Source organism: Mustela erminea, chromosome 12, assembly GCF_009829155.1.
Source record: "Mustela erminea isolate mMusErm1 chromosome 12, mMusErm1.Pri, whole genome shotgun sequence".
Taxonomy (NCBI): Eukaryota; Metazoa; Chordata; class Mammalia; order Carnivora; family Mustelidae; genus Mustela; species Mustela erminea.
In genome coordinates, this window is record NC_045625.1 from 86837062 (window position 1) to 87914696 (window position 1077635).

At 44.6% G+C, this 1077635-nt stretch overlaps 6 protein-coding genes, 2 long non-coding RNA genes, 1 other non-coding gene and 1 pseudogene across 20 annotated transcripts; 5 read left to right on the forward strand and 5 right to left on the reverse strand.

Moving 5' to 3' along the window:
* Positions 1-43570: 43570 nt before the first annotated feature.
* Positions 43571-535826, reverse strand: GLIS3 (GLIS family zinc finger 3). Of its 6 annotated transcripts, none has more exons than XM_032308765.1 (11): positions 478663-478748; positions 465104-465590; positions 339356-339563; positions 331632-332751; positions 140238-140399; positions 135826-135936; positions 106377-106524; positions 86884-87052; positions 69365-69543; positions 45288-45470; positions 43571-44540 (listed from the first exon to the last, which is right to left on the reverse strand). In XM_032308765.1, the coding sequence occupies exons 2-11, from the start codon at positions 465489-465491 to the stop codon at positions 44404-44406; spliced, it is 2805 nt and encodes a 934-aa protein (XP_032164656.1). In that variant the 5' UTR covers positions 465492-465590; positions 478663-478748; the 3' UTR covers positions 43571-44403. The 6 variants fall into 6 exon arrangements, with proteins under 6 accessions (XP_032164656.1, XP_032164655.1, XP_032164660.1 ...); XM_032308768.1 differs by lacking the exons at positions 43571-44540; positions 45288-45470 and adding exons at positions 56771-56811; positions 68901-68974; XM_032308764.1 differs by lacking the exons at positions 43571-44540; positions 45288-45470 and adding an exon at positions 52210-52618.
* Positions 300514-300618, forward strand: LOC116571246. The gene has a single exon (XR_004277804.1). It is a non-coding gene; the product is annotated as a U6 spliceosomal RNA (small nuclear RNA).
* Positions 535827-614861: 79035 nt separating the features above from the next.
* On the reverse strand, positions 614862-656334 carry LOC116570428. Of its 2 annotated transcripts, none has more exons than XR_004277425.1 (4): positions 656104-656334; positions 653630-653745; positions 641122-641166; positions 614862-617713 (listed from the first exon to the last, which is right to left on the reverse strand). It is a non-coding gene; the product is annotated as an uncharacterized LOC116570428 (long non-coding RNA). The 2 variants fall into 2 exon arrangements; XR_004277424.1 differs by having other exon boundaries at positions 655703-656334.
* SLC1A1 (solute carrier family 1 member 1) lies at positions 656323-732424 on the forward strand. The gene is made up of 12 exons (XM_032307553.1): positions 656323-656758; positions 696924-697064; positions 711367-711459; positions 713001-713115; positions 714373-714415; positions 715713-715811; positions 717957-718141; positions 719305-719412; positions 721251-721373; positions 721961-722155; positions 728033-728167; positions 730255-732424. Exons 1-12 carry the CDS (start codon positions 656668-656670, stop codon positions 730499-730501), a joined length of 1575 nt encoding a protein of 524 aa, XP_032163444.1. The 5' UTR covers positions 656323-656667; the 3' UTR covers positions 730502-732424.
* Positions 732425-748609: 16185 nt separating this feature from the next.
* SPATA6L (spermatogenesis associated 6 like) lies at positions 748610-799131 on the reverse strand. 6 transcript variants are annotated; one of them, XM_032307590.1, is made up of 13 exons: positions 798854-799127; positions 794178-794315; positions 790905-790953; positions 787745-787786; positions 776468-776592; positions 771330-771407; positions 767084-767326; positions 763560-763662; positions 760739-760773; positions 759773-759972; positions 755346-755439; positions 754184-754286; positions 748640-748749 (listed from the first exon to the last, which is right to left on the reverse strand). In XM_032307590.1, the coding sequence occupies exons 1-12, from the start codon at positions 798890-798892 to the stop codon at positions 754197-754199; spliced, it is 1236 nt and encodes a 411-aa protein (XP_032163481.1). In that variant the 5' UTR covers positions 798893-799127; the 3' UTR covers positions 748640-748749; positions 754184-754196. The 6 variants fall into 6 exon arrangements, with proteins under 6 accessions (XP_032163480.1, XP_032163481.1, XP_032163478.1 ...); XM_032307587.1 differs by lacking the exon at positions 798854-799127 and adding an exon at positions 794970-795380; XM_032307591.1 differs by lacking the exon at positions 787745-787786 and having other exon boundaries at positions 798854-799131.
* Positions 799132-806791: 7660 nt separating this feature from the next.
* Positions 806792-808250, reverse strand: LOC116570022 (annotated as a pseudogene).
* A 3305-nt stretch (positions 808251-811555) lies between these two features.
* On the forward strand, positions 811556-836617 carry CDC37L1 (cell division cycle 37 like 1). Its single transcript, XM_032307691.1, has 7 exons — positions 811556-811872; positions 815829-816110; positions 818720-818813; positions 826844-826959; positions 827325-827447; positions 831469-831633; positions 836002-836617. The coding sequence occupies exons 1-7, from the start codon at positions 811741-811743 to the stop codon at positions 836101-836103; spliced, it is 1014 nt and encodes a 337-aa protein (XP_032163582.1). The 5' UTR covers positions 811556-811740; the 3' UTR covers positions 836104-836617.
* Positions 836618-841048: 4431 nt separating this feature from the next.
* On the reverse strand, positions 841049-858036 carry AK3 (adenylate kinase 3). Its single transcript, XM_032307548.1, has 5 exons — positions 857771-858036; positions 849504-849623; positions 848350-848522; positions 847696-847814; positions 841049-842646 (listed from the first exon to the last, which is right to left on the reverse strand). The coding sequence occupies exons 1-5, from the start codon at positions 857919-857921 to the stop codon at positions 842526-842528; spliced, it is 684 nt and encodes a 227-aa protein (XP_032163439.1). The 5' UTR covers positions 857922-858036; the 3' UTR covers positions 841049-842525.
* A 37050-nt stretch (positions 858037-895086) lies between these two features.
* Positions 895087-954938, forward strand: RCL1 (RNA terminal phosphate cyclase like 1). The gene is given in 11 exon segments (XM_032307693.1): positions 895087-895994; positions 895997-896028; positions 896731-896827; positions 912249-912320; positions 915118-915293; positions 921684-921758; positions 922873-922997; positions 935172-935297; positions 939271-939427; positions 943948-944051; positions 954188-954938. Coding segments are annotated over 11 exon segments (1167 nt in total). The 5' UTR covers positions 895087-895942; the 3' UTR covers positions 954339-954938.
* Positions 954939-968821: 13883 nt separating this feature from the next.
* LOC116570986 lies at positions 968822-985023 on the forward strand. Its single transcript, XR_004277628.1, has 4 exons — positions 968822-968834; positions 970750-970756; positions 984295-984299; positions 984967-985023. It is a non-coding gene; the product is annotated as an uncharacterized LOC116570986 (long non-coding RNA).
* Positions 985024-1077635: the final 92612 nt, after the last annotated feature.

Genomic DNA, 1077635 nt, shown 5'->3' on the forward strand with positions numbered 1-1077635 from the left:
ATATCTGGAAGCTCCAGAAACCAGTGGAAGGCAGCGGTTCCTATCAGCCCTCTGAGGGTGGGAAAAAGGCTACACCTCAGAGGCTCCTTGGGGCAAATACAGGCTCCTCTGGACAAAGACTCTGGGTAGAGGAGAGCTTCTTGATCAGGAAAGGTGGGTGTCAAAAAATTATTTGATTTCTTGCCTTCTTACTTCCCCATCCACGCTGGCCCTCCAGTTTTGCCCTATCTGTGTTCTCCAAAATGAATTCTAATTCCCTGTGCCTAAGAGATAGACTGAAATCTCCTCTTATTGCCGAAAAAGGGCTGTAAATAAACATCAGACTTGGACTGTCCCCTCCTTTACCTTACCAAAAATATCACAAACCAATGCAGATGTTAGCTCTGTTACAAATATTTATGGCTGCCTTCTTCGTCGTCGTCTTTTTCTTCTTCTTTTCATGCCTGAATTATAGGAACATGGATTGGATCTTCAAAGCAATATACGGGGTTTAAGCCGAGCGATTCCCAGGCAAGTCTGTGGGAGGCACTCAGCGAGAATCCTGTAATATCTCAGAGGATTTATTCCTTTTTAAGGTCTTTTATAAGAAGCCTTTGCTAAGGGATTTGCAAGAACTCAAGATTATTTAGTGATAATGGCTGAGAAATGTTGCTGGAAGTGTAAAAGGCAGTCACATTACCACCCAAAGAATTCCTTATAAATAATGTCACTATGGCACAAAGAATACCGAACGAATTTAATCATTACCTTCTAATTGAAAGGCTCTGCCAAATTTGCTGCTTGTGCTGCGTTTACTATTCTCTGTTCAGTGGGACTCTGTCAGATTAGACAAAGAGCAAGAGAAGGAGAAGGAGCCTGCTTCATCACAAAGCTGGGCAGACAAAGTCTGGACCAGAGGCGTGGTGGTGGGAATCGGATATTGCGTCTCCTATGTCCCAACATTTGCCGCACTAACTCCCAGAGGGGCCCCATAATCCACGGGTTTTGGCCAGTGGAAGTGAAATGGAGGCACATTCAGGGATGCAGGGCGAGATCCTCTTAAACAAAACAAGGGCCAAATAATGCTTCCAGACAGAAACAGAATACTCTCTCTCTGAATAGGTGTTTTCACCGAGAGGGCAAAAATAAAACAGAAAAAAGTAACTCAGTTACATGCCACATTTTTAAAGATAAGGACTTGAGTCAAATAAACTTTTCTAGAGTTCTTAAACAGGGCATGCATATACACAACTTCATACATGAGTTCTCATAAAGTCCTCAATTACCCAGCAAGTCTGTGGTCCAAATCAACTAAATTGTGTAGTTTTTTTTTTTTTTTTTTTAAACTGCTGGTATTTTACTTATTTATGTAAGTAATCTGTTCACCCAATGTGGATCTCCAGCTCATGACCCGGAGATCAAGACTCACATGCCCAACTGACTGAGCCAGCCAGGTGCCCCAGGGAACTGAGTAATTAATTAAACAATGACTAAACTATTTTGCATTTAATATTTTGCAAACATTCAGTGAAAAGTTTTTGTAAATGGTTTTTTCATCTTTCGTGGCTTATTCAGTACAGTAGTAGAAGGACCACTGTTGATTCTTTTGGTAACTGGGGATAGTCTAGTTACTTAGAGTTATCTTCTTGACCATCAGTTCTGTTTCTATAGAATTAGAGATGTGGAAAGCCAATTAATCCCAAGAGATGTCCTGGAAATTGTTTTTAAGATTCTTGATATGAGTTCTTAAAGTATCACAGCCTCTCAAAAAAAGAAGGAAAAAAGAAAGGAAGAAAAAATGAAAAGAGAGAGAGAGAAGTTCCAGTTAATTAAAGACCTTGGTTAAATAGAAATTCAATGTTTTAAATTCCTCACTCTTCCACTCACCCAATTCTTGTCCATACAGAACTACAGATTTAGTTTTACCTCAAGATATTCAAAGAGATAACATCCCCTTAACTGTGAAAGGGAGAGGTAAAAACAAAATCACTTAATCACTTAAATCACCCCATATGCAAATACAGCACCTCCTAGGAAATTGTTAGTGAGTGAAAGGGCACACGCCTTCACAGCTGAAGCCAATGCTGAATGAAGATGGTTTGTCGTTCCCCCATTTTGTGAGGCCTACAATGTTGTCTGTGGAAAGCAGACAAGATGGCTGGCTGACTGGCCCGTCAGGGGAGAGCGCTACATGCCAGAGCCCTTTATTTTGTTACCGCATCACAAGATAATGGGACCTTCTCATGAGAACACTCACAACTTGACAGACTCTGAGATGAACACAAATCTTTCAAGGGGCTTCATGTGGAGCTAGACAATAGACCTCACTGTGTTCTCAAAGGCAATGAAGTATTACTCACTTACAGAGAGAATTCACTCAGGCCTGGTGCTTCCTGAGAAGCACCAATGGGCTTCTCAGGGAAGTGGCAACATCGAACAAGACAGGGAAGATTTAAACAAGCAATGTTTCTGAAGATTCTAAAGGAAAAAAAATATCTATCTATCTATCCCCGTTCTAGAAATTTCCATCTAAACCCACTGCTCTGGGTTCTCTGCCACTCCTCCACAGTCTGGCTTTGCCAAAATAGGCTTAGTCTGCTGAGATGAGAAATAAGAAAAACAAACAAACAAAATATACACACACACAAACCTGAGAGAAATAAGCTGCCCTCTTATTTCTACTTTCCCTTTTTACTGAGAGCTCAGGAAGATTGAAAGCCGGGAGAGTTAAATATAGAGACACTTCAGGGATTTCTCAGGCTATCTTCCCCATACTACCTATCTCATTTGGTTTCATTCTTCTATTTGACTTGGGCTTCACTAAGGATAGGAGGGCCCCATGTAATCTTTCATTCCTTTCCTCTTATATGGTGCCCATGATGGAAAGCCACCTTTTGGGAGCCAAAAGAATTTGGAATTCAAATGGAGTGTTTTCAGAGAGAAAAAGATAAGGGAGAAGATTGAAGAAGGTAGGCTGATCCTGTGAAGTCATTCATATTTGTGTAGAACTTTCTGTTTTCAAAGCCCACGGGAGTTCAAATGTGGGAAGAGCACACGCAGAAGCTGGGGGGCCAACGGGGTCGACTGTGCCGCTGGCCAGTAAATAATCCCTTTCTTTTCCAGATCCAGTCTGTGTGCTCTGCTTCATGCAAATGAACTTGCCCTTTTAAATATTTTTCCTTTCCTTGGTGTCATCACGTTTCTGGTTTATATGGAGGTTTGTTTAAATTTCAGCGTATGGAGCTGTTTATTTATTTATTTATTTAGAGAGAGACAGAAAGAGTGTATGCGAGCGGTGGTTGGGGGGTGCTGGGGAAGGGCAGAGGAAGAGAGAGAATCTTAAGCAGACTCCGTGCATGGAGCCAGATGTAGGACTCCAACCCATGACCTTGAGATCATGACCTGAGCCAGAATCAAGAGCCCAAGGCTTAACCGACTGAGCCACCCAGGCGCCCTCAGTGGATGGAAGATCTTTGTGTGAAACTGTTCCATTCAAGTTGTTGTGTGGTTTTGTTTCTTGATGACACCCTGATGCCTTTGCCATCTCTTGGATTTGCTCCCTTTTCCACCCACTCAGAGCTGACTCCAGTCATCTTGAGTCTAGATAATGCAACACTCTTGTAATATCTCAAGATCGGCAAGTCTCTCATTGTGGCTCCGAATCTGTCTTTTATGGAGATATCAGTTTGCTCTAGAATGTTATCCATCTCCTCATGACATTGCCCAATTTTAAAGACGACTCTGAACACAAAGTATAAACTCTGAGGCATGGAACACAAGGCTTTCTATTCTCTAGCCCCTTCTCAGCTCTTGTGAACCAAACCCTGCCTCTTGTCCTTTTCTTTCTCCCTTCCTTTTGTACTTCAGGCACAATAGGCATTTTGGAGTACCCTGAACAACTGGGTTATTTCTCTTTTTTCAACCATTGTTAAATTGCTCCCTCTGCATAGGCTTCTGTCTCTGACTCCTATCTGTCTGGTGAACACACCCATTGCTCCTCAGGAAGCAATTCAAGGACTCATTGATTTAGTCTACCTTCATCTCCCAGACTGATAAATTCCCTCAAAGTCAGGAGCCATGTCTCACTTGTCTTGAATTTCTAAGTTCTTCCCTAAAGTAGGCAATAAATACATGTATATTGAATGTTGAATGAAACAAATGAATTTTTAAAATGTAATTAGTCTTTGTACAACACTATAATGTTGAGGTACTTTCTACAAAATAGTTAAGGACACAAGAAGGCCTTTTTCTCTTCTCCATGAGGTGACATGATGAGAGCACAGAGTTTCAAGTTTTGAGGCTAGTTCCTGGCTCCTCCACACTGTATATTGAACGTTCTTCCATAAGCAACCCTGGGAATGATACTTTAATGTCGCAATTACCTGTATGGTGTGGGATCCAACAAGAAACAAAAGGTGCACTCGGTTTGGATTGCAAAGACGATTAATTACTAGAGTCTTTACAGTGTGAGGAGTATTAAGTATGAGGAAGATTACGGAAACCAACAGGGAGTGCTGGGGCATGTAGTAATTAGCAATGGTAATAAGCCATTACCGCCTGGTACTAAAGGGGCAAGTGGAGAAAACCATTCCTGGAGCCTGAGCAGAATGGGAGCTGTCGAGCTATAAAGCTTCCTGACAAGAGGGGGAGGTATAGCGATGCAGTTAGCACCAGAACAAAGCACACTTCAGAAATGAAGCAGGAAAGAATCCTCTTTCCTCTCCTTCCTCCCTCCAAGCTTTCCCTTGGTCGAAGCCAACCAGAAGCTAGATCCAAAGGTACCTGGTGATGCGGCCTGGAGAGTCCGACCCATCCTCCTCTAAGCACAGCACAGGGTAGAGAAAGGTAGAGAACATCCGGGGGAGAATACACGGGAAGAAAACCCAAGAAACCACTTCATTTCTTTGGGGGGGGCACAAAATACATATGAAAGTGATGTTTATCTTAGAAATTTAATGCAAAAAAGAATATTTCCCAAATTCAACATTGTCAGTAATACCAAATAATCAACAGTTACTTCTCTTCTCGAAAGGATGATTGGGACAAGTGTGGGAACCAAGGATGATCTGTGCCTAGTCTGTGCTTGGATAGCTCTCTTCTGTCGAGCCTGGTGTTCATGAGGCCAAATGAAGACATTTGGTCATGTGAGCAGTGTTACATGGTACACAGGGTACAGCCCAGGCTTTAACCACTGTCCGGCATCATGAGGAGGCCTGTGAACATCCGTTACCACGATTGCCCAAATAATTTGTAGCAGTGTGTGTCCTACTGTAGGTTTATGTCAGAGGTGAGGTAATCAGGCATCAGAAACAATTTTTACACAATGCTTTTAAAAGCAGATAAGCCATTCCTAGTAATTATCCAAAAATCACCCAACCACCCAATTCGATAGTTCCTGTGATAAATACAAAGAACAAAGCCTCACAGAGGGTGGTAGAGTACAATCCAGACAAGGATTTGAGAAACACTCCAAGGAACTCCCCCTGAAAAGGATTTACCCCATTTACCATCCCCATATTCCAGTGTGAGAACCCCCATGAGTCTCACATTAACAATCCTCCTGTGGGGCATTTGCAATTGTTTCAGAAGTCCCCTTCTAAAGGGGATTTAGGATTGGTGACAAATTGGCGTGTATCCCCATTATTTCATTCGTCAGATTGGTCAGATCACTTGTTAACTCCTTTAGCAAGTGTTGGCTGAGAAGTTACGCTGTGCCAGTCACTATAATCAGATGGGTTCATGCACATAAGAGGAGCACAATGGGGTGAGAGATGGGTGGAAAGAAATCACAGAACGTTCAGAGCTCGGGGTCTTATCAGGAGACACATGTGTGCTTCCCCAGCCTAAAAGAAAGGAGGAAGGGCAGTGAAGGAGAAAGCTACAGGACTGGGGCACGGATGAGCAATGTGGGCTCACTTTGGCAAAGAGACACATCTGAGAATATCACGTACATTATGTACAATTATGTGAACACTTATTATGTGCCCAACAGAGTTTTAATATGTTGGTAATTTCTTTATCTTTCATTCTTCCCTTGCATGGTGGGCATTGTGATACCCATTCTTTTGATGGGAAAGTTGAGATTCAGAAAGAATATGGTTTCCCCCATACCCAAGCACCCAGTACATGATAGAGTCAGGAATCAAATCTGATTCTGTCTTCCAGAGTCCACACTCTTTCCACTCTGGATGCCAGCCTCCCGTGGGGCTGAATTAGTAAAACGTCTTCTCCTTCCCCTAAAATTTGGCAATTCTGAAAAGCTGCTTTGGCTTTAGTGGTCTCTGGGAAAGAGCAAACTGCTAAAGGGGAACTCGCATCCTTATAGAAAGCTCTTCACAGTTTTGCCCTCGCCGGTTTTGTCTTCTGAAGAAAACCCAAGACGACACACGGATTACTCAACAAGTATGTGGTGAGTAAACAGCACCATAATGAAGCAGTTACAACAATCAAGCACAAGGATATGTCTCAATTCCTTCCAAAGACTCATTTCCCTTTAAATCCCAATTTTCCACTTGAGGAACTGTGGACCCTCCCAGTATCAACAAGGACGAGGTGGTATTTCCCTGTCAGGCTGACGCCTCAGAGAGGCAGACTGTGACAAATGGCAGCGGGACCAAAGGAAAGACCAGTAAATGAGGAACTTGGCTCAATGACCTTCTGGATTTCTTGGCTCAGCACCTCCCACAGAGAAATAAAACATGGCAGAGAAGATGACCAAAGTGCTTCAGGAAGTTGTGTCCCCTTTTCTGGGACTCGTCAATGGAGCTGGTTTCCATGATGACCTGTTCTTTCTCTTCATTGCACATCAGCAGGCTGAGAACCAGGCAGTTTCAAGGAATGGGCCGTCTGCCAGATACTGTTTCTTCCTTCAACGGGCTCCGTGAAAACCACGGGACCTTGCCCACCCAGAGCACAGCAGGAGATGAAAAGCCTAGGTCAGTTGTGTCTGAGATGTGCCTGTTTCTACACACGGCTGACGTGATTCAGTAGCAAGCGTCCACTCACCGTGGAAGTAATGGAAACAAAGAGAACACGATCCTCCCTCTCCCCACATGAGCAGAGCCTGAAGGATCCTCCAAATCATGTACTTCCCAGGATCGGCTAAAACCATTTCTCCTTCCGCCCTGTGGAAAGCGGCAAATAAATCTGGGGCTACCATCTTATCTCCGCCTGTGTATTCCTACCTATGATGCATCGTGGTGAGACGCACTTTGGATCTTACTTGACTGAAGATGGGAAAAGGAAAGAACCCAGGGCCTTCCTACTCCCTGGCTTGCCTTCTGTCTGCATCACCACGGTTCCAGTGAGAGCCGAGTCTCGTCTTTGTCTCTAGTTCCCACTGGACACGCCCACTATGGTCCCAGCTTCTATTAGGTAACCTTGGCTGCCGAGAGCCCCAAGGTCACCATCGTGGCTCCTGGTGTTGCTAATCTCTGGGTTGGTTCCCTTATCATCCCATTTGGGTCCTCCCTTGCTCCATCACCTACATAACCAATTCCCCGAATAAATCCACTCTTCTGTCAACACTTGAAGCTATTCCTGTTTTTCTGATGAGGATTTGATCGACACCGGTGTGTTCCTCCCTTTACTCTGAGGGTGGTACCCGGAAGGCAAGACAGCAAACACAATCTCAAGTCTGGTACCTCCAAAGCCAAACTTGTCCTTTCTACCTTCCTGCTGGCTAGACAGTGTGTTCACATCAAGGGGGTGAGAAATTAGCCTTCACTTTGGGGGCTCTCAGAGAATAACTGGTGAGCATCTGAGTCTCTCTGACATGAGTCTCTCTGACCTTCTGAGTTTCTCATGTCCAAGTGGCCAGCGTTTGGCCGGGAAGGAGGGGAGGCCATTTTGGAATGAGGATAGAGGGCTCCGTTCACCTCTGTGCCCTGGGGTAATGGAAAGGGTTTGATACAGTATCAGACGCTCTAGAAATAAAACTTACTCTCGAACATGTGTCAGGACCCTTCGCTGCAACAAGAGATCAAAACCTAATCAAATTAATTTAAATGATAATAAAAACTTAGTGGCTCCCGTGACAGGAAGGCCCAGAGGTCGCACGAGCTTCAGACAGGGCTGGGCCTGAGGGTTCACGTAACGCTTCAGGAATCTGCTCCCTCTCTCTTCACTGCTCAGATCTGCTTTGCTTTGCTTTGGTTTCCGTCTCCAGCAACTCCCGGTTCTGTGGGATTTTAATGCCCTCGATCTCAGGAGAGACATTTCCTCTCTCTCGTGTCACTACCAGGGCTCAAGCGAGGACTCTGGTTGGTCCTGCCTGGATCGGTACCTGTCCCCAGAACTATCTGTCACTCCATCCCTGGCGACCAGAGGTCCTGGGAGCACGCCACTCTTCAGCCACCTGTACCCGGGGCAGTAGAGTCCCAGGCAAGTGACCACAGCCCACGGGGTGCTGTGAGGCTGTTGGTCACTGAGGGAGATGTAGCTGAAGCAGGAGATGGGCATGGAGGTCTGAGCCCAACACCGACTCACTGAGAGCTCCGGCAGGCATTCTAGCTTTCATCCTTGGTCTCCTCATTTTTAAGACATGCAGATTGGGTTTAGAATGAAAATTTGTAAGCACTTTGAACCCGCAAACTCTCTATTTAAGCCTCACGCAAAACACACATGCAAAACTAGCGACGCTGGCTGGAGAGGTGACGGGGGGGGGCCCACCTGCTCTTCTCCTCCTCATCCCACCCCACGCGGGGCTCCTCGGAACCCCGCTTGAGAAACCTGAGGGAGCTGCTCTCCAAGGCCTCTTCCAGCCTGAACTTTGGGGAATTCTACGTAGGTCGTCCAACCCTCTTTAATCTAATTTTTCTCACTTTCACTCTGTTTATTTTTTGGCTAAAATCATGGACATTGGCTAGGTATGAGAGGCCACTTAGGAAAAATAATCATTTATTTAAATGCCTGGCCAATTTACTTTGGCCTATTTGGAGCTTGTTTTTCCTGATGGAGAGGGAATAAATTTCTCAAACCCACTTTTAAGTCCGGGCTAGAAAAGGTGAGTGTACAAGTGAGGAAAAGCCGGGAACGGAAGTTGCCAAAGCTGAGCGGAGCCGGAAGCCGTAAATCCAAGCCACCTGCCTCCCCTCAGATGTGCGCCCCGCTGGCGTCCAGGGCCAAGAGCGCTCTCTGGAACGGATGGCCTGGGAGGATGTTGTGGGTTTTGGCTTCGCCGCTTGTGAAAACTTGCTTTCGGGGAGACCCCTTCAGCTCCAATCTGAGTGTCCTTTATTGCCACAGAGTATCAGGCGAGAGGAAGGAGAGAGGCCGGGACGTGGCTTTCCTCCAGCCAGAGGCCGGGCCCGGGAGGGGTCCTTGGATCCAGGCAGCACCGAGGCTGGGGCTGCTGCTTCCCTTTTCCCTGTGATTGTTAATTCGGAAAAGGGCTAAAGAGAGGCTACAGGTCCGACACGCTTGGGGGGTGCCGAGGTCCATCAGTGGTGGTCTTCTTGCCTGGGGACCTCAGAATGAGCAGGTGACCGACGGGTGACACTGCTGGGGAAGGCCGGCCTCCAGCTGTGGTGCACTGCAGGCTGTTCCTGGCTGGGGTCTGGTGGGATGGGTCAGGCTCCGGGCCATACCCGCTGTTAACGAGTGTAGATAACCGTCCCCGCTTTGCGAGGTGTGGGGAGTCAAACCAGATAGACGCGTCCATGCCGGGCAGGAGCGCAGTGCGGGAGGGATGACCCTGGCGGAGCTGAAGGGAGCTTTATGAGAGTGGGCAGGAAAAGAGAAGGAAAGGGAGGGAACCTTCTAGAAGACGAGGGGAGTGTGACCACGTCCCGTGGCCTGATGCACCCGCAGAGGTTGGAAGGCTGAGCACAGGGTTGCTGGGAGCCGGGATGCCGGGGCCTGACTGCCGATGAGGTCGGGGAGGACAGGACGGGTCCAGAGATGCTGCTTAAAGGTCTGTTCCTACTCGAGCTGCACTTGGGAGCCAGGGACTGGGAGCAGCGGAGGGACACGCGCAGGCCTGCGTTCAAGAAGATTCTCGAGGCTCCCCAGGGGGAAGACCAGCCCAAAGCCGTCGTCTGGCCCAGCCAGCCAACAGCCTGCTCCGCTCCGCTGCATGAAAGCGTTTCCTCAGCTCCAAGCCCTCACACAACGCTTGCTCCTGTGTGACGCGGCCACCGAGCCCGAGTTAAAGAGGAGAAGCTGGAGACTTGTCTAAGTGGCCACTGGCCCAGCGGGAGGCGGTGGGGCAAGAAGGAAGGAGCAGTGGGGCTCAGATGCTCTTAGCGAGGAAAGGGACATTCGGGGAGAGCCTGCTGCGCCCCGGTCTCCGTGCGAGGTGCTTTGCACTATGTTCTCACTGAACGCTTGTGCCCGGGTGGACGGTCCTGCCTTCTTCCAGTTGCTCGAGGCCATAAACTTTGGAGGACATCCTCTTTCGCTCACGCCGCGTATCCAGGCCATAAGGAAATCATGTTAGCGCTCTTCCTTTAGAATCTATCAGAATTCAGCCCCTGTCTCCCTTCACCGCGGCCAGCCTGGCCCAGCCCGCCCTCTCTCCCAGATCCCGCCCCTGCACACTGTCCTCCGTTCCGCAGCCTGGGGGACGGGCTGAGAACCCAAGCGGGATCACCTAAACCCTTTGCTTAAAATCCTGCAGCAGCACCCCGTGTCACTAAGGTAAAACCAACACCCTACCCTGTGTCTCTAGCAACCACTCTGATTCCATCCTTCCATTACTCCCCAGCCTCCCGTCTGACTTCTCCCCTCACGGCTCACCCTACCCATCCCGGCTTCCTTCCTCTTCCTCAAACTCATCACGCATGTTCCTGCCTCAGGACCTTTGCTCTAGCTGTGCCCTCTGCCTGGAACACTCCTCTGGGAGGCATCCCCTCATCTGGGTCTCTTATCATCAGGTCTTGGCTCTTGAACGTTGCACTCACTACTAGGGTATATTGAATTTTGTGACCTGATACTCCATCGGGGCAGTCAGTCAACTGGCCTTGGCCTATGCCTTTTCTCATAGCAATGACCACTTTCCGTCACAGTACCTATTTCCTTATTCATTCTCTTGATTGTTCATGTTCTCTTGCTAGAAATAAGCTCCATGAGGACAGACAGCCTCCGTTTCACTGACAAGTTCCAAGGAGTCAGATCAGTGCCTGACGTTCAGTAGGTGCTCAATAAATTTGCATCCAAGGGCCAGGAGCAGGGATTCGGCCGATGCTCCGAATCAGTGGTAGAGCCAGCAGGGGGACTCGGGGCTGCTCAGGGGCAGGTGCTGGCTTCTCGCTGCCCCACATGAGTGGGAATGAGAAGCCAATGAAACCCTTCGTGGAGGATGGTGTGGCCGGTGGCATTCGACACGGATTTTCCATTAGTCCTGCCGACGTGGGGCCGCATGGCAGATTCTGCTGTAGAGAAGAAAGTGAGCTTTTCTTGCCCCATTTTGTTGCTGCAGTTTTTAAAAATAAACAAATGAATAAAACTGATGGCTGAGAAGACATCCTGCGTATGCTTGCCCGTGCGGGTGCACACGAGCGTGTGTGTGTGTGTGTGTGTGTGTGTGTGTGTAGGCCTTGGCCTTCATCCTAGAACCTTACCTCATTCCACAGGCATTTAACAAAGGCAGCATTATTGAATACCAGCTAATTATCTGGCAACAGAGGAGAGACGGGGAGATGCATGGGGACAGCGCACCTGACAGGATGAAACGTTAGTCATTCACAGATGTCTTTCAGAAGGGGGCTAGTCAACAAGTGCTGCTTTACGAGCTCCCCGTGGAAACCCTTTATTTCCTGCAAGGTTTCAGACCCGAGAGGCAAGGCTGAATTTGCGAGAAGGAGCCTCAGAAGTCGGCAGTGCTGCCTGGAGGTCTCCGGAATGGCCGCCCCAGACCTGCTCCCGCGACCACCACCTGTAGTCGGGGGCGAAGCACGGGGGGGTTGGCGCCGGGAGTGGGTCAGCTGGGTCCCCGTGCTCTGGGTTAACACTGGGCCTTCAGCGGTTAAACCTAAGGCCCGTTCCCAAGTAGGGAGGGAGTGTCGCTGCCACCATGATCCTATGGAGCCAGAAGTCTGGGTGGGGAGGAGGCAGGCACCACTACAGGGAAACTGAGGGCAGTCCTCGCTCTGAGTTATGTCACTCACTGGGCCAGATGCTCGCTCTCCATGTGCAGGCTTGGATATAAGCCAGGGAGGGATGTTTTGCTAAAATTCAGGGGCTCTACGCAATGCTTTGTTCACGAGTGAGCCACACCTTCTAGATGCCTCGGTGTATGAGGTGAGCAAGACCACAAGTGCTCTCGGTGATCCGAAGAGGTAAGAGCTTGCTCCGGCTTTCTCCCAAATCACAGGCAGTGGCCTATGGTAGGGTGCAGCTGGACAAGCTGCTGTTACAACAGAAACGAAATTTATTTTGCACAGAAATCAAATGATTTATCCCCCCACCCTCCAAAAAAACCTTTCCAAACTACTGAAGACACCAGCGATGATCTCAAAATGAGATCTTCAGAGAGATGCATTTTTTTATACAATAGCTGCTTTACAAAATAGTTTCTTCCACAGAAGAAACATCCAAATCTCCCTGCTCCTCTCCCCCACCCCTGCCCACAACCCAGCTCACTCGCCTTGGTGTGTAGAAGAGCACAGGGGTTCGCTCAGTCCTAACCCTGTTGTGGTCTCCACACTTGCCAAATGCCATCTCTGACGTACCAGACATACTGCCCCACCTGAGATTGTAGGCTCGGCGTCATAAAACACGTCTGGTAAGACACCTTCCTGGTCTCACCACTGTTTTTCCAAATCTCCTTATCGTAAATGCTGATTGTGTCTGCTCTCTGGTCTATGGTGACTTGGGACATTGTCTATGCCAATAGTTCGGAGGCTTCAGCTTGCACCCAGATCCCCCGCGGGGCTGGTTACGATACAGTTCTCCTGGCCACCATCACCCACCCCCTTGACGCCCTGATTCCAGAGATCTGGGTGGGGCTCAGAAATCTGCATTTCTGACAAGTTCCCCGGGGGTGTTGATGCTGCCTGCTCTGGGCTCACAGACTTTGAGAACCTCTGTTCTCTGCTTCCTACTTTGATTGCACTTCGAGAAAGAAGTAAACAACAATTGTCTTAGAACTGAACCCACGTGGAATCGGCAACGTTGGCGCAGCTCTGAGGCCAAAGAGCAGCTAGAGGATTGGCTGGGAAGTGAGGGCTGGGCCTGAAGGTGAAGGTAGGTGTAGTAGTTCATGTTCCTCAGGGGTCTTGAAAGACCCTTCTCCATAGAGGAAAAACCCAAACAGTGAAATGATCAGTATCAGTTTGGATTTCTTTAGTCTTAGGAACAACAACAACAACAAAAACAACAAAATATAGAGGACATTTACTGGCTGTTACAATCGAAAAGTCTAAAGATGGCTGATTTCAGGCATGGCTTGATCCAGAAGCTTAAATGAGTTTTTCTCTATACTGCTGTCCTCCGCTTTCTATTCTCAAATGGACTCTTCCATCTGGGTGATGAAATGAACTATATCCAGTCCCTCCCATTGGTCAAACTCTTGGGGAAGCATGCTGCGACAGCGGCTTGGGAAATAGCCCACAGGGTTCACGCCCTCCCTGTGTTCCAGAATACAGAAGAAGATGGGCAAGGCACGGACGGATCCACAATGTGTGACCCATAATGGCCATTACCACTTGAACACCGAGGAAAGTTTGTGACAATTTAAAAATAACCCCGTCCTATGTTTATTATCAAAGCTTCCTATTATGCAAACCTACCTCCATTCAACTGAGAAAAATGACACCTTTTACCTTGGGAACTGTCACTCTACTTTCATCTCCTTTGCCACCATCAAGCGTGAAGTGGTGGGCTTGATGGTGGAAACCTGTCATTTTAATGGGAGAATTTGCCAGAAGGAGTGGCATAGGCAAAACAAAATTGTAGCCATCATTCTCCCCTGGATCTACAATAACTTAAAAAAAAAAAACCCCCACAAAACTTTCCTTTAGCTGAAAAGCACCTGCCTGGCTGCAGAGGCAACAGGATACTCTAAGGGGACATAATGGTATTCTCCGTGCTATTTTCAGTCCCGTGGAGTTTTCATTTAGTTCTTCATGTAATAGGCACATGTACAAAAGCAATTAAACTAGAACAAAGCGGAAAATAACAGCAGGCAACTTGCTGCCTTCAGTTACAGTGCTCCCAATCTGGAACACTGTCAGTCACCGGTGGGGCCTGCAGAATTAAATTAGTTGAGGGGAAAAAAAAAAAAAAATTTTTTTTTTTTTTTTTTTTTGGCTGAGTCAGCATCCAAATATAGGAATCCTTCTGAAGGATTGCAGGTTTCTCAGAGGGCTATGCTGGAGGCAAGGAGTAGATTGATTTCTAAAAGTCTATCCAGGAACAAAGAATTATTACAAAATGTGCTAGTTTCCTGAGCCGGGGTCTGGAAAAACCATTTCTGGGCCCTGGAATCATGCTTCCCTCTTGGAGACCCTGGACTTCGTCTTTATTTCCTTCTGCTACACCATCACAATTACCATTCTCCCGGGACAACTGCTGCTAAGGAGGGGCGGGGGTCCTGTTTTTGCTGAGTTAGGTAACAGTTAACGGGAACCCAAACTCACTCACGATTAGGTGGGGTCTCAGAAAGACTGGAGGTTAATGGACCAGAGGGAGAGAAACTGCTGGACTTCAGACTCTGGCTACTATCAACACCCACTTGTAGGCCTTCTTTCCCACCAACTCTCTCCTCTACACAGTCGCCAGCTGCTGACGACAGGTTCCCACAGATGGTGGATGATGGCCACCACAGGCCTCTGATTCATGCCCTCCAGTATCTATGACCTAAGAGGGGAGACATTCCCTCCTCTCTCTGCTTGAGAACAAATCGCGCAAAAAAGGAGCCCACAGAGGAGGGGAGAGAGGAGTGCCCTGGGAGCGGAATACCCCAGAAGTCCAGGTCTCAGAAAGCAGAGTGGGAGAGAGCGCCGAGGCGGCGGCAATTGTCCCAAAGATAGAACACCACAGAGCGATCAAACAGAAAGGGCCAGAAGAGTTCCTCATGAAGTCTGTGACACACCGAAGTCAATGTCACATTCATCTGGGCACATACCCTGCGGAGGTGTAAACATGAATCACAGTCCTTCTCCTGAATTTCCGTGCCCTAGTGTTGTCACAGGACGCATTACTGTGGTGAGTGCTGATATATTTGTGGCTGTACGTGTCGGTGGGTCATGTGGTTAATGGTGTTAATCAACATAAAACAAAATTTGATACAGGACCCAGGAACAACAGTGAAATAAATCCCAGAAGCAAGCCATAATGGGCCTCGCTTGAGTCATAGGCCCCACCCTCCCTTACCTCATCCCCGGAAAAGATGACAAAGTACAATAGTTGGCCAGGCTGAGCCACGTTGGGGACTCCTGTGAGCAAGGGGCCTAGCGAGAGCCCCGCTGGGGTTACATAACCGGGTCCGGGGAGAAGTTGTTTTTCAAGGAAGAGCACAAAGAACGGTGTGTGGAAGACCACCAAGAATGGATCCAGGAGCACAGCAAAGACAGACACATTCCCAGTCACCCAATACCAACTACTAGTCATTCACATCCGCATTTCTGTCGCACCGACGATGCATCACACCTGTGTTTGGTCTCGGGTGTGCAAAGGTAAGTGGGACAAGGCGGGAACCCTTCAGAGTTCAGACTGCTGGGTTGACAGGTAAAAATAAATCAGGTACATAGGACGAGGGCTAAAAAGGGGAGGGATTTGCAAAGTGGTGGAGGAGAAGAAGGGAAAAGGGATGAATTCTGCTGGGAACGAGGGATCGGGCTGAGCTTTAGGGGAATCGAAGTTTCAAGGAGGGCTTTGAGGGAGCGTAAGAGGTTCCCAGCAGCGCCAGATGGATTCTCAAGGAAGTCTCCCCAACTCAACTGACCATTAAGCCCGTTTTGTTGGAGAATATTACAGGTTTGCGTGACGTAGGACAAGACTTGGGAAATACAGAGCTAGTCCTAATCTCAAATACAAAACTAAAGCTTCTAGAAATCAATTTGACCAAAGTCACCCTGCCAGAGGGGGCAGGCTTCTGACTATCCTGAAGGTGCTTCTTCCATTCCCCCACATAAAATACCGAGTATCGGGGTCAAGAAGAAGGCTGGGCCCTGTCCTGGTTCGCAGTAGTCAGGTCTGGAGGACCAGCTCCGACCACAGCTGTCCAGTGCCCGGGCATTACAGACTCGGTAGCCTCGAAGATGTCTCAGTGACAAGTGCTCCCTGGGCCTTGTAAATTCATGAACACGTTGTTGGAACAAATCTGTTTCAGAAAAACACAACCGGCCCGCACAGACCCGTGAGTGCCCCTGCATGTTACATCCAACAACCGATGGGTGTTGAATCACTGTTTAATTAAATCGCCGACGGCCGTGTTTTCACGGGGCCCATTTCCTTATCGGAGCGGCACCTCGCGGTAAAGGCTGGCCCTGTGGTTTCCAGCAGAAGACAGAACACTGGGCCGAGGGGCCCTGTTTTACTCACATGAACCGGTGGGGCCCACAGCCCAGCGCTCGGGAGAGGCCTGCCTGGAAGCTGCGGCCCGAGTCCCCTGCTGCGGCATTTTCCCCGTGGAAGGCTGCAGACCCCGTTTCCTGACCAGAGGCCCAGGGCCCCAGGCCAAGCCAGTGCGGGGTCCGGGCCGGACGAGCCAGACGGGCAAGAGGTGCGGTCTGGAAGCAGGAACCAGAAAGAGCAGGAGCAGCGGCTCGAGCCTCCCCGGCACAGGTGCGGGCGGCTCCGTGTCCCTCCGTGCAGGTGCCCGGGCTCCCCCAGCGCCCCGCCCCGCCATCCCTGGCAGCGGGCAGCAGGTGGGCCGTATTATTCAATATCCGCCTCACCTGTGGGAACGCTGTCCCGGACCGGCGCAGAGACAAAGCATCCCTCGTCCCTGGATGGCTGGCCAGAGGGCACACGTGCCCTCCCCCAGCAGAGGTTCACTGGAATAGCCTGTCATTCCCGGGGACAGAACAACCCTGACAACTGTCAACACTAGGGAAACACTGTCCAAGGCACAGTAAACCAGCCGTGTTAAGATGTGAAATGAACCTCCACTCTCCGCAGTGCGATAAAGATTCCTGACTGTCACCTCGGGAGAAAATATACCATAAAACCTGGGGGTGCCACCTCCCCCAGGGACCTTCCCCACTCGAGCCCAGGCCTCTCACTTCTGACAACCCGTTTGCTTTTTGTGCTGTGCTCCTGTCCTTGGTCTGCCGCAGTCAGAGAACCGAGTCCCTGTCAGGGACCCAGCCCTCTAGTAAGACTGGCTTGGGTGTTTTTTGTGGTTTTAGAGAAAGACTCTCCATGATAGGATTCCTGGTTCTGCCGTTAACCGGCTGTGTGACCCCGGGCACATTATTTAACCTCTGTGAAACAACACTCGAGCATCTCAGAAAATGACTGCATGGGATGCCGTCTGCGAAGTGCTGAGAACAGCACCGGGACGCAGCAGGTGCTCCGAATGGCGGCTGTTAATGTCGTTTTTATTATTAAAACACAGTCCTTGGCTTTGAACAGCTCACAGCCTAATGGGAAAAGCAGACCTAGGTGTGACTCATGCAGGGTATAATAGAACAGTTGTGTAAGTGTAGGTTGTGATTATTTCTGGGTTTAGGATCACTTTTGTATAATCTGTTCCCTGTGGTGGTTTTGGTCCAGCTCGACAGTGACAGCATTTGGAAAAATTCCGGGGAAAAAGCACAGATTCTCATCAGGCTGGGAAGGTGTTCTGGATTTTAAAGCACATCAAGATCTTTGTCTAATAGGGAAGGGCAGGAGGGACCTGGTGATGCCAGAAGCTTTAGGCAGCTTGGACCTCAACTTTGTACTAGGGGAGCTTTTAAAATTCCTGTGCCCATTCAACCAAGATGCCAAGACAATTCCAAGGAGAAAGAATAGTCTCTTCAACAAACGGGGCTGGAACAATTAGATATCTGTAAGCAAAACCCCACAGCTTACAGAAAAATAAACTCAAAATGGATCATAGACCTAAATGTAAGATATAAAACTGTAATGTTTCTAGCAGAAAACACAGGAGAAAACATTCATGACTTGAGTTGGTCAAAAGAAATGTTTAGATATGACAAAAAAGCATAATGCATAAGATGAAAAATTGATATTTTGTTCTGCATCAACATTAAAATGTGAATGAAAAGACTAGGAGGTGATACTTTGCAATCATATACCTGATACAAGGCTTGTTTCTAGAATACATAAAGAACTCTTACAAGTCAACAGAAGAAGACAATCTGATGAAAAAAAAGGGCAAAAAATTTGAATAGGTATTTCATGAAAGAAGATATATAAACGGCTAAGAAACACTCGAAAAGATAGTCAATATTATTGTCATCAGGGAAAAACAAAATAACAATTAAAAACACTAACAGCACTATCTGATTGCACAGATGTAGAGAAGACAGAGCCCTCAATCACTGGTATTGGGAATGTAGAAGGTGCACACTAGAATGCAGTTAGGTAGTTTTTTAAAAAGTTAAACATATGCCTATCATATAATCTAACAATTATGCTCTGTATATTTGTAGAAATACACCTAAGAGACATGTAAACATGTTTCTACACAGAGGCATGCAAACCAATGTCCATAGCAACATTATTTCTAATAGCCCCAAACTGGAAACAACCCAAATGTCTGTCAACTGCAGAAGAGATTAAAAAAAAAAAAAAAAACCTGTGGTCTATCCATACAGTGGAATACTGTTCATCAATAAAAAAAGAACACACTATAACATGAATGAGCCTCACCCTCTTAAGGGACCTAAAAGAAGCCAGATGCAGAAGACTACATATGGTCAGATTCTGTTTAGAGAGAAGATAAATTGATAGAGACAGAAAGTAGATTAGTGGCTATCTGGGCCCAGAGGTAGGAGGAAAGATTAACTGAAAATTTGTAGGAGGGAACTTTTGGGGATAATGGAAATGTTCTAAAACTGGATCATGGTGATGGCTGCATAATTCTATATTTTTTAAGTAACTGAATTTATAAACAATCAGAATGGGTAAATTTCATGCTATGTGAATTAGACCTCAATAAAGCCAGTTTAAAAATCCCAGTGTTTAAACTTCCCTCCAGATCCATTACATCAGAATCTTTGGGGCCCAGGCACCAGTACTTTTTGAAACCTCCCCAGGGTGTTTCAATGGGCTGCGAATGGGAACCAACGAGGTAGAGGAAAAAGCACGGATTTGAATTGCTTCTCCATAATTCACCAGCTGTGTGACTTAGTGCATATTATTTAATCTCTTCAAATATTATCCTCCTTGTTTTTGCAATGGAGAAATAGTATTTATCTTGTCAAGTTTTTCTTTTCTTTTTTTTTTTTTTTTTTGAGGCCAAGATGAGATGATGAACATACAAGATTGCAGAATGATGTCAAGAGGGACAACTGTTAACATCTTGTGTATTCTCTGGGATCAGCAGTCTAGAGATGACAGATATAGGATGTAAGCCGAAGACCTGGAAATCAGCCACAGGCTTAGCAAGAGACTCCGAGTACCACACATCCTTACATCCGGATGCCCTCGGACGCTGGGCTCCAGGGTATAGATGGCTACTCTGTCTATGCTAATTTGTGATAATTTAAGACTCTCCTAAAGAGCACATCAATGGGAGGCGTGCCTGGGTGGCTCAGTGGGTTAAGCCACTGCCTTGGGCTCAGGTCATGGTCTCAGGGTCCTGGGATCGAGCCCCACCTCTGGCTCCATGCTTGGCGGGGAGCCTGCTTCCCCCTCTGTCTCTGCCTGCCTTTCTGCCTACTTGTGATCTCTCTGTCTCTGCCAAATAAGTAAATAAAATCTATTAAAAAAAAAAAAAGCACATCAATGAGACCAGGCTTCCAACACGAATAGACCAAACAATCCAAAAGTTTTCTTTAGATTAAAAATATCTAGGTGTCATCAATAATTCAGGATAGTTTTGCAATTGAAAATAGGGCCAGAGAGTTGAGCTTCTGATCCATCAAAATCCTCAGCCTAGCCTCTCATAACTACTATAAAGATATTCACATTGTGTCAAATTGGATGTGTTCAGCTGCAAGTAACAGTATATTTGATTTGTAATGCCTTAAATCAGGTTTAATTTTTCATTTAGCAGATAGTCTCGAATGAAGTAATCTGACTTTGCTTTGGAAAGTCAGCAGTGCAATGAAGGATCAGGCTTTTAAATTCTTGACTTTTATCATTCATCCCACCCCTTGTGTAGGCAACAACCCCTCTCCTCAGGGTCAGAAAATGGCAGCCAGATCCCCCAACCACTCATTCCCATGTGTCACGGGACAGCATCCCAAGGAGAAAACTGGGCCGGGGGTGGGAGGGGGCCAGTGTCATAAAGGTTGTCTCTTCACACACTTCTTTCTGATTAGGAAGGAATGAACACTTTTTCGCGGAGGTCCAAAGATGCCTACACTTTATGTTACCTTGGCTGAAACTGGGTCAAATGTCCATCCTGTTCGCAAGGAAGAAGGAGGAATGGTTGTTGGAGAGACAACCGCGAACATCTGCTATGTCACTTATCTTCATATGGTGTTTTATAGCTATGCATATGTAGTAGACAATGTTCCTAATTACAGGCAACAGAAAATGTTACTGGCTAATTTAACCAGAAAATGACTTTATTCATAGGATTTTGAGTAATTCAGAGTTGTCGGGATGTCTGAAGAATGAAGCTTGAGGTTAAGCTGCCAGAAACAATGTCCAAATACATCCGAGCTATTCTGACGAAGAAGCCTCTGCTGTTCTCCGTCACCACATGCAGAATCTCCAGCCTGCACCACTGCTGTTTCCCTGAGGAGAACTCCATCTTGCTGTCACTGTTATGGCCACCGCCATCACACAGAGAGAGAGAGAGTGCGTACCCGTTCCCCAATCTTGGCTGGTGTGTCGCTCGCTCCCAAGTCCAAGTATCCTGTGGGGGCATCTGATTGGTGGAGCCCAGGTCATATGACTTTGCCTGGCTGCAAAGAGGTCTGGGAAGGTATCTGGCATTTTGGGTACTTCTAATGGAATCAGGTCTTTGTCCTCCACCAAGACTCATAAAGTAGAGATTTGACAACTTAGAGCTTTAGACCATAGGCACCTAGAGCGAATTACACAGGGCTACCTCAATTTTAATAATCTCATCTAATTCACAACCTTTGCAGTCACCCTCGGGTTATAAAAAAAAAAGGTTCAGAGATCACTTGGCAGGTCCAAAAGTCTAAGCTCTACAGGAACACGCAAGTTAGTGAAGATTAATGTCCAAGGATGGTCACTGTGCGTTGTTACAGCCCATGAACTGAAGACAAACCAGACGCCCCTCACAGAGGTATCTATTAATAAATTGTGGTATATTTCCAAAATGGAATACTGTGTAGCCTTTTTTAAAATGGGGTAGATTTATATGAGCTGATTGAAAAAGATCTGTAAGATGTTCCAAAAGGAAACGTAGAACATAACTCCCCTCCTGTTTGGGGAAACTCAAATTATACACAAGCCCTCCCCGAAGCCAAACCCTTAACGGCACTTGTCCCAGGGGTTGTGAATAATGGCAGCTTGCACTTTTTCTGTCATATATTTTTGCAGTTTTTTAAACCACAGAACACCTGATACATGCCTTAATTGAACCAAATGGTTTGTCCCTCAGTCATCCACATTGCTCAGTGTCTCAGCTGTTGTGAGGACGGCAGGTGGGGGCTTGTCCGTGCTGGAGGACAGGTGTGCCTCTAAGGTTGAGACACTGAGGTGAAAATTAATGAGTGCCTCAAAAAGCATGGTCAGTGGGAGAGGAAAAAGGGCAGGGAGCTCGGTTTTCCATGAGAGGCTGGGTCAGCAGCACTGAGGCAGGAGGGGTGGGTCACTGGCTAGAGCTGATGGAGGTCAGGGATCAAGAGCGGGTCCCAGGCTGCCAGGGAGTTGGGTACAAATCCTGTCACCGATCAGGACAGGATCCCGCAGGCCCAGGCATGGTCAACACTTTTCCTCAGGCACAGACAGGCAGCTGCCGGTTACTTTGTGAGATGCTGGCTTTCTATTTACTGGTACTAACAATATTGATGAAAAATGTTCCTGGCTGTAGGAATCCTACATTCCAACACCATAAAGGGTACAAAGAGGGGGCACAGCCTTCGTGGAGATGAGCATGGACATGGACTTAGTGATTTCTCAGTCAGTGTAGACAGGGTTGGTCTCGGATGACTCCAGGGGAGAATCTCTAGTTGAATGGCTGGTTTTTGTCAAGTTCTATTGATGGGGACATCCCAACCTAGGCTTCTCCCTCATCTGCCTTTGTTCTGGACTTCAGCTGTGGGAATCATGGTGGGAACCCATCACGCTCCAACTCTGAAGTTCTTAGAGGATGCTCAGGCTTTTCTTGTAGGAGAGCAAAGGAAGAACGTGTATGATGAACCAACAGTACTCCAGCGGGTGCTGTAAATCCTGCTGACGTGTCAAAGTGGGCAGTCAGAATGCCTGACTCATATGAACACAGGAGAACAGCTGAGGAAGGAGACCCTGGCTGAAGGGTCCGCCTTGTTGTCCTCTTTCCTTTTGTTGGAAGCTTGATGTTGGTAGCTCCCTCTCCACACTCCCTAGCACCGTGTGGTGTCTGTCAGTCTGTCAGTGCAGGCATCACAAGTCACTGATATTAGGTGTGCGTGCAGAGGCGGGAGTCTAGAAAGATCATTTGAGCCAATTCGGGAGCGTTTCCCCTGGAATGATCCTTCAACATCCGTGTGGACTTCAGACTCAGTCTCCTTGGTCAGTCCCCACGCCGAAGACACGACTTCAGGGCACTCTGCAGAACAATCTGGCATGTACCACACTGTTGAGTTTTTGTCCTTCTCCATTTTTTAAAAAAATTACTTATTTGTTTATTTTAATATTTTAAAAAATATTTTCTTTATTTATTTGAGATAGAGAGTGAGAGAGAGCATGAGAGGGGAGAAGGTCAGAGGAAGAAGCAGATCCCCATATTCGGGACTCAATCCCAGGCCTCTGGGATCATGACCTGAGCCGAAGGCAGTTGCTTAACCAACGGAGCCACACAGGCACCCTCGTGCCCTGTTTCGTGTTTTGCTTTGCCTTCCAACATCAAGACACCCTAAGCCACTAGACAGAGCTTCTGTCCAGTATCTTCCTGTGAACAATCTCCAGGTGTGCTGTTTGCACTCTGTTCAAAACATAAAAGAAACGTCATCAGTCTTCGGAGCCAACACAGCGTTAACACTGCAGAGTGCAAGCTCAGACGGCCTGGAATTGAATCCTGCCTCTATCCTGTGGGCAGACTTCTTAACTTCCTTGTGCCTCAGTTTTCCCATCTGTACAATGGGATGTTGTGAGGATTAAATTAGGGTTGTTTTTTTTTTTTAACCAACGTGTATGCAGTAATGCCTAGCATACAGTAAGTGCTGAATGAATGGTAAGTGTTGTCATCATTCAAAAGTCTTGTTGGCGACCTCTTTAGGACCTCATAGGGTGGGAGGAAGGGCATGGACGGCCTCAAGCATCACGGTGGGATGCTCGTCTTCGCAGATGGACAAATGGGCTTGGCTCAGTGCAATCCCAGGTAAGTGGGCCGAGAGGATTATCTCATAGACTAGACTCAGAAATTCACAAAAGGGTTTATAGCCCCCCTATCAATGTGTTCATTTAAAGCAAGATTTCGAATAGGCAAGGGGGGGAACCCAGATATTCATGTCGGCAGGTCAGCGTATCCTTCCCTGATTTGAAAGTCTACATGGGAAACTGAGCGTTAACGTGAAGGTTAGTCGGTGAGCGTGAAAGTGGACGTGGTAACCTCAAGTTGTACAGATTTCATGCTGCAATCCCCACTCGGGAAGAGAATATTGGGGATTTGCCCACAGAAGGGAGGGCATCTTCTAGTCCTCTGGTCAGGAAACTCTCGCTTGGAAACAGGGCAGACAAATTCGGATTTGTTTCCTTTTTCTCTGCTTGCACCGGGAGTAGCCCATTGTGGTGATACGCTCCCTCCGGACTGTGCAGGATATCAAGCGGGCAGGGTCCAAAGCTTCCGCTGGACCAATACAGCGTTCCAGGACTACCCTTGACCCGGGGTATGTCTGAGACTGTTTCGACACTGTGGTTCCAGACGAGTCTCTCTCGGACTGAAGGGGTGCCAAGTGGCGTTTCCAGCCACTGAGGGAGGGGATGCTCTGTACGAGAAGATGGAGAAGTGTATTAAGCTGAGTTCTTCTAAAGCCCTTTACGGAGTGGAAGAGTATTCTGTAAGCCACTTGGTGCCCTTGTGTAGGGTACGCTCAGGGGCAACAGAGGGTCAGTGAGCTGTCTTCTAAGCAGTGTGGTTCCACCCAACAGAACCCCCTGGGTTTACCAAGTTGGGAGCAGAGATTAGAAGGGAGCATTGCAGGGGGCGGGGGAGGGGGGTGTCAGGAGGAGACGGGTAGTCAGGAAAACCCGGAGGTGGATGCAGACCCTGGCGGGGATTGGGGATGTGAAGTGAGATCTTTCGATTTGCTCCAGCATTCTTCGGTGAAGGCTGACCTGCAGAGGATGATGTGTGTGTGGCTATGGAAGGGACCAAGGGCTCGCAGTGGGCTAGGACTCACCCAAGCCTCTGAGACTGTCTTCGGGATAAGAGGATGTCCCATGGCTGGCTTTCCCACGGGGGAAGCAGTAGGGTTGAAAGGGCTGTTCCTTGAAGTTTGAGCCCAGCGCTCTCTCTTTTGGACTGGTTCTTTCATTCTGCTTTTCCTATGCTCTCTCCATCTCTTCCATTCCTTCCCTCTCCCTCTCTCCCTCTGCCCCCTCCCCTCCCCAGCAGCATCTCACCTGACTCTCCCTGCAGTGCCCTTAGCCCTGCTCCTCTGGGATTCTGCCTGTTTCCAGAGCTACGTTCTCCAATCTCCCCAGTAATTGGGTGAGCTAGGTTAACGGCCTTCCCATGAATTCCTTATTTCATCAATTCATTTATGGTGAAGCTAATTAGAATTGATTTCTGTTGTTTGCAGCCAAGAATTTGGAATGATAAATTCTCATTTTCAAATACCCTCCCCCCTCCTTGGTAATTTACACAAACACAACAGCTACAAAGAATAAGTGAGAAAATCCTGGCCAAGAGACAATTATGGTGAGTGTGGGACAAAGCCACAGTGATTTTAATACACAAATTTTATGTTGTATGTTTCCATGTCTTTGGTTACAGGTGGGTAGCAAGTTTGGATTCAAGCTTCCTAGTAGCCAAAGCAATGACAGGAACAATTTGTTACACAATTCTGTGCTCATAAGAAAACAAAAGCCAAAAACCCAGTAGCTCCAGGAAGGTGTAACTGATACTAACACCTGAAAACAATGTCTTCCACGGGTTCTCCTAAGGAGAGCACGGACTGAAGTCCATCCTGTATGCTATCCACACAGTAAGTAGAACACAGTTTCATAAAACCACAGGTAAGAAAAACAGAAGCCTTTTCACCAAAGAGGAATTCAGAGAAATCACTTCTATGGAGAGTTAACACCATACAGTTATTGGGATGGGGTCTGGCTTAATTTAGGAACAGATCTTGTAAGAGTCAACTTTCAAGCAGCTCTCCTGTAGCGAGGTATGTTTCCCAACTGATCTTTTGAAGGGTGCCCAGCTGCATTAAATCTCAGATTATACTTTGACAATCACCTGGACTGCAGGTGTCCGGTGCTTTTTGATTAATAGTAAATTCCTACGTTTCCACAGTGGGCTGACCTGGGATTACAGTAACTACTTCTCCTCCTTCTCCCCCTCCCCCTTCTTCTCTTTGGGTGAGATGTTGAGAATCTGACCCGATTATGTTTGGAGGGAAAAGCAGCCTAGCTGTTCTCAGAGGTGTTCAAAGAAGTACCCATGAACACAGTCAAATCTTTTTCTTAAAAAATAAATTAGGTACATACCCAGGTTCATAGCAGCACTATTCACAACACCCAAAAGGGGAAGGCAGCCCAAGGGTCCATGCACAGACGACCGGATAAGCGAAATGTGATCTGTCCATACAATAGACTGAAAAGGTAGAAAATTCTGACTCTTGCGACGACCCGGATGAACCATGAAGACACTACGCTGAGTGAGATAAACCGGCCCCCGAAAGACAAGTGGTGTACGTCTCCTCTCCGGTGAGGTTCCCAGAGTAGTCAGTCATCGCGTCAGAAAGTGGGAGGGTGGTTGGCAGGGGCCTGGGGAGGGGCGAGGGGGAGTTAGTGTTGAATGGGGGGCAGTTTCAGTTTGGGGACAAGGTCTGGAAATGCATGGTGGGGACGGCTGTGTGACACTTCGTGCCGCCAAGCCGCAAACTTTCATATGATTTGAGGGCTAAATTTTATGTTATATATGTTTTACTGTAATTAAGAAAAAAATGGGAGAAAAAACCCTAATTTGGAATACTCTAAAAAACAGGTGAATGGCCTCAAAGTTTCACACCATAGAGCCCAGCCACAGTAATTTCTACTTGAAAATCTTTAAAAAGTAGGCATCGTCAAAGGCCTACCTTGGCCATTAAAAAAAAAAAAAAGTCTCCCCAAGTCTCCTACGTTTGGAATGTCCAATTTTGAGCAGTCGAGTGCTGTGGGGAGCCTCCCAAGATAAACTGATTCCGAAACATACACTGGGGTAGGTGAATTTATCAGTTTGCTGCCTTAGGTTGTTGACTGTAGCCAGCTGAGGACAGGATCATACGAACTCCCGCAAGCCTGCCTCAGCTATAGGTCCATTTTGCAGACGAGAAAACCAAGACTCAGGACAGACCAAATGGCTTTCTTCGGGTCACACGGAGAGCGAGGCGTGGATCTTGGATTTGAACCAACGTTCTCTACATGTCTTGTGCACAGAGACCTGTAGGACTATCTTGTATTAACACCTAATGACTCCTCAAGCGGTGGCCGTTATCACCCGTTTCCCTTTGCTGGGTTCTCTGGGCTGCGTGGGGCTCGCGCAGGACAACTAGCAAGGCCTCATTCGTGACCGAAGGTGGCCTGCCCTGCGTCCACCAACACCCTCGCAACTCACGCAGGGGTTAGAGTGGACACGAAATGCGTGCATTTCCCTCACGAGTTCATTTCCCCCTATCTTCTCCCCAGTCAGTGTTATGGAACATCTACTGGGGGGTCACACTGGTCCAAAACCAGGGGCAGGGGGTGGGATTCAAACAGCGCACAGAGAACAGACTTGGTGAGTAAGCAAATCTCTGCTTGCCCCGTGCCCCGTCCTCCAGCTTTGGGGCACAGAGCCCCAGGTGGGGAACCCGTGCAGAAGCAGCCCTCCCTCCGCCAGCTGCCCTCCACCGCTCCCGGGGTGGGGGGGGCAGGGATTTCCCAATAAGCCCGTCCTGCCTTCTACCTCGCTCCCCTCCAGCCCTTGCTAATTGCTTCTAATTATACACCTCATGGGTCCCTCTCCCCCTGGGGTGCGTGTCCGGAAAACACGCTGTGTTCTGTCTCCTCGTGGGCTAATTAGGATTTGCCGCAGGAAGCCGCGGAGCTCGGAGCCCTCTGATGTTCCAGAGACACCGCCCGCGTTTGTCTTTCTCACTGGTCTTCCTCCACGGTTTGTCTTTCTCTGTGTGGACTCCTCGGCGTCATCAGCAGTCAGGTGCCGCTGGCCTGTGGCCGGATGGAAGGGGTCTCTCCTCTCTTTGTTCCGGAGCCTGGTTGGCTGGCAGCCCCCAAAGGGTGCTTTGCGGAGTGTGCAGAGCGCTCACCTGAGGCCGCCCTCCCCTCTCTGCACTCCCTCGGCACGAGCCACGCACGAGGAGGGCTCGGGGCATGTTCCGGAGTGGGGAGTCCGGGGTCTCCGTGGATTCTCCGACCGTGTATCACGAGCACCTCTGACTTTCTGACGCTGTGTCTTCGGCCCGTGGCTGCGCACCGTCGGTAGGAACTCCCGGCGAGTGTGAGTCTCAGCCACGCAGTGACGGGCCTCCTGGGGGCTCAAGCTAGGATTCCATCTTCAGTATCCATGGGCAGGTCACTGCCCTGCTCGGCAGCCGCTTTGTGCCACTTCCAAAGTGTTTTACTACTAATGATGTACTATATGCTCGCTAATTGAACATGATAATAATAAAAATAAGATGTTTTACTGCGTGTCAGTCTTCATTTCACCAACCCTTTGTTCACTTGGAGTTGCAGAGATTTGATGAGTGTTGTGGGCATACAGATTGTGCAAAGCCCGAGCTGGTCTTTAGTTAGCCTCATGCTACCCTCACCAAAGGGTTGCCTGGAATCACCCCCTTCAACGCCCCCGACTTTTAAAGAGCTGACCGCAAATGAAATGTGCTCTCACCTGCACCTGGGTTTGCGACTTCCCTTCCCCATCCTCTGCCTCCAAGACTCTCTTGGCTGCCACCTCACTGCCCTTTCTCTTGGAAGGCATGTTCTCTGCTCTTCCTCCTGTGGGGGGGTTCGTCATATGCCTTCTTCAATGCTAATATTACTCTCCTCAAGAGCAGAACGCTCAGCCGTGTTGCTCGGGCAGATCTTTAAAATCCAGAGTAGTATATGAAGGTAAAACTTAAATTCTTACAAGCATTTGATATTCCTCCCAGGGATCCAGAAATAGACTCCCTTCTCAGAGAAGACAGGGACCGGCTACCATGGCACCGCTTGCCTTGGCTTGAAGGGAGCCATTTTGGACAGCAATGTGAGCTTCCTTTCTTCTTTTCTCTTGCCTCTGTGAAGAAGGAAGTGCCAGGGACCTGCCCACCCCCTCAGCCAACCCAGTACTCCCTGTTCAGGTGCTTCTGCCAACTAATTAACACCTCCTTCACAAGCTGTAAATTGGACGGCAGATGCACATGAACGCAGAACCCAGTGGGGAGTCTCCTGCTTTCTCTCTACATAGATTTCATAAAAGGCAGGAAGTGAAGTCAAGCCGGCTGATGGGAAATTCATTTTGCCATCATGGCCACCCCCAGAATCTCAAATAAATGTATGGGGTTCTAACACAAAATAAATCTCACACATCTTTGGAGGAGAGGCCCATGTTGGTTGGTTTTCAAACGTCACCCAGCGGGTTCTTGAAGTCCCGCAAAAATTACTGAACACCTTTGGGCAGCGCTTGGATGGTACCCAGGGTGCAGGCACATTGGCAGACTTGCCCCGAGCCCTGAACGTCATCCTCCCGACCCTCCAAGGACCAGGGTCTCGATCATTACATCCCTGCCTCTGGTCTCAATCTGCTCCAATCTGTCCTTTATTTCGCTGCCAGGGTTCTGTCTATGAGCCAAAGAGCATCATGTCACTGGCTTAAAATAGTTTTTTGCCTCTCCAGATCCCAGAGGATGTATTCGAAACTACAGCCCTGAGGACGTCTCCTGCTTGCCTCCCCTGCTCTCTCGATGTGCCTGCATATTCCACGCACCCAAGCCAGACTGAACGGACTGTGGCCTCGGCCCCGGCAGGCTTTCCCCACGGCTCTGCCTTTTAGATCTCTGTTCCTGTCCCATTCTCGCTCCAGAAGCCATAATTCCTACTTTCCCCAAAGAACTCGGCAAGAATTTCTTCCCTGCCCTTCCATTCAGTCCACACCAATTCAATCCTATTCGATCCGACAAAGTCTACTGAGTAACTAACTTTTCTGGGTCCAACACTCTGTCGTGCTCAGGAGACAGAAAGGTAAGTTAAGCCGCAAGCTCTCTCTCCAAGGAGCTTACAAGATGGTGGAGTAGGAGAGACATTCGTAAATAACTATAATAAACTCCGGCTGGTCCTCTTGGAGGTCATGCCTCCAGGCCTGGGGTGACACAGAATAATTAATTCTGCAGAAATGGCAGCAGGCGTGGGGGAGGGCACGCATGTGGGGGGAAAACTTCAGAGCAGAGGCTGACATGGGAATGGAGCAGCCCTAGCTTTCTCATCCCTTCATTTGGTTCCGTGTTTCCTGGTGCATTGAGGGCAGCGATTTGGGGAACATGGGGAGAAAGAGCACAGAGATGGATGTACCCACTTACATGGGATGGGCCCAGAGTGCTGAGAATATGAAGTATAATAGATATTGGGAGATATGAAGAACTAAGCTTCGCAGTATGTCAGAAATTGGCTAACTTCCCTTTAAGTAGAGCTCGTCTGCCGTTCGGAGGGGGAGATGGTTTTGTACAAACACACAAGAACATAGCTCTAGCAAATGGCTAAACATAGTCTGTTGTGTGTGCAAGCAAAAATACAGAGGTTCTCAGTGTGTTGCTGGAAGTCTTAACCGAAACTTGAGAAAATTCTGAACGTGTAGGTAATGTGGGATGTAATGAAATAAGCAGGTGACCCCAAATATAATGGGGAAATAGTCAAGTCTTCGCTTTCTCCTTCCTGAGAAGCAAGTGATGGCCTGACCGGGATGTGCAAGGGAATAACCAGTGTGCGAGTGTGGCCACTGTCTGCACACCCACGCAGCTTGGCCTGTGGGGCCGTGTCTGCTTCTCGATGTAGGTGTCTCTGTCTGGTTCTCAAAGTGTGGGCCCTGGTCAGCCTTGGCGGCATCATCTAGGGCTGGTTCGAAACGCAGAGACTCAGGTCCTGGCCCAGACCCACTGACTCAGAAACTGTGTTTTCCCTGGATCCTCAAATAATTCAAATGCACATTAGAGTCTGCCAATTCCTGTGTCACCTCGGTCAACGTCACAGCAGCTCTATGGGGTTCTAATGCTCAGCCTCGGGATTTGGGCACATGGGAAAGGCCTGAGCTTATCCCCGCGGAAGTGTGGGCGTCATGCGTGTAAGCGCGTCATGGAGAGAGGGACCTAGGTTGCATTTAACTCCTTCCCTCCCCAATCACCTATGTGCACCCCGCAGGCTTGAGAAATCGACAAAAATAATGTTTATTGGGGCTCCTGGGTGGCTCAGTGGGTTAAAGCCTCTGCCTTCGGCTCAGGTCATGATCTCAGGGTCCTGGGATCGAGCCCCGCATCGGGCTCTCTGTGTCAAATAAATAAATAAAATATTTTAAAAAAATAATGTTTTCTTCATGAAAATGTCTCCCCTGATTTCCTGCACACACACACACACACACACACACACACCAGCAATAGTAAAGCCAGTAGACAGGGATGGGGACATCTGTCCCAGTGGCACCTGACTTGCCTGGGAGGAACAGAGAAAAGCTTCCATTGCCCTACGTATGGCAAGGGCGGCGAGAAGGGAAGTCTCAATACCCCTCCCCTCTACTGTGTGTTGTTTCTGTTTCCAACATTCCCTCCCAGTGGAAGGGAGCTGCCAAACCACTTTCGTCGCACTCCACGGACATGACCAGGGAGCACCAGCACCTTCCACTCCTTAGTCCATAAAACGCCTGTGCTCCAGACGCGGTTTAGATAGAAAATGCTAGAGAAGGTAAGGACAGCCCAATCGACCAGCAGTGAATTTCATGCCCTCTTTCTCCAAACCTTACCCCCTACCCTTTCTCTGAAAACAATTTTATTCATTTCCGAAGGGGAGAACTGGCTGTTGAGGAACACCCTGCCGTCGGTGAGGTCAGGGTTCCGAGAAGCATCCCGGTGGCTGTGGGCCAGCACGTGCTCCCTCGGGGCACAGGTAACCCTGCAGCTAGCTTCCTCCTGAGGTTACGTCATGATGGTGGCTGTCAGAGCGGCCCCCTTGCTAGGCTTCTGGGGGCCTCTTAGAGCATCTGCCAAGATCAGAGAGGACACCCCCCGTCGACTGCCCTTCGCTCATCCGGGGAGCCCAGTTCCGGAATATATCAAGGGCTGGGAGTCAGCGATCTGACCCGGGGTGGGAACCTGGGCCACAGTGGGGGATCTTAGAAGCTCTTCTTTGGGGATTTCAAGTCCAGATTGATAGGATGTATCTCCGTATGTCTGTATCTACACATACATACCCATCTATATTTATCCACTTATCTATATGTAGAGAGAGACGGGCTGGTGTGCTCTCTCGTCTTCAGGCTGGTGGAGCGCAAGCCTTGGAACGTGGGACGGGCATCATATGCTCCGTGCATCAGAGGAGCAGAGCAGGCTGCTTAGACGGGATGGAACAGCCAGGCCAGGATGGAGCAGATGAGCAGAGATGAAAGGAGAGAGCGAGGGAGAGAGAATGAGCGCCGGAGCCGGGTCAGTGTCTCCGTTCACTCACGCATCTCCCACACTGGAGCCTGTGTTTCTCCAATCACCTCCCCATCAGCACTTGAGCAAATCCTGGCCCAGCAGAGTGGCCCTTCCCCCTCTGAAGCCGGGCCTTCCCGGCCTCCTCCCCCGACTCTGCAAGGGTCCTGAGGTTGCAGCCCAGAGAGCGGAAGGCCGAGAGAGGGCGTCCTGGTGTCGTCTGCTGGGGGCAGTGGCAGCCCCATGTGCCCGCACGGTCCCCAAGGCTGCCATGCTTCAGGGTGGCAGGCCCCCTCCTGGAACCTGTCCCAGGCAGCACCGGAGGCAATCCTGTCGCAGGTCACTTCCTGGATCCTTCTTCTTGGTGAATCATTAACAGGTGGACGGACTCTGGAAGCAAAGCCCTTCCCGGCCTGGGAAGGAGAGGGACAGCGGTTTCATGGCACGCTTTCCAATGGACCCAGCTGGGCTGAGGAGGGGGGCAACCCAAGAGGGAGGCCCGTCCCGGACCCTGGAGAGAATGCTGAGAGAGGAAGCTGAGCGAGCGTAGAAGCCCGTCAGAGCCGTCTGGATCGTCTGCTTCGACTCTTAGAATTTTACAGGGGGGGATGGGAAACCAACATTTATGACAGGTCTGCCATGTGACCAGTGCCCGAGATCCCCCAAAGCCCGTCATTTCGGTAGGATCCTGATTGAATAGATGAAGAAACCGAGACCAGAGTGGTCAAGTCATTTGCCGAAGTGGTGAAGACAGAGTGGATTCCCAGGTCACCTTCCTCCCAAGCTCGAGAAGGGACCTGGCCACAGTCACCCAGCAAGAGCCTGGTCTTGGGCCGCCCAATGCCCTTCGCCTCCACCACGCGGCCTTCAGCAGGCTCCAGGCTGAATGGCTGACCCCCGGCAGTCAGAGCCCAGCCAGATAGGTGGACCCCAAAGAGAATGGAGCAAAGGCCCAGGATCTGTTCCCCCCAACTCATCCCCCGCAGCAGGGCTCTGCCAGGGGCCGTGGGCAGGCCTGCCCAGTGACAGCTCAACACAGATCAGTCAAGTCTCCATGAGGGATGAAGCCCTAGGAAGGGTCAGGGCGGAGGAAAAATGATGTCAGAGCCAACAGAAGAGCCCAGGCTTCCTGTTCTTGGCCTGGGACAGGCCACCAACACTGCATCCCAGTGGTGCCGGGGCTGGACAGCATTCAGGGGCTGAGCCCTGGATCGCGTGGGCAACCCTGGGGGCCTGGAGCCCAAAAGGGGCTTCTTCCCTCACAGGCCCTCGACCTCAGACATGAGCTCTCTCTGGGGACAGGAATGTGGCCTTTTGAAAGTTGAAGCAGAAGCGAGCCCAGGAAAGATGATCGCGGCAGCCGCTGGAACGCCCGGAGCCGGGGGCTGGTGCAGGAGAGCCTCCTGTTCGCTTTCAAAGATAACCCGTGTCTTTTCTTGTGGCCCCAGGAGAACACCAGGGAGGCATCTGGGAACACTTCAGGGTACTCTGAGCTTCCGAGAAAGGCCGACCTTGGTAGTGCATATGCCCAGTACCCTCTCTGTGGCAAACTGGGAAATCTAATGACGGGGGACCCATGTTTTCCCGAGTGCCCGTGTGGCAGGCACGGGGTGTGTGCCGGGCTGACGCCCTTGACTTCTTCAGTCTTCGTTAGCTTTGAGGCTCTCCGGAGGGATCTCAGCCAACGAATGCCCGAGACAGTGACCACCAAGACGCAGTCTTGTCAGGAGGGTGGGGGGCTTCTGCGAGGGAGTGGTATGATGGCCTCGCTGATTCCCCTCAACAAGGAGCCCCTCCGCTGGGTAAGAGCTGTCTGTGTCCCAGAGCACCTGCTGAGCCTCCGCCGAGCCTCCATCTGGTTGGCCTCTCAGGCTGATGGCGCCCCCGCCTGACCCTGCTTCCGGCCCTTAGCAGGGGGCATTCTCCGGGGAACGAGCTGCCCTCCCCTCTCTGTCTCAGCATCTGTGCCCCGGAGCACCTGACCCTCGATACTCAAGAGCTTCACCCTTCAGACAGCCAGGCTGAAACAGCAGCCTTGAGGACAAGGGTGACTGTGTGTTTTCTGCACTATCCCCAGGGCCCCGAATGGTAGCTGGCACCCAGTGTGGGGTCCGGGGCTCAGTAAACACGTGTTAAATGAATGAACGACGTCCAGATTTCCGACTTTGCTCCCACCGGGTCAGGTGAGTCTGCGCCGGTCCTACTCCTTATCCACCTTCTAGTTCCCTCGCTTCCTCCTCCTCCAGCTGCGCCAGCACCCCGGCCGCTTCCTTCTCTTTCCTTTCTCTCCCGGACTCCATCCCTGAGAATTAAGGGCAGCACAGAGCTTGGTGCTCAGGACCACCTTCCCCTCTTTCCTTCAGCTTCTCTTCCTTCTCTGTGTTCCCGACCAGTCAGGCGCCATGGCCACCCGTCGGCGGCTCCGCTCTGTCCTGTCCCAGAGCCACCTTCCCAACATGTCTTGAAAAACGCTGACACCACAAGGTGCTTCCCTTTTAGCTTGTCTTTTAGGTGCCAGGGACCCTCTTAGGTGCTCTGTTTACATCATCTCTTTTTATTGTACTAAAGTAGGCCTAACATAATGTTTACCACCTTAAACCATTTTTAAGGGTACGGTCTGGTGACATCAAGTACATTCACTCTCACACCACATACAGAAAGAAACTCAAAATGGATTAAAGACCTAAACATGAGACCTGAAGCCATAAAACTCCTTAGAAGAGAACACAGGCAGTAACCTCTTTGACATCGACCACAGAAACTTCTTCTAGATACATCTCCTCACGCAAAGGAAACGAAAGCAAAAATAAACTACTGAGATGGCACCAAAATAAAAATCTCTTGTGCAGTGAAGGAAACCATCGACAAAATGAAAAGACAACCTACTCAAATGGGAGAAGATACTCAGAAATGATACATCCAACAAGGAGTTAATATCCAAAATATATAAAGAACTCACACAGCTCAACACCGAAAAAATAATCTGAATAAAAAATGATCAGAGAGGGGCGCCTGGGTGGCTCAGTGGGTTAAGGCCTCTGCCTTCGGCTCGGGTCGTGATCCCAGGGTCCTGGGATCGAGCCCCGCATCGGGCTCTCTTCTCTGCAGGGAGTCTGCTTCCTCCTCTCTCTCTCTCTCTTTGCCTGCCTCTCTGCCTACTTGTGGTCTCTGTCTGTCAAATAAATAAATAAAATCTTAAAAAAAAAAAAGTGATCAGAGGACCTACGTAGACTTTTTTTTTTCCCCCAAAGAAGACACACAGATGGCCAACAGGCACACGAAAAGATGCTGAGCATCACTCAGCTTCAGGGAAATGCAGATCAAAACCACAATGAGCGATCGCCTCACTCCTGTCAAAACAGCTAGTATCAAAAAGATAAGCAGTAACAAGGGTTGGCGAGGATGTTGGAGGAAAGGGAGCCCTCGTGCACTGTTGGGAGTGTAAACTGGGGCAGCCTCTGTGGAAAGAAGGGTGGAGGTTCCTCAAAAACATTAAAAATAGAAATACCATAGGATCCAGTAATGACACCACTGGGTATTCACCCAAAGAAAACAAAAACACTAATTGTAAAAGACACACGCATCCCTATAGTCACTGCAGCATTATTTCCAGTAGCCCAGATGTGGCAGCAACCCAAGTGTCCATCGACGGAGCAAAGGAGAAAGATGCGGTGTGCATGTGTGTGTACATGAGTATCACTCAGGCACCAGAAAGAGTGAGATCTTGCCATTTGTGACCACGCGAACGGACCCAGAGGATATGACGCTAAGTGAAATCAGTTGGACAGAGAAAGACAAGTACTATTTGATTTCATTTATATATGGACTAAAAAACAAAACAAGGAAACAAACAAAAAACCAGAAACCGACTCATAAATACAGAGAACAGACTGGTGATTGCTGGGGGGAGGCGAGCAGGAGACACAGGCTTCCAGGGGTGGAATGAATGGGTCAGAGGGATGAAGGCACAGCATAGGGAACACCGTCAGTGGTGCTGTGGCCGCGTTGTATGGTGACAGATGGCAGTCACACTGGTGGTGAGCGTCGCAGGACCTACAGGCTTGTCAAGCCACTATGTTGTCCACCTGAAACTAAGGGGACACCGTGTGTCAACCGTACTTCAGAGAAAAAGTGCATTCCCCGAGGTGTGCAACCATCACCACTGCAGGATTTTTGCATCTTCTTGAACAGAAACTCCACACCCACTGAACAGTAAGTCCTCCTTCCCTCTTCCCCCAGCCTTTGGTAACCTCTATTCTACTCCCCGTCTCTGTGAATCGGCCTGTTCCAGGGACCTCCTCCACGTGGAACCGTACAGGATTTGTCCTTGTGTGCCTGGCCTGCTCTACATAATGTCTTCAGGGTCCATCCACGCCGTGGTACCTGTCAGAGTTTCCCTCTGAAGCCTGAAGAACCTTCCTTTGTAGGCACAGACCACACTTAGTATATCCACTCATTAGCTGATGGATATTTGTGTTCTTTCTACATTTTGGCTACTATGAATAATGCTGCCAAGAACACTAGTGTATAAATACCCATGTTTAGTCTGTTTTCAATTCTTTTGAGTAGATGAGTGGAATTTCTGGATCATATGGTAGTTGTATTTTTAAGTTTTTGAGGGCCCACCAAAGTGTTTTCGGCAATGCTAGCAGGCACTTTTCAGAAAAAGGGTCCCATGGTCAATAGACTTCATCCTCAAGCTCTTTTAAGACTCACAATGCACAAAGGCTCTGACAGGGCCTGAAGTAAAGAATCTAAGTCACTTTGATCCACCATCCTCCTAGCATTTTGGCAGTGGAACTCTTTCTTTGCAGAGTAACTGGTAGACACACCAGCTTGCTGGTTTGGAAAACAGTTCTCGGAGCTCAGCAGGCTGACACAGGAAGAGCTGGGGCTCTGGGGCCAGTGCAGGGTCACTCAGAGCCCAGAGACAGGGCCCTCTCCAGCTCTCAAGCTAGCCCACGGGGTCCTCCTGGTAAGTTACCTTCCTTCTCCTGAGGCTCTGAACCCACTCTGTGCCCTGCCTGCCCTACCTTTTCTCTGTTTCTTTGCTTCTTGAAGGTTCACTTGGCCTTTAGGACCAGCTTGGGCACCTAACCCCTCTCTTGGGAAGCTCTGGCCCTGCTCTCCTGTCTTCCCAAGTGGGATTAGAAGCCTCTCTCCTGCTCCGCTCTTATGCAACCGTGTTGCCCTGTTAAATGGCTGCCACTCTAACAAGGGGTCAACACGACGATTCGTTTGCATAGACCACCACGGGGGAGCTTATTAAAAATACAGATGCCTCCATCTTACTCTACAAATTCCAGCTCAGTAGCTCTGGGGTCTGCATTTTTAACAAGCCCCTCAGGCAATGTTCTTGGGCAGGTGATTCTGGAACAGCCCTGGTTGTGAGCTCTGTGAGGAGAAGCACCACTTCTGCCTCTTGTGTCTGGTTCACGATAAATACAGAGTCCACTGAATGAATGAATGAATGGAGGAGGGCGTGCCCGCATTAAGGAATGAAAGAGCTCCTGTTTCCTCTTCTGTAGAAGATGAGGTTGGAAGAGACGTTCTCTAGGTTTTCTCTTCATGAAGTTCAGGTTATTTTGCCCAAGAAACTTTATCAGAACCATACACAACACACAAGCCCAGGCACCTGGAACCCCTGGGCAGACCTGCCGAAGAGGGTTTAGTCCATGCCAAGATTCACCAAACAACCTGGGACTCACGAGTCACCGTATTTTTGACTCTGTCAATTTTACCGTTAAGTTAGAGACACAAAGGGCAGCAGACACTTTTGTCTGGGTGAATTTGGTCTCATTCTCTCTTAGAGCAAGTAGCTGAGAGGCAGCACCGTGAGAGGCAAGAACCCTTAAGTCTGACGATTAGGGAGGGAGGCATAGGGGAACCAGGGGCCAGAGCTGGTGCAGCAGCCCTCCTTGCTGCTTGGAGGGGGCACAGACATTTAGCAAGGGGAGGAGCTTTTCCTGGCACAGTCTTTGAATGTAAAACTCCAACTCCCCTCCCCCTGAGGACCCTGCAGGTTTGGAGAGACAGCACTGGCTTCTTATAAGAGCTATGGCCTGAGAAAAATGAAGTCTCCCATTGCTTATAACCTCTCACCATTGCAGAGGAAAAAGTTGGCTAGGACTGCCAAGAGCCAGCAAATATTTGGTTAGCCTGGAAAGAATGGGTGCTCATTTTCCAATTCCCACAGACGTCTGTATGCCCAGTTCCTTTTATTAAAAACTTCAAATCCAGAGATCAAGTCGAATGGCACTCCAGGCTCTGAGCCTTCATCTGTATCCTGGGGAGCAGGACCCAGAATCTAAACAAAGAAAAGCTTCATCAATAGAGCTCGTGAATTTCCTCTAGGAACAGGAGCCGGCGTAATGCAAGGATCGGCAGAGGGTCTGAATTGCGGTTTTCTTCGCATGGGTGTTTATGGAAAGTGCTGGAAGACGTGGCTCAGTCCGAGAGGGACAGCAAACTATGGCCCACAGGACAAATCTTGCCTGCTGCCTTCCCTGTTTCTGCACAGCCTGGGAATTAAGAATGTTTTTGATTTTTACAGTTTTAAATAGCTGAAATAAATCAAAAGAAGACAAATATTTCATGACATCTGAAAGTTGTGTGAAATTCAAACTTGTGCCCACAAACACGGTTTTATGAGAGCATAGCCACACCCATTCGTTTGCGTGTTGTCTGTGGCTGCTTTCGAGCGACAGGACAGAGCGGCTGAGACTGAGACCATATGGCCCGCAAAGCCTAAAGCAGGTCCTATCTGGCCATTTGCAGAAAAAGTGTGCAGACGCCTGGAGTAGGGGATGGAAGGCCTGGCTCTCATTGGTACTTGAACTAAAAGCTAACAAAAAAATAAATAAATAAAAAATAAATAAAAATATAAATATATATAAACGTACACACACACACACATACATGCACAGTTAATTATAAAAGCAGGTACCTTTTTAACCTAACAAGTGGGTCAACAAATAAAACAGTGCTGGTCAGCTCCACTGAAGGCCTCATGTGTCCTTTTCTCCTGACCACAGTTAATCAGTACCTGGACCTTTGTGATAACGTGTTCCTTGTTGTTTGTGATACTTCTACCACCTAAGTTCTGTAAATGAGTCACGCTTGCTCTTGAACGAACCACATATAAATAGAAGAACACCGTGCGTTTGCTTTTGTGTCTTGCTTCTTTTTCTCAGCCTAGTCCGTGAGACTCAGCTCTGAGAGTGTGTGTAACCGCCTTTGCTGCCTGGCCTGTTGCTCTATGGCTTTAGCCTAGTCCGTCTCTTCGTTTTACTGTCGCTGGTGGACAGCTGGGGTGTTTCCAGTTTGGGGCCAGTTGGGACGAGCCATGCCGTGAACACCTTGCGTCTGAACCATCGTTGACTTACGCAGGAGTCTCTCTGGAGAGGGAGAGGAGTGGAATTGGTGGATTGTGGGCAACGTGTGTCTTCAATTCTACCAGTTAATGCCAAATTGTTTTCCTAAGACGCTGGGCCTGATCGCACTCCCACCAGCTGCCTCCTTGTTGAGGGAGCAGAGAAGCTCCCTGAGTCTGTCAGTCAGTTCTCTTTCTATCTTTAAACTCTGAACCCCAGGATCTGCTGCCTTCAACCCCCCCAGACAAGGTGAGGGAGACCCATCATCTCTACTGCTTCGTAGCTTAGGTCTTAAAAAGGTAGCAAAAGACAGTCAATATCCCCAGAACGATCCTTGGGAGAACGTGATCTTTTCTAGGCTGATGGGCTTGGCTGCGGGTCAGCCAGGTGTGAGGATGCCCTGACCACCCTCTCCCCCAACCTGATGGCGCTGGCTCCAGTGATGAGAGCTGAGGAAGGAGGCTCATGGCAGCCGATCGGTCAGGAGGCCTTCCAGAGCCTGCAGAATGCATGGAGGGGGCAGCTGCCCCTTTCTCCTTCAGGCAATCAAAGGACTTCAAAGATCGGGTTATCAGCTCCCAGGTAGCAGACATTTGTGTCTTTTTCTGCAGGGTTTTGGGAAAACAAGGCTTAGAAGGCCTGATCCCCGTTAACCAGCGGGGCCGTAATGCCCTCACCTGAGGGACCCAGCACTTAGCGACATTTCTGAGGCACGATGTAGCACAGCACTGAGAAGGCACGAATAAACCCCAAACCCTAGCACACATTTATCCAGTTTGTGAAGCGGATTAATAGAATAACCAATAAAACATGTATAAAAGCTTTAATTAAATCTGATGAAATAAAACTTCATGTTTTATTTATGGACACTCCCAACATGTAAAGGATTCGGGGACACATTCATTTTTACTGCCATTTTGTCCTCATATCTATAATTAAATCCAGGCGGCAGTTCTGGCCCAAAGCAATGCGGCATTTTAAAGCTGGCCCTGGACGTGCCCTCCCCCCTCATCTGCTTTTCATTATAATTACCATCCCAACAGGAAGGAGGCTTATGGTAAAACAAAACACAATAATCAAACAAACAAACAAAAAACAAACAACTCCCCCCAGGGTGTTCCCATTGTGTTTCAGGAGGCCAGGCTGAAGGAGCATTTCAGGCAGGTGGGCGGTTTTCTCCAGTTCCAGTTTTATTCTGTACCAAGGGCACAATCCCTTCATTTTACTTTTGACATTAAAAAAAAAAAAAAAAAAAAGGACTTCATGAAACAAGACAAAATAACTTATGATTATACGAAACATAACTGTGACAAATCACAAAACTATACATATTAATAGAAAAAAAGTGTACCTAATTCTTTAAAAGATTTATGACAATAAGCACCAGATGTGCCCCGAAAGAAAAATCGGCCCCATATCCAGTATGATATATGCAGTTCATTTCTCTACGTGAGTGTATAGCCATGTACAAGAGTCTGTGTGATTTATGGAAACCAGATTTCCACTTTTCCCCCCCAAAGTGCTTTATGTCAGCAACATTACACAGGATGGTCTTCTGTCTGTACACAATAAATCTCGTCTTTTTTACATTCGCCATTTCTCCAATGACTGGTTTTTGGTGTTTTTTTTTTCTTTTGCTTTATCCATTGCAAGAAAAAAAGAAAGAAAGAAAAAGAAAAAAAGTAACCGCAGAAATCCCGCACCACCAACAAAAAGTGCCATTCCAAAATGCTGCTAGAACACATCACAAACAGTCAAATAAAATACCAAATAATTAAACTGGACATTTACAGTCACTATTCCCGATACTTCAAGGTGACTTGAGAATCAAGGTTCTTGGGCAGGGGAGCTGGCCCTTTACCTCTGCTCTAACCTAGGAACGTGCCTGACAGCGGGGAATTTAAAAACAACACAACACCACCAACACTCCGCTCTATCAGTGGGTCCTCTGAAGGCCTTCTGTCTGCTTTTGAATCACCTATGCAACCTGGGGGAAATGGGGTTTAGTGAAGGGAGACACCCCACAGGACCAGTGCAATCCTTAATAATGTTTAGCAGCTGATGGGCGGCTAAATTACAGCTGACATTTTGAGTCGGTCCCTTTAGGGAATTAAGACGATGCTGCAAACGAAATGTCTCTCGATAGACTGATTTTTTTTTTTTTTTTTTTACTGTAATAGGATAATTGGCTTTGGGCTGTGTGTATTTTCGCAAGCACCAGTTTTGTTTTTTGTTGTTGTTGTTTTGTTTTTTTCAAAAAAGGGGAATGACAATCTCTGCTAGGATGTTTTTGAAAATGGCTGGTTATATACCAAGTAGAAAAGGGCCAGGAAATGGAAGGGAATTAATTTTTTGAAGCTTCTACTTTCACTACTGCACACACGATGATGAACGCATCTCTGAACCCTGTGCCATGTGAAAGCCAGCAAGGGACTCATCGGAAGGTCGGGTGAGATTCTGGAAGCGAAGACAGCCTGCGCCATCTCCAAGGAACCTGAACGTGTCAGGCCCTGAGAGCTGAGCTCAGAGCCGCAGCCACCAGGAAACACTGACAGCCTCGTGAGGGGACACGAGCTTGCAGGCCGTACTGGGCCCCGCTTCCCGCGCACTCCCTCTGCTCACACCAGTGCCCTCCGGGCCGGTCTCCATTCCTGCTGAGGAAGGAGGCCCTGCAGGTGCAGCTCCCCCGCAACGCCCCAAAAGCAGCAGTGAGGGGAGAGAGGGGCGGGGCTGCCGGAGGCCAGGGTCAGACCGACACTGGGGCAGAACATCTCCCCCAGCCAGAGAGGAAGTGACATCCAGAATGCCTGAGGCTTCACGCGATACAAAGCCACAAGGCAGGGCTCCCGCCACTGCAGTAAACCCCTGGCTCTTCATCTTTTTCCTCCTCATCACACAAAATAGGAAGTACATTCTGAGCTCCTCAGAGACGCTTCCCTATTTAAGGCCCTGCACGTTCGTTGTCTAAGGCTACGGGAACTCGCCTCCCTTTCCAGGGGGGGACACAGGACACACGAGGGTCGGCAACATTAGCATGCCCGTGTCCTGGTTTAGACCAAGGGGCAGAACCCACGGAGTCTGCAAGGACGCTGGCAGCCCACCCGCAGACTGGGAAGCCTGGGAGCCTTCCCTCGCAAAGCGGAGCAGGAGTTTTGTAAAGCGAGTGACCTCCCTCCTGTGCAGCTCAGGACGCCTGCACGGTGGCCTTTCTCAGACAGAGCTCACGAGTCCGAGGGAGTGGACTGACCGCGGGTCCTGGAAAAGCGGCCCCCACGCGTGGCTCGTCAGTCCCCTCACTCTGTGGCACGCGGGGATCAGGTCCAGCCGTGCAGCCCGACTGCAACGACTTGCCTCTCGGGAGACAAAGGGTCCCCAGATCCCAAGTGTGACACCGCGCCGGTGAACCCTCCCTGGAGACTGTAATGATCTCAGGGGGGCAAAGAGCACTGTTTGATTTTATGAGAGGAAAGAAAATGAAATGTGACAGTCCTGGAGTATCAGGCTTTACCCCGTGTCTTTGGGGTTTGCCTACTTTTTAGGGCCTACGGGTCAGACTTTAGATCTTTTTAAGAGCTTTGTAAACACATCCCAGAAAGTGGCTCCCTCCTCAGGGTTGCTATCAAACGACCAAGCGCTCTGGGAACATTCCAGGCCCTCGAATGAGAGTTTCAGGAAAAAAGTGAACGTCTGCTTACCTTCCCTGAACTTTCCCTCTACCTGCCTCAGGGCGACCTTGCGAGGGCTGATCAGGCGAGGGCGGGTGGGCATGACTGAAGGCAGACCGGCAGGAGGTGAGAATAATGAGGAGGAGAGGACAGTGCGGGGGAGGGACAGACAGACGGGTGAGCAGGTGTCCGAAAGGAGGTGAGCAGAAGCTGTGCGCAATCACTGGACATCGGGCACCTCTAGTCTGGTCTTCTGAGAGAACCCAAGATCTCAGCTCGGGGGGCCCTGCTCTCCCATCTTCTACAGAGGACGACTCGGCACAGCGCCGAGCGGAGGCAACGGCACAAGCAGTCGAGCGATCTTTTCCGTGGAACGAGGTCTTCCAGGTGGAGTCCCTTTCTGCTACAGCCCCGGGGAGGGGGCTGGGCTCAGCCCGTGTCCCTCAGGTGGCTTTTGTGAAATAGGAAACTCCCGTCCCAGGGGGGGCTCACAGGCACGGTGAGGAGAGGCCAGGACCAGCGACAGCGGTGGCAAAATGGACGTGACTGGGGTGATTACAAGAATTCTTTGCATCCCAAGAACAGACCACTATATATATATATATATATATTTTTTTTTTTCCTTTAAAAGTAGATGTAAATAACAAGTCTTTAAAAAATAAAAGAACGAAGATAAGTTGCTGGAATATAAAAAAGTTGTAGTGCCTTTCAAAGGACTGTGCTTCACAGAACCTTCTTATTTTGCTTTTGGAGAAATATTGCAAAGCAGTTGGTTAGCACGGGCATGGTGAGAGGAGAGAGGCAGCCGCTCCTGGGGCTGCCAGGCTGGGGCCGGGGGCCAGGAACCGGGGCTGCTCCAGGAGCTGAGCCCACGCTGTGCTTTGGCGGCAGGTTTCCCTCGGTGCCTGGTTTCGCGGGAGCCAGCGGGGACGGTGAGCGGTGGGGGAGCAGTTCACTGTGCTTCTGGCAATCTGGCTTGTCCTTCCCTATCTGGAGTCTGGGCAAGGGTGGTCCCCAGACTGTGTTTGCACACACGCATCATTTCACTGGTGTCCTCTGAGCGGACAGCCGGAAGCCACAGGTGTCCGGGAGAGCGGCTCTCGATTCCCTTTGAGAAGACAGTCCTGCTGGTCACCAGCAGGCCCAGAGAGAAGGCGCAGCAGCGGCAGACATTCCTGCGACGCCCGGCCCCGACCCGCCCTGCCTTCCAGAGGCACAGCTGTGAGTCTGCAGCCTCCGCGACGGGGAGGACATGCTCCCCACGCAGTCTACGAGGGCGGGAAAGGAAAAGGCGACAAGCGACACAAAGGTTCTGGATGCCAGCGGGGGCGGAGGCCAGGCGAGCGTTTAGCCTTCAGTATAGACAGAGGAGAGCTGGCTAGGACAGCGGTCCACGGCGCTGATCTGCAGGAACGTGGCGTCTTCAGGCCCGCTGCGAAGGGACTCCCCGAAGAGGCTCGAGGACGCCGAGGGCAGGTCATACACTGGAAGAGAAGGAACAGGAAGTTCAGCGTCCCGCCCGGCCACGCCCCCTGCGTGCGCACGCCGCGCATGCGCGCTCGCGTCCGGCGTCCGCCGGCGCCTGCGCGGGGAGGGAGGCGGCCTTGCCGGCGGGAGGGCCAGAACGCGTCTTGGCACGAAATGCAGGCTGAGCAGAGGTGAAGTGTTGTCGGCAAGGGCGAGGAGGGCCTCAAAAAGGAGATGATGTTGAAGGTGAGTCATAAAGATGGGATTTTCACAGATGGAGAGGTAGGGAAAGAACGTTCTAAAAGGAGGAAACAGTGGAAAGACGGGGGTGGGGGTGGGGCGGCCCGGGCAGGTTCCGGGGCGGCAGGGGTCGGCAGACGTGTGAGGGCGGCCTGTGCGCTCAGGCCTCTCCCGCGGGCTGTGAATGCCGCGCCCAGAACAGCCTTTAGTGCTTCGGCCGCTGGAGACCATCTAAAGTGTTCAAGGAGGAAGGGGGCTTCGTTTGTGGTTCCCTTTTGGAAGGCCGTGCTCGGCGCGGTCCAAGTGGGGCGGGACGGTGCACAGAGCTGTCCCGGGGAACTTGCTGGAAGGCGATGGCTGTGGCGCTGGAGAGGAACCTGAAGAGGAGACACCTCTCAGGGGTAGAGTCAAGAGGACGGGGTGCGGCCCTGTGCCGGGCGGAGCCGTTTCCAGGCCGGACACGGCAACCCCACCCGTCTCACCTGCGAGTCTGGCGGAGTTTCTAGTCTCTGACAGCAACCCACCTGCAATGCCCGAGTGAGCGGAGAAGGCTCTGTGGAACACATCAAAGCCAGCCTGCCCCATGGACGTGGGGGCCAGGCAGTCCTCGAAGGAAGGCGCCCCGCCGCAGGGGCTGCTGGGCAGCACGGTTCTCTGGGAGTCGGGGTACTGGGGCGGGCAGAATGTCTGCAGCTGCCCGTAAAATCCTGCAATGCAAGCACAGCCGTGAGTTCCCGCAGAGCCTAAGCCCCCAGTATCGCCCGGAGGTCGCCAGACCCCCACTCAGCCTGGCTTCAGGTGACAAGATGCCTTCCCCTCTTAAGCCCACCTGTGAAATCTTTGCAGCGAGCATCTGAAATGCACTACTTGAGCAGAAGCCTCTTCTACCTTCAGGGGCAGGCAAAGCTTGTTGGCTTCTGACATTTTTATCTCCTGCTCCAGGAAGGGCAGCTGAAGGGCTTCTGACCTCCCCCACATGCTCTCAAGAGTCCTGGCGACTGCAAGTCTGACCTGCAGAGAACATGCTTGCCCCATCCTTCCCACCAGGTTTTGAGGTCTATCTTAACTTCCTTTATATTCTGTTCCGCTTTTCACATTTGGTAAAACCTGAAATATGCTCTTAACAAGGCCCACCCGGGGGAAAAAAAAAAAAAAAGCAACATAGATCTATCTATCCCTCTGTCCTTCTAACAGATAAGTTCATACACATTTATATCCTTCTGACTGTTTTGAACAAGTACATAAAGTCCCATAGGTTGGGATGTGCTCTATTATTATTGCTGATCTTTGCAGTAATTGGGACAACTGGAGGTGAGGATATCATGTAATGAAGAAATATGGGGAAAGACTGCTTAATATCTGAAAATAATCATCAACGTTCTGCTGATTTTGTTTCATTGATCTCTTTCAATGTTTTTTCTTATGTGACGGAGGTTTCCTGGGGGGCTTTTGTGGTCCTTTTCCATAAGCCCTCTACACCTCCCAAGATACTTTACCTTTTCCTTCTTTTTTCTGGTCTCATGACACATTTAAATCAATGGATTGTTTTCCTAGAGTATAATACGCTTTTACAAATCTAATAACGAAATCTTCACTTGATACTTTATTGAAGGGAGAGCTGCAGCTCACCATGTCTGTTTGCTCAACTGCAAAGCGTGACGGTCTGTTTCACTGGCTACTGTGAAGATTAAGGGATAAGAGAGACCATATATAACATTTTAAGATTCTTCAAAGCATCAGTTATTACTGTTATCACTACTCCGGTAGCAAAAAAAAAAACAAAAAACAAAAAAAACAAAACCGTAAGGATTAGTAGAGACTGTGACCCATGGCTCATATTGATGGTTCATAATGATGGAGAACATAGGACTGATTCATGGACTGTGGCTCCCTAGTCCTATGTGCCTTCCTCCACTAGAACTGCACCTTCTTCTTAACGATCAGTAGGTAGGGAAGGTGTTATCTGGGTTCTTTTTAGCTCTCTTGAAGTATAACCAGGGCACACCGACATATCCAGCCTACTGTGCTCATCACCTTTCTCATTTCTGGCTAGTGTTCTCAAGATGGCCTGTATAAACGTTCGCATCACCCTTGGCCAGGAAGCCTGTACTGTGGCTGCTGGGGACATCGCCAAAGCATGTGTGCAGTAACTGCTCCAAAGGAGACCGTCTGGCTCTCTAGGAGCTTGTGATCCAAGACGGAGGGACCCATGAGGAATTATGCATGGGGCACTCTCGCAGAAAATGAAATAATATCCTTTCAAAGCAGACCGTAGAATACTTTATATAAAGAATCTGGAGAAAAGTGCACATAAGGTTTGGGAGGAGGATTAAAAGCATGTATAGCAGTATAGACTAGAAAAATACTTGGGAGAATACCATGTCAAGGCAAGAGAAGAAAGAATGGGAAACCATTGGCCCTTCTCTGTTGGATCCCCAAAGGGTTCTGTGTGATCTTGACAGACAGATGGAAAAAGGACCCAACCAGACCACCTGAAGACACAGATAACTGATCAACCAATATGGACCAACTCGAGCCTGTAGACAACAAAGAAATACAATCAAGACAATAATACAATACCACATTCTACCTATCACATTAGCAGAGATTTCAAGAAATCATTCGCGGTGCCGGTGTGAGAATGACAAAGTCATTTCTGTCCAGTGTTGCAAGACACTGTGAGAGGCAAGCTTCTTGGAAAACCACTGGACACCTGTATCTAGAGCCTGAAAGGTGTTCACATTCATACCCCTGAACCTGGGGATTTTACTTCTGAGGAGGTATTCTCAGGGTCTATTCCAAAAACAGAAGAAATTCTGTATCGACATGGTCATGACTGTGCTAGTTGTTAGAACAGAAAACCAAAGAGCTAAATGGGCAACCGTAAGGGAACGGTTCAGCAGAGTGGTACATTTACATGATGGGAATATTAAGTAGGCACTAAAACATCTACAAGTTTTTTACAGCATGGAAAGACCATTATATAAGGTTCAGAAGAAAACAAAAACATGCAAAATTGAATATAGAGACTGGGCACAGACAAAAAAAAAAAAGTCTTTCTTTTTTTAGAGAAGGGGAGAAAGAGAAAAAACACAGGAGTGGTGGGAAGGGGGAGAGGGAGAGAGAGAGTACGGAGGGACAGAAGGGGTGGGAGAGAGAGAATCTTAAGCAGGCTCCCAGCATGGAGCTTGTGTGGGGCTTGATCTCAAGACCCTGAGATCACCACCTGAGCCAAAATCAAAAGTCGGATGCCATACCAATTGAGCTGCCCAGGCACTCTGGCAAGACAACCTTTCTATGGTTGTCTTTAGGCTGTTTTTTGATTTTATATTTTTCTGAGTTTGAATAGAGGTGAAGATCATGCTGGAGCCAGACTTCCTAAGTTCAAGTCCTAGCTTAACGACTTACCCACTTACCCACAGTAACCTTACTGAATTACTTAACCTCTTGGTGTCTATCTTCTAATAGGTGAAATGGGGCTAAAAGTAGTACTTATACTTCATGGAGTTATTATGAAGATTAAATGAGTTAATATTTACATATTTTAGAATATGATTTGATAATATAATTATATAGTTAATACCTATTTTATATAATACATGTGTTTGTTAAATAAAATTAAAGTGACATTTTGTAACAACCTGTCCTCAAAAACTAAAAAACCTCTAGTTATTAAGAGAAATAAAATTTTCAAAAGGGCAATAAGTAAGTCCTTCCTTCATAACCCAGTGTGAGAATGGACACAGCAGCAGGCATGAGGCACACACCCACTTCCCAGGCAAAATTCTCTGGAACATTCTTGTTCCTGTGGGGGCCTGAGCTGTATGTATCTTGCCCCTATTGGTTCCTAGATCCTGCACTAATCGATGCGTATCTTGGTTTCTTCACTTACCTCGTGTAGCAACAATTATGAGTGGTTTGAAGGAACCTGGGATGGGTGGTTTCGTGGTGTGGGAGGTTCCCTGGACTGGTCTTGAATTTGGGTACCTGGTGGCCATGCACAAATACCAGGAGGAAAACATGACCATGAACCACCATGGTTGGTTTATTAGAAGATAATGTCACCTCACTGAGGAGAAGAGAGGACATTTGCTATTTCTATCACTCTGCTGGCTCAGATCAGATTCGTCACCCATCAATTCCCCGACAGCATTCCTCAGAGTGCTGTTACCCTTCCAAGAAGAGAAGCCACTTCTCACTGAACTCCCACAACTCCCCAAATAGGGACGTTAATCATTCAGGTATGTCAGGTACATGCATAGAGACCTTCTTGGCTTTTTGTGAAAACCATTTCTCTCTCTTCTCTTCTGCTTCTAAGAGGGCAGGAATGTTACCTGGTTTCAACCTCCATCAGTGTTCTTATGTGAAGAACACTGTGTGTGTAAGTACAGAAGGTCTGTCATGACACCAGGTGCCATCCCCTAGACTTCCCCTCCGCCTGGATCAGTGTGAGAAGGCAGAGTGGACTATAATTCTTGCCCGCGGCTGTGTTGGCTACACAAGAAGCGGCTGAAACCAGAAAGGGCCTGCGAGCATGTCGGATCACTCTCACAGCCAACTCCGGGAAAGAAAATCCTCTTTATTAAATCCCTCCCTCCCAGAAGCCAGGCACTGGAGATGCCAAGTGCACTGGTGTGAATGGCTGTGGTCAAATCAAAGGGCTTTAACAGACCCTCTTCCCAGTGTGATTTCCATAAAACTAAGGAAATTTTTAAAAATTCCACTAGGGTCTTGCCACACACACAACTCCCCAGAAAGCTTAACCCATTTTCCGATGAATGGCTCCTGTATTCCAGCTGTTGGATTTCTTGTAGTGAATTTGGATGAAACTCTACCTCTCGACCAAAAGCAAAATGAGGCAAGATGTTAGCACATTTTGTGGGCGTAATGCGTAAGAGTGATGGCAAGGTCAGCTAATCTGTCAGTCGGTCCGTCCGTCCGTCGATGATGATGATCAGGGGCTGACCAAGGTGCTGTTGGGGAAACCAAGAAACAGGATAATACCTTGTCCTCAAGGACTGGCAATGCAGTTGGAGCAAGAGCACACAGTTACAACAGCGTAAGGACACACACAGACCTCCACGTGGGCAATAATTCCATTGGCTGTCACCTTCCATTATAAAACCACCCCTCCTCCATTTTACATGTTCTTCTGCCTCCAAAAATGGCAGGGGTGGGGGAGGGAAGAATCTACAGATAACACTGGGTCTACCCAGACTGCAGGGTCATTCCTCCTCTTGTCAATTTTGGGAATTTTTTTTCCCTTCTAAAACCACACCTGTTTTAATTATATGTATATTCTTTAAAAAAGTTTGGGAATTAATTGTACCACCCAGAACATGTAGAATAGTATAAACAAAGAAGGGAAAAACTTTTTTTTATCTCCACATTCAGATAGGGCCAGATCCATTATCAGAACTGGAATGTTCTATGTATTGCCAGGTCTTCTGTTTTCCCCCGTAATGTTCTCTATGCTCTTCACGCGTCATTGACCTTCATTCTTAAAGAAACCTTCCTGTCTTGTCCCATGGGGTCACTGATCCTCTGTGACCACGGGTTCGATCAGTTGTCCACAGTCACTCCTGCTGCTGGGCTCCCCCCAAGCTGGTGTGGGTCTCCTTCCCGAAGTGGAAGGTGGTGGGGGACATCCGAGGAGAAAGGAACTTGACTGTGTTAGCAGAAGCGTGTTCTCTAGGGCGGCACTGCCCCACAGAACTCTCTTCGATGAGGGAGACGCTCGCTGTCTCCGTCTGTCTGTCTTGCTGTCAGTACCGGAGCTGCGTGTGTGTCTGAGCCTTCGCGGTGCAGCTGGTGCAGTGGAGGGATGGGTTCTTTCACTTTAATTCATTTTAATTAATTAAAACTTAAGTAGCCACGTGGGGCTCATGGCTCCTGTCCTGGACAATGGGCTCTTGGGCCGTCTGCCTTCCCAGCCTCAGCAGACCTTGTTTCAGAAATATTTCTGGCTAAATTCCTGAAGGAAAAACACATGACCCACCATGAAGGGCTTAAATAAAAGCAGACAATGATTCTTAGACTCACGGCCTCCAAGATAGGAAATATATTAGACTCTTGGTTACATTTATCTTTTCCTTAAAAATCTACCACTCCAATCTTGGTGGAGAAAACCAGAATATACCTACATCAGTAAGCAAACAACAGTCACCCAGCTTGCAACCCTCCAGAGGGCTGATGAGTGACCACTGGGAGCATTTCAGCGCTCCTGAAGGAGCGAGCCATGTTCCCTTCTGGAAGCAGGAGAAGGAAAAGGAAACAAGTCGCACACTTTCTGTGGGCTGTGGGCCTAGCTTGTTGGGCTCCTGGGAGGGGGACAAGCCCAGTCCTGTCTCCAGCGGCCCTACCACATGATGGTGGAGTCAAGTCAAGCACCATGGTTTGACCCAACTGTTCGTCCCCATGGATTGGAAGAAGCCTACACCTTGTCAGCATTGTGTCGGGGGCCTGTGTGCTCCCTGGGTCTGCTGAGGTAGCAGACGGCTTTGCAAAACAGAATTCTTATTTTCCTTTAACATGAGGCTGGGAACCACCATGGAGCTCTGGGCACCAGGAAAAGCGCTGGATGGACAGTGTGGCAGAATCAAAGACTGCCCTGTGTCTGTGGTGAGCTCTGCCCGGACCACGATGACAGCTTAGAGAGGCAGGCAGCCTGCAGGGGAGCCCTTCACAGGCAACAGCGTGCTCCCCCAGAACTACTTCCCCAACCAGGTACGGCCTGAGCAGGCTTGGCAGAGTCCTTTGTGAGTCTTCTCGAAAACCATGCCAAAGGCCATCATTTCCCAGCCTCCTTGATCCCTTCGGATGGGAAAACCCTTCCACTTCTGTGTGACCTGGGGAGAGCCTTTCAGCAGTCAGGCCAAGCAAGGCCAAGGTAAGCCACGGCCAGGCCTCAGGAGCCAGCTGCTTCCTTGACCTTCCAGAAGGAACATGGATTACTGTGTGTTCTTGCCCCATTGCTGTATTTTTGTAAAGTGAGGGGCTCACAGTACCTGCTTGGTCAGCAGATGAAAGTAGTTAAGGGTGCAGGTTCAAGAGGACTGACAGAGAAGACCTACGGGAAGCGCGGAGCATACGCCTGGCGCACAGCTCGTGCTCTCCAAATGCTCCTTTTTCCTTTTCTTCTAGGAGCACAGGCGTTTCCAGTTCTATACTTTTATTCACTCAACGACTATCTACTAAACACCCAAGTGCTGGAGACACACGGTGGATAAGACACAATGAGTGCCTTCTGGAGCTGATGTTTTATTTTTTATTTGAAATATTTTATTTATTTATTTGTCAGAAAGAGAGAGCGAGCGAGCACAAGCAGGGGGAGCGGCAGGCAGAGGGAGAAGCAGGCTCCCCACTGAGCAGAGAGCCTGATGCAGGACTCGATCCCAGGGCTCTGGAATCATGACCTGAGCCGAAGTCAGCAGACGCTTAACTGACTGAGCCACCCAGGCATCCCTGGAGTTGATATTTTAGTGAGAAAGAAAGAGAAACATGTACACGAGAAACCTGGGAATACGGTTTTATACCCTACATGACACATAAAGGACACTTTCTTTCAGGGACCTATCGAGTCCGACTCTGCTGCAGCACATGTTCAAGGCAGGAGGAGGGAAAGGCAACAGACGAGAGAGCGGTTGGCTGCTGACAGCAGTTCCCTCTGTTGGCCCTGACTCGTGGTGGAGGGTACAGCGGGGGGGCATCCGCCCCGCAGCTCTGCTGAGGACCAGCCCCGACAGACTCTTTTCCCACCAGCCGCTCTGATCCCCTGGTGCCCGGGGGGACACACAGATACCAGAGGCGCAGGAAGAACTGGCTGTGCCCAGCTTTTCGGTGGTACAGTTGTTTGCTAGCCAAGTGGAAGGAAGGATATATATTTATGAGCTTTATGACTCTAATTATTTTTCCACAGAGACTATAATTTTGTGGGTTACTTTAGGAAATGTAGAGGGTTGGGGCCTTTTTTTTTTTTTTTTTTTTTTTGGCCTCTGTCCTATAATTGCTGCACAAGCTGGGGCCTGGGTGAACCTAGGTGATGAACAGGGCAGGGGGCAACCCATTCAGAGAGCCCAGGGACAGACAGAGTAGACACACGACACCGCTCCCCTAATTTCTCCTTCTCCAACACTTATGGCTCTTTGCACTGATTCCTTCCTACTCTCTGGGGATCCTGGAGCTGCCCCCATGAATACCTTCTGTAAGCCCCGGCACAAGGCCACTAGGGGAAGAGAGGAAGACACAGGTCAGCCTCTGCTAACGCCCCCGAAGGACACCAGCACTTGGCACTTGACTTCAGGGCAGACTCCACGCACTCCAGCCTTACTCAGAGGTGGGCCTGGTGAATCACACGCTTACTATGCACACGATGCCTTCGTATGAGAAAACCTGCAGGATTTCTTCTTAGGGGCCTCCTAATAGACTTGCACGCAGGCGATTCAAACAACTATTCCCATTGCAGAGACAGAGAGATGGAAGCAGAGATCGGCTCCGTTCCCTGCCTCTGCAACCAGCACTGGGCTTAGACGACACCATACAAAGGAAAGTGGAAAACTCGCATGACCGTTTTAATATTGCCAAACGTCAGATTTTTGAAATCATTCAAGGACCTAGCCTTTATCTTAGAACAAATGGACAGAAGAACTAAAACAGCCCACTACGTAAGTTCCTGCTGGTTCGGAGCATTCTCCTTCACAGTCCCCTTGTTGGGCATTTTTGTGGAACACTCTGGTTGGTGTTATGCTAACCGCTCAGGGAATTCTGTCAGAAGGAAGGAAAGGGACTAATATTTATTTGGTCCAAGTCAGGCACCATCCTACATGTTTCATACAGAAAATCTTCATCCTTACAACAACTTTTGAGGTAAGCGTTTGTCCCCAGTTTATAGACAAAGAAGCAGAGAAGTTAAAATCACTTACTCAAATCCTCAGAGCTACCCAGGGTCAGAGCTAGGACTCAAACCCTGGTTTGTTTGGTGACAGAGTTCATACAGAGTCCTAGGGCTTGAGCTCATGGACCAAATCATTTTAAACACAGTTTTCCATTTCTGTTGAGGTCCCTTACGGTCAAGATCAGAGGCAATTTACTGACATTGGACCAATATTTCATAATGTACTAGCACTTTCATTAGGGAGAAAAGCATTGAATTAATGAAAAGAAATCAATAAAATCACCTAACTGCTAAAAAATTCTAAAAACCCTCAAAAGTAGAAACGGGCATTTTAGACATTTGCTTTGGACAATTTTCTGATTTAGCCACTATTTTATTTCTGTCCCTTGCACGAACAACTTGGATCTGGGTTTGAATCCTGGATGACCCATTAAGCAACGCTATTAATTTAGCCAGTTTGGACAAATTATTTTCCTGCTTGAGCCTCATTATCTTTTAAAATAACACCTATTTTATAAGGTTGTGGAAAGCACTATCTATGCATGTGTTTAAAAAGCATATATCGTATTCCGTGGCAGGTAGGAGGCCCTGTGTAAATAGAACAATTATTATGGCCATGAAATGAGCTCAGAAGTATTTCTAGATTCTGTATAATGTGCACGCAATTCCTCAGCAATGTTTTCCTCTCATAACCCACCACCCTCAAGTACAACATGATACTGCTTTTAAAAGTGCAATCTCCACAATTCGCTTGACCTTTTTTGGCTCCTGGTCACGGCCAACACCACCCTCCAGGTCTTCATCTAGCAAGAACTCTACTCAGACTCCTCCCTAGAGGCCGTGGAGACATGGGCTCTTCATTTTGATACAGAGTCTATAAACGGGGAAGCTGTAGGGACGGCTCACAGACTGTGTGAGGAAGACAGATTTTTCTCTGGGCTGAGAACTGAACCAGCTTGCACAGCGCTCAAGCTATTTACGACTGACATTTAAGCATCTACTGTACTGAGAAAGAGGAAAATAATGGAAATAATAACCCTTACAGTTCCATGTGGACCCATTCCTCTTGAAGGAAACCGGTGACGGTGGTTCAGAAATCAACCACTGGAGCAACTGCCCGGTCCCCTTGCCCTCGGGCAGGGGGGCTGCCGCACGAGCCCACCTGGATCCAAGAAGGGTGCCGTTTTCATCAGGAGCATCTGCGGCCGGGTGGTGGGCCACAGTGAGACGCGAGCCACAGTCAGTGCTCTTCTCGGCTTGTGCCCCTTGGAGCCCCTCGGCGGGCTTCATGAGCTGCTGAGGCGTTTGGTACCATGAGCCACACTCTTGCCCTTGGCCTTGTTTCCAGGGCCAGGCTGGGGGAGAGGGTCTGCTAGCATGTCTGCAAAGGGTCCCACGAGGGGCTGGGAGTGGGCAGGGCCTGCTACTGACACGGACAAAAGGGAAACGCGGCAAAGCAGAGCGAGAGGGAGGGCAGGCGTACAACACTCCTGGTTCAGAGATGTAATCCATTTTCATTTAAATATCCTCAACCCACCCAAACCCCGACCGTGTGGTGGCCTATGGCTTCCAAATTCTCAAAGCGGTAAGCTGCCAAAGTATACTAATTGCAATGTGTCTTAGTAATTGCCACGTGTGGGTATCGGCACTTATAGTAAAATGGTTCAGTGAATCCTGACGGTGATAATGAAACACTTGGAAATGACATAAAATAAAAACACTCAAAACCAGAAGACCCAAAGAGCCTGAAATGGGTCAGAAAGCCTGGCTTTGCTGCTTACCGGCTGTGTGGCCTTGAGGAAAGCACAGCCTCTCTGAGCCTCTGAGTTCCCACATCTAACAGGGGGATGATTATATTCACGGGGCAGCATAATCTTCATGGCGGGAAGGGAAAGCAGCAGAGGGAGTGAACGGATGGGGTTCACAGCCCCGTCGCTCACCCCAACACCCGCCTGTGACTCAAACATCCCGGACACGCGCAAGGCCCAGAACAGAGGGTTTGGGATCTGGCCATTCTGGATCTGACGGTCATGTGAGGTGACATCATACTGAAGTGGCCACTGCTTGGGGTTGGTAAGGAGGAGCTGGGAATTTCTCGCTGAGCAGGCTCCGCCCACTGAGTGGGATCACGTGGGTCACATGCAAATACTTGGCAAATGGTAAAGCCCACGGCAGACTCCGGCCCCTGCTGCCTGATCACAAGCCTGGTGCCGCTCGTCCTCCTTCCTTTCCTGAGTCCAGAGCTGTGCCTGATCCGGATGAGGTCAGCTCTCTGCCCCACAAAGCTCATGCCAGCTCACTCGGGGCTATTTGGGCCTGGAGCAGAACAAGGAATGAAGGACAAAGAATGAAGATTTAATTCTGGGTGCCCTTGGCCTTCCAAGCAAGCTCTGCTGTAAGACAGGTCTGGCAGGGAAGAGGAGCCCAGACAGAGATGAAAAGAAGGGCTGCGGCCCCCGCACTGGGATCTAGGAGAGCCATTCTGGTCTTGATAGTTTTCAGGTTGTCCTATATTTACAGAACTTCCTCAGGAAGTAAAGGAAGAAGGAAGCTGGAAAGTATTTACTTTCTCCACCACTGGCCAATTGCTTCCTTTGGATTCTCTCTGATTGGAGCAGCATGGCAAGGGCACACTGAGTCCTACACTTGGGGTCTAGGCCAGTGGCTCTGAGAGTGGGAGCTCCAGCATCAGCTCCAGCTCGGCTCTGGGCAGACTTAGCGAATCAGAAGGTCTGGGTGAATGGCCTGGAAATCTTCATGTTGAACAAGGTATTTCTTACACTAAAGACCGAGAGGTTCTAAGGACATCTTCAGAGCATTTTTTTTTTAAAGATTTTATTTATTTATTTGACAGAGATCACAAGTAGGCAGAGAGGCAGGCAGAGAGAGAGGAAGAAGCAGGCTCCCTGAGGAGCAGAGAGCCCAGTGTGGGGCTTGATTCCACGACCCTGGAATCATGACCTGAGCCGAAGGCAGAGGCTTTAACCCACTGAGCCACCCAGGTGCCCCGAGCATTTTTAATCTTTAGAAAGTTTTCCAAATGAAAGACCAACAGGAAAACACAAATAGCTCTGATTTCATTTGAAATGGAGGAAGAGAGTGCTTCTGATGGGTCTCTCTTCTGCTCTGCTGCTCCCCGGCCTTTCTGCTGGACTCTGAAGATCGCAGGGATAAAGAAATGATGACCATCCTCAAGTGACTTTAGATTATATTCTCAGCAGATATGGATTAAGCTGGCCTCCTTCTGCACCCCAATGCCCTTCCTGCCCATTTAAGTTCTTGGTCAAGGTGAAATCATGGGACCTCATTTGCCAAGCCAAGAAGGCTTGGTCATACTGTGGGCCTCATAGTGAACCTGTGACCCCGACTTCTGTTGTCCAGCTGTAACCAGATCCCCAAATATATCTGGTCCACTAACTAGGTGACTTCTGGCTTGTATGAAACCAAGTCTGTAATTATACAATTTTCCAGCACTCAAATCTAAGAGTGGGCAAGTTCCCAGCAACCAGATGGAAGGGGGTGACACGGATCCTGGAATCCAGTGACATCCTTAAGGTTTTGTAAATGGAACATCCACTGTGCCATCTCAAACCCAATGACATATATTACTCTACTGTTTTCCTGCAAGCCCAGATTTCATCTCAACTTAACATTCTAGACAGTAGATTTGGGGGAGGCCTAATTGTACACAACAGGAACCTTACTGTGAGGGCCAAGGTTCAGGAGATACACTCAAGCCAATGGCACCAGTGTGAGATGGGGCCCCCTTTTCGCCACATGGGGGTGCTCTGATCGATGTATATAGTCTGCAGGGTCCTTCCTTTCTTGATTCACCTCATCCTGCTGTACACTTATGTCCTAAATTTTAAGAATGTATTAAACATCTAAAAACTTGCCAGGTGCTGCAAAGAATAAATAGGTGGGATGATTCCAGGCCTACACATGGACCGTGAGGACTATTCTCTCACTGTTGAGTTCTAAGGTCTTGCTTGCCAAAAATCACTGCTTAGGTATAAGCCCAGGACAGGCAGGACTTGTGTCTGTTTTCTCTCCTGGTAGAGCCTTCACACCGCAAACGGAACCTGGAAAGTAACAGGAGCCACGCACTGGAGAATGGAGAATGAATGAGTGAGTGACACCCACAGCTAAAGCCTTTGGTGAAAATGCTGATCAGGAGAGGGACTGCAACTAAGTTCAAAGATTCTGATCTATGAGCCTTCTATACCATAGCCTATCGGTGTGACTTCCTGTTCTAACATGGAATTTTTTTTTTTTTTTTAAATGCAGGAGGAAACAAAGATAATCAAGATATGATCAGCCTGGTCCAGGTGACCTGGAGAATTTTGCTGCTCCAAGCAACCCTTTTCTGTTGGGTGCCAGAGAAGCTACTGAACCTGAATGGGAAAAAGAGCGGGCAGAGAAATTAGGTAACTTGACCCAGTCACAGAACGCCCTGAGCTCTTTTAGGAAACTATTCCAAAAGGAACTTGCTCAACTACTCTGAGTTCCATCTCTAAATCAGGGCAGAAATATATTTCCAACTCTCTTCACAAAATTATGATGAGAATTCAGGTATTCATTCAATAATATCTTGCTGATCAGTTCCATTATAGTTACCAGGTACTGATAAAACTCACATACCTAGGAGTAATTTATAAAACCTACTTTGTAATATAAATGTAGGTACTCGCATTGACCTCACCGGTATTGATATAAACGGTGCACGAGCCCAGATCGACAGGTACAAAAGACCCCGGGTAAGTACACGGCTAATTCAGATCTCTGGAATCATTTTGCCATAATGATGAGAAAATTTAAGAACTTGAAGAAGAAGTTGTGCTTTGGGATGTGTAATATGAGACTGGGTTTGGTGGGGGAATATAGTGGGGGAAGGGCTGGTTGTTACACTTAAATGATCTAGAAAAATAAGATCTAGTTCCTAAAGACCTTGCAAGAGAATGAAATGGAGAGTTTAGTCAGAACAATCTGGCTGGCGAGGGACATTTTCTATAATCAGTAAGGGCACTCACATTGTAAGTTAACCAACTAGAAATTCTAAGGAACTGGCTTTGTTTTGCAACATAGTCTGAGCCCAGATGATCTGAATGAACACAGATCAAGGCAGTTCTGTTGTTTCATTGTTGTTGTTTTGTTTTGCTAACACAGTGGCCTCATTACTGGTCACCCATCTGTTCCTGATGTTGGGTGCCTCCCCCCTTTATTTTAAGGAAACGCCACCCATAGCTATTCACATTTTTTCTTCTAAGCCATCAACTGCTAATCACAACTACAAGGACAATTCCAACTAGAAATACAAGAATCACAAGACACAGATTGCCATTGATATGTTCAGCCTTCAAGAGTCCAACTAAGCGGCCTGTAAGACAGATGTACAATAAGATATTTAACTTGATTTGAAGCACTCCATTCATTAGAGGCTAAACTTCATGAGTTTCAGATGGAAGACTGAACATTTGCTTCTGGAAAAAAAAATGTCATTAATTCCCCCAAAAGAATGAAAAAGCACTAAATCTGTAATAATGTTCATCAACTACTTTTCTATAAATGTTTTTAAGTTAGCTGACAGAGAAGTCACAATAGTCAGTGAAACAAATTTTCTGGGTATTTCCCTTCTCTTCGATACATTTTTGGGTTCCAATTAGGAAAACAAAGTGTCATGCTGCAAGCAACACAGCCTGGCAAGGGGAAAGAGCTAGCAAACTGCTCAGTAAGTATGGTACCCGCCCAAGCAGCGGGTGCAGCACTCCAGCCGTGTTAATATCAAACTACCTTTAGAGCTTGATACTAATATGAAAGAGGCTGAATGACATTACTAACCAAAGGAAGATGTGAAACAACCTTGCTGCACATGCTGGCAGGACTAAAATGATTGACCATGCCTAGGGCGGGTCATGGACACTCCACTCTGTTGCCAAGTCTACACTGGCACGGTCTTCCTAAGGGATCAATGGCAGGACCTACCCAACTTTAAAATATGCATATCCGATAATCTGGCAATTTTTCTTCCAGAAATAATTCCTGAAGAAAGTACACAAAGAGATACAGATGTGTGCGAGGGTGTTTGTGTAAGCACTCATGTGTGCATAAAGAGATTTAATATAGAATTATTAATAAAATCAAAGAAGTGTCTATCAGCAGGGGGATGCTTTTAAAAAATGACATGTTCCTGGAGGTACTACTATACATTTTTTTTTTTTAAAGAGGCTGATCTCTAGACCTTTACCTAGAAAGCAGAAGCATATATAAATTTAAAAAAAAAAGGTAAGTCATAAAATACAATGCAGAATATGAGCTCATTTTTACAACAGGGCATGTGTGCATATATGTATATACATGTAAATATATGTAAGCACACACACACACACACACACACACACACACACACATTTCATTTCTATAAACATCTAAAAAGTCACTAATAGTCTTGGGGCACCTGGGTGGCTCAGTTGGTTGAGTATCTGCCTTTAGCTCAGGTCACAATCCCAGGTCCCTCGGATTGAGCCCCACAGTGGGCTCTTTGCTTGTAGGGGAGCCTGCTTCTCCCTCTCCTGCTCCCTTTGTGCTTTCTCTCTCTCTCTCTCAAATAAATAAATAAAACCTTTTTTTAAAGTTATTAATAGTCTTAATAGTCATTACCTTTCATCAGTGCTGAAAACAACTTAAATTCTTTATAAGCCTAAGTACACTAAGCATTTAAAAAAAAAAAAAAAGAACAGGTAAATTTTCCTTTTCTAATTAAAAAAATCAGTGAGAATTTTCAAACTGTGTTGTAAAGACTGTGCCACGAGTCCAATAGCCCAGATTTGATAGTAATCTGGCTTCCAACAGTTAACTCTGGCATGCGTGTGTTTGAGAGGCAAACATGGTGCATATGAAGCTATGATACACACACACACACACACACACACACACACACACACACACTCTGTAGTGGGGCAATCTCACTGGGGACAATGAGAGAGAGAGAGCGCCCCCTTCCCTAGAAAGGCATATCCAGTGGTTGAGAGTACAGACTCTTGTCAGATGGTCCTGCATGTGCTCTCCAACTCCACCACCATTTGGAGCGTAAGAAATCTAGGGTAAGTTACTGAACGTTTCAGTGATTCAGGTTCCTCATCCGTACCGTGGGAGTAAACGATGCCTTCTTGATAGTGTTGTCATGTGATCAGAGAGAAAGGGCACTGCAGGCATTTACCACCCTGCCTGACGCGGAAGACATGAGATCAAGTGGTCAGTGGGAAACCACAGTCTCATGGACCACAGTCCCTATACTACCTCCAGAATTTTAGCCCCAGAAGGGACCTCATCATTAATAGTTCCACACTTCCAGGGCACCTGGGTGGCTCATTGGGTTAAAGCCTCTGCCTTCGGCTCAGGTCATGAACCCAGGATCCTGGGGTAGAGCCCCACATCGGGCTCTCTGCTCTATGGGGAGTCTGCTTCCCCCTCTCTCTCTGCCTGCCTTTCTGCCTACTTGTGATCCCTATCTGTCAACTAAATAGATAAACTATTTAAAAAAAAAAATTTAAAAAAAATTGTTCCACACTTCCACATCTCACAAACAGAATTCCCAAGCAACTAAACACTTCCATGGTCCTGGGTCTATAGGCGCCATCACGAAGGAGAACGAATGTGGGACTGGGGCCAGACTGTTCCTCAAACCAACTCAGATATTCGCTAGGTGTGTGACCTGGGGCAGGGTGCTTCATCTTGCAGCCCTGCATGGAGGCCGGGTAGGCTGGTAATTTTACTAGTGTTATTTTGAGGATCTAACACCACCAGTGGGTGTATCCAGAGCACCCAGCATCTGGAACATGGAAGTAAAAATAACAACATGAACAACCAGGTCTAATTTACTGAGCATCTACTACAGGCTATGTATTGTCTCTCATTCTTATATCAACTCTGAAAGATAGGTGTTACTATCTCCCAAGTAAGAGCCAGGAAACTGCAATTCAGGGCACCGCATGACTTGTCAATAGGATTCCAATTCAGATCTGCCTCACTCTAAATTCTTTTTATCTACTTTTTTCTTCTTTCTTTGGGGGGGCAGTGGGGGAGAGAGAAAGAATCTGAAACAGGCCCATGGCCAGCATGGAGCCGGATATGGAGCTCGATCTCACGACCCTGGGATCACAACCCAAATCAAGAGTTAGATGTCTCACTGAGAGCTACTCAGGCACCCTTCCTTTTTCTTTCTTCCTTCTTCTTTTTTTTTTCTATAGTTGATTATTTCTCTCCCTGTATCATTCAGGCAAGTCACAATTTCCTCTTCTGATAATCTCTTCTGAGATAATATGACCAATTTAGGGGTATGTAAGCTAGTGGCTATGAAGCTTTGAAAACAAAACAATGCTTTGAAAGTGTTCAGAAACAAGAAACTTTTATCTACAGGAATGCCTCAAACGCCTCTTCCCCTCGCTGCCACCGCTACGTGTTTCACTGTTGGACACTCGGCCCCAGGTGGGCAAAGAGTCAAGGGAAGGGATACTTGCTGCACTAAATTTCCCTCACTGTGTAAGGGGGTCAGGAGGTCATCCTCCTTCCTCTGAGGAGAGGTCCCAGGCAGATGGAGCAAGTGCCCAGAGAACAGAGGGACCCGGGAAACTTGACTCCTAATCACGGTTTTGCCAAGGGCTGCTCTACCGATCAGCCTAAGAGGCCATAAGCAAAAATCTCTCTTTCCTCCTCCCCAACACCCCCATCCTTTTATTCACTCGTGTTTATTCAATAAACTTTTATTAAGCACTTACTACAGGAAAAACACTGCAGGAGCATACGGTTCCTGTCCTGAGGAACTTACAGTTTAGGGGTGGTTAGTTGATCTAGTCATCTTAATATCCTTAAGGTTATATGGGTTTTAGTGTGTGTGTGTGTATGTGTGTGTGTGTGTGTGAGTACTTAATTACATGTGTAGATTATTTACACTTCAGTCGTTTCCATAACCAATCGTTTCAACAGCTCTTCCGATGACGATGACCAGCTCACCCCCTCCCACAGAGCCCAGCACGCTGTGACTCCAACTACACCCCCTATACACACCTAAATTTAACTTTTGTTTAATAGAATTAGCACACTGTCAGAATTCATCAAGTACTAGTTATGTAAAACTGTTCTTAGGGTAATTTTGTAGTAATTAAGTATATAAGAGTAATTAAGAATTTCTGTGCATCTAATCATCAATCCTTAGTACTGTATACGCATTAATAACATCATGGCTGATAAGGAAAATTGGTCCTGATTAGGACGGCTGCTGCTAACACGGGAATGACACGAAATGTGCTCTTGGGCTCATTCTCCTTGTAAGAATGTCACAACTTTCTCAGTGAAGAATATTATGCTCTGATTTACAACCAATCTTATTTGTCTTCCTGAGATTTCAAGGGGAAATTGTGACACATGCTTAAATTCTAAGCAATACAATTTCTAGACTTAACTACTTTATTATTTCACAACTTCACCTCTGCCGAAGTGACTACATTTCCTGTGGGACGGGTTTGTTTATTGTCTCTACAATTTGCCTTTAAAAAAAAAAAAAAAAACACCTTTAAACATTTAGCATAAGCCTCCAGAAATGACATCAGTCGTGTCTGTAACCCATAAGACACTTCTGGAAAGCACCCTTGCGCAATCCCTGTAAGTAAACAGAGGAACTCAGAGGAAGAAGCTGAGCGTGTAAGGGCCACCTCGTGCCATTTTAAATATCAGTGCTCTGAGATTCCTTTAGCTTGAAAGATGATTTGGCTGTTTGGTAGGACAAGGCCTTTCCAAAGCCTGTTGTTCTTGGGGGCCTGCTGGTGGCTGAAACCTTTTGTTTCCTGGTGCGGTCGGTTTGCACTGGGCGGTCCAACTTCCCACGCCATCCCCAGGTGGGAAGACGCCACCGCTGTCTGTGAGCTGACTTGCCAGCCTCTACAGGGACTGTGGGCAGGACAGCTCTAAATCCTAAGAACTACAGGAGCCAGGACCCACTGGGAAGGCCCCCACTCCCCACGGCTGCTGTCTCGCTAGCAGACGGCCCAGGCTGGGGGGCAGCTCCCTGGGGTTCTCCTCAGGAAATCTGATGACTGACTCATGCATGATGGAAATCTGTGTGTTGGCTACTGACATCTCCAGAGGGTAGAAATAAGAGCAAGCCGTGAAAGCACAGAGATCTGAGACTCGGGGGAAAGGGGCGTCAAGGGGTTGAACCCTTAGAAAGCCTCTATCACTGATTTCCAAGAGGTAATCAGGGTGAGGGAACCTAAGAGATAGTTCCCTTCTGCAGAAGGGAAACCAGCTCGGGGAATGTTCGGCCGGCCCCGCGAAGTGCCTAGCCAATAAGCATTATGAACAGAACCGCGGTTTGGGTAAGCCTGGCAATGCCCTGAAATACGCTCCCTTGCAGGTGAAGGCAGCCACATGCCCACGTTCAGGGTCCACTTGTACTTCCTTCTTCTCCCTCCCCATGTCTGACACCAGGACGAGATCTGGAGAATGTCAGCACCTATATTGTCAACGGGAGGGTGGGAGCCACCCATCACAGATGGCAAAGCCAAATGCCGGCCAGGGCCGGCCCATCGTGGGCTCCACGGCGGCCTCCCCACCCAGCACCGTCCCCCACTGGGTGTCTTGTGGGAGAAGAGCAAGCCCGTACGCCGGGAGGGCTGCCCTAACACGAGAAATAAACCTGGAAAAGTCTTGTGCTCTGGACAGCATGGATTGCAAATGACAGGCTCTTTGGGAAAACTTGGGATCGGGACAGACCACTCAAAATGTGAGAAACCCTCTAGCTCTAGAAGGAACAACATAATCAAGAGGGGAATCTGGGCAGCCGGTTCCGTGTGGCTAGAGGCTCCTTGGTGGTTTGGAAACGCACACAGGTGTTGGCTGGAAGCGCTGGCTTGTGGGAACGGAGGTGACAGGTGCTAGGGCCACCTCTTGGGAAAGACCATGATCTGCCCGTAGCCAAGGGCCACCCAAGGCCAAGTGTGCACCTCTCTGGGGAAGGAGCCCTTAAGGTCCTGCTCATTCCCAATTGTACTGGGAATGTACTCATTCCTCTACTTAACCAGTGGCATCCGAGTGAACTAGACTGTGGGTTCAGTCACGGTTGTTTAGGCGTGGGTGTGGCACAGGTGTGGTCCAAAATAATCCCAGCAGGTGGGATGCAAACATCCCCACCTCTCCAATTCCATTCCTGGCAACAATGCCCTAGCTTACTTTCCGAAAATACCGGGTGGCTTCACGGTTCAGTGGGATTCTACTTGGCATGGTCCCAGCTCCCTCTACGAGCTGGTCTTGCTGGTTCCCAGCCTCCTCTATTTATCTTCAAAATCCTATTCAAGAGTCACCTCTAGAAACGCCTCTATGACACCTTCCCCTGAATAAACCAGATACCTCTTGATAGGATTATCATCATCATCATCATCATTATTATTGTACATATCCCTACGCTGATTCAATGACATTCATATTTCCTGACACCTTGTGGGAGACCAATAAACACTTGCTGAATTGAACTTGGCCTCTCCTTGATAGGTCCAGAAGGAGGAAGGTTGTGAAAATGCTGTTTTAGGAATTCCCATGGCATTCTAACAGCCTGGAATGAATAGGGCATTTAGAAAGAAATTTTCCATCAGTACCATAACAAAATGTACAAATATCAACTCTCAGGCAACTAATCCAGGCAAAATTCTGAAGCTTGCCCGGGCAAGAGAATGGTCCTAAAGAGAAAGAAAAGACTGAAGAACGGGCTTACATGATTGGAAAACACGGTTCCTATGTTTACATCTAAAATAAAAGACTAAAATGTACTTAGAAGTTGCCTTGGAGATGCCATCCAAACAGAGACCCATAAATGCTATCAACATGCAGACACGGAGAGAGATGACACTTCACCTACCTCACTAATGAAGGCAGCACGAATGCATGAAGTCGATGCACAAACAACGAAACTGAGCTCTGGTCCTGGGTCACTCGCTAGGTGAGCGAATTCAAAAAAGCAGCACTAATAATCTTTTCAAAGTGTGCCTTTTCCAAAACACTCATTAATGTTGTAACAATGTATGGCAACAGATGGTGACTATAGTTAGCGCGGGGAGCACTGAGGAAGGGTACAGAATTGTCGGAGCACTACAGCATCCACCTGAAACTAACATTGTCAAGCATACTTTGATAGCAGATAAATACACACACACACACACACACACACACACACACAGAGCACACAAAGTCTAAGAGCTATATCCATCAATGCGGCAGTAGCAAAGCTCAGCAGGATGTCCGTCATTTTCTTCCTCATCTGGAAGACCAAGCCCTTTGAATTCTAACTTTCATGGCTCCGTGTAAGGCAACAGCATCTACATACCAGTGTATTTCCCCACGGAAAGATGGAAATACGTATTGACTTTGGTGTGCCTTTGACTGAGAAACACGTAGATGAAGAACGTGGCTTGGAAACATGGACCTCTTGTTAAAGACGCCTGTGCCCTTTGGCAAGAAGCCAGCAATGCCTAGCTATTTTGTATTCTTCTGTCTCTCAGCTCCCATCTCTAAAAATACACTGATGACATTTTTCTCTGACCTCTACCTACCGCAGGGAATACAGAAAGGACGGGGGTGACGGCGCTCATTAAAACCGTGAACTTCTTGGAAGACAGAACACTCCTTCATTGTGGCTATAGTGTTAGCAACCCTAACACAGTTCACAGGGTTTTAAAAATCTAGTTTTATTAGGGGATGAGGTTCTCTGTGACCAAGACGCTTGATGACGCCACCCAGCAAACGAGTCCAGCCAAAGCTGCCAAAAATTGCAACTCATTTCGAAGGTGTGTGTGCCTCCCCTTGCTCCCAGCACCGTATCACCCGCTTGACAAATATTAGATCAATTTGCTCTTTATTCTAAGGAGTAGTTGATGAGAAATGCTCGTGCCTAGCAAGTTCCAGGAAAACATTTTCAGACAAAATGCTTGGAGGATGAAGTAAGGCTGCATTTGGATGCCTACTCCTTCATTCTTAGCAGTGGCCCAGCGGTTAAAGAGTAGAAACTCCCTCTTCGAGCCCGTCGCAGCAGCCACTCACCCATGTTCTAGAACAAAGTTATGATTTCCCAATTTGCATAACTATATCCTGATCTCTTCCAGAAAGTCTTGTCATATGTATTTATTTTTAAACTGCTGCTAGCAGTTTCTTATTGGCCATGGGAATTTTTAACAATTGAAGTAAAAGTGAAAAAAAAAAAAAAACTCAACAGTTTCAAGTTGACAATATATTCATTATTCAGCTACAAAAGAGAAATAATGGGGAGAAGAGTCTTTTGCCAGGAGGTAGGGTGAAATGATAAGGTAGATCTCATTTTCTGTGTCGTCTTGTTTTCCTTTGCATTTGTTGGATGAGACAGTGTCAATCATTTATTCAGTAAATATTTACTAAGTGCCTACTTTGCACCAAGAATGTTGTGTGCCCTAAGGCTAGAAACATTATCCCCACTCTCAAAGAGTCCAATAAAGAAAAGGGAGGGAGAAGAAGGAGAAGCATTAAATTAATTAAGCTCCTACTCTGTGCCATGTGCTTTTCTTGTGGACTCTTATAACTACTGATGAGAGAAGGTATGAGATCCTCAGAAATTGTTCAGCGCCTCACAGTTGAGTGGATTGGTATTTGTAATCGAGTTGTTCTAATTCCAAAATCTCTTTTAAAATGTCTTCAGAAAGCAGAAAAAGAAGAAATTATCCATTATCCCTACCCTCATGATTTAAAGACAAAACAAAACAAAATTGTTAATGTTTTAGAAAATTGCCTTCCTTTTTTTTTTTTTGTCTACGTGTAGGGTGATTTTTGAATTTTTAAAATATATTTCACAGTTGTCATCAAAGTGTTATACGGCCTTTCATTGGAACTATGGCATGATTGCCTGAAATACTCTGTTATTTTTTAATAGCGCTGGAGAGAAGAATCATTGCCAGTCATATGATGCCACTGACTGACACGTGTCCAGCTCTCGGCAAAGTTAAAATACGAAGGGTAAAATGAGTTTGTTGTAGGGTCAGTGACTTCTTCTGCATTCCCAAAAGCCCACCCTCGTCTACCTCCTGCCTGCTGGTAAGGGTGGCTTCCCAGCACAGGGGACCTGGCTCTCTCCCACATTAGACAAGTCCCTCTCCTGGGTCAGGAGGTCTCTCTCAGCAGGGAGAGCGCTCTTTGTCTTCTCACACATGCACTGCTTGACCCACAGTAGGTACTCAAGAAATATTTCTTGGTTGGATAAATAAATGACTAAAGCTTAAGAAGAAGGTTACCAACAAAAGAGGGTAACCATTACCATAGGCTCAAACAGCGGGGAGAGCCCACGTTTTGTTGGGGAATGAGGGTTTGTGTGACTGCACTCAGGAAGAGAGAAGAGGTGGATGGAACTTGGTTGGAACTTGGAGTCAGAGCCAGTGGCCTGCCCTTCTCAAGGCCTTTCCCTTCCCATAGGCCACTACTCTGTCCACATGGTTTCCTCTTTGCTGTCCAGACCCCTATTCCAATATCCTCACCCAAGCCTGGCTCCACAGCACTGCCTGATTCCGCCATCTTGGGAAGCCACTCACATCCACTCATACGCAGCTGGCATACTGGTTAAGGTTTACCTGGGGTCACCACCCAATAACATCAAGTAATAACTCACATGGAGCAAATTCAGGAATCAGCAAGAAGCAGATACGGCAGAGTCCTATTTTTCAGAAGGAGCTGAAAATCTCCTTTCAGTGGACAGTCTCTCCTCTGCCCCCAGGAAGGAGAAGGCCTACACATTCAGAGTCCAGGTTATTCGACAACTCGACTTAACTTTCTAAGGATGTTCACAAAGATATCTGCCTGAGTCAGCAAAATCGGTGTAAATAAAGAAATTCAGCCAAACTCAGCTCTCCATGAATGTTTGAAGTTCAACACCGGATCTCCTCATTTTGAACACCATCATGATCTCTCCCGCCTTCCTTTCCTCCTTTTCTTCCTCTCCACATTTCCCAGGTACCTTAGCACATAGAGAACTGTGCTAAGTTCTCCAAGAAAAAGAACAACGGGTCAGAAAATTCTGACCTCAGAAACAAGCTTACACATTAATAGAAAGGCAGGCATTCCTCACAAAGGAGTAACTTAACAAGGTAGAGAAAGAGAGAGCACGAGTGTTATATCAGAAATGCAGGGGACATGCAGTCAGAGTCCAGAGCCAGGAGAGATGCCGTCCAGCTAAGACTCTCACCAGGGAAGGCTGCAGAGAGGAGGTGTCCTTTCACCTGGGCCTTGAAGGGTGGAGAGGTTCTGGGGATATGGGACCTATGGGGACAGCCGGGGGTGGGGGTAATGCCTGGGCAAAAAGCCCTCCTGCTGTTCCCTTTTAAGTGACTGTTTATTGTTGAGGAAACAAGATGCTGTTGTTAGGGCCTCTCCATGAGGTGTTAAATCACTGCTCAGTAAACAGATCATCACCTTGGGCTGACTGCTCTGGGCTGTCATGAGTTCTACCAGTTTAGGGCCAACACCGGGAAAACACTATGAAATTTCATGCTGATGAGGTGTGACATTTTAGAGGAAAGTCCTAAAAGCCAAAGCCTGGCATGTGACAGAACTGGAGGAACCCACCGCTGGTAACGAAGGCTCCCGTCTGACAGCGATGGCCCGGTGTCACTCTCCCAGACTCGAGGGGCGGTCAGCCCCCCCACTTACCATGGACGTGGATTCCATTTGGTTGAAAGGAAGAGTTTGTTTCCGGCTGGTAAGACTTCAGGTGTGGCCCACCTGCTGGCGGCTGGGTGTGGGGAGGCTGCGTTCTCTGCATCACTGAAGAAGGAGCTGGAACTCTCCGGGGGCTGATGTGGTGAGGAGATGGGGCCGAAGGTGCAAACCTGGGAAAACATTAAAAAAGGAAGCGTGAGGGGCGTGAGAAAGTGGGAGCAGAGACAAACTCTTCAAAGCCAAATTCCAGTTTCCACACTGGCTGGATAAGAGCGTGACAAAAAGCCATCACAAGAAATTGATGAAGACGTTCTCTCCCATTTTTAACCACTGACTTCTCAACTGAAGGGACAAAGAGGTCAACGAAGGGAAAATGTAGTCACAGTTTGGGTTTGTCAAGCCTCTTAAAATGCATTTCCAATACTCTGGGTTTGGTGAAATTCAAGGCACATCTTTTGCCCGGCTCCCTTTTCTGCTAATTTTTAAATTCGTCTGCATTTTAGGGGAAATTTGATCCTTATGTTTCTGATTCATTTACACTTAGCTCATAAACATTTTGTTCTGTGAGACATATCTGGGGTCCAAGAAGTATTAGAAGACTTTATTATAAGCCTTTCTCATCCTGTTCTCTTTAAACAATACGTTTTCTTTTGCCAAGAATGAGGGAGTTTAAACCTCAAAGATCAAGTGTGGTTTGAGACCCAGAACCTAACTGCATGGGTTCTGTGTTTGGCAAAGAATGTTCGCTGCTTGCAGCACAACCACAACGCCACGTGGGACATCTCTGGCGGTCACATGTGCTAATCACAGTAGAGCTACTGCTAGTTTCTGAGGAGGGACAGACAGGTACAAGGTGATGTGGTCCATGTACCTGAGACACAGCCTGATAACCGCCCACCAGTCTTCTAATTGCAAGGGGACTTTGGCAGGGTCCGACTCCCTGGGTTTAAAGTGACTTTCCAGCACCAAAAGGAAGGTGTACTTGGCAGAGCAGCATTCAAGTTCACCAGTGTCCACAGACCACCAAAGCAACCCTCAGTGCAGGTCACTAGGGGGCTGGCACAGGGAACCCGTCAGTGCTGTGAGATAAAGTGACAAAATAATCGGGGAGCCAAGTGTATCAGCAATGGGTTGTTCCATCTCCTCAAAAAAGTCCCAGCAAGTTGAAAACTTCCAGTCGGTCAGCCTTCGCCTGACGCTAACACACAGCAGGCGCCAGCAGTGCACGTGGCTAACTGCACAAGGACGAGTCCTCTCCCTTTGCTGGGCTTTTGCGTCGGGGCCATCGAGGGTCAGAAGGGAAACCCAACCAGGCAAGTTTGGAAGGCAATTTGCACCATTCTGAATCAGAATATGTCATAGGGCAGAGCCTCTACATTTGTGTGTGGCATCAAGAAGGAACCATGGGATGAGAAAAAAAAAAAAAAGTAGGGCATTCATATTCTAGATGATTCCTAAATGAATTCCATCCGGTGAGGGCTGTGGAGGAAGGGGGTGCGGGAACGGAGGAAGGGGGTGGGGAGAAGAGAAGGCTCCAGAGGAGGCTGACACGGACTGGCTGTGTTCGGAGGCCTATTTTCACTCTGCTGCAGGAGAAGAGTAAGCGAGTACCCTGGGCTGGGAAATATATGTTTTCCAAGCGTATCCTCTTAATTGGAATTAGCCTGGAAGATGTGCCAAGCAGCTGTGAGAGAACACATCGCAGATGAACCCTGTCACTGCCCTGAGAACATCTAGTAAAAAACCCGTGTGCCAGGATTCCTCATATGGAGGCTATTTTCTTGGAGGAAAGAGGCCCTAATACGTCTGGCAACTCTGTCAGAGGTCACGGGAGGGAGCCGGGGAATTATGGGATGGCAGGCTGTAGGGCTACAAGGAGCCCACACGACCACCCCTCCGGAGCCCTGTGGGCAGGAGGCCCCCAGGGAAAATGGGGAGGACTGGAGCTGGGAGACAACTTTTGTCACTGGCATCGCGAAGCAGCAAGATCCGTTGACTTGCTTCCTGAATGTATTTCTTCATCTGGGGATGAAAGACGCAGCACACTCCCGACGGTTTTCTGGTATTTTCTCTAGTACTCGTGCCACTCTTCCTTTCCATTGAGGACTGACGGGGCAGAGATGTGTGGTGGGGGCAAGTCACAGTGTGTGTAAGTCTAAGCCCGATATTGCAGGCTTGATGGAGGAGAGGGGTTCTGTTTCACAATCCCCCCTGCTCCCGGCCAGTGAGTCTGACTCACAAACAAGGGTTTGATGAACAAAGAGAGAAAACGGAGATGGTGCGGGGGAAGGAGGCAAAGACTGTCAGCAAGCCAAAATCTCTCTGTACTTCGAGGTGATCTGGCTATGGAGTGAACCACGATTACTAGCTAGAAAGAAGGGAAGATTTCAACTCGCTGAAATGGCAGAATTCATTTAGGAGTCATCTAGAATGTAAATTCCATACAAGAGAATCTACATCTATATCTGGATTATAGAGCTACATATAAATTATATAGCTATGTATCTATCAAGAGAGCACATAATTATATGGTAATTATAAATCATTCTTATCTATATTCATTCATGCAAATTCCAAACCCTGGCCATGCCCTCTTGGCTACCACATATTTCCATAACATAGTAACGGTGAGCAGAGGAGAAAAAGTGCGGTGGGGTCACGTCAATAAGGTGTTAGCAATCCTTATTTCAGACACCTGGGAGGAGTCGAATACATACGCTGACCCTTCGACTGACCCCACATTTCACTTTTTGCTAATTCAGACTGGATTTCTCTTCATGTTATTCGAATAAGTAAGATTATATGGTATAAAGTTAACGCAATTTTAAAGTGTGTCACTTCATATGAAGTATTAATAAAAAATTAAAAGTAAACCATTCGAGGTGAGATAAATGTACACCCTGGTTTGGGAAGGAAAGGACTGATACAAAAATGTTAACTTTTACAATACAGGGAAAAGATGAGAAGTGACAAGATGTGATTACAATTTTCCACACGATTGCTAGGATCAAGGAAAGAAAGAAGAATTCAGAGCTAAAAAGCCCAGCATAAGGAGTGAGTGTATAAATGTGACTGATTTTCAAGTGTAGTACTTAGATTCAATTTTGTTACTGCTCAAACACGGTACAGAGTATTTTATGGAAAAACCTCTCAGACTCTCTCTACTAATTTAAATTTCACTTTTACAAACCTGCTTCCACGTTCACCCGCTCACAGTAGAGTAGAATTTAGCAAATTAGAATCCGAAGCGAGGGGGCCGGAGGGGAGCGCAGAGGTCAGGGTGCTCCTCTGTCAGTAGGAAGGCCCTGGGAACATCCAGAACAGTCACTGGCCGCTTGGAACAAGACTGATGCCAGAAGTGCTTTAGGAAAAGCCAAAAGGACTTGAGAAAGGAGTGGTTTGAGGCCAGGCACTCCAGAAGCAAGCAAAGAACCAAGAACATACACAATCAACGCAGAAGCTCATTAAGCCGAACATGAGATGTTCTTACTGTTACTCAGGGTAGTGTGTGGGGGCTTAGGACCCCATTTTCTTAGGGCCCTGATTTTCCAACATCGTTTCTTTAATACGCTCACATACGCATACCAAAATGAATATGGTCTGAATATTTTGCCCCAAACAGATTTTTTAAGTCCAAAGATGGTGAATTAAAAATGTCTGATGCTAAAATAAGTAGTTTTGAGGCTGAGGCTATGTTGCAGTGATTTACGATGTTCCTGCCGGGGGCTAGCTCATGCCCCATTCCGTCAGGACAAGATGACGTCACTCTAATTCACTGGGAGTTGCACAGCGTCCACGAGCCGGAAGGGGGAACGTCTGAACACTTTCTGTCCCCCAGCTGCACATCTGCACTTCACAGCTCAGAAACTACATTCAACGTAGCTTACCAGTCTCTTCTTCGAGACAATAGGAGGTTGTTAATATAAATAAATATGCACACAACAGACTAGAAATTTTAAAAAAATGTCACTGCTTACCAGCAACACTTCACACAAAAGCAAACCAGAGAACTGAGTCAACCGCTTGTTCTCCTTTAGTGGAGGAGTTGGGATAACCTGAGTGGTGAGCCACCGCGGGCTTCAATGGTTTGCGCCCCTCCCCCCACCTCCTGCCCGGAAACCCAAAAAACACAAAAACAAAAGAGGGACGCGAAAAGATTTTAAAGGGCTCATAAAAAATAATCTCCTGGGGAAAGAAAACAACCTAAAAAGGCTTTTAGATAAATAAATATCTATACACACCTTAGAAAATGTGTGATTATTTGGGGGGCATTTGGTCAGTTACACTCTTTCCCTTCTGTGGGCCACTGCCACCCTCAAGTCACACGGAGCTTTCCAACCTTGCAGCCACGTGGGCCAGAAACAAAGAGGTCACGTTTCCGATAATGCGGTACTAGAAAGAATGTTAGGTTGTTTCACAGAACGGTAGATCCCGACTGAGACACACAGTACTGATGAGGTTCATAGGACAAATTGAAATGGCAGGAGACGGATATCACCGAAGACCTACTGGGCTTGGATTTCTGGCTCTGTCCTTACCAGCTGGGTAATCCTGAATAAATGCCCTGACTTCTCCCAGCCTCTATTTCAAGTATAAATCTCAACACCTACTGGGGATCATAAAACCTGAGATAACATATTCATTTATTCATTCAAGAGATATTTATTGAGCACTGACCCAGAGTGTGGCCCTATTCTAATCACAAGGGACAGAGCAACACATGACATGTGTCTCTGCTTTTGTGCGACTTCTATTTCGGGGAGGCGAGGCAGGAGATGAGCAAAATTAAGTAAGCAAACCATATACTGTATTGAGGAAATGAATACTCTGGAGAAAAATCAAGAATGGAAGGTGAGGGGTGGGGGTGCATCATGAATAATTTTAAATTGGGAAGTCGGAGATCTTGAAGTACTTTAGAAAATAATCTGACACCTTCCAGAAGATCAACGCATGCTTATGGGATGACTGCTCTAAATGGAATGTACACTTAAGGTTAGCCTGACGTGAATGCACACCCAGGGCTTGAGAGCTCTGTAAGACTGTGGTTCCAGCACTGCATCTGAATTTCTATGGAGTTCTTAAAATTAAAAAAAAAAAAAAAATCTTAGGACTCTTTTCTCTCTTGACTACTCATACACGGAAAGAAAGGCTTGGAGAAAGCAAGGCATTTACTCATTTGGCTAATTTTCTAGTTCTAAGAGCAAATAGTCATGGTCTTTCTTGTGTAAGGTCTCATTTCTTGGCCTCGGGTTTCCCCACAGAGTATCGTGAATTCACATATTCATCCAATCACATCATGTTCCAGCTGGAAGGCAGCAGAGTAGCCTTATTTGGATGAGATAAAATAGACCCAGAGACATGAAGTGATTTTCCCAGTCACACAGCTAGTTCTCCAGATACCACTTTGTCCCAATGAGGTCAGATGTTCCCTCGTGGAGAACACAAGGCAAGGTGGAGGGCAGTGGCGGACTCCTGCGAGCACCTGAGATTCGGAACCTTCTCGCCAGCTGGGGTTAGGGTGGGGGACGGGCGTATCAACATCCCATGGCCTTGAAGAAACCTGGTGACCAGTTTCCCAGTTTGCTTTGGTTAACTTGTTCATTCTGCACTAGAGTTCTTCGTGCCCATGCTGGGCTTACACTTTTGGTCTTTCCAGCTGGGCAACTCCTTTCAAATAATGCTGTCTCCTGTCTGTAAGTCCAAGGTATCTCTATGTCAACTAACAACTATATTTCTTCAAACAGTATCTGCTAATAGGCTATGTTGCAGGCTAAGCACATGTCATAAATATGTCCTACTTTTCTTCATTTGTGCTGGATATTCAAGCAGTGCTAGCAAGCAGCGTGGGACTGTGTGGTTTAGCATTGTGTTGCGGGTTAATGCTTTGAAAAGAGGGGTTTCCGTGATCAAGTAGATTAAATGCTGGTTGATAAGTGCTTTGGACAGTTCTCCCCCCCCCCACTCTCTTCCACAGGGGTAATGGACCTCCCAAAGAAGGAAGAATGCATCAGAATAGCTCATTTCATTGCATTCACATGAAAAATATTATTGATTTGCTGCTAGGGAGTAGAAATAATGGATACAAACTAGTCTATGGTAGATTTGGGGAGGCATTTTTTATCCCCCAAAGAATTGTGGTGGTTTTTAAATTCATCTGTGAAAACTAATCAATAAAAAGTGGCTTTAGCCGTTGGCCAACTACAGAGGGGGAAAAAAGGAATCCTTTTCAAAACCTAAAAAGAAAAGCACAGTTTTAAGGATTTCACATCTGATTTAACATCTAAAAAAAACCCCCCAATGATAATACCCCACTTTGTATAGCCAGACAGCACTCCATTTTAGTAGACTTTAGTGGTCTTTATAACGATTTATGAATCACTTCATGAATTCCTGGCTGACTCATCTGGGTGACTATAGTATCTACTTATACTTCCCTTCTGTCTCACAAAAGAGACACTTGGACTCAGTTCAATCCAGATTTGTCCCCGAATGAATCACAGCACGTTACTGGGGGAACTGCAAATTGAATTCTGCTTCTGAGACAATCAAGACCAGCTTTTAGTAATGAAGAAACAGCCGCTGGGAAGTGTGGGTAATTGCAACACTGTCCATCTGGGCAGGACCACGGCCCGCCAAGAGCTGTATGTCCATCCGAAGGTTCTGTTCCAAACTAGTCAAAGAGCTGAATCTATCTCCTGCGAGGGCTTATTGCTGGGTCAATATTAACTGTGAATAATTTCTCACGTTCCGCAAGACCAAGACTCAAACATGACTGCCCGAGCCTCCACAGGCCACGACAAAATGAGGGCTGTGAACTGGCTGTAGGTGAAATGACCACCAACGTTTTTCACAGAAGACTCACGCGTATATTATGATGAGTGAGTGTTTGTGGGAAAGAGGATAGTGTGTTCTGGAGGACACCTTCTGCACTTGGGTATAGGGGGTCGGTTCTAAGGCCAGAAAACAAAGTCACCAATGCCCCAAGGCAGAGAAGATTTTTTTCTGGGATAGACTGAAATAGGGCAGAGAGCATCACAATCTCCCCTCCCTGTGGGAATGAAAAGGGAGGGGTGAGGACACCCAGGGTATGTCAGAGAAATGAATTATGCAGGACACATTTAACCGAGAGCTGGGATTTTTTGGAATATCTTGACTGCAGAATTGGCTGTGACTCTGTTGTTTGTCTATTTCAGAATCTGATGTGATGGGGAGAAAGGGAAGGAAAGTCTGATTCTGCCAAATCCTCTTTACAAAAAAATCACCAACCAGAAGAGAATTTATCCAGAGTGGTCTTAGACATTTGATGTCAAAAATTCTGCCATAAAAAAGAAAACCTGCTGAATGAGATCATCCTTTGGGCAGCTCCGAGCAGGTCAGAGCAGGAGGATTAACTCACGGTCCTGTGGCAAAGAGAAGCCTGTCTTGTTCAGGACCGTGTTAGGCAGAGAGTTCGGTCTGCTTTGCAACGGAGCAGATCAGATGAAAGCAAAACACTCAGAAGTGAGTGTAACAAGAAAGCCAGATGGGAAATGAGGGAGAAGAGTGTTGTTTTGGTCCAAACATGAGAAAGGAAGGCACAGGTATATAAAAAATGGCCCTTTCCATGTCTTTCTCGTGGTCTCAAACTGCGAACATGAGCCTCCTGACAACATTGGAAGAACGTTTAGAATTAACTTCAGATGCAGGACTCCTGCCGAGTATGGCCGGGCACCTTTGGAAACCACCGCCAAATGAGACTTTAAAAGTCAATATAATCCATGAATTTGAAAGAAACTAGCTGGTGCTGGTTTGATCCGTAAAAACGTGCTGTTTGTGTGGATTTTTTTTTTTTTTTCCATTTCAGGATGTCAGGTTACTATTATAGTAACCACAAGGGAATTTTCTGAACCTTCCATTGAATACAAGGCTCAATATTTGATTAGAGAAATGAACTGGAGGAAACCACATCTACTAAAAAGTTACAATCAGAGAAGGGCTCTTGGCTCTTCTAGATGAAAAGAGCATCAAATCCTTGGATGTCTGTTACCATTTTGTATCTCCAGCTCCTTAGCCAGTGCTATGCGAACACAAGTATTTAATACATGTGGGTCGTTGCTGTTGAGGAATTACTCTGTTCAACAGACCACGGGCTCCAAAGACTTCGCTCTCAACCTGGTGCCAGCATTTGTGTCCAGGTGATACCTTTGCCCAGTTAATGCCCAGTTAACTCAAGTCCACTTGGAGACTATATTTGTCCAGAGGCCACAGTTTCTGTTTCTAAGGGGAAAGCATCTTATTCAAGAGAATGATTCCAAGTACTGACTCTGGGGAAGATGATCAAAACCTAGAAACCTATTTCTCCTTGCAACTAAACAGAAAAGCAACCAAAGACTCTATTTCAGAAAAAGGAGCAAAAAAAAACTTCATCTCGTGGTTTCTGCTCACCTAGGTGGTCTCACCACCACCAGCGGGCAGACGGGTTTTTGCCTGCGAAAAGATATACAATTCCTTCACTGCCCTATCCACCAAGCACTTCCCATCCAAGAGGGCAAGGGATAAAGGTGATTTCCAGCTCACCCTAGGAAGGCTTACGGGCTTTCACTTTGGGAATTTCGTCTCCATTTGACCTGTTGTTTCAGAGAAAGTCTTAGGAAAGGAATACATGGATACATCCGAATCACACAACGGCTTAGTTTGAACTCCACGTTGCTACAGGCTAACGCAGTAAAGTGGAGGCCGCAAGAAAAGGAATTCTATTTTACCTCAAGCCTTCCTTGTTATTGTCATGACTCACTTTCCTGACTGAAAGTCGAAGGGGACTAAAAAAACATCATCTCGGGCTTTGCATGAGGTAGATTTGTTTGGAATGTGGGAACAAAATAAAGATGGCTGATTTGGCATTCAGAGGTGAAATGAATGAGACCTCTTCAAAATGAAGAACCACCGTACTTCAAAATTAAATATACATGGAAAACAATCTGCTATGAAGGGATATTTGGACCATGAGTCAAGCTGTTTGTCTGGAGGAGTGACACACGTACGCTCACATCGGCGTCTCTTGCTTTGTCCTGCGGTGACAACAGAGGACAATGTGCGGACGGAAGAGCAGCAATCCCCTGCTTAGGGTTACTGTTTCTCTTTCCAGAAACCATAAAGGAATCATACTTGTAGTCCTCCTTCTGGTCACATCTGTTCATTCCACACACTGCCCAAGTGCTGAGGGGGTCGGAGCCGTAAGCATGACGCCGCAGTCTCTGCCCTGAGGGAGCTCCGGCTCTAGTGGATTGTGAGCAGGTCAGCAAGGAGCAGCGTAATCTCAGGGACTACTACATCTTCGAAGAGAAACAGTAGAGTAATGGAAGAGAGTGGGGTTCGGGGGCTAGGGGAGGGTTTAGGGGAAGTGGTCAAGAAAGGCCTTTCTGAAGAGGTAACATTGGAGCGAACACCAGAAATGAAGGCACAAGTCACGGAAAGTTCTGGTGAAGGTGCCTTTCAGGTTTCAGGAATAGCAGGTACAAAGGGCCCAAGGCAAGATGAGTTAGTGTTTTCCAGAAATAGTAAGAAAACCAGTGTGGCCGGAGCAGAATAAGCATGAGGAGCGGCGGTGAGGGTGTGACTATGGCCAGACCTTAGAGGGCTCCTATAAAAAGGAGTTTGGACTTGACTCCAAGCATGCTGGGGGAGGGATGTGAGCAGGAAATCCGCAGAGACTCCATTTACATTTTAAAGGGCCCCTCCTGTGGTAGGGAGCCCTGGCCTTGTGTGTGTGTTAACTGGAGGGTGGTCCACAGCTGGATGTGGGGGGCAGTTAGGAACCCACGTAGTTGAGATGGGAGGAGGGCACAGTGGTGAACTCTGCTTGGAGAAACGAAGCTGATTGTGTGTGAGGGGAGAGCTAACAGGACTTACAGATATTAATGAGAGGAGGGAATGCCTGGGAAGAGGAGGAATCAGTTGACGACGTTTTTTAAGTTCTTAGTAGTAAGTTAAGATAGCCATAGGTTTAGCTCTTTATTTTCCCCCATTATCAAGAAATAGACTGGACTCTGAAAACTATGCTCATAAAAGTTTTGCAGACAACACAGACATTAAAATTAGAGACAGATCAGAGACAAAGTAGAGAAGCTAGAAAAGCCAGTTCAGCAATGTCTTCTTGCTGTTATTCTATTTTTTCCCCCGCAATAAAGCTATTCACAATCACTAGCTAGGTAAGAAGAAAGGAGCAAATATAACCAATTTCCCTGTATGTGTGCTAAGACGACTAGATCAGGGGAGAATATTTTTTAAGATTTTTTTTTTATTTGAGAGACAATGAGCACAAGTTGAGGGGGGCAGAGGAAGAAGCAGGCTCCCGGCTGAACAGGGAACCCCTGTGGAGCTCGATTCCAGGACTCCAAGATCATGACCTGAGCTGAGGGCAGCTGCTTACCCAGCTGAGCCACCCAGAAGTCCCTAAGGATGTGAGTATCTCTATGAGAACTTTCATTCCACAGGCCAATAACCCAACTGATTTATCCCCTGCCACAAGGGATAGAGCATGGCTGTGGTCACGGATCAGCACTGAAGAAGCTTAAAGACTTGTGGGCTCTTCTGCCCTGGAATAAACCTGGAGAAGCAGCAGAAACTTTCCACAGATACGAAGAAAAAAAATAGAATAAGGACCCCAAGCTTTTCCAGTCTAAGACCCAATGTTGTAACCCCCATTTTCAAGGGCGGGACTTTGGGATTTTCTGCCTCTTCTCTGCTCACAGCATTGACACTGGGAACAATGTTCATCACATTCAGAGATTCTCACATAAAACATGTGTATGCATGTGTGTGTGTGTGTGTGTGTGTGTGCACGCGCACTGCAGGCAGACTTTGAACACCACGTCTCTCAACCCTGAATATCTGTGCAAGTCATTTTTCTACCGAGAAACTGACCCCTTCGTGGGAAGCTGAGTGATGACTGTTTTCCAGAGAGTGCTGGAAAGGATGGTGCCCACAGTCATGCGGTCCGGGGTGAGCGTGACATGAACAGCCCGTCAGAGGACGATGCAGAGGTCAACACGCAGGCTGAAGAAATGGCTATCTGAGCCCGTGTTTGTCGTTCAGCTCTGGCTTTTCTCAGGTATTTTGATGCTCAAGATCGATAAGCTTTATTTTGGGGCCAGTGCTTATCAGTTGTCCTGAAAGTCAGGTGTCTTCCTGTCTGTGTGGGAGAGTCTCTGGGACACATATCAGGGAAGGGCTTAGGGCTCTGCTCAGCAGGTGGAGCGTGACCACAGTACGACCCACAGCAAGGCGGACACCTCTTAATGACACCAGACCTTCTCCCGCAGAACACGAGTGCGGCCAAGTTCCCGATGATGTCAGAGCTCTCTAACACAGAGCTGATTTTTTTTTTTTTTTGGACACTTAGTGACTCTTCAAAATCCTCTAATATAGATCATGACTACATAAAACACAAGCTTGGAATTGTAAGGGGCAAAATTGGCGTTTCCAATTGTATTAAAAAAGAAAACCAGCCCGGCTGGTTTAGGATATACAAAGGACAGCCTTTGTCTCTTGAGGACCACACAGCCCATTCGTCTATTCTTTGTCATTTCTTCTTCTGTTGGATGTAGAATATGTTCTGAACTCTTGCTGGGTGGATAACACGGGGAGGTCTTTGGAATGTATGCCAGAGCCCTCAGGGTGCCCTTCCTGGGCAAAGACATAAATCCCTGTGCTCAAGAGAAAGCCTGATCTCCTGAAGGCAGCTGATGAGGCCCCGCCCCCAAGCACACACGGAGCCCCGCCCCCAAGCACACACGGAGCCCCGCCCCCAAGCACACACGGAGCCCCGCCCCTGCTGGCTCCCCGTCCTCGCAGCTCCCGGGTGCACACTTTGAGAGGACAGTTCTGTCAGCCTTGCTGACCACCGCATCCTCAGGGTATAGCCTGGCACCCAAACTCCAGCTGTCTAAGCGACTCAGTAAATGCATGTTGCCCGTGCTGGGGTATGTTTTGATAAACTTCACTATTTTATGTGATGCTTATGTTTTTAGCCATTAATGCACATCTACTAGGAGATTAAGAAGGGAGAGGAGAGGAAGATTGCGCTGTGTGCACACACGTGTGTGTGTGTGTGTGTGTGTGTGTGTGTGTAAGCCAAAAGCTGAGTGGGTGAAGAGATATCCCTGTTTGCTGAGAAAGTCCCAGGGAAGGAAGGACAGCGAAGCAGCCGGCCTAGTTTTGAGCTGTTCAGATGCTATCGATGCAAACGGAGAAGGAGGGAGGAGTATTAGGTTTCCAGTTTTGACAATCACAGGAAAGCAACTTAGGGAACCCCCACAACAGATTGGGGGTGGGGTCCTGGCGCTGTGAGTGTGTGTGTGCACGTGCACACGTCCGTATGTATTAGAGCAATTATGTATTGTAGCAAAGTATGCAGGTTACATAAGATGGCTTGAACTTCGAGAGCTGGGTCTACCACCATCTAGACCAATGAATCGGGGGGACCACTCTCTTCTGGGAACTTCCCACCTGGACAGTGGGGGCTGGCAATGGCCTCCTGTGTCCTAGGCATTCCCGCACTGGTCCTTCTCCCCGTCAAGCCCTCCCTAGCATGCAGCACTGTGAAATACCTCACACGTATTCTGGAGGTTATAAGGCAAGTTTTAGGATCCTGCCCTCAGAAAACTAGTGATTCAGTTAGCAAGATAATATCCGGGAAATGATAAATAAATAAAACAGATGATAAGAACTGAGAAATGAAACAGGGGAACTTGTCTTTGAGAGCTCTAAGATGCAAGACGGCTTTCTGGGTTGAGAACTAATCCAAGCTCCAGCCTGGGCCATGTTTAGTCAAGAATAGGACAAAAATGGACAGTCCTGATTGTCTTTCTAGGTAGAACAAGATCCCAAAATAAGAATTAAGATGCAGAAATAAAGTCAGTGAGCAGGCCTGTTTGACAAGAGTTGGAGAACAGTACAGAATTCCAAAGAAGTTAAATAGAAAACAGTTGCTACCCTTAACCCCTTAGCATCCAGAAAAGTTGCAACATGTTTCCAGTGCTGAATGAGAAAATGCTCTCAGTATAGACCAGTCCTGGTTCTCCAAAGGCCCAGAAAGACTATGTGTGTGGGTATATATACTTATCTATCTAGAATCCTAACAATGTCACATCTGATATGGATAAAAATCAGTACAGCTTCTCAATTCTTGATACAGACTCAAGAAACTGACATTCCTTTTTTGGTTAAGGTATTTTGTTTGACTACTTTCTCAAAAACAATTGTCCCTAACATTCTCTGCTGTTGATTCCTGTCCTAGACTGTATATGCCTTGAGGAGGCCACATCCGTTCCCCATTTGCAGTCTCGGCTTGTTCCACATGACATCGTGAAACACCACTTCCCATAATAAGTTTAAATCAACATTAGGTGACATGGTGTGGTGCTGTGTAAATCACTGAAATGATGTGTCATTCAGGTAATATTTCCAAAATAAAAATGGAGCCTCATCAAATTGAGAGAACTTGAATTTACTTTAAGACGGCCAGGATCAAAGAACCTGATGCTAACTGGGTAGACGTAGTGGACGTTTCCTGACTTCTGACAGTGACTCAGCCCATTTTATTAACAAGCTAAAACTAAGTAAATGATGAATCAGTGCCTGCAAAGCAGGAAAAAGTGCGTTTCCCACTAAAAATCGCAAAGTGTGATAAACCTATTTCCGTTAAGAAAACTGCTGGAGTTTTTACTGGGGGACTTCCCAGGCAAACAGAGGCAAAGATATATAAACCAGAAGCGGAAGGTAAGCACATTTCCTCTTAGTGTTTTTAATGCTGCGCACTAATGCAAACACAGTGCATAATTCAGGGCTGCTTCATGTCACCTCCTCCCCAAACCTGATCGGAAGAGATAACCTTCCATCGACTTGCCTGGTCCAGTTGGGCTGGCAAAGGAATGGGCCACATGGCTGGTGGGGAGAGCTCAGCACAGGGCAAACCACAGGCGTGAGCAGGTCCGTTTCATCACCCGGCCATGTCAAGTACTGTTACCTTCCTCCCCTTCTCCTCCCCTTGTAACTTTCCATGATGATCTACATTATCAACCACTGTCATCACTTAACACCCCCCTCTGGCTTCTAAACCTCAGTCTCTCGGCCTGGCCAGGGTTGCCTGCCTTCAGGCTATGCCACATGTGAGGTGTTTCACCCGTGTGGCTCATCTACTCTTAACTCCCCACGGGGCGCAAGCAGAGGCTCAGAGGAGTAAGGGATCACCACATCCTCTACGTGAGGCTCCTGATGAGAAGGAACATGTCTGTTTGAGAGGAAAAGAGCAGGCAAGTCCCACCTCTGACATACCCTGCAAAATAAATGTTCTGAGTCTTTAGAAATTGTCAAAGTCATGAAAGATGATGGTGGTGGTGGTGGTGGTGGTGATGGTGGTGACTTTTTAAAAACTGGGCAACTAACTTCATCAGACTCAAGAAGACTACCAAGAAATGAGAACTGGTATCTTATTAAATCCTGGATCAAAAGAAACGAAAGAAAGGAAAAGAAGAGGAAAAGGAAACTAGCTATAAGGAGCATTAATTATACAATCGAGGAAATTTCGGTATTGACTGCGATAATGCTTTATTGATGTTAAATTTCCGGAGTGTGATAATTACATTGTGATTATGCAGGAGAATGTCCTTCTTAGGCGATCCTTCCCCAAGTAATTAGGGCTAAAGCTCAATGATATTCACAACAATCTCAGAGTGTTCGGAACCAACGGGAAACAAACAAAGGCTCTCGCAAGTCGGGAAGAGAGAGAAAGAGGAGGGAAACAACCACAGTGGGTGAGCGCGGACGTGGGGTGTATGGGTGTTCGCTGTATTATTCTTGTAGTTATTTATACGTTACAAGATTCCAAAGACGGAATTGAAAAAAAATAAAATTATAAGCTAAGATAAAATGTTAAAAACACACAAGCCCAAGCAGCAGGAGCGCCTGAGGAACACATTCAAACACTCAGCAACCGCCGGAGCTGCGTTTGGAACATCGGGTGTGTGGGGGTTGGTTCTTAACATGGTCATGGCTAAAGACCTTTTCTATCTTCATTCCTTTAACAGGTGTGTGCAAAAAGGAGACACGCAGATTGCTTTTCTGTGGTGTCCTTGTAAACAGAGTATTAATGAGTATTAATAAGAAGATGGAGAAGGAGAGGCTCAAGTGAGAGCTTCTTAGCTTCTCGACCTTGTGGTGACCTTCACGACCTCGTGGAGTAGGATTCTCAGCCAGGCAGAAGGAAACGAGAGGATGATTAGACCGTGGCTAATGTCACTTAAAACCCGGCTCCAAAGTTAATAAAACGCTAAAATGAATAAGCTCATCTCAACCTTAAGAAATACATCAGAGGGCGCCTGGGTGGCTCCGTGGATTAAGCTGCTGCCTTCGGCTCAGGTCATGATCTCAGGGTCCTGGGATCGGGTCCCGCATCAGGCTCTCTGCTCTGCAGGGAGCCTGCTTCCTCCTCTCTCTCTCTCTCTCTGCCTGCCTCTCTGCCTACTTGTGATCTCTGTCTGTCAAATAGGCAAATAAAATCTAAAAAAAAAAAGGAAGAAAGAAAGAAAGAATTACGTCAGATAACAGGCAGGACTGTCCACCCCGCATGTCTGTGAACTTAGGAGATGGGTTACCACTTGCCCTGCCCTGCTGACGGAGCATGGGGGAAGAGTCTAGGAGCTGCCTGCACTTAGCCACGTAGGCAGAATGGCTGCGCGACGTCTAACGTCTTCCGATCCATATTCCGATGGAACGTCAGACACATCTACATGGATGGTTTATAGCCACCTACAGCCCCAACCCTGAAGTCCATGTATTACCATTCCTTCTCTCCCACTCTTACTCCTACTAAACACTCCCTTTGCTTCTGTTAATGACACACTTTCCGTCCAGTCTAGAGTTGTAACTCCCAAATGAATCTGGCCCTTCCTCTTCACTCCATAAATACATTAATAATGAGCAATTCTCCTACATAACGACCCTTCACCTTAGTTCAGGTCCTCATACTACTCGCAAGGACTCCTACACTAACCTCTGTTTCGTTCTCCCTACCACCTGTCCCGGCTCCCGGCCTCCATGACTCTGCCATCTTGTCCCCTGAGTCCCTTCTCTATAATGACAATCTGATGTGTCTCTCCCCCATAAGTGGGGTAAATGGTTCCACACATGGAGCCACAAGTGTTTCTTTACTTTCGGTAAGAGGTAAATCCCTTGGGATAAAATACATGGTTCCACACAAGCCAACCCACTCTTACCTGACTTCATCAGGTCCACTCTGGGTGATGGCCCCTGAGCTTACTGGAACCGAATTCTATGCGTGTGCTTGTCCCTCTTATGTCTCGTACGTGTCCCTCTGGCTGCCTTGGATGCTGCTCCCCATTTATCCATCTGGGAAGTTTTAACCTTCCTTCCATGCCTAGATCACCCTTTCTTCCCCTCACTCCCTGAGGCAGAATTAGGGACGCCCTCCCCAGGCTCCTGTGGCATCTTGATTATATCGTTTATCCAAACAGCATCACTGTTCTTTTTTATACATCTGTCTGTCCTCATCCACTAAACCCTAAGAACAGCACCGTGTTTTCATAATCTTACATCTCTAGCACCTGGAGCAGCGTCCGACATGTAGAACTCAAAAAATGTATTAATAAGTAAAGAGGAGGCATAAGTAAAAAAATATGGTTTATCAAACTTAAAAACCATATATATATATATATCTTTACTTACTTAAATTCTCATAGATCAGACCAACACCAATGAAACCACAGATTGCTCGTTGAAATTCAGGATTGAAAACCTTCCTTCCTGTTGCCCACTCAACCCATTCTCATGTCCTAGGACTCTAGGATCGCACAGGGGTCCCCACAAGACCTTTTCTCCCTGTGGGCGTCTGGGAGCAACCCCTACCTAGGTCAGTTCAAGCCTGCAACATGTGAGGAGGAGAAAAAAAGGAGCCACATGCTGTCCACACCACCGGACAGTTGGGCAATCCAAAGACCGACTGAAATGTCAAGATTTAAAACTTTTCTCCCAAAAACTCTCTATGAGGGTGGTCTCGATGTCGCGTGGTTGGCGAACGGCCCCTGGCTGGTCACCCACACAAAATCCTGTGCGCTCTTACGCTACACTCTCAAGCTGATATCGATCTCGGTGCCGGAGGTGCCGTTTGCATCTGGAAAGCTTTTCCGCCTCTGGGGACACTGCCTTCCAGCTGAGTCACCAGGACAAACTGCGGGGAGGTGGGAAGGATGGGGATTTGGACAGGTTTTCCCAGCATCAGACACTTCGGCTGGCGACCGACCGCCAGTATCTTCTCAGCATTTCCCCGGGGAAAGTAAGACAGATAATGAAATGTTTGAGCCACGTGCTTTGTCGTGTGCACTTTCAACATGTCACCTTTGGATAACTCGGCCCAGCTGATGGATTATTAATCAAATTCAGCAACAGTCAAAAGACTTCCTTGCACCGGGAAGCTGAGCGGCGACACCTATTAGAAGAGAGACAGATGGCCTTACCTCTCGGCCCCCGCGTCCACAGCTGCGAGCGGGGGTAACTGGGAGGCGGGGTTGTGGGGGCTCCCCTGCACATTCTGTCCCGGAGAAGGGTGGCCGACGGCGTGCGGGGGAGGCACGGCCCCGGCAGCTGCTCCGCTTCGGCTTGAATGACTGCTGGAGAAGATGGAGGCTGCAATCAAGGGGAAACAGGCGTCAGGCCGCGCAGGCTTTACACCCTGGAGGCTGACAGCAAGGGTGCTTTAGGGGCTCGTTTGTGGTTCTCTTGGTGGCTTTGGGGGAACAGTGCTTCACTAAGCGGATATACACAGCTTTTGTTTTCAGGGTGGGACAGGCTCCTGGGCTCCTGTGCCTCTCATGCTGCTTGCCCCCTGCCGACATTCGTGGTCTGACTCGTCCCCTGCCTGCACGCCATACAATTAGTCAATCGTGTCATGTCTGCATCAGGGCGAGGGGCTCCGAGTTAGCACTGCTCAGTCGCAGAGACACTGCTGGCCCCAAAGGGCGTAACAGGCCATCTGCCTCTTCTCCTGGCTGCAGCGAGCCTCCGCGGGTCACGCTGCCTCTCTCTCTGTCGTGGCTAAATCAGGGTAATGAGAATATCGTCTCCTGGTCCTCGTACCGGTGTAGGAGCTGACAACCTCTGAACCTCAGGGTCCAACTGAGCCCGGCTGTTTCACTGATAGCGTGACGGATAGACACACTCCGTCTCCATCAACGATGACTCCACGCCTGGCACCACAGAACACGAAAAGGGGCCCCAAACACAGCTCCGGACTCCTGACTCCCCCCGCCCCCCCCCCCACACTGTTGTCTATTACAACAGAGTGAGTTAGAGCCACACTCGTAGGGGTAGCCTAGCCTTGAAGAACTGTACGTGACCTCAAACTTAAATATGTGCCCATTTAGATCAGCTAATTGGTACAATGTCACAAAAGAGACGGGGCTTGTCACTTTCCGAGTCTATCACTATCAGAGAGGCTCTCAGCGTCTGGGACCTACTCAGCACACGTCTCATTATGCGGCAATCACAGCAGCAGCGTTACGCCGACTCTCTTCAACTTCCCTCCCCGTACGAAGCGGTGCCGAGCTTTATACCCATCTCTGCTCTTTTTGAACTTACTCTACTGATGTCAAAGAATAAATGGATCTAAAAAAAAAAAATAAAAGGCATCAGGTTCAGGATTAAGAAGAAGCAGCCACATAATCAAAGAGATTGGAGGGTTTAAAAGTTCAGGGAGCGCTGCTTTTAGACCAGTCCCACTCTCTCCAACCTCTCCCGGAGAGCACGGATACCCCACATGACCCAGCCCCCCAAAGCTTCATCCGACGGAACAAGAGTTCAAGTACTTAAAGGAACATGTGAGGAAGCAGAATTACCAACTTCCCGCTCAAAAGCTACTGACAAGGATGTGCTCAGATGTGAAGGGTTTATGTCGGGTAAGTTGGCGCAGTGTCAGGTTAACTCTTGTCCTCGGAAGCCCGTGTCCTCCATGGCCCTCTGAGACCTGCAGAGGCGGTGAGACTAGAAAGTGCTTACTCGCTCAGAAAGGCACCTCGGGCTGTCAGGGCGAGTGGGGGGTCAGGCTCCAGAAAAGTTGCACGTTTGCACACTGACTAGCGTCACCTTATGAGTCACTACCCGCATTTGCGCTCAGCTCACTCGGGCAACCACAATCCTGCTTGTATCCCAGATAATAATCTTACCGCGGGGAGAGGGCTGTTTGGATTGACTGCGGTGGTAGTTTCAATGCTGGTGTTTGTCCCCGTGGAGCTGGCTGCTGTAGCCATGATTCCAGAAACTAATGGAATAATGAGAGGTCACAGAGACACTGTGGAAAAGTGGCTCTTTTTCTTTCTGCCTTGGTGCAGAAACGCGAGCTGTCCTTTTTATCCTGTTGTAGTTGCCAAATGCGCCCCTCACTTGCTTTCCCCTGGAGGTATTTTTGCACGTGTGTGTGTGTGTGTGTGTGTGTGTGTGTGTGTGTTCCTCACGAGGGAACCACTGCCTCTGTTGTGTCCATCCCCCTGGGCAACAGGGACTCTCTGGTGTGTGTGCTCTGAGATCTACTCTGTGGTTCAGTAGAAAATGGGGTGTTTCCCAGAGGTCTCCATGAGCTGCACCAGCTACGTTTTTGCATTAGCTGCGGGAAAATCCCGGGAAGGGAAAGCTGGCATTGTTTGCAGCCTGTCTGCCATCCCTCCAGCCCTCCATCTGTCCGTCCGACCTCTAACCATTACTTTTTTAACCCAGCGTTTATGAAGTGCCTACTACCTGCTAGCTGCTCTAGTCCCCGCCCTTGGGGAGGCGGCAGTCTAGCGGAGGACCCAGAACTCTAGACACGCATTCTATCCAATTCCGAATCTGCCACGAGACACCATCCAGTGGTGTCCTGAGTGCTTTAACACCCCGTCTCATCTGTGGCCCCACACTGTGCCCTTAGCTCCGGTCAAGTCGGACAGCCGGGCACGCGGCCACCACAGCACAGCAGCGGACCCCGTGCTTCCGACGGTGATGTCCTCCAACCTCCCTCTGCTCACTTGGATCCTCCTGCTCTGTGCGGTCACCTATGTTCTCTGACTCCTCTCTCGGCAGCCAACTATTCCACAAGTGTCTATGGAGCACGTACTGTGTGGCAGACGCTGAGCGAGGTCCTGGGACAGACGAGGGAACAAGACGCCCCTGGTGCTTTCTCTCTCCAACAGCATCATTCGTGTTTGGTGGAGTAAAGAAAAGCCAATAGAGACCGTCTGGGGCCCAACGAGTAGGAAAGGAGCAGAAAGGAACATTTATCTACCAAATCCTCTTCCTTATTGGTCAAAGGTGGCCCCATCTAGGGTGTTACTTCTCCCACACAAGTAGGTAGGTGTAGCCGAGTGGCTCAGGTTCCCACAGATGCCGAGTACCCGGGCATCAAGGAAGCGCCAGGGCAGAAAGCCAGAGATCCATGGTACAGGGGAGGGGAAGGGCTTCTGAGTTAGATTTGCTGCCATATATGATGGTTACCAGAGCAGCGGCTGCTGGGAGGACTGGGTGGCAGAGAGGATATAAGGTAGGCCATGAGAGGCATATGATACAGGGAAGAAGTCTCCAGAACCTGCCCTCCAGCTGCACTGAGGTCAAGTGCTGCCTGCCCTACAGTCAAACCCACAACAGCAGCCCTTTCTTCCACTGCTGAAGCTGGTGGATGGCATTGAAACCGCCAGTGACCCTGTGACTGGGGACCCCAAGAGGATAAGGAAGGATGGGTGTAAGTGTTCAATTCAAAGTCTGAATTTGTAAAATATACAGAATAGTTTCTTACATTGGCTGAAAGAAATCACCTGTGTGCAAAATGGAACCCAGGACTTGCCTCTGTTTCCCAAGAGATGGGATGAGAAGCAGAGGATGAAACCTCTCCTGATGAGGCCACCTAGTAGAAACTCATGGTTCAGTGTCTACACAGAGGGCTTTGCATGCAGTCCTGGACAAGACACCTGCTTGTGGGTGTTGCCTACAGCCCCTACAACCACCAGAGACTTAGAGGAAATAAAAACAGAGCCTGGTGTCCCAACATTCATCCAACCCCTTGTCACATACCCTTGTGCTATAATGGACAAAACTCTGGGATGAGAGAACTGAGGCTTGGAAGGGTTGACCTTGGCCTCAACCTGAGACCCACATTTCTCAAGGACCATCCCTGTGGCACAGGAAATGCCTCTCCTATCTACACCGACTTCTAGGAATTTCCAGCTGTATCAATGATACATCCAGGATTCCATCTTCGTGTAGTCTAAGAATATCCATTCATTCATTCATCCATTCATTCATTCAAACATAATTTTCCAGCCCCTACTCCACACGAGGCAGGTTCTGATCTCAATGTTTGAAGTTAAGTCTCTGCTGGCTTCACCAGAATGCCCAATGCAACACATGCTTCCAGACAAACACCTGAGCTTTGCCAAGTGATTTTTTTAACCTCCAAATCTCCACATCAGAGTGCAACGGTAAGGTCACTTACAAAAAGGAAACATTTCCTTCCACACATACTCAACCAAAGTGACGTGCAACAAGGCCTGTCAATCAAAGCATAGGGAAAGAAACTGATCCCTCTAGAATCAGAGCAATATTAACAAAATCGTTGTGATCAAATCAACCGGTGCACACAGGCCGCCCACAGGGGTGGCCTTCATTGTCTGGTGTCACCCCAGGGGTTCGTGCCGTTTTCAAGGCTATAAGAGAGCTTTTAGGTGAACCTCCAGACAGCGCTGATGACTGGCAGCTGGAACAACTGATTAGGCTTGGCTGAGGAACATACTGGAAATTCTTATTGCTTTTGTGATTAAGAGATGGTGGGCTCCCCAGGGAAATAAAAGCCTGGTCTTGAGATGGATTCGTGAGCCCTGCCTTCAGTGGAGGACGGGGAGCTGGCCTCCCTGACACTTTGGGTTTCCTCTCTGGAGCACAGCTCACCTCAGTCCCCTACCCGTCTCCGGCAGGGGGAGGGGTGAGTAACTCCGCGGGGCTTTATAGTTTCAACAGAGCAGTACTTGCTGGTCTGTGTGGTCCCCGGAGCCATCTCCCCAGCTCTCAGGACCAGGGCATTCAAGGCTTGAACCTTTAACTCGCTCAGGTTAATCTGGGTTAATAAACAGCTCTCTCTCTATCCAAATGAAAACAATCAATGTACCTTTCTAGGGGTATAGACGAGATACCCGGGGACGCTTCAGTTGTCAGGTACTCACTGTATGAATGGAGGCAGGCGAAGTGGGTTCCCGAGAAGAGCCCACCTGGTTCAGGCCCTCTCCCAAGGCCAGGGAAGGCTACCCTGGTCACTGCTTGGCGACTACTGTCTCATCATTCTAGAGGACAGGGTGGAGGACCTCCCTCGTCAGGTGAGGGATATGGAAAAAGCCAACTAGAGGGCATACGCCGGTTGAAAGCAGGATGGGCAGTTAAAAGTCCTGCTTTCCAAGTTTCCCCTTGCAAACCGATCACCAGGAATAGATACTGATTCTGAGTCACCTGGTCTTAGAGGCAGGGAGTGCTGAGCTTCTGAGCTCGTATCCAACTTCCCCAAGTCCCCTGGGCCGCTGAGGCTGCCGATCTGAGGATCGCACCTGGAGCCGCAGGTGCTGGGCCGTTTCGTAGGTGCATTTCATCTTCTTCCTGCCCTCTACCTCAGGACCAAGTGAACATTTTATGGAGTAATTTGCAGACCTTTCCTCAGTTTACTGATGAGCAACCTGAAGCCTCGTTGGGCTCCTGACAAGGGTACCTGGCCTGGGTCCTGTGGCTGGTAAGCAGTTGGGCTGGGACCCAAACCCAGGAAGACAAATAGCAGATCCCATGCCCCTAACCATCACACTATATTGCCTCTTGGACACAGGGCAGGTTCAAGAGGAGGCCCGAGAGTGGACACCGCACACTCTATTTGCAAAGACTGGGGTCCCGAGGCATTCTTCCCTCACACACACGATGCACACGGCGAGCTTCAGCTACCCAAAGTCTGGTTAGAATGCCAAAAACATACTCCCCTTTCCATTCCTGTTCATCCTAGAAGCCCTGAGGTGACCTCAGCGTGGCTGAGAGAAATTTTCCAGCTCTGAAAATGAACTCAGGCAACAAGTTAACGAAATTATTTGGTTTGGAAAACAAACAGCTGGGAGGCAATGTGCTTTTTCCCAAATAAAGATTTCAGATGCCTGTCGGAGGCATATCGATCTACTGGTGGGAAGGAAGGAGAGCAGGGAGGGGGTCTCCGGGAGCGACAGACACGCACACCTGTTACCCAAGTGATCACGGCGCGCTGGGCTGAAAGGCCACCGCCTCCGTCAGTCCTGCACAAAGCCGAGATTCGCTGTGCAGATCGCGTGTGTCCGAGTGTGGATGGCACACGCACATTTGGCATCATTCACCATCGCTTAAAGAGCCGTGGCCATTGTAGTGGGCCTGCTCTCTTAGAAGGGGAACGAGTCTTCCCCGCGGACTGTGAACTCTCTTACAGTGAGTGCTGGGGTGACCCTGAGAAATGGTGGGGAGCGCTTGGCAGCTGGTGCGGGGGGAGGTGTGGGCTCAGTTCCCATCCTTCCCGCAGTGTTTCCCTGTCCGGGCACAGAGCGCGGCTAAGCATCGAAGCCAGGCTCCGCTGGCTTCCACAGAGATATTGAAAAGAATTAGATTTCCGTGTGAATGGAAACGGCGAGGTTGACCTTGTGTCTGCCTCCCCTCTCCGTGCCCCTGAGCGCCCCCCAGGGGGGAATCTGAACCTGCGGAAGGAGTTAAGAAACAGCTGAACTGTTGGGCGCCTGGGTGGCTCAGTTGGTTAAGCAACTGCCTTCAGCTCAGGTCATGGTCCCAGAGCCCCGGGGTGGACTCCCACATCAGGCTCCCAGCTCCATGGCGAGTCTGCTTCTCCCTCTGACCTCCCCTCTCATGCTCTCTCTCACTCTGTCTCTCTCTCTCTCTCTCAAAATAAACAAATAAAAAATATTAAAAAAAAAAAAGAAACAGCTGAACTGCAAGGGGAACGTGGGAGACGAGCTCCGCGTGAGTCCGAGTTTTACCAATTCCCAGCAGCGTGTGTTGCGTAAGTCACTTCACCTAAGCTCAGTTTCTTCATCTTAAATAAGGAGACTACCTCGCAGTACGATGAGAAGGTCGTATAATATAGGAAAACACGCAGCACAGTGCCTGGACCACAATTTAGTGCTTGATAAACCACAGTCGCTGTTCTTTACCTATTTATAATTATTCTCACCAACAGGATATAAAGCCCAGGCTTAGTTTGCTCCAAAACAGTCAGTCCCCACCCGAGCGAGTCTGGCCTCCTACCTAGAGATGCAGACACAGTAACCTGGGGTCTCTGATAGTAAGCACTGTTTGCTCAATCTTTCTATCGCAAGTTGCTGTAGAGTGTGGAGGGTCCGTGAGAGAATCCTCACAGGGTTAAAATGTCCTTTGTTTTACACGGGTAATATGCACCTCTGAGTTACATCCCACACCGCCTTTGCTTTCAGTGTAAAAAACACCACCGTCCTTTTCATGCATGCCTGCGCCTCGTTAAGGAGTGAAAACGGGCTGTTACTAGAATGTCAACACAACTGTCCCTCTTGAAGCTCAGTTTATCTTCAAGTATTTTTTACATTTTCAGCCCTTCGTTTTATTTGTTTCTCCATGAGCCCGAAGATGTGCAGTGGTTAGTTTTCAGAATTCAAAACAAAACCAAAAACCAAAAAACAAACCCCTTCCCTGCTGTCATCGTGAAGGACTCTGCCAGCGCTGGGGGGCGACGGGAGGTTTGCTCCCCACCAGGGAAAATCTGCGCCACGGAACTTTCTGAGGTTCTTTGCGTTTCACACGCGGAGAACAATTAAATCGCGCTGCTGTTCAAGGGAACATTCTCTCACGGCCCAAATGCACGAACCAGGGAGAAGTTTCCAGCACGGGCAAGGCCCATCCACCGGAGAAGGGCAGAGATGCGGCAGATACTCCTCTGCGGGGGAGGAGAAGGGCTCGGGTCCCTTTCTCTCCCCTTCCAGGCTCCTGTGGGCACCCCCCTTCCCTGCCCCCCACTGGCTGGCGAGAGGCAGCGTCCCACATTCCAGCCAGCATTAGGGAACGGGAGGCTTCTGAAGGGTTCCCAGAGTCATCTCTCTAATCTTTCTCTCCTCCTGGAGGCATGAATAATTTTAATATTGCCAATCCCTAAAATTCTATTCTTCCCGTCTGTCTTTTTTTCCTCCTCCCTCTTTGCGGTGTGGATTACCCAGCAGTACTGATAAGAGGATAATGAAACAATCCCTTCTCAACCGGCTCGGGCGGCTGTCAGAATAAAATGACACCATCCGCACATCCTTGACATGCTACCCCAAGCTAATTGATGGCAAACAATGGTAACTGTCACCTGTGCACTAAGACAAAGAAAACACACTCGTGTCACCTGATGGGAGAGCTACCTGGCAACCGATGAACAAATGTATTAGAAAGACGTTCTATTACGGTAAGAGAGGGTACATCTCCGAAGAACATGCCTATTAACTTTGAGCTTAAGAGCGTCGCTGTTCACTGGGGAACAGAAATAAATAAGGTAAAATGAGAATTTATTGATGTCTGGACAGTTACATGAATATTCAGGTTCTCTTACAAATAGATATTCCCACATGAGCGCCAGACTTCCGTGGAGGCTGCCCAATTATACTTCCACATCGTGCAGCTGGATTTACAGCCAGGGAAGGAGTTATTAGTATTTGGAAGAAGACCCATGCTTACATGCCTTTCTGGGATGCTCTGTGATACAGCTAGCAGATGCCGGCTGAGGTCATCCACGTAGCTGCCCAAGGTTACCGTCAGACATTCTGAAATACCAGGTGCAATTAACTGCGTGGAGCGGAAGCTCCTGGAACAGCTGCGTTTCAGAACAAAGACGTCGTGCTATGCGTGGAAGGGCGTCATCTGGCAGCTCGCCCAGCTTCTCTGGGACCAGCATTTCATGCAGCCCCTCTCGGGTCTTCCCAGACAATGCCTGACTTCTCTAACCTCAAATCTCATACCTTATCTTTCTTCCCTTCACCTCCCGCCCCACTTGCTCACAGAGGGTTCGTTACAAAGCCAGTCAGGAGGGTGAGAGGAGCAAAGAGGTCCCTGCCAGGAACCCGGTACTGCCACCGTGTGTCATGTCATCCCCGGCGTTGAGCAGGGCGGGAGGGCGGAGAGAGAGACCAGAAAGATGGCGCGGGTGGGGACAACCTTTCCGGGAAGCTCTGGCAGGAATGCTCCTCATCTCCACTTCCGGAAGGAAGTCTGATTTGGCCGCAAAAACCAGTTTTAGTAAAAAATACTGGTTCCTCCAGGTCCCCGTTTTCCAGTCCTTAGATACCTCCTCCCTGTACCTCCGTGACCACAAAAGAGGTGCCCTCCCTTTCAAGATGCTACGAGACAAGCCCACCTACTCGACTTCCATGTGATTATTTCTTCTTCCTCTTCCCCTTTCTCCTCCTCCTCTTCCTCTCCCCTCCGCTTCCTTCTCTTTTTCTTCTTTTAAAGTAGGCTCCTTGACACCCGGGTGGCTCGCTTGGTTAAGTGACTGCCGGCTTAGGTCATGATCCTGGAGGCCCAGTCGAGTCCCGCACTGGGCTCCTCGCTGCGCATGGAGTCTGTTTCTCCCTCTGATCCTTCCCCTCCTCATGCTCTCTCTCTCTCTCTCTCTATCCTTCAAATAAATAAAATCTTTAAAAAAAAAAAAAAAGCAGGCCCCTTGCCCAGCCTGGGGCTTGAACTCACCACTGAGGGACGGAGAGCTGCACGCTCTACCCACTGAGCCAACCAGGCGCCTTTCCATGCGATTTTTGAAATCATTTCACAGAGGAGACTTCTTGGAAACAGACATGGAACACATACAGCCAATCCAATGTGTAATGCAATATTCTTCTGGCCAACCCAACAGTTGATTTATCAACTCTGAGCTCTCCCGAGAGACCTCTCTCCCTTTCCCCACTCAGTGAAACAGCCCCTTTGGGGAATTGTGGTATTAGCGGGGAACCACAGTGCACACTGACCCCTGGCTCTGGGCAAAGCTGCCCAGATGATGAAAGTGGACTTAATGGGACCCCAGAGGAGCCCATGTCCTCTTTTTTCTGTACTTTGCCCACGTAGTGGAGGATTTTCTTACTTTGCCTTTAGGTGCCTAGGGTTGCCTCTTAGTTTACTCTCAGGAGAGATAGAGAGAAGTCATTCACATGTAATCACGAATTATGCTCATTTACAACCTTTCTGAAGGAGTTTAAAACCTTTCCTCTGCCTGTGGGATGGAAGGTTCAGTCTTCAGTTGCGTGAATTTCAAGCACCCTTATTGTTGGGTAGAAAATACACTTTAGCATCCTCCCTATGCTCAATCTTTGACAATTTTGTTTTTCTCCTGGGCATTAGGGGGTATGTCTACAAATGGCCTGAATCTCCAAAAACATAATCCTTGACAGTCAAGGGTTTAAGCCTCTTCTTCTTCTTCTTCTTTTTTTTTTTTTTTTTTAGGAAAAACAGACCTTAACAGAATTAAACTGTGCCCACTCTCTGTGCTATCCCTGCCAGCCCTGGGCTCACCATAACCAGAACGGAGTCTGCCTGACTTCTGGCAGCTTCTTCCTGAGAGGCCGCCACATCAGTGAGGGCTCGTCTCCCACCACGGCACGAGGCCGCCTCTGCAGATATCTGCTGACAGTGCGAAGACTTTCACAGTAGTAATTCCATCTGGGAGTCACTACATTTGGGCTTCCATAAAGTATGGGAGGGAAGATGGGGTGCTGTGCTACAGGCAGTTTAATAAGTGGTTTGGATCCCTTCAATGGAAACAGCTCTGCTGGGACCTGTTTTAAATACTGGGCCTTAAAAAAAATCCCTGCAAACCCATAGCTAGAAGACTACTAAAGTATTTGTTAAATCTAAAATGCAATGGGGAGGGGCACCTGGGTGGCTCAGTTGGATAGGCGACTGCCTTCGGCTCAGGTCATGATCCTGGAGTCCCAGGATCGAGTCCCACATCGGGCTCCCTGCTCGGCGGGGAGTCTGCTTCTCCCTCTGACCTTTCTCCACTCATGCTCGCTCTCTTTCTCTCAAATAAATAAATAAGATCTTAAAAAAAAAATAAAATGCTATGGGGATCAAAGAGCCTGTATGTACTGGCAGACTTTTATCTTATTTTTTAAAGATTTATTACTGGGGGGTGGGTAAAGAACGGGGCCGGGGGAGGGTCTCAAATAGAGTCCCTGCCTGGCACTGAGTTTGACCTGGAGCTTGATCCCACAACCCTGAGATTATGACCGGAGCCGAAACCAGGAATCGGATGTTCAGCTGACTGAGCCACCCAGGCGCCCCCGTATTGGCAGACTTTTGAAACACAATGTGATCAAATACATGGAAGCCACAAGTTTTCTTGATTTCACTCAGTCATCGATTAACATCTCAGATATTAGTGGAAAGCAGCAGTTGGCAAACCTGTTCTTGTAAAGGGCCAGATACTAAATATTTTGGGCATTGCTAGCAAGAAGCAATGTCCTCAATTCTTTGAACAACTGTTCTCACCCAAAAGTTAATAGTCTTTTTTACATTTTGCATTCACAAATCTTAAAAACATCTTTCACTCTCAGGCCATCAAAAACAGGAGGCGGGCAGGCCATAGGCAGCCCACGGTATCATAAATTATCTGTTGTAAGTCGACTACTAAGAGCCATATAGGTAATACGGAGCCTATGGACTATGGAAGTATGTTCGAATTATAGAAACTAAATCTGAGGTAAGCAAATGGTCAAGGATACTTTTCTAGATGCCCAGGGGGTTATTTTGAGATCAAGTGCATGGTCTGGACAGTCTATTTATGAAGTGACGTCAGAAGGAACCAAGGCTTTGCCTCGGCAGGGCTGACCAGGGATGGTGTCAAACTGTGTGGGGTGAGGCCATTGGTCCTACTTCTTCCTTTCTCCGCCCAAGTCCCTGCTGATCAGACCCTCTTTTCACCCAAGCCCCCTGACACTCTGTAAGAGCAGCCCACGTGAATCCAAAATGCAGGGTTCACGGACATGAAAATGGGTCTGAGAAGAGCGGAGCTCTGAGTTCACTTCTTGACTTGAATTCTTCTCTCAAGGAGCACGCGATCTCAGGACAGTGACTTCTGAACCCCAAGTGGCAGCTCCCAGCACTAAAAGGAAGGCAGAGAAGGGGTTCCAGTCTCCGTCACAGACACAGACTGGGTCTGGGGGCGATTCTCTGAAGTGTTTAAGCAAAGAGGAAGGAAAAGAGAAGGGAACCCCCGCTGCAGGGAGTGCACCCAGGTCTCCCGTACGGAATCCCTTCATTCCCGAGTTGGTCCTCGGAGCTGCTCTTCTTACCATCGATTCATGGAAGAGAACTAAGCTCCCCAGAGCCGAGAGCCAGGACCGGAGCTCAGACCGAGCACCACATCCTTCCTGCCATTGCACACCACCTCTAAAAGAAGCACAAATAAACGGAAAAAAAAACTATCTTTGAATTAAAAAAAACAATTCTTCTCAAGACACAGTTTGACGTTGTGATTCTAGGGGCATTGCTGCCCAGGTGACGGGCTTCTAATTTCAACTGGTTTTTCTTTAGAGACCTCCAGGGCGTTTCCTTGACCTAGAAATGCTACGTGAACGACTAACGGTGCTGATCAAACCGTCCGCTTGCTCAGGCTTCCGGGCGGTCCCCATTTCTCGCAGGGGCGTGACGGCGATTTCAGGCACCTGTTCCTTCTCCTTCACCAACTGTAGCAGACATTGTCCTGGCATTTGGGTAAAAGCAACAACAATAACAAACAGAGGCTGAACACTTGCTGTGTGCTGAGGACGACTGCAAACGCTCTGTACGGCATTGAACCCGGCGACTGACCTCAGGGAGAGAGAAATGGATTTGAGCTGGAGAAGAAGGAACATTCCCACCTATTCATGTCCCATCTGAGCACACAGCGGCCACCCAGGCGGTCAGAGGTATTATATAAAACAGGGCCGACAATAGCACCTAAGAAAAGAGAATACCAAACACGGGTTGGTGCAGCTCCCACCCCAAACGGCCTCAGAACTGCACAAGTAGGGACCCTACATCATTACCAACCACACAACGTGTTCGGGGGTGGCTGACGCATTACAGCTTTGATTTCTCAGAAAAGGTGACATGCATCCCGGTGGGCCAGTGGGAGAACCAATTCTCTCCACATGCCGAGGACAGTCATCCCTCCTTTTCCTCTGAAGAGTGAACACACAGCTGCCCGCTTTCTGCAGCCCCTGGGAGACGGGGGAAGAGGACTCTCACAGACTCCCCGGGGGAGGCTGCTGTGGAGACGGCGGGTCCACGGCTTCCTGGGGGTGTGGGGCGTGTTCGCAGCACTGCTGCCGGAGCAGACGCCGGACACGAGCCGCTGAATTCACGGAGAGAGACCAGGGCTGGAGCCAAAGGGAGGGACCAGGCGCTGTCTGGAAACTGTCAGGAAACTGTCAGGAAAGCCAGTGCAGCCGCCACACTTCCTAGGAAAAGGGGGTTACGATGCTGAGGGGGAAGCTGTACCTTCTAAGACATCAGTGCCAGCCAGTAAGGAGGCCTTGCTGCCATGACAGGGACAGGCCACCCTCCAACGTTCAGGACGATGCGCTAGACGCCAGCCCTCGGCCACTGGGAATGAATCAGGTCCATGATGCCCTCTTCAGCCACTGCCTGCGACATGTTTTCCCGTTAAGAGTAAAACACGACAAATACTATCCAAGCCAATTCAGTCACATCCTTCACTTCTGAGTTTTATGCTACTCATAAAACTATGAGTTTATTTTCAGGGTGAAGATAAGCGTCAAAATATGAACTTTCACTGTGTGAACGACAAGCACCGTGAAAATGCCCCCTTCCCCTTTTCCTTCATTCTTCACGGGAAAGACACATCTACCTCTTCCTCCCTTTCCTTGGAAGGTCAGTTCAGTAGAAGCAGAAGGTCAGGACTCGGTAGCCAGAAGTCTGGCCCATAACCTCCTAATCGCAAAGTAATTAGCTCCTCATTCCAGAAATTCTATCCTGAGTCTCTGTCTTGCCACCTGTTTCCCAAGACCTGCTTGTGGCCTACATCAAAGTGCACGCGGCCCTTCTCTCTCACACCTGTCCGAATGCCGGCAAAATGACACAAAAGGAGAACAGAAGAAGTAACAGTGCAAAGACAACCAAGACTTTGCTCGACGGGTATAGAGCTACAACCGACCGAGCTTCACTACTTTCTTTTCCTCCACGAGGTGTGGAACTATTTTTGCTCATCCACAGAAAAATATTTTTACGGCAAAATCCTGTACATATTATAAAACTGAATAATGCAGCTTAATCTTGCGTGAAAAGCTAACATGAATACAAGGGTGTAAGTGGATATGGGAAATTGAAGCACCAAATTAAGCAGCTTGCAAACATATAAAGTCATTAACATTAGCTGCAAACACACGAGTGTGGCCTGTGCTGACTGGGAATCACAATTTTAATTTTCTTCAGTTGGGTAGTTACAAAATCTCACTCTTCATCAAAATATGAGTAATGAGTAATGAGTAGGGGAGTAATAATGAGTAATGGTCGGGGGAGATGAGCTTAATATCCATTGATAGGATTTCTGTAATGAGAAACAGAAATATATACTATGGGGCAATTTTTTCCCCACTATTTGATTCAGTTTTATTATCTTTGTGAGTATTTAATTATAAGTACCAGAGTAACATAATTCTATTTCTCATTGTAAATATAGGGCATATTAGCTATAAATTATGTTGTCTTCTGTGGACAGATTTCCATCATGTGGTTTTCACATATAGATTTTGCTCCAATTTTCCAATTATTATATGTTTAAACTTCACCTTCATTGAGGTATAGCTGACTGTAACATATTTTCAAGTGTACATCGTGGCGATTTGATATACTATCTAGATGTGCAAGGTCCCTCTCCCCCATCTAGTTCATTATGGGCAGTTCTTATTGTAATTCCCACCTGTCACAACTGAGATCATGTTTTGCTGGAACATTCCCACGTTTTATGATCCAGAGCAGTAGTTTTCAAAGTGTATTTCCTGGACCAGCAGCACCCAGTGTCGCCTGAGAATTTGTTAAAGATCCCTGGCAGAAATTCAGATTCTTGGGACTAGCCCCGATATACTGAATCAGAAATCCTGGGAGTGGGGCTCTGCAACCTGCATTTTCCCAGATTTTCCAGGTGATCCGATACACACGAATGGACTGGCGCAGAGCCGTGGAGGGCGAAACCTAGAGGTTAAGGCTTTTAGTGTCTGCAACTGAGAAGAGCAGGGCTTGATGCTGCTCTTATTATTTTCTTTTTAAAAAAAATACTTTATTTATTTTTTAGAACGAGAGCGAGCATGAGAAGGAGGAAAGCCAGAGGAAGAGGGAAGAGCAGACCTCTCGCTGAGAAGGGGCCAGACAACGTGGTGCTTGATCTCACGACCCTGAAATCATGACCTGAGTGGAACCCGAGAGTCAGACGCTTAACTGACCGAGCCCCCCAAGCCCCCCCCAACTCCCCGAATTCCCAATCCGACTTGAGAGATGAACCACAGATGTAAGGGTATAAAGACAAGTACGAGATTCTGACAAGCAGTTCAAAGCGATGTCAGAAAGAACATGGGAAAGATATGGCCAAATGCTTCCCTTTAAATCACTTCTGCAAGCCCAGTGTCCACCTCCTTCGGGCCACCGCCCGTTCCAAGTCCTTCTGTCCCTTTTTTACCTCTGGTGAATTCTTAACAAATCACTGCTTTTGAAGATCATGCAAGTAATATCTGTTGCATTTTTTTTATAATGTTCTATGCCTGCTTTTATAGAGTTCATGTTATTTGATCTTCATAATTCTGTAAAGTTTAACCTCCTGGGAAGTTTCTGTGCCAACTTAGAACCTTCTAATAAAGTCCCTAAGTTAACAACCACTGTTTGCAAGTAGACTGTATGAGGCACTTTTATATAACATTATTTCTAACCCCTACAACTCGGCAAGCTGCCCCAAGATAGCAAATGTATTCAACTTAAGAATATAGAAAACATATTAAAACATAGACCATAAATTGCACTAAAATGCAACATTAACTATTTCATGAAGTATCTTAAATCTTGCATAGATTTAATATGGTGCTATTTATTATAAAATGTGATGATATTGTGAGAGAGAAGGCTTCATTCCCCAGTAATGAGGGGACCCTAAAAAGAGTCTTTGTTGTTTTTCTACAATTCTCTATAATATGGGCGTTATACTTTCTCCCAAAAAATCTAACATTATATTCAAAATAAAAATCGTTCAATAGAACTCACAAGTTCTAAAACATGATAATTATTTTATAACTGAAAACAAGTGGTACCAATAAAATCCCCCCATGCTTGCTCATTTCCTTGTTCCAGCTGCCCGAGCTGCTCACTCGACAGGTGGTTTCTGTGGGACTCGAACATCTGAACCACGCTGGCCTCTATGTTGTCTTCATGGCTAAGGCCACTTGCAGAGGTCATGTTTTACTGAGTCCATAGATAATTTTGTTTGCAGGAAGCCATGAGTTTTGGGACCACCCGTGGGACAGAACCTCTCCCATACGGCATTCTTCGTTACGACACTCTCCCGGTGTTACAGACTCACTTGCTTATGCTTGTCTGCTCATTAGTTGACCGAGGAAGCTGACAAGACCTTCCTCACAGGCACTAAGCCTCCAAAGAGGCCACCTTGATCTACTGACTGTGAACTACTTCTCCCTCAGACGATCAGAGAAATCACCCACATTTACAGGCTAATCTGTAAATACAGGGGCATTATCTAGATATCTAGGGTACAGAACTTCTCAACAAAAGGGCAGAGAACGTAAGTGAGCCATCCCTGAGAACTGTTCCTCCTTGTCTCAACCTTTCCATTAGGTCACCAAATTGCTCTCTGGTTAGCTCAGGATCGGGTCTGGGAGCCCTGGGATTTTCAGAATAGTAGGCAAGTAAATGCCTCAGTGTAAAGTAGCCCTCAGCGCGGCCTCAAGTGATATTTTACCTGCTTGACCCGGGAGCCCTGTTTTCTTTCACAGAAATGCAAGTCTTTTCCGGCAACCCTTCCTAATCAAATTCTGTCTCATCAACTGAAAACGGTCTCTGTAAGGGAAGTCAGCATGGTAGGAGACTTGTAAGATTTGTGTGTGTCAGAAATGACACCTTCCCTGTTCTTCCTAGTGCTCTGCAAACTCCCCCTCTCTTGGAATCTCACAGACTGCTGTTTACCGACCCACTAAAAATGTCCATTTCAAAACTGTGACTTCTTCGAACTACGAGTCTTCAGTCGTGTGGTTTCTAAAACGTCTTAGTGTCCACCTTGAACCTGCTTCTGATCCTACAACCACACGGACTCAAAGGGTTTCCAACCAAATATTTTTACGATAAATCAATTCACTAGCACTTAGAAGTATAAGTGCTTGACAATCATTAAACAAATATTTTCTTGACTTTGTGTGGCAGAAGGTAAAAGGAATGGCTCCAAGCACTCCTACATCCAGCCAACTCTTAATCTTTGTCAAATTGCCTTAACACCTCAGAGTTCACATTTAACTAATTGATGAACAGCTTCATTTTCCTGTGGCATTTTTCACTGTTTGGCTTCTTTCCATAGGTCTTTGGTACAGGTCTGAAACCCACAGAAACATGCACTCCCGGCACGTGCATTTCTAGAACTTTAGAAGGACGGTTTAACATGTTTTTGTTTTGTAGTTTTTCCTCCTGCTTGGTTCTGCTCTGGGTTTGCTGTGTATTCAGCAAAACAGAGGACTTAATCAATTTTTCAAAAAGGAAAGAACAAAGAAAGTGAAATAGAGCCCGAGGGAGAAAGGAAAGAGGAGAGAAGTAGGCAAGACAAACTTTCAGCTACACACTGACTCGAGAAGTAAAATTCCAAGAACAGGGTTCAAGAGCATGGCCACCTGCCTGCTTCAAATGTTCCCAGAATGACAGAAAATTCCAGGCACTCTGAAGACGCTCTGTTGACACTGCGACAACGCAGGCTCCTCGCCCATTGTGGCAGCTTGCCTGCTGCGGCTGGAGGTGCGAAGCTAAGAGCCCATCGTCGTTTTGAAGACCCAATACAGAAAAAAAAGTGTCGTGAACAAAAAAAGGAAATCTGTCTGGACTGACAAAGCTCGTTCAACATTAAAAAAAAAAAAAAAAAAAAAAGGAACAACACTGCCAGCCGTACGAAGCACACACTAAGAGAAGTGAGACTCCTAAGTTCTGAAAGTCAGCTACACACACAGCGAAGGTACTAATGTTTTCCACAGATAGAGACAGCCACGCTTTCCAAACCCCAAGTGGGAGTGCAGCGAGACTAGCCCATTCCGAGAAACCACCGACATTAGACGTCAGGCTGTTTTTCAATCAAGTCTGGTTAGCTTGGACTCTTAACTGCCGGGTACCAGGTCCTTAGGAAGATCATGGATTTCTGGACTGAAGTAACCAGGGAAATGCAGTATAGACTGCTGTAAACCGATTGTTAATTAAATGTGCGAGAATAAGTGTTCACATATCAAATATTTGGCAAATCAAACAGACATATGTGCAAACAAAAACGAGTCACGCTTTCTCATGTATATATCTAATACAAAATATTTACGTGAGTTGATAACATTGTGCTTTGGTATATCTCATGTGTATGTACCTGCACCCCAAACCTCTGTAAGATGTGGTCTGCCCTTCTCCTAGGGTTTCGAAAGGCAGAGGCTTGCTTTTCTCTAAGAGAAGGTACCTGGAGCAACTCACCAGTGGGACAACATTAAGGATGTCTTGACAGACCCTCTCAAAATATTTGCTTACAGGGAATGGCTGGGTGGCTCAGTGGATTAAGCCACTGCCTTCAGCTCAGGTCATGATCCCAGGGTCCTGGGATCGAGCCCCACATTGGGCTCTCTGCTCAGAGGGGAGCCTGCTTCTCTCTCTTTCTGTCTGACTCTCTGCCTGCTTGTGATCTCTCTCTCTGTCAAATAAATAAATAAAATCTTTAGAAAAAAAAAATATTTGCTTACGGCCCTTTTCCCTGCTTTCAGATCAGCTGAGAACTGGAAAGTTAAAAAAGTTACAGAAGCACGACTTTTTGTATTCCGGCGTTATGCATCAATAACTTCTTAATTCTCTATGGCTTATTAGTGCCTTTAAAAAGAGGGAAAAAACCCAGTTTGCTGCCAAAACCTGGCTCTGGGAATCATATGGGGGTGGCAGGGGGACATGCGATCCACAGAAAATCCCCATCGTCTGGAGTGTGGACCTGGTGGGACTTTTGCTTTCAAATTCATAGCATGACAGTAAGAGCTTTCCACATGTGAGGAAGACACCAATTATGTTTGCACAAGTACAGAATCATTATAGAGAGTGGAAAATGGACAAAAATCTGGGCTAACAGAGTAAACGAGAAAAAATAACTTCCTTATTGAGTATTAATCCTTTCCTAGTTTTCTTTGCATAGGTGAAATTTTCCAAATCTAGAGTCACCTGTTCTTCAAACGTGGGCAGAAGGACACTGGTCTGGGAGCGCCTCCCCCTCCCCCCACCCGGTGGCTGACTGATGTGAGACTTTTCTTAGAGACCTGGGGCTTCCTTTTGAAATGCAAACATGACAGTAACTGTTCCATTAAGAAATCCACATGCAGCCTGTTACTTGAGTAAGGGGGAAACATTTCTTTTGGGTCTCAATCAAGTTAATAAATTTAAGATACCTGGGCGAGCCAGGCACACTGGACTTTGGGCAGAAGCCCAGAACTACAAGAGCTAATGCATTATTTTACTGTGTCTCTTTAGGAGAAAAAACAGTCTTCTGCCAACTCAGCTCAGGAATCAGATGGGAAGTGGGGAGGGGGCAACTTGTAGCTCGTTGAGAAAGCAAACTACAGATGATCTTAGGAGAACCATTTTCATGTGAGTGTTCCCTTGAGCCAGAGCGAAGGGCCTGGGAGAGGACAGCTGACGCGGCCTCTGCTGTGGTTACCTGGATAGAGGTCAGGCCCCGGCCCGGGGGAGCATCCCACTGCCCCGTCAGCAGCAGCAGCGTCGTGCGGGGAGGGGGCCGACTGCAGGGGCTGCACGGTGAGGCAGTCCGAGAGCAGGTCGGGGTGGAGTTCTGCGCTGGATCGCAACTAAGAGACGGAGAAAACAGAAGACATGTCAGAAAGGAAAGCTGTCCCTCAGAGTACCTCTGGGGAAAGGCATCATGTCCTAAGGCTCAATGCAATGCAATTCGCAAGTATTTATTAAGCAACAGTGGTGGGTCAGGCATTGGGCTTCACAGAGAGTCGATGATGGTTACTTCGCCAATCCTGATAACACCTGGCAGGGGATTCTGGAAAGTGCGGCTGGAGAAGGACTGGACTCCAGTCTTTGAAGTTTCTACTTCTGGGAACCCAGTTTCCTATTATGCTTCCTTTTATTTGCTCTGTATCTAATCGGAACTTGTAGTGATAACAAAAACAAATTCAAGAATATTCGGTCCAGATTCGAAGGTGCTTTTTTTTTTTTAAAAGATTTTATTTATTTATTTGATAGACAGAAATCACAAGTAGGCAGAGAGGCAGCCATAGAGAGAGAGGGAAGCAGGATCCCCGTTGAGCAGAGAGCCTAATGGGGGACTCGATCCCAGGACCCTGAGATCATGACTTGAGCCGAAAGCAGAGGCTTAACCCACTGAGCCACGCAGATGCCCCTGAAGGTGCATTTAAAATACAGACATAGGACCAGGAAAATATCTTGGAGATAACTGAGAAATATCCATTGAGATCTGGTGCCTATAGATTGTACATGAGAGGAAAATACATAGGTTAAGTTTTTAAATACGACAGAGCATAATTAAAAGCAAAACTCAGGTTGTCATTAGCAGCAACAAAAACCCAACAGTAAGTTACATGGAAAAAAAAAAAAAAGGCCGACCTAATTTAGATCTTCATTTTATCACAGTAACAAAGTAATTCTTTATATATTAAAGAGTTTCATGTAAGAAAAAAAAAATCAAGCCGTAAAAATGTAAGAATAAAGAATAGGCCAAATTTATCTGATTTCCTTATGAAAAAGAATTGTGAGTGTAATTTGAATGGGGAAAAAATCATAATGAGAGGTTTAGGTATAGAATAATATCAACTTTCTGCTTCCATAAAAACATAATACCTTAAAAATATAGAACAATACCTGTTATGGATATTGCAAATAGTTAGCATCCTCAGTATTTCAGGAGAGCATAGGAGTTGATTTTGCTTTTATCCAGACAAATCTGAACCTTCAGCTGCATGGCTGGTGTACACGGACTCACCCAACGAGGACTCATGGCGCATCAGATGCTCCTCCAGGCTCTAGGACCACTGTGGTACAGAACGTCTACTCTAGAGGGGAGGGAGCCCGTGAGCACCTATAGTACCCCATGTCGGTGGCAGCTGACGCTGTGGGGAAGCACAGAGCAGGGCAGGGAGACAAGAGCAAGAGGAGGGAAAACGACCTTGGGCGGAGGAGCTGGGGGAGCCTCTTGGAGAGGGCCCTTGTAAAGAGCTTGGAAAGGAGGAAGGGCAGAAGTCCTGCAGATTCATGGGGCAAGAGCCCACCAGTCCCGCAGTGCACCTGGATGGTCAGAGAAGAAATAAGACTAGAGTGGGCCAAGCCTGGGGCCTGGAGAAGGGAAACAAGATGGAAGCAGTGATGTGGAGGGGGTGGGGGTACGTTCCTTAGAACCAGGAAAGGGCGGGCCAGATCACTGCAGGCTCTCAGAAGCCTGGAAATGACCCAGTGAGGGAGGCGGGTCTGCCTCCCTGTGCAGCCCTTGAGACGGAGAGAAAAGATTTTTAGAAGGAGAAATATAAATGAGCATAAAGGATGTTCAGCATGCTTGCAAGGAAATGCAATGTCAAAACTTTAAAAAACCTTACCAAACTAATAAAACTTTTAAAAAAGAAGGAGTGGTAGTGAAGGTACAGTGAGAGAGGCATTCATAAAAGTTGTTGGAAGGAGTATACCTTCGAGCACAAACTTTCTAGACGGTATCTGGAAATACTTTTTAAAGAAGCATAACTGAGATCATTTAATCTTAGAATCTGTCTTAAGGAAATAGCCAGAGAGGGGAAGGAAGATTTATATCCGATTTTTAAATAATACACAGCATTATTTGTAGCAATATTCATAATTAGGGAACATTACTTAAATGTCCCCAACTAAGGCTAATAAATGATCTTACACCAATTTGAAGGACTCTTAGTCAACCATTAAACTGAAGCCCATGGAGATAAAAGGAAAACACAAAATTTTATATATATATATATAAAATTTTGTATATATATATATATAAAATTTTGTATATATATATATATATATATATATAATGATCATTACATAAAGCACATAGACAAAATATGGTAAGGAAGTACAAAATCCAATTTTACTTAATTATTTTTTTTAAAGATTATTTATTTATTTATTTGACAGAGATCACAAGTAGGTAGAGAGGCAAGCAGAGAGAGAGAGAGAGAGAGAGGAGGAAGCAGGCTCCCTGCTGAGCAGAGAGCCCGATGCGGGACTCAATCCCAGGACCCTGAGATCATGACCTGAGCCGAAGGCAGAGGCCCAACCCACTGAGCCACCCAGGCGCCCTAAAATCCAATTTTAAAACTCATTTATGTTCCCAGCAGAGCAGCAACATTATGTCTTTTTATTTTTTTTTTTTTAATTCCTTTCCTCTGGTTTCCATATTTTCTACATTCCAATGATGTGTTGAGCTGGCTTGCACCAATCCAAGAGTGCCATCCATGTGTATCTTTCCCAAATTCCCCACGCAATGATGTCAAACTGAGAGCTTGAAATTGGTCATGATGAGACTATTTCCACCTTAGAGACTGTCAAATGCTACAAATTGGGCTTTTTTCATCTGGAGAGCCAGTGGTTAACTACACCAGCACAGTACAGACAATGACTGTGACCCATACTCTAATCACAGAGAAAACAAGACGCACACACAACATCAGTAAGCTACTACTCCGTAACTTTAGCATTTCTTGGATCCCAACAAGCTCCGTAAAGAGACAAACACATGTCCAGGTCTTAGTCCAAGAAAACGAAAACGGCATAGTGACCCCAAGCATTAGAGAAAGAGCATTTAACACATGTTCATGAACTAGCCGTAATTACATTATAATTTCCTCAGCTCTGCCACATTGCGATCTCTGACCAAGACCATCTGAATTAATGGCTAACCCTCTCAGGGCTTTTGGAAGGTATGTTTGTTATTTTGGTACTAACCTAACACATGCCGCGTAAGAAAAACTGGAAAAAAATCAAGGCTTCGAATGAGTTCTGGTGATCACTTTTAATTTATATTTCGTTGTTACAATGTGATCTGGGACCCATATGTTCTATTGAGCATAGACATGAATGTCTCTCTGCTTTCTATTACTCTAGGGTTTTATAGTTATCAGTACTGATGCTGTCTTTCCAAGGAATTTCATGGCCATGGACACTCTCAGAGTCAAAAGCAGACAACTTTTCCTTAGCTTCAACAACTATTCATGGTTCCTAAGAGGGTGATTCCATACGACTTTGTGGGGAGCGTTAATTTGGTTTTCTCTGGGATTAGGCATGGTTCTAGAAAGTGCTTCTTAAATCAAACAAGCCTTGGGGAACTTATGCATAATTTCCAAAGACAGGCCATATGCATAAAAATGCAGTAATGATGTGTAAGTTCAGTATTATCCTCTCTGGCCCAGATTATTAGACTAGGAAAGGGTCTTCCAGAACATTTATGGCTCTTAAACATTCTCAAGTCCAGGAATTATCTAAAGGGCGAGGCAGGGAGATACAGAAGGATCTCCTGGGAGGGATGTCCTTCCATATAGTAGTTTTATATCTGGAGTAAGAAACCCAACTATTTATATACAACAAATTACATAATGTATGTTTCAACATGTTCTTAGCTGCTAGGAATGTAAAGAAGATAGAACGAAATTTTCCCAATAGGGGATGACCTCTAACTATGGTTCTCCAGCCTGGGCATGTGGCAGAGTCACCTGGGGCCCTACTGCAGGGCCTCTGACCCAATCATCTGGGCTGCATATCTAATAAAGTCCCAGGTGAGGATGACGCTGTTGGTCTAGGGACAGCACTTTCAGAGCCACTGTTCTCTTTGAATCCTGATGAGGAGAGTTGAGATGGTTCTGGCTCCGGGAACAGGAAATGTCTTGTAGAAATTCAGAATTATAAAAACCAAACTGTCTTTAAGACATGAACCTCATGTAACCATTTCTTATTATGTCTCCTTGCAGACCTCACCACAAGAAACGGTTATATGAGATTCATGTCTTCAAACAACTTGGATTTTTGTCTCCTTTCACAGGAATAATAAGAGTTAAAAATTTTTCCGTACCATCTAATCACCTGCCCTTAGGAGATAGCAAAGAACTTGCCCTACATGGAAAGAAACTTTACTGGTCTTTATAGAAAGAAGTGACATTTCAACCCACTAATCATCAATTCATCTGTTTGAAAGGACTGGCTGCTGTGTTGCCCAGCCCCAAGGATCCTGACTTATACCAACTCTGTGGCCCTAACCGAGCCCATGAGCACCAGCTCACTGTCTTCCTTTATCCTCCTCACCCAGGCACTGCAAAACCACTTCCTGGGCCTCAGCCATATGCCAGCAGTGTTCTAGTGGCCCGACACACACCAGCAACTGGAGCAGACGAACATGCCCCCTGAGGAGCTCACACTCTAGAGCAGTGAAACAAACTAGCCAGATAAGTAAACTTCCTAGAAGGTAGTGACTGCTATAGAAAAAACGAGAAAAAGAGAACGGGTCGCTGGTCCAGGAACACAGGGGAGAACTGTGACCTCACTGGAAGGATATACTTGAGCAAAGGAGCTGGGGAAATTAGTTAAGTGCCTATTGAGAGGAAGAGAGTTCTAGAAAGAGAGCTCCTGGAACACTGCCTTGCTGTCTGCAAACATCCCATTTATCATGGCTGCACGCTCCTCCTGCCCGGGATGGCCCGTGTTCTCCCAAAGTAGCTTCCCCAAGACCCTGTGTAGGGCCTGGATGAGTGGAACCTTTTCCAACCAGGCCGCCCTCCCCCCCCCACACCGGCCTCCATGGTACAGGGAGTCTTGTTTCCTGTTATGAGCTGAGTCTGCACAATTGTATTGTAAAGCCCAGGAGGACCTTCTAACTTACTGACTGCCCTTCAAACTTCCAAAATTCTGTGGCCCCTGGCTGGGCAGGGCCGGAGAGGGGATACAGCATCCAGCTCCCATGAGATGGATAAGAATGAGACACGATGCTCTATCTACAGGAGGTTCCAATCTCTAGTGGTGTGTGGCTGTGTCTAAAAAATACAATGTGGGCATGTTTTAAGGACCCCTACAGAAGGAGATTTTAAGAAGGTACAGATCATTGGAACTAGGGCGGAAAGGCTGCTGCTGTTCTGCCCAAATCCCCTCTGATCACTTCAACGAGCTCTGTGCTGACCCCCTCCCTAAGCCTTGGGGTTTCTATCTTTTGACTTCTGTGTACTTGACGGCCAACGGCCAGCAGACCACTCCCCACCCTGAACACACACAGGAACCCGTCTCTTATGCTCCTCTGCCTCTGAGTGGGACAAACTCTGAGATGTGCTTCATGCTCCGGTGTCCCCCCCACCCCCCCATGGGGTCTCTCCGCCCAGCTGCTTCTTCCCCATCCCTCCTTCCTCTTCCAGATTCTCCTGGGAACACTTCTTTCACAACTCACACGCACCCCAACCTTGGCTCACAGCCTGCTTCCAGGAGCACGCAACTGAGGAAACATCCCACAGATGTGGCTCAGGAACGCACAGAGCCCGTCAACAGGGCTCATGAGATGCTCAGATGCACAGTTTCCTTCTCTTTGGGACCCGCACCTCCCCGACACCAGGGGCACGGTAAACATGATCATTGGAAGTGCGGTGGTCTGGGTGATTATGGATAAAGCTAAAAGCGTAACTGTGGAGTCCAAGTTAAACACAAAACCCAAATTTACAGGAATAATCAGCATTCGAAGGGGCCTCAGGTACCACTGGGGCCAAAGTTTCATCTTCCACGTGACTTCCCCGCAGCAACCCCAGTAAGTGGCTCTCAGCCTGGGCTGGATTCCTTGTAGTCACGGGCCACTTGCTTCTTCACCTTGGCAGTGAGCTTCAAGTTCAGACAGACCCAATCGTCAGGAAGTATTACTGCACATGGAGCCCTGACCTAGCTCTTAGCAATTTTTAGGGTTGCGTGTATCCTTGTGTTCACGACCATGCAGTAAGGCTCACAGACGAGCTAGGAGGAAATGAGACATCTCTGAGTCTCCAAAACCACTCCGTGAGTCTTAGAGTGTTAATGATCCCGGCTTCAATAACCCATTTTTGGGCTTAGTTTCTCAGCCCATCCAGGTGCAAGTAAACACATTGGCTCCTTAGCTTCTGTACGCTCTCCCATTCTAAAATATTTGTTCCAAATGATAGTTTTTCAACGTTAATAATGAAATCACCCATCAAGGCTCGACAAGGTTCCTACATTTGGAAACTTGAGCTGCTTCCCCAACAATGCAGGGATTTTTCCTAATATATAAAAACAAGGCACCGTCAATAGCGATTTGTATTTGTTTTTTGTTCAAGACTGTTCTGTTAATGTTTATAAGCTCTCGAAACAAGAGACGGAAATTCTACTCCCGTCATTTTCTCATTGCAGATATGATTGAATAATCGTCCAAGATTAAGTGAGTCAAGTGGAAATAATTAGGAAAGGGAAAAAGGCCCAGATTCTTCAATTTTCAGTTCCATTACATTTTCTTCCAAGAGCAAAGGCATTCTGCTAGTCTGAAGTGAGACATACTTCCAAAGAAAATGAGGCACAATCAAAAGCCTTTTGTTTTCCCTTTCTCCAATAAGCAGAGTCTATCTGGGCTGTGTGTGTTCATGCACCACCTTATAGGGATTCCTTTGTTCTCCAGAAATGAAATGCCACCAAAATATGTTTCTGAAGAAACTCAGCCAGAAGGAAAGACAAGTAGGATTTTATTATTTTTTTCCAGAGGGTTGAGGTTTAGTACCAGAACATTCTCATCAAGCGTTCTCTATGACACTTGAAGCAATGTGGATCTTGGGGAATTGACTCATTGCCGAAAGCCTTAAAAATAATTACAATGAATTAACCTATTCTATTAATTACAATTAATTTCCAGTTGAATCTAAAAATTCTCTCTCTGGGGATTCCGCAGCACTGACATTTATAAAGTGGCTTTGGCACATCACAGGTAATTAATCTCCAACAATCTGCTATCAGATTCATTTCCTTTGGGAGTGACCAACTTACAAAAAGAAAAAGAAATGATAATGAAGACTTAGACAAACAGAACTGGGAGAAGCCTCGTTGGGAACATGAGGTACTGGCCAGTTGGGCACCTGAATTTCTATAATAGGGGATACCGATCTAGTCAGCAAGGATTCCAAAGGTCAAACATTTTTTTGCCCATAGCTGATGAATGAATATGCCAAAATATTGGCGCAGAAACACAGGCTGGGGTGTATCTCAGTACAAGGCGTGAAATATCCATTCCAGTATAACGAACACAACAAAAGTGCTGGTTATCCCATCAAAAATGGTGACTGAGGGCAACTGTTCACAGAAACAGAATTTCAGAGTAAAAACGAACAAGGATCCAATCTTCCCATGGGCCCGCTCTATGGCAGTGCTGTCCAACAGAACCTTCTTCCATAGCACAAGTTCTGTTCTGTACTAATTAGCAGCCACCAGTCACGTGCGATTAATGAGCACTTGAAATGTGGCTAGTGCAACTGAGAAAACCACTTGTAATGTAACTTAATTGAATTTTAATTAATTTAAATTTAAGTGAGTGCTGTTGCGCTGCCCCCCATTACTGCATATCTTGGTGGCAGCTTGGGCTTTGCTTAAACATCTTGGACGACTCATTTCCCTACAACATGGTGTCCGCCATTGTTCAATACGTCTGATCCTTAGAACGTTCTGCCTCAACCTCAGCTGTAATCAGCGTCCCCGAGATTTCCATACATGGGGGGGTTTCTCTCTCCCCTTCTTCCGCAGACCACACGGAGTAACTTTGCTCTTAGTCGACGTTATAGCTTTCTTTATATTTGAGAAGCCTCAAAATGCTGTTAATACCAGCGAATTTCAGCCCCGGGAGGGGCCGTGCTTTAGTGTGTCGGCCCTCCTGTAGCAGTTTTCCGTCCAGACTGAACATCTACAGATTTTATGTAGATGACAGGATAGTGAAGCAGGAGGAGTGTGGGCGTTTTAGTGGAACAGACTGGTTCAGGGATGGTGTGATCCCGGGCAGGTAGGTTCACTAGCCTGCCTGTAGTCCCCCTTCTATAAAATCAGGATGACAGCAAGGAGCTATCCTTCTTGTTTTGAGAAATAACATAGATTTAGAAAGCATTTACTAATGCCTGACACACAGAAGTCACTTACCTCAACCGTCAGCCCCTGCTCTCCCCTGTAAGCATACTATTCTAACTCACCCCTCCAACTCCTCTAGACACTGGACCTCACTGGGTGTGCAAATGTGGAAACAGAACCCAGTGCGGACAGACTGAACGAGCGTCTGGCCAGGACAAACTCATCACTGGTTCAAGACGCTCTACTTCTGTCCATGCAGCCTAAAAGAATTAGTAGCATTTTTAAAATTCATGATACATTTTCCTTCTGTTTTTCTCTTTCTTTCCCTCTTTCTCTCTTTCTTTCTTCTCTTTTTGTCCATTCATTCATTCAATTTACTGCATTCATTCATTCATTCATTCATTCATTCCATCTGGACACATGATCCCTTACCATGTGTCCAAAACTCGGTGAGGCCGAGGAGGTAGAGCAGTGTATGGGACAGCTGAGTTCTGTATCCCATGGAGCTGAGAGTGGCTCAGATGAAACTCGCCAGTAAGGACACCCCGAGGTCTTCTTTCACAGAGAAAGCTCCATACTCCTGAAGGCCCTCTACCTTGGGAGGCGAACTCCTGAAGGCTGTGCTGCTGTTGGGTGGTACAGAATCTCTCGGCTGCATTTCAGTTGACTCTATCGCTGGCTGGCTAAGACTTCATTTTCCACTTCAGTGCCATAGGCAAACTTGACCAAAATATTCTCTGGCTCCAGAGGTGATCTCCCATCCCTGCCAGCGAGTGCGTTCTCTCTATATAGAGTTCTCTCTAAACCCACTTAACGCCGCACAAGCTGACCGTAAGCCGTTCACAAGCACTTCAAGAGCAGCTTAACTGTGGTCACGAAAGGAAAGAGGGTAGGTTTTGGACCCAAAACACCTGGATTTGAGCTTTCATCTCCTTACTTGCTGGAAATATTAGACAACGATAAACAACTTGTTAATATCTCCTTAGTTCAGTTTTCTCTGTACAACGTGGACAATGATGTTGTTGGGGTCCAAGGTTGTTGTTAGTGGTAGGGAACCTGAGACAGCCCCTCATGCGTGGTATACTGCATTCAATCAATGCCAACTACTATTCCTATCCTGACTTTTTTTCTTCATTACTATGCGGTGTGGAGGCACCATAACACTGTATAAGGTGTACTTGGATTTTCTTTTTCTCCAATCTATGTATCTCCTTTTGTATCAACCTCTTCCTTTTGCACAGCACAGTGTGGCAAGACAACAAAGACATGAGAATGAAAACTTTGGGGTCGATGGATCAAATTCAAATTCAAATTCAAAAGTCCAAATTTCAGTTCTGCCACCTACTAAGAGGTGGCCTTTGTCATGATGGTAACTCAGCCTTGAAAGGCCTCAGTAGTGTCCTCTGCAGAATGGGGGTGAAAACACCAACTCTGTGGGGTTTTGCGGTATCACATAATGGGACCTGAGGAGACTGGCTTGTGAGGCACAGAGTTAAATTCATTTGCCTGAGCAGAAACGATTATGGCTGTTAGGAGGGATACCAGTAAGAATCCCCTGGGGTCTTATTTATCCTCAGAAGATAGAGTCTAGGGCCAGATAAATGGTCTCTGGATCGAGACGTTAGCGGAGTTTTCGCACATGACCATCACCATGAAATTATTCTATTTCAGAAGAATGTAGCTAGCTTTCATTCTCTTAGCAAAGTCCAAAATAGATCAGAAATCAAAGCCAACCACAAAACCTTTTCAGGACACTGGTGGGATGTGAGTACTTCGTCTCCATACCTCACTTACCCAAGTCGGTACCACTATCTAGCCATCTTGGACAGACGTAGGGTTCAGTTTTGAAAGGATGTTGAAATCACAAAGGCATGCAGCTTTGGTTTTTCTGTATTGCTATCATTTTCTTCCTAAGTCAACAGTGTTCTAAAACTGACACCAAGAATCTTACAGGGTTTTGTTTTTGATTTTTTTTTTTTCTGAGTGAAAAACAATACTCAAACGGACACAGTCAAAGGCAGATGCAGACTACATCTGGAGGAACATCGCAAAAGCAGAACAGGACACCGAAGGGCGGATTTTATGTTTAAGACAATTAGAGAAATATTAATAAGGCATTTCACTTGGTCACAAAAAACCATCTGCCTTCACCCTTTGGGGCCGGGTTATGAGGCTGTGAAGACTCCGTGCACGATAAGGGTTTCCTTCTCTCCCGGCTTCATAAATCCCTCCTGCCCACGGCTCAGCGCACTAATGTGACCACACGCACTCCAGCCCATCCAGTCAAGTGTAGCATTTTTCCTCCCATTCAAGTATTCTCAAAGTTTAATTAAACCAGCCAGCTATCTCGCAATTACCATCCCTGTCCATCTTACCGGATCCTTATTGTCTCCCTTTGCATTGATCTCTGACTAGAGCCCCAGCCGGTGCTACCGTGGAACAAATGTGGGGAGAGACCAACAGCAGAACTCATTTTTTCCTTCCTTTCTTTTAATTAAAATGGATTGTCTGAAAAAGATTTAAGGCTGATCTTAACACGCACGAGTGTTTGGACAATTTTTTTTAAATGCCTCCTTGTAAAAGTTGAAGGCCGTCATTTCAAGGGAGAGCCCTTGCTTTCTGCTCTCGTATCCATCCCACGCTCCCTGCTCAGTTTAATTTCCCCGACGCGCACCGCTCACAAGGCCACTTCCCCACCTGCACAGCCCTCTAGTGACTCTCCAGCAAGCATCACCTGCAGCCCCGACTCCCAGCTTCACCAGGCTGGCTGTCTTCTAGCTGTGTGGTCACGTGTCCCATGCCTCCGAGCCACACAGAGCCCAGACAGTCCCCTCCATGCTGCTTGTTCAGGTCTCCCATTGCTCTTCTGGTCACAAGCCTCCTGCACCTGGGGTCCCCTTACGTCTAGTCCCTGCATATTTACCACACACTCTTCATACTCTGCCAGGCCCTGTTCAATGTCATCTCTTCCCTGAAGTTTCCAGGTCTTCCTATTCCAGAGTCATTCCTTCCTTTTTAAATAGCAATGGCAATTTCTTTTTTTTTTAAGCTTTTATTTTATTTTTATGTGAGAGAGAGAACACAAGCAGGGGGAGCAGCAGAGGCAGAAGGAGAAGCAGACTCCCCACTGTCAGGGAACCCGATGCAGGGCTTGAACCCGGGACCCCAAGATCATAACCTGAGCCAAAGGCAGATGCTTAACTCACTGAGCCACCCAGGCACCCAGCAATGGCAATTTTTATCACCCTGAGGGGACCCGTGTTTTCTACACAGTGTAGTACTTATTAATAAAGTCTGTGTGTGTGTCACAGAAGACAAAAAAGTTCTTTGTAAACAGAAACCATGTCTGTTTGATCATGTAAGCTAAAACAGTGCTTCTTTTTATATGAAAGGTCCTCCATAAATTTGGGGGGAAATTCATGAACAATGGATGAATAAAAACGAATCAATAGTTGCTAAGGACTCATTAATCCATGCTTATCCCTAAAAGCCGCCCCTAAAGACAGATGAAATCATGTCTTCCTGCACTGTGCGGGGAAGAGGAGCGAAGCAAGGAGATGCGCCGAGATTGTCCGCTAAGAATAAGACAGGAACCAGCCAAGTGAAATCTTAACAGAAGTTAAAAAAAATAGACACTTGGAAAGTTTATTTCCTTATAATACTCAGTCCCTGTTCATGCCAAATCTCACTAGATAATACTATTCACATTTATATATTGCCTCTTGGAATGTGCAAATGAGCAGTCCTTCCAATAGGAAATGCTAATTCGTTACATTTATACTTCCCATCTCTCATTCATCTGGAAGGGCTGGGAACACATCCCAATTTCTACCTTGCTTTTAAAGACTCAACATCTAACATATATTTGGTAAGGAGAACACAGAAATCTTGAGCCGAGTGGGCCTGAAATGGCATACTCTAGCCCCCTTTGAGACAACCTACACAGCCAGGACAAGGACTTGCATCTTCTAACACCTGGTGACCAGATGACCAGCCCGGCCCTGGTTCCCCCACGACTACTTCACATACCGCTGGATATTCCTCCAGAGCCTCGTCCCCCTGGGGTGATGCCACCAACATAAGGGCTGGCCCATGGTCTTCTTTCCATCAGTGCAGAGAAGCATGTACTGAAAATAATGTCCTCACTCCTGTCCGAGGACTGTATGCCTCAGAGTGATGTATGAATCACAGGACCTCTGATCCGCAGGGGACATGAAGCTCTTCTCTTTGGTCATGAGAAGCATGTCTGGCTCAGAAAGTTCTTTAGGGTCAGGCCCGGAACAGTATGGACTCCTCTGGAAGGTTCCCAAAGTCTCTACAGCCTCTGCCAAAGTGACTTCCATGTTCAGAATCTACCATTCCTCCTTGGGAATGGACAATCCTTTAGCTTTCTTACCATCCATCCCCTGCAATGAACTCCAGTTCCTCTCAAAAACAGCCCTGTCCCAGAAACCCAGACTGGAAAGCCAGAAGTCCAAGGGAAGCACGGGAGGACGATGAGGGCGGCCGGCAGCCACTCATGGTGCCCGGACCTCGTCTCAGATGCTCTGTCCTAGACGACATCAGTCCTGCTGTTTCTGGTCACATGGGGAGAAAGAACACTGGCCCGAGACGAGGAAGCGGAAACAGGTGTTGTCAACGTCGCACGCTGTCCTCTAAGCCGAGAGACCCATGTTCTTTCTCTTCCCCAGATGCCCTGCCATCCGCAGGCCTCGCTGTGGATACTGTTGTTTTCAAGGTCTGCAAGAACTTCAGACCCGGTGGTCCGCCATGTCTAGCTCCACGCACATTCTCTAGGCCTCCCGTTGCTCGCCTGTCTTCATGATTAGCGCCCCCTTGGAAGATGCTATTCTTGGAAGTAATTTCACTTTCTGACACTGCAGGAAGCTAGACCAAGTTGTAGCTACTTCAGATCTCTGCAAAGGGCCTTATGCATTGGCAACTTTTAGTCCACTAGAAATAAATTTATCAAAGATATACTCATATATATGCCCGGGGAAGAAAAAGTACCATTAAAAACATGTCTTCCCATCGTCCCCAATAATCCTCCCCAGTAGAACTAGGAAGGACAGATGTGTTGTAGAGTGAAACAACAAATATTTTTAGCCCATGTTGGGGGGCATGGTTTTGGTCTGACTTTAAAGACAGAAAATTGGGAATTTTATTTTTAATCCAAAATTAAGTCCGCGGTAGTTCATATAAAAGAAAATCTTAGGAACATATGATTGAGAAATAATACTTATCTACTCTTCTGAGAATTCTGTTTTACTGTCCATGGAAACTAAAGCCTGTGCTGTTCAGCAACGACCCAAAAGTCTGTAGACAATGGAAGGCGCACATCCTTGGTAAGACTCCCACAGTAATCAGACACCAAGCAAAAGCAGTATGCGTGATACCGGCGACTTCATTTTTCCCTAGTATTTCCAAGATCAAAAGAATATCTCTATTCGACTCTCCTGACACAGTCCTCAAGCTCCCCACTGGGGGACTAAGCAATTCCTTGGTTTCTCATGGCATGACTCTGGGCTAAAATGCTGTAACAGTAACAGCAAACAGGGCTGTCCCCCTGCGACAACGCTCTAATCAGTTTCAAAGTATGTTTTGTTGGTTCTCATTGACGCCACTCAAAGGAACTGGTCACTCGTGGTCTCAAAAGTTTGACAACAAATTGTGTGATTAAATTCCTTAAACACGTCTGTCCATTCCTAATCCTCTTTGGCCAACATCCCTTTCAGAGAAAAATCGCAGCACTCCATGGTGCCTGATTTATATTTCATTTTGAGAACAGGAAGTAAAGGGATTAAAGTTAAGGATTAAAACACTTACTCTTTACTGCATTTTTTTCTCCTCCCGAATGGCTTCCCGGTTGCTATGGCTACTGTTCACTGGTCCTTAGCCTTGAATGCGCACGTCTTTGCATTAATAAAATATTTTAAATGAGACTTCACAGAAAACAATAGGGACAGTAGTTTCAGTTCAATTGCTCTTGGAAGAAGAAGCTAACATTAAAAAAAAAAAGTCTTTTCTTTGTCTTTGTATTGGTGTCCTCAAGAGTGAAGCCTGAGCTGCAAAACAGCACAGGGACCACGTCAGGCCACGCAGTGCGAAATCAGAATTACGCCGGCAGGGGCTCGGGAAGGCGACTCTGACATGGTGAGTCCGACCTGACTTTCCAAACCAGGGCGTGTAGGAAGTGGAAGGATCCCTGGGAATATCTCAAATGTTGCAACACCACAGAACATTTAAAAGGCAAAAATGCACGTAGATGTGGTGTTGCAATTTCACATTGCAAACACCAGCCAGGAAATGAAAAACCGGGGCTTTTAACTACCACGAAGTTCAGTTAGGCACAGCGGGCGTAAATGTCCTCGCTCCGTAGCCAAGTCACTGGAGGTCGTGGCAGCAGCATCTACAGAGGAGCGTGGCCACAGAGGCGACGGCCGCGAGCAGCACGTGTCCCCAGGGCTGAAGACGTTGGTGTGGATGGTGCACAGAGCGGAGGCTGAGCTGGGCGTCCAGGAGGGTGACAGTGCCAAGGGAGCAAGTGTGTGTGAGTTGCTCCTTTAAAAACACTCCCCTGACATTCATTTTAGAATATACTGCCTACATTCCTTTACAAAGCCAAGGAAAATGAAGGAGATGGAAGAGTAAAACTCCATTTTAAGATTCTATTCTTCAAGTCCAATAGCAGGATGGGCTCCAGGATAAGCTATGGAATGACTTCGAATACACCACCCCTCCTCATCCTTTTTTTTTTTTTTTTTTTCTTGATGCTTGGTTTTTCGTGTCCCCGACATCCAGTAGTTTCAAACAGCCTATTGAAACTATCTCCCCGAGGTCTGGATATCCTCGTCATTTCTCACTTCCTCTGAGCCATGATCCACGGACGGACAGAGATGCTACTTGAAATCCTGTCATTGGAGCCATCTTGACATATCAATGGGGGAGTGAAGGGACTGCGCGTCACCTTTGCCATTTAACCAAACAAAATCATACGGGGGTCTTCTGGAGACAATCTCCCAAGTAGAACCATTGTGATGGTGACACTCTGAGCCCCGTAATACAGGCTAGAGGAGGGGGTACCGTAAGTACAGGTGAGCAGCTCCCATAGCAAACCATGAGACGAACGGTGCCGCGTGAGGATGCACTGCAATTTCTGAAGTGAACTTGAATGGAAATGGAGAGAGTTACATGCAGACCCACAGGGTACAGAAGCGTGTCTTTGCCAACACCCACGTTCCTTCTTTCCTGGCTTCAGTCTTTTCTTTGAGAAGCCACTTATGCTTGGGGACAACCCTGACAAGGCATGGCCACGTCAGGGTCCTGCTCTTCTTGCCCGCCTGCAGTCAAGAGGGGGCGAGCAGAGCTTACTGCCGAGAGGCACGGTCCCCTGAGGCTCTCAGGTCTCCGCATCTTGGGAGCAGAGGCACTGACTGCCTCTCCGGGCGCTCTTTCACGGATGTTTCTACACTAAACAGCTTTGGAAGGCTGACCGGGATCATCTTTTCCCAAACCAAAGGTCAGGTGTGCTTTCATTCATTATAAAGGATTTGGGTTCCCTGTGCTCAGAATTTCCCTCGTGTAACATGGTCCACTGAGCACACAAATGCTGCCTGGCACTCTCTGTGTCACTTAAAGAAACTGGCACAAGAAAATGAGAATATTCTGTCTACTGCGATTGCTATGAGTAATAAGTTCTCCTTCTGTCTGCCACCAGCATCCATGAAGCTGGAGTTGGCTAACTTACTAACATGCACGCAGGGTCAAATCTCAGAGCCCTTATGGTGCCTACCACCTACAGAACCATCTCTAGCTGTGCAGGGCACTGGACCAAATGCTTTTGCAGGATTCCTTCCTGTCTCTATCATCAACTCGAGTCACTCCAAGTCAGCATGTCCACATCACACTAGAGGTCCAATCTCAAATGATTCACCTGCTCACCGGGCACTCTCTTGGAATTAGGGCCTGCCTACAGGACTCTAGAATGATCCCATAGCCATGTGTTCCATGGCTCATTAGGGCACACAGGGGATCCCACATATGGGAGACAGGATGAAAGAGAGCCCCCTGAAGGACAGAAATGGAGGGTATCTGTGTGGGCTCAGAGTTGCCCACCTGGATGGCCCTGTTAGCTCCAGCCACCGAAAGGAAGGTTTAGAGAATTTTGAGGCAGATACTGCCAAACATGGGGGCCTTCTAGGGGCAGGGTCTCTGTCAGGGGGCCAGGCCGCCATCTAACAGAGGGCCAGCCGGTCTAGAGCTTCCGAAGATGATCCTCCCACAACAACTTGACGAGTTACACAATTTCCCATGGTGGAAACTCAGACAGCCCAGACTAAAAACAGTAGCGTCAAAGGAGCACTGGAAGTAGAGTCAGAAAATCTCAGCTGGGGTGTGGTACTCCTGTCGCCTGAGTGTGCTTTGTAAAGTCATTCAGCTTCTTGGAAGCTTGGGTCTCTCATCTCTCAAATGGGGTTACAATAGTAATTGTGAGGCTGCTGGGAAGATTCAAGAGGTGAACAGCCATAAAAATTCCCAGGCGTGTTTTCAGTGCTAGCGTACTGCTTCTTGCTATCGCTGGTGGTTGAAAAGCTAGAACTAGTACTGAGTTTGTGAGTGTTTGGCTGTGTTAAGGTCTCTGGTCAGTTTCAATCTTAACATCCTGATAGGGGAAGGGGCTCATAATCGGGGTGGATATGGGAGGTGGGGAAAACAGGAAGCATGAGGTTCCTCGGCCATGGTTTAGAGCACCTTAGTATGTCTGAGTCTTTAAGACCTGGAAATTGGGGAACTTGTACATATCTTTTCATATGAAAGAACAAGATTACCTTAAAAAAGAAGGAATCCCTGATTGCTATTCTGAATACACAGAAATGAAATGATTTTTGCATTTGCTTATGTACAGATGAGGAGATGTCAAAGATGTTCTTTGCGCTGCCATCTCAAAACAGAATTTATTCAAAGTCGACAGTGAGTAAATATTACCCAAAGTCCTATAGCCAGTGATTATGGGCTAGGTTAGCCCAGAGCTACTATGATACAGAGTTGCTCATCTAACATGTTCTGCCACCTGTTGACCTGTTTTCCCTACTGACCTTCCTTTTTCAGAGCCCAGTGATGTCCCTGCAAATACTGTGTAAGGAAAACTCCTCATATCAATGGTTGTTACCATACACCACAGAGTAAAAAGAATAAAAACAGAGTGGCCCCATAATATGTTTATGTGTGATAGAAAACTATATGGAAAGATATGCATTGGTGTTAGGCATGTCTATCACAACTCTGCTACTACCTGGCTTTTATGCTTCCCATAAGTGAGAATGCCAAATGGGAAATACTAGAAAAATAATTGCCAGAAGTAGGGAGGGAGAGGAGTAAAGCCTCACCCAGGAGAGGAAGCAGCCAGAAAGCTCAGCTAGCTCGTCAGGGAGTGGAAACTCTGCTACCCAAAACACTTGTAAGCTTTGAGAAGGTACCAAGAGATAAGGCCCCAAAAATGGAGAGAGAGGAATCTGTACCTCAAATTTCAACAGGGAAAAGAAAGAAAGAAAGAAAGAAAGAAAGAAAGAAAGAAAGAAAGAAAGAAAGGAAGGAAGAAAGAAAGAAGGAAGGAAAAGAAGAGAAAAAAGAGACTAGAAATACCACTGAGCATCAGAATCCTTAAAATCATGCTTGGAAAGATTCTAGAAAGAATTATAAGTTGGTGAGCAGCTCAGAAGGAGGGATGTCAGTAGGAGCCAGGATAGGAATATTGAGAACTAGCAGAGAATCCTTATCTTCTTTCTTGATGCCATTATGGGAAAGCAGCATGTATAAGGAAGCTCGCGTTCAAGAGGCTATTTAGCAAAGTCTCCCATGGTAGCATTTTGGACAAGACTGAGAATCCTGAAGCTGACGACAGCCCAGCGGGACGCAGTCATCCCCGGAGGAGCCAGCGTATCTAAAGAATATCGATGAGTGGAAATACGCCAGCCTAACAGCCTTGTCTCCTTTCACCCTAAATTCCCAATTCATCCTCCACGTGACCACCATGATTATCTTTCTAAATCATGGATCCGACCACGGTCTATGTTTAAACATCTTAGTGTGGCTTGGAAGGCCCGTTGAGGTCAGTTTCCTTGTCAACTTTCTCAACCTCGACGGCTTGCCTCAACAGCCAATAAAGGGCATGCGGTTCTCACGTGACCCTCGCTGACACTATTCCGTGGCATGAACAAAACGGAACGAAGAGGGCAGAATGCAATCCACGTGCTAAAAAATCTGGAAGCTGGGTATTCAGAAAAAATTGCAGCGAACTAGAGATCCTAGCACAGAATCTCTCCAGACATCAGCGAGGTCAGAAATGGAAAAGAGGCCTCCTGGGAAGACAGATTAGGGCTTACATGTGGGTGTTCCAGGGTGAAGGTGAGTTTTTGAGCTACAGGGGGGAAAAAAAAAATATATATATATATATATAAATAAAAAAATATATATATATATGGAGTGGGGAGAGAGAAAGAATGATGTTCGGGCATATGAGGCTAATTAAATAACAAAAGAAGAGACTGTCTTCATCATCAGAAAGCTTAAGATGTCATGAAGAGGCTTTATGAATATCTTTTGGGACTTTCTAAATGTGATTCCCCATGCTGGAGGATGTGATTACATTTAAAGACGCTTATAATTCTGATGGACTACAGCTGTGCCCGCAGCTGGCCCCGGGGAGCGGCAGTGTAGCAAGCACCCGTCCCGAGAAGCCACTCAGGGAAAACATCTTTCTATTCCAGTTAAAAAAGGCAGCCCAACAGAGTGCAGCCTCCTCACAGTTAACTCGAGGGTGCGTCTGTCCTCGACAAACAGCAGAAAGCGTGAGCATTTAAGATGTCACACGACACTTTGCTACAGTTTATAAAGAGGGCCCCAGATTGTCGGGGGGGAGAATAATCTTTTGCCAGAAGGTTCTGTGGAATGCCAAGATTGCAAACAGTATGTCAAGACTTATCAGACAGCTGGGCATTAGGTCATATTAATGAACCTGGGTGCACATTTCTGTAGGTCTTTGGGCTTGTAGAAAAACAGCATACCACCTTGTGGCATCATACTTGGCTCCCTCTCCACTTCTAAACTTTCTCGTTTCTCAGAAACCAACTGAAGAGAGTACAAGTAGTAATAAAAAACGTATCCCGATTCTAAAGGCCAAAGAAATAAAATGGGGTAATGTATACAAAATGGCTCTGAAATGTCAAAGCATGAAAGGTGGCAAAATAAGACCCTTTCTTTCTTATCCCTACGACCACAGTCACCATTAAACCATCCAAATTACAGAGATTGGATTCCGCCTGGTAAACCCCTCATGTGGAGCCTCGCGGAAGGCTCACACATGGGCTTGCCAGGCTCCCTAACTTCCAGGCCAGATGGTAACTGAACCAGGAGGGGCAGGAAAAACCTCTGCCCCACCCAGAGAATTCTTCCGATTTTCAGACTGTCGCTGCTTGACCCCACTCCTCAAAGCCAGGTTCCTCAGCAGCAGCGGAAGACGGCAGGACAGTCTCCTCTGGACTGTAACACCTTTTACTATCACCTCCCACGTCTGTGGCCACGGCTCCCTCCTCCCGGGCCTGAGCTCTGTCTACGTTTAGGACTGCAACAAGCCCTGCGCTTACGTGCTCTCACGAAGAACTCCGACAAACCTACGAGCTTGCTGCTACTGTCTCCAAGTCGCAAAGGAGAGCCTGAAGCTCAGGGACGTTAAGTAACTCATTCATGAAATCTGGTGACGTCTGGCTTTGAATCCAGGTCCAGAATGCAGAAGTCCGTGCATGGACGGGAGAAATGCACATATAACACACACGAGAGGAAATAGAACAGTAAATCATTATAAGAATAAGGAAATAATGAGGAGTCTTCTGTCAATCTAGAAAAGGCAGTCAGGAAACAACCAAGGTTGAAATGGGCATGAAAGCAAAACTCCTCGGCATGAAACATCTAACCCTCCCTCTAAAAGTAGAGATTTCCAACCCAGAGATACGAATTCTCTGGATGAAAATCGACATCAGGTCAGTCAGCTTGTCTGGTCAAGATTTTAAAACATGTACACCTGACTACAAATGTGTTTCTTTGTGAGGAAAAAGCAAGGAAGATAATATAAACAATTTACAGTTACGTCATGACCTCAGTGTCTAGGTATCGTTTTTAAAAGGCTAAAATCTCTTTGAGGGAAAAATAAATTAATGGAGGAGTCTAGAGTAGAGAAAACTGACTTACTAAAACTCCATTAATAACCTGTCTTGTCTCTTAGAAACTTTTTTTTAGATTTACTTATTTGGGGAGGAGCTGAGAGGGGGAGATAGAGAAAAAAAGACAGAGAGAGAGAGTGGGGGAGGGGACAAAGAATTCTCAAGCAGACTTTCTGCTGGATGCAGAGCTGGATTCCAGGACCCCGAGATCATGACCTGAGACAAAATTAAGAGTCGGCTGCGTAACCGACTGAGCCACCCAGGGGCCGCTCTTACAAACTATGAATAGACAACAGGATGTAATTCTTGTACTAATACGAATCTTTATTGGGCATGTATGATGTGGCAGGCAGCAAGCTAAGTGATTTCCAGTCATTATTTCATTCAGTATGACATAAACACACTGTATTAACAAGCATTGCCTGATATAAAATTAGGACAATAATGACTGATTTAAAAGTTAACATATTATGATAAACTTACATGGTCCTATAAATTCTCTGATATGTCATGCAAAATGTTTGTAAAAAGTATCTGCTTATTTGCTTGAAATATAATCCTCTTTACCCTCTTAGCAGTGTCTGTCAATTAGTTGGCACGAACATATTTGCTTTGAACAATCGAAGGGTAAATACAAAGGGGTAGGACCAGGTAGATCCAATAATTAACTTCCTTCTGTTTTCCTAGTGAGCCATCAATTTGCACTAACATAAACCGCACTTTAAGGTGTGCCATACCACGTTTTCATGTGGCTAGTGTCACCTTCAAATAAAGTAAGCTCAGCTGAATCTTAACATAAAGGACTCGAGTTTGTGGGTGTGATGGTTATTTTTCTGTGTCCACTTGGCTATCCTCTCAAACCGTTGCACAGTAAGACACTGATCTAGGTGTTGCTGTGAAGGTATTTCTTAGACACCGTTAATGCCTATGATCAGCTGATTTTTAAGGAAAGGAGATTATCCTTGATGATCTGATTGGGCCTGATCCAATCAATAAGAGCAGGACTGAGGTATCCCTGAGGAAGAAGACACTCCACCTGGGGTCTGTCCCCCAATCCCTAAGCTAGGAACTCTGGCACCATCTTGACCCTTCCCTTGCCCTCGCCCCTGGCGTTCAATCCACCGTTAATTCCTCCCACATGTTCATCCCAACCACCTGCTAACCCTCGTCCAGGCCTCCGTTACGTCTCATCCAAGTACACCCCCCTCTGAACTGGTCCATGGGCTTCCTGTCTGCTCCTACTCCACATTTCTGCTTGCTCTCTGTCCGATCAGCCCAGCCCGCATCAAAATCCAGCTTTGACATCTCTGGATGCTTCAAGGGAGAGGAGTGTGTCTTGCCTTTTTTTTAATACTCCAACACTTAGCAGAATATCAGATACATGGTGAATGTCAGGTAAGTAGAAGGCAATCGACCAGGGCACACGAAGCCATGATTCTTCTTAGTTGGGCAGAGTCTTTTTGGGTATTGTCATGAAAGCCATGTGAAACAGTCATTAGGGGTCCTGCATTTCTTTTGGCTCAGATAATCTTTCTTCTTTCCTTTCTTAAACTTCTTTTCTTCTATATTGATTTGTACTTGATATACAAAGATCTGCGTGTATTTAACATATACAAGTTGATTTGGACGGATGCACACACCCATGAGACTATTACCATAGTCAACGTAACAGATATGTACAGCACCTTCCAGAGTTTCCTTGGGTCCTGTTGTGGGGTTGTTTGGTTTTGGGTTTGGGGTTTTGGGTTTATTTTTTTTTTACATTATTTTTTTGTCTTAATTTGGGAGAGCCAGTGAAATCTCTAGAGCCTTTATCTAGAAAATACATCTTGCACATAATTTTTGGTATTTCATGAGTTTCCTGAAATCCATTCAGCTGTGGAACGTCTCATCCCTTTATAGTCCATGGAGCCCAGGTTGATAACTCGTGAACAGAACCAAATATCACAAGTTCAAGTTTGTCTTTAATTCCCTCTGGTTTAGGTCTCAGCTTCCTTTTCCTTGTTTGGGTCTTTCTTGCACCATCATCCAAGCATCCACATGACCCAGAAGGACAGGCTATCGCAGTCACGGAACTGTGACTCCCCCTGCAAGAAGATTCCGTTCTCAGGGAACTCATTGTTCCCATTGTCATTTACAATATACTGCCCTGGATTGCAGGTGATGTGACAGAATTATGCCTTCTGCCGAAATAGGGCCCCCTTCACCTCTGAGGCCCTGCATCTGCCTTTTGAGCTAGCTGTGAAGATGGTAAATGGAAAAACTAGGGGCATGTAACTTAAGCTAAGTCACAGAACAATTCATGGCTCTGCTTAAAAGAAGCCCATAAGACTTGACCTCCAACCTGAACACTGCTCTAAGACACACCACCTGCCCGGGACCCACCAGGAGAAGTCTTTGGACGAGGCTTATCCAGGCCCCGCTGTAAAGTCGCCCTGAAAATAAATCTTCACAGCTCAGAGAGCCAAGATACAAACAAAATGGGAAAATACTGCCTGAGGATTGCAAAGGCAAAGCTCAGCTGAAGCTGAACTGGGAAGCCGAGAGCGTGAGCGGAGGGAGTGTGACTGCTCCAGGATGCGAGGGCTTCGAGACCAGAGATGAAACTCGGAGCCTGAGGAGACCTGTGGTGAGCTCTGCCATGATATTTTAGGACATATATTTAGGCAGCAGAGAGTCTGAGCTAAATGCTTTCATTCCAAAACCATTTTCATCAAGAATTCACAAAATCTAATAAGAGAAAAGGAATGAGAAGCTTAGAGAGCTTCTGTCAATCCATCGAAAAAGCAATTACCTAGGAACCGTCTCTATCCGGTAGCTGTGCTGGGCACCATACATGCCAACTGCTTACTACAGCACCTGCTGGAGGGTCCGTGTGCCTCACGGGGTTGGCCAGAGCTGGACCAAACACCCTCATTTTTTGCCCTAAATCAGAATTTTCAAGGAGAAGTAAAACTACTTTGCCGTATATGACAAAGTATTGTAAAGCCATTGAGGACAACCTAAAAACCCCGAGGACTTCACTCCTTAAGAATGTCTGTCGTTCCAAAGGAACTCTCAGACTCCACGTTCCAGAAGCGTCCTCTGTGAGACTTGATCACAGCACTTCTCCGACTGTACGGAAAGCACGTGAGTCTGTGTGTCTTGTTGGAATGTAATCTTCGGGAGCGCAAGTTCAGGTCTCGTTTCTAAACTCAGAGCTGTGGCAGGGTCCCAGGTGCTGACGGCTCAGTGAACCGGTGAGGTGCCCAGCCCCCACCCCAAGAAGGCACAGTATTTTGACTTACACGGTGCTTTTTAAAAAAACTGTGGGGCTAATGCATTCTTCTCATTTCCAGTGTGGTTATTCAAATGCGCTCCTGACCGCCTCCCCTCAGGAGGTCCTTCTCTGTGACCTCCATATCAACCCCCACGCTGTGTCCTTGCCTGCATTTATGCTGCTCACTTTTTGTTAACCTTTTTATTGTCAGGTTTCCTCAAGACAATGGGGCTCTATGGAGACGGAGAACACACATCTGTCTTGTACCCATGTGCACGTCTGAGTCTAAGCCAGCGCCTGGCACCCCGTGGGGTGCTTAATAAATAATTGTTAGATGAAAGAAATGAACTTATTTGAGATTATTTCTCTAGGAATTTACTAGAAGAGTAGTTTGATGAGATGCTCTAGAGGAAAAGGATGATGTTGTTGGCCGAGTAATTCTGACCAATGCTTCAGGTTCTCTTTCCGTTGGGGCATCATTCATCTCTGGCTCTGAGAATTCTCGTGAGAAGAAAACCTTGAATATTCTTTAGCTCTGCATATCCCAAACATATATGACAACAACAATCTTGTTAAAAGGAATATCTCATAACATTCTGTGGGATGTGTTCCAAAAACACACTTGGGGCAACACTGCTTTAAGTCTTACAAAAAGACCCTGGCTGGGCCTCTAGGCCCTCAGACGCTAGCTAGTAAGTCTTTTTCGGTATTTACAAGGCTGAAGACAGCTTTTCTGCTCTCTCTAGAAAGAAAGAGAAGCTATTCCTCTCACTGCTTCTTTCACGGACAGCTGACCCGCCTCCCCACTTCCCACACCCAACAGGGATTCTCGGGTCTCTCCTCACCCTGCCCGCACCGCAGGGCGACAACAGCGCTCTCCAAAGCAGAGCCAGAGTCACTTTCCTAAGCTGCAGGCTTCCACGGGGCTGGTCTCAACTTCAAATCAGTGCAATGCGCGGAGTGTTAAACCAAGACGACTTCTTTTTATCACTTAAATTGAATTAATTAACATCACTATTTTGGGCCACAGTTATTTGCCTTATAAAGGCATATCCAGGGCCTTTCCCAGAATCAGTTTCCCTCCACTGAGGCATCAGGACATTCAGGCCGGAGGGTAGGACCCACCATTGTTTTGAGGAGAGACAGAAGCAATTTGCCACCAACAATCTTTAAGGTTAGTGAATGACTCCCTCACCAAACATCAACAACGACAAAACATTTTAGGGACATTTCAACATCAGAGAAGCATCACTTGTCCAGTAGGATTTCCCATGGGATTTGCTACGCGTGGGAGTAAGCGGGCAGCTAGTTCATCTTGAAATCCTACGCCCGTGATCTGTGACTATGACAGACATTCCATTAATGAGTGAGAGAAGGGGAGGGGAGAGGGAGGCACGGAGAAGAACGAGAGAGACAGGAAAGTCGCCGTGTGGGACGGCCTCTGGCCTCTGAGGATGTGCCCTTGTGCACGCCCTGGCTGCACGGATGATACTAGAACCAACCGGGAGGAAAGCGAGAGCCTCACCAGCTCCTCTAAGGGATGCCTCCATGTAGGAACTGGATGTTTTCATGTAGCTTCTGAAGATCCCAACAAGGGCACAAAGCAAGGTGAGCTCTGCAGCGCTTAATGAAATTGTTTCACCAAGTGAAATGGGGGTGGGTCTGAGCAGAGCCCACGGAGCCCCCAGATCTACCCGAAGAGGTGCGATGCGTACGTTGCTCTGTTTTAGCCAGACAGCGACCCATGGCTTCCCCCTGAGCAGGAAAGAGAAGTGCAGGGTGCATGCCTGCAGGTTGGGAATGCGGTGCCGGGTTTATCACAGCCTGCTTGAGGCGGCGAATGTCCAAGTCATCAGCCAAGGAGGATTAGGGTTAGGGTTAGGAGGTTCAGAGGTGATCCTTAACTACACGTTTCGCAAATCATAGCCAGAGTCTGGCACCTTCGCGGAGCTGTGAAATGGACAAAAGATGCGTGCTGTCTCTAACTTTTGGCCCAGCATTCTTTTGCATTTGCTTTCTAAAGTCCATTTTGATAACAAGCCAGAGTTGGAAGGAGCCCCCCTCGCCCCACCCCCCATCACCACCATCACCGCGTATGGGCACTTCCAAGGTGCAAATGAAAATTTCTGATAAAGCTCACAGCCTTGAGGGAAATTTCAAGCGGCTCATTGCCTTAGTTTTCTCTTATTTTGCCACTCATTATCAGGCCGAATTGAAGGACAGATTTTGCCTTCTGCTCTGCAGGCTACATTCTATTCTCGCCGGAGACCGCAGCTGGTGACCTGAGTATCTCGAGACTCACTTATCCGTGTAGCCCCCTCTTTAAAGAGCTCGAGATCTGCAAGGCGCATTCCTGGAGGAAGTCTGTACATCAGCTGATGGAATGTGTGGGTGTGCACACATTAGGCAGAGAGAAAAGTTACTTTCTGCATGCAATGAGCCAAATTATCCCAACTCCTTTGCAGAAGAGCTTCCCCCTTTCTTCTTTCTTATTTTTTTGTAGCTTGAATAGTATTTAGCTAAGCTTTCCGGTCTTTGGTTTCTCACTAGGCTCCAACAGGTGTGGGGAGTGCCCTGTGCACACCGCCAGGTCATCACTCTCGAGGACGCTGCCTCCCCCAGTGAACGTCTGTCTTACGGCTGGCTGAGGGTGCCTTGTCACTGGCCTGGGTTTCAGAGTGGGGCCTCAGAAAGCCGGCAATGTTAAGACCAAAATAATGTCATTTAGTGTCCAGGGGGAGGTAAAAAAGAGGATTAGAGGAAAGCAGGCAGGCAGGGTATATTAAACAAGTCCATGACTAACAGGGTGTGACAGAAAAGGGTTTTATTCTTTTCAACAAAACAATTCCCTAGGGCTGGGACCATTACTCCACTGTGCCTTTATCACCTTGGAATTTTTATGGTTATTTTTGATGAATTCACATTTTTGTAAAGGCTTTTTTGAAATGATGCCAGTTTTCAATTTTTAATTAAAGTCATAAATAATCTTAATTCTGCCTTAAAAGGTTTATTGTTTCTTAGTTCTTCTTCTTCTTCTTCTTCTTTTTTTAATTGCTGCCAGGAAATATTTCAAATACCAAGCACTGAAGTGAGTTAGCAATTAGGATCTCTCCAAGGTCTAGTAACAACATCATACCGTGTAAATATTCCATGCCAGTACACCGGCACGAAGCCTGAAAATGTGGATTGCCTGAGTTGGGGTTCATTCGCACAGCTTCTCTGGGGAGTGGCATTTCCTCTTTTTATTGGATGGAGCAACTTTCATCGTTTTAATTTCCACAGATTAATTTATCACTGATTCGTAACAGATTTTTAAAATCTTCAGATTAAAAAAACAGGTTAAAATTTGGAGAGTAAGCATGGTAAACCGGTCCCTAAATTCTGGGCACTAAAAGGCAGCCATGGCCAGCTCGCCCATTTGCAAGGAACAGGGTGCGCAGCATCAAAAGCTGATCACTGCAGACACAGTATCTCATTTTCTGGAAGACGAGATTGAGAAAATATTGAAATATTTGATATTAAGTTATAATATTGCTCCTCGAAAGTATATCCTTGTTACCTAACCACCTGACTGTTGAAGTCTGTCTGTAAATTGTCTTTACGTTTCTATTTTGTAGTCTCAGGGTCTGATTTTCTTTTTTTAAATTAGTGCTTCAAGAATCTTTCATACAATCAGAACTATCCCTCCTTTATATAGAGGCTGAGACACACCACATTTGAACAATGGAAAGCAATTAATTAACAATTCCTGAAAATATCTTATTCTGTTTCCATACCTACTGTCAACCCAGGTCACCTTCTTACGTGGACTATCGAATTGGGGCTTATTCGACTAGATGTGGGACCTGCATTCTCTCTTGTCCCAGGCAGCTATTTTTTTTTTTTAGGGAAGGCGCTCCCCAATCTTCGATGGATTTGGTATTATGGTAAAACCTCATACATTTCAGACAACTTAGGGGTGAATGGTCAGATTTAGGAGAAAAAAAATCTCTCAAGAGTTGTGATTCTGGTTTGCTTGGGTTTTGATTTTTAAACAAAGACAACTTACGTCAAGTTCGCAAGACACACACACACAGATAACGACAAAAGCCAGTAGGCAGCGGTCCTGCCGACATAGCGGACAGGATGCGAGGTTGGTGTTATTTGAAAAAGATGAATATCCTCCTTACAACTTTGTTTATATCATTAACTCACATAGCAGTTCCTTTGCACTTGTTCAATACAGGATATATTTAGTTCATCATCTGTTATCCTCTGTTGATAATGAGCATCTGTTATCAGTTTACTGTGTTCCAATAAAAGAGACTTCATTGTATTTATAGAGGAAAAAAATGATTTTAACAATTGACTTACTAGAGTGGGTTTATATGCAATTAGGATTTTCCAATCCTTCTGACTGGGCATTTTTCTCATTCACAAGGAAGAGGTCAAATTCTTTCCACATATGAGACCTCAACTGGCATTGTGTTAACGCCTCTCAAGGAAGAAAAAGCTCAAGGTAAAAAAAAAAAAAAAAAAAAGACTACACAGCATTTCCCAACATAAAAGTGTTAAATCCCCATAAACCATGAAAGAATGCACATTTCTCGTTCAGTAGAAGCACCGATGACCTGAAACCACAGCCACAGGGTTTGATCACATCATGGGTTTAAATCACTTGACATGAGTTAAATCTTAAATCTCCCTTACACTTGCCACGAAGTGCCCTTCCATGAATCAGTACCATCTTGACGCAAAGGAAACACTCAAAAAGCTAAGGTCAGCTCAGTGTGTCTGTGTTTTTCTCCCATGGTCAGAAGGTACTTGCTGGCCCCAAAACCTACAAACTCAGTTATTTGGAAATGCGATGAAAGGTAGTAAGCTCCCCAGATCTCAAGGTGCGGGAGCACGACATGACCAACCGAATGCTAGAGATTTTACGAGGTCGAGAGAGAGAGCATCAGGTGGGTTGGCTGGTTGATCTTTAATATTTCTTCCAAATCCAAGATGCTATGCTTTCTGTGTACTCTGAAAGATGCATTAATTCCTCAGTAATGTCAAAGTAATTTTAGGTTCAATTCCTTTCTCAAATTTCCGTACACAGTACGTATTAAGAAACGTGTTTTTTCCTAAGTTTAAAGCAGGGATGCTCTCTACTTATCCTCGAGATACACCTACCTTCCCTCTCAGAGCTAAAATGGCTTCAGCCAATTGATATTTTATGAAAAAGCACTTATCTCCAGAAAGGGTTTTTGTTGTGCTGTTTTTCCCAATTCAATTTTCTTTAGCTATGTGGACGTAATTTCCATAAAAGCCTTTTGTCATTCTCTAGTTTAGGGGACTTTCGCTAATTTTCTCTGATTCTTATTATACGAGTCCTCCCCAGAAATTCACATCTGGTTATATCAGCTGTGCAAACCACCACATTGCTATTACTTCATGAAGCTGTCCCTCTCCCCAAAGCGTCTAATGCATGTAACAACTGGAGAAGTCTAAGAATTCTATTGCCCATCACGTGGTCCCACTATTGCAAAAGTAATTTAAATGTGCCTTTCCTGGCTGGGTAAACGCTCTTTCAAAATTACCTTTTTCCTTGCTTGTTGATCTTTGGAAGAATGTGCCTTCACATGCTTTCGTAGGGAACTTGGGTCTGTATAGCGTTTGGTGCATCCTGGAATTTGACAGGCATAAGGTTTCTAAATAAGAAAGAAAAAAAGAAACGAACTGTAGTTAAATCATAAAGGTAACTGGGGAAGATTGACTCAGACTACTGACTTCAGAGAATGAACTGTTACCAAGTGACTGAGGTGAAATGCTGGGTAACATTTGTGCCTTTTAATTCGAAAGCCCAGTAAGTTTGCACGAAGGCCAAGAGGAGGGCAAACTTTCAAGAAACCAGGAGACATCTTTAGAGGTTCACTCTTCCCACAAAACCTCTTGCGGCATTTTTGGATGTGGAAATTATTAGTAAGCATCTCTAGTCATACTTACAGTTATGTTCCCCTGAAAACAATCTTTGGTACTGTCAGAAACTAGGAAACACACATTCTTTAAGAGTTGAGGTATAAGGAAGCTGCAGGAAAGTCCAGAAAAGACTGGGAATGTTTCAGAGGAAACCTGATTCAGAAAGAAAGAAGGAGAGAATTAAAAGGGAATATTAGTGGAAGGTGAGTGAGGGACAATAGGTCTTTCAAACAACAGACACATGACAACTCAGCCAGAGGAACATTAATATTATTATAGGGATTACAGGATTAGAGGAGTCCTGGTACTCAGCCTGGGTTATATGCCTGAGCCCTTGGCTGCATGCATTGAAAACACTAGGTTTAGCTCCTTCAAGTCCCCCATGCTCCTCAGAGATGTGAGGTGTGGCACCTAAGGCTGAGTCTAGAATCTTATTAATTTATGGGTCCCTGGTGATTGGTCTGTAATCATTAGGAATGAATGGATAGGAGCATTGCACATCGATTCAAAATGTAGCAGCTATACCTATGGTAATAACAAAATGCTCCCAGGGTTGGAGAGTATGGCTTTTAAGCTATGAAATAAAACAAATCTTTCTGTCTAATCTAAGAACTACACTAAAAAAAAATCACAAGATAAACTGTGTTCATACGTCACAACTTACAGTCCCTCATCTACCCTGGACTCCTGTAGGTGAGACTACCTAGAGTTGTGCCGACATGATTTTATTGTATTGTATTGTATTTTTTTTTTAAGATTTTATTTATTTATTTGACAGAGAGAGATCACAAGTAGGCAGAGAGGCAGGCAGAGAGAGAGGGGGAAGCAGGCTCCCTGCTGAGCAGAGAGCCCCATGCGGGACTTGATCCCAGGACCCTGAGATCATGACCTGAGCTGAAGGCAGAGGCTTAACCCACTGAGGCCCCCAGGTGCCCCGCCAACATGATTTTAAATGTAAGGAGGCAAAAAGGAAGCCTGTCTCTAAAAGAGGATTCTCGCTTGAGGAACCTGCTATGTCATTAACAAAACAGACCAAAACAGACCATCAAATCAAAATAAAAAACCAGGAAAAAAAATTCAGATATTTTTCTCTGTATGTTTTGTTCCTGTTCTCTCGTGCATGCTTGTCATTTTGTGCGCCAACACAGACATGGGTTACATTATTTGCCCTGCTGAAAGCCATCTTTATGATTCGTTTTTATTTTTGCCATTTTTGATTCCAACCACAAGGTGAAGTCATGAATATATGATTTATTTTGACACACCCAATATGAATTCTAAGTGCGATGTATCTGTTCCCTGACTGAATGATAGACTCAATCACCCAAAAGGTCTCGTGGTTTTGTGGGGTGCTGGGCACTGTGTTACGTATGAGAAGTCTGACCATAAACAGTGGATGAACGGGGCTCTCCATATCTCTGGTTTTCCAAACAGTCAGCCAATATGGGTGGAAGCCCCTTGCCCGTCAGTTTCCATTGGGTAAACAACAGTTTTCTTTCCCGAGTTCGCACGATATTCTCACACTGGCCTTCCCGACCCTGCCCTGGCTTTAGGGGAGAACTCGATGATATCTGTGTCGGCAGTCATGCTGTGACCACATAAACTCACATTTCAAGCCCTCTAGGAGATGTGGCATGTAAAAAAACTTTAGGAATATTAACATGTTGTATAAATCAATATCACTATTATTACCACAGTTGCTACTATTTGGGTTGAAAAGACAAGAAATGGGTAATGCGATTTTTGTACTTGATTTTGAGATGTTCTTGGAGATGGTGTGAATACTCACCATTCCTCCCAGGTGGCTTCCCTCTCTCCCCTGCTGCCGGCCCCCTGGGATTCATGTGCCAAGTGAGCAATGTCTGGTGCTGGTCCAAGTGCTACTGGTATACTGGTCATTCTACCTCAGGTTACCGAAGCTTTAAGTGGCCTGCTACCCTTTATCAAACTATAGTTTCCACATGTACTGTAAAGTCATTCCCCCTGTTTCGATTTTAAGATGCTGATAGAGAAATAAGTCAATAACACTTTTCAGGGTTAGAATTATGAACTCCGTAATCCTTGCGGAGCAAATAGTTTTCCAATAAGTAAAGAATCCATTGAGTTGAAGGAAGATGCTTCATCCAAAATTCTGACAGCATTAGCATACGGAGTGCTTAATGAAAGGAAATGGGGGCCTGGATTTAAGTAACACATTCTTCAAGCAGCTACAGTTTGCTTTTTAAGACAAATGTTTAATTTTTACGTGATTTTAAAAGAGTTTACCAATTCATCTAATGCAATAAAAGTTTAAACAGGAGGGCAGGTCTGCACCTTAAAGGAAGGACAATGGTTTTAAAAGATTTAATAGAGCAGTGTTTAAAAAAAAATTAAAAGTAGCTGGGTTTTAAAAGCTACTGCATTGGACCAAATCATGAAATTATTATCTGTGGTAGCTTTCCTCAAAAGTTTTAAAAAGTGATTAAAAAAAAAAATCCAAAACGATTTCAGAAAATGCTTGTAGTCTGATTAGCTAAAATTAGCTCCGAGTGAAGAAGGGTACTGTGGAGCCATAACACTTCGGCTCACAATAGTTCTTTCAAACTACAGATAACTAGCTAGAGTAGAGGCAATTTCTCAAGACAATCTTGTCTCGTGAATGTTCATTCTTCCATGATAAAGTTTAATGACAAATTGGAAAATTTATTAGATTCTACCAAGACAGTTTTAGACATACAACATAGGGCATTTTAACATAATTTATTCTCTTTCCTATTTCTACCTTTTAAAAAATCCTGCTATTCACCAAATTTATTCATTTCATATTCTATTCTGTTGGTCCTAAAATCACTGAATTTATTTCAGCTAGAGCAGAAAGGGGCTCTCCTCTGCCCATAGTGCTCTAATTATATTCTAGCTATTTACTAGGCAAACCATCACATTTATGGATATTAGGAGATAATTCTGTTTAAAAAGGTTATGTGACATATAGCTAAAATGACTTCTATCAATATGACTAATAGAGACTAATATAAAATTTAATAAATATGTCAACTATAACATCAGAAGAATCTTAAATATGTATGAGAAGGTGTGTAGAAATAACGGTATCTTTTCAAAATTCAAATTCTGGTGTAGTTTAATAATAGACATCAGAATGTTAACACTGAAAAAGTACTGTCATGAATACATTATTTGCAAGAACGTGGGGTGAGAGATCTGTGGTGTGTATAATACATTTATCCTGATGGCTTTGTTAAGTGGAGAGAAAGTGCACACTGCCTACCGGGCATCGAGGAAGGAAAATGGCCTCAAAACTCTAGAAATGCAGAGGAGGATGATCAACAGGACAGAAAACAGAAGAGTCTCAGGAAAGGAACAAAATGTTACTGCACGAAGAGAGTTAAGGTGCAACGGTGAAAACCAGTCGTTCTCACACGGGTTATGTCTGGCTGTGCGGTTGTTAACGCACGAGAGGCATAATGAAGCTGAATCCTGGGGAGGGATCCGCGGATTCTTTTCAGATTGCCTGAAGGTGAAAATGCCAGGTGGTTTCTAAAGCAAAAAGCCAGATTCATACTCAGTAACCGTGCCAGCCTCAAAGTTCTTATGTCAGAAAGAAAAGAACCAGGGTAAGGGCTGGGGTGGCTGGGCGGTGGCAGGTAGTAAAACCAACAAAAACCAAACCACTTCTTATTTCAAGCTAGCGTAAAGTATCTATTCATGCATGTCCTGGTATTTAAATACTTATTTTCATGCCCAGTCCCTGGTAGAGGTTCTCTGTCCTCCAGTCTCCTATGTGCCCCATGGCCCATCTCTGCTTTGTACACAGAGGTCACCGAGGAACCTCTTGGTCTCAGGCAGGTGGGAGATTTCTAATAACTTGTCACTATAGGCCCCTCTGGACATTCCCCAAGTTTCCACTGCTGCCCTTGGCATTGCCTCTCTAACCTGGAGACCGTAAAGCAAGCCCCTCCACTAGCCCACCATCAAATGGGCACTCCCTCACCCCGGGACTTAGGGCTGGAAGTTGGAAAGCTCTTGCCCTTCTTACAGTGTCCAGATGCGTCCTCTGGTGCTTGGCACGGTCGCTGGAGTTACTGAAGGCCTTCTGACAGCCCGGGTGCTGGCAGAGATACGGCTTCTCGCCTGTGTGGCTCCGCAAGTGAATCTTGAGATTCTCAAGCCTGGAAAAGGCCTTCTTGCAACCTTCAAACTGTGGGGGAAAAAAAAAAAAAAGAAAAGAAAGAAAAGAAAAAGAAAACAAGTTTTAGCTGTTGAGAAGGAACTTGAATGTTTGGGTCTGGGGGACGGGGGAAAAAAAATGTCCTTAGCATGTATTTAGTCTAAAATGTAAAAGACAAAACAAAAAAATAAGATGAGATCCAAATAGTAACAAATGTGACTTCTAAAAATACCCATGTATTGATGTGAACTGCATTTTTCCACTAATATACATGCCACTTTCCCTACCAGATCTGGGCCCCAAACTGATTTCTGTGATTACTTGTGTCAGAGAAAATTTGCTGTGAACCATCTGGCTCAGTTAATAAAAATACAGTAATGCGTGTCTTAAAGATTTATTAAAAAATTAACTCACTTTTCCATTTCCAAATTGGACTAAATGGAAGGAACCAGGAAGGAAGAAACTTTTTACAACTAATAAACTAAGAACAACAACAACAAAAAATCGAAGTGATGGACTAGAGGAAAGTGGGCTTCTGAAGACCAAGGGTCCAGGATGCAAAAGGCACGTGTCCATGGGGTCGTCACAACCAGAAACTTCCTGAACTACCACAAGGAGTTTTTCAGCTGTCAAAGAGTGACTCTGTTGGCGTACACACTGATGCCAAACCTAATGAGATAGAAGTTTTTAATGTGCTTTTAAAAAAAGGAACTGGAACAGAATTCATGTGCTGCTGAGAATGTTTTCCAAATGAAGTGATAGTTTCACCTATTTTTGTTTTTCTAAGGAATGTTGTTACCTCATTCATGAAAAGAGGAATTGAAAATGAGAGACCGGAGGTTTCAAGAAATGCTGTATTGGTTGGTCAATAGTATTTATTGATGGGACTCTTTATATATGTCTTGTGGGTAAAATACCAGCAACTATATTAGAGGCTCACAATGATTCCAATCCTAGAAGTGACAATCTAATACAGAAAATGTGTTACAGAAAGCCTGTGCATGAGTTAAAATATGAGATGGACATTTATCCTAGGACTCTCTCTTTTTGGTAGTAAGCCCTAGAATACTGATATCACTTGGATAGTTTTCATCCCATTTGAGTTCCCACTGCAAAGAAATTTGGGAATATGGAAACGGAGTTAAAAACAAGAAAAAAAAAAAAACCTCACTTCTTAGGGAGGAATGTGGGGGGCAGAGGGGAGAATAAAATAGAAGGAAAGAAGGTAAATTCAAGATGGTTTCCATTCAAAATCAGCAATGTTATTCACCCTTACTACAAGACATTTGATAACATCCCTCGGTTCTCTCACTTACTACGACAGATGGCAGAGGACAGAGTGCATCGTTGGTGAAGGGACGGTCCAGAGCTGGCCAGGTTTAGGGAACGGATGGACCAAGGAGAAAGAATAACCAACCGTGTCATAACGCCATCTATTTAAGTCATCCAGATTTCACATGCTGGAGTATTTTAAGAAATTTATGAAAGTTGCACTTATTTTTGATTGAGAGTTATACATGTTTTGCAGACATATGTTGGTTTATTTCAATTTTGATATTTTGCTTAAAATAATTTTGGTGTTTTCCTGATTTCTGTTTCACATAAAAATAAATTTAGCCTGAACAGAAGATGATTGCTGACAAAGCCACTACTTTTTCAACCCAGTGAAAGGCATATAATGATATACTGCTCAAGGGAGAGAGGAGTTAAGTGGCTTGTTTCTGCAGGTTTTTGAGGGGGTCTCAAATCTGAGAAGAAAGGGGCTCACTGTCAACCCCCAATTCATGACTAAGAAGCCTCTGCCGACCAAACCCCTGGTTTTAAGGTTCTTGGGAAGGACTCCTGGGAGCGAACTGCCGGAGCTCGGCTGATTTGACTTAGAGTCTCCTGGTGGATCACACTTAGGTCTGAAATGAGCTTGTGGTTTCAGCCCCCTTAAGCCCGTAGTCTGGCTCCTAGCAAGGCTCTTTGGTAGGACGGATGTCGGGCTGGGGCCAACTCTAGGGTACAGACCCAGACCTGAGGAGGTCCCAGCCTCTCTTCTCTTGTACAAGTCATCCCAGGTGCTGGTCAGAGAGAAGGCTGCATTGTGTAGGTACCAACACGGGAGAGGAGACCCACTTATGAGGTTTCTGTGAGTGCCACACAACCAAGACCCCCAGATCTGCCACAGAAGGACTAGAGGGACACGCACATCCTCGAACAAATTGAACCCATCCACTTGATCAGACATAAATTGGAAGGAAGACTCTCCTGTTCAGCGTCTACATAAGTGTCCAGTAAAATGTACAGTTCAAGTCAATTAATTGCTTTCATTACTATTAGCAGAAACAGTGATCAAAGACCAAAAGGCTTGCTGCAACACATCGAAATGAGTGGAAAGTGAATTACATCTCAGAACATCCTGACTGTTTTTCAAGAGCAAAGATGGGAGGAAAACATGAGCTCCCAGACTGAAAAAGACAACCAAAAGATTATCTGTAAAAATCACAAAAATCCAGTGGATGTCACAGGTCTCCTCTGCAGCGGAGAAGGCTGGAAGGTGACAGGGTCTGTAGGGCTCGCACCTGCCCAGTTGTCAGGGGCAGAGACTAAGAGTGAAGGGGTTTGACCCCACTGGGTTGTACAAATAAAAGCAAGAGAAAGGCAATTTCTTGGACTCAGGGGCTCATAATATATACCACCCAGTCACTCTTGTTGGAGAAATTCACCTGAAACCAAGAATCCCAAACCAGCAAAGTCAGCCACTGAGGAACTGACACAGGGCTGCCTGGGGGGTCTTGCACCCAACACCTCTGGGCGGTCTGGAGAGCACCACACCTGACTGAACTCGCCACACTGACAATTCTGCTGACAATTCTGTGAGAAGAGGAAGGAGGTGCTATTCATTTTTCTAATGGTGTCTGGATGAAACTTGAAAGCAAACAATTGTGTAATGAATCATTATCATTCATTACGAGAAGAACCCTGTAATTCAACACAAGAATTTCCTTTCCCTCAGGGCAATTTTACCCCTAGATTTATAAATTCAGTTAAATGCAAATGCATTAAAAATAAACGAACATTGAGATAGAAGTATAAAAGACTGTTACAAAATACCCCCAAACCGGCTGCTTTGGGCGTCTGGGCAAATGGATGCTTTTTTCTGTATTAATGTTTTTTTCATGTTTTCCAGATCTTTAATGAGTGAGTTCCACCTTGCAAATGAACATCTAAAACCTAGGAAAACAAGAACCACAGAAAGAGCATTTCCTTGGGTTTAGCCAAAGGCTTTCTCATGAGGTTCCTACCGTGTAAGGTCCATCCTGAGATCTAAAGTCCAAACTGTCACCTGACTCTCTGTGCCACAGTCACCAACCTGGCCTTAAACAATACTAGACCAACAGGCTCTTCTCAGGTGGTCTCCTTCCCCGACTGGCTGTAGACCCACACACCAAGGACCAATAGAAGTAGACCACCAGGCCCAGGTTGCCTGTGGTTCAAACACAGGTCATATGGAAAGAGACAAGAGAAAAACAAACTCTCGGACTGTAAGGGGACAGCGGAGGGAGGAAACACAGAATGGCAAAGAAAGACAAATACAGGACAGTAATGTGGGAGGGGGTGATGGTGGAGGGTGATGGTGGATGGTCCGATGTAGGCTAGTAATTTCACGTAAACAACATGGGTGCTTTTGGTCCCCAGCAGGTATGCGGTAAGCCCCGAGCGTGGCCACTATGTGTGTTAGGCACTGGGAGCAGCACAAAGAATGACACTCAAGCTTTCCTCAGGCGGAGACGGACCCAAGGTCAGGTGTATGGTGGGCCAGCGTCCATACTGATGCGGCGGGAGCAGGGCTTCTCAAAGAGGCACTGCGGGAGCCAGCAGCATCCCAGGACCCTGGGCATCTGTCGGGTATACAAACCCCTGGTCCCTCCCAGAAGAACAGAGTGGAACACTGTTCTGGGTGCCGACTAGCCCACCGGGAGATTCACATGTTATATCCGTGAAAGCCATTCATGTTGTAGCCACTGTTGATTTCCTCCGGAGAACTCTCCTGACATGGGTAAAGTGTCCTGCGGGATTCACCCACTTCTGTTTGCTGCAAGAGCTACGTGAACGAGCAGCAGCGCTGGCTCGAAAAGGATCGTCTCCCGATGCGGGCCGGGGCTGAGGGAGGGACATCTCCATTCACGCAGCGCATGGCACAATGTTTCCGCCAGTCTCGCACTCGAGAGTCTGGAACATTCCTTACTTTGTAACTGGCCACCCGGCAGAGACGGTTCTGAAAGAGCCATTGCCCACAGGCTCCCTCAGTGGCCTCCTGACCAGCAAAACACCCCACGTTTCTAGAGCCCAGTACATTCCCCTGCAGAGAAAAAGCACAGAAGGGGAGCCCTAGCTTTTCATTTGTACATTTCGGCAACTTTACAGAACACACAAGAACAATGCATGAAATTTTAAGTGACAGAACTTCAAATCTCGGGGAGGGGGGCGGTTTAGAAATGCTGCATTACGCGAGGCCTCACTCTGAGAATGATCTCTAACTCCCAGGCTGTTTGCAAGTAACAAACTTTAATTAAAAAGTATAAATTGCCTCAAACCCAGAGAACCTTAGCTTACACCATTTTGCTAATTTAGGAGATTACTTCATATTTAAAGGATCACAACCGGACTGTAATCACCATGCATATATACTGGCTTGATTACAGATTGTTGACATTAAGTGGTATTAAGATGACCTTTGAAATATTACTTTCCCTTTCTATTAGAGGCTTTTGTGTAAGGTTCTGAAAATGAAAGGCTCATTAGACACCATTAAAATAGGATTTATTCCATATGTGTAACCAATAATCAAGTAGAATATTACTTCCCTCCCCTAATCAGCTACTTAATGTACCGAAAAGCACACTTGGTGCTCAAAGTAGTAGTAACAGCAAACCTTTCCTGATCAGGTTTCTGTACCATCACTAATGTCAACAAAACCCAAACGGAAAGGAGTCTAGGATGCTGGACAGGCTTTTTTAAAAATATACATTTGATTTCAATTAAGCCTCAGTGTTTATGACCCTTGGAGGTATACACTTTTACAATTTCATTGGTCAAGACCAATTAATCCCATTATTGTGGCCATGGGTGCAGTTCCCCAGCCGCTTGGGGAATGGACTGGTGAATTATAGGGGGCTGATATCTTCTGCTTATGGCTCAAAGACAACGGGAGACGCACACGGGTGGAAAGATTGGCAGATATTTCCAAGGTGTGGCTACAGTCAAGGTGACTTCCACAATAAGACCAAGAGTTCAGGCCCACTTGAATCACGGTATTTCCTGCCAGAAGTGTAAATGAGGGAGACGGCCAGGAGCTGAGGACCGGGGCCACCTCGCACACCTCAGAGGAGGTGAGAAATCTGCCTCGAGGTGTCAGCTGAGCTTTCCACGTTTCCTTCTGAGGCAGTGCTCCCAGCTTGAGGTAGCACGGGTCCCCCCAAGTCACCCGGGCGTCTTGTTAAAATGCAGATTCTGATTCAATAGGTGTGGAGGGAGGCCCGAGGTAGTGCATTCCTAACGGCCTCCGAGGTGACACTTCCAAAAATGTTGAGTCTTCAAAAATTATCCTTTGAGAAATAAAGTTCTAGGGATCATTAAACTACCCTGAGGTTGATAAGACACAATTTAACAGGATTTTGTTTTTAAAGAAGAGAGAAAATAAACAAAAGAACTCGAGCAAGAATACAAGAATGAAGAAAGGGATTGCACTTGATGAACCGAGCTGTGGCAGCTTCATCCTTCAACGTGTGGATGAGTAAAATCTAAATTTAAAATGCTGGCTGGGAAGAGAACAGAAAGTGTTGTCTGGGGGGAAAAAAAAAGCAGAAGAAAAGTTAAAAAAAAAAAAAAAAAGGACAAAGATGCAAAAGAGAAAGCCTGCGGACGCCCCTGGGGCACCTGATTTTGCTTCTCCTCCTGTGACACTGGGACATCCGGCTCGTTCCATCCGGCTCGGGCCACCTGCGGCTTCCGTTCCCAGTGACGTCTTACTAGGACTTCTGCTCGCGTCAAGTTCTTAGTATTTACCACACCGGTTTGTAGAAAGGGTTACATAAAGGGAGAAAAAGAAAAGACTTCCAACGTTTTGAGGCTTTTCAAGAGGATCTGGTTCAGGAATTCAAGACACGGAGTTAGGTTGGAAAGCGTTCCTCTCTGTGTCTCGTTCCGACGCTGAATTTCACGGCGAGGGCCATGAAGAGGCTCCCGCGGGCTCCCACTCTGTGACATTCCTCATGTTTGCAGACTAACCACCTTCTTATCTGAACAACGGACTGACAGAAAAGGGATTTCTGTGTTTCCTTTGGGTTGCTAAAAGGTAATAATATCTGATAATAGTATTTCAAAGGTTCTACCCAAAGGAATAGTGGCCTCGCTGGGATATTATTTCAAGTCTTGGTACAGTTACTCCTGTAAATTTTAAAATTCTTTTAACTTCAGAGAAATCCGTGCAACCCTCCCCCCCCCACCCCGCCAATGGGACGAATTTTCCAAAGATCGCAAATATCTAAATAGATTTGCTCTTGCGTTTCCCACGCTAGCCCTCGGCGTTTCCCAGCCCGGCGTTTCCCAGCCCTGGCTGCCACAGCTCACGCGGAAAAGAGACTGAGACACTCGGGGCTCATGAGTCAGCCTGTCCGTGCACACCACTCATCTGGTGTTTTGAAGTGGGCGATAGTACTCATTTATCCAGATCTTCTGGAACCATTAAAAATTTTGTAGAATTAATATAAAACCCTTTCCGTAATGTTTTCCTAACCCATAATAAAGAAATCCCAGTTACTACATTTTTCCCTGTTATTCTAGTGTACACGATGAATCTATTAAATAGCTCATACATGCAACTTCTTGGCTTGGTGTGCTTTTTGCTTTTGATTAAGAAATCTGTATAAAACAAAGTTTACCGACGTCGGCAGTACGTATGCATTTCTTACCAGCTTAAGGCCATTCGTTGCTTCTCAACATGGAGCGTTACGAGTCGTGGTTGATCTGTAAAAGGGTCCTTACTCCACACGAGGTGGCAAAGTAAATGAGGGTACCACTCAAGAAACAAAACGGAAAAGAGTGTTTTTGAGAAGCCACATGACAATGAAGAGAGAAATATGCTACTTCTGGGCCAACATTTGAACCATATTAAATTTTTATGGAAATTATCAAGTGTCTGGTTTATAACAACTGACACGTGCTGGGGACAAATGGAACGTCATTGTGGGCACTGTATGTACACCCGGAGAGTACGTACCCCACAGTGAAATACTGGCATTTAAGTCAGATCCTATGGCCCTCTCCAGCTAGTCCGCAAATATGAGGTATCATATATTATTCATGATGTGTCAATACAATGCCAGAAAACTATAATCTCAAGCAAATAATTATTCTGTGAGTGGGCAAATAATGAAAAAGGTTGTTTAAACATAACAATAAGTAAGTTGCCCGATTCTGCTGTTACTATTCACATCGATTTCATGCAACCTGCAAATACTTAACCACTCGAGCATGCGTGGCCCAGTGGTTTACCCTCAGAGCTCAGTGGAGGCCGTCTGATCACACGTCACTAGAGCAAATGTATTTAAGGCCTGTAATTGGTCCCACATAAATACACCTAAAAGAAATAAAATTCCTTAATTTTCTTTGTATCTGTGTTTCTGATCACGACATGTCATATATAACTCCGTTATGAGTGTGCCTACGTAAGTGACATACTCTTAGGAACTCTCTGTAAAGGGTACACATAACAGCGACTTGCAGATGTTTTGCTGCTCTCTATTAAAGAAGACAACTGTTCTAATTCCTTCAGTCCTGGTCTATACACCAAGAGACCAAGTCCCTGATCCACAAAGGGACCAGGGAATATAGAGTTTCTTACATATTCAGCATTCGATTAGGCTCTGTGGACCATACAAAAGTAACATCAGGCCGCATCCTACTTTCTCTGCATTCACAGAACATCCTAGGAGACAGACACGGAGCACAGTAAATCTGGAATCTGACCCAGCCCGCTTCACCACCCCTGAATTGTTTTTTATATACTCAAGTGAGAAAGCTGACAGCAGTGGGAGGAATCGGCCTTTGGATTTTAGGCATTATTTTTCCCCTTTCTTCTTTTTTTAAAAGGTCAGAGACATTCCCTACAACTCTAGTTTTTCTAAAAGATCTTTCCAGGTTCAGGTCTTTCGAGACAAAGAGGGATAGCTAAAGTAAAAGACAACAGAGTAAGCCAAAGGAAGCAGGGGAAACAGAAACAGAGAGAAGACTGTAGGCAGAGGAGAGGCTGAGCACCCCTCCGGCCTCCCTGCTCCTCCCCGCACCGCGGGCCGTAGGCCAGTTCAGCTGCAGCCCCCTAATGAAGCAGCAAACTCCTTTTTGCCTCTGCCTCTGCACGCGCTGTTCTGTGTGCCCGGTGACATACGCCTGACCCCTCTACTTGGTGTCACCTCCTCTGTGACCCTCCCTTTCTGCTTTTACAAGGCACAATAGGTCACTCCCCACATGCCCACCGTGCCTCGCCCACAGCCTTGCTAACACGCGGAGGTACACTAATTGGATTGTTTGTTTCCCCCACTAGGCTGTGAGCTTTATGAGGACAAGGGACTGAGTCTTATTAATCTTTTTATTACCGGCACTGGGTACAGTCCTTGGCATGTACTCAAGTGACTGCAGATTATTTGCTAAATAAATGCTAAGCGAAACGGAGAGAATGAACTCTTTGTAAAAGAGCATATTGATTTCCTAGACTTCCTTGTGGAGTAAACTCATTAAGGCCTTTTAATTAGGTCGGGCGTGTTAGCACTCGTGATGACATCAAATGGTCAACATGGCAAAAGCTATAAAAACGTATTTATGGGCTTTGCCGGATTTGAGTGTTCTATAGAACTACTGTAAGAGATATATTTAATTATTTTAACATCTAACTATGTGGGAAAACAATAGTAATACCAACTTATGGTTGTGGGGTCTTTTTTGTTTGTTTGTTTTGTTTTGTTTTTTTTGGTGGATGTGATACATTGACCTCTTTATTGATGTTCTGAGAAAGATGGGCCAACCCTGGTGAAGGGAGCGAGCAGTTTTCCTAACATACCCTCTTCTAAACTTGAGCTAAACATACACAGACCCATTTGGAACACGTTATTAGCAATAATTCAAGGCAAATAAATGTGTGCCTTCTTCATACATAAAGGAAAAGAAACTGTTTTAAATTGCCCTTTAAAAGCTGAGCTAATATTCTCTCCAGCATGCCAGGAAAGAGCCTCTCATCAGAGCTTCTCATGCAAAGAAAAAAGCTCGTTGGGACCCTGCCCTTCATTGCCCTGAGTCAAATATCCCCAAAGAGCAGATCAAGCAATTCTTACGATGCCACGCCTCTGCCCACATCCTATACCCAGACTCTTTGGATGGGAGCAGACATGAGCATCCCATATGATCCCACACTAAAGCCATACCTCGTTCCAGAACTTTCTGTGCTCAGAGTATGGGGGCCGTAGCAAGGCCTTGGCTCTGCCTTTCCCTTTGGCAGTGGACTGCTACCCAGTAACTGCCTCTGACTGCAAAGATGAGAAATGCCACCACTTGCCTTCAGTTTTATTAAGAATTGGCATGCTTGGTTTAACAGAGCTAAGCAATATATTTATTTACTATGGTGTTTCCCAAAATGATTGCTGAATTCTGTCATCTTTTGACTGAGAAACTGTTTGCGGGTTGCAACAGAATGTATGCTAACATACATACAGCAACACAAACCTCCAAGACAAACTGTTTAAGTCAATTTGCTATCATATAAGCACATAGGTGCAAATATGTGCATATGCACTTGTGGGTACAGCCATGGGCACACACTTTAACACTTACACACAGAGCCCACACAGATTCTGTAATAAATGTGTGTGTTTAAGATCCGTGTGCAGGGGTGTAGAGGCAAGCATGAATTTGCCAAGAGAGAAAAGGAAATTCACACACGAAGAGAATAATTTACCATAAATTGGCCCACACTGAGTTTATTCCAAAAAACAGAGTGCAAGATGCCAAATTTTTAATGGCTCTTACTATTCTAGATCTGGCCCTGACAAGCTTTGGAAGAGATGCAAGTGGGCAGGAAAGATGGGATTAAAAAATTATATCTTAAGCCTTTTCACTTTCAAATGTAAAATTTCCACCACTGTGACAGGGGGAAAGAGAGTGATATTTTCCTGACACTGTGCTTTTCTCAACAAAAAGCCGTCGATTTTCATTATGCGCTGCTTAAATATAAATTCTGTTCTTGCTAAAAGTCATCTGTGTCTGGCTGCTCAAAAAAAGAAGCAGATACAAAAATCATGGAACTCAAACCTTGCATTAGGCCCGCAGACCTTACAGAGGCGTGAGCTCCGCAGGTTGCACGTGGCCGCCCCACGGTTGAAGGACTGACGATCTTCTGTGACAGCTCACACTGCCTCATCAAAGCTACTCACTTGGTTGCTTCCAAAACGCATCACCCCCAGTCTTCTGCCTTTCCCAGCTGAGCTTTCCCACACGGACTTCCCAGCGCACACCTGAACGGTACACAGCAGGTGCTCAGAGGACCCTCTCTTTCCTCTGCTTGCTCTCCACTTTCTTTGTTCTTCTGATGGCCAACTACCTAGCCCAACTTGGAGCCTTCTTCCTTCTTGGTCGTTGAGAAAGCCACTGTCCCTTTTTGCCTATTCTTCCTATGATCCTGTGGTTCCCTCATGGGCAAAAAGCGAAATCCATGAACCCTTTCCAAGCATGCCTGTTTGTTTTTTGTGACCCACAGGATATTCAATCACTAGAGACACACACTGAGTTTTAAGATCCTTATAGTTCTTAGGAAAATACTTTGGCTAAGAATTATCATCTCAATTCTCTTGACTATTCTACTTCATGCAACTTCTACCTCCTCTCTTTGGAACTTGACTCCACCAATCACAAGAATGATAAGTCTACACAAAATTCTATAGAGCCATGAAACTTGGGGGTAGATGTGCCTCATCTCAGATATTTTAATTTGATGCAAATATTGGTCCATTATGCAGAATAGTTAGCCTTTTCACTGAATTTAAACTTCTATTGTTTCTTATTCTCCAAGGAAATAGAAAGAAAAATGAGTAAAACATGTTGTTTCTAAGACACATTTCTTCCTTTATGTTACCTCTTTGGTCATCTTATAAAGCCAATAATCCTGACATGAAAGTACGTAGCACACAGGACATTCTCAAAAAAAAATTAGTCATTATTTATATCATCTTTTATGTGTTCAAATGTTTTCTTTTTAGAGGGGGGAGGGGCGGGGGGAGAGAGAGAGAGAGAATCTTAAGCAGACTCGGCACTGAGTGCTAAGCCCAATGTGGGGCTTGATCCTAAGACCCAAAGTCTTGAGCCAAAATCAATAGTCGGAAGCTTAATCAACTAAGCCACCCAGGCACCCCAAATTTTCTAGTACTTAGCACTTAGTACTTCCTTATTTTACAAGTGAAGGGGCTTTAAGGCCTAGAAAGGTTCAGGAACTTGCCAAAGTCACACAGTTGGTAAGGGGCAGAGCTACAGTTAGAACACCACCTTCTGGCTCAATTATTTAACCAAGTTTTCCCTCCATGCAACTCCAAGGGAATGTTACTTCTCAAAAGGTCAAAGAGATAAAGAAAGAAACATGTCTTGTAAGGAATCCAAACACATTTTTGCTTTTGTTTCTTTACAAAGTGAAAAATATTAGTAGTTTAAATTTCCTGTCCTGAGTAGGGTCAACCATTCTAAATTATACCAATCATTCTCACAAACTCTGAGCATTGAATAAATTCATTAGTGATGACTAAAAAGTATTGTAAGCCTCATGTTCTTGGTTCTAATCTTCTTTTATGAGACCTGGCATGAAATAATCTACCAGAGCATTCTAGGGGGCCTCAAGGATGCCAACAATCAAACAGTTCACAGCAAGAATGCTGACTCATTTCATCAAATGAAGGGGCCCCTGTACTTACTATCAGTTTATCAATGGTGGCAAACATTTGTTGTAGCACTCTAACTCCATCAGAAGCAAAATTCCTCAAGAAAGAGAAAACAGTTCACTCTGCTATTTTCCTTTGTGGGATGGAAGAATCCAACCTGTGTCACGTTAGATGACCCATGGCTATCAATGTTTAAACTTGGCTTCCACCCCTCCTCTGAGCTCCAGGCCTACTGCCTCTTCGGTATCTCTGCAATGATGGCTCGCAGATGCCTCCAAGTAAATATTCCAACACTTTACAAGGACCTTTCCCCTAAAACAGAGTCTTCACCCCCTGCTCCCTCTTCACCCAGCAGTGTAAGCCCGGGGTCTGGATATAACCTTTGACAGCTCCCTCTTCCCCATACCCATGTCCATCCACTCTTCAAGTCCTCAGAGGTGTCTCTCAAACATGCTGCTTTCTGTCCAGCAACATCTGACCTCCCTGCTCTAAGCCATCCCCTGGGCTACACTTCAATCGATGCCCAGCAGGTCCCTTGGCCCACTCCTGTCCCCACCAGCCATCTAGTCTCCACAGTGCCACCAGAGTTATTGTTGGAAAACTGGAAACCTGATCTTACCCCTTTCCTGCGGTACATTCTTCAAAGGTTTCCCACAGGTGTCAGAGAAGGACCAAAGCCTAGTCATGGCTTACAAGGTCTCACTTGCTCTGGCTCCCGCCCACCCTCCAACCTCATCTCCTTCGCCATGCCCTCCTGCCCCCTCACCCCTCCGCTTCAGCCACACTGGTCTTTCAGCGGCTCAAAGGTGCCATGAGCTTTCTCACCCCAGGGCATTTACACATGTTATTTCCTTTGCCCAGAAAATGTCTTCTTCCTATTTGCCCAGTTAAATCCTACTCATTGTTTACAGTTTAGCTGAAATATCCCTTTTTCAGGAAAGCGTTCTATGTCCCCAAGCTTGGGTTTACTCTCCCCCTTAGAGAACATCGTCCTGGGATGTGAGCTCCTTCAGGACAGGGGCGAGGCAGCCTCTTCACAATGTGTACTAGCGTGCACAATAAGCTCTCAATGCAAATTTGTTGAATAATGGGCAAACGAGTTATTCTATATTAAAATGCAAATTATTTACATTATAATGCTTTCTCTCCCTACCTCCTTTCCTTTTTCTTTTCACAATTATGTTTCTAGGGCTTAAAATCTACTCAGAAAAACTGTATACTCCTAAGACCAGTGCTCATTCTAACCAACAATGGGGAACAACAAAAGATGAGTAGAACTTAACAGACCCTCAGGTCTGGAGAAAGAAAAAATATTTGTGAAGCCCTCTATAATTTCTAAGTGATATATGAAATGCAAATGTTTTCTAGATTCCAACTGCACACACAGAAATATCTCAACTCATTTTGACAAAGTTATTCACCAGGGAGATGAATAAATAGCTTCACTAAATACATATGGTGCAATTATACCCAGCAATAAGTGACAATAGGTCTTGCTTTATAATAATCTGAAAATTCAAAGCCCAATTATTTCAGCTGCTCAGTAAATAATACTGAAAAGACGTGGTGGTAAAGCAACTTAAGAACAGACTGTATTAGTAAACGCTAATGATCTCTTTACGATCCACAGAGCCAACTTCTTTTTCTTCTGAAGGAAAGAAAGCATTTCGTAAATTAATAATAAGAATAAGAAGAAGAACAAGAAGAAGAAGAAGAGAGAGGAAAAAAAAAAGAAAGACATCCACAAGCTACAGCCAAGAGCAAAATGAAAGCAGGAGTACTCCTTTTGATCTTCCAGAGTAGTATTTAGTTAAAGAATGTATGCTGTACTACAGAAAAACATGACCAGAAACATGAGCGTTTGGGACCTGGAAAATACAGTCATTGGCAGCTGGCCTTTAAAAAATATATTCATAAGATTAAAAAAAAAGAAAGAAGAAGGAAAAAGGAAAAAAAAAAAGGATTTGTCTCCATAGTTCCTAATTTGGGGGCAAAATAATACTGACTTTAATGAAAGGGGTCAGTTTCAGACTTCTTTTTGGAACACAGAAGCCAAGTAATTGGTATCATTAGCAGTTTAGATATGCAAATCGAATTCCAACTTGAAATGACCGCGCTGGAAAAGCAACCTCAACAGGAAGGAGAAAAGGAGGGAGAGAAGGCGAGGAAGCCGCGTGAAGCCGCACCTCCGTCCTTCTGGACAAGGGGTCAGTCAGGCGAAGACGGGTGCGACGCTGCTGAGCCCGTTCAGACAAGCTCGAGGGCGAGAGGACAGGTCCGCCCGCAGGGAGAGAATTGGGAGACCAGCAATCAGCAAGGCAGATCTGTAACTCCTGCCCCATTTAGAGCTCTTGCTTGCATGCTCTCTGAACTTGTGGTATTTATTATTTTTCTAATTTGAGCAAACCATGTAAGCTTTTGGCACCTCAAAAAATAAAATCATATGGCCAATAAAAATGTTTATTCAAGGGGGAAAAAGTTAGCTTAACAGCACTGGCTTCCTTGTCTACTAGCCACCTGACTGCGGGGACGCGGTGGCGGGCCTCGCTGCTCTTCTGCCGGTCTGGGGCCCACCGGGCCGAGACCCACTGGAACCAGAGCCTCCAAATGGCAGCAGCCTTTGGGGGATCCCAAAGTGCAGGGCACTCTCTGATCTTCTAGACCCAAGCAGGCTTACCCAATTTGAGGTTTCTTTCCACACTATCTCCTTCATATTATGTACTCACATGCCATTAAGTAAGAGTTTCAGGAATCATCTGTGCAACAGCTATCTCCCGAGTTCTGCATCTGTCTTGTCCACCCCTCTGCTCCCAGAGCCTAGCACAGTGCCTGGAACCTGCCAGGCCTTCAAAGAAGGAAAACGACAAAATTTGGGACTGATGTGTAACGTTAAGCCCCATTATGCAAGTGTCAAAGCTACTCTCTACCATCATTTAGTGAACAACCAAACACCAATTATCTGAAGTTACCACGTAATTATGCGGAGACAAGGCATAGGACCTGAAGCGATCAGATGCCAAGTGGCTGGGACAATGCCTCTCAGCCTTTAACATGCACAGAAATCTCCTGAGGAATTCGTTATAACCCCGGGTCTGACTGGAGAGGTCTGCGTTGGGGCCTGAGAGTCCACTTTTCTAGAAAACTCCAAACCCACCCTGATGCTGCTCCTCAGGCCACACCTTATATGGGAAGGTCCCAGGAGGCCCAATCGACAACCCAAACGCAGCTCTTCCTCCCTGGGAATCTTCCTTATTTTGCACCAAGAAAACCTCAAAAATGTGACCTTGTCTGGGTGGCTCCTGGTTTAGATACCCACACCGGTGTCTGCTTGGAAGGAGAGAAAGATCATGATTTCTTGGTCTTCTCTGGGACTTGGGATCCCTACCAGGTATATTCTCTGGTGGATTCTGTATCCCAGTAGAAAATTCAGCCATGTCATTATCCCAGTGAAAGTTTCACTTGTGTCAAGGGAATTTGGCCAGGGGGTGGGGGGATGGATTTGGATTTTCTATGGGGCATTCTTTGTGATTAAGTATTTCAAGAGTATTTGTCTTTCTTCAGCTCTTCAAAGAAATTAGTGGCTATGCAGCATGTAGGTGTTTATAAAACCCAGAGGGTCCTCTTTATTAGGACTTCTTTCCATTTCTGTGATCAGTGTCACACAGATTTTTCTCTCAAGTTTCCAAGCCATTGGGAAAGCCTGAAATGGGCTGATGGTTACTGGTATTTTGATCTTTCACATCAACTTCCATGTTGATTAACATTCAATGATTCCTTCATATAGGGACAGAGTTTGAGGGGTTTTCTCAGTGACTTAATAGCGTAGACGTGTTCTGCAGGCACTATCTCAACGTCTCTCTGTTAATGCGGGCTTGCCTCACACCACAAGGCAAAAAGCTGATCCATATTTAATTATTTTCCTATGGATTAAAGGTAAATAGTTTTAAATATGGTTTTTTTTTTAAGATTTTATTTATTTATTTGACAGAGAGAGATCACAAGTAGGCAGAGAGGCAGGCAGAGAGAGAAGGGGACGCAGACTCCCTGCTGAGCAGAGAGCCCGATGTGGGGCTCGATCTCAGGACCCTGAGATCATGACCTGAGCCGAAGGAAGAGGCTTTAACCACTGAGCCACCCAGGAGCCCTTAAATATGTTTTTGATAATAGTTCTTCTGCTAGTACTTGATGTGGCGCTCCTGGAGAATACTGCCAACGGTAATTAAATTTGTTCATTATGTATTTGCCTCCTCCACCTCCAACAGACACGCACAGACACACACACACAGACATGCACACACACAGATACATATGCTCACGGGCGCGTGCACACGCACGCGTGCACGCAATTGCTGAAAAAGTCAACATGTGGTTTTATGTCTGTACTACACCAATCAACATATCAAAATCCAAATTTAGAATTCTAATTCACAATACCATTTTTTTCCTTTTTTCTCCTCCTCACTTGGAGTAAATTAAATTCAGTCTTTGTTGGAAGGAAATGTAAAATGTGTTTCACACATACATTTAACACTAATCTGTTCTCCCTACCTTAATTATGCTTTGAATTTCTGTGAGATCTGATATTCCAGGGACTCAATTTACTTTTATAAATATTCATTGATTCTCCCCTCCACCACCCTAACTCCATGAGTGCTGCCCTTACCCTCTGTTTTGCATTTGGAGAAACTGAGGCACCAAGGAGGAAGCCAAGGCTTGTTACTTAACACAACTATGGAGGTGAAAATGTGACTCAGAAGCCCCTTCTGATAAAGGGACAACCCTCCCCTGAAGCTTAGAAATAATGGTACAATGTTCCAGGATTAAACCAGAGGCAGCCTGCCCATATTCTAGGCACAGCTATGCTCCTTGGTTTTTTCTTCTCCCTAGTACAAAGTGCAGTAACAGAATAGCAGCCCTGTGGCTAAAGAGGAATGATTACAGAAAAGAACAGTTGGAGAAAACAAGGCGAAAGTACTTGGATTTTAGTCAGTGGGAGTCCATCACAGTAACTAATGGGCTGAGAATGTTTCTATTTTTTCACCGAGTAATCCATATGCAAATTTCGTGCAGTATTCAATATGCACTTCCAAGCTCAGTAAATGTTTTCTATTCTTTTCTGCTTCGCTCTCTCAGCTTTTTCCAATTAGGCCCTGTTTATTTAGAAAAAAGAAAATGTCTAAAGAAAGGATTAAGCTCTGTATCTTATGGAGAAAGAATGAATATCAGAAATTCTTTCAGGATCTAGAGGACGCATTCTTCACTCCTCCTCCCCACCGGGATGCGTCATGAGAATAAAGCAAAAGGAGGATGAAGCTTTTTACTTCATTTGGTTTGTTCAGCTGAAAACATGCCTTTGACTCTCTGGAATTAAATCCAAAATTCATGACAATTCAAACAATGGCACACATGGCATAAGCCTGTGGGTAAAAATAAATAAATAAAAGAGAGATGGGGAAGCTCAAAAGGACCCACCTGGGGAGCAGAAGTTCTACAAAAGCAAAAGAATTCCGGACACCGAGGGGACAAGGGGACAGGCTGGGGAGAGCGAGCACAAAGGGCCGAAGCCAGCAGCTGTGTCAGATGAAGATGACCTAGGAAGCAGGACTGTACACACGGGAGGGCTGACTCAAGGGGGGACCCCCCGCCCCCCCCAGCCAGGGGGGCAGCGAGGGAACATCCTGAGTGGGAGTCAGGTCCTTCCATCCTGGACCATGACATTCAGGGACACGTGGTGTTCTGTCTGTCTTTTTCAGGATTGAACAGGAAAGTAAAGATCATTTTGTGCTAAAAAAAAAGAAAGAAAGAAAAGAAAAGAAAAGAATAGAAAAGAAAAGAGCAGGCAGTTCAACCGAAGTTTGTCCGTAAAAGCCCAGCACTTGAATTCCACAGGAGACACAGAGATATGGGTGTCAGGGTGCCTGAGAAGCAGTTTTGCCACTGAGAAGGGCCTCAGAGAGAAAACATACACACGATCTTTTACAAAGTTAAAAGCATCACAGAAATGGAAGAGGGCTCATGGGCAAGGGCTATGCTTGGCAGGAAATACCCAAGATGAATAGGAAATATCCAAGATGCTTCTGGGATCTCAGAACAGATTCTTGTCCAACACGGTTGTGAGGATTTGTACACTTAACTCCGATCATTTTAACTCCCAAAATTTAGGGATTCAAGAGCCACTGGAAAAAATAATTGATAAATTATATTTCAGGACACCTGGGGACTGAGTAATAGGTCTATTCTTCAGAAATCCCCATGTTGAGCTTGGTTGCTTAAGAGGTAGAGCAGGTAAAAAGCAAAATCTAGGGGCACCTGGCTGGCTCAGTGGGGGAACTTATTACAACTCTTGATCTTGGGTTTGTGAGTTTAAGCCCCATATTGGGTGTAAAGCTTACTTTAAAAAAAAAAAGGAAAATGTAGGAAAAGAAAAGGATCCATATAATCAGCAGAGAGAAGTTAATGTTTCCCTCTAATTGCAGCTATGGGAAAGAGGCAGAACTTGAATGGAGTAGAGCAAACACACAAGCCAGTGGTTAGGGTCACTCCATGGTCTGCTCCCCTCATGAATAGGTCCTGCTACAATCTATAGTCTCTGTGGTTTAGCCAAAAAAAAAAGAAAAAAACGAAGAAGAGGAAGATGAGGAAGAAGAAGGAGAAAGAAAAGACTTCTTCAACTCTGGTCAATCCACCTGCTTATACCATCCATTGGGGAAAAAATATTGTGGTAACGTTACCTAATGGTCATGTATAAAAGTTAAATTCTATTCTTCAATGCAGCAGTCGAAAGAAAAAAAAAAATCACCTCCCAGAGCTTTTTAAATTTTATTTTTTAAGTTCTACGACACAGCAAAGCTCTCAAAATTTAAATTCCTTAAGTCTTGAGCTTAGAGAAAAATAAACTAAACAAAAGCCTGCCAAAAATCCAGGCTAACTATTAAAATGTTACAAGCAAGTGCCCTGGGTTTGAGACTATAGTTGGTATCCACATCAACAGCAATGTCCTGGACAGAAGCCTTCAGATCACCATGGAACAGGCTTTGATGCCCTTTGTCTAATTCTGTGGAGACCCAACCCTCAAGCGGAATATTTTTGGCCCATCAAATAAAGGCCTTTCCCAGAAAGCCAGAGGGCTTGGAGACATCATTCGGATTCTCAGCCCATTCTTAAGTAACTTAACACACAGGATCTAACTTCTATCTTTAGGCTGCACCAAAAAACATTACATGGAGTTTTCTTTCTTTCTTTTCTTTTCTCTTTCTTTCTTCCCTCCCCCCCTCCTTTTCCTTCCTTCCTTCCTTCCTTTCTTTCTTTTATCCCATGGATCAGTTATAATTTTTTTCTGCTTTCATGACCAAACTGGCTTCTTCCTTCGGCCAACTCCGAATCAACCCCAGAGTGCCATCCCATTACAGAAACCGTCTTGTGCACCAGGGGCTGTCAGTGTGCTTTAACAACTCTGGATATTTCGACTCTGACTGGCTCTTCCTTCAGCAGCACTGCTGAAACCTCGAGAGCTCCCCACAAAGGGGACATTTCTGGCTCACCTCTCAGGCACATCGATCTACAAGGGGCAGGCACCTGCTGATTAAGCCCCTGCATCTTCTCTGGCAAACCGTCTAAAAACACCATCCCAAGAACTCTCCCTGGAACTCACAGCATGGCACACGCAGTTGGAGCTAAAACCTGCAAAATCTTCCCTAGGCCTCTAAGCCACCTGCCTCCCACCGGGCTCGGAATGGGAAGAAAATCTCAAAGTGGCTCCTTATCTGTGTATCTGTTCTTGCTTTGAAGGTGTGGCCTACCGGCCTCAGTCGGAAAAGCAAGCTCAAAGCGTTCTCTAGCAGTGGGTCTGGAGTGCCTTCCTGGGAGTCTGGGACACTGCCTACGCAGCAAACTCTTCCTGTTTCTGCAGCCATCAGTGTATTTGGACGGAATCACACTTCTCCGCTTTGGCGGCCTAGCCAATTAATGTCTCTGCTTTCCCCTTTATAATTAGCACATTGAAAAAGCAGACTATAAAAATTGCTATTGAGGTGGCACTGGGTCTGTCCGCACGAGGAACAAAGGCCCAAACCACAGGGAGCTCAAGATGAGCCTGGAGACGAAGTCTGCGTACGCAGACTTGTCAACCGGGGGAGACATCCAGCCGCCCTGGGAGATAGCGCTAGGGTAGCACCCACAGAAAACCGGATCCTCACCCCAGAGGCAACACAAGAGTACAGGGATTTTAAACAGAAGCCATATTTAAAACGCTGCTATTAGACACATGGATGTATGCGCCACCATTCCGGAAAACAGACCAAGAAATCTCAGCACCAACAGAACTCTTGGTGAAGTTTCTTTAATCCTCATCCCTAGTCTGGCTCACAGGCATAAAGGCAAGAGCTTCTCCGTGCATTGCCTTTTTGTCTTAAACACGAAGCACTTACGTCGCCGGCTTGGGTCCACACGCAGACTCGCACTATGGGTGTCATAAGACAGTGCACGGTCTACTGCCTGAGACGTGCATGTCCCCAAGGCCCCTATGGGGAAGGGGAAATGAAGCCCCAAAGAAGGCTACTGTCATGGTTACTGAACCAGACTTTCAGTACTGGAATGTTCCGTGGCAATAAATGGCATTCTCTGGAAGTTCTTCATAAAGAGCTGATTGGTAACGCAAAGCTGCGATGGCTCCGCTCCCCCGGATCCTGCTTTTCCACCAGGACGTTGTCCCAGCGCTCCCTTCCGCCCTCTCAGCCCCCGGAAAGCACCTTTTGCAGGTAAATATCTGCAGCCACCAAGCTCTCGAGCCAACAAATGTCCAGTTCAGACGTCACCAACCTCCACATGCTTTTCCGCACAAGTAACACGATAAGAAGGCTTTCTGAAGATGCGGGGAAGAGAAAGAAAGTGCCATTTTATCGAGTAGCTGGTTGGTGCCAGGCCATGGGTCTGGTGCAGTCACAAAGGCTTCCTAAATTAATTCTATTTTTAAAAGGTCATGACCTGTTGGGCCCCTTTTACACATGAACGAGTGGAGGCTCTAAAGTGAAGCAGCGACGCCCCGAAGTAACGCTGGTTGGGGTCACCACGAGTCTGACGCGGATGTGCCTGCAGAGCCCTCGTCCATTCCAGCCCTTGTCTTCTTCCGTGCAGGGTCCTGGCTTCCGTGTCATTCAGTCACTCATCCCACAAGCAGGGGGAGGCTCTGACTATGGCTGGGAGTTGTAGGCTCTCCGCACTGGAAGGTGAACGGGGCTGGAGTCCTTGCCCTCAGAGAGCTCGCCCAGCATTCGGTTAGGAGGCCACGTGAACAAACAGATGCAACAAAATGGCACAGAGTTGAAGACAAACACGGACTGTGTGCACCTGGGAGGATCCCACACAGGAAGGCATGTTGAGATGGGTGCCAACGTATGACTAAGAGTTCAGCGTGCGCAGTAGGTACTTAGGGAGACCCAGGCAGAAGGAAGGCCACCGACTAGAGCTGGGGAACAGCTAATGAGCTGTGGGAGCTGGCTGTGAGAGAGCGGCAGGAGGCCCATGCTGGCTCAAGGCAGGGTAGGAGGCCCAGGACAGGCTATGGTCAAGGCTGCAGGAAAGCTCGGGCCCCACTCTGCACCGGGTACATTGCTTTGTTTTCAGTAGGCACTCTATAAATCCTGGTTTGAACATGAAAAGCAGATCACACATCTTCTCTGACTAAAACGCTCCACTGGCTTCCTACCGTCCTCAAAATAAGAGCCAAGTCCTCTCTGCAGTCAGCCAGCCAGCGAGGCCGTGTGATCTGGTGGCTGACATGTCTCAGGCCTAATGTCTTCAGAAGCTCGGCAGCTGCTCTCCCAAAGACACAGAAGGCCCCTTCCACCTCACGGGCTCTCCACGCCATTTCTGCTGCTCAAACACTGGCCTCTACCTCTTCCTGAGGTGGTTTCTTCTTCTCAGGTCTCGACTCCATTATTGCTCATTCTAGGACACACTCCCTGACCACTTTCTCTTCTGTGGCTTAACAGCTGCAGTGAACTGAATTGCACGCCCCTCAGAATTCCACATGGGAATCCTGACCCCTCCACAGAATGTGACTTTGTCTGAAGAAGGGGTCTTTACGCAGGTAATCAAATCAGCATGAGGACACGGTGTGCGGGGCAGTAAGAGAGGAAAGCTGATCCAGTATGACTGGTCTCCTCACAGAAAGCGGGCACCTGGACAGAGAGACTCACATGCAGGGAAGACAAAGTAAAACTACGGGGAGAGGACTGCTGTCTGTAAGTTACGGCGAGAAGCTCAGAACATTTTCTTCCCCCACAGCTTTCAAAAGTAGTTAACCCTGCGGATGCCTTCAGACTCCTACCCTCCAGAAGTGGCAGACAACAAATTTCTGTTATTTAAGACATTCCATTGGTGGCACTTTGCTATGGCCGTCCTCGCAAACGACTACCTCTGCCCCGGTCCCTACGAATTTCCTCCATAGTACTTGCCGCCATCTTGTGGAATCCTACGGTTTATTTATTTTTTCTATCCCTGTATCTATCTATTAAAATGCTGTCTCTGTGCAGGCAGGGGTCTTCTCTTGCTTTGCTCATCTTATTCCCAGAACATAGGAGGGTCACGATAAATTACCAGTAAGTTCATGAAAAGATTGTGCTTGGGTAGGCTGTGACCGACAGTCTGTGCTGTCACACACTGGACTGAACCTATGCGTGTTTGCGGGGCCTCCCCACTCCGGGCAGATGCGGGAGGGCTAGCCTGCAGTGCCCCCGCAGAACCTGCCAATGGTGAGATCAGCATCACCCACTGGTGCCTTACAAAAATTCTCATTTTGCTCTTTGCCCAAGTTTTTTGTACGAACATAGTTTGAAAGATCCAGTTGTTTCTTTCAATGTCCTGATGTCCCGCCAAACCAAATTCAATTGATTGAAATATAGCCTGCTGATGCTTTTGTAAGGCTGGAGAAGTGGATGGCAACCTTCCACCCCTTTGCTGAATGGTGTAATTGGCCTGCCATAGAGAATTGGGGAATTTTAACACATTCCCCATTTGGCTGAGCTCACCAATTATTCCCCAGTTGCTATCAGAGCCACAGACTTTTCTTCTCTGGGGTCATTAAGCTTGTCAAAACTAATTTGTCACCACAACTGCTGACCCTCATTGCTCTGACAGCAGCACAAGGATCACCCTAAACAGGCTCTTGCATTACAAGAAAGTAAACGGTTCAGCAGAACTCGCTGTGTTCTTGCTGTATGCCTTTCACGGCCTTTTGACCCCAGAAGATGTGGAAACTACCCCATAATGGACCGGGTCTCAAAATCCGCATAGTAGTCACTTTGGTCCTATAAAATCTGTATCTAGATCTATACATATAAATAAACAAGAAAAATGCATAAATGCTTGGAATACAGGCTCGAATCCGAGATGTGACCAAAACTATGCTATTCTTGGGCTTAAGCAAAACCCGAGTGCATTCCGTGTTCTCTCCATGCAACCACCCGACGGAAGTCAGGTGGAATTAAACACTCCATAAATCACGGATCCCTAATAAGCCAGTCAGAATAACATTCTTTGAAAGTTTCTTGATTGTAAATGCAAAAATATTCCAAAATCAAGGTTGCCAACATTCAACAGAGAGAAGGAGACTCGCCGTGAGGAAATAGCGTTCTGTTCTGAAGCGGTACTTTGTGGGCTCACCCAGATTGAGACTAGTTACTAACCATTTGCCAGAGTTGGCAGGTTTTGTGGGTCTACATGCAAATCTCTGCACAATCAGACAAAGGTAAGAACAAGTCTATTAATTTCAAAGCCACCCGAGGAGGTCTGCAGACTGCAAAGCGGGCAGCGTGAAGGCTGCCTTAACTCTTTCCGGCTCGAGGGCACCGTTTACTACGGGAGCCCATTGCAGCCTTCCTGGGCAGGTGAGCACCTCAGCGCCTCTTGATGCAAACGTACAACAGGAAAACGGCATTGTCTGAGAACCTCTGCCTTTTCTCCTTAAGGAGATTCAAGCCTCAGTACAACCGAGTTGAGAGTCACCGGCTGCTGCGAGGTTTTCTTGGTCGCGCGGTGAGTCGGACTTTTGTCAATCACAAAGGGGAGCTGCAAATACCTGGTCCTCCCGTTCATGCCTCATGGCTTCTTCCCCCGAAATATTAACTCCCTCCTTTCAAAACGGGCACCAGTTCCCTAATGAAAACTAACACTGCAAGTGTACAACTGGCGAAGGGATTAAAGGTCTTGAAAAAGAGCCAAGACTTTGGCTGTTTATTTATATTTATTCAAACAAATTGGATAGGCCGGTAGTTGGGTACTGATGTCACTGATGTCGAAACTGCCTCTGAGCAGTTTTTTGTTTGCTTTCAGGTTGAGAGCCGCCTGGAGGACCGGGTGAGGAGCCCTGAAAGAGGAAGCGATGACAAAAACGAGCCGGCGGAGGGAGCCGTGAAGGCCAGAATCCCATGGGAGCCGCAGATTTAGCTGAGTTCTAATGATGTCATTCCGTCTTTACTCTAGCGGCAGGGATCCCCCCCACCCCCAGACTCTGCATTTTCAGCGAGGAGTAAGCTAAAAACTTGGCAAATCTCAGAGTCACAAAGTCCTGAATTGGCAGCCAAGATCTGGATGTGAATTTTAAGTTGTTTTCTCCCCAAATGTCCAACAAGATCTGCTGTGATTGAAAAAGGAGAAGAAAGAGAGATTTATTGATATATAAAAAGCCGTATTTCAGAGTTGCCAGGGCTAATCGATAACTGGAATTTCACAAGAGACCACGTTAGGGCCCATAATGGAAAGGACACACATATAAAGGCAAGTATAATTACATGCATAAATAAGGAGAGGTCTGCACATTGCCAAATGCCTCAAATATTCATGTTCTTTGAAAGACTTATTTTTGTGTCTATGGAGGATGAATAAACCTCACTAAAAAAAATTAGGCTCTTCCCAAACCTTTGCTCATTTCTGGAACTGAACCCTTTTGCAGGTTCTGAAATGTTTCACTTTGTTTTTCATTAATTTGACATGTTCACACGTCCCCTGTGCTTCTGGAGCTCTGCACAGCCCTGGCAGCCAGCACGGCCGCACAGCAGGGCAAGGACGGCTCCCACCGTCTTGCTGGCCCTGCTGGAGACGTGCTGCTGGTTCTCAGAAGCCGTGAGGTCACGCTCCGCACCCCCCGTGAAGCCAGGGTTATCGCAGGAAACCAGAGACTTCTTGGTGGAGGGCCAAGCCTGATCCCATCTCCAAGTCCTCAGTGACTCAGCCGGAGTTCAAGTCCACTCTGTGCTTGGGACGATCCCGTGATACAGACATTGAACGTGAAGAACCCCGGCTGCTTTAGCTAAAGGGGGCTTTCTCCTTGGTCCTCGGCTGCACGTCCCTGCAGCGGAAGGCTCATTTAAGACCCAAGCTCTGTTTTGTGACCCAGCTCTAGAAATGCAGGGAAAGCAAAGGGGGTTATCTCTGCCAGCTCAGACTGAAAATAGTGTGGTAGGGCTTTGGCTGGGGGTTTGGGGAGAGGGCTGCGGGGACAATGTTTGCAGTACAGAGAGTAGAAAATCACACGTCCTTTGGAGACCGTGCCTGGCAGGGCCTTCTGTATCCCTTAAGTCCATTTTCGGTTTCATTGCTGAATCTGACTGCCATGAGGCTGCGATGGGCTGCACATGACGTCCCACTGGTACACTGGGCACTCTTTCCAGTCCGTGCAGTTGTATGGACTGCTCCGGGCCGCCAGACTCGTCTCAAGTCAACCACAGCATCAGTGCGCTAACTGGTAGAAGCTTCTGGTAGCCGGAGGTGTTTTCTAAGCAGAAGGCCCAGAGAGACTGCTGAGCTGTGAGGTATCGCTGCCGGCCCCAGCCATTAGCTCCACGGAGAGGATGTATTGTGTTTACCACAGATTGATGGGACTAATTCACAGAATCATCAGTAAAAGCCGCGTACCTCTTCAGACTCTCACATAGCCTTTTGTAGACAGAAAGATAAATCTAAAGCTCAGAGCGAGCTCATTTAATTCTCACCTGACAACCAGTAATAACAGAAGCATCATATAAAGGTTATGTTTCAATGAAAAAATCTATTACTGGGCATACAAAACACACTTGCATTAATTACATTTTCTTTGCACTGCATTTGACAAAAGGTCAGAAATTACAAAAAAAAAAAAAAAAAAAAGAAGAAGAAGAAGAAGAAGAAAAAATACCCCACAAACCCAGGGAGAACATAGAAAGAGAACTCTACTTATTATCTGAAATTTTCTTTTTCTAATCCCCAGGAGTTCACTCAGCCACTCTGTACTTTAGTGACTATGTTTAATTAAATCTGATGTTCTGAAGATGACTGGCCAAAAATATTATCAGGCATGTAACAAGGATCAATTATTCTCCAACAGATGATGTTTCTACATTTTTGAAGTTGTGCATGTCTAGAACATACCTTTCCTGTCAGGCTGGGATATTTGACAAGAACAAGAGAGAGGAACAGCATCTTTTCATATTTTGTCTTCACAAAAGGTTATCAGGTGAAATGATTTAAAACAGACAATGTCAAGGCCCTGGTATTTTCAGAGTTTCAGGGTGATCGTGGGTTAGGAGGGTGAAGTTATGTTTTTTTTTAAGGGGATTATAGTCCTTCAACTTCAAAAGTTTTAACAATTGAGGAAGATCTTAAGAGATAGGAAATTTTCCTCAACGAAGAACTCTCCAGAAGGGTAATAGGCTCAGGGTTTGGTTCTCATTTAGAAATCGGATACAAATAATTTTGTTCCCCTAATCTTAGTCCTGCTGTCTCTTGTGCGATCTTAAACAGACTTAAGAAAATCATCAAAATACTCTTGAAGGCAACAGTTTTCACACTTGAAAAGGAAAATAATAGTAATCCCTCCTAAGTTTTAAGCATAACAGAATGCTTAGTGGTATAGAGTAGACACTAAAAAAAAGTTAGTTTCTTCACATATCAACACAATAAAGGTCATATATGAAAAATTCAGCTAACACTATATTCAATGATGAAAAACTGGAAGCTTTTCCTCTAAGATCAGAATAAGACAAGAATGTCCACTCTTGTCACTTTTATTCAACTCATTACTAGAAGTCGAAGCTACAACAAGTAGATGAGAAAAAAAAAAAAAAAAAGACATCCAAATGGGTAAGGAGGAAGTAAAACTGTCACTATTTGCAGATGATAACACAGCAAATCCTAAGGATTCCACCAAAAAACTATTAGAAGTAATAAATGAATTCATTAAAGTTGCAGGATATAAAATTAATATATCAAAATCTATCTTATTTCTACAACTGCATTACAACACAGTAGCAGAAAGAGAAATTAAGAAAACAATCCCATTTTCAATTGTACCAAAAAGAATAAAATACCTAGGAATAAATTTAACTGAGGAGGTAAAAGTCCTATACTCTGAAAATTATAAAACACAGATGAAATAAATTGAAAATTACACAAAAATGGAAACATACATCATGCTCATAGACTAGAAGAGCTAATACTGTGAAAATGTCTTTACTACCCAAAGAAATCTATAGACTCTATACATTCTTATCAAAATACCAGTAATACTTTTCACAGAACTAGAACAATCCTAAAACATATATGGAACCACAAAAGACCCTGAAAAGCCAGAGCAATCTTGAGGAAGAAGAACACAAGTAGTATTCTTCTTGCTTTTGTAAAGTATCACAATCCCAGATTTTAAGATCTACTACAAAGCTGTAGTAATGAAGAGTGTGTGGTACTGGCACAAAAACAGATGCATAGATGAACAGAAGAAGACAGAGAGCCCAGAAATAAACCCAGGCTTATATGGTCAATTAATAGACCAGTGGAACAGAGTCCAGAGTCCAGATATGGACCATCAACTCTATGGTCAAATAATCTTCGACGAAGCAGGAAAAAATATACAGTGGAAAAAAGACAGTCTCTTCAATAAATGATGCTGGGAAAATTGGACAGCTATATGTAGAAGAATGAAACTCGACCATTCTCTTACACCATACACAAAGATAAACTCGAAATGGGTAAAAGACCTCAACGTGAGACAGGAATCCATCAGAGGAGAGCATAGGCAGTAACCTCTTGGATATCAGCCACAGCAACTTCTTTCAAGATATGTCTCCAAAGGCAAAGGAAACAAAAGCAAAAATGAACTTTTGGGACTTCAAGATCAAAAGCTTCTGCACAGCAAAGGAAACAGTCAACAAAACAAAGAGGCAACTCACGGAATGGGAGAAGATATTTCCAAATGACAGTGTGTTGGAGAGGATGTGGAGAAAGCGGAACCCTCTTACACTGTTGGCGGGAATGTAAGTTGGTGCAGTCACTTTGGAGAACAGTGTGGAGATTCCTCAAGAAATTAAAAATAGAGCTTCCTTATGACCCTGCAATTGCACTCCTGGGTATTTACCCCAAAGACGCAGATGTAGTGAAAAGAAAGGCCATCTGTATCCCAATGTTTATAGCAGCAATGGTCACGGTCACCAAACTGTGGGAAGAACCAAGATGCTCTTCAACGCACGAATGGCTAAGGAAGATGTGGTCCATATACACTATGGAGTATTATGCCTCCATCAGAAAGGATGAATACCCAACTTTTGTAGCAACATGGACGGGACTGGAAGAGATTATGCTGAGTGAAATAAGTCAAGCAGAGAGAGTCAATTATCATATGGTTTCACTTATTTGTGGAGCATAACAAATAACATGGAGGACATGGGGAGATGGAGAGGAGAAGGGAACTGAGGGAAATTGGAAGGAGAGGTGAACCATGAGAGACTATGGACTCTGAAAAACAACCTGAGGGTGTTGAAGGGGCGGGGGTGGGAGGTTGGGGAAACCAGGTGGTGGGTATTAAGGAGGGCAGGTATTGCGTGGAGCACTGGGTGTGGTGCAAAAACAATGAATACTGTTATGTTGAAAAGAAATTTAAAAAAAAAGAAAATCATAAGGAAGAGAAAATATATTTACAGTTCTGTACTGTTATTCTCAAAGAAAAAAAAAAGTCCACATATAAGTGGACCCATGTAGTTCAAACCCGTTGTTGAAGGGTCAACTATATTATCACTCTGGTGGAGAAGAATGATTTTAAAAACCAAAACCAAAAAAAAAAAAAAAAAATCCCCCAGCTGGTTAATCACACACAGGTGGTTGCCAGGGCTGGAAGGAGGGGGGAACAAGAGACTGCTTCATGGGTACAGGGTTTTCTGTTGGAGTGATGAAAATGTTCCGGAGCTAGATAGAAGTGTGATGATTGCACAGCACTGTAAATGTTCTAGATGCCGCTGAATTGTTCACTTTAAAATGGTTAATTTTATATTATGTGAAATTTACCTCAATAAACAACATTTCAAATGTGAAGAAAAAAATGTGGGGGGAAAGGGTCTGCGATAAATGGTTTTGGGTAAATAGGACAGGCTATAGGCAAAGAATGAAACTGAGCCACTTTCTTACACCATACACAAAAATAAAGTCAAAATGAATTAAGTGTGAGACCTAACACCATAAAAATCCTAAAACAAAACATAAGCAGTAATCTTTGGGCATCAACCTTAGCAATATCTTTCTAGATATATCTTCTCAGGCAAGGGCAATAAAAGCAAAAATAAACTATTAAGATGACACCAAAATAAAAAAGCTTTTGCAGAGCAAAGGAAACCATCAACAAAATGGAAAGACAACCTATGAATGGGAGAAGATATTTGCAAATGATAGAATTGATAAGAGGTTAATTTCTAAAATATATAAAGAACTTATACAACTCAACACCAGAAACCAAATAATCCAATTAAAAATGGGCAGAAGACCTGGGCAGACATTTTTCCAAAGAAGACATACAGATGGCAACAAATGTATGAAAAGATGTCCAACATCACTAATCATCAGGGAAATGTAAATCAAAACCACAACGAGAGATCACCTCCTACCTATCAGAATGGCTAGTATCAAAAAGACAAGAAGCAACAAGGGTTAGTCAGGATGTGGAGAAAAGGGATCCCTTGTGCATGGGTGATAAAAATGCAAACTGATGCAGACACTGGAAAACAGTACGGAGGGTCCTCAAAAAATTAAAAACAGAAATACCATATTTATTTTATAACTGGAAGTTTGTACCTCTTAACCCTCTTCACCTGTATCGCCCAGCTACAGGTGAAGAGGGTTAAGAGGTACAAACTTCCAGTTATAAATAAAATAAACAAGTCATAGGGATAAAAAGTACAGAATAGGGAACACAATCAATAATATGATAATAATGTTCTATGGTAACAGAGGGTAACAACACTAATTGCGGTGAGCATAGCATAACATACAGAATTCTCAAATCATGTAACATATACCTGAAATTAATACAGCATTGTAGGTCAACTATTCGTCAATAAAAATCATGTAGATTAATTTCCTTTCCTAATTCAATCCCATAATCTATTAGTTCATACTCTTTGCTCACATGGTATGTTTTTAATCATCAAGAGTCTAGAGAAGAATTATAAAAATATGTAGAAAAAAAGTCAAGCTTCCTAACCTCCAGACTAACACGTGGGTGGGAAGTCCAGTGCTGTGGAAGGATAACCAGAAGACACTACTTCCAAGACCACCGATGCCCCTTCTCTTTGCAGTGGACAACATAGCTCTCCTCCAACAAACGAAATGCTGGAGAGGTACCAGCTAATGACCAGGAGCTACTGGCCACCAACCCTCCCACTCCCATCTGTGCTGTTTATTTGGATCCAGGAAGCGGAGGGAATTGTGGAGAACACTGTAGGAAATACATCACAACCTCATATAACCGTGACCATCGTGTACGTATGTGTTATTGTATGTTCCAACCTTCCTCCTCAAAGTGTGGTCTTCAGACCAGCGGCATCAGCATTGCCTGACTGCTTGGTAAAAATCCAGAATTCCCAACCCGATCTCTATGGAACCAGAATCTGCACGTTAGGAGAAATGCAGGTAATTGTTTGGGAAGCCCTGCTTCCAACATGCAACGGTGGTCTTTTCTCCTTCCTTAGACTTTAAGCTAGAGTATCAGCTCCAAGAGGGCAGGGAATTCTGACTTTTGTGGACACATATAGATCCTGAAGGACTCGAAGGACTCGAAGCAGCCTCTGGTGCACACTGGGTGCTTAGTGTGTCACTGTTAAGTGACTGCCTTGTCAGGGCTGGTAAAATTCACCAGTGTCTACATAAGACCCTGACTTTCTTCAAGACCACCCTGGGGGATGGCTATTGCAACTGGTAGGAGCAAAAAAGTTTGCTCAATTTAATGCGGAAAATATTTATTAAGCATATCCTAAAAATTCTAGGATTATAGTAAATTAAACAGCTGTAGGGGACTAAAATTGACTATTAAAGCAAAGTTTTTTTTCCCCTCAGATAATGATGATATTAGGAAAAAATGGCCTATGAACTGCTTTAAAAATGTACCCCTTTAAACAACTTTATCGAGGTATAACTTACATACCATAAAATTCACCCATTTAAAAGGTTTCTGGTATATGAAATTTAATAAATCTACTGAGCTGTGCAACTTGCCATAACCCAGTTTTGGAAGACTGTTACTACCCCAGTGGGAATCTCCGTGCTCATGTGTGAGCAGTCTTTGTTCCTACCCCAGCCTCAGACAACCCCTAATCTACTTTCTGCAAAAAAGTGGCATCATCTTGAGGACTCTTCCATCGGGTACACATTTTTTTTTTTTTTGGAAGATTTTCTTTATTTGACAGAGAGACAGTGGGGAGAGGAGGAAAGGGAGAGAGAGAATCTCAAGCAGTCTCCATGCCGGGCACGGAGCCCCATGCCGAACTCGATCTCAGAATCCTGAGATTCTAACCTGAGCCAGAATCAAGAGCCGGACACTCAACCAACTGAGCCACCCAGGCGCCCCAGTACCTGGTTTAGGCAGTATGTGCAATTCTTCGTGAGCGTTTAGCAAAGAAGCCCGGTTAAGGATTGATCTCCGTCGGCCAGCCCTGGCTGAATTTCAGTTACTACAGTGCACCTAAACATAGTTCTTTCCGCCCACTTTTCTCTTAAAAGTTCTTTAACCTACTGCAATATCAGTATTAGTATTTAAGAATAAATGTACCAGTGTGTGTTTTCCTTCCTGGGCTATAGGTGCAGAAAAACAGGACATTGCCTGAATCCTTAGTTACGATGTCTCAGTGCCAAGGCTGCGATGTGGCCAGTAAGAGAGACGTGTTAGGGTGACATGAATGGACTTGGAGACACGGCCATAACATCCTGCTAAAAGAGACACGGCCATTTCTCATCCTGCTGAGAAATAAGTGTGGTATGATCCTATTTTTATAATAAGAAAAAAAAATCGTATGTATGCACTTTTGTATGTTTCTACAGCCACCAAAAATGTATAGACAGACACACACCGAACTGCTAACAATTATTACTTTAAGGGGGAGTGTTACTGGGGGCAGGAGGGGAGGAAAACTTTTTCCCTTCTAATGAGGAAACATTGTTTTGCTGTTTGAAAAGAAAAAAATCCCATAAACACTATCTTTGAAAGAAAGGTATGTACTATTTTCCATTTTTCAGATTAGCTTCTTTCTCTCTCCTCCCCTCCCCAGCATAAATCTAAATTAATATGGTTTTACCAAATGTGTGAGCTAAATTATTATGTGGACTAAATTATTATGTGGAGACCTCTAGGCTATAACTTGGGTTTCAGGTCTGGATTTCGAATTCACCTCACTGGTGTAAGGAAGACATCGGTGATGTGGTTTGATCTGCAGCAAGAGTAGACCAACGTTTGGGACAAAACCTCACCTTCACTGGCTCTCCAAGTTTCCCTAAGTCAATGGAGCATGGAAATAGGACCAAAACTTAGACTCACTCTGGCACGCAGACGGAAGGACGTGGTGTCCAACAGCCCTGGTCTCAATAGTCCTTGTTGTCCAATTCATTTAGACAGAAAACTTATCAGTAGAACAGCGAAGGAGAAGTTTTTCAAAAAAGGAACTAGCATTTTCGGCATCACAAAATGAAACTGTGACTGTATACATATATGAAAAATACATGTTTGTGTGATAAGTGACCTATAAAAATGATTATTAAAGGTACACTTGCAAAGATGTTTGATTAAATAACACAAATGCACGTGGATGCTCATGGCTAAGTTTTTCCCCCTTTCATAAGCTTTTGTTATTCTTGCCAATTTTGTCATGACTCTTTTAAAAATATCACATCCAGAATATTACATCCAGAAAGCCACACCAATGGTCTGTGTACAGCTCGATTAGTTATTGGACTTGAACACACTCATGTAACCACCACCTAGGTCAAGAAATAGAACCCTTCATTGTGATTTGTAAAAGAGACTGAATCTTTAATTTTGGGGAAGAAAGTCTGAATTATCAAATACCTTCGGCACATTTAAGCAGTTATTCCATCCGGCCTGGGCTGTCTGGATAAAATTTAAGCACGAGTGAGTGAGCAAATTTTAAAATGACTGCACAGAGTCTAGAGACAAAACATCCCTGGAAAATGAGTTAAGGCTCCATCAACGTGGCTCACCACCGGGCTTTTCCATTGTGTCACAGTACAGGCTGTAAAGACCGATGACTTGCTCAGGTTTGAGTCACACAATTCAAGCCAAACTTTTGACTCATCTCTAGGTTCATTTTTACCCCTAAGCTTCCTTTGTCACCAAGGTATAGTGCGAGAAACACATGTGACCCGGCACACTGAACAGAGCCTCACTGTTCAAAGGAGGTAAAACAGACGATTAATTTGTCAGCACAAAGTGAAGACTCAGAAGCCCGGAATATCAATCTCTTGTTCAATCTGTTATTCTTTCTCTGTATAAAAGGCTGCTTAGAATCCACATTCAGGTTAGAAATGCAGAAGTTCAAAAGTGAACAGACCCTGCCTACTTTCTATACCTGACAAGAAATATCTCCAAAGAAGAACAGGTGTGGGGAAAGGATTTTTCCGTGGCCACAGGAGATCCTCTGTAGGTCTTGCTCCTACCAGAGGCACAGGGATGTGCTGACTTGATCAGGATCGACATAAGGCAATCAGAATCAATGCCACGAAAGCAACGATCTCAAGAGCCAGAGGGCATGTCTCTGATTGTGCTTTTAGCTGTGCTGAAGCTTCTGGAAGGCTTGGACTCTGGAGAGCTCCTCTTCCCCACCACACAGAGTGACTATGAAAGACTCCTCTGCTTGCTGTGTATGAATTAACCAAAATAACTCAGGCCCTTTGTTTTTAAGTTCCATGCCCGCTTTGTTAGAAGCCCGAATGGTCGCTTTCAGAGTCACTCCTCATGACTGAAAAGTCAGGCAATGAGCCCCTCTGTCCAAAAACTGAGTAAAATTCAAAAAGAGGCATTTTTCGAGTCCACTTTTGGGTAAGGAAGCTAGGCGAGGGGCTTAACATGGACTCTGTTATTTCCTGTGTCCAGACATGCCCGAGGACTCGGTGGGTAAAAGCTACCTAGGATGGAATATTTTAGTTAGACTTGTGGAGTGGGTCTGCGTCCCCATGAATAACGCGCACTGCTCGGACACATCCTCACTCCCAATCAGGAAGTTGGCAATTCGGGTTCAGTTTCCCTCCCTGCGTAAGTGTGGAAAGCTGGCACATCAGGTAGTTGAAAACAATTATTAAAGGTGGTTTTCAGAGCTGACACACATATATCACCGCCAAGTGCCTGGCCCAGATCCTTCTAGTAAGCTCACAGATTTCCTAAAGCAGAGAGTAAATAAGACCTGTGCCATTTCACAGATGCTGGTAAAGATTTGGGACAAAAATGATCATAAATGAGATATTTTAATGGTGAAAAATACAAAAGTAATTTGATCTTCTCGTCCTTATATTATAAGCAGATAATTTTGTTTCCTCTTTGACAGAAAATGTTGGTAATTTATGGAACATGGAGTCCAAAATGCAAATTTTTCTCTTTCTTAGTCAACTTGGGAAGACAAATGCATTATTTGGGGGGAAAAAAAATCGCAATTTTATCAACCTTAAAACCTGCCATGCCATTTTCTTAAAAACTTCAGCAGTAGGAGACCACCAATATATCCCGGAGCAATGATCTTTCACCAGGGACGATTTTACCCCTGAGGACACACATGGCACCACAGAGCGTGTGTGGATGTGGGAGGGCGTGGAGGCACAGCTCACCCCAAGCGGGGAGAGGCTAGGCATGCGGTAATGCACAGGACAGTACCCCAGCCTAAAAAGGAACGAGCCCCAAATGTCAGCAGTACTGGGGATGAGAAATCCCCGTCCCAGAGTGTGGGGATAGAGTATTTGTAGGGGCACCTGGGTGGCTCAGTCATTGGGCGTCTGCCTTTAGCTCAGGTCGTGAGGGATCGAGCCTGGCATTGGGGTCCCTTCTCCACATGGAGTCTGCCTCTCCCTCTCCACTCCCCCTGCTGGTATTCCCTCTTTGGCTCTCTCTCTCTCTCTGTCCAATAAATAAACAAAATCTTTTAAAAAACCCCAAAACCACTTGTAAGAGCAGAAAAGGAGATTGCTTTCATCACGGAAATGCACCCCCCCCCCCATCCCAGTCACCACAGTTTAATTCTTGTGAACCTCTGAGAACACTCCTGGAGGAAACCCTCCTGCGCAGTGCTAGCAGTGAAAGAGGGGGTGGGGGGGGGAGACACATGAATTCAAAGCAGGTTTAGGGGTTCAAAGTTGGCTATATTTTGTATTTGCCTTACTATCTGGCCTTGGTCTTTTTCAGTAAAAAAAAAATAATAATAAAAATAAATAAAAAGGAAAGAAGAAGAGAGGGGAGGGAAGAAACTTGATGGTTTCCATCCTCACTGAAAAGTGCCATGGCACAGTAGCCTCTTAAAATGAGGCCATTTAAGGGCTCATTTCAGACGCTTCCGGTCCACACTAAGCACTTCCTGTCTGACATCACCTACCTCAGAAGGAGCTCGAGGCTGAATTCCATTTTGTATTTTAATGGTGCCACGGACCCAGAGCAAGCCTGGCTCATGATAAAACGGACCCAGCACTTAAAAAAGGAGTCATTATCCGATTTCTATGCCGTCATCGTTTGCACCTAAAAATAGCATTCTTCCGAAATGAGACGACTCTAAATAAGACATTTGGGGAAACTAATAACAGGTTTGTGAGAAGGAGAGAGGAAGAGGAATGACAAGAGATCTAGCACATAGTTAAGACGCAGACACAACCAACACGCCTGGACCCTGCCGGCACCACGGCAGCCAGGAGGCCAAGCCCGGTCTGAACGCAGATTAATCTGCAGTACACAGGGTAGCATGATCCGCATACGGTTATCTGATGGGCGCCCTCAACTTCCCTATGGGGTGTGTGTACATTTCAGCCTGTAACAACAGTTCCAAAGGGACGGTCTTGTAGTTAACTGACCATGTAGCTCCAGCAGTGAAATCCCACTGCATTCTAGAATTCGGCGGCCTTCCCAGAGTTGGAAGGAGACCAGGTGACTCACACAGGTCTCACCCTTCTCTCTCAGGTCAGTGTTGGCCCCTGGGGCAGCCCTGGGGGGCTCCCGAAGCTTCTGTTCTGAGTGGCACCTGTCTGCGGACAGGAACCCCCTTGAGAGGCAGACCTCCTGCTGCTGTCTGTGGTACAGTAGAGGCTTTGGTCCACAGAGGCGTGTGAGGACACTTAACTTTCACAGAATCTAGTAGAGTGGTGTCACATTTCCTATCTCCACTAGTGTTCCTCTTCAGACTAGAGTGAGGGCTGCTCTCCTCTGAACACTGAACGAGTCCATCAGTCATGAGAGGGGGAGAGAGGAGGAGGAAAGGGAGGAAGGGAGGAAGCGAGGGAGGAAATGACGAAGGAAAGGAGGAAGGAAGAGGAAAGAAATGGGCTTAGAGGAGTAATGCCTGATCTGGGAAGGATGAAACTGGATACAGCTCCATTTTCTCTCCCCTCCCTACTATGGCTTTGAGGGCTTAAGACGGTTCCTCTTTGTTTTGGGATGAAACCGTGCATGTAGCAAACGGCCCCAATTCTCCATTCCTCTAAGGGAACTCTCAACTTCCCTTACTCTGGGCCCTCGTCACTGGTTGTCTCTGGGTCCCGTGAATGCGTCGGGCAGAATCGAGTTCTCAGGTCTGGAGGACATGTCAGCTTCTTCGGGGGTTACACATAAGGATGGGGGCTCCCCAAGGAAGCATGAGCTTCTTCCTCAATATTTGGGGTCAGCAAACTTCTACCTTATTTCTGATTTTTAAAGAATATTTGAAAAGAATTTATTACGAAAAACCATAAACGTATAAACATATATGAGAGTAGAAAGAGTAGGGAGATGAACTGCCCATCACTTGGACCAACAATTGTTAACATGTTCCCCATATGGGGCGCCTGGGGGGCTCAGTGGCTCAGAAGCCTCTGCCTTCGGCTCAGGTCATGATCCCAGGGTCCTGGGATCGAGCCCTGCATTAGGCTCTCTGCTCAGCGGGGAGCCTGCTTCCTTTCCTCTCTCTCTCTGCCTGCCTCTCGGCCTACTTGTGATCTCTCTCTGTCAAATAAATAAATAAAATCTTTAAAAACATTTTTTTCCACATATGCTTCACCTATCTCTTTGTATTTTTAATATATTTTAGTAAATCCCATATAATGAGTATATTTATATTTATTCTTCAACTCGTTTCAAAAATGATTTAAGGGGCGCCTGGCGGGGGGGGCTCAGTTCTTAAGCATCTGCCTTCGACTCAGGTTAGGATCCTAGAAGAAGTTGTCCTCAGAATACATTCATTACCCTCCCCGCACTGATATGAGACAATCCGCATTGAAGCACCACCGTTTTGGTCTCCTGAGCTTTGGTGTCCAGAGCTCTTACTGGGGCTCCATTCTGTAGGCATGATTGACTGACAGCTCTCAAGTTTGATCTCCGACTCCAGGCTGAATGACATCATGAGACCCAAAGCCCTTACCCTAAATTGCATGGTTGGACTTCTTGGCAAGGCCAGTCCACCTTAAGGTCCAATGTGGCCACCTACCACTCTAAAAAAGACACGTCTATCAAGTATGACATATATTACCTCCCAGAACCCAAAGGCAAAGGAAATCTCTCACTGGGCAAGGCCAAGTTTTTTATTGCACAAATTAATTTACTTGTTCTTATTGACCAATCCTAACCTATTCTCTTACTACACTTTACTATGAGAATAGTTTTTACACAAAATGTTGGGAAATTTTAAAATGAGAAGTAAGTTATATCCAGCAATAAATATCTCTGCTAATGCGAGAATATCAAAACAAGAAGCTGACCTCCACATAAGAGTTAAAAATAAGAGTTATGGAAGAGCAACTTGAAAAATATACATCAAAAGTTTCCAATATTTTGTATTTTAATTTATTTTTTAGTCTTTTACATGTTTACTTTTCTGTTGAAAGCTAACCAAGGTTTTGGATGTAATCCGCCTCAAGCCTCATGGACCTCTAGGTAAGTTTTCTTTACAGAAGAGAAGCTTCTTATAAAACTAACATTTTATGAACTCAGATCACTTGTGATTCCTTTAAGTGAGAAAAATAAGTGGACATATGGTACAAATTCTCACTCATTTCTACTTTATTTTGCAAGTGAGATGTGTAAAGCTCTTCAAGACCTTCCCTGCCACACATGAAAACAGACTAAAGAGTTTTGGATTTACACCTTTTTTTTCCTTCTCCATGTGAAATTTTATGAATTACATGCAGTGGCAGGTCAAGAACTGGGTTTGAATAAATTAATGAATGATTTCTACCACACTCACCAAACTGATGAATATGAAGGGACCGTGGTTTCATTTCATGTTTTTTTCTGCTTTACTAATCCATTTCTAGATCCAAACCCTTCCCTGATGTTTGGCCAACCACAGCCGGGTTCTGTTTCTATTCAGTCGAAGCTTCTGGATTACCTTGTCTACACACATGAAGAAGTATTTACTTCCATAAAGAATCCCTGCTCCGTTTGAAACTTTTCTTTCTTTGTGATTTTAATGCAGTTAAGGCACTGAGTGGGGCTAGGAAAACTCTGCATGAACGCATGTGGCTTCTCTCTCACTCACTAGAAGTCAGGCAGATTCATCTGTGTCTTTAGAGAAAGCTCTGGCTCTCAGTTTCCGAGGGCAGAGGAAATTTACAATGAAACTATCACAAGTTTAAGAGAACAGTGTTCCTACGTTTCTTCCACCTCCAAGTGTTAAAGACTACCGACTGCGGCTGAGGGGAAATTAAGGACCCTATTGACACATTTCACGGAGCCTGTGAAGCTGAAAAAGAAATGAACCCAGTTGCAAAAGTATACAGTTCGCTCAGGCAATTTCATTGCCTTCGTGTGGGGGAAAATGTCTTCGAATGTCATCAGCTAGAGAAAGGTGAATATTCAGGAATCAAAAAAGCAGCCAGAATGTTACCATGAAAAAGGAGAAGGGAAGGGAAAGAAGAGAGGACAGGCTTCAAGAATATGAGGATGCCCGCGGAGGATGAGGAAGGAGAAGCAGCAAAATAGGAGGGAAGCCTCCTGAATCAGGGGTCCTCAGCTGTGGTAGGGGGACCGGGGGGGGGCAGGTGAGAATGTCCTAGGGTTGCAGTGTCGTTTGAAAAAGGGCATTAGAAGAGCACCTGGGTGGCTCAGTGGGTTAAAGCCTCTGCCTTCAGCTCAGGTCATGGTCCCAGGGTCCTGGGATCGAGCCCCGCATGGGGATCTCTGCTCAACGGGGAGCCTGCTTCCTCCTCTCTCTCTCTCTGCCTGCCTCTCTGCCTACTTGTGATCTCTGTCTGTCAAATAAATAAAAAATGAAATCTTTTTTATAAAGGCATTAGATATTATAAGCTTACATTCCGAATACAGAAAAATATCTTTCATTTTTGTAACACAAACCTTGGTGAGTCCAGCTCTGTAAAATTTTCTTGGCTGGTGGAGATAAGCCTGTTCTAACCCAGCAGCCAAGAAGATTCTCAACAGGAGAGGGAGTGAGCAGACAGAGGAGGAAATACAAAACAAGTGCATCCCAGAGTGCACGGGAAGGAAGGAGCGGGCTGGGATTGGATTTACGCTCTTCAAAAGAGGGCATTCAGTTTTTAAAGACTGAAACCTGAAAAATATCACAAACACTTTTAGAACCCTGTTTCGTAAAAGCACTTACTGCAATGTCAAGTTAACCTTGGGGGCACTTGACATTCTGGAACACAGTCAACCTGTGGTACTTTCTGGAACCTAGCTAACCCCTGGATGGGACATACTGTTTTGTTTTTGCATCTGCAGGGCTTCTCTTTTTTGAAAGGCTCAAAGCACTTTACAGGTGTTTACTTTATAAAATTCTCCAAGTGCCTAAAATAAACTAGAATCCATGTAACATTTCAGGTTTTGCCTACACTCTTTCAAATCAACGCATTTGGCTTTCTCTTAGCCCCTGGTGGCTGTCTACCTTGACAAGCCTCATGGATTCACCAGGAGACAAAGTCATAATCACGCGATGACCCCACAAAAAACACCAAACCTCCACAGCCTGTGTCAACAAATTACAGCCAGCAATGAGCACAGATAAATTAGGTGACTCTATGTGGAAACTGCTGAGGTAGATCAGTAACAACAACAACAGCAACAAAATGAAATCGCATGTAGGTGAGCCACCTTAATTCTGTCTCCAGCTCAGTGGATCAGTAGCCAGTCGGGTCCTGGCGGGCCATATGTGTATTTATAAATATATCTGCTAATGTAAAGGTCGTGCTGCTCACTGCTCAGGGAAATGAGGCACATTTGGAACCATCCCTAGAAGATTTTGGTTCCTTTAAAAAAAATATTTTGACAATTTGTGACAAACGCAAGCCTGCCCCCATATGTTTTGTACTATTTAAAGGGAAATGACACCCAGTTGCCTTCACATCAACACGTGAAATCTTCTCTTTTAATAATGAAATGAGGAGGTGAGAAGGGGGGGTGGGGGTTACCTTGCACATAGATTTTAGAAGACATAAATATCTTTCCAAACTTCATATTTCCACGCTTCAAGAGGACAGAGCTTCTAAAATCTGTGTTACTGTTCACGACACAGGAAATAACAGAAACTTTCAGATTTGAGGAGGAAATGGGAAAATAATGAATGACAAGAAAACAGTGGTAGATTCTTGCCAGAAACACAGTCTTCTGGCCCCTTGCTCACTTTTTCCACCCAGTACTTGCTGCCTGCTTTTCTGGGCATGGGGGTGCTGAGGGGAAGGGGCTCTGCTTCCATGTTCCTCTCTGCCCCCCTCTGCAGAAATCTCTTCTAGATTAAGTTCGAACGCCCAGGAAGCTCAGTCAGGCCTGGGAATTGCTCTATGGCCACAGACCCAGAAGCCCAGGACTGACTTCACATCTGCTTGCACACCACTCTGTTCTTTAATACCAACAGAATAACAAGGTTTCCCCATGGCATGGAAGACAGAAACTCAAAAAAACAAACAACAACAACAACAACAAAAAAGACCCGCAAAAAAACAACAACACTTGGATGACATCTTTGGTGAAGGAAAAAAAAAGCTTCTGACAAGAGGGAAAGGTATGAAAATATTTTGAGAGAACTTGTTTAATCACTCAGCAATGCCTTCCGTTCAATCTAGCCCTAGAATCTGAATAACCACGACAGATGGCGCCTGCTAGTTTAAAAAAAAAATTAGCTAAATTTTCAGATAACACAGCCTTCTGTCATGTTCTCCTACTCCGAGGCGTCTGCGGTGTTCGCAGGCTCTGAACCACGGGCTGCTCGCTGGTGACCAGCTTTCGCTCTGTATCCACAGAATTCACACCACTTGCTACCTTGTGCTCAGAACTCCAAGGGCGAGGGTTGGGGTGGGGAGACTGTCAGTTTGGATGACAAAGACCTTGATAGGCCAGCCATCCCCAACCCAGATATAAGATCTGCATTTAATGCACAAAACCATGTTTGAAATGTAAGGGCCAAGAGGACAGCTCTGGGCTCTGTCAGCCCGGCCATCTCTTTGTAGCAGAATAAACTCATATCTGATGCTATAATTACAAGCCTAATGGACACACTTAATTTATTTTGGAGAACTGAAGTTGATATCCACTAGTGCTATTATTGAAAAGACTAATGAGAGCTGCTCGGTAAGAAAATAAAAGATTTATTGAATTCCTTTTGGCACCCGGCACAGCTTAGCAATTTTGAGAGCCCATCAAAACAGCAGATATATACCCCGCTCAGATGTGCTGTACGGGATGTGAGCTGGGTTTCAGATTTTCAATAACAAATCTGTCACTCCGATTTTAATTAGACGGCTTAAAGCAGCTACATCAATAATGGCAGAATGACGGCTCAGTTCAAAGATCATAGAGATGTTACTCTACTTTAATAGTTCTTTTATACAAGTACATATTTCAGAAGTTTGTGAGGCATTCATCTAGACTATCCCTTTCACCAGAGAGGAGGAAAAAATATTCCTAATTGAACTGAACCACGAACACTAGCCGTCACCACCATTTCTGAATCAGGCTGTTGCATCCAGCTGGTTAGGAGGTCTAATTTCACACCGCACAGCAATGAAATGCTGCTAACTTTTATTTGTGAGTGTAAAACAGTAATATTTCATGACAGCCAAAGGCCAGCGGACGCCGCTGGGTGCACCCTCCACTGGTCTAACCCTGAGACAAATGCAAGTCTCGACAGCCAAGCCTTTCCCATGAGCAGCTCACAGGAGCGCCCCAGGAGGACTTGCCCTGGGAGGGGGAGGAAGCCTTCGGGGGAAGTGCACCTGCAGCGGGGAGCACCCTGCAGCCCCAGAGAAGGTGAAGGAAGCCTCTGGGCCTCCTCACTTCTTCAACGGGTGGGAGGTGCGTTTCATTGTCATTGTATCTCTTTCCACTGATTCTTACTATAGGAATAACAATCTATGGATGGCATCAAGAAACACTGGGTATTCAGGAGGGCCCATATTGCATGGAGCACTGGGTGTGGTGCATAAACAATGAATCTTGGAACACTGAAAAAAAATTAAATTAAATTAAAAGAAACACTGTTAATATAGTGACATATCTCTTTCTGTATTATTCCACGGAAATATATACGCAAATGTTGTTGATACAGATATATAGACACAAACCCACTTTTCTTTAGAAAATAAAATGAGGCTACATACACTGTAAGGTTGTTTTGCTTAACAACTTACAGTAATTATCTTTCCATGTCAATAAGTGTACCTCCAAATCATCATTTTTAAAAAGTGCATAATATTCCATTATGGACAGCCCATCTTATTTATTCAGTCCCCTCTTGTTGGACATGTAGGTAGGCTCCAATTATTTTGCAATGATCTGAGAATATGTGTGTGTGTATATATATGTTAATACTAATATAGAATACACGAACATGTTCTGTCTATATTATAAACATGTGCCATGCATATACATATAATTTAAGTATTACGTTAGAACAAATTATTTTAGGATAAATCTTAGAACTGGAATTTCAAGGTCAAAGTATCTACATTAATTTTTTTTTTGGGATTTAAGATAGCCATTGTTTTATTTATTTATTTATTTATTTATTTATTTCTATGAACAGTTCCGTATCTTTTTAAAGTTTTTTTTAATCTTTTTAAAGTTTTTATTTACAGTCTTTTTAAACTTTTTATTTACAGTCCAGTTAGGTAACATACAGTTAATGTTAGTTTCAGGTGTGCGATTTAATGATTCAACACCTGCATACAACATCTGGTGTTCCTGACAGATGCACTCTTTCATCCCTGTCATGTTTACCCCGTCTCCCCGCCCTCCCCTCTGATAACCCTCAATAGATAACACTATTTGTTGGTGTGCTTCTCTCTCTCTCTCTCTCTCTCTTTTTTTCCCTTTGCTCTTTTGCTTTGTTTCTTAAAATCCTCATATGAGTGCAATCGTATGGTATTTGCCTTTCGCTGACTGGCTGATTTCACTTAGCATAATGCCCTCTAGCTCCAACCATGTTGTTGCAAATAAGACAGACACTGTTTCCATGCCTGGACCTGGAATGCTTATCTCAGGAGCACCTTCTCCTGGACCCGATCCTGACAAAACCCGAGCCCCGCTACTCTCACTGTCAGAGCATCACACACATCCCTAAGTTCATCTCCAGTTCATCTATTGCTCTCCAGAATGATGTGAGCATTCCCTGGACCTGCTTCCTGAAAGTCATTCTGTCTGATTAGTCCTCAGTGATGGAGGCACAGCTGTCCTGACTCCCAGCATGACCAAAGTCCCGACACTGACTCTGCTGTACCGAAATATCGCACGTTTCGAAGGGACACCAAGGCCCCTATGGCAGCGCCATTTAATTGCTCTGCATCAGCTCTGCCACTTTTTAGTCTCTCTGACCTGGGGGCAGTGACTTATCCTTTATGTGCCTCCGTTTCTTAAGTGCTCATGCTTCCTCCTCCAAGAAGCCTTCCTGGACTGCGCATGTCTGAGTCAGAGGCCTTCCTTTGGGTTCTCACAGCATTCCATACTTCACCCAGCACAACACTTACCACGTACTTCATTGGTTACCTGCCCTTCCCCAAACCTAGAGTGGCAAAGCAGGAAATGTATGTGACAATATTGGCAACTACTCATGCACCATTCATTGTAAAATGTAATCACTGCGTGCCTACTTTGTTCTGGATACTAGGGCTTCCCTGCTGCTACAGATACAGGAGAGAACACAGCCCTCATGTGACAGGTACTCAGGCTGGGGAGGGGCAGGTCAGTAGCCAAATAGGTCAATATATACAGTATGGCAGATATGATAACTCCTATGGAGAAAAAAACAGGACAGAGTAAGGGGAAGGGAATACCAGAGGTTGGTGGCTTTGAGCTTAGGTAGGGTGAGGTCAGAGGCGGTCTCCCTGAGGTGACCTGTGATGGTATCGACAATTGGGAGAGGTCACTCTCACCCCTGGAGTAACCAACTCCTTCCTTTGGTTTCAGACATGAGTGCTCTCAATAATATTTTGTTTACTAAAAGGGATCGGCTGCTCAAAACAATACTAGTAATAAGTAAAAAATAAAAATGAAATTTAAAAGAGATTTTCGGGTATTTCTCCTCCTGCAAACAGCTCTGTGCTAGGCACTAAATAAAGTGACTTTCTGGACAGCATTAAGTCCCCAAAGAACAAAAGCTTCTGAGAGGAATCTTCAAAGCATTTTAAGTTCTCAGTGTTAAGGGAACTTACACACACACACACGTGTGGGTGCACACAGAGGCCCAAGTCTACGCCGCCAGTGGCAGAACTGGTATTAGAATCGGGTCTGCTACCTTGAGAGCCCACACCCCTCCACTCGGGCCAAGGTATCGGCCAGAGCAGCAGGCCGCCGGGCCCCCTGAATCCCCATGTGATTCGGGCGTTGCTCTGTCTGAATGTCCTCCCCATGGCCGTGCCGGAGCATTTAGAGACTGTGGGCAGCCCAGGCTGAACCTAACCTAGAGCGGTCTTCACTTTAAGAGTTCACTGGCTGTGCCTCTGTACAGTGCAAGCGATGATTTTTTTAGAAATGAGAAGGCCTTTCAATTGAGATTTCTTCTCAAGAACTAGGTAATTCTAACAGTCAATACAAAGTGAGTGTTTTCTAAGGACGCGCCGAGGAAGTGTTGCTCCCGGCCCAACTGTCTGCATCAGATCACTGTCCAGTTCTGCCTTCTGCTCCTCACTTGCCTTTTCTTCTTTTTTTTCCTGCTTGCTTCCCTGCTTCCAGCTGCCAGCAAGTCAGATAATTAAATGCCAAAGCAGTGACACTTGGCATTTCAATGAGCGCTCTGTATTTACTCCTCCATCCCTCTCGACAGCCCTGCTGCTCAGCGTGTGTGCAAGCTCTCGGCCGCTCTGCCCAGCTGAAGGCTCCTCTGTTGCAGAGCTGGACCAACGGAAGAAAGATGAACTCGGGCAGCAGCCTAGGACCCAGCCCCAGAACTGGGGGTGGGGGGAGAGGGGCACATTCCCAACCTTCTCTCCCGGTCACCTCTCGGAGTGTGTGCCCTCGATGCAATTAAACAAGCTTTTGTTAAGACCGGAGCCCTCCCTGTGCTCACCCTATGCTGGGATACTTTTTAAGTGAATTCTGGATTAAAGAGAAAAGAGCTGTAGGTCTTTTTATGGGAATCGGGCACTGCTGGGTTATTGCACGGTACGTGCCTGTTAGGTGATGTCACCTCCACGGCCCACCCTATTTTATATGAGGCTTACCCGTGAGAACACAAGTGGACATCGGACATGAGAGTCTGACCCTAGCCTCCATGGTTGTTTGAAGCCTGGGAAGAACTGCATTCGAAATCTGCCTCTTCACCGAGGCTGTCACATGTTCAGGCTACAGCTTAGCCATCGCTTCCTCCTGGAAGCCCTGACCCAGAGAGTCTGGGGTCAGTGTCCTCCTAGGTGCTCTGACACAGCCGAGACTTCACACAGCTCTCGGCCCCAAACTCGAAGGACAGGGACATTGTTTCACTCACCGCCATGGCCCCCATGCCAAGAACAGGGCCTGGAGCAGATTGAAGGTTCCAAATACATGATTCCAATCAAACTGCTTGGCAAGTCAGACGGGAAGGTATTTTCAAATCCCTTCAAGTCTTATTGAGCTAAATATTGTCCTAAGATCATCAACATGATTAGTAAATTCACAGATAATTTGTATTCATTCATTCATCTATTCAAGGTAATACATACATACTGAGCACCTACTATTTTCCATGAATTGTCCAGAAGACTTGCTATTCAAATATTCTTTTACTTCCTCCTCTAAGAGCTTTTGTTTTTCCTGCTCAGGGAGGAAACTCGTGGGCTACATCCAAGAAGCTGGCTCACAAGAGCTCTAGGGGAAATTTCTAATCAATGGCCTCATGGTGCTTCATCGGAGGTGGGCACCATCGCGAGGCTGTTTATACTGTGGGTGCCTTGCAGGGCAGAGGGCGTCTAGTAGCCGCCCAACGAGTATCCATGGGAAAGTGAATAAATGAGCAGCCCAGACATGCTGGCCACTCCTGCATTAAGTTACTAGGTGGATGCTGTCCCTGAGATGCAAGGAGACAATAAAATCCATGATCGGTGCTCCCCGTGCATCTGCCTCACTTCCCAGCACAGTCAAGATGGAGGAACGGGACCAGATTTACCCTCTGACCCAAAACACACACACACACACACACACACACACACACACACACACACACAAAAACACCCCCCAGACAAAATATGTAAAACAACACTGATATTGGACATCAGGCAATAAAAGACAGGGGTCCCCAAGATGAACAGTGACGTGAGGCCTACTGGTGGCCCAGCTTTACCGCCTTGAGACTATTTCCAGGTGGCAGCCCAGGGAAGAAGGACCCAGGGAGAAGGCAGTAGTCTCCCTAAATTGAGAAAATAAAGGGGATACCAGGGCAGCTATAGTTTCTAGGACAGAGTAGAGAAACCTACTGAGAAGAAAACAACCCAGAAAGAGAGGGTCTGCGGAGAGTCCCCCTAAGGATTCTGGAGAGAACTAATAAGGAAACCCACACATTTAAGTAACTCCCCGAGAGTGAGGAAAGCATCAAAGGACTAGAGGGAACAGTGCTGGGCACTCAGGGAGCAGCCCTGATACTCCCACAAATCAGAACGGAAACCTCAGTGCTCACGGGGCACGGGGGCAGGCCGCTCAGGGTGGTCGTAGGGAACAGTCAACCAAGAGGCTGCTCCAGCTGCCTAACAAAGTGAGATCTGGAGGGCCGAACTGTATCAGGTAACTTAACTATATCCCAGAGCAAAGCTCAAGAATATTGTTAGGTGTAACAAGGCAAGATTGACATTGTCTGGCATCCAATGACTATCAAGCATGCAAAAAAAAAAAATCAATCTGGTTATGATGGTTATGATGGATTGATAACCGACACGGATGTTGCAGTGAGCAGGCCAAACCATTAAAATAGTTGTTCTCACTGTCGTCCTTATATTGAAAGAGCAAGAAGGGGACATGGCAGGCAGGTTAGAAATCAAACTTCTGGAGATGAAAACTGCAGTGTCTGGTAAGAAAGTCCCTGGAAGGGATTAATAACGGATCTGACATCGCAGAAGCAAAGATTAGTGAGGTTGAACACAGAGCCAGAGAGGACGCCCAAAGTGAAACACACGAGAGAAAGAAGAATTTTTCGAAAGGAAGAGAACTTCTGATTGCATGACAGTACGTCTGGCTTCAGAACCCGTGTTCCTGCCACCCTGCCACACCACTTACAGCCTCATGTGACCAGTGACACCGTCACTACTGCATTCTGCCTCGTGGATGTGGTGACGCGGACTGATGTTCGCCGTGAAGTCCTAAAAGCGGGGGAAGCGTGTGGGAGAGTGTGTATGTAGGGGGCAGTCTGTACGCCTGAGCTTCCCGTGCAAATCTGGATCTGAACAGAAGTTCATGAATGGGGGGTAAAGCACACCCAGGCCTACGCGTGCTGCTTCTGGCTAACGTGATCACGCACGAGGAAAGACGACACTGGAGCAGAGAGCAGATTTTTCCTGTAAAACCCAACAAGTTCCGAATTTACTCTTCACACATGAGTATGGCCCAGAGGCATCTGAAAAACCAGCATCTAATTAAAAATAAAATAAAGTTTTTACTATGGCCCACTACCTCACTCATAAAATTCTTTTCCCATGAAAATAGCTTACGGTAATGTGGTGGTTAGCTCAACTTTTTTTTTTTTTTTTTTTTTTTAAGGAAAACAGGTTTTCCTTCCTGCTCCTCTCATGTGGTGGGCTCTCAGAGCCCGGGGTATGGACCGAGCATCTGGGCCATCCCAGCTGCTGGCACCGGACATTTGGCATGAACTCAATCACCATTAACTCCTCTAATCGTTCAACCAAAAGAAGGCACAGAATCACCAAGTCACAACAGCCCCAGGTTGAAAGAGCTATTAAGAGATCATCAGTGCATTTATCAGTTTTAGTTGTCCAATATTTATGCTCCCTTCCTAATTCGCCCACTGTCCTTTGGGAGAGTTAGGTCTTTCTGAGCATGAGATACTGAAGGAAGGCAAGAGTAAATCCAACATCGGGCCGTTCTCCATCCCAGCCATCAGGATCAGGTCAGCCTGGGTCTGCGCATGTTACCTACTACTAGCTTGGCCAATACTGGGCCACTGAACTATGAGTAAGCAATGTACTTGTTAAAGAATCGGTTGGCGGCTGTCACAGAGAAAGTGTGCTGACCAAAGTTAGGACTCATTCACAAACTCTGAAAGATGCCCTGGGTGCCACGGAATGCCACACATGGTCCTCAAGCCTCCCATTGATCCTGTGAGAACCCCACCTTCTGCCTGTGTCTGCTGACCTTCAAACTAGGGATAATAATAGTTGCTATCTCAAAAGTGCTTAGAGCAGTAGCTGACACAGAGTGGACAATAAATGCAGCAATAATAAGTCATGCTTTACTATTATTATTATTGATTATTTGATATCTATTGAATGGGAGAGGTATACCAACCACATGAGTTTATTTGGGGTCAAATGCTATACTAGCATTTATATATACTAGCTATCCTAGCATATATAACCATTTGGTGCTATACAAATTTATGATGTAGTCATCATAAGTCTGAACTCTCTAGGTTAAGGAGACCGTTGAACGTCCACTCACGGGATTCGAGCTTCCACAGATACCCTGAAACAGCATGCAGAGTTGTGTGTGTGTGTGTGTGTGTGTGTGAGTGTGAGTTTATATGTGTGTGAGTGTGTGTATGTGTGTGCACACGTGCACCTCTGTGTTTTGAGCTGGGCTGGGAGGAGTACTCTGTCACCTTTGTGAGTCTCAAAGCCATCGATACCCCTAAAGGATGCACACCACTGTCTTAGAGCTTCTGGAGACAGATGCAAGGTCCCCTGACCTCACCCAGTGCTCTTAAAAGTTTCTGGGCTGGTTTACCATGGAAACAGCCCCCAGAGCAGCAGCTGCCCACAGCCAGTTCTTCAAGAGCTTGCAAGGCCCTCCACCTGGGCACTAGCCTAAAGGCTGGTGGCTCAAGGAAGGGCCTGCTGGCAGAGGGAGGAAGCCAGCTCTGTTCCAGGCCACAGCATCAGCTGGGAAGGGGAGGGCACCGCACAGGTTTCTCCATTTTGGGGTTGTCTCCGGAGAAAAGCAGGGTGTGAGAGTTGCACTTCTGGTACAGTAAAGGCTCCAAAAACTATTTCTGGATTGATGAAAGCCCCGCTGGCATCTAAGGGCATGAAGAGGACTTCCCTGGTAGAGTAATGTGGGATGGGGTGGGGAGCGGAGGGCGGCGGCTCAGGAAGCCTGACTTGCGGCAAGATCGGCTTCAAAGGGCGGGTGGTTTAGGATGTTTTTAAAAGATCTCTCTCTCGTACATGGTACCGTGGTCATTTGAAGGAAAGGATCAAGGCTTTGCTGCTCTCAACTCTTCCTCCCTTTTCTGTACCTTGGTTTCCTCACCCGTTAAGTGAGGCACCTGTGACCAGCTCTTGTGGTTCCTACAGCTCTATCATTTTGAAAGTTAGTGGAAAAAAGGGCAATTTTATAAATAAAGAGGCTGAACATTTGGGGCGCCTGGGTGGCTCAGTAGGTTAAAGCCTCTGCCTTCGGCTCAGGTCATGATCCCAGGGTCCTGGGATCGAGCCCCGCGTCGGGCTCTCTGCTCAGTGGAGAGCCTGCTTCCTCCTCTCTCTCTGCCTGCCTCTCTGCCTGCTTGTGATCTCTCTCTCTCTCTCTCTCTCTCTCTCTCTCAAATAAATAAAATCTTTAAAAAAAAACAAAAAAAGGCTGAACATTTTCCTCAATGCCAGTTGCACTGGCCGGACTTAAACTGTCACAGATCTAAAGCAAAAGAATCCAAATTCATGAGTTTTTACACCATGGAAAGTCTTCAGCATACGCCAGTGCCCTGGCCACTGTTGTAAGGATGGAAAAGGTGGGCCTCCCTACCCCTCAAGGGCACCAAAGGGGGAGTTTTCCAGGATGACAGGGAAGGCAAAAATGGAGGTCAAGCGAATCCACATCTAAAATGATCACTAAATACAGGAGAGAAAAAGCTGAGAAAATTAAAATTTCACTTGTAAATAAAACGAGCCTATTTCATTATGAGAATAATGTCTGCAAATTTTCAAGTAATTTAACTTGAAATTCATTTCCCTTCTTAATTAAGAACCCAGACTATGTCGCATGTAATTTTAAAATGCAAAGTGAATGAAGGGGCGGCTGGCGGGTGGGGCAGGAAAGCAGATTCTCTTTTGAGGAATGTCTGATAATCCGACGTACATCCCCTCAGGCTGGTCCTCCGCACTCTTGTCTATGGGGGAAGGCTGGCTTTGGAGGTTTGCACAATGATATACTCCATATTGGGCCTTGAAACTGCCCAAGGCCCGAGCCACATACGAAGTCCAAATGTTTCTTCCAAGACCTTCCTGTAGAAATCAGTCCTTTTGAGAAGGTCTAGAAACCAATCCTTGACTCTACACCCAACCCATCAATTTCCTCTACTGTTTCCTACTAAGAACTCATACAAACCCTGCAGGCCTTTCCGGAGCACCCCCCACCCCCACCCCATACACCACACAACTACACACCCAGTTTGGGCTACCTAAAAAATAAATGAAAAGTAAAATATGATTAAAGCCTCATGAAATAGTTAGAGGACCTCTGCACTAAATCAATCAGTAAGTGATTTTGTTTCTGCCGTTGCTAAGACACAGTGACTGTAGAGGCCATAAAGGCGTACAGAAGCACATACAACACAGCCCCTACCTTGGAGGAGTTTACAGTGCAGGAGAGAAGGTAAGAGGGACAAGGAACTCAGACACCGTGCGCTGCTCTTGTGAGGGACAGACGGGCTGAGGGATAGGGCCGGTTCTCAGCGCAGAAATACCTCAGGAGGGGCAGATTTCAGTTGATGACTAACTAGTGATTCACAAGAGGAAGAAAGAGCAGGAGGACGGCTCAGGACTTCTCACATTCTCTTGTTCTGGTGACTGAGAAAGGGATGTTGTTATGAATGAGGTCAGGGAACAAAGGGGAAGGAGAGACGCAGCCAGGAGACAGGTGGCTCTGCCTGGGACTCTCTCTATTCTATGTGCCTTCGAGAAAACCAAGAACTGTGTCCATGGGGCAGCGGGTGTAGGGGTGAAGAGGGTGGGCTCTAGAATCCCGGGCACATGGCCTAGCTCCTCAGGCCACAGTTTCTTCATCTGCAAAATGGATATGATGCAAATACATGACAGAGCGGCTCTAAAGCAAGGGGCTGGGACAGAGCCAGCGGGAGGGTGAGCATCGGGCCCCTCGCATGATAAACCGGAAATACATTCTTTCCTCATCAGCCCTGGAGCTCAGGAGGAAAGTCTCCAGATTGCAGGCCCCAAGGGCGTGCGGGTCATAGCCGGTGACCTCTCCCGCAGTGGTTCTGGGTACCTGGCCTCCTGCAACGGGAGCACTGCCTCTCCCCGGAGGGTCTGCTTTCCTTGCTGATGAGGGTCCTGACCAGGGTCTCCCCTAGCCCCTCTTCACTCTGGTCCCACCTCCTGTCCCTACTGCCGCACGAAGCCTGGGGTTTCCAGCATCTCCCACGCCAGCTTCACCGTAGCCCTTACCGACTTGGGCTTCTCACCTGCCACCAGAATTCTCCGAAACCCAATGTGCTTCTATCATTTTTCTACTTAAAAAGCCCGCAGATATCCGCATGGCTTCCAGGGCCAGTGTTCAGGTCGCCTGCCCTCCCTGCCAAGACCTCACCGGGCGGATGGCCCAAACTACGAGGAGTTTGCCTCGCACGCTGCACCTCTGGGCCACAGCCCTGCCGCCACCCCCCCGCCCCCAAGAGGAGACCCCCGTGTCCACCTCTACGCGCTGGGCCCGACCTGACACCCGGGAAGATCCGGCTCCAGTGTCTCCCACTTTCTCTTCGCCGGGACAGCCACTGCTTCCTGACTGCAGGCGTCAGATGGCTTAGGGCTTGGAGGGCTGCGCCACTGAGAAGCTACTGTGCTGATCCAGTCTCAGATGCTCCCCGAGAGAAGCCCAGAGAAAGCCCTGCTTTTTGAATGGAATGTCTGAGGCCACCAAGATGCTGCTGCATGAAGCCAGTTCCCGTCTGCATGGAGGGAGCCGGGCTCAGCCTGCGGGTGGGCACGGGGCTATCTGCGCTCGCTGGCACAGAGCCGAGGTGCGCTTCTTACCCAGAGCTGCCCGCGTGGAATTGGGCACCAGAGCCCATGGCCTTGCTCGCCATGGGGAGCTCACTCCCGTCAGCTGCTGGCGCAACTTCCTTTGACCAGACATCTCGGCCCAGTCAGCCGCACACCGGGCCTGCTTCGTCTCGATATTACATCTGAGGTTCTGCTGGCGAGCGGGGCCGTCCCTCCGCAGCGGAACACGCCTCGTGTCCTCCCGTGCACACGTGGCCGCCCCACGCAGCACCCCAACCCCACGAGCCTCAGGCGCGCTGAGGGTTACCGCCCACATGCGGCCCCAAAAACAGTTCCAACAGCCGACGGGGCAGGTGGACCGAGCCTGGAACGCCGCGTGTTACTGCCACCATCAAACCCACAAGCGAGACCACGGAAGGGAGCCTCTCCCTCAGGCGCCAACAGCAGCTCCAAGGTCTAGAGGTTTACCTGTGGCGCCAACTGGCCAGAAAAGAGGCTCCGGGGAAGCTGGCTGGACGGTGGCCTGCGCCCCGCACACTCGGGCCCGCGCCCCACACAACGTCTGGCGCCAGTGCCGGCCTGCGCAGCGGGAGGCTTCTAGGGAGCAGGCTGTGCTAAGGAGGCTGCTTGACAAGTTGACGTAAAAAAAGCCTATAAATATGCCATTGGTTCCCGGTGCTGGAAGATTCTTCCTGATGTGAGTATGGCGCTTCTCACTGATGCGGAGGAAAAGCACTTCCGATTAGTTTCGGGCCAGCTGAATCTTGACGAATCTCTCAGAGAGACTTGGGGAGAAGCCCTCCTCCTCTCAAATTGCCTGAAAACACCGGGTTCCTTTCCTTTTGTGATTCTTAACCCATTTAGGTAAATCACGGCATCGCATCCTCTCCTGTCCCAGGGCCACGAGCTCTGCGGGGGCAGAGATCCGGCGTGTGTGGCCTCTGGCTCCAACTGCTCCGGGACTGTGAGGCCCTGACACACCGCGGGCCTTCAGGGACGAGAAATTCTGCAAAAAGCCTTGCTTTCCTTGCCTCGGCCTCCTGCTACCACCTCTGAACGCATCTCGTGCCTGTCCTGCCCCACGGATGGAGTGTCATTAGCTCGGGGCAAGGCCCCCACGGCTGGCCCCAGGCTGAGAAGTCCGCCTGCACACTCACCTTCCCTGCACGGTGCATGGGAAGTCGGCAGAGCTCGTGACACCAGACACCACCCTCTAAATACCCCTGCCTGCACAGGAAGAGCTGGGTTAGCCTCAGGGACAGTGTCTGACGGGAGGCATGGGCAGCGCCCTGACGGAACTGACGGTTTAGCAGCGCAGATGAATAGGAAACACAGAGAATGAGTGCATACGGCCACACAGAGAAAGCGTCTGAACGGTACAGACAGAAGGAATATCTCAAGGAAACGGAGCTACAAGAGATAGGACAAATTACTGGTCCCGGTGTAGCTTATTAAAAGATATCTGGCTTAAGGCTATTTCACATGAGGAATTTTCATGCTTTAAAGGGATCAAAATTGATTCTGGTGAGTCAGGTGCAATCCCATTACTGATGCTAAATCTCTTGAATATCCAGCGGGTGCAAGAATTTTTCCTTCATTATTACCTAAAAGCAACTCTCCTCATTGTCTTGAAGGCCCCCAGAGAGACGAGGGAGAAGGGGCCACGTCTGCATGTTGGTTCCTCTTCCACATCAACAAGAGGTCCTTGGGGGACATGAACTGGGTCCCACAGCCATGGAACCAGCACTCAGTCAGGACCCGCGAGGGCCTGTAGCAGGCACAGTGGGTCTAACGATGCTGTTAAGGAGACAGAATTCCAGCATAGAAAACATGGAGAGAATAACGAAATGCTAAGAATGTGGGGTGCCTGGGTGGCTCAGATGGTTAAAGCCTCTGCCTTCAGCTCAGGTCATGATCTCAGGGTCCTGGGATCGAGCCCCACATCGGGCTCTCTGCTCGGCGGGGAGCCTGCTTCCTCCTCTCTCTCTGCCTGCCTCTCTGCCTACTTGTGATCTCTGTCTGTCAAATAAATAAATAAAATCTTAAAAAAAAAATGCTAAGAATGTCGGGATTTTAGGTCAGTAAGACCCTGAGAGACGGGAGATGACAGGAAGTCTCGAGGGTCACAGAGGCAGGAGGACGGAAGAGGCGGGGAACACTGGGTTAGGACCGTTCGCACAGGAAGCCGAGGAGAGAGTTCGCTTCCCCTGGGAAGGAGACCCCTGGGGAAGGGCAGGGGGCTGGGCAGGCCCTGGCAGTGAGGACCTGGGTGACGAGTGTGACACAGCTGTAGGAGAGGGTAAGGGTACATGAGCTAAAGTACAACCAGGAAGTTGAATCCCTAGACCACAGGAAACTTGCAGGATCCTCTACAGCGGAAAGAGGCCTTCTGTGGAGTTATTTCTGTGGAATTATGATGTCCCCCAGGCCTTGACTTTTATCCCCCCCCTGGAAAGAAGAAGACTAAAACGCAAGCACTTGAAGACAACACATGGAACACCATGCACAGGAAATGTATGTCTGTCAAGGAGGCCAGTGGCCGGGGTCAGAGTCATTTGTTCGGGAGCTGGAAAGGGGCAGATGGGAGGAATGGCACCAGTTAACTGCAGAGGGGAAGGGGCAGCCGCGGGCTCAGAGTCCAACCCCAGAGCTAAAACGGCAGCGACACGAGGGGCAAGGAAACAACACGTCAAACTCCGACGACCTGATGGTCTGCCCAGGCTCTCCTTCAAGTGGCAGAGACAGAGCAGAGGGACGCCAGGGGGACGTCGGTCCTGAGGCCTATGTGCAGCTCTGTTTCCCGAGATGCAGGAAGGGCCGTTTGCAAATGTGCTGCTTTGGTGTCACGCCACTTACGGTCGGTCTGTGAGACTGTCCAGTACTCCGAAAATCAAGACGTAGAAAGTGACCTCGCAGGCTCTTCTGCAAATGCATCTTATCAGCAGTTACTTGTAGTAGTTATGTGGGGCACTTCTGCGGGGAGGGCCTGCCTTGCTGCTACGGGGGAGACGCAGCACTAACATTCAAGGTTGTCTGCGGCTCCACTGGATGGCCTAATAAAGGTGGCGCATCTTCCCAACACTAGGAACAAATAAGGAGTTCGAGACTCATGGAATGGACGGTTGAGTGGACGGAGAGAGGGATGGACACTGCACACCCCTCATTTTTGCTAGCATCGTCGCATTCCTTGAAGGTTTTCTAAGAGACGCCGCAGAGAATCTTGCTCTTCACTGTTTCCAACAAGCTCAGGTCCAACCCAGGAACACTGACTGGCGTGGGGCTGTGACAGGCCCATCTGGTTTTCTGGGGCCGTGGAAGGCATCAAGTGTAAGTTCATCTTGTCGTGTGCCATCTTCTCTCATACCACCTACCGGGCCGGTCCAGAAGACGGCAACATGTCTGCGTGGATGCCTGGCCACTTGCCAGCTAGTTTCTTTCACAGAAGGACATGTGAAGCCCTGAGAGAGATCTCAGAAGTTTCTAGAGGGCTCTGGCAGGCTCTGAGCTCTGCGTGTCTACCATAGAGGGAAGGAATCGTGGGATAGCTTTAATCTTAGTCCACCTGCAAAGTAATTGCTTACACTTAAAAAAAAAAAAAATCCTGGATTGGCCTGTCTGATTTTATTATGCCTTTCAGAATGGCACATTTTAATTCTTTTGTTGTTTCCACGGAGTGCTATTGTATTTACTTGCTAATGCAGAGAACAGAAAAGAACATGACATTCCAAAATGTACTCTTTCCCATGATTTGTCCTTCCTCTACCAGCATGGGGTACCTTCACTTCATTTTTCTCCCCTACACAGCTGCATAAATTAAAAAAGAAATCATCTGACTACAGTGCCTCTTTTTGTCTCTTTTTTTTTCCCCCCTCTTTCCTATTAAATACAGCCCCTGTCCATGGTGATCTTGGCATGGAGACTCTAATCCCCCCCAAAAGGTTCCCCTACCCTAGTAAAGTCACACTTACTTGTGCCGGCTCCAACGGCTTGTTAGAGCTCCAGCCATTCCCAGCTGTAAAGATCAGATGTTTTGCTCCACACTACAATGTTTATACGTCTGACTGCATTCCTCTTTAACAAGTGGCCCATGACAGAAAACAAAGAAGTTTCTTTTTTCTGTTTTTCTTCTTGATAAAAGCTGGGGCCCTCTATGAACACAGAAAAAGAGGATCCATACATGTAATATCTAAGTAAGTGCAAACCAGTAAACACAGAAGACTCTTTGGGTCTCTGGTCGGTCAGAGAAACTAAGCCTGGCAATGAGAATCTATATCCACAGGCATATTTAGCCAATGGACAGTTTCAAACTCTTTTCTTTACCAAGACTTTTCTCGGAAACAGGAAAAAAAAAAAAACTGGCTCGCATCTGAGCCTCCTTTATTTCCCTAGTCACTTGTAGAAGCCTTCAGGCAGCTAGCCAGAAAGGAGGTTCGGCAACCGAGGCCCAAGTCACCACAGGGTCACTGGCTCTTTCTTTTTTCCCCTAAAGATTTTATTTATTCGCTTGACAGACAGAGATCACAAGTAGAGGGAGAGACAGGCAGAGAGAGAGGAAGGGAAGCAGGCTCCCCACTGAGCAGAGAGCCCGACACAGGGTCTGATCCCAGGATCCCAGGATCATGACCTGAGCCAAAGGCAGAGGCTTTAACCCACTGAGCCACCCAGGTGCCCCAGGGTCACTGACCCTTAAATATCAGCAGGAGTGACATAGAATCCAAACGTGCCTGAATTGGAAGAAATGAGAGTCAAAGTCAAGGTGAAAGGCCATGACTGAGGCTCTCCTGCCCAATAAACAATGTTCTCCTGTCCTCAGTACAGTCCTTGTCTCTGTACACAGACCCTAATTCACAAAGAAAATTTTAGACCACATCAGTCAAAATTAGGTATGATTTTTCTGGGGCTCCTGGGTGGCTCAGTCGGGTAAGTGTCCGACTCCTCAACTTCAGCTCAGGTCACGATCTCAGGGTCCTGAAAACAAGCCCCACGTTGGGCTCTGCACTGGACGGACAGTCTGCTCAACACTCTCTCTCCCTTAGCCTCCCCGTCTCTCTCTACCTCTCTTTAAAAAAGAATAAAAGGTATGATTTTTCTGTCAGGAAATTCTACAGTTTTAAGATTTGTTAATTGCAAGGCACTGGTTCCTGGTGGGTATTTGAGGCCAGAAGGGAGACGTATGTTCCTCTCGAGAATAACATCTTCTACCACAGATTGTGTGGACATACAGCAGCTACTATTAGGTCCATTATTATTATTATTTTTTTAATGAAATGTGTCACCTAGCAATAGTGAGAGATTTTTCAAGTAATAAAACATTTTAGCAAAGAAAGCAAGGTTTGCTTTCTTCTAAGAAGTCTAAAATTACTCTGGAAAAGAGAGGGATTACTATGCAACGCCCCCCAGAAGCAGAGGTCCTCTGCGTTAGGGATAGGAAGCACAGACCCAAGTTACAGAGTGACGCAGCAATCTAGTCCCATAAAATTATTACTTAATGTCTCCTGGTGGTTTTTGCCATTCCCAATGGAAATGAAAGCTTTACAATGTTACTAAACTATAAACTGCCTAGCTTGTTCTACCCACATCAGTTATAAATTCATTTGCAGAGAAAAAGAAGAGAAATAAACCAGTCAAGATAATTAAAATTAATTAAGTGAGGGACTGTCAAGAATGACTTCCCTGAAGGAAAACGAAGTCTTCTTTAGGCAAATTAAATAATAATTCATAGAAAATGAAAACTATTAAACAGATTCTCAATATCTCGGAGCCACGGGGTCCAGGGATGGGGCGTTTTGCACCTAGGCAGTGTAGGCTGGGCTTGACCAGACAGGAGACCCTGCCCTTCACCAGCACCCCCTGTGAGCGGATGGGAATACCTGCGCTGGGTCTGCAGCTGGGCAGCCCAGGAGCCAGGAAGCCTGGGAAATAAATCAGGCTTTGGGCATTTGCTGCAGATGATCTGCTCTGGGGTTTTGGTGGTTATCCAAATTCAGCTTTTTTTTTTTTTTTAAAGATTTTATTTATTTTTGCAAGAGACACAGAGATCCTGAGCATGAGAGGTGGAGGAGGGGCAGAGGGAGAAGCAGACTCCCCACTGAGCAGGAAGACTGATGTGGGGCTCAATCCCAAGACCCTGAGATCATGATCTAAGCTGAAGGCAGATGCTTAACTGACTTAGCCACCCAGGTGCCCTGAATCAAGTTGTTGTTTTTTGTTGTTGTTGTTTGTTTGTTTGTTTGGTAAGATTTTATTTATTTATTTGAGAGAGACAGAGAGCACATGTTGGGTGAGAAGTAGGAGGAGATTCAGACTCCCCCCTGGGCAGGGAGCCCAATGTGGGGCTTGATCCCAGGACCCTGAGATCATGACCTGAACCAAAGGCAGATGCTCAATCAACTGAGCCACCCAGGCAACCCCTGAATCAAACTTTGAGTAGGGGCTGAAACTTGCTTGTGTGATAAGACTGTTCACAGAATTCCACCACCACCTCCTTTCCCCAACCCCATTCTGATCTCTTAGGCAGATTTACTGCAAACTTGTTTATCATTAGGAATATCTTGCTATTATTCTACCATCTGATTTTTCATCCCCAGTGCCATATATACTACTGAGCTCCCAATTAACAGAAGCTATTCCTCAAAGCTAGCTATAGTTTGAGGCACAGGACTGGTCTCCCAAAAAAATACTGAGTAAGTCTTGAGATCAGGCCCAACATTCAGTAGAATGTGGTAACTGGCAAACAAGATAACATCACTTGAACAGACCAGGAAGGAGCTTCAAATTGGCAGGTCACTTGTTCGTGTGAGGTCATGCAAGGGGACAGACCATGCAACTCCCTCCGCCTGCACTCTGGCCTGGGAGAGAGGGAGAACAGAGAAGACGGAGGGCGTGGGGATCCAACAGCATGCACGCAGTCAAAATCACAGGGGGCTGAGTTACCAGATTGTTACAAACCCTTTGGGCCTAATGCCACTTACTGAACTCAGCATACCACTGACTTCAGTGGAACTTTTGCCCCCGTAAGGGAGGATAGCATGAGGCCCAGAAATGCATAGAACTTGAAACTACCCATTTATAAAAAGGGACCCAAAAAATCTTTAAGAAAGACACTGTTTATATAGTTTAAACTAGATACTCCTGTGTGCAAGTGGTACCAGTAAGAGGGATCCAGATACAATCTGTAACACACTCTGGGAATCCTTTTTGTCCTCATGAGCCTGACATGTTCTCCTGAACCTGGGAAAACTAACAGGGGAAACCCACCACCCCCTCCCCCACCGAGAGACATCCAGTGGTGAAACCTCTTTTGCCCCCTCAGGAGACCCCAACAGGGACCAGTGGGATCCCCGCGGCACCAGACAAACCAAGCCAATCAAAATAGCACTACAGTGGCACCTGGGTAGCTCAGTGGGTTGAAGCCTCTGCCTTCGGCTCAGGTGGTTATCTCAGGGTCCTGAGATCGAGCCAAGCATCAGGCTCTCTGTTCAGTGGGGAGTCTGCTTCCCCCTGCCTCTCTGCCTGCCTCTTGCCTACTTGTGATCTCTCTCTGTGTCAAATAAATAAATAAAATCTTAAAATACATATATATAAAATTATTTTTTTTTAAATAGCACTAAAAAAGGCTCTGAAGTTTAAACTGCCACTGGAACCACGGCCACTGCAGTAATCAAAGATATCAATGCTAAACCTAAATAGGGCGACTGCCTACTAAAATAAAAAACGGAAATAGAATCTGGAGTTTCCAAACATAAAAGACAACTTATCAAGGATAAAATAAAAAATCACCCATCAACCATGAAACCAAGAAAATCCCAACCTGAACGAAAAAGATGATCAACAAATGCCAATACTAAAATGAATCAGATAAATCAGATGCTGGAATTCTCTGAAAAGAACTTTAAAGCAGCTTTTGTAAAAACACTTGAGTCAATTATAAATTTTATTGGAATAAGTGAAAAAAATAGAAAAATCTTAGGAAAGAAATAGAAGCTAGATTCAAGTGGAAATTATAGAACTAAAACACAAAATAACGTAAATTTTAAAACTCACTGAAAAGAATCAATTGTAGGACAAGAGAGGACAGAATCAGTGAACTTGAGGACAAAACAAAAGAATTCACCCAAATTCAACAAAAAGAGAAAACATACTGAAAAACAGTCCATAGAGCCTTTGGGGCCTGTGAGGCAATAACGAAAGGCTAGTATTCCATCATCAGACTCACAGAAGAAGACAAGAAAGAGAGTAAGTCTGGAAGATTGTATTAAGAAATAATGGCCCCTAACTTCCCAAATTTGGCAAAAGACACAAACCCACAGCTCCAAAGAACTTAGTGGGTCCAAACAAGACGAACCCAGAAAAATCCACACTAAGACAAATCATGATTACAATTTTAAAAATAAAGGAGAGGGGCACCTGGGTGGCTCAGTGGGTTAAGCCTCTGCCTTTGGCTCAGGTCATAATCTCAGGGTCCTGGGATCCAGCCCCACATCAGGCTTTCTGCTCAGCAGGGAGCCTGCTTCTTCCTCTCTCTCTGCCTGCCTCTTTGCCTACTAGTGATCTCTGTCTGTGTCAAATAAATAAATAAAATCTTTTTTAAAAATAATAAAAAAATAAAAATAAAGGAGAAAAGTCTTGAAAGCAGCTGGAGAGAAAGGATACACTGGTTATGCATGAACATCAATTCAAATGACAGTGGAATTTTCATCTGTAACCATGGAGGACAGAACAAAGTAGTTTCACATGCTAAAGGGAAAGAACTGTCAACTGAGAATTCTATACCCAGAGAAACTATCTTTCAGGAGTGCAGGGAAAACAAAAATATTCTCAGATGAAGAAAAACACAGAATTTGATGTTAGCAAAGCTACCCATAAAGATGAGCTAAAGATAGCTCTTCAAACTGAAAGGAGATGAAAAAAGAATCCTGGGACATCAGGAAGAATGAAAATAAAAAGGGCAAAGATAGAAATAGTGGTACTTACAATAGATGATCACTTGTTCATGAGTTTTATAAATAACATTTGATGATTAAGACCAAAATTACAACATCACGTGATCCTCAAGACAATGATGTTTAAAAGTAGGAAAGGTAAAAAGATTTAAATGGAAGTCAGGTTTCCATACTTCACACAAAATCTGTAGGGAAGGCACAGGCCCTACCACAGCTACCACGGTCTTAACAAAGAAGAACTGAGGGATAAGAGTCACCCTCTTTGCTGGAAGGTTTACTGAGGACAGTGTCCTAGTGACAGAAACACAGACATACTGATCAACTGTGGAGAACAGAGAACCCAGCAGCTGGCCCACACAAACGTGTTCAATGGATATTTGACAAAGGTGCAAATGACAGAAGGGCAGCCTTTTCAACAAATGGTACTGGAACACCATAGATAAATGGATGTCTACAGATGAAAATGAGTCTTGACCTAAGGCTCATACTTTATACAAAAATGAAGTAAAAATGGATTACAGGTGTGAACATAAAACTATGCAAGTTTTAGAAAAAAAATAGGTAAAAATCTTTGGTGTCTAGAATTAGGCCAACCAGGCCAAGAGTTCTTGACTTAACACCAAAAGCACTATCCTAAGAAGAAAGAGTGATAAATTTGTCCTCATCAAAATTAAAGTTTTTGCTCTGTGGAAGCCAACAGGAAGATGGAAAAACAAGCTATGCTTGGAGAATATGTTTGCAAACACATATGCAACAAAGGACCAGTATATAGATTATTCATACAGATAAATAGATATTTTTAAAAACTGGAAATTCAAGGTAATAAAACAATGCAACTAGAAAGTGGGAAGAAATGTGTATAGACATTTCACAGAAGAGGATATACAGACGACAAGGGAATACATGAGAAGATTTCAACATCATTAACCACTAGGAAAATGCAAATTAAAACCAGGAGATATCACCACTTGCCTCTTAGAATGGCTAAGAATAAAAAATAGTGACAACACCAAGTGCTAACAGGGATGCGGGGAAACCAGCTCACTCATACACTGCTTGGAGGAATGTCAAGTGGTATGGACACTACAGCAAAGAGTTTAATAGTTTCCTATAAAACTAAGCATAAGGAGTACCTGGCTGGCTCAGAAAGTAGAAGTATCTGATTCTTGAATCTCAGGGTTATGAGTTTGAGCCCCACATTGTGTATACAGATTACTTTTAAAAATTTCTTTAAAAATTATCAGACAACCCAGAAACTGTAACAGTGGGCATTTATCCAGAGAAACGAGAACTTATACCCACACAAAAACCTGCGCACAGTTTCATTTGTAAAATGCAAATGTGACTCAACCTAGATGTCCTTCACCAGGTAAATGGTTAAACCAAGTGTGGAACACTGTGAAATAAACATACCCTGCAATATTACTCAGCAATAAAAAGGAATAAAATATTGATACAACAAACTGAATGAATTTTGAATTGAATTAACTAATTGAATTTTCAGTGAATTAGGTTGAATGAAAAAGGCCAATCCAAAGAAGTGACGTATGTGTGATTCCACTTATGTAACACTTTTGAACTGAAACAACAACAACAACAACAAACAAAACAGTAGGGGACGGATTAATGGTTGTCAGAAAAGTCAGGGATCGGGGATGGGAGGGTGGGAGGCAAGGAGGGATGATTATGAGAAGGAAACAGAAGAGGTCCTTGCGGTGTGGTTTCAGATGGTCAGTATCTTGAATTGGGATGGTGGATGTGAGAACCCAAATTGTATAGAATTACACATGTACACATGAGTCCATTTCTGTATCATTTCCTACTAGTGCCTGTAAACTACAATTCTCTCAAAAAACATTCCAATGTCAGAAACCTATAGAGTGTCGCAATTTGAACGATGAGACCAGGTAATATTTCCACCATGAAGTTAATTCTCAAACGTGGCATGTGGCACCCTCAGCCAGATGCACAGCATGGAGAGGGCCCTGGGCAAACAGCTTTTGTGTGTGGGGGGGGGTTCATCACTCAATTAATCATCACTGAAAAGCCACTGCTTTATGAGAGAAAGGGGAAGGGGGTGTTATGTTCAGACAGTAGTAGAATCCTTCCGAACAAAGACAGATGCTAGTAAACACCTTATCTGTCAATTAGCAATTACTGACACCAACAGGTCTTTAGCTCCCAAGGCCAGTGACACATCTGTTTTCTTCACCAAAGGCTGATCCGCACCTGGCACAATCCCTGACTCATGAGAGACACTCAGTAGAGTTGATTGGTAAAGAACAAATTTACAGCTCTCATAGCGTGGCTAAAGAAAGAAATTCCTGCCAGCTAGGACTTGACCGTGCTCTAGCTCTGTAGGTCAAGTAGGGATTTCCTGATGTGTTAACCATTCCCTAAGCTTGTGCCTTCTTCTACACAGAAGAGTGAAGAATACCTTTTTAAAAAATTCTTATTTAAATTCAATTTAGTTAACATACAGTGTATTATTAGTTTCAGGAGTAGAGTTTAGTGATTCCTCAGTTGCATATAACACCCAGGGCTCATTACATCACGTGCCCTTCTTAATGCCCCTCACCAGTGACCCCATCCCCTCCCCTCCGCCCCTCCAGCAGCCCTCAGTTTGTTTCCTATGGTTACGAGTCTTTTATGGTTTGCCTCCCTCTCTGTTTTTATTTTATTTTTTCTTCCCTTCCTCTATGCTTGTCTTTTTTTGTTACTTAAATTCCACGAGAGAGATTATATGGTATCTGTCTTTCTCTGACTTATTTCGCTTAGTGTAATACCCTCTAGTTCCATTCATGTTATTGCAAATGGCAAGATTTCATTCTCTTTGATGGCCAAAACCACTCCATTGTGTGTGTATGTGTGTGCGTGTGTAGACTACACCTTCAGCCATTCATCCGTCAACAGGCATCTGGTCTCTTTCCCATAGTTTGGTCATTGTGGACATTAGTGCTATAAACATTGGGGTCCATGTGCCCCTTTGAATCACTATTTTTTTTTTTATCCTTTGGATAAATACTGAGTAGTATAATTGCTGGGTCACAGGAGAGTTCTATTTTTAACTTTTTGAGACACGTCCATACCGTTTTCCAGAGTGGCTGCCTCAGTTTGCATTCTGATCAACAGCGTAGGAGCGCTCCCCTTTCTCTGCATCCCTGTCAAAACTATAGTTTCCTGAGTTGTTAATTTCAGCCATTTTGACAGTGTGAGGTGATACCTCATTATGATTTTGATTTGTATTTCCCTTATGCCAAGTGATATTGAACATTTTTTCATGTGTCTGTTGGCCATTTGTGTACCTACTTTGAAGAAGTGTCTGTTCATGTCTTCTACCTATGCCTTGACTAGATTTTTTGTTTTCTGGGTGTTGAGTTTGGATACAAGCCTTTTATCTGATATGTCATTTGTGAATATCTTCTCCCATCTGTAGATTGCATTTTAGTTTTGTTGATTGTTTCCTTTGCTGAGCAAAAAGGCTTTTTATCTTGATAAAGTCCCAATAATTTGTATTTTGCCTTTGTTTCCCTTGCCTTTGGAGGCATGACAAGCAAAAAGTTGCTGTGGCTGAGATAAAAGAGGTTGCTGCCTGCTTTCTCCTCTAGGATTTTGAGGGATTCCTGTCTCACATTTAGGTCTTTCATCCATTTTGAGTCTATTTTTGCATATGGTGTAAGAAAATGGTCCAGTTTCATTCTTTGGCATGTGGCTGTCCAATTTCCCCAGAATCATTTGTTGAAGAGATGGTCTTTCTTCCATTAGATGTTCTTTCCTACTTTGTCAAAGATTAGTTGACCATAGAGTTGAGGGTCTCTTTCTGGGCTCTCTATTCTGTTCCATTGATCTATGTGTCTGTTTTTGTGTCAGTACCATACTGTCTTGATGACTACAGGTTTATAATAAGGCTTGAAGTCTGGAATTGTGATGCCTCCAGCTTTGGTTTTTCTTTTAGAACATTATTTTGGTTATTTGGGTCTTTTCTGGTTCCGTACAAATTTTAGAACTCTTTGTGCTCTGTGAAAAATGCTGGTGGTGTTTTGATAGGGATAGAACTGAATGTGTAGATTGCTTCGAGTAGCTTAGACATCTTAACAATACATGTTATGAGTAAAGGCATACTTGATGTAATGACCTAAAGCTGTCCTAAAGTCAAAATTAATTTTCAAATACCCAACCATATCCATGTTTAATATTTAAATACATATTAAATTTTATACAAACTAAATTTCATACAAATCTAAGAACTGAGCACACCTCCATCCCTTCTTCACTCACACACACACACACACACACACACACACCCCAGAGTTCATCCCTTATAGTATGCATGCCTAGAATTTGAAAAAAGAAAAGACCTAACTGACAAAGGGGTTCTTAGAAGTATGGAATGTCAAAGCGAAACCGTTTCATCAGGCAGGGAACCACACTGCTGTTTTTGATGTGGAAAGTGAAGGCTCTGGACCTGGACCAGAGTTTCACAGTATGTGTGCCCTGGCTAGTTCTCCCACAGAAGTAGCTCCCCGCACGTGAGCAGAAGCGCCCAGCTCCCGCCACCACTTGTACGGAGAGGGTGTTAGGAGAGAGGAACAGGGTGTCAGACATCTTGCAGCAGGAAGTTGTGTCAGCTCTTGAAACTTGGAAAGCGTTTTACTGAGATGTCCTGGAGGCCAGTGTACAAACTGGTAGGTCAATAGCCACCATTATAATGGGTGTCCGTTTTACTCTTACTTTTACCTTCCCCTCCCCGCCCCCAAAGTCTCTTACAGGAGACACAAGAGTTTCAGCAGATGTCACAGGGCTCAAATCTTCAGGCAGCTCAATCACTGCAAAGGATACCAGAAGTAAAACACAAAGGATCACGTAATTAGAAAACCTGGATGTACTAGCTGCAGTTGTAATTTCGTCTGAAGGGTTAATACACTGGGAACGCTCGGGAAATCACACAAGTCCTGGAGTCTCATCCCTCCTCTTGCTCTACCTTCATCTGTCATACTTCACGTGGTGATGGATGCAATTATCAGTACTTTCCTTTTTGTTTGAATTTAATTATAGTTTTGTATTTTAACTGTGGCTTACCATGGGAGTGGACAATATTTTCTTATTATACAGTTGGTCATGACTTTAAATGGGTTTGAAATTTTAATTGAAATTTATTGTACCTTAAGGCCAATTACTTTTAGAGGAACTGAAGTCAGATTTTATAGTACAAAGTCAATGAGACAACAGGACTCCCCACAGGAAACTTCGCTTTCGGGCAGCTTTGTCCGTTCATATCATGGCCACAACTAAGTGGTGTTAGAGTGTGGACTCTCAGAGGACAAGAATAGTGGTGTTCACTTTATTCTTATTTGGTGCCTAGACTAATGCTTAGTGTTAATCTCTCTCTCTCTCTCTCTCTCTCTCTCTCACACACACACACACACACACACACACACACACGTTTTCCAGAAGTAGTTTTGGAGACGGGGGGGAAGTGACTTTTGTTTTCAGCTATTCAAAATGTGAAAGCACAGAACCAAAGAAAAGGGATTAGTGAAAAATTAGTTGTTTGTATAGCCTAACGTTAGGTGCTTCCTTGAGAAAGGGGGAAATAAGGAAATCCTTCTGAAAGGTTCTGCTGAAACGCATTCATGTAAACTGCCCTGCTTCCTTTACCCATGAGATACACAATGAATACAAAGAGGTTCTAAACCAAACCCCTCTCAAAGTAAAGGAAGACATGTTCATTTATGGGACAGAGTTGGTAAGATTCTTAACCTAGAAGCTCAATATTTCTTTTCCATTATTAAGGAGAAAGTGGTATTAAACCTGTCTGATGGGCACGTTTATTATAACAATTCTTTCTACTTTTGACAATTTTTGTGAATTTCCATAATAAAGTAAAAAAAAAAAAGTTAACAGTGGATTTGCTGTCTTTGTAAATGTATTCCCGCTCTCTAAATATTATTCTAGTTTTAATTTAGCCAGTGCAAAACAAAAGACCAGACTGTGTGATATCCAATAATCTCTACTTTGACCAATTCTGATAAGGTCAAACACGTTTATCCCCTAGGAGGTGCCATACAAAATTGTCTTTAGTTTAATTGGATGTGTGTGAAGATTTTCCACTTGGGAATAAAATCCTCAGCAAATCCTTGCAGAGTGTTTTCCCTGTGCGATGTGGAGCCAACGGGCCAAGGCTCTCAGCAAGGCTGGCTGCCAGGGTAAATCGTGGCTTTCCTGGCTTCACACGTGAGCCAGATGTTGGGGATTTTCTGAGCTATAGGATCGTGGGGAAGAAGGTTTTTGCATTTCCTGTGTTCTCATTCCAGCCCTCAGACTTTCTGGATTTATGGCCAGTCAACAGTGTCACGAACTGGCCTGGAAATGTCCCCGGAGTAAAGCCCATTGACAAGGCACCTGCCTCTGCCACGGCCTCATACCATCTGTCAGATCGGGGTCTCTTCGAACCGCTTCTTCCCCCAACTGCTCTGCAGAAAGTCAGGGAGGAAGTTGTCATCTTTAATGTGCTGAACCCTGCAAGTCAGTGCAATTCTACTATGACTCGCAAACAGTTTATTGCCTTTACGATTTTATGATAATCATATTTGTCTATCATAGACAATCAAGACATTCACGAAGGTACAAATGTATATGTGTTATCACAGGTATATGTAAAAATTTCCAATAATCTCACTGTCCTTGGAGAACCAACATCGTTTTCATTTATTTCCGAGGATAACTAAGGGATTCCTGGGATCACAATGAATGTCTATACTTGCCATATGCATGCAAACGTACATTTAAACATTGTATTACCGGCCCTTTCCTTATTATTAAATATTTTTAAATGACTTTGATGGCTGCATACTTTCATTGAGGTTATACCATAATTCATTTTCCTAGTCCCCTACAATTGGATATTTAGTTTGCTCTCAATTTTCTTTGTCTTTGTAAACAATCTGCTTTGCCACATTTTGACGCTAGAGAATCCAGTGGACAATGATCTGTTTTCTGAATAACCACTTCCTTTCTATTTCATCCAGCCTTCTTAGGAATAGCACGTCTCAGACTCTGGGATGCATCAGAATCGTCCAGAAGGTTTTGTTAAAACACCAATTTCTGGGCCCTAATCCCAGGACTTTTGACTGAGAAGGTCTTGAGGTGGGTCTGAGAATTTGCCTTTCTGACAAGTTCTGTGGTCTGGACCACGCCTTGAGAAATGCTCTTCTGGAGAAGCACCTGCTGGATCGATGAAACGGACGCAGAGAGAGAGGCTTCTTGTCGTAGGCGCCTCACTTTTTCACCCTCCCGTCGAGAAATAAAAAGCTGCTTCAGTTGATACTTCACAGCGCAGTCCATGGCCTGGCATGTGCTCAGGTGCCCTCCTTGTGTTGAAAAATGTTTGGCAAATAAGTAATGTTGGCAGGAAAGACTGCAGTTTTGACACCTACACCTCGATTTGGGATTCATTTTTCTCACTCAAGATTTGGCAAGTGCATCTCTTCCTTAAGGTTAGGCTGTGAAAATATACTCTGACTCACAAACCTACTTTAAAATACCAGCAAAAGCAATCAACTATTTCCACAACTAATGAGAATTAAACATCTTCGTTTTGAGTTGTTTTACATGTTTTGCCTGTACAGAGAGATCTATGTACTTAACCGGAACTGTGCATTCTTGTGTGAATAAATCATCAGGACGAGAGTGGTCTCCCGCACCTAGCCTCTCCCTGTTGTTGCCCATGCTCAGCCCTGCCGCCTACACAGTCTTCCTCAAATTCACTCCTTATTTACTGTTTATTATTTGTTGCCGGCGATATGGCCAATGAGATGTTCAGAAATATTACTTCTGATGCAGCACATCTAAAAACGCTGGTTGAAAGTTTTTAAAAGAATACCTTTTAAAATGCATGGCTGACCTGGCAACCGAGCAAGGGAATGTTTAAAAGGCCAGAAAACACACACATACACGAAGAAAAAATGCCTGCCATCAAGGGTAAGCGAGAACTGGGTATATTCTACTAATTCCAGGCACCTTAGAACTTGGCTCCTAAAGGGGCAGGTGGGAAAAACAACAAAGCATGGATCCAGATTTGGGTTTAAGTTCAGAGAGAGACTCCCTCAGAATGGCAACAAGGTCAGCAAATGAATGAGGAAAAAAAAATATGTACAAACAAATCTGCCCTACGGAGTGGGACATTGGACAAAGATGTCTTATTGCTTGATAAAGAGAAGGGGAAGGGGGGAGGGGGAAAGGCTGCCCGAAGAATCGCTAACCCCAGACCCTGGATTTGGATCCCATATGCATATTACTTGTAGGGGCCAAAACACCCCAAAACTGCTATTTTCAGTTACAGTGACAGAGAGCTGAGAGAGTCCCTGAGATTTTAGAAGCAACAAAGGCAAGCCCTCTCTGGAAGGATGCATTTTCAGTCGAGGCCCGAGAGAACTCCCAGAGAGGACGTTTCTCAAGAGTGTGGGCTCACAGTAAAACGTGACCACGAGTGATCGTCAGGAGACTCTACTCAGTACAGAGTAAGACCTGAAAAGATTGTCAGCTTCGTAAGCATTGAAATATCATGTCTATTAGTATTATTTAAATAGCCTAAGAAATAAAAGAGAAAAATAGCATATGTTTAAAACATATAAAATAGCATTTTAAAACATTTAAAATAGCATATGTTTAAAAACAATTTTAAAAATTGAGGAGGCAGTTTTGAAAAATAAAAACTACTTTTGAAAATGTCATGTGCAATGAATAAAAATAAAAATTTAGTGTATGAGTTAAGCAGCAGAGAAGACATGGCTGAAAAAAGACAGTAACCCGGGAAGTGGATGTGCATACATTAGGTGGGATAGGCAGAGAGCAAATGTGATTTAAAAATAAAAATTATGCAAGGGACGCCTGGGTGGCTCAGTGGGTTAAGCCGCTGCCTTCGGCTCAGGTCATGATCTCAGGGTCCTGGGATCGAGTCCCACATCAAGCTCTCTGCTCAGCAGGGAGCCTGCTTCCCTCTCTCTCTCTCTCTGCCTGCCTCTCTGTCTACTTGTGATCTCTCTCTGTCAATAAAATATTTAAAAAATAAAATATTTAATTTAAATAAAATATTTATTAAATATTTAATTAAATATTAAATATTTAATTAAAATAAAATATTTTAAAAAAATTATGCAAGTTTAAAAGATATAGAAGGTAAACAGAAAACATATAATAAATCAACTTCTAATCAGAGTTGCAGGAAGTGATAGCACAGTGACGGAGGCAAGGCAGTATTTTAAAAAAGGATGGTCCTGAATTGAAAAAGACAAAATGCTAAGTCTCGGGAATGACAATGATTTGTAAGTGGCACAAATGGAAAATTCCTCCCTAGGCACATTACAGCAAAAACACCAAAGACAAGGAGGAGACCTTAAAAGCAGCTGAAAGAAAACTCAGTTCACATACAGGGAGACGGCAGTTAGACACAAGAGTGACAGCGGTAGCCAGACAGAGAATGAGACCTCCAAAGTGCTGCTGTGAGAAGTAACTATCTATCTAAAACCACACACATGGTGTGAAGGTTTTTCAAAAACAAAGACAAAATAAAAATGTTTTCAGAAAGGGGCACCTGGGTGGCTCAGTTGTTTAAGCATCTGCCTTCGGCTCAAGTCATGATCTCAGGGTTCTGGGATCAAGACCCTCATTAGTGTCCTTCTGCCGCCCCTGGTCCCCCATCAGCTTGTGCTCTCTTTCTTTTTCAAATAAATAAATAAAATCTTAAAAAAAAATGTTCCCAGAAAGACAACAAGCAGATATTCTCACTAAAGGAATTTCTAGATAATGTTCTTCAGAAAAAGTAAAAAATCATCCCAGATTGAGTTCCTTTTTTTAATAAAGATTTTATTTGTGTATTTATTTATTTATAGAGCACCAAGCAGGGGGAGGGGCAGAGGGACACAGAGAGAGAGAATCTCAGGGAGACTCTGCACTGAGTGCAGAGCCCCACCTGGGGTTTGATTCCAGGACCCTGAGACCATGACCTCTACCAATACCAAGAGTCAGATGCTTAACAAACGGAGCCACTCAGTGTTCTAATCTCAAATCAAGTTCCAAAAACAGGAAAGACTGGGGACCAAAGAAAATAGGAAAAATGTGGGTAAAAGAAGTATTTACCATTAATATCACACTAAGATTTAATTTAGGAATTAAATTCTTCTTTAAATTTCTTTTTTTTTTTTTTAAGATTTTTTATTTATTTGACAGACAGAGATCACAAGTAGGCAGAGAGAAGGGGGAAAGCAGCCTCTCTGCTGAGCAGAGAGCCTGATGCGGGGCTCGATCCCAGGACCCTGGGATCATGACCTGAGCTGAAGGCAGAGGCTTTAACCCATTGAGCCACCCAGGAACCCCTAGGGATTAAAAAAAAATTGTTAATCAATAAATTCTGGAGGATGGCATAAAATCCTAGTGGGGAGTGAGTGAAATGAAAATACTGTTTGGAGAAAAGGTACAGATATTGAATGGTTTTATTTTCTGTTGAGGTAAATATGTACATTATAATGTCAAAATCTGTGGGATATACTTAAAGCAGATCTTCAAAGAACATTCATAATCTGCTATGCTTATGTTAGCAAGTAAGAAATTACTAAGAGTCAGAAAAAAAAAAAACCCCACCCTGCAGAATTAGCCCAAAGCAATAGAAGGAAAAAGTGTGGATAAGAAGATAAATTAATAAAATAGAAAACAAAAACACAAAATAGAGGATAAATGATTCAAAAATTAGTTAATTTAGGTGAATAATAAAATAGACAAATATCTGACAAGATTAATGGGGGTGGAGAAAGATGACATAAATTAATAATAACAGGAATGAAAAAGAGACATAATTATAGAAGCAGCCGAGCTTAAAAAGGCAATAATACTTTATGCACTAAATTTATAAATAAAGATGAAAAAAACAAGTGTCTAGAATAACGTAAATTACCAAAACAAACTTAAGAAAAAATGGAAATCCTGGGCGCCTGGGTGGCTCAGTGGGTTAAGCCGCTGCCTTCGGCTCAGGTCATGATCTCAGGGTCCTGGGATCGAGGCCCGCATCGGGCTCTCTGCTCAGCAGGGAGCCTGCTTCCCTCTCTCTCTCTGCCTGCCTCTCCATCTACTTGTGATTTCTCTCTGTCAAATAAATAAACAAAATCTTTAAAAAAAAAAAATGGAAATCCTAACAATACTACAGCCATTAAATAATCGAATCAGAAATTTAACATCTTCCTGCTTGGTCTAGATGACTTAACAGTTGAGTTCTACTAACATTCAAGAACCAGAAAAGTTCCAATCTCCATAAAATCTATCAGAGAATGGAAATGAGACAGGACTAGCACAAGAAACAAAAGCTGTAAGTGATCCTCATTAATATAAATGCCCCAAACTTGAATATTGATGGGCAAACTAACTCAATTCAATATATAAAGGATAGTACACAGCATGATCAAGCCCAACATTTCTCTCTAGGAATGTAAGTTTTGTTGATCATGTCACTGAGAGATTAAGGAGAAAATCATATGACTAGCTCCACAGGAAAAAAAAAAATGTTGAATAAAATGCAGTGACCATTCAGGATAAAATTCTTTGCAAACTGAGACAGGTTAAAGTACTTGGTAACCTGTTTAAAAAATATCATACTCAGTTGGGAAATACTGCCAAACAGGAGCTTAGTGGAAACGGAGGAGTGCGTGTGCTATCGGCATTTCTACTTAGCAACACATGGAAGGTTCTGGTCTGTACAATCAGATAAGGGAAAGAAATGAAACATATCAGGACTAGAAAAGATGACATAAAAATCACCATGTATAGATTATGTAATCTTACATAGAAAACCCCCAAAGAATCTACAAATTACTAGAATTACTAAGAGTTTGGAGAAGCTTCATTTATTCTCTTTTTATAATTACTCAATGATCCACTGCTGTCATTGTTCCTTTTGGTGCTTAAATTGGCCCAAATGCCTGTGGAAATTCCTGTAGGCCAGCGCCTGTGATCTTGTAACATGATCCCCATGACTCTTTGAGCAGATCCTTACTTTTCGGCCCACTTTGGTCTTTCTGTACTCTAGATCTGGAATTAGATCTGCTCCTATAAGGAGCCCGATTTCCTTTTAGTGAAGAATGATACTAGAAACTGTTTGCTGGGGGCGCCTGGGTGGCTCAGTGGGTTAAAGCCTCTGCCTTCAGCTCAGGTCATGATCCCAGGGCCCTGGGATCGAGCCCCACATCGGGCTCTCCGCTCAGCGGAGAGCCTGCTTCCTCCTCTCTCTCTCTGCCTGCCTCTCTGCCTACTTGTGATCTCTGTCTGTCAATAAATAAATAAAATCTAAAAAAAATTTAAAGAAACTGTTTGCTGAATGTGTTTATTACTAATTACTAACAGGTCCTTTCAATGCACAGGGCTTGGCAACATATTATTGTAAATTATGAATTCATTTGATAGAACCCATTCAAATTTACTATCGCAGATTTTTTTTTCTTACCTTCTTTTATCATGTAATTTTATCTCTCTTCTCTTACAGGAAAAATATTGTGGTTTATAATTATATATAAAATAAATAGTTTGCTTATATATAATATACATATCAATATATTAGTATAATATAAATATAAAATATTATATTTGCTTTATATTTTTAAAATATATTTACTTACACTTATTATTTATCTACTTAATCCTACAATGTTTATATTTTTCATATTTACAATACAAATATTAACACTAACAATAAACCTACTAGGTAGGGTTTAAGATTTCTTTGCAGTTCTTTTTGTCCTTAGTATATATTTCATAAGAATACATATCTATTATGAGTACTGTTAAAAGAATATGAATTAATTATTTGGTTATGTTATCTATTTGATATGCGGTTAGGATTGTTTTGTTTTTGTTTCTATTCAATTTTAAGGTTTGGTACTTTTTCATCCTTTATGGTTTTAATTTTTTACTCTTATTAGGTAAAACAGACATATAGTTCTAAAGCCAAAACTATATAAATAGGTGTACTCCAATCCTGATCACCGCAACTCAATTATTCCCTAGCCCATCTAGTCAACCACTGTCATTAGTTTTTCATTTTACCCTTCCTATATTTCATTTTATAAAATTAAGTATATACACACACACCAACACACACAACACCAATACACACAACACCAACATTGTTGTAAACTTGTTTCCACTTCTTTGTGAAACAAAGGGTGACATACAATACATATTCTTTTTATCTTGTTTTTTCCACTTATAAGCTATCTTGGCTATCACTCCTTATCAGTTTATAGAAATATTCCTTATGCTTTTAGAGCTTTATGGGATTCATTTGTGTGCATGAGCCATGGTTATTCAACCACTCTCTATAGTTAAACTTTTGAGTTTCTGATTTTTTGCCATTGTGAAGAATACTACAACAAATAACTATATTTATGCTGCTACCTATTTATGGAGGTATTTCTGAAGGTAAATTTTGAGCAGTGGGATTGTTAGGTCAAGGGAAGATAGATATGTAGGTCTCTTAGACACCGTGTAGTACCCCATCATGAAGGCTGTGATCACTCTGCATTCTCACCAGTAATGAGGGAGAATCCTTGTTCTTCTAGACTGTCCAGTAGAATGCTTTCTTAAGAAAGGATGCCTTTCTATGCAGTCAAGAATTTAAAATGTAAATTTTAAAATGTAAATTTGTTGAAGTAATCATTTATAAAAGCAGCAACAAAAATATATATTATGCCATGGGGGAAACATACTAACAACAGCTGCCTGAGATTTTTAGATTAAAAGAAAAAATATAAAACTTAGAGAAGGACCTTAAAGAAGATCCAAAGAAATGGAGACACGTTGGAGAGAGTATCCAGGAAGAAGAAGACTCACCTCTGCAAACATCTCAATGATTCTCTAATTGAGTTCCGTATCAGTGAGATTTTAATCAAAATCTAAATAGGGTTTTCCAAGGACGCTGACAAGCTTATTCTAAAATGTATACAGAAGAGCCAACAGCCCAGAAAGAGAGGCCGAGACAGGCTTAAAGGAAAACTAGGCTGGGGACTTGTTCTATCAAATCACAAGATTTGATTGAGTATTTAAGCATGGGGACAGAAAAAGAGACCATTGGAAAAGAATACAAATCTCATAAACAATCACATTCATATACGGAAACCTGATACACTACAGAGTAGGGAAAACATAGACTGTTACAAAATGCCACCAGGACAACAGATTGTCTTGGCGGGGCAGAGGGAGGGAGGGTGGAGATTCCCCACCATTAAAAAAAAATTGTTTTTCAAATAAATCAAGAACTTAAAAGTGCAAAACAACAGGTTGACAAATTTAGGACAAAATATAGGACATTATTTTGAAGATCATAAGATAGGAAAGGTGCCTTACAGAAAACATAAGAAACATAAGCCATAATGAAAAAATTGATGTTTCACTTAAAATTAAGAAGGCTCATCAAAAGATGTAAAAGTGAATAAAAGTCCAAGTCACAAACTGGCAGAAGATAATCACCAAAGAATAGTATTCAGAATAAATGGAGGACTCCTATATATCAGGGAGTAAAGGACAAACAATCCTATTTAAAATCAGCAGAAGAAATACAAACAGCCAAGGAATATCGGAAAAGGGGCTCAGCTTCACTAGCATGTAGAAAAATGCAAATTACAACTCTAGTGAGAGAATATTTTATACCCAACAAATGGGCAAAGATTAAAAAGGTAATTAAAAACCTGAACACACACATCCACTATGACTCCATGATTTCTCTCCCAGAGAAACTCTCGTGCACATGCCTCCAGTACACCAGTATAAGAATAATTAAAACAGCACCGTCCAAATAATAAAAAACTTGATATAACCCAAATAACCATGATGGAAAGCAGGATAATTGATGCTGGTATGATTATTTAATAAGTACCGCATAGAAGATTAATGATCCTTTGGTCCACAGACGGACATGGATAACTACTGAAAAGAGCATGGGGCTGTAAAGAAAGTCATAGAAGAAAGGCCTTCGGTGTGATTCTGTTATACACACTTCGGAGGCAGACAAAACCAAACTGTCTATTTCAGGGATACATATACATGTGATAAAACTTTAAGGAAAAGCAAGATAAATATTACTATAATGTTAAAGTGGTAATTTCCCTTGATGGGGAGAGAGAATGAGAGAGACACGGAAGATTCTAAGACTTAGATAATCATCTGTCTCATAAGCTGCGTGGTAGATTTATCAGTCATTTCGTTATCCTTTTAACTGAAAATATACATATATGTTATATTCACTCTCTGATAAATAAGATATATTTCACAATTCCAAAATGTTTAATAAAAAGAAAGAAAAGATGATTTTCTTAGTCATTTACCTAAAAGCTTCTAGTGGCTTCCTGTTGCCTATAGGATAACACCCAATTTCCTAGTGAGGAAAACTTGATGCTCTTCCCACCAGGCCTCCAGTCACCCCTGCAGCCTCGTCCCTCACCACCTCTGCCGCTGGCCCTCATCTCGACTTAGCTATGGTCAGGTGACACCCTGTGTTATCAGCGCCCCAAGAGCACACCTAAGCTACGCACCTGCCACGCCCACGTACTCCTCCTGTGTCATCGTCACCAACTCCTGTGCTTTCAAATCCAGCAAATGCCAGATACTTAGAAGAGTCTTCTCTGAAAATTCTTTTTTTAAAAGATATTACTTATTTGACAGAGAGAGGAGAGAGCACAAGCAGGGGGAGAAGCAGAGGGAGAGGAAGAAGCAGGTTCCCTGCTGAGCAAGGACATGGGGCTCGATCCTGGGACCCTGAGATCATGACCTGAGCCAAAGGCAGACACTTAACTGACTGAGGCCCCCAGGTACCCCTTCTCTGAAAATCCTGATGGATGTTTTTTTCTGTGCTTTCACAAAGCTGTATTTTAACCAATCTGTTTCTATGTCCCATCTCATTTACCTTTGAGATCTTTGTAGGTAGGGGCTCTATTTTCAAAGCAGTTCAACCAACATTCCCTGAGTATTAATTTTATGTCATGATTGTGCTAGACACTGAATTTCTCAGGAGCAGCACTTTTTTCCTACCATCAGAGAGCTTGCAGTTTAGTCACAGTCACGTCTGTACTCTATGCTCACTGGGGTGCCCAGCGTACTGTGGAATATTCAATTGATGTCTGACAAAATCAATGAGGGAATCACTCAGTAAATGAACAAACTAAGGGAAAAAATAAGAACTAAGGGAAAAATAAGAACTGTTCTTTTCCAATAAACAAAGCCTTTTGGCTTTCTGGTTTTTATTTATGACTTTTTAAGGCTTTAAATTTAAGCTGCCAAAAACTAAGGTTTTTCTAAAAAAAAAAAAAAAAAAAAAACCTTACCAAATAGGTTTCTAAATGGAGATATTTTAATTATTCTTGTGAAACTTTTACCAAAGATTAAATTCAACCAACCAATTAACACCCAGATTCATTATACAACACAACACCAAGCAATAGTACAAGCTGTCTGGGGAAGTAGAAAGTATTAGTGAAAATATCTCATTTTGATCTCTCCCATGCGAAGCTCTGTTTGTAAACATGTTTATTTGCTGTTCACTTTCTTTAAAATGAAAAAATTCCCAAGAAAGAGTTCAAATCAAGCATTCTTTTAAATTTCTCAATAGCTTCAGGCATCCAAGTAAGCAGTCTTCAGATCTGCCACTAACAAATATTATATGCCAAGAAATACTTAAAATGATGCATTTCTCAGATACTAGCTTTCAAAAAACCGCGTGGAAAAGCAAGTTTAGATCATCTGTGTAACACAGCCATGCCATTCAGATGCAACTTCATTCTCCCTACACTGGCCTCCCCTCTCCAGTGGACATGGATTATTTATTATTCTCTCCCAGACACCTCTTTGTGGCCTTCCTGGGTGGTCCCTGCTAGTCCCGCTATGGTAGGCTGAATACTGGCCCTTCTAACCAGGTCCATATTCTAGCCCCAGAACCTATGACACATGACATTACATGGTCAAAGGAACTTGGCAGGTTGATTAAATGAAGGGTCTTGAGATGGAGAGATGATTTTGGATTCTCTAGGCAGGCCTAGAGTAACCACAAGCGTTCTTCTAACAGAAAGGCAGGAGGATCTGCGCCAGGAGTAGGAGACGCTATGACAGCCCAGAAGCGGAGGAACACTGGAGGTCTCTATAAAGCTGAAAAGAGCAAGGAAATAGGTTCTTTCTTCAGGGGTCCCAGAAGAAACAGGCCCTGCTGACACTCACCCAGTAGGCCCACTAAAACTTTGGGATTTCTGATCGCCAAAAATGTAACATGATAAATCTGTATTGTTTGAAGTGACTACATTTGTAATAAATGTTAGAGCAGTAATAGAAAACGGATCTCCTCATTTTAGACTTTATTCCCGTATGCATTATCTGGCTTCAGCATCGTTCTGGGCCCAGCAAATACTCAACGCTCTCATCTATGAAACGATCTTCATGCCTCACTGGGCATTCCTTTGTACTCTGGTGTGATGTGGATTAATGCGGTCTTTGCTGGCCGCGACACACTGCTGATTCGTTACCCCATTGCCCTTCCCAACTCACTCCCTCGCCGCCTCATGATGGCAACATGACCCAGTTCTGGAAAACGAGCCAGCTATGGACGTTTGCTGGGTAAAAGAGAAAGTATGAGGAAAACCTGCTTTCCTACAAAGGGGGACGGTGTGACCGCTGTGACTATTTCCCTCTTCCTTCCCTGAAAAGGAGTGGTGGTCGTTAGACCTGCAGGCGCCATCTTATTGTCATGAGCAAAAGGCCAAGAGAAGGACAAAAAAGGGCTCTGATATTGCTGTGTCATGGAGCCAAAGCCAATAACTGCCTATCCCGGAAGCTTCTGGTTTCATGAGGACCACAGCTCTTGTCTGTTGAAGCCACTGCAGTGTGGTCTGGTGTTCCTTACAGCTGAAAGCACACCCAATGAACACACAACCTCTCCCTCTGGTAGCTCCTCGAAGCACAAGCAGCCAGACCACTGAGGCTTCGGAAAAGATAACAGAATGCTCCTTGGCACACAGTTTAATGTATTGCCAAGTATGAAAAGAAGAAGGAGACAGAGAGAGGGAGTGGGAGGGAGGGAGAAGGGAAGAGAGAGTGAGAGAAAACAGGAGAAAGGGGCCAAGGAGGAAGACAGAGGAGGGAAGGAGAGAAGGAAACAACTCAAAGCCAGATTTCAGTCACTGCTGTACAACTGCACACTGAGAGAGAAATGCTGGAGACAAGAACCATCCACCTTCATCACCTGGGTCTCAGAGAATCCCATGCTATTTAATACACATTGAGGAACTTGCAGTGACCATCAAGTTGAGTCAAGTCACTCAAGTCACTCCTTTTGACATGAGCGTAACATCTCCAAGTCCCCCCACTGCCATTCTGCAAACCTGAACACCAAATCAACCCAAAGCATTCCAAAGGAGATTACAACTAAAATGTTCTGGACGTGACACATAACATGAAATTCCCAGAGCAATGATCTGGATCACTATGAACCATCTAGAGGAAATCAATGTCAAAGGAGAGCGATACTTGTTCTGGGAATAAAACTACTTTAGCAAATTTCTGAAGTTGTCTCTTCAGTGCTCAAATCACAGAATATCTCATAAGACTTGAGATCTTTTAAGGTTCTTTGGTAAATCTTTTGTGGCTAGGGCAGAGATCTAAAACGAACCTGGTCATTAGAACACTCTATTTATAATGACTGTTACTATGGTGGTGCTTGAGTGCATCAGAACATTTAGAGGCTGAAGTCACAGCATATATGGACAGCCTACCCAAAGACAGGCCCAGGACTAGGAACAGAGACAAGGAGAAATACTGGTCTTGTCCTTGTGAAGCTCAAATTCTTGCTGAGTAACAGACATTAACAAATATATGTTACAAGATGTAAAAGGAGAATTACAAATTTGGGGGGGCGGATGAGAGAAGAGATAAAAAAGAAAATAAGCAAGAACACCCCTCCATTTTCCATGCTCACAGACTGGAAAAATTATTGTTGTAAAAATGACTGTATTATCCAAATTAATCTACAGATTTAGTGCAATTTCTCCCAAAATACCAGTAGTATTTTTCACAGAACTAGAATAATCCTAAAATTCACATGGAATCGTAGAAGGCCCCAAATAACCAAACAATCTTGAGAAAGAAGAACAAAGCTAGAGTCATCACAATCCCAGGCTTCAAACTATATTACAAAGTTATAGTCATCAAAACAGGTGGGTACCAGCACAAAACAGACACATAGATCAACAGAATGGAAAAAATGACCAGAAATAAACCCATGATTATATGGCCAATTAATCTATGATAAAGGAAGCAAGAATACACAAAGAGGAAAATTCAGTCTCTTCAACAAATAGTGTTGGGAAAATTGGACAGCTACCTGCAAAAGAATGAAATTAGATCACTCTCTTACACCACACACAAAAATGAACTCAAGATGGATTAAAGACCTCAATGTGTGACCCAACACCATTAAACTGAAAGAAAACAGGCGGTAAACTCTCAGACATCCACTTTAGCAACATTTTTCTGGATATGTTTCCACAGACAGGCAAGGGAAACAAAAATAAATAAATTAATAAACTACTGGGACTCCATAAAATTAACTGTTGCACAGCAAAGGGAACCATCAACAAAAAAAAAAAACAAAGAGACAACCTACTGAATGGAAGAAAATATTTACAAACAATATATCAAATAAAAGGTTAATATCCAGAATACATAAAGAACTCACACAACACCAAAACAACAACAATACAACAAAACCCTCACAAATAATCCACTTAAAAATGGACAGAAGACTGAATAGACATTTTTACTAAGGATACACAGATGTCCAACAGTCACATGAGAAGATGTTCAACATCACTAATCATCAGGGAAAGGCATATCAAAACCACGAGATACTACCTCATACCAGTCAGAATGGCCAGTATCAAAAAAACAAGAAATAAGTGTTGCTCTGAGGATATGCAGAAAAGAGAACCCTTCCACACTGTTGGTGAGAATGTAAACTGGTGAAGTCACAATGGAAAACGGTATGGCGGTTCCTCAAAAAATTAAAAATAAAAATACCAGGCCACCTGGGTGGCCAGGTGGCTCAGTGGGTTAAAGCCTTGGCCTTTGGCTCAGGTCATAATCCTGGGATCCTGGGATCAAGCCCCGCATCGGGCTCTCTGCTCAGCAGGGAGCCTGTTTCCTCTTCTCTCTCTGCCTGCCTCTCTGCCTATTTGTGATCTCTGTCTGTCAAGTAAATAAATAAAAATCTTTGGGAAAAAAAAAAAAAAAAAACCATCCAAACCAGTAATTGTATTGCTGGGTATTTACCCAAAGGAAATGAAAGAACTCATTTGAAAAGATATCTTCATGCCTGTGTTTCTTGCAGCATTATGTACAATAGCCAAGATACGGAAGCCACCCCAGTCTCCACCGGTAGATGAATGGCTAAAGAAGAGGTGTTGTGTATATACAGTAGAGTGTGACTCACCCATAAAAAGAACAAGGTCTTGCCACTGGCAAAACATGGATAGACCTAGAGGGTATAATGTTAAGTGAAATAAGCCAGTTAGAGTAAGACAAAAGCCACATGATTTCACTTATATGGAATCTAAAAAATAAAACAAATGATCGAACAAACAATAAAACAGAAAACAGACTTGCAAGATACACAGAACAGGTGGTCCCCCGAGGTGAGGGCGTGGGAGGATGAGCAAAATCAGTGAAGGGGCTTAGGAGGTACAAACTTGCCGGTATAAGATAAGTAAGTCACGGGGATGAACATTACAGCACAGGGAACAGAGTCAATAATATTGTAATAACTCTTTACGGTGCCAGATGGTGACCACACTTCTCATGGTGAGCACTGTATGATATACAGAATTGTTGAATCACTATGTTATGTACTTAGAACTAATACAACACTGCTATCAGTATACTGAATAAGCTTTAATTAAAAAAACAAAACAAAACCAAAAAACTTCCTTTTTATTGACGGGTTGAAGACCAGACCAAGGAGTAAAACAAGAAAAGAGTCCTTCACATTTTGATAGGTCGGCAGAGCAGGGCTGTTTCAAGTGGAGAAATACCAGACAAGATAGAAGTGATGGGGTAGGGGAGGACTTCAATACCTGAATTACTCAAAGTCTTCCACAAGCATCAAAAATGTCTTTGGAGACAAGGCTGGAGAATGGGTTAATAGCTAGTGACAAAGTCACCCAGTAGGCGAAGGACTAATAAGGAGAGCTTGGACAAGTACTGTAGCTTGGGGAAGTTCTGTGTCCCCGAGCAAGTCCGCAGCCCGCCCAGGGGCAGCAGTCTGTTGTGCAGGTCTCTTGGTTCAGGGATGGGGGGCGGTGACGCTGGAGAAACAGATACCGCTAATGGGCTCTGGGGTTCCAGAGAGCACTTGAAAGACATGGAGACTACTGTCCTGAGCAGAGGCTGTGTGATCCCTACAGAGGCTGTGCAATCCCTACAAGGATTCCATCATTGCCGTGACCCCAGGAGACACCCATCAGTAACCCCATTCTACTATGCTTAGAATATAGATTTTTTGAATACACTTAGATTTGAGTCCTGGCTCTCTAACGCATTGTATCTCTGATGACATAAATTTAAAATGAGTCTGAATCAATCGATGAAGAAAAGCTACCCTCCCAAAGAATCACAGCAAAGTCAAAGCAAGACTGAAATTCACAGGCCCTGCGCTTACAGGCTGTGGACGAGCCCCCTGAAATCGCCACGCTCCCCATGGTGAATCCTCTTATCTTCTCCAAACTGTCATCAGAAACATTCAAACTCCCGCGCCCACCTTCACACATTCTGTGTCACTTCTGCATTCAGTATTCTCTGTGGCACCTAGCACTGCAAAATATGTCTTGAAACAACTGTTGTAAGAGAGTACATTGGTGCATTCTATTTTGGGGGGTTGGAGTGGGGCAGGCAATTTGGCAATAATGATCAACATCTCAAATGCACCCACCCTTTACATAACAATATCACTGCTAGGAATTTAAGCTGCTGCTCTACAACGGAAGTGTGTCTTGCCCTTCGTACATAGATAAATCCACAAACACAACCTCACACACACAAGAGGCTAATAAGAGATGGAGCAGCCCAGTGGATCAGAACATGGCCTCAGGAGCAAAACAGCCTGTGTTCAAATTCTGCCTCTTCCTGCTTCGACCCTCCTGGGCTTCTTAGATCTCTCTCCCTCAGTGAGCTCATCCCCAAAGTGGGGCGAAGTATAGTACCCGCCTCACAGACTTACTGAGAGAATTAATTATACTTGCAAAGGCCTTGGGCCAGCAAGTATTAAATACCGGATAAATGTTAGCTGTTCTTATTACGACTTTCAGTCCAGCAACCTGAAAATAAGCTTAGCGTGTGGCACGGGTAGAATGGCGAATTCACGGCGGTACATCCGCATAAAAGGGAATGGTACCGTCACGCAAGATGCTGAAATTTATCTGTATGAGCATCTCATGTGTCAGGCAACCAGTTCTGTCTGGGGCTTCTGTCTGGGGTTTTTCTCCCATGCAGGTGTCTGTCAGCCAACTGCTGAATGAGTACAGCACTACCATGGCCTGAGGACATTCAGGATGATTGGACACAAGAGACGGGATAAGGGTTCAAGTGGGCGGGGGTGTGCACACGGGCATATCATCTTTACAGATCCACATGGGTCCTTCCTGCCTGCTGCCTCACTGCTCAGTTCCCAGCTACTACGGGAAGAAAACATGTGAGCTACCTTCCTCTCTTCCCTGCTTCCTAAAGACTTGCCACAAAAGCTGCCAAAATAACTTGGGAGAATGGGTCTACTCCGGCCCGGATCTACACCGTCAGGCATTTTGCTGTGATTTCTGTCTCCCACCCTCCTTGCCTGACAGGTGAGCTGTATGAAAGCTCCTTGTGCAGATTATTCTGAGCACTGGTTTGTAACTCAAATTAGTTACATGATTCAAGAAAACAGGAGTATTTCTAAATCACATTTAACCATCCATATGGAAATTTTGGAGAGAGAGCAAAGAGCCAAACCAGCCAATGAGAATATAACTGAGCTATAGTCCAGGACATTAAAAAAAAAAAAAAAAAAAAAAAAAAGTGTCGTTTCTGAATTCAGGTCATGCCCCGAGCATGTTTCTGAGAGGAGGAACAGGTGATGACCAAGGGCAGACTGTGGGTGAGGGGCAGGGGACAGGAGGGAGGATCAGCAGGCCACAGTCACTGCGGACTCTGACCAGTCCTGCGAACCAAGAGTCGCTAAGTCCCTGCTGCCCGTGAATCCATGGAGGGCGGCAAAGACTTAGCCGTGTTTATGGAGCAGGAAAGAGAGAGAACTAGGGTCCAAAACCCAGGTGGGCTGGTTGGAAAACCCCTGCGGTTTCTCCAAAGCTCAACGTTTCTGGGCACAGTCTGACTTCGGTAATGGTAAAGCCTAAAGGAAAGAGTATTGGAAAAAACAGAAGGTCTATCAAAAACTCCCAATGGTGCTCCCTGACCCAGGGAATCACTGGGAAGTGATAGATGGTTCAGAGAGTCCTTCGGGATCTAAGTTGCCCGGCGAAGAGGAGAAGGTTACAGCTGAGGCCCAACGTCAGGTAGGTACCCTGTTGTTGGCCAAAATGAACTGATGAACCCTGGTAACCCAATGCATTCCTAGGACTCACGTGGAAGGTTTTGTTTATGCAGAACAGGCCTCGTGACCAAGAGCTTGATTCATCTTCCTGGAGGAAACCACTACCGGTAGAAAAGCTCAGGAAACCAGCTGTCCATCCGAGCACCCAACAGTCTTGTGGTGTTAGGTTCAGCGCTGCATGAGCCTGATGGGTGCCGCCCTGCCTCAGGGGACCCTAAAAGAGAGGGGACATCTGGGACTAGGGGATTAAGGGGACTAGGTAGTAGCAAAAAGCCCAGACTAGACAACAAAGCAGCCAAGATCTGAGCTTTGGATGGTGCAACCCCTGCCCCCCGTATCCCCCAAGCTAATGTGGGAAATAAGGTCCAATGCTCCCTGCGTCCCTTTCCCTCCTCTGGTTCAAGGCCCTTCCTTCACCCTGGTGCCAGCTACAACCACCTCTGGTTGCCGTCCTCTCGGTCCTCGGCCACTGCTGAGAGATGTTGAGATCCCTGCTTGGTTAGTGGTTAAAAACAAGTACGATGCTAACAGTCCCCGGGATGGTTGGAATTTCGATGGGGATTCACTGACAATTGGGAAAAAAAAAAAAAAAAAAAGCCTAAAGAACAAAAGAACAGATATCTAGTAGTAGAATTCAGATCCAATGAAAAATTGGTAATATATTCAAATCTTACACACACACAGGGGCCCGCAGGCACTCATAAGACAGAAAGATAACACACACAGGTGTAATTAAAAGGAAAGTATATCCATTGCATATAAATCAGGAGGTATCTAAGTTCTAAGTGTACTCTTGCTTTGGAGGATCGAGGCGTGGGTAGCGATCAGATTCCCTTAGAACAGGCCTACTGCCTGTCATCCCTGGGGTATCACGCCAGCTCTCGGGGAGGCGGCGTTTGCTCTCAGGACTGGAGGCAGGTCTTCCGCTGGTGCGCCTCTCTCTGTATACTCCAGGGCTGCATGTCCACACTCTCTCTGTATGTAGGCTCCCATTTGCCCAAAGAAAGCCCCTAGCTTCACAGTTGCTTAAATTCTACTTAAATTTAACTCTAACAAACTCTCCCAGTCTCTAGGAAATGCACTGACAGTAAAGGCCCGCGAGTGGCCTGTTCCAGTTTGTCCATGGCTCAGAAGGGCATGCCGTAGTCCCTTGGGCTCATTTCAGAGGCTAGCACAAAGCATGGCGCTTGGCCCACAGTAGGCCCCACACATGTGTTTGTTTGGGGTCTGTGAACTGCTGGGCCAGGACAAGCTCAGCACTCAGGCAGGGTTAGAAATTGCCACCAGCCTCAGGCATGAGCAGTGGTCCTGAGCGCAGTGGGCAACATTCTAGTCCTAGGTGAAGAGGAGGACGGAAGCTGTCAGAATGTTCCCAGGGTATGTTCAAAACCCAGCCCCCACCCCTCCCGAAAAAAGGAACAGGGCCGGTAGAAGTCTGTGTGGGTCTCTCTGCCTTCATGAGCTCCCCCATCCTTAACTTGACGTCTTTTGTGACGGGGGTGAAGACTGCTTTCTGTGGCCGGGGCAACTCTCAGAGCACTCCATGTTCATGTGTCCATCTGGACCATGAGCTGGTCACAGAGCACGTGCCCCACAGGTCTGCTTATGCAAACTCTGGGACAGAGTCAACAGGGTCACGGGCTGGTAATCTGGAAGGTTCCAGCCCCAAGTTCAATGCTATGAACTGAACTCTAAAACCACTGACATTTAGAGCTGGGAGAAGGTTTCCAGATGATGGTTTCTACATTTTGAAGGTGGGGAAATGCCGGTAAGAACGGTGGTGATGCCGCCATGACCATGCACTTGACCCACAGAGTCAGGACCCACCACCCAGCGCGCTCACCACCACGGCGTGGCCGTCTCCGTGGCTCGGCGTTCTGCGATCACAGGCAGCGTTCCTGCTACTCACAAGACAATGGAGGAATCTAAAGAAGGATCTCCCAGCATCTAAGTTAAAACCCTGAGTCAGTCCGTCTCTGCCTCTCCCTCTCTCTCCTCCACCCCGCTCCCTCCAGAGCCGTTCCGAACACCATGTGTGAAAGAAAACAACAGAATGGAAATTGCTCATATGGAGCAGGAGGAGGCTGCCCACCTCCCTCGCACAGCCCGTGCGCAAAGACAGCCCCTCAGCTGTGCCGCAGACACAAGGTGGCTCGTGCTCATTGTTTATTGTGACAGCTGACAAGCCAGCTGGCACAGAGCACTCCTCACTGCCAACAGAGATGCCACCAGGACACGTGTGACAGGTGCCAGCTGCCACTCAAGAAGATGGGTGGTGTCCTTGCCAGTCGGCAAGGTGCAGCCCGAGGTCCAGGCCCTGGGGCCCCTGCCCTTCTGGAGGCTTCCGAGGGGAAGCGGGACCGGCTCCACGCCGGCCATTTGTGGGAAGGGACGGCAGCACACTCCGCTAGCCAGGTTGTCGGAGCCAGGGGTGGAGCCCAAGTCTGTTCAGATGCTCCCCGTGGGGCTGTGTTATATTTGGCAAAGGACTTGCAGCTCCGTATAGAGCAAGGAGGACAAGGAAGAGGCAGAGTGTTGCGTGGGAAAAGCACGCCGGGCACCGCCAGAAGGATGGGCCGGCCGCTAAGGGATCGGGCAGTGTCCGGAGCCGGAGAGGCCTCCTCTCCCCCGGCCTTGGCCAGAGCCACCTGGAGTCACTGCAAAGGGAAAAGCGGTTCCTCAGGAGAGCTGGGGGAGGGGTGAAGGAGAGGGGGCTGGCGTTGGGACAGGGCACAGGACACAAGGGCACAGGACACAAAGAAGGCTCTCAAGGGGCAGGCCTTAAGGAACACAAGAAACCCCTTCTGCCCTCAAGCTTCCCCTACAGCCTGCTCCGCACTGGCTAGAGCACTGCTGTCTACCCCAGCACCACCACTCTGTCGGGCCAGATAACCCTTCCTTGCGGGGGGTCGTCCTGGGCCCTGCAGGAGGCTCCACGGCCTCCTCGAACTTTTCCTACTGGACTCCAGGAGCCACTACTCCAGCTACGTTCCCTCCCCCCAGCTGTGGCAGTCACAGCTATCTCCAGACATGTCCCCTGTATCCCAGCATAACTCCCAATGGAGAAACCACCGCTATCAAGGTCAAGAGCACAGTCAGGCCCCAGCTGAGTCCCAAATCTGTCACTTACTAGACAGGTAATTTTGGCTATGTCACTCCAACTTTGTATTTGTGTCCTCAGCTGTCAAAGAAGAGGGTAATTACAGAACCCACCTCTAAAAGGTGGTCCCAAATGTTCATACCGGGAAAACTCTCAGAGGAGTGTCTGGCCCACAGGAGACATTCCTCTCCCACAGAGGAAACCCAGGGAATAACACCATTCTTCCAGAATCTCTACTGGCAGGGCTCTGGCTTAGAGTCTGCCTATGAGAGGCCTCTCTGTGCAACTTGGAAAACAGAGGAGGAGAAGCCATCTTTCCCCACTAGGACAGGCCCATGGAGCCATGTGCAGGAATTGGTAGGAGGTTAGCCTCCTCCAAATACCCTGCTTTGGTGCCATGATGACTGAGGTCATCTTTGCTGTTTCTTTTGATTTCTGCAAGCTCCTAATCTTTGGAAGCCAGGTGCATTTCCTGAGCCGTCATCCAACAGCGGGTCAATGGGTGTGTAAGACATAACTTCCTGTGTGAAATCCCTTTTGTGTAAAATATCCAGAGACGGTCCTTTTTTCCAGACCAAATTCTAACTTATGAACCCACCGAATTGATCAAGAAACTGAAATCCTGGAGCAGCAGGTGGTTCAGTTGGTTTAAATGTCTGACTCTTGATACCAGCTTGGGTCTTGATCTCAGGATTGTTAGTTCAAGCCCTGCTTTGGGCCCACACTGGGCACGGAGCCTACTTAAGAAAGAAAAAGAAAGATACTAAGATCCTACCATCAGGAATATTGGGTATGTGTGTATCTATCTACAACGGAACCTTTATTTCCAAAGAAAATTCCAAAATATAAAACAGGTAATAGCAGTGCTTTTCAAGATGGCCAGGTGTGTGGAGAAGGGGTGTACCTTCCCACATCTGCAAAACGTAAGGCTCTGAAAGACCTTGTTTGCAAACCTCTGTGGTAAGAGAAGAAGCCTGAAGTATACAGCAGGCCCATGTTCAGAAAGTACTCCAGCAGAAGTCTGCATGCAGCTGCTCCTGGGCCATAGAAGGGAGCAAGCAATCGCTGGCTTGATCCCGTTGTGTAAGATGCACTGTGCCTGGCCCTGGCAGAGAGGAGACTCATTAAGAGGCAGTTTCCCTATTCTTAAGGATTTCAGAGTCAAATGGCAGATGAAAATAGAAGCAAGGTCCAAAGACCAGGAAAAAATGGGTGACCTGTCTTGGTGAGAGGCCCGTGGCATGTGGTGGCTGATGAGGACCTGTGGTCGTCTGAACAGGGCCTCGGTGAACAGGGGCTGGGCTGTGCAGCACAAAGGGCTCCCTGACTCCCAGGGGTGACAGGAAGCCCACTCACAACGCATCTAGAATAGGCAGCTGCCCAGGCAGGGGAGGAAGCCAAAAACCTGGTGTCCCATCTCCCTGGTGAATCACGCACAGAGCTGTGCTCCCGGTCCGCGTCTCCTGTCCAGGCGGTCTCACCGATTAGAAGGGAGTTGCCATATGGTCATTATTTTCTAATTGATTTTTAGCAAATTGCTTTCATCTGGTGAGCTCTGTTTGGGTGGGCCAGACACCTTGTTCCCTGTATTTCACTTTTCATCTGCTAGGACTTTCAGAAGACTCAAGGTACTCATGGGAAAGTGGGCATATCTGCTCTGAATACTTTTTTTATTGTTTTGACACACCTGCCAAGAGATTGGTCTCTCTTTCCAGCACCGCTTTCAAAAGTCAGATTTTTATGGTTGAGAATTCTCATTAAAAATGATTACTTCTGGCAGCAGAAGTCGGAAAGGTGACAGGAGAGAGGGGAGTATTAGAGGCACTGAGTTTTTTTTTTTTTTTCTTCATTTGCAGAAAGCCTGCTTATAAAATAAACATCATGGGGAGAATGAAAAAATATATATGTCTAAAAAACACAACGAAACCCCTTCTAACCTTTATATGTGTTACTGGAAGCGATTTCCTAAGCCCAGGGGCTAAACCGCTACCCCATCCCCATGCCCGGTTCCCTTGTTCCTACCTCCACAGCTGGCAGCAACCCCGCTGAGTGCCAGGCCTGTCCCCCCCCCTCAACCGGGCCCTCCAGCAACCCCAGCAATGTCTGGGCTGGGCATGCGGGACCCCTGACAGAGATGCCTCATGAGCGAACACAGCCTCGGCTAACAGTTACTTGAACACAGGAGAGAGAAGAAGCCAACGCACACCACGGGCACCAATGCAGGGACTAGAAATCTAGGCAAACCAAACTCTCGGTAATGCTGTATTTCTTCTTCCACCTGTGTCATGGGCAAAAATAAAATACATTCATTCCTAAGTCTGTAATAATTCTCTAAAGGAACTGAACATACAAACTTTTCTTGATACTCTATTTAGACATATAATTTCTTAAGGACATTGAGATTCATGTTTATCATGCAAAAATATTCCTCCTTATATTTGTATGTATGTGTGTGTATGTGAGAGAGAGAGAGAGAGAGAAAATGGCTGTTTCCTTATGCGCCATCAGGAAATGTGGGGACCTGGTGGGTCCCAGCCTGAACTTTGTTTTCTTCCCCTACTTGTTCAGGTGTTGGATCTTGTCCCTGGTTTCCTATCTAGAAACAGAGGGAAAACGTGGCTGTGCTTTGGGAACCTTCAGCTCTCTGTGCCAGCTTGGCCCACAGTGTGGTGAGGCCTGTCAACTATTCCAGGTCCCTTGGTGGCCCACGAGGTCCCATGTCCTCAACCATTCAAATACCAGCGCCTGTCCTTCAGAGATGAGCCAGTAGAGGCTTGAGGTGACAGACTTTAAGAGCCTACAAGGTTAGAAACCACTTCTACAGCACACTACCTTTTTCCTTCTATATTTCCTGTTTCGAGGAGTGTTGCGACTTGTATTCGCAATATCCCAGGAAGCAGTAACAATTATGTTAAAATTCAAAGTACACTTTCTCATGATATAATCAATGTCCTGCCCTTGGAGAGTCACTGTTACTTTCTGTATGATTCCTGTGCTTACATATGTGAACAGGAATAAGAAACCCATTCCATGTCTACATTTATACATTTATAATTTGTATACAGGGTCCGGCACATCCCAGGCCCTCGATAAATGTTATTTGGCTTCCCTATCAAACATGGAAGACAGGTAGGTCTGAGATCTGTGATTCCTAGCTTATTATTTTGTGGATATAAAGTATTAGGTCATCTTTCCCTTCACTTTTCTCATTGGTGCATGATCTCTTGATGGCAAATGGGAAGTCTGGAGGATAAAGAGTCTGCAGCCAGAATACCCCGAAGTTCGGTACAGTCACAGGAAGGCAGTTGCAAGCCTGGATGACCCAACTGTGAAGGGACAAGGCAAGACAGATGACCAGAAGTCCAGGTAGGCACTGATCAGGAACTGGAAGAGGTCAGGGCCCCAGCAAATGGTTGGGCAGGTGTTCTCAGCCCAGACACCCAGTAAAAGGATGATGGGAGCTGAAATACCAAACATAGGGGACACCTTTCACTTCTTCATGCGAAAGTACCTTATGGGCTCCCTGTGATTCTCAGAGAGCCAAGGGCAATGAAGGCAGGGAAATTTGAGGAAATAATTGACATAGGGCCCAAGAACCAAGAAGACTTCCATTCAGACTCAACATTTTCTCCCAGCCAGCAAGCTTTGATATGTACTCAGTGAGTGGCAACTTGAACTCCTGGATTTGACCTCCATGGAACCTACTACATTTCTCAGACCTGCATGGGGACATTGGGCTGTGAATATAGGAGAAGGGGATCATACGAGGCTAAATCTCAGAAGCAGGAAACTGAGAAGGGTCTCCAGAAATTGCACTGGGCTGAAGAGTGTCCCCAAAATTCAAGTCCACCCAGAACCTCAAGATGTGACCTTATTTGGTAATTGGACCTTGACAGATGTAATCAGTGAAGATGAGGTCATACTGGAGTGGGATAGGACCTAAATCGAATCTGCCTCGTGTCCTTGGAGGAAGAGGAGAGACGTAGACACATATACACAGACGAGGAAAGCCATGTAAACATGGGAGTCAGGGTGCCACAAGCCAAAGGACTCCAAGAACTACCTGTGACCACTAGGCCGTTTGGAAGAGACAAGGAGGGATTTTTCACACAACTCTCAGAGAGATCACGGCCCTGTGAACACCTTGATTTTTGACTTCCAGCCTCCACAACTGGGAGAGGGTTGTGCTCTGTTGTTCTAAGCATGGGTTAAGACAAAGTTGGGTCACTCCATTATGGCCCACAGAAAACAAGTACAGATTCAGTCATTCCGGAGCCTTCAAAGTCCCAGGATGCACCGAGACCCAGGGAGACATGGAGACTGACCTAAGGGGACAGGACGGAGTCCCTGGGACTCTGAGGTCCCTGGGACCACCAAGCCTTTCACTCACTTGTTCATTCATTCTGTCAACAAACATTCATCGGGCGTTTTCTTGCTCAGAAGATGTCACTGCCTACTGGATGACACTGAGGCAGAACTCTCCCTCAGGGAGCTTTCCTTTTAGTAGAGCTGGCGGATAATAAACACAAGCAATTATTTAATTACAGATAAGGGAACAGCCACAGAGAGAAACAGCCTCCAGTATGAGATCACAGGACGAGGGTTCTGGGGATTAGACAAAGGTCCCCTGGAAGTGCAGTGGAGAGGAAATCTGAAGGACAAATTAGAGATAGCTCACCACGCTATAGAAACGTTAGATGTTAGCTCACCACACTATAGAAACATTAGACGTCGGCTCACCAGGCTATAGAAACACGTGTGCGGCATGTGATGAAGGGAGCTTTTAGTGGAGGAGGAGGTAGAGTGAGGGGAGAATATTCCAGATAAAGATTGAGACCTTTTCATCAATCTTCTGTCCATCACACTACCTTTCCTAGAAACTGATACAAAAGCAAGAGAACGTCGTTGTCCTACCAAGTTGTGTTAAACAGACGTTAACCACAAAATACGTACAGCCTAAAAAAGACAAAGGAAACTCTCCTTCCTGGGATGCACTGAACTACATGTGTCCACCCTAGAAATACAATGTTCTATCTGAAACAGTTCACCTTCTCTGAAGCCAAAAACACCCTCTCTCTCCATTTCCCCCCACCCTCCAGATAAAGTTACGTTGCTGTTGGATTTTTTTTTTTCCTTCTTGTCCACATAGAAGTTCAACTACAGTAACAAAGACTTCTCTCCACAAGAACTGGCATAACCAATCTGGCCTTGATAAATAGGAATTTGGTAAATACTGCACAGCTGATAAATTCTGTCCCAATTATACATGCCTATCCAATTCAAAGGTGGTTTTGTGGCAGGCCATTAAATGCATGGTTCAGTTACAATCTTCCTGCACATAACATTTCTCCCCTGGTTAAGGCACCAAAAGCTAATTCAGAGATCGGTCATATTTTCCACTTGAAGTTCATTACATGCAAAGTAAGTTGAGTGCCGTGAATGACTGGCTGACCCCAACCAGCCCTCACCCAAAAAGTCAACGGCCACAGAGCAACGTGGACCAACAAAAAAGATTCGCGCATCTGAAACTAGTTTATATGGCATCAACCACGAAGTCAGGAAGAATCAGAAACTACTGGAATTCCCATGGTTTCTGAAAAAGAAAGAGCTCCTGGCCAAACTGTCTCCTTTTCTTTCAACAGCGGGACCTTAAGTTCTGTGATTCCTTTGCTTTCCCATTTCCACGTCACACTAAATAAGTAAGAAGAATTATGTCCTCCTCAACAGAACAAAGGGCCTGAACGAGCTTCGGCATAATACATTGGGCCAGAAACGCCATGGGGGTGTTTTACGAGCCTTCATGCGAAGTGACAGTGGGGCTTGCCGACACTGGGAGACCACGGAGCTCCCCCGCCTCGAGATTTCCAAGCTTGTTCTCAGTAACTGCCTTGGCCCACCCATCCCATCTCGTCGGAGAAGGCTCTGATGTGTTCCTGCAACCGCTCGGCTCTGATGCCGGCTTGGAAAACCTCCTCCACATGGACGCACTCCATCACCCAGCATTAAATGAGACATCTAAGGATTCTGCCACTCACCATCTCTGTCATGTTTCCTCAGCCCTTAGAGGACTCCATTGTTGTGCGAAGCCACTACAATCCCATTACCAGCTGGCCTGCGATTAGATGATAACCAAAATGAACACAAGTACTTAAACAGCAAAAGGAACTGCGGAGGCCTCCCTCTTGGGCAACGCAGCCCAGGAGATTTTCTGACACCCGATCCACAGACCGAACAATCACACTGCAAAACGCTTTCAATGTCGAGGAACAAGCATTCAGTCAGCCCCCATGTGCCTGTCATCTGGTCCTGGTGCTTATGAAACAGGCAGCTTGGGCTTTATTCTTCTCTAAAAACTTTTTCAGAAACCACTAAGTTGTTCCGGCCTTCTTCCCAGCGCACCAACACTCAGATGTTTGCAAAGGCCGGTTCTTGGTGCCCGGCCTCCTGCTCGGCTCCGTACGGCGCCTGGAGGTTTGCTCGGAGAGACGGAGGAGAGATGCCAGTTTGGTTCTAAGGCAGTGACCAGAACCACTTCAAACTGTTGTTTAACTCTGCCTTGGCCAGTTTTCCCACTTCCTCCACCAACCGAGGATGGGGTCTGGGGGCCGGACGCCGTGAGACAGACAGAAGGTGCACCGTCCCTGCCTTCTGGAAGTCGGCGGTCTGCTGGTGGGCACGAGCCCGGGCCCGCACGCGCGCACGCGCATACACTAGCACGACAAGGTGAAACTGAGTGTCATATGAGGGAGAGAAACAGAGTGAGGACGAGCACTCAGAGAAGAGACCTCTCCTTGGGCAGAGGTGGTCCCCAAAGTCTTCCCAGAGTACGGAGGACCAGAGGAGTCTGTGAAAGCGGGCTAGGGTTTAGATCCCCGGCCCCGAAATTTGTGGAGATTCCCAGGAGGGCAGTGTCACAAGCAAAGACAGAAGCCTTAGAACGAACAGCCTGACCAAGTGAGTCAGGGGAGACGCTGGGAAGGAGCAGGAGGAGTAGCCCCTCCTTCCTGGACGTGCTCACCAAGCAGTGCCCTTTCGTCTATACTTAATGGCGGCTGCTGAGCCCGACGGAGAAAATTCGGCACAACCTGTGGCTATAAAGGTCAGTTGCTTCCATGTGTGACAGTGACATCAGCAGTCACACGGGGCTGTGCTGACCAAACTGATGGCAAGCGGGATCCTTTCTAGTGCGGCTGCTTCCCCACCAGCTGCGGGGATGGACCTCATCACGGCCCAGCCCGGTGGAACCTGCTTCCAATACTAAAACACGGTCACGCTGCAGTGCTGCGGGTTCCTTCACAAACACGCGACTTCTGGCTGTTTGGATTGAGAGCGAAGCTCCGGGGAGGGAGGGAGGGAGGCCTGGGGCTGAAATGAACGTGGCTACTTGCGAGTGGCTTCTGGGCAGGTCTTGCTGGGAGGGATGGGGAACAGAGCGAGCGCCAGCTGGGGACGAGGTGTGGAGACTCGGCCGGGCTGTGCTCTTCGTCCTCCCTCCTCGGTCCCAGGGAGCCTGCAACCCTGCTCCCGAGCCCACAACCGAAAGAGAAGTCACTGAGGGCAGAAATAAGGTCAATCACCGCCTATGGGTTGTTTTCCATGAATTAAAGGAACACCTGCGTTGTTCTTTTTCAGTTACGGTCGATCATCGTTGAATTAAATTACAACAGACTAAAAGGAAAGGGGCTTCACAGGCTCCAAGCTGTAACTCGGATCCTGCCTGGGACTTGGGGCTCGAAGAAGCGGATGAGGACGGCATAGACAGTGGTTCTCAAACCATCTCTGACCTCAGCTCTGGGATCTGGCAGCTGTGGCAGTGAGGCCGGGTCCCCGGGGAGGCAGGTGTGCACACTTAGAAAGAGTCCCCACCCCCGCTCCGCCGCCCTCCCCGCCGAGACTGAACATGCCCCTGGCGGATCCCTGTGACAGAAGGACAGACTACACGTGGCAACAAGCCAGTGAGACAGTGTTCCCTGAAGAGAAAGGAAAGATCAGGCCTTCTCGATTAGAGGAATAAGCGCAAAGAACCCTTGAGTGACACAGGCTGGGGTTCACGTTCAGGCTGTCCTACTCCCTGTGTGTGTCCCTCAGGGTCTCGAGGTCTAAGTACAGAGCGAGGTAAGAGCAGCTTCTTCCCGCACTGGAGGGTAAAGGCCCCAGCACAGTGTCCTCTAGCGGGCAGCCAGTAAGTGCTCGTTCGGTTCCCGTAATGCAGCACACAAAGGACAGAGTCGAAGAATCAGGTGAAGATGAAAATAATCTGGGCTCTGGAGGATGCTAAAACTCATTAACGAAGGACTGAAGTTTATACGAGATATTTAAACAGTGCTTTCAACTTTGTGACTTTTTTGTCTCTCAGAAGCGCCCTCACGGGTAACCCTGGCCCAGAAGGTTCTGTCATTTGCCTGACATCACACGTCTAGCAAAAAACGAGACCAGCACAGGACGTGTGTGCAGATCTCTTGGATTAAATCACACAGTGCCAGAGTCTGGCAACCTGACCACCCCGCATACCTTCTTCTCATGACACAAATTTGCTCACTTAGCAAACATTTACTGAGTGCCCGTTAGATGCCACTTGGCCCCATCAGCGACCAGCGCAGCAAAGAGCTCTGTCCTCAAGAGAGGGACGTGGGGTGGGGTGGGGGTGGGGGGGCAACAGTGCGCGGGAGACGTAATAATAAAGTCAGAAGGAGCACATGCTACAGCACGCCGCAAAAGACGGAGCAGAGCAGGCAGGGTACCGGGGGACAGGGTCAGGGCAGGGAAGGGCGTGTGGGCTGCCACTGGAAAGAAGGCGATAGGAAGAGATTTTTGTAAAGACGGTGACTACTGAGCAAAGCCTTGGAGGAGGTGAGAGTCAGCAGATGGCGGGACAAGAATGCTCCAACGGAGGGAACGGCCAGTGTGAGGACACTGAGTCGGGGCGTGGCCACAGGGGGCTGGGAGGGGGAGGCACGTTTGCCTGTTGCTCACACGGCACACCAGAGGCTCGCATGTCCGGAGGACGCTGTAGTTCTTCCTTGTAAGGCCTGGCACCGGCAAGGCCCTCGCGATCCGAGGGTGCCATTGTCTGTGTACGCGGACTCTGCACCCAGATTACTGGGTCGAGGGAAAAGTCACCCACCCTTGGTCTCCTAGAAAAGAAGCCTGAATTTTAAAAAGCTGTACTTAGTAACATGGATTCTACCACCTTGGCTTTTTTTTTTTTTTAAAGATTTTATTTATTTGACAGATTGAGAGAGAGCACAAGCAGGGGGAGCAGCAGAAAGAGGGAGAGGGAGAAGCAGGGGAGGGAGAGCCTGAGCAGGACTCGATCCCAGGACCCCGGGGTATGACGTGAGCCGAAGGCAGACACTTAACCCACTGAGCCACCGGGTTCCCCCTACCTTGGCTTTAATCTTGAAACTAAGTAACTTTTCCAGAAAGCCTGGACTTCCCGCTAGGAGACGGGTTTTAGCCTTCTCCCCAGTCATTTACATGGCATCAGTCTACAAATGTCTGATACCCTGAGAATTAGTGCCGAGCCGCACTGAACAGAATGAGTAATTAGCAGCAGCACATGCGGTGGATTCATTTCAAATTCTCTCTTGCTGTCACCCTGATGGAAGGAAATGATAGTGGTCACGCATCTCCTTGATCACAGCCGCAGTAACACGCACCACAAATCAACCTCCACCTGCTTGTTGGGCCAAAAATAGAGCAGCTCAGAGATTTCGGTGCACCAGAGAGAGCAGCGGTCTCGGGGACTGACAAAGACACAGCTCTGATGCAGAGCTTGTTCAAGAGTAAAAGGCATCTGCCACCCTCGGACAAGTCCCTGAGAGGATGCAGAAGTTTCTGAGACTATTGCCTAAGCACACGCTATTATTGCTAACCTCTACGTAATATGTGAACGCCACGCTCGGCTACATTAGAACACACGCCCTAGCCTTTACTGTGTTAGCAATCAGGATCAAGTTGGAATGATGGTTCAAAACAGACAGTGCAGACCATCAAGGAACAAGCCAGAATTACTAACCCACATTTGTTTGTTTGTTTGTTTTTATAAAGATTTTATTCATTTATTTGACAGAGGGAAACACAGTGAGAGAGGGAAGCAGGGGAGCAGCGAGGAAGAGGGAGAAGCAGAGGGAGAGGGAGAAGTAGAGGGAGAGGGAGAAGCAGAGGGAGAGGGAGAAGTAGAGGGAGAGGGAGAAGCAGAGGGAGAGGGAGAAGCAGAGGGAGAGGGAGAAGCAGAGGGAGAGGGAGAAGCAGGCTTCCCAACAAGCAGGGAGCCCAACGTGGGGCTCCATCCCAGGACTCTAGGATCATGACCTGAGCCGAAGGCAGACACTTAGCGACTAAGCCACCCAGGTGCCCCTTCCATGTTTGTTTTTAAGTGATTATAACATTTTATATAGTTCTGATGCAACTGGGTAAGAGATTTCTGTTCTCTACAAAAGCTCTCTTAGCCACTCTTACCTACCTAATGCTTAATGAGTTAAGATCACCAACAGATAGACGCAAGATTCTGTCCCCTACACGAAACTGTGGCGACTACAGTGGCTATCACAGTCCATTAGCTCCAAATCTGCCTGTGATGAGGTAACCTCTAGCCTTGGGTAACTTCCCATTGTCCCCATGCTTCATCTTATGCGTTGCAAATGCAAGCATCCACTGTGTCCTAGTCAGACTTAGTGTCCAACAGTTTAAGTCAGAATCTCATTTTTTTAGAGATTTATTTATTTGATAGAGCATGAGTGGGAGGGGCAGAGAAAGGGGGAGAGAGAATCTCAGGCAGATTCCGCACTGAGCTTGGAGCCCAACACGGGACTCGATCTCATGACCCTGAGATGGTGACCTGAGCTGAAATCCATAGTCGGACACTCAACTGACTGCCCACCCAGGTGCCCCTGGAATCCCATCTTTAATTAAGATGATGTAACACTGCGTTTAACACAGAGAGGCAGTTTCCTCATTTCTAGCAACTACTCAAGGGCCTAGAGACCTTCCCTGAGCTGGCTGTAAGCTGCCTCTGGTTTTCTGTCAGAAACGGCCCACTGAAGCACTTGTCAAACTGCGCATTTACCTGACCTAAGCATAGTGACCAGATGGCCTTCGCTTGGGTAATTCACAAAGTGTCGTTCAATTCTTTTCGGTTCATCTGGAACAACCTGTCTCTACAGTTTGAAGCTCCTGAAAGCACTGGCTTTGGTGCACTGCTTGGCCAAAGAGCCGCCGCCGGATACAGCCAGTCACAAACAAAACATGTTGAACAGCGGTTCAGTTTTTTGTCTCCCGTGCGGCTTAGGCACTTCTCAGAGGGTTTGCTTAAGGGACCTGCTTCAATACGGCAGAAAGTGTCAAGTGCAGGTCTGATGACTTGCTGTGGCGAGGCACCATGCTCAGACCATCACAAGGTCTTGCTCGTCAGCTCCGACAGCAACCCTCTAAAACGCCACCCAGGGGCACCTGGGTGGTAAAGCCTCTGCCTTCAGCTCAGGTCATGAACCCAGTGTCCTGGGATCAGGCCCCACATCAGGCTCCCTGCTCAGCGCGGAGCCTGCTTCCCTTCCTCTCTCTCTCTGTCTGCCTCTCTGGCTACTTGTGATCTCTATCAAATAAATAAATAAAATCTTTAAAATAAAATAAAATAAAAGGCCACCCACCACTATCACCCTCATTGCAAAGATAAGCAAGTGGAGGCCTCTGAAAGGGTGAGCGCCTGGCCCAAGTCGCAGGGTCAGGAAATGGTTGTCCTCCAGCCCAGGACCCCATACTTGGCTTGATGTCTATATGACTAGAATTTACTCCATTCATCTCTCAAATTTTTCCCTGTCCTGAGAGTCTCTTTTATGGAAGCACATTTTAGCATGCATTTGTAAAGGATATCTTTACCTTTTCCCCAACCTGGTTCTATGCATTTATGTAGAAAAATTAAACTTTCCAAAATGCAAATATGTATGCATTCCCTGGCGGCTAAATTTAGCAAATATGCCCTGTCCTAATTTCTTAAAAAATTAGAGTTAGACCTACCAAATGACCCACACACTTTACTCCCAATAAAGTTTGCCCAGGAGAAACCCAAACATATGTCCATACTGACACTTGTGCACAAAGGTTTATGGTTGTTTTATTCCCAGTCGTCAGTAACTGGTAACAGTCCAGCAGGAGAGTAGATAAATAAAATGGGTTGTATCCACAGAATGAAATACTATTTGACACTGTAAAGGAATGAGTTCTATCGATACACACAACACCATGGACGGATCGCAAGGTAATCACAGCAGTGAAAGAAGCCAGGCACAAAAGAGTATATGCTACAGGATACCATTTGTTTAAAATTCTAGAAAATGTAAACTTATCTGCAGTGAGAAACTCCAGATCAGTGGTTGCCTAGGATCCGCCACTGAGTAAAGAATGGATCACCAAGGGGCCCCAGGGAGACTTTTGGGCGTGATGAGAGCGCTCTCTGTATCTTGTTTGGCCCAACGATGGCATGAGTGTATACAGCTTGGGTTCTCTCTTTAAAAGGATAGATCTTATTATTATGTATAGAATATACCCCAATAAATCTGAATAAAGGTACATAGGTTTATAAAAGGAACCATTTATATATTGAACTCCGGTTGATGAAATCTTTTTTAAAAACACACTCAGAAGTGTTTGAAAGTGCCCAAGTCCTTATCTGGTACAACACTCAGTTTCAGCTAGCTACACTGTTTATTTTAGATTCTAAAGCTCCCGGTAGTCAAGAACCAGTGATCATTTTTAGCTTGAGTTCTATGCAGCTCCCAACACAGCATTAGGCATTGCAACTGTTCAGAACATTGAATCTAAACATATCTCCATTCTATTTTTCCTTGCTTTCCAAAGAGATCCTGGGAGCAGAATCTGCAGTGAGCCTGCTAGCCTGGTCATCAGATCCTGAAAGCATGTCACCAAGGAAATGTTTGCATCTGTCCCTAAACATACAAAGGCTGCCAGCGACTCAAGATTTGGGGTGAAGTATTGCCCTTAAGTAACACTCAGAACTTCTCCAAAACCCTCTTTATGTTCAGACACATGTTAGGTATCCTAGGTATACAGGTTACCTGTATGAGTCATACAGGTAGCGTCGCCTCTGAGGGCTACATGCAATCCAGAGCTTGAACTCCAGGTTTTCCGTAAGACGAGGGGTAAGGGGAAGGAAGATGATGAGACAGGGTATAGCCTCCAAGAGGTTAGAGACTCACAGTACCTCAGCTCTAAATGTGCTCCCACCCCTTCCTGTCTCAAGAAGACTAAAGCCTATTAGACTACTCGTGCCGGTTCACAAACAGGGAGCTACTGACCGTCGAAGAGACGGTACAGAAATTACAGAGACTCAGACTGTTTAGAAGCTCCCATGGCAGTTGGACTTGGCTGTGATCTGTGGAATCCATTCTCACTGAACAGGGTTTACACCTGAGATTACCAAAAACTTTGAGTGAAACCAGTCATGGACAGTTTCATGTACAGTGGCTTAAAAATGTAAAAAGAGAAGCAAACACTTGGTCTTCCCCAACACATGGCATGAGAAGCAGAGTTTTATGGCCTGGCTTCCTCCGTGAGGGTTAATTTTTCCCCAAGTGACAGTGGGAGCCAGAAAAAAGGCCACTCCATCATCCGATCAAATCCAAGTCACCCCAGCCTGTCTGTAGGTGTTTGGACTGAGACTGTAAAGGGAAATTAAAAAACCTTCTCAGAAAGGAAGTTTATCAAAAGTGCTAGGTTTTCATTCTAATTAGCAGCATGGCTGTACCAGTTGCAAATACAGTTGTCATCACGTCAAGAATCAAAATGAAGGTCACGATAATGGCTGTGTGGATAGAATTAATTCTTTTTCTTTCCTTTCCCCCCCTTTCTTTTATTCTCCCTTGTTGTCTCTCTTCTTCCTCTTCTGTCCTTCTTAGAGGAACACATTTACTTCTGAATCAGCCCCATCCGTGTTTGGAGCAGCAGAGGGAGGTAGCTCACGCAGACGGGGCCGCTCCTTGTGGCCGCTGCTCACCCTGAATTAGGCTAGAATTCTGGCTCCTCATCTCTAATGTTTTTCACAAAGATTAGTTGGTGGGGAACTCGGGGGCTCTGATGGACAGGCTGCCGCCCACGACACAGAGAATGTCTGAGAGGAGGCGTGCCCCTTGTTACTGCCACTGAAACGGCACGGAAAGAAACGGGCACGAATAGAGGCAAGACTTTCTTCCCATTTATTCTGCCTTCCTGTCTCGGCTCGGCGATCGGTTTCCCAGACAGCCGTCGCCACGCTCCCGACGAGACTGCCTCCTCGCGCTTGTTACGCAGCCCACACGTTCAGTCCTGCGAATCCCTGGCCGCTGGCCATCTCCTCTCGTGCTCGGTGAGTTCCACACGGCAGTGGCCATGCCTGTCCCGTCCTGTCAAGCACTAGTCCCCGGCACTTAATTTGTTTAGCACAGTGATGAGCAAGAGAACACCCTCAACCACTGTCTGCTGGAAGAAGAGATGAAAGAATAAATAAATGACGACAGGGATGAACAAATGACGTCTCCGCATGCTAGGTACAAGCATCTGTACACAGTGCGCTTCTAGACAAAAAGAGGAGATTGATCATGAGTTTCACATAATCACTGCAATTTTTAAGAAGACTGGGTAGCCCATGGAAGCCTTATTACCAAGTCGAAAGGAAATAAAGATTCCTAAGAATTCCGGAGTGAGAGATACACTGAAGTACATAAATCATGATTCGTGTTCACAGGGGGTTTTAGAGATGGAAGAGCTCTTTTTGAGAAAAAAAAAAAAAATCAATAGAGAAAAAGACTTGGGTTATTCTGTATTTCAATTAGGATAAAATGTTGCAAATAATTTCTGGAAACAAGTCATAGCAGAGAAGAATGAATTTTATAATGTGCCTTTATTTCTGCTTTGGGTCAAATCATGATCCCAAGAACATTATCGGCTACAACTAGTAAAAAGCTGAGAGAATATGGTTAACCGGTGCTGTAGACTGAACGTGTCCTCCCAAAGTTCGCAGAGAGAAAGCTAATCCCCAGTAGGACAGCCTTTGGAGGTGGGGCTCCCGGGAAGTGATCAGGTCATTCCAGCAAAGCCTTCAGGAAGGGGATCAGGGCCCTGCTAAGAGACCCCAGAGAGTTCCCTTGCCCCTTCTGCTGGGTGAGGACACAGCAAGACGACTACTGTCTATGAGGCAACAATCAGGCTCTCATCAGACACCAAATCTTGACTTCAGACTTCCCAGCCTCCAGAAGTATGAGGAATAAATTTCTATTGTTTCTAAACTACCCAGCCTCTGGCATTTTTCTATAGCAGCCCAACTGCCTAAGACAACCTACAAAGGCTTTCTTCCAACATCAATATTATATAGGCAATAGCACTTTACCAAATGGGCCCTCAATATCCCTAGAGCTGGGAGAGAGTGGGGTTTACCCAGATAGTATTTACGAAAAGAGAAACAGTAAGCCACTCAATTATCAAGCACCCTAAACACGGGTCAATTGTTATTATCATTATTATTATTTTGCTGGCAAATACACAATTACTGTTATTGTTGTCTATGTGAAAATAATGTTTTTTTGTTAACACGAAGCAACAATGATATGGTCAGTTTTATTAATATGCATTTAAGAATTGAAAGCTCAATGAAAGTATCAAAACGGATGTATTATAAATTTCTTCATTGCCTTCCATTTTCCAAAGAAAATGTTTGGAAAGGTGGCCCCCCTAAAGTACACACACATATACACACATTGAGAGAAAAAAAAATCATCTATTTATCCAATGTTGTTCAACTAAAATAATACAATAATACAAATCACTTTTTATGAATAATATACTTCCAAACCTAAGAGCCATCCCCCCCCAACTGGGAGATACTTTAACATCTATTTTCTTTAAGCATACTTATTAGACCTTATTTTAAATATATGCTAAGGACCCTTTTACCAATATTATTTCATCCACTTAAATTTAGCAGGTGAGACAGAAGTAACATTTATTGATCAGGTACTACCAGTAGTATCTTATTTAATTCTTGTAATGTCCCCTGAAGATAGATAGGTCTTGGCACTCTCTAACAGATGAGCAGAGAGAAGCAGAGAAGGGGTGAAAGTCACACAGCTGGTTAAAAAGTGGGGCTGGATTCACAGCCAGGTCTGACTCCAAGTTCCACGGGTTTCCAGGCTCTGAGGACACCTGCTAGGCTGTGCACCGCCCCCCCACACACCCCGCCTAGCACCTGCAAGGCAGGAGGAGGGGTCAGCCCAGAGGCTCCTTCCAGTCTCCAGCCTGCCCCATCTTTCAACAATAACCACGGCTAAACCTTTGGACACAAACACAGCCTGAATCTGCTACACTGTAATTAGTTCTGTGGCTAGGGTAGTTAACAATCCACCAGAATATAGTTTTTAGCAACCCAGCTAAAAGGACACATCTACTCAACTGAACAAGCCTTAGTCCTTTCAGAGTAGCTAAAATGATTTTAGAAGATTTTGAAAGATCTATCCAAACAGGTCTCTAAGCCACAAGAAAACAAGGTAATTCAGCAGTGGTTCACAGCACGAGCTTTGCTCAAATACCTCACAAATGGATACACTAGAATGCCTTGCCCATTCCCACAGTTGGAAAAGAACAACCAGTTCACTCGAGGATTGAAACCTTTTCAAATTGCACTGGAAAATCAAACATATTTCTCTCTAGTGCTCCTTCCTCTAAATGTGAGGCTCTTTCTTGTCTTTCGAATCTATTGTTCAGTTAATCTGTGCACGCCAGAATATTCTAATTTAAATCTGAGCCTGGGACATGCTATATTTTGTTTCTAGCTGCAAGAGTGTGAATGCCATAAATAACATGCACTGTGCTTGTTCTCTGTTCCTAAACAGTCTGATAAGCTCGTATTGAAACTATCTCAGCAACCACATTTGACAGCTCACTAGGAACCTGTTCAATCCAGCCTCCCAACCGGTCCGTCACTGCTGCCAGTTTCCAGGCGGACGAGGCATTCAGAAACCAGGCTCTACATGAGAACAGCCCTGGCAGAACCCTCGGAGGAGAGGTGCGCTCCGGCTAACAGGCCGTCAATCTGTCAGTAGCTCTTAAGATTCCTCAACCTTCTCCAGCTGAAGGCCAGCTCAGTGATGGGAGGAAGGGGGAACACAGCACGGGTAGGGGGCCTGTCAGCTCCATTTCCAGGGCCCCATCTGCAAACCTGGGCTGGTATGCCAGACCAAACCGGCACAAACCAGAACACCGGTGTGGCTGCAGAGCACTTTCCTTCCCCGAAGTAATTCATTCACCCGTTAAATAAATAGTGATCCAACATCAACTAGGTAACAAAGACACCATGTTCCCAGAGACCCTTGAAACCAGAGCTCCACAGGGCCAGTCCCTGAGTCTGTCCCATACACAGCAATACAAGCTTCTCTACATTTCTAAACATTTTCTGGGCCTCAGTTTCTCCATTTATAAGATGGGGATAAGTTAATACACCATTTCACAGCCCTGCTGGTAAGACCAGATGAGGTAAGGCCCAATGTAACACAATGTAACACAATGTAACACAATGTAACACAATGTAACACAATGCTTGACTTCAGCGGAAATAGTCAACCAAAAAATCTATCCCGTTCCTTCCCCTCCTTTCCCTGGAACTGAAGATTTTCCCCATTCGCTCAAATCATGCAGCCTTTGTCTTAAAATCAAGAACATATAAGACGTGGAAGAAAAAGCAGGGTTTTTTTCCCCTTCTTTTTATTTTTCAGTAAAATGTTTACTGAAGTGTAACATACCAAAGAGTGTAAGTCATCAGGTTCCGGCTCCCTGAGTATTCACGGTGACACACCCGTGCACTCTGCCCGGATCAAGGAACAACCAGGCCTCCAGGAGCCACTTCCAGCTGCTTCTCCCCCAACGACACCCTCTTTCCTGAGTCCCAGTCCCACAGGCTACTTTGGCCTGGTTTTGAATTAAGTAACATCTTAATCATGTTGACACACACAAAATGCAAATGGAAGTGCAGGGTGTTTTATGGATTTGCAGCCGATGAGACTCGCTAAAGGGACAAGATGTTATAAAAAGAAAGAAATACATTGACAGCGATGAAATTATCATAAAAAAGGTAACATGTTGTTAAGGTGCTGGACTCTCCTCTCTGTTTCTTATTTTTATCCAAACACTATAGAACAAAAATAAGAAAATCTTATCCATTACCAGTGGTAGGACTCATTCTACATGCTATCTAGCATGGTACTACCTTGAGAAGGCAAAACACTACAAAGCAATGGGGAAGGAAATATATTTTGGGGAGAGAAGAATTATCTAATTCTGACAGTAACTGCCATCAGCCAAACTTAAAATATAAATCAGTAATTTCCCCAAAACACATCTGAAACTTAAACCTCACTGATCTCCTCCTTAATACTAAAAAACTAGCTTCAAGGGTGCCAGGGTGGTTCAGTTGTTGGGCGTCTGCCTTTGGCTCAGGTAATGATCCCAGGGTCCTGGGATCAAGCCCCACATCGGGCTCCCTGCTTGGCAGGAAGCCTGCTTCTACCTCTCCTACTCCGCCTGCTTGTGTTCCCTCTCTTGCTGTGTCTCTCTCTGTCAAACAAATGAACAAAATCTTTGAAAAATAATAATAAAAACTTTTTTAGAAACTACCTTTAAAACCCTTGGGATCCTTGGAAAATAAATTTTAAAAACTATCATCTAGTCAACTATAACATTCTTTGCCCCTTGGGATTAGAAATTAGTAATGACCAACAACTCTTTTCTTCCCATTAGACCAAAACAGGTGCCTCCTACCATTCTTTGTTTTCTTCTTTAACATTTTATTTATTTATTTGAGAGAGTGAGTAGGAGCAGAGGGGGAGACGGTGAGAGACAATCTCAAGCAGACTCGGTGCTGAGCATCGAGCCTGATGTGGGGCTCAATCTCACAACTCTGAGATCATGACCTGAACCAAAACCAAGAGTCAGATGCTGAAGAGACTGTGCCACCCAGCCTCCCCCCGCTCCACCCCCCGACTCTTGATGACATGACAGTGAGTGTCCGCAAAGCTCACACTCACCCAGAGGTCAGCAGTGCTTACAGGAGGCTACGATGAGGCGAGGCAAGCCAAGCCAAGCCGCCTGTTTCATTGCAGTCCCCACTACAAAATGCGCCTTAGGCCTGGATGGCGGAGCCTCATACGCTGACTTGCCAAGACTCTGGTCACAAAGGGGTGTGACATCACGCAAGGAAATGCAAATCAAAACCCTGAGACACCACGTCAGACCCGCTAGGATGGCTACAAACCAGTGAGAACCCACAGGTGCTGGAGAGGATGTGGGGCCCCTGGGACACCCGTGCATCGCTGCGGGGTGACTGCTAGGGAAGACGGTTCCTCAGAGAGTTAAACCAAGAATTACCAAGTGCCCCAGCAATGCCGCTCCTAGGTTTATGCCCCAAAGAACTGAAGACGGGAGCTCCAGCACACACTCACAGACACAAGCTCATGGCAGCCCTGCCAGAACGGCCGGAAGGCGGGAGAGGTCCAAATGCCCATCGACAGATGAGTCACACTGAACAACGTGCGTGCGTACAAAATGGAATAATCCTCAGCCATAAAAAGGAACGTGGCACAGAGGCACGCTAAGTGTGGGCAGACCTCAAATACATGTTAGGTGAAGGACGCTGGGAACAGCAGATCTCATGTTGTAGGATTTCATTTATAGGAAATGCCCAGGACAACTAAATGTACTGCATGTCACTGAATGATTAATGTCGCATTATATGAATTTCACATCAATTTTTTTTTAATGTGGAGAAAAATAAAATAATAATAATAAAATGTGGAGGAAAAAAAAGAGAGAGACAATAAAGGAAAAAAGGGGGGGAAATGGACTTGGGTGTGAGGGGGAGAAACTGCTCATAGGCACCAAAGAAAGAAATAGTCCCAGCGGTATAAAGGTGATGAGGTAACAACTGGGAGATGAGGCAGAAATTGCTCCAGCAGGTCCGGTCCCTTTCTCTTTGACAATGCCATAAAGGCTTGAAATCCTTTTTAAGACCTATTTATCCTTCCAGTATATGGGTGGCAAGGCACCTAGACTGCGGCTGGCCAAGAAAGTCCTGGCCAGCAGTGAGAATCCAGACCACCAGAGGGGTTCGTTCGGAGGGGCAGGTGTCCAGCAGGTGGGACAGGGGCATCACAGCAGCTCTAAGAGCGAGAACAGCCTGGGAGAGAGCCCCATCCCGAGGGCCTTCCAGCCTACTGACACTGCCTGTTTATTGGGAGTGAGGGCCCCAAAGCCCTGCGTTCAGAAGAGGGTTTCACCAGTTTAGGTGGGAATGTAGGATGGAGCAAGAGACGTTGGGTTCATGAGGGCCATGCAGACCTGTCACCGAGGGTCAGCCCTCCAGTTGGCGGCCTGCATCCCAGCTGGGAAGTCTGGTCCCCGCCAGCCTAACCACCAAGAACCAGCTTGCAGTGAAATCTACCAAAACTATAAAATGTAAAAGAGTATCTTTTCTTTCTCAAGAATACTTTAAAATTTTACATTAACCCTTACAGGTTTCTTTAAAAATCTTATTCTTTTTTTTTTTTTTTTAAGATTTTATTTATTTGAGTGAAAGAGAGAGAGAGAGAGAGAAACAGCAAGAGAGAGCTAGGGCGGGGTGAGGGGCAGTGGGAGAGGGAGAAACAGCTTCCCACTGAGCAGGGAGCCCGATGTGGGGCTGGATTCAGGACGGGGGATCAAGACCTGAGCCAAAGGGAGACGCTTAACTGAATGAGCCACCCGAGTGCCCTAAATTCTTATTCTCAAAAGAACTTCTCAGTGATAAATACATTTAAAGATGGCAGAATGGCCCATAAAACAAACCATAGGTATAGAACTGTGCACCATGTAGCAGCCTAACAAATCTAAGTAACTCTAATGCACATCAAGGAAAATAAATATGTGAAAAATATCAAATGGTGAAGGGATAGACGATCTCACCCTTTTGGGGTCATGATGCATCTTTCCTGAGACGTACCCCAACATTTATAGGACAGGGGCAAGAGGATGAGTGGAGAGCCATATAGATCATAGGCCATGAGGTCCTTGCTCACCCAACTCGAGTCCAGATAGGCAACTTCTGCCCATGAGCTGCCCCGTCTCTACTGACAGTGCCGTCTACCTTTTAAGTTCCTCAAAGACTCTGAAGCTGGAATCCAGGCTGAATCTTGTATTCTCAAATTTCCCAGGGTTCTACACCAGAATGAAGCAGCATCGGGAGAGCTGCCCGTACCCCGAGTTGGCTCCTTTTCTCCATCTCAGTTCTATCTTACACCACCATGGGCCTCTAACACAATCCCACAACAGCTGTGCCTTAGCCACCCTGTAGACCAGGGGTATACCCACCTCAAGTGAATGAATCAGAGGAGGACTCCAGAGAAGACCCTAAAAGAAGGCACGAGGCCATTTGAGTAGGGAACTCTTGTCCTAGAGTTCTAGGAGTTGTTGTAGTCTCCACCTACAACAGGGTCTAGGAGGAGGGGCACAGACTGTGGGTCAGCACATACCCCTGGTCCTATAGATTCTTTGCCCCACAGGGAAGGAAGAAGATGGGGGAGGGCTCAAGTGGGGCCCATCAGAGCTGGGCTCCTCAAACTGTGTTCCATCAACAAAAGTGTGGACATCACCTAGGAGCCTGCTAGAAATGGGGAATCCTAGGACCCACTCTGGGCCTCTTTAATCCAAATCTCTTGGCAATTCCTATACACATTAAGTTCAAGCATGGGTGCTGGCTGGGGACCCCTTTGTCCCAACCGAAGCATGGTGCTATACCTAGCCACTGTAAATTCCATGAATGTGCTACCTGACCAACTATGAAAATGAAAACCAGCTATGCAGATAAAATGACATTCCCTTAATGTGCATGACAACACAAGGGCCTGTTTTATTCCCTAACAACACAGGCAAAGATTCCAAGAAAACTGGAATGTCGTGGGTCCTATCTGCCTTTCTGGGTTCAGAATGAGTCATGGAGTTAAAAAAAAAAAAATCCTAAGACATCTCCAGAAACTTTATTAATTCTGTCAGGGCATAATATCATCAGAAAGTAAGTAGACCCCGAGAAAAATCTGGCTCTATAATTAAGAGTAGGATTCCACAACCTAATTATTGTATTTTCAATTAAAGCTGAGCTCTCGGTGTGTTTTTCCACTCTTTCTTGAATTAGCAGAGACCTGTGAGCACGTTCAGAGCAAGGATATGTTAATTAGGGAGAGAATTTCCCAATAAGAAGCTGGGCCCATGACGCCTGGTAATTAGGAATATTCTAACAATCCCCTGACCCTTCAGAGACGTTTCCTACTGTTAGCTGCCCTCGGGGACTCACAGAAGCTGAGTAGCAATTTCAGCTCCTTGTCACTTTGGCTGCTGTCTTTGCAGACTGTCACCTTTCCAGGTCTTCAAGTACTAGTTTGGGGAGCCCAGCGGCACCGCACTCTCTGGCACTCCCTTTTTCAATATTGTCTGCACTTCTGTCCTCAGGGAAATGTGAACTTGAACCAGAAGTTCACGTTGGGGAGTTCAACACCCTTCTTGGATGGGGAGTCGAGCAGTGCAAGTTCCTCACACCCAGAGTTCTGAATCTTGTCTTCAGAACTCAAACGTCACTTGAGCAAGAGCATCCTTCTTCACCTAGTGGTGACTGGGGCCAAAACACAAATGTGGGGGCCGGGTGGGGGCCCTTCGTTACTTCAGATACTCCAGCAGCAGCAAGATGGTACCTGACTTCCCCGTGGGGCTGTGGGTACGGGGACTGGTGGGCAGGTCACGGCGCTGAGGCTCTGGAGACGTGTGGCAAGAGTGCGTCTCTGGCGGAACAGCAGATGAGACAATAAAGCAGAAGCACAAAGCGAAGAAGGAGCAAGGCCAGCCTAAAAGTACCAGGAGCAGAAATAATCCCAGGGAGACTGCTTCCTAGGGCTTCGCAGTGTGCAAAACCACTTTCCAAAAGTGCACGTTCTCCTTCGATCTTTACCACAACCGTTCACGGTTGATGTGATCCCCACCTTACAGATGGAAAGTGAGGCTTGGACTGCTTGTGGGATACCACACAGCTGGCGCGTCAGGGGTCCACAGGAATTTAGGCAACATTAGTCAGAGTTCTTGACTAGTCTTGGACTGCAGCAAAACCAGAAAAGACTCTAGAAGGTCCAGTCAGATCCTCATGAATTGGAAAACCTCAGGATATCCCACACCTACCTCCTGATGGCCTCCTGTTCCACTTCCTGTCTAGTTAAACCTCCACATCAGGCCAAATCTTTTTCATTTATCTCCCATAGACTCCCCACTGTCGACTCTTCACCTCCAGTGCCCCTGGCCTAGCAGGGGGCCTGGCCACTTCTCTGTTATTGCAAGTGTGCCCCAACTGACGTCCTTCCGCCAGGGTGACAGAATGAGCCTCCTCAAGCAAGGTCAGGATACTGTCCTTCTTCAGAAGTCACCCAACTTCCCAAAAGGCACAGCGTCCTCCTGATCTCCCTTCCTGCCTTGCCTTCCACATCGGTCTCCTCCAAATGACTAGCTCCACCCCCTCGCTCCCCCCACCCAGGCCACCCATACACAAGCCCCCTAACCTTGACCACAGCTCCTGACACCGCCCAGGGCGGGGATGCCCGTCTCTTAACTAGTCTTTGACTGCAAAGTCAAAGTCTTTGACTGCTTCTCCAGTCAGAAGCAGCCCCTTCCAAGGCTCACTTGGGTGGGATTTCCTGTCGCCTACCCAAACCCCTCTGTCAGAGTTTCTCTTCCCTAGATGCCAAGGTGGGGAGTACGGTGGTTGGGGGGGGGGGGCTTACCCTTGAGCTTCTTTATCTGTAGGTTTTATTTGCTTGCCTCGCCTGCTAGATGGAAAGAGCCTGGGTCACCTTTATTGCCACAGTGCCTGTAATCCTTTTCATGGGGGATTACCAACTGAAAGGAACCTCAAGTGAGAATTTTCCTTTAAAGGCTATTTTTCTCCTCCTCCTCCTCAACAAGAATTCGGAATTAACTGCATTTTGCATTTCTTTTTGTTTGTTTCTGGCTGGGAAGCTGGAAGTCAAATCTCTTTATCCTCAGGCCTTGCCCTGTTCTAATTTCCATCTTCTCTCACCCTTACTTTCCACCCGCGTTTACTGTTCTATATTCCCCCTCATTTCCCTGGACTTCTGTGGGACCAGATGAAATATAAACAAACAGGTATAGACATAAAGATCAGGTTTTTGAGAAATGACTGACACCTTGACCTGAAAGTAAGATTACCCTCGGGAAAGAAGTGGAGAAATCAGCCCGAATGCATTACAGTTTCTGTCAGTAGTCAGTGGAGGCCCCAAACAAGCAAGCGGTTTGCTCCCGGAGACACGCAGGGTGCTAAGGTGGGAAACAGGGGTGGCTGCTGCTTTGCAGACCCCGCAGCCTGAGACACTGAGGTCCAGACAGTAAACAGGTACCCAGTAAAGAGAGCAGCAGACCCGGAAATGTGTCCCTTCCCTGGGACTTCCCAGATCCACCCCCACCACACTAAGTGGTTACTAGCATTCATGGGGCAGGGCTTGGAGAAAAAACTAGGAAGAATGACAGAAAGGCTGGTATTTGGAGGAAGCTCCTTGATGCAAACGTCCCTCCAGCCTCCTTCTATGTGAGTTAACTTCCAACTCAGGAGAAGGGGAAGCCAGAAGGAGGTGGGCCGGCCCGAAAAGGAGCGGGCTGAAGGAGATTCCTGCACCCCACCCCAGCGAAGGCAGAAGGAAAGCAAGAGCCCAAGCCAGCGGGCATCCAAGTTCCCACCTTTTGTCTCCATAACTCCCAAGCCAGGGGACTTTGGGAACATCATCCACCTGTCTGAGCCCCAATTTTGCCCACCCTAAAATGGAAAGAGCTATGGTTTCCACACTGGTAGGGGGATCCCATGAAATGGCACAGGAATTTGCTTTATAAACTCTTCATAGATAAGACTTATTTTCATTTCAACAAAGATTTATTGAGAGAAGCCACACAGGAGCGCAGATCACAGACTCCCAAAGTTTAAATTCCAGTCTGTCACTTCCTAGTTTTGTGACCTCAGACAAGTTACGGACCTCTCCAACTCTTCATTTTCCTATTTGGAAAGGGGATAAAAGTACCTGCCTATCCGACAGGGTTACGTGAGGATTAAGTGGTTCGTTTTTTATCTAAAAAAGTAGCTGGCTTCTAACACACGTTACACATGTGTTTCATGAATGCGTCATAAGCCAGGCACCAGGTCCAGTGCTGTAGGCAACCACACACTCACACAGAGCAACAGTGGACCCCGGTAGAGCTTTCCAGGCCCAGGCATTACCTTTACCTATGACTCAAGCTATAGGAGACAAACAATAAACTTCTCCAGAACAGAAGAAGAGAGGACCACCTTGACCAGGGGATCAGAGCTGGAATTCTCTTGAATTTCTAATCTCAGATTTTCATCCTGCCCTGTGGTCACTTGATTAATCTGCAGTATCTTTCTAAGAGTTGCCGTGATTCATTTATGCTCATGAAATATTCAAGCAGTTCAAAAAAAAATTTATTTAATGAACTATGATTATGACAGCTGTAGAGAAATTTCGCTTTGGTGTTCGGGAATATCTTATACACAACTTTCAGCTGCCCACATTCAAGGAAGACACAAACCCCAGGAAGGGCAAAATAAAAATCACTTCACTGGATAAAACTTCCATCATTCCGAGCTCTGTAGCGTTTTGGTTTTGTTTGTGTGTTTGTTTTAAGTGGCCCATTAATGAAGGAGAACATCGTTTTGCTCTTCCTGCTCACCTGGCCTTGAGGAGGTGACCTGGTAGAACTTCAATGAGGCCCAAGTAAATTTTGTCATTCTTGGGTAATTCATTCTGTAATTAATCAAGAGTTTTATTTGAGGAAGATTAGCAGCCAGCCATATTTCCGCTCTGACGTTCTAAAAATATTATCCCATGATTGACTACTTCTTTTGAAGTGTGGCAGAAAAGTTGTCCAATGTGTTACCAAGTTCCAAAAATCCTCTCTGTTGACACAGAAGGAAACCTCTAATTACATGAGTCACTGTCATTTTACAACCGAATAAACTGTTAACTAAATTGGAAAAATTGTCATCAAGATGATAAAGGCCATTCTGGAACTCCACACCAAAGCGCTCCTGACTCGTACCTTTCAGAGAATGACCCCTTGTAAAAGATTGATGTGTGGGAGATTAGAGGTGAAATCCAATACACTGGTCCAGGTCTCAATAGGCTGCTTTATCCTGATTAAAAGGAAAAAGAATTTCCTGGGCATGTTCCTTTAATATTTTTATCTTAGGAGTGAGCACTGGAATCCACTCCGCAAAGCACTGCTATGGGCATGTTACAAGATAACCGGCCCTCTCTGGCTTGTGCCAGAGTTTAGCCACACGTATTCAACTCCCTAGGGCCCTTTTGTTCTTTCTTTTTCTTCAAAGTCTACATTTGCACAGATTCCTTAATCCTTATTTCTTAAAGGCGTAGGCCCAGCCTTTGCCTGCATTAAACATGATGCAGACTCTTGTCCCAGCTGTAGAAACATCAGGAAGATGACACCTTGGGCTCCCTCCTAGCTCTGCTCACCTGCTTCCCCGCCCATGACCTCCAGGGCAGCCTCCTGCACAGCTGACAATCTGCCCGATAACCCACGCCCCCACCCCCGTCTTCTCTTGTTGTGAGCCCCTGAGGAAAGCCAGACAACCCACCACATATCAGGGGCCATGGCTCTCCCACAAATTTGGGTACAACAGAAAAAGGAAAAGCAGTTTCACTTGGACTGGGCACCAGACCTGACTCTCATCCTGCCTTTTTTGGGGGAGATTTTAAGGAAAAACACCTGGTTGCTTCCACACACTACCTGCTTAATATGGAATGTGACCGGCCACCTAGTTCTCCGTGGGGGGCCGTCCCGCACACGCACACAGCAAGCTGTATTTGCACATATAAAAACTGGCTGTGAGGAACAGCATTCCAGGGCTTGACTGAAGGAGGAAGATTTTTCCTAGCTGCCCACTGCAGTATTACTTCGCTGCTGAAGGGCAAGACAGAGAGGTGTCCGGACACGGTCCGCTCTCGCTCCGGACACCTGTCTTTCCGTCCTCCAGCCAATGTATCACCCCGACTCACTGCCTACGTGCTCCTCTCACTGCAGCAGCTGGGCTCCCGCAGGTCTGTCGCCGACAGAATACAGCACTTCGCAGAGTCACAGGACAGCGACACTGGACAGAGGCTTACAAACTGCGGGGTTTAACTCCCCCAAACCGGAGAGATGAAGGCAGGGTAAGCATAGCGACCTGTCCAAGGTCCCAGCACCAGGTCGTGCCGCAGCCTGGACAAGAGCCCACTTCTGGCTTCCCAGCCCGATGTTCACTCCCACTACTTCTCCCCAGACATATCTGTTTTCTTCCAAAATCTGTTCACACCGCTTCTGCCGGGGTCATAGGAATGTCTGTGAGAAGTTGACTCTGCCAAGCCTGTGGGCAGACAGCAAATGCAGGGACAGTCCACCTCAAACTGGGAAGACCTGGAGGTCAAGAGGGAAGACCAGGGCAGGAAGCCCTGCTTTAAAGGGACAAAGATGCTGGGGGAGTACCTCACGGTCTGTCGTGGCTGCTGTGAGCCACTGCTCCCCAGGTAAGACACTGAGGGGAGGGTTGTTAGCAAGGGCTCTCAAACGAGCTCCATGGTCCAGGGGCATCAGCCCCATGTGGGAACTTGAGAGATAGGCAAACATCAGGCCCCAAGCCAGCCCTCATGAAACAGAAAGATGTCCTGGTGTCTAGCCCTCCAGGTGATTCTGCTGCTTGCTGAGGTCTGCGGCATGAATAACAGCAAGAAGCTGTTCGGGGACCAGGAGTATCTGCCAGCCAGGCCATTTGGCCACGTCCTACTAGAGACTGTGCTTTTTAAAGCACGGCTTCTCAAATGTGGGCGCATGTTGGCATCCCTGGGAAGCTTTAAAAGACCTGATGGTGTGGGTTCCCCCCTCCCCAAGACTCTGACTTAACTGACATTGGGGTGTGGCCAGGGCATCAGGATTTTTAAAAGCCCCCAGATGATTCTAATATGTAACACTTGGAAAGCCATGTCTGAAGGAACGTCAATCACATTCTGCACTCAATTTAAAAAGACTTCTTCTAGATTCTCTCATGAGTCCACGACTCAGCTTCTGCTTCAAAACCCTGGTTATCATTGGGAAACCCAGGCCAGTTGGGGTCTGTTTCCCGTAGGCCAGTAACTCTCAACTGCAGGCAATCCACCCCCCACACCCCGGGAGGAGGTTTGGCAATGCCTGGGGCCATGTTTGGTTGTCAAAAGATGGGTAGATGAATTTCCCTACTGAAATCCGGTGAGGAGAGGCCAGAAGGACTGCCTGACATCGTATACTGGACAGGACAGCCCCACAGCAGAGAACCGCCTGGCCCAAAATGTCATTCGTGCTGCTTTTGAAGAGTCCTACCGTAGACAAATAACGGTTCTTCTCAACCCGCTTCCGCTCACGCACCTTCGGCTGCGGGGAAGGAAGGATGGGTCCGTTCCACGGGCACATCCGTGCTGACTCACGGCGGCCCCACCAACGCCCCCTTTCCTGTGCAGGAACTTGTGTGAGGTTATCGATTGCTAATTAAACTGTTCTGCATTTTCTATTTGAATACGGTTCTTTTTGTATATGCGCTGTTGGTCGGGGTCCCTAGAGGGAAGAAAGGCCAAGTGGGAGGATGTGGATCCAGAAATCGTACCTTATACCCTAGCAGTTCCCACGACCGGCCTTGGCTCCTCACTTGCAACTACCCAAGCTTTAAAATGCACCAAGCCCAAGGGCACGCGCGATAGAGCCGTGAGATGGAAGCAGGGCCAAACGCGGCCCAAACCCCGGCTAGCTACGAGCAGACAGACACGAGGAGCCACAGCGGTTACCCCTCTGAGTCCGTGACACGCGGGCTGCAGGCAAGGAACTCGGGCAGGAGCCCGCCACTCGCTCATCTGCTTTTACTTTGCCGGAAAAATTGAGTAGAGCACAAAACCTCTCACCATCTACTCTCCCGTTTTATCCCCAAATCTTCAGCATCCACCGTTCCAAGATTTCCGCCCGGATTCAGAGCCATTTACGCGGGCCCAGGTGTTTAAAGCTCCAGGTTGAAACATTTGGTTAATTAACATCGTGCCGCAAACACTCAGAATCACTTCAGCTGCCGCTAGAACAGAACAAAACTACCCAAGACAAAAACTGTAGGGAAAAGACAAACAAATGGTGGTGTTCTGTGAAAAACAGTATATGATTTTAGCGACAATCAAAGCTGCGAGAGCTTTCTTGAATTAATACAGTGTTCGCGAAAAAATGCTTCTCTAAAAAACATTCTCTGGACTTTCAGTAAAGACTTGAAAGTCCGCATTTATAAAGAGGACGCAGCTAGGAGCCAGGATGCTGAATTACTGGCATCTTCTTGAAAAGAAAAATGGTGTGTGGAAAAGCAGTGCAAACCCCGAGAGTGGCAATTTTGGAACTCTCAAAAGAGATGGCCATTCTTCTACCGAGAACCAAAAGTTGTTTTTCTCCCCCATTTTGGGGCGGGGGGGGGGCAGGACGCTCTCAGCTGCGGTTCTCCGCGCCCACAGCCCACCAAGTCCCCCCACCCCAACCCCCGCCCCACACTAGGCCCAGGTTAACTCTTGCATCTTAATTCTTGTAAACACTCATTTGTGCCTTTCTTTCCAATCACTTTCAGTAAAACATCACTTCTTTGGAAAGGGGCCTGAGGTGGTTCTGTCAGAATTAATTTTTTTTAAAGTATGAACTGTAGACAGTTGGGAAAGAAAGGCAGCTTTCTTCGTTTTGAGGCAGGGGTCAGGGTGAGGCACACTGAGGTTTCCCTGTCTTTTCTTCTTTCCCCAGTATGAGGAGTTGGGGGGGAGCAGGTCTGGCTCACGCCGTGGGTGGACTCCCAGGGGGCGTCCAGGTGTGGCTGGTCCGCGGCCAGCGGCAGGCTGAGGCTCCGCAGGTCAGTCTGCAGGAAGGGCTGGGGAGGGCTAGCACAGCACGACTCAAGCAAAGAGACTGGCAGGCCCACAGGCTGGTCCCGGGAACAATGGCTTAGTCACTGGAGGGCTGGGAAGGTGTGGTTTTGAGCCCTGTGTTTGGTTACTCAGACTGCTCCCGGGAAAACCTTCTCACCCACCCCCTTGTCCCGGCCACTGCTTACAGACTTGTGCATGAAGCTCAAACGAATAATCAGAAAGATGCTTTCCCTCTACGTTTGAGCTTCTGGGAACCCACACAGTGCCTCTTTAGGAGAATGTAACCGACTCACAGCAAAGGGAGAGAAGAACCTCATTTAAGACAAGAAAAGGATGCAGTTCCAGCTCATCTGTGGTTCCAGACACACATTACAAAACTGGTGGGCTAGGGGCTGACGAAGACTCTCTCATCAAGCTAACTTCACACGGGCTCCTCCTAGCTCTCGTCCCAGCAAGGCCTCCTGCTGGCCTCCATCCTTGGCTTCTCCAGTCCACCACAGCAAGAATCCCTCCATCCTCGATGGTAATTTTCCAACTATGGCCCCCGCCTGCGGCTCCTTGGCCATGACATGTCCTTATATTTGGAATCAAGCCTGTCTGTATAGCGGCGTCTCTTCTCCTCAGTTGCGGTAGTCTCCGACTCGAATCCGACTCTGGTGCCCACCCAGGTGCAGCTGTGGGAGCGTGGAACCTCGCACCTGGAGCCCCGGCCAGCACCCACTGCCAGCTGGGGTCCCCCACACTGGGGGGGCGGCCTGCAGGGGAACGGCTGAGAGCACAGGTAAGGGCCAAGAGGCGGAGCTGGCCGGCATCACTAACAGGGGCCGGCCCAGAAGACAGGGGCAACACCCTTCCAGATCCCAGAGAAGCTGGGACACTGCCAGGGGATGCCCAGCAACAGCAAGGATGGAAGGGAGGGGTCTCCTCTAGAGGGAAATCGAGCTCCTACAGCAGAAGAAAGAGCAAAGTCTTTGAAACCGCGTGTAGCTTCCAATGTTCCTGCAAAACGTCCCACTTGAGGAAGCAACCCCTCGTGCCAAGTACTATGAAACAGGCGTACGGTATTTATGCGTATGGATCCGTCCAGAGACGGTGAAAGACATGCCTCAAACCCTGCTCCTTTCCCTTAGGAAAACGGCACAGTCTTTCCCTGGTTTTTCAGAGCTTCTGAGTTTTTATCTCCTGCTCCTGTTTGCCTGGCCCTCGTCCCATTTTCCGTTAAGATCCTTTAGTGAGAAAGAATCTAATTTTGAATCTGATGGAGAGCAGTTCTCCTCAGAAAGAAACTGTGGGCATGATTCTATGCTGTGATTGCTCACCACACTGTCAAAGAATTAGAGACATTAGCAAGTTTTCCCATGTTCCTTTGAAAAGAAGAGCGTTCCCCCGAAAAAATGTTTAGTTCTAGGACAAATAAGGTGATTTAATTTCTCAAAGACTTTGGGCAGATCCCTCCCTAAATTATTGCAGACCCCATCTTAAAACCACCCCCTCCACCCCCGGACAAGAGAATGGGTCAGAAACGGACCACAAAATGCCACAGGTGAGGCCGAGTCTCGGCTGAGTCGGAAAGACGAGTAAATGAGAATGCTGAAGGAGAGAAGACAGACTCCGTTGTTCAGTATCACGGCACTCAGAGCCAACGCAAAGAAGGGACCTGAGCAGAATTGATTAATTAATTAATTAAGCCTGATGCTGGCTCCAGGAGCAGGGGGAAAGAAAGGGGGAAAAGAAAGGAGTGAGGTCTGTTCTTGGCATAGAGCAGCTACCATAGTAGCCAGAAGCCCAGTGCCCAGAGTTGCCATAGATTTTCTGATTCCAAGTCCTGGCCATTTCTTGATTCAGTTCTGTGTTTCCGAGGAATGATTTTTGCTAGTCTTGCCCCCATATCCTTGTAAGAAGCTCTATTACTTGAAGAAACAAACTTTTTGCTATAAAATTGATTTTTTTTTTCTTCTGCACATGCAGAAGAGAAAGAAGTAAGTTCTTGGAAAAAGAAGTAAGTTCTGGTCCCAATAGGCAAGGCCTGGAAGACAATCAGACAGCAGGCTTAAGGTAAACTTAAGCAAAGACCCAGACTCACAGCCTAGCCAAGCCGCAGAGATCACTAGTGCCCCCCCCGCGCCGTCAGACGCTTTTGAGTAATCATGGAAAACAGAAGACGTGTCAAAGGCCGGGGGACGGGCAAATGCCATTCATGTTTCCAAAATGAAGAAGGTAGATTCAAAATTTGTACAGAGGTCACCTTGAGAGATCTTGGGGAAAATCATAAATGGTTTATTAAAAGGATTTTTCACGGGAAGCCAGAAAAACCAGCTGCACTCACCAAGAGGCAGCAAAGCTGGAGTCAGAACTGGCCGTACCCACCTAAGCTCATTTTCCCCTTTGATTACACCCCAGTACAGATTTCAACAATGCATTTTACAAGGCCTCTTACAATAGTCTTAGAAGCTACGGGGTAGGGATATAAAACTCGTCATAAACCATTCTTAAAGTTGCTGTGCACCTCAAGGAAGGTTACTAGCAGCATGCCAAAGGACTCTGTCCTTGGCCTGCCCAGCTCAACATATTCCGATGAACTTGGGTAACGACAGTAACAGTAAGGTGCATCCTTATCAAATCTTTAGAGGTCACGGCACTGAGAAAGGTAACAAATACACAGAATGGCATGATATGGAGCCAGAGAAGAGGAGTCTGGTCTAGTGGGATATGGTGTTCCCTACTTGAGTCCAAAGGAGCAAGTACACCAGTATAGGCTGGTTGATCCCTGTCTTAAGCTGCAGTACAGGAAAATACTATGTTTTCTTCAACAGGAAATTAAATATGATCCCGAGATGGGTCAAGACCATCAAACAGAGCTAATAAGGGAAATTGCATTTAATGTGCATATGGATTCTGGAATGAGAGAGGTAATAAACCCTTTCTATGCTGGGCCATTCCTGGAACATCCCTTTCAATTCTAGTGATGTGTTTTTTGAGGAATGTGCACTCACCTGAACATACTCAGAGTCTAGCTCCCGGGATTGGACAGGAACTCTAAATCGTGAATACACAGAATGGTTGAATGAACTAGGTATGTTCACGTGGTAAGTGTGAGTGGAGAGATGTGGCCGTTTGTCTGGAAATTCATGACAGGTGGTCATGTGCAAAAGAAGCAATACTCTGTCTAGGCATCTCCAAGGGACAAATTAGGGATTAAGCTACAGAGGGTATTTTAGTTTAGTGTGAAAATAAAATAGGCTGCCTGGGCAGGTGTTCAAAGGCCCAGGAACACCTACTAGGAAAGCTACAGAAGAGGGTCAGCCGTAGAATGCGTAGATGGGTCAGGTAATCATTTAAAGTCCTTTTAAATCTCAGAAGTCTATGCCTTTCTGGAACAGTACTTTTTTTAGTCTTCTATTCCAGTTCTGGTCATGTCATTCTCCAGAAGCCTGCTGCTGCTCCCAGCCACAAGCAGCCTCAACTCCACACCCTCCGGCCTGCCACGTCAAGCCCTCTGGCGGCCGGCTTCCTTTCCCTTCTTTTTAGTTTCACACATATTTACTGAAGCCCAGCTCTATATTCAGCGTGAGACAGAGGGAGACAGAGATAGAAAAATGACGAACACGTGGCCCCTGGCTTCAGGGAGCTCACAGTCCAGGGGAGAAGAAACTCAAACAGAATGTGGTCAGTGCATAGAGGAGCTGACTCCATGGTCTACCCAGCAGGAGCACAGGACAGGGGCCCAGCTCAGCCCAGGAAGGCCTCGGGAACAGCTCGAACCTGGTACTCTGGCTCCAGCCGCGTCCTGGTCCTCTCTGTATGTTCTTGCTCTTACGTGGCCCCAGTAACCCCACGTACTTGAGACAAGGCCAGTGGACCTTTCTGAGGTGAATTCTGCTGGGACAGAAAGGGTACAAACAGAACCCCACTTTCCCACCCTCATACATTCAAGAAGGGATTCCCAAGGCCCTCTGAAGGACAGAGCTTTTCCGTAGAAACCTTCTGGGCCTCCTGGCCATTCCTTGGGGAAGAGGAGGGGCCGATACTAGGGACCAGTGGTGGCCACTGAAGCTGGATGCGCCAGGAGGCAGCACACGCTCCATAAGCAGAGCCGGGAAGGTCTCTATTCCCTACTCCCAGCTTTTCCATCCAACTCCAGGACGGAGGTCTGGCGAAGACTCAAGATTCGGCCAGGGAGGGAAGAGGCCCCACTGTGCTCTCTAGTCTCACCTAGGACCCTCAGGAAATCTGATGCTTTGTCCCATTTACCACAGGTCTTTGTGCCCACTGAAATCAGCCAAACCCTGAAAATGCAGGGTGAGCAGTGACACTGGAACTTCCAACCCTACTCTGACCCTCTAGCAAATTCTATCGTGAAGGGCACGTGAGAGTTAAACCCAATGCAACATTTAAGCTAGCCACAGAAAGCAAACACTATTTTTTAGTTCAGAATGACATCCACGAGGATCAAGAGAAGGAAATGTATTTAGAAGATGTCAAAGTCCAAGTCCAGCTGTGAGACGGCTCCTGCCCTATGAGGGATCCTGCTGGAAACCCGTTTCCCTGCGGATCCACTTAACAGTCCACCTGAAACGCTGATATTACATGGGGCTGTCCTGTAGTCACGCCAAGGCCCAGTATGTGCATGAGATAATGCAAGCCATGCTCACAAACAGAAGAAAGGTTAGCCTGCACCGTCAGAAACAGCCTGCTTAACCACATTATGCTATTCAACCGTGTGCTTATTTTTAAATTCTATTAAGTCGCTCTGAAGGCAATGACCTGATAGAAGGAGAAGCATCTCTCCACAGAGCCCATGAAAGCTTCCTTTAAGACAAGAATGGAAAGGTGGCAGCATCTCCTCCAGCTCTGAGGTCCTGACCCAAAGACGGAGACCAGACATCCCGGCTGCAGACTTTCTCAACCGTTCCACCGGCTCTGACGCGGTCTTTCCAGGCGCGCATCACACCACCACATCCAGCTTGTACCCCTCTCCTGACCCCTGCACACACAGCTCACCAACAACTTTTTTTTGCTACTTCCAACACTTTTGCCCTTTTCTAGAACTACCCTAACAAACCAACTTTGGTTTTTTTTAAAGATTTTATTTATTTGACAGAGAGAAACACCATGAGTGAGGGAACGCAGGTAGGGGGAGTGGGAGAGGGAGAAGCAGGCTTCCAGCTGAGCAGGGAGCCCGATGCAGGACTCGATCCCAGGACCCTAGGATCATGACCTGAGCAGAAGGCAGACACTTAACTGAGTGAGCCACCCAGTGCCCCCAACAAACAAGCTTTGGGATGCCAGTGACTTTACTACCTTCTCGCACTCCAGAGTAGTCACCAACACATGGTAAGATGCGTTTAGAGCACAGGAGGACTCAAACAGTTTTGGGTTCCCAGTGCGGTCAGCCGGCCTCTAGCTGTACTGAATGTCACAGGCAGAGAGATTATTCCTGAGGACAAATGGCGAGTGCCAACCAGTTCAGATGAGCACCAAGAATGTCTGAGCAAATTTCCACACAGGCAAACCAGTCAAGAAAAAACATCCAACCTCCACCACCACCACCACCAGTCACCCGAGGTACCACTAGGCTCAACCTAGATAGGAACTGCTTCAGAAGTCTGGGGTGCAGAGATTCCTAGAGCTACAGCTCACATACTGGCAGTTGCAATCTTCTCGTGCCCCCCACACTGGTTGGTAAACGGCCACTGTCCCGATAGCGATGTCCCCCCATACGAGCCCGGCCTGCTCCTGTGGGACCTATGAACCACTCTGTCCACAAGACAACTGCTGAAGAATGAAAGCCTGGCACAAAATGGGTTGTCCAGGACCCTGCTCCAGCAACGTACCTGGCATTCCGACCGGCCGGTGCTCAGGCCAGCTCCTAAGACCGTGACTGCCACCAGGGCTCAGAGTCCAGGGATGCTCAAAGGAGTGTCCTGTGCTGAGCCTGTTTTCATAATCTGATTCTTTCCTTCATTTTCATACTCTCTCTCCACTTCAAACACACACATGCACACTTAGGAAGAGGCCCTCTGCACAGGGGTCCCGCTGAGGAAAGTCTTCAGATCACAGAGTGAATGTTTCTATCTAGAAAAAGCTGTGCTGGGTCAGGCACTTCTCTTATTTTCAAACTTCCTTGAGAGATGCATATGGTGACTCTAGTGGTGACTCTTTTCAATCTTCAAATACTGCTGTCCACAGAAAGACATCCAACATCCCCTCTGTTAGGCTGGTGAGCTCTTCCCACCACACCCACTCAGAGACGGGTCTCCTTGTAAGACGGGATAAAGAGAATAAGCCTTCACACCTGCAGATGAAACCCTAAACCTACCATCGGGGTCCTTGGAGCTGGGGGGAGGTGAAAGTTTCACAATAAACTACAAAGATTTATTTTTCCTCCTGTTTGAGAACAATAAACTCCTTCTGGTGAATGCAGTTCCGAGGCGAGTAATTACTACTCCGGCACCCGTTTGGGAGAGCTGCCTGAAAGCATCCACTGATGATCTCCGGTGAGGCCTACTGCCTCTTCTCTACTCCCAGTCCCAAAAGGAACTGGGTCACAAAGGAAACAGACAAAGGGCCTCAAACACACAGAACAGACTCAAGCCTCTTCTCTCACGTGTTTATGAGGGAAATCAAACATTACTTAAGCAAGACGCAGCACTGCTCATTTCTAACGCTGTGGTGGTAGGAAAAGCAGATAAAGAAGAAGGAAAAGTATCTGCCAGAAAGGTGGACATGGGCGACTGGCACTCACAAGTGGTTGGGTAGCAAGAGCATATATGGAACATTCTAGATTGTTGGAGATTGTGAGAGTCCCAACATTTTCTATCCCAGTCTCGTGGAGAACTTTATACCTAAGCCAAAATATATGAAAACTCTCCTTTTCAAAGATATAACTAGTAATACATCCACTTCCTAATAACTGCAGATCAGAGGAATTCACAGAAGAAACAAAGAGGCTTGGCAAACATTTTTTTTTTCATGTCACTCAAAGAAAGAATAGAGTCATATTGACTCGAGACACTAAATAAATACTACTTGAGAAATAACTTAAAAAAAAAAAAAGAGCACAGCAATCATTCTTACCAGAGGTTTAAAAACCCTTCAGACGTCATCAGTAATTTTTCTGGGCTACAGCATATTTCTCCCATGTTGAGAAATGTCAGACTCAATGAAGAAATATGGGACTATTGCTGTGGCTAATATTTTAAAGTCTGACCAAAGGGGTTTCTTTTCCCCCATGTGTATTTATTTTAGGTAACAGGCCTGATGAAGGTGCTAACTGTTTAGGTAACATATATGTGAGTTGAAATCACATGCTAGGGGCACAGGTTAGCACTAAAACCCGGCCTTCTGAATGCCAGCCTAGTGTTCTCAACCTGACCCTGTGCCACTTCTAGTTATTGGCACATCTTCAACTTCATCTTGTGGGACCTGTCCAGACCCTCTCCTCCTATTTTGTTTTTTAAGTGGGCTCCACACCCAGCATGGATGGAGCCCAACAAGGGACTTGAACTCACCACCCTGAGATCAAGGCCTGAGCTGAGATCAAGAGTTGGCGGCTTAAGTGACTGAGCCACCAGGCACCCCATCTCCACCTGTTTTAATTCCAAGGTGGGAGCTCTGGATAAGGAATCCCACCCCCACCCACTCATCCCCAGGGTCTTCTCTTTTCAAGAAGACCCCAGGAACAGTCAAGGAGTTCACAGGACAGAAGCTTCCGTGTATAAAAACAATCAGAGATGAGAGTTCGGGGCAGGGGGAGAAGGGGGAGGTGCATGTATAAAACACATCCTGTTCACTTCTAGATCATTTAGAGCTTTAAAGAATGGATTCATTGGAGAGATGTGCACACCTGCATATTTGCACACCTGTATTTGTATTCAGTTCTATTTTGATAAGTCCCTGAAAGCCCCATTTCAGAGGGCGCGGGCCTAAATAAATACCAAATAAAACCTTTCCTCCCTGAAGTAAAGGGCTAAGCTAGACAGTATACAATTAGTTTTCAGGATATTTTTCAAGTGTATATAAATGTCTGGACTGATGTCAAAGACCACACTTGGGTTTAAGGTTTTTTTCACTGTGGCAAAATGCTCATAACATTTTAACCATCTTAAAGTGTACAATTCACTGGTATTAAGTACATTCACTGTGTTGTGCAACCATTTCTACTACCTAGTTCTGGACCATTTTCATTCGCCTGAAAAGAAACCCCACAGCCATTAGCAAGCAATCCCATCCCCCACTCTCCTCAGCCCCTAGTCAAGCCCTAACCTGCTCTCTGCCGCGGTGGACTGACCTTTTCTGGACATACCAGATAAGCTGAATCAGACAATGACTTAAACGATTTAGAGATCTAAAAATCCTAAGAATAATATTCCAGTTTGGTTTATTACCACATTTGGGTTATCTATTCATCCACTGATAGACATTTGGGTATCTTTTTTTAAAGATTTTATTTATTTGTTTAAAAGAGAGAGAGAGAGAGCGAGAGAGAGCATGAGAGGTACGGAGGGGCCGAGGCAGAGGGAGAAGCGGACTCCCTTCTGAGCAGGGAGCCTGATGTGAGACTCGATCCCAGGACCCTGGGATCACAACCTGAGCCGAAGGCAGATGCTTAACCGACTGAGCCACCCAGGTGCCCAGGCGCCCCACATTTGGATTTTTTCCACCCTTTGGTTATTGTGGGTAGCGCTGCTAATGAACATTCATCTAAAAGCTTTTGTGTGAACATCTGTTTCCAATTCTTTGGGGTATATACCTAGGAGTGGGACTGCTGGGTCATAGGATAATTCGGTGTTTAACTTATTGAGAAACCACCCAGCTGTATTTCTCAAGGGCTACTCCATCTTACGCTCGTGTTTATTTTGTAACTATTATTACACACCCTGAGTGGCCAGTGCAGGAACAAGCAGTCACGGCCAGTTGCTTGGTACCATCCAGGTCCGGCTCCCTGGACCCCCCTCAGACAGAACCGTGTGGCCGCCCAAACTGAAACAGCTCCTCCCCCTGCCAAACCCTGAGAATTTCTGGGCCATCACCCTGTTTCCCTGTCCTTCACTGCACTTTCAGATTCTCTGAAATGATTAATCTCTTCATTTGCTTGTTAACGCCTACCTCACTTTTCTAGAATATAAATTCCATGAGAGCAGGAGGCTTCTTGTTCACCATTCCATGCCCAGTGCCTAAAACAGTGCCCAGGCACAGAACACACATTTCTTGAGAGGGTGAATGTCTGAACAGTGCTCAAAGCTAAAAAGAATTCCTGCCACAGAGCCAGATTCCGCGCCTATTAATTTTCTTTCTTCACAAAGAAGACAAAAGTCTGGATGGCAACAAGCACTAAAGCCCAAAGAAGAGAAAGGAATATGGCCCAAAGGGCATCCAGTTAACAACAACGGTGACCAACTGTGGTCTGCTTAAATTTTAATTGCACTAAGTGTAAGGCTCTGCCTTTCTTTCACAGACCAGTCAACAAGGCACTTGGTTGTTTTTGTTCCTGAGGTAAAGTGAAAGGAGTTTACCTGAGGTCCTTAAGGTAAGTTTGCTTCAGGCTTTCATTTTGTTTTGTTCTTTCTGTTTATCAGATAGAAGCTTCCAAGCACTTTTAAGGTCAAAGCAAAAAGTCAAGTTATCTACAGGATCCTTCAACTTGTACATGTTCACTCTTAGCCACCTTGGGTCTTTTTTACAATGACCAGATTCTCGCCTCTTGAATGAGAGAGAAAGAGGAACAAAGAAAATGTTTACTTTGAGCACAGTCTCCCAAAGATCCGAGTCTTGCCTCTAGGAGATGAAAACACCATGGCTCCGAGAGGTTCAACTGCTTACTCCCAGTTCCAGAGCTCCCGGTGGCAGAGTAAGGAGCCTGTCCACACTGGCCAGCAGAACATCAGTTCCAGGGGGGCAGAGCCCACGCCTTCTGCGGTCACTGCTCGATTTCAGCACAGACGAGTGGTGGCAGGGGACTCGGGAGTTGTCCCCCCAACTCCACAGCACTGCCACGTTTCCGAGCTCTCAAAGGCACAGAACAAATAAAACTATTTTCCCATCCTCTGAGGAACCACCTGAGTTTAAGGGGTGACAATAAACACCTCGGTTGGAGTGACCTGGACAGATGCTCCAGAGGGAAGTCGACGGTCAGAGCCCATGGGTTCTGCAGGCGCAGAAACAGCCATACGGAAGGAGGCAAGCACAGGCCTCGCCAAGAGCTCAGGTGAATCGGATCACACGGCACGTTGGCCACAGAGCTGCGTCTACGGCAGTTCAAGGTCTGAAGATGGAATCTTCTCTGCTCCTGGACCGGCTCCTTTAGTCATTTCCTCTACAGACCTGTACTGCTTCTCAGCAAGAGTAAATAAACAAACAGCACACCACAGAGAGCCAAACTAGGATATTCTGAAACCAGAGTAAATCTTTTTGTAAATTATGTTTTGTGTGTGTGTGTGTGTGTGTGTGTGTGTTTTCTTGACCAAATCACCTGAAAAACCAGCAGTTCTCAACACCTAGCTCCTGGCACACCTGACCACTACAGGCTTTTAGGGCTTAGAAGATTCCATTTTTAAAATGAAGATACATACTGGTCCAAATGATGGGCTCCCAAGGCTTTTTCCATAGTAGCTACTAATTAACCTTCCCAGGATTTATAAAGGATCATCCTAACATTGATACCTAGGGCTTTTTTTTTCTTAAGATTTTATTCATCTCTTTAGAGAGGGAGCATACACATACAAGCAGGGGGAGGGCCAGACGGAGAGGGAGAGAGAGAATCCCAAGCAGACTCTACGCCCAGCTCAGAGCCCGACTTGGGGCCTGATCCCAGGACCCCGAGACCACGACCTGAGCAGAAGTCAACAGACGCTCAACCAACTGAGCTACCCAGGTGCCCCTGATATCTAGGGCTTTTAGAAAATTATTATGATGCTACCTTGATTTTTTAAAATTCTGTTTTCCTCTCTCCCTGGTCTAGAGGGGAAGGGAGAAAAAGAAGGTGATGTCAGATAGGCTTCAGCTTTCTCCCTCCATTACTTCTGTGTCCCGAACCAAGAACGAACAGTACAACTGGGGCTTCCTACTTCTTAGCATATGGAGTTGTCAGCCTTGACATCAACAGACTTGGCAGGAGTCTCCGTGTTCTCTTTGCTGGGCTATTCTGAGAAATGTAGCTACAGATGTCGCGTTTGACTAAGCAGAATTTGGCCTCCCATTATTCTAAGTTCCAGGTAAAACTTAACCCAGGCTCCTCTGTGCACCCATCCGAGAGCTGAATGTCTGAGCATCACCAATAAGCTTCTGTCCTGGGCACCTTCCACCTACCAAATTCGGGGCAGACAGTGGGAGTTTCAACACGATCAAGACAGGGGAGCTGCCTCTCTGGGCTTACAATCTTGAGTTCCACAAATGTTTAAAATATGTCATTCCAAGACCAGGAATATGCACTGCTAAGCCTTACAGGGAGCCTTGCGGAACCCTCCCACGAAGTTCGCCACGGAATTGCAAGCAGGCAGGTTGCTGTGGGCATGTCTGGAGGCCTGCTGAAGATGCTGCGAAGGGCAGTGCTGTCATTTCCATGCAAGGGCCCTAGTGATCGGGTGGAAAGCAAAATGCAGGGAAATTTTCCTTTTCCCTAGAGCCACAACGTAAGCCAGCTCGTGTTCAAGCACGGAGTGATTTCAAACAGCAGCCAGCCTGCAGCTTGGTTGAGGGGAAGTAAAAGGGACCCCACAGATGGTCTGGGTTTCATAACCGGATTCCTCTTCCTTCTTGAGAACATTTCTTTTGCAGGTAAAATTGGGCAAAAATGAACATCAAGAGCAGTGCCAAGGCAGAGAAGAAGTCTGCAATCTGGAGAGAGCAAGTAGGCAGAGGAAACCCTCCTTCCCCTGATGCGGGGAGAACGGGGCGACCGATGACCAGGTGCGGCAGCTACGTCTGCCTCTGTCACAGTCCCATCCAGCCCCTGGGTCGGCCCTGATTATATGGACCCCAGACAGGTTCAGAGGGAGCCCTGGAGCCCTGGGTGGGCTGCCAGTGAGGTTGACAGCAGCAGCGCTAACAGCACGGGCCCTGCAACGTCAAATCTCTGTCTCTAAGACCCCATCCAGCTCAGAGAACGTGTGCTGGAGATCTAACCTTGAAGGCCTGGGAATCAGTCCGTCCTCCTGGACTTTATTCCTATTTCGTTGTCATAGACTAAACTCCCCAGAGAAGCAGCTTCAAATACATCAGTCCTTTTTCAGCTACTAGCTCTAAGGGCGGCTGAGATGGGAACCATCTGCTCAGAGGATTTCGTTTAAATGGTGAAAGATTCCCCCTCCCTTCCCATTTAAAATTGAGGATTTGAGAAAGGACAAACTGAATAAAATTCAACCCAAGATTCAAATGTAGTGTCTCAGGAGACTTTCTATAGATCCGGGTTTCTGGGAGCAAAAATAAAGACTGGAGAGAGAAGGGGGTGGGGAGGGGGAAGGAATAAAATAGAGGGAAGAGAAGAGACAAAGGAGAAAAGATACAGGTCTATGAGGTCAAGTGGGCACTTACACACACAAAAACAAACTAGATCTATGTAGGAATGAGAAAATCTTAATGGATAGCTTGGAAAGGGAAGTTGGTGAAAGCAGCTACTGCTTGCCCAAATAGCATCTTGAGCAGAAGAAAGCCATTCTTCTTCCTTGAGTCGCTTTTTTGCCACGTGCCAGGAAAAAAAGAAAGGCCACAATAATCCTCTATATCTATGATGACTCAGAATGTGAATGTTTCTCCTTGAATTGTGCAGTGTACAACCTGCACAGCCTCACATCCTGGCCATATATGGTTCATTAACAACTAGGCTCCTTGTTTTCGGATGAATACCAGATGAGCAGTTTTAGGAAAAATCAACGATGTCCTACGGAATGAAAGCTGAGCTCATCCTAATTGCAGGGCCGGCTTCATGGGCATATGCAAGCTGTGTGGTCACCCAGAGCCCACCTTGAAAGTTCCACACTTGGTTTCACCTTCTGCTGTTACCATCTATTTTTAAACAAGGAGCCCCATACTTTCATTCTGCACTGGGCCCTGTAAACTGCAGAGCTGGCCCTAATTTCAAACTGAATTTTCCCGGGTTGGGTCTACCCCCAAGAAAAACATCTAAAGATATAATGCTTTTATTCTAAAGCACAAAGACCAATTTTAAACTGGATGATCCCAGATAAATGAAGAGAAGCACTTTTTCCATTTCCCGGAAAAGGCTCAAGTTCAGCAGGGATTTGGGGTCTGTTTCAGACTCATTATTTGTCCTTCACTGAAAGGTACAACATAAAGTCACATCTTGTGTGAACCAGTTCACTCCTCTTCAAATGAAAGGAAATTGAAAAAGAAATAAAAAAGAAAGAAAGGTCAAACTGACTTCCTATAGAAGAGAAGAATGCAGCTTGGGAAAAAAATAGTTTACTCAACTTTTTCAACGATACCAAAAGGACACTTTGACACTGCTTGGCAAAGACATGACAATACTTCTAATGCTATTAAAAAAAAAAAAAAAGAGGGGGGTCTTCATTGAGAAAACTTCAGAAAAGAGACACAGATGATGGACTTATACAAAAAGCACATGCCCCTGGCTATGAACCTTAATCTCTGTTACATGTTTGGGAAAAAAATGTAAAGAAAAAATAATATTCTCAAAATATCTATAGATGTTTATCTCTGTTCTGGGCTTTGGAACTCAGACATTTTTTTTGTGGTGCATCTGCCCTTTTGAATGAGTGACTTCTCCAAAGCTGAGGTGGGGGAAAAAAATACATAGACTATCACCTGATGTGTGGATCGCCCAGAACCACAGACATACCTACTCTCGGAGCAGAGGAAGTGAATCCAGGATTTTGTTGTGAACCTAGCTTCTTGAACCACTGATTTCTCCAGCCTAGAAATTGTTCTGCTTTCTTTTCCTTTGTTGTTTTTTTATTTCTGTGTTTTCATAATTGACAAGGAGGAATCCCACATTACAACTGGGGGCATAAAATCATGGCACAGAGTCAGTAGACTCTGCTCTCAGGTTAAGAAATCACACCACTACAAATAGTGTCTTTCTTTTCCTGTTGACCTTTGACTTTCTAGACTCTTCTGCCCCGACATGAAAAAAAAAAAATTCCCATCTCTGCTGAAATTCCATACCTGTTCCCCCATGTCATCACTGATCCTTGAATATGCTTAGCATAATCATGTAAATCCTGCCTGATAAATTCCAAAATTGGACCGTCTCTGCGTCTACTTCGGTCATCGACCACTTCCTGTCATGGGCAAGACTGGCACTCTCTTGTTTCTTCAGGCAACTTACAGCTTGTTTCCTGGCGGACATTTTGGATCAAAGAACAGAGACTGAGTTACTAATATTTAGGCACAGAAAAGCCATTGCCCCTTCTTTGGTAAGGTCACTGTTGAGGAGGGAGGCAGGGAGTCAGCTCCCCACAGCTGGTCTGGGCATGGATTTACTGCAGCTTTAATTAGATTCAAATTCATCACTGGCTTCGACAAATTGAGGGTAGGATTGGGCCTCTCTTCTAGCAGGACTTGAGATCTGAGCTCGGATGAGATTCCAGAGATCTCTCTGCTTTACAGCTAAACCACTGGTTTTCGAAACTGGGGTATGTCTATCTGCACTTTAAAGCCTGCCAAGCATCCTTCTGGGTCATTAAGACATTCTCTTCTTGGGGCACTTGGGTGGCACAGTCATTAAATGTCTGCCTTTGGCTCAGGTACTATCCCAGGATCCTGGATTGAGCCCCACACTGGGCTCTCTGCTTGTCACGAAGCCTGCTTCTCCCTCTCCCACTTCCCCTGCTCTTGCTGCCTCTCTCTGACAAATAAATAAATGAAATCTTTAAAAAGAAAGAAAGAAAGAAAAAAAGAAAGAGAGAGAGAGAAAGAAAGAAAGAAAGAAAGAAAGAAAGAAAGAAAGAAAGAAAGAAAGAAAGAAATTAAAGAAAGGAATTCTCTTCTTACTCCATGACAGCTCCTGGCTTGTTGCACCCCTGTAAATCTTCCTGCCCCGCTCTGGACTCCCTCAGCCTTTGGATGGTGATTCTGGAATGTCATGACTGGATTTCTGTCCACTTTCCCACCCAGTTCCCAGTGAACCTTCACCAGGCATTACTTTACCCTGGGAAAGGCCACACTTGGAAAGGAAAACTTAAAAGGAAACTCTCTGAGCTTCTCTGCCTTCCTCTCAACCTTCTGCCTACATCTCCCTTTGCTGGTGAAAAGGCCGACGGGCAAGACCCAGAGAGTGGTGCAGGCTTGCTTTGTGGCTGGGGATCCTTGGCTTTCGAAACATAGCCAAATGCAGCCCCCCAAAGATAGTTAAAAGTTGGGCTCATTTCTTCTCACTCTGCCTCTGATGGATTCCTCCTCTTCCTACCAATCTGCCAGGAATGAAAGCAGCCCTGAGTTCTTATCTCCTAGGAAGGGCCTGTCATTTTCTGAAATTTAATTTATGTATATTTCTTTGTGTCCTTGGCTCTCTCGCTGGTTTAAAAACATCTGTGATTGTGTTGCTTGTTCTCATTGTTAGAGGAGGTGTGAAGGCCTCTTGCAATTTTCTACATATGAACCAGAACCTTCCTCTTACTTTTAAGTTCATGTAGAATTCTAGATGCATCCTTCCTCCTGGGCACTTAGGAACCTGGCCAACATGGCCAGCTCCTCTGGGCCCATTTGCCAGCCTCCCCCAACCTCCAAAAGCACACACCAGACACTTTGCTGAAGATATCCCAGCCAAGTCCCCAGCGTGGAGATTCCAGCCTACCCGAACCCCTCCGTTAATGCAACTTCCCCACCTCACTCATTCATTCTGTTCTCAGCTCTCCAGGACTAACTGACTATACTCTGTCTCTCATTCCTGGCTTCACTTCAACGTACCAGCTTAACGAGCCTTGTCTTTTCCACTGTGAACCTGGTTTCTGATTCTCTTCCCAGCCAACCTCCTTCTTACCACCTCGGGTAATGGTCCCTCTCAGTGGGATCTAATCTCAGTTGGCCCTTCTACCTGGGGGTGCTCCCCCCAGCTCACTGATAGTTGGCATTCGGATAGTGTTCCTTTTCTCCTTCGTAAGTCAGCCCGCTTCTGCCCTGAAATCAAGCCTTAACCTGCCAACAAATGCCACTCGTACCCCCGATCCCACCCCTGCCTACGGCCTGTCTCCACTCGGACCCTGCCTGGCAGTCCCCTCTCTCTCTGGCCTATCCCGTGCAGGTTTCTGTCTTCTGGTTCAGTAAGAAGTTCGACCTCCCTCCATTGCCTACTTTATCACGGGGATCGCTCAGCTGTGAGCATCACATTGCAATGTAAGAAGAGTTTGGAAAATAAGGACAACTCTTCATTCTAGACTCGGAAACTCATATAAATTGCCGCAGAATGGTTTCATCGGAGCCTTTAATGTCTTATGTTTAATTGTAGTAAAGACTGAACTACACAGCATACACAGCTGCATAGTTTAGGGTCCACCTGAAGCGCCAGCAACGCTTTTAGGAGCCTCGTCTATGCCTGACGGTAGGCAAAGTAACTGAATTACCAAAAGCCAACATCGTGATATCCTTGAACAGTTTTCTAGAGGAAGAAAGCAACACGCTATTCTTTCTATAAACTTCTCTGTTCAATTCTATGAAGAAGTATGTGCAATTCTAAGAAGAATTAGACTAGAAAGCCACAAGCGAGAGCTAATGATGCTAGAAATCTGCCACCGCACCTTCCACTTGGGTTTATCGGAGATGGGGGTGCCCCGAGACAGACGCCTCTGCTGGGCAGAGCTGAGCTGCTTGCGTGCAGGCGGGCATGCAAAGGACATACAAAGTGGAGAAGGCGCCGGGTCCTGGCAGTCCTCGCATCGCGGGCTCCGAGGCTGTCCTAGCCTCTGTCCCTGACAGGACTGCGTGACCACAACACACAGGCTGAGTTCCCTGCCTGACTTCGCACACGAAGTAGCCAGGCTCGGAAAGTTGCTATCTATGCAGGACTGTGTGCTCTTTGAGCCAAATGAGCTCAATAAATGCAGTTCCAGGAAAAGGACAGTGGCCCCATGGCTCAGAGAACACCTTAACTCAGGAGACCAAGAAGAGGCAGTTCAAAATGAAGATATTCATGACGCCGGGGGCAGGCAGCCTTGAGGGGGCCTGGCAGGCTTCCTCACACTGGAGCCCCCGCCGGAGTGGGGGAGCCATGAGGGGACAAGGATGTGTTCCCAACTTGTTTTGCTTCTGCATCCGTTTCTGCTACAGAGAGGGCTTACTTCTCACCCTTAAAAATTCCAAGGCAGAGATGGAATGAATCCTGGCTTAAGGTTAAGAAGACTTGGGGTCTAGTTTTAACTAGTTCACTTATTTGCGGTGTGACCTTGGTTGTGCCATTTATCTAATCTGAACCGGTTGCACTCCCGTAAAATAAGGTAATAACTACTCCTCTTCCTGCCCCCATCCCTGCTGGGAAGATTAATTTAGCTGGCGTATGTTAAGAATGCTACAGTGTACAAGTGACACAAATTCTTATTGTTGTTATGCTGACTAAGCACTTGGAATAAACTCATTTACGTCACTTGAATCCTTACCTCACCAGATTAATAAACTGATGATTAATAAACTGAGCTGCATTTCTGCAAAAAACAACGCACAAAGGAAAAAATTATTTCTGAGCCTACACCATCTTTGGGTCTGTTTAGGAATGTGATATGTGTGTTTTACAACATTCCCAGGAGCAAAATATATGAGCCCGGTCATTTCTTATTCTAACTTATACTTCTATTTTATTCCCTACTTAGTGAAATTCTAAACGCTTATAAAACATGTAATACAATGGATATTTCAGAGAGTGTGGAAGAGACTTTTAGAAGTATGTAACAGATTATAGTAGAAAGAGGGGGGATATATTTGACCTGTTCATGCAGGAAAGCATAATATTATTGAAAACCAAATCCTACCACCACAAATGGTTTACTCCAGGAATGAATGATGATTAAACATCTGGAAATCTAGTCATGTAATTCAGTACATTAACAGAGTCAGAAATCCAACCAGATGATTGTCTCAATAGAGGTTAAAAAAGCTCTTAGTAAGATTCAACCCCAGTTCATGAGTATAAAAAAAAAAAATTCTAAGAATGGCACTGTATCAAAAGCATATTCAATGAAATCAGAAGCAAGACAAGCATATTTGCTATTACCTCACCACTAAGAACTCAACCATGTATCAAAGATCTTGAATCAGGCAACTAAACAAGAAAACAAAGGAGGTGCAAACATGAAAAAGGAATACCTAGGAAAATCAACTGAAAAGAAATATTAAGGCAATTAAGGCAATACGTGGGTCAGATACCAGGTGATCACAGAAAAGCTTTTCTACTCACAACCAACCGATTAGAAGGTGAAAGTATTCAGAATGTGTGGTGTGTGTGTGTGTGTCTCTGTGTGGTGTGCGTGTCCAATTTCCAGTAATAAACCTACTGATAGAAGCGAAGCTGATATGTAAAAAAAAAAGTCATAAAAATTTAATGTAGGATATGAAAGAAGTCATAAACAGGTAAAATATCAGAAACTGAATGGCAAGGCTCAGTATTATTCTGTGAAATGAATGTGTTTCCTATCAAAATCACAAGATTTTTTACAGAACTTATCAAACTGATTCTGCAGCCCATTAAAACTAAAAAAAAAAAAAAAAAAGGTATAAGATCAACAAAATTTAGAAAAAGACTAATAAGGAGAAAAAACATCTTGTCCAGATGTCAAAACATATTTGAAAGCTATAAGACATTTCTTATAAACTCTGAAATGCAGAGACTCGATAATTGACAAAAAAGCCACTGAAACAGAAGAGAAAACCAAATAATAGAATAAAGCAAAAATCAGAATACAGTTTATGCTAAAGGTAGCATATTATCTCAGTAGGAAAAGAACAGACTTTATTTAATGATGCCAAGTCAACTGACATTTATTGAAGAAAAAAATAGATCTGTACCTTGCATGATACATAGAAATAAATTCTACAGAAAATAAAGAGATAGAACTGAGGAGAAAAATTATACAAGTATTAGAAGAACACACCAGAGAATTCTTTTAATATTAGGATAAGGAAGGTCTTCTTAAATAAGATAAAAATCCACAAATAGTGTAAGTGATTGAAGGATCTGACTATCAAAACATTTAAAGCTTTTATTCAACAAAGCATAGAGATATTACCTATATAAAATTTACACATTAGTTCAAGGTTTTCCTTGATTGTCACATTTTCTGCACTACTTTTATTTCAGAAAATATATCTATTGCATTTATAATGTGGGTGATGCAAGATACACATCCATATAGCTCACCTCCTTCCCATCAGTCCCCAGTTCTAGACCCTCCACTCAGAGATGTATAAGAATTAACCAAAGTCAGAAATGCAACTACTTAATTCCCCTTTCATCATAGAGGGAGATGGGCTTCAAACTATGAAACTTAAGACTAATTTAGAACAAGAGAAAAAAAAAGTAGCAAGAGAGCATTCAGTCCCGTTAATGGGGTCCCAGTATTCCAGTGTGGATGGGTCCTAATGGCCCTGGGAGTTCTATTTGTGGAAGTGGCTGGTGGTGCACCCCTAACCATTGTCTGGGAGCAGAGAGGATTAACCTGAGCATTAACACTGGTATGGTGCCTGATTTTTTTAGTAAAGGAAAAAGTTTGATTCTGGGAATTACAAAAAGGCAATGGATTTAATCTCAACAAAATGTAGGGCTGGCTCTTCTTCCTTCTGTAGGTCTGGATTTCTGTTTTCTCCCAGAAGTCCTCAGCCTTGGAGTTTGCAAACCAGCCCTTCCCGGAGACAAAGGTTTTTTCCTGACCCATAGCCTTCCCTGCACAGGGTCCAGCCAGACCAGCAACACAGCCCAGACAGAAAATGAAACTTCGGGAGACATGGGACAAGCGATGGGTCAAGCCCTTGATGGGTCAAGGGCAAGTGGAATGGCTTATTTTTTTCAAGTACCATAATGTTTATTTTATTTTCAATGCTATATAAAGCCCTTCACTTCTTACTTACTGCTTTTGAATCTTTTCATACCAATACTGTACAACAGCCAAAGTGAGAAATTTTCTGTCATTTTTCAAAATTTAATATCAAATTTGTTTGTTTTATACAAATTCCCAACTCCTCTGCTTTAATGTATTAAGTAACACAAATGTCATGTTCTACCAATTAGCAAACAGGCTTACTAAAATAGAAAACTCTCTGTATTAACCTTATACATTTCCTGCAGGCCAGAAAAAAAATGAAGTAGTAGAATCCAAATGTTTCTAAATCCACAAGTCAGTGTGATACTAATTAACTAAACTGACAAGTACAGAATATTCCAGGTGAAGAGTTCTATTTAAGATGCTAGATTGGCTACACTATCTGTATATATGGTACTCATAAAAATTAAACAGTTAAAGCATGCAGTTTATTTTTAGCCCGGAGATGGCATCAAATAGTTCTAAATTCAGTTGGAAAGGGCACGGAAAATACAGACTAAGAAGACTGGACTTTTTAATATAAAGTTAAAACAAGTATAGGAAAAGAGAATTGTGGTACATTTAGAAAGGAGACTTGCTGGTGTATTAAGTACGCATGTCTCACTCTGCCTCCTTCTATAATCTCATTGAAGTAACCCAAAGAATACAAAAAACAGGAAAAGTTAAATCTTTTAAGGAAGTTAGAAGGGGCCATATTCATATACCCAAACTCTCAAGGCTTTCTATTTAATAAAAGAGCAAACAGTACCTGTCTATGGGGAAAGCTGACCGTACAGGAAGATTCCAGGTACAGGAGAGCAAAGGGCTCCAGCAGGAGCTCATTAACACCCAGAACTGTGGGGCAGCCCCCAGCAGGGTTTCTAGAAGCATCCAAGCAGGGAGGCCCCCTGGCTAGGAAACCCTCTCGTATGCGTTCCCACCGCGCCCTTGATCCTGACCATCTGTGCCACTTGCGGAGCACAGGCCCCTGTCCCAGGCACCCCGGGGTAGTCAGGCAAGAATGAAAAGGAAACTCATCAGTGCAAAGCTGAGCCTTCCTTCTTTTATCTGATCCTCAGAGATCCTCATCTGTGTCCGTTATCAATTTACTGTCAACTCCAAACCTACCTTTCTCCGTTCTGCTCTGTGATACCAGAGCTGGACCCTGTATATATCTCCTTTGCCAGTTGGTATAATATTAGGCTTTGCCAACAGAAAAAGCTAGGGGAAGCACAATCGAAAGAAGGGCTTCCCTTCCTAGTTCCAGTGTGCTGTTCCAGCTTCTAATGCACCGCCGCCAGGTGTGCGAGGCCCAGTGGTACAGATTTTCCAGGGAGTTTCTCCAGGACTCCAGTGCAGACCACCCCTATGGACCGGTTCCACACCCTCTGGCACGGTGGTGGAGGACTTCCTGTTTAACAGCTTGACCCGCAGGCTTTCCAGCAGGGGCTTCATGTGGAACAGATCTGGCTGGCCAGCAACCCAGGGAGCTCGTCCACTGCAGGCAGCAGCAAGCCCAGCCTTCCCCATGACGTCTGATTCTCAACGTCTGTGGGGCAAGAGGGGATCCATCTTCTGAATTCTTAGTTCCGTACCAGGCCCTCGGCCCTAGACAACACCACTCTCTGCATTTGCCATTCACCTGTTCCTCAGAATCCTGCTTTACCCTTTTTAGTACTTAACACTTTCAACCAGTTAATGATACTTTCCATTAAATTGTCTCCGTTCAAATTCCCACGGAGGTCTGTCTCCTGGTGAACCCTGTCTGATGTACTGTCCCAACACTTTATTTTGCATAAACACAGCAGCTCCTTTCTAGGACTGAACAATGAGGGAAAGACCAGAGAACACAGGGAAAGATGGTTTTTTTTTAAAGGCTTTTAAGGAGATGTTGTCAAAAGAAGGAAGTAGCCGTGAAGGATCAGAGTCAAAGCATGCCTATGAAATAGTTTTACTTCAAGAGCCAGGAGAATATTTTTGAGAATGTGCAATGTGTCTTTTCAACAAGATTTAAGTAGGCACTTCACATGTGAAACTGCAGAGCAAAGGCTCATGAAGAGCGCAGCTAAGAACAGTACAGGGATGGAGGGGCGCCTGGGTGGCTCAGTCGGTTGAATGTCCGACTTTGGCTCAGGTCATGATCTCAGGGTGCTGAGATCAAGCCCTGCGTTGGGCGCCCCACTCAGTGGAGAGTCTTGCCCCTCCCCCTCTCCCTCTGCCCCTCCCTCTGCTCATGCTCACTCTCTCTCAAATAAATAAATAAAAACTTTTTTTTAAAAGGAGAGAACAGTACAGAGAGGGAAAACAGACTTGCCAAACTTAAGGACACAGTTAAGACAAAGAATAGCAGACTGGATTCCAGGAGAGAATACATACTAATAATGCCTTATTTTGAGGGAAAAACAACCCCAACAACATAAGCATCAAAGCAAGAAAAAATAAACAGTACTTGCAAAGATAGTTTGATCCCAGACTTCTCCTCCACAATACTAATAACTAGAAATAAAATGAAGCAACTACCACTGAGCTTTGAAAGGAAAAGATTATGATGTATCATTCAATATCCTATAAAGTCATCACTCCCAAGTAAAGGTAACAGGAAAAATCCTCAGAGTGTTTGAAGTCAGAATTCATTATGCTACATACTCTTCCTGAAAACAGTTCTCAAAATACCACCAGCTGGTAAAGAAAGGATTGGAAACAAAAAGCTCAAAAATGGAGAAGTCTTATTAGCATAAAAGGGCTGGTTGTAAGCAAGAGCGCAGAAACTAAATGTTTCATAATTAAAATTAAATGTCATTTATAAGATTATATAAATGTAAAGCCAATTCTTAAAATTGCTTTTGAATTAAAAATGCAAACTATAGGGGCGCCTGGGTGGCTCAGTGGGTTAAGCCACTGCCTTCGGCTCAGGTCATGATCTCAGGGTCCTGGAATCGAGTTCCGCATCGGGCTCTCTGCTCAGCAGGGAGCCTGCTTCCTCCTCTCTCTCTGCCTGCCTCTCTGCCTACTTGTGATCTCTCTCTGTCAAATAAATAAATAAAATCTTAAAAAAAAATTATCTAAAAAAAATTTAAAAAAAATGCAAACTATAACAAAAACAGTAATTTCCAAATTATCATAATGGTCTCATTCTAGATTTCCAGTTGCAGGGAAGTAATTCAAAAGATGCTATATTTCTTACCTTATACAAGTGGACAAAATCAACAGAGTATTTCGCTCATGATTTTGATAACTGGAGAAAAATCTGTACCGTATTTAATTATAAATTAACCTTAACCTAAAAACAGGATTTATAACTTCCAAATCACAAAAGAAAGAAAGGCAAAGAAACATGTATGTGTGTGTGTGTGTGTGTGTGTGTGTGTGTGTGTAAAATAAAAAAGACTAATACGATATTAGTTAAGTGTTTGAGTGGTGGATTTACAATTTTTTTTCTCCTTCATATTTTTCTGAACTTTCCAATTTGTTTACAAGGACCAAGTCTAATCTGCATAATCAGAAACAAAATAATAAATATTAGAAAAAATCCTCGGCCTCAAAGAGCAAAAATTTCAAAAGAGACATTCCCATCTGTCATTAATTGCACAAACTATGTGCTCTATAGCTGCTGCCATGAGACCCAGGAGACAGAACAGTCATATGGAGGAGTTGTGAAAGAGAGTGCTGTCAAAGGAGCATTTTCTTTCTTGACTACAGGGTTTCGGGGTTTTTCTGCTGTGTGTGTGTGCTTGTGCGTGTGTGAGAAATATGTCTGTTCCACTTCTCTCCTCCACGCAGATTTGACCAATTAAATCAGGTCTGACCATTGATTAAAGAATATCAGAATAAGGGATTTTAGAAATCATCTATAATCCGACCCCCTCCGTCTCACTCAGAGAGAACTGAGGCACAGAAAAATAAATGGCTTGTTCAGGTCCAGCCAATGAGTTAGTTTCCATAAATGTATGGGATTAGCAGAAATACTATAAAACTCATAGTTTTATGAAGCCTTGAGGGCCTCGGATAAGGCTCAATAAAAATGCCTTGTTGAATATGTAGGAACTTGCTGAGCGGAGGAGATCTCTAAGATACCAGCCAGCTCTAAAACTTTATGATGGAGGAATTAATTGGCTACTTTGTCTTCCAGATTTTGAGACTTGCAGGTTGCTCCTCGGGGTCCCCTTTCAGCCTCTGGACCTAAAACCATTGGAGAGGCTCCCCGGCTGGTAGCTAAGCTTTTGGATCAGTTCCTCGGCCATTCAAAACCCCAGGCTCATAAACCTTCGAGCTGTGATCCCCAGGGGAGAGCAGGGTTGCAGATAAGATATCTCCATATAAAAATCATTAATAGATTGAAATGCACATGGATCTACAAGCACACTGAAGTCCTAGTCCCTGAGCGCGTAACAGTCCATGATGACATTCACAGATACGTACTGTCTGAAAAACCCAGTTTCTTGCTCACCTATCTGTCAAATACTAAGTTATTTTTTCCCCCGAAGATCAAAACTTTTTTTGTTTGTTTGTTTTTAACTGAATGCCTACTTGAGATTGAGACAGAAAGTATCTTGCAATAAAATCACGTGTGAGGGGGTGCTTTTTGGTCTATGGTGCATACTTACAGGGAAATTAAGCCATTAAATTTACTCGAGAGCCTTTTATAGCTGTTTTGCTATTTTGCCAAAGGTCTTTTATGAAAGATTTGGGAATCACTCTAAAATACCACAGTGGATTTTAAAAGACGAGCCAACCCCAAGGACACTATGCCTTTTCCAGTGAGCAGTGGAACTCTGAATGTTTCCATCTGGGTGGGGAGGCCTGTGAGTGACAGGACATGCTCCAGCCGTATGTGACAACCTCACTGTCGCATCCAGGCAGGGACCCAGGGAACGTGGAACCAAGGCTCCCAGCAGCCATTTCCGCCACCACCCCACTGGTGCAGGCTGAATTCATCTGTAATCAGGACTCAAAATGTTATACACACACACACACACCAGTCCACACCACAGTACTGCATATGTACATACACTTTACATATTGGGCCTGAATCCTGTGCTTACTATCTCTGCCAAGTTGAGATTTCACCGCTGAGACAGCTTTAGAGAAAAGTGTTTCAGATTCTTCAGTTAGCTAACCCCCTCATTATAGGAAGATTCTATACAGATCCATTCTGTGCTGAATTCCTCTCTCTTGAGTATAACAATTTAATGGATAATGACTCAGGATAAGTTCAGATTTGCTCCAGGGAAGAATAATGAACAAACTGAAAAATAGGGACTATTTCTTGGGAAATTCTGTTTGTTAAATAAGATCTCTCAGATACCAAGGACTATATCCGCAGACATAAGGCTGTCTCTCTAAACCCTCTGGGACCAAAAAGACCCCAGAGGAGGTGGTGGTAACTCTGTGTGTGTGTGTGTGTGTGTGTGTGTGTGCATGTGTGTGTGCGTGTGTGTGTACACGGACTCACCCACTCAGGTGAGAGTTTGGGTGGAGTTTTAACTCTGCCACAAACACTCAAATTCTCAGAACCCAAAGCAAGGAATCAGCACTCACATATTTAAACAATGAAGTAATCAACTAATTAATCTGGTGCCAGTGAGTCTCCAATTATTTACTAGGAAGCTTTTTACAGTTCCTCATGGGCCAGCCAGAGAAGCCCTGCTAAGACAGGAAGAGCCTCACAACATGGTGGCAAGGTTACCCCTCCCCCCAGCTTCATGGATGTGGACTTCAGCACTCAGAGATATGCACATGTACACTCACAGAAAACAGCGATCTTTGCCATTATTTTTTCTTTTCACCACTGGGATCTTTTTTCTTCCCTTAAAACTGGCTTGTGATGCTTTGACCAATATTATGCAAAGAGAACTAGGAGGCCTTTCAATTTCAAAGCATGCTAATACACCAAAAGCTCCCACTCAGGAATTAACAATTGTCACAAAGCATTCCCTTGAATTTCAATCAGGAGACAATGCATTACAGGGAGGCAAGGGCTTCAAATGCCTATGGGTACATTTCAAAGGTACAATGTGATGGGAAATATTCATGGCAGATCTCTATGTAACCACGGGGCCAATGTGAATAAGGAAATAAAGTCCTAAGTACTCATCTTTAATCAAAATCTTGCAGTTTTTCTTTCTTCAAGGTACAGAAGAGCCCTTTAAACAGTCTAGAAATGGTCTGAGGGAAACAGCAGTATCAGTACACCGTCCTCAAATCAAACCATACTAGCTTTGCCAACACCAAGTGCTGGGGTTGGATTAGAATAATGGTTTGAAATGAGCTATTCCTCATTTTTCCATGACCCTGACGTCTCTATCAGAGTTTGCTTCCTATCTTGGACCTTACATTGTCACTTTTAAGAGGAGTACACGGGTATCTGTAAAGTGTGAAAGAACAGAGGACTATGCAAAAAGCCCAAGAGAAAGCTGCCAATATGGTTACCTTCTAGAAGCTCTTACTACATGTCTGCTCCGGGGACAGCTGGAGCCGATAAAATTCACTTTTCCCTTTGTCATACTCCTTGGAACCCAGAATTTCTAACCTGGCATTTTTACTCCTTGGCAAAATTACTAAGGTGACTTTATAATTCCTAAAGTTCTCTCTTAAACATATCTTTTTAAAAGTCATCCTTAGAGTTTCATAAAAGCCACGTGAACTCATCCATCACAGACAAAGAGACAGTACAAGATCAAGAAACACACCTGAAGAGGAAAAGCACAGACAGCATTCACCTGCCTTGGGAACATCCCTGCGGCCGGGGAATGAAGCCAAGAGCCCTTGCAACATAAAGGATGGAGCTCAGTACAGACCCACCTGCTCCGTCAACCGATCGCCCCAGATGCTAGAGAAGGCCAGGCAGGGCTGGGCTGGGCTGCCTTCTCTGATCGTGGGAATAGTCCCCTCATTCTTCACTTCCTGTACTGAGCCTCTCTTCCTGTTCTGAGTTCTTTACTCCATGGACTGCTGTGAAGCTACTCATCTTCTCTATTAGAGTTCACCTTGATCATAATAGCCAAGCTTGACTATTTTCTGAACATGGGTTCACACACAACTCAGAGCCCTCAAAGACGGACCCTCTTCTATTCACGAACACTGCAAGGTTGGGCGGTTATGGAAAGAGCCAGGCGATGAAGCCTTTAGTTAGTAAGCGCACAAGGACCAACATACAACGCTCCCACGTGGAGAGCAGGTATGGTTCCATGGCAGGTCCATTCTTCCACCACAGTGCAGTCAGGGTCTTCAATCCACCAGTAAAGTTTGGGCAATAATGAGTTAACTTTCAGGCAGCAGAAAGACTTTTCTATAAAACTTAGAGGGATATTTTAAATAGCCATTACTGAGCTATCAAGATTTAGTTCCTATGTACGAAATACATTCGCTGTAAATAATACATGACATTTTTTTTTCTCTTTACAATTTACTGAGAAGTCTAGCCAAGCATGAACCTTTTTTTTTTTTTTTTTATGACATCCTGTTATTATAGAGATTTCTACACATTACAGAGAACTGGCTTTCTAGACAGGACAGTGCCCTCTTGTTGTCACATCACTATGATGTTGTTGTGATTGTTTGGTTTCTTTCTTCTAGAAAAGTGAATTCAAAGAGAGGACCTTGTGATGTACGCTAGCAGCCTAACGAAGCCACACTCGTCATCTCACAGTTCACGCAGAGCCCCAAATAGAACTGAGAGCCCAAATTAGTAGTAAAATAACTTAAATAAAAGCATATGCTTTAGCCATAGAGCATGATGTGTGCGGTTATGATCCTTTTTCGCTTGGGTTTATTGCTTTGTTTTTTCAAATATCGGCCCCTTAAGGAAGTACCTCTCTCTCTCTCTCTTTTAAATGGCTGCCAATCTCCAATTTGGGAACCAGCTTTATAAGCTTGCAACCACTACGTTTGTGCTGCACACCTGTTCCTCTAATACCCACCACCTGATGTCTATAGCACAGCAGAGACAGAGATACATCTGTCTGCAAAGATTTACAAGAAGGATCACTAGAGTTGGTCTTGCATGAGAGCAGTGATGGGGAACATTCATCTAAACACAGGATGCTTAAATCGGTGGTTCTCAAGCTTCAGCATACTTTCAGATCACCTGGGGATTTGTTACACCTTCTGACTGTCAGGTCTTAGCTCACGAGTTTCAGAGTCAGAAGATCTTGGAGGGGACCCAGAATTTTTGAGTAAGCACCCCGACTGTCACTCTAAAACATTCATGGGCGGCCATACTTTGGGGCTCACCGGGAAAAGGAGTCTGCATGTCCACTCCCTGGCTTAAAGAGCTGATAGACAGACTCTCACGGTATGCCCACAAGGGCAAACTCACTGGCAAATACAATACACAGCCACTGAGGGGAAACTCGGGGCGGTCGTAACACAGCACTCTTCCCCGACCATGACCAAGGCAGACCAGCTACCGGGTAACGTAACACGGTGGCTGGCTGAGAGTGTAAATCACGGAGCCAGACTGCCTGGGTTCAAGTCCTTGCTTTACCAAGGACTTGACTTCTCTCTGCTTCCGTTTCCTATTCTCTGATACGGGAAAAATGTCAAGCATTGGTCTTACAGAATTAACGGGGAATGTCAAGAAATGAAAACAAGCAGAAGACGGAGAGCAGCACCTGACCTACAGGGGTGCTTAGTGGTGGGGGTGAGGTGACGGATGGAAACCCCTACTCAAAACAGTCACTGAAAAAATAACGCACAGAATCTCATGATACAAATTGAAAGCCAAGGTACAGGTTTCCAGCCTTACATACTTAAATCTGCACATGGAGTGTGCTGCAGTCACGTCCCCCTGCTCTCTGGCACTTCTATTTCCACCTCCCCTCTAGCCAGCTGGTTCCTCCTCGCTCCTCAACCCCGGGGGGTTAGAATCTTCTTGCTAGTTTACCTGTCAGGCTACACCCAGGCAGGCGATGGGCAATGGTGTGAGCCAGGAAGTCTCCAGAGGAGCAGGGTCATTTCAAAGTGGGTCCCCAAACCCTGCTTGCTTTCAGAAGCCATGACTTGGTATCCTCATTATTGGGGCTTTGTCTCAGAAATTCTAGGAATTTGGTTATCTTCTCTGAACACTTATTTTCTTAGCCTTTTGCGGCTCATATACAGCTGAACACACTCATGCACTCCTTCAGATAGGGCTTTCCAGAAGGCTGGTGTTGCCAGACCCTGCAAACTTGAGAGACTCAGTCACATCCCTGCTCTCCGTCATTCTTCAGTTGTCACGCCCTGAACTGTTTCCCTCCTTTGTCCCACTGGAAGGCTCCATCCAACTGGACTGTATTCTCTCGTGGCTCTGTATTCTAGAAGTGGTCCCTGGACACAGCGTAGATTTCCCTACTCCATTAATTTGGAAATGCATCACCACGAAGAGCCATGTTTGGGGCTCTACCGCTGTACCAAGACCTCTTCCTGGAGGGCATTTCTTTAAATCATCAACATAGGACCCAGTGTTGTGTTTCAGGCACCTGGTCTCAGCCCCCTGTGTCACCTACAAAGCAACCATGACCTCAGTAAATGGGATTTGGCCTCCATCTGGCCATGGCGTTTTCAGCAAACCACAGAATCTACGGCTAAAGCCAGCCTAAGAGGATCATCTACTACAACCTTCTGAATTTTCCGCAGAGAAAAACATAGGTTCTTGTTTAAGAGACTCGTTCAAAGTCACACAGCTGGGGGGCAGCTTCCAGTTTTCTGGTTGCTCCAGCAAGCTTTCCACCAACACTGATTTCCCAGTGAAGATAAAGACGACATACTCATGAAAAAATATATTTGACACGCCAGGAGGATGTCAGATGATACATCAGAACCATTCTCGGGAGGGTCCGTTCTCAGCACGACATTAATTAATTTTTGCCTTAGGACAAAAGGAAATATACTTTAATTGTAAAATATGTTTAAAATACAAATAAACAGAAAGAAAAAAATGGAAACAAGTTCGCTGTATCTCCACCTAAAAAGAGCCAATCATACCCTGGACATTTAGTATATACCGCCCCAATGCTGTTTTTCTAATGTGGATGTGTGTACAGCAATGAAATGATGCCACGCACGCCATTTTATGACCTGCCTCTTTAGTCTAAAAATCGACCGTGCGTTTCTTACCCTACTGTCAAACTCCCTTCTTCACCGTCATCTGCACCACCTGCCGAGTCCTCCACAGGACAACCAATCTCCTTTTCTTGAACATTTCTGGTTCCTCCCAAATTTTTTAAAAATTATCAGCAACTTTGAAATTAATACCTTTCTAGCTAAATTTCTATGCAGACCATACAAAACTCCGAAGGATGAATTCCTAACGTTGGAACTGCTGAGACCAAAGTATGCACAGTCGTGAGGCTTCCGGTAGGTGCCGACAAACTGAGAACTATATTTAAAGGAGACACTGACAAACTGGAAGGTGTCCAGAGGATGACCACCCCGATGTCTATTCAACATGTCCTCGAGGCAGGCTGAAGGGTCCGGGTGTGCCCGGCGAACTCAGGCAGGAAGATAGATTCCCTCCAAAGGGAAAGGACTTTTGTTGTCCGGTCTGCTGCCTTGTGTCTCATTTAAAGCTGAGGTAACAATGTCAGGGGACACCACGGGGGAATGAGAGTCCCTGTGTCGTGTATAGGGGGCTGCATCCCCGCTCTGTGCTGTGCTCCGTGACACTGGGGCTGGGCTCTGCAGTCACACTCTTCCTCGCCAGACCAAGCCAGGGGGCTCCCTGTCGGCTTCCGCCTGCAGGGAGCACGAGAGGAAAGCCACAGGAGGGGTAAGGCTGGCTCCTTCCACGATCTTCTGTTCCTTTCAGCATCACCCAGGGATGGCTCTCCATCTTGGCAGCAGCAAGTGACCTTACGTCACTGTTCTTCCAACGTTCTCAGACCCAGCCTCGTCCGCACGGCTCCCTCCTCAGAGGTCTGGTTCCTAGCTCCCGCAACCCTTTTCTGAGCTCCTAAGTTTTCATAATTCTCACCTCTTCCTCTTGTTCCCATCTCAAGGGCTGACAGCTGCCCCCTCCCCTTCTCTACCTTTCCATTTTTCTAATATCTGGTTAATAGTTCTTTATACTGGATTCTCTCTAGTAAAATGACCGGTAGGATTCTAGGGTCTTTAGTGGACCCTGACTGATATGGTTCCCTATCCCTGGAGCTGGTAAGTTGAGAAGGAATAACCTCATGTCCGGGGTATTACAAAGGCAATTCCTGAACTGAGAGAAACCTAAGCCAGATCAGTAGTCTTAAAAGCACTTTTGTCAGTGCCATCTTTTTCACACTTATAATCTCATGCCCAACTCAATGTGTACTCTGTAACAGCAGAGGTGCTTCGGCGGCAATGGGCGTACGGAGGATCCTGCCCCTTACTTGCCTGGCCCCACTCCACCAGCAGATTGGCAGAGCCCTGTTTCCTCCTGCCTGGCCCCATCATTCCATGGAACTCGGGTTTGGTAGAGCCCAGTCTGGCAACCACGAATCCACACAACTTGAGTCCCTTTCCAAATCAGATGATTCTGGAACTATGCAATTCTTCTTGCATGGTCCAGGACTCTCTGGACATCTACATGGCCCCAATAACAGTTCAAGCATAATAGAAGATCTGGGCCACAGGGTGCCTAGTAACCACCTGGCTGCCCCGTTTACACCCCCTCTTTCGACCGCAACCAAGAGATCCCTTCTAGCCGGGCTTGGGGAGCACGGTGCAGGAACCGTTATTGCTGAGTCACTTCCATGCCTGCTGTTGACAGTAGGTCCGCATTTTTCATTATGAGCATGCTTCTTTCAGAGGTTTCTAACATGACTTTAAAAATCTGCTCTAGCTTAAAGTTTGGCATGAAAGGTCTTGGCCCCCAGGCTGTACTTTCTTTCAGGGAAGCTACTACTAAACGTGTGTTTAGCTACTTTAGAGCTCAGAGAGAGCACTGAAAAGTCCTGAATAAGAGAAATCTGCAGTTTGAAATGCCCCCTTTCCCCCTCAAAATCTATTAAGCTTCCATTTCCTTAAAAAAAAAAAAAAATCCAGGTGATTTGCTCAAAACGTAGGCTTTCGTTTTCCATTATTAAATCGAACCAGGCCTTTGTGATACTCCAACTATTTAAAGATAAAGGAGTTTGATGCAAACAAGATATTTCATAGTAAAGGTGTCTTCCCACATACATCTTCCGTTATAGTCTGGTTGTAGCTTACGTCTTTACCTTCTTTGATCACCCCCGAAAAGAGGGTCACGTGGCTTCTGAAACACATCCCAAACTGTGCATTTTGCATAGGTGATATGTATAACCTGGGATACTTCTCCTTTATATCTTCTCTACTACTCTCAAGAGAGGTGGTGAGTGCTAAGTATCAGAATTATCCCCTCTTCGGAGAAGAAAAGATTGAAGCTAGAGAACTTGACGTGCTTAAAATCCTGGTCAAAGCCAGACTAGGAAGCAGATAGCCTCGATGCCTGCCCTGTGCTTGCTCAGAAAGGGACGCTGCCTTCCTAAACGCCTGCTGCACAAGCAAACCATAGCGAAGACAGAGAAAAGGGGAGGCCACCAGTCCAGGAACGTCTGCAAACTGGAGCAACTGGTCCTGATGGGGTTTCCCTCTCCGAGAAGTTGCTCCAGTCAGGGGAGGCTCAGGCAGTTCCAGAGTCCTCCCTCTGCTTCCCTGCTTTGCAGACACAGTTCGGGTCATGACCAGGAAAATACCTCTATCCCCACACTTGTCCTCAGTGCTAGGAAGGGCCTGTGCTCTGAAGAAATCCAGAGAAATGCAGAAAGAAATCCTAACTTTACCACCCACAGCCAGGGGCAGCCACCAGTTCCACCTCTGATAGATGAAACAAAAACAAGAAACAAAACAAAACAAAAACAAAAATCAAAAAACCAGCCCAGTATCTCAAAAGGTTTCTGTGATCAGTAAAAGCACCCAGCACACTGGGGTGCCTGGACAGCTCAGTCGGTTGGGGGCCAGATCCTTGATTTCGGCTCAGGTCATCATACCAGGGGCAGGAGATGGTGCCTCACGTCAGGCTCTGCGCTGAGGAGGGAACCTACTTGAGATGCCCTCTCTTCTGCTCCTTTTGTCCCCCGGCCTCCACTCATTTGCTTGCTCTCTCTAAATCAATCAATTAACTAATTAAATAAAAACACCCAACACACGAGAAAAATTCAATAAACTATAGCTGTGATAAGCAAACATAAACACTGCCACCCCAAACCAAAACCAAACAAAAACTTAAAAAGGAAAGAAAAGAGAAGAAAAAAGGAAGAGGTAGGTATTCAACAGATAGGAAGATGCTCCTCCCTAAAAGATGAGAAATGTGCAGGGTCACTTATGACTACAAACAAGGACCGTGTGGGAAATCCCGTTGGAAAAGTGAGGCTGGCTTGTAAGACCTGACAACTCTGGATATGCCGGCCACCGCGCAACCCGGCTTTACGGTTCAGCCAGTGACTGGGGGCTGTGATTGCTGGACCACCCTGTCCTTTCTTCCCATTCCAAGATGTGTCACCTGTCAGTTTACCCATTTATCTTTCCAACAACCTTGCGTTCTTGAGCATCTCCTGGGCGTCCACTGCATCTCAGCATCGAGCTAGACACTGGAGATACAGAAGGACATAAACTAGGGCTCGGTCCAGGGTAAGCTGTGGGGATTCACCTCAAATACACAGTCTAAGGGTCTCCAACTCAGTAATCAGAATAAATAACATTGTGATGCAGCACTTTCATTAATCAACATCAATATTAAAAAATATCAAAACTTTAAATAAAGACAAGATCATGAACAGGGCTGTGTTGAGCCATACTAGAGCTGAAGCAAAAGGGAAAACCAGTAACACTGACCTGGTCCCATTTTAAATTTTTATATGTTATCCATCACGGGGTGTTTTGGGGAGGGGTATGAAGATTGATCACTTCAAATATTACACTAAAATACTATTAATCTGGATTTATGAGCTTTTTTTTTAAAGATTTTATTTATTTGACGGATAGAGTGAGCACAAGCTCAGGGAGCGGCTGCAGTTTCCCGGCAGAGCAGAGAGCCCGATGTGGGATTCGATCCCAGGACCCCAGGATCATGACCTGAGCCGAAGGCAGAGGCTTAACTAACTGAGCCACCCACGTGCCCCTAATAAAAGTTTTGGCAGCCCCTCAGATTGCTGGTTCTAATCTTGGCCCTAAATGGGACAGGTCTAATAGCTGAAACCTGAAATCCCCCGGAGTCATCGTGGGAAGCAATCTAAGGCATGAGAGATCTATAATGGCTGAGAAAGATCAAGGGAGGAGCAGGCAACACAGGGCTGGTCAGGAGTGATGCCCCAAACCGGGCCTGCTGCGGGCTCTTCTTCACGCATCACCCAGGCAACCTTCACACCTCTTTCACCCCTTGACAGTGGGAGGTGGTTCTGTCGACCATTCCCAGCCCGTGGCCACACACAGTCCCACGCACCAACCAGGCTTCCGCAGGCAGGTGTTCCACTCGGCGGCATGTGCCCCAGTCTTGCCCCGGCTGGCTCTTGGTCGTGACGGTTGAGTCTGCTCCAAGACTGTGTGAGCACAACGGTTCCCTGAGCTGTGCCCCGGTTACACGATGGGCTTCCTACTCACTGTGGTCCGAGTACTCAAATCCCAGCATAGACATAGACTACCGTGCTGTGTGGGGACACGAGTGCCAGACACAACTGGTATAAACATAACCCACTTGATTTCTTCTCAAAGTACTCTAAAGCATCCGGTTCCTCTCTCCCAGGCTTACCCAGGCAGGCCTCTGCCCCGTCGACCCTTTCTACTCTGCTGCATGTTACTGCTGTAAGCAAGGAAGTGAGCCCTTGATGGCAGAGGCGATCAGCTGTGAATTCATCAGACCACATTCCCCAGCCCCACCCCGTGCACCTACACTGGGCCATGCGCCTCCTGTGTACCCAGTGAGGGCAAACAGTGGGGACTTGCCCATTTTCAGACTTCCCATGGGTGACCCTCTCTTCCTTTGCCCCCATCTGCCTAAATGGAGAGAGAACACCATAGACTTCCAGGATCATGGAGCCAAGGTGGACCGAGCATGGGTCCCTGAATGAACGGAAGGAGCGCCCCCCACTAGATGGAAATAAACTTTGACTAGAAACTTGAAAATAAGCTCACTGACGTCTGGGGGTCTGTTGCAGCAACTAGCCTATCCTGACTAACATCTTCCCCAACGAGACTGCAAACTCCTCGCTGGATGGCTCTGTATCTGATGCGTCTCCGTCTTCTCAACAGACGGAGAGCACACAGTAGGTGTGCAATATACCCCTGTGGTAACTGGGCACCTCTATTCCCCTCTTGAAGCTATCATAAAAAAGTAGGTCCACCACCATTCCCAGCAGAATGACTTCTCCTGAATCGCTCTCCATCTTTTTATACTGAAAATGAAGGCAAAATATTCCTAGAAACCCCTGTTAATTGTGATCACGAAATAGAGTGATTTCTGCTTCTTAAATGCCACTTTATAATCAGCTAATAATCTAAATAGAAACAAACACACAAAGGCAAAGGATGGAGTCAGAATGGGAACCCCAGACACATCCTTGAGTTTTCCTCTGGAAAGATTTCTAACGCGCCATAGCGTCTTAGGATATGTTTCTGCTCTGTGCATATCACAGTTGACATCTTGTCAAAACCCGGGGAAATAATTGCATCCCCGAGTAAGAGGATCACGCAAGCAGCAATTTCAATGTGGCACTGCTCATCAGCACCGATTTACTAACATCTTACTGTATACAGCCGTGCGTGGCAGGAGGGAAACGTAGACATCCTCACCAAGGGTTAGGCATAAAAACACAATCTTATGCTTCCGATTCAAAAGAAGAAAGAACAAAGAAAAAGAGAATAACATAAGAATTGGGGTTTCTTCCTCTTAGAAATAAACTTTAAAAAAAATCTGAGTCCTGGTCTTCTCACCTCCATTTGAGACGGGTGGACGAGGCATAAGCCGGACTGCTTAGGTCTTGAGGGAGAAGAAAAACAACCTATCTTACGAGGTTATTAAGCGAACACCTCAGCAAGCCGCAGGCATGCTACTCATTTATTACACAAAACCGAAATCTTCTGACAGTCCGTAATTATGTGCTGAGAACTCTAATGAGTAGCTCTGCACCAGAAGGATTCACAAAACTTTGATCAGTGTCCCAAGAGACAGCGGGTCAAGATAAGCCTTGAAATCTGATTAACATCACCCATTCCCATCTAGCATTCGAAAAACAGTTTTCAAGCTCTCCATATTTTGAAAACAATTTTGTCAAACATCCTAGAGCAATTATAAAAAAAAAGAATTATAAAATGTCACTTCTGGAACAGACTTAAGATAAAGTTTATATAATTTCCCATGTACAATTCTCCATACCTTTTTGATCCTAAGGCCATGATCATGAAACAGTTACACTGTAGGGCTCAATGCTCTATACTATATTAGATGGAAACTGGTTATCGTTTTTTATCTTGTCTTCTGCAAGTGAGCAAGATTTTAGAAGACCTGGGCTTGAAGTGGTGATGTGTTTATTTTTATTTATTTTTTTTAAGTAAAATCCACAGTGAGTGTAGAGTGTACAGGGCCCGAATCCACGATCCCAAGATCAAGACCTGAGCTGAGCTCAAGAGCCCGAACTCCAAACCGACTGAGCCACTCAGATGCCATGAAGTGGTGACATGTTTAAATTGGCCATCCTGGGGCGCCTGGGTGGCTCAGTGGGTTAAAGCCTCTGCCTTCAGCTCAGGTCACCATCTCAGGGTCCTGGGATCGAGCCCCGCATTGGGCTCTCTGCTCAGCGGGGAGCCTGCTTCCCCCCCTCTCTGCCTGCCTCTCTGCCTACTTGTGATCTCTGTCAAATAAATAAACAAAATCTTTAAAAAAAATAAAACGGCCATCCTCACATCTTTTTCTCTCTTCCCTTTGGTTTTAAGACACATGAAGCAGGGAAAAGAAATGTGATTTAACTGAAGCTAAATCATCTGGAGAAAGAATGGAACCCATGCTGATGGTTTCATCAGTTTGGTTCAAATGAGAGGTGTGTATGTGTGTATGTGTGTGCATGCATGCATGTGTGTGTGCAAAATGAAAACACAGCTGCCCTCTGGTCCCTCTTAGTAGGGTTAGAGAAGGAAAGGCAAAAACAAAATGAAACAAACCAGATACTACACGCCACCAGCCCAAATGCCTGCCTGCAAGGCAGACATCACTAATCAATACCCCACTCTCTCCCACTGAGCCCCGCAGTCTGTGATCCTTACCACAGCCCTCTCTGCACCGGCTACCTGGCACATGGAATTGAGACGCTAAAGTGAAATCCAGTTTCCAGCTCTGAGTCTGTCCGATTACTAATGAATGTTTGAAACAGAAAAGACATCAGAGTTGCTCAACTCCCCTGTTTACAGGTAAAGAAGATGAGCAAAGGAGATGTTAATTGACTTTTCAAAAGCAAAACAGCCAATCCACAGGGATTTTTTAATTGAAATCTTCAGATTTTTAAAATATTCTTTCTTGGTATGATTTATGCCATTGAAGGCATGTACAGCAAGGTTCAAGAAGAAAGGGATTTCAGCAGGCTGTCAGGTCTGTTCTACAAACCAAGACAAACAAACAAACAAAAATCCACGGCAGGGAGTGTAAGGAAAGCTGGAAAATCGTTCTCAACCTGAGATGCTCGCAAGGCAATCGGCCGAGCTTCCTATAGACCCTGTCTCCTGAATCATCTGCCTACATCAACACTGTCTGGTATCACTCGCTCCTTCAGGCCAGAAATAAAAGATGATCCATGTAGAAATTACCTCTAGCGAAAGAAACGGCCTCTGCTGGATCGTTCTGGGCTCACAGCACTGACGCCCCAGTCCCATCTGAGAGCCCACCCCCCTTCAGGGTGTCGAGATGGAGCCACTCGGGGCTCAGAAGCTATTCGAAGTCTGAGGTCAGGTTTTTCAGAACAAATCACAACTTCTCCAGTCCCAGTTTAATGATGATTATTCTGTGCTTTTGGCTTAGTGGCGTGAAACACCCAGGAAGGAGCCCTCTGGGAGGGAGAAAATGACTACGAAGCCCTTCCAACCCCTGATCCATCCTGTTCCTTCTCCCTCTCTCTCTGACACACGCGCACACACGTGCTCACACACTCCCCCCCATTCCGAGAGGAGCCCCTCCCTCCTCACACTGAGAGGGGCCCCTGGAACCCCCTCCATGTCGGGGTTCCGGAAGCATGAAGCACTCTTGGGAGCCACGTAGGCGCGAGAAGAGGGAAAGAGTGGCAAACTGCTCGCGCGGCGGAGCCAAAGCCTCCAGCAGGTTCTCTGTGGTGGAGGAGAAGCAGCCGCGGGGAAGGACTTCGCACGAGGAGACGAGGAGGAGCAGCTGGGGAGGAGGTGGAAGTGGGTGACAAAGACATGAAGCCAGAAACGGAGCTGTGAGGAAGAAGGGGGAAAAAAGGCTGAGCAGCCGAAAGCTGGTGGTTAAAATAACTCGTGGTAACAGAGTGTTCTTTGTTACCACACACTGCTCTTTGTTACCACACATTACAGAAAGTTATAAACAACAGAAGCATGCCGTACACTAAAGCTGCTTTTCAGGCTCCGGGCTCCGGTGACCTCACAAACTCCCTGGCTTCCCCCTCGTGTAGACGGATGCTGTTCCCAGGACCCCAGGTCGGGGCTGTGGCCATTGATCTGGGCATCTCCCCCGGCCCACGGGCGTCTGCTCTACTGTCTGGCATCGTGCTCGTTGCAGAGACGCCTTCTGCATTCACACGGATGCGGGTCAGAAAGATGCAGACAGGGCGGGTCCCATCTGTGAGGGAAAGGGACCGTCGAGGTCTACAAGCAGAGGGATGCAAAACTTTTCCGAGGGAATTAAAAAAGCCCAGAGAAAATGATCTCATTTGGGTCTATACATAAAATTAGACACTCAACAGCAACAAGAAAACAGCTTGCCTGGGAAGACAGTGGACAGACATAGCCCAGGCTTCGGTGCTAGGAATGGACGCCCCGAGGTGGCTCTGGGAACCTTCTCCCGCCCCCTGCCCTGATCACCATCTCTCCCGACTGCCACCCTTCTCTCCCTCGTGTGGCCTCTCATCTACCAACCGCGGGGCGCAGGGCGCACCGAGGAACCTTCTGGTGGGAGGAGAGACAGTGCGCCCAGCCCCACGTCTTCCCACGACGCCACGCGACAGCCAATGGAGCCCATCAGGTCACCTCGGCCCTCTCCGAGGCCTTCCCCTCTGACCTGTCCTCCTCCCCACGCCATTCATCTCTGTCCTCGGGAGCCAACACGGACACTCTCGTGGCCTCCACTCCCCTTGACCTCTCAGTCAGGGTGGTCAGACTCCCCCTGCTGTGCGGCTCTAGCCCGCACCATCAATCGCTTTTCCTCTATCACTGAGGGCTTTTTAAAGGCCCACTGTTGCAGAGCTGATGGCGTCCCAGGGTGGCTTTTTCTCCTTGTTTCTTACTCTGCACCCTGAGAATGCTCGGTTTCTCACTAGACTGCGGGCAAAGGCTACGTCTAACTCATCTTCACGTGCCCCTTAGCAGGAGATCCCAGATCCCGAGCTGGGCCTGTGCCCGATCCGTTTCTGTTACCCTCAGAGCCTGTCGCTTGCTCTTCTGTGAGATCTCCCAGACCTGTTTTCTCATCATTCCCACTGCTGCCTTCTCATTTCATCCTGGCCCAGGCTCTGCCCAAGTTATGACCTCACTAACCCCACACTTCTACCTCCTCCCCGTCCGCTCCACGCCTCAGAGGACCGCCAAAATCATCCTTCTGGAAGACAGTTATGCCTCATCTCCCTACCATGACCTTACTCTTTGAACTGCTTGCCTTCACCCTTGGTGGGATGGTGTCCAAATTGAGCAGGATGAGAAATTCGGTGCCCCTGATAATTTGGCCTCAACCTCCAGACATATCTACCACTGTCCATGTCCTACACCCTAGCTCTGCTGACCAACATACATTTTCAAGCTTCTCTTTCTCTGAGTATGTGGTTCTGTGGGCCAAGGATTCACTTGCCTCTCCTTCAGCCCAGTGAAACCCACACCCCCAAGGGCCAACTGGAAGATCAGGGTCTCCGTGAAGCAGCGGCAGCACCTCTCTAGGGCGTGAGTCATGACTCCCTCCCTGAGTTATGAGACCACTTAGCCCGTGTCTCCGTCCTATCACTGAACATGTTACAGCCCAGGTCCTACCTGTAGGCGTCCCACACTGTGAACGCTCAGAGACCAGAGTCCTGGTCTTGGTATTCCCAGGACTTAACACAGCACCCGGCACGTTCGTGGAATGTTCACTGCACTGAGTGGAAGGCAACGAAATTTCAAAAGAACCGATCAGCCACAAATCTTTCACAATTAATCACACAAGGGAAAATGTGAAAAGTGGGTGTCTCTGGAGAGAAAAAGTGATGGAATTGGTCAAGAGACAGACCTAGTTTCCACCGCTGTTCCTTTTAATGAGCTTGAGGTGTTTTACCACCTACGAGCACTATTTTTTAACACAGTCCGAGGAGGTACCTGGCACTGTGCACAGTGGGGATTTTAGGCATCGTGGAAACAACTTCACTAACCAAAGAAATCCATGAACCTGGGATAACTTTTGTGTAGATTATCCTATTTTCCCCTCAGCTCCCACAGAGCCGTGCTGTTCTGCCATTGTTACACGCCGTACAGCCTGCGAACAGAATGATTTATGGACACGTCCTCCCTGCTGGGTCGCGAGCCCCGAGAAGGCAGCGACTCTCCACTCCTCACCTTCACGGCCTCCACAAGCTTCTAGTGGAGTGCTCTGGGCGCACGTGGCTGTCGCTTGTAACTGTTTAATAGAATGGGACTGACCATGAAAATATGGCAAAGTTTCAAATTTAAAAAAAAAAGTAATAATTATACTAGTTTGCGGCTAATAATTCCGTTACGTGGAGGTAAGGAAGAAGAAAGCTAAAATATCGCCAAGAGACAACAGTGAAAATAGGAGGTTTCTTATGGTCAGACTGAGTACAGAGCTAGAATAGCCGTAAAAACATAACGTACTTTGATATTTTGCCACTCCTAATTTAGGTGGTAGATTCACATATATTATTCCTTCTGTACTTATCTTGGCAAAACGAGCACTGTGCTTTCACGTGAGAGCCCTGAATACACACGCAGAGCCCCCACTCTGCGGAACCACTGTCGGCAGAAGATGAGAAAAAGTTCTCAGATCAAAGGAGGAAAAGGAAAAATGGATTCTGAGATGATATCCTTATAGACAAAATAGGACGACCACCAGCAATTTCCAGGCAGATCTAAAACCTCACTCCCCTGGTGGAAACACTCCAGCCAGATGCTGTGGTGCCGGGAAGCAGTTTGCGAGCCCCATGCGGTGGAGGAGAGCAGAGCGCAGGATGTGGACTCCGGCCTCACAAGGCTGAGCAGACCGCTCTCCTGACCGTCACATTCACAGAAAACAGTGCTCGCTTCGGCAGTGCGAACACTGAAACTGGAACGGTACAGAGAAGGTTAGTGTGGTCCTCATGCAAGGGTGACACATAAAAGTTAGAAAACAATAGGAAATTAAAGAAAAACACACACACAACAACACAGGATTCGTACATATGAGATGGATATTCACTGAGCACCAAATACAGAAATACGCGGTATCCACGTGTCTACGTAACACGACAGATACGCGTCCTAAGGGCCCCCAATCTTGTCAGACAGTCTAAGCCTCACCATTTCCTCCAGGAAGTCCTCCCTTCTCCTCCTCCCTCTCCGACACACACACACACACACACACACACACACACACACACACACACACACTCTGGCTTCATCCAGCCCTGCTTGTCCCATGTCACCACCATCCGCTTCGCATCATGGTTCGTGGGCGTGTCGTCAGCCCGGCGGACTTTTCATCACTTGCACAGAGACTCCACAGCTCAGTCACTCACCAGTAAACTCTACTAGTTCATGACCCACGGAACGCAGCTCACTGGCAAGACAATGTCTGATCTCACAGCCCGGCAGATCTGGATGTGTCCTCTCTCCCCACAGGCCCTGTGAGAATTCTGTTTCTTGAAGGGAGTACGAAGAACGAATATGGGACAGAGAAAATCATAAAAGCAAAGTTAGGGGCGTACAGATAAGTCCCTCCTCTCGGGCCACTTGCAATCACTAACGGACGTGCCTCCTTTAGGAAGCAAATATTGGGTTTTATTTTCTTTTGTAGTCACATTGCTTAGCCCAATTATTCACACAAAACATAAGATTCATAAATAGTTGGTGATTCAGTTAGTTAACTAGAGGGGAGAGAGAGGTAAGAAAAAGAAATGTTCTCAATTAGTGCTCACTGAAATGAGAAATAAGTGAGTCAACAGACGAAAAGTACAATTCCCCCTTATTTTGCCCATCCTAAGTGTGTCCTAAGTAATTTAATAAGGTGTCTGTCCCTTACCCCAAACTGGAAAGGGTATTAAAAGTTCACAGCAAAAGAAACAATCAACAAAACAAAAAGACAACCTACTGAATGGGAGAAGATATTTGCAAATGACATATCCAATAAGGGGTTAATATCAAAACTATATAAAGAACTTATACAACTCAATTACCCCCAAGCCCCCCAAATAATCCAATTTAAAAATAGGCAGAGGACATGAACAGACATGCTTGTGATGGCTCTGCAAAGGAGCCATCCAGATGGCCAACAGACACACAAAAAGATGCTTAATATCATCAATTATCAATTATGGTGTGTGTGCGCACGTAACAGAATATTACTCAGCCATCAAAAAGAATGAAATCCTGCCATTTGCAATGACAGGGATGGAGCTACGGTGTCTAATGCTGAGGGAAATAAATCAGAGAAAGACGAATACCATATGATTTCACTCTTATGTGGAATTTAAGAAACAAAACAAATGAACAAAGAAAAACAGAGACAAACAAAACATGGACTTGACTACAGAGAACCACCTGGAGGTCACCAGCGAGGAGTGGTGGTAGCGATGGTGAATGCGTTTTGAATTTGAACTGAATCTGACTCTGTAAATATTTACTGAGACCGACTATATATAGGGTGTGTCCGATGCAGAGAGGACAGAGACCGATAGGAGATCTTCTTTCCCTCAAGTATCTTACGATCTAGCATCACCTTCCTTGAAAATTGCGGTGCCTTTTACTATGATGCAAAAACAAAAACAAAAACCCTCAACAAAAAAAAAAAACCCACAATGAAATTTCACAATATTTATAAAGTCCTATGTTTTTTAAGCCAGGGCCAAAAGAAATACACTAGGGTTCCTTTTCAAAAAGTATGAGTATTCCACCGCCGAATCCCAGACAGCAGCCGCCGATCCAAAGGGCCTCGCCCCAAAAGGCCTGTCTTCAGTCCTCAGAAAGAAAATGCAATAGGCAAGTCTTCGGAGTTACCCATGCCTTGACTGTGACAAAAACATCTATCTCCGTATGTCCATGTTTAAAAAAAATGCTGGTGGGAAGGCTTATCCCCCACAACTTCCTTTAAACAAAATGTAAATGTTTGCTTTACTTTCATTTTTATGGACTGCTCCCAAAGATTTTGGTCTGGGCTAGTTTTTCATGTCTCTTAATAACCTGAATATTCATGTCTCTCACAACTGCAATGTGATAGTTAAAACGTGGTTCTGGGGGGATACGTCACTCTATTATATAAAGGAGACAGATATCACCTACGTAACAGCTCAGTTTAATGTATTTATCTCAAAATTAAAAACGAAAGTGCCTGAAAAGTCTAATCTTGAATAGCATATATTTTTCCCCACACAAAATTTTAAGAGGGAACAAACATATGTACACCTGTGTGCTGGTGTCTATCTGTATATTCAAGATAATACAAAACTATGTATTCACATACATAGCTTTAAGAATTCAAGCCACACATGACTAAAGGGAAAAGGAAAACAGATCACTATTTCAAAATTGCTGGGGAATTACTGAAGAAGAACATTGCCGAAATAAAAAAATGTTAAAAATGCAAAATTAAATGTCAGGTGTCTTCACTAATAAGGTAGTGAAGAGGGAAAAATTCACACCTCCTTGTGATCAAAAAGAAGAGCACTTCTTCTTAGTCAGACAAAGGGACACGTCCCCTTATGCATCATGTTCTTGGCTTAAGGGGTGTTCGGTCCAAGAACGCTGTTCTACATTTGGTCTCGTGTGTCCTGTGTCAGTGAGAGCTGTCCTGTCTGGGCTCCCAGGGGCCAAAGGATACATCCTTCCCATTCCCACCCCATCGTGGTCTGGGTGCTTCTTCCAGAAACACCTACGGGGCCAAGCTGTGGTACAGATGATCTGCACTGCCTTCTCCCTACAATACAGAGGCCCAGCACCCTCACCCTCTTCTAGAAAATACTACATTTCTGATTGCTGGTTTCTTGCCTACAACCCCTACCAGACCCAAAACTGTGGTCCTGGCTTACGCAATATCTGCATTGAAGAAAACCCCTCACTTTCATTCATACTGAGGATTACAAGGACTCACACTCAATGGAAACAAAGAAAACAAGACTTTATTACAGCTCCTGTGGTGTGTCCCAAAGAATTCGTATTTCAGCCTTCTCTGGGACTTAAAAAAACAAAATTCGGTGCACTTGAGTGAGGAGACGGAAGAGCAGAAGAAAAGGAGACAAGTCCACCGAAGCCACAGGGCCATCCGGTCTGACACCCCTGGGCACCCGACCTAAGACATGGACCTCAGGCAGGAGGCATTCAGAATGGTTTCAAGGCCAAGGACGCTGGAGTCAGGCACGTTCAGGCTCAGACTACGGCTCAGTCACTGACGGCTGCCCTAGCCGCAGTGTCCCTCAGCTTCCTCCTCTGCAGGATCGGGCAGCACCTCCCCAGCAAGGCCCCGGAAGCGGAGGGCATGACAGCTGCCCTCACACCGCTCAGCCGGGGTTCCGGCCGGATCTGCTGGGGCTGGGACCGCCACTGCTACTCCTGCGGCAAGTGAGAGCCACCGGGCTGTACTTTCTGCCAAGAGAAGGTTCACGCACAGCGCGGAAGGTCTAACTGCCAGCTCCGGAGGCTGACTTCAACTCCCAACCTGGCCATTTTCTGACGCAGCTAAGTTCCTCGGACAGTGTATTTAACCTCTCTGCGCCTCAGCTCCCAGCCATGAAAAGGGGATGATAGTATCTACGGAGTTACAGGGCGTGAAGGGAATATGCGTGAATTGTTTGCAAGGATTGCACGCGGTAAGCATTTTTTCTACTTAGAGTGTCTGAAATTTTAAAAAATGTATTACTAACGGTAAGAGGCATACAGGCAACTTCCTAAAAGATAGGCATTAGGTTAAGCTACACATACCCACTCCCACATATGTACGTATGTACGTATGTATATTTAATTATCCTCATTTACAGGTGACAAAACTGAGCCACGGAGTATGTGAGCAATGTGCTGAGTGGCAGAATCACGATTTAAACCCAGGCAGTGTGGTTCCAGAGCCCATGCACTTAATCACTAGGCTGTGCTGCCGAAGAAAGTGTTAAAACAATGAATAAATGTTCCTGCTGGAAAAATACAGAAAAGAGTCAATGACCTTGACCCTCCTGTTTTCAATGAGCAGGGACAGTTCTTGCAAAGTGCGCACAAAGGCATGTGGAGGGCAGGGGAGGGCCGACTCAGTGTTCCCTCTGCAGGCCAGGCAGGGGTTTTCCAGGCCCAGTCGGAACACAAGAGCGGCCTAAAGATACAAAAAATACTTCGTTTACAGCAAGTTTTAAATGGACAAAGAACAAATGCTTATTGTGGGCTTGCCTTTCTGTGGTACCAAGAGGGACGGTAAATAATCAGGATATTGGTCTTGAGGAAGCTTACAGGAGGCCAAGGTGACTTCTACTTCCCTCTGAACCTAGTGGTGAGGCTGACCCCTCCACCTACAACTCCTCTGGACTGCAGCGGGTGTAGTGGCCTTGGTAATGCTCAACAGCCTGCAGCTAAACTTTAGGCCACTTGAGGTCAAAGACATATTCATTGGTCACAACAGGATGAATTGACCAGAGGCCTTATCAATTCATCAATATCCCTAAGGCCTTACCTCATAAAAATCCCATTCCAAAAACCTAGCAATTTTAGGTCAACTGTGTGTTGAATCAGTGTTTTGCTATTGACTAATTCTTGGGAGTGATTCATTGCTTTTCTCATCCTGTTTGAGTTGAATTTCCTGTCAATGTCTCAACTTTTGGTCCTTCTAGGTCACCTTTTCAGGGGATGCTCCCTAATAAAAGACTTAAAGCAATGTAAAATCTCAACCCAAATCACCAGAAAATGGACAGAAAAAGATGGGGAAGAAACACAGAGAAGCTGAGGAACAAGGGAGAAAATCAAAATGAGTCACTGGGTTCCTAAAAAGATGAACATTTTTCATCTACCAGCTTAGCAAATACTGTGTTCTTGAGGTATGGAAGCAAGTGGCACTCCCACAGATGTCAGTGAGAGTGCAGACAAGTGCCCATGGAGGTGAACTCTGCCAGTATTTGTCCAAGTTTAAATGCACACACCCTCTAGACAAGCTATTCCCTGGACACAAACCTTATAACTGGTGCTATCTCCTGACACCAAAAAGACACCCAAACTGTGGGTACTTCTAACTTTCAGGAGAGATATTCAGAAGAGGGTTTCATGATAACCACAGGACATACAAATTACACACAGTGTAACCTTACTTAATTAACCAGTTATGGTATAACAAAGATGATGTCCAAGTACATAGAGATCATACTTGCTGCTATCCCTTTGGTGACTAGACTGGGGGCGTTGCTGAGGTGGCTGCCGTGTTTTACAGAATCCAAGAGTAAGTCTTACTGGATCACAGGACAAGCCACACTGTAAGAGGAAAGGTCTGGGTTTGAGGAAGGGGTTCCGGCCTAATCTCTCTTCTGCCTCGTAATCTATCCTCTTGAGTAAGACACTTCCCTCCTCCGATTTCTTCATCCACCAGTGACAAACATGAACTAGCTGTAAATTTGCTTCACTTTTAATGATTCCTTTAAACTGCAGCGAAACAGAGCTGAATCTTCATCCGCCCACACAGAAGAGAAAAGGAACTCATGCTTGAGATACAGGTTTCTATGGACTGGCCATTACCGTTGATCCTTGAGCAACCTGGGGAGCTAGAGGCGCCAGCCCCACATGGTTGAATATCCACCTCTCATTTCTGACTCTCCTACAACTTTACCAATAGCCTACTGTTATTCCGAAGCCCTATCAATAACATAATACCGATTGTATCAATATTGTACTTATGTTAATATTGTATTTATTATTTATTCTTACAATAAGGTGAGCTCGGGAAAGGAAATGGTGTTGAGAAGATCATTAGAGAAAACATATTCGCGGTGCTGGACTCTCAACTGGGCACATTGATGGCGCCGTCCAGTTCAAACCCACGCTGTTCGAGGGCCAAGTGGACTTCTCTTGACCCTGCCAACAACCTCGTAAGATACATATTATTATCTTACTTTTTATAGGTTAGGAAACTGAAGCTCAGAAGAGTTAAGTCATTTTCCAGATTCCAGAGCCAGCAAGAGATAGGGCAAGGGATCAAAACCACCTGGATTTTACCCCAAATCTGGGTCCTTTACCCTTTTCTGTATTTTCTATACACCTGATAACCCAAACTTAAAGAAAAAAAAAAGTCCTCATTGCTGATTTTTGTCAAACCAATGCAGCATCTGAATGCAAACCAAAAAGAGAAATATATTTATAAGGGAAAATAGGGAAAAAGAGTAAAGATAAGTTTGTTCACCAAAGTATTAAATAGATAATTAAAAATAAAAGCTTCTCTGAATCACCATAAATGACTTAAAATCTATGTTTCTACCTAGTGCTAAAATAACCAGATGACTTGTCATTAATTGACTCTATTTAGACTAAGGTAAATATGGGCGTTTGGTTCTTTTTTGCCCACCGGTTGTGTTACAAAGACATAGACTGAATCACTCCTACACCTAGTCCAGGAATAGTTCCAACTCAAAGGTCATTTGTATTGTTAACTCATACCAAAAACAAAAATCGCACATTCCTCCTATGAATAACTCCAGAACTCTAAGTCCTTAATGGCCTTTTCTTTAATTTGGTCACCATTTATAATTTTTAAAAAGCAAGGTTAGGGGGCATGGGGCGGGGCGAGCGCCCTTACTTAACATACTTAAATCCATCTAGTGGCTGAAGGACTAAATCAAAAACTAAAGATGAACACAAAACCTGAATCTATAGTTCCCCTGGAAGATAACTTACATAAGCTTCCTGACACAGGTCTTGCAGATAATTTTTTTTTCAGTCTGACATCAAAAGCAAAAGCAACAGAACCAAAAATAAACAAGCAGACTGTACCAAACTAGGGGGGGGGGGAGAGAGAAGAAGCTTTTACACAACAAAGGAAACCATCAATAAGATAAAAAAAAGCAACCTACTGAATGGGAGAAGACATCTAAAAATGATCCATCCAATAAGGAGTTAATATCCAAAATATACAAGGAATGCACACAACTCAACAGCAGAAAAAGCTCCACAACAATCCAATTAAACAATGGGCAGAAGATCTGAATAGATGTTTCTCCAAAGAAGACACACGAACGGCCAACAGGCACATGACAAGATGCTCAACATCAGTCATCATCAGGGAAGTGCAGTCAAAACCACAGTGACATGTGACCACACACCTGTCAGAAGGGCTAGAATCAAAAAGACAAGAAATACCAAATCTTGGTGAGGACGTGGAGAAAAGGGAATCCTTGTGCACTGTTGCCAAGAGTGTAGAGTCTGCATCCACTGTGGAGAACAGTATAGAAGTTTCACAAAAAATTAAAAACAGAATTACCAGATAATCCAGTAACGCTGCTTCTGGGTATTTGTCTGAAGAAAATGAAAACCCTAACTCAAAAAAAAATACATGAGCTCCCATGTTCATTGCAGCATTATTTATAATAACCAAGACATGGACACAACCTAAATGCCCATCAGTGGATAAAAGGATAAGAAATACACACGTGTATACACACACACACACACGCATGCGTTGAATATTAGCCATAAAAGAAGTATGAAAAATTCCCATTTACAACGACATGGACGGACCTTGAGGGCATTACACTGAGTGAAATAAGTCAGACAGAGAAAGACAAATCCTATATGATCTCTCTCATGTGTACAATCTTTAAAAACAGAAAAAACAACAACGAAACAAGTTCTTGGGCTCCTGGATACAGAGAATAGACTTGTGACGGCCAGTGGCTAGAGGTGGGGTGGAAAAAATGGGTGAAGGGGCTTAAAAAGTTTAAAAAAAAGAAAAAGGAAAATATTGCCTAGATATTATAAATTGGCCAAAGTTGAGGGGGAAAATGCCTGCTGCAGGCTGTAGAAATTTCAAGCATTACTCAGGTGGGAGAAATCCATTGTTCATAGAGTCTGTATTAAGTGCTAGGGGCTTTACACATACTATCTCTTTTAGATCTCACAGGACCATCTTCATTTTATACATGAATATAATGAGTCATCCTGCCAGCATGTGGCATAACTGAGATTTCTACCCAAGTGTATGTAGATACAAAGGCCACTTGTCCCTGTAGGAATAACACAGAGGTTAAACTGTAGCCACTAGGAAAAGCAGAAGGGTAGATACTGAGACACGATGCCCAACCTAGCATAAACGTGTTTTGTTTTGTACTGAATTACCCAAGGATGAATTCTGACCTCCCCCATCCCAGTCCTGTCTCGCATGCTTCCACAGGTTTAAGAACAGTATTGCTTTTAAAATCTTCAAAGGAGGGGCGCCTGGGTGGCTCCGTGGGTTAAGCCGCTGCCTTTGGCTCCGGTCATGATCTCGGGGTCCTGGGATCGAGCCCCGCATCGGGCTCTCTGCTCGGTGGAGAGCCTGATTCCCTTCCTCTCTCTCTGCCTGCCTCTCTGCCTACTGTGATCTCTCTCTGTCAAATAAACAAATAAAACCTTTAAAAAAAATAAAAAATAAAAAAAAATAAAATCTTCAAAGGAAAAAAATGATAAAATAAGATCTTCAAAGAAAAGGAAAAAGAGGGAAGCGGGAAGGAGGGTGCGGAGGGCAGGGAGGAAGCTCTCGCAGAGGGACCTTCACGTGTATTACTAAATGAAAGGAACCAGTCCGCAGCGGCTGTGTTCTGTATGACCCCACCTCGACGGCCCTCTCGAAAAGGCACAACTATCGAGACGAGAGCATGAGTACTTGCCAGGGGTTTGGAGATGGGAGGCATGAAGACGGCACAGGCTGCTTCGAGCAGGGAAACGACATTGGATGACTATAGGGCACACTATACGGTTGGAAACATGGCATTATACATGTGTCCAAATCCACAGCGTGCCCAGCACCAGGAGGGTACGCTAATGCACACTATGAATTTAGGGGATTACGATGTGTCTGCGTCGGCTCACCTTTTCTCACAAACGCACGATGCCCGGTGCTGGGTGTTGATCGGGCGGCAGATTGTGTGTGTGGAGAGCTGCGGTCTTGTAAGAACTCTTTGTACTTTGCATTCCATTTTTCTGTGGACCTAAAATTGCTCTAAAAAAATAAAATCTGTTTTTTACAGTAATTATGAACTCGACAAAAAACAAAATTTGCTCAGACAAGGGCACTCCCAGTTCACTCTATAACTCAGCCAGGGTCACGTCCAGGTTTTGTGGGGCCTGAAGCTTACACAGTTGGGGTGGGAGGAAGGTGAGAAGGGGCTCGTAAGAAAAGAAAAACACTAAACCAGAAAAAAACCTGATTAAATGTCAGAGCATTTCTAGCACTTTTGTAAAAAGTAAAAATAAATAAATGATCAAAATCACAGAGTCGGGTCTGTACTCCATGGCTGCTGGCAGCAGGGACTACTCCCTCCCCAGTGTAGGACTTAGCAGAGCCACAATCGGCCCTCTCCACAAGGCCAGGGCTGCAGGGGGAGGCGGAGATGCAGTGATGACAAGGCAGGTTATAAACTGACCAAGGATCGAAGACAAAGGGTGGCGTCAGCTAGAAAGAAGTCACTCATTGCTCCATGGAGGGAGTTTTGTTTGCAGAAATCTTTCTTCCCAGAGGGACCCACGGGTCTGCAGAAGAGCTCATCTCCAATGTGCTGGGGCAGCAGCATCGCTCTTACAATTTCCTGCCATTGAGAGCCACTAGGGACCAGGGCTCCCCCACTATAAATTAAGAGACAAAATGGGGGGAGCCTCGGTGGCTCAGTCAGTTAAGCGTCCAACTTTTGATCTCAGCTCAGGTCTTGGTCTCAGGGTCGTGAGCTCAAGCAGTGCAGGGCTTCATACTGGGTGTCAAGCCTACTTAAAAACAGAGAGAAAGAGAGAAGGAAAAGAGTCTTCTCGGGTTAAGAGTGAAAAGGCATGAGTGAGCCTCTGCTTGCATCAAGACTTGTAACACCCACAGGACGTCAACCTTGTAAGAAGAATGAGACAGAAACATGGGCCTACATGAAATTCTGGGCTTTGGGGCTCAGCAGACAGCAGAAGTGTGGGCTCCCATGATGCTTCCGTTACTTGCTCTTGGAGGTCACCTGGGCACCCTTCGGTGAGAAGGCAGGTAGGTGGAGGAAGGTGGCTTCTCCCAGGACCACCTCCACCTCCTTCTTCTTCTCATACTTACGATGGAAAACTTCAGAAATTAGTGCATAACCCAAAGCAAGATTAACAGACTCTACCAGCATCACACACTGAGCAAATATTTTTCCAGGATAAAATATTTTAGAAGAGAAACAACCATGGATGTGTGATATCCTGTTGTACCGTGTGAAGCATTTTGCTCAATTTTAATGATACTCTCTTCATTCTATCCTAACTGTGATCAACATGGATAGTTTATTGGGATCATGTCCTAAGAACCCAGTGGTGATGGATTTGCATCAGCCCCCAAAGTAGCAAGAAGGCCCATCACTCAGTTAAGGTGCAAGCGTGCATGCGCGCGCGTGCGCACACACACACACACACACACACACAAATAAAATTCTGAAAAATTAAATTTCCGTATATTTGTGGGTCATTTCTGGGCTCTATTCTGTTCCACTGATCTACCTGGATGTTTGCTATATTATTCTTACAATTTCATGCATATAAGAAAAAGTTCGTAACTTTTCAAAACAGGGTCTCAGTATCACACTGAGAAGCCCACACATTCTACTACACAGCAGGGCACGGGATGATTAAAGAAGGAAGAGCCCGTGTGGTGGAGAGATATGAAAACAAAAACAAATTTCGGTCTCTCAGAATTTGATTTCTCACTGAAGCTAAGGAAGCAGGATCCATTTTCAAGACTTTGTAACACTTTCTTACTTAAATGCTAATTCCTTCTTGCAATTTTGAGTAATGACTGCCTTTTAAAAAGCCTGCAGCACCACACAGAGCCATGCCATTCACTGACCTTGGAATACTCCTAATGAGATGTCCCTCTGTGATACAAGAATTACTAATGGGGGATGGGAATAATGAATGAGGGCGCCGGAAGATGAATGATATACCAGGGACACCGTTAACATTTTCCGTGAGCAAGATCGATATGCCGTGTAACAGAAACATAATAAATCACTTCATCAACTAACCCTCACCCCTGAAGAAAGGAACTCATAGGTTTGGCAGCAGAAGCCAGTAAACAAATTACCCCGAGAGATTAATTGGATGTGAACTCAGGTCTCTGCAGCATTTCTCTCGTCCAACTGTATGTAGTAGAACTTTGCCTTAAAACTATCAGGATGGCTCTAGACTTCATCTAATTTCTAACCCTCTGAAATATTCCGTCCTATCCCTTGCTGCAACATCATACTTCTTCACCTTTTTACTTTTTCTTTATAGTAAGAGACAATGATAAGAGTCGAGACATAAAATTATAGGGATCTTAATTCAAGTACAGAGAGTGATTCAATTTCCCTTCGAAGCTTACTCACTCGTCTTTCCGAGTTCCTGCTCGCGGACTGCCGAGAGACGGGACACGACCGCGCGTGCTGAGCACAAAGCGAGGGATGTCTCTGTCCGGGGCAGAGTGTGATAATCCCCGAGCTCCCGTGAGATGGGCTCAGATACACAGTCCGGGTTGTCGGACCCCTGACGCATGACAGACCAGGATGTGTCCCCGGGAGACATCTGCTCTACCCTGCTCCAGCCCACAGGCTGAGAGAGAGCTGAGGCCAGACTGATGAACATTCCAGAAATCTTAGGAATGAGGACTGAACTCAGCACCTTCTCATCTAGGCTGTGATCTCACGGTCTCTCTAGTGTAAAACTGGACCAGTATAAAGCCCTCCTTACTGGTCCATGGTCTTGCTCCCACCAGGCTTCCTAAATCCATTCTCCACAGAGCAAAAAAGTGAGCATTTAAAACACAGGTGTGGTCAGCTCCTTCTCCTCTTAACATAATCCCAAGGCTCCCCAGTGCTTTGAGATCAAGTGCAGAATCCTGCAGCAGGGCTCACTGTCCTCAGGATGCCAAGAAGGCAAAGCAGCAGCTGTAGCGCTGCTATCCCCCTGCTGGAGGCAGGCACGGGGCAGTAGGGGTGGAGTTGGGGGGTGGTCTGTATTTGTTCCTCTGACTGCTGGAACAAAGTCCTACAAACTGTGTGGCTTAAAATGAAAGAAATTCAGTATCCTACAGTTCTGGAGGCTGAAAGTCTGAAATCAGGATGTGGGCAGGCTGGGTTCCTTCCAGGACCTGCAAGGGGCGTCAGTTTTGTGCTCTATCTGGGCTCCTGGCGGTTCACTGGCACTCCACTCTCTGCCTCGGACTCCACACAGCCTTCTCCCTGTCTCTTCACCTCTTCTTCTTCGTGCACGTCTGCCTTTGTGTCTAACTTTTCCCTTTTCACAAGGATCCCAGTCACACTGGGTTAGGGCCCACGCTGATGACCTCATTTTAACCTGATGACCTCTAGGAAGACCCCATTTCCAAACGAGACGATGTTCTGAGCACTGGGGATGATGACAGAGGCGTATCGTTTTGGGGGGACACGATTCAAGCCGTAACAGAGCCCTACTCTGAGAGGAGGCCCGTCTTTCTGTGCCCCTTCCAGAACTAATTTCTATTGGTTTCTGTTTTGTAAGACACATAAGTTACCTATTCAGTATCATCAGAAATATGTGATTTTGTGTTTTAAAAAATGTTGTTTGCATTTCATCTCACCTCATCCCACGAAGAATTTAAATTGCTTCAAATGTGTTCACACCCTCTAAGCCCTAATACCATTCTGGGTTAAAAATGGTAAGATTTACAGCATAATAGAAAGAAGACTCTGTTGTGTAATTGATTAACTGGGGCAATTCTCGCCTCTAATCGCTCTGAGCCTCAGTTTCCTAGCCTGTAAAGTAGAAACAACAGACCTGCCCATTCTGCCTCCCATACTGAATTTTGTAACACATACCCCAGAGGAATGTTTTAAAAAGGTGTAAAATGGTATAGGAAGGGAGGATTGTGGCATTCTTCCTCTTACTTAGCCAGCCCTCTGTTATGCATTAGTAATAGACATCAGTACCCTTACAAGGGAAACCAGAGCAAGTGAGGTAGGGTAAGCGGATGAGGTAAGCCATTTCCCCCCATCTTAACAGGCCTCGCTCCCTGCCAGGACCGCCCTGCGAGACCACACATTCTCCCACTCACACACTTTTCTTCTTGCCTGCGTGATGGTCCCGCAATACTGATTATTCATGAAATGGGGACAAAAAGCTTCCAGAAAATGGGAGACTGTATCAGTAAGTATATTTTAAAGGATGTCTACAATGAAATAGGATAAAAGGCACCTGACTAATTAGGAAAAACAAGTTTTTTTTTTTAAAAGCTCACTTCCAATACCTCTTGATAATATGGACCAGAGATACGTAGTTCTGTATTAAGTGAAAACATGCTTTTTCCAGAATAATCAAATTCAAAAGACAAAATTAGATCATCTGAACTAAAAGAGGAAATGATCCTCTAATTAGCTGATTTTAACCAGAGGAATAAAATCAATGGTGTGTCTTTCTTCTAATTTGGCAGGATTCGCGAGGCCATTTTCACAAGCGGTTTTATGGTGCTCAAATGGTGTAATACTGTGGGGGAGGGGGTGCAAGACTCTGATTCCTGAAAAGCTTCCACTTCACTCACCTAGGGTATCACTGCACAGCTTTTGCTCACGCAAACAGAAACTGCCCACTGGAGGGCATTCTCTATGGCTCATGTGCCTGCTGCCCTCCAGGGACCTCGAGCTGTACAAGACCCAGGGCAGGCAGAATGAATCGTGTCCCCAGACCTGTGCCATGTGGCAGCCCTATGAGACAGAACTAGGATTTGGGGCCCTGAGAAGTAGCAGAGTATGGGATGGAGCCAACATAACTCACCGCAACATCGTGGAAGGCTGTGGCAGAATGGAAAAAAGCTCTGGCTTGGGGGCCAACAGACTTGGTTCCTCACCATCTAGTACTTACTGGCCGTGTAACCTTAGATAAAGTCAGATGAGTTGTTCCCTCATTTTTAAATGCAAATGGAAACCACAATCACCTTTTCTACCTCCAAGGATCACAATGAGAATCCAGTGAGATTATGCATGGGACAGGGCTTTGGAAAGCCCGAGTCCCTGACTTAGCAAATAGAGGACACCATCTTCTGGGATAGAGTTCAGCTTCCCTACCGTCTGCCTCAAACAACAAAAACTCTTTCTCTTAGGGTCCAAAAGTAAAATATTCAAATACAGCTGTTCCTACTTAATTTTATTCTGTCATGAACATAGTGGGCTTTTTCTTATTCTGCACAAACCACATAAGGCTGCTTTCATTTGTCATCATCCTATTATCACTGCCACTAGTCCTTCTGCATAAAATGTCACCAAACCAAGTGCGGACTCGAAAATTGTCTCCTGAGTGGAACAAGTTGGTTTAGCAACTGGTGTCTTGTGTTCATATTCTACAGGGTAATACTGGAGCTACTGATAATTATACCTACTGTCTTCCTGATGAAGATCCAGAAAGCTGTTTGTTTTTAAACTGCTTCTAATTAGCTGATTTCAAAAAAAGTTTAATCATATAAGCACTGTTGGCTTGACACAGATCTACAAATCCCAAACTTCTTTTGGCTTTTCTTATCAAAGCTCGGTGGTGATGGGAAGAGAACTCCCTTTCGTGTTGATGAGTCATCGTCGCTAGTGCCATCTTGGGTACCAAAGGTGCACCCATTCTATGATTTATCCTAAATAGAAGAGTGAAATGATTTTCCTTCCTAAAATCAAGAGGTAGAGCATCCAAGGGCAGACATAGTAACCTGCAAATGTGAACCTCTAAATTACCACGTATTTCAGCACAGTGTGGTTTCACTAGGAATACTGAAGTTGTTAAGAAGTTAAACATTGAAGGAATTATTTTCACCTAAGGCTTAGAATATTTATGGCTTAGAAGATCACACTCTACCTACTTTAGATGCTTCCCTAGCAGCAGAGGATAAATTCTAGATACAACCATTCTTCTAGGACCAGGAACCAACCCTCCATTTATATCACAGTTTCTATAAGAAAAGGAAATCCCAGTATCAGCTGGGGACCTGGAGACATTTACAGCCCTTCCTACTGTAATTGTGGACACATAAAGGATTGCTTCTTCTTCATCAACCAGTCCCTGGGAGTTGCCCAGGTCATGGCCAAAGTCCTTGATGAGGCCAGGGAAGAGGAAGAGGCTCGTACAAGCTCTCACTTGGCAATGCCAAGTGACATGCTTTTGTTTTTGTCTTGTCCTGTGTGTGTGTGTGTGTGTGTGTGTGTGTGTGTGTTTAAACCAACTAATTATGTTTCAGGCACTGGCTGTAATCTCAAAATAACTCTCCTGTCTCTGCACAGATAAGGCTGAGGAATCCAGTTTCCCCTAAACCCAGTGGTTCTCTTTGCCCTCCCAAGAGACACAGAGCAAATGCCTGGAGCCATTCTGTCCCCATTAGGAGGGGAGGGAGGGTGCTACTGGAACCTGGTGGGTAGAGGCCCCAGAGAGCCCCTCGGCCCCAAAGAATCTCCACTCCCAAGTGTCCACAGTGCAAAGATGTGAGGTCCTGTGCTGACTAGCAGGACAGGACAGTTAGCTACAGTGCCTCTAGCAGACAGAAGCTCCATAAGGCACAGACTCCAATATTCAAGCACTGAACATGTTTTCTTCCACAGTCACTGGATGGAAATACACACACACACACACACACACACACATAGAGCTTTCAAGCACGAGTTCCATTTGCTCTTCGCAGTTACCCTCGACAGCTCTGCAAAGAAAGAAAAAACAAAGGAAATGAGTGTGTGCCAGAAAGATGGAGGGGAGATGGGAGGTAACAAGAGGCCAAATTAAATGTAAAGAGAGGGGAAAAGTCCCTATCCCTTCTCTGGATGTAGACGTGACCTAACAGTTCAGTAAAACAAAAGAGGCACCCCGCTGGAGCCAGTCAAGTTTTACTGCCATCAAGATGGACATCATAAAATTTTCCAGAAGCTAAAGTATAAGGTTTTGTTCCCTAGCTATCACAATTCACAGTAAACAAGCCCAATACATGGTACACAAAAGCTTTCTCATGAAGCTGCTTCTGTAGTAAGAAGAAATGTAACTGTGTCATCTTAAAATGAAAATTATTTTCACTGGCTCACTGGGCTTCAGGGGCCAAGAGCAGAGTCCCTGAGCCTTTCACACAACTTACACATTTAGGATGTGAACTTGAGTCAAACCCCTGAGCCTCCAGCTGGGAGTCATTTCCTTCTCCCCCTCCTCACACTGACAGAGACATTCAAGGAGCAGGCTCCCAACGTGGAGGTCAGCCAAGCAACCGAGGAGATGCAACTAGGAGCACAAGATACCCTCAATTCACGGAGAAATTAATTTAGTAAAGGACAGAGCCTCAGCATCTCACTGTTGGAAAGGTAGAAAACACACGACCCATTGCTTCAGCGCACACTGACCAAGAAGTCATCTGGGCTGTTCCCGGACTCCTGGTCACCTCAACGGCACCCCAGTGGCAGAACTGACTTAATACTATAACTCAGGGTGTCTCTGCTCCCAGGCTCTTACATTCTATATGAACTAAAATACACATATCCCGTCACAAACGCCAATTCAAAAGCATAAAACCATGACGGCAGAAACCTGCTTACTGTCTTGAAACATAACCTCCAATTTTTCTGTCTGCCCTTCTTCTGGTCTGGAGACATAGACGCAGCTGTGCCAATGGCAGGCCCACTTGGAACAAACTCTTCAACGCTGTCTTTTTCAGCGGCTCCTTAAAATTCTTGTAGGTACATGGGAGGTGGATAGGGCAACATCACAAAGGAGAGGAAAGGAGAGACAAGGTATTTGGTAGAGAAGAGTTCACCACTCTTTTTACCTACTCCTCATGGAACCCAGAAATGCAAACATCAATTTTTCTATGATTCTGCTTCTCATTTCACTTTAAATCTGGTCACCCCATCTCATAACCTTAGGTGCTATCAATACATAGGTGACCCCAAAGCTGTACCAGTCCAGACTTTTCTTATCTCCAGACTTGCCATTTGGGACTCATCACAGGCTCCTTAAAATGAACGACTTTCTGCTTCCTCCCCAAACCTCCCCAAATCACCTCAATCTCAGTTAAAGGCAATTCCCATCCTTGCAGACATGCAAGCCAAGCCTTGGAGTCACCACGACCCTTCTGTATCCCACGCTCCATTTCCAGCCTCTTGGGGAAGCTATCAGGTCCGGTTGTTGCCTGGTAGCCAGAATGCCGGCCCCCACCATTGGACACAAGCAGGGAGACCAGAGAGAGCGCTACTGCAGTGACCCTCCTCATACAAGTCTGGTCTACTTGCTTCTACTTCTTGTTCCACCACTTCATTATGCTCCCCACACAGCACCCAGTAACCATATTAAACATAAGTCAGGACACCTGTATGCTCAGTCAGCTAAGTGTCTGCCTTCAGCTCAAGTCATGGTCCCAGGATCCTGCGATCGAGTCCCACATCAAGCTCCCTGCTCACAAGGCCCTAAACAATTCAGTCTCCATTTTTTCCTCTCACCTTCTCTTCTACCTCCAAATTGTTTACTCCACTCCAGTCACTCTTGATTTCTTGATGTTTCTAGAATGTGTCAGGCTAACCCTCCTGCCTCAGGGCCTTTGCACTTGCTGTTCTCTCTACTTGAAATGTTCTTCTCCCAGATATCTGCATTACTTATTATCTCCCCCTCTAGAGCAGAGGCCTCAAGAGGACAGAGAGTCTGGGGTCTAATCTGTTTACTGCTATGTCCCCAGGGCCCAAAAGAGTAACTGGCATGAAACAGTTGCTCAGTAAGTAGTTGAATGAGGGAAAGAGAGAAAGTCATCAGCGATCTTTCTTTCTCTTTGAGACCTGAGGATCACTTTTAGAGACCATAGAGAACATGCACACCTGTAGGCAGAGGAGCAACCCTGCATTAAAATGTAAATATAAACTAAACACTTAAATATCTAACAGATCTTTAAGTGAAACAATGATAAAAATAACATTATTTTTTTCCATATGAACACAGTTTTCCTTTATCAAGCCAATGGCACAGAATCGAGATTCTGTGATAAATAATAACTCTCTGAATAAAAAATGAGGGACAGAACAAAAGTAAAGTGTCTTAGAGATGGTCAGTATAAGGTTTTTAGAAATGCATGAATTCTGTATCTAAAGAATTTTTTACTGTCCTCTCATTGTAGACACCTTCAATTAAGCCTGCTCTAATCTTGGCTAAGTGAGAATCCAGCTTCAAAATTTCATTCCCAGGCACAGCTGTTTGACAGGTGCAGCAGGAGCCTGTCAAGACAATTGGCAGCATCATTCCTGCAGAACACAATGGGCTTTTTTTTTGCCTTTTTTTTTTTTTTTTTTTTTGTCATCCCCTATTACTCGCTGATGGTAATTAGCAAGCCAGTCTTTGAAGGAAAAGTGCAATCAGGCAACTAAAAATGCCTTTTATGAAACTCTTCCTTGGAAATAAATCACTGACACTGCACATGGTCAATATGGACTCTTAATTTTAAACTAAATGCCCATTGATTTACCAAGATCTATGTTCCTGACCCTGTGGTCTAGTGAAATTCATTTTTTTCCTGAAATTCTGAGTTCGGGGAAAGTGACAGTGACACAGCTGTTGATTTTGATTTACTACCTCAATGGAGTAGGCAATTAGAGTGATTTCTCCATGATTTGCTCAAATTATACAGCTCCCTCCCGGACCGATGACCGATGCCATCAGAGGCGCCATGCCCCGGACCCAGCTTCCCACCGGGGTGACCGCCGAGAGCGTGCCTTCCGGGAGCCCCTGGACGCAGGCTGACGCAGACAGCACGAGCGGCCTTGAGTTTTCACCAGCGGGGGCTGAACGTGCAGGGCTGGCGGACGGCTAGGATCGTGACAAAAACTCACTCCTTGCCCCAAGAACCTGACCACTCCTCACCTCCGTTTATGCTGCGGTTTGGGGTTTTCAGAGAAAAACAGCGTCCGTCTCCCTGTCACAGCTATGTAACAACTTGCATCCCGGTACACCTCCCACCAACACCTTCGACAAGTTTCGACAAGTGCAGCTGAATCACTTGAGATGGGCCAAAAGGTCAGGGCCCTGAAACGTTGCCAGCCTGATTATCTAAAGCCACTGGAAAGCACTCCATGTGTTTCAGAGAACAGGTAGGCTTTCCACCACACAAAAGCAGCTTTGTTTCTGTATAGGTGACGCCTCCTAATTAGAATCAATGATTTTTTTTTATGGTCGCTCCCGATAAGCTTGTTTACCTAGCTTCATTTTCCTAAGACACTTTAAACGTTTCTAGGACGGGTGAACGTCGGCAGAACACTGAGACAGGCCTTGAACCTGGGCTGTGGTATTGCATGATGTTTACAATTTGTCATCCTTGGGGGTAGTTCTGCAAGCTTAAACACACTAAAGGACATGTTATAAAGAGCCAGGCAATTTCATTTTGCTTGAATATCTTTATGGAAATGGACCAAAGGCGTCCACAGAGGCACACTGTCATTTTTTCCTTGACTGCGGGCCAGTTCCTGACCAAAAGCAAGCATTCAGGGAAGAGAAGAGCATTTCTGACCACACTGTGTGGACCAAATAAGCTACTTTATGAACAGATGGGGAATATTGTGTTTCAGGGTCTTAGTAAAATAGCCATTCACATCAAATTTCTGTTCACAATGGTGGATCTCTTGGTGATTCATTTATGACCTTGCCCTTGATAATGGGCAGATCTCCCTCAAGGGTGAGTGCCTGTGGGACATGAAGACATCACATCCTCATGACTTAGAAAGATGATGAGAAGTGGGGAATTATGCACCAAGAACATGTAATTTGGACAAGGTGGGAAAAACTGAGTAATTCACTCGAGATAACAAGAGTTTTCCCAGCAGTGGTGACTGTATGGCGATGGAATCCTTGGAGAGTAAATAAAAAAATGGTTGGGCTGAGAAAGACTTACTGAGCTGAAAAGCAAGTTACAGGAGCCAGCGCTGATAAGAAAAAAGAAATGGTCTTTAAGAAAACCACTTTGATGACACAGGATCGCCCCTCATGGAAAGCTCAAAGATCAAAACTGAAATGTGTCTTCTTTTCAAGGGGACATAGAGAACCAGAACAAGTCAGCAGTAAGCAGGAGGAGCACTTCTGGTCCCCCCCTAGTAGGTACATAATCTGTGTCTAACTTCCTCCTACGCCACATAGAAAGACCACAATTCCCAGGCTCCCTTGCACTTAGCTGTTGTCATGTGACTGTGTGCTGGCCAACATGACGCTGGCAAGAGTAAAATGTGTCACTTTCAGACCCGGCTCCTAAAACTTTCTGCACAATCCTCAACATCCTATCTTTCACCCTGGACTCCAACGGCAGAGCCATTAGGTTGACAGATCCTGAGTCACTGTGTATGATCACAAGCTGTATTAGAACATGAGTAAGAAAGAAACTTTTATCATACCAACATACTGAGATTTGAGACTGTCTGTTACAGAAGTTAGGTTATCTTCACATATTATAATCACGCTTCCTTGTTAGCCTTTTTTGAGACTGACGCGCTGCCTTTTTATGAGACTGACGAGCTGCCTACTGTGCTAAAGAGGCAGGTAGCATTTGCCTTTTTAAATATCATGTCATTGCCTCGGAGTTCTCTCTCCCTCTTATTTTCAAGCAGACTGATTTCAGAGCCCTCAAGAGCAATGAAAAAAAAAAAAAAAGAATTTGTTTTTAGGTCAGGGGAACATGGGTTACCCATAGGGCAAAAAATGGTTGGCACCATTCCCTGAGGTGTTAGAGGGGGGGAAACCCACCCTCCTCTGTTTCTTATAATTCAAAAAGTAGTTTATTTATTTTTAGCTTTTTATTTTGAGGAATTTCAAATCATCACATAAGCAGTAACAACAGAATAACGAATCTCCATGTATTCATCACCTAACTTCAAGTAGACAGATATACAGATATCTATCTATACACCCACATATACATATCTACACACACACACATAGAGATAATAGACAAGTATGTATGCATACACATTTAAGGTCTACTATCTGTTCATCTAATCACTGAGCTGGGCACTGCGGGCAAGACTCAAAGGGGAATAATGCCCTTTGAGTATGTAGTAGAAAGGACAGAATATAAACCTCAAACTCCATAAATTACATTGCTCTCAGGGCTACAATGTGGATTAAAGTAATCCAGTAGCTCTGAGTTGGCAACATACTTATTTTCTTGCCCCTCCCATTTCCCTGAAGGAGTTTTCCTTTAAGAGAGAGGTTTACTGCTTCCTTCCCAGTAAAAATGTAGCTACCCCTGGGAGGGCCAGCGCACTGAGGCTTTTCTCAACCATTCGCCATTTCTATGTATGAACTCTATCTTTCGTGAAGTTCTTTCCCCAAAGCAAGACTTGAAAAGATGGAGAGAAGCATAAGGAGCAAAGCAAGGGGCCTTGAGGCAACATGGAAATTATGAGGGAAGAAGAGAAAACAGTAGAGTCTTGAGATGCAAGACAAGTTTCCATGTTTGCTTAAGGTGAGGATCCCTGTTTTTCCTTCACTGAAACTCATGCCCCACTCCCAAGTCTATTCTCTTGGCTAACAAAGTGCCATTTGATCTTCTCATTCTAGAAGCTGTGACTGGGCAGGGGAGAAAGGAATAGTAGAAGAGAAAGAGTTCAGAAGGAGCCGCATTTCTCATTAAAGGGCAGAGATTGCCAGGCCCAATAGCCACACCCCAACTTAAACATTAAAGTGCTTTCAAGTAACACAGAAAAGAAATTATTCTGGACAGAGACTCCTGAGACCCTGCCTGGTAAGTTTTGAGAGCAAGAGCAATCAGATGCCCCATCGGGAACCCTCTAGACACCTTATTCTGCTAGTGGTTGGCTCTAGGTTGTGCTCTCTGGTCACACAAGCAAATGCCCAACCTTGGAAGGCTCAATCTCCAAAGTAGGTGAGTGCTGCTAGAGCAGGATGCTCAAGTAAACAAAAGATGAGTCTCTCCTTGCACTGTCTTCCCTGTAGAGGCTCTTGGCTCCACAGCGTTCCAGCTACCACCTCTGGGAATGGACGCCATTTTGCTGACAACTGATTTAATTTGTACTCCTCTAACCATCCCAAACATTTAGCTCTGCTCTGCATTAATTCAGTCTGAACAGAAAACAATTCCAAAGTAAATCTTAGCATGGGGACAATGTCTTGAAAGGGCTGACAGGCTCAGCATAATGAACACCCATCCAGAGTTCTCCACTCTCTTTACAGATTATAAAAAGGAAATATTTAACTAATGGAAGGCTTCTCATACACAAGATAATGTATGCGGCCTCTGTCCATATCTTAATCATTCGACACAACTGATCCAATAGCTTTGGTCTAGATGCAGGCTCTCCCAGAATTAGAATTTTTTTTCCTTTCAAGTTCTCCCCAGAAAATGCTTTCATGCTTGTCTTCACTTATGTGTTTCCCTGGCTGATCACCTGGCCTCAGAAGACTCTGTGTTTCATGTGGTAGAGGCCGAGAGATACAGGCTAACGAGGTACTAAACTCTCAACCTGAAGAGACAGTGAGGTGGTTCGGGGGAAGGCACCGTTTCATTTCCCAAGCACGAAAGCACAGCGCTTGCTACCTCAGTGATGCTGCCTCCTGAGATTCTGTCTTTGTATTAATTTGATTTGCCTTGGAATTAGCTAAGTTTGGGATTCTAATTTTCAGAACACTAGCCTTATTTGATAGTAAAGGGCCTTTGCTGTTGGTCCAAGGTGGATTGCCAGCCTCCCTTCCCTCTTCTGCCTAGTGTTGGACCGTGTACCTACTTGAGAACTCTTTCTGCCCCCACCCCCGCTCTTCTCACGCCACTGTGTCAGCACATACTGTGGTCCTCCACTTGAACGGTCTCCTCCCCTTTCTCTGTGAGAACTGCTGTCTTCTTTCAAGACACAGTCACCTCTCCGAGAAGCCTGCCTAGACTCAACACAGTTGGAAGCTTCTTTCCCTGTTTCCACATAAAACAATTTGCACAGACCTCTTACAAAGCCCTTGTTTCACTCTTGTGTAAATTAACTATTTACACATCAACTCCAGAAGATTGTAAGCTCCTCAAGGAAATGTCTCATTTATTTCTGTAACCCCCAGCTCCCAGGACAGGGCACTGCACATGGCTAATACTAAGGGACCAAAAGAATGAATGAACATGCGTTGACCGGATGGACACATCAGTGCGTACACTCTTTGCGGAGGACAAGCTATACCCCTTGGCCTTCCCAGGACCAGCCTGGTAAACACGGAGAGCCCGGTCACACAGAACCCCTTTCAAAAGTCTCAAAAGTGTCCCTACTTAAATAATAAATTAATGATACCATCACCCCAAGTTTGGAGGATGCTGTAATGACTCATACCCACTGCCCCTGTCTGCCCACAGCCAGTCATCTTATTTTCTGATTTTTCAACAATGTAGCAAATTAACTTTTTTTTATTTTTATTTTTTAAAGATTTTATTTGAGAAAGAGAAAGAGAGCATGGTGGGGGCGGTGGAGAGAAGCAGAAGGAGATGGAGAAGCAGATGCCCCACTGAGCAGGGAGCTGATGTGGGGCTCCATCCCAGGACCCCAGGATCATGATCTGAACCGAAGGCAGTGGCTTAACCTACTGATCCACCCAGGCTTCCCTTAACTGTTTGTTTGTTTTTTAATTTTTTTCTTTAAAATTATCCCTCAAAAGGATTAGTCATTCTCCCTACTCAAGTCCAGTATCTGTGGCCCAAGAAAATAAAAGGAGATACTGTAAAGTAAGAACACGCAGGGTCTCATTCGTGTTCTCACCAAATTCCTATGCACACCAACCTCCCGGATGAGTGATGACACCTATTCACCCAGCCCAGCTCTCCTCTGGGTCAGGCTGCCCGCCGTCTGGGCAGATGGGAAGCCCAGCCTCCCCACCAGGCCCTGTGCTCGCCAGCCACACGTCCGCTGCCTGGGGTGGGAACATTCATTGTCTTATTGATAGTCTAGAAGCCCCAACTCCGTAATTAGAGTAAAAACTAATAAATCTGCATGGGAAGAAAAATAAACATCTCTTTTCCACATCATTCTCCCCAGAGCTTGAAGAAAACACTTCTGAAAGATCAAAGAGAATCGGACTACCTCTTTTTTGGAAAAATAAATGTGTTTGGTCTTTCACTTCACACACTCAGATTCTGTCTGGACTCAAAGATGTCAACACAACCAAAGGTAATCAAGAAATATTCCAAAGGCCACAAAAGACGTTTCTAATAAATTGCCAAAGTAATTTTATACTGATGCGATCTGAATAAACGAAGAAAAACACACTTTAAAATCTATATGTGTGCAAATCTCAAAAGGTTGGAAACACATTCCCTTAATCAGCTCGTTCATGCAAAGATTTACATGACTCTTTCTAATTTTAAAAACATTATTTCGGGGTATGGAATTAGAGTAAAACCACAAAACAAATATGAACTAAAAGGAACATTAACCGTCATGTAGTTAATGATTTTGCTGAACGAGGATAAAGTCTCCAAATGCTTAACCTCTTAGGATTCCTCTCATTATCTATTGTTTTTCATTAATCCTGGAATCGCAGGGCAAAGAAATAGAAACCCCGATTTGCTTTGAAACGTCTGCCCAAATCTGCTACAAATTTATTTTCAGGACAAAGTTCGTGAAAGGCCAGCTCTCCAGGTAAAATGGATTAAATGCCTTCTAAAGGGAAATAAAATTAAACCACTACCAAATGGAAGGCTTCTAACCTGTGTTTTGGGATGTGAAATTCGATTTGACAGACGCCTTACAGACTGCGGTCAGTGCCCCATCTGATGAGAATTTCTGTAGCTTGCATTTACCTGTACTAAAGGCTTTGTAATTTATGGTGACATATATACGTCTACGGTATGTTGAACGTGTATATACACAGATAAATATGCCAGTATCTCTTCCTTGTGTAAAATCATTGGGGGGAAAAAAACCTTGCAATTTAGTTGTATTTTTATTTTTAAATTATTGAGCTTGCATTAACTATTTGACAGAATGATGCCTCATGGGATCGGACTTGGAAGCTACACTCTCTCTGATCTTTACCAGATGTTTCGCTGGTGGTGTTTCAGCCTCAAGAGACAAAGAGGATATTAATGTTAATTTTATTTATTTAATCACATCAGGCAGATTTGATAAAAGGGAAAATTCAATATTTTGGTAATTTACCAACTCTTCAGAAATGTCCCTGGTAGCAAAGATGTTTTGAAGATCATTTTATATTAAAAGCAGAAAGGCTGCATTGTATTTGGAAGACAGAACACTCTATGTTACCTTGAAAAATGGGAACAACGTGACAGATTTGTCAGTTCCACTTTTAACTCCGGGTGTTGAGGAGGTGGCGACGACATACGTGGTTCAGCACAGCCCCATCCCAACCTTTGACTATTGACTGTAGAGAAAGAGGACCCTTGGTTGAAAGCCTTCTGCCACCACCAGAGTTGCTCAATTATCTTCTTTCTTGTCTTTGAATTTTATTCCAAGGGAACACGAAATTACCCTAATCATTGTTAGGACACTGGAGATAATGAAGACGTACTCACTACAGAACACTGACTCCCACACCTTACCTGAAAGGACAGAGGAGACTTTCACTTACTTAGGGTTCAAGGTCAGCACGCAGAAGCTTTTAAAGTGCCAGTTCTAACCCTTGGCTTCGCATTAAAACCACCCAGGAAGCTGCACCCCAGACCTATTACATCACAGACTCGGGCTGAGATGCAGGTATGGGTCCTTTATAGAGCTTTTCAGGCAATTCAAATGTCAGCCAAGGTTGAGAAGCACTGCCTTGCTCGTGCTTAGTAGGCAACAGCCCAACAACTTACTAGTTTAAGAAAAATTACTTAATTTCTCCAGGCTTTGTTCTCTCAAAAAAAAAAAAAAAAGTTATGTATAAGAGGGAAGTGTTATACTCATTGATTTTCTTTTAGTTTTAGGTAAAAATCTATACTTACAGTTATAAAATATTTCAAACCAGCAGCACCACACAGAAAATATTTTAAGATTCCTATGACACCTCTATTACCACCATCAAGCTAAAAAGAAATTAATTATTTTGCCATATTTGTTTCAGTTTTCTCACTCTTGGAAAAAAGATTAGGCAAAATAACGCTCCCATTTCTTCTTACTTCTGTCCTCTCTAATAAGTATCTACTCTTCAAAGGTTACTGATTATTCTGCCCACAGTTTACTGTTTAACCAAGTAATTATGTATCTGTAACAACTATATAATATTGCTTAGTGTGTGTGTGTATGAATATATATAAACTGTATTATACTGTATATATCCTTTTTGAATTTAATTTTTTCATTCATTTTTTCAGTTGTTTTCTGAGTTGTAGCTACGTTGATATTTATCTATCCATCTGTCCATCTATAGAGATAGAGATTTATAGTTCATTAATTTTAATCTCCTTTATAATATTTCATTATGGATAAACCATGGTTTATCAATTTGCCTTATCTATGGGCAGTTATTTACCCTTTTTTTTTTTTTTTTTTTTAGAAACAGAGGTACAATAAGCATCTTTTTACATGTGGCCCCACTACTATATACAAGAATTTCCCTAGTGTAGACACATAGACAGGGTTTTGTTAGATACGCTCATTTTCATCTTTACTAGATGTTCCCAAATTGTTTTCCAAAGTGGTTACACCAATTTACTCTCACCAGCAATGTTAAACCGTTCCTCACTCTCTATATCCTCACCAATACTTGACATTATGAGAATTTATTAATTGTTGCCAATCTGAAGGTTGTGAAGTGGCAACTAATAGTTATACTTAGATAATATTTTCCTAAGGTCTCTTCTGGTCATATAATTGTGGTCACCACATCAAGGCCAAGTCTTATCAAAATAACAAAATGAAGGATGTGATTTTAAAAACTTCTTCCACAGTTTACAATGAATTTACTTTTCCTTAAGAAATGTCTTACATGGTTAAGGCTGGCCCATGAACCCATAAATCAGGCCATAAAAGAGGAATGGGACATGGCCCCAGCTCTGTATTTATTTTCTTGTATTCCATAATCCAATGTTACTTAAAAAGCAAACTGCCCGATCTTCTAGCCAAAGCAAATACTCTAGATTTTGCCAGGCAAAATGCCTGTGGAGAAATGAGTCAATTCATACAAAATTCAAAGCTGTCTTTGGTCAGTGACATTTTCGTGAAAATCTGTGGGTGGGTAAAAGTCTTGCAAAATTCCTTTTTGCTATTGGATAAAATTCATCCAGGAAAAATAAGCAAAATTTAAGTGGTGACCCGCATTCCCCCTAATTCCCTTATTAACACTCCCTAAACTCCCAACACAACTGCTTTCTATTGTGCGCAAAGGCAAGCCATCCGTGTTTCTGATGCTGGCAACGGAACCCTGTCCCTCTGCTCACTCTGCTCCCATCAGATAGGCTCTCTCAGGAGAAGTACTGGCAGACACAGTGGGCCTGATCTCATGCAGAACACACCTTCTGGGAATGCTACCCAAGCGTTACACACTCTTCAACTTGATGGCTAAAGAGACCTACGGTAAAAACATTCTCCGTGTGTGCTCTACTGGGACCATTTCTACGGATACTGCTCGAGATGGTTAGTATGTAGCAATAATTTGGGGTTATACTTTATGCTACCCTTTTAGGACCATGAAACCAGAGTTTGAGAATCAAAATCTGAGGTTCCACGACTTGTTCTGACTTGAGTATTTGAACCCTTATCATCTCAGAAAAACGTAATAGAATTTAGCATAGCTGTACTCAAAAGTTTTGGTTCATTCTGAGACTCATCAGTGTTGGGGTTGGTCTAAGCTCGGGAAGGACTAAACAGAATGATTCGGCAGCTCGAAATTGCTTTAGTTCGTAGATGGCCGTGAGTGCACACAGGTATTCTGAACAGAATACTGCCGTGTCCCAGTTTCTGATTTCACTGAGGTCTGTCTGTCTGCCTGCCGAGGCCTTTACTTCTCCAGGCCCTTGCCACTGGCCGGGAATAGCTCTGTCCTCGGGGCCAGGCCTGGAAAGAGAGCAGCTGGCTTGGCTCTCTGCAGAAGAGTGAGAATGGGATGTACAGAAGGGCGGGGTTGTTTGGGGGGAAAAGAGAAAAGAAACCATTCTCTTCTTCCAGTAAGGGAACCAAATAATACATTAGCAATCCTCCCGCAGTTCTGACACCCGGAATCCTGAGCGATCCGAATCCCAGCGTCCTGGGTGAGGCCGAAGCGTCAGCGGCACAGATGATGAGAAGGCGCTCTCCGTGCATGAGACGGAACAGCGCAGCGAGGGAGCCGACGCTGGCCTGAGACGGAGCAGCGCTAGTCTTGTGCCGTAAGCAGGCTGTCGCTGAGCGGCCCTCTCACACACCCTTCTTCCACCAGGACTTCCAGAAGCACACTGTGCTGCCTGTAGTCATGGTCACCAAACACAACTGGGTCATCACATCTTTCTTGGGCCAATAAGCTAAGTGAGTGAAAATGGAGGCTAACTCTAACGACGGCTCCCGGGAGATTAAGAGCAGTGAAACACATGTGAAACGAAAGTGTACGGGGTCTTATAATCTGAATGCCCCGAGCCTCTGCTGCGTGTGACACAGCCACAGAAACCAAAGATCACTTCGTGTCTCCAAGAGATGAATGTGGGCGTTTCACTCGGCGGTGATCCTGAGCTTTGCATCAACGACCACCAGATTGCAAAGCAGCAGGAGATGAAATATTTCCATTTTAACAATGCTTTGTGTCTGGATTCCGAGAGTGTAAAGATCGGTTTTACAAAAGGCAGAAAGTGTGTCTTTTCAGATAGGCATCTACGTGAAGTACAGTGTCTTCTTTCCCGGGACTACAACGTGGGGGCTGCTAACCCCTCACAGCACAATCGCGCGACGCCTCTTAGCTCTAACCCTACAAACCAAGCAGACACCATGTGGCAATGCAGCAGTTTTAGAAGACATAATGCTCCCACTATGTAGGCTTTTTATGAAAATGGGTGTCTTCCTGCGAAAAACATACAGTCCCAAGACTAGAACTGCAGCATTAGTCAGCTCCTAAGAAACCCTGTTTTATATAAATACATTTGCACTATAACATGTATCACTTAACACCTTGCAGGTCTAGATTTGATGTGCTGTTATATCCAGCAATCTGAATTTTACAGATTCCATCCAGAAGTGGGAAGGAGGCAGACTAGGAAAGAAAGAAATCACCTCCCATACCCATCCTGGATAATGCAATGCAAAGCCAAGCAGAGCCCTGCAACTAATCACCTCTCGGCTTATTCTTTCACTGAAATATTTCTATTTTTAATAGTCCTCCTGCACTTTAGCAAAAGTCAACTTTATAAAGTTATATGCCATTGCAAAGTCTGGGAACAGTGGGAAAATGGGGAAATCCTATTGCACAAAAATCAATTTTGCAACGCAAAAAATATGTTTTGGATAATTCAGGCCTTTATGTTTATTTCAGTAAAGCCAAATCCAGCAAACTATTTTCAGCCAGGATTAGTCAGAACTAAAAGGTTGGACTGTTTTCCCTCAGAGACTGAATGTCTTTCCTGCCGGCAACGGACCGGTGTGTTCCAAAGTGGAATTGCCTTCTATTGCTTGTCTCTTCCTGGCGTTCTTAATGCAGAGCCTTACTGACAGAGGAAGGTTTTGCCATCTGAAATGTAATTATTCCCTTCAGTCATATAACCTGGCATCCTCACAATGTACCAGCTTCTGCTTTTCCTTAAGAAAAATCACAACATGGGGCACAAGGTAACGGCAAGAAATGCAACTTCCACCAGAAATTCTGGGGAGTCTTTCAGAAATACCTACTGGATAGTGAAAAAGTGCTTCCAATACCCACATTATAGCTATCAACCTATTTGTTCTGCTTTCACATAAATCAGACAACTTGGCCGATCTACAGTCAAATATAAACATGGCCCAGCGTCTTTGTCAAGACATACTAGAGTAAGAAGGGACTCTGGCCCAGGGACCACCACCTGACTAAGTCCCTTTGCAAAATGATTTATATGTTTCACACATTCAGTGATCTGTAGCATATGCAATATCCAGGGAGTACCTACAATTCTCAGATTTTAACTCTGAAAGCAAAGTTCCTGTCCATCTAAAGTAATAGAAAACACATGCTCGTCTTCTTCCCAGAGCTAAGCGGGCTGTCAGAGATTGTGCAAAGCTGCCCTGTGATCCCAAGGGTGATGTCCTGCTTGTAAACCCTGAGGGTTTCTGTTAGGTGTGAAATGATTGCAAAATCGTTTAGCAGCCCTATTATTCAGAAATAGCAATTTTTGCCAAGAAACAGAGGCAAGTTCCAGGATCGATGTTGTGGAAAGGGGAGGCAGGGGAGAAAGGGACCCCTTGCCCACTTCCTTCAACACCCAAGGCACAGTCCCCTCTCGGTTCATTCTCCTTAAACTTTCCCACCAAATTTTCTCTCCTTAAAATTTGGTGAGATCCTGTGAGATCCTGCCCCTGTGGGATCCCCTGGGTGTTTTTATGCTGCCTATAAATCATTAACTAGTCTTACAACCCCAGAGTGTGCGGTGTACAAGCGTGTGGGTGTACGCAGCAACATTTTTACCAGCCAAGTTGCTAAGTGTGAGTTCCTTTCCAAATATCAGAACTACCCCTCCTCCAAACCCAATACTAGCCCAGTTATTGGAGGGAAGGAAAAATCCCTGAATATTTGCTTTGGAAAAAAGCTCACGCTTGCTGCGAGTGCAGTGTGTCCCTCGGCCCTGCGCCTTTCAGCAACTTCAAGTTGGCGCCTGGCACACGTGGATTTTCCAAGATTCTGGACAGTGTGGCAGATCAGCCTCCCCTGATGGTATGGATCATGTACATTTGCAGAAGGGAATCTAGAAGTGGCGCGGGGCCCTGCCGTCAAAGATTAAAGAAATCTCTCCTATCCTGGGGCTAAAAAGAAGCCAAATTTCAGGGATACCTAGAACCCCTAGTATCCAAATCCCATCAAAGAAGAAAATGTCCCCTGACTCGTGGCCAAGTCTGGAAGATGCCACGCACCTCGCCGAAGCCTGTGAACGTTAGCGGGAGACTCACCGTGCACTTGTTGGGCTTCTCCCCGGAGTGGACTCGCATGTGGATGAGCAGTTTATACCGGGCGTTGAATGGCTTGTACCTTCGAGGACAGCCGGCCCAGAAGCAAGTGAAGTCTTCACCTTTGCGCTGGTCTATGTGAACCTTCTCGATGTGCCGCACCAGTTCCTCCTGCTGGTCGTACAAGGCGCTGCAATCGATCCAGCGACAGCAGTGTTTGCCCCCAATGTCCTCCATCTCCCCGTCTTCCCCCAAGGCAGCCTGGGGAAGGGCCAGCGGCTGGGCACGGGCTACCAGCTCCTGGTGGTGCAGATGGGGGTGAGAGTGGTAGGGGGGCGGCGGGCCCTGGGGAGGCGGGGGCAGGGGAGGCAGAGCGGGTTCATGGGGCAGATCCAGGGCGCCACCCGGGAAATCATCCAGGCGCTCCGTCTTCAGCAGGCCCCCTGGCTGGCTGTCGGGGTTGGGCAGGCCGTGCTGCACCACCATGTTGTTGACCAGCCCCGGCTGGAGGCCTCCGTGCTCCAGCTGCTGCATGCGCTCGTACTCCAGCACGCTGTCCTCGTCGTAGGCCGGGAGAGCCAGGCCACCGCTGGCCACCCGCACGCCCTTCTGGCTGCTTGGCACCGAGCACGGCTGGGGGATGCAGCTGCCACGCACCCCCAGGAAGTGCCCATAGACCTCGGGCTGGGGGGACATGTTGGCCGGGGAGGCCCTCGACCCGTTGATGTAGGCGACCAGCGACGTGGGCGACGTGCGGATGATGGTATTGAAGTCTATCCCGATGCCATCAGACAGTGGGGACAAAGACAGCGCTCTCTTCTTGGAGCGGGCTGAGTGGGACCTGGCCGATGAGTGCCGGGGACTAGGGTAAGGAGAATGGCTGGTTTCCATGCTGAAAAGGTAGGACGGCAATGAGTTAGAGACGCTATTGCTGGACATGGCTGTCCCAGGAGGAAGGCTAATGAGGTCCCCTAGATCAATGCCGTTCTGGGAGCTGTGGCTGGAGGACAGCGACGGGAGAGCCCTGTAGCCATGAGACCACTCTTGCTTCACACTCAAGGCTGACTGACTTTCTGTCAGACTCAAAGTCGTGGATGCTAAAGACTCACGAGAAATAAGGGACCTGGAACAGCAGCCGGGTGGGGGGGTGGGGAGAAAGAAAAAAAAGACAAACATTTTAGCAGGATATGGATTGCTTAAGAGCTAAAAGAACACTGCATTGACAATCCCTTAAGTATTTCCCCTAATTACATTCTCGGCTAAACACACATTCTTTGGCTAAGATAAAACCCAAGGCTTTTAGTTCCAGGTAAATAACATTTTACCCAGAGGGACAATAGGGCTAATGCTCACTGGAATAATAAAACAAAAGATCTATTGTTATAAATAATCTTAATACTTTAATGATAATAAATAGTCCTTGCTTTATTTTTAAATATCTTTTTTTAATGTTGTGGGGGGAGAATTAGAGACCAGGGAGTCTCTAATTGCCCGTCATGGCAAAGTGAATAAGCAAGTATTTAGTAAGTGCTTATGGTATACAGCGTATTACAAATTGGCATTGCAGGGACTACAAGTCTAAACAGAGCCTCAGCCTTTGAGCAAAATCTATTCAGTTAAGTAAAACCTAAACCAATGCTTAATTTGAAAAAAAAAAGTATATCCTCCAAGTCAAAGGGTCATCTAGGGGATCCAATAATAAATTCACAACTTCATTTCACTGATGATAAGGAATTCTAAAGATTTCTTTAAAAGATAGTAACTCAGTCAGCACTCAGTCATAGCATCAAATCACACCAGGAAATGAAAAATACATACGAAATAGAGCTGTGATACAGAAGAGAATGACAGCCTGAGATCAAGGCGTATGGGGTATAATACGTTTGGGCCTTGCAGGGTTGAATTACACTTGCTAGTCTGGGGTTTTCCTCGTGTTCTTGCACTGAATCAGAGCAGCTCTGGACTAAGAAGAGATCTTTCCCTTTTAGGAGTTCACTTTTGCAGTGATTCGGCTCCTGTTCTCCATACCCTGTACAAAGCATGTGCCACATTTACCTGCAGACCCAAGGTTTACCTGCACATCAAAATGGCCTGTGATGATGTAGTCTGAACACTTTAAAACTCACCTTGCTTTACTATGACATCATTGCCTTAAAAATCACTGAAAGGAAAAGCTACATTCCTTGGATATAAATCTGTCACGAAGAGGCTAGCTATCATTAAGCTCCATTTCCCAACTCAGACACGGTGTGGATCAGAAAAACCCAGTTTACGCATATGTGCCTGCACTGGCTTTCTACAGAGATCTTTTTTTCCAACCAAAAAAATAAATTAATTAATTAACCAAAACAAAATATTAAACAGAATGTCTATCTTCCCAGGAATGAACTCATTCTCTCCCTCCAGCTGTTATTCAGAAACCTGTTGCAAGGGAGCGGAGGGCAAAGAGAATCATTCTTGTCCCATCAGTTCCCCTTACTCCCCCTCACAAAATGGAAGCCGGGAACACTGTTTCCTACAAGCACGAGGTTTCAGAAAACACCCCAACTCTCAAATGCACAGTATAAGGGGATAGATAACACTGTTACCAATGTGATGTTTCCACCGAGTGAAGTAATGTTTACCAATGACAAACACAGCAAGAATTTACGTCCAGTTGCCCTTGACACAGATTTGTCACCATCCCCATTCTTATATTAGGGCTGAGGTCGTGTTGCAAGCCCCAAAGTGGTTTCTGAACCATCTGTTTTTTAATTCCCTGTGGATACTTCCAATTATTTTCCCAGCACACCCACAGCAGGCAGCCGTCCCTGCAGAGCTCAGCTGAAGGCTCCTGGTGATTGGATGTCAAGGGCCTTTTGGTCCCTTCCCCAGGGGGATTTAGGAATTGCTTTCTGACCAAGCCAAATCAGTAGTCGTGTCATATATGAGGCAAAGACAACTGACTTTGCTTTACACCCTGAGGTTGAGAAGGTTTATAGAACATTCCCAAACGGTATATTTGCCCGGCCACTGTCATACTGGAGCATTTCAGATTTTTGAGTGGTGAATTTCAGGCAGAAAGTATTCTACCCGCCTGCATATACTCTGCATGTAAAATTATATTATCTAGTTTGAGGGCAGCCTACAGTGCAACATGTTCATCTGTTCTATTGCTGAGAGATATTTCTTATTTTTCCCCAATTACATCTAACTATGGCTTGATTTAAATCTGATCATAACCCCACACTGACACGTCCCCGTAACTCCTCAGACATCTGTCTTCTAAGACAGTTACCATATACTTTCAGAAAGCAAATCCTATCTTCTCTTCCTGACAGCAATAATATGAAGAGAGAACTCTCAAACATCTAACACGGCCATAACTTCCAACAATGGCCTTTGCCCAGCCGCGATCTCCCTCGTGTGCTACGACCCACAACTTTCCATCTTTCGAAGTTCTAATCACTGAAACCTCCCCCACATACACCAGGCCTCAGAAGCGTCCTCTTTCCAAAGCAGGTGTACACTGTCAACACTGTGCCTCAAATACAGCGCACTGCTGGCGTCTGGGGGTGTGATCTTCCTGAGGGAAATTCAAAGCCCTTCAACAGAAGGGATTGTTTTTATCTCCATGGTACCCACCAGAGTATGAGATACATAATAAGTATAATAAGTTTCCAAAAATTGTTTATTAAGTGAAGGTGAATTATCAATAGAACAACAAACAGCCATCGTTTGTAGCTTACAAGGCATTTTTTCCATACACATGATCGCATTTGACACAGCGATACACACAGTGAGGTGAGGAAAGTCGATTTTTAAAATAATGTCTACAGAGAACAGAACTGAGGTTCTGTGACTTCCCCCCACTGACACCCCCCCCACACACACACCCTGGATAGGCTGTCACCTCGCTAGATCCCATAGGTCCTGTGTTGTTCTCCCCACATTACACCCCAAATGTGATCCATAATGCTCCGCCTGATTAACAGATTGAAGTCACACAAGCTGTGCTTAGAACCCATGTTTTCTACTCTCTCTCTCTGTGACAATGTGCTGAATGACTTAAAAGTTCCCAGGGACTCTCTCCTACCACCCCTGCTGCTGTACATGCCAGGCCTCTGGGAAAGAGACGGACACACAGACAAGACTATCTCCACTTCCGTATGTTCATCTGCTCCCAAGGATGTTATTTCTAGTGACTGGTTAATTTGGATCTATAGCAAAGGAAAGAGATATAGCTCAAACCAAACAAAACCAATATGAAAACCTCCTACACCGTCCGGGAAACAGGATAAGATGATTGGTGAGGCAAGATCTCAGTGACTGTCATGGCGCCATGAGGGACATGATGGCCAAGCCTGATTGCTTGGTTCAATGCCAAGTTCAAAAGAAATACTCACTTATGGATCACATGGAATTACTCAAACTGATCCTCAAGAGAATATGTATTACCTATGTCACAGGAAAGACTAGTCCTAGGCTACCTGTAAGTTCTCATCTCTGTGCGGAGGCAAATCCCCCAGAGGTAGCACTGCATCTGAAGACAGTACGGCTTTGTAAAGCATTAGAACTTCCAGAGGGCCCAGAGTCCATTCTCAGCTCCCTTGGCCTCCTCTGAGCTTTGCAGGCCTACTCCAACCCAAAAGGAAACCCTACGAAAGTCTACCACCAGAAATCACCTCCAAGAATGTCTGGTCTAGGAGAGAAAAATGTGGTGTCTTTTGAGATCCAGAATGACATTATTAGATTGATGGCTGCACTTTGTAAATGACAAGCTAAGTGACACTAGGCAAAGCATTTGTCTTGGTCCATCATCTATAAAACAGAGGTAATATCTGCAGCTGGTTTATGAATATTAGATCCTAAGAGGTAGAATCACAATGTATGTGAAAGCACCAGGACAGCCAAACCTACAAAACCCGTGCCCATGACATCCAATCTCTTCTGTTGCCCAACTTCTATTGTATGGTATGTGAAACCACTGTGTGATGTTATCATATCAGTACTTGTCACTTCAGGGTACATACATACCATGGCCTCTGTATTACAGAGTTTGGGCAATGCCTAAATCAAGAATGGCTTCTGGATCTTCAAGAAGGTAAGGTGTAGTCTGCATGTGTCATCAAATGAGGCTAGTCAAAAATGGCTGGGAAGTTAAGAAGGGCAAACCTACAGCCTCTGTGCATCACCGCATTAAACAGGACCCAGTGAAGCTACAGAAGAGGGCTTCTTCCAAAGTGAGTGCTCTAGGAGACAGTCAAAGGACGTCAAAAGAAGAAATACAAACAGTAAATCTATGGAGACTACTCAATATTATCAATAATTAAGAAAACTCCAATTAAGATAAAGTAACAATTTGTACATCAAATTGCCAAAAGGTATCATAATAGTTCCTAGTATTTAGTAAGGAAACAGAAACGATCAGATGACTGGTGAGTGTATCAGTGGATAGATGTTTGCTACAGTGCAATTTGGGAATACAGAGCAAAAGCCACAAAACTGGACATCTCCAAATGCAACTTTTAAAATTAAATTTTTAAAATAAAAGTTAGAGGTTTTTTGTTTTTTGTTTTTTGTTTTTTTTTAATAAAATGGAATCTGGGGCAGGAAGAAACCATTATACTATACTGAAGAAGGTTTTCACTACAGAAGAAGGTGTTTTTATGAACTAAAAAAAAGTGGTAATTACAACACGATGTCAGTAATTATAGGTCAATTTGGTGGAAAGGAAAACCTGTGCTTATTGTGAATGCATTTGTGTGTAACGGGAAGGGAATGTATCCAAATCGGTCACACAGTTGCCTATGGGTGGTAGCATTCAGGATGACGACCATCCACTAGCGCGTGCTCTTCCGTACTTCCCATATTTTCTACAATGAATAACAAGTACATAAATAACCAGGAAAAAACAATAAATCTTATAGCTTTCTAGAGGACAGCCATCACTCACAGCGTACAGCGCATGCCCCCTCACAAGCCACTTCCTCTGGCGTGTCTCCAGTGGAAAACACACAGAGATGATTCCTCTCTCTGTCTTCTCTTTCTCTTTAGACAGCAAAATGCCCTTAAGCTGAACTGCTGCCTCCAACCCTTCTTCCTCCTGACGGAACACACAGACCAATTTAAGGATCACAAATAAATGCAACCTTCCCAGATTGCTAAAAGTAATTTCCATACTTCACCAAGCCACCTGACCTCGCAACTCCTGTTTCTTTGCTCATCCTGCCAAAGAATTATTTCCATTGGAGGACTCAAAGAATACACAGTCAAAAACACATGTCAATGCATCTTTAAGATGCTGTCCTTTAAGGATATAAAATTATGCTAAGGAATCAAATATGCCAGAAAACAGAGATAATGACCCTTCTCTGGCTGACCCATGAAAGGAATTGCATAAGGCACGTGGCTGGGGCAGCGCTCGCCCAGCCTACCACCACTTTCTCCGTTAATTATGACTCTCTGCCTTCAAGGCATGGGCTGGACTTGCCACAGAAAGGAAGCTGAAGGCTTTTCAATGACACCTACCACCCGAGTACAGTTAATTTTACATGCAACACTCAGCAAGTCTGAGGAGTCCCTGCAGGCATAATCATCAATGGGAAAATGACAGCAGCAGCTTCCATCACAAAAATTCTTAGGTGAAAAACAAGTTTCCATCTCATGAAAAAACTGGCATTGGGGGAAAAAAAAAAAAGGATCCAGGAACTACGATTTCTGAGTCTCAAGTAGCGGTTGGGAGGACAGGGAGAAAGAGGAGAAAGGTCGGGAGATGACACGGGACCCCACAGCTGTGACACATCTCGGCAGATCCCAGCCTCCAAGAAGAGGAAGTAGAGACCCATAGAGTCCGTTTCCTTTGCAAATGCACAGCTGGAGCAGAGGCAGGACTAAGAGGTAAAAACGCTTTCCCCAAGAAGCCTACTTTATAAGATGAAATAATTCATTTCAAACATGGAAATGGACCTTACACATCGCAGTGTTTTGGTTTTATGTCCCCTATAATATCAACCTTGAGAGATATAAAAATGTGTCTGAAAGGGTGATTTCCCTTTCCCATTTAATTCTCTCCCATACGGAATGACACACAGCATTTATTGAAACCCCCTTATTCTGGCACCTAATCAGACATTATGTTGAAATGCTCTGTAATTCATGCATGAAAGTGTGTCTTCCCAGACACATTATGAAGTCTCAAAATTCATGACTTCTCTTTTTACTTTTTCTACCATCTCCCTAAACTTCAACTATTATATTGTGCAGATAGTAGGTACTTAATAGATATTCAGGTGGCTAGATGGACAGACAAAACAGATGGTAAAGAAGCCTGGGGACACTGCAACCAATACCCTAGAAAATGAGCAGGTAAGAGTTGTATGTGGCCCATCACAATTCTCTAGCCTCACCAAAGTGCCACATTTACACACTGGGCTTTTGTCACGAAGTCCCAAAAGTCTCAAACCGGGCACTGACTACACTCACACTACAAGACAGCTGGGAGGAAGCCATTCTTCCCAATTAAGAGGATATAATGACACATACTTTGTTTTTATACACGTTCCCCTACAAATCTCAAATTAAAAGAGTTGCTGGAGCAGGTATATGTGTGTGTGTGTGTGTGTGTGTGTGTGTACGTGTGTGTGGTGTGTGTTGTTGTGTATGCATATGTTCAGGAAGGGAAGGGAAAACACATGTGGGGTGTGATTATACCAGAGGAAGGGAGAAAAAAAAAAGTAACATGAGACCTGGTATCTGAAGGAGGTATATGCAGGCTGGCAGCATTCATTGCCCTCTGTAAGCTAGGACTGATCTGGTTGCATGCTGTAGAGACCTGGCTTGCTGGAGGTGAATTGGGTCCCAGTCGCTGAACCATCATGGGACTGCTGGTGACCACTAGATTGTTGCAGCTGCCTTTTCCAATGGACTTGCACTGAGGCCCAAAGCCAAGAGCCCCTAAAAACAAATGAATCAGGTTAGCTTTCATGTCCCTTACATCAGAAATCAGTAAATACACACATGTGCCCAATTCTCTCAGGACTCCTCTTTCAAGACAGTCCTTGGATCACCTTTTTGTTCATTTTTAGTATTAGTGATACCCAAAGCTTTCTGTATTTCTAATGAGAAAGCCATTGCCACAGTAAAAACCCTTCGATAATTACCGTTCATACAAAATGTGCTTACATTTTGCTCCTTCTATGTATAAGTACTCAGTTATGAAGAATCCTATTTTATCATCTCCCTACCTAAAGAGTCAAGGTGGTAAGTCGATGGGATTACTTATATCTAGAAGTTTCTTCTAGAATAGCTGAGATCCTGAATTGCCCACCAAGGAAAGCTGACATGGCCAAATAACACTTATTTAACTGGTTTACTTCCTTCCCATTCTGGCCTTCCAAAAAGTCTCTTTAAAGGGATAAAGTCTGGCTGAGTATCTTCAGTCTTGATTTCTCCTCTTCATCTCAGTACACGGTCATTGGACATAGACCCAATTAAAAAAAAAAAAAACAGGATGAAAGAGCCATAAATAAAACACTTATTCTAAAAGCAGCATGGTAACCAAATTCAACATAGATTTATCATTTCACTAGTAACAATCTTCAAATGTAGTAAAATGTGGTATATACCCAAAGAAGGAAGAAAAAAAAAAAGAAACCCACAAAAATCTGTGTCATTACAGAGAAGTGAAAACCATAGAGGAGAAAGTCAAACACAGCCATGACTCATCTATAAAAAAAATAATAATAATAACAATACTGGTTGAATCATTCTAGACATTCTTTTCACATGGATGTTCTTCCTCAAACATTTTTTGCAAACTACCTGGTCAAGTCTCAGTGACTGTACACTGTGTTCCCATTTCAAACAAAAATAAATATGATGTCAGATTTTAACAAATCAGACTCTAAAATTTTCTCATCAAATTCCCCATATTTATCATTGATATATCTGGGATCAAAGTAAGTGGAAAATCATCACAGTAACTTTCCTTAGCCCTAGGGGACATAAGTTCCTATTTTGTTTTTCCAGAAATTAAATCAATAACCAAAAAAATGACTTTGTCATCTTTTGCAACACTCTCTTCCAAGAGCCCACAGAACTAAAGGATAAACAAGACCTTAGAGCAATCACCATGCTCTCATCAATGAAACCACATCTCCAAAATGCTGAGCGAGTTGCAGCTTTTAGCTGGCAGGAACCTGCTTTTTTAGTCCGGCCCTCTGGGAAATCCCAGTGGTAATTCACTTGCCCAAGGCCACACAGGGATTCAATGACAGCGCCGAAATGGATTCTACTAGGGTGTATTTTCATGGGGCCTGTGTGTTTCAGTTTAGGTACTGGATGCTTAGTTTCTTCCTTGGGTACTTGCCAAGATCATTATTCCAACCGAAATTTCTCTCCGATTTTTTTTTGACACTTTTTTTTTTTTTTTTTTCAGAACCTGCCCTTCACCCCTGCTCTCTGCCCCTTCAATCTGATGCATCTTCTTGTGCCTTGAGAGGCCAGTCATAGATAGTGTCTCCGCTTTCAGGACTCACCGTACACTGCACCTTCAGGTCTCCATCTTGACACCAGAAGTAGTGGGCACCTTTTTACGCAATGATCATAAATTTAGTATCTTTGTAAGTTCCAACAAGCTACCTGCCATTTGCCTCTCAAACTCCTTGGAAAGAGGTGATGTGATGGCTCGGAGTCTAGTCCACTATGTGAGACACTTGAATCGCCTCCCCACGTCCCATCACTAGCAGCCATACTATGAAAAGCAACATCAGATGTCAGGTAGTTTGTCAAACTCAGTATCGTCTACTCGTCCGTCATTTAATGTCCGACTCCTTCCCAATAAAAAGGTACTAATATCTGCCTTTAAAACAAATACATGCTGACAGCCGGAACAGCACAACCAAGAAATGCCACCCGATGACAAAGCACTGATACTTTCTCTCCTCGAAGCTAAGGTGCCATATGTTATAAGGCCTTTATGTGCCGGTAAGAACACACATGGCTGATGAACCTAGCACATGGTATCAAGATTTCAGAGATATTTTGACGTGGAAATATGCACCCCTTAGAATCATTAAATACAAGTATGATTGTTGAAACTTTTCATTTAACCCTCATCTTGTTCATGCTCTCCCCTCTGCCTGGAACACCCTTCCCCTAACTTGTCCAACTACTGAGCTCCTCATCTTCACACTCTTGACTCAAAGGTCACCTCCTCTCTGGCTGCCCCTCCCCCACTGCCAGCTGGGCAGATGTGACCAAGTCCTCCTTTTGTCCGCGCCCCCCCCCCCAACTCTCATAACACATCTGCCTCAGCACCGTTAGGGAACTCTCGCGTTGACATGCCTGCCACGTTCTCCTCTTATATTTTATCGCATCTGAAGACAAAGACCTTGTCTGAGGCAGCTCTGCTTCCTCGGCACCTGGCCCAGGGCCTGTACCACGTACACACAAAAGTCTGCCGTTGAAGTTCAGAATGAGTGAATGTGGATACAGAGAACAGATTAGTGGCTCCAGGGAGAGGGGTGGTCAAGGGGACCTACAGTTCCCGGTTATAAAATACATAAGTCCTGGGCATGTAATGGACAGCACGGTGACTGTACTCAGTAATACAGTATTGCATACTGCAAGTTATTGAGGAAGTAAATCTGAAAAGTCCTCATCACGAGAAAGAGAAGGAAAACAGTGTGTGTGACTGTGTGTGGAGACGGTGGCCCGCGGCCTTACTGCGCTGATCATTTCACAGTGCCTGGAAAGAGCGAATCACTATGTCACACACCTGAACCTATTAGAATGTTACACGTCAATGATACCTCAATGGACAAAAACTTTAATGAATGAATGAAAATGAAAGACAGTTGTACATGAATATTAAATACTCACACATTATTTCCACTGAAACCCTCCTGGTTTGTTTTTCTAAAACGGCGCTGGTTTTCAAAAACAAACTCCAACTAAGCCAGTCCCCTGATGCTCCCCCACAGAACCCGGAACTCGGTCAGAACTGAAGATGAAGCCCCACGGGGAACATCCTTACAAACCCATCTTCCCGGGCGAGAACTGTATGCTGGTCAAGGCTGCCTTTGTAACTCTCTAGCCCCGATTCACACATTCTGACAATCTTCCCACTCTGGTATATGGAGACCCTGACCCTCCCTTTCCCAGTATCCCCATCGCCTTGGCTCCTCCACCTCCTATCCCAAATCCACTGGCCACCGTGAACCTCCTGTAACCACAGAGGAATGACACCTTCTGAGACATATCATAAATGGCACCCTTGAAGCACCAGGGTGAACAATAAGTTTATGGGAAACAAGTAATGTTTGTGGCCCAGCTGTGAGAATGTTCTGGAAAATGGCATCATCTGTCTCACAAGCGGAGGCAAAGAATAGCTTGACTAAGACCCAGTGGTGCTGAATGCAACCATCAAACTCCAGTGTTGTTCTCATAGTGTCAAATGCAATGGCCACCACCAGACTGCGTGGAACCACGCTGGGCTCTGGGGTCTGGGCCCTCGAGATGGCCTGTCTTGGCGCCGCCCCCTGCACCCGTGCTGGTCCTGTGACTCCGGCAATTACTGAAGCATCCGTATGCCTTCCCACCTGTAAAGTGGGAGTAAAAATAACATTGCCTCTTAAGATTACTGTGCATCTCATATTCATTGAACACACAAAGGACTCTAGAGCACACCTTCTACCGTGTACTAGGTACTCAACGGACGTCAGATGTTATTGTCGGGACTCTTACTATCACTGCTCATGCCCTTGCTGCTTTTTTGTTCCACTCTCTTTCCTGAAGAAGAAAACAGTTCCTTATAATTCTTTGCACAAAACAAGATAGTAAATGATGCTATTTAATTCTCTGCACGCTTCCAATATTCTCTCTGCTTCAAGGCTCAAGCCAACTTTTTTTAAAAACCAGGTGTCACCACAGATAGAAGAAAACTTTTCAACTGGCCAAGTTTGAATGTTCCTTGGCTTGTCATTCCCTGAAAACAAACCATACAGCTTTTCTGTCTACCAGATGTGCCAACTACTTGTGTGCCGGTTTTCGTTTTGAAATACCGCTTATTTTTAGAGGCTGCATGATGTTTTTTAAAATGTGTTTACTGCTCAAACTAGGATCCGAGTAGATGGCCTTCTGAGTACTATATACATTCCAGCCCAGATCACTGCGTGCTGGTGGGAAGTACAAATGGAGTGCCTTCCTGAGTTTCTGCACTGAGAGGTCATCCTAGCAGGGGCATGTTTTTAATTAACATCTTCATCAGGTAAAAGTGTTCTCTTGAAGTCAAACAGTTGTTTGTGTAGCAGTTACCCCTGCTGAGGCTACATCCCTCAGAAGGGTTTGTGGTTATCCACTGGTTCCTCTAAAAATGACACGGATATGGGGAGGGGGGACAGATATGGCATACACATGGAGGGTAGTTTGGGAGAACTAATCACGGTTTCTTTGGCTGTTACTGTTCATTCAACTGATACTCACCGAAGGCCAGCCATAAGCCAAGGAGTTCCTGGAGACAGATGGACAGAGTATCGGGCCCCATGGAGCCCTTATTCTGGCTACAGAGATGGACACCAAACCAACTGTTCCTTAAAAAAGAGGTGATCCCTGCTTCTAGAGTGGATCACGGGAGGTGGCTTTCCGTGTAGTTCAAACATGACCAAATAAAAGCACTTTCTCTATGGTTCAACCTAACACAAATCCAGGGTGTTATGGAGACAGAAATAATATTACACATCAGGATCTGGGTCCTGCCTCCCCAACTCACTGGCTGTGTGACAATGGGCAAGGTCTTTAAAGTCTCTGTGCCTCAGTGTCCTATCCCTAAAATGAGGACAGTAGTAGTACCTAACTCATCGGGTTGTTAATGAGGATTAGAAGAGTAAGTATGTGTTAGTACGTGCCCCACCACCATACACTGCCAATACACCATATATCAACCGTATAATGTCTTACCACCTCTAAGGATCTGGGTTTCCTTCCCAGCCTTTCACTTTAAAACACTGCAAAACTCTAGGGGGACCTGGAGGGCTCAGTCAGTTAAGCTTCTGCCTTCGGCTCAGGTCATGATCTCTGGTTCCCGGGATTGAGTCCCAAGCTGGGCTTCTTGCTCAATGGGAAGTCGACGTCTCCCTGTGCCCCTCCCCGCTGCTTGTGTTCTCACTAACTCTCTCTCTCTCTCTAATAAATATATAAAATCTTAAAAAATTTTTCAAAACTATAGAAAAGTTGCAAGAATAGGACAATAAACTGTTTTGTCTATTAATAAATTTTATTTACCTCTTTATCTGTCCATATCCCTTCTATATAAGCTTACTGTATTATTACTAATTTGTTGAACCATTTAAGAATAAGTCATAGATTTCTGTCCTTCACTGCTAAATACATAAAACCATAGCAAAATCGTCAAATTCAAGACATTTATTAAGGACATAATAATGGCATGTAATATACCATTGTTATTCAAGTATTCAAATATTACCAATTATCCCAAGAACAGCCTATAGAGCAAGTGTTTTCCAGTCCAGGATCATGCATTTCAAGGAAAGGTTTTAGACTCATGCTGAGGTAGGTTAGTAAGTCACCGCACATCAGGGCACTGAATGCAAATAGAAAAGTAGAAAAACAGAAAAGGAAAAAAGAACAAGTGCAAATAGGCACAACAGTTATGAGCATGGGTGAGCTCCCCAGCTCCACCATGGACTGGCCATGTGACCCTAGACAAGTTACTTAACCTCTCTGTGCCTCACTGTCCTGATCTCTAAAATGGGATTAATACTAGTGCACACCTCATGAGTTGTTTTGAGGGTTAAAAGATCTAACGTAAGTCATATGTTTAGTGGTTTGGCACTTAATAAATACACTGTAAGTTTTAATTATATTTTATTTTAAAGCACTTATTTCTGGTGCTTTCTGATATTGTCTATAGCAACTCTTTTCTCCAGAGTGACCGGGGACTAAAGGCTGACACTTCCCTTTCTAAGACCTTCTCCTCAACACACAATAGACTTGTCCTTCTCTAGATAGGCCCCAGGCTTCAGGCCTCCCTTTTTCCTCATTGCCATTCTACCTTATTCTTAGATTCTCTCCAGCCTTCATTCATATGCCTCCCTAAAACTAGAAATAAGAAATTCTTGCATACTAAACATACTCAGCTTGCTATGCCGTGTTTTGTCAAATTGGTAACGTTTCACTGCTGAGATACAGTAGTGACAACTTAATGACTATATGTGAGTGTGTAGAGTGTTACTCTGAAATACATCAAGGCATGGGTAAATGGCTAAGAACACCAAATGGTGAGAATCAGAATGACATGACTGGTTTTCTATTCAGGGGTAAAGCATTTCAATTCAGCAAATGTTACAAATGCTCAAAACTGCACAAGACCTCTGGGAGGTAAGGAATACTGACAGAGCATCCTGCCTCCATGGAACTTACAATCTGTAGAGACAAAGCACGCGCACCTAGGAACAATCAGATAATGACCAGGGCCGGTGTAGGATTAAGCACGAAACTGAATCCTAGAAACAGGCATTCAGAGACAGGAGAAAAATCCAAGTACCAGACAGTTCCACGAAGAATAATAATTTTAACCACAAAGGCATTTCCCCAAATTCTTCAGGAAGTCCAAGGATATTCAATAGAAACATGAGGCAAGGTCATGGAGAGATCCACAGTCAAACAGCTTTGGGAAACCCTAACACAGTGAAGGTAAACTACATCTTTATATTACAGAGCCTTTACTTTCAGAGCCTTTAAAAATGCAAGCGCATGTAACTCCCAGAGGAGCAAATAATATGCAATATTTTTTTTTTTCTTTCCCTGTGAGCTCACCCAAGACTGATATTCAAAAACAGCCTTTGGAAAACAATGAGCTAGAAATGAAGGAAGAATGAACACATGAACAAGGAGATGGTAGTCATGGAAACAGAAGAGCTCAGCCATGGCGTTTACTGGGGCGAAAGGAAGAGAAGTCAGGGCTGCCTGCAGGAGGCGACTCTGTCTGGCCATGAGAAAGCAGCAGACGGACCGTGGGCCACCTGGATGGTATGTGTTCCCCAACAGCTCCATACCTTGTTGCCTATCCGTGCTACCAGGGAAGCTCTTCAAAACTGCAAATTCACAGGCTCCACCTCAAACCAACAAAGCCCGATGACAGGCTAGTGCTGTGGCCTGCCTCCCTGGAAGCTTCGCTGTCCCGAGACTCATCTGGAGGGCTCAGGGACAAAAGCTGCAGGACCACGTGAACCAGAAGCGAGCCACGTGCTGGCAAACGACAGAATGCAGAAGGCGGCAGTTATGGGAGCGAGCTAGAGTAAGGCTGGAGATTTCATAACTGGGAGATAAGGATTCAGGAGATCACATTTTAAAAGGGGGGGAGAGGATCCCCTAAAGCCTAACTTTCATGACTCCATTCCAGAGTGAGTTACCCCATCCCAGCCAATGAACAGGCCAAAGCCGAATCCAGATTAATGAAGATTCCCACGAGTTGTGCATTTCTCCTACCACTCTGCCCTTCGGAGTACAGCTGGCACCTACCAAGCTTACCCCACAAAGGATATAACTTTCACACCAACACTCTGCTAACCTTAGTCAGCATTCAGGAATGTTGGCCCCCAAGTATGGAATTGCTAGCATTACTCATTTCATTTGATCCCTGCATTAAATGGAATCATATTTATACCTCGAGAGATTAAAAAATATCATATTCCCTTCTGTACCACTTAGTGCCCTGGATTCCTGGACATGAAGCCTCAGTCCATCTCCCCACCCCGGGCCCTCCTGATAAGATGTTATTAATACACTGCTCCCAACCACCTCATAAAGATGTAAAGATATATTAAACAACATTCCCCAAGTTTATATGCTAAAGTCCCATCAGTCAGCTATTGTACATCAATTATCAACTAATTAGTACAGAGTGCTTATGCTGACCCTTCTGTTCTCCTTTGTAATGATTTGCCAAGTTAACTGAAAGCTGCTGGGCTCCGCAGAGACTCTCAGTTTAGCAAGAGTGTTAAATAAAGTTCACCAACAATTAGCCTAGAAAACCAAAGAGGAAATGTAAGCACATTTTACTGCTTTTCCCTGGACAAATTTTCGAACAATCCCATGGGAAGAGAGTAGATCTATTGTTTCAATAAGCAAATCAGAGCTCGGCAAGGCGGAAGCAGCGGCAGAGGAGCCGAGCAGGCCGGAAGGGCCCGCTCGGTGCTGGGTTATTTGCGTACCGCGGCTCTGATGGGAGCCAGAGTGTGTGCTCCGAGGTGTGCGGGCCCACCGACCGGCCAGACGATGCTTGCTTACCGTCTGATTTCACAGGGTTAAAGCAGGGGAGTGATCTGCGAACGTGGAGGGGTTCAAGATGCAATTCTTACGTGGGCTCTGTTAAGACAGGGCTTCCCCCAACAGTAAGAAAGGCCGGGAGCAGAGGAGGGGCGGTGCACACTTGAATGGGAGGAAACCGCCTCTGTCCCCCTTGGTCAGGTCGTATTGATCGAGCACGCTCTGTGGGCTTGGTGCCGTGCTGCCAGTGGAGCCTCAGGCCGTTGAGCTTCCCCACAAGAGCTTCTGACCAGCTGGAGAGAATTTTAAGCAACACGTGCAACAATGAAGAAACACCCGATCTTCAGCTGGGTCGCCGTGCTGCTGAGCACACACGGAGTCCAGGCAAGAACAAGATCTGCACGCACCAGAGGGGGCGCTGTGGAGCAGTAGACCCGGTCCGAGCCCCTGGACGCTGCCCGGAGAGGGCGGCCGAAGGCTGGGCGGGCCAGAGTGGCGGAGGGCAAGTGGCGGGCAAGCAGCGTGGGCGAGCGGCGAGAAGGGAAATGCTAGGGCCAGAAGGGCTTCACTCCCCAGCCGCGTGACCTTGGGCCGGTTCCTTAAACTCTCTGTGCCTCTGCTTCCTAACCTGGAAAATGGAGATGGGACTTGCACCTACCTCCCTAATGCTGTCTGGAGAATTAACGACCCAATGTATGTAAAACACGGAGAAGAGTGCCCAGCACACAGGCTGTATTCTGTGAGCCTTGGGTATTCCCATTCTTACTGAAGGATTACCAGATTATATAGGACCTCCAAGGCCAGCCTTCTCACCCCCCACCAAAAATGCTAGAGGAGGTGTGGTGAAGATCTATGAGGGGGATAGTCCAACTACTTCCCCCACATATGGAAACAGAGCAAAGACTAGAGGCAGGAAACCAAGCTAGGGAAATATTGCTATGATCTCAGGTGCAGGGCTGAGGCCCTGGGACAGGTCGGGCAGAAGCAGAGGCAGAGTAACCCCAAATGACCTTATAAAAGAAACAAAAAAGAAGGTTGTTAAAGGGCCTGTCAGAATTCCAAACTCCAATTCCAGGGCCTGTACTAGATTCCAAACCCTTCTCCAGAAATCAAGATCATGTCTTCCCCCCTCCAAGTTAACCAAAAGATGGGATAAGAAAAGGCAAAGCTGCCCAACGGTGAGACCGCTCACTGTATGGACCAGGGGGGACTACACTTGTTGACAGGTCTTTGTCCTTGCATTACCGAACGGATGGGAATATTAATTTGCCTTCCTTTCTCTACACACACACACGCAGGCCCGCGCACACACGCACACTCAACATAAGGCAGTGTAGTCTAAACTACTCAATATAAACCAATGAACTTTTTTTTTCCAGCATCTAAGAGCTGGTTCAGAGGCAAATCCCATTCACTCCTTCATATTAGAGATGACTTTAGTTCTCAAAGTCAAGGCTATACAGTTATCATTAAAAGCTGCTAAGCTAACCTTTGTTTTCCTTCAAGCAATAATTCCTCAAAACTGTCCAAAGGGACACATACTCTACGACAAATATTTTCTGTTACATATGCTACATGGGCCTGCAAGTCCAGATGGGATGCCCAGAAGCATGAGACCCAGAGAAAAGGCAGATGATTATGGAGATTACACTTTCTCACAATAAAAATTCAATCACCCATCTTCTAGAACTAGACAGTACCCAGCTTCCTATACCCAGAAGTCCCCCAGGGCTGCTCATTGTGCCTCTAGGCTGTAGATTCTGGACTCTATGCTCTAAAGCCCATTGGCAGTCCTGGAATATGGCAGGAAAATTTGTTGAGCTAGGATTTGTAATTGGTACTCCTTTGTCTGAGAGAAGTTGTTTTCAGAGACCTAAAAAGTAGATACTGTTTGATGGTATCCTCTTTCCTAGTTCTGTGCAGAACTCTAAATCCATTGCGATTATCCAGGTGCTAAAAAAGCTATGGGGACAGAGAGGATTGCCCCTGAGGAGGAAGCCAGGAGAAGGGGAGGGCACCCAAAGTCAAGGAAGGCAGCGTGTGCGTGTTGGGGGAGAGGGGGCTCATGGCTGCACGACAAACGTACAAAGGGCAGACTCCAGGTCTGCGCTCCAGCTGCAGCAGGCCCCTGTGCCCAAGCAATGTACAGAGCAGCAACTTCTGGCCTTGGCCAGTGGGTACCTCAGCAAGACCCTGTGGACCATGAATCAGGAAAGCTCTTAGCATGCTCTGCTCTGTACAAGGATGCTGGGATCTTGTCTCACCCTGGCAAGGCATCAGGCACCCCAGGCAAAAATGACTGAGATTAGATTTCTTGCTCATCAACACGATGGGGTCTTGGAAGCCCATATGTTTTGATTTAAAATAAATAATTCAAAAAAACACTTGTACATGCATTGGTGAAGTAAATTACGAAGATATCTCTAAAATATTTTCACTGAGAGGGAGCCTAGGTGGCTCAATCAGGTAAGCGTCCGACTCTTGGTTGTAGCTCAGGTCATGCTCTCAGGGTCGTGAGATCGAGCCCCATATAGGGCTCTACACGCAGCATGGAATTTGCTTGAGATTCTCTCTCTCCCTCTCCCTTTCCCCCTCTACCCCCAAATGAGCATACGTGCACATGCTCTCTCACTGTCTCTCTAAAAAAAAATTAAAAATAAAATATTTTCAGGAGGATGACTGTTTAGATATCAATCTTAGCACGACCACTCTAAATTCTCAAAATATAGTCCATATAATCTGCATCCAAATAAACCTACCCCATCTAGTCTATAAAATCAGTCAGTGCTTAGAGATGTGCATGTTTCAGAGTCACAGACTTGGAGAAATCAAATTACATTTTAAGGCTGAGGAGTTAGTGAGAAAATAGATCACTTTGGCAGAAGTTCACAGGTGTCCCATTACCTTTCTTCTCTCTCAGAGCTGTTAAATACTAATTAGCCAAACCTACTCTTTTAGGTACTCACCTTGTGAAATATCTAGAAAACCATAGTAATAAAAGGGGGATATATCTTTTCTTTGGTCGTCTTCTATCAAGCACACCACGCTTACCTGTGGGGAAACCATCTCAAGGTTCAAAAGAGATCTTGCTCCTTGTTCAGAACTCTAGGACCAAGGGAATGGACAGCTTTTTCCTTCACTGTTTAAACACAGTGAGCACCTTTGTTTGGAAAGATTTTCCCACTGCCTTCTTTCAAAAATGTGTCCGAACGGCTTGGGGGAGGGTGGGAAAACATGGCAGCTGAGATGGTTGTTATTGTACCTCAGGTGAGCCGGCGGAGGAATGAAGGTTGAGAAATCCTGCTCCATGAAGACCGGCTGCTCTGTCATCCGACACCAGCAGCACAAGGAACTGAGGTAACACCTCCATCCAGAGGAGGAAAGAATAGAGTCCGAAAGAAATTTGTAAAGAAGACATATAATTCAGCTCGACTCATTTGTTTTTTTGACATGTAGCCTTGAAAAGAACAATTTTGCCACAGAGTCTTGGCAAATGCAAAGTGATTTTCTGATAAGTTTTAACATGCATTTTACTAAATGCGTGAAGAGAGAGTGCGGAAGAGAAAGGCCAGGTATCCAAAGACGGGGAGGCTGTCAGGTCTCTCTTTTTCTGTGTCATTTTTGTTTAGTCGGTCAAATGAAAATTCAAAACCATATAATTAGACGGTTGTTTATACATGATTAAGCATGAGCTCATTGGACTTTACACGCCAAAAAGTCAGAGATGTGGTTAAGGGCAAGAAGGAACTATTAATAAAAGGAAATAAAGCTGTAATACATTTTTCACTTATGAATAAAAATAATTCAAAGGTCTCTAGATGGAAAAAGAAAGGAAAAAAATCAACCATGAGTAGGGGCAAGAAACCAGATAATTTTATAAATGGTTAGAATTCATGTGATATAAAACATAAACCACTGGTACAAAAAAGCTTTTCTTCTTCCTCTATGATTCTAATCCTATTTTTGCTTCTCGTAAACATAACTCACAATGAGAGCATAACAAAACTTACCTGTATTATATTTCTCTAGAATTGTTCTGGGAAATATTTAAGCAAGAACATGTTCTGCATTCAAAAGAGTTACTTGTTCTCTTCATAACTGTCTTCACCAGTAATCCTCTCTGGAGAAACCAAGAGCTGGCAGCTTCCTTGAAAAAGGCAAGTGTCCTTCATTTTCTACAAATGCAGAATTTTTCTTTCCCAAATGAAGTGAGCCCATCAAAAGCAAGGTTTAATGGGCCATAAACTTCATATAGGTAAAGGAGACCTTCCCAGATCTCTCAGAGAACCTGAGATCAGAGCTTGGGGCTTTCAAAAGTAGTGAATCAACTGCTCACAGAGATCAAACACTGAGCTCTGGATGAGGTCAGTGGGCAAGTCTTTCAGATCAGGAAGAGAATGAACTGATCCAGGATCAGCCTACTTATTCCACCTTAGGTAAGATCTTTGAGCCACTACTACAAACTCCCCCTGCTGCGAATATACACCAATCGGGTCACCCCCAGAGGCCACCCAGACAAACACTAAACAAACCCCAGAGACCGTATGACTGTGTGTCCTATATTCTACAACCGAACAACTCCTTGGGTTGCCAAGGACTGGTACCTTCGCACATGACTACTGTGATATTCAGTAGAGCCTACTGATCAGAATGGGTAAAGCCCATGGGAAACCCAACAGACAGGACTTAAGACTCAGGGGGAAATGAATCTACTAACACTCAAAAAGCCCACAATTCCTAAGAAGCATAAATACTGACTTTTTCAGCCTCTGAGAGCAATGTCTCCAAGCCCTATCAGTTCCCAGTCAGTCAGAGACCTTCCATCTCTACCACCCACGCCCTCAGCCCTCTCCTCTCCTCCCCTACCCTCTCCTGCCCCCACACCTCTCACACCCAATATGAACATCAACCAGCTCTGAGTCCCAGAGTTAACCTCAGTCCTGTACATACATACCTGCCCACTGAAATTCGAACACAATACTTCATTTAAAGCTATACAATAAACCACAAGGCTCGGAAACTCCCTAGAAGTTCATTTCCAAGAAACTAGGATGATCATAGACTACATCTCTAAAAAGGCACCAATATTTGAGACAAAGCACAATGCTCACAATTAATTTGGCAGTGTTAACTTACGAAGCTTTGTGTATTACCTATGTGTTTTGCATGACATATATACTTGTTCGAAAGATACTTTTTAATTATTGACTTGATTTGGTCAAATAAAGTTCTTAACATACTCACTTAGCTTTAAAATCCACCCAAAGCTGAGGGAAAAGTACATTTTCACAAAACCAATTCTTTATGAACCAGAAATTCAAGGCTTCTTGTTTATCACACTGAAGAAGAAGGATCTTGCTAAATTAGTATATATTGATTATTTGAAATAGTTTAATATCTACTATAGTTCCAGATAAGAAATGTGATAATTTATTTCTAAACAATGTGTGGCATGTAACTTAAAACCGCTTTCCATCAATAATTAATATTAATAATTAACAAGCATAAACAACAAAAATACCTCTTGGAAATGTTTCGACCCGGTCTTTTCCTCATTCCACAGCCGGCCTGTTGCCCCCCTTTACCCTCTATGTGGGGTTAATAACTAAACTTCCCTCCTCTCTGACATGCAACACTACCCCGCAGCAATCTTCCCAAGAATGTGTGCACAAATGCCTAAGACGGAAAAGAATAAAAGTCTTACAAAGTCACCTGAATCTGGCAAACAGATTTCTAAATTAGCATCTGCGGTTACAATCCCCTCCACAGTGAATTAGATTTTGCTCCAGTACAGAAATTCACCCCAAACACCTACGCTCCTACTTACAGATGGAATGTCTTATGTCTTTAATCCAGGGATTAGCCTCGTAATAAAAATTAAACAGGCCTCTAGATAAACAGCGGAAGGGGAGGATAATGCAAAAACTGCTCATTTAAAGAGAGGCCGGAGCCAGTGTGCCAGGATTTTATTTGGCAGCGGCTGTGAAGAGCAGTCAGTTTGACTTTTAGAAACGACTTTGTTTTCCTTTGTACACGCTGACTGTCCGCGGAACAGCATCTTCAGCGTCAAACACACCCTTACACCAACGGTGCCCCACCGGCTGTCTCTGACGCTTCGCTGGCACCTGCCCTAGCACTCGGTGTGCACGTTTGAAAGTCCGCGGCCAGTCCCCTCTTCCGGCCGCTCGTTCCTTCAGCAAACCGAGCACAATGCAGGTCGCACCCTCAGTTCCTGACGTTCCGCGTCAGGCTGCCCCGTGACTCCTTGCAGCAGACGCGAGCTCCGCCATCCCTGACCCCTTCCTCCACGTACCTCCGACCTCCTCTGCCCACATGGTACGTTACCATTGCTCCTCCTGGAAACTGATCAGAAGCCTCAGCAAATCACCGAGTGCTTAAGGGGTTCATGTTCCCAGGCTGGCTGGTCACTGACATTTAGACGGGGCTGGAAGTCGGAGGCCCTCCCCCGGGGGGAGCTTCCGCACCAGAGCCAGTGTCTGCTTGTGGAAAGGTGTGGGGGGAGACGTGTTGCCACCTTTCTCTTGGCTGGGGGCCTCGGGCAGCTGTGCAGAGTACTTTGCTTAGATTTCCAGGGCTACCTGGCTCTTCGGCTTCACAGTGTCCCGGCGGGCACATTCAGGGACAGCTAGGACATTTAGCAAAGGCTGGTGTGCCGAAGAGAAAAGCATCTGACAAGTGCAGCCAAGGAAACAATGTCTCCCTTCAAGTGGAAACGCGGGTGAAGTCAGCCAGCCAGCGCTGGCCGCACAAACAATGCTGGGCAGGTCATTAACTTGCCTGGTTCAGACGGCCACGATGAGCTCACCCACCTTTCTGGAAGTGCTGTTTTAGCCGCTGAGTTTATACAAATAAAACCCATAATTTTCTAATGGCTAAACTAGGAATGTGTTCGAAAATAGCTAAGGCTCTGAGAACCCTGCCGAAGCCACACGGGGAGCGCACGAAGGTGAGTCTGCAGTCCGAGGTTCAAGTTTGCAGACATCTTTCTAATTGCTGCGTAGGTATCACCTCGAAAACAAGCAACCACAAAAGCAAATGGGATTTTTTTTTTTTTAAGTTAGGTGATTCCTGCTGCATTGTGTTTTCTCCTTCTCTTTTCCCTTTTTGCAAAAGAAAAAGGTGAGTTAGTTGTTAACTACACAAAGGAGTTAACATTTAACTTGAACACCGAGAGCGCTTTAGCTCTCACTCCCTCCCCCCTCTTTCTTATTATAGTGAAAAGAGGTTCAGGAAAACTCTTACTAATTATCGCAGATCCTGGATGGGATCTGACTACATCATTTCGCTCGCAGCACTCCCAGGAGGCCCCAGGTCCTTGGCGGTCCAGAATCCAAGCCCACCCCTGCTCCCACCCCCCATCCGACAGACTACACCTCCCAGCACACACAGTTCCGCCCTCTGGATGCAGTGAACTGTTGGCCTGGTCACCTTTTCTGTGAAGCCCTCTATGGAAACAGAGTCTAACACACTCCTCTCTCCTTCCCCTTCTCCTTAGCCACTCAGAAGCACCAGGACGGAGGTGTGGGGTTACTCAGATATCGACACGGTGATCATATTTCCACACCAAGACCTTGCACTCTTATTTGCTGCTGCTATTATTACTACTATTAATGATAATACATCTACACACCAAAAACCCAAGAGAGCTGACAGGAACGGAAGGCTTGCTTGGCACCGTGGAGGATATGTGGCACTCTGCCTGGGTGAACCCTCTCACCTTGGGACACAGTTCTGATCATTACCAGCCCATCTCACAGAGAAGGCAATCTGAGGTTCCAAAAAACACAGTAACTTGAGAAGAGTGAGGAGTGAGGAGTCAAACCCAGCTAGTCCCACTCCAAATCACACAAGGATGCCGAAGAGTGCATCCCTTATTAGCCATCAACCTCTACACAATGGGACAAATACTACTAAACTGGGGAGGAGACAGGACAACTGGATGCTGAGTCTTCTCCCAACCCATGAACACTCAGCACCACAGCGTCTCACACCCCGGTTTCCACATGTAAGCAACAGTCAGGAATGGTACCTTAATTTGCACTGTTTGGGTGCCACAAATGGGGTCATGAGTGTGTGCAGAAACAGGGGACACTCTTCTAACCTCCACAGTAGTGGCTAAATGTCCTTTAGGTGCTCCTTCTCACTCTCAGGAATGTGGGGTGGATAATATCACCTTCATTTGTTCACTCATTCATCCCGTGGTTGAACAGCATGGTAAGAGTAGCAAAAACACAGAGCAAGACAATTACAGCACACACTCCATGTCTGGTGGAATAAGGTGAGACCACAAGGCTGTTGGGGACACTGAGGAGGATGTGTTGGTGACAATGACCGTGATCTTCAGGAACGCAATACGAAAATACTCACCTACATACATCTCACTACTGAAGGGACTGACTAATGTTCTCTTTGTTTAACAGTTTTGAGTGCACACATTCATCGAGATATATACCACATATATACCAAATAAGAACATGAGTGGCGTGTGTGCACGCACACAGACATATACACACACACAGAGAGACAAGCACAATTACACAATGCGTCAGGTGCAACAAGAAATAAATACGAGGTACCCTGAAGGGGCTACCTCCCACCCAGCCCAACATTTCATAGGGACCCTTTCTACTAGAAACCAGCCTATCCTTAGGAATACAAATAACTTGAAAGGGGGTCTTTTCTTAAAAAAAAAAAAAAAAAAATCCTGCCTCAGCGGGGTCCCTGGGGGGCTCAGCCGATTAAGTGTCGGCCTTTAGCTCAGGTCATGGTCCCGAGGTCCTGGGCTCGAGTCCCACATTGGGCTCCCTGCTCAGAGGCGAGTCTGCTTCTTCCTCTCCCGCTGCCCCTCCCCCCACTCATGTGCATGCACTCTCTCTCTCTCTCTTTCATTCTGTGTCAAATAAATAAATAAAATCTTTAAAATTCTGCCTCAGTAACACAAGATTTTATCTTTCAAAACTGCACTGACATGAAAGCAGAGTCTCATCAGCTGTCACCTGTCCCTAGGCATGCGGCTGCTCCCGTAAAAATAGTCACGGAAGGAGGAGAGAGATGTGGAGGTAGAGGTGGGTGTGGTCAGTGGTATGGAGACACGCGGGGATAGGCCCGAGGCCAGTCACAAGGCCAGGAAGCCAAGTTTGGTCTGTGGCTATGCAACTGTGTGAACTTGACCAAACCCCTGAGACTAAACCTCCCTGTCATGCCTAGCATGGTGAGATCACATAAAAAATAATCTAGCCCCTAGCTGGGCAATAGCCAGATGCTTAGCAAGGGCTAATTTCCTTTCCTACGTGCAGATCACAAGGAGAACCTTTTATCTCTCACAGTCTAAAAGACTAACTTTAAACCAGAATAAATAATGAAATCATTTCAAGGACTTCCTTCATGAGAAAAGATGCATCCTTGCTCCCACCATGCTTTGAGTTCATAGATTTACATGCCAAGAAGGAATAGTTTCCAACCTCCTTATGATACAGGTGGTAAAGTTCAAGTCCAGAGAGGGAACGTGACTATCCCCAGGACGCACGGCTAGTTAGCGGCAGAGTCAGGACAAAAATTCCAGTAAGTCAGGTGCCTAACTAATCTCCTTTTCTACGGCATCCTACTTTTTCATGGGACTGTCAGTTATAAATGATGCTTAATGGTGCAGATACCTCTGAGGCAGTTTACAATGTCTTTCGCCTTCAAAATAGAATGGCGATGGCAGATGGCGGGGCTCCTCCTACACAATGAAAACTGAATTGGGGACAAGAGCAATCAGGAAGAGATGAACAGTCAGAGGAGAAAAGGAGTAAGCCCAGAAGAGGGCATCAGGAGTGACAAGGGACACAGAGACCCCCTACCTTACAACGATGCCTAAAGAGAAATCCCATTTCCATCCAAAAACTGAGTCTTTCAATGCCCCCCGATTTCTCCTTCCCTTTGTCCACAAGCCTAAAGGATACAAAAGACACCACTTTCCCAGATCAGACAAAATCTATGAATTTTCAGGAGCGAAGAGAAATGAGATTGTTTCTCTTCAATAGTTTAAAAAAAAAAAAAAAGGAGGTCCAGTTTGAGTTTGCTTCAATCTCTTAAACTTTGGGTTTTAGCTGAACCACAGATGAGCCCCAGCCTTTAGTGGGACCAGCGCCTGACTCTCTATCTGCCCCAGGTAAACGTGCCCTGGGACCAATAATCAGGCTGCTCCAGGATAGCAGGCATCTAGTTAAGGAATGGGGGGAAAATCTAATTTCAACATATCAAACTTGACAGCATAAGTTTTAAAAAGATTCCCATCTCAAAGAAAGTTTGTAAGCAATGAACAAGGCTATAAGGCAATGATCATGTTCTGGAATAATAATAATTGCAGAACAACTGTCCAGTTAGCAACCGTGCACCGAGGAGGTTCCTTTACATGTGGCCTTTCTGTCTTTGTCTTTGTCCTGAGGCAAAATTCTGCCTTAGGGGGTCCGAAATAAAGAAAGTGCTCTTCATTATGTCCATGAGTTCGGATGGAGTCCCCTTGGCACACAACCCTGCCGATAATGAATCACAAGAATCTTCTGTTCCTAGTTAGACCTGCTCATAGCCTCTCCGGCTGGAGAGAGCCTCAGCTGAAGTCCCCGAGGAAAGGAGAACCTCTAGAAGGTGGCAGGACCAGGGGCATTTGGGGCTAGGATGCTCAGTCCTCATGGACTGAACTCTTACCTAAGGCCTCTCAAAAAAAAAAAAAAAAAAAAAGATCAAAAAACTTCATGTAAAACTCTATCTGACAAGTGTTTATGGGACGCTCAGTTCACACAGGGCTTGTCCACCTGGAAACCAGAACTTCGACCCTTCCGACACCATTCACCCATAAAGAGTGTGTTGGTCTCGAGAAGGCAGAGCGCAACTCACCCAAAGGAAGAACTTTCTAGCAAGCAGAAGTGACTTGGGGACGCTTTGTGAGGCAGAGTTCTTGCCCCGGGAAGAACGCACAGACGGGTTGCCAGGACACTGCAGACGAGCCCGGGAAGAGGCCGGGGAGGCGAGGTTCCTAAACTCATTGCCAGTGCTCTGCGACATCCCCAGAGGCTTTAAAACCCAGTGTGGCGTTCTCAATTTTTATGTAAACCATGAGAATTGTCAATACTCTCATCCAAAGGCTATTTTTGTGTGTGCTGCTTTCTTCTCTGGACTGCTACGCTATGTGACTTGAGGCAGGTAAACTAACTTTTCTAGGTCTCAGATCTGTCATCATTTACAAGAAGGCAAGGGATTAAGGAACCTCCCAAGTTCCTTCTAGCTCCAACATTTTCTGAGTAAATACTGAGTTTACTCTCCACACCTTCCACCAAATTAAATTTCAGGAATTCCATCTACCTATAAAATGCAACAGAATGTACTAAAAATCACCCTATGTAAAAAGGAAATTCGATCAGGTGACAAGTCACAATGTAAATAGGGCAAAAGCAGTAGATTTCTTATATATTCTCAATTATGAGTTTTAAAGTGTGAAGGGAAATTATTTTAGGGTAAAAATACCTAGGAATAGCAGGTAATATGAAGAGAACTCCTTTTTTTTTCTGAAGACATGAATAAATACAGACATATACGTGTTCCGAGGTGCAAAAACTAATAGAGTGTGTTGACTTTTCTAAACTGTTTCATAACCTTAATGCACAGTTTCTCAGCCTCTTGCTACTGACATTTGGTGCCAGATAATTCACATGTGTGTGCGTCTGAGTGTGTGTATGTGTGTGTGTTGGGGAGAGGGTACCTTGGACATTGTAGGGTGTCGAGCGGCATCTCTAGCCTCTACCCACTAGATGCCACTAGCACTCCCCCAGTTGTGACATCCAAAACTAAAGTCTGTCCAGACGTTGCCAAACAACTCCCGCGGACAACATCATTCCGGTCAGGAACCAAGATTGATTGCGAAGTGCTAATGTGCCCTTCCTTACTCACTACCTTGACAACGGATTCTAAAATTCTTCTGAAAGAATGAACTCTGCTAACCGTCCAAGAGGCTTTGAAGAAGAAAATAAATACATTATAGAGCTAAGAAAGTAAAAATTGTGAACACTGAAAGAAGGCTACAGAACTGGAGAGAAACACAAGAGAAGCAAAAGGTCATGACCTCAGATACCTAATAAGAGTCAGCACACAATGGCGCATTACGCATGAGCCGAGGGAAGGAGGCTGTTCAGTGTTCCATAGTAGAGCAACTCTCTGTTGTTCAGGGGGATAAAAGCTGAATCCTTATCACACTATGTTCTGATTATATATTGCTACATAACAACCCACCCCCAAATTTACGGCCTTCAAAGCAACAATTTATTAGGACCTTGTTTGATTTGGCCAGGGTTGGTTGACCGGGCTCCGCGGCATGCTTCTCACTCCGGGCCTCACGCACTGTGGCCGGATGTCAGCTAGAGCTGAAGGGGGGTACTGCGTAGACTTCTCACGTGCTGGCTGTCAGCGGCAAAGCCTCCACACGGCCGCTGCGGAGCATGGGGACTTCTAACAGCATGGCAGCTGACTTCGAAGAGGCCGCTCTCAGGCCACTAAGGACTACTCCTGCAACAGGTACAGCATGACTTCGGCCATATATGATTGGCCAAAGTAATCTGGGATTCATCCAAATTCAAAGACGGAAGAGGAATGAAGGCCGCCGGGCAAACTCACACCGCAGAAGAACACATGGAATGGGAGAGAGAGTTCTAGCCATGGGTGGAAAAATCTAAGCCGGTGTAACACAATACCAAAATAAGTTCCTAGGAAAACTCAGAGCTGAATATTAAAAATAAAACATACAACAACTAAAAGAAAATACATGAGTTCTTAAACATTAGGATCCAGAAGGCAAAGACAGAACTGCAAAGATAGTTTAGCTCAAAAGGCACCAAAAGCAAAAAGAAAATGCAAACAAAAGACTAATAATCTGCCAGCGTTCCATGTAACAAAGGGTTAAGGGCTTAACCTATAAAGAGGCCTTAGGAATCAATAATAAAGACAAACATTCCTATGGGGGAAAAAGGCAAAGGTCATAAACAGTTCACAAAAGAAAACCCAGTAGACAAGACATAAAGTGCACCCTCTCAACTCTACTCCTAGATTGAGTGGGGTATGCAGTGTGATCTGACCCATTTGGGAAGTCACTTGGTAATACAATCAAAAGTATTTAAAATGTTCATCTGATCCAATCATCTACCAACGTTGTAAAGATATTTGTGCTAATAAGAAGAAAGCGAACTTGATTAAATAGAGTACACTTCCCGCATATATAAAAAATGTCTGTTGTACTTAAAAACTGTATCTTCAAAGAATCCTGAAGCACATGAGGGAATGTTCCTAACAACGTGGGGTAAGAGCGTGCAACACGTTACTTAGATATTAATCATCGCTATTATCTGTTACAAAACAGTCACACATGTTTATCTCCTAAAATATTAACAATGGACAACTCTGTGTCTGAGGAATACGGGAAGGTAATTTTATTGTATTCTTTGTTTTTTTTTTTTTCCCCCCTCAGTATTTAAAAATTTTCTAGATAAACATGTTATTTTTATACTCAGAAAAAAAAAATAACAGAAAAACACTACTTAAAAAAATACCTGTACTGGTGGGAAAAAATTGAAAAGGTCACATTACAAAGTTACTGCTGAGAGACTAGAAAGCCACAGTAGAAGAATAATGACTGTGACATCAGTGGTGATTACACCTGGAGCCACTGACCGGCCACACAGTCCACTTCGTCCACAACCAAGTCACTTTCCCAGACTTGTGACCTGGCCGTGGTGTAGATTCTCATGTCTGGTTCAGTATGACTGCTGTAGAAATTCTTCTCTTTTCCCTTTTAATATTCAGCCCATTTGTTTTCTTGGCTAAGCTCAAAATGTTTCTGTTTCTGTCTTCAGAAGCCTTTCAAATGATGACATATTTAGGAACAATTTATTGTCACACATAGGAAAACAATGGTCAACAATAGCCCCTGCCACTTTTTAGCCAAATCCTCCTGAATTTCAGAGGGTCCAAAGTCAGCTACAGCCTCTACTGTTCCTGCAACTCCAGGGGCCGTTAGGGTACAACTCCCTAGTCCCCTGGTTTGCCAACTTGAGTGCGTGATCAGAACCCCCAGAGGGCCTGTGCAAGCACAGGATACTGGCCCCACCCCAGAGTTTCTAGGTCCGCAGGCATGGGGTAGAGCCTGACAAGCTGCAGTTCTAGCAACTTCCCAGGTGATGCTGCTGCTGCTGGTCTGGGGACCCCCACTTTGAGAACCACAGGTGAAGCTCACAGGACCAACCAAGCATCTCCCCACCATGAGCTACAGCTGTTCATTTATCTCTATGATTCCCATTAACATATATTATTTGGTGTTTGCTGATACATTGAATGATTCACAACCCAAGCGAATCCCGGACCCCTCACTCCAGTTTCAGATGGAGTAATCTCTTCAAAGACACAAACCTTGGCGCCTTTGCTGCCATGGCTGTCATCCCCCTTCACGGAGAATCCGTACGCCCTTTGGCAGCCCAAAGCCTTCCTGCACTCTTGTACTCTCCCACAGAACAGAACAAACTCTCCCCAGGGTTCCCACAAAAATAATGTTCTTCTTGGGGAACCTGGCTGGTGCAGTCAGTTAAGGGTCTGACTCTTGGTTTCAGCTCAGGTCACGATTTCAGAGTCCTGCGATCCAGCCCTGCATGGGGCTTACGCTCAGCAGCGAGTCTCCTTAAGTGTCTCTCTCCCTCTCCCTCTGCTCCTCCCTCTGCAGGCTCTCTCACACTCTCTGTCAAATAAATGAATCTTAAAAAAAATTAAAAAATAGGGTCTTCCCTTCCTTCTCTCCCTTCTTCCGCTGTTCCTCTCCCAACCATACTAACCATGCCCACTCCTGTTCATTTCCCCTTGCTATTTGCTGAGAAAAATCCCAAAACAGGGGGAGCTGGGTGGGGATATACCCTGGGAAACCATAGGATTTCTTTATTTCCCAGCAACACTATGTTCTCCTTACAGAGGAGAGGAGAGAGGAGCACTCAATCACATCCATCCCTGCATCCGTTCGGTACACGTGGGCCAGGTGTCCAAGGTGTAACGGGCCCTGTGTTAGGGATGGAGAATATGCAAGCAAAAGGAGGCTCGTTCAAGAGGGCACAGGGGCAGGACGATGTTCTGTGGACACATGGAGGGGTTGGCCTGAAAGATGTGAGTTCAAACCTGAATTTTATCCCTTAAAACCCACTGGCAGATTCCAAAAATACCTTCCCCAGAGCTTAAGTCCTTTGATTTTGCCCCCTTAAAATGCACACGTCCTTGGTAAGGGTAGCTCCTTAAGTTGCCAAGGTCACGCCTACATATGAGTGAAGTTTCGAGTCCTTATCAGGTAAGAAGAGCCCGGGATATCTTGGAGAAAGAACATAAATGTGTGTGTGTGTGTGTGTGTGCATGCGCGTGTGCATGCGTATGTATGTTTTAAGGAAGAAAGGGGTACAGGATCCCTCCCTGGTTGCGACCTCTCAGAAGGGTGTCCTTGACAGGCCGCTCCCCACTCCGGTCGCCATCTTGTCCGCAGTGGTTCTCCAGCTGTGCTGCCGGAACCAACAGTGTCAGCATCACCTGTTAGAAATGCAAGTCCTCAGGCCACACCCCAGACCCAAGAGATCAGAAACGCTGGGGGTGGGGCCACACACGGGCACTTTCACAGGTCCTTCGGGGACTGCTGACCTGGCCTAGAGCTGGAGAACTACGGCCCTCACACCCAGCACGGTGCCTGCCTCTCCACCATTAGTACGTACTGTTCCTGTGGGTCTTAATGGTTAGCCAGGCTCCTTTGTTAGCGTTAAGAACGTCATTTTCAGAAATGCAATTATAAACTACTCATGAAGAGCTAAGTTCTGTGATAACGGGGCAGAGAGGAGGCGCCTGTGCCTAAGGAGAGAGCCAGTGGCTACGGAGGAAGATGGTCATTGATAAAAGTCAATGCTAAGAGCCTTGTTCAGGTAGGTCGTCGGCCTTCCCAGCCGGTAGGACCTATAATGGCCTCCAAAGCAGGGGCAGTTTTGCCTTCTTTCGTACATTCTCGGAGCCCTCAACAGGGCATGTCTTCACACGCAGTTCAAAAGGCCCACAAGATTCCCCGTTGCACGATGAAATGCTCAACTCGAGTTATTTAGCATCCTTGGTCTCTCTGCGGAGGGGTGAAGGGAGGAAGGGAGACGCATATTTTTAGAACCAGGGAACGATTTATCATTCAATGAAACAGCACAGACAGAGGCTTAAATCAAGTGTGTGGAAATAATATGTTGTTATTACTAGTCCTAACTCTGCTAAATTATAACCTATAAACCCTGCAACGCTCGACTTAAACATCCCAGGAAATCTAAATGGTTATTTCCTCCTTTACTGCGCACATTCCAGGAGGATGTACTGTGCCTTCCACAACGGGTGTGTGAGGAGCGTGCTGCCCGGGACGTCGGCGGAACCAGGCACGATGGGTAAGCACACGGCCCACATCACGTATGTGTTCTGGGAGCCTTTATGTGCACTTAATTAGTTCAGCTATTGCTTTCATGGTTCATTTGGAAGCTTCATGCTTCATTAAATATCAATAAATTTTATCCTCAAAAAACCTTTTCAGTAAAAATACGATTGTCTCTTCCAGTGATAATCTTGTTAATGGAGGTATATATTGCTAGCATGTCTGTCAGCAGCGACAAAGCTCTGCATTGCCATGGTTGCGGGACCCTGAAGTAAAATGCAAATCCTCTTCCATAGTTTAGAACACATGCCTCATCCACACATATTTTCTTACAGTAGGGGAAAAAAGTCTTTTTTAACTTTCCCAAAACGATGCGTCTTTTAAGCTTCTATTTTTATTTTGTCAAGAATGCCTACTTCTGTTTCATAAGCTCCTTTTATCCGTTACATCAATTCCAAGTTCTCTTTAGTGGAAAGACAGCTTTTAGCAACTTTTCACCACAAGAAAGAGAAGTTTTCAGGAAACAGGTGTTCTTCACTTTCCTGAAACATGCGTCCGAAGAGGGCAGGGGTCACGATGAAGGCCGAATCCCTGCCAGGTGTTAGAGTCGGCTCTCCCAGGGAACCATCCGGGCTGTTCACCGCAAGCCAGGAGCAAGTGCGTCCGGCTGGGGAGGGTCAGCATGACGAAGGAACAGCTTCACGTGCCCAGGCAGAAACAGCACCGGCCGACGGGCCTCCCCCGCCTGCCAGGTTCAGCTCGCACGGACGTAGCCCCAACCTGCTCAGTCAGGGAAGTGGTCACCCGCTTCCTCCTTTTCCCAGAGCACTTTGTTAACGTGCCCGTTATAGAACGGGTTATCATGGGGTATAGTGATCTATCCATCCATTCAACAAAAACGTATTTCTACGGATACGGTGGCGAACAAGAGAAGTAAGATGTGCTTTTCCATAAAATGCACGTTCGAGCCGTGAGGAGATGCACGAGGAGACGGGGGAATGAATACAGGAACGAGCTCACTTCAAACAAGAAGTGCCACGAGAGAAAGCAGGTAGAGGGGACTCCGAATCATGGAGGGCTGGCGGGGACTTTGGACTGAGTGGCAGGAGGCCCGTGGAAGACACAGCTCATACCCTGAGACTTGAGGGTGTGAAGAAAGCAGCCACCAACCAGGAGGCTGATCCAGCCCGGGGGGTTGGGAAAGAAAACCAGGCTGGCTGCAGTGTGCTCGGCAAAGGGGTGCCTGGTACCGGAGAAATCTGGGGATGACGTGCCAATCTTTTGACTTGCGACTATGAGCTCCCGCAAAACAGGGCCTGTGTCTTTCCTGAGCCTGCACCTCCGGTCCTTACTCTCATATCTGACTCATGGCCAATAAGCAATGTGTGGAATGAATGAACTGAGTGAGCCACTGCCCAAGGTCACAGGCAAAAACCACTGAAAACATTTTTCTATTGCTTTGCACCTTCTGCCTTCTCTCAGCCCTCTCTTTCAATACAGACGATCACGTTCTACCTTTTCTATGCAAAGATAACATACCATGTACTCTTATGGCTGGGGAAGCTTTCTTTTCGTTATTTTTCCATCAGAGATGATAAATATGTCCTAGATGTCCATGTGGTTTCCCTGACGGCTCTTGTAACCAAGAGTGAAATACATTCAGGAGGAAAGAAGCAGGAGTTTTAAAAGGGCAGCCCAACAGGGTTTCAAAAAGCAGCTCTGAAGGGTTCAGACTCCTGTCCTACGATCAGTGTATTTATATGGGGCTTTGATTCAGCCAGTCACAGCCAACCAAGAGTGAACATTAATATTAATGTCACCACTGCCATCATCACCATCATCTCTTTGAACACCAAATAATATAAATGAACTTTTGCAGTGGGCTTTACTATCATGACGGATGAAAAGAAAGAAGGAGACAGGCTGCTAGAAATACTTCCATTTCCACCCTACAAAACATGGTCAGTCCTTCCAAAATTGGTTTCTGTTGCCTCCTCTGTTTCTTCCTCATAACAAGCATGGCTGATGGGAGACAATTTCTGAAAAGTGGATGAATGAATTCTTGGTTTCATTTCTTCCCAACAACTCCCAGTGGTGATAAGGAATGGACCACGTTGGCCGTGACAGGCTTCAAGACCACCACAAATCCAGAAAGCCAAGTGTGACCACATTGGATATGTGTGGGAAATGCAAAACTCGCTGGATTTATGCACACCAGTAAAAATTCCAAAGGGGCCTGATGCCAGGAAAATGCCTTATTTTGTCAGAAAGTACATCTCCCACACAGCAGCAGGTCTGGCGTAGCTGGAGCCACATGTTAAAAACAAAGCAAAGTGACATGTGATACGGGCCTCACCGCCTGATGACAGAATTCACGAGCTGTCTTCACTCTGAGCTTTTCTGGAACAAACTGAGTCCACATAGCCTAAGCCTGTTTGACGGCTTTGTCTTACGATCATGCTGTTTTCTGCAAAGTTCTTGCCTTTTAGGTAACGAAGACTTACTTTTCTTATTACAATTTCAAGACTTATCCCCAAATTACCAATTCGCAAATGATAATCTCATTCTAAGGAACTCTGTACCTTCCAATCTATTCTATAACCAAGTTAGTGTTTTAGACATACCGACCCTTTTCAACTTCTGGAAGCATGTATATGACTTCAAAAAAACACTCATGTTGGCTGGTAAAGCAACAGAGGCATCCCTCCTCATACTCACGGTGTGGGCTGCACCATGGGTAATCATCGGAGTCTACAGGATGCTGATTTTTTGAAAGCCATGTTTTTAAAAATGTCAGCCTAAAAATCTCCTTTTTCGGTCATATTTTTTGCTTTGTCACCTCCATGACACCTGCTCTGACCTGCAGCATAAGAGTAAGAAGCTTTACTTACTCCGGGCAGAGGAACCTTGATGGCAATACATGGCTTCCAAACACCCCTTCATGGATTCTCTGTATTTTCTTTTCTCCCTTAGTATCTGTCCGTCTCCCTCTCGTCTAGCCCTGATTATTATGGTTTAGAAACAGGTGCTTTTCGCGCTGCATTGGTTTCCTAGGGCTGCCACAAGAGAAGTACCACAGACTGGGTGGCTTTCAACAATGGAAATGTATTCTTTCGCAGTTCTGGCTAAAAGTCCTAGCCAAGGTGTTGGCAGAGCCTGTGCTCTCTGAAGGCTCCCAGGGAGGATCTCTCCCTGCCTCTTTCCAGCTTCTGGTGATTTCCAGCATTCCCTGGCATTCCTTGGCCTGTAGACACATCACTATGATCTCTATATCTGTCATCACCTGGTGCTTTCCCCATGCGTCTTCTGTGTTCAATGCATTCTCATTTCCATGTCCATGTCCAGAATAGGCCCCACCCTAATTCAATGTGGCCACACCTTTTAAGTTGATTACCTCTACGAAACCCTATTTCCAAATCAGGTGACGTTCTGGGATTCTAGGTAAGCATGAATTTAGGGGGGACACTATTCAAGCCTACACAATTGCTAAGCCAGCATCCTCTCAATTACCACCACTTGTTCCACAGAGAATGAAGGACGTTGGTATTTGAAGAACATTACAGACAAAATAATTATTCATAGAGGGACAGTGACAGGTGACACAGTTCAATGAAGAAGTCTTCTAGGAAAAAATGCCAGCAGCTTGGTGGTTTCAGGAATGAGGCGTTCTCACCTCCGAGTCAATTACCAACAGATCCATCATGCACAAATATGTACCAAGTGACTCCAGGAAATTATCCCTTCTGGCAAAACCGGCCTCTCCTCTGGACCCTGCTACCTAAGGGAGGGCTTCTTCTACCCATGTCGCACACCAGCTACATGGGGACAGACAGGAGAAATGCCAGTGATATTCAGACACCACACTGGGCACTCTAGGCACATGGTATCATCACCTCCATCAGAGTAGGAAGAAACTAAAATTCACAGAGATGATGCAATCAGCCAAGTCACACAGGAGAGTTGGGATCTGAACAGAGACCTGCCTCACCTTTGCCAACAGAGTGGCAGTGCACGTATGCATGTATACACACCCCCTCAGAAACCACCATTTCATTTACCCTGTATCTGAAACACATCATTTTCTTAATCCCTAAAATATGAGAACCAGAAGTCACCTAAGACATCACTAATACCATAATTTCATTTTACAGATGAAGACACTGAAGATCAGAAATGATAACTGGATCACTTATCCAAGATCATGGAAATAACTAGGGACCACACTGGGACTGGAGCCTCCGACTCCTGGCCCTCGGCTAGCCTGGCCACATTGAGCCTCTCCGGCAGCAGGCAGGAGTCTATGCAGTAAGGCCATATCTCACAGACAGGTCAGCGTGGTGATCTGGAGTATGGATGCAAGAATGAGACTGCACGGACTCAGATCTTGGCTCGTCACGTAGATATGTGGGCCAGCCACTTCCCATCTTGGCCTCAATATCCTGAACTGCAAAATGGAGGTCATGAAGACACAAGTCGCATGGGATCCAGGATCTAATGGGACAGCTGAGAGGATGACATGGGCTTAGGATGGTGCCGAGCGTGCAGTAAATGCTCAGTAAGGATAGCTGTTGGTAGCAGCTCTGTTGTGAGTCTATCGCTACACGATTCTCCTTGCTGTGTTACCGCAGTCCCCATCATCCGAAAAAAAGCTACAAATGAGTGACTGCAGTGTTTTCATCACCGTACGATTCTAGCAGCCACAACGATTCCAAGTCCTCGTTCAAGGACACAGCGGTACAGGGATTTCTGGTCCCTCCTAATAATTAACTTCAACTGTATTTCATCATCTACTGTACGTTGATCCAACTGCCCTGTTTTCCTCTAAACACAAAATGTGTGAGAGGTCTGTTTCCTGGTTTTAATTTCCCTGATTGTGTGAGTCCACATTTAACTGCCTTCTTCAAATGACGGTGGGTCACTTAGAGTCCTGACAAGCCAACAATGTTATGACACCCTGACTCCGACAAATCCTTGCTCTCTGGTCTTCTCTCTTTGAGTCTCAGGGAGGCAAAGCCTGGGAAAATTATACAAACAGCCCCAAATATTTGAAATCAGCATTGTCTTCACAGGCGCATGCCTCTCCGAAAGCTTAGAGCGTTTCTCTTTCGGTTTTATTCTTTCATTAGCCCGAGGCTTGCTAATTAATTGGAATTTTCCAGGGCTTTTGTTGCCCTGACAAAGGCGAACAATGTGAAAGCTCATTCCTTCTTGTTAAAGAGGTCTATCCACCCTCCAAAGTGTAGCTTGAAGAGGGAGGGGTGAGAGGGAGGATTAAGTCGACTTTGAAAGGGTTAGACTTTGTGGGTTCCTGCCCCCCTCCCCCACAGCTGCCTTCATCCTCAACCAAACCTGATTTATGGGAAGTGACATCTTAACCATGGCTTTCATCCCTCTAAAGGAGAGGCTGCTTGGAGGGCATTATGCTGGATCTAAAATTAGATGGCAAAGAACATCCTATAAGCATGGAACCAACAATATTGGGAAGCAAAAGGTACCGTATGAGTTGAGAGAGCTATTTGAGAACGAAAATTCTTGGATCAGGAAGAAAGGGAGGCACTCCCAAGCGAGGCACAGACCAGACCTAAAGGAAATAAAAAGATGCTTAATCTTGGCAAAAAGAGCATAGCTTCAGCCAAAGATAGCAGAGCAGCTGGAGGCTAGGAGTAGAGACAGGGAGTGAAGAGAGATTAATTCTGAATTTTGTTCCTGGTTTCCCTTTCAAAGTGTCACGTTATGGCTTGAAACACTGGGTTACTGGAACTTGCGGGTCCCCCATGGGCTGTGAGACGGTCTGTGGACAAAGGGTAAGGGAAGCTGGAGGGGCCCACGACCACGGTGACAAAGCCATTTCCAACGTCGTCCCTGCCGAGCTCCTTTTTTTTTTTATTATTAATTTTTTTATAAACATATAATGTATCATTAGCCCCAGGGGTACAGGTCTGTGAATCACCAGGTTTACACACTTCACAGCACTCACCATAGCACATACCCTCTGCATTGTCCATAAGCCAAGTTCCTTTTGATACAAACACCTACTTGAATACCCAAAGCTATATATATATATATACACACACACATACTCACATATATATAAAATATATATGTAATAAATATATATTATATAAAATATATATATAATATACATATATATATCTCTTCTTATGCTTCTTAAAGCCATATTTATTTTCCATAAGAGAAAAAGGTTTCCTAATTTACTTGCTCATAGGTAAATGCTTATCAAAAGCATCCTGTAACACTGTACCCATACATTGTGACATGGAGCTACCCCTGGAGTTTTGTGCAGCAGAACCTGGAAGGCCTTCAAAACGTCTCCCCCTCCAGGCTGATGCCTGAAGGGCGATCACTCCAGTCACCCAAGGGGCCCCGTGGTTTGGAACAAGTTACGGGTGAGGTGCCCATGCAGGCCTCTAGGCAGTGGAAGGGAGGTATGGATATAGGGCTAGAGCTAGGCTCTGGGGGGTCAGTAAGCACAGAGTTTTCAAAGCAGATGGGATTGCTCAAGGGTCACATATCCAGGGGACACAGGATAAGAACAGGGACAGAGCTCTGACAGTCTCCTGTTCAGCAGTTCAGGCGAAAAGGAATTTGCAAAAGAAGAAGAGAAAGTGGGTTTGGAGTGGGGTTGGGGTGAGCAGGAGGGAGCAGGTTGGGACAGGAATACACCACGGTAGTTAAAGGCCCAGACTTTCAGATGAGACCACTTACTTGGCTTCAAATCGTGGAAGCACCGCTTACAGGACCTGGAACCCCAAAGCACAGAACTTCTCTTTGCTGGAAACCAGCGAAAACAGTACATCCCATAGTTGTTCTCATGCAAAAGTCCCCAGCAAGGGTCTTGCTCACCTGAAGTATTCAAAAACTGTTTGGTTCTCACTAAACATGAGTCACGGCTAACAGGAATAGATACATAAAGTCAGGCGTCACTCAGGGCACATCAGATCCTGCCCTGGAACTGCTCAGAATACGCTGAAGGATAGAAAGGAAAAGTCTCGGCCCAGAAGACATCAGGGGAGGGGGGAGTGCACCATAAGGCAAAGGGAGGCCACAGGCTGCGGAAGATGGGGGCCCCCAGACAATCTTTACCAGAAAGGAGGCCAGCGGCGTTTGGTGGCTGAGCGGGGATGTGGACAGAGACTGGCAGCGGCACAGAGAAAGCCTGTCGTGTGGGAGACACAGTTCCAGCTCCGGACTGCCCTCGCCTGCTGCTCCCCCTTGGGAGGTTCCTTCCCCTTCCATAGCTTCAGTTTTACACACGCAGAAGGGCCCCTTGGGCCGCTCTGTGTCCTCACCACGGTTCCCTGAGTCCACAGCTGCGCTCAGCGCAGTGACCCTGGCCATGACACTTGGGGTCCCTACAAGAAATGGAAGCAGGAGTCACCTGCAGCTCGGCCACGGGGACGGCACGCTGGGCAGATGACCCTGCTCTTCACTTCCCCCGGATGCAGAGCTGAGAGGAAGGAAAAGGAGAAAATCAACTGAATCAAAGTTGAAACCAAAGCAGTGTTTTCTGGGCGCTAGTCATGCCAACAGAGCTCCGAGGACGCAGCGGGGAAGGTGCCGGTGAGAAGACGCCACGCAGCTCGCACCGATCCGACCGCACGACGGGCAGTGAGCTCAACCCGCGCCGCCCCCACGGGAAAGAGCAGGCCTGCCGAGCCCACAGGCCTGCCGAGCCCACAGGGAAAGGAACGACTCCCAAGGTGCATCGACTCGACTCGCAGAGGACGCGAGGCTGCACCGGGAGCTCCTGTTTGCTGACTCAGTTTAGCAACGATTCCACAGAAGTATGTGACTAACTGGTCAAAATCCAAATCCTGACATTTTCTCACAAGAGATTTTGTGTGGGATGTAATAGGAATGACTGACTACAGTTGCTACATTCTTGGGAAAGCTTGGATTTCCCCATTTTCAAGGAAAGCTAAGAACACAACCAGGAAAAGAAAACAAAACAAATTAGCTCTCTCTATGCTGGAAATCCTGCCATGAGATGTCACGTATGTTCCCACATAAGCCGCACCACGCTGGGCCTTAGAGGTTCTGAGTTCTCCAAGAAGGAGGACATCATACTCATCCACAGGTCCACAGTGCTCAACAGAGTGCTGGTACGCAGTAGGCACCCAATGTATGCTTGCAGAACAGAATGTAAGATTTTGCTGGTGCACAAAGTGAGGATCAGAGAGATAAGGAAGTGTATCCAAGAGGGTCACCTCGCTGGTAAAAGCGGCAGCCCTGGAACTTGGACTTGGGGTTAACCGGCCCTCATGGCACATTCATGTCGCTCTTATGTGGCCCGACCTCCAGATGCTTCTCTCCAACCCCAACAAAGACACTTCTCTTCTAACAAGTAGACCGGCTGACGGAGATCACACTTGGGCCTACCGCATCCTCTTTCTTATATCCTAGCTGGCTTTCAAAGTGGTTCTTTCGCGATACATCCTTGGTCTGGGGCTCCTCTCCAGTGACCGAGCGTGGTCAGGATCTCCGAAGGCCCTGAGGAGAACACATTCTCTCAGGGGCCCGCAGCGAGGAGGCACAGAACCATGGGGAGAGCTCACTGGGCTCCCGAGAGCTGTTCCTACCCGGTAAAAATATCGTAACTGGCCTGGTCAGCGCATTCTTTCCTTCCCTTCTTAATAGCAGAGGTTTCAACTTGCCACAAGCAAGTCAGACCAACTCTTGTCTTTCTCTTCTCTCTCCGTCTCTCTGCCTCCTCTCGTTGGCCAAAGCTTCAGATTAGCTCTCTGTTGTAAGTGATTCTCTGAAGTGTATCCAAAAATGAAGGGTTTTTTCCCTAATTATATATGTACACACATACATACATACATATCAGGTCTTTCAGACACTTTTTACTTGAAGCTATTCGTTGGACTCTGTTTTTCCACCCAGAGAAGCCCAAAGCAATGAACAATGAATGATCCAAACCAGACCCCACTGGAGCAGTTCTGTATATTACATGCAAAGAAATGTTCCCACAACAAAGTCACTAAACGAATGTCACTATGCTTGAATAGAGGAATAAAATTAAATTGTGATAAAAGCAAGTTGTTTAAAGGATCTTTAGTTCATGTCTACCAAATTACCCTGAACATTATGTGCTGAACAAAGGCTCTGATACTCCTGGTATTAAGTAATAGAAACGTTTTGAGAAATAAGCCAATATTTTTACTCTAAAAAAGATTTATGTATCTTTTTCTGGTTTTATGGTATTGTGATTGTCCTCCAAACCTTTGAATAGTGTCAAATTCTTTTCCAGCTGAAATTCTGCTCTACTATGTTCTCTTTAATGCTGGAGGCCCTGTTGGGATGTCTGACAGAAAATTAAACAAGGAACTCCATGGAAATCGACATAAGTCTTTCTTTGTCCCTGGCTAGGCCTAATCACTGAAACGGTGCTATGCTTAATACAGATTCCCTAACTGGCATGTAAGCAGAAGATCTGGTTAATGAAAATCATGGTAGCCAGGTAGGAAAATATTTAATTTACAAGCGATGAGCTATTTAAACTAAATCTCGGCACTCGGATATTTTCTCCCTTGGAGTCAAAGATCATCACCACCATCTTTGATGAGGAAGATGGAGAGAGTAGGCTAGTCCGCCTCCACATTCCAGGCATCTTAACCCTTAGTTAATTCTTGGCCAAGGTTCTGCTGCTGTTGACATTGTCTACTTTCTGTTCTCTGGACTTTAACCTCATAAGTGAGACCTCTACTCCTTGGCCTACAGAAGGAAAGCAGGAAGAATGACATTAAGAGTTCTACTTTGCATTCACTGATCTTTAAAAAAAAATAGTATTACTAGTCCCAGATTCTGGAAGTTATTTTTTTTTTAAAGATTTTATTTATTTATTTGACAGAGAGAGATTACAAGCAAGCAGAGAGAGAGAGGAGGAAGCAGGCTCCCCGCTGAGCAGAGAGCCCGATGCGGGACTCCATCCCAGGACCCTGAGATCACGACCTGAGCCGAAGGCAGCGGCTTAACCCACTGAGCCACCCAGGCGCCCGATTCTGGAAGTTATTAAGACCACTTAGAAAGTCTTGAGTTTACCAAGGCTTTGAGATAACTCCAAGACATTGTCAGAAGGGAGGTATCAAGACGTTGCTTAGTGAAGAGAGGCAGAAAACACTAAAAGGCCTGGCTGCTAGTCTCACAGTTCCCACTTACATGTGATCCCAGATTTTTCTTCACTCCAACGGACCCTGGGACAACTGGTGAAATCACTAAATCTATGTATTAGATAATACTATATATCAATATTAATTTTCTGATTTTGATACTGTTCTATAGAGAACTTTCTTGTTTTTAGGAACTATACACTAAAGATTTTAGAACAAAAAAGTGCCATGTTACTTGCTCTAAATGGTTCAAGGGAAAAAAAAAAGAGAGAGAGAAAGGGAATAATGGAGAGAAGTTAACATCTGAGAAATCTGAGTAAAGAGTACAAAGGAATTCTTTATACTGTCCTTGAAATCTTTGTTCTGTCAGAAATTATATCAAAATAAAACTTAAAATAGGGCACCCGGGTGGCTCAGTCAGTTAAGTGTCTGACTCTTAATCTGAGCTTGAGTCATGATCTCATGGTCGTGAGACTCAGCCCTGCACTGGGCTCCGTGCTGGACGTGAGTCTGCTTTGAGTCTCTTCCTCTCCCTCTCCCGCTACCCCTACCCCCAAATGCCTGCACTTGCCTTCTCTCTCTCTCTAAAAAATAAATAAATAAATATAAATTTGGGGGCACCTGGGTGGCTCAGTCAGTTAAGCATCTGACTTTGGCTCAAGTCATGATCTCAGGTCCTGGGATCCTGAGCTCAGTGTCAGGCTCCATGCTCAACAGGGAGTCTGCTCTGCTTTCCCCTCTCTCTCTGCTCCTCCCTGTTTATGCACACTCTCTCTCTCTCAAATAAATGAAATCTTAAAAAATAAAATAAAAAATAAAAATAAAACTTAAAGTAAATGCTGGCTATATAATTGGCACTCAGTAAATATTCACAGAATGCCACTTTAACTACCCTTTAGATCCAACATGGGCATGTGAGCTGGTGTCAGAGTACCGGACTAGCCTGATAGGAAGCCTCCAGCCCACTCTGCCATGAACAGGGTATCAAAGTCTCTGAGACAGTTATCCAGGAGCAGACACCGATCTTGCTTTCCAGGCACACGTCCAACACAACATCCCAGAGATCAGGCATCGGGTACAGCCAACATGCTGCTCTTAACCCAAACAGGCAAGTCTCCTTCAGGACTGAACTATAGAGTGGAAGTCCTTTCCCGACTCTGCAGAGTCTTCAGAAAGGTATCCATGTCTGTCCAACATGCCTATGTTCAAATTCACATTCCAAAGCTTCCACTATCAACACTAAGCAAGAAACTTCCATGACTCCTAACTGAGGGTCACACACAGAGTCAGGCAGGGAACACAAGGAGATAGAAAAATTAATTGATTAATTAACAATATTTAATTAAGAAATCAAGTATATAGAACTATATTCATGATACTCAGCACATACAGATCACCAAAGGGAGTCACAGGAAAGAGATCAAGTTTCTATCATCTAAGGATGAGATTTATCACCCCCCAAGCACATGGTAAAAGCACTTTTATTGGAATCACCTGTAAGTCATACCTAGACTATCAGGCACTCACTCTTCAAAAGTTATAATTTTCTATCATGGAAGGGATATTTATTAAATTCAATTCTGCAGTGATGGACATGACAATATACATATAAGTACAATATTCACCCAAACCGTATGGAGATAAAAGGCTGTGTTTTGTTTGGTTTTGTTTTGTTGTTTTTGGGTTTTGGTTGGTTGGTTGGTTGGTTGGTTTTATTCACTAGAAGAGAGTCTGGGGAACAGCTTAAGTTAAGCCTTCAAAAATGAAATGTGTTATACCCAAGCCACATCATAATGATCCCATAGAAGGTGCTTAGAGAAAGACTAGATTACAACTTAACCTATCCCGGCCTGTTCTTCACCTTAAAAGAAACGATAAGCTCTCTCTTTGGGCTTCCATTTTTGCGGGGGAAGGAAGGAAAGAAGGCAGGCAAATAGATGGAATAAACTTCATTCACTTATTTTGAAAATCAGATGCAGACTTCAAAATCCGGAATAAAGCAAGATCCTTGTTTGCTGAATTATGTAAAGAATTCGTCTATAGCTGAAAGAGGATCTCCTGACGTCATCCAGTGCGGCCTGTAATGAATGGATTGGTGAGTTACCACGTGATACAGAACTGTATGACCAAAGCAGTCATATGGAAGAAAGCTGCCCAAGATGGTTTAGACTCCTCAGCTTTTAATGTAGATTAAGTTTAAAATTGGGTCTCGAGGGTGTGGACTTTGCAGGTTTTTGATGGGTGGAAACAGAACAATAGCACCACACACACCACAAATGCCCTAGTGTCGGCTGGCTGAGGAGGGCTGGCTCCTCAGGAATAAAAATTTAAAAATCATTTGAAAAGAAACTACAACCAAACGTTGAGAAATCTGTCTGTTGCTTGTATTTGAGGTCAGAATGACCAAAAGAATTTTTGTGAATGTTGTTAAATTCAACAATTAATAGATTTGCTGAACATCTCTTTTTTGTAAAACGTCTCCTTTATACTAAGTACATTGTATTTAAGGGTTTGTGAAAAGTGAAGTTTAGCTCTGCTTCCAAATGCTAGGATCTAAGAAAAAGAAAAAGAAAAAAAAAAGGGAAAAAAAACGTGTCCCCAAATGAATCACATTCAGGCTTGGAATAAATCCACATAATTCTCTTATTTACTTAAAAAGTCTTGTATTTGCATCTGTCTTTTTTACTATATCGATGAGCTTTCTTCTCTGGAGTATGGCTCAGCTCCAACCCTCAGTATCTACAGACTCTTTGCTTTCTGTGTCTAACAGTAATGAGTTGGGAGCTGACAGGACCCTCTAGCCCACTGAGGCCATCAGGTGCCCATATCAAGAAGCCGACACAAGCATTTCTCCTACTGAGAATTCAGAGTGAACTCTATGCATCTTAGATTATCCCAAATCCTGCTGTACAGTACTTCTAAAGCACTTTCTAAAACTTCAACAACAGACAGCTCTCTCTGGACCCGAGTTTCGGTAGGGTACACAATAGAAAAGTTTTTGTAATAAACAATGCAAGAAGGAGTGACTGACTGACTGAATAGTGAAGGCGGATGTGTCGTCTGAGATGGATTACGGCACAAAGGGCATCGTGTGTGCTCTGCACGGGGGGGGGGGGGGGGGGGGAGCCTCTACGAGGCAAACGCGGTACCACTCTGGGCAGCACGCGCGGGTACGCGATACTGACCCCCACTCTCTGTTAGAAGGACTGTGAGCTCTCTGCAAGCGGGGCTGCTGGAGTCAGGCTGGGCCTGCTGCCCAGGCCGGGCAGAGGGAAGGAGCACAACAACCCCATCTGGAGCACGAGGGCTGACGGCCGTAGTGCAGGCCGGGGAGGGCTGCAGAGCTTGTCGCTATCCAGCTTCCCGCAAGAAGTCCAAAGTCTGAATTCTGCTATGCAATCCTCTCGCTTCTAAATGTTAGCTCTGTGATTTTCTCCTTCACATTATGTAGAATTAACAAAACACAGCTGCTGCATTCCACATTCTGCCGCGGACTCTCCCTTCCTAACCTGCAACCTAAACCTGTCGACATATCCGTAAGAGCTCGCTGTCCAGTTTTTGCCTTAGCTTCAAACCTGGCAAAGGACAGGACGAGGGAACAGCCCATCAGTGTCACTGAAGAAATCACCCACGACACAAGGGGCAAACCAAGCATGGCTTTCAAGGGCCGAAATTCCAGAAAGGGCTCATGGAATACAAGTCCTGAATGCCCTGAGCAATTCTGCTCCTACCTCCCCCCGCACTGTTTCCTCCTATTTTGTCGCCCATATTCTCAAGCCCCCACCGAGGTTCCCCTAACTGTTCTTATTTATTAATCATGCCAGATAGGTCTTCTTTTCTTTTTGTACATAGTTCCAAATTCTTTTTGAAAAGAGGTGGTAAGTTTCAAATAAATAAATTAAGTCTTTCATATGTTCATGATATTATAATTACAGACAAGTGTATTACTATATTTAGGACCTATAGATTTTTAACACAAGGAGTGATTCCTGAAGGGTGAGATTTTCAATAAATGTTACTGAAAAATTCTATACTTAAAATTCATCATCGAAAAATACTAAAAGATCCTTATTTCAATGGTTTATATTCTTAAGCCTTTAGCATGAGACAGAAATCTTAGTCTGAGCCCCTAGTTAAAACACACACATACACACACATTTTCATATAGAAAAATAACCTAAACACTCCTATAAATTAAAAAAATGAACATTTAGATTTCTACATCTATATCTTAGTTATAACCCTCATATTTTTATATATTTGGACCTCTGCAGGAAATTCTACATAAGTAGGTGAGACCATGAAAAACTTTTGGAGCAAGGACATCTCTCCAGAAGAAAAATCAATTAAATAACAGTTGGTTCTTGTAAAATAAAGATAAATACAAATATGCAAAATATAAAGGAATAACATGTGAATTTCTTCATATTACAATAAGAAGCATTTGAGTTCTTATTATCAGGAAATGGAATAGCCCTCCCGTATTGCATCTACTTAGAAAACACAACCCGGGAACTTCAGCACAAATGTACTGCTTGGATAGTCCCAGGAAAATACACAAATAGACAATTTTCAATTCACTGATTTAAATTTTTTAAAAAATGAGTTCCAGAAATTCTGATAACAAAATGGCGTACAAAAAATATATATAAATTCTTTCAGCTTAGATATTTAATTCCTAAAAGACATAGGGTGAAAGTACACATTCTGTTCTGAAACGATACCTCAGTAAGGATCAAGAGAGAGAGAAAAAAAGAACTGGATTATTTAAAAAAAAAAAAAAAAGATTAGTACCTATATCATAAATTATCTAACTGACATTTTTATAAATCTGCCACTACTTTTCTTTTAATGCATATGCTAAACAAGCAGATGCTAAGTCTGTAAACTGTGAATTCAGCTCCCTTTTAAATTAATTGTTCCTTTGGAATTAACAGCATTTAAATCTTGTGCTGTGGTTCCTTTGTCTGAGATGCATGTGCCAATCTCTTGTCCAGGTTCCCCGGCTAGGTTCCAGGAGGCAGTAAACATTGATTCCATTTCTGATTATTTAAGGAGTCATTTGCATCCTATTTATACACTGGCATCTGACCTGACTTCATATTGGGTTCTTCCAGCATGAGCCCTCAGGCCTGCAAGGATCTCTACCTGACCGTCTTCTCAGCAAATGTGGCCAGCGATGTTTGGCGAGGTGAGATAACTCGGGCCGAGGGGACACAGGAATGAGAGCCAGAGAAGAACCCACAAACACCGATGGCTCTCCCTAAGCACCTGGGACTTATGAGACCAGTATTCCTTCCTCCTTTCAAAAAAGCCAATAGTCCAAACAGGAAGCTTCCTCAGAAGTTATTTCAAGGCCTTTCTAGATAGTCTCCCTCTGTTCAAAATCTTCTCCTGCTACATGGACCTCAGAATTCTTCCATCAGAATCCATATTCTTAGCTATAAGCCTTCTAACTAAAGGAAAATGCACGTAAGAAAGAGAATATCAAAATCTGCTAAGGGTGTCACTCTTTCCAACACAGAGGATGAGGCTTTGACAGTGGCTTTCTAGAAGGGCAAAGAGGGAGAAAGATTTAGGGCACTGGGCAGGGGAGTGAGGAGATGCAGGAGAAATGGCTTCTTGACAGCTCTGAAATTCACTAGACACCGTTTCCAAGTCACAAATAACATAGTAGAAAGTTGCACCTCCAGCTACTGAAGACAAATGGCTGTGATTTTTATATATCACAGAGACACACACATGAACATACATGAAGTTCTTAACCATGACAGTCTCCAGCCCCTGAAAAACAGCAATGGCCATTTGTTGTTCTCTGGAATTGCCAGAAGGATCTACTCATCTAAGACTACGCTTCTGACTCTTTGGGTTCTATCTACCCAAGTGTGCACTGTACATTGTCGAAGCCCAAGCACCTTTCCCCTTAAACAACTCCCACAATATGGGGAGATGGCCCGGAGGAAGTGAAGGAATGTAGCAAACCCAGACTGAAGGTGTCTTTTACATCAAAACCATGTATTATGTTATCCACATTACCTGTCGTTTATTGCATTAATAACACCATAAAGGAGGTATCATTGTTCTCATTTGGAAGATGAAAAAACCTGAGCCACAGAGAGTTTCAAAATTTGGTCACAGTTGCAGACAGGAAATGAAGTAGCAGGGCTGAAACCCAGGGCTTCTCCTTTTTGTGAGCTAGAAGAAAGAGTCTTTACATTGAGGTATCCTCTCTGAGGTCTAACACCGCCAATATACTCTCCCTAACATAAAGCCAGAGTTCCTTGGTGCTAACTTGAAAGACTCAGGGAGCTATTGCTGCCGGCAGACAAGTCCGAGTATACTGAACGACCAATGACCTGTAGAAATCTCTGCTCACAGAACCAAAACAGCGCAGTGGAAAGCAGACTCTGGCCCTTTCTTCATGCCTGGGTTATATCAGAAAATGACCCAGGATTTGGGTGGTACCTTCAGTGGACTTGTCAAAAAGAGAAAAAATTCATTCTCCCTCTTAAGAAAGTAACACATACACAATGTGGAACACTGTGGAAATACTTTAAAAGTCAAAGAAGAAATTAATCATTACTCATAATCTCACTGCCCAGAGACAATCATAGCATTGTAGGTTATTCTCTCTTTAAACTTCTCTGTATTTATTCTTATTTTATAAAGATTTATTTCTTTATTTGAGAGAGAGAGAAAATACAAGTATGGGGCAGAGGGGTAAAGGGAGAGGGTGAGAGTCTTAAGCAGATTCTATGCTGAAAGGAGTAAGATGGAAGACATTAGGAGAAGGAAAGGAAAAGTGAATTGGGGGAAATTGGAGAGGGAGACGAACCATGAGAGACTGTGGACTCAGAAACAAACTGAGGGTTTGGGAGGGGTGGGGGGCTGGGTGAGCCTGGTGGTGGTATTAAGGAGGTATTCAGGAGGGCACGGACTGCATGGAGCACTGGGTGTGGTGCATAAACAATGAATCTTGGAACACTGAAAAAATAAAATTAAATTTTAAAAAGAAAGATTTTAAAAACAAAACAAAAAAAGACTCCATGCTGAGCATGGAGCCTGAAGCGGGGCTCAATCCCACGACCCTGAGATCATGACCAGAGCTGAAACCAAGAGTCAACTGACTGCACCACCCAGGTGCCGCATGTATCTTTCATATTTTGAAAGCATTCCAGCCTACACCTTAATATGAAGTTCTGTTCACTTAATGTATATTAAAATGTAAAATATAATGTATATTAAAATTATTTTAACACTTCTGAAAGAACTACTTGTACACTTAATTTTAATATTTCACCACAGAGACATCACCAGTTTGCTTCACCTTTCCTTTACTGTTGTTTACTGTTGTGCATTTAAGGTAGAGATGACTTTTCACTAAAATATATATATATATATATATATATATATATATATATATATATATATATATACTGCAAAAAATATTATATTCACATTTATTGTACTGTATTTATTTTCTTAGCATCAATTTCTGGGAGAGGCATTGTTGGGCTATATGGGGGAATGAGAGGCAACACACTGAATCCTGGACAGCATGAACATCCCGTAGTCAGCAAGTACACAGGGACTGGTCAGAAAAGATGTAGCTTATAAACATTTGCTAGGCTGTACCAGACTTTACTAGTTCATAGTGTAAATGTATCTTAAGTATTTTGCTAGCCTTCTACATAAATATGGTCCCCGAAGCACACTATGAGAACTCCAACCTCAATGTATTCTGCTTATCCACTGAGTGTTACTTTCTTTGCTGATTTGATAGGCTTATGCAAAACAAAACAAAACAAAACAAAACAAAAAACAGTGTTTTCATTTATATTTCCAAATTCAATGAAGTCAAGTATTCTCTAAAAAGGCTTATTTCGGGGCACCTGGGTGGCTCAGTGGGCTAAACCGCTGCCTTCAGCTCATGACCTGGGATCGAGCCCCACATCATCCTCTCTGTTTGGCGGGGAGCCTGCTTCCCCCAGCCCTTCCTGGCTCTCTGCCTACTTGTGATCTCTCTTTCTATCAAATAAAAAAATAAAATCTTTTTTAAAAAACAGGTTTAAAAAAATAAAAAGACTTATTTCCAGTTTATTCTTTGTATTTGAGTCTATTTCTGTTTTTCTTTCATTTGTTCATTTGTTTTTTAGATTCCACATATAAGTGAAATCAGGTGGTATTTGTCTTTCCCTGTCTGACTTACCTCACTTAGCATAGTACCCCCTAGGTCCATCTACACTGCTACAAATGGCAAGATCTCATTCTTTTTTAGGGCAGTGTAGCATTCCATTCTGTATATATACACACCACATCTTCTGTATCCATTCAACTACAGATGAACCCTTGGGTTGTTTCCATATCTTGGCTATTGTAAATAATTCTGCAATAAACATAGGGATGCACATTATCTTTTTAAATTAGTGGTTTTTTGTTTTGTTTTGTTTTGTTTTTTCCAGGTGGTTGCCCCAGGAGAGGGGTGAGGGGATGGGCAAAATAGGTGAAGGAGATGAAGAAATACAAACTTCCAGTTATCAAATAAGTTATGGGGGTGAAAAGTACAGCACAGGGAACAGAGTCAACAAAACTGTAATAACCTTGTAAGGTGCCAGATAGTAACTACACTTCATGGTGAGCATTTCATAATGCATAATGTATATATAAATTGTCGAATCACTACGCTGTGCACCTACAGATAATATATGTCAACCACACTTCAATCAAAAAAAATTTAAAGGTTTATTTCTTCACTGTGAATGTTCACTTCATGATTCTATTTATCTGTTTGTCGGCAGCTGATGCCTTCCTTTCCTTTTCATAAGTTGTAACAATAGAGTAACATAGGAGAGCCAGCGGATCCAGGCACATTCCAGACCTAGTCCCTGCCATTTACTAGCTGGAACATTTGGGGCTCATCACTTCTCATAGACTAGAAACTCTCCACTTTGGGTTGACATCGAGAGAAATTCTACACAACCAAGTGTAGAAAACAGATCAAAGCAACGGGGCCGGGGCCAAAGTGAGGGGTAGTTCCTTCTTAATACACCCAACCCAACTCCGCTGCCCCTCCACCGCTTAGCTTCCTGAACACCCTGGAGAACCCTAGTGTCCTGAAGAATAAAATAAAACATCACTGAGCATGCTTGTTCAAGCTCTCTTTCAGCTTCTATGAAACCAGCCTTCCCAGGTTGCAAAAGGAAAACACCACCAAGACTTGGTGAGTTTAGGAAGCCAGCAATCTCAGAGACATAGTAAGAAGCATTCACATGGAAAATATTCCCAGTCAGTCTGAAGGTTTTTGGGTTTTTTCTCTCTCTCTCTTTCTCTTGCTCGAAGTGCAGTTGGTACAGAGATTTAAAAAAAAAAAAAAAAAAAGGCAATACTGAATAAACTATGTGACAGAAAGACAGGTCTTTTCCAAATACTGAATGTTTCCAGTGGATGTATCAGCCATTCTTCAGAATTCACAAACTCCCATCACAGCTTGGGTCCTGGATGAGACAAATCAATGTGAAATATTTCCTCCTCCATTCTTCCCGCTCAAGCAGAGTCAAAGCACATTGATGATCACTACCTTCAGGGAAATATAGTGATTTATGGAGTGAAGCCAGCAATCAGTATGTTCTTCCTCAAACGCCCCACATTTCAGTAAATCTTTTCATGGGACTGTTTCTTATTCCTAAAGATACGTTCCTATGTCCAAGTAATAGAGAATGACTCTGGCCAGTTGCATCATGAAGATGAGTAGGGCAGCCTAGACACTCAAGCAAGGGGATGTGAGGGGTGGCTGCAAAAGACATCCCTGGCCCCCCCAAATTCCTGTCTCATAACTGATTTTGCCACAGTGCAGAGATAACTAGTCATTCTAAGTCACTTCTCTAAAAGATATCTTACAAAGTTTAAAAAAAAAAAAAGTGGCATAGCAGAGGTACTGTGAACGAGTGTCACTTATTAACAACCTCTAGGTTGAGTAGAGATCAGAATCCTAAGGCAAAGAGATGGGATAAAGCTGGGGAGAGGTAGAGAAAAATCTGGAGCTAGGAGCATCCACTGCTGAGATTGCTGAAAACAGGTAACTGTCGAGTGTTGTTGAATTTTACATGTCTCGGGGTTTTGCCTAGAGCCTGTGCTACATATACCTTAGGTATTCCAAAACAGTAAGTGCAAGTAGTTCATGTCAAAGGTATCCCAGTGTAACTGTGATCAAAAACAGGAAAAGACAAACCCAAACTTTCTAAAGAAATCCAGAAGGTCTGACACATCATTTTCTGGGGTATAGAGTTCTTCTTGACATATACTGATTTATCAGAAGTCTTTCACTAAAGACATTCTTCAGTTATATAACCCCCCTCCATTATCCATTAATAGCGTTTCTTAAAAATCACTAAGAAAAGAAACAAACATCTTTCAGCCTATCTAGCATAAACACTAGTTATTAAAATAAACTTAAGAATCTGAAGATGAGGTCTTACTATTTGGGTTTTTATTTTACAGTTTCTACCAACTTAAAAATAGACATTTAAAGACAATATGAATTCCTTAGGGCTGTAATTACCAGGGCTTTTTGTTCTACAATTTGGCAAATAGCCATTCTTGCAATCACAAAAAGTCACACTTCAGTCTGAGTTATGGATGGTGCAATAATTCACACCTTGGACATTGTTTCGCCTCAGTATCTTACTGCTTCATTAAAGATGTTTATATTCGGATAGTTTGCAAATGTTTAGTATGAAAGACAGAATTCAAATGTGCGAACCAGACAAGAGAAGCTTACTGGCAATTTGAAAGCACAGAGGCTATTAATAACGAGCATGCCAGAAAGTTCCTTTTCCTCTCACTGTTTAGAAGTTTGCCCTGGAGACATGCATGGATTGTCTTTAAAATTATTAAGATACTACCTAAAACAATTTGTCATCAAATTATAAAATACACGCAAGTAGTCCCCAGCTTTCAAAGGTGTTCTGTCCTAAAATTCCCTTACGTAGGGTGGCTATACACCCCTGTTTATCTGGGATAGTCCTGGAGTATTATTAATACACCCTCTTCTACTCTCAAAAGCATTCAGTTTAGATGATAAATTATTTGGAAACCCTATTTATTACATCTCTCTAGTTTTTAACCTAGTATACAACCTCCCATAGAGAGAGAAGAAATATAAGCCTTTTTAAAAAACCATAATTTAAAATTAATTTCTAGCAACAGAAATGAACTACTCATGTCACAGCTTTTCTTTGAGAAAGTAGGCTTGAAATTTAAACTGGACATTTCTCCATGATCCCACGTCATTTTCTTGGACCTGTAACAGCATTCTTTTTGCCACTTGACAGATACCTGATTTAGAGACTCCTTTGGCTCCAAGTTACCAATGGTTACCTGTTCGAGCTGAGCTGCGGGGGTCCATGCGGAACAGAGACAGAAATCCAGGGAGAAGGAACAAGATGGGGGAGCCTGGAGGGCCACACATAAGGAGAGGGTCGGAGGGAGGGGAATGAAGGGGAAACAGTTACAGGCTGGAGTGCCCTACGAGCATCATCCCCAAAGCTACTTCAGTCCTTGGTCAGCAATAACCCCAGCGCACCCAGACGCTTGCACCCCTCCTGCCCGCAGAGTCACTATGGAAACCAAGGCCCGTCCTCACCCTAGTCAGTGGGTATGTGTGGGATGTTTAGCTGCTCTGGGCTTCAGTTTCCTCACCACGACAAGGAAACCCTTACATAAATTTTTAGGGAAAAGACCCCTCTCATGTAATTTTTCCTACTCCCCCTGCCCTGAGGCACATTAGTGGCCTTAAAAACAACAGCTACACCCTCCTCCTACCTTATACACAAGGCCTTAGTGTAGTAGGGTAGCAGGAGGCCAAGAGCCAGTGAATAAAATCTCAAAGTGACACGTTCAGATTTACCTGAGGACAGACGCCAGGTGGGTGACATGTCTTCTACCCCAGGACTGCCACCATTGCCCCGGCTGTCCAGAATGTCACTCTCTATTCTTGAGGGAGGGAGTAAGGAGACTTAGAGTATCCTTGGATGTTGCAAGGTGTCCGCGTCCTGTAGAGAAGATGAGCAGATCAAGTCTGCGGCTACAGGGTGGTGGCAGTCTGTGGCAGGACGAGTGCACGCCGGGCCATGAGCCATCCTACAGATGCCTTTGCCTGGCAGGAAGGAGCAGGGCTTCGGGCACGGCCCCTCTCCTAGGCATCCTCCAAACATGCTCCCTTAAGGGTCGATGGGGACTGTTCCGGCCCCATCTGCCTCCCGGACACGGGGCAGACCACGGACAGCCCTCGTGCTGTGAGGACACCTGTTTTTCCTCTGGTCCGCCTTGGTCCACGAGGCCCGCAGTCACTATCTGAGGCTCCCTGCGGCCGTCCGGATACTCTGCCTGCTCCTCCCAGTCCCTCTGAGCTCTGGTAACAGCCGGGTTCCCGTCTAATGGTGCTCCACGGCATCGAGGCGGATCCTGCCGTGCTGTGCCAGGAAACACTATATAATGAACCTCCGTCCTTTTTGCCTGGCCGCCTGTACCTGAATCTCCTTCCTGATGTAGAAAATTTCCCACCAAGCAGAGTCCTCTGTCCCTCTGTAAACGGAAAGCACCGTCTCGCATGCCGGGCAGGTGCGATGACCTTGCCTTTCTTCCCACAGGACGAGGAGTCCATGTGCTCCTTGAATCTGTGCTTGGCCACGCAACGCCCCTTTGGCCAATGAGACATTCGCGAAAGTGACCGAGCAGGGGCTAGAAAAGTTGTTAGGCACTGGGGCTTATTGTCACTGGGAACCCTGTGATTCCCACATGAAGAAGTCTGGGCTAGCTTCCTTGAGATCAAGAGGCCACAGGGAGTGCGGTTCTGTCCCAATTATCCCAGGGAAGGACTCGGAAGGGCAGCCTAGGCCATCCGACTCCAGCTGAGCCAATCCAGATGAGAAGAATCTCTCAGCCAAACAAGAGAACTCTGAGAAATAATGAACAGGCATTGTTTTAAGTGACCAAGTTTTGGACACTGTTCGCTATGTGGTGACAGCAACTGATAAAGCAAGTTTAGCTTTGTCAAGATGCAAATGTATCCACTTTGAAGTATATATATGGTGAACTCTTATGTGCCAACAGGAAGACGGGCGGAATAAAAAGGTTCGAGTAGAGACTGGGGCATGTCAGTGTGGTCGTTGATTTTGACCAGAGTTGTCGAATTGGGGCCACAATTTTAAAATTTAAATTCAACACGGAGCTTTAAAGAGAAATTCAGTGAGTGTTGGGGTTACTTCAACCGTGACAGTCCAGGGTTCCATGAAAGCAACACGAACCATATAGCTCAGAACTTCTGCCAGGAACCCCCATTTCTACACCCAGATGTTTCCATGCCACTCACTGTTGGTTTGATAGATTTCCCAAGCAAAGACTCCATGTCATTTTCATTAACTTAATTAGCCTCATTTTCATTAACTTAATTTAGCTTCATTTACATGGTCTAGCACACTACCGGAGGAAGCAGCAGTCCCGAATCAATCTATGAATTTTCATCTTGAGTCCTGGCTCCTTCATGCCAATCTGTGTGACCTCATAAAGTTCCTCTACCAGTTTACACCTCAGTTTCTCCATTTATAAAATAATGGCCTGATTAGATTTATTTCAAAGGTCTCTTTTGGACCCAACTTTTCTTATGATGTTAATTTATCCTTTTTTTTTTTTTTTTAAGATTTTATTTATTTATTTGACAGAGAGCAGGCAGAGAGGCAGGCAGAGAGAGCGGGGTAGGCAGGCTCCCTCCTGAGCAGAGAGCCCGATATGGGGCTCGATCCCAGGACCCTGAGATCATGACCTGAGCTGAAGGCAGAGGCTTTACCCCACTGAGCCACCCAGGGGCCCCTATGTTAATTTATCTTAAAAAAAATTTTTAAATAATACTTCCCAGATCACTTTCAACTAGACCAGCTTTACATGCCAACTGATTAGGGAGTTCCTTCTATTTCTTCCTGCCTTGTCAGGCTCCTGACATTTACTTTGGATCATTTATAGGTTAGTTTTTTACATGTCTGACTTTCTGTTAGTCCTTGAGGGCAGAGAACTCTGAAGGATTCTTCTAATACACTGCTGCTGCCCATCATAGTAGGCACTTTAATTAAACTACAATTACATTAAAACCAACCATAGTTCAGATTCATATGACCAATTTGAATACCTTTTATTTTTATTGCTACAGGAAATCAATGGAGAAAATGAAAAGTTTACCTTCTGGTTATAAAGTAAGCCCTGAGAAAAAATTTAACTCAGGTTATTTATACTGAAAACCCCAATTAACGGAAATAGTATTTATATATAATTCATCACACATTTCAAATCAAAGTATAAGTTATTGCAGCCAACTCTTGATTATCCTTGGCAATGTGGGAGGGCATGGGGTAAGCACACTTGTAGATAAATAGTATCCAATTTACATCTAATCTAAATTCAACAATAGGGACCCCTTACATTCTTATGTGAAGATGCAGGACTGCAGAAGGAACTTGTTCAGAAGAAAACTTAATAAAAAGCTTATTTCATCCATAAAATGAAATACCATGCAGCAATTACACAGAAGAAAAAAATATAATAATATAAAGATGATCCTATTTTTCTTAGCAACTACATTAGAATACCCTGAGCCCAAAGAGAGAACTGTTCTGCAGTAAGCACGATCTGTAATGCATTTGCCTGAGAGAGTGAGGGCAGAGGAGGGAGCAGAGCAGGAGGGGAAGGGAGAGAGAAAAGAAAGGACAGAGTACCCCACAGAGCACAGAGGGCAAAATATCCATCAGTGCGGGAGCCCCTAGTTGGAGGTAAGGCCTGGAGAGACTTGGGACCACAGACCTCTCTCCTATGGATACTAACTCTTCCCTGCAGAATCTTTGATAGGGTTTATAGCACTCTGAGTGCTTTTCTGCAAATAGATTATTTGGAGGTGAGGCAGGGAATGTGGTAAGGGACTGAGGTTGAGCACTGTATTGCATGGTAGAAAAACAAAATTATATTCAAAAACATTAAACATATGGGTTACAGTTATAGTCACCGACATAAAAAGATTTCCAACATGTATTTTTACAAAAACAACTTTATAGAAGTATAATTCACATACTATAAAATTCACCCATTTTAAGTATACAACTCAATAAATTTTAGTAAATTTACCAAGTTGTATAACAATCACCATTATCTAGTATTAGACAATGCCATTACCCCAGGAGTACCCACGGTGCCATATAGCTAATCTCTGTTCCCAACATCAACCCTGGGAAAAGACTAATCAACTTTCTGCTCCACTGATTTGACTTTTTGCACATTTCACACAATTGGAATCACACTGTGTGATCTTCTGTGCCTGGATTCTTACACTTACTATAATTAATTTTTGAGGTTTAACTACAATAAAGCATGTTTCAGAATCCATTCCTTTTTAATGTTGAATAGTATTCCATTACATGGATAAACCACACTTGCTGTTTGTTTTCCAGCTGATGAACATCTGGGCTGTTTCTACTTTCCAGCTATTATGAATAATGCTACCACGAACACTCATACGCAATTCTTCATGCTAACATACGAACACGGATGTTAAGATGAAAGGAAAAGGCTGTAGGCTGGCATCAATTCCAAGAGCTTCATCTTGGAAACTAGGGTGCATCATACTATCAATCATTTATATATTAGTCAAAATCCCAAAGGGAAACAGATGACATATTCAAATTGGGATAATTTCAAGAAGCTTTAATAAGGGAATTAAATATAAAGGTAACAATGGAACCAAATAAGGAAAGAGTCAAGAGATAAGAGTCTGCCACCTTGAATGCACACTGGTGTGGCCCCTGTAGAAAACAGCATGGATATTCCTCAAGAAAATTAAAAATAGAATTACCATATGATCCAGAAATTCCACTCCTGGGCATTTACCCAAAAAAATATGAAAACTGTAATTCAAAAAGATATTTGTACCCTTATTTTTATTGCATTATTTACAATAACCAAAATACGGAAGCATCCCAAGTGTCCATCAATAGACAAATGGACAAAGAAGATGTGTTGTGTGTGTGTGTGTCCACATATACATACACACATACACATACAGATAATACATACATATAATACAGTGTTATACAGCCACAAAAAAGAATGAAATCTTGCCACTTGCAACAGCATGGATGGATCCAGAGAGTATAATGTAGAGAAAAACACAAAAAAGACTCTTAACTATGAGAAGAAACTGGTCATTACCAGCAGGGAGGTGGGTAGGGGAAGGGGTGAGGTCGGTGAATAGGATTAAGAGTACAACGGTACTAAGTAATGTGTAGGATTGTTGAATCACTATATTGTACAATGATTAACTAATTAACACTGTGTGCTAATTACACTGGAACTTTAAAAAAAAATTTAAAGAAGAGCTAGCCATCTTGAGAAGAAAGCGCCCTTCCATCAACAAGAACATTCAGAGCGAGGCACTGGGGGACAGACCTATGTGAATAAATCCTCCTTCCTCACTCCTCTCCTTCCCTCTGATCTCCCGCAGGGCTTCTCCGCTGGCCACGTCCAGCTGGAAGACAGAGACCGAGAGGCCACTGACATGGCCCATACAGAGCAGCCTTCCTGGGCAGAAAGCGGGTAGAGAAGGATGAAGAATAATCAGTGTTGTGGTGCGGTATGTCCAAGTTCAACCGACAAAGCTTTCTTCTTTCTTTAGTGGTACGTAAGATAACGGTGTACCTTCATTTGTGAATATTTGATTTGATGAAGATATGATCCCAATTTGGTAGGAATCATTATTCAAATAAATGTTCGCATACACATGAAAAAATCTGGATGTATGTATCATGTTAATGGGGGAGTTTAAAAGGAAACCTTCTAATCAATGTTAAAATTTTCTGTAATGTTAGGATTTTTTTACAGTGAGTATATCCAGTTACCAAGACTTGGATCTTTCTGGTTTCTGAACACTGAGCCTTGTTTTTATCCTTCAAACATCCTTTCCTTCCTACTAACTCCCCTTCGCCCACAGTGTTTTCTCTAACTGATACAGAATATGGACTTCTTAGATTTAGAATGTGTTTTAATGAACACAGGTCATACAGAGGAAAGACTTAATAAACAATTCAATTAATAAATGAAAGTGACTTGAAGCTAGTTGTGTAATCACTGATCACACTGGTGATCTCAGAGCCAAGTTACAAGAAAATTAAATACCACGAGAGAAAATCCTGATGAATCAGAGAGAAAAATGAGGAGGAAAAGGGAGGAAATAAGGAGAGTAATAATTCTAAAGCAAAAGAAAAGGTTAAGATGAGATAAAATGCAATTTTTCTAAAGAAGATAGAGGTAAATGGTTAAGATTATTTTTTGCCTCTAAAATATGTATTATTTACATCCAAGTCAAAATTAGACACAATCTTCTTCTTTTTTTTTTTTTGAGATTTTATTTATTTGAGAGAAAGAAACAGAGAAAGCAACAGAGAGCATGAGTGAACACACACCAGCCGTGAGGAGAGGGGGAAGCAGACTCCCATTGAGCAGGGAGCCCAACGCAGGGCTCGATCCCAGGACCTAGGATGACCCAAGCCAGAGGCAGATGCTTAACCAACTGAGCCACCCAGGCACCCTGACATAATCTTTTCTGATGAGCCAAAAAGAAGTTCTAATAATAAACATTTACAATGACAAAGGAAACTAAGTTTTGAAGTGATAATGAAAAGAGTCCAGAAATGATGCTTTTGAAATCAGTTTCCCAGAGCCCAGAGCCCAGACAGTTGGGCTTGATCTCACAACCCTGAAATCATGCCCCGAGCTAAAATCCCAAGATCAACCAACTGAGCCACCCAGCTCCCCAGCATTCAGTATTGTTTTATTTAGAATATTATAAAATGCCAAGAAACACCTTTCAAAGTTTATTGAGATGAGTCATGGGTTGACAATATTTTAATAACATGTAAAAGGTGATACCTCAGTTTTAATTTTCTAATTTATAAAAATTCTAATTAAAAAAAAATTTTCAATTCCACAGTATTTCAGGGATAGGATGTATCAAATAAATCTTTTGTGAACAAGGGTGAAGAGTTAGCATAATTTATAACATCATTTATATGAGAAAATGCATTCCAAGTTCTGCATAACCAATGTCCAAACAAACTTTTGGAACCTGACCCATTCCGATTTTAAAAACTGCCTGTACTGGTTTCAACCTGTGAACTTACCAACACTTTGGTCAGGGTTGTTAGCAAAATAGCTCAGTTGGCTCATTTAAGTATTCCATTCATTCACGCGTGCATGCGTTCAGCAAATATTTATTGGTTGCCTACTTTAGCAGGGCACTGGGCTAGAAGAGAGATGACAGGGCCACAGAGTGGGATAACACGGGGTCCTGCCAGCAGGAAACAAACTTCTTAGCAGAGCGAGCAAACCAGCAACTCAACTCGAATGCACTGTGACAAAAGAAAGAGAAATATAAAGAGGAAGATGTTCCAAGAGAGGTCAGTGCCCCGGAAAGAAGCAGCTCGGTGTGGGCAGAGAACGCAGGAGACCAGCATTCTGAAGAGTGCAGAGCAAAACCTGCGCTGGTGGAGAATGAGACTGGACCTGTGATCACGAAGGAATTAAAAGACCGTTTCAAGGAAGAAAACCCGTATTTTTTGGCCCCTGTCGGCCAACCTCTGATGATGGGTTTCAGCATGCAAATGGGATGTTTAGGTTTATATTTTGGTTAGCTCATTCTGGTAACCCTGCAGAACTTGGGTCAGCAAACTACAGCCTGTAGAATTTTGTGGCTTTCAAGCTAAGAATAGCTCTTAGATTTTTGAATGGCTTTTTAAAAAAAAAAAAAAAAGATTTATTTATTTATTTGACAGAGAGAGAGAGAGAGAGAGATCACATGTAGGCAGAGAGGCAGGCAGAGAGAGGGGGAGGCAGGCTCCCCGCTGAGCAGAGAGCCCAATGCCGGGCTCAACCCCAGGACCTTGAGACCATGACCTGAGCCGAAGGCAGAGGCCTAACCCGCTGAGCCACCCAGGCACCCTTTTTAATGGCTTTTTAAAAATCAAACAAGAGAGTATTCTGTAGCACATGAAAATTCTATGAAATTCAAATGTTGTTGTCCATAAGGTTTTAAGGGAACACAGTCACATCCATCCGTCTACACAGCATCAGTAACTGTTATCGCAAAGGCAGAGTAAGGATGCAGACTGTGTTTACTTCCTGCCCCTTTACAGCTTGCTGACCTCTGATACAGAAGATGGATGAAAGAAGACAGACCTATGCCAGGGCTTCTGGGACTGAACAGACCAGCTGGAAAATGACCCAGGGCTGAACTAGGGTAAGTGGTAAGCGGGACGGAGTGAGTAAGGCAGTTTCAGGACACAGGGTGTCAAATCAGCAAGGTGCACGGATGAAATCAAACGTCGTGTCAGGAGCAATTTCAGGTTTCAGTTTTGAAGAACTGGGGGGCGGGGGGGGGGTATCTCCATCTGAGTGAGTGAGAAGACGCAGGACAGATGGATGGATAAGGTGCCCTTGAAGATATTTCTGTGGAGATGCCCTGGAAGTAACCGGATGCAGTTGGAGGCCGGCAAAGTAGACTGCAATAAACCCTCACCCATTTCACCGCTGTACACTAAAATCCACAAATCACTTTCCACATGCCAAATATTGACTTTGTTTCCTCGGCAGATGAATGAATACTCTGAGTAATCATGTGGTGACAGTGCTTATCGGCCAGATGTTCGGTTCTGGCTGTAACAGCAGCATATTCTCACAATGCGTACGTGGTTGTTTGATTACTGGGGTATATTACACTTTGGGTTGACTATTTTATTAACCAAAAGAAAAAAGGCAAAAAGAAAAATAAAATTAAGGTGTTGACACTAATGATAAGAAATACAAGTATCATTCAGGTCAGAAATTAGTAAGCATATCCAGATAGTCACTGGATTTAAGTTGATGAATACACGATCCATTAGGAAGGAAAAGTGGCAAATTAAGGAAAACAGGTATACATTTGAGGAAATACCTTCTGGTTGAAGATAATATCTAAAAAGAGAGGTGTCATTAGGGGTTCTTCTTTTTTTTTTTTTTTAAAGATTTTATTTATTCATTTGACAGAGAGAGATTACAAGCAAGCAGAGAGGCAGACAGAGAGAGAGGAAGGAAAGCAGGCTCCCTGCTGAGCAGAGAGCCCGATGTGGGACTCGATCCCAGGACCCTGAGATCATGACCTGAGCCGAAGGCAGTGGCTTAACCCACTGAGCCACCCAGGTGCCCCATCATTAGGGGTTCTATAACCATTTTCTCAAATACATCTCCAATGCTTTCTAGAGTATATTTGACTTTGTAGGTGTCACCATCCAACACATTTTCGGAAACTCGTTTTTCTAAGAGTAGGAGACTCCCTGCATTCATCTGGGAACAGAAGCTGAGAAGATACAGATGATAAAAGTAACCAAAGAGAATAAAAGGACCAAGAAGAAAGGGTTGCATTCCAAGGAAATCCGTGCCTACTGGTTAGGCCAGGTTAAGGAGAGCCCCGAACAGAAACTGAAGTAAGACGCCATGGGAGATTGGTACAGAGAACCAGGGAAATTAGAGATACCACAACTGAAGGGAGCTGATACCCAAGGAGTCAAGTTTTGAGAAGGAATAAGTTAGGACTGCTGCAAAGACAGCAGCCACCACTGTCTCTGCCTAAGACATTCTACTCTTCCTTCCTCTACTCTACCCCACCTCTGCCATGGAAACCTCTTTTCCCACTCCTCCTCATGTCATCTGAAGGTACTGATCCCACCCACTGCTCCAAAGATGGGCCATGACCGGCTTCAGTCAATCGTCATCTTGGCCAGAGTGACTGATTGGTTCGGGGATGAGCAGGAACACAGCAAAGACAATGGGAAGCAGAGAGGTATTTGCTGGGGCTTCTGAGAAAAATGCGCTCGCTCCATCTTCCCTGGAAGGTTTAATGGTTTAATGTGAGGATATGAAATCTGGAACGGCCTGCAGACACTGCCGTGAGAGGGGAAAGTCTAGAGCTGGGGGTGGAAAGGTTTGATGCTTTCTCATCATTACACCTAAGGCAGTCTGTAACAGAACCATCTGGAAAGGGGATCTTAAATGTGTTCAAGAAAATCTGCAACTTATGGGGCACCTAGGTGGCTCAGTGGGTTGGGGCCTCTGCCTTCGGCTCAGGTCATGATCTCAGGGTCCTGGGATCGAGCCCCGCATCGGGCTCTCTGCTCGGCGGGGAGCCTGCTTCCCCCTCTCTCTCTGCCTGCCTCTCTGCCTACTTGTGATCTCTGTCTGTCAAGTAAGTAAATAAAATCTTAAAAAAAAAAAAAAAAGAAAATCTGCAACTTAGTTTTATTTCCTATACTGTTAGTGAAGACTTTTTTGAAATGATCAAGGTCTTCATTCTGGAAAGAAGAAGCTTAAGAAGGCTATAAATGAGGGTCTCCCCAAAATCTACAAGACTGGCCAAAACCAAGGTCTCGTTCACCAAATTTTACTATACAAAGACCAGTTGGCATCCACTAATGTTAAAAGAGATTTACTTTCTATGAATAAAAATGACTGTTTCTAATAGAAAGTTATGATCACATAGTGGATGTTTAAAGAAACCACCGTATTTCCAGACCTTTGAGGTCTATGAAATAAGAAAGTACTTGATCATCTCTCTCACAGCATGTTGCTGGGCTACCGGAACCATGGGCCTCACACCTCAAATTATCAGGTCTAATGACGATTTCGTACCATCCATAAACGAAATGATCTATCTGTGAAAAATGTAGAACTGTGGTAACTGCCTGAATAAAGATCTTTGATAGATATGAACTCTGGGTCAATTTACACCAAAGCTGAACAGTTTAACTGTCTATTGAAATGTGACCTGTCAAATCTGAGCACAATTGAGAGATTAACCCAGTTTTCACATTTCAGTGTAGATACTGGGCAAGTCATGCTAGGAGGAGAGTGGGAGGAGCCAAATCCTTGATCCTGACCAACGACAACTATTTGACACCCCCATTTGGACATTCACGTCCCTGGAAACAAAAATGCATTTTTTGTGGATCCAGAGGAGCTGGAAGCTGACGAAGACAACTTGCCCTTTGAAAATTAAAGAACTGTAGACCAGCGGGCATCGAAGAGTCATCGCATTCCTTCCCTACCTCCTGGTCACACTTGCTCATTCATAATGATAGAACCCAGTTCCATTCTGTGATCTAACCCCAAATCCACTCCTCATGCAGAGCCCCCACGCTCCAGCCCTGCCTCCATCCCCCCTCCTCCCCCTCACCATGGGGAGGGCAAGTGGCTTCTGCCAGCCTTGCCTGAACTCTCAGAATGCAAAGGATATATTTGCAAGAGTTAAAATGTACATTTTTTCCCCCGATATGCCCTTACCTCAAAACAGTGCTTTCAAGTGATTTAGAAGACAGGTGACAAATCTGGGAGGATCCATGATTTTTTGTTCCTGTTTCAAGTTAATAGTAATAGCTAACATACTACAATGGGCCTTACACAGAGCAAAGTCCTTATGAATAGCGTTCCATTCTATCATTGCAGCAAATCCCATGATCGAAGCATTCTTTTTCTCATCACGCCTGCATTGTAGGTGAGGAAATGGCAGCACGGCAGGGATACACAGGTTGCCCAAGGCTACAGGGTTCCCAGGGGCAGAGGCGGCCTTCTGCGGCCCATGGCTGTGCCCTTCACTGCCACTGTCTCTGAGCAGGGCAGGAGACGAGGAAGCACAGAATGATCATTTAAGATCACTTTTAGGTCAGTGATTCTAGGACACTAACTTTGATTTATCTGGCTAGGGTGAAGTACTTTCACCTCTACTGCCACAGAAATACGATATGTACCTTGAGCAAAGCTGGCGGCAATGACAGGGCGCTCCAAACAGCGTTTAGAGTGTGGGACTCAACAGCCATCCCGCTCGCCAATAGCAAAGTGACTTCTGTGCCACCAACGTCACGTTACCCTCTTTGCCTGCCAAGTGCAGGCCCAACCAGGCCTACGGTCTTCATTTCAGCCCAGTCCCCGGGGAGAAAAGCTTTCATTTGTGAAAGCAGATTCTTGGCCCACAAAAGGAATCTAAGAATCTAGCTGATTTCTAAAATATGGCTTCTTTATATGACTAGCAGCACGCGTTCCCCCGAGTGAATGACAAAAGGAGATACGGCTCATGATGGGGCTGGAGATGGGGGGACGGCGAGCATTTCTATTTTAAAATCTCGAGACTGCAAAGACCGTGGACAACTTCTGGTCTTCGGGACGCCCGGCTCCCTGCCCCTCAACCTGACGTCAATGGAGAGGAGAGTGCGTGAGAGCCACGTCTCTGAGCAGCTTCCAAGAGTGGTCTTAAGATTATAAAGTCTACTAAGTTGCTCAACACAGTGTAGCCTGAGTGTCTGAGAACGAGTACCCTCTTCTGCTTGCACTGGAGTGGACGGAATGGGAAGAGGCCGTTTCTACTCATGGCCCTTTTGGGAGTGGCGATTATGCAATCCAACCATGTCCGCATGCTCCTTGTAAAGTGTGAATCAAATTTTCTGTCAGGGAACAGTATTTTCCACACTCATGTAGAGAATCATTTGAAAAACCCTGGTGGCTTGCCAGTTTTTTTAAAATTCTGATTCTATGTGACAAGAGAATGTGTCATTTTTTTTGCCCAAAGCCCTCTGTCAATCTCCACATGCCGAGAGACGGACCTGTGGGTGGCGACACCAATGTCTACGTGAATCCAGGGCTAGAAAGCCTCCAGCTTCTATGATATTCCTTCCCGTAACTTAGGCTGTCAGAATAGGAAGAGGTCTGGTTCCCCGGCTTCTCTGATGGTACCCCCCTTCAGGTAAAATATTACCGGGCGTGCCCTTCATAAATGTACATTCATTTTTATTTAAGTTATGTACCCATGTTACTGGTCCCAGCTAGTTATGTTATAAAACATACACAAAAGTGCCACTTCTAAAAGAGGACTTGAAAAATAAGTAAAATTATAGAAGTTCTAAGAGTTTTTTCTGGACTAAAATGGATACCCACACTCCACGCTGGAGACCCTGATCTAACTCGTTCTCCTCATTTTATAGATGATGACACTCAACTCAAAGAGGTAAAATTAATTCCAACAGGAGTTACTGAGTTCACTGAACCCACATACCCTGACCCTCGATTGGTGTCCTTCTTGAAGGCTATCAAGTGTGACCTTCGAGGCATCTGTAAGCACATGATGTGTCTGGGTTTTTCATAATGGCTGGGAATATTCCTGGCATTAATGGTGTGGGCCAAGGATACCAAATATCCCACAATCTATCGTAGAGTTACCCACACGAGGACTCCCCTACTCTAAGTATCAATAGAGTCCCTTTGGGGAGCAACCCGATCAAGACGGGCATCCTTTTCACAGCAGACACATCCTCAGTAACAAGTCTGTGTTACGCTCACTGCACCAGCCGTGCTCTTGGATCCTTAAGTCCAAGTCTTGGATCCCTGATTCCATTTTACTTTTCTCCAAAATATTAATCACAACATTTGTCAAAGAGAGACTCATGGCTAGAGCCTTTGTACAATTCCTATCGTTTTATGTTCTGCTTTTCTGGAGATTCTTAACTTTGGTATGGCTGACGTTTGGTGCAAGATAATTCTTTGCTGTGTGGGTGGGGGCAGACCTATGCAGCACAGATGTTTGAGAGCATCCCTGATCTCTATCCACCAGAATCCCCTAGCATCCCTCCATGACAATCACAATGTGTCTAGCTACTGCCAAAATCACCCACGACTGAGAACCACTGCTCTAAGGCTAAGGCTGCCAATAAGAAATCGCATAACAGAAAAGCATGACATGAGACATCCCATCACCACAACTTTAATTTTTCTGTCACTGTCAGTCTACAGCATGGTGTGAAGACGGAAGACATAGTTCACACAACATAGGGAAGATGATCTGTTCGGCTTGGTATCTCCAATCCAGTAACAATGCCTGGCACGTAGCAGGCACACCTTAAGTATTTACTGACTGAAAAGAGCCTTCGTTAGAGCAATACATACCTTGGTTAACTCAAGCCTTAACAAATGAGCCTAATTCCAGTAACACAAGCCCCAAAGACCTTCTTGAGAAAACATCAGAAAGTACCCATTATGACAGCTTTGTAATATATAAAGGATTTGTGGTGTGGTTAATCATTCCATCTTTGAACAACCCAACCAGAAAGTAACCATCAGATTATCATGCCTCTTGTTATCAGTGAGGTTCGGCATCCAATTGCCTTCCCTATTTTGCAGTGGCCTTAGTTTATCTTAACGTCCTTCTGTATTATCTGGGAAACCATTTGAATTGCCAATCTGAAAACAGGGCTGTGCAACATGCTTTGAATTAGAATAGAATTTCAAATTTGGCCTGCTTAAATTCATATCCAGCAAGCTATTTATGACTGCTAAGCAGGGATTTTTTTTTTTTTTTTTTTTAAAGCAAACTTCAGTGAACTGCCCTGGGGATTTTTTTTTTTTTTCTTATGTTGGGATTCTATAATCCAGAAACCCTAAGTCTTTAGTTTAAAAATAAGCAAGCCTCCCTGGAAAATAAAAGAACCTCCAAACACAGAAAGAAATGCACCCCTTGTCCTGCTAGTCCCAGGACGGAGGATACCTGCCAGCCCCGGGCCCTCGCGTCCCGATGTAGCCTCACTTCCCAGCCCTGCTGCCCTTGGCTCTGACCAAGGCAGCCTCCTCAATGTGTCACCAACAAGCTCCAGGCCATCTCGCCTTTGGACATTCTCTCGCACGGGCTCCCCACCTGGAACAGTACCCCAGTTCCCTCTTCCAAGGTGATTCCCAGCATTTAACGTTCCTTCACTCAGGAAGCCTTCTCTGATACCTCCAGCTCTCTCAGAAAGACCGTCCTCTCTTCAAAGTTGCTACCACACCCTTCCCCACTTAGCCAAACCCTGTCTGCTAGGTTTGGCTATGGCTTCCTATAGGCCAAACTGGTCCCCCCAGTCAAGACCCAATTCCCTGAGCATCCATGCCATCCACGCCCCACCAGCATCTAGCTCAATTCTGGTCCTGTGGCCAGTGCTCAAGGAAAACTTGTTCACCGTGCTATTTTAAATTGTCCTAAATATATGAATCTGTGCCTGTTCTTTCTGGACATTTCTTTTGTACTCCTTGTGATTTATATAAATGCAAAGTCCACTTTGGCCCTACTCTTAACAAAACCCACAAAACAGATTCTCATTGGGATGAGATGTGATGGCTGTAGGCAGTGGGTTTACCAGCAGGCTCCTAAGACAGAGTATCCCTAAGGAGGTTTCATTCACACTCAATGCAGAAAGAGACCCACGACCCCCTGCCACCCTCCCCACCCATCCCTTGATCTCTGTGAAGAGAGACACTATGTTACTAACTGTCTGCTCACAACACCAAGTGGTGGGATAAAGGAGTATGCAGCCTTGGTTAAAGTTAGCTCTTAGGAACAAAGGTCACTCATGGTAGGAATATAAAATGATGTAGCAACTTTGGAAAACAGTTGGACAATTTCTTAAAACATTAAACATCACACTCATTAGGATGGTTCTATTTTTTTAAAAGAATTTTAACAGAAAATAGTTAAGTGTTGGCAAGGCTATGGAAAAACTGGACCCTGGTGTACCCACTCTGGAAAACAGTGTGGAGGTTCCTCAAAAAACTAGACACAGAACTACCCTATGATCCAGCAACTCCATTTCTAGGTATATACACAGAACAGCTCAAGGCAAGATCTCAAAAAGTTAACGTGCACCCGCATTCATAACACCATTATTCACAATAGACAAAATGTGGAGGTAACCCCTATCCATTTGCAGATGAACAGATACACAAAAATGGGTCATATATATATCATGTATATATGTGTGTCATATATATGACATACATGTTGTATATGTATGACAACACGGTAGGAGTCCACTTATATGGGTACCGAGATTAGTCAAACTCACTGAGCCAGAAAACAGACGGTGGTTTTCCAAGGCTGGGAGGAAAGAAGAATGGGAGTTACTTAACAGGTAGAGAGTTTTCGTTTTGTAAGATGAAGACGAGTTCTGGATATTGGCTGCATAACAAATATGAAGGTATCTAATACTACTGAACTTTCCACTTAAAAATAATTAAGATGAAGGGTGCCTGGGTGGTTTAGTCAGTTGAGCACCTGACTCTTAACCTCAGTTTAGATCTTGATCTCAGGGTTCTCAGTTCAAGACCCACACTGGGCTCCACAGCAGGTGTGGAGCCTAGTTAAAAATAAAAAATAAATAGAAATAATAATAAAGATGATAAATTTAATGTCCTGTGAATTTTAACACAGGACATTAAATTTAAAAAATTTAAAAAAGTTAAAAAAATTAACATTTTTTAAATTTGATTCAACAATCCCACTCCAACATATCTTCCCAAGAGAAATGAAAGCATACAGCCACAGAAAGATCTGAACACAAATGTCCACAGCAGTATTATTCATAAGAGCCAAAAAGTAGAAACAACTCAAATATCTACAACCTGATAAAGAGATAAATAAAGTGTGGTACATCCACACAATGCAATACCATCAAATATAAAAAGAATTCAATACTGGTACTTGCTACAACATGGGTGACATTTGCTAAGTGAAGGGCACCTGTGTGGCTCAGTCGGTTAAGCATCTTGAGTTAGCCTCAGGTCATGATCTCAGGGTCATGCGATTGAGCCCCACATGGGGCTCTGCCCTCAGCAGAGAGTCTGCTTGGGGTTCTCTCCCTCTCCTTCTGCCCCTCCCCACCCCATGCTCTCTCTCTAAAATAAATAAATAAATCTTTTTAAAAAAATTTCTCTGTGGACTCTTAATCTCACAAAACAAACTGAGGGTTACTGGGGGGGAGGGGGGTCGGGAGAGGGTGGTGGGGTTATGGACATTGGGGAGGGTGTGTGCTATGGTGAGTGCTGTGAAGTATGTAAACCTGGCGATTCACAGATCTGTACCCCTGGGGCTAAAAATACATTATATGTTTATAAAAAATTAAAAAATAATTTAAAAAAAAATTTTTTAATTGCTCTATGGAAGAAGTCAGACACCGAAGACCACATTTATGTGATCCCGTTTGTATGAAACAGCCAGAAGAGGCAAATCCAGAGACAGAAGTAGACTCCTGACTGCGTGGACCTGGGAGTGGGACTAGGAAGCAGCTATAAAGGCACACAAGGACTCTCACTGGGGAGACAGACATGTCTCAAACTGGATTACGGTTGCACAATTCTTTAAACTTACCAGAAGTCACTGCAAGTGAGCGAGCTATATATGAAATTACACCTCAATAAAAAAAAATCAAGTATAAAAACAAAGAACAAGGGTCACTGCTGTGCTTTCTTCATGGGCCGACATCCATCTCTTTCCCCCACCGTGTCTGAGTTTTAGGAGTTTCCTCTAATGGGCCACAGCTTTGCTTCAAAACCATACGTGGGGCTGACTACACCTTGGAAACAGACGGATCATCAGATCCATTCGTTCATTCAGAAAGCAAATATTTACCGAGGCACGATGCTGGGTACTTGGGGCAAAACCAGAAACGAGGCAGATGTGAGGCCTTGCAGTCCCAGGGCTAAGAGTTACCGACATGTGAGCAGGCAAAACAGAACAGTGTGACGCGGTCTACAACACAGGGATGTGCAGGTGCGACCGGACACGCCGGTGGGGCACCTGAGCTTGAGGTCAGTATCAGGGAGTCCTGAAGAAACTCACTCTCAGCTGAGGTCTGAAAAGCAAGTATGGCAACAAAGGGGAGGCAGGTGAAGGGAACAGTTTTCTGTGCAGAAGGAACAGCAGGTGCAAAGGCCCAAAGGCAGGAGAGATGGGACACTTGGAGAAGGGGTCATAGTGTGACAGGTGAAGGGAAGGAAGAGAAATTCTAGAAAAGCAAATGGGTCAGACCATAAAGAGCCTCACAAGCATATTCAAAATGCAGCCTTTATCCTTAGTGGTATAGGGACATGATAAAGTGCCTTTAGCAAGTGAATAAGAGGATCAAATTCAGAGTCTGGTGGACACAACATGCAGAGGAGTCAAAACCAGAAGCAGGAAGGTTCAAGAGGAAGGGGTTACAGACTGATGGTAGGCTGGGCCCGAGGAGAGATAGAAGCTGCTTATGCTTCTATCAAAGGTTATCTGCCTGCCAGGAAGTGACTTATCCTCACGCGCCTTCTCCTCATTTCTGTGTAGACCTCAGAATAAGATCCCAAGTCCTCCTGGAACTTACCAGGTTAAGGCATTTACTCTAGCCCTCTTCCTCCTGCTGCTTGTTGACTCTGACACTGGCTGTGCTGTGGCCCCCTTAGCCTGCCTCATTCTTATTTGTTCTCAATGTCTCAGTGTAGAAACCCCTCCTCCAGAAAGCCATCGCCACAACCCAGCCACACCCCAGGCTAGAGCCTTCCTCTGCATGTACTGTTTGAAACGTGCTTACTCCCTACACAACATTTATTGTGTATTTCTGGAGTGCAAGTGCCCATAGACGGACCTGTCTGATCACGAAGTGCATGCTAGCCAACAGAGCTTTCTATGGTAACGGAGATATTCTGTATGTGTGCTGTCCCATACGGAAGCCGCTTGCTATGTAAGCACACGAAATGTGGTGAGTGGGACTAAGAAAGTGAGGGGTTTGTTTTATTTGATCTTATTTTATTTAGATTTACAAAAACCACATGGAGGTACCACATTGGTCAGCGGAGCACTAAGAGCATCATCCGCAAACACGGGCATTGTGCGTGGGTCCCTCCCGAAACCAGCACCCGCAGAAGCACTGGGAACACGACAGGAACTTGATTAAGTTTGTGAATGAATGGACAGTATTCGCAGGCTCTGCGCACCAACAATTCTATGCATTCACTCCATTCCCTCATTCAACAAGCGCACTTACCAAACATCGACAAGGTGTTCGGTACTACTCTAGACACGAGGGTCACCCGGCATACCCTCTGCTTCCGTGACATTTATACTATCGTGGGGAAGGCAAAAAATAAACATGTAAGCAAAACGAACAACTTCAGTGAGACAGATTCTATTTGGGGAAAAAAAAAAAAAGTGGCGTGTGATGGGGGAGTGTGGGTTTTAATGACACTGTCTCACTGAGACGATCTGCAGAGCCTCTGCTGCCCTAGCACATATCAAACAAAACTCACGGTGAAAGATAATGGAACAAACTTTAACAGAAAGTAAGATAATTGCTTAAAATAAATTCTGCTCTCTGATCATCTTGTCATAAAAGCTTTCAAGTATGCATTTTTGTGGAAAGGAGGCAGTGGCAAAATTGACCCATATTCTGTTTCAAAGCTATTAATGTGTCAAATGGTTAGCCCCAGCAGGCAGAGAATTTCTGCAAACTTGGGGAGAAAAACATCTTCTGAATTACTTAGTGTCACAACATGTGTCAGAACCAGCGGCCAATCAAAATCTCCATCTGCGGCATGTACCTTCTGTTTTGCAATTCAATCCACCCCATATCTTCTGAGCATCTCCCTAAGCGAGGGGGCCATGCAAAGCTTCAGGATAGAAAGCCATGGGTGCCTCCCCTCCGAAAGCCCCCAAACTGGGAAGAACAAGAGAGATCACACATTAAAATTAATTAATTAATTTAAAATAAAATAAAAAGACAATATGGGCAGGGCATGTCACACACCATTTTCTTTCTTTTGGGTGTGATGAAAGAAAGAACGCTCCTTTCTGAAAGCTCTTTATGCCTGGTCATAAAGTCTCCAAGGATGCTGTTTTCTCTCCCAAGGCCAAGGTTATTTCATAATTCCACATTGTGCACAAAATGAAATCTCCCTTCACTACCGCAGCACCTAACACTGCTGAGATTACAAACCATGTTGCCGGGAAACATGTCAGAATATAAAGTGCATTTAGTAAGGCTGGACGACGGCATGTAACACATATTAGTCAGTTATCCAAGAGGAGAGTCCCCTGTGAGATTATCTGGGCTTTAAAAATACTCGCCCACCTCTCCGGGTTGTGAAAGTTAAGGGAAACTGGGCAGGACAGCACTCTGGGGTTTTAAAAAAGCCTTGTATAAATGGTCATTAGGATAAAAACGGGAACTCTGCCCTCAGAGCACGAGTGACTGGTGCACGGATGAGCCAATATTCAGGAACAGAGAAGAGACTTTGAAAACAGCCTCGTGAACAAAGAAGCAAAACTTTGCCGAGCTCAGCCCCCGCCTCCTCCTTGGAGGAAAGGATGAATATACAAGCAAATCATCAACGTGCAGTGTCGCACCTCACCTTTGAAAGTCTCCAAGTAGAACCCATCCGAACTGCACCCCTAAGTCACGATCACATGTTTGCCTGTGAGGTGCAGGTGAGCGATAGGCATTTACACACGCAAGAATGCGTGTGCACGTATGTGCACATGTGACTCCCTGTGCAGATGGCACAGACACCCTCACTTTCAGGTGGGAAAGGAGTTCGCCTCGCTTGTTAATTACGATAGTCCGCTTTTGTGGAGGCTGACCCAAGGCTTATCACTGATGGTGAGGAAAAAATCTGTTTGGCCTTATGGCCATTCTACGACAAAAAGATTCCTGGATTTTCCCAGGCTCCGCTTTCGTCTTCCAAGCCTCAGAAAACCCTGGAGCTTCACTATAATGCCATCGCCTGGGTTGATGCCAGGGAATCATTTTTCTGATTCAGTTTCGATGCGGTGAATACTCCCGTCATCGGCTTCCCTTTCCAATACCTACCGAAAGCTCTAGACTCTGAAAACATGTCCGTGTAATTGAACCACTTCAAAGTTCCTTCATGACACTGTGTTACCGCGGAGTCAGGTTCCAGCTTTCAGGGTTTGTTTTCTTCAACAACACCCACCATACTTGGTTGATAGTTGCGTGCCTTTAAAAGAAAGGCAGACTCCGTCATTTTCAAAATCCTGCTCTTAAAATGGTTCTGCAGTATCGGGAGAGATTGTGTGAAAATAAAAAATCTGGTTCTAAGGCAATTCTAAATCCAAAAGAACTCTCATCTTGATGCTGGACTCCATGTTCTTTGGTGCGATGGTCCCCCTGTGGACTCCCCAGTGTTTGAGAAAAATCATGTCCATATAAATTTATCACATATGCTTAAAGAAGCTTGGGGGGTTTGTTTTGTTTTGTTTTGTTTTTTAAGTCTTTGACTTTCCTTTCTATTTGAATAGACAGATGCCAGGGCACTTCTCCTTTTTCAGTTCCAAATTAATTCCAAATTACGTGGAATTCAATCCCTGGATTGAAGTGGCAATCCCATTGGACTCAGAGAACCCACCAGGTTCTGAAAGAAGGCGGGGGAGAGCCAGTGGCCAGCGGCCACGTGCAAGTTCACCACGACGCGCACCCTACTCTCCGGTTTTAGTCCTCTCTCAGCGTCTCTGTGGTTTCCAGCCCACCCAAAGGCCAATGCAGCCTAAGACTCAGGTTTCAGAAGGCCTCACGCTTGCCTGTAAGTTTACTCCTCCGACAGCTACAGATCTGTAAATATTCATTCTCTAGCTGATGAGCGGGATGTGGGGGAGGGGCTGTCACAACAGAAAGAGATGAAGCAGACAAGGAATGTCACATGCATTATATTAAAAATCAAAACTCCTCCTCTCCTGAATAGCAAATTGGAATCAATCTGATTTGCCCAACAGCATAAGAATGGAGACCTCAGTCCTTGAAAGAGCAAGCACTCAAAGGGGAACGGAGCCATGCCATGGGGACGGGGACGGCTGCTGCCAGGAGCCGGTGGTGCTGGACACTGCGTGAGGGTAGCAAACAAAGGGAAGGGAGCATTTCCAAAGTCCACTCCAGTTTGCTTGTGTCAGCCCCTCTGCGATAGCCCCCACTGCACGGCACAACTGAACAGGGTCTGGAAACCTGAAGCAGGGCACCAGGGGGACCGGCTTATGAGCACAGAAGTGCTCAGCCCCAAAACCCCGCTGCCAAAGAAGAACATGTGCATGGACACGCGCAGAGCGTGGCTGTGACTCGAGCACTTGGCCCAGAGGCCATACCTGTGCGCAGGCCACCAGCCAAGAGAGCGCTGCGCTGCAACATTTAAAAAAACAGCCTTCCCCACCCTTGATGACCGTCAGTATAGGGCCCCCTCCCTAAACGTGGGCAGGCAAGGGACGCCCTCTCCAAAGAGAGGCAACACCGGCAGAGATCTCTGAGCACGAAAACCTGCAGGTGTGCGCGTCCACACCCAGAGCACAGCTCGGAATGTCCCGGGATCTGAACTGTATCACCTTCTGAAAAGGACTGAGATGTGTCATTTGGTTGTAAAGCAGGCCTTTAATCCCCCAGTGGTTCCTCTTTTAGAAGACATGCCTTGCTTATAGATTTTAAAGTGTTAAGCTCCCCCAAAACGGTAAGACTAGTATAGTTTAATTTACCTGTCATAAGCCTGGGCCGGGGTCCTATAACTCTGGTCCCTTAATGAGTAACTACAGCAAATAAGCAGGAACAAACTCCCCATTTTCTGGTCACTTTCAGTTGGCATCTCAAATCACAATTCAAACAAAATTAAAATAAACAAAGGGATTTCTGTGGAATTAAATTTTGCAGCAGCATGAAATAGTATTTAATAAAACAACCAACAGACAATAATGGCCTCCTTAAAATTAAAGCAAGATGAGGACTTCCAAACATATGGGACTTATTTAGCATCTTTTATGAGATTGAAAAGCTCATCAAAATGGACTTTTCCTTCTCCCTCTACCTCCATTAAGATTTATTTAGATTCTGCACTACAAGAGACCACGCAGTATGCCTACAGCAGAACTCTCTTGATTGGTTTGCCTCTCTCGATTGGTATGCTCAACCCTGCTCTCTCCAGGCTGATCTAGTCTACCCCAGCTGCTCAGGCAGAAAAGCCGGACACGACCCTGAATTTGGTCACTTCCCTCCCTCCACCATACCCTATCAGTCAGCAAGTCCTATTGGTGATGTCCCCCGAATCCATCCCCTAGCCATCCACTTCTCCCCACCGCCACGGCAGTCACGTGGTCTACACCAGAGCTGTCCAACAGAATTTTTTGTGGTGCCAGAATTGTTCCAACATGGTAGACACCAGCCACAGATTTCTACTGGGCACTTGAAGTGCACCCAATACAACTGAGGAAAACAATGAGTGTTATGTTAATTTATTGGGGGGGCTTAGAAATAGATGTTTTTAATTCCCTTCTCATATGCTATTTCTTGGCACAGGCTGGGTTAGATCTCTCTCCCGCTCTTTCAACCCTGGCCTCACACCCTCTGGCTCATTTCTTCATCCCTTTACTCCTCTGATCCTTGTCTTAGTCCACAAATTTCTTATCCCTCATGTTGTCACATAGAAAACGTTGGCTAGCTCCCTTTTTTTTTTCTTTTTTTTTAAATTGTGGTAAAATACACTTATAAAATTTATCATTCTAATCATTCTTAAGTGTACAGTTGAGAATGGTTAAACATACTCACATCCTTGTACGTCAAACTCCAGGACTCTGTCCATCTCATAAAACTAAAACTCTACCTAGGAAACCACATGCCCTTCCCACCTAGCCCCTGGCGATCACCGTTCTACTTTCTGTCTCTATAAATCTGACTACTCTGGGGCCCTCATGGAAATGGAATCAAATAGTATTTATCTCTCTGTGGCTCATTCCTAATATAATATTCCTAGGTTCATCTATGTTGTAGCATTTGTCAGATATGTTCATTTATTTGGAATTAAGTTTAAGCTGCCACACGTGGCTAATGGCTACCATATTGGAGAGCCAAGTCTAAATCAGCATCATTTTTCTCCTGTGGTCCCACACCCACTCCTGCCCTTTAAAATCCATGCCCTGCATTATCAGCCAAACTGATCTTTTAAAAAAACAAATCACAACATACCCAAACAGCCTATGCCCCCTGACTACCAACTTTAAACACTCCTATGACTTTATTTTCTTCAGAACTATCTGAAGTAATTCTTCCTTATTATTTACCTCTTTATTACCTGCTTCTTGCTCTAAAATAGGAGCACCACAAGAGCCAAAATTGGTTATCATCAAACACTCCTTGGCACATAGAGCTCTACTTGGCAAGTAGAGCTCAGCAAAGAATTGCTGAATAATAAATAAATGAATTTGGGGTAGACATTGTTTTAATTTAATTTTATATTCCTTTTTTTCTTTTGCTTTCCAAAAACCCTCCACTGTTGGAGGTGATTAGTGAATCCTCCTATGATGGGGCCAAACTGCTCCGAGCTTCTGCATCTACCATGACAAAGCTTGTTATGAGATGCCTACTTTCTCTTGCATGGTCCCTTGGAACCTCTGGTGCAAATCCAACAAACTAGCCAACCACCAGGTCCACAGGCTACAGACAGAAGCCTTAGGTCCTCAAGGAATCTCAGCAGCTTAGGAGTGCCATGCTCTAAGCCAGGGCTTTCAAAGCTGTGTCGCTGCGGGATGATGGATGTACACAGACATGGGTCACCTGAGCACCCACAGCCCCCAGGCCTGCTGAATGCATGCCCTATGAATCTTAAACATTTAACTTTGTGTGCTGTACAAATATCACCATTTTCTATGTGTCTCAAGATACAAAAAGGATTCTGAAGCACTGTTAACCCACGAAGCCCACCCCTCAATAAATGAGATCAAATCCAAAACACTCAAAATATCATTCAAATATCTAGAAATCAGTTACTTCTCTCTTCCCCATATTTAACAGAAAGATAAAAAAAAATACAACTTGTGAATTTTACCTTAGTTAAAGCAATCCTTATTATTAGCATCTTTCAATGAAATCATGTTAAGATTTTTCTTTCTTTCTTTCTTTCTTTTTTCTTTTAGAGAGAGAGAACGTGAGCCTGAGAAGGGCAGAGGGAGACAGAGAATCTTTAGCAGACTCCAGACCCAGTGCAGAGCCGGAAGTGGGGCTCAATCCCATGACCCTCAGATCCCAACCTGAGCTGAAATCAACAATGGGATGCTTAACTGACTGAGCCACCCAGGACATCCACAAATTTTTTAAAAGCTCGCAAGTCATACTGCTGAGCCAAGGGAAGGGAGAGTCATTGGTCAGTAGAGTCCGCATGTGCGGTAGGCCCATGGGAGGCAGGGTAGGGATGGGGCCCTGCCCTGCGTGAATGCTATTTAAAGAGGTTAGGCCTCAGGAGGCAGCCCACAAAGCCAGGAGATTGAGGGGAAAAAGTGAATATACTAAAGACACTAGAAGCAGGTTCTCACTGTTGGAGCAGGGAGATACAGATACACTAAAGGATAAAACTAGAATAAGCCCTGTGCTGTTAGACTAGAACTGAAGGTCGCGATACGGACTCAAGTTTTTTAACATCTACAGGTAGATAGCGAAAGACATACAAATGTGTGTCTGTGTGTGTGTGTGTGTGTGTGTGTGTGTGTGTGTGTGTGTGTGTGTATTTCCTGGTTCTCTCTGCTGAAAGAGCCTAAAAACTGATACTTCAGTAGCAGTAAGCACACCCACCACCCAGACCCTGTTTCCCAATACCACTCTCCACTGAAAGGAATGAGGGCTCTTTGGAGAAATGACCAATTCCTGGGCTGGGACGAGAAAGTACTAGATGAGCCCAGAACATCTAATTATAGCAGAAAGTAAGAAAATTGCTTAAAGAATGGTAGGGACATTTCAGAAGGACTCGGGATACAGTTTGAAGGGCTCCTACAGGCCAAATCTGGAACATTTTGAACATCAAAATAAATGTTGAGACCAAGGGTTTAAAACATACTGGAAGAAATAAAAATCCATGATATACTATATGTATAAATATATCCTTTTTTAAAAAAGATTTTATTTATTTATTTGACAGACAGAGATCACAAGTAGGCAGAGAGGCAGGCAGAGACAGAGGAGGAAGCAGGCTCCCCGCTGAGCAGACAGCCCGATGCAGGGCTCGATCCCAGGATCCTGAGATCATGACCTGAGCCGAAGCCAGAGGCTTTAACCTACTGAGCCGCCTAGGCACTCCAATATATCCTTTTTTTAAACTGTTGAGTTACATTAATAAATTTAGAAGGAAGAACAGGGCTACAAAATAATCGGTGTAAGTAAAAGCAGAGGCTAAAAATCTGATGAGGAATAGAATATTTAAATAATCTCCAAGTATCTCCTTATCAAAAGCTTATCAGTTACTTTCAAATCCCTGGATATAAAATATTTACTACTTAACTTTACAGCAGAGAACCTGGCACACACTACCTCACCAGGGTGACAGAAGTTAACATCGCCAGCACTGGGCACACTGATGTTCCTCAGCTGCCACCCTGAGAATACAGCATCACATCTGAGGTCCTCCACCCCGAAACACAGCACCTCACTGTAAGCAACGTGGACAGCCTAAGAGGCAGGTGCTCTTCAAAAATGTCAACTTGTCAAGGTAAAAAGAGAAGACTAAGAGACCAGACCTCAGTGAAGAAAACAAAAAAGACACAACAAAAAGAATGTGTGACTCTAGGTTGGATCCTAGAGCAAAAGGGGGGAAATGGAAAAGAAGGATTTTTCTCTTGTTTTTCTTTTCTAAGAAATATAGTCTGAAATATTTCAGGGTATTGGAACACGTCTGGAACTACTTTCAAATGATTCGGGGAAAACAAAACAAAACATATACCTATATTGAAAGATAAATATCAAAACTCAACATTTTTGAAGAGCAGAGGGACGATGGTAAAGTAAAAATGACATAAAATGTTAACACTCGGGGCATCCAGGTGAAGAGCTTATGAGAATTCTTTACATTAATCCTGTAACTTTCCTGGAAGATCCAAAGTGTTTAACATCGTAAAAGTTAAGCCAAAATGTATAGGTAACCAATGAAAAATAAAATATATTCATTTTTATTTGGCATTTTCTTGGAACCCTAAAACACACGCAAAATACATGTTATATACGGGGTCCGTGAATTAGCGGGAAAAAAAATGTTCTCCTGTACTGCTCAGATGAATGGAAATATAAAGATCAATTAATGAGTAAGAAAGAGGCTTTGAAATTTCTCTAGATTTAATTCAGGTCCCTGACCTGATTTTTTGTCTCACAACTCTCCTTTGATAGCAAAAAATGTCTGAAGACAAAGAACTACCGATGCACAGAATGGAAGATCTAATTTTGCCGTTGGCTAACACGTGACCATAACGTGAGAGGAAGGGGCTAAGATAACATATGGAAATACCAAGGGGCAGAAGCCGTTGAGAAAAGCACGGCATGAACTGAGGATGAAGGAGAAAAAGAGGCCAAGGCAAACATGATGACAGGAATCAGACAATGTGAAAAGGCAGCATCCTCTGTCCTTAAGCAAGAAGTAGTCCCAGGGCTGAGAACCATCTCTAAGAGCTCTTGAAAGGGACCCGAGGTCATCCAGGCAAACTTCCCACTGTCAGGAGAGGGAAATTGACAGCTAGAGCTGGGCCGTGGCTTGTCTTCCATCTGACAAAACCAGACAAAAACCCAGAGCCTCTGAGGTCACCACATCCCCTCCTTCTATGCAAAAAAGTTCTTTTGAGACAAAGGGGAGCCATCTGCATGGCGAGCCCAAGAGGACTTTCTGCCCTATATGCAGGAGTCCAGGCTCTGTCCTGCATATGGCTCTGAGGGGGAACATCAGGACCAGAGCAGCTGCGCATGGACAGAATCAGGAAGGGAATGAGGAAGAAGCTACTTCGGATCTTGGGAGGATGGAATCAGGCTTTGCCACAGGCCCCAGTGACCCTGTAGGTGTCTTTGGCTCATGCTGCCAGCACGCCTTCCGCACTCGCCTTTCACTGCCCCCCTTCTCCACCCGGAGTCAGTGAGACAATATGTGCAATGACCACTTCACAAGCTCTACGCTTTCCACCCGCATAACCTATGATGGACCAAACTTCTCTAGACCCTGTAGCCAAAGTGGATCTGCCTTCTCTCTCTTCTCCCGTTGCCACTCCCACACTTCATACTGCTCCATCTACCCAGCTTCTCCCACCATCCATGGATCTAAAAGATGACCTCTCTCTGCCTCAGACTCCTCATGACTGACTCACTCCTTCTGGAAAGCTATATACTGACTTACCTTGGGACCTAGCAGATGGACACACAGAGATGAGTTCTAAGGATGGGACCTGTCTTTCCCCTTGTGCTCAACCTTCTCTTTTGTGAACCACCTCACCCTCACCCCCTACAGAAAGAGCCCCAGCCAAGATTCTGCTTAACCTCATGGTACTGCTGCTTTGCCCAAAGTCTCAAGTCACAGTGTCACTCTGATGTCAAGTGCTTGCACAGATCACGAATTCAGTTGGCAAGTTCTAAGATGTGAGGGTCAAAGAGCAGCAGTACTTGAGAAGGCGGGGGCGGGGGGCATCATTCAAACCATGTCTGGGCTGCACCAAGTCCAGGGGAATGTGTTAAACTTTAACTACGCGCTAGCAATTTGAGTAAAAAAAGAAAAAAAATGCAGTATATGTTTTGTATCTTAACACATTGGCTTAGCAAGTGCATATGTTTGAGATAAAAGACATCAAATTTATTTTGCTGTCAGTAAGATGGAAAAGAGGCAGCGTTCCATTTCTTGGGCCAACATGTTCATTCACAAGGGTACACCGAGCAGAAGGGGGATAATAGACTGTGCCTCCGCTCTGTTTATCTCAGTAGCCTTCAGGTTTTTACTCCTTTAACTGCCGTTCCTTAGAAAATTAGAGGAAAAACACTTTTTAGGTAGGCTGGGTTTCTTTTTTAAAGACAGAGAAAGATTACTTTTAAAGTACTTACATCTCCCACACCTACACTTTGTAAGAGGAATTCTTTTTAGATTCATGAAGTTGCTTTGAGATAATCTGGCCCCAATTTTTAATTCTACAAATGAGGAAGCAAAAAGACAGATGGAGAAGAGATTTAACATCTGCACTGCCTCTTCTTCCTCTCCACCCCTGCATATCCCCACACATCTTCAAGCTGGAGAAAACTCAAGTCTAAGGCTCCTAGCTTGTGACTTTGGTAAAGTCATTCAACCTTATCTGGGAGACAAAAACGACAGATGGCTTCTTGGTATCACTGCTTCCGGTGTTTACCGCTCATGATTCACCACCCCCAGGTCAAAAGGTTATAAGTGCGCCTCTTTCAGTAACACAAGCAAATTGCCTCACAAACTGACCATAAACAGTCAAATTTCTCTAAAATCCTCAAACCCACTGACCGATCCTCTTGGAGACCCACCTTTATTTTCTCTAGAGCCTGGGTCCCTTGTATTCCCATGGTTGATCTCACGGTTCCTTGATAAAAGAAGTTTGTTTTAATCGGCCTCTAAAACACCCACAGGAACCTCTTGAACAATTGCTACTTACATCAGAACTTTCCATGAATACGAGCAAATAAGTTCACTGAAGAAGCCAATCTAAAATTCCCTTAGGCTTTTAGCCAATATTTTTAAGCGCCATCTATGTTCGCAATTAAGATCTGGGGTTTTATTTTAACTTTCTTAAAATATCAATGTCTTTCTGCATTTTCCGATTATGTCTCTGACAACAGTGCTAAGGGTGCTTTATGAGGATGGTCATTCCAGGCAATAAATTTCCAAACTTCCGAAATTTTACATATTGAGACCTGTTCTCCATAAATTTCTGATCAGTTTGTCAGGCTTTTCAGTAACTTCCACGGTGGAAACAAAACAGAACAAAACAAGAAATATAGGGAGACGCCATCAAAACCAATCGCTTCTGCACTTTTACAACCAACAGCCAGAAAAAACCCCACCACAGTAAACTGCTAAACTCACAATTAGAAACATGTTGAAAGTGCCAAATGGTATTTATATTGAGACAAGGAAAGCTCCCACAGCCACACAGAATGGGCTCGGAGCAAAGTATTTTCACTGACAGCTCCTCGTGCTGACACAAAGCACAGGTAACCAAGCCGACACTCAGCCCCAGCAGGTCACAGTTCCCCAGCCTGTAAGACAGGAGGGGCAGCAAGGTGTTCTCAGAGGTTATTTCTAGGCCTGACACACATTCCATCAAGATTATAACTGAGTAACTAAAAGCTTGCTAACAATGAACTTGTCAATTTCTCATCTGACAGTCACACTGATAAGAATTTCAAAAAAGGTACGGTGGTGCTTAATCATCAGCGTGTTTTGTAGGATGTTGGTCATCACGTCCCGTCTCTTTAGGAGGGCCCTGGGAAAATCACTGTCTCGTGTCTCATTATTAGAAATAGCCCTGCTTCACTATGTAGCCTCACAGGCACCATGATTCACACAGCTGGTTATGGCTCCCTCATCACAGTGGCTGCAGAAAAACTCCGAACCAAATCTCTGACTCACCTCTCACCAGTAGTACAGAGCCTCCCAAGACTCATTTGGGTCCTGACTTAACCCTTTGCTTCATCCCACACCCCATTTCCTCCCTTAACTTTTTTTTCTTCTTTTTCCATTGTTCGTATCTTTGAAAGCCACCTTTCACCATTTCTGAAACAAAGGAGTATTTCAAGCTATTTTCATTTACTGATGTCGACGTTGAACGGCAAAATCGTTCCTTCGGTGACTTGCATTTTTCAACACTGAACACTGTCACTATACCAACACATGAAGGCATCCAAGCACCCATTTAATGTTCTCTTACACATAATGGTATGCCAAGATTTAGATCACAATTGTCACTCTGAGTTTCATTATCATTACTAGAACATTTTTAAACCCTCACATTTACATAGATCTGCACAGCATTTTGCTAGAGAGCGTTCACAGTCAGCTCATGAGATTTTCTGAATAACCACACGAGGTAGTTACAGCGGGCACGACCGGGACTATCTTCATGTTTACAGATGAGGAAGACAGACTCAGAGAGGTTAAAGCAGTGTGCCCACACAGACCAAGTTAATCAGTTAATAAAGCAAGACCACAAGGGTTTTTTCCTCCACGTCTAGCATTTTCCCCCGTAACTACAAAATTCTGTCTCTTATATAGTTGACTGTGAAATTTTGTCCTGGGATATATGAGTCAGATGTTTTACTTAGTTGGTTTTCTAAGCAGTATCAGCCTGCTAGTCAAAATCACATCAATTACCCTTTGGTAATGGAACCTGGGCATGATGAAAACGAGGCAGCCAAGACTCTGGAAAATTTCTTAACCATGAGAAAATGCATGAGTAATTTATTTCCTCCATTGGAATTCAGTGATGGCATTAAGAAAACTCATTCCTGCAACCTAGCAGGGAACACGAATGCTTTAATGTGGTCTGCTAAGGCAGTCACACCGAGTAAAACCGCCTCTTGTATCACTAGAGCGAGTAGAGCTGTTCAGTAGGAGAAGATGAGATTCAGACGAGGCCGGCTGGAGAGAAGAGCTAACTGCCTGCTTCTTGATGATGAGCTCACACTACTTCAACCACATCTAAGGGAAAGAATCATGGAGTTCAAATCATATTAATTTCCAAGTCATTGACATTGCTAATGTATGAGAGGGTGAAATGTTGACAACTTGAACTCTGGGGACCTTGAATAAACCAGTCTATTCATCCTACGAGTCATCAATTTGGGAAGTATGGGAACACTGCATATGCAATTTCTCTGAGTTTTAATTTCTGCAGGGGAAATGAAGGAGAAGGTCACACATTTTTAAGTTCAACATTCTATGACTGCATGAATACCTCTTAGCGCCACCTACCTGAAATCCTATCATTTTAACAATCGGCCAGGATTTTTAAAAATATTTATATAATGTGTGGGTAATGGGTCATGTTCCAGCACATTTAAATCATTATTCAGGAATCTGACTATTTTCCTTTAATCAACTTCAAACATATACTGGTTTGAATTACTAATTCCTGCCTATGAGACAGTGTATCCACGTACGTGTCTTTTCTCAACAGATCATGCATTAGGCGCTCAAGTTCATTCTGATTTCCATCTCGACAGTGAGAAGGAACAAAAGTAAGTTGGTCTCTTACTTGTTTTTTATTTACACAAAGCATGAACTGTCCCCAACTAATCTACACAATTCTACGGAGACAGGACCCTGTATGTGTTTTTAACAACTGCATGCTCAGTGCTCTGCATGGGGTCATTAGAATAAGCATTTGTTGAATACATTTAAAATTTACCAATGGAGACAACTTAGGAAACACTCGAACAGCGATAGTAGCTCCTCCCTAGAGCAGGTTAAAGGGTGGCGAGCCTAGGTTCAAACGCTATTGGAACCAGCCCGTGGCCTAGGGCAAGTGCCTGGTGAGCCAGAGTGAGGCAAGGAGAGGAGAACTCCATGGCTTCCTGCTTCCTTCTGAAACAGAACTTCATAGCAGGACTTCCAAGTGTGCAGTTAGCAAGGTGTGAAGGAGAAAGCCAAGTCAAATTCAGGCTATTCCTTATCTGTATAACCTTGGGCAAGTTACTTAAGTTTCCTGAACCTTGATTTCCTCCACCACAAAATGGGGCAGGAGCAATAGTATTGACCTCATAGAGTTGTTGGTAAGGACTAAAAAGATAATGGGTATAGAGTGTCTCGCTTACTGTAAGACCTCAGTAAGTGGTGGCTATTATTACTAGTTTGAAGTAAATTCCTAGAATATTAACCCACCCAGTTTTAAAGGGAATCAGAATTATTCATCTCTAAGAGGAGCACAGCTGATTTTGGGACACACACACTCACACACACTCTCACACACGCATCTACCGAGAATAAGTATTAGAAGAAAAAAAAAAGTCCTACTACAGAAGTAAGAAGCCTGGTGCCAGGAGCAGTCTGCAGGGGACAACACAGCAGTCCAACCCCCTGCTCTGCTGCTGGTGCGGAAGGAAGCCATGAGCAGGGCGACTGCCCGCAAGCTCACCAAGCACTTTGGATTTTCTCCTCCTCCCTTATCTTCGGTATTCCTCTTCAGGCAGGTGATCCTTCCTGCTCCCCAAAAGACAGAGCTGAGTTTGCCAGACTCCCAGGGATGGTTCTGGGTCATGGTATGTGTTACGAAGAAAAAAAGCAGTAAGTTAGGCCCACATAATGAGAGTCCTAAGTGGAAAGACCGTGGGAACTACCAAAGGTTTTCAAACAGGACTTGGGAAGGAGGCAGCCCCTCCAGGATTGAACTGGCCTCCTTGGGATGGATCCCTGTCCCAACACCACGACAAAACACGCGGCAGCTCTGTCCAAGCTCTGGGCATGAACGACATTCATGATTCTGAATGCGTGCTCTGCCGTCTCCATGAGAATACCACACTACGGGCTGAAAGCCAACTTGAACAAGGCACTGAGAAACCGGAACATGATCTGAAAGAGCCGGTATCTCTAGGAGTCCATACTGATTCGCAGAGGACAAAGGGAGATTCGGGAACTCTGGGATTTCTAAAGTCTGAGCATAACATCACCCCGCAAGCCTATCTAAGGCTTCTACAGTATCGAAAGGTTCTAAGAAGACAGAAACCCGCAGGTGTCACCATGGGATAAAACCAAAGCCTGATCCCAAGTGAAGGCTAAGCGGTTCTGAATTCCCTTCAGGAAGGAAAAAAAAAACAAGACACCATGCTGATCCAACGGAAGGCCACATGGTTAGGGATCCCAGAGCCTCCCTTCATTTCTGCAAGGGCTGTCCATGGACCCCAAGGACATATGCAAAGGGATGATGATGCCGGAACGGGTGTGGGTTAGATCACAGAGCTTGTTGCGATCAGTACATGATGCCAGGAAGTGTGGGTTAGATCACAGAGCTTGTTGCGATCAGTACATCTTTAACTTCTCGGACCCCTCTATCAATTCTCCATCCTCAAGCCAGGAGGATTATCCATCCTGTTCTTAACCAGAACATAAGGGGAGTGGACAGTAGGATCACACAGTTCCAAAGGGACCGAAGGCCTGTATCCCCAGGGAACAGAACTAAAGAACATTTTGGAAAGACAAAAGGCTGAATTAGAAATTGGTGGAGAGAACTTTAAAGGGACAATGAAAAGGGGGAAAAAAAAAAAGGTTGGGGGGGGTTACTGCTCCCCGGGGAATTATGATAGAAATTGAATTTTTAAGTGCTGTATTTTAAATGCTGATGGGACATTCTAGGCATGGCTGACAGGGCACACAGGGGAGTAGGAGGGGCTGAGACAGTCAGGAAAACAGACGGGCCACGGTTAGTGGTGAGCACACAGGACTCCTCCTCGCGATGATGAACTCTTAGGTATGTGGTCAAATTTCCATCAAAGTAAACCTAAAAAAAATTCACCTACAAAGATGTATTTCGCATATAGAAACTCACATTCATAATTAGTGAAATCCAACGAGTTAACGAAAACGCGTGCTCTCACTAGATGGCTGCCACAGACAGGGGCAAGGAGCAGGTACAGCCCAGGTACCTTTCTGCAAAGTGCTGCTGAATTCCCCGCGTACCTATGCCTGCTTGCACAGGCCTCTCGGCCTTCAGGTAAACACATCTTTGTTCTTAATAATCTGTGAACACAACGATATGAAATGAAAAATGGTCAAAATAATGATGCTTCCCATCTACATACAGCCCAAATACAGAAATTGCTGGTGCCACCTATTGTTGAAAACACAGAACTGAAAGGCTCCTTGAAAACTGCCAGACAGACACAGCAGCTCAGCTCTGTTATCCACTCCAGTATGAAGTTCAAAATCCACCTGCCCGGAGAGCCAAATAAAGTAAGTCCACGCTACTTGAAAATAAAACAAACCCGCGGTGGACATTAACAGCTCCTACATAATGTCTTGTTCAGGACAAGACGATCTGAGCGATAGTTAACAGCTTTAAAGTTAAAAAAAGAAAAAAAATCCTCCAAAGACTCTCTGTATGCTGACAGAGGATGAGCTCCAGGTGTGAAGCCTGTCAGGTGTAAGACCAAGGTGCAGAACGTTGTGTGTGCCCTGCAACCGTTTATTCTTGCAGAAAGGGAACACGCATGTGCATGCCTGGGTCACGGGAGCACAGCCGCGCAGGAGGGCAGCGGCGTTCTTGGAGGGGGCCTGCGGGAGGGAGGCCGGGCTGGGCAAAGAGGCTGCTTTCACTGAACAAGCCTTGTGTGGAAATCTGACCTCGTATACATATTAACTTTTCAAGGGATTTTTTTAATAAAAAACAACCGAGAAGAGGTAAATGCTAATGGTGAAAACAACAACAGCTGAGATTAAGCTACTGGATGTTAAGAAGGCATTTCGAGAGATCTAACCCGGGGAGCTTACAGCGACCAGTGTCCAGACTGACTCCAGGATCTGAGTGGAAGAGCATGAGCTGCTCTCGGGACAGCCCAGTTACCGCAGGCTTCAGGAGCCTTTCCGGGGTCTGAGAAGTCGTCTCAGGTGCCCAGCAGCGCCTTCATACCCTGAAGAAGCGCCTGGAAGTGGGGATAGTTTCTGGTTCTTTGAATTTATTAACATGTGAAAACAGCAAATTATTTTGCAGGTTTATTAACGTTGGCTTTTGTAGAAGCAAAGTCTATTCTACCATACTATTTCTGATTTCAACGATAAGGGAAACCCTAACAACTGGGGAAGATTTGTCAGCTATTTCAACACACAAGAGCTAAGGGAAGTTTATACTTGGGTACACATCATATCAAATGTCACATCTCCTGAAAATTGGTTCTGGAGAATAATTTCTGTAAACTGACTTATTTCTTAATACTATTCTCCTTAACTTGGGATAATACTGACATTTACACTGAAGGTGGAGTCTTGAAATTTATTCTGAACATTGCCCAATCAAAGTAATACCAGGAATAAAGAAAACCCCTTCATTTCTGAAGCAGTTCTGCAAGAGCAGGAGGAAGGGACAGGCTAAGCACAATACAGTCGCACCCGGGCACTCCTGGGCAAACTACTGGAAGACCAGCCAGCTGCACAAAGTGAACGTGATCCAGGTCAGCTTAGCTCAGCCCTGCAGGTCCCAGCTCGGAAGCAGTGTCTCTGAGCCAAATACATATTTTACATTTTGAAATTTAATTTTTAAAGAAGAAAATTGGTAAGATATTATCAGATAACTCTACTAACTGGAATAGAAACAGAAAGAAAGAGGTGGGGGAGAGGAAGGAAGGAAAAAGGGGGGGGCACGAGGGAGGAGAGCAGGCGGGCTGGGATCAAAGAAATGCCGGACTCCCAAATCAGAAGCAGACAGCACAGAGAGAACTGGACTTCTGAGGGGTAGGGAGACCCGGCTGCCACATGCTAGCTGGAGATGCGGCCCAGCTCAGTGTCTGAAGCCCTCTTCGGCAAGAATTCAAGTATTCACGAACCCACAGATTTGTGAAAGCTAGCTAAACGAAACAATAAGAGCTCCTAGTACCTGCGGCTCCTGTTTTATTGGCAGGCATGGGCACAGGCCAGGAAGGAAGCCTTAGGAGAGAAAGGGAGTTATATTGCCTGCTTGCTGTATGAATCTGTATACTCCTCTAACCCTCACAGAGCAAGCATAAACACCATATAATGCTCAGTTATGGACGGGGCCTGAAGCACCAAGTGGAGGCAACTGCAAAACCATGAAGCCATTAGTCAAGGAAGGAGAATGAGAGACAGAAACTATGCAAAAAAGCAAAAACCCTTCACATTTTAAAGGAATCCACAATCCAAACATATAAAAAGATCTAGTTCCGAGAAAGTCGAATCAACCATCCAGTTATGAATTCAACCCAAATGAAAGTAATCTCATAGAACAGCCTGACAAAGTTTAAAACAAATAGGTTTAGGGTGATTTCAAAGATAAATGAAGATGCAATATCCATCAAAAATACACAAGAATTTATGGGGAAAAAATAAGAACAGATTTTTTAAATTTTATTTGTTTATTTATTTGAGAGAGAAAGAGACAGAAAGAGCATGAGCAGGGAGGAACAGCGGGGGAGGTAAAGGGGGAAAGAATCTGAAGCAGACTCAGCACTGAGCCTGAAGCCTGACTCAGGGCTCCATCCCATGACCTGGGAGATCATGACCTGAGCCAAAATCAAGAGTCAGACACTTAACCAACTGAGCCACCCAGGTACCCCAGAACAGATAGATATTTAAAAAAAAACAATCAAAAGTCTTAGATAGTGAAAGCATCCTCACTGAGCTAGAAAAATCCAACAGATGAGGTAAAATCTATACCTGACATATCCATAAAGTACAGTGAATTAGAAGACAATACTACAAGGTATAATTAACTTTACCCAGAAGGTAGAACAGGAGAAAAAAATAATTTTCTTTAAAATATTAAGATTCAATTAGGGGATTCAGAAGATAGATGAAGAGCTCTGTTACATGTCTAGTAACAATTCTAGAAAAAAAGAATGGAGGGAATTACAAAGATGGAATATTTGGAGAGATCTCTCCCACAATTTAGGCAACAAGTCCTTAGAATGAATGCATGAGCAGGACAAAGAAAGATAAATTCACACCTTTGTACCCTGTTATAAAATTTTTTTGAAAGATCAGAATAAAACCAAACTCCTAAAGGAACTAGTTAGATGGTTAGCAAGCTTAAAAAACAAAATTGAGGCCAACAACAATGCTAAAAATCTTCAAAATACTGAGTAAAATTGCTGACAATCTAGAAGTTTATGTCCAAATAAACTATTATTCAATCAATCAGGCAAAATAAGACATTTTCAGACACTCAGAGGTCAAGATTTGACCACTCAGAGACACTCACAGGAAATACTATTAAATGATATTCCTACTCACAGACCATCACGGGAGATACTATTAAAGTACATACTGCAAATGAACCTAAGGGAAGGCATGGGATTAAAAACACTGAAGTCTACAAAGCTGATGAAGGCCTTATGGTTGTCCTCATGATCCTGTCAAAGCCCTTCATTCTGGTCTACAAAAGTTAATTTGCCCAAACAATACTTTTTTCCTTTTTTTTAGTTACCAGAAATCAAGATAAACCATTTCTTTAAATCTTCAGCTTTTTTAAAAGTAATATTTATATCAGTTTTTTAATTCAGTTTTAGTTTAAAAAAAATTATTTAAAAAATTAAACAAAGGTGGGGCGCCTGGGTGGCTCAGTGGGTTAAGCCTCTGCCTTTGGCTCAGGTCATGATTCCAGGGTCCTGGGATCGAGCCCCGCATCGGGCTCTCTGTTCGGCAGGGAGCCTGCTTCCTCCTCTCTCTCTCTGCCTGCCTTTCTGCCTACTTGTGATCTCTCTATCAAATAAATGAATAAAATCTTTTTTAAAAAATTAAACAAAGGAGTCTAACTTCAGCACTACATTTTCTGAGGTTTCTATCCTCACCCTGCCACTAGCTGTATGACTTTAAGCAATCAGATAACTCCTCTGGATCTCAATATGTTAACTAAAATATAGATAATAATCTCTAACTTATTTGCTTTGTTCAGAAATTAAAATACAAGAAAATTTCTAAACATGACATAAACATGAACAGGTAGAATACTATAAAACAATAACTACTATCATCATCATCATCAATAGAGGCTTCTGTAAACAGCAATAATAAAGTTGCAGAAGTTAGAAGAGCTAGAAAAGTCATCTAAAATTAGGAAACCACCTGCTATTCCTATTCTCTTCTTTTCCTCCTACAATCTCCATATACTAAGTCATGTTTAAACATCTGGCACTGAGATGTAAGTAAGTGACAGGTTAAAATTACCCAGGGCACTGTAACCATACCAAAGAGAAGACTGTTAATCCTAATGTACCTCAGTGGAATCAATGCGCAGGCAAAATGTTTTTGTGTTTGGGACAATTTCTTTTCTACTCTAATAATCAAAACTCTGCTCTCAAGATCACCACATGGAAGTAATGTCTATATTAACAAAAAGGATGAGCCCGAACAACCAGTTACATCATTTTGATATCAATGATATAAATATACTGGTGACAACCGTTTTCAATGAGAGTGTTCCCAAATTATCTTCAGTCTGTTAGACTGGCAGACGAGAGGGAGTCCTTGATCCTCCTGGTTAACTACTGCTTCTTTTGTGACAATCTCCAGCCAAATACCCAGAAGGTACAGCTGGCCTCCATTACTACAGAAACCCCTGATCAGGCACTTGCCAGGTCTCCTTCAAAAAAGCTTGTCTTTGTAGCAGGACTGATCCCTCCTGCTCAGTTAACAGAAGCGGTCCTAACCTTGCCAGTCTTGAAGGATCCAGAACCTCCAACTCCCTCCAGCTTTGACTAAGGGAAGTTTTGCTCAAGGACAATGAAGTCCACAGGGCTTAGGGTATGCTCCAACAGACATTTCCAAAGACTCCCACTTCAAGACTTGGTGTGACTACCATGGTCCCGCTGGACAAAGCGTGTGATTCCTCTATCTCTGAGCTCAAAGTCCTCTGACTAAAGTGATTCCCTAGACCCTCACCTGGGTTTTCCTGCATTATCACTGCTATTATTACTTCACAGACCTTTCTGGAGAGAAGTCTGTCTGTGGAATGCCTCAGCCTTTTTTTTTTTTTTTTTTTTTTTTTAAAGATTTTATTTATTTATTTGACAGAGAGAAATCACAAGTAGATGGAGAGGCAGGCAGAGAGAGAGAGAGGAGGAAGCAGGCTCCCTGCTGAGCAGAGAGCCCCATGCGGGACTCGATCCCAGGACCCTGAGATCATGACCTGAGCCGAAGGCAGCAGTTTAACCCACTGAGCCACCCAGGCGCCCTGCCTCAGCCTTTTTAACCCTTTATTTCTCACTACCTCTAAACTTCTTGCCAGAAATCACTTTGACCAGTGATGAGTTAGAATGCCAATTCTCATAGCTCTATCCTCCGCTCCCCCAAACTCCCCAACCAATAGAGGTTAAAAGCAAGCACAAGTTTAAAATCTGGGGAGCTCCTTGGTCAACTTTTCAATCTCATCTATTCAGTCTTTCAGAAGCAGAAACCCTGGTATATAAGAAGTCATACCAGGGAGTTTCAGGAGAAGCGGCATGGTGTAGTAGGATAATCAAGGCTCTAGATGTACAGTTGTTTGCTGCATGCCACTATGTCACCGACAACAAGCTCTTTAACCTCTCCGGGTCTTGGTTTCCTCATTTGTAAAATCAAGATATAATAGGTTGTACTCCAATCATTGTTATGAGGATTACACAAAACAGCATATGTAACATGCTTAAGCATAGTACTCAGTATACAGTGAAGGTTCAATTAGTGTTAAGCTATATTATGTTAGCTCATTATCTATATCCTCATTCTTAACACTGAGAGGTTAATGACTTGCTCAAGGTCATATAGCTATAAAAGAGACGGTGTCAAAGTGAGAACACCAGTCTCTCTGACTTTACACCTCCTGGTCCGAGCTCTTAGGCATTACACTCTTTGTCCCTCACAGCACTGTCTCAAGTTGGAAGGACTAGAAACCATGCCACTCCATGCCCTCCCTGGTGTCAGTCTGGTCTGCCTCAGTCAGGTACGGGAAACTGCACCCCACTTAATAAAAATGTGACGGAGGAGGTCAGTGGGCGGGCAGAGCTGGGGAGGGGCTCCTAAAATGTGCACGCAGGGAGGAGGCTCACGTGTGCACCCTACTTAGGACTCAAATCGAAACTTTCATCAAGCTCTGCTTCTAACAACTGATCTCAGTGATTCAGCCATGCTGGGAGTAAGCTCAGAAAGTTTCTTGTAGTGATTCGGTCCTTTTGGTAAGTGCCAAACAGAGCAGAAGAATTCATTCACCCCCGTCACTCCTACTGGCTCTGGGTGAGCACCCTTCCTAATGGCCCACAGTCATCCTTTCGGTACTTCTTGGAATCAAGGTCCTCTGTGAGTGTGCGGGGTGTGTGAATGCATGTGTGAGTGTGTGAAAAACACACTCCATCCCGGAGCACTCAAGTATCCCCAAAGCTGGAGAAATCTGTCATCTCAGAAGCAAACCAAGATCATTATCGCTTAATCACTTCGCTGTACTTAAACATCAATAGTGGCAGGGCTGTGCGCTGGCGAAAACTGATGAAAGAGAACCAAAGAAAGGAACAGAGGACTGAGTGAAGCCTTCTCGGCAGAGAGCATCCCGGCATACTGATGAACTTCTTTTTCAGATGGTGCCAATTGACAGAGACCACAATCACCGCCGAAGAGCAAAATCACTATGTAAAAGAGATTCTGAGTGTGGCCCAAGCTGCTTACTGATGAACGCTCTCGCACACAACGCTCGGCACCAACCTGCGCCGTCATTGTTCCTAGTAAAACAAACCTTTGTTGACAACTGGAGACAAATGATCCTTGCTGACCAAGTTCACTGTTCTCACACAGCTTAATAGTTGGAGTGCTGCTCCCTGGCCGCGGCCAGGAAAACTTGACGTGGTTGTCAAAAAAAATAAAAGAGAGAGAGAGGGAAGAGAAAAGGGGGGCAAAAAAGCAAAAAACTAGAGAGAAAGGAAAACCTTTTGTTTTGAAGGTGAGAAGGCTGAATGATCTCATGTGCTAAACATGTTTGTGGTCTACATCGGCGTGTCTCCTTCACTTATTAAAGCTGTGAGTTTTTAAATAGTTCCTGCTCCAACCGAACAATTTATAATATTAAGAATTCTCACTTTTAAAAAGTATTTCCCTTTCCACATGGGTTGGGATGTGACAGACTGAATATTTGTTTTTGTGTTTAAACAGTTTTTTGTTACAGTATTTGCAAATATTGGCTGTAGCATTGAACTGTAGAAGCATACCTCATTTTAAGAAAACCTGGGTGGAAAAACATCTAAAATTTCAAGCAGAACAGTCTAATTTCCACCACATGATCAAAAAGAAAAAAAAAAAAAATTCCCTTCAGGGTTACTTCCAATGACAAGTTTCCCACGGCATTTCATTTACTCACAAATAATATTGAGCCCACTATGGGGAAGGCATTTTTAGGTGCTCTTAGAAAACAAAATTCAATTTATTAAAATTTTATTCACTCCCTAGTTTTGGGGCCCCAGTTCAAGGTCTTACATAAGACAGTGTAAACCTAAAAAGATAAATCCTTCCATCAGAGGCTATCTAAAGTTCTGACTTGCGGTTACATTTCCTTCTTTTTTCATAGCAATCCATTAAATATATTTCTTGAGACCAGGACTCCGTTGGAAGCTGACGCAGCATCACCTCTGGTGAGAATCATTTCCAGTTGCATTAAATCTGGGGGATCCTTCATACAGTATAACTCCATTTAGGCACAAGTGGCCACATGCACGCCTACTAAGCCTTGTGAAAATTGTGGTAATGTTTTAGAAAGCAGCTTGACAATAAGGATAGAGTCAGCAAGACGCTCATTTCTTTTACTCATTTAAAAACAATCTTAAGGAAGTAGTCCGAACTAAGGGGTAAACATATATTATGCAAAGATGTTTGCAGCAGACTATCTGTAGAAGTGAGCATGCTCTTTTGACGCAACCTGCCTCTAGGCATGGGGAGGCAAAGAGCCTCTGGGCGGAATATTACGCAGCCATAAAAATTATGCCAACAGGACAAATGACAAACCGCTCACGGCAACTTCGTATTAACTGACAAAAAATCAGAACATAGCATTAAGTCTATACCATGACTATGGATATTTTAAAAGTAAATATTCAAAACAAAACAAAAGTAGTTTCAAGTTAGAGCCAGAAGATATCTCTACATCAGGCCATTAGTGAGCCTTGAGGCATGGCTGAAAACCTGTAAGTGGGATCTTTATCGGCCCAGATTAATGATTTTTTTTTTAGACCACAAGTACAGCTATTTTAATATAGCACTTTCATTATCAAATTCTATTACCTTTCTTACCCCCAGTTTCATAAGGCTAAGTTTTCAAACGTGGTTTATCAAGCTCTTGATGCTCAGAACTTGATTAACCCTCTTATAAGACATGTCTTTGTTTTTCAATATTTTTTCTGCTGCTTCCCTTGAGATTAAATTCAGATAATTACAACTGACAGGTTCATTTCTCTCTTCCTGTTTTTGGAAACACTGGAAGCATATTTTCTCTTTTCTAGTCCTCTGCTTTCCAGCGCTTCATGGAGCGTGGTGTGGTTTTGAATAACTCTCCCTTCCCTAGTTAATGGCCTAGCCCTGTGAGCTTCACCGGGCAGGCGGAGTCTCCCACGTGCTCCTTTTATTCTACATCTGACCACTGACTGTCCCGGTCTCCTTTCTCGGAATTTCTACCTAAGAATGCTCTAGAAAAATTTTCCCCAGAAATGTCCTGCTGCCACCCTGTCTTACTTCCGTAGCAACACACACACTGTCAGGGCTAGGCCTTAAGGGCCACATTCTCTGCGAAAGGAACCAGGACTTCTCAGTCGGCGTGGTGTGAAGCTGAACTTCGTGAGAGGTAGTCTGAAACAGCGTGGCCATGAGAAGACCACAGGGCAGGGCAGGATCTCTCCACAGACACTCCGTGTTTATCCCTCCCCCGTTCCCAGCCTCTGCCCAGAAAGGAACTGACACAGGAGAAGAGGGAAGTGTTGCTTTGCTAGGAAAAAGAGTAAGCATGTGAATGTACGGCTTTTGCGTTGAGAATGAGAGTGCCGACTCACATGAAAGAAGGCGTTAATCATTCCCCAACATTCTCACTTCCTTCCTGAAATACACCTACATCTAACAGTTTATGATAAAACAAAATTTTTTTTTTAATTTTAAAAGCACCAAATCTCCCCCTACCCCACAGTGCTAAAACCACTGTGGCTACCTCAGCTCAGAAGGCCTGGATGAGGCAGCCAAAGACACGTTAACCATTAGGGGACAGCGTGATTAAAGAGCCACCAGCGTTCTCAGTCCCTGATAACAGGACAAGCAAGTTTCTCAATGAGCGTTCGCCCCGCGTGCCATTCCTCGTGAGTCAGCGCCTCCTGCCCGCCGCATCGTGTGCCCACTTGACGGCCTTCTTCCAGAGGTGGCTTTCTTTAATCAAACCCTTCAGCACTGATGCCCCAGAGCATTCTGTGAGTCAGGCTTTCCTGGGGTTCAGAGGTTTGAAATGCCCAGCAGAGAGATGCACTTTGTAATGACTGCGGCTGGTGTGGCCGTGAATTCTCCGCCATGAGGAAGCCGGTTCAAAAGAAATTATTAGACAGTTGTTTTCTCTGACCTTGGTGTTGCAGCTTCTTTTCCTCTGCGACTGGGGAAGATGAAGTTCTTGTACTTCTGCATTCCCATGAGCAGACCTAGCTTATGGGCTCTCTGCCATTGCTTGCAACCTGGGAGTCAACTCTAGGACTTTAGTCATTAAGGAGAAAACATCTAGGACAACCATCCCAACAAATGACAATCATGGAGACCTCGGCATCAAAGTTGAAGGGCATTCCACTTGTGCTATCTATCCTTAAATTCAATAGAACAGAAGGCTTGGCCTTTGGGAGCTGTGGGGATCTGATCATCATTGGGTTCTATCCTCTCCTTTTCAGAGAGCATTACCAAAAAAATGATCTAAAAGTTTTTTTATGGTTTTCTATTACCTATTTCCCTCCTCTTATTACATTATGTCTAGAATGTTAAATAGGTTTCCACTTGACTTAGCAATAGCTGATTAAAAAGTATTGTGACACTATGCCTAGGTGCACTGAAAAAGAAGACCATGGCCACCGAGAGCTCTCCACCATGATCACTAGATTTCACGAGGGCCTGCAAAGGGTGTTATGCACATCCTAACTCCGAATCATTAGAACTTTATCATAATAAAGTGTGATAGCCCCGTCTCACCCACCTGCATTAGATCATTCTCTAGGTTCCTTTTTTTAACTTTAGTTGTTCTCATGCTGAATTATTTCTGTAACTTGACCTTTTTTGCAAATGATAGACAAAATAATAATATGTAAGTGGTGGGCATATATTTAATCTTTTTATGGTTATTTCATCATCTGAAGCATTGCACTGACCCTCTATTCCTAAGGTTTTCCCTCCAGAAAAAAAAAAAAAAAAATTAAACAGCAATAATCAGGGGCACCCGGCTAGTTTAGTTGGTAGAGTGCACAGCTTTTGATCTTGGGGTTGTGAGTTAGAACCCCATGTTGGGTGAGAGGTTATTTTAAACTGAAATCTTTAAAAAAAAAATTAGCAATAATCATAAACAAGATTCTAAGATGGCACTAATATCGCAACACTAACAGATAACTGTATCTTCTTCACACAACCAGGATACATTAGTCTTGTAATCAGAGTAAAGCGAAAATGTTTGAAACGATCTAAAACATAAGCTGGAATCCTAAAGGGAATAAAATAATCATCTAAATAATATAGTCCTGGCTCATCAAATTTCACAACAGGAAATATTCAAATAAAAATAATGACACGGGGGAACAAGAACTTTGGCTGCTCTCAAGGAAAGAATGTGTATGTGTGTGAATGTTTATGTGTATGTGTATTTTTTTAAACTGAATTTTACTGAAATTAATCTTAACAGGAATTTGTTGTCCTTTTCTTTCAAATTACTGATTTCAAATGAGCCTCTCCACCACTGAAAAATCCCCCTTTATAACTGTGGCTTCACGAGCATTTCCTTGCCTTTCGTGCTCACCCCGGAACCTGCAGGTGCACTAAACTCCACACTGTAGGAGGTACCCTGGGATCAAGGAGGAAAGGCAGTGCTGATAAAAAGTATTCCTAACGAAGGGAAATCAGCTTTTTCTAAGGAAGAAGCTGGTGTGTCCTGAAGCAATTCGCTGTCATTTTTTTTTTTTTACAGGACTTACATTTTATGTTTTAAAATGCAAGGCAATTTTGCATTTGACTCCTAATACATCCACCTTTGTTTTAATGTAAAGATATTCTGCTCTTTTCCAAAGTCTTAGAGTAAAAGTATTCCATATTTACCTGTGGCTTTGGGCCCTTAGCAAAGCAAAGGAACTGACAGGGCTACCCCAGGGTTCTGAGCAGTAGGGGAAAGCCGCTGTGCTGCTCTGTACACATCCCAATCCTCCCTGGACCTCTGCAGATGACTTCTAACCCGGTCAATTTCAGGAACACGGTGTCGCTTCCAGTCCTCCGCTGAAACACATGCTGTTTCTTTACCATCTCATTCTAGGGCATCTCCAGGAAGTAAAAAAAATGTGTGCCAGCCAATCTACAGAAAACCTGCTCAGGCTTGGCCATTATCCAGGAAATCCTATACCTGTTGCTCAACACGTCTCTTTCTAAAGAACAATTCTTTTTATTTAGAGCTCTATAGGAATCCATCTGCTCCCTTTGAGGTGAAATCAAACACACAGTGGCTTTCCAAAGCCCCAGGCTCGACAAAACGTTCTGATTTACCAGCTACATACTAGGCATGACCAACACATACCTTGGAACTGCTTGGCTGACGGCGGTCATCTATGAGGCTCCCTCTATCCCGTGGGAGCTAGCACTTAGAGAGGACACGCTCCCTGTCCTCACAATGGGGCACTCCCCAGACCTGTACCGTCTAAAAGAGTAGCTACCAGACCCGTGCAGCTACAGAGCCCTGACTACAGGTGCACTGAATAAAATATACACCAATACTGAAGACAGAGCACGCAAAAAAAGCAAAGCAGCTCCATAATTTTTGTACATTATTTGTTCAAATAGCATTTTAGATATGATGTGTCAAATAAAATATATGATTAAAATTAATCTCACTTCTTTCTTTTTACTTTTTTTTTTAATATGCCTACAAAAACATTTCAATTACATATGCTGCTCCTATGTGTGGCTTATGTTCTATTACTACTAGAACAGAGATAAGACACACCTACAGGAAAACCCACTTTGCGTGGACACCAACAAGATTTCAGTATCGCAGACAAACTACCATGAATGGCCCCGCAGCCGCTTGGGCCCACATTAGAAATTCTAGGCCTTCGGGCTCTAAGACCTTCTGTCTTCAAGGCCTCCCATCTCTAGGAATCCTCTCTTAAAAACACATAGCCCAAAGAGACCAATATCTGAATCCATGTGTAGCAACAAACCCATTTAAGAGTCAGAAGGAGCTCAGCAAACTGATAAAAGGCTCAGATGTTGTTTAATCTGTGAAGCAGTACAGAGCACAGGAAGGAACAGGAAGTGGCCAGAAACGATCAGCCCAGGAGTGCGTGAGGGAAAAGGGTACCAAATAACCAACCTTCCTTTCTGTCAGGTGATCTCAACAGATAGAACCTTGACATTCTGACTTTCAAGTTATAGCTGAAAGCCTGCCCTTGGCACTTCGTCCAATCAAATGTCTTTCGAAAGCTATTCTGTCGGTGGATGACTGTGAGTGTATTTGTGTGTATATACTTACACACTATGTTTTAGACCTATGTTTATGTCATACATGCATTCACACACACAGCACTAACATATATAGTACTCACACCCTTCATGGCTGATTTGAACCTGTCCATGGGACTTGCATGCTCTGTATTTTTTTCTTTCCACTTTATAAATTTAGAATACAGAACGTATGACATGATGATCCTAGCACTTTGGGATAATCCAACCCAGACACTGGAAGATGCATTTGGTCATCATTTTTAAATATGTGCAGAGCTATGACAGAAGGCTGGAACATCAGAGGGGATCACTAAGGGAAATCATAAATGCATCCCTGCTGGGTTTCTTAAAATAGGGATGGATCTGCCTGGAGGAGTTAAATGTGGTCCACACCAAATGCGGGAGACTGAATAACCATCTAAGTTCCTAACTACCACGCTGATTTTACCTGCATTACAAAGTGAATCCAAATCTTCACCAAACCTACCTGATACGAGGAGATTTCCTACATGAGGCAAAATTCAGAAAAGGATTGTGTTTAGACGAAGTTGGTCTATCCTAGAAGTGGGCTTCTTTCCTTTGCTGAGAACACCTGGTCATTCCCCACTTACTGTCTGTCTGTCTCTCTGTCTCTCTCTCTCTCACACACACACGCACGCACACACGCACGCACACACAAGAACTCCTCTCCTAAATCCCACCCATCTCTCTCGCCCCAGCTAGCACTCCAAGCCACACATCAGTTTTTTGGGACCACCTCAACACACCTGCTCTCTGAACTTCTGTAATAGTACAAACTGTTCTGCATTACAGAGCAGCTAAATCTCTCTTAACCAACTCATTGGCACAACTGGTGTCCCCCACTCCCTCTGTGAAGTACACAGACTGTTCCCCACAGGACACGGAGTGCTCTGGCTAGGAGGCTACCTTCTAATATGCCGGTCTACTTCCATTCCCACCAGCTGAGCTGGATATTTACCAAGAGTCATTATGTTTATTCTCAAGCCCATGTATGAAGACATGTTTATGACTTACATGCTATTATGTTTACATCATTTGCTTAAAGATTACATAAAATGAGTAGAAAGAGAAAGCAGCTTGTTTTTCTATGAAACAACACTGGAAAGAGTAAAAAAAAAAAAAAAGTGACTGCTTTTAAAAACTGAATTAGGCATGGGGTGAGTATCTATAAAAGAGCTTCAGTGGGGGCCTGAAGATCTAAAATGGTTCTACACTCGAGATTGCTTCACAAATGTTTTTAAGTTCTCACTGCACATTAAAGAAATCAATAATTTTAAATTATAGAAGAACTATGCAAGAAAAATGATTGAAGTGGACTCCCAAGAAGAAGACCCCTTAACCACAGGAAAGACCTTGGTCCTACATCAAAAGACTGGCAAATAAATATGCATTTAAATCCTCTGAGTTGCTATAATTTGTGGAAGGTATGTATATAAAGCAACTTCAGGATTTCCCACTTGAACCAATTTTTTTTTAATTATCTGAACAATTACCAGTCCATACCATGCTGGTTGAGGGGAATTCTGCTATTTGGAAGGTATGTGACCTCAGACCCCACAGAGACCGTCATCACCTCTCTCCAAGAGTAGATAATTGTGGCCTGCAACCTTAACATTCCACACAGTATTAAGTGTTGTACAAAAGCAAGAAATTTGTTTAAGAAATTAAAAGACCAAAATTCTGGTCTGAATTCACCGCTTTCCAGCTTTCGACGGGGAGCAATTTTCAGGTTCTCTATAAAAGAAGAGCCATAAAATCAGTCCGACTAACTTCATAGTATATTTACAGGAAATAAGACAACTTTGTAAAGGCATTTTGAAAAGCACACGGAGCTTTATACAGGCAAGGATATGGTGGAGGACGCTGGGCATTTTTTCGTAAGTGAACGAACAAGGAGGACAGTACGTAGGGGAAGCAGGATGGAGGTACAAGAGGGACTCTCTAAGACCCTACTGACATGGAGAAAGGGGTGTTTTGGAAATTGATGTAATGTCTAAATGCAACCCAAATGCATTGTGGGTCTTTCCCCAAACGCATGGTCATTTGCTGCCAAAGTGATCTTGAAACAGTTCAAATCAGGGCATTTCTTTACCCGACATCCTTCAGTGACTTCTATCTGCCAAGACAGTCAAGACTGCTTGGAAGGACTTTCTAGCCTCCAGCCCCAACGCTTCCACACCCCCAGGCTATGCCCCTGTTTTTACCCTGTCCTGGCAGGGACTTCGTCCACAAATCCATCTCTGGATTGGAAAGCTCAAAAACCCTCCACCTCTTCCATTTGTCCAGGTCCTCTGGACTCCCACAATACTTCATATTTTCATCATAAACTGAATTCTGCCTTAGGCTGGAGTTAAGTGAACCCTGCTTGTTAACTCTCTCTGGGGTGGACACCTCCCGTTTCATCCCTAAGTCACCCGAGAGTATCCATTCAAGTGCCCTACCCTGGGCAGAGTGGGCCTGAACGCAGAATTCCGACTATCAAAGTAGTTCAAGCTCACAGGTTCTGTTCCTTCTCCCATCTTCTATTCCTTACTCTGGCATTTATTTTTCCTTTTCCAGTTTGATTAGCAAACTACATAAAGAATAATCAGGGACAAGTAATTCTTGGCTGTGTTTCTTCCTCCCTTATCTGTTAGGAAAAAGAAACACCCCACTGCAAGTAGGGGCCCAGTTAACATAGGAGTCCAATAAGTAATAACCCCTCTTAAGATATTTTTTCCATTTCAAGTGGTTAATAATGCTTTTGCTGATCAGCCTTTGAAGAGTTTTTTTTTTTTTTAAGATTTATTTATTTGACAGAGAGAGAGAGATCACAAGTAGGCAGAGCAGCAAGCAGAGGAGAGAGGGGGAAGCAGGCTCGCTGCTGAGCAGAGAGCCCGATGTGGGGCTCGATCCCAGCACCCTGAGGTCATGACCTGAGCTGAAGGCAGAGGCTTAACCACTGAGCCACCCAGGCGTCCTTGAAGAGCTTATATATAGTCAGTCTCTACCTACAGCAAGAAATAGGCCGCAAAGTGTTGCGGTGTATGCAGATAGGAAGAGTTCCTCTCAAGATCTTGTTTAAGGTAAAATGATTCCGCAACTCTATAGGGGATCCTGTGTGGCTACAATTTACATGCATTTTTCTCTAAGTGCCCCTTTGGTTGTTGTGGGATTACTAATGGCTCCCGCTAAAAGAGTTCGAAGTATTTGCTGAGGAAGCCACAGCCACCATCGTAATCATGGTCTTTTCCAAACTGAGGCTGGACTCAGGGATCCCCACTAACAGCTGCCGGCTCAGTGCAGCTGCCTGATGAGAAATGTGCCAAGGTTAAAGGTAAGTACTGGTGTCAGCCTTTCCTCCTGTCATTTCCTGAAACAAAAGTGCCCGCGGTCCACTGTACAACCCATCTGCAGTTGGTGAGCAGGCTCGTCGCGTGCCATCCCTGTGACTCCCGACACGGACTGTGGATTCCGTTTCATTGGTTTTCATGAAGACTGTCCAATGAAACAGGGTCTGTCGTTTCCCTCAGGTTTTCTTTTCACGTCCTTTACTTACACACTGACACCAAAAAGAAAAGAAAAGAAAAAGGCAGCTTTACCCTAAATAAACCAGCGCGCAGTTTGGCTTAAGCATAAAACAATACATTTGTGAGAAGTGGTGACATTCTCCATTCAGAATCTTTCATGTGTCACTTTGTCAGTACTCCCTGCCTTGGTCCTCATGAGTTCAACATGTACCAAAAGGCCATTCAAATAGCTTCCCTCCACCATTTTCTAAGTATCTCCAGCCTCAATCGAGCAAAGTTTAAATAGCACCACTCCCTGGGTTCTCCCGCTGGCTGCTTTCCCGCAGAACACAATATCGTCAGTCCAACCAGCTATTTCAAGGGACATATCCTTCAAGCTTAAGGGGCAGCTGTTTTAAAACAAATGCAAGGAAAGATGAACTCAAAAAAAGGATAATAATCTCATGATAAAAAGAGAAGAACAAAGGGACATACTATTTACATGATTACAATTATACATCTAAATATAATATAAAATTTATTAAAATATATGTTATAATATATAAGAACAAATATATAAATACTTCCATACACAAAATCTCTCACATCAAATCAAATCTGCCTACCTATTCTAAGGGCTAACAGCATTATTTGGGGGAATACAGACATCTCAATAAGATACAGGAAAAAAAAAACATTTCAGTATCAAAAGAAGTAGCAGAGCAGTCATTACCTATAGAACACGACAGTATACTGAGAAAGTCCAAGATTATGAACTAAAAGGCTAACTGGATGAAGCATAAGAATCCAACAGTGGCTGGAGAACAGAGGAAACTGATGAAAATCAATTATTCATTTCACGAAACATTTATTTAACATTTACTGCGTGTCAGGTAATATGCTAGACGCAAAGGGCACAAAGAAAGATAAAGTTCAAGCACTATGTAAGAACCTCCACGATATAAAAACACAATCAAAAGACATGTAGAAATGAACATTCCATTCATAGGAGCAACAACATCAACAACAATAAAGCATAAAGTAACTTGAACAAGAAATGTGTTGGATCTATCTGAAAACAATTATAAATCACCTTGAAAAATACAGAAATTTTTTTTAAAAAGACTGAATAAAGAAACATGTCATGCTACTGATTGAGAAGACTAGCAATTATAAAGCAATCACAGTGAAACTGGACAGTACATATTCCTCTCTGGAACCGGAAATAAAGGTTCCAAAGTCCATCTACAATGGCAGGAAAAGCTAAAACATTTTTGGAATAAAAAGATAAGGAATTTTCCCGAGCTCTTAATAAGAGTTCTAAAGGTAAAATAATAATGGCATTGGCCAAAGATACAGAGAAGCCACCGGAACAGAGGAGTGACCCCAGATAGAGACACTCCTGTAAAAAAAGAACATCACAGTTCAGTGAAAACAAGATAGGCCATATTCAATTACAGTCTTGGGGAACACGGACTATGTAAAAAAAAGTCTTTCTAGATCATTATACCCTACTATTGGGTAAATGTAAATTTAATTAGTGATACCTCAAATTGTTAAGTATAAAATGTTAATTTATATAAGCAGAGAAAATATAGGTGAATACTTATCGGGTAAACTTTTGTAACAGAGAAATGCAAATTAAAATTATTAAGATATCCAAATTTTCATCTATCAAATTGTGGAAGATTAAAAATTATGATGCGCAATGCTAATAAAAATGCAGCAAGGTGAGTATCTCAAAGAATACTTTGGAAATATAAATGGGAGCCATGTTTCTGGATGGTAACTTGGCATACATCAATGGAGGCCCACTGATCCAGCAATTCCAACTCTAGAAATTATCCTGAGAACATCATCAGAGAAGCAGTAATAGATCTATGTTACACACTTCACATCAAATGTAATTTATAGCCAAAATTAGAAAGAGCTAAGGGCTGTTTACCAAGAGATGAATGAGTAATTATACATTTGATGTCAAGATTTTTAATTAAATAAATTTCTCCTAAGGTAATGTCATAAAAAATATGCAATTTAAAACCATACTGCGGACATAATAAACTTCATTTGTTAATGCATACATAAACACACAACACAAAATTGGGTCAGGGATGGGGCTACAATTAATTTTATTTTATTCTTTATGTTTTTCAGTATTCTCAATTTTTACAATGGAAAAATATATTTTTTGTTTTCAGAAGGGGGAAAAGCACTATTTAAATAAATAAAGTAGTATTACGGGCAGTATCAAACTTTAAAAAATAACTTCAATAAACTCATAGATAAATGATCCACAACAAACTTGTGAGATCTGAATAAAGTCTGGAGTTTAGTTTATAGTAATACACCAGTACCGATTTCTTGGTTTTGACAAATGTAATATAAGGTAATTTAGGTAAATATTGGCCAGTACAAAGCAACCGGGATATACCTTAACGTTCATTATGAGTCCGTGAATAATCTTGGTCAGTCAGCTGACTTGCTGGGCGTGAGGGAGGCCTGTCTTTGGGGCTTTGTCTCTGACTCTCTTTGCAACTTTTCTGTATATCTAAAATTATTCCAAAATACAAGTTTTACTTAAAAAAAAAAAAAGAAAAAGAAAGGAAGGAAGGAAGATTCATGGTGCTTTAAGAATTTCTTTCTTTGGAAGATGATTTTGCTTCTAAGGACCTCATCACCAAGGGACCATGTTCATTCATAAATCACCTCTTAGAACTCTCAGAAACGACATAAAATCAGACCAGTTGATTTTAAGTGGCAGGATTGGGGGTGATTTTATGTTTTCATTTGTTCATTTTTTAAAATCGCTACGATGCTAAATGTAAATACTAAAAAATGAAGCCACTTGAAGACAAAATACTGGGCTACCCTAGTATAACATTTCTTGGATTCTTTTCTTTCTTTTCTCTGTTATCCAAGCAATCTTCCACATTCCCAACATGCAGTAATAATTCAACCTCTGTACTTCCCCAATCCTATCACTAAATGTAGTTCTTCAGCTTACCATCACAAAGCCCCAGATGTCATCCGGCAAGCAAACTTACTCTGGCAAAAACCAATGGACTTTTGTGAGCTTGCCATCTCCTACTTTTCCCCTGCTTCGTCTCATACCCTCTCCCCACACATTCTAGTACTTCTTCCCCTATCATCAGTGGACACCCTACCACCTCTGTGTTACAAGAGCACAGATGAGCAACACCTCAAGTAAGGTCCGAAACTCAGAAACCTAGTAACAGGAACTACTATAGGACCTTAGACTTCATAAGACCCAAGGGTCTCTGGGTGCACATTTCTAAGAGAAGCCAGATAATCGACTGCTGAACCAACAGTCCCCAATTCAGCACCGGCACCGTCAACACCCCTCCACCTTCCCCACTGCACACAGAGAATGGAAAATAGACCTTCTTTCGGAAAAACACTGGAGAGTCCTCATCTAATCAAATTCCCTATTTCACAGGAAAGAAAACAGATGGAAATTAGGAGTAGGGGGATTAGGTGGGGCTAATTAAAACTGACCGTATTTCCATTTTATTTACCTGGTTATTGACAACTTACCAACTCCCTACCCCCACAGCCCCAGCCCTTCGTCCTCAGGGCAGACTCAGACCAAAGTTAAATGGGGGCGCTTTCAGTTTATGCCTGTGTTGGTGTTATGCAAGAGCAACCCAAAGAACACAAGATAATGCTTAACCAAGGAGAAAGAAGCGGGGCCTGTTCAAACTTGTCTCTCTATTCACAGATGGGGGCTGGGGGTGGGCAGCACCTTCCTGTCACTGTGACATGCAAACCATGAAAATACATGACTTAGACTTGCTGGCATTTCAGTCTTCCTAGAGTAGTGTCACTGGGTAATTTCAAGACAACAAATAGATCTCCTCCTTCTCCATGTGGCCCAAGGTATAAAAAGGAAGAGAATATGTTTTGCAATTTAAAGGACCTACCCAAGCTCTTAACTTCTAATTTCACCAATAAGACTAGTCTGCCTCTGTTTAAGTTCTGGACTTCCAAGAATTAGGGAAATTTAAGTATGGCAGGTGGAAACAGGGAGCAAAAGTGTAACTGCGTGGTTGTATAAAAGACTGCTGGTGACTCTTGAATTTCTATCACTTCAGGTCGAGTCCCTGTGCCCCCAGTACACAAACTATCTGATTAAAGTAATTAAAAGACTGACATTGAACTTGAAGGTCCTTCCCAAGACCATCTTATTAGTCAAGCACTAGTTCCACTCACTCAGCATTCTGGAAGCATAAAGCTAAAGAAATACTTTTGGTTCATTGTCTGAAGCCTCTCTTTCTCTCCATGCCTTACTACCTGGAGCCTCACTAATATGGTAGCCAGTAACACAAGTGGCTCTTGAGCAACGGAAATGTGGCTTATCCAAATTAAGATGTGCTTTAAGCACAAAATACACACTGGATTTCAAAGACTCGGCAGGGAAAATATCTCATTAATAATCTTTTTATGTTGATTACATGTTGGGATAATAGTTTAAGGATATTTGGTTTAATTGAATATATTATTAAAATTAATTTAACTATTTGATGTCTTATTTTTTTTAATATGTCTACCAAAAAAGTTAAAATGAAGTCTTTGGCTCACATTTGTGGCTACCATAATATTTCTCCAGGGCTACACTGCTCGGGAAATAATGTGGTCCTACAACTAGAGATGTTTTACCAAGCAGCAAGTACAGGCTAAGCTTTCTGAATTTTATGAAATTCTGGAAAACCAGTGGGGGAACTGAGACCTCGGTAACTCATCCCAAGGTAAAAACTCATTCATAGAGATCATCTGTGTCCTACGCACGAGTTCAACACAGTGTCACAAAGGTGTGGTGCGCCGTCCTGATCTGGGGGGATGCTCACCGTCCAACACGAGCACCTCTTTCCCTTGAGGTTACTTAGAGTGAGACGTGGCTTGAGGAGTCTGCTCTGATGGAAGCAATGAAGGGGGATTACAGGTGGAGGAAGAGAGGAGAAGGGACAGATTGAGATAGAGAGCAAACAGTGAACGCTGATTACGGAAAATGGAGATTGGGAAGCAACAGACAGAGGTAGGGAAGAATCTCTCTGTGGGGGACAAAAACAGCCTCCCTTCCCACTGCTCCGGGGGTTCTGAAGACAAAGACTGAGAAGGCCAGGACCAAGAAGGAAGTGACAATGCCCAGGGAGGTAACTCAAGAGGCTCACTCCACTCAGCAAAGAAAGACTTGACAAAACTAAAGAGAAAGGAAACACCTCTGGGCACCCCAAAGCCTTCAAACACCCCTAAGCAAAATGGACAAAGTCACACCATGTCACTCACTCACTGCCTTTCATCTCTCCCAGTGGTCACAAACATGCGGTTTTGCTAAGTCTAATTCCCCTTCCAGAATCTTAAAGCACACGGCGCTGCCTCATGACCCCACGAAGTCGGATCTCTTTCACTCTCTTCTCTTAAATCTTAAAATAAATAAGTAAATAAAAACAAAAAAGCATATTCCTATAAGAGAATACAGATTTCTCTGAGTCTTTAAGGGCCAAATATAGTGCATCAGAACTAGACTGTCCTCTAATAACATCTCCCGAGATGGCTGTCCACAGATCCATCCAGCTGGTTCCCAAGTTACAAAGGGCTGTGTTCTGAGAGTTCACTAGTTGTCCTGTGCTCAGAACACACTGTCATGGAAAGGAAAATTTAAAAAAGCGAATGGCTAGAGAAACTACAAGAGAGAAGAGTCCCGGCTTTAGGAGCCACCGTGCAGTGCCCAGGGGGGAGAAAGAAGACAAGGGGACATATGTGGGAAGCAACAGGGGCCCTTCGTAAGTAGGGCCAAAGGCTCAGTGTCACAGGCAGATGCCCACGGGCACCCGTTGCTCGGGCGTGGAAGAGTTCGAGGCGGCCTGTGGCATGTGATGGTGTGGTGGGCAGGAGGCCCAGATGGGGACAGCCTCAGGACCACTCCCTCCCCCCTGCTGTCTGCTCCCTAGTTGCCCCAGAGCCTAGACCACCGGACTTTCTCAGGTCCTGACACCTTGTTGTTGAATACTACTCTCACGGTGCCCCGAGGCCCAGGGAAGTAAATACCCAACCCTTCTGTCTGTGAAACAGGTAGGTTCAGACAACTTAAGTGTCTGTCCCATCAACTTAGTAGCCACTCGAAAAAATAACAGACATAAATTGATAGGAAAGCGATGTTTTTATTATTTCACTCGTAACTAACCACAGCTGCTCCTGGGATGTGACTGCGGCCGGCGCCGGACAGCAGCTCAAACTTCGGAGTCCGTTTGAACTCTGCCATCCTATTTCCTGCTCCACTTAATTTTTACACTGGCTTTTTAAGGATAGTAAACCCCAGAAGCCCAGCTTTGCAAAGTTATGACATCATTTGAAAGTCATGCAGTTAGTTAATACTGAAACTAGGAACCACCTGGAACCAGGAGCTCACAGGGTAGCTGACAAATGCTGAGTATTTGTTTTCCTCCAAAAAATTAAAATATCCCACAGCCTCTTTGTGAATCACTGTGGCAACCCAGGGTACCTCAGAGAACAGTTTGGGAAACCTCGAGCTGAGACTCATTCCCCTGCAACCAGTCAAGAGCGTCCTTGCTGGGTTTCATCTAAAACAAACAAGAAAAGATCTATGCGGCCCGGACCGAAATGGCCTGTGGTAACCTCTGATCTGTTCTACCGAAAGGCCTACATTCGAGCCCCAGCAGCCATTGGGTAACAGATAAACCCCCGGGTGACTCACGTAGGTTCTGCAGACACGACGCAGGGAGGGCAGGGGGTGCCCTGTTAATGGAGCAATCAATCACGTTTCTTTAGCTACTTCACCCCGCCCGTAAATGGGGGTCATTGTCTAGAAAAGTGGTAGTCTGCATGTTTTTTGTTAATTAACACGAGAGATGAATGCTGGGTCAATATTACGGCCTGCTGACAGAAGGCCGGTGCCTTGTGTACGTGTTGTAACGATCACGTGGTTTTGCTCCTGCTAAGACTAAAATCTAAACTCTAAAATACGCAAAGATTGGGACACCTGGGTGGCTCAGTCAGTTAAGAGTCCAGCTCTTGACTTCTGCTCAGGTCGTGATCTCAGGGTTGAGGGGTCAAGCCCCACGTGTTGTCCGCTTCTCCCTCTCTCTGTCCCTCCCCTGCTTGCTCTCATTTTTTCTCTCAAATAAATAAATCTTGAAAATAAATGAAATGTATTTTACAGATCATACTGAGATTAAATCTCATACCGAGATTAAACTAAAGGAGGAAAGCGAATTCATTCATCCATCCATCTAGCATTCTATAGATGTTTTTCAAGTTTTGTCACGCTCCAGGCTCGGCGTGTATGTCACTGGGGGCACAGCAGTGAACAAGCCAGGTACGGCGTGGCCTCTGTCCTCGAGTCAGGGGCAGCAGTGGCCTCTGCCTTCCCCAAATCAATAGAGAATTTTCAGGCACCTCCTCCGCCCTGGCCTCCCCCTGCCTCTCCGGTTGCATCTTCGGTTTCTCCCTCTTCTCGGCCTCCAAGGCTGACTGCCCTATGGCTCGGCTCTGGGTCCGTGTCTCTATCCTCACTCCCTCCCTGGGTGTTTCCTTGCAATCCCGTGTACGGTGAACCGGCACATTTCCAACTCTAGCCCCCACTTTAGCCCGGAGCTCCAGGCTGTATTTCCAATGATGGACTTGACACCTCACTCTGAGGACAAATAGGTATTCCACACACCATATGTGCAAAACAAAATCCTGATCTCCCACCCCTAAACCCTGATTTCTCCACCCCAGGAAATGGTACTGCCATTCAGCACATGCTCGGGCCACACACCCAGAACTCTTGATCCTTCTCTTCCTTATCACTTCCTTATCATCTTTAGCAAGTGCTGTCGGCTCTAACCTTCAGATCCTATCCTGAATCTAAACGCTCCAGACCATCTATCTCGCTCGCTGCAACACACTAATGGTTTTCCTGTTTCCACTCTGGCCCTCCCACTCGGTCTATTCTCAACACAGTAACCAGAACTTCCTTCTTAAAATGTAAGCTAGATAACATCAATCCTTTACCTAAAACCCTTCAAGAAGTCCTATCACACTTGCAATCTCTGGATGCCCTTCTTCAGGCTGGAAGGACCGAACTGCACGGGAATCCATGAGGCTAACATTGCTTCTCCCTCCTCCAGGAACGCTTCTCCTTAGATCTTGAGATGACTCCCTCCTCGCTCGCATCAGAGAAGCCTTCTCTGGACACCCTTTCCAAAATACTCTTCCTCTCCTTCGAACCCCATTATCTGTTTGATTTCTCTTGATAGCCCTTAGTAGCCCGTGTAAATACATCTCAGGTGTGAACTAGGGACCGCTCCTCCCACTGGAGCATAAGCTGAGTGCGGTCACACTGTCCTGTTCACACAGGCACTCGGTGCACTCCCAAATCCTTAGTGAATAACCATCTCCTGCCTTCGCAGAGCGGACACACGGTGGAAGATGACAGTGAGACGACCTGGGCGCCCCGTAAAGTCTGTTGTTTACTTGCCTCACCTCCTGATTTGTTACCTAACACGTGAGCGTTTCGTGTGCACCAAACATCATTCTCCTAAGTCCGGATGTGTGTTATCCCATTTGTTTTATACTTCTGCCAGGTGGGTAAAAACACCAACCCTCAGAGAGGGTACGGCACTTGCTCAAAATCCCAGAGGTGTCCGAGGGAGAGTTTGCATTCGCCTCTGACCCATCGCGCTCCTGGGCTGCACACGCTCACCCATGACGTCATGCTATGCACAGCCCCTGGATATCGCCCTCTGGGAAGGCACGGGCTGCGCCACAATGACCTCCCATCTACCTCCTACCTATCTATCTATCTACCTACCTACCTCCATTCTACCTCCTAGCAAAGAAAAAAGTGTTGTCACTTGGGCTGCTTGAAATTTAATTTCTAGATTAAATCACAAGAACTCTTTGACCCAAGGACAGTTCCGTGATGACAACCGACCACTGGCCAAGCCCAAATAAATGCATCCAGAGAGCGGGGGGTGAGGTGGTGAGGCATCAGGTAAGACATTGTCCTGCTACTTCATTACCTGTATTACCCACACGAAGAATTCTCCCCTTCTAAAGATCACACATTAAACAAGAGCTGCCAGAGGTGACAAGCTCACAAGTTTGGCTGGATTCAACCAAAGCAGACTTCAGCAAAATACTTTCACCCTGGTTCTATCTGTCACCAGGAGAATTAGCTGCCTGGCTTGTGCAGAAAGATGCAAACCAACTCCTCGCCTTTATTTCTCCATAACCAGCTGTGCAAGACAGAGTGCCTCAGATGTGACCATCTTACAGCTTGATACAACTCTAAGCTCCATTCTGGGATGCCCTCCAGCTCAATTCTGGAACAGCATGAGACCTGAGAATAGGCACCACAAGTTCAAAGATACATTAAGGTGACTTTGCTTCTTTCTTCTACTGTCATAAAATTAGGAACAGGCCATCTGTGTGTTAAGATACCACTGGTTCTCACGCTCATGTTAGCTAGCACACACACCAGCAGGCCCACATTTTATACACACAGACACACACCTGTGCACACACTCACACACACCCTCATTATTCAACCCTGTGGTTCTTGATTGCATATGGGATAAATATCACAAAGTATGACAATGATGCATAATTATTTCACTGCAAATATTACAAATGCTAAAAAATACCCAGACTCATTTCAAAGATTATAAGGAATTATTTTGGAAACAAAGTATCTGTATTCAACTATACTCCTGAACATGAGCCAAAATTACTCTTCTGTCCTAGATTTACCAACTATAACATCGATTGTGACATTTGGCAACACCTAGTACCTAATTTAAAATCGCTTTTGCCTCTAAACCCGTAAATTTTGTAGAACTGCTAAGAAGTGCTTCATGCTATAAGATGGCCCATTTATGTAATGGCTTCGAGGACTTGATCCTTTGGTAAAAATCAAGACTTGGGAAATGTGGGTGGGAGAAGGGGGGACAAGAAGGAAAACAGGAGAGCGTCTGAGCATAAAAGAGAGTATCACTGCTGAGAGAGTAAGAGAAAAGCTCTTCCTTTCTCTTACTCTCTAAGTGACACCCACCCCCCACATACCCATGTTCCCTCCTTAACCTCAGGAGAAAGTTTTTTAAGCCAACACAACTCATCGCCCCTCTTCTAAGCTCAGAGTATTTTTTCTAGACTTTTCTGGCTCCTGGGCATTTTCTCCATCTCTGGACTACAGGTCTCCAGTCCTCAGATCAAAGATGAGACTACAGATGGGCTCTCTACAAACTGAGAAAGCAGACAGCCCTTAAGAGCATGAAAAGCTTGAAGAAGGGGCCTCCTCTCTTGGCTAAATCCCCAGAGATGAAATGACTCCTAAGTAGTGCTTCACCAATTCTTGGCAAGATTGATTTCTGGATGTAGGAAAATGAAAATTAAGGAGGTGGGGAAGGGGGATTCAAACGACAGCCAACGCCACAGGGCTCAAATGTCTGAAGAAAACACGTCCTTAATCTCTTCATCCTTGATAGTCCCTTGCTAGTTAGCATCACCAGAACTTCCATTTCCAAGTCTGTGTCTGACACTTGGTAGGAAACTGACGGCTACCTCACCCTGAAGGTCAGGCGTCAGCTCTACCTCCCAGTTCCTGGAAAGTGATCGGGCTCCTTACAAACCAGAAAACAATGAGAGTTAGAAAGGAGTCTCCAAAAAATTTCACTCAACTTCTTCATTTTACTAAGAGTCCAAACTGCTAAGGTGACCTCTTTTAAATCCCTAAGAAAGTTGTGAAAGACCTAGGTCTCGACCCTCCTTCTCCTAATTCCCAATCTCCTACACTACAAGAAACAAGTGGATTTGTTATCCATGCACCCATGCAGCCACTGTCCATCCATAAATAAACAAGGACATAGGTTTAAAGAACAGACATACAGCCAATATGCCTTAGCGGTTAAGACCATGTACTCTGGAGCCAGACTGGCTGGCTTACATCCTGCCTCTGCCACTTATTAGCTACGTGATCTTGGGGAAGTTATTCAACCATACCTCAGTTTCCTCATCCAAAAAACAAGAAGAGGAAGAACAGTAACAACTAGCATGATGGTATCCGAGACCTCCTTAGGTTTGGGGGGCAACTCGAATGAATTAATACGTCTTTTTAAAATGGGAACTCAAGCACCTAAAGTAGTATCTACCACATCGTAAGTGCTATGTGAATACCAGTTATCACTACTCGTTCAAGTTTGAGTAAGACTTTAAAGAAATATGAGAAGGAGGTTATGGTCTCACTTTGCTGTATTTCTCCAGGCCTGTTCTAAATACTTTTCAAATATACAAGCTTCATTTGATACAAGCGTTTTGCAAGGAATTCAACAGGCTGGTTTCGTGTTCTGCCTAGCTCTAGTGCAATCATTCTAGGCAATTTAAGAACAAGAATAAAAGGGGGGGGGGGGTGTGACCCTACTGGTATTTAGATCTAATCCATGACTTCTGTTTTGAGAATTGCTATTGATTTGACACCCGTACACTGTACTCCAGGATCCTCGGTGACGCTTCCCAGAGAGTAAGGGCCCGTACTTGTTGGTTTGATTCTGGAAGAACCACTGGGAGGGCAGGGGGTCCTAGCGCTCCAAGTACCAGCACCAGCCGGCGACACCTCCTCAGAGCTCTGGGTCCCAGCTCCACCAGCTCCTCCGACCAACTTCCGGTTCTGGTAGCTTCTTCCTTTTGACCCTCCAGCCCCAGGGCTGTCGCTGCTTCTGGCAATTACTATCTTTATCACGTCAAAGCTCCCCTTGCATTTTTAGTCTTTCAACACCTGCTTAACAACTTTCTGCTACTGGAATCTCTCTGTGACAGTCACGAAAGTGGCTTCTCTTTTCCCGACTGGACCCTGGCTGGTGCGGCGACCCTCTGGGTGGGGAGTCAGTCCCAGCTTTCTCACACCACACAAAATCACCCCTTACCATTAAAATCAACAGAGAAGGCAACTCCAGTCCTTCACGTGGAGTTCGTTAAAATGCCCTTGAACCCCTTACAGTGGCCTCTTCTTAACGTCTAATTTCAATGTATACACTTGAGATGACGGAATCATCTCCAATTACTGTGTTGTCAGTGAAGCCAATAGTGAACTGTATGGCAACTAACTAGAATTTAAATAAATAAATGATTTTTAAAAAGACATACTCCGGGGGCGCCTGGGTGGCTCAGTGGGTTAAGCCGCTGCCTTCGGCTCAGGTCACGATCCCAGGGTCCTGGGATCGAGTCCCGCATCGGGCTCTCTGCTCGGCAGGGAGCCTGCTTCCCTCTCTCTCTCTCTCTGCCTGCCTCTCCATCTACTTGTGATCTCTCTCTGTCAAATAAATAAATAAAATCTTTAAAAAAAAAAAAAAAAAGACATACTCCGCACTGCCCAGACATACTCTGTCATCCACGCCCCCTGTGTGACAAGACCTGCCCCACCAATCTGGATATGAACTTCCTTAGAATACTTACTACTTTTCCAAATTTCTCTCTTTTCTTTGGGTATGGAAAATGAGCTTCCAACTCTAAAAGACACCTTGGAAGAGCATATATGAAGCCATATTTCTAATGTGTAAGAGTGGAGGAAAACTCACCTCTGGGCGCTTTTGTTTATCAATTTAATAAAACCTTTTACATATAAACTTCAGTATATTATAGATAATAATATATAATTGTGCATGATATATACATAGGCATAGTATATCAAATAGCATATATAATTTGTATTATTTTATGTGCTTAATGTATATATATTACTAGTTATAGATTATATATAAGTACATAAAGTCTATGAAATTCATTTATTATTTTAATGGACCACTATTTATACAACTTATTGGGGTTTTAATTTGAGAAAGAGAGAGAGAGAGAGAGACTGAGGGAGGGGGAGGGGCAGAGAGGAGGGAGAAGTAGACTCCCCGCTGAGCAGGGAGCCCAACACAGGGCTCGATTCCAGGACCCTGAGATCATGACCTGAGCTGAAGGCAGACACTTAACCAACAGAGCCACCCCCTACAACATGTTGCTTTTTAAGGTTTCTTCTTTTTTCTCATTTGATCGTGAGCTCCCTGAAAGCATATGCATGTGTGTGCACGTGTTTATGTGTACACATGCCTGGCGCGGTGCCTTGCCCTGTAAATGTGCGCTGGATTGAGTTACAATCCCAAACCTACTGAGATTTCAGGCTACATCTCAATGGCCTTTGATCCCTGCAGCTAAGTACAACAACATCTTGGTTAAAGTCAGCGTTCAGAAAATATCAAGTGATTGACAGAGAAGCTCTTAAAATACAACCAGATTTGAAAAAAAAAAGAAAAAAGAAAAGAATTTGACTTAGAAAGACATCTAATTTGTCGTGTAAAATGTACGTGGAGCCTAAAGAAAAAGGATATAGGAAGAAAGGCTAGAATCAGAAATAGAATGACATCAGGCCACGTAGTTTAAGGATTGCGAAAGGGATCCTCCTCGCCCCTCAACTTGCCACCTTCCAACCCCCTACTAATTCTACCACGAACACTGCCGTTCTTTGTCCTAAGGTGTTAGGCCAGTTAAAAGACAAACACCTCTGGAAATGGTCATACTTTAGTCAGTTGACCAGCTCTTTTACTGAAAGCAGATCTAGATTTAGATTGGTGGGTTCAAAGGGTACTGCCCCAGGGAGACAACTGCAAATTCCAGGGCATTCTGGGTTATCGCCGTTATAGGCATTCAGTGGTAAAGGCAGGGATCCTGCATCACCCCGCACACAATGAATGACCCACATTCCACATGATTTTCAAGGACCTCACCAGACATTCATGTCTGTAAAAACCTGCTTGTAATTATCAGTGTTTACATCAGAAGTCTATTTTATTTTCATGATGCCTACTGATGCTAAATTATCTAAAATGAACTTAACAGTCCAAATCAAAGGAAGACAGATCATTGTTTGAATAGACATATTGTAAAGTATTGCCTATCATTCTGTAAAATCGTATCACTGAAAGCAAAGCAACTAGATACCTGAGCCACCACAAATACAATTCTGAATCATCAGAGTTTGAGCTAAATCCACATTTAGGTGCAAACTTACCTGACTCCTTCCTCATATCTTCTGGCATAGTTATCCTGAAACACTGCCATATTTAAATCCATATTTATTATGAATCATGTTCCTTTCTTTCCTTGTATCTCAGTTATGAAATTATATTGACTTTTTAAAATTACATGCATAGGTAGATAATACTATCTACAAATTTTGTTTGAGAATAATAGAGAGGACCATAAAGAAACAGGAGTGTTGGGGCACCTGTGTGGCTCAGATGGTTAAGAGTTCGACTCTTGATTTTGGCTCAGGTCATGATCTCAGGGTCGTGAGATCAAGCCCTGTGTCAGGCCCTGTGCTCCAAGGGGGGTCTTCCTGAGATTCTCTCCCTCTGCCCCCTCCCTACAAGTGCTCGTGCACTCCCCCTCTGTCTTTCTAAAATATATAAATACATCTTTAAAAAACAAACAAACAAACAGGGCTATAAAACACTCGTTTAGATGGAGAGAAGGTTGAGAGCAGCAAAAGGGAACACACCACCGAGAAGGAGAGAGAGGAGGCCTGGCAGGAAGCCCACAGGTGTTTGATGAGTGCCTGAAGGTGAATGGGCTTTATGTAAGCCTTTTTCTAGGCAGAACTGCCACATCCGTGTTTGGAATGGCTTACAGGAGTTGATCAGATGCATGGAAGGAACAGGAGCACCACAGGAAGGCAGACCAGCATTCAAACCCTGATGCTGCCTCTCTTACGAGTCATGTCAACTTGGGACGAGTAACTTCACTTCTTTGAGTGTTGATGCTCACATTTGCAAAATGGAAGTAAGAAAAAGGGCTTGGGCGCCTGGGTGGCTCAGTGGGTTAAGCCGCTGCCTTCGGCTCAGGTCATGATCCCAGGGTCCTGGGATCGAGTCCCGCATCGGGCTCTCTGCTCAGCAGGGAGCCTGCTTCCCCCTCTCTCTCTCTCTGCCTGCCTCTCTGCCTGCTTGTGATCTCTCTCTCTGTCAAATAAATAAATAAAAATATAAAAAAAAAAAGAAAGAAAGAAAAAGGGCTTTACAAGTTGGCCTTCCTGAATCTTAAAGTCTATCACCATGTCTGGCATACCATAACTGTTCTTAGAGGTTGCCTCATTTCCTAGTATGCCTAGAAAGAGAGAAAAGCCAAGATGATAACTGCATTAGATACCTACTGCTACATAACAAACTACCAACAAATTAGTGGCTTAAAACACCATATGCACAGCGGACTCCTGAACAATGCAGAGGTTAGGGGTCCTGACACCTTGCACAGTCAAAAATCTGCTTTTTTAATTACTGACTCCCCCAAAACATAACCACTAATCAGCCTACTGTGGACCTGAAAAAGCCTGACCAATAAAAAAAGTTGATGAACATATATTTTTATGTTATATATATTATACTGTGTCCTTGCAATAAAATAAACTAGAGGAAAGAATATGCCATTAGGAAACTCATAAGGAAGAGAAAATACATTTATAATACTGTAATGTAAAAACCTTTGTTTAAGTGGACCTGCACAGCTCAAACTCGTGTTGTTTGAGAGCCAACTGTATCATCTCCGTGTCTGAGGGTCAGGAATCTGGACACGGCTGAGTGAGTCCTCTGATCAGAGTCCCTCACAGGGCTGCCATCCAGGTGACAGCTACAGCTACAGGTGAAGGCTCAACTGGACAAGATCTGCTTTAACACTCATGTGGTTGTTGGCAGAATTCAGTTTCTGGAAGGTTGTTGGACTGAGGCCTTTGGTTCCTCGCTGTCTGCTGGTCAGCTGCCTCCCTCAGTCACTTGCTACGTGGGCCTTCCCAACATGGCAGGATGCTTTATCAAAGCATAAAACCAAGGAGACAGCGAGTCTGACAGCAAGACAGAAGTCACATCTCTTGTAATCTAATAACGGAAGTGACATTTCATCCTCTTTGTCATACTTATGAGCAAGTCACTATATTCAGCCCACACTCAAGGGGTGGCTGCTACAGAGTATGAATCTGGGGAGACAAGAATGGTGTCCTTGCAATAAAATAAACTAGAGGAAAGAATATGCCATTAGGAAACTACTGTGGGAGGGATCTTGGAATCTACCTGTTACAAAATAAAATAGATAATTGTACAGAATTTTCTTTTAGGTAAGTGGGGAAATTAGCTGAGCCAAATATGTTAAAAAAAAAAAAGTTTTCAACACCCAATCCATGTACCCTAACTTTTAAAAATTTAACTTACTGATTAATTTTAAAAGTGTTTTGTGTCTGACAGATTCCTATTAAAATCTGGCATAAAAGCCAGGAATATTCAAATCACAGTGCTCTTTAGAGTGCCTGGGTGTCTCAGTTGGTTGAGCATCTGACTTTTGATTTCAGTTCATGTCATGATCTCAGGGTCATAAGATCAAGTCCCACGTCAGGCTCTGTGCTTGAGCATGTAGCCGGCTTGGGATTCTCCCTGTCCCTCTCCCTTTGCCCACACCCCACTTTCATACTCTCTTTCTCTAAAAAATAAATAAATAAATAAATAAATAAATAAATAAATAAATAACAATGTTCTTTGATTATACAACCCAACCAGGAAAAAAAAAATGCTGAAATTTTCTAATCTGACCGCCAAACCTCTTCTAATTGCTATGTTGTTCAATGAGGTTTCAAACAGAAATCATGGTTCTGTGCACCTGAACCCTGGCAATCTTCCCCTTCACCAAACTCTAAATAAAAATAAACCTAAAGGCTTAATGGATCATCCATTAAATGTTCTTTCTTAATTCCCACCTCCCAAAATAAAAATCTACATTACCTTAAAAAATGAATTTCCTTATAAAATGTGGTGGTCTCCACTGAAATCTGATGCAAAGCACCACAATCTATACAGTTCAGTGTTTCAGTGGTTCATCTTACAAGAAGAAGAAGAAATTAAAAAAAAAAAACACACACACACAACTTCCTAGAACTGTCTGTAGGGAGAAAAAAATGAAGGGATGTGTACAGAAAAGCAGAAATAGAAGATCATGTTGCATATGGGGAAGTATCCTGTTCTTATAGTCCTTCAGAAGATCTGCTTGTCCACCCTGTCCTTGGGTAACCATGATTCTTTATAACAAATCCCCCTTTCACATAAACTAGCACAGTGGGTCACAGGCACCTGCAACGCAGAGTCTTGAACAAGGTACTTGGTGAACCAGCGCTCTTGCAGGACAAAGTCCCCATCTCTAGCCTGGCTCCCTGCCTCACCTGACAGAACACAGTGAACAGCCTGCATTCAGCTCCCAGCTCTGCCACATACTGGCCATGCGACTGCTGCTAAGCGACCTCACCCTTCCAAGCCTTGGTTTCATGATCGGAAGACTCATGGGGCTGTTATGAGAATTAAGGGAATTCTGAGCTCCAGGCCATCGTGGAAGGCCTTCTGGACAGCACTCCAGTTGTGTGGCCCAGGTAACTGTGTTTAATGCAGCAGCTGGGTCAGAGGAAGGGCTCAAAAGTTAGCCATTATTTTATCTTTTTTACGTCATATTCCCTACCTGACTGCCACCAAAGCCACTGTCTTATGCATGTGAAGAGGGCACTTTTTTTAAAAAAAGATTTATTTATTTGACACAGAGAGAGATCACAAGTAGGCAGAGAGGTAGGTGGAGAGAGAGGGGGAAGCAGGCTCCCTACTGAGCAGAGAGACCGATGCGATGCGGGGCTCGATCCCAGGACCCTGAGATCATGACCTGAGCCAAAGGCAGAGGCTTAACTGACTGAGCCACCCAGGTGCCCAAGGAGGGGCACTTTTAACACAAATTGACACAAACATCTGCAACAATGTGTCAGTGGTTCTTCTGTTTCAGTTCACTGTATTTTTCAAAATAAATATACACCAGACACTACACCACCACGCCTAGTAAAAATTATGGTAGACATACTGTCTTTCAGGAAATCATTCTCAATTGCCAAGACCTTGCTTTTGCGGCAAACCCCTAACCAAAACACAAAACAACATCCTACAGAAGTACAGGGCTCTGGAGTCAGCGAAACACTGGTTAAAATCCCCACATATTCTTGGTCACGTTTCTTATTTTTTCTAAGCCTTTCTTTCCTCATGTTTTCAAGGGGATATTTCATAAGATTGGGAAGGATTAAATAAGTTATGTAAAGCTAAGAACAGTAATAAAAGGAAAGTGCTAAATAATTATTAGCCTCTTTATTTCCAACCCTAGAATAACCAGGAATGAATGCATTCTACTTAATAATATACTAATAATCACTCAATGGCTCCAAGAAACAATTTTGCTATTAACTTCTCTGGGTTTAATCTTGTCAAGGAGGTTGGACTACTTCACCTTAAAGAAGTTGGGTAAGATTCTGAATCCAATGTAATTAAACTTTGCCCTAAATGTAGGGGGGGGTCGTGCACTCCAGCTCATCCGGGATAGCTCTGGGCATCATTATTAATAGGGCCCCATTTCACTCTTGAAAGTGTCCTGGTCTGGATAATAAATTCTAGGATCACCTTAAAGTAAAATCTTTAGGTGAAAGATATACTTTTAAAATGTGTTGTTTCACATCAATGTCTGTTTACAGCAGTTTGTTAGGATTTAAGTGTTTTCTGTCTCACCTCTGAAGCAAACTGAAACTAGAGCGCACTCAGGTCTCCGTGTTTACACGGCAAGTAGCTTTTCATACCCTCCAGCCTTGGGAGCTATGACTAAGCTGTAAGCCTGTATTTCACAGGACACGTAGCAGGGGCAAGCAGAGGTGCAGGATGGGCTGTCCTGCCCAGCAGCAGCTGCTGTGGTTTTATGAAGACCCACACTGCCCAACACAGACTTACAATGAAGGAACAACACGACTCAACGTGCCTCTGGCACTAGACAGTATAAAATGCACTCCCCCATTTGCCATCGAATTTAACTCTCCAAAGCAGACACCGTTTTCTGCTTCTCCATGTCCTGTGCTCCTGCTGCTGTCACATGACCGGGTGGCCACCTGGAAAGCCAATGCATCAGACCCCCTCCCCCGCCCAGTTCTCTGAAGCTCACCTTGTAGCCACCCAAGCCCCAGAACTTGCCTGCCTCGGTGACTTGACCCTTACTTTCCACCCACTAACATGGATGTGAAGACCAGTTCTGGGTCTTCTTTCCCACTTGGGGCCCTGCCCAGAATGTCTAGCTTTGTTTGTCAGCGTCATAAAGCCAAAGCCTAAGATGAGAGGTGGCCTGGACGCACTGCTACTCAAGGATATGTGGCCAGGTCTGCCCCTCACCTAGACCCTGCCCAACTGGAAAGAGGGATAAAACACTACCCCTCCCCATTTTACACATGAAGAAGCTAAGGCAGGGAAGGTCACACACCGGGAGTGCTTGAGCTGGGTGTGAGTCTTCTGAATCCAGTGGCCACCTTCTTCCTCCCATACCAGTGTTTCTCAGATTTCAGCAGGTGCTTACAAGGTCAGCTACATAATTTGCAAGGACCAGTGAAAATGACAATGTTGAGTCCCTTGTTCAAAAAGCAGAAGAAAAACATTTTGCATTCTTCTCTGGTCTTCCTCATGATGGGTTGCGGTGTTTTTATAATTTGCTATTTGCCACGGGGCTCCTTCCACATGGGGATACTTAGAGGGTAAGCGCAGACTCTCAAAGGTGCCGTGAACCTCACATGGGACTGGACACACAGCACACGCACCCTACCCTGACCTCCCCGCATTCATGCCCAAGTCCCCAGTGGAGGAGGCAGAAGGCAGCAGGAGATACTGGGCAGGGACAGAAGAGCCAGGAGCTATCGTAGCAGGATGGGGGACACGAACGGAGACTCCAAGCACCCTGCACATGCTCCAGGGGCCCATCAGATTTCCTTTACAATACACAGGTCCGAAGACAAAATCGCTAAGAATGTCAAGACAGCAATTCCAGAGCATGATACCCCAAGCACAGAGCACTGCTTCCGAGCACCGGACCCCGTACAGTCACCGCTCACACAGCCAAGAAGCTGGCCTTGTGCTGGGGATCTTGTTAAAAGACACAATCTGAATAAGTCGGTTTGGGATGGCCCTGAGACCGTGCGTCTCTAACCAGCTCCTCAAGGACACCACAGCTGCTGGCCTCAGCCTATGCACGACTAACAAGCTCCTACACGGGTCTCATTTTCTAACTTGTTTATTATGTCAGAGCCAATTACAAGCCTTCTATTTCATTATTCAAATAAGGCAGCCATTAAAATAGGTATTAAATACAAGTCACCATCCATTGTTTCCTTAAAATTTGATGGGTCAGAAGTACCAAATCTATTCATATTCATGATACCCTCCTGCCCAGGTCTAAAGACGTCATAAACAGAGGTGTGCAAAGCTACTTCTGCACACACTCGTGTCACACGGGGGGGCCCTCATTCCTGCCCAGACAGACACTGCTCTCTCTGCTCAGAGGGCCTGTTACTGGAAATTGTCAAGTCCAATTTTCCGAAACAGGAGCAAGGGCCCGTTTCCTCAGCTCATGGATGGACGCAGCAGCTGAACAGTACGCATCCTCATTCCGGAATGGCAGCAACTGTGACCTCTCAGGAAAAAAGGGGACAAGGCTTCTCAGAACTCCCACAGCAGGAGCTCTCAGACTGGAGTCCCACTCTGAGTCAACCCACATGGCATACGGAGAATGAGATCGCCAGCAAACTGAGCCTCAGTCTCTCAGTCCCTAAAATGGGGCCAATCACACTTGCCCAGCCCCCTCGGATGGAACCTTTGATCCAGTCACAGAAGACAATATGCAAGTTTGTGAACTGCAGAGTTCTGTGCAAGTCCGAAGCTGCTGCTCTTTAACAGTCTAAGAAAATGCTACAGGTGACGAGTGGATGGTACCTTCCAGCCTGGTGTCCTACAGTACGTGAGGCGTGTCTAGGGGGCAGAGAGCGCTAAAGGAATATGTTCTTTTACAGTTGGACAGCCACTTACACACTGCATCTGTGCATCGCACGAAGGGCAGCCCGTGGAGCCCAAAGAGTAAACAAAAGCAAACACCGTGTTTCACCTGCTTTGTTGGCGAGACCAAATGAGAACTCCAACTGTCTCAACTGGAATAATGCCTTCGGTCTCTGACTGGTTATTTCTAGAACCTTTTATGGAATATTAACTTTATTTGCTCTAATTCTGCAGGAAGCCACATTGGAAGCGCAAGGAAATAAAAATGATTAAGAAGCTGAAGTGAAAAAAAAAAAGGTAACCAAATATTTTGCTGCAACTTTCATTAGCTCATACAGTAACTGCACCTCTTCAAAAACGTGAGATGCCAGTCGCTATTCCTGCCCCAGTGCTAACATGACAACATTCAACACAGTTTACTGACTGGTGTTAGCCAATTTTTTTTTCATTGTCTGTTTGTCCAGAAATAAGCATAAGTAAAGGAATGATTATAGGAAAGTAACATTCTAAATCAGTGACAATGTTTTAAAATTTAGAATGTGGCAGTGGGGCCGGGGGGATTTGAAGCTAGCTGACCCACTAGGGGATCAAGCTCTAGTCTAAGCTCCAGGTTATAGCTCACTGAATTAGCAAACCACAAACAGTAAAAAATCAAAACAAAACTTGATGTATTATTTAAAGTACACTTAGTTTCTAGACCTCCCAGGTTCACACAACACATTGTTTTTTTAAAACCAGGTCTTTACAAGAGACACCAGCCTTAAGTTATACAAAAGAGTTTTTTAATCCCAATTAGTTAGTGTCCTTTGTTGATATTATTCTGCTTTTTCTGACCAACAATAATGAATAACCCACAAGCACTAATGAATAACTAACTCCCTTTGTCTCCAAGGACAGCAGAGCCCAACAAAAAATGTCAGAGGCCCTAAAGTAAAATAAAAAACCTTTACAATGAAAATCTTCCCAATTAGACAGTCCTACGGGTACTGCAAATGTGGAATTGTCTTAAATATTTAAATAGCTGTGTCAAATGTGCTTAAAGTGGGGATCATAAAACTGATTTCCCAGATGCTTTGAAAAATGCATTTCTGCCAGTCTAATTACAATTCATAACTGCTGAACAGGAAGTAGAGAGAAATGCCATTCTTGGTACAATAAATATAACTGAGGGCCTCGCAGGGCCTGGAAGTTGCCCACGGTGAAACACGGTCCATGCTCACTTGGTGACTCAGATAAACACAAACATTTTCATCTCAGTACATGAAAAATTTACATGTAGTAAAAAATCATTTCTAAAACTAATTTCTGCTATCTTAGAAATGTAAAGCTATAAGTAACTCCTCATTGTAGGACAGAGCTCATAAACAAATACACTGACATTGCTGAGAACCAAGCATCCCACTACCACGTGTGCCATGAGGAAGTGTGAGGAAGAACTCTGTAATGCCGTGTTTCAGTGGGAACACATCACCTTCTGATAGATCTCCTAACTCTGTCCACACACAGGGCCTAGAGGCAAAGACACCCCACAATCAATACAAACATGCTTTCATCCGGTTTTCCAAATATTTCCGACCAGAAGGGAACCAAGTACTTTTGAAAAATGGCTGATTCCAGGTCCGGGGCAGGGAAGCACTAGTGGGCCTGGAGTATCTTGTTCTGTGTGAAAGCAAGGAAGTGCTTCATGGGAACATAGCGAAAGGCATCAGGGCTGGCTTGAAGGGGCTCCCACCTGCCAAATCTGGGACAATGTCAGCATCGAAAAGATCAGTGATGATAATGAATTTTGGCACAGGGACTTTTTTAAAAGAATACCTGAGGTCTGTAGTGATTCTCCAAAAAAAAAGGAGAAAAAGAAGTTCCTTTTTCCAGAAGAATACCAACTAATAAACAGAAGGAATATTGGAATGAGAAAACCACCGTTATGCAGTTAATAATGTAGTAACTGATTCACACACGCATCATTGATGGAGAACAATATATCTGCATAAGATTATGTATGAATTTTGAAAGGGAAAGTGTCCACAGTGCAGAGATCCTGGGGACACCACCTTCGCCAGATGATCAAAAGCAGCACCACAAACACCATGACAAATAAGCATTCAGTGCTCCCAGTATATATAATCCACAAATAACCTACGCAGTACTACTGTCACAAACATTTAACCCAAACCGAATCAGGAGGAAATGATCAGATGAACCCAGTTGTGAGGCAAGACAACTAACCTGAACTCCAAAGTATCAACATATTTTGTCAAGAAACACAACGAAACGACAGGGGTAGAGGGCCACTCCAGAAAAAAAGGGGACTAAAGAGACATGACAACCAAACATCCGGCAGGGCTCTTTAGTTCTTTTTTTCTTTTTTTAAAGTAGGCTCCATGCGCAATGTGGAGCCCAACATGGTGCTCAAAGCCACAACTGTGAGATCAAGCCCTGAGCTGAGGTCAAGAATTGGGCACTTAACCCACTGAGCCACCCCGGTGCCCTGTAATGCAAGGTTCTTGACTGGATCCTGAATCAAAAGAAAAGAATAGCTACAGAGGACATGTGGGCTATAAATGGGGGGAAAACAGTATGATAAGTAAAATACATTATAAAATAATAATATCAGGGTGCCAGAGTGGCTCAGTGGGTCAAAGCCTCTGCCTTTGGCTCAGGTCATGATCCCGGGGTCCTGGGATGGAGCCCGTATCTGGCTCTCTGCTCAGCAGGGAGCCTGCCTCCCCCCCACCCCTGCCTGCCTCTCTGTCTACTTGTGATCTCTGTCTGTCAAATAAATAAATAAATAAATTTTTAAAAAAGAAAAAATATATAAAATAATAATATAAAAGATAATTTGATTATGAATTTAAATATGTATTATATTTTAAGATATAACTCTATATAAGCAATACGGTTGTATCACAGGTAAATTCCTTGGTTATGATTCATGTATCCCAGTTGTACAACATGAAAGACACCTGCTTAGCAATTTAGGGGTGAAGGGTCAGAATGTCTGCAACTTACCTACACGTGGTTTGACTTCCTTGAGAGAGAAAAAGGTAGCAAATGCTAAAAAGTGAGATAAAGTATAATAGAACATAACACAAAATAAGATAAAATCTAGCTTTTTTATAAAGATAAATTCAGGAACAAAGAATGAGTTTTATTTATAAGTAAGTTATGTACGACTGACTAAGCATGGCCAGTTGGGTGGGGCTCCTGGGAAAGCCAATTAAAGAGGGTTGATCTGGAGGGGGCTGTCGCTTTCATCCTTCTGCCTTTTGTCCCTCCTCCTTCAGTCTTCTCGGAAGACAGACACCAGGAGCAGGAGCTGTGGGAAGCTCCGTGCCCTGCACCTGACATCCCTGAGCTTCTAGCCACTGGCAGCGTCACCCACCCTGGGCTGCTCTTTGCGTAAGAAAAATGAACTCCTGTGACGTTCTCAGTTCATGGCATTCTTAGCGTCTCGGTAATTTTTTCATGGTGCCCCTAGGCCAAAAAGAAACAACTAACACTACCCTTTATTAAGTACTTCGGTGCCAACAAGTTAATAGTATTTATGTACCAACAACCTATTAGCTGGTTGAAAAAATAATATACATAAATTAAGAATAGAAGTATTTTAATTTCATTCTTAAATAACCAGTCTTCCTGGTGGGATATGCATTCTAACTGTGCCCTCTACTACTTCAGTTCTTGGAATCAGATTGAATACCGTCCCCTCAGCTCCCACTCCATGCTGATTTTCACTTAGAACTTGCTTATCTCTATTATTGTGATAAAATACACATAACATAAAATTTAGCATCTTATCCAATTTTTTTATCTTAGTTTATTTATTTATTGAAGTAATTTCTATACCCCATGTGGGGCTTGACCTCAGGACCCCGAGATCAAGAGTCACACACTCTGCCAAGTGAACCAGCCAGGCACCCCCAATCTTAACTATTTTTAAGTGTATATTAAGTACATTCACACTGCTAGGCAGCCATCAGCACCATGCATCTCCAGAACTCTTTCATCTTCCCAAACTGAAACTCTGTCCCCACTCAACTCTGACTTACCATGCTCCTCTTCCTCCCATTCACAGCAAACACCGTGCTACTTTTTGTCTTTATGATTTCACTGTTCTAGGAACCTTGTATAAGAGGAATCATACAATATCTGTCCTTTTGTGCCAGGCATAATTGACGCAGCATAATGTCTTCCAGGTTCATCCATATTGTAGCATATGTCAGAATTTCCTTCCTTTTCAAGGCTGCATACTATTCCACTATAGGTATAAGACATACATATTCTTTATCCACTCATCTGCCTACACTTGGGTTGTTTCCAACTTTTGGCCTACAGGGGTACTAGCTTTTTTATCACAGCTACTGAAAGCGAATATGACATCACTAAAAAGATATAGTACAATTTCATGTTGAAACTGTGAACCTCCTCAAGCTAATAGTTTGCCCAAAGTATGCCACAAATACTTCTGTGTCCTTCAAGATTAAAATTATCCCATGGTGGTTCCCCCTGAGTTTTCTGTGGAACTCCAGTGTCCCTGGCACACTATTTGACAACCATGCTCCACAATGTGAAAGTCACTGTTTTTTTTAGCTTTTAGTTGAGTAGAACTCAATCCTTAATTAATATAAACACTACAATTGAATTTATATTTCTCATGAGGCTCCCACTGGAGATTTGTCCAGTTCTCCAGCCTTTAAGTCAGATATCTGACTGTGTGGCAGTCCTTAAATGATGTATTTCCTGTACACAGTTCCTCTGGATTCCTGAGAGATGGTATAATGACCCTCAAGGCTTAGAGAATGTATTTTCTTCACCACCATGTAAACTGTGCTTGGCCCCAAAGCAATGGTACCCCACCACACTGTGATGGTTGGTTTTATACATCAACTTGAGTGGCTCATGAGGTGCCCAGATATTTGACTCAATACCTTTCCGGGTTTAATGTGAGGGTGTTCAGATGAGATTTACATTCAATCAGTAGACTGAGTAAAACAGATTACTCTTCCTCATGTGGATAGGCCTCACCCCAACAGCTGAAGGCCTGAAGGGAACAAAAGGCTGACCTTCCAGCAAGCAAGAAAGAATCCCTCCCTAAATGACTGCTTACAAACTGGGATATCAGCTTTTTTCCTGCCTCTGGACTCAAACTGAAGCATCGTTTCCTCCTGGATCTCAAAGCTGCTGTCCTTCATAAGGGAACTACAGACCACTGTCTCTCCTCCGTCCAGGCCGTCAGACTCAGACTAGACCTACACCATCAGCAAGCTGGGGTCTTCAGCTTGCTTACTCGTCTCCTGTGTCTTGGGAACTGTCAGCCTCTGTAATCTATTCAGACACAGGTTATGGACAAGGGATGGGTCACATTCAGGCACAGATACATTTCCTATGGTTCTGTTTCTCCAGAGAGCCCTAACTAATGATACCCACAGTCGCAGGTCGTTTGGTACCTATCCCAGGCTCAGGGCACTGTCAGTAATTCATGACAAAAGCCTCAGAGAGAGGTCACCCTCAAGTTTATCATATCATTGCATCACATGATCCCCAAGGTCAAACCCTTGCACAGCTCACCAATGTACCAATGTGCTCAAGATAGGTCCAAACTCCTTGTCACCTCCTCCATAACCTTTATCTGGCCTCTATTTATTCTCCCCCAGTCTTGTCTCTAACCATAGTCTCTACATCCCCAGTGTGGAATCGGGCAGAAATTAATGAAACACACCATGATCTCTCCCCTTCAGGTTGTGAGGGTGATTTTCTGTCTATCCAGAAGAAGTTTGAAACAGCCTCGTCTCTCCCCTCCAACACACACAGACATACAATTTGCATGATTGCAAGGCTAGCTCCTTATCCTTCAGGTCTCTGCCCAGATGTCTCCTCCTGATCCATTTATCAAGCATGGGCTGGGAACCCTCCAAATGCTGCCCTACTGCTGTCAGTGTATCCCAATCAGAGCTTTAACTGTGCTTTATTTTAACTGCCCGTTTATTTGTCTGAATTCTCCTAACTCCTTGAGGGCCAGGACTATGTTTTATTAGCTACTGTATCCCCCAGAACAGGGGCTCACCTTTAATACATCCTCAATAATTATCTGTTGAGTAAATGATTAGATGAAGTTCAAACAGTCCTAGATCACCATTCTCAACCAGTTACTGGCTTAGCTTAGGAACTGTCAACCAAGACCTGAAAGGGGCACATTCAGCCACTGCTGGCACCATCCAGAGCGGTAGCCAAGCTCCAAGGCTAGAGGGGATAATAATATGGTTATCCTCAACCCCTAATCCATGCTCAAGCATACCCCAACCCTGCAGATCCAGAACAGGCACTGTAAGCTTGGAAGCTGAGCAAGGAGCCAGAAAGTTGAAAAAAGAAGAACCAGGAACAGCACTAATTTTTACAAGAGTTTCAAGATGTATTAACCCTGACAGTTCACTATCCCTGAATTACTGGAAATAATTTTTTTTAGCTATGAATATAATCATAAACACTTGTGGTCACCATCAAAGTAATATCCCCAACCTCCTTACCGATGGCAATGCTGAAGTTATTTATTCTTTCTAGACTTTAGCTCCTTTATCAGTCAATCAACACTAGCAAACAACTCGGGGTTGCTGTGAGGGATAACTGAGATTTTACATCGGAAGCACTCAATACAGTAGCTGACGCATGCCCAGTTATGACATAATAATAAGAAGTTATTATATTATCAGCATTAATAATGCCAGCCAGGATTCAACGCAAGTATATGTAATGAAAGCAAGCTACATACAGTTTATTAGACAAGCAAGAGCTGCAAGACTTTACTGGGCCTCCGCCCCTGAAAATCCAAACACACGAGCTTGACATCACAGTTTGCCTTACCAGGGACGCAGCAACCTGACAATGACGCAGCCGTCTTGGATGTGCCCCCAAGGAAAGTTTTTCCTATATGTACACTAAATATCAGTACGTGTAGGAAATAAAGCAATCTAAAACCAAACCTAAACCAAGATAAATAAATAAGAAAAGAAAAAAGCTACATGTGTAGTTTCTTATACTTTAAGGTTGTATAGTTTAGGGTTTTTTTCTTAATCTGCCCATTTACACCATGCAGAGGAATACAAAGACACTAAAACAACTTTAAGGATACAAATAATTATTCACCTGAACTGGGTGGGTGAGTTATGAGTTAACTGGGTGAATGGCTATTCAAGCTGCTAATAATCTTATTTAGTAGTGTACACGCTTAATATAAACATTTAAAACCAGGTGCTAAAAATACCTAAGGGCATATAGAATTGTTCTATTTTACATAACAAAGCTATTATTTCACATGAGGTACATACTCTCCCTTTTTCTAGCCCAAACATACATTGCATGTGCAATATCACCCAGTAAGTCAACATCAGTTTCTACAGAGTGTGCCGTTCAAATAATTTGCTGTTCTCCAACAATTATTCCATGATTTAAAATTTACATTATTCAAACACTACTGAATTAAAAGCACGCTCGCTCTCTCTCTGCGTTTCAGATTAACCAAGTGTCTAGTTCTCTGCAAACCCCAAAATACATCCTTTCGTTATTCTCTTCTAGCTTCCTTCCCTCTTGCCACCAGCTGTATTACAACACTTAAGGGTTCTGCTCTTCGAATAATTTCTTATCATTTCTATGTACTAAGTCCTCACTTCATTAGCTGTTAGGCTTTCTCCCTTTTTATCCTTTTCTTTCCAAACCGTTCTTCTGGCACCAACATGCATGCTGACAGCTCTGGCCACCCCTGTCCACCGTGGCCCAGGGAATCCATTCCCTCGGTGCCCCTCGAGGGTGGAGACTCGCTACAGCAGCTCTTCCCCGCCTCTACCACCACGCACCCTCACTCCCTGTTTCTGAGCTCCTTGTCTCGCCTTTTACCCTTCTTCACAGTTCCACGAGGCATCCCGTTTATCACTGTGGCCTCCTCCCCTTCCCATGCACCTACACCTCCACCCCTCAGCAGGGAAGCTGAGATCCTCGTGACACCACCAGCTTTGTCCCTGATATTCAATCCTGTAGTTTTCCATAAGATTTGCTGGCAGAGAGAAATCTGGAAAGGAGAAAAAAAAATCGTTTCCACTATTAAAAGATCCCAGAAAGACAATCCTACCTTTCCCAGGATTTGGAGGAAAAGGACTTCCAAACTCCTGCTGCTTTGGCTTTAAACTGTGTGGCCCTGACATGCCTCCAGCCTGGGTGACCTGGAATCGTGGCTTCCCATTGATGAGCACTTGTCTCCTGGGGCTCAAGGCAGGCAGATGGAGGGGGCTCTCGGCCATGTTGCTCTGAGGAGCCATCCCTCCTCCTGAGGGCATCTTGAGATGGAGGCTGTTAGCAAGGCTTCCGAGGGCAGGGCTCGCTGTGCTGCCACAGGACGAGGGACCAGGAGTCCCAGAGTGGGCTCGGATGGGAGGAATGTGTTGGCCACTGACCATCCCGGGCCCCTGTGGGGTTCCTGATGTCCGGTGGAGACTCATGCTGCATGACCTTCCATTCATTCTGAAAAAACCTGTGGCCAGGATGGTCAAATATCCAATGGCACTAATGACTCCTTTCAGGCAAAGTCCAATAAGTTATCCATGGTGTGGGATATTAGCCTGTTTAAAAAAATAAATGCAGGCATTTTTAAAAGTAAAAATGAAAATAGGTCACAGTGAGTTTTCAACCTGTGTAGCATTCATAGGAAGAAAAGAAGCACTCTTAGCGAAACGGCCTTTTACGTAAAGCGAGGTCATCAAACACATGGGTCACTGGCAGGCCCTCTCCCCTTCTGCATTCATGGTAGATATGGACTATGGATCACTGTGTTGTTTTGTTTGCCACTGAGCCCTTCTCAGTATAGTGCTCTTGGCAACCACGACCAATCAACTGGTGCCAGTTTGCAAAATGAAACTTACTTTGCTCTGTAGAGGATCTGTCCATACTAGTTCACTTTTGCTACAGTGAGTCTTGGGAAACCCAAAGCATTACCTCTGTGATCTCTGAGACCAATGCTCCAAAATTTTCAGTAAATAAGCAAAGGCTGGTAAGGCCTCTACATGAGATTATGAGGATATTAAACCATGTCTGATTTTTACCATAAGAGCAAATTTTTCAGTCCCTAGGCTTACAAAAGATAAAAACAGGAGTCTGGTATTCTCACAAAGACATCATGGACCCACATATCCAAACACTCACAGCAGCATCAGAGTCTTGGTTCCCTAACGATTCTGAGCTATGGGGATGGAAAGAAAATCAACACGACACAATACTCTCACCTTCTACCAAGATCCCAGAGAAGGAAAAGTCTGTGCAAAACACTTTATGGAAAGCATCCTGCAAGAAGAGCCCTTCTAAAGGTCAGTGTGTTCACCATACACCACACACAGTAAGTCAACCATGGTTCCACAAACGCAGCTCGTCTGCCATCCCAGCACCCCGCTCCTCAAGTGGCGAAGAGAGAACCAAGAGCACTGATAGGACCACAGGACATAATGTCAGTACTCCCTGGTTACAAATCTTCAGGAAAGGTCTTCCCTCCCTTAACTAACAGCTCCCCAAAACATACACAGACTCAAGGTGACTAAGCATCACTATTCCAAATGATTGACAAACGAAGTCACACTTTGTATTCTTTTGCACAGATATGATCGTCATGAAAAGAAGCCAAAGCTCAACAAATACAGGAGAGATGACTGAGTGCAAAGCAGCAAGTGGTCAGATATTCTCAGCTGGATGATTCCTACTCTGTCTGTATGATCTACTCTGTGTCTTAGACAATTATTTCCAGCCAGCTCCCAAGCAAATGGCTCTATTTGACATTAGGGACAGAACAGCACAGAGGGAAAACTCTGAGGGTTTCTTTTTTTTCTTCTTCTTTATCCTTTTAGAAAATCAAAACTCAAGCACTCACTCTGCCCTCTGCAAAGTTTACTCTGTATGCCCAAATGTTGAGAAACTTCAAAAATTACTAACAATGTAACACTTGGAATGTTTTCCTCATCTTTGCCAATTCTCTACTTTATTAAGAATTCTACCGGTCTGTCACATTTCATACCGCCATGCCATCCAGTCCTAAGAAATGCTCTGAGGTCCGGCTCCGGCCCTTCTCTCCACGACCGTCACCAAGAATGGACAAGGAAACCCAGCTCAGCCAAACCTGATAAGGTTTGTTTTATGCTTAAAGCTTTTTCATGTTTTAAACTTTTTTTTTTTTTAAGATTTTATTTATTTATTTATTTGAGAGAGCAAGAGAGGGGGAGGGTCAAGAGAAGGCAACTCTCCACTGAGCAAAGAGCTGGATGTGGGACCCGGTCCTGGGATTCTAGGATCATGACCTGAGCCAAAGGCAGTTGCCTAACCAACTGAGCCACCCAGGTGCCCTATGTTTTAAGCTTAAGTTGTTTCATGGAACATTAAGAAGTGAACCCTAGTATCAAAAATCCCAATGCCTTCGCTGCTATGTCCATTTAAGAACTCCAGTGTAAAAAAGAAAAAGAAAGAAAAAGGAACTCCAGTGTATTATCAGTGGGTCTGCTGAGTTGTGGGTTGACTATGAACAACAATCATTACATGTCTCTGTGCTTTGCCAGAGGATGTTTCCCATCTATTCTCCACACATTCATAAAACTGTGTTTTCCGAGTACTCTGAACCTTACAGAAGAGACCACTTATTCAGCATCTACCAAAATAAATAATTAAGTATATGTGCTGTATTGGCAATTTGATGAAAATGAGGAATCATCCAACATGACTGGCACTATGAGTCACCCTGAGTCCGTGAGACAAGTGTCTGTAGTTTTGTAGAGTATGCCCACTTACAGGTTTTTAAAAACAAAAAAAGTCCTCTTTGTCAGCAAGATCACATACAAGCAAAAATCTGGATAAAAAGACGCAAGTAGGTTCTTAGCATTAGGTTAGATCATTAAGAGGGTGAGTCTGCAAGAAAAATAATTAACATGCAGAGAAGTTAATTAAGTATCAGACACTCATACCAGCCTGTCAAACTGGACTTTCATTTTATTTTATTTATAAACTACACTCCTGTTTTAAATAGCTTTAGGTTGAACATAACAACAACAATAACAAAAATGCATTTAAATTTTATCACTAAAAAGGCGAAACCAGAAAGTAAAGTGATTAATGCCATAAAGAACACCAGTAAGGCAATGGCATACAAGCTAAGAACACCAGCCTCAAGACAAAAATAAAATAAACTCTATGTGAAAATATGCCTAATAACCCAGTTTTCACATTAATTATGCCAACAGATATTTCAAGCATTAGAAACTAGAATTTAAAAATCAATTTTATCTGTCAGTATTATAGTACTTTTATACTTTTTAGCAAGGCCCTGTGATCATTTATAATCCTAAATCCATGTGTAACAGAAAAGGAATAAACTGCTAACTTTTAAGGAAGACTCATCCTTACTCAGAGTGCCAGGACACCTGAGTTCTACTGCTAGCAAATCATTTATAACTTCCCTGGGCTTACAGATTTCATCCACAAAATGAGGAAGTTGATAACAAGCACTACATTCTCTTGAAATTCTGATCCCCCAGATAATCAAGATAAGGAAGATCATCAAAAATACCCACTTACGATGATCAAAAATAAATCTGTAGATTTTATATCAATGGCACTTAAATCAAGAGGACAGAGCAGACATGGAAGCAAAAATAGTAATCTTCATCCACTCCACCAAAGCAAGAGCTGATGGGAGGTTCTCACCTCAGCAGTGTGTTGTAAGACAACACTGACCTTAATAAATGGATCTCGGGATAAAATTTGCCTACACTTTGCCAGAAAACAAAATCACAACTAATCAATATCAAAACCTAACCGGTAGGATTCCACTAGCAGATCATTTTTCTATTTAAAAACCTACTCAAGAGGCGCCTAGGTAGTGTAATCGGTTGAGCGCCCAACCCTTGATTTTGGCTCAGGTCATGATCTCAGGGTCATGAGATCGAGCCCCACTTCTGGCTCCACACTCCATGGGGAGTCTGCTTGAGATTCTTCCTCTCCCTCTGCCCCTCCCTCCTCTGCCTGCACACTATCTTTCTTTAAAAAATAAAAAATTGTCCTAGTTCTCCAGAATTACTTTCTCCTCCACCCTCCACCCACTGCCTACCCAAAGCTGTCAACAGGAACAAAAAAAAGAAAGAAAGAAAGAAGAAAAAAAAAGAAAGAAAAAAGAAAATGCAAGGAACATTCGAAAGTACAAATTTAGGGTACTTTGGATCCAACATAGTGATACATTTAGAGTTTCAACGCTCTGTCTGTTCAAACAATGAAAATGCTCATTCTGTTAAATGAGTCAGCATAAGTTAATAAATCTTTCCTGTTGACCACTTTCAAACTCCTAAAACATGCTCCTGTAAATCAGGTCAGAAAGGAAATTACTTAACTCTTAAGGAAACTAAGGCACAAAACCATTTAATAATTTCACTGTTTTGAAAAAGCTACGACTTTTATCAAAATACAAAATCATGACCCTACCTTCTACCCAAGGCTCCAGGCGCTAAGTCTCAGATTTAAAAAAGATCCAACAAGTGAAAAGCAATGTTAACTCAGCCATTCAAGAAAATTCCAAAAACACAAGTTCCATAATGCCTATTTACAGCCAAAAGCCCTTTCTTAGTAAATATCATTAATAAACTCATCTAGAGTCATAATTCATCTGATGAGCCAGTTAATTATTAATTTTCATACATCATTTCATTTCCTTAGGCTACATTTAGCCTTTGTTACATTTTCCATTCCTTATGCCACAAGGATTTCTTACCCTGCATAGAAAATCTGATAATGAGACACAAAATACTGGTCAGCAAACAAAAATGCTCCTGAACAGCTTCTTCTATATACATCTAAGCCATCTAAAATCAGATTTTTATTGATTCTTTTTATTTTTTTCCCTTCGGGTTAATGATTCTATAATTTCATTAACCGCCTTTTCAACATCACTGCCTTCATCATTAATAGGCCCAAGCTATTCCCCTGCGCTTCTCTTGGTTACGGCTTTTGTAGCCAGAAGAATATAGAAATGAAAAGCCTATTGACAGATAATATAAGTTATTCTCATGCACGGCTGCAGTGTGAAGCACATTTTGCAATTCAATCAAGGACAGATAGAGCTGAATGTTCTTAGATCCCAGGAGTTCATTTTAATCAGCAGAATGTACCTTGTCCTAACACAGGTGACTGACTCCTCAGAAAAGATTGTATAAACAAAAACCAATCGTGTAAGTCATTTTATTGGCAACAATATAAACACGGCTGTATTAGATGAAACCAATAAATCAAAATTATTCGTCTGCAATTTTAACAAGAGGAAAGTGCAAACATGCGCCTGTGAAGCAGGAGGGTATTATAGAGGAAATGCACTGGACGTGTACAGTACCGTGTCTCTAAGTTGAAAGGGAGTGTGCTATGTTATGATAAAGTAATCCACAACAAAGTGGAACTGATCATTTCTGTGGCTTCATAACTTTATTTGGTGAGACTGACAGATTCACAGATGTTACAACAGAAGTTACACGGAAACAGGGCTGGGTGGGATACTTCCACAGTAGTGGGACATTGAGCACAAACTACAAAGGCTACACCTGGTAGTTACCACGTATGGATTAAACAGTCATGTAGGTACTACCCAGGTCTGATGTCAGAAATGCTAAGAATGTTAACATACTTATTCTGAACACTAAGATGTACACACATTATTCAAGCAATATAATCACCAATAAAATACAATCTTACAAATCAAAGAGGTTTAGGGCTGAGTTATGTCAATTACAAAAATGTAGACAAATCACTATTCCCTCCAGGGATTCAAGGCCATTCTTTCAAAGACCACTCAGAAAAGATAATATAATGCACATTATGGATCCCATCAAATAGAGTTTCTGACGGACTTAGCTGTGGGTTTCAACCACAGCTTTCTAGAGATATACACATTTTAATTTTTATATTTTATAAAATTTTCTCAATGAAAATAATCTTCCCTAAGTAGGGAGTAAGACATCTGACAGTGCTCTTTTAAATTTAAGTTAATGGCTATGATATGCTAAACGCTGCAGGCAGTAAATATGGACAAAGGAAAGAAAGGCAAGAGTTAAGGGGAAAAGGGACAGAAGTCGGAGAAAAAGAAGATCAAGTCCAATTCAGGAATCTAGTCTCTAAGTCAGCCAATCCTAACTTAAAAATCAAAGCAGAATCGACAACCTGCCACACAAAGGCTGTGATTACAGACTGCTAAAAGAAATTCCATATCTTCAGGAAAATACTACCAGAGGGCAATATTAAAAATTCAGTAACCTCTCTTAGAATCTGTTCGCCATACTTTAATCCATCTATACAACTCTCAGACCACCCGCTAGCTTACCGAATGTCACTAATTTTAGTAGTAATTACCTACAAATGTTTCATTTACTTTGCCTCAATCATTAACTCATCAATGAGTACAGAAAGTTCTAGAAATCTGTGACCCTATCACAAAGGGCAGGGAGAAGGGAATAATTAGGACTGTAAGAAATCACACAAAATGAGAATGTACTTGGAACCAAAAAGATTTTTAAGACAAACATAGATATGTTCAGAAAGGTAACCATGCGTGGCCCTAAGTTCCTAGATCTATGTTTAACAAAGGGCTCTTTTTAAAGCAGTGTTTCTCACACTGGTTGCAATCTGTTGGTAGGCACTGAAATCAATTATTCAATGGAAAACATGTTTTTTAATGAAATAGAACTGACTAGAACAAAATAGAAGCTTCCAGAGTACATCAACTGTATTAATGGTTAAGTACTATTTTGTTTCAGTTACTTGTGAGTGTACATGTCTGTATATCTTCAATGCATACAGTGTATATTGGGTAAGATGAAAAACAGGTTTTATGGTGAGTTACAGTCAAAAAGGTATAAAAATCACTGTTATAAAAGTATGCCCAGGCACCTAACAAAAAGAAAAGGTGCAGGTATAGACAGAGTTGAACCAAAGTAAAACAAATATCAAAATACAGCTGTAATGAGCAAAGGATCTAAAAGCTCATCATTTTTATCTTTATAAAACATAATGATTCACAGTACAAAGCTATCATTCTACCACTGCTTTCTTTTCACTGTGCATTCGACTCAATGAATATCACTAATCACTTGTGCTCTATAAACATCAAAAATCAACCAACTAACAGAATTAGGATCAAAACAACCCACAGTTGTAGTGATTCCTCATTGCAGAAGGTAGAGGACCTTCCCTGAAAGAGAATCTCCTTCTTACAATGCTAAGGGGGGACAAGTTTCAATTAACACATAACTGCCTTTGAGAACTGAGTTTTTCAAAATGTGTTCTTAATATGAGTTAACCATCAGATCCAATGAAGAGGAATTTGAAATGGAAAAATGAACACATTCCTTATGATGTCACCACTGAATTAATTACCTGAATTGCAAAGAGGGAACTCCACACGGCCATGGTTTGAGACACAAAGGCCTCTTCAGAAATATAAAAGAGTAACTGGCTTTTCTTTCAAAAACAAGACAACCTCCAGCCTCATATGAGGAGATACATATGTAGCAAAATACGGCAAGTGCCAAGTGCATTCTTTGTCATTTTTCATTTACAGATGACTACGTGATCCGTATGAATAACTATTTACAGAGGTAAAGATCACAACCCTTTCAAACAGGTAATAAATAACTACTTAGAGGAGATTCTAGAAATAAAATGGACTTCATCACTCATTAAACCAAATATTCAAGCATATTAATGTGTCCCGCATCACATGTATAACTGAGTGATTATTTCCTTCAGTGTAGTTATTACTTAAAAGTGACCAATAAAACTATTTTTAGTGTTAATAGACAAAAGTTTTACACAAGTTAAATTATGTTCACTGACATCACTGCAGAAGTATGAACATTCACAACAATGACTAGGCTTTAAGCAACATGACAACATATTTATAGGAAGAAAGAAAGGAAGGAAAGAAAAGAAAAGAAAGAAAGAAAGAAAATGAACAAGAAAGAAAGAGAGAGAGAAAGAAAGAGAAGAGAGAAAGAAGGAAAAGATAGGAAAGAAAGGAAGAAAGGGGAAAAAGGAAACATCAACATGAATGACTCAATCAAGTTACAGAAAGAAGTGGAATCCACTGGTCATGCTGGAAAGGTTGGGAAAACATTAATCCATTTCTTCACACACAAGAATAACAAGAATTCATACATAACCCTGGCATCTGATTAGTTTTCTGCGTACAGTATTCAGCAGGCCTAGAAATGAAACTTCGGGAATAACTGATATTTAGAAAATCTGATCTTGAAGAAGAAAAAGAAAGGAAAAAAGTCTGATCTCTTTACCAAGGCCCCCGGGACAGGGTCCGGTCTGGCGCTGTAACCCTATCTCCCCATCTGCAGTTCAGCAAGGCCTGCTGCACCTGAAGGAATGTGCAGTTGTTCCCATGCTTGGCCTTGAGGAGATCACATCAGACGAGAATGGCCCCATCAGCTTTCTTCAAGTCTGCTCTCAACCACTTACAGCTCCCATGATTCCAGTTTTAGAGACAAATCCCCTGATTTTGTTCCCATAGTGGAACTTAACTGGATCCTTGTTTCTGCTCATCCTATAATATTGTCTTAGAGTCTACATGGGTGGTCTTTCCCCTTCTTCCTTGTTTTGTCCCCCTTTTCCCCAAATCCAAATCCTACTTACCCTCCAGGTCCACCCCAGATACCCACTTTAGGCCTTCCCTGATCCTCTCTTAATATCTGTATCTATTTGCAAAATGGTTAGAATTACACTATTATACATAGTTCATGGGATTATAAAATATTAAATGAGATCAAGTATGTTACTTGCTTAACATAGCACTTGGCACATAGAAGGACCCAATAAATGTTAACTATTTTATTCGAAATCCTTCTCTTACAGCATTCATAACTTTCTACATTGTCTTATAGTTCTGTCTGTGTTTCAACTCCCTGCCTAAATTGTAATGACAACACGATTAGGGGCCCTAATCTACCTTTGAACTGTCACCGGTCCTTATATGTACATAGATGATTTTATATTATAACTATATACTTACATTTTCATACTACATGTATGGATTTTTATATTACATTTGTATATTATGTGCACTTATTATACTCATACTGTACTACTCATTTATACTGAAGAAATGTGGGGTCGATGAAATATATAATTATGTATTTATAACCTATATTTATCATTTATTGCCCAAATAAACCCAGTACAATAAGGTGTAACTGTATGATCACAAATCCCCCACTCTGTGTCCTGCGGAGCCAGTTAAATCACAGGTGCATGTTCCGCAGTTTATTCCTTTCTCTGACAGGAGAAAGTAGCACAGACACTACAGCATTCTTCTAAGCCTTCTGGCCTTTATCGTGATATACTCATGAACCATGAAAAATCGTAGGTCAAAGCTGGAAAACAAACACAGTCACTTCAGTATGGAGACCAGGCACTTCTTTTGGTCGGGGATTGGTGGCCCTCGCACAGGGGCTGTCAAATGCACTTGGAATAGTCATGGAGGAAGGAGCCCCTTGGTATTCTCCTTGCTCATCCCACACTGGCTTCATGCTGGACATTTTACTCTTGTCTGCTATGCCCCTATCAGACCATCATTAGCAGAGAAAGTATAGCTTATTTTGTCAGTGTTCTCTTTAATTCTATCATATTAAGTAATGCCTGATGAACTAACTTCTGCAAGCTAAACTATTCCCACCATGTTTAGAGGGAAATCCAAATTATTTGACCTATTAGAAGGTTGTTACATCAGCGAAAGAAGCCAGACGCAAGACTATATATTGAATTATTCCACTCACATTAGGTATTTTTTTAAAACAGGCTAAACTAATATATCTGTTAGAAGTCAAGGCAGTGTTTATTGTGGGGGTGGGGGGAACATAGTGAGTGGGAGGGTGTATGTGAGAGGTATGTGGAGTGTTGGTAATGTTTTATTTCTTGATCTGGATGCCAGTTAATCAGTTGCATTTACCTTGTGAAAATTCATAAAACTTAAGATATGTGTACTTTTCTGTATGCATATTTTATTTCGGCTCAATAAAAAAATTGGGTTTTGTGTTAAGTCTGCCTGAAGTAAATGGAAAACTTGGAACATGGGCATCTTCTTATCAAACTACATGTTAGAGTCATTTCAAGATTTTCTCGCATGTCTCATCCTCCAGGAATGAGTAAGGCAGTACAATTTCCTGTGCTCCATTTATTTATTTTTTAATTTTATTTTCAATCTTAATTAAGTCTATGAAGCAACCAAACTTAGTGGCAAGTCCTGTATTTCCACCTTCTTTATAATATCCTCTACAGAAAATAATTATAAAAACATAGAAAATTACTTCTCCAGGGAAGAGAATGTGCACAGGATGCCACTTCCTGAATTATCTCCTTCAAGAAGTACTTCATCTCTATTCGAGAAGAATTACAAATTAACATTTCAAATCCAGAGATCAATACCTACAATATGAGAGGGACAAAAGTAAAAAGAATGTCCTCAGGCTTAATTTAGTAGCAAGAAAGAACACGCAGAGAAAAAAAGACTGAGAACACTCAGCTCTCTTTTGAAACAATGGAAGACCACTTTCTGCCATATGAATGAAGACAGGACTGGTACCAAATACTAGTTTGCTATTGTTTCACCTCCCCCATCCTGCCTATTTGGGGCCAAGAGGAATTTCACCCACTCGCTGAACCTCAGGGTCTACCCCACCCCCCAAAATTCGCTTCTCCTCTTTGGAATGATGATTACTTCCAAGCAAACCAACAGACCCCAGGTAGTCCATCTCTGACAAACTAACTACTATTAAGGAACTTGGGTAGGATCAGGGATCCGAGAAAAGATGTCCTCTCACAGCTGGCCTAAGGTGAACTAGGAAGAGAGGAAGTTACAGCAGCACTTAGACTGAACTACTCATACTCAAGAACTGTTGAGTCCTCTGAGCAACAAAAGAAAAGAATCCAATTACCAATAAGGAAAAGGGTTTTGAAAGGAATTGGAAAAGAAATGTCCCCTACTCTTCGTTTCAAAGGCAGTGGCTGGTCCTGTGGGGCTGCCATAGACAACTAGTGAAAACATCTGAAAACTGGAGCGCACGTACATGTGATCCGCAATCTTCGGCGTGTTCCCAGTTGCAACAATAACGTAATACCACACACTCCTGTCTCTACATGGAGGCAAGCTGTCCCCCAGCCCTCACGTGGGCAGATCCTTTTTCTGCAAAACTTCGCAGGTTGCTCTTACTTAACGTTTCACCAAGGAAGCAAAATTAGAGGAGGGAGAAGATGAGGAATGAGAGGATTAAAACCAAACAAATCAATTTTATATTAAAAAAAGAAATAGGCTTCCCAGTTTAGTGTAAAAGGGTAGTCTAGTGGAGATGGGGACACAGGGGAAAACGGATGTCTGGCTAACTCCCAAGGCAGAAATCATGACTCATCAAAGCTTTCAGTGGGGACATAAGGAGACTTCACATTTGTCTTGAGTTCACCTTCACGCCAAGAAATGCTCTCTGCACTGGAAACTGGGAAACTTGAGTGTGTGCCCGGCATCTGTGACAACTGGCTATGAAGGCTTGGACGGAGCCCTAAAAGTCTCTGGGTTCTGGGTCTCCTCGTCCATAGGTGATCTCCAAGGTCCCTGCTAGCTTGAACAGCCTAAACTTGGTATTCCCAGCTCCCATATCCTAAAGGGAACTGATCCGCTGGGGGGAGCTGCAGGACGTCCCTCTCCTCGGAAACTGCAGCACTCCACCCCCCATCCCGGCCCAAACTCTGGGGAGATACTGATGTTCTGGAAGTAGGTGGGGAGAGGGTGCAAAGCCCATTTCTCCCTTAAAAGGGGGTGGCAGTTGCAAGAGTCCAGTCCCAACAGACGCTGCTCCCTGCCATTCCGGAAGTACCCTCCACGCGCAGCCCCTGCCCCCGGGTTTAGATGCTCCAGAGAGGAGGGCCTCCAGAACCCCGCGAAGCCTGGCAGACTACAGAGCAGAAGGGCAGGGGGCTCTCCAGGCCGGGGGAGGGCTTGAGAGATCTGGAGAGGTGCTGGGGACTCGCCGGGCGGAGAGACACGCTGGGGCAGGGCAGGAGAAGGGCAGCCCTTATCAGCTCCCGACCCCCGACCCCCCCCCTCCGCCCGCGTTGGGCCCGCAGAGGTCCCGGCCGGGGGCATTAAGCTCCACCGCACCGAGCGAGGGGCGGGTCTGAGGGCGGAGGCGAAAGGGCCGGGCTGCCGGGCTGGGGCTCTCTGCTGCGACCCTGTCACTCGCCGGCCGCCTCTGACCCTAACCCTCCGCCCGGTCCGCGAGCTAGCGCAGCAAAACAAAACAAACTCGTGCCGGTTTCCTGTTGTGCAACCCAGTCCTGAGTAAGTCGGGCCGAAAGGGCGCCGCCGCTAGCCCACGGCTGGAAAACCCAAGCGGCGGGGACCAGCGCACTGCCCTTCCCGGCCCGAGGTGGGGTTCCGGGGTAGCCGCGGCTCGGAGCTCGCATCAAGCTCGTGTCTAAGCCCTCGGGTCTCCTTTTGCTTCTTGCCTCCCAAACACCCCCCAACAAGTCGAGGGCGCGACCCAGGAAGCCAGAAACCACCTTTCCCAAAGCTTCGCCCTCCAGGTACCTAATTGAATCACCCATAGGATGACAAATCCATCGGGGCCAAGTTTTCCAGACACTTGGGTAACTTCCTCGTCCCCGAGGTGACTTGTCAGCTCCAGTGAGTAACTTGGAAGTGTCGCTTGGGGCAAGGTGTGTGTCTAGGCGAGAGCCGGCTGCTCACTCACGCTTTCCGGAGAGCGGCCCGGACTGACTTCAAAATACACACGGGGTCATTTACAGCGACGGCAGCCGCGAGCAGGACAGAGCACCCGAGACTGAGACATTTTCCAAACAGTGCTGACATTTTGTCGGGCCCCATAAAAATGTAAACGCGAAGTGACGAACCCAGTGGGGAGTGTGAGCGTCTGGGGATGTCTGAGCACTCCGCGGCGTGGGAGGTTGTAGTTACAGACCTGGCGGCTGCGGGTCACAGAACCTCTCCCAGCGACCAGCCGGCGGACCCCCAACCCAAGGACCTTCCGGAGCAATGGGGACATTGTCCTTTGGCGAGGTGGTAGGCATGAAAAACACCCTTAGCGGAGCTCCACAAACCCGTGGAATTGGAAAACGCAACTACAGCCCCGTGTGCGCGCGGGACCTCACGTCACCCCATCAATTCCCACTTCTCCCAAGTTTCCCTTCAGTTGGGACTCCCGGGTGGCGTGCGGGACATGCCCCCTGCGTCCTGCAACTTGCCTTGATTGTGTGGCCCTGTAGCCCCTGTTGTTTAAAAGAAAAACCCAAAACAAAAACTCTTCCTAATTAAAGAAACTTGAATCCCTGGTCGAGTTCCTTTCCGTCTTCCACACTCAGGGCTCTTAGGCAACTGACAACAACAGGGCTGGATTCCTAACCCAGGGTTGCTATCTCAACAAACAGAGCTTTTAGAAAATCTGGGGCTGGGGGTACGCTTAGCCTTAAACCCGCGCAAACGCCACTGGCTCAGCGTGGAAAACTATTTCTGATCCCTAGTTTGTGTCTCGGAGCGTTAACTCCCCCACTCTTTCAAGCGCCGGTTTCTCCCGTCTCTCGCCTGCGAGCAAAGTTCCTATGGTCTCCACTTACCAGGTAACCCGGATTTCCACAACAAAGCCAGGCGTGCGGGTCCCTTCCCCGGCCCGCCTGCGAGTGACAGCGGCGGCCAGCGCTGGCGAGGAGTAACTTGGGGCTCCAGCCCTTCAGAGCGCTGCGCGGGTTCTGCCTCCTTCGGAAATGAAAACTCTCATCCAAGCCGGGGGACGGAGCGCGGAAACCCGGCCCAAGTGCCGTGTGTGTGTGTGTGCGCGCGCGTGTGCGAGGGCAGCGGCGGCGGGGGGAGGCGGAGGCAGAGGGGGGGTGGCTGGACCCTCGGCATCAGCTCATTCTCCCCCCACACATACACGTACACACGCAAATGTTTTTTAAAAAGTTGAGTTTCGACTTTGTGCCTCGCCTGTCCTGCTCATCCTCGCCCTGAGCCGGGATGCGTCTGGGGGCCGGCGCGGGATGCTGGCTAATTGCTTTCCGCGGGTTCCGTTGGGGGAGCGCTGGTGCGAGCCTGGACGGCTGCGGCGGGCGGGGGTGGGGGGGCGGTGCGGGGAGGGGCCACACTATCGGCCCTGGCGCTGGTGCCCTTGCGCGCCGCGCTCTGGGCTGCATGGGCGGCGCAGTGTGGACGCGGCTGCAGAGGGAGGGAGGGAGGAGGGAGGGGGAGAGGAGAGGGAGGGGTGAGGGGGAGAAAGGGGGGAGGGAGGCGGCCCCGAGAGGAGTGTGGATGTGAGATCGGCCGCGAGGGCCGGCCTGTAGCCAGCTGCTTCCTGACTGTGAGCGCCGGAGCGGGAGGGGAAGAGGGTGGGGGCGGGCTCGCCGGTCACCGGGCTGGCCAGTTCGATGGCCGCGCTCCTGCCTCCCGTCCACACATTCACACACACTCACACACACTCGTTCCCGTGTGCCAGGGAGGTTAGGAGCCCCAGCCCAGGGTGACGGCAGGGAGACACTCTGCCTTCTTTCTCGGGCCCTATTTGTTAAACCGGCTTTTTTTTTTTTTTTCTCCACTTGAAAAAGTATCCACATTTCGACAGGATCTGATGTCAAATAGTAAAGAACAAGCGGGGGAAAAAATACCCAATCGTAAAATTCAGAAAGAAAAACTTTTTAGAAGTGGGAAATGACAAAAGAGTCTTTCTGATCTACCGGGTTACAGGAACGTAACTTCCGAAAATGGCTAGGTGAAGCACAGGAGTTGCCTTTGGCATCTCTTCTTCTAAGTACAAGCAGAGAAGAAATGAAAATGTTACCTGAATAGAAGCTCTAAAAACAGACTGTTAGGGACGGAGGCAAACTCCCTGCAGGGACGGCGTCCATACAGTGACACAGGGGTGCTTGCTCCGTAAGAAGTCAACATCCTCACCTTCGTACCCCACTTCACTGTGACCCCAGCCCTTCTGCTTGGGTTGGTCAGAGCCTTCCCGCCGCCGTCCCCCGGAAGGCCAGCTCTTAGTGGTTCCCCACACGCACCGCTGCAGATGCACAGACTTCCATCCTGGGAACCGATGCACAGGAAGCACAAATACCCTCTAGTCAGGCCTTTCTGTAGGGACCTGTAGACTTCATCTCTCCTAGTGGCTCAGTCAGTTAAGCAACCAACTCTTTTTTTTCTGCTCAGGTCATGATCTCAGGCCAGTGCGATCAAGCCAACCACCTCTCCACACTGGGCCTAGAGTCTACTTAAGATTCTCTCACTCTCTTTCACTCACTCTCTCTTTCCATCTCTTAAAAAAAAAAAAAAAAGAATTCTACCAGTCCTTATATTCTATTCTAAGGGCTTTCACTCAAATATAAATTAGCATTCCTGTTAGCAAAAGAGAAGCCCTCAAGTACACAAAGGACTCCCCCCCAAAAAAAAGTGTTACTAATAATTTTCATTTATCTTACTTCAGAAAGAATATTACTAGAGTGGGTCTGTATCCAAAATATTGACATCACAGACAAAAGTCCATTTTCACAATACTTCTTATGTCTTATTCTGGTCTGCTTTTCAAGACTGCCTTTGGGGAAGACATATTTCCCCTCCCTCAAAGACACAAACTCATCAGAATATTAATCATCCGCGTATCTGTCAGCAGAAGTGGAGGGAGGGAAAGAAATTTATAAGTGCTTAGGATATGTCATTCTGTCAATTTTCCAGTTTCTTTCTCTGTTCTTCATCTCCTTTTAAATACAAGTATCCAAGCCCAAGACGGCAATAGATGGGTTCAACCACACACAAGAAAAGACTCATAAAATGAAGCATGCAGCAACATCACAAAAACAAAGAAACCAAGTGGTGGAAGTTGCTATGACTATTCCGTTGTGGCTAGTTATTGCAACATGCCTGACATTCACAGAAAAACTCTTCCTCATTAACTCCAGCCTTCAGGAACAGAGCAAGTTGGGAACACTGACTCTGTAATGTGTCTCGGGAAATTCTTTTCATCCAGACTCTTGTGCTGTACCCAAGAATCCCCAGGAGCAAGACAAGCCTGAGTGGAAGCTCCAAAACACCAATCTACCATCTCTCAAATATTATTTTAAATACGATGGTTTTCATGCATGAAATGATATCCTAGGGGCTTGAAGAAGCTTCCAGAGCTTCCCACTTGATAGGAAGAGTTTAGCTGGAAGAGAAAAATAGTATGCTACACCCTACTTTAATCAATGGCTCATGGAAATAAAACACTGGGAAAACTATGAGTCATCAACCTGGAGATCCCCAAAATTCTCTTCACTTAGAGGAGCCCTAGGATGGGAATGGCATTCTTTATTTAGGTGGGATTTGCATGAGCCTCTAACATTCCTAAGACCTTTACCACTTACCAGGTACAGTAACTTCACTTGACTTTTTGTGTGTGTGTCCAGGAATGCAGATCTGCAATGTCCTTACATTCCATGGGCTATAGTAAAAATGCTACATTCCCAATAAAACCCTGGAGTGACTCAGAATGAGATCGGCACCTCTTCTAGACTAAATTGGTCAGCGGGGGTGGGGGAAGGGAGACTAAGAAATGGTGGGAAAGGAAACAGTGTAGCTCAGAAATGACATTCTCCCTTCCCCATAAGCTCTCCATCATGCTTAGGACTCACGCCCTGGCAGCCTTGTAGCCAGAGGTGGGAAGTGCAGTCTCCTTGCTATCTTCCCTCTCTGGAGCTGTCGGCTGTGTGTATCTTAACCGCTGACTCAGGGCAGCTGACTCAGCAGACAGAGCCCTCCTGCCAGCTCAAGTCCAGTTCTCATTCACTGGAGAAATATTCAGTGAGGACCGACTCTGTCCCAGGACAGGGCAGCGGGTGTGTGTGTGTGTGTGTGTGTGTGTGTGTGTGTGTGTAAAGGAATTAGCACTTGTAGGCACTGCACAAGGGAAGAGGTCACAGAAAGCATTCTGCCCAGGGCCGGGGATGTAGCAAACCCTCAAGAATGCTGGCTCTGCGTATGGCACCTTATCCCAGCAAGCGTATGAATAGCGTGGAGGGTCTCCTACATGGAAGCAAGGAAGCTGACGCTCAGTGAAGAGCTAAAGAGAGGGATAGGCAGGGCTAGGTTTGCCAGTCTTGAAGCCCCAAGTCCTTGCAACATTGCTCTTCTACAAAGTAATACCGCGTGTTCTCTGAATGTTCCCAAAGTACACTGCAAGTGTATGAAGGCATCTTGTGATCAGTGTCAGATAAGCACAGCGGAGTGTGGAGGAGGTGGGCATCGCTTCCTACTACACACCACATGCAGTGGCTTGGCTGTTTCAGCCGGACTTTAAAGAAGGGACAGAGAACTGGTAAGAGAAGAAGACCACTGCAGGTGGAAAGAGCAGCCACAGAAAGGCACCAAAGCAGAGATTCCGTGTACCGGCTCACACCAAGCAAGAGCACAAAACAGTACCCCCACAGCAACAGCCCCGGAACACAGTGGACTCTGGGAGGGAACATCCTAACTATTGTTTGTGTCCGCCTGAGTGATCTGACAGTAAACTTTTACAAACTTGCCAAAAAAGAACATGATCAGATTCCTACTCCTGTAAAATGTCTATAGAGAAAAACAAGTTTTAACCCCCAAATGCAGATAAGTTGAACTAACAGCACCCGTGATAGCATGCCTAGCAATCTCTCTCTCACACACACATACACACGTGTGTGCGCCTGTGCACGCGCACACACACACGGGGGTTGGCAAGAGTCCAGTTATGTAGAAATGCAGTGGAAAAAGTCAGTGTTTGCCAACTTAAAGAGGGGAAATAAATATGTCAGATGGAAACTTTCCATTTTACCTTCCTAAGTGAATAGTACAGATAGTGGAATGTTATCAGTGCTTGATACCCTAATAAAACATTTAAGTTGATCTTTCAACTAATTTTGCCACAAGTGTGGTCAGCTCAGACTCTCCTGCTTCCACAGCACTGACGCAATTTTGTTATTTACACCCATTACATTCAGAGCATCATACCTCTTTTCCTTTCTGAGGCTGAAACTATAACTCAAAGTCTAAAATGTATCATTCCTTCTGCAACTGACCAAAATCTGAAATATTTTACTCAATACAATGCCTCTTCATCTTTTTTGTTGGGGGGGTGGGGGATAAAATTTTTCTTCCTATTTTATACAAACCCGATTGGCATGCATCTTGTGTTCTACAAAGTTTGGCAAGGTATTTCTTGACATACTACTAATGTATATCTACAAAGAGTTTACCAAAATTTAAAAAAAAAAAAAAGTTCATGGACATATACAACATTCCACGGGCAGCCAGTCTCTTACTATTTACCACTCAGCATCCATACTGGTCACTTCTATATGGTACATAATATAAAATTAATTACCCCTTCATAACGCTATCTGTCCCTAACTTGCCTTCTCGAAGTCCCTTCTCATAGGGAGAATGGACGCTTCTTCACAAGCCTTTTGTGGCCTAGCAATACAGCTGGGCACTAGTAAGTAATTCATGCTAAGTGAGTGAATGAATGAATGAGGAAAGGACATTTTGTTTCTGCTTTGAGGGGTGGGGAAGAGCACGAAGGACTGTCTTTACCCCTGGATGTGATCATTCCAATATTCCCAAAGAGTCCAAACACCTGACATTCTCTTTCTGGGCCCCGAGACGCATCGCTGTAAACAGAAGGTTCTGACTTCTTGGGGACGAGCACTGTCTAAGCACTGCTTATCATCAGGAGGGGAAGCCTCCTCCCTCTCCTCCTCCTCCACGGCCCCAACGATCTTCCCCCGACGGACACCCCACTCCTCTCCTGCCACACCACACTAGGTCATTTGCATCACATCCTGAATTCTACCAACAGGAAAAAATATGTACTACATATTGAGACGAAAAAAGAAGGAAAATATAGAATGAGAGTGCAAGGAGGAAGGTGATTTTTTAAAAAAGTAAGAGGAGGCTGGGGTGCTGGCCGGCTCAGTTGGCTGTGCGTCAGACTCTTGGTTTTGGCTCAGGTCATGATCTCAGGGTTGTGGGATCGAGCCCCACATCAAGCTCTGTGCTCAGTGGGGCATCTGCTTGTCCCTCTCTCCCCTCCTCTGCCCCTCCCTGCATATGCATGCTTTCTCTGTTTCTCTCTCTCAAATAAATAAATAAAAACCTTGTTTTTAAAAAAATAAGTAAAAAATAAAACCAGGAATAAGTGAGAACAATGAGTAAGTTGTGGATAGAATTAGGCTCTGAAAAAAAAAAAAAAAAGTGACCCAGTGGCTTTTTGGACTCTTCCCCAGTCACCTCAAATTCTAAATAGACCTGTCTGCAAGGGAGTTTGAATGCATCTGGAAATTGTCTACAAATTCTAAGGCCTCATGATGCTGAAATACTCGGGACGTTTCCATAAACACTCCGATCCCCCTTTTGTCCATGTAGAGGACGGGGGAGGATGGTTTTATTGTCCATCAGACAAATGACCAACTGCCCCCATAGGAGACACGCCCTGGGCAAAGCATTGATGCCCTTCAGGTTGGAACACTGTTCCAAGTTCATTGCCTGCATTAGTTCCCTTAATTCTCATGACATCCCAATGAGGTGAGATTTAGCACAAGTTCTATTTTACAAATGAAGAACAGAGGCAGAGAGAAGTAGGTTATATTTGCAGCATTACTCAGCTTGTGGGGGAATGACCAGGCTTCCAGGAGAAATGTTCTCCCACATTAACCATTCCTCTACTAGTCTTTCCATGCAGGGAGCCCTGCCTCCCCCAGACACTTGTTTGTCCATTCACTCAGGCAGGATAGTGTGTTAGAAGGAGGCTGGACTCTGGAATCAGAAAACCTAGAAATCCTAACTCTACCACTTCTGGGATACCTTGGGCTGGTTCCTGAACCACTCAGGACCTCAGTTCTGTTACCTGGGTTATTACAAAGATTAAGTGGAAAGTACAAGACTGGCCAGCACATGTACACCCAGGGGCTTTGTCTACGGATGAAGGACACAGCATAAGAATGACAGGGAGAACTAACCCCTGCCCCCAGCTCCAGGAATGGGTGTGATGTCTCTGAGTGCAATCTCTCTCTCCTGATCAAAGTGAATGGCTCACAAATTCAGACTTAAGGCAATCAGGGCTTCCCCAAGCCAGAGAGATTAGTTCACTGATGGGCATCTGCCCTAATTTAGGTCAATATGATGTGAAGAGAAAGCTCTGGCTACAGGGATTGGCTCAGTGATGGGAATATGACCCAATTTGGGCCAGTGAGATGTACTTGTAAGAGGAAAGCCCTTAGATAGCTTCAAATATAGCATCTCTTCTCTCTAGGGAGCCATTAGAAAGGTGGCTTTTCCTCTTCTGTATGTTATGAAGAGACAAAAATGAAGCTGCCTTCTTTTCAGGCTGCCAAGGAAGGTGACACTTTGTGAAAAGCAAGGTGGAGAAGGTAGCAGAAAATAGACCCAGAGCCCTGATGGAACCATACCTGATCTCCATCCAATTTCTGGATTGTTTCATCTTTGGGAGCTAAAAGATCCCTCTTATAGAAGTGCCCAAGGTGTTCAGTATATAATGGAGGGTATAAAGAAAAGCAATACTTAATAACTTACAGGAGTTCACACCCAATAATAAATACTTAATTTTTATGTTATCATTTTAGCCTGGTTATTTAAAAAAAAAAAAGTTGTTGCTCATGTTCTTTTTGAGATCCTCCTACCATTTGGTCATATATTAAACAAGAGACATTCTACTTCGGTAATTACACAATGCCCCCTTTCAGACCAGCTGGTCAACCTTTGGAAGTCAGATAGAGTAGCTTATCCATTTGGTTGTCAGACAAGTGCCTCGAAAAGGCAGGCCATTTCAATGTGTTCTCAGTTACTGGTTAACAAATATAGCCTCAGAACTCAGCACCTAATAGGAAGTGTGTGCATTCCCAAATTCCTATTGAAGTTGGACTTTATCTCACTCCCAGATAAAACAGAGTCCAGATTTTCCTGGAATGACATTTGGAAGTAAAAAAGCAGAAAAGCTCTGCGCAGATATCTCTGAGTCCTACTCATTTCTGCTGCTGTCATTCATCCCACCTGAGAAAGTTTCAGTTCAGCCTGGAATATCGCTGTCCCCATCCCCAGGCTCTTCTGTCTTGTGTTTTGCAACCGAATGTTATTTAAAACTCAGCTATACATACCATTTGGGCTACTGGCATAAGCAGCAGGAGCAGGGTCCTCCGATTCTAGGTCGAACTTGGGGGCCAGCAGTTAGAACGTCTGAGCCTAAAATAAGGATGTTATCTCACCTGGTTGTACAGGTCAGAAACAGTCTCCCTGCCACGGCTTTCATTTTCCTTCCAGTAAGAAGGGGACATTCGGGAGAAAAGTGTGAGTGGCAGGTTATAAGCCATAAGCTTAAGACACAGCTTAGTGATGGCAATAATAAAAGCTCGCATTTATCAGGGGTTTATTGTGTGCCGGGGCTGAGGCAAAGTACTTGAGATTCTTGATCTCATTCAGTCCTCACAGAGCTCAGTCTACTATGAGGGGGAGGCAGGACGAGACGCCAGCTAAGGCTAGGGCACAGGCCCTCAGCCACACCGCCCCACTGCCCCCACACAGGACTGCTTACTGGAAGACATTCTGATGAGATACGTGCTAACAACAATCACATGTAAACTTCATAAATAAAATACACCGTATAGACGGTATGTGTCGTGACTAGTTACAGGACGCTACCCAGTGACACTACACTACCATGTTCCTCAAAACCTGCCTTGAACACTCTTCCGATTCCCCAAACCTTTGCATCTGTTCTCCTGTTATACTGAATGTCCGCTTCTCTACAAGGCTCTATAAGGCTGTTTATTATAGGGAGAGTAATGTGCCCCCCAAAATGCCTATTTATTTCCTCATCCCTAGAATCTGTGAATATGTTAGGTTAAAGGGCTAAATGGAATTAAGGTGCAGATGGAATTAAAGTTGCTAACAAAATGACCTTAAAATGGAAAGACGATTCTGGATTATCCGAGAGGGTCCAATGTAATCCCAGGAGCCCTTCAAAGTGGAAGAGGGAGGCAGAAGAGAAGCTTCAGAGACAGTGACCCGGCAACCACAGAGGGGCCAGAGAGGCGCCACGTTCCTCCTGGCCATGCAGATGGAGGAAGGAGCCTCAAGCCAAGCGATGCAGGCAGCCACTAGAAGCTGGAAAACACAATGAAGCAGTCTTCCCCAACACCCCCAGAAAGGAAGCAGCCCTTCCAACGCTGGACCTCAGCTTAGTGACACCCACGTCAGGCTTCTCTCTTACAGAACTGTGAGATGTGAATTGGGTTCTTTAAGTCACTAAGTGGAGGGCACGCGGCCACAGCAGCTACAGAAAACAAGACCCACGTTCCGAGCTCTCCCCTCTCCCCTCTGCTCCAGAGCCAGGGCCGCAGTGCTATGTCCCCAGGGGAATGGCCCTCGCTAGCATTACACATGATTATGCTATTGGAGAACCGGACCGACACATCCCAGGCCTTCCCTTGATTCCAGATTCCCTCAGGAGCCCCGTGAATGAGCTTCGGGATTCATCCAAAGCCGCAGCTCTGCCTCTGCCCACCTTCTGCCGAGACGAGGGAGGAGGTCCAGTGAAAGGACCACGAGGCCGTGAACTGGAAGGAAGCGGTGGGCAGGAGAAGGAGAAAATAAGAGAACAGCAGGAGGCAAGAAGAAGATCAAGAGGCTGACCGCAGAGGAGGAAAAGGGAAGAAAAGGAACGGAGGACCATGCGGTCCGAGAAGAGTAGGAAGACCCAGAGCCTGGTGGTGGCAGAGAAGAGGGGAAGACAGAAGACAAGCGGGGGCCTCGCTCTCTGCCCGCACCCCTCCTCCCACCTGCCCGAGCTCCTGCCTCTCAGGCTCCAGTTCTGGTGACTGGTGCCCCCAGCAGCTTCTCAGGCCGGCTGCCCTTCAGATGACCTGACTGGGCCTCCCCGCTGAGATTCTGATTGAGTGGCCCGGCTGAGAGCTGGTCATCGGGACTTTCTCGAACTTCCCAGGGACTGTAATCGGTAGCCGGGGTGAAGAACCACGTCCCGCAGGCCTCCCCGCCCTCTTCAGCCCACTGGAACGGACCATGCGCTCCCATCAGAGCCCTCATCTGTGTCCTGCGCTGGGCACTCATCCTAAAGCCAGAGGCGCGGCATCGAGCTGGCTCTGACTGCTGGGATTCAGTTCCGGCCCCACACTTACTAGCCAAGGAACCCTGGCGGGGGGGCACTCTCTGTGCCTGTCTCTCCAGCTGCAGAACAGGAACAAGCACTGTCACAGACACTCAAGGAGTTAATGTTTGAGAGGCCCTTAGAATGGCGTCTGCCACACCGAGCATATGGAAAGAGCACTCGTTAGGTCACGCCAAATCAGCCAGCTTCGTCTCCGCTTGCTGCTGTGTCTTGCCATGCTCTCTAACCTTTTATATAAATGACCCCTGCCCCCTCAAAGAACTGGGCTCCCTATGCTGTATCCAAAGCCACTGCACTCTGCATAAACGACACTCAGTAAAGTCAGTTACGTGAACAATAACAAAACAACAACAACAACAAAACAGAAAATAATCTTTTAAACGTAATCTGTTCATTAAAATCAAGAACTGGCTATGAAAGAACAATCATTTAGGGGCGCGTGGGTGGCTCAGTCGGTTGAGCGTCCAACTCTGATTTCGGCTCAGGTCATCTCAGGGTTGTGAGATCGAGCCCCACATCAGGCTCCATGCTCAGCGAGGAGTCTGCTTGAGATTCTCATTCGTTCTCCCTCTGCCCCTCCCCACCCCACTCCTGTGAGTGAGTGTGTGTGTGTGTGTGTGTGTGTGTGTGTTACCACCGGAGCTCCTCCCTGATGAGCAATGCCCTCAGGAGGAAAGCAGCACAGGACACATGAGTCCACAGGGGAGCAGAAGCAAAAGGAAACGCGAGGCAGGAGGAGTCCCGAAGTCCCGAGCACTACCGATTCTCTAGCAGGCTCAGAAGGACAGAAAGGAAGACTAAGAAAGAACAGGGGCAGAGGCGCTGGAGAAATACCCAGGTGACGGGCACAAAAGGCCGCAGAAAGCAAACTTTGTTCCTTGTGATTGTGCCTATGGCTGCCCAGCCTAGATTTCTATCTGGACAGCTGATTTACATACACACGCACATACATTTTAACTCTGAAAGTAGACCTTCCATATGTGTTTTATTTACTCTCGTTTCTTTTTTATCTTTACCAGTTGGCCTATTTTTTTCTTCTTCACATTACATCAGGAGACCTTCATTGCAACCAGCCACTCAGCTTGGGGATGGCAGAATAACGCCGAAAAAGACATTTGAGACGAGATGTAGAACTTCGTATTAGGGCACAATAACATTTACAAGGCACAAATTTGGCGGCCAAAAGATTTTTCTCAAAGGTATGAAAAAATGTCTGTGCTCTATTTTCAAAGAAACCAAATAAGACATGGTCCCTGAATCACTGTCTGAATGCAAACAGCATTTGGCTTTGATCTGAGTTGTTGAAAACTATGACCAATTTATCCCACGGATGCCAAACCATCAGAGAATGTTTTTAAGTCTGGATTTCCATATCGGGATTCAACTACACACTTTTTCTCTTCATTTCACATTACACAGGGCCAACCCGAAATAGTACTTCCAACAATGGATGTAGTTGGGATGATGATTTCATATCTAGGGGCACAAAAGCTCCTAGTAGCAGGGAGTAGGAAACCTCTTTTCCTATAGACACACTCCTGTGTCCTGAGAAAAAAAATAGAATCATAAGTGAACAGTAAATGGGATTATTGGATGTAAAAATCCTCCTCTGCTATATTAATGATGATTTCATAGGAAGGCTCAGCCAGTTTCTGAGTAAACGGTTGATAATGAAAATCTCCAAAACTCATTTTTCTAGTGTATCTGTCCCAACAAATCTGCCCTGGGCCGGGCCTGCTGTCAGCCTTCTTGCTTTCCACCTCGTCCAAGAAGAGTCACTGGTGATATTCTGAATTTTATTTGTAAACTTAAACAAATATAAACTTATTTTTAACAAGTATCTATATTAACAAATGTAAAATTTATAAACTTAAACTTAAACGTGTTCACATGCAGCGGGGGTGGTGAGGGGAACGGATTCAGCCCCACAGGAAAGTGCAGCAGCCATCTTGCAAACATGTGGAGCATACTAAGACCCTCCTGCGATGAGTCAAAAACCACCCTCGGGATCTCAGTGGATTTGGAGGCGGGGGTTGGGGGGGTGGGGGGGCGCTATGAGGACTTGATCAGTGCTTAAGTCTCCAAAGTACTCCTCACTCTGCCAGCCTTTCTGAAATAAGTAACCTGGGGTGGTGATATTGATGTTTTGCATAACTTCTCTAGGTTCCAGGGTTCCAAATTACCTGAAGGCAGGCCCTTATCTAAAATCACAGTCTGAAGCTAGAGATCAGACTCATTCAGAATTCTGGGTGTATCTATGGCTTTCTATACACACAAGGTTGGCAGGACTTAGACGGCCCCTAAGGATGGAGTCTTCACGGAAGGGCCACATCTGAAAGCTGGAGGTGTCTTTACAGGAGTTCTGAATCCCAGAGGGTCTGTGGATAGAAGTGTCTACCTGCTATAATCCCACATCTTTTATTTTAGGTCCTTATTCTGAGAAGTGGTCCCTAAACTCATCAGATTCCCAAAGAGGTCCACACACAACAAAGTTTCGCGGGCCCACAACGCTCGGCTGCAGCCCCCTCATTCTGGAGCTGTGTGTGTCCGCTCCTCCTCCCTCCCATACTAGACTCCTCCAAACCTAACTAGTGCACTCCCACCCGGACCCAGGCCTGCCCTCCCTGGCACCAGACCTCAAGGACCTGACCCCCCTGCCTCTGGCCTTACCAACCACCTCTGCGCTCTGGGGTCCTCTCCCCGACTTCCTACAATACCATCATTCCCTGTTTGCTTTTGCTTTTCCAAAGTCTGCTAGCAATGGCTGGCTGACAGGGAGAAGGGAGCTGGCTAGACCACAGATCACGGGAATTTAGTTCTAGGATGTTATATTTTCCAGAGTGAGGCTGTTTTAATTTAACAATCAGGAAAACAGGTAACATTTTTTTTCAAGTTCTCTGCTGCTTTTTCTTCCTCCATATTTCTCCTGGTTCCTTCTCATATTTCTCTTCCTCCTTCTGCCACCTGGATGTGCTGTCCCACGACGCCTTCCATTCCGTGCCCACGTCCGTGAGGGCCCCACTCTCATTCCGACACCGCGCTGCGGAACGTCCAGAAGCTTGGAAGCCGGCTTTCCGAGCTGTGCGCCCTCAGCCCTCGGCCATCCCTCCGCCTCGCTGCTACTCAGTTCACTCGTCAAGAGGAAGAGCGCACAGTTCTAGGCACTTATCAGGCCGCCAACTCTATCTGTATCAACTCGTTTAATCCCCACAACCGCCCTATGACAGGAGCCATGTTATCCCCATTTAACACATGCACACACTGAGGTACAGAAAGGTTACGTTTCTTGCCCAATAAGCAGCTCCTCTACGTATCCTAGTCTTCTGGCTTCAGAGTTGGCCCTGTCAGCACTCTGCTATGTTGCCTCTTAGGGGAAGAAAAAAGAGCCTCTAAAATGAGAGCCCCACACGTGTAGAGCAGTACTCTTCTGCTGATTAGCGATAACAGGGGTGGGGGGAAATGCCTGGCACATTGGTGTCGTTATCGTCTTCCTCTAAAGATCATTACTCTGACCTTCAACCATAAAAATCCACTAACTGGCCAAACTCGTCTGCCTACAGAATCCACAGGACCCTCAGCTGGAAGAAGTCAGCAATTCACCTGTCTTCCCCTGCAAGCCACTGTCTCGCTCTCACTTGGTCTTTCTGCTCACGGTCCCCTCCTCTGCCCGTTTCACCTTCACCATCCTGCTTGCCCCAAGGGCCGGCATCAGGCCATTGTTCAGTCCCTGTCACAACTTAAAGCCCTCAGTTCTCACTGGTCTCCCTGCCTCCACTCTGGCCCTCCACAAATGTGATGTTCAGACTACTTCAAATATGAATGGCCCTGGACCTGCCTCCTTAAACTTGGGCCTCGCACCCTCCCTCTGGCAGTGCCCCTGCCCAACAGCCCATTCTTCACCCTAATGGGCCAGTTACTATAAGCATCGCCAAACTCGCCTTCAGCTTTACTTCTGCCTGTGACGCCTTCTCTGGACCAGGATCCAACCTTAGGATCAAGTTCCAAAACCAGCTTCTCCTGCCGTCCTATGTGGACCCTCACTCCTTTGCATTTTGTACTGTGTGTGTGTGTGTGTTGGGGGGGATTTGGAGAAGGTGAGGAAGGTGTCTCTGCACACAGTCCTTCCCAACTCTCCCTGACCTACAATGTCTTACACAAGCCTGGAACTCAGTATTTGTTAAAAACATGGATTTATGAATGGGGAAAAGTAAAGCCTGGAAAGGTTCACTGATAAAACTCGCGGATCAGTTAGCTGAACGACAGTATTACATAAGAGTTAACATAGTAAACTAGACTGTCTGAGTTTCAGCCAACTTTCTATCATTTATTAGCTGGTGTGAAAGCTGGGAAAAGTCACTTACCCACTATGTGCCTCAATTTTCTTAGCAGTAAAATGGGAATAATAGTACTCATCCGGAGAATGGTCACGAGGATTAAGTGAATTAATACATAGGAAATGTTAGGAATGGTCCCCGGCACACTGTGAGCCCTCAACTGTTAGTGGCTGCTGCTGTTGTTGTAAACGGCAGAGCCAGAACCAGAGCTGAGGACCCCTGACTCCCAGTCCAGTGCTCCTCACACTGGCTTCATCTTCTGGCACCATGCCCCAACTCTTGGTTCAACGTCCCCTGCTCCATGTAGAAGAGACACATGCGCCTGCATATGTGTCCACACACACACACACACACACATTGAAGTCAACAGGTGGATAAGTTCTGTTTTTCCATTTAAGGTAGTCTAGAACTTTGACGAAGCTGCGGTATCTTTAGTCAGAAAGAAAAGGAAGGAACTGGAGGAGGGCGGGAGGGAAGGAGGAGCGAAGGGAATCCTCTGTCCGTCACAGTGCCGGACAGCCTCTCGTATCTAAGTGAGACGTGAGCCATCGGGTCCTTTTAGCTTCTCCAGCTCCAAGATAATCCCACTAGCCATATCCGAAATGGCATCGTTACAGGAACGTCATACGGAGAAGATCATTGTCTGTGGGTCCAGGCAGCACCGGATTCCGATGTCGCCCCTTCACTACTAGCTCTGGGACAGCAGGCAAACCGCTAACCCTCCATCCCTGAGCCCGTGCTGTTCTCCGCCCACTGGGCTCTCGGGAGCATCCACGAACTGATCCGTGGAAGGCAATCAGCCCCGTGCCTGGCGCCCAGTGCGGGCTGTGAGTACCAGTCCTTTGGGCTAAGTCCCTTCCTCTCATTCCAGGTTAGGTGAAGCCCTCCTGAGAGTGCACCTTAATGGGAAGCTGAGTTTCATGTGACTTTGTTTATCAGGATCCAGAGGGCTGGAATTCCCCAGGGAGTGAGTGCTGCTAGGATAGAAGTGGGAAGCCCCGAAAAGCCGATCTACCAACACACAGCGTGTCAAGTCCTTCCCTGGCTGCCTTCCCCAACTCCACGGTCCTTCCATTCTTCCCCATCCCCGGGTACACTCACTCAGGGCAAGTGTCTTCTCTCTCTGATGCCACTTCCACCAAAGACGTCCAAGGCTCTGATCTGGGATCTCACTTGATTTAGGAAGTGGCCTTTCTCATGCCTCCCATCATGTGTCCCAGGTGCATCTTCCCGGAAGAGGAAGCAAATCCTAGGCATCCTTGCTGTCACCTCTCGTGCACTCTTCGAACTGAGTGGCAAAGTATTGAGAGGATAAGCCATCAGGACCATCTCCTCGATGAGGAGCTGAAAGCTGAATGGTTTCTCAAACAACACCAGGACCATGCTGTCTTGGTGATCACAGCTTTGTAGTAAAGCTTGAAATCAGGCACCGTGATGCCCCCAGTTTTGTTTTTCTTTTTCAACATTTCCTCAGCAATTTGGGGTCTCTTCTGATTCCACACAAATCTTGGGATTGTTTGCTCCAGCTCTTTGAAAAATACCAGTGGAATTTTGATTGGAAAGGCACTGAAAGTATAGATTGCTCTAGGCAGTATAGACATTTTAACAATGTTTATTCTTCCAATCCAAGTGCATGGAATGGTCTTCCATCCTTTCGTGTCTTCTTCAGTTTCTTTCATGAGTGTTCTGTTGTTCCTTGAGTACAGATAGATCCTTTACCTCTTTGGTTAGGTTTATTCCCAGGTATCTTATGGTTCTTGGTGCTATAGTAAATGGGATCATTTCTCTAATTTCCCTTTCTGTATTTTCATTGTTAGTGTATAAGAAAGCAACTGATTTCTGTGCATTGATTTTGTATCCTGCTACATTACTAAATTGCTGTATGAGTTCTAGTAGTTTGGGAGAGGAGTATTTTGCGTTTTCCATATAAAGTATCAAGTCATCTGTGAAGAGAAAGAGTTTGACTTCTTCATTGCCAATCTGAATACATTTTATTTCTCTTTGTTGTCTGATTGTTGCTGCTAAGACTTCTAATACTATGTTGAACAAGAGTGGTGAGAGTGGGCATCCTTGTCATGTTCCTGATCTCAAAGGGAAGGCTGTCAGCTTTTTTCCATTGAGGATGATATTCACTGTGGGTTTTTCATAGATAGATTTTATGAAGTTGAGGAATGTTCCCTCTATCCCCATACTTTGAAGAGTTTTAATCAGTAAAGAGCCCAGGTATGGACCCTCAAGTTATGGTCAACTAATCTTTGACGAAGCAGGAAAAAATATATAGTGGAAAAAAGACAGTCTCTTCAATAAATGGTGCTGGGAAAATTGGACAGCTATGTGTAGAAGAATGAAACTCGATCATTCTCTTACACCATACACAAAGATAAACTCAAAATGGATAAAAGACCTCAATGTGAGACAGGAATCCATCAGAATCCTAGAGAAGAACATAGGCAATAACCTCTTTGACATCGGCCACAGCAACTTCTTTCAAGATATGTCTCAAAGGCAAAAGAAACAAAAGCAAAAATGAACATTCAGGACTTCATCAAGATCAAAAGGTTCTGCACAGCAAAGAAAACAGTCAACAAAACAAAGAGGCAACCCACAAAATGGAAGAAGATATTTGCAAATAACAGTACAAAGGGCTGATATCCAAGATCTATAAAGAACAACCCAAACTCAACATATACAAAACAGATAATCATGTCAAAAAATGGGCAGAAGACATGAACAGACACCTCTCTAATGAAGACATACAAATGGCTAACAGACACGTGAAAAAAATGTTTATCATCATTAGCCATCAGGGAGATTCAAATTAAAACCACATTGAGATACCACCTTACGCGAGTTAGAATGGCCAAAATTAACAAGACAGTAAACAACATGTGTTGGAGAGGATGTGGAGAAAGGGGAACCCTCTTACACTGTTGGTGAGAATGCAAGCTGGTGCAGCCACTTTGGAAAACAGTGTGGAGGTTCCTTAAGAAATTAAAAATAGAGCTTCCCTATGACCCTGCAGTTGCACTACTGGGTATTTATCCCAAAGATACAGACATAGTGAAGAGAAGGGCCGGGCACCTGTACCCCAATGTTCAAGCAGCAATGGCCACAGTCGACAAACTGTGGGAAGAACCAAAATGTCCTTCAACAGACGAATGGATGAGGAAGATGTGGTCCAAATACACTATGGAGTATGATGCCTCCATGAGAAAGGACGAATACCCAACTTCTGTATCAACATGGACGGGACTGGAAGAGATTATGTTGAGTGAAATAAGTCAAGCAGAGAGAGTCACTTATCATATGGTTGCTTATTTGTGGAGCATAAGGAGTAACACAGAGGACACGGGGAGCTGGAGAGGAGAAGGGAGTTGAGGGAAATCGGAGGGGGAGACGAACCGTGAGAGACTGTGGACTCTGAGAAACAGAAGGTTTTGGAGGGGAGGGGGGGTCGGAGGTTGGATGAGTCTGGTCGTATTAAGGAGGGCACGTATTGCATGGAGCACCGGCTGAGTACACAAACAATGAATTCTGGAACACTGGAAAGAACTTTAAAAAATAAACAAAGTTTAAAAACAAAAACAATACCAGTGCCCGTCCTGTCAGTGTCTCTCACTTCAGTCAACATTCCAGAACTCTACTGTCTATGTAATGACATTTTCTGATGTAAATTCCCATTCACTAATGTGTCTCAGAACAAAGCTTTATTTTTAAATGAAATGAATTTCTATTTTTAAAATCTTTAAGCAGACTCTAACCCTTCTAAAACAGAATTAAGTTCTAGCTTCCCCCCTGAGCAGAGCCATCTTTGAAATCTATGTGGTGCAACCATAACTTACATAACAGCATTCAACCAAATAGTAGTTCTATCATTTTCCACCCAAGGCTGCTGATATGTTTCCTCAAGGGAGAACTCTTCTCATGAGAGAGACTCTTACAGAAGACATAAACTTGGAATACCATACTTTGTGCAGCTATGTCCTCATGAACTTCCCCCATGAAACGTGTGGGTCCTGGCAGAGAGCTTTCCTAGGCCTCAGGTCCAGCCTCTTAGGACACCTCTGAGCCAAAACAAACAGGAGGTTCCTGGTAGGAAAAAGTGTACCTAGGGCAGGTCAGTAGGTGGCGCCGTTTCCCCAGCGTTAGTCCTGACCCTAGCTCAGTGGTACCTGGCTGTGTTCCCCAGGTCTAGGCTCCAGATGCTGTTGTCCCAAAACACTACGCCACCCTACATCTCGAAGGGAACCAGACAGGCACTACCTATTACGTTTTAAAGGAAAATACATTATCATCTGGAATGATGATCATTTTTACAAAACCTATTCCCCTTTATGAAGCATATGCTACACTTCCACCAGCTCCCCCAATGCCACTGTCATTCCATCCCCACCAAAAAAGATTTCCCTGGCTTTTTCTGGCTTTGGAAGAGAGGGGAGGAGCCCCATAAACTATGTTCTAAGGGATAATCATTAAATTCATCTACTCTTGCCAAGCCGGGATTGCTCATGTGATAGTCAATGTAAGTGTCTCACAGATTCTCCCAGAAAGTCCCACAACCTATCTTTCTTGCTTTTAAAATCCATCTTCATTTTCTGTGGCTCTTTAGCTAGATTGATTTTATTACAGGTCAACAAGATATTTGAGCAGTTCCTACTATTTAGCCAGAAACAGAGGAGCACCTTCAAGTTGCTTAATATAGATGAAAAACAAAGACACACACACACACACACACACACAGAAAGAAAAAAGGAAAGACGAAGACACTTGAGACACATGCACAGGACACTCCATGTTGGGGACAAATGGGGGTGCATGTCAAGACCACCATGGTAGGTCCCAGAGCGGAGGGCTTACCAAGGCCTGTGGGGCAGGGAGGCTCCTCGGAGGATGCTAGACTAAGAGTCTTGAGGCATGGCTGAGCTTTGGACTGTTACAAAGAGGAAGAGTCCTTCTGGAGAGTAAGGAAGAGGCCTGGAGAAGATGATGGAGAGACCCCATCAGTGAAAGTGCAATGAGCGCAACAGCAGAGGCAGGAGGGAGCAAAGGCAGGTCAAGGGTGAGGAGTACAGTGGCCTTGTTCATGCTGAGCAGCAGTGGGGAAGAAAGTTTGCAAAGCAGGCTGGGATTGCAGCTGGCAGTTCTGAACTACGGAACCAAGGAAGGGCTCTGGACAAGCGTCTGTCTCCAAGGTTGCACTCTGCTGTAACAATGGTGATGAGGATTTGCATGCAGCTACCTTAAGACAGTTTAAAAACAAAGGCACTGGTGTCAGAAAGCTCCTGGCTTGAGTCCCAGCTCTCTGGTTCACTCTCACTGTGACCCTAGATGTGTTTTTTTAAGTTCTCCAAACATCAGTTTTTTCCATCGGTAAAATGGGCTTAAAAATAGTAACGACTTCATAAAGATGTTACAAAATTTAAATCTGGTAATGAATACCAAACCCAACGACACCCCTAAGTAGGACATGTAAGACTGTGAACCGGCACGTAGCTGGCTTCGTCGTCTTAGTATCTCCCAAATTTGTCTAAAGATAAGAATCATCTCAGATGCCTGGATAACCCAGATTATCCACCTGTGACCTTGGAGTTATTTTCCCCCTTGAAACTGAAATTCGACGGAGTTGGGGTAGAGCCCAGTTTCTGTGTTTGAAAGTATGCAGAGTGATTCTTATCATCGAGGAAGTATGGGGACACTGGCAGCATTTCTGAAAACAGTGGTTCCTAAACTTCATTCTGCATCAGAATTTCTGGTTGCCAGTGAAAATACAGATTGCTGGTCCCCACTTCCAGAGTTTCTGATTCAGTAGGTCTGGGGGAGAGCTTGAGAACAAGCCCTGCTAAGAAGTTGCTAGGTGATGCTGACATTGCTGTGGAGGGAGCGGAGGGCGGCTCGTTGAAAATGGTTGCTCAGAACCAAGTCCAAGGGCCTGGTGCATCGGAAGCACTTGAGAGGCTGACTGTACAGGTGTTTCCAGAAGGTCCAAAACTGGCCTACAGTTCCACACTTGTAACCACAATTCCCAACGAATGCTGAGTTTTAAGAGCCCTGCTCTAGGTACAGCTTTAGAACATGACAATGTACGTGTATACGCACACATGTACACATACACGCGCACACACACACACCTTAATTTTAAAATATATATATATATATATTTTTTATTTTTTCTTAAAGATTTATTTATTTGACAGACACAGATCACAAGTAGGCAGAGAGGCAGGCAGAGAGAGGGAGGCGGAAGCAGGCTCCCCGCTGAGCAGAGAGCCCGATGCCGGGCTCGATCTCAGGACCCTGGGATCATGACCTGGGCCGAAGGCAGAGCCTTTAACCCACTGAGCCACCCGGGTGCCCCCACACCTTAATTTTAGGTCATAATTTCAGAAACATTAAAATGTGAAAATCATGTAACTCTTAGAATAAAGAGAATATGGCTGGCTAATAAAAAAAAAAAAAAGAATACATTCAATGCTTTTAACTGCTAGGTGAAGCTCAAAATATACCCTTGCATACTTTTAAGCAACAGTATTTGAATCAGAAATCAGGGTCCCTTGTATTTAGCTGTGACTGAAGCCAATCTCTCCAAAACAGCACAGATTTTCCTCGGCCATATAGTGGCTGCTTACTGAAATCTGGACAGCTTTAGAAACAACTGATGTCTACCCTAAAGATTCTGATTTAATCAGTAAGAGGTGCGGCCCTACTCATATCTCTCCGAGAGATTTCACAAAGTCATGCTCCAGAATCACCCCTTTTGAAAGGATTTGTAAATCAGTGTATATTTAGGAAGCAGATATCCTTTTAAAATATCTATCTGGAATGCCCAGGTGGGTCAGTCGGTTGAGCGTCCGACTGTTAATTTAGATTCAGGTCATGATCTCAGGGTCATGAGATCGAGCCCTGTGTAGGCCTCCATACTAGATATAGAGTCACTTTTAAGATTCTCTCTCACCCTTTCCCTCTGCCCTTCCCAAGCACTCATGCACAAGCTCTGTCTCTCCCTCTCAAAAAAAAAAAAAATCAATCTGAGGAAGATATGAAAATTCCTACAAAAATTAATAATAGCAAACATTGCCTACATGAATATAAAAAATTTTAGATTTTCCACTGCTGAGGATTATCCATGCTTTTATGTGATACCTGTGTTCATCAGCCATCAATTCTCAATGCGTCTTTTTAGAAATCAGGAGGTATTACTCGAGTCCTACTACATGAAACATTCATGAAGCTCTAGGTTTATTTATCTACTGTCCATTTTATCTGGGACCTAAGGAATTTGAGGCATGATGAATAAAGTAGCGCATGTAAAGAAGTACTTGGTAAACCATAAACTGCCAAGCAGATGGAAGTTATTAGCCACATCCCCCAATCCAGCCTCGCGCAAAGCAAGGGGCTTGTTCTTTGTTTGATTTATGATAAGTAATATTAATACAGTACTTCTACACAGTGAAACCTCTGCAAAGATATGCTTAGAGAAACCTGGACATGCTTTCGAGTGAGAAAATTAAGAAGAAAAAACTCTTGAAACTGAAGAATGCCAAAATAAATGATCTCAGCAGCTAGAAAACAGAGGAGGCAAAGAGGAAAACTCTACTGCTTTAAAACTCGTGCTTTAAATGAGCAAATATATTGACTTTGTTAGGGGCCAGATACTCAGAGTGGGAGAAGGAAGACAGACCAATGGATGAAGTGAGGGCAAGTAAGGAAGGCCCTCTAGTATTTGACTGGATGTCAAGCATTAGGATGAACCTCTAAATGTTTAAAAATATATGCCTCCAACTCTGTTCCCTGGAAGGACCTCGAATCAATGACATTTTAATAATGGTGAGCACACCTAGTTTTAGTTTCTAAAATATTTTAGTATCTAAATACGTTCATTCCCCCACTAAAAGGAAGTGGGGCCCTTGGATAAATGGCTGATTCCGGGGCTGGGACAGGGAAAGGACTACGTAAGCCATAAGGATCCTGTGGCAGAAAGTAAATCCTCAGAAACTAATGAGGACCTGACAAGGAACACAGGAGAGCCTTGAAGGGCTCCCACAAGCCAATGTGGGCAACTGTGACATCACAACAGTAGCAGGTTAGAAGACGTTAGACCCAAGAAGAGTCCAGGTGTGCATTGGAATACAGAAAGATATAAATAGTAAGTAAGTAGATTTACAGCAGAATACTAATAAACATGGAAGAAATGTATGTTTTTAAAAAATCATAGATCTGCGCAGCACCTGGATGGCTCAGCTGTTCATCATCCAACTCTTAGTTTAAGCTCATGTTATGATCTCAGAGTTGTGAGATCCAGCCCCAGGCCAGGTTCTGGGCTGAACTTGGAGCCTACTTAGGTTTCTTTTTCTCTGTCCCTCCCCCCACTCATGTATCTGCATGTGCACATGCACTCGCTCTCTCTCTCTCTAAAAATAAAAAAATAAATAAGTTTTAAAAATCACAGATGTGCAACCTACATAGTAATGACAGATTTAGATGGCAGTTTTCAGTGGATTCTAAACCACTGGGTGAGAATCTGTTGGTGAAGAGACTGTTCAGAGTCTCAAACTGTCTCTCCACAGAGTATGCACTGATTAAAAAGGGGGTAAGTTCCTGGAAGTGGGGAAATCTGGCAGACACATCCTTCCCTAAAGGATCAAAGTGACATCATGTGGCTCCCAATGTGAGGCACTGAGGACACAATACTTACACAGTACTGCTGCCAAAAATGCATAACCTGAGTCTAACCATGAGGAACCAATCAAGCAAACTCAAATTGAGGGGCATTCTCTAAAACAGCTGGCCTGTAGTCTTCAAAAATGTCAGTGTCATCAAAGACATGAGGAACTGCTCCAGATTAAAGGAACCTAAATTTACATCACGACCAAATACGATGAGTGATCCCACTGGATTCTGGATCAAAAAAGAACTGCAAAACTGAATATGAACCGTGTATTAGATATTTACCGTTTTATCAACCCTCCATCGGATCCCTGCATTGCGGTTATGTAAAAGAATGTCACTGAACTTCGGGGATACATGTTGAAGTATTAGGGGTCATGATTTCTGCAATTTACCCTGGAATGGTTCAGAAACAGGGGAACAGGAGCTCAGTTGGTAGGGGGAAGAGAACGCCAATGTGGAGAAATGTGATACAGATGGCAAACCTGAGTGACGGTATATTCATTATTCTATCTGTACATCCTTCCTGAGGATGTAAAAATTTTCAAGATGGAAATTTTAAAAATTAAAAAATGATATTCTAAAATTGAATATATAGTACATTTTGGTAAAATTCAAATACAAGTAGCTCTTAATAATGCTTATGTTATCAGAAAATTTTGATCCCAATAATTGTCTTGAAATGTACTTAACCACTAATGTAATGAGTAAATTAGTGTTAATGAATGATTTAGAATTAAAATTTTAATCTGGTTACCCATGGGTTCCAGATTGCTTGTGCTTGATCCATACCACAGGACTGTGCCTTACAGGTATTTCTTCTTCCCCAAGCACTGAAGTAGTTACTTACTAACATATATAAAAATCATGACTTATTTATTGGAGGGGGGGGCGGTCTCTTGAAAAACACTCAGCCTCCCAGTGCACTGAGCCGAGACACAGCCACCCCATGGGTCATGCTCTCGGCAGGACACTGAAGTTCTCACCATTCTAAATATCTCCCGGACCCAGTCACCTCCACTCCCTCCAGTTACTGCCTGACCCCAGCGAGAATTCAAGTTTGGGAGCTCTCATTAGGCAACGAAAAGGAAAGTGAGAGTGCCGTCTGTGGAAAGGAGCTGAGGAAGAAGTGGAATATGAAAACGCGTCGCGGACTCGGCGTGCCCGGGGCTGAATTGTTGATTTTCCTCCCTGCTCCATCCCCACTTTACAGACAAGGCAAAACCTCGGACTTACCCTTGTTGTCGTCCTCCCCATTAATACGTCTATCAAATCTATTCCTAAATGCTATGGATTTTACTTCCTAACCACTCTCAAATCTGGCCATTTAGCTCTATTTCCAATACCAAGGCCATCATCATCACCAAACTACCACCACCACCAGAACCATCACCATCACGATCACCACCATGACCACCACCATCACCATCACGATCACCACCATGACCACCTCCATCACCGTCACGATCACCACCATCATCACCACTGCCATCACCAACACTATCACCATTATTACCATCACTATCACCACCACCATCACTACCATCACCATCACTTTCACCACCATCATCACCGCTATCATCATCACCATCACCATTCACCACCACCACCACCACCATCAGCATGACTGCCAAAATCATCACCACCGCTGCCACTACAACCTCCACCCTATTCTAAGCTCCCACTATCTTACATCTAAACAAAGCCTCCTAAGTGGTTTATCCACATTCATTCTGGCCTCTCTTCAATCTGGTCACTACACTGAAGGCAAAGTGACCTTTTTCAAAATGAGAATTTTGAAGCCTACCTCCTGCTTAAAAATCCTTCAAAGGCTCCCACAGATCATGGATAAAGAGAAAACCATGTAAAAGGACGTGCAAGGCTCTAACATGGTCTGGAGCTCAGCCACCTCTACAGCCTCATTTCTTATCTTTCCCCTTCTCCCTGTGCTTTTCTATTTCAGCCCTCCTGATATTCTTTAAGACCTTAATACTCAGCATAATCTCCTTTTAAAAAATCCCCCCAGGGGCGCCTAGATGTCTCCATCATTAAGTGTCTGCCTTCATCTCAGGTCATGATCTCAGGTCCTGGGATCAAGCCCCACATCAGGGCAAATAAATAAATAAAATATTTTTAAAAAACTAAAACTAAATATAAATATAAATAAAGAATACCCCCAAATTGGATCAATCTTAATTCTTGGTTTATCATACTATTTAAATTGGCTGATGCATAGCCCTCTGTATTTCTGTATTTAAAATATTATAATGAGCTCTTCAGAGCTCAGGATCTAATTAGCTTTTTTTTTTAGATTTTTTTTTTAATTTGTTTGACAGAGATCACAAATAGGTGGAGAGGCAGGCAGAGAGAGAGGAGGAAGCAGGCTTCCTGCCGAGCAGAGAGCCTGATGTGGGGCTCAATCCCAGGACCCTGGGATCATGACCTGAGCTGAAGGCAGAGGCTTTAACCCACTGAGCCACCCAGGCGCCCCAGAGCTCAGTATCTAGAACATTACCAATAACTTGCATGTCCCTTTATGAACCTCTCCATACCCCACTGGCAGTCCCCCTCTGAATTTTCACTCTTTCTAAATTTGGGGTTTATTTTTCATTGGTTTTATCACATATATTTGTATATGTGAGCAGTCCACTGTTTAGGGGTTTTGCTTTTAAACTTTATAGAAAGGTATCATGCAGAATACAGTCTCTAGAGCCTGCTTGTTTTCACCCAACATCATGTTACCAATATTCGCCCATGTAGCTGTGGGTAGCAGAGAGACGTGCTGGTAGCATTGCTGGACAATATTCACTATGTGAATGTCCCCTGCCTGCATTGTTCCTCGTCTTCCTCGACTAGCTAAGTCTTATCTATCCTTCAGCTCTCCGCTCACGCGTCACTTCGTCAAATGTTTCCTGACCTTCACAGCCAGGCTGGACCCCTTATTAATTAGAGGCCTTCAAGGCACCCTGTATGTCCCCTTTGTCGCCAAGACCGCACAGTGATGCCGCACTGGGGTTGTCTGGCTTCACCTGTCCTCCACCCACTTGGCTGTACGCTCCTCAAGAACAGGCGCCAGGCCTACGCTGGGCTGCTATCTAATCCCCAGCTCCTGGGGCATGATGACGACTCAGTAAAAGCTATTGCCTGAATGAATGTATGAATCACGAACATAGGGATTCATCTCTACTAAAGAGTACACCCAACTAAACATGTTCAGAGCTAAATAAATGTAAAACAAGTCTCTCTTCCTAACTTTCACATGTTTTTAATGCCATTACCAATCTTCCGTTTATCCAGCTGAAAAATCTTGACATTAGATCTGATTCTGGGCTTTCCCTAATCCCTTACATTTGATTGTTTCTCATTTCGGCTCCTTCTGCTTTGAAAAGGGTACTTATTCCAATATATTATTCCAACCTGATATGCCTCCCACATGTCTTATTTTCAGTTCCCTAAACTGTACCAGATAATTTCTCATCGCTTTATCTTTGCTTATGCTGTTCCCGGCTCCTCGAGAGTCCTTCAGGCCTGGGTATTTCCTTTCTACCCAATGCCCACTGCAAATGCTATATCCCCCCAAAATACTTCTCTGATTTCCCAGATGCAAAGATCTCTTCAATCTCTAGCCATTATCACCCGCTACCTGACACAGTGCTTGTCTGTACCCAGTTAGGAGTTCTTCTTGGTGTACTGAACAAACATGGGCTTTGTATTCAAACCGGATTTCAAATCCTTTCTATTGCAGGACCTTCCGAAATGGTCTGTAAAGGAGCAATCATATCCAACTCTTAGATTTGCTGGTCGCGTTAAAGTAGATAAATACCTGGAAAATGCTAGATAGGAAGCCCCTTCCCACTTGCCCTGTGTTCTCCTGGTGTAACTCTTTTGGCTTTAGCCCCCACCTCTTACTCACTTCTCCCTTGGGAAAGGGGAAGAATGAGTTAACAGATTAGAGAATTTAGGGGGGAAAAAAGTGCAGACCCTACCTTAACTCCCTTTCCCTCTACCCCCCCTTCCTCCTCCACTTTCTGTCTCCGTCTTCCCACCCCCACCCTCCCCTGGACTGTCCACCCTTCACCAGGTCTCATCCTGCGAGTCTGCAGGATTCCCATTCTGTTCTGTCCCTTGGTGCCTTAGAGAGACAGGCTCCGCCCTAGGGGTGGGACTGGGGCTGGGGCTCAGGGGTAAAGCTCTAACTTGGAACTGGATGATTGCCAACAGTTTTGGCCACACTTCTCAGGCCGGTTCTCTTCATCAGCGTATCAGAGATAAAGCTCATACTTTCACCTCCATCTGCCTGCTCTTCCTGCCTCATTTCTCAACTGGGACTGAACTTGGGTGGGGAAGAAAAGGAGTTATTTATTGACTTCCTACAGCCACAGCCATGAAGTAATATGACCCTTGTGTTTAAACAAACACACCAGAACTTTCACACCCAAATAAGAGATGCCTTTCAAAATAGTCCCCAGAGGAAGTGACACATATATTCCAATATATTCCAATAAGGCCACTCTAGTTTAACTTCTCTTAAATGTCTCATTGGAGCCTGTGGATTTTACATAACTGTCTTCACTGATCACAAGTCACAACTGAAAAGGGTAGATTGGAACTTTGAAAATAGCAAAAAGTCATTTGGAACCAAGACTAGTGAACAAGTGGGCATTCAGGACCAACAATGGAAAGGAATTTAAAAATGAGAGGCAAGTATGTCTCATAATTGGAAGTGTCCTAAAAATGCTTTGCCCCAGCCCACAATTCCAAAATAGTACCCAGCACCCAAAAGTGACCACTGTGAGAAACAACACTTATCCAGCTACCTCAGAAGGGCTGTATCTTTACAGTATTTAGTATTTATAGTATTTCTATCACTTCATAATGATGTTAACAGCATCAGATGATGACTTTTTCTAAACAATGTGGAGTCATGACCCTCCCTCGTTTTCTGCTGTCTGAGACAACTTATTTAACTTCTTTCAACCTCATATTTTCATTAGTAAAACAGGATTAATAATAACACCCACCACAGACACCTCACAGGATTATTTTGAGAACTGTATGAGCCAGAACAGGTGACAAAGCTCTTTGTTGACTGTAGGGGCAAAACAAATGGTAGTTGTATAATGGTAATTCTTATAATGATTAATATTTTTCCTTGACAGTTTCAGACTTTTTCCCCTCCTTCCACATAAGTTTGGCAGCAGATCTGGATTCTGAAAGATCATCTCATAAAGAGACTGAGGTCAATATGAACACATATTCCAGGATTCACAGAAATTGCTAAGGAAAATGCAAGGAACCAGGAAGGCTGCCAATGACTCAGTAAGCCCCATTTTTTTGTAAATCACTTGACTTGTTTTGCCCCATTTTCTGTAAGTCACTTGATTTGTTTTAGCTTTGGGTGATTTATTATAAGTTTCTTTTAAAAAATAAAAAAGGATTAACTTTGGTCATTTTCTCTTATCTTGCTTTAAAGACTAAAAAGATATACCCTACAACCTTAAACAGTACTTTCCTGCACTGAACAGCAATTTACATTTTATTGAGAACTTGTTGTGTGCCAGGTAGCAGGTTAAATACTTTAATCCTTAAAAGCAGCCTGAGGCTATAGGTCCCATTTTTGTGTCCACTTCATAGATGAGATTGTGGCATCAGTGAGAAAGTAGATACTGTGTGCCAGCAGGTAGGTGCCTCCGCTGGGCTGGTGTGACTGCAAAGCCCGTCTTACTCAGCCCACTCTCCCTTCTGAAGGCAGAAGTCTGGGGCTTCCAAACTGCAAACCCAATCACATTTTTTTCTCCTTTCTGTTTTACTTTTGAGGCCAGAATGGGACCTATTCTAGAGCTGTTTATGTGTTCTTGATGAGTGACAAGTTCCCCTTGAAACCACTTTAAAGAGTAGAGGACCCCCTAATGTGGTGACCTGAACTCTGAGAAATGTGCTAGGGTGTAGCATCTGGGCACACATGAAAGAAAGAAAGGTTTAAGGAACAACATACAGGTCATCTTTAAATTAGCATTCATGAGTGTCCAATTCAGAGCCTACTAGCAATTTTTAGTAAACCCAAATCCCTCAAAGGTCGTCCCCACTTAGCCTTCTGGTTGCTCTCCATTCCCTGATATCGATCCCTTTCCTGGAAAACATGCGTTTCTGCAACCACCTCCAGAAAGAAGATGCCTCTTCTGCCTTTTCTAATCTTTGTCTGAGCTGGAACCAGACAAAGCACAGTGTAGACTCACATTCACCTACTGCTGGCACCAGAAACAACTCCTGCATTTTGGGAGGGCCATGAGTACCATGTTTTAGTTTCATTTTTTTCAGCTATAAAAATAATCCTGTTCCTGGTATGAAGCCTGAGACATAAAGAAAGAAAAATATGTGCTGGGTATGAGTGCTCTATGTCAGTTATATGTTCACAAATTATTATCCACAGATAACACACAAAAAAACACATAGTTTTATGACACAGTGCCTAGCATCTGGAGGTACTCGATAAATATAGGTGATGAGTGAATTTTTTTAAAGACTCATGAACATTCATTGCCAATGATCTCTACAGCTGTTATGCATACAGCAATCAGGGCATTGCTCACCGGTCAGAAACACTTAGTGGGCACTTAGAGAATACACAATACTGAAACAGATAAATGAGGAGAGTCCAGCTGCACAGTGGGCCCTGGGTACATATTTGTTGAGTCATATATAGAAAGATTCAGCAAAGCCTATTGGTAAGGCCAGCCCCCATGCTCCTACAGAAAGCCTTCTGTGGTGGGCTGAATAATGTCCCCCTCCCAAATATGTCTGTGTCCTCATCCCTGGAACCTGTGAATATGTGACTCCACACGACACAAGAGCATCTGCAGGTGTGATGAAGTTAGGGATCCTCAGGTGGGGAAATGATCTCAGATCACCCAGGTGGGGCCGATGTAGTCTTAACAGTTCTTAAAAGAGGGGGGCAGGGGGAGTTAGATTCAGAGCAGGAGGCAATGCAATGATGGAAGCAGAGACTAGACGATGTGCTCTGGAGACAGAGCAAGGGGCCCGAAGCCAAGGAATACAGACAACCACCAGAGCTGAAAAGGCAAGGCAAGGATCCTGCCGTCAGATCCTCCAGAAGGAACCAGCTCTGCTTGCACGGAGACGCTAGCCCTGCAAGACTCATGTTAGACCTGTTGCCTTCAGAACTATAAGAGAATAAATTTGTGTTGTTTTAATTTGTAAGGGTTTGGTAATTTGTTACAGCAGCAACAGGAAACTAAGACACATTCTGTGCCACTCTGGTCCACACTGATCGCCCCCCATCTCTCTGAATTCGGATGAAGTTTGAACACACAACAAAGCATCCAACAACCCGCAGAACCTGTTTCCCCATCCAAGTGGAAGCTACTTGGGGCATAGATATCCCCTATGCTTGTTTAATTTCTCAGAAGATGGATGTGGATCTTGGAGCCAGCTTGTGAAATAGTTAGCAGATACTTGTTTGGAGGACGTTAACGCGCAGATCAAGACTCCATTACACCAAGATGAAGGAGAGACCATCCTTTGATCCTACAATTACAGCATATCATTAAAAGTGGAGCCTGTTGAACAGATTTTTGTATACCATTGTTCATTGCACACCCCAAATGGAATATTATTGAGCCTTGAAAAGGAAGGAAATTCTGACACTCGCTACAACAGAGATGGATCTTGAAGACCTGATTCTAAGTGAAACAAACCAGTCACAAAAAGGCACATACTGTATGAGTTCGCTTATATGAGGTCCCCAGAATCGTCAAACTCAGAGAGACGGAAGGGAGAGCAGTGGTTATCAGGCAGGAGCAGGAAGTGGGGAGTCCTTGTTTAATGAGTACAGAGTTCCAATTTGGGATGATGAGAAAGTTCTAAAGACACATGGTGGTGATGGCTACACAGCAGCGTGAATGTACCTGATGCCACTTAACTGTACACTTAACTGTACACCTAAAAATGGTTAAAATGTTCATTTTTGTATCCATTTACATACACCTTAACATGATTTTGAAAAAATGGAGTCTAGAACTGCAGTCGGGACAAAGAATGAGCGAGATATGGAAATATGCTTAGGCTGGAAGCACCTGCAAAAGAGTGTGGACTCGATCTGGAAAGCTGCAGAGTGGGCCCTGGGTACATGGGGCTGGCATGGGTATGGGAGATCCCTGTCTGTGGATTGACCTGTGCTCATACACTGACCAAGTTTTCCCTCCTCCCCACCAGAGGGCAAAGAAATTCCTTAAGTGACAACAAATATGTAATGAGATCTCTGTGCTGACACTGGGGGCATAGCCCTCAACAAGATGCATAGCTTAGAGTCTCACGGGGGAGACAGACGAAAAACACACAACCACTGCTATAAATGGAGGTCACAGTGTGATTCGTGTCAAGGAGGTCAGGCGAGAAAGCAGTGCATGAACTAAGCCTGAGGAATGCGTGAGGTCTAGGGTACAGGGGGCAGGAGGTAGGTGAAGGGAGTGTAGGCAGGAGCAGCAGGTTTCTGGGACCTGAACAGAGCAGTGAGGCTGAGGGAGCAGAGGAAGCAGGGTGCTTCTGGGAAGGTGGGCAAGGGACAGAGGGCAGTGCCAGGGGCCATGTTCAAACCTGTGGTCTCTGTCCTCAGAGAAAAAGGAATCATTAGAGTAGTACTAAGGGTGGAAGTGAGGGTAGGAGGAGGCTGAGATGTCATGATCGGATGTGCATTCTGGAAAGAAGGCACAAGAGAGATGTGGGGAGGCCATGTTGGAGGCTACTTCAGTAGTCTAAGTGAGGGGCCACAGAAGCAGAGGGCCTAGAGAAGTACTGCAGGAGATGAAGACAGTAGACAGATCCAAGTGAAACTCAGAATTTGAGATGAAGCAGATATTATGACATTGTAATTTATAATAAGATATTGTTGCATTAATTAAACAAAGAGGTCATTAGACTATTATAGCTCTAATGCCATGGCTGCCTGCATAAGAAAACCAAAATCTAAGCCTATAAAATGCCTATGGTCACATTATATAAATAAAATCTTTTTTATTTTTTTATTTTTTTATTTTTTATTATTAATTTGACAGAGAGAAATCACAAGTAGACAGAGAGGCAGCCAGAGAGAGAGAGAGAGGGAAGCAGGCTCTCTGCTCAGCAGAGAGCCTGAAAATAAAATCTTTTTTAAAAAAAATGCCTACGGTCACAAAATTAAAACTGCTCAAGATACTCAACCACAAACAGCCAACTAGTCTTTAAGCTATAGCCAATCAACAATTTCCTTAGTTTTCTTCCATCTTTTCTCTATTAAAGCCCATCCCCAAGCTCCTAGTGGTGGAACACTCCCAATCACTTCTGGCATGGTGTTGTTAATATGCCTCAGTTTATCTTTTGATGGTTCTGACATCAGAAGAGGGAACCAAAGGAGAACTCACATGGCCTCCAGGAGCAACAAGCAACCAAGGGAAGGTACCTGCTGAGCCCCGGGAGCTCTTGGCTTTCTCACTGCTGGAGGTGATGGGTAAGTCATTCCTAGATCCTAGCTCCACAGTTTTGGCACTATGAGATTTCAGACTTTATTTGAGCATTTCCTTTCTTGGACTAGTTCTGGAAACCAGCTGGAGTCCAGGGTCAGACTGGATCTGACTTGGATATTGACTGGGTCTGAGTTCAGACCAGGTCTGACTTAGAACCTGGACTGGAGCCAGGGTCAGACTGGTTCAACCTGGAAACCAGACTGGGTCCAGTATAAAGACTCGGGTCTTGTTTAGTCATAAAAGAAAGACTAAACAAAAAGGTTACCCTAACAAAAAAAATTTTGAATTATAGAGGCCACAGTGGAGAAATGTTAACCTAATAAGCTTATCCATTTAGGAGGTGTCCTAAAAAAAAAGGGGGGGTTCTCAGCCAAGGACTCTTCACAAAAAGTAGAGGAAAATTTATTTCTCCTCCTCTACTGTTTCTTTAGAGTTTCTGGTGACCAGGATGAGACCCACTGGGACACCCCACATGCTTCAGAGCTTGCACATGAGATCCTGGGAAAACTGGTAAAAACCAGCAAAGGGTGAGAATTCTCACCAAAGTCAGCTCTCCCAGAACTCTATCTGTGGTGCCTGCTTGAGAAGGGAAGGTAAAATTTCACATTGTCCCTTTCTTCCCGAATTCAGATTGGCAGGCCAAAAAAAAAATTTGTAAGAATAAGGTGGTTGAACTGTGACTCGTGACTTTGCCTTTGGGAATGCATTAGTCGTAGATCCTTTCTCTCCCAGAGACAGCTATTGCCTTCTTGTTCATCCTGTTTGTGTCCTGAGGACTTGGCTTGGCAACTGTCAAATTGGGAGCCCCCAAAATATGGATGAACAAAATTGTGGGCTGCACTCCATTTGTGGGTAGGGTCTTACTTATTGCTGCCAACTCTCAGGGGAATCGTCTAAATCTCCCCCCCCCCCCACCGCCGCCTTTGGCTATCTTTGGAAGTGGCTCTGGAACATAGGAGAACTGTACCTTCTATCCTTCTTTGGGGATACCTTTCACATCCATTGGGTTGTTCAATACTGCCAGGAAGCCGGGCAAGAGATTAAAAATAATTTAAAGTAACTCAACAGTCAGAAGGTGGCCAAATTAAAATCTGAGATTCAGAGATTGATAGGAAGGGTTTTAAGGCCTTCTCCCCCAACTTAAATGAAACTATGTAACCAAGGGAAAGAAAAATATTCCAAAGATAAACAGCTCAAATCTAGGACACAGGAATCCTTTGATTTCGGTCTTGGTTGAAGATCTTCTTCCTGATATAAAGAAGCAAATTAAAGATAATGTAGTTGGATGGGTAGGTCAGCCTTGACATCATTTGGATTGCAACCCAATGCTTTGAGGAAGTAAAAAACAACTGTACTTGTCTTATAAATCAAGTCTTTACAAAAGCAGAAATGCCGCTCTAGAAAAAATTCAAAGCCTTCCTATCATTTTTACCAATTCTAAAACCTTCCTTATCCACTTCCAAAGTCTTGTAAGTGTTGTAAGATTCTTGATTTTGGAACAAAAGTCCTTCTTTTTTTTTTTTTAATTTTTTATTTTTTATAAACATATATTTTTATCCCCAGGGGTACAGGTCTGTGAATCACCAGGTTTACACACTTCACAGCACTCACCAAAGCACATACCCTCCCCAATGTCCATAATCCCACCCCCTTCTCCCAACCCCCCTCCCCCCAGCAACCCTCAGTTTGTTTTGTGAGATTAAGAGTCACTTATGGTTTGTCTCCCTCCCAATCCCATCTTGTTTCATTGATTCTTCTCCTACCCACTTAAGCCCCCATGTTGCATCACCACTTCCTTCTTAGAGGAACCTGCATCCTTCCCTCCGTCTTTTGAGAAGCAAATGTTCTACCTGCCTTCTCTAGGAACTGAGGGTTATCTCAAATGCAGATTTCAGAAGGGTGATTCTTAGCAGAAAAGAAAGAAAAAGAAAAAAGAGAGGATGCTATTTGGAAAACAGGTTAATTAAAAATCTTAAAAACCTTCTCCACACATATTAGTAAAAATGTTAAAGCCATCGGAGCAGGTAAACGTAATGCCATCTTCAAGAAACACAATTTTAGTTCCAATTATTCTTTTATAAACTAGTGAGTTTTACATTATAATACCTGTTTCATGGCTAGAATTTAAAATAAAGGCTATAAGGTCTCCATTTGTATATATCTATATGTTTACATGTATCTACATGTGTATGTTATAGATGTGTGATATTTTCTCACATCCATATGGCATTGCCAGAATTGATCTTTATTTAAAGTTTTATTTAACTGGCTTAAAGAGAAACAAGCTTAAAGACAAAAAAGCACTACATAAATTTAATATATTCTCAGAAATACAAACATTAAATGTTTTTCAAGGTCACATGACCTAGGACAATCTTCAGTAAATAAAAGTCATACTGACATAAGTTATATAACTCATATTCACTGAGTATCTAGATCACTTCCAACTAAGATAAAACAATGAAACATTAATTACTGAACATAGTTTTTATCTACTTTTGGCCTCTATTACAGAAGAACTAAAGGTATTCAGGTCTGTTAGTAATCATGTCCCGTGCCTCAGTGAAATACTGGACTACTGAGGAAGCATATGCTTCTAGAAATTATGGATTATAGTCATGACTTTGTCATTCTAAAGAATGCCAGTGTAACCGACAGTTCACAATTGCTTACTTTGAACTTTTCACTAGAAGTTAAGGTTTCTAAGGTTAAGAACTCTAATTAAAATGTAATTTAAACTACCAGAAATAGTAAGGGAAACAACTTTATAGGCAAGGAAAGCAAGATGAATTTTGGGGTAAGAAAGTACTAAGGAGGTACAAAGATGGAGTTTTGTTAAGGCAAATGAAAGTAATTTTGTCCTAAAGTAAAGCTGATTCCTTCAGAATAGGAAAGAGGAGAACAAAGGACAAACGAAATCGGTTACAGAAAGCTGGGGAGGCAGAGACGGAGGAAATTTTACCTTACGTACTCAAGCTGGCTAAAACTGAACTGTTACTCCAAGGGTTTGAAAAAATAAGCTTTGATACCAATAACGTACTTGCATAAAACTAAACATTTTCTTTCATCTGCTTAAAAGACAAGGTTTTCCCAAACTCTTGGTCTGCTCTTGACAATGAGAGACTGTGAAAGGTCTTTGCCTTCTAAATAATATGCCTAGAAAACAACTATTTCCCATTTTCCTAAAATTACATCCTGTACTCCAAATTATCATCATCAGATTTTTGATTACTTAAGAAAACAGAGTCTTCTCAATATTAAAAGAGCTAAGCTTTGCTCACAGCTATGTAACCTTCTGCATTTGCCTTTGAAATCTTCTGTCACTTTGGTTAAACAGATAATTAAGTGTATTCTCTCATAATGGCCTGTGATCCTGCTTAGTCAAGCACCTAAAGCCTTTTGATATTTTTGACAAACTTCCCAAAAATCAAATTCTAAATGAAGTCTTTTTGACCTGGAAGTAAGTTTAGGATTTTCTAGAGGGTCCCCGGAACATTTGAAAAGATTTATTCTCTCTCTTCATAAAAAGACCAACATTAATTAGATAACAAATTAGCCTTATTTGCTATGTTAAATTACATGAGAAGCATCGTCAAGGAAGAACTAATAATTACATTATATTTATATGGATATATGTTATTAATATAAGTGTTCCAGAAATTGTGTAAAAGTCCTAGAAATCTGATATATGTCCTGGCATAATGTGATCACTTATAATTTTAGTTATCCTGAAATGCTGTATTCACAGTAATAACCACATTTTCTTGCCAATAGCATTATAATGAACTCTCATCTGCTCTTTAACCATGGCCATTTTTAAATCTTTGGTCCCTTACAGACAAGTTACTGGGTTTTTTTGTGGGGTTTTTTTAAGGTTTTATTTATTTGAGAGAGAGCATAAGCAATGGGGAGGGGCAGAAAGAGAGAAGCAGACTTCCTACTGAGCAGGGAGCCTGGTTCAGGACAGGATCCCAGGACCCTGAGGTCATGCCCTGAGCCAAACGCAGACGCTTAAAGGACTGCGCCACCCAGGCACCACGACAGTTACTGTTCTACTCAGATGCTTTTGCAAGTGCTCCTGCAAAGGTGTTTCATCTTCAAGACAACTCACAGTAAAGACTCTAACAAGTACAGGTTTCTGGTAACTTTCAGATCACACCCCTGAACTGGGTAAGAGCTTGGCCTCATAAAACTAACAAAAGATCAAGATGATTAAGATTTAATTACATGGGACTGAATGAACTGATAAAAATTTTATTATTTTTATGGCTTTTGTTTAAAATACGGTGGTACCTTAATGTTTTGTTTTTCTAGAGCCAAGAAAATCTTCTTCTCTTTTCTCTTAAACTATCAGCAATTTGGTAAAATATTCCTTTGTAAACAAAGATGAAACACTTATCTTTTCTATCTTACTCCTCCAAAATTTGGAAACCCTCTTCTTACTTTTATGACAATACATTTACTTGCATAAGTTTAATAAGAATCTATTCTCCTTGCAATAGGACACAACTGGAAACATTGGTTATATATCAAGACTTTGCTGAAATGTCGTATTTGGGAATATGCATAAAATCAGATGTGACCAGACAGTTTTAAGGAACCAAAGTTGACTTTATAGAGTCAATGAAAGTCCCCTGGAAAAATCAGCCTGGTACTGTGCCTGCAGGGTTCCTCATAGCCTAGCACTTGAGTAAGGAAGGTCATTTCCTGGCAGGCCCAGGAACCTCAAGATATCCTGGGGACCTCAAGTAGAGAGGAATTCACCCAAATCTACAGGTATCACAGCTGAAGTCTGATGGTGAGTTCTTGGCTTGGCTTCTTCGCCTGGAGAGGCTATAAAAATCCAATCCAAGAATCCTTGTGAAATGTTCCAGCAAAGCAGATTTCTAAAAAGCCAAAATGGTCAATCACTATTTTTGCTGCACTTATATAAATAATCAGGCCAACTTTAATAAGATTAGATTTATTCTATAAATGAATTAGGCCAACTTTAATAAGATTAGATTTATTCTATAAATGAATTAATCTTACTGTAATTATATTTAATAGAGAGGAAGGTGATATAGAAGAAAAATTATGTTTCAGTAGAAAATTATAACACAACCTGTCGATATCAGATTCTACTCCTATTCATTGTTTTTGAGGTTTTGTTGTGTGTGTGTGTGTGTGTGTGTGTGTGTGTGTGTGTGTGTGTGTGTATACTGGATCCCGAATTCTTCTAGCTTCACCAAATACCTGGCTACAACTCTCCAAACTAACATTGCCTATTTGCTCCTACCCTTCTGATTTGGAATCACTAAGAACAGAATCTACCCTCGAAGCTCCTTCAAGAGAACTACACCAGGCTCTCCCCACTACCCAGAGGGCAGCCATACTTCAGGGACTTAAACCTTGGATCTCCATCTCCCAGATAAAAAAGAATCTTTCAGACTTTGGAACTGAATATCAGCTGGAGATCTTAAATGAAAATTGACTAGGGGCATTCCTCCCCAGAAGTCGACAGCATCTTGAGGTAGACAGCTCTCCCCAGGTTGCAAGTAAGAGATTTTCAACTCCAGTATGAAACTTTTATTCCTTTTGCCTTCTCCTCTCTCTCTCTCTATCTCTATCTCTCTCTCCCCCTGTTAATGCACAGGAAGGCAATGATCCTTAACTGTGGCAGTTGTCACTGAATCTACTGCTTAAGTCCACAGCTACACAACGAAAGTCCCCAGACCTTCTTGCTAAGATAGTTTTAGATAACAGAATTATCTAATTCTGTTATTACTTATTGGCTGAACAAGGATGACTGAATAAGGACGAGTCTATGCCACAGAAATACCACGTGCTATACCTAGACATTACCTCTGGTATTGTACCAAATACAAGAAATTAACAATCAAGCCACTGGGTTAAAACTGGTCATTACCCCTCGTGTACATTCTTCAGTCTACTTGATACCAGCCAGCTGGTTCACAGCGGCCCTGGCTAGGGAGTACACTTCAGTCTTTTGGTATCACCCACCTAAGAGTCATCACTGTGGTCTCCCTGGCGCACTAGGTTCTCTCCAAGATCTTATAGTCATGTTCACAGCCATCAGCAGAACATCACATGGTTTTACTGTGCTTTGAGAAAGAGAAACAAGATGAGCAACAAGATGAACAGAAAAACAATTCTTCCACAGTTCTGACCTCACTACTTAGAGGAGTTTTACAATGAGACAAATGTGACTTAACTCTCACAGTGACTGAGAGTGGCACGAATACCAATTTTTGGTCAATTTCTCATGCATGAGAGGATGACTAAAAGGGGCAAATTGTTAAATTAATTAAACAGAGGGACATAAGACCAATAATATTCTAATGTCATGGCAACCTATATAAGTAAACCAAAATCTAAGCCTATAAATGCCTCAAAGTTACAAAATCACAAATCCCAACGCTTAAAAACAACCAATCATGAACGGCTAACTAAACTTTAAGTGATAGCCAGTCAATAATTCTCTTACTTTTCTTTTTTCTTAATTTTTTTTTCTTATGTTCCCCAAGTTCCCACTGGTGGAACACTCCTACTAACCACTTTTGGTTTGGCACTGCCCAATGCGAATCAATTTTTGCTCAAATAAACTCAAAATTTTTAATATGCTTCAATTTATCTTTTAACAAAATAGATATTTGCTCTTCATTCCTGGCACAGAGCCCTCAATCCCTTGCAATTTCCTAAGTGATGAGAGGGATAAACGTGTCTTTTGTTGTGTTAATGAAGTGACTTTAGAACCACACCTAAGGATGTGGGTTGGTTCAACCTTGTGATGAGAGGGTTGGAACTTTCAGTCCCCTCCCGGACCTCTGCGTCCAGAGGGGCTGGAGGTTGAATCAATTGGCAAATGTCAATGATTTAATCATTCATGCCTACGTAATGAATTTTCCCCTAAAAACCCCAAAGGATAGGGATCAGAGAGCTTCTGAGTTGACGCATATGTGGAGATCTGGGGAGAGTAGCCGGCTCAGAGAGAGCAGAGAGGATCCTCTCCGCTTCCCCACACCATGCCCTCTTCATCTCCTCCATCTGACTGTTCCTGAGTTATATCTTTTAACAAGAAACCTAGAATCTAATAAGTCAAATGCTTCTCTGAGTTCTGTGAGCCTCTCCAGCCATCTAATTGAACCCAAGGAAGTAGGTCACTGGAACTCTGACCTATAGCCAGTTGATGAGCATATGTGACAACCTGGACTTTGGTATCTGAAATGTGTGAAGGGGACAGTGTTGCAGGATTGAGCCCTTAGCCTGTGTGTTCAGACTCTATCTCCAGGTAGACAGTATCAGAATCGAGCTGAATTGAAGGACACCCAGCTGGTCCCTGAGAACTGCTTATTATTGGGGGGAAACCCACACTGGAATTGGATGCTGAATCAGGAGAGATGAGGCATGAAAGAGAAGGAAGGGTCACAAATACAGCTAAGCTTTGTGTTTTGTAGAGCTGGATGGATGGGGCCTTCAAACTCACTAACTAAAGGCCTGATCAGTGTCACCACACTGCACAACTCCAGGGGGGCCCGGCTACTTTGAAGTCAATGTCAGCGGTGTTTCCTGGACTTGTGCCCAAGCAGCTACCCCATGAGACCTGTGACCCACGGACAAGATGCTGCTCCCTGATCCCGGCCTCATTTCCCCCTAGTGATCATTTTCCTCCTAGTGTACCTGAAGGCTGTCATCAATGACCAACATGTCCAAAGCCCAATGGATTCCAGTGTTTCCTGTTCAGCTGTTCAGGTTAAATTCCAGTGAAATCACATGATGAGCCTGGGCTTTCAGAAGGATTCTGGGCAAAAGGAAAGTAGGAAGAGGAAAGGTTGTATGCGCCCATGACTCACACTGGAGGCATGTGGGAGGGCTGTCTGCGCTCTCCCCACTCCTCACTGTTAGCAACATGTTTACATAGCCCCGCACATACGGCTTTCTGGTCACGTGGCCTGTTGCCGGGAAGAGCCATGGCTGCTGTTCTTCCAGGGCCTCAGTGCCAATAAGTCATGTTCCAAAGAATGAACCAGAAGCCCGAGGCTGACTCACCCCTTGCAGCTTGAGAAGGCTAAAGCTAGGAAACAAAGATCTCTGCAAGCCTCCCCCAGCCACTCCAAGGCAGCCCAGATGATGACATGGCCCCTGAGGAATGACTGGGACACAGCTCCACCTGGGTTCCAGGTGAGAAAATCAAGACAGGAACCCCCTCCTCCCACTAACTGGCAGCAGGTGAAAGGGTTCCCACCTTCTGTTCACAGCAGGACAGCCCTGGATGGAATCTGGGATCCTCACCTGCCATTCTGCCTCCCAGCTGCTCGCTTTTGAGGACAAGTAAACCATGGCTCTGCCCCAAACCATGATCCACTGGCACATCAGCCTCTGGGAAGCAGGGAAACGTAGAGAAGCCAAGTCCTGGGTCCCAGAAAGATGAAGTCTCCTGACTTCCAAAACTAAACATGATCATGTATATTAAGAAGAAATTGACAGAAGAGTCATTGTGATGTCTGGCTGGAATCCTACTCTGCCTATCTTTACCTGTGTGACCTTGGATGAGATTCTTAACCTTCCTGTGTCCCAGTTTTCTCATCTGTAAAATGAGGGTGATGTTGCTTGTCTCTCTCCTACGGGGCACTGTGAGGATGGAAAGTGTTAGAAACACATACAGCCCTTAGATCAGTATCTGGTGTGTGGTAAGCATCCAACATCATCCAATAACAGCATCCACTATTACTACTCTTTTTTTTTTTTTTTTACTTTTAATTTAAGTTTAAATAATTTAGCTAACGGGATAAACAATACCAGGGAACAAAAGAAGTGAGGAGACTCACGGGTCCAGATTTTTGGTGCCCTTCATTCTGCTCCGGAACATTACAACTTGTTGTTCTTGTTGTTGTTGTTGTTGTTCCTTTTTGGCCTTACTTCCCATTCTTTATTCTCCCACATTCTTTTTATTTTACTTGAAGTGTAAAGAAGATTGTCAGAGTTGGAATCTGGGAAGCATTACTACTCTTGTAGGGCAGGAGTCTGACACCGTGCTCCTGGGCTGTAGGCAGCAGACTGACCCCGTGAGTTCCCTGCCTGCTTCTCAGCAGCCCCAGCAGCCCCAGCTGGTGAGGTGTGTCCCGAGGACACATGGGAAAGCCGCCAACAGCATTTGATACAAAAGGCTTATGATGATGAACAAGAGTCTCAAATCTTACCTTATTGCCAAGCTATCGTTTTAGCACTTAAAGAAATGGCCTGAACCTTTTTCACTTCCCCAGTATATAGTCTACTTGAACAGCGGTGTGGCGCTGAGAAGTTTTCCATCTCCGCAGGCCTCAGTTTCTTTGAATGTAAACCAAAATCTCTCTGAAGTCCCTTCAAGAAGCGTCCTCGACCCCAGGCGCACATAACACCAGCCAGGCACCTCTGCACTTGTGTTTGAAGTTCCCTTTTTCCCAGTGAGGGTCTTAGTCTTCGAGCTTTTATCTTGTTTCTGGCAATCAACATTTCAATGTTAAAGTCAAAGTAATTCTCTAAATTTACAAATGTGACAGCGGAAAGTTACCTCTGAATGATAAAATGCTTCCCCATGGGTATTTCTAACACCTCACAATTTGTCCCGGAACTAGGTGGTGTCCGGAACCTGTAACAGTCACTGGAACCCCACCTACCTCACCCTCACTGAAGAAGTCAAAAGGCTCTAAAGCATTTATCAATACGAACACACCAGACACTGTGCCAAGTACTGCACAGACCCACCCTCTCTCTGCAGCATGCTATCGCAAGAATTACAGCCTTCCACGGTGGGAGAGAGCTGTACACTGTGTCTCCTCTGACCACCTGTCTGATAGAAGAACATCCTCTATAATAGCCACATTTACGCTGTCCTCAAACACCCTCGGAATGGGGAACCCACGATCTCTAGAATGTATTACTTTTTTCTGCTTTCCATCAAGTGGCCACAGCTAGCTAATCCATCAATGAACAAGATTGAAACAATCCTTGTACTCAAAGAGCTTATGGTTTAGACAGAGGTACAGATGACTGAATGAATGCAGTGAAATAACTATATTGAAATACTCATCTTTGTGTTTTCTTTCCCACATTTCCTTCAGCAGCAACCTTCTCCAAATCAAGCACAGGTTTTCACATATCCTTGATGAAAGTGAGGATTATTCTAGTAGAAATGCTAATAGAAATGATTAGAACTCACTTTTGCGATGCCCAAAGTAGGGTCCTGAAGCCCAGAGCAGAAACAATAGTTTTGAAAGAAAAATCACTTTGACTTAAAATGTCTGGATTGTGCCAAGAGAAAAGTCCCTTAGAATTAAATCAGGGCCCCAAGACAGTAAGGTGGAGAATGATAAAACTCTGGGGCACATGAGAATCGCCTCGAGCGCCTGTGAAAACACAGGTTGCCAGCAACCACCCAGAGTCTCTGATTCTGTAGGTCGGGGTTGAGTATTAAAACCTTCCTAGATGACACTGTTGCTGCTGCTCTTTGAAATCCATCCTGACAGTGGACTGGGAAGAGAAAGATCCAGGTTCAGGTCTAGGAGGAACTAGATGACCTCCATCTGGGCTGGGAAGCAAGGTGGGGAGGAACTAGAAGGCTCACACCTGGGAAAGGGCAGAGCCTGCTGAGAAGAGGGCCTGGACGATACTTTGGGGAAAGAGGAGTCAACACTGGGAAACTTTTCATCTTCATCCACCAAAAGCTCTAGGGTGGCTAAGAGAGAGCTAAGCCGGTGTCTACAGCTCACCTGCTGCCCTCTGAGCAAGCACGGCCCTGTCACTTGTGGAAAGGATCCTGTTAGCGGGTCTTTTCTCGGCTGCCCAGTTAGGACCCTCTACTGTCTGTGACATGCATGACACCGAGACGGTCTGCCCTGCCTGGACCGTCGGTATTCATTTCCCAGGACTACTGTGACAAATTGCCACACACAGCGCAGCTTAAAACAACTAAAATGTATTCTCCTACTGTCCTATAGCCTAGAAGTCCAAAATCAAGGTGTCAGTAGGCCATGCTCCCTCTGATGATTCTTGGAAAGGATCCTTCCAGCCTCCAGAGACCTCAGACATTTCTTGGCTTATGATAGCATAACCTTAATTTCTTCCTCTCTCTTCTCATGGCCTTATTCTCTGTGTCTATATGTCCTTTCCTCTTCTTGTAAGGACACCAGTCACTGGATTTGGAACTTATCTCATCCAATATGACCTACTTCATCTTCATGTAACTAAATTACACCTGTAAAGACTATTTCCAAAGAGGGTCCCCTTCTAAAGCTCCAGATAGACATCCATTTTGGGGGGACACTATTCAATCCACTACTGAACTGAATCCAATCTCTGAACATCCCTCAGCCCCCGCCCCCTTTTCAACAGCTCAGAACATTCACTGGTCCTTCGAAACAGAAAGTGTGATTGTTGAGGAATAGAAGGGAGGAGCCAGAGAAGTGATCCAGTGTCAGGAAAATCCCCTGCACGTGGGTGGGAGTGGTCAGTAATAACTCCCACCCATTCCACAGTCATGATACGCGTGAGGGGTTATGATGAGGAAGGTGGGATGCCATGGAAACGCAGAGGCAGACACGGAACACAGACCTGAGGCAAGTTTTCCCAATGTTTAGAAGGTCTTAGTTGAGATCTGAAGGATGAGCAGGAAATAGTCAAATGGAGATCTGGGTGGGAAAAGAGACACACTGGGGAAGAGTGTTCCAGACTTGGGAGCACCTGGACACAGACCCAGAAGTGAGGAAAAGCAGGGTTCACTGCAGGAGCTCGAGAACACTTATAATAGCTGGGCTGTCAAGTGCTACATGGGTGGAAGGGAGCCCCCTGAGGGATGGAAGTGTGAGGCCCGGGCTGCTTTCTCTTTAGGTCCCACGGAGTCATCTAGTCATTCTTCAACTCGAGACTCCTTATGTCGTTTTAGTCCTTTAAAGACGAGTATCTTGTTGTCCTTAAATTTTCTCTTTTCTAGGTTAAATACACCTAATTTCTCCAAGGACTTCTCATATACTTTAGAGTCCCATCTCAACCCTAACCATCCTGGTTTAAGTCCTTCAAACACACTCCCGCTTGTCTAAATCTCTCCAGACAGAATCCCCAAATGGAAGAAAATACTCCAGCCCAAAACCATAGGATGCACGCTTACTGATGGTACCTTTCCTTTCTAGACCTAGGAATACAACTGAGGCAGGTCTTTGTGGCAGAGACTGCTAAGTGGACCTCAATATCCACCATTACTGTTTCCCTCTTTACTGATATAAGCACTCCAAGGTTTAACTAAATACAAGGGTCCCCAAGTACAGACTGTCTTCTTTATATGTGAGTATGTGACCCTGTAGCTTAGTTATGTGACTAAGTTCTGGTCCATACGATCTTCTTAACAAAACCATTTATTCTGGTCTTCCTCCCTCCCCTGCCCTGCTGGCTGGAAAGAGACGACTGTAGCAGCCTTGCACTCAAAGCGGAGAGCCCCAGGTTGAGGAGGACAGAAAAGACCAGTCCATCTGGGTCTCTGGATAATTTCTTGAGGCAGAGAGTAGCTACTCACTCTAGACAGCCCACCCACTTCTGGACTGTTCGATGAAATACAAAGAAATTTCCGTGACCTTTGAGCCACTGTGATGACTGTGGGAGTCATCCTCGTGTGGACCCTACTGACACAGATGCACTCGGTACAGATGCAAATCCAGGTGTTCATCGACCCACGCACTCGGGAGACACATCCAGCATCTATTAGGCACTGCGCACCATGGATGTGGCACCTTCCACACGGTGGCATCGTGATCTCTGAGATGAGCGTGTATTATTCGTTGTTTATGATCTCTCTTGTAACAGCAGGAAGCTGGGTTCAATGTGACTCTTTGGCTCTGTCTGCGCTGTGGCCACTGCTTCATCCCCAGCCGGCCCTCCTCAATCCCCAGGAGAACTTCATGAAACAGTTACTGTTATTCTCATCTTACAAACTTAAAAAACTAAGCCTTTTTAAAAAACTGATTTTAATTTCATGAAGAACCAGCCAATAATATAATCTAAAAGAGACAGCAAGAAGTTTCTAACATTTTCCAAGTCGAGAGTGACAGAACAAGATCTTGTTCAAGGACCTCTCAACACTGCTCCGAATTAATTTCCCAAATTTGACCCATTGAACAATAAGCCTTCTGCTCTGGGGGGTGGGGGGGATATGGTTTATTGGTCAAATAAGTTTGAGAAATTCTGCATAATAAAAAGATTCATACTGTGCGTTTAAATATTGAAGTCTCTGACAAGACCTGCAGAAAAGAGACCTGATCAATTTGATTTAAGCACAAATGTTTCCCAAATGAACTTGGCTAGGAAACTCTTTTTGCAAGAGACGCCACGCGAACTTCCGCCAGCACTTTGAGAAGGGCTGCCCGAGACACGACTGTGATGCCAGGAGACCGGATGACACTCCCTGCTTCACCTGCTGTGTCTCCCCGTCACTTCCAGGTGTTACAACTGATCAGAGATCTCGTCCCAAGAGAAATTTGTGAACATAAGGGTCAAAATAATGTTTTACCAAAAAAGACAGAATTTCAGGCAACAACAGGGAAAACCACTTTGCTTTGGAAGCTCCCTGAATTCCTTAAAACCTACCTGGAAAGCTGTCACCATGTCTGCTCTGCTGACCCATTAGTGGGAGGAAAGGACTAGCTTTGCTATTTCAGGCTTAAACACTTAGAAACAAGAGTGACTTCTTCATGGGGCAGGCAATATGCTGTCTCATAACGCAGGGGGTTTGAATCTGCATCTCAAACAAGCAGTTACAGCAAATGTGACTCGACAGTGTGATCTCACACAGGTTCAGTCACATTTGGGAAACGGAATTGATTCTTTTACAGGCCATTTGGGGGGACAGCTGCAGACTGTCTGCAGAGGGCAAGCCCCAGGCAGGCTCTAAACCTTCTTTTTCTAAAGGAGCTTTCTGGATACAATATTCAGACCTTCTGCAAATTTAAAAAGAAAGAAGGAGAAGGAGAAGAAGCAAGCGAGCGAGCACAGAACCAGCTCAAACAGGCAAGTCTGAAAACAGGCAGCATGGGGGTATGCAGAGGGACAGGAAACGTGGGGTTTTCAAGGAGCTGATGGCCGTAGAGGCTGGGAAGCTTGTGACTGTCCTCTGCCCCGTCCACCCTTCCAGAAACAAAAGCAGTGCAAATGCATGCTCATTAAGCAGCAGGCCTACTGGAGAGCCAGACTCTTCTGGCCTGTTTGCAATGCCAGGGACCTTGCTCCAGGGTTGTCATGGGGAAGTTACTGTCGTCCTCCTGGCAACAAGTTACCCTGGGGAACACCAAACAGCCCGGCCTGGCCCAGTGAGCCATGGGTCTGGCGCCACATGCCGGCCCCACACTGCCTTGCCCACCCTCTCCTTTAAATTCTCGCACTCCCTCACCCATACCACCACCTAGGCAAGAGGTGGCGTCCATTTCTGCTCACAATGGCACAACAGAAGGCCATCGGGATGAGGGAGAGGGGTCTCCACAGGCCTTTCCTTCTTCTGACCTTCAAGAGCCTGGCCTTGTTGCTCCCTTCAACCCACAACTAACATGGGAACAATTCTCAGAAGAAAAACCACTTTCTACCTATTTTTACTGAACATCTCAGTGCCATAATTAAAACAAATCAGAAGCAGAAGAAATGCCTCGATGATGATAGTGATGATTAAAGTCTATAGCACAAAGTGAAATGAAGCCCTAACCTGTGAATGGGATCAATTAAATGTAGACAGCTGAACAAAAAGATTCAGCTAAAGCAACTCCTTAATTGCTCACAGAGTTGCCAGATTAAGCAAAGAAAAATAACTGGCAATGCTACTCAGCAAAGGGTTTTTGCTCAAATTGTCTGAAGAGCCCTCAACTTCATGTGCTTCCTATACACACAAAGACTTCAGGTGTGAGAAGCAAAGGGGCAGAATGTGATGATTCTAGGGCCCACGGGCACCCCACTGGCCAGGGGATGCTGTTGACCAGCCTGTGTCTGGCATCTACCCAGCGGGACCCTAGAAACATCAAGCTCTCTATAGACCTGTCCTCGAGGAAGCCAAGAAAGCCTTCCCTGCACCTCTTGTCCTTTACTGAAGTGCCCTAAGTTCCCTTCCCCACTGGACCAGATGTAAGGGCCCATGGTGATGGGACTGAGTGATCCTCCCCTCATCCTGTCCTTGGTGTCTGGGTCTAGTTCCAAGAAACTCAAGTAGTTAATACAGTACTATGACTGCCTAATGTAAAAATCTGCTGACTCAGAAACATTTCCTTGGTACGACAAGATGTAGAAGAGCAGTAACTGGTGAGTCAGGAGACCTGTGTCTGAAAGGAAGGGGCCATGTGATCTTTAGCAAGTCATTACTCCATTTCGCCATCTGTTTGTTATCAACAGACCACAGCCTGACGTTAAAGAGGGGTCACAACAGCAACAGAAACAATACTTCTTTGGCTCTAGCGCCCTCCAAAATCCTCTCCCTGCAAAATCCTCTAACCTTCAGAGCCTGCAAACAGTATCTCATGTAGGTTCAAAATAAGTCCTCTCCATGGCCTTGTAGCATGCGTGACTTTCCTCCTCTTTGGCTCTGGATCCTTGTAGAGATCCCTGTGTCCAAGGCTATGTACCAAACCCTTACTGCTGGTGCAACTAGCATTGTTCCACAGGGCCAGAGCCACCATGCCACACCAGGCCACCAGTACTCAGGGTGACAGTCCTGGGTCAGGACACCCAATATCTTGGTATCATGCTTCCATGACTGGTGCCTGACCCTGATGTGTGCATTAGGGTGTCTGTAGAAGCACCGTTCCTCTGAATCCTCACACATACCCTGCAAACCAGATATAATACTTCTATTTAATGGAAGAGGAAAATGAGACTCAGATATATTAAATAGGAAAACCAAGACCCCAAAACCTGCAGGTGGCAAAGCCAGGATTTGGACCTAGGTCCACATGCTGTTGCACCACACCACTACTTAAGGGAAAGGTGAGGCTCTGGCTGCTCGGAGTTAATATCCCAAGTCCTATATAATATGTGTATCATTTCCTTTAGTGGTAAGCCTTTGTGACAGTAGATCGATGTTTAGACTAATTACACTATAGATTCATTAAAAGATCTGTGAAAAGAGGTCTACAAAATCATGTCAACTATATATAGAAATACTGGAGCAAACAGACCAGGAAAATGTTAAATTCCAAGAGAAAAACAGAACAAGGGGACAAACTCCAAATAATTAATAATTATGTAAAATTCCAGCATTACTAGTAAATATCTTTAAATACACTAAAATGGGTTCTTTTTTAACCTGTGAAATTAGAAAGAAAAATCCTCAAAGGTGGTAGTGCCCCTGGCTTCCAGGGCACTGGTACAATTGGCCAAAAGGTGATCTGATAATTACTTAGCAAGAATCTTTATTGTTTGGCTTTTCTTTTTTGAAATTTTTGATTTAAATCCTAGTTAGTTAACGCACAGTGCACTACTGGTTTTAGGAGTAGAATTCAGTGGTTCATCAGTTCCATTCAGTACCCAGTGGTCACCGCGACGAGCGCCCTCCTTAATGCCCATCGCCCATCTAGCCCATCCCCCATCCACCTCCGTCCATCTACCCTCTGTTCTCTGTTCTCTGTCTTTAAAAGTGCAAATCCTTTAATCCAAAAATTCCCGTTGTAGAACTTCATGCTGAAAAAAAATCATCAGAACCTTTAAAAAAGACTTATCTACAAAGACATCCAACGAAGGGTTAATTTTTGCAAAAATCAAAACAATATCAATGTCTAAAAATCAGAAAACGGTTAATGAAATGCAGCCATATGACTGGACACCATGCAGCTATTTAAGTGATATAGATCAGTCAAAAAGATTAACGACAGAGAAAACTGCTGAAGCTATCGTTAATTTGAAAATAATAATACTAAATTGCTGTAGTTTAAATAATACTGTCGAGTCTAAAAGATTGAAAGCAATATTTGCCAAGGATTCTGAACACTGCAAGTGTTTTCCACAATGACGTGTATTCATTTAAAACCAGGAAAATAGAGCTAACGAAATTTCAGGTGCCTGCAGCTCTTTTTTCCTAACGTGCTGAGTTGGATGAGGGTCTCCAGCGTCCTCGAACTGAAAGAACATGGTGGATCCCTCCTGGGCAATCATTTTGGCTCTCTTCCTCTCGTATCGCAAAGCCAGACAGGTGCTGAACAACATAAACAGCAATAACAATAGGAACAGTAGCAGCCAGTTTCAAGGCTTTAGTCAGCGCCAGGCTCTTCAGTCCGCTCTCTACACACACCGCGTCATTCAATTCCCACAAAACCCTATCAGACAGGCAGTGCCCATTTGAAAGATGAAGATACAGGCTCAGGGAGATGAAAATACTTGCCCCAAACCTCACAATTAATGTGTGGCTCAGCAGGGGCTAGAAACCAGATAGGGCTTTCTAGAATGCTTTGCTGTTTTCCTCATGTCTGACTGGGAAGGGCTGGAAAGAAAATTCATCAGATTTTTATTTTTGTAATACAAAAACTATATTTATCCATAGCATGACTTCTTTTCATAGAAGTCCGGACACTCCATTCCAAGGCTGTGTCTTTTCCTGACAAATCAAGTGACACTGAGTAAGTCACGCTCCTTCCGAGATTCTGCTACCTCCACGTACTGGAGGTTTGGTTTGTTAAGACCCAGCTTTCTAGATCATTCTCCAGAACTACTGAATGGGACTTTCGGGGTTGAGTCTAGTATATATTTTATTCTTATTCAGAAGAGTCGGTCTCTGGGCTGGTATTTTGGAACCAACATATTAAACAATCTAGGAGGTAGCTTTCCTGTCCACCAGTCGATTGCTGCATGGTTGGGGACCCAAGCTTGAAGTCAAGAGGTCGCCGCCACTGGATTTCAGGTGAATCTGAGATGATGGGTGTAAGCTACGAAAGATGGGCCCCCTGGGGATGGTCTGCATGAGCAGAACTCAGAGACAGCAAGAGGGAGAAAGCAGTGTGAGTGCTGGACAACGTCCCTGCACGCAGTGTGAGGGACGAGGACCTGAACTCTAGGAAAGAGGTGCAAACAGAGTGAAGAAACCAAAGGAGTGGCTTCACATCGTCACCTAAGGAGCTTTTAAAAAGTACTGCTGACTGGTCCCACCTCCAGATCCTTCCTTAACTGGACTGGGGTATGCGCCTGAGCCTTGGAGGTGTTTTTTTGTTTGGTTTGGTTTGGTTTGGTTTTAAGGTTTTATTTTCTTTATTTGAGAGTGAAAGAGAGACAGAGAAAAAGAGAAGTAGCAGGCACAAGCTGGGGCAGGGGGAGAGAGGGCAGAGGGCGAGCAGGGAGCCCGATGCGGGGCTCAATCTCAGGACCCCGGGATTATGACCTGAGCTGAAGGCAGACGTTTACCCAACAGAGCCACCCAGGTGCTCTGAGAACTTCGGGCTTTTAAAAGCTTCCCAAGGATTCCATTTCGAAGCTAAGGTTGAGATTCTGCATTAGCAAACAAGACACAAAACCCTCAAAATGAGGTGGCTTTATGTGTTACAGACATACCTTTAAAAAGGTTGAAAACTGATATTCCAAGGACCTTCCTGGTGAGTTCACAAGGAAAAATAATCATCTTTTGGGTTTAAAAACAACTGAGACTCTCAATACACGACCTCCTCAGTACATGTAGGGGGATAAACTTCAAACCTCAGTCATGTTTCAGCAGCTGGCTCGGCTTCTATGTTCAGTCGCACAGAAAGGACTCGGTCTCCAGGTGTATGAGTCACGTGAAGCCTCGCCTAGCTGACTGGATTTTTCTTCTTCACTGAAGTGAGTGAATTGATCTGTTGTTTTGTCACTGCCTAGCTAAAGCCAGTGGGAGGGTGCCAGTTATCATTTGGAGAAAAGGTATCATTTTGAAGTACCAGAGACAGTGGATGAATTGTATTCACACAGTAGACATTTCACTCTACTTTTTAATTTGCTCCTGTTTGAGTTAACTGAGAGTTTCATCTTTATTTTTAAAGAATGACATTTACACAGCCGCTCAAACCGCCAATCTGTTACATAAACAGCCTTGTTTTCCAAAAGGCTGGCACCGCCTAGAGGCCAAATAATGTGCAGCGTTCTGGATTTCTCTGTGGAGGAAATTTTCAACCTGTTGCCTCCTGCCCCTTGTGATGTGCCTCAGTCAGGAGCCGTTAGGGGCAGGTGGGGCAAATGGGGTTTTTCATACTGCAGAATTTCCTAAGCCCCAGAGGAGTGGGGAGAAGGACTACCAGAAAGCCTGACTGCGACGGGATGACGGGTTGGGGAGCCCTGGAACAAAAGAAGCTTCTCACTGACATCAGAAGCTGAGCTTTGGAACCAGACACTGGGCTTGGTCAGTAAGCTCACACGCAGTGACCTGGCTTTGCTGTCCATACATCAACAGAGGAACCCAAACCTTCTGACTCTAACCGAGGGCTAAAATCTGTAGGTTGCAGGACACCTGGGTGGCTCAGTCAGTTAAGCATCTGCCTTTGGTTCAGGTCATGATCCCAGGGTCCTGGGATCAAGCCCTACATTGGGGTCCCTACTCAGCAGGCAACCTGCTTCTCCCTCTCTCCCTGCCTGCCACCCTGCCTACTTGTGCATGCTTTCTCTTTCTCTCTCTCTCTCTCTCTCTCTCTCTCACACACACACACACACTCTCTGTCAAATAAATAAGTAAAATATTTTTTAAAATAAAATAAAATCTGAAGGTCTCATAAGTTGGTCTCACCAAACCTCAGGACAACAGCCCATTAAGCCAATATTTTTCAGTTTGGTTTAAACACCACTTATGTCAGCATCATTGTAGGTGCTTGTGTAAAGTGCTATTCCCTGGTACCCATCCCAGATCCCAGAAGCAACATCTGTTGGTGTAAGGTCCAGGAAGCTAAATTCTAACAGTCCATTGCAAATGGTGTCTCAGTGCAGCTCTCATGGAAGCTTGGAATGGTGGCTGAACGCCCATGGGTTGCCTTGGGTGGGACGGCCTCTCTTTTGATAGAGGATGGCTTTTCAACAGAGGAAGCACCAGTGTATGCATGGCTGACCTCAGAGCTCTTGCATGCCCCACACTCACCTGGAGGCGCATGTGCACTCTGGACAACTGTGTACAGACAACCTGAACTCTGCCAGCCTTTTCCACTGTCTCAATGGAAAATAACTGGGCCAAGACTCTTGAATCGAAATGTCAACCAGCTAATCTGATCTATTAGTCCTTGCTCATTGATTTGTGCTAATTAGAAGGTCTAGACCCCTGGTTCTCCAAACTTGATGTTCATTAGAATCACTGGGAGCATCTGCTAAAATACAGATTACTGAGCTCCACTCTTAGAGTTTCTGACTCAGTTGGTCTGGGAGGAGGCCCAAGAATCTGCATTTCTTACAAGTCCCGAGAAATTAATGCTGATATTACTGATCCAGGGACCACTGGTTCTCAAGTTTTCTTGGGTGATTAGAATCACCCAGGAGAGTTTTAAAAATTTTTAATGAATAGTTCACACCTCATCCCAGTTCAATCAGAATATGGGGGGGGGGGTGAGACCAAGCTATCAGTCCTTTTTAAATCACCCCAGGTGCTTCCAACCAAATTTGAGAATTATTGGTCTATGCATAAGAGCCTGTGGAGTTTGCTAGGTTGAAGATTCCTGGGGCTCTGCCCAAAGAAATCTGGCTCAGAATGGCTCCAGGAGAGCCTGTGCACTGGGGTTTTAGACAAGCAGCTCAGACACTGATGATACAAACTGAAGTGCAGAACTTCTTTTTTGTTTAAGATTTATTTACTTGAGAGAGAGAGAGCGAGCATGGGGGGAGAAGCAGAGGCAGAGAGAGAGAGAGAGAGAGAATCCACAAGCAGATTCCCTCAGGAGCTCAGAACCCAACATGGGCCTCGATCCCATAACCCTGAGATCATGACCAGAGCCAAAACCAAGTGTAGGGTATTTAACCTTCCGAGCCACCCAGGTGCCTGGCACATGAAATCCCATAGAGAGTTTTTTAAACACTAGTGCCCACCTGCCTAGAGATTCTGATTCAGTTGGTCCAAAGTGTGGCCCTTGTATCTGAAATGTTCATAGCTCCCAATTATTTTAATATTTTCATAGAGAGCCAGGGCTGAAATCACTGGTTTGTGCAGAAGCAACACCTGTGGGACCTGTTAAACCACAGAGATGCCCACTCCCTACTCCCAAGTTAGTGAATCAAAAAGTAGCACTGACACCGGGTACATGTTTTTAACAAGCCTCAGAGAATATTCTAAGCAGAGCCAGATTTGAAAACCATTGGTCTAAATTAAATTTCCCTTTTTTAACCATGGACTTCTGAGAAAAATCTGTGAAAACTACTGGCTTAGATTAATGCTATTCTCACTGTTTCTGATAATAACAGCAAGCATTCTTTCAGCACCTAGATATGCCTGCTACTCTAAATACATTATCATTGATTCTTCTAATGACCCAGAAGGACTGAACTTGGGGAGGAAAGCAGGGAAAATAAATTCATCCAAATCCAGATGCCATCGACCATGAAACAGCTCCATTTCTAAGGTGGGCCATTCTCATATGCTGGGCTCTTGGTAAGAGGATTCTGGATGACCCACTCCCTCAGGCGCTGGTGCCTTTAATTCCACCAGGAAGCTTCCCCGTTGTCCTTGTATACCCACGTGGGATGCTGAAAGCTCCATGACAAGTTTTTTCTGTTTTTAAAAAGGAGGAGGAGGAGGAGAGGAAAAGAGAAGTATGTTTCTGCTGGTAGAGTGGACGTCTCCCACTGATTGACACTGGCACCAAGATGAGGCAGACGTCCAGATCTGACACATGCCGGCCACAGGTGGCTTTGCTTCCCGTTCAGCGGTGACTTCCCAAGATCTTCTTCAAGGCTTGGTCTAGTGCGAGGTTATTACTTCCCTACAATGTCTGGATCTATTTATTCCTTCTTTCTCCAAACTTCTTACTTTTTCGTATTTCTTACATGGCCAACTTTTAATTGCCACCAGAAGACAGAAATAACATGTTGTTTTAAATCCCTCAATAATCCAAAATGTCTATATCCCAGTAGAAGTTTACTAACTACAAATCAAATAAGAAAAAATTATATCACTTTTCTTTATTCCCCACAACGGACATTATCTGACTTTTGAGTCTGCCAAGAGGTAGAAGTTAGAAGGTTGGGGGAAGAATTCAAGTCGTCAATTAAATAGAACTTGGTTAATTCTAGTATGAAACATTCTCTTATTGTCTTATCTCACTCCTGTGTCTAAGAAATGTCCCATCTCTCAAAATTACCTTCCCTTCCCATTTCCCTTACCAGGATAACTCCTGAGCCCAAGGGAAAGCTTCTGTGTACTGTGGTGGCAGGAGGGCAGGAATGGAATGATGGCCCACGTACTCACCTGCACATCCCTGCTGTTGTCCATGAGGACGCTGGGCTGATGACTGATCTTCTCCCTGGACCCCTGAACCTGCATGCCACTATAGGTACCTGATCCCACCTGACTCTTTGGGAAACTGTGGTAACATCCACAGCTAGAGTCTGTTGTCCTGGAGGCATCCTCTGGCTGTCAAGTCTCGCTTCATGATCTCTTATATATTTTCTGCTCCATTTGACCCCTAAACATTTCTGTGTTCCCTCTTGGGGGAGAGAGTTTTCCAGCGGGGCCCTCTGACCAGTCTGACTTCCTCCATGATTCCCATCCTTCTTCCCCTCTACCACTCCACTGAAACTACTCTTTTCAAGTTCACTGATGACCTCCATATTGCCCAACCTAGTGGCCAGTTCTCAGTTCTCATCCTATTTCCCATCTCAGCAGGATTGGACAGTTGACTGTTTCCTCCTTGAATTACTTTCTTTACTTGACTTTCTAAAAATCTTCATCTTCCTCTAACCTGATGATCTATCAACTCTTCTCTGACTCCTCCCCTGACCTCTAACTGTGAGTGACCCAGGGCTCAGATCTTAGGTGTCTTCTTCAATTCTCCTTTAAACTCACCCCCGTGGTGTCCTCATCTAGTCTCCTGGCTTTAAATGCCACCTATGCTAACGACTCCCAAAATTCACCACAAGTCTCAACCTCTCCACATAGTCTAGATGATTCCAAGATCCAACTGTCTAGTCCACAGTGCCATCTGGATAACCAACAGGCATCTCAAACCTGACCTGTCCACAACTAAATTCTGACTTTTCCACCTTAAACCTGCCCCTTCGACAGCTTTCCTCAATGCACGAAGTGGCAATTCGGACCTTCCAGCTCCTCAGGCCACAATTCCTTGTCTCTTCTCCTCTGAGGCCACCAGAACTCATCCATTAGGAACCTTGTTGGCTCGACCATCAAAATATTTCCAGAATTCACACTTCTCACTGTTTTCACCACTACAACTCGAGTCTCATTTTTTTTTTTTCACTTCAAAGGGTGACGTATTTTTTTTAATTTAAAATCAATTAACATGTAGTGTATTATTAGTTTCAGAGGTAGTTTAGTGATTCATCATTACCATATAACACCCAGTGCTCATTACATCGCATGCCCTCCTAATGCCCATCCCCCAATTAATTCCATCCCCCACGCCCCCTCCTCTCTAGCAACCCTCAGTTTGTTTCCTGGAGCTGAGAGTCTCTCATGGTTTGTCTCCTTCTCTGATTTCATCTTATTTCATTTTTCCTTCCCTTCCCCTATGTTCCTCTGTTTTGTTTCTTGAATTCCACATATGAGTGAAATCATATGATAATTGCTATTCTCTGATTGACTAATTTCACTTAGCATAATACTCTCTAGTTCCATCTATGTCATTGCAAATGGCAAGATTTGGGGTTTTTTTTTGATGTCTGAGTAATATTCCATTGTATGTATATATCATGTCTCTTTATCCATTCATCTGCTGATGGACATCTGAGGTCTTCCCATATTTGGGCTATTGTGGACATTGCTACTATAAACATTGGGGTGCAATTACCCCTTCGATCATTACATTTGTATACTTTGGATAAATACCCAGTAGTGCAATTGCTGGGTTGTAGGGTGGCTCTCTGTTTTTAACTTTTTAGAGACCTCCATGCTGTTTTCCAGAGTGGCTGCACCAGCTTGCATTCCCACCAACAGTGTAGGAGGGTTCCCCTCTCTCCACATCCTCGCCAACATCTGTTGTTTCCTGACTTGTTAATTTCAGCCATTCTGACTGGTGTGAGGTGGTATCTCACTGTAGTTTTGGTTTGTATTTCCCTGATGCCAAGTGATAGCTAATTCATTCTTATCTGTACTTGGATCGTGGATGGCATTGGTCACCCATCTGGTCTCCTGCTTCAGCACGTGTCTCCCTTCAGTCTATTCTCTATATAACAACCTTATTGATTCCTTTAAACCAAAGTCAAATTAGGCCACTGCTCTGTTCAAAAATCTCCAGAAAATTCCACCTCAGGCTAAAAGCCAAAGTGCTTACATGGTCCTATACAATCTACTCTCAGCATTTCCTGCCACTGGGGCCCACCCTTACCTCCTGGACCTCATCTCCTACCTCTGCCCTTCCTTCGTTCTGCTCTTCTCAGAACACCCTGAGCCAGTTTCCTCACTCTCTACAGGCACTTACACAGATACAGCCTTCTCAGTCAGGTCTTCAATAACAACCCCAGCAAAAAAATTCCAAGCCCACCCCAACCCCACTCTTCATGCTGTCCAACTCCTTGTTTTGTTTTCTCATAGCATATTATTATTTTTTTAACCAAGGGACATGTATTTTACATATTTGTTTGTCTTCTTCTCTCAAAATAATGCAAGCTCATGATGTCATTTTACTGAAACAGTAGTTGCTCAACAAATACTTCTGAGTAGATCTTATTAATTCTAATATTCACTACCCTCCACCCCACCAACTGGGGCTTTGACCTGAAGAAGAAGAACCAGGGTCCACGCATCGTACCACTTGTCTTTGTTCCCCCATTGTCCCCTTCCTTAGAGACTTTAAGCGTGGCAGACTGAATAGAGGCATTTATCTCCACTTCTCCCCAAACTCATTTTCCAAAGTAAAAAGTCAATAGCTAACATTTAAAATTTAAAATTCAAAGTTACCTGTAATTCTGTAATATGGCAGAAGATAAAGCAGAATTGAGTGCTTGCCTCTGGGGAGTAAGAATCTGGGGATGAGGGGAGTAAGAGATTATGCTGTTGAGTTTGTTGTTTTTGTCTTTCAAGTTTTAGGATACATTTTGCAAAATTTTAAAAGAAAAAGATAAAATAGAGTAATAGTAGGAGATTTTAATATACTTTTTTCAAACCAGTGAGATCCAGGAGATAAGAAGTAAACACAGACACAGAGAGACTGAATAGTACAATCAACTCACTTGTTTTAATTGCTAAAGAACTTGACACTCACTGAATGAAAGACATATAAACATCAATCATGTATATGACTGCAACGAAAACCTCAAGAAAATATGGAAAGTAGGGATTTTTAGATCTCTTTCTCTATTAAGAATCCAGTAAGATTAGGAATAAATGATATATAAAAGGAGCTTTAGAAATTCAGAAATTCCCTTTCTCTCTTGACGGGGGCCTAACTTTCAACAGTATTTTCCCCTGGGGACACAAAACATAAAAAGCTTCATTTGACAGTCAAAGCTCAGCGATGACTTTGGTGTTCTAGCCAGTGACTACCCTGCCCCTGAAGCTCTGAGAGTCATTGATTAAAAGGATGTGGAGCCATATGGCATCTTGATTTAAGGGGAATAAAAAATACATTAAATAATTCCTAAAATACCATCTCCATTATTCATTAGTGTGGTCATTACTTTAAATCCGCAGCCACAAGATGTCAGTCAAATGATGGGAAGGACCGGAATTGCCAATCTCAGTTGTGCCTCTCTGTGCATCTTTGGTCAGCATCTCTGAAAGGACTGATGGGCCGTGAGGCAGTGAGAGTCAGTGATGGCTGGGATTTCAGTCAATTGCTGAAAAAAAATCTTTAAGGTATCTGGACAAGTGCTTCCCAAAGTTGTGTGTCAGTTAAAATGCATATTCCTGGCCCACCTCTGCTCAACCGAATCAGAATACATGGAAAAATTTTAAAAATCTACATTTTTCCTGATAGGCTTTTTGTTGCAGTTTGAAAACTACCGATATACACAATCTACTAACAATAATCTCCCAATAATCCAGAGTGAACTAAAATCATAGAAGGAAATGGATTTGGCATAGTAACTCTCTTTTTTGTGGGTGGTGGTGGTGAGGAGAGTCTATTGCTTTACAGTTTAATTAAAATAAAAGTCTTAGGGTGCCTGGATGGCTCAGTCCGTAAAGCAGCTGCCTTCAGCTCAGGTCATGATCCCAGGGTCCTGGGTTCGAGCTGCACATCGTGCTCACTGCTTAGCAGAGCCCCTTCTCCCTTTCCCTCTGCCTGCCACTTTGCCTACTTGTGCTCTCTCTCTATCTCTCTGTCAAATAAGTAAATAAAATCTTTAAAAAATAAAATAAAATAAAATGAAAGTCTTGGGGCACCTTGGTGGCTCAGTTGGTTAAGTGTCTGCCTTCGGCTCAGTCATGATCCTAGGGTCATGCCCCACATTGGGCATGCTCAGCAGAGTTTGCTTCTCCCCCTACCACCCCCCCCCTGCTTGTGTGCAAATAAATAAATAAATACAAAATAAATAAATAAATAAATAACTACAAATAAATAAATAAATACACAAAATCTTCGAAAGAAAGAAATAAAGAGAGAGAGAGGGAGGCAGGGAGGAAGACTTAAGAAGAACTGCCTGACGGGCTTGACACACAACTATTATTTTGGGTTATCTTTCATAATTTTGACTCAGAGCCATTCCAGTAAAGGCAATGATAGAGTTTCAGCTTGACATGCACCAATGGCTTTCATCTGTTTGTCCCATGTTGTCAACCACTTCCCAGCACCGTATCTCTAGTCCGTGCCCCACACGTGCAGGATGGGGATTCCCAGCCCATTTGTTCATTACGCAGGAGCATCCTCAACAAGAATGCCTTCCCAAGTTAGGCAAGACATTTCACAAAATAATAGAAGATGTTCATGAATCTTTTAATTGGTAATTCTACTTCTGGGACTATGTTCTAATGTTTCTCAGACTAATGTGCTGAGACGTGTAGATCCGTGTGCTAGTTGTAGCATAGCTTATGATAGCAAAAATCAGAGTCGGCCTAAGTATCTGTAACAGTTGGGAGTTAAGTGTGTCTGCATATGAGAACATTTAAAATAATCATCACTTAACCAAACACAAAAGTATTTCTTTCTCACCTAAAAGAAGATCAGGGGAGGGAGGCCGTCCTGGGCTGATACAGCATCTCGGTAGTGTCATCACTGACGGAGGCTCCTGTCTTGCCAGGTGACCATCCTCAGGAAGTGGTTTCCATCCTTCAAGGCCCAGTGCACAGCCATGTTTGCTATTCCTCCCCTCACCACCTGGGAGAGCAAAGGGAAGATGGTTGAAATCTGAGCAACCTTTAAATCAAGAACAAAAATTAAGCTTAGGGGCACCTGTGTAGCTCAGTGGGTTAAAGCCTCTGCCTTCCGCTCAGGTCATGATCCCAGCATCCCGGGATCGAGCCCCACATCAGGCTCCCTGCTCAGTGGGGAGCCTGCTTCCCCCTCTCTCTCTCTTTCTGCTTGCCTCTCTGCCTACTTATGATCTCTGTCTGTCAAATCAATAAATAAAATCTTTTTTAAAAAATTAAGCTTCAAGGGACTTATTGCACTGGACCAGGTTTACTAGATTCAACTTAAAATTTAGATTTTTCTTCCTACTTCTTTATGGATGGGAACTATTCATGAAATTTGAATAAAAAATTTCTTTAAACTACATTTTCTCTGTTCACCTGAGTATAGTGGGAGTAAATTTACAAACCTACTATGTTGTATCTCTTTGAAAAATTTAAAAATTTTATTTTAAAGTCTCCTCCAGATTGCTTTATCATCTCAGTTTTAGAGATAGGGGGCTGAATTCTTCTTCTAGAGTCGAAAGTGTTAAGTGAGACCAAAGGATCCCACCTTGGTGTTCCCCTTAAGTCAAGTGATAGCCTCCTTTCTGGGCCACAGGGGAAGTGGAATCTGTGTGTCTCATTCACTGTCTCTCCTGCCTCTTCCACCCACAATGTCCTAGGGTCAATAAGGTTCAGCTCTTCTTTTACTTCCTCCTCCTGTCTCTCAGGACTTCCCTTAGAACCAGGACCAGCTACCTAATTCTTGGAGCCCAGTGCAGAATGAATAAGGGGTCCTTGTTCAAAAATTATTAGGCACTTTAAGATGGTGACAGCAGAGCATTAAACCAAGTACAGGGCCCTGCTAAGCATGGGGCCCTAGGTGGCTGCACAGGCTGCGTACCCACACAGCTGCTCCCATAGCTGGCCCCACATCTACCCAAGGTCTTGAAGTCCTGAAGTCTTTGGGGCTTTCAGTCTCCCTACATAATATCTTCCTCCTTTCTGTTTCTGGCTTACCATTTAGAACTTAGGGCTGGTTAGAATAACTTCTCTAGATGTAAAGGAACCTGGACTTCAAGTTACTTTTCTTGTTGTGGAACGGAACAAAATTTAACTTGATGATAAATCTGATTAATGTCTTTTTAGAAAACACTGGGTGTTTCCCATCCCCTTTCCTAGAAGCCCTGCCAATCGCACCGCAGTGTAGGGGGAAAGAGTTTCAGGATAGGAAAACAGAACATCTGAAAATATTTTTTAAATAGTATTCTTGTCACAAAGGGAAAAAATACAAATCCCTTATCTAAGAATAGGAGCTTATAAAACAAGAACAATTGGATTTGAAAAAGAACTGAGTAGAAGTCCAAAAAATGAAAATATGCTCATTTAAAAAAAAAACAAAACCTGAAAAGAGGATTAGTGAATTGAGAACTGAAAAAATAACAGGACACACAGTCCAGAGAAATAAAGAAAATTAAGAATATGAACAAGATGCCTGGGGTGCCTTAGGGCTCAGTCGGTTAAACATCTGACTCTTGGTTTCGACTCAGGTCTCAGGGCCGCGAGGCCAAGCCCCATGTCGACCTCCAGGCCCAGTGTGAGCCTGCTCAAGAGTCTCCCTCTCCCTTTCCCTCTGACACTCCCGCCCCACTTGCAATTCTCTTAAAAAAAAAATAAAATAAAAAGAAGACGAACAAGATGGTGAGAGACAGGGAGGAAAGAAAGGGGATGATTCAGTATATTCCTGGTCAAGGTTCCAGAAGAATCGAAGGGAGAAACTCGGAAAGAAGAAATAAAGAAACAACTGAAAAGAATTTGCCAGAACCAAAAGAATTAGACTAAATAAGTAAAAAGTCATGAGCAGGATAAATAAGAACAATTTCAAACACATTGTAGTGAAACTACAGAATATTAAAGAGAAAATCTGCAAATCAAACAGAGAAGGCAGATTATCTTATAATGAAGAACCACACGATCATACTGGCTACAGACTGACAGCAGACTTCTCAGAAGGAACAGATGCCAGAAGAGAATAATTCTGTCTTCACAGTTGTTCAGGGGGAAAACCGACACGACAGAATTCTACCCACAGATAAATGATCATTCGAGAGTGAAAGTAATATAAGTACATTTTTTATACATCCCAAGCCCAAGACAGCTAACCGACCTTCACCAAAAACACTACCGCAAGAGAAATGCCAGCAAGAAAGAACAGGAAGCCAGAATGAAAGATGACATTGAGGAGCAAAAAAAAAGAAAGAAAGAAAGAAAACTGGTATAGAATATGCTAACTAATAATAATAACCATTCTTTTGTATTTAAGAACAAGGCAGAACTGAAACTCCAGACAGCAGTAACATGGGAGGTTGAAGACCGTTGTGTAATAGGAAAAAAATGGGCTTAATTCCTCACCTGTTTAGAAGGAGGAGAAGATAAATTAACTTTAGTATTTATTTTAAAATACTGTGAGTTGGGGCGCCTGGGTGGCTCAGGGGGTTAAAGCCTCTGCCTTCGGCTCAGGTCATGATCTCAGGGTCCTGGGATCGAGCCCCGCATCGGGCTCTCTGCTCAGCAGGGAGCCTGCTCCTCCTCTCTCTCTGCCTGCCTCTCTGCCTACTTGTGATCTCTCTGTCAAATAAATAAAATCTTTTAAAAAAATAAAATAAAATACTGTGAGTTGTGTGTAACAAAATTATAGATACCTGCTAAGGGGCTAGAATTAGAATGTGTTAACTTTCGAAGTAGGAGAGAAGGGGAAAGAGAGAAAACTTGATCATGCCATCAAAGAGGAGAAGGCTGGGGGTGGGGGGAGCAAACAAAATTTAAAAACCAAGAGCAAAGAGAAACAAATTAAAATGGTATAAGTGATTCCAAACAGGTCACATACATAACTGATACCCACAAGTAAGACTCACTCACTAACAGAGATCTTTACGGGTAAGTCATATCGAAGGAGAAAAGCAACCTGGAATATAATACATTCCATCACACACACATATGCTAGTATATTCTGTCCTTTGACATGCAAGTATGCACATCAGAAGTATTGAAAAATATTTTATGAATACAACTTAGGGGCACCTGGGTGGCTCAGTTGGTTGAGCAACTGCCTTCAGCTCAGGTCATGACCCAAGGGTCCTGGAATCTGGTGCTGCATCGGGTTCCCTGCTCATTGAGGAGCCTGCTTATCCCTCTGCCCCTCCTTCTGCTCATGCTCTCTCTCTCTCTCAAATAAATAAATAAAATCTTATTTTTTAAAAAAAGAATATAATTTAAACTCATCTCTGGAATGGGACAAAACAGAATAGGGAAAAAAAGAACTTCAATTTGATCTGAAATATTTTTCAAATTTTATATTTTATATTTTTTATATTTTCATTTAAAAAAAAAAGACCAAAAGCAAATATTATAAAATGTTAATGGGCTTTGAGTATACAGGTTGTTTATTACTCTTCATACTGTCTGCACTCTTTAAATTTCAAAAATCAAAAATAATTAAATAAACTATAAATCAAGATGGAAAAAGGGAAGTGAGGAGAAATCTTTTAAATATCTCAGAAAATATTGTTTAGTGCTTATTACAAGCATTTGAATATATATTAGAAAACACAAGAATATAATTGTTTAAGGATTCTTTATTATTTAGATTTTACAGTGATTGAAAATGAACTTTACACTTAATTGGTCAGAATTAGGAAGTTTTCATACACAAAAAGAGCAAAAAGTATGTAATCAGGATTGCCTAATGATGGACATCAAAGGATAATGAAAGATTTTGTTTTGGACAAAATACTGTGGTTCCTTGAACCAGGGAGCAGAAAGTCGTACCCAATGGACTCTCTGTCATTTATTGATGAGCCTTAGGTTTTTAAAATTGGTTTCTGACCCTCTTCTAAGAATCCAATTTTATCTCAGAGCTAGAAATCTGGAGCACAAAGTTGTCATTTTCAGAGAAAATGAATGCACAGTTTTCTTAAGAAAAAAACTTTTTTTTCAGGATTCTGAATCTGGGGGGTAAAAAATTACAGTGTTTCTACTTGAGTTGTGTTTTGGATATAAGAAGTTTGATTTAATCCCCAGAGGGCTTAATAGCTGTTCTTGGTTAAAAAATAAATAAGTGAGACCATTTTGTAAAATACCTTCCTTTTCACAAAGTAAGTGTGCAGTTTCAACTATCGCGTTCATGAAGTCAGATTCACAACTACAGGAGATTTTTGTAGTTATAAGAAAAGAAGCTTGTCTCCGTTCACCCTACTCCTCCTTTAAATAAAAAATGCAGCCACTGTACTGAGATTTCCTAACATCAGTAAAGCTCGGGCAACACCCAGAATTGCCCTCTTTGGGATGGCTAACTGATTTTCTCAAGGTCATGCAGGGATATGGCTCAGGAAGAAGGGGAAAACCTTAGGTTTGCCTGACTAGTAAACTTATACTGGGCTCTTTGTGTGAAATCTCTTGGTCACTGATCTCCAAATTAAAAATAGCTCACAATTCACCTTGGGTCCTTTTGGCCTGTGATAGCATGGGAACATGAATGGCTGAGGACTGGTGGGACATATTCCGGGTAAAACCAAGAAGCCTTCCTCATCTTCAGTATTAAAGAGCACAGAACGGTAACCAATGAGCCATTCCTCTAGATGACCATTAAAGTGAATTCTGTCTGGGTTAGGCTGTCTCTGCATAGGGAGGCCACCCACGGGCTTTAATGAGCATGGAAATTAGCAGGATGGAGGCAACCAGAGGGGACAGGACCAGGACCAAGGCAGGCTGAAGGGTTAGGTGTGGTGTTGGGCAGTTCAGCTTACCTTGGTGCCTTTGTGCCAAGAAACTCTGGAAAACAACACTCGGATGGAATGGTCGAAACCATCAATTGGCTATAAGTGAATGTTCTCAGGCATTGGCCAAAAATGAATATTCTTTGTTTGGTGAACCACAGAAAGATTTTGTGAACTTTAAAAGAAAAACATATCCCATGGTGCACAAGACAAGTACTGTTTTCTACACATTGAGCAGGTGTAAGTAATAACCCTTGAGGCTGAAATATGGGGGTCCCTGCAGTCCTTCAGAGCGCCAGCCCTTAATGGTCTGTTGGTTCACGGGTTCGGTCAGGAGGTTAGTTAGCTCTTTGAAAAGTTGTGTCAGCCTGGGTATGGCGGCCACCTCCTAAGACTCGGTTTTATCTTTGATCCCTGAACGAACAGATGCAGCTGCCCCAATCTCTCTGTTTTCTCCGACTCTGAGAAGCTCCCTGTCCTGACATCCCTGTGCCGTTAAAGGCTAAAACTGTTGAGGCAAAGGTGACCAGACTTCTGTGCCCCACCAATCAAGTAAAACCACAGGCTGGGTGCAGACCTCTGTAGCCAAGCAACCCCTCAAAGCCTCCACTCTCTTGATGTGCGTGAAACTGCTTGCTATCTGCTCTGCTTTTGTGAAGTCTCGGACCTCTGACCTCAGGCAGCTTTCTTTAAAAGATGAGGAGGAGAGGTGTGGGAATATACTAGCACCAAAGCTGACCGCGTCTACTGAACCTCAGCATTCCAAATTCAGGGGCCAGTGTTTGTCTCTGGACTCAGCCCAGCTCAGAAACAGCAGAGGCATTTCCAGAACTGTCTCTGGGCATTGGCCAAAGGGCAGCATGTGTATCTGTGTCTGTATCTCGACAAAACTAAGAACTATCCTCTGATTCCTCACCAAAGAGAGTCTCTCAGCAGGTCCAACCAGAAGAAGTTACCAAAATGCATCCAAATTTGGGGTAGGTTGGAGTCTGGGATGCTCCTGACGCAGACCCAGACCCGTCCCCTAAACTGCTGTAAGAGTGCTCAGCCGCTCCTCCTCGGGCCTGCTGGTCCCCTGCACAGAGACGTATGCTCTGAATTACGTGTGCTGTACTTAATCTGGTGCCTGTAGCTGTCGAGTTGTTTTTATTTCTCATGGTCTCGGCTGTACCACTTCAGGAAAACTCCAAATAACAAAGAGGGCTTTCTAAAAGAGAACTATGCGAAACTCACAAGTCAGACAATGACAAGCAAAGGCATATGAATGAAATTAGGTGCCTCCACTGAAATGCCAAACTTCCTAAACATTTTCTTTGTAAGATCCAGTTCATACCCTAAAACTAGGGCACCTCTCTTTATGCTGTGGGGAGAGTGACGGAGCACCCTGCAAGCTGATAGGAGGACCCGAGCCAGAGTCACTTGCCTGAATGAACAGGTGATGACTCCTTTCCCTTTCACTGTATTTAACACATAGTTGTACACTCTGGCCTGGAATCTCACTCTTTATAGGCAATATTGCCTACAATAACTCTTTGCCTTCGAGAACCCAACTGCTCCATCTCATTGAGCCCACACTGCAATGCACGGGGCCGTCCCCGCAGAGTAAAACATAGCTGCACTCATACGAAGCGGTACACCATTCACAGGCTTTCTCAGGCCTCTCTCTTGGTAGTCATGGGACCAGGACACCAACTTCACTGGCAAGCATGGAATGATGGATAAGTTGTCCGTGATCTCCCCGGTCAGATGTCATTCTCTCTCCAGGAAGATATGCTACAATTCTACCTTCAAAGAGCCATTCCTTTGGGTGAAGCCACTATCATCTCCAAGAGTTCCTAGAAGTGAAGGAGCAAAGTGGAGAGTGTCCTGACTTTGGAGTTGGGCAGACCCGAGTCCCAGTAAAAACTCTGCCTCTTATCAACTGTGAGATGGTGGGCCAGACACTTAACCTCCTGGAGACTTAGACTGGCGTTATATAAAACCCAAGAACTTCATAGGGCTCGCATAAGGCAGCATTTATTTGGGCAATGTATCCAGAATACTAAGCTTGTGCCTGATACAGTATAGATCCCAATAAACTATAGATGTCAGTACAACTATTAAATACAAGCACTTCCAGGAGCAAAGTTATTAATACCTTGACACTTCGTAATGGTATCTAGACTAGCTCAAAACCAAGTACAGAATCAAGTGGGGGCTAGAGAGAACTAGTGACGCTTTACAGCCCAGGAGCTATAAAAAGATTCTGAGAACAGAAGGGTAGGAAGAAGAAAGAGCTAATCTGGCCCTCTGTGTATACCCCATCCTACAACAGAGACACTGACTCAGTGAGACTGTTTGCCTAGTATCATACAGTTAGATGAGCAGAACTAGAATTAGAACCCATACTCTGTTTCTAGCCCTGGGCTCTTTTCCCCAAATGAGGAGTGTATGAAGGGGTCAGTACTAGCAAAATACTAGATCAGGAACCAAAAACTTGTCTTTAAACTAAAAAGGAGCATTGGAAAATCGCTAAAGGTAATGAAATGTTCTGTATTTGATTGGTGTGTTGGCTGTGGTTACATAGATACATACATTTGTCAAAATGCATCATCTGGATACTTTAGTTCCATGTATTTTATGGCATGCAAATACACCTCAGTTAAATTAGTTTAAAAACATATATAGATTTCCCAGCCTCAGCTCTGACACCAGTGAGCTGAGTAGTCTTGGCCAAGGCAGTCCACACCCACCCCAGCCTGGGCCTCAGTTTTCTTGTCTTTATGATGAAGGGTTACAATTAGACAAAACCTAACAAGCCGTCCAGATCAACACTATCATAGGGTAAGCAAGACCTCTTCCCTTCATTTCAGCGACCATTTTATGCCCAGTGGGCTCAACAGTGCGCTCAGAGAGACAGGCATACAATATGGCGGGAGTGGGCAGGGACTATGACAGGAGCAGGGAACCCAGTGTCTTTCTACTTTCTACAGTGTCTTTCTAAAGTCATTAACTTTCCAGCCGCACTTTAAAGAACACGACTGGTCTTCCACAGGGATCCAGCAGTGCGACCTGACTGAGCTTTGGGATGAGGGTGATCTGGCCCCAGACAAGCTGTGTCTGCCACCAGAGATAACAACTTCCACATGGAGAGTGGAGAGAATGTTTCCTGGACAATGGAGATGACTGACAGATATTAAACGGGAGGAAATTGAAGGCTCTGCCAAGTTTCATGATAAAATGCTATTTCTCACGGTAAGGTCAAGCTGTCTCTAGTGCAGCTACTGCTTTTATAACACAAAGGGAACACGGCAGATTCAATAGCATGCATCAGGCTTTGCAAAGAGTATGCGATCAAAGGCCACTTGTTTCATTTTAAATGAAATTGAATGACTATTACAGCAATAAAAATCATCAAGGATGAATTTGGAATTTGCTGATGAACTAAAAGCTCAGAAATATCAGTAAGAAAATCTCTAAAGGTTTGATCCTGAAGTCCTTTGGATGTAAAATGTCCACTGATGTTTTTAAGATTACATATGTAAAAGGAAGGTTAAATTGGACTTTCATGGGAGAGCATTAAACCAGCAGCAACAGTTGGCATTATTATAACATATTAATGAGTGCTTAAAAAGGTGGAAGATATTCACTGGCATTAAGTCTTACAGTTTCCAAAGATTGAGAATCTAAAAACAAAATTTAATGTGTCTGAATCATTGAGTATTAGTGCATTTACTTATGCAAATAGGACAGAAATAAAAGTCATATTTTAGTCTCAAGTTGCATTATTTTTAATTCTCTTTTTAGAGAATAGCATTTGTTTCCCATTTGTAATGTTTACAGGACACACCTGGGATGGTCAGTTTTATGTGTCAACTTGATTGGACCACATGGTGGTCAGATGTTTGATCAAGCATTATTCTGAGTATGTTTGTATATTCTGGGGTGAGATTAACATTCAAACTTGTAGACTGAGTAAAGCAGATTGCCCTCCCCAATGTGGGTAGACACCATACAATCTGTTGAAGGCCTGAATAAAACAAAAAATCTAAGTAAGAGAGTTTGCTCTCTCAGCCTGACTTTCTTCAAGCTGGGACATCCAGCTCCTTCCTTCAGACTCAAAGTTGGACTAGAACTTATACCTTTGGTTCTCTGGATGTCAGGCCTTTGGACTCAAACTCAAACTATAGCATCAGCCCTCCAAACTATAGCTTCAGCTTGCCTCCTACAAAACTTAGGAATTTTCACCATCTACAGTCATGTGAGCCAATTCCTTATAATAAATCTCTTCATACATATATGTTCTATTACATTCACACATATTCACATATGTATGTGTGTGTATCCATGTACATACACAGAACCAGTAGGATATGTATCTATCTGTTTTTCTACAGATCTCTAATACAGACCACCTCAAATATTTCATCAATTGACTCATGTTGACATCATTCAACATTTAGGGAATTAGATATCAAAATTTACATTGAGAATAGTCTTTGATCCAGGACTCGTCCTTCTAGGAATTTATACTACAGAACTACTTGGACATGAGTGCAAAGAACCAAGTATAAGGATGAGGACAATGTGTGTTGTACAATGTCAGGTTCAGAAACACCATTATCACTGAGGCTCTGTCAATGGTGCCCCTGAAGCATCACAAAGACATTCACTATTATGTTGTTTGAAATGACAAATAACTCAGAACAATGAAAATTTCCACCACTTAAGGATGATTAAATAAGTTACATTGCATTTATGATAGGATAGTATGGACATTATGTCTCCGTTGAAAAAAGGCCCATCTACATGATCTGATAAGGACAGATGTCTAAGTCAAGAAAACCAAGGGCAGAACAGTGTAGATTATGTTCCCACATGTGTGTATATATGTTCACACACAACACACAAGGAAAATTTCTAGAAGACTGTATCAACTGTTAATACTAGTTACTGTAGTTGCACGCCCTTTTTTAGTGTGTGCCTGTGTTTACTATGGCCAAGTATTACTTTTGTAATTAAAAAAAAACTAGACTAATACAAAAGTCTACCCATTCTCTCAATAATTCAGTTATGTACTGAGTGGTGCACTAACGTACCTCCCCAAGGTGAAGTGCTCATTGTCTACTGAAATTCTCTGCTTTGATAGTATGGTTGCTCTTGGTAGTGTTGCTGTTGTTACTGTTGTGAATTTCATTCAATAAATATTTATGAGGCACCTATTATGTGCTGGCGCTCTTCTAGGTGCTAAGGATGTATTAGTGACCAAAAAAGACAAAAACCTTTGCCTTCACAGTTTTTCCTGAGATCAAATTTTTGCAGTCTGTGCACCATCTTCACATGGCCACAACATACCTCATACAAGCAGTTATCCTACAAAAGCTCTCAGAAGGAGACCACAGGTGTGTGTGTGTGTGTGTGTGTGTGTGCGTGCGTGCGCGCGCACGTGCACACATGACGTGTGGATGCACACAGACGTGGATGGGTTATGTCTGGCTGGCATTCACATCAACAAGTCCATACAGTGAGGTCTCTATTCAGAGCAGATGAGATAGGTGTGTAAAAGGTGCCTGTAACATTGGCTAAGTCTGCTGCTGCCCGCCTTCCTCCACTCCAGATCCCCTTCAGGATGGCTGTGGTTCAGCACACAGCTAGGTTCCTCAACCCCAAGCTGGCTGGATTTTAAAAAAATGGCTGGGTGCCTAAGTCCTTAAAACTTGTCACTAGTCCCAACCTTGATATTTCCGTCTGGTGAGACCACAGTGGCTTACAGAGACAGGAGGCTTGCCTAGTTCACCAAAGGGAGGTTACAGGTCCCTCCTCATTCTGGATTGTCATCCTACTTATCACTCCCTGGGAGCTGAAGGTCCCCACCAAGTCAGGTGCTAGAGTTGTTCCAGCATCTACCAAACCCCAGAAGTCCACGCATGCCCACAACTGTGCACACCCATGCACACACATGAATCTCCCTGCACACCAGCTTCTTCACAACCTCTTACACTAGACCCATGCTGGAGTGGCTAGAATTGGCGTGTGACTCATCAGACCTTCTATTTTCCTTCCTGCTTTGACCTTGCAGATGCACCTGAACTGCTTCTGGAACCACTCGCCCCAGGCAGTCAGAAACAGCTACTTAACCTGCTCTAGAGCGAAGAGCAGGACAGATTTCTGCTTGTTATTTCTACTGTACTGAGACTTAGCCCTACAATCTTTCTTGCTGACTTCTTTGAGTAGCTGCTCTCACCTTTTATCACCTTAATGATTCCCTCTCATCTGTAGAGAAATAATAGCTTCTGACCAGTGACAGGAACAACACACCCAATCAATGGTTTATTTAACATTTTGTAGAAAGAACTTGGGAGTACACGGTACCCATAAGATGCCAAGACCTGGATTTTAATTTAATTTTAGGACTAACATTTATTTTAAAAGGTAGAGTTGCCTGCTTTGGCCCTTGGGAGTACAATAAGCAGACATTGATTTCTGCTGAAGTTAACATCAAGAATTATTGAGCTGAAAAGTGCAGGCTGCCCTGGTCTCCACCTCAGTCAATATTTACCTTGAAAAATAATTAATCTTGATCTTAAATAAAAGCAAGCACCAATGTATGTGTGATTACTTGTTCCATGATGAGACAAACGTTGAAAAAAATGCATACATATGTAATTTTAAAGGAATACCACAACTGGCAAAAAACTTAAATTACAAAAATGAAAGCCCACTTAAGAAATTCCTTCATTTCCTAATGAAGTCACTCCACCAACTTACTCATACTTACTCACTTGCCTTATATGGGCAGTGTTCTTTGCTCCCACGGAGGTGGCAGGCTTTAAAACACTAGAGGCATCACCTAGTATGACTGCCCCCTCCCCGGCCCCATCCTGGGTTTTAGACAGCCTGACATCAAAGGGTCGTCTGTCTCAATGTCTCTTTCATGAGCGAAGAGGAACAACAACAAAGGAGCACATAACTGAGTCCGTTTGGCTGCTACAAGGAAAACAGGACACATCTTGGAGACACTGTCATTCTCCCCAAGTCCATGTGCATCTGCACCCAGAAAATACACACTCTGTAGCTCAAACCAACGTGGTTGATGGCTAAGAAGGCTACTGCAAATACTACTAGTAATATTCAATCGCTATCATTTAAATCACATGCATGAAGTTCTTGGCCTTTACCGTGTCAACTTTGGGCTTTCGTAAGGATTATCTCATTTCTTCTTTACCTTCACCCCAGGAAGTCGGTATCACTGGACCTGCCTTAGAAGGGAGGGGAAAAAAAAAAAAACAAACACCTCGTTCTTGAGAACGGTGCTGCTGGCCACGGTGGCTGCTGACAGCTCCCAGCTGCCCCCCTTCAGGAACTGGCCTCTGAAGAAGGGAGCCACTTCACCCAGGGTGACACCCCTCCCTTCCTGGGGGCAACCTTTATGAAATAACCAGTAGACGGAGGGGAGTACCAAGGCCTCGGCCTCCTGTTTCCAGAAAAGACCCCTCTGACAATCCCAGGGGTTGTCTGAAATCTCTCCTGCAATTGCGGGGCAGTTCAACTTCTCCTTCTGCTCCTTCCTGCTTACCTCACCTTTTAAAGCTGATGCTCCCTTTCCCAGGGAGCCCAATCTTAGACAACAGTTCTCTTAAAAAACAATTTGATGCTTGGACTCTTTCTTTTCTGTATAGAGTGCAGCAAGGTTCTGCACGCACGAAGATTTAGACTGACAGTGCTGTGGTGTGTGAACCATTCCTTGTTGGACGACTCACATAAGGGGTCAACATCAATCTTGGGATAAATCCTGGGTGGAAGTTCAAGCTTCCAGATTCCCACATTCATTCTGGGCCACTCGGAAAGCAGCCCTGACTTGATCTTGCAAACACGTAATGGGAAAACTTGGCATCAAAGTCAGTGGAGGCTCCTAACCACATTTGCTGACCTTGTTGTAGCATGATCATTTTATTACGTCTTAAAACTCTCGATTTACGTATCACTAGTAAATCTACGGCCTAATTTGAAGTCCTTATCCTTATGTAAAGGGAGAGACCCTAGAATCTTTCAATTTTTTATTTTGTTTTTACCAGTTGGGGATGTTATCTCTCTTGTCTCCATCCAAAAGGAATAAAATGTGTGAGCAGTTTAATCAGAACAGTCTAAGTGAAATTCCAACGACGCACCGATACTCTCTCACTGGGAAAGCAGAAATAACAAGAGATGAGCAGCCAGTGAAAGAGGATACATTTACTTACACGACACTGAATCACTAAAAAGTCCTCATCGGCCCCCCACCCCCCCAATAACCCAATGTGCCTGAAGGGCCACCTGCCAAGACAAGATCCAAGACAACTCATTGTGGATCAAACTCCCCTCTTTTCTCTGAAACCTGTGAAGGATTCTTTAAATGTGTTTTTGCCATGGATTTTTTCCTTACTTGTTTCTTTCCTTGTTCCTTCTTTTTATCTTTCTTTCATTCTTTTAAAAAGAATATTCTCTCAGCTAGAAAGGAAAGCAAACTCTCGTTTTTCTGCTGACTGGCTTGGGCACAACTGGAAATTATAAAAGAAACTGCTGTATCATTGATGTAGTAAGAAAACAGGAAGACAATTTTCATCCCAAAATGAGCCCTCTCAGCTGAAGCTCCCTTTGTAGTTGATGACCACACGCTTTCCATCTCGGCATGGGGCCAGTTTTATTAAAATCCTATAGCAACAGCTTATTTTTCAAACAACACTCAGAAAAGGCACTTTATGATGAATTTCCCCTGAAACTGCTCATGGTCATGTGTTTGGCACCCTCAAGGACTCCAATGGGAAAGGGATCTTACTTCACAGGGGCAAAGTGTGAATGTGATCCTTTGATGAAAAGCATTTGTTGGGCCCTCGGGTATCGCTCAAGCAAAGAGGCAGATGGGCACAAAAGCACAGAGGAACTAGGGACCCAGCTCTTCGGACATCACTTCCCTAAACAAAAAGAGTAGACTCTGTGGGACCTAAAGAGCTTGCCAGGAAACTGAGCTATTATGCTGGAGAATGGTGGGAAAACCTAAAAGATGCCTATTTTTGAGAAACTGGATCAGAGACTCCTATTGATGAGTTAAAGGAAGAAAGGAGAGAGTAGGGTAGTGAAGGAGAAATACTGAACTTCAAAGACAAAATGAAGGTCAAAGAAAAAGGAAAGGTAGAGCAGTGAAGACAGGAAAGAGGTGGAGCCTCACTCCTTATTCACTGTGTAATTGGGAGATCAGTTCCATTAATCCCTAGAGACAGCCTTGATCCAGAAAACCACCAGGAATAGAAAAACGAATAAACCCATACTCCCAAGATAGTCTTAAACAACTTGACTGCTTTAGCACCAAGTAACTAGAGAACTGGAGGGCACAAATGATCAAAGTTAACCTGCCTCCATCCATCTACTGACTTATCTAGTTACTAACCTGTGACCAAATGCCCCTCACACACATACACACTGAAAAAGATACAAGATAAAATCTGCAATGGAAAACGAAAAGTAGTGACGACTTTTAAAAGTAGTGGTAATAAATAATAAAGGGATTAAACTCCCCCAAGCATATTTAAAGAGCACAAAAATCAAACACAAATTTTGGAGTAACGATAGACTTGTCCCACAGATGTTTCTCAGTGTCTAAGCTGTTGGCACTGGAAGGCTCCTTAGTGGTCAGCTTCTGCAACAGTGTTCAATCCAGATTAGATTTTTTCCACCTCTGTCACCTCCTCGGCAAATAGGTACTCAATAACACTTCCAACTGCACTGGTTTTTCATCTGTATCTTGGCTCTACCCATGGGAAGTTCACTCAATCCTTCTGCGCTAAGAATACAAACATACAAACGTGCTCCTAGCATTGATTAACCCTCTGTACCAGCTAAAACCACCCCACAAGGGCAGGATGGCTGCTGAAGTTAATAAATTGGGTTACAACAGCCTGTGGCAATTCTGCATGCGAGGATCCAGTGGTGTTAGCAGGTACAAGGAAGCACAGCGAGACTCCCAGTCCAATATTACAAAAGGTTTCTGTGGTCCCCAAACCTTTGCTTAAATTCCCCTTTAGTAACTCTGGTCCAGACAGAATTCCTAAAGAGACTTGCACGTTAAATATTGTAAACCTACACAGCTGACACAGAATACGTGATCAAGTTATAAAATCTGCCCTCCCAGGTTGAACCTTGGCTAAAAACTCAATGGAATTCCCAGGGCTCTCTCTGTGAGAGTGGAGAATGTTAAGATATCTTAAGATATCCTTGGGTTTGGGAGCCTGGGTGGCTCAGTGGGTTAAGGCTCTGCCTTCGGCTCAGGTCATGATCTCAAGGTTCTGGGATCGAGTCCTGCATCAGGCTCTTTGCTTGGCAGGGAGCCTGCTTCCTCCTCCCTCTCTCTCTGCCTGCCTCTCTGCCTACTTGTGATCTCTCTGTCAAATAAATAAATAAAATCTTTTTTAAAAAGTTAAAAAAAAAAAAAAAGGACATCCTTAGGTTTACTGAAGAACTCATACCAAACAGGACAGTCAATCCCTCTCCAAGCCTCTGTAGTCCTCTGGTCTCTCTCTCAAGTGAATTCTGAAACTTTAGATGAATCCGAGGACCACAGTATTTTTAGTTAACATTAGCAAACTTCTTCCTCTAAAACGGCAAACTTCAGGTGCGACATTCAGCCATTTTTAAGCGAGAAGGTCCACTAATGGGAGATTGGTTACATTGTTTAAGTAAATGATGGTTCTTTCAGGCAAAAGAATTCTGCACTTCTGACTAAAATGGTGGTATAAGTGGGGCTTACAATACATAATTAAGTGAATAAAACCAGGTTACAAAATAATAACCATAGTATAACATCACTCATTTCTGTTTGAAAAATGTCTGTGTGTGAAAGAAAGATAACTAAAAAGTTCCAAATGCTCCAAAATGCTAATAGTTTAACAGTGATTATGATTATTCTCTAAAAATGGGATCATGCTTTTCTTTTTTATTTTCTTCTTTACATTTTCTATCATTATATATATATATATATATATATATATATATATATATATCTCTTTAAGCAATATCATGTATTGCTTCCAAAATACAAAAACTATAAAGTTTTGGAATGAAAAGAAGTGAGATGCTCTTAACTTACAAAAAAGGTCCCTGTCCTTACAAGATGATTTCTTTATAAAAAAGGAATTTCTGGGAACCTGGGTGGCTCAGTGGGTTAAGCCATTGCCTTTGACTCAGGTCTTGATCCCGGAGTCCTGGGATCAAGTCCCGCATCAGGCTCCCTGCTTGGTGGGGAATCTGCTTCTCCCTCTGACCCTCGCCCCTCTCATGCTCTTTCTATCTCTCACTCTTTCTCAAATAAAGAAGTAAAATCTTAAAAAAACAAAACAAAAACAAGGAATTTCCCATTCGGGAAGTCTGTGTTTCTGCGCAGGCCCTTCCCAGTCACTACCATCAAAAAGTGGTTCCCATTCCCACAGGCAGGCTGCCAAGTGCCGTGTATGGGGCAGGGAGGCAGTTAAAAGAGGAGCGATTTAAGCAGGTATAGAAGCCCAAGTGTGGGTAAGGAAGATCAAATCACACATAATGAAAACCTGTGCTGCCTCTCATCACCCTTCCTTGTTCATTGGAGGGACAAAAGCTGTGACGCCAAAAACAGCATCGAACATAGACGACTCATCTACTCACAGCGCTGAGAAGTCCTGCTCCAGCTCACCCACAACTGCCGAAGTGTTTCTTTTCCAGAATACAGGGGAGAAAATCACTTCGTGTTCTTTTTTTTTTTTTTTTTTTTGAATATCTAATATGCTACCACCATGTATTCATTTGAGTTAACCAAATCTTTATCTAGTATGCGGTCCTCACCCTGCTGCCCCACCAGGATCAAGGAGCTAGAAAGTTCTGGGTGCTTCGACAGTCACACGTTAGAGTCTATTATGATCTCAGATAAATCAATTTAATGAAATTTGTTTCAAACTCAGAAGCTTTCAGGTTTCGTTCAAAAGTGTAGGAGAGAAAACTGGCAGGCAGGAGAGATTCTAGGAAATGCTCTGGTGGGGAACTGAGGTCTGATCTTGGGTCTGAGAGTCCTGGGCACCCAGTAGAGAGGAAGAAGTAGGACAAAGGGGCAGCGGAGAACATAGGAAGGGTGATAGTGTGGTTAAAGATAAACTTCACAATTTCCCAAAGCTCTATGCTACCCTTAGTTGTATTTAGCCAACCAAAGAAAATCAGACCACCTGCCTCTTTTAGATGGGTTACTCTGATCATATACTCAGGCCAAATCATTATCTTCCAGTAATTTAAAATAGAAAAAAGAAATACTGAATTTTTTCCTACCGGTTGCCTAAACCTGAATAGTCTCCAGTGAATCCAGCACAACAAGTCGAAAAGTGAAAAAAACTTACAACCTTTTCTTGGGATGGGAGGGAAAGGCGTCTATACCATGCCAAATAATTGGTTTGACTAGATTTTTCCTGCCTGAGATGACCCACAGTTTGGGTGTCATGAAGACACAGCCTCTCTGTTTCTTTCCTGTACTCGGCAAAAGAACGTTCCATTCCACGCAATTCATGAATTTTAAAAACCATGAACCTTCCTTCACATTCCGGAGGAACACAAACGTTTTCCTGTCAGAGAGCTGTTTGGAGCATAAATGCTCGAGTGATTGCGATGGTGACAGGGAGAGGCCTTTTCAGACTAAGTCTTTGTTCTGAGCTGGCTGGAGGCTCCAGCAGTAGGACTGCCAGTAGGGTTTGGACATATGGTTGAGCACAGAGAGAAGGGACTGAATTTACTAACCACCAACTGCCATAACGGCCCTGTGTCTGGAAAATGGCCAACTGTTGAACCAACTGCCAGTGCTACCATGTTGTCATTAGACAGGGAGCCAACAGAAAACGACACGGCCATGGAAGACCACTGGCTCCCTCTTGTGGTGGAGCACAACGGCCAAGTCCTGCCACTTTTCCAGTAGGACATCCCTGAATCGCGTGAACAAAGGATGAAGGCACTTTCCGGAGAACCCTTATCAGCCCATTTGAATAGTGACCTTTATCGACACCTTTCCACAATGCTAACACCTACATCCTTCTAATTTTGATGACAAAAATCATACTGCTCCAAACCCAAAGCTCTCCAATGATTCTCCTTTGCCCTTCAAATTAACTTCCAAAATCATGACCATGGCTCATAAACCCCTAATGCTCTATCTCCTGCTCACGTCTCAGCTGTCACTCTCCTCCCCACTTTACATTTCTTGACGTCTCCCCCTTTAGGGTTTTCACCCTCGATCGCCGCCCCTACTAGGAATAACTATGGCTTCCCTTCTCCCCCTTCATGCAGTCTCGTCTGGCTAAATCTAACGCACCTGTTCAGATTTAACTGAAAGACCACCTCCTCCTACAGGCCTTTCTTTATCCCCTAGACTAGATCTCTCTGTTCAGTCTGAACGGAGCACCCCCAAATGCCCTTACCCAAGCACTCGTCACATTCCGTCATTTATTTAACATTTGTATTCCCCACTGAAAGATGTTCTCTACAAGGGCAGATACTGTGTCATTGTTCACACCCAACACACAGACTACAGTCAACTGAAAGAATATGTTTGAAGCGGTAAATTCTAAAATGGAAAAAAGAAGTGATATATTAACACAGCAAGGGAAAAATTTATTATCTTAAATTTACAGTGAGGAAAGTGAAACTCAGAGAGGTTCATGCGGCTTGGCCATGGCTATAAGGTCGAATGTGTCAAACCCAGAAGTCACACCCAAGTGTAACTCCAAAGCCAATGAACTTTCTACTATATGATGCTTCCTCTTAGGGAGCCCAAGTCAACCAGTCAATTCTTATTTATTCATGTCAATGAAAGCATCACATGGCATGATTTCTCTCAAATAGTGAATAATCCTAAAATCATTTATATCAGGCTTTAGGTCATATTTCTTTTAGGTGGTGCTTTTTTTCTTCTATTTTAGAAGGGAATTCTTATAATGTTCTCAATATCTCCAAAGGAAATATCTAAGTCATCCTGAGAAGCCGTTACTAGCGAGTTTCCCCAACCAGGAGGCAGAGAAGAGAAAGAGCACTGGGTTAGGGGTCCACAAGACCCCAATTCTAAGGCAAGCACTGGTCCAAGCCTGAAGGATGACCTGGACTAAGCTACTTCATGTTTCTGAAACTTGGCTCCTCATCTTTCGAAGGAAGATGGAAACTACTAGAATAAATTTCTACTAAACAAAGGGACCCCTTTTTTTCCCAAATTCTATTCTAATTTAAAGTGGAGGTGATCTCTACAAACTTGCTGATTTATACTTCCATAAGAGACCTCCCTCTATACTTCAGTTAAAAAAATCAGAATCTTGTTTAACAAAATCTTAATTAAACAGAGCAAACAATGCCCAAAAAGAATATTATCTTCTTTTTTTCTGAAAATTCTCTCCAACTGCTCTATTTCTAAATGTAAAGGACGAGACTTGGAATTCTAACCAGATCCCAAATGGTGTTTACCTCTTTCCTTGCTATGCATCTCTTTGGAAATTGGTTTCAACTTTGAATTTTTATACATTTCTCTAATATCACGAAGCAGACCTTGAGGTCTTCCCACTCCAACAATTCCTGATGGGTTGTTCAGCTACCCTTCTAGGTCTTCTGAAGAAGTATTCCCAGAGACGTTTTAAGAATCTCAGGAAGAAAAGACCTATATCAAACCTAACAGTTCTCTGCAGTAAGTGACACACAGAGCCCAGTTTACTCTCTGATCTGAAGTAAAAATAACTTTCCTAGGCCTCTCCTCTATGAAATGAGAGCAACAATACCAACTGTAGAGTTACTAGAAGTACTGGTTGCAATCTCCTTGTGTAAGGACTCCTCAAAGGGCAAATCTATCACATTGTGTCTAGGGCTTCTCTCTCTAATTTCTACCATACATTCAAAATTGTCTTGAGAGGGTATGGTGCCATGAAAATAAACACTGGCCTCAGAATCAAAAGACCTAGAGGTAGTCCAGGCTCTCCGATACACCCTCGCTATAAGGACTTGGGCAAGTAGTTATTCCTCTTAAGGCTCTTATCTCTCATCCATACATAGAGGATTATAATATAATGGTATGTTGATCAAGTGTGCATACACCTGGAAGAGTTGGCTTAGATGCTCAGTGAATAAATCAGAATCCCCAAAGACTGGAATTCGCAAGTTGGAAACAGGAACCAGCTCTAAAGAGAGTTTATCTAATAACGACCTATGTTCATGGCCAAAAAGAAAACAACTAAAAAGGAAGCATATAGTTACAGGAGAAAATGAAGGGAGAGAGAGTGAAAAGAATTGGAGACAGGAAGTAAAACACAAGTCAATAGCGCACGGTGGTTATCCAAAAGTTAGTATTTTCATGGGCTCCTGTATTAGGGGAAAGCCTCCTGTTGTCCACAAGTCTTCAAACAAGTAAGCAGCATCACTTCCTCAGACTTTTCCATGATGAGCGCCCTGTTCTTCCAACCCTTCCTCTTAAGCGATGGCTTGCCATCTCATCATCACCCCCAGAGTCGGGTGCTTCTTCTGTGGGTCTTGTTAGATTTTTGGTTGCTTATACAGGACTTTATCTCTCTTCGATAAATATCTCTTTAGATTTGGTTCACGCAGTTCATTATCCCAGATCGTCAAAATCTTTAGGGATTTTGAATTGCTCACAGTCTCTTCACACTGGATGTGACAGACTCTCAAACTGTGGCTCATATAGAAGGACTGAGGGAGTGAGTGGGGGCTACCTAATGTCAGGTTTTTCTGTCACATAATGTCAGGTTTTCTAGACATAAAACACACTACATTTAACATGTATTCTATATGTAATAAACACATATGGAATTATTTTATAGAACATAGATATATAAATAGAAATATTTTATATTTCTTATTTAATTATTCTTTCTTTCAGCTAAGGAATAGAGATCAACCATATTCCATGCACATTTCCTGAGGTAATTAGTCCTCAAGTCAACAAGACTTATTATTTCACCAAGACTCTGGAGAAGGAATTAGAATACTGTGGGGAATTGAAAAATAAACAGCAGACCTGGTCCTGCTTCCAGAGAGGGGGACCTTAAATAAACACATATGAATATATAGAAATCACAAATAAGTGAAACTCCAACAGATAAAACATAGAACTCCTCCAAACTAGATGCAGCATAAAAGACACGGATCTTTGTAAATTAATTCAAAGATGAATTACCAAAGGGACATATCCCAAATGTTAACAGTGACCCAGGACAGGTGAAATTCTACTTTGCATCGACTTTTCATTTCATTCAACTGTATTGTTGAAAATTCTCATTTTTGCGAGAAGAAAAAATATAATTTTTTAGTTCTTAGAAAGATTTATATATAAACTGTGGTCAGGGCTGTTTCCCAGGCTTGGCATTGCCTCTGTTCCTCATGAGAGGAAGCACAGTATTTCCACCTGCTGACTCAGTGCATGCCCAAGACAAAGCCTGATGGATCGGGAGAGAAGGCATTTAAGCAGCCCCAGCGCGTTGTCTGGAACTACTGAGTGACTCCTTCTCGTGGGCTGTCCTCTCAGCGGCACCCCACTTCTACTGAACACCACTTCAGTCTGAAACCCCAGGATCTCCTCCTTATATCAGTTCATTCTTTTCTTCAAGATTATGCTTGTGGGTCTGTGTTGCTCCACACACTCTCTGACCCAAAGGATGGAGTCCTACCCACAAAATCCCAATGCAGTGAAAGCAGTTTTCATGTTTTTCCCTGCCTAGACTTGTTGTTAGGACCCCCTGCCCCCCACCCCCAGTGTGGCCCTTCCTGCTGACCTCTCATCGGGATCTACTCGGTATTAGACTATTGTAACAGCCTTTCCAAATGGACCAGCTCTTGTCTCTGCCACACCCACTAATACCCTATGGCCAAAGTCATCTTTACGGAAATAGAAAGCACCCCATGCTACTTCTCTTAACTCTTTTCAGTGGTTCCCCATTCCCAAAACTAAGTTCAAATTTGTTGCCTGGTCCAAGTCCCCTTCAAGACCTGACCGTCTGCTGAAGGGACAGGCTACGCTCCAGTCCTTCTGTATTTTGCACAATAAATGTGGATGGAACTGACATGTGTTTCTTTGGATGCTCAACTCTGTCCATCTGCACCTTTTTAAAAACCATTTTCTGCAGCTGATCTGTTTCAGGCCCAATTTCCCCCAGCGTCCATGGGTAGCTCTGGTGCTGAGGCCTGTCCCGCACCCCCTCTTGTAGGATTCTCTGCTATTTTGAACACAAAGCTACACAACTTCCATTCAACCTACTCTGCTCATGCTATGAAGGGTGGATGGAGTGCCAGCCACTGAGACGGGAGGAACTGGTCTAGAAGACACTCGTGAAGCTCAAGCTTCATGGCCATACCACCTATGCAGCTGCATAAGGCCTCTGCTCCATGGGGCCCTGCACTGTAGGTTTAATGTTCTGCTGTTGCCATCCTGAAACTTGTGTGTTAAGTTTCTTTTTTTGTTACTGAAGTGCAATTGACACACAATATTACATCAGCTTCAGGTGTACAGCTTGGTGATTTTGACAACTATGCTCACCGCAAGTGTAGCTACGATCCATCACCACGTGACACTATTACAGTGCCACTGACTACATTCCCTGTGCTGTACTTTCCATGTCTGTGACTTATTCCTTCCATAACTGGAAGCCTGACTTCCACCATACCTCATGCATTTTGCCCATCTCCTCATCTCCTCCCATTACACAAACACCAGTTTATTCTCTGTATTTATGGGTCTGTTTCTGCCTTTTTTGCTTCTTTTGCTCTTCAGATTGCACATAAAGTGAAATCACATGGTATTTGTCTTTCTCTGTCTTACTTAGCAAAATATCCTCTAGGTCCATCCACATTGTCGCAAATGGCAGGATGTCATTCTTGTCTATGTTTGAGTAATACTCTAGTGTGTGTGTGTGTGTGTGTGTGTGTGTGCACATATTCATTCATCTGTTGATAGATACTTGAGCTGCTTTCATGTTGGGGTATTGTAAATAATGTGGCAATAAACATAAGGGTGCATTCTGAATTAGTGTTCTCATTTTCTTTGGGTAAATACCCAGTAGTAGAATTTCTAGATTATATAGTATTTAACTTTTATATAGTATTTAATATTTAATTTTTTGAGGAACCTCCATACTATTTTCCACAGTAGCTGTACCAATTTACATTCTTATCAACAGTGCACAAGGGTTCCTTTTTCTCCAAATCCTTGTCAACATTTATTTCTTCTTGTCTTTTTGATGCTAGCCATTCTAATAGGTATAAGGTGATATCTCCACTGGTTTTGATTTCCATTTCCCTAATGACTAGTGAACTTGAGCATCTTTTCATGGGTGTTTGTTGGCCATCTGTATGTCTCCTTTGGAAAATGTCTATTCAGCTCTTCTGCCCATTTTTTAATTGTTTCTTTGGTGTTGAGTTATAGAAGTTCTTTATATATTTTAGATATTAATATTAATCCCTTACTGGCTATGTCATTCACGAATATCTTATCTCATTCAGTAGTTTGTCTCTTCATTTTGTTGATGGTTTCCTTGACTCTGCAAAAGCTTTTTATTTTGGTGAAGTATAGGTGTTGTTGTTATTGTTGTTGTTGTTAAAGATTTTATTTATCTGTTTGATAGAGAAAAAACACAAGTAGGCAGAGTGGCAGGCAGAGGCAAAGGGAGAGGAAGAAGCAGTCTCCCCACCAAGCAGGGAACCCGACGTGGGGCACTATCCCAGGATCCCGGGATCATGACCCAAGACAAAGGCAGCACCTTAACCAACTGAGCCACTCAAGTGCCCCGTGAAGTATAGTTTATCTTAGTTTTTGTTTCCCTTGCCCAAGGAAATAGATCTATAAATATACTTCTAAGGCCAATGTCAAAGAGACTTCTGCCTATGTTTTCTTCTAGGAGTTTTGTGCTTTAGATCTCACATTTACTTCTTTGATTCATAATAATTTTATCTTTGAACTTCAGTCACATAAGTGAAATCTGATGGAATAATGGAGTATAAGCATGAGTGGAGGAGACACACACAACATACACGTCTGTCATTGTTCCTTGCTGCTGTGTCTGTATACAGCATTTGCGACACCGTGTGAGTACAGAATCTACATGCGTGGAAGTTCAGGGAGACTCAAAAGAGTACAAAGTGAGCATGTTACATCTACTGACACCTTAGAGAGGCCACTCTTTCCACTTGAACCAGAGTTTGCTTTGAATATAGAAAGAAGACAAATACGAATGACCAAGGACCTGTCGTATTCTTTCTTAATCATGTTACTTCCCAGGATTAGCCAACCACTTATGCTGAAAATGATGTCATAGAAGGAAAGGGAAAAGTAGGGCAACCCTTAGCTCCTTTTCCTTTAAATTCTTCCTTACTTATCAGGAGAGGATGTTGGTAGAATGTGTACATATCAAGAAGAGAAACTGAAGAGCTGCAGTAGCTTTGTGCAGTGATTCCACTATTCTAGTAAGCACAAACGACACACGCATGTATGAGCTATAAAACACAAAATGTTTATAACAACAGTGACTCTGCATATAAGTTAAACATTCTCATACTTACACTTAAAACTGGCATTATACAATGAAATAATAAATGGTAAAATTCATGCTAATAATTTAAGCTTTTAATTTTCATTGCTTAGAATGGCATTAAACAGCAAAGTTAAATTTAAAACACCAAATCCAGAGAAACTAGAGAAGAAAGAACGATGTGTTATGTTTTAGTAACTTTCATGGCACTTTTTTCCTGCTTTTTAAACCAAGGGTCCCTGTACTTTTATTTTGCACTGAGCCCTGCAAATTACGTAGCTGACCCTTCGTAGGCAAAACGGAACCAGTTACTCTCCTGATTACCACCAAACCCCAAATGACACCTACAACGGAGAAGTGAGGGCTTACTAATGACTACTGTGAGTTGTGTTTTGGTCGGATTGAAGATTAGACTATCATTTCCAGTGGTGGAATTCAGAACAAGATCCTTCTTCCCCAATCCAGGGCCTTTCACACAAGAAACACAGTCTTAACAGAAAGGAACTAACACTACCCAGAGAGAGGGACATACCCCAGCCCAGGAGAAAGAAGGGCTGCAGACCTCATCACTCCAGCAGTGCATGCTGGCGGAGCGGGGGGAGCCCTTCCTGGGGTTGGGTGCAGCCATCGACAGTTAGGAAACGGGCAGCAAGTCCCCCAGTGACTTCCGGCAGGTGTATCACCAACAGCAAGAGCCACTGGATACACCCCGCCGTTGCAGGCTGCCTCAGACAGAGAGTCAGAGGTTGTAGTCAGGATTCAACGAAATACAGCTGGGCGTTCATGGAATAGGCCACACGCAGACAGCCATCTTCCCCCAGAAATCACCTTCGTCATCATCATCATCACCATCACACCGCATTCGCACTAACTACTAGACTTCAGGAAGCTCCTTCGAGAAAGCCTCCTAGTTTTAACTAATTTAGTTGAATTAGACTGTCTGATAACTAAAAGGAGAAAATCTTTTTTACAAGCGGTATTTGCTGAGAGGACCTATACTTGCTAAAACAAATGATTTTCCTAGTGAACCTTAAAAATGGAGTCAGGAACTGGGGAAGGGGCTAAAACGACGAAAGCTCATCTAACGCCTGACGGAGTCCTGTGCTTTCATTCCACCCAGACTCTTCTCACCCGACACCAGGGCGGATGTCACTCCGGGGAGTAGGTGACGTCACTGCCCTTCCCCAGGCTCTGATGGACAGTGAATTCTCAGGGCCAGGGATGGCGGCGGCTCTTTCTATCCACCTCAGTACTTCACGCACAGACTCATCCTGGGGGCACTGCATAAATGCTTGCAGAAGGCAAAAAAAAAAGTGCCATCAAGAAAAATACAAGTTGGATTATTAAATGCCACAGAACCAGGCACCACCCCTAGGAAAGTGGTTTCTGTGTTCCCTAAATTCCAAACGTATGAAAACAGGGAGCCCTGTGACTTACAAGTTTTGAGAAGCTGCTTAGTTTCATGAAACTGGACTAGGCTGGCACCATGATGGGATGTGGGGAAGGCAGAACACCATCCTCAGACGTCGCTGACTATCTGCTGCATTAAACGGGAAAAAGGAGCAGTAGGAGGCTCCCTCACCCTGTAGGTCTGGGTCATCCCAACTTGAGAGTCCCCTGGGAGATTAGGGTTCTGCGGTCCCACTGAAAACCTACTGAACCAGAATTTGGAAGTGGCCTGGAGGGACAGGGGGCAGTTAAAGCTCTCCCATGTGATTCTGATAGAGCTGATCTGCAAACCAGCCTTTGGGAACCACTAGTCTAGGATGACAAACTGTTGAAGCTGTTTCTGAGGCCCATCTCAATTCAGAAGAAGAATCAATTTGAACCATGTAAGTGTTACACACAAGACCTGGACAAATTCTCTTTCTGGAGTCTATAAAACACCTCCTAACACTCTGTGAAATTAACGATTTTTCTCTATCTGGGGCAAAACATGGATTTCCAAACTGTGACTATAAATAATTTACACCACACATGTACACCTTTCTGTCAGACACATTTCACATCTTGCAATGAAGGAACAGGTGGTGGGGATGCTTTCAGGTAATGTAAGAAATCTCAGCCCAAATACATACCTCTGTTATTTAATTTTCTATTCCCGTCCAGAGAAGGACCTGCCCATCGCAACTGCTTCAGTGATGCTGCTTTCTGATTAGACGTTGCAACTGCCAAATATTTCTGCTCCAAGAGCAGTTACAAAAAGAAAACAACTCCCCTCCTTTGAGGCAACAGCTATTATGGGCAAAACCCTCCATGGCCCACTTTCTACTCCAATCACCCCTTCCAAGGAGAAAGATGAAAGGTACTGGTGGTCAACTCTGGCTATCCTGAAACTTCTACATCTGAGCATATTTGAAAAGAAACAATACTGGGGCTAGCCCAGACAGGCCTCCCAACCAATTACTGACCAGTGCCTTAAATAAACACCTCACACCGACCCAGCCTGAGGCCCTCAAGACAGCTAGGCCTATTCAGGCCAAGCTGACACAGGCATTCTTTTCCCGGGGAATGACCCCCTTCCTTCATTCTGATGAGGCCGTCAATCCAGGCATCACATCTACCCCACGTGAGGACAGAAATGAGACCTCTGTTGGCAACTGAGCTTTCCCATCTCCTAGATGAGTGATCGCATACACAGAGCATTATTATAGAAAATACAGAGAACACTCAAGGTCAAAAAAGTAAATTAGCTACACTTTTCAGAGGGAGCCCCTGTTACTTATTGTGCATCCTTCTTCACACACACACACACACACACACACATGCATACACAACGGCATATACTCTTTTGAGATCCATTTTTTAACTGAATCCATCTTGAACATTCTCCCATGTGCTGGAACATTCCTCTGCTACTTGCTGTCTATCACGTGCAACTGAATGCCTTCAGATGGTGGTTCCATCCTTCTCCCCACGGCTGGACATCTGCTTTGCTCTAACTTTTCATTATTGTAAATAGTGCTCTGATTGCTCTCTCTGCTTGGTCTTCGAGGCAAATCCAATCTTCTCCTGACATGAAACACTATTCTTAGTCATTTACCGTTTTTGCAAAACTGAATTGCAAGTCCCTTCTGACCTCTCTAGTCAGCACTCTCCATAGGAGAAGGAATGCTCCCAGGTTTGAAGGGAAGGGGGGTTTCAATCAAGCCTACTCGATTCCCACATTTCTCCTTCAGTAGAAGTGAACAAATACAAATATTTTTGTATGACAAAAAGAACCCTGGCTTTTTTTGTTGTTGTTGTTAACCCTGGCTTTTTTTTAAGGGAAAGAGCAAGGGTATAAAGAAAAGAGTTATTACAGGATATACAAATCTCCTTTTCACCTTTAATGAAGGAAAATAACTTTGGTCTATTTTAGAACACCAAACATAAAAGCAAGACTTATGTGCTCATGCTACAATTTAACCTAAAATGAATCTCCTTTCTATTGGATCCTTTGAATTCTCCCATATCTGACCCATGCTCTCTCTAGGCTGTGCAAGGGTACCATCTTGTGGCTGATACAAAAGATAATCAGAAGACACTTAGCTTTCTAGTATGTGAGGGTGTGAGAAATACCAACTAAGCACAACCACAGGCCCCTCTTTAAGAAAAGGTTTGCTTCTACAGTAATAGAAAATAAACATCATTGTTTATTAGCTTTTTAAAAAATATGTGCACATAAAACAAATGCTCAGAGAGCTTCTGGTCCCCAAGTGATAACATTCTGATATGAGTGGAACATTCAGAAACTTCTAAACAATACTTGCAAGGAAAATGACACTGTGTTTAGCTTGCCTGTTTCAACAGTAAGTTGTTTATAAACAACAAACAAAACAACTCTGGAGTAGTGAAAAAATCACAAGAGCTGGTGTTATAATAACTAGGTTGCCATCCGAGCTACATGAGTTTCGGTGACCTTGGGTCACTTAACTCCTTAGTCCCTGATCCTTCATCTGGAAAAAGGAGAGAGTACCTGAACAGTGGAACTCACAGAGATGCTGAGGTCATATATGGGAAAAGCGCTGAAGTCTGCTAAAACACCAGACATAACATAAAGCCTTATTACTGTCATTCAGATTTTTTTTTTCAAAGAAATCGTTTACTCTTGTCCCTTAAATATTCTCAGACCTGATCCTACAAGAGAGCAAGCCCCTACTGGAAGGAAGGACAAAGGGTCCTCTTAGGGAGAAGTCAGGAGGCAAAGGGGTCTGCTGAGAAAGATTCAGAAAGAAAAACTGACCATCTTTTAGGGGTTAAGCACCTTGACTGTTAGGAGAATCTGAGGAGAGCTTTCAGAAGCTGAAGACAGTTCTTCCTAAATAAAGTCTTTGAAAGAGCAATGGCTTACAATGTCCAGTTTAAAATGCTGGACAGGGATGCCTGGTGGCTCAGTTCATTAAGCGGCTGCCTTCGGCTCAGGTCGTGATCCCAGGACCCTGGGATAGAGTCCCGCAGCTGGCTCCTGGCTCAACAGAGAGCCTGCTTCCCCCTCCTCCACTCTGCCTGCTGCTCTCCCTCTCTGTTAAATGAATAAATAAAATCTTAAAAAAAAAAAAAAAGATCATAAAAATGCTGGGCAGAAGAAGTCACAAAAAACAAGACTGACACACCTCTCTCTCTACAGTTAAACTTCATAAGCCAAAGAGCCAAACACAAAACTAAAAGACAAGCCAGTTTAATTTGTTATTTGTAGCAAATGACAACAGAACACATACAACTGGTTCAACACTAATATGCTAAAGGGTGTGGATTTAAATACATACCTTATAAAAGAAGAAATCGAATTTCTTAAACCATATTTTTAAAAAGCTCAACCTTTTTAATTAAATAAATACAATTTAAAACCTGTTAGATACTATTTCATGCCTGTCAGATATGAAGAAAAAGTTTTAATGAGAAGAGTCAATCCTGAAAAAGCAGAGTTGAGAGGCACCTGGGTGGTTCAGTGGGTTAAGCCTCTGCCTTCAGCTCAGGTCATGATCTCAGGGTCCTGGGATCGAGCCCCACATCGGGCTTTCTGCTCAGCAGGGAGCCTGCTTCCCCCCACTCTCTCTCTGCCTATCTGTGATCTCTGTCTGTAAAATAAATAAACAAAATCTTAAAAAAAAAAAAAAGGCAAGGTTGAGACATTCATGAGTTCCTGCTGCAATCTTTCTGGAAAGCACTTTGGCGACATGCATCACATGCACATATGCATGCTCTTGGTGTCACTGATTCCACAGCTGGAGGCTGTACAGTGCCATGGACAAGAAAGCAGGCTCTGCGACAGGTCACATGACACTGTCTCCCAGCTTCACGGCTTACTAACCAAACAAGTGGGCAAGAAAACGCCTGACTTCTTTGTGTCCCAGTGCCTCACCCATAATGTGGGGTAATACTGTTACCTATTTCACCAAGTTGTAGGGAGATTAAAGCAAATTTTAAATTTGAGCAAATTTAAGCCACCTAGAATACAGCAGGGTTATCATAAGATGGCATTAATATTATTGCTATTTTCATCATTGGAAGAATCGAGCAATAATCTGGAAGTTGCATTCATTGAGGAAATATGTACAGAGCAGTATTTTTTTATTGTGAGATGGAGAACACAACAATTTTGGTCTCTGACCTATAAAGTTCATAACACAGGTGCCCAAAAAAAAAAAAAAAAAGAAGTTACACTCTCAGATAATCATTTCAATAATATTTATAGCAGCAACGACCAGAAATGACATCAGTATTTAAAACTACCTGTCTAGGAAGCAAAAGAGTTAATGGCATACTGTGGATTATTCTACAGTCAGTAAAACCTACTCTTAATGATGCTTAATTTCCTCATCTGGTGAAGGACATACCACAGAGTCAGTAAGAGGATCTGAATAGTCATGAATACAAGGCAGCTTTGGAAATAGTAAAGTAATGCAAATGTTAATTACTACTATTTGTTAGGGCCTGCAGAAAGTCAATTATGAAAATAATTTTAATGCATCTTTACTGAACATTTACTATGTGCCAGATATTGTACACATATTGTCTCATGAAATTCCTAATCCAAATAGCTGCCAAGTTTAGAAAATAAAAGTACACAATGCCAATTAAATTAGAATCTCAGATAAATATTGAATCATTTTTAGTATAAACATGTCTGAAATGCAATTATTCAGTATTTATCTGAACTATATGGAACATACTTATGCTAAAATTATTCATTATTTATCTGAAACATTTGAAACATACTTATACTAAAAGTTTATGTTGTCTACCTGAAATTAAAATTTACCTGGGCATCTTGTATCTTATCTGGCAACCCCACATCAATCGTATGTAATAAATATAATAATTATATATGTGAAAGAGAATCAGAAACAAAAACAAAGATTCCATTTTAGTTGGTGCAATGACAGATCACCTATCATGCCTAGCATGGGCCAGAAAGCATTAAATCAAGAGGCAGGATGAGAAAGCCAGAAATTATTTCCTAGTTTTCACTGCTGTGTTCTCTTTATTTAAAATGTTGTAATTTCTCAGAATACATTAAGCCCCAATTCAAATACTAAACATAAAAACACGTTGCAAAGCCAAATCTAAACGACTTTGGAATTATCAGGCATTTTGGAAGATTGACAACATCCGTCCCTTCTTTTAGTGCAAATTATCTAGAGATGGGAGAATAAACATGTAAATGCTTGTAAGCTGTTCTGAGTTGATGAGATTTCAGGTTCTGGGAGCTAAACCTCGGGTTGCTTCATTTCTACTGGATGGTGGCCGCTGACTTATTTTCTTCTGTTTCAGTGGACCTTGAAATTATCATAACTGTTTCACATCAGTGTGTGCCATCCCTCCCCATTTGCAATCAGCACCACTCCGGGAATGAACTGTGTTAATTCACAGTGGCCTTGGTGATGAGAGAGGCATTTTCAAGGATCTTTTTGCACTTGGAGAAAAGATGTCACCTTACTTTTGCAGAAGGTAGGCATGAAAAAAGGGACAATATTCAATATGTGTCACAGTACATTGCAAAGGGTGAAAGCCAGTGTGTGTGTGTATGTCTTGTATCACTAATACCAATTTTTTAAAAAGAGAGAGAGAGATGTGGCTTGAGAGGATATACAGTAAAAGGATCCCAAGAGGCCTGGGTTCCAATCTCAGCCCTAGAACTAACTAGCTGTGTGACCTTGAACATGTCCCTGACTCTTTCTGAGCCCCACTTCCACCACCCACAGCCTGACGTCAATATATGCCAATACAGGGGTATCTGGGGACAAGGTTACAAATCTAGAAAGCATTTTGGCTGTATGCTACTAACAGAAAAAAGAGTATAACGAGTTCAAAGCAACATGATTACAGGAGTGAGGAGGCAAACTTCAAATCCCTGCTGCCCGTCTCTGAAGTCTGGTGAGACAGTATTCGCATAACAGTGCTTTCAAAAGCAGCAAAGGAGGTGAGAAGAAAAATGTCAGAGCCGAAGGCAAATGCCTCTACCAGTGCATCTTTTTTTAAAAGATTTTATTTATTTATTTGACAGAGAGAGAGAGAGCGAGGGCACGAGGAGGACGGTGGGGCGACAGAGGGAGAGGGACAAGCAGATACCTGCTGACCAGGGAGCCAAGTGCAGGGCTCCATCCCAGCACCCCGATCATGACCTGAGCTGAAGGCAGACACTTAACTCACTGAGCCACCCAGGTGCATCTCTCCTTTAATGCGACACAGTCATCCAGGGAACTGGTTAAACCTGAGTATTTCTGGGCCACCCACCAGAGACTACAAATCCGTAGTCTCTGGAGCTGGCCAGAAAGTCTGCATATTTAGTAATCCCTCGGTGATTCAGAACCAGGTGGTCTATTTAAAGCACTGTGAGAAACACTGTCATTATCAATCAAATACAAACATATAGTTAAGATTTTTTAAAGAAAATGAAGTAAAATGAAACCAGTAGAAAGCATAAAGTAGACTTGATTCAATATAAAGTTCTGAGTCAGGAAAGGTAAGACCTTCCCAAGAGTAGGGCAGTAAAAAGGGACTCACAGCAATGTCTGACCTCTCAAAATATCTCTCAGCTTGATCGACAAGAGCCAGTTGGTGAAGATGATGGAAGAAAATACACAAACCCAAGAATGAAAGAGCCCATACAACCTGGAAGAAAAACAAGGAAAGAGAGAAACTGCCATAGGATTTGGAATGGTAGCACTGCAGTGTCCTATAAATATGGGAGAGATTCAGGATAGTCACCGGTCAGAGAAGAAAACCAACATCAAAAAGGAGCTTAACAGTAAAAATGTCAGTGTCCTTATAATAAAAAGGTATACAATGTGCCTAAAAAGTTTGTAGGTAGGAAATAAATAAAAATATGTCCAACATGAAATCTTTTTAATCTTATGAGAACTTTAGGAGATGAGAAAGTACTTTGGAAAACATAAAGAATAAATGATATGATTATTAGCTACCGTATTTTTGTGACTGTCAAATTCATTAACTTCCTGTCAGGCTTGGAAACTAGTTCAGGAGGGCAGTATGGCTCTATTTTTGGACCCCCAGTGCCTACCACAGTGTCTAGCCTATAATAGGTGCTAACCAGATGGATGAATGGGTAGACGGGCAGACGGATGGGTGGGTGGGCGGATCCGGTTAACACCAGAAACACCAAGGCAAGAGTTGCAAGTTCATATAGTATTCACCCAAGTCACAAGCTTCCTTCTCCATTTGGACTGAGCTGCCATGAGACTGTCACAAGGCTGGGGCATATTCTCGCAGTAGTACCTGCTGGCAGTCGTGCGTGAACCTCTGACTAAGACAAGTTTAGCTGTCTTCCGGATTCATCTAACCTGGTGTGGCTGCTCCTTAACTGTTGCCTCTCAGCTCACCCCCACACTCTTCCATCGATTCTGTATTGCCAGGATTGGTACCTACAAACTACATCCCCCAGATTCCCCCGATGGCTAGTTTTCTGTTCAATTCTGGCAAGGGAAAGAAAACTATTTCTTCCTCATAATCTTTTTCTTCTGCTCCCATTTCTGGAAAGAGCTTCAGACTGTCAGGGATCAAAGCTTCTGCTGTAGCTGCCCTTCTCCGATGGTCCCTGAACTGGTCAGAGACCATTCTCCACAGTCCTAGCAATGGTTAGAAGGAACCCCTAGAAACCTGCTCTTGGGTTTTATAACAACCCCTGATTCCTTTTATTCCCCCTTTCCCTAGAATTGATAGCTGCTTCCTACAGATACACACTTCTCTCTAGACATTATTCTTTCTCCTTTTTGCTTCTCGAGTCCCCTTCCTTTTTCTCTTTAGCTCTCTTTCATCCCTTCAAACACCCATAAGACCAAGGTTGGTTTTAAATCCCCTCTTTTTGAAACTTTTATTTGAAACAGAACTGGTTTCTGTTTTTCTGACCATACTCTGACACACTTGGTAAAATCAGGGAAAGTAAGATCACAGTAGGTATTGAAAGCACAGGTTAGAGAACATTTCATTTGTTCCCTAAGAATCCAGAATACACACTGAAATTCAATTGTAGAATTAGAGTATTAAGCAGCATATGTAGGGGACAAAACACCTTCCCTCTCTCCTGGACTATCTCCTCGCTTTTATTACCTTATTGTTGTTATCTTTTAACCTCTTTGCTCTTCTGCATACACCTGCAATTATCCCTTTCTCATGGAGGTCTCTCTGATGCCCTCACCTAACCTTAATCTCCCTTGGTCTGAATTCTTCCGGTCCTTTGGTTCTCTCATTTCTCAAGTATTTCTCTAGGTATGTTAGCAGTAGTCCTGCCCTGATTCACTCCCCACACCCAAGTAATAATCGGAATTCTCAGAAAAAACTATGTACAGATGCCAGGACACCACTCCCACTCCTAACCTCCTGAATCAGAATTTCTGGAGGGCGGGGCAGTGGAAGTAAGAAGATAGATAGATAGATAGATAGATAGATAGATAGATAATTTTTTATATTCCTCAGATAATACACCCCGCGAGATCAGGGCCCTTCCATTTCTTATGCTGTGTTTACTGTGCCCGACACAGTTTAAGCACGTGTAATAAAAGTGCGTCCGTTTTTCTAATGAGTTGATTGAGTGAAGATTCCCAGGAAGACCAGGTGGTGTCACTACCGCCTAATTAATATTTCTGCCCAGTGAAAAGCACCACACGTAGTAAAACCTGACCTTCCCTGGACTCACAGATTCTGTACTTCCCATGTTTTCTTTCTTAAGAGGAAACTGTATAAACCTCACCAAGAAAATAAACAGCGAAACTTAGATACAGACAACTTGGGTCCTCTGAAAAGAAGTGGTGGCTGAGTTCTGAGAATGCCGGACTCCGTGAGAGGAAGCAAGCCTCTCCTTGCCCTCAGATCTCATGGCATTGAATTCCTGGCATTAGCATTCTGAAGAGCAAGCTTAAGAAAAAAATGCTTAGGGGCGCCTGGGTGGCTCCGTGGGTTAAGCCTTTACTTTTGGCTCAGGTCATGATCTCAGGGTCCTGGGATCAAGCCCCGCATCATCGCATCATCCGGCTCTCAGCAGGGAGCCTGCTTCTCCTGCCCTCTCTGCCTGCCTCTCTGCCTACTTGTGATCTCTCTCTATCAAATAAATAAATAAAATATTTAAAAAAAAAAAAAGAGAGAGAAGTTCTATTTTTAATTTCTTGAGGAATCTCCACACTGTTCTCCAGAGAGGCTGCACCAACTTGCATTCCCACCAACAGTGGAAGAGGGTTCCCCTTTCTCCACATCCTCTCCAGCACATGTTGTTTCCTGTTTTGTTAATTTTGGCCATTCTAACTGGTGTAAGGTGATATCTCAATGTGGTTTTAATTTGAATCTCCCTGAGGGCTAGTGATAATGAACATTTTTTCATGTGTCTGATTCCCTATGACCCTGCAATTGCACTCCTGGGTATTTACCCCAAAGATACAGATGTCGTGAAAAGAAGGGCCATCTGTACCCCAATGTTTATAGCAGCAATGGCCATGGTTGCCAAACTATGGAAAGAACCAAGACACCCTTCAACGGACGAACGGATAAGGAAGATGTGGTCCACATACACTATGGAGTATTATGCCTCCATCAGAAAGGACGAATACCCAACTTTTGTAGCAACATGGACGGGACTGGAAGAGATAATGCTGAGTGAAATAAGTCAAGCAGAGAGAGTCAATTATCATATGGTTTCACTTATTTGTGGAGCATAACAAAAAGCATGGAAGACATGGGGAGTTAGAGAGAAGGGGGTTGGGGTAAATTGGAAGGGGAGGTGAATGATGAGAGACTATGGACTTTGAAAAACAATCTGAGGGGTTTGAAGGGGCGGGGGGTAGGAGGTTGGGAGGAACCAGGTGGTGGGTATTATAGAGGGCATGGATTGCATGGAGCACTGGGTGTGGTGAAAAAATAATGAATAATGTTTTTCTGAAAATAAATAAATCAATTTAATAAAAAAAATTTTTTAAAATAGAAAAGAAAAAAATGCTTAATGAGCATGCAAGAAACACTCAACACCAAACAGATTGCATTTTTATTCACCTCTTGCAACTCCATTAGTTTCAAAGACATTTGGAGATGTTCTTTGAAAATTTAATTTTCCTTTTATGTCTTCTATTTTCATGTTATTGACTTATATTACCCCTCATTCCTAGGTGAGCAAACCAACATAGGTTTACCATGAGCCATTTATTATGTGACTTCTAAGGCAATACAGAACCCTCACCTATGACAGAAGCTGTTTAGTAATTACTTCTAATTACTAATGGGCTTAGAATAGCATGTTTTCCAAAAGCAGTTTCCATAAAGCTCAGACCTGACTATATTTTAACATTTCTGAATTCTAATACTCTGGTTGTATTAGAAATCCATTAAGATGGTTGAAAGGAAACGAACTCTTAGATTTATGGATCCAAAAGGGGCTCTGAAGTGTCCCCTAGAACCCTTCTTATGTTACACCCTGATCCTCCTCATTTGAAAATCTACCTCCAGACAAACAAATTTCCTGGATAATCAGCCCTTTCTTCATAGGCTTAAATTTCAATAAAAAGGGAGGTACTGAACGGTAAACAGATCTCCAGTAGTAGAAATGGACCCCCCCTTTATGTGTCAGGAAAGGGTTAAGTATGGCAGGGAAAGACAGAAGGCCGCCAGCTCCCCTGACTAGGCCCATGCAGGGGGCTACCCGACCAGGCTCACAGAAATCCCAAGTGTGTAGAAATGCTGAGGTGTACAAAACCAGACAAGGGAACACACCAGACCACTATCCCTGGATGTTAGGGAGTGTATTTTTTTGGCAGCTATGCTGTAATCACAGAAGATGACCAGACTTCAAAGAAGTAAGCCATTAAGGATGTTATCAATAGTCCTTGGTCAAACCAAGATGACATCGGAATCTCAAGGCCACAAGTTTCCTGGTCAGTTCTCAATGAAAGACCGCCAGTAAAAGCCCACAATGGCAACCCATTCCGTACCCCCTCACTCTAGAGAGCTTCCTCTTTTCTTTCTGTTCTCCGCTTCACTTAATAAACTTTCACTTCACTTCACCCTTTTTAGTCCATGAGATTCATCTTCGACTCCATGAGACAAGAACCCTGCAATCCTGTGACACTTACTCTTCATTAGCTGGGTGGTCCTTGAATCCCTAATTACCTAGATCGCTAATCACTGCTAGATTCCCCGTCCTTCAAGAAAAAATATCCCATAAACTGCCCCCACTTTCCCAGTGAACAACGAGCTTCTATTAACAATTTACAACAATCTGCTGGAGGAGTGTTCCTGTCCTTGGTTGCCAATCAATCATTTCACCTCAGGGTGAAAAACTGCGCCCCTTTGGGTTAACCAGTTTTTGCCCAGCACTCTGTTCAGAAACTGTGTCAGTGACATTTAAAAGTTTTCCTCCCACTTTGTGGACCCCATACGTGTGGTGAACCCAGGTTGCTGGACCTCGATGACTTGGGTTTCAGTAACTGAGAAGCAATAGCAATACTGCCAGTAAACAAAAATGAAGGAGCTTTTGAGATAATACTCTTCATGTAGCCGGGACTCAGAATCACTGGAGAAGAACTTTCTAGAGACTCCATATGATGATAAAAGTTAATTTTCTAAATTGTCATTATCCGTGCTGTGTTCTTTAACAAGGACTATTGCCCAAGGTCAAGTGTTTGCCAAAAGCATTGAACTGCATTCCTCTTCCCCACCAACCTCTTTGTTTCCTTCCTTCTTTTCTTCTTCCTTCTTTCCCTACTCCTTCCTTCCTCCTCCCTTGTTTTCCGGGTCTCACAAACTTCTTTCCTAGTCTCTATAATCTTCCCTTGGAGAAGTTTACACCACCAGCTGGCTAATATCTACAACCTTGTGTGTCCTCCTCCTACTACCATCCCTTCCCCTCACTCACACGCACTCAACCTCTACCCACCAACACAACCCTGGTGTCCAAAACATATCATATAATACTTTCCATTCCTTCACATCCAGACTGGGAAACTGAGCCTCGGTGGAAATGCTGTTGCGTGACACTGGGTTAGAACTGTCATCATCACGATTTCAAGTCAACTGTCAACATTCAGCGACTCGAATTTCATGATATCACTCTGCAGAGAGTCAGAAACCAAGGGGAGATACCTCAGCCTTTTAGGAAACACTTGAGGAATTGACTCTTTCCTTACATGTTTTATTATGATTGATTATGATTATTATGATAATACATATCCACAGAGGAAAGTTTAGAGAAGAAAAAAGAGAGAATAAAAATAAAACCTAAATTGTATTTACCATTATATATACATATATATTTGATAATTTGATTAGCAGTGTTTACTATCCCATTAAATAACAAAAATTACATATATAAATATATATATCATAATGAACAATTTATGTGCAGCCATGAATATATTTTAAAGAAATTCTTAGAAATAGAATTAACTGATCAAAATTTTAAGCTAACAATAGTAATCACAATACCATTAATGTTACTGACAAGTGCCCCTGCAGTAGAATGCATGCCAGGTACTATCTAGTACTTTATAGTCACAGCGATCTTAGGAGGTAAATACGGTAGCACCCTTAATGCAAAAATTAAAGAAACGGGGGCTTGGGACTTACCTTGGTTCTCTCTGAGAGTGTGCCAGAAAATGACAGATTGGGGATTCAAACTTCCATAAGCAATGCTCTTTCCATTACACACAGAAAGGGGGGCTCCCTCACTGTACCACAGTGAAAAAACAACTAGGGTTTTCACTATAACAATGAAAGCTCAGTGAATCAAAGAATACCATATTGAGAGGAGCCACAAAAGTTCTTAAACTCAATCCTCATCTGATACTGGCATCATCCCTTCAACATTTCCTAGAAGGATCATTGAATAAACTCCCTCTCTTCCTAGACATTTTTACCTTTTGACTACTCTAACAATTAAAAAATAATAATTTTTTATTCTGAACTGAGAATTGTATCCTTTAAGACACCCACCACCAATTAATTAGATGCTACAATTAAACACCAAGGCCACAAAGTCATTATCTCTCCTCCTTATCATTTGATAGCCCCTGCTGTGTGTCATCTACTCCTCAGGACCTACTGAGGTCTTTTTCAAGCCCAGAGTTCCTTTAACTATTCTTCCACTGAATGTCCTCACCACTGGGGAGACTTCTGCTGACCAGACTCCAAGCTGTGTATCTTTCAACAAAGCTGGGCACCAGCTGTGACACCAGACAGGCCATGCCTTGAGACTAAGGAACATAATCCAGAGCAAGGCTTAGTCCAGACCTACCCTAACAGTGCCCAAAATCAAGTTCTGGCAAGATCCTGAAAGGATACAGAGTTTAGAAATTGAGTCCTATGAGATGAAAAAGCAGAACATAAAGAACAGAGCCAGTGAAATAGCTGTGTAATGAGACAGATTGTAGCTACACCTTTGGTGAACATAGCATAACATAAACTTGTCAATTCACTGAGTGGTACACCTGAAACTAATATGACACTATGTGTCAACTATACTCAAAAAAAAAAAAAATTTAAAAGTTGAGTCCTGCCCCTGAAGCCAGGAAACTACTAGAAGACACAGGTCTTGGCAACATTTTTTTTAAATCTAACTCCAAAAGCAAAGACAATAAAAGCAAAAATAAACAAGTGAGACAAGATCAAGCTAAAAACCTTCCACATAGTAAAGAAAACCATCGACAAAATGAAAAGGCAACCTGCTGAATGGGAGAAAACATTTACAAATCATACATCTGATGAGCAGCTAATATCCAAACTACACCAAAAAAACATACAACTTTATAGCAAAAAAACAAAACAAAACAAAACAAAAAACCATCCAATTAAAAATGGGCAAAGTATCAAAACAGACTTTTTTCCAAAGAAGACATACAAATGGCAAACAGACACATGAAAAGATGCTCAGTATTCCTAATCGTCAGGGAAATGCAAATCAAGACTATCATGAGGTACCGCCTTACACGTGTCAGAACGGCTAGTATCAAAGACAAGAAATAACAAGTACTGGAGAGGATGTGGATAAAAGGGAGCCCCATGCACTGCTGGTGGAGTGTAAGTTGGTACAACCAGCACAGAAAACAGTATGCAGGCTCCTCAAAAAATTAAAAATAGAGCTACCATGTGACCCAGCAATTCTACTTCCAGGCACTTATCCCAAGAAAACAAAAAAACAAATTACAAAAGATCTATCTGCACCCCACGTTCACTGCAGCATTGCTGACTATAGCCGAGGTGCAGAAGCAACCTACGTGTCTACTGATGAAGGAACAAAGCAAGAAACTGTTGTATAGACACATATACACAATGGACTATTGTTCAGCCATGAAAAAGAATGGACTCTTGCTACTTACACAACATGGATGGATCTTAAGGGCTTTATGCTAAGTGAAATAAGTCAGAAAAAGACAAATTCTATATGATCTCACTTATATATGGAATTAAGAAAAAACAAAAACCAAGCTCATAGATACAGAGGACAGAATGGTGATTATCAGAGGGGTGCGGTAAGGGGTAGGTGAAATGGGTGATGTGGGGTCAGAAGGTCCTGTTATCAAATTTTCCAGTTATGAAATAAATAAGTCATGGGCATGTAATGTACAGCATGGTGACTACAGTTAATAAGACTGTATTATAAATAATAGTAATCACGTATTCTATACTTGAAAGTTGTTAAGAAAGTATATCTTAAAGGCACTCATCACAAGACAAAAAACTTCTGATGTATGAATGGTGACTGATAATCATCAGACCTATTGTAATCATTTTGTAATGTTGTACACCTGAAACTCATGTAATGTTATGTGTCAATTACCTCTTAGTGAAAAAAGAAATTTAAAAAAAGAAATTGAGCCTTGTCCAGGTAAAGGCACCTGGGAAACATCCCAGGCCTTCCAGCAAACTTCTCTAACAAGGCTTATGGACTACAAGGCATAAGGACAACAGATGAAAAACTCACTGGAAGGAGTTAGCGGCTGATTGAAGATGGCAAAAGAATCAGTGGAGATAAAAATCAATAAAACTTATATTAGGATCAGAGAGGGGGGGAAAAAGATGAGCCAATGACTGCAAAATCTATTCTCCTAATAACTGCGCTATCCTGCCTCTCTTTGGGTTGCTCCGTGGCTCTCTCTCTTCCCTTTCAAGGAAGCCGTGGATTCCCTGTCAAATACAAAGGCAGTGGGTGGCATGGCCCCTATTCCAGAATCCACAGGCTGTGGGGAAAGAGGACTTACCCTGTCTGGAGATCCCACAGCGCACAGAGCCAGTTCAGGGTTTTCCAAAGGCTGCTGAATGTCATATGAAAGGTGAGCCTTTAGAGTCTGTATTCCCAAAGGCTCTCTGGATCTTGAACTAATGAAAAAAAATAATTTACAGTTCAAGACAAGGATCTGAATGAGAAATACCCAGCTGAGTATGTTCCTTGGTCCTGGACACTGACAGTATGCTGATTTCCACGCAGGACAATCACATCATGCGAAGCCAAAAAAGCCTGCACTTGAGAACCGTCTACAGACTTGCACTGACGCCCAAGTGCAATGGATACGCAGATGTCCAAGAGTGAACCCGGGTGCCTGGGTGGCTCAGTGGGTTAAAGCCTCTGCCTTCCGCTCAGGTCATGATCTCAGGGTCCTGGGATCGCCGCTCAGCGGGGAGCCTGCTTCCTCCTCTCTTTCTGCCTACTTGTGATCTCTCGATCTCTCTCTCTCTCTGTCAAATAAATAAATAAAGTCTTAAAAAAAAAAAAAAAGAGTGAACCAAGGTTCAGAACAATTGAAATTTGTTGAGCATATACATGTCAGGCACTGTTCTACGGATCCTGCGAGGATAGACGTCCATAGCGCCAGCCATCAACAATCTGTCAGGGCTTACAAAGAGCCCACCTAGAACGTGCCTTTTCCGGGAACTTCGTGGCCTGGTGGGCATGGACCAGTCCTTGGTAAAAAAAAAAAAAAAAAAAAAAAAACAGGCACGTTTTTACGATCTCCTCCTTCAAGCGCCTTCAAACATGCCGGTGATGAAGTTCAGGGCAAGTCCCGGCTTCGCGGAGGCCAAGAACAGGCCGCTCTGCCGAAGCCGGCGGAGGGGCCGAAGCAGCTGCCCCCATCCCCGCAGCTCAGGCGGAGCATCACGGAGGAGTCGGGGCACACCACGGCGCGAGCGGAGGAGCTGCGCCCGGGGACGCCCGAACGACCCGGAGGAAGCGCCCCTCTGCATCCCCACCAAGAAAGCCGACCGGGTCGTGTCGTGCGTCCAGAGGGTCAACAAGGCGTCGAAGGTGCAGCTCCCGTCCCAGTCGCACAACGAACAAGCAGCTGCCGGGAAGGCGCGGACCATCCCCCTCTGGGGGTCGAGGACATCAGGCCGGAGGCGTCCGCGCTCCGGGAGCCCCAGCCGCGGGCCGCCACCGCTGAGAGCGGGAGCCGGCGTTGGCCGAGGCCTGCAAGACCTGCCGCTGCGCCGCAACAGTCTCCCGGGCCTCAGCAGGCGCCCCCAGCACCCGAGGGCTGCCCGCAGCGCGCACGCACGGGGCCGAGCGCTCGGGCGCGGGCGACGGACGCTGCACGCAGACGGCGTCCTCCGGCCCAGCACGCGGGGCTGCTCGACGTCCGCGCGCCGCTGGCGCCGCCCCCGCAGGTGCCGCCCGTCTGCCTCGTGGAGGCCCCGAGGCTCTGCCGGGGCTGGGCGGCCTGTGCTCTACGGCACACCGGACGGGGAGGGCAGGGCCAGGAGGCCGGCACCTCCTCGCGGGTGATGGAAGCCTGCCTGCCCGCCCGCGAGCCCTTTCGGCCTCACCGCCAGCCTGAGGTCCCAGAGGGCGGCCAGGCCTTCCCCCCACTGCGAATTCGATCGTGGACCCCGGAGACCCCTGCCACGGCCCAGCAGCCCGAGCGCATGATGGCAGGGACGTGCAGGTGCACAGGCCTCCCAGAAGGCCTCCCACCGCCGGAGCCCTTGGGCGGGACACAGCGCTGCACCTGCAGCCTGACCGCACAGCAGCAAGCCCACCGCGCCAGCCGAGACTGTCCAGTCACAGGGACGCGCCCCCGACAGTTTTCTGGGGCGCACTCGTGCCATCGCTCAACATGAACGCTTGATGCCCCTTCCTTCAAGATTTCAAAGGCAGCGGAAATGCCCTCACCAGTGTGGGTCGGGGAAGGGATGCGACACCAAAGAATTTTTTTTTTTTTCATTTTTTCAGAGGGAAACTTCACTGTCAAATACCTACATACATTGACAGGTTTATTAGGGTATAGGGCACATAGTGGGTTTTTCCCCCCAGTAAGAGAGAAGGAACAAGCAGGTAGGTATTTCTCATTGAGAAGAAACTAGAAGACAGGAGATCTTGTGCCATGTGTCACCACAAGCACGTCCAGCTGTGTTGGTGCCGCTGGAATAATCAATTTGATATGTGGTGACAAAACAATCTGTCTAGGGGAGTGAGACAGGTAAACAGGCAACACAGAGTGTGAGTGAAACAAATGACACAAAATGTTCTAAGATGGCACAGAGAAAGGAGTGATTAACTCAGTGTTGGGCCTCGTTCTGTGAGCGTTTCCTGGACACGTAACAATGCTGCAATGGACCAACACCTGGACAAATACATTTTCCAACAGAGAGGAAAAGAGACATTTCAAGCAGAGGAGACCACATACATATACAGATGTCTGAAAGATTATGGTGTGTCTGAAGAACAGTAAGACATTCCAGATCGTGGGGAATAAAATTTGAAGGACAAGAGCAGCAAATGTGGCTCAAGTATGCAATAACTCATACTATGTATGGAATCCAATAATTCACAATATGTATAGGGTTTGCTCATTCAAACTATGTGCAGGAAACAACATGAATAAGCTTTGTGGAGGCTCAAACCCCAGACAGTGTTCGTATATGTTATAGTATAGTAGAAGTAGTAGGGCATGGATAGGATTACAGATTACATTAGTCTTGAACTTCTAGTAGGGTTATGAGCTTATACCACGGGAATACTCAACCTTTCTGGCCTTAGCCTACAACCTTCTTGCGGGACAGGGTTTGGGGGACGGTGTTAAGGGGCATCGGGGAATTACCTTACTCTCACTCGGGCGGGAAGACCCTCAGCCGGTGGTGTCTCTTCCCCACCCAGAAGCCCACCAAGCAGCAGGATCAGGGCCATCAGATAATAAAGCATGGCTACTTCTCCTTGTACTAACTTTCCCACCTCTGAACTCCACTGGGAAACTTAATATTATTCTTTTTCTGAAAGATACATGTGTGACCCAAAGCAGTAGGGAGTTGGGGACAGAAACAAATTATACCTTAAAAAAAAAAAAGTTAACATTTGTATATTTCAGAAGGAGAACAAATCAATGTTTGGGGCTTTTAGAAAGTATCTCCGTGAAGGCTCATTCCCTTCCTAACTCTTCCTCTGTCTCCTTATCTTCCTGTCTTCCCCTCTATTTAGGCCCCACTCCTCCCTACCTTCCTTTCCCCTTTCTATCACTCCCTACAATTCCTGCCAGGGTGTAGATAAAGCCCTGGTTCCAGCCCTCTATCTCTTAAGTCTGGAATATTCTGCAACCTTAGGTTTCAGCTGGATGCCAGTGGAAGCTTTCTCCGACCACCCCCCTTTCAATAAACCCTCTTCTGTAGGGTACATTCTCTTCTGGAAGAGACATGCCATGAGGGTGTTTCAGCTCCAGTGGGGCTGCCTCTGATGTTTGCCCTCTGATGTTCCTTAAAAACAAACTTTGTGAGATAAGTAGTTTCTTCCAAAGTTACCCGATCTAATCTATACAAGGAGTGTGTTTTCTTAGTAGCACAGCTTTAACCTTGCTCCTTGCGAGTTGATACTAGATCTCTTTCCTGGCTTTATTTTCATTAAGGCTTTCCAGATGAACTGAAAAATCACTTTGCCTGGACCACCAGAGACAGAGGGACCATGCTCCCGTAGTTTCTTCCTCATTGCCAGGTTTCTTCCTGATCAAAGTGTAAGAGTGTGTGTGTTTCTGTGTGTGTGTGTTGGAAGAGGTAGGTTATGACATTCAGCTTGCTGCACCAGATATGTAAATATTTTTTGGAAATTTGAAATATAATCCCATTTCTCCATCCCCATTAAAATCAGGAAAACCAGAGAGAGGCTTGCATTGTCAAAAGGGATTTCAGTAAACCATGTAGCACAAGAAAAGACCCATCTAATACCTAGAGACTATTATCATTTTACAAAAGGTGCATTCCCAGGGGGCCTTAGGATGGGCTGGTCTAGATGGAACCTACCTTCCTCCCTGGCTTTACTGGGGTTTTGTGGCCCCTCTTAGGGAAGGGGGTTAAGTCAGTTACCTCGAAGTACACCTCCAGCTGATTCTAATAGAAAACATGGTTGCTGCTTTTTTTTCCCTATCTGCTCCAGGACTTAAATATGTTTTCTAATCCCACACAGATCACCATGCAAATTCAACATCCTTTGGGAATACCGAAGCTGAAGCAGGAAGGACACGCTGTTTATGATTTCCTTTTGTTTCTGGCTGAATTAATCATTTATTTCTGCTGTCATTGGCGGGAGCACCTCAAAGCAGCCCCATTCTCTGAGTCAGTACTACTGGTGCTTCAAGCAATACGTGGAAATGCACCAGATACACAGAAATGTCATTTGCCAGAATGAGATAACTGGGGGGGGGGGGGGGGTCGGGGAACAGAACTATCTTAGGTCACTCTTCCTCTTGAATTACTGCTTCTGTTTTATTCCCTACATATTGGAGCTTAATTTGTTAAAAAACATTTTAAGGTGAGGGTTTTTTTTTTTTAAAGATTTTATTTATTCACTTGACAGAGAGAGACACAGCAGGAGAGGGAACACAAGCAGAGGGACTGGGAGAGGGAGAAGCAGGCTTCCCGCCGAGCAGGGAGCCTAATGCGGGGCTGGATCCCAGGACCCTGGGATCATGACCCAAGCTAAAGGCAGCCGCTTAATGACTGAGCCACCCAGACGTCCCAAAGGTGAATTTTTCTTAAAATTGTTTAATGCAGCATTATTTATAGGATCCAAGTGAACTTTTCTTTCTTTTACATTAGTTTGTGGCTTGCTAGATTTCAAAGGGAAACTTAATAGAGAACATGATTTGTTTTCATAACAAGAATAGCAGAGTGACCAGGGCGGGGAAAAAACCTTCGAGATGACATGATGATTCAGTGGACCAGTTATCGTTTATTGTCTAACTTGGCCGTTCACAAGAGGCTAATATATACCAGACCTGGTATCAGGAAATATCTGATGTGATGCAAGTGTTTATTTTCCTTTGGACAAGGAAGGAGTCTTTGGTCAATAATTCAGAACCTCAGTGAACTGAGGTTCTGAGTGAACCTGCCAGCTCCCAGCGTGTTTATGCTCCAAGCGGATTCGGCTCAGGTGGTGGAGATTTATTAAGCGATTATTACATGTCAGGAGGGTGCTAGGTGAGATGAAAAAGAGACGGCTCAGCTCTCCACAGACCCAGCCTAGCTGGGGGGTGGTGGGGTTGGTGGCGGATGTACATGAAAAGGAGGATGTGGGTGATGATGACAACAGCGCGAATGTACTTCCATGGAGAAAAGAGCAACACTGGTTACTGCACTTGCAGGAAGAAAGACGGGGGTGGGGGGTGTCTGAGTGAACCTGTGGACTTATGGTATTATTAGGGTATGAAGTGCAAAATAAGGAAGGGTAGTACACGCAACTGGGAAGACTAGTCTTTTTTTTTTTTTAAGGTTTTATTTATTTACTTGACAGAGATCACAAGTAGGCAGAGAGGCAGGCAGAGAGAGGGCGGGAAAGCAGGCTCCCTGCTGAGCAGAGAGCCCGATGTGGGACGAGATGCCAGGACCCTGAGATCATGACCTGAGCCGAAGGCAGAGGTGTAACCCACTGAGCAACCCATGTGCCCCTGGGAAGACTAGTCTTTATCAGACCATAGAAGATTGTGTATAGTATTCTATGGGATTTGGGATTTTTTTTCTTCTCCGCAATGAGGAACCCAAAAGATTTTCCAAAGGAGAGAACATATAGTCAGATTCGCATTTCAAATAGATCACTCGAGACTCAGATAGGCACAAGCCCAAAGGCAGATCCAGGTAGGTGACAAAGGCCTGCCTGTGGGCAGCGGAAACTGATGGAGAAGAGGGATGGCTGCCAGAGAGATTTAGACTTAAATAGACAGGATGATGTGATTGATTGGATATGGAGATGAAAGGGTTCCTAAGATGACTCCTGGGGTTTTGGGTTGGTTGTCTGGGTGGATATAGGTAAGTAATAGAGCAAGACATGTGCATTTATTAAGGGCCAGGCTCTGCACTTGACTCTGGATATATAGTGGTGCAGGAGATATGCATGAATCCTGTCCTCATAGAGTTAACCATCTAGAGAAGGGGGCAGACATTAACCAAAAAAATGCCACATAAAAAATGTTATTGCAAATTGTGCTTGTGCCAGGGACTATAATGGAAAAGTGAAGCCATTACAAGACAGAGTAAGAGAAGCACCTGGTACGCAACAGGGATTTGTGGACATTGTCTCTAAGGAAATAATATATGGGGGGAGGGGGGTAAAGTCAGGACCCAAGAAAAGTGGTAGGCCAAGGATGAAACCCTGAGTAACACCAAATGGGAAAGGAGGACTGAAAAGGTAGTAAAAGCCAGAACGGTGAGAGAAAAAAAAAAAAGAATAGAAGGAAAATTTGTCATGGAAAACACATAGAAAATTTCAAGGGATAATGTTCCAATGTTAAATTTAGCACAGAGGAAAAGCAACGTAAGGGCTAAAAAAGACCCATTGGTTTTAAGTGTGAGGTGGCTGGTAATGTTGACAAGCAGCTCACTTAGAATCAGAAGCCAGATCTTCGTGAGTCCGAGAGGGAACTAGAGGAAGCAACTCTCGAAGGGAAGAAAGACCTAACACGGTGTTAGAGGGGCTTTGAAGCAAAAGAGGAACTGATTTTAGGATCAGAGAAACTCAACAGCAGGTGGGAATTACAGGGAGGAAGAACAAGAAAAAATTTTTCCCTATTTTAAAAAAAAAAAAATCTCTTCCATACCCTGCATTTATTTTTATCTGTACTTACTTGTGAATTTATTGCGACTGTCCTTGGCTACTGACCCTGAAGATTCAGGATTCTTCTCAGGGAATGCATAAAACATGAGGTTTGCAGCTTTCCTATCTTTGGGGAGAGCTCAATTCAATTACATTTTTTTATCATTATTTCAGAGCCCCTAACTCAGATTAAATGAGCAATCTAGGGCAGTTCTGAGCCTTCGGCTCAGAAAATAGAGTTGGGCTTCGGTATCTATGCTTCAAATACAGACGAAGTCTTTATGGTTATAGTGCTTGAAGAATAAGCAAAGGAAAACCATAAAGCTTCCTTCAAGCTTTAATTTGACCACACCGAGTGGATCATTGAGTGGGTAGAAGAAGACTTACCTTTAATTCAGATGAAATACATCTGAGAAATAATTCGTATCCATTCAAAAGGTCAGCTTTGTATCTCATACCAAAGGTTTTCGGACAAGGGGGCCCACTGCATTCATCTGATTTTCCCAAAGAGAACCTGGTTTTGCACATCCGATGCTACATTTGTTTTTAGAGAGGACAGACTAATGCAAGCACCCTTTTCATTCCATTCACTACTAATGAGAAAAGATTATAACTCGAATAACTCTTCCTATCTTACAGCAATAGCAAAACACTACCAAATATAGCCATGTCTAACTATTATGAATATCTTTAAGCTTGGGGACCATAGCGGTAATAGCTAGCACTATAATTAGCTGTTTCATCAGCCTGGCTTGGGAAAACACACTGTGAGTCCTATTCTTGCACTGCCTATCCAGTAGATGACTAATTGCTGATTTAGAAATTCAGACCCACGACTCTGGAGAATGTCTGTAACAGTATAAAACGCTTTCTAATTATTCATTAAGAATAAAATGGGCATCTCTTGCATGTCTCCAACCTATTAAAGGTTAATGTTGAGGATTTTATGCAGGCCATGTTCATAAATTTACAAATTGTGCCCACGAATTTAAATCCCAATAATTCAGCTTATTAAACTCCAGTCACATCTTCTTCCATAAAAGGCAGAATTTTACAAGTAGAATATAAATGTATTCATTGACTTGTGATCACTTATATGGCTTCCAAAACAAGGCAAGTTGCACGTGTAGTCTGATTATTTTGTTAGATTCTGACATGATTTTCCATTTCCCCTTTCTCACGCACTACAATATTTCAATGTGCACATGTGACTGTTGGAAAGATTCTAATCCACGTTCCTTCTTATGCACCTGAAAGGCAGCCCAAGATATGTTGTCATGGTGTCTGCTACCCAAGCCTAGCTCAGAGGTTCTAGCCAAAAGGAACGAATCCCTACACCACCCTTGAGTCACTTTGGGACCTGTGCCAGGAAGGTGATACTTTCCTTTCCAAAAGGGGCTTAAGCCCACTACAAACTGGTTTTTGGACAGGCTTCTACGGAGGATACCTTCATAGAAGTTGCTGTGAGTTTCCATCAGTCAGGTTAAATCCCACACCAAGCGATTGCCTTCCGATCTAAATTTCCCTTCCGTTTCCATTTCATAAAATACGACTATCCTTCCTACGGAGAAAGGCATTTGACCCTAGAGGTGGTTGAATTCATGGCAGGTCATTTGTAATAGGAAAATCCATAGAGATTTTTATTCATTCGGCAAACACTTCCTAAGTATCTACTGGACCCCAAGAGATGTGAGGGCCTGAAACTTAAAAAGACCTAGCTTCATCTCCACAGACTGCCCATCCCCTCTGCTGGAAACCATGGTGCTCTGCCAGGTAGAGATGAAGTTCTTAATCATTGGAAACCTCACAGAAAGACATTTTACAATCCCTAAGTTACCTGTTTCAATTATTTGTACTTTTCAGAGCCAGGATGTTTTCATTTATTCCAACTCCTGGTTTCTCAATCTCAGCCCTTTTGATATTTGGGACTGGATACAATTCTTTATGGTGAGGGGCTGTTCTGGGCATTGCAGGATATTTACCCATTTCTTGGGCCTCTACCCACGAGTCTCCAGCAGCACCTCACTCCCACTAGTGGAGACAACCAAAAGTATCTCCACGCATTGCCAAATATTCTCAGGGGGGACAAACCTTCAGATCTAACTTGAGTTTGTTCTTCTATAATTCAAGGTCACATTTTTGTTGTTGTTTTTGTTTTTTATGGAGACACGGTAATGGGCTACCATTCCCTGTGGAGTAAGATCAAGGGAAGCCATTTTTACTTTTCTAAACAAATTTAAGTTTCATCATCCCTGGGCTGGATTTCCCTATTTTTAAGTGAAGGACAGCATAACATTGAACGAACTGTTTGGATTTCTTATTGACAACATTTCTAGTTTTCTTTCTTTCCTCATTTTTTTATTATTTTCATAGGCAGACGTATCAAAGACAGATTTCTAGCTGGCTTTCGTATAAAGTCAGTGATTCTTAACCATCTTTATGTGACCCTTCGATATTCAATTCCATGAAAGCTAGGTGGCCACGCCTTAGAAAGATGGGCATATGCACACACATTTAATTTTTGCACATAATTTTAGTAGATTCAAGACTACCACCTCTCCAAGCCCTTACCTGGACTCTAGGTTAAAATTCTCTTTTAAAACGAGTGCCAGTTCTTTGAATTACAATGTTTTAAGGTTATAAAATAAAGCAAGTCAGAAAGCGGCTGATAAAGTTTGATCATCATGACGGCTTTGCTATTTTCTAAGTAAAACTCCTAAGCCCTGTTAGTCTTTTCTAAAGCACCCAAGCATCCTACTTCTTATCAGCCCTGTTATTGTTCCTTCTGTGTTTGCCAACCCATTATTGCTCTTTGCTTTAATTACTGATTTTGATACCAGTAGAGACGTGTCACCCTACAATAGAAGGCAGGATGAGTCCCACCCTCGCTCCTGCCTACCCGCCACCCAGCAGCTGCTGAAGAGAACCTAGCGGGGCCGCGGAGGCCAGTGTGACCCTGCTATGACTGGTCCCCTCATCCACTTCTTCAAACCCAAGCCCCTGCAAAGAAAGAAAGAAATCACATGCACAAAATCTTGGGCAAGCAATGCAAGCGATCCCTTGCAAGAGATGAAGAAGAGGAGTGCACCGTCAAGCAAACTCCTCAATACCTTTATCGCCATTTCTCCAGTGTGGCCTCCCTACTCCGATTCTCCCATTCAGGCTCTGTCCGTCCCTCTGGCTCCCCTCTCATACTATGCAGAGCAGTTACACCCTGCCCTCAAACCCACATACCACTCCATCCTGGCTGAGACAAAACGGCCTTAAGGTTAATGAGACCCCCCTCCAGAGAAGAGAGCTTAAGATCATCAATGATTACTTCAACTTTGGTGAGTCACCACCACCACCACCCCCAACCCCAAACCCCAGGGATTTTTCAGAGTATTTCCTCCAGACACACAGAGTATTCTTCCTTAGAGGAATTCTCGTGGCACCTGCTAAGAAGCTAATAGCTTCTCCAGGTCTTTACACCAGAACGAGCCAGCACAGTGATGATCTCCTACATCCTTGCTACCCCTAAGTGTGCTTCCTGGAGGAGTCGCATTAGTATTACCTGGAAGTTTTAGAAATGAAGGTTCTCAGTCTCCTCCCCATAATTCCTGAATCTGAAACTGCATTTTAACAACATCCGCAGGTGATCTGTGTGCACACTTAAGTGCCCTTCATCACCAGTTTGACACGCCTGTGCTGGAACTGCTTTGGGGTCCCAGGCATTGCTCAGGGGAGCATGCTGCTCCTCCCTCCTCCACCCTGAGCCCGGACTGCAGAGTGACTCCACTAAGGGGCCTGGCTGTAGATTTCCCTCAAGCTAACGTGGCTTCTCACTCACACCTTTGTCCCACCCACCCCCAATCCTACAGACTTCGAAATGTTTGTTCAAGATCTCAGCTTCCTTTGATTGTCTTCAATCCCCTCATCCATGTATCACATGCTTTGTAGGAAAGGAACGATCAGGACATTTGACAATAGCAACCCCTTGTTCTAAGTAGTCTAACATGTACTAGGCATTGTGCTAAGCTCTTTTGTATGCATCATCTCACTGAACGTCTAAAACCTCCCTGAAAATGCATAACCTTATCCCCATTTACAGATACAGAAACTAAGGCTCAGGAAGACCAAATTACTTATCCAAGTTGTCACAGCTGGTCAGGAGGCAGAGGCGGGGTCTGTCCTTTCTCCAGTACCATGACGTTAGGTGTAGTTACCTGGTACTCAGGATCTATACAGATGTCTAATATATAAATATATACACATATAATTCAAAGTGATTTCCGCCCGCCCCCCCCTTCCCTTTCATCAAACAGCCCATATTTGGAAGTATAAAGAGTAAATTGAAGAGTGAATTGGCAATAGAGTGTGATATGCGCTGTCGTGGTGATAAGTGTAGGGTATTTGCAGCCCCCACAGGAGCGGCACCTAACTCAGCCCTGGGTATGATGTTCAGGTTACTGTGAGGCATGACACACAAGCCAAAACCTAAAGGAAAAGATGGGAAGAAGAATATTTGGGCAGAGGAAACAGACAAGGTCAGAAGCAAGAGACAGTGTGGCCAGTGCAACAAATGAACGGAAAGAAATACGGTACGGCTCGAGCAGGATGGGGGAGGCTGGAGTCGGGTAGGTAGGGAGGAGCGGGCACAGGTAATGGGCTGAGAAACGGTGCAGAGGCCAGCGGGAATCCTAACACGGACCCGCTCAGGAGCCACGTAAGAAGTCTGCTCCAAATCCAAAGGACAAGAAGTGTTGCTGAAGTTTTTAAGCAGAGGGAAGGATGTGACCACATTTGTTTTAGGAAGACTGTTCCTCCGGGCGAGGACGGATAGAAGGCAGAGCCTGAGAACGAGGATGAAGAAAGAGATGAGAAGGCAGCTGAAACGACACGACAGAGACATGACAGAGGATGGCGGCCTGAACTCAGGTAAAAGAAGGAAGAGCCAGAGAAGCAAAGGGTCGAGCTACTTTGGACCCCAGTAGGGCCTGATGGATCTAACACGAATGTGACGGGGTAGGGACGACGGGAGAATGTCCTCCATGTTTTGCTTAGGCAGGATACCAGCACGTACTTACACATGTTGTCAAAAATACCCCTACAGTCGGGAGGGAGACAAACCGTAAGTGACTCTCAATCTCACAAAACAAACTGAGGGTTGCTGGGGGGAAGGGGTTTGGGAGAGGGTGGGGGGGTTATGGACATGGGGAAGGGTATGTGCTATGGTGAGTGCTGTGAAGTGTGTAAACCTGGAGATGCACAGACCTATACCCCTGGGGATAAAAATACATTATATATTTATTTAAAAAATTAAAAAATTTTTTTAAATACCCCTATGCCTCAGTGGCTCAGTCAGGTGGGAGTCTGGCTCTTGATCTAGGCCCAGGTCTTGGTCTCGGAGTTGTGGGTTCAGGCCCTGCATTGAACTCCATACTCAGCGTGGAGCCTACTTAAAAAAACCAAATCCCTACAAATCATCTCTAAATTAAGATATGAATACCACTTTTTCTATTAATATTAATATACCTAAGCTATGTCCCCTTGTGGTTCCAAGAAACCCCCTCAATACTTTATTATCAGATGGACACACTTACTGGTATAACTGGGTCATTATGGGACATACAGAGTGAAGATCATTGTCACAGCATGATTTTCTTTTTTTTTTTTTTTAAAGATTGTATTTATTTATTTGTCAGAAAGAGATCACAAGTAGGCAGAGAGGCAGGCAGAGAGAGGAGGAAGCAGGCTCCCTGCTGAGCAGAGCGCCCGATGCGGGGCTCAATCCCAGGACCCTGGGATCATGACCTGAGCCAAAGGTAGAGGCCTAACCCACTGAACCACCTAGGTGCCCCACAGCATGATTTTCTAAACAAAGACCATTCGACAGGGGAAACATTTGAAGATCCTACTCACCTCCACTAAGTTATACCTATCAACGTGAACAGTGATGTGGTTGGAGGATTATCAAACATAGGTTAAAACAAAAGAGGAAGAAATAGTAAGCCACACACTATAGGAAAAAGGGGATCTTTATCATAAAACATAAAGATTCTCAAGGAAAAAAATACTGGCCATAGATAACACAAACCTAGAAGCCTCCATAAGAAACATGCTTACCACTGACTAGTTCTGTTTTTTTGTTTGTTTCAGTTTTATTTAAATTCTAATTAGTAATATACAACGTAATATTGGTCACTGGAGGGGAATTTAGAGATTCATCATTTCCATACAATACCCAGCACTCCGCACAAGTGCCCTCTGCAATGCCCATCACCCATCTAGCCCCTCCCCCACCCACCCTCCGTTTGTTTTCCATACTTAAGAGTCTCTTATGGTTCACCTCCCTCTTTTTCCTTCCTTCCTTTTCTTTCCTTCTTTCTTTTCCTTCCCCTATGTTCCTCTGGGTCTCTCAAATCCCACATATGATTGAAATTATATGATAGGTATCTTTCTCTAACTGACTTATTTCACTTCGCATAATACACTCTAGCTCCATTCATGTCACCGCAAATGGCAAGATTCCATTCTTTTTGTGACTGAGTAGTATTCCATAGTGTGTGTGTGTGTGTGTGCGTGTGTGTATAGGTGTGTGTGTCTTTCTGTCTTTGAGAGAGTATGTCTTTGAGAGTGTGTGTCTTTGAGAGAGAGAGAAAGAGATACCACATCTTCTATATCCATTCACCTGTCAATGGACATTTGGGCTGACTCCATGATTTGGCTATTGTGGATAATGTTACTATAAACATCGGGGTGTGTGTGCCCCTTCAAGCCAGTATTTTTGTATCCTTTGGGTAAATACTCAGCAGTGTCACTGTTGGGTCATAGGATAGCTTTATTTTTAACTTTCTGAGGACCCCCCCCCCATAGTACTTCCCAGAGTGGCTGCACCAGTTTGCATTCTCACCAACCATGCAAGAGGGTTCCTCTTTCTCCTCATCCTCACCAACACCTGTTGCTTCTGATGTTGTTACTTTTTTTTTTTAAAGATTTTATTTATTTATTTGACAGACAGAGATCACAAGTAGGCAGAGAGGCAGGCAGAGGGGGGGGGGGGGAAGCAGGCTTCCTGCGGAGCAGAGAGCCCGATGCGGGGCTCGATCCCAGGACCCTGAGATCATGACCCGAGCCGAAGGCAGCAGCCCAAACCACTGAGCCACCCAGGCGCCCCATGATGTTGTTACTTTGAGCCATTCTGACGGGTATGAGGTGGGATCTCATCTTGGTTTTGAATAGTACTTTTTGATGATGAGTGATATTGAGCATCTTTTCATGTGTCTTTTAGCCAGCTGGCTGTCTTCTTTGGAAAAATATTACTGACTAGTTCTAATTTCAGACATGACTACTAAAACTTTCTCCACCCCCAAATGGCTATAAATGATTTTCAGTATATTTTTTGACAGCACACATATTAAAAATAGGAGTAATTTCTTGAAAACCCTATGTATATTAAATCTGAGGACTAGATTCCGTGTAAGTTGTTTTTTTCCCCCAGATATTAAGAGGAAAGTAGAATGCCAGAGAAGCAAGTGCTTTTTTCTCTTTAGCATAGAGACAGGTAGAAAAGGCAACCTTATTTTTTAGTTATACTTGTAGGCCAAAAGGTAAAATGGATGATGAAGATAATATTAGGATTTCCTATTTGTATAAGGAATTTATGCATATATTGAAACTAGGATTGAAAAACACTCATAGGAGGTGCCTGGATGGCTCAGTAGGTTAAGCCTCTGCCTTCAGCTCAGGTCATGATCTCAGGGTCCTGGGATCGAGTGCCGCATCGGGCTCTTTGCTCAGCAGGGAGCCTACTTCCTCCTTTCTTTGCCTGTCTCTCTGCCTACTTGTGATCTCTATCAAATAAATAAATAAAACCTTAAAAAAAAGAAATAAAGAAAAACACTCATAAGGATTGCACATAAATCACATATAATATTTGTATACTTGTTTTGGTCCATTATGGATTCATTTTCATCAATGTGTCCTCCCTTGTCTCACATCAAAGGATGCTATGGAAGCATCCAGTGTTTACCACTGTAAACACACTGTTTCACTGATTAGGAAAGGGGTCCAGGATACTGACCTTCCACTGCTAACTATCACTTTTATAGGTACCCCCGGTGAAATTCTACTCACGTTCAACTGCCAGCAAAACTTCTCTGTCCCCTGAGCAAATGCATTCATTTCTTATCGTAAGATGAATCTTTGGCTGATCAAGTTTCTCTTTCTTTTCATTTTAGCCACCAAGAAGATCAGAATGCAGGGGTGCCTGGGTGGCTCAGTGGGTTAAAGCCTCTGCTTTGGGCTCAGGGCATGATCTCAGGGTCCTGGGATCGAGCCCTACATTGGGTTCTCTGCTCAGCGGGGAGCCTGCTTCCTCCTCTGTCTCTGCCTGCCTCTCTGCCTGCTTGTGATCTCTGTCTGTCAAATAAATAAATAAAATCTTAAAAAAAAAAAAAAAGAAGAAGAAGAAGATCAGAATGCAGAATCTGGAGCCCAGCTTTAGTCTTTATAGGGGACATAATCCCCATAAACCAATGGACTTTTTCCTTAAATGGTATACGAGCCTAAAAAGAGTTCTAGATTCTTTATATTTATAGCCCTGCTACACTTGTAAGAACCAAAACAAATATACAAAATTTAATGCAAACAAAACCGTAATTTCACTGGCATTAGTAAACACAGCAGGTGAAGCTATGTTGTCAAAACCGATCGCTGCTCCGAGTTCTCCAGCACCCCGTCTCTGTCAGTGCCATGTGTGGCGTGCTGACCCAATGCTCTCACTCCATTTCTCTGTTGAAATCATTATGAAACTGTCAATTGTGTGATGTGTGGTAGTGCCATTCGGGCTTTGGTGGAAACAGATCATTTCGATGTTAGGTCTGTCTTTGTGCTTTTCTCCTCAGTCCGCATGACCGTCCAACAGCAGACATAAACTCGGTCCCAAAGACGAGGTACTGAGTGATCATACAGAGGTCCTAGAGTGTTCTTATATTGCTTTCTACCATAAAAACCCAAAAGTGAAAGTATCAAGTACTCCCAGAAAACTAATAGTCCTTGAGAATATATCTGGTATATTCCTGCTGAGAACCCCAGATTTAGGGGTTAGTGGCCTATCAGTTTGCCCCCCAACCCCCCGGTACCACCTTTCTGTTCTGCTTTTATTTTCTGCTTGGCCTCATTTTTAGAAAATCCATGTTTTTGATATATGGTGCTGTATGCTCTTTTGTAAACTGTCTCAACTTTTCTGAAGCAGAACAAAATAAAAAAACCCACAGCTCATGCTGCCAAAGAAATCATTGGTAACCAATTGGTTTAAATCACCATCAGCCACAGTTTCAAGCTGAAACTTTTGCTTTTTTATCTGCAATCTTTCTCTCCTACCAGCCTTTGATGTGTATTTTCAAAACCATAGAAAGCTAATGAAATAATTTCTAGAATTGTTTTCTGTTTTTAAAAAAATGCCACTTAATATTGTGGCTCATTGTAGTCCTAACTAGTGTGGATGAAATAAGTGGGCCTAATACGAAAGGAACTTTACACACAAAAAATAATTATGTTAAGAGGTGGCCCAAAATCTTACACATGGGTAGCAAGAAAGAAGGTGTCAAATCCTCTAACAAATTTGCCTCAGTCTCCTAAACAGCACCCCTGTCCTCAGTGACCTTCTGGAGAAGACCTTGCTCATCCTACCACAGCTGGTAGCTGGCCTAAGGGTTAGGTGCACTCTTCAAGAAACACACCTTCAGGCCTGCAGAGGTAGAATGTCTATCCTGCAGACAGCTTGATAATGTGAGTGGGGATTGTGGGCCGTGAACAATGTGGCTTTTGTGTCGGGAGTGCCTACAGATGGGTTCCTTTAATCAAAGGCTTTTAAGAGGGGGAAAACTTGCCCTACAGAGGCACCTCAATTCAGATCCTGCAGCAGACACTGTTAGGAACTCAAAAGGAGCTAAATCAGTCATTCTGAACTTTAGTGTTTCCCACATTCACAAATGCAACCTGAGCCAAATGGTCTAGAACAGTTATCCACGTAAGCAAACCGTCCATATCCCCCTGGGTGTGCACTTGGGAATGCGGATTCAGACTTACTCATTTTTAAATCCTCAGAATCTGGCACAGTATTTGGCACTCAGTAAGTGACAACCTTTCTTTATTGTATTTAAATTCTGGTAACTACAGAAAAACACAAGTGTAACAGATCCAGGCTGGCTGCTTGCCAAATCTTTCTTTCTTTCCTCCAATGCCTACTCTTGGTCTATATTTCCAGCAGATTCCCCGGAGGTAAAGGTAGCCACACGACTGAACTCAACCAGTCAATTATGAACAGAAATGGATTTGCCGCTTCCAGGCCTGGCCCCTGAAAACATCATCTGATCTCCCACTACCTCTCTCTCTTCATTTGCCTCTGAATGTTGGCCAGAGTGATCTCGGAAGCCAGGGTCAGAGATGACAGAGCCCATGTCAGCTTGGATCCCTGAATGCAGCCTCCTTAGCCGTCCCTTGCTGCCAAACAGACTTAACATGAGTAAGAAATAAAATTTTGTGTTGGCAGGCCACTGAGATGTAGGGCTTCTCTGTTTCAGCAGCTAGCGCCATCCTAACTGACGGAACACATATAGAAGACACTTTATTGGCATTTTTAAGGGCAAGGTATCATGATGTTAAGTGTGCTATGTAGAGTCAGATCTGGGCTTGAATTCTAGATTTGACACCCACTCACTCTCAGGCCTTGGGAACACATTTAACACCCCAATCCTGAATCAGGGTTTCTGCGAGGCCTGAATGAGATCTAGCAAGGCTATACCTGAGTATAGCTCCTGGCTCTTTGGACCACACCATTGGTGTGACTTCCAAGCTATGGGAAATGCAATCCTATCTGTTGGACCCCTTCTTGATCTCTTCCAATATCGTGGTCTCATTCTTAATCCCTTTTCTAATCAGGAAATTCAAAAGAATTTCCACAAGTTTTGGACTTGCCTTTTAAGCCTGCACATTTTATGTTCTGAAGAATCACCCTTTTGACATGTTCTGTTTGTGAATACTTGATAGATTGTCAGACTCTTCAATGCTCTGACAAGCAAAGTTCTGTAAAGGGGCCAGATAATGACGCTCTCATTTAGGAAGGAACATCGATAGCTCCTGGGCATTGCCCCCCGACCTAGCATGACCTCAAGTGAAGGAGGAGGTTCTGTGTTCCCCGAGTCTTCTAACAGGTAGGGGATGTTTTCCACTGCCCACTGCAGTCACTACTTCAATACCCCAAAAGAATACAATTTCCCTCTTCCAATGATCAATGGAGACCCTCGAAGGGTTAAACCTTAAACTGAAAACTTGGATTTTGCTAAATGAAGTTCGGGCTTTCCAAACAGGGTTCCATATTGCCAGGTTATAGAACTGCACTCTGCCCGACTTGCCATCACTTTAGTTTATATACCTGTGGTCAGTCGCGCCTTATTTATAGACACAGAAGCCATTGCCAAGTCAGTAAAAGCCAGAACCATACCATCCTTTAAGGGGAAACACTAATGCTCATGTAGTTTTCTCTGAGCTGGTTGGAACATGGATTTGGCAAAAGCAAGATGATCCCCAGTCAACAAGGCCATATGGGAGAAATACAACAGGGTAAAAAAGCAGGGTCACAGGCTTGGATGCCCACAGTACCAAGCCAACAGGTAAGTAGGATTCAAGCAGTAGAACAGGGTTGGGCAGATTTTAGATTAGATAATCTGGGGTTAGCAAGATTTCTGGTAAAAGGAAGATACAACAAAATGGGTACAGCCCAGGGGTGTTTCTACGAAATTCAGAGCTCAGTGGGTATATACACAGCTTCAGGAATTAGACTTCTATTCCCAGTCCATCACAGAACCCTACATGGTAAAGGGCAAGTGGTTTAATCCCCTCAAACCCAGTTGAACCTCAGTGTTCTCATGAGGGATAGTGGGGCAGTAAAAGCAATCATATGACGGTTTTAATGGTTAAATGAGATAAAGCACATGAAATGCTAATTGATGGCTTATATCCTGTGTACTGCTGGATTGTCTGGTCAGTCTGGCCCACTCCCTAGACCTCCAAGAGCCTTTTCTTTCTTCTTTTTCAAAATTTTTTAATTTAAATTCAATTTAATTAATACCTACTGTCCTATTAGTTTCAGAGAAAGAATTCAGTGATTCATCCCTGCATGTAATACCCGGTGCTCGCTACGTCAGTGCCCTCCTCAATGCCCATCCCAGCTCCTCCATCCCCCCTCCAACAGCCTGTTTGTTTCCTAGAGTTCAGAGTCTATTACGCTTTCCTTCCCTCTCTGTTTTCCTCTTGTTTTATTTTCCCTTCCTTTCCCCTATGTTCATCTCTTTTGTTTCTTAAATTCCACATATGAATGAAATCATATGGTATCTGTCTTTTTCTGACTGACTTATTACGCTTAGCATAATACTGTCTAGTTCCATCCCTGTTGATGCAAATGGCAAGATTTCATCCAAGAGCCTTTTCTGATGAGCATAAGCTTGCATCTTCTAATGGACTTTCCCATCTATCCAGGAGGCCTCAGAGAATGCAACAGAAGATGGAAATCTATTGTTTAGGTGGATTTAGGGAATCTGTGAGAATCCTTCCACCCCAAGGACTCCCTCAAACCAAATCCTGGGTGCCCATCCTTCATCACGGGTCAAGTCCTCAGCCCGATCACGGTGGGACTCTTCCTTCTCTGAGTACCTACATCCTGGCAGGCTGAATCACCTCAACATTATCTCTCCAAGAGCTCCTTGCCATGTATTTGGCATTTTGTTTGCAAGCCAGTAAATTTTCAAAGTTGCACACAAGGTCACACTTTGCTGCGTTCTAAACAGATGCATGTTCAGTCACCAGACACAGCAGAAGCATTTTGTTTAGGGCATCTGTCAGCAAATTGCACTTGAACATCACCATCAGCTGGACTTGTTTCCAGGCCAATTCTCCCCACAGACAAATGAAATCAATAACGCACATCATATTCATGTTTGAAGAAACTGCATATTTTAAAATTATTTCTATTTGGGACCAGGGTACGTATAGCCATGGATTCAAACCTTTTTGGTGTCATGAATTCTTTTGAAATTCCACATGAAAGCTCTAGATTATTTCCCCAGCAAGGGGGAAAAAACCAAAGCACAAATCATATACATAAAACATTTTAATGTCTTATCAAATTATCTTTGTCTTTATATTGATTTTTATTAATTAGGTTTTATATCAAAAAGCAAGACATGTAAAGGAAATACAGCCCAAGAGTTCAGAAGGGCAGAAAACGAAAATAAAATTTCCCTCAGCTCCACTCCTCAGAAGTAACAACCATTAATGATTCTTTGTGTATATATTTCTATTTAAAAATACATACACACAGTGGTCTTTGCTTTGCACAGTAGTCTTGGACCATAATAATAACTGTGCAAACTGAAACCATGAAAAGTGATATTAGTAATAATGAGGAAAATTCCAACTGTTTCATTATCCTTGAAGCTTTTTGTCAAAACCCTAAAAATCTTCTGTTGATTATAAACGTAGAAGAAAAGCAAAAAGTAGTAAAAACTACTCTTTATTTAGAGATATCGGAAGCACTGAGAATTAAAGTACTGTACTTCTTTGCAGAATATTCGGCAAGAAGGTTTGCCTTCTTTTTGTTATATAACCTGATGGCATAGAGAGTGTCTTCTCTTGTCAAACTGCCATACTCCTTTCCAAATCTGGGTCAGTTTCCAACATTTATGCTTTGCAATTTCAACGTCATGAAGTAATTCTGACAACTTCTTTAATGTGAACTGTTTCCCTGGTATCACCACCCCTGAGGCACCTTCATGTTTCTTCCCACAATGTCTTCTGTTGTTTACGCTGGTGAGTATGGGTCACCTTCCGGAAGCTTCCCTGCTGCTAATCCCCGAGTCTCTCAAGTGGCGGCAGCGTCAACATTCCCATGGTCAGCTCCTTCTCCTACACTTCCATTTCATGATATTTGAATTTATCTTCCAGTGTTATCACTAGTCCTTGTGCACCCAATTCCCTCTTTTGATCATTCACGTTTGTAAAATGTCACGTGGGTCTACAAGTTGCTTTGCCGTGGGTTTGTGACCTGAATAACACACATGCAGTGCCTATTCACAGAATGGAAGGAAGTCTTAATGAATATTCACTGCGTGTGGTGTGCATCTATTATTTACATAGTGATTTGTGGGCTGAAGAGGTTGCAGCAAAGTTTGTACTTCATCCAATGACTCACAGGTGATATACCTGGTAACTGAAATTGGAACCAAGTTGTTGTGTGACTGATGTTATTTAACCAACCCATGGCAACTGAACCATGCAAAACGAGGGTTGCTGTACGTTATGTGCGTATAAATGTACATTTATACACTCTAAAGAAAAATAGATCTCTTCATGCATACCATGCTTCTCTTTTTCCTATTCAAGGTATCATGGTACACATCCCCTTGGTCACATACCATCATATGGCTATACCAGTGTTTATCTAACCATTCTCCAACTGATGGCCATATAAATTGTTCTCACTATTTTTGTGATGGCAATCAACCTTGTTATAAACATTCCTGGTCATGCAACTTTGAGTCTTTGTGTAACTGCATCACAGGGTAAGTTTCTGGCAGTGACATTGCTAGGTCAAAAGGAATATGCATTTTAAATATTGATAAGCACTGTCCTCCTCAGAAAGGTTGTGTCTGGGGCAGCTGGGTGACTCAGCCAGCTAAGGGTCTGACTCTTGATTTTGGTTCAGGTCATGATATCAGGGTCATGACATAGGACTCCTTGTTCAGCATGGACTCTGATTGTCCCTCTCCCTCTGTGCCTCCCTCTGCTCATGCACTCTCTCTCTCAAATAAATGGACACAGTATTTAAAAAAAAAAAAAGGTTGCATCATATAACATTATCACCTACATAATGTGAGAATTCTGGTTTCACCAGCCAGGAATTATCCAATTTTGTCATCTCTGCCTATCTGCTGGCACGCCCAGGACATTTTGCCCACAATCTCACAGTGAGTTTTAGGAACTTCTCTCTTTTCTCCAAACCAAGTTGTTTTTTGGTTTTCTGTTTAAGTATTCCATGATGTATATTTGTTAGAATTTGCTAGGATGGGTATGGGGGGGGGTGGGGAACAATTGGTATTTTGAGAGACACAACTCTTTTTGTAGGGGCTTTCCTACACACTGCAAAGCATCTGGCATTCCCAACCCATGTCCACTAAATGTCAGTAACACCTCTAGTCTTTATGATAACCCATATCTCCAAAAGCCTCTTATGAGTGGGCTGCCTAGCTGAAAACCACTGGCTTATGTATCTCAAACCTCTCACTAAGACTTAATGGTCACTCATGAGCCATCTCAAACAAATGGACTAGATACAGCCAGTCATCCTTTGACTAAGCCACCCTGAATCTTAGACTGTGTTAGAGTACACCAGGGCAATTTTTTTATTCCACAGTTGTTATTAAAAGAAAGGAACTGGACCTTAACTGTTGAGTTCATCCTACTCAGGTGGGAGAAACAGACATGTAGACTGTAACCTTTGAAAGTCACAACACTGTCCAAAGGAGAGGGTTCAAATGAGAATGCTACAGGGTTTTCTCTGTCTGCAAAATCTCCTTAACTAATTGTTGGAAAAGACTGTATAAGAATTTGGAAAAAAACTAAAATGGAAATACAAAGTGGTATAAAAACAAAATGGCAGAAGGTCTTGACTCAGGCATTAGAGGGAGAAAGGACTTCATGGGTAATACTTGAGTTGGTCCTTCAAGGATGAGCAGGATTTACTTGAGTTGGATCCTTAAGGATAAGTAGGATTTCAAATGGTGGAGAGGAGAAAGACTCTACATGTAGGAGGAGAAATGTGAGCCATGACAAAGAGTGGAAACATTCAGGACTTCTTCAGGGAACAGGTTGCTGCCCTGTGTGGTGGAAGTCAGGGTGTGGTGTACAGTCAACTAAAGACAAAGCTAGGGAGGGAGGTGGAGAACAAATAACTGAAATTTGGGGGGAATACCACATAGGTCTTACAATCTGTAATTAAGCAATTCAACTATAATCTAGTAAATTGCAAAATGTCCTCACCATTGCTGAAGGGTAAGATTTTAAAATTTCTTAGAAAGAATTATTTTATGAGTATTGCTTTCTGGCCTCAAAGATGGGAGACTTATGCTCACTCTCTCTCCCCAAAGTTTCATCTTTCTGATTATATCAGGAAGACTCTGGTGCTCCTCTGGTTTGATCAACTGCTAATCTCTTTTGAACAAGGAGAGTGGGCTGAGAACCATCTATTGGGATCTGAACAGAGGTCATCCAGGGTAGTTGGTGGGAATTTACAGCAGTGGTCCTGAACCCTGGATGCTCAATTTAATCACCTGGGGAGCTTTTTATAAATTCCTGGAGTGAGGCCAAGGCATGTGTTGTTAACAAAAAAAATAAATAAAAATCACTCCAAGGATGCTGTTGGGCAATCAAGATAGAAAACCACGGATTTAGGGAAATCATTGAACAGGAGGCCAGAAAACCCACATGGAAGGCAAGAGGCAATGTGAGAATCCCGCATCCACACGTCCACTGTAGAAGAGGCCAGGAAAGCTACAGAGTTCAACAAGAGGAAGGACATCATTTTCTTCCACTGATTGATCTGCATTCCATTATCGTGACTACCTTTCTGATAAAGCCCAAACCCCACAAACCTCAAGAGAGGAAAGATTATTAGATGGTGATATAGTTGGACAAGCAGCTGTAGCCCCAGACTACTGCTTACGAGGCATTGTGATCCAAAAGGTGTAATTAGTCACCACTTAGTATCATGTGAAACAAGTCAATCAACTTGGGGTGGTAATGTGGGTGGGGACCAGTGGAGCATGTTTACTATGTGATCTGCAATGATAACACAGAAAGATGGCATCCACCATGCAATTACAATAATGCAGGTCCATGAAGAATATCTAGTTTTTACGGCCACAAAATTGCTGTTTATTTCCCCAAGCTATTTGTCTTTGGCCTATTAAGAAATAGATCTTTCATTGTTACAGCACTTTCATGAATATTCATTTATCCTTAACTGTCTTAGAAAGCATTCCAACATCCTTAAGAAGTGTCTGCTACCAAGAGATGCATGTTGGCATCTGTACTGCTGATATATTAGGAATTTTTCTAAAGCACTGAATAATGAATTCAATTTTGCCTCTGCAAGCCCTGAGTCTTCATGTTAAGTCCTGTCAGTAACTGCTGACTTGTAAGGCACCACGACAGCAAAAAAATTCACATAGCGCTGATCCTTCTGGTTGATATTCATGAGAGACTGAAATAATCTGTGAGATGATGGAGCCAAATTCCTAGTGAGCCTGCTGTCCCACGGGCCTTCTCTTCCCTCTGAGCAGGAAATGGGGTCCGTCTAAAACAACTCGCCAATGGTAGGTGTGACAATGGGGCTGGTGGGAACGGAGAGGCACCGTCATGGTGTAAGGCAGGGCCTCACCGAAACTGTGTTCTTGAGAGTCCAGGACAGCCCAAGGAGTCAACTGGTTGGTCTCATAGAAGTCTCGATATTATACTCAACAAATTGCAGTGTGGGGGTTGCCCCTTTCAGCCAAAGAGGTAGCTCAACATCCAAGTTCATGTTTTCTGTCAGTTATGGGTGAAGCACCCCGTGGGTTTCAATAGTATACAGAGCCCCTCACCTAAGATTCAGTCATTACTGGAACCGGTTGAGAAAGAGGGCACTCTCAGTTATTAGTGACTAGCTTCCTGCCTTGCCTGCAGGATTCATTAATTCCACCATCCAGCAGTCCTGTTCTAAGAACAGTGTTAGACCCAAAGAGGAATGTTTTCTTTCCTTCTTTCCTCCCTCTCTTCCTTCCCTCCTTCCATAAACAAGTAAGAAGCACTGACTAAGTCTTAGGTGCTAGGTCAAAAATGGCGAACTAAACTTAAGTGATTCATTCTAATTCAGGAATTCTTAACCTGCAGTCCGTGGACTGCCCTAGAATCTGTAGATAGACTTTAGGGAGTCAGGGAACTGGCATGGGGAAAAAAAAAAATCTTGATATTCCCTAATCTCTAACTGAAATTTGTGTTTGATGCCATCACGAATGTAGGCAACAAACCACAGCAGTATTAAGAGCATCCGTGCCACTGTCCTCCACACGAATGACAGACACTGTTATCTCACATTACACTTTTTGCAGACATCTCAAAAAGCCAGTTATGCTCGTTACTACGTAGAAAACTATGGTAGATTTTGTTATTAAATGTGTTAATGAAGATGTGCGTGTAACTATCACAAATTTACATTTTAACACTTTGATGATTCTACTTCAATAAAGTTGATTTCCTCTGTAATCCGATGTGGTTTCCTTTGTGCGTTCAAACACTTTATTCTGAGAAGGGGTCTAAAGGCTTCACCAAGACCTAGGCGCAAAGGAACAAAACAGTCACGAATCCTTGACCTACCAAGACAGATAAGCCTGAAGGAAAGAATCCCACCCATAAGTCATCACAAAGGTTTAAGAGCTCTAAAGAAAAAGTCCAGATGTGTGAGATTCCAAAAGAAGAAGACATGATCCCCCCGTATCTAGTCTAATGAGGTCTTCTGAGCCTCTGCTCCCATCTCTCTTGTGCCAGGCCTCAGCGGACATTGAGGAATACAGTGGCTATGCCTGCCAGTCCAGTGGGAGAACTAAGGGCCAACCATACACAAGGAAATACATAACCAAAATGACTTCAGTGAGAGATCGGAGCCTGAGGAAAATAACCCAGGGTAATGAGTTAAAGGATGAATGCCAGGAGGTGCTGTGGGACATCTAGGGGGACAGGGAGGCTCTCCCTAAGGAGTGGACATTCATGCTGAGACCTGGAAAAAGAGTCTGACAGACAGATAGGACAAAGGTCCTGAGAGCCAGGAAAAACCTCAGTGCCCTTGAGTCCAAAGACCCACCCAGTCCTCTTAATTAGGAGAATTTTTTCCCCACCATGCCCTACTTTTGAGACTTTGTAAAACAAATCAGAGCAGTCAGGAGAGGAAACTGGAGGTCATCTAAGGGTCAGATGGTCACACATGGCCAGAGGCAGCTGTGGGGATGTGGGACCCTCGTATGTGCCAGAGCCTCCATGTGGGCTGTTTCCTGAAATAGGCAATACCTCTAGGCAGCCCTGAGCCTTTCCTACACCAGCTCAACCCTACCTGCCTTTCAGACAATAAGCTGCTCTTATCAGAGGTCCCTCCTCATTCCTGGAGAGGATCCATAAATATCTAACACGGACCAAAGACCCCTGATTGTGGAGGCCAACAGCAGTGAAATGACCTCTCGGCCAGAGGGATGACGGAATGGGGGCTACCGGCCCTGCAGCTGCGTCTCGTGCTTACCTTCCAAGGCCCGGTCACGAGCATACAAGTCCTAGTCGGCCCTCCTTTTCCCAGCTGGACCCAGAGAAAGCTACTCATCTGCCCCCATGCCTTTGACCTTCAGGAGAATCAGTCTTTCTTAAGAATAAATCACACAGGGGCACCTGGGTGGCTCAGTGGGTTAAAGCCTCTGCCTTCAGCTCAGGTCATGATCCCAGGGTCCTGGGATCGAGCCCCGCATCGGGCCCTCTTCTCAGCGGGGAGCCTGCTTCCTCCTTTCTCTCTGCCTGCCTCTCTGCCTCCTTGTGATCTCTGTCTGTCAAATAAATAAATAAAATCCTTTTTTTTAAAAAAATCACATAAAGCTCTGATCTGACAGCAGCCTCTAAGACATCACTTAATAGCTTCTTAAAAATCTACAAAAATCCTACCCAGTGGCTGTTAAACAAGCTTATATGAAGGATTTACTTAAAAACACACACATACACACACACAATCATTTCTACAGCATATCGCAAATCACTGAACATTCACACCATACCCTATAATGCACGTTGGCTGAATTATTGCATTAATCCCATAAAGGGTACATGGAACCATTTTTATGGAAAAGTGGACCAATTGCTTCCATCATGCTATCTTCGCTGATGCTTCTAAACGTTCAGTTGCCTCGTTCTCGCTCATTGCATCCTACCACATCTACTAAAAATGTCAGAAGGAAATCAGTGAAGGTTTAACATCTCTTATAAAATATTACTAATCTCTTTCCTGCTCAGTCTGTGTCTATCTACAGTTAGTCCATGGTCATATGTGGGACAGGGACTAATGGTCAACAGCAGACCTCACTCACTGAAAAATGGTGCATAATTAAAGAAAAATGAAATTCTGTCTATTGCAAAGACAGGTGAGTGGATTACCAAATGTTGGAAATAATTTCCAAAATCAATAGATGAGGTGAAAAGGCTTTTGGCAGAATGTTCATTAATAAGAAAATCCTCAATATCTTTAGATTTCTCATAAATCATCCACAGAAAAATTTATCCTTCTAACGTGATATTTAAAACAAAGCCTGGGGTAGCAAAGCCCTTGAATTTGAAATCCATTGACAAAGGCTCCAGAACTAACTTTACCATGTGATCTTGAACAGGTGATACCATGTGCCATTTTAATCTCTCTGGGCCTCTGTTTCCTTATCTATAAAATTCCTGGGGTTAGAAAAGATATTTCTAAGACCTCTTGCAGCTCTAAAACTCTATGAATCTCTACCTCTCTAACTAGAATAGGTCTGGATGCACTTGGCAGTCGATTCCTAAGAAGCACGTGATCCTAGCAAATGTCTGCAAAGGTCCAACAGGGTCTACAAAGGGAGGCACCATCATGGAGGCAATCATATGGGATCTGTAGGCAGTTGGTGGATTTTTCTTTCTTTTTTTTTAAATTTATTTATTTGACACAGAGAGAGAGAGATCACAAGTAGGCAGAGAGGCAGGCAGAGAGAGAAGGGGAAGCAGGCTCCCCGCTGAGCAGAGAGCCTGATGCGGGACTTGATCCCAGGACCCGGAGATCATGACCTGAGCTGAAGGCAGCGGCTTAACCCACTGAGCCACCCAGGCGCCCGGATTTTTATTTTTTTAATTAGAGATTTACTGATGAAAAGAATGTGTCAGGCATTGTATTTTTGTATCTTCTCCATGCCACTTGCCTTTAGCCTCTTTGGGGTGATTTGTACTGTTTCTGATGGAACACCTCTTAAGAATGGAGTCCCTCGGACCCTGAGAACAAGAAGAGAGGAGCAACCCTTCCTGCCTATATTCTAGGCAGCCTCATCCTATGAGAGCTCCACTGTTCTTCACTAATCCTTTTGTAAAGGATTTCCAGGTCAGAGGAATTGGGGCAGTGCGCCAGATTTTTTCCTCTTGTGAACATTTACAATGTATACTAGCCTATTCAAGAGTCTGAGAAGTCCTGCAGGAGAAAATTCCTGCCGAGCTTTGTTCGATTCAGAGTTTCCCAAACTCATTTACCTGTAGCCCTCTTTTCCGTAACACCTCGCAGTGTTATGTGAGCACACCGGAAAGGCTGGACTACAGATCAGGGACCCAGGGAGAAAGAGCTCAGTCAGGAGGCATTCTCACCGGGATGTCCATGTGTAGTGGGCCGAGTGATGGCTTCCAAAGGATGTGTCCCCCAAACCCCAGACTGTGACCTTATTTGGAAAAAGGGTCTTTGAAGATGAATTAAGTTTAGGATCTTGAGATCAAATCATCCTGGATTAATGGGGGTTCTAAATCCACTGAAGATTCCTTATAAGAGACAGAAAAGGACATGCAGAGACACAGGGGAGAAGGCCATATGAAAACAGGCAGCGCAAAGCCATGCCGTAATAGCCAAGAAAGCCTGGAGCCTCCGGGAGCTGGAAGAGGCAGGCAGGAATGCTCCCTAGAGCCTTGGCTCTGTTGTCACATCAAGTCAGACCTCTGACCTCCGCGATGATATGCATAAAAGTTTCTGGGACACCTGGGTGGTTCAATCAGTTTGGCGTCCGCCTTTGGCTCAGATCATGATCTCAGGGTCCTGGGATCGAGTCCTGAGCTGGGCTCCCTGCTCAGTGGGAAGTCTGCTTCTCCCTCTTCTCCCTCTCCCTCTGCTCCTCCCCCCATTCATGCTCTCTCTCTTTTTCTCAAATAAATAAATAAATAAATAAAATCTTTAAAAAAAAAGAAAAGAGTGTAAGTCTCTGTTGTTTTAACCCACCTGGTTTGTGGTGATTTGTTACAGTCCTAGGAACATAATATATCGCCCTTACCTTCCTTTGTCACAACTTCCTAACTGATGTCCCTGATCTTCATTTTCTTTATCTAAGTAAGGAAAAAATACCCACTCTGTACACTAGGGTCTGTTTGAGTCTTGAAGAAGAAATGGACAGAACGATGTCATTTAACAAAATAGTTCAGGGATGCGAACCCAGCTGCTAGGGTTAGGACCTCAAGGAGAGATAGGACGTGAAACCAGAGAACACTGATGGTCGCTCCTTCTAATGTTCATTCATTAGATATGGATCCAGCCCTACTGTAGGCACTAGGGATGCAGAAGTGGAACAAAATTTAGCAAATCTCTTCCCTTGTACCACTCACATAGTCATTGAGGGAGTTAGACAATGAACGCATAGGTTAACCACAGTTACTATGTCGGAGGGGGATGGGAGGTGTCTTGGGTTTGGATGCAGCCTATATATAGCCCTTAATTCCAGGCCACCACTGATTTCATGCACCTCAGAGTTTCTGCCACAAAGACAGCAAGTGATAATGTGCTTGGTGGTAGCAGTGTGGTGGTGGAATTAGCACCTCCTACACTCACTTTCCACCTTGAGAACAGTCGAAAAATGAATAAGTTAATGGCATTGGAGGCATTTGTCTTTGATAACAAAATAATCAGATATCAGAAGACAGGGTGACCCAGTAACTCCACTGCTAGGAATATACCAATTGATATGAAAACATGGGTTTGTGCAGAACTGAAAAGAGGTCTTCAAACAAAACTCACACACAGGGCACCTGGGTGGTTCAGTCGATTGAGTGGCTACCTTCAGCTCAGGTCATGATCCTGGATTGGGCTCTTTGCTCAGCGGGAAGTCTGCTTCTCCCTCTGCCTCTGCCTGCCTTCCCCTTGCTGGTGTTCTCTCTCTCTCTGTCAAATGAAAAAAATAAAATCTTAAAAAAAAATCTCACACACAAATGCTCATAGAAGTATTACTCATGATAGCTAAAAGGGGAAAGAGAGCCAAGCATCCATTGACAGATGAACTGATAAAAAAAACGTAGCTAGCCATATGGTGAAATATTATTCAGCCATGAAAAGGAATGGAAGTATTAATACATGCTATGATTTGGATGAACTTTGAAAACACTACATTAAATCAAAAAAGCCAAACACAAAAGTCCATGTATTATATTAATTTATATGAAATGTCCAGGGTGATGGTTGCACAGCATTACAAATATACTAAATCCCATTAAATGATATACTTTAAAATGGTTCATTTTATGTCATGTGAATTTCAACCAAAAAACAAACAAACCATTGTGGCCCTTTTAGGTTGCTATCTGCAAGGGGCAGAAGGGGCCAGAATATCCCAGAATATCCCAGAATATCCCAGGGCTACACGTCCCAAGTGTAGAATCCAGTGTTGCTCAAGTTCAAAGCTGGAGTCCTACCAACAGGGACATAGGAGATGTGCCCTTCCGTAAAGGTTACTTACTGTAGGTTGGGGAGGCTCATAGCTGGCAGTGCTGAGGCCAGGGCAGGGGTGGACCATGAAGTCGTCCAGACACAAAACAAAGATGGAAAGTCTGGCCAGGAGTTGAGGCGCATCATGGAGGGGGTGGGGTCACACACACACACCCCCACCGGTGAAGCCCCAGGTCTCGAAGTAGCTTCCCTTGTATGGAGCAGGGAGAGCTCACGAGACGGTGACTCCACCTTTCTTGTCCTGGCACCACGGCTCCTTTCTGAGATCTTCCCTCCCGTGTCCGTGAAGAGCTTCGCATGCCCATTGCAACACAGCATGGCGGGGATGGGGTGGGCTTTGGCTTCAAATTACCACAGACTTAATGACAAACAATGTAAATTTATTACTTACAGTTCTGCAGGAGAGAAGTCTAATGTGGGTCTCACTGGGCTGCAACCAAGGCTTTGGCAGGGCCGTGCTCACCCTGAAGGCTCTAGGGGAGGGTCCATTCCTTGCCTCTTCAGCTCTCGAGGTGGCTTGCACCCTTCAGTTTATGGTCTTCTTTGTCTTCCAAGCCAGCAATCACACCACTCCAGCACCTGTCTGTCACCCTATCTCCTTCTCTGATTCCCTGTCTCCCTCTCCCATCTTGAAAGACCCTCATGATTCCACTGGGCCCACTTGGGGAATCCATGGTAATCTCCCCATCTAGAGGTCCTTAACTGAATCACACCTGCAAAATTCCTTCTGCCATGTAACATAGCATTTTGCCAGTTTCTGGGAACCAGGACAGGGACATTTGCAGGGGCCATTTTTCTACCTACCACCAAGTGGTTGGCAAGGAGGGACCCCTACGTGGCTCAGTCCGTCAAACGCCTGCCTTCAGCTCACATCACGATCCCAGCATCCTGGAATTAAGCCCCGCTTTAGGCTCCCTGCTCAGTGGGAAGCCTGCTTCTCCCTTTCCCTCTGCCTGCTGCTCCCCCTACTTGTGCACACTCTCTCTCTTTCTCTCTGATAAATAAATACATAAAATCTTTATTAAAAAAAAAAAAAAGAAAGTGGTGGGGAAGGAGACATCTGCTGTACAGAATCACCAATAACCATCAACAGAGAGCCCCACAACCCGACGGGCACAAGAGAACTAAGTAAACAAGCTGAAACTTGACAACTGCTCCCTAAATGAGCAAAACTACCTTATTAAACAGAAAAAGAAGAGCCCAACAGTATGTGATGATAAGAATAAGAATTTAAAGGTCATGTGGGTGGCTCAGTCATTAAGCGTCTGCCTTCGGCTCAGGTCATGATCCCAGGGTTCTGGGATCAGGTCCTGCTTTGGGCTCCCCACTCAGTGTGAAGCCTGCTTCTCTCTCTCTCACTCACTCTGCTTGTGTTTCCCCTCTTGCTGTGTCTCTCTCTGTCAAATAAATAAATAAAATCTTTTTTAAAAGATAAGAATTCTTTTAAAAAGAATAGGAGTTAACATGTTTGAAGCATTTACTAGGTACCATAATCACACACACACACACACACACACACACACACACACACACCCCATATGTAGTATATAAGTTAAGCCACATTTTATAAATGAGGAAAGGGAGGTTATTATTCAGAGATTAAGTGAAATTACCTGAAATCTCACGTGGCATTTGAATCTAGTTCTGTCTCACGTGGGAGCTGAGCTAACCATCCTGCGGCACACCCCATACCAAGCTTAAGCTGCTAGTGGTTCCTTGTTAATGTCACAGGGCAGTGTGGGTATTTGGGGGGCAGCTTTCCCTGGGGTGATTCTGGAGCCTGAGCTTCCTCCACATGGGTCTCTGCTGTCTACTAGGCCTCGGGGTCTCTGGCCTCCAGAGGCAGACAGGAAAACAGGGGCTGGGGACAGCATGTCTATTTTTCAAGCACCTCCTCCCAGAAGAGACACGTCTCCTCTCTTCCCGTCCCATAGGGAGAAGCTGGTCAGATGGGCCCACCTCGAGGATGGAGGTTGAGACACCTCACCTCTGGCCGGACAACCACTTTCCAGAAATATCTCTGCACTTCGAATAGGAAGCATAAAAGCTGTGCACAGCTGACTGTCTCCGACGGGACAGTGCGGACACCTGAATGAGTGAGGATGCACGAACGCGGGTGTGAGTACATGAGGACGGCCTGCTTCTCACGTTCCTACTAACAAGTCTAAGGAAGCTCTATAAAAGTGCCCTCCAGGACAGGGGAGGAATGACCAAATCACTTAAATGAATAAAGCCGGATCCAGGTTTGCTAAGGTCTCTGGAGTTAGTAAAACGACACCCCAACATTCCATCTTCTCTGAGGACACCATGTAGAGAGACATCTAGTCGTCCGCATGTGTTTCCCTGGACACTTCGAGGCCCAAGTGGAAGACCAGATTGCAACCATGTCAACGCTAGTTGCGATCAGTGTGCTCGGGACAGTGGCCAGCAAACAGAACTGTGACCTTTCAGTGTCCTTCAAAGAAGCAGGTTCCTTTGGTCCCCTCCCCTCTTCCCCCAGGCTGGAGGCTGGGGAGCCATCCTAGATCACGAAGCAGCCCCCTGGGCCGGGTTTGGTGGAGGAACAAGCGAGGCGAGCCTGGGTCCCGGCTGAGCACGGAGTTGCCCAGCCGGTCCTGAACTGTCGCCTCCAGATTGGCTCTGCGTGAAGAGAGAATTTTCTATCATCTGGAAGCCGCGGTTGTCTTCAATTTTCTGTCACGTGCGGACAGTCCCAATCCTGACTAACGCACCCAGGACTCCGTCCGTCTCTATCGAAGAGCATCATGATGCAAAACACACCACTAATGACCACACCAGCCTCCAACACAGCTATTTCTGTGGATCAAAGGATCTGCCTGGAAACCACGCTTTCGTCACCGGCACTGCTGCCTTCCCGCTCTAGTCGCCTCACCCAGTGTCCGTGAAGGCGGGGCCTGCTGGGCGAGACTCGACAGAACAGGAGGAAATGAAGGGTTTCCTCACAGGCCTTGCCCGCAGGTTGCCTTGCTGTCAGGCCTGTTTTATGCTGAGTGACTCGGGTGGGTTGGGTTAAAAGTGCAGTCATAGAAATCCTTCCAAACAGCTGTCATCTTCCTGGAAATTGTAGCTTCCTGTTCCCCTTGAAAGCCTTTAAGGACAGGAGCTCAAAAGTGATCCACTTCCTCCTGACACGTTTAGAATGAGATGTGCTTTCCCTGACCCCTCCCTGGTTGGGCGTGCTAACCGGAGTCGCCTGCCATGCTGGGCCAGAGGCTGACTGAGGCAGGCCTCTGCTGACACGCGGAGGTGGTATTTCTGTGCAACGCTCTGCTTCTCAACGTGGAACTCAGACTCTCCGTTGTGAATCCCAAAGCTTCAGGGTGCACGGTGGGGCACTTCTTCCAGTCCCTGGCTCCAAGGAAGGTCCCATTGAGACTGTTGCTGGCTTTTTCTCCGTGGAGCTGTGGTTTGCAATATTTCTTTGACCGTGAATGCTGAGAGCAAGAGATGAATCCTGTGAACCACCTCCTCCCAGACGAGGAGCTCACAAATTCATGCAAACACAACTTTGCCCATAATCCCCTAAGGCTCTAGGATCCCTGACGCGAAGTCTTACCTTCAAACTCCAGGGCAGATTTAGAAATCTCTGAAGTCATCTAGTTTCCTCTTTGAGGGAGAGTCCTCACTACGGCTCCAAATCAGAGTTGTCTAAATTGATTCTAGAGGCTTAACTTGCTTAAGGCTTTACTGTTACTTATGACCAACAGTGAGAAAAATGCAGCACACTCCCTCCCCACTTCCTGCTCCAAGGTCCTTTATCCGAAATTTAAGTTCTAACTAACTCTCCTCTTCTGACTTAAACAAATAACCGACACCAAGGCACATTGGACTATGTGTAGTTTCCCAAACGTGTTGAGGAGTCTTCTTCCAAACTCTGCCTTTTCTCTATTTCCTACTCCTAGATACCTCTTTGTCCATCACCATCTGTCAGAACGCCAGGACTTCTCCATAAAGCTTTTCTAGAACCCTTCCATTGGGCCATCAGCCTGGGCTTCAGTATCTCTTACGGAACCTATCAGTTTCCACAGTGGATATCTGGGCCTCTGTATGGCAGAATATTTGAATTCTTGAGGTCTGGAATCAGAACAACTGGGTTTCAATTCTGGCTCTGGCTCTTTCTTCCTGTGTGACCTGATACATTTCTCAACCTTTCTGTTCCCTCATTAACAAAATGGGACACCGTAGTGGTTCCCACTTCACAGGTTTAAATGAACTAACCCAAGGAAAATTCTTAGGGCAGTGCCTGGTGCATTGAAAGCGTTTGATAAGGAGTATTTTTATTTTAGTTGATTGTATACTTTGGTCCCCATCCCTTATCATTAAACTGTTAAGTAGTTGAAGGGAGAGCCTGGATTTTAGTCATCACTTTATACCTCAGAGAACCCTAGCAAGAAAATCTTTGGACATAGTAAATAGTCGATGGATGATATTTGAATGAAAATGAATCAGCCATAAAGATGTTATCTAAGGACTTCAAACAACATTGTTGTCATCTCTATTTCTTGAATAGATGAGAGGTGGGCGTGGCAAGATGGATGCTAATTCGAGACGAGACATCATTCTGGGTCTTGAAAAAACATCCTGACTGCAACTCGCGGTCCTAACCCCAGAATTTTTATTCCATCATGAAGGATATGCCAACAGTTCTCATCTTCTCCAGGTATGACTTTTTTCCAACTCCTGCTTAATTATACAGATATTTATTTGGCAACTATTAGGTGCCCTGGAATGTGGGCTGGAGATCAAAGCTGTCCTTCTTGGGTTCCTGAGAACCAGCTGCTCCAGCGCAGGAACTCTAGCCCAGGACCCACGTCACATACACATTTTCATATTCCGCGAGCTCACAGCCTAATAGCAAGGTCAGATGGCAAGTGGCCTGCAAGATTTACCTGTCTTGTGACAGGAGGTGTGTTCTTATGTCAAATGACAGAACAGCACATCATACATCCTTAAAAACTATTCTAATAATATGTATAGAAAATTTACTACATCATTTCCGACCACCCAGCCCACTGAGCTGACCCAAACAGCATCTTGCCATGTAGAAATAGCAGACACAATGTAACAAATTTATTTTCCATACAGCCAAGTTTCATAAGAAAAATATGAATCCTCTGGAGCTAAGAATGTTATAAAATTAAGTCAAAAGAATAAATATGAGCTGATACCAGGAGGAGGCCACAGGAGCAAGGGAAACTCCCTCCCTGGGCAAAGGAAATATTAAAAAAAAAAAAAAAAACAACTCTCCTTTAGGTTTAGGCCTAAAGGAGAAAAAGAAACTGAATGCCCTTCACAAACATAGTCTGCCTGGGGTTCTGAAAGGAGTATGAAAAGTCATTACAAAAATTAAAACTCTGAGTCTACACCACACATAGGTTTAGGGCCTTAACTTATAAAATTTCCATGATGTGGAACCTTCAGCTGGTACTTTAACATAATCTAGGGTCACTCGGTGCCCCCTGAAATTCAGCTAAAGCCAAGGCAAGATATATCTGTAGAGATACTTTCAAAGGCGATCTCCTCTTGGTTCTTACAAAGGCACTTTGAACCCATGTGGAATCATCCCTGCTCACCAAACCTGGCATGTGCCAGTCTACCCTACTCAAGCATGACACCACTTCCCAAGAAGGCACACAAGTCTGGGCATCGTCCTTGATACCCTACACCAATCCATCACTAAGGCTCATCGATTTTACCTTGTAAATATCCATCAGACCTGTGCCCTTCTCTCCATTTCCAATACCCCATCCTAGTCCAGTCCATCGCCATCTCTCCCCAGTCCCCGAACTGGTCTACCTTGCATCCATCTATTAGGTGGAACCATAGGAAATGGTCATCTTCTAGGACAAAAAGAATCTGGATCTGACACTTTCATAGGATTCAATCTGATATTTCTTCCCACCTGATTTCCACACTACAGAGTGAGTTACCTTTCTGTAAAGCCCCCTGTGGAAACCTTCTATGGCTTTACTACTGCTTTTAAGATAAAGATAAAGCTCTTAAGCATGGACTACAGTGCTGTTTAATCTTACCTTCCTCTCCAGCCGCATATCCCCACTCTCCCTTATTCCCTCTGACCTGACCCACTGGATTTCTTCTAGCTCTGCATCTTCTCCGTGTTTCCTGTCCCCACAGAACTTTCACACATGCTGTTTTCACAACCTAGAATATTCTTCAAACCCCTCTTCAATCATACAACTCCTTATCCTTCAGGTCTTGAGAGCCTTATCTGACCTTTCTGCCTTTATGGAAGGCCCCAGAACAAGGTCTCTTTATGCGAAGGCCATCTCCTTCATAGCACTTCTCCTAGCGACAGCTCTATATTTATCTGTGTGACTATCTGACATAGATCTCCTTCGACCATCAGAGCTGCGAGGGTGGGTAAATAAAACATTTTAAAACTATGGAATGGAGGAGTGAAAAGACTAGAGACAAGGTGACCAAGGTGGAAACAGATGTAAGTGTCCTTCAGGAGAAAGGGAAGACCTAATATGGAGGCCTATTCTTCATGCCTTACTTTGGCTAGTCTCCAGAACAGTCCATCTTTTGCTTTAGGCATTTTATAAACAAGGAACATAGAGATAATAAATGACTTTCCCCAGGTCACATTATAGTAGATCTAAGATGCCTATCTAGGTTATCCCCATCCAGTCTTCTTTTTATTAAAAAAAAAAAAAAAAATGAGCTAAGCAGAGAAGACAGCAAGGAGCACTGGACTGAGAGCCCGGAACTCTAACACCTACAGGAGTCAGGCAGGTCAAGACAGACGTCCCCCAGAGCTGAGTGTTAGGAACTGCATCCCACTGGAAAGTGCACGCCCATTTCACTCCAGCTCTGACTGTTGTTGGTGGATGGGAATGAGGGTCCAGTATTTTTAGGCTGCCCTAATTTTTAAGAGAAATTTAAGCCTGGACGTTTGTACGAAATCACTCTGATTTTCAGACAGACCACGGCTGTAGGAGGAGCGTGGGCGGCTGATGCCAGTTTGCCGTCCTCAGTCTAGCTGGATGGGGGAGCAGGAAAAAAGACGCAGGGTCGTCCGCTGACTTAGCTTGCAACTTGCACGGAATACATTCGGGTAGGACCTCGTAAATAATCTTAGCCAGAGCTATCCAACTTGGACTTTGATGGTTCCATGAAACTGAGACGCGGGGATCAGTTAATCTGTAACTGGCTTTATTGTTCCGAGATCAGTGTGTTCTGTTAAAGCAAAGAAACAAACCCTGTGGGAGGATAAATATCTTCCTTCTCCCCCAGGAAGGCAGCGGGGCAAGGAACCCAAATGGCCACTGGGGGTGAATGTATAGATCACTGACTAGATTGTTCCCCGTCTAAACAAAACACAGTCCAAAGATACAGATACACTGTGGATGACCCTCGGTTTCATTCAGATTCCCACGGAGACGCCGCAGTCACTTTCAGCATCCCAGAGATCCTGGGAAAGTTTATCTTGATCTCATTCTGAGTTCCCTTTCCCCTAGAGTTTTTCACTGAAGAAACAGAAGGACATCACACACTGCTGCTAGAAGAAAGAAGGTGCCATCAAATCAGTATCTGCTTTAGCTTCCGTTCTTCTAGCTCTGGAGGGGCAGGACACATAGAAAAGCTTTCCAGATTGCTCCAGTTTGACCTCCCCCACCTGACCCCTAACTGAGTACACGCCCCAGCAATCACTGGGATCTTTTTTTCCTATGCTGTTTATTTGCTCAGTTAAATCACTAGCAACTCAGCCGCCATCACGAGCGTTATTTTCTGGAGCATGTTGCTGACTTGAGATCCTAGAGTGTCTCTCACACTCACCAGTAATTTTTAAAAGGCATCGGAAGCCAGTGAGAGAGCTCTGCAACAACCTTCCCACACTGCCGGGTCAGGGGAAGAAGAACCACTTCGTTGCTGCCCAGGATAGTCCGCATGCTTACATCTCTCTTGCAGTAATGAGGATAGGCCAACTACTGGGACAAATAACCCGAAGTTTTAATGCATTAACAGAATGAAAATTTGTTTCTGACTTCCTTGACAGGTCAGTTCAGGTTGGCGGGATGCAGGGCTGAACAGTTCCACTCCACGTAGTCAACTGGGGACTCAGGTCCTTCCGTGATGTGGTCCCACCATCCTCTTAGCCCAGGGGGTGGCAATGCTTTTCTGCAAAGGGTCAGAGAGCAAATATTTAGGCTTGGTTGGCCATATGGCCTCTGTCTCAACTATTCAACTCTACGGTAAAGCCCAGATCCTTGGTGGGCAATACGTAAATGAACGGGCTGAGCCATGTTGCCGTAGACCTCCATGTACAAAGCAGGCAACGGGCTGTCGTTTGCTGGTGTTACTCTAGGACTTTGTCCCTGTCTCACTCTGCATTCAGACAGTGAACAGAGAAAGAGAAAACTCCAGGAAAGAGGCACATATAAAATTAATGTCTATCCCCACAGAACTGTCATAAGGATTACATTACATAGTGTTTGCAAAATGCTTAGTGTAAAGGTCACTATTTAGGAGTTGTTTGATAAATGTCATCATTTTTAAAATCCGGAATAAAGTACCTTTGATATTTACAGGAGTAAGTGGCCATATTTAATTGAGGGGACACAAGAAAGGTTACAGTTGATTCTCAAAGGTAGGATAGGATTTTAACAAACAGAAGTGGGGAAGCAACATGAGCAAAGGTGTAACTGTTGGAAAGCAATGGAGGGTTCGTAAGTGCATATGGCTCAGTTAGCTGGAACGCAGGGTCATGAGGAGGAATGGTGAGACGTAAGTCGGGAGAGATAAGTAGGCTTTGAATATCAGATTGAAAGATCAAACATTCCGTGTCAATAGGGAACCAATGAAAGTTGTCGGGGAGTACACACATAAGTCTTGTGTTCCAAAATTCTGTCTGTAAATTTGTTATTTGAAACACTATGTTTTCTAACATAGTAAAGGCAACGTCCCTTTGCCTTCTCTGGGTCTCCCGACCCTTGTCACAAGAGCCTCAGAAAGCATCCCCTCAAAGTCCTTTTTTGTTTTTTCCAAGATTGTATTTGAGAGAGAGAAATTGCGTGCACAAGTGGGGTTGGAATGCGCAGAGGGAGAGGGAGAAGCAGACTCCCCACTGAGCAGGGAGCCTGATGCGGGTGGATCCCAGGACCCTGGGATCATGACCTGAGCCAAAGGCAGACAACTTGCTTAACTGACTGAGCCACCAGGCGCCCCTAAAAAAGTCCTTTGATATTAGTTTTAAAGGATCCTGCATCTACCTAGAATTTAAAGACAGATTTGCCATGCTACTGAAAAGGTTCTTTTGTTTTTAAATCTCAACAAAGAAGGCTGACACAATAGTTTGTAATGAAAATCTCCCTCAAGATTTTCTGTGGTTTGTAGCTAACTCTCTTAAGGATATTCAGTGCAAATGTGAATACTTCAGAAAAATTAAAAAAAAAAAGCCCGTGTGAGACTCAAAACACTCATGCTGAATTTTGTTTCATTTTGTTTTTATTACAGAAAAAGCCTTAGGTATCCTGATATATTCTTTTCTTTTCTTTTTTCCAACAAAGAGAGACAGCAAGAGAGGGAACACAAGCAGGGGGAGTGGTAGAGGCAGAAGCAGGCTTCCTGCTGAGCAGAAAGCCTGATGCCAGCTGGGCTGGATTCGGGGCTCGATCCCAGGACCCTGGGCTCATGACCTGAGCCTAAGGCAGATGCTTAACAACCGAGCCACCCAGGCGCTCCTCTCCTGGTATATTCTTGAACTCAACAACGGTCCTTCTAGGAATTAAGGTATAAACATACATACAGCTATAAGAAGGCCCATCAAAGTTTTGTTTATAGTAACGAAAGCTTGGAAATAACTACGGAAGAAAAGTTTAATCTATATTATGGGAAACTACGCAAGGAAAATGATGTTATGGAAAAACGTTAATTGTAATATATTAAGTTTAGAAGTTGGTTTCAAGTTCATATAAGCAGTATGATGTCATGTTACTAGGAAATATGATTAAAATTGTACGAGCATAATGTCCTCATGCTTCCTCCCTACCCCTCCAGGGCAAATTCAGTCTTTGCTGCCCGGGTTCCCAGCACCGCTGCTGCCACGATACCCAAGCTACCTTTAGGGTCCCCGTCAGCGACATCTTACCCTAAGCAAAGAGTTCTGTTTTTCTCAGATAGATTCTTTGACTTTTGTGATATAGAATCGAAAATAATGAAGAGAGATGAACTAAAGAGAAGGGGGACCATCTGAAAGGACAACCAAATCTACATCATAATGTACCACAATAAACAGAAAAAGGTGCCTGGACCTGGGGAAGAGGAAGGGTTTTCTAGGGGGTGTGGGACAGCGTGGGGTCTAAGGAAATGGGACAGAAGACACGGAGCTGTGAAAACTTATTACAGAAATGTATTTCAAGCCCTTCACGGTTTTGCAGAAGCAGCAATAAAGAATTTGAGTTTTGCGAATACAGATTCTGCTTGCCAGAGACCCAAAACTGCATGAGGGACTTGAATTTATGAGGATGATATTTATACGCACCTCCACAGGGGAAATGACTGCAGGCATACCCGCCAAGATATTACTATGGTTTGGATGAGGTGGTTTTATTCTTCCTACATATGTGTATTTCCCGAGTCTTCTAGCTCTGTGCACGGGTGTGCCATCTTTTTCATTTAATCCTCAAGTACTTCCAGGAAGCAGTTCCCTGACAACACCTGGTTTACAGATGAGGAATCTGGGGCACAGCGAGAGGAACAGTCACGCTGCTAGTATCTGAGGCGTGAGGAATCTGACCCCCGAACCAGTGCCCTAAGCACTGACACTAACTACATGGTTTCTTGTTTTTGTTTATTTTATACATTTATTTTCAAATGAAATATTTTCTTTTTTTTTTTTAAGGATTTCATTTATTTGACAGAGAGATAGACAGTACAAGCAGGCCGAGCGGCAGGCACAGAGAGAGGGAGAAGCAGGCTCGCCGCCGAGCAGGGAGTCCGATGCAGGGCTCGATCCCAAGACCCTGGGTGACTGAGCCACCCAGGTGCCCCTCAAATGAAATATTTTCATTCTGTAATCCACTGTAACAATGCAACTAAAATACTAAATGCTCAGGGACCCAGCACATCACCTTAATAAATCTTAACTTTTTGCCATATTTTCCTTTAGATAGTGTTTAAAGAAAAGAATTATAGGTACAAGTATGTCTCTTTTATTTTAAGGATTTCTTTATTTGAGAGAGAGAAAGAGAGAGGACACACGCAGGGCGGGTGGGACTGAGAGGGCCAGAGGAAGAGGGAGATTCTCAAGCAGGCTCCTTGCTGAGCACAGAGCCTACTCCAGGCTGGATCTCACCCTGAGATCATGACCTGAGCCAAAACCAAGAGTCAGACACACCTCTTCTTTAATAATGAAGATTGTATTACTAAAACAAAAGCAACAAAAGCAACAAAAGGCTGGATAACAGACTGTATTTGTCCATGACACAGAGTCCCCTTCCCCATAATCAATAAGAGGAAGCTCTGAAAATATGAAGACGGATGCTTATTTTCCTAAGGAGGTGGCGGGGGCGGGTAGGGGGAGAAGGAGCCAAAGAGACAGTGAGATGGTGACCATGTAAAGCCTTTTTCACACTGACCCTGGTCCTATTTCGGAAGCAACAGCTTATCTGAAATTTGGTGTTTATCATTTCAAGTTTTATGTAATCTTACTGTATATATAGATTTTTATTAAATATGTAGCCTTGTCTGGCCTGCTTTTAATAATTATACACATGGGGTCATAATGCATCATCAAAATGTACACAATGGTCAAAGCCAGTCCCTTTCAAGTTCAATCTATCACCCCTTCCATACACTTTGATTTTTTTTGTCCTTTCATCTCTCTGTGTTGCATTCCGAGTAAGTTATTCAGTACTGCCTTCCAAGTCATTAATTCTCTCTACAACTATGAAATGTTATTTTGCAAGGACTTTCATTGTTTCTGTTTTCCAGGATTTCTAACACATCCTTTTTCATATCAGATTTTGTTGCTTTTGTTCTGTAATTTATTTTTTCAGTGAATTTTATTACTTCCTTTTTCTCCTTAAATACCTTAAACATGCATAGTTCATAGTCTCTGTCAGGAAAATTAATACATTAAATAAATTCATAAATCAGTTTCATCCCTAATGAATTCAAGTCTTTCTTACTATTAGATTCCTTCATGTGTTTGTAGTAGTCATTAATTTCCAGGTTTGTTTTAAGACCTTATTTTTAAATAATCTCTACACCCAATATGGCACTTGAAACCACAACTCTGAGATCCAGAGTCACACGCTCAACCAACTGAACCAGCCAGGTGCCCCTGACGGTTTGTTTTAAACAGAAAAGATTGTCGGTTTTTTTTTTTAAGATTTTATTTATTTATTAGACAGAGATCATAAGTAGGCAGAAAGGCAGGCAAAGAGAGAGAGAGAGGAGGAGGAGGAGGAGGAAGTAGGCTCCCAGCTGAGCAGAGAGCCCAATGTGGGGCTCAATCCCAGGACCCTGAGATCATGACCTGAGCTAAAGGCAGAGGCTTAACCCACTGAGCCACCCAGGCACCGCATGATTGTGTTTTCATTTTCCTTTTGTCCCTCTTTGCTTTCTGTCCCTCATTCCAGGAGTTTCGAAACTGCCTCCACCCAGTGTCTGAATCCAGAGCACCGCCTCGTAAGGACAGGTTCGAGAAGCAATGGGGATGACAACTGAGATGTTGCCGATTAAAATGTTGAGTCAGCAGGAAGTTGGGTTTGGTTGCTGGCCAAACCTTGGAGCCCATGTCCTTTTTCCTCCCAAATCATGCATGTGCCAGGATGCACGGGTCCAAGCATTTCTTGGTAGCAGTTTTTCCCCCACCCTTCTTTTATGAGTTATCAAGCCCCATTCCAAGACCTGGCTTCAAGTTACAGGGATTGTGTCCAATCCTCCACCTCTCATGAGATATTTTCAAGTCCCTGTTACACAACAGAGCCAAGCTCCTACAGCCACTACCGCTTCCAGATCCAGCAAACCTGTAACTCCAGTCCTACTCACCACTTACCTTGTTTGTCCATTTCTGATACTCAGGGATATTTCTCTGGTGTTTTCAGCCCCTTTACATTTTAGGACGAACCATATAAAATTTCTAAAATTTGATGATTTTACTCTATAAGAACTGTAATCACAGAAGTTCTGGTTTATTATTTTTACTTCTTTTTTTTTTATGTTTTATCTGATGTGTCAGCATTTTGGAGCAAAAAAGATATGTCAAAATATGAATTTATTTCTCCAATTTGACCAGAAGTCTCTTCTCTGCATTAGACAGAATTCCCACTCATGAGTTAGAAGTCAACTATCAGAAAAAGAAACAATGAAGGTGCAGGACTCTTAAGGTCAGAGCAAGGAATTTAAAAAAAAAAAAAAAAAAAAGGAAATGTCAGGGCACCTGGCTGGTTCAGTCAGTAGAGCACGTGGCTTTTTTTTTTTTTTTAAGATTTTATTTATTTATTTGAGAGAGAAAAAGAGTATATGCAGGGGGAAGAGCAGAGGGAGAGGGAGAAGCAGACTTTCCACTAACCAGGGAGCCCATTGCAGGGCTCAGTCCAAGGACCTTGGGATCATGACCTGAGCTGAAGGCAGACGCTTAACCAACTGAGCCACTCTGGTGCCCCAAGCCTGTGACTTTTAATCTCAGGGGCATGAGTTCAAGTCCTAAGTTGGGCATGGAGCCTACTTTAAACTATATATATGTTAAAAAAAAAAAAAAAGTGCCATCCAGTAAGTACACTGAAATTGGGGGAGTCAATGATGGAGAAGAAAATAACTGGGGTTGAAAAGGGGGATAAAATGGGATTAGAAGAATCAAGAGGACACTCTTAGAGAAAACACTTGTGAAACATATGTCTGGAGGCCCATTCAGGAAGTGAATGTGAGGTCCAGGAAAAGCAGTAGTATGCTTATATGTCAAATGATTGCAAATAAAGCAGATGTGACCTAAACTCTGGATGGTCCTGCGAACTCCATCAGAAAGGTCATTGTTTTTCTCAAGGAAAGAGAATTAGCTTAGTGGGGCTCGGTCAAAGAGGTAGACTCAAAGAAGACAAAATCATGTTACTCCCATTTGAGATAGATGTTACAATTCCACTGTGTTTGCCGCTGTCTAGTGTCTGGCTACAAAGTGGTTCTGTACAAAGCTTCCCCAAAATACAATCAAGGAGACTTGACTTCCCACAGCCAAGTGAGGCACTAGTGCTTCGCCAGACAGGAGGACTCCTGGGAAGGATTAAGGGAAAGGATATGTCCAAAAGAAGAGAAATATTTGATCTGGTGGTTGATCACTAGAGCAATGAGCCCGAGAAGTGATGGAAGCTGATTGTTTGAGATGCAATCTAGGTTTGTTTTTTTTTTTTTTTCATTGAGCTCAGGCTGCTATTTCACCAGTGAGCATCTCAAGCCTACAAAGGCTTTTCTGCAAAAGAATATACACCATTTAATTCACAAGAGCATTAAAATTACCATGCTTCACACACACAATAATAAAGACACCTAAGCAATGTTCCTCCATCTGAAGCGATAGGGAATCATATGCTAAGTTTTCCCCTAGCCTTTCCATTTCGACTAGAATCGTGATCTTGGGGTGCCTGGATGGTTCAGTGGGTTAAGCCCCTGCCTTCGGCTCAAGTCATGATCTCAGGGTCCTGGGATCGAGCCCCACCTCCAGCTCTCTGCTCAGCAGGGGGCTTTCTTCTCCCCACCTCTGCCTGCCTCTCTGCCTACTTGTGATCTCTCTCTGTGTGTCTAATAAATAAATAAAATATTTTTTAAAAAGAATCATGAACTTATTTGTCTTCCAGTTCACACACTTTTCTTAAATGTATAGGAATGATGAGCTCTGGGCTCTCGTCTGTCACATGTGAATCATTAAGCCGGATTCCTAGTAATTCCACTGTTTGGTAGTCTCATTTCCAGCAACTTCACGTTCAGCTGTAGGAAGCAAACTATCTGGCTGCTGCAAGTGTGGTATCCTCATTACCTTGCAGGTTATCATGAAGACAGTAAGTCACTGCGTCACTAGCAGTCCGGCTTCCTCTCCCTTCAGAGGACCACATTAGAAGAGCCAAAACCCCTGGTGTATATGGAACCAGTGACATCTGCTTTCCCTTCAGATATACCCTTTCACTCTAACTAGTCCCTGCTTCACTGCCTCTGCGGATTGTAAACTGTTTTTAGACTTGATTACACAATTGCTTCAAAGAGTTTATGCTTGAATAAATTGTCTGAAGAGAAGTGAGTAAAAAAATCTTCTCACGAGCTCAGTTTTAGCTCCTTCTTCCTTAGGATGCCAAAACATCTTATAAGAAACATGAAGTTTAAAAAAAAAATAGGTAAGGCTACTGTATATTTTTAATCATATGAAAACCATCCCATTGCCTTGGAATTACACCCCAAATATTTTATGTCATACATGCTAGTTGGTCACATTTCATTATTCCATTCATGATGCACCAACTTTGGGGACTATCAGAAAAGAGAAATCCAAGCATAGCACTGCTGTATAGAAAAAGGAGAAGGGGAAGAGAATTTGTTTCTTGGCCTCTCTGGATCTCAGTTTACTCATCTTTTTAAGAACACAGTACTTAGCTCATAGGGATCATTTTAAAAACAAAATCTTTGAAAACTGTACAGTACTAGAGCATTTTTATCACTATTTTAATGATAAAAGAAACATAGCATAATGGATCAAGAAGGGACCTTGCAAATTAACTAGTCTCGACTTTAGAAATGAAGAAACTGAGCACCAAAAAGACCAAATAACTTCCAGATAGGTGCACATCGTGCCAGGGGCAACTTAAACTCTGGATGCAGGTACCTGAATCCTTTTGCAGATATTCTCTTCAATACAAGGGCCACACAGATAAAAATAGAGAGAGGGGAGCCAGGTGCCAGTGAGGAATCAGTGGAAAGCACTGAGGAAATGCACAGGACCATCCCAGAATGACAGCTATTATTTCTTTCCAGGCAATTTTTACCATATCAGAGGACAGACGGGGATTGCCAAATCTCATTTTTTTCTAGACAGACCAGAAATCTAGATTTTTTTATATGTAAAGACTCCCAATTTTTAAATCTACAAGAAGCAAAATCAAAAATAAACAAGTGGAACTACATCAAACTCAAATGCTTCTGCACAGCAAAGGAAACCATCAACAAAGTGAAAATCTTAAAAGTTTTAAGTTTTTTATAGTAATAAAAATGATGTTGTACAGGACAAACAACACATCTGAGGGTAAAAATTGGCCTATGGTTTACCTATGTGTGACCTCTGGTCTACAGGGGAATGTCCAGGTTCTTTCTCATGGTAGCAAGGGCCCTGCATGATCTGTCCCCTGCTTCCCTCTTCAGATCACTCTCCTACATGTCCTTGCCTTGCACTTAGGTTCCACTCCAGTAAACAGCTTATTTACTGCAACAAACACGCCTCTTGACTCTTGCAAACATGCCCACTGATTGTCACTGTAACTCCCCTGCCCCTTGCCCCTTGTGCCTTATGCCTGTAATGCACCTCCATCCCCTAACTCGTATATTTCTTTTATGATGGCTCAGCTCTTATTTCCCCCAGAAAATTATCCCTGGGCAGTCTCCCCCCAATGCCACCACCACTCAACATGTTCCTCCATTATGCTCTCACAGTATCTTGCACATCTGATTGCATTTACCTCAGAGTACTGTCAGTACTTGTTTCATGTCTGCCGTTCCAACCAGAATCTCAACAAATGTTGAACTGAAACTAGACTCTTCATTCTTACTCAAATGTGACCATCCATCTGCCTTCCTGAACCTTACTCTGCTTCTATCCTGGTCTTTGATTCCAAGTACTACTGATCTACTGGAAGAGATGTGGAAATCTTCTCAACAATGGGTGACCTCATGGAGGACACTCTCCTCAGGAACTGAAGTGACTCTACCTCTCCCTTGGATGGGACGTTATGGGAAGCAGTCAACCTCCTGAACACAGCCCTCTGTTCAGCACCCGAGACAAGACTATCCCATGTCTTGGTCCTTCTTTATTTGTCTCTCTCTTGTGTTATTTTATACTGTTTGTTTCTGTCCTATTCATGCACCAAAGGAGCTAAACTTTCCCTGACTGGTATTGGCTAATAAGCTACTAAATCTCCTTAGAGCTCCCCCCGATTCAGCCCCACTTGGGATCTTGTACAGAACAACAATCCTTCACTGTGGGCTAAATGGAGGGGAGACGTGAAGGGTGAAGTTGGCTCCACCTGAACTGTATGTACAGACGGCAGAAGACTGACTGACCGACAGAGTATCATGGTGCTGTTAATTGAAGAAGAGTAAATGAATGCCCAAGAGACAAAAGCACAGATGAGCATTGTACTACATCTCTAAGTGCCAGTCCAAGACTTCTTCCACAGCTTCCTTCCACTCCAGTCTGGGTGGCTACTAGAGCTCATGCCATTGGAGTCTTTATGTTTAACCAGAATAAATTCTAATTGGGGTTATCTATTGTAATAAAACCTTGAAATACAGTTATAAAGATTTCACTTTAACTTGGCAGAACCGTGGACAGCGCCCAAGTTTAGGCCATAAATTCTTACCCTAGGAAGCAGGAAGAAATCTTTGCAACAACACATTAAAGTTCTTTAATTCTACAGATGAGAAAACCAAGGCCCTGAAAGGTTATATAATGACTTGTCTAATATTATACAGAGATGAAGGTCAAAGTCAAGATTTAGAATCCGAGTTCAGGTCCCTTTGCCTTACACCCTGTTGTTTCCCAAAACATCAGGACAATATGTGGGAAATGGCAAAGGGACAGATCCAGGGAACTACGGGGGGGAGACCTCTTATTTCTCATTTTTCAGCATAAATCTCTTCTTGCTTCTGTTTTGGGGAACTACAACTCTGCTATTGTAGGGAATATATCCCGCTCTCCTCTGGTAAGTGGGGTTGATGTGATCCAGACTGGGCCAATCTAGGGTCTCTCTCCCACAATTTCAATATGAGTAGGGTTATTTTCAAAAAGGACATATAGTCGGTGATGCACTTCCTTGATGGCATCCTGATGTGAATCTTTCAAATTTGAAGAAACTTGATTTCATATAACCTAGAACCATGAATGTATAAATATATATATGTATTTTTTTAATTCTCCCAAATATTTGTTCTGCCTCTTCTTTATTCTTATAGCATGCACCTCTCTAAAACTATCAGGAATTAAGGAGCATGTAGTATTTTTCCATTTTATCAGGTGATTCATACCTTTTCCAGCCTGCTGGACAGACAGTACAAAGTGGAATTTAGCTCTGAGATAATAATCAATTTCTCATTCTAAAATAGAAATATAAAAAAGTCTATGCATGATGACCTTTAAACCTGCTTTTGGGACATATTCTAAAGTTATTATTCTTTCACATGGATGAGTCTATAAATTGCTGAGTTTGGATTGATTCATATTTCATTCGTAGCTTGCGTGAGATTGCCTTCCATCTTATAGTCCTCGGTGACCCTGAGTTCATTTAAAATGTGTCACCACACTCTCCGGAGACACCTAGATAGCAAGGTCCACAATTTATTGATGGAAAGATTGCTAATAGAGTTTACACGGCTGTATATAACCTCAGAGAACAGGGTGGGAATGAAAGGACCAGGGGAAAAGGAAAAGCTATGCATCTTGTGTAGTAAAAAGAGCCTGAGTTGAAAGTGAAACAGCTTTGTAATTTTGGGGTTCTAGATCTAGCTTTGTCACTAACCAAGTTATCTTGAGTCAATCATATCATTTCTCTAGATGGATGAAGTCACCTCTAACATTCCTCCAATGTAACAACACAGGACTTCTCCAGTCATTAATGCAGTTCATAATTCTGTTCTTAATTTTGCCATGAATTGATCAATAATGGGGCATTCAATGATGATGTGTTGTTTCTTTCCAGATCCTGAAAATAAATGTTCATATAATAAACTGATGGCACCCTCTGGAAGGAGGAAAACGGGTATGTAGCAAGTTTAGCAGGATCTCATCATCTCTGACACCTTCTGGGGCCTTGTTTCAAGCGGATTTGGGCATATATACCTTTGGGTCCTGTAATTACATAAGGGCTTTAAACTGCAGAAACACCTGGTATGATGCTATATTGAAAATCCAAGACCTGATTTCCAGCCCTGCTTATCATTCCTTCTGTATATATGACTTCAGTGCATTCATTAGGACCCTGGTAGATGCAGAAACCCAACTCAAGGCCACTTACACGCAAAGGTCCATGGACTCCATGGAAAGATTGAACCACCAAGCGGCAGGGGATCAGAAATGCACTTCAGCATCTGGACCAATCAGGAAATCAAGTTCAACCAGGACTCACCCTTCACCTGGTCTCTGCTCCGCCCCGCCGCCCACTGCCCCAGCATGCTGGCTTTGTTCTCCTCTATTTTATGCTGGCTTTCTCTCCTTGCTGGGAAATACAGTCTCCCACAGCTCTAGACGTATGCTTATCTATTCACTCAATCAGCTATTGCTTTAGAGTCTGACTGCATTGCATGACAGGCCCTATTTTGGCACTAGGGGCATGGTAATAGCAAGGAAAGTATCTGCCCTCAGGAATCTTATATTCTAGTAGAATGGGAAAAGTTGCCCACTAAACAAATGTACAAATGATATACCAGTAGTCATAACTGCTGTGGAGAAAAATAACCAGCACAAGGGCTTAGAGAGTGTCAAGGGGCGGTGACGGTGGTGCAGCTCTGTTATATTGTAAATGTGGCCAGGGAAAGTCTCCTAATGTTTGGTATTATTTGAACAAACAAAGGAGTCAGGGAGAAAGTAATAAGACTATTCGGTGGAACAGAAAACACAAAGACTCAGAACTGAGAACGTGCTCTTGACATGCTCAAAGATAAACAAGGGAACCAGTGTGCTAGAGCAGATGTGGGGAAAGGAACAGCGCTGAAATGAAAGATCAGGAAGGTAGCAATGGCCAGACCACATGGACCCAAGATTACTGTAAGGATTTGGGCTTTTACTCTGGGAAGGAAAGTCACTGGAAAATACTGAGCTGAGAAGTGACAGGATTTGATGCATGTTTTAGTAGAAGCACTCTGGCTACTGTGTGCAGATTAAAGGGTAGGACAGCAAAGTAGAGGAGGGGAGACATTTCAATAAGCTAGGTCAGAGAATAAGTGGTTAGGTAAAAAGTTATATGGTAGAGTTGTTGAGAAGTAGTCATATACCGAATATATTTTGAAGGCAGTCAGCATGATATGCTGAGATATTGGATTTGGAGGTTAAAAAAAAAAAAAAAAAAAAAGGAGAGAAACCAAGATAGCTCAAAGTGGAGAATAAACAACATCTGAAGACTGAGCCCGAGCTCTCCGACCTTTCAAGATTGGGAGCTTGGAACAAACCTGCGAAGAAGACTGAGAAGGCATAGCCAGCAAAGCAGGGGGAGAAGCAAGAGTGGTGTCCAGAAGCCCCCGGTAGGAACTGCAGGACAGAACAGGGATGGGGACACTCACACGTTGTGAATGATGGAGAAAAACGAGGCCTGAGAACTGGCCAAAGGTTATGACCTTAGAAAGTCCATGAGTGACCTTGACAAGGCCCATTTTTAGTGGAATGGTAGAGAGACATGTTCTAAAACCTTGTGTCCTTGAAAAGGTGTTAAAGCCTCAGTTCCAGTGTGTGAAGTCCTAGAGATACTCCATGATTAACGTGTTCAGGTAAAGTACACGTTTTTAGACAAATAAACTCCAACCATGGGGAAAGGGAATTTCACGGATCAGTGGAGGGTCAGTCAACAGGGGCGGATCTCAGGCTGTTACGTAAGAACATGGGCGCTCTGAGATGTGTGGGTGCACGGAGAAAGGGGGCAGGAAGGAGCAGGAGGAGACAAGATCACCACGGGTATCACCACGGATCTCCCAAACACAGGGTCTGCCATTGAATCCTCTGCCATTTAATCCAGTTATAAAGGAGCAGTGGAAGTCCCAGTTTCACAGAACTGGTGTTAAAACCAAATCCGAGAACTCTGCATATACTGGAAACTTGATGGGCGACCATTATTTTGCCAAAGTGGAAGTACACACCTATATGGCATTTCTCCGGGCCACACTCCCTTGCCACATCAGCCCCATGAAGAAGCTGCAAGCACATGTCTATTTAAAACAAGCCGATATGCTGGCTATAAAAACACAATTCTTTTCCCCAAGTTTAAACATGGAGAGCTCTTAGGAAAATGTACTCTTAATATCTCACAAAACAGAAAGAGAAAAAAAATCCCAAGAGGAGTTTAAAGGAGGAGCATAATAAAAGTAAGAAATTGAGCACCTGGGTGGCCCAGTTGTTGGGCATCTGCGTTTGGCACAGGTCATGCTCCCAGGAGAGCAGGGAGTCTGCTTCTCCTGCCCCTCCTCCCACGCATGCTCTCAATCTCCCTCTTTCTCTTAAATAAATAAAATAAAATAAAATAAAATCTTCTTTTACAAATAAGAAATAATTAGCAAGAAGGAAAGAGGCAAATGAATTTTGTTTCTCTCCCTCCCCCCCCCTCCTGATCTGCAGACAGCAGGGTTCATCCTTGTTCTTACTTCTAGCTCTGACAAGACATTTCAAATCTGAAGTGTTTTAAAAATAAAAGAGATCTTGAAGAGGCCTTAACCCCAAATGAGCCTAATTACTCCACGGCTGTATGTTAGGGGCTTAAGGAGTCTTGTTAATTCTTTGATATGAAATGACCCCTATTCGAAGAAAGGTGTGAGGACTGTTTTTCCTATCCTCAGAGAATGAAGAATTTTTAAGAAGGGCTAAGACCTGTCAGACTCCTTCTCTGGGAATTGTAGATGTCCTAACTTATTTTATCAAATCAGAAATTTTCTCACAAGGCTCAGTACATGAATATGTGACTCTTTTTCTGTGATATCCACATCTTCTAAAATGAACCACAAAAATCAAGATAAAAGACAGTGAAGTTCTGAAACCTCAGAAATTAGTTGAGAGAGTTTCCTACTGCATTTCATCTTCTTTTCTGTTTACTTTATAATCATGCTTACGTATATGTCATCCATATATACTCCAGAGAGATGATTAAATTCCCTGGATGTTTCTCTTTTTAATATAAAACATCTTTAATTCTTACATAGGGGATGCATTTTCCACTTGTAACAGTTAAAGAACTAATCTCACATAACCTTGAAGACAGAGGAGAATGAAGAATTAGTATTGTTAAAATGTCTGTTCTACCCAAAGCCACCTATAGATTCAGTGCAATGCCTATCAGATTCCAGTGGCAAATTTTTTACAGAACCAAAAATACAAACAAACAAACAAAAAACCCCAAATCCTAAAATTGATGTGAAACCACAAGACTCTGAAGAGTGAAAAGGATCTTGAGAAGAACAAGCTGGAGGTATCACCCTTCCTGATATCAAACTATGTTACAAAACCATAGTAATAAAAACTGTATGGCATTGACAGAAAGCACACACAGAGATCAGTGAAGCAGAATTGAGAACCCAAAAATAGGCCCACATATATATAACTATCCAATATTTGACATAATAGCCAAGAATACTGAATAGAGAAAAGACAGTTTCTTCAATAAATGGTGTTGAGAAGATTGGATATTTACACGCAAAAAAAATGGAAGTGGAGCCTACATTATGCTACTCACAGAAATTAACTTGAAATATACTGAAGACTTAAATGTAAGACCTGAAACTGTAGAACTCCTATAAGATTTTTAAACATAGGGGAAAACTCCAACATTGGTCTTGGCGAAGATTTTATGGATGTCACAAGCACAATTACAAAAGCAAAACTAAACAAGTGGGGGGTGCCTGGGTGGCTCCGTCATTAAGCGTCTGCCTTCAGCTCAGATTGTTATCCCAGGGTTCTGGGCTCGAGCCCCGCATCAGGCTCCCTGCTCCATGGGAAGCCTGCTTCTCCCTCTCCCACTCCCCCTGCTTGTGTTCCCTCTTTCGCTGTGTCTCTCTCTGTCCAACAATAAATAAAATCTTAAAAAAATAAAATAAAATAAGCAATTGGGACCACAAGAAACCAAAAGAAACAACCAACAAAATGAAAAAGCAACCCACAGAATGGGAGAAAATAATACTTATAAATCATGTATGTGATAAAATGTTAACATCCAAAACATGTAAGAAACTCACACAAGTAGGCCCCCCCAACCCATCCAATCTCGACAGGAGTTTTCCTTGAAGCTGTAGGTCCCCTCCTGCATCTGACTATGCAGACCTTGTGGGCACTAGGTGCCCCACCCCGTGTCCTCCCGTGGACCCCAACCCTCCAACCAGCCCTTGGCCAGAGGCCATCCAAAGTGGTATCATGAGCCTTGCAGTGTGCAACCAGTCCCAACAGTGATTCCTGCGGAAGTGGTTCCAGCCCGAGGGAGAGGGGAAGATAAACCACATACACTACTTTGACTATGTCTTCAACAGCAAGCTGGGGTCACATATCTGGTCTGACAGCAGGTCCCACCCACTAAAGAAAGCTTTTTAGGGGACCAAATGAGGACAGCACCCTGAAGTTTGGTGCTACGGAGCTCTGGCAAACACCTGGTCTGACTCAAGTTCTACCTCTTGACCACTAACGACACAGGGACCAAACCCTGCCCCCAACAGGCCAAGAGAGCCATTGCAGATGACTTGACTGAAGGCAAAAGCAGCTCAGTCACAACAGTACGGCACACACAACACACATACACAACATTTCTGAAGGGCCAGGTTCTGGTGAGCAGGAGACACTGTTCTGCAGGACACTTCAGGACCTCTTCTTCCTAAGGACACAACTTTCTTTTCTTTTTTTTAAATTAAAAAAAAATGTCTTTCCACCACACTCCCCAGTGAGCACAACTTCCGACAGCAGACGATAGAGCTAAGTTTCCTAACACATAGAAAGAGACACAGAGAGTTACAAAAAATTAGGAGACAGAGGACTCCATCACAAAAGAAAGAGCAGGACAAATCACAGCAAGAGACCTAAACAACACAGAGATAAGTAATATGCCTGATAGAGAATTTAAAGAACTAGTCATAAAGACACTCACTGAACTCGAGAAAAGAGTGGAGGACCTCAGTGAGACCCTCAACAAAGAGACAGATAACATAAAACAGAACTAGAGATGAAGAAATCAATAACTGAAATTAAAAATACACCAGAGAAAAGAAAGAGTAGAGAGAGGAGGCAGAAGAATGGATTAGCAACGTGGAGGAGAGAGGAATGGGAACCAATCAAGCTGAACAGGAGAGAGAAAAGAAGTAATAAAAAAAGGAAACTACATTAAGGGAACTCAGAGACACCATCAAGCATAATAACATTTGTATTATAGAGATCTTGGAAGGAGAAGAGAGTGAAAGGGGACAGAAAATTTATTTGAATAAATAATAGCTGAAAACTTCCTGCATCTGGGGAAGGAAGTAGAAATAGAGAAAAATAGAAAGAGAGCACAGAAGCAGATAGGTGGTCGCCAGGAGTGGTGGGGTAAGGGAAGTGAGGGAAGAAGGTCCAAGGGTATAGACTTCCAGTTTTAAGTGAACAAGCTCTGGGGATGGAATATACAGCAAGATGATGGGTTAACAATGGGATACTGTATATTTGAAAGTTGCTCAGAGAGTAGATCCTAAAAGGTCTCACCACAGATACAAAAATTGAAACCCTGTAAGATAATGGATAGGTTAACTACTCTTATTGTGGTAATCATTTGGCATATGTACATACACCAAATCATTATGTTATATACCTTAAACTTAAACAATGTGATATGTCAACCACATCTCAAATAAGGCCAGGGGGGAAAGGGTAAAATGATTTCAAATTGGTATTGAAATTAGTACAGATAATTTTATCCTTTTGATTTATGGAATAGATTACTCTTTGAAATGCCTCTCTACTCTTTCCCCACCTCTCGCTCAAATCTTAGCGGTGAATGTGGTAGGAATTATTAGTGTTTGAATTCTCTGCTGCTCCTTCTTCCAGTCCCCTCCCTCTGGAAGGTTCACCGTCCCTGACTCATTGAAGTCAGGTTTGGTCACATAACTTAATTAAGCCATCAGGGAGAGTAATGTGTCCATCTTTGAGCACAGCAGAACCACCATATGGCCTCCATTTTCTCTTTTCCTGTCAAGACCATCAGTGTCACAGTTAGGGCTACTCTCTCAGCATGGGTTCTAAAATTAATAAACTAGAGCCAAGCTGACCCCACTCATGACAGACAAACAACAGGAACAAGAAATAAATGTCCACCGGTATAAAGTTCTGAGATTCCAGAGATCGTTTGTTACTGCAGCATAACTGAAACTGACAGAAAGTACTTTATACATTATTTTATATATTATGTTTATATAATATAAGTAGAATAATTGTTTAAGAATTATATAAGAAGACCTCCAAATTTTCTGGGCTCCTAATTTTCTGGTAGAGTTCAAAAGAAAATAGCAACAAGAAAATTCCAAGAGAGTTGGAAAATTCATGTTACAAACCAATAATTCTCAGATTATTTTTGTCTATGAACCACACTAACAGATATCATTTATTTTAGATCAATAAAAGGACTTCCCAGGACTAGAGGGGTCTTGTCATTTTACAAAAGGAACTCTTGGAGAATACCTGTTGGACCAGTCTACCCAAAGTAGAGTCTCTGAACTTCTTCTCACTAGTCTTCAATGTGATAAGCCAGTATTAGGAATAAGTATTGAGAAGTTCTTAGAGCAACTTGACATTGCCGGAACATCCAAGCTCAAGGCTGGTCAAATTTCCTTTTTGAGTGAGGTAACAGGCCAGTGTGTGTGTTGTCAGACTAGTGTGGTGAGTCACATGTGGCATGAGCTGCACACTAGGATCGGTCTGCCAGAGATCAGAGATAAATAGATAGATAGGTAATTCATCAGATCCTGGTCTTTCACCACAGATTGTTTGAAAATCACTGACCTAGAACCTACTTGAAAATCATCACATCAAGTGATAGGACACTTAATAAAGGACCTGAAAAACACAGGAATGTTATATATAAAATTGAACTGTTCTCTTGGGAAAATCCACATCCACACGAACAGTCTTCCTAACATTTTCTGTCCCACTGGAGATTTACAAAGGCAGATGGAAGTAATAACTTTTCTTAATTACCCATTGCATGTGGAGCACTATACGTACAGTTCTCAGATTACCAAATATGTGTCACCAAACACAGAAGACATCCTCCCTTAAGAGCAATTTTACTCATGGTGGGGGAAATAATACTTAGCCTTTAAAGGTTGACTTAATCTAAGAAGTATCTGAACCATACAATATCTAACTAATCTGACTTCTGGGTTTCTTTTTTTTTTTTTTTAATTTATTTATTTTTTTCAGCATAACAGTATTCATTGTTTTTGCACCACACCCAGTGCTCCATGCAATCTATGCCCTCTCTAATACCCACCACCTGGTTTCTAAAACAGAAACTAAGGTGACAGAATAAGGAGAAGAATGAGAGAAAAATGTTAAACTATGCTGAACTTTTCTTTGAGATGCTCTGGTCTTCCTTTTCCTCCCTTCCCCCTCTGCATGCCTTCCCAGCCAACCCTATTTGCTTTTATGCTCCCCCAGTCCCCCAAAATAAACCACTCATCAAAACTATTTCATTCCCTCCCCTTCATTATAGGTAACCTCAGGTATCTAGGAAATAAACTGATTGGATTAATTTATACTCAGGTGTGGATGACTAATGACCTCTTAATCCTTCTGGAGGCATCTGTCTTTTTAACTTATTTTAACTCAGATAAATATACTTATTTTCCTTATTTTTAATTCAAACTTTAGAGGGAAAGTACAAGAAAATGAAAAAGAAATGCTTGGAAAAATAAGTAAAATTATACTTGGTCAAGAAGCAAGAGACTTCTGTCTGAGTCACTTCCTCCTAAAAACTTCCTGATTTTCACCCCTTTTTTGACTTATTTTACATAAAAATTTTCAAGTTTTTTTTTTCATAGTGACCCTCAACACTAAGAACAGAAGTAGTCATTGGTAAAATGGAATCATTTGTACATGAGGTATAAGTCAGGGACAGTTTGCATGAATGAGAACTGAGGGAGGAAATATACAAATAATTGGAAGAGAAAATATTTGAAACATCATAGATATTGAAAGTGGAAAGATACCTTACCAATGATCTAACCTAGTGTATTCCTAAGTGTGGGACATGAAATGCCTGTAGGTGGTAGGCTTGCAAATCATTAAAATGAAATGGAATCACATAGTAAATAAATCACTGATTTTTCAACTATTTTTTGGGTTTTTTATTATTACAAGGATAACAACTCAGTTGAGATAGGCTTTAACAGCCCTCTCACTATTGCTTATTTTAATAAGGAGAGGAGGCCTAGGGCTCAGAGTCTTCAATAGACAATGGTCTCTTTGTAGCATTCACTAAAATTGTTTTGTTTTCATTATTTTTTATTTTTATCAAGATCTTGGAAAAGTGTTGATTTTCAATTTGTAATAATGATATTAAGTTTCTTTTAAAACACATTCATTTAGGAAAAAGAAAATGAGTTCAAAGAAAATCTTAGGTAAATAAGTGGTACATACATGTGGAGATGAATTATGAAGGCAGTATGTAGAAGACTGAAGCTGGGAAAACTTCATACTACTGAACTTCATACTTAAATTTAAGACTAATGAGAGAGATATGCATACAGGTGGGGGGAGAAAACTCCACCAGAAATGGTTTTAAGATAACACACAAACCTGAGGCTTGTAGGTAGTGTAGGTAGGTAATTCTCTGAACAGACCAATTTGCACGAATTATAAAGGTATGTGGCCACAAGGTTAAAGTTTACAAGCTTCAGTAACACATGTCTTAGGAATCTCTGTTTATATCTGCACACTCAATCTACAACATTACCAAAATCAGGGCATTTTTCCACTCCTTCCTCCTATGAGACAATCCTTGGGAATTTCCCACCATTTATAGATCTCTCAGTACATATTCTCATTTGTGACCAGAAAGAGGGTAATCCTATAAAAATTACACAGTAAATTTACATATAGCACTGTATACATTTTTAGTCTAAATAATGATAATGAACAATAATTCAGCATGATTTGTATTAATTCAGATGTCATCAGTAACTACGGGTATATGGTTCAGCATTTCCTCTGGGTTAGTAAGTGAGAATTTTAACCATTAATATGAAATAGCTTTGGCTGAGCTCAACAAATGTTTATTGAACATCAAAATGTATTCCAGGAACTGTGCTATGTGCTGAGGAATCATGATCAAAAAGAGATTCAGTCTCCGCCTTCAAGGCATTCACAATTATACAAATTAAATATGAGCCATACTATAGTTATGACATTTGTCATAGTTCATTTAAACAGCTTTACTTGGAATTACTTAATGCTTACAGAAATATTTTGATGTAAGATATTATTGCTATCTCCATTTTATAGACAAGAAAACTTACACTTACTCAAGTTAACTTGCCCAAGTTCATTATTAGCAATATTAGTAAGCAACAGAGAAAAGTCTTCAACCTAGGAATCTGCCTCCAAATTAGTGCTTTTCCTGCAATACCAGCCACCCAGAATTATTCCTCTCAGATTTCTGCTTCTGGCTGTAATGAAGTAACATGTGCTCTTGCAGAGAACTACTTAAAAAGCCAGAAAAAATACAAAAATGAAATCTATTTGAAGGCATTCAGTCTATTTGACATCATTAGAAAATTGCCTTAGCAGGCACAATTTTAAGAGTACGAGATGACAGAGGTGAGGGAACCTCAAAAATGAGACCTACCCAATAGGAAAACAATGTGGAAAATAAATGAACCCAAAAGTTGGATTGACGGGAGGTGGGGGGAGATGTTAAAATTCACAAGCTCCAACCCAGACTGATCCAGAAAAATATGAAGAGAAGACAAATTACCAGTATCAGGAATGAAAAAGAGGATATCACCACAGGCCCCAAAGATTTTAAGGATATAAAGGTATATTATAAACAACTTTACACCAACTAATTTGACAACTGAGATGAGATGGGCACATTCATTGAAAAACACAAATTATAAAACTGACACAAGAAGAAATAGAAAACTTGAACAACCCACTACCAATCAAAGAAACTTAATTCATAGTTAACTACTTCCAAAAAGAAACTCCAGGCCCAGAATACTTCATTTGTGAATTCCATCTGACATATATGGAAGAAATAGTACCAAACCTAAACCTACACACAATTTTCCAGAAAATAGTCAAGGGAGAAACACTAAATCATTTTATAAAGTCAGTATTATTCTGATTCCAAAACCAGATAAAGACATTAAAACTAAACAGAACTAGTTGCATGGTTGACTCAGTCATTGAGCATCTGCCTTTAGCTCAGGTCATGATCCCAGGGTCCTGGGATCCAGCCCTATATCAGGTGGGGTCTGCCTCTCCCTCTCCCACTCCCTCTGCTTGTGTTCCCTCTCTTGCTATGTCTCTCTCTGTCAAATAAATAAATAAGATCTTAAAAAAAAAACAGAATTACAGAACATTATCTCTTATAACATAGACGTAAAACAACAAAATATTAGCAAGTTTAATCAAATAATATATCTAGTATATTGGGATATATATATAGGATATATAATATATATCCAATAAACATAATGCATCACGATCATGGGATTTATCCTGGAGATGCAGATTGGTATATCATTCAGGTCTCAGTCAGTAGAAAGAAATCACATTGTAACTAAAACAGAAAGTTCGATATGAAGAACTACTGATTCCAGGGGCACCTGGGTGACTCAGTCAGTTAAGTAACCAACTCTTGGTTATGACTCAGGTCATGATCTCAGGGTTGTGAGAACGAGCCCTGCATCACACTTAGCATGGAGTCTGCTCGAGATTCTCTGACTCCCCCTCTCCCTCTGCACCCCCACCCTGCTCATGCATGCTCTCTTTCTCTCAAATAAATAAATAAAACCTAAAAACAAAACAACAACAACAAAAACTACTGACTCTAACAGAGGAGTAACTATAAATATACTAGCCCTGAGGAAAGTACCCAAAGATTGACAAACGTAGAATAGAGCCTCATCTCAAAGCTGGGATGCACACCTAATCGGAAAAGATGTGGTTATAGTCCACTGGATGGTGAACAAGTTCCCTGGCTTGCCCAAGGACTCACTTGTCCATAGTCACTAGATAAGAAAGAAATGCCCTTCCCAGGTTTAGGTGGATTAAAGCTGGTGTGTGGGCATGAAGAAAAAGTCAGGCACCAGGAGCCCAGTCAGAAGAGTAGCACAAGGTCTGGGGCATGAAGTGTTCACACTGGGCCAGAGGAGGGACTGAGATAAGTACAAATGCATTCTTCAGAACTGTGAGTGAGATTAAGACATCTCCAAAGAAAAAGATAACTGATTGTCATAAAAACCAACATTACAAGAACTACTAAAGGGAATTCTCCAAGAAAAAGAAAAATGAGGGGCATCTGGGTGGCTCAGTGGGTTAAGCCTCTGCCTTAGGCTCAGGTCATGATCCCAGATTCCTGGGATCGAGCCCCCTATCAGGCTTCTGCTCAGCAGGGAGCCTGCTTCGCCCTCTCTCTCTGCCTACTTGTGATCTCTGTCTGTCAAATAAATAAATAAATAATCTTCAAGAAAAAGAAAAGAAAAGAAAAATGATCCCAAACTGAAACACAGAATTTAGGAAGGAATTAGGAGCACCAGAGAAGGTAAATATATAAGTAAACCTAAATGAATGTGGACTACATGAAGAAAACACCAATATTACTACTAATTCTGTCTTGTGGAATTTTATATTTGTGTAAAATTAAAATGCATGACAACATAAACATCAAAGGTAGAGCTCATATGTTCCAAGGTCCTGTCACTATGTAGAAGTACCAATTTGTATTAGACACTAATAATTTGAGAATGAATATAGTAATAATCTCCAGAAATAAAGAATGTACAACCAAAAAGTTGATTAGAATGATAAAAAAAATATTTAAGCCAAAAAGAAGCAAGTAAGGAAAGGAAAAAAGGAGCATAAAACAGGTGATACAAATATTAAGTTGGTAGAATTCAAAATATATTAGTAACTGAATTAAGCACAAACAAATACTCAACGTAAGAGCTAAGATTTTCAGACCGGAAATAAAATCAAAGCCAACTGTTTCCTACTTTCAAAACATACACCTTAAATAATAAGGACATAGAAGTTTTAAAAATTAGGAAAATTATATATCAAAGGCACTTATTAAAACAAAGCTATTAAAAAGGGGACCAGTATTGCAAGACTTTTAGATATAAGCCATTACTAAAGATTAAGAGCAATATTTTATAAAAGAAAAATGTTCTCTTCACCTTTCTGTAAGAGTCTGTAAGGCTGAGCATATTTAAGGACGTTCTAGCCTGGCATCTAAAAATTTCTCAATCCTTGCATACTCCTTTTAACAATGCTAAACTTGTCAACTATCCAGAATTATTCCTAAATCTGTGCAGCCAGTTTTTCTGTGAGCTGCTTTAAAATCATGCCTTACATAAAGTTGACTTCTAACAGATTGAACAAGTTTGAATCTAAATAAGAAACTCACCAGTCTCAGATGACAGGTGGACACAGCACGGTCTCTCGCTGGAGGCTGTGGAAAGTAAGTTGTAGACTCAGGTCACTGAGCAGCAACTCCACCACCCCCTCATCAGCTTCCCGGAGATCAGCCCAAAGCCAAGCTCTACAAAGGATCACAGCAGCCCCTCCACAGTACTGATCTGCCCAGCGACCACGGATCTATCAGCTCTCACAAGCCCTGGTGAATACTTCAACATTCCACATGGACCCCAACCAGCCCTGGACAGTCTGCATTGGCCTGTGACATCAGTTACGGTGGAAGGGATCTGTACATAAAGTATGCTTCCTTCCAAAAAAAAAAAAAAAAGTATAGAAAATTACATATCATAAAAACACTAATTAAAATAAAGGTCGCATAAATATACTAGTATTAGAAAAGAAGACAACTTTTAGGTAGTAAGCACTACTAAGGATTAAGAGGGATATTTCATAAGAATAAGTCTCAATACACCACGAAATCATCTATTCTAAAGCTGTGTGTATCAAATAATACAACTTGGATACACAGGGAGTAAAAACTGACAGCACCAAAAAATAGACAAATCCACAGTTACAATAGATTTTAATTATTTATTTGACAAATACAAATCACAAGTAGACAGAGAGGCAGGCAGAGAGAGAGGGAGGAGGAAGCAGGCTCCCTCCTGAGCAGAGATCCCGATGCAGGGCTCAATTCCAGGACCCCAGGATCATGACCCCAGCTGAAGGCAGAGGCTTTAACCCACTGAGCCACCCAGGTGCCCCAGATTTTAATTTATCTCTTAGTAACTTAAAAAATAGAGAAAAAAAATCTGCAAATATATGGAAGATCTAGACAACCTGATTAAGAAACTTGATATAATTAATATAGGTAAAACACAGAAGCAGACAATGGCAGAATACTTTTTCAAGGCATAGAGAACATTTACAAAAATTGACTATATGGTAAGCCATAAAGTAAGGATCAAGAAATTTCAAATATTAAAATCATTCAGAATGTTTTATGAATTCAGTAGAATTAAACTAGAAAATAATGAAACAGATTAGCTAGTGAATTCTTCCAAACCTTTAAGGGGGGGAATATTACATAAATTCTTCTAGAGAAATACTTTTACGCATACTTTTTAGCTGAGTCCTAAAGCCTATGAAAACTTTATACCCCAATCTGACAAGGGCTTTGTAAGAGAGTAATGTATTATGCTAGTAAACAGCTCATGAACCTAGAAGCAAAACTTATTTTTAAAATTAGTAGGAATGCCTTCATGGGTCAGTGGATTAAGCACTGACTCTTGGTTTAAGCTCAGGTCAAGATCTCAGGGTTGTGAAATGGAGCCCCTCATAGACTGCTTGAGATTCTTTCCTCTCCACCCTCTACCCCCAACCCCACCCCATTCATGCTCTCTCTACAATAAATAAAATCTTAAAAATAGAAAATAAAATTAGCAAATTTAATCTGGAAAGAAAACATAAAAAGGATAGTACATCATGACCAAGCTGGGCTTAATCTGGGAATGCAAGAGTTTAACATTCAATTATAATTACCGTAATTTACCACGTTGACAGAAAAAGAGGGAAAAATCATATAATTATCTCTATAAATGCAAAAAAGCTCAGTTGATATAATTCAACACCCATTTATTAGGAAAACACTTAGCTAACTAGAAGGGACTCTCATAATCTGATAAGAAATAGGGCATATCTTTTTTTTTTTAATTTATTTGACAGAAATCACAAGGAGGCAGAGAGGCAGGCAGAGAGAGAGAGGGCGAAGCAAACGCCCTGCAGAGCAGAGAGCCCGATGCGGGGCTCGATCCCAAGACTCTGGGATCATGACCTGAGCCGAAGGCAGAGGCTTAACCCACTGAGCCACCCAGGCGCCCCAGGGCATATCTTATTTAAGGTAAAATATTGAAAGTTTTCCTCCTAAAACCGGGAAGAAGACATGGATGTCTATTACCACCACATCTATTCAATGTACTAACCAGGACAAGAAAAGGAAACAGAAGGATAAAAAGGAAAGAACTAAAATTGTCATTGTTTACAAATAGCATATTTACACATCTAAAAAATCAGAAATAATAAATAGACACTTACTAGAATTGAAACAAATGAATTTAGCAAGATTGCTGGAAAGAAAATTAATACAACAAAAAACAATTGTGGGGGCTCCTGAGTGGCTCAGTTTGTTAAGCATCTGCCTTTGGTTCAAGTCATGATCTCAGGGTCCTAGGATCGAGCCCCACATCAGGCTCCCTGCTCAGTGGAGGAGTCTACTTCTCCCTCTCCCTCTGCCCATCTCCCCCTGCTTGTGCCCTCTCTCTCACTCCCCCTCTCAAATAAATAAATTTAAAAAACTTTAAAAAATCTATTGTTTTCTAGATATCATTAATAAACAATTAGAATATAAATAATTTCTTTTTTTTTAATTTATTTGACAGACAGAGATCACAAGCAGGCAGAGACGCAGGCAGACAGAGAGGGGAGGCAGGCTCCCCACTGAGCAGAGAGCCCGATGAAGGGCTCGATCCCAGGACCCCGGGATCATGACCTGAGCCGAAGGCAGAGGTTTTAACCCACTAAGCCACCAAGAATATAATAATTTCAAAGATATCATTTACAATCATAAAAACCTAGGTGTTTTTGTGAGACATCTTGTGAAAGATGCACAAGTTGGCTACACAGAAAATTACAACTTTAAAAAATAAAATTAAAAAAAAAACTAAGGAAGACCTAAATAGGAATATACGAGGTTCATGTATTAAAAGATTCAAAATCCACAAAACTGATATATCATAAAGAAGCCAACTCTCCCCAGAACTGATCTACAAAAAAGACCCCAGAAAATTTTTTTGTGTGCATTCACAAACAGTCTAAAATTGAAAATCCAAAGGATCATGAATAGGCAAGATCATTTTCTTTGTTTTTCTTAAAGAGAAAAAGAGGATGTATATCAAGTATCCAAGCTAATTATAAAGCTACAGTAATTTAAACAAAGTGGGGATTGGTGGAAAGACAGACAAATAGACTGATGGAACAAAACAGAGAATCCAGAATCAGAGCCACACATACACACATACAAAAGGGACACTGCTGTGCACTGGAGAAAGGATGATGTCTTCTATCAGTGTTGCTGGATTGCCTGGATAGCCATATAGAGAAAAATAGATCTTGACCCCTACCTCACACCATTCAGAGTAGGAGTTCCAGGAAGATTTTAGATCAAAGGAGAGAAGTAAAACAATAAAGCTTTTAAGAATAGAACACATTATATCTTTGTGCTCTTGGGGTGCACAAGTATTTCCTCAACAAAATCAGTACTCACCAAACTTAACAGAAAATTTTGTTAAACAGGATCACATTAAAATTTTAAAATTCAGGAAATGAGAAGAAATCATTTAGGGAGTAAACAAGGCAAGCTCTAGTGAGAAAAGATCTTTGAAATACATCTATCCAGCAAAGGACTCATATGAAGCAAAGAATACGATACATAACCTGATAGAAGAGGGAACAAGACTTGAACAGCCACTTCAGGAAAGAGGAGACAGATTCCCATTAAATGTATGAACAGGTGCTCCTTCTCATTAGCCATTGCAGAAATGGACAATAAAACCACAATCACATGCCCACCAGAAGGGCCCAAATTTAACAATTGTAAAATCTAACAATACTGTCCTAATCACTGTCCCAGGGAAACATCATCTGGCACTTCCAAACTTATATACTAAGAGGTTTGCTGGGCAGTAAAACATCTTCAAAGTGTGAGGGACATAGGACTGGACAGAGGGGAAAATTCTGCAATTCAGGCCTCAGTTAGTCTTGCAAGAAACTTCAGAGTTGGGATGGCCCTTGAAAATTGTCTCCACCCCACCGTCACCACCATGACCACCTCCTCCACCACCAGCACCATCACCATCCCACAGATCTACTCCCAGAAGAAGGCACTTGACTTTGGATGTGGAATCACTCTTTGCCTGAGGGAAATTCAGAGAGAGCTGTCGCCACCAACATGACCAGCAGCGAAGTCAATAAGCACTCTGGTCCCAAACAAGAATCTAGATAGACTATTCCCTAGTATAATACTAGGGATTGGTCAAGATGATTGGTCAATACTTGGTCAAGATGCGGAAAAACCGAACTCTCACACAGTGCTGATGGGAATATCATTTGGTACAGCCACTTTGGAAACAATCTGGAAACATCTCATAAACCTGAACATAAGCATACACTATGACCCAGCACTCCCATAACGAGCTATATGCCCAACACATACACACCGTACCAAAAGACAGGCCCAAAAATGTTCACAGCAGGATTATTTATAATTGTCAAAAGACAGATATAACCCAATGTCTGTCAACAACATAATGGGTTAATAATTGTGACACAGTCATACAAGAAAACTATTGCTATAACAAAACAGCATGGGTGAACTTCACAAATGTCATGTGCATTGAAAGAAACCAGACTCAATAAAGCCTGAGGTGTGATTTTACAATTACAAAGTTCAAAGACAGGGAAAATGAATATATGTTAATAGCAGGTAGGATACTAGGTGTGTACTTAAAGAGTCACTCTCGTGATGCGCCCAGAACAGGAGCTGGACAACAACGTAAGCGGATGTCTCTAGTTCCAGGTCCTGAAAACCACCAGTAATTTGTACACAGCGTTCCCCCAGCCGAGATAAAATATTTGCATTCCATCTTCCCTCGGCTTCCCTCTATATTTAACCAGAAGAAAGAACGAATAATAGAAAAGAGGGAGGAAGAGAAAGAGAGAGGGGCGTGTACGTAACACTGTACATTTTAGTCGTTCGTGTGTACTGTTTCTCTGTTTCTTCCAGTAACAGTATAGATATCACTAACTTCATTTTACACCTTAAAAATCTTTTTTAAGTTGTAAGAGAAACAAAGAAGAAATGTAAAATGCAGACTTTGCCCATATGAATTTATAATTGCATATAATCATCAGTGTATTAGGAACTGGGAGGCAGGCATACACATAAAACACCAAAACAATGATTCAGAAAAAATGTGTGTCGTTTCTACAATGATCCCTGGAGCATCAGCACTGAAGCTCAGAAAAGAGATGGAGAAAAGTCATCATCGAAGGTGGCCTTTTGGAGCAGCTGAGCTCAAAAGATTTCGTGAGAAGGGGTGCAGGTTGCTAGTTGCCTAGCCAACATTCATTTTTCATTTCTTACCTAGTAAATTAGAAAAGAAAAAAAACCTATTTTATTTGAGGCAGCAACCTGCACAATTGTCCCCATTTTCCAGCTTTTCTTACAGCTCAATATGACCAGGTAGCCAAGTGCTGTACGGCAAATTGTAAGCAGAGGGCTAGATGGGGTCTCTGGGAATATCCTAGAAAGTAACTGAGTCCACAGAGCCTTTCTTCACTTCCTTCCTCCTGCTGTCTGGCATATGGACATGATATCCGGCGCTCCATCAGCCACTTTGGACCATGAGGCTAAGAGAGCAGAGCAGAGAGAAAGGACCATGGGATACCCCACCATGGAGCTCCAACATAAGCACTAAGTTGTCTACCTTTGAACTTCTCTTCTTGAGAAAAAAAAACTGATGGATCTCTAGCTTAGGCATATAGAAGTTTCTACTCAGGTACTAAAATGAGGTGTGGACTTTATGGTGTGATGGCTCGTACTGGTTCACAAGAGCTGACTGTTTAACTTTCAGGAATATCTGTGAGCTGGCTGTTAAACATCTCTGTTTATTTTAAAGATTTATTTGTTTGTTTGAGAGACAGAGAGATCATGAGGTGAGGCCGCAGAGGGAGAGGGAGAAGGAGCAACAGACTCCCCACTAAGTTGAGAGCCCAATGCCGTGCTTGATCCCAGGACCCTGAAATCATAACCTGAGCTGAAGGCAGATGTTTAACCAAGTGAGCCACCCAGTTGCCCCTAAGCACTTCCATTTTTTAAAAAATATTTTATTTATTTATTTGACAGACAGAGATCACAAGTAGGCAGAGAGGCAGGCAGAGAGAGAGAGGAGGAGGAAGCAGGCTCCCTGCTGAGCAGAGAGCCCGATGTGGGGTTCGATCCCAGGGCCCGGGGATCATGACCTGAGCCGAAGACAGAGGCTTTAACCCACTGAGCCACCCAGGCGCCCCAGCACTTCCATTTTTTAAAATAAAATTAGGGGCAACTGAGTGGCTCAATTAGAATGTCCAACTCTTGGTTTTGGCTCTGGTCATAATCTCAGGGTCGTGAGATCTAGTCCCATGCGGGGCTCTGCACTCAGTGTGGAGTCTGCTTAAGATTCTCTCATACCCCCTTCTTTTGCCTCTCCCCAACACTCACGGTCTCTCTCCCTCTCAAAACAAAATAAAATGAAATTATACAGATGTAAAGCTAAATAAATTAGATCAAAAGCAAAGAAATAAATTATATCAAAAACCAGAAAATCAAGGCTTCTTTTTTCTTTTTTTCTTAAGCTTTTCTTTCTTTCTTCCCCCCCCCCTTGGAGAGCTTGCTGGTAAACACTTGCCAGCACACTTCTGAGTGAGGTAAATGCTATCCCTTGTGATATTAATTGTAATAGCAAAATACTGGAAAAGAACCAAATGTCTATCACTAGGAAGTTTGTTTAAAAAAAAAAAAAAAACTATGGGTCTATCCACACAATAAAGTATCCTGTAGCATTTCAAAGGAATGAGGAAGACTTCTTCATACCAATAGCTACACAAAGGAATATTGAACAGAAAAAGGAATGAGCAAAATCTCCGTATCAGAATATTGAGCGAGCACCACGATAAATGAAACAAAGTGAGGCAAAGAACGGGGCTTAGATAATGTTACCTTCCTGTAATAAAGGGTGGGAGAATAAAAATATATTTTGTTTATGTTTTCTAAAAAGAACCAACTGAAGGACAACTAGTTAGCTACGAAGTATTACATAGGGGGGCAAGGAGGGGAGAGGAAGACCAAAAGGACAATGCTCTGTGCTCTTTTAGTTTTGACTGAACTATGTAAATGTTTCACATGCTTTCATTCAAACTGATGGCATAACCACACAAGGGAAAATAATTAGCTCAAGGGACCACTGAACACAGGAATTTGACTATATATGCCTTGAGGGATACATTCTGGGGTTAAAAGTACCACAAAGAGGGACGCCTGGGTGGCTCAGTTGGTTAAGCAGCTGCCTTCGGCTCAGGTCATGATCCCAGCGTCCTGGGATCAAGTCCCACATGGGCTCCTTGCTCGGCAGGGAGGCTGCTTCTCCTTCTGCTTCTGCTGCCACTCTGTTTGCCTGTGCTCACGTGCTTGCGCTCTCTCTCTCTCCCTCTCTCTCTCTCTGGCAAATAAATAAATAAAATATTAAAAAAAAAAAGTACCACAAAGAAATCTTAAGCTGCTTTCAGCGGTCTTACTATTAAAAGTAATGTTGATACACACACATACACACACACACCCACACACACACAGGTTTTTTTTTTTCTTTTTTAAGAAACATAGAGAGGAGTGACAGAGAGAGAGAGAATCTCAAGCAGGCTCCATGCCCAGCGCAGAGCCTGATGTGGGGCTCGATCTCACAACCCTGAGATCATGACTTGAGTTGAAATCGAGAGTCGGATGTTTAGCCAACTGAGCCATATATATATGGTTTTTTGTTTTTGTTTTGTTTTTTACTATTACACGTACATTATAGAATTAGGAAATAAATACTTAAGGCCTTTAAGAGCCAAGATTTTCAAAGTAAAGAAAAAGTGACATGAGTAAAATCAAAGAAATTTAATCAAAATTCTGCAGTGTTAAATTTGAATTGACTCACACACGTTGGGAATGGCTACAATTAAGATGAACAAAGAGAAAAGAACGAGTGTTGGTAAGGATGTGCACATACTGGAACCCTCATGCACTGCTGGTGGGAATGCAAACTGGTGCAGCCACTGGGGAAAACAGCATGGCAGTTCCTCGAAATATTATACATACAGGATGCCTGGGTGGCTCAGTCAGTTAAGCATCTGCCTTTGGCTCACGTCACGATCCCAGGATCCTGGAATTGAGTCCCTCATCAGGCTCCTTGCTCGGCAGGGAGTCTGCTTTTCCTTCTGTCTGACACTTCCCCTGCTTGTAAATGGGTCTCTCTGTCTCTCTGACAAATAAATTAAAAAAATCTTTTAAAATATATATAACCCAGAGAATTACCCCGAAGAATTCCACTTTGGTATATACACGAAAGAACTGAAAGCAGGGACTTGAACAGATACTGATACACCCATTTTCACAGCTGCATTATTCACAGCCCAGGTGTTCATCAGTGGATGAACAGATAAACAAATAGAAATTATTCAGCTGTGACAAGGAGGGAATTCTGACTCATGTCAACACAGATGAGCCGTGAGGACCTTAAGCTAAGTGAAACAAACCAGGACAGGACCTGGTAGAGGTGAGTACCACCATCACCAAGACTACAGTTTCTAAACACTATTCTCCACAAAAAGGAACCCAGAGACTGGGGAAATAGCTGCTTCCAGGGCAAGAAATGTACAAGAGGGTCCTGGGTCATCTTGTTGAGCCAGAAAATAAGAACACTATTTGAAGACAAATGGTTTGGCCAAAGGACATGGGAGCCGAAATGAATGGACTCCCGTTAGCTAAAGATTCAGCAATTTGAGCAAGGAAAATAATAACGATCGTAACTGATTGAAACACATAAATCCATCCAAAACATATAAAATCTATGTGTGCATATATAACTGATTGAAACATGTGGATTTATGTGTTTCAATCAGTTACATATGCGCACACAGATTTATATATTTTGGATGGATTTACGTGTTTCATATTAACATAATAAATTTCATTTCATAATAACACTAATAAAAGTATTCACAAGAACTCTAGTAGACATAATAACACTAATACAGTGTCCTATTCATAATAACATCAGTGAGCATAATTACCCTAATACAGTGTCCATCATAACACGCATAAAAAAACAAGGGAACAAAACAATGTCAGTCCCCACTGGAGGATGCTAGGGCCCCAATTCATGACTGAGAAAACCAGTAAGGGGAAAAAGTTAATCACAGATCCTGCCTTTTCTGTACAAACTCTATTTCAGGGTAACCAAATAGCTGATGAGGTAAAAATTCTTTTTATAGAGGAATTCCGGCAAATATATTCAGAGGAACGATAGAATGAGAACAAATTAAATAAAGCGATCTTAAGCAACCATCACTAACAGATGCCAAACCATATTCAAAATGTTGACGGCGAATTTATCCCAGATGAATCAGGCTGACATCAGAATCTACCGTTGGTTGGATCTTGGCCCTGCTAGCTATCAGACCCCTAGATCCAACCTCCAGCTCAGAGGACACAGTGCGGGAGGAAAACAAATCAATTGCCACCTTGAAAAAGCAATCAGCCAAATCTAGTCTGGGGGAATCTTATAGGACAAATGAACCAGTCCCTTTAACAAACAAATGAGATGGGGGGGGGATCTGTTGCAAAATGAAAGAGACTTTAAAACATGAACAGCCCAACGTGATGTGTGGACCCGTCTGGATCCTGGCGTCCAGAACATGTTCCCTACTTGCAACTTGCCCTGCAGGTCTTCCGGGTTAAAATGTGCAGTTGGGAAGATATATTCTGCTTTTCCTCTTGGCTTCATTAGAGCTGACGACATCTAGTACAGCCTCAGCCCGACCTCAGCTACTGACAGTAATAAATAAGTGAGCCTCTGTATCGGGCCGGTTCACACGGGACTCCCCCAGCCCAAGACTCTTGAGAGTCGCCTCATCTGGCACTGACCATCCCGAGGCTCTCAGTTCAGCATCCCTGCCCCCAGGAGCCAAGGGTGCCTGGGACGTGAAATCTCAGGTCCTCTCCCTGCCTGACTACATACACTTCCTGCCACACTTGTGTTGATGTGGCTGCACCCAGGTTGGTAAGAAACAGTCTGGGAGGCAGCCCCTTAATGGGTGGTCAGAAACAGAGCTGTCACCCTCCTGTCTCTAACATACACCACCTTCCTCAGCAAAGCCTGGAGAGAGAAAACCGGACCAGCATCTCTTTTACCCTCCCTTTGGTCTTCCCACCATTTCCTTGACCAGAAAGTGGTGAGTCGCTCATCTAATCCCCCTGGGTCTTCTCCTGCTTCAGCGGAGGGGCAGCTGCTTATAGGTAACGGGGTGACCTTCCTCCACTCCAGAGAATTCTCTGAGATGGGTCTTTCATGCTGGGATTCTGATACTCTAATGAGGAGTGAAGGACTACGAAACATTCTTTCTCGTGATGATAGTCTTTCCTGCTACATAATCCTAAACTTCATGTAGAAGTGGAATGTTAGTATATTTTGTTCTTTAAATTCCTTCTGTAGAAAAATCCTAATCTCCCAAGTGTATGAACAGCTTGGCCTAGCAGAGCAAAGAACACGTGCTCACAAATTAATAATATTCAGATTACTGGGTGCCTGAGCGGCTCAGTCAGTTAAGCATCTGTTTTCAGTTCAGGTCATGATCCCAAGGTTCTGGGATCAAGCCCTGCATTAGGCTCCCTGCTCAGCGGGGAGCCTGCTTCTCCCCCTGACTGCTGCGCTCCCTGCTTGTGCTCTCTCTGTCAAATACATAAATAAAGTCTTAAAATTAAAAAAAAAAAAAAGCAGCACTCAGATTACTACCCTTACACACATATACACACACGCACAGACGTAATTGGAATTATAATATGCATATTTTAAGTTTTATATTTACAGGTATACAAATAATAAATAACTATAGTCTCATCATAAAAAAAACAATTCGCCCACTGTTTTATAACTTACTTTTGCCATTTCAAAACATAGCTATGTGTCCTTACCATTTTCCCATGTAATATTTGAATTACATGCTTAAATATGCTTTTCAATACCTGAATGGTGTTCCATTGCCCAGTATACCTTAACACACTTAACCAATCTTTACCCCGTCCACTTTATTAGGTAGTGAAATTGTTTCCAACTGAACTGGAATGGACAGCCCACCCCCCAACCATCATTTTTTGGGGGGAATAAAGTTGAAGAGGTAGAATGATTTAGTTTAAGAATACAAATGCTTTTAATGAATGATGTTACAAACTACCTAATAAGCCTCAGAAAAGTCATAGCATTTTTTAGGTCTACCGGAAGTCTGCAACGCTGCCCATTTCTACATACCTTCTCTAAGTTTACAATTTATAATCTTAAAATTATACATTTTTAAATATTTTATCTTAAAACATCTTTAACTGGCAAATACTGGTTTAAGTTTTCATTTCCTTGAGTTCTTGTGAGACTGAAAACTTGTTCATGTTTCAAATATGTATCAAATATGTATCAAATATGTTCATGTTTCAAATATGTATCAAATATGTATCAGCCATTTGTATTTATTACTTCAAATGGTATCTTCAGATGAGGTTGTTTAAACTCTTCAGAGAGGTTAAACAACCTGCTCAAGGACACACAGTTTTAACGAAGTTTGCTTTGACAAACTGAAGAACAATTCTGTTTCATTTCAGTCATGGTATCCCATGACCTCCTTCTTCCCATTACCACAGCATGAGGACAAAGCAACCAACTGCATATGTTTTATGATGGTAGACCAAAACCAGCCTACTATTTCTGGAGGTGATCAGAAGCTGATGCCTTACTTTTTGTCCCTGAACCAGTAATATATAAGCCAATGCTGTCACCTGATGATATAACCTTGTATGGCAAAGTCAAAGTCTCTTTCCTTTCATAACAAGAGAGTCCATGACTCAACAACTGAGGATGAAAAATAGAAAGAAACAATAGCAGTAAAAGAAATGCCAGAGTTGCTTAAATGTTTGGGGCGGGGGGGAAAGCATACTGGCAAAATGTAATGTATTAAGACATGGCCAAAGATTTGTATCAGCAGGGTTGAAGGCATCTGAGGGGTCTGGGGAAAAGGAGATGTTAACACCTATTAGAAGGGGGGAAAACCCTACAGATTCCTTCTACTTGGCTTTAAGGTCTTACCCCAGGAGAGTAAAGTTCCTGTTCCAAGATCTGAGTGGTCAAGTTCCCCTCAGAGAGAACTTACAAGAGAAACGTCTCTTAACTTTTGTCCAACTTGAGATCATGTGCTTTCATGACTATCATAGACAATGAAAATTTAAAAAATAAATCTAAAACCCTAAGTTTCCTATCTCCCCCCAAAGCGATGCTTACTGCCTGTAAGTAGTGCTTATCTCAGGCAAATATATCATGGAACCAGGGGTCAGTAGTAGCCACAAAAAGTGAATTCAGGAGTTCAGCCACCAAAATGCAAGCAGGTTCCACCTGAGAAAAGCACTTCAAGACACCCTAATGTCCCCTGGATTTGGAAGGATGGAATCCTGAAGATCTTGCATAAAGTAACTCAAGTAATTTCCCCTAACAATTCTGTATTTGTTCCTCATATAAAAGGCGGTCCATTTACCTTGAGCCAGACCACCTAGTTCACCTTGATTTTCCTCTTACCAACCAAGGGAACTGAAGGAATTTTCTTACCTTCTATGTGCCCCAGATTCCTCAGCTGTAAGACGAAGATGCTAATGACACACAGTATCTCATCTGATTCTTCCAGCAGTTCCACGAGGTAGAACACCAGTCCCTATGGCATTCAGCTGTTGGGAGGATCAAGGGAGATAATTTGTGCAAAGTGGTTAGAAAGGTGCCTGGCACAAGGCAAGTGCATTATATCTGCTTATTAATTATTTTTTATTACCACCTAAAGTGGAACCACCAAGGAGCAATGGCATGAGTGCGGTTTATAATTCCCTTGGCCCACCTGCTTTGAACTTTGGAGATTCTTGACTCTTACGTTTAATTTAGGAGATTTTTATTACTTCAAAATGAGTGTATACATGTTGGCTTTATTCATCTTTTTATATTGCACTATTTTAAAATTGCATAATTTAAATTAGCATAAAGCCACTTACATACTCTATGGAGTCTTAGGTATGAAAATGCAGTAGATTTAGGGTCCACGGCAACTTTAAACAGCAGTTACTCTTTTTTTAAAATTTTTTCAATTTATTTATTTTCAGAAAAACAGTATTCATTATTTTTTCACCACACCCAGTGCTCCATGCAATCCGTGCCCTCTATAATACCCACCACCTGGTACCCCGACCTCCCACACCCCCACCACTTCAAACCCCTCAGATTGTTTTTCAGAGTCCATAGTAATTACTCTTAATAAATATGCCAGGGTTCTTGTGGGTCTGACGTCAGGAGGCGTTCCCGACAGGCAGGCCACAGGTGAGAGGGAGAAAAATGCACCTGCTCCCATTATCTCCAAGTACAACTGGGGATGGCGCTCGCTGTGTGCCAGGCACTAAGTCTTTTAGAAACATTGTATTCAACTCTTACCATATCCCCGTGATAGAAATAATATTAATGCCTCCATTTTACAGATGTAGAAACTGAGACAGACAAAGATATTTAAGCAATTTGCCCAAAGTTACCCAGCTGGTAAGTGGTGGTCCTGGGATTTAAACCTAAACATCCTACGCATAAAACCTAGGTGTGATTGTTCTATTAGATGTCAAAGAGTTGTGATGTACAAAGTTCATCTTGGTTCTTCCACTTTTTTCTCTCTTTAGGGCCCATTTCTCTCTTCAATATAACCCTACCCACAACTGTAATAGGCATGAGGAAGCTCACGGGAAACACTTGGGAAAATACATGAAGATAGAAAGCAGAAAGATTCAAACACGTTATTAAGTCACCCAAAGACAACCACTGTTAAAAATTCGGCATATTTCCTTATGGACTTTTTTTTTCCTAAGTATAAGGTTTTGTTTTCTATGTTTGCTTTACATAGTTGTGACCAAACTGTATGCACAATGTAATCTTTTTTTTCCCCTCTCTTTTTCCCCTTTCCCTTTTTTTTCCCCTAATATCATAACATATGCTATCTCATGCAATTAAAAATTTCATAAACTTCCTTTCTATAGGCTGCATAATGTACTACTGCACGACAACTTCATAATATATTTGCCATTCCTTTCCTGTTGGATACCTGAGTACTTCCCAGCTTTTTGTGTGTGGGGGGGGGGTGGCTATCTCTGTCCCCTCTTTCTTGATAGTTTCCCTCCTTCTGACATTTCCTCAGATCCTGCTCAGGCACACAGTGACCTTGACATGCTCTATCCTTCCTGCTCTCAAAATTTAGTTTCTGGAGAAGAACTGATCAAGTCGTTCATACTCAAGTGTACCTGGTTCTTAAAGCTGAATTATAATCTCTTCAAGAAGGCTTGCATCAATTTCAGCCAAAGGAATGAAGCTCTAATTGTGGGGTTTTAGTCATCAGATAATCCCGTTGGGGAGCTCCCCCACCCTCCCCATTCAGAGCGTAGCCTCCGCAATAGCAAAAAAAAAAAAAAAAAAAAAAAAAAGGTGCAGATCTTACTTAATGTTAGGAAAGCTGACAGGAAGGCAGCCTAGAGCTGCGGAGGTGGTGGTGTGGGAAAGGGAAGGAAAGACTGTGTGTAAGTGACGGTGAAATAATGGGGTAGAAGAATTGAAGAGAACTAGAAAATTCACTTAGGCTCGCGTAATCTAATTGGCACCACTTACCTCGTTTCTCCAACTCCCCCGTTTGCCTTCCCAGTGCACTTGGCCTTAGGACTGGGCCCTCCCACCTTCACCCAGCACCGCTCCGCCCGGCGCTCACACCTAGTCCCTCTGCCAAGGCTTACAGTTCGGGGGCCTTCAGCGGCCACAGAGCCACTCAAGTTTCTACGCGGGCCCATTGCAAGCCCCGTCCACCCGCCGTCCTACTGGGGCCTCCCCTCCCACTACCCCGAGAAAGAATTAATAATGGGGGGCGGGAGGGGGGGTTAGGGGTTTGAGCTCACCAAGTCCTGCTCTGCCTCCCCCCACCCCCAGCCGTCCCTCTTCCCCCGCTGGGGGCTTCAGGCGTTCGGGACGGCTGCGGCGGGGAGCCGAGGGCACCCACGACAGCGCTGTTCCCTCACCTCTCCCCACCCGCGAGGGCTCGGCGGCGCCGGGGGCAGGCGTGTGCGCCGCGGCGGGGAGCGGGTGTGCGGGCGCACGGCCAAACCACGGCGGCTCCGCCCATTTGGGCTCCGCGAGGAGGAAACCCCAAATCCGAAAAGCTGGTCTGGCAGGACAGAAGAAAAAAAAAAAAAAAGCGAGCGACTCCAGGTGCCGGCTGGCGGGGCGCGGGCTGCGGGCTGCGGGCTCCGGCGCGCACGGCGCACGCCCCCACGCGCCCGCCGCCCGCCGCTCCGCCCCCCTTCCTCGCTGGTCGGCCCCGGCGCTGCAGAGCGCGGCGGCGGCAGGAGGAGCCGGGCGCGCCCCACGCGCACTGCCGGCGAGGTGGCCCGGGCGACAGGCGCGGCGCGCGGTCTCAGGGGACAGCGGCGGTGACAGCGACAGCGGCGGCCGCGGCGGCCCGCGCGCACCCGCCTCCCGCCCCCGCCGCGCCGCGGAGCCTCCGCCGGTCCCCCGCGCTCGCGGCCGAGCTCCGCGCACAATAGCGGCGGCCGCGGCGGCGGCTCCCGGCCCCGGCGCCCGCCATGGGGAAGCCGGCGAGGAAGGGATGCGACAGCAAGCGCTTCCTGAGGAACAACTGGCTGCTGCTGGCCACCGTGGCCGCGGTGGTGCTCGGTGAGCGGCTCGGCGGGCGGGTGGGCGAGGCGCGCGCCCTCACGCGCTCCCAGCGCCCAGGCCGCGTGCGGGGCCGGCGGGGGCGAGGGTGGGCGAGGCGCGGCGGGTGCGCTTGGTCGGCCTCGGAGCCACGCGGGGGCTTCCCCGCCGGGGCGCCCAGGTCTGCGTGCGAACAGAGCTCCGCGGGGACTCCGATTTCGGTGCTCCACGAGCTGCGGGCTCCTGCTTTACCCGAAACGATCAGAGGGGCTTGGAAGGGGGAGGCGAAGCTCCTGGTCCTTTCCGCTGGGAAGCAGACACGGTTTATTATTAGGTTTTCAGTCCTGTGTGCTCTCCGCGCCCCCCCCCCCCCATTTTTTTCCAGAACCGTGCTGCCTGGACAGGGATAGAGTGCGGAGAGGGTCCTCGGTCCTAGGTTGGACTGGCAGGGGCACCTTAGCCTCAGGGGTGGCCGGGCCCCCGAGGGGAGGGAGGTAGAGGGTGTTGCCGCTCACCCGGGGCCAAATTCTTGCCCAAACTCAGGTGTGTGCAGTTATGGCCCGCAGGAGGTCACTGGGGAAAGAGAGCTCAGAGAACTCAATTTCTTCCTTTCCCACCCCGGTAACCTGCCAGAATAGCCTCCTTGAGCTTCCTCGCTCTCCACATTGTTGCTCTATTGAAAATAATTTTGAGTCCTATTTGCGTGTTTTTAAACAAGGGTGTATTTAAATGATTCACTCCTGACAGATTACTGGACTAAGCGGATGTCTGAGCCATTGCTCAGAGGTATGAGTTGTTCCGATTTCGATTCAGTTTGCCTCTCTTAGCACTGGGGCTCTGGAATGTGCTCCTTTGGGGCTGGAGTCTGTCTCCTTTTCTCTTTGAGCTCACACAGGTGGGGACACCCAGCAGGTGAGATTCCTTTGAAGTCCCCATCTTCCCTCTGGAAACAGCAGCTGGGTTTGCTGGAAAAGGGATGGGGTGCCAGCCTCCGGACCTCCTGCACCTTCTCCAGGGATTTCTGAATCTCAGAATATTGGGCATTGCCTATCCCTACTCTTGATGCCCTACCCGCCCCCCCCCCCAAAAAAAAACCTGTGGAAGTTAACGGAATCCTCAGAATCAGATTTGCTCCTCCAGAACCTTGTGCAAAATAAAGTCAGTTTTCGAGTAAAGAAATAACATCTTGGAATTGCTTTAGCAGAGGCCATTTGTGGGAGGAAAGGAGAAAAGAAGAGAAGAAAGTCTTTCTTATCTGTTTAACTATTTCCCCCAAGGGCTAAGTGGGCTTAGGGGGTTTTAGGGAAGGTTTATCCTGACCCACTACATTTAAGTAATATATCACACAGAGAGAGTGATTTGATTTCCCTGTATCCAAACAGATGAAATGGCCTTGTTTGTTTTCCCTCGTGATAAGCGTCCACAATTAATTGTTAAGCCCTTTTTAAGGATAGTTACTGGGTAACTTAGGTCAGCATTTCCTCCTAATTCTTGGTAAAAGTGGAACAATGCTGCCTTTTTAGCCTCAGCGTTCTCCAAGAATACTCACCCATTAACCAAGTGTTGCATACCACTGTTCAGTGTACCCATTCACTGGAGGCTGGTTTGGAGAGGATTTTGAGCAGTTGTTCCCTGGCCTTTGGAACCTGTTGCAAAAATACAGCTTCAGGGTCAAGAGAGATTGCATGCCCATTTTGCAGATCTGGTCTGTGGCATCAGGGCACTTTCCAACAGTTTTTAACCTGGGCGAAGCTAGATTCAGACACTTTTCTCAAGAAAGAGAAACCACCATATAAAAATGTCACGTGCCCCACTGAGGTCTTTCTGGACGTTTGCTCCTCCAGGAACAGCACAGGGCTAGCCTGAGGGTTTCCGCTGCTGGCCTGAGCCATCCCATTCCATCTCAGGCACCTCCTAGGGTCTTCCTTTTTTCTTTCTCTAGAACGCTGGGTCTGAGTGGAAATCATACCTCTCTGTGGAGTACATGAGCTCAGTTATTTAACCAGAATGAAATTCCAGCTAACTTACAACAGTGAGGCTGAGTCCATTTATAAACTGATAGTAAGTTTGTTTATTTTAGAAGTCTTAATTGATACAGAAAGTTACCAGCTCTCTCCGGCAGCCTCCTTTCTAGACCTTTTTAAAGAAGAAACTGTTAACTTTATTATCTCCCCCTGACAGAAAGTCGTCTTCTGATTATAGCCATTAAAATGTTTGGTCTACCGTCAAAATGGTTGATCCCTGCTATAATTCAGTGGTCTTGACACTTTAAAATATTTTGATTATTGAAATGAGGGACAAAGGTTTTTATGAGCCCACTTAAAGCCTCTATTTTTCAAGACCTAGGATATGAGAGGAAATGCAGTTAAACTAAGAGATTTTTTTTTTTTACAAAGATATGGGAAGGATTAACCATTTTGTTTCATGCCCCATAGCCTGGATCTCAATTCATTGAACAGGCAGAAATTCTAGGAGTAGATTTTTTTGTGCTCCAGCTGGGAATTCTGTCCAAACAGAATCACTGTGTGTAAAAATTCTGTGTCTCAGCATTCTGATTCAAGTCACCCAGTGACGTTCATTTCCTGTACAAATCTTCCTCAACTTGGGATGGGGTTAGGTCCCCATAAGCCCATGGGAAGTTGGAAATATCAAATATCATAATTTAAAAAATGCATTTGATGCATCTGACCTGCTGAACAGCATGGCTTAGCCTGGTCTGCCTTAAATGTGTTCGGAACATTTCCATTAGCATACGGTTGGGCAGAGTCATCTCACACGTGTCACGAGAGAGGACGGCACCACATCTCGCTCACCCAGGAAGAGATCAAAATTCAAAAATGTGAAGTCTGGTTTCTACTGCACCAGTGTCGCTTTCATAGGGCTGTGAGGCTGAAAAGTCATGCCAGGGACGGTGTGTGTCGTGTTGGTAAAGCGCTCGGGGAAGCCTCACCCCTGTCACAGCCCAGAGCAGGTGCTTTCTATCCAGGATGTGCCTTATTCCAGCCTCCCGGAAAACCTGATTTCCACCTTAAGGGTCTTCAGGAATGGAAGTAGATGTTATTTACACGAGCCGGCAAGCTTACTCATTCTGAATCCTTTACTTCCGAGCACTCAGGAAGCCGTCCTTGATAGATTCAGGTGCTGCTGCTTGACGTGGAGAACGTTCTTCCAGCTTATTAGGAATACCCTTGCCCCGGCTTCCTGTCCCCTACCCTGCGCCCCAGCAACATGCATTCCGCAGTGCTTGTTTGAGTCGTGATAGATGCTGTCGTCCTGTTTCTGGGTGTCTCTGAGGCCTCTGATGAGGGGGCCGGCTGCGCTCACCTGCACAGAGCCTTGTGCGTGGTAGCATTCCGGAATGTGCATCATTACTGATAACGTTCGTTTGGTCTCGCGACTCCCATGCCTGGTACTGCTGGGCCTCTAATCAGCCCAGTCTTGGGATATACCTATAGCAGCCAACACTTAGATTGTCCATTCGGTAGAGACTGCCCCAGAGCACAAAGCAGTGAACAAAACCGTCAAAACCCCTTTCCTCATGGAACTTCTGCTCCAGTGCAGAGAGTAAACCATCAACAGAACAAAGAGGTAGAGTACCGCACGGAGTGTGTCAGAGGGTGAGAACACGCAGGGGGCTGGGAGGGGCTTGCACTTTTACATCAGAGCCGCAGCGAGGGCCCCACTGAGAAGGAGACCCCTGAGCCAAGACTAGAAGGACGTGCGGCGACACGTGCACAGGCATCTGGGGAGCTTCCTGGCTTGTTTGAGAAGGAACAGGGCGTGGAGGGGGGGGAGGAGGTTGGAAGGACAGAGCAGTGGGGGAGTGAGGGCTCCTCTAAGGACTTTGACTTTTCCTGGGAGGTGGGAAACCTTTGAAGGGTTCTGAGCAGAGCAGGTGGTCTGGTTGTATTTTAATCTGCTCCCCCTGGGCGCCCCCTGGCCGCTGTTTTGAGTACAGACTGGGGGAGGGGGCAGGGGCTGGAAGCAGAGGCAGGCTGAGGAGGCTAGAGGGCACTTCACCTGCTACACATTTGACTTCTTATACTTCTCCAACCTCATTTCCATCATGCCTGGTGAAATATTAGGAAATGCTCATGGAAAAAAGGCAGGGGAAATGCTTTGCGGCTACAAAGTAGGTGTTGCCTCCATGTCTGTCTATGAGGAAACTGTAACCTTGCCCACGTAGGGGTGAGTGAACGGAGACTCAACAGTCATGGGCCCTCAGATGAAGACTGGTCCTCCCGTTCCTTCCCTTCCCCTCCTTGGGCTGCTTCTCTCTGACTTGCTCCCCAGCTCCCTGTCGTAGCCAGTGCTTGCCGACCCTCCTGGGAATCACAGTAGTGTGGGCCGAGTGCCATACTGGGGTGCCGTACTTGGGTCTGTGTTGTCCTTTTCTCCCCTGAGACTGGGAAGGGGCAGAAACATGCCTCCAGGGCTCTGCGAATCCCCATGGCTGCGCTTGGAGGGATGCTGCTCTGGTGGGACTTGACAGGCTCATCCGCCAGACTGGCCTCCACGGTGGGTTCAGACCCACCCTTGCGCCTCTGGTCATGAGGCTCTGGGACTCTTCCTTCCTCCTTCAAAGCCTGCCTTTCCTGCCTTCTAACAGAGGCGCGGGGCAAGACTGCAGCGGAGGGTGTGATGGAGGGACATGGGAAAATAAAAGGAACAAGGCTGCCAAGGAGGCAGAGGCAGCTCCTGGGGGGCGCCTAGAATGCCATGCTGATGAGTTTAGATGTGGTCTGAGGGTTAGGTTGGCAAGGACATGGTCAGAGCTGTGCTGGGGAAAGATCACTGACAGGTGCGTGTGGCGAATGGATCCTGGGAGGGCCGTCTTGCAGGTGGGCACACTACCGAGGGGCGTGTCTGTGTCCAGACAGGGAGAGCTAGGGTCCTTGGCTGCTCAGCTGCAATGGGAATGGAAAAGAAATGACAGTTAACTCGAGGTGCTCAGCAGGTTAAGCTGATGGGGTATGGCCAGATTTGGTCCTCCAGGGGAAGAAAGTGGCCATCTCTAGCAGGAGGTGGAATCCTAGAAGTGGCACAGACTTGGAAAAGAACTATTGCGCACCCCCACTGTGCAGAAGGAACATCTACTTGTATGCAGTACTATGCAGTTAGGATATATTCTTTTTTTTTCCCCGCTAAGCCATGAGCCTCCCTGAACCTGTAGCATCTGTCACAGTGCATGGTGGACTCAATACGTTTGTTGATTTGTTGATGAGACATTTATGACCCGGAGAGAGTAAGACATTGTCCTGGTTTATTGAGTGAATAAATGAGCCCTAAGCTTAGCCTGAGCTCCATTTCCTCCATAAATTTTCTACTATCTACTTCAGCATTCTCCAATCTTGACATCGGTACCCCAGATTAACACTTAGTCTACACATATTTCAAGCATGATCACCTTTTCCTTCTCAAAACTAGATCATAGATCCCTCGAGGCCCAAAGCACCCCCATTACTCCTAGCCAATGCTGGAAAATGAAACAAGACCTTAAAGTAATGGGACTGACTCTTCAGAGCTCTTTAAGAAAGGGTATCTGATACTTAAACTTTCTGGGCCTTTGTTTTCTTATCAGAAAGAAGAGGGACTTGGATGAGCTGGAAGAACAAGCATTTCCTTCACGCGCCGGCTCCCCATTATAGATAGTGGACTGTCTGCGGGATATGTTTGCTGAGAAGGAATTGGAAACAGAAGTTCTGGAATTGATTACTGATGTCTGCCCAGGGCTTGGGAACAGAGAATAGGGGCATGTGTGCTGTATACTCAATTGACCCTAAGTTAGAAAATCTCTGCGGTTCCTTCTACCTTTCATCCTTTTGCTCAGGGATGATGTCATCATCATTCCTCAGTTTATAGCTAGGAACTCTTCCATGGGACACTACGCAAGTGATAAAGGAATTACAGGAGGATGACACGATCTTGATGTTGAGTCCGCTGTAAACCCCCATGACTTGAGTTTAATAATGTAAACTATAAAAATAAATAAATAACGTGATTTGTCTATGGGACTATTACCGGGGCAGTGTTCCATGTCAGCTTTAGATTATTCAGGAATATGAGGTCTAATAAACGTATGTTGTTCCTCTATATGTATAAATATCTTGCATGTGTCTGATAAGTTAAGTACTTTAGAGACTAGGTCCTTTAACTGGTGTGGCCCAAGTTCCACATATTAAAGAATTAGAAAAAGAATTTGGGGCTTTGAATGTCCCTCCCTGATCCTTTCAGTTTTTAAACCAAATCAGATCCAAGCAGATGTGGGGACTCACTAAAGAGATTCTGAGTTTGGGTTGTTCTCTGCATGGTATATACACCTCAAGCTTATCAAACCAAAACCCCACATAAAGCTATATGAACCCAAAATGATAAAATAAATCTTTTGAAAATTATCACAGATGTTAGACTCTGCCCTGCACCTTATGTTGTATACATGTTCTTAACGCCATCTATTGGGAGGAATTTGAAGGTAAATTGATGAAGAACAGAGAAGGCCCAGAGAAGGTATGTGTGTGGAGGGGTGTGTGTGTGTGTGTGTGTGTACCTGTCTGTCTGTCTATTCAGTTTGGTGAATAGTCAGAAAAGAGAACATTAGCGACACCCAGGTGGTGCAGACAGTTAAGCATCCGACTCTTGATTTCAGCTCAGGTCATGATCGCAGGGTCCTGGGATCGAGCCCCACATGGGGCTTTGCCCTCAACAGGGAGTCTGCTTGGGATTCTGTCCCTCTCCCTCTCCCTCTGCCCCTCCCTCCTGTTGGTGCACTCTCTCTTTCTCTCTCTCTGTCTCTGTCTAAAATCAATCAATCAATCTTAAAAAAAGAAAAAGATTGTTCATAGCTGTTCAATATCTTGTTAGATGTTGCTTAATGGGAGACATTGGATTTTTTTTCTTTACAATATACAAAAAGAAAAAAAAAAAAACCCTGTAGAATCAAAGTTATCTACCTGTCAACAATTTGAGCAGCAAGCAATAAAGGAAACTTCAAATGAAGACACATGCTGTAGAAAACTACCATGAGCCAGATGAGGCTCTGCTAGAGCTCCCGTAGTAGCTCAGACAGCGAAACCCCCCGCTAGGTCAGACAGGGTGTGCTTACCTAGGACGGGGAATTCAAGAGAGAGCATATGCGTGCTCGTGTGAGCGCTTGCTTGTGAAGAGAGAAAGCTTTCCACATTAATTACTTGTAAGAAATTGTGATTACCTGTAACAGAGCTGAGCCTCCGAGTAACTGTCCTGTGGGGACTCAGCGACACGCTGGCTGGGTGCCAGGGAAGTGTGGTTTGCCTGAGGAGCAGCTGATCCACCCCCACCGCCGCACTCCCCCCCCCCCCCCCGCTCCCCCTGCACCGCCCCCCTCACCCCCCTCCCCCCACCCCCAGTCCTCGTGCTGGAGATCCAGAGTCATGTATGCTGTGAGGACCAGCACTCTCGAAGCAAACGAACTCATTTTCAGTGACACCAAGCGGTCCATTTAAACCCCCCTGCAGCAGTGCATTAACGTAGCAGGTGTTTTCAGGGCCTTTCCTATTTAGAATGTTAAACATACATCTAATAGCAGAGAATATCAGAGACAGTGACTATTAAGTCAATAATTTACTTCGGAGCCGTCGTTCGACTCAGTGGCTAGATGGAGAAGGAGCTAATTCATTACACTTGCTGAGGAAACAGCCCCGACTGCAACAAAGAGTGCTCTGTTGTAATTAGCGCACTCCACAGTAACACCTCTGTTGATGGGAAGAAAGTGTTTCAGTGACTCACTCGTTGCCAGAAATGTTACTACCCCACGTTGGAGAAGTATGTGCCAACTGCCTGTTCCATGACCAGAGGTAGAATACTTCCTTTCCAGCAAACACTCCTGCACTTTCCGGGGCAGGTGGACCTTGTCCCAGGCCCCAGATGATCCAGGCTGCGTGTTCTGGGCTGTTCCTCTCTGGGCCCCGGCTCCAGTTGTATGAGTTCTGGGCAACGGTCCCCGCTCAGCCAGGACGAGGAAGACGCTGTGCCTCTTCTCCAGCACAAGACCCAGAGGCAGCACAGCACTAAGGAGACGAGCCCCTCCCACCAGTTCTGCACGTGCGGCCCGAGCTCTCTGTTCCCCCAGGCCTCCTGGTCTCAGGGACCCTAACTGCGTCCACAGATGGGACAGCTGTCACAGCACATCTTCATGTGTCAGGAAGTCTCCTGACATGAGTGTCACATGTCTCTGTGAGGTCTGCATGTTGATTGCAAAGAGGTGGCCTTTGGGACTGGAACTTCCATTCAGAAATGACCAGAGAGGGTCCATGCTGTGTGTTTATTCTTATAACTGCCCTGAGACAGTTACTCGAGTTCAGTGCCCTCGGGCTTTGAAAGCTCCATTTACTTACTCAACTAAGAAGGAAACCCTTTGGGAAGAGAGCTTAAGTGAGTTTATATAATCAAATGATATTTTACCACTGTTCTGTTGCTCAAGAGTTATCTGGTTACTTATAATTCGTAAAGAATTAAGTCAACAACAACAATAAATGCATCATCACCAGGAATACCTAACCACTGAAAGCCTAATCTCCAAGCCTCTTCCCACTTCTGAAGGATAAACTGATTTTGCTCAGTTCTTCTGGGCATTTCAGATTCTTCATTGTCTTCCAATTCCATTAATCACTTACAGGTTTCATACCATATTCCCCAAATTATGAGACAACAAAGCAGACACATTTTCTTCTTTGAAAAGTTATTTCTCTTGCAGTTCACCAAGCCCATGATTTGCTAACATTTGTTGAGAGCTTTCTGTGGGTTTTATGCACATTTATTTCCCGTTTGAGCCTGAGCACAATGAGGTGGGAAGTTTGCCCTTCCGCAGATGAGGAGAAAGGGACATAAACGGCCGAAGTCCCGTGGCTGAGGTCCCAGGCAAAGCTGGGATTTGTACCCAGGACTGTCTGACTCCAAAACTGAGGCTCATAACCATTAAGCAAGGTTCCTTCCTTTCTAGCAGACCTTGCTACACGAGCACATAGTTCATATGACTCTTGCAGACTTTGGTCTTGTACGGTAACTAAACAAAGCCTGTGCTCCGTCTTCTCCCTCCATCCCTTGCCTGTCCCTTGGACCCTTTATCCTGTCCTTGACTTGGGGTCCCCAGTGGTTAGCCTTCCCCTTTTCCACCCTCATAAGCCCTCTATTTGAACAGGTATTCTGGCCGAGCTTGTCTAGTGCTTGCTTTCCCAGGGTGTGTTGTATTTTGTGGCCCTAATGCTTCTGCTCATTGTTCCACCGACTGTCATCCTACTCATCCTTGCAGATGAATCTTCCCAATCCCCACTTTTACTGTATAGACCGTCAGAGATGATCTGCCTTCTCTGTGCTCTTGTCACCTTTCATTTAAATCCACATGTCACACTGCATTTGCACCACCTCCCCAAACCCTGCCCTGTGGCAGACATCACAAATCGACTACTGCAGTCTTAACCACGGAGCTCAGTTATGGCCTCAAAATCCCCAAAGCTGTCCTCTGGGCAACCACTGTCTATCAAAGGGAATTGGTGTGTAAGAGGAAAGGTGTTGTCTGTGATTGGGAAGGCCTGTTCACTTGGCAATCGATTAAGAGCTCAGTTCAAAAGAAGCAAATATTAATGTTACTGGCAAAAGATACAGGGTGAAATCTGTGTTTCGTCCCAGTGTGTCAGAGGCATTGTGTGTGCAGATAGCAGCCACTAACAGTAGCCCAGGTGTGGTAACTGCTGCAAGAAAGCCCCATCTTGCCTTGGGCCTTCAAAGAAGAGAGGCAGAATTGAGAAAGGATTTCTGGAAAGGGCCAGGAATGGCCTTGAGCAGGTGTGGCAGGATTCCCGGGCTGGACGACTGGAAGTATTACAAGAGCCCAGGTCGAGATAACGATAAGAGGACAAAGACCCATATCCTGCCCTATGTCCAGTTTTGGTACCATGTGCAACTACTGTGTTATCAGTGTGTTGCTATGTTTTCACAACTTCTCTGTCTCACCTCAGTTTCCTGAGGATAGAAAAATGCTATCTTTTTTGGGTCTGTCATACTCATGGCATCTAGTACTGCACTGGTTTTGTAATAGATGCCCCCAAATCTTTTTTCACTGGTTATAAAACCTTTTTTGTTGAAGGAAAGGTAAATCCTTGGTGAGTCTCTCCCATTGGTCCCCAGGCTAACCACTTAGTTGTATGGGTATTTGTTTGTTTGTTTGTTTTTAAGATTTTATGGATTTATATGAGAGAGAAAGCACAGAGAAAGAGGGAGAAGCAGACACCCCACTGAGCAGAAAGCCTGTTGCAGGACTCGGTCCCAGGACCCTGAGATCATGACCTGAGCCAAAGGCAGATGCCTAACCAACTGAGCCACCCAGGTTCTCTGGTTGTATGGGTTTTTGAGTGAAGACTCTGGGGAACTTTTGTCAAGCTGGAGTTATCCCAAATATACCTTACTTCTACTTTGGGAATCCCAGAAGAGGAAGCCTGGTTCTGAAGCCATTTTAGTGTGAACTCCACATGGCCTCGAAGCTCCCAGACTGAAGGGCTTCTCCCTACCCTGAGGAAGGTGTAACCTTCTTGGGACACCAGCACCAGAACCAGCCTGATCTCCAGGAAATTCTTTGGACTGATTGGAGAGATCCATCTGGCCTCCCAGATTTGGTTCATGGCATAAAGCTGAGTCAGCCTTAAATGATAGAGCTTTTTTGAATGTGGTAGTTAGCGATTCCTATGTCTGTCAGGGAATTTATTTCTAGGTTTCTCTCCCCCTGTCCCCCACCCCACACATCTTTTTAGATCCTTGTCCAAATTCTGCCCACTTTTCTCCCTGTTTGGAGATTATTTCTCTGATAAGGAATTAATTAGCCCATCTGTGCTGTCTGTGCCAGGAGACCTTGAACTTGAACTGCTTGGATAAACACTAGATTTGGTCATTAAAAAGTCTGAAGATGGGTTTTTACTTTTTTATTTGCAAAAGTTAATTGTCAACCAGGAGAGTAGCGGGTCGGCTCCATTTCTGCTTCCTCTTCATCGATTCCTTTCTTATACCTGGAGCATTTCCTCAGGTTTCATGTGTGGAGGAGGAATGGAGGTGGAAATATTGCCGTTCAGAAGGCACAGACCCTGAGAAACAAAGTTTACACCTACTGTTGTTTAAGTGGGAAGGACTGAATAAACTGCTTGCTTTTTTTTTTAATTTTTTTTTAAAGATTTTATGTATTTATTTGACAGAGAGAAATCACAAGCAGATGGAGAGGCAGGCAGAGAGAGAGAGAGAGGGAAGCAGGCTCCCCGCCGAGCAGAGAGCCCGATGTGGGACTCAATCCCAGGACCCTGAGATCATGACCTGAGCCGAAGGCAGCGGTTTAACCCACTGAGCCACCAAGGTGCCCCACTGCTTGCTTTTTTTAACCTCAACTAGGTAATCATAGAAGACAGGACTTAAGGAATCTAAGATCTGGAACCTTTAAGTTCCCTGGGCTTTAGGGCTCATCCCAGAGCTTCCATAGTCTTTGGGAATCCTGCTCATTGCTCTGGGCTCTAGGGAAAAGGGTTCCTGGATCAGAGCAGGTGGGTTTGCAGCTGTGGCTTTTAGATTTTTCTCTTTCTCCCCCTTTACAGCCTTCCCCCCACCCCAGGCAACATCTGTTGTCCACTGGGCAATGCAGAGAAAGGGAGCTGAAGAGCCTCACAAACATTAAACATTCGAAGATTCCAAAAGTAAACAAAACTCTTCAGTGTTACTGTGAAAAGATCACACTCACCATGTTTGAATGGGGGGGGGGGAGGTCTCTGGTGGTCATCTAAAATGCATTTATGGTTATTGCTAGACCTTCTGTTTAATTCATTGTTCTCAAACAAGCTTATCCATGGGCAGATATTTTATAAACCTGTAGAGTTACTTATAAATGTTTCTCATTGTTTCTTATTGTTGGGGGGGGGTGCAAATGGGGAAATGTGGATCCTTGGTACATTGTCGTTCCTTGAAGACACTAGTATACAATGTCATCTTTGTGTGTTTTTCTGGGGCCCTCCTCTCCTCCTGTATGAAAAGACATCTGGGCTTCTTTGAGTGGCTGTCTGGCATGTTAACATTCTAAACAGGACTGTTCTTTCACAAATAATAATTAAACAAGTTGGCCATCTTTGCCTTTTTTTTCTCCCGGTGAGGATTAAGAGAAGTATCCAAGGTATTTACAGACCGATTCCTGACTCAACCTCTCAACACTGGAGACCACTTTCATTTTCATTTTAATTTTAAAAATACCATAAAATTCTTCAAGAAGTCTTAACTCATTTGAAGATAAATGTAAATATTTCTGTGGTCCTTGCGGGGGGTGGGGAAGGATAGTTCAGATTTACAGCTCCCTAGAGGCGAGGGCAGGTAGGTAAACAGTCAGCAGGCAGGTGGCGCAGCTGGGAATCATGAGAGAACAAAGATCAAGGTGACAAAAATTTTCCAAGCAAAGATGAGAAACAGCCAAGCAAAATAGGGGAGTTCACTTACTTAGCCTTCTGGGTGCAAGCTTCCTCAGACTGGGAATTCCTGGCTTGGGACAGGTGGCTGGCTGCCTTCTTTCTGCCAGAGGTCTGTCTCTTTCTCGGCTCTCAAACTGTTCCTGACCAGAAACCAGCTGTGGGGAAGATGGTCGGATTTTGTTTACTCATAGGGAAAAGTCTTCCTGAGATGGTGTAGTGAACCCAGAAGGTGTTTGTGGGAGCCATAAGACTGGTTACGATAGGTCATGTTCCAGATATATAGTGTTAAACCTGAGGAAAATGTGTGTCCTCTGACCAGAGATCCCAGGGCCTCTCCAAACCGTATGAGTGTGGGTGAGGGGACTTAAGTTCCTCCAGGGACTTGGAGGCCAAATATTTGCCCAGGTACCAAGGATGGGAGAGAATAGAGTGGAACCACAAGGTAGATGAAGGTCTTTCAGAGACATGCATAAAACAAGCTGAGACGTGGTGCCATCCATGAAATTATCAAACATGGTTAAAAAAAAAAAAAAGTGATTTTAGAACCCACTAGTCAAGTCATAGATACACATCTTAGAAATAGCCCAACCACACAAGTGTGGGACTGACACACCTTTGCGGGAGAGAGAGTCTGTTTGTTCCTGGATTGAAAGTTTCACTCACAACTGGCCTCTAAACCAGCTGATGCTTCTTGTAGGGACCGGAGTCCTGTGGGGTGGTCCTGCAGCCAAGCTTGAACCCAGCAGGCTCTTTGGACTCCAGGGGCCCCAGAAGCCTGGGAGAAGTCCAGAGGCATAAGAACCGGCTCCCAACTTCTCATGGGTGCTTTATGATAGCCATTGTCAAAGGGAGACAATCCCACCAGTCAGGAAATACCGGAGAGGCCGCATTTATGAGGGATGGTCCTGGAACAACGTGGCAGAATTCACGCCCACATTCCTGTGGCCCAGTTTTCACGCCTAGCCAGTGGCCTCCTCTCTCTGAGGTTGCCTCCTGCCTTTTGTAATTCGGTGTGTTGAGTAAAGAGTAGAAAAGGCGGTGGCCTCCTGGGCCCACGGAATGCATGGCAGTTAATGCATCCTGGGTTCATTTCAGAGCAGTACTTAGCAAAGTAGCTGTGGAGGCTCAGGCTCTGTGCCTGGGGCAGGGGGTGTGCGGAGGTGAGCAGACAGGAGCTCGAGATGGGGGGATGGGCCGGGACAGAGGTCTGTTCAAGGAGGTAACGGATGCAGATGAAGCTCTGCAGGCCCAAAGAACGGGTTAATTCCACCTGGGAAGAGAGCCAGGAAGTGCCTTCTAGAGGAGGTGACGTTGTAGCTAAGTTTTGAGGGGCGAGTAGGAGTTCACTAGGCAGACAGTGACGAAAGAGTTCTTTTGGTTTTGTTTTGTTCTGTTTTTAGAGGGGGATCTGTAACAAAAAAGGCACAAAAGCAAGGAGCATCTTTGAGAAATAGCAGGGCGTTTGCTGAGACTGTATTGACGAGACAGGGTGGTGAGGACGTGCAGGCCCGGATCGGTCAGGGACCTTCAGAAACACAGGACGCACTCGCTGAAAAGTGTTTCACCGGGGCGCCTGGGTTCCTCAGTTGGTGAAGCATCTGCCTTCGGCTCAGGTCATGGGATCGCACCCCGCATCAGGCTCCTTGCTCAGCAGGGAGCCTGCTGCTCCCCCTGCTTGTGCATGCACAGGCTCGCTCTCTCTCTCTCTCTCTCTGGCAAATAAATACAATCTTTTTTTTTTTATCTTAAAAAAAAAAAAAAAAGACACCCAGTTCTAATAACTGTGGGAAATTGTTAGCTCTCCTATACCTGAACAGACAAGGGGAGAGGGCAGTATTACCACAGTCCAGTGAGGAGTGGGGCTGTGGTAGAGGGGCCCCATGTTGGGGCCTGTGTGGCCCCAGGATCACAGCTCCTCCTAGAAGCATGGCCAGGCAGGGAGGGAGTATGGGTGATGAGAACCCCAGCCTCTGTCTCTATCTTTGAGATCACAGCTAGTGCCTCTCCTTGGCTAAACTCAGCCAAAGCCAGAGGACATGGAACCTTTGGTTACACACTTTGAAGAGCTCAACCTCCTGGGACCTAAAGCAGGGCAAGAAAGGACAAGTTAAGTCCGAAAGGCAAATAGAGAAGAGCCAGCACAGAGCCATATGGCATTGAGTGCTAAGAGGTTTTCTCAGGACACTACTTATTTATTTATTTATTTGGCAGAAAGAGAGCACAAGTAGGCAGAGTGGGAAGGAGAGGGAAAAGCAAGCTCTCTGCCGAGCAGGGGGCCCCAATGTGGGACTCGATCCCAGGACCCTGGGATCATGACCTGAGCTGAAAGCAGCCACTTAACCGACTGAGCCACCCAGGTGCCCCAAGACACTATTAGACAAAAAAAAAAAAAAAAAAAAGTGTTGAAAAGATGCAAGGTCTATAAATGATGGCAGAGAAGTAAACTTGATGGTGTCTAGCGATACTGGTCGCAGCTGCTTGTGAGGCTCCGTGACTATCCCAGCACGATCATTCTCCCACCGTGCCCTGTCCCACTGACCCAGCCCCTTGGCCTCCACATCCAGAGAGCATTGCCCCTACATCCACCAGCCTTTCTTCCATGCAAAGAGGGCAAATGCTGTTGATGGTGGAAGCACCCAGAATACCAGGGACAGCTTCTCTCCCCACCTATAATTTAGGAGTCTTCTATTTAGAAGTGATGGAAAATCTAGGTCACACAGGCATAAGCCAAAAGGGTGGAAGGGGTACAGTGACGTGTAGAATTTATGGCTCCCATAATTTAAAAGCTCAAAAATAATACTGGCTTCAGGTATGGCTGGATGCAGGCGTTCAAACAATACCATCCCAGTCTGTTCTATGGGCACGAACAGATTCTGCATGCCTGTGTCATTTTCACCCTCGGACAAGACTCCCATTGGTGGGGACATTGTTGTCAGCAGAGCTGGGGGTTCCATGTCCCTGTTCCACACCCAGCACAAGAGAGAAAGCTTCTCCTCCTAGAGTTCCAGCAAGACTCTCGTGCCTTGGCCTGAGCCTCGGGCAACCCTGACTGGGTTATATGTCCCCCTTCCTCAATCAGTCCTGGGACAGAGGGAGTGTGGTTGTCTCGTTGGCAGGGCCAGAGTCTGTCCCTCTGCCCACACAGTTCCCCCAGCTCTGAGCTGGTTAAGGTGTCCCTGCACCTGACACAGATGGAGAGCTGGGCGGTGCGCTGGCAACAGCAGGGACAATGGGTCTCTATCAGGTGGCAGTTACAACAAATGCCCTGCCTTTGACCTTTTGTGTCCCTATGCTAGTTCCTGAATGCAATTAGTACATAATTATAGACCACGTTCTATTGAATTCATAGTGTTACAGAAACGTTTGAAGTTGTGTAGATATTCACTATCGGCCTTGAAATTGATTAATTTTAGACAGAAACCACTTTAAAATCTGAGAGAGGGAAGAACAGTTAAGCAAGGATGACAACTGAATTTTTGCTTTAAACTCTAAAGAATTCAATTTTTGAAGAGCCTACAGCTCATACCATATTTAATGATGAAAATCTGAGTGCTTGGCCCCTAATATCAGGAAGAAGGCAAGGAAGTTTATTCTTACCACTTGTATTCAATATCTCACTGGGCCCTGAACTAGTCCCATGGAGCAAGAAAAAGATGTAAAAGGCACAGATTGAAAAGAAAGCAAGGAAACTGCCCCTAGTGACAGATGACATGATTTTTTACCTATGAAATTCTAAGGAATCTACAAAATAACTCCTAAAACTGGTAGGTGATTTAGCACATTTGCAAGATACAAAGTTAACCCACAAAAATCATTTTTTTCTAGGTACTAACAATGTATAGCTGGAAATAGAAATTTTGAAACCATTATTTATCAGCACTCCAAAAAATCTGAGATTAAGTGCAATCTGACAAAATATATGTAGACTCTGTAGGCTGAAAATTATAAAACCCTGACAAAAGAAATTATAGACCTAAGTAGGTAGAGAGACATACCTGTTCATGGATTAGAAGATTCATCACAATAATCATATGCATTTCCCCCATGTTGATTTATAGATTTAATGTAATTTTTTAAAGATTTTATTTATTTATTGAGAGAGAGACTGAGCATGAGCAAGGGGAGAGGCAGAGGGAGAAGGAGAAGCAGACTCCCTTGTGAACAGGGAGCCCAGCTCCGGCCTCAATCCCAGGACCCCAGGATCACGATCTGAGTTGAAGGCAAATGCTTAACTGACTGAGGCACTCAGTCATCCCAGATTTAATGTAATTCCGATCAAAATCCCAGCAGGATTATTTGTAGATACATCAGACAAGATAATTCTAACCTTTATGTGGAAAAGCAAAAGAACTAGGAACACTAAAACAGTTTTAAAAGGAAGAAGGAAGTTGGAAGAATCACACTATCCTATTTTAAGACAGTGATCAAGACACTGTAGTATTGGTGAAGGGACAGACACAGATCAATGAAACAGAACAGAGAGCCCGGACACAGACCCCTGCAGAGATGCCCGATGGATTTTTGACAGAAGTACAAAATGTATTTGAAGAAGAAACGATAGTCTTTTCAGCAAGTGGTATTGGAGAAACTGGACACCCATATGACAAAATTTAAAATGAACCTCTGTCTAAATATCACATTTTTTAAAGGTCTTATTTACTTTAATTAGAGAGCACAGGAGCAGTGGGGAGTGGGGGGCAGGGGGATGGTGGGAGGGCAGGGGTAGAAGGGTCAGAGGGAGAGGGAAAAGCAGACTCCCTGGTGAGCAGGGAGCCCCGTGCCAGGCTCAATCCCAGCACGCCGAGATCATGACCTGAGCCGAAGCAGATACTTCAGTGACTGAGCCACTCAGGCATCCCTAAACCTCACATTATATACAAAGATTAACTCAGTGTGGATCATAGATCTTTAGCTCATAGATCTAAAGAGGTAAAACCGTGATGAACTAGAGTTAGATAAGAATTTTCATATATCCAAAGCACAGGTCATAAAAGGAAAAAGAATTGATAAGTTGGGCATTATTAAAAAATAAGAACTTTTGTTTCATGGAAGATACGCTTAAGAAAATGTACACGTATCAGATCATCAAGTCGTCCATCTGAAGTTGTATGCAATTTTTAATTGTCAGTTATACCTCGACGAAGCTGGAGAGTAAGATGATGAACTGTATGCAAAGAGGGAGGAGATGACCACACATCACCTGTCCACCAGAGCTGAACTCGTGTGTCCAGGACATAGAAAGAATTTTCAAAGCTCAAAATAGTAAGAAAACAACTCAACTTTGGTAATGGGCAAAAGAGGGGCGCCTGGGTGGCTCAGGCAGTTAAGCATCTGTCTTCGGCTCAGGTCATGATCCCGGGGTCCTGGGATCAAGTCCCGCATCAGGCTCCCCACTCAGCAGGGAGCCTGCTTCTCCCTCTCCCGTTCCCCCTGCTTGTGTTTTCTCTCTCTCTCTGTCTCTCAAATAAATAAAATCTTTTTTTAAAAAAATGGGCGCCAAAGATTTAACAGAACTTCACAGAGAGTGTACACAGATGGCAAAGAACACACCCAGAGCTATTCCGCACCATTAGCCATTAGGGAAATGCAAATTAAAACCAGGATGAGCAGGATCTGTCCAGGGAAGGTAGAGGCTGTGGTGCATCACCCCCCTCCCCAGGCGCATTCTGAGAGCTGGCGCACTCAGAATGGGAAGGAGAGATCAGGTGTGGGTCATATCCCACCTGATAGGCTGTCCCTGTCCCCACACTGAGGCCCAGAGGGGAAGGGGCACAAGTTGGTGCTAACAGGAACTCCAAGAGATAAAAGGTTTTCTTACAGGCGTAAACCCAGGATGAGATGCCACCCCATACATACTAGAATGGCTGAAACGAGAAACACAACAGCTGGTGCCGCTGAGGGTATGAAGCCGCTGGTGCTCCCGCACTGCCGAGGGGATGTGAAATGCTACCGCCGCTCAGAAAAACCACCCGGCGGTCTCTTAATAGACATGAAATGTACCTTTACCATATGACCCAGCAATCCCCCTTCTGGGTAGAAACCTAAAAGAAAAACTTATATTCACTCAAAGACTGATGTATAAATGTTTATAGCGGCTCTAATCATAGTCACCCCAAACAGGACACAACTCCCACACCCTCCAAGCAGTGAATGGAGACGTGCACTGGTGTGATCTACTGGGCAAGAAAAAGGAACGTACAGAACCGGGAGGAATCTCAAAAGCCTTGGGCTTGGTGAAAGAAGCCAGCCTCAGGAGGCTACCTCTGGTACGATTCAGTTACGTGACACTCTCAAAAAGACAGAACCATGGTGTGTAGAACAAATTCGTGACAGCCAGACATGAGAGGTATGTGTGTGTCTATGAAGGTATCATGTTGGGGGGGTTCTTGGCACAACAGAATATTCTTTGTAATCCACAGCCTAACCTTGATGACGGTGGTCAGAATTTTAACCCATGTTCAAAATCATAGGACTAGACGCTGAAAGTGTCAGGGTTACCATAACCATATGATAAGTACACTTAGGTACACACACCAACCTCCGGAGTCAGGCTGCTTCATCGAGGCCAGTGTTTGCAAAAGGAGGTCTGTGTTTAGTGGTGAGGAATTTCTGCTTCCTGGTGTGTGATTTCTAGGAAGAACAATGCCTCCCGGGGCCTGATGCTACCCTGGTTACGGATATCTGATCTCACCGTTCTGAGCGCTATCGGGCACGGACAGAAAGGGAACTTCTTAACTCTGTATCTTCAGGGCAAGCCAGGGCCTGCTGCTCATCTGGCCCGAGGACACACATGTCACATGGATTGTGGAGGAGCTTGGGAAGGCTTGGCAAACACCCCTGAGCTATGTTTTAAAATTTCCAAAGTAGGGGCACCTGGATGACTCAGTCCGTAAGCGTCTGCCTTCGGGTCAGGTCATGATGCCTGGGCCCTAGGATTGAGTCCCACATCGGGCTCCTGCTCTGTGGGGAGTCATCTTCTCCCTCTCCTTCTACCCCTTCCCCAGCTCATACTCTCTATGGATGAATAAATGAATGAATGAATGAATGAATGAATGAAATTTCCAAAATGGCAAATAGGTAAAGTGGGAAAGCAGAGGCAGCAAAGAGGAAAATCTCGGACACTGGGGCACAGGACGGAACGGAAATGCTGGGGTTGGGACAGGCCAGGACTGGGGCTTAGGGTTGGGCCGAGGAGCTTGGGGGCCTTTGTGATGGGAAAGCATTGAAAGGGCTTTACAGAGCAGGAGAGTGACTCAGCCAGATTTGCCTCTTGGAAAGATCCCCCTGGCTTTGGTTCTGAGCATGAACTGGAGGCCAGAAGACCAAAAGCAGGAGGGGGTACGAAAGTGGAGGAAGTCGGTCTCGGTGAGACGCCAGGTTAGGAGCGAGGGAGACAGATCTTGGGATCGACTGTTCAGCCAGTCGAGTCAGCAGAACCTGGCAGCGCCTCAGTGCTCTGGGCCTGGAATGGACACCAGGTCAGCTAGAATGTCCCCAAAGTACACCAGTTCGGACCCGGACGGCTTTGGGATCTCAGCGGTGTCTCTGTGTCCTGTGGGGCCTTGGGCCTGGTACCTCACTTCCTGTGCCTCAGTTTCTCATCTGAAAATGAAGTTAGCTCAGGCGGTTGTTGTGAAGATCAGTCAGAGCTGGTTACGGTTAGAGCAGAACCTTATCAGAGTCTACCCAGCCATCAGTGAATGTTTGCAGGGACAACGCGAATTTGGGAGGTAAGGAAGGAAGTCTGTGTAACTGATCCTGATCACTCCTAAACTTTAGTGGCTTAAAAAACAATCAGATTGTTTTTTATGTGGCTTTAGTGGCTTAGTTGGTTAAACATTCCACTCTGGGTTTGGGCTCAGGTGGTGATCTCAGGATTGTGAGATCGAGCCCCATGTCGGGCTCTGAGCTGAACAGGGATTCCGCTAGAGATTCTCTCTTCCTCTCCCTCTGCCCTTGCTTCCACGTGTACGCTAAATAAATCGGTAAATCAGTAAAATCTAAAACAAAAACAAAAACCTATCATTGTCCCTTATGGTTGAGAGTTGGCTAGGCTCAGCTAAGCAGTTTTCTCTTGGGGTCTCTTTTGTGACAGCAGAGATGGTGGCTGGAGCTAGGATTGTGTGAGGCCCATCACTCACTTGTCTGCGGCCTAGGGCTCCTCTGGTGTCCTTCTCTCTCTCTCTCTCTCTCTCTCTCTCTCTCTCTCTCTCTCCCTCTCCCCAAGTGGTCTCTCCAGCACGGCAGCTTCAGGGCAGGTGGACTCCTCACCTGGAACCTCACAGCTTCGAAGGGAGTATCCCACAAAGACAGACCACACGGCCTCTCTTCTACTGATTTCTCCTTATCAAGGCCTGCCCAGTGTCAAGCAGAGACACCATCTCCTGCTAAGAGTGGCAGATAATCTGTGGACCTGTTTTAAAAGCACCAGGGTGACCCAGGAGGAAGAGTCCGAGGTCTTCTGGGACAAGAAAGGATAAGTTCATCTTTCCCATATCGGAGTATGCATCTGGGCAGGGATTACTCCGTAAAGACAATTGTATACGGAGTCCGCCACTTGGGAGACAGAGCAGAGGGGGAGACGGAAGCTCTAAGACTAAAGAGATCACGCTGGGAAAGTGCCCCTCTTCATCAGGAAGAGGGTGGAAGGCAAACCCCTCAGGAAACACCACACCGGTGTGAAGGGGGGTGTCCAGATGTGGGGAGAGGGAAGCCCGCTCGTCCTGGCTGGACGCCTCCACACGCCCACCTGATTTTACCCTAGGACAGTGTCGTCTGAGAATTCTTTCTCAGCACCCAGGGTCCTCTTGGGAATGAGTTTCCTTTCCAGCCGGGCTGGACCTCGCTTGGCCACATCAGGCATCCCCTCCAGGCAGACTGCTGATTGCCACCGTCCCCATGCTCCCCACGAGAAGGCAGTCATGCAGGGAGTGTGGGGTTCTGATGGCTTCTGTCCTGTGTGTGCCCAGCGTGGCACAAGGAATTAGAGCCTCCACACTCCTCCCTCTCACGCGGCTTCCCTCCAGTAAATCAGTACTTGGCCGGCAAGTCGTTAGGGAAGGTCCTTCCTCTAGCCACCCCAGCGTCTCCTTCTGAACTCAAGCCATGTCCCTCTAATAGGCCTTCAGTTCCCGACCTCTTAGAGAACCGCAGGGCCCCAGGGCCAGCCCGGCTCCTCTCTCGTGAGTTGCCACAAGGAAACGGGAAGTCACCTGCAGTCCTGTGGAAGGGCCGGGCTCCCCGTCAGGTCTGTGTGACATCAGAGCCAAGCGCTTCACCCCCGACACGCCTTCAGAAGACACCGGCGTGAATCCGCCCTCGGCGGCCTGAACATCGAGACGGTTGCCTACGGTCTACACCAGCTGATTCCCCCAGCCCGAGCTCCAGTCTGGTGGGTGGACGTTGAGCGAGCAGGTTAAAGGAAGAGGAGGCTCGCCAGGGGGGACACGGCAGAGTCAGGAGGCTCGACCTCCTCTCCGTGGGAAACATGAATTAACGGCGCAATTCACACTCTCCCCTCAACCCCAGCTCTGAGATGAACCCCCCCTTCCCATCTTGCCAAATGTCCCCCTGCCCGGACCGTGGATGTGGGGATCTCACTCTCCCCAGGCCTTTGCTGTCTCCCTCCCCTCGATGGAGCTCCTTTTCCGGCCTCCTGTCCTGCGGATCTCCCTGCCCAGGAATAGCCTCCTGATGGCTCTGTGTCCCGGTTCTAATCCCCCTGCACACCTCGGTTTTATCTCCAGTCTGGACCCGCCTGTATGCACACGTGCTCAGTGCTGCTTAGGATCTCTCCTAATAGCTAATCTTCGTGTTTACTTTCTAGTTGAAGACGGCTCAGCTCATGGAACTTGTTGGTAGGGAAGAGACTTCAGGGCTGTACACACTGTCCTCCCGAGCAATCTGGGCATCCCGGGGTATGTCCCAGATTTCGTGTCTGTAGTTCTCAAAACCGCTGCCCGAGCACCAGCCAGGCTGGGGGCTGAACTCTGTGAAGGGGCACCGCTGTGGGGTCAGACACACCTGGGTGTTTAGGCTAGTCATGTGACCTTGACCAAGGTTCCTGACCTAACTTGTCTTACTTTGTCACTCAATTAAAAGCTTATTAGATTCGGAGATTAAATAAAACAATGGATTATAAAAGTGCTTAGGACAGAGGGACTTGCATGTTTGTTTCTTTTCCCCTGACCCCTTGGTTTCGGCATGTTCCCCCCACGGTCCTTCTCAGCAGTCCCTGCCTGTGGAACTCCTGTTCTCCAGCAAAGATGCATCTGAACTTCTGCCTTTCTTAATCCAGTTTCAAGGTTATCTCAGGGTAGCCTTGAACTCCAACAACTCTGGGGTGGCTCTCCTGCAGAGTCGCAAGGTCTCTTGACTATGATGCCCGTGCACGTCCCACCTGCCTGCGGGGAGGTGCGTTCTCAGGGACAGGAACGGCACCCCCCCTCGTTGGCTTCACCCCACCGCACTGCCCACCGTGTTGCGTGAAGACATCGCAGAGAGCACTTGGAGGACTCACTCGGGGCCGCAGGAGGCTTCACAAGGTCACAGGGATCATTGCCCAGTCGCCATGGTGTTCGCTGTCGCATGAGCATGGGGTGTCCTTCCTCAGGTCTGTCCTCCTGCCATCTTCTGTGGGAGCGCTGGAATGAGAGATGACAGCTCAAGGAGAAATTGGCTTGTGGGAGGTACCTCGTGTGACCTCAAGGAGTTAAACAATTGTTTTTGAACTTCACGTTTAAGAATGGAGTGGTTTCACACCAAGACTCGGGTTTTTTCATTTCCTTTTTAGAGATGGAGGAGATGAGGCTGCCGTAGGCCCCCATTTCCACACGACAACACTCGGCTGGGGTTGTGGAGGCGACCCCAGGCCCCGGGGCGTGCTGCTCACCACCACTCTGACCCCCTGGCCATGGACGGTTGCAATCTTCGGTGTAAACTAAAAAATCACTAACATCTATTTAAATGCTCTGTTTAAGAATAGTTCCTCATTTTCAGTTTAGGACGGGAGACCAAGTTGCTGTTACTTCCCCGAAGGGTAGGAAGTTTCTTCTTCTATTCCATGTTTTTTCCAGTGTCTGTGCTCTCCATCTGCAGACGTCTTTCGGTTGCTTGGAAGCTACGGCCCCCAGCCCCGGGCCAGCGCCCCCCGCTTGTCACTGCGGCAGTGGTGGTTTCTTTTGACGTGGAAGAGCCATCAGGGAGGAGGGACACAGGTCAGATCATTGCTTCCGCAGTCACCTTTCTAGTCACTTCTCCCCTCCCCCAGGGGCAAGGTCGGCATGACAGGGAGGGAAAAGGAGGAAGACAAAGAGAATTTTCTTCATTTTACACTTCGTGTTGAATCCTGTCCCCAAGACTCTGGGTCAGCTGTCATTCCTTGTAGACTGGTGACAGAAGTAAGGCACCGAGAGACTATTGTTGACCTTCTGTCCCCCCGCGAGGACAAAAACAGTGAGCAGAGCTTGGGCGACTTCATATCTAATTAGGGCACGTCCCCCTCGTCGGTCTGCCTTAGGGTCTTGGACCCGCTCCCACCAGGTTTCTGAGACTGGTGTTTGTGGAAGTATTTGCTGGTTGGAAGACAGTTAAGAGGGAAGCTGAAACCAACAAAGCGTGAGCGTCTGCCGGCTCTGAATAGACTCTTCTGTTGAGCCCCGCCCTGGGGTCGGGTCGCCAGGCCTCCCCACTCATTGTCTCTGTCCCTGGATGGTCTTCGAGGAAATAGGACCAGCTCAGAGAAGAGAAACGCGTGCTGAAGTAGGAATACACGTCCTTGGTTTTAGATCAACATGCTTCCCGCATACATTTCCTCACGTGGTTCTCACAACATTTCTGAGGTACCTTCGTTGACGGATTTAGGTGAAGCAACCCTCCCCCACACACACACACACAAAGGCGTGACAGCTATGTATGTGGTAGAAATGACAGTAGATTCCAGATTCCTGACTCTTCATTCTCTTACGTGCTCCTGCTTGGTTTTTTCTTTATTTCGACAGGGGAGAAGTTAGTTCTGAAAGCCCTTTTCTATTTTTGCCGTTGCTGTTGTCACCCATGTTGTTCATCATGGCTCACACTTCCAGAGCCTTCTGCCAGGGGTGGGGCTAAATTCTCTGCATTCCTTAGCCCTCCCCACCCTAACCACTGTGCTGGGAAATCCTACAGTCCTTCTCCCTCTTTGACTGATAAGGATACTACATTGTCCTAAGGGGTCTGCATTGGTACCTTCCTCGGGTCCCACAGCCAGTAACTTCTTAGAGCAGACTCAACTCCAGATCTGGGTGACGTACCCGCGTTTCTGATGTGACCTGTATCGCAATGTACCTAGACTCGAAACCACATGAGGATCAGGACCCTGAGTGTATGGTCCACAGAGCTTAGCGAAGTGGCTGGACGCAGCCAGGTTGCAATCATTAAATAATGACAGCTGATTTTTTTTTTTTTTTTTTAGGCCATTAGTTTGATTTTTCTTTTCGCCCAGGGATTTTCGGGTCATCGTGTTCTCAGAATAATCCTGGTTTTCTGTTGGTTGTTTTGATTGGTTTTTCTACCCTGTAATTGAAAATTAAGCTCCCAAACATCTCCTTTGTGGGCTATGAACGGCAATCTATAATCACAACTTTTCTTTAAATTGATCATCTTCTTTTGAGCTGTTAATAAACATGTCTGGCTTCATTGGAGTTTTCAAATTGTTATTTCCAGATGGTGAAGCCTTCAGATTTGATAAGCTCATGCATATCCCACTAAATGGGAGCTTGAACAAAATGCCACATTTTTGGCAGTCTTTGTGCTATTAGCATGGTAATTAAAAGGAAAAAAGAAGCTTCCCTATATTTTTGTCTTCTGTCCCACCCCATGAAAAAGCCATTGACTTGTTAACCAGGTCAAAATGAAAATGAATCCCATTTAATATAATTACCTGCCCTTTCTCTTTTCCTGTCTTTTTTTTTTTAATCACTTTAGCTTTCTGAATGTGTGTATATGTTTTTTAAATTGAGATGTAATCCCCATAACCTAAAATTTAAAAAATAATTCCATGGCTTTTCATATATTCACTGTGCTGTGCAACCATCACCACAAACTAATTTCAGAGCATTTCCTTTTTTTAAAAATTTTCTTTTTTTTTTAAGATTTTATGTATTTGAGAGAGAGAGCACAAGATCAGGGGCAGAGGGAGAAGGAGAAGCAGATTCCCCACTGAGCAGGGAGTCTGATGCGGGGCTCAGTGCCAGGACCATGGGGTCATGACCTGAGCTGAAGGCAGCTGCTTAACCGACTGAGCCACCCAGGTGCCCCAGTTTCAGGGCATTTCCAGTCACTCCCCAAAAGAAACCCCATACCTGGGGTGCCTGGGTGGCTCAGTGGGTTAGAGCTTCTGCCTTTGGCTCAGGTCATGGTCTCAGTGTCCTGGGATCGAGCTCCACATCGGGCTCATCCCTCACCCCCATCCTGGGGCCACCACTAATCTGGCCTGCTCTATGGATTTGTCTGTTCTGGACATTTCTTATAAATGGAATCCTATAACTATAGTATGGCCTTTTGTGTCTGCCTTCCTCCACCGAGAGTAAAGTTTTCAAGGCGTATCCACGCTCTGCTGCATATCTGTGCCTTGTTCCTTTCCACGGCTGAATTGTGTTCCGTTACATGGATATACCACAGTTTCTCTACCCAGTAACAAGTGGATAGAAATGTATTATTTTCACTTTTTGGCTATTATAAATGCTATGAACATGTGGGTACAAGCTTTAATTTGAAGGCATGTTTTAAATTTACTTGAGTATATGCTTCAGAACAGAATTACTGGGTCACAGGGTAACTGCGTCTGACTGCTTGAGGAGCTAGAGTTTTCCAGGGGGTCACACTGTTTGAACAGGCCCACCAGCAACGCAGGAGCACTCCAGTTTCTCCACATCTTCACCAGCCCATCATTTTCGGTTTTATTTGTTTGCTCTTTGAAGAACCACCCTGAGGAGTGTGAGTGATGCCTCATGGTGATTTCCGCTTCATGTTCGCGTGATGACAAATGATACTGAACATCCTTCTGTGTGATTATCACTCATCTGTGTATCTTGTTTGGAGAAACATCTCTTCAGTTCCTTTGCCCAGTTTTTAATGGTTGAGTTGTAAGAGTTTGTGTATATATTCTGGGTACTAGATCCTTATCAGATATATGATTTGTATATCTACCTTTCCTGAGTCGGTTGCAAAGCAAAACTTTTAGAGATTTGTATTTTTCTGCCATTGTGGTTTTTACCAGACTCTACCTCATATTTAATTACTGGTGTCTGGAAGATCACCAGAACTTACAGTCAAAAGTGTGATTTAGGGTGAAAAGGAAGCATTCTGTGGGCCCAGGGTTTTGATAGTGAGGTCATGCGTGAGTCTTGGAGAAAGCCATGGTCCCCATCTCCTTCTGTGGTAGAAGCCGTGAGGGCTAAGATACGTGTGGTGGCAGAAGCTTGAAGATTTAGGGCATTTTTATCCATGGTGAGATGGAAACTGTGTTTTTGCTTCAAAGTTAGGTTTTTGTCTTTTGCTCTTATAAAAAAGTTCTGGGGCAAGTGAGCTGCCCCTGCCCCTCAGTCACCCAGCATTCCAGGGCATTTCTTCTGGTCAAAATGAGTTTGTCCGTTCGAGGCAGCTTGGTTGGAAGCTTCATGATGGCTGGGGGAGGACCTGTTCTTTCTCATCCAGGCTCCACTGGGACTTGATCACTGCACACCTTATAGAAGCCGTTATCACCCCAGAACTGAGGCAGAATGGTGGGGGGCGGGCAGGTGAAGAAGGTGGCTCTGAGTGACAGACTACGAGTGAGCGAGGACGGCTGTGTCTGTGGGGTGTCTGTGAAGGGAGCAGCTCCACTTGCTCGCACGCTGACTGTGCCCATTCCTCGCTGTGCTGGGGCTTGGGGCTGGCCGCAGCCTTTCTGCTGTCACGAGGTGGGTTCACCGTGACGGGCAAGGTCTTGGGGTGCCCCTGCCAGGCTCATTTATCTCTTTGCTAACTCAAAACATGATCTCACAGACTGAATCTGCCTTTTAACAAAACCCCCAGATCGGGTGGCTGGGTGGCTCCGTCGGTTAAGGAGTCCAGCTCTCCATCTCAGCTCAGGTCTTGATCTCAGGGTCGTGAGTTCAAACCCCACGTTGGGCTCCATGCTGAGTGAGGAGCCTACAGGAAAAAAAAAATAATAATAACCGTAACAACAACCAAAACAACAACCAAATAACCCCAAATCCCCAGGTGAATGATATTTGCATCAAATTTGGGAAGCCTGTGTTCGTGTCGGTCTCCCTATCACTGCACACCTAGCACAGTTTCTCTTCTTTCTTCTCGTAGCTTCCACGGGCTTAGCCTGATGTGACGTTGGTGCCGTCCCAGTGCTGGCTACAGGCTCTCTTTGTCACTAGAGGGTGAAACCAACTGGCATTTCCCAGAGGTGCTCTCGGGCTTAGAAACAATTCCATAGAAATGCAGAAGTAATCTATTTGTATTCCTGGAAAGACAGGGAGGTGGAGAAGGCTGCCTCCCTGATGGGCCCTCATTAGACAGGGAGCCCCTTGAGGGAAGGGGTCTTAGACCGTCCATTTTTATATCTTTATTTCTCCCCACGGCACCTAATATCTCTTGGGCAAATAAATATCTGCAGAATTTAATTATGAATGAAAATTATTTCCGAAGACATCAAAAAAGAATTAAAAAAGAATTTTTTCTTGGGCACCTGGGTGGCCCAGTAGGGTAAGCCTCTGCCTTTGGCTCTGGTCATGATCTCAGGGTCCTGGGATCAAGCCCCGCGTCGGGCTCTCTACTCAGCAGGGAGTCTGCTTCTCCCTCTGCCTGCCTGTCTGCCTACTTGTGATTTCTGCCTGTCAAATAAATAAATAAAATCTTTTTTTAAAAAATGCTTTTTTTTTTTCCTGGTGCCAAGATCCTGAGAGTTTCGTTTCAGGGATATCAAGTGGTGTGAAGATGAACAATCATTATTTACAGCTGGAGGGTCTTATGGGTGTCCATTTGGGTCTCATTGCTTTAACCCTGAAATCTTTTTCGCTTATAGGGTAAAACGAAATATTTTTCTACCAAAATAAATAAAGTAGACCAAGGGAATCGGTTTGTAGATTTATCACAATGCAAATATTTTACATGAATTTCTTCCCCCAATCTCTCTGACTACACTGCTTTTGAGCTCAGTGACCACGACTTACCTGTGAGAGCCTAATTATGTCAAGGATCTCACAAGAAAACCTGTGAAGAGAATAGAGCCTATAGTAATAACCCACATTGCTTGAGTACTTACTATGAGAGGCAGCTACTGTTTATTCTGAGCGTTTCCTACCTAATTTCATTTTTAAGTCTACGAGTGGTCTCTGAGATTGATATTTGATTATGCCTGTTGTTACCCATGAGAAAATGGAAGCCTAGGCAGCAAGATAAATGTTTTGCCCAAGAGTACACAGCTAATGAAATGGTGAGGCCAGTGTTTGAACACCGGTCATCAGACTCCAGAGCTAACCTCCCAAAGAGCTGATGGATTCGTTTCTTCCCTCAAGATGTCCCACATGATTTAATAGGCCACCTTTCATCACCTAGATGAAAGGCCCCTTGAGTATGCATTACTCTCACCTCTATTTCCCTACTGGGCAATGGACTGCGGGAATTAGGTGGCCTGTAAATGATTGTTGGCTTAATTGATCCCACGAGGTTTCATGGGAGTCCTTGGAACAGCAATGGACGTTTTACTATAGCAAGATCTTTCCTGTATATGTGGAAGTCCCAACTTTAATCGTCGCAGTCTCCCTTATCCGTCTTAAAGAGGACATCTTGGAAAGAAAGGAAGTAAGCAGTTGGAGATGTTGTAACATTTGGTAGCATGAGGGTCGGGTTTGCGTGGACTGGCCCCTTCCGTCTCAGACACGGAAAGATAGCACCCCTCTCCAAATAGCCAAACCCAGACCCAAAATAAAGCCCAGGCCAAAATAAAGGAAACTCCTGGGGCACCTGGCTGGCTCATTTGGTTACACATATGACTCTTTTTTTTTTTTTTTTTTTCGATTTTATTTGAGAGAGAGAAAGAGAGCACAGGCAAAGGGAGGAGCAGACTCCCCACTGAGCAAGGAGCCCAATGCAGGACTCGATCCCAAGACCCTAGGATTATTACCTGAGCTGAAGTCAGATGCTTAGCCGATGGAGCCACCCAGGTGCCCCACACATGTGACTCTTGATCTTGGGGTTTTGAGATCAAGCCCCATATTGGGTGTAGAGATTACTTACAAATAAAGTCTAAAAAGGAAGGGAGGGAGGAAGGAATGTAGGTCCTCATGTGCCAGAAATAAAAAGGGAACTCAAAATCAGAAGTATAGGGGCGCCTGGGTGGCTCAGTGGGTTAGGGCCTCTGCCTTCGGCTCAGGTCATGATCACCCCGTATCGGGCTCTCTGCTCAGCAGGGAGCCTACTTTCCACTGCCCCCTCTCCCTCGCCTGCCTCTCTGCCTACTTGTGATCTCTGTCAAATAAATAAATAAATTTTTTTTTAAAAAATCAGAAGTGTAAAAAGAAAAAAACTGTGACGCTAAGGTCTAGACCCAATTATAGGCCTTCATGATAGGAGACAGAGGTTTTACTGCCCATATGGGGAAAAAACGTGAGTTTGGACTGTGTGAGTGAAGAAGCTAGAATCAGACCTCTGTATAAAGCGTGGACTCTCAAAATTTGGCCCTATCCTTGAAAAGAATACCAGAAGAATTCTACCCAGTGACTCAGGAAAACGTCAAGAAAGCATGCCGTCTGCCCATGGCTGCAAGTAACAGGTTAGAGGGGCACCTATGAAAAATTAAAATGGGGACTTAACTGTGGGTATGTGATCTAAATTTACACCACCACAGAATGCCGACTCCCACTATGTAGAACAAGCTGAGGGTTGCTGGAGGGGAGGTGGGTGGGGGTGGGCTGGATGGGGATAGCGTTTTAAGGAGGACACTTGTTGTGATGACCGTAGGGTGTTATATGTATGATGAATCACTAAATTCTACTCCTGAAACTACTACTACACTCTATATTAACTAATTTGAATTTAAATAAAAACTTGTCTCGGTGAGGGGAAGAACCTGGCTGGCTCATTTGGTTACACATGCGACTGTAATCACATTAGTTTTTCCACTGAAAAACTAATAGGAAGACAGTCCTGGTAACCTCGAATTTCCTAAATCCTGAAGAGAAACGGGTTTCCTACTCTCTCAGAGTAGGAAACCAAAAGAGAAATCTACAGTCACAAATTACAAACCACACAAGGAAATGGCAAAAGTTAACATATACACTACAAGCAAAAGAATGCATATTCCAAAAATTGGAGATGATACCACAACTCGTAAGAACATGAAGGGTGTTTAAAATTAGTAAAGAGTGGGTCGCCTGGGTGGTGCAGTTGGTTAAGCATCGGACTTTTGGTTTCAGCTCAGGTTATGATCTCAGGGTCGTTCAATTGAGCCCCGTGTCTGTGCTCGGTGTGGGGTGGGCTTGAGATCCTCTCTCCCTCTGCCCGCCTCCACACGTGGGCACTCTCTGTCTCTAAAATAAATAAATAAATTTTTAGAAAAGTGATTAAAGAGAGACCGATGAATAGAAACTAGGAAATAGAAGGATCCTCTGGAAAGTAGACAGTAACTTCCAGAGATGAAACTTAAAGACGATGGAACTTTTTAAACTCAGGGAATGGATGAAATACCCAGTAAGAGCAACTGAAGGAATGATGGGTCACCTGATGCAGGTTCGAGAAAATCAGTGAGGATGCATCACAGAGATAAGAAGAAGGAATATTATAAGCTCCCAAGTCCTCATGTATCTGGATACTTACAAGCATAGGTTTAGCGAATTTATAGTTCGAAGAAGAAATCACCATAGCAATTGGAAATTGTAGTTAGAACTAAACAACAGTGAAAATACTATGTAATAACCTGGGGAACACAAACACTGAATTTGGAAGGAAGTGTATACCCTTACATGCCTATGTGGAAACAGACTGGTGCACTAAGCAGTCAGCTCCCAAAGTTAGAGTAAGAAAAGGGCAAACCTAGAAAAAAATAGAGGGAACAATTGATCATTCAGTCAGAGCAGAAATGAATGATACAGAAAGCAAAAACAAAGCAGGGAGTGTGGAATGGAAAACTGAACAGCACTTAGACTGGATCTACCCGTATTAACATGAATAAGCCTCGTGACATTTGTAACATGAATAACACATCGTGAAAAAATATCAGAAGGAAAAAGCAAGTTACAAAAGACTGTATCTAGACTGGTATTGTACAAGTCAGGTTTTCAGGCACATACAAATCACATGAGGCTTTTTCCCCTGGTTTTTACATATTAACGTATAATATGATATTTGCTTCAGGTGTACAGGTCTGTGAATCCTCAGGTTTACACACTTCACAGCACTCACCATAGCACATACCCTCCCCAATGTCTGTAACCCCACCACCCTCTCCCTCCCTGTTACCCCCAGCAACCCTCAGTTTGTTTCCTGAGATTAAGAGTCTCTTATGGTTTGTCTCCCTCCTCTGTCCCATCTTGTTTCGTTTTTCCCTCCCTACCTACCACAACCCGCCACTCTGCCTCTCAAGTTTCTCATATCATGGAGATCATATGATAATTGTCTTTTTCTGACTGACTTATTTCGCTCAGCATAATACCCTCTAGTTCCATCCACGTCATTGCAAATGGCAAGATTCCATTTCTTTTGATGGCTGCATAGTATTTCCTTGTGTATATATACCACATCTTCTTTATCCACTCATCTGTTGATGGACATCTAGGTTCTTTCCATAGTTTGGCTATTGTGGACATTGCTGCTATAAACATTTGGGTGCATGTGCCCCTTTGGACCACTACATTTGTATCTTTTGGGTAAATACCCAGTAGGATAGCTCTATTTTCAACTTTTTGAGGAACCTCTGTACTGTTTTCCAGAGTGTCTGCACCAGCTTGCATTCCCACCAACAGTGTAGGAGGGTTCCCCTTTCTCTGCATCCTCACCAGCATCTGTCATTTCCTGACTTGTTAATTTTAGCCATTCTGACTGGTATGAGGTGGTATCTCACTGTGGTTTTGATTTGTATTTCCCTGATGTCGAGTGACATGGAGCACTTTTTCATGTGTCTGTTGGCCATCTGGTTGTCTTCTTTGTAGAAATGTCTGTTCATGTCCTCTGCCCATTTCTTGATTAGATTATTTGTTCTTTGGGTGTTGAGGTGATGAATTCTTTATAGATTTTGGATACTAGCTCTTTATCTTATATGTTGTTTGTGAATATCTTCTCCCATTCTGTGACTTGTCTTTTGGTTTTGTTGACTGTTTCCTTTGCTATGCAAAAGGTTTTGGTCTTAATGAAGTCCCAATAGTTCAGTTTTGCCCTTGCTTCCCTTGCCTTTGGCGATGTTTCTAGGAAGAAGTTGCTGTGTCTGAGGTCAAAAGAGATTGCTGCCTGTGTTCTCCTCAAGGATTTTAATGGATTCCTGTCTTACATTTATGTCTTTCATCCATTTTGAGTCTGTTTTTGTGTGTGGTGTAAGGAAATGGTCCAGTTTCATTTTCCTGCATGCAGCTGTTCAATTTTCCCAGCACCATTTGTTGAAGAGGCTGTCTTTTTTCCATTGGACATTCTTTCCTGCTTTGTGAAAGATTAGTTGACCATAGAGTTGAAGGTCCATTTCTGGGCTGTCTATTCTGTTCCCTTGATCTACGTGTCTGTTTTTGTACCAGTACCATACTGTCTTGATGACGACAGCTTTGAAATAGAGCTTGAAGTCTGGAATTGTGATGCTGCCAACTTTGGTTTTCTTCTTCAACATTCCTCTGGCTATTTCGGGTCTTTTCTGGTTCCATATAAATTTTAGGATTATTTGTCCATTTCTTTGAAAAAAATTGATGGTATTTTGATAGGGATTGCATTAAATGTGTAGATTGCTTTAGGTGACTTGATACATTTTAATGGCTAGGGACATATACAGAAACCTGTTAGATGATCATCAAAACAACTTTTTTCCCAAGCCAGACTGAATTCTTAATTGTAGGTAGCAGACAAAGAGGGAGTGATCTCAGTGTCAGCAGTCATCAATATAGACAAAACAGTGTGGACAACCAGGGGACAGATCCATCCATGAAGAAAAATATTTATTATTGCAATAATAACAGAATTGTTTTCTTTTTTCAACTCCTTCCCCTAAGATTCTCTAACATTCAATACAGGACTTGGCATATAGTTGGATTTTCATGAACATGCACTTGTTTTTTGTTTTTCTGGAATCTAGATACTACAAAGAATGCATTTAAGTTACTTTCTTCCCTTGAACCTGAAAATGCACAATAAACTCAAGCCTTTGTATCAGATTTTATGCTTGCCCCATTTGGTTGTGAGGAAAAGTCTGTAACATTCAAAAAATTGTCATTTTTTGACAATTTTTTGACCAAAAAAATGTTTAAGAGCAGGGTGGTGGTCAAGAAACATGTCCATCCAAAGTAGTGTTATTAGTGTCTTTAAAAAGATGAAGATGCTTAGCATGAGGAAATGCAGGCAACTTGGGTAGGGCATTGGAGCTGGCGTCTTGAGGCAGAATTCCTTCTTCTGCATGAAACCTTGGTTTTTGCTCCTCGGCCTTCAGCTGATGGGATGAAACCACTGAGATGCTCAAGGGTTGTCTCCTTTAGTTAAAGTGAACTAATGGGAGACGTTAGTCACATCTACAGAATACCCTCCCCTGCACCTGGATCCGTGTGTTATTGACTAACTGGTACTGTAGCCTAGCCAGGTTGACACAGAAGATTAACTGATCATCACAGCCTCATGTTATAAGACTCCGTTTATATGAAATGTCCAGAATCGACAGATCAAAAGAAAGCAAATTCGTGGTTGCCAGGGCCTGGGCCAAGGGAGGATTGGGGAGTGGCTGCTAATGAATATGGGTTTCTTCATTGGTGATGGAAATACTCTGGAATTAGATAGTGGTGATGGTTGCATAACATTGGGTAGGTCCTAAAAACCCCTGAGTTGTGCATTTTAAAAATGATAAATTTTATGTGAATTTTATCTCCATGAAAAACTACCCCAAGCCCTATAATTATACAGCCATTAAAAAATTACAAGAGGGGGTGACTGGGTGGCTCAGCGGTTAAGCGTCTGCCTTCAGCTCAGGTCGTGATCCCAGGATCCTGGGATCGAGCCCTGCATCAGGCTCCCTGCTCTGCGGGAAGCCTGCTTCTCCCTCTCCCACTCCCCCTGCATGTGTTCCCTCTCTCTCTGTCTCTCTGTCAAACAAATAAATAAAATCTTAAGAAAAAAATTACAAGAGATAACTCTGGACCCCGGGAAACACACTGAGGGTTCCAGAAAGGGAGGTGAGTGCGGAGATGGCGTAACTGTGGGGATGGGCATTAAGGAGGACCCGTGATGTGACGAGCACTGGGTGTTATGCACAACTAATGAGTCACTGAACATTGTATCAAAAACTAATAATGCAGTATATGTTGGATAATTGAACTAAAAATACAAGAGATAATATACAAGAGATAATTCTTTTGAAATGCTTAGCACAGACTCTGACATAAAGTCGGTACTCGATAATTGTTAACCATTATGTTATTTTTTTCAATTTTTTATTTAAATCATGATTAGTCGCAATAGTATATGAAAAAAGTGAAAACAATTTCTCTTCACATATATTTGAGTTGGTGAAGTTGGGAGTGAATTTTTGAGCTTGTTATTTCCGGTAGAACTGTGATAATACTGCCTGTGCCGTAAGTACATTTTTTAAGGGTTTAAAAATAAAGCTTTACAGAGGCATCTGTTTGGAGCCAAAGTGCACGTAAAGAGCTCTCACTGGTGGGAGAACACGATAGATGGGAACAGATCTGTTTCAGAGGAAGGACAGGCTAGAATCTATGCAGTGTACACACATGGTCATTTGTTAATAACTATTCATTCTACGCTTTTTATTTTCTGCTTATCAATGTTCATCTTAGTTGAGCTCCCAAAGGGCAAGGAGGCATATTGCTAATTCTCCTAATATAGTACCCAGCAAGATGGCATGATTAGATCACTAGTTCTGGGGTAATTAAAAATATTTTTTCCCTTGCCAATAGTTCTTATTCAATCAAGCCAAAATCAGTCTGTGTATCAGAGAACCATTTGGGGGTTTTGATTAAAAAAAAAAAAAACCACAGATTTTAATCTCTTTCCTGAAAATACCCTAAAACAGGAACAGTGCTGTTTTTATAAATCTGCTTTCTCAAATGCAATTCAGCTACCATCCCCAGATTAGTTTTTATAGCTATAAAAAAACATGTACATAAGAACAAAGGCTGGCTAGAACCTGAAAAATGGAGGGGAGGGGAGGATAGGTCGGTATAAATTACTTTACATGACTTTGTCTTTCTTCTGGATTTCTAGAATTCTCTCTCCCTCTCTCTCTCTCTCTTTTTTTTTATTTTTAAGTAATCTCTACACCTGTTGTGGGGCTTGAACTCACAACCGCGAGATCAAGAGCCACACACACCCCTGGCTGAGCAAGCCGGGCACCACTCTAGAATTATTTCTTGAACAATAATTTTTTATGAGCTTAGAGTTAAAATATATATATATATATATTTATCACCCATTTCTTCCATGGTAGGGCTACTGGACCAGCAGTTGTTTGAGACAACATGAGCTTGAAGAAATCTCCAGCCCAGGTCTTCTTTTCCTCCCTAGTGTCTTCCTTCCCTGTTCCACTGATACACTTAACCATTAAGAGTGGGAGAGGCCCAGCCAGCTCTCTAGGAGCCAATGAACTGATCCTATGAGCCCATTTTGTTTTGTTTTTCCAAGATTTTATTTATTTATTTGAGAGAGAGAGAGCACACGCAAGGGCAATGGCAGAGGGGGGAGCAGGCTCCCCACTCCCCACTCTGCTCCCCACTCCCTGCTCCCCGCAGGGAGTCCAATGCAGGACTCAATCCCAGGACCCTGATAACCACCTGAGCCAAAGGTAGACGCTTAACCGACTGAGGCGCCCGCAGGCACCCCCTACAGGAGTCCATTTTAAAGCTGGGGACACCAAGGCTCAGAGATTATCACAGCATCTTGGGAGTTAGAATGGACCTTGAGGGCATCTCATCGAAGCCTTTTGCCCCATACCTTCAGTCCTACCACTCGATGATGGGAGAGGTTAAAATTATGGCCCAAGTTTACAAACCTTGTAAATGGCAGAGCCAGAACTCAAACCGGAGGTTCTAACACTGAGCTCTTCCCAAGCTGCCTTTGTACGGGCTTGGACTCTTCCTGCCTGCATGAGAGAAAGCCGCCCAAGAGTGAATTGCTGGTAACTGATGGGGCTACAGAGGTCTACATAGCAATTCTGCCTTCGGGCTTCCTCGTTGGCCCTGCTGAAGACCTCCGGAGAGCTACGCCATTCAGAAAGTTTCTTCTCTTTCCCTAGTTCTGGGAGTGATCCTGCCAGGGGGGTCTGACCTGTGTACCTCCAGGCAGGCTTGTGTTCCCAGCAGCCTTTGACTTTGAACACCACTCCATGCTCTTAAATCCAGTCCAAGATCTGGCCCTGGAAAAGGGTAGAAAAGGATTGTGTGCTCAGGGAAATCCCGACTTCATCATGGGACTCGGAAAATCTTCCATTGATTTTTCTTAGCAGGCATCCAATTTTTCCAAACTGCTTTGAGACCAGGATAAAACCCACATATTTACAATGTGTAACTCCTGGCCGAAGTTCTTCGCCAGCCACTTCTTAACCCTTGAGGGTTCCGGGATGACATCTCTGGCCCAGGGTAAGCCTTTCAACTGCCTTTCCAGCTCTTGGTTGGTATTTATATTTTTCTCCTTTTCAGGAGAAAAAAGGAAGGAAGGAAGGAAGGAAGGAAGGAAGGAAAGGAGAGAGAGAGGGATGAAAAGGAAAAAGGAAAGGGGAAAAGAAGAAATTACAATTTGTGATACTCAACCTCAAGAACACGCTGATAGAAGGTTTTCATTACCAAATAGAGTAACCTGTTCATGGCGCTGTCACTTCTGAAAGCTTTGAAAATGCTCCTTGTGCTGACTCTTTTATCTCTCCCGTAAAAACCCATTATCTGGATCAGGGTTGAAAAATAGCAAGTACGCTTCTTTGTAATTTCCCTGCATGTATTTGGGGTGGAGATGATTAGAGGCACAGCTAATTGCCAGTAATATAAACCCTAAAATTGGAGCCCCTCAGGGGTTTTTTTGCTACTCAACAGAGTGCTTTTGTGGTGGGTTTTTGAGCACAGACACATCTTCTTTCTTTCTGCACACAGAGCTTTCTTTGACATACAAGCCAAAAATTTACTTGAGGCAACCTAAGGAGTATGAGAGAGAGTGTCTGTTTGTTTGGTTTTTCAAAACACTGAACACTACCGAGTATCCTTACAGCATAAAGTAGGTATGTTCCATATAGGACAGCTGAACACAGGCATTTGTAAGTAGGAAGTGAGCACAACGTGCTTTTTAAATTCACTTAAAATATTTTGAATCCTTGGCGTTCTGAACCACTCTAGAATCTCTAACCCTAGGTTTTGAAATATGAACCAGGCAGGATTGATATTGAGGTTTTTTTTTTTTTTTTTTTTTGGTTTAGCTACAATTTGAGAAATGTTTGTTCCAATAATTAAAAATGGCTGATCAGAAATACATTTAAAATGCATGCCTAAAATAAAGAGATCAAGACAACGATGGAACAGGTAGGAAAGTAAAATTAAACCAAGGATAAGGTCACTATGCAGATACATGAGATTCCTTTATTTGGCCCTATTAAGAGACATTGGAAGTGCACCTGAATTTAAATGAAAACTTTAGTATTGATTATAATTCACACGTCTCTTTGTTGCCCTAGAATTTGTAACTGTGACCGAGCCACTGTAAATTTTCACAGACTGAGTCCATAAGGGAGCAGACCCAGTGAGGTCCTCCTTGAGTCTTTCTGCTGTAACTGTTTTATCTCTCACTAGCCTGTCATCCTCAGAGGCTGATGAAGGAAAAAAGATGTGCCAGTCATCCCAGCCCATCTTATGTCTTGGTTTAAAAAACATGGGGGGTGGTGGGGCATCTGGCTGCTCATTTGAAAGAGTATGTGACTTGATCTCGGGGTTGTGAGTTTGAGCCCCAGGTAGGGTGGAGAGATTGGTTAAAAGAAATAAATAATTTTTTAAAAATAGAAGTAAGAAATATAAAAGGGGGGCGCCTGGGTGGCCCAGTCAATTAAGCATCTGACTCTTGGTTTCAGCTAGGGTAGTGATCTCAGGGTCGTGAGGTTGAGCCCCACATGGGGCTCCATGCTTAGCACATAGTCTGCTTGAGATGCTCTCTCTCCCCCTCTCCCTGATCATGCTCTCTCTCTCTCTAATAAATAAATAAAATCTTTAAAAATATAAAAGGGCAGTGTTGCAAAGGATCAGTGTGGGGCTCAGAAGGAGTAAGGCAGTTAGATGTTAGGACCATTTGGAAGAAGATAAGTAAGAAAGTTTTTGATTTGTCGTTATCAAAACCAGCCCCAGAAAGAATTCCTGTGGATGTCTTGTGCAAGCAAGCTTTCAAAACTTGAGCAACATGGGTTTAACCTGTGCGAATCCATGCACACACAGATATTTTTTTCAATAAACGCGGTCAGGCACTGTAATGTCTTTTCCTTACGACTTTCTTAATAACATTTTCTTTTCTCTAGCTTAGTTTATTGTAAGATTCCAGCTCACAGTACGTATAACATACAAAATGCATGTTAATTGACTGTTTATGTTCTGGGTAAGGTTCTCAGCGAACAGCAGGCTATTAGTAGTTTTGTTTTTGTGGAGACAGAAGTTATACGCGGATTTTGACTGTGTGAGGATTGGTGCCCCGAGCCCCAGCATTGTTGAGGGGTCCACTGTGTAACATTTCTTGATTTCGAACACTTCCCTATAGCCCCAGTCTCCAAGGCACTCAGGTTCAGTAACTTCAGGCCAATTTGGACACGTCATCGTCTAGAAATAGCCAACACAGAATGGAGAGCATTAGACCACACCGTCATTCAACAACATGTAAATATATCAAACCAAAGGAACCTTATGTTGCTATTAAAATCACAAAAGTTGCATAAATCATGGAAAGAGTATTTATGAGAAAATGAGAAAATTAAACACTGATATGTAAACTACAGAATGTGAAACACCTGGGGCACTGGCTGGCTGGTGAGTTGAAAGAATGTATGAGTCTTGATCTCAGGATGGTGAGTTGGAGCCCCAAGCTGGGGCCAGAAATTACTTTAAAAATAAATAAATAAATAAATAAAAATAAAATGTAAGATGCCTAAGGTAGACAAAGACTAAGGGGAGTGTGTAAAAACAAAATAGTTATATTGGGTTGACAAAGATGATGTATTTCTTTTCCTTCTCATAGTGTTTTTTTGATGTTTTGTCATTATAGGTAATATAATTGGAGGAGAAAAGAAATAAAAACCAAAACTTTCATGTGAAGAATATTTTTACAAACTCACTGAATAATGTGTACTTTGTGTTCATTAAAATGTGATTTGTTTTTTAAGTCTAACATTTACAGAATTGTGGAAGAGCACCTAAATTGTTTCTCTTGCCAATAAAATGTGGTTGGGGGTTGAGGGGATATTTTTCCATAGAGATGTATACAGAAGAACTCAATGCTGGTTTTCTTTTCTCCTTTCCAATCTTTGTCTTTCTTAGGGATCACCATAGGAGTCTTGGTTCGAGAATATGGCAAGCTCTCTAGTCTGGAGAAATTCTACTTCGCTTTTCCTGGGGAAATCCTAATGAGGATGCTGAAACTCATCATTTTGCCATTAATTATATCCAGCATGATTACAGGTACCTTAAGAAAACTGATGGTTCTCTGTGATTATTTAGGGAGCTGTCTGTTAAGTTGTTCTTTTCTAATTATGGGAAATATTGAAATGCATTTGAGCATCACACACACACACACATATACTCCTTACTTGGAAAGTGTATATTTGCTTGAGTGGAAATATTTTATCACTCACAGGGTGGCATGGCTCTGCCTAGGGCCCTGTCCACGACTGCTCGAATCTTCCTTTGGCCATCAGTGTAGTGTCTTGGGGGGGGAAGATGCCATTTTCAAAACATATTATAAATAAAATTCTACCCAGGGCACAGGACATTAAAAAAAACAAAACGCCCACATGTTTGGTCACTGAAACATCAGCCAGTGCCCCCAGGCGAAATGTGGGTGTCAGTTTTGATGTTGTTTTGAGTAGTTCACTCGTGTTTCCCAACTGCCGCCATGCCCCGCCCCACCCTCTATGAGCCTGCGCTCTTGACTTTCTCCGCCTTCCTCACCCCTCTTCCACGGCTCTATATGCCTGCCCTGAAAACTCACAGCCACACGCTGTGGGAAACGTTTAAGGATGGCTTTGCACCATATTTTGAAAGCCTAGTATTTTAAAATCCGAACTTGTGACCCAGTTGGGTTTGGAAATGCTTCTTCCCTTCTTGGTCACTCTGTTGCAGGGTCCCTTTAAAGAGCAAGCTTCCCTCTGGAGGTAGAAAGTAATTTGGCTTACAAAAATGTCATCGGTCTGGATGTGCTAAGCTTCGCAGTGCATTCTGTAGTTTCTTGTGCTTATCTTAATTCTGCCACTAAGTAAAATGTGGCCTGATGGTCGCTAGTGTGGTCAGGTTGAAAAATCAAGGTTTTCCATAATCATGCAATTAGGATTCTTGGCATGTCCTCTTCTAGAATCCACACCCCCCCCCCCCCAAAAAACCCTGCTACCACTAGAAAGACCTGGGGCTGATATATGCAGAGTTCTGGACGTTGGCTCAGGAAAGGGAGTGTGGGTATCAGGATCTGCTGTACTCAGCAGCCGAGTTGCTTGAAAAGCTATAGATTTGGCTATTGAACTTCCCAAGTGCCAAACTCCAGTCAGACTAGAATCTCCTGAGAGCTTTGTCCTTAAATGGTCTTGGTCTTCTTGGCTTATTACAAGCCTGAAAAGAACATTTCATTATTTTTATGTATATATTTAATATGCTTTGAAATACCTGGTCTCTGTTAGACCCTGCAACCTGGGGGCCAAATCAGTAGGCCAGTGGTTTAGACCATGTATGATTTATCTGTTCAACTTTAAATTAGCAGAAGCATTTAAAATTCGGAAGATTTCGCGTAAGCACCCAGATTTCCAGGTTCCTCTGAAAAGAATTAAGATCAGGAAACACTGGACCCATATCCCTCCGCGGACCAACCAAGATGGCTATTCTGTTTAGTTGAAGCGAATACACCGGAGGATCCCATGGCCCCTGCCTCTCCCTAGCCTCTGATACCCCGGCCGCTGCATTCGTTTACATTTTCTCCTGGCCCCGTAGCTGTTGGCTTTATAATCCCAGAGCATTTTCTCCACATCAAGATTCTAAATCTTTTCTTAGGCTCCTTTGAGAACATGATGAAATCTTTGGACTCTCTCCCAAGAAAAATGTTCACGGTTGTACGTACAATACCATATTTTGCATGCAGTTGTACAAGGTACATAAATCACTTCACCAATACCATTTAAAACTGGGGCCTAGGGCAGGGGGCACCTGGGTGTCTCAGTTGGCTGAGCATCCAGTTCTTGCTTTTGGCTCAGGTTATGATCTCGGGGTCGTAGGATTGAGCCCCACAGCAGACTCCAAGCCGCTGAGAATGAAGCCTGCTTGGGAGTCTCTCTCAGCCCCTCCCCTGCTCGCTCACACTTTCTCCCTCTTAAAGATAAAAAGATAGATAAAATAAACAAATAAATAAAATTTGGGCCTATGGAAGAATGCATGGAAACTTGATCCAAATTAGGCAGCAAATTCAAAACTTGCGCATTTAACCAGGTTTTAGAAGAAAAGGTAAAAATGCATTATGAATATGCTCATATAATATCAGATGTTGAAATATGTACCACTCTTGGCAGTCAGTAACTGGTGGTATTTTTGAAGTCTGGGTGTTTTGTGTGCTAGCTCAGCCTTGCAGATAATCTAGGAGAATAATTTGCAACCATCAGCACTTTGCTCACATAGCCCAGCTGCCTTCTAGAGCGGTAGCACAGGTCTGGACATTTCTACATTTTTTTCTTTAGCAAAACCCCCAGCAGGGAAATAGGAGTAAGAGAGAGACCGAAACGGCTGCCCAAAAGGACGTGAATAAAACAGTCTGGGAATAGTGATGCCATGTTCCTGATTTAAATTGTCAGTTTAAAGGGGAAACATAATATTACTAGTGCTGGCAAGGGTGTGGGAAAGCAGGCTCATTCATACCTTGTTGATTATTAACTGGAACAAACTTTTGGGGGGTGCAGCTTGGAACATATCCTGCCCTCTCCCCACTTGGTAATTGTACCTCTCAGAATTGCTTGAAAATAGTCAGAGATCTGTTCAAAGATTTGGGTACAAGAATGTTCATGGTAGCATATTTTTTATAATGGTGGTGAATTATAAGCAGTCTAAATGTACGTTTTACCCCCAAGTTAGGATTCTCTGTAACCGTTAGAAACCTTGTTTTGGGAACATTTAATGACATGTGGTTATGTCCTCACATGGTATAAATAAGGAAGATAAAAACAAATTATACGACAGGATGCTGTGTACAATCCAAAATTCATTAAAATTTATGTGCATTTTTAAACGTCGGGACACACACCAAACAGTTAATGATGGTTAGATCAGGGTAGTAAGGAAACATGACTCATTGTGCTTTCTTTACATTTTCAAGGCAAACACGTGTGTGTTATTTTTGTTTGTTTGGTTTCGTATTTTCTTTCTCTATTCCTCCCTCTCTCTCTCTTTCTCCCCCTCTCCCTCTTTCTTTCTTTTTTAAGAAAAAAAAAAGGGGGGCGGCGCCTGGGTGGCTCAGTGGGTTAAGCATCTGCCTTTGGCTCAGGTCATGATCTTGGGGTCCTGGGATCGAGTCCCCACATTGGGCTCCTTGCTCAGTGGGGAGTCTTTTTCTCCCTCTGTCTCTCCCCATGCTCATGCTCTCGCTCGCTCTCTGTCTCTCTCTCTCTCACATGCTCCCTCTTCCTCTCAAATGAAAAAGAGAGAAAGAAAGAAAGAAAAAAGGGAGTGGGCTGGGTTCTGCTCTAGAGAGTGGGCTGGGTTTCTGCTCTGTGCTCCTCCCGCTGAGCCTCTGGCAGGGTCCCCTCCCCTCCTCCCGGCTGTGCTCCCAGGCTCCTGCAGCTCCTCAACACCTTTTCCCTGGTGCCCCATCCACCCCCAGACCCTGCAGGGGCCCTCAGCCCCCCTCCCCTGCCCAGGAGGGAGACAGCAGGGGAGAGCACAGGACTCCTATGGAAATACACAAGAAGAGCCCTTTCCACATCCAAATGCCTTCATAAACCCAGCAGATCAGTAACTTATTTTATGCACCTACTAGGACAAAGGAAGATGGATGTTGGAAGATGGGGGGAGTGAAACGAATGCCCTTAGCATACACAAATTAGAAATAGAAATAAAAATTGAGACCTGCGACTAGTAAACCGTGGTTCTGCATAAAGGAAACTCTCTTGACGAGTTAACAAAGAGGAGGAAAAAAAACCCTCTGCCATCAAAGCCTCAGCTGACATAAAAATGTATTTTATAGCTATTTTTTTTTTTAAACAGAAGGAGGCTTCTTGTGACAAAGAGGGTAAGATGTCACATTAATCGGGGAAATTTGAATATAGGCTGGGTGTTAGATGGTATCAAGAAATTGTTGATAAATTTTCTTAGTGGGGATGATGGCAGTTAGTTACATGAGAAAATGTCCTTTTTGATGCGTATGGAATTATGTAGGGATAAGATGAGAGAATGTCTAGAATTTAGTTAGGGTAAAAAAAGAGAAGGCAGAGTAGACAAAATCTCAAGACATTTTCAGAGGCAGGCAGTGTCGGCACTAACAGAATCCTCCCCGTAATTTAACATCCTGAGGGACACACATGTGATGATCAGACTGTTAACATCTAGGTTGCTAAGCTGTATTTGTAGCAGGCCACCAGGGGAGTAGCAAGGGAAGTGGCGAATGCCGATGCCCGAGGACTGTGGCTCTGGAAAACCCTGGTCCAGGCCTCACCATCCACTGAGTTTAAATTCAGGGAACGTTTTCCTTGATACACAAATGATGATGACTTGAGCCTCCTAGGACCAGCGTGGGAAAGGCAACGGCCCCTCAACGGTCGCTTCCAGAGCTTCCTTGAGCATCTTTCCAAGGTGGCACCCCAGCTGTGCTCACGCAGAGGGCCGCATCTCTTCCACTCCAGCCTCTCTTCCCCCACCACCTGGGCCAGAAGTGCTCTGCCAGGCACAGATGCACCCCTGCCCCGGTGTCTCCTGTACCTGCCCCTCTGACCCTGAGGACCTCCCCGCTGTGCCCCTCTAGCCTAAAACAGGAATGAGAACATAATTCTTCATAGCATAGCTGAGCCCAGGCTGTTCTTCGGAACAAAGCTTTATGAAAGGTTGGGGAGTGAAAGTAGGGGAAACACCAGTAGTTACACCAGGTGCTCCCCAGTGAAGGTCTTCTGAGAGGCCCAGGGTCTTAAGAGGGCTGCTCCTTTTTAACTGCCAGCCTAGTCCTTCCCGCATATGACGATGGACATTGCCACGCCCCCAGCCCCACCCCCTGACACTAGGCTTTGAAAAGGACAGATTTCACCATCACACAGTGATAGTGCGTGTCCTGGTCCAGGAGCAACCTCTCCCTGGGAGGACCACCATCAAGCAATATCCACTTTGGAGGAAACCCTCCTCCTGGCTGCAGAGGGATGGTCTGCCTTGGGGACCCCATCAGGAGACTCACACTGGAATGGGTGCCGTTAGTGCCTGCTGGGTGGGGGCACAGCCGCCCAACTCGCAAGACTTGGGGGTCTGTCCAGGCTGGGCTATGCTGAGTCTGTGCCAGCTCTTGGGTGCGGTTCCTCCCGGGAACAAGATGCTTATTCCTGCCCGTTCTTATGTCGCTTCACGCTGGATTTTTACACTCGCTGACCCCTCAAGAAACCGCAGCAGTATGCAGCCGTCCACTCTAAATCCAGACCAAGCCAGGGAAGCTCCTCCCTTTCCCCCCACCCCAAGACCCTGAGTCCCGGGGTGCTAGTACTGCTTTCACCTCCTGAACAAATCACATAACAAACATAAGACTTTGGTAAGAAACACTTGCATTCTGTTTACTGAGGACCTTCCTATTTGGGTAAGAGCACTGGCTGGGTACTGGATTGACATTTGTGGCGAGCTTCTTCAAGGATAAATGTAAGACTCCACCCTTCAAAGATTTAAAAAAAAAAAATTGCTTCAAATTTTAAATTATTGTCACTTCAACATCGACATCAGGATTTCCAAATTTAGGGGGCTTGATCTCAACTCTAAGGCCAGGGGTTTTCCACTGCTTTTTAACCAAGAAAATAAGTTAAGTCTTATTGAGGCTTGGTCAGTTGGTCTTTTAGCAAGCAGGGGTTTGCAAACGTTCTTTGTAAAGGAACAGATAGTGAGTGTTTTAAGTTTTTCAAGCCAGACGGTCTCTGTCCAGCTTCCCCACTGGCTGTCACCGGAAAGCGGTCGTAAGCAACATGTAAGTGATGGGCAGAGCTGTTTGCCAGTAAAGTTTGTGTTTGTGATGACAGGAGGCCAGCCAGCAGCCGGTCAAGATGGCAGACAAGAGGGGCACCTGGGTGGCTCAGTGGGTTACGGTCATGATCTTGGGGTGCTGGGGTCAAGCCCCACATCGGGCTCTCTGCTCAGCAGGAGCCTGCTTCCCTACCCCCACCCCCCGCCTGCCTCTCTGCCTACTTGCGATCTCTCTCTGTCAAATAAAGAAATAAAATCTTAAAAAAAAAAAATGACAGACAAGACTAGTTTGAACTCTCAAGATGCAGGTTAGTTGAGGTGGAATTATGTGGCAAAAATAAACCAACAGAGCAAACAGCTACTACTCGTATCAGGCAATGAGTATAAATGCCTCAAAGAGATACTGAGGAAGGGAGAAGTCAGTCAAGGTTGTTGGAGGTGCCTGTTTTCTCAGGAAGCGATGACGCATTTGGGTCGTGTGGGCTAGGGAAGGCATTTTTTTTTTAAGCTATGTATCCATTTACTCATCAGCCACTGGGTACCTGGGTACTACCCTGTGTCCTCCAGTGGAAAGAATGGTGCCGTGTGCCCCCTGAACCAGGGTTCGGTTGAATTCAACATTTCTTAACCCCAACTGTGTGAAAACAGACAAAGAGAAAGCCTCCTGGTGAGGTGCCTGCCACCCACCTGTTCGCGGAGCCCAGGAGTCCACGAGTCCCCTCGTGGGCAAGAAGGTAGAAAGGTAGGAGACACACGTATCACACGTACCTCTCGCCCGAGGGAGCTAAGAGCATTTGAGGTCAACTTCAGCTGGTGGCGGCACGGGTGGGGTGGGGGAGTATGCGTGCTTTTCTGGAAACATTGGTAGGTTTTTTGTAGTTTTATCTCTAGAAAAACTGTCATTCCCGGGTGGCCTGTAAACTTAAAACTCCATGCTGGGGAAGGCAGGGTCGCAGCCTGAAACTGTGCAGACCAAGAAGGAAACTCTTGCTTCATAGGCAACCTCTGTAACCACTGGGCTCTGCCTGAATCGAAGGGCTTTTTTTAACTTTCCCCAGCCTCCATGGAGAACCGAGAAAATAAGATGAACTAAGCCGCTTTGCACTCATGAATTAAACATTTCCCTAAGATCATCGGGAAATTCGCGTTGAGCTAGGACACAGCTCCTGAAGCCAGAGGACTTATTATATTAATTTGATGTCTACGATGCCTTTTCTGCAAAGTGGAAAGGGGCACCTAGAGGATAAAGACTAGAGCTCCCACGATGAACGTGCCACTTACCACAGCGAGCAAATGAAAAGTGGCAAGAGAGAAACGGGCCCTGCTTCAGCCTCATTCTGAGACAGTGAAGCCCCAAGAATCAGCCAGGAACAAGCTTTAGTTTCTGCCGATGCCGTGACTCCACCGGCCCCCAGCTCCGTTCGACTGTAAATTAGCCTGATTTTGTTTCTTTTTTAAAAAGGAGTGAAAAACCATGCAAAACCTTCTCTGTGTTGAATGCATGGACCTGGGATACCACTCATTCATTCACTCATTCATTCATTCACTTATTCATTCACTCATTCGTTCATTCACTCATTCATTCATTCATTCACTTATTCGTTCACTCATTCGTTCATTCACTCATTCATTCATTTATTCATTCACTCATTTGTTCATTCATTCATTCATTCATTCATTCACTCATTCGTTCATTCCTCAACATCCCAGGCTCTGTGCTAGGCACACATGACAAAGATATGAGTCTTGTTCTAGCAAGAAAGATGCGGTGTGATAAGTGCCTTGTGCGAATGAGGATGGTGGCGGGGACGCTGGGATGGAGGTTTCAAGAAAAGATCAGACTCCAGCCGATGAAGAGAGCAGGGACTCCAGGCAGGAGAAAACAACAGACGGCACGGCATCCCTCGAGGAGGACAGTGAGACTTCGAGTGGCACTCTGGAGACGCGGGGAAGAGGAGTGGGGTTGGGAGGGTACACGTGCGCCCTCATCAGGTGTGGGTCTAGGCATGGGGAAGCAAGTGACAGCGGTGACCGCCACCCGGGCTATGCTCTGCAAAGCAACACCCTGAATGGGAAGTTATTGTTTTGTTTTGTTTTATTCATATTTAAATTTTAATTCAATTAATTAACATGTAATGTAGTATTGGTTTCAGAGGTGCAGATCTGTGACTCGTCAGTCTTATACAATTCCCAGAGCTCATTCCATCACCTGCCCTCCTTAATGCCCAGCACCCAGTTACCCCCTCCCCCGCAGCAACCCTCAGTTTGTTTCCTATGATTAAGAGTCTCTTATGGTTTGTCTCCCTCTCTGGTTTCATCTTCTTTTATTTTTTTCCTCTTTTCCCCTATGATCCTCTGTTTTGTTTCTTAAATTCCACATATCAGTGAGACCACAGGTAGGGGAAAAAAGAAAAAAGAAATTCAGTGACACTGGTTAAAGGTGGTAAGGCAGACGTCATCCCGGACCATCGCGACAGGTGTGAGAACGGCTGTGATGGGCTTCCGCAGTGGGGAAGGGGGGAGAGATGGGGCTCAACTCTGAATACAGCATCAGCAAGCGAGAACGGATCCTCAAGGAGCAGGAGAGGGGGGATCCGTGGGTGGAAAATCACTGAGAGAAACCATCAGAGGAAAGGGGGATTCTGGCTAAACCAGCCTAGTAGGATTCTTGCTGAAGGCAGGTCCGGGGGATGGTGGATAACAGGGGCCTGATTAGGGATGCAGAGTGATCAAATACTGGGTTTGGTTAAACCGACTTAGGAAAGTTTTTTACGAAAACTACATGATTTTGCAGGGAAATACACAGATGGATTTAGGAGAAGGTCCAGAATGTAGTCAAACAAAAACGTTTGTCGGTATCAATCACAGGGGCAGGAGAGTCTAGTGGTGACGCGAGCAGACCAAGGAACCAGACTGCCCAGGTTTGAATCCCAGCTCTGCCACTTGCTAGCTGGGAAACCCTGACAAGTTTCTTAACTTGTCCTCAACTGTGAAATAGGAAAAATAGTAATACTCTGTCGTGATATTCCTGATATCATCAGAAGTTTCTAGAAAGTCTCTGTGTTGGCATCAGAAGCTACAGAGCCAGTATCAGAATGGAGCCATACAGATGCAAGTACACACAATGCATTCATTCTGGAAAGGAAAACGTTATAAAAAAGACTTACTCTTCGTAAGATACTAGATTGTAAAGTTCACCATATAAGTGATAAGCATATAAGTGGCTTCTACCCAGAATCCTGAGCTACCGATTTTACAGGATAAGGACAAGCAAAAAGAGAGCTCAAAAATACTTAGGTTGTGGTTAATAAAAAGAGAGAGAAGCTTCACTGAACTGTTAGCTGTCCTGATGTCAAAGAATTCCTATGGACTTTGAAAAGAATGGCTGAGTTCCTCATACCCTCTAAGGTGTGTTTCATGCTCCTACTGAATCATAAGCCTCCCATAAAAGCTCTGGGGTCTTCTGAAAAGTGAGTCCCAACTATAAATAGCACCAAGACCTGTGGTATTGAAAAAAGATAATAAAAATATTGCAAACCGCTCCCTGAATGGCTGAAGACCAGGAGACCAGCCAGGTTCTTCTTGACACACTTTGAACATCAAATGAAGAGTCTGCAAAGTGACCTTTAGTGGGTTCTGCGCAAGGACCGGTTTATTTTGTTAACTTCACAGAATAGTCTAAGGTGGTGACATACCTATTTTTAGGGAGTTCTTTGTATTGATGCCTCTAAGAAAAGTAGATGTGATGGGCAAGCCGTGCCCGGGAATATCTTTTGCATCCTCCTGTCTGCCTCCTCTCTCTCCCTGTTACATCCCAGGAGTATTAATCAGGCAGCAGAGACGTGCCTGTGCTCTGGAATTGCGAGGTGAGGTATCCAGCCTTGTTTACTCTGTGGAATGAACTGGTTCATTTAACCCTCTTAGCAACCCAAGGAGGTCGTAAGGTAGGGGAAACCTTATCTCCATCCTCAGAGATGAGGCCAGTTCCAAGGACTGTTCAAGATCACGCAGATCATAAGAGCAGCACCTGGGACTGGTGCAGAGTCTCCAGTTCTGTTCTGGAACATTCTGCCGTCCAGGGAGCAGAGACTGAGGGAGGGGCCTGCGGCAGGGAACTCTAACTAGGTGACTCATTCTACCGCCACACGTAAGTCAGCCTCCTCCTCCGTGCTGACACTAGGTGTGCATGGGTGACCATGCAGACTTCTGGGCATCCTGGCCTCCGTGCTGCTCACCATAGTCTAGTGTGAAAGACAGCTGGTAAATGATGAGCCCATTGATGCGACTTGTGAAATGTGGTATGAGCAGGGTGCCAGCTGAGGAAAACAGAGGAGCCTGGTTCAGCCTGGTGACTCAGGGAAGGAGCCCCAGGAAGAGACTTGAACGTAGACAAGCCAAGAGCAGAGGGAAGGCAGTTGGCAGAGAAAGGAGTCCCTGAAAAGTGGGAGGGAGCTGGGTCTGCTCCGGGCCGAGGGCTGGGGGACAACCAAGCTGGAAGCTGTCACAGGCTGGGGGTTGGGGAGGCGGTTGCAGGTCTCTTCAGCCAGGATGAGGATTCGCTAGTTTGTCACCCGTGCTGTTGGAGGTCATACCAGAATGTGAAATGGGCTGATGGATGCTCTTAAAGCATCTCTTTAGTGCTGGTGTGATGAAGGAATACAGACGGATTCTGGAAAAAATAAAAAAGAGAGGGATTGAATGAACTAATACTTGCTAGTGCCTTCCGCTGACTATTTTGTGCAGGAATAACGGGGGCTACTTGCCGGTACAATTAAGGTCTAGGCCCTGTACTAGGTGTGTTGTAGGTACTGTTTCTAATCTCCTCAGCAGCTGTGCATCTAGAGGTGGCGCTGTCCAGCAAGGCCGCCGTTACCCACGTGTGACATTCATGAGTGTTAGGCAAGCAAAAACTCCCAGTCACACCAGCCACATTTCAAGCGCTCGTTGGCTGCACGTACCTTCTGGCTACGACATCAGACCGCAGGAATAGCATTTCCATCATCCCAGAAGTTGCATGAGGCAGTGATGGTCTGGAATATCGTAGCACATGACTAGAGCCAGCTGGACACAGTGGTTAAGTATTTGGCCTTTGGGGTCGAATCTGGTTGGGATCCCAGCCTCAGCCTGGTATGGAGCGTTGAAACAAGGCGACCCCCTTCACCTGCCATCATCACCCGCTACACGGTGTGTAGTTCATCATCATTTTTATTATAATTATCGTCAGCATGTTTGCTGTGATTGGCAGGTAGGGGGTGTAGGGCTTCCAGACGGACATTTTATCTTCCCATGAAATTCAGTCATGTTCCTGTTACTTACGGAGGTTTTCAAAGATGAGGCTGTTTTCTTGCTTCTGTTCCCAGCCTCTGCGCCGGTGGTCACCACCTCTCTCAACACCACGTTATGAATCCAAGGACCCGGACGTGGGGGCGAGCTCTGCCCCCGATCGGGGATGACTGGAGGGGTAGAAGGGAAACTCTAGAGGTCGAATGTCGAGGACGATGGTTGGTTTGAACACATTTCTGATCTACCCAGAAGTGGAGGACGGAAGTAGATTTGAGGAATGAGAAAGCCCTCTCGAAAGTCATACAAGACAGGTGCTGTACTCCAGCAGAGAGGAGCTGGCTGGCTGCTTTGGGGGATGAATTTGCTTCCAGTTTTTCTACCCAGAATCTCATTATTACAAAACCTTTCGTTACCAGCTGGGTCCTGGAATAGAAGTAGGGGCACCAGCCCATGGCCAGATCATTAAGACAAATTAAGACATATTAATATATGCTGGATACAAAACAATTACCTACATAGATTTAATTTGTTTCCCTGCTGGAGGAAACCCCCTAGAGGGTGCAAAACATGTACCCAAGAACAGCTCTGCAGCTCCCCTGCGAACCTGGCACTCGTCAGCCCCCTAGGGGTTGAGAGCTGCTGAAATGAGCCCTCTGCCCAAGGATGGTCCATCTGAAAACATAATCCTGGTCCAAGAGAGGATTACGTGAACCGGCTGATACAGGTGACCTGGAGTTTTGTTAAATTGGTGACTTTCCTTTTTTTTTTAATCACCTTATTGATATAAATAGTTATTTTGACTGTTTATGAAGATAATGCCCAGAGTTCTAAAATAGGATATTAGAGCACATTTTCCATTCACATTTAAAGTTAGCAAATTTACATATTTGTATTACTGTTTGCTCTTTTTTTTCTTTTTAGATTTTATTTATTTATCTGAGAGGGAGAGAGAGCGAACGAGACAGTGCAAGCAGAGGGGGGCGCAGAGGGAGAGGGAGAAGCAGACTCCCCACCGAGCCAGGAGCCCGCCTCGGGGCTCAGACCTGAGAGCATGACCTGAGCAGATGCTCAACCGACTGAGCCACCCAGAAACCCGTCTGCTCTTTTTTTGAGAGACTGAAGTGGAATATGAGATAGTTCCTTCATTTCTGAGTTGGGGCCTTCAATGTCTCTTGGTTTTTTTGTTGTTATCATTGTTGTTGTTTCTTGCCCAAGTCGTGATTTTTAATTGTCCCCCCATGAGGAGAAGACAGCCTTCTCACCACACCCAGGTGCATTTTCCCCAGAGAGAGACAATGGAATCATCATCGGAGTTCCTCTAGGCTGTGTCTGGGACAATAGGCCCATCAGATGGCGATGGCACACTCTTGTCCCCGGCTTGGCAAACGGGCCCTTACAACATCCTGGGGTGGTCACCAAGGAGGCCAGAGTCCCTTCTCTCAAAATAGTAGCCTCCAGAGGCACAGTCCCCAGCTGGGAGGAACTGCACGTTTACAGGGAGAGATGATTTCTCCTGTCATCGTGATGACGACGATAGCTTCCTTACAGAATATGTACAATTATATGTGAGAAGCATAACCCCCCAGTCGCTTTTAAAAAGGGACCTTTTATAGTGTCAGGAGTGAACATACAAACTACCTTGTATATTCCTTGCGTGCTGGTAGCCGACAAGTTTATGGCCTTTCCTTGGGGCTGCCCTGCACATCAGGCTTTGCTCACAGCTATGGGACCTCTCACGCGGGCGGAAGATGCAGTGACTTTCTGTGATGATCATTTGACTCAGTTGGTTCTCATTTTGGAAAGCGGGCAGGGTAGGATCTGAAACCTTCAGATGACAGCTTGCTGAAAGGTGTTTGGCTGCTTCTTCACTTCCCCATCTTGTCCGAGGAGCGACATCCTTTGGCTGAAGCATCTTTCCTGGAGGTCAAGGGTTTCTAGCAAGAAGGGATGTTCCCTCCCACCTCTACAAGTCTTCTTGGCACTCTGGACAACCCTTCTGGTCCCAGGCGACGTCGGTCATTTGATAGGCCACCAAAGGCCATTTGAGCCTGCAGCTAACCCTGTGGCCACAAGTCTCTTAAATTGGAAATTTATAAATTGGAAATCTCTGTTTATATACTACCTCTGGAAAATGGATATTTTAAGTTGTCTCACAGAGCCATACATGATAAGGTTGTTAACGTAGAAGCAATTTGAAAATCACAGAAAGAAGAAAATGTGCTAGCCAGGATAAATAATGAAATTGCGGGGATTGATTATGGAGGTTGGCTCCGAGACTCTCCAAAGCTCCGGCAGTAAGTGGATTATTAACTACATTGTGGTTTGGTCACATGACAAGATTATGTAGCTACTAAACTTACCCTCAGAGGCAATTTACAACAAGAAAATTCTTGGAATACCGTATGAATAAGAGAGGATTAAAAACGATAGAACTGGACTCCTTGGTGGCTCAGTGGTTGAGCCTCTGCGTTCGGCTTGGGTCATGATCTCGGGGTCCTGGGATTGAGCCCCGCATCAGGCTCTCTGCTCAGTAGGGAGCCTGCTTCCCCCTCTCTCTCTGCCTGCCTCTCTACCTACTTGTGATCTCTGTCAAATAAATAAATAAAATCTTTAAAAAAAAACTATAGAATTAGCTATGTTTACCAAAAACAAAAAACAAAAAAACAAAAAAAATCAAGAAAAAAATACCGGCAGGAAGTTCACCAGCATGTCAACTATGGGTGATGAGACAGAGTGGTTTTCGTTTTCCTTCTTTCAGAGTATTATAATGAACATCTATTGCCTTTATAACCACACACAAAAGTTATCTTTTTGGTTGATTCTGAGCTTCCTGATGGAGAAAGGCAGAAGGGCAAACAGTCATGAGTTTTATGAAATTCATTATGTGAGGACAGAACAGTCTCCGCGCTCCGAGATCAAATTTGCTGGACCCTGAATTCCAGAAGGGGTTTATCCTGACGGCTGTGGGGTGACGGGACATACAGAGTTTGATGAAGTTCTTCGAGCAGGTGCGGGAGGGGAGGGCCCCTGTCTCTGACCAGGCAGCGGGCCGAGCGGGCCGAGCGGGGCGAGCGGGGCAGGGGAGCCTCCCTCCTGCCCTCCGTCTCCGTTCCCTATGGGCCTTTTGAAGGTTTCCTTTGCCCGTTGCGTCTTATCCAGACGGCATGTGAGATAGGCCTGGCAGGAGCAGAGGACAGCTCTCACGCTTTGTCTCACGGCCTGCGGGTTGAACGACCTCCAGTGCTGGAAATGGCGTTTTTAAAAAACTAATGTAACTTGACCTCTCCCCTCCCCCTGCCCACTCCCGCAGGTGTAGCTGCACTGGATTCCAGCGTGTCCGGGAAAATCGGTCTGCGCGCCGTCGTCTATTACTTCTGTACCACCATCATCGCTGTAATTCTAGGTAAAATCTATTTCGGATTCCTTCTTCCTCTGTACAATGGTGACTCGTCCTTGAAAAGTATCTGGGCTTTTTTTAATGCTTTTTTTAAATTCAAAAAGTAGTTTTGTCAAACCACCATGAAGCCTTTGGGCTTCAAGTCTACCCAGCACCTTTTCTATAAAGAAAATACAGGACTGACACGTTCCTGGGTGACAGTCCTGTGCCTTACCAGGTTCACTGGGTAGAAGGAGGTGAAGCCAAGAGCTTATATAATCTGTAAACGGAGTGATTCATCCGCAGTAGTGGAGTTGAGTGTAATTGTGAAATATTTCCAAAACGATGCCATTGCAGGGCGTTTCGGATTTCACATGGTACTCAGAGTAGAAATTCCACTTCAAAAAGGGAGAAAGTTCTAGTAAGGGAATATCGCTGCTCTTGTGCCTTTGGCATTCTTTTGTGAAGAAAGTGCGGGCCGTCCTTCGTGACCTAACATTTTTAAGGCCGCCCGAGTGGGAAGAGAGGCTGGAGCGTACACAGATGTTGGGGCCAGCGTGACCCCGGTGCTCTGCTTTAATGGACTGTTAGGACATGGTGAGGTTGGAGTCGTGTGAGGCAGGGCATCTGGGAGGGCCCGAACCCTGCCTTAAACCAAAGCCACCTCTCCTCATGAGGTTCCTGAGGGAGGGAGACATGAAGGGGAAAGCCGGTGTATGTCTCTCCAGCAACCCTGAGAGGGAAGAAGGAACCACACGCACCATGGTCCTTGGACTCGCCCACGGACTCCCCTCCCTGGCAAAACTGACCTGCTCGGCATCCTGACGTCCTGCTCCATGGAGGCATCCCCCTCCAGTCAAGCAGTTTCCCATGCCGTGATCTGCTCTCCAGCCTCCCACCTTTGGACACCTCAAAGGACAGGAACCCATTACCTCCAGGGGCCAAAATGGCGCTCTCAGATACTCCCTGTTTAGACAGTTCCTTACGGCAAGAACCCTCTCTCTCCCTGTAACACCTATTTGCCCTCACTCCATTCCCCCCCAGAGTCACAGGAAATGCGACTTTCCCTAAACCTGAACATTTATTGGAGTAGACAGCAGCTTTCCAGATTTTGAGAGGCTTTGGATATAGAAGGAAGATAAGGCATGTTCTGTAGGCACCTCAGGAAAATAACTAGCATGTGTGGGCAAAAATTGCATAAAAATATTGAAGGGGTGCCCTGAGCTGGACATCACCCTCACCCAACCCCTGCCTAGGCTGACCTCCTAAGCTAAAGAAAATAGAAAATTCTCAGGTGTTTCCAGAAGCAATTCTGGAATGCATCTCTTCATTTAAAAAGTGAGGGGGCAGAGGTGGAATTTCTTCTGCTTAATTTAAATGGAAGAGTAATTAAGGCCACTGCTGAGGTCCCGGATGGGGTTCAGCATCTTGGCTGGACCTCAGAGTCTCCTTTCAGTGTTGCCTGCTTCCACCATGCCCCCTGGTTCTAAGAAGGAGGCACTGTTGGGGGTCAGGGGCAGGTGTTCTGGAAGGTTCTAAACGCTCGGTGATACTCTCCTTGGCCACAGGCATCGTGCTGGTGGTGAGCATCAAGCCTGGCGTGTCCCAGAAAGTAGACGAGATTGACAGGACAGGCAGCAGCCCCGAAGTCAGCACGGTGGACGCCATGTTGGATCTGATCAGGTGCGTGTCCTTCCAGCCGGGCCGCCCCGTGGCCCTGCCGCCTCTGATGCTGCCGTCACTGGGACCCACACGTGCTCTGAGGCTCTGTTCCTGCTGGTTTGAAATTTCTGATAGTTCTTGAATCATTGTGTTTGTTCAGTGAGCCCTGTGCCCCAAAATTACATATCTGGGCCTGCTTGCCAGACTGTGGGCCCAAGAGCGGTTGAGAGGAACAGGCTCCTCCGTCTGGATTCAGGATGGAGAGAGCTGCAGAAAGTATATACTTGTTGCATTAAGATGCTGGGCTGAGCGGGGAATGGGATCTGTTCTAAAGGACACGTGAAGAAATACACTTTTTAATTATACAGGAGAAACCCTTTTATCAGAAGCAATCAGGGCTGGAAATTGGTCAGTTAATTTTAAGCTATCAGTTAAAGCAAAAAAAAAAAAAGACACAGCTATGCCTGAGATACTTTGTTGACACCTATAATTTAAATGGCATTTATTTGCCGACCTCTGACATGAGGCCAAGGTCTTTCCTTCGAGTGTGTCAGGTGATTATAATTTTGTATCATTTCTCTCGCACCTGCTGTCCTTACAAAGGCATCATGTACAGTTTCCAAGCTCAGTTTCCATGAAGGAGAGTAACAAAGCCCTTAGAAACGGCTAACAAAGCTGCGTGCCGGTTTTTCTTTCCATTTCAGTGGCCCTCCCAAACCTAATTTAACCACAGAAAGCTTAATCCCGTGCTTTGGCTGAGTTTCCAGGCGTGGAGTTTAGAGTTGATAAAAACCACACCTTCTGTTTCCTAGTCCTGTTGCATCCATTCACATCATTCGTAATTCAGTGACTGACTGCGCTGATGTCCGCAGTTGGCGTAAAGACGTTGGGAGCAAAAGCAGTGGACTCGGGAAGCCTGCGCTCCCGTCGGCAAGCGCGGAGGGTGCAGGACATTAAAGACGTCCCTGGGCAGTGAGCGTCCGCCTGCCAGTGCTGTGTGGCCCGGAGCACAGCACGCGTAGACGTACTCTCATCAGCGAGGTGATGGTGGCCGGAGAGTGACGGTGGCTCGAGAGAGCTTTCTGGACTGGGTTGAAGCTCGGCGGGAGGGACAGATTCTTTATCGGAGGAAGTATTTGCAAAGGAGAGGCCAGAAAAGATACCAGGGTACTGATGCTGTCTTCTCCTCGTGTTCACCAATGTATTGAGTGTGACAGAAACAACAGAAAACAAAACACTTGTGCCTTAATGTGACACTGCTTTTCATGTCTCCAACAGGAATATGTTCCCTGAGAATCTTGTCCAAGCCTGTTTTCAGCAGGTAATCCTAATGGCTTTTGCCTCCAGACGGCTCCCTCTTCACTTGACCCATTCGAGATTTTTATGTCCTGCTGTGACCCAGGAACTGGAATGCGCCCACCCCAAATGTCAGGAACTGAACCTGGGAATATGCAGGCGGGGCCATCGCAGGTGGCTTCTCTGCTCTGTGCCTCTGGTCTTCCAGGCCCCAGGGAAGTCCCTGTTGCAACGGACCCAGGCTCCCTTTCCCTGTTTTGGGAGAACCCCGTGGTATTTGCAAGGAAGCTTGGATCGTCTGCCGGTTAAACACCCTGCAGAAACAGCCCCGGCGCCTCTCCTTCCTCCCGCATGAAGGAGAGCAGTATCTAACACGCACGGGCCTTCGGTGCCTGCTGTCCCGTCTTTTCCTTACTCGCGCGCCCGTTGCCGGCACGCCCCGTGGCCATGCAACAAAGCCCTGATTTTTGTCTCTAGGAAAGCTTCGCGGTCTCTTCACTCCGTTTCCTGGCTGCCCTTCTCTCTGGTTTATCTGTGCACTTGAAGACAGCAGAGTCTGTCCCAAAATGCTGAATTCATTTACATAAATTATGCCAGCAGAGCCCTCTGTGTACACCAACAAAAGTGGCCATGAGCTTGCTCCCTGCCAACGTCCATGAGGCACAGAACCACCTCCATTTCAAGGTTCAGCCTCGGGTGGTCATTTGTAAGGTTCTCAAGGTTGGCAGAGCCTAGCAGGACGGACACGGATGCCCGGCATGAGGGTATATGAGCTCTTTCTTCAGTCTCCCCGCAGAAGCTCGGCAGAGCGCCCCAGAGCTGAAGGAAGGGAATTCAACAGAAATGTCCCTCGTGGCCTGGCCCTAAAGGGGTTTTTGATTTGGGAACAACCATCTAGTTCTTGACATGTATTAAAGCCACGGTGACTGCACTCATCAAAGTAATGAGGCGTTTCTCCCAGATTAAGAATAATGAATGAGCCAACAGAGAAACAAAATGAGTAGCAGGATCCCCGTAATGTCTCTTAAAGCAAATGAAACCTATACTTTCTTCCCCATTGTCGCTCTGTTAATTTGCCCCTTATTATAAAAGAGAACATTCTGACATCGTTGAATGGTGGCTCTGGGAACCGGGGTTTGGATCTCGTGGTCTCGCCTTCGCTTCCAGAGCCTTGCGGGAGCCCAGAGAGGCGACAGGGGCAGAAGGCTCCCATGGTACTTGTTTAGCCCAAGTGACCTATTCCTGTGGTTTAGGCTCAGATGCTTGAAAAAGGCTTATTTTGTTTGTTTCTCTGGTCTCTCTCCTCCCCCTCCACCCTGCAGTATAAAACCAAGCGTGAAGAAGTGAATGCTCCCAGGGAGCCAGGGACGAACGTGACAGACGCACCTGTCACAGCCATCATGACAACTGCCACTTCCAAGGTACCTCGTCGCCCGCACCCCTTCCCCAGCAGGCAGGGGCTGAGCTGCGAACAGGCAGGAGATGGAAATACAGTCAGTCGTCACTACTTGTGAATTCTTCTACCCGCTAAAATGTATCTGTAACCCCCAAAATCAACACGAAGCTCTCACGTTGTTTGCAGAAACACAGGGAGTGGTGAGAAGTTCCAGTCACCCAACACACACACTCCCAGCTGAGGGCGAGCAAGGCCGAGCTCTGCCACCTTCTTTTTTTCTCTAAGTAGGCTCCATGCCCAGTGTGGGGCTTGAACTCATGACCCTGAGCTCAAGAGTCACCTGCTCTACCGACTGAGCCAGCGGGCACCCCAGGCGCTGGCTTCTTGTTTCAGCTCTCTTATTGCAAACCAGTGTCCTTTTAGGGGTGTGTTTATGCCATGTTTTTTTTTTTCACATTTTTGTGCTTTTTCATGATGATTTCACTGTTTGAGACGCCCCCCCATGCATCGGCTGCAGCGCCGTGTGTGATTCTCAGGGCGAGAAGGCTATGACGGGCCAGACAGAAGACACCTGTGCCTTCGGTCGGCCTCACTCCGGCCTGACGGTGTCAGGGTTGGGGTGTTGAGAGCTGCTGGGGTTTCAGCAGTAGAGAAGGGATCGTACGGGCATGAAGTAGTTCCTCCCTAGTCCTGAGGTAGATTCTGCCACACAGGTCTCGGCCTCCACACAGGAAGAGAAGATTTAAGGAACAAGTGTTTGGGAGACTTAGAAATGCAAATCAGATAGAGCGAGGTGGGCTCCTGCTTCGTCCTTCGGAATCCTTAAGTCGTCCGCCTGGCCCAGTGGCCCTCCATGTCCGGGCGCCTCCCTGGCTCCCCAGCTCCCCTCCTGGACGCCCTCTGTCCCATCCAGACCCACCTCCTTGGTTTCTCCTCCTTTCCACCTTTGCACGTGATTCCACCGAGAGTTTTGTAACCAGTCCCCAAGAGCTAGACCCCCTGGGCGCTGGGAGGCCAGTGGTGCAGACAGGTGTGGCCTCTGCCCTTACGCAATGAGCATTGCAACCGGGAAGAGTAGGCTACTCGGGGGCATTCAACACAGAGGCTTAAATTAGTTTGGGGGCCATAAAGGAGGAGTAGGAACTCTCCAGGCACGGTAGGGCAGGCCCAGGGCAAGATGACTTTTGCCTCTCCTTACGTCATTTTTCTGGAAAATGCTTCCATTTCCTGCCCGTCTGCTGGCGAGGCTGCGCTCTCCCCGACCCTATGGCCCCCCATTCCGTCTCTGCCTGATGCCTGCAGCTGTGGCGTGGCATGCAGTTCGTGACGCACCGTATTGCTCTCATGGGTCTGCTTTCCCTACGGTTATCTTATCTGTCGAGCTGTATTTCTAAGACTTATCCTGTAGCCGGTGCAGTTAGCACACTCTTATGGCTCAATAAATCCGTGTTTGAGCATATCAGATTATAAGTAAAAAATGACAGGCATGTCAGGAGCTTATCAACCCTTTATAATACTTTATAAGGCTGACTTGTGCTGCTCCGATTATGTAATCTCCCTGTGAAATCTCTCAGAAGATCTCATGCTGCCCCACTCGGAGTTAAGTTTTTTCCCAGCATCTCTCTCGCTGTTCTTACCCAGGATAAGGGGAAGAAACGGTTCACAGTACTCACATCTCTAAAGTCCTGTTGGCCACCCAGTTAGAGGCAGTAAATAAGGTTTCTGCGTGTCACTATCAGATAGATATCCTAAAAGTGTTCACCGTGGCAAATAATTTGAGCTTCCTGCGTTCTTAAGTCCTATATTTTTCATGCAGACTCCAAAGTTGCTAGTAGTTAAAATAACCCCTGAAAAGTGCCTTGATTCTAAAGTTCTTATTAAAAATGTAAGACATCCCAGAATAAGAATACTTCAAAAGAGATCTTCAAGTTTGGGTTTTTTGAGAAAGTGAAAAAAAAAAATCACTACATTTCTGTGGCAGAAGATGGGAGCAGTATGAACTCGATACACGTGCAGGTGGTTTGTTGTTTGTTTTCTCCTCAAGTATTGTTGACTCTGACTGGTAGATTACTAGTTTGTTATGTCTGTTATATCTTCTCATTCCGGGGCCTCTGCCTTCCAGCAAAATTAGAATCACGCATCAGTATATTCTCTTGGTTTTGATCCACAGAACAAAACAAAGGAATACAAAGTCGTAGGCATGTATTCGGACGGCATAAATGTCCTGGGCTTGATTGTCTTCTGCCTTGTCTTTGGACTTGTCATTGGAAAGATGGGAGAAAAAGGACAGATTCTGGTGGATTTCTTCAATGCTCTGAGTGACGCAACCATGAAAATCGTTCAGATCATCATGTGGTGAGCAGATGCTGGTGAATGCCATCTTGCTTCTTCTTACGGCTGTCCCCTCAAAATTAGAATAGAGGGGCCTGCGCTTCTCCACTGGCCTCCCCCTAGGAAGGAGGAACGTGGAATGCCGAGACACTGGAATGTTCAGGAATTCGACATATCACTTAGGCATGAGTTCACCGATAAGAATCTGAGTGTCAGCCATTGCTGTTCTCCCAAAGCCCCTGGTCAGCTCCCAACCGGCCTTTGTCTAAGAAATAACTCTTAAAAGAGTGACTTGAAGGGGTTCCTGGCACACCGGAACCCAAAGTGCTCTCCTCGTTGGGCCCAGATGTGATATTCAAAATACTGGCAATTGTATTTTGTTTCCATCCAAATGAAACTGCCATTTGGATGAGAACCCACCAGCGGCACCACCTGAGTCCCTGCCCTGTCCCTGGAGGTGCCAACAAGTCTACCTTTGCGAGGTGATCTCTGCCCCCATTTATGTCCTACTGAGTTGACCCGACATTATTTACTCTCAAGTGTAGACACCGACAGTGACGCAAAGGCTCTAGCAATTTCGACCACTTACTCCCACTGAACCTCAGCTTCTTCCTATGTAAAAAAAGGATAATAAAAGTCTGCCCCTCGGTGGGGAGAAGTACATTAGGGGAAATGAGGCATGTCAAACACTTAACCCAATACAAGGCACGCAGAGAGCTGGACAAACAGAGTCGTTCTGAGCACTTCCACGACTAATGGCATTGCTCTGTTGCTGATATGACTGCCTGGGAGACCAGATGACTGAGGCTAGAGAGAGCGTGGTGCCATCTAGGGAGGGTCAGGCAAAAATAAGATCTGCAGATGGGACCACTGGCAGGACGTACGTGTCCCGGGAGCACAGTGCAGGATAGGCAGCTGTTTAACCACACATGCTTGCCAAGTTCACTCATCTAAGGTAGCTTGGGTGAGTAGAATTTAAGGTGCATGCACAGGCGCTAAATCCTGGCACCAGTGTGGTCCACCAGGACCGGAGGCTGAAACCTTAGCCTCCCTGTGGACCCGGTGCTCCTCCCAGCTGAGCGCAGGCACCAAGCCGAGGTACACGCCCTGGCTTGTTTCCTCCCCAGCAGTCCCCCCTCGAGAAGACACCTGATGACAGAAGTGTCTTTGCTGTGCTTATGTTCTAGCTACATGCCACTTGGCATCTTGTTCCTGATTGCTGGGAAGATCATAGAAGTCGAAGACTGGGAAATATTTCGCAAGCTGGGCCTTTACATGGCCACCGTCCTGAGTGGGTATGTCGGACTCGGGAGAGGAAGCAGGAACTGTGTTTGAGCCACTGGATCACTACTGAGAAGCAGTGTTCCAGTTATAATTGGCTTCTCCCATGTGCCGAGGAAGATGGGGTTCAGAGATAAGAGAGCAGGGTGTGGGGGGGGGGCTGGCCTTTAGCAGCTGTACTGGGGGAGGATCACACTGTGCTAATCGCCAGATCTTGGCAGAACAACCTGGACCATGGTTTATTACTGCCTTTATTCGTTAAAACCCTTCATTGGAACAAGCAAAACCCACTAGAAGCCTCTCTTGGCATTCACTTCTTCAAGGATGGAAACTCACCAAACTCGTAAGAATAGCTCACGAGGACCCCAGTCCCAAGAAAGAAATCAGGCAGGGCCTGAATGCAATGATACTTGAGCAAGTAGGAGTGTGTGGCTGGTTGGTTCCAACCCCGTTGGTGGGGCTGGGCACTGCTACTGCTCCCTGCACCACCCGAGTATCAGAGAGGATTCCGGGAAAGTCTTCAGGCTGGGAAGAAGTGGGTAAAGCAGGGAGGCAGCAGGTTGTCTGCATATTCATTGCAGCCCATTATTGGTCACCTGAGGGGAGATAGGGTGAGATGATTTAGGAATGGTGCCCCCAGATATCTGGCAGGGACAGGATACATCACACATGCTAAGCAATATGAACGAAGGGGATGCATAAACATCACCCACACTTCCGCAGGTCAGTGCTCCCAAACACCCACCTTGGGCAGTGAGCTCACCTATTGGGAGTGCAAGTGCCCTGGGGAATCCATCTGTGTTTACCAAAAACACAGCCCTTCCAGCCAACAAGCAGCAGCCTGGGTGTCTACAGCATCCAATCCCAGGGCCATAGTGATACGGGAGCAGGGCTTTGCACCCTTCTAGAGGCCAGAGCCTGTGTCCAGGCAGTGATTTGGCTGATGTTTATTATGCTGAGCCATTTTATGACACATTTCTGCTGGTTTCTGTTTGTCCTACCTGGGTTTCTAACAGAAAACTAAATTTCTCATAGTTCTTAGCCATGCCTGCTATCTAGAAGACCCTCATGACGGACCTTCAGGATCTGTATTTTCAATGGCCTCATTTCTTCTTATTTTAGCTTTGACTAACTGATCTGTAAACTCTTACATGGCACCGGCTGGATTGGTCTCATTTTTTAAGCCCCCTGTTTTACATAACCTGTATAGTCCTACATGAAACAAGGAGTTGTTTTGGAAGGCAGGAATAACAAGGAAAAGGGGGTCAGTCCTGAGGTATGCCTGTAGGAAAGCAGGAACTCGCTCCTCCCTGGCCCTTTGGGAGGCTGGGCACAGCAGGACAGCAGTGTGGTGCAGGGAACAGGGGGCTGGGTGTAGGATGAGGGTTTTTGGTAGCAATGAGTGTGGAGCCACAGAGCTACCAAGGAAACAGGGGTCCGATCCACCTGTGAAGGTGAGGGAAGGCTTCCTGGAGGAGAGGGACCTTTTGCTGAGTCTTAGAAGAGTGGGAAGAATTCAGCAGCAGAAGGAAGTGAAAGCTCGTTAGCACCTATTGCAGGAATAGCACACACAGGACTTGGCCGTGTGACATACGTGTTCTGTGAGCTCCAAATTGTGGATTCAGCTACTGGCTTCACCACTTTGAAAAGATACTTCATTTGCTAAGTGAGCCTCCTCATACTCATTGGTGGATATATGGAGACCTATGCCCTTGCCCTACTTCTCATTTTCTCTTGGGTCATTATGAAAATCCAGTGATCCATCATGAATTTTAAAAAAGCTGTTTGGAAAAGGGGATTACTGTGAGGAGGTGGTGCGCTCTACAACCCTGCTTCTCTTTCTTGTTTACAGGCTCGCCATCCACTCCATTGTCATTCTCCCACTCATCTACTTCATAGTCGTGCGGAAGAACCCTTTCCGATTCGCCATGGGAATGGCTCAGGCTCTCCTGACGGCTCTCATGATCTCTTCCAGGTGAACAGAGGAGGGGTGTCCAGGAGAAGTCTCTGGGCCATGCCTTGTCAGCTCTCATCCGCTGCAGATGAGAGCTGTCCCCACCACAGATGAAACTGACCCCTCCCCGGCTTGTGCTTTTCTGGCTGCCTTTAACTCAGGGAATGACCTCTAGATTCTCTGCCTGTGTCCTTGAACACTTCTGCCCCCTGCTGGGTATTTCTCATCTTTGTGGCACGGCCTGCAGCCCCAGAATGGGTTACACGGTCACTTGGAGCAGCCCCGGACCCAGCACATTCTCCTTCCTGGACCTGCCGGAAGTGCCAGCATGCTTTGGGCTCTGGGATGGGGCTCAGTGGGTTGATGCCTCTGCCTTCAGCTCAGGTCATGATCCCAGGGTCCTGGGATCGAGCCCCGCATCGGGCTCTCTGCTCAGCCAGGAGCCTGCTTCCTCCTCTCTCTTCCTGCCTCTCTGCTTACTCGTGGTCTCTGTCAAATAAATAAATAAAATCTTTAAAAAAAAAAAAAAAAAAGAAGTGTCTCTCCAGGGTGGGGACTGAGCCCCGGCATTCCTGGACCGTAAGTTCCTTTCTCTTTCTATCACACAGTTCAGCCACACTGCCAGTCACTTTCCGCTGTGCTGAGGAAAAGAACCAGGTGGACAAGAGGATCACCAGGTTCGTGCTGCCTGTGGGAGCTACGATCAACATGGACGGGACTGCTCTCTATGAGGCAGTGGCAGCCGTGTTCATCGCACAGTTGAACGGCCTGGACTTGGGCATCGGGCAGATCATCACAATCAGGTAAGGTGCAAGGTCATGCTCGTGTTCATTTCTGTTATTGGAACTGTATCAAGGAAAAATTGCCAGTGGGGGGGAAAGAGAATAAAAATCTGGAGAGCCAAAAGCATCCCTGTTCTTGGTTCAGCATCCCCACTGGGTGCTAGGCACACAGCAGATGCCAAGGATTCAAGGCGGAATAAGGGCCAGTCCCTGCTTTCAGGGGGTCCCCAGTACGTAGGGGGATACAGATATCTAAGTCAATGCGGCGATGTACTAAGAGCTATCGTGGAGGTTTCAGAGGGCAGAGAGGGCACCAAAGAAGGAAGGGAAGGTGAGGAGAGGCTTCCCAGGGAAGCAGAAGGTTTAGTCTCAGAAGAGCAAAGAATTTAGCTAGAGAAGAAGGAACTAAGAGCATCTGGGATAAAAAGGACTAGCACGTCCGGGGGCTCGTGATATAACCACAGCCTAGTTACAGAGGACAGGTTATTGGATGTTGCCAGCATAGATTACAACGTGAAGAACATAGAGAAACAAGAGGGCAGGGTTCATCTCCGGAAAGGCTTCATGTGAGCAGACAGTCTTTCATAATATGGACAGATTTGCGTTTTTAAAGGGTAACTTGGCAATACGGTGGATGGACTAGATGGGAACAGGAACATAAACTAGAAGACTAGTTAGGAGACTACTGCAGAAGTCCAAGTAAGGAATTAAAAGGCCTACATCACGGGCTCTTGGGTAGCTCAGTCAGTTAAACATCTGCCTTTGGCTCAAGTCATGCCCAGGGTTCTAGGACCGAGCCCCACTTTGGGCTCCTTGCTCCGTAAGGAGTCTGCTTTGCTCTCTCCCTCTGCCCTCCCCCCACCACCCTGCTGGTGCGCTCTCACTCAAATAAATAAAATCTTTAAAAAAAAAAAAAAAAGCCTACATCAAGGCACTGTCACTGAGGATGGAGAAGAGCTAATGAATTTGAGAGGCATCAGTTGGATTCACAGGGAGGGAAGGGGAGGGGGGGACAGTTAGGATGACTCCAGGATAGGCGGATGGTTCTCGACGGGCGAATGGTGCCTGCCAGAACAGAGACTAGTGGAAGAGAAGCAAGCATAGGTGGGAAAATAAAGAGCTTGTGCTTTTTGTCACACTGAATTTGAAATGCCTTCAAGATATCCCGGTTGGAACTCTGCAGTGAGAAATGTGCAGATACAGTGTCAGAGGCATCAGCGGGAGGGCGGTCATCAAGCATGTGGTTGCAAGTCAGTCATCTGTGTTTGAGGCTTAACCCCCCCATGATTAACTGTGACCTTGGCCAAGGTACTTGACTTCAATAACCTCCTGTTTTCTCACCTGTAAAATATGAATAATAGTACCTACATTTTATGCAAGTAGTGATAATTAAGTCAGTGCACATAAAATGCTTCAAACGGTGTGTACAGAGTGAGGGCTCAAGATGTTACATAGAGAGGGTTTGTGCCAAATAGAAAAGGACTAAGAACCGAGCTCTAGAAAATCCTAATATTAAAGGCAGGCAGAGGAGGGGAGAACCAAGAGGGAGACCAAGAAGGAACAGAAAGGTAGGAGGAGAGAGCCATGAGACCATCACATCACAGAAACCCATCAAAGAGAGATTTCCAAGGATGGAATCCCCAAAGAGCCTGATACCGCAAAGAATTCTACTCAAAGGAAGACTGCTCAAGTCGATGCTGAAAACGTCATTAATCAGTGTTGCTCTGAAACAAGCCTGTTCAAGATGGTAGCCACAAGCCATGAACACAGATTGGACATAGCCAGTGTAGGAGCTTCCATCATTGTAGTAGTTCTGTCATGGAAAATTCTACAGCACTGCTTTAAAGAGATGGATTGGGTTTACAGCTAATCTGGCCACTTGCGTTCAGTTTGAAGTGCAAGTTTACAACTCAGCTGGGTCCCTGGGCCTGCACAAGCTGAATCTGGCCTTTCTGGGTGAATTCAGTCTTGTAGCCCCCGTGCTTGGCACAGGCTTTCATTGCAGGTGTGAAGGCAGTTCTAACGGTGTTCTAATACGGTGTATATTTAACTCCTCCCCAACCCTAAGTCATTAAGTACTTATTGCTGTTGGCTTGATGCTAACCGAAGACAAGTGCCAACTGGACCACTGTCACATCAGCTGGGACACTGTCTCTGGGCTCTGTGGTCTACAGTGTCCATGGCTTAAAAAGCCCCAGCCGAAAGAGCTTGAGTAAAGTCCTACAGTTTGAGCAATAGTGAGTGTGTTAAATTAGAAACCTTGCATCAGGCCTGAGAAAGCTCCACCACTTGACCTTGGTCCTTCTCAGGGCCCTTGGGCATCCCCCTCACCCTGGCCTGCTGGACCCAGTCTGTCCTGGACTGATTTCCCAGGAGTAGCTGTGCAAGGTAGCTGCTGGTTTGGGTATTTGCCATTTTGTGGTGAACTCCCTCTCTCCCTAAGTCATAAGTTCCCTAGACCTTAATAATGTTGTTTTTTTGTTAACCTGACTGCTGGACAAATAAACTTTGGGTGGAGAAGCTAAGTATTTCACATCAAAACCTGTCCGCCTCCGCTTCTCCCCGCTCTGGTGTATTTTTTTTCAAATCATCTCGACACCCAGCAGTAGGACTCAAACTCACAACCCCGAAGATCAAGAATCACACGCTCTCCTGACTGAGCCCGCCAGATGCCCCTGTACCCTTAAATCAGACTTGCTGATAAATAACCACCGGCCCAGAGACAACCACTGCAACTGTGAGGCCCAGTCATCACTGACCTAAAATTTAAAATCCTTGCTGGCTCTGCTCGGAACAGAATGAAATAACAAACATGGTTTTTCCCCTTCACAACTTACGGTTGCGGCTCCTGCGACCGATGGTTAGAGAGACCCATGGCTCATCGCCTTCCGTGGCCCGCTTGGCTCGACATCAAAGCAACGTAGGCGCCATCCACCCCCAGACAAACCCTTTTGTGGTTTTATTGCAACATTCACTAATCAAAGGTTACGACTGACGGAAAATAGGATAAATGTGTCATAATGAAAGGTGATGACTGGATTTGGGGCCCAGGAGGAGCCTGAAGGAGGAAAGAGCAGCAGTGGCCTTCGTACTGATTGTTCTGTAGCTGTGAGGGGTGATCCTGGGGGCAGCGCGGGTGGGGCCAGCAGCTGCTGACGCAGCAGAAGTGGCCTCAGTGTGTAAGGATCTTGGGCATCCAGGTGCCCCGCGACATGGTCTCCCCTTCCCACAGGCAAGAACTGAGAGCCAGGGGGAACTTGCTTAAGGAGGTGCTGCTGCTGAAAACAGGTCTGACGCTCAGGCCTCTGCGGGCTTCAGCTCAGACCCCAGGCCCAGCCTGGATGGGACCTGAGCTAAGTATCCCATCTGCAAGCCAGATCTCAGCACCAGGAAGGAACTTTCTACCAGTGACTACTGTGTGTTCGACTGTGAAAACCCTGTAAAGACAAAGTCAAATATAGTCAGAAGGACTGGGTTTTTATGTTGTTTCCCCGATAGTTCCCAGTCTCAGACCAAAGTCAGTCAAATGGCTGAAGTGTAGGAACCAAGGTCAAGGCTTTAAGGCAGAGTTTTCTTGGACACAGTGGGTTTTGGATTTTGAACCCAGCCATAGGCTATAGGCACACGGTTAACCGTGATGGGCTGGGACTTCCAAAAAGAGATCTGTGGTCACCGGCGCAAATCACTTCTGGTAAAGAAAACCTGCTGCTGCCTTCAGTTAACATTTTTTTTCAACCCGCATTAAAATAAACTTGGGTTTTCCAAAGAGTACTTAAGTCAGAACAGATCTAAAGGATTATGTAGGTCTGAAACGTTTCGAGGAATTGGGACAGCCCATTAATCTTTAATTTACTGTAAACTGGCGGCCCGGGGCCGCTGAAGGAAGAGACAGTTGTCAAAGCAAGCTGGCCTGTGTTTGACCAGACCCTCAAAGGACATCTGCAGCACATGGCGAGGCAAGAGAAGGAGCCGTGGAATCTGCTTCGTAAGAATTCTGAGGCCTTTTTGAGCCCACCAGAATGTAGATTTGTGGACAGAATCAGGGATTCTTCCAGCTTAAATGGACAGTTTCTGTGTCTTCACTTTTCGACCCGGTGGCATCCTTGGACAGAGGATGAGAACAGGCGTCCAGAACATGCAGCGGGCGTCCTTCCAAGGTCATCCAAAATTCAGCTGCTTCTCAGGGCCTGGGGGGCCCTTGTTTCCTCCAAAAGGACCAGATTTATTTTTTTTCCTTTTTTAATTTAAATTCAATTAATAAGCATATAATGCATTATTCGTTTCAGAGGTAGAGGTCCGTGATTTGCCAGTTGCCTGTAACACCCCGTGCTCATTCCAAGTGTCCTGTATGCCCTCTTCCCACCCACCTCCCCTCCACCACCCCTCAGTTTTGGGGTTTTTTTTAAGATTTTATTTATTTGAGAAAGAAAGTGTGAGCGAGAGAATGCAAGCCGGGACAGAGGCAGAGGGAGGGAAAGAAGCGGCTCCCTGCTCAGTCCCAGGACTCCAGGATCACGACCTGAGCCAAAAGGCAGACACTTAACTGACTGAGCCACCCCGGTGCCCCTGTTTCCCTGTCATTAAGAGTCTCTTATGGTTTGTCTCCCTCTCTGATTTTGTCTTATTTTTCCCTCCCTTCCCCTATGAGCCATTTTGTTTCTTAAATTCCACATGTAAGTGAGATCATATAATTGTCTTTCTCTGATTGACTTATTTAGCTTAGCATTATACCCTCTAGTTCCATCCGTGTCATTGCATATGTCAAGATTGCATTCCTTTTGATGGCTGCATAGTATTCGTGTGTGTGTGTGTGTGTGTGTACATACATACATACCACATCTTCTTTATCCATTCATCTGTCAGTGGACATCTGGGCTCTTTCCATAGTTTGACTATTGTGCATATTGCTGCTATAAACATTTGGGTGCCCGTGCCCCTTTGGATCACTACGTTGTTGTCTTTGGGGTCAATACCCAGTACTGCAATTGCTGGGTCCTAGGGTAGCTCTGTTTTCAACTTTTCGAGGAACCTCCATGCTATTTTCCAGAGTGGCTGCACCAGCTCGCATCCCCACCAGCAGTGCAGGAGGGTTCCCCTTTCTCCGTGTCCTCGCCAACATGCGCAAAATGACCAGATTTAAATAAGGATGATATTTTTTATGAAAACCTGCGTATTCCAAAGGGAAGAATCCCTAGCGCCCCACTTCCTCCGCCTGAGACGGGTCTTTTTAAACACACAGTAATGAAGTGCATCCGACTGTCTCTGCGGGGCGCAGACCTCTCTCGTCCTGTGGCAGAAAGCACATCCACTGGCCAGAGCAGTCGGGAATAAACGACTTTACCTCCGCCAGGGGGCATGGCTGTCTCTCAGTTCAGTGCCGTGGAGGGCAGATCCCAGAGGTCAAGAGTCTTGTGATGTCAGGAAAGTGCATAAAACCCTCGGCCCGGCCTTCACGGCAAGGGCAACTCCTGGCAGGTATCAGATGCCCGGGAATGCCCGGCTGGGTGCGTAGATGGGCACAGGGAGCAAGAAAGGCAGAGATCATTGGCACCTGTCGAGGACAATGGATGCCTAGAGAGGGAGCTGAGCCTTCCCTGCCTGCCCGTCGGCGAACTCTGTCTTCCTCTTGAATAACCCTCTTGCCACTTGGGTAGTTCTTTCCTTCCTTGCATTAGAGAGACTGACTTTATCTCCCCGCTCCCCCCAAAAGACCACCACTCCCCGCCCATCCCCCCCGGCAGCCCTCTAATGAGGCAGAGCTGATGCACAGGAGAGAACGGGTTCTGACCGGCCCATCTGGGGACACAGCGCAAACAGCCATCGGGACTAAGAGTTCCAGGCCAGGGGCCCCGAGGGGAGAGACGGGCGTCTAACCCCGGCATCCTGTTTCCGCCGCAGCATCACGGCCACCGCCGCCAGCATCGGAGCTGCCGGCGTGCCCCAGGCCGGCCTGGTGACCATGGTGATCGTGCTGAGCGCCGTGGGGCTGCCCGCGGAGGACGTCACCCTCATCATCGCCGTGGACTGGCTCCTGTGAGTTGGACTAAAGGCACTGCCTCAGCCGGGTGGGGAGGTGGGTGCCCCAGCCGCGGGGCGTCTGCAGGCTGTCAGCATTCTGTCCTCAGATTGCCCAACGAGCCACCTGTCGCGGCTTTCAGTTCCCTCCGGCCAGGCCGTCAGATAACGTGCTTAAACATTAACTCCTCCTAACTCTGAGCCAGGATTCTGAAAGGCCAGCGATCTCCATTAGCTCGTTCAGACCTGATAACGCTCAAGGACCGGAGTTGGGTGCGGGAGCAGATGATAATAAGGGAAGGAAGCTGGACAAGGTCCCAGACAGTCCAGACCCTAGAGGCTCCCCTTGCCTCTCAGGGCCCTGGGCCAGCCCCACGGGCTCAGAACAGCCTGGTCGAGGGCAGCTCACCCTCTGAGACCTTCAGCGTCGTCAGGGGCGGTGGCCCGAGCAAAGACTCTGGGGTAAGACCGGCCTGAGTTCCGCATCTCAGTGGCTGTTTGGCCTCGGGCAAGCTCCTTAGCTTCTCAGGGGCCCAGCGGCACCGGCTCTGAGGTGGGAACTATTCTGTGTATCTCATGTGGTGGGGGCGTGATCTGAGCGAGCTAACGTGAGCAGGGAGTCTAGAACAGGGTTTGATAGGCAGTGTACTCAATCATGGCCGGTTTTATTGTCATCATTAGAACAGTTTGGACAGTTCATGTCTCACTCGACAACTCTCTCACATCCACACACACACACGGGTGCATGCACACACACACACACATATACACACACAGGGCTGAGGAACACAGCAGAACACCTGGGCAAGAATGGGCCCTGTGTGATCCCCAGGTTCAAGTTAGAATGAACTTGGGGTCCCAGGCTTTATCCTTAATACCCACTCTGTGCATTGGTCCCCTGGCCCTTGGGGACATGTGGGGCTCTGACTTGAGCCTTTACTCAGCACCAGCCGGGGGTTACAGGGGAGAACGGTGCCGCTGGTTGTCGAGCAGCAGCTGAAGTGGTGAAGATACAGTCACACCCGAAGGAAAAGCTCCCGCCCTGGGAAGGCAGGCCAGCTGGGGCCCCCTCAGCGGCTGGCTGGTCCCGCAAGACGCCCAGCTGAGGTGACACCCGCCTTGCCGAGATATCCTTTCACTGAGGCGAGTGCTTCCAGTGTCCTTTCTAGCCATGAGGGTGGGTTCGCACTTGTCTCCTTTCCCTGATTCTTCCCGGAACCCATGACCTTCACTTCCAAGATACCGAAAGAAGTCTAAGGTCCTGTCTAGTCCGTGGGATGAAAAGACACGGGTTGGTTCCTACTCGGGACTAGTTCAGTCCATGGCCTTGTTCTAGATCACAGAAGGGCTTCCAGAATGGAGCTGGGCAGACCCTGGTGGCCTTTCCTGTCCTGCAGAGGTGGTTCTCACGAGAAAGTGTTCACGTGCACGCCGCCTCCCAGCAGGGCCCCTGTCCTCCCACCAGGACGCCTTCTCGGCTGCATGTCTTCTTCCCACAGCATCTCCTCCAAGCTTCACACAGTTAAGGCTGACTCGGGGTGCCACAAGGAGGAAGCCACTCCTTGGCTGGTCCAGCTTTCTGGCTCTGTGCTCTGTAGTGTCCCTGCTGACTTGCTCATAGAGTGGCTCAATGGGGCAGAGAAACGACTACTCTCGGGACACACAAACACACAGGAACCCTCAGCTGCACTCACAGACACACACTCCCCACCAGACACCTCTCACGGGATCCCCCTCCCCTTAGTCAAGAGAGAGCCTAGAAAAGTCCCAAGATTGGGGGTCGGGGGATGGCGCAGCTTGAGCAGTTCTGACCCTTCCTCCCATTTCTTTGGGGGGAGAGGAAGGAATGTGGGGAGACTGGTGCTGGATTTAGGAGGGTCATGGTGCCTTAGCGGGAGCCCACACCCGGGGAGCCCGTTTGCTCCTTCTGCACTTCTGCAAGCCACCTTCTGCCCCAGGCCTCAGAGGAGCGGAACCTCTGAGCCGGTCACCAGGATGACAACTTTCTCCATTTGCTTAATTTGTCACTGAATGCTTCAGATCCTTGTCTCTGTCCAGTGGCGACTGGAAATGAACTGCGGGCCTCCTGTCTGTCTCTTCCCCAGGGACCGGTTCAGGACCATGGTGAACGTCCTCGGGGACGCGTTCGGGACAGGCATCGTGGAGAAGCTGTCTAAGAAGGAGCTGGAGCAGATGGATGTTTCATCTGAAGTCAACATCGTGAACCCCTTTGCCTTGGAATCCACAGTCCTGGATAACGAAGATTCCGACACCAAGAAGTCCTACGTCAACGGAGGCTTCGCGGTGGACAAGACTGACACCATCTCGTTCACCCAGACCTCACAGTTCTAGAATCCCTGGCTTCACAGGACCAGGAATGATGAGGACAGCTCCATGACAGTCATCTCTTAGCAAATCCAAACATTAAATAAGGAAGAGAAAAACATGAATGGCCAACTGTACATTTGATTTGATACACAGACTTCCAGATTATTTTATATATTTGAATTCACAGCTTTCGCTCTCTGGGTTCTGGGATTTGGGGGTGGGGTAACATGAAAGAAAACAGATGAAAAGGAAAGCTGGATTGTCTGCAATGTAAAAGTTCTGCAAGAGACAAAGTTTGGAAGTAGATAGAGTAGAAACTGTTGGATTAGGACACAGACATGGAAGAAAAATTGCTTTCTCATACGCAGCCCAGTGTTTTGGGTTTTTTAAAAAAAAATACTCTCATTGATTACAAATTTTTACTCAAGCTTTCTATTGGCATGGATTTCCTTTGACTTCTCACATTTTTATAGATTACAGTGCATATAAACACCCCTCCCCCGTTTATGTGCCAAATTGTCCATTTTTGACTCATCTCCAGCCAATTTCAAAGTAACCGCTTTGAAAGAAAATAGACCAGCACAGTTCTGCAATCAGAGTTTTAAGACAGGTGTGGGGTTTTGTGGGAAGGGTTCTTTTTTCAATGTACTGTATTGGGACACTGGTAACTAGTAAGCCAGTGTTCGGTATAGAGCTAGATAGATATATATATGTGTACATATTTATTATTTTCATATAAGTGGCCAGACAGAGATCAGAATGGAACCGTCAATGTGAAACAAAGAGCTCCTCTCGCACTTGAACGATAACTACGATGTCAGTCCACACCTGCTTTAGGGCTTCTCCAAACTCGTCTCAGGAGCACGAGAATGAAAAATCATGTTGTCTGACTGTTCCACATCTGCGTGTCAGCCTCAAAGCAGACATGTCTTATGGTGATACTCCAAAGTGGCAATGCCGTTCATCTACGACTCCCGGACTCGACTGTACTGGGAGGGAATCCCCGTCCGCGCTGCAGAAGATCGCACACAGAGCTGTCCGCTGCGTAAGGCTGGATGTGCTGTTATCCCGCTGAAGTCTCCATTCTTCCGAGGTCAGCTATACCCACTTAAAAATGACAGGACTTCGCCCTTTGGTACCTCGCGGGGTGGCAAGCTCCCAGCTAAGTTATATTTTAATATGGGTTTGATGGACTGAACGAGTCCCATTGGCCAGAAGAAGCACTGTCCCTGCCCTGGATTCTTGCAGAGTTCGGTCCCACGAAATGAGACGTGGTTATCAGTGGTTCAGGGAAATTCTCCCATTGTATGAATCTCGTCTCCTCCTCAGGGAGGTTCGTTCCAGCTGCTAGTCTAGCCACCTCGGCCCTGCGCCTGACCATCCCTTTCCTGTCGTTCTTCTGCTAATTTGTGAAGATAGTTGATTAAAAAGTCTGTGCTTCGGCTCTCAGCTTGTAAATAACGCTTCACATAAAAACTTGTATTTACACCGAGACCGCAAGAGTCCCGCTTCTGCAGTACCGAGCAGCCAACGGAGGCCTGTGCTCCGGTATTTAAGACACCAGACGCTGTGCCAAAGGTCGTGGAAGAGTTAAGTCCGAGCTCCGTACTGACCACCCGTCGCTGGGATCGAGCGGAGAGAGAGCCTGGACTGTCCCGCACACACCATCAATACGGACCAGTGATTCAACAGGAGATTTAAGAGGCAAACACGGCTGGAGCGCACGGGAAGTCTGTCTAAATACGGATGCCGCCGAATCCCTCATTTGTCGTGGGCTGACAGGTCTGACCGCCTCGGCAGGTGGCTGGGGTCTCGGGCGCGGGAGGTGGCAGAGCTGCTGGTGACCTCAGGTCACCCTTACTTGGAGTGAGTCTGTAACACACTGTGCTGTTAACCCGTAAGAGAACAGTGTTCCACGCCCGTCTCAATAAACACTTCCGTCCTCTCTCCTGGCCGGCCTGCGTCTTCCTTTATCCTCTAATCTCACGTACTCAGAAGGGGCGACGGAAGGTGGGGACGTGGTCCGTGGATTCCGAGCGGAAACGGATTATTGCTTTCAAAACTGTTTACACCCAAGGGTGGGAAAGCCGGACTTGACGAAAAGTAAGGGGATGCTTTGTGCGAATCCGTGGGGATGGCAAGGCTGAAATACGGGGCCCTAAACGGTGGCGAGTTTGTCCGTATTTTACCACTGAGATGAAAGGGAAGGTATAATCTGCCTAGAGATTCCTGTACTGGGAGGGAGGTTTATCTCCAGGTCTTGGTGCCCTGGTTTCACGGAGGGACCAGTCCTGCTCTCTGAGATGTGCCTACAAACAACAAATGGGTCATGACAGGGCTCTCCTGGTGGACTCACTCATCTAGGACCAACCACAATGGACAGCTCCCTACCCTGAGAGAAGACAGTGTCTTCCAGAAGTGCTTACCACCACCTGGACAGACTAACTGAGGACAGGTACGTCTGTAGGCGATGTGGGATGCAACACCAGCTCCCGAACTACTCAGACTTGTTTGCAAGAGTTAATCCACCCGAGCAGGTGCCCCAGGACTTGGATCTTGCCCAGAGGACACTCACATACTGAGAAACAGTGTTAGCCGCTCTCCCAAGGGACTGGGTCTCAACAGATCTTTGTGAGCCCCCTGGGTACATGGCCCTTTGTTAAAAACACACCCCATTCTTGGGAGAGCCGGGGAAAACTGCTTGGCTCGTAAGCCGGCAGTGAGCCAGCAATGGTGCTGGCTTTGCAGGTGTTGAGAATCTTCCCTCCTGGAACAGAAAGAGGAAATGGTCCTGCAGAGCCTTGGTAGAATGCCAAGAAGATTCTGTGCAGCAGGATCCGTAGTCTGTATTCCCTAACTGCCCCGCAAGGCACCAGAGAAACCAGTGAGTGGGCGCACAGCCCTGACAGCTAATCAGCTCTGGGACTTGTGCCAATGGTGTAAGCCCCGATTCTTATCCTGTGAAGTGAGGATAACACATCTCGTCTCGTGAGACTGCTTTACGTATCAGATGAGAAAACGGATGTGGTGCATTTAGTGCATTCCATGTCCAGTAACTGCTAGTGCCTCTCGCCCCAAAGAACGCCGTACACCCTCACCCCCCCGTTTGCAGGGGTGAACCACAGACAGGCAGCTTCACGAGTTCAGTTTTAGGGCCCTTGCCACTCACGTGACTGAGGACTAGACCTCTCACCGCTCGGCCTTTCTCCCCGGGTTATTGGAGCAAACAGTAAATCAACCTCGTGAGACTTAATAAGCAACCCCCGTTCCATAAAGGGGGAAAGCCCATTCTGAAAATGGGACATTTCCACCTCAACAGCCTAAGACCTCGAATGTTTCCTCCTGTAGCAGATCATGCGGGGATGAAGCACGGGTAAGTGTCCCCATCTGTCCTCTGTGCTCCGAGACACACAGGGGGACTGGAGGTGCTCGGCCGCAGGCTTGAGGCTGAGATGCCCATTCACGGAACAGCCCTGCCCACGTGCTGAAATCACATAGACACGAAGTTCGCTTTTGTCGCCTTGGTCCCTAAACCTCACCTAAACCGTCCCCACCTGCTGTGTCAGACTTTGTTCTGGGCCCCACGTGGGGCTTTGTAATACCCCCATGCGGGAAAGCTGGCCTCGCTCCCCTGCAGTCCAGACTTCTGAATTGAAAGCCCCGTCAGGTAAACAACCAGAAGCAGGCCTTGTCCGGTTCGCTTAGGGAACGACCTCCTGATCTGTTATATTGGATTAGGTGACGGCACCTCACCCCACGAAGTGACTGACCGTGGGTGGGAGACCAGTGGGGACGTGTCTCAGGGGCCTAGGCTGAGCAAGGCCACGGAAGTCCTAGGCCAGCCGTAGATTTCAGCACATCAGTGATGCCCCATCTGCCCTCACTAGGAAAACCCAGTGCTGGGCGAGATTCGGAGCGGGCTCTTTGGGGTTACAGACACATTGCTGGTTTCATCTACAAATCTCCACTTTGCCCAACTGCAAGGCATCACAAGGTTCGGTACAGTTATTAGTAAACCCTCCAAGCCCAGATAAAAATCAATAGCCCTTTTGTTGCTGGAAGAAAGGAGAAAGAAAAGCAGTGGCCTCCTCGGGAGACCATTCACCGATCTCTAGAGGCCTTGCTCGCCTGGAGCTGGGAAGCTCTGACCTCAGTACAGCAAAATCAGGATATTCCCTAGAGAGAAGCTGCCCCACAAGAGTACGGTTTATCCAAAGATGGAGGCAAAGAAATCCAGAAACTAACATACAGAATCCACCAAACTCCTGAGCGGTAGTATCTGGAATCCAGCCCCAACCCCACTGCCCCGCACCCACCCCTCACCTTCTCTCTGACCTGACCGACTGGAGGCTCTGGGAGCTGCCTTTCCTCCATGACTCGGGAAAGCTCTTTACTGGCTTATGTGAGGACGTCACATCCTCTTTCCTCACTTCAAGGTGTCTGAGGGAATTCAAAGCAAGTTTGCATCATCTGGGCATTTCAGAGTCAAAGGTCTGGCTGCCGGGGCAAAAAAATGAGGAGCCTGGAAATCTGCTGGTAGTTTTTATCTTGTCCGGTCCCGTGGGAAAACGTAGGTTTTTCAAGGTGAGGATAAGAGCGGGTGAAATGAGTTGAGTGTTTGGTCCCCGCTCATCACTGCACAGATGTTTCTCCATCTTCCGACAGGCCTTCGGAGAGTGCTGAAGGATGCACATTTTAAAGACGGCTTTGATCTTCCTCCAAGCATGCAAATGTAATTTTCCTTTAAGGACTCCTTGTGTTTCCAAGGTCCTCTGCTTAGCTTGGCAAGAATAATTCAAGGCCAGCCCAGAGATCTGTAGGAGCTGAGGCTTGGGGTGGGGCTGGGGGGGGGAGATGGAGGGAGTTTCTCCAGAATCAATCTGTGGATAAAGAACTATCCGGGTCTTTAGGAAACTGTGTGGGTCTCACAAGGGTGGGAAAAGTGCTACCGTGGAACACATACTTAAGCGATTTATACAGAAAACCAGCCGCCAGCAGTTAGCTAGAGGGACACAGCTGACCCTCCCCAACGCTTGCTCTTGCATCCCCAGCACCCCAAACTGGCTTTAACGCCCAGAGCTAAGCCATTAATCCTGTTTTCCTAATTCAGCCAGAAAGGGTCAGACAGACAAGAATGGGTCAACTTCCCATTAAGCACACACACACTCAACGCTCTTTGCTGGGTCAGGAGGGGCCAGTTAGGAAAACACGCCGCCTGTAGTGGAGAAATCCGGAGAGCGAACAAGGCAGGGAAAAAGGCTACTGAGCCTGAGTTTCTGGCACGAAGGAAAAGTCTGTTCCGATGCCGTCCCAGGCGGACAGCGGCCCACCCCGTTCTCGGGCAACATCACCTTTTGTAAAGATGACACTCTAAGGCAAATAAAGGTCCTGTTTCTTTTTTCTTTTTTTTTTTTTTTTTTTAAGATTTATTTATTTGAGGCGGGATGGGCAGGAGGACAGGGACAGAGAGCCTCAAGCAGACCCACAACAGGGCTCGATCCCACCACCCTGCAATCATGACTTAAGCCGAAACTAAGAATCAGATGCTTAACCGACGTGATCCAGGTGCCCCAGGTCTAGTTTCTTGGAGGATGTTGACTTGACCATCGGGCCGCAGGCTCCAAGGGAGGGGTTTTCTCCCTGCCAGCTCGAGCGCAGAGGGGACAGATGACGCGACTCCAGAAAAACAAACAGCAGCAGCACCACCGAGCAAGCTCATTTTTATTGACTTGACAAATGTTTGCAAAGCAGTTCCTCTGTGGCCAGCACTGTTCTTAGCAGGGAACAAATATTAACTCATTAAAAATATATATATATTAACTCATTTAATCCCAACCCCACCATGAATAGGGACTGTTATTATCCCTGTTTCTAAAGAGGAGGAAACTGGTCCAAAAGTTCACTTGCCCAGGATCACACAACAGAGATCACCCGGCAGTTTGGCTCCGTGTCCACATTCTCTGCCAGGTGATGAGAGCCAGAGAAGGCCAGGAGTGCTGACTTGAGTTTGAGGGGCCTAAATTCTCAAGACAAACCATCACGATTGTTAACAGCGACCAGGTGTTGACTGTGTGCCCGACACTGTCCTATTTTAGTGCTTCGTGGCACTTATCCTGCTCCACACTCCTATCAGGCAGGTGTTACCGCCCTCTGCTTTCCAGATAAGGGAACTGTGGCTCAGAGAGTGATGGGATTGCCCCAAGTTCACGCAGCTGGGACTCAAACCCGATTCCAAAGCCGGCGTTCCTAACCATCAAGGTGCTGCTTCACTGTGCGTAAAAATTCCACACAAATGGAAAGCAAGGGGAATCAAAAACCTCCCATCCAGGAAGAGCCCAGGTCCAGAGAGCTTTGCCAGTGAATTCTACCAAGTATTTAAAGAATACCAAGAATACAAAAATACTGATTCGAAGGGACATGTACACCCCAATGTTTACAGCAGCATTATCGATGACAGAAACAGACGGGGCGGGGGGGCAGCTGGGTGGCTCAGTTGGTTAAGCATCTGCCTTCGGCTCAAGTCATGATCCCAGTGTCCTGGGATCAAGCCCCATATCAGGCTCCCAGCTCAGCGGAGATTCTGCTTCTCCCTCTCCCACCCCCCTGCTTGTGTGCATGTGTGCTCTCTCTCTCTAGCTCTCTCTCTCAAGTAAATAAAATCTTTAAAAATATATATATAAGCAGAGTTAATGCTTTCAAATTCATCTTCCAAGGCCAGAATTACCCTGATATCAGAGGGAGACAAGGCCATTACAAGAAGAGAAGATTATAAGCCAATATCCCTGATGAACATAGATGTAAAAATCCTCAACAAAATATTAGCAAACTGAATTCAGTAGCTCATTTATTAAAAGGACCATACACTATGATCAAGTGGGATTTATTCCTGAGGTATGAGGATGATTTAACATCCACAAATCAGGAAATGTGATACACCACGGTAATGACAACAAAAGATAAAAATCATATATGGCCATCCCAACAGATGCAGAAAAATCATTCAACAAAGTTCAATATCCTTTGTGATAAACTCTGAACATATAGGAGGAACATACTAATACTACAATGTAATAACAGCCATATATGACAAGCCCACAGATGACATCATACTCGGTGAGAAGATAAAAGCTTTTCCTATAAGATCAGGAACAAGACAACGATGTTCACTCCCACCACTTTTCTTCAACACAGTACAAGAAATCCTAGTCAGAGCAATGAGGCAAGGTACAGAGAAGAGGCATCCAAATCAGAAAGGAAGAAGTAAAATTGTCTGTTTACAGATGACATTATATATAGAAATCCCAAAAGACACCATCAAAAAACTGTCTGAATAAACAAATTCAGTAAACTGATGGGACACAAAATCAATACACAAAAATCAGTTGAGTTTCTATACATTAACAACAAATTATTAGAAAAAGGAATTAAGGAAACAATTCAATTTATACTAGCATCAGAAAGAATAAAATAATTAGGAATAAATTTAACGAAGAGGCTTAAGACCTGTACTTTGAAAACTAAAACACTGATGAAAGAAATTGAAAGAGACACAAGAGAATGGAAAGAAATTCCAGGCTCACAGACTGGAAGAATTAAGATTTTTAAATGTCCATACAACCCAGAGCTTACTATAGATTCAACCCAATTTCCAATACAATTCCAATGGTATCTTTTTTGGAAATAGAAACAACAATCTTCTCTTTCTCTATGAAACCACAAAAGACCTCCAGATAGTAAAAGCAATCTCGAAAAAACTAAAAAACAAAAAAACAAAGATGGAGTCATCACACTTCCTGATTTCAAGCAGTATTACAAAGCTATAGTAATCAAAACAGTATTGGGACAAAAACAGACACAAAGATCAACAAAACCAAATAGAGAGACCAGAAATAAACCCATGTATATATACTCAATTAATTAATTTTTGACAAAAGAGCAGAGAATATACAATGAAGAAAAAATAATCTTCTCAATAAATCAGAAAACTGGATGTCCACACACTGAAGAATGAAACTGGACCCATATCTTACACAACACACAAAATGAACTCAAGATGGGTTAGAGATGGGGCGCCTGGGTGGCTCAATCAGTAAGCACCTGCCATCAGCTCAGGTTATGATCCCAGGGTCCTGGGATCAAGCCCCATATCGGGCTCCCTGCTCAGCAGGAAGCCTGCTTCTCCCTCCCCCACTCGCCTGCTTATGTTCTCTCTCACTCGCTGTGTCTCTCTCTGTTAAATAAATAAATAAAATCTTTTTTTAAAAAATGGGTTAGAGACATAAAGTAAGACCTGAAACTGTCAAACTTCTAAGAAATAAGCATAGGGGAAAAGATCCTTAACATCCACCCTGGCAAGGACTTTTTTGGATTTAACACTAAAAGCAAAGGTTAAAGCAAAAATAAGGGGGGGGGGGCACCTGGGTGGGGCAGTCAGTTAAGCGTCCAACTCTCGGTCTCAGCTCAGGTCTGATCTCAGGGTCCTGAGATCGAGTCCCACCTCAGACCCCACGCTCCGTGGGGCATCAGCTTCAGTCTCTCTCCCTCATCCTCTGCCCCTCCCCACTGATCGCTCTCTCTAAATCAATCTTTTTAAAAAAAATAATAAATAAGTGGGACTACATCGAACTAAAAATCATCACAGCAAAAGAAATCATCAACAAAATGAAAAGGCAGTCTATGGAATGGGAGCAAATATTTGCAAACCATCTATCTGTAATCATAATCACAGGACACAGGAACTCCTACAACTCAACAGCAGAAAGCAACCCCGTTTAAAAACAGGCAAAGGAGGGGTGCCTGGGTGGCTCAGTGGGTTAAAGCCTCTGCCTTCGGCTTAAGATCATGATCTCAGGATCATGGGATCGAGCCCCACACGGGCTCTCTGCTCAGCAAGGAGCCTGCTTCCTACAATCTCTCTCTCTGCCTGCCTCTCTGCCTACTTCTGATCTCTGTCTGTCAAATAAATAAATAAATAAATAAATAAATAAATAAATAAATCTATCCTTTTTTAAAAAATGGGCAAAGGACCTGAATAGACATTTTTCCAAAAAAGCTCTCCAAATGGTCAGGAGATATGTGAAAAGTACTTGACATCACTCATCAAGGAAATGGAAGTCAAACCACAGGGAGAGGTTGTCTCCGATCTGTTAGTATGTCTACTACCAAAAACGTAAGAGAGAACAAATACGTGAGGACGTGGACAGGCGGGAACCCTCGTGCCCTGCTGGGGGGAACGGCAGATGGTGCCGCCACTGTGGGGAACGGCACGGAGGTTCCGCAAGAAATTGAAAAGGAGCTTCCCTGTGATCCAGCAAGCCCATGACTGGGTACGTATCCAAAGGAATGAAATCACCACCTCAAAAAGATACCCGCACTCCCGGGTTCACTGCAGTACAATTCACAAAAGCCAAGACCGGAAAACAACTGAAATGCCCGGGGTGAATGAACAGGAAAAACAAACGCAATATATACACGCAATGGAATAGCATTTGATCTTAAAACCAAAAAGAGGAAATCCTGCCACGCACAACAACGTGGATGAACCCGGAGGGCGTTAGGATGCGACATAAGCCAGACAGAGAAAGAAAAATATACTGTGGGGCGCCTGGATGGCTCAGCCGGTGAAGCGTCTGCCTTTGGCTCAGGTCACAACTCCGGGGTCCTGGGATCGAGCCCCGCATCGGGCTCCCTGCTCAGCGGGGAGTCTGCTTCTCCCTGTCCCTCTGCTGCTCCCCCTGCTTGTGTTCTCTCTCTCACTCTCTCTCTCTGTCAAATAAATAAATAGGGGCACCTGGGTGGCTCAGTGGGTTGAAGCCTCTGCCTTCGGCTCAGGTCATGATCCCAGGGTCCTGGGATTGAGCCGACATCGGGCTCTCTGCTCAGCGGGGAGCCTGCTTCCCTTCCTCTCTCTCTGCCTGCCTCTGCCTACTTGTGATCTCTGTCTGACAAATAAATAAATAAAATCTTTTTTAAAAAAATAATAACTAAATAATATCTTTTAAAAAAAAAGAAGAAGTAGAAGAAAAGAAAAATACACTGCATGGGATCCCGTACGTGGAATCTAAAACACAACAGTCCACTTCCTAGAAACAGAGGAGAATATGGTTTATCGGGGGCTGGGGGGGGGGGGTGGGGGGACCGGGAAGGGCTGGTGAACGGGTACCCGCCTCCATCTGATGTACAACGCGGTCGCTCTGCCTGACAGCCCTGTACTGCCCAACTCATGTTTACTAAGAGCAGAACTTACGAGTTCTCCCCAAACAAAAACTGGAAGAGTAAATACGTGAGGTGAAGGTGTGTTCACGAACTCAGTGACACAGACCCGTCCCCCATGGATACCTGTATCAAATGCTCACACCGTACACTTTAGATACATTACAGTTTTGTCAACTGTACCTCAATAAAGCTGGAAAAACCGCCTACAACGTAAAAAGGGAAAGTATCTACATTTACTTTCCTATTTACTACAAAGTAAAAAGCATGGGAGCATCCAAGTGTCAAGTCTTCACAATTACTCATTTTCCTCCAAGTGTCTGTCCTGTCATTTGTTGGGATCATGTGTCCTCGGGCCGCCCCCTCCTCACTGTCGCACTCCAGCGCGGCCAGAGCGCATGCGTAGCTCCCGCACCTGACCTCCCCTGAGCCCAGACAGTGTGGTCGGACCCGCGCTTCGGGTCACTTTCAGCTCTTTCATTCTAGCCTCATCCTGCCAAGGGTTCTTGCCTGTCCTGAAGCCAGAGGTGGGAAGGCGGCAGGATGAAACCAGGTCCCCTCTCTTTCCTTCCCTTTCTTGCTGGCGTTGCGAGGGTGGACCGCCGTCCTTGGGCTCAGCCTCCCCTTCCTCCCTCTCAGCAGCACCTTAATCCCCTTAATCCCCTGGCTTCTAGCCCCACAGCTCTCCCCAAACTCCACGGTAAACCCAACGCACTTGACCCGAGCTGAAGGCAGACACGTCACTGACCGAGCCACCCAGGCGCCCCCACTGGCCTGTTTTCCACAAGCTCTGCTCCCTGGACTACTAAGACATTAGAGTGCCATCCCGACGTGCTCCCAACATCTGAGTCACCTGAGCAACCTCCTTCGGCTGCTCCCTTCCCTCAGGCCTCACCTCTGCCCACTGCCAAACACACAGGAGCCCCTCAAACATTTGTGGGTTGAATGAACAAACCCCATTTCCTCCTGCTCTCCCTCTCCACGCTCTCCACCAGAAATCCACTCGTTATTATGGCTTCGAGTACCACCTCCATGCAGATAATTACCAAAATGTGGATCCACAAAATCCATGGCCATGCTTGGTGGCTTCCCTGATCTCTGGCCAAATTTCAGGTTCCAATCCCCAGGGTCTACTGAGCATTTCCCTTCCACCTCACAGGCATCTTTTTTCAACTGAGATTGTCCAGAAGCAACACTGTACATTTCTTTTGTGGTCTCTCTTTTCAGAATCAGCAACCATGTTTCCAGGATCCCCCTTATTTCCACAGAAACCTGGCATCATAACAATGTCTTCCCTCTTTGACCTCAAAAGGTTTCAAGTTACGAGGCAGGTCTGTAGGGGCTCCTGCACGTATTTTAATCTCTCCACTGTGGCGGCAGCAGCGGTGACAGCCCCCAAGTGATAGGGCTCCCTCTTTGTGAAATGAGCCGCCCAAGACTTAGCATCTGTTCGGACACGATGACTGGGCGGGGTGCATCCCGCCGTCTTCTCGAATAAGCAACACGTATCTTGTAAGTCTCTAAATTCTATTGATAATAATGAGACCTTCATAGGAGGAAGAAGATTCAGAAGTAACAACATAAGAACCCCCACCTAAATTCAAGAGAAGGCCCCCACTAGCTCAGAGTCCTACTGCCAAAAACACACCATGAAAAAATATATATATATATAGATCTCCCCTGAAATGTTTGACTTGGCCTTGTCTTTTATTCTCAGTCCTGAGTTCATCTCACGGAGGTCACGGCGAATGCAAATCTGTAAGGTAAAGGACGCTGTGTCCTGATGCTGGCAGAGTGATTATTCTCTCAATCAATACCTCATTCCTGATGATTAAGTAATTCACCTCCACTTTGCAGCTCAGCCCTGGCCAGCTGCCTTACAGGAGCCAGGCTCCCCCACCCTGCACCCCGCGCACCATCAGAGCACCGTTAAAATAACTTGCCTGGTTTTTTCTTCCTGTCCCCGATGTTTAATGGCCGCTTTCGTCTCTAGGACCCTCCCACCCAGTCCAGAATTGATGGTCATTTCCAGACTTCTTCAAGGGCTATGTCCTAGCCTCCCTGCCGAGAGGCTCTACCCACTCCCAAACCGCCCTGTATAGGATCATCAGATGAACAGCCTGCCTTTCCATCCCAACCTCTAACGGCTTCGTACTGTCCACAGAACAAATTCTCATACCCAGGGCCTAATATTTAAGCCACTTCAGAAGCTGTCCCTAAAGGATATTTCCTCCTTCTCCGTACACAGATCTCTCATTAGATTCCTCACTTTTCCCAAACCTCTTCTCCACCTGGTCTTCCTACTCCTTGATGTCAAAAACTTCTTGGTCCTCAGCCCCAAGACCTCAACATCTCTAACCCATTATTTCTCACCTCCTGGAACCCAGAGAGATAACAGTACCTCGGTCCACAGTCAGATGCTGCATTATTAACTTGAGACTTGATTACAATATGAGTGCCACAAACTACTGATAATAATTCAGCATCATTATTCGATATTCTTTTTTCTTTTTTTTTTTTTTTTTTTTTTTTTAAGATTTTTTATTTATTTATTTTGACAGAGAGAAATCACAAGTAGACGGAGAGGCAGGCAGAGAGAGAGGGAAGCAGGCTCCCCGCTGAGCAGAGAGCCCGATGCGGGACTCGATCCCAGGACCCTGAGATCATGACCTGAGCCGAAGGCAGCAGCTTAACCCACTGAGCCACCCAGGCGCCCGATATTCTTTTTTCTTAAGATGTTATTATTTAAAGAGAGAGAGAGCAGGGGGAGGGGCAGAGAGAGAGAGAATCCCAAGCAGACTCCACATTGAGCACACAACCCAGTGTGGGGCCGATCTCACAACCCCAAGATCACCACCACCGCTGCAGAAACCAAGACTGGGAATGCTTAACCAATGGAGCCCCTCGGGTGCCCCTCATTATTGGATATTCTTAAATACGAGTCAAAACACATGGCAGTGGACATGATTCAGCTTCAGACCAGCTTTATGTGGCCTCAGAGCCTTTGTTTTCGATCCGAGCTTGGAGACCTGGAACCGAGGTGGAGGGGGTGGGCTTACACTGTCCAGTTCCCCCAGTCCCCGCTGGTTATCTCAAACCCCACTGCTTCGGATGGTCACGAATCCCGCAGTGGAGTCTGCAACGCTTCTGAGAGTCACACAGGCCGCATCTCACGGCCCTAGCAAGTTGAGAGACCCCTGAAGGCACGAGCTCTACCTTCTTCTACTCCTCACAGGGCTCATCACTACCCCACCCCCCAGGGCGCCATACCATACCGAGCACACAGTAGGAGCCTAATAAATGCAAATCGGGTGAGCCCATAGGCGACTGTGGAACTGATTTAGTGAACTATCAGGGCTGGGAGGCCAGGGGACTCCATGAACACAGGGCGGCATCCTCACCCACGCAGAACTTCCCTTATGCAAGGACACGTGACCATCTCCGGATGGCGCTTTCCCACCGCGAACCCAGCACTTCCAGCAACGACCCGGTTACACACAGTCCGTCCCTGCGAGTCACCCCACTGAAATGGCCGTGAGAGTTACCCCCGTCCATGAAACCAACATGTGTCAGTTCCCGGAGGAAAAGGAACAGAGATTTCTCGTTGGGGGCAGAGGAAAGGAGCGGGCTTCCTAAACACGCTATTTACAAACATCACATTCCAGGGATAGGAAATCAGAGCAGAAAGTCTCTCTCGTTGACCTCAACAAGAAGCGGCTGACCTCGTTCCAACGCCTGTCAGGAGAACTTAGTTGCTCTGTCACTCTGCTGGAATGTTCGGAGCTCATTTTTGTAAACGCCTTAGGTTGAATGATCTAGGATGCACAAGCCTTGGGGACAATCAGGTGACAAATCGGAGGTGGCAGAAAGTGGTAGAAAGAATACGAGGTTGAGAGACAAAACAGACCATGATTTGGAAATTGGCTCTGGCACTCATTAGCTCTTCGGAGCCTTGGTATCCTTAGCAAAAAAAAAAAAAAAAGTGGGCAGGAGGCCAAATGCCTTCCACAAATAATGAAACGAGATGCAGATGGTAACAGCTGGTACTTACGGAGGCTTCTTTTGTGCGGGCACCGATACACAGTGCTGGACAGTGACGTCACGAAGCAGATACTGTAATCCTCCAACGTACGTGGACAGACGCTGAGACGCAAAGAGGTTCTAGGTCACTTTGCCCCGGTCACTCACCCAGGACACGGCAGGGCAGGACTGAAATCCAGGTGTTCCCACTCCAGAGCCCTCACCGTGGTGCCCTGGGGAAGCTCCTGGCACCCAACAAAGGAACGAAAAACTGAGGAAACGCAGGCAGCAAGAAGGAAAAAAATGCTTTACTCCACTTCTTCAGTGGGATACCAGGTCTCCCAAAGTTAGATGGTAAGGTCTTTACAAGGCTGTGGCTCTCCCTCAGCGTTGCCTCTGTGGAAGGGACTGGAACAAATCGCCCTCCACACCCATCCAAGCTGGGAGAGCAGGCCGTGACACAGCCCGGCTGGTTCCCAGCCAGTCCCAACCCCGCACGGCCTCCGACTCTCACCTGAGCGCGAACTCTCGGCCTTGCCAGACGGCTCTCTTCTCCCTCTGCCCTTTAAAACCCTACTTCTGGGGGCACCTGGGTTTCGGCTCAGGTGGTGATTTCAGGGTCGGGAGATAGAGCCCTCCAGCGTCTGCTGGAGAGTCTCTCTCCCTCTCTCTGCCCCTCCCACTTGTGCTCTCTCTCTCTCTCTAAAACAAATCTTTTAAAAAATAATAAAGTCCGAATGCGGATGGCTCAGCAGTCTGGCAGCCCCCCAGGGCCCCTTCACCATACCCGGGGCTGGCCTTGGTGGCCCTGAGTGCTGTCAGCTTGGAGTTCCTGATGTTGACGCTTCCCTCCCCAACCCCGTGTGACCCTCCCACTCGGACAAAGCAAATCCGGCCCATATATTGCGGTTATTGCCTGTCTTATCAGAGGCAGAGCTGCAGTCGCGGAGCCACAGACAGCAAGCGAGCCCCAGCAGGAGATTCACAGGCGGATGCGGAGGGCTGATTGTACGCCATGGGCCGCAGGGCACTTTTAAAATAAAGATAAGAAAAATACATACTTACGGGAGTGCTGGAGGCTCGCTCTAAAAGATACAGAATCCCCAGGAGGACAATTCGGACTGGGATCGCCTTAATCTGCTGGAGAAGCTTCGACAACCCACCCCTCCTGGAAATGCCCCTTTGCAGCAAGGAAAAGCTCTAGTCCTCGGCGTGATGACTCTGCCAAACGTCCTCGCCGTGAAGGTGAAACCTAGCATAAGCTCTTTGCTCTCATGAACAAAACAGCCACAGCTGCCCCAGACCCAGGGTGGAGGGGCCAGTGAGAGCAGACCCAAGGAGCCTCGGGGTGAAGTACTTCTCACCGCCCACAAGGTTCCCAGGACCTGGGAACTCCAAACCCGCACATCCCCGGGGGATGTGGGGATGGGTCACCAGCTCAGAGAAGGACAGCAGCACCAGCGGGATCACTGCCACCCGTGGACAGAAGGCAAGTCCTTTCCTCGGGCTGCCCCCAGACAGGCCAGACGGCTCCTTTAAAGGAACTAGTGGAGCAGAGTCACGGCCATTATTAAGAGTGGCCAGGCCTTGGGCGCTAGGCTGAACTCGCACACGTGACCCATCCATCCTCTAAGTTATGCGTTTAAAACCAACCACCTTTTCTTAAGTTAAACGTATCGTGTGCACACTTATTTTTTAAATCTTATTTAGAATTCACGGTCTATAGGTTTCAGTTAACTCTGGTTCAGTCAAGAGACCTTAGGAAAATGGCCGCTTTGCACAGTGGCTTTTGCATGGAGGGCCCAGGACATTTTCCCAGGAGCCTCTGCAAACCCAGACCCCATCACACCTGCTTGGAATATACAGTCCAGGCTTTGACAGATCTGCACCTGTGCAAGTCAGAAAGGAATAACAAACTGAAGCAAGACAGGTGGGAATGTTTTACCATGTTTAATGACACAGATCTTCCCAAAGGAATCCCAATCCCTCACAAAATTATTCACATTCTTATATACCCCAAAAGTAAAATACCTCAACTGCAATCCTGGCCCCAAGGTGATTGCTCAAAATGGAAATAACTCCTTGAGACATAAGAAAGGTAAAATAAGAATAAACAATAGAGTTGACTGATCAGAAAGTGAAAAGAAGATTGATTTGCAGAACAGAAAAAAAAAAGACTTTAAGTAAGTATGGGCATTTAAGATCTGATACCTAAACTGAATTGAGGAATTAGACTCAAACCATTTCAGAAAACCTGAACAGCGACCGTGCCAGCATCTGCTTGAGCCGACTGACCCAGGACGCCAACCCACTGGAATGGGCTTCCTCGAGCAGCTTATGTCCTTTGTAAGAGGTTCTTTTCTGGGCCTCAGGTCAGAGCCTCCACATAACACAGTATTTTTTTTATTTTTAATGATGACTAGACATCAAAATAATGGACAACTGTAGTCTCGGACACCCCCCGAACAGACAAACAGGTGTAATCAAGCATTTGTCTGTTTTCCAAAGTGGATGAAATCCCTGTTATAACACACACACCTTTACTGTGTGGCTGGAAATTGAGAAGAGAATAAATGAACTTTGTTTTATTGTTTTGGGGTTTTTTTTTTCCTCCTTTATTTATTAATGTTGTATTCCTTATTTACCTCACAAACTGATTACTGTGGTCCTAAATGAGAGAAGGAAATTTGACTCTCACTGAATCCTTTAAAAACTAAAAAGGACATAGGGTACGGCCGAGGAAAATGCCGGGTTATAACGCGAAGGAAAGACCAAGGCTCCCGTCTTCAGGCCCCGGCTCTGGGCCCGTCCGCACAGAGACAAACGCGTCTCCAGCCCCACGTGTCCCGGCCCGTCCTCCTCCTCATGCTCCCTCAGTCTGTGTGAACGCGTCCCCAGGTGCCTTCTAGCTCATTTTAAATCTGGTTTTGGCAGTCATGTTTGCAGAGTATATTTACTTAAAGTAGCTCTTTCAGAGAAATATTGGAGGAAGGTTTTGTTCCTCTTATAAATGTATTAAGCCCGGCTGGAAAGGGGGCGGGGGCAGGGGACAGAAGGAGTGGTTTAAACTACAGTCCCAAGAAACCAGGCTCCCCTTACGAATGCATCCCAGAAGGGGAATATTTAGAGCAAGATCTGCGTTCTCCAGATGGAAGGCTCCCTCTTCCAAAGTGGTCAGTGGACTTCGCGTAAATCAAGCCTAACGCTAAAAAAAACAAACCAACCCAAAAAACAGATTTACCGAAAAGAAAATCGGGTTGACAGCCTTTTCCTGGAGGATTTTTGAGGTTATCCCTCTACATAGCAGCTCCCTCTAGCTCCCGTAAGGTCTAAGCTGAGGCAGGAGGGCAGGAAGGCAGGAGGAGGGGGAAGCAGGGGAAAGGGGGGAGGGGCAGAGGGAGGGGAGGGGCAGGGAGGAGGAAGAAGGAAGGAAAATTTTGGAAACTTTCCAAGAACACATCCGGTGGAACACCTGGGCGGCTCAGTGGGTTAAGCGCTGCCTTTGGTCATGACCTCTGCCTTAGGTCATGACCTCGGGCTCCCTGCTCAGGGGGTCTGCTTCTCCCTCTCCCTCTGCCCCTGCACCCACTTGTGCGTGCTCTCTCTGGAATAAACAGTAAGATCTTAACACACACACACACAGTGACACAAAGGAGGAGCACCTGAAAAGGCATCCTGACACTTTCATTAGAATTCCAAACAGGGCTTTCTAAATGAAAAAGCACCAGCCACCCAACTACGGTTATTTTCTGTTGGGAGCCCGAAACACATCGACCGACCAGAACATGAATTCTCCGACTTGACAAGAAAATAGGAGCCCCACACAGGAAACGCTTTAATCCATGACTCTCACCTGGGCACAAATGACTGAGTACAGGGCTTGATTTGGAAGGGGTGAGACATTGGTGATTCGTAACAAAAGCTGTTGTTCCTTTCTCTAAGGACGAGTCCGTGGGCTCCCTGAGTGAGTTGTCCCCGACGCTCCCCCCGCTCTGCTTCAGGGTCGCTTGTGCAGCTGGAAGTTGCACGCGCTGCACGTGCTACAGAGAAAAAGGCAAATGTCAGCACGCGGGGGAGAAGGTGGAGTCACTCGAGCCCAGTCCTGGCGCGCAGCCCTACCTGGGATCGCTGGGGGTCTGGGCCGGCTCTACAGCCGCGGGGAGAGAGGAGGCCGCACTAGGCAGCAGGACCCAGCAGCCCGAGACCTCCGCAAGCTACCAGCCTTCTTTGCATCACACCAGGATGTCTACCTCTTAGTGTTCTCCTGAGGAGTTCACTGCGTCCTGGGCTCACAGTGAATGCACAGAAGCTGGGCTGAACTGTTAAGCCTGCCCCCATCCTGTTCCATGAACAGGATCCTTTTGGGGGGCACGGAGAGAGTCCGTAGAGGATTGGGGGGGTTGGTATTCCAAGTCCCTCATCTCAAGCCGCCTGCAGGATTCTCCATCAAAATGTGCATCAGAATCTCCCAAAGAACATTTTTAAAAATATCCTTTCCAGGGGTCGCCTGGGTGGCTCAGTGGGTTAAAGCCTCTGCCTTCGGCTCAGGTCACGATCCCAGGGTCCTGGGATGGAGCCCCGCGTCAGGCTCTCTGCTTGGCCAGGACCCTGCTTCCCTTCCTCTCTCTCTGCCTGTCCCTCTGCCTACTTGTGATCTCTGTCTGTCAAATAAATAAATAAAATCTTTTAAAAAAGAAAACTCAACACCCAAAGAACAAAAAATCCAATCAAGAAATGGGCAGAGGACATGAACAGACATTTCTGCAAAGAAGTCATCCAGATGGCCAACAGACTCATGAAAAATGCTCCACATCACTCAGCATCAGGGAAACACAAATCAAAACCACAATGAGATACCTCCTCACACCAGTCAGAATGGCTAAAATGAACAAGTCAGGAAACGACAGATGCTGACGAGGATGCAGAGAAAGGGGAACCCTCCTACATTGGTTGGTGGGAACGCAAGCTGGTGCAGCCACTCTGGAAAACAGTATGGAGGTTCCTCAAAAAGCTGAAAATAGAGCTACCCTATGACCCAGCAATTGCACTACTGGGTATTTACCCTAAAGATACAAACATAGTGATCTGAAGGGGCACGTGCACCCGAATGTTTATAGCAGCAATGTCCGCAATAGGCAAACTATGGAAAGAGCCTAGATGTCCATCAACAGATGAATGGATAAAGAAGATGTGGTGTATATCTACAATGGAATACTATGCAGCCATCAAAAGAAATGAAATCTTGCCATTTGCGACGACATGGATGGAACTAGAGGGTATTATGATTAGCGAAGTAAATCAGAGAAAGACAACTATCATATGATCTCCCTGATATGAGGAAATGGAGATGCAACGTGGGGGTTTTAGGGGTAGGAAAAGAATAAATGAAACAAGGTGGGATCGGGAGGGAGAGAAACCATAAAAGACTCAATCTCACAAAACAGGCTGAGGGTTGCTGGGGGTCGGGGGGGTCGAGAGAGGGGAGTGGGGTTATGGACATTGGGGAGGGTATGTGCTATGGTGAGTGCTATAAAGTGTGTAAACCTGGTGATTCACAGACCTGTACCCCTGGGGATAAAAATACATTATATGTTTTTAAAATTTTTAAAAATTAATTTAAAAAATCTTTAAAAAAAAATCCTTTCCAGGCACCACCCAAAGAGATTCCAATTAAATAGGTCCGGAGCGAGGCCCAGGGATCAGGAGTTTTCAGAGCGCCTCCCCCTCCCCCAGTGATTCTAATGTTCATCGAGGACCACTGACCCAGGAATGTGCCCCGTGGTTTGGGTGGCCAGTCACCACCTGTGTCTGTTGGACTGGCGAGACTAGAGGTCCTGGGATGAAGGGAGGGGTGACATCATCCACTGTATCCATCCCCATAAGCCTCCAAACAACAGGCCCCTCCGAGCCGGGACTGAGTCAGAGAGAGGCCCCAGGGTTGGAGTTCGGCATGTGCAGGCTGACCTGCTTTTTGCTTTGTCACACAAGTGAAGGGACCCCAGGGAGAGGAGGTACCACAGCTCCTGCCTGCCCGCTGGGGACAAGTGAGGTTGGAAGCCGTGCCAGCCGCTGCCGTAGGACCTGGAGGCCAAATGAGCTATGACAGAGCAGAAACCAGCTTTCTCATTAATTTCTGGCTTTTTTTTGTTGTTTCTCTCTTGGTTTATTTCCATTTGCTCCTCATTAATTTTAGAAAGGTTTGTGTGCTACAGTTCTTGTCTGCGTCTGAGGACAGAAGCCCTGAGTCCCTTGGTCACCCTCCTAGGAGCACCCCTAGTGTGGTGGCTCCTGCTGGCTGGATGGTGGTGGGACTCTCATGGGCCCGAGCGGGGGCCGTCTGGTCAGTCTCTGCTCCCTTCTTGGGAGGGTTACCCTACGGAAAACCAACCCCGATACGAGGGTTGGAGCAATGAGGTGCTAAGTGGAGGCAGGTCTGGGAGCAGAAGGCAGAGGGCCTGGGTCTGCCTGCGGGACCCGGAGGTGTCACAGAAGGGGGCCCTGGAAGCCTGTCCTTGCAAGCAGAGTCCCCGTGAGCTCATGCCAGACAGGGACGATCAGATCCCACCCTTGGTAAGGATCGTGACACAGAGACAATCACGCCTTCCAAGAGAACTAGGGTTGATCCTGGAGGGAGCAGGAAGTGGTTTATGGGATTTGCGGCAGGGGGGTACAGTTACATAACACGAAATTGTGCTTATGTTTATAAAATTTTAACCATTTCAAAGTATACAAGGGATCATCTACTTTATACCAAAAGTACCAAGTCCCAAAACATCCAGAATAACAAGAAATAGATGTACTCCAACACACACACACACACACACACACCCCCACCGCCCACCCAATTCTTCCACCAGTTCCCTTATCAGACAATCCCTTATCAGACAATCGGGATTCACTGTTTTGGGCTCAAGGATCACTGGCCCTTCTGCGCTAAGGTTTACTGTTCCATTCCCCCCGAGTCTGGAGATCACTAGGAACCCAGGAGAGAGACGTCCGCTCAACAGGGAGCACACAGAGGCTGAGAAGGCACGAGATAAGAACTAGAGCTGCACAGGAGGGGGTCTTTGAGAAAAGCAAGCGGGGGACAAGGGGTGGGAGCCCGCGGGGGCTCCTGCACATGCTCCTCCCAGAGCTGTCTTCCTGACCCCCCAGGGACTCTAGCGGTCCCATCTCAGCAGCCTGATCTCCGTGTTTGCACCCTCCCTGGATTCACGGAGATACTCAGCGTCCTTCTAATCAATGCCCTGTTTGCTTAAGATGAGCTGAAGTCACCTGAGTCTCCTTACAACCACCAACACGTTCACCAACACGGCCCTCCGGCCCTGCCTCACCATGAATGCACCACCCCAATGTGGGGCGGATATTCCAAACCACTGGGTGGGAACTTGTGTCATCAAAGAAACCCATTTTCTGCCTCTTTTTTTTTTTTTCCTGTAAACTCCACCCCCAACATGGGGCTCGAACACCTGACTCTGAGATGGAGGGTCACACGCTCCACTGACTAAGCCAGCCTGGCGCCCCAAGGAAACCCACTTGCTAAGACAGGAGTTGCTCAATTTTTTTCTTCCCTTCTCTGTATTCCTTCCCACCAGCATCCACGTATCTGCTGGTTTTATGTAACTTGATGTCCCCCGTGCTGGAAGTCAACACAACTTGGCATTCAGTAATTACGTGGGCCGTGTTCCCATGGCGGTCATTACGTGGGCCATGTTCCGTGTAACTGCCTAATAAATACCTAGATGACTGTTTTGGCAACTGGAGCTTAAGTGGCCCAGAATCCATCCTTTCATCGACCAAGCAGAACGTTCCGAGGTAGAAGCCTGCGGAATGGGCTATGAGCGAGCCCTCCTCCGCACTCCTTGGTGCTGATGGCGGAGAGTCCTGCCAGCCTGGGGGCCAGGCGGCTTGTGCCTAAAGAATGGCCCTTGAGCCGGACTTCCAGGAGCCTGACTACCGTGAACACCCAGCGCATCATCCCACACTCCTTCATGGCTCCAAAAGGTTCCTAATAACTTCAGCGTCACTAGGCTGTTGTTGCTGCGTTCGTAAGAGCACAGGCTCCTCACGGCAGATGATCAAGGGTGATGTCCACAGACCCTGCTCGATTCCAAAGGGCTCCCCTCTTTCACCCCAGGGCTTCCCCATCACACTCTAGGTTTGGGGAGACAATGGAATGTAATGCTTTAATGGCATGGTTGCTGGGAGTGCCTTCACTCGTTCAGTGAAGATCTGCCCTTGGCTCAGGTCATGATCCCAGGGTCCTGGGATTGAGCCCCACAACGGGCTCCCTGCTCAGCGGGATGCCTGCTTCTCCCTCTCTCTCTCTCTCTGCCCCTCCCCCTTCTCATGCTCTTGCTCACTCTCTCTCTCTCTCTCAAATGAATAAATTTTAAAAAAGTAAAAATCTTTAAAAAATTAACATAAACAAAAAAAAAAGCACGATGTCTGAAGCCAGACCACCCAGGGTCATATTCCCAGACATGCCATTCACTGGCCATGTGACCCTGAGCAAGGCACCTAAACCTGCCCATGCCTCAGTTTCCTTATCTGTGAAATGGAACTAACGGTAGAACCTACTTCATAAGGGTGTGGTAAGAATAAGGTATTAACTCCTCTGATGCACGTGAAGTGTTGGCAGCAGTTCCTGGAGCTTGGAAAGTGCTTAATAAGGAAGAGCTCTCATAATTCCAGGCCCGGAGAGAAAGGGAGGAGAAGAGAACAGCTCAGGAATGACGTCACCCCACAGTGTGGCCAACTACTGAGCACACACCTGAATCCTACAGCGGTCTCGTCACCTCATTCCACACTCAATCACGAAAAAATATTTACCCAGTGCTGAGGTCGTGCACTACCAGGATGGTAGCAGGGTGGCGGTAGGGGGAGTGAGGTTCTCGCTCAGGGCCTACACCCGGCATTTGGAGTTGACTTTGTCTATGTTCAGTGGGATTCCACTGTTGGGTGCCAAAACTGGCTACTAGTTAGCAGAAGGGACAGAGTCCCTGACCTTTGGAAGGTTTCATTAGTAGAAGGGGCAATCAGCCCTTTATAAAAACCCATATACAAATTTAACAACAAATGGTGTCAGCTTTAGGAAAGGAAATGGTGGTGCGCTAAAAAGGAATGCCTTGGAGGGGAAGGGCGTGTCCTGGAAAGTCACGAGACCAGAGGATAAAGAGAAGTGACCCAAACAGGGTCAGGAAGTACTATTTCAGACAGAGCATAACAGGAGCAAAGGCCCTGTGGCAGGAAAGAGACTATTCAAGGAGCTAGAAGCGGTGCCACGAAAGAAGATGGGAGGGAGGCAGAGGAGAGAAAGAGAGACAGAGACACACATGCTGTAGTCCTCCTGTGTGGTTCTTGGGGTCTCCGCCCCATCTCCTCTCCACCACATTTTCTAATTACTTCATCCTGACAGCAGGAAATTATTTAAGCAAATCAAAATAAGAATCAGCACTTAAGCTGCTTACTTACAAAAGACAGCAGCTTAAAAATATCTCTGTTCATGCACTGGGTATCCCTTCACCAGGTAGCTTGGTCTTTCAATGATATACTTTGCTCCAGAGACAGAATATTCCTATAACAAAAGCCAAGCCAGCAACTGTGTTACACATAGTGTAACATAGAAATCATTACACATATAAATCAATGCTACTCAGATGTGTGCTTCTGCATTTAAGAGGCCTATGGACCTCGTCTGCCATACACGGCAGTGGGGAGGGCTTAGTATCCGTGTGTGCACGTACATGCAATCCTCCCTTCTTTCTTGTTCTTCTCCCTTCCTCCCTTCCCTTCTTTTTACATTTTCAAAGGATTATTTTACTTGAAAAGACTAGAAATTAACAAAGCAAAGCCAACGACTTTGCCAAGAGGAAGCAAAGTAATTTACAACCCCTCCCTGTGAAAATCAATATTCGTTTATAAGTGTCATTCTATAAATCTGGGCTATGCCTGTGTTTAAGTCAAGACCAAGATGAACCCTTTGACTGTGACACAGTATCCTTAAATCCAACCACTGGGGCCACTGCTAACCTTTCATTTGAGTTCTTTTCACATGATGATGGGTCACTTGGCTAACTGCCGCTAGTCTGCAGTAGAGAAAGTACTGGGTGTATCTTACCTATGGGTCAGAAACACTCCCCAGATCCCACACGTCAAACAGCCAAAACACCTCATCAACTTTTAATGTTTTCTTCCATGTTGTAGCCTCACACAGACCACAACTTCTCTGGACTGGGGGATTCCTGTGCACGGTGCACAGGTCTGGGCATCCAGCTGGGAGACCATCTTCTCTCCTTGAAAGGTCCATGCTCCCCTTCCCTGCAGGACCTCCACCCAGCGGGTGCCACCCTGCAAACTCTCTGCAACTCATTGCTCAGATGGAAGCTCCCTGGTCTCTTCCTCCAGGAAGCCTGCCCTGATTCCTCACCAAGCCAAGTGCCCCCTTTCAGATGCTCTCAGGACACCAGGCCCCCTCCTTGGTAAGCATCACAATTTTACCTTTAACTCTGTGGTTACTGGATTAATGTCTGTCTCTCCCCCGCCACCACCACTGCTCCCAGCCCTAGACTGATGCCCCGGTTCCCGTTCCCATGTGATTTTGTCAGCAGAGATTCCGCTGTCTCGGAAGCCCTACCTTGTGCAGGTTTTGCTGAGCTCTGTGGGATGTCAGGAGATTGCATACCCTTTCGTGGATCTTCCTCCAGGAGGACTGAGAGCAAGGGTGGAACCTGGCCAACACACGAAAGCAGAGTACTATGCAGCTGCTATAAAGGACACTTTGAGTACAGAACACAGTGGGTAGCTATTTATAATTTACTAGCAAGAAGCAGCAGGAAAAAGCAATATACACAGTGTGCTTTGCACGTCTTCATTAACCATCCTCGTAAGATACACACTGACGATAAAAGCAACCAGAATGTGAAGAATGGCTGCTGTTTGAGTCTGCGGCTGTGAGTGATTCTTCCTTGTACTTTACGGGGCATTTCAGGTATTTCTCTCAATCCTTAGAAATCTCATCCATAAATATTTAACACCAAATGTAACCCCAACTGTTTCCCGCTGCAAGGATTGTATGTTTCATCTCGTTTACTTGAGGCTACTCAGACCCAAACGTCACCACACATGGTACCAGAGCCTTCCAGTTCCTCCGACGTGAGGCTCCCCTCCACAGCTGGCCAACACTGCTCCCCAGGCCTGGAAGGCCGCCACCCCAACCCCGATCCCAACTCGTGTGCACCCTACCCACCTTCAGAGCTCAGTCCGATCACTGGCTGCTCGGCAAAGCCCTTCCTAACCTCCTCCCGCAGAGGGAGTTGGCTACCCTACCACCTGCACTTGGGGTCCATTCCCCCTTGCTCACAGTGCTGGACCACTGAGACCAGGTCAGTATTTGGCTCATGTCTGTGTCCGCCTACACTGAAACTGGCACTGGGAATCCAGGGCCCCGTAGGTACTGAATACCACGTAGGTATTTAAGATTCCTTGAGTCACTGAATTTGTCCCTTTGTTCATTCATCTTTGGGAGGGGAGTGGGTACCAACGCCTAAACTCCGAGGCAGAATGGGCCATTTGGTGATGAAGAGCACAAAGACCATTTTCCAAAGATTCTTAAAGAATTTCAGCCATTTGGGTACAATCATTCTCTTTAGCTAATGTACGATAAACACGGGACGGTCCTGGGCAAACCAGATGGCCTCTCCATGACGATGCTACCCTTTGTCACTGTTTCATGGCCTAATTTACAAATTCACAGTCAAATTATTTCCAAAGCTCTCCATGTAGAAGGACTCTGGGCAAACAGAATTTGCTGATCCACCAGAGGCAGAGGAGAACAATCTGGTCTGCAGCCAGAGTCATCATCCTACAGTCAAATGTGCTAACTCCCGAGAAGGAACCTGCAAAAACCCCCTGCTGCCATCCAACGACACCCAGACTCCTTAGCTCGGCTTCCCCAGTCCCTCAGGCTCTCAGCCTTGGCACCCACTATTCCCGCAAGCTGGTCTAACTTCTAGACGCCACCAGGGTCACCTGCCTTCTCACCGCCCATCCCTCCCTCCTTCAACTCCATCATAATCCAGTCCCCTCCCCTCAAGGCCCCCATGGAAATACCCCCTCCTCCGGGAAGCTTTCCATCCGTGCCTTCCCGCCTCCTCCTTTCTACCCTGATAACATTTGGTCCATACTATTCTCAAAGCTCCGCTGGACAGAAAGCCCTCTGGGCACATGTTTTTAAATCCTCTGCTAAGCTGCAAGTTCCCAGAGATCAGGAGAAATGTCTTAAATGTTAGGGTTTCCATTCCAGGCTAGCAGACCGGCTACCAATCTTGTTCTTCTCCAAGGCTCTCTTCTGCCCACAGAGACGCTATAGGCCGCCACACACCCAGCTCCAAGCCCAAGGATTCTGCCTCCGAAGATAGGAGGCGAGTTCCTAGGGAGCCACAGCTGAGAATCACTGGCCGGCTGCATAAAGACACTCAAGAAAGGCTGCTGGAGAATGCACAAGCCATCTCAGAAATTTATTTAAAAAGAAACGAGGCCTTCCTAATCTCCCTCTTGAGGAAGTTACCCACCTCCTGCTCTCTCTCACACCCACCTGTGGCTGGTCCTTCTGTTAAACGCATCTCATCCAGTGACAGGAGTGTAAGCCGGCCTCCCGGTCTACGGTGGGGGCCACTGGCTCGCAGGGACGCATCCTGACCATCCCAGTCCACCTGACAGGAGCTCAGCAGAGGCAGCCCCAACTCCGTCCCTCAGAAATGCTCACTAGGCTGATTACGAGGAGTTTGGGAAATGTATAAACACAGGCACAGGGACAAAAGCTATAAGCTGTCCCTGATTCTGACAGCAGAGAACCATTTTGTACCTGTAAGAGAATGGCTGTTTGATCATCACACCCATTTTACAGATGGGGAAACTAAAGTCTAGAAGATCTACAGGGCTGAGCACTTCTGTGAGATCACAGAGCAGTTAGACCCAGAGGAGCACCAGAACTCACATCCTCTGACCACCAGCTGAACGTCCTTTCCTGTCTCTGCTTAAAATCTTTATGTCCAGAGGCTAAGCCAAGAGGAGACGAAGGCCAAGTAGACAGAGGGACGTAACTGTCTCTAACCACCCGTCTCTGCGTGCCAGGGCTGGTTTTTTAAAAATCTATTTCATGTTATTTTCCTCCCAAAAAGTAAGTAATCAGGAATTCGCCATTCTTTAATAGATTGTACTAAAATACTTGACTTGGTTTCCTCAACTCCATGATACAACATTTCAATGTAAACATATTCTATCACGGCCACTTTCTTAGTCTTAGTCAAACTTAACATAATTCCTATGAAAACTGTAGGACTTTTGTTTCCTTGTGACTTTCATTCTGGGATTTACTACCTACGGGGTAGTACTACCTACTGTACTACTACTGGGATTTACTACCAAGTCCCTTTGTGAGCAATCGTGTCACTTGGATACGAGACTCTCTCTCCTCATTGTCATGACTAACAGGGCAGAGAAGAGGAGACAGGCATAGCCCGCATTCAGAACAGCTGTTTGTTTTTTGTTAGTTTTTTTTTTTTCTCCAGAACAACTGTCTTAAGAAAGACAAAAACCATGTGATCTCATGTGTAGGTGGAATTAAGGAAGAACACAAACAAGCTCACGGCTACAGAGACCAGACTGCTGGTGGCTGGACTCCGGGGGTCGGGGGAGTCAAAAGGACAATTTCCTGTTATAAAAGAAATATAGAGACGTATGCGCAGAGACATAGTTAACACCATTTTGGATATTTAAAAGTTGCTGAGAGAATAAATCTTTTTTTGAGAGAGAGAGAGAGAATAAATCTTAAGAGTTCTCAGCACTCTGTAGAAAAAACAAAATTCTGTAGCTACATATGGTGACTGAGGTAAACTGGGTTTACTGGAATGATCATTCTACAATATACACAAAAACGGAATCATTACGCTGTACGCCTGAAACTAGTATAATATGTTAACTATCCATTTTTAACAACTGTCTTAAAAACGTTATCTTCAGGGGCACCTGGGTGGCTCAGTGGGTTAAGCCTCTGCCTTTGGCTCAGGTCATGATCCCAGGGTCCTGGGATCGAGTCCCGCATCGGGCTCTCTGCTCTGCAGGGAGCCCACTTCCTCCTCTCCCTCTGCCTGCCTCTCTGCCTACTTGTGATCTCTGTCTGTCAAATAAATAAATAAAATCTTAAAAAAAAAAATTTATTTAAAAAAAAAAAAGTTATCTTCAGTGCCATTTTCCCGGAGCTCAGGTGACCAGACCGTCCTGGCTTGCCTGGGAATCAGGGGTTTCCCAGAATGCAGGACGTCAAGGGCTGAAGTCAGTCGTCCCAGGCCAGCTGGATGGCTGGTCATTTTACCAGATGGTACAGTCTGGAAAACAAAGGTCCCTCTCTCGATTTCTGGTCTGCCCTCCACAAACACGCAACTGGGCAGGAGGTGGGGAGTGTTATTTGTGTCAATCCTATACATAAGCCAAAAAAATGTCCAAAAAAAGGAGAAAATACACCTACATGTTAATAATCTTTGCCTTTGAGCGGCAGAACTATGAGTGATTTTTTTTCACTCCTATTTTTTTTTATGGAAGACAAAAACGGATAGATAAACAGCATCTATGCCAAGTTAGCTGTTTGTCCCATTTGCTTTTTTTTTAAGATTTTATTATTTATTTGACAGACAGAGATCACAAGCAGGCAGAGAGGCAGGTGGGTGGGGGGAGGCTCCCCGCTGAGCAGAGAGCCCAATGCGGGGCTCGATCCCAGGACCCTGGGATCATGACCCGAGCCTAAGGCAGAGGCTTAACCCACGGAGCCACCCAGGCGCCCCATGTTTGTCCCATTTTCAACAAACATTCTGAGATCTGCTTTCCACAGGCAAGAGAAAAGGCTTCAACTCTTCCTTCTGGGAAGACTTAAAAACGAACACTGATTTTTCCTATCCACAGCTGTATAACCCTAAGGAAGCAAGCGACAGAGTGACCAGGCTTCATGCCTGCTAGACCACAACACACTCTCCGCACAATGAAATAAACAGGGGGCTTGCCGCTGACCTTTCGTCGCAGAGAAGGGGCTCATCCCGAGGAGGGCTGGCGGATCTGGAATGCTGGGAGGCGGCGAACGAAGCTTCCCCGAGGAAATCGGCATCCCCTTGGTTACTGTAACTGGGCGAGGGTTTTCCGAACTTACTTGAATCGAAAGGTGACGATGATTCTTTCCTTAAAACAATCCGTTCATCTGGCTCTTTGATAACCTAAGGGACAACATGCATGATTCTTCAGCTGTGATTTTGTTTTCGTTGGCTGAATTTAGAGCTGAGGGTGGGTGGGGTGAGGAAGGGACAAGCGGATAGAGGGCCTGCCCCCCCGGGAGCTCCCCCAGTAAAAGAGGAGCAGGAACTGGCAGTGTGAGAGACAAAATGCTCAGAAGCTCAAGGTCAAGGCAAGGTAACCAAAATTCTGCACATTTGGCCTATATCCACAAGCCAAAAGAAACTCGTGCTCTGAGGTTTGATTTATGAGCATATGGGATTATCAGGTTTGGTGAAGACATCATTTTTTTAAATAAACTATTTAAATGCCACAGCATGAAAAGCCCCATCCGCTCCGTTCTTTGCCTGTATCAATTTTCATGTTGGAACATCGACGTTTGAGCCTGCATCTCCCCAAACCAATCAAACTTCGAGAGCGAGTGACTTACCACCTCCGTATGTATTATGAAAGTGTCCGCTTAGGAAAAAGAGCAGGAAGAACACCTACTCCTGAAGCAGGTTCTGGGGCCACATGCAGGGGGGATTCACTCCACAGGCGAAGAGAGCATACGTGAGGGGAACAAACCAACGAGCGCAAAGCACACAGGAGGGCCCAGGCATCGCTCAGACTCTGCTGAGACTCCAGCAATCCAGTCCCATGAGCAGCACTTGCTAGCAATACACTTCCCACCACTCACTGGGGAAGGCACAATAACCGACATTAGAAGCGGGAAGCCAGTGGTTTCAGAAATGCTATTTCTACAGTTACCTTTACGTTAGCGGCAAGGCTGTCAAGAGAAGCAGCTAGAAGAAAGAGGAAGAGGCGTTTCAGTGACTCGTTACGACCAATTACCCCTAACACCACTGTGACATTCGTTCCACAGAGCACGGAAATATGACATGGGGATGAATTATTAAAGAATTTAAATGCTCCCTTGTAAGTTACACTGTCGACGTTTACAAGTCCCTTGAGTCACTGCGATCCTATCTAGGAGTGTTTCTGTCCCCCTGAGGCCCGATGAAGTTATGTTATTAAGGACAGCACACAGGGATGTGGGAAGGGCAAAGGAGAGCCTAAAGTGAAGCCGCAAATTCGGTAATCCTGACACAGCCTGGAAAACAAAAACCCATACTGGCCCAGGCACCCAGAGCCTGAAAGAAAGCCAGGTGGCTGTCAGATAAATAAAATTCTTCTACTCTGCCTCTTCTGTCATTCCCTCTGTCTTTGGTTTATGTGGAGCCCTATTTATGCAGGAATTCTCGAGCATACTTGTCTAAGGCAGACACAAAGGTTACATAGAGACAATAAAGACACAAGAGCTGGGGAAAGCATAAGGCAGGAGAGGTGCACAGCGTCATCAGGACCCTGAACGATCCTAAGTTAAACAGACCTAATGCCAGAGGGTGGTGAGAATGACCAGGAAGTGATGTGATAAACACACACAGGCAGAATCAAGACTAAATTGGATTTTTCCAAATTCGAAAAAAAAAAAAAATGCTTTTGGAAGGCGTCTTTGCAAGGCTAGGCCAAGGCCACCATGCCTTCCTTCTCTGTGCTTGGGGCTTAGGCAGTGACAACCGGCTTTCAGAGGATTGCTGATGTCCCCCTGCCACTAGCAGTACAAAGAGAGATAAGAAAAGGGTTTTTTTCCAGCCCAGCGCTCACAGCCTCCAGGCACAGCCGTGGGTGTGTCTGTCTTCTCCCTAGCTCCCAGCTGAGCAGGGGGGCTGGCAATGCTAAGGCCCTTTACAGCCACAGCCACAAATGTGCCTGTTGCCTAGAACCCCCTTGCAACTGTTTGGAGCACTCCCTTTCACAGGGGGCTAGCCCTTGTTCCGTTGTCTCTCAAAGTGCAGTCCGTGGGCCAGCCACGTCATCACCTGGAAGCTTGCAAGAAAAAAGGGCTCCCAGGCCCCACCCCAGCCCTGCTGAATTCAAATCTACTCTGGAACAAGACCCCCAGGTGATTGGAATGCACATTCAAGCTTGAGCAGCACTGCTTTCGTCTACCTTAGGCCTGGATGAATGAGCTGACAGGTGACCTAAGCAAAGGTCTGGCTTGGAAGCTACGGGGACTCCAGCTGAGAAACCAGAGGTCTGAACGTCTTCTCTAAATGTAGGTATGCCAAACACTGGGGGTGTGACCAGTGCACACTCTGTAAGCTCTCTGGAGCCTCCCTTCTCCACCTGCCAGGATTAAGAAAAGACAAAGAGGCCGAGACCGGTGTGATGCACGAGAGCCCCATCGTAACCGAGCCAGCATTAAGCCCACCATGTCGTCCCTGGGAAAGGACGTCTGCCGTTGCCTGATTTCACCGTAACAGGGAAGGCAGTGCTGCTTGTATAGGCGACATGGGTGATTTTCAATCCAAAGGACTTAAATTAAATGTCAGAGGTGACAAAGCACCTTCTGCTTCAAACCTTGCACTCTGACCTCGGTGGGCTGCTAACAGTCACTGTGATTCAAGAACACCGACTTGAGTTACCAAAAGAGACCATGCGGCCCCCTTTAAAGTACAAGCCTTTAAGCCTAAAATAGGGAACTTGTCATCAGGGACGGCCTAAGTCCAATTCCACCAGGAGTCAAGAAAACGGGCTGGCATTTCTAGACTAAGAATTCTGATCAAGTTCAGGAATGGACGAACCTCACCACCATGACCTTCAGAGCTGATATGGTGTGGGGGGTTCAATCATAAGGTCAATGCCACCAAGAGATGCACTTACTCAGTGACTCTCAACATATCTTGTGTCCAGAGATCTCCCCAGAGGTCACCAAGAACTTTCAGGAGCTCTGCAAGGTCAAGACTGTTCCAGTAACACTAAGACTTCTCTTTTTCTCATTCTCTCACAACTGTACAATGGAAGTTTCCAAAAGCTACATGATGCGTCCTGACATCACCACTCAGAACGGCTAACGGAAGGGGTGCTTGTGTAGTCCAGTATTTTACAAATTTCTCAGCTTCCATTTCTAAAATGCTAGATATTAATAGATCTCATCTATATAAACTATTAATAGATCTCATCCGTATAAATAAAAACAAAAAAACCTGTATAAACAATAATATTTACGAAGGCAAAAGGGTCCTGACCCCTCCACGGGTGGGATTTCCTGCCTTAACCTAACTGAGCCCGGCTTCAGGCAGCGTTGGTTCCCTCCTCCCTGACCTGGAAGGAGCAGAGGTTATGCCTCCTGATCTCTCCCCGAGCTCCCACTCCTTCCCGTCCGGAGAAATGCCAAGCCTCATCTGTGAGCTCTCAGCGGTGCCTCTGAGGGCGTTCACACCAGGACAAGCCGACCCCCGCGTGCCCGGCCCAGCCAGGGAGCACCTGCCACAGAGCTCGCAGGCGATGGCGTGCCAGGGAGCGAGCTCCTGCCGCAGCTCGGGGAACTGGGAAAGGGACAGCTTCTCCTCCGGCTCTGCCCCAGGGGAGCTCCCGCCCTGCCAACTCCACCACTGGACTCGACTTGAGAATCAGGCCTCGAGTTTCCAGAGAAACTCGGGATGGCCCAGAACGAAAGAAGATTTCCAAGGCAGATGCATTTGTTCCCACTGGGGAATGTACGGGCGTTAACAAGAAACTCGAGTACCTCTTCTCCCCGGAAAAGGCAAGGTTGAAAACTTAAGTTTTCTTCTCGACTTTCGGGACTGATACTCTGAAATATTCTCGCCAAAAGGCTTTGCACTGTCCACCTGAAAGAAAGGGAAGAAATACGATCTGAACCCACCATTCCCTTGTGTTACCCTCTCCTCGTTACCTGTAGCGCCCTTCTCCCCCTCAAATGGGGGCCACGTGGGTAAAGAGAGACCGGGAACAAATTACATTCCAGGCTCCAGGCACGTTCAATGTTATCCCAACAAGGGAAGTTTGCTTCAACATGAAGGTATGGGCTAAATGTTAGCATAAAGTCAGACATCAATGATATTTTAACCACAGGTTCAGGATCGAGCCCAGCAAAGAGCAAGTGGAGTTTATTTCAAAATATTTCAAAATAGGACAGAGTTTCATGGTCCTAAACAGTGAGCAGTGTGGGCCGAGATGGGGTCCTCCCTGGAGACCAGGGATGATGACTGGCTGGTATTTCAGCCATCCACACGCCCTTCCAGTGTGAGTGTCTAGAACCTTGAAAAAAAGAATAGTAGCAACTACATTATTTTAATGAAGGTGATCTTATGTTCCTGAATTGGACAAGACAATCTGTAAGCCAGTCCAAACACTTGAAATAGGGACTCCTCCCAAATATTTATGACACAGAGTTGCTGGATTTTTTTTATCTTGTTCATTTCTATCTTTTAATTTCAAGCAGGCAAGTTATAACAGTCCTCTTCATCCTACTTTCAGAAATATATTGATTAGAATGTCCAGTCTTCCCATTAGGACCCTCTAAATTTTAATGCTTCTACTTGAAGAAATGTCACATACGATCAGGAAATCAAGCTACATAAGAGTGAATCCATAGAAAGCATTTAGAGAAGGGCGTGGTACACAGTAGAGACTGTATGAGAATTTGTTAAATAAAATAAATATTAAGCCAGTTTTATTCCCTATGACATCTACCAAGATTTTAAGATTATTTAGCCCAAGGGGCGTCAACTACAGTGTATCTCACAAAAATCTACTTCCAACGGAATGAAGCAGACTGCCCAATAAATTCAATTCAACAACAGTTTTATAAAGCCGTGTTTAAAGACTGGTTGTTAGACTTTGCCATTTTTACCCAAGACCAGGAGGAAAACAGCTGTTCTATGGTTTCTAGCCAAGTAACCTCTGTTACAAACCAGCCCTGCACACCGTTGTCCCTGTCACATCCCCACTTTGCGGCTGACTGCGCTCTGTATCTTATGTTCACGCGCAAACACCACCAGCAGGGATCTGAAGCCAAGTTATCAACTTGACAATAATATCAACAGTTAGTGACCGGAGTTATCTTTTTTTTTTTTTTTTTTTTTTTAAAGATTTTTTTATTTATTTGTCAGAGAGAGAGAGAGCGCATGAACACAGGCAGACAGAATGGCAGGCAGAGGCAGAGGGAGAAGCAGACTCCCTGCTGAGCAGGGAGCCCGATGTGGGACTCGATCCCAGGACGCTGGGATCATGACCTGAGCCGAAGGCAGCCGCTTAACCAACTGAGCCACCCAGGCGTCCCAGTGACCGGAGTTATAAGAGCTCTCAGAGAATAAGTCATTAACCAGAACGTGATGTAAGAGATGCTTTTAAATGTCGTATTAACCATGTATATATTGAGAAACTCGTCTGGATATCCAGTAGAACTACAGCTTTGGGGTGGGGGAAAAACCTTATGGAATTGTAAAAAGTGAAAGAAAATGTACTCAATTGAATAAATTTTCTACTTTTTGTTTATGCTGGTGAGCCAATAGGTAATTTTTTTTTTCATTTTTTTCTACTTTGCATTACTCTCCCAGGCAACACAATGGCAGGAGGCTAGTGTGATGACGTGTGCCGGCTGCTTCCTGGGGGCTACATCTACGTCGGCATTAATGAGGGCTGTGAGGAGGCCCATCGCCTCTACTTCGTGCAGACACGTGTGTCCTGCCAATGAACAACCACCCCATTTTAAAAACTCAAGCACTTTTCTTTAAAACTGAGGAAGCTTTCGTTTTCTATTGCTAGAGAGCACGCATCAGCCTTTGTTATGTGTGTCTTCTACTCCTGCCAGTCCGCTGATCCTTCTGGATAAAAAAAAAATATGGCAGGTTGTCACAGGGAGGGATCACACTCTATTAATAATTTCCAAAAATTAAAAATAGGGATGACTGACATGTACTGAGCAAGTCCTCTACATGAGACATCTTTGTATGACTTTTTTTTTTTTTAAGATTTATTTATTTATTTGTCAGAGGGAGAGGGAGAGAGCATAAACAGGGGGAGCAGCAAGCAGAGGGAGAATCAGGTTCCCCACTGACCAGGGAGCCCGATGTGGGACGCGATCCTAGGACCCTGGGATCATGGCCTGAGCCAAAGGCAGACGATTAACCAAAGGAGCCACTCAGGCATCCTTTTAGATGACTTTCCTGATAATGACTCTAGGCAGCGAACTTCAGCTAATCATAGTTATTATTTAATTTGAATTCCCTCTTTTTTTTTTTAAAGGTTTTATTTATTTGACAGATAGAGATCACAAGTAGGCAGAGAGGCAGGCAGAGAAAGAGGGGGAGGCAGGCCCCCCGCTGAGCAGAGAGCCCAATGTGGGGCTCGATCCCAGGACCCCAAAATCACGACCTGAGCCGAAGGCAGAGATTTTAACCCACTGAGCCACCCAGGCGCCCCAATTTGAATTCCCTCTTCAGGGGCACCAGAGCAGCTCAGTCAGTTAAGTGTCTGCCTTTGGCCCAGGTCATGATCCTGGGGTCCTGAGATCAAGTCCCACCTTGGCCTTCCTGCTCAGCGGGGAGCCTGCTTCTGTCTCTGCCCCTCCTCCATGCTTGTGTGCTCTCTTACTCTCTCTCTCTCTGACAAATAAATAAATAAATAAATACAATCTTTTTAAAAAAATGAACAGATGAATGGATCAAGACGTGGTTCATATATACAAGGGAATATTACTCAGCCATCAGAAAGGATGAATGCCCATCTTTTGCATCAACTTGGATGGAACTGGAGGGGGTTATGCTAAGTGAAGTAAATCAAGCAGACAGAGACAATTACTCATATGTGGAACATAAGGAACAGTGGGGGGGTCGCAGGGGAAGGGAGGGAACCCTGAAGGGGAAGGAATCAGAGAGGGAGACAAGCCATGACTCTAGAAACCAAACAGAGGTTGCAGAAGGGAAGGGATGGGAACACAGGGTGACTGGGTGGTGGGTATCAAGGAGGGCGCGTGTGGTGACGAGCTCGGGGTGTTACACGCCACTAATGAAATGTGGAACAGTACGTCAAAAACTGACGATGTACTATGTGTTGGTTAATTGAACATAATAAAAAATACATTAAAAAATATAAACTAAAACAATAAAATGTTTCCAGTTCAAAAAAAAAAAGGAATTCCCCCTTTATTTGGTAACACCCACGTGTTCTTATGGCCCAGCCTTTCTGGGTTTTCTCCTCATTCGCACCTTTACGTTTCCAGACTCTGAAAAATAATTTAAGGCTCACGTGTCTCACTACAAATGGAGGTTTGCTTCCCCCGGAGAGCCTGATGTTATTTCCAAGGTTCAGCTGAGCAGGCTGGTCGTGAAAGCAGCGTCGGGCGGAAACGGGAGAGGGTGCACGGGTTTGCACGCTTTGGGGCAATCTGTTGAGATTACTGTCCTTTGGCTTCCTCTTCGTATTATTTAAGGGGAGTTTGGGTCCATCTGTTGCAGAAAAAGGCCTTCCTGAGTTATTATATCTTTCTTCCTGGAAGAAAAACAAGAAATGCTGTTTTTAAAAATGGAAAATGGGGGGCGCCTGGGTGGCTCAGTGGTTAAAGCCTCTGCCTTCGGCTCAGGTCATGATCCCAGGGTCCTGGGATCGAGTCCCGCATCGGGCTCTCTACTCAGCAGGGAGCCTGCTTCCCCCTCCTTCTCTCTGCCTGCCTCTCTGCCTACCTGTGATCTCTGTCTGTCAAATAAATAAACTAAATCTTTTTTTAAAATAAAAATGGAAAATGGGAGAAAAAAGAAGAAAAATTCAATCAGGACAGAACTGTATTGAATGGAACTTTGTCTAACTCAGGAAGAAGACTGAACATCCCAGATTTGCCAAACGTGAACTTAAGAAAGGGTGTTCTCTCCTTAGTTTTTCTTTAGCTCAGCTTAACATTACTTACTAGGCTGGCATCATATATTTCAAACAGTGAAAAGTTTTTGCATTAGGAGGAAGTTGGAAGGTATCAGACACCCCTCCCTCATCACAGATAGATGATTTATTGGGGGTAGGGGCTGAATCGGGCATACATTCCGGCCTAGCAGTTTCTCGTCAAGGAATTCATTGTAAGGAAATGACTATGTATGTGCATAGCTACATTCTTTTTTTTTTTTTTTTTTTTTAATTTGAGAAAGAGAGAGGACAGGGCAGGGGCAAAGGGAGAGGGAGAAGCAGATGTCCCTTCTCAGCAGGGAGCCCCATGAGGGACTTGATCCCAGGACAGTAAGATCATGACCTGAGCTGAAGGCAGACATTTAACCGACTGAGCCACCCAGGCGCCCCAGGTACAGACATTCTTATAACCATTCAAAAAATGAAAAATCAAAAAAAAAAGAGAGAGAGAGAGAGAGAGAGCAATCATTTATACTGGTAAGCAATTTCCTCTCTGCTCCAAACCCACGTGGCTGGTACTCAGCTTTGGGATACGGGCCAAACCCTTCTGCTCCGCCCGCGGTTCCGCAGAGGCTCCACCACTAGGAGGCGCCCGAGGGAAGCTGCGATCCGGAGGAGGAAGCCAGGACTCCCACCCTGAGCTCTGCCTTCTGCTCCGTCGGCGTCACCCCAGCCACGGGGCTGCACCGTGAGAGACGCACGCAGGGCCAGTGTCTAGTTTTCGCCCCAATAACCCCAGACCCGGCCTCGGGGCGCCCCGCTCAGATCTACCAGCACCAGGCGGCCAGAGTCCGCTGCTCAGAGCTTTGAGTCCTGCCCCACCGGACCCTCCCTCCAAGCTCCAGGGGCACCAGCAGCGAGCACTGTCCCTCCAAGAGGTCCCAGTCCCACTCATCAGAGCCCCACTCGGAACCCCTGAGGAAGCACCCGGGCAAGCAGCCCCTCCCCACAGCTCTGGTCCCCGCTGTGTGGGGTCTCTCCCTCAGGCTCCTAGGAGCTTAATGACCCCACCTCTTCCTCTCGTCCCTCAGCCCTAGGGATGGAAGCCGCTTCCTCAAGTGACTATGTCTGTCACTTCGTGTCCCCTTTTACCCTCAGTCCTTCAGTCCTTTAATCCCTGTTTGGCCTTTAAAAAAAAAATTAATTAGATCTTTTTACTAAAAGAACAGGTGTGGTTTTGCTTCCTGACCAGACTCTGACTACTCTATCAGTGAAGAACCCAACAAGAAAACCATTGGCCAAATCATGGTACGTCCATACAACGGCCAATTATGAAGCTGTGAAAAACTGCATGGCCTAAGGATGCTTAAGGATGTGAGACACGGGGCACCTGGATGGCTCAGTCAGTTAAGCATCTGATTTTTGGTTTCTGCTCAGGTCATGATCTCAGGGTCATGAGATCGAGCCCCACATCACGCTCCACGCAGAGTGTGGATTCGTCTTGAGATTCTCTCCATCTTCTACTGCCCCTCCCCCTCCTCATGCTCTCTCTCTAAAATAAATAATTTTTTTTTTTTTTTTTAAAAAGGATGTTAGGGGCGCCAGGTGCCTTAGTCATTAAGCGTCTGCCTGTGGCTCAGGTCATGATCCCAGGGTCCTGGGACTGAGCCCTGCATTGGGCTCCTTGCTCGGCAGAGAGCCTGCTTCTCCCTCTGCCTGCCACTCTTGCTGCTTGTGTCTTCTCTCTCTGTCAAATAAATAAGTAAATAAAATCTTTAAACAACAACAAAAAGATTGTTAGAAACATGTTTGTGGAGTATTAGTGAAAAAGGAAAAATGCAAAATCATATGCAGTATTGCATGATCCCAATCTTTTAACATTAAAATAATGTGTGTGTGTGTGTGTGTGTGTGTGTGTGTGTGTGTACAGAAGAATATACTCAAAGAAATGAGTCATGCTCATCTCTGCATAATAAGGATGACAGGCAATTTTTATTTTTGTCTGGTTTGCTTATCTGCATTTTCTGGTGTTCTAAACTAAATACTTCTGTTACAAGGAAAAAAACGATAAGAGGTACTACCTTAAAAAGTTAAGACAATGGAAGACCAATATTAAGAGGCCAAAACAATATTAAAATGGCAGAGTATAAGAGAGAGACAGACTAAAAAAAAATCACTGTGTGGGGTGCCTGGGTGGCTCAGTGGTTTGGGCTGCTGCCTTCGGCTCAGGTCATGATCTCAGAGTCCTGGGATCGAGCCCCGCATCGGGCTCTCTGCTCCGCAGGAAGCCTGTTTCCCTCTCTCTCTCTCTCTCTCTGCCTGCCTCTCTGCCTACTTGTGATCTCTGTCTGTCAAATAAATAAATAAAGTCTTTAAAAAAAAAAAAAGTTAAGACTTAATGGAAGACCAATATTAAGAGGCCAAAACAATATTAAAATGGCAGAGTATAAGAGAGAGACAGACTGAAAAAAAAAATCACTGTGTGGGGTGCCTGGGTGGCTCAGTGAGTTAGTCTCTGCCTTCAGCTCAGGTCACAATCCCGGGATCCTGGGATCCAGCCCCACATCCGGCTCTCAGCTCAGCGGGAAGCCTGCTTCCTCCTCTCTTTCTCTGCCTGCTTTTCTGCCTACTTGTGATCTCTGTCAAATAAATAAATAATCTTTTTAAAAAATAAACAATAAAAATCACTGTGCACCTATATCAGATTGGAGAAAATAGTGGGCAAATAGGGAGAAACTAAAAAACAGCCAATGTGGGGGCACCGGGGTGGCTCAGTCACTTAGCATCCAACTCTGGTTGTGATTTCAGAGTCATGAGATCAAGCCTACATCCAGCTCTGTGCTCAGAGCTTGCTTGGGATTCTCTCTCCCTCTTCCCTCTGCCCCTCCTGCTCATGCTCTCTCTCTCTTTCTAAAAAATAAATTTAAAAAAAGAATTTTTTAATAAAAAACAGCCAATGCCTTCCAGAATTAGTCACTGGCCTCCTGAGTTGTGACACCCAGAGGACTGATGGCTTTGCACAGATCAGTGACCCTCTGCATTCAGTAGGCCTTAACCCATAGTCTACACTTTCAAGGATTTTCCAGGACATCCAGGCAACATTTGGGATGACAAGCAAAGCCCCTGAAGAAGCTTTACAAAGTACATTCATTCATTTTCCATATTGTTCTAGAAGATATTTTAAATGGTTAAAAATTATGTACAATAAGGTAAAAAGAAACACCGAAAGCAGTCAGCATGACAGAGAAATGAAGAGTGCTCAAGGATGCCCCAAGGCCCTTTGTGATCGCCAAAGACAGCCCACCAATACAGCTCTGTGCTGCGGCCTCAGGAAAAGAACGAACGGATGCTATTATTCAAACGATCAAGGGCAGAAGTCATGTAACAGTAACAAGAATGCTAAGCAGCCGCCTTACATCAAACTTGTGATTTTAGCTTTTGCATCTCTTCCACCAACGAGACCATGATGAACACCTGTCAAAAGCACTCGGTCAAATGTGATAGGGCGGAACAAATAATTTGAATATGGAAATTCACACCCAGCAATAAATCTCCAGGTTTCTATTCATCCAGTTACATTGAAACTTGGTGGGCTGAAATTCTTTAAGTCTGTGGAGAAAATTCCTGACAGTTCTATCACTGGGTTCTTGGTTATACTTACAGGAAATCTGTTTCTTTGCAGAAACACACATTCTCTGATGGCTGTCCTTGTAGAAAACTCTATTTTGGGAGCAATGCCCTAAAAATAAAACAGCATAAAAGAAGCAAATAAAATTATTGGAAATAGATTTTTGGCCCACATCCTCTAACTTGAAAACATGTAAGCACTTAATTACTTTTTTGTGCGGTTGGCATAATCCACACATATTACCTACAATATATACATAACAAATATATATATGATGAAATACTATTCAGCCTTTAAAAAGCAGGAAATCCCAACTTTTATGACCACATAGAATAATCTAGAGAACATCATACTAAGTGAAATAAGCCAGATCCAGAGAGGCAAATACGGTGTGCCTGACTTACGTGTGGGATCTAAAACAGTCACACTCATCGAAGCAGAGAGAAGAATCCTGTTCCCAGTAGGGGCTGGAGGCTGGGGGAGATGGGGAGGTGGTGGTCGAGGGCACAAAGTCTCAGTTAGTTGTGCAAGATGACTGAGTTCTACAGGTCTAGCTGATGTGCAGCAAGGTGACCGTCGTTAATAATACTGCACTGTAAATTTGAAATTTTCTGCGAGGGTGGATCTTACGTATCCTCGGGACAGGAAGGAAGGAAGGATGAAGGGAGGGAAAGGGAGAAAGAACGAGAGAGAGAGAGAAAAGAAAGAAAAGGCTAAATGAGTAATAAGTGATGGATAAGTTAATTAGCTTGATGTGGCAATTATTTCACATTGTGTATCAAAATATCAAGTTGTATCCCTTAAGTGTATACACTATTTATTGGTTGATTATACATCAATAAAACTGAAAAATAAAACATAAGCATAATGAGAAGAGCTACGCCCTGTGTAACATGCAATCTGCGCCAGGCCTTGACCTAAGTGCTCTGCATAGAACGACCCATCGGTGCGTCCCAACAACCCCGCGAGGTGGCGCTCCAGAATCCGGACTCTGTGGATGAGTAAGTCAGTCAGCTGACGGCCAGTGACGCTGGGCTGGGGGCTGGTCGCTGGACCCAGGAGCTCTGGCTCCAGCGTTCATGCCATTAGCTACTCTCTTTAATGCGCTGACCCGCAGGATTGAGTGACATTATCTGGGAGGAGCGATACCCAGAGGTCCTCCTTCCCCACCTGCTTGCTTTGAAAAACGTGCTTTGTATTGTACCAAATATTTATGTTCATTAGCTCTATTCCCAAACTCTCCATTTTGTTTCATTGATCGGCACTCCTGTCTCTGACGGGTACCACGCTGAATAATGTGCATGCGCACACCGACTCACACAGGCACACACAGACACACACAGGTGCACACGGGTGCACACAGAAGCACACAGGCGCACACTGGCACACACAGACATACACAGATGCACACAGATGCCCACAGACATACACACGTGCACACAGACGGACACAGGCGCACACAGGCACACACAGACATACACAGATGCACACAGATGCACACAGACATACACACGTGCACACAGACGCACACAGACGCACACAGACATACAGACACAGGTACACACAGGCGCACACAGACACACACAGGCGCACACAGACATACAGACACAGGTGCACACAGGCGCACACAGACACACACAGGCGCACAGGGACACACACAGACACACGGTCAATGGTAATGAAGAAGAGACTACTGACACACACCATCACATGGGCGGCTCGCAATGGCGTTTTTCAAAGTGAAAGAAGCCAGTCTCAAAGGGTTGTAGACTAAGATTCCATTTACATGACCTTCCATAAAAGGCAAAACTTCTAGTCCCCTGACGAAGAACAGACCAGTGGCTGGGCTAAGGGGCTGTCCGACCCTGAACAAGTCACCACTTGAGGCACCGACTTGCGCCGCTGTCTCATGGCCTCGCAGGGAGGCCGTGCTAACCCCTGAAATGACAGTATGACCAACTGTGACCGCTCACATCGTGTACTTGCCTGTACTTCCAGACAGCATGCTAAACCCTGTACATAGATTTAACCCTCATTTAACCCGATGGGGGAAGGACTAGTAACAGCCCATTTTATAGGTGAGAAAACTAAGGTACACAGAGACTAAGTAGTTTACCCAAAGTCACAGTCACTGAGCAGCAAAACTGGGACGGAACCCAGGCAGTCGGGGTCCAGCCTTAACTTCTGCACCTGTGGCTGTCTAGCCGGCCTTCGGGCCCCTGCTCCACGTCGCCTGGAGAGGAGGAAGAGGGTGCCCTACCTGCCAGGAGTCCACACCCTGTAACACATTCTTGTTCACCTCCTAGAACCTCGACCCCTGACAATGACTTACAGACAGTAAGGAGGAATGTACTTCCTTTTTCACAGCAGTACTGATTTTAGCTTAATAGTTTAGAGCTGAAATTTACAGGTTCTCTCTTGTCCGGTTTCCTTAGCAACAGGAGGAAGGTGATAATGGTTAGGTCAACAAACAGATTTCACAGTACCATTTTTCAAGAATTCCAACACCAAAGGAAAAATGAAATGATTAGCTACAAGTGAATAATTAAGAAATAATAATATTCTTTCTGCTTACTTTACAAAGTCAGTCTTCACCTCACAAGAAAACAAATTATATTTAAAAAGAAAATTCTTGGGGCACCTGCGTGGCTCAGTGGGTTAAGCCTTTGCCTTCAGCTCAGGTCATGATCCCAGGGTCCTGGGATCAAGCCCTACACCGGGCTCTCTGCTTAGTGGGGAACCTGCTTCCCCCTCTCTCTCTCTCTGCCTGCCTCTCTGCCTATTTGTGATATCTCTCTCTCTGTGTCAAATAAATAAAATCTTTAAAAAAAAAAGAAAAGAAAAGAAAATTTGGGGGGCTCCTGGCTGGCTCAGTCGGTAGAGCATGCGACTCTTGATCTTGGGGTCATGAGTTCAAGCCCCACGTTGGTCAAAAAGCTCAGTTTACAAAAAAATGAAATTATGCAAAAAGCCCAAACAAAGCAAAACAAAACAAAAATTCTTGACCTTGCCAAGGAAAGGAAGGAGAAAAAGCTGTCAAGGTATCAAGCGAAATAAAATGAAATGTGGAAATACAAAGAAAAAGTCACACTTCTATGGAGGAAACAAGTCTAATTTTTAATGAAATAATAAGAGAAAACAACTGAATGATTTGCCTGACCGGCACACATAATCCACACTCACGTTCTACAATATTGATGAAGAGAAAGTGGACACTGGGCTGACAGAAATGTGAGAGAATCAGCTTCTCGCTGCGACCAAGCGTGCTGACTTTGAAGTCCGACAGGCCAGCACAATATCCCTCTCCGGGAGGCTTCGAGCACATTACTTCAACTCCCTGCGCCAGCTTCCCCAGCCACGAAACCAGAAAAGAACGGCAGCCACCTTGCAGGGTTAAGGAGGACTGAACAAGGTAAGTCATGTATCAAACCCAGCACGTTTCCTGACATCGAGTGAGCACTCAGCGAAGGTCAGCCCTCATTAAAACTATGCCAACTGGTTTTGTTTTGCCTTCTGGAACATTCGAGAAAAACTGAGCTCCTCTATCTTTTTCCAAATTGTTTTTAAATATAGTTTCATTAACTTTACTGATACTTTACCCCTAATGCATGAGGATCTTTCCCAGCAGTTTTCAAGCCCTTTCTCTGATGATTACCTGCGTTTATGAGTAACTAAACACAACTTCCTCTACGCTCTTCTTCCTACTTGTGCTCACAAAGTTAAACAGAGATGACATTTGGGAGAAGATAAGACCGTGTGTTTTTCCTCGTCTTGATACCCAGCTGGATACCAGCCCCGTGTTTGCAGATGGCTTTGACTTAATAGAAGACTCAGGCAAACCACAGTTAATATGAAGAGTAACCCCCACGTGATAGGCACCGGTTTTTATCCTTGTAGCTTCTGAAGAGCAGTATACCAATAGCTCTAAATAACAAAGCAAGCATTGTCACAAGTACTACAGACATAAGTGACAGATATCTCTGAGGGGGGGAAATGGTGTCTGTGATCTTCACCAAACCATCATGATTATGGAGGGTTTAAAAGTTATGCTCATTAGCAGTTCGGAGGAGGAGAACTTTGGATGAATATTTGCTGCTTGAAATATTAGAAGTTCTGTCACCACAAACATCACAGAAACAAGGGTCCTTCATGTTACGTATTCAGCACCATACTCTCAGCAAAACAGGAGGCAATGACATTTTATGAGATCATAACTACAGCGATTCATGGGGGAGTAAGAGCAGGGGTGAGTATTAAATAGGCTTTTTAAATTCATAAAGCTGTGACCCTTCCAACAGAGGCCCTCTGAGTAACATAACGGTTGAGGAAACTGTCAGAGCTGCTGTGGGGTTAGAAACCACCAGAGAGATCACCAAAATGAATATGCTGAGTTTGGGTTCAGGTAATGCCCCCAAAACAGACTGCCATGGGAATAACTGCTGTGTCATTCAAGATCCTTCCATAGTCTCACTGTGAGCCTCTGTCCCTCTCCCTTCCCTTAAGTGGAGACTCTGACATCTGCCTTGGCTGACAGGAGAGCTATCACGAGGAAAATAACATACCAGAGGAGGGGCACCTGGGTGGCTCAGTGGGTTAAAGCCTCTGCCTTCAACTCAGGTTGTGATCCCAGGGTCCTGGGATGGAGCCCCACATCGGGCTCTCTGCTCAGCAGGGATCCTGCTCCCACCCCCCTCCTCACCTGCCTCTCTGCCTACTTGTGATCTCTCTCTGCGAAATAAATAAATAAAATCTTTAAAAAAACAAAAACAAAAAACATACCAGAGGAAAACCCAAAAGCTCAAAAGAAATGAGAGGCAGGGTTGTTACTCTCACAACTCTATTTGCTTCCATTATCACTACAGAAACATCAAGTCAGAAACATCAAGTCTTTCCGTTAATCTGCATTAAGAAGAGGGGGGAAAGCATCCTGAGAAGGAATTGACAGTATGAACAGGCAATGATTTGGCCTGATAGGTTAAGACACCCCCACCTCTCAGATCAGCAGTGGGAATCCATATAATTTGGGTTTTGAATGGGGCATCTAAACGGGGCCACTAGGAGTACCAACTGAGATGCCATGATCTGCTCAAGAACAAGCCCTATCAGAAATAAGACGTCCAAGTCCCAAGAGTCTCTCCCCACTGAAGTCCAGCTGGGCGTGAACCACTTACTGGAAACCCCTCGATCGTCTTCATGAGCACCTCCCGGCACATCCCAGGGAGTGAAGGTGTCAGCTTGGGTTCAGGGAAAAGGAAATCCCGTGTGTTTTCTTCATAGCAGGCCAACTCCTCCCACACTAGAAAGAAAGAAGAGCCATAAGTAGATTTACATTCTCAAAATGATCTACATTCCCAGGTTTAACAAAACAAAAGCTCAGACAGGTGACAGCTCAGATGGCACTCAGCTAAAAATAGACATTTTGATCAAAGCACCTGTTATTCAAGAGGTGGAGTAGCAGAGACTTCTACTACTTCTTATCTCATGGATCATTTTTAAAAGCCTTCCCACGTCATAGAACAAGAAAAAAACGAAAGGATTGCTCCGCCAAACAGAACAAAGAGAAAAATCTGTTTTCATCCATCCATCCATCTGTCCATCCATCAATGCATCCACCCGTCCTTTCCTGCAACAATGTTTTCTAAGGACACATCTTGGGACAAGCCCTAGGGATAGAACAGAAACAAGGCAGACAATGCCCCATTCACGCAAACGTTACAGGTAGACTGGGGGCATGGGAGGGTGGAGGTCAATGTGACCTCTGACACAGAGGTACCAGCATCCCCGTGGTCCATAGAACAGCCAAAGCTGTGGTTCTTAGCAGGGCTGGTATCAGCCACAGGGACATTTCCAAAAATTTGCATGTTAAGATGTCCTGCGATGTTCAAGACGCTCCTACACAACATTCTAACATCATAACATTGTTTCAGGTGAGAAGCTGTTTTGTAATTGGCCGAGCCTGGAACCTCACGGTTACATAGGAACACGGAGCCCTTGCTTTGCACGATCTTAACATACACTGAATTTTCAGGAAAGCAGCTACCATGTAAACTAAGGATCAATTGTACCCGGCTGTGTTCAGCTCTTTACTGAGACGCAACTGGCATTGTGAAAATCATGCCACGTCTAAACACCTCCTTACGCTCAATGTTCGGGTATCAATACCAGTGTATTATTTTCAACCATTTTCCTTTTATTTCTCCTTTGCTGCAACTGAGATAGTATACCGTTTGCCGCGATGTGTGTGAGCTGGTTATATTAACCATGAATTGTATCTCAGTACAGCAAAGCGATGCCACAAACCACGAGCTCCCGAAAGATCATCTCAGGTCTAGGAGGACTGAGAGTCACCGCACTGAAGGACGGCTACTGGCGGAACCCTCCTTGTCTACACAGCAGGTGCTCCACGAGAGGGTCAGACCGAGAGTGGCCCCTGCGCAGAGCACCGCTAAAAAAGAAACCAGAGTCAGTGAGACGGCTTAGCCATTTGATTCTGAGAACTCTGATGGGGTGGATTTCTGGCACACCCGTGGGACGAACACCTGACATTGTCAAACGTGACGGAGTAATGTCTTCCTACTTATTCCGCGCGGTACGAACGCTCAGGCTCTAATAAGAATGAAAGGGCATAAAGAACGCATTATCTCTGTCATCAGGAAATCATCTTTCCACTCGTATCGTCTCGGATGTGCACCAGCCACACGGACTGGTGAGCTGTCTTTGCCTCCTCTGCTACGTACGGACTCCCTCAGCCCACGCTGCTCCTTCCAGAATGTCCTTCCTTCCTTCCCATTCTCAGTGAGATCCCATTCATCTTTCAAGTTTCACCTTAAACGTCTCCTCATGTCTCCAAGGTAACAGGTCCAAAACAGAACTCTTGAGTTTTTGCCACAAGTAAAGCTCTTCCTTATCCTCCCATCAGAACAAGTACCACAAGCTTGAGCCAAAACTCTAGGATTTACCCTTAATTTCACTCTTTCATTCCTCACGTGAACCCATTAGCTAGCCCTGTAGACTCCATCTCCAGGATAAATCTAAAGTCTGTGTCGTCTCTCCACCCTTACAGCCACCAGCCTGGTCCCGGCCCCACCACCTGCCTCCCGGACCATGGCCACCGTCCCTGAGCCGGGCTCCCTGCATCTGCTGTCCTGCTAACAGACCTCTCCTCCATATACTGCCATGTTATAGATACATCTCACTGTACCTTTCCATCTTCTTCCAACCTTCCAATGGGCTCCCCATCCTGCTAGAATAAAACCAAAGCATCTTACGCTGGCCTTCAAGACTCCATGTACTCAGACCTCAGTTGAAATGTCATCTCATCAGACAGGCAGGACCCCAACCTAAAGAAGCCTGGCGCTCCCCACCACATCACCCTATGTCACTTTCTGCCCAACAGGTAGCACGAACCAAGACTGGCATCACACCCGTGTTTGTGATCTGCTCCCGTCGGTGCTGGGATTGTTACATTCCTTACCGCATGCCTGGCAGGGCCGTCCCTAGAGGAGTGTCAGTGTGGGCCGGTTACCAGCACGCAGCCCAGCCAAGACCACCTCACCCGCAAGGGGCTATTCTGCCAGCATCTCTCATAGGCCCCTGCAGAGGTCATTAAAGACAGACTTCTAAAAAATTTTTTTTAAGTTTTATTTATTTATTTGACAGAGATCACAAGGAGGGAGAGAGGTGGGGGGGGCAGACAGAGAAGCAGGCCCCCTGCTGAGCAGAGAGCCTGATGCGAGACTCAATCCCGGGACCCTGGGATCATGACCTGAGCCGTAGGCAGAGGCTTAACCCACTGAGCCACCCAGGCGCCCCAAAGATGGACATTTTAAAGACTTCTTTTTTAATCTGTTTATTTACAGAGAGCGCGACACCCCACTGAGCACAGAGCCAGACGTGGGGCTCAACCTGGGGCTTGATCCCAGGTCCTTGAGACCACAACCTGAGTCAAAACCAAGAGTCCGTTGCTCAACTGACTGAGACACCCAGGCACCCCTCAAGAGGGAGCTTGTACAACCGCACTTCAGTGGCGGTCAGAAAAGAGGCGTGTCGGGCAGCCTCCTGGAGCCGCCCCCAAGCAGATGGCGTGAGCGGACTTAAGGCTGTGCTTACGTTAGGTGCTCAGTTAGCAATAGTCATTGAGACTCGGCTTCCACCACCGAAAGAGGAGGAGAGACCAAAAGTCCTCTAAAACCTTTTCAACTCCCGCCCTTCATTCATTTCCCAACCACTTCCTGTCCAGTTTTTCAATCTCTTTTCATTCGTAAGTTCCAGAAATAGGCACTGAGGACCTACTGTGTGCTGGGAGTTCTAGACCCTGGGTTTATAGCCGGGAACACATGGGTCCAATTCCCACCCTCCCGGAGCTCACAGTCCACAACTGCTAAACAGTTACACGAGTGAATATACGATGTACACCGATGATAAAGAGGAAGGTGGGGGCAGTTCTAAGATGATCTCCCGCTGCATCTCAGCCTCCTTTTGATCACTGCTCCTCTGACAGTGCTCTCTTGGTGATGGCCATGATGTCCCACCTCTCTGGCCAGAGACTTCCTCCACTCAGAGACCTCATAAGTGCAACCTGAAAACAGGCATGTTGTGACTGTCTCCTCGCCCATCACTAGCAACGAAACACAGCTCTCTACTGAGGCCTGTGGCACGGTGGTTAAGAACTGTTTCTTGGCTCAGACAGAGCGGGTTCAAATCCCCACCCCACCATCTACCGGCTCTGTGACCAGGAGCAAATTACCTAAGCCCCTAGTTTCAGCTTCCTGTTCAGGAAAACATAAGAGTCGTAATAGTCCCTGCCCCCGGGGCTACTGTGAGGGCACGTGACATTTAGAAAGTGCCGACCACACCACCTGCCATCGCCTGCCACCATCAGGACCTCTCGGCACCGCCGGCGGAGCAGAGGCCCAGTGCCACCCTGCTCACTGGTCGTCACGTGTCTTCGATCCTACGCTCCTGCTCAGATAAACCCCGCCATGCGCGCTGGGATGCTCTCCACGCCCGCCTTCTCCTTTCTCCTTCCACAGGTTTTCAGCCAGCTCTCGTCACTGCGTCCAACAGGACGGCGACTAAACCACGATTCGTGGATTTAGCAAGAATCAAAATCAAAATAAAGAGGTCGGAGACTAGGAGGCTCGTCTCCCGTCTTGGAATCACAGGAACAGAGAGACTGAAATTGGAGAAGAGAAGTAAAAGGCTATGTGTCTCAGTTCTCTCTCTCTCTCTCTGCTTTGGTCATGTTCTGGAGTCCAAACTGCCACCCAGTGTGCAAATGCTGGCATGGCAAGGGGACACGGCAGCAGGAGCCTCGGCCACGCGTCATAAGCAAAGACACGGGCTCAGCGATCCCCCTAGGCCAAGGGAAATGTCTGGCAGAAATCAGTGTTCTTGCAGACTCAGACCCGGACATCATCAACGGCTTCAAGTAAGGAAGTTGTCCCCCCTCAAAAAGGAAAACAAACGAGCCTTCGAGAAAAACAGTCATTTTCATAACCATGTTGTTTTGAAAATCTAGCCTCTGCAGAGCATATCAGAAGTGACAGCTTGCCTATCTCATGCGACACCTTCTGCACTGAGAGGGAGACCCGCTCTGTGAGCAGGAGGCACGCAGGACACCATGCAGCAGAGCAGGAAATCAGACCCGTTAACTGAGGCAGGAGGAGCTCTTTTGTTGCTGATGCTTCGCGAACACCACTACGAAGGACAAAACGAAGTCTGACTGAAGGAAAGGGCGCCCACTGAAATAGCATTTTACAGCTGGGCGGAGCCTCCGTGATTTCTCCCAGAGGGAGAGATGGGTAAGAAGCAAGCCCCAAGCTTCCAGGTAAACAGGATTACACTGCTGCCCCCCTGTGTCTGCTGGCTTTTTCTAGGCTTTTGTAAACATGAACGCGGGCGGGGGCGGGGGGGGGGGTGTCCTTCATGGCTTCTAAGCCAAATCATGGGACCTCTTTAGCAGTAAAGCTATATGCAAATCTGAGGTACTCGTGTCATTAACATAATGGTCATAATGTGTCTTTTGACTATATGTGTGTTGGAAAGCGGTACAAATGAACATCAAACAATAAAAGAGGGGCACCTGAGTCACTCAGTCGTTAACTGTCTACCTTTGCCTCAGGTCATGATCCCAGGACCTTGGGATAGAGCCCAGTATTGGGCTCCATGTTCAGCAGGAAGACTGCTTCTCCCTCTCCCACTCCCCCACCCCGACCCTGCTTGTGTTCCCTCTCTTGTTGTCTCTCTCTCTCTGTCAAATAAATAAATAAATAAAACCTTTGGGGGAAAAAAAAAGCAATAAGGGTGCCTGGGTGGCTCAGTGGGTTAAGCCTCTGCCTTGGGCTCAGGTCATGATCTCAGGGTCCTAGGATCGAGTCCTAGGACCAGCTCTCTGCTCAGCGGGGAGCCTGCTTCCCCCTCTCTCTGCCTGCCTCTCTACCTATTTGTGATCTCTCTCTCTGTCAAATAAATAAAATCTTTTAAAAAAAAAGTTTAAAAAAACACAATAAAATAAAATCTGCAGCAAAATGAAACGTGAAAGATTTCAGCCACATGAAGGGATGGGTCCGCATGAACCTAAATGTGGCCCCTGGGACCACAGTGCAGCCTACATGAGACATATCATTTTTGCTTAATTATCCAGTATCAAGAACCAGGAGAGCCAAGAGGGCTCCCTTACCACCGTTCTGCCTGGAGCCACAGGCATGATACCAGCAGCCCAGCATGGGGTGTGTTCTGAGCACACCTTGATACACAGATGTTGGACCAGTCAACGGACCAATGTGTAATGCATCTGAAGCCAAGTGAAATTATTTTTATCAATTTTAATCTAATGCTACTAAAAATTATAATTCGCAATACAAGAACTGTAGACAAAGGAAAATAAGTACCATATGGCCTCCATTTCATATCTGAGTAGCTTCTGAGTTATAACCCGCCTGCATGCACCCAGCCTCAAGGCTCTCCAGTCAATCATCATGGCCTTGAACTACTCCTGCAACCTTCTCACAGATATTTCTGGCCATATGGTAATCTAAGATGCATTAAGTTTTAAAAAGCAAGTTGCAGGCTATGTATATTCAATCAGTATGTATACTCAACATACATATATTAAATACTAAATAAATAGAGTATGTTCACGTATACATGTGTGTATGTATAAATGTATTTTAGATTTCCTTGAATACACTCAATGCATTATGTATACATATATCTGAAAACATCTAAAAAGCAACACAACAAATTATTAGTAGTAATTAGTAAAAGTAACACAACAAATTAGTTGTCAGAGGTTGTTGATGAATGTGGCTTTTAACTATTTTATAAACTTTGTGTTAGTTAAATTTTTACAGTAGTAGTATTTAGGTATTGGGTTACATTTTTTAAAGACTTTATTTATTTATTTGACAGAGAGAGGGAAAGGACAAGCAGGGGAAGGGGCAGAGGGAGATGGAGAAGATTATTTCCCACCAAGCAGGAAACCCGATGTGGGGCTCAAGCCGAGGACCCTGAGATCATGACATGAGCCAAAGGCAGATACTTAACTGATTGAGCCACCCAGGCGCCTTAGATATTGGATTATTTTTTAAAGCTTCTTGTAGAATTTAAAAAGACCAAAATGGGCCTGCTTCTACTTCATTAACACTGAAATATAACTTGCCAGTTTGCATTGATATATGTTTGAATATAAAATTAGGTCAAAAAAGAAAAAAAAAAAACTATGGAAAAAAATTCAAATACCCTGATTTTAGCCTATCACTTTCAGGCTGAAAAATATTCAGTAAGAGTTTCTGGAAAGCAGGTAGAAAGCCTCTCTGATCTTCCCTCTGTTCTCCCTAAGAAAGCCCTGACATTACGAGACTGCCTATCCTTAGACCCACACAGGGTGGGGTTCCTCTCTGTTTTCAGGGCCTGCTTCTGCCAAAGAGCCAAGAGGCAGAAGAAAGAGCTACAGACTTCCAGGTCCCCACGACTACTCAGGGCCTGTGTCTTGCTCTGGGGACAGCCCCAACCGAGCAAAACTACGATCCTCCAGGGCTACGTCTGCTTTAGCTCGTGAAGCTGTGAGTCTCACTTTTCTTCTCCCACACTTTCTTAAGAAAACAAAAGATTCAAACAATAAATAATCAAGGAGGGCCTGGGTGGCTCAGTGGGTTAAAGCCTCTGCCTTCGGCTCAGGTCATGGTCTCAGGGTCCTGGGATCGAGCCCCACATCGGGCTCTCTGCTCAGCGGGGAGCCTGCTTCCTCCTCTCTCTCTGCCTGCCTCTCCACCTACTTGTAAATCTCTGTCAAATAAACAAATAAGTAAATCTTGAAAAAATAAAATATCAAAAGAATACAACAGAACAGGAGACATACATATGCATTATGCATAACTTATTAAAACTTCGGTAAAAATACCCCAGAAATGTATACCAAAGTGTGACGTTAACATCCAGACATCACTCCACAAGGAATCAAAGGACACTGAAAGTCATGTTATACAGAAGAAAAGCAAGAAAACAAATCATGGGAAAATGGAAACTTTTAAGAAGTAAATTTTAAATTTTAGGTTGTCACAAATCTAAATCACATATCTAAAAAGAAGGGGCCAGCACATATAGTAAAATATATTTTGAAGAAATTATTTACTTTGCAAACACAATAAATTCACATAATATCCAGCAGCAGCTAGGTTTACGGGCAAGGGGCATCCCACACACTACTGAATACAGTAATAACGGAAACTTGCTGGCGATTAGCTTACTCCCAGGTGACAAGCTACAGTTGGCCCTCCTTACCCACAGTGGATTCTGTTCCAAGGCCCCCAGTGGACGCCTGAAACAGCAGAAAGTCCTCAGTCCTATATACACTACGTTTTTCCCTACCTATGATGAAGCTTAACTCATAAGTTAGACTTAGTAGGAGATTAACAATAATAACTACTAAGGAAATAGAAAAATTATAACAATATACTGTAATAACAGTCATGTGAATGTGGTCTGTGCGAGATCACCCTTCCCATGATGATGTGATTCGATAAAAGGCCTACGTGATGAGAAGAGGTGAGGTGAGTGACTCAGTTGTTAAGCTACTACTGACCTCCTGACAATGTCAGGAGGAGGAGGGTCCTCTGCTTCTCAACCATGGTTGTTGCCATGGGTAACTGGAACCATGAGAAGCAGAAGCCCAGATACAGGAAGACTACTGTAGTTCTATTCTTTACAAACATACCGAGAGAAAAAAATAATTTTTTATAAATATGTGAAAGACAAAACCTAAATGTTTAACAGTATCAATTTAAAGATAATAATCTACAAAAGGGCACCTGGGTGGCTTAGTAGGTTAAAGCCTCTGCCTTCAGCTCAAGGTCATGATCCCAGGGTCCTGGATCGAGCCCCACGTTGGGCTCTCTGCTCAGCAGGGAGCCTGCTTACCTCCCCCCCCCCCGCCCCCGCCGCCCCGCCTGCCTCTCTGCCTACTTGTGATTTATCTCTCTGTCAAATAAATAAATAAATAAATAATCTTAAAACTAAAAAGGATATTATACTACAATGGAAAAACCCATAACTGGGGCGCCTGGGTGGCTCAGTGGGTTAAAGCCTCTGCCTTCGGCTCGGGTCATGATCCCAGGGTCCTGGGATCGAGCCCCGCATTGGACTCTCTGCTCAGCGGAGAGCCTGCTTCCTCCTCTCTCTCTGCCCGCCTCTCTGCCTACTTGTGATCTCTGTCTGTCAAATAAAATAAAATCTTAAAAAAAAAAAAAAAAGAAAAACCCATAACTATTGAGAATGACAAACCACAGCAAAACCCCAAATACTATGTCTGTATTGTTCATGGACTTACAATAACATGTAAGTAAATTAATGAAATTCTTTATTGTCATTAAAAATAATAATGTTCATCTATGCTTTTAGAAATGCCATTGCAACAGTCTTCTATCATGGGGAGGCCAAAAAGAGAAGAAAGTATATGTGACACTATTATGTAGAAATTCTTTATCTAGGTGTTTTTCTGTCCACAGAGATCCAGCAAGAAACAGGCTCACCAAATTATAAAGGTTTTCTCATCATTTGGGAATGGTTTTTGCAGCAAGGAAAAACTGTAAAGATATTTTCACCTTGGGAGGAGAAAAGGCAAAAACCTGTAACAGTAAAGATCAAAAAGGAATTAGAAATGTTTGAGTTTTAGGGCGCCTGGGTGGCTCAGTGGGTTAAGCCTCTGCCTTCAGCTCAGGTCATGATCCCAGGGTCCTGGGATCGAGCCCCACATCGGGCTCTCTGCCCAGCGGGGAGCCTGCTTCCTCCTCTCTCTCTGCCTGCCTCTCTGCCTACTTGTGATCTCTGTCTGTCAAATAAATAAATAAAAATCTAAAAAAAAAAAAGAAAAGAAAAAAAGAAATGTTTGAGTTTTAAATATTCCCTCCCTCCTTCTCTCTCTCTCTCTCTCTCTCTCTCTCTCTCTCTCACACACACACACACACACACACACAGATTAAAATCACCAGGTAGGGACACCTGCGTGGCTCAGTTGGTTAAGCATCTGACTTTGGCTCAGGTCATGTTCCCAGGGTCCTGGGATCGAGCCCCTGCATCAGGCTCCCCTGCTTGAGGCAAGCCTGCTTCTCCCTCTCCCTCTGCCCCTCCTCCATGCTTGTGTTCTCTCTCTCTCAAATAAATAAATCCTTAAAACACACACACACACACAAAGCAAAGGTACAACAGAAAAGTTTCCTCCTAAAGTCCCATGATTCTAGCAAGCATTTTTTTCTGTAAAGGGCCAGACAGTAAATATTTTAGGCTTTGCAGACCATATGGTCATAACTACTCAACTCCAGCATTAAAATAAAAAAAAGCAGCCACAGACAATATTTAAACAAATGAGTATGGCTGTGTTCCCATAAAACTTTATGGGCAACAAAATCTGAATTTTATATAATTTTCACATCATGAAATACTTAAAAAGTTTTTTCCAACCACTCAAAAATGTAAGAACTGAAGACAGTTTGGCAGTTCCTTAAAAAGTTAAACACAGAGGGGCGCCTGGGGTGGCCAGTCAGTGAAGCATCTGACTTTTTATTTTTTTTCGAAGATTTTATTTATTTATTTGTCAGGGAGAGACAGACAGTGAGAGAGGGACCACAAGCAGCGGGAGTGGGAGAAGGAGAAGCAGGCCTCCCACTGAGAAGGGAGCCCCATGTGGGGCTTGATCCCAGGACCCTGGGATCGTGATTGGAACCGAAGGCAGACACCCAGTGACTGAGCCACCCAGGTGCCCAGCATCCAACTCTTGATTTTGGCTCAGGTCATGATCTCAGGGTCGTGGGATCAAGCCTTGCATCAGGCTCGGAACTCAGCACGGCGTCTGCTTGTCCCTCTCCCTCCCCCTGCTTGCATGTACATGTGTGCTCTCTCTCTCTCTCTCTCGCTCGCTCTCTAATAAATAAATATTTTTTAAATTAAACATGGAGGTACCATATAACACAAAAATCTACTCCTACATATACACCCAAGAGAACTGAAAACATGTACTCACACGACCACTTGTATATGCATGTTGAGAGCACTGTTATCCCTAATATTCAAACACTGGAAACAACCCGTATGTCCACCAACCAGCAACAGCATAAACAAACTTTGATATATCCGTATAAAGGCACGTCATGCAGCCCTAAAAAGGAATGAAGTAATGATCCAGGCCACATCACGGTTGCACCCTGAGAACATGTAAAGTGAAAGGGAGCACACAAAAGGCCATTATTGTCTGAGTCCATCGACATTAAATGTCCAGAACAGGCCAATCAACAGAGAAAGTAGATTAGTCACGGCCAGGGCTGTGGGAAGAGGGAATGCAGAGGGACTACTAAGGACTACGCGTTTCTTTCTGGGATAATAAAAATGTTCTGGAATAAGATAGTGGTGGCTGTTGTACAACTCTGTAAAGATACTAAAACAACTGAATTATATACACTTGACAAAAGTGAAATTTGTAGTATATGAACTAAACATAGAGTATATGAATCTCAATTTTTAAAAACACAGACATTTAGCTCACGACTCATACAAAACAAACTGCAGGCCGGATTTGGCCTGGGGCCTATAGTTTGCCAACCCTGTTCTAGCATTTAACACAGAAGCCAGCTTTGGGTATTACACACCCACATATGCCCCATAAATCAGAACAAAGCCAAAGGCAACAACTGGAAAGAGACTGAGCCAAGATTTTATTATTTGATGATAATTAGATAAAGTTATGAAAAAACAGAAAGTCAAATGCCTGCTCATGCTTGCTGCCACCAAACCCATAAAGTTATGTTTCCAGGAATGGACAGAATTCAACAGACCAGTGGGGGAAAAAAGGGAGTGTTCTAGAAAGCACAACTCATAAATACCAATCCATTCCATCATGCCAAAGACCTTTCAAAATAAAATAAGCAACTTTAGAAATGTATTTACTGGCACATTACCTGGAGGTACTAGCTGTATTAATTCAAACCTGGTTAGGAAGCCTAAAAGGGAAAAAAAATGAGATTTTAACACTTAGAAAAAGTGCTGGAGTTGTTCATTAATTGCTGAGTTTAAGACTGCCATAACTTCCCATTTACATTAATAATAATAATAATAGGTGCCATACCAACAATGATTTAGGTATTTTGAGGCCCAGTAACTCAAAGGCATGGAATGAGAGTAAATAGTATTTTATGCCCTGATTTTAATATATTCATATTTTAATATATTCATGAGTCACTGACATAATAACCAATTTCTCATTTTTAAAAATTCACAATACAACTATTGTCTATTAACCTATACAAGTTAATCTTGCTTTAAACAGTATACTCTCGGGGCGCCTGGGTGGCTCACTGGGTTAAGCCTCTGCCTTCAGCTCAGGTCATGATCCCAGGGTCCTGGGATCGAGCCCCACATCGGGCTCTCTGCTCAGTAGGGAGCCTGCTTCCCCCTCTCTCTCTGCCTGCCTCTCTGCCTACTTGTGATCTCTCTCTCTCTGTCAAATAAATAAATAAAAATCTAAAAAACAAAAAAACAAAAAAAAAACCCACAAAAAACAGTATACTCTGACTGTATAAATGAGACATAAAATATCACATTTTTTATACTTCCTGAGTCCAAAAGGCATTTATAAAGAGTGAGCCCATGTACAAAATCTATAAAGACAAGAATAAAATTCAAATCTTAAAGTAATTTAAACATAAATGGTATAACAATTAAAAATAAATAAAGATAATTTATTATCTTTATGAAAAGTGAAAACACTTTAAAATAGATAATATTGGTGACAATTATAGACACTTATAATTACTAATACTGTATGATATATTTGAAAGTTGATAAGAGACTAGGTCTTAAATGTTCTCACAATAAAAAAGAAACGGCATTGTGTGATGTGCTGAGAGTCTTAACTATTGCTGTGGTAGTTATCATTTCACAAAATTTAAGTGTTTGGAATCCACATATTGCATACCTTAAATTCACACAATGTTATACATCAATTATGTCTCAAAGAAGCTGGAAATATATGAAAGAAAAGTAAAATTGCCTTTTTGTGGACTTATGAAAAATATATGAGTGTATAAGGACAGAATTTTAAATGCCAAGGAACTTAGCAGCTAAAATAGCTTGTAATTTTAGGTTTACCAAGTAGGAAGGAGTATCTTTGCCAACCATCACTCCAATGGTAATGTGAAGCACTTCATTGTCTCAGGCTCCAAATTCCTTACATTTGATTAATTCTTACCACACCCTACATTCATGGATTGGAAGACTTAATATTGTTCAGATGGAAATATGCCCCAAGTTGATTCACAGGTCAGGGCAATGCCTATCAACATGCTAGCTGGCTTCTCTACAGAACTGACATGCTGATCCTAAAATTCATATGGAAAGCCAAGGAACTCCAAATAGCAAAAACTGCCTTGAAAAAAGAACAAAGGTGGGGGACTCACATTTCCTGATCAAAATACTCTTATTAATATATGGTACCAGGGCAAATGCATATACAGATGCAAAAGAATGAAATTGGACCCCTACACTTCATGGTATTTACAAAAATAAGCATAATATGTGTCATAAGCCTAAATGTAAAAGTTGAAACTATAAAACTCTTAAAAGAAAACATAGACATAAATCTCTGTGACTTGAATTAAGTAACGCTTTCTTAGCTATGACATTAAAAGTGCAAGTAACAAAAGAAAACAGATAAAACAGGACTCATTAAAATTAAAAATTTTTGTGTTTCCAAGAATACCGTCAAGAAAGTGAAAAGATAATCCAAAGAATGGAAGAAAATATTTATCCATTGTACACCTGATACGGAACTTACATCTACAACATACATAGAACTCCATATATTACAAGTCTATTATGTATTATAACTCAATAATAAAAAGCCAAATAACACAATTAAAATATAAGCAAAATCTCTGAATACACATTTCTCCAAATAAGATATACAGTCAATAAGCACATGAAAAATGCTCAGCGTCACCACACCACAAAGAGATTTCACTTCATACCACAAGGATGGCTAACAATCAAAAGGATAGGGACTAACTAGTGCTGGCCAGGATGTGGAGAAATGAAGCCCTCAAACGCCTTGCTGGTACAATGTGAAACGATGCAGCTGCTTTGGTTCATTTTCTGCAGAGATTAAAAAGAATTACCGTATGATCTGGCATGTCTATTCCTAGGTATGTACCCAAGAAATGAGCATATGTCAGGGCGCCTGGGTGGCTCAGTGGGTTAAAGCCTCTGCCTTCGGCTCAGGTCATGATCCCAGTGCCCTGGGATCCAGTAGGGAATCTCTCTACTCAGCAGGGAGCCTGCTTCCCCCTCTCTCTCGCCTGCCTCTCTGCCTACTTGTGATCTCTCTGTCAAACTCTGTCAAACTTAGCAGCTAAGACAGCTTGTAATTTTAATAAATTGTAAATTTAATAAATAAAATCTTTTAAAAAAAGAAATGAGCATTTGTCAACAAAAACACTTGTACACAGATATTCATAGCAACTTTATTCATCATAGCCCAAACGTGAAAACAACCCAACTTTCCATCAACCAAGGAATGAATAAATAAAATGTAGTGTAGCCACACAATGGAACACTATCTGGCCACAAAAACAAATGAAGAACTAACACATGCTGTATCAAAGATGAATCCTGAAAACATTATGCTAAGTGAAAGAAGCCAGTTACAAAGGACCACATATTGTATAATTCCATTTATATGAAATATCCAGAATAAGCAAATCTACAGAGACAGAAAGATTGGTTAGTAGTTACCTAGGGCTGGGAGTGATTAGTGGTTAGGGCTTCACTCTGTGGTGGTAAAAATGTTCTAAAATTAATTATGGTGATGGTTACACAACTGTGTGAAGATACAAAAACCATTTAATTGTAAATAAATAAATAAATAATAAGTCCCATCTTATCTAGAAAAGAGTTTGTGATAAAATAAAAAACATGATTTAAATTTGACATAGTCTCTCCTGAATATAAATGTGGAAATTTATATCAAACATGGAAATATCACAACTTAGAATATAGTAGAATTTTACATCTGTGCACACAATTACATGTACACAATAGTTATTTTGTTTTGAGAGTACCTACTTTCTAAAATGTCTGCTACAGCCCCAGGATCTATTGCATTTTCAAATACCTGCAGGAAAAAAAAATGATGAAAATACATTTTCAAAGATTAATTTATGTTTATAGAAACTGTAGATTATATTCTTCCAAATAATTAGCACATGCCAATTCCAGTCATATAATATTTTAAACTATTTTAAACTTCAACAGGAGTATCTTTAACAGGAATGTGGTTAAAAGTTAAACAAATGACTACAGAATGAGAACACAGTACCAAGTACAAGGGAAACCTGAGTTAGCTCAATCTACCAGTGCTCAAAGTGTCATCAACTTGACCTAGTTCCACAGTTTGTTCCTAAAAGCATATCTGGCATCAACCTCAGAGTTTGCTTGAGGACCTAAAAAAACATGACGCATACCACAGACACTCATTAAATGATGTTAACTGAATAAATGATGTTAGCAATTGGTTGTGCTGAAAAGGAACATAAGAAAAATGCTCTCTATGTGTAACACAAAAGTAAACTATGAGAGAAATAAGTCAATCGGAGAAAGACAACTATTGTATGATCTCCCTGATATGAGGAAGTGGAGATGCAATGTGGGGGATTTGGGGGATAGGAAAAGAATAAATGAAACAAGATGGGATCCCGAGGGAGACAAACCATCAGAGACTCTTAATCTCACAAAACAAACTGAGGGTTGCTGGGGGGAGGGGGGTCAGGAGAGGGGGGCGGGGTTATGGACATTGGGGAAGGTATGTGCTCTGGTGAGTGCTGTGAAGTGTGAAACCTGGCGATTGACAAACCTGTACCCCTGGGGCTAAAAATACATTATATATTCATAAAAAAAATTATAAAAAATTTTTAAAAAGTAAACTATGGGGGCACCTGGGTGGCTCAGTGGGTTAAAGCCTCTGCCTTCGGCTCAGGTCGTGATCCCAGGGTTCTGGGATCGAGCCCCACATCAGGCTCCCTGCTCAGCAGTGAGCCTGCTTCTCCCCTCTCTCTTTCTGTCTGCCTCTCTGCCTACTTGTGATCTCTGTCTGTCAAATAAATAAATAAAATCTTTATAAAAAGTAAACTATGCACTAGTAGCTAGACTCCTACAGAATCCAAAATACCCAGAGCAAGGGAGAACCTCGTAAGTTTAAAGTCTATAGTGAAGTATAAGACAAACGTTGTGGTATCTCTCTAGCCAATGCCAAATCTGCTTATTTTGATCTTGAGCGGAAGGATCTGGAAGGGGCCTGAGATTAAAGGCATAACACGCCCTTCTCCCTGAACTTTGGAAGTCTCTAAGAAACCAAGTTTTGAGCAGAGTTTGATTTCAGTCGTTTAAGTTCTGATTTAAATGGTGTTAAATTGAAGCATGGTTAAAATCCGCTCCTGATCCAAAGCCAAGTCACCTTTAAGTACAAAAATGGAGGCTGTCCCCTGTAATCCATTTTTGTCTTACCACCTTCAATTTAACAAGCAAATGCAGGTGAGGGGTTTTTCTCTTGAAATATTTCAGTACTAACATCCCTTGACTTCATCCATGTCTACAGATTTTCTCAATTATGATCCTGGGGAGTAACTGCTCAAACAGAATGTCTCATGCATTCTTTTTCTTTTTAAATTGTACTTGTTTATTTGAGAGAGAGAGAATAGGAGCAGAGGAAAGGCAAAGGCAGAGGGAGAGGGAGAAACAAACTCTCTGCCGAGCAGGGAGTGCAGTGTGGAACTCCATCCCAAGACTCCGGGATCATGACTGGAGCCGAAGGCAGATGCTCAACCGACTGGGCCACCCAGGCGCCCCGTCTCATGCGTTCTTGATAAGCAATTTCTTATTTATCCAAATGTCTGAGAACATTCAGTTCTGGGTCACACAGAGGGTCCACAGAGGAGAAAATGTCTTGGATACTTGCTGCAAGTATCTGCAGCTAGAGACTGAAACAAACACAAGACAACTGGGGCCGGGGGGTGAGAAAGCTGGAATATGAACCCAAACAGCTCAAAAACGAGGGCATTATTTCAAAACAGACTGGATGTTCACCACCCACTTCCTCCTACTACCAATATCTAAATAGCAGAAATGGGTTCCTCTGGATTCTGACTATATGTCCCAAGGTAATATCCATTTATTTCTCTCCTCTCTTATCCAACCAGTTTGGTAGACTCTTTTTAAATTTCTTCTGTGATTTCAAAAAATATTACATAGGGCCCTAGCCTTTTAGAAAATCAATCCTCATCTCCTCTCCCAGGCTCAGTTGGAAACAGGTTATTTTCTGGACAGTACCATCCAGATCTTTAAAAGTGATACCTTGTCTAGCCTTCCCACACTCATGCCTTCATCCAAAAAGCAACTCAGCAATATTGGTCCAGGGAAAATGTTTAGGCTTATCAAGGTTAAAACTGATTCTGGGGGCACCTGGGTGGCTCAGTGGGTTAAAGCCTTTGCCTTTGGCTCAGGTCATGATCCCAGCATCCTGGGATAGAGCCCCGCATCGGGCTCTCTGCTCTGCAGAGAGCCTGCTTCCTCCTCTCTCTGCCTGCCTCCCTGCCTGGGTGTGATCTCTCTCTGTGTCAAATAAATAAATAAAATCTTTAAAAAAAAAATACAATTAAAAAAAAAACTGATTCTGCCTTCAGATTCCAAAACAAAAACTTCAAAGGACTGTGTATGATGCATAATAATGATAATGAAACTAATGTTCTAAATAAAAGTGGGAAAAAAGTCGTAATGTTCTATTAATATCATGTTCATATTCACTAAAATGGAACCTAGGCTTTATCACTGTAGCTAAATAAACCACGGATGACCTAAGAAAATTCAGTAAATCGAAGGAAGCTTGTTTTGTTACAGGCTTTCAGATACAGGATTTTACAAATCTGAATATAGTTTTTTTTTTTTCCATTATTTTTCTGAGTCTACAAAAGTTTGTTTCTCAGGTCCACTAATTAACTGATAATCCCTGTCATAAATGTAGCGCAGCTGCCTCTAACACCTCCAAGAACATTCAGAAAATGCTCTCTGCTCCAGTTAGAAAATGCCCTGGGAATTCCAAGAATAGAAAACATCCACCGGGGCATTTAGCGCCGGCTTGACAGAACTTGGCTCAGACCCACAAGGCAAAAGCAAGCCCTCCGACTCTGGTTTTGTCCTGTGCCCAGGTCCCTTCAAGTCATTTATTTATTTATTTATTTATTTATTTCAAGAAAATATACAAAACGACTTTATAAGGACCATCCGGTGCCCTCCAGACAACAGCACTTCAACTTCTCTGTTTGGCCGTGAGGAAGTCAAGATTACCTTTTCAAACCTCATGCTCTGCTGAATCATAATAGGGAACACCGAGGGAAAGCAGTCCGTCTCCAGGTACTGATTTAGGAGGTACACCCCCAGGTACACATCTTGTTTGTCAGGAAGGAACACGCCTGGGCAAGAAATCTTCAAAACAAATGAGAAATAGAGAACAAGGTTTGCGCGGTGCGGCTTTTCTCGGCGCAGCTGTTTTTCCTTCACCCCCGCAGGCGACGTCCAGCCCCCACCCCCGCCGCGGCCCCCGCCCCGGAGCCCCCACACCCCCACTCCCCCGTCCTGTCCTTGCTGCGGCGCGAACTCCCGTGTCCTCCCACGCCTCCGCCAGGTGTCACAATCGCGCCCCGCCCGCGGCTCTCCCCGCCCCTCCGGGATGGCCGTGCGGAAGCGGAAGCGGCTGCCGGGCCGGGAGCCTCGCGCTAGGCCGGCCGGCTCCTGGGGTCCGGGCCCCCCGCCGCGATGCCGAGCCCCCGGAGGAGCGCGGACGGACGCCCGCTGGCCGCCTCGGCCTCGAGCAGCAGCAGCCCCGGCAGCCCGGCCCACGGCGGCGGCGGCGGCGGCAGGTTCGAGTTCCAGTCGCTGCTCAGCAGCCGCGCGCCGGGCGCGGACCCCACCTGCGCCCGGCTCCGCGCGTCCGACAGCCCGGTGCACCGCCGCGGCTCCTTCCCCTTGGCCGGGGCGGGCCCCTCGCAGGCAGCCCCGGCCCCGCTGCCCGAGGAAGGCCGCATGGACCTGAACCCGTCCTTCTTGGGCATCGCCCTGCGCTCCCTGCTGGCGATCGACCTGTGGCTGTCCAAGAAGCTGGGGGTGTGCGCCGGGGAGAGCTCGTCCTGGGGTAGCATGCGGCCCCTCATGAAGCTGCTGGAGATCTCGGGACACGGCATCCCTTGGCTCCTGGGGACCCTCTACTGCCTGGCCAGGAGCGACAGCTGGGCCGGGCGCGAGGTGCTCATGAACCTGCTCTTCGCCCTTCTCTTGGACCTGCTGCTGGTGGCCCTGATCAAGGGGCTGGTGCGCAGGCGCCGCCCGGCTCACAACCAGATGGACATGTTTGTCACCCTCTCGGTGGACAAGTACTCCTTCCCCTCGGGCCATGCCACCAGGGCCGCCCTGGTGTCGCGGTTCATCCTGAACCACTTGGTGCTGGCCATTCCGCTGAGGGTGCTTGTGGTCCTATGGGCTTTCATCGTGGGCTTCTCCAGGGTCATGCTGGGGCGGCACAACGTCACTGATGTGGCTTTTGGCTTTTTTCTGGGCTACACGCAGTACAGCATCGTGGACTACTGCTGGCTTTCGCCCCACAGTGCCCCGGTCCTCTTTGTACTTTGGAACCAACAATGACACCATCTCATTCATTATGGCACCCGAAGTTCTGAAGGTTTCCTCGGATGCGATGAAGCCAGTGTAAGCCAGAGGCAATCCCGCTTGTCCCTTTAAGGACATATCAAGCTTCATTTGGGATTTCAGGTGTCATTCCGTCTTGATGGGTTGCTAGGCTGGAGAACATGCTGGCCATTATGACCACAGCCATATTACAGAAAGGAAAAAAAAAAAAAAAAAAAGAAAAGAAAGCCCTCTATTACATATTTATTCAATAACTGCTTATATCTCCAGGACAACTGCAAAGAAAACAAGCTGGGGTGACTGTAATCGTGCTGTTTTTTAAAACTTGACAAAAGTAAATTTGTGTTTTGTAGTAATCCTGTAAGTATCACTTGTAAAGTGAACTTCGAAAAAAAAAAAAAAAAACTATGATCTTCATTCTGTAAATATACGTGCAGATATGCCACCTACTAATACTAGGTTGAGGTAGATTTTAAACAGTATTTTAAAAGTCTAAGACATAGGTTCTTCTCATTTATTCCCTGAAAACCTGTTGCCACGGTGTCTTCTTAATCCTGATTTTCTTGATAAGCTTTCTTCGTCTCTTCCATCTTTGTGGCTTGGGTAGTAATAAGAGAGATTATAGTACATATCTTGCTTTCCTTTCCCTCTACCTCCTCAAAAACTGTTTAAATAGATATTTATTTCTCATTTCTCTCTAATGGTATCTTTCTGCATTTAGAGAACAAGCCTAGAACTTACTTGAAGAAGAAACATTTAAAGGTGGGCATAACACAGTGCTGATAGAAAAGGAAGGATCGGGCTATGGCCAGATGTTTAATTCTGTTGATGACAAATAGTGTGGCATGACAGAGGACAGAAAAGCTAACGAAGGCCGTCAGGAATTAAGAGTCTGGGGGTGGGCTTACCAGATACTATGTCCGTGGGCCAGTATGGCGGGAGATGGGGCTCTGCTGCCCATCATCTCTACTGAATAAAGATTACCTCAACTGAGGTAATAGGAAAATAACGGTTCTTTGCAGTGCAAGGGCATAAACTTTCTCAGAGCCACCACAAGGATGACCCTGTCTATTAGAGTTTTCATATGGAATCGCACTTCCCTGTATACAGCACACTTCAGGTAACAGTATTTACTTGAAATTCATCAGGGGAGCCCACTGCTGTACCAGGCACAAGGTGTAACTAACTCCTAAATTTCCCTTTACATTGACCTTCACATTTAAAGCAGTTTTCCCAGGATGCCTCCCCAAATCACAAGACCAAAGACCACCAATGCAAGATGGACTCTAGTCATTATTCTTTGACCAAGGACGACCAAGAACGGAATGTGCTTTAAATGCTGTTCTACCTGAAAAACGAGAGAACTTTTGAATTACCTCTGGAACTGGTGTTTTCAGATGACAAAATTTTGACATGTATAAAGACAGGATTATGGCCTTTGATCTGTCAGGTAGAGGGCCACACAGGAATCTGGAGAATGGTGTGACATGTGGGCTCTGACCGGGTAGAAATGTGAACTTTCTGAATGAAGAGGCACACGGAGGAACAGCTACTCCAAGTAAAATAAAATCATTTGTATTCCCACAACATCCTGAACACAGACTACCTCTTGTCTCGCTGAATCAAACTGTAAAGCTCTAAGTGATTTGCTTTATTGTTTAATCTTAGATCTTTTGTTTTAATCCAGCAATATTCAGGCCGATCTTTTTGAAAGTAATGATACTTATTTCCTTTTGCAGTGTTCACAAGTCTGAATATTGGGGGCTCACAATTAGTTTTCTCTTCAGGTTCCTGGTTATACTTCTGGAATTCCCTGTCTTAGCTGATGCGGACCTGAGTTTGCAGGCTTTTAAAGCACAGATCAATTCAACTGATGTCTCTGAAACACTCTACCATAGAGTAGAAAATGATTTTACTGTAAATTAATTGTACACTAAAGAATGCCTTTTAAAAATTAAAATAAACCAGTAATGTTGAATGAAGTGAGATGAAAACTTGTTTGATTTTTGCCTTGATTAAGAGGAAAACTGCTTTATCACTCAGCTTCTCAAGAATTCCTTTCCCTTACCACAAAATATTGATGGTCAGCACTTGATGTAGCACAATTTGATAAAGTCTGGGCCTATTTGCTCTCAGCGAAATGGGACAAATTCAGGAAATTTTTTAAAAAAGACTTTTATTTATTTATTTGACAGAGATCACAAGTAGGCAGAGAGGCAGGCAGAGGGGGGTGGGGGAAGCAGGCTCCCCGCTGAGCAGAGAGTCCGATGTGGGGCTCGATCCCAGGACCCTGGGATCATGACCTGAGCCAAAGGCAGAGGCTTTAACCCACTGAGCCACCCAGGTACCCCAAATTCAGGAAATTTTTGTTTTTCTTTCAGAACTGCATGAATAATGAAGCCCTGGTACTAGTCTCTTGTATGGAGGCTAACCAGATTTTCTGTGGCGGTAACTTACTGACATCACGACCGGTAGAGAAGCCCCTGTATAGCTGGAAGGCAAACCTGTATGACCGTCTGTCACCAACTTCAGATGGAAGCTGAATTCAGAGTAGTGACTGACCCCAAACAGGAACAATGTAATCATTCTGCCACAGCACCTCACTTAAGCAGGATTCAGTGGATTCTTATAAAACAGGTGTTGACTAATTAACCCCTTTTGGAATTAGCAAGCCAGAGCCATCTCTAGGAAAAATACTTAGAAAATACTCAATTAGGGGACGCCTGGGTGGCTGTCGGTTGAGCATCTGTTTCCGGCTCAGGTCATGATCCCAGGGTCCCCAGATCCAGCCCCGCATTGGGCTCTGCTCAGTAGGGAGCCTGCTTCTTCCTTTGCCTGCTGCTTCCCCTGTTTGTGCTTTCTCTCTCTGACAACTAAATAAAATCTTTAAAAATATATACTCCATTAGTTCATAGAGGTGGCAAGTTATTAGGAAGTGACTGTGCTTTCTGAAATTGAATTCTTGTTATTTAAAGAAGGGTTTTTTTTTTTAATTATTTCACAAATCTTTATCCTGGAAAAATAATAAAATTCTTCTTGGACTTAATGCATGGTTAATTTAAAACAATAGAAAATTTTACAAAGCTAACAAACATGTCCTGTGAGTGGGGAAAACGCTGAAAGAGGTTGGGCTGAATTTTGATTTCAGTGAAGAAATCAGGGAAGACCAATGTAGAGATCTTAGGGACACAGAGATCCGATCTGTCCCAAAAGATAATGATGTGTGTGGTGAGGAGCTGGTTTAAGTGGTCGCGACCATGTAGGAACCCTGGGGAAAGAGTCTGATTTAGAGCAAGGTGTGGAGATTCGTCGACTTCTCTTACCGCCCGGATCTGAAGTTCCACCACCACTTCCAGAGGCATCGCTCCCTGCGTGGGCGAAAGGACGGGAATGAAAAGATCCTTGTGTGCGGAGCCTGGGACCGCTTTTCCTTAGTTTAGCTCACTCCCTGGGGCAAACGTTCCCAGCGGCTTCCCCTGCCCCCTTCGCCCTCGTCCCCCCATCGGTCCCCCCGGACTCAGCCCAGGTCCCTCGCACCCGGCCGGGTCTCACACTGCGGGAGCTGGAGCCAAGGCTTCCAGAAGGCGGAGGCGCGGCGTTGCCATGAACGCTCGGGCGCAACCTTCCACCTGGAACGCGGGCGGGCTCGGCGCACGCGCAGTCCGAAGCGGCGTCCCGGGCTGGGCACTTGCCGCCCGAGCCCGGGTGCAGCGGTAGGCGCCGGCTCGCCGGATGCTGGCAGAGCTCCAGTGGCCCTTCCCATCACCTCTCTTTACGGCCCCCTTTGCTATGTTAAAACGTTTACAGCGTGCATTCTGAAAGGGGACTAGGATCATTAGCTCCTTATCATCTAAGTGCTTCCCATTTTTAGTAGCTCTACGGCCTCTGAGCCCTGGAATTTCTTTTAGCAATTCCAGTTAATAGAGTAGCCTGTCCTGAAGGTCCTCTCTTGCTTGTGAAATGGCAGGTCCTTGGATTTGGTTTGGAAAACATGGCCCCCATCAATAAGAAACCAACATGTGTGCTAATTAAAAATACAAGGATAATTCTGAGATTAAAACTTCCCATGGTTTCCCATGTTAGCCACAGTGGAAATATTTGTCCGTCTCTCTTTTCTGGCGTTTTGTTAACCTAAGGTAAGCAGGGAATTACATTACGTCCCAGGGGGTGATGGTTGCAGCGGTTGCCAAAGCCAGGGCCACGCTGTGAAAGCCATCAGAGGTGGCAGGCAGAGCGAAAGTTCTTAACCAGTAGGGGAAAATGCACTTTTGTCCACTCACTGTATTTGATAGACAAAAAGGAAGGAAAGGAGGAGGGAGTGGTTGCTTCTAGCCAATCCGAAAAATCTGGGAGGGCTAATGCTGTCTGGGAAAAGAAATGTGAGATTGTGATGAGTCATTCATTACTAAGCTGTCGGAGGTTTCTGTATTTGCAGGAATGCAAGTGCACAAACATGCCCTGAGACAATTAGGCATTCACTTTGGTAACTGGATTTCTTTTCCCTGGAACGGGAACACTTGTGATGAGGGAGGGTATATTTTGTCCTTACACGATCCCTGTTGCTTTGGCTGTCTGCACACCAAGAGGCACATGGGTGAGTGCTTGGCTCCTTGCCACATCCAGAGAACCGATTCGTTGACTCACAACAGCTTGCTGGTACCCAGGTGAGCAGTGATATACAGGAACAGGACCAGTGTCGACCCTCACAGGTAGGTCACCAAAACCAATACTAAGTCATCAAGGAGAGTAACAACCAAACCAAGATGACTAAACAAGTGGACGGAGACTTACGGGAAGGGAGAAATCAAGTCTTGATGGAGAACCTGCAAAGTGCTAGGCACTTTGCATATGCTAATTTATTTCATCTCCACAATAACTCTTAGAGGAAGGTATCATCTCTATTTTACAGATGCAGGATCTGAGGCCAGACAACCTTTTCCCCAAAGCCACACAGCTAAAGGGAAACAGCCGCACTTGAATCCCAGTGTGCCCTGCCCCCTCACAGCCCCTGTGGCACAGAAATCCTGTTGATGTGTACAGACACACTGTCCATCTCGTGCTCTTAATGGTCTTAACTGCACTCTCCTTGCTTGGCTCCTAGGGTTGGATACAAGTCTTATCGGGTTTCCCTTCAACCCTCTGCCCATTCTTTCTCTCTCTTCATCCTCCTCTACCTGGCTATGCATGTTCCTAGGTCCTTTCCTTTACTTGCTCTATGCCCTTTACCTATGGTGGCATACAATGTTGGTAAGGACAAAAACACAGATCTACATATTTCACCCAGGTCTTTCTTCTGCTCTCCCTCCCAAGGAGGACTCTCCTGACTATGAATACATGTGTCTCTTCTTTGTAGCAACTATCACCATAGCAGTTTCACAATTGTTCCTATGATTGTTGATTGTCTGTCTCCATAAACGGTGAGTTCTGCATGGCTAAGAGTTTGTATTCTAAATACCTAGCACAGCAGATGCTCAATAAATATCTTTGAAGAGATGTTAAATGCAGAGATCGTCAAGCCAGTCTATAGGGTTCAAGTTATATGGGTAAGTTGAAGAAGGTCATCAAGAGGACATGACCACTGGTTGACCCATAAGCTGAACCAGAGCAGTTGGAAGCTTGTCATCCCCTTCCACTGTCCTTGGATATACATTCTGCCCACCACTCCTACAACAGGAGTCATTTCAAGAACACAGGCCTTTAGAGAGCAAAATGCTGTTGAGACCATCTGGATGGTACATGTGACTGAACCCAGTTAAGTCCTCCAGATAAACCTTTAAGTTTCTGGAGGGTGGGCGCAGAGATCTAGTCATCTTGTGGCTGCCTAAAACAAGCCTCCTGTGTTCCTAAGTACCCTTGCTTATTAAAACTGCCACCTACCGATCTTGAGTGGCCTGCCTCTTTCTTCAGTCTCTCACTGTCCTCCACATCTAGGAACCAGCTTCAGATTTCACCCACTGAAGCTGCTGAGTTTGGGAATCAACACCACATCAGGGCAGACTAAATTCGCAGAATGAGGAAAGACCAGTTATAGCTACTACTGTTAGTCTGCCATGGACGTATTAAATGAGTTGATGAGGAATATTTACGTTTGTTCATTTCACTCACCATGGTCACCTGAGCTACCATGGAGATGTAAAAGTTTCTACGTACACAATGTACACAATGCCTCTGGCCCATATTGCAAAGTAGTGAATCACTGAGGCCGTCATCTGGGTGGCAGAAAACAAATTCCACTGACCAGCTTGTGTTCCCACAGTGTTTCTGCAGGGCAGACTGGTCAGCAGTGATATCAGCACTGCAGAAATGACACATCAGCACATCCTGCTCACATCCTGGCCACTGCCAAAAAAAAAAAAAAAAAAAAAAAAAAAAAATGGCACATGTCCCACATGGGAATTTTCCAAACACTTCATTGGCAAAGAACAAAAGTGTAACAGTCAGATAATTATGATTGCAAATTTTCCATTTAACCAAAGACATGAATGACAAGACAATGAATTGTAAACATTCCTCAAATAAGGTAGAAAGGAGTATTCATATGGAGAGGGAAACTAAAAAAGAGAGAGAAGGCTCTAATGGCTTAAAATAAGACAAATTCTTCATTTATTATTATTAGTTTTGTGGGTCAGAAATCAAACACAGATCTCACTGGGCTAAAAGCAAAGCTAGAAGGGCTGTATTCCTTGGCTTTTTTCCTTTCTTTGTTTTTCCAGCTTCTAGGGGTCACTACATTCCTCAGCTAGGAGCTCCCTCCCTTTATCTTCAAAGTCAGCAAATTTGAGCGAAGTCCTTATCACACTGCTATCTCTCTGGTTCTCTCTTTAGGGATATTGGTGATTACACTGTCCAGATAATCCAGGATCATTTCCCTATCTTAAGGTCAGCTGATTAGCCATTTAATTCTATCTGTAATGTTAATTCCCCTTTGCGTGGAAGCTAACCTATTCAAAGGTTCCAGGAATTAGGACAAGGATATCTTTGGGAGGCTATTATTCTGCCTTCCACAGACCTCTTTAGAGAGCAATTTGTTAATGTCTATCAAAATGTTTCATTGGACTCAGCAATTCCAATGCTAGGAATGGGTGTGTGGATATACTTTCACACGTACAGAAGAATACAGGCTACAGCATTATTTGTAGTTAAAAAAGATCTGGAGGCAGGGGGGTGGGGGTGCCTGGGCAGTGCCGTGGGTTAAGTGACTGACTCTTGGTTTCAGCTCAGATAGTGATCTCAGCATCCGGCTCCCTGCCCAGAACCGAGTTTGCTCAAGACTGTCTCTCCCTCTCCCTCTGCCTCTCCCTTCCCAAATTAAATAAATCTAAAAAAAAAAAAAAGATACTAGGGGCACCTGACTGACTCAGTCAGTACAACATGCAACTCTTGATTTCAGGGTTGTAAGTTCAAGCCCCACGTTGCAGAGTTTACTTTAAAAAACAAACAAATAAAAACTAAAAAAAAAAAAAAAATTAATGACCTTAATGGTCATTAAGTAGGGGTGATATTTAATCAATTATGTTTAAGCCTTAAGAGGGAACACTATGTAGCATGGAAAAAGAGTAAAGCAGAGCTGTACATCCTAGCAATAAATACTCTCTAAAATACAGGACTAAGAGGGGCAAAAAGCATTGAACAACAACAAAAAAAATGTGTTAAGTATGCTTCCATTTGGAAGAGACAGGGAATATATGTGCATACATGCTTAGAATATTCCTAAAAGGATACAATGGAAACTGTTAGTAGTAGATGCCTTGGGGAGGGGCCCTAGAATAGAGAGAGAAGAAATTTCCTTTTCGTTGAATATCCTTAGGTACTTTTTGAGTATTTCTACCAAGTACTTCCATTATCTAGTCCAAACAGGAAAACAAATTAAAACAAGTAGAATAGGGGTGCCTGGGTGGCTCAGTGGGTTAAGCCACTGCCTTCGGCTCAGGTCATGATCTCAGGGTCCTGGGATCAAGCCCCACATCGGGCTCTCTGCTCAGCAGGGAGCCTGCTTCCTTCTCTCTCTGCCTGCCTCTCTGCCTACTTGTGATCTCTCTCTGTCAAATAAATGAATAAAATCTTCAAATAAATAAATAAAATATTCTGTTAAAAAAAAAAACAAAAAACAAAAACAAGCAGAATACATAAAACAACAAAAAGGCCCAATCTGGCTAACAAGGGAGGGCCGGGAACGGAATTCTGGAGCGTTAGGGGCGGCATCCTATATACCGCATGCCTTGAAAAAGTTTGCTTTTCTCCTTGCAGTGCAGTGGGACTTGTCCCGTGACCCTGGGCATCTCAGGGGTCCTAAAGCCCCTGAAATAATGGGCAACATTTCCTGCATGTGTATACAGGCTTTTTTCTGGGAAGAGAGGCTGTCGTTTTCACCAGAGGCTGGAAGGGATGGAGTTAGTCAAACCAGATTTTAGATTCACTGTCCTGTCCTCTATCCTGACATTAGTTCCTCTCTAGAGGACAAAGAAGGGCCACGTGGGTGATCTGACAACGCAGCAGGTAAGGAAAGAGGGGCTATTCTCTGCAGCACTTAAATGCCCACTTATAAGAGCAAACTGTCTCTCCCAGGGAAGCTGTATTCAATAATAAGTGAAAAAGACCTCCAGGTCCTGTTCTGGACTCAGACTCCTTTTTAGGCCTACAATCTTCTGAGATAGTGAATTATTCATTAGCACATGTGAACAATACCAGCAGATTAAGTTTCCAAAGTGAGCTGTTCATTAACATTTGTGAGAAATGCCTGAAAAGGAAAGATTAAAAAAAAAAAAAATCCAAGTACAGGAAACAATCCGGATTATTTCAGCAACCATGCATTTTCAGCTCACTGATTTTTTTTTTCAATTATTTATTTGAGAGAGCAAGTAAGTGAGCAGGAGCAATGGGAGGGGCAGAAGGAGAGTGAGAAGCAGACTCCCCGCTGAGCAGGGACCCCCCCCCACCCCCCCAGTCAGGTCTCTGTCCCAGGACCCCTCTCATCACCTGAGCCAAAGGCAAATGCCCAACCAACGGAGCTACCCAGCTCTGATTTTTTTTTTAAGATTTTATTTATTTATTTATTTATTTATTTGACAGGCAGAGATCACAAGGAGACAGAGAGGCAGCCAGAGAGAGAGAGAGGGAAGCAGGCTCCCTGCTGAGCAGAGACCCCCCCCCCCCCCCCCCCCCGCGGGACTCGATCCCAGGAACCTGAGATCATGACTGAGCCGAAGGCAGCGGCTTAACCCAATGAGTCACCCAGGCGCCCCCTGATTTTTTTTTTTTTTTTTTTAAGCACAGACCCAGGGACCCCTGGGTGGCTCAGCTGGTTAGTTGCCTGACTCAGTTTCAGCTCAGGTTGTGATCTGGGGGTTGTGGGATCAAGCCCCGCATGGAGCCCTGTGTTGGGCTCTTCGCTGGGCACAGAGTCTGCTTCTCCCTCTCTCTACTTCACCCCTCAATCACTCTCTCTTCTCTCAAATAATTTCTTTTTTTAAAAAAGCACAAGCCCCCCTCTCTCTCTCTGCCTGCCTCTCTGCCTACTTGTGATCTCTCTCTCTGTGTCAAATAAATAAAATCTTTTAAAAAAAAAAAGGGGGGGTGCCTGGGTGGCTCAGTGGGTTAAAGCCTCTGCCTTCAGCTCAGGTCATGATTCCAGGGTCTTGGGATTGAGCCCCGTGTCGGGCTCTCTGCTCCATGGGGAGCCTGCTTCCTCCCTTCTCTCTCTCTGCCTGCCTCTCTGCCTACTTGTGATCTCTCTCTCTGTGTCAAATAAATAAAATCTTAAAAAAATAAATAAATAAATAAATAAAATAAAAAAGCACAAGCCTAGCCTTGAGACCCAAGAAATAATTGTTTTATATCTGCCTTCTCCTAAATCTTTCTCTGAAATGTTCTTTTAACAGTTTGGTTTTCTCACAGTTTGATATACAGAAAAGTTCACCTTTCTCACTCTTACTATGAAAGTATAAAAAAGCTCAGTAAACAATGCTGGACTCTTTCCTTGATTCTCATAAACTGCATAAAAATGAAGTTTAGCTGTGCCTGAGTGGCTCAGTTGGTTAAAGCCTCTGCCTTCGGCACAGGTCATGATCCCAGAGTCGTGGGATCAAGCCCCACATCGGGCTCTCTGCTCGGCAGGGGGCCTGCTTCCTCCTCTCTCTCTACCTGCCTCTTTGCCTATTTGTGATCTCTGTCAAATAAATAAATAAAATCTTTTTTAAAAAATGAAGTTTATATTTTTAAAAACTTAATGAACCCACTGATTAATCTTAACATTACTAAAGGTGGCATCCTATATCCCTATGTGATTCACAGAAAGGACCTATGAAACGCTTATGCCAAAAGGTGAGGTTGACTCTAATGAAGCCACTTAAGCTGCAATAACAAGACAGCTGCATATAGCTATTTACATTTAAAATTAACTAAGACTAGGGGCGCCTGGGTAGCTCAGTGGGTTGAGCCTCTGCCTTCGGCAGGTCATGATCTCAGAGTCCTGCGATCAAGCCCCGCATCGGGCTCTCTGCTTGGTGGGGAGCCTGCTTCCCCACCCCCTCTGCCTGCCTCTCTGCCTACTGTGATCTCTGTCAAATAAATAAATAAAATCTTAAAAAAAAATTAACTAAGACTAAATAAAATTGGAAATTCAGTTCCTCACTCACACCAGTCACATTTAAAGTGTTCAATAGCCACATGTGGCTAGTGGCTACAATACTGGCTAGGCAGGTAGAGTATTTCCAACTTCACAGAATTTTCTATTGAACAGTGTTGCTCTAGGGCTAACTCCACTTAAAGGAAAGGTGGAGGAGAGAGAAACATATCCGTGACACCACAAGGAAGGAAACGGACATACTGGAATGTGGGACATTCTATAGAACAACTGACGCAGGTAGTCTGCAACAAGTCAATGTTGTTAAGGGGAAAAAAAAAAAAAGGGAAGGATCAGGGGAAATATTAAATAATACTTCAGAAATCGAACAACCGGATGTAATATGCAGCCATTACTGGGACCTTGATTCAAACAAACCAACTTAAAGAGAATATTTGAGATTATTGGGGAAATTTGACTGTGATAAGGGCATCAGTTAATTTTGATAGGTATGATAATGTCCTTACGTTTATGCAAGGTAAATATTAACACTGTTTAAACAACATGTTTACGTATTAAAGTATGTAGTAGTAAAATGATCTGAGGTCTAAGATTTTGTTTTCAAATACTACAGCAAATTAATAAAAAGAATGGATAAGGCAAATGTAGCAAAATCTTCATCATTATGATCTGGGGGATGGATATATGGTGTTTATTATAATTCTATACTTTCGTGTATAAAATAGTCATAACAATTTTAAAATGTTTAACATATACTCAACTAAGAAAACCAATCCTTATATCCAAAGAATCCTTATGTGAACCTCCTCCTGTCCTACAGTAGTCCAACAAGAGAACTCTTACTGGTAACACTATGAAATGCCCTTCAGTAGAATTCTTATAGACACTTTAAGAGAACACATGGTGGATCTACTTACTTCAAATGCAGATTAAGAAAATTATTGGGATACATAACACTTTCCAAGTGATTCAGAGGGAGAGCCACTTAAGGAAGAAAGAAGCAGTGTATTAGAAGAGTGGCCTCTACGTGCATATCCAACACAGGAGCTGGCAAACTGAGTATTTCTGTAAGTGTACATACTTCTCCAGAGTTTTCCCCAAGTATGAGGAAAGCATCCAAAGAAGGAATTAAATTGCAACTGAACAGCTTTTAACAATCTTGGAGTCATGTGGGATCTGGACTCACACATGGGATCTATTTCACAAACTTTATTAGAGTTTGTGAGTCAGACTCATATGTTACTCTGGCTTCCACTTTGATTCACTGGCTTTTGTAGGCTCAATACCTACTTAATACTACACAGACCCTTCCACAAGGACTGCCCTTGGGCGTTCTGGACTACATAGTCCATATCCTTTTGTTTTAAAGTAATTTCTACTCAGAAAAAACTAATTTGCTCCTTTGAGTGTCAGCTGACTAGTTCCATGACCATGGGAGCAGTAGGATAATTATGACCCAAAGCAGTTTCCAAGGAATTATATTTATGATTCAATATAAGAAAGTGTAAGAGTCTGATTGAGTTCCAAGACTTGTAAAAAGTATCCACTGAACTCGAGCGAAGGATTTAGGCCCCAAAGTCAGCAATGGCTAAGATGATGTCATTATATCCACCCTTTATTCTCCTACCAAAATATACCTCTTTCCATTCCTTTTTCACCTTTTTCTTTTTAAGGTTGTTGTCCGACGTCTATTGAAGATATTACAGCACAGCAGAAAGATTTGAATGGCTCCACGTGGCATTTTGAAATTCATCCCAAGTGCAGCCTGAGTGACCTGCAGGTTGGACGGGCTGCCAAAGTCCAAGAGTTTCAACATTTCCTTAGTGTCAAGATCTCCTGATCCAGGGTTGAGATCTTGGGCGTGTAATTATCCCTCCTTTCTCTCTCCTCCTCCTGCAGCTTGATGGAGATTCTTGTCCCCAGGGCCCCCCCTGAATCTGCTTCATCAGGTGTGTGATAGAGCCTGTGATCCTGCTGAGCTCCTTGCTGGGCTTGATGGTGAGCTCCTTGCACACGCTCATGCTGGTGTGGAAGTCATGGCCCAGGTGAGTGTAGTACTTCTCAGTGATGACCCGGGCTACCTTCTTCATGGTTTTGGTACAAATGCAGCCCAGGCTGGCCAGGATAGTCTTCTGTCTTTACATTATTACCACACGTTTCCTTTTATCCTTGTTTCCACTCATTCATTCATTCTTTATTCATCAATTCAGTACATATTTATTGAACACCTACTGTGTGCTAGATACTGTTTTAGACAATCAAGGTACAAGGGTGAACAAAAAGACAGTCTATGCCATTGTGGGCTTTCCATCCTAGGAGGGGAAGATAATAAGTGGACATAAGATAGTTACAGTATGATAAATACTAGGAAGGAATCCAGTTTTGGGGTTGAGAAAGAAATTTATAGGTTGGAGAAGGAATAAGAACCTAATTTAGACCCAGTGGACAGAGAAGCTTAAGGGGATGACATCTGATCTACAATCTAACAAGAAAAGCATGACCACTAGCAGGACTTTTAAAGTACTAGACAGATGATATCCCAGTGAAGGGAGCAACAGAATGCAGAAGGCCAGGAGTCAGGGAGGAAATTCATTTGTTTGAGAAACTGAAAGGAGGCAAGTGAACATACTAAGAGAGACCTGGGCAGGGGGTAGAAGAAGTTAAGAGATGACACTGAAGAGGTGGCTGGCATCGGACAGTATAGGAACTCAGAGTTAGAGCAAACAAAGTTATTGCTTATCTAATAGCCATAAGCTTTCCTTCCTTGCTACTGGAGCTCCAGTTTTGCTTGGGTGGCAATGCGTCTTACTTCAGGGAGTGAATCATAATTTATTTAAGCCAATTCTGGACAATGAGATATAAGGGGAAATCACTGGAAGGTTCTGAGAAACATTTTTATTTCTGATAGTAGAGCCACAAGTAAATATAGCTGTTTGCCTCCTCTCTTCTTGCTTTGGCTGTTGTCCTGTTTTGCTGTGATATCCGGAGCTATGGCAGCCATCCTGCAGCCACAACAAGCCTGAAGATGAAAGTCAACAGACTTAGGATGGTGGAAAGGATAGAAAGAACTTGAGTCCTTGACAACATCAACAAACTGCTAAACCAATCCTGAGAACACTGATCCTTTTTTGTTAACACTGATCCTGAATTTGCTAAAAATAACTTTCCTTATAGTTCAAGTTTCTATTAGCTGGGGTTCCTGTTATTTGTATTAGAAGCATTTAATTGACAGACCAGGGGTGTGGCATGATCTGATTTATATACATAGATTTTTAAGTCTCCTTGGTAACTGTGTGAAGAGTTATGAGCAAAAATGGAACAGAGACATTGAAGACTACAGTAGTAGTCCCAAGAAAGATAATGATGTCCTGGGCTAGGGAGGAAGCACTACAACTGACAAGAAATAGATTCGAGACGTTATTTGAGAGTAAAAATAACAAAATTTGGGGGTGCCTGGGTGGCTCAGATGGTTGAGTGTGTGCCATCAGCTCAGGTCATGATCCCAGGGTCCTAGGATTAGCCCCGCATCGGGCTTCCTGCTTGGTAGGGAGCCTGCTTCCTCCTCTCTCTCTGCTGCTCCGCCTGCTTGTGCTCTCTCGTTCTGTCAAATAAATAAATAAAATCTTAAAACAACAACTACAACAAAATTTGCCTGGGTTCAGACATGGGAGAGGGAGGAGGAGGATAAATTAAGGCTGACCTCTTTTGGGATTGGTGGTGGGGCCATTTATTGATATGGAGAAGACAGGAAAAGTTTGGGGAAGGAGTGGAATCAAGAGGGGTTTTTTGAAATGTTAAATTTAAAATATGTATTCAAAGAGAGATGTCGGGGCGTGGACATTGGACTCCACATTGGGTGCAGAGCCTACTTTTAAAGAGAGAGAGAGGGAGAGATGTCACGTCAGCAGGTAGACAAATGAGTCTGAAGTACTTTAGGTCAAGGCTTGGATTTCAATTAGGAAGCTGTCAATACACAGATGTTATTTAAAGCTACAAGAACAGATAAGGTCCTCCCCACTGGCCAAAATTTGAGGAATTCTAAAATTAGAGGTCTGTTAGAAGGGGAGAAGCCTGCCAAAGAGCCTGAGGGGAAGTAGTGAGACAGGTAGGAGAAAAAACAATGAAACAATACTTAACATTTATATAGTGCTTACTTCAAGCCAGGCACTGCGCAAAGCATTTTGTGCCTTCATGGGAAAAAAAGAGGGAAAAGAGTGTTTTTCTTTTCTTCCCACCCTTTCTGTTTTAACTCGTGTGGCTTTCCCTAATCCCAAAGGTTTAGGCACAGTGCTTCTCAACTGTCATTTTAACTAATTATTAGTTATTTCACTGAAAAATATTAAAACCGTATAATGCAGGAAAGCTAAAAATGGAAAGCAAAGAAACTCAGAAACTCTCCTCCTCGCCCGATCTACCATCATTACGAATTCTTGCTCTCTCTCCAGGAATTTTCTATACACATGCACGTATTTTTACACAGATTGGATCATTCACTCTGATAGCCATAGATAGATATACACACAAATATATCTAATTTTGTAATTTTTTTAAAACATTCTGGAGATTTTCTCTATCAGCACATACATAACTACTCTTTTTAAAGACTATCGTATTAATATGCCATAATTTAAGTTCCTTTACTGATGGGCAACTAGTTTCCTGGTTTTTTTTTTGGCTGCAAACTGCTGCAATAAACATCTTTGTAGGGAAGTCATTGGATATTGTTACAAAACCGTTGGATAATTTCCTGGTAGCGAAATTGCTGAATCGAAGCCCTTAAACCACGGAGACTGTCAAATCACCCCTCCAAAAAGGTGACACCAATCGAATTCCCTGTAACAGCGTTTTCCTCACATCTTGTCAACTCTGTGTCTTGACAAACCTCCACGTTTGTCCGTCTACGAGACTGGGAAAATGGCGCCTCGTTTGTATTCGGGTCTCTGTGATGAGGAGCAGGGCAGCAGCGTGGTACTGGGGAACACACACGGTTGGAGGTTAGCCCCCCGGGCTGATCGCACGGCTTCACCTTAAACGTGTGACCTTGGGCACGCTGGGTGTTTCTCCTCAACAAAGGGCTCAACGAAAGCGCACGCCGTCAGGACTAGAGGCGCGTGGGACGCGGGCTGCCCGGGCCTGGACCGTGACCCCCCACCCTCGCCAGCATTCCGAGCCGCGCTCCTCGGGTCCTTCAGCTCCCGCGCCCTCCTCCCGGCCAACTCCTGTAGCTTGGAACTCGAAACGGGAGAAAACTTGGCCCTGCTTTCCCAAAATTCCGCCCACCAACACTAGGCAACGAGGACTCGCGCCTAAGTGACTCGCAGTGCCCTGAAGGGTCAACGGGCAGCGCTCAAACCCTTCAGAGAAACGCCAGCCCCAGCCCCAGCCCCTGCCGCACCAGACTTGCCTCCGCGGCCCCGCCCACCAAACCGGAAATGACGCTGCCGAGCGAGTCCGTCTTCTTCCGCTGTCCGCGGCCCAGGCGAGCGCGGGGTGTGCGTCGGCGTCGCGGCCAGCAGAGGGATTCTGGGTAACGGCCCCGGCCGGCTGGGGCGGCTGGCTCCGCGCAGCAGGTTCCACTCACGCCAAGTCCGTTGGCAGTGGCGGTTCTAGGGCTGGGGGCCGCCGGACATGGAGCAGCCGTGGCCGCCGCCGGGACCTTGGAGCCTCCCTCGGGCCGAGGGTGAGGCTGAGGAAGAGAGTGACTTGGACGTGTCCCCCAGTTCTCCCCGCTGCCCGCAGCTGCCGGGCGGCGGCGCGCAGGTGAGAGGGGTCCCGCGTTTGGCGAGGGGGATGGGGAGGTGTCGCCAGGCCCCCCGGAGTCCCCTGTCTCTGCGACCCTCCCTGTGCCCGGTTCTGCGCTCCCCTCTCACTCCCGCGTGTCCCGAGCTTGATGCCGTTCCACGGCTATTGTAGCATCTTCCGAGGGCTTCTGAGAGGGTCTGGCCGTAGAGGTCTTCCCAGCTCCACCTCCACGCACACCTTTTCACCTTGGCTGATGCCTTCCCATCCTTGGAAGACGTTCCTCCCCCTCCCCCACCTTCACCCCACTCCTGACAGCACCCAGATTCGGGGCGGCTGGCGCTGTAACGTTGACCCTTTGTCCCCTTGTGCGTGTCTGTATCCGAGCGCGTTATTCTGCTGGAGGCTTTGATCCTTGGGCACGGTTAACAGGAGCGGTGAACGGGGGGTGTATTTCAGTCATTCACTGAGCTCCTGACTTGAGGCAGATTTAGGACCCAATTTCACCGACTTCTGACCCCTGAATAAATTCTGTAAGCCTCCCTTTTGGTGCTGGTGTAAATCTGTCTCTTTAACGTGACCATTTTCCCCGTCCAGGTATATTTTAAGTTTTGCTTCACATCGTTTTCCATTGACAACATACAGACACACGTTTGCCTTTTCCTTCAGACTTTCTCCTCCGATTCCTGGTGCTACTTGTGGTTTTCAGTCCAGCCTTCTTTCCTCTGAAACTTACTCAAACGACACACCATTTAGGATTTTTCTGGGTCCTGTCTTAGGAAGTGCTTACATACTCTCATCACCTTGTCCTGGTGTTTCTCCTAATTTGAGTGTGTTTGGAAGTATATTTCAGGAAAACAGACTAAACACTAACATGTTCAGTGACATGTTACGGGTTTCTCTCTGCCTCCTAGGCTTCTTGCAAAACGGGGTCCCTAAGAGCTTAACTGAATTAACAGTTCTTCTCTAGGCTCATCTTGCTAGCTGTTAGTGAATATGAGTTATTTAAATCGTTTGCCAATAAGTGTAAGGCCATCGGTCCTATGCCCAGTTCACTGGGCTAGTTGGCTTCACGGAAAAAAATGCTGTTTCATAACCATAGACTGTACCTCGGCCAGCCAGTCTCTGGGAAAGTGCAAGACATTTTTTAGGAGGCCAGACTGAGAGTCGATAGGTCAGTAGTCACCCCCTAATTATGGATTGCAAGTGTCATCTTTATATACAAAATGTGTTGTATGAGCATATAATGAATGTGTTACAGAGGGAAAAAAATGAACAGCAGCTGCTGTTGTCAATTTTGAAGGCATATGGAGAGAATAAGAGGTCTCCGGAATTTCAGTGCGTTGTGGTTGAATCACAAAAGTAACCTAAGAGAAACTCTGAACTTAGAAAATATCTAAGCTGAATAAAACCTGGCTGGCTAAGTCAGAGGAGCATGTGACTTTTGATCTGGGGGTCGTGGGTTCGAGCCCCATGTTGGGTGTGAAGATTACTTAAAAAAAAAAAACAAACGAACAACTAAAAAAAAAATAAGTACTTTTTACTGCTGCACTTGGAATTGTAAGCTTATATAGCTGAAAGTGATTTTATGAGTAAACAGGCTTATCTTCATTAAAAATGATTTCTCTGAGATCTTGTTGCTAGTTAGTGGCAGAATTAAAACTAAAACCCACTTCTGACTCCTTGTAGTGTTTTTTTCTACCTGCTGCACTTCCCATTCTGTGATGTAATGTAAAACCATATACCAGACACTACCTTTGGTACTAAGATTTGCAAAGTGATTACTAATCTTACATTAGTTCATGTGTTTATAACCCACTTACTTGTCTTGCTGACTTTAGGACTTAAGTTTTGGGATTGCAATATTTGGAAAAAATAAAATGTTTAATTAAAATTATAAATATTTTATAATTTTGTCTAAAACAGCTCTGGTTTAATTTTACCAGACATGGGAAATCTAGATCTCTTAGTGTCATATGTGATGCATAGTTCTGATACCCAGTTAAAGTAAAAGGAATTCAGAATTTAGAGATCCTGTTTGAGCATTTTTAATGTAAAGTTATATTAATAAACCTAATGCCAGCAGTGTCTTTTTGAATTCACGTTCATTAAAATATTATTATGTATAATGTTCTTCTAAAACCTTGGTGTGTTCACAGGTAAAATGTGATTTTTTTTTTTTCCCCTTATCATCTCAGTGTATGTTGGATAGCTTGCTCAAATGGTCAGATGTTGTCTGTGTAGTCTGTGGAGAAGAATTTAAACATGAATTATTTTTAGAATTTAGAAATAGGATTTCTTTGTTTGATTTGAGACATAAATATTTGTTCCCACATAATTTGAAAATGCAAGGTATTTTTATTTGTCCAGATTGCTTTCTTAGTGTATCTTTGTCTTACAAAACAGATTTTATAGCTTCATTATTCTCCTTTTCCTGGCTTCTTCTTAGCATAGTTGGGCTACAGTTATTCTTGATCCTAACTAAGAGAGCAAAAAATAAAAATAAATATTTTACTTGGTTGGTTAGGGCCTTGTGGTACCTGGGCTCCAGACCTGCTAAACGAGTAAGTCACCTGAATAGCAACAATATCCACGTCTGCCACAACATAAATCTAGGACTCCTCTGAAAAGTTGAGGCCTTGCATGCTACTTGCCTCAGAATTCTTTGCCACCACTTGTCTGTTCCAAGAAGTGGAGAATCATTTATGCATCTAAGATTTATGGAATCCTAGCCCCTCGAGAAGCTGCTGGTTGAGTAAACAAATAAGCACAACATTCTGTGAATACACCGTTAAGGAGTATGTAAACCTTGGGTCGAAGGGAAGGACTTGGAGGAAACTTCATGGAAGTGATGCCAGAGTCTGGAATGGAGATTGGATTTAGGGGACGAGGGGTTGTCACAGTGAAGAGTAACTAGAACTGACTCGAGAGAGAGAATGGAAACGAGATCATGAACCATGCCGTGCCACAGAATTTGTGCTTTATCCCAGGACACTAAGAGTGTGTAGAATTATCAGATTTGTTTTTTGGAGAAATTACTCAAAATCTAGTGGAGTGGAGAATGGCTTCAGATGAGAAAGACTGTATTTCCATAGCTGAGGTATGAAATTGTAAAGGCTTGAGTAGTGATGCAGATTAGGGAACAAATCAAAGTAAAATTGTTCCGAATACTTAGTTTGAAATTGATACATTTTGGCTGAGAAGTCATAAAGAATGTGCCTTCAGCTTTTGTTTTATGGAGTTGAAGAATATAAGAAGTTAAAGACCCATCACAGTGCTGTCAGTGTAGTGGTTCAGTAAATATTAAAACTAATTACTGTTGCTTCTGAATTGAACAGAGTCAGTCATGAGGATGGTCCAGTTTTTGGTTTTGTTTTGTTTTGTTTTGTTTTGTTTTTTTAATAATTTTGCCTATTTTGATTAGGATTAAGTTAAAGAATGTCTGTCTGACAGAGTCAGTTGTGAACAGAAACTCCACATATAAGAACTTCTCAGATCACCAGGGATTGGGATAATAAAGAAAATAGAAACCAAGAAGTAATTACTTCCAAATAAAAGGTTCTTTGCAGTGAGGAACTTCCAGAACAAAACTCTAAAGATCTGGTTTTCAGCATGTTCAGTTTTAAGGTGATGGGCTAGGTTGAAGCTTTTGTTCTCATTATTCTGCTGTTTCAGGGCTAAGAAGCTATAAATCAAATATTCCTTGAGCACCAGCTATAGGCAGAACATTGGGCTAATTATCAGGCTTTTTGCTGCTGTTAGTTGTCAGGAGAGAGGCGTAGATTAACAGAGAAGCTTTTAGCGTCTAGTTGATGAAAGAAGACCTATAATATAAAAGTATAACTGCATACACAGAAGGCGGAATGCGTGTGTGCCACAAATACCGTACAGCAGTCCTTGACTAAAAGAAAACTGAGTTGTGCTGCATAAACATACCATTGCCGCCTTCATTTCTCCCAATATTGTTTTTTACCCAGATGTATAGCCATGGAATTGAACTGGCTTGTCAAAAGCAGAAAGAGTTTGTGAAGAGCTCTGTGGCATGCAAATGGAATCTCGCCGAAGCTCAGCAAAAACTTGGTAGCTTAGCCCTGCATAACTCCGAGTCCCTGGATCAGGAACATGCCAAAGCACAAACAGCAGTGTCAGAGCTAAGGCAACGTGAGGAAGAATGGCGGCAGAAAGAGGAGGCCCTGGTGCAGAGAGAGAGGATGTGTCTGTGGAACATGGATGCCATTAGCAAGGACGTTTTTAACAAGGTACGACTTTTTATGGGATTATAATGAAAGAAGAGAAAACGGAAGTGTTTGTACAAACCAGTTGTGCATATTTGGTAACAAAGCAACAGAACCTGTGAACAGTATTCAGTTTTGACAGTTTTTGGAAAGTGTTTGTTACAGAAACCTGTCTCCCCGGTAGTGCCAGTGTGGGTAGTCGTTACTATAAATCTGTGGCCGTAGCATAGCGCGCTGAATGTAAGGGTGGACTCTGGACTCACACTCAGCTTTGTCACATGCTGCTGGCTTGGTCACCCTGGGCAAGTCACTTAACATCTCTAAGCCTCAGTTTCTTCAGCAACATAGGGTGAGTATAAAGACTGAGCTAACTCCTTAAAAGCCCACCGGATAGGGCCAGACACGTGGTAAAGCTTAGATGTTAAACGAGCTTTCCGATGTTGCTGCCAGCTTGCTGTCCGTTCCGTGACACTGATGTGTAGGTACTGGGCTTATTAGAGTCTTACACCCTTGCTTACCAGTATGTATTTAGTAAACCTCAGGTGATAGTCCAGACTGGGCATCACCAACATTACAGCACTTTTGCCAACTAAGTAGTTACTGAGAGTAGTTTCCAGTTTCTCACTGGATTATGTCGGCTTTATTCTTTGTGCTGCATCTGAAGAAGAACTGGGCAGTGAAATTCGTTTTGACTAATGTGTGAAGTAGCACTTCTTCCTATCTGTACTAAATTTTCGAAGCTGCAGGGAGAGATTGCTCCTTCGTCTAAGTCCACATTCACTTTATCTTCAACCATCATTACTCTCTAGACTTCTCGGTCCGTAACATTATTTGTTTCTGTCCTAGCGTCTGCTCTCAACCCATCCTCTTAAGGGGCTTTCAATTTCCTTTCCCTGGACCAGCCCTCGTTCGGCTACAGCAACAAGGAATACACACAGGTTAAATGTACAACAGCAGTAGCTCCATCAGTGCTTTATTAAATTGAGAAAAATTATGAGTACAGCTTGCTTACTGTAAAAAAAACAAGTATGTAAAATAGAATTGAAAGTCTTCCTTCACTTCGTTTCATTCCCAGAGATAACCACTGTTAACAGTTATATTTTTCTAGACTTTTTAATGTGCCTGTGCCAGTTTGTATTATTTCTGCACTGTGCACGCACACACACCAAGATCATTCTTTATCTGAATGATTCACTATCTCTATATATTGTTCCAAGGGGGCATGTCTTCTTAGCACTTATTTCTGGTTTGCGTTTTTAGACCATAACTACTTAAAATAACTTTTTTTTTCTTCCAGAGGGAATGGTCAAAGTAGTGTTTCTTTGTTTTATAAAGTTAATGTCTCTTAACACAGTGGTCACAAAGGAAATATTTTCATTTGTCTGCTTTTAATTATTTTTATGTGTGTTTTTTTTTTTTAACTTAGGTTCTAACCTAGCCTACATTTATACCACAAATTAATTAGGATTATCTTTATGTTCCAGTCATTTGCTCAAAATCGTACATTGATTTTGTCTGGGAGCTTGAGACTTGAGAGGACTGGTCTAGATCTGCGCTGTCCAACTCGATAGCCACTAGTCACATGTACTATTGAGCGCTTGAAATGTGGCTAGTCCGAATTGAGATGTGCTGTAAGTGTAAAATACACACCAGATTCTGATAACTTAGTACCAAAAAAAGTAAAATAATTCATTAATAATTTTTTTGTCTTACATGTTGAAATGATCATATGTTGGATGTGTTGGGTTAAATAAATGTGTTACCGATTTCATCTGTTTCTTTTTGCTTTTTAATGTGGCTAATACAAAACTTTATATTTGTGACTTGGATTATGTTTCTATTGGACAGTGCTGGTCTAGATAGCAGGATATATAAAGGAGATGTTTCTATTTTGAAATATATAAACTTGTGTGCTTTTGAGTTATAAACTGGCAGAGAGCTAGTTTGTGATTTTTGTTTTTGGCAGTGATGATCACAAGGTTTAAATGCAATCACAGAATGTTCTGAGAAACTGTCCTGCCAGTTTTTCTGGCTACATAAAAACTTCATCTTGGTCTGCTTTATGGCTTCTTAGCTGAAAATAAGCATCTACTTAATAGAAATCTGTACTTGATTTCAGAATCAAACTGACCTCTCCTAAGAAAAGTTTATGATAAAGGTCCATTTTAGTTTTATGTCTTAGTGAAGAAGTTATAATAAATACACTTTACACACTTTCGAATGTCTAAGTTTATTTCCAGAGAGAACTCCAGAGATTAGGCTAGAGTTGAAAATATTTAAAGGAAATGAATAATGTAAAATATATATTATGCATGTAAGGGATCTTTCTGTATACTTTGGTAGGGAAATTCCGTTTAACAAAAAGGTTAATTGGCACTTGGATTTTTTTGTATGATTTCTAAAATAATCCTATAATTTTCACATGTACCATTTTAAAAAATAATGAAACTAATACAAGAAAGTTTTATTTTTTTAAAAGAGTTTAACAGATGAATTTGATAATATAATATCAGTATAATACTATACCACCTTTTTATAGTGTCTGTAGGAAGCATTGCTAGGCATTCAGTATCTGAGAAAGAATATTTGGTGAATATAAAATCTGATTTTAACTGCAAGAATTTTTTTCTTAGAGTTTTATTAATCAAGATAAAAGAAAAGAAATAGAAGATGAAGATAAATCAAAATCATTTATGCAGAAATATGAACAAAAAATCAGACATTTTGGTAAGTCCACTGCTTAGTTCCCTTCTTTTATAAAGTGTTTGATATCAGGGCGCCTGGGTGGCTCATTTAGTAAGAGTCGACTATTGATTTCAGCTCATGTCATGATGTTGGGGTCGTAAGATTGAGTCATGGGTAGGGCTCCATGCTCAGCAGGGAATCTGCTTGAGATTCTCTCCCCCTCTCCCTCTGCCTTCCTGCTTGCTTGTGCTCTGTCAAACAAATCTTAAAAAAAAAAAAAAAAAGTGTTTGACATCATAAATATGTGTACAAAAAGTGTATTTATAAAATGGGGGGTCAAAAAGAAGATAAGTGGCAAAACTCCAGTTGTGTGGTGCTTTTGGCACAGTCGTACAGCTCTTGCTGCAGACTGGTTTTGGTCATAAATAGATTGACAGTAAACTTAATTGAGAAGAGAAGCAAAATTCAGTCTATTGTTATATAATGCCGCCATCTTAAGACACAGTCTTTGTTTACTCCATAGCCTTTTTTCATCCCCAACTAGTCTTTGCTTTTGTCATTTTCCCTCCTTGCTTCCATGGTATCTGATTATTTTATGGTTATAAGATTAGCATTCATTATTTTCAGGGTTTGGATATGTTCCTGTATAATTCCTGCAGATCCTTCAACTGCAACTCAGATAAACATAGTCACAGACAGACATATACAAAGTATTGGGAAGTAGTTTTCTCTGTGGGGGAAAGATGGTGGGCTAAGGGTCGATGTGGTGAAGACTTTCCGTAAGAGAGAACATCTGGGGCGCCCGGGTGGCTCAGCGGGTTAAAGCCTCTGCCTTTGGTTCAGGTCATGATCCCAGGGTCCTGGATCGAGCCCTGCATCAGGTGCACTGCTCAGTGGGGAACCTGCTTCCCCCCTCTCTCTGCCTGTTTGTGGTCTCTGTCTGTCAAAAATAAATAAAATTTTTAAAAAAGAGAGAGAGAGAACATTTTAGCTAGATTATGAAGAACACGTAGGAGTTCTACCTGTAGATAAGGGAACAGCAGCATCGTGTGCAAAGGCAGAGTCAAGAAACAACATGTTGTGATGAGTAAGCAGTGTGGTGCTGCTGGGGTCAAAATGCCACTGGAAAATGTTAGGGGTTAAGGCTCAAGGCGTAATTTTTTTTTAGCCCAAGTGATATGTTAATTTCATAAACATAGCTTTTATTTGTAATATGTTAGTAAGCTTATTAAGTGGCATTTTGAAATACACTTCCAATGGTGTTCCCCCCCCACCAAGTATTTAGAATTTCGTTCATCCTTCAGTTTTAGTAAGACAGTGGATAGTACTTCAGATTTTTCCTCCTTTTTATGTAGTTTATCCATAAAGGATTTATTTTTCTCATATTTCTTGTTTTAAAAGAAGCAGGCTGTGTATTCAGGTTAATTCAAGGATAGAACCTGAAGAAATGAACAAAATTTACTTTTTTATTTTTAAAAGATTTTATTTATTTATTTGTCAGAGAGAGAGTGCGTGCGCACACAAGCAAGCAGAGTGGCAGGCAGAGGCAGAGAGAGAAGCAGGCTCCACACCAAGCAAGGCGCCTGACGTGGGATTTGATCCCAGGACCCTGGGATCATGACCTGAGCTGAAGGCAGCAGCCCAACCAACTGAGCCACCCAGGCGTTCCAAAAAAAAGTTTACTTTTAAAAAATCTTTAAAGAGTCTTAGTTGTGATAATGTGATCTGCCCCTCCCACCTGTAGCCCTTGTTTCCTACACCTATGTGTTCCACTGCCTCTAGGGAATAGCATCGTGTAGGTTGTCATCATCAGCAGGCATTCTGTAAGCTTGTTGCTTTGAAGCCATGGGAAACCTAGCAGGTGCAAAACAGTTCCCTCATTTTTGCTGTAAACTGAATGTCTTAATAAGAAACAATTTTGTGTGGGGAAAATAACCCAATCTCAACAAGGAGTTGTAACCCACCTGGCAGTGTAACTATATTTAAGTCTTCAATAAAACATTTAACCATTCCATAAAATCTGCTTCTGGGTAATGATGTTTATAAGACCATTGAATTTCGTGAGCCTGTTGTCTTCATGTCTTTTGCTGTAAAATGAATTTCTGGGTCAAGAACTAAATGTGGTATGGTACTGAATAATTCATTTAGTAAGACCACAGATATATTCCTTGTAGAAGCATGGCAAGACCACAGGTATATTACTTGTAGAAGCATGGCAAGCAGGGAGGGCAATACCAGACCTAGAATGGGTTTGTTCAGGTGAGGAACCACTGTTTTCTACGGGGTGACATGGGACCAAGATAATCAGTCTGTTACTTGATGGCTGACTGGTCCATCCAGCATTTAGTGCCATATTTAGTTTTGAGCACTGGTTTCTGCTACTGGCACATTAGGTATTCAAAGGCTACACTGGAATCTCTTAATGGAATCTCTTAATGCCATTGAATCTCTGCATAATCTCAAGTCTGGCACCATGACCCCTGAACTTATATTTTGCGAGCAGGGAGATGGCTGAGGAAAAGGCTGACTTGACATCCACAGGTGACTAAGAAACAGTGGTTTTGCCATTGCGTGTTGGGGCCTTCCAGAGTCTCATCTGGTAATACTAACCAGAGCCTACTGTCTTCAAAGCCAACCAGACCTGATAGCTACTCCCAGATTCACGTCGTGCCTATTTCTTAATGGAAATGTACACTGGCTTTTTACTTTGGAGGAGATGTCCTACTTGCCACAGCTTCTTGCATCCCCAGAAATTTCACTACAGTAGTAGGCTCCCAAATTTTCATGTGTATATTTTCCCCCACTTTCTGGCATGAGTGTATCTTACCAGGAAACCTGGATTCCTGCTACTTCCTGCTCACCAAGTTCATCAGTATGAAATGGGCTAGTAATCACGTGGGATGATGAGATGATAAAAGTCTTTGTGGACTAAATTGTGGCACAGAAGTGATAGACCTTAGGTGAGATAGTGGAAGTTCAGTGCTGTTCTTGATGGGCGGAAGCAGATGTTTCTGGTATTATATGCTGCTTATGGTAAAGGGGAAGGAGCATTTGTCAGAATTATGACTACAATAATATACTCTGAATTAAACACATCTGGAATAGCAACTGTAATTAAAACTTCCATCTGGAGGCTTTCCAAACTTAGATTGCATTCCAGACTCTTGGAAGACAAGGGCCTGATACATGGGGGGCTGTAAAGGGCTCTAGGGGCTCAATGCTGGTACTTCTCTGTGGTTTCAAGTGTACTTAACATTTCCATTATGGTATTTGTTGACTATCTTATGTTACTTATGCTCTTACAATTAGGTGGATTTTACCACTTGATGATAAATGGTATGACCATACCATGGAGTATTTTGAAGCAGTGATGTCTTGATTTTTCCCCTTATATTTGTATTTATTACTTTATTTAATTCATGTTTTATAAACATAATATACCAATTTAGCAACAAAGTCTGTTTTCTTTTAAATTGATTTAAGTTTTAAATTTAAGTTTTAAAATTTTTTTTAAATTTCTTAAGTTTTATTCAATGTCCTATACATCTTTGACATCACTTACTTTGTGATCATGTGAGTAGGTTTTTCATGATCTAGCATAGTTTTTCATGGTACATCATCTGTTCACTTCCAGCCAAAGTTAGCTATGATTTTACATTTTTGAGTCTGTAGAGTGCTGTCATTGGAAATTTTATCAAAAGCTGTAAATGTGGGATGCCTGGCTCAGTCGGTTAGGCTGCTGCCTTCGACTCGGGTCATGATCCCAGAGTCCTGGGATCAGTCCCCCAATGGGCTCCTTGTCCAACAGGGAGTCTCCTTCTCTCTCTGCCTCTGCCTGCCATTCTGCCAGCTTGTGCTCTCTCTCTCTGACAAATAAGTAAATAAAATCTTTAAAAAAAAAAAAAAAAAGCTGTAAATGTTTACATAAATATTATGATGGATCTTTCTCATTTGTATGGAAGGTGGATATTTTGTCTCCTCAGTGTAAGCACATACATACTGCTTTTCAAAAACACATTAATGTACTTTTTTTGAAAAACATTTACTATAAAGTAAGTACTCTTGAGTAGAATGTGGAGTGACATGAATAGAAAATTCATATGTATGATAGGATTCTAGTTTTTAAGTCATTAAAAAATAAGCCCAGAAATAAATACAATTCGAGTGTTAACATTAATTTTCTCTTATATGATTGCAGATGATTTTTCTGAATTTTTTCAAATTCTCCACAATGAATATACATCATTTTTATAATAGGAAGAAAATGTTTTAAAGGGGTTTATCCTAAGAATTCAAGGATGGCTTAACATTGGAAAATTTACTAATGTGATTTACTTTATTAACAGTTTATGATAGTATAACCACGGGACTTGGTGATCAGTTTGATGTGGGAGGCATGGAAATGTTTAGAGAAATTTCTAGAGTTTTTGAGTGGGTGACATGGAGCCTAGGAAGCACCATAGATGGCAGGGAGAGAAAAATGGGCTTAGTTTCAAATAGATGAATTTTTGTGCAAGTCTGTGTAGAAATAGTTGGCTGGTGGTAGTAATTGAAAATACAGGAGCCCTAGACCTTAGGAAATACAGAAAATGAGGTCATTTATCTTTTTTTTTTTTTTTAAGATTTTATTTATTTATTTGACAGAGAGAAATCACAAGTAGACAGAGAGGCAAGCAGAGAGAGAGAGAGAGAGGGAAGCAGGCTCCCTGCTGAGCAGAGAGCCCGATGCGGGACTCGATCCCAGGACCCTGAGATCATGACCTGAGCCGAAGGCAGCGGCTTAACCCACTGAGCCACCCAGGTGCCCCTCATTTATCTTTAAGAAATTTACAACCTGGGGCACCTGGGTGGCTCAGTGGGTTAATAAGCCTCTGCCTTTGGCCCAGGTCATGATCTCAGGGTCCTGGGATCAAGCCCTTCATCGGGCTCTCTGCTCATTGGGGAGTCTGTTTCTCCCTCTCCCTCTGCCTGGCTCTCTGCCTACTTGTGATCTCTTTTTCTGTGTCAAATAAATAAATAAAATCTTAAAAGAAAAATTTTACAATCTTTTGGGGAGATCTTTTGCAGATACAGACATTAAAGTGATTAGTTTAATTTAAAAGATTCAAATCTATTACTCCGTAATTACAACACAAAGAAGAAAGGGAAATCAGTAACAATGTGTATTAGAGGACCATTTCAGGAATTGGGTGGAGTACTGAGAGTCCATGGATGGATTGGAATTTAGATGTTGAGGAAAATACATAGGTGAAAGCACATAATTGAAATATTTTAATTTGTCAAAGTAAGGTTTTTCAAGCATTCAGAGATTGGTTAGCTAGTTGGAATGGCTAGATTAATCTTAACCAAAGTATTTGCTATTTAATGAAAGAATGAATTGTTCCCTTTTGTGTTGATACTACCTAATGTTTACTCTGCATCAGCCACTGACCCAAGTGCCTTATATGTATTAACTCATTTAATTCTCACAGAAACCCCGAGTGAGATACTATTTTTTGCCTTATTTTATAGAAGAGGAGAGGGAGGCATAGTGATGCCTATCTCTATGGTAAGTGGAAAGGCCAGTTTTCAGACCTAAGCCGTTGATTTCCATAGTTGACTTGCTTAGTCACCATGCTAGATTGTGCTACCCTCTATTTGTTTATAAGTTTATTTGCAAATTTCAAAATAACATTAGTAATTTGAGCTATGTTCTGTTCCACTAAAACCATTCATTATATTTAAGTGTTTTGTTCATAAGATTCCACACTATTTTCACAAAGGAGTGTGTGGACTACCTGTAATCTAACCTCAGTTTCATAATTATCGATATGCATTTTTGAAATCAAGTGATGACAGGTATTTCTCAGATAAAGAAAAGCTGTGGTCAGCCTCAAGTATTAATTTTGTCTTGGGTATCAGATGGATAGCTTAAAATTTGTAACATTTAAGGATGCCCTTCCTCATGATCCCTGTAAGTGTCACTAACCATTTCATACTATCCTTCCTATAAAAGAAACCAAAATGGATAGGATTTTGGTGCCTCAGTAAGTGATGATGCTGCCATGGAGAAGTAAAGAGAAGCAGTGTTCTCTCTGTTGGATGGTGAATAGAATTGAAAATACTGCATCTTCAGGAGTATAACAAAAGCTAATGCAAAACTGCTTCATAGGATTTATTTTATGGCTTCAGGTATAAGAAGGAAAGATTATGCTTTCTTTAGATCTTAGCCCCAGAAGTTATTAGACTCTTTAAGTATACCTTGAGAAGTAGTTTTAAGTAACTTTCAAAATCATTGTTTCTCAGTATTTGAAGTGCCTTAATTGCTGTATCTAAAGTGTTGGAGAAATACTTTATAAAACTTGTAAAACTCTTTATGTGAAAATGCTAAAATGATTACTCCCTTGTTTTTTTGAATGAGGAAATCATTCACTTTCAGTTGATTCCCATGTGTTGCGCTAAATGTGGATTTCTCAGTAAGACATTTGTTCTCAGTTTTGTTCTTGTGTTCTAATGTGGAACTTTAATATATAGGAGTTCAGTTTGTGTCTAGAGGAAAGCCAAACTGTTGAGACCCCCTTGTGAAATCTCCGTAATGATTCAGTGACATACAGACTTCTTTGGATGAGTCTTTTTTTTTTTTTTTTTTTTTTTTTAATATTTTATTTCTCTATTTGAGAGAGAGAGAGCGCAGGGGCAGAGACAGAGGGAGAAGCAGACTCCTCACTAAGCAGGGAGCCTGATGCAGGGCTTGATCCCAGGACCCCAGGCTCATGACTTGTGCCGGAGGCAGACACTTAACCAACTGAACCACCCTAGAGCCCCTGGATGAGTCTTAAGAATCTAAAGCTAACATAGTTTAATTGGCTCAAGTGTAAGGCTTACTGAACAAAATTTAAAGCTGAACACTTTGCTGATTCCATGATGTCATTGAACTTTCCACCAAATTTCTTACTAATTTGGATAAAGATGAAGATACACCTTAAGTAATATTTGGATTAGCTTGATATTTTGAAGCAAAATGGTATCTGCTTTTAAGTATACGTAACTGATTTCGTTTTCTATATGTTATAAATATGACTAAATGATTAACATGACTGAAATGGTTAAAGTATATTTACTATTATAATACCTGCTGGATTGGTTTTCCATGCTGTCAGTGTCTGACCATATCGCCTTAGACATTTTATTTGCTTTTATTTTTTTAAAGATTTTATTTATTTATTTGACAGACAGAGATCACAGGTAAGCAGAGAGGCAGGCAGAGAGAGAGGGGGAAGCAGGCTCCCCGCTGAGCAGAGAGCCTGATATGGGGCTCGATCCCAGGACCCTGAGATCATGACCTGAGCCAAAGGCAGTGGCTTAACCCACTGAGCCACCCAGATGCCCCTTTCTTAGACATTTTAAATAAGTTAGAGATAATACAGTTTTTCTATTTTAGTAAGTGTTTACTAAATACAGTTTCTTGAGGTTTTGCTTTCTTTGCCATCTTTCTAGTAGAAAAATTTGTATTCTGTGGATAAATAATACTGAGTTTCTTTAAATAATCTGTACTCAGTTTAGCTTAGGATGAATAGTCATCTCAGTTTACCTGGAACATCAGGCATTTCCCAGATGGAGGGATTTTGGCTTTAAACCTGTCACCCTACTTTAACCTGACTAATTATCTGGAATAAAACTTAATTTGTGAACTCGGGAAGCTCTTTCCAATATATTGGGTATTGCTTTAAAAGAGTTTTATCACCACGCCTGGGTGGCTCAGTTGGTTAAGCATCTGCCTTTGGCTCAGGTCATGATCCTGGAGCCCCGCATGGGGCTCCCTGCTCAGCAGGGAGTCTGTTTCTACCTCTGCCTCTCACCCTGCTCCTGTGTGAGTGCGCACGTGTGCGCACGTGCTCTCTCCCTCTCAAATAAATAAGTAAAATCTTTAAAAATATATAAAGGAGTTTTATCGATTTTATTTGCTCTTTTATCATTAACAAATTGCTGTGGTGATACGAATTATCTTTAAAGAGAATCCTTTAAAACACCAGTTTCTTTCTTTATAAGAGTATTTGACAATTGTGGTTTAATTCTTTTTTTTTTTCTTTTAGGTATGTTGAGTCGATGGGATGATAGTCAGAGATTTTTATCTGACCATCCATATCTTGTATGTGAAGAGACTGCTAAATATCTTATTTTATGGTGTTTTCATCTAGAAGCTGAACAGGTATTGTGTGAGTCTTGCGTTTCTGGAACCTTAGTGGAATTCTGATTTGCTCTTTTGGTTTTTTGTTTTGTCTTTTATGTTATTTTAAATGAAAGCAGAAAGGTTATTAAATGGTAATAATAATTTTTTTGTTTTTAGATCTACTTGAGTTTACTGTGGGAATATTTTCAGTTGTTTTAGTTAGCATATGGAGACTTTTCTCCAGTGTACTTTCTTTGCCACCTCATTTCTCTTGTTCCCACATACTATAAACCCTTTTCTTTTTTAACCTGTTGGAAAATCATGTTTTAAAATCCAAATAGTAATCACAATATTAAATACATTGTGAGAGGTATTTCTCATAATTTTAATCTCTCTGTTTTCAGAAAGGGGCTCTAATGGAACAAATAGCACATCAGGCTGTTGTAATGCAGTTTATTATGGAAATGGCCAAAAACTGTAATGTGGATCCAAGAGGGTGTTTTCGTTTATTTTTCCAGAAAGCCAAAGTAAGTAACTATTTAATTTTTTTTTTTTTTTTTTTTTTACTATTTAATATTTTTAAATGGGAAGCTTAAGCCTTAGCTGAGACCTCTTTGGTCCATACACATCAAAGACAGCCGTCTAACCAGAATGCCACAGACTGAACTCTCCATAGATACTATAGTGGGAAAAATTATATTGCTGATTTCATGCTAATTTAGAGTAAAGGGAGCTCTGTAAGAGGCTGTACTGAAGCATGCACATGAAATTGAGGCATGTTTAAATGAATGTGTTCAGGAAAATTAGAGTGTTGCATCATTTATTCAGCCAATAAGTCTTGACTGTCCACTAATGCAAGGAATGTTTTCAAGATGCTGAGGATACAGTATTGAATGGAACAAATAGTGTATCCTCCATGTATAGAACTCACAGTTTAATGAGAAATGACTTTTTATAATGAAATAATAGGAAACAACCTAAAATTTCAACAACCAGAAGAATGGTTAAAAACTACATGTGGTACAAAGAATATTAGGACAACCATTAAAATTATATTTAAGAGAAAAAATTTTTTTTTAAAGCTTTTATTTATTTATTTATTTGACAGAGAGATATCACAAGTAGGCAGAGAGCCGGGCAGAGAGAGAGGGAAGCAGGCTCCCTGCTGAGCAGAGAACCCAATGGATTCGGGGCTCGATCCCAGGACCCTGAGATCATGACCTGAGTCGAAGGCAGATGCTTAACCCACTGAGCCACTCAGATACGCCTAAGAAAAATTTTTAATGATCTGAGAAAATACTTTGCTGAAAGTCGAAAGAAGTGATATATAAATAGGATGATGTTGGCCATATTAAAGAAAAATAGACACGTCTGGATTAAATACCATTTCACACTCACTAAATTAGTATTAATTAAAGAGTTATACAAGAAGTAGAGCAGTAAGATTTCACATTCACTGCTTTATAGGGATATAAATTGGTACAACCACTTTGGGAAATTTCCTAGCGAAGCTGAACAAGTGTTTGCACCCAGAAATTCTCCTACGTATATGTACTAGAGAATAGATTCCTCAGCATGTGGTCCAGGGACACCCAACAGTCTTCAAGACCTGGTTTCAGGAAGCCTTGAGTCAAAACTGTTTTCATATTAACACGAAGATGTTACTTGTTACAGAAAGCAGATGTGTGAATCCAGCTGTTTTCTGTTCAGCCAGACTTGTCACTAAATATTTTTTGTTTCAGAAATAGAGGTTTCTTTTTTTAATAAAAATATTACAATGTTAACATGTAATGAGTTTGTTGTTAGATAATATTTTTTAAATTCCTGGGTTTTAATTTCTAAAACAGTAAACATTGACAAATAATAGCCCACATAATCAGGAGCTCTTTAGTTTCCTCAGTAATTTTCAACAGTGTGAAGGGAGTCCTGAGACCATCAAGTTTGAAAAGAACTGCTGCCTTCGAGAAGCTCTTATACACGTGTACCACATACCATAATGTTCATAGTAGAATTATTCATAGTTGCAAAAAGGCTGGGAGCAACCCAAGTGTCTGTTGACAGTGGGATGAATGGGATATTCATACGGGTAAATATTAAGCAGCATTACTGTGGATGAAAAAACAGAGTGTGGGGGAAAAAACAAGTCACAGAATGATTTATCTAGTATCTTTTAAAAAATATTCTGTATTCTTGGGGCACCTGGGTGGCTTAGTGGGTTAAGTAGGTCCTAGGATCAAGCCCCGCATCGGGCTCTCTGCTCAGCTGGGAGCCTGCTTCCCCCTCTCTCTGCCTGCCTCTCTGCCTGCTTGTGATATCTCTCTCTCTGTCAAATAAATAAAATCTTTAAAAAAAATTCTATATTCTTTATGAAGTTGCAAAACAAGCAGAACTAAATAATATATAGTTGAAGGGTACATAAGTAAGCAGTAAAACCAAAGAGGCAAAAGAGTGACTTTTTAAGAAGAAAGTAAACTCAGAGAAGGGAGAAGAAATGCTCTTGGGAATTGATTTGTAAGACGCTAGTAATAATCCATTTCCTAATTTGTTATGGGTACATAGTGCGGTTTTGCCTAGTAAAGTACATATGTATTTTACATTTTTTTGCATATAATACATTTTGGCATACATAATTAAACGTTAGAAGGAAATTTGCAAAAGTTTAACTTTGATTATTCTTGGGTGGTATAATTACATGTGACACACTATTTTATAAAGAGGAAAAAATGTATGAAGTTAAATGTATTTTAAATTTTAAAAAATGGGGGCACCTGGGTGGCTCAGTGGGCTAAAGCCTCCGCCTTCGGTTCAGGTCATGATCTCAGGGTCCTAGGATCAAGCCTCGCATCAGGCTCTCTGCTCAGCCAGGAGCCTACTTCCCTCTCTCTCTCCGCCTACCTCTCTGCCTACTTGTAATCTCTGTCTCTCTGTGTCAGATAAATAGTAGTTCTACCTTAAATGTTGTAAATGCTTCTAAAGTGCAGCCTAAATATGAAACTTTCCCAAAACAGTAAGTTTTAATGAGTAAATGATTGACTTGGTATTTTAGTTAGGCTTCTAATGACTATTTTAAATGTTCACTTGACACACAGGCGTAATAAAAACCATACTTAGTTCTTCACCTTACATGATTGGATATGTTTGAACTAGTGCATATTAATAGGATAATGGAACATAGCCAACCTATGTCTAGGCTTTGAAATTTACTTTGTCAAAATAGAACTGAGAAGTCTTTAATCTTAGCATTGTGTTCTTAACAATTTTTTTAAAATTAAGGAATGACTAACTTTCATGGTACTTATTACTTTATGCCAGGTACTATTCTAGGCAGTTTACATGGATTAAGTCATTAAATCCTCATATGATTTTATGAGGGTTATTATTTCTATTTTATAAGTTAGGAAATTAGCATAGAAAATAGGTTACTTAAAGCAAAAATTAGTCAGGTCTCTCTAGATGTAAATCCCCAGGCCTTCAGCCTGCAGTAAAGCTGGCAGCCATGCCCCTTGGCTCCTCTCATAGTTGGTTGCATAACCATTTGAGAAGGATTACTTCTGGATTTGAAGGCTAATATCCTGTATGTCTATACAAGTACCATATATTGATTAAAGTGAAATGTTATAATATAATTAAGGAAACTATTGCTAAATTCATAAAAGGTAGAATGCAGCACAGAATATTGTCTGTGTGATTTGTATAGGTACTGATGTTAATAACCAACTCACAGGTTTTAATTGATTACATAATCTAAACTACATTAAAGAAAAAATAGCATTCCACACAAATGGGCCGAGTGATATTATGGAATGAGATTTTGACAAAAATCTCTTCCATCACCTGAACTTAAAGCCTGAAGTCCTATTAGTGTAGAATAAGTGTTGTGTCATTCCTTATCTGCAGAGGAAACTAAGTGGAGGCTACTGCCAATTAGGTGTTTTACGTCAGGAATCTTGATTGTGTTCTACATCACTGGAGGGAGGTCCCCTGCTGCAACACAACACTCGTTACACCTTTTTCTCTCCGTTATGCTGAAAAGGTATTTGCTTCACTAAAACACTAAGGTACTTACAGAATGGAATCAAATGTTAAATTTTATTTGGTTTTCATGGTTTTACAGATAGGGAGGATAGAGCTGGAGATTTATAGAAACAGCTAATAGTGCCCTATCATTATTCAATAGAGAATATCCTGTGGTTGTTGCTTGACAATGTGAGAGGTTAAATGAGAACTGTTTTGGATCCTGTTAAGAATCAAGAGAAATTCAGAGAATTCCTACTTTTGTTGTATTTGTGTGTATACATATGTATTTGTGTGTGTGTTTATATATTTGTTTTATCTTACTGGAGCAGAGGGAAGTGGAGCAAACCAATAATTTTCCTCTAAAACAGGGAGTATTCACAAATCTGACGAGGATCTTGGTGCTGTCTACGGACACGTAAACTACTCATCTTCTCCTTACTTCCTCCATTTCAGATCTGATACGTTTGTTAGAATTTACTGTGCGGTCTGGAAGTCTTGAAAAACAGAGTCTTTGTCTTGTGTGTTTTGCAGGCAGAGGAAGAAGGTTATTTTGAAGCATTCAAAAATGAACTTGAAGCTTTCAAGTCAAGAGTCCGACTTTATTCTCGATCACCAAGTTTTCAACCTATGACAGTTCAGAATCATGTGCCCCATTCTAATGTGGGATCTATAGGTTTGTTAGAATCCTTACCACAGGTAAGTTGGAAAAGTAAATACTTGTTTTGTTTTGTTTGTAAAGATTTATTTATTTATCTGTCAGAGAGAAAGCTAGCAACATGTACAAGCAGGGGTGCAGCAGGCAGAGGGAGAAGCAGGCTCCCAGCCAATCAAGGAGCCTGATGTGGGACTCAATCCCAGGACTCTGGGATCACAACCTGAGACCAAGGCAGATGCTTACCCAACTGGGCCACCCAGGCGCCCCTATTATTTGTTCGTAAATTTGTTCACATAATTTTTGTTCCTTTATACTACTCTTTGTTCTTACATGGGATGTATATGGGATCGTTCTAAATATTCTTGCCTCAGAAGAAAACTCTGATTTCATGCCGTGTTTTGGCACTAAGTCTCTTGGCATCTCTTGGCACCAGATTCCATTCATATAATATAGAAGAGATAAGTTGTACTTAAGCACTCTCAAAGGCAGGTGTTACCTCTTGATCATCTCAATCATGAACTTTTTAAGATGGCTCCTGGGGAACATCTCTTTCTTAGCAAACTATACTGTTAAGTATTTTCTGGGTTGGGGGCGCCTGGGTGAGGCAGGCAGATGAGTGCCCAACTCTTGGTTTTGGCTTGGGTCATAATCTTGGGGTCATGGGTTGGAGCTGGACATCAGTGTGGAGTCTGCTGAAGTTTTTTTCTCTCTCTCTCTGTCCCACCCCCTAACCCACTGTACACTTGCACAGGCTCTCAGTCTTAAATAAAAAATTTTATTGGATTTTTTTTGAAAATCCAATTTTGGAATCCAAAAAATTGGAGGGAAAAAAAATTTTTCTTAGGATGAATTAGCTTCAGAGCATATATCCAAGTGGGAACCAAGGTAATTTGTTCCATGAGTTTATTTAGTATTACATTATGAAATGTTGGTGTTGCCTGCCAGAGGTAACATTTTTAATACATTATTGCACCTTCTGCTAAGCTGCTCTTGCTAGTAATGTCCACCAACCATTTGACCTCTGCTGCGAGATCTAGATAAAGCCGTGTTTCTAGCATGACAGGGGTTTTGTCAGAAGATTTAAATTACCACTAGAGAGTTGCTGCCCATGTTGATTTTAGTAGTGTTTTAATTGAGCCCAGTCATCCCTCATTTCCAGACACCAAGATTCTGAGACTAGCTTTAGCCAGTTCAGTCTGTTGCCTACACAGTGAAGAGGGCAGACTCAGTCAGGAGACAATGTGAGGAGAACCCTGTAGTTTTAAACTCATAAAATGGTAGGATTGAGATTTTCAATATCTACAGCTTATGTCTCTATAATTTCATCATTTGCATTACATAAGTCATAGGCCAAAGCAACAATTAAGAAAAGCAATTGATAACTCAGAAAAGAAAAGAAATTGATTCAACTCAGCCAAAAATCCTAATTCTCAAGGATAGAAATAATCAAGGTCTTGATTTTTACATAATTAGTAACACTTCCCCTCATTTATATATATTAGTGGTATTCCCCCTCCATTTATCCTACAGGGTATCTCTTAATGCTCTTTAAGTATAATAATGATTTTCTTTTCCATTCTTTGAGAAATAACCCATATATAACTAGCCTTTCCAAGGGAATTTTATGACTATAGGACAGTATCAAGTTCAATATATAAATCTATAATTAAGATATCACGGAAGGAATACAAAGGAAAAAAGAGACTTTGACAGATGTTACTGGTTCTAAACATAAGAGGGAAAAGATACCCATTAAAATATCCCAAGCAGCCTATATTATCAACAAATTGCTTCTGGTTTGAGAGAAGTAAATTCTTACTGCACATATCAGATAGCTGCCGACACTGCTGCTTGGCTTCCCTTGGCGAAATGGGGTTGGGGCTGTACAGTTTTGATGCTTTAAAGTGGCGGGTATCTTCAGGATTGTTCAGACTTAATTCATTTGGGCTAATCCCTCGTGGTTGGAGACGTTGAGCATCCTGGTCTAGCCCTCCTGAGGGAGAGCAGGCTGGATGAAATTTCAGCTAGATGAACAGAAGGCCTAGACTGGGTGATGGGAGGCTTTGGGAGAAAAGCTTTACCATAATTATATCCCATTTTTATTGTATCACTTTATTGATTATAAAACACTTTGATATGTTGTTTCATTTCATTTTCTCAAAAGCCCTCTGATTCATTTTCATTCATTTTTGTGGGTGAATAAACTGCAGCTCAGGGAGGTGAAGCAGTTCGCCTGAATGACGAGGCTGATACTCCAGGCCTGGATTTCTGTCCTTCACCGCTCATTCGCCGGCACGAAGATCGCTGCTGAATCATGTGCTGGGAACGGGACAGGAGACACAATCATGCGCTCCTACAGAGAACTAGGGACTGGGATGAGAAATGTGTTGAGAATGCTACTAGATGAAATTATGGGGGTAATTAGTGGCATTTAAGTGTAGACTAGGTTAGGCATGTTGATTGCTTTTTGCTTTCATTGTCAGAAAAGGTCTTAGCCCTGTTTCTTTGGAGAATGGGATAATGTAATGAGAGCTTAGTAATTTTTTATAAAACTTAAATTGGCGTAACACTTAAGCTTTTTTTTTTTTTTTTCAGTTGACAACAATCTTAAGCAAATACCGTCTTTCTTAGTTTGAGAGAACCAAACCAAGGCCTCTTGGACAGAGTTGTTGTAACAGTTACCTTAGGCTTATCCTATAGACCAGCTTTCAATTTTATTGAATTGTGATGAGGAGGGGCACCTAGGTGGCTCATTTGTTAAGTGGGTCATGACCCTGGAGTCCTGGGATCCAGTCCCTTCCTGCTCAGCCGGAAGCCTGCTTCTCCCTCTCCCTCCGCGCCCCCCAGCCTGTGTTCCTGCTCTCTTTGTCTCTGTCGTTAAAAAAAAAAATCCTGGCGCGCCTGGGTGGCTCAGTGGGTTAAGCCACTGCCTTCGACTCAGGTCATGGTCTCAGTGTCCTGGGATTGAGCCCTGCATCATGTTCTCTGCTCAGCAGGGAGCCTGCTTCCCCCCCCCCCCGCCCCCCGCCTGCTGCTCTGCCTACTTTTGATCTCTCTCTCTCTAATGAATTAAAAAAAAAAAAATCTTTAAAGAAAAAAATCTTGAGTAGTTTTCTCTGTAGGGACTGCATTACATTGGTGGTAGAGGTAGGGTTAGAACTGAGGTCCAGGGGGGCCTGGGTGGCTCAGTGGGTTAGGCCTCTGCCTTCGGCTCAAGTCATGATCTCAGGGTCCTGGGATCAAACCCTGCGTCACGTTCTCTACTCAGCAGGGAGCCTGCTCTCCCTGCCTCTGCCTGCTTGTGATCTCTCTCTCTTTCAAATAAATAAATAGAATCTTTAAAAAAAAAAAAAAAAAGTAAGAGCTGAGGTCCAGCATTGCTGTAGTATTCTGGACCTCAGTTACTGGGACCACTGCCTTCATCACGACTTGATGGGAAATAATCTGGCTTCTCATTAGCTTCTGGACTTTTACAAATAATGGAATCACAACATATTTTACTTGATTAAAAGAGAATCTTTTGAAAACCATGCCTCCCTTTGGGATGGGAAAGTTTAAAACATCTATCCCGTTTGGACTCTTTTCCTCATTGGTGTTCATTAAATACAATAAACAAATGAAACCAGGTGATAATGGTGGTAAAACTGAGTAGCTAACAGATATTCGGAACAACTGAATAGATAAAATTGAAGGTCCTGGGTCTTAAGGGCTTATGTCCCTGGTCATGGTGCTTTAGTAAATAATAGTTTTATTCCTAGCTTTAGAAATACAGATAAGATATTTATGAGTTTAAAAAATAAAGAAAATCCAAATTAAAATGTTCTTTTATTCTCAAGTTTTAAAATATGGATCTAAGTACCTCTCAAAAGATTGATTTCTCACTTGAGTTTGTTTTTAACCTTTGAAAAACCAAAATAGACCCTGAAGGTAGCTGTAATTTTTACTTGGTAAGTGCATTTTTTCCCTTTTCAAGTATTTTGCATTTTTTAATATTTACTGTGGTTAGATAGTAATTTTCAAAATGCATTGCCACCTTAAAGCCATACTTATCTTTTAAATTGTCAGTTGCTTTGTACATACAATTATGTGGAAGATGTACCCCTATGTGATTAAATAATTTAAATTGCGAGCTTTGTTAAAAGGAAGAAAAAGTGTTTATCCCAGTTTCATTTTTTACATATATCTTTCTGTTTTTGTCACACCCTCTTTGATCAAGTGGTCCAGTCTGTTTTCTTTGTACTTGGGTTTCAACCCAAGTTTGTCTTCGGGGTCCATTTTCTTTACTCCTACTTTACTTTTGCCATACTGCTGAGACAGAGACTGTGTGAAACTGAGTATGTAATTGTGTACTGTGGCATAAAACTATTATCCATTGTTTCTTCCTTATATTCTTTTTTTTTTCTTTCCAGAATCCAGATTATCTTCAGTATTCTGTCAATACAGCTCTCTGCAGTTTAAACTCAGTGGTACATAAAGAAGATGATGAATCCAAAATGATGGACACTGTATGATTTGGTTAAGACTGCTGAGGCCAAGTGCTATTTTGTTACAAGAAAGGAAGAACTTGGCTATTTTCTTGACACTTTCATGGGTGCTGCACTTTATTTTTGTTCGGTTTTGATGGGAGGGGAAAAAAGAGTACTGAAACGTTTTGTAAAATTTTTTTATGTGCTGCTAGGTTTTTTGTTTGTTTGTTTGTTTGGGAAGAGAGGAGTGGTCCCGTATGTTGCAGGAAGTCAAACTGGACTCTTTTTTTTTTTTTTTTTTTGGCTACTAAATTTGCCTTTAATCTTATTGTTCTCAGTTTTGGAATCAAAGTATGAAAATCTGCACAAATGCAATGTTTACAAGAACTGGTTGATTCTAGGAGGCATCTGCTACAGTCTCTTTTTATGTGGATATGTACATGTCCTACTCTACAAAAATGATTAAAGATAAAAATGTACTTGTATCCTACTGCAAATTTCGCTGTCAGGTCTGGTGTTGCATCATAGTAAAAGCAATAAATCAGTAGTTGATAATCTACTTTACTAAATAAGCTGGGTGGTAAAAATTAAAACGAAGTCTTTTCCCTTTAAAATAATACTACATTTGTATTTTCGACACCTTCAGTTAAATCCTTGACTATAATATCATTTTTATATGGATACTGACTTTATCCCCTGTGTATTCTCAAAACTGTATTACTTAGAAGTTAATTTTACTCTGTTGACTTTTTAATATTAAGGGTTATAGTAATATAAAAAGTGATAAACCTAATACAGATTTTTTTTAGTAAGACCAAGTTCGAGCTCACTCTTAATTTCTTTACTTGACATAGTCTGGGATCTCTCAGGGAACAAGTTTTAAAAAGAATACTAATGGCCTGTAAGAACAAATAGGAGCATAATCTGATTTTTAAAATCGTGGTTGTTTCATTCTGATGTAGCCCAAGGACTTTTTTAAAAGGCAGGAGAAATCTTGAAGACCCAACTGCCTCAAGCTGCCAACTCCTTACTTCTAAGAATCTGGTGATCGTTGTCAGTAATGATGGCTTTTACTACATTTGTCATTTCTGTCATTAGATCAGTTACCATAGAATGCTTCTGAGCTTTACTACTTCCCATAGAATTCATTTCAGATGTGCCAGGGTGTTTGAGGTTTCATTTGGAGTTAGATGACCGTGCTAATTATGCTATTATCCTTATTACTGAGGGTTCATCTTCTGACTTAGGGGAACATGGGTTTTGGTATGTACTGAGTATAGTCTTTGACTCAGTCCCATTGAGAGTAGCAGCACACATTTGGAAGACAGCTCACTGGGATTGGGAGTACGTGTCTCAATTTGAGAAACCAAATAATGCTAAGGGACCCATACGGTGATCAGACCTGTGACCGTGACCTCACTTGCACCTTGTGTTCACTGAGGTGATACGGCACGTGATACCCATAGGAATGGACTGGAATTACTGAATCATACTTCTGTAACATCACAATCTTCCTGGTTTTCAGAATAAAACTTTTTGTGCTTTTGATAAAAATATATACTCTATAATAAAATGTTTGACTAATTTATATGGTAGTATTCATCAGCCTGTACTTTTTTTTTTAACTAATGACCCAGTTATAGAAGGCTTGTTTTTGTTTTGTTTTCCTATTCTGGAGTAAGCTCTCGTTTTTCCCTTCCTGTCAAATAGAGATTGGACAAAGGAATGAAATCCCCGATTTCACAGAAATGTTACTGGAGACATTACTTTCCATTCCTCAACTTCACCTTTCCCCAGGATCTTCCTGGAAGCAGCCAAATTGTTTTGAATCTCTTTTGCCTTCTCTAGGTTAGAGGTATGACCAAGTACAGGGAGGAAAGAAACGACCAACAAACTGTGTAAATTACTCCTGAAGGGTTTTTTGGTTGTGTTCTCTGAAACAGGAATTACTGAAGAGCTGTTTAAGAAGTCGTTAATGTTTTTTTACTTTAAAAGGGAAGCGTTCTGTGTTGTGTATGTATGTGCAATTGTATTGACTCTGGGAGTTCTGGACTAATGCCGTGATTTGCACTTAGAGACTCTGATGTATTTAGCAGTACTTTAGCACTGAGAACAGTAAATTGACATCCTTTTTATTTGTGTTTATTTTTCTTTGGTACTAAACTATCCCTTTTAGAAAAATATCCTCTTTTCTGTTGTTGTTGTTTTAAAGATTTGATAGACATTTGATAGAGATCACAAGTAGGCAGAGAGGCAGGCAGAGAGAGAGGGGAGGAAGCAGGCTCCCCGCTGAGCAGAGGGCCCACTGCAGGGCTTGATCCCAGGGCCCTGGGATCATGACCTGAGCCGAAGCCAGAGGCTTTAACCCACTGAGCCACCCAGGCACCCCGTCTCTTTTCTTTTTCTTAACAAACAATAAGAATCTTACACTAAGCAAAGGGATAATTCATATTTCAGATTGAATTTTGCTGGGCTGTCCAGACAGATGAAATGTCTCAACAGATGAATGAAACATCTTTGACATCAGAGTAGCCATCAAAGATTCCCATTTCTTTTGATAAAATTAATCTTCTAATAAAAGATTTTTTTTAAGTAGCTACCACTTCATCTGTTGCCTGTTAACTCGGTGTCATTTTATCTGTGAGAGTGGAGACAATTCTGATCTAAAAATCAGGGCGTCTGGTGGCTCAGTCGTTGGGTGTCTGCCTTCGATTCATGTCATGATCCTGGGGTCCTGGGAGCGAGCCCCGCAAAGGGCTCCCTGCTCAGCGGAAAGCCTGCTTCTCCCTCTCCCACTCCCCCTGCTTGTGTTCCCTCTCTCTGTGTGTCTCCCTGTGTCAAATAAATAAAATCTTAAAATACTGATCTAAAATTAGTCTCTAGAAGTTAGATGGGCAACATTCTCATCCAGTTACACCATTAATGGGCTCTTACCAGTTCTGCACAAGCTCATAATGTCCTGTAACTTCTCTATAGGAAAATTGGGTGTTCTTTTAGATTAACATTCCTGTTCCCATTTTAAAAGTGAATTAATAGGCTGTCCAAAGAACATGAGTCTGGTTTAATAAGTGGATTTACTTGCAGGATGAAAAAATTGTTTGTGGGTTTAGGCAGAGCGATCCTGAATTTAACCTTTTGCCATTTTCAGAGAAAAAGAAGATGTCAATATACTGTTCTCAAGATCCGTCATGTATTTCAGTTCTTAAATTGATGTGGGGCAGAGATGTATTTGTCAGATTTAAGGTCAGACTGTTCATTTCAGCTTTATCACTGTCTCATATACATTTTAAAAATTCCTAAAATCCTTTGCATCCATTTCCTGTCTCTAATAGATACTGTGTACCATTTCACAGGTCTCCAAGAAGCGGACTCATGGATTAAGTATTTGCTCGCTTACTCCGTAAGGTGATGGGGGCATGGTTACAAAAATGAATAAATGATTATGAATTGCTTAGCATTTAATAATGAAGTCAAAACCATTCTCATAAGCCTTGAAGAATTAGACTTGAAGTTTTTTCTGAGTATGAAAATGATAAAAAAAAAAATTCTTGCATCTTTCCCCTGGTTTCTTAAAACAACATGATTCTTTTCAAATACTTTGGTAAAATACGAAACATCATCAAGTTGATTTACTTTGGTAAATCAATTTGTTAATCAATTTGATTCTGCCAAAGTGCAATTTGGCGTTAACAGTTTAACTTTACTCAGTGCTAGATCTATGGAAAAACTGTTGGTCATTAGTAAGTTAAAAAACCAAACCAAACCCCAAACAGTGGGGAATGCGCTCTACAAAGCATATTGGCTTTTACTGTGTATTAAAATTTTTAAACTAATAACTTCCAAAATCAAAATCTTGAGTCACAAAACTAAGAAAGCTATTTCTTTTGTTGATGAGAAGACACATCTTAGATGTTTTGTTTTGAAAGATTTTATTTATTTACTTGACAGCACAAGTAGACAGAGCAGCAGGCAGAAGGAGAGGGAGAAGCAGGCTTTCTGCTGAGCAGGGAGCCTCATGTGGGGTTCGATCCCAGGACCCTGGGATCATGACCTGAGCCGAAGGCAGCTGCTCAACCAACTGAGCCACCCAGGCGCCCTACAACTTAACATGTCTTAAACATGTTTTAAAAAACAAATTTATTCTTGCTGTCGGTTGCAGGTATTACAGCAATTTAACCTTCGGTCTATAATTACCATGATTTGTTGTTAACAGGTAAGTTTTGTCACAAACTTGGGAGTGTCCAAAATAGTTTGCTGGGCACGCCATTGTAAGTGCCTGGGGGAGAAGTAGCTGTGGGCTGTGGCTCAGAAACTGGAACATCTATTTCAAACGAAATTAAGAAAATTTGTGGATGGTACTGCTCGTTTTCCATTTCCCACAGGACCTTCTGTTTATGGAAAGTGTACCAAAGTAACTGTGGTGTTCTGGAAAGTAGGAAAGGGTTAAGGAACTGTCCTTAGCCTTCCAGGATGGTGGCTCCACCGAGCCATGGCACTCAGCTCTAGCAGATTTCCAAGTGGCACCTAAATCATCACGATGGCGTTGAGCCGGATGAGCCCCCAGCAATGACAGCCTTCATCAGAATGGTCTGAGAACAGCTCAGTCAAGCATAAAACAAGTTTTCATTTGCTTTACTAAAGGAAAAAATAGTGCAGGCATTACCCAAAGTAATAGGTATATGTGCATAACTTTGGGTGATGTGTTTTGGGGGTAGGGAGGGAACGGTCACAGGGAAGAAGTCTTTAATTTTCAAAGCCATGTTCTTCTACCCCTCTTGTTGATTTTCAGATCTGCATGTGTTAAGGCCAGTGTGCTGGCAATCTTCTAACAGGAGATACAGCTTTGAAGGAAATCAGCCTGTGTGCTGCTGTACAACAGTTAGTAGAGAGCAGTCACCAGTTCAGAAGTCAGGGAGACATCGGGGCATTAGAACAGAGGCTGGGAAGGAATGGGCCCTGTGGAATGCTGGAAACAGAGTAACACCCACAATTCTCAAGGGTAGTTTTATTGCAGTATATTAATATTCATGTATGCCTGGTAACCCAGGGATAATTCATGAGCTTACTAGTTTTACAACAGTTTTAGAAAGCACATTAACATTCAAGTAAGCATTACAGAAAGTTTTGTAAAGAATTAAATGTGTCCTATAATCCTTTTTTAAAGCCTTGGTCCTTTCTGAACGATCAACATTAAATTTTTAAAAATCAAAAGTTTTCCCCCCACAAAATACATAACCACTTGCTGGTATTTTAAGTGCCCGGGATAACGTGCGCCAGCCGTTCAAAGGCAGCTATTAACAGCTTGAACGAGGACTCGTTGCACTGGTTTTAGCACCAAGGAAGAGCAAATAGGCCAGTGAAGATGCAGTTGGTTTCTCCTCCACCTCTGCTCGCCCCACTCTTCTTACCAGGCCACAGGACAGAAGCCGGCATCCTTGTCGCCCCACTAAGAGAGCAAATCATCTTCACTTTTAAATGGCTACCTAACGTACCACACAGGCAGCAGTCTCTCCCTGCCGGAAGTTGAGGTGGTGGGGACACGAGCAGGTGTCCACTGCTTTGATCAGCAATGGGATTAGTAAATCCTTTTAACTGCTACTAATTTGATTAGTTCACTAATTCTGATTGTTTACTAATTGGTTATGTGTCAAGGGAATTCTACCTCTGAGGACCAAGAGTGCTTGCTTTACTTAGGACCATGGGTCTTCTTTTCTTTTCGTACTTGGTTACTCATCACTCATGAGATCTTACACAGTGATCACAAAGAGAAACGGGCAAGTAGATCCTAAAGCACATATTTCTTAACCTGAGAATTCTCCTATATGCTGATGTAATATAATTTTATAGCAGACTGAAAATTCTGAGTAAACTGAAGGTTTAACAACACAATAAATACAGTATATATGGCCAAGCTTACAAGTTTCTTAGTGTAAAGGCAGCAGTGAATTTGGATCCTGAAGCTAATCTGCATATCTAGTTGTTTTCTAGAATTTGAAAGACATAGTGTCTCACAAAACCATGTACCACAGTGCTAACAATGCTGGGTTTTTTGGCATCAATCTACACACATTTCTCTAATAAGATGCTTTACCAAGTGATGTGAAATTTTTTTTTTAGCTTTTCCAGAAAAATAAGAAAAATTTTATCAACCACTTTTTTGAACAAAAGTTACACTACTGCTGATTGCTCTTTTAATTATCTTCTAGACGATTTTTCCAAAGTTAAGACATCTGATGCTTTTTTAATTGCACGCCAATAGAAGTTATCTGGGTAAAACACACTAGACCAAAAGAAGTATCTTAGTTATCAGACTCATTTGACACATCCTTAGTTTCCAGAATAAAATCAGTGGAAGTGAAACTAGTATAATTGTCAAAGAATTCATACATGCCAGTCTCAGAACAAGGAGCTTCTAAATGCACCCGTGAGGAATCCCTGCTTGTTTTACTGGTCATGTGAACTTTTCCTCATGGAGTAACTGATGCTTTCTGGTTCATCTGTGGAACTTTTGTTTGTAGGAAAGCATAGACATAAGGCCAGATCTTGTCAGTTTCTGTTCCAGAGAAGGTTTCCAACACACCCTTTTTCCTAAAGATGACAAAAAAAACAAAACAAAACAACAACAAAAACCCACAAAAACAAACAAAAAAAACCAGGTCTGACTTTGTCTGATGAGCTCTTTCAAAGTGATTTCCCCCGAACCCCCAGAGAAACTACTCAAATCTTGGGTCGTATTAGAATACTTCCAAAATCAAACAGAGTATTAGTCAAATGTTTAACTAGACCGACAAGGCAAAAATGTCAGAAACAAAAAATTTGAAGGTGTTACTGCTAACAAAGCCATGCCCCTAAGCAGCACTGTATTACATACTTGTCATAAACCCATACTTTTCTATTTTAATTTTTTTAAAGAGTGCTAATTTTTATTTTTTATTTTTATTTTTATTTTTAAAGATCTTATTTATTTGACACAGAGAGAGAGCACAAGTAAGCAGAGCATCAGGCAGAGGGAGAGGGAGAAGCAGGCTCTGCTGAGCAGGGAGCCCGATGCAGAGCTCCATCCCAGGACCCTGGGATCATGACCTGAGCCAAAACCGAGAGTCAAACGCTTAACTGACTGAGTCACCCAGACACCCCAACAGTGGGAGTTACTTAAAATTAAGTCTTTAATTAATTAATCTCTTAATTAATCTCTCCAAATTTTATAAGGTATCATAGAGGAATGCTTTTGTCCTCAGGGAAGCCTCTGAAAATCAAGTGAAAGGTTGCAGAGCAAAGACTGATTCTGTTTGTGGAAAAAAACCAGAGTTCCTCGGGTGCTCTTGGGCACACTTAAAGACACTGTGTGTGAGCTGGGGGAGGACGGCAAGCAGGAGGAGGAATGCCAGAACCTCTGAGGGAGAGTGTGTTCTGAAAAGCAGCCCTGGGATTCTGATTCTGCTCACCACCGTACCCCCAGGGGTAGAGACATTGGCGGCTGGTCCGGTCTGCCTTGGGGAAAAATGAAGAAACACAATAGGAGACACCATAAAAACAGTTTTTATTGCCATTTCCCTCAAAATCAGAAAGAGGAAAAAAATAAAGCTAAGCAAAAAGCAGGAAGCATAATCAAGTATTAGGAAGTAGTCTTGCAAGTGGGTAAGCAGACAAAGCCTAGGACCCCGTGTGTGGAAGCGGACTACCGGGAGATCCGGGCTGTTACTTTACTTTCAAACATACAGTGTTATCAATGAAATAAGGAACCTGAGCTTTAGAAAGGATCATGTGAGCTATTATATTTAAAACACTGAGCACACACTCCGTAAGCGGTCCTATTTTGCAACTGACCATTTCTGTAAGCCAAAGGACACAAGTGAAACTAAAATCTAGCTTTGCCATTGCAAGCCAATGCCTTTCTCTACTGATCACAGACTGTGCTTTACTAGACCCCTAAATCCACATTATCATTTTTTTAAAAAACTCTCCTCCCCCACCCGCTGTGTGGGGTTTGAACTCAGGACCCTGAGATCAGGAGCCGTGGATGCTCCACCCGCTGCGCCAGCGAGGCGCCCCTCACATCATCATCTTCTGTTAAGAGTCACTTAACAGTGATCCTCCAGCCACGAGGAAGTCGTCATGTGGAATGTTCCGAGGGCCAGCACAGCTTGCCCATAGGTCACCACTGCATCTATGTGAAGTGAATCTATATAAAGAAGAATTTATAGAGTATAAAAAGAGATGCCATTTCATCACTGACTTTGTTCTCTGAAGAACAATCCCAGCTGGAAAGAAGCACCATAATGCTTTACAAGATCACGTCTCAGCTCAAACTGGGAAAATCTACACCCTGATAGGATTTACTGTTGGATCCAGATGTGTCGTGTGATCAAGTCTAAGAAACACATGGTCTAAGTGTGAGACTCTGGAAATGCCTGCAGGAGGCACAAGGGTTTTGGACCTTTCAAATGGCATGGAGGAGACCGTGAACCCTGAGAATGTCTGGAAGGGCACACCCAAATTGAGTAAGAGTCCGTTTGAGGCTATATTCCAAACGGGGGGTTAGATCTTTACTTCATGTCATCGGATGGCACTACCACTGAAGGAAAGGGTCTGCAGGTGATACTGATTTAACACGGACCCACGGATGGTGCCAGTGAGCCAGGAGCGGCTCTTAAACAAGTGGCGTCTCACCCAGACTGACAGAGCCTTTGAGCAAGTTGAGAGCATGGAATCACAAGAAGCTGCCATTTTTGAGAACTTTGATATGCACTGAAAACAAAATAGATCGCAGGGTGACTATGCGACGTATTTATAGGGCTGCTGCTGTATAGGTGGACCTGGGATCTTTCTTCTCCCTCTAAATATGTTATGTTCCTTATCAGGAGGATTTATTTTGCTAAACAATTTGCTAACGTATTACTCAAATTACAAAACAAACAAAAAAAAAAAAAAAACAAAAAAAAACCCAAACCCAAAAAACCCAAACCCTATTTTTGTTTCTTTTGAATATAGTGTTTAAAATAGAAGTGCAAAGTCACAAGGGAGTACATTACTGAGGGCACAAGTGCAGGAACCTATCCAATCTGAAAGCTGTCCCTGGATGGACATCTGTCATTTTCATTTCTCTGTAATAAAACCAGTCTCACCTACAGGTCCCTATAAGAGTAACAACCTCGTGCTGTTTGTTAGCACAGACCTAATCACTCTGTCTCACTGCTGAAATGCTAAATGTCTTAAAATGTTTTAAACTAACAATGCTGATAACCACCGAAATTGTTGCAAATACCACTTTTCAGTTTTTGGGTAAGCCCAGCCTTAGCTCTACATGCCGGAGTTTAGAAGGAAAACTTCAATTCATGGCAAGAGGGAGCAAAAGCTGGAAGCCTGGAAAGACTAGGGTTTCTCCTGGGGTGCCTGGGTGGCTGAGTCGGTTAAGTGTCTGCCTTCAGTTCAGGTCATGATCCCAGAGTCCTGGGATCGAGTCCTGCATTCAGGCTCCCTGCTCACGGGGGAGTCTGCTTCTCCCTCTGATCTTCCCTCCCCCTGCTCGTGCTCTCTCTCTCTCAAATAAAATCTTAAAAAACAAACAAAAAACCTAGGGTATCTCCTAAGATAGGGACCTGGATCATAACGCTTCCTCTCGGCAGCCTTCCCAACGCTCCTCCCCACTCCTGGAGAGAAACAACCCCCATTTCAGCTGGTGTGAGCTGGTTTCCTCTACGAATAGCCTTGCCCTGTTCGGATCGGCCCAGCAACAACGCACTCTCCCTTCTGATTCCTTTCGAGTAGGTAACAAAACCGTGTTTAAGAAACAACACCTTCACCAAAATCGACCTGTGAGATCGTGTGGAACTCCCCCACTCCCCGGCTTCCAGGATGGACGTGATCAGAGGGAGCGGGTGCCGACTCCAGACTCTTCCTGGCAAACAGGCCCTCTTTTCTGCTCAGTAGCTGAAGTGGTAAGAGACAAGCTGGGATGCTGGGGGCCCACACAGGGACAGCCACCGAGATGGAAGCCAGCACGGAAAAGGAGCTGACCGTGACCAAGGCCGGAGGAAGCCCTCTGAACACTTGGATCCAGAGTCTACCTTTGGACTTTGTAGTTAGAATTAATTCCCCTTCGCTGAGGTTAGTGTGAATGAGGCTCCTGACTGATAGAAGCACATAGCCCGTGGCATGGAAACTACGATTTACCCAGCTCTCTGCCTCACCCTGGGGCGTGAGGTGCAATTTCCTGGGGCCTGGCCTTGACCCGTGTGGACCCGTGTCCGCAGAGTAGATAAGAACAGCAGCCACCTCTGAGTGATTTACTGGTACTGGGGCTGCAGTAAGCCTTTATGTGGATTCTCTCCATCCCCTTTACAGCCCTATACAGGAGGAACTGTTTAATACTGCTCACATGACGAAACTGTGGCACAAAGGTTGAATGAAGACTGTGCGCAGGGCCACACACAGAGCTGGTCACCTGCAGAGCCAAGCTCGTTACAGAAACCACAGACGCATAGTAGGAGCCACTGGAGAACGTGAACTGCCAACTTCCTTATAATTTCACTGTCCAGAAAGTACTACTCTAGAACAGTCTGGAGGCGATGGCTGCAGAGGTCACGGCATGTGTACCCATCACACCAGCACCGGTAGCAGCCAACGATGACACAGCGTTCACTCCTCATCAGACCAGTTCCAGGAGCCACTCCTAGGAACACACTCTTCCGACCCTCTAGCCTTACCCCCAGTTAAGCAAGAGGTTAAGACCGAGTTGACCAACAAGGAACTGGGACTTGACCTTGGGCAGTCAGGATCCAAGACCTGCTCCAGCCACAGCACTGGGTTGTCTTGACACAGAATCACTGTTGAGTTAGTGAATGTTCTGAAGGGAAAGGGGCAGGCAGTCCCTCCTCCGTGAACAGAGGTCAAGACGGAGCAGGCAGACTGCACTGAGCCAAAGAATGATTCACCATCATTCCCGTATTTGTTGTGGGAAATAAGCAGACAAAATGGTGTTCAAATACAAGTTCTAAAGACTATTAGTCAAATAAAGGATGTGAGGCTGGGCTGCCACTTGAGGCTTCTGTGCCTCCAACGTCAAGGGTGGCGGGCACTAGCCGACTTGCCTCCCCACCATCCACAGCAGCCCTCCCTCTACCCAACAGCAGACTCTAGGGGGACTCCCCACTCCAGAGGGCGACCCACCAGCCTATTCCCTCCCAACCAGGAGCTAGTTCCAGAATGGGCAGTATCCTAGGCCTACAACAGTCAGTACAAGGCATTCCCCGCCCACAGGGGCTGGTTTGAGTCGGCGCCACCTTCGTGACGTGTGGGGCTTTGTTCACTTGGTGGAATGCTGACCCCTCAGCACCCCCCATGAAAAACAGCCCCCGCCTGTTCCTGGCAGCTGTGTGCAACCCGGCAGGGAGTCTAAGGACACAGCCAATGCAAAGCTCAAAGTATGGCCAAACTCTGACCAAACCTAGTGGTGACGGAAGCCCCATCAACCTTCTGGAATTCTCTGTTACATAAGCTAATAGGCTTCCCATACTGTTTAAACCAATTTGAATTGGATCTTCTGATGTTTCGCATTTCAGCTTTAAAGCACGGATAATCGAAACCTAACTTAGTGCTTCATCATGCAAGAGAAGCTCTGAAAAGCGACAAACTCACTGGTAATATTCCAGGACCGGCTGAGTTTGGACTTCATAAGCCTTCAGTCTCTTGACAACTGTCTCTGGCTTGTCATCGTCACGCTGAATGAGAGGCTCCCCAGTCAGGTCATCGATGCCCTAAACAGGAGTTACAAGAGCCTGGGATCAAACATCTCATCTTCGAAGCGTGTTTTTAGACATCCCTCTGCAGACACCAAGCACACAAGCGTGCTTCTAAGTAAACAGAACCAAACCCAAACACAGACCATCATGACGCAGAGCCCTGAGAGCCTAGTTGTTTGCCAGTATTGGTCCTCTGAGTTAAAAAGCTTCCTAACAGCAGCCTCTCAGTAATCTCAGATGTATACAAGAGGACTCAGCGAAAGCCTGGGAATCCCAACTGGAACCCCTACATGAGCCACAGCCATCACTAATCCTTCTCACCCCCACTCCTAGCACACTTCCCGGCACGGAGTAGGAATAATGCTACTGAATGCTTCCGAATGAGTAACAAACCCCCATTGTTCCCGCGGGTTCCTGGACCAGCAAGCGGAGCGCCCTGGACTGGTCAACCGCACCCGGGACCTGAGAACATTCCCCCGGAGCAGATGTCCTAACACCTCCGCGAGGGCAAGAGGAGTCGGAGGCCGTCTGTGCCAATGCAGTGACTCACCACAGCTTTGGGAGGGTTGAATTCGATGTTGTAGACGCGGCCACTGGCTGGATGGATCCAGCGCGCAGTGAGACGCTGCTTAATGACCTCAAAGGGCACGTTCAGATTAATCACTGTGTCTATCTGATAAGCTCTGTCCAGGGCTTCTGCCTGTGGAAGTGTCCTTGGAAAACCTTTACAAATTAAAGAAAAAAAGAAGAAGGAGAAGAAGAAGAAGAGGAAAGGAAGGTTGGGAGGGGGGAGAGGAAGAGGATTAATGAATGATGAACAATCCGAAAAAAAGCAGGAATACGGGGCAGGCGGATCAGAGCTGTAGGGCAGCTATGATGGTGGTTAATTTTATGCATCGACTTGACTGGACCCGTGGGATGCCTGGATACTGGTCAGACATTATTTGGGGTCTGTCCGTGAGGCTGTTTTTAGGTGAGAGTGACATTTAAATCAGGAGATGGAGTAAAGCAGATTGTTCTCCCTGAGGTGGGTGGGCCTCCCCTAAGCCGGGGAAGGCCTGGACAGACCAGAAGGGGTGACCCTCCCCCCGTAAGGGGGGAGTTCCTCTGTCTGACTGCTCTGAGCTGAGATACTCAAAAGTCTGAGGCTTTTCCCACTTCAGACTCAAACGGAAGCCAGCTCCACCTGGGTCTCAAGCCCGCTGACCTTCAGACTGGAGCCTGACTGACCACCCAGCGGTTTTCTGGGCCTCCGGCTTGCACACTCGTCCTAAATATCTCAGGATCTGTCAGCCTCCTCCATCCTGTGAGCCAATCCCTTAAAATAAATACCTCTCTCTCCAAAAAGTAAAAAATCACCCTCAAGGATCCCAGCACAGCTCCGGCTGGGGAAAGTTTACAGCAGACTGCAAATTACTTGCCGCCCTCCCTTCTCCCTCCTCATAAAACATTCTCTGAGGAGGGGAAGGATCGAATCACAGCTGGAGGGAGTGTAGGAATCCTGCGGTCCACGGCTGCCTTTTGCTTCAGAGGAAGAAGCAGGCCCAGAGAAGGCGACTGGCCCGAGGCCTCAGCGTGGTGAATGGTGGCACTCAGGCCCCCCAGCCACCAGATGTGCGTCTGTAGCCACGAGATGCCCTTGAGATGCCCTTGCTCTGCCCACACGCGTCATCCCGCCGGCTGAAATGCTCTGACACCACTTACCATCCAACAGCCAGCTGTGCTGCGCAAGTCTCTTCAGCTCATGAAGGGCCAACCGAGTCATGACGTCATCTGGGATGAGCTTCCCTTGGTCAATGAACGTCTTGGCTAACACACCAATTTCTACAGCAGAAGAGGGAGGGAAGCACTATCAGCAAGTGTTTCGTCTCAGCCCACTCCGGGCCCACAGCAAACCACCGGCTGGGAGGACCTCCAGATGCCACCGTCACACAGAAACGTGCATTGTCAACTTTTATGATAAAAACAGAAGTTACGAGGCGATCTATACCTATTTCAAATTCCCAATTTATAAAAATATGTAAATGCAAATGGAGAGACAGAAAAAATAATAGAAAGCTACTGACACCGGGTTAACAGCCGTCACCTCTGTGTGACAGAAGTGATTTTTTTAATCTATCTGCACTATTCTATATTTTGGTAAATTTTCTAATCAGAAAAAATGTACAGGATACTAGAAATTATTTTCTTTTTAAGGACCTGAAATAGTCATGATTTATAAGTGGCTCAGTGTAAGTGCTGGCTATCATGTTACTGTAGAGATTCTTCTAATCCTCTAAAACAGACGCAGCTGTCACATAATTCAGTTTTGGGCCAGATTAGCACAGTGTTCATAGGACGTTTTACTGAACGCCCTGGAAAAGATTTAAAGGACAGTTTAAAAGTATTACCCACAATCTGATGTCATTCTTACCCAACAATATTTTGATTTGTTCATCAGTTTTCACCAAACTATTTAAACTGTATTCATTAGGAATTGTGATACTATTGTAATCTATGTATACATAAGGTTTGTTGTTGTTTTTGTTGTTTTAAGTAAGCTCCACACCCAATGTGGGGCTTGAACTCTCAACCCCAAGGTCAAAAGTTGCACATCTACCAACTGAGCCAGCCTGGCGCTCCTGGTGTATGTACAGTTTTATGTCCTTTTTTCATTTAGCATTATTTTGTAAATATTTTTCAGTGATTTTATATAGTCATTTTTGGTCAACTATATAACACTCCATCAACATATACCCAAGTTTGATATATAAAACATTATCACAGCGGGACTGTTGGACATTTAAATTATCTAAATTGGGGGCGCCTGGATGGCTCAGTGGGTTAAGCCGATGCCTTCGGCTCGGGTCATGATCTCGGGGTCCTAGGATGGAGCCCCGCATCGGGCTCTCTGCTCAGCGGGGAGCCTGCTTCCCCCTCTCTCTGCCTGCCTCTCTGCCTACTTGTGATCTCTCTCTCTCTGTAAAATAAATAAATAAAATCTTTAAAATAAATAAATAAATAATCTGAATTGGTCTTGCTTTTGCCCTACTACTGCTACTTTTGAAGATCTTAACACCCTTTCTTCTTTTTTCTGTTTTTTGAATTTTTTAAAAAGATTTTATTTATTTATTTGATAGAAAGAGGTTTCAAGTAGGGGGAGAGGCAGGTAGAGAGAGAGAGAGAGGAGGAAGCAGGCTCCCTGCTAAGCAGAGAGCCACATGCGGGGCTTAATCCCAAGACCCTGAGATCATGACCTGAACCGAAGTTCAGCAAAGTTGTAGGACACAAGATCAATAGACAAAAAATTTAGCTTTGAACAGTCTGAAAAATAAAATTAAGAAAACAATTCCATTTACAATTACATCAGAATATAAAAATAAAAATCTTAGCAACATATTTTTAAAAAGAAGTGTAAAATGGGCCATCTGAAAACTCCAACATTGTTCAAAGAAATTAAAGACCTAACTACATTGAGAAACATCTCATATTCATGTATTAGAAAAGTTAATATTAAGATGGAAGTAGTCAGGGTGCCTGAGTGGCTCAGTGGGTTAAAGCCTCTGCCTTCAGCTCAGGTCATGATCTTGGAGTCCTGGAATCTCTGCTCATTAGGGAGTCTGCTTCCCCCACTCTCTCTGCCTGCCTCTCTGCTCACTTGTGATATCTGTCAAATAAATAAATCTAAAAAAAAAAAAAGATAGAAGTAGTTTTGGGACATCTGGGTAGCTCAGTCAGTTAAGCACCTGCATTCAGCTCAGGTCCTGATTGATCCCAGGGTCCTGGAATCCAGTCCCTGTGTTGGGCTCCTTGCTCAGTGGGGAGTGTGCTTCTCCCTCTGCCTCTGCCTGCTGCTCCCCCTGCTTGTGCGGTCTCCCTCTCTCTCCCTCTCTCTCAGACAAATAAATAAATAAAATAGTTAAATAAATAATAAGATGGAAATAGTCTCCAAAAATTACTAACAGATTTAAAGCAAACCTATCAAAATCCCAGCTGGTGTCTTTGCAGAAACTGAGAAACTGATCCTAAAAGTCATATGAAAAAGTAAGGGACCCAGAACAGCTGAAACAATCTTGAAAAAGAACAAAGTTGGAGGACACATGCTTTGGATTTCAAAACATCAGTCAAGAATGTGCAGTACTGGGATAACAGTAGATATACAGATTAATGAACAGAACTGAAACTCCAGAACCAACCCCTTACATTTACTATCAACTGGTTTTCAACGAGGATACCAAGACAATTCAGTAGGGGAAAGAATACTCTTTTCAACAAGTAGTGTTGGGACAGCTGGATATCCAGACAAGAGAGAATAAAGCTGGACCTCAACCTCACACTGTATGTAAAAATTAATATCAATCACAGATCTTAGGGTAAGAGCTAAAACTACAAAACTCTTAAAAGAGAACATAGGCATAAATCCTCATGACTATTCATCAGGCAATGGTTTCTTAGACATGAGGCCAAAAGCACAATCAACCAAAGAAAAAATAGATGAACTGCATTCATTAAAATTAAAAACCACAAAGAACATGTGCTATGGTGAGTGTTAGGAAATGTGTAAGCCTGACGATTCACAGACCTGTAACCCAGGGGCAAATAATACATTATATGTTAATAAAAATAATTTAAAAAAAAACACAAAGAACACCACAAAAGTGAAAAGACAATCCACTGAATGGAAGAAAATGTTTGTAAATTCTTTATCTGATAAGGAACTTGTATTTAGAGTATCTAAAGAATTCTTACAACAATAAAAGACATAACCCTTACACAATAAAAACCCATTTTTTAAAACAGGCAAAGGATCTGAATGCAAAAAGCAGATATACCAAAGGCCAATAAGCCCATGGAAAGATGCTCAACCTGACTAGTCATTAAGGAAATACAAATGGAAATCACAATGAGATACCATTTCACACTCACCAGGATGACTATAATCAAAGAGACAGATAATAACAAGAATAGGCAAGAATGTTAAGAAATGGAAACTCCTCTCTGTTGCTGGTAGAGTTTTCAATGATGTAGCCAAATTGGAAAAATACTGTGGCAGTTTTCAAAAATGTTAAAAAGAGTTACTACCTTACCTAGCAACTGCACGTTATGCCAAGGTGTACACACATACACACACACACACACACACACACACACACACACACATCCAAGACAAATTAAAAGACATGTACACAAAAACTTGTACACAAGAGCCGAAAAGTGGAAACTCAAATGTCCGCCAAGTGAGGAATATATAAATAAAATGTGAAATATCTAGACAAAATTATACCACTCAGCCATACAAAGAAATGAAGTACTGATATATGTTACAAAGAGTATGAACTTGAAAACAAGTCCACCAACTCATGAATGGATAAATAAAATCTGCTACATCTATTTGATGAAATACTACTCAGCAATAAAATGAATGGAGAACCAACACACATTACAACATGGGTGAACCTTGAAAATGTCAAGCTAAGCGAAAAGAAGCAGACACAAGAGACCACATACTGCACGAGTCCATTCGTCTGAAATGTTCAGAAGAAGCAAATCAATAGAGGCAGAAAGTAGACTGGGGCTGCCAGGGGCTCAGATTGGGAGTGCAGGGGAGACAGGAGAGACTACAAATGGATATGAGGTTTCTTTACGGGGTAAGGAAAATGTTCTAAAATTGACCGTTGTAATGGTTCTACAACTCTGGGCATATATTAAAGTCCAATCAATTGTAAACTTCAAATGGGTAAAATAGATGGTATATGAATTAGATCTCAATGAACCTGTTAAAAATGAGGCAATCCTTACAAAAAAAGCACTATTATGAAAGGAACAATATAGTATGACAGCTTGCTGTCATTTATGTAAGAGAAAAACAGGAAAGAACAGGTTAACATTTGGTTGTATACACATGAAATAGCTCTAGAAGGATTTTTCATTAAATGCTCTTTTAAATTTTTGGAATTCCAAACCATGTAAATATACTGCTTCTTATAAATTAGGCTTTGGGGGTTTTTTGCCTTTATGAAAATAATTGGCCCTACTGTCAAAACCATTAGGGGGGCCTATGCTGCACAGGTGTATATAATACAAGTTTTATTAGGGAATCCTGGGAGCTGACAGAGACTTTGACTATCATCTACTGAGTTCAACTTCCCCAAGGTACAGATGAGCAGAGGACATTTGAAAGATCAGCTATCTAGTGCAGGGTTCCGTCTCTGAGAAGCGCTAAACCACAGGCAGTTTCTCAAACTTTGGGCAATCCCACAGCAACCTCACGATTTCTGCCACAGCCAGACCATTACCAGTCCAAAAGCGACTGAGCTTTTCAAACTCACAAATTCTGATGTTCATAAAATGAAGGCTTGGTGCGTTCACTGCTTTTCAAATAGCCTTTGAAATAAAGAGATTAAACAACTGTGCCCACCAAAAATGATCTCCCGACCGTCAACACTGCATCAGCAAAGTGTCTAACTGGTGCTCGAGGGGCCCCAGGTGTTCACCCCTATCTCGGGGTAACTGCTGTTTACAAATGAGCGAGTTCTTCAACCCCTCCTGCACTCAGTTGCTCATCTTTAAACCAGCGGGCTGGCCTAATGTCTTAAGAGTCAGGCTCCAGCCTCTTGACTCCAGGTTCGTGCCCGTCACCACGATTCCATGTCTGGTCCTGCCAACAGATGGCCTCCTATGTCCAGTGTCTTTGTCACATCCTCTGGGTTGATTTTTAAACTTTAGCTCTAAAATACAGCTCTAGGTTATAAAACATAGCACCGTCATGAAACAGAGGCTGGAGGGTAAGCTAGTGCCTCCTTCATCAACCCTATTTGACAGGACCACGTTTACAGAAATGCCACACTCAGGATTTCATATTGGAAGGAAGGAAGCAGGGATGCTGCCAAGTGTTGATGAATAAAGACGGTCAAACAGTATTTAGTATAGCAAAGAAGGGTTAACAACATAAATGTCCAATGATGGGAAAACGTTAAAATTAAGTATCATCTTGGGGGCACCTGGGCGACTCAGTCAGTGAAGCTTCTGCCCTGGGGTCAGGTCGCGATCCCAGGGTTCTGAGATCGAGCCCCGCATCAGGCTCCCTGCTCAGCGGGAAATCCGCTTCTCCATCTCCCTCTGCCTGTGCCTTACCCCCGCTTGTGCCAATGCTTACTCTCTCTGTCAAATAAATAAATAAAATCTTTAAAAAATATACAAATAAAAAAATTAAATATCATTTTTATGACTGCCTCATGACGTGTGGCCATGCTCACAATAAGTGACAAAAAAGGTACACGAACAATCATTTAGAATGCAGCAATTTTGCAAATACATACAAATGCAACAGAGAGAAGCAAAGAAAAAAGCATCTAAGGGACTAAAGGGTTAACTGTTATCGTCTCCCAGTGGTGGAATTATGAGGATTTTAATTCTCACGACATGTTTTTCTACCTTTATAATAAATATACTTTACTTTTACTATCAAAAAACATGAAAGAGTATTTTTTAATAAAAGACTACAATGCTTTTTCGGCTCTGATCCTGTGGGAAATATCCAATTCCACTAAAAAACAAAACAAAACAAAAGAACAAAAGAACAACAACAACAAAAAAAAAAAAAAAAGAGAGAAAAATGTTAGAAGAGAAAAATATTTATTGAGAATATATTCTTAGTCCTGAGATACAGAACATCTGTAATAACAATCTTCTGATACCTCCCCAAGCTCTACTTTGTTTTCTTTGTTAAAGAACTGCTGTTTTTAAAGACCTTTTAGAGAAGGAGCAGGCGCCTGAGGCTGCGGCGAGCTGGACTTCTTGCCAAGGGATGCTGCCCTCCCGACCCTCTAGTCTTCCCTTCTCCACGGGGAGTCAGAAAGAGAACAGTGGCCTGTCTGGGGATATTAAGGATAAACAGGGCATTGTTTCTTAATTTTGAAAGAAGTTCACGTCATGGGCTTTTAATTTAATTTTTAAAAATGCTTGGGTGAGCCTGGTGGTGGGTATTAAGGAGGGCAGGTATCGCGTGGGTCGCGGGGAGCACTGGGTGTGGTGCATAAACAATGAATCTTGGAACACTGAAAAAATAAAACTAAGAAAAAAAATGCTTTATGTTTTCACAAATCAATGGAACCTGAACTTCCTGCTAAAAGTGTTCCTTAGGGGCACCTGGGTGGCTCAGTGGGTTAAGCCTCTGGCTCAGGCGCAGGTCCTGATCTCAGGGTCCTGGGATCAAGTCCCACATCAGGCTCTCTGCTCAGCAGGGAGCCTGCTTCCCCGCCCCGCTGCCTGCCTCTCTGCCTACTTATGATCTCTCTCTGTCAAATAAATAAAATCTTAAAAAAAAAAAAAAGTGTTCTTTAACCACACAGTGATACCTCACTGCTCAGTTATTTTTCAGAGACTCTCTTAGGCATTCTTTAAGCCTTCCCACTTTGGATAAACTTACCCCCACCAGGTGCCGGGCTGGAGGCTGTTTACTGTTACCAAACTACTTAAGAATGTTGCATCAAGAACATTTAGCAAGCAGGCCAAACAATTTAACCTTCTGAAGAAGTGTTAACTGACCACAGAAGACAGTGTATACTCTGTATACACTGTGTATAAACATACAGTGTATACTGTATGTTTCTTAAAAGATCAATGTTAGAAGAGAAAAATAAAAGCACTCATTTGCTAGACTCCGTGCCCTGCGCCGTGCTGTGCTGTGCCGATTGAAAGAACTCCAAGAGACAAACTAAAACCACTGAGGTGGTTCTTTTTCTCCCTTGTATTTTAAAACAGACAAAAACCCCACCTAGAAATGATCTAGATTCAGCAAACAGATGCCTATACAACCATGAACAGGATGCAAAGGATTTTTAAGTTCTGAGGTGGAAAAATATCCTAGATACAAAGTGAAAATATGCTGGTGCAGAATACATACACAGTATGTCTGCATACTGCATAAAATAAGGGCAAGCGAGATACGTGTGTGTGTGTACACAAATGGCTCAGACAGTAAGTGTGAAACTCTTGATCTCAGATCTCCCTGTTGTGAGTTCAAGCCCCACGCTGGGTGTAAGAATTACTTTAAAAACATATTTTAAAATCATTATTAGAAAATTTAAAAAAAAATAAAAACAGCTTTCTTAACATATAATTTGCTTAACATAAAATTCATCCATTGTAAAGTATAGAGTTCGTTGACTGGATTTGGTGCTGAGTTTTAAGAATTTATTTGGCATGAGAAATGAAACAGTCGGGGGCCTGGCTGGCTCGACTGGTTGAGCGGCTGCCTTTAACTCAGGTCATGATCCTGGAGTCCTGAGATCGAGTCCCGCATGGGGCTCCCTGCTCGTGTCCCCTCTCATGCGCGCTCTCTCTCAAATAAATAAATAAAATCTTAAAAAGAAAAAAAGAAAAAGAGAAGAAAAGAAAGAAAACAGTCTTTCAGAGAACTATGCACAAGAATAGTTTTCCTAAGAAATCTCTGGGGTATCAAAGTTCTAGGCCAATTTTGTGATTGCAGCGAGCACAAATAATAGCCGGCCTTCAGATTATGGAAGAATGGGTGGATCCAGCAAACCCCAGCGTTTAAACAAAGCTAAAGGAAGCGCAACCCTTCAGGTCAAACTTCAGCTCTCCAGGTGAAAGGGCACGCGGAGCACAGGCTACAGATCCTCAGGGAGCAGAGCGACTGGACCGGGACGTGCCTCTCAAACGCAGCCCAGCAGGTGATTCTAAACTCTGAACTTCGAACTCGTCCTAACTCTCTCGTCTTTTCCCCCAGTGACCCGCCCAAAGCTGCCCCGGAGCCTGGAGCTTTCGGGGCGCAATGGCTCGGCTGCCTAAGATCTCTCCCCTGGGCGGCGGGAGGGGCATCCCGCCTCCGCATCCCTGGACCCGCCTCCGGGAACCCGCACCCCGGGCCCCGCATCCCCGGACCGCATCCCGGGGCCCCACTTTCCCCAGACCCGCAAACCCCGGCCCGGGCGACGGCGCCCCGCCATCCCTCCGGCCCCGGCTCCCACCTGTGCCCCGGAGCATGTTGTCCCGGAGCAGGTCCCCGCTGGAGAGGTGCTTCAGCGCGAAGTGTTTGGTGATGCGCGACGACACGGTGCCCTTGCCCGAGCCCGGCGCCCCCATGATCACCGCGCGCAGCAGCCGCGCCGACGCCCCCATGGCGGGAGGGAGCGGCCCGGGCCGCGCGCGCGGGGGACTCCGGCCTGGCTGCGCGCTCGCCGGGCTGCGAGGTGCGGCTGCGGGCGCGGGGCCGGCCGGCAGGCTGCGCAGCGCGTGGAGGCGGGCGCGGCGCCCCGGCGCTCCCGGAAGTGAGGCGACGGCCCCCGCGGCCGCCCCGCCCGCCCCGGCCGGCTCCGCGCCCCCGGCCCGCGCCCCGCCCGCGCCCGCCGCGCCTGCGCCTCTCCGCGCCTCCTCCGGCGCCTCCTCCCGCGCCCCTCCGCGTGCGCTCGCCCGTCCTGGCCGCGGGCCCCGGAGGCCTCCTCGGCGCCCCCTTCGTTCCCTTCCCCCGCGCCTCCCTCGGGTCGGTCCTGCCCAGGCGCTCCCGCGTGCCGCTCGCAAGCCCTGCGTCCCCCTCGGCGCCAGTCCCGGGTCCCCAGGCCGCGCCCTCCTCCCCCCGGGCTGCGGGGCGACCTCCCGTCCTCGCTCGCTCGCGGGCTTGTGAGGTACGTGGGAATCCGTGTCGAGCCGCCGTGAGCGGCCGCGGGCGTTGCCTGTCACAGGAGGGCACGGCGGCTGCCGCTCGGCGAGCTGCTCCGAGTCCCGGCTCCCGACGGTGCCTCTTCCTCCCGGGGTCGCGCTCGCCGATTCCCAAGGGGCTGCCGCCGTCTCTCTCGGCGGAGTCGGCCGGGGCGGGCTCCTGCGCCCGCGGCGCGGTCTGCGCTCGGCCAACGCGCGGATCCCACGGGGCGACTCCTGCCGACGCGCCGCGGACCGGAGGAGCCTCGGGGACGCGGAGTGGAACGAGGCCCAGACGTCTGTTCCTTCAGGTCTGAGGTTCGGACGTGGAGGCAGATCCTCGCGAGGAAACAAAGCAGATGAACAGGATCGTTTGAGGCAGTGCGCTGAGCAAAACAGAGCAATGTGTGCAAGGGAGGAGGGAGGCAGTTTCCGATCCGGCGGTCAGCGCTTTACTCAACTCTCCGTGGAAGAACTGGGATTTGCTCTGAGTATTGAAACCGGAGATAGAGGAGGGGGCACAGGCTGGGGGAGCCCCTCAAACGGAATGTTCACATGTCCCCGGAATAGTAGTAACACAACACAGACATTGTTTTAAAAAATTAATTAATATCATTATTATTATTATTATTTAGTAATCTCTACACACAGCGTGGGGCTTGAACTCACGACCCTGAGATCAAGAATCACGTGCTCTTTTGACTGAGCCAGGCAGGCGCAACAAGACAGACATCTGAGTGCGTATTTCATCTGTAAAATCGTCATGGAAGATCAGGCTGGGATGTAAGAACAATGTGTGTAGAGTACAGTGCCAGCTACAGGGTAAGTGTATCTGAACTCAGTGACCAGATGGGGGGGGATTTAATGGGTAGAAGGCGCCCTACTTAGAAATGTAATGGCTTTGGGGCACCTGGGTGGCTCAGTCAGGTGAGCGTCTGCTTTGGGCTCAGGTCATGATCTCAGGGTCCTGGGAATCAAGTCCAGAGTTGGGATCAACAGGGAGTCTGCTTCCTGCCCCCTCATGCTCACTGGTGTGCTCTATCTTGCTCTCTCGCAAATAAATAAATATCTACATAAAAAAGAAATGTAATAGCTTGTAACATTCGTGATTAAGAGAAAATGCAAACAAATAAATTAAACATTCAATTCATGTAGTTAGAAAAAGGACATGAAAAATAACCCAAGGAAATCAGAGGAAGGGATTATGTAAAGAAGAAGGACAGACATGAAAGGATTGGGAAATTGACGAAACAGGACGGGAGAAGTCTGGGCAGGTACAAATTGTGAAACACTAGGAAACCTGAAAGTGTAGAGAAAGGGCGACTAATCCCCAAAGCTGGGGACCTGTAACTGTTTAGCTGCAAAAGAGCCCTGAATGAAAATCCTGGGATAATTTGCCTTAGGAAAAATTAAAAAAAGCAGTTAGACAAAAGAGCTGAAGAATCATCCTATCCGGGGAGGAAAAGCTGAGTGTTGTGGTCACATCAGCAGGCCCTGCAAAGCTGTCAGCTAACTGCAGCTTTGCTAAAGTTCGCCGATTATGAATGAGTAAGTAAGTGGCACAGTGTGGGCAGTCTCCTGGCCGCTGGGCCTCCCGTAGTCCTTTCGCCATACACAGGCATTCCTGGGGCTGGTTCCCTTGCTCCAGCGATCAAGACACTGAGCTCATATTGGTGCATCAGAAGCTGTAAGTCAAGAAGAGATTTAAGACGGGCTTGTATGCCGGGGCTTGCCCTCTGGGAGTCCTGCCGAAGCCAGGGTCTGAAGAAGTCCGAGGTAGCCCCGCGTGGAGAGAGACCCGCTGTCCCAGTCATTCCAGCAGTCCAGCCGAGCTGTGGTCACAGGAGTGAACCCAGGAGTAGGTGGCTTCAAAACAGTGGGCCAAAAGGTTTTCCCTCAGCGTCGAGAACAGAATTGTCACTAACTTGGGAAGACCATAAGGGAAACAGGTCTGGGGGGGGAGGATATCAGAGTTGTTTGGGGAAAAGTTAAATTGAAGACACATTTGAGACATCCAGTGGGAGTTGATAAGGAAGCGTTAGAGATGCGAATTTTGAGTACGTGGTGCAGGTCCAGGCTGGAGATGTAGAATTTGGGAGTCCTCATTTAAATTCTCAAGAGCATAAACTCACTCAGGGAGGGAGTTTAGATGAGAGGAGACAAGGTCTGAAATCTGAGTTCTGGAGCGCTCCACCATTTGGAGGCCAAGGAGGAAATACTGAAGGAGTGTGAGGAGGGGAGGTGTCTGCCAAACGTGTTTCGTGGACGGAGTGCTTGCAGGAGTCCAGCTCTCTGGATACGTACAACTGGGATCGGACTGAAAATGATTTCTAATTGTGCAAAACAAAACCCCAATGAAATGGAACATTTTTTTTTTTTTACTTACAGTGTATAGCTGAAAATAATCTGGAAATGGTTTTGTTCCAAATCCCATAGCTATTCAACATCAATTTTCGTAATTTCCAAAAGTGGTAGATGAAGTTTACAAAATGCTTTCTCTGTGAGGAAACGTCTGGGTGTAGAATTCGAATTATTCAGAGTAAGGATATCAGGGGGAAAAGAAAGAGAAGGTGTCCACCTAAGTGGGAGTACAGACCAGAGGAGCTCAAGTCAGAAGGCTGTATTTTTTATTTTTTTAAGATTTTATCTATTTATTTGACAGAGAGAGATCACAAGTAGGCAGAGAGGCAGGCAGAGAGAGTGGAGGAAGCAGGCTTCCTGCCAAGCAGAGAGCCCGATGTGGGACTCTGATCCCAGGACCATGAGATCATGACCTGAGCCAAAGGCAGAGGCTTAACCCACTGAGCCACCCAGGCGCCCAAGCCTGTATTTTTTTAATACTTGGTAAAGCAACAGAAGAAGGAGACTTGGAGTTAAGACAATTTTATTTTGGAAGATTAAATAAACAAGACTATTTGAGAAAGAAGGAACTGAAGAAAGCCTAGCCTTACCAGTTATTAAAACATCATAAGGCTTGGATAGTAATATTAAGGTGTTGGCACATGAATACATAGATCAATAAAACAAAGTGGAAAAATCCAAAAATAATTGCATCAGGAAATTTAATATGTGATAAAGGTGGCATCTCAAATCACTGGTGGAAAAAGGTATATGGGGCTAAGTGGATAGTCAGACAATCATATCTGTTTCTTATACCAGGTGAATTCCAGATGGGTCAAAGATTTTTAAAAATCATTTTTATTAAATAAAGCTATGTAAGTACTAGAAGGAAATAAGGGGGGATTTCTCTGTAATGGAGGAATTGGAGAAACTTTCTGAACTCAAAAGTTCAAAGTTCTGAACTCAAAACTCAAAAGGCAATTAAGGAATGTGCATTATCCAAGTAACAGCAATGGTAAATTTTTTTTTTCCACAGCAAAACACATCAATCAGCCAAACAAAAAGACAAGTTAAAAACTGGGAAAACAAATTTCCAACTTTCAGAAGATTCCTGTCCTGTGGTTGTGTCCTGTAGAGCAAGGAGGGCTTCCTGTTTCATGGGATTTGCCGATCACCAGGGAGTACATATTCCCACCATGACAGATTTTAAATTCGCAAGATGCACTCAGCCGTACCAATGTGGCATCAGTGGGGTCACAGAATTCCTGACGATTTAACAATCAGCTACTAGCCACCTCTAGCCTCTCACTGTAAATATCCGTAATATATATATAAAGGGCTTAAAAAGATGGAGAGAAAAAGGAAAACCATCCCCTTGTGGGAAATAAGCAAGATATACAAACACACATTTACAAAAAGAAAGAAAGAAAGAAAGAAAATATAAGACCTTTAAATATATGAAAAGAAGTATAATCATACTTGTAACCAAAGAAATGCAAATTAAAAGTACAGTGAGATACTACTTTTCAACAAGTTTGGCAACAAAATGTGTTGACAAAGTAGTCAGGAAACAAGCACTTTTATTTTTTGCTGGTGGAAATACAAGAAGAAATATCTAAATACTAAGACATGATCTCCAGTGAAAAAAAGGGAGGTGGTAAAACTAAAGGTTTTTGGTTTTTTTTTTTTAACTAGAGGGGGAAGAGAGATGAATATACATTGTATTTTTAAAAAAAAATAGTTAAGGGGTTCCTGGCTGGCTCAGTCAGTACAGAATGTGACTCTTGGTCTCAGGGTCATGAGTTCAAGTTCCACCGTGGTCACTGAGATTACTTTTTAAAAAAGGAAATAAAAAGACAAAAAGTAAGTTACAAGGACAAATGAAGGGACAACTGGGTGGCTCAGTCATTTAAGCATCTTCCTTCAGTTCAGGTCATGATCCCAGGGTCCCGGGTTCAAATCCTGCATTGGGCTCCTTGCTCAGCTTCTAAGCCTGTCCTCCCTCTGCCTGTCACTCCCCCTGCTTGTGCTCACTCTTGCTCTCTCTCTCTCTCTCTCTCTCTGACAAATAAGTTAAAAAACAAAAACCATGACCCTCAGATCACCACCTGTCAGCTCAAGGTCCTGATTTCAGGGTTGTGAGTTCAAGTCCATGCCTAGCATGGAGATTACTTAAAACAAAACAAAACAAAAACCCATTACCTCTAGGGGGAGGTGGGAATGGGACAGAGAGACAGAGAAAGAGATAAGACTTCTCTTTCTCTTTCTCTCTCTCTCTCTCTTTTTTTTAAGATTTTATTTATCTGTGAGAAAGAGAGAACATGAGCGGGGGAGGGGTAGCAGGAGAAGCAGACTCCCAGCCGAGTGCGGAGCCCAATGCAGGGCTCCATCCTGGGACTCTGGGATCATGACGTGATGGACGGCGGAGGCTTCACCGACTGAGCCACCCAGGTGCTTGAGATCAGACTTCTCTGATTATGGTTTATAGAGTTGACTTTGTTAATTATGCAACAAGACAAATTTTTTTTTTTAAGATTTATTTATTTGAAACAGAGAGAGCTAGAGAGAGCAGGGGGGCGGATCAAGAGAGAAGCAGACTCCCTGCTGAGCTGGCAACCCATCATAGGGCTCCATCTTACAACCCCAAGATCACCCCCTTGAGCCAAAACAAAGAGATGCTTAACCGACTGAGCCACCAGGCGCCCCCAGACATAATTTTTAAAAATGTTTCAGAAGCCAGCCCTAGAAGTCAAAGGCAAAAGGAAACAAATGAACTTGGTTGTGTAATGACCTTGTTCTGTCTATTTTTATAAATTGCTACTGCTCTTTGAATAGCTTGCAGAAACATGAGTAGCCTCCTTCGGTACTGAGATAACCCACGTTCTGAAGATTTCTCTCAGAATTTTCCATACTATCTCATATATCTAACTTTGGCATTCCTTCCAGATGACAAATACCAAAACCTTGGCTACTTTCCTAGCCTGTGTCCTCCTCGCCTGAGGCATCACCTGTCTTTTGAGATAAAACTTCTCCCATCACACACTGACTCCTTTCAGAAATGTTATTCTCCTAATAATATCCCTTCATTTCCAAAACTGTGGTCCATCCAGAGCATGTCTGTCCCAGGACCAAGGGAGAAGGTCATCATACACCCTGGAGGGCAATCCTCCTCCTCGAAATTCAGGAGTTTCTTGGATCCCAGAATTTGGAGTTGCGGGTAGCTAAATTTGACTCTCACAAGCTGAGGGACCTTGAACAAAACAATTAACTTCTTTTAACTTCAGTAGCCTCATTTATGAAATGGGGGAAAGATAACACCAATCTTACAGGGTCATTGTGAGATTTAAATAAGATGTTGTATGTGAAGTGTCAGGCAGGTACTTGGTGCTCCTTCTCTTCCCCTCTCTCTGCTTCCCTCCTCTTTTCTTTTCTTTTTTTTTTTTAAGATTTTATTTATTTATTTGACAGACAGAGATCACAAGTAGGCAGAGAGAGAGGAAGGGAAGCAGGCTCCCCGGGGGCTCGATCCCAGGACCCTGAGACCATGACCTGAGCCGAAGGCAGAGGCTTAACCCACTGAGCCACCCAGGCGCCCCCCTCCTGTTTTCTTATTTCCCACTTTCTTTCCATCCAATCTTCTTTCCACCTCCGTCCTTCATTAAACGAAATGAATTAGGTTAGGAAATTTTTAAGGTTCTTTTCAAACCCCAGGACCCTTAGAAACCTTGATGGAGTACAACACATTTAGATGGGGCCTTGGCTGATAAGGATTAGAAATTCAAAGATGATAGAAATGTGGGTTTAGAGACCAATAGCAATTTAAATGGAAGAGGAGTTTAGGATCAAAGAAAACACAGGGGAAAGGGCTCCTTGGTGGAGCTATTTTAGGTTCTCAATAATATCACTCATTCTCCCTCAAATAAATAAATAAAATCTTTAAAAAAAAATATTAGAAATTCTGATGATTTATGTAAGGGAGGGGGGGAAATAGGGAGTGAGTGAAGGAGGTGGGAAAAAGAAAAGTAAGGAGAAGGTTGAAATAAAGTCAGATAACAACAGGTGTTGGTGAAGATGTAGAGAAATCGGAATTCTCATGTACTGCTGGTGGAAGTATAAAATGGTGCAGTCATTTCAGAAAGTAATATGGCAATTTCTCAATTAGACATCGAGGTGTACCATGTAACACAATTCCACTCCTGGGTATATACCCAGAACCGGAAGCTTATGTCTATACAAAAACGTGTACAGGAGTGTGTATAGCGGCATTGTTCGTAATAGCCAGAAGGTGGAAACAATCAGACTCCTTCAACAGATGAACTGGTAAACAAAATGCCCTATATTCATACAACAGAATTTCACCTTCCAAAGACCTGCAGATGGCCAACAGGTTAAGTACATGAAAAGAGGCTCAGCAGCATTAATCATTGGGGGAATGCACATCCAAACCACAACGAGATATCATCTCACACCTGTCAGATGGCTATAAGAGGATGGCCAAAGACCAGAAATAACAAACATTGGCGAGGAGGTGAAGCGAGAACCCTTGTGCCCCATCGGTGGGAATGTCATTGCAGCCACTATGAAAAATGCTACGCACTACGGAGGTTTCTCAAAATTTTGGACCTAGAACTGCCATATGATCTATCAACTCTACATCTGGGGTTTTGTCAGAAGAAAACAAAAACACTTATTTGAAAAGTTATACACACCCTCATAGTCCTTGCAATATTAGTTCTGTAGCCAAAATGTGGAAACAACCTAAGCGTCCCCTGGTGGAAGAATGGATAAAGAAATTGTGGTATATGCAGTGGAATGTTATTCAGCCCTAAAAAAAGAATGAATTCTTGCCATTTGCTACAGCACAGATGGACCTTGAGGGCATTGTGCTAAGTGAAACCAAATACCAGATGCTCTCTCTCCTATGGGAATCTCAAAACAACAACAGCAGCGGCACAAAGTCAGGCTCATAGATACAGAAACAGGGTGGTGGTTGGCTGAGGCAGGGGTGGAGAGTGAGAGAGAAGAGAGAAAGGGGTCAAAAGATTAAAAGAAGAAGAAGAGGAAGGAAAAGAAAAGAGAAGAGAAGGGAAAGAAAGTTGCCTTCCTGGTTAAAAAACACCCTCCCCCAAACTAACATAGAAACCTTTGAAGTGGGACGCACTGGTCAGCTCAGGTGTGGTCCATCCATGTCATGAAATGCTGTGTCATGGCATTCAGGAGGGAGGCCGAAAACAGAAAGAGGAAGGCTTTCTCTTTTTTTAGATTTTATTTATTTGTTGGAGAGAGAGAGCGAGCTTGGGGCTGGGTAGGGCGGAGGGAAAGGGAGACGTGGACTCCCTGCCCAGTGGATGGCAGGGACCCTGAGATCATGACCTGAGCCACCCAGGTGCTCACGTGGCCGCTTCCTTACTTTGTGTGTGTGCTGTCCTAATGGGTGTCATGTGTTAATTTTTTTTTTTCACTTTTCTGTTTCATTTGAAAAAAAAAAGTAATGAACCTATATAATTTTTATTCCCCCCCCAATCTCATATTAAAAATAAAACAAATCCAGGGGTGCCTGGGTGGCTCAGTGGGTGAAGGGTCTGCCTTCGGCTCAGGTCATGGTCTCAGGGTCCTGGGATCAAGCCCCGCATTGGGCTCTCTGCTCAGCAGGGAGCCTGCTTCTCCCTCTGCCACGCCCTCTGCTTGTGCTCGCTCTCTGACAAATAAATAAAATCTTCAAAAAAAAAAAAGAATGAAACAAATCCAATTTAACATAATATCACTTAAAAATATGACAGTGGATTTTTCTCAGCCTTTTTCCGATTTATTGAGGTATAATTGATAGCATCACCTAATTATTCTTCATATTAATTGATTCTTTGTTTGTTTGTTTGTTTGTTTCCATCAGTGTTTACAGAAGGCAAGGCCTGGTTTTAGGAGTATAGCAGTAAACACATCAAAGCTCTTCCGCTCAGGGAGTCTTCCTTCTAGTAGGCGGGAGATAGGGATCTTAAAGATTGCTACAAAGCAAAGCAAGAAAATAATATTCATCTAATCATAAAGCAAAGGAAAATTAAAATCTGTGAACAATTCTTTCAAATTATCAACCTCTCTTTTCAGTCAGTATTTGCAGCCTCTGCCACGTGGGATATTCCCTGCCGCAAAACGAGGTGCAAAGGCCAAGGGCTGAGTCCTAGGCCTGGTTCTGCAGACCTGGTGGAACCTTCCTGGCCTCCGCAGTAAACCGGGATGGATGGCAAGTCTCAGAGTGGCCGGTGCGGCTCTTCCCCATTGGGCGCCTCCGTCGTGTTGTAAATGTACATCCACCAACAACGTCTCTGGGCAACTCTTCTTCTTCTTCTTCTTCTTCTTTTTTTTAAGATTATTTATTTATTTTTAACACAGAGAAAGAGACAGCAGTGATAGAGGGAACCCAAGCAGGGGGGGCAGGAGAGGGAGAAGCAGGCTTCTGGCCAAGCGGGGAGCCCTACATGGGGGCTCCATGGATCATGACCTGAGCCTAACTAAAGCAGAAGCTCAAGGACTGAGCCGCCCAGGCACCCCGGGGCAAATTCTCTTTTTTGATCGCCCCCCTACCTTTGCCTTGAGATTCCAGACTGCTTTGAAAAGACGAACATGTTAACACGTTCAGATACTATCATGTAGCAAATAACTTTTTAGAAAGTTAATTACTCAAATTAGTCCTAGTAGATAAAACTGGGATGCCTTGGGGCACCGTGAGGATTCGGGTGTAATGGGAAGGGTGGTGAGAACGACCTGGTCCCAGGCTCTTGGTGCTTAAAACAAAAACAGACCATCCCTCGCCCCACCCCAAAAAAAAAACCCCTGTACAGAAAGGACCCCAAGACACAGTCTGCAGTTTCGCCCTGGGCTTGTCATTCATTCACTGTCTGAAGAACAACAGAGTATGTGGCTGAGCCGGCGAGGAATACTGATTTCTCAGCCAGCACTAATTGAGCTAAATAAATATATAAATATGTAAACATTATGTATAAAACATTATAAATATAATAATATAGTTTATATATTATATAATATATATTAATTTTATATAATATGTTAAATATATAAATATATGTATATATAACAAATATTTATTATGAATAATATATTATTTATATAATATATTTATATAATATATATTATTTATATACTATATAATATATATTTATTTATATAATTTATAATATATAAATGATATTTTAGCAATGATAATATATCATTTATACATTATATATTATATATAATACATATAGTATAAATATATGTATCTATACATATATGTAAATATATGCAAATATATGTATATATTTATAAGTATATAAATATATAATATATGTATTTTATATATTATGTAATATATTGATTTTATATAATACATTGAATATTTAAATATATTATATATAAGTACATTTGTATATAAGATATAAAAATAATATATATTTATATATATATTTATATAAATAATAGAAAACGGAAAAAGATGAACTCTGCTGAAACAGCCTGTGTCCTACAGCTCTCACGAGTTCCCTCCGGGAAAGGCGCCCCGTGCGGAATGGAGCAGGAGAAGTGACCGCTGCTCAGGTGGGGGTTTTGGCTGTGCGGGTTCCGAGCCCAGACTGAGCGAAGGGACAGGGAGCGGTGCAAGTTGCACCGGGAGGAAAGTCATGCAACCAGGGACGGAGGGAACGTCAAGTAGGAGGAAACCAGGCCCGAGCCTCAGACTCGGGGTCTGAGGCTGCTCCTCGGTGCGCTGCAGTTCCGGAGACGCCCAGAAGGAGGTGCTGTTCCCGCATTCTTCCTGCTCCCGCCCAGCTCTCCAGGAAGCTACGGGCGGTAGGATTTATCATTTAGATTTCAGGGTACAGATTTTTTTTAATGTACATTTTACTTTACTTTTTAAAATATTTTTAAAATTTATTTGAGACAGATCGAGTGAGCACGAGCAGGGGGAGGGGCAGAGGGAGAGAGAGAAGCAGACTCCCCGGTGAGTGGGGAGCCCAATCTGGGGCTCCATCCCAGGACCCGGAGATCATGACCTGAGCTGAAAGCAGATGCTCAACAGAATGAGCCACCCAGACACGCCTGTTTTATTTGATTTTTAAAGTAATCTGCGCCCTCAGCATGGGGCTGGAATTCCCAACCGCCAGCCCAAGAGTCTCACACTCTGCCACCTGAACCAGCCAGGCACCCCTCTTATGACAGTTTTGTGAGCGCTTCCCCATTTTATCCTTACAACAACCAGGGAATGTTGGGGGGCAAGTCTTATCATCCCCGTTTTACAGAAAGAAAATTGAGAGGCAGCCAGTTTAAGTGACTTACTCCACATCCGCAGTTTTTTTTTTGACTGCCTACCCAGTGCTCTCTCCACTCTGCTGCCTAGAATAAAGCAGGCTTACCAGGTACAACTGAGGAATGGACAAAGACCCAAGAACTCCCTGATCATTGCTGTGGGTCCTTTCCATATAGCAAATGGCCTTGGGAATGCTGCTGTTCTTAGGATGTTTGGAGGTCAGGTTGGGTCCACTTGTGCTTCAAGCATATAATTAAATTTAGCTTTGTTGGGTCACTCTGTGGTCAGGCCATGAGTTGAGCTTGGCCAAGGGGAAGGAAGGGTATAAGCAGAAGTGGGTTGGGCACCTGCCACTTGGCCAGCTCAGTACCTCCCTTCTCACGGACATGAAGACACCCAAAGTCGCCCCTCAGCGGCTGTAAGTTGTGAAACCTCTCTAATGATTGCTCTTAACAAAGGCTGAGGAGTGCCTGAGTGGCTCAGTCAGTTAAGCAGCGGACTTCGGCTCGGGTCATGATCTCAGGGTCCTGGGATCGAGTCCCACATCAGGGTCACTGCTCAGCACACACTCTGCTTGTCCTTCTCCCTCTGCCTCTCTCCCCGACTCAGGCACTCTCTCTCAAGTAAATAAATAAAATCTTAAACAAAACAAAAACAAAAAGGCTGAGAAGGCCTGGTATACTGTTAGAGATCTAGGGCCCTCGGGCAGCTGATGCTGCCTAGTTCAAGGACCTTAGTGGAGAGACATCAGAGTCTTTGAATAAATGTAAAAAAAAAATGGCCAGAAAATGTTTTCCTCTATCAGTGTATTTGCAGTTGTTGCAATAATGCTCTATAACGACAGCACTCTATAAATTCGCATCTCAGTGCTGCAGAGCAAACATTGATTTTCTTGCTCAGAAGCCTCTGAATGGACCACTCCTCCCACCCCAACTGAGCTTGCAGGGCTAGCCCAGGTCTGTTCTGTGGTCTTCATCATTCCAGGCCCAGTGGCCCACGAGGTCATGCCTGGTGAATTGCATAAGCACAAAACAGCAAGCTAGATCTCAGGAGCACATTTAAAGCCTCTGCTTGGACCCCAGTGTCACTCCTACGGCATCGACCAGAGCAAGGCGTGGACGCCGAACAGGGGAACGCATTCTGGGCTAGAGGGAGGTGCTGCGAAGTTGCTTAGCAAAGGACATGGGTGTACAATTCTAAACTTTTGTTATTATTATTTGAGGGGGGGAGGTGCTGGGGATGAGGGGCAGAGGAAGAGGGAGAGAACCTTAACCAGGCTCCACACTCAAAGAGGAGCCCTACGCGGGACTCAGTCTCACGACTCCAAGATCATGACCTGAGCCAAGATCAAGAGTCAGAGGTTTAATCAACTGAGCCACCCAGGCGCCCCGGATGTACAATCCTAAAACAGAAAGCACAGCATTGGGAGCAATGGGGTGCACTGGAACCCCAGTCAGTAATCTGGTAATAGATCACTAACATCGGTTGAGTCTTACTATGTGCTAGGCACATCACAACAACTCAAGAGGTAGATACTAATGGTCCTTATCTTACAGGTGAAACAGAGCCGAGGCACAGTGGGATTAGGGAAGAATGAAGATCACAGTAAGCGGCAGGGGAGGGCAAGCATAATCGCACTAGTAAGCAGCACTGCTCGTGTGCTCTCTCCCTTTTGGGTCTCTCCTATTCTTCCCTGACCCTCCCCAACACTGTCCCTCGCTCTGTGTGCTTTGTATTTGGAAATGATGCCATCTGGTCTTCCAGTCCAAACCCTTAGCATCATCTTTAGGTCCTCTCACTTGCCCTCCCGCCCCCGCCCAGGGTTTGGGTCCTTAGGTTCTACTGTTTGGACACCCTTACCTCTTCCTGTGTCTGCCCCCTCCTCTTCGCCCAGTGCCAGTCCCTCCACACAGAGACCCACACTTCTTCCCCGGTGTGTCCCCTCCTTTCGTCATTGGCATTGCTGCCAGAGGGGTTTTCCTATAATGCACTTCTGGCCTCGTCCTTCTCCTGCTTACACAGTTTCCGCATTCCCCAGAGGTTTCAGGATAAAGTTAGATTTCAGTACTGCAGGTCTTTCCTTTCTCTTAACCACATTTGGCTCCAGCTTCCCGCACAACCTGCGGGTGATCTCATGCCCTCTTGCCTCTGTGGGTGCCACAACCTCCGTCTAGATCCTCTGCTCCCCTCTTCATCTTGTCAACTTCTGTTTGTCTAGAGTCTTACCTTCTGGGAAGCTTTTCCCAGTCTCTGCCCTAGTCTGATTAGTGTCCCTTCTCTGAGTCCCCAGCAGACTTTGTCTGTACTTTGTGGCATTTACGGATTACAGATTACATTGTAAGAGTGGATTGCGCTATCACTTCTCTAACATTAGTTTTTCTCAAAACACGATTCATGGAATCCCTGCTTCAGAATCACCTGGGAGCCTAAAATCTAGGCTCCTGGGACCTTAGACCCACAAACTCAGAATTGTTGCAAGCCAAAGGCTAGGAGTCTCCATTTGAAAAAATCCCCCAAGGAGGGGCACCTGAGTGGTTCAGTGGGTTAAGCCTCTGCCTTCGGCTCAGGTCATGATCTCAGGGTCCTGGGATCGAGCCCCACGTCGGGCTCTCTGCTCCTCAGGGATCCTGCTTCCTCCTCTCTCTCTCTGCCTCTCTGCCTACTTGTGATCTCTGTCTGTCAAGTAAATAAATAAAATCTTTAAAAAAAAGAAAAGAAAAGAAAAGAAAAATCCCCCAAGGAGTGACTGGGTGGCTCAGTTGGTTACGTGTCTGACTTTGGCTCAGGATCATGTTCTCGGGGTCCTGGAATTGAGCCCCAAGTAGGGCTCTTGGCTCCGTGGGGAGTCTGTTTGTCCCTCTTCCTCTCCCTGTGCCCCAGCCCCCCACTTGTTTTCTCTCTCTCTGTCTCTCAAATAAAGAAACAATAAACAAACAAACCAAGATGATTCTGACTTGTACCAAGTTTAACCACCACACTGGGCAGGAGGGTGGCTGTGCTTGCCTGGACATCCACCAGGGTTCTGAAGGAGTGAAATGAGCTGCGCCGGTCCTGGATGCCAGCAGATGGCGCTGTGTCAACGCAAATGCTTTCGTGTGAGGGGGGAGGGGGAAGAGGGGAGGTTCTGTTTTGCTGGAATTCAAGCCTCAAAGGCTGCGTAACTGAATTTATTATTATTACTTTCCTGTTCAACTTGCCTAGCACTGTCCCACTTGCACGAATAAGTTGATTTCCGATGGGATGAGAAGTTGGACAAGCAAAGCAGAGAGAGCCTGGTCACGGAGGAGATCTGAGCTGGCAGGGTAGACGGGAAGGATCTTCCTTAATCCCCTTATTTCCATCCTCAGTGATGGAAAGCTGCTCCGAGTGAGCTCTGCATGTTGTGAAGTCACCCAAAGCATTCAAAAGAATATGCCATTTCAGCAAGAGGGTGGAGCCATCCTGTAAATTCTGGTAGTCCTCCCCTGTTTTCATTATGGACTGTCACAGACCTGTATGGTTAACCTTTTATCCTAAGTAGGTTCCACACCCAGCACAGAGCCGGATGGGGCCTTGAACTCAGACCCTGATATCAAGATCTGAGCTGAGATCAAAAGTCAGATGCTTAACCAGCTAAGCCACGCAGACGCCCCCATGGCTAACCTTTTTAAAATTGCTTCCCTCCCTATCAAAAGTCTGAAAGCCTGAGTCTTCCTCTTGGGCTGAGTACTTGATTCTCCAAAGGGACGGGGGCCCCACAGACAGCCCTTCCTCCCTCCTCCAGCCTCCGTCTTGCCCCCCAGTAGCATCCATGTGCAAAGAACTGATAGGGCTGGCTTGGGGCCAGGGAAGACTATCAGGCAAGACCAGAGCTAGGGGCTGAGCTGTTTTCTTTGCAGGGAACCAGGGGTGGGGTTTGCTGCATTTTCAGCTCCAGGCACAAGGGAGGAGAGAGCGGTGAATGCCAAGGAACATAGTCTTAATCTTATTGGGAAGGCACAATTAATTTATTTTTAATATGAATTTTATTTTAAGTTGTCTCCACACCCAATGTGGGGCTTGAACTCATGATCCCAAGATGAAGAGTCGCATGCTATACCAAATGAGCCAGTCAGGCGCCCAGGGAAGGCATAATTTAAAGGTATCACACAAATTAAGGACAATAGCTACCAAGTAGGAATAACTACTGAATTACAAGCTCTGAATGACCCAATATAAACTAGACAGCAGGGCTTCAAAAGAATGTGGGGAAATACAACTCTACTTTTCCTTTCTCTTCATTCTTTGAACTGTCAAGTTCAAAAGTCATTAAGAGGGAGGCCAAGCAAGGCTAGGACTTCATGGCCTGTTCCTGGTCATAGCTGCAGACAAGGGCATTCCTCCCAGGCCCCCAGCATGGGTTTGATGGCCCTCATGAAGAGAGGTTGGCCCACAGCTACCTCTAGATGGAGTCGGACGCCTGGAGCCTGGGGAGCCCCAAGCAGGCGTGTGTCAGGTGACCCGTGGGAACGTTCCTGTGTTTGTCGGATGTCTCCTCCTCCAGCCTGGGGAGAAGGGCTGTTCTGGGCATGAAGGAGCTGTCCTCTGGACAGGGAACCGAGCCTGCCCCACCTATAGGCAGCACCCATGATCTCTGAACAGACTGAACACTGGGCAGAGAACAGTCTGTACATTCTGAGCAGCCTAAATGCTAAGGCCAGCAGCTCTAGCAGGAATGTCACCCTCCAGGAAGTTAAGGGAGAGAGCAGCCAGCCAGGAGCAGGTTCTACAGGCCAGACAACACGTGTTCCTGCTAGGGAGGCCAGTCTGGTTCAGCCTGTCCAAGGAGGACTGCCCGGCCTGGGGCAGGGAGCCCTCCAGCTGGAAGCTCTGCACCCTTGGGACAGGCTCTGGCCCCCAAGGCTGGGCTGGACAGGATGCCAGGCTCAGGCCCAGGATGGCGGTGACCAGCCTTCTTTGCCTCTGTCTGCTGGTGGCAGGTACAGCACCCCCTACAGATCAGAGAGAGGCAGATCTATGTTCTCCTGAATGACAGGATATGCGGAGGGGGCAATGCTTCCTCTCAGAAGGGGTCTCAGCCTTGGAAAGATGGGAGGGAGGAGTTCCCCTTCTTTCTATTCCACAGACAGTCTAAGGAAGGTGCCACTGCTGGCTGGGGGAGTCTTCAGACAAAATCCTCTTCTCTGTGTGTGTGTGGGGGGGGTTGGTTAGGAGCAGGTGCTGCTGGGGAAGAATTGTGGCTAGACTCTTCCTCCCCTAGAGGCTGTAGAACTTGACTCAACAGACCAAGGTCAAAGCTATTCTGGGCTGGATCCCCAGCTGGGATGACGGTTGTTTGACCACTGGCTGCCCAAACCATGGTGTATCCCAGAGAGATCTAGGACAGCTGGGTTTAAGAGGAGGATCAGGGGAGCCTGTTCCCCGGTGGCTGTTACTATTGGTGATTCCAGGGCTGGTTCCTCTTCCTTCTTAGATGGTCGGTTAGGCCCACCATGGGACTCTAGCTTTCAAGTCCCAGATCTACTTTTGTCTCATATTCCTCATCTCAGGACTGACGCTTACTATCTACCCAATTGTTTGAACCAGAAAGCTGGACGTGATCTTTGCTTCAGCCCTTCCTCTTCCCCTTTGTGTCCCCGCTCTTCACTGCCACCACGATCATCCAAACCATCATCATTGGCTACCCAACAGCAGGAGACTCTTTACTGAGCTCTCCACTTCCTCTTTCACTGCCCCCAACCCCACCCATCTGCATATCTCCCAGCAGCCAGCACCCAACATCTTGGGCACAGCACCATGGTTATTTCCTTTAGCCACTCGGCACAAGTCATACCTTTATTTTGTTGTTCACTTTGTCATGTGTCTCCCCCACTAGATTGTGCACCATGGGACGGGGGAGCTGGTCTGCTCAGTGTGTCATTGTATCCTTCCGGCCAGCACGGGGCCTGGCACAGAGTAGATAATAGTTTTTAGATGAATGGCATTAGGCCAAGGAGTTTAGATTTGCAAGGAGGAGTTTCACGCATTTTGGAAAAAGGACTGATAAAAAGCATAAGGGCGGCCCCACCTGGGTGGCTCAGTGGATTAAGCCTCTGCCTTTGGCTCAGGTCATGATCTCAGGGTCCGGGGATCAAGTCCCACATCGGGCTCTCTGCTCGGCAGGGAGCCTGCTTCCTCCTCTCTATCTCTGCCTGCCTCTGACTACTTGTGATCTCTGTCTGTCAAATAAATAAATAAAAATCTTTAAAAAAAATCATAAAGGCATGTTGGAGCATTAGAGGGAATGATGGAGGCAGCCGGAGGGATGTTAGTGGCTCTTCCTTACTAACAGCCTCCCAGTCGATGGGGCCTAAGATAATGGTATAAAATGCAAAAGGAAAGGATGGAATCCTAAAGAAAGTTTAAAGGGGGAATTCCTCTCTTCCCAAATATGTTGGGAAGGAGAGAGTCACTGACATTGTAAGCCTGGTGAGCCAGAAAAGTAGTGTTACTTCATCTCTTTGGAAAAGCAATAGCCTGACTAGGGAAAACCTCAGTTTTTAGACACTTTGAGTTTGAAATGACTCTAAATATTTCCGGTGGACCACGGAGAAGAGCCAAACTCCTTCGACTTCTTTGGGAAAACTGTTTGACAATGTGGTCAGCCGTGAAACGGTCATCAGATTTATGATTCTTGATTTCCTTACATGGGAAGTCAAGGAATTGAAACAAATTCTATAATTCTAGCAGAAAGGAGAGAGTTAAATCAAAATTCTCAACGCTGTTGCATTTTAAGACACAGCCAAATAATTTCGAGCCATAATTTTGTTATATCAGACAGGAGTACTAATGGCTTTACCATTATCTATTGAATATGCAATGATTTTATTTATGCATATTTGCCATTACTAGTTAACTGCCACTTAGGTGTATTTTTCTGTGTTTTCCAAATTTTCTATGACAAAATTTGGTATTTTTATAAATCGGGAAAAATAAGGGATACTTTTTTCAAACAAAAATATAAAGACTCACTGTGTGAACTTCTGAATGAATAGCTTTGGGGTAAGCACTTGCCTTTACACACCAAACATATGTAAGCACAGAAGTTACTAAATGTTCCCAGAAATCATTGGAAATTTCCCTCCAAGAAGTATCACACATGTTGATATTTCTTGGAATTCTCTGCAGCTGGTTTCTCTTCCCTAGTTTCGGACTGCTTGGTCCCAAAAATCACTGGGCTGGAATTATACAGTAAGCCCATTGTTGCAGTAATTCTCCCTGAAGGGATTTGTCCCTTTTTTGTTATTATAGTCCCAGACCTAACTGTTAGCTATTCTTCTTGATGTGGTTTTGATCTCTTGGAGAATTTTCACATCAGAAGTGTCTTTTAGGGGTTTGTTTTACTGTGGTAGGACTTCCATTAGGGGAACAAATCAGCATGGGGTAGTAGCAGGGGTGGGTGGGAAGGGGAGTACAGAATATTACGTACAAAATCCATAGTCATCTTGGTTATTAGACTGAAGAATGGCCCAGAGGTAAGTGACTGGCAAAGAATCATCTGGAAATAATGACATTGAAGACTACTGCAAAAAAATGGTCATATTTCACCATGAGAAGAAGGTAGAACTTTGTAGCAAGAGGGATTAAGCTCTACTCACAGAAGCAGTAGATCACAATAATAAGAGGAAGAATGAAGTCAATCTCATCTATGAAGAACAATGAAAGTTGTCAGGAAATGGAGCAACTGCTTCATGGGACCTAAGCTGTCTATCTATGGAAGTTTTCAAGAAGATTCTAGAAGACTGTTCTCTAGGAATGGTCCCAGGAAGGCTGTGTGCTAGTAACTGGAAAAATGGCAGTCACCATGGAAAAGGGAAAGAGGAGCTTTGGTGTGAAAGCAACACGGGTCATTCCTGCTCACATTTCGCTGGCCAAAGCAAAATGCATGGTCACCCCTAAAATCAGGTGGGCAACTCAAGATGCATATGCCTTATTTTGGTGGGCAAATAGAAATGGTTTATAATATGAGTGGCATAGAGCTTATAATTTTTTGTTGTTGTTGCTTTTAAATATTTTTTTTATTTATTTGACAGAGATCACAAGTAGGCAGAGAGGCAGGCAGAGAGAGAGGAGGGGAAGCAGGCTCCCTGTTGATGTGGGGCTCGATCCCAGAACGCCGGGATCATGACCAGGGCCCAAGGCAGAGGCTTTAACCCACTGAGCCACCCAGGCGCCCCGAGCTTATAATTTTTTGAAACTCATATGTGAATAGAACTTTTGAAATGCTTCATGGGGCTTGGGAACAGTTTGTTCTTTGTGCTCTTAAGTAGTTCCAGCATTACTCCAGCCAGGGGACAAGTTCCAGGGCCCAGAGGATGGTGAGGTCCTGATGGGGTTTTGGAATATAGGTGAGGTTTGGTGGGGTGAGGCCCAGAGCCGATGACCAAGGAAGATTTCTTTTTCTTTTTCTTTTTTTTTTTTAAGATTTTATTTATTTATTTGTCAGAGAGAGAGCGAGCAGACTCCCTGCCGAGCAAGGAGCCTGATGTGGGACTCGATCCGAGGACACTGGGATCATGACCCGAGCCGAAGGCAGCAGCTTAACCAACTGAGCCACCACGGCGTCCCCCAAGAAAGAATTCTTGAGCTGTCTTGGGTGCAAAATGGTGGTTTCATTAAAGCTCGGGGACAGGGACAGGACCTGTAAGAGCCGCTGCACCTGGGTTGTTGAGGGGTGGCTGATCCCATACTGGGGAGGTGGGGGAGGTGAGGAAAAGGGAGGTTTCAAAAGGATTTTCATGTCTTAAAGAAGGCCCACAGGATCCCGGAGGCCTTGCCGTTGCCAAGGTCAGGTTGTTTTCCCTCTAGAAAGGCATTAATGTTAAGACTGTTGGGGACTTCCTGGAGGAATGTCACCCATATTCCACCCAGGAGTGTAGGGGATCGGGGAGGTTGCAGGGTATCGGCTCGTGCTCTGTGCTTAGATAGCCCTCCGCTCCCTCATCGGGCCTAACTCCGTGGTTATGTCTAAGAAGAGGCAGACTTCTGCAGAGGAAACTAACAGGAATCCATGAGTCAGGGATGGGTAAGTGTTCTGACGCAGAGCTTCGCAATGGTAGTGTTAGCATTGTTGTCCTGAGATGATTTTTTTATGTCTTGTGGGAGAAAACAATGGAGTAATTATGTTGGAGGTGCTGGAAAGCAAGATTTTTGCTATGGAATCAAAGAGGTACAGACGTAGGAACAACAAGGTGAATTTCATTTCGCTCAAATCCTGATTTTGAATTGCAGGTACTGCTATGAACTCAGTATATTTTTCTCTCAAAAAGGAAAAGAAGTATTTTCCAGCTCTGTCTACTGAGAAAGCCTAGAAATAAAAACAAAGTTGCTAAGGAGTGCCCAGGTTATGGCCTCTAATTACCACTACCACTTCCCACTAAAAGAAATCAAGCTTCTTGGAAAAATGGCTGATTCCAGATTAGGCACAGGAAACGTACAGGTTGAGCCTGGAACATCATGTGACCCAAGACCGCAAGAGCTTTATCAGGGAATCCTTGAGTCATGCAAAAAGACTCAGCAACCAGGCTGAACGGTCTCTTCCTGGACAGAGGGAAGGCACTGAACATTTTTAAGACTACAGACGGCCATGGATTGAAACACATCAAATGTGCTTGAATTCACCTGCTCATATACCTGCAAATCCCCAACGGAGACGGTTACAGAACTTGTTATTTTGGAAAACTGGGAGATAAAAGAAGAGATCTTACCTTTTCTCTATGAACTGCACCTTGTAGTTGATGAGAGGGAGTTTCTCTTTTTGGAAGTATTCCAGTTAAGAAATAAGAAATCTTCGGATTAAAATATTACTGTTTTGCATCCCCTAATGAAATAACGGAGGTAGGCAATAATTGTCAGCAGCAGTCAGCACACAAAAAGAACAGACCTCTAGACATGTACACCTAGTGACAGAAGTGCATAGCCTACCATAAAATAGACTTCTGGGGGCGCCTGGGTGGCTCAGTGGGTTAAAGCCTCTGCCTTTGGCTCAGGTCGTCATCCCAGGGTCCTGGGATCGAGCCCTGCATTGGGCTCTCTGCTCAGAAGGGAGCCTGCTTCCCCTTCTCTCTCTCTGCCTACTTGTGATCTCTGTCTGTCAAATAAATAAATAAAATCTTTAAAAAAAATAAAATTAAAAAAAATAAATAAAATAGACCTTCTGCAAAGCCAGCGCGTGACTTTGGGCACTTCTGCCTCGCAAGCAGTATTTGGCATTGTCTGGAGATATTTTTGATTGTCCCAAGGGGGAGAGAGAATGCTACTAGCATCTAATGGTTAGAGGCTAGGGTCACTGCTCAACTTCCAACACGGCGTAGAACAGTTCCCCACCATGAAGATTTGGCCCCAAATGTCAATAGTGCTGGACTTGAGAAATCTCACTTTAGATCAAATAATCAAATCACATATAGTTATGTATATAGTGACAGGGGAACAGGTCAAGTGACATTGCAGGGATGCAGTTAACAAAATCAGATCGTGAGAACCTCTGTAAGATGATTGAAGTCATTTCTTTAGCAAATAAAAGGGTACTTATCTTTTACAAATAGATATCGAAATATTTACAGATGAAATGTTTTTAATGTCTGGGTTTCCTTCAAAATAATTTACAATGAATATAGGTCGATGGATGGGGGTCTGCATAAAATAAGATTGGGGGCGCCTGGGTGGCTCAGTGGGTTAAGCCTCTGCCTTCAGCTTGGGTCGTGATCTCAGGGTCCTGGGATTGAGCCCCACATCGGGCTCTCCGCTCAGCGGAAAGTCTGCTTCTCCCCCTCTCTCTGCCTGCCTCTCTGCCTGCTTGTGATCTCTTTCTCTGTCAAATAAATAAAATAAAATAAAACCTTAAAAAATAAAATAAAATAAGATTGGCCATGAGTTAATATTTGTTGAACTGGGTAGATAAGTATATGAAGTTTTACTCTCTGATATGTTAAAGTTGTGTGTGATAACAAGTTAAAGGATTTTAATCATTTATTATATAAAATGATGGTGAAGGGTGCCTGGGTAGCTCAGCTGGTTAAGCATCTGCCTTCAGCTCAGGTCATGATCCCAGGGTCCTGGGATCGAGCCCCCAGTCGCCTCCCTACTCAATGGGGAGTCTGATTCTCTCTCTCCCTCTAATCTCTCTCTCTTCCCCCTGCTCATGCCCTCCCTCTTTCTCCCTCAAATGAATACATAAAATCTTTTTAAAGAAGATTTTATGTATTTATTTCACACAGAGAGAGATCACAAGCAGGCAGAGAGGTGGGGGGGGGGGGCAGGGAAGCAGGCTCCCCACTGAGCAGAGAGCCTGATGCAGGGCTCGATCCCAGGACCCTGAGATCATAACCTGAGCCAAAGGCAGAGGCTTACCCCACTGAGCCACCCAGGTGCCCTGAACAAATAAAATCTTAAAAGTAAAACGATGATAACAAATGATAGTTTAGAGAAGTGTCCTTTACTTTAAAATAAAAGGGTATCGGTGTGTTAGTCATCAAATGCCGAACAACAAATTGTTCCCAAACTGTGCAGGTTCAGCTGGTATTCTCTCATACAGTTTCTGAGTATCAGGAATCCGAGGGTTCCGGCTCAGCCTCGTCCACAAGATTGCCGCGAAGATAGCGGCTGGAGCGGCGGTCACCTGGGGCTTGACTAAGCCTGGACGCTCCTCTTGTGAGATGGCCTGCTCGCGTGGCTGTTTCCCGGGTCCTCCACCCCTTGTTACGTGGCCTCTCTGTAGTGCTGCTGAGTGTCTTCGCCGTGTGGCAGCCAGTGCCTCTCACAGCAGGCGATCCGAGAGGAAGACCAGGCTGGGGCCTGCAGCGCCTCTTGTGACTAAGTCTTAGAAGTCTTACTGTCACTTCTGCCATATTTAATTCATTAGAAGTGAGTCACTAAGCCCAGCCCACACTCAAGGGAAGGAAAATTAGGATGCACCCATTGAAGGGAGTTACGAAGAACGGGTGGACACATTCTAAACCATCACAACTGGCGGCTTTAGTTTTTTTTTTTTTTTAATTTTATTGGCCTGTGACTTCCTAAACTGATAGAAACTCTAGTCTTAGTAAACCTATGCTGGTATAAAGAAGACTACAGGTACACTGAGAGATTGTACCCACACCTAACCAGGCTAAGGTATCTCCTTACTTATTACTAAAAGAGTGAATCTAAATGGAACCCCGATAGTATTTAACAGTAAATTGTTTTTAAAGGTGAAGGGATACATTGAAACAATTTGAAAGAAACAAAGATGAAGATTTTCGGTTAAGGAAGTACTAAAAGGTAAGGTGAGCTTTTTTTTTTTTTAAGGTTTATTTATTTATTTATTTGAGAGCGAGAAAGGGAGGATGCATGTGCATGTGTGCGCACGCCGACAGGGGGGAGGGGAGGATGCGTGTGCATGTGTGCGCACGCCGACAGGGGGGAGGGGAGGATGCGTGTGCATGTGTGCGCACGTTGACAGGGGGGAGGGGAGGATGCGTGTGCATGTGTGCGCACGCCGACAGGGGGGAGGGGAGGATGCGTGTGCATGTGTGCGCACGTCGACAGGGGGGAGGGCAGAGGAAGAGAGAGTCCCAAGCACAGGGCCCACCACGGGGCTCTATCTCACAACCCTGAGATAATGACCTGAGCCGAAACCAAGAACCAGTCTCTCAACTGAGTGAGCCGTCCAGATGCCTGGGGTAGGGTAGATTCTGAAGGGGAAATTCGTTTGCACTATCCCTGAGAATTCTCACTGGAATTAAAGGAGAGCAAAGATACAGGGTTGTTACAAGCCAGTGAACAAAAGCCAACTCTTAGCTTCTCATCTTCCAAATATCCACAGGCTCATCATAATCAGAAACATTCACAGTAGGCTGGAGGCAATCCCGTAGTTTCCTTTATAGGAAACCCTAACTTGTGCAAAATGCATGGTATGAGCTAAACAAGGACACTGCTTCCTCCATCTTTCAGGCACTCACCCTAGTCCTGAGGCAACTCTCTGATGTGCTGTCCCTTCCTTTTTGCATGTCTTTTTTCTCCCTCGTATCAGAGAATCTCATGAAGAGTAGCTCCTAGACCCCGTGCAGCATAATCACCTGAGGCGTGTATTTAAAGACATTTCCAGAGCCAATCCCTCTCTTACTAAACCAGAAAATCTCAGACTGTGGCCCAGAAATATGCATCTTTAATAGGATCTCCAAGGTGAAATTGTTTTGTACTATAAAGCTGAAGGACCCCTGTATCGGGCTGTGAGTGTGAGAAGAGGGTCTGTGTCTCACCTGTCTCCGCATGCTTAGTCTCTCGCCTGTATCTCGTACCTTTCGCGGCATAGGCACCCCAGCATGCTGGTTGGTGTTAGGAAAGTGGTCAGGGACTCCTGGGTGGCTCAGTCAGTTGGGCATCCGCCTTCATCTCGGGTCATGATCCCAGGGTCCTCAGATGGAGTCCCACATCGGGCTCCTTGCTCAGTGATGTCCCTGCTTCTCGCTCTGCCTGTGGCTACCCCTGCTAGTACACACTCTCTCTCTAATAAATAAATAAAATCCTTAAAAAATACTTGAAAAAAAAAGAAAAATATTCATGGAATTGAACTGACTTGGAAAGATTTCCACATCTTAACGGAGTTTTAACTCCACTAATTCATGAAGAGATTTCAGGTTGAGACTCTGGTAGGTGCGGTGAGGTGATCGCGCACTGTTTTTGCCCGTCTAGCATCTGTTATCCTTGCGCTCTGTTCCTGTAGTGTGAGAGGCACTGGCAAGACATTCGCTACAAAGGGAGTGAGCCTGTGTTCTGGGTTTGGCCAATCAGAGCGTATATTCCCCCAGACTCCTGTGACTAGTTCAGAGACGGGTCCGTGATGTAGCGAGAGCCCCACTCCAGTCCTGCTGGTGTGGAAAGAGGTGGCTTCTTTGCGCCCGGTTCGCTAAGCTGGTGGAACGTGAGTCTGGACTTTCCAGTGACTATCATTTTTTTCTTTTTTTATTCAATGAATTAACATAGAGTGTATTATTGGTGTCAGAGGTAGAGTTCAGGGATTCATCAGCTGCAGGGAACACCCAGAGTTCATTACGTCAAGTGCCCTTGGTAGTGCGCATCGTCCCGTTATCCCCTTCCTCCACGCACCTGCAGTGACCATCCTTGTCTCTACCCAGTCTACGTGGTCTCTACAGATGTGCCTGTTTGAGACGCTCCATATATATGGAACCATATAATAGGTAGTTTTTTTTTTCTTGTTTTTTGTTTTGTTTTGTTTTGTTTTTGGCTAGATGGCTTCCTCCACGTAGCATAATGTTTTCAAGCCTCATCCATATTATACCATGTAAAGAGCGTCATTCCTTTTTGTTGCCAACGAATACTTCACTGTATGGATATAGTCTATTTTGTAGATTATCCATTCAGCCATCAGTGGACATTTGGGTACCCTTTGACGTCTCATGGATCCAATGAATTCCTTTTTGTGGTTAAGTATTCTTCTAACAGTGAAAAAGTTGTAGTGCTGGTGGTTCTGAATCAAATATTGGGACACGTGATTTGATGATGAGTGATGAGTGTGATTTGCAGAGAGGGTGAATAAAATACGATAGTGAATGAAATATGACAACTTGCAACAATCCTAGAAAATCAGGGCTGTATTGTTTATGCAACAGTGTTACTTTATGTATTGGGCTTCAATTCACATCTGAAGCTTCATAATTATAAATCATAACGTTTCATAATTATGATATGGCTTCAAGATTGGCAACTGGTGCCTTGAAAGTTCTGTTCCAAGCGTTTATCACCTGCCGATCACCCGCTTCTCTGTCACTTTCACACTCAGTGAACATGGTTTCAGGATGTCTGTAAGCCAAAACTCAAGTTCCTCACCCCGCCCCCTCCCAGAGACTCTGAAACAAGCACACAGATGTTTTCAAATTTTATCAGTGTTTTTCCTGCTAACAATTATAGGAAAACAGAGATTAAATATCACAGTGAATGGGTCTCCAAGAATGATAAAAAATCTTTAAAAGTACTACTTGGCAGTTATCCCTGGTCATCATCTCAGTGTTAGTGAGACTTAGGCCATTGTCTTCTAGCTCAGTATCCCAACCTTCTTAGATGTTCCCTCGACAGAGCGGGGATCTGCTTGTCATAGGGGGGCTAGACTAATGACCTGTGAGCTTCCTGGAGCTCCATAAGTCTGTAATCTCTCCCGACTCTCCAGTTAGCATCTTTCACAGTATGTTTAATCAAGAAAGGGATAAGAAGCACAGACTGCGGGAGCCAGACTGACTTGGGTTTGAAACCCAGCGTATTAATTTTCTGTAGCTGGGTAACAAGTAACCACACACAGAGTGCCTTGAACACATAGTTATTATCTCACTGTTTCTGTGGGGCGGGAGTCCAGGCACGGCTTAGCTGGGTTCTATGTTTCAGGGTCACACCAGCTTGTCATCAAGGTATCAGCCAGGATGGGTTCTTCTCCATAGACTCAACTTCTGTGTACTGACTTTAACAACTTGGAAATTCATGTATTTCATTAAATTTGGAAAGATTTGGGGTGCCTGGGTGGCTCAGTGGGTTAAAGCCTCTGCCTTCGGCTCAGGTTCATGATCCCAGGATTCTGGGATTAAGCCCGGGCATTGGGCTCTCTGCTCAGCGGGGAGCCTGCTTCTCCATCTCTCTCTGCCTGCCTCTCTGCCTACTTATGATCTCTGTCAGGTAGATAAGTGAAATCTTTAAAAAAATTTTTTGGGGGGAAAGATTTGCTCACTATTGTTTTCAAATATTCTTTCTGCCCCTTTCCCTTTCTTCTCTTCTTTTGCAGCTCCCATTATGTGCATGTTGGTACACTGGAAGACATCCCAAAAATCTTCTGTTTGTTTTTTAAGCTTCTCAAAGTGTGAGTCTTAAGGCAGAAGCATAAACACGACCTCAGGAGTTGGCAGAAATGTCGATTCTTAGGTCTTACTCCAAACGTATTGAAGAAACTCTAGGGTGAGACCCAACAATCTGTGTGTGTGTGTGTGTGTGTGTGTGTGTGTATGTGTGTGTGTGTGTGTTTTAAAGATTTTATTTATTTATTTGTCAGAGAGAGAGAGCGAGCGAGAATGAGCACAGGCAGACAGAGTGGCAGGCAGAGTCAGAGGGAGAAGCAGGCTCCCTGCGGAGCAAGGAGCCCGATGTGGGACTCGATCCCAGGACGCTGGGATCATGACCTGAGCCGAAGGCAGCTGCTTAACCCACTGAGCCACCCAGGCGTCCCGTGTGTGTGTGTGTGTGTGTGTGTGTGTGTGTTTTAATTGAAGTTGGCACACAATATTACAGTAGTTTAGGTGTGCCACAGTGATTTGACAAGTCTACACATTAAGCTATACTTACCAGACTGGAGTTGCCGTCTGTCACTATACAACCCGATTATAATAGCATTGATTATATTCCCTACATTGTACCTTTCATACCTGTGACTTATTCATTCCGTAACTGGTAGTCTGTACCTCTTACTCTCTTTCATCCATTTCCCCCATCCCCTCCAAACTCCCTCCCCTCTGGCAACCACCAATTTGTTTTCTGTATCCGTGAGTCTATTTCTGTTTTTCCTTTATTTTGCTTTTTAGATTCCCCATGTAAGTGAAATCATGCAGCATTTGTCTTTCTCTGTCTGACTTGTTTCATTCAGCATAATATCCTCTAGGTCCATCCACGGTATTGCAAATGGCAAGATCTCATTCTCTTTTATGGGTAAGAGTCCATTGTGTGTATATTTGTATTTTTGCTTCCTTTGTTGTAGATTAATTGACAATGTAAGAATAAGTTTACATTGGAGCTCTCTATTCTGTTCCATTGATCTATATGTCTCTTTTTGTGCCAGTACCATACTATTTTGATTATTTTAGCTTTGTAGTGTATCTTGAAATCTGGGATTGTGATTCCTCCATCTTTGTTCTTTCTCAAGGTTGTTGACTGTGAGGTCTTTTGTGGTTCCATATAAATTTTAGGATTCTTTGTTCTAGTGCTGTGAAAAATGCTGTTGGTATTTTGATAGAGATTGCATTGAATCTGTAGATTGCTTTGGGTATATGGACATTTAACAACATTAATTCTTCTAAACCACAAGCAGGGTATATCTTTCCATTGTTTATGCTGTCTTTAATTTCTTTTATCAATGTCTTATAGTTTTCAGAGTACAGGTCTTTCACTTCCTTGGTAAATTTTATTCCTAGGTTTTTTGGGGGGAGGGTGTAATTGTAAATGGGACTAGTTTTAAGATTTCTTTTTCTACAGCTTTGTTATTAGTGTACTTAGAGAGAGACCCTTGAGAATTAATTTAATATTTCTAAGAGTTTTTTGGTGGAGTCTTTAGGATTTTCTATATATAGTGTCATGTCATCCATAAATAGTAACAGTTTCATTTCTTCCTTACCAATTCAATTGCCTTTTATTTCTCTTTCTTGTCTGATTGTTGTGGCTAGCAGTTCTAGTACACTGTCTTGAATAAAAGTTTTGAGAGTGACATCCTTGTTTTGTTCTTAAGCCTAGAGAAAAAGCTCTCCATTTTTCACCTTAGCAATCTATGTTTTAACAAGCCCTCCAGGGAGTTCTGTTGCATGCTAAGGTTTGAGAACCACTGGTTTAGACAGTTTTGAATTTATTGATTTAGGCTATCCATGTATCTTTCAATTAATTGATTAAGTAATGTATTCTAGTCACATTATTGTACTCCTGAGTGGAGGGAGAGGGAGAGATTCTCCAGCAGACTCTCCGCTGAGTGTGGAGCTGGATGTAGGACCTGATCTCACCACCCTGACATCAGCACTGGAGCCGAAATCAAGAGTTGGACCCCCAAGTGACTGAGCCATCCAGGTGCTGCATTTATAGCTCTAAATGATAGAATGTGGTTTCTGCACTCTCTGGGTCACTAAGTGCTTTTAGAGAGATTACACATAAACAGGTTATGAAAGGATATGTATGCAAAAATGTAGTTGTGAATGGTTATTGTGGGGGCCCAGAGGCAGGGCACTGAACACAGAATTTAATCCTAAAACTGGAGTAGTGTAACCATTCGTTCCAGGCTGAGGTGAGAAAAAGCCTGTAGGTCTATTATGGTTCGAATAAAGGAGATGATGAGATAGCAGAGTGGGTGAAATGTGGTGTTGAGCAACTTTATGGATTGGGAAAAATCCATTTCTACTCCAGTCTCTAAATCCAATGTCCCATTGCTGAGCCAAGCACACTTTTATCTTTATGTTATTTTATTCTTATCTTTATTTGCGGAAGCAGTTACAAGGCAAGATATATGTCATTTACTGTTTAGTGTGAGAGAAAAATCTATGAACAAATTAAAACGTTTGTAATGGACAATTTCCAGTATAAATGTAGGTAGAGAGAATTGTATCATAAACTCCTATATACGTATAATCCAACTTTTGAGTGAGTTGGTGGGAGGCTCAAATAAGGTTATGTATGTAAAGCCTTTAGCAGGGAACCTTCCTCTCAGTAGGCTTTCAATAATGGCTTGTTGTACCAGTCAGGGTTCAACCAGAAAAGCAGAACCACTCACTAGAGATTTACTATAGAGATTTGATCTTCTACAGTTGTGGGGGCTGGTTTCACAGTCTGTGAGGCTGTTGTCTTTGTGCCTGTTGATAAAACCCAAAGTCAGTAGGATGTGCTGGAACTCGCCTCAGCTCTCACTGCCTGCGAGTCTCCAACCTCAAAGATGTGAGCGACCAGCAGAAGATGGTGTCCTTCATCATGGAGGTAAATGTACTTTGGCTCAGTGGTTGGGAGTTGCTAAAGCAGGATCAGGTGAGAGCAGGAACAGCTATGGGCCCAGCTGTTGCTCCCGCCCACTAGGCAAGATCAGCATCAGATAAGTACTCCCTCTGCAAGAAAACCTGGAACCTTTCAAACACAAACAATGTGGCTTTGACTTTACATCTTTCAAATCTCATGCAAGATGTTTCTTCTCCTGGTTTGCTAACCTAGAGTTATGCAAGGAAGGGAATTCAGGGATACTTAGTTTCAGTTATTTGTTAGTGTGTAACAAACTACCCCCAAACCCACAGCTTAAAACAGTAACAAACATTTATTTAACTCAGGAACATGCAGTCTGGGGGGCTCTGAGGACCATTTATCTGTGCTCTAAATGGTGTTAGCCAGAGTGGCTTCAGAGGCTGGCTGGGGACTGCAATCACCTGAAGGCTCCATCACCCCCATGTCTATGATTGATGCTAGCTGTCAGCTAGAATAATCCACTCTCTGTGTGGGTCTCTCTGGCCTCGCAGCTTCAAAACAGCCAGGCTTTTAATTGGAGATTCAGGGTTCCAAAGATATAGGACTTAAGAGAGAGGGAGAGGGAGACAAGTGGTAGAGTGAGAGAGACAGACAGGCAGATGGAATTTCTATTTTGGTTGTCATTTATTAGCTATGCCACTTTAAGCGGGTCATTTATTTCTCTGAACCTCAGTTCTCAATTTAAACAAAAAATATTTTATTTATTTATTTATTTGATAGAGATCACAAGTAGGCAGAAAGGCAGGTGGTGGGGGGAGAAGCAGACTCTCTGCCAAGCAGAGAGCCCAAGATGGAGCTTCATCCCAGGACCCCAAGATCATGACCTGAGCTGAAGGCAGAGGCTTAACCCGCTGAGCCACCCAGGCGCCCCTCAAATTTTAAAAATCAGGACTTATTTGGGAGTTGCCCAGAAAAAGACTCTGAGGCAATAATTTGAGTGAAAGTAGTTAATTTGGGAGTTAATCGCAGGAAATATCAGAAGGGAGCTGAGATGTGCACAGGGAAGGAAGGAAGCTGGTAAAAGTTAATCAAGCATGTTACCACTGTGGGCAGCTGGAGCTAAAAACCTCTAGGGAAACCTGGGGAAGTACTGTGGAATCCACGTCACAGAGCTATCTCATCCAAGGGCTGAGGAGCTGGGATATTGATACATCAACTCCCATCAGTCATTGGCTGAAGACTCTGGGGAACATTAATTCTTCAGCACCTCTAATCTGCTGAGGTCTCTGCAAGAGGGAAAAACCCTCAGACAAAGAGATACAGGTGCTACTGGAGGAAAATCAACAGGTTTACATTGAAAATGATAAGAGCTTAAGGGATATGAACAGGGCACCCACGAGGTTTGCTACAGAGTATAGGTTGCTGAGTAATTAAAATGAGATGATACACAAAGAAGTCCACTCCTGGCATGATGGTTCCTATTCTTTTTTCAAGATTTTATTTATTTGCCAGAGAGAAAGAGTACACACAAGCAGGCAGAGAGGCAGGCAGAGGCTTTGAGAGAAGCAGGCTCCCCGCCGAGCAAAGAGCCAGTTTGGACACTCTATCCTAGGACCCTGGGATCATGACCTGAGCCAAAGGCTTAACCAACCGAGCCACCCAGGTGTCCCGATGGTTCCCATTCTTGCTTTGGAACATGCTACTGCAGGAATGCATGGAGGCACCGAGGTCCGGGAGCTTTCAATACTCACATCAGGAGACACTGCCAATTTCCTGAAAGGCAGTCTTAAGAAATGGAAAAGGCAATAATATCAGTGGATTACCCACCACTCTCAATAGACTTCAGGGCTAATAACATGTCACTCTATGGGAGTGCAGACCTCCTCAGTGTTTCCCTATAACTGAGTCATCTACCAAGGCTTGCTACCTTGGCTAGTCTTTTTTTTTTTTTTTTAAAGATTTTTATTTGCTTATTTGTCAGGGAGAAAGAGAGCGAGAGAGCACAAGCAGGGGGAGCTGCAGGTAGAGGGAGAAGCAGGCTCCCTGCAGAGCAAGGAGCACCATGTGGGACTGGATCCCAGTACCCTGGGATCATGACCTGAGCTGAAGGCAGACACTCAACCAGTTGAGCCACCCAGGTGCCCCACACACCTTGGCTTATCTTACTCAATATCCAACCCTTGCAGATCACTGCCCCTTACCCTGCAAATGTTCTGGAACTCACGATCTGGTGACATTATCCAAGAACGGTTGCAAACCCAGGTTGTAACGGTATTGGATTCATAAGTTTGCAGTCATTTGATACATGTCAGTGCATCTCTGAAGCTTTTTTTTTTTTAAGATTTTATTATTTATTTGACACACAGGGAAAGACAGGGAGAAGGAACACAGCAGGGGAACTGGGAGAGGGAGAAGGAGGCTTCCCGCTGAGCAGGAAGCCTGATGTGGGTCTCGATCCCGGACTCTGGGATCATGACCTGAGAAGGAGGCAGATGCTTATGGCCTGAGCCACCCAGGTGCCCCTCTCTGAAGGTTTTGAGCAGAGGAGTGATATAATCCAATCTTTGGTAAGATTCTGGTATGCAGGATTAAAAGACAGCAAAGAGGCAAATGCAGACTCTCTGTGTGTGTGTGTGTGAGTGTGTGTGCGTGTTGTTATTACAACTATCCGTTTTGAGGCCTGCGGGATGGGAGAAACCGATTTGGCGGAAGCGCTGTGCACGTAAAGGGACGGCTGTGAAAGGGGCACATCTTGGTATCTCCTAATAAAGTAAGCAATGGCCTGGTATCGCAAGACTCCGGTCCCCATGCATAGGGCCACGCCGCCTGTGCAATATTCCTCCCGTCTTTCCTCCCGTGTAAGGCGGGAATGGGTGCACCTCGCGGGTTGCAGCTGGGAGCGAGGGGACCGCGCCGGCTGCGCGCTCAGCACAGAGACCGCAGCAGGGTAACGCGCTAATCCCATCTCCTCCAGCAGGAAAAAGGCGGGGAGATAATACTAGGTACATCCAGGGTTTGCCGTAAGTACTGAGGCTAAGTACCGCGCCTGTAGTGAGCACCAACCCCAGCCCGTCGTCCCCCCGGGCCCCGCGCGTGGAGAGAACGCACGGAGACTACCCGGGAAGCGGAGCTCCCGCGCTGGGCTAACGAGCGGCCGCCCGCACGCGCTCCCTCCCGCCGCGCGCTGTTGCCGGGGCCCAAGCACCGCCCCACTCCAGCGCGGGCCAATGGTAGCGCGGCCCGGGCACCGCCCAGCTCCAGCGCGAGCCAATGACGACGTCTCACGGGCACCGCCCTGATCCTGCGCGGACCAATAGCGGCGAGACCCGGCGCGGGAGCCGTCCCCGGTCGGGTGGGGAGGCGGGGAGACGGCTACCGACTCCGCCCCTCTCCCCTCTGACCCGGTGTCTCGTCTCTCCGTCTTCCTGTTCCAAACCACGTGGACGCGCCGGGGGCTGCGGGGCTACGGTGAGGAGCCCGGGTCACCCCCGCCGCTGTCGCCGCCGCCGCCGCCGGGGTCGCGACCCCCGCGCCCGTCCGAAGTCGCCACGCCCCGGCCGCCCGCGCTTTTGCGGAGGGCGCGCACATGGCGACTCAGACGCACTGCCTCAGCTACGCGGGCTGCAACTTCTTGCGCCAGCGCCTGGTCCTGTCCACCCTGAGCGGGCGCCCCGTCAAAATCCGGAAGATTCGGGCCAGAGACGACAACCCAGGCCTCCGAGGTAACGCGGGGCGGGCAGTGCGCGGGGCGGGCGCGGGGGCCGCGGGAGTGCGGCGCCGATGCCCTGGGGGCGGAGCGCGGGGAGCCTGCGCGTCCCGCCGGCGCGTCCCGGAGGCCGAGCGCTGCGCCGCCCCCACGCCCGAGCGCGCCCGGGACCGAGGGGGGAGGCGGGGTCGGCCCGAGGGGCGTGCTCGGCCGCGCGCTGCGCTGGCGTCGCCGGGGCCCCGCTAGTAAACAGCTACACGCTTTCCAGCGCTACGGGTCGCGACACACCCCGGGCATCTCCCGCTCGCTCGCGCCGCGAGCCTCGCAGAGGGTAAAGGCACTTGGCTGGACCCGAATGTGGCGATTGGGCAGACAGAAGATGGAGAGGGAATTGGAGAGAAAAGTACCGCCGGTTGGTTCCGTGCCCTGCCCCGAAACACGTCTCGGAAGCCGTTGCCCCCGCGGACGTCGGCGGTCTCTGTCGCCGTGACTTCTCAGCTGCCTGCACACCTCTGCTTGGGTGTGGAGTAAAGAAGAAAAAAAAAAAGAATCAAAATTCTGTGTTTGTTTTTCGCCGTAATTGGGATGTGCGCAGGACAGAAGCTTGGTGATGATTTTATTTTCTTTAAATCATAGGTCTGATTGCCTTGACGTTAGTCACCTTTGGGGACAAGCGTTAAACCACAGCTTTCCAAGCTTTGCCCGACAGAGGCGGATCGATGGGAAAACCGGCCCTGTTTAAACTCACATGGAGTTCAGTGGTGCGGGTTTTAAACTCGCCCCCTGAAATAAGACGCACGCATTCGGAAGCTTCTGTCTGCTTATCCCAGATTGGGAGATTTCACTCGAAGCAAATAAGGAAAAACCTACCTGCAAGAGGGTCTCTGGTTGGTCTTGGAAGCTTTGTCGGTCCTGCTGAAGTGTTTACTTTGGCCGCGAGTTCTGTGCCCGGTGGCCGGCCCATTTCGTCCTCTGTCTGAATGCGTGTTCCGGAGGGTCGCAGCTCAGCCTCCCTGGAATGGTGATTGGTGGCCCACGAAGGGAAAATGCTATGTCATTGATGGAGATAGCCCGTTAGGAAAGAAAGACCCTCCATACCGGGTGTCCGTGGGGAGGGCTTGTGCAGGTGCGCGATTCTTCTCCCCACCTCTCAGAAACACCGAGGAAAGGAAGCAGGGACGCCTCGCACGGCCTGCCGGTGCTCTCCACATTGTCCTTATTCCGAACTGGCCTGGGCAGAGCAGCTGCTTGGTCGCTCTGCTCTGTGGCATTCTCCTCCAGCTCTCCCCTTCACCTCCAGTTTACTGTAGAGAATTTGCCATTCACAGATATGGTTAAGACAGGCTTCTGCCTCTGGGAACGGTGGGCATAGGTTTTTGGTTTTTGGTTTTGTTTTTTTTAAAGATTGATTGATTGATTGATTGATTTATGTGACAGACCGAGATCACAAGCAGGCAGAGAGGCAGGCAGAGAGAGAGAGGGGGAAGCAGGCTCCCGGGACTCGATCCCAGGACCCTGGGATCATGACCTGAGCAGAAGGTGGAGGCATTAACCCACTGAGCCACCCAGGTGCCCCAGGGCATAGGTTTTTTTGTTTGTTTGTTTTAAAGCAATATAAGTACTTTGGCCTGGAAACCTGGGATTTCTGTGGGAAATCTAGTGCTTGTAAGATACAATTTAGTGGTTGTCTTTTGAAGGTGATCTCCAGACCAATATTTAGTGTTCTGAGGGAGGCTTCACCACCACCCCTCCCCCACCCCCGCCATCCACTTTGTGTGAACATCTCTTCACTGCCACACACACAAACTCTCATTTCTTCCAAGAGGGCTTGGCCGCTTGGCACTTCCTGAAAGGACGCCAGGCTCCACTGCTTGGGGGAGGTTGTGCTCGTTGGCAGATTGTGTTGATATTTTATGGGGAGCACTACGTGAAGCATTACATCAAGGGGAAAAAAATTAATACTTCAAGGGGAAAAAAAAGAGGTTCCTGATTTAGATCTTCTTGTGCTGGTTTTAAGTCCTTAGAAATCTTGTAGGTGTTCACTTAATTTCTTCAAGAGGGCTGGCCTGGATGGCTCAGATGGTTAAGTGTCTCTTTCCGTTTGGCTTGGGTCATGATCCCAGGGTCCTGGGATCGAGTCCTGCAGTAGGCTCCCTGCTCAGCAGGAAACCTGCTTCTCCCTCTGCCTGCTGCTCCTCCCCCTGCTTGTGTGCTCTCTCTGTCTCTCTCTGACAAATAAAATCTTAAAAAAAAATTTCTTCAAGAGCAAACATATTTGTATGCATATATATGCATTCATAGTTATACATACATGTATGTATGTGTATGTCCACATATACATAAACACACATACATGTTTATGTGTATAAATCCATGTGGCCCCTGCTACATGGTATGTGGTCATAGTCAAGTGAGTCCTCGGTAGTTTGTTTGAAGATGTAGCCGGTGGGGGGGTGTGCTGCCAGTCATCTCTCCCTTTCTGACTCAGATTCTGAGAATTGGAAAAAACTTGGAGCATATCCAGTAAAATCTTCAGCTTGAGTATAAAAATTGCATCTCTCCAAGGTGCTTGCTTAATCATTCCTCCTGGTGTGGGATCTGGAGAGTGGGGAGTGTGGAGGCCTTTTGCCTCAGGGGCAGTTGTTCAGAAAAGGTTACTGAGCCCCAGTTTGTGCAAGCCTTTGTGGGACTGTAAACATGAGAAGCGGGTTGCCCCACTTCTGGAGGAGCTTTCTGAGTAGGAAGTGCTTGAGAGAGTAGCCTGAGTAACGTCGAGTAGGAAGAGCTGAATGTGGCAGAGGGACTCCAGGGACTTTGGGCAGAGGCTTCCCGGGGGTTAGGAAGGAAGACTTTCTGGGTCTGCTTGTGGTCTGGACAGATACCATGATGGACTGTTGCTGAAAGGAACAGCTTGTGAGTCAAAGAGTTCTTTATTTATTATGTTGAGGTAAAATCCTTAATTTGTTGTGGTTGTAGTAGCTTGGTGGTTCCGAGCTTGGTCTCAGAGTTAGACCTTGGTTTGAGTCTTGGTTCTGCTTTTGCTATTAGCTCTTGGACCTTGGGCAAATTCTTTAACATTTCTGAGCTTCAGTTTTTTGTGTTTTTGTTTGTTTGTTTGTTTGTTTATAAAGTGAGGACAACATTACCAACTTCACTGGGTTATTGTAAAGATTAAATGAAATAATACTTAAAGTACACAGAACACTGGCGGGCTTGCAGGAAATACAAAGGTTAGCTGATTTTGGAGTGCCTGGGTGAACTATTTGGTTAAATGTTCCGCTCTTGATTTCAGCTCTGGTCATGATCTCAGGGTTCTGAGACTGAGTCCTCGGCAGGCTCTGCGCTCAGCAGGGGTTTTCTCCCTCCCCTGTCCTCCTGGTGCACTGTCTCTCTCATATAAAAAATAAATAAATCTTTTAAAAATAATGTTATTAACTGGTTTTATTATTATTTTAACTTTTTTTTTTTTTTTTAAGATTTTATTTATTTCTCAGAGAGAGAGAGCACAGGCAGAGGGAGAAGCAGGCTCCCCGCTAAACAAGGAGCCTGAAGCAGGATGCGATCCCAGGACTCAGGGATTATGACCTGAGCTAAAGGCAGATGCTTAACTCACTGAGCCAGCCACACAGCCACCCCAGTTCCTGCTTTTATATGGAAACCTCACATATTTAAAGAGAATTATGCCTTCTTTTTGTCCTCTCTTTTCAGTCTAAAGTTTTCCTTTTGGGTGATGTCTTCCAAATATTTGTGTGTATTATGTATAATGTAGTGGTTTCCAACCAGGGCAGTTCTGCTCCCCACAGGGACATTTGGCAGTTCTGGGAGATATTTTTGGTTGTTACAACTGGAAGGCTGCTCCTGGCATCTTGTGGGTAGAGCCCAGGGTTACCATTAAACATCCTGTAGTGCACCAGACAACTCCCTCGCACAGACACTACTGCCCGGAACGTCACCAGTATGGATGTTGAAACCCCTGGCATATGAGACTTCATTATTATGCGTTTTCTTTTCTTTCCCCATGTCTCTAGTGGTTGGGAATAGTGTATGGACCAAGAAAGCTGCACAGGGATTCAGAAGGGGATGAGACACAAGTCAGACTCTGTGGCTTCAGGCAAACAAGCTGATCTCTTAAGTAAAACTGCCTCCTTCCAGTGCAGAGCAATTGTATGCAATGAGAAGATTTTGAACCCGTAAGAAAGATGATCCTAGAATGGTTTTTACTAATTACACAACCACATGTGTAGTTTCTGCTCCATTCTGAGAAACACAAACAATTATGTTTCATTCTACTCTTGCTGTTCGTGAGGAGGAAGGAAATATTTTGTTTTGCTTCTGTGTTCCTGCAGGTAGGAAGCCAAGGCGTAGTTAGGTGAGGTAGTTGGGGGAGTTGAAGTCCGTGGAGTGGCGGAGCTGGGAGGAGGCTGCAGGCCGCTCCCGCCCGGAGGGCTTGTTCTCCCATTTAACTGCGCAATGGACTTGGCTGTTCCTCGTCATACAGGAAAGCAGCTGTCTGCAGCGCCCCGTCTCTGGATTTCCTGCGGACTGTGTCTTGCAGGGTTAGTTTGAGTTCACAGTTTATGGGTAAGGTGAGGTCCACATGGGAAGAATTCCATGAGGGTAATTGTTTAAAGTGGGACTAGGGAGAGATGGACTTGGGCAGGAGCACTGGTTCAGCGGTTGGAACGCTCTTGCCCGTCCCTGAGCCAATCTGGTGACCAAGCCTCACTGTCTTCCCCTGTGAAATTGGAGAGAGGGGTTATGTGGGCCCACGGGAGTGCCACACATGGCTTCAGCGGATGAGATTCTGAAAAGGATGGGGTAAGTGGAGTTTTAATCGAAAGAATTCCTTAAAATGTGTGGCGGAAATGCTACGTAGAGGTCCTTTGAAAGGAAAATATCTTTTGGTGAACTGATGTGCTGTTTTGGGGCTAAATCTAGCTGTTCATAAATTGCATCTTCTAGAGGGAGAATTTTTTTTTTTTTTTTTCTAAAGATTTTATTTATTTATTTGACAGAGAGAAATCACAAGTAGGCAGAGAGGCAGGCAGAGAGAGAGGAAGGGAAGCAGGCCCCCTGTTGAGCAGAGAGTCCGATGTGGGACTCGATCCCAGGACCCTGGAATCACGACCCGAGCCGAAGGCAGCGGCTTAACCCACTGAGCCACCCAGGCGTCCCTCTAGAGGGAGAATTGTAAGGAAAACTTTCTCCTCTACTCTCAATACCTCTGACCCCAGATGTGTGGGATTTTTCCCCCTCAGAGCAGTTCTTCATTTCTCAGCGAGATCCGGCCGGGTGTACTACAGACTGAACTCCATTCTGACGCTGTCTACATGGAGAGGCTGCAGATCCCACTGGGTATGGGCTCAGTCCCACAAGACTGCTGCCCGCTTCGGACAAGTCCCAGTTGCAAGTTCAGGCCTCTTGTACTTCTGACCCACTGGTTATATAAATCAGGGGTTCCCACCATCTCCTCCTCGGGTCTGATAATTTGCTAGAATGACTCACAAAGCTCAGGGAAACACCTGTATTCACCAGCTTATTGTAAAGGATATTACAGAGGGTACAGTTGAACACTCTCAGAGGTATATAGGGCCAGGTCCTGCAGGGTCCTGAAGGAGAAGCTTCTGCCCTCTGGAACCAGGGTGTGCACCACCCTTCCCGCACGTGTGTTTATTCACCGGCCTGGAAGTTCTCTCCTTGTGCAAGAGTTTTAATAGGATTTAATCTCCAGGCAGCCTCCTTCCCTTAAGGTCAGCAGGTAGGGCTTCAAGTTCCAGCCTGCTAATGACTCGATGTTTCTCGTGACCAGCCCCATCCTGACATTGTGTAGGGACCCCATCTGATGTCACCTCATCAGTATAAATTCAAGTGTAATCGGAAGGAGCTTCTTAGGAATAAATTTTAGGAGACCCTCCTATTATTTTGGAACTTTCAAGGATTTTAGGAGCTCTGTGCCAGAAATTGGGGACAAGGGCCAAATACATTCCTTACTATACTGCATGGATGCACCTGTAATCTGGCCTGAGACTCAGACTTACTGATCAGTACTAGAGTTGGGGAAGCCTGATGACTCTATCAAGGATAGTTGAATGAATATTGTCTCATGGATTGGGAACCTGCCCTCTTGTGCCTCTGTTGACTGTTAGTTTGCTATCATATGTTGATTATTGGGTACCCAAAATGAGATACTCCTCTTTGAAAGACAGATGCCAGGAATCCTAATTGTCTGCCTTCAGATCTGCTGTTGCTTGGAAACTGTAAAATACTATTCCAGATGGAACCGTGTACCATCTTTTTTTTTTTTTTTTTTAAAGTAAGCTTTTAATTTTGAGATAGTTGTGGATTCACATGAAGTTGTAATAAATAATACTGAGAAAGCCAGTCTACACACTTCACACAATCCCCTTCTCCCCATGGAACATCTGGAAAAACTGTAGTAGAATGTCACAGCCAGGAAACGGACAGGGATGAGAGTGAAGGTATGAGCCTCCGTTACCACGAGTCTTCCTCAGTTTGCCTTCTCAGCCACACCATCGTCTTCCTCACACCACCAGCTCCTTAACCCTTGGCAGTCACTAATCTGTCTTCCATTCCTTTAGTATTGTCACTCGAAGAATGTAAGTGGAATCATATAGTAAGTAACTTTTTGCAGTGGACGTTTTTCATTCAGCATGATCTTCTGAAGATCTCAGTTTTTCTCAGGTTTTTTCCTTTATATTGCTGAACAGTATCCTATGGTATGAAAGTATTACAGTTTTTTTTAGCCATTCACCTGTTGAAAAACATCTGGATTGTTTCCTTTTTTTTTTTTTTTTTGCCATTATGAATAAAGCTGCTGTGAACATCTGTGTACAGGTTTTTATGTGAACATAAGTCTTTCCTTGGGATAAATGCCCAGGAGTATAGGGCTGGGCTGTATGGAGTTTGAATACTTAGGAAACTGCCGAAGCGTTCTCCAGTGTGGCCTTACCATTTTATATTCCCACCAGCAATGTGTAAGTGATTCAGGTTCTCTACACCCTTGCCAACATTTGGTGGTGTCACTTTTTTTTCCCCTACGGGCTTTAAAATGTGTTACTTTTTCTAAAATCAACATTTTAATAACTTGGCTAAGCCTGTGCAGCTGGTGGCACTGAGGCACCCTCCTGGCTTCTGGCCCTGTGGACCAGCTGCAGAGTCTGCTGGGCTGTTTCTGGATGAGTCCCAAGGTTATTGGCTAACAGGCAGCAGCTCAAGGTTACTGTCCCACCCCTGTCCCCCCAGATGTCACATTTTGGAAAAGCCCCATCTTGATAACACTTTCTTGTAGAACGTGATGTTCTCCGATTTGGGGGGACGGGCTAAAATCTCCTTGGTTGTTGCCAGGGGTGGGTGATGCTAACAACATGAAGGCCACTGATGGCCTTCAGAAAGAAGAGGGAGGAGGCGGTGAACTCCAACCAGAACACCGGTTGAGTATGGCCTGGGTTCAGAGGAGGAACAGGAAACTCAGGAGTGCCCTCCTGCCCCCCGCAGGAGAGGACGGAGCCCACGGCCCACTGTGCTCTGAGTGCCATTCCTCACATACCTGGGATGCCGCAAGGAGCTGCAGGCCAGACAAGGCACCTGCCGCATGGGCACCTGCACTGCTGGGGGCGGGGACCATGCCGGGACAGTGCCCACGGCAGCCTGGGCCTGACCCAGGCCTCCCTGCAGGGTGGCTGGGGGCGCAGGAAGCGTAGACAAGCCACAACTGGGGGATGCAGGCCTCAGGCTGCAGCAGGTGGCTGTCACCGGAGGAGTCCCTGCAGGAGCCTGAGGAGTCCAAGTAGGATGTTCACATTGAGAGGCAGGAGGAAGAACTCCACGGAGGACCGGTCCCAGGCTGGGGGGTGCTTCCTCGGGGCTTGCAGTCTCTGTGCGTTGTGCTACGCCTGGGCTGCTCCTAATGTCCTCCGACCGCCCTGCTCAGGGTTTCTAGTTTTAGCTGTCCTGGTTGTACTGTCTTGTTTCGTTTGCATATTCCTAATGCCTGATGAAGGCCAGCATCCTTCCCTCTGCCTGTTTGCCATCAGCACCACCTCCTCTGACATCTTTTGATCATTGCCTACTAGCATTGTTTTTAAGCTTAAGTTTTGAGAGTTCTTTATGTGTTCCGGGCCTTATGTGTCAGACATGTGGATGGCTGATAATGTATTCCACACTAAAGCTTGTCTTTTCGTGTTCTCTCTCCCTCTTTTTTAAGTAAGCTCCATGCCCAGTGGGGCTTGAACTCATGACTCTGAAATCAAGTCACCTGCTCTACCAGCTGAGCCAGCCAGGTGCCCCCAGTCTTGCTATTCCCTTAACATGGTCTTTTGCAGAGTAAAAGATTATACTTTTAATGAAATATAATTTATCAAATTTGTCTTTTATGGCTTGTGCTTTTGGTGTTGAGTCTAAGATCTCTTTGCCTAGTTTTAGATTTTGAAGATTTTCGGTGTTGTTTCCTGAAGGTGTTAGAGTTTCACATTTGATTTTGTATGACTGCTCCAGCACCATTTCTTTCTTTCTTTTTTTTTTTTTTAAGATTTTATTTATTTATTTGACAGACAGAGATCACAAGTAGGTAGAGAGGCAGGCAGAGAGAGAGAGGAGGAAGCAGGCTCCCCGCCGAGCATAGAGCCCGATGCGGGACTCGATCCCAGGACCCTGAGATCATGACCCGAGCTGAAGGCAGAGGCTTAACCCACTGAGCCACCCAGGCGCCCTCCAGCACCATTTCTTGAAAGGCCATTTCTTCCATCAAATTGCTTTTGTACCTTTGTAAAAAATCATCTGGACACATTTGTTTGTGGGTCTTTTTCTGGGACCTTTCTTTGGTTCCCCTGATCCATATGTTTGTCCCCTTGCTGGTACCACAGACTTGATTATTGTACCTATAATTGTGTAGACTGATACCTTCAGCTTTATTCTTTCTTTTCGTGATTGTTTTAGCTGTCCTGGTTACTTTGCCTTTCTGTATAAATTTTAGAATAATCTTGTCTTTATTGACACAAAAATTCCCAAGATTTTGACAGGAACTATGTTAAACCTATATGTCAGTTTGGGGAGAATTGTCATCTGTACTGAGTCCTCTAAGCTGTAATCGTAGTATGTATCTCCATTTATTTGGACCGTCTTTACTTTCACCAGATTTGTGTAGTTTCCAGCATACAAGTCCTGTAAACACTTTGCTAGATTTACACATAAATATTTTACTTTTTCTAGCAATTGTCAGTAGTATAGTATTTTTAATGTCAGTCTCCAGTGCTAGTATATAGAAGTACGGTTCATTTTTGGGAACATGTTTATCCTCTACCTATGCTGAATATACTTATTAGCTCTAGGTGTCTTTTTGTACATTTTTTGGGATTCTCTATGTAGATAATCACATCATCTGTAAAAAGGAATAGTATTATTTGTTCTTTCCAAACTTTATATCTTGTATTCCCTTCTCCTTGACACATTGGCTAGAGCTTCTAGTACCATGCTAAGTATGCGACGAACAAACTGCCTTGCCTTGTTCCTTCTTTTAGGGAGAAAGTGTCCAGTGTTTTGGTGCTAAGTGTAATGTTAGCTGTATGTTGTTTTTGTTTTTTTCCAGATGCTTTCATCAATGAGAAAGTTCCCTTCTATTCCTGTTTGTCTTATTTCTTAGGTACTTCTCTAAAAAAATTAAAATCACATTGTGTATATTTTAAATTTTTTCCTTAATATGAGCATATCCCTATGTAATTAAATAGTTACTTAAATTTTTAAAGAAGTTTTTTTTATTTGACAGAGAGAGACACAGTGAGAGAGGGAACACAAGCCGTGGGAGAGGGAGAGGGAGGAGCAGGGAGCCCGATGCAGGGCTCCATCCCAGGACCCTGGGATCATGACCTGAGCCGAAGGCAGACGCTTAACACCCAGGTGCCCCTGTTATAAAATATTTTTGATGTCTTTATAGTATCATAAGGTTCTTTCACAGGCTCTTTAATGAGAGCAATTTTCTTCGCTATTTAATTGTGTTACAGTGCCTTTATTTGTATTTTTTCTAATATAAATTTCATGTATTTTCAAAAAACACCCATGGTGTGAAAATCAGAGGGAACAAAAAGGGTTTACGAATTGCGTCTCTTTCTCTTTCCCATCTTCCCTTTCCCATGAAGCAGTCAGTGTTACTAGTTTGTTGAGTTTCTTCTCGGGACTCTTTTTTCCACAAACAAGCAAATACAGGGTGCCTGGGTGGCTAATTTGGTTAGCTGGTTAAGCGTCTGCCTTTGGCTCAGGTCATGATCCCGGAATTCCGGGATCAAGCCCCACATCGTGCACCCCACTCAGCAGAGAGTCTGCTTCTCCCTCTGCCCCTCCTGCCGCTTTGCTTGCTCTCTTACTCTCAAATAAGTAAAATCCTTTAAAAAAAAAAGAAAATACATATGCACATTTTTCTTTTTAATTTCACTCAACATATCATGGAGGTGACTTATATCAGTACATAAGAATTCTCCTCATTAATTTTAAGGCTGTATGTATGCTATGTATGTATGTATGTTCTGATGTATATCCAATATCTGTACATCTAACATTTATATGTGACATGTATATAATATTAGAAATTTATTTTAGCACACTTATTGTTTCTAGATACTGAAATTGTTATGATACTTTGAAGATAAAAATGTATTGATTGAGATTTGCTCCTTGATTAAAAGTGTAGGTCTTGGGGCACCTGGGTGGCTCATTCATTAAGTGTCTGCCTTCGGCTTAGGTCATGATCCCAGGGTCCTGAGATGGAGCCCCACATCGGGCTCCCTGCCCAGTGGGAAGCCTGCTTCTCCCTCTCCCACTCCCCCTGCTTGTGTTTCCTTCTCCCACTGTATCTCTGTCAAATAAATAAATAAATAAAATCTTTAAAAATAAAAAAGTGTAGGTCTTTAGCTTGTATTCTTTCCTTTACTGCCCTTGTTTGAGACATAGTTTGCCTTTCTTAGTGAGGAATGGGTCAGGTGTTGTGTTACAGAGTTACAGAAGGGTTGAGCTCACTTCTTGGGGGGCTGTGGAGGAAAGTGCATTAGACATTTAAGGAGGCAGTCTTTAAGGAATTCTCAGATTGAAGGGCCTAATAGTATAAACTGCTAAAACATGATAAATACAGTAACATAAAAAATGCATGAAACATAAAAGTAGTGCTTAAAAGATTATAAAATGAACACCTGTGTGACCCCATCCGAGTTAGGAAGTAGAATATTCTTGTACCTACGAGGCCTCCTCTGGCTATGACTCCCTCCTCTGCCCCTGCTGGTAACCACTTTCCTGACCCAGTACAGTATTTATGTTGATTGTCTTTATAGCTTTATGACCCAATTATGTATTCCTCAACAGTGCAGTAAAATTGTGCCTGGTTTTGGGTGTTTTCCCCTGGTGGTTTTAGATAATCTGACCTTCTGTATCCCCAAGAGTGGTCTTGAGGAGGAAGAGTCCAAGAGGATGTGTAGGAAGTGAAGGGGTAAGGAATCCACACCTCTTGTCTTAATGAAGTTTGGGGACATCAGTCTTACTATATTATTAGGTGAATTTGAAATCTTTTTCATACCACGTGATGGAGCTGTGTCTTCACTGTTGCCAGGATTCTGGAACTAGCTCTGGTTGGTTCTTTGAAGTACTGCTTCTGAATCAGCCTTTTGCTGTGACCAGGGGATGGTCCAGCCTGGAGTTCTCTTTATGTGTCCATTCCGTTCCTGCTGTGTTCCTCTGCTAGGCATTTTTAACTAACTGTGTTCATGCTTAAGTGCCCCTGTGGATTGCAGAAGAAAAAAAATTCTAAGATTCTTTCTTTTTGTTTTGTTTTGTTTTGTTTCTTTCCTAAAATGTAAAAGTTATGGAGTTTAATCATGGACTTTATTCATAAATGTCTGTTCCTCTCTCCCTTTAGCCACTTCAAAAGCTTGAGCAAATCGAGAGTTTTCCTTTTTTTGTGCAGAGCCCATTACGTTTGCTAGAAAGATAGGTGGAAAGTGGCACTGTGGTCTGGATCATGCCTGATTTAAAAAAAAAATTTTATTTTTTAATTAACATATAATGTATTATTAGCCCCAGGGATACAGGTCTGTGAATCGCCAGGTTTACACACTTCACAGCACTCACCATAGCACGTACCCTCCCCAATGTCTGTAACCCAATCACCCTTTCCTTAGCCCCCTTCCCCCAGCAACCTTCAGTTTGTATCCTGAGATTAAGAGTCTCTTATGGTTTGTCTCCCTCCGGATTGCATCTTGTTTCATTTCTTCCTTCCCTACCACCCAACCTCCCCATGTTTCCTCTCAAATTCCTCATACCAGGAAGATAATATGATAATTATCTCTCTGATGGACTTGTTTTGCTCAGCATAATACCTTCTAGTTCTATCCACGTCACTGCAAATGGCAAAATTTCATTTCTCTTGATGGCCGCATAGTATTCCACTGTATATACACACAACACATATTCTTTATCCATTCATCTGTTGATGGACATCTAGGTTCTTTCCATAGTTTGGCTATTGTGGACATCGCTGCTATAAACATTCGGGTGCATGTGCCCCTTTGGATCACTCACTACATTTGTATCTTTAGGGTAAATAACCCAGTAGTGTGATTGCTGGGTGGTACGTAGCGTAGCTCTATTTTCAACTTTTTGAGGAACCTCCATACTGTTTTCCAGAGTGGCTGCACCAGCTTGCATTCCCACCAACAGTGCAGGAAGGTTCCCCTTTCTCTGCACCCTCGCCAGCAACTGTCGTTTCCTGACTTGTTAATTTTAGCCATTCTGACTGGTGTGAGTTGGTTATCTCATTGTGGTTTTGATTTGTATTTCCCTGATGCCGAGTGATGTGAAGCATTTTTTCATTTGTCCGTAGCCATCTGGATGTCTTCTTTGCAGAAATGTCTGTTCATGTCTTCTGCCCATTTCTTGATTGTATTGTTTGTTCTTTGGGTGTTGAGTATGATAAGTTTGTTATAGATTTTGGACACTAGCCCTTTATCTGATATCTCATTTGCCTTTATCTGATATCTCATTTGCAAATATCTTCTCCCATTCTGTCAGTTGTCTTTTGGTTTTGTTGACTGTTTCCTTTGCTGTGCAAAAGCTTTTGATCTTGATGAAATCCCAATAGTTCATTTTTGCCCTTGCTTCCCTTGCCTTTGGCGATGTTTCTAGGAAGAAGTTGCTGTGGCTGAAGTCGAAGAGATTGCTGCCTGTGTTTTTCTTAAGGATTTTGATGGATTCCTTTCTCACGTTGAGGTCTTTCATCCATTTTGAGTCCATTTTTGTGTGTGGTGTAAGGAAATGGTCCAGTTTCATTTTTCTGCATGTGGTTGTCCAATTTTCCCAACACCATTTGTTGAAGAGACTTTTTTCCCATTGGATATTCTTTCCTGCTTTGTCAAAGATTAGTTGACCATAGAGTTGAGGGTCCATTTCTGGGCTCTGATCTATGTGTTCCATTGATCTATACGTCTGTTTTTGTGCCAGTACCATACTGTCTTAATGATGACACAGCTTTGAAATAGAGCTTGAAGTCTGGAATTGTGATGCCACCAACTTTGGTTTTCTTTTTCAACATTCCTCTGGCTATTTGAGGTCTTTTCTGGTTCCATATAAATTTTAGGATTATTTGTTCCATTTCTTTGAAAAAAATTGATGGTATTTTGATAGGGATTGCATTACATGTGTAGATTGCTTTAGGTAGTGTAAACATTTTCACAGTATTTGTTCCTCCAATCCATGAGCACAGAACATTTTTCCATTTCTTTGTGCCTTCCTCAATTTCTTTCATGAGTACTTTGTAGTTTCCTGAGTACAGATTCTTTACCTCTTTGGCTAGGTTTATTTCTAGGCATCTTATGATTTTGAGTGCAATTGTAAATGGGATCGACTCCTTAATTTCTCTTTCTTCTGTCTTGTTGTTGGTTTATAGAAATGCAACTGATTTATTTCTGTGCATCAATTTTATATCCTGACACTTTACTGGATTCCTGCATGAGTTCTAGCAGATTTGGAGTGGAGTCTTTGGGGTCTTCCACATAAAGTATCATATCATCTGCAAAGAGTGAGAGTTTGACTTCTTCTCTACTGATTCGGATGCCTTTTATTTCGTTTTGTTATCTGATTGCTGAAGTTAGGACTTCTAGTACTGTGTTGAATAGCAGTGATGATAGTGGACATCCGTTCTGTGTTCCTCACCTTAGTGGAAAAGCTCTCAGTTTTTCCCTGTTGAGATTGATATTCGCTGTGGGTTTTTCATAGATGGCTTTGATGATACTGAGGTATGTGCTCTCTATCCCTACACTTTCAAGAGTTTTTTTTTTTTTTTTAAGATTTTATTTATTTATTTGACAGAGAGAAATCACAAGTAGTCGGAGAGGCAGGCAGAGAGAGAGAGGGAAGCAGGCTCCCTGGGAAGCCATCTTGCCCTGGGCTCTTGTTTGTTGGGAGGTTTTTGATGACTGCTTTAATCTCCTTACTGGTTATTGGTCTGTTCAGGTTTTCTGTTTCTTCCTGGTTCAGTTTTGGTAGTTTATATGTCTCTAGGAATGCATCCATTTCTTCCAAATTGTCAAATTTGATGGCATATAGTTGCTCATAATATATTCTTATAATTGTATTTCTTTGGTGTTGGTTGTGATCACTCCTCTTTCATTCATGATTTTATTTATTTGGGTCTTTTTCTTTTTTCTTTTTGATAAGTCTGGCCAGGGGTTTATCAATCTTATTAATTCTTCTAAAGAACCAGCTCCTAGTTTTGTTGATTTGTTCTGTTGGTTTTTTGTTTTGTTTTGTTTTTGTTTGTTTCTATTTCATTGATTTCTGCTCTGATCTTTATTATAATTTCTCTTCTCCTGCTGGGTTTAGGCTTTCTTTGTTCTTTCTCCAGCTCCTTAATTTCCTGGTTGACCCATTCATTTTTTAGAAAGATGCTGTTTAGTCTCCATGTATTTGGGTTCTTTCCAAATTTCCTCCTGTGATTGAGTTCTAGCTTCAGAGCATTGTGGTCTGAAAATATGCAGGGAATGATCCCAATCTTTTGATATCAGTTGAGACCTGATTTGTGACCCAGGGTGTGATCTATTCTGGAGAATGTTCCATGTGCACTAGAGAAGAATGTGTATTCTGTTGCTTTGGGATGGAATGTTCTGAATATATCTATGATGTTTATCTGGTCTAGTGTGTCATTTAAAGCCTTTATTTCCTTGTTGATCTTTTGCTTGGATGATCTGTCATTTCAGTGAGGTGGGTGTTAAATTATTACACAATATAATATACAATAAAAATTATTGTATTATTGTCTATGTGTTTCTTTGATTTTGTTATTAATTGGTTTATATAGTTGGCTGTGCCCATGTTAGGGTCATAGATATTTAAAAGTGTTAGATCTTCTTGTTGAACAGACCCTTTGAGTGGGATATAGTGTCCTTCCTCATCTCTTATTGTATAGTCTTTGGCTTGAAGTTTAATTGATCCGATATAAGGATTGCCACCCCAGCTTTCTTCTGATGTCCATTAGTATGGTACGTTGTTTTCCACCCCCTCACTTTAAATCTGGAGGTGTCTTTGGGTCTAAAATAAGTTTCTTGTAGATAGCATATTGATGGGTTTTGTTTTTTTATCCATTTTGATACCCCGTGACTTTTGATTGGGGCATTTAGCCTATTTACATTCAATTTACATACTATTGAGAGATATGAATTTAGTGCCATTGTATTGCCTGTAAGATGACTGTTACTGTATATTGTCTCTGTTCCTTTCTGGTGTACTACTTTTAGGCTCTCTCTTTGCCTAGAGGACCCCTTTCAATATTTTTTGTAGAGCTGGTTTGTCCTGGAACCTTTTTATCTCTCCTTCTATTTTCAATGATAGCCTAGCTGGATATAGTATTCTTGGCTGCATGTTTTTTCATTTAGTGCTCTGAATATATCATGCTAGTTTTTTCTGACCTGCCAGGTGGATGTCTGCTGCCAATTTAATATTTTTACCATTGTATGTTACAGACTTCTTGTCCCAGGCTGCTTGCAGGATTTTCTCTTTGTCATGAAGACTTGTAAGTTTTACTATTAGATGACAGGATGCGGACCTATTTTTATTGATTTTGAGGGGGATTCTCTGTGCCTCCTGGATTTTGATGTTCGTTCCCTTTGCCATATTGGGGTAATTCTCTACAATAATTCATTCCAATATACCTTCTTCCTCCTCTTCTTCTGATTCTAATATTGTTTCATTTTATGGTATCACTTATCTCTCGAGTTTTCCCCTCGTGGTCCAGTAGTTGTTTGTCTCTCTTTTGCTCAGCTTCTTTATTCTCTGTCATTTGGTCTTCTATATCACTAATTCTCTCTTCTGCCTCATTTATCCTAGCAGTAAGAGCCTCCATTTTTTATTGTACCTCATTAATAATTTTGATTTCAGCTTTGTTAGATTTTAGTTCTTTTATTCTCCAGAAAGGGCTTTTATTTCTCCAGACAGGGTTTCTCTAATATCTTCCATGCCTTTTTTGAGCCCAGCTAGCACCTTGAGAATCATCATTCTGAACTCTAGATCTGACATATTACCAATGTCCATATTGATTAGGTCCCTAGCCTTTGGTACTGCCTCTTGTTCTTTCTTTTGTGGTGAGTTTTTCTGCCTTGTCATTTTATCCAGGTAAGAATATATGAATGAGAGAATAAAATACTAAAAGGATATCAAGGACCCCAGAAAAATGTGTGTTAACCAAATCAGAAGAAACCCTAGATTATTGGGAGAAAATAGGGGTAAAAAGAAGTTCGAAAAAAAAATTTTTAAAGAAAACTATATTTTAAATTTATATTTTAAGAAAAATATAAATTAGGGGGCGCCTGGATGGCTCAGTGGGTTAAGCCTCTGCCTTCAGCTCTGGTCATGATCCCAGGGTCTTGGGATTGAGCCCCGCATCGGGCTCTCTGCTCTGCAGGGAGCCTCCTTCCTCCTCTCTCTCTGCCTGCCTCTCTGCCTACTTGTGATCTCTATCAGATAAATAAAGAAAAAATCTTTAAAAAAAAAAAAAAGAAAAATATAAATTAGACTGGTGACTAGAACAGAACCACCCACTTGATTTTGGGTGTATTTTGGTCTCTTAGAAGAAACTACCTCCCAAAATTTTAAGGAAAGAAAAAGTTGCGTATATATACAAAATAAGGGTAAACACGATGAAGGGATGGAATATGACTATAAAGATGAAAATTTTAAAAAATTCTAAAAAAGGAGTTGATAAGTTGGTTGGGAAAAGAATTAAAAAGATAGTGGAGAGAATTTGCTCAGGCTGGAGACTAGAACAAAGCTCTGTGCTAGGTTTAGGGTATATTTTGATCTATTAGAGGAAGTTGTATCCCAAAAGTTTAAAAACAATTTTTTTTTCCTAGATTTTATTTATTTATTTGAGAGAGAGAAAGAGCATGAGAGGTGAGAAGGTCAGAGGAAGAAGCAGACTCCCCTTGGACCTGGGAGCCCAATATGGGACTTGATCCTGGGACTTGCGGATCATGACTTGAGCTGAAGGCAGTTGCTCAACCAACTGAGCCACCCAGGTGCCCTCCCAAAAGTTTTTAGAAGAAAAAACCTTATATGTATATAAAAAATTAAGTTAGATACAATGAAGGATAAAATATGACTATAATAATAAAGGTTCAAAAATTTTTTTTAAGAAAGGTATTGTTAAGAGAAACTAGTTAAAAAACGTTAAAAGAGGAAAGAGTAAAAGTTAAAAAGAATTAGTATAAGAGAAAAATAAAATTAAAAAGATTTACTTAACTTTGCAAGACTAAAGAATCATGGGGAGAAAGCCACGAATTCGATGCTTTGCTTTCTCCTCCTCTGGAATTGCAATGTTCTCCTTGATCAGTGAGCTTGGTCTTGGCTGGATATTCTTGCTGATCTTCTGGGGGAAGGGCCGGTTGTAGTGATTCTCAAGTTTCTTTGCCCAAGGCAGAATTGTACCATCCTTGCCAGGGGCCAGGCTAAGTAATCTGCTGGGTTCTCAGGAGCTTTTGTCACTTTCTGTCCAGCTCTGGAAGACTGGAGTGAAAATGGTGGCCTCCTACCATCTGTATGAGCCGAGAGCTCGGGGCCCCGCTGCTCAGTGCGCCCTCGAAGAAAAGCTGTCAGTCCCTGTCTCCCTGGTCTCTGGCAGCACTCCGATTCACCCCGCCTGTGACCAAGCGTTTCTGTCTCTGGCGTACAGCCCTGTTTGGAGTCTCCGAACCCAGCAGATTCCTGCTGCTCTGCACTTCCGGGGGAGAGGGTGTCTCCCCAGATCTGCCACTTGTGGGGTCCCTGCTCAAAGAGTAGTGGCCTGACTGTGCCAGGGATCACAGTTTAAGGTAACCCCGAGCTGGGAGCTCACTCCTCGGCTCTGTCTCTGTAGCCGGCTTCCCGCTCTAATACCTGCGAGCTCTGTGACACTCAGACACCCGGATCCTTCCGTGACCCCACGGGACCTGAGACCATGCTGTCCCCATAAGGGCTCCACCCCTGCTTAGCCCCTGGAGCGATGTCCCTCAGTGGAGCAGACTTTTTTTTTTTAAAAGATTTTATTTATTTATTTGACAGATAGAGATCACAAGTAGGCAGAGAGGCAGTCAGAGAGAGAGGAGGAAGCAGGCTCCCTGCCGAGCAGAGAGCCCGATGCGGAACTCGATCCCGGGACCCGGAGATCATGACCTGAGCCGAAGGCAGCGGCCTAACCCACTGAGCCACCCAGGTGCCCCTGGAGCAGGCTTTTAAATGTTTGAATTTTGTGCTCCGTTGCTCTGCGCTTGCTGGGAGCCGGCCCCTCCACCCTGCGGTCTATCTTCCCGACACTTCAGATTCACTTCTCCGCCGGTCCTACCTTTCAGAAAGTGGTCGTTTTTTCTGTTTCTAGAATTGTTGCTCCTCTTCTCTTTGATCTCCTGTTGGATTTGTTGGTGTTCGGAATGGTTTGATTACTATCTAGCTGAACTCCTGCGACCTGGTATCATCTCAGCCTGCTACTCCTCTGCCATCTTGACGACTCCCCCTGCCCGATTTTTTTTTATTTTATTTTTTTTTTAAACAGAATATTCTGTATTAAGAGGCCATGGAAACAGTTTTGTAGTTGAGTTATTTTCAAACTTTTGTGATGCTACTTAACACCACAACCAAGTTTACATGCAGGGGATTATAAAACCCAGTGAGGTTTCAGGAACAGTGCCCTATGTATGGTTAACTCTGACATGGTTTATTCTGCTCTAATTTCATTAAAAATAATATACTTTTAAATGGTCTGCAGGATCCTGCAGTAGATTACTGCCTGCAGTTAAAAAGTTCCATGATATTCTAGAGGAGGTGGTTGAGGCTGGAAGATTAAATGGAGTCCGGCACACTGGTGTCGGGGTTTGGTTAGGAGCGTGGACTCTGCAGAAGCATGGGCTTGGCCTCAGCCCCCAGCTCTGTCTTGGTACCAGTGTCAGTCTCAACTTTCTATAAAATGGGAACGGCACTCCCTGCCCTGGGGCTTTGAGGATTAGGTGAGAGAATGTCTGTATGGGAAACCTGACAGCCCCCCTGGTGAAAGCAGCCGCTCTTCCTTGTTTCAGGACTTACTGGATTTTCTCTGCTAGCCCAGTGCTGTCTGTACAGAGGGCAGCATCTACCGTGACATTTGGGGGCAGCATTCAGTAAGGGAACAGGGGGAGGAGCATTGCTCAGTGTGCTCACCCTGTGGGATCAGTTCAGGTGACTGCTGCGGTCTGCGCGGGAAACATTCTGCTGGTTTATTACAGGCGTGGAAACTGCCTAAACTGCCAGGTGGTCGCACTGCCTTCGGCGCAGAAGAGCTGGTCTTCCTCCCCTTGTTCCCCGGGCTAGAGGTTGATGCTAGAGGGAGAGGGAGTGAGCGTGAGTGTCTGTGTGTGAGTGTGTGTGTGAGATCCGCTCAGGGGAAGGCCACAGGACATATTCTCCCGCCTGAGTCTTCTCTCTTCCTCCTCTCTTAGTTCACATTTAAAATCCTTTTCCTCCCTTTCTACCCACCCCCCTTCTAAATAGTGACCAGCTTTTATGTTTGGGAGAACAATCTGTCTATAAAAGGAATTGAAGCAAATTTGTACATGAGAATTTAAACAAGAAAATTAAATTCACATTAAGTCCTGCCATGAAGAGAAATCTGTGCATTAACACGCTGTGTTTTTTCTTCCAGTCTGTTTTCATGCATTAAAAAAAAGGTGGTAATAATACTGTACATTCAAGGACCTTTGTAACGAAATTAAAAGCTGAACTGGTCAGATAGCTCGAGATGAGTAAGGTGACAGGAGGGAAAAGGGACCGAGTTGAGGGGGAGACAGTGACTCTTACTGCTTCTGAGACTGAGCAGTGACCTCCGATTTCATCTGCCCTCTCAGGTTTTCTGGAACAAATAAGAAATTAACTTTAAAATTCCGCTATTTCTTCCTTGTTTGGCACGCACCTCTGAGGTCAGAAGAGCCGGTCTTTATGGATGTCAGACTGCTGAAATTAATACCCCATCAGATGGGTGGTAGAGTTGTTGTTTGTTGTGGAATATGACAGCTGAATTGTTCCTAATGGTTCTGCCAGACATATGTGTGCCAGCCAGTGCTTTCCAGCTGCTTTGGTTACCTCGACCAGTGGTCCCACCCCGGTCCCGACAAGAACCTGGGCGTGAGGCAGGGAGTCACGTACCTTCCACCGCAGCTCCTGGATCACACGTGTGCTCTGGAAATGGTGACCTAACCTGAAGCCGGTCCGTTTTCTCTTTTCCCTGCAGACTTTGAAGCCAGCTTCATAAGGCTGTTGGACAAAATAACTAATGGTTCTCGGATTGAAATAAACCAAACCGGTAAGCTCTCTTTTTTCCGGTTTCTGAAAGGACCCACATGTACTACTTAAATATTCCTCTACTTCTCATGCCTTTTGACTGTATAAATACTCAGGTGCGAAGAACCAGTTTTCTGTCTGTGATACAGTTGTGCGGAGATGTATGTGAAATCTCCAAATGTAAGGGGTGTGCACTTGAAGTCAGAAGGCTGGAAATTCAGATCAACAAATAGGCACCTCCCCTTTTCAGCAACAAAAATACTTTACACCTAAAATTTATGCACAACTTTTCAGAGTCTGTTTATTTATTTTGTTCCAATAAAATTTTATAGCATACCCTGTGAGGTAGTCGTATGTGCTGAATTTTTATTATTATTTTTTTATTTATATTTTAAAATAAATATGCACAGGGCGCCTGGGTGGCTCAGTCAGTTGAGCATCTGGCTTTTGGTTTCTGCTCAGGTCATGATCTCGAGGCTGTGAGATCGAGCCCTGCGGTCGCGCTCCACGCTCAGCACACGGTCTGCTTGGCATTCTTTCCCTCTATGTCTCCTTCCCCCTGCCTAGCCCCCACATGCACATTGTCTCTCTCTCAAATGAAAAAAAAAATCTTAAAACAAAAGCACAGTTATATGTGAAAGATGTGCAGATCCCTTCCCCTGTTCCTCTTCTCGTTCTTCTTCGTTCCCTCTGAGGGACAGCCGCGGTCCTAGCCTGGGATGTGTGCTCAGGTCTCCGTCACAGGCCTTTGCTTGCATGGGCGCTTCTGGAGCTCAAGCTCTTCCTGGTGCGCCGCAGCCAGCTTCTTCACTGCCGTGCATGTCACAGAACGTCCCCTGCCAGGCAGACGCAGGCCCATCTCATATTCCAGTGGGCTTAGTAGACTATTCTGTTGTATGGAGGCGTGATAATTTATTTGACTGCTCCCTACTGGTAAATGTTTAGGTTGTTTGTAGCTGTTTGTTAGCGCTTAGGAACTCATTTCTCAACCTTGTGTGGGAAACCATGCAGACACTGTTGGGCTGGTCCATGAACTCTTCCGCTTCGCACAGGTAGTCCACAAAGGAAACTGTGCGCTTTCTCATCCATTGGCTCTCTACGGGGCCTCCATCACGTGAGATTTACAGATCCATAGCTGCATACAGCCCTACCCTACGGAGAGCAAGTTTCAGGCCCGAGACTTCAGGTGCTCTTTGTGACCTCTCATTCCTTGAGTGTTCCTTGACTGACTGACTTTGAAATTGCTGGAGATTTTTAAAAATTTTAAATAAAAAAAAATTGTTTTCAGCAATTTTTATCAGTAATTCAGAGGGTTCATAATTTTCTTTTAACATTTTATTTATTTGTTTGACAGAAAGACAACGAGAGAGGGAACATAAGCAGGGGGAGTGGGAGAGGAGAAGCAGGCTTCCCGCTGAGCAGGAGCCTGGCTCGAGGGTCCATCCCAGGACCCTGGGATCATGACCTGAGCCAAAGGCAGATGGTTAACGACTGAGCCACCCAGGCACCTCTCCATAATTTTTATTTTTAAAGATTTAATTAATTTATTTGACAGAGACAGCGAGAGAGGGAACACAAGAAGGGGGAACCTGGAGAGGGAAAAGCAGGCTCTCTGCTGCGCAGGGACCTTCCCCCTCCCAACACCCCACCTCCATGTGAGGCTGGATCCCGGGACCCTGGGGCTGTGACCTGAGCCAAAGGTAGATGCTTAACGACTGAGTCACCCAGGTGCCCCGTTCAGAGGGTTCATAATTCTTTTCTGGTCATATCTGCAGTTTAAATTGGGAAGTAAGACGTTTTACATGATCCTGCTTCTACCTCATTACCCCCTGCCCCACCAGAGCAGGAGCCTTCATTCTGATGATCTGACCAGTTTCTCACTTGGTTAATTCGTAGGCACAGATTTGCAGACGTTTATGATAATACAGTCCTCTTTTTTTAATGAAACTCCAAATTTTAAAATTTTATGTAACTCCAAAGAACTGCTTTCCTTTTGAGTGACCAAACCCAGATCTCTTTCCTCTAATGTTAAATTTATTGGTAAATTATGCTAATAGACAGTGGCAAAAGGTTTTGAGCAGCAACAATCCCTTGTCCACCTGTTTATGAACCCCCCAGTAATCGAGAATATTTTATTTTGCTTTTCCCCCTAATACGTACACCCAGTAAGAAACTTTGTGGATGTTACAAGTATGAGAAAGAGTGAATAAGAATAACAGGATTTCCACTAAAGCTATTCAGTAATTTTAAGATCTTTCCATTTGTTGCTATTAACTTAAAATAGCTACTTTTTTCTGTTCTTTTTTTTTAAAAAATAGCTCCTATTAACAGAATTTAAGTGCCATCAAGTACTTGCCTTCTCTAGGAATCCTGCTGGTGGAGTATGATTTATGGAAAATCTCATTTCAAGGGTTCGGAAGAAGCCGGTTGCTGGTGTGATGGTTTCAGCGTGTCATTTGTAAAGCTCCCCCCCTGCAGGCAGGGTGTGCTGTTGGAAGACCAGGGCGCCTGTTAGGATCTGTCCTCTGCACCCTGCTATGACTTTGGCAACTTGGGTGCTTAGGGAGGGGTTTAATTTATTACCGTTTATTAAATTACACTCACAGTTTATTATTGTTACAGGGGCTTGACAGTAATGAGTCAGCTTTTGGAGTGAGGTGTGGGCTCTTAGGAATGGCATTTTGAACTTCTTGGATGCCCTTCTCAGACTTTCCCCTTGGGATTTACTGCCTTTGTTGCCTTTATGACACCTAAGTGTTTTTTTGTTTTTCTGTTTTTTTGGTTTTTTCTGTTGAATGTGGCTCTTCTTCCGGTGCAAGGAACGACCTTGTATTACCAGCCTGGCCTCCTGTATGGTGGGTCTGTGGAACATGACTGTAATGTCCTTCGCAGCATTGGCTACTACCTGGAGAGTCTTCTTTGCCTGGCTCCGTTTATGAAGCACCCGTTAAGAATCGTTCTTCGAGGAGTAACCAATGACCAGGTTGACCCTTCGGTGAGTAGTGAGTAGTTTTGTCTCTCGCAGCAACCCAGCGTTAGAGAAACAAGTTCCCAGTAAAGCACAGGTTTATTGCTGAGTGTCTTTGTTTTGTTCTTTACCTGGAGATTTAAACACTAATGACTCCAGGAAGCGGTTGAGCCAAGACTTGAAATGATCAGATTCAGTGACGACTGCTCGCATTTATCAAGGTGTCTTTCTTTGTCTCGTCTAAGAGCCGTTAGAGCAGAAGCGTGCAGTCTCGTCACAGTTGACATGAAATAGTCTCTGTTGGCGCAAGTGCTCAAGAGTGGAATCTTCTTAAGGTCATGTGTTGGCTGCGGCTGGAAGGCAGCAGACCAGAATTTTAGACAGAAAATAGTAATATCTCCTTGGCATTGCTGTAGCATAATCTTGACTTACTCGGGTTTTAATCATAAATTTTAGGGCTTCTTCCAAGTCTTCTTTTTTTGCAGATTTAGAAAATGGGCAAGGGCAGGGAAGGTATATGTGAACTTGGATAGTTTGTGGGCAAGCGGCTGCTGCTTCTTTTTTAAAAAGATTTTATTTACTTATCTGAGAGAGAGTGAGAGTAAGAGAGCATAAGCAGTGGGGAGAAACAGATGACAAGGGAGAAGCCTGAGCTGAAGGCAGACGCTTAACTGATTGAGCCACCCAGGCGCCCCAGCAAGCTTCTTATTCAGCATCCTAACTTTCCTGCATGTGTGGGGAGGATAGTTTGTTATACACATGGGATCCACAGCTGTCTTAGTGCCCTTCTAGGGTGGATTTTGTCGTATGTGCATGTGTGTGTGCGTCTGTGTGTGAGAGAGACAGAGATTAGAGCAGTTTTGTCCAGTCCTGCCTTGTACTTCTCTTGTGTGGGAGGAAGGATCCCCACATTTCAGTTCTTTGCTGGCCCCAGAAGATATCGTAAAGCTGAGGGACATGAGGTGAAATCCTGACCAAGGACACTTGCCTTCATCTCTACTGATACTGGACTGGGACCACTGAGGGCATGGCTCTGAGGCAGAGTGTGAAGTGTGCAGCTTTCCTAGCCAGAAAAGGCCAGCTAGGTGATGCAGTGGGGCCACTGGTATTCACTAAGACATCTGCTAAGGTACAGACCTGGTTAATGTGTTGCTAGGCACTGAAAGACTCAATTCTCAGTTCTTGGGAATTCAGACACATAAACCCTTTTCTTAGGATCCTGAAGATCTGAAATTCTCAGTTGTAAAGGAATATTGCATTAACTGTTTAGAATTTAAAGATTGATTTATTTACTTTAGAAAAGGAATGGGGGGGAGCAGAGGGAGAGGGAGAGATAGAATCCCAAGCAGACTCCTTGCTCAGTGCAGAGCCTGACATGGGGGCCCCATCTTACTCCCCTGCGATCATGACCTAAGCTGACACCAAGAGTTGGGATGCTCAACCGACTGTGCCACCCAGGTGCCTCTCCCTCCCTTTTAAAAAAGATTTATTTATTTAAACTGGTTAGAATTTTAAACTAATTTCAGATGATTGGTTTTTTCCCTGCATTTTCTGAAGACTCTAGGAAACTACCTTTCAGTTAAAACTGTGAGAGGAGGCCTCTGGACTTATAGAATGGAGCGGCGGCGGCGGAGCCTTGCATGTGGGGAAAAGCTCTGAAGCATGCAGTAAACTTGGACACTATATGTCTTAGTTTTCTACTAAGAAATTTCTACACATTTCTTTGTGCTATAATTGCTAATAATCTTAAAAGCTGTTTTTACTGGCATTGTTAAAAACGTTTTTGTTTTTTTCTTTTTTTTTTTTAGATTTTATTTATTTATTTGACACCGAGAGAAAGATCACAAGTAGGCAGAGAGGCAGGCAGAGAGAGAGGGGGAAGCAGGCTCCCTGCTGAGCAAGAGAGCCTAATGTGGGGCTTGATCCCAGGACCCTGAGACTATGACCTGAGCCGAAGGCAGAGGCTTAACCCACTGAGCCACCCAGGCGTCCCCAGTATTTTTTTTTTAAGATTTTATTTATTTGACAGAGAGAGTGCACGCACAAGCAGGGAAAGAGGCAGAGGGATAGGAAGAAGCAGATTCCCCGCTGAGCATGAGCCCAACACAAGGCTCGATCTCAGGATCCCGGGATCATGACCCGGGTAGATACCTAACCGAATGAGCCCCCAGGCGCCCCTTGCATGCAGAGTATTTAAAAGAAAATCTATTTTTGTATGTTGCAGAGCTCTCTGCTTTTGCTAGCTGCTTTGCTGAAATGACCTTGTAGTTCCTGGCTCCAGACCAGGATAAAATAAATACACCTAATCCTGGATGAGAGTAACTTCTAAAGTCCGTGGCTTCGTCATTTCAAGCTTTCTCTTGAATGTATGGCTCCCCTGATTCATGTCCATTCTGCACACACAAGAACAAATTCGAAGAGTTCCCTTCTGGAACTCAATCTCATGAGGTGGACTAATTGTGGACTAATTGGAGATGACAGGGTCACTCCTATCAGGTACAAGCAAAGTGCTGAGGGCCGGGCAGGGTTTTCTAGGAAAAGGAAGCCAGAGTCAGTCTCAGATTTTAGGAAGATAAGGTTGAAATTGAGAGGTTTCAACTAGATTGAGCATTATGGGCATGGACGTGAAAAGGAGGGGACAGATCTGATGGACATTGTGGAGTGAGACACTTCTTGACTGACAGCTGATCGGAGGTGGGATAGAAGGAAGTTGTTATAAATTACACCAGGATTTCTATTCTTCTCTGAAAGGATAGTGTGGAAGGATAGAGATCGGATAGCTTTTGACACAGGGAAGAGGAAAATTATGGTAGGATGACGGATGATGTGTTTAATTTTGATCCTCTTCCTGGGATATTGGCAGGAAATTGACATGGACATGTTCAGCTGGCAGATAGAAATTACTGTCTGAAGCCTCAGGGGTAGGTCATAGGATCTTACCCATTGATAGTTAAGTCCCCTGGAGAATGACATTGACCGGTGCTAACGTTGAATAGTGGTGGCTGTTTGAATTAATCCTACAGGTGTTCTCCCTCTGACTTGGACAGTGTGGTGGTGGTGTGTGCATTGTGTGTATTTGAATCAGTGGTTCATGTTTGAGACCCCAGATTTTATGTTATAGTAATTTGATGTGGCTGCGCTGAGTGGCCATCAGCGGGACCTGCCTGGTGCTGCCCTCTTTGGATAAATCGTGAGCTCTCTGGATGGATACAGATCTTAGTGGACCTCATGATTCATTACAGTTCCCTTTTTGGCCTCCGGGGGCCATATGGTTCCTGAGACTGAGAACAGAGGAAGAAGAGGAAATGAATGTTTAAGGTGGGAGTGGGAGAAGAAGGCCGGAGACCGTGACCGTGGAGATTGGGGTTGAGTTCTAAGAAGTGGGCGATGACTCACAGACCCAGTCTTGACTGGAGCTCCCTTCGAGCTGGGCGAGGAGATTCATTGGGCAGCGAGAAGTTGTGCTGACCTTTGAGAGATTGGTGTCATTGGACTATAAGGACAGGCATGGGTTGAGGAATGAGTAGCAAATAGAACTGTGGAAACCTGGGAGATTCTTCTAGAAGGTTAGATAGGATGATTCTTTAAGAACTGAGTTTTTTTTGGAGTTTGTTTGGTTTGGTGTGGTTTTTGTTTTCTGAACGAGGGGAAGCTTGATTGTGTTTGTGGGCAGAGGTGATGCTGTAGTGGAGAAAGGAACAATTAAAATAAAAGGAGTGGGGGTGTTTGTAAGGCCGACTCCAACAGTTGGGGGGGGGTGAGGGTCAACAGTGGAAGTGATGGGGTGAGCCTTGTGTGAGAAGAGGGACATTTTCCCCTGGGGACAAAAGGAAGGGAAGTGGGGACAAATTCTGAGGAGGAGCAAAGTTCAGGAGGTCTCCTCTGATTCTCAGTAATTCTGCATCAGAGCCGCGGGTCAATAGGCAAGTGAAGATTCCAGTCTTCCCCTCCTGGGAGGGGAAACGAAGTTCAGGTCCATGTGCTATGTGCTGGGCACTCTTCTGGGTGAACCTGTGTTCGTGTGTGTGCATCCCTATTTATTTAATTCTTACACCAGCCCTGTGAGGTGAACGTTCTTACCATCATTTTAGACAAGGTAGCTGGAAGCGAGTTTCTGCCCTTTTTCTTTTTGGCTTGGATCTGGTCACATTTCTGTCTGTTGACTGATTGATTGGACTGAAGGATAATTAATTAAGGCCTTTGCTCTCAGGAGCCACCTGGGTTGGACTTTTGCCTGTCATCACAGAGTTACAGCTCCGTTTTTCTTAAGCAGAACTTGCAGACTGTCCTCTGTCTGCTAACGTTAGTGTGGAACCAGGGGAGCATGTCCCGTCTAGCCCTTCACTATGCAGAAGGCACCCAAGGCCCTGGGGATGTGGGGGAGTGTCCAGGTGTCCCAGAGGGTTTAAGAGGCAGAGGGGGACTGCTTTTCCTAGTCCCACAACCACGATGCTGGTCCTGCGTGTCAAACAGAGAGTGAGTCAGGAGACCAGACCACACCTCGGGTCTGCTTCTCGCTGACCTTCAGAGTCCATTTGACCTCGTCCTTTTGATTCCAAGCACAAGTAGGCTGAGCCTGGCAGTGATGCACCATTTTTCTCGCCTGTCTTTCCTGGAGGAGGGCTGGTGGGTGCCTGGTTCCTGGGCGTCGTGCCATCAGAGCAGCCTATATCTGTGTGTCCCCCACTTTTCCCAGAGTCTGATTTGGCCTTCTCCCCAGTTCCCTTCATTCTGGTCTACACCGACTTCTCTGTTCTGGCAACCCCAAATGCATATTTTAAGTTTAATGTGTGTTTAGCTGCAATATTTAATGAAATTAGCTAATCTTTAGTGAGTTTTCCTCGTAGCTGCTTCTGCCCCACCTGAGCCGTTGTGAACATGTTCTAGGCTTCATAGTCATTTCTGCCTCTGGTTCGTTTTGTGGTATCAGAATACATAGTCGGGGCCTGTTCTGTGCTATGGAGCCTTCCTGGAATATCATTCTGCTGAATTTTACCTTGTTAGAGTCGGTAGCAGCTTGTAGACAGGCCGAGCCCCCTTACCTCAGAGACAAGGAAGTTCAGATGTTTGGGATTTTCTGTCCTGAGGCCACACCGCTAACTGGAGGCAGAGCTTGGACCACGACTGGACTGTTACCTCTGTGCCATGCTCACGCTGCCTGTCCTCGCCGCCAGGGGACAGGGTCAGCCCCTGCAGACCGAGGAGCAGCTCTGTTGCGTCGGGAGCAAATAGGGGAGTAATTTTCCTTCCCAAGTTGCTGTTGAGACAACGTTCACTGATTGGTTAGCTGGCCTGATTTGAATGTCATCCTACTCCCTCTGCAGATAGTAAGCAGAGGACCTGAGGCCTCCCAGTAGCCCCAAAGGAGGAGACATAACAAACATTTGGCATAGCCTTGCCGTTAACTGTGGGTATTGTCATCAGAGTCCGGGTCTGTGCTGCTCCTGGAGTTTGTGGCAGCCCGTCCCTGTCTGCACCGCGCCCACCCCGTGGGCTCACCACCTGCCCACCTGCCTACGTGGTGGGCATCAGCGGGATCCCAGGTAGCCCCAGCTCAGGTTCATTTGGTTTGCTTTGGCTTGGAGTGCCAACAGCTTTAAATGTTAAACAACCGTGTCTGAAAAAGAAAAGGCTGATCTTTTCTTCTATAACATTTATACCTACAAGAATGAGCAGAAGTCGGGGCCCCGGGATGGTTTAGTCGATTAAGTGTCTGACTCTTGCTTTTGGCTCGGGTCACGATCTCAGGTTGCTGGGATCGATGATCTACACGTTGGGCTCTGAGCTCAGCAGGGAGTCTTGTTTGAGGATTCTCCCTCTTGCCTTGCAGCCCCCCAACAACGAATAAATAAATTAAAAAGAAAAAAAAAAAGAACAGAATGAGCAGAAGTCCCAGTTTGTTTTCTAGATGAACTCAGCAGTTTCTTGATGCTTTTTACATGATGCATATGAGCCTCATGATGACACATAGGGTAGGTGTATAAGGTATAAAGTGAGGGAAGAGGGGCTCAGAGAAGCCCACGGCGTGTAGGATTGCGGTCTTAACTTGGGAGCAGAGCCGGCCCCTGCTGTTGTAAGCCGGCGTGCTTTCTGGTCACAGGACCGCATCATCTCCCCAGTCGCTAAAGCTCATCTTGCTTCATGGGCTCTTTATTCTTTCCACCTCTTAAGGTCTATTTTTCATTTTTTTTAAAAGATTTTATTTATTTATTTGAGAGGGAGGGAGAACACAAGCAGGGGGAGCAACAGAGGGAGAGAAAGAAGCAGATTTCTTGCTGAGCAGGGAGCCTGATGTGGGGCGATCCCAGGACCCTGGGATCATGATCTGAGCCGAAGGCAGGTGCTTAACAACTGAGCCACCCAGGCGCCCCTGAAAGTTTCATTAAACTTTTTTTTTTTCCTAAAATAATTCTGCAGGTTGATGTTCTTAAGGCAACAGCCCTTCCTCTGTTGAAGCAGTTTGGAGTTGATGGTGAACCGTTTGAGCTAAAGGTAAGAATGTGTATGTAATTGACTGTGCACGCATGTAAAATATTCTCTGACGAGCTCATCGGAAGATGCAGTGTGTCCGTGTGTGTCACATTGAAGTCACCACTGAGGAGATCCCAAAGAGCCATGAACAGACATTGCAGACTGTGCTGAGAGGGGGCTCGAGCTGTGACCACGTCGTGCCAGTACCCTTGCGCATACTTTGTGGTGGGCGAAGTCGTGCTCGCTGCCCCCCCCCCCCCCGGCCTTTCTTATTCCTCACAGCAGCTCCGCAGGGAAGCAGCCAAGCTGGGCTTCTGGCTACACACCCTTTCTGATCGAGATCATCCAGATGTCATTTGGGTCTCGGGCCTCCCAACCTGGATGCCCCGGAGAATTTTCAGTGTTTTCAAAACCTAGAAGTAATTTAAGCAACTGTTTGTTTGCTGTCGAAAGGATTTTTTACATCAGTAAGTTAACTGGCTATCTTAAGCTGTTTAGCATCGCTACTTTTTTTTTTTTTTTTAAGATTTTATTTATTTATTTGACAGAAATCACAAGTAGGCAGAGAGAGAGAGAGGCGGGGGGCGGGGGAAGCAGGGTCCCTGCTGAGCAGAGAGCCCGAAATGGGGCTCGATCCCAGGACCCTGGGATCACGAACTGAGCTGAAGGCAGAGGCTTAACCCACTGAGCCACCCAGGTGTCCCGCATCTCTACTTCTTAAGCTAATGTTTTAAACAAGGGAAATGACTGCATTTTTATTTAATAAAATGAGTTTTGGTAGATTAGTTAATTGTATAGGGAGGAGAAGTGGTTCCTGATGGGTAAGAAAGGGGCCAAGCTGCTCACTGTAAGTGCGAGGGAACAGGCGCTGGTGGTGAAGCGACACGCTGGCCTGGGCCTGGGCCGGGCTGGCCCCGTGTCTGCTGCTCTTCCTGCCACGCCGTTTGGGTCCCCGCTCCTCACGCGCCCTCTCGGTGCTAACGTGAGGTGCTGATGATCTCGAGGGAGTTGACGTGTTGACTGTAGAGAGCTCACTGTTCTAAGGAAGAGCTCCTTGGCCTGAACCAGCCGCACTGGGTGTCAGTGTCCCCCACTCTGCCGCACGCTCACCTCTGCTTTCTCGCCGCCTGCGCAGGTGCTGCGACGGGGAATGCCTCCTGGAGGAGGAGGGGAAGTGCTCTTCTCGTGTCCTGTCAGGAAGGTCCTGAGGCCGGTCCAGCTCACAGACCCGGGGAAGATCAGGCGGATCCGAGGGATTGCGTATCCTTTGCATTTGATTTAGATTTCTTAGCTTTTACGTGCCTCATGAAGATAAGAGTGACTCATAACAGTTGACTTCTTCCTGGTCATTTACTTTGTAGACAACAGTCTTGGAGAAGGCTTCACGGTGAAATTGTAATTTTTGGCTGAGATACGATGTTTTATTTTTGTGTCACCATGACTAGACTAACCCATTCCTTGTTTTTGTTTTGTTTTGTTTTGTTTTTTTGGTGAATGCTGAAGCAAACAGCTCCTGGATGTGGGCTGCTCTCCTGAGGGCTTTGGTTTAGGGAGCACCAATGCCCCGCAGTCCCTCCCTGAGAAGAGCTCATTGTCTGATGAGGGAAGCGTGGGCAAACGTGTAAGATGGTGTAGACGGACGCATAGGGGGCTGGGGAGCTGAGATGGGGCTGGCACATTTAGTCTGGAAGCCGTAGGAGAGCAGGGATGGTATCTACTCATTACGTGGTTACTCTGCATGCACTGGGATAGTAAAACTATATACTTATTTCCTTTCCAAAAAACTACTTTACCGATAAACGATTTACGTGCAGGAAGCTATACATATTCAGTGTGTACAGCTTGATGAGTTTGCAGATGAGTGTCTACCTGTGAAACCAGCAGCGTAGTAGTACCATAAACATACCTCTTACGCACAAAAGTTTCTTTCTGCCCTCTATGTTTTATCTTTACACTTTTAATTTTTTGTGATAATAATACTTGACCTAGATCTACTCTGTTAGCAAATTTCAAAAGAATTTATTGAGGCGCCTCGGCTCAGTCAGTTGAGCATCTGTCTTTTTTTTTTTTTTTTTTTTAAATTTTACTGATTTGAGAGAGAGCGCGCACACACAAGTGGAGAGGCAGAGGGAGAAGAAGACTGCCCACTGATGCGGGAGCCCAATGCAGGGTTCGACCTCAGGACCCAGAGATCATGCCCTGAGCTGAAAGCAGGCACTTAGCCATCTGAACCACCCAGGAGCCCCAAGCATCTGACTCTTGATTTTGGCTTAGGTCCTGATCTCAGGGTCGTGCGTTTGAGCCCTGTGTGGGGTTCAGTACTTCATGCTTGGCGTGGAGTCTGCCTGGGATATCTTCTCTCCTGACCCTCTCCCTGCTCACTCACATGCACGTGTGCTCTCTCTCTCTTTCAATAAATAAATATGATCATGGGGGACCTGAGTGGCTCAGTGGGTTAAGCCTCTGCCTTCGGCTAAGGTCATGATCTCAGGGTCCTGGGATCAAGCCCCGCATCTCTCTGCTCAGCAAGGACCCTGCTTCCCCCCACCACCCCGCCGCATCCCCCTCCTGCTTCTCTGCCTACCTGTGATCTCTGTCTGTCAAATAGATAAATAAATAAATAAAATCTTAAAAAAAAAATCTTTAAACCCCAGTATAATTATCTTAGCGAATTTTTTTTTTTAATCTTAGCGAATTTTTAAGTATATAAAACAGGCATTGTGGTACACAGTAGATCTGTGGGACTTAGTCATCTTGCATAAGTGAAACTTTGTACGCTTTGATTGATGTCTCCCGTTTCCCCCTCCTTCTCTCCAGCCCCTCGCCACCACCATGCTACTCTCTGTTCTGTGAGTGTGACTATTTTCGATTGCTTATATAAATGGCATTATGCGTATTTGTTCTTCTGTGTCTGGCTTATTTCACTTAGCACGTTGTTTTCCTTGTTCACCCATGTCACAGATGACAGCATTTACTTTGTTCTTAAGGGTGAATGATATTCCATTGTATGTAAATATTACATTTTCTTTATTCATCTTTCACTGGACATTTGGCTAGCTGCCATGTCTTGGCTCAGGTGAATAAAGCTGAGATGAATGTAGGAGTGTGTCAGTTTCTGTGACTGTGTACCCAGAAGCGGGACCGTGGGATCAAATGGTAGCTCTCCTTTTAATTTCTTGAGGAACCTCCCTACTGTTTTCTATAGTGGCTGTTCCAGTTTGCATTCCCATCATCAGTGTATGAGGATTCCCTTTTCTTCACAGTGTCAGCAATACTTACCTTGTTTGTTTGTTTGTTTTGATTGCCACTACTCTAATAGGCATGAGGTGATAGCTCATTATGGTTTTTTTTTTCCTAAAGATTTTATTTATTTATTTGACAGAGAGAGAGATCACAAGTAGGCAGAGAGGCAGGCAGAGAGAGGGGGGGAAGCAGGCTCCCTGCTGAGCAGAGAGCCCGATGCGGGGCTCAATCCCAGGACCCTGAGATCATGACCTGAGCCGAAGGCAGGGGCTCAACCCACCGAGCCACCCAGGCGCCCCCTTTTTTTTTTTTAAAGATTTTATTTATTTATTTGATTATGGTTTTGATTTGTATTTCTCTGATGATGAGTGATGTTGAGTACTTTTCCATGTAAATGTTTGAACATCTCTGGGTCTTCTGTGGAGGAATAATCTATCCAGGTCTTTGCCCATTTTTTAATTGGGTGGTTTTATTTTATTTTATTTTATTTTATTTTATTTTATTTTATTTTATTTTATTTTATTTTATTTTATTTTTTAAGATTTTATTTGTTCATTTGACAGAGAGAGATCACGAGTAGGCAGAGAGGTAGGCAGAGAGAGAGGGAGAAGCAGGCTTCCTGCTGAGCAGAGAACCCAACTCAGGGCTCCATCCCTGGCGCCTGAGATCATGACCCAAGCTGAAAGTAAAGGCTTAACCCACTGAGCCACCCAGGTGCCCCAATTTTATTTTATTTTATTTTTTAAGATTTTATTTATTTATTTGAGAGCGAGAGAGAGAGAGAAAGAGAGAGCATGAGAGGAGAGGGTCAGAGGGAGAAGCAGACACTCTGCTGAGCAGGGAGCCTGACGTGGGACTCGATCCCGGCACTCCAGGAACATGACCTGAGCTGAAAGCAGTCGCCCAACCAACTGAGCCACCCAGGCACCCTCCAATTTTATTTTTAAGATTTAATTTTTAAGTAATCACTACACTCAGTGTGGGGCTTGAACTCCCAACCCTGAGATCAAGAGTTGCACACTCCATCAGCTGAGCCAGCCAGGTGCCCCTGGGTTCTGTTTTTATTTTCTTTTTGCTTTTGAGTTGTATGAGTTTCTTATGTATTTTTTTCTTATGTATTTTTTGATATTAATCAGAGGTATAAATTTCAGACATTTTCTCTCATTCTGTGGGTTGCCTTTTCACTTTGTTGTTTCTTTTGCCCTTGTTTTGGTATTCCGTCCAAGAAAGCATTGCCAGTGCTAAAAACCTTTTCCTGTGTTTTCTTCTTGGAGTTTTACAGGTTTAGGTCTTAAGTTTGTCTTTAATCCATTTTGAGTTGATTTTTCTGTGTGTTGTTTGTCTGTTGAGCACATATGTGCAAATATATTTCTAGGCTCTCTGTTCCATTGCTTTGCATGTTTTTATGTTGGTACCATGGTACTTTTTGATTATTGTAGCTTAGTAATTTATTTTGAAATCCGGAACTCTGATGCTTCCAGCTTTATTCTTTTTGCTCATAATTGCTTTAGCTACCTGGAGTCTTTTGTAGTTCCATATAAGTTTTAGGATTGTTTTTTCTGTATGTTATTTTCTCTATCTATTATTCTATTAAAAAATTAGAATTTTGATAAGAATTGCATTGAATCTGTAGATCACCTGGGATAGTATGGACATTTCAAGAATATTAATTCTCTCAGTTCATGAATATGGGCTGTCTTTCCATTTATGTATGATTTTTAAAATGTCTTTTATAAGTGTTTTATACTTTTTAAGACCTTACCTATTCATTTGACAGAGAGAGACCACAAGTAGGCAGAAAAGCAGGCAGAGAGAGAGGGGGAAGCAGGCTCCCCACCGAGCAGAGAGCCTGACGTGGGGCTCGATCCCAGGACCCCGGGACCATGACCCAAGCCAAAGGCAGAGGCCCCAACCCAGTGAGCCACTCAGTCGCCCCAAGTGTTTTATACTTTTTAGTATATAAGTCTTTCACCTTCTTGGTTAAGTTTATTCCTTAATATTTAAATTTTGGGGGATGCTCTTGTAAATAGGATTATTTCCTTGATTCTTATTCAGATAGTTTATTGTTAGTGTACAGAAGTGCAAGTTGATTTTGTAGTCTGTAACTTTTAAAAATTCATTTATTCCAGTAGGTTTTTTTGGGGGGGGTTATCTTTGGGGTTTCTACATATAAGATCATGTCATCTGCAGATAGATGATTTTACTTCTTCCTTTCCAGTTTGGATTCCTTTCATTTCTTTTTCTTGGTTCATTGCTCTGGCTAGGATTTACAGTACCAGGTAATAGTACTGTACATGTATATAAAGTACCATGACTAGCAGTGGCAAGAGTGGTCATCTGTGCTTTGTTCCAAATTGTGGAGGAAAAGCTTTGAGTTTTCCACCATTGAAGGTGTTAGCTGTGGGCTTTCATGTATGGTCCTTATTGTGTTGAGGTAAGTTTCTTCTATAATTAATTTGTTGAGAATCTTTAATTGTGAGAGTGTTGAATTTTGTCAGATGCTCTTTCTGCATCTCTTGAGACAATCATTTGACTTATGGCCTTCATTAATATGTTAATATCATCTATCACATTAATTGATTTGCATATAACCATTCTTGCATCCCAGGGATAAATGCCACTTGGTTATGTCATATGATCCTTTTAATGTATCATTGAATTTAGTTTGCTAAAATTTGTTGATAATTTTTGCATCCGTGTTCGTCAGGGATATTGGCCTACAGTTTTCTTTTCTTGTAGTATCTTTCAGGTCTTTCTTTTCTTTTAGTGTCTTGTAGTGTCTACCAGGGTGATGTTGGCTTCATAAAATGAATTTGGAAGTGTTCCCTCTTCAGTGTTTTTGGAAGTTTGAGGATTGGTAGTAATCATTCTTGACATGTTTGGTAGAATTCGTCAGTGAATTGATTAATCTGGTGAAGTCATCTGGTCTTGGGCTTTTTTTTTTTTTTTGGTGAGGTTTTTTGATTACTGATTCAGTTTCCTTACTTGTTACTGTTCTGTTCAAGCTCTAGTCCTGATACAGACTTGGTAGAATGCATCCATTTCTTCTAGGTTATCCACTTTTTGGCATGTAATTGTTCATAATTTTTTTTAAAACTTCTGTGGCTTTAGTTGTAAAGTCTCGTCTTTCATTTCTGATTTTTTTTGAGTCTTTTCTCTTTTTTCTTTGTCTAGGTAAAGGTTTGTACATTTTTTTTTATCTTTTCAAAAAACTGACTCATAGTTTTTTTGATTTTTTTTTTCCCTCTTGGTTTTCACTTTGCTGTTTCATTTATATTTTCTCTATTATTTCTTTCCTTCTGCTAACTTTGAATTTTAGGTTATTCTTTTTCTGGTTCCTTGAAGTGTAAAGTTAGGCTGTTTATTTGAGATCTTTTCTTCTTCCATAGAAAGAATGTAGGTGCTTTTTACTATAAAATTCCTTCTTAGTACTTCTTTTCTTTGTCCCATAAGTTTTGGTGTGTTGTGTTTTCATTTTTGTTGTCTCTAGGTATTTTCCTTTCCCTTTTGATTTCTTCTTTGGCCCCATGTTTTTTTAAGAATACATTCATTTTCATCTGATTATGAATTTTCCCATTTTCTTGCTGTTATTGATACTTAGTTTCAAAGGGTACCTGAGGTGATTTCAGCCTTCTTAAACTTGTTACGACCTGTTTTGTGACCTACTGTGTGATCCCAAAGAATGTTTTTGTGCACATGAGAAGAATGTGTACCCTGCTACTGTTAGGTGGAGTGTCCTGTGAAAGTCTGTTAGTTCCTCCGGGTTTATGATGTTGTTCAAGTCACCTGTTGCCTTACTGATTTTCTTCCTGGGTGTTCTATCCATTATTGAAAGTGGGGCAAGGGGGTCCTGGGTGGCTCAGTTGGTTAAGTGACTGCCTTTGGCTCAGGTCATGATCCTGGAGTCCCAGGATTGAGTCCTACTTGGGGGCCTCTATTCAGCAGGGACTCTGCTTCTTTCTCTGACCTTCCCCCCTGTCATGCCCTCTCCCTCTCATTCTCTCTCTCTCAAATAAATAAATAAAATCTTAAAAAAAAAAAAAAAAGAAAGAAAGAAAGAAGGGCGCTTGGATGGCTCAGTGGGTTAAGCCTCTGCCTTCAGCTCAGGTCATGATCTCAGGGTCCTGGGATCAAGCCCCGCATCAGGCTCTTGGCTCTGCGGGGAGCCTGCTTCCTCCTCCACCTCTGCCTGCCTCTCTGCCTACTTGTGATCTCTCTTTCTGTGTCAAATTAAAACAAAAAACAAAAAACAGTGGGTCAGGAACCCTCCTATTACTGTTGTATTGCTATCTCTCTATTTAGATCTGCTGTTGTTTGCTTTATATATTGAGGTGATCTGATGTTGAGTGCATATATGTTTATAGTTGTTGTATCTTTCTGTTGAATTGACCCTTTTATCATTGTAATTAACTTCTTTATCTCCTGTGACTCTGAAGACCTTTTGGACTTTGTCCGTTTTGTGTGATGGAATTATAGGCAGTCCTACTCTCTTTTAGTTCCCATTTGCATGGAACATACTCACTTTCAGGTTATATATGTCCTTATATCTAAAGTGAGTCTTTTATAGACAGCATATAGTTGGATCTTGTTTTACCCACTTAGCCACTTTACTTTCTTTTGATTGTGGAGTTTATCCGTTTACATTTTATATACTTTATTTTTAAGCCTTCAGGTGACTCTGAGTTTACCTGCATTCCGTTTTGCAGTTGGGAAAAACCGAGGCTTCACAGGCTGAAGGAATTTGCATCCACATCACAGTGTTCATAATGGCAGGACTGGGATTTGAGTTTTTGATCCCAGTTTTTGAACCTCTGCTTTTTCTCAGAGGAGGGGAGGGCGTTAGGATTGAACCTGGAGGAGTAGAGGCCTGTGAAGTGGAGCATGGAAGGGCACTTCAGGCAGGAGTGTCGGCCTGCGCAGACGCAGGGGTGCACACTGGTGCTGGGAGGGGCAGGCCTTGGGTGTGGCTTGAGTGCAGGTCTGTCAGTGTGTTCGGCGTGGAAGACGGGTGTGACATACGGCTGGAGCCAGTGACGACTGAAGGCCATGCTGACCAGTTGGCTTTCATTCCTAAGTCTGTAATTTTCTAGAGAGAGAATTTCCATGTTAAGAGGATAACTTCAGAGGAGCTGAAAGAACTTTTGGCTCCTTTTGACTCATTGTAGAAACTCTGGAAGGCACAAATAAAAAAAAAAAAAAAAAATTACCACCTAACGGTGATCACTTAGAGTCAAAGATATCAGGGAGTCGTTTTGCCTTGAAGAGGATGGCGAGGGTCGTGGCTGGAGCACAGGTGAGGGCTGCTGGTTTACAGAGGTCCTAGGGGCAGCGTGCGTGCAAAGCCGTCCCCACCTGGCTCTGTGACAGAGGGATAGGGAGTCCCTGAGGATGAGGTGTCCCCTGGCACCTGGATAGAGATGTAGGTTCTGATAGTAGCTGCATGTTTGGGGCGGTGCAAGGCGGGGTGGGGACACTGGTGATAAGTTCCGTTTTATTCCTGCTGGGTTTGAGGGCCCTTCACAAGGGTTGTAGGGAAATGGGTTTAGAAAGGAAATTAGAGATGCACATCTGTAATTTGGGGGCGAGGTGAGAGCCAGAAGTGGGTGATTTCAAGTTGGTGACCGAACAGAATGCGGAGAGAGGCAGGTGGATCCCTGCGACACCGCTAAGACTTGAAAGCAAAAGCGAAGTGGTCCCAGGAAGTGGGACCAGGGAGAGTCCGGTCGCTGAGAAGAGAGTGAAGAGAATTCGGCTACTGGGAAGCCCTGGCAGCCCCGGTCAGTAGCCAGAGGGGCCCGAGGGCTCAGTCACGATGGAGGGCGCTCTGGACAGCACGCGCCTGGTAGGAGCTCCTTTCAGAGAGAAGGAATGAGTCCCGACACCCATTTCTAGGGAAATGGGGCACCGTGGGGACTGCTCTGTCTAGAATCTTTTTTTTTTTTTTTTCTTAATTTATTTGACAGACAGAGATCACAAGTAGGCAGAGAAGCAGAGAGAGAGGAAGGAAAGCAGGCTCCCCACTGAGCAGAGAGCCGGATGCTGGGCTTGATCCCAGGACCCTGGGATCATGACCTGAGCCGAAAGCAGAGGCTTTAACCCACTGAGCCACCCAGGCGCCCTCTGTCAAGAATCTTGACAGGAAAGAGAAGCAGAAGGAAGGATGAGGTGGGAACTTGCCACAGGGAGAGAGTTGAGAAGATCCTCTTCCTTCTTTTTTATTTTACGGTTTTTTTCTTTTTAAAATATTTTTATTTATTTATTTTTGAGAGAGAGAGAACATGAGAAGGGAGGTCAGAGGGAGAAGCAGACTTCCCAATGGAGCTGGGAGCCTTATTGTGGGACTTGATCCCAGGACTCTGGGACCATGACCTGGCTGTCCAGGGGCATATCTCAGGGCCATGCCCAGTAAAAATGAGGAGAGAGTGGGCGGCTGGGAGCCCCGAGATTGATGTATGTAGTTAAACTGACTTTCTCAAGTGATGTTGTCCACGGGGCGCCTGGTTGGCTCAGTGGGTTAAAGTGACGTTCTCCATAGAGAAATGGAAATGCAAGTAGGTAGGTTTGTTTTGTTTTTTTTTTCTTTTTAACCAAATATGCCTTTTCTGCTTGACCCCCGGCACTTGCGGACTCAGCCTCCTTCCGACTAACAGGTGCACTGTATTTTATCATATCAAGAGGCCAGAATGAAACCTGCTGGTGGCCGTTGAGTTGCTTTTCGTTTTCCTCTGTTGCTGAGAATGCTGTAGTTGACGGCTTTGCACATGAAATCCTACGCACGCTCTGGACAGTTCCAGTTTGTTTTTACTCATTTGAGATTTGTTTCCTTAAATGCTCTATCTTGACGGCGAACTCTGCTTGGATTCCATTCTCTGTAGTCTGCAAATGTGATTTCCAGAGTGTGCTTTTGTTTTGACACAGTCTTGTGGTAACTACGTGGGTTCCACAGAGATTGTCCCGCTGGGGTCCCACGGTACACGTAGTACTGGGTGTGCAAACGGCTCATGGGTCAGCCTTTGATGAGGACTCCGAGAAACCGGGAAGCCTTGAGAGTAGCACGGGGGAGAACATGAAAACCGGAAGAGCCCTGAGCCCTGGGGTGTAGCTTTCTTCCTCCCTGGCTTCTCCCTCTGGTGCTCTTCCAGCCTTCTCTCTAGAGACTGGGTGCCGGGAAGACACTGGAGAGCCCCTTGCTTGGGACTAGGGCTCGGACACCGGAGTCTTCCGAACACATCAGACCTGTGGAGTCTTCCTCCCGGCTCCCCAGGAAAGGAGACGCAGGTGGCCATGCTCAGCTTCTCGTCTGCAAACGAGACATTCCAGCCACTGGTCTCCAGAGCTGCCCCTTCACAAACACCTCAGTGGAATGCTGGTTGGAATTGAGATCACCTTCTTGGCCAGTTTTGGAGCCTGGGAAAAAAAAGAGCCACCTTTGGGAAAAAAAAGCTTTTGTTGGTTTTGTGGGTTTTTTTTTTTACTTGCAAGTCTGGTTGACTGTTGGTCTGAGCTTGGAGGTTGCATCCCCCATAGGAGGGCTTGGGTGGGGAGAACTGGCCCTGTTCTCGTGGATGGTTGTGGCTTTAACTGAGTAATCCCCAGAGCGCATCTTTTTTCTCTTGGACCGGCTGACCAGGGCCTGGGAGGGAGCCAGTGTTGGCTCCTGCCAGCGGCAGTGACTGGACAGTGTGGTTACCTTTTATTTAATGCCACCCACTCTCATTCTCCCCTGCCTGAGGAGGGGTGGTGGGGAGAAGGGAGCATGCGCTCTTCACTTTGTGTCACTATCCCCGAAGCTCGTGATCTAGGACACAAGTGTCAATTGAAGAAGCTGGGGTAGAGGCAGAAGATAGGAGTGAGTTGGAATTTGTAGGACAAACTGGTTTCCTTTCTCTGACTATAGGGCAGGTTCTTAGGCAGTCAGCCTCTTTGTCTCTTTACACACACACACACACACACACTACACACTCTTTTGCTCACTTGCGTGTGCTTTCTCTGACCTGGACCACCAGGGAGGGATGAGAGTAGGAGTTCTATATGGTCTGTAGCTGTGAAATTGTCTCTCTTGGATATGAGTTCTCAATATGGTATTCGTATAAGGGCTTCGGGAGATTCACAGTCCCCTGAAATGGTCTGCAAAATGACGTGTGTGTGTGTTTCTTGAGGGAGTGTCCATAGCTTTCATCAGATTCCCCGAGGGATCTCTGATTTCCGAAGGAATAGGAACCTCTGCTTTGGAACTTGAATCTTGGACTAACCGCAAGAAAAGCAGTAGGGGGCGTTCATTGGGCTCCTACCCCACAGCAGCCACCACTAAGCCCTTTACATGCATTATTTCATTGGATCCTCCAAACCTCGGGAGGAGAATGTTATGACAGTCCTCTTACTGATGAGGTGGACACACACCAGACCCAGAAGGATGCAGTTTGTTGGAGCTGGCCCTTGAGCACTGATGGTCTGATTGTAGAAGTTTTAGCCGTTCCTCAGGAGGGCCTCCACACCGAGCCAGGCGGTTCCACAGTGACTCTGGCATGTAGCCACTGTCTGTCTCCAGTGCCAGCATGCTGGTGTAGGGCTCCGCTGGCCCTGAGTTGGTACAGTTACCCACCTGGTTCCCACATGTCTGTGGGCGTTGGAGGGAGGAGGTGAAGTCAGGTCTGTTTAATTTTGTACCTCACTTCGGTGACCTGGTTGTCCTCAGTGTAAGCCCTGGAAGTAGGAATCCATGGCCCTGGCCCACAGGGTCGCTCTGAGCATAAAATCAGTTGCTAATGTACCTGAAAGAATTTTCGGAGCCGTGGTTGCTGTGGGATTGTATGTCGGATTAGTGACCTCTGTGCTCTCCTCAGGACAGTGGGCAGCGTCAGGCTCAGAAGGACAGCACCCACCCGGTCCAAAGGGTACGAGACCCAGGACTGTTTGTCTAAGCTGTGGGGTCAGAAGTACATTCTGGACAGAGAGGCGGTGATGTAACAGGGCCTTGTGTGTGTATTGAAAATGCCTCTTTGCTCTTTCCTCATTTCAGGTTTGTCCTTTGAGTCAAGTCAAATATTTATTGAGTATTGCTGAGAATAAAGATAGGGTATGAGAGTCATCAGAGAGTTCTGCTCCATATGGAAGCAGAGCCCCTCTTCTTACGGAATGCGTGGTCTTGTTGGTGGGCAAGGACAGCGTGTGTACATGAAGGGAGACGTATGGTAAGGTCGGGTGGAGACCACGGTCTGGTGCGGGCTGGAGGGTGTCGGGGAGAAGGAAGGAAGGATGAAGGAAGGCAGGTCAGGTTGAAGAATTTGGACAGTCTGGGTGAGTGGAGGGGGTGATGGTGCCCCGGGCGGGGGTGAACGCTGACCAGACTGACCATGGGGGTCTGGGGGGTTCTGGACTAACGGAACTGCAGATTCTCATGGGTGTGAGGAAAGAAACCCAGCAGCCGTTTCATGGGAGTCGTTCATGTCATCCTCCTTTTCTTTCTGGGGGTGCCGCCCGGTGTAAAAGTGCTGATCATCAAGATTTTGATTATAAGGGAGCAGTTGTCAGGAGCCTGTACTATCCACAGACGCAGTAATAGACACTTAAATAATTGAAAATAAGCTCTGTGAGTTGCAACAAACCTATTTAGATCTTTATAAATCAGCTACTGTACTCTCTTCCACTGATCTTTCTGCTTTTCCCTTCAACAGACTAGGGGTGAATTGGGATTGGCCCAGGTGAGCCCCAGTGTGATGTCTGTTCCGGCCTTAGGTCTGCCAGGGAAAGACCCATTGTTTCCAGCAGTGAGGAGGGTTGGAGAACTTCAAAGGGAGCCTGGCTCATGCCAGACAGGCAGGCCCATGTCTCCTCTTGTTCCGAAAATGAGTGGAAGCATTTCTAGGAGAGGGGAGGGGCCTTGATTGGGTAGGAACTCTAGAGCAGGGTTTAGAACTCTTATTTTATACTTTACGACTCTCTACATCTGTGTGTTTTCTGTTGTGATTGTTTATAACAATAATATAAAAAAACTGTATCGTAATACGATAATAAAAATAATGACCTGAAAATCGAGTTAAGGTTATTACAAAGTTAAACAGTTAAACACAGTTGGAAATTAGAATGGCATTAGAATGGCATTTTATTACAGTTCCACAAATAGCCGCTAGCACCAGAATGGACCTTTCTCTGGCATCTGCGCAGAACAGCCCCCTTAACTGCGGACTACAGGTACTCCGTGCGCGTGTCACCGCAGATGGCCAACCGGGTCGTGGATTCCGCAAGGAGCATCCTCAACAAGTTTATCCCCGATATCTATATTTACACAGACCACATGAAAGGAGTCAACTCTGGGAAGTAAGTGTGTGTGCGTTTCTAGAGCTTATTTCTGCAGCTGACCAAGCCTTTTCACACTCCTGTCCTGACTGCAGTGAAAGCCGCCAGCTCTTTGTCGGCAGCCGGAGGAAGAGTGATTTCAGAGTTAATTTCCTCCCGATTTACTACCGTAGTCACCAGTGGGCGTCTCTTGAGCACCTCTCACGTGGAAAGCATCCCAGTGCCCGGTGCTGGAGATAAGGGGTCCAGACCCTGGCCTGGGGACGTTAAACCCAGCTATTAATAAACGGTGCTTCCAGCTTTAAATTCCATCTGTTTCCACAAAAAATTAAAGCAAACAAGTTCTTCCATCCTGAGTAAATAACAGTTTAGGGGAAAATATCCTTTGCTGGTCTGTGCCATCTGGCTTCCCTCTCCATCATGGGAACAACACCCCTAGAGCCAAAGAAAGTTGTTATTGCACATTTGACTTGGGATTAGTTAAAGCCTTTGTGGAAAACCTCACTTTAGAAAATAAAAAGTTAATGATGATCTGTGTAATGAAAATACTTGTTTTAGGCTTCGCTTATATATTTAGCAACCAGTAAGTTGGGGAAGCAATTAAAAACTAATTTTTTTATTACGAAGATGTTAAATATATAGAAAGTTGAAAGGCTAGCACAGAGAACACCTGTGTGTTCCTACTACTTATAGTCAACAGTGACTGTTTTGCCAAATTTACTTGTGTGTGGATTTTCTGTGTTTGTTTTTGTTTTTGCTGAATCATTTCGGTGCGAATGACAGTATCATTGCACTTACAGTCTGAAGCTTGCAGATCTTGTCTTCTAAAAATGAGAACATCAGAGATTGACTGGTGTGGGCTCAGAAATCAGTTTTTTGCTAGGTAATAGCACAGCCCATCCTTTCTCATAGTCCTTCTGTCTGTGCTTTCCTTCGACTTCAGCCAAAGAAGGAGAGAGGCACAGGAGGGCTGAGCGTGTTAAAGCATTTCTGACCTTGACGAGGTCCATGGGGACACATGAAGGTGATTTCAGCAGCCTGGTGGTGGCTCGTAGTTCAGAGCAGTAGGTGTGTCAGAGGGCACAGTTGGGAAATGACGTGTGTGCTGAGCTGGCCCTCCCTGTGGGTTTGGAAAGGTCAGTGATGGTCCCAAACCTTTGGTGCACTGCTCAGATCTCGCCAGCGTTTTCCTTGCTCATGTGGTGGGAGCCGTAATGCTGGCGTTGTTAGGTGACCGCTCTCACGCAGCGGCTGGCACACAGTAGGTACCACCGAGATGCTAATGCTGCTCCTCACGCTTCCCTTTCTCTCCCCTCTCCTCTGGGGACAGGCGATTACAGAGCTATGGTGGGTGTAGGCAGTCTCAGCGGCAACTGAGTGGCCTGGTCTCCATCAGGCCTTCTCTGTCTCTCCTCTGGCTCTGTGGGGGTGTCCAGGTATGAAGCAGAGCTGGCCTGAAGGCCATGCAGCCCCCTCTGTGGTGCAGCTTTTCACAAGGCCATCGAGTCCGGTGACTCCGGTGTATAGTCCGCCCCCGTCCTTGCTGGGGTGAGTAGCAAGCTCATATGTGGATCAGGACATGGGCGTGATGGAGAGTTGTGGGTCATCAGCTCTAAGCCCCACTTAAAAAAAATGGCACGTGAAGGCAATTTGTGATCAAAGGCTTGTGTTTTCTCAACTGCAAGTTACAGGGACAAACGGTGCTCGCTCTTCTCTGTTCGGAAATGATGAAGTCACGTGGGCATTTTCCTCGTCTCACTCAGTGGGGGATCCATGTCATGAGGTGTCGTGAACTCTTAGACTGAGAGTGTGTGTTGTGGCCACAGCCTAGAACGTCTGGGAGCAGCAGTTCTGGGTGGTCTGTGTCCACGTTGACCCATACGCACAGCTGCCTGTTGTCCCACTTTGATTCTCACAGTCAAGACTTCCAAAAAAATTTAGTCCTTTATCAATTGGGAAGTTTTTGTTTTTGTTTTTAAAGATTTAAGTAAAATCTTTATATATTTGACAAAGATAGTGAGAGAGGGAACATAAGCAGGGGGAGGGACAGAGGGAGAGGAAGAAGTAGGCTCCCTGCTGAACAGGGAGCCCGACGAGGGCCTCGATCCCAGGACCCTGGGATCATGACCTGAGCCAAAGGCAGATGCTTAATGACTAAGCAACCCAGGTGCCCACCAATTGGGAAGTTTTAGGGGCTGTCACTTGCAAATTGCTAAGGCAGATCTTCAGTGAGGTCACCTGGTGACCAGCTGCTTTGTCATCCTAACTTGAAACAGGCCGGATAACACACATACCCCAGGCTGGAGGGAGAAAATTGGCGTGACACACATAGGGCTTTGTGTGTTCTTGCACTGTGTGTTCTCGTATTCTTTGTTTTTTTTCCTAAAACAAATACAATGTTAAATGGAAGAGTCTTGATTAAATACAAAATTTATTATAAGAACAACTACACACACCTCAAAAATTTCACATGGATGAAAAAATTCAGAAGTTCTTGGGAGCTGTAAGTGAGCGGGTGAAAGCAGTGATGGCAGCCTGTCACCTGGTCCGGCCTCCCTTTGCTTTCCATTCTCCGTGTTTGCGTGGCACCACCTGGACCGCGGAGCTGGAGGCCCTCCTTCCCCGTGGTCACCTGACTCGAAGGCAACTGGAGATTGTCCCCTGGTGTGGTGGCCGGGCGGCAGGGTGTAAGGTGGGAAAGCTCGGAGCGCCCCAGAACCTTTGTTCTCACTCACTCCCTTCTCTTGGCAGTGTCTTTAACCCTCGCTTGCATAAACAACTTTTTTTAGAGAAATTAAGGACTGACTAATGTAGCTCATACAGTACATTTTGAAACATTATGGATTTTGTACATAGTTTTTCTGAAACTGGTGTTTTGGCTAGTTTTGTCCTGCGCACATAGTGCTTTAGGAACATGGGTGTTGAATTGTGTTAAAGGGGGCATGTGTGTGTAGTGATCACATATGGAGTTTACTGCTGGGAAGTACATATTTTTTTAAAAGGCACTGGGCAAAGTAGATGTCTGAGATGTCAAACTTGGAAATGTCATGGAGAGGAGATTTTTATTATCGTGAACTGATTTTGTTTTGTGCCAGTCAGGTTGTCACTCAGTTCTGTGAGAGCAGGAACTCCCATGTTAACCGTGGTGGTCCTGGTCCTGGCCATGGAAACTTTTTCCCTCGAATGTTTGTTGGATGCATGAGTGAATGAGTCAGCTGTGATCGTGGACAAGAGGCTGTTAGCTTCTGGCTGGTTGGTGGTAGGAACACGGCAGGAGAGAACCAGCTCACTGGTTAGAGGAATGAATTCTGAATGAAGGACATTCTTCAGACAAAAGTCTATAGGCTCTTTCTGGCTTGTGTGGTACCTTTCATGCCAGGGGGAACAGCCTGGTATTTCGGAAGAAGAGCTGTCATTGGTGGCCTCCAGCCACTCATGCCTTCTGGACTGGTTGATGGCTGGCTACTGTGGTGGAGTCTCACTGGAAACTCTGGAAGACGTGTGTTTGAAATGCATCCTAATCACTTTCTAGCTCTGTGGGCTTTGTGCTGGTTGCTTAATTTCTCATTTGTAAAATGAGGGTGGTAATATTTACTCTGCAGAGTTGTGGTGTCAAAGCCCCTAGCTCAGAAACTGGTGATAAGTAGGTGCTCAGTATCTGGTAACCCTTGTTAATGTTACCTTATATGTTGATCACCAAACTCGCACAGTAGGACCTTTCACAGTGTAGGAGTTGGGGGAAGGAAGGCAGGGCCGAGGGGAAGAGCCGTGCAGACTTGCTCAGTCTTTGGTTCTGCCCTGTATGCTCTCACAAAGTCATTTCTCTTTTCTAGTATAAGCTAGTAGGAACTCTAGGAAGGCTTGGTGTGGCCAAACAGAATGCCATCAAAAAGATACTTGTCCTCTCTTCCTTTTGCTGGTGAATGTGAACCCCCCCCCCCCCACCGACCCTGCTTTATGAACCCTGCTCATGTGTGTGCCTTTGAATCCCCAGGTCTCCAGGTTTTGGGTTGTCACTGGTTGCTGAGACCACCAATGGCACCTTCCTCAGTGCTGAATTGGCCTCCAACCCCCAGGGCCAGGGCGCAACAGTGCTTCCGGAGGACCTCGGCAGGAACTGTGCCAAGCTGCTGCTCGAGGAGATCTATAGGGTATGTCCTCAGCCTCTGCAGGTCTGGGAGCGAAGCCATCAGGAAGTGGTTCATTGTCTCTCACCTTTATTCCTTAGCAACTTTCTTCCCTTCCAAGGGCTTAAGCCAAGGAGTTAATTTGTTCCTTCCCATTTGGCGGTTTAGCATTAACTACTTGAGTGGATTAGGTAAGCTAGTCCGGGAGCAGAGAGATCCAGCCACACTGGTTTGGGAAACAGGGCAGGTAAGTTTAATGGGGAGAGGAAGGAACTAGACAGTCATCCAAGAGAGAGAGGGTAAAAAAATGAAGCCAGTTTGGTGGTGATTGGCCTGTTGAAGAGCACACACTGCCCTGACCAGCAGAGGCACCATCTCTCAGCTCAACCGTGGGGGAGTGGAGTCTTACTGTTTCCAGATTTTTCAAGAGAAGCCAGAAATCTGGATTTGTCTGTGGCAGTTCAGGTAGAAAAGCATATCGCTAGGCTAGGTTTTGCAGTGTGCTCTGGAGCGGCGAACAACATCTGGGGAAGGCAGTCCTGCATTGGCACACGGTAGAGGTTTGGAAAGATCCGAAAGCAGCAAGAGATGGGACTTCACCGCTTGCCATTTTGCTTCTGCAGCTCTGCTGTGGGAAACGGCTCAGACCTGCCTAGATCAGCCTGATCTTCCAGTTGCCAGGGTCTTCTCTCTGTTGGTCCGTGCAAGCAGCATGTGTGTGCCCACACACACACTTACTGTGTCCTAAAGGCAGTTGAGCTGGCCTAAAAGAAGCAAGGAAGAAATTGGAAGAGAAGTAGGAATGATGGCTGGAGAAAATAAGAGGAAGCTTCCTGAAAATACTCTTTAAGGTCCATAAGCTTGGGGAGATGAGCGTCACGGATGCAGCTCCAAGGTTTCTGTTATTCTGCACTGCCTTTTGCTTTGGTTCCACATCTGGAAGCTGAAACTTTGCCCTTGGCATGCAGAATCCAGTTTAGGCTTTGTGGGATGTTCACTTCTCTGCCGTGTAGATGCGGCCCCATGTTCTCCAACTGAGTACCGGTGAGAGCTGTCCTCTGGGTGGTTTGCTACTGGGTGGTGTGCGGTGTTTGTCTTTTCTGTCTAGCTCAAGAGCCTTTCACCTCCGCATTTGTCTCTGTGTGTATTCTGGGTTACTAGACCGTTCTGTGGGTCCTTCCTGGAGTCCCCCAGGGAAGCTTTACCCTGGTAAAAGCAACAAAAATCACATGGGAGCCCAGTGAAATAAACCAATAAGGTGGGTACAGTGGTGATTTTTTTTTTTTTTCATTCATTTCCTTTTGCCACAGTCATTGATCACTGTGGCAGGGTGGTGGCTGGGTCATGGGATCCCTGGACGGGCCGTACTGGGGTAGACAGCTTGTAAACAGTCTACTCGCCTGGTCCAAGTCAGCATTCTTGAAAATATGTGATTGGTCACAAGGTGGAACAAGTAAGAATGAACTGTTTTCAAGTTACTGAGGATTTGCCGGTCCTAAGTGGCTTATTTCACGTCCCTCTCATTAAGATGAAGACAGAGAACCTGTAGGGGTGTCTTCCTCGGAGTGCCTCAGCCGCTGTACTCCCCGTGCAACTGGGAACTAGCGAGGAAGGAAACACCGTGTCAGAGGCGTGCACTCAGGTCTGGCCTCAGCTCTTTGGGTGCTCAGTCAGCCCAACGGTGCTAAACTCGGTGATTTTTGAAAGACAGGCAGTAACCGGAAGCTGGGAGTAAATGATCAAGAGCTCGTGCTGCCCATTGCTCAGTTCAGGAAGTTAGTCATCTAGGTTTGTATGAGGAAAGATTGCGTGTTTTACGCGCAGTCCCTGTGGACGTGTGCAGGTGTCCCTTCCTAGGTCCTGTGGTGGCTGGCAGGCCCTCTCCCTGACTAGGGGGTGCTTCTGTCTCTTTCCAGCGGCCCTGGGGGCATTGGGAGCGTTGCGTCACAGAACAGCCCCATGGAAGCCCACAGGCACAGCTGGAGTGTGCAAGTTTTGTCTCCCCATAAAGAGGGGATGAAAAGCCTTGGCGTGAAAGTGCAGCCACAGCCCATCAATCCCCAAGAGAGAAAACATGCAGTCTGGATTAGGTTATTTTATTTTTGTTTACACTCCAGTTAAGTTCTGTTTTATACCATTTTCTCGTGCCTGGACCAGCTTTTCTGCCTTTGTTTTTAATCACTAAGAAAACATCCTTTGTATGTCTTTGATCTTTAAGTTTTAAAAGGATGAAAATGCTTTATGCTTCTATGAGTAATTATTTTTAAGATTTTATTTATTAGAGAGTGAGTGCATGTGCAGGCAGGGGTGGGAGAGGGAGGGGAGGGACAAGCAGACCCCTGCTGGGCACAGAGCCCACATGTGGGGCTGGATCTCACGACCCTGAGATCACGACCTAAGCTGCAATCAGGAGTCAGACGCTCAACCTACTGAGCCCCCCAGGCGACCCTGTGAATCGTTTTTCCTAGGTGTGCGATGTGACACGGTTTAAATGAGTAATAAAGATCCGTCCCTCTGAGGGTACAGCTTATTTTTTATCAAAGCGTTCATCGTCTTCTCTGACCCCTCGTTCCATCGGCGTCTCCCCGGTTACCGAGCCCCCTGGATTCTGCGGCAGCTTCTCTCGAGCTGCCTTTCTGACCCGTCTGCTGCCGCCCCGTCCGCTGCCGCCCCGTCCGCTGCTCCTCCCCCCCACCCTCCTCTCGGACATCTCTTCCGTTCCGATCTCCCCGAGACACTGATCCCCTCTGCTCAGAGACCTCCGGCTTCTCACTTCCCCAAGATAAAGGCAAAACCCGTGGCCCGGTTAGAAAATGCCTGCCTCAGTCTGTCCTTCCTTCTCCCCACAGTTTCTCATCCGTCTTCTCCACACACAGCATGCGGCCAGTTTTCGACGAGCCCTGGCTGCTCCTTGCTGGCCCTGGGTCCTGTGTCCCCCGTCCTCCTGCCCTTCCCTCTGGGGTCCCCTCAAGCCACCATCCCCAGAGTCTCCCTCTGGTGCCAGCGGAATGACCTCCTGCTCCTGCTGCCTTGGCAGCCCAGGGCCCATGTCCCCCAACAACTGTGGAGTGCTGGTTCTTCCCGAATTGTCTCTGTGTCTCATCTTCACAGTAAGAGCCAAGCCACTTAGAACAGGGACTGCAGCCAGTGCCTTGGCGGTGCCTCCACTGCTCCCTCTGTGGCAGCCATACACGGACCCCAACAAATCGATGGCACTAAAATACTGGCCCAGCACAAACGAGAAAGCAGTGAGGATGCTAGAAAAGCCCCCAGTGATGAGAAGGAGAGATGGAGAACAGTTTCATTTTAGGCGGTTAGGAGAGGAAGGAAGCACGTTGTGTAAGGCAGGCTTAGTGTTGTGGGGCCTCCTCTTCTCCATGGGTCAGGGTGTCCTTTTTAGATGGAAATATATGAGCTGTAACTCTTCTTAAGATTTGCTGAATGAGATAAATATTGTCCTGCAGTATCTCCGGGAGTTTGGGAGGAGCAGTGGGTTTTCATAAAGGCTGGCAGTAGCATAAACCCCCTCATTTTCTGACTCCATTGTCACAAATGAAGTCCAACAGCAGAGAAGGGGTGTCTGCGCCTGAGCACTGACTTATTCTCCACCTCGCACGCACCCCAAAGGACCGAGGCATGGCCACAGAAGCAGCAGTGGGGGGCTACCTGTTCGTTCACAGTCCGGAAACAGGGTGTCTCACCGTGATGCTTCCAAAATACATGGAGACCCGGGGTCATCCTGCTTTCGCTGTGCACGACGTTTGAATTGTTTTCCGTCAAGTTCTCCCTGGAAGGGTGATGAGAAATAAAGACACTTTGAAGGGCACAAATGCCAACAGCCGTAACGCATGCGTCGGCGGAATTAAAATGGCAGAAACGGTGGAGAAATTCAGGAACGAAAGAAGAAAGGCAATCAAAGCAGTCGTGTTCTGATATGAAGGAAAAGGAAGGGAAGTTGGGGGCCAGTAATGCACAAGCAAACAGTACGCATGGAGGGGCTGATCGTGGCAGTTCTCCAGTGCTAAAGCACACGGGGAGAGAGATGAGCAGCTCCTGGAACGGGCCCGCAGTTTCTGAGTGTAACAGAATGTGTGCGTTGGTGAGACCCCTGGAAGGTGATGGTCCGTTCACGCCAAATCAGCTCCAGGACCGGTCACATAAAGAGAGGCAGCATTCACGTAGCCCTGGGTAGCGAACTGTACATTGCCTAGAGCCGATTACATGGTTCTGCTTATATGTCCTGCCACTGCTTTCCTTACAAAGACAGCGTCTCATTTTTCACTGGTTACAGCTCAATGAACGCATGGGCTCCGTGATTACCGGTGCTTTTATTAAGCTGTTCCTTTCATGCCCTAACGCTAGTTGGTATAAAGGTTACTGCTAAAGGACCGGCCCTCTGTTTTATTTCCGCTTGAACTTTGTAGTCTGCGTTTCTGTGGTTCTGATGCTCTGGGCTCTGCGGTTAGTTCCTTCCCTCTGTTTTGTTGGCTTTTCCATTTTCTGGTTGGTACAACAATTAATCTTTAAAGTGTTTGTGTTTACAGGGTGGATGTGTGGACTCGACCAATCAGAGCCTAGCTCTGTTGCTTATGACCCTTGGACAGCAGGATGTCTCCAAAGTCCTCCTCGGACCGCTGTCTCCCTACACGTGAGTGGTTCCCCCAGCCTCACCGCGCTGTCCGGTTTAAACTTCCAGGTGCTCACAACAACCCAGGTGCTGGGCCTCACGCAGCTCGTCTCCGTGAACACCTGCTTGTACTGATGGTTAGAGAGCCGGAGGCTGTCACCCCAAACCTGGTGTTTAGCAAGGATTTTGCTTCCATTCTTTCTTGTAGCTTCACCATTCCCGTCTGTCATTGTCATTCTCATGTCATCTGTTACGTGACAAATACTGGGCAGTTCTCCTGTGTGTGCTTTAGGTTTTGTTTCCATTTTGGAGGTAAACTCCTGGTTCTGTTATAGGTTGGATTTTGTTGTTAGTTTTTTAAATCCCCCTTTTCTGGGGCGCCTGGGTGGCTCAGTGGGTTAAGCCACTGCCTTCGGCTCAGGTCGTGATCCCAGGGTCCTGGGATCGAGTCCCGCATCCAGCTCTCTGCTTAGCGGGGAGCCTGCTTCTTCCTCTCTCTCCCTGCCTGCCTCTCTGCCTACTTGTGATCTCTGTCTGTCAGATAAATAAATAAATTCTTTAAAAAAAAAAAATCCCCCTTTTCCTTCACTGTGACAAAGAGGACTGTCTTTTTGTCCGACATGATAGGGTGTGAGCTGGCTGGAAAGATGAAGGAGGAGGCAAAGTTCATAGTCCTGCTGCGGGACTAGCGGGGAAACTAGAGAGGTGACTTTGAGGTCAGGGTGTTGTCCGAAGTTGACCGCTGAGGCATGAGAGCAAGCATTCTCTGAAAAGAGCAGCTCAGACCTAGTGATAAATAAGAATTAAATGATACACGGCCGAGTAGAAGCAGCATTTCCCAATGATAGCAGCAGCCTCTGAGCACTGACTTCTGCGTGTGTGTGCGTGTGTATCTATCTACCTGACACCCTTACGTGGTCATCTGTGGGTGGGAGTGGGCTGGGTCGGCCTGTGTGGGCGGAGATCTTCAGGTAGATCTGAGACTGAACTGTCCTTTTTCGGTTATCATGGTACCGATGCTGTCTATCTGAAAGGTACAGTACTGTGATAACTGAAGAATGGTGGTGCCATCACCTTGGGAGAGGGGTGTGCCCCGCCACGGCTGGGGAGACCAGGGGACTGGGGGAGAATCTAATGGAGGCTTTTTTTTTTTTTTTGGATTGGTGGTGGGAGGTTGTTTTGGAACAAGGAACTGGAAGAGTTAATATTCTGCTAATAGAGGGGGAGGGCTGATAAGCAGGAGAGTGGTGAGGACCACACTGTCTCCTGATAGCTCGTGTAAAGTATTTCACAGCGTGGGAGACGGGAAATTGAGTAAATGGCACTCTGGCACCAGGAGTCAACACTGCTAAGATAGACTTTGTAACTCGGGCAGTTAGAGAGGGAGGTCAAGGCTGGGAGCACAGCCCCTGAGTGCAGAGACTGGCTTCCTGTGGAGAGTTTGCGGGCTGTGGCCGATAGTCTGGGCCCGCCGCGGCCCCTTTAGCTGGTGGGGCTCTCGTGGCGGTGGCTTCCCAGCCTCTGCTCTGGGGCCTCCGAGGGCCTGATTGCTCGCACAGCATGAGGTTGTGTCTAGAAACATGTGTGGTCGTGGGGCATGGGGTTTGGCAGAACATTATGTGAAAAATGGAATGTATATTTTTATTTTTCCTTGACAGTTTTTTTTCTTTTTTGCTTTTGGAGATATTTTTTTTTCCCCCAGTTTGGCTCCAAGGCCTTTATAACCTTTTCAAGTCAGCCGCCCCTGTGGTCAAGATGTAACTGAACATTTTAAAAAGTTTCTGTGTCCTTGACTCCCTCCGCACCAAACATTCATCACAGTGTCCTGTCTTCCAGAGACCTTGCCTAAATTACAACATCTCTTGGGAAAACAAAGTGGTCTGCTCTGACTGGAGCTTTAGAAGAGTAGGACACATTGCAAAATTATGTGTTTTGAGGCTTGGGGCTGGGCTTTATAGGACATTTATTCTCTGGATTACCTGCCTCCCAGGCTTCGTGTAAGAGAGGGGGCAGCCTACCTTCTTTTTGGTTAAACTAGCACAAGGGTGGGGGCCAGGGAGTTTATGTTTGAAGCTGGATCTGATTGAGACCCTCTTTGCTTTGTCATCATGGAAGGCTCCAGTGGCCCAAAGTGATGAAGAGGCAAAGGCGTGAAGAAGTGTATGTCATTGAGGGACCTGGTAAGCGAAGTTGACATAGGATTTGTGAACAGTTAAGGGTGAAAAGGGACAGAATCCATAATCAGGACGATCATACTTGGGGGGAGCAGTTGATTGTAATCAGATTCATTCAGAAGCTTTTGAGATCAAACTGTCATGCTTACTTTAATGAGCCGTTAAAGTCATAAAAATTTGTTTCTGAAACCTGATTTCTGACAAAAACCAGAACCTTGGTTTAAAGAAGTGTATTCTGGCACTTGGCACATTTTGAGTTTTATAAATAGCTTTTCCAATATCTGTTTACAGAGCACTGGGATTAAGGATCCCCCCCCCCGCCCCGCCCCCGTGCAGTGTTGCTTTCAAATCCCTCCGGAAAATAAGGGTCTCTGTGTTCTTCCCTTCTTTTCCTCCTCTCTCTGTTTTATTTCAGGAGATTGCTCTTGGTGGTTTTCTGTGTTGCTTGAGAAAGTAAGTCTGCCTGTGTGAAGTTCTTCAGGAAGGTCAGAGAGATTTTTTTTTCAGTAGAATAAAATAGTATTAAATGGCATGCTAGTATGTGTATAATCTATTTTTGTTGAATTTATTGAGTTTCAGATTGTTATAGTTGTGAAAGTGGCTCTGCCTTCCCCTCAAAAAGCTTAACTTCAGAGTTCAGGGAAGGATTTACACTTTATTTAAAGGCAGGGTATACAAGAAGAATAAATATTAATCAGCATCTTAATTAGCACTTGGGGAAATTATTCATGGCTAGAGGCTGCGGTCCCAGAGCATGCTGCGTTCTGCTTGTGTGTAGGCATTGAGTCCTCTGGATTTCAGGTGCGGCTCTGCCCCAGAGCTCAGGACACAGTGTGGACCAGGCACTGGGCACCCTGAGCTTCTGTGTCTTCAGTAGAGACGGTGATGGTCCTGAAGTCATGGGTTTGTGGAGATACAGGGAGGCTTGAAAGAGGTCGAGCACTCAGCCCTCCCAGCCGTGCAGTGGACCTCACGGAGCTCAGTCGATGCCAGGAGCCGAGGTTTGTTCCTGGGTGTCCCCTCGGCCTGGGAAGTCCAGCCTCCTGGTAAGGTCACTGTGGACACCAGAAGGCCTAGGAAACTTGTTTCGGGTGTTTTCGGACCTGAAGTCACTGTAAATTGTCTGCTCAGCTCTCTCTAAATCTGTATTCATTGTGACAGGCCTCCTGCAGTTATGTTACTGAACACACTGCACATTTTTTGTGTGTGTGTGATTCCCAAGAATTCTGCAGGCTTGGTTTATTTAATGAACACTTATAGTGTGTACTGTTGTCCAGATGTTAAGGTGCTTTAAAAATACGAACTCATGCAGTTTTCATGACCCATATCGACCCTGTGGGGGTGATAAAGGCAGGAAGGAACTCATGCTTCCATTTTCCAGGTGAGGGGGTTGAGGCTGGAGAGGTCAAGTCCTGTGCCCTGGGGACACACGGATCAGCCAGTGGGGTTCTGACCCAGACAGGCTTTGTCCAGAGTCCCTGCTTCCCTGACGCACTGCTCTGGTGGAAGAGTGGGATTCCGTCCACGTCGCTGGGCCCAGGCACCTCCCTGCTGGATCTCGTCGGAGATCTCGCTTCCAATTCTGCTGTAAAACGATCTCCTTGTATCTTCAGTTAGAAGTCTAAAATAAACCAGGCCACTTTGTTTTTTCCCCCCTCACTTTAATAAATGACCTCTTTCCTCTGCTTGTGAAATGCTGGGGAGAGAGAGCCCAGTGTCCTGTCCTTGTTCACACCGGCTGACTGGGGCCGTCGGCTCCCCCAGTCTGCCCCAGAGCTGCGGGAGACCAGATGAGGGAGCCCCCGGTGGTCTGGGCTCGTTTGCTTAGCTGCTCTCTGCGGCTAGTGCGGCCTGCTCCACCTTACCTCTGGGGAGTGCAGGAAGTCCTGCAAAGCCCTGTCCCTTCTCTTATGCTCTTTGTACCCCAGAATGTGTTTGGCATGGGGGAAAACCAGGGATATCCTTACTTTTCAGATGAAAAGAGTGAAGTAGTTAAATTCAGTTGTAAAGATGGCAGGAAGCAGAGAGTCGGGCGGGGGGAGATGTGAGGTCGCCGGGTTTGGCGGAGAACCTGCTGTGAACATTTGTTCTTGGAATAGAGGTCAACAGGTTTCGGGAAGGCCACGGTTGGGCAGAAAAAGCACCACCTGTGTATATTTTTAAAAGCTGCTCTGTCATGACTGTGGGGTCCCATTGAACAGATCCTCTTCCTACCCCTGAAATTTTCCCCTCAACTTCCGGAGCAACACCTTAGGCCTGAGAAGCAGGTAACCCTAATTTCTAAGTGACTTGGTGATGCAGGAGGCAGGACTCTTTGTCAGGTTTTGTGTCTGTGGAGCTGCCACACAGAGGCCTCTCTTGGGATCCTGGCACCCCCGCTGTGTCAGACTTTAGAAGGGTGACCTGGTGAGGGGGACTGGTGTTTAAGGGGCGGGGTGAGCTGCGTGGCAAGTCGCAGGCAGTTGGGGTTCAACGGGCAGGTGCCCGTGAGGCCCGTGGACTTCACCTGTTGACCAACAGAGGTGGTGGGAAACCACCCTTTGAAAATACACAGGAAAAATGATCTCTGTGCACCAGTAGTCTCTGAAACGTATTTGTCAGATGGACTAAAGGCTTTCATAGGGAAGTATTTTTCTACAAAAGTATTAGTGTTTTTGGTTTTGTTTTTTCCTGAAAATAAATCTTCACTTTTTCCTGAGCAACAACCAGACAGCTCGCTGTACAGTTGTCTGAGTCAGGAGTTCAAATCCTTCACACAGGAGCCGAGTAGAGAGAGTTCCAGTTGTCCAAAACGGCGGGTCTGCAGAGCCGCCGGGTACACCCTGCAGGTGGTCCCAGTGCCCCACCGGGCGGCCGAGCTGCTGTCAGCGGGCCGCAGCCCCTCTTGTGTGTGGTCCTGTACTTGTGTCCAGGAGGTGTGAGTCTGCCGGGTGGTGCTGGGGAGAGAGGGAAGGGGGGCGTCCTGCTCCGGGAGGCACAGCCGCAGCCGCACAGAGCTACGTGTGGTGGAGGGCGCAGGTCCGCGCCGACGTGACTTGCTGAATTCCCGCAGGAGATGGTTAGGATTTAACACCATCTGGTTATTTCTCGGCTTCTGGGGAAGCCATTCTGAAGCCTCCCCGCGGCCCCCTCATGCCGGCCTCCTCAGACAGGCAGAGGGGCTGGCGGAACATCTTGTAGGACGTGGACCCGACTTGGCTTTTGCTCACCGTTCCGAAGGCTACAAAACCCGAGGCTGCAAATATGTGGGCCTGTGTTTCCCCGGCCTGCGCCAGCAGCTCAGGGGCGCTCGGAGGCCCCTTGGGGGTTCTGCCAGCTGCCGAGGGCGTCTGGGTTTTCCAGCACAGTCCAGCGGTTCACCACGCCGCAGGCTGGGGAGGCGGCGAGAGCAGAGCACGCCCTGGGCCGGTGCCGGGGCTCAGGCGGCGACCGAACAGGCCGTGCGCTCCTCGGAACAGAGACAAGTGGTGAGGTGGCTGCCGCCGCCTGCCTTGCTACCTACAGATGTCGAGTGTTTATCTGTGGGTTCGATGTGTTTGTTTTCTCTCCTGGGACAGGGTGGGGGACGTGGTGGGGCTGGGACAGAGAGCAAGAAACTGGCCGTGTCAGTTGGCGAGGAGGACGGGGACGCCCGCAGGGGAGAAACGGGCTTCCCTCCAAGCTGACAGCGAGGACGCCGCCTGGCAAAGGCAGCCTGGGGTCCCGGGCCCCCTTCCGGCCGGGGCTCACGCGGTGGTAGGGCGCCGGCGGGGGCATGAGCTTTCGCTGCAGACGTGGGCTGTGTCCTGGGGCCGCTTTACCAGAGGCTCAGCGGGCAGTGGCGACACAGCTCTGCAGAAGCAGTAATTAGACACCACGAGCGGAGCCAGGCATACCCTGGAAACCAGAGAGCCTGCTGGCCGAGGAGGCTGTCGTAGGAGGGTTGCTAAACGGGAGGTTACTTTAAAGATGGGGGTGAAGAGAGAGCAGAGAGGCAAGGGACTTCTGTGCCGGCGTGCCGCACGCGCCGGAACTGCTTCCCAGCGCACTTACCTGCTGATTCTCTTTGTCCCTGAGGTGCCGGTCCTGTCGGCCAGACTGGCTGAGGAGTTGTCCCACCCCCTTTCCCTCGTTTGTAGACTGAAGGACAGACAGACAGGAGGGGTGCGACATTCACCACAGTAGACTTTGTGCTCACTTGGATATATACTGTGTATATATCCTAGTATTGGGCTAGTACTTTTGAATTTCACGGATATTGTATCTTTTTTTTTTGAACAGCTGTATTTTTTTAATGCTTTTTTTTTTAAGATTTTATTTATTTATTTGAGATAGAGAATGAGAGAGAGAGAGAGAGAGAGAGAGAAAGAGAGCGCTTGAGGGTGAGGGTCAGAGGGAGAAGCAGACTCCCTGCTGAGCAGGGAGCCCGATGCGGGACTCGATCCTGGGATTCCAGGATTATGACCTGAGCCAAAGGCAGTCGCTTACCCAACTGAGCCACCCAGGTGCCCCTTGAACAGCTACATTGAGATATAATTCACCTACCACACAGTTTACCCATTTAGAGTATACAGTTCAGGGGTGCCTAGATGGCTCAGTCAGTTAAGCGTCTGACTCATGGTTTTAGCTCAGGTCGTGATCTCAGGGTCATGAGATTGAGCCCCACATCGGGCTCCCCGCTTAGTGGGGAGTCTGCTCAAGATTGTCTTCCTCTGCCCCTCCCCCACAGGTGCATGCACATGTCCGTGTGTGCTCTCTCTCTAAAACAAATAAGTAAATCCTAAAAAAAAATAAAGTGTACAATTCAGTGGTTTTCTGTATACTCCCAAAGTTGTGTAACCATAACCACAGTTTCAGAACAGCCCTAATTTTAGAACGTGTTTACCACCACGGAAAGAAACCCTTTGCCCATTCACGGTTGATCCCCATCCTTCCTGCTCCCCTCAAGCCCTGGGCAACCACTAATCTGCTTTTTGCCTCTGTTGTTTGCCTGTTCTGGCCATTTCATACAAAATGTGGTCTTTCGTGACTGGCTTCTTTGAGCACGATGTTTTCAGAGTTCATCCATGCTGTGGCGTGTGTCCGTACTGTGCTCCTTGTCAAGGCCAAATAATACTCCCTCGTAGAGACTCCCCGCCTCTTGTTCATCCATTCATCAGTTGACTGGCGTTTGGGTTGTTCCTACTTTTTTGGCTGTTAAGAATAATGCTAGTGCCAGCATTCGTGTCAAGCTCTTGTGTGGGTGTGTTCCACTTCTCTGTGGTTGTACCTGCAAGGGGGGGGGTCACTGGATCATGTGGGAAGTCCTTACTGAAGACTTAACGGCCGGACGGTTGTCCACAGGGCCACGCCGGATTAACATTCCAGCCAGCAGTGCCGAGGCGACTGACTGCTTCACATCCTCACCCAGACACGGGAGGGCTCTCTGTTTGATTGTGGCCATCCTGTGGGGTGTGAAATAGGATCTTCTAGTCGTTTTGATTTTCACTTCCCTAAAATGACTAACAATGTTGAGCATCTTTTCACGTGCTTATTAGCCATTTGTCTGTCTTTGGAGAAATATCTATTCAGATCCTTCGCCCATCTTGGAATATTTGGGTTTTTTTTTTATTACTGAGTTGTAAGATTTCTTTATATTCTCAATACCAGACCCTTATCAGATACATGATTTGCAAATACTATTTTTTTCCATCCTGGGAATTGTCTTTTTACTTTCTTGATAATGTTTTCGGATGCACAAAAGATTTTAATTTTGAAAGGGATGCTTGCGTGGCTCAGTCATTAAGTGTTGGCCTTCAGCTCAGGTCATGGTCCCAGGGTACTGGGATGGAGCCCTACATCGGGCTCCCTGCTCTGCTGGAAGCCTGCTTCTCCTTCTCCCACTCCCCTAGCTTGCATTCCCTCTCTCACTGTGTCTCTCTCTGTCAAATAAATAAAATCTTAAAAAAAAATAAGATTTTAATTTTGACGAAGTGCAATTTATGTTTTTACTTTTATCACTCTGCTTTTGATGTTGTTTGTAAGAAACCAGTGTCCAGCCCAAGATCATGAGGATTTTCTCCTGTGTTTTCTTCTGTGAGTTTGATGTGTTAGCTGTTAAATTGAGGCCCTTAATCCATCTTGAGTTAATTTTTGTGTATGATGTGAGGAAGGGGCCCAGCTTCATCTTTCTGCATGCGGGGCTGTCCCAGCAGCATTTGTTGAAAACACCATTATTTCACCTTTGAATTATCTTCATACCCCTTTTGAAAATCAGTTCACCATAAATGTGTGGGTTTATTTCTTGACTCTCAACTCTTTCCCGTTGGTCTGTATGTCTAGAATCAGTACTTTGGAAGCTTCTCAGGTAATTCCATGTGCAGGCAGGGTTAGAGCCACCTGGCTAGGGTCAGGAGTTTGGATGGTTCCGTTGGGAGGCCATAGGACACATGGTTGCTGGATACTTCATCACTGAGAGGCAGACCATATCTTCTTAACTAAATCGGTGTCCCCAAACCTGCCTGATTAAGAATCACTAGGGAGGGGCACCTGGGTGGCTCTGTCAGTGAAGCGTCTGCCTTCAGCTCAGGCCATGATCCTGGGATCCTGGGATGGAGCCCCGCATCAGGCTACCTGCCTACTTCTCCCTCTGTCACTCTCCCTGCTTTTGTTCACTTTCTCTGTCAAATAAATAAATAAAATCTTAAAAAAAAAAAAAAATCACCAGGGTCGTTGTTAAGAAGAGATTTCTGGCCCTTGTGCATTAGGGAGACAGGGCCTGTAAGGGGTGGGCAAGGGCTGACCTCGTGTTGGCCTGTGCTTCCAGGCTCTACTACGTGGGCCCTCGCTCCCTCCCAGTTGTTAGTTGAATAGAACCTTCGGGAACTTGTGTTTAATGAACTCTCCAGGTGAGTCTTATGGTCAAGGCCAGCTGGGAAGATGCTGCATCTGCTAGGGCAGACCGGTAGAAGCCTGCTTCCCTGTCCCATGGCCTTTCCATGGAATTGCTGTTCCCAAGGTACTGTTGAGATAAGGCCATCATTCTGTCTTTTTTTTTTTTTTAAGATTTTTAATTATTTGACAGATCACAAGTAGGCAGAGAGGCAGGCAGAGAGAGAGAGAGGAGCAGGAGGAGGCAGGCCCCCTGCTGAGCAGAGAGCCCGATGTGAGGCTCCATCCCAGGACTCTGGGATCATGACCTGAGCCAAAGGCAGAGGCTTTAACCACTGAGCCACCCAGGCACCCCAGCCATCATTCTGTCTTGAAGGAGATGACAAGAAACAGCCCTATGAAACTCCACGTCACATTTACTGTGAGCTCCTCCCTGGCCACCTCGTTTAATATGGCCGGCCATATACGCGCAAACATGTTGTACCCACATTTCTTCCCACCCCCTTGCCTTGTTTCCTTTCTTTAAATTTCCACAGTTAGAGAGTATTTAACTTGCCTACCCCACTACATTGACAACTCCCTGAGAGAAGGGACTTTTTTGTTGACCACAACATCCCTAGCACCAAGCACTGTTCTTGGTACAACGTACACACTCAGTAAATGTGTGTGGAGTGAATGGAAGGGTTATATTGAAGTTGAGGAGTGAAGAGAGACACTGTCAGTTTTGGCCTCTGCTTGGTTGCCCGGCGTGATGCTGTGAGTCACGGGAGTGCATGTGTACCTCTCTGCATGTTAGTCTCAAAGACTAACGCTGTATTTATGTCCGCTCGAACGGCACGGGGCCAGATGACTTACGTGTCATGTCCTAGCCTCGGACCTTTAAAAATCTAATTTATCTTGTATTGTTTGCATCTCCATAGGCTGTCCAAATCCACTTTGGAAAATGGCGGGCTGTGAATAAATACTATTTAATGAGCTTTGATTGAGACGTTCTTAATTTTCTTGATCTGTGAAAAGTGAAAGCTTGGGTTCTAGATGAGGGAAGGAGAACTTTTTTTTGAAAATGGAATTCCGTTTTCACCCCTCCCTCGTTTTTTGTTTTTGTATTTTGTTTGTTTGTTTTTTCCTTTTTAGGATAGAATTTTTGCGGCATTTGAAGACCTTTTTCCAGATTATGTTTAAAATTGAAACCAAGCCATGTGGTGAAGAACTCAAGGGTGGGGATAAAGTGCTGATGACCTGTGTTGGCATTGGTTTCTCCAACCTTAGCAAGACCCTCAAGTGATACTCTCACCAGACAAGGCCCCAACGCCTACAAGCAAAGCAGAAACTGCCACGGACACCCGACAGGACCACGTCCAAATTCATCCAGGACAGGTTATGCTCTTACATTAAGGATTTCTTAACTTTCCATTAAAAAAAAAAAAAAAAAATCAGTATATTCGAAGAAAAGACATCTCTGTATCATGTGGCTTCTAGCTGTTTTTGCGGTGGCGCTGACATTCCTCAGAAGGCCCAGTCACAGCGAATGCACCCTTGGCTCACCTGATGACAAGTATGCCTTCAGGACACAGTTGTGCCGCTAGAACAACCTCCCACTGCATTCCGGGGCTTCCGGCGTGTGGAGCCTGTCACCGTTCTTCCTGCAAGGGCTGACGTGCTGAGCCTTGGTTTCCGGGTAGGGGTTACTGAGATTACACAGGGCGAGGTGCACTGCTCGCGCGTGTCAGGATCCGTCTGTGAAGCTCGCTGGTGCCTCGTCCTCTGAGTGGACTGACGTCTCGGAGGCAGGTGTCGCCCCCCTGTCTGGCTCATCATGTGTGTGTGGGGCGAGCAGTGCCTGGGGAGGGCAGGGGTCCATTAAAGTTATTGGATATTTTCTCTATCTAAGGTGTGCGGTATATTTTCTTATTTTATCCTTATGGTAGCTCTGCAATATGGATTTTATAATTCTTAAGAAAATCCATGGAGGGTATTTCATCCCTTTGAAGTTTATAATGTAAAGACAGTGGATATACTGATTTAAAGTGCTGCATGTAATAGTGTCAGAGTCTGGAATTGGGCCCGACTTGCAAGCTCCCAAGTCAGATGGTTACTGCCCCATGGATGCTAGCGGAAGACCTGCAGATCTTAGGTCCGAAATAGAGAACTTTGTAATTGGAGCACAGCAAGCAGCATGAAGCTCATGTTTGGATCGGATTCCCCTGTCCCCCAAGTCCCACAGTGACGACATGAGGCAGGGGTGGGGGGCAGGGTGATGCCGAGCCGGCAGTGGGCTTGCCTCGCGGCCGAGGAGTCTGCACGCTTGGGGACTCCTCCTCTTCCAGCCGGCCTGCTCTTTCTTCCAGATGGGGACATTACTGCATCCCTCAGGACTGCTTGCTGGGAGCACCATTAGGACAAAGGGCCCAGGGAAAGGCCTCCCGAGCAAGGACATGCAGGAGCGCTCGGACAACTAACAGAGTCTACATTTGGTAGGTGTATGGGCCACAGTTGGTAGGAAAGAAAAGATCTAATTCTTTCTACGAGGATTCCAAATGGTATTCTCCACCTGGGGGCTGCAGGTGGTTTGAAGGAAGGAAAGATCTTTCTCTCCCCAATCTTTGTACCCTTTCTTTTTCGGGGGAAAGGGACTAGAGAGAGTGCGCCGTCATGACTGGGGGTGTGGGAAGATGGGGAGATGTAAGCCTCACATGGCAGAAAGCCAGGCCGTTTGCAACGATGGCATTCCACTTACTGAGTAAGTAGCTTTACGTAGCTCTTAGTTTTTGTTATACATAAGAAATGAACACAAACTGGGGGACCTGGGTGGCTCAGTGGGTTAAACTTCTGCCTTTGGCTCAGGTCATGATCTCAGGGTCCTGGGATCGAGCCCCACATCAGGCTCTGTGCTCTGCAGGGAGCCTGCTTCCTCCTCTCGCTCTCTCTGCCTGCCTCTCTGCCTACTTGTGATCTCTCTGTCAAATAAATAAATAAAATCTTAAAAAAAAAAAAAAAAAAGAAATGAACACAAACTTAGCAGTTGAGAACAATACCCATGTATCCTCTCCATTCTCTAGGTTGGATGTGCTGGTGGCCTTGGCTGGATTCTCTACTTAGAGTCTCACAAGGCTGATGCCAGCTGGACTCTGGCAAAGAATGAGCTGGCTCATTCAGATTGTTGGCAGAATTCAGGTTCTAGGACTAGAATTCCTATTTCTGGCTGGCTGTCAGCTGGGGACATCTTTCAGCTTCTAGAGGTGGCCTGGGTTCCTTGTATGTTGCTTCCCTCTGTCTTCAAGCCAGCGATGGGACATTCAATCCTGTTGCATCCAGCCTTTTGCGCTTTGTCTCTGACTTTTTCTTGTGGCACCAGCTGAAGAAGACTCATTGCTTTAGTTTCTTTTAAATGCCTCCTGTCTTACCTGGATAATCTCTCTATTTTAAGGTCCTCTGATCACAACAATATCTAAGTTTGTGTTTGAATAGCTAGGGGCTTGAATCAGGGTCAGCCGCCTGAGAATTCTGCTTACCACACCTGCTGCCGTCTGTTTACTGCTGCTGCTGTTTGAACCCAGAACGGCCCATGAGTAAATTTAGAACTAAGGGGCCATGTTGCTTTGGACACAACAGATATTATCCTCAGGGGCTTTCTGTCTGTTGTAACAAGCTCCGGAAATGGTACTGTTGGCCAGTTTAGGGTGGCGTGTGGACCGCAGGCAGATCATTACAAACAGTAGGAGGGTGTGTGCTTCTCTCTGCTGTGAACGTGGGAGGGTCTAGTGTTTCCAGCCCTCCTCCTGGCGTAGCTCCTTCTGCAGTGGGAATATCTGGTAGTGGTGTAGATACAGCCAAAGGAGGGGAAATGTATTTATATATACTGCGCGCTCCCAGCCCCTTCTCAAATGCCCAAGAGAAGCAGTACCATTCACTGAGCAGGAGCCATTCTGTGCAGGTAGCTGGTCCGTCTTTGACACGGGGCCCCTCCAGTTTCTGCCTTGTTCTTAGATTCGCTCCTGGTTGGTCCAGTTGCCCTTGGGGTAGTTCAAAGAGAGAGTCTAGCATATTTAGGCTTGGTTTTCTTAGTTTTTCTGTTTCCTGTCTGTCAGACAGAAACAGAGCATCCTGAATTCATTGAGTGTGGTGATTTTTCTTTTAAGGTCCTATACACCTGTGACCTTGTTGGGGGTCATGGCAGAGCTGTCTTTCAGCACCGTTCAGACTATATTCTATGTAAACACCAGCCAGCCTCCTTGGTCATAATTATTTTATCGTGTTCGTCAAGGCAGTTGACAAGAGGTGGGAGGAAGCCAGGATATTGCAGCATAGAGTGCTGATGGGGAAAGAGCAGCAGGAGGCTCCGTGGAAGTCCAAATTGCCCTCAGAGGCCAGCTAAACCTCATGGTTTATTTATTTTTAATCTATTCTGGTAAGAACTGGTGAAGGACATCACTGATTGCATACCCAACAAGAAAACCCAAAAGCTTATGTTGCGTCACGGTGCCTGTCTTCTCACTGTCACGGGAACACAAAACCCCACGTGGCCATTTCCAGCTAGGTCTTTTGTTTTGGGAGCCTCCTCAGCGAGGCCCCTGCTGGCAGATAGTTGTATGCTGAGTGAAACCTTCGGAAGTAGGCTGGATGGAGTAGAGGAGCCTGGAAGAAGTGGCTAAGGTCGAAGGTAGATAGATGGAGAGAAGGAAACACCAGGGAAGTGAGGAATTCCCACAGGGTTGGCCATGCCTACGGGGGGTGGGACTGCCCCGGGTGAGGCTGGGGACTAAGGCGGGCTGATGAAATGAATTTACTGGGGGCTTTGGTCACGGCGTGAGAAGGAGGATGTGGGGTTCCATTGGCTCTGCCGGTTGCATTGGAGAGCTGTGACTGGACCAGTGTGGGCAATGTGAGCCCGTCCGTGATGAACAGGGAAGCAGCCCCACGGGCTGGTGCCCCACCCACGTCTCCGTTGTTCTTCACGGACTCCCGGGGCGGTGGGGGGGATGAGAAGGCGCTGCCGCTCAGTCAGAGCATCTGTGGTCAGACCACGCTAGCGTGTTCTTCAGAAGGACTGATGGCTAATGCAAATGTCAACGACAAGTGGGGTCTTCTGGGACTCGAGTTGACTGGATCTAAGAGGCCATTTGAGTGGAATAATTTATCAGTGTTCGGCCTCTTACAGAAGCCAAGCCACATCGCTCATTTTCTCAAACAAATAAAAGCCTTCATTTTGTCTGGGGCTGCTCTGATTCCTTGTCATATTTGGCCCACACCTGTGAGACAGTCTGACCCCAAGCCTGAGAGCAGGCTTTGGGTCAGCCCTGTTGACCAGCCCAGGTCAGAATTTGGGCTGATGGGCTGCTCCCTCTCTTCCTGGTCCTTTTGTTGCTGGTGGTTCCCGACGTGGATGCCGCTCTGCTGAGACCCTTCCATTGGGTCTGCAGGGGAAGCGACGGTCGTCTCGGGAGGTAAGTGTGGTGCAGCTTGCTTTCTGGGTCATCTTGGCTGCTGAAAAGCTGTTAGGACATTAACTAATTTACCTCCCACACTTGGGTTTCCTCTGTGGAATTAAAGTCGATGTGTGAGTTGGTGCAAAAAAAAAAAAAGGGAAAGATGCCCACCATTGCGTACTTGGCCTGCCAACCCTCCCCCATTCTCCTATATGTTTATTTGGGTGAGTTGGCATGAGTTTTTGTTTTTGTTTTATAAATAGCAAGATATTTTCCCCAAGGTCTCAGGACACTCTGTTTCTTTCCCATTCACAATCTTCTAAAGAGCCTTGTACCCAAAAATATTCAGATTGATTAATTTGTTAATAATTTCTGCTACCATTTGGAAAATATTATATTCAAGCCTATGGATTTCTAGAAATCAGAGGCCAGCCTAAAGACAAAGGATAAGGAACCAGCCCAGCAAGGAGACACAGGACAGCTCTGTATGTCTACTCCTTGAATACCCTATCACCAGGGCCATGGGAATCATTGGCCTTGCTGCTGGACTCACTGGTGTCCATTTGGACAACTGGTCTTGGGAGCAGATGATGCCCTAAAAGAAGAGGGATCTTCATATGTCTTAGGAAAGACACTGGTGGGGACTATATATATTCAGATGGTGCCTGGCGTACTGTGGGGACAGATCCAATTTCAGGCTATGACAGCTTACCTCAGGCTGTTTTATTTTTTTATTTCATTTTATTTTATTTTAAAGATTTTATTTGTTTATTTGACAGACAGAAATCACAAGTAGGCAGAGAGGCAGGTAGAGAGAGAGGAAGGGAAGCAGGCTCCCCGATGAGCAGAGAGCCCGACGCGGGGCTCGATCCCAGGACCCTGGGATCATGACCTGGGCCGAAGGCAGAGGCTTAACCCACTGAGCCACCCAGGCGCCCCACCTCAGGCTGTTTTAAATGCTGAATTCACTTGGTTTTGGACCTTCTAGTTTTGGACCTCTCTTGGTCTTGTGCTTTGTTTTGACCTTCCTGCTATTTTTACCTGCTGGCAGCTAAAGTCCTCTTGCCTAAGATCTGTAAGCTTTGAAGAACCAATGGGAATGTTTGCAAAATGCCAGGAAAAGGAAAATCCTTGCTTTAAATTATGCAAGGAAAAGAGCAAAAATTATTAAATATCCACAAAATGAAACGTTTCCTTCCTTAATTGTTAAAATATTGAGATGTATGTTGTATAGGCAAGAGTTTCTTTCTTCACAAGCATTTCTAAGCACTCAAGACTGCCAAGGAACCATAGCTAATCATCTAGTAAGTGAGTTGCTGGGCTCCGAAGCAACTTAAAAGACAAAATTATAAAAAGCTTCAGAAATTTAGGATGCGGCTACATTTTAATATGTGTGGTTTGATAATGCTGTCCTAAGAGGCCTAGAAAGTAAAAAAGTTGTGGGAGCCCTCCCCTGTCCTGAGCCGCTGCCTCAGACTGAAAGCCTCAGCAGTTGCCGAGAGGGCCCCCATCCCATGGTGCACCGCCAGCTGCACGTTCTCACGGACCCCAGGGAGCCTCCCCTGTCTTGGCACTTACCACACTCGGTCAGTCATTCCCAAATTGTCCCCTGCCAACATGTGATGGGTTGGAGTGCGTTCATCTTTTAAGGTTTGATATGGCTATGATTTAAAAGTTATTTTTGAAAGGCTTTGTTTTTTTAAAATATTTTATTTATTAGAAAGAGAGGGAGATCACAAGCTGGGGGAGCAGCAGAGGGAGAGGGAGAAGCAGACTCCCCGCTGAGCAGGGAGCCCAGTGCGGGGCTCGGTCCCTGGGCCCCTGGGATCATGAGGTGACCTGAAGGCAGACACATAACTTACTGAGCCACCCAGGCGCCCCAAAAACCTTATTTTTAAAAAAGATTAATTCAGTAATTTCTGAGCAAAGTTTTTGGATTCTCAATTTCAGTAGAGTGTTGGGCAGCTAACACAGAAGGAGGAATGAGTCCTGTATGAACCCTAGCTGTGTGGCTGGGGACATGGAGGCTCCTTTCCTTGCCTGCAGTATGTGAATTGTCTACCATCTACCCTAGTACAGAGAAGATTTCTTGAACATAATGGTTATGTACGAAATGCTAGCCATTTGGTCCCAGGTGAAGGTTGAAAGGCGGCTTCAGCCTAACAGGTTAGCATCAGCGTGAGTCACAGGGTTTATCTTGAACATCTAGTACATGGATGTGCTCAGCTAGAAAGCCAGAGGTGAGATGACCGCACCTGCAGGGCTTGGGGTCAAACTGCCCCATGACAAACGTTGGCGTTTACAACAGGGCCTGCAGGCGTCTCCACGGAGTTCACCTTGTTCCAGGTGGTGAGTTAGGACCTGTCCAGGCAGGGTGAACTGAAAAGATGGACTCTGCCTCAGGGCTCTTGGATCCTAGAGCCTCTGCGTATGCCAGACCCACCCGAGGAACTACGATGTCGTTAGAATTCAGCTTTCTCCCATCTCAGCCTGCTTTCTTCAGTTGTTCTCCTCCTGCAGGCAGTCTCCTGAATATTCTGTTCTATCAGCAACCATGGTGGACAGAGAGACTGTCTCTGCCCAATATTTACAAAAAAATACCCTCAGAGTTGTCTCCCTCTGCTGACTACAGAATGCTTTGACTGACCACTGGTCCGCTGTGGCACCTTCCAGAGCATGCTCTGTGGCACACTGGCACCCTGACATGCTTCCCCTGGGAAGGGTTATTAGAGGTGTAGACATTGCTATAATCTCTATCCCAGGCTCCATCCCAGAAGCATCACAATATGCATTAATTTAGCAAAGGCTCTGTGAAGTCCTGCAGTCGAAACTCTTTGTTCATGCTACCACTCTTCAAGCTGACTTGACCACAGGACTCCATACCTGCCCCCAAAAAGAGCATTACTACAGTGCTTTTATTCTGCAGATCATACTTTGGCTGTTCCTGGTCTTCTGGTATTATTGTAGAAAATTTTTAGGAATATTTTTTAGGAAAAAAATCAACTCTTCCATTCGTTTTTTTTTTTTTTTTAAAGATTTTTATTTATTTGATAGAGATCACAAGATCACAAGTAGGCAGAGAGGCAGGCAGAGAGAGAGGAAGGGAAGCAGGCTCCCCTCTGAGCGGAGAGCGACATGGGGCTCGATCCCAGGAGCCTGAGATCATGCCCTGAGCCGAATGCAGAGGCTTTAATCCACTGAGCCACCCAGGCGCCCCACCTCTTCCATTCTTGGAGTATTTGTGAGAAGCTGAGCAGTTTGGGGTCCCTGGACCCTGGTGGGAAATAGAACCATGTGTAACCCTTGCCCCAGCCTCACTGTGTCAGTCACCCACACACGTGAGCTTCGAAGCAGTGGCCACCAGCCCCACGCATCCCTGTACCAGCTTCTCTTCCTGTCTGGGCTTCGAAGAATTAGAAGGGTCGGATATGGGGAGAGGAGGAGGTTCTTTTCCTATCATGTCATGATTACGGTGCCCCTGGTTTCTTCAGCTTTGCATTGACACTTCCTTACTTCTCAGCGCAGAACCTTGGCATATAACATGGCAGTAGAGCTCGTGAGCTCTCAGGAAGAAGAGGTCAGAAGATGTGTGTAGAAGTTCCGACTGGGGGTCCAGGAAGTGTGCCAGAGGCTTGTGGCTGATTAGCTCAAGTCTTGGTCATCGGTGAGGGAGTGGGGATGGTGGAGAAGTGGTTGGCCATACTCTTAGGCCAGCCTGAGCCCCCAAACATCTGGATATTTAAAGAACTCTGACGGTGGCATCACGTACCAGCAGATGTGAACATGGTGTTTTTGAGGCAGGGGCCCTAGGAAGCAGAAGAAGGCTTGGGCTTTTTTTTTTTTTTTTAAGTATATCCATCTTTTTTTTTTTTTTTTTTAAGATTTTATTTATTTATTTGACAGACAGAGATCACCAGTAGGCAGAGAGGCAGGCAGAGAGAGAGGAGGAAGCAGGCTTCCCGCTGAGCAGAGAGCCCGATGCGGGGCTCGATCCCAGGACCCTGGGGTCATGACCTGAGCCGAAGGCAGAGGCTTTAACCCTCTGAGCCACCCAGGCGCCCCAGGCTTGGGCTTTTTAATGGGCTTGTAAAAGGAGACTCTTCAAAAAAAAAAAAGAAAAGAAAAGAAAAATTAAAAGGAGACTCTCGCACTTAAAACAAGCCCTGCCAGCCCTGCTCCTCTGCTAGTGGGCTCTCCAGGAAAGAGCCTGCACAGGTATTCCCTGAGGGTCTTCTCTAAAGTGAGGAACTTAGGCGGGTGCCTGCTGAAGCTGCTGGTCCTATATGTCAGCGATAAACTTTTGCAGCTCCTGACATCCTGAGTGGTTGCTGTTCGCAGTCCTGAGTTTTGTCTTTTGGGGGTTCACTGAAGGAGAAAGAGCAGCGAAGTTTCAATCAGAGCCCTGAATTTGACAGAGTAGGAGGTAGCGAAGAGCACTTGAACTTCCCGTCCACCTCCCTGAAGAAGCGAGTGCCAGGGGAAGTGGCAGACAGCCTAACCTCAGACTGAAGGAGCATGAGCCCAGCGCCTCTTAACAATACCAAGAAAACAGCTTTGGCAAAACCAGGGGGGGCTTCCAGGAGGACAGCAGTGGGTGGGCAGCCCCTGTGCCTCAGGGGGTGTCCTACTTGTCTTATTCATTTGCCAGGAATCCTTGGACCCAAGAGGAGTGTGAACATAATAGGGCTGGCTCAGGCTTGTATGACTCCCTTTCCACATGCTAAGCACTACTGTTGTTACGGGTAATATACAGATTCATTGTGTAAAGGATTACTGAATTCATTCTTTTTTTTTTTTTTAAAGATATAAAAAATTTATTTGACACAGAGAGAGACAGCGAGGGGGGGGCGGGGGGGTCACAAGCATGGAGAGTGGGAGAAGGAGAAGCAGGCTTCCCGTGGAGCAGGGAGCCCGTTGTGGGGCTCGATCCCAGGACTCCGGGATCATGGCTGGAGCGGAAGGCAGATGCCTAACGACTGAGCCACCCAGGTGCCCCTGAATTAACTCTTTTTTTAAAAGATTTTATTTATTCATTTTGAGAGAGCGCCAGCGCGTGGGGGAGGGGCGGGGACGCGCGCTCCCGTGGGTGCACGTGCGCACGAGTGGGGGATGGGGGGCAGGGAGGGGCTGAGGGAGGCGGAAAGGAAGAGAGAGAGAATCCCCAGCAGATTTGTCAGGGAGTGCAAGGCTGACTTGGGGCCAGATCCCAGGACCCGGATTGACCTGGCTAAAACCAAGAGTCAGACGCTCCACCCGCTGAGCCCCCCAGGTGTCCCTACTGAATTCATTCTTGTTCCATTGAATACCTTCTCAACCAACAGATCATATTGTGGAGAAACAGGTATGTGAAAATTTTAGATGTTTAAAAGAACTGAGGTTCCCATATTTTCTTGAAAAGTCTGGAAAGACTGTTCCATTGTATAATTATGTTATCCTCAGTAGTGGTCTCCTATTGGTTACCTACTTTGGTCATGTGATTATTTTGGAATGTTCCAGAATGTTTGCTTGTGTTGGGGTAGGTGAGGAGAGAGAGAAGTGGGGGAGACTGGAGGTCAGTTCAGTTATTGGGTCATTCTCAGTTGTCACTCAAACAGGTGAAGTTCTGTTCGGCATCACTGATCTGCTGAAATGTTCTCCAAGCTGAGCCTCCTCACTCTGAGATCAGGTGCTACTTTCTTCCCTCAGGATGTCTTCCTCTGCAAAGCCTCAGCCTTCCAAGGTGGCAAGTGTTCAGATTTGCCCTGATTTGCACTTGTCACTGCCATACGGATTTCTAAACACTTCCTCAAACTTATGTCAGCCTCCCAGGACTTATATTCAGACTTATGGAAGCTGTGAGATGGCCTCAGGGCCACGCAATGAGGAGAGAGATGGAACGTGCACACACACTTGTGGTTCCTGGCTCGGAACCGTGATATGTGAAGGTCGCTAGCAGGCCGTACCTTGGTGCTCTTTCAAATGAGTATTATTTTAAGTATTTGTTTAGTATTTATTTAGAGATGAGCAGATGAACCTTCTGTGAGGGGAGGGTAGAAAAGGAGCTCCCCAGATTTCCACATCTCAGTGGAATTAGAGCCCAAGTTTATTATCTTTGTCGACCGGTAGTCATACTAACTAGGGTGTTTTGTGTTTCCTGAGTATAATTGACTGGAAATAATCAGACTTAAGCAAAAATGAGGATGTATTGACTGTCTTAAAGGAAAAGGCTAAGGCTACATCTTTCTTTGGGCTTCTCTGGGTCCTGAGGCTTAACTGATGTCATCCAGACTCATCACTTTTGTCCTGTATCTCTGGTCCTTCTCCTGCCCTGTTCCCTAGCAAGATTTCCCCAGTGTTGGTGGCGAGAGGCTGTTAGGAGTTCTTGGCTGCCCCAGTGGAAAGAGTCTAACAGTTCTCAATTGTCGCCCTAAAGAGTTGAGTATCATGGAATTGATTTTGGTCATTTGCCCAAACAGTAATCAATTACTATAACCAGAGAGATTGATTGCTGTGATTGGCCATGCTTTGGTCACATGCCAACACCTAGAGCCTGGAAGAGTCCCACTCCCAAACCACATGCACTGAACATGGGGAGGTGGTTCCCCAAGGAAACTGATTTCTTGTGCCCAAAGACAAGGAAGTGGATGCTGGGCAGACCAAGCCAGTAGACACATACTGTAGAAATGTCCTTATGTCCCCCTGATACCTTGCAGTTAATCAAAATACTGCTTTAAACAACATTCAGGCCACTCCCTGAGCAGAGTGCTGATCTATACAGTTTTCCCCATTTCATTACATTATGCACTGGTTCCCTGGGCACCTTCCCAACTGGCTCCCTCTTACTCCAACTCTGTCTTCACCAGGTGAGTAGGTAGGAGAGCAGAGGGACTCAGCCCAGGACAGAGTTCAGAACAGAACGTGGCCTTGCACTCCTGGCTGATAGCCAGCAACCACTGCTGACTCTGCCACATGGCTCTTGGGCAAGCCCAGCAGCACAGCTTTGCTTGTCCCACAGCCCACCTGGGTCCCACCAGAACTGAGACTGGTTTGGTTTAGAGCTGGATGAGAGATCTCCAGATGTAGGATTGAAAGCAGTTTGGCCCGAGGCATTCCCAGCCTGCTTAAGTCTCTGCAGAGGTGTGCCAGTGGAGCTACTGCAAGGGACTCCCTCGAGCATTCCAGATCTGTATATTGATTTAGGTAAAAGAGCATGCTGTAGAATCCCCCAAGAGAAACCGTCTAGAAGGAACACTAAACCATTAACAGGAGTAGCCTAAACATGTGAGATTGGGAAGGGGATGTTCATTTTTTGCTTTATCTATTTTCTGTCGTTGGAGTGGTTTAAGGTGGGGTGGGGCTCTGAGCTGCAGGGGGAATTAGGGGGTATCTGGGGGGGATTACTCTTGGGGTTGATTGCAAGGTTTGAGGAGACTGGCAAAGTACCTCTGATGGGGAACTGGGTGGCAGATGGGCATTGGAGGAAAGGCTCAGGACCCAAGCACAGGGCTGCCGCACACCCAGAAAAGTCAAGGTCTTCGGAGGATAAGGACTTTCCTCCCAGTGGCACTGACCCTGCTAGTCAGTAGTACTTAGTACACCAGATTGAACACTGTCAATGCTGCATTAGCAGCGGCCATGGTGATCACTGACCTACCAGCTTGGCCTCCCTTCTGAGCGGTTTTGCAGGGCACAGGGGAAAAATAATAACGAAACCAGCCACACCTAGATGTTGACCTAAAATGTCATTGCCCAGCTTATTAGTTAGGCTTTACTCCAAATGACTTGAGACGTGTTCCTGTCATCAAATATGACCTGAAAGTATTCGCAGTTGCTGAGAATGTCTAAAATAACTAAATGTAAATTCTCAAGGCAACATAGAGCTTCCTAATATTTATTACAAAGAGTTTCTCTATTGAAATAAGGTTATCGCCTTCCCAGGTGATTACTTGGAAAACAATGCTGTTCATTTGCATAAGCAGGGATGACCTTCACCCCACTTACCTGAGCGTGTCTGGTGGCCCCAGTTGTTCTTGGAATTCCCGTTCTTGCTTTTCTCTCTCTCTGCTGATGCTTCCCAGAAGGGGCCTGGTTCTAGTCCTGCGGTTCCTTTCCTTTTTCTCTTTCTCTTGTGCTGAGTGAGATGTACAATGAGCAGACTGACCGTGGCCGTGGATGTATACTTCGGAGTCGTTCATACCTGGCCACTATAGTCCTAGGCCACTAAGACACGGAGGTTCTGGGCCACTGAGGTTTTTCTTACAAAGTCTGTAAGAAAAAAAGAGAGAGTGAGAGGGACGAAATGGAGTCCTTTTTTTCTTGCCTATTTCATATTTCCTTTAGAAAAGTGCAAAAGGTCAGGGAGTGGCGACAGGAGTGTGGAAGAAAGCTGGGGACAGAGCATCTGGCAAAAACTATGGTATGTTCCCCTGGGGTTTTTTGGCTGAATTTCCATTGGGCCTACAGCAATGTTGGCATGTGCATGGTGTAGGAGTGGGTTGTCCTTAAGGATAATTCCAGTCTCAAGGCTTGACACATGTTTAAGTGCCATGTCCAAAGCTGAAAGCAATGCAAAAACAAAACAAAATAAAACAGCCCAACAAACCCAACAGCTCCAAACCCAGGATTGCATTTCTCTCCTCCATGACGGTCTCCCCTGAAGAACCATCTTTGATGGCCTAGGATATACTAACCTTTCTTAAGCTGGGGAGGAGTTTCATGTGGTTTGATCCTACTCCACAGCTTCCCTAGATCCAGATACCCAGAGATACCTAGAAATTGAGAGCTCAGGTTGGGCTTGAGGTGAGTGAAGGGAAGAGCGGGGGCTAGACAGGACACTGAGGCAGGGGCAGGGCAAGGGGCGTGCTTAGGGGAGGAGGGCCGAAGCTACTGGTTGGGCGAGGCTTGCATCACACCGAGAAGCCTGACTTCGATTCACTTGCTGGTGGAATTTCGGTAACTAAAACCCGTGTGGACTAAAGGTTAAGAACAGTTTGCTCTACTCCTTGGCACAGACTTCACTTGCACATTAAATCAATAAATGCCAATTTAATGGAGCCGTTGCTGGGAATCAGGTATCTAACATCTCCTAGGAGGAGATTTTTTTTTTCTCCTAAAACCACACCTTCCTCCTTTGTTGCTCTTTAGGTTATCCTTTGTCTGTAGGAAAACGGCTCCCCAACCCCTCCCCTCGCCCACCCTTTGACAGGGCCTGAAGATGCACTGGGCAGCCCTTCCCACGGTTAGCTGGAGGGCAGGAGCGTCCAGGGCGGAAGGGTCTCCCAGCTGGCCGAGTGAGGAGCTGGCGAATGAGAAAGGGGATTATGATCTTTGCAGAAGAAACTCTCTAGAGGAGAGAATAATTGGGTAACAATTACCAGCTCATCCTCTGAATCTCTTATAGCTCGTTGAGACTCCATTGTCAGCAGGACTGTGTAGTCTTAGCCTGGTTACGTCTCTGCCAGCGCTGAGCTGAGTCGTCCCCATCGTCTGTGAGTTCGCTGCAGAGAACAGTTAGCCCACCTGCAGTCTTCTGTGTGTCTGTCCTTGGGACGGAGATACCAGGCTCTGTCCCTGCGTGCTTCACTTCTTGTCCAACCCACTGTCTCCCTCCCTTTCCTGTGCTCTGGGTTCGCTGTCCAGAGGTAGTGTTGGGTTGTGGAGCTGGCTGTTGGGAAAAGAGCAGGAGGGCCCCACGTTCTCCAGGGTGGTTAGGATACACACTGCCCGGACACAGGTGGGGAATAGGGTCTCGGTACCAGGCGTAGGGCTCCTGTCTTGCCCCAGGCTCTGCCGACACATGTGCTTCTTCTTCTTTTTTTTTTTTTTTATTATAATTTTAATTTTTTTAAATTAATTTATTTAGTTTCAGAAAAACAGTATTCATTATTTTTTCACCACACCCAGTGCTCCATGCAATCCGTGCCCTCTATAATACCCACCACCTGGTACCCCAACCTCCCAACCCCCGCCACTTCAAGTGAATGGCTCTTCCTCAGATGTTTGAGTCCTTTGGAAACTGGGCTCTGAGCTCAATTCCATTGTGGTTGACTATGGCCACCCTATCAGAGTTTCCGTCTAGGTCTCCAGTTACCCTAGAGTAGGAAAAAAGCAAACTGAAAGGGGAGTAGTGGAGTAGGAAGGTGGTCTAAGGAGAGTTTTTCTGACCTAAAGAGAACTACAACCCTCTTCTCGGGCAGCGAAGGCAGCCCCTTCTGACTTCGATTCACTTGCTGGTGGATGCTTAGCAGCCATCACCCAGACAGCACTTCCTGGTTTGGGGACTGTATTAGTGGCCTCGGGCTGCCGTAACAAAATACTACACTCCGGGTGGCTTCAGATAACAGGAATTTCTTTACTCACAGTTCTGGAGGCTGGAAGTCCAAAATCAAGGTTTTGGCAGATTTGGTCCCTTCTGAGGGAGAATCCCTTTCAGATGCCTCTCTCCTTGCTCTGGTGGTCCTTGGTTTTCCCCACTTGGAGGTGCTTCCACCATCTTTACATGCTGTTGTCCATGCGTCTCTGTCTTCCTGTGGCTGTCTTTGTGGAGGGACCTGAGTCATACTGGATGAGGGACCCACCCTCATCTTAACTGATCACATCTTTAGTCATCGTATTTCCAAATAAGCTCACCTTCTGAGGTACTGGAGGAGGACTTTAATCTCTCTCATTTTGGGGGGTGAAGGAGACGTAGTTCAACCCATAAGAGAGGCCAAAGACTGAAGGACCTTCAGCAGGTGGACCTGGAGGGGTTATGAGGGCTACTTGGAAGCCCTGCCAGAACAATGGGCTTGTTAATTCTACAGGGACAGTTGTCCAAACTCTGAGACTTTGTAAGATCCCATATTTGTATACATTATTCCATCGTGGGGATTTTGGTGTGGAGTAATAATACAAATGAACTTATTTAAGCCAGGGCCGTTTTGGTTGCAGGGAATGGAAACCTAGTTCCAGCTGAGTTAAACAAAGACATAAAAGAAATCTATTGGCTGACATAACAGGATACTCTGGGAATGGATGGATCTGCCTTTAGGCAAGATGGAATCTAAGTCTTCATGTCTTCAGAGGTGTCTCTGTCTCAGTCTCTCTCTTACTCTCTCTTCCTCTTCCTCCTGGCAGGCTCTCCTCACAAAGGGGTAAAATGGTGATTCAGCGTCCCAAGCTCACATTGTCTCAGTTTAGCCACATTAGCAGAAAAAACTTATTTCCAGCTCCCTGTATCATTTCTAGGGAAGACACTGATTGGCCTTTCTTGGGTCTTGTGCCCATATACGAGCCAGTCATTGCGGCCAGGGAATTAGGGTGCCCAGCTCGGCCAGCCTGGATTGTGTGTTCACCCTTGGGAGGCGTGTCCATGGTGGGTTGTCCTACTAGAACCTCATGAAAATTGGAGCAGGGATTTCTCAGGGAAATCTGCAGAAGGGAGTGGAGAAGCACTGTGTTAGACACGATAGCGCTACACTCCCCTATATAAGTCAAGTCAGTTTAAAGAAGAAAGGGGGAATTTGTTAGAAGGATGCAGGGGTGTCTCACGGAATGCAAGGCAGGCTTATAGCTGGGCCTCTGGAGGGAACCTGAAGCAATCAAAGCCCAGGCAGCTTCTTTTTGCTGAGATGCTATGTTCTCCTCTCCCTGAAAGCCCCCTTTCTTTGCTTCTTAGTCTACCCTGTGGGAAGAAAGTGGTTTCCCTATACCCACCCAGTTTTTAATCTTCTTCATTCAGGGACTAGCCCAGTTTAAAATTCACAAGCAATTAATCAACCATGCTCAGTATATCATAGTGGGTTTTTTTTTTTTTTTTAAGATTTTTATTTATTTATTTGACAAACAGAGATCACAAGTAGGCAGAGAGGCAGGCAGAGAGAGAGGAGGAAGCAGGCTCCCCACCGAGCAGAGAGCCGGATGCGGGGCTTGATCCCAGGACCCTGAGATCATGACCTGAGCCGAAGGCAGAGGCCCAACCCACTGAGCCACCCAGGCGCCCCTCATAGTGGGTTTTTTAATCGCTGGGAAGTATTTCACTGTATGAATATATATATCCTTTCACCAGTTGATGGATGTTGACATTATTTCCAGTTCGGGGCTTTTCTAAGAATAGCTGCTTAACCTACTGTTTAACAAAACCCCAGATAATTGTGATGCAAGCAGACCCCATTTTGAGAAACTGCTCTAAGGCTGAAAACTGATGCCTGAAAAGGTCAAGTAAATTTCCAAAGCTACGTAGTCCAGAAGGCTCTGGTTACAGAAGGTGGATTCAAGAGCTGGTGCTCTTCCTTCTCTCATGGTAGACCTAAGCAGAGCAGTGTGAAGAGTTGGCTCAAGACCTTCAGGACTAGAATGGAGCTCTTCTAGGATATTCAGAGGAGGGCCTTGAAAATAAGTCATACCTTTCAGTTACCAGTTGCTGCATAAGAAAACATGCCCAGCTTCGGCTTACACAACAGTTATTTCTTAGGATCCTGTGGCAGGTCTGGGTGGTTCTTCTGTTGGTCTTGCCTGGGCTCTCTCATAAGGCTGCACTCAGCTGGCAGGTCTCCTGCATGCTGGCCTCAGCTGGGATGACCAGGACAGCTAGCTGGGCTGCCCTCTCCATGATCTCTCATCCTCAGGGAGTTTGGACCAGGCTTCCCCACATGACCGTGGCAGTTTTCCAAGAGAGAAAGCTGCAGTGCTCAAGCCCTTATCAGGTCTCCACTTGCGTCGTGTTTGCTAATGTCCATTGGCCAAAACGAAGTCCCAAGATTAAGAGGAGAGAAAATTAAGAACTGAAACAAAGACTGACATGATGGAGAATATGAGCATACGCTGTTCTACAAATGAACTCTACATCTGTTCTTTCAGCCGGTTTTTACTTTCCCTAGGTGCTATGCAAAGCACTGGAGCTCTGTTTCTCAAAACGGGGGTCACCAGAGCATGTGGAATACCCGGGTAGGTGGTGAGAAATGGCTGAGAGAGGTGTCTAAGTAGATGGGCCCAAGACACTTCCCTGGTTTTGTGGTCTTCCTGTAACCTATGGAGGGATCTAGAAGTCACTGCCCGCCCCCACTGGGGGAGCGTAGCAGATACATATGCCCTAACCGTACTGTCCTGCCCTTGCCACTGCAGTTACAGGGCAGGGCCTCCAACGGCTAGCACCTGGACGTTCTGCCTGAAGGCTAGAGACGGAACAGGCCTCAACCAAAGACGGACAGGTGTTGGTGTAGAATAGTAAAACCAAACCAGTTATTCATTGTAATCCTAGAGGCAGAGTCCCCATTATTCCACTAATCAATGTGTAAATTCCACTAAAAATATATAAGACTACTGTCTTGCTGATGCCTTCCACCCCAAAGAAGGTTGAGGATCAAGTCCTTCCTTGCATTTCTGAAGGGGCCTCCTAACTAATCTTCTGGCTCCAATCTTGTTTCCCGCCAGCCTACTCACTGCACCTCAGAGGAACCTTTGAAATATGAATAGGATGATTAACTTTGTGAGAATCGGGATGGTGTCTTTTACTGTCTATTGTACCTTCAGCACTTAGCAAGGCCTGCACATCGAAGGCACCTCGTCAGTATTTACTGACAGGATGTCGTTGGAGATTCCCAGCTCATGGACGGATTATATTCCAGAAGGTTTCTCTTGTGAAGAGGCCCTTAGGAATTTGGAGTGTGCTTAGCCATCATAACATAGGTGCTTCTTGGCTTGTCAGATTAGCTTATAAAAAACTAAATTCGAGGATCTAGCCTAACCATGGTCCCAGGTTGCCTGGTTCCCTTGAGCAGGACAGCCTAAGAGGAAGGAGAGAGGAAGAAGAAATGGGAGAAGGATAGGCCTTAGGAGGCATTTGGAATTGGATAATTTGTCTTTAACATCTTCCTTTTTCACACTTACATTTTGGTACGTCTCTGTCCCTGTGTGTCTCTTCCATACCTGGTCTTCACCGCGCCGTCCTCCAGCGACATGCAAGGTCTTACCCTCTCGATACTGGCATTCACAGCCCTAGTCCCAGTGCACGTGATTTCAAGTGTGAAGAGGAAAGTGCCCCGGTTGAGTGAATTCACACTTCAGATAGATGTTTAATAGCTGTTTAGCCTTACTAGAGATATTTCCTATTTTCTAAAACGAATGTACATTAAATGAGTCTTTAATTAGTGGGGGTCACAGTAACAAGATAAAATGAAAAAAATGGTGAAAGATTTTGAAAGAGATTTTGGAACGTGTACTCTCACCAACTCTTCAGCCTTCCTTCAAATTCTCCCTCTAATCATCTAGATTATTTGTGGTTTTATAACTGTAGGTGCTTAAAAGATCCTTCCCTGGGCGCCTGGGTGGCTCAGTGGGTTAAATCCTCTGCCTGCAGCTCAGGTCAAGATCTCAGGGTCCTGGGATTGAGTCCCGCATCGGGCTCTCTGCTCTGCAGAGCAGAGAGCCTGCTTCCTCCTCCTCCTCTCTCTCTCTGCCTGCCTCTCTGCCTACTTGTGATCTCTGTCAAATAAATAAATAAATAAAATCTTAAAAAAAAAAAAAAAAAAAGATCCTTCCCTGCTTCTTTTTCCACATAGCTTTTCCTGTAGGCCTGGTTGAGGAGGGGACGTTTGAGGGAGTGCATCTGGGGGTGGGAAGCCCGCCAAGTGGACCCTTCTTTGGCTTTGCTGGTTTGCCCCATCCCTGGTGGCTTTGCCCAGCAACATGCACTTTTGAGCTTGTTCTGCCTGAGCGGATGCTGGAACCAGACCCAAGGTCATACTGTGGTTAGTACTCAAAGAGCAGGAACCAGGACAGTTGCAGGGAATTTCTAACCAGACAGTCTGGGGATTTCCATCCTAACATTTGTATTCTCTTTAATTCTGTGTTATTCAACTGTCGTCTGTTTGGCCACCACAAAGAACTCTGTGCCTAGGGGAATTCTGCTTTTACGGCTTTAGGAAACAAATTGGATTATAGAAGGGATTAAAGCAATACTGGCCCAACTTCACACAGATATTTAGAAGAAAGCACGTCTCCTTGCTGCTCAGTCTATGGGTTTTTATTGTTGTTGTTAAAAAGTAGATGCTTCATATCACCTAAAATATAAGGCTTGCTTTAATAAGCTTGAGGATTAGCTCTTCCTTTTCGAGGCAGAAAGTAAATAATAAATTTATATTTGCAGCATTTTCCCATTGACCTGAGATAGCATTTTTCAAAGTATGTTGTTCCACTGAACACTAGTGAATTTTTAAAAGGGTTTCCAAACACAAAGGTCTACTCACTCTCTGTCATCTTGGAGACTTACAGTTCACATTAGCATATTAAAGGTTCTGGGAAGTTTTGTGGCGGTAAATCAAAATTTGTTGCACTCAGCACTCTCCACATTCATCTGGTTAAGAATTCCCTTCTTGGGGCACGTGGGTGGCAGTCTGGTTAAGTGTCTGCCGGGCTCGGGTCCTGAGACGCAGCCCCCAAGTCGGAGTCCCTGCTCACTGGGCTCTCTTCTCGCTCCGCCTCTCCCCTGCTCGTGCTTGCATTCGCTTTCTCTCTCAAATAAATAAACAAAATCTTAAAAAAGAAGAAGAAGAAGAAGAATTCCCTTCTTTATGAGGCGCCTGGGTGGCTCATTTGGTTAAGCATCTGCCTTTGCTCAGGTCATGATCCCGGAGTCCTGGGATCAAGTCCCTAGTCAGGCTCCACGCTGAGTGGGGAGCCTGCTTCTCTTTCTTCCTCTGCCCCTCCCCCTCAACTGTGTGCTCTCTCTTTCTCTATCAAACAAATAAATTTTTTAAAAAATCTTAAAAATTGGGCGCCTGGGTGGTTCAGTGGATTAAGCCGCTGCCTTCGGCTCAGGTCATGATCTCAGGGTCCTGGGATCGAGTCCCGCATCGGGCTCTCTGCTCAGCAGGGAGCCTGCTTCCCTCTCTCTCTGCCTGCCTCTCTGTCTACTGTGATCTCTCTCTGTCAAATAAATAAATAAAAATCTTTTAAAAAAAAATCTTAAAAATTAAAAAAGAATTCCCCTTCTTTTCTTTTCCTTTTTTTTTTTTTTTTTTTTTTTTTTGTGAGACACCGTTACCACGTAATAGGCTTTGAGAAATAATGGATGAAAGTAAACAGAATTGGAAACTCAATCTACAATAGGCCCGTTATTTTCTTCTGAGATCAAGAACTTTCTATTGCCTTGGCTATGCTCTCTGCTATGGATGACAGAATAACATCACAACTTGCATTTCTGGGAAGGCTTTGACTTAAGTTGTTTCAATGATGTTTGTTTTCTTCCTGCACGAAAGATGCCTTGGTTTGTGGGGAACTGATGTCAAGTCTCAGGTGCAAATAAGGGAAATAGTTCTGTTTCTTTACAGCCAGTTTCGAAATGTCTTACAACTTTGTGTCGCTTTTCTTCCCCCCCAAGGTAATTTTGGCTATTCTACAACTTTTTCATTTGCATATAAACTTTAAAACCAGATTGTCAATTTCTACAAAAATTCACCTGTTAAACGGATTTTTCTATTCTTTTTTTTTTTAAGATTATTTATTTATTTATTTGATAGAGAGAGATGACAAGTAGACGGAGAGGCAGGCAGAGAGAGAGAGGGAAACAGGCTCCCCGCCGAGCAAAGAGCCCGATGTGGGACTCGATCCCAGATCCCTGAGATCATGACCTGAGCCGAAGGCAGTGGCTTAACCCACGGAGCCACCCAGGTGCCCCGGATTTTTCTATTCTGATTACACTAAATCTGTTGGCTGAGGACCGATGCCTTAACAATGCTGAGTTTTTCAATCTATGAACGTGGTTTTGATATTACGATATAATGAATATCTATTTGGTCTTTGTCCGTGTTGATTCCTGCCATAAGAACTTACCCGAATCCTAAGAGTATCTTTTTGTATGCCAGTGAGATGATTGATGGCGAGGGACCCTAGGAGAGCTTCAGAATGGGAATGTGTTGCCAGAAAGATCAAGGCTTGATTAGAGGGTTGGAAATCGCAGCCTCCCTCCACCTACATCTGACATCCAGGGAGGAGAGGGGATAGAGATTGAGTTAATAAACAATGGCTGATGATTTAATCAATCATGCCTATGTAATGAAGCCTCCATAAAACCCCCTACCTATGGGGTTTGGAGAACTTTCAGATTAGTGAACACATATATATTTCAGGAGTGTGCTATATTTCCAGTTCCCTGGGGACAGAGTTTCCTGTTCTTATGATCCTTTAGGATCCTGCCCTATGTACCTCTTCATCTGGCTGGCCATTTTTTCCCTTATAAGAAACTAGTGATAGTAAGAAAAGTGCTTTCTTGAGTTCTGTGAGCCATTCTAGCAAATTATCAAGGCGGGGGGTTGTGGGAACTACCAATTTGTAGCAGGTCGCTCAGAGGTATGGGAGCTCTAGGACTTTGATTAGTCTCTGAAATGGTGGCAGACTGACCTAAGCTCTGGTGTCTGATGCTGACTCTGGAAATTTAGTGTCCTTATAAGAAGAGGAAATTTTGACACAGATGACTATCTACAAGACAGGGAGAAAGACTTCAGAAGAAACCAAAGCTATCAATACCTTGCTGTCAGACTTTTAGCCTCCAGAATTGTGAGAAAACAAATTTCTGTGGTTTAAGCTACCCAGTCTGTGTTATGACAGCTCTTGACTTCACCTACCATCTATATGTTTATTCCTCTCAATATTTCATCTCTTGTCCAAATTTTGCTCCTGAGATCTAGATCCATGTATTTAACTAACCACATACTTGATACCTTCACTCGAGGTAACTCCAAGAAGACTAGCTGAGTCTAGAAGTATTGAAGAGAGACTTTAGCTGTTGTCCTTGCAGGAAAGGCAGAGTTTAGACATGGAGCTCAGCTAAGTAATTGCCTGATCAAACAAAAAAGATCAACACTCTCTAGAGGAATATAGCAAAATCAAGAGCTTCTACAAGGTTCATAGTATCCACATAAAATAAAAAATTTCTAGACTTCCAAAGAAATAGGAAAATGTGATTCTGTACTAAGAAAAAAAGAGAATCAATATACACCAACCTTAAAATGACTTATGTTGGATTTAGCTGATAAATATGTAAAACACCTATTAGAACTATTGTAGTAACTCATGGAGATAAGGAAATGTACTCATTGTTTTAGAACAACAGATGGAAAATCTCAGCAGAAATAAGAAATTATGAAATAAAATAGAACTTCTTGAACTAAAAAGTATGTTATTGTAAATTAAAATGTATTGGACAACTTGACAGCAGAATAGAAATGACTGAAAAGTCAATTTGATGACACAGCAATCAAAACTATCTAATTTGAAGGAAAGAAGGGAAAATATATTTTTAAAAAGATTTTATTTATTTATTTGACAGAGAGAGATTACAAGTAGGCAGAGAGGCAGGCAGAGAGAGAAGGGGAAGCAGGCTCCCTGCCAAGCAGAGAGCCTGATATGGGGCTCGGTCCCAGGACCCTGAGATCATGACCAGAGGTGAAGGCAGAGGTCTAACCCACTGAGCCACCCAGGTACCACAGGAAAAATATTTTTTAAATGATTTAGTCACGGGTATCTGTGGAACAATATCCAAAGGTCTGACATGGGTAATTGGAGCCCCAGAAGGAGAATAAGGAGAAAACAGGACCTTTTATTTAAAGAAATAAATAGCAAAAATGTCCCCAAATTTGCTAAAAGACATTATTTAAAGATTCACGAAGAACTCCAATCAGGATAAACAAAGAAAATCATGTCAAGCTATATCATAGTCAGACTTGTGAAAACTAAAAATAAAGAGGAAATATTGAAAACATTCAGAAGAATCTGATACATTATATACAGAGAAACAAAGATTCCAGTGACTATGGACACATCCTCAGAAATCATGGGGACCAGTGTTCGTAAAGTGCTAAAAGAAAAAAAGTCAACATAGATGTATACAAATTAAAACTATAACATTAAGAACAAAGGAGGTAAGTGGAAATGTAGAGTTATAAGAATCACACATTTTACATAAAGTAGAATTATATTAAGTCTCAGTTGAGTTCAGAGAAGTTTGAGAGTCTGATTTCTAGGGCAATCACTAGGAAGTGAAGCAAGGAAGTGTATGTAAGAAGCCAATTGATGAATTACAATGGAATTCTAGAAAGTATTCAATGAACATAAAAGAAGGCAAGAATAGAGGAAAAGAAGTACAACAGACAGGGTAAACAGAAAATAAATAGCGATATTCATACAACTGGAATAATAGTCAATGATGAAAAGGAATGAGTTCCTGACCCATGTACCAACATGGATAAATGTCAAGAACTTTATGCTAAGTGAAGGAAGCCAGACACAGATTAAATACTGTGTTTTGAATTTTTCAAATTTTTAAATTTTTAAAAAATTTAATGTTTTTTAAAATTTTAAAAATTTTAAACATATAATGTATTATTAGTTTGTGAATCACCAGGTTTACACACTCCACAGCACTCACCATAGCACATACCCTCCCCAATGTCCATAACCCCACCACCCTCTCCCTCCCCCCTCCCCCCGATCCCCCTCAGTTTGTTTTGTGACACTAAGAGTCTCTTATGGTTTGTCTCCCTCCTGGTCCCATCTTGTTTCATTTATTGTTTTCCTACCCCTAAAACCTCCACGTTGCATCTCCACTTCCTCATATCAGGGAGATCATATGATAGTTGTCTTTCTCCGATTGACTTATTTTGCTAAGCATAATACCCTCTAGTTCCATCCACGTCGTCACAAATGGCAAGATTTCATTTCTTTTGATGGCTGCATAGTATTCCATTGTAGATATATACCACATCTTCTTGATCCATTCATCTGGTGATGGACATCTAGGTTCTTTCCATAGTTTGCCTATTGTGGACATTGCTGCTATAAACATTCAGGTGAACATGCCCCTTCGGATCACTACGTTTGTAGCTTTAGGGTAAATACCCAGTAGTGAAATTGCTAGCTTGTAAGGTAGCTCTATTTTCAACTTTTTGAGGACCCTCCATGCTGTTTTCCAGAGTGGTTGCACCAGCTTGCATTCCCACCAACAGTGCAGGAGGGTTCCCCTTTCTCTGCACCCTCGCTAACAACTGTCGTTTCCTGACTTGTTAACTTTAGCCATTCTGACTGGTGTGAGGTGGTATCTCATTGTGGTTTTGATTTGTATTTCCCTGATGCTGAGTGATGTGGAGCATTTTTTCATGTGTCTCTTGGCCATCTGGATGTCTTCTTTGCAGAAATGTCTGTTCATGTCTTCTGCCTATTTCTTGTTTGTATTATTTGTTCTTTGGGTGTTGAGTTTGATAAGCTCTTTATAGATTTTGGATACTAGTCCTTTATCTGATATGTCATTTGCAAATATCTTCTCCCGTTCTGTCAGTTGTCTTTTGGTTTTGTTGACTGTTTCCTTTGCTGTGCAAAAGCTTTTGATCTTGATGAAGTCCCACTAGTTAATTTTTGCCCTTACTTCCCTTGCCTTTGGTGATGTTCCTAGGAAGAAGTTGCTGTGGCTGAGGTCAAAGAGGTTGCTGCCTGTGTTCTCCTCGAGGATTTTGATGGATTCCTTTCTCACATTGAGGTCCTTCAACCATTTTGAGTCTATTTTCATGTGTGATGTAAGGAAATGGTCCAGTTTCATTTTTGGCATGTGGCTGTCCAATTTTCCCAACATCATTTGTTGAAGAGGCTGTCTTTATTCCATTGAACATTCTGTCCTGCTTTGTCGAAGATTAGTTGACCATAGAGTTGAGGGTCTATTTCTGGGCTCTCTATTCTGTTCCATTGATCTATGTGTCTGTTTTTGTGCCAGTACCATACTGTCTTGATGATGACAGATTTGTAACAGAGCTTGAAGTCTAGAATTGTGATGGCTACCAACTTTGGCTTTCTTTTTCAATATTCCTCTGGCTATTCGAGGTCTTTTCTGGTTCCATATAAATTTTAGGATTATTTGTTCCATTTCTTTGAAAACAAATGATGGTACTTTGATAAGGATTGCATTAAATGTGTAGATTGCTTTAGGTAGCATAGACATTTTCACAATATTTGTTCTTCCAATCCATGAGCATGGAACGTTTTTCCATTTCTTTTTGTCTTCCTAAATTTCTTTCAAGAGTACTTTATAGTTTTCTGAGTACAGATTCTTTGCCTCTTTGGTTAGGTTTATTCCTAGGTATCTTATGATTTGGGGTGCAATTGTAAGTGGGATCAACTCCTTAATTTCTCTTTCTTCTGTCTTGTTGTTGATGTATACAAATGCAACTGATTTTGTTTTTATATCCTGACACTTTACTGAATTCCTGTACAAGTTCTAGCAGATTTGGAGTGGAGTCTTTTGGGTTTTCCACATAAAGTATCATATCATCTGCAAAGAGTGAGAGTTTGACTTTCTTGCCAATTTGGATGCATTTAATTTCTTTTCGTTGTCTGATTACTGAGGCTAGGACTTCCAGTACTATGTTGAATAGCAGTGTTGATAATGGACATCCCTGCCATGTTCCTGACCTTAGTGGAAAAACTCTCAGTTTTTCTCCATTGAGAATGATATCTGCAGTGGGTTTTTCATAGATGGCTTTGATAATATTGAGGTATTTGCCGTCTTTCCCTACACTCTGAAGAGTTTTGATCAGGAAGGGATGCTGTACTTTGCCAATGCTTTTTCAGCACCTATTGAGAGCATCATATGGTTCTTGTTCTTTCTTTTATTAATGTATTGTATCACACTGATTGATTTGTGGATGTTGAACCAAACTTGCATCCCTGGAATAAATCCCACTTAGTTGTGGTGAATAATCCTTTTGATGTACTGTTGGATCCTATTGGCTAGTATTTTGGTGAGAATTTTTGCATCCGTGTTCATCAAGGATATTGATCTGTAATTATCATTTTTGATGGGGTCTTTGTCTGGTTTTGGGATCAAGGTGATGCTGGCCTCATAAAATGAGTTTGGAAGTTTTCCTTCCGTTTCTATATTTTGGAACAGTTTCAGGAGAATAGGAATTAATTCTTCTTTAAATGTTTGGTAGAATTCACCTGGGAAGCTGTCTGGCCCTGAGTTCTTGTTTGTTGGCAGATTTTTGATGACTGCTTTAATCTCCTTACTGTTTATGGGTCTGTTCAGGTTATCTGTGTCTTCGTGGTTCAGTTTTGGTTATGTATGTGTCTCTAGGAATGCATTCATTTCTTCCAGATTGTCAAATTTGCTGGCGAATAGTTGCTCATTATATATTCTTATAATTGTTTGTATTTTTTTGGTGTTGGTTGCGATCGCACCTCTTTCATTCATGATTTTATTAGTGTGGGTCCTTTCTCGATTCTTTTTGATAAGTCTGGCCAGTGGTTTATCAATCTTATTAATTCTTCCAAAGAACTAGCTCTTAGTTTTGTTGATTTGTTCTACTGTTCTTTTGGTTTGTATTTCATTGATTTCTGCTCTGATCTTTATTATAATTTCTCTTCTCCTGCTGGGTTTAGGATTTCTTTGTTCTTTCTCCAGCTCCTTTAGATATAAGGTTAGACTGTGTACTTGAGACTTTTGTTTCTTGAGAAAGGCTTGTATCACTATATACTTTCCTCTCAGGACCGTCTTTGCTGTGTCCCACAGAGTTTGAACCATTGTGTTTTCATTATCATTTGTTTCCATGAATTTTTTAAATTCTTTAATTTCCTGGTTGACGTGTTCATTCTTTAGTAGGATGCTCTATAGTCTCCATGTATTTGGGTTCTTTCCAACTTTCCTCTTGTGACTGAGTTCTAGCTTCAGAGATTGTGGTCTGGAAATATGCAGGGAATGATCTCAGTCTTTTGGTACCAGTTAAGATCTCATCCCAGAATGAGATCTATTCTGGAGAATGTTCCATGCTCACTAGAGAATAATGTGTATTCAGGGGCACCTGGTTGCTCAGTGGGTTAAAGCCGCTGCCTTCGGCTCAGGTCATGATCCCAGGGTCCTGGGATCAAGCCCCACGTTGGACTCTCTGCTCAGCGGGGAGCCTACTTCCCTCTCTCTCTCTCTCTCTGCCTGCCTCTCAGCCTACTTGTGATCTCTGTCAAGTAAAAAAATAAAAAAGAATTAAAAAAAAAAAAGAATGTTTATTTCATTGCTTTGGGATGGAATGTTCTGAATATATCTGGTTCAGTGTGTCATTTAAAGCCTTTATTTCCTTGTTGATCTTTTGCTTAGATGATCTGTCCATTTCACTGAAGGGGGTGTTAAAATCCCCTACTATTATTGTATTATTGTTGATGTGTTTCTTTGATTTTGTTATTAATTGGTTTATATAGTTGGCTGCTTCCATGATAGGGGTATAGATATTTAAAATTGTTAGATCTTCTTGTATCCCTTTGAGTAGGATGTAGTGTCCTTTTTCATCTCTTATTATAGTCTTTGACTTAAAAATCTAATTGATCTGATATAAGGATTGCCATCCCAGCTTTCTTTTGATGTCCATTAGGGTGGTAAGTTGTTTTCCGCCCCCTCACTTTAAATCTGGAGGTGTTTGGGTCTAAAATGAGTTTCTTATAGACAGCATATCAATGGTCTTGTGTTTTGTGTGTGTGTGTGTTTTTTTTTCCATTCTTATACCCCTTGTCTTTTGATTGGGGCATTTAACCCATTTACATTCAGGGTAAGTACTGACAGATATAAATTTAGTTCTGTTTATTGCCTGTAAGGTGTCTTTTACTGTATATTGTCTCTGTTGCTTTCTGGTCTATTACTTTTAGTCTCTCTCTTTACTTGGAAGACTCTTTTCAATACCTTTCAATATTTCCTGTAGGGCTATTTTGGTGTTTGCAAATTCTTTTAGTTTTTGTTTATCTTGGAAGCTTTTTATCTTTCCTTCTATTTTCAATGACAGCCTAGCTGGATATAGTATTCTTGGCTGCATATTTTTCTTGTTTAGTGCTCTGAATATATCATGGCAGTCCTTTCTGGCCTCCTAGGTCTCTGTGGATAGGCCTGCTGCCAATCTAATATTTCTACCATTGTATGTTATAGACCTCTTATCCCAAGCTACTGTCAGGATTTTCTCTTTGTCATTAAGACTTGTAAGGTTTATTATTAGATGACGGGGTGTAGACCTAATTTTATTGATTTTGAGAAGGTTTCTCTGTGCCTCCTGGATTTTGATGCTTGTTCCCTTTGCTGTATTAGGGAACTTCTCTATTATAATTTACTCCAATATACCTTCTGCCCCTCTCTCTCTTTCTTCTTCTTCTGGGGTATCAATTATTCTAATTTTTTTCCATCTTATGGTATCACTTATCTCTCATATTCTCCCCTTGTGGTCCAGTAGTTTGTCTCTTTTGCTCAGCTTCTTTATTCTCTGTCATTTAATCTTCTCTGTCAATAATTCTCTCTTTTGCCTCATTTATCCTAGCAGTAAGAACCTTCATTTTTTATTGCACCTCATTAATAGCCTTTTTAAAATTTCAACTTGGTTAAATTTTAGTTCCTTTATTTCTTCGGGACAGTATTTTATTTCTCTAGAAGGGGATTCTCTGATATCTTCCATGCCTTTTTCAAGCCCAGCTAGGACCTTAATTGTCATTATGAACTCTAGTTCTTTTTTTTTTTTTTAATATTTTTAAAATTTATTTTCAGTGTAACAGTATTCCTTGTTTTTGCACCACACCCAGTGCTCCATGCAATCCGTGCCCTCTCTAATACCCACCACCTGGTTCCCCCAACCTCCCACCCCTCGCCCGTTCAAATCCCTCAGATTGATTTTCAGAGTTCATAGTCTCTCATGGTTCACCTCCCCTTCCAATTTCCCTCAACTCCCTTCTCCTCTCAGAAGAGACCCGAATTGCTAAGGAAATGTTGAAAAACAAAAATAAAACTGAGGGCATCACGTTACCTGATTTCAAGCTTTACTACAAAGCTGTTATCACCAAGACAGCATGGTACTGGCATAAAAACAGACACATAGAACAGTGGAACAGAGTAGAGAGCCCAGATATGGACCCTCATCTCTATGGTCAAATAATCTTCGACAAAACAGGAAAAAATATACAGTGGAAAAAAGACAGTCTCTTCAATAAATGGTGCTGGAAAAATTGGACAGCTATATGTAGAAGAATGAAACTCGACCATTCTCTTACACCATACACAAAGATAAACTCAAAATGGATAAAAGACCTCAACATGAGACAGGAATCCATCAGAATCCTAGAGGAGAACATAGGCAGTAATCTCTTCGATATTAGCCACAGCAACTTCTTTCAAGATACGTCTCCAAAGGCAAAGGAAACAAAAGCGAAAATGAACTTTTGGGACTTCATCAAAATCAAAAGCTTCTGCACAGCAAAGGAAACAGTCAACAGAACAAAGAGGCAACCCACGGAATGGGAGAAGATATTTGCAAATGACAGTACAGACAAAAGGTTGATATCCAGGATCTATAAAGAACTCCTCAAACTCAATACACACAAAACAGATAATCATATAAAAAATGGACAGAAGATATGAACAGACACTTCTCCAATGAAGACATACAAATGGCTATCAGACACATGAAAAAATGTTCATCATCACTAGCCATCAGGGAGATTCAAATTAAAACCACATTGAGATACCACCTTACACCACTCAGAATGACCAAAATTAACAAGACAGGAAACAACATGTATTGGAGGGGATGTGGAGAAAGGGGAACCCTCTTACACTATTGGTGGGAATGCAAGTTGGTGCAGCCACTTTGTAGAACAGTGTGGAGATTCCTCAAGAAATTAAAAATAGATCTTCCCTATGACCCTGCAATTGCACTACTGGGTATTTACCCCAAAGATACAGATGTCGTGAAAAGAAGGGCCAACTGTACCCCAATGTTTATAGCAGCAATGGCCGCGGTCGCCAAACTGTGGAAAGAACCAAGATGCCCTTCAACGGACAAATGGATAAGGAAGATGTGGTCCACATACACTATGGAGTATTGTGCCCCCATCAGAAAGGATGAATACCCAACTTTTGTAGCAACATGGATGGGACTGGAAGATATTATGCTGAGTGAAATAAGTCAAGCAGGGAGAGTCAATTACCACATGGTTTCACTTATTTGTGGAACGTAACAAATAGCATGAACTCTAGTTCTGACATATTACTAATGTCCATATTGATTAGGTCCCTAGCCACTGGTACTGCGTTGTGTTCTTTTTTTTGTGGTGTGTTTGTCTGCCATGTCATTTTATTCAGATAAGAATAAATTTGAGAGAACAAAATACTAAAAGTGTGGCAAAGACCCCAGAAAAATATATGCTAACCAAATCAGAAGAGACCTGAAACCAGGGTGAGAAGAAAGGGGGAAAAAACAAAAAAAATTAAAAAAAAATACATATGTTAGACTGATGAATAAAACAGAGCCACCCACTTGATTTTGGGTGTATTCTGGTCTCTTAGAGGAAACTACCTCTCAAAATTTTAATGAAAGAAAAATATATGTATACAAAAATAAAGGTAAACACGATGAAGGGATGGAATATGGCTGTAAAGATGAAAATTTTAAAAGATTCTAATAAATGAATTGGTAAGTTGGTTGGGAAAATGAAAAAAAAAAATGAGAGAATGTGATCAGGCTGGAGCTAGACTTAGGGTATATTTGATCTACTAGAAGAAATTGTATCCCAAAATTTTAAAGAGGAAAAAAACTATATGTATACAAAAAATAAGGTTAAATACAATGAAGGGCTAAAATATATCTATAACTATGAAAACTTAAAATGATTTTTTAGAAAGGTATTCATAATATAAAATAGTTTTAAAAGGTTAAAAGAGGAAAGAGGAAAATTTTAAAAAATAGAATAAGAAAAAAATAAAATTCAAAAAATTTAACTTTTCAAGGCTAAAGAATCATGGGGAAAAAAGCCATGAATTCTATGTTTTGCTTTCCCCTAGCTCTAGAGTTCCACAGTTCTCAGTGACAGGAGACCTTGGTCCTGATGGATGTTCTTGCTGATCTTCTGGAGGAGGGGCCTGTTGCCATGATTCTGAAATGTCTTTGCCCAAGGAGGAATTGCACCGACCTTGCCAGGGGCCAGGCTAAGAAATCTGCTTGGGTTCAATCTCTGGCACTTTTGTTCCCTGAAGCGCTCCGTACCACTTTGCTGGATGGGAATGAAGATGGCGTCCTCCCAGTCTCCACCCAGAGGAGCCGAGAGCTTGGGGCCCCATTCCTCAGTGCGTCATCAGAGAAAAGTAGTCAATCCCTCCCTCTCCCTGCTCTCCGGGGGAGCTCCAAGCTCACCCGGCCTGTGACCGAGCATTTTTATCTCTGGTGTATGTCCCCATTTGGAGTCTTCAAACCCAGCAGATTCCTGCTACACACTCCCGTGCCACTTCTCCCAGAGGAGGAAGGTGAGCCTCCCTGGATCTGCAACTTGTGGGGTCCCTGCTCGATGAGCCGTGCCTTGACTGTGCCTCAGATCACAGTTTAAGGTAACTCTGAGCTGAGAGCTCACTCCTCAGCTCTGTCTCTACAGCTGGCTTTCCTGCCCTGATACCTGGGCAGGAAACACCTGGTCTTTCTGTGATCCCATAGGTCCTGAGACCACAGTGTCCCCGCAAGGGCTTCACCTCCCCCCACCCCCACCCCCGCTTAACTTCTGGAGTGACATCCCTCAGTGGAGCAGACCTCTGAAAGTTCTGATTTTATGCTCTGCTGCTCTACCACTTGCCGGGAGACGGCCCTTCCCCCATACAGTCTATCTTCCATAGCTTCAGATTCACTTCTCTGCAAGTCCCACCTTCCAGAAAGTGGTCGATTTTCTTTTCCTAGAATTGCTGCTCTTTTCCTCTTCTATCTCTTGTTGAGTTTGTAGGTGTTCAGAATGGTTTGATAACTATCTAGCTGAACTCCTGGGACCCAATGATATTTCAGTCTCCTACTCCTCTGCCATCTTCAAAATGGGCTGTTATCTCATTTAATTCTCACCTCACCCTTTGAAGTAGGTATGATTGCTACCACCCTTTTATGAATGAGCAAAAACAGGCACAGGGAAGTTAATTACCTTCCTTAAGTTCACATAGCCAGGAAGTGGCTGAGTTAAGTTTTGAAGGCCAATAGTGGGGCTCCAAAGCCTAACAACTTAATAGGATAGGATACAAAATCGTATTTACTGTAATGGACTGGCCATCGCTTCAACACAGGGGTGTTGAGAAAACCAGAAGAGTTCTTATATGTGCAAGTGCTTGGAAAACTGTAAAGAACTACTTAGTTTTGCTGAGCAGGGGCTCACCTCATGCTTGCCAACCTGGGACAAGGAAGAGCAGCCAAGGTCTTGTCCACACCTGTTCAGCAGCCTCCTCTCTCTTTTCTCTCTCTCTGTCTTCTTTCATTTGAACTGTGGTGCACAGTTCCCCATATGGAACCTGCTCAGCTAATCCAGAAGCACAAGGTACCTTCCCAGTGTCAGAGAACTCAGCAAAGAGTCTGCTTCTTATTCTCTATGGACAAAGTGGCACAAGTTCTACACCTGAAAGATGAAAGAGAACAAACAGTAGCTCTTAATCTCTTGGCTATCTGCCATTTTTCTTTCCGTCCCACTCTTTTTACCCAGCAGGTAGACAAACGTGGTTAATTTTCACAGCTTGAATAGAGTTGGGATAGAGTTGGGATAGGCGTTTAGGAGGTGGCTAATGTAAGCCAACTTTTTAGCTTAGTTTTACAGGAAGAAAGTATTTGTAAATATAATGTTGCTATTGCCAAAGAGTTTGTGGAACATCATAGTCACTGATGTAATTCTGGAAGCTATTCACTCCATCTTCCATCCACACTAATTCTCCAAAATATTTGTTTTGACTTTACCACTCCTGAAAATGTGAAGGGAAAGGAAACCTTGCCCATTTCCAAAAGCATGAGTAACTGTAAACCACTGTGGCTGACAAGACAAAATTGATCCTGAAAGGTTGACCAGATTGATCCCAGACAACACTAGAGGGTGGGAATTTCCAAGTCTGCTCCATTCCAGTGGATGAATGAATAGTCGGGAATTCTGAGTGGTTCCCCAGTGGGAAGAAGATTGTTGGTATTACTGACCACAAAAAGAAAAATATCAAAATTTCCAGTTACTTGTTACTCGAATTGCTTTCCACCTCTGGGAAATCCACTCTTACCAGGACTAGAGGTGGCTTCTAAGGAAAAAAATGAGAAAAGAAAAAAACAGACTCCACTTTGGAAGACATCATTGCTTCATCCTTCAAATAACCACATGGGACATGCAGCAATTTGCTTGTTAGGAAATTCTGTTCAAAGCCTCTTGTGCTTCTCTACCTGCAGACTGGAACTCCCTGAGAGCTGGACTGACAGACCCATCGCCTGATGGTAGGTTGCTCCTGTAGGCCATGAGGAAAAGCAGCAGAACTCAGAAGCCCGCACATCCCACAGGTGTTTCTGATGGAGCTCGAAGCCCTTAGGCTAAGCGGCTAGTCACCAGCTATGTATTCTTACTCTTGACGTGTTTCTCCACAGGTGATCTCACAGAAGGATGGGGTTATTTAATTTGTGACTGTGTTGTACGTGCCTTGAGAAAAAAATAGACCGTCATTGGTGTTGGGATTAAGACTCATTACTAAATGAAATTTAATAAATTATTTTTAAAAAGTGTACAGTTCCTACCTTAAGCATAATGCAGTACTCACTTGGAAAATCAGTGATTTGAGTAACTGCTTGAAAAGGCTACCTGAAGACAAGATTCACCTTGCTTCTGTGACCAAGGAAATTGAGAGAGAGTGTGCCAGTTTGCACAGCCTAAGAAACTCGCTATTCCCAAATGAGCCTGTATTTCAAATAGCTTATTGCAACCAAACCATCATTGTAAATTATTAAAGATCACTAGCCAGTTCTAAAGGTAGTTATTTTCTCTGAGTATGTCTGATTTCCAGGCTTTCAAAGGGGAAGGTGTTGGGTTTATTTATTTCATTAAAATATTTCATAAAACAGAACATTAATTCTGCTTCCTAATTAAAAAGTCATACATGTTCATTGAAGAATGTTAGAAGAGAAATGTTAAAAACCACAGGCGGGGGAAATAAAGATCACCCATCACCCTTAGAGGTAATTCCTATTAATAGTGTGCTGTTACCCTTTGTCTTCCAGTTGATTTTTTTCTTTTTTATTGTTTAAAAAATTACAACGAAATACGTGCTTACCATAAAACAAAAACAAAATCGGAGACAATAGAGACAAAAATATAGACAATCTCCCTATTGTGGGCTGAATTTTGTCTCCCTCGGAATTCTTATGTTGAAGTCCTCACCCCCCAGTATCTCAGACTGGGACTCTTTGGACATAGGGTCTATAAAAAGGTGACTGAGTGAAAATGAGGCTGTTAGAGTGGGCCCTGATCCAGTCTGACTGGTGTCCCTAGAAGAAGAGGAAATTTGAACATGTAGAGGCACACCAGGGATGCACGCACCGAGAAAAAGCCACGTGAGGACCCAGCAAGAGGTAGCTATCTGCAAGCCAAGGAGGAGTCTCAGAAGAAACCCCTGGACCCCTCGACCTTGGACCTTCAGCCGCTGAAGCTGAGAACGTGTGTCACCTGTTGGTTCAGCCACCAGCCTGCAGTATTTCGTGATGGCGGCTCCAGGCAGCTAGCACACGCCCTTTGCCCTTTAACCCTCTGTTCTCTCCAGAGGTAACCATGACCGGCACTGTTCTTCCAGATTTAGAGCCTATGCTTTTGCCCACACAGAGTCATCCACAGGAAGTTAGTTTGTACAGTTTATACAAATGGGATCATATTATAAATATTGCTCTGCTACTTGCTTTTTTCGTGGAACAATAGATCATAGACAGCTTTCCACAGCCCTACCTCCTCCTGCATTCTACGGAAGACTGTGCTATCTTCCACTGTGTGAGTCTGTCCTGATTTATTTTCAGCATTCCATTATCAATGAATATTTACATTCTTTTTTAAAAAAATATATTAACAGTAGTACTGCAATAAACATCTTTGTACATTTGGGGTTGAGCTTAGATGCTAATTCATCTGTAAGAAGAATCCCAGAATTGGAATTACTGGGTCAAAGGGCGTATTTTAAAATTTGAAAGCTGCTGGTCAAATTGTCTTCCATAAAGGGTTAACCAATCTCCAGGTTTATTGACATACGGGAGACTCTCTGCTCCCCATTTAGGCTTTTTCCCCCCTTATTTGCAGGTATGAGTGTATGGAATTACATCAACAGATAATAGGCTTTAAAAAACTAGGATTGTACTGTGAGTATTGTTTTGAAATCAGCTGTTGGTATTTTAGGTATTATAAGCATATTTGGTCCTTGTTTTCAGACTTTTTGTATAGAATCGTTCTTTTGGGGAGCTCTTGCCAGCATCATCTGCTCTTATTGCCAACTCTGGGTATTGGAACGTGGGGATTTGGTTGAACCAACCTAAACCAGCCCCTGAAGGGTCTGTCTCCTGGATGGAGGCTGAAATGAGAAATCTGTTTCCCTGGAAATCAGTGAAGAGATGGCTTTGGAATTTTTTGCTAAAGAGTGCCTCTGAAGGTTAACTTCCCTTTTTCTTTTGGAACCTAGTTAAATTTTTCAGGTGACATCCTAACAACCCAGGAGGCTCACTGAATGCTTGTGAAATTGCACAGGGGTGTGTCTTAGTCTGCTTAGGCTCCCGTAACAAAATATCACAAACTGGGGCTGACGCAATAGCAGAAATGTATTTTCTCACAGTTCTGGGAGAGAACGTCTGTGATCAGGGTGCCTGTGTGGTGGGTCTCTGTTCAGAGCTCTCCTGCAGGTTGCTGTTGGCTGCCTTCTCACTGTGTCCTCGCGTGACCTCTTTGTTGTACGCCAGTGTGTGAGGTGGGAGTGGGCCGGCAGGAGGGAACGGCTTTATTAAGACTCTAATCTTATCAGATCTGGGCCCTACCCTTCCGACCTCATTTAACCTTAGTTACTTCCTTAGCGATCCTTTCTCCAAATACAGCTTCACTGTGGGTTACAGCCTTACTGTAGGTGAAAGCCTCAGGGTATGAGTTCTAGGGGAACACAGACATTCCGTCCATAACAGAATGTATCTGTAGTTAAGCCAGGAGTAGCCCTCAAGATTTTTTTCTAGACGGATCTGAGGGAGTTTGACCCTGTTGTTTCAGGGTGGTGGGGGGTGGGGGTCTCTGGAAAGTGAAAACAGATGACACCTCTGGCCGGGACAATGTCTCCGTTCACTGTCCCGTCTGGAACACTGATCCGTAAAACACTAAGAAAAGATGACCAGACCATAAAGCGAAGTGAGAGTGTTGTCGTTCCTCACGTATTAATTAATACTTGGGGGAAATGTAATTCAATTTAAATCAATGTTTGTTGATCTCTTACCATGTGTGAGATACTGTGCAGTACATTGGCGGCAGTAGAAAGAAGTCAGGGTAGTGGCTGCCTTCAAATACTCATGCTTTTGTTCAGTGGTTACCAAACACGGCATTAAATTAACTGGGAAATAGTTTAAAATATTCAGTCAATACAACCGTATTGAAAACCTGTTAGTAGTATCTGTGAAAGGTAAACATGGCTCATCTTCCACCCATATATGAGCCAACAGAAGTGCATGTGTACGTGCACCAAAGGCCAAACATGAGAATGTTCATTGCAGCCCTGCTTGGAACAGCCCCTATTTGGAAAGAACCTAAGTGTCTCCCATCAGAACAGCGATGACAATGAACAACCCACAGATACAGTGACAACGTAAACTTCACAGACTCACATAAGGTTGGGCAAAGAAATCCAGGCACAGAAAAGTAAATGTTGTATAGTTCCATTTATAGCACGTTCAAAAAAAGTCAAAACCAATCTATGCTGTTCGAAGTCAAGATACTGGCCAACCTTGAGGGCAAGAGGCAGAGTCTCAAGAAAGAACATGAAAGGGACTCTAATATGCTTGAGTGTTCTGTTTCTTGATATGATCGGGAACCTCGGTATGTTCATTATATAAAAACTCTTCAGACCATACTGTTAGGATTTTTACATTTTTCCATATATAAGCAGCTCATCCTTAAAAAAAAAAATGTATTTCTAAGCCTTATCTCAGGCTTACCAAATTAGAATATGGCCCTAATGAACCTATCTATGTAAGGGGCTTAGGAATCTATGTTTGAAAGGCTCCATGAGGATTTTGGTGTGTTTAGATTTGAGTTTTGGAGAACTGCTTTTACGAAGGCATTTTATTCTCCTTCCCAAGACCTTGTATCTCCTTTGTGCTGGGGAGGGATCTCTACGGAGACCGGTGTCGCCCTAGGCATTCATTATGGAGAGCCTCTGAGAGCTCCTTGGCAGCCTCCTAACATTGACCACCAAGGCCTGACCTGGTATCTGCTCAGAAAAAGCAGACCCTTCTCAGCTCTGTAAGGAGAAGGATGGATCTCAAGAGGTGGGTGTGGCCCAGTTTACTTAGGAGACTAGACTGCCATGTTTTTACGTTAAATTGTCATATCGGATCAAACAAGAGGAGTGCGGTTGTGAAGCAAATGGAATCAGAAGATTATACCAGTGTCTCATGAGGATTTTCCCTTTGTATTGACAAATCATGACCTGCAGAGACAGTATTAGATTAGTTCTGTTACTCTGGTTTTTCTTCACCCTTGGAATCCTCCTGAGCAAAGAAAGGAACAGATGTCCTTTCTGTGAATATGTTAAAGCAGTGGAAATATGACAGTAGCCATGAATTAAAGAGGAAAAACATTATTTCACAGTCAGAATATGTTTAACTTCCTACTGATGAGAGAGATCTTTGGTTATCAAGACACCGAACATGATTAGATTCCATTTGACTCTCTTTTTCCCCTCTTTCTTTTTTCTGCTGAATTTTGCCATTGAGATGGTCACTAACCAACTATAGAGAATTATGGTCTGCAAATATGAGTGTGACTAAAGTACATAACTCTTAGATAAAATCCTTCAGTTTGAGGTAAAGAACCACAGTCAAGTGTTACTCAAACTTTTTTGACTGTGATCCTCCATAAGAAATACATTTTAGGGGCGCCTGTTGGCTTAGTTGGTTAGGTGTCCAACTCTTTTTTTTTTTTAATTTTATTTTTTATAAAGATATAATGTATTTTTATCCCCAGGGGTACAGGTCTGTGAATCGCCAGGTTTACACACTTCACAGCACTCACCATAGCACACACCCTCCCCAATGTCCATAACCCCACCACCCTCTCCCAAACCCCTTCCCCCCAGCAACCCTCAGTTTGTTATGTGAGATTAAGAGTCACTTATGGTTTGTCCCCCTCCCAATCCCATCTTGTTTCATTCATTCTTCTCTTACCCCCTTAACCCCCCATGTTGCATCTCCACTTCCTCATATCAGGGAGAGCATATGATAGTTGTCTTTTTCTGATTGATTTACTTTGCTAAGCATACCCTCTAGTTCCATCCACGTCGTTGCAAATGGCAAGATTTGATTTCTTTTGATGGCTGCATAGTATTCCATTGTGTATATATACCACATCTTCTTGATCCATTCATCTGTTGATGGACATCTAGGTTCTTTCCATAGTTTGGCTATTGTGGACATTGCTGCTATAAACATTCGGGTGCACGTGCCCCTTCGGATCACTACGTTTGTATCTTTAGGGTAAATACCCAGTAGTGCAATTGCTGGATCGTAGGGTAGTTCTATTTTCAACATTTTGAGGAACCTCCAAGCTGTTTTCCAGAGTGGTTGCACCAGCTTGCATTCCCACCAACAGTATAGGAGGGTTCCCCTTTCTCTGCATCCTCGCCAGCATCTGTCGTTTCCTGACTTGTTAATTTCTGACTGGTGTGAGGTGATATCTCTTTGTGGTTTTGATTTGTATTTCCCTGATGCCAAGTGATGTGGAGCACTTTTTCATGTGTCTGTTGGCCATCTGGATGTCTTCTTTGCAGAAATGTCTGTTCATGTCTTCTGCCCATTTCTTGATTGGATTATTTGTTCTTTGGGTGTTGAGTTTGATAAGTTCTTTATAGATTTTGGGGTGTCCAACTCTGATTTCAGCTCAGGTCATGATCTCAGAGTCCTGGGCTCAAGCCCTGAGTCAGGCTCTGCGCTCAGCAGGGAGTCTACTTGAGATTCTCTCTCTCCCTTTCTCTCTGCCCTCCCCACACTTCTGCATGCTCTCTCTCAAATAAATAAATCTAAAGAAAAAAATATATTTTACATTATGATCTAACACACACACACACACACACAACCCGACACCTGAAACAAAAGACCGATCAAAGATACTTCTTACTATATGTGAGTAACTTTTTTATTCTTTATATTTATGTTCTACTATCCTATTTAATTTCTTTAAAAAAAAAAAGATTTTATTTATTTATTTTCCAGAAAGAGAGAAAAAAAGAGAGAGGAAGCAAGCACAAGCAGGGGGAGCAGAGGGAGAAGCAGGCTCCTGGCTGAGCAAGGTCCTGGGACTCAATCCCAGGACCCAGGGATCACGACCTGAGCCCAAGGCAGACACTTAATCAGCTGAGCCACCCAGTCGTCCCATATCCTATTTAATTTCTTAAAGTTTAATGATTATGATTCATTAAATTGATTTTATTACCCACTAATGGCTTATGAGATGCACTTTGAAAAACACTGCCTTAAACTGTATCCAGTACAACTCCAGAAGCACAGAGGCACAGAGAGGCTACTCCGCTACTTACCTAAAGGCACACAGAAAAGAATAAAAAAGGGAGACCCATATTTCCTTATACCTACCGCCTTCAATCAAAGTGCAGCTCAGTTATTTCTGAACCTGATTAATTTAGACAGTTTGGACTCACCACATTCAGACAGTTGTCATTTAGACTGAATTTATATTCTTATAATTTGGTACATAGTCTGTAACTTGCCATTTTTTGGTCCACAGTTTTAATGAAACCAGTGGAAAAGAAGTTTTTTTCAAGTTGTAGTTAGGGGAGAGCATGTATGGCAGAATGGTTGAGGGCCCAGGATTTGGAGGCACATAGACATGGTTATGAATCTCAGCTCCAAACCGGTCTAGTTTTGTGATTTATGGGCAAGAAGCCTTCCTATGACTCCATGTCCTCTACTGTAAAATGGGGTAACAAGTACGACCTTACAGAGTTGTATGGATTGGGAGAGATCAAACATGTGAAGTATGTGTGTGTTAGTTACACAATGTCTCAGGCATGGTAAGGATTCGATATACTTTGACATAATGAAGATGGTGGCCATTAGGGAAGTCTAGTCCAAGGACCATGAGGCAGTCCTGTGGACAGAACCTTGAAAACCCAGGAGACACCAGTGGAAACTGCCTGCAATTAGATGTGAAAAGAGGGGCCTCTACTTGGTTTCCACAGATTTCCAAGTCCCATGTATAAGATACTGACAAACCCTTACCTGAAAATTTCCTATACTAATTGATAATAGAAATGAAAAAATAGCATTCAATTAACAAAGGATCGATTTAATTATGAGCTGGCATATAAGGTCTCAGGGATCAGTATCAGTGTTTAACTCCGAATGGACTGGATATAGAGAGAGATTGGGCTTTCTTAAACAGGCAGCTGGTAGCAGATGTCTCTCCTGTTGTAGTCGCCTGCAGGACATCAGCTGGCTGGAAGGCTCAGTCCTTTCGCTAAGGGCTCAACCCTTTCACCTCTTCCTCTTACCTCATGACATGGCATGACAAGCACAAAACTGCACAAGTGGCTACCTGGACACCTGGATGGACAACCTAATCACAAGCCTTCTGTAAGGATTTAAGACCAGGGGCAGAATAGGTGCTTCATAGACTGACTGCATCTTTATCACTGGAAGCAGAATGCAAGCCCAGAAAAGACAGGCCCGTATAGGCGAGAGCGCTCTGAGCCTTTGTGCTCTGACCCACTGTGGTGGGAGGTGTGACTGCCTCTATGGAAAATGCTCAGCCTTGGTCACTGACACACATTTCATGACAATCATAGAAGCGGATCATTCCAGTGTTCCCAGTAGGAGCCGTTTGGGTCAAAGGCAGAAATAGCCTGGTAGGAATTAAAGTGAGACCAGTGTGTGTGAACCTCCTTTCTCAGAAGTTGTGATGGCGAGGTCCGCGGTGTGACTAGAGTGCCCCAATTCTCTTCATGCCTCAAACTGCATTATCACCCCACCGTGCCGCCCCTCTTCACATGCACCTGCATGTAGCTGACGGGGTTCTCTGTGTCCCCATCCTTATCATGAGGGCCAAATTCTGCCCTCCCTGCATGGGATCTTTATAATGTTAGCTCAGAGAATCTTCACCACATCCTGGGCACCAGACTTTATTCCCTCATTGGAAAGTCAAGGTAGTGAGGGTAAGTGACCCATTAGAAGGACACATGGGGTTAGAAGCCAGACTTCGCAGAATCCAGACCCCCTGGTGGAGCCCAACGGGGGGCCATGAGCACGCAGGTGGCCGAGGCAGACGTCTGGTGTTCAGACGCCAGTTGTATCTCTTAGTAGTTCAGGATCTTGGAACACTTTCTTAATCTTGGTTTCCCTCTCTGCAGGGTGGAAATCATAATAGCAGCTACCCTAGCGTTGAACACGTGAGACAGTGCCTGAAAATAACTCAGCACAATGTTTGACACACAGGAAAGGCAACGTTTCAAGCTCTTCTCCTTTCTTCCTCTTTCCAGGAAACTAAACTATGTCCAAGTTGCTATGCTCCATCTCTAAGATCCCTTAAGCAGATCATTTCAAATGTGTTGCTGCAAGCTTGCTTTCTGGTTCTAGGCACATAAAATGCTCTTTTTCTTTTTTTTAGAGGCAGAGAGTGAGCATGTATACACCTGAGTAGGGTCAGGGGGTGGGGTCGGAGGGAAAAGGAGAGAGAATCTTATGCAGGCTCCACACTCAGCATGGAGCCTGATGTGGGACTCTGTCTCATGACCCTGAGATCCTGACCTGAGCCAAAATCAAGAGCGTGATGCTTAACTGACTGAGCCACCCCAGGCATCCCTGGGCACATAATATTCTGAAATAAAAGGTTTTAATCTTTTTGAGAAAAGAAAAGCTGCATCTAAAACATTTTTCTGTAGATTTAATATTAATTTCTCTTGCACTAGGCTGTTTAAATAAGCTTCTAACACTTTTAATAGCCTTGAACTGGGGAACTGCTAGGTGAAAATATCAATTTGCACCAAGAAGGCTTTTTACATTTTCATGGTGCTTACCATGACATTGGTCCATCATGTATGATCACTCACATTGTAGTGATGGTCCCAGTGTTGGTGTAACAGAGCATCTGGGCTAGGCTAGAGCTGGGGCTCAGGTGATTCCTATGAGAGAGCCAGGTGCTGACTTTTGCTTGTTTGTTTTTAAGTAGGCTCCATGGCCAACGTGGACCCCAGCAAGGGGCTTGAACTCCTGACCCTGAGATCAAGACCTGAGCTGAGATCAAGAGTTGGACACTAAACCTACTGAGCCACCCAGGTGCCCCTGCATTTTCCTTTTTAAGAACCTACTCACAAATCGTGAGACAGTGCTAGTACACAGTAGGTGCTCAAAAAAAAAAAAAATTCAGAGTAAAATTTGTTGCTAATTCCATTCTTTTGTGGCCTAAAGACTTGGAGTGCTTGTTAGTGAACTGTGGTTTCTTCTTGCAAATCATCAAATTCTCCTCTGTTATGACTCACACTGACAGGAAGACTGATGACATATCTTCTCAGCAGTGACCAGAATGTGTTCTTTATTACTTAAAAGTGAAATAGAGTCACCAACATTGAAACTGGATATGATCAAGCCTGAACGAGGACAGAGGAAAGCAAAGCATTTTCTTAGAGCACTATGGTACAACTTGCTCCCCACCCCTCTTTATAAACCAGAAGAATGAGTATAAGTCTAGCAATAGTGATACAATGAATATCTGTTCTGAAAAAATGTGTCTGCCTTCACTGAAGATCCTTTCCCAGTGAGTTGCAGTTACTTACCTTTAGGAATAAATGCTCTACATATTTTTTAGTGCCTCAGTGTTCACTGTTTGACCCTTGTGACGCCTTCACTCCCACACGCCAGAGGACACGGCCGAGTTAGACACAAAACCCAGGGCTTCCTCATCCTCCTTCTGCGCCGGGCTTCATGGAAGAGAAAAGAGAACCTTCTGGTCTTAGGAACGAGGGAAGGAAGGAGAGGAGGGAAACTGAAGAGAAGCAAAGCAGACTAGAGATGAGGTCGAAGAAAGAGTGAAGCGTTTTGGAGAATTTGTGGAGGCTAGGAAAGGAAGAAATAAGAAGTCTACAGCAGGCCCCTGGGTGGCTCAGTCGGTTAAGCGTCTGACTCTTGACCTCAGCTCAGGTCTTTATCCCTGGGGTTTTGATATCTACCCTTGACCTGGGCTCCATGCTCAGCAGAGGAGTCTGCTGGAGATTCTCTCCCTCTCCTCCAGCTTGTGCACGTGCTCTTTCTCCCTCCAATAAGTAAATAAATCTTTTTTTTTTTTTTGTCTCTTAACCAATTACACAAATTTTTTGCAGTTATACAAATAATATGCAGTTATACAAATGAGTGAGGAAATTTTCTGTACATTATATGGAGATATCTCTAGGATATAATTTAAATGACAAAAATAAGATGTGAGTACTGTTTATAGTCGCCTGTCTTTGTATAAGAGAGGCATGTATATACATAAAGATGTATATCTTATATTTTCGAAGAATAAATCAAAATACAAATCAAAACCTAATAAAATTTTCTGTGGGAGAACAAGATTCAGAACACTGGGCAGCAGTAAACACAACTTCTGTGAAGTTAGTTTGTTACAGTTTTGACTTTGAAACCATGTAAGTATTTTTACATTAAAACAGGAGGGGCACCTGGGTGGCTCAGTTGGTTAAGCATCTGTCTTCAGCTCCCGTCATGATTTCCAGGTCTTGGGATGGAGCCCCATGTCTGGCTCCCTGCTCAGTGGTGAGTCTGCTTCTCCCTCTCCCTCTGCTCCTCCCCTCTGCTTGTGCTCTCGCTCACTTTCTCTCAAATAAATAAATAAAATCAATAAAGTCCTATAACAAATAAATTAAAAAGGAATACAAAGAAATCCCCAGAATTGGAAACAAATGGCCTTGTGTATCAACTGTGTATCAAGACGCTAAAACCACACAAAATTATTACTAGAAGTGACTTTATTTTTTATTTATTAAAAAGATTTTATTTATTTATTCGACAGAGAGAACAAGCACGTGCACAAGCAGGGGGAAGTAGGGGAGGGAGAAGCATGTTCCCCAGTGAGCAGGAGGCTCAATGCAGGCCTCAATCTCAGGACCCTGAGATCATGATCTGAACCGAAGGCAGAGGCTTAACCCACTGAGCCACCCAAGGTGCCCCTAGAAATGACTTCAATATGCAATATTTTGAGGGGCGCCTGGGTGGCTCAGTGGGTTAAAGCCTCTGCCTTCGGCTCAGGTCATGATCCCAGGGTCCTGGGATGGAGCCCTGCATCGGGCTCTCTGCTTGGCAGGGAGCCTGCCTCTCCGCTACCCCCCACCCCTCGCCTGCCTCTCTGCCTACTTGTGATCTCTGTCAGATAAATACATAAAATCTTTTAAAAAATATGCAATATTTTGAGTTTACATCCCCGGTGAGGTATATCTAAAGAACAAAAACCCACAAAGAAATATTGACTTGCATTCAGTAGTCCTCCTGTTTTTATTTTTAAGACTAATTTATTTATTTTAGAGAGAGAGAGAGAGCACACACATGGGGGTGGCGGGAGGATCAGAGAGAGAGGGAGAGAGAAACCCAGACAGACTGCCTGCATGCTGAGTGAGGGGCACCTGGGTGGCTCAGTCGGTTATGCTTGGCTAAGATCACGATCCCGGGGTTCTGGGATCAAGTCCCACATCAGACTCCCTGTTTAGTGGGAGATCTGTTTCTCCCCCTCCCTCTGCCTCTTTCACTCTCTCTCCCTCCCATTTCCAGAACTTTCTTAATATCCCAAATGACTCTCTACACCCATTAACCAATAACTCCCCATTCTCCGCTTCCCACAGCCATTGCTAACTTCAATTAAACTTTCTGTCTCCATGAATTTTCATAGTACAGGTAGCTCATATAAGCTGAATTATACAACATTTGTCCTTTGTGTCTGGATCATTTCATTTAATGTAATGTTTTCAGTATTTGTCCAGGATATAGCATGTATCCGAATTTTGTTCCTTTTTAAGGCTGAGTAATATCCCATCATATGGGTAGGTCACATTTTGTTTATTCATTTATCATCCATCATGTTGATGGACATGAGGTTGTTTCAGTCTTTGGCTGTTGTGAGTAATGCTGCTGTTCGTACTGGTGTGTATCTGTTCAAGTTCCTGCTTTTACTTCCTGTGGCTGTATACACAGAAGTTGGATTGCTGGATCATACAGTTCTGGGTTGAATTTTCAAAGAACAGCTGTACTATCTTCTGCAGGGGCTGGACCATTTGACATTCCCTTTTACAATGCACTAGAGTTTCTGTTTCTCCACATCCTTACCAACACTTGTTCTTTCCCATTCAATTTATTGTCTTCATTACAGTCATCATGTGTGTGAGTAGTGTTTCATTGTGTTTTTGATTTGCCTTTCCCCAGTGACTAGTAATGTTGAGCATCTTTTCATTTGCTTATTGGCCACTTGTGTATCTTTGGAGAAATGTCTATTCAAGTCCTTTGCCCAATTTTTATTTTGTTGTGGTTGAGTTGTAGAAGCTTTTTTTTTTTTTTTTTTTTTTTTTTAAACACACTCTGGATATGAATCCCTCATCAGATCTATCATTTGCAGGCATTTTTTCCAGCTCCTCCTGATGAGGGCAAGAGTCCCCTCTGGAGTTTATAATACCTTCCCTTCTGGGTGCAGAGGTGGGCGCCATTGGTTGACTGGAGTCGTACATTCACTTCTCAGGAGTCAGCATCTTCTCTGGGGGTTTCTGTCTTCAGGCACTCTACCCTGAGTCTTTAACTCTGGAGCAAAGCCCATAATCACTGTGAGAGAAAAGAGTTAGATAGCTATTCCCACCTATATCGGTTAAGATGATGTTAGCTGCAAGTACGCAGCATGGAAATGAAACCAGCTTAAAGAATAAGGAAGTATCTTGTCTCACTAAGAGTGAACCCAACTAGAGGATGTGCCCCAGAACTGGCTGGTTGAGAGGTGCAACCATGTCAAAGGCCCAGATTCTGCTGGTTTCTCAGATTTTCTGTAGGTGGTGTTGGTTTCGTCCTCTGGCTGGCTCCCCTCTATTGGAGGTTGGCTGTTTTTGACAGCAGGCCTGCATACTTTCTCATTTCTGCCCAACAAATATTCACCTTTCTTATTGGCAAGTCCTGAGTCACATCCCTCTTCCTCAACAAATCACCAGCAAGGGACATGGGGTTGCACTTAGGCCGTCTCCCATCCTCGAAGCTGAGAGGATCAGTCTTCCCAGATACTTGTGCTCTTCTTAGTGGGGGAGGGAAACAGAACTGTGATTCCATCAGGAAGGAGGAGCACCTGAGTGCTGGTTGGCAATCGGTACGGTTCATGTTGGACTGTTAAGAAATGTCCAAGCTGGTGGCTCTGAGTCCATGCTTTCTCCCCCATCCTGTTCTTTCTGATCTTGAGTAATTCCAGGGTTCTTCTGGGGAACTCATTTGGGGGAGGGGGGTGTCTATAATTTCCAATAATTTTTCACTCTTCAGAGGCTCTTGCAACACCTTCTTTTCCATTCCGTGTTTGCATGAAGTTATTTTTTCTGTTTACATTCCTTCTGTCATTCAACAGGATATTTATTTTTTTAAAAGATTTTATTTATTTATTTTACAGAGAGAGAGAGAGAGAGATACAAGTAGGCAGAGAGGCAGGCAGAGAGAGAAGGGGGAAGGCAGGCTCCCTGCTGAGCAGAGAGCCTGATGCGGGGCTCGATCCCAGGACCCTGAGACCATGACCTGAGCCGAAGGCAGAGCCTTAACCCACTGAGCCACCCAGGTGCCCCTCTAAGGATATTTAGAGTGAGAAGAAACCCAGGACATATTGGAGGTCAAAATGCCTCTAAATTATTGATATTTTCCTATCTCTTACCCACCCAATTATTTGACTTCAAACTCTCCATAGTAGGGCTTATTGACATGTTGTCTGTAGACTGTTGCTGGTCTGTTCACTATTGGTTGCTAGTCCACCACAAGGCAAATACGGAAAATTGGAATGAGCATTTAGAAAATATTATTTAGAATGTGGCATGTCTGAGACATCAAGGTCCACATCAGTGGACCCTCCTTTTTTTTTTCCCAAAATTTTTAAAGATTTCATTTATTTATCTGACAGAGGGAGAGCACAATTAGGGGGAGTAGCAGTCAGAGGGATAAAGAGGCTCCCCACCGAGCAGGGAGCCCGATGCTGAGCTCAACCGCAGGACCCCAGGACCTTGAACTAAGCTGAAGGCAGACACTTAACCAACTGAGCCACCCAGGTGTCCCTGGACTCTTCTTTTTGATCGGAGTGGAGACAACTTTCGGAGTTACTGAATTCTCTTGGTGAACTGCATGAAGCCCGAGTTGCCTACTGGTCACACATGGTCGGGCTACATCATAGTCCAGAACTGACGGGGAAAGCAAAGCCTCACACAGATAAACGAAATCTGGCTCCTTGTCACAGAAAGTTTGAGAAGCCTGATCAACACCATACAGATATCCTCAATTTGGTAAATAAGTTTATTTACCCTATTCATAGGTACCTACATGGCTATATTTTTCTCATCTCTTACGCAGACTGAAGATGTCTAATCATTTTGCCGTGAATCATTTTGGTGGTTTTTTTCCCTAAATGTTTTCTGACCCAGTTATGCCATTTCAATGAAAGAAATGCCTCAGTGTAAAAAATCATTAGGTCCTCAGAGCTTGTGGAGTCTGGTGTGTTTTGTTTGTTTGTTTTTTAAAATTTTTTAGAAGTTTTATTTATTTATTTTGGAGAGAAAGAGAGAGCAGGGGGGAGGGGCAGAGGCAGAGAAAATCCCAAGCAGACTCCTCATTGGGCGTGGAACCTGACACGGGGCTCTATCACATGACCCTGAGATCATAATCTGAGCTGAAACCAAGAGTCAGACGCTGAACTGACTGAGCTACGCAGGCAGGCACCCTGGGGGTTTGGTGTTTTCAACAGCAGAAAGTGCACCTGCCTCAGAGGGAAGGCTGTCTAGGCACCTTCTCTTTATTTATTTATTTATTAAGATTTTATTTATTTGACAGACAGAGATCACAAGTAGGCAGAGAGGCAGGCAGAGAGAGAGAGGAGGAAGCAGGCTCCCTGCAGAGCAGAGAGCCTGACGTGGGGCTTGATCCCAGGACCCTGGGATCATGACCTGAGCCGAAGGCAGAGGCTTTAACCCACTGAGCCACCCAGGCACCTCTCTAGGCACCTTCTCTTAGCTTTCACTCCTGACTGCACGGGGGCCTCCTGAGACGTGACTTACTGTTATCTCGCCATTCCCCTTCGTCTCTGCCCTCAGCCTGCAGCAGGGGCTCCAGCTTGTCCACCTGTCCCTTCCCAAAGTCACATTTCCTGTTCTGCTTTCCTGTCTCTCCTCAAGGTTACCCAGAACTGACCCGGAGTTTTCACTTTGTTTAGACCTCTTCCCTTGGAATCTTCAACTACTTCCTTTTTCTCTCTGGGCACACTACGTAATTGTCTTTTTTCTGAACCACAGCTATGGCTCCTTGTTCTCCCACCTGGAACCAGGCAGCTGTAAAGTAATACTTATTGCAAACCTCCTATGTACAAAGCTTTATGCTAGCTGCTTGACACATAATACCTCCCTCCAAGGTGGATGTATTTTTTTCATGGGACCATGCAGGGTCAGAGACAGCTTGGAAGTGGCAGAGGCAGGGTTTGAATCCAGATAGTTTGAGAATCCAGATGTGGAGAGCGTTCTGTTCAGGTTTGGCAAATGCACCATGTTTTTTTGTGAAAAATAAGATTATACTCTCAGCTTTATTTTATTTTCAGTACCTATGTGAAAATATCTAATAATAGTCTTTTTGGGGGGAGGGGGGTTGTATTGGTCTCTTTGTCCCAAGAAGCAAAAACTTCAGCGGAATTTTCTAAGAATCAAAGAGGCGGGGGTGCCTGGTGGCTCAGTCGGTTAAGTAGGAGACTCCTTAATTTTTTTTAAAAATATTTTATTTATTTATTCGACAGAGAGATCACAAGTAGGCAGAGAGGCAGGCAGAGAGAGAGGAAGAGAAGCAGGCCCCCTGCTGAGCAGAGAGGCCGATGCGGGGCTTGATCCCAAGACCCTGGGATCATGACCTGAGCTGAAGGCAGAGGCTTTAACCCACTGAGCCACCCAGGCGCCCCAGGAGACTCCTTAATTAATTCGGCTCAGGTTACCGCCTCAGGGTTGTGGGATTGAGCCCTGCGATTGGCTCTGTGCTCAGCAGGGGATCTGCTAGAGATTCTCTCTCTCCCTCTGCCCCTCCCTTCACCTTAAATCTTTTTTAAAAAGAATGAAAGAGTCAGATTCTGTTTGAGGTTCTAACTGGTACCTTTGAGGTCACCATCTTATAAACATACTTTGATCCATAGCTTGGAGAGCTCTTTCCGTAGTGTATCCACATCCAGTTAGCACTCATCACTTTGGAAGAGTTATATGTAATTAATATATAAAATGTTAAGTAGTCAATCTTGGTATTGACCCATAGGATATAGCCAGCATTGAAACTTCCCCACTTTCTATAATTAATTTAATTAATTAATTAATTAAAGAGCCATTTTACTTACTCATTTCATGGCTAATATCAGTTCTTTATCCCTGATTATGTTGCTTGAGAATTCTAAGTGTTGTGCTTAAAAAAATAGCCTGTGATAGAGAATCTCACTAGAAGTTTTTGAAAACAAAAATAAATGTTCATTTGTTTTCTCTCTATATTTTTTGATAAGATGACTTTTCTTTTGTTGCTTTGGAAGAAAATTGATGATGTCAGATATCTGTCCCTGTTTAACCTTCATTCCTGGTAATGACCAGATACTTTAAATTTTTAAAGTTCTTTCAGCTGGGATGCCTGGTGCCTCAGTTGGATAAATGTCTGCCTTTGGCTGAGGTCATGATCCTGGGGACATGGAGAGTCTGCAGTGGGGAGTCTGCGTCTCCCTCTGCCCCTCCCTTGTGCTTGTGTTCTCACTCTCTTTGTCTCTCACTCAAATAAACAAATAAAACTTAAAAATAAAAAAGATTAAGTTCTTCATCTGAGGGAAGGGATAATGAATTTGGTATATTTCTTTGGATATTACCACCCTTCCTCCAACATGACACACAATCTTTACCTATCTACTAAACAGTGAAAAGGTAGAAATCCCAGGGAAAAAATATTAAGGAAAAGAACAGAAGATACTTTTGGTTAATTTCCCATTGAATTATCACTGGTCTTGTCTAACACCATGTGGTTTCCTGTTACAAAGGGAAGAGTCAAGGTAACTTCGGACCCAGTTAGCCAAAGGAATTAGCTAGATCCTAATATATTTAAGATCCCAACTTCTGAACTTTCTTGTGCCGATTTGGTAACTAAAAGAGAAGTTTACCTAAGATCTAAGATTATAGGAAAAAACAAACTTTAAAGGACCAGAGAGATATTGGGAAATACTTCAATCTGGGAAGTGCAACTAGTTCCAAGTAAATTTGCCCTTGAGAAATTAAACCAGGAAGCATAAAATGATATACAGATAAGTCATCCTAAAAATCTGTGTCATTTAGACTTTTTCTATACATAAAGTCTCTTTTTCCCAAATTAAAATACAAAGTAAAGCTATCCATGACTTAGATTTGGAGAAAACTGGCACAGAATATATTGATTTCAAAAAATATGTAGGGGCACCCGGGCAGTTCAGTTGGTTAAGGATCTGCCTTTAGATCGGGTCATGACCCCGGAGTCCCAGAATTGAGCTCCGTGTTGTGCTCCCTGCTCAGCGGGATTCTGCTTCTCCCTTCCTGATCATGCTCTCTCTCTCTCAAATAAATAAATAAAATCTTTAAAAAAAATAAAATAGAATTAAAAACAAACTGAGTATGAGAGTGAAGTCAGAGGAAGAATTCCTGTCCCGTGAACTATCATTGTTATAAGCTCAACAAGCTGTTGCTTTAATAAGAAATTTGAACATACTTCTATTCTCTACAAGTAGTGCAGTTAGCTTTTCCTCCAAGGAAGTGTAGCAATTCTTGTCTTTAAGTGAGTTCAAAATATGTCGAACAGTGCCTGGTGCAGAATCAGCCTTCAAATTCCTTCCCCTTTCCAGTGACAAAGGGACAGTCTGGCCACTTCTCACGATATTTTTTTTTTTTTTAAGATTTTATTTATTTATTTGACAGAGAGATCACAAGTCGGCGGAGAGGCAGGCAGAGAGAGAGAGGAGGAAGCAGGCTCCCTGCTGAGCAGAGAGCCCGATGTGGGGCTCGATCCCAGGACACTGAGATCATGACCTGAGCCGAAGGCAGCGGCTTAATCCACTGAGCCACCCAGGCGCCCCACACTTCTCATGATATTAAGAGCTCTTGAATTTACAAAGTACAGTGAAGGGGGTCTCTTTAGAGGAGTGTAGTGTCCTTCGGTTTTCTGGGAGTAAGGTGATGGCCAGGTACCAAGAGAGACTGACTCTGATAAAATCTAGATGTTTTCCAGCCAGGCCCAGCCCAGGGACCAGGGCTTCCAGTCGGAAGTGGTCAGCCCCTGGAGGTCTGTGCTGTGCTGCTAGAACCAAAGGCCATCAGACTGCAGGTGTAAGTTGGTCCTTCATGGATTTTGTGGCTTTGTGCATGTGTGCATCCCTGCTCTGGACCTGCTGGGTCTCCGTGTCATCTCCTTCCTTTTCCGCCAAGTTCTACATCTGTACGGCACCTACTTTAGACCAGGATCTGTGTGCCACCGGGGGGATGTTAAGATGAGTAAGATGTGCTCCAGCCCCTCAAGGAGTTTTGAGTGTAGGAACAGCCATTAGACATAGAGAGATGTCGCCCAGATTTTACAGTGCGGTGAGTATCACCATCAGATGGAACCGAGAGGTGCCACGAACTCCAACTGGAGACCGAGCATGACTCCAGAAGTGATGCCTGAGGGGAACTTGAAGGGAAGAATTTGAATTGGTGATGGTGTGTGGGAGGGTGGAAACGGAGCCTCAGTTTCCTTCTTCACAAAAGGATTGATACTGCCTGCCTGATAGGACGCTCAGGGCATACGATATGTATGTAAAACCCTCTTAGCGGAGTGCTCTTTACGTACTAAACACATAGAGAGTTGTTGTGGTAGTAACAGTGTTGATGCTGGTGATGATCTCTTGAGTTAGAGGGAGGAGCTTGAACAAAGACAGAGAAGAGCTTTTTTTTTTAAAAAAATTTAAAAATTTTTTATTTTTTATAAACATATATTTTTATCCCCAGGGGTACAGGTCTGTGAATCGCCAGGTCCACACACCCCACAGCACACCACCCCCAATGTCCATAACCCACTCCCCTTCTCCCAAGCCCCCTCCCCCCAGCAACCCTCAGTTTGTTTTGTGAGATTGAGTCACTTATGGTTTGTCTCCCTCCCAATCCCATCGAGAAGTGCTTTTAATGCCTTGGATTCACCCTCTATCCCAGGTGATGTCTTTTACTAAAATGAGAACCTCAGAATTAATCACCATGTCAGTAGAATGTTGTATGTGACCACGGTGTAGTTAAAAGGCAAACTCTGCATCCCTTTCTAATATACACCCAAGATGGAATGAAGTCTAGCCCCAAATTCCAGAAAAACTGATGCAAAATACTAACTTGTTCTAAAATTACCCAAATCTTGATAGCCTCCCCCATGGGTAACTTTATTTCAAGAGATAAATGAGCCTTTTCCTGACAATGAGAAGTGACAAAAGAAGGTAAGTAAAATGTTCCTTAAAGTAAATGACTCGATATATTTGATTTTAGAAAGTTACCAGTTGCTTCTGAGTCTTTCTCTTAAAAAAAAAAAATTATCTATCTATTTATTTATTTATTTGGGGGGGGGGCATGAGTTGGAGGTAGGAGGAGGAAGAGAGAGAATCCCAAACACACTCCACGCTGAGCAGGCAGTGTGACACAGGGCTTGATCTCACGACCCTGAGATCATGACCTGAGCCAAAACCAAGAGCCATGTGTTTAACCAACTGAGCCACTCAGGTGCCCCACTCCTGAGTCTTTCTGTGAAGAATCTGTATCACAGAACCCTAGTGGACTGACACAATAATAAATCTTTTCTTAGCTTGGAATCAGTGGCGCTAAGCTGACCTGGACTGGGTCCCCCGGATCTCACCTAGGCATGCTTATACATCTGTGGTAACTGCGAGTCGGCTCGGTGCCTCTGCTGATCTAGGTTGGGCATGCTCACATTCGGGGGCTGGCTGGCTGTTGGCTGATCTAGGATGGTTTCATTTGGGGTTACTGGGGTGACTAGGGTAACTTAAAGTAGCCAAGGCAGAAGAGGAGGAATAAACCTGAAATGCACCAAATTCAAGCCTTTGCTTATACCATTTGCTAAATAGCTCATTGGCAAATCAGTTCACGTTACTGATTTTGAGTCTGTGAGAGGGCTTTAAAGTTCTAAGGCGGGACGCCTGGGTGGCTCAGTTGGTTAAGCAACTGCCTTCTGCTCAGGTCATGATCCCAGCATCCTGGGATCGAGTCCCACATCGGGCTCCTTGCTCGGCAGGGAGCCTGCTTCTCCCTCTGCCTCTGCCTGCCATTCTGTCTGCCTGTGCTTGCTCCCTTTCCCTCTCTCTCTCTGATAAATAAATAAAATCTTAAAAAAAAAAAAAAAGTTCTAAGGCAAAGGGTGTGGATAAGGGAGGGGGAACAATTAGGGTCATTTTTACAGTATCACAATTTTCCCTTTGGATAAATTATTCAAATATTTCCCACATGTAATAGTCCCAAGCTCATCCCAGGACACCAAAAGTCTCATCCAATTACGGAATCAGGCTTGAAATCCACGTTCTGAAGATCTGTAAGTCTGGATGTGATTCTTTGTGAGGCAGAGACTTAAAAACAAGTGATCTGCTCCCCACCCCCCACACGCAGGGCTGAAACAGGGAGAAGATAAATGCAACAAACATCCCATTCCCAAAGTGGAAGAATGGGATGTGCATAGCCGGGTCCATGTGGTCCTGCAATCCCGCTGGACAAATACTGTCAGATTCCCTTAGTCTGGGCATGGGAAAGGTTTTCTCATTAGACCCTAGTTCTGCTCCCTGGGAATGGTTTGTCTTTCTGTTCTCCACTGTTGCTGGCTCTGCCCTCGGATAGGCCCCCGTGTTTTCCATTTAGAGAATTATGCCCTCTGAGCACATTTCTCTGTCTGCTTCCTTTCTGGAGAAGGTTGGGAGCCTAGTGGCCTTTTTTTAACATTTTGAACAGTTTCTGTTCCTCTTAGTTTAGCCCATTACGCTATGTCAATGATTTGTGAGTTTGTTCCTTCATTATTAGAGAGAGTGAGGGGCAGAGGGATAGAGAGAATCTTTAGCAGGCTCCATGTCCAGCAGAGCCTGACTTGGAACTTGATCTCACGACCCTGAGATCATGACCTGAGCTGAAATCAAGAGTCAGACGCTCAATGGACTGAGCCACCCAGGCATTCTTAATTTGTGAGTTGTTTTTTTTTTTTTTAAATTTGTGAGTTTTATATTAATTTTGACTAAACTACATGTGTTGAAAAAAATACCCCCCCCCCCCCAGTGTCTGGGGACCCTTTCTCTCTCTCTGGACTGAATCCGTGCTAATTTGGAAATGCCAGACTGCCGTGAGTCCTAGAAGCCCTTTTGTCCCACTGAGTGGGTCTGTTCTGTCCTACCTGGAATCTTCCAGATGTCTCGACAAAGGTCTCACAGCTACACCTTGAACCAGTCTGTGTCCTGAGGCCATATCTAAATCTAAGAACTCTCCTGACTTGAGAGGCTGGACCTAAGCAATTGTTTCATTTTGTAGTTAAGTAAATTCTGGCCCCTCTCTGTTCTGTGAAAATTCTGCCTGCAAGAACTGCCTCCACAGAGCTGGCCTGTTGTTTTCGGAGTTCGTCTCTTTCTTGAGGTTGCTGATGTGTGCGCAATAGGTAATTAAAAGCCAACTGATACTGTCAACATTCTTCCTGGAAATCTTTGCTCAGGTCTGAGTGTTCATTTGGCACTTCTTCTGTCTTCTATTACTGCAGGCTATGCTTTTACCAAATATCTTCCCACTGGAAAACGTGGGTCGCCGCTTTTCCACCCCGCATTTATTACTGCCTGGTCTCGAGGCTGCCGTAATTCAGGTTTGGTTACAGCTATATTACACTTGCAGGCATCAGTTCTCATATTGATTATCTGCTGACACAATTGTGTTTTAGAACAAGTAATGACAAGATCTCAGGAGTGTTCCGTGTTTAGCACAAGAGCCTGAGCGGATTAGCTGCTTAAGGTTGAGCTTAGGTGATCTTGCCTCAGGTTGCTTATGTGTGTAGGTGTCTGGGGCTCATCTCTGGCTGGGAGGCCGGGCGAGTCAGGTGTGCTCCGTAGACCCGTCGTCCCCCAGCAGCCTGGGCGTGGCCCATGGAAGTCACCAAGGTGCAGGAGCCAGATCATGCTGCTGCTGCTGCTGCTTCTTGTTAAGAGCCTTCGGCTCGGGTCATGATCCCGGCATCCTGGGATCGAGTCCCACATCGGGCTCCTTGCTCGGCGGGGAGCCTGCTTCTCCCTCTGCCTCTGCCTGCCATTCTGTCTGCCTGTGCTCGCTCTCTCCCCCTCTCTCTCTCTGATAAATAAATAAAATCTTTAAAAAAAAAAAAAGATTTTATTTATTTATTTGGCGGGAGGGTGCAAAGGGAGAAGCAGACTCCCTGCTGAGCAGGACCCCATCCCAGGCCCCTGGGATCGGGACCTGATCCAAAGGCAGATGCTCAATGCACTGAGCCCCCCAGGCACCCCCAGAGCAAGCCTCTTATATATAAACTGAGGTGGGTAATCTGAATGGGTATAGATGGATGGATAACTCATAGACCTAAATGTAAAACTCAGAACCATGAAATTTCTCAAAGAATGTAGGAGGATATTTTCAAATCATAAAATAAAAAAATTCATAAATTGGGCCTTATCTAAACAAGAAATTTCTGGTAATCCAAAGATATCATTAAGAAAATGAATAAATAAACCATAGTTTGGGGGAAAATGTTTGCCGTATATATATCTGACAAGACTGATACCTAGAATATGTAAAAAAAAAAAAAAAAGCCTAGAAATTCACAGTAAAAACAAACAACCAATTAAGAATGGGCAAAGGCTTGGTCAGACCTTCCCAAAAGAGAGAGAGGAATGGTTAGATGAAAAGAGGCTCTAATCTCATTAATGATCAGGGTAAAGTGCACAGGAAAGCCCCTTAGAAGAGCTTAGAAGAAATGTGGCAGAGCTGGAGCATTTATTATTTGGTGTAAAATGCTACAACCATTTTGGAAAATTGTTTATCAGCTTCTTATGAAGGTATACGTCTACCCTAAGTTCCAACAAATCTACTCCCAGGTGTTTACTGAGAAGAAATGAACATGTATGTCCACACAAAGGCCAGTACAAGAATATTTATAGCAGCTGCACATCTAACAGCCTCAAACTGGAAACAACCTAAACGCCCTTTAAAAGGAGTAGGGAAAAGCACATTTTGGTGTATTGACATATGGCTGTATGTCAGACGCATTCTGTAAAGCAGAAGAAGCTGGGCATAAGAAGAGCACACACTCCGTGGCTTCGTTTGCATGAAATTAAATATGGGGAAAAGGAATCTACGATGGTAGAAATCAGACAGTGGTTTTTAGGGGTGGGGAGGACAGTCGACTGAAATGAGGGCATGAGAGAAATGTAGGAATGGTCTTAGCTCCTTTTGGATGATGAATACATGGGTCTGTACACTTTGTCAAATCTCGAAATCTGAAACTGAGCATTTCGGATTTTGTTCATTTTACTGCAGGTCCATTCTCTGAAAGTGGTTTGGGTTGGAATGATCACCAATTATGTTTGAAAAATAGGTAGTTGTATTTCTGTGTGGTTACTCTCTTTTTTCAACAGTGTAGCTCACAGCTCGAAGGGGAAGTTAGATGTTTCTAGAAAATGGAAACCACCTGTGGTATGATTCCTTCAATAGCTTTTATTTCTAGGTATATGTTAAAAATTTATATATATATATATATATATATATATATATATATATATATATACACACACATATATATGTATATATATAGTAGTTTTGTTGTGGCTGTTTTGTTTTGCATGTTTTTGCACAAATGGAAACTACCATGTATCCAGTTATGCAACCTGATTTATGTCTGCCTTGAATGGATATCCTCTTAGTTTGGGTTTGCCCTAAAACAGAATTTGTGTAAAGGACCTAGGGGCAGGTAGCTGTATTTTTCCTTTTCTTTTCTTGTTGGTAATTCTAAGACGCTGGAATGAAATAGAGGGAAGGAAAGAAAGCCAAAGGGGGGGTGGAAAGCAGGACCACTAAGTTGACTAGTGCAGTGGGCATAGGAACCAATGTCAGGAGACTCTGGGTAGCTGGGTGGTTCATTTGTTAAGCATCTACCTTCGGCCTGGGTCATGGTCCCAGGGTCCTGCGATCGAGCCCTACATCGGGCTCTCTGCTCAGTGGGGAATCTGCTTCTCCCTCTTCCTCTGCTCCTCCTGCTTGTGCTGTCTCTCTCTCTCTCTCTCTCTCTGTCAAATAAATAAATAAATAAAATCTTTTAAAATAAATTAAAAAACTAAAGAAAGGAAACCATGTAGAATGTACCTCGGAATTGTCCTTCCAAAGGATGGGAGGCTGTCGCAATTGCTGAGGGTTTCCTAAAAGGTTAATTCCCTTGTACCTACAGTGTACTCTGAGAGCGTTGAGAAAGCTCCTCAGCTTTGGAGAAACTCCTGGGGGTAGAAAATCTGAGAGATTGGGGCTGGTACTTTTCGGGAAGGCTTCATCATGTGTGGGAACTGGCCCCCAGGGCTACTGCTGAGGTTAGGGCTGAGGGGGTGTGGCCTGTGCACCGTAATTAACACGATGTCTTCCCACAGCAGCACACGTAGATCTCTATCATTGTTTTTAAAGGCTGCATAGCTGGGGTGACTGGGTGGCTTAATTGGTTAAGCATCTGACACTTTATTTTGGCTGAGGTCATGATGTCAGGGTCGTGGGATTGAGCCCCCCATTGGGCTCTGCTCTCAGCACAGAGTCTGCTAGAGAGTCTCCCTCTCCTTCTACCCCTCCCCCGGCTCACTCTCTCTCTGAACAAATAAAGTCTTAAAAAAAAAAAATAAAGAAATGAATAAAGGCTGCCTAGCATTGTCTGAATGTGCCATGATGAAATTAACCAGAACCCAATTACGGACATCAAGCATGGTTTCCCTTTTCTTGCTGTTGCAAGTGACGCTCCTAGTGCTTCAGCTCAGACTTTTCTGCTGGCCCGGTTAGTCAGAATGTGATAGAAAGCAGCTGAAAATGGTATGTTGAAATATTCGAGATTCTTCTTGAAGGGAGAATAAGATGTCATCTTTGGCTGGACTGAGTGTCTGCAAGACAAATTGAAAAACATGCTGGAAATTAGACCAAAACCAAATCATTCCAATATGGTAATGTTTGCACCAACAAAGCCTCACATTTGAGGGTATTTACTATCTATCTACTTATTTGTGTTTACTTAGATAACTCTGCGCCACCTGTATGCTCCCTCCTTTGACTGGTTTTGCTAGTAATACCCTTTAAAACAATGAGAGCCGTTCCTCAACTCCCCTTGCAGATGTCCCGCCATCTCTGTTAGGCCCCCACCCACATCCCATCTAGCTTTCCATTTACAGCCTGACGACAGACCTGTGCTCCTTCTCCTTGTACATACAGTCTGGTTTGGGAAGGCCCTAATGTTTCTTTAGGGACAACCGACTGCAAGAACCTGAGCTCACATCTTGTACAAGGTCCAGGTAAATTAAACCTAGGTGGCCTTGGGGACATCTATGGATCAAAACTGCAGGTGACACACCAAGATCCAAAGATAAGTGAGGACTTTTTTTTAAAGGATTTTATTTCTTTATTTGAGAGACAGAGAGATCTTGCCCTTGCGGGAGAGAGCACGAGCAAGGGGGGGTGGGTTAGAGGGAGAAGCAAACTCCCCGCTGAGCAGGGAGCCTGATCTGGGGCTCGATCCCAGGACCCTGAGATCCTGACCTGAGCTGAAGGTAGATGCTTAGCCAGCTTAGCCACTCATGTGCCCCTGAGGGCTTTTATTTATTTATTTTTAAAAGATTTTATTTATTTATTTGACGGAGAAAGAGCACACAAACGGGGAGCAGCAGAGGGAGAGAGAAGCAGGCTCTCTGCCGAGCAGGGAGCCCAATGTGGATCCCGATCCCAGGACCCTGGGATTATGACCTGAGCTGAAGGCAGATGCTTAACCAGCTGAGCCACCCAGGCATCATCCCCCTGAGGGCTTTTAAACCATATTTCCCAAGGACTAAAGTAATCTGAAAATTGTTGAATGGAGAACTAAAACCTTGCTGAAAGTCCCTTTTCCTCTGTGATTATAATACATTTTTAAATAACCACAAGTATTTGCTTATACTTGATAGGTTTTATGCTTTTTTCTTGATGTAGTTTTGAACTTTCTAAGCCCCCATTTGCTGACGTGATACTTGGAGGAGATATACTTCTGGTTTCGCACAATGCAGCTGAGCATTAGACAGCATAGAGTGGAAGGAGTATTTCCCTGTTGCCTCTGCTGTGTCTCAAAAGCCACATTGTCAGGCCAATTCTACCTGTGTCATCACCCCTACTATGATGGAAGGACAGCCTGTGGGCCAGGGGTTGGGAACTATGTCCTTGATATCTCGGGCCAAGGTACAGCATGACTGACCCAACTACTAGTTCATCCTTGGGAGTCTCCATCCTTGGGAGACCCTTGACTCTCTATATTGGCACTAGTTATATTCTATGCTGTTGCTGCGAACACTGATGAGCAAATACTGAACCATTGCTTCTAGGGGAAATACAAGGTTTGGTTCTTGCAAGTCACTGGTCACAACATTTTCCTCAATTGATACCTACCTAACCTATTTTTACATGTTTTTGTTTAAAGACACCTTATTTAATATATATTATCGATTCATTAACACTGAACTCATGGCCAGTAGCATTATAACTTATGTTTGAACGAAGCTTACCTAACACACATATTTTCTCTGTAAAGCACAGCATGGCTTCTCGAGCTTAGGAACTTTAGTGTTCCCAATGACACTATGTTCAGGTGTCATTTTTTTTTTTTTGAAGATTTTATTTATTTATTTATTTGACAGGCAGAGATCACAAGTAGGCAGAGAGGCAGGCGGGGAGGGGGGAAGCAGGCTCCCTGCTGAGCAGAGAGCCCGATTCGGGGCTCGATTCCAGGACTCTGGGATCATGACCTGAGCCAAAGGCAGAGGCTTAACCGACTGAGCCACCCAGGTGCCCCTCAGGTGTCATTTAAATAGCAAAACCACGAAGAAAGAGCACCCCCCCCCCAAAAAAAAAGTGAAAACCATGAAAACCATGGCACTGGATGGGCCATGAGAAGGACTCTCTTTTGCAGCCTGAGGATTGAAACAAGGAGGTAGATCATTGTTCTTATACTTCAGCTGGGAATTGTGGTCTCTCCGATGACTTACATTTTTTGCTGTTCTATGCATGTCCGCAAATGATCCGCAAAGCTCCACCAGTATTGATTTTAGTGTTCCAGATAACTTTCAGCAGGTAGGTGAATTTGTAAACTCAGAATTCTCCTATAATGAGGATGGACTCTGTGTTACACTGATTGTAAGTCATCACTTTCCCTTTAAGTATACTCTGATCCTTGAGTGCCTGGGCAGCTCAGTCGGCTGAGCATCTGCCTTCAGCTCAGGTCCTGATTCCAGGGCTCTGGGATCGAGTCCCGCATCAGGCTCCCTGCTCATTGGGGAGCCTGCTTCTCCCTCTGCCTCTCTCTCTCTCTCTGTGTCTCTCATGAGTAAATAAGTAAAATCTTTATAAATAAATCTCTAAGCTTTAACGTTGCTCTGACCCATCATGACAATGAAAAGGTGAGATTAGATTGGAAGTTGGGACAAGAGGCTACGTTTAATTTAACATGAAGGGAGGGACTCTCCAGTGACCTTTTGAAGGTTAAAGTCTTTGCAACACCTTGTCCTGCTCTTATTTGTTCCTAGTGTTTGTTTTCATTTTTTAAAAGATTTTATTTATTTATATGAGAGACAGACAGATAGACAGCACAGAGGGAGAGTGGGAGAGAGGAGCAGACTTCCTGCTGAGGGGAGAGGCTGATGCAGGGCTCCATCCCAGGACCCTGGGGTCAGGACCTGAACCAAAGGCAGACGCTTAACAACTGAGCCACCCAGGCGCCCCTGGTATTTGTTTCTGATGGAAGTTTCCTTGTAAGCCCTTTGCTATTATGTCTAGAGGACCACTTTAAGTCTTGGTTTGAAAAAAGTTACTGTAAAGGAAAAACACAAGTAACAAGAAAACAAAGTTTGTGAGAAGGAATCTCAAGGGGGAACTCGCTTAAATCTGTATGCAATTGTATTAAATTTGAATTTTTTTAAGTACCACATAAATTATTCCCAAATTATTAGGAGTCTCAATGTTAGTCATTCTGTTGTTCTTGGAGTCTGCTCAGTTTGTGTGATACAGTAAGGCCATCCAGTAGAAGGTCCCTGATCCCCTAGAGGAAAACAAAATGGCAAGGGAAGATAAAACCTGCCCCGAGCTGTTCAAACTCCTGCTCTGGAAAAATCCCAACCGGAATGAATCACCACCCTACTGAGTAATAGAACCTTCTCAGCTTAGTTCCCACAGAGTGGGTTCGAAGTGTCTTCTATGAATGACCGTCTTAATAAGTGATCTTCTGTGTCCCTCTCAAATGACACATTCACATGCACTATCCTTTCATGTCTATCCCCAGCTCTTGTTTCAAAGTGCGAGTTTTGCCTTCAACGTCTTGTAGATTTTAGACATAAATAGTTCACTATTAAGTATAATTGTATTCTGCCCCACTCCCACTAAAAAATGTAACAAAAGCCTAATGCTTTTCACACATTAACTTGTGCATTATCAACCGAGAGTAATAACGGACTGTATGCCAAGCATTGTGCCCCTTTTTAAGAGGCAGAAACAACTTTCAAACCTGGACCCATGTGGCCTCAACGCTTCTACAGTTTCTCATTCACCAAGGTGTGCCATCTAGGAAACAAGTTACATAATTCATTGGGATTAACCATGTTTGGAGTAAGAGATTGGTTTGAAAATGGATCCAGAACAAGTCTTCCTCTTTGTTCTCTAAAGAGTCCCAGCTCTGACATCTACTGGGTCAGGCACCTAATCTCTGTGGGCATAACTTTATTTATCTATAAAATGACCTATTTTAAGATTATATTGTGCTTTTGAGGGGCCCTATACTGAACTGAGTATATTTTGAAACTGACAAATAGAAATACTCCAAAGACCATAATATTCATTAAAAGTTTAGGATTTTTATTTTTTTTAAAGATTTTATTTGTGTATTTATTTGAGAGAGAGAGTGCCTGTGCGTGCTCAAGCACCCGTGAGTGGGGGTGGGGAGTGGCTGGAGGGGCCGAAGGGGAGGGAGTCGGAGTGAGAATCTCCAGCAGACTCGGCACTGAGTTGGAGCCCACCTCGGGCTGGACTTCGCAACCCTGAGATCACAACCTGAGCCCAAACTAAGAGCTGAGCCACACAGGCACTCCAAAAGTTTAGGACTTTTAAAACCCAGTGTATGTTCAAAAGACATTATTATTATGAAGTTCTTAGATGTAGGGATCAAGGGGCCCCTGGATGGCTCAGTCGGTTAAGCATCTGCCTTCCACTCAGGTCATGATCCCAGGGTCCTGGGATCGAGTCCCATATTGGGCTCTCTGCTCAGCTAGGAGCCCGCTTCCCGTGCTTGTGCATTCTCTCTGTCAAATAAATAAATAAAATCTTAAAAAAAAAAAAAGAAAGAAAGAAAGGAAAAGATACAGGGATCAAAAGTGCTTGCCAAGTACCCCACACTGATTCCTGAGAAATTTACATGCATTTTCTCACTTAATCCTCTTTAAAGACTCTATTATTGTTCTATTATTGTCATCCTGATTTTTCAGTGATGGAAACTGGCATCTAAAGAGATTAGGTAATTAGCCCAAGGTCAAGGGCTCACAGGTGCTAGAATAGGACTCTCAACCCAGGCTCGCTGGATTCCAGGGCCCAAGTTGTTGACCTGAATTCCAAAGAATAAAGTTTAAAACCTTCTGCTCCAAAGACAATGATGTTTGAATGGGGACTCTTGAAGATGCAACAGATTTAATTAGAATGATGGAACATCTGACTGGTAGAAATGTTTCTTGTTCCTGAAATTGAATCAACTTTGGTTATTTTCTCCCTTTTTCAACTCTTCCGTGCTTTGCAATTTTTTTGGTACTGTGTATGTATTCTTTACATGTTTCTAAGAAACAGAATTCACGTATCGGAGAATGTTCACAGCTAAATTGAGCAGAATGTACAGATTTCCCACCTGCCCTTGGCCCCAACTCCTGTACATCCTCCCTCATTATCACGTTTTTTACAGTTGATGAGCCTACACTGATGCATTATTACCCACCCAAATCCAGAGTTTACATCGGATTTTTTCTTCATGTCCATTCTGTGGGTTTGGACAAATGTATAATGATGTGTATCCACCATGATAGTGTCGTGCAGATTGTTTCCCTGCCCCCGAGATCCCCTGTCCTCCACCTGTCCATCCCTCCTTCCCCTCTAATGCTTGGGCAGCCCCAGAGCTTTTTATTGTCTCCATAGTTTTGCCTTTTTTTAGAATGTCATAGAGTTGGAAACCCACCGTCTGTAGGTTTTTCGGATTGGCTTTTTTCACTTAGATCAATTAGGTTCTCTCCACATATGTGTTATTTTAAAATGATAAAATATATGATACATACTCCCCCCCCACCCCCAAAAAACCCAGGATGTTCCCTTAGGTGGCTGTTCTCTTCATAAGATGTCCACCACTCTGATTTTGCCAAAAGTCTAGAGAGGTGTCAAGCCAGAACTGTTTGAACCATCAGACCAAGGCGCCTGTGAAAAGAGTTTGCACTAGGTTGTCATCAGAAAAAGAGCAAGTCAGAGGGAAGGTCAAGCCTGCCCGTAAATGAGAAGGAGTGTGTAATCAAAGCTGACTTTAGAAGACCTATTTTTAGAAGAGTTCATAGCTCTCAGGAAGGCTGAGCGAATGGTGATATTTTCCTGCAAATAATCTCCAAGCCTGCATGACGGGAACCGGCAGACAGGACTTACGGGACTTAGAGACCCTCCAGAAAACCAGAGGGTATGCCCTGCCCCCAGTGCAGTGCAGTGGCTTTAAACTGTGGTCCACTGGCAGTGCAACAGGATGTCTTAGGCTCCCTCACAAGGTCACAAGTGGGGAAAGGTTGTCCATGCCTTTGTCACGTGCTCCTTTTCAGGGGCGGTTGGGTTAGGCCAGACAAACAGAGGAAGACGTCTGGGTGGGTGGGTGTTTTTCCATACCCCCTCCAGGAAACTGGAAGTGACCTTGGCTCTTCACGCAGCTGGAATCTTTTTAGTTTCTGGAGCTGATTTCCATTTCTGTGGTCCACGTCTCTGACTGCACAGCCGGCCAGCTCCCTGACTCTCTCTTGTTATCTTTTCTTTCCTCTGCTCACTCTTTAGCCCTCCGTCCTATCTTTCTCCCTACTCTCCCCTGGTCCCACATCCAGGAGTTGTGGGGCCAAGTTTGATCTTATCACCACTCCCCAGGAGCCCAGAGAAATTAGAAGTCATCAGTCAATATTTAGAGGTGCCCTCTGCTGGTTGTGGGCAACTCGATCTCCAAAATAAAGTGGACACAGAGTTTCCTGGTTGGTTTAATAAAGTTGGAGTGGAGACATAAGCGGGTAGGATAAACACAAAAGAAAATGCTGCTCATGTTATCAGAGCGAGAGCGTCTAAATTGCGCTGAGTAGCGTTCAGCTTGTGGTAGAGCCCCGGTTTTCAGCTAGATGTCATTTTGCCCCCAAAGGGATATTTGGCAAAGTCTGGAGACGTTTTTGGTTGTCATGGCTCGGGTGGGGGAGGGTGCTGCTGGCATCAGGTGGGTTGATTTCAACACCCACTGTGCACAGGAGATCCCTAGCCCCCAGGCCCTGACAGACTGCCCCCACTCCAGTAGACTGACTCTGACAAACAGGTTTGCGAAAGCTGAAAGCAGACCCTCAGGATTGTGGGGTCCGAAGCAGTTTGGAAATGAGCTGAGTGGTCCTCAGCCTTGATTGCCCGCGGCATCACCTGGGAAGCGTTAAAATACAGGCACCGGGTCTCATCCCTGCAGACTCTGATTTGCTTTTAATTTCCGGTCACACCGTGGTTTGGTCCTGGGGTTTTTTCTATCTCCGCAGGTGGTTTTAATAGTCAGCTAAGGTGAGAACCTCAGATGGATTATGCTAAGTGAACGAAGCCGGAACCCAAAGGGTGTGTATTGTGTTATTCCCTTTATGCAAAGTTCTGGGAAAGGCCCAAAATTATAGGAAGAGAAAATGGAGCAGTGGCTGGAGGGAAGGGAGTGGGAGGAGGGTGGGAGTAGAGGGAGAAGCAGGAGGCGACACTGGGGTGATGAGGAGTTCCCTGTCTTGATTCTGGTGACAGTTACTTGACTATGCATTTGCCTACGCTCAGAAAACTGTATACCAAAAAAGAGTGAATTTTACTGTGTATGAATTTTAAGAGTGACCAAAACAATACATAAAAGCTCAAGAAATAGAAAACTATAAGAAGGAGAAGAAAAAAAAAACCACACCAACAAACCACCCAAAGTCCTGTATCCCCAGATGCGGGTAACATTGGGTCAGCTTATTTCCAGTTACTTCTCTCTGCATACCGATATCAAAGACATGGATAGACATAAGTAAATATTATGCTCTGGGGTTTACCTACACATAGGATTGTGTTATACATAATATCATTGTTTAATTTTACTTGAATTATATGTAAAATTACACTATAAATATTGCCTTTAATTTTAGTTGACTTGAACGAAGGCAAAAGAAACTGAATTTCAAATAATGTTTTTTTTTTTTTTCACCACAAGGGATATTTTCTAGACTATCCTTTTAGGGCTAAGAAAAGAAATTATGAAAATCATTAAGAGTCAGTAACTTTTAAGAGAAAATGTGCTTCACTTTGGATAGTACAGGTGGATCCTTTGTTAGGAAAACAGAAGTAGTAGGAACTCCTACATTTTCTCCGGCCTCACTTTGCATTTATGTCCCGATTTTGTTGTTTATATATTTTAATTGCCAAGAGTTGTAAGTAACATTGGCATTCTGGATTAGTTATAAGGCCCCCAGGTGTTTAGTCTTAATTCAATATTTAAAAGACTTCTGTGATCACCATTAGCCCTTTTACCACGACTTTTCCATTCCTGAGTGGAATTTGATTGGCTGGATTACATAGGTTACGTTGCTTTTCCAAGAGTTTTATGGGTTCTATGTGACCTGAGTTCTCTTAAATTTTGAGAAATAATATCCACCTGTTTACACAACAGCTTTGTAGTCTGTAATATTTCTCTATTACTCTTTTCCTCAGAACTTTGTAGTTTTCTCTTAATGTTGCTGAAGAGTTTTTTGGAGACTAATTTGATTATTCCTCCTCATAGGTGTCTTGCTGTCTATATGCCTGGAAATAGTCTTTATGATTGAAGTTCACTAAAGGTGGAATCAAATGTTGATTTTTTTTTCCCCTAAACATTAAATCTTCATTTAAAAAACACTCATGGGTACTTTCAATCAATTCTGCCATTATCTCAGGGAAGATCTCTGGTATTATGTTTCTGTCAGCTTTTGCAAGGGTACCAGTTATCCTTTTTTTTTTTTTTAAAGATTTTATTTATTTATTTGACAGAGAAATCACAAGTAGGCAGAGAGGCAGGCAGAGAGAAAGAGGAGGAAGCAGGCTCCCTGCTGAGCAGAGAGCCCGATGCGGGACTCGATCCCAGGACCCCAAGATCATGACCTGAGCTGAAGGCAGCGGCTTAACCACTGAGCCACCCAGGCGCCCTGGGTACCAGTTATCCTTATAGAAGATTTGTCTTTATTTGTCTCTTTATGCATCAGTTTTTCCTCTTAACTCTCTTAATTTCTTTGTGTTACTCTTCTGCATTAACTGATCGTGTGTTACATTTCCTTTGTGCCATCAGTTCAAATTGTTACTGTTTCCACCTTTACTGGGATAGATTATCTTTCACATTCAGTACCTTTTAAGAGTACTAGGCTGCTTTCCAAACACTTTTCTGTAGACCAAGAAGATGGGTGTGGGTGTGAGTGAGGAAATAGTCTGGGCTGAGAGAGTTCTGTAGTTGGGTTCTGCTTTGTTGGCTGTGATTTTTGTGGAAACTCACAAGAATGAGATGAAAGACCTCTCTCCACTCAGCCAGTGGTCCGCCCCACTTCCATTTCTCTGACTCAGCACAATACCCTGGAAAATGACAAGCCTTGGCTGCCCTCCTTGTCTCTGCAAACGCTGACTTTGAGTTTTTCCAGGGCTGTGTACTCGTCTCTCACTGCACTTGCAAATTGAGCATAATTACTGAGCGTTCGTATGACGTTGTTGATGGACTTTTCCTTAGGGCTCCACTTCTGTTTTTTTTTTTTTTACCTTGGTTACCAACCAAGTTTTGAATCTATGGCCCAAGAACAGTCTTCAGTAAGATTATGAGTACCCACAGTGTTTTCTCATCTTTGGTTACCTATCGATTACATATTTGGGGATTTTTTTTTTCTATATTTGTTTATTTCAGTATTATTGCCAGTGAAGATTCTACAGGTCTGCTTTTTATACCTTATATACCTGGAAATCTGTTTGTGCCATCACTTAACATTTGAGATCTGTTTTCTTATCCATACAGATAGGAGGAAAGCCAACCCTTAAATGATAAAAAGAGGGGCACCTGAGTGACTCAGATGAGTAGGCATCTCCTTCGGCTCAGGTCATGATCCCAGGGTCGTGGGATTGAGCCCGCATCGGGCTCCCTGCTCAGTGAAGAGCCTGCTTCTCCCTTGGCCCACTGCTCCCCTTGCTCCTGCTCTCTCTCTCTATTTCTCTGACAAATAAATAAATAAATAAATAAATAAATAAATAAAATTATTCTAACTTATGCACTTACGAGGCAACTGTTGTTGAAAACATTCTCCAACAAATCACTCGGCGTTCCTGAATCGTGTCCCCTGCAAGGACTTTCAGAATTCAGTACCAGGAAAACCTTTTCTTTCCTTCAGACATTTTCACAGCTCTTTGTCTTAGCTAACTACACACAGTTCTTACTAAACTTTCCTCCTTACGCTGGCTTCTGAGAAGCTTAGAGTCAGATCTTAGTCTCTCATAGCAATGGTGTTCATCCAGGGACACTGTGGAATACGACTCCAGGGGCCCCAAATTAGAAGGCCATTATAGACATTTAGGAGAGAAAACTGATCTCTGGAAAAATGAAGGTCTGCTGAAATAGATTATTATATTCTCTTAAAGGAAGATGGCAAAGGACACTTCCTCTGGGAAAGCATTTACCTGCACGGTCTCTCCGAAGTTCATCTTGAAAAGCCTCGTTTTCAGTGTTGGGTTAATCACACAGAGTGCTATTAGCCGGCAGGCCACAATTCCACTGTCTTTATGTTAAAGCGAAATCAGAGTGTACCTGTGACTTGTCCTCGACTCGGAGAGGTCACACGCACACAGGTTCAACCCTTCCTATCATGCAGACACATGCCCACACCTGTGTGAAAGCTGACTGTTTTTACAAAGATGGAATATGAAAATTTTCTAGGAAATGATACTCACTGACTCACCAAAGATTTCTCTAGCCTGGATCTTCTAGCATCAAGGCATAATTTTCAATAGAACTTGGATTAGTATCTTCACAGTTCAGAATCTGCTCAGTTGTGTGAATGTGTGTGTGTAGACATGAAAAGAACGTAGCTCTCTATCTTCACCTACTTGAGTTTACTCTGTCCCCATATCTGGGTGAAAGGCTACTGCTTTGTTTTTCCTCTTCTTCTCAAAAACACCCATCATCTCTCATGAGACCTTTGGCAGTGGGACTCTGGTTGATTGCTCCGAATTTGGTTTCCATACTTGTTCCTGCCTAGGTCAGCTGTTAGCAGGTCCAACGTAGAAATATGATTGGTCTTTCCACTTGTGGGCTTTGTCAAACTCTTCCAAGGACGGAGCATTCTTACAGAGGCTCCCAGCTACTTTTACCCACAAGAATCAAATGTGTTGGGATAAGTTTAAATCAGAGGTTCCTTGCATCTGGAGTGAGGATCCTTGTTCATTCTCTCTCCTGTGAGATTCCTGCTCACTCGAGTCCAACAGTTTGAATTGAGCTGATGGCATTGGTTTGCTTCATGCAGCCTATTTGTGGCTCGTTAATCTACTTTGGCTTGACTCTTGGTCATGTGGTCACCTACATGCTGCTACACTGAGAGGGCCTGAGCCGCCTTCTTGGGAAGGAGAGCACCCTGTCCCTGCCTTTGGAAAGCCAAGTGGGAACCAGACAAAAAGAGACCTTTGGGCTGCAACTCTAGGGCTTTCGGAGAATCCCTCTTTTTCAATGCTTTCTCTTGGGTTTTACTGTTTCTCCTTTCCATGAGTTGTGCGCCCTGGGGATTTGGGCCAAGAAGATGATTTTGCTCAAGTTTTCTCCAAGGCACTTGATCTGCTTCTAGCCCAGGCAAATGGAATCCTCCCAGCACACACCCCATGTCATCCAGGCCGCTGGGTACAAGGCTGGAGAGTTAATACCCAACTAGGGAGAAAGGGCCGGTGTGCTTCGGTCATCTTCATCTTCATCTTCTGCTCCAGCATCTTGGTCAGTGGAGATGTCGGTAGTCCTGGGATCATCAGTCTCCGCCCTCCCACCGTCTTTCCCTCCCTTTTTCCTGTTCTTTTCTCCCTCTCTCTGCTCTATCCCCCAGAAACATAACTGACACCGTGCGTCTTCTTCCTTCCCCGCCGTGTTCCTCCTATGTTGCCTGTCACAGTGAAGGGTCACCTTCCTGCTGAAAGCAGACCCCTCAAGCTCACCTCCTCTTTAACTCTTCCCTGTCCATCCTCTTGTCTCTACCCACATTCCTCACGTTCGTTCCTCTCACTCCCGTAGCAGCTTCCAGTCCTGCCCCTCCTGGTCTTCAGGAGCCCAGGGAGAGGGTGGTAATACCCACCATGCACAGGAGAGTCCTCACATGGGAAATACTACCCTACACTGGGAACTCATTCTGTTCCTATAGGACACCCAGGGGCCTCCTGTCTGTATGCCCACAATACCCCGTGTTTACTCGTGTTGTGAGCAGAACTGTACCCCCGCCCCAAATAAATGATAAGCTCATTATTTCCCCTTCATTCTTGTATCTCCAGTGCCCATCCCAGACCTGACTCCTAGTAGATGCCCAAAAGCTAGCTGGTAAGTAAATGAATGAGATACTTAGAAGACATTTAGAAAGTTGAGCTTTTACCTGAGGAGAGATAACTGAGGGCATTAAGATACTTTGTCATTGTTTTTGCATAGGTGTTTTCAAATTTATAGCACTAACATATATAGAATTGATAGTTTCTTATAATTTGCAAAGTGCTTCTTTGGCTACTTTTCATTCTGTAGTCTGCACTGTATTGGTAGAGGGACTTGGAAAGGAAGCATGTGTTTTGAATTCCCTTGATTCCCACGTGACTTTCATGGTGTCCACCGTGCTGCCAGGACCCAGGCAGGCTTGATGAGATCTGGGCAGCAGACAAGAGTTGGCTCTTGGAGGAATTAGCCAGCTTGTTGGATTCGCTGGGTGAAAATGGCTCTTAGTGGGAATGCCAATAAACGTTGGAAAAAGATCAGTGCTAAGGGAGCCAACGTGGGAACAGCAAACCAGGAACCAGGAGGGAGATGGACCACGCACACAAGGCTGGTCAGAGACACAGATTCCAGCTGGAGCGTCGGGGGGGTATGACAGCCAAAGGATCCTGCATCTGAACAGGACTGGGCTTGCATTTTAATGCTCATTTATGCAAATGATAAGGAGTCCTATAAAAGTGTTGGCCCAGGAAACCTGCCTGTCCTGTCCAGCCTTGAGAGAGCCCATTCAAAGGATGGCTAAAGGATTTCTAACAGGTCTGTACCATTCGTCCCAATTTATTAGATGCCACATTCAGATCACATTCGGACTGATTTATTTCTCATGATGTACTTTCAAAAAAGGATTTGAGGTAGTTTAGAATAAAAGTACAGATATGCTAAGATCAATACCAGCAATACACATTAAAAGGCAGAAATCCAAGCAGAGAGAAAGAAAATGTTCTCTTAAAAAGTCGTGGCTTAAGGAAATGACATCATGAAGAGCAAAGTTTGGCCCTGGGCTGTCTAACAGTTTTAGCAAAATAGAAACTACCTGGGCTTTATATTTTTAAATCTTTCTTAAATAGTTTCAAAGTTTTTGGTAACCGAAAAAGAGTATCTGTTCATCAGGAGAGGAAATTCTGTGTTGGCTATGAGCTCTGGGAGGAATTGCCCTGCAGATCTTTATCTACATGGTAATTAACAACGTAAAAATTATTCAGATCTGTAGTATCCTTATTAATGCTCTTTTTTGATAGTGTTCTGAAAGCAGAGTATCAAAATCTTCTCATCGTGGGTTACATTTATGCCTTATTTCCATATATATATATTTTCCTATATATTTTTATCTGATGTATTTTTGCTATATTTAGAGCGTAAATTTAGGATTATTGTCTTTTATCATTATTAGGGCTTTGATTAAAATGTCCTTATTTACTGCTGCAAATGCTTGTCTCACAATGCTTTTTGCTATAAAACTGACATGATCAGATACCGTAATTGAACCTTTAAAATGTCATCATGAGTTTGCTTATGTGAGCCACATTTCACGTAATTATTACCACAGATCTTTGCTCAGTTGTTTGAGTCTCTTCTCTTCCTCCCATCACAGTTTTTAGATTTTATTAAAGCTCTCTCGACACATACGTCGTTATCATTCATTACCGCTGCACATTTCAAGTTTTCAAGCTTTTGGAGGCTCTTCACCTTTCAATTTTCCAGGTGGACTGTGCCGGCTCAACTGGGCACACAGGTTCAGACACACCAACTTCAGGCAAAAGTTAATTTAGAACGAAGCTCTGACATTGATTTTCTGTCCTTGTTTTAGATATGATCTGACAAGCGGATGCTAAGAGCGAACTGCTTTTTGTAATAATACCTGCTTTCCACCTCTTTTAGATGCCTCCCCAATGAGCTTCTCAAATCTCTGGCTACTAATATTTAAATTCCTGATCCTAATCATTACTGGAGGCCTCATTCATTTTCTTTAAGATCTTTCGGAACCTGAAGTTTCTATATCTCTGTCAATAAAAATATGTGATGAAATCATTTTATTTACATAAAACTAGCATCATTTTGTAACTTATTTCCTTTGGAGTCTCAAATGTACTTTGTCAACTTTATTACTGCTTGATATTGGGAAAGGGAATGATTTGGACATCAATGCCAAAGTGGTCAAGAGGCTCGTCTGATTAATTCCTGAATTACCAGGCACAAAGTATCGCTGAAATGTTGGTTGTTATATTTTATATACTGCAGCCAAGATGTGGAAGCCACTTTAGCTTATTAAGTGGATATTTCTGGATCCATCCTTGGATCTGCAGGAACATGAGAAATGAGGGAAAAGCTGAGGTGATAATAAGAAATATTCAATAATTTGAAGGATCTGATGAGGGCATCTGGCCTTTGTGGGAAAAGTATCTCATAGGCTGAAGAAATATGGCTAATGATATGAAGAACTTCTTGATAAGGAACCTTGTTAAGTCTTATAATCTCTTACTACATCCTGATGTAATTTTCTTTCTTAAGAGAAGAGATATACAGCTGGCCAGGATGAACTGTAGGGTTCTGCTATAGTTTTGCTGTAGGGTTTTGCTACTCAAAGTGTGGTCTGCAGACCAGCAACATCTGTATTACCTGGGAGTTTGTTAGAACGGCTTGGGCTCTACCAGGGAGGTAGCCATCAGAATCTGTGTTTTAGGGCGCCTGGGTGGCTCAGTGGGTTAAGCTGCTGCTTTCGGCTCAGGTCATGATCTCAGGGTCCTGGGATCGAGTCCCGCATCGGGCTCTCTGCTCAGCAGGGAGCCTGCTTCCTCCTCTCTCTCTCTCTGCCTGCCTCTCTGCCTGCTTGTGATCTCTCTCTGTCAAATAAATAATAAAATCTTAAAAAAAAAAAAAGGAATCTGTGTTTTAACAACAAGATGGCCAGGTTATTTGTCTGCACATTAAAGTTTGTGAAGCACATTGTCTTGGAGCACTGTTCCTGATGGTTACAAATCAGAATAAACTGAGGAGTTTTAAAAAATGCCGATGTCCACCTGCAGAGATTCTGACTGAGTAAGTTTGAGATGTGGTCCTGACACTGGGGATTTGAAAAGTTCCCCAGATAATTTCACACCTGGCTGGCTCAGTCAGTGGAGGAGCCAGTTCTTGGTTTCAGTCCAGGTCATGATCTCAGGGTCCTGGTTGAGCCACCCAGCAGGCAAGGAGTCTGCTTGAAGGATTCTCTCTCTCCCTCTCTCTGTTCCCCTGGCTTGCATGTTCACTCACTCACGCTCTCTCTCTCTCTCTGTAAAATAAATAAATCTTTTAAAAAGATAAAAAATAAAAATTCCCCAGATAATTCTAATGCATAGCAGTTTCCACTGCCTTGGACCTGGCTTAGTGGCTTACAGAAGCCCTGACTCAGTTTTGTATTGTTCTTTGTTTTTAATTGTGGTAAAGAAAAATACATAAAGTTTTCTATTTTAACCATTTTAAGTGTACGGTTCAGTGACATCGAGTACTTTCACAATGTTGTGTTAACTAGCACTGCTATCCATTTTCAGAACTTTCTATCATTCCAGTCAGAACTCCATACTCAACAGGGGGTCATTCCCCATTTCCCCCACAACCCTGGTCAGTCTGCTTTCTGTGTCTATGTATTGACCTATTTGGGAACATTGGACATAAGTGGAGTCACACAGTGTGTGGCCTTTTGTGTTTGATATATTTTACGTGGAGTATAATGTTTTCAAGGTGAACCCATACTGCAGCATATTTCCTTCCTTCTTAAGGCTGAACAATATTGCCCTGTATGGATATGCCATATTTTGTTGATCTGTTCATCTGTGGATGGACTTTCGGATTTCGTACACCATATGGCTTTGGTAAATAATGGCGCTATGAACATTAGTATACAAGTATCTGTTTGTTTACCTGCTTTCAGATCTTTTGGGTATATATCCAGGAGTGGAATTGCTGAATCATTTGCTAGCTCCGTCTTGCTGTTTGAGGAGACACCATACTGTTTCCAACCGTGGCTCCATCATTTTATGTTCCCTCCCACAATGAGAAAGGGTTCCGACTTCTTTCCATCCTCTCCAACACTTGTTATTTATTATTGTTTTTACGGTCGCCATCCTGATTTTTTTTTTATAGTTAATGTTTATTATATGGGGATAGTTGCCACATAAACAAAATATCCACATGGGTAACATGCTGACCATGGATTCTCTGAAGGGCTTTGTGTAGTTGCAATGGCTTCTGCTTGGGGATGGCGCGAACACAGCTGTGGCCCACCAGCCTGCTCATAACAAGGAATGGGAGGGAGGCAAGAAGAGCAGTGCTGCCTCACTCTTCTTAAGGGGTTTTACTTAGAGACCCCTAAACGTTAGGGTCCCAAAGGAATAGATTACTCCCTTCACCCTGGCCTCCCCGAGGCAATGGTGGTGTGTGCGTTTCTTCAGGCTGGAAACTACTCACCTGGTGGAGAACCGGCAGCCTATGATGTGGGTGCAGGGAGGCATTTCACTTGAATTATCTCAAGTAAGGAGATATTTTAAGTATAGAGGAGGGATGGCACTCTTCACCAAGCAAGAGAAAGCAAAACAACGGAGCCTCGGGGAGACAGGAACCAGAGGCTGGTTCTGCGTCCCGAGATGCTCTGGAGACTGAGTGAATGGAGCTTTTCCGTGGCCTTCCATCGTTAATGGATCCTAGCTACTCGTCAAAAGTAGTTTGTAGTCTGTAGTGCGGTTGTAGTCTGTAGTGCGGTTGTAATCTGTAGTGCGGTTGTAGTCTGTAGTGCGGTTGTAGTCTTTCTCTTTTTGATGACGATTTCCTCTACCCCGACTCTGCTTCATACAAAGCACGAGGCTTATCAGGAAATCTTCAATTCCTACAGCTGCCATTGCTAGTTGCCTCATTCACTTAGTCAAAATTCTCTGGAGATACCAGAAAAATCTGATTGGTTTAGCTCAATGCCCTCTACCAGGTGACATCAGTCATTCTCAGGCAGTGGTCCTTCTGGTCCAACCAGCTGGCCTACTTGGCTCCTTGGGCGGGGTGGGTGTGTAGGGAGGTTGGACATGGAAGGGCAGGAGTAAAGGCCAGGCACGATTGGTGCGTCCTGAATAGAATGTGACCCAGAGCTGGCCTCTCTGTACCTACTTGTGAACTCAAGTGCATAGTGAACGTCATTTTTTCCTGTGGAAAAATACTGGTTCATCGTGAGGCCTGACTTTCCCACCCACTTGTAAAGGCAAGTGTGTTCTTAAGTGGACATTTAAGAAACAGTGAATGGAAGAGTCCACACCTTCCCATGAGCAGTAGGGTTGCCAAATACAACGCAGGAGACCCAGTTAGATTTGAATTTCTTGTAGGCAATGAATACATTTCAGATAAGCAACATTGATGTTTGTGACATTTTTACACTAAAATAATTGCTCGTTGTTTTTGTTACTGTTTTCTAAATTGGGCCCCCCTAAATGATGACAGGAGATTTTTCAAAGAGAAAACTACTCCTGAGGCGTGCAATGGAAAGGTCCGGAAGTAGGGAATGGTCTGTTATTCCAACTACCTCCTGTGGGAGGGGAGATTTATTTGCAGTGCAATAAGTATTTTGCAGTGTCTATATTATAATTTGATTGGTGCTTAGCCTTATGGTCCCAGATAAATCATGGCTTCTACTCTTGGCTACTTTTTATCCCATGGTGCCCTCCAGCTGGTAATCTGAGGAGAGGTTAACAAAGGGTCTAGTCACAGTGCCGTGGGGAGTGTGTGGGAAACCATGAGGAAAGAGGGAGACAGCAACCCAAGGAAGGCGTGGTCACCTCACCTCAGCCTTGAGGCCACCTGTCAAGGGACCTCGGCAGCCCCGTGATGACCCTCTCGAACATATACCTCGCTTCACTCTCCTGCCTTCCTGGGGCTCCCAGGTGACCAAATCCAAGCAGGAGGCAGCACACATCGGTGTGGAGAAGAGAAGGGAGGCACCCAGAGGGTCAAATGGGGAGGAGTCAAGGTTCTTCTGTGTGGAGCCCTGTTCAGCATCTAACGTGGGCACCTTGCTTAATCCTCACAGTAGTTTTATAAGGAAAGAACGATGAAGGTCCCCTATTATCGAGGTGGTATGGGATGAGTGATACTGAACGAACGGCTCACGGTCACAGTCAGTAAACAGTGCTGGAATCCCAAACTATCCTTTCACCTTTGTATCCCTACTCAAGACTTTCTGGTGACATCTTTTCATTGTTGTTTTTGTTTTTTTTTAACTTTTATGATGTTTTAAAATTGTCAATGTTGCCAACTACTAAAATATCGCCACAGACCCAGTTTACAAGCTGGTACACCAAACGTGCGCACTCAGTGTTTGCCTACTTGCAGTTTGATTTCCGGTACTGGGATGGTAGCAGGACTGGGGAGACCAGATTTAACAGTTGGCTCAGTCTGGGGTCTCCGGGGAGGCTCAGTTGGTTAAGCATCTGAGTCTTGATTTTGGCTCAGGTTGTGATCTCAGGGTTGTGAGATGTGGCCTTACATTGGGCTCCATGCTGAATGTGGAGCCTGCTTAGGATTCTCTCTCTCCTGTTTCCTCTGCCCCCCCAAACTCGTGAGCACACTCTCTCTCCCTCCTCCCAAATAAATGAATAAATCCTAAAAAAAAAAAAAAAAAAAAGGGTTGAGTCAGTTTATTGTTGCCTTGTGGGGCAAGTGATGGAAGGGGGCACCTACTTGGAATCCGCGGTTCACTGGCACGAGACAAGGTCCATCAAGTCAAGGCTCTCAAACATCCCGAAGAGTAATTGTACGAATCTTGGACTTGCAAGGGGCCTTAAGAGGTGATGTCACCCACCACCTCTCCCTAATGTGTGATTCCTTGTCTTTATTCCATCTGTCCTTTGTCCCTAGGGTTGCCTCCTGAGTAAACATACTGAGTGTCCAGCCAAGAGGTTGAGGGAAATATCTCCAACTCTCCTGAGTGGTTCTTTTTGAGCCCAATACATCCATTTCACAGCTGACCTGTGATGCGTCTTGGTTTATCTGCTGACCCCGTGGAGGTGGGTAACGTAAGATAGATTCATCTCCATAATCTCCTTGAAAGTTTGTAGTGTTTCTTGAAGAAGGTGCCAAGTTGTACTGTTGAAATAAATAGTGACTAACTTAGACCTCCCCCTCTAACTCTGTTAGATTTCTGATATATAAAAGTCAGAAAAAGAGAATGTGGGCCAAAAGCTTTAATTGTGAGACAATGCATGAAAAATGATTCAGTTCATATGTTATTATTTTAAAGTGGAAATAATGGAAGGCAAATAGTTTTTATTTCTAGGAAATGAAACAGAGATTAAACAAAACAACAAGTAACTTTAAAGAAAAAAAAGGTCAAGCCCATTGTCCACGAAAACTGTAGTCTTTTATTTAGTGTTTTGAATCCTTATTCCCCCCAGAAAAGTAGTTTTTATTGAGTTTGTGGTTCCCTGAGAATTGTATGTTACTTAAACGCTATTAAATTTACTTCAACTTTATGTATTTTACATGATTTATATATTTTTTTCCTCAATCTTTTAGGTTTAGAGGTTTTTAGTAGTCAACGAAGATGGTTTGAGTTCAAAGATTCCATTTCAGAGGGAGGTTAAGTAAAGGGAGAATTTTGATTTTTGAACTTGGTTTTGTCTCTTAGTCTGTTTTAGGGGCACAGGTATTGTGGGCCCAAGTTCTGTGTTCACCATGCCTGTCCTTGCAACCCCTGGCCTCCCCCTGGTTCGGGTGCCCCCTTCCTGCTCCCAGCACATGTCACACACACATCTGGACACACACGCTTACTGCAGGCGTCTGGACCGGGGGCTTGTGGGTAAGAAGTATGTCTCATTTGTCTCAGGAGGCCAGTGGGCCTGGCTCATAGTAGACGCTCAACAGATGTTTGCTGAGAGAAAGGAGCTTCCCAGTCCCGTGTGTGATTGGGGTCTGGGAGTGGTGCCCACTCCACTGTGGGGCCATGGCGGCCTTCCTGCGTTCATACCTGTTCCTGAAATTTCTTACTTTGTGCCTCTTTTCTTTGACTCGAGATGGGAGCTTTACTTCCACTTAAAGTGCGCCTGTCCTCTGAAGAGGGAACTCTTGAAACTTCACAAAGTCGTGAGCCTTATTCTAAACCTTGCCCGTTAGTGTAAGTCCACTTACAGCCTCTAGTCCTGGAAGAGGGTTAGGGAGAGCAGGAAGCTGGCAATGGCCTGCAGGAGGGTGCAGGAGAGAGAAAGCTCAGGATACGGAGGGGACCCTCTAATTAATTTCATGTCCCCCACACCACGCTGGTTTTTAACGCTTTTCAAAGGTTTGTTGGGCTGTGAGATAAGAGTCCTGAAAACCTCTTCCTTTCCAGATAAAAGCTTCGTAACCAAGGCCTTTAAAGATAATGCCTTGGATGTCTAATTGCCGCTGAAAAGAAACATAATGTCATGAATAACTTAATGAAGGTAGAAATGGCAGGTCAGGAAAGAGGCAAGATCCACCAAGTCAAGGCTTTCAAAGTCTGCGGGTCATTTGAGGGACAGACAGAATGGCCTTTCTGGCCGCCCTTAAATCATGGCAAGTCAGTGAGGTAGTTTAGTCTGCCTGCTGCTAAGATTGGCCCAGGATAATGCTGTGATTTGCTGTTGGGAAATAAGTAGGGCAGCTGTCTGCCTGATTAGTCCGGGACTGCCCCCATTCTAGCCCTGGAAGTTCCACCTCGGGAAACCCCCGGCCCCCGGCAAACCAGAGCATTTTGGTCACTTTGTAAGACCCATGCGTAAGGCTGATGACGTTCTCTTAATTTTAACGATAACACAACTGCTAACTTGGTCTCCAGTGCCTGTGGGGAAAAGATAAATATTTAAATAAGTAAACAACTAGCCCAGTTTGGGAGGCTGTCAGCTCTGCTATCTCATTGCGATAAGGCAATCTTATAATCAGCAGAGAACTCCCAAATGTGGCTATAAAAAAAAAAAAACCAGCAGTTACATAATGAAATTTCCCTTGCTTAAACCGCTAGGAGACATTGCCAAATTTTAACTGAGGTTTACCTGCAAAGATGTTGCCTCTCTCTTTCTCTCTCTCTCATACAGTAGAGTTTTATTTTTCTGGTTTAGCACACTTCTGTTTTAATTAAGGTTCCATCAGTTTTTTTTTCTTTTTAAGATTTTATTTATTTATTTGGCAGACAGAGATCATAAGCAGGCAGAGAGGCAGCAGAGAGAGAGGAGGAAGCAGGCTCCCTGCTGAGCAGAGAGCCTGATGTGGGGCTGGATCCCGGGACCCTGAGATCTTGACCTGAGCTGAAGGCAGCGGCTTAACCCACTGAGCCACCCAGGTGCCCGGTTCCATCAGTTTTTACCGTACTAGGAGAACACAGTGGGCTGTTACAGCAGCAGAATATCATTTTCAATGGATATTTGTTGCTGTTGTCTATTGAAAGCACTGTACTGTGTCATTTATTTTTAAAATATATTTAATGAGGCATCCTTTCACTGAGAGCCTACCTGCACTGAATATAAATTTTTGAGAGCTGGCATCATTTGTTGAGATGCCAATATGGAGACAGGAAGTATAGAGAGAAGGCAGAGCCACGGAATGGCTACTGGCCTCCATTTGCCTAATGATACAGAGGCAGGAAGATACCACAAATCAAATCAATAATAATATCCACCAAAGTCAACCATCTAAAAAAAATTAAAAACTTGTTATTAAATAACTCTTGGGTTAAGGAGAAAATCAAATGGAAATTTAAAAAAAAAAAAACATGTAATTATGAACGGACACAGTATTCCTTGACAAAATCTGTGGTTTATAGTCAACAGGCTGCCCAGAAGGAAAGCTATAGCCTTAAAGATAGGTATTAGAAAATGAGACATTTTGAAAATAAATGAAGCAAACTTTCAAATCAAACTTTAACACCTCAGCCCAACAACCAGTCAAACAGAAATAACAAAATGAACACTAAGGAAAGGGGAAAAGGTAAACAATGTATTGGCAGGGAATCCTGCAATAGAAAGGGATAGTAGTGGAGAAGCTCAACCTCAGGAAGTTGATCTCAACTGCCTGGGTTCTGCCTTAGATATGGACCTTCCAGCCCAAGGAATGTGGGTCCGGGACAATGAAATGGAGATAGAAGGAAGACAGCAGGAAATCCATGATGGCACCTCTGTGGGGAGGACTGCCAAGAGCAGGGTACTAACTGACATTTCCTCAGATCCATGTGTCAAGCATTATGCTGGGCTTGATAATAAATTTTTCTCACTCACAGATGAAAATATTGAAGCACAGTGTAGCTTAGTGATTTCTTCAGATTCACCAGACATCAAATAATAGAGCTTGGATCTGAACTCTGGAGGAACTAATATTAATTAGAGTTTAATTTGCCAAATGCTGCCAGCCAAAGATGCCACTTGTTTTGGAAATGTCATGTTTTGAAACTCATGTCTGTCTGGGAAGGTCATGGGCTATCGGTCATTCACATTTTAGAGTAAAATGGTTCAAACAATTGCTCTCCTCTTAACATCTAGCCGAGGTTACCTGTATTAAAAGAACAGGACATCTGAAATGGTTGGAGAGAGGAGTCATACAGTAGGAGGGGTCCTGCTTGGAGGTGAAGGCCCCCTTCGGAATACGGGGCAGCGGAGATCTGGATGAGATGGTAAGCGAAAGTACAGAACCGGATGTGGGAAGATGCCCAAGATAAAGTCTGACTGTTTCAAAACTTTGGCGAGTGTAGGCCCCACCCTCAGGAAGAGAAGGACAGGTTCTTCTTCCTCTTTCTCTGTCCTCTACAGATGAGTCCCCTCTTCCTGGGCCCAGGAGGACCAGGTCCACAGGCTGCCCTAGGGAAAATAGAGTGGGGAGGGACTTCGAAGCCGTCCCTGCTCCTCAGCTCCCGGCCTCCCTCATACCCACACATGACCCCAGACGACCCCCAACCATCTTGGCAAGAGCAGAGTGATAGGAAACATGCTCCTTCCCCAGACAGTCTGGCTGTGATCTGGGTTTGAGCGAATTGCTACAAAGGTCTTCCTATCATTAGCAAAAGTCTTGTCTCCTTTCAGCCCCCTTCATTGGTCCCACTTCAGCCCTCTGTGAGGTATTTGTTCAAATGGAATTTGATCTGTCATGTACTGTTGTTTTTGGCTGATTTGCTGAGTTGATGAGATCCTCTATAAACTCAGGGCTTTTGGATCAAAGTAAATGCTGATAAAATGTTCTAGCGATTATTTTTCGGAAAGATTTTGCCACTGCTCTGGTTTTTGTTCTGTTTTCCTTTTAAAGAATGCTTCCAGGGACTCCTGGGTGGCTAAGTAAGTTAAGTGTCTGGCTTCTGCTCAGGTCATGATCCCACTCCAGCGTTGGGCTCTCTCCTCAGCAGAGAGCCTGCTTCTCCCTCCTGCCGCCCCCCTACTTGTGCGGTCTCTTGTCTCTGCCTCTCTAGCTCTCACAAATAAACAAATGAAATCTTTAATATATATATGTATTTTAATTTTAGAATATTTAATTTATTCATTTGACAGAGATCATAAGCAGGCAGAGAGGCAGGCAGAGAGAGAGGAAGGGAAGCAGGCTCCCTGCTGAGTAGAAAGCCTGATGTGGGGCTCGATCCCAGGACCTTGAGATCATGACCTGAGCCGAAGACAGAGGCTTAACCCACTGAGCCACCCAGGAGCCCAATAAATAAAATCTTAAAAAAAAAAAAAAAAGAATGTTCCCAACTTACATACTCATTCTATGAGAATAGGTTTATATATAAATCTGTAGAATAACACACATAAAGTATCCACATAAAAAAGAAACAAGAAGCATATGTTTTCTTATTGATAGGCGTGGCTTGAAAGCTACTTCAGTACTTTTGTGATATAATTAAATAAAGAGATATTGCACAAAGGAGATCATCTAGCTAACCAACATGGGAAAAAGTTCCACTTCACTTTTAATTCAAAAAGTAACAATGGAAAGGATGATAAAGTATCTTTTTTCTCCCATTCATTTAGTTACAAAACAAAACAACATTCACAATAATATTAAATATCTGTTAGAAAGGGGTGAACCTAGTACTCTCATACATTATCATTGGTATTAGGAAAGTCTCTTGGAAATTGATTTAGCAATATCTATCAAGGATTTCAAAGTATCCATATCCTTGTGCCCAGTAGAATCTTTTGGGAATTTGTACTAAAGAAATAATCAAAAGATAAAAAAAATATGACCAAAGGGTGTGATCCATTATAGGAAAGTTATTTGTATTAGTGAAAGTGTTGCTCACAACCTAAAAACCCAACAGTAGGGAATGGCTGATTAGATTATGGTATAGCCATTCTGAGAGATTAGGCAGCCATTACAATGTGGAAAAACACATTGTGTAATCTAGATGGTCCTAGTGGAAACAGCTTTGTTAAGTCATTTGTGTGAAAGCAGAAAAATATTGAGACTCAAAAGTGTTTGTAACCACAGGAAAAAATCTACAGTATATAAACATCATTTATAGGAGACACACGCTGAAATTGTTCTTGTGATGGAAAGATGGGAGAAGAATTTTATAATTAACCAAGATAGTAGTTCAGTGCCTCAGATTTAAACCAAAAGTGCTCTATAAATTAATGTTCTTCTGGACTGTTGCCAAGAACTGCATCGCTAACCTTGACCAGCAGAAATGTAGATCTATTGTGATAATATACAAATATAAGTGTAAAAAGCCCCTCTCTGAAAATAAGACTTTCAGGGATATACCCAACCTTTTATTCCTTCCTGTGCTGCTCTTCTAACAAAACCAGAGAGAGACCAAAGAGAAGAAGAAATTCCCAGAGGCAGATTTGTGAATGTTAACGAGATACTAACACATATACCCATCTCCTTTTCTCCAGGACAACAGGGAACACCCTGGGACGAAGAAGTGCTCGTGTAGCTAGGTGCAAAGAAAAGAGGGGAAGAAGGAGGAAATGCGGGCAGAGTGAAACGCTTCAGGCCCTTGATGCCCAGAGAGAAGTCAGAGCTGGATGGTATCCCCGATTCTTTGGCCTGTGGAAGGGAAGGCAGATGGCCTGTTAAGTACACACCTTCTTCCCTGCTCTTGCTGTTTCTCTGGAACTCTTACAGAATCTTTAGGACTTTCACACATTTTTTTGACCCTTTTAGTCTACTTTTTTTTTTTCCTTCAACTTTATTACAGAAGATTATCTAGAGTTTCCAGTTTGTCTGGGGTCTCCATGGAAGGTACTAGAAACACTGCTTCTTGGGGTCTGCAGGACTGCCTGACTGCAGATTTGGAGTCAGTTCCTGGTGACTGCAGATTTGGAGACCAAGAGTCGATATAAGGATTCACACCTGTCTGTGCCCCTAAACACGCAAAACTGTGGGTTATACTAGCTATTGTCCCCCCGAAGCTGAGTAACAAACAGCCCCCAAACTCGGCAGGTCACAAAAACAGCCTTTCTCTTCTCTTGTTTGTGGGTGTGTAGATGAGCTGGGATGGCTCTGTTTGGGTTGCAGGTCAGCTGGACTTGCATCAAACTTCGGGCTGGGCTCGGGTGCATTCCCTGTGTCCTCAGAATTCCGTTAAGTGCCCGAGATGCTTCCGTTTCCTGGTGCATCCCCACGCACAAGCAGCCGAGTCAAACCACTTATCTGAGGCCTGTCCTCGCCCTTGCTGTTCTTCATGAGCCAAAGCAGGCTGATGCATGGCTGTACCCAGCGTCAATGGCGGGGAGATCACTCTCGTTAGACGCTCACACAGCAGCGGCGCCTGGGTGGCTCAGTGGGTTAAGCCTCTGCTTCGGCTCAGGTCATGATCTCAGGGTCCTGGGATGGAGCCCCGCATCGGGCTCTCTGCTCTCTGCTTCCCCCCCACCTCTCTGCCTGACTCTCTGTCTACTTGTGATCTCTCTCTGTCAAATAAATAAAATAAATAAAATCTTAAAAAAAAATTAAAAAAGCTCACACAGCAGAGGGAGGGGCTGAAGAATTGAGGACAAGTCTCTAATTTACCACTTGGGACAATGTATCAACAGATTAATTCAAATACTTCAAAAGGTATACCTTCTGACTTGCAGATTAAGTAGAATTATGTCTGTGTGTGGAAGATATCTCATTTTCCAATTAGACTAGTGAAAACTTAATAACATATCTCAGTAACTACATATTTTTTAAAGGAACATAGAATATCACTGTACTTTAGTGACAGTTCCCGGTTATGACTATGTTGGGTATCTAACCAAGTAGAAACTGATTTCATTGTAGGTGAGTTTCTGATTTTGAAGTCCTACGCACACACCCACAAGCACACACACACACACACACACACACACACACACACCACTTGTTTTTAGGAGTTTGTAATCAGTGAGTAAAATGTGCCCCGAAAGGAAATCACTTGGTAAGAACCACTATTTGGTAAGAAAAAGTGACTCAAGAAAAGAAGTTCCTTGTGGTTTTAAACATGATTATGTTACAGGTCTCCTCAAAAATAAGAGTTCCTTTAAAAAATAAGCTGATTTAAGGCTAAAGTTATAAACTAGAAGTTTCCATTTTAATTTTTCAAAATGAAAACACTTCTTAGGAAGTTTTTCTATGTCTTTCAACATAAAAAGTGAAGGCAAGGGTTAAATAAAATCTGAGCTCCCACTAGATTGGTTTGTTTCCATTAGAAAACTTTAACTCTAGGAAGGAAGAGCTGACGGCTCAGAAGAAATGTGAAAAACGGATTCAAGGAAAAAAAAATTTTTTTTTCTGTTTGGTTTTTAACTTAGTAGGGGTCTTTCTCCAAAATTTGTCTGGCTTTTAGATTCAGGCTAAATATTGAATAGGTATGGGAGATCAGGTAATTAGTCAAGAACAGAGAAGGATGGGGTAAGTTCCACTTTAAAAATTTTATCTAGTTTGCCTGTGTGGAGAAAGAGACCACTGAAACATGAGAGTTTGGGATTTTGTGTCCAGCTTAGAGGATTACTCCGGAAATGTTGCTGTTAGTTTGAAGCCCAACATCCAGTTGTCTTTTTCCAAGGAAAAAGGAAATTGCACATTCTGATTAACCAGCATTAATTATCCCTAATTAATGAACAAAGCACAATTTTCAGAGCTTTCCTGCTTGGTACTCTGGAAGCAATCAAGTGAGACAAGGACTCTATAGCCATTAGAGCTTTTTTCTTTTCCCCCTAGAACAGACAAGAGTAGGGTAATTAAGTGGGTAAGAGCAGTAATTTTATAATCAGAAAGACTGCAACACATTTAATCAATCCTTTGACAAATGCATTAGAGTAATATTGATGCTCTTCTAAAGACTACCGCTCAAAATGGATGAAGAAAAGGAATTGTTTTAATCATGTCCCAGCAGACTAAGTAACATAACTTTAATTTTTCAAAGTGACTTTGTTTTTTGTTTTTTATTTTATTTATTTATTTGAGAGAGAGAGAGTGATCGAGCAAAAGAGAGAAAGAACATGAGCAGGGTGCTGTGGGGGCAGGCGAGAAGCAGAGAGAGAAGCAGACTCCCCACTGAGCAGGGAGCCCACTGTGAGGCTTGATCCTGAGACTCCGGGATCATGATCTGAACCAAAGGCAGACTTTTAACCAATTGAGCCACCCAGGCACCCCTTCAAGGTACCTTTGAAGCCATCATTTTATTTTATTTCACAGTATTTCTAAAGTGAAGGCATTTTAAAATCTATTTTAAAGATACCTATAATAGAGAAGTTACATTTTCTAAATAAAATCCAGCAACTACTTAGTGGCTATGATATAATTAGGTTGTGAAACTCTTGAGGACATCTAAAATCAGATTCATGCCATCCATGCAATGCTCTGTGAATGCTCAAAGAAAATGTGCTTCGAGTAATTTATCTTTATTAAACTAATTGCTCTGTGGGACAATGAAGTCCTTTTCCCCATATCTTTAGTATAAAGTTTGCCTTTATAATGGATTAATTGTATAGGTAGAAAACTATATTCTGCTGATTAGTATATGATGAAAAAACATCTATTTCTTTTTTCTGCTTCATGGAAATTGTAGGAAGCTTTAAAAATATAAAGTGCTTTTTTCTTTATAAAATTAATGTGCACTATTAGAAATAACTAGAAAAATATTCCAGAGTATTGACATCTGAGGTCAATTGTATTTTCTTTTATGCATAACTCTTAACATTTTGTTATGAAAATTGTCAAATATACTGAAAAAAATGAAAAATTGTCAAATATACTGAAAAATAATGAAGTCAGTTCATGTATACTCACCACCCAGGTTCTACAATTAGCAATTAATTTGCTTTGTCACATATTTATCCAAACATCTGTCTGTCGACCCCTCTATTGATCTATCAATCCATCTTGTTTTTTCTAAAACAAGGCAAGAGAGAGTGAGTGGGAGTGGGAGATGGGGGAGGGGCACAGGGAGAGGGAGAGAGAGGATCTCAAGGGGACTCTGCACTGAGCACAGAGCCTGATGAAGGGCTCCATCTCACGACCCTGAGATCATGACCTGAGCTGAAACCAAGCGTCAAGTGCTTAATCAACCGAGCTACCCAGGTGTCCCAGTCCATCTTATTTTTTTTTAACGCATTTGTAGTAAGTTGTGAACATCAGTATAATTCACCCAGTACCTAGCATGCCAATCATTAATTGGAGTTCAGTATTTATTTATGTGTTTTTGTGATGTAAGCTTTATATATAGTGAATGCACAATCTTGAGTGTACCATTCAATGAATTTTGGCAAATAAGTATGCTTGAGTAACCCCAAACCCTATCACCATATGGAATATTCCCATCTTCCCACAGAGTTCAGTTATACTCCTTCTCAGGTAATCCTTACATACGCATTTATCAATGTTTTTCAACACAGCTTAGATTAGTAGCAGCATGTAAGAATTTCATTTGTTGCACGTCCTCACTGACCTTTGGTATCGTCGGTCTTCTTCTTTTAGCCACTCTGATGCACTTACAACAGTATCTCACTGACTAGTGATTTTGAGCACTAATTCATGTTTTCATGGCATTCCTATACTTTCCTTTGTGAAATCTCGGTTTAAATCTTTTGCCCATTTTTAATTGGGTTGTTTAATTTTTTTTTTATTTTTTTAAAGATTTTATTTATTTATTTGACAGAGAGAAATCACAAGTAGATGGAGAGGCAGGCAGAGAGAGAGAGAGAGGGAAGCAGGCTCCCTGCCGAGCAGAGAGCCCGATGCGGGACTCGATCCCAGCACCCTGAGATCATGACCTGAGCCGAAGGCAGCGGCTTAACCCACTGAGCCACCCAGGTGCCCGGGTTGTTTGACTTTTTAATACTGAGTTGTAGAGCTTTGTATTTTTGGATAACAATCTTTTGTTAGATAGATGCTTTGCAAATCATTTCTCCTAGTCTATGTCCCACCTTTTCATTTTCTTAGCAGTGGCTTTTGATGTAGAATATTGGTTCACTGGGTTATGTAGATCTTTCAAATGTTGACACATTTCATTGTACAAATTTTTCAAATGGCATTCATTAATATCATTACCAATCTTAGCAGAAAATGTTTAGAGTATTGAAAAACTGTCAGGCTTATGTTGGATGATACAAGGGTTCCAAAATTCTAATTTTTGCTTGAAAGCTTGAATTTTATATTTATATTGTCAGTTTTTCCTCTTGAAATGACAAGCTTATTTACTTTCTTTTCAAGACAAAGTCTGTCATTACCCAATTCTGAAGTACCATAGTTTGTCAGTCATTCTTTCAAGCAAAAATGATGCTCTGTGAAAAATTGGCTAGTTCAGCTCACAAGTCAATCACCCAAGTGTTTTTCCTCTAGAAAACCTTCATACGTCCATATGCGGCATTAGTGCTTTATGTGTACTTCTGGTTTCATCATACAAAGTATTAGAAAGCTGTATGTGGGGTGCCTGGCTGGCTCAGTTGGAAGAGCATGTGACTCTTGATCTCAGGGTCATGAGTTTAAGCCCCACATTGGATGTAGAGATTACTTAAATAAATGAGTAAACAAACAAACTTTAAAAAAAGATATATTTAAACAATCCAATGGAAAGATGAGTAGAAGATCTGAACAGAAACACCTCACCAAAGAAGACATACAGATGGCAAATAAGTATATGAAAAGATGTTCAACATCATATGTCATGAGGGAAACACTAATGAAAACAATGAGATATCACTACACACCTATTAGAATGGCTAAAATCCAAAATGCTAACATCTCCAAATCTTGGCAAGGATTGGAAACAGCAGGAACCCATTCATCGCTGGTAGGAATGCCAAATGTTACAACCACTGTGGAAGACATTTTGGCATTTTGTTATAAATTTAAACACAGTCTTAGCATACAATCCAACACCCACACTCCTTGGTATTTAAATAAGTAAGTTGAAAACATGTCCATGCAAAAACCTGCATGTGAATGTTTATAGCAGCTCTGTGCATAATTGCCAAACCTTGGATGGAACCAAGGTGTCTTTCAATGGGTGACTAGAAAAATAAACTGTTAGGTCAATACAATGGGATACTTATTTTTCAGCAACATAAAGAAATGACCAAACAAAAGACATGGAAGAAAATTAAACGCGTCTTGATAAGTGAAAGAAGCCAATCTGAAAAGGTTTCATGTGGATGATTCCAGCTATATGACATTCTGGAAAAGGCAAAACTCTGGGGACAGTACCTTATCAGTTATTTCCAAGACGTTAACGGCAAAGGGAAAGAATGAATTGGGGAAGCACGGGCGTTTTTTAGGCATTGGAACTATTTATGATACTGCAGTGGTGGATATATGACATACAAAACCCATACAACTTTGCAACTCAAACAATGAGCTTTAATGCAAACTATGGATGTTAGTTAATAATAATGTATCAGTATTGGCTCATCATTTATAGCAAATGGGTCACACTAATGCAAGATGCTAAAAATAGGGTGACTATGAGTAGAGAAAAAAGAAGATGTGTGAACTTTCTGTAGTATGTGCTTAATTTTCCTGTACACCTAAAACTGCTCTAAGAAAATCTATTAATTTTAAAAAAATAAATGCTCAAGGGTCCAAGATTTAATAAAATTAATAATTTTTACCGATTCATCAAGACATTCTTAAAGCTGGCTCTTTCTTTCCTTTTTTTAAAAGATTTTATTTATTTGAGAGAAAGAGAATGAGCAGTGGGGAGGGGTGGGGGAAGAGAGAGAGAGAGAGAAGACTCCCCACCGAGCAGGAGGCCCAACATGACAGACGCTCAGCCCTAGGACCTGGAGGTGATGAGCTAAGCCAAAGGCAGACACTTAACAGACTGGCCCCCCACGTGCCCCCCACTCCCCTTTCTTTGTTTTTTAAATCAGAGTTTCTGGTGGTATAAATGATAATGAATGTTGCTATAGTTTTGTATCACTGCCTTGATTTATGGTGAAGTGCCAGCCGTTTCACAACTCCTACTTTTGCCTGGTTAGTGTAGGTGTCAAACAATGAAAAGGGTGCATGTTATCTCCACATTATTTTGAGAAATTTGATCTTGTAAGACTACAGGAAGGTCTCAGAGCTCTCTAGAAGTTCATGGCTCATCTTTTGAAGTCTATTGGACTATGATTTTCCTAGTTGTCATTTTCTTCACATTCATTCTCTGGAATTTATTAGTATTCTTGAATATGTAAGTTCATGTTTTTACCAAATATGAGGAAATTTCAGCCATTATTTTTGCAAGCTTTTTTTTTTTTTGTATTCTTCTCTCTCTCTCTTTTTTTTTTTTTTTCCTTGTGAGACTTAATTGGATAAATGACAAAATATTTGGCATTGTCCCACAGGTCCCTGAGGCTCTGGTTTTATTTTTTCCCCAATTTTTGTTTTCTCATCTTCAGTTTGGATAATTTCTACTAATCTGTCCTCAGGTTCACTGACTCTTTTATCTGTCATTGTCAATATGCTTTTAAGCCCACTTAGGGAAATTTAATTTTTTCCACATACTGTAGTTTTACTTCTAGAATACTTCACTAGAATACTTTACTAATAAAGAAAATAGCAAAGTATTCTAGTAAAGAACATTTTACTTCTAGAAAAGAAAATTTGGTCCTTTTCATAGTTTTATTTTTTTCCTGAGGTATCCTATCCATTAATTCATTATGAGCTTATTTTCCTTCACACCCTTGAGCATTATTATGATGGCTGCTTTATTTTTCTTTTACGTTTTTATTTTCATTCCAGTTAGGCAACATACAGTGCTGCATTCGTTTCAGGTGTACGATACAGTGATTCAACACTGGCAGACGTTACCGAGTGCTCGTCACAAATGCCCTCCTCAGCCCGGTTACTCATCTCACCCATCCCTCTACCGACCTCCTGTCTGGTAACCCTCAGTTTGTTCTCTGTAGTTATGAGTCTTTTTCTTGATTTCTCTCTCTCTCTTATTTTTCCCCCTTATTTTTGTTTTTTCCACATATGAGTGAAATCAGATGGTATTAGTCTTTCTCTGATGGAATTATTTTGCATAGCATTATACTCTCTATCTCCATATGGTGGCTGCTTTAAATCTTACTGGTTATGCCTACAGCTAAGTCATCTTGGTGTTGGTCTCTATTAATTACCATCTTGGGGGGGGAGTGGGTCACATTTTCCTATTTCTTTGTATGTCTAATAATATGGAATTTACCCTGGACGTTGTAGCTAATACATTGAAAAGACTTAAATTTGGTTATGTTCCTTTGAAGAATTCTTATTTCTCTCTTTTACCTTTACAGGGCAGTCCCCTTGGCTGAACTCAAATTCCAAAGTCTTGTCTTTCCTGTAGTGGGCAACAGTTAAACTCTGAATCACTGAGCTTAGCTTAGCTGGGTTGTTTAGCATGTGGCTGTGCATGTGTAAGCCAGAGGTCAGCAAGAGGCCTTGGGGCAAAGTTAATACGGTCTTTGCTGGGATTTATTTATTTGTTTCCACCTGCTGCCCAAAACCATATCACCTTTCTCTTTAAACCAGTAAGACTGCATGTTTTATACTGGAGTATTGGCTGTCCAGTTTGGTACCGACTGGGACTTGCCCTCAGGCAAAGAGCTATAAAATCAGGGAGCTCTCCCATGGATATTATCTAGTTCCACCTGCAGACTTCCCTTCAATTTCCATCTGCCTTTGCTTACTCTCTAGTACTTGCGGGTAGTTGTTTTCTTGGTCAGTCTTGATGAATATTTGTCAATTTTGTCAATATTTTCAAAGAACAACATTTGGTTTCATTGATACTTTATTATTTTTCTATGCTGTATTTCATTTTTATCGGTTCTAATACTTACTACTTTCATCTTTTCTAAGTTTTGAGGTTAGCTTGCTCTTTTCCCCCCTATTTTGTTAAAGCATAAAGTTATGTTATTGATTTCATAACTTCATTTTATTAGAATATATGTTTATACATTTTATTTTAAAATAAAACTAAAACAAAAAAGTGATTTTAAAAAGAAGAGAAATTGAGAGGCAGGGAGAGAGAATTATATCCTAAATATCAATATACAATATACTTACAATCCAGCTTAAAATATGAAATATTTCAATTGAGAACCATTGCCTAATTTTTCTGGATTTCATTTTCCAACCTCCCAACCAGAGTTAATCATCATTTTGAACTTAAAATAGTGGTTACAAATTTTATTTATTGCTTTAGGCTTCATTATATATGTGTGCAAATTAAATCAAAGCCATATATATAGTATTATTTTCTGTTTTAATACTTTAATTATATCATTATCATGATTCATTCAGCTCTGTATAATTCATTTCCAGAACTGCGGAATGCCTTCATGTATGCATATACTAAAATTTATCATCTATTCCTCTGCCAATAGACATTTTAATTATTTCTAAATTCTTATGATTTCAAATACTGGTCCTGTGAGCATCCCTGTACATATCGTAAGAGAACATATTTAAGTGTTTATTTAAGGCATAAACCTGGAGTGGAATGGGTGGTGAAGTATATGCAGCAGTTCAACTATAGAAGGTGTTCACCAACTTAATTTCTTCTGTTTCTTTCTTTCTTTCTTTTTTAAGATTTTATTTATTCTTTTTAAAGAGAGAGAGAGAGAGAGAGAAAGAGAGAGAGAGAGAGAAGGGGAAGGACAAAGGGAGAGGGAGAAACAGACTCCCAGCCGAGCAGGGAGCCTGACCTGGAACTCGATTCCAGGACCAAGGGAGCATGACCTAAGCTGAAGGCAGACGCTCAACCAACTGAGCCACCCAGCTTCTTTTTCTTTTTTCTTTTTTCTTTAATGTAAACACTTATAACTATAAATTCCCCGAAGAGCACTGCTTTTGCTATATTCTTATAGGTTTGGGTAGGTTGTGTTTTTATTTTCGTTCATTCAAAGTATTTTCTCTTTTTTCTTCAGCTAAATAAATAATTATTTTTCCCAGTTTTATTGAGAAATAATTGACCAGTATCACCTACATGATGTTTTGATTTACATACATTGTAGTGATTGCCACAATGGGTTGAGTTAACATCATACAGAAACAATGAGAAGAAAAGAAAGAAAAAAAGAAAAAATTGTTCTCCTTGTGATGAGAACTTAAAGGATTTACTCTCTTATAAGACTATCTTGTCTGGCATACAGCAGAGTTAACTAAACTCATCATGCTGTATAGTACATTCCTAGCACTTATTTATCTTACAGATGGAAGCTTGTACCTTTTGACCGCCTTCAAAGTATTTTCTAATTTTATTTATGACTTCTTCTGTGACCCGTAAGTTGTCTAAGAGTGTGTCCAAGATTTGTAATCTCTCTAAGATTTCTAATATTATTCCACTGTGGTCAAAGAAGATACTTTGGATGATTTCAATCTTTACAAATTTCCTGAGACTTGTTTTGTGATCTAACTTATGCTTTAACTGGAGAATGTTCCATATACACTTGTGTATTCTGCTGTTGTTGAGTGGAATGTTCTACATATGTCTGTTTGGTCTCCTTGGTGTGTAGTGTTTTTCAAGTTCTCTGTTTCCTTATTGATCTTCTCTTTATCTATCCATTATTGAGCATAGACTGTTGAGTTTCCAGCTTTTTTTTTTTTAAAGATTTTATTCATTTATTTGACAGAGATCACAAGTAGGCAGAGAGGCAGGCAGAGAGAGAGGGGGAAGCAGGCTCCCTGCTGAGCAGAGAGCTCGACGTGGGACTCGATCCCAGGACCCTGGGATCATGACCTGAGCCAAAGACAGACAATTTACTGAATGAGCCACTCAGGCGCCCCAGTCTCCAGCTTTTATTGTAGAACCACGTGTATTTATCCTTTCAATTCTGTCAGTTTTGGGGCTCTTTGTAGGTGTATATATAGTTTTATAATTTTTACAACTCCTCAATGGATTGATTGTGGTTATAATGTCCTTCCTTGTCTCTTGTAATAGTTTTTTACTTAAAGTTCATTTTGCCTCGGGGCACCTGGGTGGCTCAGTGGGTTAAAGCCTCTGCCTTCTGCTCTGGTCATGATCTCAGGGTCCTGGGATCAAGCCCTCTGCTCCGCAGGGAGCCTGCTTCCTCCTCTTTCTCTGCCTGCCTCTCTGCCTACTTGTGATCTCTGTCAAATAAATAAATAAAATATTTTTTTAAAAAGCTCCTTTTGCCTCATATTGGTATATCATCCCACCTGTCTTTTGGTTACTATTTGCATAGAATTATATTTTTCCATCCTTTTACTTTCAGCCTGTTTATGGCCTTGGGTAGAAAATTTGTCCCCTTTAGACATATAGTTGGATCATTTAAAAAATCCATTCTGTGGGGTGCCTGGGTGGCTCAGTGGGCTAAAGCCTCTGCCTTCGGCTCAGGTCATGATCTCAGAGTTCTGGGAACGAGCCCTGCATTGGGCTCTTTGCTCAGTGGGGAGTCTGCTTCCTCCTCTCTTGTGATCTCTGTCAAATAAATAAATAAATAAATATTTATTAAAAAAGATTCATTCTGCCAATATCTGCTTTTTATTGGAGAGTTTAATGCATTTGTATTTAAAATATCTACTGATAGGAAGTACATACTTCTGCCATTTTGCTGTTTGTGTTGTGTCTGACATCTTCTTGTTCTTCAGTTATTCCATTTACTGCCATTTCTTTGCTCAACTTTTTTTTCTATTTTATTGTTTTGATTTTCTTTTCATTTATTTTTTTGTATAATTTTTATTTTTTTTCTCTTAGTGGTTACCCTGGGATTGCAATTGACATATTAACTTTATAGCTTCTTTATAAGTTTATAAACTTATATGACAGGGACGCCTGGGTGGCTCTGTGGGTTAACCCTCTGCCTTCGGCTCAGGTCGTGATCTCAGGATCCTGGGACCAAGCCCTGCATTGGGCTCTTTGCTCAGCAGGGAGCCTGCTTCCCTCTCCTGCCTCTCTCTGCCTGCCTCTCTGCCTACTTGTGATCTCTCTCTCTGTCAAATAAATAAATAAAATCTTTAAAAAAAATAAAGCTTTAAAAAAAAACTTACATGACAAAGTTTGAATTTATATCAAGTTAGTTTCAATAATATACACAAACTGTGTTTCTTTACTACTTTATCCCTTTCCTCTTTACGTTGTTATTGTTACAATCACATCTTTATCTATTGAGTGCCCATTAATATAGTATTAAATTATTGCTTTATGCACTTATCATATAAATCATACAGAAATAAAGAAGAGGTACAAATGAAATATGCAATACTACTGGCCTTTACGTGTACCTATGTACCTACCTTAATCATTGTTCTTTATTTCTGTGTATGGCTTCAGGTTGCTGTCTAGTGTCTCTCGTTATAGCCCGGAGCAATCCCTTTATCATTTCTTATAGGGCAGGTGTTCTGGTGACAAGCTCCCTCAGTCTTTGTCTATTTGGCAGTCTCTTTGGGCATGTCTTAACATCTCCTTCATTTTAATTAGTGTATTTAGACCATTGATGTTCAAAGAGATTATTGGTATAGTTAGATCATTCTCTATAACAGTTGTTACTGTTTGCTATTCATTACCCTTGTTCCCTTGTTCTTTGTTCCTATTTTAGTCTTCCACTCTTTTTCTGCCATTGTGGTTTTATTTTTTTATTTTTTTAAAAGATTTTATTTATTTATTTGACAGAGAGAGAGAGAGATCAGGCAGAGAGGCAGGCAGAGAGAGAGAAGGAAGCAGGCTCTCTGCTCAGCAGAGAGCCCCGATGAGGGGCTCAATCCCAGGATGCTGAGACCATGACCTGAGCCGAAGGCAGAGGCTTAACCCACTGAGCCACCCAGGTGCCCCGCCCTTTGTGGTTTTAATTGCACATTTAATATGAGTCCCATTTTTCTTCCCTATCTTTTTTTTTTTTTTTACTTTGTTTTGTGGTTTCTCCTAGAGTTTGCAATATATGTTTACAACTAATCCAAGTCTACTTTCAAATAACACTGTACTTTGGGGCACCTGGGTGGCTCTGTTGGTTAATCATCTGATTTCAGCTCAGGTCATGATGTTCGGGTCCTGGGATCGAGCCCCCACTGGAGCCCCATGTTGAGCCCTGTGTTGGGCCCTGAACTCAGTGGGAGGTCTGCTTGTCCCTCTGCCCCTACCTCTGCTTGTATATACTCTCTCTCAAAAATAAATAAAATCTTAAAAAAAAAAATAACATTGTACCTCTTCATGCCCAGAACAAATACTTTACAATAACAAAATATTCCTAATTCCTCCCTCTTCTCATTGTTGTCATTCGTTTCACTTATACATAAACATATACAAGGATATACATAATATTATATGCTTTATATTATATTTACAGACATACATATTCAAATACATTGCTGTTATTTTTCTTTTGAAGAAATTGTTATCCGTTAGGTCAATTAAGAATAAAAAGTAAAAGTTTTCATTTTTTTTCATTTATTCCCTCTCAGTCCTCTTTCTTTACATAGATCCGAGTTTCTGACCTTTATCATTTTCTTCCCTCTGAAGAACTTTTAATGTTTCTTGCAAGGCAGATCTCCTGGTGACAAATTCCCTCAATTTTTGTTTCTGTGCAAAAGCTTTTATTTTTCTTTCACTCTCGAAGGATAATTTCACAGGATACCAAATTCTTGGCTGGTTTATTTTTTTTTCTCTCCCTCAATGCTTTAAATATTCCTCTTTACTCTCTTCTTACTTCAGTGGTTTCTTTGGAGAATCAGACGTAAGTCTTACTTTTGTTTCTCTTACATGAGATATTTTTTTCCTTCTAGCTTCTTTCAAGATTTTTTCTTTATCTTTGATTTTCTTCAGTGTGAATATGATATGCCTTGGTGTAGGGTTCTTTTTGTTTGTTTTATAATTTTGGCATTTATCCTGCATAGTGTTTTCTGAACTTCCTGGATATGTGGTCTGGTATCTGACATGAACCTGAGGGAAATTCTCCACCATTATTGCTTCAAATATTTCTTCTGTTTCTCTTTCTTCTCTTCTTTTCCACTGTTCCCATGTTACATATGTACACATAAATATTGGATATCCATTGGATATTCTATTCTGCTTTTTACCCTGGTCTTTTTTATTTTTGCTTTTCCATTTGGGAAGTTTCTCTTGACATATACTCAAACTCAGAGATTCTTCTTCAGCTATGATTGGTCTCCTCTTGAGCCCCTCAAAATCATTCTTCATTTACGTTACAGTGTTTTTGATTCTAGGATTTCTTTTTGATTCTTTCTTAGAATTTCCTTCTCTCTGGTTATATGCCCATCTGTTCACGCATGCCATCTATTTTATCCATTAGAGTCCTTAGTATATTAATGATAGTTATTTTAAATTCTTAGTCTGGTAATTCCAGCATCCCTACCATATCTGAACTTGGTTCTGATGCTTGCTATATCTCCTGTTTTTTCCCTTTTAATAGGGCTTGCAATTTTGTTGTTGTTGTTGTTGAGAGCCACAATGTAATGGATTAAAGGATATCTGGTAAATAGACATTTAGTGGTATAGTGGGAGGGTATGGGAAGAGGGGAAGCATTCTCTGGTTACGTGACTAGGTCTTAGATTTTTAGTGAGTCTGTGCCAGTGGACTGTGAACTTCACAAGTACTTCTCAGTCTCCTTCTCACTCTCCATTAGGTTGGACAGGATGGCTAGAGAGGGCTAAAATTGGTTATTTACCTTTTCCCATATGAAAAGCTATGATAGGCTGGAGTTGCCTATTTCCCTGCCTCTAGGTCAGTCAGTCCTTGATAAAACCCCCACAGTTTAGGCTTTGGTAAAATGGTTTCTCTTGACACAGGTCTTATTAAGAAAAATAGCATGCTGTGCTATATTTCAAAATGGTTGCTCTTCCCCTCCTCCTGCCAGAAGCTAAAGGGGATTTTGCTCCAATATTCACTTGAGGACCAAGTCAGTTTTCTTCCCTGGCACTGGTTCCTTTGAAGATTTCTGCTTGTGAGTTTCTGCTCTAGTTAAGTTTTGATTCTCGGTATCTGCCTGTCTGTGTCTTCCATGTTTTGGGTGCCAGTTTGTCCTGTGATCTCACTTCTGTCATGGATCAAAGAAGAGTTATTGATTTTTTTGTTTGTTTGTTTGTTCAGCTCTTCACTTGTTGGGATGGGGTGATGATGTCCAAGCTCCTTACATGCTGGTCTAGAAACTGGAAGTTTCTCTCTCATTTTTGAAGAAGAGTTTTCTAGATATAGAATTCTTGGTTGACTTCCTCTCCCCACCCCGCACCACCAGCACTTTAAATATGTCACCCCCCTGCCTCATGGCTCCATGATTTGTGACTGGAAATCAGATGTTACCCTTATTATGGATCACTTGTACATGATGAGACATGATGAGTGCCTTCTTTCTTGCTGATTTCAAGATTCTCCCTTTCTTTTGGCCTTTGACAATTTGACAGTGTGACTATGTGTAAATCTCTTAATTTATCCTGCTTAGAATCTCTGAGCTATTTGGAGCTGTAGATTTGTATCTTTCATCAACTTTGGGAGCTTTAAAACAGCTATTATTTTTTCAATATTCTTTCTGCACATTTTCTCTTCCTCTCAGTCCAAGGCTTCTGTTATGTGCATATTAGTATACTCGGTGGAGTCACCAGGGTCCTTTAGTCCCTGTTCTTCTTCATTCTTTTCTCTTTCTGCTCCTAAGACTAGCTAATTTCAAATAACCTATTTAAATTCATTAATTCCTTTGCCCCTTCAAGTTTGCTGTTAAACCCCTCTAGAGAATTTTTCATTCCAGCTGTTAAAATGTTTAACTACAGCATTTCTATTTCTGCTATGGATTGAATATTTGTGTTTTCCCCAAATTCATATGTTGAAATCTAACCCCACATGTGATGGTATGGTGGTTTAGTCAGTTAAGCGTCTGCCTTTGGCTTGGGTCATGATCCCAGGGTCCTGGGATGGAGCCCCATGTCAGACTCCCTGCTAAGCAGGGAGCCTGCTTCTCCCTTTCCCCTCTGCTCCACTATCTCTCTCTCAAATAAATAAATAAATAAATAAAATATTTTTAAAAATGAAGGTGGGGTCTTTGGTAGGTAATTAGGTCATGGGGGTGGAGCCCCATGGATGGGATTTGTGTTCTTATAGAAGGTGCTAGACAGTTAGCTCACTCTCCACTATGTTGAGGATACAATGAGAAGTCGGCAGTCTGCAACTTGGAAGAAGTGTCTCACCAGAACCTGGCCATATAGGGATCTTGACCTTGGGCTTCCAATATCCAGAACTGTGAGGAATAAAGTTTGTTACTTATAAGTCACCCCATCTATGTTACTTTGTTGTAGCAGTCCAACCTGACTAAGATAGTTCCTTTTCATAGTTTCTATCTGTTATTGAGAGTCTCTGTTTGGTGAGAAATTGTTCTCCTGGTTTACTTTAGTTCTTTGGACATATTAATTTTTTTTTGGAAGATTTTATTTATTTATTCAACACAGAGGGAGAGCACAAGTTGGGGGAACAGCAGAGGAGGAGGGGGAAGCAGGCTCCCTGCTGAGCAAGGAGCTCAAGGCAGAGCTCGATCCCAGAACCCTGCGATCATGATCTGAGACAAAGGCAGATGCATAGACAATTGAGCCATCTGGGCGCCCCTCTTTGGGTATATCAAAATGTTAATTTAAAGTTTTTGTTTAGTAAGTCCTGAACTTTCTCAAGGAGACAGTTTTTATTAATTTCTTTGTTTCCTTGAAGGGACCCTACTTACTTATTTCTTGAATGCCTCATAATTTTTTGTTGAAAACTGGATGTTTTGAATACTATAAAGAAGCAACTATGGAAATACGATTCTATCCTCCCCCAGGAACTGTTGTTATTCCTTGTTGTGGGTTGTTGTTTGCTTATTAAGTGACTTTCTTAAACCATTTTTGGAAGTGTATTCTTTGCCATGTGTGGCTACTGAAGTCTGTGTTTTGTAGCTTGTATTTTGGCAGTTACTGAAGTCCCTAGGACCAACAGAAATAAAAAGAGAAAAAGAACCCTCTTCTCATCTTTGTAGGTTGGCTTTTTGTTGGGGCACTCCTTCAGTGCCTTGCCAGAACTGTGCCTTACTTAACCTTTGCTTTTTGCTTGCCCAGAATTTACAGGCCAGGTAGAGGTGAAAGCTTTGGGAATTTCTTGGCTTTTTTCTTAGTGTGTGTCCTGCCCTGATTATGTTCATGGCCTTCTTGATTCCCCAGGATACATGGGAGTTTTAAAATTCCCTATTCCCCCATGCATCTCCCTTCCCAATCCCTTCCATTCTAGTCTTTCTCTTCCTTCCTTCCTTTCTTCCTTTATTCCTCCCTTCCTTCCTTTCTTTCTTAAGATTTATTTATTTATTTGACAGAGAGAGATCCCAAGTAGGCAGAGAGGCTGGCGGGGGTGGGGGGGGGACGCAGGCTCCCTGCTGAGCAGAGAGCCCGATTCAGGGCTCGATCCTAGGACCCTGGGATCATGACCTGACCTGAAGACAGAAGCTTTAACCCACTGAGCCACCCAGGTGCCCCTAGTCTTTTTCTTGTCTCAAGTGTTGTTCTGTGCGCCAGGCTGCTGCGTTTCATACCTTTGCCTTTAAATGCTTTCAGCAGAAGCTACCCAGAAGTAGCCCCAGCCCTGGGAATGCTCTGTGTAGGATGGACCAAAGAGAAATCTTTGTGCAGTTGGTTCCCTGAGGGAGTTGCCAACGAGGTTGAGACCTATAACCACACTGCTTGGAAAATAAGGTTTGTATTTCTTCTTCTGGTATTGGCAACCTGCATGAGGGTTACAGGCTAACATCCTCGTGGCTACTTTTATTATTTGACAGAGAGAGAGCAAGAGCACAGGCATGCGGAGTGGTAGGCAGAGGGAGAGGGAGAAGCAGGATCCCCGCTAAGCAGAGAACCTGATGTGGGCCTCAGTCTCAGGACCCTGGGATCATAACCTGAACTGACTGAGCCACCTGGGTGCCATAGAAAGATTTTTTTACTCCAAATTAGACTTATTGTCTAATTAATAAGACATGTCTAATTAGACATTGTGCTATTCATCTTATCTTTTCTTTTTTTTCAAGATTTTTTTTTTTCAGTAATCTCTACACCCAGTGTGGGGCTCAGACAACCCCACGATCAGAAGTTGCACGTTCTACCTTCTGAGCCAGCCAGGTGTCCATACGTACTCCTTCTTGAGTGAATTTTGGTAGTGCCTTTCATAGAATTTTTCTGTTTCATCTAAGTTATCAAAAGTACTGGCAATATGCTGCTCATAACATTCTCTTAATGTCCCTTTAATTACATGATACGCAGTGATGTCCCTTTTCTTATGAAGTATTGGCAGTTTTTGTCTTCTGCTTTCTCTGTTTTGATGTTTGTCTAAAGTTTGTCAGTTTTGTTGATCTTTTAAAATAATGAGCTTTTGTATTTATTGACTTTCTCTATTGTTTTGGTTTTTTTTCCCAAAGATTTTATTTATTTATTTGAGAGATAGTAATAGAGATAGTGAGAGAGCACAAGTAGGGAGGAGAGGGAGAAACAGGCTACACTGGGAGTCGAACTTGGGACTCCATCCCAGAACCCTGGGATTATGACCAGAGCTGAAGGCAGATGCTTAACCGACTGAGCAACAGGTACCCCTGTTTTTTTCTGTTTTTAATGTCACTGGTTGCTAGTTTTATCTTTATTATTTCTCACCTTCTTTTTGCTTTGGTTTTAATTTGCCCATATTCTTCTATTTTCATAAAGCCAAAACTTCTGTTATTGATTTGAGACCTTTCTTTTTTCCTAATATTATCAATTAATGATACAACTATGCCCTAAAAATTTTGATATTTTGTGTGTTCATTTTGAGTCATTAGGACATTTTCTAATTTCCCTTATGATTTTTGTTTGTTTGATCCATAGATGTATTTAACATTGTGTTGGTTAATTTCCAAGCTGCCAGTGGTTTTCTAGATAACTTCCTGTTACTGACTTTTTAGTTTCAGATGTTCAAAGCTTAATGTTTTTCTTTTTTTCTTCTTTCTGTCTTTTTTTTTTTTTAAGATCTTATTTATTTATTTGAGAGAAAGAGCCAGAGAGAGCGCATGAGCAGGGGGAGCAGCAGGCAGAGGGAGAGGGAGAAGCAGTCTCTCCACTGAGCCAGGAGCCCCATGCGGGGCTTGATCCCAGCATCCTGGGATCATGATCTGAGCCAAAGGCACACGCTTCACCGACTGGGCCCCCCAAGTCCCCCAGTGCTTTCTCTTTATATGAGAGAAGGGTGTGGGGGAGTGGGCAGATTTCCATCCTGTCCACAGGGGCTGCTAATCACTAGGTACCCATCTAGCCTATTGTGGGAAGGTCTCTCGGTTTTCTACTTGACTTCAGTTACTTATTCCCGTTAATCTGAGGCATGGGGGATGGGCGGTGGGCGATTTAAAACACTGCAGTGCTCTCTTAGCAATAAAGCAGCAGCTTCTTTCTTTACCAGGTCTTCTGGTTGTGACGTTTTTGAGTCAGTTACAGAGTTGTGCAGAAGTTAATTCTGACTGTTTTAGCCAGTTCCTTAGTTGCTTTTGCAGGACAGAGCCCTGGAACTTCTACCCATTTTCAGTTCGTGCTATATATTTAGTGAACTTAGGTTTGGTTTTTGAATGAAAGTCTATCTGGTAGAGTGCCATAATTTACTCACACTTTTTCTATCATTGCATATTTACCTTGTTTACAATTTTTTGCTATTTTACATAAGGCCACAAGGATCATCTTTGTACATAAAGCTTTTGCCATTTCACTGAATTCTTTCTTTAGGATACATTTCCAAATTGTTGTAGCAGGGTCTGAGAGTATAACCATTTAAACATTCCTGATGCCGTTACCAAGTTGTTGAAAATATTGTACCAGTTTATACTCCGACCTCATAAGTAATTTTAGACTTTGAATTTTTCTACAGTGGTTCTGTTATTGGCAAAAGTCTTTATGAGAAACAATATATATTTTAACTTAAGGAAGTGCTTCTCAAACTGTAATGTGCATAAAAATTAGCATCAGATTTTGTCAAAATGTAGAACCTGATCCGGGGTGAAGCCCAAGTTCTTGTTTTTCTAAAAAGCTCCTGAGTTGTTCTGATGCTGCTGCTCTGATCCTGTTGCAAGTGGGAAGGCTTTTGAGGCTTTAGCTGTGATAGAAAAGGAAGTGGTAGAGCCTTTACTGAGTTTTAAAAGTGAAGCAAGTTTGAGAAATGTCATTTTTTTTTAAAAGCCCCAAAGAAAGTAATCCCCCAAATTGCCTAAATTAAATCAAAGAAAAGGAAAAGGATACAAGGTTTTTAATTATATTAATGAAGGGGGAGAAAAAAAGTAAAACTAGAGACACTGCCTGTGGTTTTGACTAAAAAACTCAGGTTGGAAAGCCTCTTTCTGTAAGGAGTATGTTGAGACTGGAAGCCTGATATAAAAATTAATGTTAAGATATTATTCATCTAGATAAGTAACATTTTCAATTTTGTCAATCAAATGCATAAGTCTCTCTCTGGTATCATGACTTTCTCTGTAGGGATCTCATATACTACACAAATATGCCCAAGACTGTTTTTTTCCAAGTTGAACAGATGTTTGTAAATACCTTTATTTTTCATTTGGCTAATTTTGAAGAGTATTTCTGCTCTAAACAAATTCAGATTTCTTAATGGGTATTTGGATATTTACTCAAAGCAGTTAAACCTTCTGCATCCAAGGCATCGACTAATTTAATTATCTAATGTCCTAAAAAATGAAGGATAAAATTACGTAAAAAAAATTTTTTATGTTTTCATCATTGGACATTGTAAACGTATGTATTAACGCCATTAACCTAACAGAGTGACATTCTTTTTTGTCCTCCCTTCTGGGAGTGGGATACAAGAATTGTGGACATGCCATTTGACTTTCTGTTTGTGAGTCAATTGAATAAATATTTATTGAGAGAGTTTTTAGGTTCTTTATTACTTTAACTATGAAATAGTTTCTACATAATCTCATTTAGGGAGAAACTTGGCAAACAAATCACTGAGACAGTCCATCTTTTGGTAGTCTACAACTTGTCTTGGGTTGAAATTAAAATGAGAGAGATTGCAAGGTGAAAAAAAATTGACTATTTTCTAGTCATTTTTAATTGATGACTCAAACAAAGGTCTAATTGTTTATTCAAGAAATAGTGGCCTTCAGATACTCAGCATTTTATAAGTGGGCTTACCACTAAGTTGCAATGGTGAGGACAGACGCCCCTGTAGAGTAATGTTTCTTAGCCCAAAACTTGTGCCTCTTTTTAATAAACACAAAATTCTCTCTCTCTCTTTCTCTCTCTCTCTCTCTCTCTCTCACACACCATCCAATGAGGTTCTGATATTAATCTCCTTCCCCGCATTGCTAATGGTCCATCTAGAAAACTCTGAGCCAAGCAGGATATGACACTGTTATTTCCTTAATAGTCGAGTTGCCTAGCTCCCCGAGGATTAAATATTAAGTATTTCTGACATGTGAAGAAATCTAAGTAACTGCATCTGGACTCAACTTTAAGGACTATGTCAATATTGAGAGTCTTACCCTTAACGTAGTGTTAATTTGCTGGGACTGGCGTTGGCACATTAGGGTTCCATGACAGTTCATACCTGAATTCATACATGAATTCCAGGACAATTCATACCTAGTGCTTGGAAGGCAAATGAAAGTAAGAATGCTTTTGCTCTGTTTTTAAATTCAGTCAGTGATTTCATGGAAATTTCTGCTTCTTTCTTGATACTTTCAATTATTTTGCCTTGTGGATCTGGACCAGTGTAGTAGACAGGGCTCCTGGGGACTTTTGTGCTGAGGCGGGCCGGGTACTGAATGGTGAAGAAGGCTGGAGGGTTTTGTGGGAATAGGTTCTGGGGAAGAATGGTCTGAGCTGGGTGGCTCTCTTTAAATAAACTGGTGGCCTCTATCTGAGTCCCCAAGTCTTCGAGGCCTACTCAGTGAACCAGGCTCCCCTCTAACTATATGAGACAGCTATAGATCTCCACCAGGAAGAACTGATTAGGGGTACTGCTGACTATGCAAGTCCCCAGAAATTAAATCTCCAGTGCCTGCTGGATTCCTATATCTTATAGGGCAAGATGTGGGGAGGGCAGTTTATTAATGCTAGTCTGATATTATGAATTTCACCCTAATTTGAGAACGGGTTTATCAGCATCATATACAGTTGTGTTTCAACTCTAGCTCTCCACTGGGATAAACTGGGAAACTTTTTTTTTTTTAAGATTTTATTTATTCATTTGAGATGGGGAGAGAGGGGAGAAAAGAAAGAGTACACATGAATGGGGGGTAGAGCAGAGGGAGAAGCCGAATTCTGGCTGAGCATGAAGCCCGACTTGGGGCTCAGTCCCAGGACCCTGAGATCATGACCTGAGCCAAAGTCAGAAGCTCAGCCGACTGAGCCACCCAGGCGCCCCTCAACTGAGAAAATTTTTAAAAACACCAATGCTTGGGCTTCTTTCCATGTCAACTGAATCAGACTCAAAAGCCAGCAGTTTCCTCTTGGCCTTGGTAATCATCTAAACGCAACAAGGAGGATGAGAGGCAGAAGTAGTAAATGCCATTTTTTATTAATTTTGGAGATACGTATAATCATGAACCACAAAGTATGGGGAAGGGCTGTCTGAGAGAAGAATCCTCAGGGCTGCAGAACTCAGACCATGTCAGAAGAAGGTAGTTCTCCAGAGCACGAGGCATACCTCGATGTGGAAGGTAAAAATGTGTTTGGATGAATAGGAGTAGGGTAGGCTAGCTGGTAGCAGAGGCTTCCCAGCAGCCCTGTTACCTTCTGTGGTTCCACCTCCTCTGTTTCTAGGTCACTCCTTCGGGGATCCTAACACTAAGTATCCTTCAAGGGTCCCCTGCTGGACAAGCCAGTAGTACTTTTCTGTTTCCCTCACTCGCTTCATGTCTTCGCTTCCTTGCTTGCCCAATTCAGATTCCATGATCAACGATTATAGTCCATTATTTGCACACACCCTGAACTCCCCTGCCCTCTTTTCATTTCCTCTTACCTTGAAAAACTCCAACGCTGATTTAATGGAACTTTCTCCAAGCTTTGACTTGGGCTGAATGTGGGTGGAGAAAACCCCACTTTTCTGAGTCTTGCTTTAAATTCTTGATGTCGAGCAGGCTCTTAACACTTCCTGGTTGTCAAGCTGCATTTCTTTGGTCCTTTCAACCTCAAGCTCTGCTAGATGACTTCATTTTTATCTTCAAAGCCCAACATCTCCACCCACTCCCCACTCAGATTCACTGTCGGTTGATGACCTCATTTCCTATGGATAGAAAAAAACTAGAATCAATTAGTGAATAGAAGACTCAGCCGTCAGTATCATAGTCCTTTAACCTGACTTCTTTTACTCTCTGGCAGCCCTGGAAGGATCTGCTCAAGGGAACCTCCTGTGAAGTGTGTAGTTGGCTGATGGCCTTGGTGATGTTCTTACAGTGTTACTGCAGAGTTTACCTGGAGAGCCCTCCCTTCCCCCCACACTTATTCTTTTTTTTTTTTTTTGAGATTTTGTTTATTTATGTGTCAAAGAGAGAGAGGCAAGAGCACGAGCAGGAGGAGGGGCAGAGGGGGAAGCAGGCTCCCCGCTGAGCAAAGAGCCCAATGTGGAACTCGATTCTGGGACCCTGGAATCATGATCTGAGCTGAAAGCAGATGCTTAACCAACTGAGCCACCCAGATATCACTTCCCCACACTTCTATTCCCCTTCTTGGGCTTCTCCCAGCCAATGACTGAACATGGCAAGAGTACCAGAGTCATATCATCTTTGCCCCACATGTGATTCCTCTAATGGGCAATCTCTGCTCAAAGACTTCCTGTTGACCCAGCCAAGACTATTTGAGTAGCACTGCATTCTGAGTGTCTTCCTGTCCAATCCTCGTTTTTTTCTTTATTTTTTTAAAGCTTCGTGGAGATGTAATTCACATAGCATATACTTCACCTATTTACAGTGTTCAACTCAGTCATTTTTACTATAGTCACAGAATTGTGCAACCATCATCGTAATCAATTTTAGAACATTTTCATTATCCAAAGAGGAAACTCCTACCCTTTTGCCTTCAGGGTTCAAACTGCCAATTTCTTACAGCTTTGGACAACCATGAATTTACTTTCTGTCTCTATAGATTTGCTCCTCCTGGATAATTCACATAAACACAGTCTTGTAATATGTGGTCTTCTGCAGCTGGCTTCTTTCACTTAGCACGTTTTCAAGACTCATCCACATTTATCATTTGTTCCTTTTTGTTGCTGAATAACATTCTATTATATGGACATGCCACATTTCATTTATCCATCCACCAGTAGAAGATACTGGAGTTGTTTCCGCTTTTTGCCTATTATGAATAATAGTGCTGTGGACATTTGTGTGCAAGTTTTTATAAGGACATTTGTTTCCATTTCTCTTGGGTGTATTCTTAGGAATGGAGCGTTGGTCCATGGGATAGCTCTGTTTTTATCCTTCCAGGGAATCACCCAATCCTCTTTTATTTCTCAGACTTGCATCATGGTCTGAAGGCTCTTCCCACCTGCATTCTCACCTTTCTCTTTTATCCTTCACAAGGGTTTCTCCAAATAAATCTCTTGCCTGTCTAATTTTATCCTGACATCTGTTTCTCAGAGGACCTAGACTTACACATCCTCGATGAATGCTCCATGCCACCATGTAAAGCCAAACTTTTCACTTATGATCTAGATCTATTGCCTTTCCCTATTCGAGGACACAAATCTAGCAATTCCCCTTCTCCTTCCCTCACCATGAATTTCTACCTTTCTACTGAACATTTCATTGGATTACATGTATGCTGTTATTTCTCATGATTGTTTAATTAATTCATTCTTCTCTTGCCTTCGCTTTCCCTTCCAGTACTTCCCATATTTCTCTCTTCTCCTTTAATAACAAAAACCCCCCAATAGTTGTCTATATCTGCCATCCTCAGTATCTCTGCCCATTCTCTCTTGAATCTATTAGAGCAGGATTTTGCCTCACTAATCTGTAACTCCTTTTCTCAAGGTCATCATTAGTGACCTCCAGTGTTAAAGAATAGATAATTCTCCATCCTTATCTTACTTGATATAGCAATATTTGATGTAGTTTTTAGTAACTTTTCTTTAAAATACTTCATTTGGCTTCCAAACTATATTGATTTTTCTCCTATTTACTGGTCCGTCCTTGTCAATCTCATTTGCTGGTTCCTTGTCATGTGGGCAAACTGTGAACAATGGAGTGTACCAGATCTATGTTATCAGACCTCTTCTCTTTGCTATCTAAATCCACATTCATTATTCTGGTGATTTCACCTAATACCATGGCTTTAAATATAATTTCTGTGCTTAGGATGGCCAATTTATATCTTTGGCTCAGACATCTCTGCTAAACATCGGTCTAGTATAGTTAGCTGCTTATCTGACTTCTCCTTTTATATAACTAATAAGCTTCTCATACTTACCATATCCCAAACTGAGCTCATATACCTTCTCCTTACCTAGCCTTCTTCATCATGGATAGTCATTCTTACAGTAGCTCAGGCCAAAATCTTGGAGTCATCTTTGGCGGCTTTCTTTCTCTTACACCCTAGCTCCAATCCATTAGCAAATCTTTGATTCTAACTTAGAACATATTTAGAATGCTGTAACTTCTCACTATTTCCAAGGCCACTTCTCTGGTCCAGTCCAAACCGTTTCTCATCTGGTCTTTGTGATGGGCTCCTTATTGGTCTCCATATTTCTGCTTTTGGCCCCTGCAGTCTGTTCTTAACACAACATCTAGAATTATCTGATTAAAATGAAAGTGGACATACCAACTATCAAAAGACCTCTTTGGGACAATCAGTTACCATTTCCATATAAATTAGATAATACATGATATTAAGGCATTTTTGGTTTCTTTGTGCTATGATAATGGCATGATAGTTGTTTTTAAGAAGTGCTTAAAAGTTAGAAATACATATAATTAGAGGTGTACCCTAAAATATTTACAGGAAAAATTACATGATATATGGGGCTTGCAAAAAATATAGGGGAGGTAGAAAAAAACAAGATTGGTAAATGATAGTTCTGAAGGCGAGTTCTTCCTAGAGTTCTGGGATCAAGCCCGGTATCGGGCTTTCTGCTCCACAGGGAGCCTGCTTCCCGCACCCCAACCCCCGTCTGCCTCTCTGCCTACTTGTGATCTCTGTCAAATAAATAGATAAAATATAAAAAAAAAAAAAGAAGAGAGGAGGGAAATACCTCCAAAGCCTTCAAAGGAACTAAGGTACAACCAAAAAATTTATGGTAACCAAACTTGTTTAAGTAGAGAAGAAACAGAAAAACATTTTTGAACATGCACTACTTAGAGACAAGTTCTCCCAAGCCCTTCTTGAAGAAACCACTAAAGGATGAACTGACAAATAAACAGAGAAACTATACCAAAATGACTATGAATGTTACCCCTCTGTTCTTGTAGGACTAAGAATACCATAGATGTAGAGGTTATAGCTTCAGAAGAGAATGTAAATTTTTGAAAGAAGCCATGTAAGTTATGAAACAGTTCCAGTACTACCCACTTTTAAGCTCAAATGACATCTACTTTAAGAGAACATCCTTCATGGGGAGATAGCTAACTTCAAATAGCAACTTTAATATTTCATGGTTATATTATTTTGGGCCAGTTAATTTCACTGCATTTCATTTCTTGTCCATGAAACAGACATACTAATCCTTACCTAATAGAATATATAGCAAAATAATTAAAAGTTCATTCATTCCATAGTTATTGGTACCTACGAGGCACCAGGCCCTGTCCTAGGTGCTAGGTATACAGGATGAATATAATGCATTTGGATCTCACCTTCTACTTGAGAAAAGATAAACAAGTAAATAAATGAAATGTATTCTATGTGAAGTGGTAAGAAGTGCTGTGGAGAAAATCAAGTCAAGGGACTGGTGTAGGGAGTGGAGTGCTGGGGACTGAGAGACATTCAATTTTAATTTCACCAATATTTCTTAGCAGCTGCTATGTGTCAAACTTTGAATGGTACTTGATATGCACTGGGGAATGAGACAGATATTTCTGCCTTCATGGTCTACAAGAGAGTCTTTGGGTTCTTATGCAAGAACCTCTTTTTAAACCTGTCCTGCCAGACAAGATGTAGGTGGATTGCTTGGGCTGCATCATTTTTGCAACCTTTGTAACTTATAGAATGTGGTATTAGACTTGATGATTGAATCTAATCAGTGATCTTTATGAACTGTCAGCTTCTTCAACACTTTGTGATTTTAGAATTTTGGTTTAGAATTTAGAATTTAGAATTTGGTTTCATTTGTATTAAGTTTACCCAGTGCTATTTGACTTCAATTCATTGCATTGTAACTTAATATAACCTTAATAAAATTATGGACTTCTATATGATCTAGGCATTACACAGTAACTGCTCAAATATGCACAAGTTTAATACCTAAGAATGATTGAAGAGAAAATTTAAGTTGTACTCTTTTTTTAAAAGTTTTATTTAAATTTTAGTTAGTAAACATAGAATGTAATATTAGTTTCAGGTGTACAACATAATGAATCAACATTTCCATAGAACATCCAGTGCTCATCACAGAAGGGCCCTTCTTAATCCCCATCGTCTATTTAACCCATCCCCCTACCCACGTCCCCACTGGTAACCCTCAGTTTGTTCTCTGTAGTTAAGTTTCTTGGTTTGCGTCTCCCTCTATTTTTTCCCTTTGCTTGTTTGTTTTGTTTCTTAAATTTTACATATGAGTGACATCATATGGTATTTGTCTTTCTTTGGCTGACTTATTTATCTTAGTTAAATACTCTCTAACTCCATCCATGTTGCAATTAGAAAGCGTTCATTCTTTTTTATGGCTGCATAATATTCCATTGTATAAATGTACAACATCTTCTTTATTCATCAATTGATGGACACTTGGGCTGATTCCATAATTTGGCTATTAGAGATAATGCTGCTATAAACATTGGGATGTATATATCCCTTTGATTTATTATTTTTGTATTCTTTGGGTAAATATCTAAATGCAATTGCTAGATTGTAGGGTAGTTTTATTTTTAACTTTTTGAGGAACCTCCATGCTACAGTGACTGTACCAGTTTGTATTCCCACCAACAGTACAAGAAGTTTCCCCTTTCTCCACATTCTCACCAGCACCTATTGTTTCTTGTGTTGTTAATTTGAGCCATTCTGATGGGTGTGAGGTGATATCTCATTGTAGTGTTGATTTGTTTTCCCTGATGGTAAGTGATGTTGAGCATCTTTTCATGTGCCTGTTGGCCATCTGGATGTCTTCTTTGGAAAAATGCCTCTCCATGTCTTAAGCTCATTTTTTAATTGGATCATTCATTTTGGGAGTGTTGAGTTTTAAAAGTTCTTTATATAGTTTGGATACCAATTCTTTTTTTTTTAAGATTTTATTTATTTATTTGACAGACAGAGATCACAAGTAGGTAGAGAGAGGGGAGTAAGCAGGCTCCCTGCTGAGCAGAGAGCCCGATGTGGGGCTCGATCCCAGGACCCTGGGATCATGACCTGAGCCGAAGGCAGAGGCTTTAACCCACTGAGCCACCCAGGCACCCTGGATACCAATTCTTTACCAAATATGTCATTTGCAAATATCTTCTCCTATCCAGTAGGTTGCCTTTTAGTTTTGTTGATTGTTTCCTTTACTGTGTGGAAGCTTTTTTAAAAAAGATTTATTTATTGTTTATTTTAGAGAGAGAGAGAGAGAGCATGAGTGGGAGAGGCAGATGAAGAGAGAGAGAGAATCTGAAACAGACTCCACACTGAGCATAGTGCTGGATGCAGGGCTCAGTCTCGACCTTGAGATCATGACCTGAGCTAAAACCAGAAGTTGGACACTTAAGCAACTTGAGTAACCCAGCCATCCCTGTGCAGAAGCTTTTTATTTTGATGTAGTTCCAATAGTTTATTTTTGCTTTTGTTTCTCCCGTACTTCAGAAGACATACCTAAAAGGAAGTTGCTATTGCTGATTGCAAAGAGGTTACTGCCTGTGTTCTCCTCTAGGATTTTAATGGCTTCAGGCCTCACATTTAGGTCTTTAAACCGTTTTCAATTTATTTTCTGTATATGTGTGTTTGGTATAAGAAAGTGGTCCATTTTCTTTCTTTTGCATGTAGCTGTCCAGTTTTCCCAGACTATATATGTTGAAGAGACTGTCTTTTTTCCATTGAATATTCTTTCCTGCTTTGTCAAGGATTAACTGACCATATAGTTATGGGTTCAATTCTGGATTTTTATTCTAGTCTGTTGATTTCTGTGTCTATTTTTGTGCCAGTACATACTGTTTTGATCACTACAGCTTTGTAATATTACTTGAAGTCTGGAATTGTGATGTCTCCAGCTTTGCTTTTCTTCTTCAAGATTGCTTTGGCTATTCAGGATGTTTTGTGGTTCCGTATAAATTTTAGGATAGTTCTAGCTCTGTGAAAAATGTTGTAGTTTTGTTTTGTTTTTCTATTGGTATTTTGATAGGAATTTCATTAAATGTATAGATTGCTTTTGGTAGCATAGACATTTTAACAATATTTGTTCTTCCAGTCTATGAGCATGGAATGTTTTTCCATTTCTTTGCATCGTCTTCAATTTTTTTCTTAAGTGTTTTATAGTTTTCAGAGTACAGGTCTTTACCTCTTTGGTTAAGTTTATTCCTAGGTATTTTATAGTTTTTGGTACAATTATAAATGGAATTGATTTCTTAATTTCTCTTTGTGCTGCTTTGTTACTGTTGTATAGAAATGCATTAGATTTCTGTACATTGATTTTGTATCCTGTGACTTTACAGAATTCATGTATCAGTTCTAGCAGTTTTTTTCGTGGAGTCTTTGGTTGTCTATATTTAGTTTCATGTCATCTGCAAATAGGAAAAGTTTTACTTCTTCTTTACAGTTTGGATGCTTTTTTTTCTTTTCTTTTCCTTTTTTTTTTTTTAGAGGGGGCAGGGGCAGTGGGAGAGGGAGAAAGAATCTTAATTAGGCTTTATGCCCATTTCGGTGCCTGACATAGGGCTCAGTCTCACAAGCTGAGACCATGACCTGCGCTGAAATCAATAGTTGGTCATGCAACCAACTTAGCTACCCTAGTGCCCCACATTTTATGTCTTATTGTTGTCCAGCTGCTGTGGCTAGGGCTTCCAGCACCATCTAAATAACAGTGGTGAGAGTGGACATCCCTGGCTTCTTCCTGACTGTAGAGGAAAACCTCTCAGGTCTTCCTCATTGAGGATATTAGCTTTGGAATTTTCATAGATGACCCTTATTATATTGAGGTATGTTCCTTCTAAATCTACTTTTTTTAGGGCTTTTATCATGAATGGATATTGTACTTTGTTAAATGCTTTTTCTGAATCTACTGAAAGGATCATATGGTTCTATCTTTTCTTTTTTTAAAATTTTAAATTTTTTATAAACATATATTTTTATCCCCAGGGGTACAGGTCTGTGAATCACCAGGTTTACACACTTCACAGCACTCACCAAAGCACATACCCTCCCCAATGTCCATAATCCCACCCCCTTCTCCCAAACCCCCTCCCCCAAGCAACCCTCAGTTTGTTTTGTGAGATTAAGAGTCACTTATGGTTTGTCTCCCTCCCAATCCCATCTTGTTTCATTGATTCTTCTCCTACCCACTTAAGCCCCCATGTTGCATCACCACTTCCTCATATCAGGGAGATCATATGATAGTTGTCTTTCTCTGCTTGACTTATTTCGCTAAGCATGATACGCTCTAGTTCCACCCATGTTGTCGCAAATGGCAAGATTTCATTTCTTTTGATGGCTGCATAGTATTCCATTGTGTATATATACCACATCTTCTTGATCCATTCATCTGTTGATGGACATCTAGGTTCTTTCCATAGTTTGGCTATTGTGGACATTGCTGCTATAAACATTCGGGTGCACGTGCCCTTTTGGATCACTACGTTTGTATCTTTAGGGTAAATACCCAATAGTGCAATTGCTGGGTCATAGGGCAGTTCTATTTTCAACACTTTGAGGAACCTCCATGCTGTTTTCCAGAGTGGCTGCACCAGCTTGCATTCCCACCAACAGTGTAGGAGGGTTCCCCTTTCTCCGCATCCTCGCCAGAATCTGTCATTTCCTGACTTGTTGATTTTAGCCATTCTGACTGGTGTGAGGTGATATCTCATTGTGGTTTTGATTTGTATTTCCCTATGCCGAGTGATATGGAGCACTTTTTCATGTGTCTGTTGGCCATCTGGATGTCTTCTTTGCAGAAATGTCTGTTCATGTCCTCTGCCCATTTCTTGATTGGATTATTTGTTCTTTGGGTGTTGAGTTTGCTAAGTTCTTTATAGATTCTGGACACTAGTCCTTTATCTGATATGTCGTTTGCAAATATCTTCTCCCATTCTGTCAGTTGTCTTTTGATTTTGTTAACTGTTTCCTTTGCTGTGCAAAAGCTTTTGATCTTGATGAAATCCCAATAGTTCATTTTTGCCCTTGCTTCCCTTGCCTTTGGCGTTGTTCCTAGGAAGATGTTGCTGCGGCTGAGGTCGAAGAGGTTGCTGCCTGTGTTCTCCTCAAGGATTTTGATGGATTCCTTTCGCACATTGAGGTCCTTCATCCATTTTGAGTCTATTTTTGTGTGTGGTGTAAGGAAATGGTCCAATTTCATTTTTCTGCATGTGGCTGTCCAATTTTCCCAGCACCATTTATTGAAGAGGCTGTCTTTTTGCCATTGGACATTCTTTCCTGCTTTGTCGAAGATTAGTTGACTGTAGAGTTGAGGGTCTATTTCTGGGCTCTCTATTCTTTTTTTTTTTTTTTTTTTAAAGATTTTATTTATTTATTTGACAGAGAGAAATTACAAGTATACTGAGAGGCAGGCAGAGAGAGAGAGAGAAGGAAGCAGGCTCCCTGCTGAGCAGAGAGCCTGATGTGGGACTCGATCCCAGGACCCTGAGATCATGACCTGAGCCGAAGGCAGCGGCTTAACCCACTGAGCCACCCAGGCGCCCCTGGGCTCTCTATTCTCTTCCATTGATCTATGTGTCTGTTTTTGTTCCAGTACCATGCTGTCTTGATGATGACAGCTTTGTAATAGAGCTTGAAGTCCGGAATTGTGATGCCACCAACGTTGGCTTTCTTTTTCAATATCCCTTTGGCTATTCGAGGTCTTTTCTGGTTCCATATAAATTTTAGAATTATTTGTTCCATTTCTTTGAAAAAGATGGATGGTACTTTGATAGGAATTGCATTAAATGTGTAGATTGCTTTAGGTAGCATAGACATTTTCACAATATTTATTCTTCCAATCCAGGAGCATGGAACATTTTTCCATTTCTTTGTGTCTTCCTCAATTTCTTTCATGAGTACTTTATAGTTTTCTGAGTATAGATTCTGTGCCTCTTTGGTTAGGTTTATTCCTAGGTATCTTATGATTTTGGGTGCAATTGTAAATGGGATTGACTCCTTAATTTCTCTTTCTTCTGTCTTGCTATTGGTGTAGAGAAATGCAACTGATTTCTGTGCATTGATTTTATATCCTGACACTTCACTGAATTCCTGTATAAGTTCTAGCAGTTTTGGAGTGGAGTCTTTTGGGTTTTCCACATACAGTATCATATCATCTGCAAAGAGTGATAATTTGACTTCTTCTTTGCCGATTTGGATGCCTTTAATTTCCTTTTGTTGTCTGATTGCTGAGGCTAGGACCTCTAGTACTATGTTGAATAGCAGTGGTGATAATGGACATCCCTGCCGTGTTCCTGACCTTAGCGGAAAAGCTTTCAGTTTTTCTCCATTGAGAATGATATTTGCGGTGGGTTTTTCATAGATGGCTTTGATGGTATTGAGGTATGTGCCCTCTATCCCTACACTTTGAAGAGTTTTGATCAGGAAGGGATGCTGTACTTTGTCAAATGCTTTTTCAGCATCTATTGAGAGTATCATATGGTTCTTGTTCTTTCTTTTATTGATGTGTTGTATCACATTGACTGATTTGCGGATGTTGAACCAACCTTGCAGCCCTGGAATAAATCCCACTTGGTCGTGGTGAATAATCCTTTTAATGTACTGTTGAATCCTATTGGCTAGTATTTTGTTGAGTATTTTCGCATCTGTGTTCATCAAGGATATTGGTCTATAGCTCTCTTTTTTGATGGGATCCTTGTCTGGTTTTGGGATCAAGGTGATGCTGGCCTCATAAAATGAGTTTGGAAGTTTTCCTTCCATTTCTATTTTTTGGAACAGTTTCAGGAGAATAGGAATTAGTTCTTCTTTAAATGTTTGGTAGAATTCCCCCGGGAAGCCGTCTGGCCCTGGGCTTTTGTTTGTTTGGAGATTTTTAATGACTGTTTCAATCTCCTTACTGGTTATGGGTCTGTTCAGGCTTTCTATTTCTTCCTGGTTCAGTTGTAGTAGTTTATATGTTTCTAGGAATGCATCTATTTCTTCCAGATTGTCAAATTTATTGGCGTAGAGTTGCTCATAGTATGTTCTTATAATAGTTTGTATTTCTTTGGTGTTAGTTGTGATCTCTCCTCTTTCATTCATGATTTTATTTATTTGGGTCCTTTCTCTTTTCTTTTTGATAAGTTGGGCCAGGGGTTTATCAATTTTATTAATTCTTTCAAAGAACCAGCTCCTAGTTTCGTTGATTTGTTCTATTGTTTTTTTGGTTTCTATTTCATTGATTTCTGCTCTGATCTTTATGATTTCTCTTCTCCTGCTGGGCTTAGGGTTTCTTTCTTGTTTTTTCTCCAGCTCCTTTAGGTGTAGGGTTAGGTTGTGTACCTGAGACCTTTCTTGTTTCTTGAGAAAGGCTTGTACCGCTATATATTTTCCTCTCAGGACTGCCTTTGTTGTGTCCCACAGATTTTGAACCGTTGTATTTTCATTATCATTTGTTTCCATGATTTTTTTCAATTCTTCTTTAATTTCCCGGTTGACCCATTCATTCTTTAGAAGGATGCTGTTTAGTCTCCATGTATATGGGTTCTTTTCAAACTTCCTTTTGTGGTTGAGTTCTAGCTTTAGAGCATTGTGGTCTGAAAATATGCAGGGAACGATCCCAATCTTTTGATACCGGTTGAGTCCTGATTTAGGACCGAGGATGTGATCTATTCTGGAGAATGTTCCATGTGCACTAGAGAAGAATGTGTATTCTGTTGCTTTGGGATAAAATGTTCTGAATATATCTGTGATGTCCATCTGGTCCAGTGTGTCATTTAAGGCCTTTATTTCCTTGCTGATCTTTTGCTTGGATGATCTGTCCATTTCAGTGAGGGGAGTGTTAAAGTCCCCTACTATTATTGTATTATTGTTTATGTGTTTCTTTGATTTTGTTATTAATTGGTTTATATAGTTGGCTGCTCCCACATTGGGGGCATAGATATTTAAAATTGTTAAATCTTCTTGTTGGACAGACCCTTTGAGTATGATATAGTGTCCTTCCTCATCTCTTATTATACTCTTTGGCTTAAAATCTAATTGATCTGATATAAGGATTGCCACTCCTGCTTTCTTCTGATGTCCATTAGCATGGTAAATTCTTTTCCACCCCCTCACTTTAAATCTGGAGGTGTCTTCGGGCTTAAAATGAGTTTCTTGGAGGCAACATATAGATAGGTTTTGTTTTTTTATCCATTCTGATACCCTGTGTCTTTTGACAGGGGCATTTGCCCATTAACATTCAGGGTAACTATTGAGAGATATGAATTTAATGCCATTGTATTGCCTGTAAGGTGACTGTTACTGTATATGGTCTCTTTTCCTTTCTGATCTACCACTTGTAGGCTCTCTTTTTGCTTAGAGGACCCCTTTCAATATTTCCTGTAGAGCTGGTTTGGTGTTTGCAAATTCTTTCAGTTTTTGTTTGTCCTGGAAGCTTTTAATCTCTCCTTCTATTTTCAATGACAGCCTAGATGGATATAGTATTCTTGGCTGCATGTTTTTCTCGTTTAGTGCTCTGAAAATATCATGCCAGCTCTTTCTGGCCTGCCAGGTCTCTGTGGATAAGTCAGCTGCCAATCTAATATTTTTACCATTGTATGTTACAGACTTCTTTTCCCGGGCTGCTTTCAGGATTTTCTCTTTGTCACTGAGACTTGTAAATTTTACTATTAGGTGACGGGGTGTGGGCCTATTCTTATTGATTTTGAGGGGCGTTCTCTGAACCTCCTGAATTTTGATGCTCATTCCCTTTGCCATATTGGGGAAATTCTCCCCAATAATTCTCTCCAGTATACCTTCTGCTCCCCTCTCTCTTTCTTCTTCTTCTGGAATCCCAATTATTCTAATGTTGTTTCATCTTATGGTGTCACTTATCTCTCGAATTTTCCCCTCGTGGTCCAGTAGCTGTTTGTCCCTCTTTTGCTCAGCTTCTTTATTCTCTGTCATTTGGTCTTCTATATCGCTAATTCTTTCTTCTGCCTCATTTATCCTAGCAGTGAGAGCCTCCATTTTTTATTGCACCTCATTAATAGCTTTTTTGATTTCAACTTGGTTAGATTTTAGTTCTTTTATTTCTCCAGAAAGGGCTTTTATATCTCTCGAGAGGGTTTCTCTAATATCTTCCATGCCTTTTTCGAGCCCGGCTAGAACCTTGAGAATTGTCATTCTGAACTCTAGATCGGACATATTACCAATGTCTGTATTGATTAGGTCCCTAGCCTTCGGTACTGCCTCTTGTTCTTTTTTTTTGTGTTGAATTTTTCCGTCTTGTCATTTTGTCCAGATAAGAGTATATGAAGGAGCAAGTAAAATACTTAAAGGGTGGCAACAACCCCAGGAAAATATGCTTTAACCAAATTAGAAGAGATCCCAAATCGTGAGGGGGGAGAAAAGGGATAAAAAGAGGTTCAAAAAGGAAGAAAGAAAAAAAAAGAAAAAAGAAAAAAAAAGAAAAGAAAAGAATTTAAAAAAAAGAAGAAAACAAATAAGAAAAATATAAAGAAGAAAAAATATATATATTAGATAAACTAGTTAAAAAACGTTAAACAAGAAAAAGGTAAAAGTTAAAAAAAAAAACATTTTACCAGAAGGCGAGAAAAAAAAACAAAAAATGAAAAAGAAAAAAATTAAATTAACTGCAAGACTAAAAAAAATCACAGGGAAAAAGCCATGAGTTCCGTGCTTTGCTTTCTCCTCCTCTGGAATTCTGCTGCTCTCCTTGGTATTGAAACCGCACTCCTTGGTAGGTGAACTTGGTCTCGGCTGGATTTCTTGTTGATCTTCTGGGGGAGGGGCCTGTTGTAGTGATTCTCAAGTGTCTTTGCCCCAGGCGGAATTGCACCGCCCTTTCCCAGGGGCCGGGGTGAGTAATCCGCTCTGGTTTGCTTTCAGGAGCTTTTGTTCCCTGAGCGCTTTCCGTAGAGTTCCGGAGGACGGGAATACAAATGGCGGCCTCCTGGTCTCCGGCCCGGAGGAGCCGAGAGTCCAGGGCCCCACTCCTCAGTAGGCCCTCAGAGAACAGCGCCAGTTACTCCCGTCTGCCTGACCTCCGGCCGCGCTCCGAGCTCACCGAGCCTGCGACCGGTTCAAGGTAACACCGAGCTCTGAGCTTACTGTCGGCTCTGTCTCTGCAGCCGGCTTTCCGGTTCCAATACCCGCAAGCTCTGCGACACTCAGACACCCCCGATCCTTCTGTGACCCTGCGGGACCTGAGGCCACGCTGACCCCGCCTGGGCTTCGCCCCGGTTTAGCCTCTGGAGCGATGTCCCTCAGCGGAACAGACTTTTTTTTTTTTTTTTTTTACTGGAAGCTTAAATTTATCCAAACACAAGTGTATAATTTGTTGTTCTCACTTATGAGCGGAACAGACTTTTAAAAGTCCCGATTTTGTGCGCCGTTGCTCCGCCGCTTGCCGGGAGCCGGCCCCTCCCCCCGGGGTCTATCTTCCCATCGCTTTGGATTCACTTCTCTGCCGGTCCTACCTTTCAGAATGTGGTTGTTTTTCTGTTTCCAGAATTGCTGTTTTTCTTCTCTTCGATCTGCCGATGGATTTTCAGGTGTTTGCAATCTTTAGATAAGCTATCTAGCTGATCTCCGGCTAGCTGAAGCAGTCTCAGCTGCTACTTCTCCGCCATCTTGACTCCTCTATCTTTTCTTTTATTAATGTGCTGTACTATGTTGATGGATTTGTGAATAGTGAACTCAGGAATAAATCCCACTTGATCATGGTGAATGATTCTTTTAATGTATTGCTGGATTTGGTTTGCTTGTATTTTATTGGGAATTTTTGTATCGATTTCATCTAGGTTATTGGCCTGTAGTTCTTTTGTTTAGTGGGGTCTTTGATTTGGGTATCAGGGTAATGCTGGCATCATATAATAAATTTAGAAGTTTTCCTCCCATTTCTTTTTTTTGGAATAATTTGAGAAGAATAAGTATGAACTCTTCTTTAAATATTTGTTAGAATTCCTTTGAGAAGCCTCTGGCCCTGAACTTTTGTTTGTTGGGAGTTTTTGGATTACTGATTCAATTTCTTTGCTGGTTATCAGTCTGTTCATATTTTCCATTTCTTCCAATTTCAGTCTTGGCAGTTTATATGTTTCTAGGAATTTATCCATTTCTTCCAAGTTGTCCAATTTGTTGGCGTCTAGTTGCTCATAATTTCTTATAATTGTATTTCCGTGGTGTTGGTTGTTATTCCTCCTGTCTCATTTGTGATTTCATTTATTTGGGTCCTTTCTCTTTTCTTTTTGATAAGTCTGGCTAGGGGGTTATGAATTTTATTAATTCTTTCTTTTTTTTTTTTTTAAAGATTTTATTTATTTATTTGACAGAGAAAGATCACAAGTAGGCATAGAGGCAGGCAGAGAAAGAGAGAGGGAAGCAGGCTCCCTGCTGAGCAGAGAGCCCGATGCGGGACTCGATCTCAGGACCCCGAGATCATGACCTGAGCCGAAGGCAGTGGCTTAACCCACTGAGCCACCCAGGCGCCCCTTATTAATTCTTTCAAAGAATCTGCTCCTGGTTTCATTAATCTGATCTATTGTTCTTTAGATTTTGGTATCACTTATTTCTACACTAACCTTTATTATTTCATTCCTTCCTCTAGCTTTAGGCTTCCCTTGTTGTTTTTCTAGCTCTTTTAGGTGTAAGATTAGGTTGTTTATTTGAGATTTTTCCTTCTTGAGGCAGGCCTATATTGCTATATACTTCCCTCTTAGGATCACTTTTGCTACATCCCAAAGGTTTTACACTTTGGGATGTTTTAATTTTCATTTGTTTCCATATATTTAAAAAATTTCTTCTTTGATTCTTGGTTGATCTGTTCATTGTTTTTTGGTTGATCTGCCCACATATTTGTGGTGTTTCCAAGTTTTTTCTTGTGGTTGACTTCTAATTTCCTAGTGCTATGGTAAAAAAAAAAAAAAGTTGGATTGTATGATTTCAGTCTTTTAAAATTTTTTTTGAGGTCTGTTTTGTGACCTAATATGTGATCTGTTCTGGAGAGTGTTCCATGTGTACCTGAAATTAATATATATCCTGCTGTTTTACAGTGGGATGTTCTGAATATGTCCATTAAATCCCTCTGGTCCAGTGTGTCATTCAAAGCCATTGTTTCCTTGTTTATTTTCTTTTAAGATTATCTATTGATGTGAGTGGCGTCTTAAAGTCTGCCACGATTATTGTTATTATTAATTAGTTCCTTCATGATAGCGATTAACTGTCTTATATATTTGGGTGCTCCCCTGTGGGGCATAAATATTTACAGTTGCTCTTCTTCTTGTTGGATTGTCCCCTTTATGGTTATCATCCCCTTCTCTGTCTCTTTTTACAGTTTTTGTTTTAAAGTCCATTTTGTCTGATCTAAGTATTGCTACTCTGGCTTTCTTTGGACATCTTTTTGCATGATAAGTGTTTCTTCACCCCCTCACTTTCAATCTGCAGGTGTCTTTCAGTCTAAAATCTCTCTCTCTCTTTTTTTTTTTTTTTTTTTTTTTAGAGAGAGACCAAGAGCACATGTGAGTGGGGTGAAGGGGCAGAGGGAGAGAGACAAAATCTTCAGCCAGGCTCTATGCTCAGCATGGTGTGGAGCCCAACACAGGCTCCATCTCACAGCCCTGAGATCATGACCCTAGACAAAATCAGCAGTTGGACGCTTAACCAGTGGAGCAACCCAGGCTCCACTAAAATGAGTCTCTTGTAGGCAGCGTAACGATGGGTCTTGGTTGTTTTCTTCCATTCTGACATGCTCTATCTTTTGATTAGAGCGTTTAGTCCATGTACAAGTAATTATTTATAGATATATATTTATTTCAATTTTATTACTTGTTTTGTCATTGTTTCTGGAGATTTTCTCTGATTCTTTCTTGTCTTTGTCACTTTTGGTTTCTCCTTTGCACTGAAAGAGTCCCCTTTAATATCTCTTGCATGGCTGATTTAGTGGTCATGAACCTCATTAGTTTTTATTTCTCTGGGAATCTCTTCACCTCTCCTTCTATTCTGAATGATATCTTTGTTGGTTAGAGTGTTCTTGGCTACAACTTTTTTCCTATTCAGGATATTGAATATATCATACCACACCCTTCTGGCTTGCCAGGTTTCTGTTGAGAGACCTCTAGCTTGCCTTACCCATGTAAGTTAAGGACTTCATTTGTCTTGCTGCTTTTAAGATTTTTTTTATCACTGTATTTTGCATATTTAATTACAATGTATCTTGGTGTTGACCTGCTTTTGTTGATTTTGATGGGAGTTTTCTGTGCTTTCTGGATTTGAATGTCTGTTTCCTCCCACAGATTAGGGAAGTCTTCAGCTATTATTTGTTGAAATTAATTTTCTACCCTCTTTTCTCTCTCTCCTTCTTTTGAGACTCCTACAATATGCATGTTATTATGTTCGATGGAATCACTAAGTTCCCTCAGTCTATTCTCGTGTTGCATAATTCTTCTTTCTTCCTTTTGTTCAACTTCATTATTTTCCATTATTTTTTCTCCTAGGTCACTAATTTGCTCCTCTCGTTCTTCAATCTGCTCTTCATTGTATCAAGCCTGTTTCCAACCTTGTTTATTGCCTTCTTCATCTCTGATTGATTCTTTTTTAAATCTTATGTCTCTGTAGCCTTGCTGATGTCTTCTATTCTTTTCTCAAGCATGGTGAATATCCTTATGACTGTTCCTTTAAATTCTCCTTCAAGCATGTTACCTATTTCTGTTTCGCTTAGATCTCTGGCCTTGTTCTTTCTTGTTCTTTCATTTGGGATAAATTCCTCCATCTTAGCATTTTATTTAAGTCTCGCCTTCTACTCTGTGTTTGAAAAGCTTATTCATGTCTTCTGCTCCTGAAAGTATTGACTTTATGAAGATGAGGTCATGTTCTGACTGTTGCTTTAGAGACTGTTGTCTCTTGTATGTGCTGTGTGCACTCTGTTACTGTGTTTTGGCTTCTCTCTCCTGGCTCGTCATTTTCAGAGCCTGTCCTTGCTTGCCGTGGGCAGTGTTTAGTCCCTGGACTGAATGCGGTGAGTTTTAACTAGATGTACTCTCATAAGCTCGTGAAGTGAGACCTGACACCAGCTCCACCAGAACTGACATCCTGCAGAG

Coding starts and splice junctions, on each gene's coding strand:
- AK3 (XM_032307548.1), bottom strand. CDS start 857,921: ATGGGGGCGTCGGCGCGGCTGCTGCGCGCGGTGATCATGGGGGCGCCG. Junction 848,523..849,503: donor GCACAGCTGGCTGTTGGATG/GTAAGTGGTGTC, acceptor TAATTTGTAAAG/GTTTTCCAAGGACACTTCCA. Junction 842,647..847,695: donor CCGGTCCTGGAATATTACCA/GTGAGTTTGTCG, acceptor TGTCATCTTTAG/GAAAAAGGGTGTGTTGGAAA.
- CDC37L1 (XM_032307691.1), top strand. CDS start 811,741: ATGGAGCAGCCGTGGCCGCCGCCGGGACCTTGGAGCCTCCCTCGGGCC. Junction 816,111..818,719: donor GCAAGGACGTTTTTAACAAG/GTACGACTTTTT, acceptor TTTTTTTCTTAG/AGTTTTATTAATCAAGATAA. Junction 827,448..831,468: donor TATTTTTCCAGAAAGCCAAA/GTAAGTAACTAT, acceptor TGTGTTTTGCAG/GCAGAGGAAGAAGGTTATTT.
- SPATA6L (XM_032307587.1), bottom strand. CDS start 795,281: ATGGCCCGAGGGGAAGGAGTACTTGTCCACCGAGAGGGTGACAAACAT. Junction 787,787..790,904: donor TGTAGCAGACATTTTAGAAA/GTAGGTACTCTC, acceptor TTTCCCTTTTAG/GCTTCCTAACCAGGTTTGAA. Junction 760,774..763,559: donor GCCTTTTCCGGGGAGAAGAG/GTACTCGAGTTT, acceptor TCTTTCTTCTAG/CTGCTTCTCTTGACAGCCTT.
- SLC1A1 (XM_032307553.1), top strand. CDS start 656,668: ATGGGGAAGCCGGCGAGGAAGGGATGCGACAGCAAGCGCTTCCTGAGG. Junction 714,416..715,712: donor TCCAAGCCTGTTTTCAGCAG/GTAATCCTAATG, acceptor TCCACCCTGCAG/TATAAAACCAAGCGTGAAGA. Junction 728,168..730,254: donor ATCGCCGTGGACTGGCTCCT/GTGAGTTGGACT, acceptor TCTCTTCCCCAG/GGACCGGTTCAGGACCATGG.
- GLIS3 (XM_032308764.1), bottom strand. CDS start 465,491: ATGAATGGAAGGTCATGCAGCATGAGTCTCCACCGGACATCAGGAACC. Junction 140,400..331,631: donor AGAAGCCCAACAAGTGCACG/GTGAGTCTCCCG, acceptor TTTCCCCCACAG/TTTGAAGGTTGCAAGAAGGC. Junction 69,544..86,883: donor GTGGACGCGGGGGCCGAGAG/GTAAGGCCATCT, acceptor ATGTTTTCCCAG/GTTTGCACCTTCGGCCCCAT.